Raw genomic sequence first — 1153433 nt, forward strand, 5'->3', positions numbered from 1 at the left:
ATGGGAGCGGCCTTTGCGCCCTATTATGCTAATCTGTTCCTGGGTCTGTGGGAAAGGGACCTCCTCCTGTCAGACCAACAGGCATCTATGGACCGCGTCCTTTTGTGGACACAGTACATAGATGACATCCTCTTGGTCTGGCAGGGCAGCGATTTTTCCTTGACTAGTTTTTTTCATTGGTTGAATTCCAATGATCGCAACGTTAGGTTGACCTTCACTCATGATGCCAATAAAATTGAATTCCTGGACGTGACCTTGAGGAGGGACCCTGACCACACGATTCAGACTAACCTATTTAGGAAACCGATGGCCACAAATGTGTTATTGCACGCCTCCTCCTCTTATCCAAACCACATGCATAATCGGTACCAACAGGTCAATTCTTACGATTACGTTGTATCTGTTCGACAGATACTGACTATGAGGAACAGGCTGAAGACCTAAAGACACATTTCTTTGAACATGGCTACAGCTATCGAATGATAAAGAAGGCATATAATAGGGCAAAATATAGTGAGAGAAATGCCTTACTTTACAAAACCGATGATAGTCGACAGAAAGCTGAGCAGATTAGGTTCATCACTACATTCCATTCCCAGTCTGTTGCTGTTAGGGTGATACTTGAGAAATCATGGCCCATACTTAAAATGGACCCTATAATTGCAAAATTGATAACGGATAGACCAGCAATAACCTATGGGCGTGCTAAAAATCTCCGTGGACATTTGATTCGGAGCAACTATGAAAACAATTCCCCTACCAAGTTTCTAAATAACTATCACAGTAGAAGGGGGTGTTTTTCTTGTGGACACTGCATAGCATGTGCAAACATTGATCGCAGTGATTTGTTCACAGATTCTTCAGGCACAAAAACATACATAATTAGGAAGAACATCACATGTACGTCTAAATTTGTGGTTTATCACGCCACCTGTCCATGCTCCCTGATCTATATCGGACTGACCACGCGTCAGCTCGAGGTACGGATCAGGGAGCACGTCTTGGGTATATAAGCTGCAGCTAAGGAAGATGTTTCTTCACTAATGACTATGCCCAAACATTTTAGGACACATCATAAATGTGACAGCAGTGGTCTCAGAGTTAAGTGTATAGATTGTATAGAGGTGGGTATCCATGGAGGGAGGGTTTCACAGCGTCTGGCACAACTGGAGGCACGGTGGATTTGGACCATGAACACGGTCCATCCACACGGACTTAATGAAAGCCTCAGTTTTGCGTCTTCTTTGTGATCGCTACCCTGCTGCACATTTGGTGCATGTGTGGGTTCTATGTCTACCGTGGTTGTTTTTAACCAGTTTTAACTCATTTTCTTTTGTTTTTTAGGTTCATTGATTATGTATATATTTGTTCGTACATTTGTTCGGACCGAAACTTGTCTGGATGGAGGTGATGCCCATTGATGCGATATTGCATGGACACAGAATATAAGAGATTCTTTTTTCTTTTTTTCTTCAAATCCTATGTATCTATTAATATGGATGAACATCTTGGCATGAAGAATAAAGTGTTACAAGAAGGAAATATTTTGGAAGTAATTTTTGCAATATTTTTTGTATCATGCAAAATATAATTCATCATATTATAATTTTTTATATTTACAGGGTGATTTTTTGCATTGATATGATCGTGATACAATATATGGTATTCATGTGGGTCCTAGATACTCTGATTGTTGCTTGATATATACCTATATATGCATGCATTATGGGTAATGTCTTATATGTTCCTACAATGAGTAGTACATACTGGTATGTGAGAGGGATTTTTTTAGTCCTGATATATATCTATATATGCACGCATTGTGGGGAATGTCTTATGTGTTCCCCTGGTGAGTGATACACATTGGTGTGCGAGAGTTATATATATTTTTAGGGTGTTTATATTTAACATGGCAGTTCCATTACCCCCCTCCTTTACTGCCATTGTGGAATATATTAATACATCCCTATTTTCTACTTTTCCTTCCCTATAAAGTGTTTTAGCATCCTTCATTATGACCATTTTCCCTTGCTGGACTCCTTGTCCTTCCTTCCAGACATGATGTGGTTAATGACTATACATTACACTCATGCCGCAGACCTGCATGCATCCGAGTCAGGCACCCGTGTGCCGCGCAGCTCCCGGCGTCCACACGTGACTGGTTGCTATGGCGCGTAACACCATCGGCCTCCTGCCATGTGACACTGGCGCCGCTCGGCATATGTGGTTGCTATGACGGCGGATATGTCATTTCCGGTCAGAGCACGTCATCCTCATTTCCGGTTCGACGGCTTTTTAAAGCACCCGGTTCCCCGCCTTGTCATGCCCCCTGACGAAGGATGAGCATCCGAAACGCTCATCGGGGTTGACGCGTGGGTCCTCTCCGCCCCTGTTGTGCCACTCACTAGAGCAACGTATGATTTATCGGGCACATTAACCATTCACATCCTGGGCTTATGCTAGTTCTGAGACACTTAGGGTCATTGTCTGCATGGTTTTTTTGTTCTGGACTGGTTGAATACTAACTATAAGGATTTAATTGCTATAAGGACTATTGACTCATGTTTGTCCAGTAACACTGTTGTTATTTACTTCCATAAATTTTGGACATGATGATCTATAATATGGTCAGACCCTTTCTTAAATGGATGAGTATCTATTATATGGTTGGGTGGTTGTGATCCATGAGTTCCATGGTATGCGGCATACCCGTGCCTGCACCTAATAGTGTCTGTCGTTGTTTACACTTGCTGTGAATTTTGTATGTCTTTTCAATAAATCTTATTGCATAATTTTACATATTGTGGATCTTTAGTCGTGTTTTGTAGTTTTACCACATCCCCTTTTTTGCTTATCTGATTTGCAAGTGGGTGAGGTGGAACACAAGTGCCCATGGGCCGCATGTGCAAACTCTGCGCTTTCGGCCGACCGGGTGGAAGACAAAGCAAAGAAACTAAAGGCACTCTCAGCCATCCAATTTAAAACTGACTCTATTTGTTCTGGCCTCACTATTTGCCCAGCAGTACTCGGGCCTACAATATTATGCAGAATGTCCTGTCGTCTGCATGCAGCAGTTAATTTGGGAGCTTAGCAGGCATAGATCAAACACGTCCTCTGTATCCCTGCTGCATCTACTCCAACAGCAACATGGCCACATTCCCTACTTCATGCTCTCCTCATTCTTTGCATTCCAAAAAAATTGCAGAGTATTACATGGCCTATATACATAGAGAGTGACCAGCAGATTATTACACTGTCTTTATGTAGCATGCCTCCACCGAACCTGTTTTCAGAGTAGCCCCCAAAAAATAAATAAAACAAAATGCAAAAACAGTGTTAGCTACCTTCTCCACCTTTTCCACCTACACCTCGAAGTCCACCTCCAGTTCCTCCTCAACATCCTTCCCCACTTGGACCCCCGCCTCCTATTTTTATTATTATTATTTATTTATTATTAGTATTTTTTTATTCTATATTTTTATAAGCAATTTTCCCATCCACATTTGCTTGCAGGGCAATTGTCCTGCTCTTATCCTCATTTTGCTTCCTTTTGCAGGCCTCTAGCCCTTACAATGACCATCTTATAGCACCAAAGTTCCTGTCCCCATTGAGTTCTATTGGGTTCAGGTTTAGGGTCAAGTTTGGATGCCCGCACTGACCTTTGAACTACAGTCCGTCTGAACCCGATGTACCCAAGCATCCACGTGTCCGTGTAGGGTCGGTGGCCGGACTGGGGGGGTGGTCCCTCTTCTTACTGCGCAGAGACGAAACAGAGACAAGATGGAGACAGATTCTGGGTGCAACAGGTCCAATCTTTATTCACTCGCTGTCCGCCTGACAGCCTCACAGCACTCCGCAATTTTCCTCAAGGCTCTCCGGTTACAATACACCACAGAACACCACACTTCCGCCAGGGACGTATATATACGTACCGTCCCTTTACTCTTGTTGACCCTTGTGACAGGTCCGTCACTGTGGCCGCCTTAGGCCCGTAAACCAACAGTAATTTCACTGGTCACAACGTCTTTCTTAACACGGTATCCGTAACCTCTGTGCCTCGTCGATATAACCTCTGTGTCTCGTCTATTTTGCGGTATTCCTGTCAGGACCACCCCCCTGACGTTCTCTCTCCTCAGTCCCCCTGGTTTGGATTCTCTTCACAGCGCACAGACTGTCACTGGAGCTCCCCCTGGGGACTGGAACCTTCTGGAACCCTCCCTCAGTATTTATAGCACTCCCGGTCCCCTGTCACTGTAACTCCGCCCCCCATGACCAACGGTTTCTAAAGCCCTAAGCTGATATCAAGTCCTTTGCTCACACTCCTCCCTGCCATCTAATGGTCAACCCAAGGTACTTCACGTCCACTACACTTTCCTAGCTGTTTCCCCACTGTAGTAACTGACACCTGTCTAAACTCTGCAAACCTATCTTTCTCTATACTGACATGTCTGTCCGTCCGTCAGGTCACCTTCCCTACACTCTCCTTCCTTTGTCCATTGTCGTCCTCGACAATCGTCATCCCTGCCTTCGTCGTTCTGAAGCTTCACCTACTCTCTGTTGTCGGACCAGCTGTTGGGCCAAACCCACTATCTGCGGGGGCCGAACCATACTGGGAGCACTATGCTCTGAGCAGCCTACTGCCACTCACCAGCACGCACGCCACATGACAACGTCTTTCAAATTGGGCTAGGTACACCCATATTCTCTCTATGGCGTGTACCTTCCCCTACTCTCCCCTACTGTCACCTTCCACTATTCGGTATGCCATGATCGAGGTATCAAACCTACCAGATCATTACCAGCTCCCGCCTTCCTCCTTCAGGGGTGTCCGTGGTGTTGGGGACCTGACCTAGGACGGCTGTCTCTCTCACATCTTCCAACTCTTTTATCCATCTTTCAGTTACACGTCATGGTCGGCGTCTCGGTCTCCCAGACCCTCTTCACACATAGACCCCTCTTAGGATCTCACACTTCCCGTTGGTCCCTCAGACCTTCTCTTGCCCAGACCTGTTGCATTTACTTGCGCATATTATGCAACAAAATAACTTTACAATATCACAAGTACCCCATTTTTATATATTTTTTTTTCATTTTCTTTTGCTTCTAAAACCAACATATAACATTACAATATCACATGTTCTCCTTCCCCCCCTTCCTTTGTCATTGACACTTCCCCTCTTTTCCGCATCCCTGCCATGTCAGGCAAAGTAACTGCAACTTAAAAAACATTTTCTGTAACCTGGACGGAAAATTGTCCTCGTGGTCTGCACAACGGTGCAACGAAATCCTGACAGTCCAGACCATCTCCTGATGGCCGGTAGCAAGGGGCCCCACCGCCATGGAGCTCCTGGGGTGCAGGGAGTGTCCACAACAGTCCTCTTTACGGGGCTTCGCTTTCTTCGGGCTCCGCCAGTACTGCCACCGCATAATATCCGCGGTGGCAGTATTCTTTATAGTAGGAAACCAAGTCCCCTTCCTTCAGAGCCCGACCATGCCGTATGGAGGCCACATTCACATACACCTTCTGGCCGGTCGTGTCACGGATAGTGTTGAGCATTCCGATACCGCAAGTATCGGGTATCGGCCGATACTTGCTGTATCGGAATTCCGATACCGACTTCCGATATTTTTTCAATATCAGAAGTCGGCATCGGAATCGGAAGTTCAAAGTTGATTGACAGCCTGACGTCATCATGATGCGCGGTGTGTGCGCATCATGATGCGCCATCATTTTGGGCCTTCCGGGGGTCTCTGCCGGCCTGCCGGGGGGCTGTGCCGGCCTGCCGGGGGGCTGTGTGGACTGCCCGGGGTCTGTACCGGCCTGCCGGGGGGCTGTGCCGGCCTGCCGGTGGTCTGTGCACCCTGTGGGGGTCTGTACCGGCCTGCCGGGGGGCTGTGCCGGCCTGCCGGGGGGCTGTGCTGATGTCCGGGGGTCTGTGCAAGCATCGTCCGATGGGACTACAAGTCCCATCTGGCGATGCCTGCTACCATGACAGTGATTGACACATTAGCCAATGATGGGACAGTAGTAGTCCCATCATCCGGCTAATGTGTTAAATGTTAAAAAAAAAAAAAAAAAATACTACATACATACTACATGCATGCTACATACATACTACATGCTACATACATACTACATACATGCTACATACATACTACATGCTACATACATACTACATACATACTACATACATACCACATATATACTACATACATACCACATACATAACACATATATACTACATACATACTACATACATACTACATACATACTACATGCTACATACATACTACATACATACTACATGCATGCTACATACATACTACATGCTACATACATACTACATATATACTACATGCATGCTACATACATACTACATGCTACATACATACTACATATATACTACATACATACTACATACATACTACATGCATGCTACATGCATACTACATGCTACATACATACTACATATATACTACATGCATGCTACATACATACTACATGCTACATACATACTACATATATACTACATGCATGCTACATACATACTGCATGCTACATGCATGCTACATACATACTACATGCTACATACATACCACATATATACTACATACATACTACATACAATACATTCATACAATACATACATAGACATACAGTACATATAACATAGAGTAACATACTTACCAATACTTGTCACATTGTTCCCCGAAGCCATTGTCTTTTACGGAATAAATATTAACATAACAAACCACAAAAATACTCACCCACGATCCGAAGCAGTCCACGAGTGTGTCCCACGACGATCTTGGGTAGAGAACTGCAGCATCAGCTGTTGCTGCCGTTCTCTACGGGCTGCAGGAATCCAATGACGGAAGGTAGGTATCCTTCCGCACTGTATTCCTCCGCCACTTAAAAAAAAAAAGTCCCTAGTCTCACTTTATGCCATTGCTGCGTGGGAATTTCCCATGTATGTAGCATGTAGTATGTATGTAGCATGCATGTAGTATGTATGTAGTATGTATGTACTATATATGTAGTATGTATGTAGCATGTAGTATGTATGTAGCATGCATGTAGTATATATGTAGTATGTATGTAGCATGTAGTATGTATGTAGTATGTATGTAGTATGTATGTGGTATGTATGTAGTATATATGTAGTATGTATGTAGCATGTAGTATGTATGTAGCATGCATGTAGTATATATGTAGTATGTATGTAGCATGTAGTATGTATGTAGCATATATGTAGTATGTATGTAGTATGTATGTAGCATGCATGTAGTATATATGTAGTATGTATGTAGCATATATGTAGTATGTATGTAGCATGTAGTATATATGTAGTATGCATGTTGCATGCATGTAGTATATATGTAGTATGTATGTTGCATGTAGTATGTATGTAGTATGTATGTTGCATGTAGTGTATATGTAGTATGAATGTAGCATGTATGTAGTATGTAGTATGAATGTAGCATGTATGTAGTATGCATGTTGTATGTATGTAGCATGTAATTTTTATTTTTATTTTATTTTTTTTTTTACATTCAGCACATTGGCCGGATGATGGGACTACTACTGTCCCATCATTGGCTAATGTGTCAATCACTGTCATGGTAGCAGGCATCGCCCGATGGGACTTGTAGTCCCATCGGACGATGCCTGTACAGACCCCCGAAGCCTGCACAGCCCCCCGGCAGGCCGGCACAGCCCCCCGGAGCCTGCACAGCCCCCCGGCAGGCCGGCACAGCCCCCCGGCAGGCCGGCACAGCCCACCGGAGCCTGCACAGCCCCCCTGGCAGGCCGGCACAGCCCCCCGGCAGGCCGGCACAGACCACCGGAGCCTGCACAGACCTCCTGGCAGGCCGGCACAGCCCCCCGAAAGGCCCGTACAGACCCCAGAGAGGCTGTACAAGGGAAAAGCAGGATTTTTCTTATTCCGATACCGGAAGTCCCATAGACTTGAATGGGACTTCCGGTATCGGAATCGGCGATACCGATACTTTTTTTTAAGATCGACCGATCCATTCCGATCCGATACTTTGAAGTATCGGACGGTATCGCTCAACTCTAGTCACGGATGAAGCCGTACCCCCTGTTGTCGCTGGTGTATACCAGCCGTCCCCGTGATCTATGCACCGCCATGCCAGCCTCCCCCTTTGAGTGGAGCAGGCTCCATACCTCCTGCTCCCGAACTTTCTTCTGTTTGATCACCTCCGCGACCCAAACGGAGGGTGCAGCACCAGTCCCAGAGTCCAGTGGGCGGGACTTTGCTGAAAAAGCGAGTGGGGCAGAAGCGGCCGATGATATCTGCGGCCCAGCAGCCACTGGGGCCAGGTGGCAAATGGGGACAGCCGGGTCCTTGAGGGCTGGAGTCACAGCGCCTGCTAATTCGGCCGCAGCCGGCTCCAACTCAGGCATAACCGCGACCTCAGGACAGGCCGCATCCACTACTTCCAACGGAGCCGGAGTAACGGCCAGTTCCAACGATGCAGCTGCTATCAGCAGGGGGAACACAGCAGCGTCTTCTTTGGGTGCGCTCCGCACTGGTCGCTCCGGGTGGGGTAGCTCGGGGACTTGAGAAGGGGCCTCGCTCAGCTCTGCATACAACAGCGGGCCTGATGTACCTAGGCCTTCCGGTGCGCAGGGGGCAGCGTGCTGCGGCAGATTGTTGGGGGCCACTTGCGGAGGCACTGGTGGGGCCGGGGGTACTCTCTCCTTCCCCGACGCTGCGGCCTCCATCACATCAACACGCGGCTTCCCCCGCAGCCTCTGTCCCTCGCTCCACTGTCCTGGGGGCCTTTCCCCCAGACTCGGGGGCTCCGCTGAGAAGTCCTCTGCCGGTATTGGTGGCGGCCGCTCTCGCCGACTCCGCTCAGGCTGCGCTCCCCAGCTCAGCATCCCGCTACCTGCCCGTGGTCCTGAGGGCGACTTCTGGCACAGCTCCATCTCCCGCCGCCATTGCCACTCTAGGCGGCCGATGCCCCGACACCCGCAGCGTGTCATACTGTCCGTTGGGCAGCAATCAAATGGCGCCAGACAGCTGCAGCCAAGCTTTTCTTCTGTGCCACTCCTCCTGCTGGGTGGGGCGTTGGCAGGCCTTTCCACCCATCTGCCAGGGTCCAGTACATGGGAGCGTCGGCCTCCGGGCACATACTGCTGTCCACGGGGGTACGTTGGAGGGGGCTCCAGTCCATTCAAAACGACTGCAAACACCCGGACCTCTCCCCTGCGCTGTAGCAATGTCGCCATCTTGCGCAGCACCTGGTACCACCCTGGATCTTCTGTCAGCACCACTGAGTCACCACAGCGCTCCCAATTTGTAATCCACAGGTAAGCCAGTTGTAATCCACAGGTGTTATCACTCCACGCAGCATAGTTCAAATCTCTTTCCATTACTTGAGGCTGGCCTGCCGCAGAAGATGGGGTATTAGCGGCGTCGATCCTGCCGACTACGCCAAATGTAGGGTCACCCCCCTGACGTTCTCTCTCCTCAGTCCCCCTGGTTTGGATTCTCTTCACAGCGCACAGACTGACACTGGAGCTCCCCCTGGGGACTGGAACCTTCTGGAACCTCAGTATTTATAGCACTCCTGGTCCCCTGTCACTGTAACTCCGCCCCCCATGTCCAACGGTTTCTAAAGCCCTAAGCTGATATCAAGTCCTTTGTTTACACTCCTCCCTGCCCTCTAATGGTCAACCCAAGGTACTGCACATCCACTACACTTTCCTAGCTGTTTCCCCACTGTAGTAACTGACACCTGTCTAAACTGTGCAAACCTATCTTTCTCTATACTGACATGTCCGTCCGTCCGTCAGGTCACCTTCCCTACATCCGCTTATTCCTACTGCTCTGTCATTACTTTTTATTATACTGTATAACTATTTTTCCAATTAATCCCTGTTCTACTTGAAGCTGGTATATCCTTTATTATTAGCGCCTGTTTATTCCTCTTATTCAGTTCAATATATCACAAACCTATATACCCATTCTCACTAGGTTTATACATATTTTTTTGTTTTAGTGACTGATAGGATTGTCTTTTCAAAACTGATTTGCCGGCAGCACCTCCCCAACTTGTTTCGCCAGTTCACTGGTGTCCTAAGGGTTCATAAGGTCAATGGATACCTGAGGATGCCAATTAACTGGAGGAAGGTGTCGGGGAAGAGGCAGAGTTTAGTATTTAATAAGCAGACCTGTCATTCACTGATACAATAAGGAACAAAGGTAAAATTGCACAAGATGTTATGAGATTGAAGCACTGTGTCTGTGTCTGGTGAAGAAAAGCCTATGGAGAAAATGCCAGAAAACACCACACCTAGAGCATGCTGTATATAAAAAAATGCCCTAAAAATACAACAAAATTTTGGAAAAACAATGCTGTGTATGTAATCTTTACAACATTTTTTATAAACTTTACATCGGGCTGCTGTATTGATAATGAAACAAGCTTATGTGAACATGTATGGAACATTTTTCAAAAACCTAATGACACGTAACTTACTATAAATTGTTTTGTTTGATGCCATAACATTGATTATATAGAATAGCATTAGCTTTATACTACATGGTCTCTATAACACATCTTTAAAATCACACTCTTCCCATATTCCAAATTTGATGCAGTAGGTGCAAATTTTTTGCATATATTGTGGATATTTAGAAAAATAAAAAGAAGCAATGCATGGCTAGCATTTTTGCTTGCGTTATTTATATTTCTAACATGTTATACATACAGTATATTTTGCTCTGGAATGTTTTTTTACTTTCTGTTGCTTACGGCTTGTTGATGCCTGTAGTTATGTGAGCAAGCATCCCTGGCTCATGGGGCAAGATGACTCATAAAATCGAAGGCATGGACTAAGCAACAGATTTATACTGAAAAATCAGTGTGTATTCTTGCCATCGCTTTCCCATTCATGGGATTTGTTTTATGGACAGATTACATTCCACAAAAGAACGATCTAAAGGATAAGTTCACATATCGGAGCCACAGCTCAATCGTAATGTGGACAAAAACTGCTGCTTAAGGCCTAAAGCCTTAAAGATAGATATATTTTTCACAGGCATAGTATGCTGATACATACAGATATATCTTTATATACCAGAACATTAGACATAGATAAAAAAAACCCCTGAAATATTAAAATGTAGATTTTATTCAAAGTTATTAAACATAACAGTTTAAAACTAATTACTATATCATTTTAAAATTCTTTATTAAATAAATATCACAATAGTAAAAGAAAACTTACACAAAACAGTATGCAGGTTGCGCTAACACCCTGACAGCTAAACTTAACATTTATTCTGAAAAGCAACTCAAATCAGTTTTGGTCAAATAAAAATGGACTGATAACTCACTGAAATGTCTGTTTTACTTCGGACACAATTTTTTTTCTCAAAGGCATCAGGAGAAAATGAACCACAATATTTGTTTTGCAATTTCTCCTGAGTATGTGTGGAAAAAGACCACTGTTTGGGCGTTCAGCAGGGCTTGTAAAGGAAGTAGCACCGTTTCTTGTTTTGAGTGCAAAATTGGCTAGAATCGAGAGCGGATGCCATGTCACGTTTGTAGAGCCCCTAATGTGCCTAAACAGAGGAAACCCCCCACAAGTGACCCTATTTTGGAACCTAGACCCCTCAAGGGACTTATCTAGATGTTTGGTCAGCACTTTTAACCCCAAGTGCTTCACATAAGTTTATAACGTAGGGCCATGAAATTTGAAATTCACATTTTTTAAACAAAAATCATATTTAGCACCAAATTTTTTATTTTAACAAAGGTAGCAGGAGAAAATGGACCCCAAAAATTGTTGCACAATTTCTCTGTAGTACATTGATACCCCTTGTGTGGAGGAAGACCATTGTTTGGGAGCACAGCAGGGAAGGAGCACCGTTTCATGTTTCGAATCCAAAATTGGCTGGAATCGAGAGCAGATGCCACGTTGAGTTTGGAGAGCCCCTGATGTGCCTAAACAGTGGAAACTTCCCACAATTGACCCCATTTTGGAAACTAGACCCCACAAGAGACTTATCTAGATGTTTGGTGAGCATCTTGAATCCCCAAGTACTTTATATAATCACATTTTTTCAAAAAAATTCATCTTTTAGCACCACTTTTTTATTTTATCAAGGGTAACAGGAGATAATGGACTTCAAAATTTGTTGTACAATTTCTCTTGAATGTGCCAATACCCCATGTGTGATTGAAAACTACTTTTGAGGCACATTGCAAAGCTGAAACACGGGAAGTAGCGCCATATTATAGTGCAGATTTTACTGTTATGGTTATGGTTCACCTCTTGATTAATTAATCTAGGGTGCAGTGATCATTTTGACAACATCGTTGGGTCACAGAATTTTATACCACATTTTTACCACAAAAATTTTGTTTTAGCCCCAGATTTTATATTTTTACACAAGAAGTCAGTAAACTTGGCACCAGAATTTGTCCCACAATTTCTGTTGAATATAGAAATACCCCATATGTGGCTGTACAATACTGCTTAGCCACATGGAGAGTCTCGTTAGGGATGGATTGCTATTTGCCTCCTGGAGTGCAGATTTTCCTAGAATAGTTTGTGGACTCCATATACTGAGCCCCTAAGTGCTAGAGAGCAGAATCCCCACTCAAGCGGTCCCGTCTTGGAAATTATACCCCTGCCAAATGTGAACACTAAAGGTGGTTTATGCACACTGTGACTTAGAAGGGAGAGGGGCATTTGGATTTGGGAGCACAGAATTCACTGAATTACTTTTTGGGGCAATGATCTGATTTGCTTTTCCAGAGCCTTTGTGATACCAGTAACATGAAAGACCTTATATTTCCACTAACAGATGATGGACCTGAGTGAGGGCTTGCTTTTTTGTGGATTGAGTTGAAGCTTTTATTGGACACATTTTTCATAACATTTGGGATCACATTTATCTGCCGCTCTACGCTGAGCACTTACTTTGGGGTTTCCATCTAAATCTCCGAGTGACATGACAGATGAAACCTCCAAGGGATCCAATCACTATAATGAGGCAGCAGAGTTGCTCTGGACTCCGTCTGGCCTCTGTTCAGTGGTTTCTTTCCTTTCAGAGGTGCACAAAACTATGGTGGGCCGCGTTTTTATGCACACTTAAAAAGACAGACACCGCTGGATCACAAATCCTATGGCGTTCACAGTGCCTCCACCTCCATCTCCATCACGTTTTTCAGAGATGTACATAGAAACCCTGGTGTTAGCCCTTAGTGTAGAGCACAGTATAAATGTGCACAGAATCTTACTGTGATCTTTAGGAGGCAGAATTAACAAATCCACAGCAGGTGAAGAATTGGTTTTATTTATTTTTCACGCCGTTCCTCGTGTGGTATAAGTGATTAGGCGAGTTTATTCTTCGGGTTGGTGAGATTACAGTGATACCAGATTTAGATCCTTTTTTAACTTTGGCTGCTGTCACACACTAAAAGATGCTTTTTTTGCAGGGAGAAGTTTTTGCAGCACCACATTTTGAGAGCTTTAATTTTTCCATATTTCGGCCCACAGAGTCATGTGAGGGCTTGTTTTTTGTGGGACGAGCTGACATTTTTATTAGTACCATTTTTGGGCACATGACATTTTTTCATCGCTTTCTATTCTTATTTTTGTGGAGGCAGAATGAACAAAAACCAGCAATTCATGAATTTTTTTGTCTCTATTCTACATGTGGTAAAATTGATAAGGAAGCTTTATTCTTTGGGTCAGTACGATTACAGTGATGCCACATTTCTATAGTTTTTTATATTTTGACGCTTTTACACAATAAAAACGTTTATAGAAAAAATAATTATTTTTGTATTGCTTTATTCTGAGAGCTATAACTTTCTTATTTTTCCACTGATGGAGCTGTATGGTAGCTTGTTTATTTGTGAGACAAGATGATGTTTTCAGAGATACCATTTTTATTTATACTCGTCTTTTTGATTGCGTTTTATTCCACTTTTTCCAAGTGGTATGATGATAAAGCATTGTTTGCTATTTTTTTGTGTTTTTATTTACAGCTTTCACTGAAGGTTTTAACTAGTATGACACCTTTATAGATCAGATTGTTATGGACGTGGCGATAACAAACGTGTACTTTTTTTGCTTATTTAATTTTTTAAATAAAAATGTGTATTTATTAGTGGATTTTTATTATTATTATTTTGTAATATTTTTTACATTTTTCAAATTCCTTTTTTTACCTAGTCCCTTTATGGGACTTTCACGTTTTTCACTTTGATTGAAGGTATAACACGTTGCAATGCACTAGCATTGCACTGCATTATACCTATACTGAAAGCTTCTGACACCATGCTGTGAGAATGCTCTTAGAAACTTTCTGTAGCTTGGTGGCCTGGGGGTCATCATGACAACCCTCAGTCACTATGGCAATGATCGGGCCCCATGATAATGTTGCTGGAATGCTGATCTGAAGGCAGAGGGAGCTCCCATCCCTCTTCCCCCCTCCTGAATGCTGCAATTGCAGCATTTAGTGGTTAACAGCCAGGGACAGCACTGATACCGCTCGAGGCTGTTAATGCAGATGATCAGCCACTGGCAGATCTGAGCTGCTACACTGATTGGGCAGGAAATGCTGATATTTCAGCATCTCACTGCCTCTTACACGCAGTGACATTTTAAATGCATGACGGGCATAGCCCATCCAGGTGCGGGAACTGACACCTGGCCGTGACAGGCTATGCCCATCATTGGACGTTAAGAGTTAAAGGAAGTCTGTCAGAAAATAACCATTAGCCAAACTAAGCTCAGAACCTGCATCCTAAGAAAATTCAGGTTTTAGTATTAAAATTTGTTGGGTCATTTTTCAGAAACACTTCTTTTATGCAAAAGGAGGTAAATAGTTTCACAACATTCATGTATCTCTGCCTCTGGCTTCCTTGATTTAAGCCATTGTCTTTACAGAAACCTGCACTGTCTCCTTTGAAAAATCACACATGCACAAATAGTCTGGCACAAAAACACCTATCTCCTGTATGCTGCCTTCAGTTTGTTATGCGCATGCGCCATTTGCATTACAACTTCACCTGAATGTGTAGCAGAATGTCCTCAAATCTAAAGAGCTGGGGAGCATTCGGGCTATCAACAAATATGCAAGGTCTTAATGGAGGCAGGACTGGCTGTTGTAAAGGCAACACTGTCAATCAAGGAAAACGGGCAGAAAACAATGAATTTTTGAACATGAATCAGTAGATTTTAATACAGGAAAGATGTATATCTTTGTACCGTGTTAGCCAGTAGATAGAAAAATATTCAGAATTAAGAGTCCTCAGTGGTTGATACCTTTTAATGGCTAACTGAAAAGATGGTAATGAATTGCAAGCTTTCGAGACTACTCAGGTCTCTTCATCAGGCATTGACTCATACAAAACCTGAAGAATCACATGCCGTATATACTCGTGTATAAGCCAAGATTTTCAGCCCATTTTTTGGGCTGAAAGTCCCCCCTCTCGGCTTATACACGAGCCATATACCGGGGGGATCATCGGGGGAGGGGGAGCGGGGGTGTCAGATCATACTCACCCTTGTCTGCAGCTCCACTGCTTGTTCCATGTTGTCAGCGCTGCTCTCTTCCTGCTTCAGCGGTCAAATGGTACCCGCTCATTAAATATGTGCATATTTAATGAGCGGGTACCACGTGACCGCTGAAGCAGGAAGAGAGCAGCGCTGACAACATGGAACAAGCAGGGGAGCTGCAGAGACGAGCGCCAGGTCCGGGTGAGTATGACCGGGGGGAAGCATAGTCACCTGTCCCTGCGCTCTGCTGTCTTGCGTCCTCTGCAGTGACATTCAGGTCAGAGGGTGCGATCGTGCCCTCTGCCTGCACAGTCACTGCAGAGCCCGCAATGCTGATGAGCAGGGGGCAGTGACGGAGGTGAGTATACAGGTTTTTTTATGTATCGGAGGCAGCGGCAGCAGCAGCAATATGATGGGGCTACTCACTGTGCAGCATAACTGGGGCCACTCACTGTGCAGATAACTAGGGCCAATCACTGTGCAGCAAAGCTGGGGCCACTCACTGTCCTCATTATCTGGGGCCACTCACTGTGCAGCATTATCTGGGGCCACACACTGTGCAGCATTATCTGGGGCCACTCACTGTGCAGCATTATCTGGGGCCACACACTGTGCAGCATTATCTGGGGCCACACACTGTGCAGCATTATCTGGGGCCACACACTGTGCAGCATTATCTGGGGCCACTCACTGTGCAGCATTATCTGGGGCCACTCACTGTGCAGCGTTATCTGGGGCCACACACTGTGCAGCATTATCTGGGGCCACTCACTGTGCAGCATTATCTGGGGCCACACACTATCCAGCATTATCTGGGGCCACTCACTGTGCACCCTCGGCTTATACGCGAGTCAATAAGTTTTCCCAGTTTTGTGACAAAATTAGGGGGGTCGGCTTATACACGGGTCGGCTTATACACAAGTATATACAGTATTTATACACAAAACAGCACAGAATTTAATAGATTTTAATGATAACACACAAGATAAGCTAGGCTTCATAAGCCAGAGGTACTCAATGATTTTACAAAATTACATTGATAACTTCAGTGAGATTATGAAAGTTGTACTTGGTCCTAAAGTGGACATAGTGATGTCTCCTACAAGTTGACAGCTGTTCTGTACATATATAAAAAGGTTTGCACATGTAGAAATCACAGGAACGTGGGATGCCGTCATGGAGAGGAGGCAGATCAAGAGTTAACAGGTTTATTAACAGCACGTATACTCCGCACAGGGAGTGGAAGGTCACGGGAGCTTGTTAGGGAGAAGGGCAGTACTGTGAGCTTGGAAGAGGTAGGTCAGGAACAAATGATAGTTCGAGCCGTCTCTTTCCTTCCAAACTTCACATTTTTGCTTAGCTTTTTCCTTATCAGTTAAATAATATAAAATGTTTTTATTTAATGTGGTAAGAAAAACATGCAAACTTGGCGGCTGGTAAAAGGGACGGTCTTCAGTGTTGTCATGTGTTTTAGTAATTCATCTCATTTTCCACAAGTCTGAAGGCTCATTTCTTAGATCTCTGTAATGCGGAGCTCCTTTGTTAGTGCTACTAAACATTTATAAGTTGACAGCTAGGTGTTACCAATTGCCAGTGCGTTTTTTCATCATCTGACACCGTCCAATCAGAGATAATAATATCAGGCTTGGTGGAGATACGCCCTTTTGACAAGCGGAATGGTAACTCCTAGTTGCCAATGAATCTATTAGTTTCTAAAAGGAAATTTAAGAAGAATTGCACAAACAAGTGTCCGAAAAAAAAAAAGATGCTCCAAACTAGTATTTGGTAAAACAGCCATATCAGGAGAGCCAACAAGTCTTTTTTAACCCTCTTTGAATATGTGCAAACTGTTCCAAATGCAGATGGATTTTTGGCATCGCTTTGGTTCTGAGCAGTGTAGACACTGATTATGGTCGACGCTCAGTTCCATTGTAAAGAGTTTGCTCTGTTTCGGCAAAAAACATTGGGTTATCATATACACATTTCTGTACATCTTTTCCAAGTTCTGATTGGTTAGAGTAGTAAGTTTGGCTTATTGGGGGCCACATTGGGTCATCACACAGAGCTCTTTCCAACACTCTATACTGACTCCTTGATCGGTAGTTAAAACATGATTTTATCATTAGCCACAGTCTTCGGTTTTCAATAAATCCTTCCTGTAAGATAGTGGAATATATTATTGTTACTATTTGCCTTGCATCCATAGACTGTCTCTATATGTGCACAGATATGTAAAATTACATTTATTCCTGTATGTGAATGACAAGGCTGCCACTATCTGAATAAGGATTTATCCAATTCCTATTCAATGTTATAAGGAAGTATAAAGTATAAATCCAACTTCAGTTTGCTCCCCCTATTGGTAACCTTGTGGTGCACATATTTAACAACTGTATGTGCTGTATAAAGGGAACAATCTTTGTATCATAGATAGTTGAGAATCATGTCACAAAATAGTACTAAATTTATCTACTTAGCTCAGGTTAAACATTTTGAAAAAACTTTTCCCATTCCCTGCTATCAATTAAAGGTACATTTCTCGCTTTTTAAATGTTTTCATGGGCATTGTTCATTTTAATGGAATTTAAATAAATACACACATGGTCAAAATTGTTGGTATCTGTCACGGCCCCCGTCGCGCCCCTGTGTACTCACCTGCTCACTCCCGCACCGCAGCCTGTCTCCTCCCGTCAGCCACGGTGTCCTCCTCTGACCGGCTCGCGGCTTGCGACATCACTGCATGTTTTGCGCATGCGCCGTCTCCCCCCACCTCCTTGTGCTCCGGCGGTGCCCTGACCTGGAAGCACCGCCGGACCAATGGGGGGCCTGTCCTAGGGTATTTCAGACCACCCTCTCATAATGGAGGTGCTTGATCTTCGTGTTTCTACCTGCATGCTAGGCCGTCTCCTGTGCCCTGTACTCTGTTCTCTGTGCTCTGTGCCCCGTGCTCTGCTCTCCTGTGCTTCCTCCATGAAGTCCCTGCTCCGTTCTGCTGTCCGTGCCTGTATCCTGCCTTCCTACTCCGGTCCTGCAGTCCCTGCTCCGTCCTGCTGTCCATGCCTGTATCCTGCCTTCCTACTCTGGTCCTGCAGTCCCTGCTCCGTCCTGCTGTCCATGCCTGTATCCTGCCTTTCTACTCCGGTCCTGTGCCTTTGCTCCGTCCTGCTGCCTGTGGATTCCTCCTGCCGTCCTACTCCGGTCCTGTGTCCCTGCTCCGACATGCTGTCCGTGTCTATCTCCTGCTCAGTGGCGGATTAAGTGGACTATGGGCCCGGGGCTGTTCATAAAACCTGGGCCCCTGTACCCCCCTTCCCACTTGAGCGCTGCGGTCCCCGTGCGGGAATTGACAGCCGTACGGACCGCAGCACTTGGTTTGCTGCGGGTCCATACGGAAAACCCGCCACCATTCCACCACGTGTGGACATGGCCTAAAAAGATGTTGCACATAAGCTGTAGGCCTACGGCCAATACGCACAAAATCGCCCAACGTGATCCTGGCCATAGGGGATCCACTTTAATGTCCCCACTTTAATTTGAAGTCCCCTTACTTCATCCATTGCAGTCCCCTATCACCCACTCACTTCATCTGCAGTGCCGCTTCATCATTTGCAGCCCCTTATCCCCCCTTCCATTTTATCATGTGCAGTCCCCTTCCCCCCCAACTTCATGTGCAGCCCCACTCCCCCATCATCATGTGCAGTTAATTTTACCCCCACATCATGTGCAGTCCCCCTTACCCCCAATTCATCATGTGCAGTCCCCCTTACCCCCAATTCATCATGTGCAGTCCCCCTTACCCCCAATTCATCATGTGCAGTCCCTCTTACCCCCAATTCATCATGTTCAGTCCCACTTACCCCTTAATTCATCATGTGCAGTTCCCCTTACCCCCAATTCATCATGTGCAGTCCCACTTACCCCTTAATTCATCATGTGCAGTCCCCCTTATCCCCCACTTCATCATGTGCAGCCCCACTCACCCCCCCTTCATCATATGCAGCCCCACTCACCCCCCTTCATCATGTGCAGCCCCACTCACCCCCCTTCATCATGTGAAGCCCCCACTCATCCCCCTTCATCCTGTGAAGCCCCCACTCACCCCCTTTCATCATATACAGCCCCCAGTCACCCCCCTTCATCATATACAGCCCCCAGTCACCCCCCTTCATCATATACAGCCCCCAGTCACCCCCCCTTCATCATATACAGCCCCCAGTCACCCCCCCTTCATCATATACAGCCCCCAGTCACCCCCTTCATCATATACAGCCCCCAGTCACCCCCCCTTCATCATACACAGCCCCTGGGCCCGGGTGCCACTGCCAGCTGGAGCTGCCGCAGCAGGAGCCGCCAGCACCACCACTCACTGTCTTGGAGTTGGAGCAAGGACTGATGAGCCTCACTCAGCGAGCCGCAGTGCCAGCCACTCACTAGGTGTCAGGACTCAGGTCAGGAGATGTGCGACAGTGCGCCGCCCGTCGCTGATGTCCGGTCACCGCCCGGTCCCTCCATGTCCAGAGAGAGGCGCGCAGCACGCTTCACAAGCTCCTGCTTCCTCCTTCCGCCCCGTCCTGTCTCCGCCTCGTCACTTCCTCCCTGCGTCGCACACGTGACAAGAGACAGGGGAGGGGAGCGCTCCATGGTCTCCACCAATCAAACGACACTCCTGGGCTGCTGCTGGACTGCGATTGGCTAATGGCATGCGTCTCCTGCCGGCGCCATTGATTCAGATTCAAGGTCGCATTCCCCAGCAGTCAGACAGTGTGTCACCGTGTGTGGGCCCTTCCGTCACGTCAGGGCCCCGGCACTTGCCCGGGTACGCCGGGTGCTGATGCCGGGCCTGAGCCCGCCCCTGCCCCTGGGCCCCCAAAAAACCTAGGGCTCGGGGCGACCGCCCCATCCGCCCCTATTAAGATCCGCCATTGCTCCTGCTGTCCTACTCTGGTCACGTCACCTGTGTCCTACTCTGTCCTGGTGCTCGTGGTACTTCGCACTTAGTCTTACTCCAGTCCATTTCGAGCGCCCCTCTTGGTACTGGCTGCCGTGGCATTCGAACCACTGGCCCTGCTCCTAACGATCCCTGTATAGGGGTCGGCTCCACCTGGTTACCTGCCCCGGGACCGCTCGATGCCAAGGTCCAGAGGGTCCACTCCTGGAGTCTTGCCTCGCCAAGCCAGGACGCTAACAGTATCCTTCTTTAATGACAGAAAAAACCCCAATGGTCACAGAAAGAACTTGAATCTGACAAAAGTAATAATAAATAAAAAATCTATGAAAATGAACAAATGAAAGTCAGACATTGCTTTTTAACCATGCTTTCACAGAATTAAAGAAAATATATAAAACTCATGAAATAGGCCTGGACAGAAATGGTACCCCTGAAAATAATGTGACAAAAGGGACATGTTAAATCAAAGTGTGTCCACTAATTAGCATCAAAGGTGTCTACAATCTTGGAATTGGTAAGTGGGCCTGTATAGAGGGCTACAGATACTCACTGTACTGTTTGGTGACATGGTGTGTATCACACTCAACATGGACCAGAGGAAGAGAAGGAAAAAGTTGTCTCAGGAGATTAGAAAGAATATTATAGACAAACATATTAAAAGTAAAAGTTATAAGACCATCTCCAAGCAGCTTGATGTTTCAGTGACTACAGTTGCACATATTATTCAGAAATTTAAGCTCCATGGGACTGTAGCCAACCTTCCTGAACGTGGCCGCAGGAGGAAAATTGATGACAATTCTAAGAGACGGATAATACGATTGGTAACAAAAGAGCCCAGAAAAACTTCTAAACAGATTAAAGGTGAACTTCAAGCTCAAGGAACATCAGTGTCAGATCGCACCATCCGTCATTGTATGAGTCAAAGTGGATTTCATGGGAGACGACCAAGGAGGACACCATTGTTGAAAAATAATCATAAAAAAGCCAGACTCGAATTTGCCAAACTACATGTTGACAAAGCTTCTGGGAGAATGTCCTATGGACAGACGAGACAAAAATGGAACTTTTTGGCAAGGCACATCAGCTTTATGTTCTCAGACGAAAAAATGAAGCATATCAAGAAAAGAACACTGTCCCTACTGTGAAACATCAACGAGGCTCTGTTATGTTCTGGGGCTGCTTTGCTGCATCTGGCACAGGGTGTCTAGAATCTGTGCAGGGTACAATGATATTGCAAGACTATTTTAGAGAGAAATGTGCTGCCCAGTTTCAGAAAGCTTGGTCTCAGTCACAGGTCATGGGTCTTCCAACAGGATAATGACTTAAAGCACACAGCTAAAAACACCCAAGAATGGCTAAGAGGAAAACATTGGACTATTCTGAAGTGGCCTTCTATGAGCCCTGACCTAAATCCTATTGAGCGCCTTTGGAAAGAGCTGAAACATGCCGTCTGGAAAAGGCAGCCTTCAAACACGAGACAACTGGAGTAGTTTGATCTTGAGGAGTGGGCCAAAATACCTGACGAGAGGTGGAGATGTCTCATTGACTTTTACAGGAATCGTTTGATTGCAGTGATTGCCTCAAAAGGTTGTGCAACAAAATATTAAGTTCAGGGTACCATCATTTCTGTCCAGGCCTATTTCATGGGTTTTATTTTTATTTTTTTATTCTGTGGAAGCATGGTTGAAAAGTAATGTCTGACTTTCATTCGTTCATTTTCATAGATTTTTTATTTATTATTACTTTTGTCAGATTCAAGTTATTTCTGTCACCATTGTGGGTTTTTCTATCATTAAATGTGGGGTACCAACAATTTTGACCACGTGTGTATTTCTTTTATTTATTGGATGGACGTGCTGTTTTCCCTCTCCCTCTCCTGTGTGTTGCTTCACCAACTGGACCTAGAATCCACTTGTCACAAGTTTCCCAGCTACCCGCACAACCAGAAAATGTGGTGAGCTCCCTCTTGCTCCTACAATTTTCTTTTCCTTAAATGCATATATTTTGGCAAAAAAACATTTTTGCAAAAGGATTTTCTACTTCTAAGTATCACAACAACATACACAGTAAACTGTGGGATGCACTATCTCTGACAAAGGGTTTGTAATCCATACATTCATTCTCCTAAGCTACCTTGGAAGATACTATATGCCCATATCAAAGTTACAGTTTGTTGTGGCTGTACATTAATTTAATATATAGTTCCAGAGAAGAAAGATAAAGATTACAAATCCTTGCATGAGACTGAGCTCATTTTTGGATTTAATTATAAGCCCATTCTGCAATATGCTATGCATTGTGGTACGTAGAGGCTGCAGAAGCCAAATGGTTCAAAACTTTGAATGAACCCCAATTTGCAAAACTTATGTTCAGTCAAAAATACATATATATATAAGTAAAATAAATGCCCCAAAGCGTCCATATCATTTAAGCACAGATGTCTGTATTCATTATAACAAATAAAATAAATCAATCTCAAATGTGGAAAAGTATCCTTTAAGAAGTATTATTTTTTTTGTAACAGGTTTTGCTATGATAGCATCTGAAGATTTATTGTACTTTATATTTTTATTTTGTTTTATTTTTTTTTTCTCCAAGGGTGCACAAGGGTGTTTATTTTGTGAACAGTTTAATTGTCTAAATATTCTATCCGGCATATTTATCGTGTGTCACAGAAACATGTAAACTATGCTTAATCGTTCCACTATAATTATTGAATTGCTTTCATACAGCAAAGGTACAGTGAATGCTAAAGGAAGACAAAAATAGCCTATTGTTCACTATTGAGCAGTAGAAAGTGTAAAGAAGCTTAGTTGAAATGAAAGAAAGTAATGTAAACCTGAGCAAGAAATGATTGACATCTCTTCTCCAGAATACTAGAAAACTAATGTCAGTTAATGCCAGCACAAATTACTACAAAATACAATGTTGTCCCACTAATAGCGGCAGACCATGTGGATGCTATGGGGTCCGTGAGTCTGGGGTGCCAGCGCCATAAGCCCAACTTTCAACTGTATCTGCATCCTGGATGCAGATACAGCTGAAAAACAATGATGAATGAGGGACTACAGATACCAGAGCAATGGGGGAATGGGGAGAAGTGATTATTTGTTTTTTTTAATCAATGAGCACTTTGTGGGGCCATCATACTATGTGATATGTTACTTATGGGGTCATCATACTATGATAAGCATATTTATGAGGCTATCATACTATAGGGAGGGCTATTTATGAGGCTACAATTTGCTATTTTGTTATATTATGTGAAGGACTATTAATGGAACCATCATACATCATACTATGTAGAGATCTATTTATTGGGCCATCATAATATGTTGATGACTCTTTATGTGGCCATTATACTATGTGAATGACTATAAAGGGCCAGTATAATGTGTTGTGTGGGGGTTGTTTGTGTGTAGACACACTACGAGGGCTTCAATAGAGGGGTTACATTAAGACTTTTGCAGTAGGGCCCCATGATTTCTATGTATGTCCCTGACAAAATATGTCCATTTAAGACCAACAGTAATAATAGCAATAAAAACAACCAAGATAATTGCACAGTTGCACTGTGTTAAAAGAAATAAAATAAGAAGTATTACCTCAACTAGATAGGAAGCCACAAAAAGAGCAGCCACCATTATTATGGTATTCCACCTCCAGTAATATGGCGTGCAGACAAGCTGTGTAGGAAAATAAACAAAACTAATGTTATGTTTCATTTTTCCAGCAACTAATACAATTGTCACTTATGTAATTTGCAGGCCTAATTAGGCTCCAACAATAGGATTTCACAACAGTAAAAAGTTAAATAAAACTTTGTTAGTAGAAGTTGAATAGACAGCACAAAGCAGAATAGCCTCTCTACAGTAACGTAAGTTGATCTGAACCTAATGACATGTATATATATATATATATATATATATATGTATATATTTGAAAATATGATGGAGATAGCTACAGATAATTCATTTTTCAAAAAATAGATACCATGGACAGGCTAAGCCACCCTTTTTACCAGATACAGGTGCTTACCCTGGACTTCACACTTAAGCTCCTGTACAGAGAGCTGGACTTAGGGTACCTTTACATTTAGCGACGCACCAGCGCTCCTGACAGCCATACGACCTGGTAAGGATCACTGGTGCGTCGCTAAATGATCGCTAGTAAGCTGTTAAACAGTCAGATTTACCCAACGATGCAGCAACGATCTCTGCGGTCATTGGGACCTTGTCACACAGCAGCTATTCTGACGACTCCCGCCTGCGTCCATGATGTCTGAGTCGCCAACGAGGTCGCTCGTCAGTGTCAAACACAGTAATGCATGCGGGCCATCGGGACACCAGCGATCAAAAAATGGCCCAGGACATTCGAGCTCGATCAGCTACATCGCAGCGGGGGCCTGGTCGCTGCTAAGTGTCACACGTAACGAGATCGCTGGCGAGGTCGCTGTTACATCACAAAATCGGTGACGCTTCAGCGATCTCGCTAGCGATCTCACTTACAGTGAAGAACCCCTTACACAGAGGCCCCAGGTTTGAGGTCACAGAGCCAGCTGCTGGTTTGTGTTGCATGCTGGCAGAAAGAATAGTCTGGTAGCCAGGTATGCACCAGGACATACATGTAGTGACAAAATCATAAGGCAATGAAATAGTCAGTAAACAAGGCAAGGTCAGAATCAGGAATATCCATTGGGAATAAAATTAAAGCACACAGGCGTCCTCAAATTAAAATTGTCAAATGATAGTAAAGTTTCAGGAGCTCAAATCAGCCTAGGCAACATAGCAGAGAGCAAACACTGGCAGAAGTTAACTCTTGAACTCCCAGCATGAGTGTAACTACAAATTCCAGAAGCCACAGAAATAAAGTTGTTGCCCATGTTGTTCATGATGAGAGCACAGCGCCGCCCGGCGACAGAAGAAGTGACAGGAGGTTCAGGAACCAATACCGCTTTCACACGAGTGTTTTAATCCCCAACATTTTAGAAGGTAGAGGACAGCCAAGAAACAATCTCTAATATTAGTTACTGTAAGTTAGTGGAATAAGCAAAAAACACAAATAGGCTCATTACAGTCTATATAATACAGTATACATAAATGTAAAAGTGGTTCTCACCTCCATATTCTTATACACGGATTCAATATTCACAAAATAGACAAATAAGTAGGCAATCAGTTGTGCAATCATTATTATGGTAAACACATCTGCAAATGAAAAATGGAAACATAAAACATTGAAATGTTAGCATGGAGATTAGTACTTTAGATTTCAATCTAGAACAACTGTGGCATCATTGACCTGTACAATAAGAAAAGAAAATGTACCTCCTGCTTTCAATATTGTAAAAAAAATCTATAGATATAAAAAGGATTACAAGAGAGCCATTACTCAATATGTAAAAATAACAAATAATATCTAACTAGCTTGGCCCATGCAAAACTTTTGCACATTGGTCATCGGGGGCGCAGGCAATTTCAGAAAAAGCAAGCTGGTCAAGTGTAAATGTATTTCATGAGCTGATGAACACAGACAGGTATTTATATATGCAGATTGGTAATACAATAAATTGGATTGATAAGTAGAGGCCAAAAAATGTCTTCCGGTTGAGGAGCCACCTGCAGGTCATTGTGTTTTTCTGAAGGTTTATGAAAATGAATGTTTAAACTGTATTTAGTGATAAAATTGTGAATGTGTGGTTTGTTTGGCTCTTTTCTTGCTGAAGGGGGCAAGTTTACCTTTCAAATGGTGTATCATTTGTGTGTGGGGCGAAGTAATCAGTGAAAAAGCAGTGCATGTATACAAATGTATTTGCATATGTGACTCACCTGCAGTGAAGTGTGCAATCCTCCAATGTGCCTGAAATAGGCTGGGCAAGCACTTGGGCAAGCTGGAAAGACCCCCAAGTCAAATGATTGGATTTGTTTGTGATGTCTGTAATCAGCTTTGTGGTAGTGTGCTTTTGGGTAGTGTGCTGCCATCTGCAGGTCATTTGACCTTTGAAATGGTGTATCATTTGTTTGTGTGGGTGGAGTATGAATGGAGCAAATGTGTAATTCAATAGGCAGTGCATGTTTACAAATGTGTTTGCATATGTGCCTCACCTCCAGTGAAGTGTGCAATCCTCCAATTTGGCAGAAATAGGCTGGCCAGCAGTTTGGCAAGCTGGCAAGCCCACAAGGCAAATGTTTAGATTTGTTTTTGGTGTCTCTAAGCAGAATTGTGGTAGTGTGCTTGGGGTAGTGTGGTGCCACCTGCAGGTCATTTTTCCTTACTACAGATTTATGAAAATTAATGTTTAAACTGTATTTTGTGATCAAATCGTGGATGTGTGGTTTGTTTGGCTATTTTCTTGCTGAATGAGTCAAGTTTACCTTTCAAATGGTGTATCATTTGTGTGTGTGGGTGCAGTATGAACGGAGATACAAAGTAATCACTGAAAAACAGTGTTAAGAAATAATAGCATAGATACCTACAATACATTACTATACAGTGCCTAAGTAAATACCATTAAGGATTAACTAAATAATTCCTAATAACTCCAGTCATAAAGAAATCTGTTACCAGCCATTTATAAATCTAAATAATCCTACTACTATATGATTAATTTTGATTAATTTCAGATGGCAGGTGAACATAAATTTCTCTTTCAGTTGGGGAGGTTGATGGGCTCTTATGCACATTCATGTGCTTCCCCAAAAATAAGACCTACCTTGAAAATGAGCCCTAGTGTGATTTTATAGGATGCTTGGAGTATGCTTGGAATATGAACCCTGTTAAAAACATAAGCCCTAGTTACAGTCAGGGCAGTCATAAGAGGGGTACATACTGGGAAATTCCCTAAGGTCCTCACCTCTTACGAGGACCCAGCATTTCTATTCTGAGGTTAAGACTACTTAAAGGGGTTGTCCGGGCTTTTCACATAAACTCAGTGCATATCTGGGCTGCAGAATGCTGACAATAAGTAATTTACCTTCTGTGGCCAGTTTGCAGCGTTTCCAAGATATGATCTCTTTCTTCTATGAAAAATGTCCAGGGGGGTGTGTTCTGGCATTGAAATGAGAACTGGTCGTTTCCTCTTCACTAGTTTCACTTTCCATAGATCACTGTTCAGTGTGTGTCTGGGGGAGGAGCAGCTGGGTGGTTCTGCTCTATGCACTGAGACTGCTAGAGGGGGAGGATTTGTTACTGTGTGAGGAGGGATAGGCTTGTTCATGTGGTCGGGGAGGGCCTGTTGCTATGGAGGGTGGGGTTGTTGCTACAGATGGCATGTTTTTAGTAGAGTAGGAGGAAACGACCAGTTCTCATTTCAATGCCAGAACACACCCCCCCTGGACGTTTTTCTTACAAGCAAGAGCTGATATCTAGCAAATCCTGCAAATTGGTGACAGAAGGTAAATTACTTATTGTCAGCATTCTGCAGCCCAGATATGCACTGAGATTATGTGAAAAGCCCAGACAACCCCTTTAAGGATCTTTGGTTACTTTGATGTCACCAAAGGTCTTTTAACTGCAGGAATCTAGAGGAACTGAAGTGGAGACATGATGGTAATAGGGGCTGGTGTTAGGTGGAGAATTGAGAAATTGCCCAAGATCCTCACTCTCTTAAGGACACCCAGCATTTCTATCGTGAAGTTAAGACTTCTTAGGATCTTTGGTGACATCATGGTCATATGACCATAATGTCACCAAAGGTCTTTTAACTACAAGAGTCTAGAGGAACTCAACAGAAGACAGGCCAGTGTGCATGTGCAGTGTGTTTATAAACGTGTATGTGCAGCATGTGTTTATATACAGTACATGTGTATGTACAGTGTATGTGATTACAGGATTATACTGTGTTTGAATAAATAAAGATTTTTTTCTTCAAGAATAAATGTGGATGCTGACCATGGGAAAAAATAAGGCATTCCCTGAAAATAAACCCTAATCCACCTTTCAGAACAAAAATGAAATAAGACCCTGTCTTAATTTTGGGGAAACACGGTGTTACAATGGATTGTCCAGTTTACAAATATTGCAAAATAACGGCTTTAATTGTCACATTTTATACTTACAGTTAGTGTAGATTGGTTTTCTGAACGGTCTTGCTTTGCAAAATACGAATTCTACAATAATGAGATTCATCCCACTTATGAACCACATAGTGGTCGTTATAAAATTTCGATTAACCAAGACAGCCTCATCTACAGTACTGTTCAGTGCACTGTGATTCGAAGTAAGACATCCACTGCAAAAGAGAATGGATCCCAAAATAGGTAAAATAATCTATAAAAATTCTACAGTAAAAAAGTTTTTTTACAGGTGTGAAAAAAATTATGCATAGTAAAAACTTTTAAAAAATAAAAGCTTTAATGCTTTAGTTTTTATCAATTAACAAAATGCAAAGTGAATTAACAAAACAGAAATCTAAATCAAATCAAATCAATATTTGGCGCAACTGCACTTTCCCTTCAAAACAGCATCAAAGCATCAATTCTTCTAGGTTTACTTTCACGAAATTATTGAAGGAACTCAGCAGAGAGGTTTTTCTAGATATCTTGGTGAACTAACCACAGATCTTTTGTCAACTAAGGCTTGAGAAAATCCTTCTGTCTCTTCATGTAATAAATACAGACTTTATGATTTTGAGATCAGAGCTCTGTAAGGGCCATGCCATCACTTTCAGAACTCCTTGCTCTTATTTACACTAAAGAATGTTCTTAATGACACCTACCCAATTTTTTTCTACTGTAATGTATACAAATACAATATTAGTATATAGCTGGAACATGTCTCTTCATGTAATGGTTTTCCTTATTCTTATCTTAACATCCATGTTGAAGTTTCAGACTAAATTCAGTAAAACCACAAAGTGATACCAAGAATTACCTTTGCTGTGGCAGATAAGTTCAGAGTTACCGGCCTCACAAAATGCAAATTAACAGCACTTCAGATAAATGATGCACAGATATCAAGTAGCAAAACACTCATCAACATCAGCTGTCTAGAGGAGGCTGGGAGAAGAAGGCTTTTATGGTCAAATTGCTGCAAAGAAACCACTACTGAGGACCACAAACAAGAAGAGACAAGCCACAACAAAACTAGACATTAGATAACTGGAAATTTGTACTGTGGTATGATGAGTCAAAATTTGAGATTTTTGATACCAACTGGCATGTCTTTGTGAGATGTAGAAATGGTGAGCAGATGGTTTCTACATCTATGTGGCCCACTGTGAAGCCTTCAGTCTGTATCTACAAAGTGCACATTTCAGTTAAGAATGTAGAAAACCACTGGATGAGCAGGTGTGTCCAAACTTTTGACAAGTGCAGTAAATAATTTAATTTTAACAATGAATGCTGGCTAAATTGTATAAGTAACTTCACTGCACACTCCCAAAATGATGCAACTAAAAATATCTTTATTTTGTAACTCCGCAGGGTTTTTGAAAATTAATTCAGTACTGTTCATTGTTTCCCTCTCCTGAATCTTTGTCACGGTGTTGCATTTTTGGAATTTAAGAAACTTTGGGTTGAATGTGGCTGCTCTGATGTGAAAAGAGAGACGTTGTGCAGTGTTGGGAGACTCAAAACATCTTATCTAGTCTCCTATATAACTGAATTACTTTTCATTCACCCAGTAGTATTGCAAAATAAAGATCCTTTAATTTGCATAATTTTGGGAATGTGCAGTGAAGTTACTTTTATGTGTCATGGGACCCATTCTGATCTGCTTGCAGCCCCATCCCATTGACACAGAGTGCACCCCAAATTATTCTTACTTGCTAGCAATATTATGATATGATGTGTATAGTAGTAGTCTAAATCTTGTTTCATATTTTTTTTTATCTTTTTAGAAGGTATTAGACAATCTCGGCTTACAGGGGTTATGTATCATGCTCCATTGATTTACAGGGTAGCAACCTACCCTGAACTAAAGAAATGTATTATTCATTGTGGAGAACATCAATTATGCATAATTGTTAGTGAAAGATTAAACTTTTCTACAAATTTAATGTCCAGCTTGTTCTGGTGTCATTTTAATTCAGCATATAATAAATGTTAACACAACCAGCACCATCCTTTCTCTCCATCTATATACAGAGGTAATATAAATTTACCTGAAAACATCATAGTCATCATGAAATGGCTGCTTCTGAACCACTGTGAAAGCAATTGTTTGCACAATCAAACTAAAGATGGTGTGCAGAACCATTGACAATAACAAAGGTGGAGAAATGAGCTGTCCAGAAGGCCGATAAGGAGCCAATTTCAGAGCGGGGCCAGTAAGACTCACTGAAAAAGAATATTATCCCGTAAGTAAATGACAGCACAATTTAATTAGTAACCAACAAATTTCCATCAACCATCTACTGTGAGAGTGTGTGCAAGTAATTGACTTCCTTTTGAGGCACACAGAACATTTAAAGTACACTGCTCAAAAAAATAAAGGGAACACAAACAACAGAATATAACTCCAAGTAAATCAAACTTCTGTGAAATCAAACTGTCCACTTAGGAAGCAACACTGATTGACAATTAATTCCACATGCTGTTGTGCAAATGGAATAGACAACAGATGGAAATTATTGGCAATTATCAACACACCCTCAATAAAGGAGTGGTCCTGCAGGTGGGGACTACAGACCACATCTCAGTACCAATGCTTTCTGGCTGATGTTTTGGTCACTTGAATGTTTTTTGTGCTTTCACACTCATGGTGGCATGAGACGGACTCTATAACCCACACAAGTGGCTCAGGTAGTGCAGCTCATGCAGGATGGCACATCAATGTGAGCTGTTGCAAGAAGGTTTTCTGTGTCTGTGGCTAGTGCTGTAGTGTCCAGTGGCTGGAGGCGCTACCAGGAGGCAGGCCAGTACACCAGGAGATGTGGAGGGGACACTACGCTGACAGACACAGCAAGCCTTGTCACAGAGTCCGTCTCATGCTACCACGAGTGTGAAAGCACAACCAATATTGAAAAGTGACCAAAACATCAGCCAGAAAGCATTGGTACTGAGATGTGGTTTGTGGTCCCCACCTGCACACCACTCCTTTATTGAGGGTGTCTTGATAATTGCCAATAATTTCCATCTGTTGTCTATTCCATTTGCACAACAGCATGTGAAATTGATTGTCAATCAGTGTTGCTTCCTAAGTGGACAGTTTGATTTCACAGAAGTCTGATTTACTTGGAGTTATATTCTGTTGTTTAAGAGTTCCCTTTATTTTTTGAGCAGTGTATTAGAAATAAATGAAAGAATTGATTTAAAAAATGGAATAAGATTTAGTTTCAGAAGCATTATTTTAATTTTCTTGAATCCAGTGGCTGCTAGTTTCCCTTTTGTTACATTAGTTTTAGGGTTAGAAATGGATAAAAAACAAATATAGTACCTTTTTCTGCTGTTCACCTGTCCTGCTGTGCAGCTCCCTCTGGTTCTAGTCACTCTTCAAGACTCTTCTGCAACTACGGCCCTGATTAGACCTCAACTCTTTGACTTGGCATCATGCAACATCAAAATGTCATGAGGCCTGATCAGCGACAGAGTCCAAAATCCCTGATGAGTGACTGGAGCAAAAAACGCTGTTCAGTGGGAAAAGTGAAGGCCAAGAAGAGGTAAGTATTGTGCTAATTTCCTTTTAACCCTATGTCTATTATGCGCCTTGGTCTGAGTGACCTCAGATCATAATAAACGTTTGTTTTCACATCTAATCTAATTTAGGCAGATTCACTCAATATAATTACTAATATCATAAATCATTATTAAAAAAAGATAATTTTTTTCCACAGAAATTAAGATATCTAGATATACAATAAAAATAAACTTTATGTAAAAGAGATGACTGTAGAACATTCTTTTATAGCTACTATACATCATTTTATTAAAGTGGGTAAGAAACGTGTGAACACAACTTTAGCATAAACTACAACAAAATTATAATAATTCATGCACCTACACTCATTTTTCATAGATTTCCTTAAGCATACTTACTTGTTAAAGTGACAGCAATGGTTATAGCCACATCTTGCATGAGATAATGACGGACTCCAAGAAACTTGTGTTTCTACATAGAAAAAGTAAAAGGTATAAACTTTTCATGCAAAACTAGAACAAAAAAAGTAACCCAAAATGTGGAGGCAATATTATTATGCAACCTGTAATATTATTATGCAGAACTCTACAATGTATATTACACATCTACAATGCTAGTTTTTAGAGAAAACAAAAAACACAAATATCCTGAACTAAATAGTAAAAAATAAACTGCAAATAATGCATAAAGGTAATAATAATAATAAGGGTATTTAGTAAACATAATTTTGATCAAAATAATGTGCAAGCCATCCCGCTACATCACGGCAACCCTTGTGGGACAGTCCCTACTCTAGTATTTAAAACCTTTTCACTAGCCAAGTGACGTGAATGTGAACAAGGATCGAGCAGCTGAACCACTAGTAAAAGCTTAGGCCAGACAGGATGGTTTTCCCAGCTCAGAAAGAGGGCATTGTGCATACACATTCACGTCACTTGGCAAGTGAAAAGGTTTTAAATACTAGAGTAGGGACTGTCCCACAAGGGTTACCGTGATGTGGCGGGATGGCTTGTACATTATTTTGATCAAAATTATGTTTACTAAATACCCTTATTATTATTATTACCTTTATGCATTATTTGCAGTTTATTTTTTACTTTTTAGTTCAGGATATTTGTGTTTTTTGCTTTTTGTTTTCTCTGATTAATGGTCATGTGTTAATATACACTTACATTGTGCATACACATTAACTTACTTTCTCAGTTCAGATTAGTTTTTTATTCATTTCATTGTGCATTCAGTGCATATATGGGTGTGACCGCCCTCTTTCTGAGCTGGGAAAACCATCCTGTCAGGCCTAAGCTTTTACTAGTGGTTCAGTGGTTCAGGGGGGCGCCGCTGATCGTGGCCGGGTTCAGCTGATTATCACAGCTGACAACCGACACTACAGTATGTGTCAGGGGCGGTCACGGACAGCCGCCAGCACATTAACTCCTGGCACACTGCGATCAAACATGATCTCAGTGTACCGGGGCAGAGGAAAGAATCGAGCAGGGAGGGGGCTCCCTGTGCGCTTTCCTAAGACCCCCGGAGCAGCGCGATGTGCCGCGCTGCTCTGAGGGTCTCCTACCTGCATGCCCTCGGATCCAATATGGCCGCATGGGCCTTCGGGGTCCTGCAGGGAGGAGGCTTCCTCAGTGCCAGCTGAGAGCAGGCACCAAGGAAGCCTATGCAGTGCCTGTCAGATTGCTGATCTGACACAGTGACAGTGATGTTCCCGTCTGGGACAAAGCAGTAAAGTAAAAAAAAAAATATGTGTAAAAATAATAACAAATTCCTAAATAAATTTTAAAAAATCCCCAATAAATTATTTTTTTTGTAAATAAAAAAACAATAAAAATACACATATTTAGTGTTGCTGTGTTCGTAACGACCCGCCCTATAAAACTGTCCCACTAGTTAACCCCTTTAGTGAACCCTTTTAAAAAAATAAAAAGCAAAGCAAAAAACAATGCTTTATCATCATACCGCCGAACAAAAAGTGCAATAATGCGCGATCAAAAAGACAGATATAAATAAACATGGTACCGCTGAAAACATCATCTTGTCCTGCAAACAAGCCACATACAGCATCATCAGCAAAAAAATAAAAAAAAGTTATAGCTCGCAGAATAAAACGATTTTATTGTATACAAGCGCCAAAATAAAAAAAATATAAATGAGGTATCACTGTAATTGTATTGACCCGAAGAATAAAACCACATCATCAATTTTACAACACATGGAATGGTGTAAAACCCCCCCCAAAAAATAAATTCATGAAATGCTGTTTTTTGTTCATTCTGCGTCCCAAAAATCAGAATAAGAAGTGATCAAAAATGTCACGTGCCCGAAAATGGTGCCAATAAAAACGTCAACTCGTCCCGCCAAAAAATAAGACCTCACATGACTCTGTAGGTCAAAATAGGGAAAAATTATAGCTTTTAAAATGTGGTGATGCAAAAACTATTTTTACAATAAAAAGCGTCTTTTAGTGTGTGACAGCTGTCAAACATAATAATCCGCTATAAATAGTAAATCAAACCCCCCTTACCCCTTAGTTAGGGGAAAATAATAAAATTAAAAAATGTATGTATTTATTTCCATTTTCCAGTTAGGGTTAGGGCTAGGGCTAGGGGTAGGGCTGAGATTAGGGATAGGGGTGTGTTGGGCTTGGGGGTGGAGTTTAAATTGGGGGGTTTCCACTGTTTAGGCACATCAGGGGCTCTTCAAACGCAACATGGCGTCTGATCTCAATTCCAGCCAATTCGATGTTGAAAAAGTCAAACGGTGCTCCTTCCCTTCCAAGCTCTGCCATGCGCCCAAACAGTGGTTTACCCCCACATATGGTGTATCGGCATACTCAGGACATATTGCACAACAACTTTTGGGGTCCATTTTCTTCTGTTACCCTTGGGAAAATAAAAAATTGGGAGCAAAAATATCATTTTTGTTTAAAAAAATATGATTTTTTCATTTTTATGGCTCTACGTTACAAACTTCTGTGAAGCACTTGGGGGTTCAACGTGCTCACCACACATCTAAATCAGTTCCTTGGGGGGTCTAGTTTCCAAAATGGGGTCACTTGTCAGGGGTTTCCACAGTTTAGGCACATCAGGGACTCTCCAAATGTGACATGACACCCGCAGACCATTCCATCAAAGACTGCATTCCAAAACGTCACTTCTCTTCCGAGCCCCGACGTGTGCCCATACAGTAGTTCTCTCCCACATATAGGGTATCAGCGTACTCAGGACAAATTAGACAACAACTTTTGGGGTCCAATTTTTTCTTTTACTCTTGGTAAAAGAAAAAAAAACTGGGGACTAAAAGATCATGTTTGTGGAAAAAATATGATTTTTTTTATTTTCACGCCCGGGCATTATAAACTTCTGTGAAGCTTTGGGGGGGTTCAAAGTGCTCCCCACACATCTAGATAAGTTCCTTGGCGGTCTTTTTTCCAAAATGGGGTCACTTGTGGGGGTTTCCACTGTTTAGGCACATGACGTACAATCTGAATTCCAGCCAATTTTGCGTTGAAAAAGTCAAATGGCGCTCATTCCCTTCCGAGCTCTTCCATGGGCTGAAACAGTGGTTCCCCCCACATATCAGGTATCACCGTACTCAGGACAAATTGTACAATAACTTTTGCAGTCCAATTTCTCCTGTTACCCTTGGTAAAATAAAAAAAATTGGACCTGAATTAAATTTTTGTGAAGAAAAGTTAAATGTTCATTTAATTTTAAACATTCAACAAATTCCTGTGAAACACCTGAAGGGTTAATAATCTTCTTGAATGTGGTTTTGAGCACCTTGAGGGGTGCAGTTTTTAGAATGGTGTCACTTTCAGTATTTTCTATCATATAGACCCCTCAAAGTGGTCCCTAAAAAAAAAATGGTGTTGTAAAAATGAGAAATCATTGGTCAACTTTTAACCCTCACAACTTCCTAAAAAAAATTTGTTCCAATATTGTGCTGATATAAAGTAAGCATGTGGGAAATGTTACTTATTAAGTTTTTTATGTGCCATATTTCTGTGATTTAAGGGCATAAAAATTCAAATTTGGAAAATTGCAAAATTTTCAACATTTTTGCCAACCTTCCATTTTTTTCACAAATAAACGCAAGTTATATAAATGAAATTTTTACACTAACATGTACAATATGTCACGAGAAAAACAATGTCAGAGTCACCAGGATCCATGGAAGAGTTCCAGACTAATTACCTCATAAAGGGACAGTGGTCAGAATTGTAAAAATTGGGGCGGTCATTAACGTGCAAACCACCCTTGGGGGTAAATGGGTTAAAGGCAAATTTGGAAAGGGCTATATTAATGTACAACTAATAAAGATGGCATCAATTTAACATATTAAAATATATGATCATACCCAAAACAGAAGCAGCAAACATATGAATTCAATGATAGCATACATTGCTATATACTTGAACACGCAGAATGAAGTTACAAGGCAGTTTCTTCCTTCTCTGAAAATTAAAATAGATAAATACCTAACTAAATAGAAATAAATGGCATAATTTATTAGTTTTTAATTACAAATTAATTAATTGTTATACTTTTATCTTGAAGGTAATAAACATTTTCATCTTGAAGATGAGTGGTGTTTTACCAGAATGAAAAGTGTATTGTAGACAATAGTTGATAATTTATAAATGATCTACTAGTGCTATCTTTGTGACTCAGAATAACATGAATGGTATATGTGTGCTCTTTAAAAAAAATTATATAATGTCTTGGTAAGAAAAAAATCATTGTACTGAGATTCAATTAAAAAAATGACTAAAGTTTGCACGCTAGAGTTGTAGTAAGATAAAAAAATAATATCTATTAGAATAGAAAACATATGAACTGGCTAGCCTAAAACTGTATTTGTGTTTAGTCTGTTAAATTGAATACATATTGTTTAATAGCTCAAAAATTTGGGATGATCCTTGTTAAAATGGGACTTTTTATAGTTCTTAGATGCCTTCACTTTAGTAAAACTCACTTGATCAGTTTTGGCACACATTCAATATTGGGGATTTTCGAAGTAAATGGTGAAGCTACAGAGGCCTCCAGTTCTGATAAAGAGATTCCAGCATGAGCCACCTTTAAGGCCTGAAAAACATGACAATGTTTAACTGAGAAAGTTGAATAGAATATTACAGAATATTTAGGTAGTGCTAAATTTCTCTCACATGCTGTTTGTGTCAGTTGGTATTGAGTGCATCTTAATTATACTTAATTATTCTTAATCTGAAATTGTTGCACTGATACATCACCACCTAATTCTCTGAATTGAGAGTCCTCAGTAGTTGATACCTTTTAATGGCTAGCTGAAAAGATGGTAAGACATTGCAAGCTTTCGAGACTTCTCAGGTCTCTTCATCAGGCATTGACTAATACAAAATCTGAAGAATCACATATATATGCACAACACAGCACAGAAAAAATGCAATAGATAAGGCAAGTGATGTGAAGCTGAACTATCATTATGGGAGAGGGAAAAACATAAATATTAGACCAGTTCATAGATAAGGAGTCTGGATGTTTTATTTTCCTCTGATTGGGGTCTCCTAATGTGTTGTGATGCCCCCACAAGGTCTTAGGCACAAATTCCTTAATTTATGTAAAAAGGCATAAATTCACATGACACATTCATTCCAGCATTGAGAGTGTCAAAGGTCATCATGAGCTTGAAATTAAGGAATTTGCTCCTACGACCATGTAGGGGCATCACAACACATTAGGAGACCCCAATCAGAGGACAATTAAACATCCAGACTCCTTTTCTATGAACTGGTCCAATATTTATGTTTTTCCCTCTCTCATAATGATAGTTCTGCTTCACATCACTTGTCTTAACTATTGCATTTTTTCTGCGCTGTGTTGTGCATAAATATGTGACTCTTCAGATTTTGTATTAGTCAATGCCTGATGAAGAGACCTGAGTAGTCTCGAAAGCATGAAATGTCTTACCATCTTTTCAGTTAGCCATTAAAAGGTATCAACCATTGAGGACTCTCAATTCTGAATATTTTTCTATCTACTGGCTAACACTGTACAAAGATATACATCTTTCCCCTAATTTTCTTGAAGTTATCAATAAATGGCTCTATATTTATTACAGCTCAATAAACATCTATGTAATTGGATCACCCCCAGGGCAAGTGTGGGGAGTTACTTGGTACCGGGCCGGTGTCTTAAAGGGGAAGTGTTGCGGCAGCGGTGACCCGGTCCGTGGCCCTGGGTGTCCATGTAAAATAGGTGGAATGAAGCGGAATAAAGTTTATAGGTAGGTAGTTCGTGACGTCACCTGTGGTATCTGGTCAGAAGGGGACCAGCGCTGCAGTGCAGATTCTCTGGGACAGATGGTGTGGTGCAGCAAAGATGTAGTAGCTATCCACAGGCAGAGCTGTGGTACCAGGGTAGCGGTAGTAGATGTTGAGGTAGATTATGTAGTGTTAGGCGCAGAGATGTAGCAGTGCTGAGTAGGTTGGCACAGTAAGAAGGCAATGACTAAGCTGATTGCAGTTCCGATACTTTACTCACGTTTCTGGTATAGACAGATGTCCGCTTCAGTGCCGTGTCCTCCAGATCAGGGGCTCAGCCAACTCCCAGGCAGATGGAATACACCCTTCCAGCACTCCCTTTCGTGTGCCTTTTCTAAACATCTCCTTTCTAGCGCTAATCTGAAGTATTTGTAGTTATGAATTACACTCAAGTTCCTCTTTCTTGCTGTTACTTATAACTCCACTAGCATGACAGGCAGCTGTAGCCTACTTCGGTGACTCCATACCATCATGTCCCAGCTCACACACGTTGCTGCTGTGTTGTCAAGTCTTAGGTGGGAATAAAGTGGTCACAACTTCTATTCCTATGGTTTCTGCTGTAGGATCATTAGTATCACACACAGCCTCGAATACCGGCGCCCGGCCTTGGCGCATCAAACTTAGAGAAGGTCTCTGCTCTATCCCTAGTCCCCAGTTTCTCTCCTCCTCACGTTCCTTTCTTATCTATCTTCCTTCTGGACAACTGATCCTTCTCTTTTCTCTCTTTCCCGCCAGCAGCTCCAGCTCACAGGAAGCTGCTGCATCTATGTCCTTTCCCTCCTTCCCCCAGTGGGGGAACTGACCTAACTTCCTGTCAGCTTTCCCCTTTAATCTAATCTAAGATCCACCCACCACCTTGCACCCTTCATGAACCAAAGCAGCAGCCATAAAGGGTGCTCTGCTGTTATAAGGCATCTGTGCTGGATGTAGTTGCTGGAGTCTGGTCAGGTGTTACTATCTTACCTGGGGAGTGAGATACTACACCTCAGAATGAGGTGCAGTACCTCTTTGGCGACTGAACCCTCAGGAGCGCCACATAATGTTCTGACAGTAGGAACCAACATAGGTAATAATTCATTTGCTTGAAGGAGCTGTCCAGACTTTTCACAAAAGTGTTCAGTTACTTTATGTAACTGCAGACTTACTGTAAGAATCCTCCGAGAGTGCGCTGGCAGTGAGACGGAGGAGTCACGTGATATTAAATAAGAGATATGGCACAGAGTACATCATCATAATACAGTCCTAAGCAATGCAGATACTGATGTAAAATACATGTTATAAAGCTCTACATGATATTTATTTGATCTTGTGTCATGAATTTGCCACACCCTGCTGGGACCTGTGGTGCTTCTGGGATTAGAAGATTATGGTGATTAGCTGATCTTTGGTATCTGAGTGGCCATTTATGAGCTAAACAGGTTTATGGTTTCTTATGGTATGGAAGGGGTTAAGAATTCCTTGTTTAAACTCTGCTGAGATTTCCATTGGCCTCTGTGTCAGCAGCGGCTTATTGGGACTACTCCCCTTTCATTATTTAAACCCTCTCCTAACTTCCTTCCATTCCAGCTATAGAGTTTGTATCCTGTGCTTTACTTCTCTGGAGTGTTTGTCTCCTGTCTGTCTCTTTCCCGGAGTTGTCTTATCATAGTAGAAAGACTACTGTCTTGCTGTCCTTCACACTATATTGGGCTAAGTCCAGGGTCAGTCAGGGCTTGAGCATGTGATGGTGCATAGGGGATGACTCATTTACGGAGATTAGGTGAGTGTTTTGGGGTCACCATCATTTCCTTCTCCATATTGTCAGTGCTCATCTTGTGCTGTTTCCCCACCTCTTTGTGTCGCACACCGGGCATCTCTACTATTTATTATTTTATTTTTTGGAGAAAGTGGAGTTTAGAACTTTTGCTGTGATACTGTTAGAGCAATGAGACTAGAACTCTCTGCTAGAGGAAATTGTCATGGTGAATTAATTCAAAGAATTCAAAAATGGAATGAATGCCTTTTGTGAAGAATAATAATACATATTTTATGCACAAAATTGCAGAGATCGGTTGATGATGCAAGGATTTATTCTGATTCTGTGATATTTGGAGTCAGGAAGGAATTTTTTTCCTAAAATATCTCTTCTGTCTTATTGAAGGAAGGAGAGGTTGTCTTCCACTGAATCAACTTTGCAATAGAATAGGTTGAACTAGATGGTCTTTTTCAGGTTTACATACTGTATTACTATGTTTGTTATTGTTAATGGTGATTTTAGTCATTTTATATGTCACTTGTAATATGGCCCATATATATTGATCAATATAAAGAATTCAAAATGTTACTCACCCCGCAGTCATTTGCTCCATCACCACACATTCCAGCATAATAACTAAAGAAAATTGGATATTAATTTATTTCATATCTGTGTAATGTACTGTAAAGTTTGCTAAGTTTCTTTTTTAAAATCTTAAACATATAAACCAGGGGCCCCCAATCTATGGTTTGGAACCACATGTGGCTGGTGGGCTTATATTGTGTGGCATATGACTGTCCACCAGCTTGGTGCATTTGCACAAGGATTAGCAAAAATTAGGAGGATCAGGTCTACAGATGGTGACTTTTGTGAGTAGCTCTGCACAGAAGGGCAGAACTGGAGGCGCATATACTGAATAGAGAATGATACTGCCAGTTAGAGGGGTGCTGAAGCTAGATGCAATGGTGTGGCGAATGTGCCTAATGCAAGAATATCAAAAGGGCGTAAAGAGGAAACCCCTGGTTGTAAGTATACTGCATATAAAGATTCCTGTAGGGAATCTTTCGCTGTCATTATATTGGGACTGTAGGGCTCTTGGTTTCACAATGGCGTAAGTGGGAGCAGGGGTCCTGCTTAATGTGACTCGCACTATCTATCAGAGCTGAATGTGGCTCTAGGTAAGAAAGTTTGTGGCCTACTGAAATGCACATGTTCATTTGCAGTACTATGGTATATTGATGTCATTTAGTAAAGTTGTCTCATCCATGTAGTATTTGAATATGCAGCTTTCATGTTCCCAGCAAAGTCATTCATTTTCTGAATATGTGTTAAAAGGTAAATTTCTTAAACATACAAGCTCACATTTATCTTGTTAACATCACTAAATAAACTTACTCTATTTTTTGTAATTCTTCAATAAGACTGGATTTTTGTCCTGGACTCATTCTAGCAAAAATTGTGCCTTTGAGAAGGATCTGTAAAATGAATATGATATGTTATGCCTAATATGTAAATTATTGATATAGCGCAAAAAAATTAGGCAGATTTTATGTTTAAGCAGTGCAATCACAGGTTAACGTTTCTTGTGGATAGTCAAGAAATGCTATTTTTGGGACAGCAAATTAAAATAGGTTGTCCACTACTTTAACATTGATGATGTATCCTTGGGTGCCATGGGATAGGTCATCGATGTCTGATCGGTGGGTGTGCAACACCCGGCATCTCCCCCAATCAACTCTTCTAGGCATCGGCGGCTGCTGGAAGTGCTCAGTTATGGAGCTGCTTTGCCTACTGACACTGTCTTTGGATGGATACTGCACATCCGCGCCAATCCAAATCAGACACAGACAGTTCTCTTCTCCTCTTTCTATTCTTCATGCTTAGTGTAGCACAAACAGACACAATGCAAAGATTGAGCCATCTTCTCCCCTTTTTATCTGGTTTCAGGTGTGATTTTTATATTTCCCATACCTGTTTCTCTCCATAGGTGAGTTTGAACGAGCATCACATGCTTGAAACAAAGTTGGTTACCCACAATTCTGAAAGATGCCAACAATTTTATCCAGACCATTTTGGTGATTTTGTATGAAATTATGTCCAATTTGCCGTTTCTTCTGTTTTTTGTGTTGTTCCAATACACAAAGAAAATAAACATGTTTATAACAAAACATTTGTAGTTGCAATAATTTTATGGGAGAAATACTTCATTTCAATTTCAAGGATTCCAACACTTTTGGGAATGACTGCAGCTGTGTAGTTGATATCCCCCTTTTTCTCAATGATATCTATCATGATTCCGGTATAATGTGATTTGATATGTGTCTTGTTTTATTCTTTTTGACAACTGTGACTCATCTATTTTAATTGATTTAATTGAAGGTTATATTCTAGCTTCTCACATTTTGCTGGATATATTGGGGCTAGAAAAACATAAACCACAGTATAATGCATTACGGCAGCACTTAAGACATATAAAATGGGATTGGTAATCTCAGTATGTGAATAATAATACACAGAATCAAGTACTAGGGTGGTGCAGGACCTGTAGAGAGTCTTTATGACTGTGTTAATTGATTTATCTGTGAAATACTGCTTTTCAGCACCTTCGTTCTTGATGAACTACAGAAAGAGAGGAAAATTAAAGAACTCTCAGGCCTAATTTTCCTAATGAAGAAAAATGCTTAAAGCAAGTATTGATTGTGCCAGAAAGTATTATTCCTGACTTGTGAGGCAGACAAGCCATAAGATATATCAATTTTTGCATTTCTTTGGCACCTTTTGATTTGTAAAGTTTGTAGAGTTGTTTTATGATTAATTTATTTATATATTTAAAAATCTCAACATTTCCGCGGGAATTCCACAACTCCCTGCCATGGGAAATAAGCTAGAATTCCGCAAGTGTAATTCCCACGTATTTCCCGTGTTTTAACTAGTGTTTTGCAAGCGTAATTAGCTTACAGCATGCTAGCCTTTTCCAAGCGATCTGTAGCTTCGCTTGGAAAACTGATTGACCGGTTGGTCACACTTGTCAAACATAGTGTTTGACAAGTGTGACCAACTTTTTACTATTGAGGCTGCCTCAATAGTAATTTTTTAAAAAAAGTTAATCTTTTAATAAGTAACCATCTTAATTTTTGCATATATATTCCACTAGTCCAATTTTGCAACTGTATGCACCACAACAATACAGTTTGACTTATGCAACATCTTCCTATCTGTGTGTGTATGTAACAATGTATGTTTTTTGGATTAAATTATTTTTTCCAAGAGAGAACATAATCTAATAGAAACAACAATATACAAGTACTTCTCACAAAATTAGAATATCATCAAAAAGTTAATTTATTTTAGTTCTTCAATACTAAAAGAAAAACTCATACATTATATAGAGTCATTACAAACAGAGTGATCTATTTCAAGTGTTTATTTCTGTTTATGTTGATGATTATGAATTACAGCCAATGAAAACCCAAAAGTCATTATGTCAGTAAATTAGAATAATTAACAAAAAACACCTGCAAAGGCTTCCTAAGAGTCTAAAAAGGTCTCTTAGTCTGTTTCAGTAGGCTCCACAATCATGGGGAAGACTGCTGACTTGACAGATGTCCAGAAGGCAGTCATTGACACACTCCACAAGGAGGGTAAGCCACAAAAGGTCATTGCTAGAGAAGCTGGCTGTTCACAGAGTGATGTATCCAAGCATATTAATGGAAAGTTGAGTGGAAAGAAAAAGTGTGGTAGACAAAGGTGCACAAACAACCGGGATAACCGCAGCCTTGAAATGATTGTTAAGAAAAAAACATTCAAACATTTGGGGGAGATTCACAAGGAGTGGACTGCTGCTGGAGTCATTGCTTCAAGAGCAATGTATATGTATATCTTGCTGGTGCTGCGAGTCATGAATGTAGAGGCAATGAAAGGTTAATCTCTGGTGGGAATCAAATGGATGGGCGAGCAGCTCTGGCTATATTCCACAAAGAGGCAACTTTCAGCCAAATCAGGGATAACTATGATGTTGATGATTTTGTGGTGGACAAGACCTGGAAACCAGATATGGGAACTACTATTGTACAGCTGTGAGACATCCTTCTCTTGTATACATTTGTGGCTTTTGCCTTAAAAAATGCATTAAAAATCTGAATGTGTGAACACAGCCTAAGCCATTATTTCTATATTGAGAACTGTGCAAGTGATGCAAATATTGTTATACTCACTTTAGGAAGTAATTCATAGAAATGATTTACAATAACTTGATATGATTTTCCAGTCATAGCAAAATGAAAACTCGGTTTTGCGTCACAGATGCTGATACATGAGTCCTGGATATGGAGATGAAAAACAAATATTAATGATCAACTTGTCAAGGAAATCGTTTACATTTTAATTTACTGGCTTTGCTGAGGTCTTCCCCAAAAATGTTATTTGTAGCAGATAATTTCACCTAGAATTGTAAGTACTCCAATCACCCAGAAAAGATGCAAATAACACTCAGGTCTTTTAGCCCCTGTGTCCCATCCCTTAGTAATGTCAAAGTGACCTCAACATGTTTGTCCATGGGTAAACGGAAGGTAAGCATTCTTCATCGCTCTGCTATCACAAACCCCACCTGCACAGCTCCGCCTAACTTGATGCCATAAGCCGGTCATCACCGCTGAGGTCATTAATAAGCTGCAGCACTGTTGACCTGATGTCAGCACTGCAGATAATAACAGTCACTGGAAACAGTAGCGGAGACTCATTGCTGGACTCAGGAATGGTTATTAATGCACAGTTGCTTCTTTAACAAACAGCAGCCTAGGACGTGGCATTTACACAACTGTAAAACGCCTTTAACCCCTTTACGACATGCGCCATACATGTGCGGTGCATGTCAGGTGGACGTCCCCCTTTGATTTGGGCTCCAGCGCTGAGTCCACATCTTTTCCAGCACATGTCAGCTGATTTCAACAGCTGACATGTGCCCCTAACAGTCTCGGATGGAATCGCAATCTATCCGCATGTTAACATGTTAAATGCCACTGTCAGTCTCTGACAGCGGTATTAAACATGATCGAGCCAGATACAGATCACTGACCTTGCCCCCTGTCCCATGACTGTGGTTCCTCGATGGCTTGGCTTGACAACCCTGGGTCTGCAGGAGACGCCTGTGGTTGGTGCCAGACAGCTATGAGTACCGTATAGCAGTCGGCGCTCATAGCAAGTGAGCATTTCTGCTACACAGAGCAGGACTAGCACAAGCATTTGAATGATTGCAGCTTCTAGTCTCCCATGGAGACTACTGAAGCAAGTATAAAGCAAAAAAAAAGTTTTTAAAAATGTAAAAAAATAAAAAATATAAAAAAGTTTAAATCATACCTGTTTCTCATGATTCAAAATAAAACAATTAAGAAAAAAAACCAAAACACATATTTGGTATCAACGCATTCAGAGTCACCCGACTTTTCAATATATAAAATAATTAATCCGATTGGTAAACGGTGTAATACAAAAGTAAATCAAAACATCTGAATTACGTTTTTTGGTCACCACAAAATTGCAATAAAATGCAATAACAGGCAATTAAAATATCGCATCTATACCAAAATGGTATGAATAAAAACAATAGCTACAGGTCTCTGAAAATGACTCATTTTATTTTTACTTTTAACAAAGTTTGGATTTTTTTTTGCCACTTAAAAAAAAGAACCTGGACATATTTGTTGTCTATAACTACTAATGACCTGGAGAACCATAATGGCAGGTTAGTTTTAGCATTTTTAGCTTTTTAGCTTGTTTTTGCAATTTCACCACACATGGAATTTTTTTTTCCTGTTTTCCAGTACACTATGCAGTAAAACCAATTATATTGTTCAAAAGTACAACTTGTCCGACAAAAAATAAGCCCCCACATTGCCATATTGATGAAAAAGTAAAAAAAAAAAATTATGGCTCTGTGACAAATAAGCAAAAATGGAAAGTGGCCTGGGGGTGACATACCATAAAACAATGTGACCATACTGATTTTTCATTGAATAAAAAAGCAAAGATTTAGCTGATGATGGAATCTCTATGTAGAGCCTATTCAGAGATGAAATGACTAACTAGAAGACTAGTACATCCAACAGCGTGTTCATACTGAGTATCTGTAAAATCTGATGAAGAAGTTTACACTTTCAAATACATTTAAATCTTAAAGGTAATCTGTCAGCAGACTTTTCTATGTACTTTGAAAGCAGCATGGTGAAGAGGCAGATAGCCTGATTCCAGAAATGTGTCACTTACTGGACTGATCGGCGTAGTTCGGATGGAATACCTGTTTTATCTACTGTAGCTGTAGCAGTGCTCAAATGCTGAGCACTGTATAACCCCACCTCTTGATTGGCAGCTGGCTGACAATGAATTCGCTAAACAGGAAGCTGCCAATCAGTGGTGGGGGTGGGGTTACACAGATTAGCATTACTATCCAGCACATGAGATCTACTGAGCACTCAGCCTAATAAGTAATGCAAAAGTGGAATCCGGATTTCTTGTTCTATATTATGCTGCTGACATATTCACAAACACCAGCTGACAGACCTCATTCAGATGTCTGTGATTTTTCTCGTACATTGCTTCAGGTATTACCATCAGTGTTTCATCAGTGATTTTTCACTGACTAAAAAAAATAAATAAACTTTAAAGTCTCTGCTATATATTACAATGTTAACCACAGACATCACATTATGTCTGTGATTTTTATGGACCCATAGATTTGCATGGGTAGTTTTGATCTGTTTTGTTTAAAAAAAAACAAAACAAAAACATTTTGCCGTGAATTTTTGTGGTCACACACGTGTGAAAAGCACAATCGACTTTAATGGATATGTGGTCTATCTGGGAAAATCACTAATAGAGCATTTCCGAAAAGGAAAGGATATGCTTCCAGCACACCGAACAGTTAAAATAAAAAAAAGTTTATTTGGACATGATTAAAAATAAAACAATAAAAACAACCTACGCATTTCTGGTGCAACAGTGTGCCCTTAGTCATAGGATCAAGTGAGAATATACAGACAGGTATAAATAAGGAACAAGCACCAATCAGAGCAAAGAGAAATAATTGATTAATCAAATGCAGCAGCTGTAACACAAAACAAATGAGGACTGGACCTTGAATGGTTAATAGAATCAAAAGATATAGAACAAATCATTTTTATAATTCATTCCCTTGGGGAATTCCGTATCTAGGCGCAATATCCAATAAGCATCTCTCATCAATAAATGTTTTGCCAGTCCCCTCCTCATCTTGGACAACTGAGTGGGGTAGATCGATAGAAACAAATTGTTTTGTTGGTCCAGAGCAGGAGCAAAAACTTGGGGATAGACTCCCTTTAAAGGGAATCTCTCACCCCCTGGGTACTTTTAAGCTATTACTATATTACTATGGAACAATCCGGAAGGAAATGTCACTCATGTGCTGCTGAAGATGAATCAACAATGGTTTCCCGATGAAACCTGTCCTGATGAAGAGGTCCTCTGTGACCTTGAAATGGGTTGACCCTGTAAACCTGTACAATAAAATGTTATAATTTTTACCTGTTGGAAACCATTGTGGATTCATCTTCTGCAGTACATGAGTGACATCTCCTTCCCAATTGTTCGATACTGTTTGGTCCGTCCAGTGACCGATGTCCTTGCAGCAGCTGATATATAAAGTATATTTTATGCCAGTTACATGTTGCTCTGTAGCAACCATACAAGGTGAGAGGATAGCTTTCTTTGCCACCTCTGTTTTACTGGTTAAGACCCTATTGTGCTTTCTTTCGTTTGCAGTTTTTGTTTCTTATAAGCTATTACTATGGGCATACAGGTAATAGAATAGTTAAAATAAACCTGTCAGCAGGATTTTGCTCATTAAAGTGCAGACACTGTCAGGTTGGCACCGTTATACTGATTAAAGTGATACCTTGGTTGATGAAATATTCTGTGGAAAAAAATTAACATTTATCAAAATGGTGCCGGCTGTATCATGATACAATGTCTAATATGCATATATTAATTTATGATTTAGTCATATAGTATTGTAGGGAGAAAAAAATCTCCAACAAAATGGTGGTGCTGGCTCTATTGCGCTCCGATAGATGCTACTGTGCATGCCCCGCCACCACCATTTTGCTGGGGAAAAAAATTTGGATCAATCAAAATGTCACAGGATGAAGATACTGCCCATAGAAGGGCATATAAGGTAACCATAACTGTTAGAGTGCAAGGCACATGCATGGGATTGCGGAGCAGCAACTTCACGTCACAGGTCAGTGTGATGTGCATGGGAGGGGGTGGCATTTTAATGGATATAGGAAGCAGGGATATCTTCCCGGTACCGCAGGACCCAGAGCCTGGAAGAAATCATTAACATGAAAGATTAAAAGTGCATTGTTCAACATCTAGACCGCAGCTATGAGGCATACAGGTAAGACTGGTTTAACCATTCTATAACCTGTATGCCCATAATATTAGCTTAAAAGCATCCAGGGGGTGACAGGTTCCCTTTAAGGCTATGTCATAAATGACTTATATGCCTGTTGACCTTTAAGTACTTAAAATCTTCAGAATAAGATGCTTTTGTAAACCCAATGTCTCTACTCAAATTTGACTGACATTAGGTTTCAAGAAAGTATCTTAGTATCTTTCGTTAGTAATCACTGCCAATTATAAGTGTTGTCAATTCTGTGAGTTGACTTTGGGGCTTTATTGGTATGTGAATAAGTGAAAATGTAAAATACTGGACCATACCTGTGGAGAATTACTCTTATCTTGGATCTTCTCACTACTTCCCCAAGAAATTGATGCAGGAGAACTTTCTTCTGGAGCATTGGCTTCTATGACAATTAACTCACTCCCTGGAGGAATCATCCCTGAAGCTTTCCCAATAGTACAAGCAGTCTGGAGGTTGTCACCTAAGGAAAACAACTGCAAGTCAATAAAATGTCCTGCTAGCTCTTTCCTCTGCTCTGCTGATGCACTGTAATCATTTAGCCAAAAGAACATGGTTTGAATGTAATCCAGAGAATATAAATTGATTTTATGTTTTAGTTCTATATTGTTTGCTTCAGTAGATAACACATTGGACAATTGACAGATATCACATAATGTAATAATCAATGGCACCACTGTGACACTTCTTCAAGCCAATCACATAAAATAATGAGCCACTCATAGTCATAATATATCTTTATTAGATTTGTAGTAGTAAAATACAAATATACCAGTTATCATGACAGTCCTTATTTTGGCTTCCGTAAGTTCCTGAATCACGGGTTTTGTCTCAGGTTTTAATTTATTTTCCATTATAAGAAATCCAAGAAACACTAAATCAGACTCTACTTCTTCCCTAAGAAAACATAAGAATGAATGAGTAATAAATAAAATGGTATGGAATATACTGATAACATGTTAAGACGATGATCAATTCCGACAAACGTAAAAAGCTTATAATTACACGCATTATATTACTTTACCTTTCTAAGCTTTCTATGATCTGGGCATTATTTGCAGCTAGCTTCTTATATGCCAGAGCAATCACTCGGAAACCTTGTAAAGTATAATGTTCCAGTTCTCTGCGGTAATTTAGTGGCACTGTACAACAAAAAATATATTTTTGGAGTTATTAACATTAAATATGGTATGTCTGATCGATTTTCACATATACATAATTTGCACTGTCAGAGGCCTCATATTATTTCTACACAATGATACCTGATCTTGATTGGCCTGTGCAGTTCATGTTGAAGATAAATAATTTGTGCAATAATTTAATATTGTATTTACCAATACAGAATTGGTAAAAGAAAGAATTTTGATTTCCTGAATTTACTAAACTTAAAGCTATTTATGAAATAAAACTGGAAGAAAACAGGATTTCTATTATATCTGGATCTCCAGGTGAGCTTACAATGTTAGGTGTCATGTGTGTGAACATAAGGAATATATTTATTTATTATGCTTACATAGCACAAGTGTATTACACAGTGCGCAGTCATCACTGTGTCCATTTGGACTCACAATCTAAATTCCCTACTGGGCATGTATTTGGAGTGTGCAAGGTAACCGAGAGGAAACCCATGCAAACATGGGGAGAGCTTACCAATGTTAACCATGGTGGGACTTGCAGCGCCTGACCCCAGCAGTACAAAGCCACAGTGGTCACTGAGCCATCATGCTGCCCTATGTCTTATAATCTGCATTCTACACCAGTTTTAGCCTCTGCAGGCTTTGTTCTTAGTTTCCAGGTCTCTGAGAAAGTGGCTGGAGACTAGCTAATATTTTTTATCCCATGTACAGTAAAAACTGAGATGAGAGATGGCATCTCTCCTCTCTTTGTGTAGAACATGTTCAGAATTAGGAGAATCATAATTGTGTAGTTGTACTAAGCAGTGTAGTTATGAATCCAGCACTGAGGTGAGATAAAACACTTTTTAGAAAGTAGAAGCACTGTCTCTTTTCCCCTTTCTCACTCTGCTCCTGATTTTCTGACAACTTTAGTTGAAGCCCTACTAATCTGCCCTAATCTAAGCTGAACTCTACAAAAAATATATTACATGTAAATCAGCTAGGGTTAGAGCTTAGATTCCAGGAGAGGTGAGAGAAGAAAGAGCCATAAGAGAGCTATGCAACAGATATGGCACAAAATGGGATCAAGCAACATGTACTGTAGTGTATATGTTTAGCCTCTTAAAGACCAAGGGTATTTCCATTTTTGTGTTTCAGTTTTTCGCTCCACTTCTTCCCAGAGCCATAACTTTTTTACTTTTCTGTCAATATTGATAGCTTGTTTTTTGCGGGACAAGTTTTACTTTTGAATGACATTATTAGTTTTACCATATCATGTACTGGGAAAAAAATTCTAAGTGTGACGAAATTGCAAGTGGAATTCCACAATAGTTTTTTTTTTTTTAACCATGTTCTCTAAATTCTAAAACTGACCTGCCATTATGATTTCTCAGGTCATTACTAGTTCACAGATACCAAAATGGCAGCTCAGCACACAAAAAATAAGCCTTCACTCAACCTGAGATCAAAAAAATGGAGATGCTGATGGTATCGGAAAATGGCACAATTTTTTTTTTTTTAACAAACTTTGGAATCTTTTTTACCACTAAAATAATAAAGAACCTATACATGTTTGGTGTCTATGAACTCATAATGACCTGGAGAATCATAGACCTGGAGAATCATAATGACAGGTTAGTTTCATCATTTATTGAACATGGTGAAAACAAAAATCAAAAAACAACTGTGGGATTGCACTTTTTTTTGCAATTTCACCACACTTGGAACTTTTTATTCCCATTTTCAAGTACATGACATGGCAAAACCAATGGTGTTTTTCAAAAGTACAACTCGTTCCACAAAAAACAAGCCCTCACATGCCCATTTTCACCAAAAAAAAAAAAGGTATGGCTTTGGGAAGGAGAGCAAAAAATGAAAATGCAAAGCCAAAAATACCTCTGGTCTGGTCATTAAAAAGGGGTTAAAAAGGGAAATCATAACCATTATTAAATTTTATATATTTAGTGTTTTTTCCATTTAAATAGTTTTCTGGACTCAATTTTCTACTTAAGAGTAGTGTATATACTTGCATTCTACACAAGCCAAATAGTAAAAAAAAGTAAAGGAAAAAAACAATTGGAAGCAAAATTCCTTTATTCATAAAAGTCCATTCACTGCAGTGTAAAAATGTGTTTAAAGATGTCAATTGCTATTTTGTTCTTGTAACAATACCTGTGTCTGGTGTACAAAATTGCTGTACCATTTCCGGAGCTCCTTTCATAAAAACGAGAAATTCATCTTCTCCCATGATCTCAACAATGACTGACATGCGCTGTAGGCTGGATGAGAAAGGAAACTGGTGCAGGATGGCTATACCCTCCGCCGGAACCTGATCAATGATAATCAGTTTTGTCACTAAATATATTATTCTTATATTTCATAACAGCTTTGTTCTATTAAGTTCATGTTTAGACATGTAGAATAATATTGTATACTGTGCTATTCTAACCCATCTGTTAATGCAAGGAATGCATTCAGACAATTTGTACATTCCAGAAACAGATTGTAGATCTTCTGATTCTGGTAGAAAATGCTTTAGATCCTTTTATTACACCTGCATTTTTCGGACTATAAGACGCACCCTACTTTAAGACGCACCCTGGTTTTAGAGGTGGAAAATAGGGAAAAAATATTTGAAGCAAAAAATGTGGCAAAATATTTAATAACATAAATAGCATACTATTATATGTGGTGTTATTATATATAATAGTATGTTATTATGTTGGAAGCTATGGGTAGAAGATGGTGCTGCGGTACCAGTGTGGTGTCTGTAAAGTACTACAACCCCTGGCAAAAGTTATGGAAACACCGGCCTTGGAGGATGTTCATTCAGTTGTTTAATTTTGTAGAAAAAAAGCAGATCATAGACATGGCACAAAACTAAAATCAATTCAAATGGCAACTTTCTGGCTTTAAGAAACACTAAAAGAAATCAAGAACAAAAAATGTGGTAGTCAGTAATGGTTACTTTTTTAAACCAAGCATAGGGAAAAAATTATTGAATCACTCAATTCTGAGGAAAAAATTATAGAATCACCCTGTAAATTTTCATTCCCAAAACTAACACCTGCATCAAATTAGATCTGCTCGTTAGTCTGCATCTAAAAAGGAATGAGCACACCTTGGAGAGCTGTTGCACCAAGTGGACTGACATGAATCATGGATCCAACACGAGAGATGTCAATTGAAACAAAGGAGGAGATTATCAAACTCTTAAAAGAGGGTATATCATCATGCAATGTTGCAAAAGTTGTTGGTTGTTCACAGTCAGCTATGTCTAAAATCTTGGCCAAATGCAAACAACATGGGAAGGTTGTTAAAGGCAAACAAACTGGTAGACCGAGGAAGACATCAAAGCGTCAAGACCGGATACTTATAATAATAATAATAATCTTTATTTATATAGAGCAAACATATTCCACAGCACTTTACAGTTTAACAGTTTCAAAACACAAGTCATAAGTAACAACGTTAACAATACAATAATTAAAGCAAAATAAGACGACCCTGCTTGTGAGAGCTTACAATCTACAATGAGGTGGGGGAGATACAAAGTACATGTGTGTATTTACAATGGTGTATTTACAATGATGGTCCAGCCATCTTGAGGGAGTGAGGGATGAATGGAGATAGTGAATGGGCTACACATGCACACTGACACATAGAATGACTTTGAATAGTTAACGTGATAGGCCGCTCTGACCAAATGTGTTTTGAGGGAGCGCATGAAACTATGCAAATTGTAGATAGTCCTAATTTCTTGGGGTAAAGCATTCCAGAGGAGTGGCGCAGCGCAGGAGAAGTCTTGGAGTTGGGAGTGGGAGGTACGGATTAGTGCATAGGTTAGTCAAAAGTCGTTTGCAGAGCGCAGCGGTCGGCTAGGCTGATAGACAGAAATGAGGGAGGAGATGTGGGGGGTGCCGCACTGTGGAGAGCTTGTGGGTAGAATAAGTACTTTGAATTGGATCCTATAATGAATGGGCAGCCAATGTAAGGACTGGCGAAGAGTGGACGTGTCTGAGTACCGATTAGCCAGATGGATGACCCTGGCTGCTGCATTAAGTATGGACTGGAGAGGGGATAGTCGCGTAACGGGCAGGCCAATTAATAGAGCACTGCAGTAGCCCAGGCAGGAGTGGATCAGTGCTACAGTGAGGGTTTTTGTTGCTTCCATGGTGAGAAAAGGGCGGATTCTAAAGATGTTCTTTAGGTGTAAGCGGCAAGAGATTGTATATGGGATGTGAAGGAGAGATTAGTGTCAAACATAACACCCAGACAGCACGCCTGCTGCCGGGGTGTTATTATGGTGCCACCCACAGAAAGGGAAATGTCAGATTTAGGGAGGTTAGTAGACGGAGGGAGCAATAGAAGCTCGGTTTTGGGGAGGTTGAGTTTCAGATAGAGAGCGGACATGATGTTGGAGACTGCGGACAGACAGTCACTGGCGTTCTGTAGTACAGTGGAGGTAAGGTCAGAGGATGACGTATATAGTTGTGTGTCATCAGCATAAAGATGGTACTGAAAGCCAAATCTGCTGATGGTCTGTCCAATTGGGGCCGTGTAGAGAGAGAAGAGAAGGGGGCCAAGGACTGAAAGCAATATGTCTCCAAAACAGGAAATGCACAACAAAACAAATGAGGAAAGAATGGGAGGAAACTGGAGTCAACGTCTGTGACCGAACTGTAAGAAACGGCCTAAAGGAAATGCGATTTACATACAGAAAAGCTAAACAAAAGCCATCATTAACACCTAAACAGAAAAAAACAAGGTTACAATGGGCTAAGGAAAAGCAATTGTGGACTGCGGATGACTGGATGAAAGTCATATTCAGTGATGAATCGTGAATCTGCATTGGGCAAGGTGATGATGCTGGAACTTTTGTCTGGTGCCATTCCAATGAGATTTATAAAGATGACTGCCTGAAGAGTACATGCAAATTTCCACAGTCATTGATGATATGGGGCTGCATGTCAGGTAAAGGCACTGGGGAGATGGCTGTCATTACATATTCAATAAATGTACAAGTTTATGTTGATATTTTGGACACTTTTCTTATCCCATCAATTGAAAGGATGTTTGGGGATGATGAAATCATTTTTCAAGATGATAATGAATCCTGCTATAGAGCAAAAACTGTGAAAACATTCCTTGAAAAAAAAACACATAAAGTCAATGTCATGACCTCAATCCAATTGAAAATCTTTGGTGGAAATTGAAGAAAATGGTCCATGACAAGGCTCCAACCTACAAAACTGATCTGGCAACAGCAATCAGAGAAAGTTGGATCCAGATTGATGAAGAGTACTGTTTGACACTCATTAAGTCCATGCCTCAGAGACTGCAAGCTGTTATAAAAGCCAGGGGTGGTGCAACAAAATACTAGTGATGTGTTGGAGTGTTTTTTTTGTTGGTTTATTTTTCATGATTCCATAATTTTTTCATCAGAATTGAGTGATTCCATCATGTTTTCCCTATGCTTAGTTTAAAAAAGTAACCATTACTGACTACCACATTTTTTGTTCTTGATTTCTTTTAGTGTTTCTTAAAGCCAGAAAGTTACCATTTGAATTGACTTTAGCTTTGTGCCATGTCTGTGATCTGCTTTTTTCTACAAAATTAAACAACTGAATGAACATCCTCCAAGGCCGGTGATTCCATAATTTTTGCCAGGGGTTGTATATGAAGATGCTGGGTGAGTATAAGAATGGGGGCACAGAGCTTATATTTAAAACACCACTCCAGCGCTGAAAAATAGCACTGGAGTGCTGCTTTAACCCCTTTCTGACATCAGACGTACTATTCCGTCCATATGACCTGGCACAATTTGACCATGGACAGAATAGTATGTCTAAATGATCGGTGGCGCTCAAGGGGGGTTAAAAGATCATGTTTGAGGAAAAAGTATGATTTTTTAATTTTACGGCTGTACGTTATAAACTTCTGTGAAGCCCTTGAGGATTCAAAGCGCTCACCACACATCTAGATAAGTTCCTGGGGGTCTAATTTCCAAAATTTTGTCATTTATGGGGGTTTCTACTGTTTAGGTATATCAGGGACTTGCCAAATGCGACATGGTGTCTGATCTCAATTCCAGCCAATTTTACATTGAAAAGTCAAACGGCACACTCCTTCCCTTCCAAGCTCTGTCATGTGCCCAAACAGTGGTTCCCCCCACATATGGGGTATCAGCATACCCAGGACAAATTGTACAATAACGTTTGGTGTCCAATTTCTCCTGTTACCCTTGGGAAAATAGCAAAAATTTGGATCTGAACTAGAGTTGAGCGATACCGTCCGATACTTCAAAGTATCGTATCGGATGGTATCGGCCGATCTTTAAAAAAAGTATCGGTATCGCCGATTCCGATACCGGAAGTCCCATTCAAGTCTATGGGACTTCCAGTATCGGAATAAGAAAAACCCTTTCCTGCCCTTGTACAGCCTCTCTGGGGTCTGTACGGGCCTTTCGGGGGGCTGTGCCGGCCTGCCAGGGGGTCTGTGCAGGCTCCGGTGGTCTGTGCCGGCCTGCCGGTGGTCTGTGCAGGCTCCGGGGGGCTGTGCCGGCCTGCCGGGGGGCTGTGCCGGCCTGCCGGGGGGCTGTGCAGGCTCCGGGGGGCTGTGCCGGCCTGCCGGGGGGCTGTGCCGGCCTGCCGGTGGTCTGTGCAGGCTCCGGGGGTCTGTGCAGGCATCGTCCGATGGGACTACAAGTCCCATCGGGCGATGCCTGCTACCATGACAGTGATTGACACATTAGCCAATGATGGGACAGTAGTAGTCCCATCATCCGGCTAATGTGTTAAATGTAAAAAAAAAATAAAAAAAAAAAAAATTACATGCTACATACATACAACATGCATACTACATACATGCTACATTCATACTACATACTACATACATGCTACATTCATACTACATAAATACTACATGCAACATACATACTACATATATACTACATGCATGCTACATACATACTGCATGCTACATACATACCACATATATACTACATACATACTACATGCATGCTACATACATAACATATATACTACATGCATGCTACATACATACTACATGCTACATACATACTACATATATACTACATACATACTACATACATACTACATGCATGCTACATGCATGCTACATACATACCACATACATAACACATATATACTACATGCATGCTACATACATACTACATGCTACATACATACCATATACATACTACATGCATGCTACATACATACTACATGCATGCTACATACATACTACATGCTACATACTACATATATACTACATGCATGCTACATACATACTACATATATACTACATGCATGCTACATACTACATGCTACATACATACTACATATATACTACATGCATGCTACATACATACTGCATGCTACATGCATGCTACATACATACTACATACATACTACATGCTACATACATACCACATATATACTACATACATACAATACATTCATACAATACATACATAGACATACAGTACATATAACATAGAGTAACATACTTACCAATACTTGTCACATTGTTCCCCGAAGCCATTGTCTTTTCCGGAATAAATATTAACATAACAAACCACAAAAATACTCACCCACGATCCGAAGCAGTCCACGAGTGTGTCCCACGATGATCTTGGGTAGAGAACTGCAGCATCAGCTGTTGCTGCCGTTCTCTACGGGCTGCAGGAATCCAATGACGGAAGGTAGGTATCCTTCCGCACTGTATTCCTCCGCCACTTAAAAAAAAAAAAAGTCCCTAGTCTCACTTTATGCCATTGCTGTGTGGGAATTTCCCACGCAGCAATGGCATAAAGTGAGACTAGGGACTTTTTTTTTTTAAGTGGCGGAGGAATACAGTGCGGAAGGATACCTACCTTCCGTCATTGGATTCCTGCAGCCCGTAGAGAACGGCAGCATCATCTGATGCTGCCGTTCTCTACCCAAGATCGTCGTGGGACACACTCGTGGACTGCTTCGGATCGTGGGTGAGTATTTTTGTGGTTTGTTATGTTAATATTTATTCCGGAAAAGACAATGGCTTCGGGGAACAATGTGACAAGTATTGGTAAGTATGTTACTCTATGTTATATGTACTGTATGTCTATGTATGTATTGTATGAATGTATTGTATGTATGTAGTATATATGTAGTATGTATGTAGTATGTAGCATGTATGTAGTATGTATGTGGTATGTATGTAGCATGTAGTATGTATGTAGTATGTATGTAGTATGTATGTGGTATGTATGTAGCATGCATGTAGTATGTATGTAGCATGCAAGTAGTATGTATGTAGCATGCATGTAGTATGTATGTAGTATGTATGTAGTATGTATGTGGTATGTATGTAGCATGTAGTATGTATGTAGCATGCATGTAGTATGTATGTAGCATGCATGTAGTATGTATGTAGTATGTATGTAGTATGTATGTGGTATGTATGTAGCATGTAGTATGTATGTAGCATGCATGTAGTATGTATGTAGCATGCATGTAGTATGTATGTAGTATGTATGTAGTATGTAGCATGTATGTAGTATGTATGTGGTATGTATGTAGCATGTAGTATGTATGTAGCATGCATGTAGTATGTAGTATGTATGTGGTATGTATGTAGCATGTAGTATGTATGTAGCATGCATGTAGCATGCATGTAGTATGTATGTAGCATGCATGTAGTATGTATGTAGTATGTATGTAGCATGCAGTATGTATGTAGCATGTATGTAGTATGTATGTAGTATATATGTAGTATGTATGTAGTATATATGTAGTATGTATGTAGCATGTAGTATGTATGTAGCATGCATGTAGTATGTATGTAGCATGTAGTATGTATGTAGCATGCATGTAGTATGTATGTAGCATGTATGTAGTATGTATGTAGTATATATGTAGTATGTATGTAGCATGTAGTATGTATGTAGCATGCATGTAGTATGTATGTAGTATTTTTTTTTTTTTTTTTTTTTTTTTAACATTTAACACATTAGCCGGATGATGGGACTACTACTGTCCCATCATTGGCTAATGTGTCAATCACTGTCATGGTAGCAGGCATCGCCCGATGGGACTTGTAGTCCCATCGGACGATGCTTGCACAGACCCCCGGACATCAGCACAGCCCCCCGGCAGGCCGGCACAGCCCCCCGGCAGGCCGGTACAGACCCCCACAGGGTGCACAGCCCCCCGGCAGGCCGGCACAGCCCCCCGGCAGGCCGGTACAGACCCCCACAGGGTGCAAAGACCACCGGCAGGCCGGCACAGCCCCCCGGCAGGCCGGTACAGACCCCGGGCAGTCCACACAGCCCCCCGGCAGGCCGGCACAGCCCCCCGGCAGGCCGGCAGAGACCCCCGGAAGGCCCGAAATGACGGCGCATCATGATGCGCACACACCGCGCATCATGATGATGTCAGTCTGTCAATCAACTTTGAACTTCCGATTCCGATGCCGAATTCCGATATTGAAAAAATATCGGAAGTCGGTATCGGAATTCCGATACAGCAAGTATCGGCCAATACCCGATACTTGCGGTATCGGAATGCTCAACACTAATCTGAACTAATTTTTTTGTGAAAAAAGTAAAATGTTCATTTTTTTTTAAATATTCCAAAAATTCATGTGACGCACCAAAAGGGTTAATAAACTTCTTGAAAGTGGTTTTGAGCACCTTGAGGCAAGCGGTTTTTAGCATGGTGTCACTTTTGGGTATTTTCTATCATATAGACCCCTCAAAGTGACTTCAAATGTGATGTGGTCCCAAACAAAATGGTGTTGTAAAAATGAGAAATCTCTTTTTAACTTTTAACCCTTATAACTTCCTAACAAAAAAAAGTGTGGTTACAAAATTGTGCTGATGTAATGTAGACATGTGGTAAATGTAATTTATTAAGTATTTTGCGTGAAATATCTCTGTGATTTAAGGGCATGAAAATTCAAACTTGGAAAATTGTGAAATTTTGAAAATTTTCTCCAAATTTCCATTTTTTTCACAAATAAACGCAAGTCACATAATTTTTTTTTTACCATTATCATGAAGTGCAATATGTCTCGAGAAAACATTGTCAGAATCTCCGGGATCCATGTAAACGTTCTAGAGTTATTACCTCATAAATGGTCTGTGATCAGAATTGTAAAAATTGTCCCGGTCATTAACATGCAAACCACCCTTGGGGGTAAGGTGTTAAGAACTCATGGGAGAACTATAACTCCCAGCATGTCCTGCAGATCCTATGGCATGCTGGAAGTTTTAGTTCACCACGGGAGTGGCAGAGTGCATTTTTATGTGTTGGAATTAATAAACTTTTAATTAATTCTTACTTGTACAGGTTGTGCTCATTGTAGGTCCTGCAGCCAGCCACGCTAGAAAACCAAAAGTCTCTCTCTCTACAGCTGACAGGACCTGTAGTGAGGTAGAGAAGGGCTGGAGCATCACAGAGACCCCTCATTTACCTCACAACAGGCATTGTTTCTAGTGTGGTGTCTGCAGGACTGGATGACATAGAGAAGAGGAAGGGTTCTAAGCTGTCATGTGATGCCCCAGCCCGCCCCCTTCATTACCTCACACAGTTCCTATACGGTAGCACTCAGCATCAGCTGAAGTCTGTGCTGTGCAGTCAGGTATGCGATCCCTCCTGTGGGACCCTGCTCCTGCCACCTTCTCCACCGGACACACATCTCCCCAGCCACTGCAGGAATCCAGCAGTGGGGAAACCATGTGGGTACACTGTTTAAGTGAAGGAATATTCATTTGCTGCTCCCCGCTCACTGCTTGACACTGACAGGTGGGCAGGGAAAGGGGCTAATGAATATTCCTTCATTTTAAGCATCGGGACTGTAGGATCGGACAGTTTCGCAGGATGCAGTGACGAGACACTAGACGAATGGTGGTTTTCGAAATCACGTTTATATAACTCTAGCCGATGGGCTAGGCTGAACAAAACAAGGATAAAGAAACAACACCAACAGTCCACGCAGGGACTCAACAAACTTAACCAAATATAGTTTCACTTAGCCTTCCAGGGACTGCGGGGTTCAGTAGCGTGGCCGCGTTGAGGTAGCTGAGGCGGCTGTCCTGAGGAAAGTGACGTCGGTGGGGGCAACAGGCCCTGAAGAAAATAATACCGTTGGGGCGCAACAAGCCCTTAAGAAAACGAGGACGTTGGGGCGCAACAGGCCCTAAAGGAAACGGGGACGTTGGGGCGCAACAGGCCCTGAAGGTAACGCTGCCGCTGGGGCGCAACAGGCCCTGAAGGAAACACTGCCGCTGGGGCGCAACAGGCCCTGAAGGAAATGGGGACGTTGGGGTGCAACAGGCCCTGAAGGTAACGCTGCCGCTGGGGCACAACAGGCCCTGAAGGAAACGCTACCGCTGGGGCGTAACAGGCCCTGAAGTAAATGATGGAGGTGGCGCGCGGTGATGATGCAGTTCCCCAGAAGGCCTGTAGCCGTCCTTTACCAAGGAGTCTCTTCTTAAGCCAGAGTAGCGAGCCTTTTTTCCCACCTGTGACAATGTGGCGTATCTTGAGGCCGATGATGGCCGGGTCGACGTGATGGGGGAAGGCTGGGGGGGAAGGGCCCAGGTCTCTGAGGCCTGGTTACCGGTACTCACGGCCACAACCGGAGGTATAGTTCCTCTCCCTTCAAGGTGGGGGATAGCGGGGATAATTCTCTCAGAACGGGAGCGGGGAGCAGTCTCTGGGCACAGTCTCTCACGTCTCTCTTGTCGGTAAATCGGTCGCTTTTTCCTCGCAGGATCCTCTCGGTGCCCCTGAAAGTCACCCTGCGTCTTGCCTTCACTCCCTCTCTTCCCCAACTGCCACTTCAGCGCGTCCCCTGCTCCTTTTACCCTAGCCCCTCCCCCTGTTGCCCTGACAACCTCAGTCGCATGTCTCCCTTTGTAATTCCCCTGTTGTGCTTCCTTCAATAACTCTGATGGCGGTCCCCTTGGTTCCGGCCCAAACACTATATGGGGGTCCTCCTCCCCACATTCTCCCACCCTGTAAGCTCGCCAGTCCTTGGGCGAGGGAGTTAGTCTATTAAGATTAGCCTGTAAAGGTGTTAATATTCGTTGCCATACGAACTGATCTTGTTCATACCGTTCGGGGGGTTTGCCGGCTGTTGACCGCTCGGAGCGCCTAAGTTCGACTGGGGTGGAATCTTCTGGGGTGGTGGACGTCGGTGGGCTGCATGGTGCTGGTGGGTTAATTGTGTCAACTGGCTCATTATTGGGTGGAGGGCCCTTGGGAACTGGAGGGAAATCCTCGTCTTCCGAGTCCCAGTGTATGGACTCCGGTTCGGATGTCTTCGGGACAGGTTCCAGCTGCTTCGGGTCGGTGGAAATACACGGGCGCAACATATTACGATGCACAATGCGGGTAGGCAGTGTTTCATCCTGCTCGGGCCGTATTTCGTACACAGGTCCTTCTGGATGGATACGGCGTAGTACCCGATAAGGACTCTCTTCCCAACGTGACTCCAGTTTATTCTGGGGGCGTTGATCTAGTACAAGCACACGGTCCCCGCTTTGGAGATGGGGAGGGGAGGTTGTATTCTTCCCTGGGTGTTCCCAGTCTTGAAGTTTGGTATGTACAATTTGGTGAAGAGTTTGCAGCCTGTGGCGATGATTTCGGACCCAAGATGACACTCCGGTCCAGGGCCGAGGCTCTTCGGGGTCCAACTCTACCTCCGTGATCCCTTTACCCTCTCGTCCGAACAGCAGGAAATAAGGAGTATAGCCCGTAACTCGATGTACCCGATTATTATAAACCCATACTAATTCAGAAACATATTCAGGCCAACAAGCTTTCTTGTCACTCTCCAGAGTGCGTAGCATTTGAATCAATGTCCGATTAAATTGCTCACAAGCCCCATTCCCTTGCGGGTGATATGGTGTGGTCCGGGTTTTATCAATCCCATAAAGATAGTAGTTTCCAAGAGAAAAAGGTCGCACTCTGCAGGATAATGATGAATGTTTATTGACACTGAATTACATGTCACGTCGGAGATGTGAAGGAGAGTGTGTCAAATGGCTGACATTTGACACACTCTCCTTCACATCTCCGGCGTCAGCCATTTGACACACTCTCCTTCACATCTCCGACGTGACATGTAATTCAGTGTCAATAAACATTCATCATTATCCTGCAGAGTGCGACCTTTTTCTCTTGGAAACTACTATCGTCTTGCTACGAGGTCAAGCACCCGGGAGTCCTGGACATGAGCTCTCCGCCTGCTGCCAGCCACGGACCTTAGTACGGTAACAGCGGTGCCGTCTGCTTTCTTGCATTAATCCCATAAAGATGATGTAGTTCCTCCATAACTTTCCCCAAAAAACATGCTCCCTGGTCGGAATGTATACGTTGAGGACAGCCGTACACTTGTATAAAGTTTCTGCAAATTGCGGAGGCGGCTGACTCCGCGGTCTCGTCTCGAGTAGGGGTGACCACAGCGAACTTGGTGAAATGATCCACCATGACGAGGCAGTGTTCGTATCCCTGGAATGCGGGACCAATGTGCAGATAATCCACCGTCAGGAGCTCAAAGGGTGCTGAAGTCACATTCGTCTGTGTTGCGGCCCTCTGAGCAGGCGGTTTGGCCAATTCACATAAGCGGCAGGTACGGCAAACTTCTTCCACAACAGCCGACAAGCGTGGGTGATAAACTTTCTGTTGTAACCATTGCAAAGTCTTTTTGACTCCAAAGTGGGCCCCTTTTTCGTGAGCCTCTTGAGCCAGCTCGTGTAGTTGAGCTCCATGTGTAACCACCTGCCAAACAGTCGTTGAGGTTGTTTGCGAAGTGATTTTACGGTACAGTAGTCCCTTTCGGATAATCAGTCTCTCCCATTGTCGCAGCATCAGCGACAGGTCTTGGGTCAAAGTTTGTCGTTGAGTATCAGTGGGTAATTGACCAGCGGCGACCCATGTCCGGAGAAGTCCAACTTCTTCATCTTCTTGTTGCTGTTGTATCCACTTATCCCGAGATTGTTCCAGGATGCCCCTGTGGGCCTCTGGGGAAGATACTTTTGCATCAACATTGGTGAGCACGGCAGCGGTAAGAGCGAACGGTATTTCCTCTCCTTCTAACTCTTCATCTCGATTCTGTCCGGGAGTTGTATTTCTAATCCTGGAGAGAGCATCTGCATGAACATTCTCGGCCCCTCTTTTGTAAATAATCTTGTAATTGTACTTCGCCATTCGGGCCACCCATCGCTGCTCTAAAGCCCCCAACTTGGCGTTTTCCAAATGAGCCAGTGGGTTGTTGTCAGTTCGCACTACCACCTCAGAGCCCGCTTGGTACTCTGCGAATCTCTCCGTCATAGCCCACACCACTGCGAGGAGCTCGAGCTTAAAAGAGCTGTAATTGTCAGGGTTACGCTCGGAGTCATGGAGTGAACGGCTTCCATAAGCGATCACCCCCTCCCGGCCATCCTGAACCTGTGACAACACAGCCCCTAGCCCGTGAAGACTCCCGTCAGTGTGCAGGATGAACGGCTGAGAGAAATCCGCATAAGCCAACACTGGGGCATCCGAGAGTCCAGCCTTAAGATCTCGGAAGGCCTCTTCCTGAGGGTGTTGACACTGGATTTTCCGCCCATTGGCCCCAGCGGGAGCCCCCTTCAGCAGGTCATGCAGGGCTCGAGCTCGACATGCAAAATTCTTTACGAAACGATGGTAATATCCAGCTAACCCCAGAAAAGCCCACACGTCTTTCACCGTCTCGGGGGTAGGCCATTCCTGGATAGCAGCACCCTTCTCCCGGGACGGCCTCACACCCTCTGCCGAAATGACATGACCCAGATACTCAATCTGAGAGCGAAATAGGTGGCATTTCTGAGGCTTCACCTTCAACCCGTACTTTTGCAGCCGGCTGAGTACCTGTCCCAACCGCTTCAGGTGGTCCTCTAAGGAGGCGGCATAGACAATGATGTCGTCCAGGTAGATCAACGTGGCCTCAAAATTGAGATCTCCTAAACATCGCTCCATCAATCGCTGAAAGGTCCCGGGGGCGTTGGCCAGCCCGAATGGCATACGATTAAACTCAAACAGTCCCATGGGCATTATGAACGCCGTCTTAGCTCTGTCCTCTTCTGACATGGGCACCTGCCAGTACCCACTGGCCAAGTCCAGGGTCGAAAAATATGTTGCTTTGCCCAATGCAGACAGAGATTCTTCTATGCGGGGCAGTGGGTATGAGTCGTTAATAGTGCAAGCATTCAATTTACGATAATCCACACAGAATCGTAGTGTACCATCTTTCTTCCGGACCAACACGATGGGGGCCGCCCAAGGGCTTTGACTTTCCCGTATCACCCCTTTTTGCAGCATCTGAGCCAGCAAAGTTTTCACCTCTTGATAGAGTTGTGGCGGGATCTGTCGATATCGTTCTCGGATAGGGGCCGCTCCTGCTGTGGGGATCTCATGAGTGATGGCGGTGGTACACCCAAAGTCATCCTCATGGCTAGCAAATACTTCGTGGTACTGTCCCAGCAATACTTTTACTTGTGAAAGTTGGGCCGCAGTTAGTCCAGAAAGCTCGGCCCGCATCTGCTCCAAAATATTTCGGCCCTTCTCTTGTGTCGAGACTTCGTGGGCCTGTAAGGTTCGTATTGTTACCTCCCAAGGATCCTCGGGGTGTACTCGTAATTGAACCGCAGGCGCGGGCAGCACTTCTTCTAAAGGCTTTACTAGTTTGGCCAGTACAGTCCGGGCTTTCAGAATGGTATCTCGGTCTTCAAGGTTAACGCAGCGGACCAGGATGGTTCCTTTTCGCACCGTAGCGAGGGAACGAGCCACCAGTATGCCAGGAGGTAAGTGCTCTGAGTGACATGGCTCCACCTGCACCTCTACGCCCTCCAAAGGTATCGGGGCCCGAATTGGCAGGGCCACCACTGTCTGTCCAGGAGGCAGCACAAGCAGGGGTGCCGCTGACGCGATGACCTTACCCAGAGCCTCACCCTCCTGGCTGTCCCGATGCACCCGCGCACCTCGCACCAGCTGCTGGAATACCTGTCCCTGAGCTGTGCGAGAACCCCACTGCTTCAATGTCCTTTGTGTGGGATCATTAAGCAACAGGTTACCAAACTCTTTTAAAATATTCATGCCTAGGGTGACGGGGTGTCGTTGATCAGCTTCTCCTTGAGTCAGCACCACCCCTCTGTGGCCGAGGGGTTTACCGCACAACGTCATCTGCACCCACACTACCCCGGCAACCGGGACCAGCAGTTGGTTAGCAGCTACTAGTCTTATCATGGGTCCCCACTGAGGCCTTGCTGCCTCTGGAAAGTTTCGTTGAAAGTATGCTGCGGGCATAGTGGTTACTTGTGCCCCCGTGTCCACCAGACACCGGACGGCCCGGCCCTCTACTTCTGCCCAAACTACCGGACACTTTGCTATCAAATCTTTGGGACTTCCACCACCCCTAGTTGTGGTTTTCGGCTCCGAGCGGCGTCCCCCCAGCCCGGAGCCCTTTAGTTTAATGGCCGCCGGGGTGGGTATCTCCCACGCCGCCGACACTCTCGGGTGAAGTGGCCTGATTCTCCACACTCATAACACCGGGCCGGTATAGGTTGACCACCCCGCGGAGAACGTGACCCCCAAGGACTGGTTCGGTTATTCTCTTTACTTCAGCCAACTCGCTCTTAATATTTTTCAATTCTTGCTTCATCTCCTCCACCCACTGGGGTTCCTCAACTGTGTTCGAGGAGGCCTCCACACCTCGGACCTTCCCCACGGGGACCGCCATCCCCTGCTCTTGCTCCCAAACCCGTGCCTGACTTCCCACTTCTGAAAAATCTATTTGGGGATTCATTCTGATCTGTTCCCGTAATGCCTGTTTTATCAGTGGATCTCGCAGTCCAGTCACCAGTAGGTCACGTAGGGTAATGTCAACAGGTCCTACCCCTACCCCATCTTTTCTTTCAATAGCCGTATGCAATTCTTGGAGCACATTCATATACTGAGTAATCGTCTCCCCCTCTGCCTGCATCCGACTAAACAGACGGGTCCTTAACTCTCCCACATCAGTGGGATCTCCGTGGGTCTGTTCCACTATCTGCAACACCTTTTCAAAAGTGTTGCGGTCCCCCGGAGGTTTCAACATCACTGACCTCCGCACCTCCCCGTCTAGGGCCATGAGTGCCACTTCAGCTTCCAGGTCAGGGGTCATTGGGTGCCTCCGAAAGAGCCCCCGCATTCGCTCTGTCCAGCTCCATAGCATAGTATTGGAGCCGGAAAATCTAGGCAGGTTGTTCAGCATGGCCCCCAATGAAATGCTAGTATGGGGGCCCTCATTATTTACAGATTCTACAGCTTCCCCCTGACCTGCGCCACCACCGTCTATGCTTGGAGACTGCATCCTGCCGACTACGCCAAGTGTAGGGTCGGACAGGTTCGCAGGATGCAGTGAAGAGACACTAGATGAATGGTGGTTTTCGAAATCACGTTTATATAACTCTAGCCGATGGGCTAGGCTGAACAAAACAAGGATAAAGAAATAACACCAACAGTCCACGCAGGGACTCAACAAACTTAACCAAATATAGTTTCACTTAGCCTTCCAGGGACTGCGGGGTTCAGTAGCGTGGCCGCGTTGAGGTCGCTGAGGCGGCTGTCCTGAGAAAAGTGACGTCGGTGGGGGCAACAGGCCCTGAAGAAAATAATACCGTTGGGGCGCAACAAGCCCTGAAGAAAACGAGGACGTTGGGGCGCAACAGGCCCTAAAGGAAACGGGGACGTTGGGGCGCAACAGGCCCTGAAGGTAACGCTGCCGCTGGGGCGCAACAGGCCCTGAAGGAAACACTGCCGCTGGGGCGCAACAGGCCCTGAAGGAAACGGGGACGTTGGGGCGCAACAGGCCCTGAAGGTAACGCTGCCGCTGGGGCGCAACAGGCCCCGAAGGAAACGCTGCCGCTGGGGCGCAACAGGCCCTGAAGAAAACGCTGCTGCTGGGGCGCAACAGGCCCTGAAGGAAGCAATGCCGTTGGGGCTCAACGGGCCCTGAAGTAAATGATGGAGGTGGCGTGCGGTGATGATGCAGTTCCCCAGAAGGCCTGTAGCCGTCCTTTACCAAGGAGTCTCTTCTTAAGCCAGGGTAGCGAGCCTTTTATCCCGCCTGTGATAATGTGGCATATCTTGAGGCCGATGATGGCCGGGTCGGTGTGATGGGGGAAGGCTGGGGGGAAGGGCCCAGGTCTCTGAGGCCTGGTTACCAGTACTCACGGCCACAACCGGAGGTATAGTTCCTCTCCCTTCAAGGCGGGGGATAGCGGGGATAATTCTCTCAGAACGGGAGCGGGGAGCAGTCTCTGGGCACAGTCTCTCAAGTCTCTCTTGTCGGTAAATCGGTCGCTTTCTCCTCGCAGGATCCTCTCGGTGCCCCTGCAAGTCACCCTGCGTCTTGCCTTCACTCCCTCTCTTCCCCAACTGCCACTTCAGCGCGTCCCCTGCTCCTTTTACCCTAGCCCCTCCCCTTGTTGCCCTGACAACCTCAGTCGCATGTCTCCCTTTGTAATTCCCCTGTTGTGCTTCCTTCAATAACTCTGATGGCGGTCCCCTTGGTTCCGGCCCAAACACTATATGGGGGTCCTCCTCCCCACAGGACCACGTGGTTTCCCCAGTACCGGATTCCTGCAACGGTGACATTTTCCTGCCTCATGCGAGTGCGATCCCAGTGCGATTCCACTCCGCCACTGCCTCCTCCCCACATGTTACATCCGTACCATAAGACGCACCTCACACATTCCTCATGATTTTGGAGGAAAAAAGTGTGTCTTATGGTCCGAAAAATATGGTAATTATAATAAATAATATATATCTCTCCTTCTGTACTTGTGTGTCCCTTGTCTTGCACATGTTTATTGTACTTGTTTATATTTCCCCTTTTCCCTGTAAAGCGCCATGGAATAAATGGCACTATATAAATGTATACTAATAATAATATTATTACATCCAAAAGAGTGATTGCTATCAATTTTTAATTTCTAATCAATTTTTAATCAACCAGAGAGCATGAATTGGTTGGCTAAAAAAGGACATTTATTAAAATGTGCCAAATATTAGGACTCAAAAAAGATCATCAACATGTTGTGTAAATTTAAATCAAGTGTCTAAAGATGCTCCAAGTATCATCCAGCATGAGCCACTACAAAGAATTTATATTTATTTTAAAAGGAACATGTGATGTCAAAAAATACCAGTAACTTGCAGATATGAGGTTAATTTACAGGTTTATAGTGTTCTGCAGCTGTGCGGCCGCCATACTGAAAACCCAGCTAGAGAGAAAATTAACTTTATACCTTTCCCACAATCTCGGGCTTTCAGTCATGGACGTGCGGCCAGTGCGCCTTCAGTCATCACTCAATCCATAGTGAGAGGCGGCGGAAACCACGTCCCGGCATTGACTGACTGCCAGCTCTTCATTGCACCAGTGCAGAGACAGCTGTCAGTCAGTACCACATCATGGTTTCAACCATCGTCACTCATGATGACTGAAGCTACGTGTCCATGAGTGAAAGTCCGAGGCTCCCAGTAGGAATAATACCGTTTACCTATTGCAATTATTAATCTTCACCATTGTTTAAGTAATCTGAATAATAATTCCAATTTAAATAAAATCATCAACATACTATAAAACTACGAATAAGAAACAATTATATATCATACTGCTATATGCACATTTGCTAAACTATATGCAGTAGAGGAACATGTTTGAACAAGGTGCGTTCTGGAGAATTTACCTCTTCAGAATCTAATCCAGGTTTAACAATTTTATATGACTGTGAGTCCTCATCTTTGGTTTTTATGTCGGTATCTTGTAAAACCTAAACATATAAATCAGAAACAATGATCACATTTTATTAATATGTGCATAGTATATATTGTGCACATATCATTTGTTAATCTAATTGTCTTATGAATTTAAATAAGCTTTCAGAAATGTAAAACCAGAAATTATGAAACAGAAATTTTGCAAAACAGATAGTATGTTTTTGCATAGTAAGTTTACTGAATGCTTGCATTCAGGCATTACTTTGTATGTTTCACTTTTAGGGGCAAGCAAATAAAATACATTTTCAAAGTTCATAATTGATGCAACTAATGCAGGGAGACCCCATTCATTATTACGGGGTCTACCTTGGTTCAATTATGTGTCCCTTTTTAGAATGGAAAAAAATTGCATTTTACAGAACATTTTTTCCCTTTCTAAAAACTGACAAAATAGAATTCAAATCCTTCAAACTGGAGTGCACTGAATCATCGGGTGATTGGAGGTGCTAGTAGACAGAATTGCAGCCCCAACATGCATAGAAATGAACTTCACTGTACAATCCCAATTGTTAGTAATTTGTTTAGTGCAGCAAGTACCTATCATTAATGCACAGAAATATTCAGTGCTTCAGACGACAATGAATATGAGAATTTCCTGAGTCTTTGTTTAGCTGCCACATAGAAGTCCTCTATGTCTAAGAGCCGCTGGACCAGTGTATGTATGGAGGTGTACAGGTGTAATGGGCCCTAAGCAGCGCTGTAAGTAGGAACTCCCTCTCAGCACTGCTTAGAGCCCATTACACCCAAACTCCTCCTTAGGCCTCTTTCAGACATCAGTGTGTCCGATACGTGTGATGACAGCTTTCACATGTACCGAAGACACACACGTATACCCATTCAAGTGAATGGGTCGGTGCCCATGTCAGTGTGCTTCCACAGACCATGTATCCATGGGCAAAATACATGTCCATTTTTTAACAGCAGCAAAACATCCTGCACACTGGTGACACACGGATGGTATCCGTGTGTCATCAGTGTTATACACACTGGCACCAGGGAAGTAGCGGTACAGTTAGCACTCTTACCCGGCACCGGGTGCTGAAGACGGCTCTTATAATTCTGCCATGTTCTGCCGGCGATCAGAGCAAGCAGGGGAGAATGATGAGAGTTAGATTCAAGTGATAACAGTGAGAGCAGGCGGTAGCTGAAGAGACGATTACTCCCATAAGCCTACACCTGCAGCTGCTAATAACAGTGAGAGCAGGCGGTGGCTGATCGGAATATTCATTAGCCGCCAATTGTACTATAAATAAATTTATAATTAAAAAAGGCATGTATTCCCCTGTATTTTTAACTACAAGCCAGGCAAAACTGACAGCTGTGGGCTGCATCCCTCAGCAGTCAGCGTTAGCAAGGCTGGTTATCAAGAATATAGGGGTCACCACGCAGTTTTTTTAATTAATAATTTAAATAAATAATTCTAAAAAATGGCATGGAGTCCCCCCCGTTTTTGACAACCAGCCTTGCTAAAGCAGAAAGCTGGGGGCTGGTATTCTCATGCTGGTAGGGGACATGGATATTGACCCCCCCAGGCTATAAATAGTAGACCTCAGCCATCCAGAAATGGTGTATCTATTAGATGCACCAATTCTGGTGCTTTGCCTGGCTCTTCACACTTACCCTGTGGTGGTGGAAAGTGGGGTAATATTTCTGGGTTTGATGTCACTTTTGCATTGTCTGGTTACATCAAGCCCATGGGTTAGTAATAGAGAGGCGTCTATAAGAACATTTTCAGTAACTTAATTTTAGAATTTTTGTTATAGAGAACATACCCAGCCTGTACCCTCGAACATTTTCAGGTCCAGTGGGTCTCCCTGTATTTTGCCATCCAGGAAAATCAATGAATGACAACTGACCATTCCTACTAGAACCGGACTCCATGGCAAGCTTCTCTCTGGTGTAAATAAATAAACTTCTTGGAAGCTAAAAGACCATTCAAATGTTATCATAAAAATAATTTAGACATACAGTAAAATGTTGCATTATATCACTTAAAAATGATGAGTGATTGTTCATCTAAAATAACTTCTGCTTTTTGAACATCAAAGTGCAGGAAAAAAATATTTCTTTTTGTCCAGGCTAGTCAACTACAGTTTTTCCAAAGAAATTTTAATGATCCACATACTTCCCAGTGCTGACCCAATATTGCTGTTTTCGATTTATGAGCTTTCCAGATTCAAGTTCTAATAGGATATTCTTTCTATTAGTTTTTTTAGGCTCAGATCACAGAGCTCACTGGTTGGAAAAATAAAGATGATGAGAGAATGGGACTCATGATGTTAAGTATTAGGCGCTGGACAGTGGACATTCACCCTCATAGCTAAATAAGTGATATTGAGTGGACTGATGTAGTACTAATGTGTTTAATCGATGAAAATTGAGCAAAACTGATCAAGGTCAATCAGAATGTATCTCTAATGTAGGTATTGAGAAAATATTTCTACTAATGAATGTTGTGGATTGTGTATTGTCATACACTAATTCTATAGAAGGACTTTTTCCTCTATTTTGCCATATTTCTTATTTCTTCTCCCACATTCTCAAACACTTACACACATTATCAAAATTGTTGGTACCCCTCGTTTAATGACAAAAAAACCCAAAATGGTCACAGAAATAACTTGAATCTGACAAAAGTACTAATAGATAAAAAATCTATGAAAATGAACAAATGAAAGTCAGACATTGCTTTTCAACCATGCTTTCACAGAATTTTTTAAAAATAAATGGCCTGGACATAAATGGTGGTACCACTGAAAATAATGTGACAAAAAGGACATGTTAAATCAAGGTGTGTCCACTAAGTAGCATCACAGGTGTCTACAGTCTTGGAACCGGTGAGTGGGCCTGTATAGAGGGTTGCAGATACCCACTGTGCTGTTTGGTGACATGGTGTGTATCACACTCAACATGGACCTGAGGAAGTGAAGGAAAGAGTTTTCTCAGGAGAATAGAAAGAAAATTATGTGCAAACATGATAAAGGTAAAAGTTATAGGACCATCTCCAAGCAGCTTGATGCTCCTGTGGCTACAGTTGCACATATTATTCAGAAATTTAAGCTCCATGGGACTGTAGCCAACCTCCCTAGATGTGGCCGCAGGAGGAAAGTTGATGATAAATCATAGAGATGGATAATGCAAATGGTAACAAAGGAGCCCAGAGAAACCTCTAAACAGATTAAAGGTGAACTTTAAGCTCAAGGAACATCAGTGTCAGATCGCACCATCTGTCGTTGTATGAGCCAAAGTGGATTTCATGGGAGACAACCAAGGAGGACACCATTGTTGAAAAAATAAAAAATAAATAAAAAAGCCAGACTGTAATTTGCCAAACTTCATGTTAATAAGCCACAAAGATTCTGGGACAATGTCCTATGGACAGACGAGACAAAAATTGAACTTTTTGACAAGCACATCAGCTTTATGTTCACAGACAGAAAAATGAAGCATTTCAAGAAAAGAACACTGTCCCTACTGTGAAACATGGAGGAGGCTCTGTTATGTTCTGGGCTGCTTTGCTGCATCTGGCACAGGGTGTCTAGAATCTGTGCAGGGTACAAAGAAATATCAAGACTATTTGTTAGGAGTGGCAGAAGGCATTAAATAAAAATATAAGTAAAGTACCTTCGCCACTCGGGGTCCACCGTGCAGAAGATGTAATAACTGCTGCTAGGTGACGGCATAGCAATCTGGCGGTAATGTGCACAGGGGTTAATGGCACCCAATGTGCACTGCTCAGACTCTGTTGAACTCACAGAGTCACGGAAACAAAACACAAAAACGCTGAGTCTGTTTAGGACACAAAACTACAGCGCTGCACCCACGGTATCTGGTCGCTTACTCCGTCTAGACCAGGGGTCCCCAACCGCCGGTCCGCGGCCCAGCACCGGGCCGCTGCAGTGCCCTTGCCGGTCCGCGGACACAAGGGGAGCCAGGGGCGGTCAGTGGCGTAGCGGGGGCTGGGGCGGCACGCAGCAGTTCTTAGCGGCGGCCAGGGAGCGATCCAAGCAGCTCCGCTGCCTGCAAGAGGGAATAGCAGGAGCGGAGCTGCAAGGACCCGTCCACTGCGTCCAGCTTCCTGCCCGCCGCCCGCGCTTCCTGTCTCTGACTGACACAGAGAGGAGTGCGGCCGCTGCTGCGACAGGTGAGAGGAGAGAGGTGGTGTGTGTATGTATGTCTGTCTGTGTGTGTACATGTATGTGTGTGTGTGTATGTATAATGTGTGTGTGTATGTATGTCTGTCTGTGTGTGTACATGTATGTGTGTGTGTGTGTGTGTGTGTGTGTGTGTGTATGTGTTGGTCTGTGTTTGTGTAGCCTGGCCCTGGAGGAGATGGGGACATGAGGAGAAGGCCATGAGGGGAGTGATGGAGAGACAGCAGTGATGGGGTGAAGGCAATGATGGGGAGAGGGGAGTGATGGGGTGAAGGCAATGATGGGGAGAGGGGAGTGATGGGGTGAAGGCAATGATGGGGAGAGGGGAGTGATGGGGTGAAGGCAATGATGGGGAGAAGGGAGTGATGGGGTGAAGGCAATGATGGGGAGAGGGGAGTGATGGGGTGAAGGCAATGATGGGGAGACAGCAGTGATGGGGTGAAGGCAATGATGGGGAGACAGCAGTGATGGGGTGAAGGCAGTGATGGAGAGAAGGCAGTGATGGGGTGAAGGCAATGATGAGGAGAGGGGAGTGATGGGGTGAAGGCAATGATGGGGAGAGGGGAGTGATGGGGTGAAGGCAATGATGGGGAGAGGGGAGTGATGGGGTGAAGGCAATGATGGGGAGACAGCAGTGATGGGGTGAAGGCAGTGATGGAGAGAAGGCAGTGATGGGGTGAAGGCAATGATGGGGAGAGGGGAGTGATGGGGTGAAGGCAATGATGGGGAGACAGCAGTGATGGGGTGAAGGCAATGATGGGGAGAAGGGAGTGATGGGGAGAAGGCAATGATGGAGAGATGGCAGTGATGGGGTGAAGGCAATGATGGGGAGAAGGGAGTGATGGGGTGAAGGCAATGATGGGGAGAAGGGAGTGATGGGGTGAAGGCAATGATGGGGAGAAGGGAGTGATGGGGTGAAGGCAATGATGGGGAGAAGGGAGTGATGGGGAGAAGGGGGTGATGGAGCACTTATTCAAAACCTATGGTGAGTTGAGTCACATTATAAATGTTATTTAATTATAAGTATGCACTGCTACACTACAACCGTGTCCATAGCCCCGCCCCCTTATGACCAAAGCCCCGCCCCTGCCACACCTCCATCCCCGCCCTGCCGGGCCATGGAAGAATGGTCTTGCTTGAAACCGGTCCCTGGTGCAAAAAAGGTTGGGGACCACTGGTCTAGACCTACCGACAAGGAACGGGTGTAGAGTGTCGCAACCACGGATGCACAAAGAGCTGCAACTGCAGCGCGGCAAAGACAGAGCCGCTGTAAAGACACTGCTAACTAGCAGGCGCAATGCTGACGCTAGGCTGCTGAGGCAATGGAGCAATAGCGCGCTGGCGCTGATACTTGCAATAACTCAGGCACTTTCACAAATGTAGTATCAGAGGGTAGGGGTTTCCAATGAGTCATTCACCAGTCCATGCATCCATCAACAAACATACAGCAGCAGTATGGCTATACTAGCGCATGGCGGAACAGCCATGCGCGCTTTTTATAGCGAACGGGACCTTCCGAAAATCTCCAGGTCTCCAAGAGGAGCCAATGGGATCCGACACAGGACCTGAACGCCTGACTCCCGAACTCCAATGGGAGTTCGTCCCGTGAGCGTGCTCAGACGCAGTAGTAGAGGACTTAGCCTCTGGAGAGAGTTGCCACAAGGCAATCTCCTCTGCAGTCTCCTCTACAGCAGATGAGGAGCAGGAGACTGCAGAATGTGAGGATCTAGATTTCAGCAAAGGAGAGGCAGAAATCTGACTCCTAACACTATTAAGGGATTCTAGAAAGAAATGTGCTGCCCAGTCTCAGAAAGCTTGGTCTCAGTTGCAGGTCATGGGTCTTGCAACAGCATAATGACCCAAAACACACAGCTAAAAACACACAAGAATGGCTAAGAGGAAAACATTACACTATTCTGAAGTGGACTTCTATGAGCCTTGACCTAAATCCTATTGAGCATCTTTGGAAAGAGCTGAAACATGCTGTCTGGAAAAGGCAACCTTCAAGCACAAGACAACTGGAGCTGTTTGCTTTTGAGGAGTGGGCCAAAATACCTGTCGAGAGGTGCAGAAGTCTCATTGACAGTTACAGGAATCATTTGATTGCAGTGATTGCCTCAAAAGGTTGTGCAACAAAATATTACGTTAAGGGTGCCATCATTTCTGTCCAGGACTATTTCATGTGTTTAATTTTTAAAAAAAAATTATGTGGAAGCATGGTTGAAAAGCAATGTCAGACTTTCATTTGTTCATTTTCATAGATTTTTTATTTATTATTTCTTTTGTCAGATTCAAGTTATTTCTGTCACCATTGTGGGTTTTTCTGTCATTAAACGAGGGTTACCAACAATTTTGACCATGTGTTTATATTGTTAATTTGTGTACTATTATGCAGTGTAAACTTACCTTCTGTTATCAGAAGGAACAATACCCCATAATTCCATTCCATCTTCTGTTAAAGTGCCTGTCTGTATAAAATATCATTATGAATTCTAAAAATGTTCATGGACATCTGATATAGGGCAGTCGCAAAAGTTCTTAAAAAAGCGGGTTGGCAATCAAAACTATAGCTCAAAACATTTCATTGGTATGAAAATTAGCATTTTTAAAATTTATTGAAATTAAACCTTTGCTACTATTCTCCACCTAATTTTTGGCTGTCAGTACTGGTTGTAATTCTGATGATACTCCTTTTGCAATCTCAAGCAAGCCTAGTGTAATCTCAAACAGAATGCCATTACTGACGTCAGATTTTTAGGGCTGGTCTATTGCATTTAGCAGTGAGCATTCACCAGTCAGGTATTATGACATATGTTCAGTGTAGCCTACTTCCAGAGTCACTCTCCATCTTAGTATGTAGACAAGCTGACCTATGACACTGATATGAAGGAGAAGGGTGAGTACAGTAAAAAAAATTACTTTGGGGGACATAATTATCTTAGAAACTAAATTGTGCTTTTGTAAAATGACTGAGATGAATTTGAATATTGGATGATTGTTTAGTGCCCATTAATTTCAAGGTGGCTGCACCAGCATGGTTATTGTCCATCATGAATGTCTGAACTGTAAGCTCTAAATAGCTGAAAAGGATCAGCTAAACTCACCAAAATTGTTGATTTGTATGACTAGCAAGTGCTGCTGTACCCTCTTTCATATGATGTCCTTACCAGGTATGCTTCTGAGAACTCTAATGTTTATACTTTGGGGACTACTCTAAACATCAAATGCCTAAGTGCATTATTTGTATACCCTACCGGTTCATGTTCACCGTACCACTGTGATATATACTTTGGGCATTTGGTCTGTACTATAGTATTTGTATTACAAAATGACGGCGGGTTGCCAAATGTAATAATTTGATTGATTGACCTACAGCTTGCACTGTGCATCCTGCACTCTATACTGCACATACGCACCTTCCTTTCCTCCCCCCCAAAATCTGTTCCTACATGAAATAATAATAAATTGCTTGTATTTTTTTTATCATCTTGGACTGCATGATCATTCTTTTTCTTCTTTCTCTGTTATATTCAATTTGATGATCAGTCCACTTTACAGTCCTAAACATTGGAATCATAATGAATAAATGATATTTAAATATACTTAATGATTGATGATTGGTACTGCTATCTCTGTTGAGCTATTTTTATAGTATATGGAGGCAGGAAATTCAGCTATCGCACACAATCATCATCAAGACAAGAACTTTTCACGTTAGTTTTCATGAGGGCTCAAGGGTGGAGTGCGAGGCACCTGATTCCATAAGAGGTTCTTAATGAATGAAGCTAGGCGCAATGTGGCATGCACCTCTGTGTGCGCCTCACCACAAATCTTACTCCAGTTGGAGAGTGGACTAGTATTTCTGGAATATGGAATGCTGCCACTCATTATAAATTTGACAAGTGGGGTCACCCCAACCTTGTCCACATTGTCAGTGCCAGGCAAAATGGTGTGAAAAAGTTGCAAAAATTTAAAACAGCCTTGGGTTGAGCAAACATTTTTTGATTTTTCAAAGTTTTTTATGCTAGGGTTCTGGCATAAAAGCATTGATGAATAAGGGCCATTATATTTTTGATCATAAAATAATTAGACAACAAAACAAATAATGATAATTTACCTTATCAAAACAAATAATATTTAGTTGTCCACACATATTAATCCTCTGTGCACTGAGACAAAATATGCCATTCCTCTGAAGCCTAGTTTGGGAATACAGTATACAGACTTGGACAGCTGCTGGCAGAGCTGCGGGAATGCTGACAGTAATGATAAGGAATGACCAGAGGACAGTGTCTGACGCAGAAGCCTAAATAAATCATAAACATGAGACTGAATTTATTAAAATATTAAATAAAATATCTTATACTTACATCATAATTCACATAAGTGTATAAGGCTTTACAGCTTAAAAACACTGATGGATGATAATATACTATTTATCATAGCCCTACCATGTATCACAACAATACTGGTAGTTAATATAGAAAATTATGATGTTACTAATGTCAGAATCGATATTAAGAAAAAATTCTATGTAAACTCCATAGTATGTCTTGACAACAATGACATTTCTTTTGTTATGTTATGTACAAACGTCTTCATCTACAGCCAAGTAGGGAGCTACAGAGGATCTCGAAAAATGCGCCATGAATGTAAGTAAAAATAGTGTAAACTCCATATGTCTGGTCACAAGCCAATATTTTACTGTTGGATAGCTAAATTGGGAAATTCTTTTTTCAGATGGAGTTTCTGCTGAAAGGAGCATTCTCAAGTTGTCTCTTGAACAGTAGACCACTTTCCAGTTTTTTTCACTTCCTAGATTCTAACAGGGCAGGCACTCCTTCTTGAGTGACAGTTCTGGTGAGTAACTTAGCTGGAGTATTAATATAAAGGCACAGACAGACAACAGTAAAACTCATGCCATGATCGCATCAAAGTGCACAGACTGGCCCAGCACCTCTCCCAATGTGAGCATGACAGGAGAGCAGGCAGCCAGTATGAAGATTGCGATGCTATCCTCGCATGAGTTATATGGCGTGTGTCTGTGCCCAAAGAATTAAGCTCAGCACAAATTCTGCTGTTCAGCCATCAGTGGCTTTCTATGGGTCCATAATGTTATCATCATATTTGATATAGAAATAACAGAGCATTTGAACAAGCACATAGCTCAGTGAGATCTGTGATTATGAGACATGCTCTGAAAGCTACTGATGATAGGGAACTGTTCATTTTGCAACATTTAAAACCAGAACTTAGAGACAATTTTAAGTGTATGAAATGTTCGTCAAACATCTCTAAATCTAATGGAATAAAATATTTTATTTTTTCATCTCTGACAGATAGCTTTAATCTCCTGGTCTGTAACTGTTTGCAACATGACCCAGATAATCTCAGCTGCACTACCCTTCCCCCACACTGACTAATGCAGGAGGTTAGACCAGGAGATCAGGGCTGTCTGTCATATATCTTATACACTGCTTATGATTGGTCAGCAATTCATCATACAGAGACATGAAAAAATAAAATATTTTATTCCATTCTGCAGCCACTACTACACTGTGTTCCCAGTTCAACATGAACAATTTAGTGAAATGTCCTCTTTAATTTTATGGAAGGTTCTTTTGAGAATGCACATGTAGTAGTGTTTTAAGAATAGCTCTTGGAAAAGGAAGGTCAAGCTCGGGAAGGTAAAATTCAAAGCTTTTATTAAATTTCCATAAAACATAAAAAAGCTGAAGACAAAACCCGACCGGTGAGACCGGAGGCAAGGTTGCAATGAGGAGATTGGAAGTCTTTGGAACAACAGGTGTTCTTAGACTCTGAGTCTAAGAACACCTGTTGTTCAAAACGCATCTAGTCTCCATATTGCAACCTTCCCTCCGGTCTCACCGGTTAGATTTTGTCTTCAGCTTTTTTATGTTATTATGTTTTATGGAAATTTAATAAAAGCTTTGAATTTTACCTTCTCAAGCTGGACCTTCCTTTTCCAAGAGCTACTGTATATATCCATTGTTTGACAGAAACGTGGTCCGTGCTGCGAAGCTATTTTGGCATATAAAGGGTGAGCTGAACTTTTTTCTTCTACTTTGCACATAATGCTTTAAGAATACCTATTTTAGTCTGAAAATTTTTTTAGTTATTACGTGCTGGAACAGTGTTTCTCAACTCCAGTCCTCAAGACCCACCAACATGTCATGTTTTCAGGATTTCCTTAGTATTGCACAGGTGATAATTTCATCACCTGCTCAAGCATTAATTCCATCACCTGTGCAATACTAAGGATATCCTGAAAACATGACCTGTTGGTGGGTCTTGAGGACTGGAGTTGAGAAACACTGTGCTAGAACAAATTATTATCACAAAACTGAAAAACAACTTACTCCATTTTTTGTATAGACAATAGGTGTGTAAATCACTCCAATCACTGTAACTGCCACAAGTCCCAGTAAAAATCTGACTGCATCTCTGTGAAGTTTAAAATTTACTGGTTTGGGGTAGAGGATAGACCTGACAAGATCACCTTTTGCTGTATTGAATCCTAAAAATATAAAAAGAATGTTAACTAAAAATAGAGAAGAGTTTAAAAATAAATCCTCATACAACTTGGTACCTATAATACAATTTGTTGCTGCTTGTTTAATAAGTCTTTGACAAGTCTACTTAAACAATAGTTTTCTTAAGCCATAACCCAATGATTACCATATAACATAAATTTATGGCATGTGGTTGCATTGGTTATATTGAGAGGCTCAAGAATTGAGCCTGCACCTTACCAGACAAATGCTCACTGGATTATATTTAGAGGCATCTGCCTATAACAGCCGGAGTTTGTGCTACCTGGGGATGTTTAACAATTTAAATGCCACTGACAATCTTTGACAGCAGCATTTAACTAATGCAATCACTGGTTTATACCTGCACTGGTTCCGATCAGCCTGCCATGACATAATTGCCAGAAACCAATAGGTTGCCTTGGCAGTCAGGGTGCTGCTGAAGGCCTCTGTAAATGCCATCCTGGTCATTTTCATACTAAACTCCAATATTGTGATATTCTAGTTCAAGTGCCGTAAAAAAACTAAATAATGCTAGTAAACATAAAAAATGTGTTTAAAGACACAGATAAAATAAAAAAATACAAACAAGTTTAAAAGAAAAACAAAAATAGCATGTTTTCTATCACCACATCCTTAACATTACAATCTATCAAGATGCAAAATTATTTTCACCTTTTTTTAAACACTTCAAAAAAAGCAAAAAAGCAAGAATAACTGTCTTCTATCCCAGCACTACCAGACCAATTTTACCAAATAATGAATGCATAAATATAAAATAAAAAAAAAAATGGGGAAATTGTGTTCTTTTCACCACTATTTTTTTCCCATTTTTCATTACATGGTAAAGTGAAAGGAATCATTCAAAACTAGAACTCATCCTGCAAAAACCAAGCACTCATACCACTATATCAATGGAGAAATAAAAAGTCATGGAAGAACAGAAATAAAAAGTGAAAGCTTCAAAACTGAAAATTTACCAATTTTGAAAATCATCCAATTACATTGCACAATTATTGTGATTGACCAGGACTAAGGACTGCTTGTTTACAATGATCATGCAGTTTAAACAGGCTGCCAATCATGCTCTGGATGTGAAAACTGATCATCATTCATTCATTGGTTTACACAAAAAGATCATCATTCTCGACAGCACATGAACATGAGCTGCCAAGAAAAATGGTAGCCTATTTGAGTGACAGCCAGGGCCATAGTCATGGCCCGCAAAGGTGCCATGACTAAAAATTCATTTTTAAACAGCAGGAATGGGTAGGTGGAGAGTGGCTGTTAATCTGGTATTTTGCACCTGTGTTGCTAACATCTTGCTTTATGGGCTCACTGCACCCTACAGTGCATTTGTTCTTAGACCTGGGCAGGTAAGTGTTGCTGCCTTCTTTTCTGCTGTTCAAAAATGAATTTTTGGAGACCTTGAGTCTTCTTTAGTGGCTTTGCTATTTAGTTTAGTGTAGGGACCCGTAAGTGTGAGTAACTTTGGCGCAGTTTACAGGCTCAAGTATTTTGGCCTAAATATCAGCTAATACCTCACTAATTGTGTACTTTTTGCACTATATAATTTTCAGGGTGCAGCCGAGCCCAAAAACGTTTGGTCTCGTATGAGGGGTGTTCACACTGGGATGCATTGAGGGTGTGCTCGCCAACCCGCCTAGTCGAATAGTAGGGCCGTAATAATAGGCTGTGATCCAGACTCTGTGTAGTTCCCTTGTGTGAACAGCGCCCTATGCAAGCCTTTATTGTGCAATTTTATACTGGGCAGTCACCCCCTCCAGAAATGGGTAGGTGGAGAGTGGCTGTTAATCTGGTATTTTGCACCTGTGTTGCTAACATCTTGCTTTATGGGCTCGCTGCACCCTGTAGTGCATTTGTTCTTACACCTGGGCAGGTAAGTGTTGCTGCCTTCTTTTCTGCTGTTTAAAAATGAATTTTTGGAGACCTTGAGTCTTCTTTAGCGGCTTTGCTATTTAGTTGATTGAGTAACCTCCTAACATTATCAACTTGCAAACTAACCCTATATCTGCAGGTTAATAATGTTATCCGATGTGACAGGTTCCCTTTAAAGGGAATCTGTCAGCATAAAAACACAGCACATTTTAGACAGCATAGGGTACCGTTACACTTAGCGATGCACCAGCGATCCCGACAATTATATGGATTGCTGGTGCATCGCTAAGTGGTTGCTAGTGAGCTGCCACACAGGCAGATCTCACCAACGACATCGCAGGGGTCGGGGGTCACTACTTACCTGTCAGATGCGGCGATCCTGATGTCCTCCCGCCCGCGTCCACGCGTCGCTCGTCGGCACCACAGGAAGCACAGCAGGAAGTGCCCGACAAGAAATGATCCAGGACCTTCTCGCGCGACCAGCGATGAGCAGCGGGGGAGCCGGTCGGAGGTAAGTATCAGACATAGCGACGTTACGGTGACGTTACAGCGATATTGCTAGCGATATCACTATGTGTAACAGGGGCTATAGTCCTAAAACCTTTAGCATTTTAATTTGCTTGTTTTGCCCCAAATTCTCCTTTATTCATATATGCTAACAAGGTACTTGATATACCCCTTTGAATGACAGAAGAGTTCAGTGCAGGTTCCAATTTACTTATACTTTTTAAACATCTAACTCCGTCACGTGCTCATTGATTGACAGCACAAGCTCAAGCACAACCAAATACTACATCTGTACACATCATGTTGGAAACCAGCACAGATTGGCAGCAAGGATCACGTGGCATTGTTATTCCCGGAGAGACAGTGACAACATCAGGTCAACGGCATCAGACGTGAGTATAAGTGTTTTCACTCAACTATGGAGAAAATTAGGGATTGAGAAGGGGATGTATGAGTAGTAAACAACCCCTTTAAGACCTATCCAAATGACCAAACATTGAATGGTCAGTCCACCATGATATACTGCACATTCTGTTTGCTTATATGCTTACATTACTTTTTGTATTTATATTATTTTATAGTATATTATATTTTATCATTCAAAATTGAATCTTTTCTAAGTACATTAGCAGTCATCAATAAAATGATCAGTTTATCTTTTTTTTGCATATGTTCCCTCCTTATTATAGAATAGTTAACTTATATTCTTATACCTGTTCTTAATACGACAGCTTTCACCAAACTTTTATTAGGAGCTTGAGTTTGGATGACCTCTGTGCCACAGAAGAGGACATGTCTCTTGTAATCTTCACCACTGTGTGTTTTCCAAGGAACGGAATTGTCAACATTTGGCAATGGTGTCTTAGTCACAGGAACACTTTCCCCTAAAATACAACTCAATAATTATATACAAACATACAAATATTGCTGGCGGAACAAATTACATTTTCTGAAGACAAATAACTCATTGTAAACTAACATATTACATCTTGTGCAGATACAAAGTAGCATCTTGGACATTGTCATATTTGCCATATTGCCATAAAATATCCAACTGAAATACAATAGATTAATTCTACAAAGTGGAGTGACTAAGGGTACCATTACACTTAACGATGCACCAGCGATCCCGACAATGATACAACCTGGTAAGGATCGCTGGTGCATCGCTAAATGGTCGCTGGTAAGCTGTCAAACAGTTAGATTTACCCAACGACGCAGCAATGATCCAGCGATCCATATAACGACCTCGACGGTCGTTGGGACCTTGTCACACAGCAGCGATTCTGACGACTCCCGCCTGGGTCCATGATTTCTGAGTCGCTAACGAGGTCGCTCGTCGGTGTCAAAGACAGCAATGCGCGCTGGCCAGCAGGACACCAGCGATCAAAAAATGGCCCAGGACATTCGAGCACGATCAGAGACATTGTAGCAGGGGCCTGGTCGCTGCTAAGTGTCACACGTAACGAGATCGCTGGCGAGGTCGCTGTTGTGTCACAAAATCGGTGATGATTCAGCGATCTCGCTAGCGATCTTGCTATGTGAGATGGGGCCTTAAGAGTTGTTGGTTCTGTAAATCCTTGGAGCTTTCCATAGATAATAACCTATCAATAGATTAAAAACCTTTCTATGAATAATAACCTCTCTATAGATAATAACCTCTCCATTTTCACCTTTAAAAAGGGACCTTTCACTACTTTTAGCATGTCAAACTGACCACATCATAAAAAATAAAGGCTGGAGAGCTGAATTAACAAACTTTTTTATTTTTTAATTTCTCATCTCCATTGCAGATATATTAGCTTACAAAATTTAGATTCTAATTTGTGCTAAGTCTAAGGAGGTGTTGTCATAGAATCTTCTCTGGGAGCATGTACCGTACTTTTTTCCCTCAATGACGTGGACCAATTATAAGAAGAAGATATCATTCAGAAGCAAAAAGAATGTGCCTACATAGTAGGTCAGACCCATCTTCCTCCTGTGAGACATGTAAAGGCTCAGCCTTAGGCTAGTTTCACACTTGCTTTTTTTTGCAGCGCGTTTTTCCCGCAAAAAAACGCATTGAAAAAACGCATACATAAGCATACAACTGCTGCGTTTTTTTCAAGCATTTTTATGAGCATGCATGAAAAAAACGCAGCGTTTTTATGCGTTTGTATGCGTTTTTAGCGCGTTTTTACCGCGTTTGCGTTTTTTTCCAACATTTTTAGGTGGCCCCTCACACTACCCAAACCATGACTTTACTAACCCTAACCCTGACCCTAACCCTAACCCTAACCCTGACCCTAACCCTAACCCTGACCCTAACCCTTAACCAAATCATACTTAACCCTAACCCAAACCCTAAACCCTAACTAACCCTAACCCTAACCCTAACCCTGACCCTAACCCTAACCCTAACCCTAACCCTGACCCTAACCCTAACCCTAACCCTGACCCTAACCCTTAACAAAACCATACTTAACCCTAACCCTGACCCTAACCCTAACCCTAACCCTAACCCTGACCCTAACCCTTAACCAAACCATACTTAACCCTAATCCTGACCCTAACCCTGACCCTAACCCTAACCCTAACCCTAACCCTGACCCTAACCCTTAACAAAACCATACTTAACCCTAATCCTGACCCTAACCCTGACCCTAATCCTTAACAAAACCATACTTAACCCTAACCCTGACCCTAACCCTAACCCTGACCCTAACCCTAACCCTAACCCTAACCCTGACCCTAACCCTAACCCTAACCCTAACCCTGACCCTAACCCTTAACAAAACCATACTTAACCCTAATCCTGACCCTAACCCTGACCCTAATCCTTAACAAAACCATACTTAACCCTAATCCTGACCCTAACCCTGACCCTAACCCTAACCCTAACCCTAACCCTGACCCTAACCCTAACCCTAACCCTGACCCTAACCCTTAACAAAACCATACTTAACCCTAATCCTGACCCTAACCATGACCCTAATCCTTAACAAAACCATACTTAACCCTAACCATGACCCAAACCCCAACCCTAACCCTGACCCTGACCATAACCCTAACCCTAAACCCCCTTAACTAACCCTAACTCTAACCCAAACCCCTAAATTCCATGGTTTAAAAAAAAAAACGCATATGCAAAAAAACGCATACATGAGCATGCCAGTGCGCACATATGCGCATCCATAGGCTATAATGGCCATTTTTAGCGCAAAACGTGCGCATATGTGCGCATGCGCTTTTTTGCAGGGCCAAAAAATGCAACATGCTGCGTCTGGAAAATCCTAACGCACACCCCAAAAAAACGCAGCGCATGAAAATCGCATACATGCGCTGACCAGTGCGCAGGTATGCGCACCCATGTTAAATATAGGGGAAAAAACGCATGCGCAGGTGTGCGTTTTTTTCCAGCGCTAAAAAACGCAAATGTGAAACCAGCCTTACTCTCATTTGATAATTTTCTGCCAGCAACTACTGTGTAGTGTAGACCAGAGCAGAGCTGAATGCCAATGCAAACCCTTCTTGCAATTGTCCGATCGCCTGTGCTATAGATAGCAGTGCTTCAGCCCTGTTATGCGTAGCAAAATTTATGACCTCCTATGAATGCCAGCCATGAGCCAGCATTCACTGGCGATTCACAATGACAGGCACGGGGGTCTTCAGTAGACCCTTGGCTGTCATGGCAAGATTTGTGATGCGCTTCCGGCTGACTAATGTTATATCTCTCTGTCAGTGATTGACAGTGAGATTTAACTGCTTAACAGCCGCAGGTGGAGTCACCCAACGTCAATAGATTAGCCATCAAGTGTGGTAAAAGATGTGGGACCAGCGTCGAAGCCCAAATCAAAGTCAGGGACAACCAAGGTCATGAAGGGATTTATTACAGAATTTAGGAACACCCTCACTTCCACATTGAAGGACATACATGTATTTTGCCAGTTATTTAATTATTACATTGAAACAAACTCTTCACCACAGTTTAGATAATAGAACAGACCTCCATACACTCATCACTAGAGTTGAGTGAAACAGGTTGGTCAGATTCACAAATCGCCGATCGAAATCCGACCCTAGCGTGAAGTCAGCCATGAGGTCGCCGATCAGCGCGTCAAAATCGCGTTTCAAATTATGCTTTCAGCGCCTTTTCTCGCCCAATGATGGAGGACGCACACTGTGGGCAACGCGATGACATGCGCAGCGGCCAGCACCATCTTAGAGGGCATTAAAGTGATTGGCTGGCTTTGTGTGGCGTCACAGTGGGTATAAAAGGCTGTGAACGCCGACCGCCATCTTACTTCAGCCGATCTTACAATAGGGAGAGGTGCTGCTGCTGATTCTGAACAGGGAGAGCATTAGGCAGGGAAGAAGAAAAAAAAAACTGCTTCTGCTTATAGCGTTTTTCACTGTACAGTTAGTGTGCAGTGAAAGGGGAGGATTTTTGTTGTGTGCAGCAGCGCTGGTGGTGATTAGGCTGCCTTTTAAGGCTACTTGCTAGCTATACTGCTGTGTGCACACTGCTGTTCAAACTGCTTTTTTCAAAGCACTACAAATTTTATTATTTTGTCCTGGTGAGTTACTGAGCGATCATTTTGTCACACACCGTCTACCGGTGTACGCTCCTCACACACTACCGTGTACCGGTTGGTATCACGGACAAATAGAAGCTATCTGGGTGTGATTCTGGAAGAAAAAGCAGAGGAGTTTGTCCATTTTTCCAGACCTACACCTTAGAGTTGTGTCTGTTTTTCAAACAGTTTCGTATATCTGCTGTTTGATTACATTCAAAACTAGACAGAGACAGCGTGTGTCAGTTCGTATACAAATACACAGAGCTTGACAATTTTACATAAACACACACCGTACAGCGGTGTACGCTCCTCACGCACTACCGTGTACCGCCTTCTAGCACTGACAAATAGAAGCTACCTGTGTGTCACTTTGGAAAAAAAAAGCCGAGGAGTTTTTCCGTTTTTCCAGATCTACACCTTAGAGTCGTGTCCGTTTTTCAAACAGTTTCGTATATCGGCAGTTTGATTACGGTCAAAACTAGACAGAGACAGCGTGTGTCAGTCCGTATACAAATACACGGAGCTTGACAATTTTCCTTACACACATCGTATAGAGTTGTCCGATTCTCCAACAGTATTGTATATCTGCCGTTCGCATTACAGTCACTTTTATACCTAGTCAGCGTGTGTGTGTGTGACACTCCGTAAATACATATACGGAGATTGTTAGTTGCACAAAAATTGTATACAGCTGTACACTTCTGATACAGTTCCGTATATCTGCTTGTTGGAACATGGTCCAATGCATACTGTGAGAGCGTCTGTGACTAACATAATATATATGTTGATTTAATTTGTTTAATACACCTTACACAGCTGGACGCTCCTCATACAGTACCATCTCTCTGCTGGTATTTTTGGTACATTTTCCCAAACATGAAGAAGTATGATGGAAGAGGCCGTGGACGTGGGCAGGGGGGTGCAGCTGGTACTGATGGTTGTGGTGCATCGGCTGGTTCTGGCAAAAGCACAATAGCAGCTAAGGTAGGAGGTGTTGAGCCTGTGTCATCATCTGGCCCAAGAAGGCCTGTAAGGTTGCCTTTTCTTGGAGTAGGAAAACCACTTTTAAAGACGGAGCATCAGGAAATGGTTTTGGCGTACATTGCCAAAACAGCCACCAGCTCTAATGCCTCCTCTTCTGAACGTTCGAAACCTGCAAGCACGGAGTCGTCAGTGCAGGGTTCTAGTCAGGAAAAACACCTTTCCTTGTGTACTTCACCACCACCAAAAGTTAAGGATGCGGCAGCCCACACTTCAGTTTACTCTATGGAGCTCTTTTCACATACCATGCCTGGGTTATCCAGTCAAATCCTGAATTCCCCAGTCCAAGATGAATCTTACATGGAGTGCACTGATGCACAGCCACTGCTAGATGATTCGGCTGGTACATTGACCCACAGCACTACATTGCCCTCGCAATCTATTGAGCCAGAATCTGACCCTGATGAAATCCAGGTGCCCCTTCCCGCAAACTATACCACCTTGCACTGTGACACAAAGGAAGGTAAAGAGAAGGTGCAGATGACTTTGAAGAGGAGGTGATGTATGACCCAGTTCTGGACCCGGATTAGCATCCATTGGGGGAGGAGGGTTGCACTGGCAATAGTTCAGATAAGGAGAAGGATCCACAGCAGGTATTGACATCGCAGTAGTGGTTATCTAGCAGGCCCGTAGCTGTCCTAAAACGTGGAACAAAAACTAAAAAGTTGCAGGACAGCTTGGCCAGACGGTTAACTTAGCACAGTGTGCAAGGCCAGAAAATGTTTACCATAGTAGGAAGAGAGCAGTGTGGCACTTCTTTGTCCAAAATCCTACTGATGAGGCAAAGGTTACCTGTAAGAAGTGCGGAAGGACCTTTAGCCGAGGTAAACAACTCAGAAATTTGAATACCAGTTGCATGCTTAGATATTTAATTAACATGCACTTGCAAGCGTACTACAAAACCTCAGGTAGCACATGTGCACCTGCTCCGACTGAAGGTAGCCAACAACGCTCCATCGCTACCCACACTGTAAGACCACCGCCACTATTAAGCACACCATCAGCACTAAATGTGGAGGTGTCGTTGCAAGGCCAAAGCACTCAGGGAATCACAATGGTTTTGCACCACAACACTGAATCTAGGCCATCACCAACAATACCATCACCAACCCCCTCTCACTCCATCCGGTCCACCGCTACTTCCCCCATATGCAGCTTTCCAGTCCAGCTCACCCTACCAGACACTCTGAGTAGGACAAGAAAGTACTCATCCTCTGAACCGCGTACACTGTGTTTGAACGCCTACATTGCCAAACTAATCTCATTAGAGATGATGCCCTACCGTTTGGAGCAATGTAAATGGGGCAGTTCAGACACTGGAGCAGCATCAAAGGGGCCCATTATACACTGGAGCATTACAAATGGGGCCCATTATATATGGAGCATTATTAGGGCCCATGATACACTGGAGCATCATCCATGAGACCCATCATGTACTGGAGCATTGTAAATGGGGCAGATCAGACACTGGGGCAGCATCTAAGGGGCCCATTATACACTGGAGCATTACAAATGGGGCCCATTATATATGGAGCATTATTGGAGCCCATCATACACTGGAGCATCATCCATGAGGCCCATCATGTACTGGAGCAATGTAAATGGGGCAGATCAGACACTGGAGCAGCATCTAAGGGGCCCATTATACACTGGAGCATTACAAATGGGGCCCATTATATATGGAGCATTATTAGAGCCCATGATACACTGGAGCATCATCCATGAGGCCCATAATGTACTGGAGCATTGTAAATGGGGCAGATCAGACACTGGAGCAGCATCTAAGGGGCCCATTATACACTGGAGCATTACCAATGGGGCCCATTATATATGGAGCATTATTAGGGCCCATGATACACTGGAGCATCATCCATGAGGCCCATCATGTACTGGAGCATTGCAAATGGGGCAGATCAGACACTGGAGCAGCATCTAAGGGGCACATTATACACTGGAGCATTACAAATGGGGCCCATTATATATGGAGCATTATGTGGAGCTCTTCAGATACTGTATGGAACATTATATGTGACTAATTATTTGGTATGGAGAAGTATATGGGGCTCATTATTTTGTATGGCGCACAATGTGGTGGCCATAACACTGTATGGAGTAATATACTGTCCTGTTTTTGAGCTATTGAACAATTTAAAATAGATCACTCATGTCATGTAAGCAGTGAAGTATGTGTCATTGTACTATATCTATATTTCTGTGGCGTATCGGAGCATCATGAGTTGCGGTATGTGTTAAAGGGGCACACTGACACTCTTTGGCCCAGGGCACATGAAAACCTGGAGCCAGCCCAACCCACCACAACTTTAGCCAAATAACCCCCAGTTTTCAATGAGTAACTATTATTAGGAAGTAAATCAAGGTTGACAAGCTTCAGTTATAAGAATTGATGTTTTGGGCATTGAAAAGGGCACTGTAGGTGTATTTACTGTCTTCCACTCCCTGCTGACTTTGCTTCCCCATTGACTTGCATTGAGAAGTTATACTTCAGGAATTTAATGTCCTTTATTATGTTCTGAATTATGCTCTACATTATGCGGATGATCACTTGCACTCACTTCAACACTCACCTTTCCAGCCCTCTGTCTCCTCAGCATCACCGATCTGATCCTCTCCTCATCTTCATATCATCTCTGCTCATGCAGAAATTCCAGTATCTCTCACACTGAACTGGCACTTTTAGCTTTCATAGGGTCCAGGAAGGTTCTGCGCATGCATGCTCATGACAGAGTGACCTTTTGCATAGAACTCTCCAGGGCCCTGATCAAAGCTAGAAGTCGCTGCCCAGTATAAGATGCACAGGGATATCAGCGCAAACATAGATGATGTAAAGATATGACAGGAACCAGACTGGTGACATGGAAATACCAGAGAGCTGAGTAAAAGGATATTTTTATATTGTTATACCCTCTAATGGTTTAGAAATGGTCTTTACAGTTCAATTTACTGAAGCTGCGTTTAAGAAAATCACAAAAGATTGCATTTTGGCAATTGCAAATTTTTGTAAAATTTGAGTAGGATTCAATTCGAAATGTATCTGCTCATCTCTATCTCCAAACTCAACAGCAACTCATTGCTGGAGAGTTTGTGCTTGTTACTAACTGATGCCTGATACATAACATGTAGTATAGTTAATGCTAGGGCTGAGACATAAGTTTGTGCTTTGATTTTCACTTCCATTGTACTTTGTTTTATATGTACAGTATACAGCAAACAAGAAGGCATCTGACCATGCAGACATTTTTACCTGTTAGCATTCCTTCATTAACAACGCAGCTTCCTGTAATTAATATGGAGTCACAGGGCAAATAGAATTTCCTTCCTGTTAAAACTATGACATCTCCAGGGACCAAATCCTGAGATTCTACATCTTGTATATCTGAAGAAAAATGTAATTACCATCATTACTTCCACTGCATAAATTGTACCTTTAGAACAAAATAATATCTAAATCATACACTTCAGGATACAATATTAAATCATATTGTTGAGTTAGAAATAACATAGAGATTTTCTGGTTTTATATTAATAAAGCTTAATCACTTTTAAAAGCTTCATCACTTTTAATTTTTTAATTTTTTACACCGCACGCATTCTCTAGTAAACAATATCAATATGAATCATAATGTCTGCAGTGCCAGCACCGCTTCACCACCGCTGCCTTGGTTTTTGCTGACAGCTACAGACTCGTGACCCTCGGTCTTCAGCATGTTACCGCTGTAGCCAATCAATTGACTCAGATTTCATGCTACAAAAAGACAATTAAGACCAGTGAATGGCAGAAGCGGTCACTTTTTGTCAGTGTGGCAGTAAAGAGGCAGCACTAGAACAGCAGAGGATAAGTAAGGCTCATTTTTTATTCTGTAATGCAATTATGGTATAAAAAATACATAAAAGTGGAAAATGCCCTTAACTCACAACAAACTAGTATCTCGAGGCATTGAAACATAAAGTGTTTTAAAGAATTTTAAAGTGACAGAGCCAATTTGGTACTTCATGACCAAGCCAATTTTTACAATTCTGATCACTGTCAATATATGAGGTTACAGCTCTTGAACGCTTCAATGCATCCCACTGTTTCTGAGTCTGCTTTTTCGTGACATATTGAACATCATGTTAGTAGTAAAATTTCTTCGATATGACTTGTGTTTATGAAAAAAACTGAAATTTGGTAAAAATTTTGAACATTTTGCAATTTTCCAACTTTCAATTTTTGTGCCCTTAAATCAGAAAGTCATATCGCACAAAACAGTTATTTAATAACATTCCCCACAAGTCTACTTTACATCAGCACAATTTTGGAAACATAATTTTTTTTTTGTTAGGACGTTATAAGGTTTAAAAGTTGACCAGCGATTTCTCAGTTTTCCAACAAAAGTTACAAAACCATTTTTTTAGGGACCACCTCACATTTGAAGTGAGTTTGGGGTGTCAATATAACATAAAATTCCAAAAAGTGACACCATTCTAAAATCTGCACCCCTCAAGGAGTGCAAAACCACATTCAAGAAGTTTTTTAACCTTTCAGTTGCTTCACGAGAGCTAACGCAATATGGAAGGAAAAGATTAACATTTTACTTTTTTCACAAAAAAATTATTTTGGAACCAAACTTTTTTATTTTCACAAGGGTATCAGGAGAAAATGGACTACAAAATTTGTTGAGCAATTTCTCCTGAGTACACCGATACCCTGTATGTGGGGGAAAGCCACTGTTTGGGTGCATGGCAGGGCTCAGAAGGGAAGGTGCACCGTTTGACTTTTTGAATGCAAAATTGGCTGGAATAAATGGCAGGTGCCAAGTCACGTTTGGAGACCCCCTGATGTACCTAAACAATGGAAACACCCTAATTCTAACTCCAACCCTAACACAGCCCTAACCAAAACCCTAACCACAACCCTAATCACAACCATAACCCCAACACCTCAAGCCTAACCCCAATACTACCCTAACCCCAATACAAACCCAACCCCAATGCAACCGTAACCCCAGCCCTAGCCCCAACCCTAGCCCAACCCTAACTCTAGCTCTAACCCCAACCTTAGCCCTAGCCCATCCCTAACCCTAGTTATAATAACCTAACCATAACTCTAACCCTATCCCCTACCCTAACCCTAGCTATAACCCAAACCATAATCCTAACCCTAGCCCTAACCCTAATAGAAAAAAGGAAAAAAAAACTAATTTTTTTATTTTATTATTTTTACCTAAGGGGGAAATAAAGAGTGGTTTGATTTACTATTTTTTTATTTTTATAACTATGATAGGGTCTATCACAGAGATCAAAATTAACCAATAAGAGAAATCTCCTATTGTTACGAGGTACCGGACGGAATTTTCTTCCCAGAAGAAGACTGCCAACAGCCGACAGCCGGGGGACAGGATCAGTGGATGCAGGAGGGTCCAGGGACACCGGAGGTACCAGGGGGGACTGGGAACCCCCATTCCTCTCTCCTCTGTTGTGCTAGATCATATCAGAGGAGAGAGAAATTAAATGGGAAATCAGACTTTTTTTTTTCTTTTGCGGTCTCTGTTATTCCATGAAAAACGGTGACCACAACACTGGGGTCGGTAAAAACTGACCTGAATCATGTTCTCCGGGGTCTCAGCTATCCCCGGTATTTGAGACCCCGGAGAATTTCAGACACTGGGGTGCGCTATAACCTTATTTCTCAGCGCCGTTAAACAGACGCGCTGAGGAATAAGTACCCTTAACTGCCACCGTTAAAAGGCATATTGGCGGTTGTTAAGGGGTTAATGACTTTATTTGTGCACAGTTTATGCCTTGTTATCCTTAATTTTTATTAACCTTAATACATATGTTGTGTTTTTGCTGTGTTTTTTTCTGCAGGCAAATCCTGCTCTCTTGGCAGTAAAGAAGCTGCTTGAAAAAAATGCAGGTTTTTGCTGCGTTTTTCAAGCTGATACTGTTTAGTGCTTGTTGTTCCGGAGTTTTCTACACCAAAACCGCAAAAACCCTGATACCTGCGATTTTTGCACTTATTCATTGCTTTCTATCAGTAAAAAATGCCACAAAAATGCTGCAAAAACACTGAAAGAATAAACATGCTGCAGTTTTCAAAATTGCAGCAGTTTTCCAATTCAATCAGGAAAAAAAAAACAATATGTGCGCAATAGATTTCTGAAATCTCATAATTTTAGCTGGTACTGTAAAATGCAGCATTTAATTTGCATTACAGAAAAAAAACAGGAAAAACACAACGTGTGAACATAGCCTTAAGTTAATCGACTTCATTTTGAAAGCAGGAACATCTTTTCTTTTGCAACTATTACATGTGGAGACAGATCTCATATATCCCAGTAACACGTTATTCTGTTTAAACAATACGCGGAATAAAATGAATAAGAGGATAAGAGCTCCATTCCTAAGCAAAAGCGCCTTTCCTGCCAACAAAAAATTCCTGTACATGTAAATTATCTAGATTACACTCCAAGGGTCCCGTTACATATAGTGACGCTCCAGCGATCCCGACAACGATGCGACCTGGTAAGGATCGCTAGTACGTCGCTACATGGTTGCTAGTAAGCTGTCAACAGGCAGATCTACTCAATGACACAGCAACGATCCAGTGATCCATATAATGACCTCGGCGGTCGTTGGGACCTTGTCACACAGCAGCTATTTTGTCGATTCAGACCTCGATAGACGTGAGTTCTGAGTCGCCAACGAGGTCGCTCGCTGTTGTTATGGCGTCAAACACAGTGAAGCATGCTGGCCAGCGGGAAACCAATAATCAAAAAATGGCCTAGGACATTCGAGCACGATCAGCGATATTGCAGCGGGGGGGCAGTCGCCGCTGTGTGTCACATGTAGCGAGATCGCTGGCGAGGTCGCTGTTGCATCACAAAACCTGTGACGTTTCAGCAATCTCGCTAACGATCTCGCTATGTGTGAAGTACCCTTAAGTCTGGTGCAAAATAATCAGACTTTACTCAATTTCACAGTATTTAGGAGTGCAGTGAGTGTTATGAATTATTCAGAATCATGTTTCCCTCTTTAAATGGGAAGTTTCAGCAGCTTCACAATGAATTACGTTAGCAAACCCTTTTTACCTCTTATTGTCTTAGCTTCCGAGTCTGAATTCCTCTCACTTTGGACATTCCTTCAGCTGGCAAACTTTTTTTATGTTCATAAGTAAAGATGCAGATCTTTGGTACTGGTTACAGTCATGGCCAAAAGTGTTGGCACCCTTGAAACTGTTCCAGAAAATGAAGTTTTTCTCCAGGAAAATTATTGCAATTACACATGTTTTGTTTTACACATGTTTATTTCCTTTGTGTATATTGGAACAACACAAAAATCAGGGAAAAAAGGCAAATTGGACATCATTTGATACAAAACTCCAAAAACTGGCCTCTCACCTTAATATTTAGTTGCGCACTCTTTGGAATAAATAGCTGCAATCAATCACTTCCTATAACAAGCTTCTTACACTTCTCAACTGGAATTTTGGACCACTCTTCTTTTGAAAACTGCTCCAGTTCTCTCATATTTGAAGGGTGCCTTCTCCCAATAGCAATTTTAAGATCTTGCCACATGTGTACAATGGGATGTAGATCTGGACTCACTGCTGGCCACTTCAGAACTCTCCAGTGCTTTGTTTCCATCAATTTCTTCATGCTTCTTGAAGTGTGTTTGAGATTATTGTCTTGCTGGAAGACCCATGACCTAGGATGCAAATGCAGCTTTCTGACAATGGGCACTTCATTGCAACCCAAAATCCTTTGCTAATCTTAATGTCTTGCACACAGTCATGGCACCCAGTGACAGAGGCATCAAAACAACCCCAAAACATCTCTGAACCTCCATCATATTTCACCGTAGGTACTGTGTTTTTTTCTTTGTAGGCTTCATTCCGTTTTTGGTAAACAGTAGAATGATGTATTTTACCAAAAAGCTCTATCTTGGTCTCATCTGTCGACAAGACATTTCCCACAAGGATTTTGGCTTACTCATGTACCGTATGTTTTGGCAAACTTTTTTAAATCTGTGTCAGCAGTGCAGTCCTTGTGGGTTTCCTGTTATAGCATTTGCCTTTTCTCTCTATTTTTGTGTTGTTCTAATACACACAAAGAAAATAAACGTGTGTATCAAAACCTGTGTAACTGCAATAATTTTCTGGGAGAAATACTTCATTTTATGGAACAATTTCATAGGTGGAAACACTTTTGGTCATGACAGTATAAAGAGATACCAGTTGCTCTATATCACGTCTATTTTCCTTGGGCATAGTCACTGGTAACTATGGCCCTAGCCTTCATAAAGTACTGCACATTTAAAGAGAATCTGTCATGGGTTTTTTATACCAATTACTAATGGTCTGTATTTGCAATTGTATTCTAAGGAGTTGCAAATGCTGTGGGGTACGCATTGCACTTACAGCTCTCCTGGTTCACTGCCAATTCCACATCATCTGCTGACCTCCTATCTATGACTCACAGGGCTCTGAAACACGAGTCATCTGTCAGAGACAATAGGTAGGCAGTTGATGGGAAATTGGCAGACATGTAGGAGAGCTGTAAGTGCAGTGTCTGCCCACTGCACTTGTAACTCAATAGCATTCAATTCCAACAATGGGTTGCTCTAAAACAGCAAAACAGAGTTTCACAAGAAAGGTAAGGATTTATTCAGCATTGAAGCACCAACATACATATTAGTTTGGGGTATAACATCCTGATGAAAAGTGCTCTTTAAAAATATACATTTAACATGAGTAAAGAGTTTAATTTTATTTTTTTTTTAGTCCAGTCAAAATACGGTTTGACCAGGAACAAATTCCAAGAAAGCGTTTTATGATTTTTTTTATTACTATGATATGTGGGGAACAACATATTAAAAGTTTTCCAAAAATTGATCACCACAAAGGTCCTAACTATGACGTCATAAGACGATGACAGCCATCGCACTAAAAATAACGAATATTTCAGTATTTCAAAGCTGTAGCTTTAGGTTACATAAGCATTTGCATTTTGTATACTATATATTTTCATATAACAATTTTTATACAAAGTTTTATACTAACTACATGGACAGGCAAGGTCATGACGTCATCAATGACGTCATGACATATATGTACATTTCTAGAAATTATAGAATTAATACACCGTGCATTTTAAGGCCTACTTCATCACTGAATAAGCGTGTCAGGTCAATAGTCACTATTTTGATCATCAGACACTGCTTCCTCACTCATATTGTCACAATGCCCTTCTTGACATGGTCCGCATACCCGTGAACAGGTAAGTCTGTGTCTTTTGCAAGTGCACCGAAGTGTACTACAACCACGAGAACAATTGCAGTGAATTATTTTCAGAAGTGTTTCTGGTGCGGGTGAAGTATCCATCATCACTGGAACTAGACTGTTGTTCTGCAATTCCCATCCCCATTCAATAGTGTCCATGGCCTCACCATTGTCCATCCAAAGCATCACTTGTAGGTAACTCCGAAGGGCATGATACTTTGTTGCAGAGGAGGTCGGTGGCAGTCGTTCAGGTGTAAAAAAGATTTTGGCTGAACCAACTTTTTTGCAGAGAGTAGAATGCCTCATTGCAGACAGATTGTCTCCAGGTTTGCCCTCGAACAATGCCACCATCGCTTTACACCCAGCGTCTTCAATCTCAGCTCTGTTTTTGCTAGGTGTGGAAAAGATTTTAGCACAGCTATTTAAGACCGAGTCTCCCTTCAAAACCCTGTGTAGATCGAGTTTTTTTCTGATTCCAAAAACCGCGGAAGTGGTATCGCAACCCGTGAATGCATGAAGGAACAGAAGACTGCTGCATACATGGTTTCCCAGGAACTTCTTCATAACCTTAATGTCGTATACTGTTGCAGGACTTCCTTTATCCGAGTAGAAATAAAGCTTGTTGCCATCGCTGATTGACACATGATGAAGTAACAACACCAAAAGATCTGTATCTTCGCCAATGAGACTAGTACTTTTGTTGAATGACATTGACACTGCAGCCTTAACAATCTCCACATCTGCATCCCCCTCTGATTGTATTACGTGGCAACCTCTGTCATTCATGCGCTGTGAAACGAGATTGATAAGAGACTGTTTGTTCTCCACATTCGAAAGAAAGTCCTCCTTTTTCCCGACAAATTTCGTTTCTTCAGCAATGTTCACTTTGTTATTTGTTCATTTTTTTGTGCCGTCGCTGATGGGTAATGTCCTTAGTGTTTGGTCCTCCAATGTAACCATCAAATACTATTGTAGCCTTACCTTAGTGCTTTAATGTGAAAGATGCATAGTCTTCATCTATTGAACAATAGGTATTTCCTTCTGACCACTTCAGTCGATGGAAAAGAGAACCTCCATCAAGAACATAATGTTCCACTTCCGGTACATCCTTGAGTACTGCGTCATCTGAACTCTGTTCTTTTATAGCAGCCATCAGTTGTGCTTTGTTTGGTTTGCGTAAGAGATGATTTGCCTCAAAGAGGGATGGCGGGTATGGTGAAAGTTCATAGGCCATCACCTCATCAAGGGAAAGATCAGCAGTTTGAGACACCACAAGAAACCTTTGGAACAAAAGAGCGGGGTCTATTGTTTTGTCCTTAGCAACGTCAATAGCCTCACTGGACGCCAGGGTCTTGGCTTTCATTGACTACTTGTACTTAACTGAAAACAGTGATTGACCCTCCATTGTTGCCACTATTTCTCTGCCAATGGTGAACATGTTATGGACATTCACATCCTTATTTGCATTGACACCGGTGATAATGTTGCGAAGAGACACTTCATCAGAGAAAGGTGAAAAGGTCTCGAGTTTATCTACAATTTTCTCCAGGTCTTCACGATCTCTTCTCGTCCTTGACGTTCTTGCCTCCTTGTGTTGTTCACTGGTGACAAAGCTCTGGTGAGTGAAACCCTGCATTGCATCACTGTAGGAAGAGGACACAGGCACAGACAGAGTCCACAAGGCCCTCTGATGTTTGGACATTCCACTTCCTCTGGTGAGTCCTCCTGCAGTTTTTAGGGAGCACATCAGAGCTTGCTCGATGACTAGGTCACAACCCAGGCCTGCTCAGTACTGATCAGTCCGCCTTACAACATGCAAGCCATTCATAAATCTATGGAAGACTGATGGCATGTCATCTTCCAGAGTGGTCATAGACTGGAGGTAAAGGTAGGCGGCCTTCACATAGTTCCCATGCCCAGCAGCTGCAAGAATGGGCAAACATTCGGCTACAGCATGAAGGTGCATCAGCCAGGATCCTGTATGATCGGCCTCGATAAGCTCCCTTGCAATTCCAACCATCTGTTAGTAATTCAGCCACAGTTTACTGGTACAAGAGTGAGCGGATAATCCATTTCTTTTGGTGGACAATTTCACTAAGGCAGGTAGAAGTGATGACCGAATTCAAGTCACTCTCCCCTGTCAGTGTCCGAGCATACAACTGCTCAAGTTCTGGCAACAGGTCTGCAAAACCGAGATTGTCGCAAAGTACTTTGTCTGCAACTTGCTGAGTAAGACACTGATCAAGGAGGAGATGGCCACGAACTGCACGCTGAACTGCCTTTCCAGTCATGATGTGTTGCACAGCATTGTCACTGTAAATTGTTCCCAAGATCTCTTTGATTCCACTCCCATCCATCAATGTTCCTATGGCACCCATAAGATTCATCAATGTGTGGAAGCTCCCGAGTATCAGGACAACATCTCGAACCGGGCTGTCTTCAGGCACCTCGTGTTTGATTTCTGACGCTTTCCAGTAGAGTGGCTGATTGAATGTAACAACTGCAGCGGATCGGTGTTTATCAGCAAGGTTGCACAGATAGTCAAGAGTAGAGAAGATGCATGACTTGTCTCCGGAATACATGTCAATGATGGGCAGGAAGATTACCGAAGACGACCCCGGATGATCACAGTCTTTAGGTAGCATGTGCATCATTCCATTCCAGCTCGGTGCAGGCTGTTTGAAGCGTAAAGACATCTCCCACAATACATCAACACGATGGTCAATGGCGTCGATAAATGGCAAGGGCTTGAATTTTATATTTCGGTGAGTGTGTTTTGTGAAACGGTATTCCCTTACATCAACTCTGCTTTGTTCAACTATCTCCAAGTCCGCAGTCTTCCGTCTGAGAACAGTGCAACTGACCTTCCTTCCTGGAGTCACAGTAGCTACCATCCCCAGGCTGAGGAAAGTCCCCTTCCCATCTAACGTGATGATATTATGATCGACGTTGTCCGCAGCAAACAGCAGTGCCATATCCAGTGTGTCTATGGTACCACCGAGCACATCCTGGCCAACAAAAGCCGCAGCATTTTCCTCGAATCGCTGAACTTACGAATATGATGAACAATATCCCATGGCTGAGAGATTGTCTACAAGAAATCGAGACCTGAAATGATGATGGAGCTGGACTGCTAACCCAAGCTGCAATGGAGCTACTACAGCCCTGGGACGTACAGTCTGAACAACTGATTGTCCAATGCTTGCGACCTTCCTGTGAATGTCCTTTCCAACGAAGAGGGTTTCAAGCAAGCAAAGCAAACTCAGGGGGAGATAAGGCAAACTGACATTCAAGCGAAGAAGTCTTCGGATATTCATCGGTTGAAGATGGGATCTTAGACTTGATATCGCTCTTGATTAGTTTGGCAGCAGTCTCTATGATGGCTCTCTTCTGGCCTTCTTCATCTGTTTCCTGACTATGGAAATAGTCCCTCAGGATTATTCTGGTCTTTTCACGGAACGTTACAATGTTAGGCAACCCTTCATACTCTGCTATGAATAGCGAATCGCCATACCTCTCCGCCAGCCTATACATCAGCCATTTATTACTATAGGCAGCACTGTCTCCTTCTACAAGATACTCTGTCATTTTCTTTGCAAGATCTGTGACAGTCAGTTGCTCTTCATCATTGTCCTCGAGAAATGCACACATTCTCAAGAACGCTTGCTCTTGGTCCATGTTCATCGACCTCCCTACCTTCCGCGGTTTCTTTGTAGTAGATCCACCACCATGACGCATAGGAATTCCGTAATTTGTCCGAAAGTTAATGTCACATGAACGATGATACAGAGAGTCTGCAGCATGTAAGTCCTTCCCAAAGTACGCGATTCTCCCTTGAATGGTGATTGCCCAGTCATCATTACGCTGTTTGCAATGTGACAAGATGGACCTTACAAATCCATCCGTTTTAACAAAGCTATAGTCATCGAAATCACTACTAGATCTTGTCTTCACCACTTCATGTCCACAGAACAAACACTGCGTCGTGCTCTCATAGGATCCAGTAGACACCCGTGTACCTCTCTTGGCAGGTGAACGATGAACGGAAGTAGCTTTCTTATGCAAGTCTATTTGCTTCTTGTTTATGTAGTTCATACGACATCTCTTGTGCACCACTGCTCCAGCAGCTACCACAGTGCTAACGCCCCTCTCAATACTGGCTTTATTGATCCCTTCAGCTCTTTTCGCACCAATCACCACTCTTTCTCCGTCATCTTCTACTTCATGGCTGTATAAGGGGCAAGTTTCTTGACTTTCCATCATTCTCAGCTCTGCAAAAGAAGAGAAATAAATCATTGGATCAACATGTTAGGGCAAGTTAGGATAGGATATGGGTTGAACTAGATGGACTTAAAGTCTCCCTTCAACCTTAATAACTAAGTTACTATGTTACTATGTAAATAATAAATATAATAATAGTAGTAATTGTAAAAGAAATATGATAGACACTGAAAGGCGAGTCGCATTTAACAATTTACAGCTTTGGCGGCCATATTCTTTGACTTCACATTTGGACCCTTTGTGGTAACCCTATCTTGGTAATCTTTTAGTATGTTTTTCCCTACATGTAATACTACAAAAAAAAAACAATAAAACGCTTTCTTGGAATTTGTTCAGGGTGATGGATTTTTTTTTCGCATTTTGACTGGACTATTTAGCAAAATGTTTATGTCACTCACCTCCATTTTTGTTAAGTATAGTAACCTTCATACTGTTATGAGATGAAACCATCTTGTGCAGTTTGACGGATTGCTAATAAAAAGTATATTGGTAAAATTAATAACAACATACAGGCACAGAATATACACATACACTTATCAATAGAGATGAGCAGATTGAGCCACAGAGGATCTAGTTTGAGATGAATATCCTGAAATTTGTGTTTTCACAAGAATTCAAACAACTTGAGACTCAATTTGTGGTTTGGCAAAAAAAGCTTGCCTGGCACCATTTCCCAAACTGCTGCAGTATCAGAGAGTGGGCTCACATTGTTTATGTTATCGCATGGGCCTCCCCATAATGCTCTGTCGCTAATTATATTTTACTGATTATAATAACTTGTACAGTGGGGGTTAATACCAGAGCCATCGCAGATCAGCGATTCCCAGAGGAGCACAGCTTGTATGGAAGAGTCATTTTTTTATCTCCAGAATCACTGGGCAAATCTCTCTGTCCTTTAAAGTTTAAGATCCCATGATGAGTGGGATCCTTTTTCTCTCTCCTGTAAAGTGTAAGCTCTTATGATCAGTGGCATTCTCTCTCTCTCCTCTCTCTTATATATATTTTCTGAGCAATTACAAGTAAAGACTGACTTACACCTAGATATTCGGTCTCTGGCGGGTTCGGCTGAAAAGTTAAGAAATAGTTTAGGTACCAGAACAGTACCCGGACCTGAACCCGGACTCCATTCACTTGAAGGGGGCCCTGAACATCCACTGTGTGTCATGCTGTCATGTACATGATAGCATGGCAAATACTGTTTCTGATCGGTGGTGAAGTCAATACGGCTGGTCAGAGAGCCGTGGTTCCCATGCTGTCAAATGTAATTGGAGGTATAAAGTTTACCTCCGTTCACTGGTGTAGGCTGATGGGACTACCACCCCCATCAGCCTACACTTGCTGTCGCTAATACCCGCGAGGGCAGGAGCGGTTGATGGGAATGTTCATCAGCCAGCTCCTGTGCTCTAAGTAAATAATTTTAATAAAGCAGAGTGGATTGCGCTGTACTTATGATAACCAGTCAGGCAAAACTGATACCTGGGGACTGCAATCATCAGCTGTCAGCTTTAGAAAGCTTGGCTATCAAGAAAAGAGGGGTCCCCGCACTGTTTATTTTTTAATTATTTAAATAAATAATTTTAAAAAATGGGGTGGGAGTTAGGGGAGTTTAACTGTGTTTGTTATTTTTAAATGAAGAACGGAGAAATATGTTTTGTATTTATTTTAAATAAAATACTTTACACTTGGTGTGTCTTTATTTACAATACAGGAAAGATATACATTTTTGTACCATGTTAGCCAGTAGATACAATTTGTTATCATCTTTTCAGTTAGGCATTAAAAGGTGTCAACCACTGAGTACTCTCAATTCCAAATATTTTTTTTATTTACAATATAACTATAGGATTAGTAATGGATAGGTGTCTTATAGACGCATCTCCATTACTAAACCGTGGGCTTGATTTCACCAGACAATACAAAGGTGACATTAACCCCACAAATATGAACCCCACTTACCACTGCTACATAGCAAGTGGGAAGAGCCAGGCAAAGCGCCAGAATTTGCGCATGTAATAGATGCACCTTTTCTGGGTGGCTTCGGGCTGCTATTTTTCAGCTGGGGGACAATATTCATGGTCCCTTACTAGCCTGAGAATGCCAGCTCCAGCTGTCTACTTTAGCAAGGCAGGTTGTCAAAAATGAAGGGGGGGACCCCATGCCTATTTTTAAATTATGTATTTAATTAATTAAAAAAACAATGTGGAGACTAGAGATGAGCGAACGTGTTTGGAAAAAGTTCACCAATCTCAAATTCAGCCTGAACGTAGCACATTCGGATTCATGTTCGCTTTCACAAACATTTTGCTCAAAGTCGGCAAAAGTGGGTCACAGTTCGATAAATCTTTGCGTTTCCACCAATGAATTTATCATTATTTTGGCTATGATAGTGGTACTGTAGGATGAGCAAGAGTGCGGGGGGATGAGTTTGATGAGGGGAGGGGGTGTGTCTAGGTCAGAGGAGAATGTGGAGAGGTTACAGCAGCACCGTGTGCTTTTTTTTCCTACGCCTAATATAGTGTCGCAGCCGCAAGGCCCTATTAGGTATTACAAATTGTTTGTGCTAAAACTGTGTTTCAGTGGCAAATCAGAAGGCCAGATTTCCACTTAATAATTGTTAGACCTAATATAGTGGTGCAGCCACTAGGCACAACTGGCTACTCCAAATTGTTTGTGCTAAAACTGTGTTCCAGTGGCAAATCAGAAGGCTATATTTCCACTTAAAAATAGTTAGACATAACAGTGTTGTTCAGACACACTATCTAAGAAAATAAATAGTGATTGTTCATTTAGTGACATGTGACTGACAGCTGTGGCCCTAAGGTTGTGTAACAGTAGGGTACAAAAGGGGAAGGCTACTTACAACATGAAACAGCATAAAAAGCAAGGTTGTGTTGGAAGGGGGAATAGACTTGGGGTTTGACGTGTAAGGCTGGTTTCACACTTGCATTGGGCAAAGCTGTGGATGGCTGCGTACTTCCTCCGTTAAGCCCTGCCCTCTGCGGCACCTCTTCCATTTAGCGCCGCCTACATCAGCATGCATCCTGCATACCTATCTTTAACATTGTGTATGCAGGCCATGCGAATGTATGTGGATGCCTACGCATGTGTCGTTTTGACGCTGCGCCAAACTGCGCTGAACGCAACATGTTGCATTTTGTTGCGGTCTTCCCAGCGTCAAAGCACCTCTTAAATGTATCAAATGCCTCCCTGGCAGGAATGGACCACTTGGAGAAGTCCGTCCTCTTCCTGGTCATAACCATAATAAGTTTGACTACTACCAAAAAGTTCTTTATGAATTTACGGTAGTAGTTGTAACGCCTTCAAATCCTTAGGATGATCCCAGTCCAGTACCGTCAGGACTTTCCCCGGATCCATGTGAAAACTTGTGGAAAACAACACATATTCTAGGAAAGGGATCTCCTTAACCGAAAACATACACCTCTCGGGTTTAACATACAATTTACTGTCACGGAGTATATATAAGACCTGTCTGACATTTACCTGGTTTGACTCAAGGTCAGTGAATAAATTAATATGTCATCCAGATAGATAACCACAAATCTGCCTACCAGGTGACTAAAGATGTAATTTATAAAGTGTTGAAAGACGGCGGGCGCTTTCGTCAACCCAAAAGGCATCACCAGATTCTCATAGTGTCCCTCGGGTGTATTGAATGCTGTTTTCCACTCATCCCCTTCCTTAATGAGGATGAGATTATACGCCACCCCAAGGTTTATCTTAGAGAACCATTTTGCCCCTACAATTTGTTTAAAGATGACTAGAATGAGAGGTAACCGATAAGGATCATGGCAAGCGATCGTATTGACTTCATGGAAATCCAGGCAAGGGCGTAACACCCCATCTTTTTTCTTTAAATAAAAGAACCCCGCAGCAATGGGGGATATGGATGTTCTGATATGACCTTTAGCTAGGCTTTCCTTGATGTAGTCTTGGACCAGAGATATTATAGAGTCTGCTCTTGGGCAGCTTGGCACCATGAACGAGATTAATTGCACAATCATAAGGACGATGGGGCGGGAGTTCTTGACACCCCTACTTCGAAACACACATCCCCAAAATCTGACAGGTAACTAGACACAGACTGGGTATCCTCCCTATCAAGCTGGGTACCCAAGCAGTGTCCTTGACAAAACCCACTCCATTTTACTACTTTCTGAATCTGCCAATCTTCTATATGATTGTGCAGAGCGAGTCCAGGAAGTCCCAGATGAGGGCAGACCCTCCAGCACATAACAGTCTAACACATCAGTGTGCATGGACCCCACCTTAAGCAGTAAGCCTTGGACGAATAGAGTAAAATGCCCCTGTCTCAAGGGGTCGGAGTCCATGGCCCACCTCCAGAACTCAGAGCAATATTTCTCCACCAGTAGGTCTATTTGCTGAAGTTGGCGCAGTGTGAACTCAGTTAAGGAGACACGGTCAGTGTCATCATATATAAGTCTCAGTGCCAGAAAAAAATCACTTCACCGACTGAATCGACTGAGAGTCAGACGGGAGAGAAAGTGCCCTGTGAGTCCCCCTGGAAGAGCGAGATTACTATCTCCACACGTTGCTCCTCTGTCCCTGAGGAAACTGGACATAACCTGAAGTACAGTTTACAGACCTCTTGGAACAGAGCAGACTTGTCACACCCTCAGAGAACCTGTCAGGCAAAGTAATCTTGGGCTCCACTATGGTTTGCTTGGGAGGTGAGAGTATCACACCAGATGTATAAGGGTGCTGCAAAACCACAATATGTAAATCTGCCAGACTGAGGTTCCGCAGTGGCCCTATTGGAGCAGCAATTGGATAAATAATGGATCAGAAAAAATGATTACTTTCAGAGAAAATGGCACGACACAGCTGTCGGGTGACCCGGGACGAGGGGCTCCTTCCCTGTCCCTAACACTAGGGGCGCCCTAGCTTACCATACTCCCCCGGGATACTTCCAAAGGTAAAGATGCTGGGGCCTCCATCCTTGCCTTATCTCCTGAGTCAGCCTTCTGTCTGTTCTCTTTTCTCACCCAGGGAAGAGGGGCGCTACTGTGCCCTATAGTACACCAACCCGACAAACAAGACAACACAAGCAAGGATTACCAGAAATCTCCAGACATACAAAATTTTCACTCACATATAACAGAGGAATGCACCGGGGCATGGAGGTAAGGGAATAAACCAAAATAGAGAAGGATAGTTAATTATCACACAAACAAACCAAACACAAGTCACAGATAAGTCCTCCAACTCTCCTTATATGAACTCCTCTCCCTCCATCAGCCATGCAGCAAGTGCTTGTTCTGACAAGGATTTGTAACAGAGCCCAGATTATAAATGGGAAAGGAGTGGTTAACTGAGCTCAGCCGTGAGCACAGGGATTTATAACATGGCTGATTAACCTCTGTTCTGCCAGAAGAAATAAATACTTTTAAAATGAAGAAGTGCTTCTTCTCAGCACCAGAGTAGGAGCAATCGGATGCTGCAGTCATCTGGCTCCACACTGTCGTGGTAACCCCATGACAGATTGCCTGTGGTGGAAGGTGTGTCACGAGCCTATTATACTGCTTCTACTCTGTGGAATTTGATGCCACTTTAGTGCTGTGTGACAATTATTTTTTGAAATGTAGAGACTCAAAGTTGGGTCTCTATCTGGTGGGTTGCCCGTGTTAGTAGATCTCCCAGCCAGGCAGGCCTGCAATTACTTTCAGTCAACTACTTGTGTTAATTTCCTTATATTTATCTATCAATAGTAGCCTATAAAATGGATGCTTGTGCCATCTGAGTGTGGCTGGAATAAAAAAAATATTGGAGCTGCTGCATGAAGTGGGAGGTCTCCCAGCTAAGAAGTCTTACACCACTCCCTGAACAACCAGGTCTTCACTAAAACTTTAATTAGAAGCTGTAAATACTTGGCCAGAGCCTAGAACTTCATGCATGGTCCATGGATGACTGCTTCTGTGCCATTTGCAAATTTCTACTGTGGGTCAATTGATGCCACTGTTCCTGGTTTCTGCCTCTAATTTTAGCTGTATGCTAAGCTTTTTATCACTCCTTAAGGTGTTGTCTATGCATTTGTTTTGCCACCCATTGAATCTAATGATGATCGGGTATATTTGTCAAAACGTTCAGCGAACAGATCGGTGAACGGAAGTTCGTTCTGCCAATCTGAACCAAACCAAACCTTGAAAGGTTCGCTCTTCTCTAGTGGGGACCCGTCTATTCTTGATAACCAGCCTTGTTAAAGCTGACAGCAGAGGGTTTCAGCCCCCAACTGTCAGTTTTGCCTTGCTGGTTATCAAAAATACCAGGGAACCCACGCCAATTATTTATTTAGAGCGCAGGAGCCGGCTGATGAATACTCCCATCAATCGTTCCTGCTGCTATTAGCGGCACCAGGCATAGGCTGGTGGGTGAAGCAACCCCATCAGCCCACGCCAGTGACTGGAGGTAAACTTTATACCTCCAATCACAGCTGCGGGTCACGCTGTCATCTGACAAAGTGTTTGTCGCGCTGTCATGCACATGACAGTAACATGGACTTCCTGGTGAAGATCGTGCTCGGTGTCCGAACTGTAGGTGTTCAGTACAGACGCCGAACTTTACTGTTCGGGTTCGCAAATCTCTAATTACAAGCATTGAAGTATTGCAATCTGTGCAAATTATTCTCTGCAAATAAAATTTTGTGGGAAAATTAAACAAAGTCAGCAAATTTTAATTTCAAAAGATCCATTCATCTCTACTCCTTGACATCAAAATTGCAACACCAACAAGGAAAAGTTGTGGAATTATAGAAATCGCAGGATGGGGGTGTGGCTATGTAGCGACGAAGTGAGGACGTGCTTTTCAAGAGCTCCTGCCATCCTGAGAATATCCGGCCAGCAGACCCTTACTTCTGCAGCATACTTACCTATCCTCTGGCCCCTCTGGACTCGGGGGCGCTCCTGGACCCCCACAGGAGAGCAGGGCTAGATCCCTGGGTGCCTGCAGCTGTGAAGATTCAGGCAGTCGGCGGGGCCTGCACGGGGCGGCGGCCATCTTGGAAGTGCACGCTCTGCCTGTGAGAGATGCAGCACTGGGCTCCCTCGCTGCAGCGCTGGACGAGCAGCAGGACGGTGAACAGACATTCTGACCAACTGTGAGGAACAAGCGGTGTGTGCCCTGGAAGATTGGGCCCCGCATCCCCCTCTTTATTATATCGCCTGCCCTGCCAGTGCCATTATTATAGGGACTTGGATCCCTGTCTGGCTGTTGTCCCTGTGGGGTCCTGGGGGTCTCTCCCTGGACTATAGGAGCCCTTGTCTGCCGCCTGGAACTGGACGCTGCCTCCCTGTGTGACGCTGCAGGTCTGTGCTGCTCCAGGGACCCTGCAGCCACCATTTGATTATACCCCGTCTATAACTCTGATCCAGGGGGCTCCAGAGAGCAGTGTTTCTAATACCCGGCTGTGCCCTATTGTTACTAAAATGAGTCGTTCCAAGGGGTCTGGAACAGGGGCTGAAAAGCTGAAGGAAAATGCCAGAGTAGACCATGCTGAGGGCTCAAGATCTATTAAAAATAATCTCTCACAGGCTCAGTGTAAGAGCCGCCCCCCTGAGGGTGGGGAGGAGAGCGAGCAGGAGGAATTAACCCTTAAGCAGGCATCTGAACAACTCATGCAGGCCATCTCCTTAACCAGGACGTCTCTGTCTGGGAAGATAGAGAACGTGTACACCGAGGTGGGACACCTCTGACAAGATATGCAAGCCATGAAGGGCCGCATTACGGAGATGGAAACGCGGGTATTCCTGGTAGAAGACACTATCACACCCATGGAAGCTAAACTAACGAAAGTGGTAGGCTCCATGAACACGTGGAGGCAAAAAGCAGATGACCTGGAGAATAGAATGCGTCGGAATAACATCCGAATTATTGGTCTACCGGAGCGATCGGAAGGACAACACCCGGAGCAATTCCTAGAAGATTGGCTTAAAACCACTTTGGGTGACGAATTCTCCCCAATCTTTGCCGTGGAAAGGGCTCGCAGAGTCCCTACTAGACCTCTTCCTCCTGGAGCCCCACCTAGACCCTTTCTGGCGCGCCTCCTCAACTGCAGGGATAGAGACGTGGCTCTACGTCTGGGCGGCAAAAGAGTCCTATCAAATTCAACAATGCCACGATCTTGATTTTCCCAGATTTCTCTATGGAACTCCAGAAATATGGGGTCGGAGTTAATATGTATGACATGGAATGTGAGGGGAATAAAAACTCCTCGAAAGAAGATCAAGGTCTTCTCACAGGTCCGACATTATCGCCCTCACATTGTGGCCTTGGTGGAGACGCACCTAACTAGGGATACCACGCGGTGCATGCAGAAGCCCTGGGTACAATGGTCTGCCCATACATTCCATACCAGCTACTCGAGAGGGGTCTCGCTGTTGGTACATAAAGACGTTAGATGGGAAGCAAGGGAGACTCAGAGGGATCATGAGGTTCGTTTTATTTTTGTCCATGCATTGATAAACACCAGGTAATATGTGGTCTTATGTATTTATAACCCCCCTCCGGCTCGTATATCCATTCTGCAGAAGGCAATGAGTTTTGCCCTTAACTACCCAGACGCAGATATTATTTGTATGGGAGACTTTAATATGGTCATGAACAACTGCCTTGATAAATTGAGGTTGGATGATGGAGCGACTGGGGGTCCTCTCCACCGACTACAACCCCGTTGTCATCATTTATGGGGAGTGGCGGGTGGTTGGATTTGTGGAGGGTGCGTCACCCTGAGTTAAGGGAGTACACTTGCCACTCAATCACTAAACGCTCTCTATCACGCATAGACTATATATTTGGCTCTAGCGGTCTGGCAATGTGGGTGATTGATGTAGAGCATGGAAGTAGGGGGATCTCAGACCATAGTCCGGTCATTCTTACATTCAAATATGGGCAAGTAAACAGTGGGATAGCTTGGAAGTTGAATCCTTTCTGGTTAAAACTGATGGGGTCTCCTGACAGAACGATTGATCAGTTGAATTGCTTCATCGCGTCCCACCCGGAACCTCAAGATATTAGTTTATTTTGGGATGCCCTTAAGGCATACCTGAGGGGCTGTTTGTCCTCCACGATCTCTTATATTAAGCGGGTAACCTCAAGAAAGGATGACGAGGTGGAGCAACGACTGAAAGACGCAGAGGCAACATATATATCTAACCAAACCAGCAGGAACAGGATTGAGTGGCTGGCTGCCCAGAGGTTATATACTCAACATGTGGATACTAAATCTAAGCGCAAACTATTCTTCACCCGTCAATCCTATTTTGAATTGGGGAACCAGATGGGCAAATTCTTGGCCTATCTGGTGGACCAACATAGCACCTCTAATACGATACTACAGATTCACAGGGTGGACGGTACATTGGTTTTTCGACCGAGGAGATTCTTGGCTATTTTCAGGACTACTACAGGTCACTATATATGAATCTAAAAGTGACTTTGACACTTTGGGGTGTTTAGACTATTTGTCAGATATATCATTCCCCACATTAGATTCTGAGCAGCGAGCCCTTATGGACGCTGTGTTCACTACAGAGGAGATAGATAATGCTATGACAGCCATGGCCTCTGGGAAGGCCCCTGGACCTGATGGGTTCCCTATTGAACTATATAGGAAGCATCGGGATATATTGACGCCACTTTTCGTGAAGGTATATCGGGGAATATGGGAAGGGAATTCTATGCCTGAGTCCTTTTATGGGGCTAATATCATAATGCTTTGGAAGGAGGGGAAGCACCCTTTAGAATGTGGATCCTATCGTCCCATTTCGTTAGTAAATGTGAACTATAAAATTTTCACCAAGATTCTAGCTACCAGACTGAATTCAATTATATTGAATCTCATACATCCAGATCAAACGGGCTTTATGCCTGATAAAAGTACTTCTATTAACATCAGAAGAGTGCAGTCAATAGTCCAATATAGCTCCCTGGTGCCAGACAACAGATGGGCATTAGCATCGTTAGATGCTGCCAAGGCTTTTGACTCTCTTGAATGGCCTTTTCTCTCTGCATGTTTGCAAAGGTATGGCTTTGGCAATAAATTTATAGCATGGATCAAAATATTATATATGAAACCTAAGGTCCATATTATAATAAATAACTCTATATCTGAGTCTTTCGCATTGCATTGGGGAACCTGTCAGGGTTGCCCTCTTTCCCCGGCCCTCTTCGCCCTTGCAATTGAGGCACTAGCAATACGCATAAGGTCCTTCCCTAATATCCGAGGTATAGATATAGCAGGTCGGGTAGATACCATAGGCCTATATGCCGATGACATGGTGATATTCTTGAATGATGTGGAAGAATCTTTGCCACAGGTGATATCCCTTATAGATAGATTCAGTAAATATTCAGGTTTACAAATAAATTGGGAAAAGTCTGCCCTGTTACCCCTTTCCCATGCCCCGATGCCCCAGCTGGACGCTCTCTCCTCGCTGTCTATTGTATCTAGTTTTAAATATTTGGGCATCCACATACCTAACAATCTAGTTATCTAGTACGCTTGATCTACAACTTAATGTCCACCCGTTGCTGGAATTAGTTAAAGCTAAATTTGCATCTTGGAGTAGGCTCCCATTATCGGTGGCTGGACGCATTAACCTGATTAAAATGATATTACTCCCTAAATTTAGCTACTCCCTTCAGCACAGCGCGGTAGCGGTGCCCAGGTCCTTTTTTGTTAATCTTAATTCCCTGGTCACGTCCTTTATTTGGGGGAAAACTAAGCCCAAACTTAAATTGTCCACTTTACAAAGACCAAAGAAGGGAGGTGGGGTGGCGTTGCCAGTTTTTTTCCTGTACTACTTAGCTGGGCAGGCTAAAGCCTTAAGTAAATGGCTGCCGGGTAATTGCCTCCCTAATTCTGAAAGCCACCTGCTTCACACTGCACAAGCGGATTGCCCATTAGGTTTCCTTGAGTTGGAAAAAACTAATGTTCCACGTCTGTTACCCCTGCTCCGGCTGGCACGATTAATATGGAGACAAATCAAGAACGTAATAGGGTTTAAAGATGTTATAGCTGAAATGCCCCTGTGGAGTAATAACAATTTTCCGGAGCTACTGAATCACCCATCCGCCGTTTTTTGGACTCAGTGTGGCGTTTCTTCAATGGGAGACTTATATGACCAGGGGACCTTAAAAAGTCTTTTGAACAATTACAGGTCACACATGATATTCCGAGATCTCAATTTTTTCGCTATCTGCAGCTGAGATCGGCTCTTCAATCACATATGAGGGATAGGGGTGTGGACCGTACTATTTAATCTTTACCTCTGATAGGAATTCTTAACTCGCAGGGTCCCCAGGGTCTCATATGCTCTTTGCACACATACATGCTGTCAGTAGGGGCAGAATCGGCCATAGGCTCTATTAAGAAGAAGTAGGAACGACTCATCCCCGATACGCAAAGAGAGGAATGGGAGGAGATTCTGGAGTCTCCAATTGGAGTATCACCATCTATTAATAACAGAATGATACAATTTTATATAATAAATCAATCATATTTGACTCCATTGCGACTTTTTAGGATGGGTTGGTTTCAATCATCAGAATGTATGCGATGTCACTCGCCAGATGCTGATTTTATTCATAAGGTGTGGCAATGTCCCACTATCCTACACTACTGGAAAAAGGTGACTACACTACTGACATCTCTGGTGCAGGCCCCTGTCCCTCTAGAGCCATTGGTCTGCTTGTTTGGGGTATGGGAGGAGGAGATTTGAGATCGCTATACTGGGGTCTTCTTGCGCGAGACGCTGTTTATGGCGCGGAAGGTGCTGGCATTATGGTGGATGGGGGGCTCATGTCCTTCCCTTAGATTTTGGATCAAGTTGGTAAATTCGATTGTTCCATATGAGCGCACGTTATACCAAAATAGGGGATGCCCGGGTAAATTTGAAAAGATTTGGGAGAAGTGGAATTCCTCTCACCTCACTTTGCAAGGCTGAAGCGTCACATGCGACACAATATGATATAGGAAACCAGGCTGCGGAAATAGTAGATACTAGTTGATGTAGTGGTAGTTGTAGTTTTGGAATTTTAGTTAGATTTTACTGCTGCATGATATGACAAGGTTTGTGAAATTGGATTGATATACATGCTGGAAAATGCATAAACAATTATCCTTTACATATGCTTGGAAGGAAATGTACATATTAGGGTGGTTTCACATTAGCGCTTTTTAAGCGCACGCATGGCCGTGGGTAGCTCCGCCCCCGAGCCGGCTCTCTGCCCGGCGTGCCCGCCCCTTGCTTGTAGCGCCGCCTCCTAGCGCACAGCGGCGCCTGCGATCGGCGCACCCTATCTTTAGCATAGGGTGCGCAGATCGTGCGCAGGCCGTGCGCTAGTTGCGCTTTGACCTGCGCTGCGCACTTTTGACGGTGCGCCGTCCTCGCCAAAATCCGAAAAGTTTGATTTTGGCGCGCACGGCGCACCGTCAAAAGTGCGCAGCGCAGGTCAAAGCGCAACTAGCGCACGGCCTGCGCACGATCTGCGCACCCTATGCTAAAGATAGGGTGCGACGATCGCAGGCGCCGCTGTGCGCTAGGAGGCGGCGCTACAAGCAAGGGGCGGGCACGCCGGGCAGAGAGCCGGCTCGGGGGCGGAGCTACCCCCGGCCGTGCGTGCGCTTAAAAAGCGCTAATGTGAAACCACCCTTACCTTGTTTATCTATAAGCGTGTGCAATCTCTTTGTATTATATTTTACAATGGACCGAAACATGTGTGCTAAGTATAATGCTTGTTATCATAAGCCATTGTGTATGTTGTACATTCTTTGTGTCCTGAGGTTTAATAAACAAATTTAAAAAAAAGAAATCGCAGGATAGATATACATGTTTATGATATGTAAATGATGAAAAATGGAAACAAACATTTAAATATATCTTCACTTATTCAGCACTGATTATCAGTATCAAACACAAAAATACACACACTTACATGCCTTGGCATTTTGTCAATGTTGTTATAAAAGGTTCTCTGATGAATGTTCTGCTATGCTGAATGTAAGAGAGAACTCAAGTCATCAAGATCTGGTGCTGGCAGCTCCTTTTGCAATTTCTGCCCAATGACTTCCCAAATGTGCTTGATGGCATTCAGGCCATGCATGTTCACAGCAGCACAAGTATAAAGCAATCTGGTAATGAGTTGAAAAATGGCTACTTCGACATTTTGAAGAAATGGATATACCACTTGTTCCACAATCAAATCAAAGTAACACCGAGCTGATAGTGTTAACGGTGTAAGATGGCAGGTGGACAAGTCCTAGATAGCATATACAGTATATGTAACACAGGTGCCTAGCCTTGGTGATGTAAAACCCGAAGAGAAGGCTCCAGCACTCATAGTGCTGAGGGGTTTATTTAATGGGCCCGGATTCTGGGTCCGGGCTTTAGAAGCCGCTGAGAGAGCTGGGTGGGACTGGCTAATGTAATATCTGCAATCTAGGCCTGACTGCTGATAAACAAGGGCAGCTTAGCTGACACATATTGTTCGGGGAGTAGAGGCAAAAACATTGCTGGTATACTAATCACACTGCCAGAATCTGACCAAAAGTATACATATGTTGCTGGTGAGTCTCAGACAGGGAGAAAAGGTGTGTGGATTTTCTAGGAAGGACTTTATAATTGTTGCCGCCATCATTATGGTGCTTGAACCTCTAGGTTCAAGCAACATATTGTAATCTGATTTCTTATATTTTATTATTATAGTGCTCTGAAAAAAGCACTATCATGTAATCCGAACGCTGCTAACTTCTTATTATTATTCAGTTGATTTCCGCAATTAATGCGTCCCGAATCGCTACACACACAGACTCCTTTGAGGCGTCATTTCAAAGCCAGCATCCACGTGTGGTGTGCTAAGTATTTTTCGTGTCGATCGGATTTGTAGTTCTTTGCGCAATTTGCATTTGAAAAATTTTTTCCCGTCATTGGAATGCATTGTCTCAATGCATTTCAGTGGGAAAATTTTGCCATAGGGAAAACATGGGGCAGTCGTGAGGTGGCAGTTAAGCTCATTGATATGCGCAGGCACACCCATTTACTATGCCAACGCCTACGAACTTTACATGACCCCACCAGGACAGAGTTTCTGCCAGATAATTCAGCTCTTAAAGCGAAACCCAAAGCACAAATGCAAATCTAGCTTCATCACATGACGCATGCCCCTGAGAGAGAATGTGCGCCAAAGTGGTTTTAGAAGCCCAGTGCGCCAAACTGGCTCTTAAAGGGCCGGCGCAACAAAATGAGTCTTAAATGGCCGGCACGCCAAATCGAAAGCTGAGTGACCCCCGGCTCCAAATCAGAGGCTGATTGACCCCAGCCTCCAAATCGGAGGCTGAGCCACCCTGGCCTTCAAATCGGAGGCTGATCGACCATGGCCTACTAATCGGAGGCTGAGCCACTCTGGCCTTCAAATCGGAGGCTGAGCCACTCTGGCCTCCAAATCAGAGGCTGATTGACCCCGGCCTCCAAATCGGAGGCTGATCGACCCTGGCCTACAAATCGGAGGCTGAGTGGCCCCGCTCACAAAATCAGACCCAGAGTGGCACCGCCCACCAAATCGGACACTATGGGGCCCTGCCCACCAAATCGGACCTAGAGTGGCCCAGCCCACCAAATTGGACTCTGTGGGGCCCCGCCCACCAAATCGGACCCAGAGTGGCCCCGCCCACCAAATCAGACTCTGAGGGGCCCCGCCCACCAAATTTGACCCAGAGTGGCCCCGCCCACCAAATCAGACCCAGAGTGGCCCCGCCCACCAAATCGGACTCTGAGGGGCCACGCCCACCAAATTGGACCCAGAGTGGCCCCGCCCACCAAATCAGACTCTGAGGGGCCCCGCCCACCAAATTTGACCCAGAGTGGCCCCGCTCACCAAATCAGACCCAGAGGGGCCCCGCCCACAAAATCAGACCCTTAGGGGCTCCACCAACAAAATTAGACCCTGAGGGGCCCCGGCCACAAAATCGGGCCCTGAGGGATCCCGTCCACCAATTCAAGCCCTGAGGAGCCCAGGCCACCGAATCAGATCCTGAGGTGCCCCACCCACCAAATCAGACCCTGAGGGGCCCCACAGGCCAAAGTGGCCCCTGAGAGGCACCCACAGTTAAAGTGGATCCTGAGTTGAAAGTCTTGCAGGGGCAGAAGGCAAGTCTCTCCTAAAGAGGCAGCCCAGGCACCATTTCAAAGCACTATCTGTACTTCCTTCTGTAAATACACATCTAGTTATTAATCTACTTCTTCTCCGCATTTTCTGCAATTAATGCGGCCCGAACCGCTTGGTGCAGAGACCCCGTTCAGGCGGCGTTTTGAAGCACTCAGTGGGACAGGTGTGCTATGTATTTTTTGAGTCAATCCGATTTGTAGTTTTTAAAAAAAATCGCATTTTAAGCAAAAATTTTCCCATAGGAGTTAATGGCGACCTTTCCATGACTCCCAAATGACATGGATTGAAGCCACAGCGCAGGTGCAGTGACCTTACAAACATGGCAGCTATGCAAATGCAGCTTCCACACATGACCCGTATTAGCTAATAGAAGCTGACAGATCGCTGATTCAAGGTCTTAAAGGCGCAGCGCGCCAATGGCTTCTGAAAAGCCCCACCCAGTGATGGCTAACCTTGGCACTCCAGCTGTTGTAAAACTACAACTCCCAGCATGCCATTGCAACCTGAAGCAGTTGAGGCAGCAGTTGAGGCATGCTGGGAGTTGTAGTTCTCCAACAGCTGGAGTGCCAAGGTTTGCCATCACTGCAGTGGCCCCCGAGGCAAAGTGGCAGCATGTGTCAACCTGGCAAAAGTGTCTACCAAGTGGCCAAAGTGGCTACCGAGGTGCCGAATGTGCCAAAGTGGCTACTAAGTGGCCAAAGTGGCTACCGAGGTGCCCAGTATGCCAAAGTGGCTACCGAGTGGCCAAAGTGGCTACTGAGGTGCCGAATGTGCCTAAGTGGCTACCAAGTGGTCAAAGTGGCTACCAAGTGCTGTTCAAGCATCATGTATATCCTTCAGGAAATGCCCATCTAGTTGTTTCTTATTATATGAATTACGTTTACGCTAGAGAAGGGCTGTTCATCTTCTTTTGCTGTAAGTGTTACGGACTTTTTTGCAATAAACCTTCCTGTGTGAACAAAATACTTTGTGCCTATGTGTACCTAAACTGCTGTCTAGAGTTCGTAAATCGCAACAGTGGATTGAAAACTAAAGGGGTCTATCTAATTTATAATATTCTACCTCACACCATAATCCTGGAAATAGGAATGGTGTGATATTCTGTCATCCAAGCTTCTTCATGGTATGCCCACATGGTCTCCAGATTAATCTCCAGCTGTCATTGCATACAAGATAAAATTGTGACTAATCACTGAAGATGATAGACTTCCATTCCAGTCTCCAATGCAGTCTTGCTCTCCAATTTTAATTGGTGGTATGAGGTCTATGGAACATCTGTAGCTGGACATCTGGCTCATAGCCCAATGTTGTGCAAATGCCTTCTGATGGTTTTTGCAGACACTGACACATTAGGCATGGTATTTGAAATCTGATTGCACTTACAGTACAGAATGAATCAATCATTGGACCATTGGTATGGCCATATCTTCAAAGGGTTTTAGAACCTTTTTCAATATGACAGCCCAAGTCTGCATATTGTTCATGCCACTGTGAGCTGCATGCATAACCTAAACTTTCTCCGATGGCCTGAAGTGTCTCGAAACTTGTCTTCCATCAAGCACATTTGGAACATCATTGGTTGGGAATTGCGAAGGGACCTGCCAGCAGTGGATCTTGATGATTTGTTTGCCCAATTACATTCAGGATGGTAGAATATTCATCAAGCATTAATAACTTTATTGATAGCATGCCAAGGCATGTAAATGCATACAGTATAATTCTGAATGCGGTGCTTGATAATGAATAAATTGAGATGAATTAAAAAATTTGTTTCCGTTTTTTTGTCATTTGCACATTAGTTAAAATGTTTATCAATCCTGTATTTTCTGCAATTCAATAACTTTTCCTGAAAGAGAGAGAGAAAAAGAGACTAGCATACAGCTGCAAGATATGTTGGTGAAGCCCATGCAGCAGTCTGTGAAAGTATAATCTATTACAATGTTTAAAATGGCTCTTCAAAGCAAAAGGTGGATACTTTGAAGAACCTAGAATATAAGACATATTTTCAGTTGTTTCACACTTTTTTGTTAATTATAAAATTTCACATGTAATTCATAGTTTTGATGCCTTCAGAGTGAATCTACAATTTTCATAGTCATGAAAAGAAAGAAAACTCTTTGAATGAGAAGTTGTGTCCAAACTTTTGGTCTGTACTGTATATATATATATATATATATATATATATACAGTATATATATTTATATATATATATATATATATATATATGATATCTAGACATTGCAGCTATAAGATCACTTACCATCCTCATATTGAATATTGTGGCAGCAATGGAAAGCAAGGTTATCACAACAAGAATTGCAGAATACTCTATGTAGCCAGTAGCAAACCATATACTCAAAGAAAAGGCTTGAAAAATATAATATGGATTCAAAACCTATACAAAATACAAAAATGGGAATAATAATTACTGGAAAATAGTTACATAGCAACAATGCACAGCTATACTGCATAGGGGAAAAGCTGCAATAACCCATACCACATTGAATAGCACAGTCCTGCAGTGAAACGTGCTTAATGGTCACCAATAAATCTAAGCACTTAAAACGTGTTTTCGACAAAAGTAGAGAACAAAAGTATGACATCAATATTATTAACTTGTAAGAATGGAATCTGCACTGCCAATGGTTTAGTATGAAGTAGGAGACTAGAAAGGTTTAAATGTGGGTTTTATTTGTCAATGCAGTTTGTCCTGATGAAGAAGTATGTTTACTTCAAAACGTGCTGACAAATAAAAATCACATTTAAACCTGTCCGGTCTTCTACTCCATTCTGGACCATTGGCAGCGTGGATTTATACCCACTCACTTCCCGTCTCACAACTTTATCCATATTGTGGATCTGCAGCAGCCAACTTTCAAAGCTGATAAAGGAATTGTGACTCTGACAACCCCATAAGGTGAGCATGATTCACTTTTTACCTTCCCTTTTTAACCTTATTAATATGATTAAAGTATTATATCTGGCAACTAGCAATTATCTGCTATTCCTATGAACTGAAGCGCTTCCTTTTGAGGTGTCAATCTGGTCTGTCTTGAATTGGGCAATCTTGTTTTGTGACACAAAAAAGGTGATGAATTGCATTTTTAACAAGCAAATGAATTATGAAATAGGCTCTAGGGTTACAAAAATGGCAAACAGAAGCAAACAAGCACCCACCAAGCCTGAGTTTTTACTAAGTGTGTGCAACTTCCCTATTGCAAAATTTATGAGTATATTAAGGACAGTCAGCATATTTTTCATGCAAATCTTATATATAGAAAAAATTGGAGTCCGGCTCAACAGGACTGGATTTTCCTTTTCTTTTTCTTTTTCAAAAGAAATTATAGTGCATACAGAAGAAAATGTTCATGGTCGACATGACCCAGTCGACGCGTTTCGACTGCACTAAGCAGTCTTTCATGACAAATCAGCCAATTGATCTACAACATACCGTATATACTCGTGTATAAGCCGAGATTTTTCAGCCCATTTTTGGGCTGAAAGTCCCCCCTCTCGGCTTATACGAGAGTCATATACCGGGGGTGGGTGGGGGAGGGGGAGCGGGGATGTCAGAGAATTTACTCACCCCTCCTGGCACGTCTCTGCAGTCCCTGCTTCTCCCTTGATCGTCTGCTTACTGCACTCAGCGGTCCTGAATGTGCACATATTTATAAGTTTAATGAGCGGTACCACATGACCACCGAATGCAGGAAGTAGACAACCCATGGAGAAGCAGAGGCTGCAGAGAAGACCGTGCACCAGGAGGAGGTGAGCATGATGGGGCAGAGCAATATTCACCTGTCCCCATTCCATCGCCATGTCTATGGGTCCTCCTGCTGTGACATTCAGGTCAGAGGGCGCAATGACGTAGTCAGTGAGCGCCCTCTGATGAATGAACATCACTGCAGAGACCCGGGAGACACAGCGGTGGATGGCGATGGAACAGGGGCCGGTAAATATCGCCAGTGCCGGGGGCTCAGGACACCGACACCTGGCACCCAGCGATGGAGAGGTGAGTATGTCATTTTTTTTTATAGCGGCAGCAGCAAATAAGGGGTATTTTTGGAGCATCTTATGGGGCAGCATTAACCCTTGTGCAGCAGCATATGGGGGTATTTATGGAGCATCTTATGGGGCAGCACTAACCCTTGAGCAGCAGCATATGGGGGTATTTAAGGAGCATCTTACAGGACAGCATTAACGCTTGTGCAGCAGCGTATTATGGGGGATATTTATAGAGCATATTATGGGGCAGCATTAACCCTTGTGCAGCAGTATATGGGGGTACTTATGGAGCATCATATGGGGCAGCATTAACCCTTGTGCAGCAGCATATGGGGGGTATTTATGGAACATCTTATGGGGCAGCATTAACCCTTGTGCAGCAGCATATGGGGGGTATTTATGGTGCATCTTATAGGGCAGCATTAACCCTTGTGCAGCAGCATATTATGCGGGGTATTTATGGAGCATCTTATGGGGCAGCATTAACCCTTGTGCAGCAGCATAATATGGGGGATATATAGAGCATATTATGGGGCAGCATTAACCCTTGTGCAGCAGCATATGGTGGGTATTTATGGAGCATCTTATGGGGCAGCATTAACCCTTGTGCAGCAGCATATGGGGGTATTTATGGAGCATCTTATGGGGCAGCATTAATCCTTGTGCAGCAGCATATTATGCGGGGTATTTATGGAGCATCTTATGGGGCAGCATTAACCCTTGTGCAGCAGCATATGGGGGGTATTTATGGAGCATCTTATGGGGCAGCATTAACCAATGTGCAGTAGCATATGGGGGGTATTTATGGAGCATTTTATGGGGCAGCATTAACCATTGTGCAGCAGCATATGAGGGGTATTTATGGAGCATCTTATGGGGCAGCATTAACCCTTGTGCAGTAGCATATGGGGGGTATTTATGGAGCTTCTTATAGGGCAGCATTAACCCTTGTGCAGCAGCATATGGGGGGTTTCTATCTATGGAGCATCTTCTTGGACCACCATTAACCTTAGGCTTATACGCGAGTCAATAAGTTTTCCCAGTTTTTTGGTGGCAAAATTAGGGAGATCGGCTTATACACGGGTCGGCTTATACACGAGTATATACGGTAAATTAATATGCTGCTGATTTAAAATCTGCTTTGCAAGTAAATTTTCATGATGATGATTTCAGCAGCAAGTAGATGCAATTTAGGAAAGCCTTATCCTTTTTTCTTGTGCTGAAATAAGCTACATGTTATATGCCTCAAAAATTTGGATGATAAAATCCACAGCATTTCTGTCCTATTTCTGTCCCTTACTTTACAAGGTGAAGAACAGTATTATGAGAAAAGAAATATAAATCTCTCACCTCTTTGAAAAGCAGCTTCCAGATTGGAGTAACTTCTACTTCAAGTTTGTTCAATCCACATATTTGTTTTCTGTATTTTAAAATAAATTATAGTGAAATATTCACATATTAGTAAACCTTGAACAACAATGTAACAACCATATAACACAAAATACTGTAAGCAATAAAATGTATAGATTTACACTTGTATGTGATGTCTACACATACCGCATTTCCTGTTCTTCTTGAGTTAAACCAGAGCCGAACTTTGCTTGTATATCTGAACAAGAGTATTCATCTTCTAGAACCCTAAATCAAAAAGTAAAACTATTCTCAAATTTAATAAAAAATAAATAAAATAAAAATCAGAACAATAAATGAAAAAGTCTATATTTTAAAAATATTACCGTATTATTATTTTTATTCAATATAGACAAACATTTGTTTGAATAACTTTTGTGCTTTGTTTGACCAAAGACAACTTTTTGATTTGTCATTTGCCCTTCTTAATTATTATGTATTTCTTAGACTTACCCAATTTTTTTAAAATTTCCTTCTAATGTGTTCCAAACATATCTAATTTTCTGTACTCTTAAACAGCGCACCTAAAAAATAAAAGAGCTGATGTAAAATATAGACTGTGCACTGCTAATTAGACACACCACCAGAGCGCCCTCAGTGCCCCTCTAGGCTGATTTACAAATGATTTCTACACTAGATTTCTGATGACTGTCACATCAGGTCTCTATAAAAAAGGTAACATTTTATTTGGTGCAAGCACTGATACAGCCATACCTCTACTTCTTTATGTAAAAATGTTCTAACAGGTTGCCTTCAACATCATAGCAGAGTACATTATTTAATATGCGAACAGGGCAGTAAGGGTTGGACCCATGGAGGAAGAAGGCACAGGGTGCCAGCATTATTTCCACATGGATGTGTGTTCTCCATGTCACCTACACAAGCCTCCAGGCATGTCGCATTTTTAGTCCCCCTGATGTAACTAAACAGTGGAAACTCCTCAATTCTAACTCCAACCCTAACACAGCCCTACCCCTGACCCTAATCACAACCCTAATCCCAAACCTAGCCCTACCCAGAACCCTAACCCCAACTCCAACACCACCCTAACCCCAACACCCCAACCATAAACCCAACACAATCATAACCCCAACATAACCCTAACTCCCACACTACAACTGTAACCCCAACACCACAACCGTAACCCCAACACAATTCTAGCTCTAACCCCAACCCTAACCGTAGGCCAACCCTAAATCTAGCTCTAACTCCAACCCTAACCCTAGCCCCATCCTTAACCCTAGTGCCAACCCTAACCCTAGCTCTAACCCCAACCCTAGCTCTAACCCCAACCCTAACCCTAGAACCCTAGCTCTAACCTTAACCCTAATGGAAAAATGAAAATAAATACATTTTTTTTATTTTGCTATTTTTACCTAATTTATGGGGTGGTAAAGGGGGGGGTTGGTTTACTATTTCTTTTTATTTTGATTATTGTGATAGGGTCTATCAGAAGGGAAGGAGCACCATTTGAATTTTGGAACACAAATTTTTCTGAAATAGATGGTGGCTACATGTCACATGTGCAGGGGCCCTAAGGTCCCTAAAGAACAGAAACCCAAAACAAGTGACCCCATTTTGGAAACTATACCCCCAAGAAATTTAATCCGGGGGTATAGTGAGCATTTAGAACTCCCAGTTACTAAACAGAATTTGATAACATTAGGTTGTCATATTGAAAATGTACACTTTTATTCACGAAAATGTTGCTTTATCCTTAAACTTCTTTCACTTTTGCAAGTGGAAACCAGAAAAAGAGGACACCACAGTATATTATCTACATTCTTCTGAGTGCGACAATACTCCGCAAGTAGTCAAAAAGTTCTATCTGGACACATAGTAGGGCTTGGAAGTGAAGAAGTGACATTTGTTATTTGGAATGTAAATTTGTCTGGAATAGATTACAGACACCATGCTTCATTTACAGAGGCCCTAAGGTACCAAAACAGCAGCAGCCCCCAACTAGTGAACAATTTTGGAAATTAGATCCATCAAGGAATTCATCTAGAGCTTGTAATGAGCATTTTGAACCCATAGTGACTCCACATAACTTTTTAAAACTAGATATGAAAACGAAAATTAGATATGTTTTTTTCAATAAAATATTATTTTAGCCCAACAAATTTCTAATTTTGCAATGGATAATAGAAGCAAACAGACTCCATAATTTGCTGTGCAATTTCTCCAGAACATGACACTACTCCACATATTGTTAACCCGTTTAACCCCTTAACCCCCAAGGGTGGTTTGCACGTTTATGACCTGGCCAATTTTTACAATTCTGACCACTGTCCCTTTATGAAGTAATAACTCTGAAATAACTTGCGTTTATTTGTGAAAAAAACGGAAATTTGGCAAAAATTGTGAAAATTTTGCAATTTTCCAACTTTGAATTTTTATGCCCTTAAATCACAGAGATATAGCACACAAAAAACTTAATAAGTAACATTTCCCACATGTTTACTTTATGTCAGCATATTTTTGGAACCAAAAATTTTTTTTGTTAGGAAGTTATAAGGGTTAAAAGTTGACCAGCGATTTCTCATTTTTGCAACACCTTTTTATTTTTACAGACCACATCACATTTCAAGTCACTTTGAGGGGTCTATATGATAGGAAATACCCAAAAGTGACACCATTCTAAAAACTGCACCCCTCAAGGTGCTCAAAACCACATTCAAGAAGTTTATTAACCCTTCAGGTGCTTCACAAGAATTTTTTGAATGTTTAAAAAAAAATGAACATTTAATTTTTTTTCACAAAAAAATTACTTCAGGTCCAATTTTTTTTATTTTACCAAGGGTAACAGGAGAAATTGGACTGCAAAAGTTAATGTGCAATTTGTCTTGAGTACGCTGATACCTGATATGTGGGGGGAACCACTGTTTCGGTGCATGGCAGAGCTCAGAAGGGAAGGAGCGCCGTTTGACTTTTTCAATGCAAAATTGGCTGGAATTCAGATCGGACGCCATGTCACATTTGGAGAGCCCCTGATGTACCTAAACAGTGGAAACCCCCCACAAGTGACCCCATTTTGGAAACTATACCCCCCAAGGAACTTATCTAGATATGTGGTGAGATCTTCGAACCCACATTATATTTTTTCCACAAACATGATATTTTAGTCCCCAATTTTTTTATTTTCTCAAGGGTAACAGGAGAAATTGGACCACAAAAGTTGTTGTCCAATTTGTCCTGAGTACACTGATACCCCATATGTGGGAGAAAACTACTGTATGGGCATAAGTCGGGGCTCGGAAGGGAAGTAGTGATGTTTTGGAATGCAGACTTTGATGGAATGGTGTGCGGGTGTCGTGTCGAGTTTGGATAGCCTCTGATGTGCCTAAACTGCTGAAACCCCCCACAAGAGACCCCATTTTGGAAACTAGACCCCCCTCAGAACTTATCTAGATGAGTGGTGAGCACTTTGAATCCCCCAAGTGCTTCACAGAGGTTTATAACGCCTGGCCGTGAAAATAACAAAATCATATTTCTTTCCACAAAAATGATATTTTTGCCCCCAATTTTTTATTTTCCTAAGGGTAACAGGAGAAATTGGACCCCACAAGTTGTTTTGCAATTTGTCCTGAATAGGCGGATACCCCATATGTGGGGGTAAACCACTGTTTGGGCGCATGGCAGACCTTAGAAGGGAAGGAGCACCATTTGACTTTTTTAACGCAGAATTGGCTGGACTTGAGATCAGATGCCATGTTGCGTTTGGAGAGCACCTGATGTGCCCAAACAGTGGAAACCCCCCAATTCTAACTCCAACCCTAACTCCAACACACCCCTAACCCTAATCTCAGCCCTAACCCTAGCCCTAACCCTAGCCCTAACCCTAACCTTAATGGGAAAATGGAAATAAATACATTTTTTTTAAATTTTATTATATTTCCCTAACTAAGGGGGTGATAAAGGGGGGTTTGATTTACTATTTATGGTGGGTTTTTATGTTTGGCAGCTGTCACACGCTAAAAGACGCTTTTTATTGTAAACATTTTTTTTGCATCACCACATTTTGAGAGCTATAATTTTTTCGTATTTTGACCCACCGAGTCATGTGAGGTCTTATTTTTTGCGGGACGAGTTGACGTTTTTATTGGTACCATTTTCAGGCATGTGACATTTCTTGATCGCTTTTTATTCCGATTTTTGGGACGCACAATGAACAAAAACTAGCATTTCAAGATTTTCTTTTGGGGGGTGCGTTTACTCCGTTCCGCATATGGTAAAATTGATAAGGCAGTTTTATTCTTTGGGTCAGTATGGTAACAGCGATACCTCATTTTTTTTATTGTTTGGTGCTTTTATGCAATGAAAACAGTTTTATATAAAAAATAATTATTTTTGCATCGCTTTATTCTGCGATCTATAACTTTATTTTTTTGCTGATGACGCTGTGTCATGGCTCGTTTTTTGCATAACAAGATGATGTTTTCAGCGGTACCATGGTTATTTATATTCGTCTTTTTGCTTGTGCGTTATTGCACTTTTTGTTCGGTGGTATGATAATAAAGCATTATTTTTTGGTTTGTTTTTTATTTTTTAAGGGGTTCTCTAAAGGGGTTAACTAGTGGGATAGTTTTATAGGGCGGGTAGTTACGGACGCGACAATACCAAATATGTGTACTTTTATTGTTTTTTTTTATTTCCAAAAATGAATTTATTAGGGAATATTTTTTTTATTATCTATTTATTTAGCGATTTTTTTATAAATTATTTTTACACTTTTTTTTTTTACTTTATTACAATGTCCCAGGGGGGACATCACTGTCATGTGACAGGTCGCTGATCTGTCACATCACAGATCGCTGTGACAGATCAGCGATCTGTCACAGGCAGTGCAGAACGCTTCCTCCTGCCTGCGCTCAGCAGGCATGAGGAAGCCGCCTCCCTGCAGGCCCCCGAAGGTCCCCAGCGCCATATTGGATCCAGGGACTTGCAGGGAGGGAGGCCCCCGCAGCAGCGCTGCACATCGCGCTGCTGTGGGGGTCTCAGGGAAGCATGGAGGGCGCCCTCTCCCTGCCGATGCTTCCCTAAACCCCGGTACACTACGATCGTGTTTGATCACAGTGTGCCAGGGGTTAATATGTCAGGGTGGTCCGTGACCGCCCCTGACACATAGTGCCGGGTGTCAGCTGTGATAATCAGCTGACATCCGGCTGTGATCAGCGGCGCTCACGCTGTGAGCGCCGCTGATCGCTATGACATACTATCCCGTCCTTGGGAATTAAGTCCCAGGGCACATGGACCGGATAGTAAGTCATATGACAGAGAGGGGTTAAAAACTGCTGTTTGGGAACATGGCACGGTTAATAAAGGCAAGAATGATTTGAAATTTGATTTTTGTAGCGTGAGATTTTCAGAAATGAATTGTGAATGCCATGACGTATTTGCTGACCTCCTGACATAACAAAACGGCAGAAACTCTCCAAAACTTGCCCCATTTTGTTAATCTAGACCCCTCAAGGAATTCTGGTTATGTGTAGGATAAGTTACTTTTTTATTGGTAACATTATGAGGTATATAATAACTTTTGCTTGCTTCAGTATAAGGCTGGGATCATATTCTTGTGTTCTATGCTGAGCACGTACGTCAGGGTTTCCATGTAAATCCCACAATATTGCAATTCAGACGAAACCCTTGATAGAACCACTTACTATAATAGGGATAAGGCCGGGGCCATACTTGCGAGTGTGATGTGAGAAACTCGCGTGAATCTCTCGCATCAATACCCGGCATTGCCGCTGGCACTAGGGACAGGAGCGTGCGGCTGCATAGAAATACATGCAGCCGCACACTCTAGTCCTGAGTGTCGGCGGCAGTGTTGGCTGATGATGCGAGAGACTTGTGCAAGTTTCTCACATTGAACACGGAAGTGTGATCTCGGCCTAATACAGACACTTTGGAAACTGTTTGGCATCTGTTCTGGTGGTATCCATCTTTTTAGGCATGCATAGAACTGTGGTTGTTCACACTTATGTTCTAAAAACACCTAAAATAATACTACACCACTAGAACAGAGACCAATATGTTCCCATCTTCCTCATAAGTGAGTGGTTCCATTGAGGATATTTTCTGAATCGCGTTGTTTTGGGATTTACACCGAAATCCCGAAGTAAGCACTCAGGGGAGGGTGCAGAATAATTGTGATCAATCCTATAGATGCTATTGTGCAGGCGCCGATAGTGCCATCTTGGAGGAGGCAATTTTTTTCTTTCTCTAGAAAATGGAATCGCCAGTGCTTGTACAGTAGCATCTATCAGATTGCCGATAGCTGCAACTGCGCAGGTGCCGCTGGCGCCATTTTGGACAGATTTTTTTGGTTTTGAAGGTATTTATACCAGCAATTAAAATAATTAAATGCACATTATACATTCAGGTCACTGCGGGATCAGTGACCTGTCAGAAGCCATACAGATGAATAGCTAAGCAGAGTACCGCATGAAGACCCCCGCATAGCCTTGCCCCAGAGCATGAGCATATCATTAACTGAAAACTGAAAATAAAGATTAATAAATAACAACTACAAGACAGATGTCACAAACAAAGGTATCATTTCAATCAGTATAACGGCGCCAACCTGACACTGTCTGTAGGTTACTGTGCACAATCCTGCTGACCGGTTCCCTTTAGTCAGATTCTTCAGAATCAGAATGAACAAGTAGACAGCAACACAAGAATAAGTCCTAGTTTTAGTTTTGCTCAATTTTCCGTGAGATACTAGAGAATAAATGGATTTATTTTTCCTGTCAGTATGATTACAACGATACCAGATTAATAATATTTTTAATGTTTTGCTGTTGTCACACACTAACAATGCCTTTTTTTATTAAAAAATAGTTAATTCATCGTCATATTCTGAGAACTGTAATTTTTCTTTTTTGGCGAACAGAGCTGTATGAGGACTTATTTTTTGCACAACGAGTTGGATATTATTTTGTTATGATTTTGGGACACATCACATTTTTTATCACTTTTTATTCAGGTTTTTCAGACACTGAATGAACAAAAACTAGCAATTCACTTTTTGTTTTTATATATTTTGTGCCAGGGGCAGACACTGATATATACGGTATCTATATTTATGTATATATATATAATTGGCATGTATTGCATATCCAGTTCAAATAGTCGCTAGTGCCTGCAGGCCCTCTCCAGCTCCAATGCAGTGGCATATTTTTCAATGACGATACAGTATGTCTGTCCTTGTTTCCTTGTTTTGTGTGGTTCACCGTGAGTGATATGACAGATTGATTCTTCGGGTCATTACAATTACAGCCTTACCAGATTCAAGCTTTTTTATGATTTGCTACTTTTTCAGTCTAAAAAAATATTTGACAAAAGTGAATTTGTTTTCGCATCACCATATTCTGAGAGCTGTAACTGTTTTATTTTATTTTCTTCCAAATGGGCCATATTAGGGTTTGTTTTAAGTAGGACGGTTTGGTGTTTACATGTGTATCTTTTTTACATATGAATTTTTGATCGCTTTTTATTAAATTTTTTGAATGTCATGATGATGAAAAAGCAACATTTTTTGCCATGTCTATTTTCAATTTTTTTAAGGTGTTTGCTGTACAGAATAAATAACAAAACATTTTTACAGATTGGGTTATTCCAGAAGCGCCGATACCAATTATGAGTAATCTTTTTTGTTTTATCACAAAGTCTGTATTTTTAGTGGCAAATTGGCTTTTTGTGCATTTTTTTGTGTTTTTTTGCATATTTTATTTTATATATATATTTTATTTTACTTTTTTTTAACTTTTTCAATAAGTACCACTACTGTGGGACAAGAATATTTTTTACTCTGATCTCTGGTCTCATGCATTGCAGTAATCGTTTACTGCAGTGCCGGTGTCATACACCCTGCACGGTACTTACAGACTGTTCAGTGCAGGTGTCCTGAGCTGGAGTGACAAAACACAGGGCAAGCAATCAGGGATCCTGGAGGAGTGGTGTGGTCATGGCAAAGAGAAGTACTTCAAACATACAGGACCTTAAACATGAGACTACTGGGGGAGTGTCTGGGGGCGGAGCCAAACCCCAGAGACCTGGAGGGCTATGCACTTCTGGGAGAAGCAGGAGAAGAGACAGACAAATGAGAGTCACAACCAGAGGATGGCATAGATAACAGAAGGGGCAGACAGGATCGAAGTTAGGCAGAATGCTGAGGTCAGAACCAGATATATAACGCAGTATCAGAGGGGTCAGACAAAGTGGGTAGTCAAGAGGCAATGCAAGAGTCAAAATCCAAGCAAGCAAATACACAGTACCAAGACAGTAGACAAACTCACAACGAAGAGACGGACCAGGTCAAAACCAAACAAACAGCAAGATATCAGTCACAAGGCACAGGCACGCAAGGGGTCAACTAACTCAGCTGAGGGCAGGAATATAACCGACACCGGACCTAGGTCGATTGGCAACTAAATAGCTGCCCTCTGCCAGAGAGAGGCAGAAACAATTAACCCCTGTCAGACCAGGACCGGACAAAGACAAAACCCTGTCCTGGATCATGACAGTAGGATACTGTAATATCCACACGTTATGAAGAATTCAAGGTATTAAACTTTAGATATGTTTTATTCTTCGTCCTCCAGCACACAGCATAACAGTTGCATTCCCATGCTACCCAGAAGTGAAACTGAAACTTCCCTTCTCATCCCTCTTGTCTCCACCCCCCAAGTCTCATAAGTCTGGCTTGCTTAAAGAGACAGATCTAATTATTATACATTACATCATCCCCTTTTTTTTTTTTTAACTATAAATAACCCATATTACTGATAAATGCAACAACATGAAAACGTCCAAAGAAATCATATGTCCGTTTTGTCTTATTTGTTCAATTCCAAAACCAGAGAAACAAAAAAAAAAAACAAAACAAACAAAACTGTAGTTACACTTCTTCAATAAGCCTCGATGGAGCTCTTCCCTCTCGTGTAGGATAACGTCTGGGCTCATTGAGAGGGTTCATTATTGATGGACCAGCTACCTCTTGTTGGTCCTCTCCACCATCGGATATCAAATCTTCCACCAAAGAGAGTTCATTGTCATCATTCTGCGGTATGACTTTAAAATATGAAGAATTTCGCGTTATGGAGTGTCCATCTCGTTCAGCTGTGATCATGCTGCCTTTCCTTTTAGTAACATAATATTTTGCAGGACCATATACAAGTGAGGTCTTGTTGGTTGGTCTTTGACGTACCACCACGACATCCCCTCTTTCGATGGCACTTGACTGTGTCCTTCGCCTTCTGTCTGCATAACGTTTCATGGCTTGTTTGTTGGAGAAATCTGTGGATCTCACTGAGGAGTCACTCGGTCGGGGATGGCTGGTCACATCAGGGAGACGTATGCGCAGGGTTCTGCTGAACATTAAATGAGCTGGAGCAGCATTAGCAGTGGAGTGTGGCGTATTGCGGTAATTACGCATGAATTTGTATAATGACTGTTTCAGTGGGATGTGCTCCAGACTCGCTGCCTTGATACGTTTCCCCAGAGTGCGCATAAAACGTTCCACAATTCCATTGGCTTGCGGCCAGCAAGGTGTGATTTTCCTGTGATTGAATCCCAAGTATTCAGAAAATTGTGTAAACACATGTCCATTGAATGGAGGTCCATTGTCTGTTTTAACCACTCTTGGAATACCATATGCCGAGAAAATGTCGTCCAGCTCTGGTATGACATTATTAGCAGATGTTGAAGAGATAAATGAAATGACAGGGTATCGAGAATATTCATCAATTGTTACGAGAATGTATTGGCCATTTGGCAATGGTCCATATATATCGACTGCCACTTCCTCCCAGACAGCAGTGGGTAACAGAGACATTTGTAATGGCTCTAAGTTTGATGATGGAGTGATTAATTGACAAGTAGAACAGCGTCTAATCTTTTCTTCCACCAAGTGATCCATATTTGGGAACCACACTTTTTCTCTGAGTAACTTCTTTGTGCCAACAATTCCTAAATGACCTTCATGTGCTATCTGTATGACTAAGTTACGCAAAGTCTTAGGTACAACTAGTTTGGTACCTCGAAGAATGAGGTGTTCTTCAGTGACTGATAATTCCTCACGTACGTTTGAGAATAGTTTTAACTCTTTCAGATCAATCTCAGAATCAGGAAATTTTTCCTTTTGAATTTCATGCCACCTTCGATTTTGGATGATTTGTATTAGGGCACAGAGCGTCTTGTCTTTTGTTGTTTCATTTATAAATTGATCAAGAGAAAGTGCTTTTGGCACGGCATGATCTGTAACAAAACGTAGGTATTCTTCAATGGAGGAATGCACAGGTATATCATCATTAGTAGGATGTCTTGAAAGATAATCAGCTGGATTGCTGTATTTTCCAGGTTTGTGAACAATTTTATAGTTGTAGTCCTGTAGACGTAGGCCCCATCGTTCAATTCGTGCAGGCATTTTAGCTCTGGGATTTCCAAAAATTGTAAGAAGTGCTTGATGATCTGTGACAATGGTGAAGGGAGCTCCATAGAGAAATAAGTGAAAGTGTTCACATCCCCAGACAACTGCCAAGCTTTCTTTTTCAGGTTGAGAATATTTTCTTTCAGTGTTTGTTAAACTCTTACTTGCATAAGAAATGATGTGAGGATTTTGATTGTTATCCTTGTACTGCGCTAGAATAGCACCCAGTCCCACGGGACTGGCGTCCACAATCAGTTCAGTTCGAAGGGCTGGATCAAAATAAGCCATAGTGGTTGTCGAGCAGAGTTCATTTTTAATTGTTTCAAAAGAGGCCTGACAGTCTTGAGACCATTGAAAAATACAACTTTGTTTTGTAAGTTCCCGTAGTGGATTGCTGATTGTTGAAAAATTCGGAATATATCTAGCACAGTAACTTGCCATTCCAAGGAAAGAACGCACTTCACTGGCATCCTGTGGAATTGAGGCTGTTCTGATAGCTTCCACTTTCTTGGGGTCTGGTTGTACTCCTTTTGCCGAGAAGATGTGACCATAGAATTCTAATGAACCCTTGTCAAACTCGCACTTCTCTTTGTTTAAAGTGAGTCCAGCAGAAAGCAGACATTCGAAGATAGCATATAGAGCACGATTATGCTCAGCTTGAGTTTTACCAAAAACCAATATGTCATCACTGTAATTAAAGGCATTCGGGATGTGTTGAATGACACTCCTTATTGCATCCTGAACAATTTCTGCTGCTGAGCAGACTCCAAAAGTCAATCTTTTGTATCTTCTGAGGCCCACATGGGTGGAAAATGTGGTCAAGTATCGGGACTCTGGACTCAGTTCTAATTGATGATATCCCTTATTGAGGTTGAGCTTTGAGAAGACGGTGGCTCCATTTAATAAATGAATAATGTCATCAATCGTAGGTGAGATATGTCTTTCCCTCTGGATAGCGGTGTTGGGCAGGCGCATGTCAACACACAGTCTCACTTGATCAGGAGTCTTTGGTTTTGGAACTACCACAAGTGGAGAGACCCACGGAGTGGGACCAGTAACAGTTTCAATAACGTCCTCATCCATGAGCAATTGGAGTTCCTTTTCTACCTTCTGTCTCAGGTGAAATGAAATACGCCTGTGAGGCTGGGCTACTGGACGAACATTGTCATCCACATGAAGGTGTACTTGAGAGTCCTTTAGTTTTCCCAAACCACTAAATAGGGAGGGAAAGCTGTTCACCATAGTTTGTACATCCATATCCGCAGGGTCAGTTATGGTATGAATAATCTGGATGAGCCCTAGCTCCAAGGCAGTGTGATAGCTGAGAAGACAGCCTCCTGATCCTTGTAATGTGTGGAAAGTGGTTTTCTGCCTGTTTTCTTTATATCTAATTTCAGCATCAAATTGTCCCATTATGGCTAGAGGTGTTTTAGATCCATAAGGAAAGATTTTAGTCTGCACTTGTTGTAAGACTGGCCTTGTTTTCAATTGTTCATATGTAGTGCCATCTATGATATCCACTGAAGCTCCTGTATCTATTGTAAAGGTAATGTCAGTGTTGCAGATTGAGAGTGTAACACAGGGAGACTGTACTGAACCAGTGACAGAGGTAGTGAACACATAGTTCTCAGTCGCAGACATTTCTTCTGTGTCCTGATTTATCACTTTTACATCTGCAGATTTTGTCATAGGCAGCGGAGGCTTGTAGTGCGCTGATTTGCAAACAGCTGCAAAATGATTCCCTTTTCCACATTTACTGCAGGTTTGTCCCATAGCTGGACATTTGTTCTGGGTGTGAGGGAAATCCTGTCCACATCTATAACATTTCTTCTGTTTCTGGGCTTGTTTGCCTGGTAAATTTTTCTGTTTGAGATTATGCACATGTAATTTATCCCCATTTTCCATTACGGTAGCCTGATGATCTGCTATTTCTATAGCACGGGCCATTTTGAGCAAATCATGTAGAGAGATATCCTGCTGCAGAGCCTTACGCCTTAGGTTATTAGACGAGCAGGTGACAATTATTTGAGTTAGGATTTCATCATTTATATCTGTAAAGGCACATCCATGTGCTAACTCTTTCAGCCGTGTGACATAAGTGTCTATGGACTCTTCTGAAAGCTGCTTGGCAATCCTGAATTTATATCTTTCATATCTGATGTTCTGTTTGGGGTTGAAGTAGCCAGTGAGAGCTTTAGTGCAGTTGCTGTATGTGTCTGTTTCTGCTGCAGGTAACGTACTGTATATGTCATAGACTCCTGTGCCTGCACAATGCAGGAGCAAAGCTCTTTTTCTTTTCTCCTCCTTTATGTCCATGGCTTCTAGGAAATTCTCAAATCTGTTTAGCCATTTTCTCCAGTTATGGGAGAGATTAATGACATCAGTCATATCAAATTGTGGGAATGTGTGCAAGTAGTCAGCCATGATAGAGTCTCTCAGTGGTGCTGGCGTGTGAAGCGGCAAAATATATTCCGTACTCACAGCAGTAGGTGATTATATCCCATCCTCATCGCCAGTTGTAATATCCACACGTTATGAAGAATTCAAGGTATTAAACTTTAGATATGTTTTATTCTTCGTCCTCCAGCACACAGCATAACAGTTGCATTCCCATGCTACCCAGAAGTGAAACTGAAACTTCCCTTCTCATCCCTCTTGTCTCCACCCCCCAAGTCCCATAAGTCTGGCTTGCTTAAAGAGACAGATCTAATTATTATACATTACAGATACTTGTTAGTGTTTCACAAAACCAGCCTGTTACACTTGGTGTCTGCGAGATCTAACAGGCCACCAGATTATCTCAGGGAACCGTATCAATGATTAGCACCCGCGATTACAAATGTGGGTGGTTGATCCTGTCAAAGGGAGTCTTTTAACCCCCATCTAACCACTTAGATAGTGCTTTCAATCGAGACAGTAGTATTTAAGGGATTAATCAGCCCCAATTGGTTCCAAAACCTGGGTTGATACCGTAGACTGTCAGCTGTCATGTACAGCTGTTACCAGCAGGAATTTCACCTGTGGGGCAGCGCTATTCACTGATTCCATTGATGATTGTTTTAAAAACGGTGATGAGGGAATAAGGCCTGCTAACGACCGTTGCTTTAATGTGTATCGGCGGTCATTAAGGGGTTAAACACATATGTTTGAATAAGGTCAAAAATATTACAAAAATAACAAAAAACTGACTGGTACATCTAAGCTAGTGTGAAAAGGTGCTAACTTAGGAGCAGCTATCTTCATGTATAATATACAAAAACGTTGCACTCTATTGTGCTAAAGCATGTCAACGTGAAATACATGAAATATGAATAGCTATATGGCTTCTGAATACTAGAATAAAAAGACTCTTTGCACACAATTTGGCCAAGTTTTGTCTGCCCCTCAACCAACGTGAAGGTGGTCTCAGAAAAAACTGATGGGTCCCTATCCATATGAATACTTCTCTTAGGCTGATGTCTGAATTTCTGGGTGAATGTTGACATCTCTCTCAGCAATGCCTGCATTTATGGGTCAGTAGGAACCTGCTGTAATTAAAGTCACCACATGTTGAAGGGCGGAGTGCTCGGTTAGAGAGCTAACATGGAAATAACTGTCACATCCAAGCTAGTGTGAATAGCGTAAGAGAGGTATTCACATAGATATAGACCCATCAGTTTTTATTGAGACCACCTTGACGTTGGTCTTGATTCTTCGGGTCATTACAATTACAGCCTTACCAGATTAAAGCTTTTTTATGATTTGCTACTTTTTCAGTCTAAAAAAATATTTGACAAAAGTGAATTTGTTTTCGCATCACCATATTCTGAGAGCTGTAACTGTTTTATTTTATTTTCTTCCAAATGGGCCATATTAGGGTTTGTTTTAAGTAGGACGGTTTGGTGTTTACATTTGTATCTTTTTTACATATGAATTTTTGATCGCTTTTTATTAAATTTTTTGAATGTCATGATGATGAAAAAGCAACATTTTTTGCCATGTCTATTTTCAATTTTTTTAAGGTGTTTGCTGTACAGAATAAATAACAAAACATTTTTACAGATTTGGTTATTCCAGAAGCGCTGATACCAATTATGAGTAATCTTTTTTGTTTTATCACAAAGTCTGTATTTTTAGTGGCAAATTGGCTTTTTGTGCATTTTTTTGTGTTTTTTTGCATATTTTATTTTATATATATATATTTTATTTTACTTTTTTTTAACTTTTTCAATAAGTACCACTACTGTGGGACAAGAATATTTTTTACTCTGATCTCTGGTCTCATGCATTGCAGTAATCGTTTACTGCAGTGCCGGTGTCATGCACCCTGCACGGTACTTACAGACTGTTCAGTGCAGGTGTCCTGAGCTGGAGTGACAAAACACAGGGCAAGCAATCAGGGATCCTGGAGGAGTGGTGTGGTCATGGCAAAGAGAAGTACTTCAAACATACAGGACCTTAAACATGAGACTACTGGGGGAGTGTCTGGGGGCGGAGCCAAACCCCAGAGACCTGGAGGGCTATGCACTTCTGGGAGAAGCAGGAGAAGAGACAGACAAATGAGAGTCACAACCAGAGGATGGCATAGATAACAGAAGGGGCAGACAGGATCGAAGTTAGGCAGAATGCTGAGGTCAGAACCAGATATATAACGCAGTATCAGAGGGGTCAGACAAAGTGGGTAGTCAAGAGGCAATGCAAGAGTCAAAATCCAAGCAAGCAAATACACAGTACCAAGACAGTAGACAAACTCACAACGAAGAGACGGACCAGGTCAAAACCAAACAAACAGCAAGATATCAGTCACAAGGCACAGGCACGCAAGGGGTCAACTAACCCAGCTGAGGGCAGGAATATAACCGACACCGGACCTAGGTCGATTGGCAACTAAATAGCCGCCCTCTGCCAGAGAGAGGCAGAAACAATTAACCCCTGTCAGACCAGGACGGGACAAAGACAAAACCCTGTCCTGGATCATGACAGTAGGATACTGTAATATCCACACGTTATGAAGAATTCAAGGTATTAAACTTTAGATATGTTTTATTCTTCGTCCTCCAGCACACAGCATAACAGTTGCATTCCCATGCTACCCAGAAGTGAAACTGAAACTTCCCTTCTCATCCCTCTTGTCTCCACCCCCCAAGTCCCATAAGTCTGGCTTGCTTAAAGAGACAGATCTAATTATTATACATTACAGATACTTGTTAGTGTTTCACAAAACCAGCCTGTTACACTTGGTGTCTGCGAGATCTAACAGGCCACCAGATTATCTCAGGGAACCGTATCAATGATTAGCACCCGCGATTACAAATGTGGGTGGTTGATCCTGTCAAAGGGAGTCTTTTAACCCCCATCTAACCACTTAGATAGTGCTTTCAATCGAGACAGTAGTATTTAAGGGATTAATCAGCCCCAATTGGTTCCAAAACCTGGGTTGATACCGTAGACTGTCAGCTGTCATGTACAGCTGTTACCAGCAGGAATTTCACCTGTGGGGCAGCGCTATTCACTGATTCCATTGATGATTGTTTTAAAAACGGTGATGAGGGAATAAGGCCTGCTAACGACCGTTGCTTTAATGTGTATCGGCGGTCATTAAGGGGTTAAACACATATGTTTGAATAAGGTCAAAAATATTACAAAAATAACAAAAAACTGACTGGTACATCTAAGCTAGTGTGAAAAGGTGCTAACTTAGGAGCAGCTATCTTCATGTATAATATACAAAAACGTTGCACTCTATTGTGCTAAAGCATGTCAACGTGAAATACATGAAATATGAATAGCTATATGGCTTCTGAATACTAGAATAAAAAGACTCTTTGCACACAATTTGGCCAAGTTTTGTCTGCCCCTCAACCAACGTGAAGGTGGTCTCAGAAAAAACTGATGGGTCCCTATCCATATGAATACTTCTCTTAGGCTGATGTCTGAATTTCTGGGTGAATGTTGACATCTCTCTCAGCAATGCCTGCATTTATGGGTCAGTAGGAACCTGCTGTAATTAAAGTCACCACATGTTGAAGGGCGGAGTGCTCGGTTAGAGAGCTAACATGGAAATAACTGTCACATCCAAGCTAGTGTGAATAGCGTAAGAGAGGTATTCACATAGATATAGACCCATCAGTTTTTATTGAGACCACCTTGACGTTGGTCTTGATTCTTCGGGTCATTACAATTACAGCCTTACCAGATTAAAGCTTTTTTATGATTTGCTACTTTTTCAGTCTAAAAAAATATTTGACAAAAGTGAATTTGTTTTCGCATCACCATATTCTGAGAGCTGTAACTGTTTTATTTTATTTTCTTCCAAATGGGCCATATTAGGGTTTGTTTTAAGTAGGACGGTTTGGTGTTTACATTTGTATCTTTTTTACATATGAATTTTTGATCGCTTTTTATTAAATTTTTTGAATGTCATGATGATGAAAAAGCAACATTTTTTGCCATGTCTATTTTCAATTTTTTTAAGGTGTTTGCTGTACAGAATAAATAACAAAACATTTTTACAGATTTGGTTATTCCAGAAGCGCTGATACCAATTATGAGTAATCTTTTTTGTTTTATCACAAAGTCTGTATTTTTAGTGGCAAATTGGCTTTTTGTGCATTTTTTTGTGTTTTTTTGCATATTTTATTTTATATATATATATTTTATTTTACTTTTTTTTAACTTTTTCAATAAGTACCACTACTGTGGGACAAGAATATTTTTTACTCTGATCTCTGGTCTCATGCATTGCAGTAATCGTTTACTGCAGTGCCGGTGTCATGCACCCTGCACGGTACTTACAGACTGTTCAGTGCAGGTGTCCTGAGCTGGAGTGACAAAACACAGGGCAAGCAATCAGGGATCCTGGAGGAGTGGTGTGGTCATGGCAAAGAGAAGTACTTCAAACATACAGGACCTTAAACATGAGACTACTGGGGGAGTGTCTGGGGGCGGAGCCAAACCCCAGAGACCTGGAGGGCTATGCACTTCTGGGAGAAGCAGGAGAAGAGACAGACAAATGAGAGTCACAACCAGAGGATGGCATAGATAACAGAAGGGGCAGACAGGATCGAAGTTAGGCAGAATGCTGAGGTCAGAACCAGATATATAACGCAGTATCAGAGGGGTCAGACAAAGTGGGTAGTCAAGAGGCAATGCAAGAGTCAAAATCCAAGCAAGCAAATACACAGTACCAAGACAGTAGACAAACTCACAACGAAGAGACGGACCAGGTCAAAACCAAACAAACAGCAAGATATCAGTCACAAGGCACAGGCACGCAAGGGGTCAACTAACCCAGCTGAGGGCAGGAATATAACCGACACCGGACCTAGGTCGATTGGCAACTAAATAGCCGCCCTCTGCCAGAGAGAGGCAGAAACAATTAACCCCTGTCAGACCAGGACGGGACAAAGACAAAACCCTGTCCTGGATCATGACAGTAGGATACTGTAATATCCACACGTTATGAAGAATTCAAGGTATTAAACTTTAGATATGTTTTATTCTTCGTCCTCCAGCACACAGCATAACAGTTGCATTCCCATGCTACCCAGAAGTGAAACTGAAACTTCCCTTCTCATCCCTCTTGTCTCCACCCCCCAAGTCCCATAAGTCTGGCTTGCTTAAAGAGACAGATCTAATTATTATACATTACAGATACTTGTTAGTGTTTCACAAAACCAGCCTGTTACACTTGGTGTCTGCGAGATCTAACAGGCCACCAGATTATCTCAGGGAACCGTATCAATGATTAGCACCCGCGATTACAAATGTGGGTGGTTGATCCTGTCAAAGGGAGTCTTTTAACCCCCATCTAACCACTTAGATAGTGCTTTCAATCGAGACAGTAGTATTTAAGGGATTAATCAGCCCCAATTGGTTCCAAAACCTGGGTTGATACCGTAGACTGTCAGCTGTCATGTACAGCTGTTACCAGCAGGAATTTCACCTGTGGGGCAGCGCTATTCACTGATTCCATTGATGATTGTTTTAAAAACGGTGATGAGGGAATAAGGCCTGCTAACGACCGTTGCTTTAATGTGTATCGGCGGTCATTAAGGGGTTAAACACATATGTTTGAATAAGGTCAAAAATATTACAAAAATAACAAAAAACTGACTGGTACATCTAAGCTAGTGTGAAAAGGTGCTAACTTAGGAGCAGCTATCTTCATGTATAATATACAAAAACGTTGCACTCTATTGTGCTAAAGCATGTCAACGTGAAATACATGAAATATGAATAGCTATATGGCTTCTGAATACTAGAATAAAAAGACTCTTTGCACACAATTTGGCCAAGTTTTGTCTGCCCCTCAACCAACGTGAAGGTGGTCTCAGAAAAAACTGATGGGTCCCTATCCATATGAATACTTCTCTTAGGCTGATGTCTGAATTTCTGGGTGAATGTTGACATCTCTCTCAGCAATGCCTGCATTTATGGGTCAGTAGGAACCTGCTGTAATTAAAGTCACCACATGTTGAAGGGCGGAGTGCTCGGTTAGAGAGCTAACATGGAAATAACTGTCACATCCAAGCTAGTGTGAATAGCGTAAGAGAGGTATTCACATAGATATAGACCCATCAGTTTTTATTGAGACCACCTTGACGTTGGTCTTGATTCTTCGGGTCATTACAATTACAGCCTTACCAGATTAAAGCTTTTTTATGATTTGCTACTTTTTCAGTCTAAAAAAATATTTGACAAAAGTGAATTTGTTTTCGCATCACCATATTCTGAGAGCTGTAACTGTTTTATTTTATTTTCTTCCAAATGGGCCATATTAGGGTTTGTTTTAAGTAGGACGGTTTGGTGTTTACATTTGTATCTTTTTTACATATGAATTTTTGATCGCTTTTTATTAAATTTTTTGAATGTCATGATGATGAAAAAGCAACATTTTTTGCCATGTCTATTTTCAATTTTTTTAAGGTGTTTGCTGTACAGAATAAATAACAAAACATTTTTACAGATTTGGTTATTCCAGAAGCGCTGATACCAATTATGAGTAATCTTTTTTGTTTTATCACAAAGTCTGTATTTTTAGTGGCAAATTGGCTTTTTGTGCATTTTTTTGTGTTTTTTTGCATATTTTATTTTATATATATATATTTTATTTTACTTTTTTTTAACTTTTTCAATAAGTACCACTACTGTGGGACAAGAATATTTTTTACTCTGATCTCTGGTCTCATGCATTGCAGTAATCGTTTACTGCAGTGCCGGTGTCATGCACCCTGCACGGTACTTACAGACTGTTCAGTGCAGGTGTCCTGAGCTGGAGTGACAAAACACAGGGCAAGCAATCAGGGATCCTGGAGGAGTGGTGTGGTCATGGCAAAGAGAAGTACTTCAAACATACAGGACCTTAAACATGAGACTACTGGGGGAGTGTCTGGGGGCGGAGCCAAACCCCAGAGACCTGGAGGGCTATGCACTTCTGGGAGAAGCAGGAGAAGAGACAGACAAATGAGAGTCACAACCAGAGGATGGCATAGATAACAGAAGGGGCAGACAGGATCGAAGTTAGGCAGAATGCTGAGGTCAGAACCAGATATATAACGCAGTATCAGAGGGGTCAGACAAAGTGGGTAGTCAAGAGGCAATGCAAGAGTCAAAATCCAAGCAAGCAAATACACAGTACCAAGACAGTAGACAAACTCACAACGAAGAGACGGACCAGGTCAAAACCAAACAAACAGCAAGATATCAGTCACAAGGCACAGGCACGCAAGGGGTCAACTAACCCAGCTGAGGGCAGGAATATAACCGACACCGGACCTAGGTCGATTGGCAACTAAATAGCCGCCCTCTGCCAGAGAGAGGCAGAAACAATTAACCCCTGTCAGACCAGGACGGGACAAAGACAAAACCCTGTCCTGGATCATGACAGTAGGATACTGTAATATCCACACGTTATGAAGAATTCAAGGTATTAAACTTTAGATATGTTTTATTCTTCGTCCTCCAGCACACAGCATAACAGTTGCATTCCCATGCTACCCAGAAGTGAAACTGAAACTTCCCTTCTCATCCCTCTTGTCTCCACCCCCCAAGTCCCATAAGTCTGGCTTGCTTAAAGAGACAGATCTAATTATTATACATTACAGATACTTGTTAGTGTTTCACAAAACCAGCCTGTTACACTTGGTGTCTGCGAGATCTAACAGGCCACCAGATTATCTCAGGGAACCGTATCAATGATTAGCACCCGCGATTACAAATGTGGGTGGTTGATCCTGTCAAAGGGAGTCTTTTAACCCCCATCTAACCACTTAGATAGTGCTTTCAATCGAGACAGTAGTATTTAAGGGATTAATCAGCCCCAATTGGTTCCAAAACCTGGGTTGATACCGTAGACTGTCAGCTGTCATGTACAGCTGTTACCAGCAGGAATTTCACCTGTGGGGCAGCGCTATTCACTAATTCCATTGATGATTGTTTTAAAAACGGTGATGAGGGAATAAGGCCTGCTAACGACCGTTGCTTTAATGTGTATCGGCGGTCATTAAGGGGTTAAACACATATGTTTGAATAAGGTCAAAAATATTACAAAAATAACAAAAAACTGACTGGTACATCTAAGCTAGTGTGAAAAGGTGCTAACTTAGGAGCAGCTATCTTCATGTATAATATACAAAAACGTTGCACTCTATTGTGCTAAAGCATGTCAACGTGAAATACATGAAATATGAATAGCTATATGGCTTCTGAATACTAGAATAAAAAGACTCTTTGCACACAATTTGGCCAAGTTTTGTCTGCCCCTCAACCAACGTGAAGGTGGTCTCAGAAAAAACTGATGGGTCCCTATCCATATGAATACTTCTCTTAGGCTGATGTCTGAATTTCTGGGTGAATGTTGACATCTCTCTCAGCAATGCCTGCATTTATGGGTCAGTAGGAACCTGCTGTAATTAAAGTCACCACATGTTGAAGGGCGGAGTGCTCGGTTAGAGAGCTAACATGGAAATAACTGTCACATCCAAGCTAGTGTGAATAGCGTAAGAGAGGTATTCACATAGATATAGACCCATCAGTTTTTATTGAGACCACCTTGACGTTGGTTAATGGGCAGACATAACCTTGCCAACTTGTGCACAAAGAGTCTCATTTTTTCCCTAGTATTCAGAAACTGTATAGCTATTCATATTTCATATATATTTCACATTGACATGCTTTAGCACGATAGAGTGCAACTTTTTTGTATATTATACATGGAGATAGTTGCTCCTAATTTAGTACCTATTCCCTCTAGCTTGGATGTGCCAGTCAGTTTTTTGTTATTTTTATGTTAGCTCTCTGACCGAGCACTCCGCCCTTCAACATTTAGTGATTTTAATTATAGCAGGTTCCTACCTACCCATAAATGCAGGCGTTGCTGAGAGAGGTGTCCACATTCACCCAGGAATTCAAACATCAGCTTAAGGCCGGGATCACACATCTTAATACCCAGCACTGCCGCCGGCACTCGGGAGCGGAGCGTGCAACTGAATAGAAATACATGCAGCCACACGTTCCGCTCCCGAGTGCTGGCGGCAGTGCCAGGTATTAAGAAGCAAATCCGAGTTTCTCGCATGTGTGATCCCGTCCTTAGAGCGGTATTCACATGGATAGGGACCCATCATTTTTTTCTGAGAGCACCGTCACATTGGTTGATAGTCAGACATAACTTGGCCAAATTGTGTGCAAAGCGTCTCATTTTTTCCTAGTATTCAGAAGCCGTATAGCTATTCATATTTCATATATTTAACATTGACATGCTTTAGCATGATAGTGCACCTTTTCTGTACAATAAAAAATATTACAGAGGCCCATGCATCTGGCCAACATGCAGGTGGGAGAGAAGCAGGTCAAACATTTCCAATGATGGCCATAGAACTCTACAGTAGTTACGCTTTTATGTTTGAACGGCACATTCATAATTTCTAACAATATTTACTTACTGCTCAATCAAATGCAAAATTGTTCATGGTAAATATCTAGTGAGAATAATCTAGAGTGTTTTCAATTTTGTACAGATAATATTATGATTAATTGAAAAACAAACCTTGCATTCTGGCATGATCAAAGCTTTGTTGATTAGAGATTTCCCATCAGAGGTCAACTCTTCTGATCCTTTATCTGTCATTTTTAAAGGTTTTACCCAAAATACTTTTTTCTTGACATATTTTTTAAAATCATCCTAAAAGGAAGACAATTTTGGTGAAGTCAGAAAATATCGGTTAAAGGGTATTGAAATATAAATAAAATATATATATGTGGTAAATATATTTTTATATCCATTCCTCATGCCTTACAAGAGCTCAGACTTTTTGTTATTTAATAGATTTCATCGCTCGCTCTCGGAGAAAATTTATGATATTTATGGTAATATGATAGCACAGATGTGATTAGGACATTAGAATACAAATCTCTGATATCTATACCGACACTGGTATCAGATTCCTGTTTCAATCAGCAAATATAAAGTCGCCAGCTGTCTGAATTTGCTAAGATTTCTTTTCATGTAATCAAGACAAATTCTGGGTTGTGCAGGGCGAAAAATAAAAAGAACTTATGTAAACATGAACCCAAAGTTGGCTGCGCAAAAAAGTTTTGGTTGCGCCTTGTTGGAACAAGTGTTGTTTCTGGGCAGGACTTAAGCATTCCTCTTCTGCAAACTGTTATATTTGCAAAGGGCTCCATACTCAATAGGCAGTGGTAGGCTGGCGAACAATCATTCATTCATCTGTGAGAGATACAGTCATTCAAAAGTATTAAAAAAAAAAGGATCTCAGACTACGTTGGCCAGGTTGGATTTTTTGACCAAAAATACAACCAGTGTTTACGATCAGCTGAAAAAATCCAAGATGCCTGATAGATTTTTGAAATGATAATGAATGTTTGTTGCTCAGCCATAGACTAAATAAGTGATGGGGAAACTCAGTCTATAAAACAGTCCTCAATGAGCTTGTATCTGTCCCCGGGCAGATTTTCGAGGACCGCACTGCTTGGGCCTGCAGCTGTATTTTAACGGCCTCCAGCTCATTAATTTCTTCTTGCTCAGTTAGAATGCTCAATCATTCTGTAAAACTGAACACTGAGTCAGGTGCAATGAACATCAGTGTTAGCGTCAGGACGTATTTTTATTCGGCCCACGAAGAATGGTTGAAATATCCAACTGACCCTTGGCAGACAAAAGATTTCCCAACCTGGTCTAAATGAACACTTGCTCATTTCATCTTGGTAGCTGAAATCCGTTCATTATGGGTGAAATCGGCCATTTTGTCTCAATAAAAGCTGATATGTATGGGGGCTTTAGCTTTGTGATTAAAAATTTTTACATACACAAGGAATTTAGACAGGAAGTGTATTGAAAATAGGTAAGAAATGACTTTTGAGAATTTCATATTTTAGTTTTCTACAATTAATGAACAACCATGTGTAGTGTACATGCATTTTTGATCATTCTTTTTTTTTTTAAACTTGAATCGCTAAATCCTTTTATACACAATAGTACTAAAGTAGCCAGCAGTGTTAGGATTGGTCAACTTTCTAATATGTATGGGAGCCTCCTAACTTTCTTCCAGGAGATGATGATGATGATGATGATGATGATGATGATGGAGGATAAAAGGAATCAACCTGTTGAATTTCCAAAATCTGATCCTTTTGTTCACCCTTGAGATGAACATCTGCAAGGGGAGTCTGTCAACAATTCTCTCAAAGAGAACACAGGAATACAAACACTGTGTATGTGAGAGTGAGAACAGATAATTGTTTAACCAACACTTATCTATCATGTGATAATGCTCCCTAGAGGGGGTGAACACTTTTAAGGACTTGATCAATCCATCACGAAAAGTCCACAATTAGACCGGCTTCACATTTGCTGATGGCAGAGCAGCGGAGGGCTGCAGACTTCCTTTGTGAAGTTCTGCCCACTGCCTCACCACCTCCGTTCAGCTCCACCTACGTCTGCATGCGACCTGTGTACCTATCTTTAACATTGGGTATGCAGGCCATGCGTATGTATGCGGATGTGTCGTTTTTACGATGCGGCAACCTGCGTCAAACGCAACATGTTGCTATTTGTTGCGATCGCTGCATCGTCAAAGCGACGCATGTGGAGGCATCCACATACATCTGCATGGCCTGCGTACACAATGTTAAAGATAAGTATGCAGGCCACATGCAGACATAGGCGGAGTTGAACGAAGGAGGTGCGGTAGTGGGCTGAGCTTCACGGAGGAAGTCCGCAGTCCTCCGCAGCTCTGCCATCGTCAAATCTGAACCTAGCCTTACGAAGAGTGACACAGCAAATCCAGTGAAATGAAGTTTTTGTTAAAGCCTGCAACGTTTCATGGTGCAAGGGTTAATAGAATCTACTGAAGCTCTCCACATGCAGTATGTGTATAACTAAAGTCAAGTGCAGTGTTTGCTTGTTACTGTGGATTTGGCCTGGCCTACTGATGCAAAGGAAGACGCACTAATGCATACTAATGGAAGATTTAGGATATGCGCTAGGTGACTTATGTAGCTTGGTGGTCAGGTGATTTCCACAACTAGAATTGAAGCCATGTCCAGAGCAGTTTGAGAGCCCAAGGTACAGGCATGCTCCAAGAGTGAGGACCCTGGGGTGCTTAACTCACTGAGTGTGATGCCCCACTTGAATTATTACCATTTGCACTTTCGTTCTTTGATACACACATCCTTTTTCAAGCCTTTTGGCTAAAATGAGGAATTTTTAAATTTCCCGCTTGAAGGTACAGTCACATTTTAACTGTAAAACTGTTTTAAACCTTGTCAAAAGGACTTTTTAGGGTAAGGTTCCACTATGAGTTCCCTCATGATTTGCATAAGAGGGAAATGTGTAGCCATCAGGCTCTGCTTCACCCTTGAAACCCCTGGCTCTCCTCCAGAAAGAGTCAGTTTAGATTGAGCTCCTAGTTTCACTAGTGTGGTTAGAGCAAATGGATGCTGGGAGCACCCTTACTTCTGCAATGGAAGTTCACTGATCCCTTATTCTTATTTGGGGGCCTTTCTTTTTAGGCAGTGGACTGTGATAAAATACATTCTTTTTTTGTGGCCCTAAACAATATTTGAAGCAATCTTGGGTTTTTAAGGAAAAAAATAACCCTGAAACAGCTGTCTATGGATAGGTAAGTGCATGTGTTTAAAGGACCTACCTTACTTACAATATCAGATATTGATGTATAGAGTAGTTTTCTCCAAAGGATAGCATTAGTGAGCTAGATTTATTCTATTTAGATGTGAACTAATTTACCAGGAAGTCTTGCCTGGCCTATGACAACTTGTCACAAGAAGAAACTGTATGCAGTAGACCTCAGGTTGTGTTATCAACAAAGGACAAAACAATTGGAAAACAAGTTTCATTGTTGGTATAAAGTCAACAAACAACAGTATTCAAATAAGTGCACAGTGTCATTGTCCAAGAAACATAAGAAAAAGCATGAATACACACCGTGGTTCTCAGTAAAATAACAGTAGCTTTCTCAAGGGCACACGGAGCACATTGACACCAGACGTCCCATTCAGGCTTCCAATAAAATAGGAGTAGAAGAAACCCTAGCGAAAAAATGTACCCAATAATGCACAGTGCTTGTCTCCACATCAGTGTTCTGTATCCAAACAGCTCCTGGGGAATTAAAGACACAATAGGACTGAATGACAATAAGTTTCACCGAATATCTTCTTGTTTTAGCAAAACTCTGAATATAAGGCACTTTTTTAATCTCAAACTTCTATGGCAAAAGTTTTTTCTAGCTGTTATTTGTACATATCTATATGAACACTACTAAGAGATGGTTGCACTGATAAATTAAACAATAATTACATGATATGTTATATCTTTCTAAAAACTAAACCTGTTATAGAAATCACAGTGCATTATACACTGCATACGAACGCTGAACTGTGCATCTCATTTAGCGCAAAAATGAGTCCAACAACCCTATTCAGACTCTCTTTTTCTACTTTAAAGTTATGGATATTCTGCTACAATATCAAAAAGTTCTAACAATATTAAATGTAAAGAGGCTATTATGCTATTCATTATTATTCTTCTCTTTTCCTTCATGTAACAACTTATCTTGTTTTGTTTTTTCAAAAGTAAAGAATTTACAAGAGAATGAAAATCTAAGAGTGATTAGCATATGTCAGGAAGCCTTGGGGATACCACTGTATTGCCTCATCTTCCCTAAATTAGCATATGGATATGGGTTGTACAGGTGGAATACACCCTTTATAAAGCTGCCATTACATTGTATTTGGTGTTGTCATGTATCTAGGCAATTAATTCTCCAATCCCAGTTCCTGTCACCTACTGATCTAATATTGTGTGAGTCAGTAAGTCTCCTTCTTTTTATGAGCAATTAAAGTGACTAGTGAAATACAGATCACACTGAGTTGCAGTGTAGAGACATAACATGAAGTTCATGGCCAAAAGTTCATCATAATCCCAAATCTTTAGCAAACACATCAATAATAAGTGCAAATTATTTTACTCAAGTCTTCCTTATGTATGTGATGGGTCTTTGGGCTACCCTACAAGAATCAAAGCACTTTTGCAACTTCTGCACCCTTTTTAACTAAAGTGAAGGAAATAATTATTTGATCCCTTGCTGATTTTGTAAGTTTGCCCACTGACAAAGACATGAACAGCCTATAATTTTAAGGGTAGATTAGTTTTAACATTGAGAGATAGAATATCAAAACTAAAATCCAGAAAATCACATTGTATAAATTATATAAATTTATTTGCATTTTGCAGTGAGATTTTGGCCAACAAACTCCTTCCCTCAGTAAGAGCACTGAAGATGGGTCATGGCTGGGTCTTCCAGCATGACAATGACCCAAAACACATAGCCAGGGCAACAAATGTTTGGCACCGTCCGTAAGAAGCATCTCAAGGTCCTGGAGTGGCCTAGCCAGTCTCCAGACTTAAACCCAATAGGAAATCTTTGGAGGAAGCTAAAATTCAATGTTGCCCAGCGACAGCCCCGAAACCAGAAAAATCTGGAGAATATCTCTATGGAGGAGTGGGCCAAAAATCCCTGCTGTACTGTGTGCAAAGTTGGTCAAGAACTATAGGAAACGTCTGACCTCTGTAATTGCAGACAAAGGTTTCTGTACCAAATATTAAGTTCTGTTTTTCTATTGAATCAAATACTTATTTCATACAATAAAATGCACATTAATTATTTAGAAATCATACAATGTGGTTTTTTGTTTATTTATTTTTAGATTCTGTCTTTCACAGTTGAAGTGTACTGACAATAAAAATTACAGATCTCTCCATTCTTTATGGCTTGCAAAATTGACAGTGTATCAAATACTTATTTTCCCTGCTGTATAAGTATTGCCGAATATTTGGGAGTGTTTCTATTTTATAATAATCTTATAATAATTAGACACACTCATAATTTAATTATGGTTGCTGTGTTAATACTCATAAGAATACAATGTAATAAAAATGGAATATGAAAAAGAAAAAGTACTAGGAGCTATGTTACACATTTCTTAATCTGAGTTACTCATACCATGAGGCAGCTTAAAACTTTAGCTATGTAAAAATTCTACCAGCTTTATGTAAATGCCATGACTGTCCAGGTCAGTGTTTCTCATCCCTGCTTTACAAGTAACCCTCAATAACTAAATATATACTGACAATAATTAATACTATCACAATGTCTGGTTGGTTAACGGATAAGCAGGTTTTGGCTAAACAACCAGACATTGTGATTGTAGACAAGGAGCAGAAGGCAGTAATGATAATAGATGTGGCAGTGCCAAGTGACGGCAACATCAGAAAGAAGGAATATGAGAAGCTGGAGAAATTACCAGGGCCTCAAAGGAGAAGTGGAGAACACGAGGAAGGTGAAGGCAACAGTGACACCAGTGGTGAGAGAAGCACTTGGAGCAGTGACCCTTAAGTTGGGACAATGGCTACAACTAGAGTTGAGCGAAACGGGGAGAAAAATTTCAAAAGTCGCTGACTTTTGGCAAAGTGGGTATCATGAAACGAAACCCGACCCTAGGATGAGGTCGGCCACGAGGTCGGCGACTTACGCGCCAAAGTCGCGTTTCATAAGTTTGTTTTGCGCTCTTTTTCAGCCAATCAGGATCCACGGACACTGTGGGCAACGTGATGACATAGGCACGGGTCACCACCATCTTTCAGAAGGGAATGCAAGTGATTGGCTTGCTTTGGTGGGCGTCACAGGGGGTATAAAAGGGCGTGCACGCCGACCGCCATCTTACTTCTGCCGATCTTAGCATAGGGAGAGGTTGCTGCTGATTCTGTAGGGAGAGCGTTAGGCAGGGAAGAAGAAAAAAAAACTGCTTCTACTGCTAGCGATTGTGCCTGTACAACACACCAGTCACTGTGTGTGCAGTGCAAGGGGAGGCTATATTATGGTGTATCAGTGGTGTTGGTTGTTGGGCTGCCTTCTAAGGCTTCCTGACAGCTGCATTGCTGTTTACCCACTGCTCTGCAAACTGCTTTTTTAAAAGCAATCCCAATTTTTTTTTTTTGGCCTGCTGAGGTACTGAGCTGCAAACTGCTTTTTTAAAAGCAATCCCAATTTTTTTTTTTGTCCTGCTGAGGTACTGAGCGTGCATTTTTTCACACCATATAGCGGTGTACGCTCCTCACACAGTACCGTGTAACGGCTGTTATCATAGCCACAGTGAAGCTATCTGTGTCACTCTGTGAGAATAAGTCGAGGACATGTTCCGTTCTTACAGACCTGCACTCTAGGGAGATTCCTACTCTGCCCAATTCTACATACACCTTGTAGTTTGTGATACACTAGCCAATTTCTGCCTGTGACATAGCGCTGTGATATTCAGTGGGCCTCACACAATCCAAAAGTGTCCAGTGTCCACAAGTGTCTGCAGAAATTCAAAATCTCCCTTATCCTCTAGTCACTTTGGTCACAGCTGTGCCATCGAGCCTGTGGCATAGCGCTCAGATATTCAGTGGGCCTCACACAATCCAAAAGTGTCCAGTGTCTGCAGAAATTCAAAATCTCACTTATCCTCTAGTCACTTTGGTCACAGCTGTGCCATCGAGCCTGTGACATAGCGCTCAGATATCCAGTGGGCCTCACACAATCCAAAAGTGTCCAGTGTCCACAAGTGTCTGCAGAAATTCAAAATCTCCCTTATCCTCTAGTCACTTTGGTCACAGCTGTGCCATCGAGCCTGTGACATAGCGCTCAGATATTCAGTGGGCCTCACACAATCCAAAAGAGTCCAGTGTCTGCAGAAATTCAAAATCTCACTTATCCTCTAGTCACTTTGGTCACAGCTGTGTCATCGAGCCTGTGACATAGCGCTCAGATATTCAGTGGGCCTCACACAATCCAAAAGTGTCCAGTGTCTGCAGAAATTCAAAATCTCACTTATCCTCTAGTCACTTTGGTCACAGCTGTGCCATCGAGCCTGTGACATAGCGCTCAGATATTCAGTGGGCCTCACACAATCCAAAAGTGTCCAGTGTCTGCAGAAATTCAAAATCTCACTTATCCTCTAGTCACTTTGGTCACAGCTGTGCCATCGAGCCTGTGACATAGCGCTCAGATATTCAGTGGGCCTCACACAATCCAAAAGTGTCCAGTGTCCACAAGTGTCTGCAGAAATTCAAAATCTCCCTTATCCTCTAGTCACTTTGGTCACAGCTGTGCCATCGAGCATGTGACATAGCGCTCAGATATTCAGTGGGCCTCACACAATCCAAAAGTGTCCAGTGTCTGCAGAAATTCAAAATCTCACTTATCCTCTAGTCACTTTGGTCACAGCTGTGCCATCGAGCCTGTGACATAGCGCTCAGATATTCAGTGGGCCTCACACAATCCAAAAGTGTCCAGTGTCTGCAGAAATTCAAAATCTCACTTATCCTCTAGTCACTTTGGTCACAGCTGTGCCATCGAGCCTGTGACATAGCGCTCAGATATTCAGTGGGCCTCACACAATCCAAAAGTGTCCAGTGTCTGCAGAAATTCAAAATCTCACTTATCCTCTAGTCACTTTGGTCACAGCTGTGCCATCGAGCCTGTGACATAGCGCTCAGATATTCAGTGGGCCTCACACAATCCAAAAATGTCCAGTGTCCACAAGTGTCTGCAGAAATTCAAAATCTTCCTTATCCTCTAGTCACTTTGGTCACAGCTGTGCCATCGAGCATGTGACATAGCGCTCAGATATTCAGTGGGCCTCACACAATCCAAAAGTGTCCAGTGTCTGCAGAAGTTCAAAATCTCACTTATCCTCTAGTCACTTTGGTCACAGCTGTGCCATCGAGCCTGTGACATAGCTCTCAGATATTCAGTGGGCCTCACACAATCCAAAAGTGTCCAGTGTCTGCAGAAATTCAAAATCTCTCTTATCCTCTAGTCACTTTGGTCACAGCTGTGCCATCGAGCCTGTGACATAGCGCTCATATATTCAGTGGGCCTCACACAATTCAAAAGTGTCCAGTGTCTGCAGAAATTCAAAATCTCACATATCCTCTAGTCACTTTGGTCACAGCTGTGTCATCGAGCCTGTGACATAGCGCTCAGATATTCAGTGGGCCTCACACAATCCAAAAGTGTCCAGTGTCTGCAGAAATTCAAAATCTCTCTTATCCTCTAGTCACTTTGGTCACAGCTGTGCCATCGAGCCTGTGACATAGCGCTCAGATATTCAGTGGGCCTCACACAATCCAAAAGTGTCCAGTGTCTGCAGAAATTCAAAATCTCACTTATCCTCTAGTCACTTTGGTCACAGCTGTGCCATCGAGCCTGTGACATAGCGCTCAGATATTCAGTGGGCCTCACACAATCCAAAAGTGTCCAGTGTCTGCAGAAATTCAAAATCTCACTTATCCTCTAGTCACTTTGGTCACAGCTGTGCCATCGAGCCTGTGACATAGCGCTCAGATATTCAGTGGGCCTCACACAATCCAAAAGTGTCCAGTGTCCACAAGTGTTTGCAGAAATTCAAAATCTCACTTATCCTCTAGTCACTTTGGTCACAGCTGTGCCATCAAGCCTGTGACATAGCGCTCAGATATTCAGTGGGCCTCACACAATCCAAAAGTGTCCAGTGTCTGCAGAAATTCAAAATCTCACTTATCCTCTAGTCACTTTGGTCACAGCTGTGTCATCGAGCCTGTGACATAGCGCTCAGATATTCAGTGGGCCTCACACAATCCAAAAGTGTCCAGTGTCTGCAGAAATTCAAAATCTCACTTATCCTCTAGTCACTTTGGTCACAGCTGTGCCATCGAGCCTGTGACATAGCGCTCAGATATTCAGTGGGCCTCACACAATCCAAAAGTGTCCAGTGTCTGCAGAAATTCAAAATCTCACTTATCCTCTAGTCACTTTGGTCACAGCTGTGCCATCAAGCCTGTGACATAGCGCTCAGATATTCAGTGGGCCTCACACAATCCAAAAGTGTCCAGTGTCCACAAGTGTCTGCATAAATTCAAAATCTCCCTTATCCTCTAGTCACTTTGGTCACAGCTGTGCCATCGAGCCTGTGACATAGCGCTCAGATATTCAGTGGGCCTTACACAATCCAAAAGTGTCCAGTGTCTGCAGAAATTCAAAATCTCACTTATCCTCTAGTCACTTTGGTCACAGCTGTGCCATCGAGCCTGTGACATAGCGCTCAGATATTCAGTGGGCCTCACACAATCCAAAAGTGTCCAGTGTCTGCAGAAATTCAAAATCTCACTTATCCTCTAGTCACTTTGGTCACAGCTGTGCCATCGAGCCTGTGACATAGCGCTCAGATATTCAGTGGGCCTCACACAATCCAAAAGTGTCCAGTGTCCACAAGTGTGTGCAGAAATTCAAAATCTCCCTTATTCTCTAGTCACTTTGGTCACAGCTGTGCCATCGAGCCTGTGACATAGCACTCAGATATTCAGTGGGCCTCACACAATCCAAAAGTGTCCAGTGTCTGCAGAAATTCAAAATCTCACTTATCCTCTAGTCACTTTGGTCACAGCTGTGCCATCGAGCCTGTGACATAGCGCTCAGATATTCAGTGGGCCTCACACAATCCCAAAGTGTCCAGTGTCTGCAGAAATTCAAAATCTCACATATCCTCTAGTCACTTTGGTCACAGCTGTGCCATCGAGCCTGTGACATAGCGCTCAGATATTCAGTGGGCCTCACACAATCGAAAAGTGTCCAGTGTCTGCAGAAATTCAAAATCTCACTTATCCTCTAGACACTTTGGTCACAGCTGTGTCATCGAGCCTGTGACATAGCGCTCAGATATTCAGCGGGCCTCACACAATCCAAAAGTGTCCAGTGTCTGCAGAAATTCAAAATCTCACTTATCCTCTAGTCACTTTGGTCACAGCTGTGCCATCGAGCCTGTGACATAGCGCTCAGATATTCAGTGGGCCTCACACAATCCAAAAGTGTCCAGTGTCCACAAGTGTCTGCAGAAATTCAAAATCTCCCTTATCCTCTAGTCACTTTGGTCACAGCTGTGCCATCGAGCCTGTGACATAGCGCTCAGATATTCAGTGGGCCTCACACAATCGAAAAGTGTCCAGTGTCTGCAGAAATTCAAAATCTCACTTATCCTCTTGTCACTTTGGTCACAGCTGTGCCATCGAGCCTGTGACATAGCGCTCAGATATTCAGTGGGCCTCACACAATCCAAAAGTGTCCAGTGTCCACAAGTGTCTGCAGAAATTCAAAATCTCCCTTATCCTCTAGTCACTTTGGTCACAGCTGTGCCATCAAGCCTGTGACATAGCGCTCAGATATTCAGTGGGCCTCACACAATCCAAAAGTGTCCAGTGTCTGCAGAAATTCAAAATCTCACTTATCCTCTAGTCACTTTGGTCACAGCTGTGCCATTGAGCCTGTGACATAGCGCTCAGATATTCAGTGGGCCTCACACAATCCAAAAGTGTCCAGTGTCCACCAGTGTCTGCAGAAATTCAAAATCTCCCTTATCCTCTGGTCACTTTGGTCACAGCTGTGCCATCGAGCCTGTGACATAGCGCTCAGATATTCAGTGGGCCTCACACAATCCAAAAGTGTCCAGTGTCTGCAGAAATTCAAAATCTCACTTATCCTCTAGTCACTTTGGTCACAGCTGTGCCATCGAGCCTGTGACATAGCGCTCAGATATTCAGTGGGCCTCACACAATCCAAAAGTGTCCAGTGTCTGCAGAAATTCAAAATCTCACTTATCCTCTAGTCACTTTGGTCACAGCTGTGCCATCGAGCCTGTGACATAGCGCTCAGATATTCAGTGGGCCTCACACAATCCAAAAGTGTCCAGTGTCTGCAGAAATTCAAAATCTCACTTATCCTCTAGTCACTTTGGTCACAGCTGTGCCATCGAGCCTGTGACATAGCGCTCAGATATTCAGTGGGCCTCACACAATCCAAAAGTGTCCAGTGTCCACAAGTGTCTGCAGAAATTCAAAATCTCCCTTATCCTCTAGTCACTTTGGTCACAGCTGTGCCATCGAGCCTGTGACAAAACGCTCAGATATTCAGTGGGCCTCACACAATCCAAAAGTGTCCAGTGTCTGCAGAAATTCAAAATCTCACTTATCCTCTAGTCACTTTGGTCACAGCTGTGCCATCGAGCCTGTGACATAGCGCTCAGATATTCAGTGGGCCTCACACAATCCAAAAGTGTCCAGTGTCTGCAGAAATTCAAAATCTCCCTTATCCTCTAGTCACTTTGGTCACAGTTGTGCCATCGAGCCTGTGACATAGCGCTCAGATATTCAGTGGGCCTCACACAATCCAAAAGTGTCCAGTGTCTGCAGAAATTCAAAATCTCACTTATCCTCTAGTCACTTTGGTCACAGCTGTGCCATCGAGCCTGTGACATAGCGCTCAGATATTCAGTGGGCCTCACACAATCCAAAAGTGTCCAGTGTCTGCAGAAATTCAAAATCTCACTTATCCTCTAGTCACTTTGGTCACAGCTGTGCCATCGAGCCTGTGACATAGCGCTCAGATATTCAGTGGGCCTCACACAATCCAAAAGTGTCCAGTGTCCACAAGTGTCTGCAGAAATTCAAAATCTCCCTTATCCTCTAGTCACTTTGGTCACAGCTGTGCCATCAAGCCTGTGACATAGCGCTCAGATATTCAGTGGGCCTCACACAATCCAAAAGTGTCCAGTGTCTGCAGAAATTCAAAATCTCACTTATCCTCTAGTCACTTTGGTTACAGCTGTGTCATCGAGCCTGTGACATAGCGCTCAGATATTCAGTGGGCCTCACACAATCCAAAAGTGTCCAGTGTCTGCAGAAATTCAAAATCTCACTTATCCTCTAGTCACTTTGGTCACAGCTGTGCCATCGAGCCTGTGACATAGCGCTCAGATATTCAGTGGGCCTCACACAATCCAAAAGTGTCCAGTGTCTGCAGAAATTCAAAATCTCACTTATCCTCTAGTCACTTTGGTCACAGCTGTGCCATCAAGCCTGTGACATAGCGCTCAGATATTCAGTGGGCCTCACACAATCCAAAAGTGTCCAGTGTTCACAAGTGTCTGCAGAAATTCAAAATCTCCCTTATCCTCTAGTCACTTTGGTCACAGCTGTGCCATCGAGCCTGTGACATAGCGCTCAGATATTCAGTGGGCCTCACACAATCCAAAAGTGTCCAATGTCTGCAGAAATTCAAAATCTCACTTATCCTCTAGTCACTTTGGTCACAGCTGTGCCATCGAGCCTGTGACATAGTGCTCAGATATTCAGTGGGCCTCACACAATCCAAAAGTGTCCAGTGTCTGCAGAAATTCAAAATCTCACTTATCCTCTAGTCACTTTGGTCACAGCTGTGCCATCGAGCCTGTGACATAGCGCTCAGATATTCAGTGGGCCTCACACAATACAAAAGTGTCCAGTGTCCACAAGTGTCTGCAGAAATTCAAAATCTCCCTTATCCTCTAGTCACTTTGGTCACAGCTGTGCCATCGAGCCTGTGACATAGTGCTCAGATATTCAGTGGGCCTCACACAATCCAAAAGTGTCCAGTGTCTGCAGAAATTCAAAATCTCACTTATCCTCTAGTCACTTTGGTCACAGTTGTGCCATCGAGCCTGTGACATAGCGCTCAGATATTCAGTGGGCCTCACACAATCCAAAAGTGTCCAGTGTCTGCAGAAATTCAAAATCTCACTTATCCTCTAGTCACTTTGGTCACAGCTGTGCCATCGAGCCTGTGACATAGCGCTTAGATATTCAGTGGGCCTCACACAATCCAAAAGTGTCCAGTGTCTGCAGAAATTCAAAATCTCACTTATCCTCTAGTCACTTTGGTCACAGCTGTGTCATCGAGCCTGTGACATAGCGCTCAGATATTCAGTGGGCCTCACACAATCCAAAAGTGTCCAGTGTCTGCAGAAAATCAAAATCTCACTTATCCTCTAGTCACTTTGGTCACATCTGTGCCATCAAGCCTGTGACATAGCGCTCAGATATTCAGTGGGCCTCACACAATCCAAAAGTGTCCAGTGTCTGCAGAAATTCAAAATCTCACTTATCCTCTAGTCACTTTGGTCACAGCTGTGCCATCGAGCCTGTGACATAGCGCTCAGATATTCAGTGGGCCTCACACAATCCAAAAGTGTCCAGTGTCTGCAGAAATTCAAAATCTCACTTATCCTCTAGTCACTTTGGTCACAGCTGTGCCATCGAGCCTGTGACATAGCGCTCAGATATTCAGTGGGCCTCACACAATCCAAAAGTGTCCAGTGTCCACAAGTGTCTGCAGAAATTCAAAATCTCCCTTATACTCTAGTCACTTTGGTCACAGCTGTGCCATCGAGCCTGTGACATAGCGCTCAGATATTCAGTGGGCATCACACAATCCAAAAGTGTCCAGTGTCTGCAGAAATTCAAAATCTCCCTTATCCTCTAGTCACTTTGGTCACAGCTGTGCCATCGAGCCTGTGACATAGCGCTCAGATATTCAGTGGGCCTCACACAAACCAAAAGTGTCCAGTGTCTGCAGAAATTCAAAATCTCACTTATCCTCTAGTCACTTTGGTCACAGCTGTGCCATCGAGCCTGTGACATAGCGCTCAGATATTCAGTGGGCCTCACACAATCCAAAAGTGTCCAGTGTCCACTAGTGTGAGCAGAAATTCAAAATCTCCCCTGTCCTATAGACACCTTGTACCTTGTTTTGCATTACTATATAGTTTGTTGGATTTTGTCTACATTTCTACCAAAAATGAGGAAGGCTGGTGGAAGAGGCCGTGGAATTGGGTGGGGGTTGGCAGCCTGTAATGATGGTGTTGGTGGTGGATCTGATGGTAGTGGCAAGAGCAAAATAGGACCGAATGCAGGAGGTGTTGAGCCTGCGTCATCGTCTGGCTCCATAAGGTTTCGAAGGCTTAGTTTTCTAGGAGTTGGCAAACTGCTTTTAAAGCCAGAGCATCAGGAAAAAGTTTTGTCTTACATTGCTCACTCAGCCTCCAGCTCTATCGCCTCCTCTTCTTCAGTTGTAAAAAGTAAAAGCACTGAGTCGTCATTGGAGACTCATGTTCATGAACCACACCTTTCCTTGTGTCCTTCACCCCAACCAAGATTGAAGGATGACGCAGGCCATACTACTGATTACTCCATGGAGCTGTTTTCACATACCATGCCTGTATTATCAAGTCAAATGGTGAATTACTCAGGCCAAGATGAATCTGACATGGAGTGCACTGATGCACAGCCGCTGATGGATGATTCTGCTGGTACATTCACTCAGAGCACTACATTGTCCTCGCAGTGTACAGAGCCAGATTCTGACCCTGATGAGACTCAGGTGCCCCTTCCCGCACACTATACCACCATACACGGTGACACAGAGGAAGGTGCACATGACATTGAAGAGGAGGTGATGGATGACCCAGTTTTTGACCCAGATTGGCATCCATTGGGGGAAGATGGTGCTGCTTACAATAGCTCAGATGAGGAGCATCCACAGCAGACATCGACATCGCAACAGCTGTTATCTGGCAGGCCCGGAGCACTCCAAAGACAGGTTCCAAAAATCAAAAGAGTTGCTGGACAGCTTGTCCAGAGGGTCAAAAGATCACAGCGTGCTAGGCCGCAAAATGTCTGCCAAAGTAGGAAGAGTGCAGTGTGGCACTTTTTTGAACAAAATCCTCATGATCAGGCCAAGGTTATCTGTAAGAAGTGCGCAAAGACCTTTAGCCGGGAGAAAAATCTGAAAAATTTGAATACCAGTTGCATGCTTAGACATTTAAACACCATGCACTTGCAAGCGTGGACACAACACCAAACCTCAAGTGCCACATGTGCAACTGATCACAACGAAGGTAGTCAGCAACGCTACATTGTTTCCCCCACTGTAAGCCCACCGGTTAGCACAGCAGCAAATGTTGAGGTGTCGTTGCAAGGCCACAGCAGTCAAGGAATCCCACTGTTATATCAACGAAAGACTGATTCTAGGCCATCAGAAAGAACACCAACTCCATCACCATCATCAACCCTCTCTCAGTCCGCCCTGTCCACCGCTACTTCCACCATATGCAGCTCTCAAGTCCAGCTCACCCTCCCAGACACTATGAGTAGGTCAAGAAAGTACTCAGTCTCTCATCCGCGTACATTGGGTTTGAACGCCCACATTGCCAAACTAATCTCGTTTGAGATGATGCCCTTTCGGTTGGTGGAAAGCGCAGCTTTCCGCGAACTCATGGCCTATGCAGTACCACGCTATGACCTACCCAGTCGCCACTTCTTCTCTCGCAAAGCCATCCCAGCCCTCCACCATCATGTGAAAGACCGCATTGTCCATGCACTCAAGCAGTCAGTGAGCGGAAAGGTGCACCTCACAACTGATGCATGGTCCAGTCGGCATGGCCAGGGCCGTTACGTGTCCATCACTGCGCACTGGGTTAATGTGGTAGATGCAGGGTCCACAGGGGACAGCGGTGGTGGGACAGTGCTGCCTAGCCCACGGTATAGGAAACAGTTTGCTGTAGGCGTTCAACCCTCCTCCTCCTCCTCCTCCTCCTCCAGAAGCGAAAGCTCGTCCACAGAGCGCAGTCGTACGAGCACTCCATCTGCAGCTGCCACTGTTGCACACGAGGTGTCCCCCTATCAAGCAGCTAGTGGAAAGCGTCAGCAGGCTGTGTTGCAGATGATGTGTTTGGGCGACAGACACACCGCCGAGGTGCTGGCCGAGTACTTGAAGCGACAAACTGAGTCATGGCTGGGCAGTGTACATCTTGAGGCAGGCAAGGTAGTTAGTGATAACGGCCGTAATTTTGTGGCAGCCATAGCCCTTTCAAAACTCAGCCACATACCTTGCTTGGCTCACACCTTGAACCTGGTGGTGCAGTGCTTCCTCAAAAATTATCCGGAGTTAACAGCCCTGCTCCAGAAGGTGCGAAGACTGTGCGCGCACATCCGCCGGTCGCCTGTACACTCCGTTCGTATGCAGAAGCTGCAGCGATTGCTCCACCTTCCCAACCACCGCCTCATTATCGACATTGCAACAAGGTGGAACTCCACCCTGCACATGGTGGAGCGGCTGTGCGAGCAGAGGCAGGCCATAATGCATTTGTGGGAGGATACACGGCCAGGCACTTTGAGAGCAGACATGGAGTTGACAGGTGTGCAGTGGTCGAAGCTGAAAGACCTCTGTAAAGTCCTTCAGTGTTTTGAGGAATGCACACGGCTGGTAAGCGCAGACGACGCCATCCTAAGCATGAGCATCCCACTTATGCGTCTGCTCATGCAAACTTTGACGCACCTTAAGGAGCAGGCTTCTGCAGCCAATGTTGATGAGGGGGAAGAGGAGGAGGGAATCCTTGATGACATTCAGCCATTGTCTGCTCAGCGACCTCTCCTGGACGAGGTGGAGGAAGAAGAGGAGGAGGAGGAGGAGGATGATGGGGATGATTACTTAGGGGAGGAGGATGCATCTCGTGGGGCAAGTGAAAATGTTGGCGTGGCAAGGTCTGGTACAGGGTTTGTGCGTGACTGGAGGGATGTGGATTTGCCAGAAAGTGCTCCTCCAACCAGCACTCGCAGTGCATCACTGACACCGGGAACATTGGCCCACATGTCAGATTATGCCTTGCTGATCCTAAAAAGGGACCCCCGCATTGCCAAAATGATGAACGATGACGACTACTGGTTGGCCAGCATCCTGGATCCACGCTATAAAGGCAAATTACAAAACATCATGCCACAGGAGAACCTTGACCTAATATTGGCTAATAAACAAGCAACTCTGGTAAGTCGGTTGCTTGAGGCATTCCCAGCACACAGCAGCGGTGATGGTTCTCACACGAGCCGTACGGGCCGGGGTCAGCTTGGCAGAGGTGTTCGTGGTGCACACAGCAGAAGTGGCGTTGGAGACAGGGGTTTCATGACAATGTTGTGGACTGATTTTTCAAGTACCGCTCACACAACTGGTAATACTGCATCGATGGAAAGTGACAGGAGACGGCAGTTGTCAACTATGGTTACAAACTACTTTTCCTCCCATATCGATGTTCTCCCACACAGGTCATTCCCCTTTGACTATTGGGCCGCTAAACTGGACACCTGGCCTGAATTGGCACAATATGCCTTACAGGAGCTCGCTTGCCCAGCTGCAAGTGTGCTATCGGAAAGAGTCTTCAGTGCAGCTGGATCAATCCTGACAGAAAAAAGGACCCGTCTGTCAACCCAAAATGTGGATGATCTAACCTTCATTAAAATGAACCACGCATGGGTTTCCAAGGATTTTGTCCCACCTTCCCCTGATGACACATAGGGTGACAGAAAAATGGCTTGCTTTGGTCCACCTCTTCCTGGGACTTGACCTATTTCACCTTTTGCATCAGCTGAATGTCCAACATCAACATATGCCACTTTCTAAAACTCCCTAACTGTGCTGCCTCCCCCCCCCATGGCCAGGGTCACCACCTAGCGCACGACACCGTGCGAGTGCCGTTGCCCTGGACAGGTGGGTAGGCCGACTCTTGGGCGCGGGCACTGGCACAGGGTCCCTCATAGTGCAATCAAGTGTCTCTGACAGTGGTGGTGCACACCCACCGTCAGACACACCGCCATACTATGAGGGGCCCAGTGCCAGTACCGACGCCCACGAGTGGGCCCCTCTTGCTTGGGCAGGGCCCCAGCATTTGCAATCTTTACCTCTCCCTGCTCCTCCGCTGTGTAGTCTGGGCCGTTAAATCCATACTGTGCCTGACACCGTTTGAGCCTGCCTCCTGATGTATAGACACATATTTTGAATGTGTACGCTATCCATACATGTTATCCGGGGATACGGTACCCTTTCTAACCTTTGTGCAATCACGTGCAATCCATACTGGGTCTAACACCATCTGAGCCTGCCTCCTGATGTATAGACATATATTTTGAATGTTTACGCTATCCATACATGTTATCCGGGGATACGGTACCCTTTCTAACCTTTGTGCGATCACGTGCAATCCATACTGGGCCTGACACCGTTTGAGCCTGCCTCCTGATGTATAGACATATATTTTGAATGTGTACGCTATCCATACATGTTATCTGGGGATACGGTACCCTTTCTCACCTTTGTGCAATCACGTGTAATCCATACTGGGCGTGAGAACGGCTGGCGAGCTGTTAAGCAAGCTACAGCACCTGTGGTTTGCACACGTAAGTTTTTCATTTTTTCAGGAATGACGGTTAGGCCTAATTCCGGAACTGCGGTTGACCTGCACTTACTGGGAAATCATTGTTCGCGGGTAATAATTGTAATCAGTGATCCCCATCACTAACGTTGTTCAGTGGGTTATCTGCACCTGTAAACGCTGGCCTTTTCAGTGTAGCGCACATGCAGCCACGGACATGTAAGGGCATGACACACCAGTTATTGGCCAATCTCATGTGCCAGAGCCTCACGTGTCCCTCTAGTAAGCCGGACTCGGACCGCGGGGCATGACGGAGTCTCGTTCGTTAACGGAATTAAGCTTGCAATGTGTGCATCTGTTCTGTAGCTGGCATGGTTGAGGTTTCCCAGGTGGAGTCGAATTTAACCGTAGGCTCCACTCCTGGTGGTGCCCTTCTGGACATTCCTTTAAGGTTCAGCTTTGCAACCATACTGCCCACGTAAAACAAACACTTTGCCTTCATGAACGCTGTTTGGAGGGTCATGACTCGTGGGAATAACGCCGCCCAATCAGTTAACCTGCTAGAGAGATCGTTCGTTGCTCCCAAGCATGACATCACACTCCCTAGGAGGAAGGTAATGCCACTGTGGCGACCGTACTCCTGGGGGCGACACAAGTGCACTGATGCCCAGCCACTGCTCGATGAATCTGCTGGTACATTGACCCAGACCACTACATTCCCCTCGCACGCTACTCGGCCTGAATCTGACCCTGATGAAACTCAGGTTACCCTTCCCATATACAGTTCCATCTTACACGGTGACAAAGAGGAAGCTGCAGATGAAAGTGCAGGTTCGGCCCACCCGCCATCAGACACACCACCGTACTATCAGGGGCCCTGTGCCAGTGCCGTCGCCAACGAGTGGGCCCCCCCTGCTTGCTCAGGATCACAGCACTTGCAAAGTTGAAATACTGTGCAGTGAGATGGAAGATGGGGACGACGAGGAGTCCAGACAAGTACAGGGATTCCCTAGCGAGGAGACTTATTTAATTGTTTTCAATGTTGGGACAGCAATTTTTGGGGAGCACTATACTCTGGAGAATGATAGATGGGGCCCACCATACACTGGAACATTCCAAAGGTGGACATCAGACACTGGAGCAGCATTTACAGGGCCCATTATACACTAGAGCATTAGAAATGGGGCCCATTATGTTTGGAGCATTATTTGGGCCCATAAGACAGTGGAGCTTCATCCATGGGGACCAACATATACTGTAGCATTATGTGGAGCTCATCATATACTGTTTCAAACATTATATGGGACCAATGATTCTGTATGGAGAAATAGATGGGCCTCGTCATGAGATGTAAAAAGTGAAGTATTTTTCATTGTACTATACCGCTATTTCTCTGCCGTATCGGAGCATGATGAGTTGTGGTATGTGTTAAAGGGGCGCTCTTTTGCCCAGGGCACATTAAAACCTGGAGCCAGCCCCCCCCCACAACTGTAGCCAAATAACCCCCATTTTTCAGTGCGTAACTTGTATTATGAAGTTAATTAGGGTTGACAAGCTTAAGTAAGAAGAATTGATGCTTTTGGCATTCAAATGGGCACTGTAGGTGTGTTTCCTGTCCTCCTCTCACTGCCGACTTTTATTCCCCATTGACTTACATTGGGTTTCGTGTTTCGGGACGACCCCGACTTTTCCCTATAATCGGACGATCTTGCTCGACCCGACTTTTGGAAAAGTCAGGTTTCACGAAACGAAACGCGACCCTAAAAAACCAAAAGTCGCTCAACTCTAGCTACAACCAGTGTCAGACTGGAGAACATTGGGCCCACTGGAGGATTTGATTCTGAAGGCCCACATTTATCCCCTACTAAAGAGCCCCATAGCAACTGCAAGGTTTGCACTATGAACTCTACTGAAGGAGAAGCCAGGGCCCACCGGAGGACTCTCCGGTTCTCTGGTGGGCCAGTCCAGCCCTGGCTACAACAGATCTCAGTAGTAACATCTGAACTCTCTGTGCAGAAAAGCGCAATGCTGGGAACAACTAAGATCCTGCGCAGAACCCTCAAACTCCCAGGTCTCTGGTAGAGGACCCGAGAATGAGGAAGGACAAAAAAGACCACCCGCACTGGGGGTGAGAAGGAAGTTTTTTTTTATACTGACAATAAATCCCATGTGCAAAATTATAAAAATCTAAATTATTGACATATGGGATTACCGTAATTCAGTTAAAACAGTAAATAAAATTGCAAATTTTGCTGTATACCCAATTTGTATTCCGCTCGTCAAACAGATGTGACCCTTGAGTTCTGGCCTCTTCTGCCTGGTCAATAGCAGTAATAATCTGGATAGGGTACTAATCCAAAGTTAATGATCATTTAGTGGTGTTTGGATCACTAAAGGCCTCGTCTCACATAGAGAGATCGCTAGCGAGATCGCTGATGTGTCACCGATTTTGTCTCACATAGATCGCCAGCGATCTCGCTACATGTGACATATAGCGGCGATGGCCCCCTCGCTGGATATTGCTGATCGTGCTCACATGTCCTGGGCCATTTTTTCATTGGCGGCGGCCCACTGGCCAGCATGCATCGCTGTGTTTGACGTCAACGAGTGACCTCGTTGGCGACGCAGAACTCAGGGACGCAGGCTGGAATCGTTCAGAATAACTGCTGTGTGACAATGCACCAGCGATCCTTACTAGGTCGTATCGTTTTCGGGATCTCTGGTGCGTCGTTGAAGGGATCTGCCTGTTTGGCAGCTTACTAGCGACCATGTAGAGATGCACCAGCGATCCCTACCAGGTTGTATCGCTGTCGGGATTGCTGGTGCGTCGCTATGTGGAACGGGACCCTAAGTGCGCTATTTAAATGCTTCCAGATTGTCCGTTGACTTTAAACGTCTGGGCACTTCTGCTCCTACTCTGCAGTAACATTACAAATTGATAGCATATAGGAGCTCAGCTACAGATGATCATGTATCTATGGGAGTGGATATTTTGGCCATCAGAGACAACAAGAGCCTCCATAGAAAAGGCACATATAGTTTACTGTTATGAGTTCATTTTCCCCTTCACCATTGAGGTCTAATGAACTCCCTCTTCTGGTGAAGGAAGGTAGTGAGGCTGATTACCAAGCACCTGAGCTGGGAGAGGATGACTGGGCGACGGGGATCTCTGACTGGATATAAGGCAGCCGATGCCCTTCTGCCTCGCTGGTGATTTCTCTGTGGAATTCTAGGAGACCAGTCTGATTCCTGCTCCTCAAAAGCTAAGTTTTCTGCTTTGCCTTTTTGCATTTGTGTTTTGGTTTTAGTTTGCCTTGCTTTTCTGGATTCTGCCATTCCCTACTGGGGTGAGCTGAATTCCTTTTTTGTCGGTTTGCTCTGTCTTTAGAAAATACCTGAGTACTGACAAAGTCTTTTTGAAGCCTAGTGTCTTCAGGGCCTTTTTCCCTGTCAGTCTGTTGGCTCTTATTTTTATAGGGTTTTTCGCGGATTGCAGACAGCAGCTTTTGTATCCTGTCCTATCTAGTTAGCTTGGGCCCCATCATTTGCTCAGTCTATCTTTCTATTTGTGTTAGTGTTTTTTCTCCTTGCTTCACCGTCATTATATGTTGGGGGCTGCCTTTTGCTTTGGGGTCTGCTCTGGGGCAGTTTAGATTTCCCTTTCTGTCTTTAGGCTAGGCAGTTCTCCGGCTGTGATCGAGGGGTCTAGGGCATCGTAGGAATCCCCCACGGCTACTGCTAGTTGTTGTTGATAGGTTCAGGGGTCTGCAATCCGATAGCAGCCAACTTCTCTGGTTTTCTGGACTTAGCTAGCATTTCTGTTTTTGCCTCCTACGGTGACTCATTCATAACAGTTTACTACTGTCTGTTCCTTCTCCATCGTTGTATAAATAGCGTTAAAGAAGCCCTGTGTTTCATTAATAGGGAGCTCTGTCACCACTTCCACCTCCATACACAGTGGTGATGTGATCGTTATGAATAAGGAGGGCATAGGTGCTGCGGGACCAAAGGAGACTCAGACAGGACTTTTTTGCAACTAGGAGGCTGCATTTTCCTTTTACCTGAAGCTAGTATATAAATTCCAGTTACAAGTGAAATTAAAATAAAAATATTTCACTATTTCACTATTTAAATGCCCCCCGAGATCTTTAATGACCTATAGGAGGCTCAATATACAGTATATGAATGAAAATGACACTGTGAATCCTAGCCCCACCTCTGTAAAAAAAAATAGTGAATGCGAACTATATATAAAAAAAATTGTGTTGCAGAATGGGGAATGGCTCACAGCCCCCTTGCATGGCTCACAACCCCCACTGCATGGCTCACCCTCCCTTGTTGTTTCTTCATCCAAGCATCTCTGTCCCAGCACTGGCAGCCCCTTCCTGTGTTCAGCGATCACATGGTACTGCTCATTAAGGTAATTAATATGCGCTCCACGCCTATAGGAGTGGAGTCGCATGCATATTAATTACATTAATGAGCAGTACCATGTGACCGCTGAACACAGGAAAGAGCTGCCAGTTCTGGGACAGAGATGCAGGGATGCAGAAACAGCGACGGAGGGTAAGTATTGATGTCTTCTGGAAGATCCCTCCCCTGCCGGCTTTCTGGGACAATGACTTGTGTATAAGCAGAGGGAGGTGTTTTCAGCACAAAAAAATGTGCTGAAAATCTCGGCTTATACGCCAGTATATACGGAATACTTTCATCTGTTGCTAAATGTGAAAAAGCCTGCTGTATCCCACATTGTCATTTTGTTGCAGTGATATGAACCTGTCTGCAGACCTAAGGTACAGTAAAAAAAATTATAATTTTTCAGTTGCAAGAAGTTAGACAACCCACCATATCACACTTTGTCATTTGGTTTGGTTGATATTAAGCTGTAGAGGCCTGATCCATAGACCACAAAAAATTCTTCTATTATTAACGTTGTACAGTAATGGACCTGACTTCAAAATAGTTTGTAGCATCTAGTGTGTTATAGAGGCCTGATCCATAGGCCACAAAAATTCTTCTGTTCCTAGTGTCATACAGTAGGGGACCTGACTTTAAAATAGTTTGTAGCATCTAGTGTGTCATAGAGGCCTGATCCATAGGCCACAAAAAATTCTTCCGTCATTAATGTCATACAGTACGAGACCTGACTTCAAAATAGTTTGTAGCATCTATTGAGTTATAGAGGCCTGATCCATAGGCCACAAAAACTTCTTCTGTTCCTAGTGTCATACAATAAGGGACCTAACTTTACAATAGTTTTTAGCATCTAGTGTGTCATAGTCGCCTGATCCAGAGGCCACAAAAAATTCTTCTGTTATTAACTTCATACAGTATGGGATCTGACTTTAAAATTGTTTGTAGCATAACCTCTTTGACATACAGGCCTCATCCACACTCAAACAATTCTTTTTTTCTGTGACTAACACGATACAGCATGCCATATTTCAACTTTGTATTTACTGTTGCAGAAATTCAGCTGTTTGCAGAGGTGGTGCAGAGTTTAAAATCTAATTTTTTGTTGCTAATACTGTGCTCCTACCACACTATCTGAGCAACATGACTAGGAAATAGTGAGGCCGTGGTGGAAGGGGAATTAGGCTTGGTGTTCAAGGTGTACATGGGGTAGGTGGTAATGTTTGTGAAAGCACTAGTGAAGCAACGTCACGTCCTATGTAAAGATAACTGACAACTTATGTTACTGGACAGGCTGCACTACTACCTTTCTTTTGCAGATGTTCAGTGGCATTCTTTATTGATGATGCCCTAAAAGAGCAAGTACTAGGGTGGATGGCAAGTGCAGCTTCAAGTGGCCTCTCCTCCTCTTCCTCCACCTCAACATCACGCCCAGTACAGTCCACAGAGGTGGCATCCAAATTCCCCTTGCTTCCTGCCACGTCCCTTCTATCCAACAGTTCAATTGACTGTACGGAACCACAGATGGGTGAGTCTGAAGAGCTGTTCACACATTATTTGCCATGTTCATCAGAAGTCTACTCAATAGCTTCACAGAGTCAAGAGGAAGAAATCTGCACCGATGCCCAGAAATTTTTTATCTTGGATCCGGGGCAGGACAAAGTATTGTCCAAACAGCATTGTGACCCTCATCATCAGATGTTAACCTCTGGGGGGTGATCCTGATGAGACTCTGATATCTGAAGCTCACACAGACTATACTGTGCTGTCAGGCAAGAAGAGGAGGAGGGTAACTCCAGAGGTGAGTAATGTGATAGCACAGAGGATGATGTGATGTACATCCCAGTTGGCGTGAACATAGAGGCACATAGCTGAGTAGGTCATCTGAGGAGGAAGACGAGGAGGTTACATTGCGCCGTACATTGCAGACACGTAGTGATGCAGCCACGATGAGAGATGCATCCTCCTCAGCCATAACTGTGCCTGTGACCAGCTGCATCCGTGGGTCTGCAGCTTGCAGGGGTGGTAAGGGTTGCCTAGCCTGGGCCTTTTCTGACACTGAAAAGGATGATCCAACTCATGTAATCTGTTAACTTTGCAAAAAAAGTTGAGTCGAGGTAAAAGTGCAATAATTTGACTACTACATGTGTGAACCTTCACATGCGCAATCAATATGCTTTACTGTGGGAATCCCTCTGTGCAATAATGTGGACCAGTGGACCTCAACAACCATCAGCCACCCCATAAATCGCATCTGCTGCTTCTTCCTTCTCCTCTGTTACCGTGCCAACTATTGAGACGCAGGTCTTTGACTGCAGAACCTCGGGTTCTTTACCTGCTCCAGTCATGCTGACTGAGAGGCCGAATTTAGCTGTAACAGAAGTGGACATGCCTGCTGTTTTTGACTGATCTCAGAGAACGAGCACACCACAAGTTTCTCAATCCACAGTAATATCTCCACGTGCACCTCTCTCACAGTCTAGCAATTTGTCTTGTTCACCATACTCCGCCTCTCTCAGCACTGCAGCCAGCCCACGATAACGCAGTTGTGGTCACATAAAAGATTGTTTCCTCCTATGCATGACAAATCTAAGAGGTTGAACTCCACCATTTCCAATCTGTTGGCCATGGAAATGCTACATTTCCGCCTGGTAGATACAGATGGTTTCCGAAAGCTGATGGCTGTCGCATTCCCCCAGTACCAATTACCTAGTCACCATTACTTTTCTAAGAAAGGTGTGCCTGCGCTACACCAGCATGTTGGAGACAACATCACCCATTCCTTGGCAACATCTCTGTCTGAAAGAGTGCATTTAATCACAGACACTTGGACGAGTAAGCATGGCCAAGGGAATTACATCTCGCTGAATGGTCACTGGGTGACTCTGGTGGCTGTGCCAAGGGAGGGTGGATTACTGCGATAGAGGGTGGCTGGTGATAACAGGCAAACTGTTATCAAAGGTGCAAGATCCGAGGAAATAATGAAGGATGGAGAGGTGATGGGCGAACAACTGTCAGTTGAAGATGATAATCCTCCCCTCTCTGTTGTTTGTGGTTGGTGAGAGGGGATAGAGGAAACAAGCCTCATTGTTACCCAGCCACCAACAAAGCATAGGCTTGGACCTCATGGTAGAGCCCGACATATGCAACATGATCCCCATATATTTATTATTAGGAATAATGCTGACTACTGTGTTGACACTCTGTTAGATCCACGTTATAAAACTAAATTATGACAGATGATTCCTGCCCTAGAAAGGGATCCGCGAATGCTGGAGTATCTAAACACGCTTTTACACAACCTTATGATAGCTTTTCCCCAAGACAGCAGTGAAGCACACAGTTTGCATCGCAGCTGTAGATTTCCAACCTCCGGCACATCAATTTGTCAATGCCAAAACATTAGCAGCAGCAGTGGAAGTGGAAGAAGCAATTTCTGTGAGTCCTTTGACACATTTTTTAGACCAACTATTGCACCTGCACAACAGAGTCCAAGTCTTACACGTGGAGAGCGAATGGAAAGGATGGTGCAAGAGTATCTAGAACTGAATATCAATACTATCAGGGAGAGTTTGGATCCTTTCATATTTTGGTCATCCAAAATGGATGTGTTTTTTGAGTTTGTCTCACACACCTTGGAGGTTTTATTACAGTCATATGTTAAAGTTTGGGCACCCCTATTAATGTTAACCTTTTTTCTTTATAACAATTTTGGTTTTTGCAAAAGCTATTTCAGTTTCATATATCTAATAACTGATGGACTCAGTTATATTTCTGGATTCAAATGAGGTTTATTGTACTAACAGAAATTGTGCAATCTGCATTTAAACAAAATTTGACCGGTGCAAAAGTATGGGCACCCTTATCATTTTCTTGATTTGAACACTCCTAACTACTTTTTACTGACTTCCTGAAGCAGTAAATTGGTTTTGTAACCTCATTGAGCTTTGAACTTCATAGCCAGGTGTATCAAATCATGAGAAAAGGTATTTAAGGTGGCCACTTGCAAGTAGTTCTCCTATTTGATTCTCCTATGAAGAGTGGCATCATGGGCTCCTCAAAACAACTCTCAAATGATCTGAAAACAAAGATTATTCAACATAGCTTTTCAGGGGAAGGATACAAAAGTTGTCTCAGAGATTTAACCTGTCAGTTTCCACTGTGAGGAACATAGTAAGGAAATGGAAGAACACAGGTACAGTTCTTGTTAAGCCCAGAAGTGGCAGGCCAAGAAAAATATCAGAAAGGCAGAGAAGAAGAATGGTGAGAACAGTCAAGGACAATCCACAGACCACCTCCAAAGACCTGCAGCATCATCTTGCTGCAGATGGTGTCACTGTACATTGGTCAACAATACAGCGCACTTTGCACAAGGAGAAGCTGTATGGGAGAGTGATGCGAAAGAAGCCGTTTCTGCAAGCACGCCACAAACAGAGTCGCCTGAGGTATGCAAAAGCACATTTGGACAAGCCAGTTACATTTTGGAAGAAGGTCCTGTGGACTGATGAAACAAGGATTGAGTTGTTTGGTCATACAAAAAGGCGTTATGCATGGAGGCTAAAACACACAGCATTCCAAGAAAAACACTTGCTACCCACAGTAAAATTTGGTGGAGGTTCCATCATGCTTTGGGGCTGTGTGGCCAATGCCGGCACCGGGAATCTTGTTAAAGTTGAGGGTTGCATGGATTCAACTCAGTATCCAGCAGATTCTTGACAATAATGTGCAAGAATCAGTGATGAAGTTGAAGTTACGCAGGGGATGGATATTTCAGCAAGACAATGATCCAAAACACCGCTCCAAATCTACTCAGGCATTCATGCAGAGGAACAATTACAATGTTCTGGAATGGCCATCCCAGTCCCCAGACCTGAATATCATTGAACATCTGTGGGATGATTTGAAGCGGGCTGTCCATGCTCGGCGACCATCAAACTTAACTGAACTGGAATTGTTTTGTAAACAGGAATGGTCACAAATACCTTCATCCAGGATCCAGGAACTCATTAATAGCTACAGGAAGCGACTAGAGGCTGTTATTTTTTCAAAAGGAGGATCTACGAAATATTAATGTCACTTTTATGTTGAGGTGCCCATACTTTTGCACCGGCAAAAATTTTGTTTAAATGCAGATTGCACATTTTCTGTTAGTACAATAAACCTCATTTGAATCCAGAAATATAACTGAGTCCATCAGTTATTAGATATATGAAACTGAAATAGCTGTTGCAAAAACCAAAATTGTTATAAAGAAAAAAGGTTAACATTAATAGGGGTGCCCAAACTTTAACATATGACTGTATGTCTGGCAGCCAGTGTTCTCTCAGAACCTGTCTTCAACGCTGCTGGTAACGGAAAAGCACATCTAGCATTCCCCTGAAAGTGTAGATCGCCTAACTTTCATCAAGATGAAAAAGTCATGGATCTCCAAGGACTTTTGCACCCCAATCTCAGACTGTACAGTCTAAGGCTAGTTTCACACTTGCTTTTTTTTGCAGCGCGTTTTTCCCGCAAAAAAACGCATTGAAAAAACGCATACAAAAGCATACAACTGCTGCGTTTTTTTCAAGCATTTTTATGAGCATGCATGAAAAAAACGCAGCGTTTTTATGCGTTTGTATGCGTTTTTAGTGCGTTTTTACCGCGTTTGCGTTTTTTTCCAACATTAGGTGGCCCCTCACACTAACCCAAACCATGACTTTACTAACCCTAACCCTGACCCTAACCCTAGCCCTAACCCTGACCCTAACCCTAACCCTAACCCTGACCCTAACCCTTAACCAAATCATACTTAACCCTAACCCAAACCCTAAACCCTAACTAACCCTAACCCTAACCCTAACCCTGACCCTAACCCTAACCCTAACCCTGACCCTAACCCTAACCCTAACCCTAACCCTAACCCTGACCCTAACCCTAACCCTAACCCTGACCCTAACCCTTAACCAAATCATACTTAACCCTAACCCAAACCCTAAACCCTAACTAACCCTAACCCTAACCCTGACCCTAACCCTAACCCTAACCCTGACCCTAACCCTAACCCTAACCCTAACCCTAACCCTGACCCTAACCCTAACCCTAACCCTGACCCTAACCCTTAACAAAACCATACTTAACCCTAATCCTGACCCTAACCCTGACCCTAACCCTTAACAAAACCATACTTAACCCTAACCCTGACCCTAACCCTAACCCTAACCCTGACCCTAACCCTAACCCTAACCCTGACCCTAACCCTTAACCAAACCATACTTAACCCTAATCCTGACCCTAACCCTGACCCTAACCCTTAATCAAACCATACTTAACCCTAACCCTGACCCAAACCCCAACCCTAACCCTGACCCTGACCCTAACCCTAACCCTAAACCCCTTAACTAACCCTAACTCTAACCCAAACCCCTAAATTCCATGGTTAAAAAAAAAAAATGCATATGCAAAAAAACGCATACATGAGCATGCCAGTGCGCACATATGCGCATCCATAGGCTATAATGGCCATTTTTAGCGCAAAACGTGCGCATATGTGCGCATGCGCTTTTTTGCAGGGCCAAAAAATGCAACATGCTGCGTCTGGAAAATACAAACGCACACCCCAAAAAAACGCAGCGCATGAAAATCGCATACATGCGCTTACAAGCGCGCAGGTATGCGCACCCATGTTAAATATAGGGGAAAAAGCGCATGCGCACATATGCGTTTTTTTCCAGCGCTAAAAAACGCAAATGTGAAACCAGCCTAAGTTATATTGCATTTTTTAATGTGATGCATTAATGTCACGTAACTGCCCTCTGTGTTGTTAAACACAAATTTGTGGAAATGTGAACAGTCATGGTTGCTCTATATCTACTGGGTTACCTGTAGTGGAATATGTCTCGGTTCCAATTATACTATTTCTATTCTCGTGACAGTTATTCCACTTCGGTAGTGTCAGGCCCTCATTTTTTTAAAATGTGAACACTCCTGGTTGGGTGATCATATGCAGTTTTGGGTGTAGTGGAAGACCTTTTGGGTTCCTATTATACTATTTCTACTGTGGTGAAATTGATGCCACTTTGGTGGTGCCTGCCAATAATTTTTGGAAACTCCTTGTTGGGTGTCCATCTGCTGTATCCGGTGTAGTGAAAGACCTGCCGATCCCTACTATACTATTGCTACTGTGGTGAAATTGATGCCACTTTGGTGGTGTCTGCCAATAATATTTGGAAATGTGAACACTCCAGGTTGGGTCTCCTTAATGTGTGTTGCTTGTAGCAGTAGGCCTCCGACACGGTCAGACCTCTACTTCCTTGGACTCAACTACCCATGTTACTATCCTTAAATTGTTCTGACAATGGTAGTCTACTAAACTGATATTTGTGCCACCTGAGTGTAGCTCAGCATGAAAGCAGGTAGAGGTGTTGCATGTGGTATCAGGGCTCCCAGTAAAGGGGCCCTACACCAATCCCTTGCCCACCTCATCCTACTGTAACATTCAATTGAAAGCTGAATGCTGTCCGAGACCCCGATACCTCATGCGTGGTTGATTGCTGCAGAGCCATGCTAAAATCTGTACTGTGGGTGAACTGAGGCCACTTTTCTGGTGTCTGTCCCTCATTTGATGTGTTTTAGCAGCAGCATTTGGGTCTATTATAAGGTGTTGTGCATGCGTTTGTTTTTGCCTCTCATAGACGTGAATGGTGTTCGGTTATGTTTGGCAAAAATTCGACCAATTAACCGGCGAATATTGCTAATTCAAACATGCCTTAATCACACCCATCCTCAAAAAGCCCTCCCTTGACCAATCCTCTGTGTCTAACTATCGCCCAATATCTCTTCTCCCTTACGCCTCAAAACTACTGGAACAGCATGTATATCTTGAACTGTCCTCCCACCTCTTCTCCTGTTCTCTCTTTGACCGGTTACAATCTGGCTTCCGACCGCATCACTCAGCTGAAACTGCCCTAACTAAAGTAACTAATGACTTACTAACCGCCAAGAGCAAGCGACACTACTCTGTCCTCCTTCTCCTGGACCTGTCCTCTGCCTTGACACCGTAGACCATTCCCTCCTGCTACAGACTCTCTCATCTCTTGGCATCACAGACCTGGCCCTATCCTGGATCTCATCATACCTAACAGACCGAACATTTAGTGTCTCCCTCTCACACACCACCTCCTCAACCCGCCCCCTGTCTGTCGGTGTTCCCCAAGGCTCTGTCCTAGGACCCCTACTATTCTCCATCTATACCTTCGGCTTGGGACAGCTCATAGAATCCCACGGTTTGCAGTATCACCTCTATGCCGATGACACGCAGATCTACCTATCTGGACCCGACCTCACCTCCTTACTGACTGAAATCCCAAAATGTCTGTCTGCTATCTCAGCCTTCTTCTCTGCTCGCTTTCTCAAACTGAACATGGACATAACAGAATTCATCATCTTTCCCCCATCTCACTCTACCCCTCCACCAGACCTATCCATCAATGTCAACGGCTGCTCTCTTTCCCCAGTCCCGTAAGCTCGGTGCCTTGGGGTGATCCTCGACTCTGCGCTCTCTTTCAAACCACATATCCAAGCCCTCGCCTCCTCCTGCCGCCTCAAACTCAAAAATATTTCCTGGATCCGCTCATTCCTCAACCATGAAACCACAAAAACACTAGTGCATGCTCTTATCATCTACCGCCTCGACTACTGCAACCTCCTACTCTCTGGCCTCCCCTCTAGCACTCTGGCTCCGCTCCAGTCCATCCTACATTCTGCTGCTCGACTAATCCACCTGTCTCCCCGCTATTCCTCAGCCTCCTCCCTATGCCAGGCCCTTCGCTGGCTTCCTATCGCCCAGAGGCTCCAATTCAAAACCCTAACCATGACATACAAAGCCATCCACAACCTGTCTCCTCCATACATCTGTGACATGGTCTCTAGGTACCTACCCGCACGCAACCTTCGATCATCTCAAGATCTCCTTCTCTACTCCCCCTTATCTCTTCTTCCCACAACCGCAAACTCCCGTGCTTCCCCTATACTCTGGAACTCCCTGCCGCAACACATCAGACTCTCACCATCAACAGAAACCTTCAAGAAGAACCTGAAGACCCACCTGTTCTGACAAGCCTACAGCCTGCAATGATCCTCGGTCTACTGAACCACAGCATGACCTGCTCTACCTTCTCCTACTGTATCCTCACCCATCCCTGTAGACTGTGAGCCCTCGCGGGCAGGGTCCCCTCTCCTTATGTACTTGTGTGTCCCTTGTCATACACATGTTTACTATACTTGTCTATATTTCCCCTCTTCACATGTAAAGCGCCATGGAATAAATGGCGCTATATAATAATAATAATAATTGGGCCATCATAATCTGAACTTAACATTAAAATATTCGCTCAGCTCAGTTTCCATTAAAAAACGCACATTGTGCATGAGGTTTCTATGGATCAAATCTAGTTTGCTGAAACTCTAAGGCTAAGTTCACATTAGCATTCGGGGGCTATGCGGATGGCTGGCTGCGTACTTCCTCCGTTAAACCCCGCCTACTTCTGCATGCATCCTGCATACCTATCTTTAACATTGGGTATGCAGAACATGTGGATGTAAGTGGATGCGTCATTTTGACGTGCCCGCTGACCGCACGGGAATGCAACAAGTTGCTTTTTTTTGCAGACGACGGGCACGTCAAAACGACACATCCGCATACATCCGCATGTTCTGCATACCCAATGTTAAAGATAGGTATGCAGGACACATGCAGAAGTATGCGGAAGTAGGCAGGGCTTAACGGAGGAAGTACGCAGCCCTCTGCAAAGCCCCCAAATGCTAATGTGAATCCAGCCTAAGATATTTTTTGCACAATTAAAATATGTAGAAGAAAAAATACACCAAATACACATTGTGGGAGCATAACCTTAGGTTTTCCTTGGAAGTATCTACCTCGAGTTTGTTACAGAAGGGAGGCAAGTTGGTTTCTTCATTTGGGAGCTTCGCATCACACTTATTGCTGAATAATTATAAATTATGTAAAACATTTTACATTTCTTTCCATTTAAAGTGTTTACTTTCGCCCAAGACTGTTGCTCCATTGTCACATAGTGTTTGCTCTTAGTATCTTGATATTGTCTTAAGTACATAGCCTGAGATTGTTTTTTGTTTCCTACTACAGTGAATAGACTTACTACTCAGTTTTTTAATTTCTACTTTACTTCACTCTTATAAATTATCTACTAAACCCGTATAAAAAGTATTGTGCAGAAAAGAATTTGCTATCAATTACAGCTGTTATTTTGTGGCATGGGATGGATGACATTGGTGACTGCATGTTTTTATATCTAGATACCTGGTCCATGGAAATTAATGAGACATTTGTATGCTAGTTTCAGACTCCCTGTTTGCAGTTGTTAACTATGTTGGCAATTATTACTGTCAGGTAAAGAAACTTTGGGTATTGCTGCAGGTATTGTGCTTAGTGTGTGTGGGTTGGAACTTGCAAACAAGGCGTCACATTTAGTGGTGATTGTAACAAGAATACAAGCTTTTTCATCTCCCTCCCTGAGATATCCTGCTGTCAAGATCTGGAAATCTGAATAGTTCCCCAAAATTTGGGATGGAGGCCGGCAGGTATATGAAATTTCACTGATAACTGCACTTTTTGTACTAAGTAAAGGAGGAGAACAAAGGAGTGTATTGGTATAAAAGGTATTTTTATTATTAAACATGCATTAAAATATTAAAGAACAATATACAAGGAATATAGTAGTTAAAGTGCACAAGAGTGGAAAAGGAGGGACACCGATGACAACTGCCAGCCCCACACATGTATATACTGTACATGTAGTCAAAGAGCTGCTCAATGTGGTAAATGGTATTAGTATGTGAAAGTAACCCAAACACGTTTATAAAACTGAGAGCGACGCTTACCAGTAAAAGTGGCAGACAGGAGGCACCCGGTCTAATCCTATAAAGTCCCCAACGTACATTTTGCTTGTTGATCTGACCTGGCCACTCCTTTGTTCTCCTACTTTACTATTTATTATGGAGTTGGTAATTTCCCCGGGTTCAGGGCTTTTTTTTGCACCATTGAGTGTAATTTTCCAAATTTATATTATGCCTCCTGGTATTGTTTTCACGTTTTGTACTAAAATGACTAAAAAATAAAAGACTAATAATAAACATTTTCCTTATACAAAAAAAAACAGATAAAGAAAACTAACTATAAGCTGAAAGGCTAGATACACCTTCAAACTATTTTTTGTTTTGTTCCATTGTTCATTTGCTTTCTAAACGTGAAGTTTAACAACTTTATAGTGTTCATTAAAACTGTTCTTCCATTTTGTTGCTTCAAGCTCAGTTATCTGCAAAAGAGTTACAAATCCATCAGAGCTAATGCACTTGGTTCGGAAGGTACCCTTTGCCACCAACTGCCTTTCTCTCAGTGTTAGGGCTCATACTCACTTGTGAGAAATATGGACAAGTGCAATCCGATAAAAAAATCAGAATGCACTCTGACCAATGTTATTCAGTGGGTGACATCTCATCTGCGAATTTTTTTCTCAGCTGAAATCGAACTGAGAAAAAAATCGCAGCATGCTGTGTATTGCTGCATATCTTGGACGAGAGTCGCCAATGCAAGTCAATGTGTGTGAGAAAACAATCACACAGCATTCGCACCATGCGCACCGGTGTCCTTTGAAAAGCCAGCAATTCATGTCCGGCTACTGTAAAATCACACTGACATAATAAATAATCTCACAGCCAGGCTGAACTGCTGTAACCTCAGGACCGTCATTTTCCCACGGTCTTGAGGTCACAGCTTCAGTGAATAGCGGTGATGTCACAGGCTGACCTGCGATGAACTCTTGAGCGTGGGAAAATCAACTGACATTTTCCCACACTCAAGAGTTCATCGCAGCTCAGGCAGTGAGGGAGCACAGACTCAGTGGCATCACCACTAGTCACTGAGTCCGCACTGGCATCATCTCATTCATTCACCAGTAGTTTGCAGCCGGGACGGTCGCATCTTAGCACCATCCAGGTTGCAAACTGTAAATTCCACAGATATGGATTACGGCGTGGCATAGAACGACGGACAGGTATGGTATATTGTTGGTTTATTATTTTATGTTTATTACAGGAGAATAAGGGTTTAAGAGAATTAGCAGAGGTTGTAAGTATGGTTTAATTAAGAACAATAAAGGAGTCTGTGTGTATATTTCAAATAAAGAATTTTTTAATGGGTGTCTGTGTTTTATTTACTATTTTACTATATGGGGTTAGTAATGGGGGCGTCTAATTGATGCATCTTCATTACTAACCTCGGGGCTTGATGACATCAACACCTCAACTATTACCCCATATGCCACCACTACAGGGCAGTGGGATGAGCAAGGCTATGTGCCAAAACTGGCGCACCTTACAGATGCGCCTTTTCTGGGGCGGCTGAGAGCTGATGTTTGTAGCTGGGGGGCTACTATCCATGGCCCCTTCCTAGGTTATAAATATCAGCTCTCAGCTGTCTGCATAACTATTGCTGGCTATAAATTATAGGAGGATCCCACGCCATTTTTTACCATGAAATAATCATTTATTAATTAAATACATGTTCATAATTTTGCACACACACTATACTAACTGTATTTCTCACTGACATGTATATATATCTACATCTATTCTATGTGTATATATCTATTATATCTATTCTATTCTAACCTGTCACTTTGTGATTATACCGTACGCGGCAGATCATTTGCTGGCTTTTAATATAGCTATCTAATATATCTTTATATATATATACACTCACTGGCCACTTTATTAGGTACACCTGTCCAACTGTGTGTTAAGACTTAATTTCTAATCTGCCAATCACATGGCGGCAACTCAGTGCATTTAGGCATGTAGACATGGTCAAGACAATCTCCTGCAGTTCAAACCGAGCATCAGTATGGGGAAGAAAGGTGATTTGAGTGCCTTTGAACGTGGCATGATTGTTGGTGCCAGAAGGGCTGGTCTGAGTATTTCAGAAACTGCTGATCTACTGGGATTTTCACTCACAACCATCTCTAGGGTTTACAGAGAATGGTCCGAAAAAGAAAAAAAATCCAGTGAGCGGCAGTTCTGTGGCCGGAAATGCCTTGTTGATGCCAGAGGTCAGAGGAGAATGGGCAGACTGGTTCGAGCTGATAGAAAGGCAACAGTGACTCAAATTGCCACCCGTTACAACCAAGGTAGGCAGAAGAGCATCTCTGAACGCACAGTGCGTCGAACTTTGAGGCAGATGGGCTACAGCAGCAGAAGACCACACCGGGTACCACTCCTCTCAGCTAAGAACAGGAAACTGAGGCTACAATTTGCACAAGCTCATCGAAATTGGACAGTAGAAGATTGGAAAAACGTTGCCTGGTCTGATGAGTCTCGATTTCTGCTGCGACATTCGGATGGTAGGGTCAGAATTTGGCGTAAACAACATGAAAGCATGGATCCATCCTGCCTTGTATCAACGGTTCAGGCTGGTGGTGGTGGTGTCATGGTGTGGGGAATTTTTTCTTGGCACTCTTTGGGCCCCTTGGTACCAATTGAGCATCGTTGCAACGCCACAGCCTACCTGAGTATTGTTGCTGACCATGTCCATCCCTTTATGACCACAATGTACCCAACATCTGATGGCTACTTTCAGCAGGATAATGCGCCATGTCATAAAGCTCGAATCATCTCAGATTGGTTTCTTGAACATGACAATGAGTTCACTGTACTCAAATGGCCTCCTCAGTCACCAGATCTCAATCCAATAGAGCATCTTTGGGATGTGGTGGAACGGGAGATTCGCATCAGGGATGTGCAGCCGACAAATCTGCGCCAACTGTGTGATGCCATCATGTCAATATGGTCCAAAATCTCTGAGGAATGCTTCCAGCACCTTGTTGAATCTCTGCCACGAAGAATTGAGGCAGTTCTGAAGGCAAAAGGGGGTCCAACCCCTTACTAGCATGGTGTACCTAATAAAGTGGCCAGTGAGTGTATATATATATAAATACACATTATATATATAATATATATTAAATATATTATACAGGGTGGGCCATGTATATGGATATGCCTAAATTAAATGGGAAAGGTTGATGATTTCAACCTCCTGTTTGTGGCACATTAGTATATGGGAGAGGGGAAACTTTTGAAGATGGGTGGTGACCATGGCGGCCATTTTATAATCGTCCATTGTGAATCCAACTTTATTTTATCCAATGGGAAGAGGGTTATGTGACACATCAAACTTATTGAGAATTTCACAAGAAAAACAATGGTGTGCTTGGTTTTAGCATAACTTTATTCTTTCATGAGTTATTTACAAGTTTCTCTTTGTTTACAACCATTGACATATTGCAGAGGTTAACACGTGAGGAGCGGATAGAAATTGTGTTGATGTCTGGTGAATGCAGCACCCGGGTCATTGCAGCAGATTTCAATTGAAGACACCCTACTAGGGATGGGCGAATCTACTCGTTAGGACTCGTTACTCTGCGAGTAGTAGGGGACTCGCAGGAGTCGGTACTCTGCGAGTTTCCAAGCGATTACTCGCACAGTAACGAGTCCAATGCAAATCAATGGCAATCCTAGTTTTTGCAGAGTTTCTTAGCGATTTTGTGTCAGCAGCTGGACACAAAATCGCTAAGAAACTAGGATTGCTTGTATTAAACTGTGAAAAAACTAGCTAGGAGTTCTCTCTCTCTGTTTTGCAGCGATTCCTGTGCTGGGGGATTCCTGTGCTGGGGAGGAGGAGAATGGGGATGCGAGTTTTGCAGCGATTCCTGTGCTGGAGGGGAGAGAGAGAGAACTCCTAGCTAGTTTTGTGTGTCCTAACTGGACACAAAATCGCTAAGAAACTAGGATTGCTTGTATTAAACTGTGAAAAAACTAGCTAGGAGTTCGTTCTCTCTCTCTCTCTCTCTCTCTCCTCGCATCCCCATTCTCCTCCTCCCCAGCACAGGAATCGCTGCAAAACAGAGAGAGAGAACTCCTAGCTAGTTTTTTAACAGTTTAATACAAGCAATCCTAGTTTCTTAGCGATTTTGTGTCCAGCTGCTGACACAAAATCGCTAAGAAACTCTGCAAAAAAAAAAATCTGCATCCCCATTCTCCTCCTCCCAAGCACAGGAATCGCTGCAAAACTCGCATCCCCATTCATTAACATTGGACTCGCTAGACTTGCAACGAATAGCGAGTTTCCAAGTCGGACTCGTTACAGCCTAGCGATTCCGAATATTTCAGGATTCGCCCATCCCTACACCCTACTCAAGAAAACTGTCACCATTCCCATTTTATTTAGATGTATCCATATAAATGGCTAAAAAAGTTTGCTTCATCACTGAACATAATGTTCTTTGTAAACTGAGGGTCCTGTTCCAGTTTTTGTTCTGCCCATTCTGCAAATTCAGTGCACCGATCTGGCATCAGTCGAACATCCCTTCGGCTGATATTAGCTACTCAAAAATGGCACCCTTAAAATATCCAGCTGCTGCAGCATCTCAAGGAGGAACATTATGTTCTGCATCATTGTACTATGTGGCAGATACATAGATTTGATCCTTTTTTAAATTTCCACTTTTTACTTTTGACATTTCTTTGCTTAAAATGAGAGAGCATGTCATGTTCTGAAGAGATGACAAACATCGCCCAAGGACTTTTACAAAAATGTCGTGTCTGTTCAGGACAAGATCTGCTTGTGTCTGCTACTCCTAGACCTCACTGAAAATTAACACTTACTTTCACATTGTCCGTCCATGACTCTGATATTGACTGTGCTTACAGTTTTCCAGATTGTCCTCCATCAACTTGAAGCCAAACCCAATAGTAATATAGTAGACCTTTTGGCTTATTACACCAAGATTAAGTGTTCCTATGTAGTGTCGGTGGTGGGGTGCCGAGCTGGGGGGGTGGTCCTACTTTTATACCGCGCAGAGATGACAACAGAGACACGATGGAGGCAGATTCTGGGTGCAACAGGTCCAAGTTTATTTCTTCACTTGCCGTCCGACTGACGGCACACCTCGCGGCCCTCCGTTTCCAGAGCCGCTTCTCACACCGTACACTGGAGACGTGTCTGCACACACCGTCCCCTCCTTTACTGTCGACGCTCCTGACAGTTCCATCACTGTGGCCGCCTTATGCCCATTAACCAACAGCGCTTCTACTGCTCAGTCGTCGTGTCACATACGGTGTCTTACACCCAGTACCTCGTCTCAACTGCGGTCCTTTCCTCTCAGGACCACCCCCCTGACGTCCTCTCTTCTCAGTCCCCCTGGTCTGGATTCTCCTCAGAGTGCACAGACTGTCGTAGTCCTCCTGTCACTTGAGCTCCCCCTGGGGACTGGAACTTTTTGGAACCCTCCCTCAGTATTTATAACTCCCCCGGTTCCTTGAAACTGTCACTCTAACTGTCACCATGCCCCCCATGACCAACGGTTTCTAAAGCCCTAAGCTGCTGTAAAGTTCTTTGCTCACACTCCACCCTGCCATCTAATGGTCATCCCAAGGTACTGCACGTCCACTACACTTTCCTAGTTGTTTCCCCACTGTAATCACTGACTCCTACCTACACTGTGCAAACCTATCTTTCTTCACTCTGACTAGTCCGTCCGTCAGGTCACCTTCCCTACACTCCTCCTTCCTTTGTCCATTGTCGTCCTCGACAATCGTCATCCCTGCCTTCGTCGTTCTGAATCTACACCTACATTCTGTTGTCGGACCAGAAGTTGAGCCAAACCCACTATCTGCGGGGGCCGAACCATACTGGGAGCACTATGCTCTGAGCAGCCTACTGCTACTCACCAGCGCGCACGCCACATGACAATGTCTTTCAAACTGGGCAAGGTACACCCGTATTCTCTCTACGGCGTGTATCTTTCCCCTACTCTCCCCTTCTGTTACCTTTCACTATCCGGTACGCCATGATCGAGGTCACACACCTACCAGATCATTGCCGGCGCCCGCCTTTCCTTCTTCAGGGGTGTCCGTGGTGTTGGGGACCTGACCTAGGACGGCTGTCTCTCTCACATCTTCCAACTCATTTTCCTTTCTTTCAATAACATGTCATGGTCGGCGTTCCCGGTCTCCCAGACCTCCTCAACTCTTAGATCCCTACCGGATCTCACACTTTCCTTTGGTCCCGCAGACCTTCCCTTACCCGGACCTGTTGCATTTTACTTGGCATATTATACATCATACAACTTTATAATAGCACAAGTACCCCATTTTTTATAATTTTTTTTTTCCGTTTTCTTTTGCTCATTTTAAAACCAACATATAACAACATAACATTGCATGTCTTCTTTCTCCCCCCTTCCTTGGACATGGACACTCCCTCTCTTCTAAGTATCCCCGCTCTGTCAGTCTAACAAGTAAACACAAACTATCCTGTAAGAGGAACATAGAAAAACAGACATAAAAATCACAGATAAACATTTCCTTTTTTTTTTAAAAGCTGACCGCGAACTGTCCTTTTGACCTGCACAACGGTGCAACGAACTCCTGACAGTTCAATCCTCCTTTCGGTGGTCAGTAGTAAGGGACCCCACAACCGTGGAGCTCCCAGGATGCAAGAAGTGTCCCTTTCTGCAAGATAGTATAAACGAGCCGTCCCGGGGGTCGTGCAGCCGCCATGCCAGCCTCTTCCCTCTCATGGAGCAGGTTCCAGACTTCCTGCCCCCTGGCCCTCTTCTTCTCTATAACTCCTGCGACCCAAACAGAGGGTCCGGCATGAGCCCTGGAGTCCGGTGGGCGGGACTTAACCGAGGAAGGACGTGGATCAGAGGCGGCCGATGATTCCTGCGGCTCAACAGCCGCTGGGGCCAGGTGGCAAATGGGGACAACCGGGTCCTTGGAGGCTGGAATCACAAGGCCCACTAAGTCGGCCGCAGTCGACTTCAGCAGCGGCATAACCGCGGCCTCAGGACAGGCTGCATCCACTACTTCCAATGGAGCCGGAGTAACGGCCGGTTCCAACGACGCAGCTGCTATCAGCAGGGGGAACGCAGCAGCATCTTCTTTGGATGACTTCCGCACTGGCGGCTCCAGGCGGGGTACCTCAGGGACTTGAGCAGGGGCCTCGCACAACTCTGCATACACCACTGGGCCCGATGTACCCAGGCCTTTCGGTGCGCAGGGGGCAGCGTGCTGCGGCGGAATGATGAGGGCCGCTGGCGGAGGCACTGGTGGTGCCGGGGGTACTCTCACCTTCCCCGGCGCTGCGGCCTCCATCACATCAATACGTGGCTTCACCCGCAGCCTCCGTCCCTCGCTCCACTGTCCCGCGGGTTTTTCCCCTAAACTCGGGGGCTCCGCTGAGAAGTCCTCTGCTGGTATTGGTGGCGGCCGTTTTCGCTGACTCCGCTCAGGCTCCGCTCCCCAGCTCAGCATCCCGCTGCTCTCCCGTGGCTCTGAGGGCGACTTCTGGCACAGCTCCATCCCCTGCCGCCACTGCCACTCTAGGCGGCCGATGCCCCGACACCTGCAGAGTCTCATACCATCCGTTGGGCAGCACTCGAATGGCATCAGACAGCCGCAGCCAAGTTTTTCTTCTGTGCCACTCCCTCTGTGAGGTGAGGTGTCGGCAGGCCTCTCCACCATCCTGTCAGGGTCCAATATATGGAAGCGTCGATTTCCAGGCACATACTGCTTCCTTTTGGGGTACGTTGGAGGGGGTCCCAGCCAATTCAACATGACTGCAAACACCCGGACCTCTCCTCTGCGCTGAAGCAACACCGCCATACTGCACAGTACCTGGTACCGCCCCGGATCCTCTGCTGGCCACACAGATCCGCCACAGCGCTTCCCATTTGTATTCCACAGGTAGGTCATTTGTAATCCACAGGTAATTGTAATCCAAACAGAGTAGTCCAAGTCCTTTTCCATTCTTTGAGGCAGGTCTGCCGCAGAAGATGGGGTATTAGCGGCGGCGATCCTGCCGACTACGCCAAATGTAGTGTTGGTGGTGGGGTGCCGAGCTGGGGGGGGTGGTCCTACTTTTATACCGCGCAGAGATGACAACAGAGACACGATGGAGGCAGATTCTGGGTGCAACAGGTCCAAGTTTATTTCTTCACTTGCCGTCCGACTGACGGCACACCTCGCGGCCCTCCGTTTCCAGAGCCGCTTCTCACACCGTACACTGGAGACGTGTCTGCACACACCGTCCCCTCCTTTACTGTCGACGCTCCTGACAGTTCCGTCACTGTGGCCGCCTTATGCCCATTAACCAACAGCGCTTCTACTGCTCAGTCGTCGTGTCACATACGGTGTCTTACACCCAGTACCTCGTCTCAACTGCGGTCCTTTCCTCTCAGGACCACCCCCCTGACGTCCTCTCCTCAGTCCCCCTGGTCTGGATTCTCCTCAGAGTGCACAGACTGTCGTAGTCCTCCTGTCACTTGAGCTCCCCCTGGGGACTGGAACTTTTTGGAACCCTCCCTCAGTATTTATAACTCCCCCGGTTCCTTGAAACTGTCACTCTAACTGTCACCTCGCCCCCCATGACCAACGGTTTCTAAAGCCCTAAGCTGCTGTAAAGTCCTTTGCTCACACTCCACCCTGCCATCTAATGGTCATCCCAAGGTACTGCACGTCCACTACACTTTCCTAGTTGTTTCCCCACTGTAATCACTGACTCCTACCTACACTGTGCAAACCTATCTTTCTTCACTCTGACTAGTCCGTCCATCAGGTCACCTTCCCTACACCTACTAGGAGTTTTTGCTGAGGTTTTGAAGCTGCATATTTTTACTGTGTCAAAAATGAAAGTCTTACAGTTCCAGTAAAGCGGATGGGATTTCTAGAAATCTTATGTCCACTTTGTTTTTTTACACAGCGTAAACTTACCTGTGGTGAGTGTTTCAAATCCGCAACATGCTAATTTCTCTTGCGGGTACGCTGAGTTTTCTGTGCGGATTTTCCCCATAGACTTGGATTAGATGCCGAAAATTGGCAGGTAAATAACGCATATGTGTCTTTAGTGCGTTTCCGCTGTGGTAACACACTAGAAACACATGCAATTCATACATCCAATAGGAGAAAAAAAAACACAGCGTCAAAAATGTGAAGAAAACTCATTGTTAAAAAATGCACTCAAAACATGCAAGTAATCTAATTTACCTTCCAGGTGCAGAAAATCTGCAACATCAAAAACTCGCCGAATACTTATTGTGAGAACATAGCCTCAATGACCAAAAGCTGGCAAAGCAAGCAAAGTTAATTCCCTGTAATTCTCAGGTAACATTTACGTAGATGTCCCCATATCCAGTGGTAAATAAGGTTCCTGCCCATGCAGTACATAAACATTTGAATTATGGGCAAACATTATCACAGGGAATCATCTCTGATAGACTATGTGTTTAGATTTTGTCTTGGCAGGTTATGCAATACCATGTGAAAACAGTATTCCAAAATCCTACCTGGCCAGACCGGTTATACTGCTCTACTTATAGTCATTTAGAAATATGCAAATAATACCCTAGGTTCACTATGTAGTATGCAGTTTTCATTAATATTAATCAAATTCAAGTTTACACAATGTCATCGGCATTTACTACATATCTATTATGAACTGATTGATATATCCAATTTTGAAAGTGTTGGAATTCTGTATCTGACTTCTTGATATGGTTCATGCACACGACTATAAGATTCATGTGATATGTATGACATTCGCAGTGACGATGCTTTCCAACATAGACATTCATATAGCTACACTGTAATAGAGCAGAATGCAAGTTTTATATGTGGAGTCTGCAACATCTGATGCACTTCATCAGTCCACATTTTCCCCTTACAAATACAGCTACAGTTCCTATCAAGGGGGACACAGCCCATAATACTCACAAGTTGTTGTGTTCTACCAAGTGGTGGGCTTCTTCCAATCAGATTTATGTCTATGTGCATGTTAATTAGACATAATGAAAATATAATATTCCTTCCACAATAGAACTGAGAATTAAACAGTGCCAGTCCATTTTATTTTTCTCTATGGACAAATGTTAAAATTCTAGTCTATCATTTCCCATGAGTCCCTATCTGCTGCTACCACATGGGTTTGGCTGTGGTCACACAAGCGCATTAAAAATCTGTCCGATTTTCATCCAATAAAGTGGGATGATTTTTTTTCTCACTTGTTATCCGTGTGTAATCCATTTTTTTTTTATTTATCAGCTGTTAATCATTTACCGGACCATTTACAGTTTCTCATCTTACAAAAGTGTGATGCATCCATAAAAATCAGATGCTTGACTGTGTCTCCATATTGGCATCTGATATTTTTCTCGCACCCATCAGATTTCTAAGTGAAATCACAACATGCTGCAATTTTCTTCACACACAGATTCCGTCAGTGAATAAAACTTAGTCATCTGCACAAACCCCATTGAATAACATTAGTCCGAGTGCTGTCTGATAAAAAAAGGGTACCACTCGTGCGATTTATACAGTGGTGTGAGTGAGCCCTTCCGCTAATTCTCACATGGCGCTTCCATATTTCTGGATATTATAAATATATTGGTAAATTTAGACCAATCGGGTATTTTACTTCCTAAATAGACAAATTTGACATTTATTTTACAGGTACTTCTCACAAAATTAGAATATCATCAAAAAGTTATTTTATTTCAGTTCTTCAATGCAAAAAGTGTAACTCATATATTATAGAGTCATTACACACAGAGTGATCTATTTCAAGTGTTTATTTCTGTTAATGTTGATTATTATGGTTTACAACCAATGAAAACCCAAAAGACATTATCTCAGTAAATTAGAATACTTTATAACACCAGCTTGAAAAATGATTTTAAAATCCAAAATGTTGGCCTACTGAAATGTATGTTCAGTAAATGCACTCAATACTTGGTTGGGGCTCCTTATGCATCAATTACTGCATCAATGTGGTGTGGCATGGAGACGACCAGCCTGTCTCTCACCTTCCTCTTGACAGTGCCCCATAGATTCTCTATGCGGTTAAGGTCAGGCAAGTTTGCTGGCCAGTCAAGCTCAGTGATACTGTTGTTTTTACACCAGGTATTTGTACATTTGGTAGTGTGGACAGAGGGAACCATGAAGTGTTCTAAAATTTCTTTGCAGACGGCTGCACTGACTTTGGTCTTGACAAAACATGCTTATGATGATTATGAGTTACAGCCAATGAATATCCAAAAGTTATCTCAGTAAATTAGAATAATTAACAAAAAAAACCTGCAAAGGTTTTCTTAGCATTTCTAGGCATTTAAAAAGGTCTCTTAGTCTGTTTCAGTAGGCTCCACAATCATGGGGAAGACTGCTGACTTGACAGATGTCCAGAAGTCAGTCATTGACACACTCCACAAGGAGGGTAAGCTAAAAAAGGTCATTGTTAAAGAAGAAAGGACTGTTAAGAAAAGGCCATTAAAAATTTGGCAGAACATTCACAAGGATTGGACTGCTTCTGGAGTCATTGCTTCAAGAGCCACCACACACAGACAGATCTAGGTGTCACAATCCATTTTTGGATTCATGGCAGCTCTGGTTCCCGTCTGTTTTAAATATAGCTTTTTTACTTTAAGGACCAGTGAGGGTTAAGGTCAGTTTTCTCCCCCACTGGCAATCTGTTGTAACTGCATTTTTTCTGGGTCAGCTGATGTGGGTGATGACCACTCCCTCCATCCATTAAATGGTCACCTGATGCATCAGCTGACTGTTGGTGATTGAGTTTCTCTATGGAGGCCAGCCTTGCAGTGGCAGCGCTCTGGTGTCTTCTGTTTCTGGAGTATGGAGTCTGGCATCTGTGTAATCTGCAGTGTGGAGCTTGGCAGCGGAGTCTGGAAGCTAAGTGTGGTGTTTTCTCCTCATCCCTTTCATGTTTATTAGTGTCCCATGTGTGGTACTCTCTGAAGTCATGAGGCTAGCGCACCTTGCTGGCCAGTGCATTAGCCAGGGTAGTGCTAGGTGACAGGGAAGGATGAGGTTTCTGACGGCTGTGGGGGGAAGGACCCACCTAGGGCATTAGGGGACTGCTGGGACAAGCTCAGGATTGAGCTCAGGTGGTGAATATCCCCCATTTCCCTATCAGTAGGGCCTTCCTCTCCCCATTACCATCCCGTTGTGTGTGTTGCGCCATCCGCTGTCTCATCGTGACACCAGGACATGGGCTACAAGTGTTATTAGTTGTGTCAAGCCACTCATGACAAATAGGCAATGCCAGAAGCGTCTTGCCTGGGCCAAGGAGAAAATTGAACTGGACTGTTGCTCAGTGGTCCAAGGTGTTGTTTTCAGATGAAAGTAAATTTTGCATTTCATTTCGAAATCAAGGTCCCAGAGTCTGGAGAAAGAGTGGAGAGGCACACAATCCAAGCTACCTGATGTCTAGTGTGAAGTTTCCGCAATCAGTGATGGTTTGGGGTGCTATGTCATCTGCTGGTGTAGATCCACTGTGTTTTATCAAAACCAAAGTCAACGCAGCCGTCTACAAGGAAATTTTAGAACACTTCATGCTTTCCTCTGCTGACAAGCTTTTTGGAGATGGAAATTCCATTCTCCAGCAGGAATTCGGCACCTGTCAACACTACCAAAAGTATCAATAACTGTGCTTGATTGGCCAGCAAACTCACCTGACCTTAACCCCATAGAGAATCTATGGAGTATTGTCAAGAGGAAGATGAGAGACACCAGACCCAACAATGCAGATGAGATGAAGGCTGCTAACAAAGCAACCTGGGCTTCCATAACACCTCAGCAGTGCCGCAGGTTGATCGCTCCATGCCACGCCACATTGATGCAGTAATTGAAGCAAAAGGAACCCCGACCAAGTATTGAGTGCATTTACTGAACATACATTTCAGTAGGCCCACATTTTGGATTTTAAAATCATTTTTCAAGCTGGTGTTATAAAGTATTCTAATTTACTGAGATAAAGATTTTGGGGTTTTTATTGGCTCTAAGCCATAATCATCAATTTGATATTCTGATTTTATGAGAAGCAACTTTATGTTCACAGAGAATTTTGTGATATTGACTTTGAAGCATAACAATTTCAAAATCCATGTAAAAAACTCAAATCACACTCTGATCAATCTCTGATCAAAGTGTCATCATAGTTTGAGCCAATTCTCTCGAATGAGGAAAAGATGGGCAAAAAAATACTCCATCTTCTCCATTGTATCAGTCCGTGGAAATCAAACTGCACTCAGATCTCTTCCGAGTGCAATCCAATGTTTTACACGCATTTATTGACTTGCATGGCCAAGTGTGATGTGATGATCAGATCAATCTCGGGTATGCTGCAATGTTTTTCCTTGGACTGAAAAAATCGGACATAGAATAACATTGGTCCAAGTGTGATCCGAAGTTTTGTCTCTTCACACTTGAACTGATAATATAGTCATGTGCAAAATCGATACAATGATTTCAAAATATGATAAATTGCATTATACAGTGTGTCCGTAAAGTCATGGTGCACTTTTGACCAGTCCCAGGAAAGTATAAATGATATTCAGATCTGACGCCCTTAGACTTTTACTTTTGGGGTTATGTGAAGCAACATGTGTACATTGATCGTATCAACGACATTAATCATTTAAAACAGAGAATCACAGACGTTATTAACTCTGTTACACCAGACGTCCTTACCCGTGTGTGGCCAGAACTTCTCTATTGTTTGGATGTGTGTGTGGAAACAAATGGAGCCCACATCGAGCTGCACTCACATGGTTTTTGGAGCAAGAGTGCACCAAGAATTTTATCATTTAACATTAGGTTGTCATTTTGACAATTGTAATTCTTTTCATGAAAATGTTGCTTTAGCCCCAAATTTGTAATTTTGACAATGAATAGAAGGAGAAAACGGCCACCATAATTTGTTATTCAGTTTATTGTGAACGCAACAATACCCCACATGTGGTCAAAAACATCTGTTTGGGTACATGGTAGGGCTAGGAAGGGAAAGAAGCACTATTTGTCATTTGTCTGGAGTAGATTGTAAATGCTCTGTTGCATTTGGAGAGCCCCTGACATATGAAACAAGCCGAAATGCCACACAAGTGACCCCATTTTGGAAACTAGACCCCTCAAGGAATTTCACTGAGGATTTTTAACCTAGAGGTACTGTGGGACATGTATATTTTTTACTTTGGATTTTGATCTCATACACTGCAGTACTACAGTCAGTTCATGAGAGCAGTCAGTGAATCACTGACACTGTCTGTGAGACCCAGCTTACAGCTGAATCTCACAGGCCACCATACCCTGGGGTCATCACATGACCTCAGGGTACCCTAGTAACCAACGGCACCATCAGTTTCTCATTGTGGTGGTTCAATGGTTACTAAGGGGTCTTGTGACTCTCTTGCAACTATTTTACTACCACTGTCAAGACTGCTCTATTTAAGGGTTTGATCGGCTTCAAAACTGTCCGCGGCCGATACCTCACGGTGTTAGATGTCATGTACTGCTGACACCCATGGGAATTGTGGCTGCCAGGCGGCTCTATTCCCTTATTAATGATTTATTTAAGGGAATAAAGCCACTGCAGATGAATCTTGCTGTTAGGTTTTACAACTGATCACAGCGGATAGCTGTTGAGCCCAGCAGTATCCCAGGTCAGTTTCAGTGGCAAGCACTGATTATTTATTTTTTAAGGAAATTTTAAAAAGTAGTGAAAAGACCTATTAAAAAACTGTAAGATTCTTTGGATATCTCAAATTAGTGTTTCTTTAGCCCTTAGCGCTTAGTTCAAAGGAGGAGCTTACAAAACACATTAATTTTTCGGGGTCCAATAGATCTTGAAATTTATTTCCAATAAAGAATAAGTTAGGAAAGTCAACATAAATTTGAAATAACGTAGAATAAACGTCACTATAAAAAGAGACTATTAGTTTTTACTGGTAAAGCAACTGAAATTAAAATTTTCTATTTTTGCTATTTTTGCCCAAATATCAAATATTTGCTCTTCCTCTGACATACTTCTAAAGGTTTCGTCACACTTAGCGATGCACCAGCGATCCCGACAACGATATGACCCGGTCAGGATCGCTGGTGCATCGCTAAGTGGTCGCTAGTGAGCTGCCAAACAGGCAGATCTCACCAACGACATAGCAGCAGTCGGGGGTCGCTACTTACCTGTCAGACGCGGCGATGAAGACGTCCTCCCGCCTGCATCCATGCGTCGCTAGTCTCTACAGCAGGAAGCCCAGCAGGAAGCTGATGATGAGAAACGGCCCAGGCCGTTCTCGCGCGATCAGCGATAATCAGCGGGGGAGCGGTCGGAGGTAAGTATCAGACATAGCGATATCGCTAGCAATATCACTGCTGCATCACAAAACCAGTGACATTATAGCGATATTGCTAGTGATATTGCTTAGTGTGACAGGGCCTTAAGTCTCCATGAATGGAGGTATACAAACAGGAGGTATATATAATGCAGGTACCACAGATTCTGTGACCTCTGTCTTTGTAGGAATTTTAAGCAAATCCATGACCCTTCAGTCATGGTAATCTAAAGCTTCCTTCTCACATAGCGAGATCGCTAGCGAGATCCCTGATGCGTCACGGATAGTGTTGAGCATTCCGATACCGCAAAAATCGGGTATCGGCCGATATTCGCGGTATCGGAATTCTGATACCGAGCACAGATATTTTTACAATATCGAATACTGGAATCGGAAGTTCCCATAATGCTATCAGCCAGTTGTATTGTATGAATGTATTGTATGTAGTATGTATGTAGTATGTATGTTGTATGTCTGTAGCATGTTTTATGTATGTTGTATGTCTGTAGTATGTATGTAGTATGTACTATGTATGCATGTATGTTGTATGAATGTAGTATATATGTAGTATGTATGTAGTATGCATGTAAGTATGTTGTATGTATGTAGTATGTATGTCTGTATGTTGTATGAATGTAGTATATATGTAGTATGTATGTAGTATGTATGTATGTTGTATGAATGTAGTATGTATGTATGTTGTATGAATGCAGTATGTATGTAGTATGTATGTATGTTGTATGAATGTAGTATATATGTAGTATGTATGTAGTATGTATGTATGTATGTCGTATGAATGTAGTATGTTTGTATGTTGTATGAATGTAGTATATATGTAGTATGTATGTATGTTGTATGAATGTAGTATGTATGTACAGTGGGGCAAAAAAAGTATTTAGTCAGTCAGCAATAGTGCAAGTTCCACCACTTAAAAAGATGAGAGGCGTCTGTAATTTACATCATAGGTAGACCTCCACTATGGGAGACAAACTGAGAAAAAAAAATCCAGAAAATCACATTGTCTGTTTTTTTTTCATTTTATTTGCATATTATGGTGGAAAATAAGTATTTGGTCAGAAACAAAATTTCATCTCAATACTTTGTGATATATCCTTTGTTGGCAATGACAGAGGTCAAATGTTTTCTGTAAGTCTTCACAAGGTTGCCACACACTGTTGTTGGTATGTTGGCCCATTCCTCCATGCAGATCTCCTCTAGAGCAGTGATGTTTTTGGCTTTTCGCTTGGCAACACGGACTTTCAACTCCCTCCAAAGGTTTTCTATAGGGTTGAGATCTGGAGACTGGCTAGGCCACTCCAGGACCTTGAAATGCTTCTTACGAAGCCACTCCTTCGTTGCCCTGGCGGTGTGCTTTGGATCATTGTCATGTTGAAAGACCAAGCCACGTTTCATCATCAATGCCCTTGCTGATGGAAGGAGGTTTGCACTCAAAATCTCACGATACATGGCCCCATTCATTCTTTCATGTACCCGGATCAGTCGTCCTGGCCCCTTTGCAGAGAAACAGCCCCAAAGCATGATGTTTCCACCACCATGCTTTACAGTAGGTATGGTGTTTGATTGATGCAACTCAGTATTCTTTTTCCTCCAAACACGACAAGTTGTGTTTCTACCAAACAGTTCCAGTTTGGTTTCATCAGACCATAGGACATTCTCCCAAAACTCCTCTGGATCATCCAAATGCTCTCTAGCAAACTTCAGACGGGCCCGGACATGTACAGGCTTAAGCAGTGGGACACGTCTGGCACTGCAGGATCTGAGTCCATGGTGGCGTAGTGTGTTACTTATGGTAGGCCTTGTTACATTGGTCCCAGCTCTCTGCAGTTCATTCACTAGGTCCCCCCGCGTGGTTCTGGGATTTTTGCTCACCGTTCTTGTGATCATTCTGACCCCACGGGGTGGGATTTTGCGTGGAGCACCAGATCGAGGGAGATTATCAGTGGTCTTGTATGTCTTCCATTTTCTAATTATTGCTCCTACAGTTGATTTCTTTACTCCAAGCTGGTTGGCTATTGCAGATTCAGTCTTCCCAGCCTGGTGCAGGGCTACAATTTTGATTCTGGTGTCCTTTGACAGCTCTTTGGTCTTCACCATAGTGGAGTTTGGAGTCAGACTGTTTGAGGGTGTGCACAGGTGTCTTTTTATACTGATAACAAGTTTAAACAGGTGCCATTACTACAGGTAATGAGTGGAGGAAAGAGGAGACTCTTAAAGAAGAAGTTACAGGTCTGTGAGAGCCAGAAATCTTGATTGCTTGTTTCTGACCAAATACTTATTTTCCACCATAATATGCAAATAAAATGAAAAAAAAACAGACAATGTGATTTTCTGGATTTTTTTTTCTCAGTTTGTCTCCCATAGTTGAGGTCTACCTATGATGTAAATTACAGACGCCTCTCATCTTTTTAAGTGGTGGAACTTGCACTATTGCTGACTGACTAAATACTTTTTTGCCCCACTGTATGTATCGAAGTACATGTATCAAAGTACTACTGGCAGTTATAACATGGCAGTTAGACAGGGCAGGAGACAGGTAAGACATTTATATACATCTACTCCCTGTACATTAGGAGTACAACAAATATATACCATATGTATTTGTGTAATTTTAATCCTGGCCGCTGCATTCACACACATCCACCGCCCTGGCATTAACTCTCTACACTCCATCCATATTGGCCCCTCGCTTCTTCCCTCTCCTATGTATAGCACTCATGCTCTTTTCACGTTGTTAAATTGCACAGATCCAGTCAGTCCCACCATTCAACATCAGAGACGCTCTCACAAATCACTTAACCATCTGCTCACTCTTTCTATCCTCCTTCTCCTAGTCGCAGGAGACATTGCTCAGAACCCTGGTCCCCCATGTTATAGAAAGTCAAACCCCCCGACTGCTACACTTAGAAACCCCTCTAATCTGATTAATATTCCCTGCCTGCCATCTGTCTCTCTTAATTGTGCACTTTGGAATTCTCGCTCAGTGTGTAACAAACTCTCCTTCATCCATGACTTCTTCCTTTCTAATTCTCTTAACCTCCTGGCTCTTACTGAAACCTGGATCCAGCAGTCAGACACTACCGCTGCTGCTGCTCTTTCATATGGGGGGCTACACTTCTCTCATACCCCAAGATCAGACAGTAGAGCTGGTGGAGGCGTTGGTCTGCTCCTATCACCAAAATGTACCTTTCAGGTTATCCCTCAAGTACCCTCACTTGTCTTCCCTTCTTTTGAGGTCCATGCCATCAGACTCTACACCCCCTTCTCCATGCGAGTGGCGGTGGTGTATCGTCCTCCCGTCCCCTCCCATCAGTTCCTGGATCATTTTGCCACTTGGCTTCCACATTTTCTCTCCTGTGACATCCCTACCCTCATCATGGGAGATTTCAACATCCCCATTGCTCTTCCCCTCTCACCATCTGCTACTCACCTTTTATCTCTAACCTCCTCATTTGACCTTTCGCAGCTTACTAATTCTCCAACGCATGAAGACGGAAACGCCCTCGACTTGGTCTTCTCTCGGCTTTGTGCAGTGGATGATTTTGCAAACTCCCCTCTCCCGCTCTCTGACCACAATCTTCTTTCATTCTCTATAAAGAACTGCCAAGCTGCTCAGGTCACCCACACTGTCCAGACTTATAGAAACATACAGGCCATTAACACCCAGAAACTTATGAAGAACTTGCAGTCTTCATTGGCCCCTATCTCCTCCCTCTCATGTCCTGATTCTGCATTGAAGCATTACAATGAAACACTTCAAAGTGCCCTGGATGAATTTGCACCCCTTATAAATAGAACACCACAACGCAGACGGCGACAACCCTGGCACACGGTGCAAACACGTTTCCTGCAGCGGTGCTCCAGGTGCGCCGAACGTCTGTGGAGAAAATCCAATCTACACGAAGATTTCATCCATTTTAAGTTTATGCTTAGAACATACAACACTGCCCTTCACCTCTCCAAACAAACCTATTTCAACACCCTCATCACCTCACTGTCCAATAACCCGAAACGTCTCTTTGACACTTTTCATTCTCTACTCAATCCAAGAGTACAGGCCCCAACCACGGAGCTCCGAGCTGACGATCTGGCCAATTACTTCAAAGAAAAAATTGACCAGATTCGACAGGAAATTATCTCCCAATCACCTCATACCATGCACTGTCCTCCCTCCCCCACTGCATCTAGCTCACTCTCTGATTTTGAACTAGTCACAGAAGAAGAAGTAAGCAGGCTCCTTGCATCTTCTCGCCCAACTACTTGCACCAGTGACCCATTTCCGTCACATCTCCTCCAGTCCCTTTCCCCTGCTGTCACCCCTCACCTAACTAAAATATTTAACCTCTCTCTCTCTTCTGGTATTTTTCCCTCCTCACTTAAGCATGCCATCATACATCCACTACTTAAAAAACCATCCCTCGACCAAAACTGTGCCGCTAACTATAGACCTGTCTCAAATCTTCCCTTCATCTCTAAACTCCTGGAACGCCTGGTCCACTCCCGTCTTATCCGCTATCTCTCAGAAAACTCTGTTCTCGACCCTCTCCAATCCGGTTTCCGCTCTTTACACTCCACTGAAACTGCCCTCACTAAAGTCTCTAATGATCTGCTAACAGCTAAATCAAATGGTCATTACTCCATGCTAATTCTCTTGGATCTCTCTGCAGCATTCGACACTGTGGATCATCAGCTCCTCCTCACTATGCTCCATTCCATTGACGTCAAGGACACCGTTCTCTCCTGGTTCTCCTCCTATCTCTCCGACCGCTCCTTTACTGTATCTTTTGCCGGTTCCTCCTCCTCTCACCTTCCTATTACTGTTGGGGTCCCCCAAGGATCAGTTCTAGGCCCCCTTCTCTTCTCCTTGTACACTGCCCCTATTGGTCAAACAATCAGTAGATTTGGTTTCCAGTACCATCTCTATGCTGATGACACCCAATTATACGCTTCTTCTCCTGACATCACGCCAGCCTTTCTAGAAAACACCGGCGATTGTCTAAACGCTGTGTCTAATATCATGTCCTCACTATATCTGAAACTGAACCTGTCAAAGACTGAACTCTTGGTGTTTCCTCCCTCTACTAATGTACCTATACCCGACATTGCTATTTCTGTGTGTGGCTCCACATTACTCCCCAGCAACAGGCCCGCTGTCTTGGGGTCATACTTGATTCCGAGCTTTCCTTTGCCCCCCACATTCGATCACTGGCTCGCTCTTGTCATCTGCACCTCAAAAACATTTCTAGAATTTGACCTTTTCTTACTTTTGACTCTGCAAAAACTCTTACTGTTTCTCTTATTCATTCTCGTCTCGACTATTGTAACTCTCTTCTAATCGGTCTCCCTCTTACCAAACTCTCCCCTCTCCAATCTATCTTGAATGCTGCAGCCAGGATCATATTCCTCACCAATCGTTACACCGATGCCTCTACCTTATGCCAGTCATTACACTGGCTACCCATCCACTCCAGAATTCAGTATAAACTTATTACCCTCACCCACAAAGCCCTCCATGGCTCAGCACCACCCTACATCTCCTCCCTTGTTTCAGTATACCACCCTACCCGCGCCCTCCGTTCTGCTGATGACCTGAGGTTAGTATCCTCAATAGTCAGAACCTCCCACTCCCGTCTCCAAGACTTTACACGTGCCGCGCCAATTCTTTGGAATGCACTTCCCAGGTCAATACGATTAGTCCCCAATCCCCACAATTTTAAGCGTGCTCTGAAAACACATTTATTCAGACTGGCCTATCGCCTCAACACATTAACCTAATCTATCCCTGTGTGGCACAGCCAAAAGTTTTACCATAACCAGATTTCCCGCATAATGTTCCCACATGCTTTATGCATCCATTAGCCCTCTGTGTCTGTACTGTCACACACTTAACATTATGGCTGGTCCATACAATCAAGGCAACTGTTACCACCCACGTTTCGTGTCTACCTCTTTCCTCATAGACTGTAAGCTTGCGAGCAGGGCCCTCTTTCCTCTTGGTATTTTTTATAATCTACTGTATGTGATTATTGTTATGCTGTAATGTCTATTGTCTGTACAAATGCCCTCTGAAATGTAAAGTGCTGCGGAATATGTCGGCGCTATAAAAATAAAATTTATTATTATTATATTATTATGTATGTTGTATGAATGAAGTATATATGTAGTATGTATGTATTATGTAGTATGTATGTATGTTGTATGAATGTAGTATGTATGTAGTATGTATGAATGTAGTATATATGTATGTATGTTTTATGAATGTAGTATATATGTAGTATGTATGCCCCGGCAGGCCCGCACAGACCCCCGGCAGGCCCACACAGACCCCCGAGAGGCCCGTACAGACCCCGCCCGCACACACAGACACACACAGTGTCCACCCACGCACCGCCCACACTCTTCCCTCCTCCCGAACTGGATGTGCAAGTAAAGAAAGGGTTTATTTTAATTGCGATATTTGTGCCCCATTGACTTGCATGGGTTTCCGGTATCGGAATCGGCGATTCCCCATACTTTTTGGGTATCGGTCCGATCCAATCCGATCCGATACTTCATGATATTGGATGGTATCGCTCAACACTAGTCACGGATTTTGTGACGCAACAGCGACCTTGTCAGCGATCTCGCTACATGTGACACGCAGCGGCGACTGACCCCCCCGCTGAATATCGCTGATCGTGTTGGAATGTCTTGGGCCATTTTTTGATCGTTGGCGTCCCGTTGGCCAGCGCGCATCACTGTGTTTGACCCCGACGAGCGACCTCGTTAGCAACGCAGAACTCAGGGACGCAGGCGGGAATCGTCAGTAAAGCTGCTGTGTGACAAGGTACCAACGACTGCCAAGGTCGTTATATGGATCGCTGGATCATTGCTGCGTCGCTGAAGAGATCTGCCTGTTTGGCAGCTTACTAGCGACCATTTAGTGACGCACCAGCAATCCTTACCAGGTCATATCATTGTTGGGATCGCTGGTGCTTCGCTAAGTTAAACGGGACCCTAACTCTGGGGAAGTCTGGCATTGGGCCTGGAACACCAGATACAGTGGGTTATCAACATTAAATCAGTGGGGATCCTACTATCAGAACATTAAGCAATCCGCTTACTGAATGGAAAAATAAAGTGAATGCGAGGGCGCTGCAGTACCATTCAGGGTTACTACATAATGTACAGAGCTGCTTCAGCCACTTCAATGTGATTATTTTTGGGGGTGCTGGAAAACAGAGTACAACTCCCCATGATCTGATATTGATCTCCTATCTAAAGTCATCAATATTGAAAGGAACCTTACAGCTGATACAGTGGATCGAGCACAATGTTTCAGAACGTGTCTGCACGATTTCAGCCATGTGAGTTTAAGGGTATGTGCACAAGTTAAGTATTCGCTGAAGAAGCCAGTTTACTGGCGACATACGTCGGGCGACCCTTTGCCCTGATCTCCTCCTTTGTCTACCCCTCCAGCATAGGCCTTTTACTTCTCATTGGGAATGTTCAGCTAGCGATCGGCGCAACCACTGTGTACAAGTAGTATCACATTCTTGCATGGTTATGCACCATTGCTTATCAACCTGACCTGCACATTCTGCATTTGCAACTTGCACCCTATATTGATGGATGGATTCCCTCTGTCCCCTATGTTTACTTATCTTGATTGTTCAGTCTTGGGCAATTTTCCTTTGGTAAGCACAACATTATTCCATGCATTCATGTAATATTCTCTGACATTAATATATTCCTTATGCTGCTACTTGTATTGTCATTGATTTCATGATTGTGTGCACAACTTGCTGATCGTGATTGTTTGCATCCATCCAACATCCATCCAACCTCATTGAAGGGTATATATTTATTAGAGTATATATTTATTAGAGATTAATTGGCGTGAGACAGGGTTTGTAGCCCTATTACGGGCTTATATGTTTTTGTGGATTTTTAATGTTTTTATATTTGTAGTGTTGTGTATGTCAATAAAAATTTATTTATTTATTCCTTAGTGATCTCTGTGTTTCATCTGCCTCTTTTTCTTCTTGGACAGGAAGTTTGGAGTTTACCACAACGTGTATCGATGGTGACCCATCTTCATCAGGTGGAAGTCACTGTGAATCAATAAAGTGTCATAGTGCCATCAGAATGGATGGTACCCATATAAGTCCTTGTGTGCAAATAGACCACGCAGCACCAAAGCGCATTTCATGTGGGCTTCCTATGGCACTATGACATATTGATTCACAGTGACTTGTGGTGTCCCAATTACAAATATAGCACTAATGGCAACTTTAAATTTATGAAATTTATTTATCTGATGGTTTTTATTATAGTTGCCATTGTGCAGTGGGACCTTAATATTTATTGGTGTCCATCAGGGGTTAATTTCCTGGTCCACAAATTATTTGTATTTGCTTTTGATCTTAGACTGTTTGTGTCTTTCACTTTTTGAATTCTTTGGTTCATATAATTGTTTTCTTTTTGAACATGATGTTGTGATGTAATTTAAATAAAAATTATTTTGATACTTTAACCCCTTCCTGACATGAGATGTACTATCCCGTCCATGGGACCCGGGCCCCTATGCCCATGGACGGGATAGTAAGTCTAGCGCGATCAGCGGCGCCCGCGTGGTGAGCGCCGCTGATGGCGGCCGGGTGTCAGCTGATTATCACAGCTGACACCCGGCGCAATGTGTCAGGGGCGGTCACGGACCGCCCCGACACGTTAACCCCTTGCACACCGCGATCAAACATGATCGCGGTGTACCGGGGGTTAAAGGGAAACATCGGCAGGGAGGGGGCTCCCTCCGTGCTTCCCTGAGCCCCCCACGGCAGCGCAATGTGCAGCGCTGCTGCGGGGGGCTCCTTTCCTCCAGGCCCCCGAATCCAAGATGGCGACGGGGGCCTTCGGGAGCCTGAGAAAGCTGGCTTCCTCAGTGCCTGCAAAGCGCAGGCATGAGGAAGCCTTCTGCAGTGCCTGTGTCAGATCGCTGATCTGTCACAGTGATCTGTGATGTGACAGATCAGCGATCTGTCACAGGACAGTGATGTCCCACCTGGGACTATTTAATAAAGTAAAAAAAAAAATAAAAAAAAGTGTTAAAATAATTAAAAAAAAATCGCCAAATAAATTAGAAAAAAAAAAAAAAATATTCCCCCAATAAATCCATTTTTTGGAAATAAAAAAAAAAACAAAAAAAGTACACATATTAGATATCGCCGCGTCCGTAATGACCCGCCCTATAAAACTGTCCCATTAGTTAACCCCTTTAGCGAACCCCTTAAAAAATAAAAATAAAAAACGAAGCAAAAAATAATGATTTATTATCATACCGCCAAACAAAAAGTGTAATAACGCGCGATCAAAAAGACGCATATAAATATCCATGGCACCGCTGAAAACGTCATCTTGTCCCGCAAAAAACGAGCTGCCACACAGCATCATCAGCGAAAAAATAAAAAAGTTATAGCTTGCAGAATAAAGCGATGCAAAAATAATTATTTTTTATATAAAATAGTTTTCATTGCATAAAACCGACAAAAACAGAAAAAAATGACATAAATGAGGTATCGCTGTAACCGTACTGACCCGATGAATAAAACCGCTTTATCAATTTTACCGCACGCGGAACGGTGTAAGCGCACCCCCCCAAAAGAAATTCATGAAACGCTGGTTTTTGTTCATTCTGTGTCCCAAAAATAGGAATAAAAAGTGATCAAAAAATGTCACGTGCCCGAAAATGGTACCAAGACCTCACATGACTCGGTGGGTCAAAATACGGAAAAATTATAGCTCTCAATATGTGGTGATGCAAAAACTATTTTTACAATAAAAAGCGTCTTTTAGCGTGCGACAGCTGCCAAATATAAAAACCGCCATAAATAGTAAATCAAACCCCCCGTCATCACCCCCTTAGTTAGGGAAAAATAATAAAATTAAAAAAAAATGTATTTATCTCCATTTTCCCATTAGGGTTAGGGTTAGGGTTAGGGCTAGGGTTAGGGCTAGGGTTAGGGTTAGGGCTAGGGTTAGGGTTAGGGCTAGGGTTAGGGCTAGGGTTAGGGCTCAGATTAGGGTTAGGGGTGTGTTGGGGTTAGGGTTGGAGTTATAATTGGGGGGTTTCCACTGTTTGGGCACATCAGGGGCTCTCCAAATGCAACATGGCGTCTGATCTCAATTCCAGCCAATTCTGAGATGAAAAAGTCAAATGTTGCTCCTTCCCTTCCAAGCTCTGCCATGCGCCCAAATAGTGTTTTACCCCACATGTAGGGTATCAACCTACTCAGGACAAATTGCAAAACAATTTTTTGGGTCCAATTTCTCCTGTTACCCTTAGGAAAATAAAAAATTGGGGGCAAAAATATCATTTTTGTGGAAAAAAATGATTTTTTTATTTTCACGTCTGAGTGTTATAAACTTCTGTGAAGCACTTGGGGGTTCAAAGTGCTCACCACACATCTAGATAAGTTCCGTGGGGAGTCTAGTGTCCAAAATGGGGTCACTTGTGGGGAGTTTCAATAGTTTAGGTACATCAGGGGCTCTCCAAACGTACATGACACCCGCAGACCATTCCATCAAAGTCTGCATTCCAAAACGTCACTGCTTCCCTTCCGAGCCCCGACGTGTGTCCATACAGTAGTTTTCTCCCACATATGGGGTGTCAGCGTATTCAGGCCAAATTGGACAACAACTTTTGGGGGTCCAATTTCTCCTGTTACCCTTGGGAAAATGAAAAAATTGGGGACTAATTGATCATGTTTCTGGAAAAAATACGATTATTTTATTTTCATGCCCTGGCATTATAAACTTCTGTGAAGCTCTTGGGGGTTCAAAGTGCTCACCTCACATCTAGATAAGTTCCTTAGTGGGTCTAGTTTTCAAAATGGGGTCATTTGTGGGGGGTTTCCACTGTTTAGGTACATTAGGGGCTCTCCAAAGGCAACATGACACCCGCAGACCATTCCATCAAAGTCTGCATTCCAAAACGTCACTACTACCCTTCCGAGCCCCGACGTGTGCCCATACAGTAGTTTTCTCCCACATATGGGGTATCAGCATACTCAGGACAAATTGGACAACAACTTTTGGGGTCCAATTTCTCCTGGTACCCTTGGGAAAATAAAAAAATGTTGACTAAAAGATCATGTTTGTGGAAAAAATACGAATTTTTTATTTTCACGCCCGGGCGTTATAAACTTCTGTGAAGCACTGGGGGGTTCAAAGTGCTCACCACACATCTAGATAAGTTCCTTGGGGGGTCTAGTTTACAAAATGGTGTCATTTGTGGGGGGTTTCCACTGTTTAGGTACATTAGGGGCTCTCCAAAGGCAACATGACACCCGCAGACCATTCCATCAAAGTCTGCATCCCAAAACATCACTACTTCCCTTCCGAGCCCCGACGTGTGCCCATACAGTAGTTTTCTCCCACATATGGGGTATCAGCATACTCAGGACAAATTGGACAACAACTTTTGGGGTCCAATTTCTCCTGGTACCCTTGGGAAAATTAAAAAATGGTGACTAAAAGATCATGTTTGTGGAAAAAATACGAATTTTTTATTTTCACGCCTGGGCATTATAAACTTCTGTGAAGCACTGGGGGGGGGTCAAAGTGCTCACCACACATCTAAATAAGTTCCTTAGGGGGTCTAGTTTCCAAAATGGTGTCATTTGTGGGGGGTTTCCACTGTTTTGGTACATCAGAAGTTTTCCAAATGCGACATGGTGTCCGATCTCAATTCCAGCCAAAAACGTCAAATGGCGCTGCTTCCCTTCCGAGCTCTGCCATGCGCCCAAATAGTGGTTTACCCCCACATGTGGGGTATCAGCGTACTCAGGACAAATTGCACAATAACTTTTATGGTCCTGTTACCCTTGGAAAAATAAGAATTGAGGGTGAAAAGATCATTTTTGTGGAAAAAATATGATTTTTTAATTGTATGGCTTTATGTTATAAACTTCTGTGAAGCCCATGGGGGTTCAAAGTTCTCACCACACATCTAGATAAGTTCCTTAGGGGGTCTAGTTTCCAAAATGGTGTCATTTGTGGGGGGTTTCCACTGTTTTGGTACATCAGGGGTTTTCCAAACGCGACATGGTGTCCGATCTCAATTCCAGCCAAAAACGTCAAATGACGCTGCTTCCCTTCCGAGCTCTGCCATGCGCCCAAATAGTGGTTTACCCCCACATGTGGGGTATCATCGTACTCAGGACAAATTGCACAATAACTTTTAGGGTCCTGTTACCCTTGGGAAAATAAAAATTGGGGTGAAAAGATCATTTTTGTGGCAAAAATATGATTTTTTAATTGTACCGCTGTACGTTATAAACTTCTGTGAAGCCCTTGTGGGTTCAAAGTTCTCACCACATATCTAGATAAGTTCCTTGGGGGGTCTAGTTTCCAAAATGGGGTCACTTGTAGGGGGTTTCCACTGTTTAGGTACATCAGGGACTCTCCAAACGTGACATGGCGTCCAATCTGAATTCCAGCCAATTTTGCATTGAAAAAGTCAAACGGCGCTCCTTCCATTCTGAGCTCTGCCATGCACCGAAACAGTGGTTCCCCCCCACATATCAGGTATCTGTGTACTCAGGACAAATTGCACAATAACTTTTGCAGTCCAATTTCTCCTGTTACCCTTGGTAAAATAAAAAAAATTGAACCTGAAGTATTTTTTTTATGAAAAAAAGTTAGATGTTCATTTTTTTTTAAATATTCAAAAAAATTCCTGTGACGCACCTAAAGGGTTAATAAACTTCTTGAATGTGGTTTTGAGCACTTTAAGGGGTGCAGTTTTTAGAATGGTGTCACTTTTGGGTATTTTCTATCATATAGACCCCTCAAAGTGGCTTCAAATGTGATGTGGTCCTAAAAATAAAATGGTGGTGTAAAAATGAGAAATCGCTGGTCAACTTTTAACCCTTATAACTTCCTAACAAAAAAAAATTTTGGTTACAAAATTGTGCTGATGTAAAGTAAACATGTGGGAAATGTTAGTTATCAAGTTTTTTGTGTGCCGTATCTCTGTGATTTAAGGGCATAAAAATTCAAAGTTTGAAAATTGCGAAATTTTCAAAATTTTCGCCAAATTTCCGTTTTTCTCACAAATAAACGCAAGTTATTTGAATGAAATTTTACCACTAACATGAAGTACAATATGTCACGAGAAAACAATGTCAGAATCACTGGGATCCATGGAAGCGTTCCAGAGTTATGACCTCATAAAGGTATAGTGGTCAGAATTGTAGAAATTGGCCCGGTCATGAACGTGCAAACCACCCTTGGGGGTGAAGGGGTTAAACGGGTTTTTAGTACTCTCTTTTTCTGTGTACATATTCTATGCCTACTTATTGACACAACTAGATGGTTGCCCAATTCTATCGCATCGGGTATTCTAGAGTCTCTGTTAAAATAAAAAATAGTTATATACTCACCTTCCGACGGCCCCCGGACTCTTTCTCTCCTCTCACCACGCTCCTGGCAACTTCCGGTCCCAGTAATGCTTAGCGCGAAACACCGCTGATGACGTCACGCTCTCGCGAGAGTGACATCATCTCCGGCCCTTCTCGCTAAGCATTACTGGGACTGGAAGATGCTGGGAGCGTGGTGAGAGGAGGGACAGAGTCCGGGGGCCGTGGGAAGGTGAATATATAACTATTTTTTATTTTAACAGAGACTCTAGAATACCCGATGCGATAGAATCGGGCCACCATCTAGTGTATTATACTTCTGTTACACCCGGAGCTGGTGTCACTGTTCTGCTGTTAACTAATGTATTGTACTCCTGTTACACCCAGAGCTGCTGTCACTGTTCTGCTGTTATCTAATGTATTGTACTCCAGTTACTCCCAGAGCTGCAGTTATTGTTCTGCTTTTGCCTAATGTATTGTAGTCCAGTTACACCCAGAGCTGTAGTCACCGTTCTGCTCTTACCTAATGTATTATACTCCTGTTACAGCCAGAGCTGCAGTCACTGTTCAGATCTTATCAAATGTATTGTACTCGTTACAACCAGAGCTGCAGTCACTGTTCTGCTCTTACCTAATGTATTGTACGCAAGTTACACCCAGAGCTGCAGTCACTGTTCTGCTGCTACCTAATGTAGTGTACTCCAGTTACACCCAGAGCTGCAGTCACTGTTCTGCTGTTACCTAATGTAGTATACTCCAGTTACACCCAGATCTGCAGTCACTGTTCTGCTGTTACCTAATGAATTGTACTCCAGTTACACCCAGAGCTGCTGTCACTGTTCTGCTTTTACCTAATGTATTGTAGTCCAGTTACAGTTGTGGCCAAAAGTATTGACACCCCTGCAATTTTGTCAGATAATACTCTGTTTATTCCTGAAAATGATTGCAAACACAAATTCTTTGGTATTATTATCTTCATTTAATTTGTCTTAAATGAAAAAACACAAAAGAGAATGACGCAAAAAGCAAAACATTGATCATTTCAACCAAAACTCCAAAAATGGGCCAGACAAAAGTATTGGCACCCTCAGCATAATTCTTGGTTGCACAACCTTTAGCCAAAATAACTGCAACCAACCGCTTCCGGTAACCATCAATGAGTTTCTTACAATGCTCTGCTGGAATTTTAGACCATTCTTCTTTGGCAAACTGCTCCAGGACCGCAACAGTCAAAAGCTGGAAGCACTGCCTCAGCCAAGCGATAACAGGCTGTGCTGAAGCTAATATGCTTAGGTGACAAACCACACAATGCTGAAGAGTTGTGGACAGCTCTGAAAGAGCAGACAGATCTGTGGCTGACACCATTGAACCTACAGCCAGGCATGGTCATGTGTGACAATGGCCAGAACCTGGTGGCGGCTCTGAGGCGAGGTGAGCTCACACACGTACCATGCCTGACCCATGTGCTTAACCTTGTTGTTCAATGGTATCTCAAAAGCTACTAGAGCTGCTGGATCTACTTGTGAGAAAGTACGCTGCCTGTGTGCCCATTTTAGAAAGTCAGCTACAGCTTCCACTGCCCTTGCCATGCTTCAGCAGCGTTTGCAGCTTCCGAGTCACAGACTGGTGTGTGATGTCCCCACGAGTTGGAACTCTACACTGCATATGTTGGAAAGGATTTGTGAGCTGAAGAGGGTAGTTGTTGACTACCAGCATCAACAAAGCCATCGGTATTCAGTTCATACTCCACACATAAGACCTCAGGAGTGGACATGGATGTAAGGTTAGGTTCACATTTTCAGCTGAGTCTGCAGCGTATCATCCACAGCTGCAAATGCATGCAACTGCATGCATGCATTTGCAGTTGCGGACGATTTTCCAGTGCTATTTTCCCGGCAAATTTTTGAATGTACACAAGCCACGCCTAATGGGCATGTAAATTCTTGCATATGCAAACGCAAAGCGTAAGCATGCGCTTGTGTACACATGCATTCCCATAAACTGTAATGCGTTGTTTAGATGCATTCCTTCCGCAAGCGTCCGCATGTGTTTGGAGGCGGCAATTTGCTTCCTCCAAAATTGCAACATGTTGTGTTAGCCGCGCCCCGCCGCACAGCGCCTGCATAAGCAAACACTGTCAAAAGCATAAAAACGCATGTACCTGCATCCACAACATTAAAGATAGGAAAACACAACGCATGCGGATGTATGCGTCAGAAACACTGCGTACACAACTGCAAATGTGAACCTAATGTGACGTCCGTCTGCGAGTCTGGGCTGCAGTAAGACAGCACCCCGAGCAACCCCAATACCCTTTACCCCTATACAGGGATCAGGATTTACAGCAGAGCCCAGGAGGTAGCTGTCTGAATAAGAGCAGCGGACCAGAGCAGGACGGTTGCCAGATAGGGGTTAAAAAACAGGACCAAAAGCGTAGTCAGGAATCCAAGTCTAAACCAGGCGAGCAGCAGAGGTACAAAAATGGCAGACAGTAGCAGAGTCAAATCCAGGCCAAGGTCAGAGTCATAAACCGGGAGGGAGGCAGAGGTACAAAATCGTTAGGCAGTCGCAGCGTCAAAAACCAGGCCAAGGTCAGAGTCGTAAACCAGGAGGGCGGCAGAGGTACAAAATCGTCAGGCAGGAGCAGAGTCAGAAAACCAGCAAAGGTTAGAATCTAAGATAGCAAATAACAAACTAGCACACTGGGGAAACCAAAACTATATCTGGTGGGCTGTAAGACAGGCCCCAAGGTATTTGAAGGATCAGGCTATCCCTCACAGGTTCACAGTCTGATGATGTCATTTGGACCGCCCCCAGGACCAGGCCAGACCAGGCCAGATGGTGATGCACCAACCCTTTCATGACTGACAGAGGAGTGGAACCTGCACCCACCAGATGCCTGCGCAGTAGCCCCTTCTCTGTCACCCCCACCCATGGGGAAACCATGGCGCCTCCTAGTGGCCGAGGCAGGAACAGCAGTCCCTGTATCTGACGGCGATGTGACAGTCCGGCGCCTCCCAGAGGCCGAGGCAGGAACAGCAGTCCCTGTGTCTGACAGCGACGTGACACCCAGCCTAAGACATATGTACTATCCTACAAAACTTTTAGGATTCCACTAAGATGGTGAGCGGCAATGATGCCATAATTAGCGTCACCATCCCACTTCTCTGTATTCTGAAAAGCTCTCTGCTCACAATGAAAGAGGATGCATTGCATGCAGGGCACGATGATATGGAGCAAGGAACCATTCAGGGTGATTACACACAGCCCAGCCTCATGTCATCCCAACGTGGATTGGTTGACAATGAGGAAGTGGATGAGGAGGAAGACTGGAGCTAGTTTCATGCGCTATAGACGGTGCTACAAGCACAACTGTCATACCTTCTCTTCAGTGTGGATGGCCTGAGGACAGGTTGTAGGAGGAGGAGGATAGCATGGTCATTCATCCTCTTGGTGAGGACATGGACGTCTTGCCTATTAGCAGTTTGGCACTCATGGCCAACTTTATGTTGCCTTTCCTGTGACCCTAACATTCTCAAAATTTTTTTGTGACACTCATTACTGGTTAGGGACTGTTCTAGACCCATGCTACAAGGAGAACTTTCAATCTCTTATTCCTTAGGCAGACATGTCTACTAAAATGGGGCAGTACCAGAGGGCACTTGTTGAATTATTAAAAGAATTCCCATCAGAAAACGCTAGCGGCAGAGGTCACAGTTCATTGGACAACCAAGAGGCAGTGGAACACTGGCAAAGTTCTGGGAGAGCTTTCTCACACCCTCCCAACACACTGGCCTTGAGGCACAGGGTACTTTCACAAGGAGATCAAAGTTTTGGAAGATTCTGAGGGAGTACCTTGCTGACCGTATCAACATCCTCTGTGCCTTTTAATTATTGGCTATCCAAGCTGGACACGTGGCATGAACTGGCTCTCTACACCTTGGAGGTCCTGGCCTGCCCTGCCGCTAGCATTTTGCCATAGCGGGTTTTTAGTGCTGCTGGTGGGATTATAACTGATAAGCACATCTGCCTGTCAACTGAAAATGCTGACAGGCTGACTCTTATAAAAATGAACAAGGGCTGGATTGGGCCAGACTTCTCTACACCACCCAATGATAACAACAAAACATAACCTCAAGTTCAGTGTCATTTTTTGGGAGGTATATTCCCATGTACCTCTTTACACCCAAACATGGGTATATGCTTCCTGATTTGGCCAATTTGCTGTTATCCTCCTCCTTTTCCTCATCCTCATCAGCCACCACCACCACTAGATCACCATGGTAACCGTGGTCCGTGATGTGTCAGCCAAGTTATTGTGTTAAAGGGTGTTTTTGATGCCCGTAAAAAACATTTTTACACAGTATGTTGATATGTACTCCCCAGGGGGAAATGTTTGCCAGCCCATACACTTAGTGTATGCGCATTGCAACCATAGGAGACCCGCTCCTTTAAATTGGGAAAAGATTTTTAGTAGACCCTCCTCCACGTTCGAAAGGGTATTGGGGTGCATCCAAATTTGGAGCAGACCTTGCATTCACTTCATGGGCAAACATTATGGGAGTAGCAAATTAAGAAAAATGGGAACTTTGGTTTCATGTGGCCATCCAGTATGTTGGTTCAAAGGGTTATTGGGGTGCGTGTAACTTTGGGGCAGGGCAGGCCTTGCATTCAATGCATAGGCAACATTATGAGAGCAGCCAATTAAGAAAAATGGGAGCTTTGGTTTCATGTGGCCATCCAGTACATTGGTTCAAAGGGTTAATGTGTGCGTGTAACTTTGGGGCAGGGCAGGCCTTGCATTCAATGCATAGGCTAACAGTATGCAATTACCAAGTAAATAAAAATGAGAACTTTGGTTTCATGTGGCCATCCAGGATGTCTGTTCAATGAGATATTGGGATGCACCCAAATTTGGGGCAGGCCTTGCATTCAATGCATAGGCAAAACAGTATAGGAGACCCACTGTTTAATAATGGAACCAACAAAGCATAGCCAGCTGATGGCTCTCTAACAATAGTCAGGACAAACTACTGTCCCTTTGAGAAAATTAAAGTCCACCCGATGGCCCTCCTCCTTTAACAGTCCCTCCTTCCTAAATGAAGCAGGATGTGTCTGATGATGTGTCAAACACCACATGGCCAGATAAGGTTGTAAAATGTTAAAATGACATTTCCCAATGAATGCATTTGGCTTGGTTGAAAGCAATGCTAAAGTTGAAAAACGCATCAAAAACACTATGTGTGAACATAACCCAAGGTGTGGAGGAGCATTTTTGTTTTGGGTTATTTATTTGGCTTTACATACAAATTATTACCCTGGAAAGGATGTTCCTTAAGATATTTCCCAGGAAAATCAATTTTCCTTTCGTTTTTGTATGTTTTATTGTGCGCTTGGAAAAGTGGCATAAGACTCTGACAACATTGTTCACAGCAGTGAACTGGGAGTCAGAAATGCTTTCAGGCATCTTCCCCATGATGTTCCCATGTCATTTCAGCACTGTTCCCATCACTTTCAGACGTTTTCAGACCCTAAAAAGATTACATTTAATATAGAGTGACCATTGTACTATCTATTAAGAGAAGCAAAGGAACGGTTCTCTGGGGACCCGTGGGGAGCTCTGGCAATCTCTTACTTCATTCTTTTTGAAACAACATCCACATTCATCCAAGAAGAATGTTCATGGTTTTTGGGGAGTTGAAGAATAAATCTGTCAGTTATCTATCTCATGCAGATGATGTTTATGTGGTGATAACACTTTAGGTAAAATAACCCAGTGATCATATACTATATAGTACTATACATAAAACATATAATGTACCTTACAGTACTGTACATAATACATTTAGCGAATACCATTCAATACATTATATATCATATAGAACTTGAAACAGTTCAAAGGCGGGCTACTAAAATGATAAATGGAGTTGGTTCACTACAATACCCAGAAAGGTTATCAAAATTAGGTCTATTTACTCTAGAAAAGAGAAGACTTAGGGGAGACTTAATATATATGTACAAGTATATCAGAGGGCAATACAGAGATCTCTCCAATGAACTGTTTGTACCAAGGACTGTGACAAGAACAAGGGGGCATTCTCTTCGTTTGGAGGAAAGACAATTTCTGCACCAGCATAGAAGAGGGTTCTTCACGGTAAGAGCAGTGAGGCTCTGGAATTCTCTTCCTGAGGAAGTGGTGATGGCCAACTCACTGAATGAATTTAAGAAAGGAATGGATGCTTTTCTTGTGAGTAACAGTATAGAAGGTTATGAATAACATAATATTATAGGTAGATGATTGACCCAGCTTAGGGGAAGGAATTTTTTTCCCTATGGAGACAATTGGCTTCTACTCTGTGGGTTTTTTGCCTTCCCCAGGATCAACAATGCAGAACAGCTGCACTAAAAATAGGCTGAACTAGATGGACATAAGGTCTTTCTTCAGCCTTCAAAACTATGTTACTATGTTACTGTACAAAATACATATATCATATACCATTTAGTACTGAATAGTACATCATACACAAACTATGCAATACTGTACATAATACATCTTACATATACCATATAGTACTGAACATAAATCTTCCCTATACCATACAGTACTGTACATAATACATTAGTTAGCACTGTTGCTTTGCAGCGCTAAGGTCCTTGGTTCAAATCCCACTAAGGGCAACATTGCAAAGGAGTTTGTATGTTCTCCCCGTGCATGCGTGGGTGTCCTCCGGGTTCTCTGGTTTCCTCCCACACTCCAAAGACATCATACTGATAGGGAATATAGATTGTGAGCCCCAATGGGGACAGTGATAATGAAGTCTGGTCTGTTAAGCAAATATGATGGTGTTATGTAAGTAAGTAAATAAATAATACATAATACATCATAATAAAAACATTCTCTAGATCTTCATATTATATGTCATATAATATAGTAAAATGTCTTCAAAAGACCACTGACGCTTCTATAAAAAGAAACAATAAATATTTAGAAGACCACCTCTGATTATGTTATAGGTATATTGGCCCAATTCTCCTTGTTGACCTTCCCAGTAAAAGTCAGTTTTTCACTGCAATCTGATTTAGTTGCCTCAAAGGGTTTTTACCAAAGACATCACATATTTTTACTCAGGGACGGACACAGACAGAAGAGCGCCTTTGTGCAAGAACAGAATGTTGGCCCTTTGCAGTCCAATAATGTGTCTGCAACAGAAGCTTCTTGCTGCTTTGGAAGTAGAAATGCCCCCCTTACTTCTTGGGCCCTTGTGCAGCTGCCTAATGATATGCCGCACCTCTTTATAATACATGACTATGATAATACTCATCTTACTTAACTTTACTAAAGACTCTAGTAAGCAATATCAATAAATTGAAGATTTATGTTATGATACTGTGATCATGTTTCCATATTGCATGTCACCTTACCATTTCATTCTCCTCGCCCGGGTTCAGCAGGGCACGTGTACCAGTTTTCTTGGCATCCATCTCTTGTGTCTTCTGCATAGCTAGGACACCAGGAGCTTCAGTATGTGCACAGCTGTATCTCAGGGCTCAGAGTGGATGTCTTCAGTAGCTCCTACTCTTTTAATATGACTTCTAAGAACACACCCTTCAGTAAATCCTTTCCACTAAATCACCAATAGGCTTTGGTGCTGCACTTCACTCTATTGTATTCATACAGAAGTGTTTCCGTCAGACTGGAGTTAGCTGAAACTATTCATACACCTGTTCAGTGTAATGCTTATTCCTCTGGTAAATCGAGGAAAGTTCTTAGCTTCTTCAGCATTTGAATTTTAATACAACAGTTTACAGAAATAATTGGGTCAGAGAAGAAAACTACAGCACAACGCAGGAATCGAACAGTGTTCGAATGAAAATGTCTCAGAGGGGCTTTACATTTTCTCTCCAGTTTCTCCCTAGTTCCCTTTTAGTCCCTTTAAAAAAAATGTACTTCATTTACCCTCAGTGGCTCAACTAATGTTCAATGGGACCCAGGGCAAAATTTGGACCTGGTTCCCGCCTCCTCCCTTACACACACTAGCTTGTTGCATAGATATGTGAGCCCCAGTAGCATTGGTAGAATCTGTGTTCGCTTCTGATAACAAAATAATGCAAGTACCATAATTAAATCTGAAAGAATCCATGGCAATAAGATCATTTTCAAAGTAATACTTCTAAATAATACAGTCATATAGTTAACATTACTGAACAAAGTCCACTCTAATAAGACCAATATACCAATTATATCACATACAAGAAATGAATACCACCAGACCATGACCATGTAGCATTACCATTGAGCATCTGAATATAGCCACAATCCTGTTGCAGAGCAAAACTCACTATACCAAGACCAATATACCAATAAAACAACATGAATAAATCAAGAGATGTCCACAAATGACAATGCTGGCACTTCAGTTAATAGACAGCAACAAAACCGAAACAGTGGGAATAGCTGGTCGGAAGAAGAGACCCCAAATTACTAAAATTCAGAAAAGTTTTGCGAGTTATTGTCAACACAAAAAATTATTAGCTACCATACTTTTTGGATTATAAGACACACTTTTTTCCCCCAAATTTGAGGGGAAAATGGGGGTTCATCTTATAATGCGGATATACCTTACCGGCCATGGTAAAGCAGGGTCCCAGGGTCGCTACTGGAGGAGGCAGAGAGTGGAGCAATGCTGCAGGCCGCAGGCTGGGATGATGGGGTGTTCAAATGTGCGGTGCGCCGCTGCGTGTGTTCAATGCTGCGGGTGTTCGGTGCTGCAGGGGCTTTTCTGACATTTTGTGAAAGGCCAGAGCTCCCGCAGTTACATGATTTCATATGTGGTGGACTCCGGGAAAATGGCCACCAGGGCAGCACATGCGCAGATGGAGATCTCGGTACCAAGATCTAGGGAGATGACATTTCAGCGCTGAAATGTGGTGTGGTGTGTGCTGTTTGTCAATTAAAATTTTTTTACAGCAGATCCTGTTTCCATTTCACTGAGGCAGTGAGGAGGAGGAGGAGTGGGTGCAAAAAGTAGTGTTGGAGATGGAGGAAACCAAGATGGAAATAGGATCTGCAATCCTCTGCGTTGGTACCATGTGGGTCGTCCCAGTGTCCGACTTGGTCCAAGCCTCCACATGGTTTACCCAGCATGCCATCAGGGAAATGTAGCACCCCTGACAACAAGCACTTGTCCATGTGTCAATTGTTAAGAAGACTTTCCCAATAACTCCATTGGTCAGGGTAGAGGTGATGTCATGGGACACATGCTGGTGTAATGCGAGGACGGCATATCGGGAAAAATAGTGGTGGCTGGGGACTGAGTACCGAGGGACGGCTGCCGCCACGACGTTTTGGAAAGCGTTAGTGTCCACAAGCCTTACCAGCAACATTTCCAGGGCAAGTAGTCTGGCAATGTGCCCATTTAATGTTTGGGCCGGTGGGTGACTCGGTATTTCCATTTGCGTTCAATGGTCTGGGGTAGAGATGGCTGAACGCTGAGCTGTGCTGGGACAAAGAATTGGATGTGGTTGCTGATAGTGCTTGCGAATGTGCAACGACAGATGCAGGGTGGGAGGCATTTGTGCCTGTGTCCTAGACAGGGGATTGACAAAAATCTAGCACACGTGAAGAGACAGTGGTGTCACCCATAGACACTGATTGTAAATCAAGGAGGGAGGCTCACCTAGTCGTGTACTTTGAGGACATGTGCCTGAGCATGCTGATGGTGGTCAGGCTTCTAGTGGTCAGGCTCCTACCGATCTTGCTAAGGCAGATTGCAAATGACCATTCTTTTATCATCCACACTTTCTTTAAAATAGTGCCAGACTGGGGAACACCTAACCCTTGGTCTGGCAACTTGACACATGCAGAGGCTCTTGGGAACAGTTGCCTGCCTTCTCCCTCTGGCCACCCCATTGCCTCTTTATGCCTTATGTGGTACTGTGGATCCCTCCCCTATCCGCTGCTGTACTTGCTCTGCATGGCACCTTTCCAGGTGGGGTCAGTGAGCTCATCGTCTACCACCTTGTCTTCTACTTCCGCACTTTAGTCCTCCTGACTTGTTGACTTAACAACATCACTTGTTGGCAACTGTGTCTCATCATCATCTACCTTTTGGGATGCTAATTGCCATTAACCATCTTAGTTTTCTTCTGACCGTGACAAATATTAGGGCATCGCTATATATATATGGTCCTCATGTCCCTCTAGCAATGAACAGGGCAAGAGGCCAGAATCAATAAATGGAAATGTAAAGAGCTCCTCGGAGTGTCCAAGTGTGGGATCACTTGTCTCCTGGGACTCATGAGGGTGGGATGAAGGAGGATCAGGTTGAGGATTATATGGTCCAGACTATTGGCTAGTGAGACTGGATGGTGTGGAAGACAGGGTCCTGCTGGGAAATGTACTGGAAGCATTATCTGCCATCCAACCGACCACATATTCACACTATTCTGGCTTCAAGAGTAGTGGCCCGCACCCCCTTGCAAAGTGAGGCAGGAAACTAGGTCTCGGGGATGAGAGTGTTTTTTGTGCTCCCATGGCATTGGCCTCTGCGTAAATCATCAGCAGCACGTCCACTTCCCTGTCCCTTGCTGCACGCCTGATTATTTTAAATTAGGTATATAATTTATGCCTTATTATTAATAATAATAATAATAATAATACAAATTTTATTTCTATATAGCCAACATATTCCGCAGAACATTACATTATAGACGGGACTTGTATAGACAATAAACATTAAAGGATAACAATAATCACATAAATCAATAGATACCAAGTGGAGTGAGGGCCATGCTCACAAGCTTAGAATCGATGCCTTCAAATTTTCGGGTGTTAGTAGGGAAAAGAAAATAAGAAAATATGTAGTCCTTAAAAGGACTTTTCTTTTAATGATGCAGCAACGGTATACATTTACTGTATATGTGCTAATAGCAATATTAAACCCTGCCTATATGCCTCTAATCAAAAATTATTCCTCCTCCACCAGCTATCCTACACCAAATGCAGGTAACAGCGGTTTTACCTGTGAAAGGACAGTGGGTTGCCCTCCCAGGGCTGTGGGGTACTTGGTACCGGGCTGGTGTCAGGGGGATGTGTCACAGCAGCGGTGACCTGGTCTGTGGCCCTGGGCGCCCCAATCAATGGTGGTTTGAGAGGTAGTTTATATGGATAGTTTGTGACGCCACCTGTGGTGTTTGTCAAGTAAGATGTTAAGCCATCGCTGCATGCAGATCCACTGGGACTGATGATGTGGTGCAGCAAAGATGGTGCAGCTCCCCACAGGCGGAGCTGTAGCCCCAGGGCAGTGTAGATGTGGTTGGCACGGGGATGTAGCAGTGCCGGAAGCGTAGGGAACAGATAAGACACAGCGATTGCAGTTTCTGTACCTTTACTTAGTATATGCAGTCCAGGGTCCTGATTACAGATGGTAACGGAGCAGGTTAGCCTGGAAGCAACTCTGGGATTATCTCTCACAGACGGGCTGTGTAGTCTCCTTCCTAGCGCTTGTGTGGTGTGAAGCACTCCAGTACTTAGTTACCCTGAAGTTCCTCCTGTCAAATGTTCTCAGAACTCTCTCTTGCACGGCAGACAGCTGTAGCCTATCTCTGGGACTCCTTACTCCCGGCTCTCTATCCGTTTTGCTGTTGTGCCTCAAGTCTTAGATGGGAGCAGGGCATTTACAGCCTCCTACTCCTCTGGTATCTGTGGCAGGACCTTTAGTATCCATACCACCGTGGAGACCAGGCTCCAGTTCGTGCGTTCTCAAGCTGAGGGAGCTCGCCTTCTGCAGCTCAACCTCCAGCTTCGCTTTCCACGTCTGCACACTTCAATTAACTAACCACCCCTCTTGGCCCTCAGAGGGCACTCCTCCCCTGAATCCTGGTTCAGAGTTCCCCCTGCTGGCCTGAAGTGGAACTGTGTTGCATGTAAGGATTGACTGTGAGAGAGATCCATCATTGCCTCCAAGCCTGGCATTACCCTCCCCTGGAGGAAGGCAAAGCCACTGTGGTGGCCATACTCCTGGGGGCATCACATTCCCCCCTAGTGCAAGTCAGCACTCCTGGGCTGAACAAAAAGAAACATAAATAACATACAAACAATTAAACAATAATAATTGTACAAGATTGAAAAAGGGAAAAATGTACAAAAACCAAATGTTTCCAAAAATGGTCCTATGATGACAAGTCCAACATCAATGTCCATGGTCCATTCCTGGGCAAATGGTAACTATTTATAAAGAAAGTTTTTGACCACACACAAGTCCTGTGGTTCAGTGTCCATAAAACAAACTGGTAAAATCAAAAGGGAACTCTTACAGGTTACCTGTAGGCACAAAACTTGAAAAACAGTTACATATTTACATTCAATTTCAATATTCACATTTACTTTATATACGGAACCTGACTGGTAGTATTCCCTGTGTGGTACGAGTGGATCTGCGTAACACTGGTGCTGTAGTGGCCCTTACTGACTGTCTGGTTCTAACTACCGGTGTAGTGGGTAATGCTCTGGATACACTACTGGTGGTTCTGCATGACCCAGGGATACGTGATTGTCTAGAAACTCTTGGACTCACCAGGGACACAACAGGTTCACCACTGGCAGGGCGAGGGTTCTCTGGCTCCACTGCTGGTGTGGCATCTGCTACCTGATTCTCCTGATTCTCTTGAGTCACGTCCTCCTGTGCCTCCACTTGGGGGAATAACAACACTGGCACTACTATTGCATCATTAATTCTAGTCCAATTGGCAGGGAACTCTCCAAGCACTGTGCTGACCTTCTCTTCTGCCTATACAGGTTGGATGTCATGTGACTCTTTTGTTCTTGCTTTCAACTGGTCAGGGCATAACTTCAAATGGTCCCTGGATACCGCTGCCGAGGTCTCTCCACCATCTTTACTAACAAGGCATACTTTAGTATTATCAAAGTTTGAGGGCAGAATGGTATAAGGTTCAGCCTCCCACTGATCATCCAGCTTGTGCAATCTTCTCTTTCTTTTCAAGACTTGTTCTCCCGGCACCAAAGGATCAGCAGGTGCATTTTGATTATACAGCTTCACCTGCTTTTGTCTTGCCTGGGCCAGACTCTTCTCCACACACTCCTGTACTCTCCTGTACTGCTGCTGCCTTTCTGTGTCCCAGTCAGCTTCTGGGGACGTGGCTTCCGGCATGAGAACTCCCATGTCCAAGTCAATAGGTAGTCTACCCGGTCTTGCTCTCATCAAGTATGCTGGAGTACAGTTGGTAGAGTTCACTGGAATATGGTTGTAGGGATCTACCAGGTCCGGCAACTTTTCTGGCCACAGATTCCTCTCCTCCAAGGGCAGCGTTTTCAGTAGATGAATCACTACCTGGTTCATCTTCTCGCACATGCCATTGGTCTGTGGGTGTTAAGGTGTTGTCCGGATCTTCTTACAACCATACAAGTTGCAGAACTCATGGAACACTTCTGCCTCGAAAGCTGGACCTTGATCTGTGAGTACTCTTTCAGGATACCCATGTGGCCTACATAAGTGCTGTTGGAAGGCTCTGGCTGCTGTCCTGGCAGTTAAATCTTTGATAGGTACAACTACCAGGAATCTTGAATAGTTATCCACAATGGTAAGAGCATAGATGTAGCCCGACCGGCTTGGAACCAGCTTCACATGGTCCAGGGCTACCAACTCGAGGGGCTGTTTGGTGATGATTGGTTGCAGGGGAGATCTCTGGCTGTCTCGATCCTTTCTGCGCAGGTTACATTGTCCACACTCTCCGCAACACCTCTCAAGGGTTTTCCTCATACCAGCCCAATAGAACCTCTCTCGGAGCAATGCTTCCAACTTCTTCCATCCGAAGTGTCCAGCTCCATTATGGTATGCTTCCAGGACCATTGATGCCTCTCTCTTTGGGAGTATCACATGCCAGACCAGCTCATGTGTGCGGGCATTGATACTCCTCCGACACAGCTTCCCTTCATAAATGAACAGCCGACCCTTCTCCTTCCACAGCTGCTGGGTTTCTTCAGGAGCATTTGACTCTGGGCGTGAGTCAGCTTGAGTCAGCAGCTCCTTCCCCAGGCAGACTGCAGGGTCACTATCTTGCGCTTCTGCCCAGTCATGATGGGGCAATGGGTTCAGGGTGACCTCCTTCATGCCAGACCGTCGGTCCCTCACTCCTTGAGCACGTTGGGCCGCAAGTGGCCGGTGGAAGGGAGGTAGTTCTATTTATTCAAGAGCCTCTGGGTCTTCTCCTGCATCTGGTAGGTTCGGCATTCTGGACAGTGCATCAGCATTGGTAGTAAACTCATAGTTAGATAGCCGAGCCATCCACCGCTGCTCCAGGGCACCCAGTTTTGCAGTGTCCAAATGGGTCAACGGATTGTTGTCCGTGAAGATTGTAAACTTGGCAGAAGCTAGGTAATGCTTGAACCTTTCGGTGACAGCCCAGACTATGGCAAGGAACTCCAACTTGAAAGAACTGTAGTTGTCAGGGTTCCTTTCAGTGGGACGCAGCTTCCTGCTAGCATAGGAGATCACTCTTTCCTTTCCATTCTGTACCTGCAACAGTACTGCTCCTAGTCCCACATTGCTGGCATCTGTGTACAGCACAAAGGGTTTCTCATAATCTGGGTAGGCCAGAACTTCGTCACCTGCGAGGGCCATCTTCAATCTGGTGAAGGACTTCTCCAATTCTCCAGTCCATTCAAATGTAGAATTCTTCTGCTTGCCTTTCTTGGACTGCCCCACGAGAAGGTTTTGCATAGGGGTGGCTATTTCAGTGAAGCCCTTGATGAATCTTCGGTAGCAGCCTACCAGTCCAAGGAATTGGCGGACTTCATGGAGGTTGCTGGGCTTCGGCCAGTCCCGGATGACTGTAACCTTATCAGGATCTGGTGCCACACCTTCTGCACTGACCACATGACCGAGGTACTGTACCTTGGGCTTCAGGAGATGGCATTTGGAGGGCTTCACCTTCAGGCCAAAATTGGACAAAGCTTCAAACACTTCCGCCAGGTGTTCCAAATGATCTTCATAGGTTTTGGAGAAAATAATGACATCATCCAGGTACAACAGGACCGTTTCAAAGTTCATGTGTCCCAGGCAGCACTCCATCAGCCGTTGAAATGTTCCAGGAGCAGTGCAGAGCCCAAATGGCATATAATTGAAATCACAAAGACCCATTGGAGTGGTAAATGCGGTTTTCTCCTTATCTGACTCTGCCACGGGAACCTGCAAATACCCACTGGTGAGATCCAAGGTGGAAAAGTAATTAGCAGTTTTAAGTGCAGCTAAAGATTCCTCAATCCTAGATAATGGGTAGGCATCTTTATGTGTAATGCTGTTAATTTTCCTGTAATCAACACACATTCTCATGGTACCATCCTTTTTCTTTACAAAAACTATTGGAGCTGCCCAGGGGCTACAACTGTCTCTGATAACCCCAGCCTCCTTCATCTCCCTCAACATACTCTTAGCACACTGTTACTGTGTTGGGGGTATAGGTCTGCACCTCTCCTTTATGGGTGGATGGTCTCCAGTGGGGATATGATGTTGCACCCCTTTTGCCTGCCCAAAATCTAGTGGGTGTTTGCTGAATACCCGCTCATACTCTTGTGTCACTCTGTAGACCCCATTTCTCTGGTATGAAGGTGTAGAGTCAGTTCCCACCTGCAGTTGCTGACACCACTCCTCTGGCTGTTTCACAGAGCCATTGTCCTCCACCTGATCAGATGAGACCAAGGGTTCTGCTGCTTGCAAAGAGTTGTTATTAACTGTGAGCAGCTTAGCAACTGTGGCGTACCGAGGTATTGTGGCTTCCTCTTCCCCACAATTCAAAAGACGTACAGGTACTCTCCCTTTTTGTACATCAACCACCCTCTGGCTGTCAGGACAGTGGGCCTGCTTTCGGAGTATACTGGTTCCACCAATGCTTGGTAATCCCTCCCTCTATGGCCTATAGCTGCCCGACACCATATCAACATTTCACTCCTGGGGGGTATTACAATGGGGAAAGCATCACTCACTCTGACGCTGCCAATCTCTCCACCAGAGAGTACTACCTGTTGCCTCTGCATCAGGGCTCGGATCTCCTTCTGCAGGACTCGTTGTTTTCCGGAACTAGCAGTCTCAGCCACCTGTAGCAACAAGACAATAACCTCGGACAGACAGTTTTTCAATTACATTTGTGCCAAGAGTCATCATGGGATTACATTCACGTCAATCAATATCAACAATTATCAGACCTTGAGGCTTTAACTCCACCCGCCCCACTTTAACAGTAATTTCCTTGCATCCAATCTGCGGCAAGGTATGACCATTACTCGCAACTACTGTCAGTTCATCAGTAGGACCACGGGTGAGTTCAGAATCAGCCCAATACCTCTTGTAAAGAATATAGGGCATAGTGGTCACCTGGGAGCCAGTGTCCAGCAAAGCGTTCATGGGGATACCGTCAATCACCACTGGAAGGATCGGACTCCCTCCAACATACTTGGCTCTCCAGTTTCTTGGGCCTGGGGATCCTACTCCTGGGGGTTGGCCCTCTGCCCCAGGGGTTGCTCGTTTAAAGGACAGTGCCTTGCAAGATGACCTGCCTTGTAGCAGCGCCGACAGATGGGATGCCCGTCCTGGTCATAGCGATCGTTGTTCCTTCCTCGAAGTGGCGGGGTTCTCCTCCTCCGGAGCCACGGGACATCCTCTGGACTGGAAGCAAGCTGGATCTTTTCTTTGGAGGACACCTGCAGGGACTGCACGGTTTTGGTAAGTGCAGCCATCTCTTTGGTCAACTCCTGGACCTGAAGACGCAGCTCCTCAGTTTGGTCTTTATCCAGAGTCTGCGCATCAGCCTCCACAGGGATGGAAGGAAAGGATGTTGCTTCCTGATGATAGGTGATCGCTTGGCGCCTAGGGGGCGCTGGATGGCTGTAAGTGGATTCCTGCAGTACCCGAATAGCTCTGTCCTCTGTGCAACTGTCCTCTGTGGGTACTGGACAGGAGTCCTTCAATGAACTGCTCCTTTAACAGCTTATCTTCTTCCTTCACACTGTCAGGGTCAACTTGCTTAACTGCCCGCAGCGCCTCCTGCAGGTTGAGAGCATAGTCCCTGATACTGTCCTGTGCTCTCTGCTTACAGCCAAAGAACCTCATCTTGATTTCAGCTGCAGTGCGGGTATCAAAAGTGCTCTTCAGCTTGGCCAGGACCTTTGCAACAGTCTCTTTATCGGTGTCCTTCCATGCTTTCACCTCCCTCAGTGCTGCACCCGTTAGCTGTCCAATCAGGATATTCACTTTCTGGTTTTCAGACAGAGGGTAAACTTTAAACAAGCTGCACAGTCTTTCTTTAAATTCACTCAGGGTATGTGACTCACCCGAGTACTGCGGTAGCCAGGCCGCTCCCAGTATGTAGGGCATAGACAGCGGCATGATGGGGACCGCTGCGGCGGGCGCTCCTCCTGGCGGTACTGCCGGATTGGCAACGGCGCCGGCCACTACATTGCCATCTGGCATGGACATCTTCTCCCCCCTAGTGGACGTTAGCCAGGGCCGGGGGTTGTGTGTGCTCACCGGCGGCTGCTTCGCAGGCCTGGCGCTCCGGGCTGTAGGCCTCAGCCCCTCCTCCTCTCGCACGCTGTCCTCTCTTCCCGCGTGGCACTTCACCGCTTCACGCTCTGTGGCAGGCTCTTCCCATGAAGGCCGGCCTCTTTCTTCCTGCGCGCGCCAAGCAGCGCGGCAATGGCGGCAACTGGTGCCAAATTCACACAGTTCACAATCACAGTCTATGGCACACAGGACCCGGGGATACCGGGCTCTGTAATCCTGTTCGTGATGCCAAATTGGGTCGCCCTCCCAGGGCTGTGGGGTACTCGGTACCGGGCCAGTGTCAGGGGGATGTGTCACAGCAGCGGTGACCCGGTCCGTGGCCCTGGGCGCCCCAATCAATGGTGGTTTGAGAGGTAGCTTATATGGATAGTTCGTGACGCCACCTGTGGTGTTTGGCAAGTAAGATGTTAAGCCAATGCTGCACGCAGATCCACTGGGACTGTTGATGTGGTGCAGCAAAGATGGTGCAGCTCCCCACAGGCGGTGCTGTAGCCCCAGGGCAGTGTAGATGTGGTTGGCACGGGGATGTAGCAGTGCCGGAAGTGTAGGGAACAGATAAGACACAGCGGTTGCAGTTTATGTACCTTTACTTAGTATATGCAGTCCAGGGTCCTGATTACAGATGGTAACGGAGCAGGTTAGCCTGGAAGCAACTCTGGGATTCTCTCTCACAGACGGGTTGTGCAGTCTCCTTCCTAGTGCTTGTGTGGTGTGAAGCACTCCAGTACTTAGTTACTCTGAAGTTCCTCCTGTCAAATGTTCCTAGAACTCTCACTTGAACGGCAGACAGCTGTAGCTCTCTATCCGGTTTGCTGTTGTGCCTCAAGTCTTAGATGGGAGCAGGGCATTTACATCCTCCTACTCCTCTGGTATCTGTGGCAGGACCTTTAGTATCCGTACCACCGTAGAGACCAGGCTCCAGTTCGTGCGCTCTCAAGCTGAGGGAGCTCACCTTCTGCAGCTCAACTTCCAACTTTGTTCTCCACGTCTGCACACTTCACCCTCCGCAGACTAAAGGCCCCGTCTCACTAAGCGACTTACCAGCGATCCCGACACCGATATCAAGGTGTCAGGATCGCTAGTAAGTCGCTATGTGATCGCTGGTGAGTTGTCACACAGACAGCTTCACCAGCGATCAGCACAGCGATGCCGAGCGCCCGGCATCGCTGGCCATCCTGTAAAAAATAGAATCAAAATAAAAAATATAGTTATTCTCACCTTCCGATGTCCCGTTCAGCCATCCCGCCTCTCTCCACGCTCCGGTCCCAGTGATCCTTTGCATGAATGTCCGTGAGATTTCACGGTCTCGCGGGATAATAAAGTCTTGCGGTCATTCGTGCAAAGGATCACTGGGACCGGAGCGTGTAGAGAGGCGGGATGGCTGAACGGGACATCGGAAGGTGAGAATAACTATATTTTTTATTTTTTTTATTATTTTTTACACCTGATCGCTGGTCTCCCGCTGTCACACACAGCGATGTGTGCTAGCCAGCGGGAGACCAGCGACCAAAGAAATGTCCAGAGATTTCTTGCAGCGATCAGCGATACCGGCAGGGGGGCCACTCGCTGATCGCTGTCACACACAGCAATCTCGCTGGTGAGATCGCTATTACGTCACAAAAGTTGTGACTCAGCAGCGATCTCGCTACCGAGATTGCTTAGTGAGACGGGGCCTTTACTAACTAACAACCCCTCTTGGCCCTCAGAGGGCACTCCTCCCCTGAATCCTGGTTCAGAGTTCCCCCTGCTGGCCTGGAGTGGAACTGTGTTGCATGTAAGGATTGACTGTGAGAGAGATCCATCATTGCCTCCAAGCCTGGCATTATCCTCCCCTGGAGGAAGGCAAAGCCACTGTGGCGGCCATACTCCTGGGGGCGCCACAACAGTATGTAGCACTGAAAAATACTTTTCCTTTAATGGTGCAGCAGTGGTAAACAGGTACTGTGATAGCAAAATTACACCCTGCTTACTGTATATGCCTCTAATCCAAAAGTATCCCTCCTCAATCAGATAGCCCTACACTGAATTCAGGTAACGTTTTACTAGAGGAAGCTTTACTAGAGAAAGGACAGTATACTATATATACAGCGTTATATAATTACTGCAATAGCAATATGAAACCCTGCCTATATGCTTGCTCAAAAATAAGCTCTCCTTCCTATAACAACTTTTCCTGAACTGCCTCCAGAGGAGAGTGTGCCAAGTATTATTTCACTGGGTCTTATATAAGACCTGATGACGCGATGCGGCCAGCCAATCACAGTAATGCCACTAGTGAACATGGCTATGGCATTACCATGTATGGTGAGCAATCCCCGCAAGTTCATTGACTGTCTAACAGGCGTAAAGCATGCAGGGCGGTGACTCGAGCAAAGAGCTCGAACCTACTGCGATACTTGATTGAGTAACAAGCTTGTCAGTGCACAGCGATGCTCGATTGAGTATCAAGCAGTTTCAAGCACACTTGCTCAGAGTCATCACTAATAAAGTCCAGTGATCCCAATTTATTGTTACTCCTTTATAAATCACTGGAGAGGCCACATCTAGAATATGGGATTCAGTTTTTGGATCCACATTTTTAAAAGAATATTCAGAAGTTATAGTCAGTTCAAGCTAGATTATTATGTAAGGCCTCCCTTATGATGAGAGGTTGGAAAAGCTGGCCTTGTTTAGCGTATAAAAAAGACAAAAAGACGTCTCACAGGAGATTATATATAATGCCTAAACAGATATGTGATCAATACAAAGGACTGGCACATGACTTATTCCTACAAATGGATTTGGAAGAAATAAAAAGAAAGAAATGGTGTAGAGATATGGAGGACTATGAGAGTGGACATGTTTACATTTGGCAGAAGGATAATATTAAACCAGTATGGAAGAAAAGAGGTCAATTTCAAGATGGTCAATATAATCTTGTTGGTCCTAGATATTTTACTAATGATTTTATTCCCTTTAGAGCTAGACAATGGAACAGGGGATCTCCCCGACGTATTAAGGAGAGGGGGCAAGCGTCACCATCGGAGCCAGAAGAAAATTAGAAAAGAACAGATTACAGCCACAGAGACAAGCCACACAGAAGAAAAAGGACTAGATCTTGTAGTCAACATATCCACCAAGGTATTGACTGAGTCTCAGATTTCAATATTAAGTAAGGGTTTGTCATATAGCCCGTGTTCACACACTGATTGGTTTGGACTTCAACTAGATTTGGAATGTTTCTTCAGGAACATTAAGCTGAAAGAGTGGTTTTATGGTAAAAATGATGTGAAAAAAATGAGGAAAAGTGAATTTGATCTACATCAAATTGATTTAAGAAAGAAGGGTGATTTTCTTCCTCCTAGTAATTTGGCTGTTATAGAAGCTTTTGAGAAAGCAGTCAGGGGTGATGTTGAAAAACTAAGAAGTTCTATGACTGAGGGTTTTAGACATCCGAATGTTACAAAGGATGAATATAAGGCATTACAAGAACATGTCCATGACGACGACATAGTCATCAAGCCCGCAGATAAGGGGGGTGCGGTCATCGTCATGGACAAGGATAATTATTTAAAAGAAATAGAGAGACAACTTTTGGATGATGAAGTTTATTTAATTATGGATAGTGATCCAAAATTTAAAATAATGAAAGAAATGAGGGAGTGCTTACAAGAAACTTTGGATTTCCATATAATTGATCAAGATTTGTTTGATTTTTTGTTAGTTAAAAACCCTGTACTATATACAATTCCAAAAATCCACAAAACGTTAGTAAATCCCCTGGGTCGACCGATAGTATCAGTGGTCGACTCATTGTTTAGCAAAATGGGGATATTTTTGGATAAAATATTAAATCCAATTGCAAGGAGTTGTAGATCGTATATATTAGACACGATGGATTTTTTTAAAAAATTGGAGACAATTGAACTACAGGGTGAAGTGATATTGGCGTCTTTTGATGTCGTGTCACTTTATACTTCAATAGACCATAAGCGTGGTCTTAGTTCAGTTGATGAGATGTCGAAACAGGCCGGATATACTGAAGAGGGGAAGAATTTCTTATTAAAAATGTTGGAAATAATTTTGACCCGAAATTATTTTTTATTTGGTGATGTTTTTATACTCAAAGACGTGGCACAGCAATGGGGGCCAATATGGCCCCTGCTTATGCAAATATTGTTATGGGGGTCCTAGAGGAGAACTTCGTCTATGTGTCTCCCCACTTTCAACATACGTTGGTGTGGTGGAGGTACATAGACGATATTTTTCTCCTCTGGACCGGCACAGAGGATGCATTGAATGAGTTTCATCGGTTCTTGAACACAATTGATGAAACAATCAAATTCACTTTGGTTTCTTCAAAAACACAGTTACAGTTTTTGGATGTGTTAATAAAACAAATAGAAGGTGAATTGGTTACTACATTGTTTGTTAAAGAAACTGACAAAAATAATTTATTGGTATATGACAGCCAACACCCACACAGTATAATAAGATCAATACCACTCAGTAAACTATTGAAAGTGAGGAGGATTGTTAAAATGGATAGTGAGGTGGATATAGTTATGGACACTATGATCAAAAAATTTATGAATAGGGGTTATCCTCAATATATGTTGGAGAATATAAAAAGGAAAACTTTGGAAAAGGGTAGGAAAGAATTAATTGGTGGTAAGTTGGATATCAGTAAGAGAAAAAATTTAAAAAGAATCCCAATTATAACTACATATAATGAGGAAAGCAAAGATGTATCAATTATAATAAAAAAAAACATTGGGGTATGTTGGGTAAATGTTTACCACATGTTGAGGAACTAACTGTACCACCATTGTTTGCATATAAAAGGAATAAGAATATTGGAGATTTTTTAGTTAAATCTGATATTGGATCTTTAAAAAGAAACCTACAGGTTACACTATCGGATAACAAAAGAACAGGTTGCTACCCATGTTTGTCATGTGTGAATTGTCCACTAATGTTAATGGGTTCCACTTTCCAACATCATGAAACTTCTAAAATCTATAAAATAAGTTTCTAACTTGTAACTCTGATCACGTGATATATCTCTTGGAATGCCCCTGTAAACTGTGGTATATTGGGGAAACCACATGGGACTTTAAGACCAGAATAAGCCAACATCGATATACTATTAGAAAGAAGAAACTTGATTTGCCGGTCCCGAAACACTTTGTGGAGTGTAATCATACTGAGAGGGACTTGAGATTTAGAATAATTGATATGGTCCCCATACAAAGAAGGGGTGGGGATAGAGGAGTTATACTTAAGAGAAAAGAACTGAAGTGGATCTATGAGCTGAATACACTAAAACCGAAAGGGTTAAATGCTGAATTAAAACTACATACTGTTATGTGAGAAAGTTCCTCTGTATGTGCTGTGTTGAGGGCCTATGGTTGAATAAGGAATAATTTTTTGTATTTTTTGTAATTTTTGTGATTATTCCTGATTTTAATTCTTTTTCATTCTTTTTTAGAAATTTCACTATTTGTAACAGTGTTGAAATTACCCTGGTGAAGATATTAAGGACATGGAGGACGAATGGACTTTTTGTAAAAGCTTTTGTAAAAAGATTTTTTGTGAAGTGGCTTTTTGACTAAAAGGTTTTTTCTATGAATAAGTTTTTTTATGATGGTTCTGCCATGTGGCCAGCCAATTATATATATCTATTTGATGATCAGTAGATTATTACAGCTGCAAGGATAACTGATATATTGCCTTTTAGTCACTGGGGTGAATCAGGTGGCCTGGTGAAGGTCATGTGGCGTATGCAGAAGCGTAGCTACCATGGGGGCGGTCGCCCCGGGCCCTGCTCTCTGAGGGGGCCCACCGGAGCTACACTAATGTAACTGTATCGGCGTGCACAGCGCACCCATACAGTTACATTCTGCGGCAGAGCAGGTAGAATCGATCTCCCTACTCTGCCACCCGGCCACTATGGGCCCCTGAAAAGGCAGTGGGGGGCCCCAGTGCCAGCAGTGGGCTCACAGCCAGCAATGTCATCCTAAGTTAATCTGTGCGCAAAGGACCTGTGATGATGTCACACGAGGGGCGGAGTCAGGGGGGTCACATGATCAGGGACTTCAGTGGCTGGCTGCAGGACTCTGCTGTGCTGGTTGTCACGCATTGGTGGTGGATAAGGTGAAGTTTATGTGTGGGGTTGGGAGGGGTTTACAGCCAGGTGGATGTAGCAGAGCTGTGTGTATGAGGTGTACAGAGCGGAGCCGTCTGTGTAGAAGGTGTAGGAAGCAGAGATATGCATGTATGAGGTGTACGGAGGAGCGGAGCCGCGTATGTATGGGGTGAGCGGAGATATTTGTGTACAAGGTGTACGGAGCGGAACCGTTTGTGTACAAGGTGTTCGGAGTGGAGCTGTTTGTGTACAAGGTGTATGGAGTGGAAACGTGTGTGTACGGGGTGTACGGAGCGGAGCCGTATGTTTACAAGGTGTATGGGGTGAATGGGGGGTGCTACCTTATACTACAGTCTGCCTATAGGGGATGGGGGGTGCCTTATACTACAGTCTGCCTATGGGGGGAGTGCTGCCTTATATTACAGGCTGCCTATAGGGGGGTTGGGGGGGTGCTGCCTTTCATTACAGTCTGCTTATGGGGGCTGCAATATACTATTGAGTCTGCCCATGGGGGGCTGCATTATACTGTAGAGTCTGCATATGGGGGCTGCATTATACTATATTGAGGACTATCTGGTATATTATACTATATGGAGGCTATCTAGGGGGCCATCATACAATGTGGAGATTATTGAGGGGGCCATCATACAGTGTTGGAGCCATCATTGGGGGATACTAAGGGGTCAGTATGTATACAGTGAGGGGGCATATTACTGTGTATAGGGGAGCTGAACAGGGGTGGGACTCAGGACATTAATAAATGTAAAGTGGGCACTTATTGTTATAGGGGAACTCAGGTTACAGTGACTGTCAAACGGGGCACACAGAGGGCAATATTACATTCTAGAAGACAATATGTGGGCACTGTTTTCTAGGGCAATTGCACCCGGCATTACTATATTATAGAGGGATGCTTTAGAATTTAGAGGTCACACAGAACCACACAGTAGGTGCAGTAATAGGGACACATACAGCTGCAGCGGCTAAGTATTGGGGTATCAGGTGCAGTAATAGGGACACATGGCAGCAGCGGCTCAGCATTGGGGTATCAGGTGCAGTAATAGGGACACATACGGCAGCAGCAGCTCAGCACTGGGGTATCAGGTGCAGTAATAGGGACACATGGCAGCAGCGGCTCAGCATAAGGGTATCAGGTGCAGTAATAGGGACAAATACGGCAGCACAGGCTCAGTATTGGGGTATCAGGTGCAGTAATAGGGAAACATACGGCAGCAGCAGCTCAGTATTGGGGTATCAGGTGCAGTAATAGGGACACATATGGCAGCAGCGGCTCAGCATTGCGGTATCAGGTGCAGTAATAGGGACGACACATATGGCAGAAGAGGCTCAGCATTGGGGTATCAGGTGCAGTAATAGGGACACATACAGAAGCAGTGGCTCAGTATTGGGTATCAGGTGCAGTAATAGGGACACATACGGCAGCAGTGGCTCAGTATTGGGGTGTCAGGTGCAGTAATAGGGACACATACAGCAGCGGCTCAGTATTGGGGTATCAGGTGCAGTAATAGGGACACATACGGCAACAGCGGCTCAGTATTGGGGTAGCAGCAGGATGAGGGGTTTGTGCAGGTTGGAGATAGATGATGATGGGGCTGCAATATGAGAAGTGAAACATGTCTTTATTGTATTCTCTGTAGCAGAGTCATGGCTGGAGAAGTTGTCATGTCGGTCTGGGCCAGATGGAAAAGACGTGAAAAGTGAACGATTCCATCAGAAAGAACATCAGCGGTAAGGCACTATCTGTAACTATGCAGTAATCACTTGTATGTTTTGTAGGACTGGTATTTACCACTGACCATGTAATATCCATGTTGGTCTTTATATTGGGATTATTTTCAGTAACAGTGCAGTCATCTTCTATATCCACTATTAGGGTGCGTCACCGAGTTGTAATCAAAGTTACCTAGCTAGGGGCCCACTCAGATGTTTCGCCCCCCCTAAAGCAAAACCCTAGCTACGCCTCTGGGCGCACGTGAGTGGCTTTTTGGATAAACCGGAGGCAACCTGGTAAAGGTGTTGTCCGGGGTTCCAGGGGAAATTAACAATAATAGTAAAATCCCTGTATATCTAAAAAGATATTAGCAGCTATATAGATTTCTCTTTGTACATAGTAATATCCAAAGAAATAACAGCGGTTAATAATGTTGGCAGCGATATTGTGACAAAAGGTGTTATTAGAACAGAATGATAATGGTGCTGCATGGTTTAAATAAAACTCTGGATTTAATATATAATATGAATGATAATTAGTGTTGAGCATTCCGATACCGCAAGTATCAGGTATCGGCCGATATTCGCTGTATCGGAATTCCGATACTTAGTTCCGATACTTTTTTCATATCGAATACCGGAATCGGAAGTTCCCATAATGCTAGGAGCCCGCTCGATTTGATTCAGCCAATGGGTATCCTCAGAAGTGTGGGCACATCCTGTTAGGCATGTAGGCATGTTAACTACTGGCATGGCTGTGATTGGCTGCTGAAATGATGTCATGATGCACTATAAAAACCGCAGCAGCCGCCATTTCGGGTTCACTCTGCTGCGAATTCAGTTAGGGACAGGCTGCTGTTGAAGACTGTGAGGGACAGTTAGAAATAGCGATCATCAAGCATATCTATTGCTCTACCCAGGCTACATAATCCACCACTGTAGCATTTTTGTAGCCCAGCAGCGCTGTTTTAATAGCTGTCTGAAAGGGCTGTGTGAGTGCAGACCCACACTGTGTAGTGTGTCCTGCAGGCACGTCTGCTTGTAGGCCGCCCAGCGTGTGTCTCTACCTCATACACATTTTTCTTTTATTGCTGCTTTTTTTTTCTCCTGTATAGTGTGCTTCCATACGTATCCATATATGTTGGTTGCAAACACTAAAGGAGTGGACAGCGGAGCCTTTCAGCAGCCTTTCAGTGCTATAGCCCATTTCTCTGCACTGTTTTTGGCTGTCTGATAGGTCTCTCTGTGTGTGAGTGCAGCTCACGTTGTAGTGTGTTCTACAGCCACCGCTGGTTGTAGTCCGCTCAGCGTGCGTCACTGCCTCATACATAGTCCTTTTTTTGCAGCTAATTTGTCCAGATTTTTGCTCCTATATTAGTGTGCTTCCATCCGCATCCATTGTCATTGGATGGTTGCAAACACTATATAGGATTAGATAGAGGAGCCTTTTTGCTGGCTTGTGCCCTTCAGGGCCAGCCAGACTAGTATCACCCTATTTTTTGGAGCCTCATCAATTGCATTGTAGGTTAGCTTCCTGCATTGTAATCGCTCCAAAAAGTTTGTGATACTATAGCTTTCAAACTTTGGTCACATCCTTTTATTTCCCCCCCCCCCAAAAAAAAGGAAATAAAGTTCACCAAACACTCCACTTTAGAGTTGTGTAGGCCACATTAGATCATATTAAAGTGTAGTACACACACTCTTAGCCAAATTAGTGTTTCTTATACTGGTTAGCAGGTGTTCAGGAATAAGAACACTAAGCCCCCCTTTTTTACTTTTCTGCCTATCTTTATCAGTCTACCAAGATGAAGAAGGCAGGGAGTAAGGCACGTGGTCGTGGAGTTTCAGCTGGGAGAGGACGGGGGGATTCAGCAGGGAGAGGACGTGGGGATTCGGTGTCTGCTGCGGCCACCAGTGACCCGGCATCCCCCACTTTTACCAGGCAACAGTCCTTCATGCGCAGCTTTGTAGGACCTCGCCGTACCCCACTGCTGCGTGACGAACAAATTGAAGCCGTTGTCGGATGGATGGCAGCTAACGCATCCACTTCAATGACTTCCGCATCCTCCCAGGGCCAGAGCACTGAAGAGCAACCATCTGTCTCTTCACCACCTGCCAAATTGCCCAGGCAGTCTGAGAGCCCTGGACAGGAGCCATCTCAATCTTTACTTCTGTTCTCAGAATCTGTTGGCTTGGAAAGAGGTGGCCAGCCAAGCAGCATTCTAGAGCGTGAAGAAGAGGGAGTATGCAGTGATGCGCAACTGCTTTGTCCCTCTGAATCTGAAGAGGCGGGTGGGCCAGTGCCTATTGTCAGCACACCTCAGTACTCTTCTGATGATGATGAGACTCAGTTGCCAATTTCTGGTGCGTACGGTGCTGGCGAGACAACCCAGGACCAGCCGGTGCTTGAAGAGGGGAGTGGAGATGATGAGGTCCTTGACCCATCATGGCGTCAGCCACAGGAAGGTGGTCGGAGCAGCTCTGAGGAAGAGATTCCCCGAACGGCCAAAAGAGGAGGGAGAGGGCGGGGGCAGACTTGGTTGCCTGTAGCCTCCACTTTGGCACCCGTGAGGAGCAATCCTCTTCCACAACAGAAAACGGGCGCTCCCAGGACTTGCAGTGCGTGGTCTTTTTTTGACACAGTTGCAGATGACATTTGCTTTGTCAAATGCAAGCTGTGTCATCAGAAAGTTAAACGAGGGAAAAATGTGAGCAACCTCAATACCACAAATATGTGGAAACATGTGCGTACCAAGCACGAGGTGGAGTTACACAGACACACTGAAGATGTAGGCCAACCTTCAGCAGCACCTACCACCTCTTCAGCTCGTGTTGGGGCCTCTTCCTCCAGCTCACACACAGCTGGTTCGGCTTCCTCACTGGAACGCCATGGAAGAACCTCTGCCACTGTTGTCCAGAGACCCAGTGAAATTCCACCCACTGAACCACGTTCTCAGTCATCAGCACACTCCCAGGCCACTCACCAGCAATCGGTAGCACAGGCATGGGAGAAAAAGCGGCCATACTCGGCAAACCATCCCCGAGCACTGGCTCTGAATGCCGGCATTGCCAAACTACTGGCCCTTGAGATACTGTCATTCAGGCTGGTGGAGACTGACACCTTCCGGAACTTGATGTCATTGGCAGTTCCACAATACAATGTGCCCAGCCGCTTTTATTTCAGCAGGCAAGCCGTCCCTGCCCTGCAAAAGCATGTGGAGGGAAAAATTAAAAATGCGCTACTAAACGCCATCAGTAGCAAGGTCCACCTGACCACCGATGCGTGGACCAGTAGCCATGGATAGGGACGATACCTTTCCCTCACTGCCCATTGGGTCAATGTTGTAGAGCCGGGTACAGATCTGGAGAGTGGCTCTGTACGTATTCTGCCAACTCCAAGGATTGCAGGAATGCAGTCTGTACATATTGAGTCCTCCTCCTACTCTAGTTCCTCGGAATCAGCACTGCATGAGCCTGTTAGGCCAGATATGAGCACAGGTGTGGCCAAACGTCAACAGGCCATCCTTAAATTAATTTCTTTGGGGAATCGGAGCCACACAGCACAGGAGCTCTGGAATGCCATCAAGCAGGAGAGCGATGTGTGGTTTGTGCCAGCGAATCTCCAGCCTGGTTTGGTAGTGAGTGACAATGGCCGAAATCTAGTGGCAGCTCTGGGCCTAGGCAACCTCACTCACATACCATGTCTGGCACACGTGCTCAATTTGGTCGTGCAGAGCTTTCTGAGGGACTATCCGGATCTTGATGCATTGCTGCACAAGGTTCGCCTAGAGTGTGCTCACTTGCGGCGTTCCAGCATGGCAAGATCGCGCATTGCATCTCTGCAACGCCGATTCCGCCTGCCAGAACATCGCATCATATGTGACCTCCCCACCAGGTGGAATTCAACGTTACATATGTTGGAGCGGTTGTGTGAGCAGCAGACAGCAGTAATGGAGTACGAGCTGCATCAGGCGCAAACAAGTCGCACTGTGCGCCGGACACACTTCACCACCACTGAGTGGGCCACTATGAGGGACATCTGCCAAGTTTTGCGTGCCTTCGATGACTCCACGCGGATGGCCAGTGCAGATGATGCACTAGTCAGCATGACTGTCCCCCTTATCTGTCTGCTTCAAAAAACCTTACAAGCACTAAGTGAGGAGGTTTTTGAAGAGGTCGAGGACGAGGAGTCAGAAATGCCATCTGCTTCTGGCAAGTCTGCGCAACGTGCCTCCACACAAAGGCCCAGGCAGGGGACACTAAGTGAGGAGGATGACGAGGAGTCAATGGAGGAGGAACACATCTCTCCAGAGGAGGGAGGTACACAAGGCTCTAGTAGTCAGTGTGTACAGCGAGGGTGGGGTGATGCTGAGCAGGCTGAGATGCTGCCTCAAGCTGGGGACAGCGTTTCCGGTCCAGTTGGCAGTCTGCAGCACATGGTTGATTTCATGCTGCAATGCTTGTTAAATGACTGCCGCATCGCCAACATTCTCCACACGGCTGATTATTGGGTGTACACCCTCCAAGATCCTTGCTACCAGGACAACTTTCAAAGCCTCATACCACAGTTGAACTGGGAGTGAAAAATGCGGGAGTACCAAGAAATACTTGTGCAGGCCATCATGTTCTCCATTCCCTCCGCAAGTGTTGCTGGTAGTGCTTTTCAAAGCAGCCATGTGGGTAGAGGCAGTGGAGGAAGCTCTGCACAAAGAGGTAGCAGAGGCAGTGCCACAGGACAAGGCAAGGCCAGTATGGCCCAAATGTGGAAAAGTTTTGTGGGACCGCCACAAACGGCTACACCATCACAGACGGCTCCAGTCAGCAGGAGGCAACGTTTCCGTCAGATGGTGACAGACTACTTGTCTTGCCCTGTTAGTGTACTCCCAGACGGCTCTTGCCCGTTCAAGTATTGGGTCTCTAAGCTGGATACATGGCCAGAGCTTAGCCAGTATGCATTGGAGGTGCTGGCTTGCCCTGCTGCCAGTGTATTATCGGAACGTGTCTTTAGTGCTGCAGGTGGTGTGGTAACAGACCGTCGCACGCGACTATCCGCCGATAATGTTGACCGGCTTACTTTTCTGAAAATGAACAAGGCCTGGATCTCACCTGAATTTGCCAGTCCTCTTCCAGAATAAATAATTGTCAGGCAACAGGATCCAGGTCTCCTGTTGTGTTCATGTTTCTATGACCTGAACTTTATTTCCTGGGCTACAGCAACGCCCGTTGTTGCTCAGAAGTGCTGTCCACACAGACAAAACACTCGCTCATGTGTAAGTGGGGTTCGGTAACGTCAGCTGATCCCCTGCTGTGTGTACGGCAAACTCTCCTGCTGCCTACAACTTCTGACTACCTCTGATTTAATATGTTCTCTGATTTGCCCTCTGTCTCCACTCTGCTTTGAGTATTTCCTCCGGCCTACAACACCGCCTGTTTCTGCTCTCAAGTGCCATCTGCACAATCAACACTTGTTCCTGTGTTACCTGGGTCCTGTAACATCTGCTCATCTCCAGAGGTGAGTCCGGCAATGTCTCCTGCTTTGTCTACATTCCCACTACTTGTAGTGGAAAAGTGGACAGAGCAGGAGACATGGCCTGACTCACCTCTAGGGAGAAGCTGCTGTTACAGAACCCCAGTAACACAGGAACAAGTGTGGGTTGTGCAGACGGCATTTCAGAGCAGCAACTGGCGTGGTTGGAAGCCAGAGGAAATACTCGAAACAGAGTGAAGACAGAGGCCTAATTGGAGTACGTTGACAGTTAGTAGTAGTCTAGAAACAATCGAAAACTGCCACCAAGTAGGCCTCAGCCTACTACCTGACTTTCCCTGGGCTCCAACACCGCCAGTTGGTGCTCAGAAGTGCTGTCCGCACTGACAAAACACTCGCTCATGTGTAAGTGGGGGTTCGGTAACGTCAGCTGATCCCCTGCTGTGTGTATGGCAAAGTGTCCTGCTCCCTCCACAGTCAAACAACCTCAGATTTACACCTGGCTCCAAGTAGGCCTTGGCCTACTACCTGATTTTCCCTGGGCTCCGACACCGCCAGTTGGTGCTCAGAAGTGCTGTCCACACAGACAAAACACTCGCTCATGTGTAAGTGGGGGTCGGTAACGTCAGCTGATCCCCTGCTGTGTGGAGGGCAAACTGCTGCTGCCTCCAAATTGTAACTACTTCAGATTTAAACATTCTCTGATTTGGCCTCTGTCTCCACTCTGTCTCTAGTATTTCCCCTGACCTCCAACACCGCCAGTTCCTGCTCACAGTTGTCGTCCACGCATTCCACACTTGTTTCTGTGTTCCTGGTGTTCTGTTACGTGAGCAGATCCCCCAATGTGTGTCCGGCACTGTCTCCTGCGCTGTCCACCTTCCCACTACAAGTGGTGGGAAGGTGGACAGAGCAGGAGACATTGGCAGACACACATCAGGGGATCTGCTGACATTACAGAACCCCAGTAACACAGGAACACGTGTGGATTGGGCAGACGGCTGCTGTACGCATAAACTGGCGGTGTTGGTGGTCACGTGAAATCCTGGAAACAGAGTGGAAACAGATGCCTAATTGGAGCACGTTGACAGTCTGTTGTAGCCTACAAACAATCTAAAACTGCCACCAAGTAGGCCTCGGCCTACACCATGATTGTCCCTGGGCTCCAACAACGCCAGTTGGTGCTCGGAAGTGCTGTCCACACAGAAAAAAACACTTGTTCATGTGAAAGTGGGGTTCGGTAACGTCTGCTGATCCCCTGCTGTGTGTATGGCAAACTCTCCTGCTGCCTCCAAATTCTAACAACGTCTTATCTTAAACTGCCTCCAAGTAGGCCTCAGCCTACAAAATGACTATCCCTGGGCTCCAACATCATCAGTTGTTGCTTGGAAGTGCTGTCCACACAGGAAAAAACACTCGTTCATGTAAAAGTGGGGGTCAGTAATGTCAGCTGATCCCCTGCTGTGTGGAGGGCAAAGTGTCCCGCTCCCTCCAAAGTCAAAATACCTCCGATTTACACCTGGCTCCTAGTAGGCCTTGGCCTGCACCATGATTGTCCCTGGGCTCCAACAACGCCAGTTGGTGCTCGGAAGTGCTGTCCACACAGAAAAAAACACTCGTTCATGTGAAAGTGGGGTTCGGTAACGTCAGCTGATCCCCTGCTGTGTGGAGGGCAAACTGCTGCTGCCTCCAAATTGTAACTACTTCAGATTTAAACATTCTCTGATTTGGCCTCTGTCTCCACTCTGTCTCTAGTATTTCCCCTGACCTCCAACACCACCAGTTCCTGCTCACAGTTGCCGTCCATGCATTCCACACTTGTTCCTGTGTTCCTGGTGTTCTGTTACGTGAGCAGATCCCCTGCTGTGTGTCCGGCACTGTCTTCTGCGCTGTCCACCTTCCCACTACAAGTGGTGGGAATATGGACAGAGCAGGAGACAGTGGCAGACACACATCAGGGGATCTGTTGACATTAGAGAACCCCAGTAACACAGGAACACGTGTGGATTGGGCAGACGGCTGCTGTACGCATAAACTGGCAGTGTTGGTGGTCACGTGAAATCCTGGAAGCAGAGTGGAGACAGATGCCTAATTGGAGCACGTTGACAGTCTGTTGTAGCCTACAAACAATCTAAAACTGCCACCAAGTAGGCCTCGGCCTGCACCATGATTGTCCCTGGGCTCCAACAACGCCAGTTGGTGCTCGGAAGTGCTGTCCACACAGAAAACACACTTGTTCATGTGAAAGTGGGGTTCGGTAACGTCTGCTGATCCCCTGCTGTGTGTATGGCAAACTCTCCTGCTGCCTCCAAAGTCAAAATACCTCCGATTTACACCTGGCTCCTAGTAGGCATCGGCCTGCACCATGATTGTCCTTGGGCTCCAACAACGCCAGTTGGTGCTCGGAAGTGCTGTCCACACAGAAAAAAACACTCGTTCATGTGAAAGTGGGGGCCAGTAACGTCAGCTGATCCCCTGCTGTGTGGAGGGCAAACTGCTGCTGCCTCCAAATTGTAACTACTTCAGACTTAAACATTCTCTGATTTGGCCTCTGTCTCCACTCTGTCTCTAGTATTTCCCCTGACCTCCAACACCGCCAGTTCCTGCTCACAGTTGCCGTCCACGCATTCCACACTTGTTCCTGTGTTCCTGGTGTTCTGTTACGTGAACAGATCCTCCAATGTGTGTCCGGCACTGTCTCCTGCGCTGTCCACCTTCCCACTGCAAGCGGTGGGAATGTGGACAGAGCAGGAGACATTGGAAGACACACATCAGGGGATCTGCTGACATTACAGAACCCCAGTAACACAGGAACACGTGTGTACTGGGCAGACGGCTACTGTACGCATAAACTGGCGGTGTTGGTGGTCACGTGAAATCCTGGAAACAGAGTGGAGACAGATGCCTAATTGGAGCACGTTGACAGTCTGTAGTAGCCTACAAACAATCTAAAACTACCACCAAGTAGGCCTCGGCCTTCACCATGATTGTCCCTGGGTTCCAACAACGCCAGTTGGTGCTCGGCAGTGTCTTTGGCACGGGTACTCCCTGTTGCCCAGCCTGGTTCCAGCACGCCAGCTGTTTCCAGGTAGTTTCAAGGTCACTATGCCACCAATCCGTTGTCCTGTCGTCTTGCGGCTGGGTTAGTCGACTCTACGGTGCCTGCAGTTTAGGTGACTCCTATGTGGGCTGCAGGAACTGGCACTGAAGGCTGGATCCGTAGTGCCAATGGGACATGGACCCCCTGTAGGACTGTGGGTTTCGGTAACTGCGGCCGGCTTGCGGCCTGGCTACTTTGCTTTGGATGGGTACCTTCTGCTACCCACCCGGGTTCCAGCACTGTCAGCTGGCTCTCGCCAGAGCCTTTGGCCTAGGTGCCTCCATCTCGGCATCCGAAGGTCCAGCACCGTCAGCTAGTCCTTGGTAGTGCTTTCTAGCACAGGTACCTCCTGCCTAGTAACTGTGGTCCAGCAACGTCAGCTGTTCCTCGGTAGTGCCATTGGCTCCTGCAGCTTTTGCTACTCATCTGGGTTCCAGCACCGTCAGCTGGTTCTCGGCAGTGTCTTTGGCACGGGTACTCCCTGTTGCCCAGCCTTTTTCCAGCACGCCAGCTGTTTTCGGGTAGTGTTAAGGTCACTATGCCACCAATCCGTTGTCCTGTCGTCTTGCGGCCGTGTTAGCCCACTCTACGGTGCCTGCAGTTTAGGTGACTCCTATGTGGGCTGCGGGAACTGGCACTGAAGGCTGGATCCATAGTGCCAATGGGACATGGACCCCCTGTAGGACTGTGGGTTTCGGTAACTGCGGCCGGCTTGCGGCCTGGCTACTTTGCTTTGGATGGGTATCTTCTGCTACCCACCCGGGTTCCAGCACTGTCAGCTGGTTCTCACCAGAGCCTTTGGCCTAGGTGCCTCCATCTCGGTATCCGAAGGTCCAGCACCGTCAGCTGATCCTTGGTAGTGCTTTCTAGCACAGGTACCTCCTGCCTAGTAACCGTGGTCCAGCAACGTCAGCTGTTCCTCGGTAGTGCCATTGGCTCGTGTAGCTTTTGCTAATCATCTGGTTTCCAGCACCGTCAGCTGGTTCTCGGCAGTGTCTTTGGCACGGGTACTCCCTGTTGCCCAGCCTGGTTCCAGCACGCCTGCTGTTTCCGGGTAGTGTCAAGGTCACTATGCCACCAATCCGTTGTCCTGTCGTCTTGCGGCCGGGTTAGCCGACTCTACGGTGCCTGCAGTTTAGGTGACTCCTATGTGTGCTGCGGGAACTGGCACTGAAGGCTGGATCCATAGTGCCAATGGGACATGGACCCCCTGTAGGACTGTGGGTTTCGGTAACTGCGGCCAGCTTGCGGCCTGGCTACTTTGCATTGGATGGGTACCTTCTGCTGCCCACCTGGGTTCCAGCACTGTCAGCTGGTTCTCTTCAGAGCCTTTGGCCTAGGTGCCTCCATCTCGGTATCCGAGGTCCAGCACCGTCAGCTGGTCCTTGGTAGTGCTTTTTAGCACAGGTACCTTCTGCTTAGTAACCATGGTCCAGCACCGTCAGTTGGTCCTCGGTAGTGCCATTGGCTCTTGTTCCTTCTGCTACCCATCCGGGTGCCAGCACTGTCAGCTGGTTCTCGCCAGAGCCTTTGGCCTAGGTGCCTCCATCTCGGTATCCAAAGTCCAGCACCGTCAGCTGGTCCTTGGTAGTGCTTTTTAGCACAGGTACCTTCTGCTTAGTAACCGTGGTTCATCACCGTCAGTTGGTCCTCGGTAGTGCCATTGGCTCTTGTTCCTTTTGCTACCCATCCGGGTTCCAGTACTGTCTGCTGGTTCTCGCCAGAGCCTATGGCCTAGGTGTCTCCATCTCGGTATCCGAGGTCCAGCAACGTCAGCTGGTCCTTGGTAGTGGTTTCTAGCACAGGTAACTCCTGCATAGTAACCAGGGTCCAGCACCGTCAGCTGTTCCTCAGTAGTGCCATTGGCTATTGTTCCTTCAGCTGCCACTAGGGGTTCCAGTACTGTCAGCTGGTTCTCGCCAGTTTCCCAGCCTTCTTGTACCTTCTGCTACATTTCCAAGATCAAGCTTTTTGAAATTGTCTTTGGTAATCCTTATTGATCTCCATGACGACGACCCTGATGACGACGACCCTGAAGACCACACCAAAGAAGACCAGAAATATGACCCTAAATAATAAGACCAAGAGGACAAAGAACATGAAGACAACCACCAAGATACAGAACAAAAGACAGAAGAACAAGAAGCAGAAGAAGCAAAAGCAAAAGAACAGAAAGCAGAAGAACATTAAGCATAAGACTAAAAATCAGCATAGAAGAAATCAAAATTATAAGCAGAAGAAGACTAAGCAGTATATGGGGGTGAGTCCGTTCCTCCTCGTGGTGCCCCTGGAAAATGCCTGCTGCTGCAGGCCAAACTGAACGCGGACAAATCCTGTTGTAAATCTTTTGTGACAGGCAGAACGTAAGGTGTAATCTTATAACTTTTATAGATAAGTACTACAGGAATGCCTGTCACCATAAGAAAATGAAGAAAAAGAAGAATAGGAAGAAGATGAAGTAATAGCATATGAAAATTAATAATAGCTGAATAAGAAGAATATGAAGAATGGAAAAAAAAAATTAATGGGAAGAAGGTGAAGAAGATGAATAAGGTGAAGAAAAAGTTGATGAAAAAAATGCTACTGCTGCGGATCATGAAGGAGAAAGTTTGGGAGAAGTACAAAAGAAGGTGAAGAGCATGGAAGTTGTGAAACATACATATCTGACAAAATATAAAAAAGTTAACATAGTCAATATCTTTTTAACTCCGAACGTCTTGAAAAAAAAAATTGGAATTAATGCTATGCCATGTGATTTGAATAAACCACTATGCCTTTAATGTCTCCTCCACCTCCCACAATACATTCTACATGACTCTTATTTGTTTTCAATTACGTAGAATTAGCCAACAAGGAAATAAAGGGCTTTTTTAAATTCCGATACCGGAAGTCCCATTGACTTGAATGGGACTTCCTGTATCGGAATCGGCGATACCCGATATTTTTTTCGAATCGGGCGATACCATCCGATACGATATTTTTGGATATCGAACGGTATCGCTCAACACTAATGATAATGAAGGACTAGTAGCGCTATTTGACCTTCTGCCACACACAATATGGCGTCTATGAGGTGATGAATACACCTAGGCGCCTGTGCAGAGAAGGAAAATGCCACACACGTTCTCCTATTGGCTGGCTGAACATGACAGAGCTGATGACTCATAGCACATGCGCAGTAGAGCTACAGGAACGCCAGATACAGCGTTTTCAGCGTTCATGGCGTCCTCCATGTGGTGGAATGTAAACTAAAGGGATTATATGAGACACTGTAGTACTGTATAATTAATATGACTAATGAGCAATCACATAAACACTATTGAGATGGAGTTTAATATAAAGTATAAAGATTGTAACAAGCGCATAGCACTTTTTGCACTATTTGCACATGCTGACTCTATTGACTATAATGAAAGAAATTGTATGCACTTAAATGTATTTTTTGTAATGTAAAATGATTGACACTATTAAGAGATTGTTGTATGGTCTATAAAAAGACACTTTTCTGTAACACCCACTGCTTGAGAAAGGCTCAGTTGAGCCGAAACGTTGCCTTGATATGTGGGCTGAATAAAATTCACCACCACTTGAAAAGAGCTAATATGGAGTGCTGCCTTTATTTGGAGTGAATAATGCCTAAACAGATATGTGATCAATACAAAGGACTGGCACATGACTTATTCCTACAAAAGACCTTACTAAGTACCAGGGGGCACTCATTACGGGCGATTCTGACAGCTAAATAGGAAGGGGTTCTTTACAGTTAGAGCGGTCAGACTGTGGAATGTCGACCACAAGATGTAGTAATAGCAGACACTGTACCAGCTTTTATACAAGGGCTGGATGATTTCCTCAGTACACATAACATTGGGGGTAGTAGATAATTTAGTGACAAAATGTATGGAGAAAGGTAGAGAAAGGTTGAACTTTATGGACCTAAGTCTTTTTTCAACCTATGTAACTATGTAATCTGCAATCTGCGTTTTATAGAGCAGGAGAAGCTGGGAAGATTGATATACAGTTTTGTAAAAAGTTTAGTATAACTTGTATTTTGTTTCTTAATTCCCTTCTCATTCTTTGCTTTTCAGTCAAGTGGGCAGTCCTAATCAGTGACTTACAGCTATTTCTATATGAACACATATAGGAAAGGCTGTCAGTCACTTATCAGGACCGCCCACTTGACTGAAAAGCACAGAACAAACAAGGATTTCACTTCACAAAATGACATATTACACTGAATCTTTTCCCATATTATATAGGACATATCAACTTGCTCAGCTCCTCCTGCTCTATAACATGCTCCCTGCCATTTAGACTGCATTTTGATGTGACAGGTTCACATTAAACAATTTATAGAAATGGATATAAAATTAAGCAGCATGTTATATGTGGCTCACAAACCTGTACCCAAAGCTCCGTGCACTGTGTAGTGGCCATTCTCAGGTACTGCAGCTCAGCTTTAAAAAGCCACTACAGAGTGTACAGAGCTATGGTGTTACAGCTCCATACATTGTGAACGTCCTGCAGCTGTACCTGCTAACAGCAGACCGATGACGGAGCTGGGTGTCAGACACGACTGACTTTATATTGATGACTTAACTAAAGGCCACATTCAGACATTCAGTGGTTGGCCAGTACTTTACATCAGTATTTGTAAGCCTAAACCAGGAGTGGGTAAAAAGTTCAGTAACGGGAATGAGTTTTTTTATTATACTTTTCTTCTAAGGGCAGAGTCAGACAACTGTATAACTCGTGCAAGAATCACATCGCATTGAACGGACTGGCCCGGCACCTCTCCTGATCTGAGCAAGAGAGTGTGAGATAGCAGGTACGCGGGATGCAGTGACGAGCAGGAGGCAGAGCAAGAGTTAAAGGGTTTATTACAGGGGATACTCCACGCAGGGAGAAAATGAGTTATGAGGGGAGTAGAACTGAGTATTATACTAGGGTAAAAACAAATGTTTATGAAACGGGTAAACTTGTCAATCTGATGCTTTACGGGCAGTGAAAGCTTGAAATCCCATGGTGGCGCTGCAAGCGACTTGTGAAGTCTCTGGCGTGATCCTCAATGAAAGTTGAGGCACTGTCTCCTGACAAAACAGCATATCCTGGATCTCCGAGGCAAGGTCCTGCGTTCCTGGGGCGACGTAAGTAATATTGTGTAGTCTGTGGTACCATTGGAGCGTGACTCAGTTCAACAGTGGAGGAGGGCGTGAAGCTACCCGGCTCTATATGATTTACCTGGTCAAACTTAGGCCGCGCGCCAGTGGCAGTCAGCGGAATGGTGCTGGAAGAGTTCTCAGTGACAGGAGTGAGCAGGCACACAGCTACACATTGCTCACAGTCAGCGTGCGCATAGGCTGGGGAAATACCTTGAGGGCCTGGGCTGTCGCATTACTCTGTGGAGAGTGAATCAACTTTCTCCTGCTGTGCACTCAGTTTTCCAGCCAAGTCTCCCGCTTTCCCGCGCACCGTCCCTTTTGTACCTGACATGCCCCTACTGTCGAGTGCAAAGGTCTGTACGGGTAAGAAAGCTTTCCCCCCGGCAACAGTGGTGACAGTCCCGATAGTTCTGGAACTGACATGAGAGAAGTACCACCGGCCCGATCCATCTTCCTACAAGAGCATGATGGATTACTATGCAGCTGTCACGCTCAGGTCAGGAGAGCTGACAGCCAGTACGAGGTTTACCAAGCGATTCTCCAATGAGTTATGCGACTGTCTTACTCTGCCCTAATTGTTCCACTCCTGGTTTTGGCTTACAAATACTGATGTAAAATACTGACCAAATACTGAATGTGTGAATGTGGCTTAAAGATAGGTCATCCACTGATAAAGGCTGGAGTAGCACAGGTGCACTCTACTGATGAGAACACCCACTCACTCACCTAAATAATGGAGGGGTTGGCTGCCTAGTAGAAAAAATGCACACAGATAGGGCTTGCATAGGATGCTAGTCACACAGGTAAATATCAGTGGGGCCTGCTGCATCCTGCTAGTGCATTTGTCATTTGACAAGGTTTTGGAGAGGCTATTTTTTATGATGTGTTTTTTCGAGTTTGTCTATGTTAGCTCATTTGAAGTTAGTGTTAGGCCTCACAAGTTATGGGGCCCCTTGGTGTTGGGTTATGAACTTATCTGTTTTGGCCAAAATAGTAACCAATACCTCATTTAACCCCTCAGTGACGGAGCCAATTTGCAGCTTAATGACCACACCAATTTTTAGAATTCTGACCACTGTCCCTTTATGAGCTTATAACTCTGGAACACTTTAACGGATCCAGCTGATTCTGAGATGTTTTTCGTGACATATTTTACTTCATGTTAGTGGTAAAATTTCTTCTATATGACTTGCGTTTTTTTATGAAAAAACGGAAATATGACAAAAAAATTTTAAAATTTAGCAATTTTCAAACTTTTAATTTTTATGCCCTTAAATCAGAGAGATATGTCACAAAAAATACTTAATAAATAACATTTCCCACATGTCTTCTTTACATCAGCACAATTTTGTAACCAACATTTTTTTTTGTTAGGAAGTTATAAGGGTTAAAAATGACCACCGATTTCTAATTTTTACAACAAAATTTACAAAGCCATTTTTTTAGGGACCACCTCACATTTGAAGTCACTTTGAGAGGTCAATATGAAAGAAAATACCCAAAACTGACACCATTCTAAAAACTGCATTCCTCAAAATCACATTCGAGAAGTTTATTAACCCTTTACATGCTTCACAGGAACTGAAGCAATGTGGAAGGAAAAAATTAACATTTAACTTTTTTTTTACAAACATTTTACTTCAGAACCAATTTTTTTTATGTTCACAAGCGTAAAAAGAGAAAATGAACCACAAAAATTTGTTGTGCAATTTCTCCTAAATAAGCCGATACCTTATATATCGGGGTAAACCACTGTTTTGGCGCACGGCAGGGATTAGAACGGAAGGAGCGCCGTTCGACTTTTTCAATGCAGAATTGGCTGGAATTGAGATAGGACACCATATTGCATTTGGAGAGCCCCTAATGTGCCTAAACAGTGGAAACCCCCAACAAGTGACAACACGTTGGAAACTAGACCCCTTAAGGAACTTATCTACATGTGTGGTGAGCACTTTGAACCTCCAAGTGCTTCACATTAGTTTTTAACATATAGCCGTGAAAATAAAAATCATATTATTTCCACAAAATAGATCTTTTCGCCCCTAAATTTTTATTTTCACAAGGGTTAAAGGAGAAACTGCACCCCCAACCTTGTTGTGCAATTTGTCCTAAGTAAGCCGATACTCCATATGTGAGGGTAAACGACTGTTTGGGCACACGGCAGAGCTCAGAAGGAAAGGAGCGCGGTTTTACTTTTTAAATGCAGAATTGGCTGTAATTGAGATTGGACGCCATGTCGCGTTTGAAGAGCCCCTGATGTACCTAAAAAGTGGAAACCCCCCCTCAAGTGACACCGCTTTGGAAACTATACCCCTTAAGTAACTTATCTAGATGTGTGGTGAGCACTTTGAACCCCCAAGTGCTTCACAGAAGTTTATAAGGCAGAGCAGTGAAAATAAAAAATCCTTTTTTTCCTCAAAAATTATTTTAAAGCCCGCTATTTTTTTTCCAAGGCTAACAGGAGAAATTTGACAACAAAAGTTGTTGTGCAATGTGTTCTGAGTACGGCGATACCCCATATGTGGGAGAGAACCACTGTTTGGGCACATGGGAAAGCTCAGAAGGGAAGGAGCGCCATTTGGATTGTAGACTTAGATGGAATGTTCTGCGGGCGTCATGTTGCATTTGCAAATCCTCTGAGGTGCCTAAACAGTAGAAACCCCCCACAAGTCACCCATTTTGCAAACTAGACCCCTTAAGGAACTTATCTAGATGCATGGTGTGCACTTTTAACCCCAAAGTGCTTCACAGAAATTTATAACGCAGAGCCGTGAGAATAAAAAATAATTTTTTTCCTCAAAAATGATTTTTAGCCCACTATTTTTATTTTCATAAGGGTAACAAGAGAAATTGGACTACAAAAGTAGTTGTGCAATTTGTCCTGAGTATGCTGATACCCTATATGTGGGGGGAACCATTGGTTGGGTGCATGGGAGAGCTCGGAAGGTAAGCAGTGCAATTTTGGAATGCAGACTTTGATGAGATATTCTGTGGGCATCATGTTGTGTTTGCAGAGCCCCTGATGTGCCTAAACAGTAGAAACCCCCCAAGTGATCCCATTTTGTAAACTAGACCCCCCAAGGAGCTTATCTAGATGTGTGGTGAACACTTTGAGCCACCAAGTGCTTCACGGAAGTTTATAATGCAGAGCCGTGAAAATAAAAAATCATTTTTTCACCACAAAAATGAGTTTTTAGCCCCCAATTTTTTTATTTTCACAAGGGTAACAGGAGAAATTAAACCCCAAAAGTTGGTGTGCAATTTGTCTTAAGTACGCTAATGCCCCATATGTTGTGATAAACCACTCTTTGGGCACACGTTGGGGCTCGGAAGGGAGGGAGAGCCATTTGACTTTTTGAATGAAAATTGGCTGGAATCAATGGTGGCGCCATGTCATGTTTGGAGACCCCCTGATGTGCATAAATAGTGGAAACTGCTCAATTCTAGCTCCAATCCTAAGAGCAGCACACCCCTAACCCTAATCCGAACCCTAACCCAAATCCTAACCCTAATCCCAACCCTGATCCCTAATCCTAACCCTAATTCCAACCCTAACACTATTTCCAACCCTAATTTTAACCCTAATGGAAAAATGAAAATAAATACATTTTCTTTATTTCATTATTTTTCCCTACCTATGGGGATGATATGAATATATCTATGGCTATATATCTATGGATATATCTATAGATATATATATATGAATATACCTATGTATTCTATCTATCTATCTATCTATCCCATATCTATCTATCTATAGGTCTGTCTATCTGTCTGTGGGTGTTTTTAAAAACAGATCCGTAAAAAAAAATGGAAGAAAGGGATGAAAAAACCTCAGATCCGTCAAAAAAACTGATCCGTCGCATCAGTTTTTCACAATCTACGACGGATCTGTTGATCCGTCGCACCGATGGATTGTGACTGATGCCACAAACTGATATGTGGAATCAGTCTAACTTGGAAAGGATGTACCTTAACATATTTCCCAGCAAAATCCATTTTGGTTTCGTTTTAGTAAGTTTTTTGGTGCGCCGGTAAAAATGGCATGAAACTCTGACAACATTGTTTAAAGCTGTGAAGTAGGAGTCATGAATGCTTCCAGGGTCGATCCCCATGATGTCATTTGAGCAGTGTTTCCATTATTTTCAGATATTTTTAGACCTTTAAAGGACCCCCGGGGGAAATCACGGTAAAAACGCTCAGGTCTCCCATAGACTTACTTTGGGCTTGTTGCTCGGGTAAAGTACCCGAGTATTCCAATTTGCTCGACCTGAGCAACGAACGCCCGAGCATTTTAGTGCTAGCCCATCACTAATGAAGATGTATTACCGCTCACTTTACTGGTACTGCCACATTTGTATATGTGTATCATGCTCTTGAGATTGCATTTATTAATGTTATACTGTTTATATTGTAAAGTAATGCACATTGATATTTATTTACAGTTTAGGGTAAATCAGTGCATCCTTTTTGGGGGCACTTTAGTAGATAATTCTTATATATAGGGTAAGTGTAGTTCTGTTGTGGGCCACTAGATGGGGGGCATACTAGTGGGCCTTATAGGTATAGCTGATAGGATGTTTATAGAGGGTTAATTGTAGGAGGGTGTTGTGAACACTTTTGACCTGACTTCTGAGTTTGGGCTCCCTCTCATGGTTGCTGCCGGTAATGGAGCTGGTCGAGTTGACAGAAGTCAATCACCTGAAGAGGATGATCGGAGGTCAGGTGTTACAGACTGGGAAGATTTAAGTGAGCAAGCTTCCCTCAGTTGTTGTTGGTGATTTGGTTTTCTTCCTGTGCATTTTGAAGTCCGCTTGCCCCCTGCTTGGTACTGAATCATTCAGATAAGTTATTTGTTTGCTGGAATCTTTTTGCATTTGATACAGTTTTTGCCTTTCTCTGCTTTGCTGTGTGGGTTCAGCATTGTTCCCTGCTGGGACCTGTGCTGGACCCCGTTCCATATGCCACAGCTCATGTCAGTCTATTCAGTATTGCTAATCCCTTGTTATATCAGTATCTTTTGTTTTGCTTCCAGTTCACAGCACAGAATTCTGATCTAGTGGGGGAGAGATCGTGTGGCCTCAGTATTTTTGCATATCAAACTTGTTGGATCTTAGGGTTTTTTGCGTGATTGCAGATAGTATCTTTCCTGTCCTGTTCTATCTAGACAGTTTGGGCCCCATCATTTGCTTACTCTATTTTCTGCATGTGTTTGTGCCTCATCTTGTCTCACCGGCAATATATGTTTGGGGGCTATCTATTCCTTTGGGGTTCTACTCCAGGGCAGTTTAGCTTTTCCCTTTCTTGCTTTAGGCTTAGTTAATTCTTTGGCTGTGTCGAGGCTTCTAGGGCATCGTAGGTACATCCCACGGCTAATTCTAGTTGTGTTGTTAGTTTTAGGGGTCTGCAATCCGCTAAGTTACCAACCTTTCTGGTCATCTGGTTGCCTAGCTTATTCCCTGGCTATCCTCCTCGGTGACCTAATCATAACAGGAGGGGCTGCCGGGTAGTAAGAAAGGTACAGACAGGCTGGATGCTTTACCTGAGGCAACCAAACCTGATGACTGATGATTTCCAGTCTGGAGCGAAACAGGCAGAAGGAATTGTCATCATGGTGAGATCAAGCCAGGAAGGAACTGGGGAGCAGTCTAGTACGGTTTGGTCTTGGCATGTACTGCACAGAAGCGACAGCCAGAAGGGGAAAGTTAAGGAAACAAGTAAATGTCACGATGTACCAACTGTGGATGTAACGTGTGAAGTATTCAGTAAAGAAAATGTTAAAGTTAACTTGGACTGTGTCTCCATTGCTGGGGGCCACCTGGAAGAGGGACCATCTTCTGGAAGGGCCCTGAGGAAGCTGAGTTTGGAGATGCAGTTACGCTGAAGTTTTCTGAGTACAGTTTTCTGTAGGGGAAGGACTAGACATAGATGTTGCAGTAATTCAGGTCACAACTACAGTCCTGTTCCTCCCTTACATTTGGACCGTGATATCATCTGGTGCGGCCTGCAGCCGCTTTGCCCATTTTTTGGCCATGGACCCTTTACTTCAGAGATGCGCATGGTATTGTGTGGAGAAAAGTGTTAACTATTGTCAATAGCGCTGAACTGACGCAGCGCAGCTAAGGGCCCGGTTTAGCCTGCCGGTAGAGGCCCGGAGAGCAGATGAGACAGGCCCCTCCTGCCCACCCAGCCCCTTACGCCAGTCAGGCAGTAATGCCCTGATGGCGGCCCTGAGTGTGGGACATACACATTTATCCGCCCTATCATTATGCCATTTATTGTATAGCAGTGAATGCTACAGTAACACCATAGATCGCTGCTACTCCAGAACTGCTTTTATTTCTTACATTGTCCTAAGATCTCCTGTGTTTTCTTAAACACCATTGATTGTGAAATGTTTTGAGAGTTTTTTTTGCCTTAAAGTATCTGTTCCACAAGTCATTCCAGCCATCACATTAGGTGGCAGTTATTTAAATGTTTGAATAAATATAGTTCGTTTAATAATGTTAATAATTTTATATAGCCCCTGAACGCTATTATAAAATTCCAAATGTCCCTTGGCAGAAAAAAAGTTCCCCACCCCTGTCTTAGAGTGACGGGGGATTGACCCATCTTTTAATTTTTTTTTAGATTTTTTTTTTTTTACTTTTAGACCACACTGGTCAGCATTTTATAAAATAAAGAAGAAAAACACTTTCATAGGGTGCTCATGTATGTAGTTTATAAATATGAATAAATGTCTTCAATAATAAAGAACATAAAAACAATTAAATTTGCTCCCACAACTAAAAACATCTTGAAAAGACTTGTGCATGCATCGACAGCCATGGCTTTGATGCTGTGCTTTTTGTTGTGCTCTAAATAGAGTCTCAAATTATTTTACAATTATTTAATATTTTGTTCATTATCCACATACACCATTTTCATCGGACTTGTAGCATGGGTTAGTATAGAAAGGTCCCGTATGTTCTTCATCCAGGCCATTAGCATATTGTGTTGTATTGACTGGAGGCCAACTGGTGTCATTCTGTAGCGCTCTGCATAACTCTCTATACTTGCTGTGAGACTTATATTTGAAGATTCTTTTAAGAAAAAGCCAAAGTCGTCTATTTTCAATAACGGATTCCTTAAAACAAAACAAAAAAAAAAGCAATAGTAAATTTAGCAATTGTTATAAGACAAGATTATATATCTAATAGACTATTCTCTCACATTACAGCATCACAGCACATTTCTCCATTTCCTCCATTGCCAGCAGCCTCGGAAATCGCTCTGCACTCAGATGACATCATGCCAGCAACGTTTTTTTTTCTCATGCCGAATCGGTATGAGAAAGTAAATGCTAGTCGGCATTGCTCCATAGAACAACACTGGAGCGAGTGCTATGAGATAAGAAATCAAATAGCACATGTCCCAGTTATGCTCTGGCTACACGCCAGTCTGAACGAGCTCTTACTATGAGGAAATGATACACTAGATAATTGATTGTCAAAATAAATGTTAATATTTACAAAATGCATCAAAACGTATAATAAAAGACCTAGAGCACCAACACAAATAATTGTATTTCCAGAGTAATTTATACAATTTAAATAATTGTATTAATTTATTAAAAATTGATAAAATAATTACCATAAACCCTCTCAACTTCCAGTTCAAAGACCCAAATGTCTGTCAGTGAGCAGGAAAGCACCAAATGTATTAAATTACAAGTTTTAGATATACACAGATATCATATAAAATATATAGGTTAAAAATAGAATTTCCCAACACAAATCCACAATTCAACTCTCCTTTCCTCTCCCCAATCAATTTCATAACATGGTTACTCACAATTAAAATTCTACTTGTCTGAATAAATCCCTCCAAACAGAACATGTGGGGATTAGTGTTGAGCGATACCTTCCGATATCGGGAAATATCAGATCAGATTGGATCGGACCGATACCTAAAAAGTATCGGATATCGCCGATTCCGATACCGGAAACCAATGCAAGTCAATGGGACAGAAATATCGGAATTAAAAAAACCCTTTCTTTCCTTGTAGGTTAATTCTACATGAAGAAAAACAACTAATAATAATGTAGACTGTATTGGGGGAGGTGGAGGAGACATTAAAGGCATAGAGGTTTCGCCCAATCAAATGGAATAGCAGAAATTAATTTTTTTTTAAGACGTTCGGAGTTACAAAGATATTGACTATGTTAAACGGGTTGTGTAGCAATAGAGGGAGACGTTCAGAAAAGGCACATGTTGGCGGAGTGTTGGAACGGAGTGCTTTATCTAGCTTGGAGGTTGACTGAGCCCCTGATCCAGAGGACACGGCACGGATGCGGGCACCTGTATGCACCACAGACTGTGAGTAAAGCTTTGGAACTACATGCCCTGGTGTCCTCCAGTTATTCCTGCGCCAACACACTCAGCACTGCTACATCTCTGTGCCTGGCACTGCACCATCTACGTCTCTTCACTACCTCTCCATCTACACTGCTCTGGGACTACAGCCCTACCTGTGGAGGGCTACAACATCAAAGCTGCACCACACCATCTGTCCCAGAGGATCTGTCTGCAGCGTCGGCTTAACATCTTCATTGCTGAACACCACAGGTGGTGTCACAAATCATTCACTCATAAACTTTCATCATCAATAACACGTTCAACATTTCCCTTTTACAATGGACGCCCAGGGCCACGGACCGGGTCACAGCTACCATGACATCTCCCATTGAACCCAACAGGCCCGATACCGAGTACTCCACCAGCCCTGGCGGGCGATCCAACTTGGCGGAAATACATAACAGAACAGATTGTCTGGGTTTTTCACTTAATCTCAGTGCATATCTAGGCTGCAGAATGCTGACAATAAGTAATTTACCTTCTGTGGCTAGTCTGCACAGTTTCCAAGATATCATCTCTTGCTTCTAAGATAAACGTCCAGGGGGGGGTGTTCTGGCATTGAAATGAGATCTGGTTGTTTCCTCCTCCCTCACTGATTTCACTTTCCATAGATAAGATCACTGTTCAGCGTGTGTCTAGGGGAAGAGCAGCTGGGTGGTCTGCTCGCAGCCAATCACAGCCATGCCATTAGTTAACATGCCTACATGCCTAACAGGATGTGCCCACACTTCTTAGGATTCCTCATTGGCTGAATCAAATCAAACTGGCTCATAGCATTATGGGAACTTCCGATTCCGGTATTCGATATGCAAAAAGTATCGGAACTCAGTATCGGAATTCCGATACCGCGAATATTGGCCGATACCTGATATTTGCAGTATCGGAATGCTCAACACTAGTGGGGATTGCACTTAATTCAAAAGAAGGGAGATATATTTGATACATAGCCTGCTGACTCTGGGTCTTATTTTGACTGTTGCTACCTTTTTCTCTAATTATTTCCCAGTTTCTTTTACCTACAGCTCTGCCAATAGCTTCTCCTGGGTTCTGAGACCACTTTCACAACTAGTATAGGGTCAGTCATGTTATTCCAAAATGTCTGCACTGTGATATCAGTGGCCCAAAGTCATGTAACTCCTTAAAAACATCACTTATTCACATATGGGAAAATTGGCTGTTTGCCCACTTTGATACCAATTCTGATGCCCAGAACTCATTTGGGCCAGGATGGAGGGACCTGGGTTTGATACAGGGCATCACTATCTGTGTATTCTTAGTGTGAGATCAGTGGCCCAAAGTCATTTAACCCCTTAAAAACATCAGTGACATTCAAATATGTGAAAATGGACTGTTTCCCAACTTTGATGCCAATTTTGATGCCCAGAACCCATTTGGGTCAGGCTACAGGGACCTGAGTTTGATGCAGGACATCACTATCTGTGTATTCTTAGTGTGAGATCTGTGTCCCAAAGTCATTTAACCCCTTAAAAACACCAGTTACTTCTTGAAATGGCAAAAATCGACTGTCTGCCCTCTTTCATGCCAGTTCTGATGCCCAGAACGCATTAGGGCAAGGCTGTAGAGACCTGGTTTTGATGTGGGGCTCCCTGTTCTATATGTCTGGAGTGGGATATCAGTGACCCAAAGTCATTTAACCCTTTGATTAACGCCCTTCGGTGCCCACTTTGATACCCATTTTATGCCAGTTTTATAATTTTTGTAGCTATTTTTAAGTGTATTAACATCAGGGCACCTTGCTGCATTGTATGTTATTATTGTGATGCTTGATTTTGTTGTTAAACCTATGAAAAGCAGAAAAGAAAAAATTGCCAAATAAGAAACTGACAAATGAGAAACCAACTTCAGCCTAGTTGATAGGGGTGGGGGAGAAGACAATAATGTGGGTAGAGAGAGGAAAATGATGGGAGGGGGAGAGGACAATGATAGAGGTAGGAGAGATGACAATGATGGAAGCGGGAAGAGGACAATGATGAGGGTGGGGGAAAGGACATTGATGGAAGTGGGGGAGAGGAAAATGAGGGGGGTGGGGAAAGGACAATGATGAGGTGGGGGTGGGGAAAGGACAATGATGAGGTTGGGGAAAGGAAAATGAGGGGGTGGGGAAAGGACAATGATGAGGGGGAGAAGACAATGTTGGGGGTGAGAAAGGACAATGATGAGGATGGGGGAGAGGATGGGGAGAGGACAATGATGGGGTGGGGAAAGGACAGCAATGGGATGTGGGGTAGGTCAAGCATGGGAGAGAACAATGATGGGAGTGGAGGGAGGACAATAACAATAATCTTTATTTTTTTTATATAGCGCTAACATATTCCGCAGCGCTTTACAGTTTGCACACATCATCATCATGATGAGGGTGGGGGAGAGGACAATTGTAGGGGTTGGGGAGAAGACAATGTTGGGGTGGGGACAGGACAATGATGGATATGTGGAATAGGACAATGATGAGAAGGCAATGATGGATGTGGAGGAGAGGACAACGATGGTAGAAGACAAAGAATGGAGTGGGGAAAGGACAATGATGGGAGTGAGGAGTGGACAATGATGGGAGTGGGGAAAGATCAATGAAGGGATGTAAAAGAGGACAAAAATGGGAGTGGGAGAGAGGACAATCATGGGGGTGGGAAAGAGGACAATGATGGGAGTGGGGAGAAGACAATGATTGGGTGGGTGAGAGGACAATGATGGAGGAGGGGAAAGGACAATGATGGAAGCCAGGAAAGGACAATAATGGGATGGGGGAGAGAAATATGATGGAGTGGCTGAGAGTACAATGATGGATGTGGGGGAAAGGACAATGATTGATATGGTGAAGATGACAATGATGTGAGTGGGGAAAGAGGACAATTATAGGATGTGGGGGAGCAGACAGTGAGGGGGTGGGGAGTAGATAACGATGGGGTTGGGCGAGAAGACAATGATTGGAGTGGGGGAAAGGACAATGATGGGAGTGGGGTAAGGACAATGATGGAAGTGGGGAAAGGACAATGAGGGGGGTGGGTGAGAGGATAAAGATGGGGAGGGGGAGAGGACAATGATAGGACCATGTGATATTTCAGTTTTTCTTTTTTAATAAATTTGCAAACATTTTTACATTTCTGTTTTTTCACTCAAGATGGGGTGCAGAGTGTACATTAATGATAAAAAAAATCAACTTTTTTGAATTTACCAAATGGCTACAATGAAACAAAGAGGGAAAAATTTAAAGGGGTCTGAATACTTGTCGTACCCGCTGTATAGCTCATGATAATGCAAAATGTCACCTGCTTTGGAGATGGAAATTTTACCCCTTACCTCTTCATCCACTGTGCAGCATCAATAGTATGTCCACCCCTGCTGTACTGTATTTCTTAAGGGGGCTTTACTCATAGCGAGATCGCTAGCGATATCGCTAAAGCGTCACCGATTTTGTGACGCAACAGCGATATCCCTAACCATCTTGCTATATGTGACACGCACCTCCGACTGCCTCCCCGCTGGACATCGCTGATCACACGCGAACATCCAGGGCCATTTTCTCCTTGTTGACGTCCTGCTGGCGCCGGCTAGCGACGCATGGATGCAGGTGGAAGTCGTCATCATCGCTGCCGTGTGACAGGTAAGAATGACCACCAAGCATCGCTGGATTGCTGCTGTATCTCTGGTGAGATCTGTCTGTTTGACAGCTCACTAGTGACCATTTAGTGATGCACCAGCGATCCTGACCGGGTCGTATCGTTGTCGGAATCGCTGGTGCATCGCTAAATGTAATGGGACCCTTACAGTGTATGTTTGATGAAGGTTATTGAGAAAAAAATTCTCAAGGATATCTACACTGTGTATCTCAATATACAAATAAAGATTTTCTTCATTATCTACCTAAGGGCTTGTGCGGATTGCCATAGATACCGTATTTTCTAATTATAAGATGCTCTAGATTATAAGATGCACCCCAAATTTTGAGGAGAAAAATAGGAAATTTATTTTTTAATAAAATGATGGTGCTTCTTATAATCCATGTGTCTTATTGCTTACCGGGGGTGGTGGCTGCTGTGAAGAGGGGTCCCGGGGTCATTGCTGGAGTAGGCAGGAGTGGGGTGATGCTGCAAGCCGCAGGCTGGGATGAGGGGGGTGTTCCGATGTGCAGCGCGCCTGTGCAGGTGTCCGGTGCTGCGCGGGTGTCCGGCACTGCTGCTGTGTCTCCGGTGCTGCGGGTACCCGGCGGTGCTATGGGGGTGTCTGGCGCTGCTGCTGGTGTCTACAGTGCTGCTGCAGAGGTCTCCGGCCATTTTCCTGGAGTCCACTGCGCAGGAAACCATGGAACTACTGAGGCTCCGGCCTTTCACAAAATGTCAGCAGAGTCCCGGCAGCACCGGAGACCCCCGCAGCAGCACCAGAGACTTGGGCAGCAGCGCCTGACACCTCTGCAGAACTGGATACCCCCGTAGCACCTCCGGGCACCCCCTGATCCCAGCCTGTGGCCTGCAGCAACGGTGTTAGGTTTCTGTCACTGCACAGCAGAGATCCCGAGCCTTGCCTTTGGCGTTCTCCCATTCCTCTCTGGCTGCAGAGGAGCCTGGTCAGCAGACTCGTCGATCCCGGTGCTCTGCTCAGACCAGCTTTGTGGGTTTGGTTGCTGCTGCCACCTCTGGTTCAGCTATAGCAACGCATGTTGGTCTGCAGCGAACAACTCCAGGGACTAAGTCCTCCTTTCGGTCCACTGAGCATGCCCGTGGGACGATCTCCCATTGGAGATCGGAGGTCACACGCTCAGGTCCTTCTCCAGCTTGGATTGGACCACCAGGAAGATCCCGGAAGGACGCTGCTATAAAAGGTTCGCATGACCGCTCCACCATGTGCTAGTATAGACTCTTTTGGCTTATGGTATGTATGATGATGGATGTTTGTGACTGCGAATGACTTATTATGAAACCCCTACCCTTGGTTGTGACTGTTATTAGAGCTTAAAGGTTAGAGTCAGCGCCTGTCAGTGGCTATACGCCACAGTGTATCCTAGTCCTCTGCACTAGCTAGCGTCCGACTGTGCCTCCCTGCTCAGGGCACTGTCATACCACACCAGGTAGCAGTAACCGCCAGTGCGACGCCGTGCGCACCTCTAGAGCTTTCCTCCCCACCCAGGGTGGTTAGTGGCATCCGCCGAAGTGGTACTGTTATGAATGAGTCGCCGAGGAGAAAAAAAACAACACAAGCTAAGTCTCAGAAAACCAGAGAGGTTGGTATCTATGCAGACTGCAGATCCCTGATCCTAACCACGCAACTAGCAGCAGTCGTGGAGCGTTCCTACGATGGTCCTAGATGCCTCGTCACAACCGGAGAGCTAAATAAGCCTAAAGCAGGAAAAGAGGAAAACTAACTGCCCCAGAGCAGACCCCAAAGGAAAGACAGCCCCCCACATGTATTGACGGTGAAACAAGATGAAAACACAAACAAAGGCAGGAAAATAGGCTGAGCAAACGATGGGGCCAAACTAACTAGAAAGGACAGGAAAGGAAAGACACTGTCTGCAATCTGCCAAAAACCCTTGCAAAAATAATGTCCAACACTTCTGATAAAATTAACCCTGAAGTCACTAGACTTCTCCCACTATATCAGCACTCTGAAATATTCTGAGACAGACCAAAAAGAGGCCAATCTAATAAGGGACAAAAAAGGCAAATTGGCAACACAGCCCAGCCGGGCTGGCTGGCCACACAAAAAACTGAATTGACCAACAAGAGCAAGTGTGAACATTAGCAAAAACAAACTTAACTTGAGAAGACTGGAACAGAACTGAAGTCCATGACCTGAGGAGCAGACTGAATCACCAGCACCAGGATAGGGCGTCGGCTGTCTTATATCCAGTTTGATACTCCAGAGATCCAATCGTTATCCTCATCAGGTGGCAGATCACTACCAATTAAATCAACCTCACTACCTAATGTCACCACCGGAGGGAGAACGGAAGGAGAACTCTCAACTGGTGGAGCAGAAAATGAGCTCATAACAGGTACTGTGCGCACTTGGTGCAATCATACAGATTCCTTCCTTTTGCTGGCATTGCAACGGTGGTGCCGAGCACTGATGGTCTAGAGGAGCTCTAGTCCTGTGCCTCTAGGACAGAGCTCTGTGACCTCTAATTATCACTCACTCAGCTGAGCTCTGTGAGTTCAACAGGCCCCGGCATTTGCTTTAGTGGCTCTGTGGAGCAACAGAGTTTGCTTCCATTCACACTGGGTGAAGTCAACCCATGCGTGAGTAAGCATTTATTCGCCATCTAGTTCTGCCATTACTCAGCAGCAGGTTCCATCTCTGCACGGTGGACCCCGGGCTGCGAACGCACCTCATATTTCCTTTTATATTATTTGGTGCGTTCCGCAGGCCCTATCAAATGGTACCGGTAAGGTATATACGCATTATAAGACGCATCCCCATTTTCAACAGATAAGCCAGAAAATGTTGCCAAAAGCAAGAATTGTAGAAAAAATGTAAAAAGTCTGCTTGAATATCTACTATATAATCGTCTAATTCTGTCGGTCAGTCTCTGTTTGTAACGGAAATCCCGCGAACGAAACACACCACCCCTACAGTCGGGAGATCTGCGGCGCTAGCTGCTGATCTCCCGATGGTTGCCGTGGGTCATCTCCTGCTGCACGGAGGTCAGCAGCGATGCAGCCGAGAGATGACCAGCGCTAGCCTGATTGATCGTGGCCGGCCGGGCGTGACCAATCAGCGACAGGTGCAGTCAGCCCGCGAATTGCTGCAGGATTTGAACCATGCTTTTCTGATTTGTTGCACCTGGCGACTTTACCGGGAAAATCCTGTGTATTCATTGCATTATTCTTAAATCTTCATAAATAAACTGCATACATATTCTAGAATACCTGATGCGTTAGAATTGGGCCAACATATGGTATATATCTATCTAGCTATCTATAAATATATAAAGCTGAGTGTATAGACTCACCCACTCCGCATAGCCACATTCACTATAATATCCCACATCATCCCGTCAGCCAGAGCCACAGGACTACTACCACTAATATACCACATCATCTCGTCAGACTCACCGGACTACTACCACTAATATCCCACATCATCCCGTCAGAGCCACTGGACTATTACCCCTAATATGACACATCATCCTGTCAGCCTGGGGTCAGAACCAGAGCGCTGAGTGGAACGGTCTTAACTTCCTTACCGGGGATCCCTTTAAGAGAGGCCTGGGGTCAGAAGCATAGCGCTGAGTGGATTAGCCCTGACTTCTATACCAATGATCCCTTTAATAGATGTCTGGGTTGAGAATCAGAGCGCTGAGGGATTTGCCCTCACTTCCATACCAGAGATACCTTTAAGAGGGAAGATGTGCCTATGGGACTAAGAGATGGAGGATGTGCGATGGGTATATGGGCACAGGAGGGGGTGACTCATTTCTGTCATGTGCTCTCCGCTCCTCTCTGGGGGGCAGACAATGGCTGGGAGCTTATGTTCCTGGGGATGCGAGATTTCTCCCACCTGGTCAGTGTCTGCTGAGGTGTTGTGGAGTGGGAAAACTGTTGCTCATAGCAACCAGTCACAGCTCAGCTTCTTTTAAACAGCTATGGTGAAATGAAATACAGTTTGCTTAGTGATTGGGTGGGGCTATGTGGAGCGGGCATACACATACATACACAGACACATTAATTTTTTACATATATAGATAAATATTATTTATATTCTATATTGAGCTAAGTAAAATTTACTGTAGTTTTTCTAATGTTTTAAGGTGCACATACCTACCTAATAATTTGCTTATTTTAGGTGTAGTCTTCTTCACTACTTCCTTGGGAATACACATACAATCCCATATTTGCCTGTACAGCTCTTTATCTTTCTATCCACCTTATGTGTCAGTTGCATTTTTGACATATTCGGGCCAATAATATGGCTGTCTCCACCTGTCCTAAGAGTGCTGAATTCTATTCTATTACATATCTTATTAACATCAAAATAAATCCAAATTAAGTGCAAGTGCAATACACAAATAGAAGTAGTGATGAGCGATACCTTCCGATATCGGGAAATATCGGATCGGATTGTATTGGACCGATATCCCAAAAATATCGGATATCGCCGATTCCGATACCGGAAACCAATGCAAGTCAATGGGACACAAATATCGGAATTAAAATAAACCCTTTCTTTCCTTGTAGGTTAATTCTAAATGAAGGAAAACAACTAAGAATAATGTAGAATGTATTGGAGGAGGTGGAGGAGACATTAAAGGCATAGAGATTTAGCCCAATCAAATGGAATAGCAGGAATTAATTTTTTTTTTAAAGACGTTCGGAGTTACAAAGATATTGACTATGCTAAGCTTTTTTATATTTATGCTTCACTACTTCCATGCTCTTCACCTTCTGTTTTACTTCTCCCACACTTTCTCCTTCATCATCCTCTTCAGGTTCATCTTCTTGGTCTTCTTTGGGGTGGTCTTCAGGGTTGTCGTCTCCAGGGTCGTCGTTTTCGGGGTCATCGTCTTTTTCGGGGTGGTCTTCAGGGTTGTCGTCTCCAGGGTCGTCGTTTTCGGGGTCGTCGTCTTCTTTGGGGTGGTCTTCAGGGTCGTCCTCTCCAGGGTCATCGTTTTCGGGGTCATCGTCTTCTTCGAGGTGGTCTTCAGGGCCGTCGTCTCCAGGGTCGTCGTTTTCGGGGTCGTCGTCTTCTTCAGGGTGGTCTTCAGGGTCGTCGTCTTTAGGGTCGTCATCAGGGAGATCCAGAGTGATTACCAAAAACCATTTCAAAAAGCTTGAACTTGGAAATGTAGCAGAAGGTACAAGAAGGCTGAGGAACTGCTGAGAACCAGCTGACGGTACAAGAGCCAATGGAACTACTGAGCACCAGCTGATGGTACTGGAACCCGGTTACTAAGCAGGAGGTACCTGTGCCAGAAAGCACTACCAAGGACCAGCAGACATTGGTGGAACTCGGATACCGAGAAGGAGGCACCTAAGCCAAAGGCTCTGCCTGGATCCAGCTGACGTTACTGGAACCCAGGGGAACATATTCAAGATTGACTTCCAAAGAACCTGCTAATGGTACTGGAACTCAAATAGGCAGCAGAAGGTACACATGAAAAAAAAAGTTGCAAGGCCACGAGCCGGCCGGAGTTACCGAAACCCACAGTCCTACAGGGGGAGCTTGTCCTATTAGCACTACGGAACCAGCCTTCATTGCCAGATCCCGCAGCCCACATAGGAAACACCTAAACTGCAGGCACCATAGAGTCGGCTAACCCGACCGCAACACGACAGGACAACGTATTGGAGGCAAAGTGACGTTGACACTAACCGGAAACAGCTGGCGTGCTGGAACTTCTGAGCAGCAACTGGCAGTGTTGGAGCCCAGGGATTACAGGAGAAACAGAGTGGAGGCAGAGGCGTAATTGGAGCAAGTTTAAAATCTGTAGTAGTGTGAATGTGGACAGAGCAGGAGAAATTGCCGGACACACAGCAGGGGATCAGCTGACGTTACTGAACCCCAATAACACAGGAGCAAGTGTTGCCTGTGCAGACGGAACTTCTGAGCAGCAACTGGCGGTGTTGGAGCCCAGGGATTACAGTGCAGGTGGTAGAAACATGAACACAACAGGAGACCTGGATACTGTTGCCAACCAATTTTTTGATCTGGAAGAGGACTGGCAAATACCTGCGAGATCCAGGCCTTGTTCATTTTCAGAAAAGTAAGCCGGTCAACGTTATCGGTGGATAGTCGCATGCGACGGTCTGTTAGTACACCACCTGCGGCACTAAAGACGCGTTCCGATAATACACTAGCAGCAGGGCAAGCCAGCACCTCCAATGCATACTGGCTAAGCTCTGGCCATGAATTCAGCTTAGAGACCCAAAACTTGAAGGGGGAAGAGCCGTGTGGGAGAACACTGAGAGGGCAAGACATGTAGTCTGTCACCATCTGCCGGAAACGTTTTCTCCTGCTGACTGGAGCAGTCTTTGATGGTGTAGACATTTGTGGCGGGGACACAAAACTTTGCCACATTTGGGCCATACTGGTCTTGCCTTGTGCTGAGGAGATGCTTCTGCTCCCTCTTTGTGCAGAGCTTCCTCCACTGCCTCGACGCACTGAGCTGCTTTGTAAAGCACTAGCAGCACTGCTCTCGGGTGGAATGGAGAACATGATGGAATGCACCAGTGTGTCTTGGTGCTCCCGCATTTTACGCTCCCGGTTCAACGGTGTTATGAGGCTTTGTAAGTTGTCCCGGTAGCGAGGATCTAGGAGGGTGTACACCCAATAATCAGCCATGTTGAGAATGTGGGCGATGCAGCGGTCGTTTCTCAGGCACTGCAGCATGAAATCAACCATGTGCTGCAGACTCCCAACTGCCCAAGAAACACTGTCCTCTGCATCACCCCACCCTCGCTCTACATACTGACTACTAGAGCATTGTGTACCTCCCTCCTCTGGACAGATGTCTTCCTCCTCCATTGACTCCTCCTCATCCTCCTCACAAAGTGTCCCCTGGCTAGGCCTTTGTGAGGAACCACATTGCGCAGAATGTCCAGAAGCAGATGGCATTTGTGACCCTCATCCTCCACCTCTTCCACAACCTCCTCCCTTAGTGCTTGCAGTGTATTTTCAAGCAGGCAGATAAGGGGGATAGTCATGCTGACTAGTGCATCATATGCACTCGCCATCCGTGTGGAATTATCGAAGGCACGCTAAGCATGGCAGATGTCATTCATAGAGGCCCACTCAGTGGTGGTGAAGTATGAACGGCGCACAGTGCGACTTGTTTGCACCTGATGCAGCTGGTACTCCATTACTGCTGCCTGCTGCCCACACAACCTCTCCAACATATGTAACGTTGAATTCCACCTGGTGGGTAGGTCACATATGATGCGATGTTCCGGAAGGTGGAATTGGCACTGCAGAGCTGCAATGCGCGATCTTGCCATGCTGGAATGCCGCAAGTGAGCGCACTCTATGCGGACCTTGTGCAGCATTGCATCAAGATCTGGATAGTCCCTCAAAAAACTCTGCACGACCAAGTTGAGCACATGTGCCAGACATGGGATGTGAGTGATGTTGCCTAGGCGCAGAGCTGCCACCAGATTTCGGCCATTGTCACACACTACCATGCCTGGCTGGAGATTCGCTGGCACAAACCACACGTCGCTCTCCTGCTTGATAGCATTCCAGAGCTCCTGCGCTGTGTGGCTTTGATTCCCCAAAGAAATTAATTTGAGTACGGCCTGTTGACGTTTAGCCACGGCTGTGCTCATATCGGTCGTAACAGGCTCCTGCAGCGCTGATTCAGAGGAACTGGAGTATGAGGAGGAGTCAATGTGTACAGACTGAATTCCTGCAATCCCTGGAGTTGGCAGAACACATAAAGCGCCACTCTCAAGATCTGTACCCGGCTCCACAACATTTACCCAATGGGCAGTGAGGGAAAGGTATTGTCCCTGTCCATGGTTACTGGTCCACGCATCGGTGGTCAGGTGGGCCTTGCTACTGACGGCGTTTAGTAGCGCATGTTTAATTTTTCCCTCCACATGCTTTTGCAGGGCAGGGACGGCTTGCCTGCTGAAATAAAAGCGGCTGGGCACGTTGTATTGTGGGACTGCCAATGCCATGAAGTTACGGAAGGTGTCAGTCTCCACCAGCCTTACTGAGAGCATTTCAAGGGACAGTAGTTTTGCAATGCCAGCATTCAGAGCCTGTGCTCGGGGGTGGTTTGCCGAGTATGGGCGCCTTTTCTCCCATGCCTGTGCTACCGATGGCTGTAGACTGGCCTGGGAGTGTGAGGATGACAGGGAACATGGTGCTGTGGGTGGAATGACACTGTGTCTCTGTACAACAGTGCCAGAGTTTCTTCCATGGTGATCCTGTGAGGAAGCCGAACCAGCTGTGTGTGAGCTGGAGCAAAAGGCTACAACACGAGCTGAAGAGGTGGTAGGTGGCGCTGTAGGTTGGCCTAGGTCTTCAGTGTGTCTTTGTAACTCCACCACGTGCTTTGTCCGCACATGTTTCCACATATTTGTGGTATGGAGGTTGCTGACACTTTTCCCTCTTTTCACTTTCTGATTACACAGCTTGCATTTGACAAAGCAAATGTCATCTGCAACTGTGTCAAAAAAGGACCAGGCACTGCAAGTCTTGGGAGCGCCCGTTTTGGGTTTTAGAAGAGGAATGCTCCTAACGGGTGCCGAAGTGGAGGCTACAGGCAACTAAGTCTGCCCCCCCCTCTCCCTCCTGTTTTGGCCGTTCGGGGAATCTGTTCCTCAGAGCTGCTCCTACCAACGTCCTGTACCTCACGCCATGATGGGTCAAGGACCTCATCATCTACACTACCCTCTTCAAACGACTGCTTCTCCTGGGGAGTCTCGACAGCACAGTACGCACCAGAAAGTGGCACCTGAGTCTCATCATCAGATGCGTACTGACTAAGTGTTCTGACCATAGGCACTGCCCCACCCGCCTCTTCAGATTCAGAGAGACAAAGCTGTTGCACATCACTGCATACTACCTCTTCTTCAAATTCTCGAATGCTGCTTGGCTGGCCCCCTCTTTCCAAGCCAACCGATTCAGAGAACAGAAGTAGATATGGCTCCTGTCCAGGGCTCTCTGACTGCCTGGGCAATTTGGCAGGTGGTGAAGAGACAGATGGGTGCTCTTCAGTGCTCTGGACCTGAAAGGATCTGGAACTAATTGAAGTCAATGCGTTAGCTGCCATCCATCCGACAACGATTTCTCAGCAGTGGGGTACGGCGAGCTCCTACAAAGCTGCGCATAAAGGACTGTTCCCTGGGAAAACAGGGGGATGCTGAGTCACTGGTGCCCGCAGCAGGCACAGAATCCCTGCATCCTTTCCCTGCAGAAACTCCACGCCCACAACCACGTGCCTTACTCCCTGCCTTCTTCATCTTGGTAGACTGATAAAGTAGGCAGAAAAGTACTAAGGGCTTAGTGTGCTTATTCCTGAACAGCTGCTAACAGGTATAAGCAACGCTAATTTTATAAAGTGTGGACTAGACTTTAATATAAGCTAATGTGGGCTACACAACTGTAAAGTGGAGTGTTTGGTGAACTTTATTAACTTTTTTTTTTCACAAAAAGACACTGGATGTGCCCAAAGATGTAAAACCGAGAGTTCACAAACTTTTTGTAGCTATTACAATGCAGTAAGGTAACCTACAATGCAATAGGTGAGGCTCCAAAAAATAGGCTAATACTAGTCTGGCTGGGGCTGCAGGGCACAAGCCAGCAGAAAGGCTCCTCTATCTACTCCTATATAGTGTTTGCAAATATTCTAGCTGGATACGGATGGAACCACACTAATAGGAGCAGCACTAATGCAAAAAAGGACAATGTATGAGGCAGTGACGCACGCTGAGCAGACTACAACCGAAGGTGGCTGGCTGCAGAACACACTACAACGTGAGTTGCACTCACACACAGAGACCTCGCAGACAGCCGTGAACAGCGCTGCAAGGCAAAAGAAAGCTACAGCGGTTGATAAAGTAGCCTGGGTAAAGCACAATATAGCAAATCGCTAGGTCACACTGTCCCTCAGAACAGCAGCGTCCTATCCCTAACTGAATTCACAGCAGAGTGAACCCAAAATGGCGGCGGCAACTTTTATAGTGCATCATGACATCATTTCAGCAGCCAATCACAGCCATGCCTAACATGCTCTAACAGGATGTGCCCACACTTCTTAGGATCCTCTTTGGCTGAATAAGATCAAACTGACTCATTGCATTATGGGAACTTCCGATTCCGGTATTCGATATACTAAAAGTATCGGAACTTAGTATCGGAATTCCGATACCGCGAATATCGGCCGATACCCGATATTGCAATATCAGAATGCTCAACACTAAATATAAGTAGAAAATAATAAAAAATATTATTAATGGTATAACAAAGCAGACCAACCAGTCAAGATTACAATCCTTTAGCCACACACAGACTTGCCTGGAAGACCACATTCACATGACCATATTTTTGGTCCCAGTGCTATACATGGACAAAAGCACTTGGACCAATGTTATTCAATAGGGCTGGTCAGCATAATTGTAGCAATACCAAATTTGTACAGTTTTTTTAATGGACCACAGAACCATCTTGTAAGGTTCACCTCCACGCATCATTTTATGTACAAGCAGAGTGGTGTTAATAAACATTTATATTTTTGCAGCTTTTCTTGTCATTTCAAGTTTTTCATTTGGACCCCATAATTTTTGTAAAAAAATCTAACATTGTTTGAAATAATATAGTTTTTTAATAGTTCATCTTACCTCAACAATGAAAGTTATAAGAAAGAAAAGGGTTAACAATATTAGAATCGCTACCCTCCAGATGACGGGAGTACAGACAAGCTATAATGAGATAAAAACACACAAAATATTATAATTGAGTAAATTCCATTTAAATAATATAACTATCTGAATATCTACAGTATTTAACTATGTAATCTTCTTTAACTAATTTCCCTGTGTTGCAGTTTGCCTTGGCATAGAGCAAATACAAAGCACAACTTCTTGAATCTATACACTCCGCTTTGAAACTGCAACACCCAAGAGAAAAAAAGTCAGTTATGGAACGCTTAGGATTGATACATGTTAAAGGGAATCTGTCACCACATTCGACCTATCTAAACTAATAATATGAGCATACAGGTTATAGAATGCTGAAAACAGTCCTACCTGTGTGTCTTAAAACAGCTGTGTTGTTGCTGAGAAATCTATTTTTTATGCAATTTTTATCTTCCAGCAAGAACTGTGCAATAATATACCGTATATAGAAATAAGACTAAAAAATGTCTTTTGAAAGAATATTTTATTCAGAAATTTCATGGTATAAGTTTGTTTTTCTATACATGTTGCTGGATTTGGCATCACTTTTGTGGTTTCATGGTGGCTCTCTTGAGAGAATGTTCTTGGGTCGCCCTCCCAGGGCTGTGGGGTACTCGGTACTGGGCCGGTGTCAGGGGGATGTGTCACAGCAGCGGTGACCCGGTCCATGGCCATGGGCGCCCAAGCAATGGGGAGATGTAGTTAATGGTAGGATAGTTCATGACGCCACCCGTGGTGTTTGGCAAATATGGTGTTAAGCCAATGCTGCATACAGATTGGCTGGGACTGATGGTATGTGCAGCTTAGATGGTAAAGCTCCCCACAGGTGGAGCTGTAGTCCCAGGGCAGTGTAGATGTAGCTGGCGCGGGGATGTAGCAGTGCCGAAAGCGTAGGGAACAGACAAGACACAGCGGTTGCAGTTTCTGTACCTTTACTGAGTATATGCAGTCCAGAGTCCTGATTACAGATGGTATTGGAGCAGGTTAGCCTGGAAGCAGATCAGGATTCTCTCTCAGCAGAAGGACTGTGCAGTTTCCTTCCTAGCGCTTTGTAGTGTGAAGCACTCCAGTACTTAGTTACTCTGAAATGCCTCTCAGATGTTCCTAGAACTATACTTGTATGACAGACAGCTGTAGCCTCTCTCGGGGACTCCTCTCTTCAGTCCTGGCTCTCTATTCAATTGCTTTTGTGTCCCAAGTCTGTGCTGGGAGCAGGGCATTTACAGCCTCCTGCTCCTCTGGTATCTGTGGTAGGACCGTCAGTATCCGTACCACCGTGGAAACCAGGCTCCAGTTCTGTGCGCTCTCAAGCTGATGGAGCTGGCCTTCTGCAGCTCAACCTCTCAGCTTCGCACCTCCCGTCTGCACACTTCGCCCTCTGCAGACTATCTGATCCTTCTTCCTCCTGGCCCTCAGAGGACACTCCTCTCCAGAAACCTGGTTCAGAGTTGAACTGTGTTGCATGCATTAGGTTAACTGCTGGAGAGACCCATCACTGCTTCCAAGCCTGGCATTACCCTCCCCTGGAGGATGGCAAAGCCAGTGTGGCGACCATACCCCTGGGGGCGCCACATTCTCCTTGTAAGGCATTTCTCCTTTTTTCCCCCTTTTTGGAGGTTCTTGTCCCTTTCTTTTTAAATTTTTTTAATATTTTTTTCCGTTGATTACTGTTAATAAAGAAATTAAAGGGAATCTGTCACCACTTTTTTCGAATATGAGCTGCTGGCACCGCCATCAGGGACTTATCTACAGCATTCTGTAATCCTGTAGATAAGCCCCCGATGTAAACTGAAAGATAAGAAAAAAGAGTTAGATTATTCTCACTTGGGGGGTGGTCCGGTCCGATGGGTGTCGTGGTCCGGCGCCTCCCTTCTTCTAACTGTGACGTCCTCTTCTTTCCTTCCTGTCATGGCTCCGGCACAGGAGCACAGCTCTGCCCTGTTGAGGGCAGAGCAGAATACTGCAATGCGCAGGCGCCGGACCTCTCCCGGCACCAGCGCACTGTAGGACTCTGCTCTGCCCTCAACAGGGCAGAGCAGTGCGCCTGCGCCGGAGCCACAACAGGAAGGAAAGAAGAGGACGGCATTGTATGAAGATGGGAGGCGCTGGACTGGACCGCGACACCCATCGGACCAGACCGCCACCCCCCAGTGAGTATAATCTAACTCTTTTTTTCTTATCTTTCAGGTTACATCGGGGGCTTATCTACAGCATTACAGAATGCTGTAGATAAGCCCCTGATGGCGGTGCCGGCAGCTCATTCGAAAAAAAGGGGTGACAGATTCGCTTTAATATATATTAGTCAGTTTATAATGCAAGTATAATAACAATTTTATAACAGAAATTTATATATATTTTGTCTAATAAGTGTATATCATGTGTTCAAGCAATGAACTTTAACATCCATTGAATCAGGTGACCTGTCAGACGCCGAGCACCTGAATGACAAGTGTACTGTTTTTTCTATTTAAGAAACTTTTCATGATACTTGCATGTGGTTTTTTTTCCTGAGGAAGGAGTTCTGTGAAACTTCGAAACGCGTTGAATAAAGACCACTGTAATAGTAATTGTTTATAGTGATTCGCAGCGCGGATTGTCTGACCACTTTTTTTCTATCCCGCATCATCTACGTCGGTCCCTCGTGGATCTGTGGTTTCTGCAGCAGCGGATCCTCCATGCTTATTACAAGCTCCATCTGGTGAGTGTATTATTTTTAAATTGATATACCTACACTGGATAATTGTACTATTTCGCTATTTCTCTTCTATAGCATCCTCACCAGAACCTGAAAGAGGTAATTTATATAACGTGATAAAAGCTGATTTCTCAGCAACAACACATCTGTTTTAAGATACACAGGGAGGACTGTTTTCAGCATTCTATAACCTGTATGCTCATATTATTAGTTTAGATAGGTCGAATGTGGTGACAGATTCCCTTTAACATATCTATCAATCCTAAGAGTTCTGTTATGAATGAGTCACCGTAGGAGGCAAAAACAGAAATGCTAGCTAAGTCCAGAAAACCAGAGAAGTTGGCAGCTATCAGATTGCAGACCCCTGAACCTATCAACACAACTAGCAGTAGCCGTGGGGGGTTCCTACGATGCCCTAGACCCCTCGATCACAGCCGGAGGACTATATAGCCTAAAGACAGAAAGGGAAATCTAAACTGCCCCAGAGCAGACCCCAAAGCAAAAGGCAGCCCCCAACATATAATGACGGTGAAGCAAGAAGAAAGAACACTAACACAGACAGAAAGATAGACTGAGCAAAGACGGGGCCCAAGCTAACTAGATAGGAAAGGACAGGAAGGCTGCTGTCTGCAATCCATGAAAAACCCTATGAAAATAAGAGCCAACAAACTGACAGTGAAAAAGGCCCTGAAGACGCTAGGCTTCAAAAAGTCTATGTCAGTACTCAGGAATATTCTGAAGACAGAGCAACCGGCAAAAGGAGATTCAGCTCACCCCAGCAGGGAATGGCAGAATCCAAAAAGCAAGGCAAACAAAAACAAAACACAAATGCTAACAGGCAAAGCAGAAAACTTAGCTTTAGAGGAGCAGACTGGTCTCCTAGAAGTCCACAGAGAAATCACCCGCAGGGCAGAAGGGCGTCGGCAGCCCTATATCCAGTCCGTGACTCCACTCAGCCAGTCATCATCATTAGGCTCAGGTGCCTGATAATCAGGCTCATTACCTTCCTTTACCAGAATAGGGAGTTCACCAGACCTCAGTGACGAAGGGGAAAATGAACTCACAACAGAGTTCCATAGCTCCGTGACTTTTTTTATCTTGGTGTTGCAGCTTCAAAGCTGAGTGTATAGATAGATTCAAGAACTTGTGCTTTGTATTTGCTCTATGCCAAGGCAAATGGCAACATCCTTTGAATCAGGTGACCTGCTAGATGCAGAGCACCTGAATGACAAGTGTACTGTTTTTTTCTATTTAAGAACCTTTTCGTGATACTTGCATGTGTTTTTTTTCCCTGAGGAAGAAGTTCTGTGAAACTTCGAAACGCGTCGAATAAATACCACTGTAATAATAATTGTTCATAGTAATTCGCAGCGCGGATTGTCTGACCACTTTTTTTTCTATCCTACAGGCTCCGGTGAGGACACTGCCTGGAGAGCTTGTTTTACATGAAGTGGGTGTTATCAGTGTGATGTGTAATGGTTACCAGTGTGATGTGTAATGGCTGCTCGCTGCTCTCCTGATCTCTCTGCAGAGCTGTGTGAGATTATACCCAACACATCTGCCGATTGATCTCAGGGCTGCAGTATTGTTACAATACAGCAGAGCTGAGAGAAAAGCATAAAATGTTAAAATGTGTTTGAAAGAATACAAATTTTATTTTTCCTGTTCTGTGTTTGTTACTTGTCTCACTGGTAACTCCCCCTTCATGCACAATAAGCTCTGGGCTATCTCCAGGCACCATCCTAATTAGAGCCTGGAATAGGTCATTAATATACAGTGATAAAAGATGATTTCTCAGCATCAACACATCTAACATGAGACACACTGGTAGGACTTTTTTCAGAATTCTATAACTGTTATGCCCATATTAATAGTTTAGACTTTGTCGTGTTGAGCAACAGCTCCTAGGATACTGAAGTAATAACCATATCACTGGTTCCACAACTGATGGATTCTGTACTGCAAGTGAAACTGGTCATCACATACCAAACCTAAGGTTTAACACAGTATCTGCAGACACCATCAGAAGACATTTCCATGACACCGTGGTACAAACAGATGTCCAGCTACAAATGTTCCATTGATCTCATCCCACCTCTCCCACCTCTCTTATGGCGCACAGCAAGATGGGAAAGGAGCAGTTGTCTTGGATGCAATGATAGCTGAAGATTGGCTTGAAGACCACAAGGGCAATGTCACGATCAGGCCCTGACTAGTGAACTTCACAACTGTCTTTCTCCTGGGACTAACCCCTTCCTGACATTGAACGTACTATTCCGTCCATGTGCCCTGGGACTTAATGCCCATGGACGGAATAGTAGGTCATACGCGATCAGCCGTGCTCACGGGGGAGCACAGCTGATCATGGCAGGGTGTCAGCTGATTATAACAGCTGACACCTGGCACTAAGTGCAAGAAGCAGTCACGGACCACTACCAGCACTTTAACCACTGACACACTGCAATCAAATTTGATCGCAGCGCTCAGGTGGCATAGAGAAGCATCACACTGTGAGGGGGCTCCCTGTGTGCTTCCCTGAGACCCTCAAAACGCGAATTGATCACGTTGTTCCGAGGGCCTCCTCCCTGCAGACCATGGGATCCAAGATGGCAGCAGGGTCCTTCTGGGTCATGTAGGGAGGTGGCTTGTCATTGCCTGCTGAGAGCAGGCACCAGCAAGCCTCCTGCACTGCCTGTCAGATCGCAGATCTGACAAAGTACTGTGCAAAGTGTCATATCAGTGAACTGACACTATTAGTAATGTCTCACTATGGGGCAAAGTAAAAAAGTTAAAAAAAAAAAAAAACAACATGTATAAAAATATTTTTTAAAAATTCCTAAATAAAGAAAAAAAATAAATATTGTTCCAAAAAATACATTTCTTTATGTAAATAAAAAAACAATAAAAGTACACATATTGAGTATTGCCGCTTCTGTAACAACCCACCCTATAAAACTGTCCCACTAGTTAACCCCTTTAGTGAACCTATTAAAAAGTCAAAAAAATCAATGCTTTATCATCATACTGCCAAACAAAAAGTAGAATAACACGCGATCAAAAAGACGGATATAAATAAACATAGTACTGCTGAAAACATCATCTTGTCCTGCAAATAACAAGATGCCATACAGCATCATCAGTGAAAAAATAAAAAAGTTATAGCTCACAGAATAAAGAGATGCAAAAATAATTATTTTTTTACATAAAATTGTTTTTATTGTATAAAAGTGCCAAAACATAAAAAAGATATAAATGAGGTATCGCTGTAATCGTATTAACCCAAAAAATAAAACTGCTTTATCAATTTTACCACACGCGGAACGGATTAAATGCCTCCCCCCAAAAGAAATTCATGAATTGATAATTTTTGTTCATTCTGCCTCCCAAAAATTATAATAAAAAGCAATCAAAAAATGTCATGTGTCCAAAAATGATACCAATAAAAACATCAACTTGTCCCACAAAAAAATAAGCTCTCACATGACTCTATGGGACAAAATATGGAAAAATTATAGCTCTCAAAATGTGGTGATGCAAAAACTTTTAGCATGTGAAAGCTGCCAAACATAAAAACCAACTATAAATAGTAAATCAAACCCCCCTTTATCACCCCCTTAGCTAGGGAAAAATAATAACAAAAAAAGTATTGATTTCCATTATTCCATTAGAGTTAGTGATAGGATTAGGGCTAGGGCTAAAGTTAGGGTTAGGGTTGGGGCTAAAATTAGGGTTAGGGCTGGTGCTAAAGTTAGGGTTAGGGTTGGGGCTAAAGATAGCATTAGGGTTGGGGTTAAAGTTAGGGCTAGGTTTAGGATTGGGATTAGGGTTAGGGATGTGTTAGGGTTAGGTTTGTGGTTAGGGTTATGTTAGGGTTGGGATTTAGGGCTTGGCGCGTGTTGGGGTTAGGGTTGGAGTTAGAATTGGTGGGTTTTCACTGTTTAGGCATATCAGGGGCTCTCCAAATGCGACATGGCATCCGATCTGAATTCCAGCCAATTCTGCGTTATAAAAGTCAAATGGTGCTCATTCCCTTCCGAGCTCTGCCATGTGCCAAAACAGTAGTTTACCCCTACATATGGGGTATAAGCATACTCAGGATAAATTGCACAGTAACTCTTGGGGTCCAATTTGTTCTGTTACCCTTGGTAAAATAAAAAATTGGGGGCAAAAATATCATTTTAGTGGAAAAAAATATGATTTTTTATTTTTATGGCTCTATGTTATTAACTTCTGTGAAGCACTTGGGAGTTCAAAGTTCTCAACACACATCTAGATAAGTTCCTTGGGGGGTCTAGTTTCCAAAATTTGGTCACTTGTGGGGGTTTCCACTGTTTAGGCACATCAGGGGCTCTCCAAATGCAACATGATGCCCGCAGACCATTCCATCAAAGTCTGCAATCCAAAACGTCACTACTTCCCTTCCAAACCCCGATGTGTGCCCACACAGTAGTTTTCTCCCACAAATAGGGTATTAACATACTCAGGACAAGTAGGACAACAACTTTTGGGGTCCAATTTTTCCTGTTACCATTAGGAAAATAAAAAATTGGGGACTAAAAGATCATGTTTGCGGAATAAATATGATTTTTTTTTTATTTTCATACTCGGGCTTTATAAATTTTAGTGAAACACCTGGGGGTTCAAATTTCTCATCACACTTCTAGACAAGTTCCTTATGGGGTCTAGTTTCCAAAATGGGGTCACTTATGGGGGGTTTCCACTGTTCAGGAACATCAGGGTCTGCCCAAACGCGACATGGCGTCCGATCTCAATTCCAGCCAATTTTGCGTTGAAAAAGTAAAATGGCGCTCCTTCACTTCCAAGCTCTGCCATGCACACAAACAGTGGTTTACCCCCACATATGGGGTATCAACGTACTCAGGACAAATTGCACAATAACTTTTGCTTTCCAATTTCTCCTGTAACCCTTGAAAAAATAAAAAAAATGGACCTGAAATAATTTTTTTTGAAAAAAAAGTTAAATGTTCATTTTTTTTAAACATTCAAAAAATTCCTGTGAAGCACCTGAAGGGTTAATAAACTTCTGGAATGTGGTTTTGAGCAGCTTGAGGGATGCAGTTTTTAGAATGGTGTCACTTTTGGATATTTTCTGTTATGTAGACCCCTCAAAGTGACTTCAAATGTGATGTGGTCCCTTAAAAAATGGTGTAAAAATGAGAAATCGCTGGTGAACTTTTAACCCATATAACTTCCTACCAAAAAAATTTTTGGCTCCAAAGTTGTGCTGATGTAAAGTAAACATGTGGGAAATGTTACTTATTAAGTATTTTGTGTGACATATATCTGTGATTTAAGGAGATGAAAATTCAAAGATGGAAAACTGCAAAATGTTCAATATTTTCACCAAATTTCCATTTTTTTCACAAATAAACGCAAGTCATATCAAAGAAATTTTACCACTAACATGAAGTACAATATGTCATGAGAAAACAATGTCAGAACCTCCAGCATCCATGGAAGCACTCCAGAGTTATAACCTCATAAAGGGACAGTGGTCAGAATTGTAAAAGTTGGCCCAGTCATTAATGTGCAAACCACCCTTGGGGGTAAAGGTGTTAAGCTATGGGGTGGCATAATATATGGTATCCAAATTCCTATAGTTTTCATTGAAGGTACACTACTAACAGCTTGGTGATACATTGATTTGGTTGTGTAATCAGTTCTATGATCATTTCTACAGAGTCTCAGGACCTATGTTTCAACACTACAATTCCAGGTCACGTTGCTCATGCTATTGTAAGTGGCCTGCGTGGCCTAAATGTGATCGCATGGCCTGCAGCGTTTCCAGAGTTGTACACATTTTTTGCGTGCCCAAGTGATTCAGCGAGACAGAACATTCCTGAGGCACATATAAATAACCTCATTGATAGTATGCCAAGGAATTTCCATACATGATGCTGATAGTGTATAGATTTTGATATTTTGGAAATTTTGTGTCGATTTATTTATAGCTAGCTGAAGAGCCCGGCGCTGCCCGGGCATAGTAACTAACTGTGGTTAGTTATAGCAAATTATAATTATCCTCCATCCCATAGTCCCCTGCCCACATACCCATCATGCATATCCACGATTCCATAGGCCCGTGCTCATATACCCATCATACATATCCTCCGTCCCATAGTCGAGTGCCCATATACCCATCACACATCCTCCATCCCATAGTCCCATCCCATATACCCATCACACATCCTCCATCCCATAGTCCCATGCCCATATACCCATCATACATATTCGCATCCCATAGTCGAGTGCCCATATACCCATCACACATCCTTCATCCCATAGTCCCATGCCCATATACCCATCACACATCCTCCATCCCATAGTCCCGTGCCCATATACCCATCATACATAGCCTCCATCCCATAGTCGAGTGCCCATATACCCATCACACATCCTCCATCCCATAGTCCCATGCCCATATACCCATCATACATATTCGCCATCCCATAGTCGAGTGCCCATATACCCATCACACATCCTTCATCTCATAGTCCAATGCCCATATACCCATCATACATATCCTCCATCCCATAGTCCCGTGCCCATATACCCATCATACATATCCGCCATCCCATAGTCCCGTGCCCATATACCTATCACACATCCTTCATCCCATAGTCCCGTGCCCATATACCCATCAAACTTATCCACCATCCCATAGGCCCATGCCCATATACCCATCATACATATTCTCCATCCCATAGTCCCATGCCCATATACCCATCATACATATCCACCATCCCATAGGCCTATGCCCATATACCCATCATACATATCCTCCATCCCATAGTCGAGTACCCATATACCCATCACACATCCTCCATCCCATAGTCCCATCCCATATACCCATCACACATCCTCCATCCCATAGTCCCATGCCCATATACCCATTACACATCCTCCATCCCATAGTCCCATGCCCACATACCCATCATAAATATCCACCATACCATAGGCCCGTGCCCTTATACCCATCATACATATCCTCCATCCCATAGTCGAGTGCCCATATACCCATCACACATCCTCCATCCCATAGTCCCATGCCCATATACCCATCACACATCCTCCATCCCATAGTCCCATGCCCATATACCCATCATACATATTCGCCATCCCATAGTCGAGTGCCCATATACCCATCACACATCCTTCATCTCATAGTCCCATGCCCATATACCCATCATACGTATCCTCCATCCCATAGTCCCGTGCCCATATACCCATCATACATATCCGCCATCCCATAGTCCCGTGCCCATATACCCATCACACATCCTTCATCCCATAGTCCCGTGCCCATATACCCATCATACATATCCACCATCCCATAGGCCCATGCCCATATACCCATCATACATATTCTCCATCCCATAGTCCCATGCCCATATACCCATCATGCATATTCGCCATCCCTTAGTCGAGTGCCCATATACCGATCACACATATTCTCCATCCCATAGTCCCGTGCTCATATACCCATCACACATCCTTCATCTCATAGTCCCATCCCATATACCCATCACACATCCTCCATCCCATAGTCCCATGCCCATATACCCATTACACATCCTCCATCCCATAGTCCCATGCCCACATACCCATCATAAATATCCACCATCCCATAGGCCCGTGCCCTTATACCCATCATACATATCCTCCATCCCATAGTCGAGTGCCCATATACCCATCACACATCCTCCATCCCATAGTCCCATGCCCATATACCCATCACACATCCTCCATCCCATAGTCCCATGCCCATATACCCATCATACATATTCGCCATCCCATAGTCGAGTGCCCATATACCCATCACACATCCTTCATCTCATAGTCCCATGCCCATATACCCATCATACATATCCTCCATCCCATAGTCCCGTGCCCATATACCCATCATACATATCCGCCATCCCATAGTCCCGTGCCCATATACCCATCACACATCCTTCATCCCATAGTCCCATGCCCATATACCCATCATACATATCCACCATCCCATAGGCCCATGCCCATATACCCATCATACATATTCTCCATCCCATAGTCCCATGCCCATATACCCATCATGCATATTCGCCATCCCTTAGTCAAGTGCCCATATACCGATCACACATATTCTCCATCCCATAGTCCCGTGCTCATATACCCATCACACATCCTTCATCTCATAAGTCCCATGCCCATATACCCATCATACATATCCTCCATCCCATAGTCCCGTGCCCATGCACCCATCATACATATCCGTCATCCCATAGTCCCGTGCCCATATGCCCATCATACATATCCTCCATCCCATAGTCCAGTGCCCATATGCCCATCACACATCCTCCATCCCATAGTCCCGTGCCTATATACCCGTCATACATATTCTCCATCCCATAGTCCCGTGCCCATATACCCGTCATACATATCCTCCATCCCATAGTCCCGCGCCCATATACCCGTCATACATATCCACCATCCCACAGTCCAGTGCCCATATACCCATCACACATCCTCCATCCCATAGTCAACCATTATGACATCATAATGAGTGGCGGGGCTTGATGACATCAGCGTCGCCATGACAACCATTGTGACATCATAATGAGGGGCGGGGCCTGATACGCACACACTGTTTCCCCATTATGTAGATAGGGGCATTATGACATCATATTGAGGGGCGGGGCTTGACGCGCACACACTTTTTCCCCAGTATGTAGATAGGGGCAAAATTGTTTGGTGAATTGAAACGCGCGGGGTTAAAATTTTGCCTCACAACATAGCTTAGGACACTCTCGGGGTCCAGACATGTGACTGTGCCAAATTTTGTAGCTGTAGCTGCGACGGTGCGGATGCCTATCCCCGACATACACACATACATACATACATACACACATACATACATACATACATACACACTTTGAGCTTTATATATTAGATTTGCATATTTTTAATGTCTATCAATTCTGTAATTTCCATAACCTCACAACCTTTCTTCCCTGGTTTTTGATTTTCATTTTTTTTCTAAAGCTGCATAACATACTGAAATACTAGTTATGCATTTTTACATTAATGGCAGTAAATATAGTATAAAACATTAAATTATTTTCAGTTTGGTAAAAATTCCAGATCTATAGTAAATAAATCTAATAAAATATATTATTATTATCATTATTATTACTGATTTCAATACTCACTTGTAAGCCTCTATATATGCGTTCAATATCAGCAAATAGAATAAAAAGACAAACTGCTAATTGTATTGGTAGAAGAATGAAAAATATATCTGTCAAAATAAGAAAGACAACGGTATTATGTTAATGCGTATCATTTATTTGTGCTCTTAATCTCAGGGCCTACAACAATGCACTGTAAAGCTGCATATTCTGTAAATGATGTATCATTATGTTAATTGAGAGTTGTATGGTCTCTAATAAGCTTAAGACAGGCTTTCTATCATGTGATGGGAACCCTCTAGAGTACCAGGGCCGCCATCAGCCCTGGTACTCTACGCCATTACTGCCCTTAATGCTGGATGGGGCCCGATGACCAGCAACACACAGTGTTGGCATAAAGTGAGACTAGGGACTTTTTTTTTTTAAGTGGCGGAGGAATACAGTGCGGAAGGATACCTACCTTCCGTCATTGGATTCCTGCAGCCCGTAGAGAACGGCAGCATCATCTGATGCTGCAGTTCTCTACCCAAGATCGTCGTGGGACACACTCGTGGACTGCTTCGGATCGTGGGTGAGTATTTTTGTGGTTTGTTATGTTAATATTTATCCCGGAAAAGACAATGGCTTCGGGGAACAATGTGACAAGTATTGGTAAGTATGTTACTCTATGTTATATGTACTGTATGTCTATGTATGTATTGTATGAATGTATTGTATGTATGTAGTATATATGTGGTATGTATGTAGCATGTAGTATGTATGTGGTATGTATGTAGCATGCATGTAGTATGTATGTAGCATGCATGTAGTATGTATGTGGTATGTATGTAGCATGCATGTAGTATGTATGTAGCATGCATGTAGTATGTATGTAGCATGCATGTAGTATGTATGTAGTATGTATGTAGTATGTATGTAGCATGTATGTAGCATGCAGTATGTATGTAGCATGTATGTAGTATGTATGTAGTATATATGTAGTATGCATGTAGTATATATGTAGTATGTATGTAGCATGCATGTAGTATGTATGTAGTATGTATGTAGCATGCATGTAGCATGCAGTATGTATGTAGCATGTATGTAGTATGTATGTAGTATATATGTAGTATGTATGTAGCATGCATGTAGTATATATGTAGTATGTATGTAGCATGCATGTAGTATGTATGTAGTATGTAGCATGCATGTAGTATGTATGTAGTATGTATGTAGCATGCAGTATGTATGTAGCATGTATGTAGTATGTATGTAGTATATATGTAGTATGTATGTAGCATGCATGTAGTATGTATGTAGTATGTATGTAGCATGCAGTATGTATGTAGCATGTATGTAGTATGTATGTAGTATATATGTAGTATGTATGTAGCATGCATGTAGTATGTATGTAGCATGCATGTAGTATGTATGTAGTTTTTTTTTTTTTTTTTTTTTTAACATTTAACACATTAGCCGGATGATGGGACTACTACTGTCCCATCATTGGCTAATGTGTCAATCACTGTCATGGTAGCAGGCATCGCCCGATGGGACTTGTAGTCCCATCGGACGATGCTAGCACAGCCCCCCGGCAGGCCGGCACAGCCCCCCGGCAGGCCGGTACAGACCCCCACAGGGTGCACAGACCACCGGCAGGCCGGCACAGCCCCCCGGCAGGCCGGTACAGACCCCGGGCAGTCCACACAGCCCCCCGGCAGGCCGGCACAGCCCCCCGGCAGGCCGGCAGAGACCCCCGGAAGGCCCGAAATGACGGCGCATCATGATGCGCACACACCGCGCATCATGATGACGTCAGGCCGTCAATCAACTGAACTTCCGATTCCGATGCCGAATTCCGATATTGAAAAAATATCGGAAGTCGGTATCGGAATTCCGATACAGCAAGTATCGGCCGATACCCGATACTTGCGGTATCGGAATGCTCAACACTAATAATAACTAATTATGTATTAATGATGGGTACATGTCTGTATTCAGATGTGTAGTGTAGAAGAAAGGGAGAAAGTGGGGAATGTGCTCTGGAAGCAGGGCTCTAGGTAACTATGCATTATTTTATGCAAAGATGAGTCCTGACTAGAAGAAATGATGGCGTTCTGTGCTACATGAAAAAGAAAAGCAAAGATGAAGAACTTCAGCTAGAGATGTCACTTTTCACTGTACACTATATACAGAGCTTCTGTAATATCAGATAGGTGAGGATATGGTGCAGAAGATGAGTTTTTCCAAGAGTGGGCGGTAGGACTGTGGAAGGTTTGAGGTGTGGAGGCGGAGCCGGGGTGGAGCCTGAGTGGAGTCTCAAGGAGGCCTGAAAATTTTGGCAGTATGGGGCCCAAAAATTCCTAGTGGCAGTCCTGTAGAGGATGCATATGAATAGTTTTGGCAAATAAAGTATGAGAGAGAGAGTCTGGACAACCCACTACTAAAAGTGGATAGGTAAGGTCTTAAGAAATTGGTGCCAGAAAGAAGATTATGGCAGTATGAAGTCTCTTCAATCTTGTAGGAACATTTTCATACAATATTCACTCCAAAACGGTGTTTCAAAAGTGATGGCGTGCTCAAACCCTTTTAAAGTCCAGGTAAATTTAATAAGATAATGGAATTCTCACTATGTGTTGATGTTTTAATATGGATAGGTGCATATTAATTATTCCTTAGATATGGAATTTTATTTATTATTAGTGAAGAAACCCTTTTATTGGTTGTACATCTAACTGATGGATACCCTGTTTTTATGTTTTGTTTTGCTTTTTATCTGATCTAGGGCCTATATGTTGTATAAACTTTTTTTTTTTAAATATATTTTCTTTATTGGTGAATATAGAAATCCAGTGAAAATAAATGGTGAAAATTCCAAATTCATAGCATGGTTACAAGATCCATAAAGAAGGCATAACATATGTGACGCCTAGGGGTGACGTGCTTCCTACAGTGGACCCTCTGGATCACGGTACCGAAGCTCCCTCAAGTGAGTGGACCAGGTGGAGCCAACCCCTATACAGGGATTGTTAGGGGCAGGTCCGAGGGGGGCAGATACCATGACAGCTGGCACCGAGAGGGACGGCTCAAGGAGAAACAGAGAAACAACTCAGACTGGACTGGTGGAACTGACGGAGACACAACCAGGATGGAGCAGGAGGCTGGGGACAGCCAGGTCAGAGCAGGAGGATGGGAACAACTAGGACAGAGCAGGAGGCAGGGAACACAGATACAATGGAAGGCAAGGACTAGCCTAGGAGAAAAAAGCATAGACAGGGTTAAATGTGAATAGTGGGCAAGTACCCACAAAAGGGGCCTAGACAAGCGTATGAGATGCATACGATAATCAGGCGCCTCCATTATGGAGGAGCCGACTGATATACCCTGAGACAGCACCTGATAGAAGCAACAGCACTTCCGGATCAGGTGCTGCAGGGTTAAAGGAACGGCAGAGCACGCGACCGCTGCCTAAGATGCATGCGCAGATCCGCCGCCGGCCAGGAGAGACCGACAGCAAGGGAGAGATGCGCTGGGACCCCCGACCAGCAGGAAGGTGGCGTGCCGAAATGGGGAGGTAAGGCTGGTTTCACATTAGCGGGGTTTTTTTGCGCAGCGCATCGTGCGCTTCCATGCACATGCGCACCTATGTTTAACATGGCGTGCGCATGGTCTAGCGTTTGCACGCATTCGTATGCATTTTCTTGTGCATCTTTTTTTAAGGTGTGCGCCTAGGCGCGCGAGATGCAACCTGTTGCATTTTTGGGTCCGTCCAACGGCGCCGAAAATCCGCATGCACACGGAATGTGTCAAAATAACGCATTACAGTCTATGGGAACGCAGGCGTGCGCATGGACATGCGTACGCATGCGTTTGAAGAGTTAACATGGCTAGAAACTGGTTAAAATGCATGCACCTAAAAACCGCAAACGCATGCAAAAACGCATGATGCGTTTTTGCATGTGTTTCTATTGTGCACGAAGCTCTGCGCTAAAAAATGCTAATGTGAAAGTAGCCTAAGTAGAGGAGCGCAAGGTGGGCGCTGCAGCTGCGGATATGACAGGCGGGGCGGGCGCAGCAGCTGCAGTCATGACAATAGATCTATGCATTTCTGGTGTATAACACGATTAAGTATTATTCACCCAAAATGCATATATCTATACAATGTCTTCGCCAAGCATCCTGAGCTGGATTTTGTCCTCATTGTTATATGTGATTAAGGCCTGTGTGTGTGTGTATTTTACTAAATTGTGTGGAATAAGTATCACAAGAGTTGAGTGGATTTTTTGAAAATCAAATTTGCCAACTTTGCCAGTTTCTTCCAAACTTTGGCCGATAAATTTACATGAATCTCAATACTTGAAAACATGCAATTGCTCAGAAAATACATGTAGGGGAGAGATGAGACATATAACCAAGCTGACTAAAACTACTCACACACTACAGAAAAGAGAGAGAGTGAGTAAAGACTACACTGGCCATAAAAACTGACACAATACTGAAGAGCGCACGAGAAAGCATCCGGCTGATCATAGGGGCTTACACACTAAAGGACAGAGAGAGACTTACCCAGTAACTCTGGAGATAAAAAAAAATCTCTGCTGTAACAACTGTGCTCCATTGGGAACCACTGATCTGTGATGGCCCAGGTACTGACCACCACTGTATAAGGTATGATAAGATGATATAGCAACAGGGCATTATTGGGAGGCCCATGTGGCAGAACAAACTAATGGTTCAGCAATGTGGGAAGAAGTGTAAGGCATGTTTTTACTTTGTGAACTGCAAATCATATCTTAAAATGTTTGAATTCACGTAAGACCACAAACTTCAGGAGATTCGACTTGAGTTTGATCTTCCATAGATGGATACACTTATCTCTAATTATTACTTGTTGTCAGACTGCAGTTTGAGTATTAACTAATAAAGTACTTGAGAAGCTCTCATCATACATCTTTTCATACAAATAATATGGGTCCCGACTCCCGATTCATCAAGACCAGTGATTTTCACGTCAGTCTTGATAAGGGAACATGCTGGAGTCAGCTGCTCCTGATTCATTAAAGGTGCAGGATTGCTTGATGAGTGGTGTGTACCTTCATGAGACTTGTCACAAGTCTTACTCCATTCATTGAATTTAGTAAGATTTCTGTCATAAGGAATGTCATAGCTCTTCATGATTTAGACGTACTGTGGTGTTACCCCCGCCCCATCACACCCCCATTCTGCTATGGCTTCACTCATTTTGTCAGAGCTGGCGAAACTGGTGTGAAAACACCAAAAATTGCAACATTTTGGGCAACTGACTGTTGTCCAAAAATGTAGCAACTTTTCAAAGCAATATACATCAGAATTCTGGTGAAATTGCTTTGATGAATCTAGGCCTTTATTTCAAAGTCTTATTAGCTATTTTACTTGCTACAAGTTCTCATTGCACATTACTTTCTATGGGTCTATAATAGTATACTTACAGTTAGTATATATAGGTTTTCTGAATGGTTTTCCCTTGGAGAACACAAAAGCAACAACCACACAGCTAATAGTTGTTACCGACCACAATGTTGTAGTTTCAGAATTTTCATACTCCGAATATTCTGGAAATTCTGTGCTTCCATTTGTAAAGATGAAATTACTAGTACTAGCTACACAAGCACTATAACAGAAGAAATAAATAATTCTATAAACATAAGAATAATGCAGATCAGACCATTATTATACTTTATCTATGACAGTAGGGTATCCAAAAGAAAAGTTGTCAAAAATAACAATATGTGAAAAAAATCGCTTTGCTCCCAAGACACAAAACACGTGTTGCTCCGTATGATCAGATATACATATTAATCTCTATAGTTGTTTATTGATCTGCATATTATGCAAGTGCGACACATTTAATTTTACTGATTGCTAAAGGAAAATGTCCACAGGCACATCCCTAGTGGCTATGCTGAGCATCTTCACTATGGTGGAACATTTAATTTTTCTACATCAAAATATAGTGGAAATGATGCATTTCTCAGAATGGAAATCTCCAGAAAAACATTCAGACATTAAGTCAGTAGAGAATGGTGAGAGATTTCAGCTTTAAGTTGTATAGAATTATGAAAGTAGCCATGGAATATAATATACACTATAATTTGGGATCAGTACAAGATAAACCAAGAAATATACTCAATGACGCTCAGCTTTTTATGTAGGTATTAGCTAGATGCAACTTATACAATTGGACCTATTATTCACTTAAATTACAATGTCGGACAATGGCTTTGTGAGTTATTCCTCAATTTTACCGTATGTTGTTCTTGGATTTGCTTTTCAAAGTAATAAGAAGAGATTCTAAGCCACCATTTATATTAGACAAATGTTAGCCACCGCCCTGATATAGATGAGTTCAGTCATCACTCTAATGTGAATGGTAGCTCCAGCCAACTGATTGTCAGGTGAGATGCTGATCAGGTATTGTATGTCCAATTTCAGACTGCTGATCAATTTGTCTTGCTGAAGATTAGCCGTCAGCCGAGATGTGTCAGAGAAGACAGGAGCGAATGAGCAGTCCTGTGTACAGGAGCCGCAGCTGAGATGGCTGTCAGGCAAACAATCGGCCGAAGCATCATTCGAGTGACAGCCATCTAATTTGTAGCCGGGCATTAGCAATAAAGTACAAAGGGTAAATCTATTGCCCAGCTGTGGATGAATATATCATTTGCATAATATACACAGTGGAATAGATCTCTTAACTGTACCTAAATTCAGTTCTTATTGACTTTAAAAAATATGTCTACACTAGACATCAGATCTCAATTTTTTTCTGATAACATGTTGACTAAAATAGCACATAAAGTGGGTCCAAACAGGGTCTTCACTTTACATTGGTTAAGGACATGTACTAAAATAAATAATACACATTTAAATATGAAATACTTTTCTAAATACCATTATTTAGCAAAAATATATGCTTTATTTACTGCACTCTGTCAGGATTCAAAGACGGTAGCTGCTGTAATGTATAATGATTTGACCTGTCTCTTTAAGAAAGGAAATCTTGTGACTGAAACGGTATAGACAGGAAGTGAGTTGGGAGAGTTTCAGTTTCAGTTGAGCCTGAGGAGAGAAATATTATGCTGTGTGCTGGAGGAAGAAGGAGAAGAATAAAATACAGTTAAAGCATTCTCTCTTGAATTTCTTATACCGTGTGGACATTACAGCTACCATCAATCACAACTTGTCCTAGATTTTAAAGGAAGTAGTAAGGGCTGGAAGAGACAGAGGTCATATCAGAGCAGTGTCCTGTCACATTCCTCGGTTCAGTCAACCTGACAGGACACTAGGTGGAGACGAAGTAAAGCAGAAGATAAACACCTTTCTTTAGCTGACTGAAAATAAACATCCATCTCAGTCAGCCTGATAGTTTTATTGCGTCTGTCTTGTCCTTCATGCAGTCCATCCTACTGCATGTCCTGGCTGTTGCCATGCTTAAAATCCTAACAGAGTGCAGTAGATAAAACATACCTTTTTGCTAAATAGAGATATTTAGAAAAATGTGTAATATTTATTTTATTACATTTCGGAGAACCCCTTTAAATGACCCCACCAGCATTTTGTTTATTTCAGCACTGGAGTGGTTCTACTAACATATGGTCCCTGCACCTAGTAATATACTTACCAGCTGTTGTTATCAACTCTTCCCGGAGCTGAAACAGTCTTGCATCACTATCTTGTGACCGCAACTTCTGACTGACTGTAAGTGAGAGGTAATGGTCACAAGCTCTCAGTGTAAGTCTATGAGACACTCATTCTGGCCCTGTTCTGCCTTTCACAGACTTACATTAAGTTGTGACTTTTGGATCACCCAGCAAACACTGGAGTCACAAAGTGCTGGATACTGACCGATGCAGCGCCACGATCAGATGAAGATGGCGGCTGGTGAGTATAGGACTAAGTGCAGGTAACTTAGATTAGAGATTCCACTCCAGAGCAGTAATTAAAAAATAAAAAACACTGGAGTGGTGCTTTAACATAAGCTAAGATTGCATTTTGGCTATGCAGAGATGCAACTTTCTGAAAAAAGGAACACAAGGACTGCTTTGTATCTAAATATCATTCCCCAGGCGGAGCAGCTTGTTGGTGCTTCCCAGCCATGACCCTGTTCAATGGAAACATACCTGTAGTTAGATGTGCTGTACCATGGCTGCCTCTGTACAATTACAAAGGCGCAGATCTGAATGGCCATATTTAGAAGAATGTTAAACATCACTGATAGCAATAGAGGAGGTGATATCAGTTGTGCAGGAGGTCTGTAAGGAGCCAGTTTGGGATAAGCTTGTGTTAAACTCACTGTTATAAGAGAGGTAGAGAAAAAGGAACAATTCAATTAATGTGCAACATTTTACATATTGTCATATCAATTATCTGTTAGATCCCCGCAAAGCAAGATCAGGTCAAGTCATAAGTTCCGACGAGACTCTCATGAAGTACTAATTTGATTTTTAAAGTAAACTCATGGTAAAATGCCCTGACTCAACATCATCCTGACTTTACATTAAGTAACTGTACTATGAACATGTGCAATACCTTACAAAGGATCCATTTATTGTCACTGTTATCGAGCTCATACACCTTCCCATAATATCTTATCAAATCAGAACACATTCTAAAAATTCTACCTCTGGTTGTTGACAATAAACCGCGACCAGAATGTAGAATTGAAATCATGACCACCATTACAATTCTCTACAATATTATTGTCCAGTATGAATGAATGGGTGCAGCTGACTCCCCTGCTTGGGGGGGATTCTGTGCTAAAATAAAAAATACAACAGAGCAGCACTGTAAATAAAATCTAAGCTTATTTGTTCTGCTAAGGCTTAAGTGCTCTAATATTACCATTGCCTCTTCTAATTCCTGAACATCTAGGAGTATGTGTGCATTGGTGGAATAGGAATGTAACTTTTGTAAACACTTAAGCACCAGACCTTATTCCATACAATGGCAGATTTCTACCCCCATCTCTTGTCTGTTAACATTCTACAGTGTGTAATTATTTGTTGATGACATGGTGAGATTGTGTTTTATGCCAGGCATTAAACAGAAACTTTTTGTTCTTTCATGGAGACAATTAAAGTTTCTGTGTAATCTTCTGATGATGCCAGAATGTATACCCAGGCTCGCATTTACCCCTCCCATTCCATTTTCTATTAGCTAAACATGTGTAATTGTGTGTGTACTGTGGTCTAATGTCATTTTGTTAATAGATTCACCAATCGCTGTCTTTTCCAGCACCGATTTGTGACAGCGATTCTGACTCAACAGATCACAGTGGGGTGTATGTGTGATCCGGAAGTTGCTACTAGGGTTCGCTCAAATTTGCCTATAAATAATCAGTGTGTTGATCGTGTGCAGTCATTTGTTTTTTTTACTCAGCAGCTATTAATCTTTTACAGGACAATTTACAGTTTCCCATCTTACGAATTGCAATCTGTCAATAAAAATTTGATGCCACACTGATGGTCCATATGGCATATGATTTTTTTTCTCACACCCATCAGATTTCAGAGTGAAATTACAGTATGCTGCCATTTTTTTTCATTCCAAATAAAGCTGAGAAAAAATACAGAGAACTGCAGTGCCTCATTGAATAAAACTGATGCAATTTTTTATCAGATAGCTCTCGTCCGAGTTATGCGCCATTGTAAGTCAGCCCTTACAATGTAATCTTATGGAGCCTTGTTCTGACACTCCATAGACTTATATTGTAATAGCAACTTCCAGCTCACGCATATAGCTCAGACTGAGCCTGTCACTGTAAAACTGCAGCCGAAGACATGGCCCAGCCCATAAACACCCCCATGCCCCCCTGGGGACACAATATGGACCCTCTATACCACACAGAGGGGGACCCAAGCCTACCCAACCTAGGGAAGGGCAGCGACTGGGATTCTGTGGCAGCTGGGCATGTGGACAAGGAGAAGACACGTAGGACTTGATAAGACCGCACAGCTTCAGGTATAAATAGCGTAAAGTTTACTAAAGTCACACAGTACATAAACGAAACAGGGCTATGCCAAGCTCCCGATTCCACACCTCCCAGATGGGTACCACCCAGTGGGCCTCAAGGCACCAACGGATCACTGAGGCACACATAGGTGGGACATCAGGATACAGGCAGGACATAAGGGTACATAAGGACATCAGGACACAGACTGGACATCAGGACACAGGCTGGACATCAGGACACAGGCTGGACATCAGGACACAGGCTGGACATCAGAACATCAGGACACAGGTTGGACATGAGTACATCAGGATACAGGTTGGGAATCAGGACACCAGAGTCACCGGCAGACATCAGACAGGAGTCGTTTGGTTCCAGACATCTGACACAACCTAAAGGCACCAATGCAGTCATCAGGCTCCAAGCTCCAGGCAGTGGTCATCAGGTTCCAGAATACGGTTGTCAGGCTCAGGGCATCGGACCTAGGAAGGTACTCAAGCATGATGGTGCTAGAACCGCAGGATTGCTGGGCCTGCATGGAGCTAGCACCGCATAGTAGTCAGAACGTAGAGTAGTAGATGCTAAGCAGGAACACCAGTTATAAGAGACTCAAAGTCATTGGGTGCGAGGCTCCAGACACAGAGGAATTCCAGAAACATAACACAGCAGACATTGTTCAGACAGTGTCAGGTACAGGACAGGTACAGGATCAAGGATCCAGGCCCGGATATACCACCTCCAGGGTGGGGCGCAAGAACAGGACAAAGCAGGAATGAAGGCAGGGACATTGGTACCAAAATATAGACAGGAGAGGTCAAGGAACACACATGGCAAAGTTCAGGAGCTTTGTGAGTAGCTCAGGCAATGCCCAGCAGGGAAGGGGAAGGTTATATAGGAGCTGCTCCTCAGAAATAGGCTGTGGACAGCATTTCAAGTACACACACTAACCCTGATAAAAGCAGGGGAGATGTGGCCATGCATGCCCTAAGCAAATACAGAAACCATTACAGCACAATCAGTGCAGGAAATGAGGCTCAGGGCACCTGGCAGCGGTTGCACACCCAGACACACGTGGAAAGTCATGCACCAGCTGCAAGTGACCTTGCAACCTGCGGACAGCTTGCACAGCGGCAACCAGGGACCACACATGCGGATGGTCATGCAGCAGAGCAAAGACCTAACACCACATGTGCAGCTACGCAGCAGAGCAGGGAACTGAGCAGACTCCATACAGGTAACAGCCATCAGTATCCCAGCTCAATTAGGGGGAAAGGAGCAAAGGGTTAAAGCAAAGACATGCATTGTCACGCCGACAACCAGGTACAGAAAGAATGGCGTGACAGAGCCCACAATTCGGAATAACTATCATTAGACCCAGAAGAGGACTGAAACGATGTTGGAAACCGGGGTAGATGGCAATTGAAAAATATATTAATAATAATAATAATAATCTTTATTTTTATATAGCGCTAACATATTCCCCAGCGCTTTACAGTTTGCACACATTATTAATGCACCTACACTGCAGTAAATGCCAATTTACACATGTATACCTTAAAAAAAATATTAATGGGAGTGCTTCTTTAAGTGGGGAAAGGACCAACCTGGTATACAGCAATGTTTATTTTTACCGTACCTTCTGGCTTAGAATCGTAATGCAATTTAACTAAGGCCTTATTCACTTGGTCAGTTTTCCCATCTGTTTTTTTTGCCTGCTTAAGCAGCATCAGCAAGTCACACTGTGCGCTATTATAAATCAAGGTCCCCTTTCACAGGAATGATTTGCACAATGAACAATCGCAGTTGGAATCTGATTTTTAAAAACTGCTGCAGATCAAAAGCAATAGCTTTTGAACTATTGAATAGATTCAGTTTTAAAAGTGCTCAGTGACCTGGGGAAACTGAGAAGGGATTTATTTTTTTTGTAAAACGGACAACAGTGAATACAATATACATAATAAGGATACAAATTGTACCTGATAAGGACATGCGGACCGAAAATGGACAAGAAAATGGGGGAAAAAACGCATCTCAAAATGCAGTTTTCATGTTGAAAAGGGCATGATTTTGAAATTGGCTGTGTGAATAAGGCCTAAATATGTTATAGTAGCTTCTGATGGCTATTAATTTTAGTGCATTGCTACTTTGATATTATGCTTGCATATATCCTCCTAATACTGTTAAATTAACCTAACATGTACAGTTTAATTTTAAAGTATCTCTTTTTTTTTCACCTTCATATAGGTTTTAGTAATGTTCCTTGTGTGGAATAAAATACTTACCAGTTGTTGTCTTCTACCATTTCCAGTAAATTTCGGCACCGCATGACCAAAGTTGTGACCTGACAAATCACACTAGTGTTTGCTGGGCGGACTGTAAGTCACTTCTCAATTTAAGTCTATGAGACTCGAGGTTGTTATAGACTAAAGGCCCCTTTTCATTTAGCGATGCAGCAGCGATCCGACCCGGTCAGGACCGCTGGTGCATCGCTAAATGATCGCTAGTGAGCTGTCACACAGGCAGACCTCACAGTGATGCAGCAGCGATGCAGCGCACGATACCCACCTTTCACACACAGCGATGCTGACATCCTCCCGCCCGCCTCCACGCGTCGCTCGTCAGCGCCAGCAGGAAGCGCCCGACGAGAAATGGAACCGGACATTCTCGCGCGATCAGCGATGGACAGCGGTCGAGTGGTCGGAGGTAAGTATCACACATAGCGCATGTGTGATACTTCACAAAATCGGTGACATTATAGCGATATCGCTAGCGATATCGCTATGTGTAAAACCCCCTTTACATTAAGGGCTCATCTCCATACGTGAGAAAAAAAACATTCCGTTATCAGGACCAAAAAAAGGACGAGTGACATGCGAGTACAATGCGATTTTCACACCTAGCATCCAATTTTCATCTGAGTGCATTGCGATTGCTATCTGATTACATTGCGATTTTAACATGAGCTTTTACATACAGCAGTTCTATGTCATTCACACATCATTTTCAAAGGAAATATTTATCAAAACACACACATAGAATATATATATATATATATATATATATATATACAGTATATATATATATATATATATATATATATACACCCAATTGATAGACAGATAGAATAAAATCCGGCAATTTGTGTGCGTATACTGTAAAATCACACTGACAGGTTAGAATAGAATAGATAGAATAAATATATACACAAAGATTACATGCATACTGTGGTGTAGTAACCACTGTGTCCGCTAGTGGGCGCTGTGTGGATGTCCCAGGAGAAAGGATGAATGGCAGAATACTGAATGGCCATTATGTATCTCAAAGTGGGTGGCTTTGAGATGGAGACTTATGTGTTGATCAGCAGTGATACTGCTGAGGTGCTGCTTTAATGTGACAGGGAGAAGTCTCCAGGTAACTAGGGAGATGGGCGGGCCAGTTACCTACAAACCCACCCAGCGGGTGTGCTTAAAGAACACTGTTGTAAAGAGTGTGTAAGTGCTTGAAGGACCTGTGATGAGGTCAGAGTCATATGACCCGGTGGGCTTGGCTATGAACCATATAATGTGGCCAGGGTAGGTCACATGTGGTGAATGCAAGGACCTGGTTGGTGCAGTGTGGAAGGTCCCGCTGAGATGGAGCTTCCTGGCTAACAGCCTGTGGAGGGGCTGTGGTGAATGGCTGCACGTGTCTGAGAGTTCCCAGGGGAGAGAATGAACGTCTGCAGTAAGCTGAAGCAGCCATGAGGAGACCTGGACATGGTTGAGATAAATGAGGCTAAGAGAGCCTGTATGCTGGACATTGTACAACCTGTGTGAACACAGGGTTTACAAAGGGAAACTCTGCCATAGACGCTCTGCTGTTTATATGAAGTTTTATTGCTGCTGTGGGTTTATGATGCTGAATAAACCGCATGGACTATGCTTGCTTTATGGAAAATCTGTGCCGGATCTGATTTTGTGGCTGCTGAGCGATTATCCCCTACCCGAATAACAGTGCTACCTCACAATTGGTGGAGAAAGCTATGGGCATTGTTGTAGCCTTGTTGCTGGGAGCAACGGAAGAGGACTGCAAAGTCAGTTGCTAAGGGCAACGCTGAGCCACGAAGGCTGACAGTTGGGGAAGCCACTACCCGGCTGTGGTTTTGGAACCGTGGGGCAGCCTAGTGAGTAAGGAACTGTCTGGATCGGTGAGCCCAGTGCGGCCGTTTCCCCAGGAGAAAGAGACTTATAGGATACCTCTGCGGTAGAGGGGTCCGAGAACCTGCGCGGCCAGCAGGTGACGGTCGTGAAAACCGTGTTGTACTGACCGGTGTCAGTGAGAAAGAGACTGGTGATTGATAGGGTGCCTCTGTGGAGAAGAGGTATCCGAGGACCTGAGGGGCTGACACAGGTAATGGACAGGTGTTCGTGTTGTACTGACCTGGGTCAGTGAGAGAGACTGTGTACCTGGAGGGTTCAGTGAGCAAGGTCCTGGAGGGTCAGTGTTGGGAGACTCTAGGAGAAGAATCGGATCCCTGGAGCACGTGGTATGACCTTGGACCTGGTGAGGAGTGAGTGTTGGGCAGTCTCAGGAGGAGATGGATGATCTGAAGAGCACCCGCTAAGTTCCTGGACCTGGTGAGGCTGGTGTGTTGGGAAACTCTGGGAGGAGGGCCACTCCCTGAATAGCACCCGGTGCACCCTGTGTGTTGGACGGTCTCAGGCAGAGACAGAATGTCCTGAATAGCACACAGACAGGACACGTGAGTTTTGTGTGGTGTGCTGGTGTGGCCGGTGTGTTGGGAGGCACTGGGAGGAGGGTCGCTCCCTGAGTGGCACCCGGTGCACCCTGTGTGTTGGACGGTCTCAGGAGAGGAGACGGAACGTCCTGAATAGCACACAAAAAGGACACGTGAGTTTTTTGTGTGATGTTTTTTTTTCTTTTCTCAACTCAGCCTGCGGTGGCTCAGTGGGAGTCAAGAAGGTGACAAGCGGCTTCCTGTAACTCGGCGGGGTTGCGAAGGGGACAAGTGGCTTCCTGTAACTCGACAGCGTTAAGAAGAGGACACCAGCCACTGTTTGTGAACAGCAGCCGGTGGTGTCGGTGAACAGTGACAGCAGGAGCTGTGGTGGTGCCAGCAAGGACTTGTGTGGTATCGTTAAAAGACAAACTGTGTTGTGTGAACTGTGGTCTGAGAGGTCTGGTATAACGGACATGGGGAAATCCTGAAAGGGGGCGGTGGCCCAAATCAGGGTGGTACCCCAAAAGGGGTGGAGTCCCAGAAGGGGGCAGTGACCCAAATAGGGGTGGTCACCCAAAAAGAAGTGGAGTCCCAGAGGAGGGCGGTGACCCAAATTGGGGGTAATCCAAAAAGGGGTGGAGTCCCGGGAGGGGGTGGTGACCCAAATTGGGGTGGTCCAGAAAGGGGCAGGTGTGTCAAAAGAGGAACAGCAATGTTCGTGTATGTTGTTTTCTGAATATGGAATATTCTTTCCGGATAATGACGGGCCACAGGTGTGTACCGTAATGCTGCACCGAGAAGGAGTCTCGGGTCGGCTGGACTTAAAGTGTCAGGTACTCTGACAGGATCTCATCTCACTTTCTGTCTGACCGAGCGATTGGTCCAGGTTCGCTGTAAACATGGGCTCACTGTGAACTATACGATAGACAGAGTGATGTTTGAGGGGCCCATAGGTGGTGAGTGCCAAGGGGGCGGGATACCACGTGACTTAGTCTATGCCTTGGAGAGGGGCCGGGACTTTGTGTTTGATGATGTATGGTCGAATGAGGGAGATGTTTCTACTGTTGGATTAACAGAAGTTGGGACAGTGACGCCTCCTAAAATGGACAGGTCTGATGTAGAACTGACCCGAAGAAGAAGTACATCTGCCCAACTTACGGACCTGACGTCTCGTGATATGACGGAAGGTGGGCTGGGAGATGAGACGACTGGGGTAAAAACATGGTTAAACGGTAACGGACGGTTCACTCGGCTGACGGGAGTGACCCAGTGGTACCCTTTGACAATATAATCAAAGAAGTAGTGGTGCGACACGTGCTGGCCAAAAGGGAACAAGATCATGAGATACAGCTAATAAAAGAAAAAGTGGAAGAACATCTCGAACGAGAAAGAATCCTGAGACAAATGGCCGAGCACAGGGTGGAGGGGCTCGAGAAAGAAGTCTTGGAGCTCAGAGGTCACCTGTCCACCTGGCAAAGTGTGAACAAGAACCTCAAGGAAGAGATGGAGGAACTCAGAGGAGCAGTAAAAAGTCTTCTGCAGGAGAAGTTGGACGAAGACTTACAGCAGGTGAGTGTGAGTGATAATAAGGCAGAACTGCCAATAGTCATCATGACCAAGGGTCATTAAGTGATCCAATCGTGTGAAGTTGGTGAGTTAAGAACTGAAGAAGACAGTCACCCGGTCGGTCAACGGTAAAGCTGTCCGTGGTAAAGCTAGAGCCTTCAGTCCAGGAAGTGAGCAAGACCACGACCTTCCAGTCTGTGATTGATGTACCAGAGGACATGCAAGAAGCCTGTGCTGAGGAAGATGTGCATGAGGCTTTTAAAGAGGCGGTCAAAGTGTGTAAGGTGCGCTGGGCATCTGAGACTCGGCAGTTGGTGATAGTATCAGCCAGAGAAGATACATCAAACCGAGTAGCTATCCTGAAGAAGATGTATCTACAATGTCTCCACGCCAAACAGCTGGTCAGGCGGAGTAATGTGAAAGCTGCTCGACGCCTAGAGTTAGCAAGGGAGGCTATGGATCGGCTAGGTTTGCATAAAGATGTGGTTGCGGTACCCAAAGCTCTGATTGGGAGAATCATTGGAAGATCCGGGAAGGTAATGCAAGACCTTGTGAATATCTCCGGTGTGGTGAGGGTGAGGATCCCTCCTGATGATGAAGACCAGGTATCCAGTGAAGAGGGTAGGATCCCCATCATGGTGGTTGGCTCCGTGAAGAGCCTGAGAGACTTTTGGATGCTCATAGAGTAACGAGTGGGGTACCTGCAAGAAATTGAGCAGTTCAGGCTGGACCGTCGGCAAATTAATAAAGAGGTACGGAATACAAGGTGGCGGCCGCCTCCAACCCAACAAGATGTAAGGACCCGAAGGGTTCCACCAAGAAGTGACAGGGCAGATGGGCAAAGAATGTCAGCAAGTGGTAGTTTGACTGGCAGGATGACGTTGAGAGACATTAATTCCTGTGAGATGCTGAATGGGTCAGACTCAGGCCAGACAGTAGGCCCAACTAAGACTGATGACCATACCAACCGGGGGAGCTGGTCGGGGAACGGAACAAACAGGGAGAGGAATGTGGTGACCAAACAGTGTCTGATGACGCAGACAGGCTGTGACTGGAGGACCAAAGATCAGGGCTGATATTCTGACTGCTGGGGGTGGGGGAGGCCTAACGTAGAGATGAGGCCGCATGATAGATGGAGACGGTTCTCTCGACCTGTGAGGCAAAGTGTAATGAGTGCCTGGTCGCGAGAGCCTGGTGTAATGTGTGTTCAACCCCACAAGTTAGAACAGAGGGGAGGTATGTGGTGTAGTAACCACTGTGTCCGCTAGGGGGCGCTGTGTGGATGTCCCAGGAGAAAGGATGAATGGCAGAATACTGAATGGCCATTATGTATCTCAAAGTGGGTGGTTTTGAGATGGAGACTTATGTGTTGATCAGCAGTGATACTGCTGAGGTGGTGCTCTAATGTGACAGAGAGAAGTCTCCAGGTAACTTGGGAGATGGGCGGGCCAGTTACCTACAAACCCACCCAGGGGGTGTGTTTAAAGAACACTGTTGTAAAGAGTGTGTAAGTGCTTGAAAGACCTGTGATGAGGTCAGAGTCATATAACCCGGTGGGCGTGGCTATGAACCATATAATGTGGCCAGGGTAGGTCACATGTGGTGAATGCAGGGACCTGGTTGGTCAAGTGTGGAAGGTCCCACTGAGATGGAGCATCCTGGCTAACAGTCTGTGGAAGGGCTGTGGTGAATGGCTGCACGTGTCTGAGAGCTCCCAGGGGAGGGAATGAACGTCTGCATTAAGCTGAACGTGGGTGAGATAAATGAGGCTAAGAGAGCCTGTATGCTGGACATTGTACAACCTGTGTGAACACAGGGTTTACAGAGTGAAACTCTGCCATGGACGCTCTGCTGTTTATACGAAGTTTTGTTGCTGCTGTGGGTTTATGATGTTGAATAAACCGCATGGACTATGCTTGCTTTATGGAAAATCTGTGCCGGATCTGATTTTGTGGCTGCTGAGCGAGTATCCCCTACCCGAATAACAGCGCTACCTCACAATACATACAAATATATACATAATATTATATATATAATATTAAATATCGGAAAAAGCCCACCAAAGGTGTCTCTTGATGAAGTATTGAAACGAAACGTGCGTTGGGGCAACGGGGACGCTTTCTTCAAAATACCTCTATGTAAGTGTGACCATCTTGCCATCTTGTTGGTATGAATTTTTGACTAATTACTTATTGCTATGTGGGGAAAGCATACCCTTTAGGCCGAGGTCAAACTAGAGAGAAATATGGACGCGTGAGAGGTGTAAAAACCACACATTGCACACGGACTAATGATTCTCTATGGGGTAGCTCCCATCAGCCGTATATTTCTCACGCGTATTTTACAGTCCGTGCCAATCGCACGTGTGACTTGCGAGAAATATGCACCCAGTGTCCTTTAGAAAAGCCGGCAATTCAGTGCGCAATACAGTAAAATCACACTCACAGGTATAATAAAGAAACAAAAGAATAGCTATATACACATAGAATGCATATACTATATATATATATATATATATATATATATATACACATACATGCATGTCATTGAGACACACACATATATATGTTATGAATGAGTCACCGTAGGAGGCAAAAACAGAAATGCTAGCTGAGTCCAGAAAACCAGAGAAGTTGGCAGCTATCGGATTGCAGACCCCTGAACCTATCAACAACAACTAGCAGTAGCCGTGGGGGGTTCCTACGATGTCCTAGACCCCTCGATCACAGACGGAGAACTGCCTAGCCTAAAGACAGAAAGGGAAATCTAAACTGCCCCAGAGCAGACCCCAAAGCAATAGGCAGCCCCCAACATATAATGACGGTGAAGCAAGAAGAAAAAACACTAACACAGATAGAAAGATAAATTGAGCAAATGATGGGGCCCAAGCTAACTAGATAGGACAGGATAGGAAAGCTACTGTCTGCAATCCGCAAAAAACCCTATCAAAATAAGAGCCAACAGACTGACAGGGAAAAAGGCCCTGAAGATGCTAGGCTTCAAAAAGACTATGTCAGTACTCAGGTATTTTCTGAAGACAGAGCAAACAGACAAACAAGGAATTCAGCTCACCCCAGCAGGGAATGGCAGAATCCAGAAAAGCAAGGCAAAATAAAACCAAAACACAAATGCAAAAAGGCAAAGCAGAAAACTTAGCTTTTGAGGAGCAGGAATCAGACTGGTCTCCTAGAATCCCTCAGAGAAATCACCAGCGAGGCAGAAGGGCGTCGGCTGCCTTATATCCAGTCAGAAATCCCCGTCGCCCAGTCATCCTCTACCAGCTCAGGTGCTTGGTAATCAGCCTCACTACCTTCCTTCACCAGAAGAGGGAGTTCATCAGACCTCAACGGTGAAGGGGAAAATGAACTCATAACAGTACCTCCCCCTTGAGGAGGGGTCACCGAAACCTCATCCACGCCACCAGGGTGATCAGAGTGAGCCCGATAAAAGGCACGCACCAATCTTTTGGCATGAATATCAGAGGCAGGAGACCCAGGAATTATCCTCCTGACCATAACCCTTCCACTTAACCAAATACTGGAGTCTCTGTCTAGCCAGACGGGAATCCAGTATCTTCTCTACCTCATATTCCATGTTACCTTCAACCAATACAGGGACCGGAGGTGCCACCCCAGGAACTACTGTTTCAACAAACCTCTTCAACAAGGACTTATGAAACACATTATGGATTTCAAATGTGACAGGAAGAGCCAACTGAAAAGAGACCGGGTTAATGATCTCCAAAATCTTGTAAGGCCCAATAAATCTAGGCTTAAACTTAGGAGAAGCTACCTTCATAGCGATATTTTTTGATGATAACCAAACCATATCACCCACCTTAAACTAGGGACCAACGGTCCTATGTCGGTTGGAAAACCGCTGGGCCTTTTCCTGGGAGAGAGACAACTTATCCACCACTTGGTCCCAGATCTGGTGCATTCTCTCCACCACAGTGTCAACAACTGGGCAGGCAGAAGGCTCCACCTGCCCTGAAGAAAATCGAGGATGAAACCCAAAGTTACAAAAAAAAGGTGACATCAAAGTGGCAGAACTAGCTCTATTATTTAAAGCAAATTCGGCCAAGGGCAAAAATGAAACCCAATCATCCTGATCAGCGGAAATAAAACATCTCAAATACGACTCCAAGGTCTGGTTTGTTCTCTCTGTCTGCCCATTGGTCTGAGGGTGAAACGCAAAGGAGATGGACAACTGAATTCCCAGCTTGGAACAGAACGTCCTCCAAAATCTAGACACAAACTGAACTCCTCTGTCAGATACAATGTTCTCAGGAATCCTGTGCAAGCGAACCACCTGTTGCAAAAACAGGGGCACCAACTCAGAGGAAGATGGCAACTTAGGGAGTGGTACAAGATGAACCATCTTAGAGAACCTATCACAAATCACCCAAATAACAGTCATTCTCTGAGAGACAGGCATATCAGAGATGAAATCCATTAAAATATGGGTCCATAGCCTCCTGGGGACCGGCAAAGGCATCAACAACCCACTAGAGCGAGAACAAGGTTTAGACCTGGAGCAAGTCCCACAGGACTGCACAAAATTCCTGACATCATGAGACAAGGCGGGCCACCAAAAAGACCGACTCACCAGATCTCTAGTACCAAAAATACCTGGATGACCAGCCAATGCAGAGCAATGAACTTCAGACATCACTCTCTTCTTCCACTGGTCAGGAACATACAACTTTCCACTGGGACAACGCTCAGGTTTGTCCTCCTGGAACTCTTCCAGAGCACGTCTCAAATCGGGCGAGATGGCAGAAAGAACTACCCCTTCGCCTAAGATGGTAGCAGGCTTGGTCACCACAGGAGAATCAGCAAAGAAGCTCCTAGAAAGAGCGTCAGCCTTGACATTCTTAGCGCCAGGAAGAAAAGAGACCACAAAATCAAAACGCGTAAAAAACAAGGCCCATCTAGCCTGTCTAGGGTTCAAGCGTTTGGCCGACTCTAGGTAAATAAAATTCTTGTGGTCAGTGAGGACCATGACTTGATGTTTAGCTCCCTCCAACCAATGTCTCCACTCCTCAAATGCCCATTTCATGGCCAACAGTTCCCGATTCCCCACATCATTGTTACGTTCAGATGGGGAGAACTTTCGGGAAAAGAAAGCACAGGGATTCATTTTAGATGTTACAGGATCCTTTTGGGACAAAACAGCTCCTGCACCAATCTCAGAAGCGTCCACCTCTACCTGGAATGGGAGTGAGACATCAGGTTGCCGCAAAACCGGGGCAGAAGTGAATCTTCGCTTCAGCTCCTGAAAGGAAGAAACAGCCTCCGGAGAGCAATTCAACACATCAGCACCCTTCTTAGTCAGATCAGTCAATGGCTTGGAAATACTAGAAAATTTTGCTATAAATTTCCGATAAAAATTAGCAAAACCCAAAAACTTCTGAAGGGACTTCAAAGAAGTCGGCTGAACCCAATCATAAATGGCCTGTACCTTGGCCGGATCCATTACAATAGTTGACGGAGACAAAATAAATCCCAAAAATGAAATCCTCTGTACCCCAAAAAGGCATTTCGATCCTTTGACATACAGGGAATTCTCCCTCAAGATCCAGAACACCGTCCGAACATGTTCCACATGAGAATCCCAATCCTTGGAGAAGATCAAAATATCATCCAGATAGATAATCAAAAATTTATCCACAAAGTCTCGGAAAATGTCGTTCATGAAGCACTGGAAGACAGAAGGGGCATTAGTGAGCCCAAAAGGCATCACCAGGTACTCGAAATGTCACTCTGTAGTATTAAACGCCGTCTTCCATTCATCCCCATGCTTAATGCGGATAAGATTATAAGCCCTCCTGAGGTCAAGCTTGGTAAACCAGTAAGCACCTTTAACTCTGGAGAATAGATCCGAAATCAGGGGTAAAAGATACTGATATTTAAGAGTAATTTTGTTGAGGGCATGATAATCAATACAAGGCCTTAATGAACCATCCTTTTTGGCCACGAAAAAAAACCCAGCACCAAATGGTGAAGAGGATGGTCTAATATGACCCTTCTCCAACGCATCCTTAATATAGGATCGCATAGCCTCGTACTCGGGTACAGATAAATTGAAGAGCCGACCCTTGGGAAATTTACACCCCGGGCACAGTTCAATTGCACAGTCATAACTCCTATGAGGAGGCAAAGACGCAGACTCATTCTCACTAAATACATCATAAAAGTCCGCCAAATAGTCAGGAACATCATGCAACTGAGGAGAGGTGGAAAAAACCGGAGCCTCACTAAGAGCACACCGACAACCCCAACTCACCACAGACACAGATTTCCAATCCAAAACTGGATTATGAATTTGCAACCAGGGAAACCCCAGAACAATGGTATCATGCAAATTATGCAACACCAAAAATCTGCAGTTTTCTTGATGGTCTGGGGCGACCCGCATTACCACCTCGGTCCAAAACTGAGGTTTATTTTTCGCCAAAGGAGTAGCATCAATCCCCCTCAAAGGGATAGGCGTCCGCAGAGGTGTCATAGGAAATCCACAATGTTTAGCAAAATCCAAGTCCATTAGGTTCAGGGCTGCTCCCGAATCCACAAAAGCCTTGGCGGAAAATGTGGACAGGGAGCAGATCAGAGTAATTGCCAGAAGAAACTTAGGTTGAACACCACCCACAGAAAACGTGTGTGCAAAACGTTTCTCTCGTTTAAGACAGACAGAAATAATATGCGAGGCATCTCCACCAAAAAAACACAGCTTATTACGCTTTCTGAACTCCTGACGTTGCTCTCTGGACAAAACTCTATCACATTGCATAGGTTCAGACACTTGTTCAACAGGTGGCAAAACCTCTCGTGCAGTCCTGTGTTCACGTAAATGCCGATCAACCTGAATGGCTAATGACATAGAATTGTCCAGACCAGAGGGAACAGGAAATCCCACCATAGTATCTTTTACGGCTTCTGACAAACCCTTCTGAAAGAGAGCTGCCAAGGCATTATCATTCCAGGTAGTAAGGACCACCCACTTTTGGAATTTTTGACAGTACAATTCTGCAGAATCTCTACCCTGGGTCAATGCCAACAGGGTCTTTTCAGCCTGATCAATAGCATTAGGTTCGTCATACAACAACTCCAAGGCTTGAAAAAATGCGTTCACATTAGTCAGACTAGGATCATCAGGTTTCAAAGAAAACGCCCAATCCTGGGGATCGCCACACAGCAAAGAGATGACAATTTCAACCTGCTGCGTGGAGCTCCCTGACGAGTTAGTCTTCAAGGCAAAAAATAATTTACAATTATTTTTGAAATTCAAAAATATAGACCGATCCCCAAAAAAACACATCAGGAGTAGGGATCTTTGGTTGAGCAGCATGTGAATGAGCAAGGTAGGCGGAAATTCCCCGCACTTCCGCAGCGAGCTGCTCCACACGATCAGACAATTGCTTTATCTCCACTGAGAGAAAAAAAAAATTCCCCCTACGGCCTCAGAGATATAGAGGAAAAAATATACACACTTTTTTTTTTTTTTTACAATTCCTTCCTGCTATTGAGTACCCTAGGATCTGCGGTATGGCTGGTGATTCTGTTATGAATGAGTCACCGTAGGAGGCAAAGACAGAAATGCTAGCTAAGTCCAGAAAACCAGAGAAGTTGGCAGCTATCGGATTGCAGACCCCTGAACCTATCAACAACAACTAGCAGTAGCCGTGGGGGGTTCCTATGATGTCCTAGACCCCTCGATCACAGACGGAGAACTGCCTAGCCTAAAGACAGAAAGGGAAATCTAAACTGCCCCAGAGCAGACCCCAAAGCAATAGGCAGCCCCCAACATATAATGACGGTGAAGCAAGAAGAAAAAACACTAACACAGATAGAAAGATAGACTGAGCAAATAATGGGGCTCAAGCTAACTAGATAAGACAGGATAGGAAAGCTACTGTCTGCAATCTGCAAAAAACCCTATCAAAATAAGAGCCAACAGACTGACAGGGAAAAAGGCCCTGAAGACGCTAGGCTTTAAAAAGACTATGTCAGTACTCAGGTATTTTCTGAAGACAGAGCAAACAGACAAACAAGGAATTCAGCTCACCCCAGCAGGGAATGGCAGAATCCAGAAAAGCAAGGCAAAATAAAACCAAAACACAAATGCAAAAAGGCAAAGCAGAAAACTTAGCTTTTGAGGAGCAGGAATCAGACTGGTCTCCTAGAATCCCTCAGAGAAATCACCAGCGAGGCAGAAGGGCGTCGGCTGCCTTATATCCAGTCAGAAATCCCTGTCGCCCAGTCATCCTCTACCAGCTCAGGTGCTTGGTAATCAGCCTCACTACCTTCCTTCACCAGAAGAGGGAGTTCATCAGACCTCAATGGTGAAGGGGAAAATGAACTCATAACATATATATATATATATTTCATAGAATTCTACATAGCAGAATAGCCGCAAAATCAATTGCCGACTTCTGCAAAATCATTCCCCAACCCGACATGAAATGCCACATGGTTTACATACAGTAAACCATTTAATTTCATGTTTTTTATATATGTCTTTCCCTAGTAATTAGATGAGGGTTTGTGTGTAAAATTTGGGAGGTGTAGGTCTTAATTTAAGAGGTTAATTCATTGTTAAAAATTGCGTGGGCTCCCTCGGCAAAATCGCAAAAAGGGAGGTAAAGCAGGTGAGTGAGGGCAGATTTTAATAGCCTTGAGAGGGACCATTGTTTTTGCCCCCCCGCTACAAAAATTTGCCCCCAGACACCCCAGAAAGGTGAGGTGTCAATTAGACACTTATCCATTATTAACCCTAGACTATTAAACGGTTAAAAAACACACACAGCATTAATTAAAAATTATTTTAATGAAATAAAGACACCTAGTTTTTGACAAGATTTATTGCTCTGGTAATCCAAAAATAAGCCATCGACCTGTAACAAAAAGAAAACAAAAAAGCAACCATATCCTTACCTCTATGCTGCTCAGTCAGGTTCCCCGCAGAAATCCATCAGAAAGGGTTAAGTGGTTTACACAGGGACTGGTGCTATTGCGACCAGCCCAATGTAAACCACTGCCAGAATGAATTATTTCATCTCTGCGCAGCCTCCCTGGCTGCCTGGATATGAACTAATTGTCATGGGAAAGTTTCTGCATTTTTTCCCACACTCATTAGTTCACCTCAGGTCAGCCAGGGGACTCCCCGCAGCCTCAGTGATGTCATCGGGAGTCCCAGGCTGACCTGAGGTGAACTGATGAGCGTGGGAAAAAAGTCAGAAACTTTCCCACGCTAATTTGTTCATCTCCAGGCAGCCAGTGAGGCAGCACAGAGCTGAACTAATTCATTCTGAAGTAGTTTACAGTGGGGCTGGTCGCATTAGCACCGGTCCTCATTGTAAACTATTTAACACCTTGTGAAGGATAACAGCGTGGGACATGACTAAGCAGCAGAGAGGCAAGGATATTGTTGATTTTTTATGTTATTTTTTTGAAGGTCATGGTTTTATTTTGGAATAGCAGAGTAATAAAATTGGTCAAAAACAGTGTCTTTATTTCATTAAAAGACTTTTTAATTAATGTCTGTGTGTGTTTTTCATAGTCTAAGGTTAATAAGGGATCAGTTTCCTATTTACACCTCTCCATTATTTATCGGCTTAATGTCACCTTCCAATCGAATGGTGCCATTAACCCTTTGTTATTAACCCATTCGCCACCAATGGGAATAGAGAGGATAAGTGCCAGAAAAGGCGCATCTTATAGATGCGCCTTTTCTGGGGTGTCTGGGGGCAGATTTTTGTAGCTGGGGGGGGCAAAAACTCTCTCTCAAGGCTATTAAAATCTGCCCTCACTCACCCGCTTTACCTCTCTGGTTGCGATTTTGCCTCGGGAGCCCACGCATTTTTTTTCCAATGAATTAACCCGTTAATTTAACATCTAGACGTCCCAAATTTTACACACAAACACTAATCTAATTATTAGTAAGGGACATATAAAAAATACATGAAATGAAATGGTTTACTGTATGTAAACCATGCGTCATTTCATGTCGGGTTTTGTATTGATTTTACAGAAGCTGGCAATTGAATTAGCGGCTATTCTACTATTCTAGAACTCTATGAGATATAAATATATATATATTTATGTGTCTCAATGACATGTATATATATATATATATACACTGTATATATATGTATTCTATGTGTATATATGTATTCTTTTGTTTGGGTTTTAACCTGTCCTTTTTATCCATTATATGTACATTTTGCAAGCCTGCGAGAAAATCTCAGCATACGGTTGCCATATGGATTACATATGGATGCTTACATGCACAAAATACGTGACCACACCTTGATTACTGATGACATACGGAGCACTATTTAGGGGACTTTTCTCCGTATTACGCATGTAAACTTCGGACCGTATTTTGCGTTCGTTAGTGTGACCCCGGCCTTATATTGTAATATTAATTTGGACACAGTGAGCGTGACAAGGCACAGAACACTATGTGATTTGATACACATATTGGTGTCCCCATTTTTCTTGTAATTATCGAGTAGTATTGCTTTATGTGATTAATTTTAACATTATTTTGAAGTAAATAAAATTATTTTAAGGGTTTATATATATATATAGATGCCAGTGACACACACATATATTTATACAGGGTGGGCCGTTTATATGGATACACCTAAATTAAATGGGAATGATTGGTGGTATCAACTTCCTGTTTGTGGCACATTAGTATATTGGAGGGGAGAAAACCTTTCAAGATGGGTGATGGCCATGGTGACCATTCTGAAGTTAGTCATTTTGGATATAACTTTATAAATGGCCCACCCAGGTGCATCCATATAAATGGCCCACCCTGTATATATATATATACAGTATATATATATATATATATATATATATATATACAGTATATATATATATATATATGTGTGTGTGTGTGTATATATATATTGCATAGAGAGATAGATAGAAGAATAGCCTGTAATACATCTGCCAGGTTCTGTAAAATCACTGCAGGAGCCAACAGGATAGAAGAGATGGTTTACATACAGTAAAGACAAATGGAATAGGTAGATATATAGATGTCAGTGACAAATACAATTGGTACATTGTCTGTGCAAACTACTGGACATGTAGTTAATAAAAGATTATTTTTCGGAAATAAATGGCATGGGCTGCCACGCAAATTTCGTAATCATCAGAGACTAAGCTGACGGCTGGGGGCCAATGTTCATAGCCTGGGAAGGGGGTAATACCCATGGAGCTTCCCAGGCTATTAATATCATCTCACAGATATAAAATTAGCCTTTACTGGCTATTAGAATGGGAGACCCTAAAAAAATGACATGGGGTCCCCCTATAATTAATAGCCAGCAAAGGCTATGTAGACAGCTGTGGCCTGATATTAATAGCCTAGGAAGGGGCCAAGGATACTGGCTCCCCAACTAAAAATGTCAGCTCTGAGCCACCCCAGAAAAGATGCATCTCTATGATGCGTCAATTCTGGCACTTACCCTTGCTCTTCCCACTTGCCCTGTAGCGGTTGCAAGTGGGGTAATAGTTGTGGGGGTTGATGTCACCTTTGTGACATCAAGCCCCGAGGTTAGTAATGGGAGGCATCAATAAGACACCCCCATTACTAACACCATAGTCAAATTGTAAAGAAAGCACAGACACCCAGAAAAAAGTCTTTTAATTGAAATAAACTCGCAGACTCATTTAATATTCCTAATTAAACTATACTTACAATCTCACCTAATTCCACCGAAGCCCTTGATCTCCTGTAGTAAAAGTAAAATAATAAAACAACAATATACCATACCTGTCCGTCGTTGTGTCCCACGCTGTAATCTATATCTGGGGGAGAAATAGTTTTAACCTGGACGGTGCCAAGATGCGTCCATCCCAGCTGTAAACCACTGGTGAATGAGCTGCTGGGATCGGAGCTTCAGTGTCTAGTGGTGACGTCACTAAGTCTGCGCTCCCTCACAGCCTGAACTGCGGTGACCTCTGGACTGTGGGAAAATGCCAGTGATGAGGGCACCGCAGTTCATGCTAAGAGTATTCACAGCAGATCACCATGAGAAAGCACATAGAGTTCCCAGCTTGGTAGCTAAATTGGCAACATGTATACCTGCCACAATTGGGTGGACTGCTACCTTTCTTCTTGCTGTAGGCTATTAAAAAAACAAATTCTCGCAATACAGAGCTAATCAGTTATATTAATCTCAAAAGGTAACTTGCTACAGCAAACAAAATACAAAAATTAAGATATATGTTAACAACAATATAGCACTCAAATAACATAATGCTGCATGCCCAGACCTATTCATATCGAAATCATACGTGCATGTCATCAACATTAATTAAAAAAAATAAAAACATCTATAGGAAAAAAGAAAGAGACACAATTGTGTGTCTCAAACTGAACAAATAAGTAAAACCACCAATCAAAGCACAACCGCATCAAATGAACAGCCAACGATGAAGACTTACATGCGCACAATAAAGTTCCTATCAAATTATTACACAGATTACGATTCCACAGATAAATGTGATAAAATAATATGAATTAATGCCTATAAATCAATCTTAAAGTGGTAAGCCAAAGATTAGCATGTATCCATATGTCAAAATAAACTGGGATAAAGATTCTCTTTATCATGAAACAAAGTACAAACATATGTTCAAATTTTATTGTTCATTCAATTTTTTAGCATTTTTTTTTGCTTGCATTGTATTGTCCCCAATCACCTTTGGACACCAAACAGATGCCGATAATACTATTCACAAAAAGCTCCACAAGAAATAAAAAATTGTTGTATTTGTACCAATTATATCCTTTGGGGTAGTTGTCATGTCCGATTTTTTTCCTCCGACTGAGTGGTCAGTACAAAAGCACGAAGATCAAACTCACCAAATGCCATTCTATAGGTTCATGAAAAATTGAAAGGAAAACCTTGAGAAACCACCATCATTTTTAAAAAATCTGCAATCACTAATGATGAAGCCTTGATCATCACTGATGGTAAAAGCTGACGCACTTACCAAACTCTGACTAAACATCATTTTTGTGCACAAGAAAAATCACTTACGTATAAATGACCCTGCTTTAGATGTAATGAGCAAATTGTCACTTCGGTCTATCTCTTGTGATTCTACTAATGAGGCCATTAACAACAATGGAGTGGGGGACAGCTACAGCCCTTTTGTGCTCTATTGTACCCTAATCTCAAGGAGGACAGTGGCATAATTGGGGTACAATAGGGCAAGGCACACAAGAAGGGTAAAGGAAGGTTAATGACCATCCCTAATAGGGCACTAGGTGCCTCCTAACTCCTTGTTGTTTAAGGTTATTCATATTTTAATACATGGATATAATCAGATAATGCTTGTCAATACAAGCATTTTTGTAATGTTCTGCTTATTATAATTTCCAGCTGTTTTGAGATAATAGATATCCTTTCTTTTGATGCAGCTCATTGCCTTGGTGCCTTGGTGATCTACTACCACTACTAGACAACAGAACATACACAATGCTTACAAGCTCTTTTCTATGGAGTATATAAGTAATGCTTTGAAGTTGGCTAATCACTGGATCGTGCTGTTATCCTCTAATTGTGGGCCAGCTTCAGTGCAGTGTTCACAAGCTAGACACCAGATCGCATGGTCTCCAAGTCATCAAGCTGTAAACTAAAGAAAAGTATAAATCTCAAGAACGGCTGCAAATTTTTATAAGAAGTATATTGCAAAACTGCTTGAGTTTATATATGCATTATCTGACAATATCGAATTATGAAGGTGGGAATAACCCTATGAGGTCCTCATCAGGAGCAGCACAAGAGACAGAAGGAACGGATGGTTCACTCGGTAGATTTGATTCACAGAAAGATTCTATTTCTTTATTATTTGCATAAAGTATAATTGACTTTTGTTTGGTGTCTAAAAGTGAATGGGAGAAATGAATTCAGATAGTTTTTAATGAACAAACAGAGGTTACATGTTATTATTTTCTTCAATTATTTGAAAGCAGCAGATACTTGCAGTAAAGGAATAATAATCATTGGATATTAGGCTAGTTTCACATTTGTGTGTCAGGGCGCAGCGACTGCCTGCGCACGGCCGCCGCTAAGCCCCGCACCCTTCCGCGCCTCCTCCGGTAGCTCCGCCTACCGGCGCATGACGCTGCATGCGTCCTCTATCTTTATCACTGGGGACGCAGGCCGTGCACAGTATGCGTTTGGCGGCACATGCGTCCTTTTGATGGTGCGCCGACCAGCACCAAACGCAACCAGTTGCAATTTGGTTGCGCTTGGCGCTCCGTCAAAAGGACGCAGGCGCCGCTAAACGCATACTGCGCACAGCCTGCATCCTCAGTGATAAAGATAGGGGACGCATGACGCATGCAGTGTTATGCGCCCGGAGGCGGAGCTACCGGCGGAGGCGCGGCAGGGCTTAGCGGCGGCCGTGCGCAGGCCGTCGTTGCACGCTGACACGCAAATGTGAAACTAGCCTTAGCTGACCAAATTCTGACTGGTGAATTAATACATTTGCAAGTTGCTAACATACTTGTCAAACAAACCAACACTGTCACTCCAACATCTTGAATAAGGTATTGGTACAAACCGACGGATTTTAGTTGCTGTAAGAGAAGAAAAGTATTACTTACTACATTAGTTTTCTCAGTTGATACGGTCATATGATTGATATTTAATGCAATCAGATTAAATAATCTTACAAAACAACAAATTGTGCAGCATGGCAAGTAACATTTACTTAGCAAACACACAACTAAACTTGCACTGTTTGCCTATTCTGCTGTAAAGTTTCAAGAATGATTTACCGACAGTACAAAAAATACATATAACTGACAGTGAAAGAAAATATAGAGTGGCTTACCCAGTAGAGCAGTAGCAGACAAATAAATTGTATCATTGCGTACAGAGTTACATACTTGAAGACAGCAAAAGAACTGACCAATGCAGCCCGACCTTCCCTGTAGAATTACAGAAGAACAGGAGTTCATTATGTTAGCAGAGCCTCAACTGATACTGATTTATTCTACCTCAGTCATCACTGAAGTTAAAGGAACCCTAATCAGTTGGCTTGGACATTGCCAACTGATTAGAAGTGACCCAAGCGACCAGATCAAAGGGAATCTAAAGTATCATAAGAAATGGCCTGCTGTTTAAATCAGGTTTTCATGTTAAATATATCTCTTAAAAACTTTTTTGAAATGTATTTATTGTTTTTACATATCACAATCTGTATAAATAAAAATAGATATCTTGAAATTTTACCACTAGCCACTAAGGCATATTAGGCTCCAACTTCTTGTGCATGCACATAACTGTTCTCTTCTTTCCTCAGCAGTCTTCCACCCTTCTTTGGGCATCAAGTGCCTTCTGCACAGGTCCCATTACTAATCAGCTTGTTGAACACTGGGAATGGCATCTGCCAGACAGCACTTGATGCCTGTGCCCATAAAAGGGTAGAAAATGACAGAGGAAAGAAGAGAACAGTTGTGCGCACACACAAGATTTCCTCTCAAGCAGCTGACATCACAGTCACAGGGTGATGCTGTTGGGAGGCAAGATGAATGCAGATGAAGTGCGGAAGCAGTGTTATTTTCTGGACAACATCCTGCCCATTGCCTGGAAAGGTCATTTAAATAAAGTGATAAAAGATGATTTATCAACAACAGGGCACTTGATATGAGGCATACATGTAGGACTTTTTTCAGCATTCTATAACCTGTATGATCATAATAATAGATTAGATAGGTAAAATGTGGTGATAGATTCCCTTTGAGGCCACCATACACATTAGTTGGCTGTTGGCCATCTCATCCTGATATCTGCCATGATGGACACTTTTTTACATCTGTTATGCCTCCTGATGAACTGCTGGTGCGGGGAAACGCGTTGAGGTGACTCCACAAATGATAAGTGGCCACTTTCTTATCTCTCTTATATGCCTCATTGTTAGGGCATGGTTTTGCATTATGGTGGACCTTGATGTTATGATGTGGTAACTTTTTGTTTATTTGTCTGGGATTTTTTGCAATAGCTCTAGGGCACTTTTACTATTCATCTCTATACTATCGGTCATTGTTTTCATACCTGTGATATCAGGGACCGACAGGGCAGCAAGGGATAGTCCTCGCTGAGTGGGGGCGCCAAAAAAAATCGGGATCCTTAGGGTGCCAACCTCCACAGATAGGAAGGTATCAGATGAGTTTATTGTAGGGCCTTGCAGCATCCTAGTTTAGGTCTTATATATTGTGGCATTTGCCATTTCTTCACTGGGAACTGGTGGTTTTACATTTTGTTTGAATTAAAAGTTGTTTTTATAGGGATTATATGTTCACGCTCTGGTGGCCAAATGACTTATCAATCATTTGGCTGACATCCATCTCGGCTGGCTCTCCTAAGCACAGGAGTGCTTGTTCAACTGAGCATTCCTGTGTTCTATATAGTAGAAGTACAGAATTATAATGGTCACTGGGGAGTGCAGGGAAGCGGTAACAAAATGTTTTGAATTAGTAGACCAATGCAGCTCCAGCCGTAGACCTCCAATGGAGGATGATAAGCTAGGACGACGTGAGTAAATGATCAGAGGAGCACCAGTAATAAGAGAAGAGAGCAGTAGTTTGTTTCTTTGTGAGCTAAAGAAACTACTGCTCTTTCTCTTATTCCTGGCGCTCCTCTGACCGTTTACTCACATCGTCCTATATAGTAGAGCCAGATTTGTCTCCGGGAGACAGTACGATCGGCAGTCCGAAATCACATGCAGGATCTATGTTTCCCTTTAAAATAAATTGTCTGAGGTCCTCATTCAGTGTGTGCGAACTTGTCGATACTGACTGGTTCGTCCAATATTAGTATAATGTGTATGGTGGCTTTAGAGATCACTTACATAGTCCAAAAGGGTAATCTAGATTAGGTTATCAAAGCTAGACATTTGCCTAAATGCCAACAATGGTAGAATTACCAGATATTCCTAGGGTTCCATCATTATCTTGATGCCACAGAGTTATCAATTCATTACTCATGATTTGATTTCAGGCAGAGCTTTAAATAAGATACGAAAACTATTTAATGATCTCATTATAAAAGATTGGGCAAAGCTGTGACATCTCATCTTTCTGCCAGAAGCATCATGGTTGACAAAATGAATGCATGTAAACTATAATTGTGGATTTTATACACACCTTCAGAATATTTATCATGGCTAAAGCACAGCAAACCAATAGTAATTCAAAGAATACAGATGAATAATATATGAACAATGAGAAACTTACTTAATCAGCTCAGGAACGCATTGAATATTTGTTGTTTGAGATGTGAAAGGTGACGCCACAGATGCCTCTTGCTCAGACAGAGATATCCCAGCATGTGCCACTTTTAAAGCCTACAACAGCAAACAGTGCTTCTATGAAATATATAAACGGTAAATCTGGAGAGGCAAAAAATGCAAATAGGGTCTTATCTGATAGCCAAGTGGTATAAGATATTATATGTACCCTCACCTGATAGAAGCACGTAAAATGCTGCCGCAGGGCCAACAAGGAGATACAATGCAATTAATGAGGAACACGATGATTCAAAGTCCGCGCTGCCCAAGGGTACAAAAAATGTGATCACACACAATGCACTGTCCATATATTCCTGCACTTTTTGAGTTGTATCTTATCATCATGGTTTCATCCTGATGAAGAAGTTTGGAAACCTTAAACCATGTTCATGCTTCACATCCGGGATTGATTGCATTTTTGGAACCTTGGGCAGTGCGAACTTTGAACCACCGTATTCCTCATTTATTGCATTTTATAAAATATACGTTGTAGATTTCTGGCAAATTCTGAATTATATCTTGTACTTATACTGTAAAATTATGTAAAAGTAGTGAATTTCTTTTAAAAAATTGGATGTTAGTTAGCTAACAGGGAAGTGAACAGTTATTTCCTAACAGGTAAACTCCAGAAAGTGGTGTAAATTATAGCAGAAATTTACTAGAGCTCATAAATGAAGTAGATATCAAATTGTTACACATAAGTCTAAAGACTAAGCGGTCCGCAAATCTTACTACCTCTGACTTCATTTTTTTATAAATCAGTTCCAAAGATTTTAGAAAGGATGATAGCTCCAGTCAAAACTGTAGAATATCCCAACAAAAATGTTCTATCTAATTACAACTTTAGCTCTGGTGCTTTTCTTCATGTATCTAGCCCCAAACTCCGGCAGTGAGAGATACCCTAATCTTCCTCTAATAATTTTTACTGGATTGGCCAATAATCTCATGTATGAGTATATGGGCAACTGTCAACTCTCAATTCCTATTTAATCGATACTATATTATTTATTTATTATTTTGATATCTAAGCAAAATGCAAGTTCAAAAACACAAAAAAGCTTAACAAATTTACGGTAGATTAGATTAATCATTTGTCCAAAAAGGCTGTAGTACAGACTTTAGACGTCCCAGTAAATTCTAAGGAGTCATGTATCTAAAGATGAACAACCTGCACCCCTTGGTGACATTATCAAATTTCATGTTTTCATTTTTTCCTCCCCTTCTTCCAAGAGCTCAAACTTTTTTAATTCTCTGTCCACATTAACATATAAGGGGTTATATTTTGCGTAACGAGTTGCAGTTTTGAATAACATCATTCATTTTACCACATAGTGTACTGAAAAATAGGAAAACAAATTCCAAATGTGGTAAAATTGCAAAAAAAAAAATTTGCAATTCTGACATTGTTTTATGGGATAAATTGTATGGCAAAAAAATTGGCCTTGGAAATGCGGTTCTCCTCCTCGGTATGATTAACAAGATACCACACAGGTTTTTTTAATCATTTTAGTGGAAACATTTTTTTTTTTTCTTTTATTGTGTCTTAACTTTTCTAGATTCGTAATGTTTAATTTTTTGATTGATGGAACGGTGTGAGCCAATATTTTATTGATATCATTATGGAATAGATATGAGATTTTGATCACTTTTATAACATTTTTTGCAGTATTACAGTGACCAAAATATGCAGTTTTCCTGTTTTCAATTTTTTTTTCTGTTTATGGTTTATACTGATCTGTTGTTGTTGTTTTCATATTTTGATAGACCAGAATTTTCTAGGCTATGGCGATACTTCATACGTATATTTTTTATTTTTTCAATTTTTTTAATGGTGGAAATTGAGGTGATTTGAAATTTTATTTATTTTTTTAACAAAATTTTTTGTGAAACTTTTTACTGTATTTGTTAGTCCTATTAGGTGGCTTAAACCTGCAATTCTTTGATCGCTTGTACTGTACACAGCAATACCACAGTATTGCTGCATGTATTAAAAATTATGGACTCTTTTGAAGTCTAGCCATAGGTTGAGTTTCAAGGGACCTCCACAATGGCAGGCATTGAAGTCTTCAACAGAACCCTGACTGTCACTGCAACCCAAAGTCATTCCGCATTCATGTTATGGGGGCGCCGATGGATGCATAAAATAATGGCCCCCTTTGCTGACTCATTGTTAATGCCACTGTCAGAGTTTAACAGCCGCAGGTTAAAAGGTTTAACGCGTTAACAGTCGTGGGTGAAGCGCTCTACCTGCAGCTGTTTGAGGCAGGTGCTGGCAGAAACACACACAGTAATGATCTGCCAGGTATGGGGAAAGCTCACCCCATGAGCCCAATCTATACAACAACTACTGACGTGTGTCATACATGTATAGCGTATGTTGGTCAAAGGTTAAAATAATATTATTTCTAGTAAGTTTGAAGAGTAATTTAACCCCTTAAAGCGGCAGCTAGAGATGAGCGACTTTGCCTTTTTTCGGGTCGAGTCGGGTTTCATGAGACCTGACAATCGCAAAAGTCGGGTCGAACGAAATCGGCCGATTATTGTGAAAAGTCGAAGGCCAACAGAAACACAAAACCCAATGCAAGTCAATGGGGAAGAAAAGTCAGCAGTGAGTGGAGGACAGGAAACACACCTACAGTGCCCATTTTAATGACAAAAAACATCAATTCTTATTACTTAAGCTTGTCAACCTTAATTTACTTTATAATAATAGTTATGCATTGAAAACTGGGGGTTATTTGGCTAAAGTTGTGGGGGGGTACTGCTGGCTCCAGATTTTCGTGGGCCCAGGGCCAAAGAGTGTCAATGGGCTCCTTTAACACATGCCACAATTCATGATCCTCTGATACGGCAGAGAAATAGCACTATAGTACAATGAAAAATACTTCACATGACTGATACCCATTTTAAATTCTCCAATAGCTCCAAAAACGGACAGTATATTACTCCATACAGTGTTATGGCCACCGCATAGTGCGCCATACAGAGTAATGAGGCCCATATATTTCTCCACACAGAATCATTGGTCCCATATAATGTTCGATACAGTATATGATGAGCTCCACATAATGCTACAGTATATGTTAGTCCCCATGGATGAAGCTCCATTGTCTTATGGGCCCAAATAATGCTCCATATATAATGGGCCTCATTTCTAATGCTCCAGTGTATAATGGGCCCTGTAAATGCTGCTCCAGTGTCTGATGTCCACCTTTGGAAAGCTCCAGTGTATGGTGGGCCCCATATATCATTCCCCAGAGCATAGCGTTCCCCAAAAATTGCTCCCAACCTTTAAAAACAATTAAATAAGTCTCCTCGCTAGGGAATCCCTGTACTCTGGACTCCTCGTTGTCCCCATCTTCCATCTCTCTGCACTTGGACTGTTTAGGCAGAGGGCGTACAGACATGATGTCATCGCACTCTCTGACCAGAATGTCACTGTCAGGAAACGCGGAAGACGTCATGGCAGTGGAGCAGGGAGAGGTAAGTATTTCAACTTTGCAAGTGCTGTGATCCTGAGCAAGCAGGGGGGACCCACTCGTTCGCGATGGCACTGGCACAGGGCCCCTCATAGTACAGCGGTGTGTCTGACGGCGGGTGGAGGGCTCTCCCACCGGCAGAGACACTTTTGCGTACTATGAGGGGAAATTTGCCAGTGCCGTCGCCCATGAGTATCCCCCCACACCTGCTCAAGGAACCTGCACTTTCATCTGCATCTTCCTCTTTGTCACCGTGTAAGGTGGTATAGTGTGCGGGAAGGGGAACCTGAGTTTCATCAGGGTCAGATTCTGGCTGTGTAGAGTGCGAGGGGAATGTAGTGGTCTGGGGCAATGTACCAGCAGAATCATCTAGCAGTTGCTGGGCATTAGTGCACCTGTAGCGCCCCCAGGAGTACGGTCGCCACAGTGGCATTACCTTTCACCTAGGGAGTGTGATGTCATGCTTGGGAGCAATGAAGGATCTCTCTAGCATTTAAACCAACACACAACACAGTTCCCACTCCAGGCCAGCAGGGAGACCTCTGAACCTGACTGCTGAGGAGCTGCTCTCTGTGGTCGGGAGGAGGGAAGTTAGGGCAGTCTGTGAAGGGAAAGGGAAGTGTGTGGATGTGAGAAGGGGAGCTGGAGGATGATCAGAGTTAAGGCTCACTCCTAGCTGGAGCGCATGGTCCGGATTCCGGTCTCCGAGTTTGTAGGGACACTGATGGTCCTGCAGCAGAAACCGGAGGAAGTAGCAGCTGTAAATGCTCTGTTTCCAACTAAGGCTCGGAGGCCCCAGTAGCGACTTGTGTGAGCCAGAAGGAAAAGGCTACGGCTGCCTGCCATACGAGAAAGTTTCAAAAAAGAGTCAACAGGGGGAACTTCAGTGAACTCAGTACTGCGAGTACCTCAGATAAGCGCTAAAATGGAGGCCACACTACCTATCTGCAGAGAGAGCATTCCTAATTTGCTTCCAGGCTGACCAACTCCTTCTCCATCTGTACTCTGGGTCCTGTACGGCACTTACCAAGTACAGGTAAAGGAACTGCACGACTGTGTCTGTCATCTTTCTCCTGCGCCTGGTGCACGGCTCTGCTACATCCTGCACTGCACACCATCTACCAACTCTTTCATCTGCCCTGCATCTATGGCCCTACCTGTGCAGGGCTTCTACATCTTAGCTGCACCACAACATCTGTCCCAGAGAAGCAACACTGCAGCGCTGGTCAATCTGATCAGAAACCACAGGTGGCGTCACGTATCATTCACCTATAAATGTTATTCACCCCTTTGCATGGACGCCCATGCCCACGGACCGGGTCACCAACACCGTGACACATCCCTCTGAGATTCCAGCCCGGTACCGATTAATCCCATTGCCCTGGCTGGCCACCCACACTCGATGTCAGCTTCATCTTGGACTGGGGAATTCAGAGTTTGACTTGATAACCCAGGCATGGTATGTGGGAAAGAGCTACATGGACTAATGTGAAATGTAGCCTGCTGCATCATTCACTTTTGGTGGGGGTGAAGGACACAAGGAAAGGGGTTCATCCTGACCAGGAGCCAGCACTTGACGACTTAGTGCTTGCATTTTTTGAAACTTCAGAAGAGGAGGGCATATTTGCTGGAGTCTGTTTCGGCACTGTAAGCCAAAACCAGTTCCTGATGCTCCGACTTTAAAAGCGGTTAACCTACTCCCATAAAAGGTAGCCTTCCAGGCGTTCTGGAGCCAGACCATGATGCAGGCTCAACACCTCCTGCCTTAGCTGCTATTGTGCTTTTGCCACTGCCAGCAGATGCACCACCACCATCAGTACCAGCTGGCCCCCCCACGCCCACGTCCGCGGCCTTTTCCACCATACTTCCAAATTTTGGAGAAAATGTACCCAAAATAACATTAGATATATGGTACTGTATCAGAAGCGTACAGCTCTATAGAGTCAAAGGATAATTGTCAATCTCCATCTATATTTCATGAGTCACACAGACGCTCACACTCTCAGTATGGATTAGACAAGAATATAAAAAGTAGAAAAAGGGTACAGTATCATCAGATACCAGGTATATATAGTATAGTTTAAACATTCTATATCTGCGTATATATTTCAGGAGGCAGACAAAGACGTTCTCAGGCTCAGTATGGACTACAACACAATATAAAAAGCCATAAAACGGTAATGGATCTGAAGCGTACAGCTGTACACAGTGTAGGGGTCATTGTCAATCTCAGTATTTATTTCCACAGTCAGAAACAGACTCTCACTTGGTCAGTTTGGATTAGACCAGAATTTAAAAAGCAGTAAATGGGTAATGTATCACAAGCGTAGAGCTGTATACAGTGTTGGGGTAATTTTTAAATCTACATATAAATTGCATGAGTAACCCACAGTCTCTCACATGCTCAGGATGGATCACACCACAATATAAAAAGAAGATCCACAAGAAATAATCACACATGTGGGCCAATGTTCAAGGTGTCAATGATACACTTAGAGTGGTGGGTGGAGGAGGACTTCCTGGCAGAAAGGGTACAGTATCATCAGATACCCGGTATATATAGCATAGTTTAAACATTAAAAATGTACGTCTATATATCAGGAGTAGTGTTGAGCCACCCCACTAGTGTTCGAGTTCGGTTCGGTTCATCGAACAGGAGGCAAGTTCGTCGAATGTTCGTCGAACGTTCGACGAACACCGTCGAGCCCCATTTAAAATAATGGCAGGCAAACACAAACACATACAAACACATAGAAAACAATTACAAAACACCTTAAAAGGTGTCCCAAAGCAGACAAAATGCTCAGAAGACAAAAATAACATATGGAAAAGGGCAACTACATATAGAAAAGAGGTGGAGGAGTAAAAGGAGGAGGGGGAGACACAGATATAGGCATGTCATGCCCTTATAAAGTCAAGAAATGCAGGACTAAAAATCTAAAATAAAAAAAATCTAAAATTCTAAAATCGACGACGATCATATACCGTTGGACTTCTCACCATAAATTATGCAAACTGCCGATTATGCGGCGTTATTCCCACGACCCTCTGAACAGCGTCCATGAAGGCAAAGTGTTTGGTTTCTGGGGGCAGTATGGTTGCAAAGCTGAACCTTAAAGGAATGTCCAGAAGGGCACCACCAGGAGTAGAGCCTGTGGCTTAATTGGACTCCACACGGGCAACCTCAACCATGCCAGCCACGGAAAAGATGGACAGATTGCAAGCTTTGTCGATTCTGTGGGTGGTGGTGCATGGCCGTTTTTAGTTGTGCCAGCGATTTGTCAGCTTAATTCCGTTTACGAACGAGACTCCGGCATGACCCCGCGGTCCACATCCAGCTTACTAGAGGGACACGTGAGACTCTGGCACGCGAGATCGAGCAATAACAGGTCTGTCATGCCCTTACATGTCCGAGGCTGCATGCGCGCTACACTGAAAGGACCAGCGTGTGTCGCTTACAGGTGCGGATAACCCTCTGAACCCCGTTAGTGATGGGGATCTGGGATTCCAATTCTTCCCCACGAACGAGGATTTCCCAGTAAGTGCAGGTCAACCGGAATTAGGCCTAACCGGCATTCCAGAAAGAATGTGAAAAAATTAATTGTCCTAACCACAGGTGCTGTAGCTTGCTTAACAGCTGGGTTTCTCTGCTGAGTAGCACACAGTTCTTACATAAACAGGCGGCATAGCTTGGTTCACGGGTGGGCAACTCTGCTGAGTAGCAGACAGTGCTTACATAAACAGGCGGCATAGCTAGCTTCATGGGTGGGCTCCTCTGCTGAGCAGTAGACACAGGTACTAGGCCCAAAGTATTGACTGGGCTAAATGGAGTTAAAAAATGGTTCTTACATAAACAGGCGGCACAGCTTGGTTCATGGGTGGGCTCCTCTGCTGAGTAGCAGACATAGTTACTAGGCCCAAAGTATTAACTGGGCTAAATGCAGTCAAAAACTGGTTCTTTCATAAACAGACGGCATAGCTAGGTTCACGGGCGGGCTCCTCTGCTAAGTAGCAGACAGTGCTACAAGGCCCAAAAGGATTTTCTGGACAAGATGCGGTAAAAAATTATTAGAAACACACACGATGTAGCTCCTTGACAGGTGCACTACACCGCTGGCTACCAGACACCGCTACTATGCTATGAAACTGTCTATAAACATTTAAAACCATTATTAATGTGAAAATGCAGTTACGCTTTTGGTGAACGAACCATTCTCGAACAGAACCTCGAACAGCCGAATTTTACACAAAGTGTTAGAGTTCGACGAACGGCTCGAACACTGTCCCAAACAGCTCAAATTTGAACTTGGCGAACAGGTCAACTCGAACACCGCTCATCTCTAATCAGGAGGCAGACTCAGATTATCTCAGGCCCAGTATGGATTCGATAAGATTGTAGAAAGTTGAGAAAGGGTACAGTATCACCGGATAACAGGTATATATGTAGCATAGTTTACACATTAAAAATCTATGTCTATATATCAGGAAGCAGACTCAGACGGTCTCAGGCCCAATATGGATTTGATAAGATTCTAGAAAGTTGAGAAAGGGTGCAGTATCACTGGATACCAGGTATATATAGCATAATTTAAACATTAAAAATCTCCGTGTATATTTCCGTAGTCCGACAAAGACACTCACATCCTCAGTATGGATTAGACAAGAATCTAAAAAGTAGAAAAAGGGTAATGTATTCGAAGCATACACAAGTTTACACTGATGGGGTATTTTTCAATCTTCATATATATTTCAGTCTCAGTAAGACAGTCCAAACTCTCCGCAAGACAAAACGAGATGGATACAAGTACAGACGGAAAGTCGAATGATTGTAGAAATTTTGGAATTACTAATCACGGGAAAAACTCCCAGGAGAATTCTCAGAGGCGATGCTGACCCTCATTTACTTTGTCTGTGGAGACAGCGAAAACAGTTCATAACAAATGGAAACCATTGATAATCTGAAGATAGAGCCCAGCAGGACAGGGCATAGCTACGTCTTAACCATCATCTATCAGTTCACCAAATTTGCATTGGCAGTGAAGGATTTAACAGCCCAGACTACACAGCGGTGGAGCAGGGAGAGGTAAGTATTGTAAGTTCTGGGGCCCTGAGCAAGCAGGGGGGGCCCACTTGTGGGCGGCGATACTGGCACAGGGCCCCTCATAGTACGCCAGTGTGTCTGACGGGGGGTGTGCACCCCCACCGTCAGAGACACTTGATTGTACTATGAGGGACTCTGTGCCAGTGCCATCGCCCAAGAGTGGGCCCACCCACCTGTCCAGGGCAACGGCACTCGCACGGGTGCGTGCACCAGGTGGTGACCCCGGCCCTGGGGGGGGGCAGCCCAGTTAGGGAGGTTGATAAAATGGCATATGTTGATGTTGGACATTCAGCAGCTGAAAATGGAGGAATTGGAAAAGTCCACGGAAGAGGAGGACAAAAGCGAGCCATTTTTCTGGCAACCTACGTGTCAGCAGGGGAAGGTTGGACAAAATCCTTTGAAACCCATGCATGGTTCATTTTAATGAAGGTTAGATAATCAACATTTGGGTCAACAGACGGGTCCTTTTTTCTGTCAGGATTGATCCAGCAGCACTGAAGACTCTTTCGGATAGCACACTAGCAGCAGGGCAAGCGAGATCCTGTGTGGCATATTGTGCAAATTCAGGCCAGGCATCCAGTTTACAGGCCCAATAGTCAAAGGGAAATGACCTGTGAGGGAGAATATCGATATGGGAAGAGAAGTAGTTGGTAACCATATTTGACAACTGCTGTCTCCTGTCACTTTCAATCAATGCAGTATTACCAGTCGTGTGAGCGGTACTTGAAGAATCAGTCCACAACATGGTCATGAAACCTGTGTCCAATGCCACTTCAACTATGTGCACCACGAACACCTCTTCCATGTTGCCCCCTACGGCTCGTGGGAGAACCATCACCGCCGCTGTGTGCTGGGAATGCCTCAAACATACGGTTTACCAGAGTTGCTTGTTTGTTAGCCAATATTAGCTCTAGGCTCTCCTGTGGCATGATGTTTTGGAATTTGCCTTTATAGCGTGGATCCAGGATGCTGGCCAACCAGTAGTCATCATCGTTCATCATTTTGGCAATGTGGGGTCCCTTGTTAGGATCTGCAAGGCATAATCAGACATGTGGGCCAATATTCCAGGTGTAAATGATGCACTGCGAGTGCTGGGTGGAGGAGCACTTTGTGGCAAATCAACATCCCTCCAGTCACGCACAAACCCTGTACCTGACCTTGCCACGCCAACATTTTCTCTTGCCCTCTGAGAAGCATCCTCCTCCCCTAAATAATCATCCCCATCATCCCCCTCCTCCTCCTCTTCCTCCTCCTCGTCCAGGAGAGTTCCCTGAGCAGACAATGGCTGACTGTCATCAAGGCTTCCCTCCTCCTCTTCCTGCTCCTTAATGTGCGTCAAAGTTTGAATGAGCAGATGCATAAGTGGGATGCTCATGCTTTTGATGGTGTCGTCTGCGCTTACCAGCCGTGTGCATTCCTCAAAACACTGAAGGACTTTACAGAGATCTTTCAGCTTCGACCACTGCACACCAGACAACTCCATGTCTGCCCTCAAACTGCCTGCCCGTGTATCCTCCCACAAATGTAGTACAGCCTGCCTCTGTTTGCACAGCCTCTGAACAATGTGCAGGATGGCGTTCCACCTTGTTGCAACGTCGATAATTAGGCGGTGCTTGGGAAGGTGGAGCAATCTCTGCTGCTTCTGCATATGACTGGAGTGTACGGGCAACCGGCGGATGTGCGAGCACAGTCTTCGCACCTTATGGAGCAGGGCTGTTAACTCTAGATAATTATTGAGGAAGCACTGCACCACCAGGTTCAAGGTGTGAGCCAGGCAAGGTATGTGTCTCAGATTTGAAAGGGCTATGGCTGCCACAAAATTCCGTCCGTTATCACTAACTACCTTGCCTGCCTCAAGATGTACACTGCCCAGCCATGACTCAGTTTGTCGCTGCAAGTAGTCGGCCAGTACCTCCGCGGTGTATCTGTTGTCGCCCAAACACATCATCTTCAACACAGCCTGCTGACGCTTACCACTAGCTGTTCTCATGTGCAACACTGGCAGCTGCAGATGGAGTGCTCGTGCGACTGTGCTCTGTGGACGAGCTTTCGCTTCTGGAGGAGGAGGAGGGTCGAACGCCTACAGCCAACTGTTTCCTATACCGTTTGCTAGGCAGCACTGTCCCACCGCCGCTGTCTGCTGTGGACCCTGCATGCACCACATTTACCCAGTGCACAGTGATGGACACATAAACGCCCTGGCCATGCCTACTGGACCATGCATCTGTTGTGAGGTGCGCCTTTCCACTCACTGATTGCTTGAGTGCATGGACAATGCGCTATTTCATGTGCAGGTGGAGGGCTTGGATGGCTTTTCGAGAAAAGAAGTGCCAACTGGGTAGGTCATAGCGTGGTACTGCGCAGGCCATGAGCTCGTGGAAAGCTTCGCCTTCAACCGGTAGGGCATCATCTCTAACGAGATTAGTTTGGCAATGTGGGCGCTCAAACGCTGTGTACACGGATGAGTGAAGGAGTACTTTCTTGTCCTACTGAGAGTCTCTGGTAGGGTGAGCTGGACTTGAGAGCTGCATATGGTGGAACTAGCGGTGGACATGGCGGACTGAGAGAGGGTTGGTGATGGTCAAGTGTTGGTGGTCTTGCTGATGGCCTAGATTCAGTCTTTCGTAGCAATAACATTGTGATTCCCTAACTGCTTTGGCCTTGCGACGACACCTCAACATTTGCTGCTGGTGGTGTGCTAACCGGTGGGCTTACAGTGGGGGAAGTGATGTAGCGTTGCTGACTACCTTCATTCGGAGCAGGTGCACATGCGGTACATGAGATTTAGTAGTCTGTCCATGCTTGCAAGTGCATGGTGGTTAAATGTCTAAGCATGCAACTGGTATTCAAATTTCTCAGATTTTTCCCTCGGCTAAAGGTATTTGCGCACTTCTTACAGATAACCTTTGCCTGATCATTAGGATTTTGTTAAAAAAAAGTGCCACACTGCACTCTTCCTACTATGGAACACATTTTGAGGCCTTGCACGCTGTGCTAATTTGACCGTCTGGCCAAGCTGTCCTGCAACTCTTTGGGTTTTTGTAAACCGTTTTTGGACTGCTACGGGCCTGCCAGATAACAGCTGTTACGATGTCAATGCCTGCTGAGGATCCTCCTCCTCTTCTGAGCTATTGGCAGTGGCACCCTCTTCCCCCAATGGATGCCAATCTGGGTCAACAACTGGGTCATCCATCACCTCCTCTTCATTTTCATGTGCACCTTCCTCTGTGTCACCGTGTAAGGTGGTATAGTATGCGGGAAGGGGCACCTGAGTTACATCAGGGTCAGATTCTGGCTCAGTACACTGCGAGGAGAATGTAGTGCTCTGAGTGAAGGTACCAGCAGAAAAATCTAGCAGTGGCTGTGCATCAGTGCACTCCATGTCAGATTCAACTTGGACTTGGGAATTCACGATTTGACTTGATAACCCAGGCATGGTATGTGAAAAAAGCTCCATGGTGTAATCTGTAGTGTGGTCTGCCACATCCTTCACTTTTGGTAGGAGTGAAGGACACAAGGAAAGGTGTTGCTCCTGACCAGGAGCCTCCACTGATGACTCAGTGCTTTTATTTTTGAAACTTCAGAAGAGGAGGCTATGGAGCTGGAGGCTGTGTCAACAATGTAAGCCAAAACTTGTTCCTGAAGCTCCGGCTTTAAAAGCAGTTTACCTACTCCCAGAAAAGGGAGCCTTCGAGGCCTTGTGGAGCCAGACGATGACGCAGGCTCAACACCTCCTGCCTTAGGTGCTATTGTGCTTTTGCCACTACCAGCAGATGCCCCACCACCCCCACCACCATCAGTACCAGCTGGCAACCCCCGCCCACTTCCACCATACTTCCTCATTTTTGTGAAAATGTACCCAAAATACCACCAGCTATATGGTACTGTAAAACAAGGTACAAGGTGTATATAGTATTGTGGAGAATTTGAATCTCCCTAGAGATTTTAGGAGCCTGAACTATTATCTCAGGCCCACTATAGATTACACCTCAATTTAACAGGCTGAAATTGGCTGGTGTATGACCAAGTACAAGGTGTATATAGTATTGGGGAGAATTGGAAGCTCCCTAGAGATTTTAGGAGGCTGAACTATTATCTCAGGCCCACTATAGATTACACCTCAGTTTAACAGGCTGAAATTGGCTGGTGTATGACAAAGTACAAGGTGTATATAGTATTGGGGAGAATTTGAATCTCCCTAGAGATTTTAGGAGGCTGAACTATTATCTCAGGCCCAATATAGATTACACCTCAATTTAACAGGCTGAAATTGGCTTGTGTATGACAAAGTACAAGGTGTATATATACTATTGGGGAGAATTTGAATCTCCCTAGAGCTTTTAGGGGGCTGACAATGATGCTCTCAGTCCAAGTATGGCAGCAAGCAGCCTAATAAGCAGGACTGCTGCACACAAAATTGTGGAAAAATGAACGTTTGGTAGCTTTGCAGAAAAGAGGAAGAAAAGTATTTTTGCTTTTAAAAAAGCAGTTTGCACTGCAGTGTGTAAACAGCAAGGCAGCTATCAGGGAGCCTTATAAGGCAGCCTAATAACCAACAGAGCTGATGCACAAAAAATATAGCCTCCCCTGTCACTGCACACTAACTGTTTTGTTGTACAGTGGAAATCGCTAACAACAGAAGCAGTTTTTTTGTTCTTCTTCCCTGCCTAATGCTCTCCCTTATTCAGAATCAGCAGCTGCAACCTCTCCCTAATGCTAATATCGGCAGAAGTAAGATGGCGGTCGGCGTGCACGCCCTTTTATAGCCCCTGTGATACCACACAAAGCAAGCCAATCACTTGCATACCCTTCTCAAAGATGGTGGTGACCGCTGTCCATGTCATCGCGTTGCCCACAGTGTGTGTCCTCCATCATTGGCTGAAAAAGGGCGCTGGAAACATCATTTGAAATGCGACTTTGGCGCTCTGGTCGCAGACCTCGTGGCCTACCTCATGCTATGGTCGGGTTTCGTTTCATGAAACCCGACTTCAGCGAAAGTCGGCGACTTATGAATTTGACCGACCCGTTTCGCTCAACTCTAGAGGCAGCCCTTTTTCGCTTTTTTGTATCTGTTTTTTCTTCCCAGAGCCATAACTCTTTTATTTTTCTGTCCACATAGACATGTGAGGGCTTGTTTCTTGCGGGACAAGTTGTAATTTGAATGAAACCATCCTGTTTACCACACAGCGTACTCAAAAACGGGAAAAAAATTCCAAATGTAATGAAATTGTGAAAAAACACAATTCTGACTTTGTTTTTTGGGAATTATTTTTATGGTATACAATTTGAAGGAAAATTGACCATCCAATATGATTCTCCTCATTAATACGATTACAGCAATTCCAAACATGTCCAGTTTTTTTATTATTTTAGTGGTGAAAAATATCTGAAGTTTGCAACAAAAACTTTTTGGAGAATTTTTTTGTGGGGTGAGACGACTTTTTTAGTACTATTTTGGGATAGATGAGACTTTTTGATCGCTCATTGCAGCATTTTTTGTGGAATTGTGGCAACTAATAAAGTGCTCTTTCAAAGGAGTTCCATGAATTTGAAAGGAGTTCAGTAATGACAGTCAAGGGGGTCATCAGCTCACCACCGGCTGTCATGACAATCCATCGGCAACCTGCGATAATGTCACGGGTGCGCCGATGGACCAAAGTAAAGACACATGCGCTCGTTAAATGCTGCTGTGAGAGGTTGACAGCGACATTTAACAGGTTAACAATCGTGGGTGTCGGCAATCTCTCCCTGGGGCTCTTGTGCGTTGTTATCAGAGCTAACGTCACTGTTCGGCCATTCAGACATTTTAAGCAGTAAGAGGAAGTTGGGGATCAGCTGTAGCCCGGCTTCCACTTCATGTTCAAAAACATTCGAAGGTGGAGACAGTGACGCTAGAGCTGACTGGGCACCAGCGTCACATGTCACAACACCGCATGAGAGCCCCGGGGAAAGCGACTAACAACACTGTGGAGCTTGATTATAAGCTTTATTATGTTTTCAGGGCCAAACATTTTGATCAATAAGGGGTGTCCTAGTAGTGGACAATCCCTTTAAGTATTTATTTTTATCTAAATATAAGTACCATATTTACTCACGTATAAGCTGAGATTTTCAGACCATTTTTGGAGCTGAAAGTCCCCCTCTCGGCTTATATGCGAGTCATATACTGGGGGTTGGCGGGGGTGTCAGAGATCATGGGACAATGGGGCTACAGAGACCGCGTCAGGAGGGGGTAAGTATAGCGATATTCACCTGTCCCCGTTTACACGCTGCTCACCACCATCTGTCGCGTCCTCTGTCTGTGATGTTCAGGTCAGAGGGTGCGGTGACGTTATTAGTGCATGCCGTGCCCTCTGCTGCCTGAACGTCACTGAGAGATGACGTGGCAGACAGTGGTGAGCAGTGTGGGAACGTGGACAGGTGAATATCTCATGTGCCAGATCCTGAGCCAGCAGCGACGGAGAGGTATGTCATTTTTTTTTTTATTTGCAGCAGCATATGGGGATCATTCTGTGGAGCATCTTATGGGGGCATATTCTGTGGAGCACCTTATGGGGGCCTATTCTGTGGAGCATCTTATGGGGGCCTATTCTGTGGAGCATCTTATGGGGGCCTATTCTGTGGAGCATCTTATGGGGGCATAGTCTGTGGAGCATGTTATGGGGGCATAGTCTGTGGAGTATCTTATGGGGGGAATATTATGTGGAGCATCTTATGGGGGCATATTCTGTGGAGCATCGTATTTGGGCATAGTCTGTGGAGCATCTTATGTGGGCCTATTCTGTGGAGCACCTTATGGGGGCCTATTCTGTGGAGCATCTTATGGGGGCATATTCTGTGGAGCATCTTATGAGGGCATATTCTGTGGAGCATCTTATGGGGGCATATGCTGTGGAGCATCTTATGGGGGCATACTGTATGGAGCATCTTATGGGGGCATAATGTATGGAGCATCTTATGGGGGCATATTCTATGGAGCATCTTATGGGGCATAATCTATGGAGCATCGTATGGGGGCATAATCAATGGAGCATAATCTATGGAGCATCATATGGGGCAGCATATTCTATGGAGCATCTTATGGGGGCATAATCTATGGAGCATCTTATGGGGGCATATTCTATGGAGCATCTTATGGGGGCATATTCTATGGAACATCTAATGGGGGCATAATCTATGGAGCATCTTATGGGGGCATAATCTATGGAGCATCTTATGGGGCAGCATATTCTATGGAGCATCTTATGGGGGCATAATCTATGGAGCATCTTATGGGGGCATATTCTATGGAGCATCTTATGGGGCCATTATTAACCTTTATGGAGCATTATGTGGGGTGTATTTTGTATGGAGCATCTTAAGGGGCCATCATGAACTGTATGGAGCATTATTTTGGGCTCCTGATTCAATATGGATATTCAAAAACATTTAACCTACTGATGTCTCAATTTATTTTTGAGATTTACCAGTAGCTGCTACATTTTCCACCCTAGGCTTATACGCGAGTCAATACGTTTTCCCAGTTTTTTGTGGCAAAATTAAGGGGGTCGTCTTATACACATGGCGGCTTATACACGAGTATATACGGTAAACTATCCGTATTTTTTTTCATCTTAGCTGTTTTCTAATTATTGCAATATGTTGTACTATAGAGAAAAATTGGAAAATAGACGTTTTAGGTTTACTCACTCCACAGTCATTGGCTCCATCTCCACACATTGCGACGTAGTAACTGTAAAATGGAGTAGAAGGAGAAAGTTATCATATATACTGTTTTTTATTTACCTAACTAACAGAAAATACCACAATTAGAATTTTGAACAAACTAAATATGGGTAGGTTTTTTTTTACTAAGAACATGTCCTCCGGAAAGTATCAGTTTATTCTAGAAATTACTTTGTAAATGATTTGAGTAAGGCTATGTTCACTTTGCAGTCCTTTGCGCACTATGCTGGACTTTCTATCCAGAGTCTAACCACTGACCAGGTTTACCAACCATTCAGAAATTCATGGACAGTCAGTAAAAATATTGCACTTTTTTGCCGTGTCCGTATAAAAAATATGAGGCATCCATGATTTTTTTTTAAGGCTAAAGAAATATATAATTTTTTTATTGTAATCATTTTACAGTTTACAGTGGATCCAGCTGATGTTTTCACTTCTGTGAGGGGCTGTAGATATGTATCACAAATAATCAGAATGATTTATTATGGTTTTCCAATGTGTCCCTAAAAAAATATTGTGTTTGTGATTTTTGATAAGTTGTCCAATAAAGAAATGAAAAGTCAACCTTGCCTCCATCCTGACAGCATTCGTCTTTTTCAGAAATGCAAAAATGTGGCCCTTTCGGGGTTCGAACAGGAACCATGTTTTAGGGTATTCCAATAGAAACTTGGGCATAGGGCTCAACGTAGAGCACTATATGAATGTAAACCTAGCCTAAGTTGTATATCAGCAGATCTAGTATGCAGTACAACAACCTATTTTTTTGTGACCAACCCAAATGCCAACATTAGGAATTTAAAGCACATATATCCAATTATAGGGAACATGAAATATGTCTCTGTCTTTTCTCAGCTTTATCCATGAGTTTTTGTACAGTAGATGGATATAACCTGTCAAATGTTGGCTTTACTCGCACATCAGTATTTGGTCAGGGTTTCATCAGTTTTTGAAGGGACTGGATATTTTTGTTTTCCTACTGCATTGATGAAACTGTTTTCAACTGACTGTTCTGTCAGGCAACTGATCGCCATTAATCTCATGGCTAGTTTATTGCTAGGTTTAGTCTTATCTGCATTATTAGGGATGCGCATGTAATTACGCATACTGTATGATAGGACAATCCTAGAATCCATTAATATTAGAAACATACTCCATTTTTTGAAACTCTTCTATAAGATCGGATTTCTGGCCTGGAGACATTCTTGCAAAAATGGCACCATTCAGCAATAACTGTTTGGAAACAAGAGGAAATAGAATAATACGATTGAAATTGGAAATATATGTTGAATAAATGAACATACAGTATATTAGTTATGCAATAGAGAATATTCAGTACAAAATAAAATCAATGGAGCCTCAAAATGTAGTTTGAAATAAAAGAGCACACGTATCGATTGCACCGAGTCTAACTGTATTAACTATATCCTACTCTGCCCATGAGGAGCAGGTACTCTGTTGAACAGGAATAGCAGGTATAACATAGGCATGGCCAATGGAAAATCCAAGCCCAAGTATAAGGAGAGTTAGATAAACCATTGCAAGTACTCAATTATTAAAACAATACCTTTGGCAATAAGCTATAGAAGTGATCCACTATAACCTGGTAGGCTTTTCCAGTCATGGCAAAACAGTAGTTGGTATCTTCCTTTGATTTATCACATTTATCAATGTCAATAACCTGAAGGTAAATTAAATTAAGGAGAGGCAATAAGAACATTTTATTTTTGTTTATGCATCAGAACTTATTGCAAAAATCAAAAATTAATGTCAATTAGTGAAAAAATTATTTTTATTAGGCCAAATTCATATGACTGTATAGCAGTTACATTTTATAGTGTGTGCTACAGCTGCAATTCCTGCTGTAACCGCAGGGTTCCTGATATAAATGAACAGCCTCATAAGTATATGTGACACTGTCAGTTTGGAGAGGTGGCCCACAGTCTCCCTGAAAAGATGTAGCTGTAACATGGAGCATAAAATACAGTCTCCATTTGGTTGCGTGAATTTCGCATTAGAGTATATATAAAGTAGTAACAGAAAGAAACACCATTAAATTATTGCTTAAACCATAGCAAAAACACGCAGTGCATGCAGTAGTCAGGTGCAGTCAAAGACAACTAAGGTGTCCTTGTCAATAAACTGAATATGGACCCTTGTTCTCCCGCCATACCTGCAACTTACATAGTCTTACAGTCTGAAGGCTCAGTCAGATGGCTGTACAACACGGACGGCGATCACTTTGCAGTGCACGGACTGGTCGACAGCTCTCCTGACCCAATCTTGACAGCTGCATAGAGATACAGCCTGTCATGCTCCGGTCAGAAAAACCACTGGCCGGTCCAAGCATTCCAATCATCCGTATTATACTGCCGTCTGACTGCGCCCTAACAATAGTAGATATAAGTGATGATAATTTTTGCTGTGTAGCTCCGTCATGTATCCAAAGGAATGTAGTATTGTAGTATTTTTTTGTAATTTTTTTAGCATTTCGAAATCTGGTGGTAGTATACATAACACAGAACTTATGTAAGAAGCAAATTTTTTTTTGCTTTCCAAAGATTCAAGCTTGTCGTGAATGCCGCATTGGTGCAGGGAGGACTCTCCCTCCTTCATATATTCATTGCAATTGTGTAGGGCTCATCTGACCCACACCTACCTGTCCATCCTACAGGCATGCTGTAAACGAGTTAATCTATGCTCACCTCCTATTTCTTCTCCTTTAAGCAGTTGGACTGACGAAGGTTCATGTGGGACTGAAACGTTTCTGTCATATTGATTAGACTGCATTAAAATTACCTCTGGATTTTCATATTAAGTTGAGTGGCAAGTTTTATTTTCTTCATTTATCTCGTTAACAGCCATGGGTGGATCTCGATTCCACTCGCAGTTGTTAGAGGCACATGTCAGCTGTTCAAAACAGCTGACAGGTGCCGAAAAAGATGTGGCCTCAGCACCGGAGCCCACATTAAAGGGAGGGAGTCCGACATTGGCATGCTATTACGCTCAAAGGGGTTAAGCCCATATTGATTACATCACTGTACATTGAATATGTTTTGGTAAACAGCTTAAATGCCAAAACATGTGTCAATGTCCTAATATTTCCTAATATTTCTTGGTCTAACTATATATAGGTTACACAAGATGGTGACTCACAATGCACGAGCCAGATAACTCATCACAGAAGGTTATGTTACTTAAGAAGATTAAGTTAACATTGCACAAGTCACTGACTGATGCCAAGTCAGGTGTTGAATTACACTTTGCTTCACTATATTCCAGTGCTGTGCTATCTGTATCATGATAAACTTTGCTATATATGTGAATATATAATACTAAAATTTGAGAACATGCACAGTGTCTTACTGTAATTTCTTTATCATCTGCATTTTCCATATGTCTCCATGTAATGGATGCCGGGCAGCTCTCAGCTGGCTCACATGCTTCAATTAAAATCACATTGGTTTGTTGTTGGACAATGCCTGAATTTCTTGCAACAGTTATGGCTGTCTGAAGATTATCACCTTTAGTGGAAAAATATAACAAGGTATAACAATTGCATTTCCTGCTTTGAGTCTTTTCTATGGTCCCCCTTACTTAATCATATTACTCAGCTGGTAGCCATATTTTAGAGTCTGTATTTTGGCCACAGTATCTTTGCCCCTACAACGTTCCTTCTGATCTGAACTTATGTCTCCATAGTTCTCCTCCCATCACCTTTAATAATTTATTTTGTGGGATTATACCTGTAATCATAACAGGCCGAATTGATGCATTGGTTATCTCCTTTAAAACTGGAATAGTTTCAGGTTTCAATCGATTTTCTAGTATCAGAAGACCAAGAAATAAAAGGTCTGATTCCACCTCCTCCCTTAAAATGAATAAAATGGAGAACACTGATGATGTAACAAGTCAGTAGCACATAATCTGATGCAAAGCATAGGCAACAGAACAGACAAAAAATATAGAATTTGGATAGATCTGGAAACATAAATTAAAATGTGCAGTTATCATATTTGGACTTTGCAATTGATAGAAGACGTCCATATGTTGGTCTGAAGCAGCACAACAAGCAGCTAATACAACATCTAGTTTCCAATTTATAAGAAATTCAACTATTAATATTTACCTTGTGTAAGTTTCTGTGTCCATATCCTTTGTAAATTGTATTATTTTATATGCTAGTCCTATCTCTCTGAAGCCCTGGGTTGTATATAACTGGAGCTCACTGCAAAAGTTTTCAGGGACTGAGAAAATGAACAAAATTACAAACCATCCAATTTTTTGCTCAGCTACTCATTACTGTTAACAATCTAATATATAAAGCTCAATGTGGGTGTGTCTGTATGTATGTATGTATTTCCGGGATTGGCATCCGCACCGTCGCAGCTACAGCCACAAAATTTGGCACAGTCACACGTCTGGACCCCAAGAGCAACATAGGCTATGTTGTGAGGCAAAATTTTAACCCCACGCGTTCCAGTTCGCCAAGCAATTTTGCCCCTATCTACATAATGGGGAAAAAGTGTATGTATTGATATCTGCACCGTCGTAGCTACAGCCACAAAATTTTGAACAGTCACACGTCTGGACCACGAGAGCGTCATAGGCTATGTTGTGAGGTGAAATTTTAACCCCGCGTGTTCCAATTCACCAAACAATTTTGCCCCTATCTACATAATGGGGAAAAAGTGTATGTATGTATTGGCATCTGCACCATCGTAGCTACAGCCACAAAATTTTGCACCGTCACACGTCTGGACCCCGAGAGCGTCATAGGCTATGTTGTGAGGCGAAATTTTAACCCCATGCATTCCAATTCACCAAACAATTTTGCCCCTAGCTACATAATGGGGAAAAGTGAAAGGAAAAGTGTTGGAGGCAAATTGACAGCTGCCAGATGTGAACAAGGGGGACTTAAAGAATGAGAGCGATGGCGCCAAAGAATATATACCGTACAGTTGCTAAGGTGGGGCCCTGACGTGGGATACTCACCACACACGGGGATATGAACACACACACAAAATGCGCCACACACTACCACGTGCTTCAACACATATACCAACCTCAGCACACATTTCACCACACATACACCAACCTCGCCACATAAAAGTCAAAGCACAAAAGTCGCCACTCAAAACTCGCCATGCTGTCCCAGAGCTGTTTAAAAGATGAAAAATGAGCTGTGATTGGTTGCTATCAGCAACAGTTTTCTTTGTAGACAGTTGTGGTAACTGAGGCCTATTATTCTTATTTCTATGGTGTTATCGTCTATTAGATACACGGCTCAGCAGACAGTATCACACAGAATAGGATTAGATACACGGCTCAGCAGTCAGTATCACACAGGAGAGGATTAGATACACGGCTGAGCAGTCAGTAACACACAGGATAGGATTAGATACACGGCTCAGCAGTCAGTATCACACAGGATAGGATTAGATACACGGCTCAGCAGTCAGTATCACACAGGGTAGGATTAGATACACTGCTCAGCAGTCAGTATCACACAAGATAGGATTAGATACACGGCTGAGCAGAAAGTATCACACAGGAGAGGATACTTGGGTAATCGTTTAGTTAATTTGTGTTGCAAATCTGTAGTGTTGAATATATGATGTGAAATGTTTTTATGTGCAATATAATCATTATAATTTGTTATAACTAACCACAGTTGGTTACTATGCCCAGGCATCGCCAGGCTCTTCAGCTAGTAAAACATATAGTGGATTTTCAGACAAAATTATTTTAGATTTATCTGGTTTTTATCAAAGAACCTTTTAAACACTAATGTGACGTCACAATTACCACTTCCCAGCCGATACTTTAGAAGATGCAGTTGTCATGCTTGGCTGTCTCTGTCGATCTGCATGTTCTATGTTAATCAGATCTTCAGATTTACAAATTAACTGAGGATGTGAGGTTTGGCAAATCATAAACTGTCGGAGTCTCGATTATTTCCCTGTCCAGTAGTGTACTCAATGATATTATCTATAGTGAGGGTGGTAGAGGCTTAAAAATCATCTCCATACAAATGGCTAGTAATGGCAGCAAGACATTACTTGCACATTTTCTCAGTAAAAGAAGCACAAAGCAAGTGACAACTAATGGTGCTATGTCCACACTGTATGACTATGTTCTCCATGCGCATTAGACATTGCACTGTTTTTCAATAAAACAAAAGTCACTTTCATTGTGTGACATACAGTATGTATATACAATATGGTTTTCTAAGGCTATGTGCCCACAGTAGCTTTTTTAAACGCTCAGGAAACGGGTCTCCTTCCCAGAAAACTTGCATTTTTTCCCGCGCTTTTTTGCACGTTTTTGATGCTTTTTTTCCTCACGTCTTTTGGACTATTGGAAACAGCCAAAAACGCCAACCTAAGCGGAAATTAATGAACACGCATCCATTGGCACAAAAAGGCCAAAATACATTAAAATGAATGGGATGCTTCTTTTAAGCGCTTTTGATGCGGTTAAAAAACGCTTAAAAAAATGCAACGTGGGCACACAGCCTAATGTACAGCATAGTAATATGTATTGTTTGTCTCTGTGACCTCACAGCATCTTTCTGAGCCATATGGGCACTGTACATGTCTATGTGAGACTTATGTTTCTATGTGAATGCAGTATTATGCTATATATGGGCACATTATGAAATATATGGGTGTGCTATGGCATCCAACAGTTATTGCAGGATTTGTATACCACTCAATAGCCACTTTCAGGATAAATATTTATGCTGTGTATATATATATATATATATATATATATATATATATATATGTGTGTGTATATATATAAATACACACAGTGCCTTGCGAAAGTATTCGGCCCACTGGAACTTTTCAACATTTTCCCACATATCAAGCTTCAAACAGAAAGATACCAAATGTAAATTTTTGGTGAAGAATAAACAACAAGTGGGACACAATTGTGAAGTTGAACGAAATTTATTGGTTATTTTACATTTTTGTGGAAATTCAAAAACTGAAAAGTGGGGCGTGCAATATTATTCGGCCCCCTTTAACTTAATACTTTGTTGCGCCACCTTTTGCAGCTATTACAGCTGCAAGTCGCTTGGGGTATGTCGCTATCAGTTTTGTACATTGAGAGACTGAAATTCTTGCCCATTCTTCCTTGGCAAATAGCTCGAGCTCAGTGAGGTTAGATGGAGATCATTTGTGAACAGCAGTTTTCAGCTCTTTCCACAGATTCTCGATTGGATTCAAGTCTGGACTTCGACTTGGCCATTCTAACACCTGGATGCGTTTATTTGTGAACCATTCCATTGTAGATATTGCTTTACTTTTGGGATCATTGTCTTGTTGGAAGACAAATCTCTGTCCTAGTCTCAGGTCTTTTGCAGACTCCAACAGGTTTTCTTCAAGAATGGTCCTGTATTTGGCTCCATCCACCTTCCTATCAATTTTAACCATCTTCCCTGTCCCTGCAGAAGAAAAGCAGACCCAAACCATGATGTTGCCACCACCATGATTGACAGTGGGGATGGTATGTTTAGGGTGAGGAGCTGTGTTTGAAAAAATGATTCAGCTCATCCTTATAATGGTGTCCTCACAGCCATGAAAAGGTGTAATCCGAGCAAGGAAGCGTCTCTGCTTGACGTTGAGTACTTGTAGATAAGAAAAAGGGATCCAGCTCCGGAAATAAAATCCAAAGTCTTTAATGAAAATTGATTAAAAAGTAAGCTGCTTAATAGCCAGTGTATACTGAAGGAAGGAATGTCTTGAGTAACTGGATGTGTTTCGAACACGTATAGTGCTCTTAGTCCTCAGTTTCACAATGAGCAGTCTTGCAAAATTAAAATACGCCCGAAACAGGTGGGGAACAAATGAAAATAATTGCTCCACAATAGAAAGTTAACACTTGAATGACAAAACAAAAGAAACCAGAATGCAGACATACTACACTTAAATTGCACCAATGCATAATATATACAAACAAAAATCTATCAATAGTGCAACATAATTTCTCTCTTCAGATTCAAACCCAAAGGTACTTGAGTATTTAATAAATAAATCCAAAAAGCTTCCCTATCCCGGAGTTTCTTTTCTCTATCTCCACCATGTATGTTACTATGCACCTGTTCTATTGCATAAACACTAAAATGTGCAATTTGTCTGTTATGTACATTTACAAAATGATTAGAGGCATTAGATATGTGGTGAGATGTGGGCTGGATAATATCATAAAGATGCTCCCTAATTCTATCTTTTAGTTTTCTGATCGTGGAGCCCACATATAGTAATCTGCACACTGAACACTCTATTATGTATACCACACAATCTGAGTTACAAGTAAGAAAGCTCTTTATTTTAAACTTTTCTTGGTTTTTTGAACAAGAAAAGACTGTTTTTTTGGAGCGTAACCATGTTTTGCAGGGAGATTGCCCACATTTAAAAAACCCTGTAGTGGACAACCAAGTAGAGGAATTTTTTGTCTGAACAACACCATAAAGGCTGGGAGATAATGAGTTGGCTAAAGTCGGAGCACGCCTAGATACAATCCTGATACCATCCTTTAATATAGCATCCATAATATCATCGTCTCTCCAAATGTTTAAATTTAGATAAACTATGTCAGAAATTGACTTAAAATGAGTGCTGTATGTGAGAACCAAAATCGGCTTTTCTGAACGAAAATAAGGGTTATTACTTTTAGTTTGAATCTGACAATTAGAATTTGGTTCAACAGTCGGTGTGATAAGTTCAGCTCTCAATTTTTTATCAACTATGTTGAAGGCACGATTTACAGTCCAATCATGATATTTCCTATTTTTAAGACGTTCTCCAATATTTCTTTTTTCACTATCAAAAGTTGCATTGTTGCTACAATTTCCTTTTGCTCTAATGACCTCACCCACTGGAACTGAATGAATCGTATGTGGTGGGTGGAAACTATGTGTGTGAAGTATGGTGTTTCCTGCGGTCTTTTTGCGATAGTTACAACTACTGATGGTATTAAAAGGAGTACCAGTCAAGCACAAATCCAAAAAATTAATACTTTTTTTGTCAAATGTATGGGTAAATTTGAGATTGAAAGGATTATTATTAATGTAAACTTGGAATAATTTTAACCCCTTCACTACCAAGGGTGGTTTGCACGTTAACTACCGGGCCAATTTTTACAATTCTGACCACTGTACCTTTATGAGGTCATAACTCTGGAAAGCTTTCATGGATCCCGGTGATTCGGACATTGTTTTCTCGTGACATATTGTACTTCATGTTAGTGGTAAAATTGCATTCAAATAACTTACGTTTATTTGTGAAAAAAATGGAAATTTGGCGAAAATTTTGAAAATTTCGCAATTTTCCAACTTTGAATTTTTATGCCCTTAAATCACAGCGATACGGCACACAAAAAACTTAATACATAACATTTCCCACATGTTTACTTTACATCAGCACAATTTTGGAACCAAAATTTTTTTTTGTTAGGAAGTTATAAGGGTTAAAAATTGACCAGCGATTTCTCATTTTTGCAACACCATTTTATTTTTAGGGACCACTTCACATTTGAAGGCACTTTGAGGGGTCTATATGATAGAAAATACCCAAAAGTGACACCATTCTAAAAACTGCACCCCTTAAGGTGCTTAAAACCACATTCAAGAAGTTTATTAACCCTTTAGGTGCGTCACAGGAATTTTTTGAATATTAAAAAAAAATGAACATTTAACTTTTTTTCACAAAAAAAATACTTCAGGTTCAATTTTCTTTATTTTACCAAGGGTAACAGGAGAAATTGGACTGCAAAAGTTATTGTGCAATTTGTCCTGAGTATGCTGATACCTGATATGTGGGGGGGAACCACTGTTTCGGCGCATGGCAGAGCTCAGAATGGAAGGAGCGCCGTTTGACTTTTTCAATGCAAAATTGGCTGGAATTCAGATCGGACGCCATGTCACGTTTGGCGAGCCCCTGATGTACCTAAACAGTGGAAACCCCCCCAAGTGACCCCATTTTGGAAACTAGACCCCCCAAGGAACTTATCTAGATATGTGGTGAGAACTTTGAACCCACAAGGGCTTCACAGAAGTTTATAACGTACAGCGGTACAATTAAAAAATCATATTTTTTCCACAAAAATGATCTTTTCACCCCCAATTTTTATTTTTCCAAGGGTAACAGGACCCTAAAAGTTATTGTGCAATTTGTCCTGAGTACGCTGATACCCCATATGTGGGTGTAAATGACTATTTGGGCGCATAGCAGAGCTCGGAAGGGAAGCAGCGCCATTTGACGTTTTTGGCTAGAATTGAGATCGGACACCATGTCGCGATTGGAAAACCCCTGATGTACCAAAACAGTGGAAACCCCCCACAAATGACACCATTTTGGAATCTAGACCCCCCAAGGAACTTATCTAGATGTGTGGTGGGAACTTTGAACCCCCAAGGGCTTCACAGAAGTTTATAACGTACAGCAGTACAATTAAAAAAACATATTTTTTCCACAAAAATGATATTTTCACCCTCAATTCTTATTTTTCCAAAAGTAACAGGACCCTAAAAGATATTGTGCAATTTATCCTGAGTACGCTGATACCCCACATGTGGGTGTAAACCACTATTTGGGCGTATGGCAGAGCTCGGAAGGGAAGCAGCGCCATTTGACGTTTTTGGCTGGAATTGAGATCGGACACCATGTCGCGTTAGGAAAGCCCCTGATGTACCAAAACAGTAGAAACCCCCCACAAATGACACGATTTTGGAAACTAGACCCCTCAAGGAACTTATCTAGATGTGTGGTGAGCACTTTGAACCCCCCAGTGCTTCACTGAAGTTTATAACGTCCGGGCGTGAAAATAAAAAAATCGTATTTTTTCCACAAACATGATCTTTTAGTCCCCATTTTTTTATTTTCCCAAGGGTACCAGGAGAAATTGGACCCCAAAAGTTGTTGTCCAATTTGTCCTGAGTACGCTGATACCTCATATGTGGGAGAAAACTACTGTATGGGCACACGTCGGGGCTCGGAAGGGAAGTAGTGACGTTTTGGAATGCAGACTTTGATGGAATGGTCTGCGGGTGTCATGTTGCATTTGGAGAGCCCCTGATGTACCTAAACAGTGGAAACCCCCCACAAGTGACCCCATTTTGGAAACTAGACCCCCTAATGAACTTATCTAGATGTGTGGTGAGCACTTTGAACCCCCCAGTGCTTCACAGAAGTTTATAACGACCGGGCGTGAAAATAAAAATATCGTATTTTTTCAACAAACATCATCTTTTAGTCCCCATTTTTTTTATTTTCCCAAGGGTAACAGGAGAAATTGGACCCCAAAAGTTGTTGTCCAATTTGTCCTGAGTACGCTGATACCTCATATGTGGGAGAAATCTACTGTATGGGCACACATCGTGGCTCGGAAGGGAAGTAGTGACGTTTTGGAATGCAGACTTTGATGGATTGGTATGCGGGTGTCATGTGCGTTTGGAGAGACCCTGATGTACCTAAACTATTGAAACTCCCCACAAGTGACCCCATTTTGGAAACTAGACCCCCCACGGAGCTTATCTAGATGTGTGGAGAGCACTTTGAACCCCCAAGTGCTTCACAGAAGTTTATAACGCCTGGGCGTGAAAATAAAAAAAACATTTTTTTCCGCAAAATTATATTTTTGCCCCCAATTTTTTATTTTCCTAAGGGTAACAGGAGAAATTGGCCCCAAAAGTTGTTTTGTAATTTGTCCTGAGTAGGCTGATACCCTACATGTGGGGGTAAAACACTGTTTGGGCACATGGCAGAGCTTGGAAGGGAAGGAGCACCATTTGACTTTTTCAACACAGAATTGGCTGGAATTGAGATCAGACGCCATGTTGCCTTTGGAGAGCACCTGATGTGCCCAAACAGTGGAAAACCCCAATTATAACTCCAACCCTAACCTCAACACACCCCTAGCCCTAACCCTAGCCCTAACCCTAACCCTAGCCCTAACCTAACCCTAGCCCTAACCCTAGCCTTAACCCTAACCCTAGCCCTAACCCTACCCCTAGCGGGAAAATGGAAATAAATACATTTTCTTTTAGTTTTATTATTTTTCCCTAACTAAGGGGGTGATAACGGGGGGTTTGATTTACGATTTATGGCGGTTTTTATGTTTGGCGGCTGTCACACGCTAAAAGACGCTTTTTATTGTAAAAATAGTTTTTGCATCACCACATATTGTGAGCTATAATTTTTCCGTATTTTGACCCACCGAGTCATGTGAGGTCTTATTTTTTGCGGGACGAGTTGACGTTTTTATTGGTACCATTTTCGGGCACGTGACATTTTTTGATCGCTTTTTATTCCGATTTTTGGGACGCAGAATGAACAAAAACCAGCGTTTCATGAATTTCTTTTGGGGGGTGCGTTTACACCGTTCCGCGTGCGGTAAAATTGATAACGCGTTTTTATTCTTCGGGTCAGTATGGTTACAGCGATACCTCATTTAGGTTGTTTTTTTATGTTTTGTCGGTTTTTTGCAATGAAAACAATTTTATATAAAAAATAATTATTTTTGTATCGCTTTATTCTGCGAGCTATAACATTTTTATTTTTTTGTGGATGATGCTGTATGGCAGCTCGTTTTTTGCAGGACAAGATAACGTTTTCAGCGGTACCATGGATATTTATATGCGTCTTTTTGATCGCGCGTTATTGCACTTTTTGTTCGGTGGTATGATAATAAATCATTATTTTTTGCTTCGTTTTTTATTTTTATTTTTTAAGGGGTTCGCTAAAGGGGTTAACTAATGGGACAGTTTTATAGGGCAGGTCATTACGGACGCGGCGATATCAAATATGTGTACTTTTATTGTTTTTGTTTTTTTTTATTTTGAAAAAATGGATTTATTGGGGAATATTTTTTTTTTTTTTACTAATTTATTTAGCGATTTTTTGTAATTATTTTTAACACTTTTTTTTTTTTTTTTTACTTTATTACCTTGTCCCAGGTGGGACATCACTGTCCTGTGACAGATCGCTGATCTGTCACATCACAGATCACTGTGACAGATCAGCGATCTGACACAGGCACTGCAGAAGGCTTCCTCATGCCTGCGCTTTGCAGGCAGTGAGGAAGTCAGCTCCCTGCAGGCCCCCGTCGCCATCTTGGATCCGGGCGCCTGTAGGGAAAGGAGCCCCCCGCAGCAGCGCTGCACATTGCGCTGCCGTGGGGGGCTCAGGGAAGCATGGAGGGAGCCCCCTCCCTGCCGATGCTTCCCTTTAACCCCCGGTACACCGCGATCGCATTTGATCGTGGTGTGCAAGGGGTTAACGTGTCGGGGGCGGTCCGTGACCGCCCCTGACACATTGTGCCGGGTGTCAGCTATGATAATTAGCTGACACTCGGCCGCGATCAGTGGCGCTCACCACGTGGGCGCCGCTGATCGCGATGACGTAATATTCCGTCTATGGTAATTAGGTCCATGGTCACATGGACGGAATATTACGTCAATTGTAGGTAAGGGGTTAAAGAAACTAAGTCACCTTGCCACACTAGTAGCAGGTCATCAACGTACCTAGAGTACCATTTAATGTTAATAAAAAATGGATTATCTGTGCAAAAAATATACTGTTCCTCCCACCACGCCATGACTAAATTTGCTACGGATGGGGAAATTTAGCTCCCATTGAAACTCCGTTTTTCTCGAGAAAATTTTTTTTATCAAACGAAAAAAAAAATTGTGAGATAAAAAGGCAAGAACTGAAATGATGTACAACTGTAACTGATAAATATATGAACTAAATTTGTGTAAATGAAACTGAACAGCATGCAAGGCAATCCTATGTGGAATGGACGTATATAAGGCAACTACATCACAAGTTAACCATGACCATTCAGAGTCCCAAATAACCCCGTTGAACATGTTTAATACATTTTTAGAATCCGGGAGTTCTTTGGACTAATGGCTGCAAAATTGTGTCTAGCCATTCTCCTAGATGTTCACTGAAGGATCCTATCCCCGATACGATGGGACACATGGGGGGTGGGAAAATGTTTTTGTGCGTTTTTGGTAATGCGTGTAAAATCGGAATGACTGGATTTGATATATGCAAATATTCAGCTTGTTTTTCAGTGAGAAAACCCTGACTGAGTCCCTCATCAATTATACATTTACACATTTTTGAAAATTCTACTGAGGGATCCGATTCAAGAAAATGATAAATATCGCTATCTGATAGCATGTTGTGGATGGCATTTGCATAATCAGATTTATTGAGAACCACTACAGATCCACCTTTGTCCGACATCTTGATCATGATGTCGGTATTTGTTTTAAGTTTACTGTAATTAAAGCATTTTGTTCATCTTTTGACAAATTATGTTTATGAGAACAAGAAGAAGTCTCTAATGCGAGGCTATGCAAATCCCGTTCAATATTATCCTGGAAACGTTCCATGGATTCGGTCCTTGTATGTACCGGATAAAAGGAAGGGTATTTAGTCTTGAAAGTTGAAATCACATTATTATTTTTTGCGGTCATGTCAGTGGTGTCCAAATCCATAAGGGATAATAGTCCATTTCGTCCCAAAAAATTTTTTTCCAACAAACTCATTAGTAACACAAGTTGATATTGGGACCTGTGTTTTCTCTTCTGTGAAAAAATGTTTTTTCACTGTCAGGTCCCTAACGAATTTATTAATGTCTTTTAAGGTAGAGAAAATATTCAAGTCTGTATTTGTTGGAGCAAAGTTCAACCCCAATGATAATAAATTAGTTTCAGTTTCTGATAGAACAGTATAAGATAAATTAATTACGCCTAATGAGACGTCTTGGACTGACTTCTCAATCTATTCTTGAATATGGATAGAATGTTTGCGGTGTTTCCTACCGCTTCTCCTAGTGCGTTTTTTGGTACATTGTTAAACCTTTTTTGTTTATGGTAATAACTTGTTTGAGATTTATTATCATGCTTTGCTTGATGTATATTAACATCAGGATTGTTGGAAGACTCCACAGAAACATCCGATTCCAAGTCCGAAGAAGAGAAAGTCACTTGATTTCGATGTCCAGAAGAAAAAAAAGTGCGAGTGCGTTTCTTTAATATCGATCAGGGTGGAGTAGGTTGCCTTTCCCATATACCCCATTCATAAACTTGATTGTTTGTATAATCAAATACATCCCTGCTGAATTTCTTTTTCTTTATGGAAATAATAGATTCCTCTAAGGAGTGTATGTTAGATTTCAGATCTTTTTGAAAATTTTCATACTCTTCCACAGTAACAGCAGATTTTAAAGACAACAGATCCTTATTTAAATTGATTTTAATGGTAAACAATTCTTCATTTTCATATTTAACTATAAGCTGCATCAATTTTCTGGAGCACTCAGATAATTTGGTGTTCCAATCAGACACAAAAGCATCACTATATACCGTAGTTGGGATTTTCTTTATTCTTAATCCCCTTTGTATAATGCCCTGTGAGATATAGTTCTCAAGCGTGGTTTGGCCCCACCAGATACGTGTCTCATTAAGAGAAAGTTTTTCAATTGCAAGCATAGTATCCAATGTGTCCGGTGAAGTATCTACATTTTTATTCATTGAGTTAAACACTTGTGCAGCACGTTCTCTTCTGAGAGGATCAATTAATGTCTCCATGTGGAAGGCAAATGGGGTCAGGAAAGGCAATATATTGGAGCAAACAAGAAATATTAAAATAATATTTAAAACCAAAATACCGACATCCCTTCCAAATTGGATAGACAAATGTCCTCTTAGTATATAACCAAGAAAGCAGCTTATTTAATTAGTGGCTGTATATTTTAAAGTCATTTGCAATAAGGGGAGCACGAAAAAGCAGAAAACTGAATAGAAAAAATTATTCAGCTCACCCTTATAATGGTGTCCTCACAGCCATGAAAAGGTGTAATCCGAGCAAGGAAGCGTCTCTGCTTGACATTGAGTACTTGCAGATAAGAAAAAGGGATCCAGCTCAGGAAATAAAATCCAAAGTCTTTATTGAAAACTGATTAAAAAGTAAGCTGCTTAATAGCAAGATGAACAAAATGCTTTAATTAAACTTAAAACAAATACCGACATCATCATCAAGATGTCGGACAAAGGCTGGTTTCACACTTGTGTTTTTTTGCGCTGTTTTTTAGCGCAAAAAAAGCATGCGTTTTTTCCCCCTATCTTTTACATAGGTGCGCATAGGTGCACATACACATGCGTTTGTACGCGCATGCGTTTTTTGTAGTGTGCGCTCGAGTGCACAAAATGCATCCTGTTGCATTTTTTGTGCGTCCGACTTGCCCAAATAAAACGCATGCGCACACAATGCGTTTTTTTACAGCCAAACACCCATTATAGTCTATGGGCGCGCATACGTGCGCATGGTAATGTGCACGTATGCGCAAAAAAACGCACCCAAGACTGCAAAAAAATGCACACAAACGCATGATGTGTTTTTCATGTGCATTTGCACTGCGCACGGTGCGCAGCGCAAAAAAACGCAAGTGTGAAAGTAGCCAAAGGTGGATCTGTAGTGGTTCTCAATAAATCTGATTATGCAAATGCCATCAACAACATGCTATCAGATAGCGATATTTATCATTTGCTTGAATCGGATCCCTCAGTAGAATTTTCAAAAATGTGTAAATGTATTGATGAGGGACTCAGTCAGGGTTTTCTCACTGAAAAACAAGCTGAATATTTGCATATATCAAATCCAGTCATTCCGATTTTACACGAATTACCAAAAACGTACAAAAACATTTTCCCACCCCCCATGCGTCCCATTGTATCTGGGATAGGATCCTTCAGTGAACATCTAGGAGAATGGCTAGACATAATTTTGCAGCCATTAGTCCAAAGAACTCCTGGTTACCTGAAGGATTCTAAAGATGTATTAAACATGTTCAATGGGGTTATTTGGGACTCTGAATGGTCATGGTTAACTTGTGATGTAGTTGTCTTATATACGTCCATTCCACATAGGATTGCCTTGCATGCTGTTCAGTTTCATTTACACAAATATAGTTCATATAATTATGAGTTACAGATGTATATCATTTCAGTTCTTGCTTTTTTATCTCACAATCTTTTTTTTGTTTGATAAAAAAAATTTTCTCTAGAAAAACGGAGTTTCAATGGGAGCTAAATTTTCCCCATCGGTAGCGAATTTAGTCATGGCGTGGTGGAAGGAACAGTATATTTTTTGCACAGATAATCCATTTTTTATTAACATTAAATGGTACTCTAGGTACATTGAAGACCTGCTACTAGTGTGGCAAGATGACTTAGTTTCTTTAAAATTATTCCAAGTTTACATTAATAATAATCCTTTCAATCTCAAATTTACCCATACATTTGACAAAAAAAAGTATTACATTTTTTGGATTTGTGCTTGACTGGTACTCCTTTTAATACCATCAGTAATTGTACATATCGCAAAAAGACCACAGGAAACACCATACTTCACGCACATAGTTTCCACCCACCACATACGATTCATTCAATTCCAGTGGGTGAGGTCAATAGAGCAAAAAAAATTGTAGGGACAATGCAACTTTTAATAGTGAAAAAAGAAATATTGGAAAACGTCTTAAAAATAGGAAATATCCTGATTGGACTGTAAATCGTGCCTTCAACATAGTTGATAAAAAATCGAGAGCTGAACTTATCACACCGACTGTTGAACCAAATTCTAATTGTCTGATTCAAACTAAAAGTAATAATAATTATTTTCGTTCAGAACAGCCGGTTTTGGTTCTCACATACAGCACTCAATTTAGGTCAATTTCTGACATACACAAAAAACAATGGAGGCAGCTATTCAAACCAACACCCAAAAAGGAGAAGAGAACCATAAATATGACAAACAATTTTGTTTATTAAGCAGTAAAAATATTTAAAAGAGCTACCAATTATTTTCAACCAAACATATACCCATGGGGGGCAGCATCAACTATAGCACATATAGATTTACAATATAGTCTTTGTATGATAATATCGCTCAATGAACATGAAAAATGTATGAGCACAATATTATAAGCACACCAAATATAGCAATAATAAGTGTATAATAAGAGGATGGCAAAAAGGAATCCAATTAAACCGAGCCACAACCATGCATACTCACTATGTACTCAATGTCATATTGGACATGGATCAGGATAATCGGAGGTATATGACATTGAGGTACATAGTGAGTATGCATTGATTTGTGTGTAATTGCATGGAAGTGCCATTTTTTTCAATATTGTGGACATTTAGTGGATCAATTTCTGACATAGTTTATCGAAATGTAAACATTTTGAGAGACGATGATATTATGGATACTATATTAAAGGATGGTATCAGGATTGTATCTAGGCGTGCTCCGACTTTAGCCAGCTCATTATCTCCCAGCCTTTATGGTGCTGTTCAGACAAAAAATTCCTTGGTTGTCCATTACAGGGCTTTTTAAATGTGGGCAATCTCCCTGCAAAACATGTTTACACTCCAAAAAAACAGTCTTTTCTTGTTCAAAAAACCAAAAAAAGTTTAAAATAAAGAGCTTTCTTAATTGTAACTCAGATTATGTGGTATACATAATAGAGTGTTGAGTGTGCAGATTACTATATGTGGGCTCCACGATCAGAAGACTAAAAGATAGAATTAGGGAGCATCTTTATGGTATTATCCAGCCCACAACTCACCACATATCTAATGCCTCTAATCATTTTGTAAATGTACATAACAGACAAATTGCACATTTTAGTGTTTATGCAATAGAACAGGTGCATAGTAACATACGTGGTGGAGATAGAGAAAAGAAACTCCGGGATAGGGAAGCTTTTTGGATTTATTTAGTAAATACTCGAGTACCTTTGGGTTTGAATCTGAAGAGAGAAATTATGTTGCACTATTGATAGATTTTTTGTTTGTATATATTATGCATTGGTGCAATTTAAGTGTAGTATGTCTGCATTCTGGTTTCTTTTGTTTTGTCATTCAAGTGTTAACTTTCTACTGTGGAGCAATTATTTTCATTTGTTCCCCACCTATTTGGGGCGTATTTTAACTTTTGCAACACTGCTCATTGTGAAACTGAGGAATAAGAGCACTATACGTGTTCGAAACGCGTCCAGTTACTCAAGACATTCCTTCCTTCAGCATACACTGGTGTTATGATTGAGTCACCGTAAGAGGCAAAAACAAAAATGCTAGCTAAGTCCAGAAAACCAGAGAGGTTGGCAGCTATCGGATTGCAGACCCCTGATCCTATCACAACTAACAGTAGCCGTGGGGGGTTCCTACGATGCCCTAGACCCCTCGATCACAGCTGGAGAATTAAATAGGCCTAAAGAAAGAAAGGGGAAATCTAAACTGCCCCAGAGCAGACCCCAAAGCAATAGGCAGCCCCCAACATATAATGACGGTGAAGCAAGATGAAAACACTAACACAGACAGAAAGATAGACTGAGCAAAGACGGGGCCCAAACTACCTAGATAGGAAAGGACAGGAAGGCTGCTGTCTGCAATCCGTAAAAAACCCTATGAAAATAAGAGCCAACAGACTGACAGTGAAAAAGGCCCTGAAGACGCTAGGCTTCAAAAAAGCTATGTCAGTACTCAGGAATATTCTGAAGACAGAGCAACCGGCAAAAGGAGATTCTGCTCATCCCAGCAGGGAATGGCAGAATCCAGAAAAGCAAGGAAAACAAACACAAAACATAAATGCAAACAGGCAAAGCAGAAAACTTCGCTTTAGGGAAGCAGGAATCAGACTGGTGTCCTAGAAGTCCACAGAGAAATCACCCGCAGGGCAGAAGGGCGTCGGCAGCCTTATATCCAGTCAGTGACTCCACTCAGCCAGTCATCCTCATTAGGCTCAGGTGCCTGATAATCAGGCTCATTACCTTCCTTTACCAGAATAGGGAGTTCACCAGACCTCAGTGACGAAGGGGAAAATGAACTCACAACAGCACCTCCCCCTTGAGGAGGGGTCACCGAACCCTCAACCACGCCACCAGGGCGATCAGGGTGAGCCCGATGAAAGGCACGCACCAATCTTTTGGCATGAATATCAGAGGCAGAGACCCAGGAATTATTCTCCTGACCATAACCCTTCCACTTAACCAAATACTGGAGTCTCCGTCTAGCCAGACGGGATTCCAGTATTTTCTCTACCTCATATTCCATGTTACCTTCAACCAATACAGGGTCTGGAGGTGCCACCCCAGGAACAACTGGTTCAACAAACCTCTTCAACAAGGACTTATGGAACACATTATGGATTTTAAATGTGACAGGAAGAGCCAAACGAAAAGAGACCGGATTAATAATCTCCAAAATCTTGTAAGGTCCAATAAATCTAGGCTTAAACTTAGGAGAAGCCACCTTCATAGCAATATTTTTTGATGATAACCACACCATATCACCAATCTTAAACTGGGGACCAATGGTCCTATGTCGATTGGAAAACCGCTGGGCCTTTTCCTGGGAGAGAGATAACTTATCCACCACTTGGTCCCAGATCTGGTGCATTCTCTCCACCACAGTGTCAACACCTGGGCAGGCAGAAGGCTCCACCTGCCCTAAAGAAAATCGAGGATGAAACCCAAAGTTATAAAAAAAAGGTGACATCAAAGTGGCAGAACTAGCTCTATTATTTAAAGCAAATTCGGCCAAGGGCAAAAATGAAACCCAATCATCCTGATCAGCGGAAATAAAACATCTCAAATACGATTCCAAGGTCTGGTTTGTTCTCTCTGTCTGCCCATTGGTCTGAGGGTGAAAAGCAGAGGAGAAGGACAACTGAATTCCCAGCTTGGAACAGATAGTCCTCCAAAATCTAGACACAAACTGAACTCCTCTGTCAGATACAATGTTCTCAGGAATCCAGTGCAAGCGAACCACCTGTTGTAAAAACAGGGGCACCAACTCAGAGGAAGATGGCAACTTAGCGAGTGGTACAACATGAACCATCTTAGAGAACCTATCACAAATCACCCAAATAACAGTCATTCTTTGAGAGACCGGCATATCAGAGATGAAATCCATTGAAATATGGGTCCATGGCCTCCTGGGGACCGACAAAGGCATCAACAACCCACTAGAGCGAGAACAAGATTTAGACCGGGAGCAAGTCCCACAGGACTGCACAAAATTCCTGACATCATGAGACAAGGTGGGCCACCAAAAAGAGCGACTCACCAGATCTCTAGTACCAAAAATACCTGGATGACCAGCCAATGCAGAGCAATGAACTTCAGACATCACTCTCTTCTTCCACTGGTCAGGAACATACAACTTTCCACTGGGACAACGCTCAGGTTTGTCCTCCTGGAACTCTTGCAGAGCAAGTCTCAAATCGGGCGAGATGGCAGAAAGAACTACCCCTTCGCCTAAGATGGTAGCAGGCTTGGTCACTACAGGAAAATCAGCAAGAAACTCCAAGAGAGGGCGTCTGCCTTGACATTCTTAGTTCCAGGAAGAAAAGAGACCACAAAATCAAAACGTGTAAAAAACAAGGCCCACCTAGCCTGTCTAGGGTTCAAGCGTTTAGCCGACTCTAGGTAAATCAAATTCTTGTGGTCAGTGAGGACCACAACTTGATGTTTAGCTCCCTCCAACCAATGTCTCCACTCCTCAAATGCCCATTTCATGGCCAACAGTTCCCGATTCCCCACATCATAGTTACGTTCAGATGGAGAGAACTTTCGGGAAAAGAAAGCACAGGGATTCATTTTAGATATTACAGGATCCTTTTGGGACAAAACAGCTCCTGTACCAATCTCAGAAGCATCCACCTCTACCTGGAACGGGAGTGAGACATCCGGTTGCCGCAAAACCGGGGCGGAGGTAAATCTTCGCTTCAGCTCCTGAAAGGAAGCAACAGCCTCCGGAGACCAATTCAACACATCAGCACCCTTCTTAGTCAGATCAGTCAATGGCTTGGCAATACTAGAAAATTTTGCTATAAATTTCCGATAAAAATTAGCAAAACCCAAAAACTTCTGGAGGGCCTTCAAAGAAGTGGGCTGAACCCAATCATAAATGGCCTGTACCTTGGCTGGGTCCATTTCAATAGTTGACGGAGACAAAATAAATCCCAAAAATGAAATCCTCTGTACTCCAAAAAGGCATTTCGATCCTTTGACATACAGGGAATTCTCCCTCAAGATCCGGAACACAGTCCGAATATGTTCCACATGAGAATCCCAATCCTTGGAGAAGATCAAAATATCATCCAGATAGATAATCAAAAATTTATCGACAAAGTCTCGGAAAATATCGTTCATGAAGCACTTGAAGACAGAAGGTGCATTAGTGAGCCCAAAAGGCATCACCAGGTACTCAAAATGTCCCTCCGGAGTATTAAACGCCGTCTTCCATTTATCCCCCTGCTTAATGCGGATAAGATTATACGCCCCCTGAGGTCAAGCTTGGTAAACCAGCAAGCACCTCTAACTCTAGAGAATAGATCCGAAATCAGGGGTAACGGATACTGATATTTAATAGTAATTTTATTGAGGGCACGATAATCAATACAAGGCCTTAAAGAACCATCCTTTTTGGCCACAAAAAAAACCCCGGCACCTAAGGGTGAAGAGGATGGTCTAATATGACCCTTCTCCAACGCCTCCTTAATATAGGACCGCATAGCCTCGTGCTCGGGTACAGATAAATTGAAGAGCCGACCCTTGGGAAATTTACACCCTGGGCTTAGTTCAATTGCACAGTCATAACTCCTATGAGGAGGCAAGGACGCAGACGCATTCTCACTAAATACATCATAAAAGTCCGCCAAATAGTCAGGAACATCATGCGACTGAGGAGAGGTGGAAAAAACCGGAGCCTCACTAAAGGCACACCGACAACCCCAACTCACCACAGACACAGACTTCCAATCCAAAACTGGATTATGAATTTGCAACCAGGGAAACCCCAGAACAACGGCATCATGCAGACCATGCAACACCAAAAATCTGCAATTTTCTTGATGGTCTGGGGCGACCCGCATGACCACCTGGGTTCAAAACTGAGGTTTATTTTTAGCCAAAGGAGTAGCATCAATCCCCTTCAAAGGGATAGGCGTCTGCAGAGGTGTCATCGGAAATCCACGTTTAGCAAAATCCAAGTCCATTAGGTTTAGCGCTGCTCCCGAATCCACAAAAGCCTTGGCGGAAAATGTGGACAGGGAGCAGATCAGAGTAATTGCCAGAAGAAACTTAGGTTGAACACCACCAACAGAAAACGTGTGTGCAAAGCGTTTCTCTCGTTTAGGACAAACAGAAATAATATGCGAGGCATCTCCACAGAAAAAACACAGCTTATTACGCCTTCTGAACTCCTGACGTTGCGCCTTAGACAAAACTCTATCACATTGCATAGGTTCAGACGTCAGTTCAACCGGTGGCAACACCTCTCGTGCAATCCTGCGTTCACGTAAACGCCGATCAACCTGAATGGCTAATGACATAGAATCGTCCAGACCAGAGGGAACAGGAAATCCCACCATAGTATCTTTTACGGCTTCTGACAAACCCTTCCGAAAGAGAGCAGCCAAGGCATTATCATTCCAGGTAGTAAGGACCGCCCACTTTCGGAACTTTTGACAGTACAACTCTGCAGAATCTCGACCCTGGTTTAATGCCAACAGGATCTTTTCAGCCTGATCAATAGCATTAGGTTCGTCATACGACAACCCCAAAGCTTGAAAGAATGCGTTCACATTAGTCAGAATAGGATCATCTGGTTTCAAAGAAAACGCCCAATCCTGGGGATCGCCACGCAGCAAAGAGATGTCAATTTTAACCTGCTGCGCGGAGCTCCCTGACGAGTTGGGCTTCAAGGCAAAAAATAATTTACAATTATTTTTGAAACTCAAAAATTTAGATAGATCCCCAAAAAATACATCAGGTGTAGGGATCTTTGGTTCAACAGCATGCGAACGAGCAAGGTAGGTGGAAATTCCCAGCACAATTGCTTTATCTCCATTGAGAGAAAAAAAAAATTCCCCCTACGGCCTCAGAGATATAGAGGAAAGAATATACACACACTTTTTTTTTTTTTTTTTTTTTTTTTAAACACAATTCTTTCCTGCTATTGAGTACCCTAGGATCTGCGGTATGGCGGGTGATTCTGTTATGATTGAGTCACCGTAGGAGGCAAAAACAAAAATGCTAGCTAAGTCCAGAAAACCAGAGAGGTTGGCAGCTATCGGATTGCAGACCCCTGATCCTATCACAACTAACAGTAGCCGTGGGGGGTTCCTACGATGCCCTAGACCCCTCGATCACAGCCGGAGAATTAAATAGGCATAAAGAAAGAAAGGGGAAATCTAAACTGCCCCAGAGCAGACCCCAAAGCAATAGGCAGCCCCCAACATATAATGACGGTGAAGCAAGATGAAAACACTAACACAGACAGAAAGATACACTGAGCAAAGACGGGGCCCAAACTACCTAGATAGGAAAGGACAGGAAGGCTGCTGTCTGCAATCCGTAAAAAACCCTATGAAAATAAGAGCCAACAGACTGACAGTGAAAAAGGCCCTGAAGACGCTAGGCTTCAAAAAAGCTATGTCAGTACTCAGGAATATTCTGAAGACAGAGCAACCGGCAAAAGGAGATTCTGCTCATCCCAGCAGGGAATGGCAGAATCCAGAAAAGCAAGGAAAACAAACACAAAACATAAATGCAAACAGGCAAAGCAGAAAACTTCGCTTTAGTTAAGCAGGAATCAGACTGGTGTCCTAGAAGTCCACAGAGAAATCAACCGCAGGGCAGAAGGGCGTCGGCAGCCTTATATCCAGTCAGTGACTCCACTCAGCCAGTCATCCTCATTAGGCTCAGGTGCCTGATAATCAGGCTCATTACCTTCCTTTACCAGAATAGGGAGTTCACCAGACCTCAGTGACGAAGGGGAAAATGAACTCACAACACACTGGCTATTAAGCAGCTTACTTTTTAATCAGTTTTCAATAAAGACTTTGGATTTTATTTCTGGAGCTGGATCCCTTTTTCTTATCTATGAGGAGCTGTGATGCTTTTACGCCAAACATATTGTTGCCGAAACGTTCGATTTTGGTTTCATCTTACCAGAGCACCTTCTTCCACATGTTTGGTGTGTCTCCCAGGTGGCTTGTTGTGTTAAACAACACTTTTTATGGATATCTTTGAGAAATGGCTTTCTTCTTGCCACTCTTCCATAAAGGCACAATTTGTGCAGTTTGTGACTGATTGTTGTCCTATGGACAGACTGTCCCACCTCAGCTTTAGATCTCTGCAGTTCATCCAGAGTGATCATGGGCCTCTTGGCTGCATCTCTGAGCAGTCTTCTCCTTATTTGAGATGAAAGTTTAGCGGGACGGTTGGGTCTTGGTAGATTTGCAGTGGTATGATACTCCTTCCATTTCAATATGATCAGTTGCACAGTGCTCCTTGGGATGTTTAAAGTTTTGGAAATCATTTTGTATCTAAATCCGGCTTTCAATTGTACCCTATAATATATATATACTTGCTATCTTGTTATCTAGTACCTTTCTGTCAACATTTTGTTTTATGGTCAAACCCAGACTGAGTGAGCATCTGAGGGTGACTCCGGAAATATATACCGAGATTTCAAATTTGCCCAACACTGTATACAGCTCTACACTTCTATTTAGATTCTGGTGTAATCCATAATGAGCCTTTGAACGTCTGTCTGTTACTACAGAAATATATTTTGAGATTTAAGATTACATCAACACTGTATACAGTTGTATACTTGTGTTACATTACCCATTTACAGCTTTTCATATTCTTGTGTAATCCATACTGGGCCTGAGAGCGTTTGTGTCTGCCTCCTGAAATATATACGGAGATTCAGAATGTTTACACTATACTATATATACCTTGTATATGGTGATACTGTACCCTTTTTCAACTTTTTATTTTATTGTGTAATTCATGCTGAGCCTGCGAGCGTCTGTGTATGACTCATGAAATATATATGGAGATGTACTATTATCCCTAGACTGTATAGAGCTGTATGCTTCTGATACAGTACCATATATCAGCTGGTATTTTGGGTCCATTTTCCCAAACATGAGGAAGTATGGTGGAAGAGGCTGCGGACGTGTGAGGCCACCTGGTACTGATGGTGGTGGTGATGCATCTGCTGGTAGTGACAAAAGCACAATAGCAGCTAAGGCAGGAGGTGTTGAACCTACGTCATGGTCTGGCTCCGGAAGGCCTGTAGGGCTCTCTTTTCTGAGAGTAGGTAGGCTTTTAAAGCCGGAGCATCAGGAAATGTTTTTGGCTTACATAGCTGAAACAGCCTCCAGCTCTATCGCCTCCTCTTCTGAAGCTTCAAAACATACAAGCACTGAGTCATCAGTGCAGGCTTCTGGTCAGGAGCAACCCCTTTCCTTGGGTCCTTCACCCACACCAAAAGTGAAGGATTCGGCAGCCCACAATTCAGATTACTCCATGGAGCTCTTTTCACATACCATGCCTGGGTTCATTCAAAATGGGGCCCATCATATACTGGAGCATTCTAAATGGGGAAGATTATACATGAAGCATTATTTGGGCCCATCATACACTGGAGCATTCCATATGGGGCACATCAGACACTGGAGCAGCATTTACGGGCCCATTATACACTGGAGCATTAGAAAAGAGGCTCATTATATATGCAGCATTATTTGGGCCCATAAGACACAGGAGCATCATCCATGGGGCCCATCATATACTGTCACATTCTAAATGGGGCAGATCAGACACTGGAACAGCATCTATGGGGTCTATTATACACTGGAGAATTCTAAATGGGGCCCATTATATATGGGGGATTATTTGGGCCCATAAGACAGTGGAGTATCATCCATGGGGGCCAACATATACTGTAGCATTATGTGGAGCTCATCAAATACTATATGGAAAATTATATGGGAAAAATTATTCTGTATAGACAAATATATGGGGCTCATTATTCTGTATGGCGCACCATGTGGTGGCCATAATACTGTATGGAGTAATATACTGTCCGTTTTTTAAGCTATTGTAGAATTTAAAATAGATATCAGTCATGTAAGAAGTGAAGTATTTTTCATTGTACTATACCTATATTTCTGTGCTGTATCGGAGCATCATGAATTGTGGTATGTGTTAAAGGGGCGCACTGACACTCTTTGGCTCGGGGAACACGAAAACCTGGAGCCAGCCCTACCCCCCCCACAACTTTAGCCAAATAACCCCCAGTTTTCAATGCGTAACTATTATTATGAAGTAAATTAAGGTTGACAAGCTTAAGTAATAAGAATTGATGTTGTTGGCATTCAAATGGGCACTGTAGGTGTGTGTAGGTGTGTTTACTGTCCTCCACTCCCTGCCGACTTTGCTTCCCCATTGACTTGCACTGGATTTCGTGTTTCAGTCAGACCCCGACTTTTCCCTATAGTCGGCTGATTTCGTTCGACTCGACTTTTCACAAAGTCGGGTTCCATGAAACCCGACTCGACCCTAAGAAAGGCAAAGTCGCTCATCTCTACTAATCATGAGTCTGACAGCTAAGTAAAGACACTGACTTAAACAAATTACAGACCAGTGCATCTTCATAAATATAGTTTGGTGTAGTATTTAGCCAACGTTGCAAATTTGATTATATTGTACAAGTTAGTGCTTAAAATAAAATGAAGAATTGTGTACGGTTCAACGTGCCTTTGTTATCTATGAATTATCATTTGCCAGACATTGCATTTTTGGCTATTTAAATTGTAAATAGTTAGTAAATACAAATTTGGATATCTAACCACTGAGTCTGCATATTCTGTGCCGCTGCATCTGCATACTTGTTTACATAAGCTGTATATCCTATATCTGGCCACTGTGCCAAACAATGCTATGTTTGAGTTGTTTTACATTATGTGGGCAAAATATAGGTGTAAATGGGTATACTATGGTACTTTTTTTGGTGCAAGTTTATGATATAATTAGGTGCTATGTTGCCATTTTTTGCCTTGTTCCCTGTATTGTTTTAAAGGGACACAAAACAGTATGATGTGGACATTCATCAATAACAGATGTAAGATCTAAGATTCAAGTAACTATATGTACAGGCATTATGTTTAATTTGTTGATTACCCTGTGTTACCAAGGTTTTTTCCCTTGGACAATTTTGAGTGTTCCTGTTAGATTTTTTCATGCTGATTTCAGAAATGACTTCAGATTTTTCTTATCACATAAGGATTTTGAGAAATGATAGGAAACATTATAATATTCTGCTATAATTCTAAAAACTCATATGTGAACTTTTTCTGAAACAGTATATTCTGAATTTTCCACTGAAATAACATAAATCGCTGATCTACACATATGCAAGCACTTATTGTGTGAATTCCACGCAGGCGCAGTGAATCATTCGGCTGACCGTGTACGGAACATACCACATCTCCTGGGCAGAGGAGGAATCAAAAGACAATACTGACATACTTAGAGCATGGCTGAATGGAACACGACCTTCAATGCCGTTAGCTGTCCCAATAATATGGAGAGAAGAGAGAGATCATGTAACAGATTGCTACTTCTGCCTTACAAATGTAACAGGATATTCAGCAAAGAACAAGAAATCAATAGAATATCCTAAGCTTCCTTGAGTCATAAGACCAGTGTAACACGATGAAAGTCTTTGTATTACAAAGCTGCCCAAATCATGGATAGGTGGAGGACGACGAAGATGAACTAACATTGTCAGTGGAAAATGAAACTACTGCAGACCCAGACTTTGATCCTTCTATATCTAATCCACATCTGTGCAGTCAAGCTGATCTGAGTGACTTGGTGAGAAAATTTGAAATTGTCAAAGAGGCAAGCAGAATTATTGGGATCAAGGTGACAGGAACGGAATCTCTTATTACCAGGAACAAGAGTTTCTGTTTTTCGCATTGTCAAGAATACCTTAATCAACCCCCTTGGGGTTGTTTCGTGCTCTTGGATGCAAACATGACCAGAAGAAATGGCGACTGTTCATTAACTCATCAGTTTTAAGTCTGAAGGCTGTTTTACTACACAATGGAAATATCTATCCTTCTATACCTATTGGACATGCCGTACACTTGAAAGAAACGTATGAGAATATGGAGTTACTGTTGACCCACATTAATTATAGAAATTATAACTCGAACATACTGTATGTGGTGATCTAAAAGTTTTTGCACTTTTTCTTGGACTGCAGTTTGGATATACCAAGTATTGTTGTTTTATTTGTGAGTGGGACAGTCGTGCACGAGAAATGCACTATTTCAGAAAGGACTGGCCACTCCGCGAAAACCTGTTTGCTGGACAGAAGAATGTTAAATATAATCCTCTCATTGATCCAGCAAAGATATTTCTCCCTCCTTTGCATATTAAATTTGGGCTTATGAAGAATTTTGTCAAAGCAATGAACAAAGAATCGGAAGCCCTTTCTTACTTGCGACAGAAAGTTCCAAGAATAAGTGATGCAATGATTTAAAAACATATTTTTATTTGCCCACAGACCAAATATCAACATATCTGCACAAATGTGGTATTATTAAAAACGTCAGCTCGGCACGCAAAAATTATGCCCACACCCAACCTGACATCACGAAAAATGGAGACGCTGTAGGTCTTGGAATATTGTGCAATTTTTTTTTTTTTTAGCAAACTTTGTAATTTTTTTTCACCACATAGATAAAAGAAAACCTAGACATGTTTGGTGTCTATGAACTCGTAATGACCTGGAGAATGATAATGGCAGGACAGTTTCAGCATTTACTGAACCTAACAAAAAAGCCAAACAAAAAGCAAGTGTGGGATTGCACTTTTTGCAATTTCACCGCACTTGGAATTTTTTTCCCGTTTTTGAGTACATGACATGGTAAAATTAATGGTATCGTTGAAAAGTACAACTCATCCTGCAAAAAATAAGCCCTCACATAGCCATATTGATGGAAAAGTAAAAAAGTTATGGCTCTGGGAAGAAAGGGAGCGAAAAACGAAAACGAAAAATCGAAAAAAGCTCAGGTCATGAAGGGGTTAAAAACCTTACTTGATACAGACTTTTGAAGCACATATTCATGTTCAGCATATCAAAATCTATAAGATACAATAAAATTTCCTCAGGGGACAAGAACTTCCCTGAAATTTGCTGCACAGTGTTAGTGATGAGTGAGTATACTCATTGCTCAGGTTTTCCTGAGCAGGCGTGCTCGGAGATTTAGTTTGTGCCGACGCAGCTACATGATTTGTGGCTGCTGGACAGGCTATATACATGTGAGAAATGACTGTTTGTTAGGGAATTCCCACATGTATTCAGGCTGTCTAGCAGCTGTAAATCATGCAGCTGTGTCGACACAAACTAAATCTCCGAGCACTCCAAAATACTTGGAGGACACCCGAGCATGCTCGGGAAAACCCGAGCAACGAGTATAAACGCTCATCACTAGTGTAGGCTAGCGTTGAGCGAAACGGGTCGAAAAAATTCAAAAGTCGCCGACTTTTGGCAAAGTCGGGTTTCATGAAACGAAACCCGACCCTAGGATGAGGTCGGCGACTTACGCGCCAAAGTCGCGTTTCAAAAGTTTGTTTTGAGCTCTTTTTCAGCCAATCAGGATCCAAGGACACTGTGGGCAACGTGATGACATAGGCAAGGGTCACCACCATCTTTCAGAAGGGCATGCAAGTGATTGGCTTGCTTTGGGGGGCGTCACAGGGGGTATAAAAGGGCGTGCACGCCGACCGCCATGTTACTCATGCTGATCTCAGAATAGGGAGAGCTGCTGCTGCTGCTGATTTTGTAGGGAGAGCATTAGGCAGGGAAGAAGACACCAAAAACTGCTTCTGCTGCTAGCGATTTTGCCTGTACAACACACCAGTCACTGTGCAGTGCAAGGGGAGGCTATATAGTGGTGTATCAGTGGTGTTGGTTGTTGGGCTGCCTTCTAAGGCTTCCTGACATTCCTGCATTGCTGTTTACCCACTGCTCCGCAAACTGCTTTTTTAAAAGCAATCCCAATTTTTTTTTTTTGTCCTGCTGAGAAGAAAAAAAAACTGCTTCTGCTGCTAGCGATTTGGCCTGCACAACACACCAGTCACTGTGCAGTGCAAGGGGAGGCTATATTGTGGTGTATCAGTGGTGTTGGTTGTTGGGCTGCCTTTTAAGGCTTCCTGACAGGCTGGCATTGCTGTTTACCCACTGCTCTGCAAACTGCTTTTTTAAAAGCAATCCAATCTCCCTTATCCTCTAGTCACTTTTGTCACAGCTGTGCCATCGAGCCTGTGACATAGCGCTCAGATATCATTGGGCCTCACACAATCCAAAAGTGTCCAGTGTCCACAAGTGTCTGCAGAAATTCAAAATCTCCCTTATCCTCTAGTCACTTTGGTCACAGCTGTGCCATCGAGCCTGTCACATAGCGCTCAGATATCAGTGGGCCTCACACAATCCAAAAGTGTCCAGTGTCCACAAGTGTCTGCAGAAATTCAAAATCTCCCTTATCCTCTAGTCACTTTGGTCACAGCTGTGCCATCGAGCCTGTCACATAGCGCTCAGATATCAGTGGGCCTCACACAATCCAAAAGTGTCCAGTGTCCACAAGTGTCTGCAGAAATTCAAAATCTCCCTTATCCTCTAGTCACTTTGGTCACAGCTGTGCCATCAAGCCTGTCACATAGCGCTCAGATATCAGTGGGCCTCACACAATCCAAAAGTGTCCAGTGTCCACAAGTGTCTGCAGAAATTCAAAATCTCCCTTATCCTCTCGTCACTTTGGTCACAGCTGTGCCATCGAGCCTGTCACATAGCGCTCAGATATTCATTGGGCCTCACACAATCCAAAAGTGTCCAGTGTCCACAAGTGTGTGCAGAAATTCAAAATCTCCTTTATCCTCTAGTCACTTTGGTCACAGCTGTGCCATCGAGCCTGTCACATAGCGCTCAGATATTCATTGGGCCTCACACAATCCAAAAGTGTCCAGTGTCCACAAGTGTCTGCAGAAATTCAAAATCTCCCTTATCCTCTAGTCACTTTGGTCACAGCTGTGCCATCGAGCCTGTCACATAGCGCTCAGATATCAGTGGGCCTCACACAATCCAAAAGTGTCCAGTGTCCACAAGTGTCTGCAGAAATTCAAAATCTCCCTTATCCTCTCGTCACTTTGGTCACAGCTGTGCCATCGAGCCTGTCACATAGCGCTCAGATATTCATTGGGCCTCACACAATCCAAAAGTGTCCAGTGTCCACAAGTGTGTGCAGAAATTCAAAATCTCCTTTATCCTCTAGTCACTTTGGTCACAGCTGTGCCATCGAGCCTGTCACATAGCGCTCAGATATTCATTGGGCCTCACACAATCCAAAAGTGTCCAGTGTCCACAAGTGTCTGCAGAAATTCAAAATCTCCCTTATCCTCTAGTCACTTTGGTCACAGCTGTGCCATCGAGCCTGTCACATAGCGCTCAGATATCAGTGGGCCTCACACAATCCAAAAGTGTCCAGTGTCCACAAGTGTCTGCAGAAATTCAAAATCTCCCTTATCCTCTCGTCACTTTGGTCACAGCTGTGCCATCGAGCCTGTCACATAGCGCTCAGATATTCATTGGGCCTCACACAATCCAAAAGTGTCCAGTGTCCACAAGTGTCTGCAGAAATTCAAAATCTCCTTTATCCTCTAGTCACTTTGGTCACAGCTGTGCCATCGAGCCTGTCACATAGCGCTCAGATATTCATTGGGCCTCACACAATCCAAAAGTGTCCAGTGTCCACAAGTGTCTGCAGAAATTCAAAATCTCCCTTATCCTCTAGTCACTTTGGTCACAGCTGTGCCATCGAGCCTGTCACATAGCACTCAGATATCAGTGGGCCTCACACAATCCAAAAGTGTCCAGTGTCCACAAGTGTCTGCAGAAATTCAAAATCTCCCTTATCCTCTCGTCACTTTGGTCACAGCTGTGCCATCGAGCCTGTCACATAGCGCTCAGATATTCATTGGGCCTCACACAATCCAAAAGTGTCCAGTGTCCACAAGTGTGTGCAGAAATTCAAAATCTCCTTTATCCTCTAGTCACTTTGGTCACAGCTGTGCCATCGAGCCTGTCACATAGCGCTCAGATATTCATTGGGCCTCACACAATCCAAAAGTGTCCAGTGTCCACAAGTGTGTGCAGAAATTCAAAATCTCCTTTATCCTCTAGTCACTTTGGTCACAGCTGTGCCATCGAGCCTGTCACATAGCGCTCAGATATTCATTGGGCCTCACACAATCCAAAAGTGTCCAGTGTCCACAAGTGTCTGCAGAAATTCAAAATCTCCCTTATCCTCTAGTCACTTTGGTCACAGCTGTGCCATCGAGCCTGTCACATAGCGCTCAGATATCAGTGGGCCTCACACAATCCAAAAGTGTCCAGTGTCCACAAGTGTCTGCAGAAATTCAAAATCTCCCTTATCCTCTCGTCACTTTGGTCACAGCTGTGCCATCGAGCCTGTCACATAGCGCTCAGATATTCATTGGGCCTCACACAATCCAAAAGTGTCCAGTGTCCACAAGTGTGTGCAGAAATTCAAAATCTCCTTTATCCTCTAGTCACTTTGCTCACAGCTGTGCCATCGAGCCTGTCACATAGCGCTCAGATATTCATTGGGCCTCACACAATCCAAAAGTGTCCAGTGTCCACAAGTGTGTGCAGAAATTAAAAATCTCCCCTGTCCTATAGACACCTTGTACCTTGTTTTACATTACTATATAGTTTGTTGGATTTTGTCTACATTTCTACCAAAAATGAGGAAGGCTGGTGGAAGAGGCCGTGGAATTGGGCGGGGGTTGGCAGCTGGTAATGATGGTGTTGGTGGTGGATCTGATGGTAGTGGCAAGAGCAAAATAGGACCGAATGCAGGAGGTGTTGAGCCTGCGTCATCGTCTGGCTACATAAGGCCTCGAACGCTTAGTTTTCTAGGAGTTGGCAAACCGCTTTTAAAGCCAGAGCATCAGGAAAAAGTTTTGTCTTACATTGCTGACTCAGCCTCCAGCTCTATCGCCTCCTCTTCTTCAGTTGTAAAAAGTAAAAGCACTGAGTCGTCATTGGAGGCTCATGTTCATGAACCACACCTTTCCTTGTGTCCTTCACCCCAACCAAGATTGAAGGATGACGCAGGCCATAGTACTGATTACTCCATGGAGCTGTTTTCACATACCATGCCTGGATTATCAAGTGAAATGGTGAATTACCCAGGCCAAGATGAATCTGACATGGAGTGCACTGATGCACAGCCGCTGATGGATGATTCTGCTGGTACATTCACTCAGAGCACTACATTGTCCTCGCAGTGTACAGAGCCTGATTCTGACCCTGATGAGACTCAGGTGCCCCTTCCCGCACACTATACCACCATACACGGTGACACAGAGGAAGGTGCACATGACATAGAAGAGGAGGTGATGGATGACCCAGTTGTTGACCCAGATTGGCATCCATTGGGGGAAGAGGGTGCTGCTTCCAATAGCTCAGATGAGGAGCATCCACAGCAGACATCGACATCGCAACAGCTGTTATCTGGCAGGCCCGGAGCACTCCAAAGACAGGTTCCAAACATCAAAATAGTTGCTGGACAGCTTGTCCAGAGGGTCAAAAGATCACAGCGTGCTAGGCCGCAAAATGTCTGCCAAAGTAGGAAGAGTGCAGTGTGGCACTTTTTTGAACAAAATCCTCATGATCAGGCCAAGGTTATCTGTAAGAAGTGCGCAAAGACCTTTAGCCGAGGGAAAAATCTGAAAAATTTGAATACCAGTTGCATGCTTAGACATTTAACCAGCATGCACTTGCAAGCGTGGACACAACACCAAACCTCAGGTGCCACATGTGCAACTGATCACAACGAAAGTAGTCAGCAATGCTACATTGTTTCCCCCACTGTAAGCCCACCGGTTAGCACAGCAGCAAATGTTGAGGTGTCGTTGCAAGGCCACAGCAGTCAGGGAATCCCACTGTTATATCAACGAAAGACTGATTCTAGGCCATCAGAAAGAACAACAACTCCATCATCAACCCTCTCTCAGTCCGCCCTGTCCACCGCTACTTCCACCATATGCAGCTCTCAAGTCCAGCTCACCCTCCCAGACACTATGAGTAGGTCAAGAAAGTACTCAGTCTCTCATCCGCGTACACTGGGTTTGAATGCCCACATTGCCAAACTAATCTCGTTTGAGATGATGCCCTTTCGGTTGGTGGAAAGCACAGCTTTCTGCGAACTCATGGCCTATGCAGTACCACGCTATGACCTACCCAGTCGCCACTTCTTCTCTCGCAAAGCCATCCCAGCCCTCCACCATCATGTGTAAGACCGCATTGTCCATGCACTCAAGCAGTCAGTGAGCGGAAAGGTGCACCTCACAACTGATGCATGGTCCAGTCGGCATGGCCAGGGCCGTTACGTGTCCATCACTGCGCACTGGGTTAATGTGGTGGATGCAGGGTCCACAGTGGACAGCGGTGGTCAGACAGTGCTGCCTAGCCCACGGTATAGGAAACAGTTGGCTGTAGGCGTTCGACCCTCCTCCTCCTCCTCCTCCTCCAGAAGCGAAAGCTCGTCCACAGAGCGCAGTCGTACGAGCACTCCATCTGCAGCTGCCACTGTTGCACATGATGTGTCCCCCTATCGAGCAGCTAGTGGAAAGCGTCAGCAGGCTGTGTTGCAGATGATGTGTTTGGGCAACAGACACACCGCCGAGGTGCTGGCCGAGTACTTGAAGCGACAAACTGAGTCATGGCTGGGCAGTGTACATCTTGAGGCAGGCAATGTAGTTAGTGATAACGGCCGTAATTTTGTGGCAGCCATAGCCCTTTCAAAACTCAGCCACATACCTTGCTTGGCTCACACCTTGAACCTGGTGGTGCAGTGCTTCCTCAAAAATTATCCGGAGTTAACAGCCCTGCTCCAGAAGGTGCGAAGACTGTGCGCGCACATCCGCTGGTCGCCTGTACACTCCGTTCGTATGCAGAAGCTGCAGCGATTGCTCCACCTTCCCAACCACCGCCTCATTATCGACATTGCAACAAGGTGGAATTCCACCCTGCACATGGTGGAGCGGCTGTGCGAGCAGAGGCAGGCCATAATGCATTTGTGGGAGGATACATGGCCAGGCACTTTGAGAGCAGACATGGAGTTGACAGGTGTGCAGTGGTCGAAGCTGAAAGACCTCTGTAAAGTCCTTCAGTATTTTGAGGAATGCACATGGCTGGTAAGCGCAGACAACGCCATCCTAAGCATGAGCATCCCACTTATGCGTCTGCTCATGCAAACTTTGACGCACCTTAAGGAGCAGGCGTCTGCAGCCAATGTTGATGAGGAGGAAGAGGAGGAGGGAATCCTTGATGACATTCAGCCATTGTCTGCTCAGGGACCTCTCCTGGACGAGGTGGAGGAAGAAGAGGAGGAGGAGGATGATGATGGGGATGATTACTTAGGGGAGGAGGATGCATCTCGTGGGGCAAGTGAAAATGTTGGCGTGGCAAGGTCTGGTACAGGGTTTGTGCGTGACTGGAGGGATGTGGATTTGCCAGAAAGTGCTCCTCCACCCAGCTCTCGCAGTGCATCATTGACACCGGGAACATTGGCCCACATGTCAGATTATGCCTTGCAGATCCTAAAAAGGGACCCCCGCATTGCCAAAATGATGAACGATGACGACTACTGGTTGGCCAGCATCCTGGATCCACGCTATAAAGGCAAATTACAAAACATCATGCCACAGGAGAACCTTGACCTAATATTGGCTAACAAACAAGCAACTCTGGTAAATCGGTTGCTTGAGGCATTCCCAGCACACAGCAGCGGTGATGGTTCTCACACGAGCCGTACGGGCCGGGGGCAGCTTGGCAGAGGTGTTCGTGGTGCACACAGCAGAAGTGGCATTGGAGACAGGGGTTTCATGACAATGTTGTGGACTGATTTTTCAAATACCGCTCACACAACTGGTAATACTGCATTGATGGAAAGTGACAGGAGACAGCAGTTGTCAACTATGGTTACAAACTACTTTTCCTCCCATATCGATGTTCTCCCACACGGGTCATTCCCCTTTGACTATTGGGCCGCTAAACTGGACACCTGGCCTGAATTGGCCCAATATGCCTTACAGGAGCTCGCTTGCCCAGCTGCAAGTGTGCTATCGGAAAGAGTCTTCAGTGCAGCTGGATCAATCCTGACAGAAAAAAGGCCCCGTCTGTCAACCCAAAATGTGGATGATCTAACCTTCATTAAAATGAACCATGCATGGGTTTCCAAGGATTTTGTCCCACCTTCCCCTGATGACACATAGGGTGACAGAAAAATGGCTTGCTTTGGTCCACCTCTTCCTGGGACTTCAACTATTTCGCCTTTTGCATCAGCTGAATGTCCAACATCAACATATGCTACTTTCTAAAACTCCCTTACTGTGCTGCCTCCCCCCCCATGGCCGGGGTCACCACCTAGCGCACGACACCGTGCGAGTGCCGTTGCCCTGGACAGGTGGGTAGGCCAACTCTTGGGCGCGGGCACTGGCACAGGGTCCCTCATAGTGCAATCAAGTGTCTCTGATGGTGGTGGTGCACACCCGCCGTCAGACACACCGCTGTACTATGAGGGGCCCAGTGCCAGTACCAACGCCCACGAGTGGGCCCCCCTTGCTTGGGCAGGGCCCCAGCATTTGCAATCTTTACCTCTCCCTGCTCCTCCGCTGTGTAATCTGGGCCGTAAAATCCATACTGTGCCTGACACCATCTGAGCCTGCCTCCTGATGTATAGACATATATTTTGAATGTGTACGCTATCCATACATGTTATCCGGGGATACGGTACCCTTTCTAACCTTTGTGCAATCACGTGCAATCCATACTGGGCCTAACACCGTCTGAGCCTGCCTCCTGATGTATAGACATATATTTTGAATGTGTACGCTATCCATACATGTTATCCGGGGATACGGTACCCTTTCTAACCTTTGTGCAATCACGTGCAACCCATACTGGGCCTAACACCGTCTGAGCCTGCCTCCTGATGTATAGACATATATTTTGAATGTGTACGCTATCCATACATGTTATCCGGGGATACCGTACCCTTTCTAACCTTTGTGCAATCACGTGCAATCCATACTAGGCCTAACACCATCTGAGCCTGCCTCCTGATGTATAGACATATATTTTGAATGTGTACACTATCCATACATGTTATCCGGGGAAACGGTACCCTTTCTAACCTTTGTGCAATCACGTGCAATCCATACTGGGCCTAACACCGTCTGAGCCTGCCTCCTGCTGTATAGACATATATTTTGAATGTGTACGCTATCCATACATGTTATCCGGGGATACGGTACCCTTTCTAACCTTTGTGCAATCACGTGCAATCCATACTGGGCCTAACACCGTCTGAGCCTGCTTCCTGATGTATAGACATATATATTGAATGTGTACGCTATCCATACATGTTATCTGGGGATACGGTAGCCTTTCTCACCTTTGTGCAATCACGTGTAATCCATACTGGGCATGAGAACGGCTGGCGAGCTGTTAAGCAAGCTACAGCACCTGTGGTTTGCACACGTAAGTTTTTAATTTTTTCAGGAATGACGGCTAGGCCTAATTCCAGAACTGCGGTTGACCTGCACTTACTGGGAAATCATCGTTCGCGGGTAATAATTGTAATCACAGATCCCCATCACTAACGTTGTTCAGCGGGTTATCTGCACCTGTAAGCGACAAACGCTGGCCTTTTCAGTGTAGCGCACATGCAGCCACGGACATGTAAGGGCATGACACACCAGTTATTGGCCAATCTCATGTGCCAGAGCCTCACGTGTCCCTCTAGTAAGCCGGACTCGGACCGCGGGGCATGACGGAGTCTCGTTCGTTAATGGAATTAAGCTTGCAATGTGTGCATCTGTTCTGTAGCTGGCATGGTTGAGGTTGCCCGTGTTGAGTCAAATTACGCAGTAGGCTCCACTCCTGGTGGTGCCCTTCTGGACATTCCTTTAAGGTTCAGCTTTGCAACCATACTGCCCACGTAAAACAAACACTTTGCCTTCATGAACGCTGTTTGGAGGGTCATGACTCATGGGAATAACGCCGCCCAATCAGTTAACCTGCTAGAGAGATCCTTCGTTGCTCCCAAGCATGACATCACTCTCCCTAGGAGGAAGGTAATTCCACTGTGGCGACCGTACTCCTGGGGGCGACACAAGTGCACTGATGCCCAGCCACTGCTCGATGAATCTGCTGGTACATTGACCCAGACCACTACATTCCCCTCGCACGCTACCCGGCCTGAATCTGACACTGATGAAACTCAGGTTACCCTTCCCATATACAGTTCCATCTTACACGGTGACAAAGAGGAAGCTGCAGATGAAAGTGCAGGTTCGGCCCACCCGCCATCAGACACACCACCGTACTATCAGGGGCCCTGTGCCAGTGCCGTCGCCAACGAGTGGGCCCCCCCTGCTTGCTCAGGATCACAGCACTTGCAAGGTTGAAATACTGTGCAGTGAGATGGAAGATGGGGACGACGAGGAGTCCAGACAAGTACAGGGATTCCCTAGCGAGGAGACTTATTTGATTGTTTTCAATGTTGGGACAGCAATTTTTGGGGAGCACTATACTCTGGAGAATGATAGATGGGGCCCACCATAAACTGGAACATTCCAAAGGTGGACATCAGACACTGGAGCAGCATTTACAGGGCCCATTATACACTAGAGCATTAGAAATGGGGCCCATTATGTTTGGAGCATTATTTGGGCCCATAAGACAGTGGAGCTTCATCCATGGGGACCAACATATACTGTAGCATTATGTGGAGCTCATCATATACTGTTTCAAACATTATATGGGACCAATGATTCTGAATGGAGAAATAGATGGGCCTCATCATGAGATGTAAAAAGTGAAGTATTTTTCATTGTACTATACCGCTATTTCTCTGCCGTATCGGAGCATGATGAGTTGTGGTATGTGTTAAAGGGGCGCTCTTTCGCCCAGGGCACATGAAAACCTGCAGCCAGCCCTACCCCCCCACAACTTTAGCCAAATAACCCCCATTTTTCAGTGCGTAACTTGTATTATGAAGTTAATTAAGGTTGACAAGCTTAAGTAAGAAGAATTGATGCTTTTGGCATTCAAATGGGCACTGTAGGTGTGTTTCCTGTCCTCCTCTCACTGCCGACTTTTATTCCCCATTGACTTACATTGGGTTTCGTGTTTCGGGACGACCCTGACTTTTCCCTATAATCGGACGATCTTGCTCGACCCGACTTTTGGAAAAGTCGGGTTTCACGAAACGAAACTCGACCCTAAAAAACCAAAAGTCGCTCAACTCTAGTGTAGGCCAATTGGATCATCTATTTTTCACAGCTTCTAATTTAGATATGTGTGACTATACCCAAGTAAGTATTTTATGTCGTAAAGCCATTACCTGATTCAGGAGTGCAAAAGTTTTTTACCATTTCTGGTGCTCCCTTCATGAAAACTAAGTGTTCTTCACCTCCTATAACTTGTGATATAACAGTCATACGCTGTAGGCTTGAGGAAAATGGAAATTGTTGTAATATGATAACTCCATCCACTGTAGTCTATCAACAGATATTAAAAATCATTAAAATGTAAAACAAAACAGATTTAAAGGTCACTTGAAAATACACTTAACCTGCAGATGTGGGGTCAATCTGCAGTTTAATAGTATTTTTATCTCTTCCTGGCAAAGTCAATTAGACCCATGCCACTGGGAGGAAGCTAACAGGCAGTGTTTTAGTTTCAGTCACATGGGTGGCGCCGGTTCTGTCACTGCTGTGTATAGAGAGCGGTGGATGTAACTGCGCCCTCCACACTGACTGACAGCTGGCCCTCATGCTGATCCAGCTGTCAGCCAGTGCCAGGGGCTCTCTATGCACAGAGCAATGACTGAACCCGCACCACTGCTGTGACTGAAACCAGAAGGCTGCCAGGAGAATAAAGTTAATTTTCTCCCAACATCATGGGTCTAAGTGCCAGAGCTGGGGGAGGTTGGCAATGGTATTAACTTGCAGATTAAACCCATATCTGCAGGTTAATAGCATTTTTTCAGGCGACAGGTTACCTTTAATATACAGGTATAGAAATGATCTCAAAAGCAAAAATAGCCTGTCCTTTGCATTAATACTATCTATATGTCCATCCATCAATTTAATCTTCAGATTCCGATTCTCTGGGTAGAATTATACAAAGAGCATAACTCTAAAAGGCACAACAATTTGAAGAAAAGAAACAGCAATATTCAAAACACTTACTTGTAGTTTTTACTTTATTTTTTTACCATTTAATAGGACAAAGTTCTGTTAAAATTCAGAATTTGTAATAATTCAAATTTAGTGTATAAGGGGATGAATGAGTGAGGAGACAAATACAGTAATGCTTCAATCGAGTGTCTGCAAGGGAACCTCTGCTGACTGAAGTGAACCATCTGCTGACTAAAGATGATAAGAAAAGAGAAAGCAGAGAGAATTACTCTAGTAGGAACTAAAGAACAAAGTACACGTTCCCTGAGAGAAAAGATTAGGGGAGACACCAGGTCAGGTGACAGCTGTGGCGCAGTTAAAATGATAAAAAGCTGAATAAGGCAGAGAAGAGGAGTTGGCGCCTGGACCTGTAGCAGGATGGATATGTGAGCAGCATAGTTGGCTTATAGCCACCATTACGAGAGACCAGAACCCAGTGAAGTCCCGAACTACCAGACCTGATTGAAGACCTGAGAGACCAGACTTAGGTTAAAAACTGAGAAACCAGAATAGAGTGAAGAACTGAGAGACCAAACCTGACTGAAGACCAGAGGTAATAATATTAATAATAATCATTATTATTTTTATACTGCCAACATATTTTGCAGCACTTTACATTTTAGACATTGCAGAATAGCACACAACTCAGATACCAAAAAAAGGAGGGCCTTGCTCGCTAGCTTCCAATCTAAAGGAAATAGGGGAGACACGAAAGGTGAATGATAAAATGTGCTTATATTTTATGGTACAGCCATAATATAATAAATGGGGTACACCTATAACACTGCATGCACCGGTCAACAGCCAATATGTGTACAATACAAACACAGAAGGCTATAAAGTGTATGGACGATGTGTGAACTGATGCTATGAGGATCATGATTTTGAAGAAAATTCTGTTTTTGGCAAAACAGGGATAGTTAGATATGTGAAGAAATGCATTTGCAGGCCATGTTTAAAACTGTGGGTATTGGCAATTAATCAAATTGTCCTTGCTAGTGCATTCCAAATAATAGGTGCCGCACACGAAAAATCTTGGAAACAGGAATGGGAGGTTCGGATTGTTGAGGATGTTAGTATTAGGTCATTAGCAGAATGCAGGGCACAGGTAGAGTGGTAGACTGAGACGAGGCAGGAGATGAATGGTGGTGCTAAACCATGGTGCTCTTTGAGGGTGAGCATGATAAGTTTATATTTAACTCTATATTGGATGGGTAACCAGTGCAGTGACTAGTACAGGGTAGAATCATCAGTGTAGTCGTTGGAAATGAATATGATCCTGGCTGTTGCATTCAGGATGGATAGGAAAGGAGAGTTTTTAGTAGGAGGGATACTGATTATTAGAGAGTTGCAATAGTCCAGATGAGAATGAATAAAAGCTACAGTAAGAGTTTTTGCCAAGTCAAAGGTAAGAAATGGTTCAATTCTAGAGATGTTTTTGAGGTGCAAATGACATGAGTGGACAAATGATCGGATGTGGGGAGTGAAGAAAAGATCTGAATCAAATATGACACCAAGACAGCGGGCATGTTGCTGGGGAGTAATGATGGATCCATACATGGAAATGGAAATATTGGGCATAGGTAGGATAGTGGAGGGAGGAAATACAAGTTCAGTTTTTGACAGATTCAGTTTTAGGCAGCAGGAGGACAAAATGTTATAGACAGCAGAAAGATAATCATTGGTATTTTGTAGTAATGCAAGAGTGATGTCAGGAGACGATGTGTATCATTGAGTGTTATCAGCACAGAGATGGTCTTGAAAACCAAATATACTGCTTGTTTGTCCAATCGGGGCAGTGTATAAGGAAAAAGGAGGGTTCCTTGGAAGAAACCTTGAGGAACCTTGACAGTAAGGGCAATAAGAGAGCAAGTGGATCCAGCAAAAGATACAGTGAAGGAGTGGTCAGAAAGAACAAGGAGAGAATGGTGTTATTGAGGCGGAGCATAGTCAGGAGGAGCTGGTGATCCACAGTGTTGAATGCTGCAGAGAGATCCAGGAGAATCAGCATGGAGTAGTGACTAGAGTTGAGCGAAACAGGTCGGTCAGATTCAAAAGTCGCTGACTTTCGCCAAAGTCGGGTTTCATGAAACGAAACCCGACCACAGTGTGAAGTCGGCTATGCAGATTAAAAACACATGTGACATGCACAATGTGAACAAGTCGGTAAGACAACGTTCACACCACCCACTGACTGAGACACAACAAGAAGACAGATTTGCAAAAATACTCTGCAGTAAAATATATGACAGTAAAGTAATCAGTAAGTGCTGGATAACAAATACAGGGAATTTAGTCGATGCGTTTTTTTGCAAAAAAAGTGTATACCAAGCTGCTTCACTGCGTCAAGGTAACCCGTATTGAAGCAGTCTAGCAGCAAGTCGGTAAGACAACGTTCACACCACCCACTGACTGAGACACAACAAGAAAACAGATTTGCAAAAATACTCTGCAGTAAAATATATGACAGTAATCAGCAAGTGCTGGATAACAAATACAGGGTATGTGTCTTACCGACTTGTTCACATTGTGCATGTCACATGTGTTTTTAATCTGTTTTTTCCTTGCCTAGCATGGTTTGAGAGACCCCACCCCTCTCTTGTGTGGCATGCACAAAAGAGCTGTCTTGCACCACAAGCCCATACTAAAAAGCGCCTGTCCGAATCCTGTTCATTTTAGACACTGTTCAGATGTTCAGGTTTTAATTACATTAGATAGGGACTGCTTCAATACAGGTTACCTTGACGCGTGAAGCAGCTTGGTATACATTTTTTTTGCAAAAAAAGTATCGACTAAATACCCTGTATTTGTTATCCAGCACTTGCTGATTACTGTCATATATTTTACTGCAGAGTATTTTTGCAAGTCGGCTATGCGGTCGGCGACCCAAGCGCCAAAGTCGGGTTTCGCCAAATGCTTGCACGGGAGTTTTTTCAGCCAAAGAGAGAAGCGGAGTGTAGCGTAGTGGGAGTGTAGCTGAAGTGGGAGTGGGAGAGAGAGAGGGAGAGGGAGAGAGAGAAGAGAGAGAGATTTCGCCGCCTCTAGGGTTAAATTTCATGCCAGGTGTGTTTACAGTCCTCCACTCACTGCCGACTTTTCTCCCCATTGACTTGCATTGGATTTCGTGTTTCACGACTTTTCCCTTTAGTCGGCCGATTTCGTTCAACTCGAATTTTGAGAAAGTTGGGTTTCATGACACCCAACTCTACCCTAAAAAAGGCAAAGTTGCTCATCTCTAGTAGTGACTCTTACATTTTGGCTGTTAGTAGATCATTAGAGAAGTTAGTAGAGTGTGAAGTATAGAAATCAAATTGTAAAGGGTCAAGAAGAAACTGATCTGAGAGATAGCGGATTAGACAGGAGTGGACTAAGCATTCCAGGAGTTTAGAGATGAAGGAAAAATTGGAGCGCTGCTCTGGTCTAGTTATGTTTTTTAAGTAATGGATGTATGCTGGCATGTTTAAATGAGGAGGGAAAACTACTCGATGAGAGAGAAAAATAAAATATTTTAATTAGGTGAGTGGTAGCAGCCAGTGAAAGGGACTGGAGGATAATAATTATAATAATAATAATCTTTATTTATATAGCGCCAACATATTCCGCAGCGCTTTACAGTTTCAAAACACAAGGAGGAGGGAGGAGATGTAAGACAATAGGGTCACTGCTGCAGGTAATAGGGTGAGAAGATTCAAGGAGCCTGTTCACTTCTTCTTCAGTGACTGCTTAAAAGACAGAAAGTGAGCTGTATGCAGTGCAGGGGGAGAAGAATGCATAACATTAGAGGATCGAGAGAAAATTTCCTGTCGGAGATGGTTAATTTTGTCTTTGAAATAATGGCCAGATCATCAACGGTGAAGTTGATGGTGTGGGCCTGCACTTTTGGACTGAGGAGAGAGTGATAACTTTCAAAGAGTCATTAAGGAGTACTGAATATTGAGATTATGAAGTTGTTGAAGTAGGCTTATTTGAAGAGGTGAAGGATGGATTTGTATGTTTTAAGCATGAATTTAAAATGGATGAAGTCTTCTTCCAGATTGGATTTTCTCCACAGATGTTTGGTGAGCCTGGAGCACCACTGGAGAAAATGTGTTTGCAGTGTGCCAGGGTTGTTCTATGAGTATGCAGTGCAGATTCATCTAGGGCACATTGCAGTGTTTCAATATAATGTTTCAGTGCAGACTCAGGACATGAGAGGGAGGAGATTGAGGCCAATGATAACTGTAAATTCTTCGTAAGTGTCTGCATGTTAAAGTCACTTATATTTCTAATAGTGTGGAAAGTGGGGGTATCCTCAGTGGGGTGACAGTTGACAGAGAATGAAAGAAGGTTGTGATCAGAGAGTGGAAGAGCGAGTGAGTAAAGTCATATACTGAGCAGAGCCAGGAGAAGACCAGGGCCAGCGTATTTCCGTCTTCATGTGTAGGAGAATTGGTAAGCGTGAAAAGCTGAAGGAGAAAGTTAGCGATAAAACGTGGAAGGCAGATGGGGAGATGGGATCACAAATGAGGATATTAAAGTCCCACATGATGAGAGAGAGGATGTCATATGATAAAAAATTTGGAAGCCAGGTGGCAAAATGATCCAGGAACTGACTAAAGGCGCTCAGAGGGCAATACACAGCCGCCACTCACAGGGAGAAGGGCTGATAGAGTCTGACAGTGAGGACCTCAAAAGAAGGGAAGATAATGGAGGCTACTGGGGGATGGCCTGAAAAGTACATTTTGTTGAGAGGAGCAGATCACCACCTCCACCTGATCTGTTGTCATGTCTGAGAGTATGAGAAAAATGTAGGCCACCATATGAGAGCAGCAGTGGCGGTGGTGTCCGACTGCTGGATCCAGATTTCAGTAAGAGTATTTGAAAGGAAAATGTCATGGATGTAATAGAGTTACATGTTGACCATGTGTTCCAACGGGCACAATTAAAAGATACAGAAGGCATGCAAGGAATATTAATGAGAGTCACTGGGTTTCTGAGTGTAGCAAGGGAGCAATTAGTCTTTTTGTCTTCTTACTACAAGAAGGACCAGGATTATGAAAGATATCTCCTGTGACTAGAAGGAGAATAGAGAGAGTGAGCAGTTGGTTGAATGATTTGTAAGAGCGAATGATTTGTGGGAGCGAATGATTTGTGGGCAGCACAGTGGCTTAGTGGATAGCACTGCAGGTTCGAATCCCACCAAGGACAACATCTGCAAGGAGTTTGTATGTTCTCCCTGTGTTTGTGTGGGTTTCCTCTGGGTACTCTGGTTTCCTCCCACATTCCAAAGACATTCTGATAGGGAATTTAGATTGTGAGCCCCATCGGGGACAGTGATGATAATGTGTGCAAACTGTAAAGCACTGCGGAATATGTTAGCGCTATATAAAAATTAAGATTATTATTAAAGAGTGTCTCTTGTGTTGTATGGTGGGAGTGAATGGATCTATGCAGTTCAATAGAGAGCTGTACATGTGAGAAGAGAGGAGAAAGGGGTTGATATGGATGGTGTGTACAGAGTTTGAGAAAGGTGTGAGTGATTGCAGCAGCCAGAACATAAATGGCACAACTGCATATGGTGAATGCTTTTTGCAATTCAGATGACCTAGAAACAGGTTTATTTGAGTGTCTTGCATGTCTTACTTTTCTCCTGCCCTGCCCAACTCCCATGTTTAACAGCCCTGTCACTTTTTAAACTGCCATGTTTAATTGCCCTGGCACTTTTAAAAATGGCACTTTGATAAAATCTGCACAAGTGTCCCCTTCACAAGTGCATCCCATTGGCTATGACCAGATATCTAGAGAAGTATGTGTTAATTCTAACTCTAATTTAACTTGTTACCAATCAATCAACTATCTTAAGACAGTAGGAGAAAATAAAATGCACAAAGAAGCAAACAATCTTGCAGCTCAACATGGATCATAAAATGTAAAAGTAAGTGAGATGACCTTACAGTCTCAACAGATAAATGAAATATATGTAACATTGAATACATTTACATACATCGGAATGTGATGCAGGCTACAGACGGATTAAAGAGAGCAGATGAATGAAGTATATACCATTAATACATGCTGCATAGAGTGAGATGAGGGTTCAGGCTTTAAAGGGATGAATGCAATAGATGAATGAAGTATATCGCATTAATACATGCTGCAAAGATTGTTTGGAGTTTTGAGTAGTGTGAGCAGGGCCAGAACCTGGAGAAGTGACTGAGCTGCATAAGTGGGACATTCGTGTGGTCTTCAACCCCCAGTGCTGTCGTCTGTTACAGAGAGGGGATTAGGGGTGTGTTTCTGGAAACAGAGGCGGCCAGCATGCCGGGTGTGCCAAGTGACTCATCGATACGGAACTTTATGGTGCTTCATATTGCTGAAGGAGTGATGACGGTGAAGTTATTAGTTCCGAGACATTCTTGATGACAATAGTTGCTTAATGAATGACTGCATGTAAATAGAGTTGTAAATATCCTTTTTTATCCCCATAGGAAATGTATCAGTCATGACATTGGGGATGCTCTGAAGAAAATTGGACAATACCTGGTTGACAGCTGGCAAGGAAGGAACTGAAGGTGTGTGACACGACAACAATGTAAAAGCGTATTCTACCAGATAATAGGGGTGTCTGTAGATGGGAAGAAAAGTGAATACAAAGTGAGAGATGAATGTGATATCTTGGAGCAGAAGGAAGAAGATGTATCCAAGTTTTCCTCTAGGCAAGTGGGACAGGAAGTGATCACCCATCATAATGACTACTTTGGATTTACAGAAACCATCCAGCATGAGATCCCTTTAGGAAGTGCGGCCCCCATAGTGAAAAGGTATCATCAAATTCAGCCTGAAATGTATCTGGAAGTGAAGGATCTGTTTGCCCATATGTTATAGAATGGGGTGATACGAAAAAGTCAGAGCTCTTGGGTTGCGCCCATTGTGTTAGGTCAGAAGAAGGACATGACTCTGAGGTTCTGTGTGGACTATGGGTAGTTGAATGCATTCATGGTCTGAGATTCCATCCTTACATGGACTACATGGACTGAAAATAAATCCTCAAAAGTGTCACCTGTCCCAGATGGAAATACAGCACCTGGGGTTTAAAGTGAAGGTGTCTGCCCGAAAATCGATAAAAGTGGCTGCCATGCAGAAGTGGCTTATGCTCATGACACTGAAAAAATTAAAAGCATTCCTGGGTTTGTCAGGGTGTTATAGAAGATTCATCAAGGAATTTATGAAGACTGGGGCATCATTGCATGAACTTCTGGGGTGAAAGCAGGGGATCCCAAGAGTTGGCCAATCCAGTGGGGGCAGTGGTAAGAAGAGGCCTTCCAGGCACTAAAGCCTGCATTGACAAATGGTCCTATGTTGGTCTATGCAGACTTCTCTCAACCATTTGTGTTATACATAGATGGGGGTCTTTACAGTCAGGGAGCTGTGCCAGTTGATCCCTACAGGACACGGAGAAGTATCCCAAAAATTACAGCTCATTCAAACTGGAATTGTCAGAGCCATTGTGGGCCATGACTGAGGAGTTTGTGGAGTATCTCTCAGGGTCAGACATTCATGTGTGCACTAACAACAACCCACTTGCCCACCTAGAAAATGTGAAGATAGCCTATCTGGTGAAGGCTGAAAATACGCACTCAAATGTACTATCCGGAGTGACCCATTAGCGACCGGCCCAGGATGTAGACAAAGATATTTTGGGATTGTTATTTTGTGGCATTTGATCATATTTATTGCATGTTTTCCTTCCTTGTGAAGTACCGCCTGTTTGTTAGCACACCGTTCCACACAGCTTCCTTTTAAAAAAACTTATTAAACTAAAAAATAAATGGCTAACCACGTTAGTCTCCTGGTCACAATGCAATATTTGTAGCATTACCCACACCCTCATAACACTTACACTCATCATTTGCCATTTGATTTTTTCTTATTTGTCAGAAGAGCCTGTAAGAACCCTCTGACAATACCCCACAGGTTACATGCTATCTGTAGATTCCCTTTAGCTCAGCCATTTGAAATATCTTAATATAAACTCTAGCCGTGACTTTTAGCATCTGATCATTAAAATGTTTATGCAATAGATACATTGAAAACTATAGATAAAGAAAATCCAAAAATAATTCTAAATTATTAATTGGTATTATTACATAATTGTACTTACTGTATCAGACTGCATTCGCGGCTTTACAATAAGATGGTGTTTTCGTAACATATTTTCATTACCGTCTATTTGATAGGACTGGTCAATGTCCTATAAAAGAATTCAACAAAATGTTAGATATTTAATCGATGGAAATGTTTGTGAAAAGAGATATAGATATATAGGATTGGTTTGCCAAATTTCTGCTTCTAAGAAATTTCTTAGTTTTATTCATCTAAATAGGGTTTGCAGAAAATTATACACATGCTTCATATATTCAGAAATAACTGAACATTCCCTTCCCTAAATTAATTTAATTTTGATCAAGGATAGGGATGAGCAGACCCATTGAAGTTTGGGTTTGTCGGGTTCAGTCGAGCTTTAATTCAAAGTTTGGTTTGCGTACTAGAACTTCACCTGAACCTGACTCCAGACTCGAATACCATGTAAGTTAATGGACGGAGTCTGAACCACAGCTAAAGATGCTCCACCAACAGTTTAATCAATTTCATCCCACTATCAACTTAACACTCAACTACTCCAGCATTGAGATTAACTTTTTGGACACCATCATTAAGCTAAAGAACAATGAAATAGAGACATTCCTGTATCAGACCATCCAACATACCATAAATGGGACAGCTTCCATCTAAAACACATAAAGAACTCTATTGTCTACAACCAAGCCAACAGATACAATTGTATATGTTCCAACCCCATAGATAGAGATGAACACCTTGGTCACCTCAAAAAGACCTTTTTGAATTAGGGCTACCATCCAAGAACAATTCAAAACCAAATTACAAGAGCCACCAGAATGTCAAGGAATCACTGCTACATTATAAAACTAGAGAAGAAAATAAGCGGGTACCTCTAGTAGTCACCTACAATCCAAATCTGGAAGTGCTAAGGGGAACTGCATGGAAATTACAACCTTTACTACAAAAAGATGTCCGATTACAATCCATTTTTCTAGACTCCCCACTACTGTGTTTTAGGCATCCCCCAAATCTAAGAAGCATCATTGTCAGAAGCTCCCTGTCCTCTCCAACAGCTGCAGGAACCATTCCTTGCAACCAGAAAAAATAAAAACCTGTCATTTATAATGACCACGGACAAGATAAAGATTCCCAATTCACATCAGGACTACAAGATCCCAGGTACTTTCAGCTGCAACACATCTAATGTGGTGTACTTAATTATTTGTTCTAAATGTCCAACTGGGGGTCTGTATTTGGGGGAGACAGGGCAAAAGCTTAGAACAAGGATGAATTTTCATCTCCACACAATAAGAGAAAAAAGAATGAATCTGCCTGTGGCAAAACATTTTTGTATGCCTGATCACAGTACCATACACATGAAATTACTGGTATTGAAAGGTAACTTCACATCTCAGAGAGACAAAAGAGTCTGGGAGTGCAAACTCATGATGACCTTTAACACACTCAATGCAGGAATGAATGTGTCACATGGATTTATGTCTTTTTTACATCAATTAAGGAATTTGCTCCTAAGACCTTGTGAGGGGCATCACAACACATTACCAGTGCCCAAACAGAGGACAGTAAAACTTTCACTCATCTATAAACCGTTCCAATATTTATGGCCATAAGGTCCGGTTCACATCACGTTATGGCAGTCCGTTCAACGGATGCATTAAACGGACTGCGCTATGCTAGTATTCTTTTGATCACATTTGTGCGATCACGTTAGCACATCTGCTCGTTCTGTGCTAGCCGTGATGGACCCTCGAATGTGGTAGACTGCGTCTGAGGGTCCGTCACAGCATAAAGGGACTTCACTAATGTATTCCGAATTTGACATGCGTCAGCGATGCGCTAGGTTATGGCAGTCTATGGGTATATTAACGGATGCGTTAATGCCGCTTTGCAATGCATCCGTTAAATGAACTGCCATAATGCGATGTGAACCTGGCCTAACTGTCTATCACTCCCCCATAATGATTGTTCTGCTTCACGTCACTTGCTTATCTATTGCATTTTTTCTGTGCTGTATTGTGCATAAATATGTGATTCTTCAGATTTTGTATTAGTCAATGCCTGATAAAGAGACCTGAGTAGTCTCGAAAGCTTGCAATTTACCATCTTTTCAGTTAGCCATTAAAAGGTATCATCCACTGCGGACTCTCAATTCTGAATATTTTTCATATAAGCAATGAGAATTCGTACTTTGGTGCTGAAAAATGGCTGTAAAAAGGTCATAGTAAGGGCTAGGGGGTTGCAAAAGGAAGCAAAATGGGGGAAGAGCAGGACAATTACCCTGCAAACAATGGTGTATAGGGAAATTACTTAAATTAACATTTAATAAAAAGATAAAAAATAATAATCTTGAATCAGGAGGAAGAGGTCCAAGTGAAGGGGTGGAGCAGTGCCTTGCATCTGTATTTTACTGCATTTACTAATAAAAAAAAATAATGACAAAAATGACGTAGAGTCCACCCTGTTTTAATAACCAGTCAAGGGAAAGCAAGCAGATGGGAGCTGGTTTTATTATGCTGGGAAAGTGCCAATATCCACTAAAGTTTGTTGATTAACACCACTGCAGCCTTTCAACAAGCTTTATTAGGCTGTTGAACCCAGTAACATGGACGTTCAGTAAGAATTCCATGTTCGGGGTTTGGGACCAGATGCTAAGTGTCCACTTTGAATTTTGAACTTTATCGTTTGCATTCTCTCATCCCTAGTCAAGGAGCTTTTAACATGTGTTCACTTTAAAAATGTTTATAGAAAGGGGAAGTCCATAGGAGCTATGTCTTCACAGCGGAGTTCAGACGATTACATGTGTACAGTATGCTAAAGACCATATATTTTTATGTACTTTTCTCTGTGAAAAATAAATAGTTTTGCGGATGTAATAGTTTCTCATCTTAGCTTATCTTATTGCTCACGTATTTGCTGTGATTTTGCTTTAACTTAAACAATGTATTAATATTTCACTCTTTAGTGTTCAATAAATTGCAAGTATTTGTCCAATTATTTAAGTCACTCTTTATTTTCTTGTCTTGCGATACCCACTGAAGTGTTTTGCATCAAATTCTTCAAAATAGCACGTGGTTCATGAATTTGGTGCAAAATCAAAAATGTTCTTTCTTTTGTCTGTATCCTGTTTTTGTAATTTTTATTACCATCAAAAGTCACAAATCATTTAAAAAGTTGCAAAACAATTGAAAATTTCTAGAAAAACTTTACTCCGGGGGTTGGAGAACTAGAGTGGGTTGCACAAAAATTAGTGTGACATTTGGTACAAGCCAGATTTCATCAATCCTATTAAAACATATGGATAAGCAATGTTGGTGAAGAAAATAAACACAAGACACTAAAAAAAAAGAAATTACCCCAGAGAATCTAGAGAAACAACAATGATGAATTGGGACCATAGTTTTTAATTTTTTTTCAATACATTCATGGTAGCAATAATACATCTCTGTAAACTGCATTTTCTCCCATTAGATGGCAGCATTACCCAGTTTGTGCCTTCAAACATTTTCAGGTCCATAGGATCTCCTTGAATTTTCCCATCCAAAATGATCAATGAGTGGCAGCATGTCATTGCTGCTAGAAGTGGGCACCAGGATAAATTATTTTCATTTGTAAACACATGAACGTCCTGAAATCTAATGTTAAGGAAATATGTATTAGTGGATAATATTAGCATTAACTAGGGAAGTTAAGAATATGTTCACACTGAGCTTTTGGTGGATTTTTTTTGGGGTGAAGTGACTCAACTCTGAAAAACACCTGAAAATTTGGTCTAAAGAAACTTGAAAGCTTCTTCCTATCATTTTCTATTTTCAAAACAACTCAACTGTTCATTTATTTAATGTTTTATGTTTATTTTTCCACCTGGTGGGAAAGAAGAAAGTGCATGTCACTTCTGTGAACTGGTTTCTGTTGGGTTCTGCTCAAAATTAAGAACTTTAAAATAGGAGTGCTGCAAAAATACTTCAGGAAAAACTATTCTATCAAAACAATTCAAAAATTCTACCAAAACACTTAAAAAAATGCCTCCAATATCTCCCAAAGAAGGACTGTTTCCTCAAGTGATTTCCACTTGAAAACTTATCATTTTTGACTCTTTCAAAAAAAAAAAAAAATGTGTGAACGTACCAGATCAGAAGAGTAAAAAAGTTACTGGTGATAAAATAATGTTTTAATTACTTCTATGAAGGTGAAGGGCATGTTTTAACACTTCACCCAAGGTGTTTCACGAGTTTCTCGCATTGCACATGCAAGTCTGACCCTGGTCTAACAGCGACACTGTCAGTTTAAGTCAGTAATCTGCACGGAATGATCAGCGTGATCACAAATTACTAGGAGGGATAATTTTTGAAACATTATTTTTACCGTATATACTTGAGTATAAGCTGACCCGAGTATAAGCCGAGGCCCCCTAATTTTGCCACGGAAAACTGGCTAAACTTAATGACTCGAGTATAAGCCGGGTGTACATTGTCGCCTCATCCCTGTCCTGCTCTGTGTGGCTCACCGCCTCCCAGTACGCGTGGCTCGGCTCCCCCTTCTATGTATGGCTCAGCTCCCTGTCCTCCCCCCCGTGCTCCTCCGTGCTTCTAATGCCCTCTGTGAAGCCCCCATCCGCCTCTGTGCTGCCACCGTCCTCCTTTGTGCTGCACCCATCCTCCGTGCTTCCAATGCCCTCTATGCAGCCCCCATCCTCCTCTGTGCTTCCAATCCCCTCTTTGCAGCCCCCATCCTCCTCCAAGCTTCCCCTGTCCTTCCCCAGTCCTACTCTGTGCTGCCCTTGTCATCTTCCGTGCAGCCACCCATCCTCCCCTGTACTGCCGCCATCCTCCTCCTTCACACTCACCCTGCTGTTCCGTCGCTGAACGTCCCTGCATCCTCCATTGTCCAGCGCTGAAAGCTTCTTCCTGCCTTCAGCGGTCACATGGTACCGCTCATTAAGCTCATGAATATGCTTCCACGCCCATGGGCATCCATATTCATGAGCTTAATGAGCGGTACCATGTGACCGCTGAAGGCAGGAAGAAGCTGTCAGCGCTGGGACAAGGATGCAGGGGATGTTCAGGAAGGCACGGGAGGGGTGAGTATGACTTCCCAGCCACAGGCTCCTTCCACCGCTCCCCCTCCCCTGCTGGTTTCTGCTGAATGACTCGTGTATAAGCCGAGGGGGCATTTTCAGCACAAAAAAGTGCTGAAAATCTCGGCTTATACACGAGTATATACGGTAATTTTTAAAATCATGAAATATCTGTTAGTGTACCTTCTTATTAAATGTTTGTTACTACCAGGTTACCATCTATTTCTATGGTTAAGCCACTTTGACATGAATAAGGCAGTGTTTGTGTTAAAGGGATTAACAGCTGGATTGTGCACAGCAACCTACAGACAGTGTCAGGTTGGCGCTTTAATACTGATTAAAATGATACCTTGGATGATGAAATCCATCTCGTAGTTGTTGGTTAATCTTTATTTGTAGTTTCCAGTTAATGAGATTCTCATGCTTTGGGGTAGCCTGTGGGGGGTCTTTATGTCGTGCTCTATTCTTCCGCCATTTTCTAGTAGCAGTGTACCACCTCTGCACGTTGGACCCGGGCTGCGAACGCACCTACTATTACTTTATAATTTGGTGCTTTCCGCCAGCCCTAACACCGTGCCTGTGCAGTGACATAATTCGGAACGCGAAAGATGCTACTGCGCAGGCGTGCAACCAAAGGTGCCTTTTTGCTAGAGGAAAAAAAATATTGTCCAAAATGGTGCCGGTCTAGCCAGTGTAGACAGAAGCATAATTAATAACATGATAGATGCTACTGTCTACAAAGGCTCAGCCAGCACCATTTTGAGGAAGAATTTTTTTCTCACAAATTTAAATAATTAAATAAAATTAATATATGGATACTATATATCCAATTATGCTAAAGCGCAGGCACCTGCATGATGCATGTATTTTCTTTTATGAACAATAATATATACTGTATGTAAAATAAGAGGCAGGCTAGTGATGGATCAGTGACTTGTCATATGCCCATACAGATGAATATGTAAGCAGAGCACCACATGAAGATCCCCCCCACAGGCCGCCCCGAAGCACAAAAATCTCATTAACAGAAAACTTAAACAACAACCACAAGATGGATTTCACCAACCAACTTATCATTTTAATCAGTATAACAGCACCCACATGACAGTGCCTGCAGGTTACTGAGCACAATCCTGCTGACAGATTCACTTTAAAGAGGTTGAATGGGGTTGAATACAGTCCTAGGAGACCTCAGAGTATTATAAACACTTTTGAAGGCTGCTGGACTACCTACAATTGACAGCAAATTTAATCACCACAAATCAAATTTTATAGAAAACATTTTTGAACCTGGTGAGCTTGATTTTCAAATGATTTAAAAAGATTTTAGAAAAAATGTATATCTTCTTTTAAATCTTGCTCTGTTTCAAATTTGGTACAAGTAAAAGCACAAAATGAAGGTTATAAAGGATAAAACATGCTAACAGACAGGTGAATGCATCCAAGCACCAAAATATATAACTCAATGCAGTAGAGCATGGAACAAATACAAAACAAATAAGTGTAAACAGGTGTCAATGTTTGTTAACTTGGTAAATTAAAAAATGCATATCCACTTAGCACATCACCTATTTAATGCTAAATGTTTCTGCCAATTTTTGTGACTTCTTGTTCTTTTCTGACTGCTGAACTGCCTGATCCACTGACAGCACTTCTTTTAGTTGTCTCAAGACAAGTCCTTACACTGCCTACCCATCCACTCCAGAATTCAGTATAAACTTATCACCCTCACCTACAAAGCACTCCATGGCTCAGCACCACCCTACATCTCGTCCCTCATCTCAGCCTACCCCACTACCCGTGCCCTCCGCTAATGACCTGAGGTTAGCATCCTCATTAATCAGAACCTCCCATCTCCAAGACTTATCACGTGCCGTGCCGATTCTTTGGAATGTACTACCCAGGCTAGTATGATTAATCCCCAATCCCCACAGTTTTAAGCGTGCCTTAAAAACGCATTTGTTCAGACTGGCCTATTGCCTCAATGCACTAACCTAAATATCCCTGTGTGTCTCATTTCAAAATTTTTTACCATAACCAGGTTCCTCGCATCATGTTCTCACATGCTTTTTGCATTTAATATCTCTATGTGTCTGTACTGTTACATATTTAGATTTTTAACTGGTTCATGCAGCAACAGGAGCACCCGATTCTTACACTAGGGATGGTCCAAACAAAAACAATAAAAACAATTGTTACCATCCACCTTTCGTGTCTCCCCTTTTTCCTTATAGATTGTAAGCTTGCAAGCAGAGCCCTCATTCCTCTTGGTATCTGTTTTGATCTATGTGTTTATTGTTATGCTGTAATGTCTATTGTCTGTACAAATCCCCTCTATAATGTAAAGCGCAATATGCGGAATATGTTGGCGCTATAGAAATAAAATTACTTTTATTATTAAGACCAATGGACGAGACACGTGGGTAAACTAAGTCAGAAGATGTCTGCCCTAAAAGGCTACCATGAATAGAATTGGCTCTAGCCACTCTAACAGATCTTATGGGACGCATGGCCTTCCCATTTTAACAACCTAGTAAATAGGGAAGATTCCAGCTTCTAAATACAAATTCCAAAGTTTATTGAGACATTTCAAAATTCATTCCAAGAATTGGCATGGCGTTAAACGCCTAATATGGTGGGGAGATATATGTGTTATACCGCACTTTATCAAACATAACAATTCTAATCCTTACGACCTCAGATTTAAAGTTTCACATTATCATCAGTTACTTAATTCCTAGATTTACATAATATCACGTGATTCCAAGGGGAGCCAGTGCCTGACATGACTGGAATGGTGCTGGCATCGAAAGTGAGTATAAGTTTTATTATTTTATAAAGGGGACACACAAGGATTGAGAAGGGGTTATCCAAGTAGTGGACAACCCTTTAATTGTTAGGCTTATTTATCAGTAGATCATTTGTAGTTGAAAATATAATATTCACCTGCTATCATTTGCTGGAACTACTCCCCACAAATCAAGGCCATCTTCAGTTAAAGTACCTGTCTGAATAAAAAAGAAGCACAAAGTTAAAGTGGTTTCAAAGCCTTGTTTGCATGTGTTTGTATGTACAGGGTGTGCCATTTATATGGATTCACCTAAATAAAATGGGAATGATTGGTGATATCAACTTCCTGTTTGTGGCACATTACTATATGGAAGGGGGAAACTTTTCAAGAAGGGTGGTGACCATTTTGAAGTCGTCCATTTTGGATCCAGCTTTATTATTTTCAATGGGAAGAGGGTCATGTGACACATCAAACCTATTGAGAATTTCACAAGAAAAACAATGGTGTGCTTGGTTTTAATGTAAATTTATTGTTTCATGAGATATTTACAAGTTTATGACCACCTATAAAATATGTTCAAAAGTGCTGCCCATTGTGTTGGATTGTCAGTGTAACCCTCTTCTCCCACTCTTGACACACTGATAGTATCACGGCAGAAGAAATGCTAGTGTTAGGGCCCCGTTACATTTAGCGATGCACCAGCAATCCCGACCACGATACGACCCGGTCAGGATTGCTGGTGCATCGTTAAATGGCCGCTAGTGAGCTGCCAAACAGGCAGATCTCACCAGATCTCACCAGTGATGCAGCGATGCAGCAGCGGTCGTTACTTACCTCTCAGATGCGGTGATGATGACGTCCTCCGCCCGCGTCCACGCGTCGCTCGTCAGCCCAGCAGGAAGCCACCGACGAGAAATGGCCCAGGACGTTCTCACGCAATCAGCGAAAGCCAGCGGGGGAGCCGGTCGGAGGTATCACATGTAGCGATATCACTAGCAATATCGCTGCTGCGTCACAAAACCAGTGACGCTTTAGCGATATTGCTAGCGATATTGCTATGTGTAAAGCCCCTTTAGGGGGTCAGATCCCTTGTAGGAATGCTCATACCTGACACCCATAAAGTGGTGGTGCACCATCTTGCTGGAAAAACTCAGGGAACGTGTCATCTTCAGTGCATAAAGAGGGCAACACATCATCATGTAGCAATTTCAGATATCCAGTGGCAATGAAGTTTCCATTGATCAAGAATGTACCCCATATACCACACCATACCATCAATTATGGGTGTCAGGTTCGAGCATTCCTACATGAACAGTTTCCTGGAAAGTGGATTGGTTGTCGTGGGACTGTTGAATGGCCAACAAGGTCTCCCGATCTGACCCCCTTAGACTTTTATCTTTGGGGTCATCTGAAGGCAATAGTCTATGCTGTAAAGATAAGAGATGTGCAGCATCTGAAACAACAGATACTGCAAACCTATGCTAGCATTTTTTCTGTGGTGTTGCTATCAGTGTGTCAAGAGTGGAAGAAGAGAGTTGCATTGACAATCCAATACGAAGGGCAGCATTTTGAACACATTTTTATAAGTGGTCATAAACTTGTAAATAACTCATGAAACAATAAAGTTACATTAAAACCAAGCACACCATTGATTTTCTTGTGAAATTCTGAATAAGTTTGATGTGTCAAATGACCTTCTTCCCATTGAAAAAAAATAAAGTTGGATCCAAAATGGCCACCTTCAAAATGGCTGCCATGGTCACCAGCCATTTTGTAAAGTTTCCCCCTCCCATATACTAATGTGCCACAAACGGGAAGTTGATACCACCAACCATTCCCATTTTATTTAGGTGTATCCATAAAAATGGCCCACCCTGTGTATATATATATATATATATATATATATATATATATATATACAGTATATGTAACTATGGTCCCAACAATTCTTCTGTAATCAATGCCATGAGTACAATATAGTATGTTTTACAACAGTATGGTTGCAAAAGTCTTGACACAGCTCACTGGTTTTACCCATCATGAGAGGTTTCTTGTGTGGTACCTTGGTAATGAGAATCCTTTTCATAGGCTGTCAGTTGAATCAGCTGATATTAATTTTCACAAAGTAATTACTAGTAGATTTCATCTGATATCATATTTTTCAATGGCTTTTTATACCTCTCTTTCTTAATGTGTTCAATACTTTTTCCCTGTATCATATCTGATTATTACACATTACAATTTATGAAAATCTACAGTTTGATTTATTTTTCTGAGTAGATTGAATGGGTTTTTACTGTTATCTGGTGAGAATTTAATGTCAATAGTACCTTTAAAAATATATTTACTTAGAAGATTGGTGACATGTTATGTTAGGCGTCAAGTTTCCCCCACTGCACAGGGGGAATCTCAAGTCATGTCCTCTGCGGTCTCCCATTCTTCTGCGGCTGCAGAGATTCCTGCTCAGCAGAGATGTTGGTCCTGGCGTCTTGCCCAGGCTAATGCTAGGCATCTGGTTGCTCATTCGGGCTCTGCTGCAACTCCATGCTTGAGTCAGCAGCAAGCAGACGCTACAGGGACTAAGTCTTGTATTTTGCCTACTGAGCATGCCCGTGGGACGACCTCTCATTGGAGGTCGGAGGTCACATGCGCAGGTCCCGTTCCTGCTCTGATTGGTCCACTACTGGGAAGGTCCCTGAAGGACGCCGCTATAAAAGAGTCACATGGCCGCTCGGCCATGCGCTAGTATAGACTCTTATGCTTAAGGTGTGTTTGATGATGGATGCATGTATCTGGTGACTGACCCATTTGAAACCCCTACCCTTTGTTGTGCCTGTTGTTAGGGTCTTGTGGTTAGAGTCAGTGCCTGTCAGTGGCTAGGCTTTAGGCCACAGTGCTTCCAGGTCAGCACCTCACGTAGCGCCATATTGAGCCATCCAGCGCAAGGCACATAAGTACCACATCTACTGTGGCGCTGAGTGCTGGTGAGTCTAGAGGGACCCCGACCCTGTGTCTTGGGGCAGAGTCCTGTAACTTTACACCAGAGCTCACTTCGCCGAGCTCTGTGAGCTTAACAGGCTTCTGCATTTATATTTGGCGGTAGGGCAGCTCTGTGAGGCAACAGAGTCCGCCTCGTACACACCGGGTGATGTTAACCCACGTGCGTTCACTTTGTCCCTGCCCGTCTACGACCGGAGGTCCTCTCTTGGGCTCACTTGTCCAGGGTGGGTGGACATTTTGGGACAAAATGGACCTCTGAGCTTCTGGCGAGGACGTACTGGTGGCCGCATATGGCCCGAGACATCAGGGACTATATTCAGGCGTGTCTCCTGCACCCAGAATATGTCCCCTCGGCAACGGCCCTCTGGGCTACTTCACCCCCTGCCAGTGGCGGACAGATTGTCAGCATGGACTTTGTGGTGGGTCTGCACTGTCCAGGGGCAGGGTTGGTAGAGAGGACCAACCAGACCCTGGTCACATATCTATGACACTTTGTCTCAACAAGGCAGGATGACTGGACATCCCTGCTACCATGGGCGGAGTTTGTATTGAACAACGCTGTGGCCAATTCCACCGGTCAGACCCCATTCCTCCTCAATTACGGCCAGCATCCTTGTGTCCCTGTTCCCATGCCCGTGTCTTCCACCGATTCTAGGGTGGCAGACTGGGCGGTGGAGGCATGTGATGTTTGGGACCGCACTCAGGATGCCATCCGGGCCCCCAATGAGAGAATGAAGGCCTCGGCCGATGCACACCGGCGCCCCACTCCGACCTCCCCTGGTGACTTAGTGTGGCTCTCTGCCCGTAACATCAGGCTGAGGGTCGAGTACACTAAGTTCGCACCTCGCTACATTGGTCCTTTCAAGGTCCTCAAACAGGTCAACCCTATAGTCTACTGGCTGGCCCTTCCCCAAAGCCTGGGTATCACTGATACCTTCCACGTTTCTCTCCTTAAGCCCATTCACATGTCCTGGTTCTCCGAGTCATCTGCCAGGACATCAAGCTTGTCCTCGGATTAGTTTGAGGTGAACGCCATTGTGAGGTACAAGTTAGTACGTGGAAAAAAGTATTATCTGGTGGATTGGAGGGGTCATGACCCAGAGGATGGAACCTGGGAGCCAGTGGAGAACATCCGCGCTCCACTACTCATTGTGGCTTTTGTGCGTAGCGAGTCTCAGGGGGGAGGGTGGCCTAGGGAGGTAATGTTAGCTGTCGAGTTTCCCCCACTGCACAGGGGGAATCTCAAGCCATGTCCTCTGCGGCCGCAGAGATTCCTGCTCAGCAGAGACATCAGTCCAAGCGTCTTGCCCAGGCTAATACTATGCGTCTGGTTGCTCCTTCAGGCTCTGCTGTAACACCATGCTTGAGTCAGCAGCAAGCAGATGCTCCAGAGACTAAGTCCTGTATTTTGCCTACTAAGCATGCCCGTGGGACGACCTCTCATTGGAGGTCGGAGGTCACATGCACAGGTCCCGTTCCTGCTCTGATTGGTCCACTACTGGGAAGGTCCCTGAAGGACGCCACTATAAAAGAGTCACATGGCCGCTCGGCCATGCGCTAGTATAGACTCTTATGCTTAAGGTGTGTATGATGATGGATGCATGTATCTGGTGACTGACTCATTTGAAACCCCTACCCTTGGTTGTGCCTGTTGTTAGGGTCTAGTGGTTAGAGTTAGCACCTGTCAGTGGCTAGGCTTTAGGCCACAGTGCTTCCAGGTCAGCACCTCAAGTAGCGCCATATTGTGCCATCCAGCGCAAGGCACATAAGTACTGCATCTACTGCGACGCCGAGTGCTGGTGAGTCTAGAGAGACTCCGACCCTGTGTCTTGGGGCAGAGTCCTGTGACTTTACACCAGTGCTCACTTCGCCAAGCTCTGTGAGCTTAACAGGCTTTGGCATTTATATTTGGCGGTAATGCGGCTCTGTGAGGCAACAGAGTCCACCTCGTACACACCGGGTGACTTCAACCCGCGTGTGCTCACTTATTATACCGCCATATAATATCTGCCATTACTTAGCTGCAGTATTTCATCTCTGCACGGTGGACCACAGGCTGCAAACACACCTCATTAACATTTTATTATTTGGTGCGTTCCGCCAGAATAACATGTTAAATGCTTATTTCACGCGCTATATAAATACTATACACACACTATACAAACAGTATATATGACAAAGCACTAAGCTTCAATGGAAAAATAATACATTTAGTACATTTCACATGGGTGAAAAACATTTTTTTTCTTCACACTTGGAGTGCAACAGGTTTTTTTTACTTACTACTTGGCAGGAAGCTTAAAAATAGAGTCCTTGGATTTTTACTCACTGCCTAAGCATGACACTTCTTTCTTTTATGTATATTTCTCTGAAAAGACACTTTTACTCTTTAGTATATTAATCTAAAGTAGAGAGTGTCTTGCTTGTATGTCTTGTGATCTTGATAAGTATAGTGAGAACAGTAGCATGATAAACGTTGGCACTTGACAATATTGAATTTGCTAATATATAACATCTGCAGTAGATTTGCACAATGAAGGCCTTGATTCTTCAAAGCTTTTAAAAAGGCTTAATATTTTTACACATCAAGAGGTATGCAAAAATGTTGTGACTTTTTTAATTTAATGCCAGTTTCGCCAACTTTTGTCAAAAAGGAAAACAAGATGGAGGCGTAACGAGGATGTGATGTCTTTTTCTAGAAATCTTACTCCAACCTCTGAGTGGAGTAAGATTTGTGGTGAGGTGCACAGAAATACACACCATTTCTCAGGTTCAACTAATTAATTAGAAGGTTCTGGCTATAACAGTCTCCATCAAGAACGCGCGAAAATCACCAGTCTTGATTAATCTGGGCCTAATTTTCTGGAATTGTTTAACACTGTACAGGACAACTCTTACCTTATCGAAGCACACTAGGTTTATTCTCCCACACACATTGATCCTCTGAGGACTAATGCAAAATATTTTTTTCTTTTTAAGTCGTTTTTGAGCATACATGATGGCTGTTGCAACTGCGGCAGGAAGTACTGGGGGTATCGCAACGGTTACTACAAGTAATGACTTGACAATGACATCTCGAGCTGTTCCCTAAAATATAAACCATGCCATAAGAGTCACTGTTACATGATTTACATGTTACTGAGAAAGACCTTGAAAGAAAGACTAGTAATAATAGCAATCACACTTATTTTGAAGCTAACTACTATAGTACATGAGAATGTCCATCATCTTGTTAAACTGACAGAAACCTGTCATAGGTGATTAATAGGACAGATGTGTGTGAGCATGTGCAGTAGGATACTGTGACCTGGAGAAAGTTTGACAGTACATGGTGTGGGTCATCTATAGGTCACTGCAACCACTCAGCATTCAGAAAGATCAGATGGACAATAACTAAACAGGTTCTGTTCATGTGATACTGAAGAGCAATCCTGAAAATATGCAATTATTATCAAACTGCCAATTAGCTGTTACGAGCTGCAGTGGTGGACAGTAGTAAAAAAAAAAATGGAGCTGCACTGCACAGCTTCATTCAAAATGTAGAGGCCGAATCTGGGATCTGCAGATCATATCCAATTATTACATCTGTCAGCAACCAAACATCACAGCAGCTGTGATGGTGCCATATTGTGACCATGTTAATGAGCCATAACTATAGTTGTGCTTTACTAATTAATCTATAATATAACGCGCTAAGCGTCACTCTGTCCGAAGCCTTTATAGACTGCGCAAGCGCGATGCGCCTTCGCAGTCTGGCTCCAGACAGAATGAGGCATCCAGCGGTGAGGAGTGTGTATTGCGCCCGGAGATGGCGTACATACCGCGATCTCGGGCGCCATACTTACATACTTACCTGACCGGGAGGAGCATTGCCGCAGAGCTTCTCTTCGGCCAGAGACCGGGGCAGGAGTGCAGTCGGAATCGCGCATGCACATAGCGCTATCCAGCGCCATTTTACTTAAGACACATTTGCACTCCGGCGCCAGACTCCTCCCCCGCCTCCAGCAGAACGTGACAGCGCTGGAGCGCTGGAAAGAAGAGTGAGTATAAATGTTTTTTTTTTGTTTGTGTGTAGTTTAATAGGGGTGAGGTGGACCATACATATCAGGATAGGGGGGTGAAAGGTAGCATGCATACCAGGAAAGGGGGGAGAGGGGACCATGCATACCACGAAAGAGGAGTGAGGGGACCATGCATACCATGAAACGAGGGTGAGGGGACTATGCATACCACGAAAGGGGGGTGAGGGTACCATGCATACCACGAAAGGAGGGTGAGGGGACCATGCATACCAGGATACAGGAGTGAAGGGACCATGCATACCAGGATTGGGGTTGAGAGGACCATGCACACCAGGATAGGGGGGTGAGGGGGCCATGCATACCAGGAAAGGGGGGTGAAGGGACCATACATACCAGGATAGGGATAAGGGGGTACCATGCTTACCAGGATTGGGGGAGTGAGGGTACCATGCATACCAGGATAGGGATGAGGGGTGCCATGCATACCAGGATAGGAGGGAGGCAGCACATACCAGGATGGGAGACCATATATCAATAAAAATGCTTGCCACCCGGGTGTAGAACGAGTTCATAGCTTGTAATATATAAAAACATTTTTCCATCAAATCCTGATCACAAGGCCTGATTGCAGCAGTGGGGAGACAAGGGAGGAAGGGTTGAGGAGGTAAAAGTGGCTGGGACCCTAGGAGGTAGCGACCATGCTATTTTAGAATTTTGGATAACTAGAGGCGGAAGACCTGTGAAGACTCAGACGTCAAGGTTAGATTTCAGAAAGGCAGATTTCAAGGGATTCAGAAAGAGAATTGGAGGGATCCAATGGCTGGATATCCTTAAAGACAAAAATGTCCAGGAAGGATGGGAAATCTTGAAAAATTAAATTCTTAAAGCACAGTTGTTAACAATTCCGAAAAGAGGGAAGAATAGGAAGCATTTAAGGAAACCAGGATGGATGAACACAGAACTTAAGCACATGCTAAAAAGGAAGAAAAAAATGTTTATAAAATGGAAAGATGGAGGCATATCTAAAGAAGAAAATAATGCTGTCTGCAGAACCTGTAGGGCACAAATCAGATTATCTAAAGCTGAAAATGAATTGAGGCTTGCAAGAGATGTCAAAAGCAATAATAAAGGATTTTGGGGATATGTCAAAAGTAAAAGAAAAGTCAAAGATGCTATAGGATTTTTACAGGATGAAAATGATGAAATGGTAAGACAGGATGTTGAGAAGGCTGAACTTTTAAATTCCTATTTTGCATCTGTTTTCTCTCAGAAAGGAAATGTAACATCAACTGTTCTTCACTGTCCTATTAAGGGAATAGAAGAATCCAGGATATCTATAAACAGAAAGATAGTAAGGAAACACTTAGCTAACCTAAATGAATTCAAGTCTCCAGGTCCAGATGAATTACACCCCAGAGTACTGAAGGAGATAGCAGAAGAAATTTTTGAACCCCTCTCCATAATCTTTGAAAATTCTTGGAGAACAGGAGAAGTGCCAGAAGACTGGAGAAGAGCAAATGTTGTTCCTATCTTCAAAAAGGGGAAGAAGGTGGACCCAGGCAACTATAGGCTGGTGAGTCTGACTTCTATACCAGGAAAGATCTTTGAACAAATTATTAAACAACATGTATGTCAGTACCTGGATAAGAATGAAGTGATTAAACAGAGTCAGCATGGGTTTGTAACTAATAAGTCATGTCAGACTAACTTAATTTCCTTCTATGACGGAATCACTCATTGGGTGGATCAAGGAAATGCTGTAGATATAGTATATCTTGACTTCAGCAAAGCATTTGACAAAGTCTCTCATACAATCCTTATAGAAAAAATGACTAAGTATGGAATGGACAAGGCAACTGTTAGGTGGATTCATAACTGGCTTAGTGATCGGACCCAAAGAGTGGTCGTAAATGGCTGCACATCCAGTTGGAAGAATGTCTCAAGTGGGGTACCACAGGGCTCTGTCCTGGGCCCTGTATTGTTCAACATCTTTATCAACGATTTAGATGAAGGAATTGAGGGTAAACTGATTAAATTTGCTGATGACACAAAGCTAGGAGGGATAGCTAATACTAGAGAAGAGAGAGAGAGGATTCAAAAAGATATAAATAAACTGGAGAAGTGGGCAGCAACTAACAGAATGGTTTTTAAGAGGGAGAAATGCAAAGTACTACATCTGGGCAATAAAAATGAAAAAAGCATATACAGAATGGGAGGAATAGGGCTAAGTGACAGCACATGTGAAAAAGACTTGGGTATACTAATAGATCACAGACTGAATATGAGTCAACAGTGTGATGCAGCAGCAAAAAAGGCAAATGCAATTCTAGGATGTATTAACAGAAGCATACAGTCTAGATCACGTGAAGTCATTATTTCCCTCTACTCCTCTTTGGTCAGACCTCCAGTTTTGGGCACCACATTTTAAAAAAGACATCAACAAACTGGAGCAAGTTCAGAAAAGAGCGACCAGAATGGTGACCGGTCTGCAAACCCTGTCTTATGAGGAAAGGTTGCAGGATTTGGGAATGTTTAGTTTGCAAAAGAGAAGACTGAGAGGAGACTTAATAGCTGTCTACAAATATCTAAAGGGCTATAACATTGTAGAAGGATCAACTTTATTCTCATTTGCACAAGGAAAGACTAGAAGCAATGGGATGAAACTGAATGGGAGGAGACACAGAATAGATATTAGAAAAAACTTTTTGACAGAGTGATCTATGAGTGGAACAGGCTGCCACGAGAAGTGGTGAGTTCTCCTTCAATGGAAGTCCTCAAACAGAGGCTGGACAGACATCTGACTGGGATGATTTAGCGAATCCTGCTTTGAGCAGGGGGTTGAACCAGATGTCCCAGGAGGTCCCTTCCAACTCTACGATTCTATGATTCTATGATTCTATGATTATGATTAAGGGTAGGCCGATCTATCCTGACATGTATCCTCTACCTTTTGCCTTATTTAGCAATCAGGTTTGCTGGCTCTTTTACAGGTCATCAGCTCAGTGAGACTGCTCTTTTCTTTCCTCAGAAAGGTGCTCTGAGTCTGAGCTTCGTGATCTAAATGCACATTCTGTTGTGTGGACTGCATTGTTTGTATAAGGTGCCTTCTACTATATCCACACTATGACTTTAAGAGACATTTCAGATCTAGGATAAGCCCGATAGACGTGGGCTTCTCTTTTCCTTGTTTTTTATTTTTACCTTTTATCACAATCTAAAAAATACTGTCTCAATTCAGCTACACGAAAACCTGCTAAGTGGACTGTTGTATAGGGCATCCATTTTCTCAACGAGTTCCACTATCTAAATCCCGAATCTTCTGCTATAATTTTATAGTATATACAGCTCTGATATTTGGAGTTATATGATTGTATGACTAGTACTTTATAGGGACATTGGAACTCTTTAAGACGCTTTTCTGGGTTTATGATATTGATGTCCTATGATTAAGATATGGCATCAATATGAAATGCATGGAACCCAACACACGGGCTCTCCATGCATGTGCTGTGACTGTGACACAGCCGTGACACATGTAGTTGCGGCGCCAATCAGCTGATCAGCCGGCGCAATCCATGAAGTCAAGTTCCCTCTGCAGCTTATTCAGTAAGCACTATAGCTTTCTGAATAAGAGGGAACCCAAACAAATTCACTCAACTCTACTACCTAGGGGTCTCTACTCACTGCTTCCCTAGTGTTAGCCCCCCTCCCTTTCCCTTATTCCTTTGTGTTGCATTTAGTCTGTCCTACACCTTGCGTGACATTCACCCTGTGAGTCTTTGCTGGTGACATGGATGAGACAGCGACCAATAAGACTGAGGTTCCTGAACTTGGAGTTTCTGGGGGAAATATTGGGACTGTTCCAATGCAGGATCTTACAAAGGAGCATTTGACAATGTAACTGTGATAAATGGGGCAGCCAGGTTTCAATATATCGCGTTAAATAAGGAGCTGCTATATCTGGTCACTAAACAAAGAGAGGAAGAGGTAAAGCAGTTCTTAGTACTGGGTCCCTATAGGCATAGGGTACTAGACCTGGCTCATTCTCATGTCTTGGGTGGGCATCTAGGTATAGCCAAAACTCAAGAATGGGTCCTTCAGACGTTCTACTGGCCTGGATGTCACAGAGAGATTGTTAACTGCTGCTGATCCTGCTCTACTGGTCCACTAACTGCTCCCGTATCCCACTTCCTTAGCCCCATATTGCCATTGCCCATTATAGAGGTCCAATTTGACTGGATTGTCATGGATCTTGAAGGGCCCTTAGTTAAGTCCGCCAGGGGGTACCAATACATTCTAGTGGTGATGGACAATGGAACACGGTTCCTGAAGGCAGTACCACTGAGAAACTCCTCCAGGAGCATAGCCAGAGAGCTAGTCCATATTTTCTCCTGGATGGGCCTGCCAAAGGAGATCTTGATGGAACAAGCAACTACTTTTATGTCCAAACTGGTGAGGGAGTTGTGTAAGGCTCTCCAGCTTACACAACTCCGGTCGTCGGTGTACCATCCGCAGATGGATGGCCTGGTGGAGAGGTTCAACAAGACCTTGAAATCCATGCTTAAGAAGGTTGTGGAGAAGGATGGCTCAGACAGGGATTGCCTGCTGCTGTACAGGCCTCTATGGGGTTCTCACTGTTCGAGTTGCTATACAGATGGCACCCTCGTCGACTTCTGGATATTGCAAAGTAGACCTGGGAAGCAGAGGTTACACCCCACCAGAGCTTCATCGACCATGTGGCCCAGATCACAAAGTTGATGCCAATTGTGAAGGAGAGCCTAATTCAAACACAAGAGGGCCAAGCAAGGGTCTATAGTGGAGCAAGACTGAGACATTTTATCTCTGGTGACTGGCTCTTGGTGTTGATCCCCACAGTGGAAAGTAAGTTCCTGCCAAGTGGCAAGGGCCTTATGAAGTGGTCAAAAATTTGAGTGATGTCAGCTACAAGGTTCACCAACCAGGGAGAAGAAAGCAGAACCAGGTGTACCACATTAAGCTGCTCAAACCATGGTGCGACAGGAAGTGGTGGAAGCTAGGTGCCTGGGGGCCAACCTTGAAGCCAGGGCCAAGGATGTCACAGTGGCAGAGACATTGTCACCAGCCAAGAAACAACAGTGTCGAGAGCTGCTTCAGCAGAACTGGAACCTGTTTTCAAAATTGACTGGCTGTACGGAGGTCGTGAAACTTGAGTTTTGGTTCGCCCCCACATGTGAGGGTGAACCAAAAGCAGTATTGGATTCCCAAAGTCCACCACGAGTTGATCTCCAAGGAAGTGAGGAGAATGTTGATCCTGGGCGTAATTGAGGAGTCAAAGAGCGGTTGGTCTAGCTACATTGCCCTTGTGCCGAAGACGGATCGAGAGTGGCATTCCTGTACTGACTACCGGAAGCTTAATAAGGTTCCAAGTTCGACGCACATCCCATGCCCCCGGGTCGATGAAGCTGTGCAGTGCAGCTCCATTTGCGAGGCTAGGAACAGCCAGATATATCACCACCCTAGACCTAACGAAAGGGTACAAGCAAATTCTCCTGTCCCCTAGTGCCAAGGAAAAGACAGCCTTCTCTTCACCTGATGGGTGCTTTTAATACACCAGGATGCTGTTTGGTCTGCAGGGAGCCCCAGCTACCTTCCAGAGGGCCATGGACCAGATCCTAGCCTCTCACAACAGCTTGATTTTCAGCTTGGTTTGGGGAAGTCACCTGGAGAAGGTCCTGGCGATACTGGATGCACTGAGGAAGGCAGGGTTTTCCATAAACCCAAAGAAGTGTGCAATGGGGAAAGAAGAGGTAAAATACTTGGGCTATACCGTATAGTCAGAAGAGGTAAAATAAAACCACAAGTAAATAAGGAGGAGACAATCCAAAATTGACCTCAACCAGTCACCAAAAAGTAGGTCTGGGCATTTCTTGGAATTGTGGGATACTATTAACAATTTATCCAAAATTTTGCCATGACAGCTGCCTCCTAACTGATCATCTTATATAAACAAAGACGTTGATGGCCAAATGGACATCTGAAGCAGAGATGGCGTTCCAGGATTTGAAGCTCACCCTATTCGAACAGCTGGTCTTGGTCGCACCTGACTTCACTAAGGAGTTTGTGGTCCAGACGGACACCTCCAAAGTCGGTTTGGGAGCTGTGTTGTCCCAGGAAGTAGATTGGGACGAATATCTAGAACATGTGTCCAGAAGTTCAGGTTAGTGTCAGATCATGCGCCCCTGAGATGTTTGAGGAAAAGAAATGGGAAGAATGCTCGGGTGACTAGGTGGTGTCTGGAGCTCCAGGACTTCAGCTTCCATGTGGAGCATAGGCCAAGGAAACTACATTGGAACACAGATGCCCTATCCAGACTTCCTTGCTTAGTGAGTGAAGGTGCCAAAACCCCAGGCTTTGGGCAGAAGGGGGGATATGTGACAAAGTCATTGGCAGAGTGCTGGTGGGGAGCTATGTTTCATTGAGGCTATTAGCTTCATGATGTGAAACCCTGAAGTTTTTTCTAGCACACTATGTGTTGAGAGAGGTTAATGGGCCATTTTAAGGGCTGTTTTTTGTGGACAACCATAGAGCGGGTGGGAGGTTGTCCACCTTATGTCTACCCCAGGGTATGGTTTGGGGTTTAAATAGTTGACATTTTGAGTCATTCAGTCGAGCTCCAGTGCTAGGTGTCCTGACAAGGAAGTTGAACCTTTATATGTGAGTTTCCTGAACAGGGACTGTGCTGTATTTATGTTCTGCTTTTCCTTAGAAAAGTCTTGTCTATTTTTGCTAACTCTGCAGTGGCTTATACAGCATCCTTATCAAACCAGTGAGAGTCTTAAAGAGACAGTGTTCCTGTGTCTACCTTCGTGCTCAGCCAAGTGAGCTGATCTACCACTATATATATATATATATATATATATATATATATATAAATGAGTGTATGTATGTACAGTATGTGTGTATCAAGCCACGCCCACTCCATATAGCCCCTGTTAGGCGTCAAGTTTCTGCGTCTGCTCTGCAGGAATCCAGAGCCTCACATTCTGCGGTCTCCTGCTGTCTTTCTACTGCAGAGGAGATTACTTTGCAGCAGACTGCTCCAGAGACTAAGTCCCTCTGTGCTCCTACTGGGCATGCTCATGTGATGATCTCCCATTGGAGATCGGGAGTCATGTGCCCAGGTCCTGTTCCAGATCTCATTTGTCCATCTCGGAGATCTGGAAGGTCCCGCATGGCTATAAAAAGCGCGCATGGCCATTCCGCCATGCGCTAGTATAGACTATACTGCTATGTGTGAATGGTGACGGATGTATGATTCTGGTGACTGACTTATTATGAAACCCCTTCCCTCTGATATTACGCATGTGGTTAGGGAATTAGTTCAGTAGTCTGCACCAGTCTGTGGCAAGCCTTAGGCCACTGTGCACACCGCACCTCTGCGCTAGCGTCCGACATAGCGCCTGCTTTGTAGCTGTGTCGTCCAGCGGCAGTGTCCTGCACCGCGCTGCAGTTGCAGCCCTTCTTGGCGTTCGCAGTAGCGACGCCGCACACACGGTAGGTCTAGACGGACGCAGCCCCTCTGTCTTAGTTCCTGCTCCTGTGACCTTATACCGTGTGTGCATTTACCTGAGACCTGTGACTCTAACAGGCTCAGCCTTTTGTATGTTTTTGTTGCGGCGCCTCTGTGTGTGAACAGAGCCCGCTCTGCGCACTTCGGGTGAAGTTGAATCCGTGCGCATTATATCGCCATATTGCTTGTATGCCATTACTCAGCAGCGGTTGTAACACCTACTGCACGATGGACCCCGAGCGGCGAACGCACTTTATTATTATTTTTATTTAGTGGTTCTGCCGTTTCTAACAGCCCCACCCACTCCACATAGCCACACTCACTCCACATGCAAAGCTCCATATAATAAATATCTAGTACAGTCATATGTAAAAATTTGGGCACCCCTATTAATGTTAACCTTTTTTCTTTATAACAATTTTGTTTTTGCAACAGCTATTTCAGTTTCATATATCTAATAACTGATGGACTCAGTTATATTGATGGACTATATATATATATCTTGCTGCAGATGGTGTCACTGTGCATCGGTCAACAATACAGCGCATGCATAACGCCTTTTTGTATGACCAAACAACTCAATCTTTGATTCATCAGTCCACAGGACCTTCCTCCAAAATGTAACTGGCTTGTCCAAATGTGCTTTTGCATACCTCAGGCGACTCTGTTTGTGGCGTGCTTGCAGAAACGGCTTCTTTCGCATCACTCTCCCATACAGCTTCTCCTTGTGCAAAGTGCGCTGTATTGTTGACCGATGCACAGTGACACCATCTGCAGCAAGATGATGCTACAGGTCTTTGGAGGTGGTCTGTGGATTGTCCTTGACTGTTCTCACCATTCTTCTTCTCTGCCTTCCTGATATTTTTCTTGGCCTGCCACTTTTGGGCTTAACAAGAACTGTACCTGTGTTCTTCCATTTCCTTACTATGTTCCTCACAGTGGAAACTGACAGGTTAAATCTCTGAGGCAACTTTTTGTATCCTTCCCCTGAAAAGCTATGTTGAATAATCTTTGTTTTCAGATCATTTGAGAGTTGTTTTGAGGAGCCCATGATGCCACTCTTCATAGGAGAATCAAATAGGAGAACTACTTGCAAGTGGCCACCTTAAATACCTTTTCTCATGATTTGATACACCTGGCTATGAAGTTCAAAGCTCAATGAGGTTACAAAACCAATTTAGTGCTTCAGGAAGTCAGTAAAAAGTAGTTAGGAGTGTTCAAATCAAGAAAATGATAAGGGTGCCCATACTTTTGCACCGGTCAAATTTTGTTTAAATGCAGATTGCACATTTTCTGTTAGTACAATAAACCTCATTTGAATCCAGAAATATAACTGAGTCCATCAGTTATTAGATATATGAAACTGAAATAGCTGTTGCAAAAACAAAATTGTTATAAAGAAAAAAGGTTAACATTAATAGGGGTGCCCAAACTTTAACATATGACTGTATATACAGGGGAGATGACATACAGGTATATACTATATACAGGAGGAGATGACATACAGGTACATACTATATGCAGAGAAGATGACATACAGGTATATATTATATACAAGGGTCAATGACATACAGGTATATATTTTATGCTGGAGAAGAGGACATGCAGATATAAACTATGTACAGGGAGAGATGACATACAGGTATATACTATATGCAGGGGAGATGACATACAGGTATATACTATATACAGGGATTGATGACAAACAGGTATATAATATATACAGGAGGAGATGACATGCAGGTGTAAACTATATACAGGGGGAGATGACATACAGGTATATACTATATACAGGGGAGATGACATACAGGTATATACTATATACAGGGGAGATGACAAAGGTATATATTATATACAGGAGGAGATGACATACAGGTATATACTATATGCAGGGGAGATGACATACAGGTATATACTATATACAGGGAGAGATGACATACAGGTACATACTATATACAGGAGGAGATGACATACACCATGTACAGGGGATACTATGCCCGGGCAATGCCAGGCTCTTCAGCTAATACACACATATATATATATATATATATACTCGCGTATAAGCCGAGATTTTCAGCCCATTTTTTGGGGCTGAAAGTCCCCCTCTCGGCTTATACGCGAGTCATATACTGGGTCGGCAGGGGAGGGGGAGCGGGGGAGTCAGATCATACTTAACCCCCGGCGCGCTCTCTGCAGCCAACCTGCTTGTCACACAGTCTCCGGCACCCGCCTTCAGCGGTCACGTGGTACCGTTCATTAAAGACATGAATAAGCACATGTTCATGTCTTTAATGAGCGGTATCACGTGACCGCTGAATGCAGGCGCCGGAGATCGCGAGAGAATGGGGCTCAGAAAGAAAGGTTTTGTTCCAGCTGCATAAATTCTTCTTTATTTGATAAAGTTAAAATTACCACATCATATGACTCTCCATATAGCCACACCTGGACAGGACAAAGTAGAGGCTACGCGTTTTGACCTACATGGTCTTTATCAAAGCCGTGAATGGGGCTGCAGACACTGCACCAGGAGGGGGTAAGTATAGCGATATTCACCTGTTCTCGTTCCCACGCTCCCTGCCGCTGCCGAGTCCTGTCTATGATGTTCAGGTCAGAGGGCGCGGTGACGTAGTTAGTGCATGCTGCGCCCTCTGCTGCCTGAATGTGACTGAGAGATGATGTGGTAGACAGCGGCAAGCAGTGTGGAAACAGGGACAGGTGAATATCTCAGGTGCCAGGTCCTGAGCCAGAAGCGATGGAGATGTGAGTATGTCATTTTTTTTATTTGCAGCAGCATATGGAGATTATTCTATGGGGCATCTTATGGGGGTATTCTATGGAGCATCTTATGGGGGCCTATTCTGTGGAGCATCTTATGGGAGTATTCTATGGAGCATCTTATGGGGGCATAATCTATGGAGCATCTTATGGGGGCATTATCTGTGGAGCATCTTATGGGGGCATAATCTATGGAGCATCTTATGGGGCAAATTCTATGGGGCATCTTATGGGGGCATAATCTATGGAGCATCTTATGGGGCAAATTCTATGGGGCATCTTATGGGGGCATATTCTATGGAGCATCTTATGGGGGTATTTTATGGGGGCTTATTCTATGGAGCATCTTATGGGTGCATAATGTATGGAGCATCTTATGGAGACATATTCTATGGAGCATCTTATGGGGGCATAATCTATGGAGCATCTTATGGGGGCATAGTCTATGGAGCATCTTAATGGGCCATAATCTATGAAGCATCTTATGAGACATAATCTATGGAGCATCTTATGGGGCAGCATATTCTATGGAGCATCTTATAGGGCCATTATTAACCTTTATGGAGCATTATATGGGGTGTATTTTGGGTGGAGCATCTTATGGGGCCATCATGAACTGTATGGAGCATTATATGGGGCTCCTGATTCAATATGGATATTCAAAAACTTTTAACCTACTGATGTCTCAATTAATTTAACTTTTATTGTCATCTATTTTTATTTTTGAAATTTACCGGTAGCTGCTGCAATTTCCACCCTAGGCTTATACGTGAGTCAATAAGTGTTCCCAGTTTTTTGTGGCAAAATTAGGGGGTCGGCTTATACACGGGTCGGCTTATACACAAGTATATACGGTATACAGTATATATTACATAATTATATCTAATTAATATTTAATGAAATGGTCAAAGAAAAGCACATTGTAGAAATAGTCATTAACATGAAATGTTGGAAATTTACAATACAGAATATATGCTTATAGCTTACCCCTTTAACTACAAATAGCACCACAGAATATATAAATCCAATTACAGCTATTGCAACGAGACACATTAAAAATCGAGATGCATCTTGATATAGCTTGAAATTCATTGGCTTGGGATACAAAATTGATCGCACCATATCTCCTTTTGCTGTGTTGAAACCTACAGGGAGAGAACCAGAGATGGTCAAAAAATAAAACCTGTGTGACATACTATGATTTCCAAGAAAAAAAAGTTGACTATCATAGTCTAGGAAATCTTTCAGCAGTGAGGCCTACATCTGTCATGCAATTATGGCATACATCAATGGGAAATAAATGTTGCAAGATGGAGCAACCTTTTTAATGATATTGCTGGGGTTCATGGTGTTTGTCACGGCAAGGTATTTATACTTATTCTTTTTCTTGATATACAGTATATTTGAAATATCTGATAACTAATTCAGGCTGTAGAGGAGTTGCCTCAATACATATTACATGGCTCAATGATGGATTGGCATTATGTAGTCCAATGTACAGCCATATATTATCCATATTTTATTTTAAGTTAGTACTAGTACCTTATAAGGATTGGTCAGTATTGTAGTAAAAGTCTGCATTCACTCTATGACTGCAGCCTTCTGAATCCTTACAGCGTGTACACTGCAAACTGTCAGGATTATCTGATGCTGCGAGCAAGAGTGGTCATGTGACTGCAAAAATTTGATTTTCACACTTCCGGACACATTCTAACTAGAAGTGCTCAGTCTCGCTCTCTTCTCTTGTATTGAACAGTGACCACATCTATGCAAATCGCATACTTGCTGTCACATGACCACCCATTTTCACAGGCAACACCAGAGATTCCTGACAGTGTGCGGTTTACACACTGTAAAGATTCAGAAGTCTGCAGTCACATAAAGTGACTGCAAACTTTAACCGCAAGACTGGGCAATCTCATTAACTTATAATAAAATTATATGTACATTGGATCAAAGTTTTCTAAATTTAAATGGAAGTTAAAAGATTTTTTAAATTAATGGTGAAGAAATTCTTCTATATTCACAAAGTGGGATAAAATATACCAACCAGTTTGCATCACAACTGCAGTTACAGGAGAAGAACCGGATGCTGTAGTCTGGATCACTTCAGTTCCACAGAATAGCACATTCCTTTTGTAATCCTCTCCACTATGTATTTTCCAGGGGGTGCAGTTTGTCACCTGGTCGAGGGGTATCTTAGTGACAGGGATACTTTCGCCTATAGCAAAACAAATTATTTATAATGTTGCAAAAGGACTGACATTTTCGGTAGGGATTTATTATTAAAATTGTTCTACAGTATATCACTATATTATTCTGCTCAAGTGTTAGAGTCCATTTTTATGGGCCGATAATCAGGGAAAAAGTATTCATTGAAATGCTCATTCCCAAATATTGGCCAGTCTAAACAAAAATTCTTGTTTGTCAGGTGTGGTTATTTTTAAACCAGCTAAAAATCTACTTTAGGGAGGATTCAGATGACGTTATAAATCAAACCAAGTTTAAACAGCAATGTATAAATTTACTGAAAGAGAGAGGAGCCAGAAGACTGCACTGTCTGATTTCTTGTACTCCTGCACTGATTAGAAGCACTTCACCTTCATATTAATCAGTGCAGGTGTGGGAGGAACGGCCACCGTCGAGTGCCCGGGCCGGAACCATGGGAGCCGTCATCTGGGTTCTGGGGGAAACTGTCCCCGGGGGACAGGATTCAGGGATGGACCACTGACAGACAGATGGGCTGGGGGAGGGACCAATATAAAGAAGGTGGGGAATTCCCGGGGCGATGAGTCAGCAGACCGACACAGAGAGAGAAGGAGACAGTGGAAGCTGCTGCAAGGGAGAGCGACTCACCAGTGCCAGGGAGGATGCTCACTGAGGACTCTAGAGGGACGGTACCGAGGCGACTATCTGGGACTTGCTGCCCCGCTCCAGCCCACGGCCACTGCGGCCCCAGTCCAACCTGCGGCCGCTGCCTATTCCCCTCAGCCCGCGGCTGCGGCCTGCTCGCGGTCACCCGTGGCCCTGCCGTCCCGCCTGAACCCGCGTCGGTGGCCTGTTCCCCGCCACCGGCAGCCGCCCTGTCCTCACGAGTGGCCGCGGCAAGTACAGCACTGCCGACGGCCATCACTGTCTCGGTCCGCGGCAGGGGCCGGGCCTCTGCTGACCGCGGACTCCCCGTTGCAGCTGTTGGCTGCGCAGGTGGCCTGTCACCCGCCACCACCCATCGCTGCCGCTTGCCCCAAGCTGGGGGCTGTGGCCCAATCATCCAAGGACCCCGCGGAGCTGTGGGGCTCCAGTGTCTTCAGTGCGCCAGAGCGCGCGAAGACTTCGCCATCGTCTCAGCAACTGGGCCCAGCAACTACTACGCCGAAAGACCACCAACCCAAATGGCGAGGGACATCTGAAAGGCTAAGTTGACTTTATAATTAAAGACCTGTAGTCGGCCATACCGTGGCCCTATAGTGACCGGCTATTGCCGGAAGTAGTCTTGTTCTATAATTTGTGTTTTTTTGTATTGAGCCCCTGCGAGGGCAACCCGTGTTCCCCCTTTTTGCCGGTCAGGCCGAGCCTGAGGAAAGTCACTTCTAGGCCCATAAACGTTATTACAAAAACACCAAACCGTCTCGTGACTCGTCACTGCATCCTGCGTACCTGCTAGTACCACACAGGTACTGCTAGCAGTACAGGAGTTAATATGTTCAGCTGAGAGCTCCTGTTGGCTTTTCTGCTTTGATAATCTCAGCTGTTCAGTGTTTGCCACTTCCCTCTGCTACATATATTTGTGTCGCTGGCAAGCAGGCTTTGCCAGAGTTAGTCCTATAGTGCCTAGTTTGGGAGCTGGAGGTGTTGGCTGTGTGAGGAGGTGTTTTGGAGTGTTTTTCAGGAGACTGTTACTTGGTGATTTGTCTGTGTGTATACCCTCATCCTCTCCTATTTGTGTTTCCTCCCTTTACTTCTTGGGATTCTGTTGTTTGTGAATGCATATTTCTATGATTGGTGTTTTCATGTATCCCTGTATGTCTTCCGTTGTTAGTTTGATTTTGTGTATTCATGTACACAACAGCTCCTCACTTCCCTGATTGGGAGAGTGGAGAGAGCATGGTGAATTAAGGAGCTTGGTAATGCACGTGGCCCTGTGTCTTCAACATCAGAAGTAATCCAGGGAGCAGGGATAGCTAAAGCGCCCCTAGCTTCAGGGATATGGAATGAATGCCTTGTCCAGGGATAGCTTGCTACTGTACCTTGGCAAGCAATGACAGGCTGGCTGGTGGGTCTCCCGTATCGAGCGTGATAGCTACATAGAAATATTTGAAGCTGTCATGCTCGGGTCAGGAGACTCGTCTACCAGCCCATGCATTGCAGTCTGATCTCAGAATTTTTTATATGCCTGACTGTGCCCTTATCGCACATTGTCTTGTGAGCATGTGATATGCTGCTAATATCATGATATTCTTATGTGCACAAAACCATATTAACGATCATTCTGTGCTCATAGAAGTGTAGTCATACCATCTATAGAGGACATTAAACGACCATGGATAGGCAAGTATGTAGCTGATCAGCAGTCATTTAACGGCCGTGATCATGCTATCTAACTTTAGCTTTAGATTGTGCTGAAACCATCCATTTTTTTCTTTAGTTCACAAACTTATTTTTTTGGGAAAAATGATAGGAAAGTATAGGCATCAAAAACTCCCTATTCAAACACAACTTACATATCATTTTCATTAAGGTATGACTTTAGTCTTTTATGTAGTAATTCAAACAAGAAAAACAATGCTTTGGGTTGCATAATCTTTTATCAATTTTATCCAGAACAATATTTTTCTACAAGATCAGATCACTTATATTTAATTTTTAGTATGAAATGATTACTGTGTGATCATTAACTGATGGTTTATTTGTGGGAAGCCTTAGAAACTATGCACAATACTCATATTAGGGTATTACTGAAAGCCTGAATTTCTCAAAACTTTTATATTGATTTTTTCCACTGGTTTCAAAACTCATGAATTATGTTACATTTCTTCTAGAGGCAGGAGCATACAGAGAACTTATGGGGGCATACGGTTGAAACCAGAAGTTTACATACACTATATAAAAAGACACATATCCATGTTTTTTTCTCAATGTCTGACACGAAATCAGAACACACCTTTCCCGTTTTAGAACAATTAATATTACTGTAATTATTAATATTTGCCAAATGCCAGAATAATGAGAGAGAGAGAGGGGGTAAGATATTTTTATTGCATATTGCAAAGTCAAAAGTTTACATACATTTCTTTATTATTTGCTACCATTGAACTTAAAATGAATGACTTGGGTCAAACATTTGGGATATCCTTCCACATGCTTCTCACAATAGTTGGTCAGAATTTTGACCCATTCTTCCTGAAAAAAAATGGTGTAACTGATCCAGGTTTGAAGGTTGTCTTGCTCACACCTGCCTTTTAGCTTTGCCCATACATTTTCAATAGGAATGAGATCAGAGGTTTGTGATTGCTACTCCAAAATCTTGACTTTGTTATCCTTAAGTCACTTTGTTACCATTTTGGCAGTATGATTCCGATTCTTGTCTATTTGGAAGACCCATTTCCACCAAAACTTTAACTTCCTAGCTGATGTCTTGAGCTGTTGCTTCAGTATTGCCACATAATCTTCTTTTCTCATGATGTCATCTATTTTGTGAATGCACCAGTCCCTCCTGCAGCAAATCAACCCCACCACATGATGCTGCCACCCCTCTGTTTCACAGTTGGGATGGTGTTCTTAGGCTTCCAAGCTTCAAAAGTTCAATTTAAGTTTTATCAGACCACAGGACAAGTCTCCAAAAATTTTAAATCTTTGTTCCTGTGTGCATTTGCAAACATTAATCTGAGTTATTTATGTTTCTTTTAGAGTAATGGCTTCTTCCTGGCCTTTCAGCCCATGTTGACATTGTACTTGTTTCACTTTGGATATTGACACACTTAACAGCTTTGGCCATCATCTTCACAAGGTCTTTTGCTTTGGTCCTTGGGTTGATAATCACATGTCAGACCAAAGTACATTCATCTATGAGACACAGAACCCGTCTCCTTCCTGAGCGGTATGATGGCTAGACATTCCCATCTTGTTTGTACTTGCGTGTAATTGTTTGTACAGATGAACAAGGCACCTTCAGGTATCTTGAAATTGTACCCAAGGATGAGCCTGACTTGTGCAAGTCCACAATTCACTTCCTGATATCTTGGCTGATTTCGTTAGACTTTCCCATGATGCTACACAAAGAAGCAGTGTATTTCAGATGTGCATTAAAATCCTTCCACAGTTGTGTCTTTAATTAACTCAGATATTGCCAAAAAACATATCAGAAGTCTTCAAACACATGACATCATCATATGAGCAGTCCAGAATTGATTAAAGGCATAGTAATCTTAGTGTATGTAAACTTTTGACTTTGCAGTGAATAATAAAAATGCGGTAAAACATTCTCTTTCTCTCTCGCCTGTATAATATAATAGTTATCATTAAAATATTGAATTATGGACCTATGTTTAGGGCGGCATATGGGGCCCAGTCAGCAGAAGGGGCCCGCATCGGGCCACGTCCCTTCTGCTGATTGGGTCCCAGCGGCAGGATTTTGCCAGTGCAGTAACTGATCCCTGCGCTTGGGACGCAGGGTTCAGTTACTCTATTGCCGTGCAGGCCCGGGCTCGCATGGCAATAGTTAAAGCCGCCAGCCAATCAGAGGCTGGCAGCTGATGTCAGCGCCCACATCGCCGGCATCTGACGTCATTGTCTTTCGCCGGCGAGGGCGCGCTTTCAGCCTGGAGGGAAGATTGCTCGCCACAAGAGCGTGGCAAGGTAAGGAGAAAGGTTTTTTTTTATCTTTATTGAAAGCTGCAAGCCGGCAGGATGGAGACAAGTGTCCATCCTGCCGGGGGCAGAATAGAGACAGGGGTCAGGATGAAAGAAATGGGGGCATGATTGGAGACACAGGGGGGGCAGAATGGAGACACAGAGGACAGGATTGGAGATACAGGGGCAGAATGAAAGATATGGGGGCAGGATTGGAGACATGCTTTCAAGATGAAAGATATGGGGGCAGGAATGGAGACACAGGGGGCAGGATCAGAGACATGGTGACAGGATAAAAGATATGGGAGCATGATTGGAGACATGGGGCAGGATTGGAGACACAGGGGGCAGGATTGGAGACATGGTGGCAGGATGAAAGATATGGGGGCAGGATGAAAGATATGGGAGCAGGATTGGAGACACGGGGCAGGATTGAAGACACGGGAGCAAGATTGAGACACGGGGCAGAATGGAAGACATGGTGTTAGGATGAAAGATATGGGGGCAGGATTGGAGACACATGGGGCAGGGTTGGAGACATGGTGGCAGAATGAAAGATATGGGGGCAGGATCGGAGACACGGGGCAGGATTGGAGACACAGGGGGCATGATTGGAGACACGGGGCAGGATTGGAGACATGGTGCGGGTGGGAGACAGATCGGGCAGGATGGAGACAGATCGGGCAGAATCATGGGGCAGAATGGAGACAGATGGTGCAGGTTCATGGGACAGGATCATGGGACAGATGAGGCAGGATAATGGGACAGATGGGGCAGGATAATGGGACAGTTGTGGCAGGATCATGGGACAGAAGGGGCAGGATGGGGAGATGATATGGGGCAGAATGGATACTCATGAGGGCAGGATGGGAGAACATATGGCTGGAGCCAGGAATGAGACCCACAGGGGCCAGGATGGGGGATATTATTAACATAGGGGCTAATTAAGGGATATTATTACTGCAGTTATGTATTTATTTTATTTTTTGAGTATACTGTTTTAAATGGGGAGGCGGTCCTGTTACTGTGCAGGGTGATTCTATGTTGCCTTTTTTTCTTCATTTGGTATAGTGTAGAAATTGGACAAAAAAAAAGTAATGTGTTCTGCAAGCGGTGCTCTACAGTAGATAACTGTGTTATTTCCAGCAAAGAAAAGCCCTGGCTGGAAGAATTGACGTCGATCTGTGCTAGATGAAGATGAAAGACTTCACCCAGAGGCGTCACTGGTGAGTCAGTGTGTTACCTATACACTGATACTATACACTGTATACTATATACAGCGGTCCTGTGTCCAATGTTACCAGTGACCACTGTATTAACTTTACAATGACACTGCATACTAAGTACAGATCTCCTGTGTATAATGGCACATATGGTGATATTAGTATTGTTTTTTTTTATTACTGATCAGTATTGTAGCATTCAGTCACAAAGTGGTGGTAATATGTTGTCCGGCCATGGTGTGGGGTGGTATATAGGTGTCTGGTGGTATGTGGTGGAAATATGGTGTCTGGTCATGGTACATGGCATTTGTCCCTTGTATGTGATATTATTGGTCATTTTAAAAATTTAAAAATATACCTAAATTGTATTTTAATAAAGAAAATTTTAATAGGTTAGCGAAGAGTAGGGCCCGGCCAAAAGAGTCTACTGTGTCGTGGTGGTGGCTTAAAAAATCTTTTGGCCAAAATAAAGGCTGCTGGTTATATGTGTGATCTGGTGTTGGGAACTGTTAATGTGTGATTGGTGAGAAGTGGAGTTTTTCCAAGAGAGACTGATGGGACTGTGGACAGTCTGAGGGGTGGAGGTCGGGCTGGGATGGAGCTGATTACTGTCAAATTTTTACTGCAGAGTATTTTTGCAAATTTGTCATTTTGTGTTTTCTTGTTGTGTTTCAGTCAGTGGGTGGTGTGAACACTGTCCGACAGACTTGTTCACATTTGTGCATGTCACATATGTTTTTAATCCATTTTTTCCTTGCTCAGCATGGTTTGGGAGACCCCACCCCTCTCTTGTGTGACATGCACATAAATGAGCTGTCTTGCACCACGAGCCCATACTAGGAGGCGCCTGTATGTATCCTGTCCATTTAGACACTGTTCACATGTTCAGGTTTTGAATACATTAGATAGGGCCTGCTCCGTGAAGGGTTACCGTGATGAGGTGGAGCAGCTTGGTGTACATTTTTTGAAAAAAACGTATAGACTAAATACCCTGTATTTGTTATCCAGCACTTGCTGATTACTGTCAAATTTTTGCTGCAGAGTATTTTTGCAAATTTGTCATTTTGTGTTTTCTTGTTGTGTTTTAGTCAGTGGGTGGTGTGAACACTGTCCGACAGACTTGTTCACATTTGTGCATGTCACATATGTTACTAATCCGTTTTGGATCCTATGATAGCACGACGCAGTGTTTGTTCTGTGTACATGAAGTGGTGAAGACAAGATCTAGTAGTGATTTAGCTTTGTTAAAACAGATGGATTTGTAAGGTCCATCTTATGACATTGCAAACAGCGTAATGATGACTGGGCAATCACCAATCAAGGGAGAATCACTTACTTTGGGAAGGACTTACATGCTGCAGACTGTCTGTATCATCGTTCATGTGACATTAACTTTCGGACAAATTACGGATTTCCTATGCGTCATGGTGGTGGATCTACTACAAGGAAACCGCGGAAGGTAGGGGGCCGATGAACATGGACCAAGAGCAAGCGTTCTTGAGAATGTGTGCATTTCTCGAGGACAACGATGAAGAGCAACTGACTGTCACAGATCTTGCAAAGAAAATGACGGAGTATCTTGTAGAAGGAGACAGTGCTGCCTATAGTAATAAATTGCTGAGGTATAGGCTGGAGGAGAGGTATGGCGATTCGTTATTCATAGCAGAATGTGAAGGGTTGCCTAACATCGTAACGTTCCGTGAAAAGACCAGAATAATCCTGAGGGACTATTTCCGTAGTCAGGAAATGGATGAAGAAGCCAAGAAGAGAGCCATCATAGAGACTGCGGCCAAACTAATCAAGAGCGATATCAAGTCTAAGATCCCATCTTCAACCGATGAATATCCGAAGACTTCTTCGCTTGAATGTCAGTCTGCCTTAGATTATCTCCCCCTGAGTTTGCTTTGCTTGCTTGAAACCCTCTTCATTGGAAAGGACATTCATAGGAAGGTCGCAAGCATTGGACAATCAGTTGTTCAGGCTGTACGCCCCAGGGCTGTAGTAGCTCCATTGCATCTTGGGTTAGCAGTCCAGCTCCATCATCATTTCAGGTCTCGATTTCTTGTAGACAGTCTCTCAGCCATGGGATATTGTTCATCATATTCGGAAGTTCAGCGATTCGAGGAAAACGCTGCAGCTTCTCTTGGCCAAGATGTACTCGGTGGTACCATAGACAGACTGGATACGGCACTGCTGTTCACTGCGGACAACGTCGATCATAATATCATCACATTAGATGGGAAGGGGACTTTCCACGGCATGAGGATGGTAGCTACTGTGACTCCAGGAAGGAAGGTCAGTCACACTGTTCTCAGACGGAAGACTGCGGACTTGGAGATAGTTGAACAAAGCAGAGTTGATGTAAGGGAATACCGTTTCGCAAAACACACTCACTGAAACATAAAATTCAAGCCCTTGCCATTTCTCGACACCATTGACCATCGAGTTGATGTATTGTATCTGTGCAACCTTGCTGATAAACACCGATCCACTGCTGTTGTTACATTCGATCAGCCACTCTACTGGAAAGCGTCAGAAATCAAACACGAGGTGCATGAAGACAGCCCAGTTCGAGATGTTGTCCTGATGCTCGGGAGCTTCCACACATTGATGAATCTTATGGGTGCCATAGGAACATTGATGGATGGGAGTGGAATCAAAGAGATCTTGGGAACAATTTACAGTGACAATGCTGTGCACATCATGACTGGAAAGACAGTTCAGCGTGCAGTTCGTGGCCATCTCCTCCTTGATCAGTGTCTTACTCAGCAAGTTGCAGACAAAGTACTTTGCAACCATCTCGGTTTTTCAGACCTGTTGCAAGAACTTGAGCAGTTGTATGCTCGGACACTGACAGGGGAAAGTGACTTGAATTCGGTCATCACTTCTACCTGCCTTAGTGAAATTGTCCACCTCTTGTCCACCAAAAGAAACAGATTATCCGCTCACTCTCGCACCAGTAAACTATGGCTGAATTACCAACAGATGGTTGGAATTGCAAGGGAGCTTATCGAGGCCGATCGTACAGGATCCTGGCTGATGCACCTTCATGCTGTAGCCAAATGTTTGCCCATTCTTGCAGCTGCTGGGCATGGGAACTATGTGAAGGCCGCCTACCTTTACCTCCAGTCTATGACCACTCTGGAAGATGATATGCCATCAATCTTCATAGATTTATGAATGGCTTGCATGTTGTAAGGCGGACTGATCAGTACTGGGCAGGCCTTGGTTGCGACCTAGTCATCGAGCAAGCTCTGATGCACTCCCTAAAAACAGCATGAGGTCTCACCAGAGGAAGTGGAATGTTCGAACATCAGAGGGCCTTGTGGACTCTGTCTGTGCCATTGTTCTCTTCCTACAGTGATGCAATGTAGGGTTTCACTCGCCAGAGCTTTGTCACCAGTGAACAACACAAGGAGGCAAGAACGTCAAGGACGAGAAGAGATCGTGATGACCTGGAGAAAATTGAAGATAAACTCGAGACCTTTTCACCTTTCTCTGATGCAGTGTCTCTTCACAACATTATCACCAGTGTCAATGCAAATAAGGATGTGAATGTCCATAACCTGTTCACCATTGGCAGAGAAATAGTGGCAACAATCGAGGGTCAATCACTGTTTTCAGTTAAGTACAAGCGGTCAACGAAAGCCAAGACCCTGGCATCCAGTGAGGCTATTGACGTTGCTAAGGACAAAACAATAGACCCCACTCTTTTGTTCCAAAGGTTTCTTGTGGTGTCTCAAACTGCTGATCTTTCCCTTGATGCAGTGATGGCCTATGAACTTTCACCATACCCACCATCCCTCTTTGAGGCAAAACATCTCTTACGCAAACCAAACAAAGTACAACTGATGGCTGCTATAAAAGAACAGAGTTCAGATGACGCAGTACTCAAGGATGTACCAGAAGTGGAACATTATGTTCTTGATGGAGGTTCTCTTCTCCATCGACTGAAGTGGTCAGAAGGAAGACATATTGTTCAATCGCTGAAGACTATGCATCTTTCACACTAAAGCACTATGGTAAGGCTACGATAGTATTTGATGGTTATATTGGAGGACCAAACACTAAGGACATTACCCATCAGCGACGGCACAAAAAACAAACAAGTAACAAAGTGAACATTGCTGAAGGAACAAAATTTGTCGGGAAAAAGAAGGACTTCCTTTCGAATGTGGAGAACAAACAGTCTCTTATCAATCTCGTTTCACAGCGCATGAATGACAGAGGTTGCCACGTAATACAATCAGAGGGGGATGCAGATGTGGAGATTGTAAAGGCAGCGGTGTCAATGTCATCCAACAAAAGTACTAGTCTCATTGGCGAAGATACAGATCTTTTGGTGTTGTTACTTCATCGCGCGTCAACCAGCGATAGCAACAAGCTTTATTTCTACTCGGATAAAGAGAGTCCTGCAACAGTATACTATATTAAGGTTATGAAGAAGTTCCTGGGAAACCATGTCTGCAGCAGTCTTCTGTTCCTTCATGCATTCACGGGTTGCGATACCACTTCCGCGGTTTTTGGAATCGGAAAAAAACTCGGTCTACACATGGTTTTGAAGGGAGACTTGGTCTTAAATAGCTGTGCTAAAATCTTTTCCGCACCTAACAAAAATAGAGCTGAGATTGAAAACGCTGGGTGTACAGCGATGGTGGCATTGTTCGGGGGCAAACCTGGAGACAATCTGTCTGCAATGAGGTATTCTACTCTCTGCAAAAAAGTTGGTTCAGCCAAAATCTATCTTTGTTACACCTGAACGACTGCCACCAACCTCCTCTGCAACGAAGTATCATGCCCTTCGGAGTTACCTCCAAGTGATGCTTTGGATGGCAATGGTGAGGCCATGGACACTACTGAATGGGGATGGGAATTGCAAAACAACAGTCTAGTTCCAGTGATGACGGATACTTCACCCGCGCCAGAAACACTTCTGAAAATAATTCACTGCAATTGTTCTCGTGGTTGTAGTACACTTCGGGGCCCTTGCAAAAGACACGGACTTACCTGTTCACGGGTATGCGGACCATGTCAAGAAGGGCATTGTGACAATATGAGTGAGGAAGCAGTGTCTGATGATGAAAATAGTGACTACTGACCTGACACGCTTATTCAGTGATGAAGTAGGTCTTAAAATGCACTGTGTATTAATTCTATAATTTCTAGAAATATACATACATGTCATGACATCATTGATGACGTTATGACCTCGCCTGTCCATGTAGTTAGTATAAAACTTTGTATAAAAATTGTTATATGAAAATATATAGTATACAAAATGCAAACTCTTCTGTAACCTAAAGCTACAGCTTTGAAATAGGGAAATATTCGTTATTTTTAGTGCAATTGCTGTCATCGTCTTATGACGTCATAGTTAGGAACTTTGTGGTCATCAATTTTTGGAAAACTTTTAATATGTTGTTCCCCACATATAACAGTAATAAAAGAAATCATAAAACGCTTTCTTGGAATTTGTTCTGGGTCAAACCGTATTTTGACTGGACTATAGTAACATAGCTCACCTGTTAGCATGCCTTCATTCACTATGCAGGTGCCCCTCAGTAAAATGCAATCACATGGAAGAAAAAATCTTTTTCCTGAGAGCACTAGTAGATCTCCAGGGACCAAATATCTGGATTCCATTTCCTCATTACCTAAAAAAAAAATTGATTTTGAAGGGATAATGTCACAAAAGTGAAGACTGTCTAGCTTCTATAAGAGTTGCATAGTCTAATGATAGAGACTGGTTTCAGTGCACTGTAATATTGCACTTGAAGTAAAGTTTTAGGCAACTTACATGTTAGATTCAATGAAAAGTACAATAATTTGCACAACTGTACAGCAGCCATATTTTCTTATTTGCATTATATGCATGCGCTGTGTGCACAATTATTAGGCAAGTGAGTATTTAGACCATATCATTACTTTTATGCAGATTTTATAACTCCAAGCTGTCCAAGCATGAATGCTTATTGAATGAAGCAGATCTGGTGAAATGTACAGTGGGGCAAAAAAGTATTTAGTCAGTCAGCAATAGTGCAAGTTCCACCACTTAAAAAGATGAGAGGCGTCTGTAATTTACATCATAGGTAGACCTCAACTATGGGACACAAACTGAGAAAAAAAAATCCAGAAAATCACATTGTCTGTTTTTTTTTCATTTTATTTGCATATTATGGTGGAAAATAAGTATTTGGTCAGAAACAAAATTTCATCTCAATACTTTGTGATATATCCTTTGTTGGCAATGACAGAGGTCAAACGTTTTCTGTAAGTCTTCACAAGGTTGCCACACACTGTTGTTGGTATGTTGGCCCATTCCTCCATGCAGATCTCCTCTAGAGCAGTGATGTTTTTGGCTTTTCGCTTGGCAACACGGACTTTCAACTCCCTCCAAAGGTTTTCTATAGGGTTGAGATCTGGAGACTGGCTAGGCCACTCCAGGACCTTGAAATGCTTCTTACGAAGCCACTCCTTCGTTGCCCTGGCGGTGTGCTTTGGATCATTGTCATGTTGAAAGACCCAGCCACGTTTCATCATCAATGCCCTTGCTGATGGAAGGAGGTTTGCACTCAAAATCTCACGATACATGGCCCCATTCATTCTTTCATGTACCCGGATCAGTCGTCCTGGCCCCTTTGCAGAGAAACAGCCCCAAAGCATGATGTTTCCACCACCATGCTTTACAGTAGGTATGGTGTTTGATGGATGCAACTCAGTATTCTTTTTCCTCCAAACACGACAAGTTGTGTTTCTACCAAACAATTCCAGTTTGGTTTCATCAGACCATAGGACATTCTCCCAAAACTCCTCTGGATCATCCAAATGCTCTCTAGCAAACTTCAGACGGGCCCGGACATGTACAGGCTTAAGCAGTGGGACACGTCTGGCACTGCAGGATCTGAGTCCATGGTGGCGTAGTGTGTTACTTATGGTAGGCCTTGTTACATTGGTCCCAGCTCTCTGCAGTTCATTCACTAGGTCCCCCCGCGTGGGTCTGGGATTTTTGCTCACCGTTCTTGTGATCATTCTGACCCCACGGGGTGGGATTTTGCGTGGAGCACCAGATCGAGGGAGATTATCAGTGGTCTTGTATGTCTTCCATTTTCTAATTATTGCTCCCACAGTTGATTTCTTCACTCCAAGCTGGTTGGCTATTGCAGATTCAGTCTTCCCAGCCTGGTGCAGGGCTACAATTTTGTTTCTGGTGTCCTTTGACAGCTCTTTGGTCTTCACCATAGTGGAGTTTGGAGTCAGACTGTTTGAGGGTGTGCACAGGTGTCTTTTTATACTGATAACAAGTTTAAACAGGTGCCATTACTACAGGTAATGAGTGGAGGAAAGAGGAGACTCTTAAAGAAGTTACAGGTCTGTGAGAACCAGAAATCTTGATTGCTTGTTTCTTACCAAATACTTATTTTCCAACATAATATGCAAATAAAATGAAAAAAAAACAGACAATGTGATTTTCTGGATTTTTTTTTCTCAGTTTGTCTCCCATAGTTGAGGTCTACCTATGATGTAAATTACAGACGCCTCTCATCTTTTTAAGTGGTGGAACTTGCACTATTGCTGACTGACTAAATACTTTTTTGCCCCACTGTATTTGTGTAATGAGGGCGAGTCCTGCCTAAGGATATCAACACCCTTTATCAAGATGTGCAGAGTTATTAGGATGAAAGCAGGTTCCCACTGAGCACATGTGACAGATGTGACAGAGTCTGCAGACGCCATGGAGAACGTACTGCCTGCAATATCCTCCAGCATGACTGGTTTGGCCAGAGGTACTCTGCCTACCATTAGGTACCGGGATGAGATCCTCAGACTCATTGTGAGACCACATGCATGTGCACTAGGCCCTGGTTCCTTCTGATGCATCTGCAATAAGGTGGCATGAGGTGGTAGTCCTGACCAAGTTCACTTAAAGCAACAGTCCATAAGCACCTCGGCCCCTTGTACATAAAACAGACAGGACAGAATCACCCCAGGCGATTTACTTCGTCTCCACTAACACTGCAGCACAGGCAATCAGGATCCAGGAACACAGTTGTAATTCAACAGGGAAACAATTTATTGCAGAATAAAAGAGGTAGAAAAAGTGGATTCAACAAATGGTACAAAATTTCCTGCTCTTTCCCTAATATCCTTCACTGCCGTATCAGCGGCAGCAACAGCTACAGTCACAGTCCCCAAGCCGATTTCTGGACGCATATAGTCCTCGGTGGGGCACTATTCAGTCGCGGTGTCCACTTCACTGCCCGTGGGTCAGGGGCAGTAGTTTCTGTCCCTTTCCTGGGGTTTGGCAAGCTCCTGATCACTGCAGAGCACCTGCCCGGGCAAGCCTGCCCGGGGCACTGACTGGAAGCCGGAGCTTCCTGCTGCCTTTAGGCTGCTGGTACAGCCCACAAGCTTAACCCTTAATTAACCCTGCACTACAGACATTATACAGTACAATGACAGAACATATGAACAGAGGAACCACAGCATAAAGACATTATAAGCATACTGTAGAACAGGAACACAGCAAGACATTTGATAAACAGGTACACCATCTGGGTACCACATAAGGTGCATGGGCCCAGCACATGGGAGAAAGAGGAGACAGCGAGATTCCCTGCCACCTCCTTATGCATGACAATACTGTGGCTGAAGTATGCCAGCAATTCCTGCATGATGAAGACATTGATGCTATGGACTGGCTTGCCCATTTACTTGACCTGAATCCAATTGACCACCTCACCTCTGAGACATCATGCCTCGTTCCATCCACCAATGCCACATTGCATCACAGACTGTCCAGGAGTTGACTGTTGCTTTAGTCCAGGTTTGGGGAGAGATCCCGCAAGAGAACATCCGTCGCCTCATCAGGAGCATGTCCAGGTGTTGAAGAGAGGTCATACATGCACGTGGACGCCGCACACACTACTGAGCATCATTTCCTTCTTTTAAAGCATTTCCACTGAAGTTGGATCAGCCTGTAATTTGATTTTACACTTTGATTTTGAGTATCATTCCAAATCCAGACCTCCATGGGATATTAATTTTTATTTACATTGATCATTTTTATGTTTTATTATTCACAATGAATTTCACTATGTAATTAATAAAAATTTGCAACTGAAATATTTCATTCAGTGATATCTTGGATGTTGTATTTTAGTGTTACCTTTATTTTTTTGAGTAGTGTATTTTTGACTTATTTGTTGATTTGGTTCTTTTTATCTATTGCTAGAACTTGTGTTAAAGTCTGATGTAGGTTTAGGTCAAATTTATTCAGAAATATGGAAAATTCTGAAGGGTTATAAACTTTAAGCCTCCACTTTTCAATCAAACTGTATTTGTGAAACCACAAGCCCCTCTCCATTACTTACCAGCATCACTAGTGTGCACAGTGATAACAGCGCTGTTATTGGATTCCACCAATTGGTTCAGTTTTACAGATTGCTGCACAGATTAAGCACATAGAGACTGTAAACAACATGTTCTCAAGAAACACAGAGAAATTCATCTTATAGAATTAGTAAGGCAAGCAGAGGAGTAACAGATGGATTACTAGTGCAAGCAGACATTCTAATCTAGTGTCAGAAAAAGCAAATCAAACCTACACTTGGACACCCTTTAACCCCTGCATAACATATGATGTACATTTACCATATTTTTGGACTATAAGAAGCACTTCCCCCCAAAATTTTTGGGGAAAATGGGGGTGCGTCTTATAGTCGGAATGTACTTACAATTAGCATGGTGGCAGCAAGAGTTGGGCGACTCTTCCAGTGGTCCGACGCTGCAGGGTGATGATCTCAATCCCATCCCAGCCTGGTGCGGCTACTGTGGCAGGATCTGCTGTGCTCGGAGGGGCAGGGGTTCCGGTGACATTTTGTAAAAGCTCGGAGCCACCACACTTCCATTGCGTCGGTGCTGTGGCCTCCAGGAAAATGGCCGCCAGAGGCGGTGCATGCGCAGAATGAAATCTCCGCAACAAGATCTAGTCCAGAGATCTCAGGAGATGAGATCTTGTTGCCGAGATTTCAATCTGCGCATGCGTCACCTCTGGTAGCCACTATCCCAGAGGCCACAGCAACAAGGCAATGGAAGTGTGTTGGCTCCGGGCTTTCACAAAATGTCGCCGGGGCCCCTGAACCACTGAGCACCGCTGATCCTGCAGCACCAGCCGGGGATGGGATTTCCCAGAGGCCACTGCATCGCAGCAATGGATGTGCAGGGGCTCCAGGTTTGCACAAAATGTCGGCAGAGCCCCAGCACCACCGAGCACTGCTGAACCTGCCACACCAGTCTGGGTCATATCATTGCCGGACCACCAAACGCCCCCTGTGACTCCACTCCACTAATGCTGCCAATCCCCCCAGGGTAAGCTGAATTCAGGACTGTAAGATTCCCCCCATTTGATGCATTAATTTTTTCCCCCATTTTCCTTCTGAAAATTTGTGGTGCGTCTTATGGTCCGGTGCATCTTATTGTCCGAAAAATACGGTACATTATATGTTATGTCCTTGCGTTTGATACAGGCTCACATGCGGCTGTTAACCAATCTCTGAGAGCAGCATTTAGCATTCGCCAGTAAAGAACCTCATTATTACCAGCACCCATCTGTACATCCGTGACTTGATCACAGGGGAACGATGCGTTGCTATAACAACTGGGGGTCTGCAGAAGACCTCCGCGCCTGTCATTTCAGCTTTTAGGTGATGTTCATAGAGCATCATGATTTTATCTATACATATCAAATGATTGGATGATCAGAGCTTCAAATTCCCTAAGGGGACTAACAAATACAGTAAAAAGTGAAACATGAGAAAAATAAGTTTTTAAAAATCTGAAAAAAATAAAAAACAAAAAGTTCACATTCCCCCCCTTTTGCCCTATTAAAAATAAAACAATAAGAAAAGATTTGATATCGCTGCATTCAGAAAAGTACGATCTATCAAAACATAAAATAACTTAATCTGATCAGTAAATACGTAACAAAAAATAGGAAATGCCCAAATATTTTGGGCTGTCACAAAAATAAAATGCAATAAGGGGCAATCAGTACATAGGATCTACCACAAAAATGGTATCAGTGAAAACCAGTAAAAATAAGTTTCATGTTAGGCTATGGGTTGAACTATATAGACTTAAAGTCTCCCTTCAACCTTAAATACAATGTTACTATGTTACTAGGTCTTAAAAAATAATCCCCACACAGCCCTATATCCCAGAAATTGATAATTTTATTTGTCTTAGAAAATAGTGACAAATGTAACACACCAGTCCATCAAATTAAAAAAAAAAAAAGTGTCAGTGTTTCTTATGCCAGAAATGAATTCCAGTTAGTAACTGGAGTAGTATTTCCGGTGAGCTGTACAGAGTTGCACGCCACTGAGAAGATGCGAAAATTTCACTAAGTGGCATGTACCTCTTAATAAATTCGGCACATCATACTCTAGAAAGCCTTTCATTAAGATTGGTATCTGCAATGCCTACCTTAATGAATTATCTGTATGACAAGCATACAGAAGGAGGAGTTCGACAAAGCTAGCATAATAATTGTGTGTGGTTTTGCATCAGAGCACTGCAAGAAACGTGTAGGCTGGAAGGCTAAAGCACAGCATAGGTCATGAAAATTTGATCAGTGAAGGGTTACACTCGGCACCCCGGCCAATCAGATGTTACTAGCGCCAGTAGCAGGCAGTTTTAGGAAGCAAGCGGAACATAACAGCACTGTCATTTCTATTGTCGCCATGGATGGGTACAACTGTTGATCCACCCACAAGTTATAGAGGGTGGAATTCTGCACTATGTGACTATTCTAGATTTGATAAAGCTGCTGTGCTCCCACAACATCTTAGAACTTCCAATCGGCACTGGTAACAGCTGTTGTGCGAGGGTGCCGGATGTCACATCCCCTCCGATTAGTTATTGGAGATCTATTTCAAGGATAGTCATCAATACTAAGGTAATGGCCAACCCTTTTAAGTACCACATCTACATATTTTATTAGCAAAAAGAAGATTTAATTTGTTATAGCCAATGTTTTCATGTACTAGTTAATATAATTCCTACTATATTCTGTTTATCTGCAATATAAAAGCAATAAAATACACTGTAATAAAACATACACAGTACCTGTCGGAGGTCGTACACAGTCAGAATGATGGACAGCACAGTAATCACTATAATAACTATTGAGTATTCAATGTATCCTTCTGCCAACCATAAACTAAGGCTGGCGGCTTGAAAGAGATAATAAGGATTAAATACCTAGCAAAAACAGAAATACACAAAATAAGTACAGTTTATTGTGTTCTGTAAAATTTTACATGCCTTATGAAGAAACTCAACTTTCAGGTCTGGTTCCGACGAGCATATACAATGTCGCCCTTTTGTACGTTTTACTTATGCCGAATATAAGCAAAGTCGTCTGTTTTTTTACATCTGCATGCCATCAGTAGGTCGATACTGGATATGGCATACGGTTTTTGCATGAATATTTTCATAACTAAAAAAGATCAAATACTATTTCTTATTTTAATAATGAAATTGGATTTGTGAAAAACTTGACATATGGATGGTAATGTGATTTTTGTGCCCCAATATTGACTTATATTAGGCGAGTCTGATCTGGAATACGAATCAAAATAGTGCGTGTTGTGATTTTTCACATAGATCATTGGTGCCAGACTACCTAATTGACTTGTATTGGACATCACATCCTCCAATCCTCATGCTACCCACTTTACGTACATTAGCACATGGACATTTAATATGCTCATCTGAGTGAGCCCTTACACTGTGACGTGTTAATGCATTGATAAAAAAGGATGATAACATAACCCATTTGTACATATCTGCAAATAGAATGCCTGGTTTTCTTTTATCCTGGGTCATGTCCAGGACATGTTTTGAATAGGGATGAGAGAGCACTAAAATGCGTGGATGCTCGCAACTTGAACCAGGCAATTCCTAATGCTCATATGCTCATTTCGAGTAAAGATAAAATAAAATGGAATCAATGTGAAACCCAAGCATCTTTTCCACAGATCCTACAAGGACGTCTGGGGGGCAGTGAAAATTTTGAAATGGATGGAGAAAGTGCTGAAAGGAAGGAGAACAGCATGGAGAAGAACCCTGGAAGCATCTCTGACTCCCAAATCGCTGCTGATAACAATGGTGTCACAATTTTACTCCACTTTAAGGACTCACAATAAAACATTCAAAATTGAAGAGAAATTTGAGTTTACAGAAAAAAAAAGAATGCTAAGAAAAATACTTTCCTGTATAATAACTGGTATATAAAAAATTAAAAAGAGTTTAACCCCTTTCCTTCAGTGGACGTAATATTCCGTCCATGTGCCCTGGGCCCTAATTACCATGCACGGAATATTACGTCTAATGCGATCAGCGGCGCCCACGTGGTGAGTGCCGCTGATCGCGGCCGGGTGTCAGCTAATTATCATAGCTGGCACCCGGCACAATGTGTCAGGGGCGGTCACAGACCGCCCCCGACACGTTAACCCCTTGTACACCGTGATCAAACACGATCGCGGTGTACCAGGGGTTAAAGGGAAGCATCGGCAGGGAGGGGGCTTCCTCCGTGCTTCCCTGAGCCCCCCACGGCAGCGCAATGTGCAGCGCTGCTGCGGGGGTCTCCTTTCCTGCAGGTTCCCGGATCCAATATGGCGGCGGGGACCTCCGGGGGCCTGCAGGAAGCTGGCTTCCTCAGTGCCTGCAAAGCGCAGGCAAGGAGGAAACCTGCACACTGCCTGTGACAGATTGCTGATCTGTCACAGCGATCTGTGATGTCACAGATCAGCGATCTGTAACAGGACAGTTATGTCCCCTCTGGGACATTGTAATAAAGTAAAAAAAAAAAAAAGTGGAAAAATAATTTAAAAAAATCGCTAAATAAATTCAAGAAAAAAAAAAAATTCCACAATAAAATCATTTTTTGGAAATAAAGAAAAAAAAAAACAATAAAAGTACACATATTTGGTATCGCCGCGTCCGTAACAACCCACCCTATAAAACTGTCCCATTAGTTAACCCCTTAAGCGAACCCCTTAAAAAATTAAAATAAAAAACGAAGCAAAAAATAATGATTTATTATCATACTGCCGAACAAAAAGTGCAAATGGTGTTGCAAAAATGAGAAATCGCTGGTCAACTTTTAACCCTTATAACTTCCTAACAAACAAAAATTTTGGTTCCAAAATTGTGCTGATGTAAAGTAAATATGTGGAAAATGTTACGTATTAAGTTTTTTGTGTGCCATATCTCTGTGATTTAAGGGCATAAAAATTCAAAGGTGGAAAATTGCAAAATTTCCAAAATTTTTGCCAAATTTCCATTTTTTTCACAAATAAACGCAAGTTATATGAATGAAATTTACCACTAACATGAAGTACAATATGTCACGAGAAAACAATGTCAGAATCACCGGGATCCATGGAAGCGTTCCAGAGTTATGGCCTCATAAAAGGACAGTGGTCAGAGTTTTAAAAATTGGCCCGGGAGTTAACGTGCAAACCACCCTTGGTAGTGAAGGGGTTAAACAAAATAATAATTTAAGTTACAAAATAATAATTTAAGTAACAAAATAATAATTTAAGTAAACGTCGGGCAGCATGGTGACTCAGCGATTAGCACTGCAGTCTTGCAGCGCTGGAGTCCTGGGTTCAAGTCCCAACAAGGACAACATCTGCAAGGAGTTTGTATGTTATCCTCGTGTTTGCGTGGGTTTCCTCCCACATTCCAAAGACATACAGATAGCGATGATAATGTGTAAAGCGCTGAGGAATATGTTAGCGCTATATAAAAAACGATTGTTATTAAAAAAAAGATTTTTATTAAGTAAACCTAAATTTAAATTTTTATTAAAAAATTGAACATTTCAGTGTAATTTATAATGGAAGCATGAATTGCCAAAAATAAAAGGAATAGGGAATCAGATACACTCTATTTTAGACATTAGGAGGGCCTTGTTTACATTCTGTTAAAATTATCATGCAGTGGTACCCCTAGACTCATAAAGGCTATGCACTATGGGCAAAGCCTGACAAAAATTATAGGCATGGTCATCATATACCCTTAAAGGCAACAAATGTAGTGCATCATTCAAATATTGTGAACAAAGTGTAGTTGTGGTACTCCTACACTTATAGAAACTCTGTACACAGTGCCAAGACTGGTAAAAACTACAAGCAGGATCATCCATACACCTTGTAAGGCACCAACTGTAGTACCCCATTCAAATATTGTTAAAGTGTAGTTGTGGTAATTCTACACTCATAAAAGCTCTGCACACATTGCAAAGCCAGAAAACAAAATATAACAATGATCAACCAAACACCCATGAAGGCACCAACTGGAGTGCCTGATTCAAATATTAAGAAAGTCTAGTTGTGGTACTTCTACACTCAAAGACTCTATACACAGTGCAAAGCCAGAACAAAAATAATAAGGAGGGTCATCCATACACCCTTGAAGGAAACAACAGTAGTGCCTCATAAAATTTTCTAAAAAGTATAGTTGTGGTACTTCTACACTCAAAGGCATTGCACACAGTTCAAAGCCATGAAAAATAATGAGAGTCATCCATAGACCCTTGAAGGTAACAACTCATATATTATGTAAGTGTAGTTGCGGTACTCCTACACTAATAAAGACTCTGCTCTGAGATACCAAATCGGACATGGAGAATGAGGAGAAGCAGGAGAAAATGAAGGAACTGGTTTAGGAGGTGAAGGAAACCCTAATAGAAGTATCGCCAGCATTCCTCTGTGTTGGTAGTACATATGCAGTGCCAGGATGGGACTTAGCCCCAGCTAATGCAATGCTAACCCAGTGTGCCATAATGGAAATGTATCGTCCCTGGTTACAAGCATTTGTCCACATGTCAATTGTTAAGTGGGCAATCGCAGTAAGTGCGTTGATAAAGCCATGAGTAATGTTCCTCGACACATGCTGGTACAAGGCAGGGACGCAATACCGGGAGAAATAGTGGCGGCTGGGGACCAAGTACTGAGGGACCACTGCCACCATAAATAGGTGGAAATCCTCTGTGTCTACAAGCCTAGACAGCAACATTTCCACAGCAAGCAGCCTGGAAATTTGCCCGTTTAGCAGTTGGGCCAGTGAATGGGTGTCTGGCAAGGTTTTTTTTGTTCCAAGGCCTGGAGTAGGGACAGAGGCAGTGGTGTCACCCGCTGGCACAAATTGTGGATCCAGGCATTTGGCCCACCGAGTCAGCTGTTTAGATGACATGTGCCTAATCATGCTTGGAGTGGTAAGGCTCTTAGTCATCAGTCCTTGCTGATCTTGGCATGGCAGAGGTTGCAAATTTTAACATTTTTTTTGTCTCAGAACAGTCTTTAAAAAAGTCCCAGACTGGGGAACACCTAACTCTTTGAAGGAGAAAGTCACAAGTTTCGGTGCTCATCCCTCCCTGGCCCTCCTGACTTTGTGAATTACCTGACTTATCGGCAACTGTGTCTCATCATCATCTACCTCCATAGGCAATGTTTGCCATTTCCCACCATTTTCTTCTCTATGTTTTGCACATCACTAAACAGCGTGTCATCTTGTCCCTCATGGAACATGCAGGGTAAGAGGCCACAATCAAGAAATGATGCTGTAAAGAGCTTCTCGGAGTATCCAAGTGCAGGATTCCCGGTCTCCTGGGACTCGACATGGTGGGAATAAGTAGGATCAGGGTGAGGAATACGTTATCTAGACTCTTAGGTGGAGAGACTGGAACATGTGGAAGACTGGGTGGTGCAGGCAAGCATGCTGGAAGCATTATCTGCTATCAAACCAACCACATTTTTGCAATAGTGTGGCTTCAGGAGTGGTGTCCCATGCATCCCTGCAAAATGGGACAGGAATCTATGTGTCATGGATGGACATGTTGCTTGTGCTGCAATAACAGGCGCAGTCGCACCTGCTCCACGACCTTACCGTCCTCGTACACCATCATCAGCACTTCCATTTCCCCATTCCTTACTGCATGCCTTACACATTTTCTAGTTGTTAGGTCTCTTTATTGATTAATTGAAAATAAATTTTTGAATAAAAAAATGCAGTGACCTGTAGTAGGTCAATTGGTTTTTAAAAATTTAAAACCACCGTAACTTTACACAAAGCACGTTAACTGTATGGGTGACAATAGTCAATTTTTGGAACCAAAAAATTTGGTCACCTGTAGTTGGACAAGCGTTTTTTTTACATTTTAAACCACCATAATTTCACACAAAGCACGTTAAGCTGTATGGATGACAATAGTCATTTTTTTCACCAAAAAAATGTGGTCACCTGCAGAAGCTATATATTTAACAATGAACTGCAAGGCCCAAAGCCCTGTCTAGAGGCTATATTCAGCCAATGTCCCTGGTCCAGATATCCCTAGGCTAATTGCACAATGTATCACACAGAAAAAGCAAAGCATAAGATTAGCCCTTAGAAGGACTTTTAGTATGATGGTTCATCAAATTATTATCACTAGGGGACTCTGTTTCCTAAAACAGTGCACATGGGTCTGGAAAACTACTCTCTTCCTCCAATCACAACTGTCCCTAAGCTGTTCAATGGCATCTGTGTGCCAAGCATTTCAGAGCCGATCCTTTTTTAACCTCTGAGGTAACAGGGCCAACCATTTACAGTAATGCCACTACCAAGATGGCTATGGCATTACAGTGACTGGTGGGCAATCCTCACATGTTTAGTGGCTGGCACCAAACATGTGGAATGGGGATTTAATCCGAGCACCAGCCAATTCTCGACGAGTGCCGAGCACATCCGATCACTCATATACTCAAGTCATATCTGATTATTACCTAGCATGTTCGCTCATCACAAGTTTTGAACATTTTTGAATATCTTTGTAATTATCGAACCATAATTCCTGCATGGTTTACCTTCATGACATAAAACAATAGAGCGCCGCTTCAGAAATATAGTGCTATTAGAAAAAGTTGAATTTCACAGATGGATTTTTATGCCTGAGGGAGATTCCTGAGCTTGAAACAAAAACAAGTTTCAGTTTTATTCCAGTAAAGCATTAAATTGGATATACTCATCTCACTCCAGATGGTTTAATCTTCTGGACGAACATCACACTCTGATGTCCATTTTAGTTGGTGTTGGTTGCACCTCTATATTTTGGATGCATCTACAATGATGTTGTACTCCATAAGGTGAGAGGAAATCCTCTGTTTTTATTTTATCACTTGCATTGATATATTAATGAGTGCCCTTTCCTATCTATTTACCATTACTTTTTGGGTTTTGTGCCGAGCTTTGGGTATCAATTACCAGTAATGGTCAGGGAATCTCATCTACCTACTGGCTTACTAAAATAAAGGGCCTAACTGTATTGATTAGAGTGGAATGGTCATACAGTATGATAGCATGTAACTTAACCTCTTTAAAGAGCAGTTTCCACACCGGAGTAATCTCAACTTCAATAGCATTGGGTCCACAAATAATTCTCCTAGAAAATGAGATACATAAAAAGAACATGGGATGAACTTGTAATCAAATTTTTAAAAAAATTAAACTGGGTTAAAACAAAAGATTAAGGTGAATTGACTTTATTTATTATTCAATAATTCAAATAGTCTACTTAACAGAATGGACTTTAGCATGTTCAATTAATTAGGACATTTTTAACTAAATAAACACATCTAGAGTACAAAGAAAGTAGAAATAGCTTACATCTCGCCACACCAGAACTTCTCCATCCTCAGGTGCTTGGAGCCGAGAGCAAAGGCAAAGCAGTAAGTCCACTGTGAGAAAAAGACCAACACTCAGTCTTACTTATAAAAATGATCCAGTTTATTTCATGAATGAATTATAGAAAACTATGTATGGACACAAATATGCAGACATCTGGCGCATTTCAGTGATTACATCTCCTTACTCATAACCGGTATGAATATGGAGATGTAATATTTGAAACATGTCACATGCCTGTATATTTGTGTCTATGTGTGGTCTTTTATCATTCGTTCATTAAATAAACTGGATCGTTCTTAAAAGGAAAACAGAATGTCGGTCTCACAGTGAACATATCACATTCTCACAGTGAACGTATCGATAAATACATACAATAAATGTGTTTCTCTAAGCAAATGGCATTGTGGGTTCTAAGTAATCTGGCGATACTAAATGTATAACTTTGTGGAATGGTTGAATTTGATGGACCTGACTTCCAAATTATTTAACTATGTAACTGTAGATCCCCAAAAGAAAGCAGCACTATACAAAACTGATATCGCAAAAGGGTGCAAGCCTCAGGTTACCGACCAAGTATCCTCCATATACATAATGAAAACATTGTAGCATTCCAGCTGTGAGATAGTCAAAAAACTGGGGTCTTTTTTCACCCATGTGTGGGAAGAAGGGCCCCGGCCGAGAGTCCGGGCCGGAACCAAGGGGACCGTCACCTAGGTTCCAGGGGAAACTGTTCCCGGGGGACAGACTTCAGGGACGGACCTGTTATGATTGAGTCACCGTAGGAGGCAAAAACAAAAATGCTAGCTAAGTCCAGAAAACCAGAGAAGTTGGCAGCTATCGGATTGCAGACCCCTGAACCTATCAACACAACTAGCAGTAGCCGTGGGGGGTTCCTATGATGCCCTAGACCCCTCGATTACAGCCGGAGAATTAAATAGGCCTAAAGAAAGAAAGGGGAAATCTAAACTGCCCCAGAGCAGACCCCAAAGCAATAGGCAGCCCCCAACATATAATGACGGTGAAGCAAGATGAAAATACTAATACAGACAGAAAGATAGACTGAGCAAAGACGGGGCCCAAACTAATTAGATAGAAAAGGACAGGAAGGCTGCTGTCTGCAATCCGTGAAAAACCCTATGAAAATAAGAGCCAACAGACTGACAGTAAAAAAGGCCCTGAAGACGCTAGGCTTCAAAAAAGCTATGTCAGTACTCAGGAATATTCTGAAGACAGAGCTACAGGCAAAAGGAAATTCAGCTCACCCCAGCAGGGAATGGCAGAATACAGAAAAGCAAGGAAAACAAAAAACAAAACAAAAATGCAAACAGGCAAAACAGAAAACTTAGCTTTAGAGGAGCAGGAATCAGACTGGTGTCCTAGAAGTCCACAGAGAAATCACCCGCAGGGCAGAAGGGCGTCGGCAGCCTTATATCCAGTCCGTGACTCCACTCAGCCAGTCATCCTCATTAGGCTCAGGTGCCTGATAATCAGGCTCATTACCTTCCTTTACCAGAATAGGGAGTTCACCAGACCTCAGTGACGAAGGGGAAAATGAACTCACAACAGTACCTCCCCCTTGAGGAGGGGTCACCAAACCCTCAACCACGCCACCAGGGCGATCAGGGTGAGCCCGATGAAATGCACGCAGCAATCTTTTGGCATGAATATCAGAGGCAGAGACCCAGGAATTATCCTCCTGACCATAACCCTTCCACTTAACCAAATACTGGAGTCTCCATCTAACCAGACGGGAATCCAGTATTTTTTCTACCTCATATTCCATGTTACCTTCAACCAATACAGGGTCTGGAGGTGCCACCCCAGGAACAACTGGTTCAACAAACCTCTTCAACAAGGACTTATGGAACACATTATGGATTTTAAATGTGACAAGAAGAGCCAAACGAAAAGAGACAGGATTAATAATCTCCAAAATCTTGTAAGGTCCAATAAATCTAGGCTTAAACTTAGGAGAAGCCACCTTCATAGCAATATTTTTTGATGATAACCACACCATATCACAATCTTAAACTGGGGACCAATGGTCCTATGTCGATTGGAAAACCGCTGGGCCTTTTCCTGGGAGAGAGATAACTTATCCACCACTTGGTCCCAGATCTGGTGCATTCTCTCCACCACAGTGTCAACACCTGGGCAGGCAGAAGGCTCCACCTGCCCTGAAGAAAATCGAGGATGAAACCCAAAGTTACAAAAAAAAGGTGACATCAAAGTGGCAGAACTAGCTCTATTATTTAAAGCAAATTCGGCCAAGGACAAAAATGAAACCCAATCATCCTGATCAGCGGAAATAAAACATCTCAAATACGACTCCAAGGTCTGGTTTGTTCTCTCTGTCCGCCCATTGGTCTGAGGGTGAAAAGCAGAGGAGAAGGACAACTGAATTCCCAGCTTGGAACAGAAAGTCCTCCAAAATCTAGACACAAACTGAACTCCTCTGTCAGATACAATGTTCTCAGGAATCCCATGTAAGCGAACCACCTGTTGCAAAAACAGGGGCACCAACTCAGAGGAAGATGGCAACTTAGGGAGTGGTACAAGATGAACCATCTTAGAGAACCTATCACAAATCACCCAAATAACAGTCATTCTTTGAGAGACCGGCATATCAGAGATGAAATCCATTGAAATATGGGTCCATGGCCTCCTTGGGACCAGCAAAGGCATCAACAACCCACTAGAGCGAGAACAAGATTTAGACCGGGAGCAAGTCCCACAGGACTGCACAAAATTCCTGACATCATGAGACAAGGTGGGCCACCAAAAAGAGCGACTCACCAGATCTCTAGTACCAAAAATACCTGGATGACCAGCCAATGCAGAGCAATGAACTTCAGACATCACTCTCTTCTTCCACTGGTCAGGAACATACAACTTTCCACTGGGACAACGCTCAGGTTTGTCCTCCTGGAACTCTTGCAGAGCAAGTCTCAAATCGGGTGAGATGGCAGAAAGAACTACCCCTTCGCCTAAGATGGTAGCAGGCCTGGTCACCACAGGAGACTCAGCAAAGAAACTCCTAGAGAGGGCGTCTGCCTTGACATTCTTAGTTCCAGGAAGAAAAGAGACCACAAAATCAAAACGTGTAAAAAACAAGGCCCACCTAGCCTGTCTAGGGTTCAAGCGTTTGGCCGACTCCAGGTAAATCAAATTCTTGTGGTCAGTGAGGACCACAACTTGATGTTTAGCTCCCTCCAACCAATGTCTCCACTCCTCAAATGCCCATTTCATGGCCAACAGTTCCCAATTCCCCACATCATAGTTACGTTCAGATGGAGAGAACTTTCGGGAAAAGAAAGCACAGGGATTCATTTTAGATGTTACAGGATCCTTTTGGGACAAAACAGCTCCTGCACCAATCTCAGAAGCATCCACCTCTACCTGGAACGGGAGTGAGACATCAGGTTGCCGCAAAACCAGGGCGGAGGTAAATCTTCGCTTCAGCTCCTGAAAGGAAGCAACAGCCTCAGGAGACCAATTCAACACATCAACACCCTTCTTAGTCAGATCAGTCAATGGCTTGGCAATACTAGAAAATTTTGCTATAAATTTCTGATAAAAATTAGCAAAACCCAAAAACTTCTGGAGGGCCTTCAAAGAAGTGGGCTGAACCCAATCATAAATGGCCTGTACCTTGGCTGGGTCCATTTCAATAGTTGATGGAGACAAAATAAATCCCAAAAATGAAATCCTCTGTACTCCAAAAAGGCATTTCGATCCTTTGACATACAGGGAATTCTCCCTCAAGATCCGGAACACAGTCCGAATATGTTCCACATGAGAATCCCAATCCTTGGAGAAGATCAAAATATCATCCAGATAGATAATCAAAAATTTATCGACAAAGTCTCGGAAAATATCGTTCATGAAGCACTGGAAGACAGAAGGGGCATTAGTGAGCCCAAAAGGCATCACCAGGTACTCAAAATGTCCCTCCGGAGTATTAAACGCCGTCTTCCATTCATCCCCCTGCTTAATGCGGATAAGATTATACGCCTCCCTGAGGTCAAGCTTGGTAAACCAGCAAGCACCTCTAACTCTAGAGAATAGATCCGAAATCAGGGGTAACGGATATACAACAACCCCAAAGCTTGAAAGAATGCGTTCACATTAGTCAGAATAGGATCATCTGGTTTCAAAGAAAACGCCCAATCCGGGGGATCTCCACGCAGCAAAGAGATGACAATTTTAACCTGCTGCGCGGAGCTCCCTGACGAGTTAGGCTTCAAGGCAAAAAATAATTTACAATTATTTTTGAAATTCAAAAATGTAGACCGATCCCCAAAAAACACATCAGGAGTAGGGATCTTTGGTTCAGCAGCATGTGAATGAGCAAGGTAGGCAGAAATTCCCCGCACTTCCGCAGCGAGCTGCTCCACACGATCAGACAATTGCTTTATCTCCATTGAGAGAAAAAAAAATTCCCCCTACGGCCTCAGAGATATAAAGGAAAAATATACACACTTTTTTTTTTTTACAATTCTTTCCTGCTATTGAGTACCCTAGGATCTGCGGTATGGCTGGTGATTCTGTTATGAATGAGTCACCGTAGGAGGCAAAAACAGAAATACTAGCTAAGTCCAGAAAACCAGAGAAGTTGGCAGCTATCGGATTGCAGACCCCTGAACCTATCAACAACAACTAGCAGTAGCCGTGGGGGGTTCCTACGATGCCTTAGACCCCTCGATCACAGCCGGAGAACTAAATAGCCTAAAGACAGAAAGGGAAATCTAAACTGCCCCAGAGCAGACCCCAAAGCATTAGGCAGCCCCCAACATATAATGACGGTGAAGCAAGATGAAAAAACACTCACACAGATTGAAAGATAGGCTGAGCAAATGATGGGGCCCAAGCTAACTAAATAGGACAGGATAGAAAAGCTGCTGTCTGCAATCCGTGAAAAACCCTATCAAAACAAGAGCCAACAGGCTGAAAGGGAAAAAAGCCCTGAAGACGCTAGGCTTCAAAAAGACTATATCAGTACTCAGGTATTTTCTGAAGACAGAGCAAAAAGGAATTCCGCTCACCCCAGCATGGAATGGCAGAAATCCACTAACACAAGGCAAAACAAAACCAAAACACAAATGCAAAAAGCAGAGCAGAAAACTTAGCTTTTGAGGGGCAGGAATCAGACTGGTCTCCTAGAATGCCTCAGAGAGATCACCAGCAAGGCATAAGGGCGTCGGCTGCCTTATATCCAGTCAGCAATTCCCGTTACCCAGTTATCATCATCCTGCTCAGGTGCTTGGTAATCAGCCTCACTACCTTCCTTCACCAGAAGAGGGAGTTCATCAGACCTCAATGGTGAAGGGGAAATTGAACTCACAACACCAGGCACTTTCCTTGATTTTCGTGCTGCAAAATCACTAATGACGTCACTGAAGTCCAATTTACGCAGTATATCTGACTTGATGCTCATGATAGCCAAATTTCCAAGTCGTTCCTGCTTCATGGATGTCCTTAATCGGTTTTCAACTAATTTGAGTTTTGAGAAGGAATGCTCACCACTAGAGATGAGCGACTTTGCCTTTTATCAGGTCGAGTCGGGTTTCATGAAACCCGACTTTCGCAAAAGTCAGGTTGAACGAAATCGGCCGACTATAGGGGAAAGTGGGAGGCCTACTGAAACATGAAACCCAATGCAAGTCAATGGGGAAGCAAAGTCGGCAGGGAGTGGAAGACAGTAAACACACCTACAGTGCCCATTTCTATGCCAAAGCATCAATTCTTATAACTGAAGCTTGTCAACCTTAATTTACTTCCTAATAATAGTTGCGCATTGAAAACTGGGGGTTATTTGGCTAAAGTTGTGGGGGGTTGGGCTGGTTCCAGGTTTTCGTGTGCCCTGGGCCAAAGAGTGTCAGTGCGCCTCTTTAACACATACCACAACTCATGATGCTCCGGTACGCCACAGAACTATAGGTATAGCACAATGACACATACTTCACTGCTTACATGACATGACTGATCTATTTTAAATTGTACAATAGCTCAAAAACAGGACAGTATATTATTCCATACAGTGTTATGGCCACCACATTGCGCGCCATACAGAACAATGAGCCCCATATATTTCTCCTTACCAAATAATTAGTCACATATAATGTTCCATACAGTATCTGATGAGCTCCACATAATGCTCCATATATAATGGGCCCCATTTGTAATGCTCCAGTGTATAATGTGCCCCTTAGATGCTGTTCCAGTGTCTGATCTGCCCCATTTACAATGCTCCAGTACATGATGGGCCTCATGGATGATGCTCCAGTGTATGATGGGCTCCAATAATGCTCCATATATAATGGGCCCCATTTGTAATGCTCCAGTGTATAATGTGAACCTTAGATGCTGCTCCAGTGTCTGATATGCCCCATTTACAATGCTCCAGTACATGATGGGCCTCATGGATGATGCTCCAGTGTATGATGGGCTCCAATAATGCTCCATATATAATGGACCCCATTTGTAATGCTCCAGTGTATAATGTGCCCCTTAGATGCTGCTCCAGTGTCTGATCTGCCCCATTTACATTGCTCCAGTACATGATGGGCCCTATTTTTAATTGACCCAGGCATAGTATGTGAAAAGAGCTCCATGGAGTAATCTGAGGTGTGTGCTTCCACATCCTTCACTTTTGGTGTGGGTGAAGGACACAAGGAAAGGGGTTGCTCCTGACCAGAAGCTTGCAGTTACGACTCAGTGCTTGCATTTTTTACAACTTCAGAAGAGGAGGCGATAGAGCTGGAGGCTGTTTCAGCAATGTAAGCCACAAACAGTTCCTGATACTCCGGCTTTAAAAGCAGTCTACCTACTCCCAGAAAAGGGAGCCTTATAGGCCTTCCAGAGCTACACCATGGCACTGGCTCAACACCTCCTGCCTTAGCTGCTATTGTGTTATTGGCACTACCAGCAGATGCACCACCACCGCCATCAGTACCAGGTGGCCCTCCATGCCCACATGCACGTCCTCTTCCACCATACTTCCTCATGTTTTTAAAATGGACCCAAAATACCAGCAGATATATGGTACTGTATCAGAAGCGTACAGCTCTATGCAGTCTATGGATAACAGTAAATCTCTGTGTATATTTCATGAGCCATACACAGATGCTCACAGGCTCAGTATGGATTACCCAATAAAATAAAAAGTTGAAAAAGGGTACAGTATCATCAGATACAAGGTATATAGAGTATAGTGTAAACATTCTGATTCTCCGTATACATTTCAGGAGGCAGACACAAATGCTCTCAGGCCCAGTATGGATTACACAAGAATATGAAAAGCTGTAAATGGGTTATGTAACACAAGCGTACAGCGTGACTTCACTATGCCCCGATGAAGTCACATTTGTGACGACACGCTTCGGGTTATGGGAGCAATGCCTGTTCTCCTGCACTTGTCTGTGTTTAATGGTCATTTGCATTTAGTGAGCATGTCTGTCATTATCTCAGCAGCCTGCTACTCTGGGTGGTAAAGGATATGGGGGGGAGGTTTTTGCATGAGTCAATTGACTAGTGTCTTAGCTCTCTCTAACTCCATATCTTCTGCTCATCTACTGAACTTGATTAATATAGTGGTTTATACCACAGGTTATTATGCCAGGCTAATATTTGATGCCACAATACCCTGTCCTGATATGTTGTATAATAATCCCACTATGCACTTTTTCATCTTTTACGCAAGTGATGTATTTAGCAATATTACAGATTGAGTTGTATTGGGCTGAGTTTATTATACACATTTTGAGTCTCTTACATCTTTGCTCTTCCCATATTGACCTATATATTTATGTACTCAGGACATGATTATGGACACATTGAAATTATTGTGCCTAGTGGTAGCATACATTTAGATTGTTTTTTTCAGGGCTGAGTTTATTTTGCATATAATATCTACTATGTGGACTTGTTGCACACATTACATATGTATTATTGTGTGATGTCATGTAGGACTTGTCACTGCTCCCAGGTTTACAGGTTATGCCAAAATAACCGTTGCTCATTTTAAATGTTTTTAACACTGTTTGGTGTTTTTGTGTATCCTATGCAATAAAATTGATAGTTTTTCTATGGTGATCCCTGCTTTTGGTGTATGTCTTCTTGGCTTTCTTCTTTTGATATACAAGCGTACAGCTGTATACAGTGTTGGGGTAACCTTAAAGTTCCAAATATATTGCCGGAGTAACAGACAGACATTTACAGGCTCATTATGGATTACACCAGAATCTAAATAGCTATACTATATCAGAAGCGTTCTGCTGTATACAGTGTTGGCCAAATTGAAAATATCGGTATATATTTCCGTTGTCACCCTCAGACACTCACTCAGTATGGTTTTGACCATAATAAAAAATGTTGTAAAAAAGATCCTGGATAATAAGATAGCAAGTATATATTTTTTAGAGTACAATTGAAATCTCCGTATAAATAGTCCCGTAGTCACTCTCAGACGCTTAGACAGTATGGATTTGACCGTAATGCTAAATGTCGAATAAAGGTACTGTATAACAAGATACAAGCTGTATCGAGTATAGTGTAAAAATTTGTTTCTCCGATTCACCGTATATATAGAAGGCGTAATCCAGACACGCTCACTCACTGTGGATGATGTAAAAAAGGTGGACTGACAGACAAACCAGCCTGTAGTGAGAAACAGAGGTGTAGCGCAGTGTAGGTGTGAAACCGCTAAGATAAAGAGAAAGAGTGCAGTGTTTTAGCTTGCCCATTGGAGGGCAGTGGAGAGTGTGAGAGTGGGACTAAATAACTGCCATTGGTCAGAGAAACTGTTAGGTGATGGTGGGCGGAGTTACCAGAACTGGAAGTATAAAAGGCTGAGGGAAGGTTCTGGAAGAGTCAGTCAGCGAAGGGAGCACAGTAAAGAGGAAGTTCTGCTGAGGAATTAGAGACAGTGGAAAGGCTACAGAGACGATTGACAGTTGAGGCGGTCACGGGGGGTGGCCCAGAGGATGGTAGCCACAGACGAAGACAGCCTGGGGCTATCATACGGACTGTGTGCTCAGACTGGTGCAGCGCTGTGGTGGTTGGGACTAGGCCAGCCACAGTGGAAGAGCTACAGAGGATGCCACTATTATAGTTACAAAGGAAGAGAAGGTACTGGGGCCTATGTACAGAGAAATGTGAAACGGCTGTGGTGAATTGCTGTTGTCGACAGAAGGATGAGCACTAAAAACGGACCTGTTCAATACAAACTCTGTCTCAGTCTCGTGTTTGTCTGCGGCAAGATGAGGGTCCCCCCCACAGTTGGCTATCCTACAGATGATACCTTAATACAAATTTTTGAAGCAAGGTACTGTATCAGCACATACCAGGTGTGTCCAGTCTAGGCTTAAATTTCCATCTATACTTCAGGAGTCAGACACAGACACTCACAGGCTCACTGTGTATTACACCAGAATTACGAAAGTAGAAAAAGGGAAAGGTATTCATAGCGTACACCAGTATACAGTGTTGTGGTACTTTTAAATCTTCGTATATATTTCAGTCACAGAAAGCCAGTCAAGAATCTCCGCTACTGGAAACTACATGGATACAAGTATAGACGCAAAGTCGAGTGTTAGCAGAAATTTTGGAATTACTCATCGCAGGAAAACCTCCCAGTAGAAGTTGCAGAGGCGATGCAGACCCTCAATTACTGTGTCTGTGGAGAAAGCGAAAAAGGTTCTTTGTGAAGAAAGGATTGCCTTATCACAGTAGCGTGGATCACATCACCGTTACTCGTCTCCATCAAATTGTGATCACAGGGCGAGATGTACCCATGGTCCTCACTGCCTATCATGATGTGTCTGGTCATTTTGGAGTGGAAAAAACAGAAGCCACAGGCCGTAGGCGATTCTATTGGATTGGCATGAGAGGAGACATTGAAAAATGGTGGCAGGAATGTCACACGTCTGTGACTATCACAACTGTGAAAGATGATCATTAACCACCACTGCATCCGCTTGTAAATTGACGTCCATTTCAAATGGTAGCCATTGATCATCTGAAGGTAGAGGCCAGCAGGACAGGCCATAGCTACATCTTAACCATCATTGATCAATACACCAAATTTCTAGTGGCCGTCCCTGTGAAGGATTTAACTGCCCAGACTACACATCGGTGGAGCAGGGAAAGGTAAGTATTGCAACTTGCAAGTGCTGTGGCCATGACCAAGCCAGGGGGCACAATCGTGGTCGACGGTACTGGCACAGGGCCCCTCATAGTACGCTGGTGTGTCTGATGGCGTGTGGGCCTTCCAACCATCTGAGACACTGTATTGTACTATGAGGGGACCTGTGCCATTGCTGTCGGCCATCAGTGGGCCCATCCACCTATACAGAGCAACAGCACTTGCCCGGGTGCACCAGGTCTTGACCCCAGCCGTTGGGGGAGGGGTGGGCAGCCCAGTTAGGGAAGTTTGAAACCCATGCATGGTTCATTTTAATGAAGGTTAGATCATCAACATTTTGGGTCGACAGACGGGTCCTTTTTTCTGTCAGGATTGATCCAGCAGCACTGAAGACTCTTTCAGATAACACACTAGCAGCAGGGCAAGCGAGCTCCTGTAAGGCATATTGTGCCAATTCAGGCCAGGCGTCCAGTTTAGAGGCCCAATAGTCAAAGGGGAATGACCTGTGAGGGAGAACATCGATATGGGAGGAAAAGTAGTTTGTAACCATAGTTGACAACTGCTGCCTCCTGTCACTTTTAATCGATGCAGTATTAGCAGTCGTGTGAGCGGTACTTGAGAAATCATTCCACAACATGGTCATTAAACCCCTTTCTCCAATGCCACTTCTGCTGTGTGCACCACGAACACCTCTTCCATTGTGCCCACTACGGCTCGTAGGAGAACCAGCACCGCTGCTGTGTGCTGGGAAAGCCTCAAACAAACGGTTTACCAGAGTTGCTTGTTTGTTTGCCAATATTATCTCTAGGTTCTCCTGTGGCATGATGTTGTAGGTGTAGGTCTGGAAAAACGGACAAACTCCTCAGCTTTATCTTCCAGAGTCACACCCAGATACCTTCTATTTGTCCGTGATACCAGCCGGTACACGGTAGTGAGTGAGGAGCGTACATCGCTAGACGGTGACTGTATGAAAAATTGTCAAGCTCCGTGTATTTGCATACGGACTGACACACGCTGTCTCTGTCTAGTTTAGACCGTAATCAAACAACAGATATACAAAACGGTTTGAAAAAACGGACACAACTCTAAGGTGTAGGTCTGAAAAAACGGACAAACTCCTCGGCTTTTTCTTCCAGAGTCACACCCAGATAGCTTCTATATGTCCGTGATACTGTGGTACTTGCAGGTAAGCAGGATGCAGTGACGAGTCGCGAGACGGTTTGGTGCTTTTTATAATAACGTTTATAGGCCTAGATGTAACTATCCTCAGTCACAGCCTGACCAACAAAAAGGGGTAACAAGAGTTGCCCTCACAGGGGCTCTACTTTATACAAGCAAACACAAACGGGTGGAACACGACTACGTCCGGCAATAGCCGGTCACTATAGGGCCGCGGTATGTCCGACTACGGGTCCTTAATTATATAGTCAACTTAGCCGTCCAGATGTCCCTGTCGGGATGGTGGTCTTTCAGCGTAGCAGTCGCTGGGCCCAGTTGCTGAAGCGTTGACAAAATCTTCGAGCTCTCCGGCGCTCTGATGACACTGGAGCACCACAGGCATCGGCGGAGTCCTTGGATGGATGGGCCGCAACCCCCGGACTGGGGCAAGCGGCCGCGATGTGGGGTGGCGAGGGGAAGGCCACCTGCGCAGCGAACAGCTGCGATGGGGAATCCGCGGCAAACAGGCTCAGCCTCTGCCGCGGACCGGAGCGGGACAGTGGTGGCCGCCGACGGCACTGGACTTGCCGAAACCATGGGTGAGGGCAGAGCGGCTGTGGATGGCAGGAGACAGGCTGCAGCTGCAGGCTGGAGTGAGGCGGCAGCGGCCGCTGGGGTCCGCGGGCAGGCAGCAGCTGCTGGCAGGAGCGAGGCGGCAATGGCCGCTGGTGACCGCGGGCAGGCCGCAGCCGTGTGCAGGAGGAAGGCGGTGGCAGCCACTGGTCATCGCGGAGCAGCGGTTCTTGGACGGTTGTCTCGGCTCTCGGCGCCGTCCCACTGATGTCCAGGGGAAGCATATCTCCTGTCTCTGGCCTCCTTCCTGGCTTGGGTGAGTCGTTCTGGCTCTCAGTCGCTCTCACAATCTCCTGCTCCTTCTGTCTCGTTCTGCTGACTCACTGTGACTCGTGTTCCCTGCCCCTTTTATATTGGCTTCTCCCCCAGTCCACCTGTCAGTCTCCACGGTCTGTCCCTGAACTCTGTCCCCCGCAAACAGTTCCCCCCGGAACCCAGGTGACGGCCCCTTGGTTCCGATCCGGACACTCGATGGGGACCCTCTTTCCCACACTACCAGCCGGTACACAGTAGTAAGTGAGGAGCGTACACCGCTAGACGGTGTCTGTAAGGAAAATTGTCAAGCTCCGTGTATTTGTATACGGACTGACACATGCTGTCTCTGTCTAGTTTAGACCGTAATCAAACAAAAGAAATACAAAACCGTTTGAAAAACGGACGCAACTCTAAGGTGTAGGTCTGGAAAAAGGGACAAACTCCTCAGCTTTTTCTTCCAGAGTCACACCCAGATAGCTTCTATTTGTCCGTGATACCAGCCGGTACACGGTAGTGTGTGAGGAGCGTACACTGCTAGACGGTGTGTGAAAACATGAACGCTCAGTAACTCACCAGGACAAAATAAAATTTGGAGTGCTTTGAAAAAAGCAGTTTGAACAGCAGTGTCCACACAGCAATGCAGCTAGCAGGTAGCCATAAAAGGCAGCCTAATCACCACCAGCGCTGCTGCACACAACAAAAACCCTCCTCTTTCACTGCACACTAACTGTACAGTGAAAAGCGCTATCAGCAGACGCAGTTTTTTTTCTTCTTCCCTGCCTAACGCTCTCCCTGTTCAGAATCAGCAGCAGCACCTCTCCCTATTGTAAGATCAGCAGAAGTAAGATGGCGGTCGGCGTTCACAGCCTTTTATACCCACTGTGACGCCACACAAAGCCAGCAAATCACTTTAGTGCCCTTCTCTAAGATGGTGCTGGCCGCTGCACATGTCATCGCGTTGCCCACAGTGTGCATCCTCCATCACTGGGTGAGAAAAGGTGCTGAAAGCATCATTTGAAGCGCGACTTTGGCGCGCTGATCGGCGACCTCTTGGCCGACCTGCCGCTAGGGTCGGGTTTTGATTGGCGAAACCCGACTTTGGCGAAAGTTGGCGATTTTTGAATCTGACCGACCTGTTTCGCTCAACTCTACTCACCACTGCAGTCTGTTACCATCAAAATCAGATATATCCTTAGAGCTATCTCAATATTTGGGAAAGTGTCCTGCATACCCTTTTCCACGATAAGCTTGTATATGAAAAGTTCAGTGCTGATATCTTTTGGCTCCTCGTGAATAAATTGGCAAATGTTACAAACTGAATAAGACCTGACAAGTTGCTCTGCTGTGGCCTTAAGCTCGTCTGAAGACAGTTCTTTCAGATGGCTAAAAAAGCTAAATTTGATTGATATATCTTTATATGCTTGAAGATGTTGGTCAAGAGAAGCGATAAACTGATCAATGATAGGCAAGAAAGTTTCTGTTCTGTATTTTTCAGAAGGGCTGAGTTGTACTTCTTCTGTTTGACCATAACCCAATGGATTGAGGCACACGTTTCGGCGCCTGTGTCGAGTTGTCGTCTGAACATACTCAGATCAACCAGACAGCCCTTCGCCTTGCTTCTCATAAATTTTGAAGGAGTCACGCTTTGATGCGACATAGTTTTTTAAGCTGGTCAGTGACGCCATAGCAGTGTTTAGATCGAGTTTTGCATTTTGTAGATTTTTACTAGTAGCATCTGTTCTTTGCAGGATATCATTCCAGAAGGTGGTGTTAAGACAAATGAATTAGCTTGAAATTGGTATTAACAGTCCATCTGCTTCACACCGTGCACAGCTTTTTTTCTAGCCAGGTTAGTGGATGCTGACGCAGGTGCCATGACTCTGCCGCTCTGCGCCAGCCACTGAGATGTAGGACCACAGCCAGGTCCCCACACTTTCAATAGTTTCTCTTTTGTTAAATGTTCCTTATCATTAGAAACGGTTCACAGCAAAGAGAGACGTGTATTTTACATGTTTTGAGATATTTATCCCTGTATTGGTGGGAGGTCCCCGCTTGGTGGGTGACCCTGGGCCCGGGCCCCTTGGGACCCCCTAAATCCAGGTCTGCATGGTCATCAGAAGTGTACTCAAAAGCTTTGCACAGTCAAGAGGAGGAAATCTGCACTGATGCACAATTTTTTTTTTACTTTAAATCCAATGCAGGACAAAGTAGGGTCCGAACAGCATTCTGACCCTTGTCATCAGTCGTTAACCCCTGGAGGTGAGATGACCCTGATGAGACTCAGGTATCTGAGGCTCACGCTGACTGTACTGTGCTGTCAGGGCAAGAAGAGCCAACTCATGTAATCTGCCAACTTTGGTAAGGTAAAAAGTGCAATAATTTGATTACTACATGTATGAACCTTCACATGCGCAATCAACATTCTTTACAGTGGGTATCCCACTGCACAAAAATGCAGACTAGTGGACTTCAACAACAACTATCAGCCACCCCATTAATCTCATCTGCTGCTTCTTCCGCCTCCTCTGTTACAGTGCCAACTATTGAGATGCAGGTCTTTGATCGCAGAACCTTGGGTTCTTTACCCACTCCAGTCATGCTGACTGAGAGGCCACCTTCAGCTGTAACAGAAGCAGATATGCCTGCTGTTTTTGACCGATATCAGAGAATGAGCACACCACAAGTTTCTCACTCCACCGTAACATCTCTGCCTGCACCTCTCTCACAGTCCAGCAGTTTGTCCGGTTCACCGTACTCCGCCCTCTCTCAGAACTGCAGCAAGCCCATGGTTCCACAGTTGTGGTCACGTAAAAGATTGTTTCCTCCTGCGCATGACAAAGCTAAAAGGTTGAACTCCACCATCTCCAATTTGTTGGCCATGGAAATGCTGCCTTTCTGCCTGGTAGATACAGACGGTTTCCAAAAGCTGATGGCCGTATCAGTCCCACAGTACCAATTACCCAGTCGCCATTACTTTTAAAAGAAAGCTATGCCTGCGCTACACCAGCATGTCGCAGACATTACACGTTCCTTGGCAAAATCTCTGTCTGCCAGGGTGCATTTCACCACAGACACTTGGACAAGTAAGTATGGCCAAGGGTGTTACATCTCACTGACTGGGCTCTGGGTGACTCTGGTGGCTGTGGGAACAGGAGCTGCTCCACAAATCTTGGAATCTCCAAGGATTGCAGTACAAACCTCTACAGTTTACTATTCCTCCACTGTTTCTGCCTCCTCTATCTCCTCTAGGGCCTCCATCTGCACCCTCAACCTCTGCCTTATCGAGAAACACATTCCAATAGTGCAAAGCGAACCCCCACCACCTCCATACTGGGCAGACGGGGCTCACCACAATCAGACAGTCTTAAAATTGATATGCCTTGGAGATCCCAGTCATACAGCTGAAGTGTTGTGGACAGCTCTCTGGGCGGAGTTTGATCTATGGCTGTTTCCACTGAACCTGCATCCAGGGAACGCCATGTCCGATAATGGTGCAAACCTGGTGGCGACTCTACGACAAGGCAATCTCACACAGGTGCCTTGCATGTCTCACGCCCTCAACCTGGTGGTACAGCATTTTCTCAGCCACTATGCTGGCCTGAGTGATCTGCTCCAGAAACCATATAAGCTGTGTGCTCATTTCTGCCATTCGCACCCCTCTGGTCATCGAATTGCATCGATGCAGAGGTCTTGTCCATGCCAATTAACAGGTTGATATGCGATTTGCCAACATGGTGGAATTCCACTCTCCACATGATGCAGCGACTGTGGCAGCAGCAATGAGCCCTGACGCAGTATGTCATGTTGCATACTCTGGGCCAATGCAGTAAAGACCTGGTACATATCACATTTACAGAGTGGACACAGATTAAGGACCTCTGCACCCTTCTGCACAGTTTCAAAATGCCTACTAAGATGGTTAACGCTGACGAAACTGTCTTCAGCATTACTATTCCAGTCATCTATACGCTGAAGCAGACTTTGAATAGCCTGCGGGAGGAGATAGTGGTCTCAGAAGAAGAGGAGGAAGCAGAGGAGCATGTGGAAGGAGTAAAATTGTCTCTAAGTTCAAGACTGTCGTCACACAGGTGGATGCCAAGGGAGGGTGGATTACTGCGATAGAGTGGGGGCTGGTGATAGACAAACTGTTATCAAACGTGCAAGATCCGAGGAACAAATGGAGGAGGAAGAGGTGATCTTCAAGCATCTCTCAGATGAAGAGGATAATCCTCCCCTCTCTGTTGTTCGTGGATGTTGGGAGAGGATGGAGGAAACGCGCCTCATTGTTACCCAGCCACCAACACAGCATAGGCTTGGACTACATGGTAGAGCCAAATATATGAGTGCCTTCTTACTGCGCTATCTGCAACATGATCCCCGCATAGTTCTGATTAGGAATAATGGTGACTACTGGGTTACCATTTAGTTAGATCCACGTTATAAAACCAAATTTTGCCAGATGGTTCCCGCCCTAGAAAGGGACCCCGAGTGCTGGAGTATTGATACAACCTTTAGAGAGCTTTTCCCCAAGACAGCAGTGAAGCACATAGTTTATATTTCAGCTCTACACTTCCAACCTTGGGCACGTCAATTCGTCAGCGCCAAAACATTAGCAGCAGCAGAGTAAGAAGTGGAAGAAGCAATTTCTGTGAGACCTTTGACACATTTTTAGACCATCTTGTGCACCAGCACAACAGAGACCAATTCTTACACGTGGTGAACGAATGGAGAGGATGGTGCAGGATTATCTAGAACTAAATATCAATGCCATCAGGGAGGGTTTAGACCCTTTCACATTTTGGTCTTCCAAAATTGATGAGTGGCCTGAACTCACCTCACACACCTTGGAGGTTTTATCGTGCCCGGCAGCCAGCGTTTTCTCAGAAGGTGTCTTCAGCACTGGTTTCCTGATGAATTAGAGCAGCCAGCTGTCTCCTGAACCTGTAGGCCTCCTAATTTTCATTAAGATGAACATGTCATGGATCTCCAAGGACTTTTGCACCCCAATCACACACTGTAGAGACTAGGTGATATTTCATTTTTTTAGTGTGATGCCTTAATGTCATGTAACTGCACTCTGACATCTTTAGTGTGGCTTCTGTGCCTGCTGTGACTGCTGCTGATGTTAACACAAATTTGTGAAAATGTGAACAGTCATGGTTGGTCTACATCTGCAGGGTTAGCTGTAGTGGAAGACGTCTTGCTCCCAATTATACTATTTATATTCTCGTGAAAGTTCTTCCACTTGGGTGGTGTCAGGCACTCATTTTTTAAAATGTGAACACTCCTGGTTGGGTCTCCATCTGCTGTATTGGGTGTAGTGAAAGACCCGTTGGTCCCTATTATACTATTTCTACTGTGGTGAAATTGATGCCACTTTGTTGGTGTCTGTCAATTATTTTTGCAAATGTAAACACTCCCGGTTGGGTGTTCATCTGTTGGATTTGGTGTAGTGGAAGAACTGTCAGTCCCTATTATACTATTTCTACTGTGGTGAAACTGAAGTCACTTAAAGCCCTCATTTCTTTAATTGTGAACACTCCTTGTTCGGTGTCCATCTGTTGTATTGGGTTTAGTGAAATACCTGTCGGTCCCTATTATACTATTTCTACTGTATTGAAATTGATGCCACTTTGGTGGTGTCTGCCAACAGTTTTTGGAAATGTGAACACTCCTGGTTGGGTATCCATCTGCTGGATTGGGTGTAGTGGAACACGTGTCTGTCCCTTTTATACTATTTCTACTGTGATGAAATTGATGCCACTTTTGTGGTGTCTGCAATAATTTTTGGAAATGTGAACACTCCTGGTTATGTCTCCTTCATGCGTGTTGCCTGTAGCAGTAAACCTCCGAGACCATCAGGCCTCCACTTCCTTGGACTCAACTACCCGTGTTGCTATCCTTAAATTTTTCTGACAATAGTAGTCTACAAAACTGATATTTGTGCAACCTGAGTGTGGCTCAGCATGAAAGCAGGTAGAGGTGTTGTATGTGGTATCAGGGCTGCCAGCAAAGGGGGCTACACTGATCCGTCACCCACCTTGTCTTACTGTGACGTTCATTTGAAAGCTGTAAATGCTGTCCCAGACCCCGATACCTCATGCTTGGCTGGTTTCTGCAGTTCCATGCTGCAATTTATACTGTGGGTGAATTAAGGCCACTTTCCTAGTGTCTGTCCCTCATTTGATGTGCTTTGGCAGCATTTGGGGCCGTTATAAGGTGTTGTGCATGTGTTTATTTTTGCCTCCTTTTGACATGAATGGCGTTTGATTATGGTTGGCAAATATTCAACGAATTAATCGACAAATATTGCAAATTTGGCGAACGTAATCCGAAGCGAACATTGAAATATTCGCTCATCACTAGAGATCAGTCATAAGTTGATGATTGGACTTGAAGATACGGAAGCAGAAGTTCCATAAGTTTTAAACATAAGCTATTATAGAGACATTGGTTTCATTTACATTTCCATGCATTAAAAAAAATTGCATCTCATTGTAAGGTGTGTAAGTCACATTTTCCTTTGACATAGAGTTTAGCCACCCAAAAGCACAGAACTCAACTGTGTTTTTTTTGTTTGTCCTAACTAAAGACAATAGCCCCAATTCATCAAAGTGTTTTTGTGACGACACAGCATTTTATCTTAATTAACCAGATACCGTATATACTCGCGTATAAGCCGAGATATTCAGACCACTTTTTGGGGCTGAAAGTCCCCCTCTCGGCTTATACGCGAGTCATATACCGGGGGTCGGCCGGGCGGGGGTGTAGGAGATCATACTCACCTCTCCTAGCATGTCTCTTGCAGCCCCCATGCTTATTCCATCTTCTTGGCGCTGTTCTTCCTGCTTTCAGCGGTCAGGTGGTGCCGCTCTTTACATATGCGCATATGTAAAGAGCGGCTCATTGCATATGCGCATATGTAAGGAGTGGCACCACGTGACCGCTGAAAGCAGGAAGAACAGCGCTGAGAAGATGGAATAAGCAGGGGGGCTGCAAGAGACATGCTAGGAGAGGTGAGTATAGCGGAGGGAGCCATATTCACCTGTCCCCCGTTCCACCGCTGCGTGTCGCTCTGCTGTCTTGCTTCCTCTGGCAGTGACGTTCAGGTCAGTGGGAACCATGACGTAGTTAACAGGCGCCCTCTGCCTGAACAGTCACTGTGCAGAGCTGGCAACGCTGAGGAGCAGCAGCTGCAGCAGCAGGGATGAGGTGAGTATATAGTTTTTTTTTTAATTGAGGCAGCGGCAGCAGCAGCATTATAAGGGGCCACTAATAACTGTGCATCATTGTAAGAGGCCGCTCACTGTGCAGCATTATAAGGGGCCACTAATAACTGTGCATCATTGTAAGGGGCCGCTCACTGTGCAGCATTATAAGGGGCCACTAATAACTGTGCATCATTGTAAGGGGCCGCTCACTGTGCAGCATTATAAGGGGCCACTAATAACTGTGCATCATTGTAAGAGGCCGCTCACTGTGCAGCATTATAAGGGGCCACTAATAACTGTGCATCATTGTAAGGGGCCGCTCACTGTGCAGCATTATAAGGGGCCACTAATAACTGTGCATCATTGTAAGGGGCCGCTCACTGTGCAGCATTATAAGGGGCCACTAATAACTGTGCATCATTGTAAGGGGCCGCTCACTGTGCAGCATTATAAGGGGCCACTAATAACTGTGCATCATTGTAAGGGGCCGCTCACTGTGCAGCATTATAAGGGGCCACTAATAACTGTGCATCATTGTAAGGGGCCACTCACTGTGCAGCATTATAAGGGGTCACTAATAACTGTGCATCATTGTAAGGGGCCGCTCACAGTGCAGCATTATAAGAGGCCACTAATAACTGTGCATCATTGTAAGGGGCCACTCACTGTGCAGCATTATAAGGGGTCTCTAATAACTGTGCATCATTGTAAGGGGCCACTCACTGTGCAGCATTATAAGGGCAGTAGCTTTGGTATTTTCCACCCGAGGCTTATACGCGAGTCAATAAGTTTTCCCAGTTTTTTGTGACAAAATTAGGGGGGTTGGCTTACACACGGGTCGGTTTATACACGAGTATGTACGGTATCTATTTTCAGTAAGCCAGGAATAGATGGTTATTTATATGTTAACTTTTAAATGCATGTGCTTCTCTCTTGCTGGTCAAGAAAACACAGACTTTTGTTCGTATAAGCCTCTAATATAGACTTGTAAGTTAACATTTGATGTAACATATTGTGCTGCTATCCTGGATGACTAGATACGCAGGATAATTGAACAATGATGTTTGCTGATATGTTGATTACATATTGTCCAGGCCAGCTAGCTTGTCAACTTGCAAAACAGATGAAGGAAAAACTATGCAAATAGATTAAATAATCAAATAATGTTAATTGATCTCATCACCATTCTCCCTTTACCTCTGAATTCTGGCTTTAAAGAGAGTTGTTAAATATAAACAAACGATATATGCACCTCTGTAATCTCACCACCAGATATCCTGACAGCCAAGAGATTCAGAGGTCCAAAGAACCAGATACTCTTTACAATACAGCAACGAAAACATCATGGCTTCATCATGAGGGACACAGATTTGACATTCTACTGGATGCCAGCTTAGGGGACCATGGCCTCGGCTGAAAAATACTGATCATTGACCATCGCTGAACCGTGAATACGTTGGGGCTTGTCAGGATTTGGACCCACCGGTCACCTGAGCCCCATGGATATGTTTGAGAAAGCCAGGAATGGGACCCACCAGCCACCTGGCTCCATGGAGATGTTCGGAGAAGCCAGGTTGTGACCCTACAGTCAACTGTCCTTTTACCTCAATGGACTGTCAGCTTCCATTGCCACAGGTGGGGTAGTCAGTCCTAGAAGCTCTGAAGTCACAAGCTGCTCTTATCTCAGTGAGTCAGCAGAAGGGTGAGATTGAAATTTGCACCATCTTGGGTATTTTGCTGGGGCTGTTCTATGTGTTATTTGTGGGTTTTGTGGTTCAATAAAGTATTGCCATACTGTTTTACTCTCACCCTGCGTTGTCGGAGTAGCATTATGCCCACGTTTTATGGACAGGAGGCATTTGGTGGGACGATCCCTAGTCCATGTGGTTTCGGCTAGCGGACGAGGGCACCCGCTGATCCCCCATCCCTTGTATCCACAGTTTGCAACAGAAATATGTCATTAAAAAACTTTTAAATCACTTTGGTGATGTGTAGTATTGAGCATTCCGATACTGCAAATATCGGGTATCGGCCGATATTCGCTGTATCAGAATTCCGATACCGAGTACCGATATTTTTTCAATATCGGATATCGGAATCGGAAGTCCCCATAATGCAATGAGCCACTGTTGTGGCTCTGATTGGCTGCCGAAATGACGTCATCATGATGCGCGGTCTGTGCGCATCATGATGCGCCATCAGTTCGGGCCTTCCGGGGGGTCTGTACCGGCCTGCCGGGGGTCTGTGCCGACAGCCCGGGGTCTGTATCGGCCTGCCGGGGGGCTGTGCCGGCCTGCCGGTGGTCTGTGCCGACTGTCCGGGGATCTGTGCAGGCTGCGGGGGTCTGTACCGGCCTGCCAGGGGTCTGTGCCGGCCTGCCGGTGGTCTGTGCCGACTGTCCGGGGGTCTGTGCAGGCTGCGGGGGTCTGTGCCGACTGTACGGGGGTCTGTACCAGCCTGCCGGGGGTCTGTGCCGGCCTGCCGGTGGTCTGTGCCGACTGTCCGGGGGTCTGTGCAGGCTGCGGTGGTCTGTACCGGCCTGCTGGGGGTCTGTACCGGCCTGCCGGTGGTCTGTGCCAACTGTCCGGGGGTCTGTGCAGGCTGCGGGGGTCTGTGCAGGCATCGTCCGATGGGACTACCATGCCTGCTACCATGACGGTGATTGACACATTAGCCAATGATGGGACAGTAGTAGTCCCATCATCTGGCTAATGTGTTGAATGTTAAAAAAAAAAATACATACTAAAAAGTCCCTAGTCTCACTTTATGGCAAAAGCTGCGTGGGAAATTTCTCACACAGCAATGCTATAAAGTGAGACTAAGGACTTTTTTTTACAGTGGAGGAGGAATACAGTGCGGAAGGATACCTACCTCCCGTCATTGGATTCCTGGAGCCCGTAGAGAACGGTAGCATCAGCTGATGCTACTGTTCTCTACGCAAGATCGTCGTGGGACACTCGTGGACTTCTGCGGATCAAGGGTAAGTATATTGGTGGTTTGTTATTTTAATATTTATTACACAGATGACACTGGCTTTGGGGATCAAAGTGACAAGTGATGGTGAGTATGTACTCTATGTTATATGTACTGTATGTCTATATGTATGTATTGTATGAATGTATTGTATGTAGTATATATGTATGTTGCATGCATGCAGTATATATGTAGTATATATGTAGTATGCATGTTGCATGCATGTGGTATATATGTAGTATGTATGTATGTTACATGTATGTAGTATATATGTAGTATATATGTAGTATGCATGTTGCATGCATGTGGTGTATATGTAGTATGTATGTTGCATGCATGTAGTATATATGTAGTATGCATGTTGCATGCATGTAGTATATATGTAGTATGTATGTATGTTGCATGCATGTAGTATATATGTAGTATGCATGTTGCATGCATGTGGTATATATGTAGTATGTATGTTGCATGCATGTAGTATATATGTAGTATATATGTAGTATGCATGTTGCATGCATGTGGTATATATGTAGTATGTATGTTGCATGTAGTATATATGTAGTATATATGTATGTTGCATGCATGTAGTATATATGTGGTACATATGTAGCATGCATATTGCATGCATGTAGTATATATGTTGTATATATGTATGTTGCATGCATGTGGTATATATGCAGTATATATGTAGTATGCAGGCTGCATGCATGTAGTATATATGTAGTATGTATGTAGTATGTATGTTGCATGTAGTATATATGTAGTATATATGTATGTTGCATGCATGTAGTATATATGTGGTATATATATAGTATGCATGTTGCATGCATGTAGTATATATGTAGTATGTATGTTGCATGCATGTAGTATATATGTGGTATATATATAGTATGCATGTTGCATGCATGTAGTATATATGTAGTATGTATGTTGCATGTAGTATATATGCAGTATAAATGTATGTTGCATGCATGTAGTATATATCTAGTATGTATTTTGCATGTTGTATATATGTTGTATATATGTATGTTGCATGCATGTAGTATATATGTGGTATATATGTAGTATGTATGTTGCATGCATGTAGTATATATGTAGTATGCATGTTGCATGTAGTATATATGTAGTATATATGTATGTTGCATGCATGTAGTATATATGTGGTATATATGTAGTATGTATGTAGTATGCATGTTGCATGCATGTGGTATGTATGTTGTATGTATGTATGTTGCATGCATGTAGTATATATGTAGTATGCATGTAGTATATATGTGGTATATATGTAGTATGTATGTTGCATGCATGTAGTATATATGTAGTATGAATGTTGCATGTAGTATATATGTAGTATATATGTATGTTGCATGCATGTAGTATATATGTGGTATATATGTAGTATGTATGTTGCATGCATGTAGTATATATGTAGTATGCATGTTGCATGCATGTAGTATATATGTAGTATGCATGTTGCATGCATGTAGTATATATGCTGTATATATGTATGTTGCATGCATGTAGTATATATGTAGTATGCATGTTGCATGTAGTATATATGTAGTATATATGTATGTTGCATGCATGTAGTATATATGTGGTATATATGTAGTATGTATGTAGTATGCATGTTGCATGCATGTGGTATGTATGTTGTATGTATGTATGTTGCATGCATGTAGTATATATGTAGTATGCATGTAGTATATATGTGGTATATATGTAGTATGTATGTTGCATGCATGTAGTATATATGTAGTATGAATGTTGCATGTAGTATATATGTAGTATATATGTATGTTGCATGCATGTAGTATATATGTGGTATATATGTAGTATGTATGTTGCATGCATGTAGTATATATGTAGTATGCATGTTGCATGCATGTAGTATATATGTAGTATGCATGTTGCATGCATGTAGTATATATGCTGTATATATGTATGTTGCATGCATGTAGTATATATGTTGTATATATGTATGTTGCATGCATGTGGTATATATGTAGTATGCATGTAGTATATAAGAAGTATGTATGTTGCATGCATGTAGTACATATGTAGTATGTATGTTGCATGTAGTATATATGTATGTTGCATGCATGTAGTATATATGTAGTATGTATGTTGCATGTGGCATATATGTTGTGTATATGTATGTTGCATGCATGTAGTATATGTGTGGTATATATGTATGCTGCATGCACGTGGTATACATGTAGTATATATGTATGTTGCATGCATGTGGTATATATGTAGTATATATGTATGTTGCATGCATGTAGTACAGTCATATGTTAAAGTTTGGGCACCCCTATTAATGTTAACCTTTTTTCTTTATAACAATTTTGGTTTTTGCAACAGCTATTTCAGTTTCATATATCTAATAACTGATGGACTCAGTTATATTTCTGGATTCAAATGAGGTTTATTGTACTAACAGAAAATGTGCATTCTGCATTTAAACAAAATCTGACCGGTGCAAAAGTATGGGCACCCTTATCATTTTCTTGATTTGAACACTCCTAACTACTTTTTCCTGACTTCCTGAAGCACTAAATTGGTTTTGTAACCTCATTGAGCTTTGAACTTCATAGCCAGGCGTTCAAATCATGAGAAAAGGTATTTAAAGTGGCCACTTGCAAGTAGTTCTCCTATTTGATTCTCCTATAAAGAGTGGCATCATGGGCTCCTCAAAACAACTCTCAAATGATCTGAAAACAAAGATTACTCAACATAGCTTTTCAGGGGAAGGATACAAAAAGTTGTCTCAGAGATTTAACCTGTCAGTTTCCACTGTGAGGAACATAGTAAGGAAATGGAAGAACACAGGTACAGTTCTTGTTAAGCCCAGAAGTGGCAGGCCAAGAAAAATATCAGAAAGGCAGAGAAGAAGAATGGTGAGAACAGTCAAGTACAATCCACAGACCACCTCCAAAGACATGCAGCCTCATCTTGCTGCAGATGGTGTCACTGTGCATCGGTCAACAATACAGCACACTTTGCACAAGGAGAAGCTGTATGGGAGAGTGATGCGAAAGAAGCAGTTTCTGCAAGCACGCCACAAACAGAGTCGCCTGAGGTATGCAAAAGCACATTTGGACAAGCCAGTTACATTTTGGAAGAAGGTCCTGTGGACTGATGAAACAAAGATTGAGTTGTTTAGTCATACAAAAAGGCGTTTATTTATGGAGGCTAAAAATCACAGCATTCCAAGAAAAACACTTGCTACCCACAGTAAAATTTGGTGGAGGTTCCATCATGCTTTGGGGCTGTGTGGCCAATGCCGGCACCGGGAATCTTGTTAAAGTTGAGGGTCGCATGGATTCAACTCAGTATCAGCAGATTCTTGACAATAATGTGTAAGAATCAGTGTCGAAGTTGAAGTTACGCATGGATATTTCAGCAAGACAATGATCCAAAACACCGCTCCAAATCTACTCAGGCATTCATGCGGAGGAACAATTACAATGTTCTGCAATGGCCATCCCAGTCCCCAGACCTGAATATCATTGAACATCTGTGGGATGATTTGAAGCGGGCTGTCCATGCTTGGCGACCATTAAACTTAACTGAACTGGAATTGTTTTGTAAACAGGAATGTCACAAGTACCTTCATCCAGGATCCAGGAACTCATTAATAGCTACAGGAAGCGACTAGAGGCTGCTATTTTTGCAAAAGGAGGATCTACGAAATATTAATGTCACTTTTATGTTGAGGTGCCCATACTTTTGCACCGGTCAAATTTTGTTTAAATGCAGATTGCACATTTTCTGTTAGTACAATAAACCTCATTTGAATCCAGAAATATAACTGAGTCCATCAGTTATTAGATATATGAAACTGAAATAGCTGTTGCAAAAACCAAAATTGTTATAAAGAAAAAAGGTTAACATTAATAGGGGTGCCCAAACTTTAACATATGACTGTATATATGTAGTATGCATGTTGCATGTAGTATATATGTATGTTGCATGCATGTAGTATATATGTGGTATATATGTAGTATGTATGTTGCAAGCATGTGGTATATATGTTGTATGTTGCATGCATGTAGTATATATGTAGTGTGCATGTAGTATATATGTGGTATATATGTAGTATGTATGTTGCATGAATGTAGTATATATGTAGTATATATGTAGTATGCATGTTGCATGCATGTAGTATATATGTAGCATGTATTTTGCATGTAGTATATATGTATGTTGCATGCATGTAGTATATATGTGGTATATATGTATGTTGCATATATGTAGTATGCATGTAGTATATATGTGGTATATATGTAGTATGTATGTTGCATGTAGTATATATGTCCCTTACTTGGCCAGCCCGACTGAAAAACTTTTCCAAAATGATGGGGACACAGATGTTCTCCGCAGGTTCCCAGGATCTCTCCTGTCATCTGAAGCACTTCCAGTGTAACAGATAAAAGGTCTTCCTCTGAACCGTTTTAGTAGCAAGGATGTCTTTAATTTCAAAGATGTCCAAGAGATACTCAGGAACAGCAGTAGCGGAATTAGCATAGGGCTTTGGGAAGTGTTTTAAGGCAACTGGCTTCAGGAGTGAAACATGAAAGGAGTTTGGGATCCGTAGATTCGCAGGGAGTTGAAGATGCTAGGTCACTGGATTAAGTTGTGTAAGGATTTTTTATGGACTAAGGTGCCATGGGTCGAACTTATATGGAAGTACCTTCAGGCTAATATTCCTGGATGACAGCCAGACTTTATATCCAGGATGATACTCAGATGGCGAACCTCTCTTCCTATTCGCATGAGTCTTCATTCGAGACATGGCCTTAAGGCTTGAGGCCTGTGTTTGCCCCCAGATCTGGAGGAAATCACCATATGGGGCATCAGCTGCTGGCACCCTGGAGGAAGCACACATAGGTAAGGCTAGTTTCACACTTGCTTTTTTTTGCAGCGCGTTTTTCCCGCAAAAAAACGCATTGAAAAAACGCATACAAAAGCATACAACTGCTGCGTTTTTTTCAAGCATTTTTATGAGCATGCATGAAAAAACGCAGCGTTTTTATGCGTTTGTATGCGTTTTTAGTGCGTTTTTACCGCGTTTGCGTTTTTTCCAAACATTAGGTGGCCCCTCACACTAACCCAAACCATGACTTTACTAACCCTAACCCTAACCCTGACCCTAACCCTAACCCTGACCCTAACCCTAACCCTTAACCAAACCATACCCTGATCCTAACCCTAACCTTGACCCTGACCCTAACCCTAACCCTAACCCTTAACCAAACCATACCCTAACCCTAACCCTAACCCTGACACTAACCCTAACCCTAACCCTGACCCTAACCCTAACCCTAACCCTTAACCAAACCATACCCTGATCCTAACCCTAACCTTGACCCTGACCCTAACCCTAACCCTAACCCTGACCCTAAACCAAACCATAACCTGATCCTAACCCTGACCCTGACCCTAACCCTAACCCTAACCCTAACCCTAAACCCCCTTAACTAACCCTAACTCTAACCCAAACCCCTAAATTCCATTGTCTAAACTAATGGTAAAAAAAAAAACGCATGTGCAAAAAAACGCATACATAAGCATGCCAATGCGCACATATGCTCACCATAGACTTATAATGGGTGTCTTGCTGTAAAAAAACGCATTGCGCGCGCATGCGTTTTTTTGAGGCAAGTCGGACGCCCAAAAAATGCAACAGGTTGCATTTTGTGCGCCCGAGCGCATACCGCAAAAAAACGCATGCGCGGAAAAACGCGTACAAACGCATGTGTATGCGCACATAAGCGCATCCCATGCAAAGTATAGGGAAAAAAAACGCATGCGCTATTTAGCGCTAAAATACCGCGAAAAAAAACGCAAATGTGAAACCAGCCTAAGGGCACTTTAGGATGTTGATAGTATACCATAAAGAATGGTGATGCTTCGGAAGACTTCCCAAGGCGGTTGTAGGAAAACTCCGCCTGTGAGAGGTATTGTACTCAATCATCCTGACAGGTAGAGATAAAATATCAAAGGCAGTTTTGGAGAACCTGATTAACCCATTCCACTTGCCACTTGACTCCTCTCCATAATGAAGTAATGCACACCAGATAGCGCCAATCTTCTTTTGTTGTCTCTTCACAGCTCCACATGAATGCCTTTTTGTTTCCTGCTACTCTGGCCCACCAGGTCATTTATGAGCTTTAACAAGATTATTTCCATGTCTGAAGAAGGTCCATTGTAAGGACTGAAATGTCACATTAAGAATACATGTCTTGTGGAAAACTAAGCTGTGAATAAAACAAATTTTCTTCTTTCTGCATATGGGAGTGCCAGTTTTTTGATTTTCATATTGTATTGGGACTGGTACCCTTTTTCCGTGCACCCCACATTCAAATTCTGAGTGAGGTGCCTTTTTATAAGACTGTTTTTTACCCAAAGGAATCTCTTTCATGAGAACAGAGGCTGCTTCAACAATCCTGGCCGAGTCGATGATGTGCTCTGACTCTTCTATGGAATCTGTTATGTCAAAGGATTGAGACTGGGCATCTGCTTTGACTTTCTTGTCCACAGAACAAAAGTGCATCTCAAAGTCAAAATGAGTGAAGAAGAGTGCCCACATGGATTGAAGAGGGTTTAACCACAGGGTAGACTGTAGAAAGTAGATGTCTCCATTTCTCGAGTATCATCTTAATTGCCTTAAGCTCACGATTACCATTAGTATGGCTGGAGAAAACAGTTTAGAGAACAAACCACATGAGACAAACTTCCTTGAAGCACTTCTCTGCAGGAGAACTGCCAAGCACAGACAGAGGAGGCATCTACCTCCAAAAGAAACCACCATGGTTACTTATTGGTAGCTGTTTTTTTCCGGAACCCATGATAGCACACCTAAGAGAGGGATCCGCCCCGCCAGGACAGGAACCTACTGAAACATAAGGGGCGGCACCTCTCCCCTGCTTCAGTTGGATTACAGAGCATTGAGAGGACTTCCCGGTTAGTTACATGTTTATCCAACACCACATCACACAAATACACCCTGTTAACGTGCACACCCATGAGGTGAAAAAGGGGGGGAATATATGGGTGCTGTCATGGGTTCCAGAAAAACCGGCTACTGGTAAGTAACCATGGTGGTTTTCCCTTCACCCATGACAGCACATCTGAGAGATTTTTGGAGACTTCGAACACCTTAGGGAGGGACCATCGCTTGCAGCACCCTTCTACCAAAGGTTAAGTCAGCAGAGGAGGATAGATTTAATCTATAGTGCTTAAAAAAGGTTGAGGGTGATGCCCAGGTAGCGGCCTTACAGATTTGCTCAATCGATACCTCTGCCTTTTCAGCCCAGGAGGTCGCCACGGCTCTGGTGGAATGAGCCTTGATGCCGTCAGGAATCGGAACACCACTAGCTGAGTAGGCTACACTAATGGCCTCCCTAATCCATCTGGCAATAGTCTCTTTTGATACTCCATGGCCCTTCCTGGCACCCTGAAAGGTTACAAATAGGGACTGGGACCTCTTCCACTGGCTAGTCACTGATATATACTCTAAGAGGGCTCTTTTAATGTCTAGTTTATGGAATTTCTCCTCTCCTGGGTTTTTTGGATTCTCACAGAAGGAGGGGAGGACAATTTCCTGGCTACGATGGAAATCTGTTACCACTTTCGGTAAATAAGCAGGGTCTGTTTTTAGGACAACCCTATCCTGGTACACCTGGGTATAAGGTGGATTAACTGAGAGGGCCTTCAGGTCACTTACTCTACGGGCCGATGTAAGGGCCACTAAAATAATGGTCTTTAGGGTGAGATATTTTACTGGTAGTTGTTGCATCGGTTCAAATGGCTCTTTCGTGAGAGCTCCTAACACAAGGTTTAAATCCCAGGGAGCTATTTTTGGCAATGGGATTGGTTTAGACCTCTGGCAGGATTTAATGAATCTGGCCACCCATCTGTTTACTGCTATATTGCAATTATATAGAGCGCCTAGTGCTGAAACCTGTACTTTAAGTGTATTTACCGCTAGGCCTAGCTGTAATCCTGCCTGTAAAAATTCTAGAATGGCCTTGATCGAGGGTTCTTGGTCTAACGGCTTCCCTAGGAACTGCAGAACCTTATTCCATGTTCTACCGTATATGTTAGTTGTTACTGGCTTTCTACTTTTCATCAGTGTAGCCACCAACCTGGGGGAGAACCATCTATTTTTCAAAAGTGACCTCTCAAATTCCACGCCGTCAGATGGAACCCCTTGACTTTCGTGTGGAATACCGGACCCTGAGCTAGTAGGTCTGGAATCTCTGGTAGTACCCATGGATCTGAGAGGGACATCATCTGCAGTAGTGAGAACCAGGGCCTTTTTGGCCAGAATGGGGCTATTAAGATCACTCTGGCCTGATCTTCTCTTATTTTCTTCACCACTGCTGGGATTAGAGCTACTGGCGGAAAGGCGTAACCCAGTTTGAAATTCCACGGAATTTGTAATGCATCCACTGCCCATGGCTCTTCTTTTGGGTTCAGTGAACAGAATCTCTTTACCTGCCTGTTGGTTTTGTTGGCAAAGAGGTCTATTACCAGCTCTCCCCAGAGTTGTACTATTTTCTGGAACACCGAGTGATTTAGGGCCCATTCTCCTTGCCTTAATGTGTTGCGGCTTAGGAAAACGGCTTGTATGTTTTCTACCTCTCTGATGTGTAGGGCCGTTAGAGAGAGTAGGTGTCATTCCGCTCTTTGAAAAATTTCGTTGGTTCGTTCATTAAGGAGTGTGACCTTGTCCCCCCCTTGGTGGTTGATATATGCTACTGTCACTTTGTTGTCCGACATGATCTGGACATTGCGGCCTTCTAGGCTGGGAATAAATATTTTTAAGGCTTTGTTTACTGCCCGTAGTTCTTTTAGGTTGGAGGATGCGTTTTGTTCTTGGTGTCCCCAGGGTCCATGGGCTGTCTGTCCCCTCAGGTGCGCTCCCCACCGCGAGGAACTTGCGTCCGTCAGGATCACATCGGACACTGGTCTGTGCCATAATATTCCTGCTACTAGGTTTGCCGTGTCTAACCACCATCTGAGAGAGTTTTTGAATTTTAAGGAAAGTTCCAGCCTTCCTTCTAAACGCCCTCTTAGCAATTTCTGTGCTGATAGGATCTCTGCTTGCAGTTGACGTGTATGAAATTGTGCCCATCTGACTGCTGGAATACAGGCAGTCAGAGTGCCTAGTAAGGACAGCGCCCCTCTCAGGGTCATGTGAGGTTGGTCTATGGCTGTCAAGGTCATATTCCTCACCTTTTCCACCTTGGCCTCTGGTAGAAGACAGATTTGTTGTTCCGTGTCCAGGATGAATCCTAAAAATATTTGTCTTTTTAGGGGTTGTAATCTTGACTTTTGACATTCACCATCCAGCCAAGTCTCTGTAGGGTATCTGTTACCCTTTCCACTTGTTCTGTGCAGTGATGTTCCGAGTTGCCCACTATTAGAAAGTCATCTAAGTAGGGTATTATGATCGTGTTGAGGATTCGGAGGAAGGCTGTCATCTCTGCTACGACCTTTGTAAACACCCTCGGGGCTATGGATATGCCGAATGGAAGGGCTCTGAATTGAAAATGCCTGAGGTTGCCCTGGATGTAGAGAGCTACCCTTAAGTATTTTTGGTACTTTGGATGGATCGGAATGTGGTAATAGGCATCCTTTAGGTCGACTACGGCCATGAAACAATTGTGGTGTAACACCTTTATGGCCGAAGTCACTGACTCCATTTTGAAAGTTTGGTTTTCTATCCATTGATGGAGGCCTCTGAGGTTTATAATAGTTCTGAATGAATGGTCTGGCTTTTTTATTAGTAAGAGGGGTGAGTAGAAATTCTCTCCTGTTCGCTTGGAACCTCGGTCAGAACGTGTTTGTCCAGCCGACTTAGGATTTCTGCCTCTAGGGCCAACTGTTCTTCTATCCCATTCCTGACGGGGGTTACCACAAATGATGCTCTCGCCGGTTGACAAAAGGGAAATTTGAGGCCTTTTTTTATGATGTTTAGAATCCAGGTATTGGAAGATACACTTTCCCAGACTTGATAAAAGAGCATCAGTCTCCCCCCTACTGGGATATTGGCCTCATTGTGGGGATTTCTTTGCTGATGAGGCAGCTCTGCCAAACATGAAACCAGATTCTTTCTTCCTTTTGTCCTCCCATCTTTTCCGATCCCCTGGAGGACGGCCACTGTTGAATCTTCCCCTCCGAAAGGGCTGTCTTCTTTGATCTCCAGGAAATCTAGGGAAGCCCTTCTTTCTATCACCCGCTTTTTCCAGGATGTCTTCCAAATTTTTCCCAAATAGAAATTGTCCATCACATGGAAGAGAGCGCAATTTAGCTTTTGACTGTAGATGTCCAGGACAGCCTTTAACCCCTTTCTGCCATGAGACGTACTATCCAGTCCATGTGCCCTGGGACTTAATTCTGATTGCGGCCGGGTGTCAGCCTCCGTGCTTCCCTGAGCCCCCCACGGCAGCGCAATGTGCAGCGCTGCTGCAGGGGCTCTTTCCCTACAGGCTCCCAGATCCAAGATGGTGACGGGGACCTTCGGGGGCCTGTAGGGAGCTGACTTCCTCACTGCCTGCAAAGCGCAGGCATGAGGAAGTCTGCAGCAGTGCCTGTGGCAGATCGATGATCTGTCACAGTGATATGTGATGTGACAGATCAGCGATCTGTTGCAGGACAGTGATGTCCCACCTGGGACAATGTAATAAAGTTAAAAAAAAAAGTGTAAAAATAATTTTAAAAAAATCGCTAAATAAATTATTAAAAAAAAACAATATTACCCAATAAATTAATTGTTTGAAAATAAAAAATACAAAATACAATAAAAGTACACATATTTGGTATCGCCGCGTCCATAACGACCCGCCCTATAAAACTGTCCCATTAGTTACCCCCTTTAGTGAACCGCTTAAAAAATAAAAATAAAAAACGAAGCAAAAAATAATGATTTATTATCATACCGCCAAACAAAAAGTGCAGTAATGCACGATCAAAAAGATGCATATAAATATCCATGGGACCGCTGAAAACGTCATTTTGTCCCGCAAAAAACGAGGTGCCACACAGCATCATCAGCGAAAAAGTAAAAAAGTTAGAGCTCGCAGAATAAAGCGATGCAAAAATAATTATTTTTTATATAAAATAGTTTTCATTGCATAAAACCACCAAAACATAAGACCTAAATGAGGTATCGCTGTAACCGTACTGACCCGAAGAATACAACCGCTTTATCAATTTTACCGCACGCGAAACGGTGTAAACGCACCCCCTCAAAAGAAATTCATGAAACGCTGTTTTTTGTTCATTCTGCGTCCCAAAAATCGGAATAAAAAGCGATCAGAAAATGTCACGTGCCCGAAAATGGTACCAATAAAAACGTCAACTCATCCCGCAAATAATAAGACCTAACATGACTCTGTGGGTCAAAATACGGAAAAATTATAGCTGTCAATATGTGGTGATGCAAAAACTATTTTTACAATAAAAAGCGTCTTTTAGCGAGTGACAGTTGCCAAACATAAAAACCGCCATAAATAGTAAATCAAACCCCCCGTTATCACCCCCTTAGTTAGGGAAAAATAATAAAATAAAAAAAAGTATTTATTTCCATTTTCCCATTAGGGTTAGGGTTAGGGCTAGGGTTAGGGTTAGGGTTGAGATTAGGTTTAGGGGTGTGTTGGGGTTAGGGTTGGAGTTATAATTGGGGGGTTTCCACTGTTTGGGCACATCAGGGGCTCTCCAAATGCAACATGGCGTCTGATCTCCATTCCAGCCAATTCTGAGTTGAAAAAGTCAAATGGTGCTCCTTCCCTTCCAAGCTCTGCCATGCGCTCAAACAGTGTTTTACCCCCACATATAGTCCAGCATACTCAGGACAAATTGCAAAACAACTTTTGGGGTCCAATTTCTCCTGTTACCCTTAGGAAAATAAATTGGGGGCAAAAATATCATTTTTGTGCAAAAAAAGGAATTTTTTTATTTTCACGCCCAGGCGTTATAAACTTCTGTGAAGCACTTGAAGGTTCAAAGTGCTCACCACACATCTAGATAAGTTCCTTGGGGGGTCTAGTTTCCAAAATCGTGTCATTTGTGGGGGGTTTCCACTGTTTTGGTACATCAGGGGTTTTCCAATCGCGACATGGTGTCTGATCTCAATTCCAGCCAAAAATGTCAAATGGCGCTGCTTCCCTTCCGAGCTCTGCCATGCGCCCAAATAGTCATTTACACCCACATATGGGGTATCAGCGTACTCAGGACAAATTGCACAATAACTTTTAGGGTCCTGTTACCCTTGGAAAAATAAAAATTGGGGGTGAAAATATCATTTTTGTGGAAAAAATATGATTTTTTAATTGTACCGCTGTACGTTATAAACTTCTGTGAAGCCCTTGTGGGTTCAAAGTTCTCACCACATATCTAGATAAGTTCCTTGAGGGGTCTAGTTTCCAAAATGAGGTCATTTGTGAGGGGTTTCCACTGTTTAGGTACATCAGGGGCTCTCCAAATGCGACATGGCGTCCGATCTGAATTCCAGCCAATTTTGCATTGAAAAAGTCAAACGGCGCTTCTTCCCTTCTGAGGTCTGCCATGCGCCGAAACAGTGGTTCCCCCCACATATCAGGTATCAGCGTACTCAGGACAAATTGCACAATAACTTTTGCAGTCCAATATCTCTTGTTACCCTTGGTAAAATAAAAAAAATTGAACCTGAAGTATTTTTTTTGTGAAAAAAAGTTAAATGTTCATTTATTTTTAAATATTCAAAAAATTCCTGTGACGCACCTAAAGGGTTAATAAACTTCTTGAATGTGGTTTTGAGCACCTTAAGGGGTGCAGTTTTTAGAATGATATAACTTTTGGATATTTTCTATCATATAGACCCCTCAAAGTGGCTTCAAATGTGATGTGGTCCGTAAAAATAAAATGGTGTTGCAAAAATGAGAAATCGCTGGTCAATTTTTAACCCTTCTAACATCCTAACAAAAACAAATTTTGGTTCCAAAATTGTGCAGATGTAAAGTAATCATGTGGGAAATGTTATTTATTAAGTTTTTTGCATGCCGTATCTCTGTGATTTAAGGGCATAAAAATTCAAATTTGGAAAATAGCGAAATTTTGAAAATTTTCACCAAATTTCCATTTTTTTCACAAATAAACGCAATTTATATGAATGAAATTTTACCACTAACATGAAGTACAATATGTCATGAGAAAACATTGTCAGAATCACCAGGATCAATGGAAGCGTTTCAGAGTTATTACCTCATAAAGGGACAGTGGTCAGAATTGTAAAAATTGACCCGGTCATGAACGTGCAAACCACCCTTGGGGCTTAAGGGATTAAGCCATAATGCACGCCTTGTGGCGTTTAATAACCCCACCGCCCTCGCTGTCAGTCTCATGGAAGCGGCAGAGGTGTCGGCCAAAAAAGCGGCTGCTCCATGTAGAAGATACATATCTCCCAAAATTTTTTCTCTTGAAACTTTAGATGCAAGTTTTTCTTCCAGCTGCTGTAGCCAGATCATTAAGGATCGTGCTGTGTAGGTGCCGGCTATTGCCAGTTTCAGTCCCTCTGCCGCTGCTTCCCTTGTATATCTCAGGTAGGAGTCTGCTTTCTTATCTAGCGGATCTCTTAGTACTCCTGAGTCTTCTAGGGGCAGGGCAGATCTTTTGGATGATCTGGATACTGCTGCATCAATCTTTGGGACCTTGTCCCATATTTCCGTATCTTTAGGTTCAAAGGGATATCTCCTTTTTGAGGAGGAAGGAAGGCTACCTGATCTTTCAGACTTTTTCCACTCTCTTTCAATGAGTGCCTGGATTTTCTCATTAACTGGAAAGGTGCGCTTTTTCCTTTCCTGTAACCCCCCGAACATGACGTCTTCTAGGGACTTAGTCGCTTTCTCCTCCTGTAGGCCCATTGTTGTCCTAATGGCATTAAGGAGAGCATCCGTATCCTCTACCGTAAAACACGGCCTTCCCCCCCGTATCACTATCCAAGGAGGAGGAGGACCTGTGCTCGGCCTGATATTCAGTCGAGGAGGAGTCTGATGAGGATCTTGGGGAGTCTCTCCTACTTTTTTTCTTTTTTTTTAACAACATTTTAAGTGAGCCTTCTACCTCGGACCTTATGACTGATCTGAGGTTAGTTGCCAAGCTCGGCACCTCCTCCGCCATAGTTCGCTGGATACAGCTGGCGCAAAGGTCCTTTTGCCAATCTCTCGCTAGGGGGCTCTGGCATATAGCACACTCTCTATTATTTTTCTTGCTCCCTGCTTTTTTGCCTTTCCCCTAAGGAAAAAAATAACACACAAGAAAGACCCTATTAAAATTGGTCTAACATTCACGAAGATCATTCACCACCCACGAAATCGGGTACCAGACTCGGAGGCTGTGTTGGAGCATGTGGTCTGCGCTCTCTCGACCTCGAGGATTCTCTTTATCTGTGGCTCGGGCGACTACTGTTTTTGCCGCTTGAATGGCTGCCATGCTTACGTGCAGAGGTCTGCGATGGGGGCAGAGACCGTGGAGATGGTGAACGCTCCTGCTGTGATCCCATTGTATCACCTGACCGCCCTGCTCCTCGTCCTCCTTTAAGTAGATGTTTCAGGAGAGTGATATCTTCCCGTCCCCCCTGCAACCACCGGCCGCCATTCTTCTCACTGCAGCCGGCACCACACCAGGCGCCATCTTGCCGTCGCATCTGTGACGTCAGCCGACGCACTCCCAGAGTGCACCGCGCCGCTGACGTCAGATGCCGGAAACCACCCCCGGCTTTCCCTGTCGTCCCAGGGAGAAGGATCGGGCACACGCAGGGGGAGGGAGGCACGGAGGAGCGCCCCGCTGCCGAGGCCTGCCTTACTGCACCCGCACGAACCCGGGGCCTGCAGGAGGATCCCCAGGGACTGCGCTTCCAGGCCACCGACAGCCGGCGCTGCAGGTAAGCAGACCTGCTCTTCCCGCGCCGGGACGGCCCTGGGTCCATCTTCGTCCATGACAGGCACCGCCGCTGTCAGACTGGGATCCCATTCCAGTACAGGAACCCAACTGAAGCGAGGGAGAGGTGCCGCCCCTTATGTTTCAGTAGGTTCCTGAACTGGCGGGGCGAATCCCTCTCTCAGGTGTGCTGTCATGGGTGAAGGGAAAACTAGAGATTACTCATGGAAAGAGTTGCATGTCTAGAATGTAAAGAAGAAACAACAGACATCTAAGTGTGATATAATATTGTATCAGATATGCTAGTGCTGCAGTAGCAGTATTGATTGGGGACAAATTGTCACAAAATATACAACAAATGGGGAGGGAAAATGATGATTAAAGAAGTCCCAATTATTGAAAAAGTGAAAAATGTTTAATAATACCAAAGATCAGGGAGGAGGAATGGGGAGATCACCATGTGATAGTAGCAAAACAAGAGCACACAGCACATAAGTGAGCACAAATTAAAATACAATATACATCAACATAAAAAATAATGGTTTATTATTAAAATATGTTGTATATGTTATAAAATAATATATACTCTGCGGTACAGAGGTGACAAGTCATATAGTGAACACTTGTAATCATATACAGCAGAGGTCCCCAACCGCCAGTCCGCGGCCCAGCACCGGGCCGCTGCAGTGCCCTTGCCGGTCCGCGGACACAAGGGGAGCCAGGGGCGGTCAGTGGCGTAGCGGGGGCTGGGGCGGCGCGCAGCAGTTCTTAGCGGCGGGCAGGGAGCGATCAAGCAGCTCCGCTGCCTGCAAGAGGGAATAGCAGGAGCGGAGCTGCAAGGACCCGTCCACTGCATCCAGCGTCCTGCCCGCCGCCCGCGCTTCCTGTCTCTGACTGACACAGAGAGGAGAGCGCGGCCGCTGCTGTGTCAGAGCGAGGAAGCGCGGGCGGCGGACAGGTGAGAGGAGAGAGGTGGTGTCTGTGTGTATGTGTATGTCTGTCTGTGTGTGTGTGTATAATGTGAGTATATGTATGTCTGTGTGTGTGTTGGTCTGTGTTTGTGTAGCCTGGCCCTGGAGGAGATGGGGACATGAGGAGAAGGCCATGAGGGGAGTGATGGGGTGAAGGCAATGATGGAGAGACGGCAGTGATGTGGTGAAGGCAATGATGGGGAGACAGCAGTGATGGGGTGAAGGCAATGATGGGGAGAAGGGAGTGATGGGGTGAAGGCAATGATGGGGAGACGGCAGTGATGGGGTGAAGGCAATGATGGGGAGACAGCAGTGATGGGGTGAAGGCAGTGATGGAGAGACGGCAGTGATGGGGTGAAGGCAATGATGGGGAGAAGGGAGTGATGGGGTGAAGGCAATGATGGAAAGATGGCAGTGATGGGGTGAAGGCAATGATGGGGAGACGGCAGTGATGGGGTGAAGGCAATGATGGGGAGAAGGGAGTGATGGGGTGAAGGCAATGATGGGGAGAGGGGAGTGATGGGGTGAAGGCAATGATGGAGAGATGGCAGTGATGGGGTGAAGGCAATGATGGGGAGACAGCAGTGATGGGGTGAAAGCAATGATGGGGAGAAGGGAGTGATGGGGTGAAGGCAATGATGGGGAGAGGGGAGTGATGGGGTGAAGGCAATGATGGGGAGAAGGCAATGATGGGGAGACGGCAGTGATGGGGTGAAGGCAATGATGGAGAGACAGCAGTGATGGGGTGAAGGCAATGATGGGGAGAAGGGAGTGATGGGGTGAAGGCAATGATGGGGAGAAGGGAGTGATGGGGTGAAGGCAATGATGGGGAGAGGGGAGTGATGGGGTGAAGGCAATGATGGGGAGAGGGGAGTGATGGGGTGAAGGCAATGATGGGGTGAAGGCAATGATGGGGAGACGGCAGTGATGGGGTGAAGGCAATGATGGGGAGACAGCAGTGATGGGGTGAAGGCAATGATGGAGAGACGGCAGTGATGGGGTGAAGGCAATGATGGAGAGACAGCAGTGATGGGGTGAAGGCAATGATGGGGAGACAGCAGTGATGGGGTGAAGGCAATGATGGGGAGACAGCAGTGATGGGGTGAAGGCAATGATGGGGAGAAGGGAGTGATGGGGTGAAGGCAATGATGGAGAGATGGCAGTGATGGGGTGAAGGCAATGATGGAGAGATGGCAGTGATGGGGTGAAGGCAATGATGGAGAGATGGCAGTGATGGGGTGAAGGCAATGATGGGGAGAGGGGAATGATGGGGTGAAGGCAATGATGGGGAGACAGCAGTGATGGGGAGAAGGCAATGATGGGGAGAAGGGAGTGATGGGGTGAAGGCAATGATGGGGAGAAGGGGGTGATGGAGCACTTATTCAAAACCTATGGTGAGTTGAGTCACATTATAAATGTTATTTAATTATAAGTATGCACTGCTACACTACAACCGTGTCCATAGCCCCGCCCCCTTATGACCAAAGCCCCGCCCCTGCCACACCTCCATCCCCGCCCTGCCGGGCCATGGAAGAATGGTCTTGCTTGAAACCGGTCCCCGGTGCAAAAAAGGTTGGGGACCACTGCTATACAGTATAGTATAGACAATGTATTACATAATGGTAGTACCGGTATATGGAGTGGCTCGGGAATGCATGTGCATTCCAGAACACCTCTTTGTAGCCAGGTTAGTAGCAGGAAAGATGAGAGAAGAAAACACACTGACTGAATGCTGGAGACGCTGACTAGAGTAAGATTTGTGGCTAAGCACACGTAGGTGAACACAAATTTTTATTGAGCCTCTGATTACAGCACACTCCATCAAGACTAGCATGATTAATTCTGCAATTGATGAATTGGGGGGCTTTATGCATTATGCCTTTCATGAGCCCTCTTCTCTCTGTGTCCGCCAGTGGCACACCATGTACATTCAGCATTGTGCTCCTTCATAACGTATAACAATTGCACCTGATGGGTACTTTACACTGTAAATGTTGCATTATACCATAAATTGAAACTCAAGTGGTGGAAAAACGTGATCATGTAGAACATACTGAATACAGTATATCAGTTTCATTGGATGAGTGTATTGAAACCAAACTTCATACCTTAAGTTTTGTTCCTCTTTACTTAAACCTGATCCAAATCTTAAGTGAATCTGCGAACATGAGTAAATATCTTCCAATGTCCTAAAAACAACATTATAATAATGTAAGGGTGGTTTCACATTAGTGCTTTTTAAGCGCACGCACGGCCGGGGGTAGCTCCGCCCCCGAGCCGGCTCTCTGCCCGGCGTGCCCGCCCCTTGCTTGTAGCGCCGCCTCCTAGCGCACAGCGGCGCCTGCGATCGGCGCACCCTATCTTTAGCATAGGGTGCGCAGATCGTGCGCAGGCCGTGCGCTAGTTGCGCTTTGACCTGCGCTGCGCACTTTTGACGGTGCGCCGTGAGCGCCAAAATCAAACTTTTCGGATTTCGGCGCGCACGGCGCACCGTCAAAAGTGCGCAGTGCATGTCAAAGCGCAACTAGCGCACGGCCTGCGCACGATCTGCGCACCCTATGCTAAAGATAGGGTGCGCCGATCGCAGGCGCCGCTGTGCGCTAGGAGGCGGCGCTACAAGCAAGGGGCGGGCACGCCGGGCAGAGAGCCGGCTCGGGGGCGGAGCTACCCCCAGCCGTGCGTGCGCTTAAAAAGCGCTAATGTGAAACCACCCTAAACCTCATAGAAAGAGAGATCTTCTAAAGAGTATAAAAGAGAACAATAATGATAATGACCAATGGAAAATAGTTTTTCTATATTTTATCACATTTTTCTTGACTAGTTTAGAAAGCATCTAGTTGTGCTGTGTGCACTGGAATCATTTAGAGTCAAATGACTATAAACTAGTACATATACAGATTTTAAACCTACCGTATATTCTCGTGTATAAGCCGAGATATTCAGCCCATTTTTTTGGGCTGAAAGTCCCCCTCAGCTTATACGCCAGTCATATACCGGGGGTCGGCCGAGGGTGTAGGAGATCATACTCACCTCTCCTAGCATGTCTCTTGCAGCCCCCCATGCTTATTCCATCTTCTTGGCGCTGTTCTTCCTGCTTTCAGCGGTCAGCTGGTGCCGCTTATTACATATGCACATATGTAAGGAGCTGCACCACGTGACCGCTGAAAGCAGTAAGAACAGCGCTGAGAAGATGGAATAAGCACGGGGGCTGCAAGAGACATGCCAGGAGAGGTGAGTATAGCGGAGGGAGCCATATTCATCTGTCCCCCGTTCCACCGCTGCGTGTCGCTCTGCTGTCTTGCTTCCTCTGGCAGTGACGTTCAGGTCAGTGGGCGCCACGACGTAGTTAGCAGGCGCCCTCTGCCTGAACAGTCACTGTGCAGAGCTGGCAACGCTGAGGAGCAGCAGCTGCAGCAGCAGGGACGAGGTGAGTATATAGGTTTTCTTTTTTTAATTGAGGCAGTGGCAGCAGCAGCATTATAAGGGGCCACTAATAACTGTGCATCATTGTAAGGGGCCGCTCACTGTGCAGCATTATAAGGGGCCACTAATAACTGTGCATCATTGTAAGGGGCCCCTCACTGTGCAGCATTATAAGGGGCCACTAATAACTGTGCATCATTGTAAGAGGCTGCTCACTGTGCAGCATTATAAGGGGCCACTAATAACTGTGCATCATTGTAAGGGGCCCCTCACTGTGCAGCATTATAAGGGGCCACTAATAACTGTGCATCATTGTAAGGGGCCGCTCACTGTGCAGCATTATAAGGGGCCACTAAAAACTGTGCATCATTGTAAGGGGCCCCTCACTGTGCAGCATTATAAGGGGCCACTAATAACTGTGCATCATTGTAAGGGGCCGCTCACTGTGCAGCATTATAAGGAGCCACTAATAACTGTGCATCATTGTAAGGGGCCCCTCACTGTGCAGCATTATAAGGAGCCACTAATAACTGTGCATCATTGTAAGGGGCCGCTCACTGTGCAGCATTATAAGAGGCCACTAATAACTGTGCATCATTGTAAGGGGCCACTCACTGTGCAGCATTATAAGGGGCTACTAATAACTGTGCATCATTGTAAGGGGCCGCTCACTGTGCAGCATTATAAGGGGCCACTAATAACTGTGCATCATTGTAAGGGGCCACTCACTGTGCAGCATTATAAGGGGCCACTAATAACTGTGCATCATTGTAAGGGGCCGCTCACTGTGCAGCATTATAAAGGGCCACTAATAACTGTGCATCATTGTAAGGGGCCCCTCACTGTGCAGCATTATAAGGGGCCACTAATAACTGTGCATCATTGTAAGAGGCTGCTCACTGTGCAGCATTATAAGGAGCCACTAATAACTGTGCATCATTGTAAGGGGCCGCTCACTGTGCAGCATTATAAGGGCAGTAGCTTTGGTATTTTCCACCCTAGGATTATACGCGAGTCAATAAGTTTTCCCAGTTTTTTGTGACAAAGTTAGGGGGGTCGGCTTATATACACGGTCGGCTTATACATGAGTATATCTAATATATAAAGCTCAAAGTGTGTGTGTATGTATGTGTGTGTGTGTGTATATGTCCGGGATAGGCATCCGCACCGTCGCAGCTACAGCCACAAAATTTGGCACAGTCACATGTCTGGACCCCGAGAGCATCCTAAGCTACGTTGTGAGGCGAAATTTTAACCCCGTGCGTTCCAATTCACCAAACAATTTTGCCCCTGTCTACATACTGGGGAAAAAGTGTGTGCGCGTCAAGCCCCGCGCCTAATTATGATGTCATAATGCCCCTATCTACATAATGGAGAAACAGTGTGTGCGTATCAAGCCCCGCCCCTCATTATGATGTCATAATGGTTGCCATGGCGAAGCTGATTCATCATAGATTGCAAGCCCCGCCGCTCATTATGATGTGATAATGGTTGACTATGGGATGGAGGATGTGTGATGGGTATATTGGCACTGGACTATGGGATGGAGGATATGTATGACGGGTATATGGGCACGGGACTATGGGATGGAGAATGTGTGATGGGTATATGGGCACTTGACTATGGGATGGAGGATATGTATGACGGGTATATGGGCACGGGACTATGGGATTGTGGATATGTATGATGGGTATATGGGCACGGGACTATGGGATGGAGGATATGTATGATGGGTATATGGGCATGGGACTATGAGATGAAGGATGTGTGATGGGTATATGGGCACTCGACTATGGGATGGCGAATATGTATGATGGGTATATGGGCATGGGACTATGGGATGGAGAATATGTATGATGGGTATATGGGCATGGGACTATGGGATGGAGGATATGTATGATGGGTATATGGGCACGGGACTATGGGATGGAGGATATGTATGATGGGTATATGGGCATGGGACTATGAGATGAAGGATGTGTGATGGGTATATGGGCATGGGACTATGGGATGGAGGATATGTATGATGGGTATATGGGCACGGGACTATGGGATGGAGGATATGTATGATGGGTATATGGGCATGGGACTATGGGATGGAGAATATGTATAATGGGTATATGGGCATGGGACTATGGGATGGAGGATATTATGATGGGTATATGGGCACGGGACTATGGGATGGTGGATATGTATGATGGGTATATGGGCACGGGACTATGGGATGGAGGATAATTATAATTTGCTATAACTAACCACAGTTAGATACTATGCCCGGGCAGCGCCGGGCTCTTCAGCTAGTCTTATATATAAACTCAAAGTGTGTAGGTATGTATGTGTGTGTGTATGTATGTGTGTGTGTGTATGTATGTGTGTGTGTGTATGTCTGGGATAGGCATCCGCACCGTCGCAGCTACAGCCACAAAATTTGGCACAGTCACACGTCTGGACCCCGAGAGCATCCTAAGCTATGTTGTGAGGCGAAATTTTAACCCTGCGCGTTCCAATTCACCAAACAATTTTGCCCCTGTCTACATACTGGGGAAAAAGTGTGTGCGCGTCAAGCCTCGCCCCTCATTATGATGTCATAATGCCCCTATCTGCATAATGGGGAAACAGTGTGTGCGTATCAAGCCCCGCCGCTCATTATGATGTCATAATGGTTGACTATGGAATGGAGGTTGTGTGATGGGTATATGGGCACTGGACTATGGGATGGCGGATATGTATGATGGGTATATTGGCACGGGGCTATGGGATGAAGGACATGTATGATGGCTATATGGGCACGGCCCTATGGGATGGAGGATGTGTATGATGGGTATATGGGCACTGGACTATGGGATGGAGGATATGTATGATGGGTATATGGGCACGGGACTATGGGATGGAGGATGTGTGATGGGTATATGGGCACGGGACTATGGGATGTAGGATGTGTGATGGGTATATGGGCATGGGACTATGAGATGAAGGATGTGTGATGGGTATATGGGTACTCGACTATGGGATGGAGGATATGTATGATGGGTATATGGGCAATGGACTATGGGATGAAGGATATGTGATGGGTATATGGGCATGGGACTATGGGATGGAGGATGTGTATAATGGGTATATGGGCATGGGACTATGGGATGGAGGATAATTATAATTTGCTATAACTAACCACAGTTAGTTACTATGCCCGGGCAGCGCCGGGCTCTTCAGCTAGTACGGTATATAGGACTAGAGCCGTTTTTTCTAGCACATTAACATGACTATGGATGTTGGATCTCCATCACAATGCTCTGTGTTCAGAGAAATTTGTCTGCACATAAGCTGCTCACTCCATTACAGTCTATAGGAGAGATGAAAACAGCTCAGCAAGTCTGCTGCCAAGACTAGAGCACCCACAATTTACTGTTCTAAAGCATCTGTCTGATATACAGGGGAGTGATATCCCAGGACTGACAGCTATCTATCACTAGTCCAAGTAGATGAAAATATTAAAACACATAATTATTTTTACGTTATATTTAAATAGCAAGGAAAAATTGCAATTCTGTAGTTTGCAATTTATAAAATCTGATCATAGAAAATCAAGCTAACCCTGGTAGAACTCATTATTGTTTCCACATACCCTGCTTTTTGGAAGCGTTTTTCTTCATGTAGCCAGACATACTTGATTTTCTGCACCCAAATGCATCTAATCTGTAACAACAAAGGTGTATAATATTATTAGAATGCAGCACAATGGACAAAGTGCTAATGTAGGTATCTTTCATCTGATGGTTTGTAAAAGAGTGTTTCTCAAATAAAAAGCTTCCCCCTGTCCATACTATTTTCAATAACTATTGATTGCTGAGATTCAAACTCCTGGGAACCCCAGCGATCCAGAGAACAGGGCTCTTTATTTTTTGGAACAGGGCTTTGTAAAACCCTGTCTTGAATGGAGCAGAGGTATGCATGCCCGATCTCTGCTCCATTCATTGTCTATGGAGAGGTGTACTCACTAGAGATGAGCGACTTTGCCTTTTTTAGGGTCGAGTCGGGTTTCATGAAACCTGACTTTCTCAAAAGTCGAGTCGAACGAAATCGGCCAACTATAGGGAAAAGTCGGGGTCCGACTGAAACACGAAACCCAAAGCAAGTCAATGGGGAAGCAAAGTCGTCATTGAGTGGAGGACAGTAAACACACCTACAGTGCCCATTTCAATGCCAACAACATCAATTCTTATTACTTAAGCTTGGCAACCTTAATTTACTTTATAATAATAGTTACTCATTGAAAACGGGGGGTTATTTGGCTAAAGTTGTGGGGGGGTAGGTCTGACTCCAGGTTTTTGTGTGCCCCGGGCCAAAGAGTGTCAGTGGGCCCCTTTAACACGTAACACAATTCATGATGCTGCCGATACGGCAGAGAAATAGTGGTATAGTACAATGAAAAATACTTAACTTCTTACATGACATGACTGATATCTATTTTAAATTCAACAATAACTAAAAAAACGAACAGCATATTACTCCATACAGTATTATGGCCACCACACAGTGCGCCATACAGAATAATGAGCCCCATATATTTCTCCATACAGAATAATTGGTCCCATATTATGTTCCATACAGTATATGATGAGCTCCACATAATGATACAGTATATGTTGGTCCCCATGGATGATGCTCCACTGTCTTATGGGCCCAAATAATGCTCCATATATAATGGGCCCCATTTCTAATGCTCCATTGTATAATGGGCCCCGTAAATTCTGCTCCAGTGTCTGATGTCCCCATTTAGAATTTTCCAGTATATGATGGGCCCCATGGATGATGCTCCAGAGTCTTATGGGCCCAAATAATGCTCCATATATAATGGGCCCTATCTCTAATGCTCCAGTGTATAATGGGCCCCGTAAATGCTGCTCCAGTGTCTGATGTCCCCCCATTTGGAATGCTCCAGTATATGATGGGCCAAATGGATGATGCTCCAGTGTATGATGGGCCCAAATAATGCTCCATATATAATCTGACCCATTTAGAATGCTCCAGTATATGATGGGCCTCATGAATGATGCTCCAGTGTATGATGGGACCATATCTCATTCTCCAGTGTAGAGTGCTCCCCAAAAATTGACCCCAACCTTTAAAAAAATTGAAAACTTCTCCTCGCTGGGCACTGCTCTACTCTGGACTCTTCAGCTTCAACATTTTCCAGCTCTGCAATTGGACTGTTTAGGCAGAGGGCATACAGACGTGATGTCATTGCACTCCCTGAGCTCAATGTCAGCTGGAGGCTGTTTCGGCAATGTAAGCCAAAACCAGTTCCTGATGCTCCGGCTTTAAAAGCGATTTACCTACTCCGAGAAAAGGGAGCCTTCCAGGCCTTCAGGAGTAAGACCATGCCACAGTCTCAACACCTCCTGCCTTACCTGGAATTGTACTTTTGGCACTACCAGCAGATGCACCACCACCACCATCAGTACCAGCTAGCCACCCATGCCCACGTCCGCAGCCTCTTACACCATACTTCCTAATTTTTGTGAAAATGGACCCAAAATACCAGCAGATATATGCTACTGTATCAGAAGCATACAGCTTTATACAGTGTAGGGGTCATTGTAAATCTCCGTATATATATCCTGAGTCAGACACAGACGAGCACAGGCTCAGTATGAATTGGACAATACTGCAAAAAGTTGAAAAAGGGTACAGTAACACCAGATGCCAGGTATATATAGTCTAGTTTCAACATTCTAAATCTCTGTATATATTTCAGGAGGCAGACACAGACGCTCTCAGGACCAGTATGGATTCGACAAGAATATAGAAAGTTGATAAAGGGTACAGTATATCCTGATACCAGGTATATCTATATATATTTCCAGAGGCAGAGACAGACACTCACTGGCTCACTATGGATTACACCAGAATATAAAAAGCAGTAAATGGGTAATGTATCACAAGCATAGAGCTGTATACAGTCTAGGGATAATTGTAAATATACGTATATATTTTATGAGTCAGACACAGATGCCTACAGCCTCATTATGGATTAGACAGTAATATAAATAGTTGAGAAAGGGTACAGTAACACCAGATACCAGGTATAGATATGGTATAGCTTCAACATTGTAAATGTTCGTATATATTTCAGGAGGCAGACACAGGCTCTCTCAGGCTCATTAAGGATTACATCACAATGTAAAAAGCAGTAAAAGGGTAATGGATCAGAAGCGTACAGCTGTGTACAGTGTATGGGTCATTGTAAATCTGCGTATATATTTCCATAGTCATAAACAGACTCTCACTGGCTCTGTATGCATTAGACCAGAATAAAATCAGCAGTAAATGGGTAATGTATCCCAAGCTTACAGCTGTATACAGTGTTTTGTTAATCTGAAATCTCCAAATATATTTACGGAGTAATAGACAGACAATCACAGGCTGAGTATGGATTACAACAGAATGTAAATAGCAAAAAAGGGTACTGTGTCAAAATCGTACAGCTGGATACAGTGTTGGGCTAAATGTAAATCTCTGTATATATTTCCGGAGTCACCCTCAGACGCTCAGTCTGGATTTGACCATAATACAAAATGTTTAAAAAAGGTACTGGATAACAAGATAGCAAGTATATGTATTGTAGGGTACAATTTAAATCTCCGTATATATTTCCGTAGTCCCCCTCAGACAGTCACCCAGTATGGATTTGACCGTAACACAACATGTCTAATAAAGGTACTGTATCACAAGATAGGAGGTGTATAGAGTATAGGGTAAAATGTCTCAAATATATATAGAATGAGTAAAGCACACACGCTCACTGAGAATGGATTATACCGTAAGAAAAAATGTAGAACTAAGGTACTGTTTCATCAAATACCTGGTGTATATAGTGTAATCGAAAATTTTAATCTCCCTATATATTTCCGTAGTCTCATACAGATAGTCAGCATGTATTTCTCCGTGATACCATCCGGTACACGGTAGTGTGTGAGGAGCGTACAGCTCTATATGGTGTGTGAAATAATGAACGTTCGTTCACTGGAGGAAAACAGAATAAAAGTAGGAGTGCTGTGTAAAAGCAGTCTGCACAGCTATGTCCACAGAGCAATACTGCTATATGGCAGGCTAATAATCAACGCTGCTGCACACAAGAAAATCATCCCTGTCACTGGCAAGCAGCCTAATAACTAGCGCTGCTGCACACAAGAAAATCCTCCCCTGTCACTGCACACTAACAGAACACAACAATTGCATTCAGCGCAAGCACATAGCAACTTCTGTTTACAGGCCTAAGTGTCTCCCAAATCATAAACAGCGTCAGCAACCTCTCCTTACTGTAAAGATGGGCAGAAGAAAAATGGCGGTCGGCGGGGATGGCTTTTATACACACTCCGTATATACAGGGGTTGGACAAAATAATGCAACCAAACACCTAACGTGTTGTCATCATTATCTACAAACATGTTCTAAATATGCAAACTATGACATATGTTAGTGTTTTGTAGTTGATTATTTGTGTCATGTGATATGTGTATGTAAATTAACTGTTTGTTTTGCATAATTGTAAGAACATTGATGAAAGCCTGGTACCAATGGCAGACCTCTCTGATTTTCAAAGAGCCCAAATTGTTGATGCTGGTATGGCAGGCGCTAGTGTAACAGAAAGTGACCGTATGCTTGGCCTGTCTCCAAAGTAGTGACTGCATTTGAAAGAGAAGGAAAAACGTCCGCAGCAAAGCACAGGTCCGGCCGAAAGTCGAAGTTGACTGAGAGAGTTACTGTCGGACTGTAAAGCAAATTGGGAGAGATGATCGCAAGACCAGTGCTCGGAAAATCAATGCAGAGCTCAATGAACACCTACAGAACCCAGTTTCCACAAAAAAGTTTGTCGCGAGCTGCACAAATCAAATCTAGATTCCACGGAAGAGCTGCAATTGTAAAAACGCTTCTCTCAATGACAAATGTTTCCATGCGTTTAGAGTGGTGTAGAAACCTCCAGAATAGGTCTCTCAAGCTGTTAAAACATTTTATATTTGCAGACGAATCATTGTTTACCCTATTTCCGACCTCCGGCCGAGTGTACGTTTGGAGACAGCCTAAAGAAGCATTCCATCCAGACTGCCTTCTCCCAACCATAAAACATGGCAGATGTTCTGTGATGATCTGGGGTGCTATTTCGTTGAGATACGCCAGGCCAATGATATCCCTTCATTGAAGAAGTAACATCCGCGATTATTTAGGCATTTTGGGCAACCAAGTGCATCCTATGGATCAAGCACTTTTCCCGGAAGGGATCGCCATCTTTCAGGATGATAATGCACCAATTCATACAGCTCGAATCGTTAAAGCATGGCATGAGTAACACTGTAATGAAGTTGAGCATCTCATCTGTCCCCCACAATCCCCAGACATCCACATTATTCATCATTTATGGCAGATTTTATCGATTCAAGTTAGACGTCCGCCACCATTGTCGCGCAAAGAACTGGAGGGTGTTTTAACTGAAGAATGGGCTACAATTCCTTTGGAAACAATTCACTTTGTATGAATCCATACCTCGGATAATCGAGGCTATAATCGCCACAAATGGTGGACCTACACCATATTAATCTAAGTTTTTTTGATGTTTCCATGTCTTTCCATTAGTTTTTTAAAACCACCAGATTTCATGAGTAGTGTTGAGCATTCCGATACCGCAAGTATCGGGTATCGGCCGATATTAGCTGTATCGGAATTCCGATACTTAGTTCCGATACTTTTTTCATATCGAATACCGGAATCGGAAGTTCCCATAATGCTAGGAGCCCGCTCGATTTGATTCAGCCAATGGGGATCCTCAGAAGTGTGGGCATATCCTGTTAGGCATGTAGGCATGTTAACTACTGGCATGGCTGTGATTGGCTGCTGAAATGATGTCATGATGCACTATAAAAAGCGCTGCAGCCGCCATTTCTGGTCACTCTGCTGTGAATTCAGTTAGGGACAGGCTGCTGTTGAAGACTGTGAGGGACAGTTAGAAATAGCGATTCTAAAAACAATATTGTGCTTTATCCAGGCTACATAAACCACCACTGTAGCTTGCTTTTCCCTAGCAGCGCTGTTTTCACAGCTGTCTGCAAGGGCTGTGTGAGTGCAGACCCACGCTGTGTAGTGTGTCCTGCAGGCACGTCTGCTTGTAGGCCGGCCAGCGTGTGTCTCTGCCTCATACACATTTTTCTTTTATTGCTGCTTTTTTTTTCTCCTGTATAGTGTGCTTCCATACGTATCCATATACGTTGGTTGCAAACACTAAAGGAGTGGACAGCGGAGCCTTTCAGCAGCCTTTCAGTGCTATAGCCCATTTCTCTGCACTGTTTTTGGCTGTCTGATAGGTCTCTCTGTGTGTGAGTGCAGCTCATGTTGCAGTGTGTTCTACAGCCACCGCTAGCTGTAGTCCGCTCAGCGTGCGTCACTGCCTCATACATAGTCCTTTAATTGCAGCAAATTTAGCCAGATTTTTGCTCCTATATTAGTGTGCTTCCAACCGCATCCATTGTCATTGGTTGGTTGCAAACACTATATAGGATTAGATAGAGGAGCCTTTTTGCTGGCTTGTGCCCTTCAGGGCCAGCCAGGCTAGTATCACCATATTTTTTGGAGCCTCATCAATTGCATTGTAGGTTAGCTTCCTGCATTGTAATCGCTCCAAAAAGTTTGTGATACTATAGCTTTCAAACTTTGGTCACATCCTTTCCTTTCCCCCCACCCAAAAAAAAAAAAGGAAATAAAGTTCACCAAACACTCCACTTTACAGTTGTCTAGGCCACATTAGATCATATTAAAGTGTAGTACACACACTCTTAGCCAAATTAGTGTTTCTTATACTGGTTAGCAGGTGTTCAGGAATAAGAACACTAAGCCACCCCTTTTTTACTTTTCTGCCTATCTTTATCAGTCTACCAAGATGAAGAAGGCAGGGAGTAAGGCACGTGGTCGTGGCCGTGGAGTTTCAGCAGGGAGAGGACGGGGGGATTCAGCAGGGAGAGGACGTGGGGATTCGGTATCTGCTGCGGCCACCAGTGACCCGGCATCCCCCACTTTTACCAGGCAACAGTCCTTCATGCGCAGCTTTGTAGGACCTCGCCGTACCCCACTGCTGCGTGACGAACAAATTGAAGCCGTTGTCGGATGGATGGCAGCTAACGCATCCACTTCAATGACTTCCGCATCCTCCCAAGGCCAGAGCACTGAAGAGCAACCATCTGTCTCTTCACCACCTGCCAAATTGCCCAGGCAGTCTGAGAGCCCTGGACAGGAGCCATCTCAATCTTTACTTCTGTTCTCAGAATCTGTTGGCTTGGAAAGAGGTGGCAAGCCAAGCAGCATTCTAGAGCATGAAGAAGAGGGAGTATGCAGTGATGCGCAACTGCTTTGTCCCTCTGAATCTGAAGAGGCGGGTGGGCCAGTGCCTATGGTCAGCACACCTCAGTATGCATCAGATGATGATGAGACTCAGTTGCCAATTTCTGGTGCGTACGGTGCTGGCGAGACAACCCAGGACCAGCCGGTGCTTGAAGAGGGGAGTGGAGATGATGAGGTCCTTGACCCATCATGGCGTCAGCCACAGGAAGGTGGTGGGAGCAGCTCTGAGGAAGAGATTCCCAGAACGGCCAAAAGAGGAGGGAGAGGGCGGGGGCAGACTTGGTTGCCTGTAGCCTCCACTTTGGCACCCGTGAGGAGCAATCCTCTTCCAAAACACAAAACGGGCGCTCCCAGGACTTGCAGTGCGTGGTCTTTTTTTGACACAGTTGCAGATGACATTTGCTTTGTCAAATGCAAGCTGTGTCATCAGAAAGTGAAACGAGGCAAAAATGTGACCAACCTCAATACCACAAATATGTGGAAACATGTGCGTACCAAGCACGAGGTGGAGTTACACAGACACACTGAAGATGTAGGCCAACCTTCAGCAGCACCTACCACCTCTTCAGCTCGTGTTGGGGCCTCTTCCTCCAGCTCACACACAGCTGGTTCGGCTTCCTCACTGGAACGCCATGGAAGAACCACTGCCACTGTTGTCCAGAGACCCAGTGAAATTCCACCCACTGAACCACGTTCGCAGTCATCAGCACCCTCCCAGGCCACTCACCAGCAATCGGTAGCACAGGGATGGGAGAAAAAGCGGCCATACTCGGCAAACCATCCCCGAGCACTGGCTCTGAATGCCGGCAATGCCAAACTACTGGCCCTTGAGATGCTGTCATTCAGGCTGGTGGAGACTGACACATTCCGGAACTTTATGTCAATGGCAGTTCCACAATAAAATGTGCCCAGCCACTTTTATTTCAGCAGGCAAGCTGTCCCTGCCCTGCAAAAGCATGTGGAGGGAAAAATAAAAAATGCGCTACTAAATGCCGTCAGTAGCAAGGTCCACCTGACCACCGATTCGTGGACCTGTAGCCATGGACAGGGACGATACCTTTCCCTCACTGCCCATTGGGTCAATGTTGTGGAGCCGGGTACAGATCTGGAGAGTGGCTCTGTACGTATTCTGCCAACTCCAAGGATTGCAGTAATGCAGTCTGTACATATTGAGTCCTCCTCCTACTCTAGTTCCTCGGAATCAGCACTGCGTGAGCCTGTTAGGCCAGATATGAGCACAGGTGTGGCCAAACGTCAACAGGCCATCCTTAAATTAATTTCTTTGGGGAATCGGAGCCACACAGCACAGGAGCTCTGGAATGCCATCAAGCAGGAGAGCGATGTGTGGTTTGTGCCAGCGAATCTCCAGCCAGGTTTGGTAGTGAGTGACAATGGCCGAAATCTAGTGGCAGCTCTGGGCCTAGGCAACCTCACTCACATACCATGTCTGGCACACGTGCTCAATTTGGTCGTGCAGAGCTTTCTGAGGGACTATCCGGATCTTGATGCACTGCTGCACAAGGTTCGCCTAGAGTGTGCTCACTTGCGGCGTTCCAGCATGGCAAGATCGCGCATTGCATCTCTGCAACGCCGATTCCGCCTGCCAGAACATCGCATCATATGTGACCTCCCCACCAGGTGGAATTCAACGTTACATATGTTGGAGCGGTTGTGTGAGCAGCAGGCAGCAGTAATGGAGTACCAGCTGCATCAGGCACAAACAAGTCGCACTGTGCGCCGGACACACTTCACCACCACTGAGTGGGCCACTATGAGGGACATCTGCCAAGTTTTGCGTGCCTTCGATGACTCCACGCGGATGGCCAGTGCAGATGATGCACTAATCAGCATGACTGTCCCCCTCATCTGTCTGCTTCAAAAAACCTTACAAGCACTAAGTGAGGAGGTTTTTGAAGAGGTCGAGGATGAGCAGTCAGAAATGCCATCTGCTTCTGGCAAGTCTGCGCAACGTGCTTCCACACAAAGGCCCAGGCAGGGGACACTTAGTGAGGAGGATGACGAGGAGTCAATGGAGGAGGAGGAACACATCTCTCCAGAGGAGGGAGGTACACAAGGCTCTAGTAGTCAGTGTGTACAGCGAGGGTGGGGTGATGCTGAGCAGGCAGAGATGCTGCCTCAAGCTGGGGACAGCGTTTCCGGTCCAGTTGGCAGTCTGCAGCACATGGTTGATTTCATGCTGCAGTGCTTGTTAAATGACTGCCGCATCGCCAACATTCTCCACACGGCTGATTATTGGGTGTACACCCTCCTAGATCCTCGCTACCGGGACAACTTACAAAGCCTCATACCACAGTTGAACCGGGAGCGAAAAATGCGGGAGTACCAAGAAACACTTGTGCAGGCCATCATGTTCTCCATTCCCCCCACAAGTGTTGCTGGTAGTGCTTTTCAAAGCAGCCATGTGGGTAGAGGCAGTGGAGGAAGCTCTGCACAAAGAGGTAGCAGAGGCAGTGCCGCAGGACAAGGCAAGGCCAGTATGGCCCAAATGTGGAAAAGTTTTGTGGGACCGCCACAAACGGCTACACCATCACAGACGGCTCCAGTCAGCAGGAGGCAACGTTTCCGTCAGATGGTGACAGACTACTTGTCGTGCCCTGTTAGTGTTCTCCCAGACGGCTCTTCCCCGTTCAAGTATTGGGTCTCTAAGCTGGATACATGGCCAGAGCTTAGCCAGTATGCATTGGAGGTGCTGGCTTGCCCTGCTGCCAGTGTATTATCGGAACGTGTCTTTAGTGCTGCAGGTGGTGTGGTAACAGACCGTCGCACGCGACTATCCGCCGATAATGTTGACCGGCTTACTTTTGTGAAAATGAACAAGGCCTGGATCTCACCTGAATTTGCCAGTCCTCTTCCAGAATAAATAATTGGCTGGCAACAGGATCCAGGTCTCCTGTTGTGTTCATGTTTCTATGACCTGAACTTTATTTCCTGGGCTACAGCAACGCCCGTTGATGCTCAGAAGTGCTGTCCGCACAGACAAAACACTCTCTCATGTGTAAGTGGGGTTCGGTAACGTCAGCTGATCCCCTGCTGTGTGTACGGCAAACTCTCCTGCTGCCTACAACTTCTGACTACCTCTGATTTAATATGTTCTCTGATTTGCCCTCTGTCTCCACTCTGTTTTGAGTATTTCCTCCAGCCTACAACACCACCTGTTTCTGCTCTCAAGTGCCATCTGCACAATCCACACTTGTTCCTGTGGTACCTGGGTCCTGTAACATCTGCTCATCTCCAGAGTTGAGCACGGCAATGTCTCCTGCTTTGTCTACATTCCCACTACTTGTAGTGGAAATGTGGACAGAGCAGGAGACATTGCCTGACTCACCTCTAGGGAGAAGCTGCTGTTACAGAACCCCAGTAACACAGGAACAAGTGTGGGTTGTGCAGACGGCATTTCAGAGCAGCAACTGGTGTGGTTGGAAGCCAGCGGAAATACTCGAAACAGAGTGAAGACAGAGGCCTAATTGGAGTACGTTGACAGTTAGTAGTAGTCTAGAAACAATCGCAAACTGCCACCAAGTAGGCCTCGGCCTACTACCTGATTTTCCCTGGGCTCCGACACCGCCAGTTGGTGCTCAGAAGTGCTGTCCGCACAGACAAAACACTCACTCATGTGTAAGTGGGGTTCGGTAACGTCAGCTGATCCCCTGCTGTGTGTATGGCAAAGTGTCCTGCTCCCTCCACAGTCAAACAACCTCAGATTTACACCTGGCTCCAAGTAGGTCTCGGCCTACTACCTCATTTTCCCTGGGCTCCGACAACGCCAGTTGGTGCTCGGAAGTGCTGTCCACACAGAAAAACACACTCGTTCATGTGAAAGTGGGGTTCGGTAACGTCAGCTGATCCCCTGCTGTGTGGCGGGCAAACTGCTGCTGCCTCCAAATTTTAGCTACTTCAGATTTAAACATTCTCTGATTTGGCCTCTGTCTCCACTCTGTCTCTAGTATTTCCCCTGACCTCCAACACCGCCAGTTCCTGCTCACAGTTGCCGTCCACGCATTCCACACGTGTTTCTGTGTTACTGGGGTTCTGTTACGTCAGCAGATCCCCCATTGTGTGTCCGCCACTGTCTCCTGCGCTGTCCACCTTCCCACTGCAAGCGGTGGGAATGTGGACAGAGCAGGAGAAATTGGCAGACAAACATCAGGGGATCTGCTGACATTACAGAACACCAGTAACACAGGAACACGTGTGGATTGGGCAGACGGCTACTGTACGCATAAACTGGCGGTGTTGGTAGTCACGTGAAATCCTGGAAACAGAGTGGAGACAGATGCCTAATTGGAGCACGTTGACAGTCTGTTGTAGCCTACAAACACTGTAAAACTGCCACCAAGTAGGCCTCGGCCTGCACCCTGGTTCTCCCTGGGCTCCAACAACACTAGTTGGTGCTCAGAAGTGCTGTCCACACAGAAAAACACACTCGTTCATGTGAAAGTGGGGGTCAGTAACGTCAGCTGATCCCCTGCTGTGTGGAGGGCAAAGTGTCCTGCTCCCTCCAAAGTCAAAATACCTCAGCTTTACACCTGGCTCCTAGTAGGCCTCGGCCTGCACCATGATTGTCCCTGGGTTCCAACAACGCTAGTTGGTGCTCGGAAGTGCTGTCCACACAGAAAAACACACTCGTTCATGTGAAAGTGGGGTTCAGTAACATCAGCTGATCCCCTGCTGTGTGGAGGGCAAAGTGTCCTGCTCCCTCCAAAGTCAAAATACCTCAGCTTTACACCTGGCTCCTAGTAGGCCTCGGCCTGCACCATGATTGTCCCTGGGTTCCAACAACGCTAGTTGGTGCTCGGAAGTGCTGTCCACACAGAAAAACACACTCGTTCATGTGAAAGTGGGGTTCAGTAACGTCAGCTGATCCCCTGCTGTGTGGAGGGCAAACTGCTGCTGCCTCCAAATTGTAACTACTTCAGATTTAAACATTCTCTGATTTGGCCTCTGTCTCCACTCTGTCTCTAGTATTTCCCCTGACCTCCAACACCGCCAGTTCCTGCTCACAGTTGCCGTCCACGCATTCCACACGTGTTCCTGTGTTACTGGGGTTCTGTAACATCAGCAGATCCCCCAATATGTGTCCGCCATTGTCTCCTGCGCTGTCCACCTTCCCACTGCAAGCGGTGGGAATGTGGACAGAGCAGGAGACAGTGGCAGACACACATCAGGGGATTTGCTGACATTACAGAATCCCAGTAACACAGCAACACGTGTGGATTGGGCAGACGGCTACTGTACGCATAAACTGGCGGTGTTGGTTTTCACGTGAAATCCTGGAAACAGAGTGGAGACAGATGCCTAATTGGAGCATGTTGACAGTCTGTTGTAGCCTACAAACACTGTAAAACTGCCACCAAGTAGGCCTCGGCCTGCACCCTGGTTCTCCCTGGGCTCCCACAACGCTAGTTGGTGCTCAGAAGTGCTGTCCACACAGAAAAACACACTCGTTCATGTGAAAGTGGGGGTCAGTAACGTCAGCTGATCCCCCGCTGTGTGGAGGGCAAAGTGTCCTGCTCCCTCCAAAGTCAAAATACCTCAGCTTTACACCTGGCTCCTAGTAGGCCTCGGCCTGCACCATGATTGTCCCTGGGTTCCAACAACGCTAGTTGGTGCTCGGAAGTGCTGTCCACACAGAAAAACACACTCGTTCATGTGAAAGTGGGGTTCAGTAACGTCAGCTGATCCCCTGCTGTGTGGAGGGCAAACTGCTGCTGCCTCCAAATTGTAACTACTTCAGATTTAAACATTCTCTGATTTGGCCTCTGTCTCCACTCTGTCTCTAGTATTTCCCCTGACCTCCAACACCGCCAGTTCCTGCTCACAGTTGCCGTCCACGCATTCCACACGTGTTCCTGTGTTACTGGGGTTCTGTAACATCAGCAGATCCCCCAATATGTGTCCGCCATTGTCTCCTGCGCTGTCCACCTTCCCACTGCAAGCGGTGGGAATGTGGACAGAGCAGGAGACAGTGGCAGACACACATCAGGGGATTTGCTGACATTACAGAATCCCAGTAACACAGCAACACGTGTGGATTGGGCAGACGGCTACTGTACGCATAAACTGGCGGTGTTGGTTTTCACGTGAAATCCTGGAAACAGAGTGGAGACAGATGCCTAATTGGAGCATGTTGACAGTCTGTTGTAGCCTACAAACACTGTAAAACTGCCACCAAGTAGGCCTCGGCCTGCACCCTGGTTCTCCCTGGGCTCCCACAACGCTAGTTGGTGCTCAGAAGTGCTGTCCACACAGAAAAACACACTCGTTCATGTGAAAGTGGGGGTCAGTAACGTCAGCTGATCCCCCGCTGTGTGGAGGGCAAAGTGTCCTGCTCCCTCCAAAGTCAAAATACCTCAGCTTTACACCTGGCTCCTAGTAGGTCTCGGCCTGCACCATGATTGTCCCTGGGTTCCAACAACGCTAGTTGGTGCTCGGAAGTGCTGTCCACACAGAAAAACACACTCGTTCATGTGAAAGTGGGGTTCAGTAACGTCAGTTGATCCCCTGCTGTGTGGAGGGCAAACTGCTGCTGCCTCCAAATTGTAACTACTTCAGATTTAAACATTCTCTGATTTGGCCTCTGTCTCCACTCTGTCTCTAGTATTTCCCCTGACCTCCAACACCGCCAGTTCCTGCTCACAGTTGCCGTCCACGCATTCCACACGTGTTCCTGTGTTACTGGGGTTCTGTAACGTCAGCAGATCCCCCAATTTGTGTCCGCCACTGTCTCCTGCGCTGTCCACCTTCCCACTGCAAGCGGTGGGAATGTGGACAGAGCAGGAGACAGTGGCAGACACACATCAGGGGATCTGCTGACATTACAGAATCCCAGTAACACAGCAACACGTGTGGATTGGGCAGACGGCTACTGTACTCATAAACTGGCGGTGTTGGTAGTCACGTGAAATCCTGGAAACAGAGTGGAGACAGATGCCTAATTGGAGCACGTTGACAGTCTGTTGTAGCCTACAAACACTGTAAAACTGCCACCAAGTAGGCCTCGGCCTGCACCCTGGTTCTCCCTGGGCTCCAACAACGCTAGTTGGTGCTCAGAAGTGCTGTCCACACAGAAAAACACACTCGTTCATGTGAAAGTGGGGGTCAGTAACGTCAGCTGATCCCCCGCTGTGTGGAGGGCAAAGTGTCCTGCTCCCTCCAAAGTCAAAATACCTCAGCTTTACACCTGGCTCCTAGTAGGCCTCGGCCTGCACCATGATTGTCCCTGGGTTCCAACAACGCTAGTTGGTGCTCGGAAGTGCTGTCCACACAGAAAAACACACTCGTTCATGTGAAAGTGGGGGTCAGTAACGTCAGCTGATCCCCTGCTGTGTGGAGGGCAAACTGCTGCTGCCTCCAAATTGTAACTACTTCAGATTTAAACATTCTTTGATTTGGCCTCTGTCTCCACTTTGTCTCTAGTATTTCCCCTGACCTCCAACACCGCCAGTTCCTGCTCACAGTTGCCGTCCACGCATTCCACACGTGTTCCTGTGTTACTGGGGTTCTGTAACGTCAGCAGATCCCCCAATATGTGTCCGCCACTGTCTCCTGCGCTGTCCACCTTCCCACTGCAAGCGGTGGGAAGGTGGACAGAGCAGGAGACAATGGCAGACACACATCAGGGGATCTGCTGACATTACAGAATCCCAGTAACACAGCAACACGTGTGGATTGGGCAGACGGCTACTGTACGCATAAACTGGCGGTGTTGGTAGTCACATGAAATCCTGGAAACAGAGTGGAGACAGATGCCTAATTGGAGCACGTTGACAGTCTGTTGTAGCCTACAAACACTGTAAAACTGCCACCAAGTAGGCCTCGGCCTGCACCCTGGTTCTCCCTGGGCTCCAACAACGCTAGTTGGTGCTCAGAAGTGCTGTCCACACAGAAAAACACACTCGTTCATGTGAAAGTGGGGGTCAGTAACGTCAGCTGATCCCCTGCTGTGTGGAGGGCAAACTGCTGCTGCCTCCAAATTGTAACTACTTCAGATTTAAACATTCTTTGATTTGGCCTCTGTCTCCACTCTGTCTCTAGTATTTCCCCTGACCTCCAACACCGCCAGTTCCTGCTCACAGTTGCCGTCCACGCATTCCACACGTGTTCCTGTGTTACTGGGGTTCTGTAACGTCAGCAGATCCCCCAATATGTGTCCGCCACTGTCTCCTGCGCTGTCCACCTTCCCACTGCAAGCGGTGGGAAGGTGGACAGAGCAGGAGACAATGGCAGACACACATCAGGGGATCTGCTGACATTACAGAATCCCAGTAACACAGCAACACGTGTGGATTGGGCAGACGGCTACTGTACGCATAAACTGGCGGTGTTGGTAGTCACGTGAAATCCTGGAAACAGAGTGGAGACAGATGCCTAATTGGAGCACGTTGACAGTCTGTTGTAGCCTACAAACACTGTAAAACTGCCACCAAGTAGGCCTCGGCCTGCACCCTGGTTCTCCCTGGGCTCCAACAACGCTAGTTGGTGCTCAGAAGTGCTGTCCACACAGAAAAACACACTCGTTCATGTGAAAGTGGGGGTCAGTAACGTCAGCTGATCCCCCGCTGTGTGGAGGGCAAAGTGTCCTGCTCCCTCCAAAGTCAAAATACCTCAGCTTTACACCTGGCTCCTAGTAGGCCTCGGCCTGCACCATGATTGTCCCTGGGTTCCAACAACGCTAGTTGGTGCTCGGAAGTGCTGTCCACACAGAAAAACACACTCGTTCATGTGAAAGTGGGGTTCGGTAACGTCAGCTGATCCCCTGCTGTGTGGCGGGCAAACTGCTGCTGCCTCCAAATTTTAGCTACTTCAGATTTAAACATTCTCTGATTTGGCCTCTGTCTCCACTCTGTCTCTAGTATTTCCCCTGACCTCCAACACCGCCAGTTCCTGCTCACAGTTGCCATCCACGCATTCCACACGTGTTCCTGTGTTACTGGGGTTCTGTAACGTCAGCAGATCCCTCAATATGTGTCCGCCACTTTCTCCTGCGCTGTCCACCTTCCCACTGCAAGCGGTGGGAATGTGGACAGAGCAGGAGACAGTGGCAGACACACATCAGGGGATCTGCTGTCATTACAGAATCCCAGTAACACAGCAACACGTGTGGATTGGGCAGACGGCTGATGTACGCATAAACTGGCCGTGTTGTTGGTCACGTGAAATCCTGGAAACAGAGTGGAGACAGATGCCTAATTGGAGCACGTTGACAGTCTGTTGTAGCCTACAAACAATCTAAAACTACCACCAAGTAGGCCTCGGCCTACACCATGATTGTCCCTGGGCACAAACAATGCCAGTTGTGCTCGGCAGTGTCTTTGGCACGGGGACTCCCTGTTGCCCAGCCTGGTTCCAGCACGCCTGCTGTTTCCGGGTAGTGTCAAGGTCACTATGCCACCAATCCGTTGTCCTGTCGTCTTGCGGCCAGGTTAGCCGACTCTACGGTGCCTGCAGTTTAGGTGACTCCTATGTGGGCTGCGGGAACTGGCACTGAAGGCTGGATCCGTAGTGCCAATGGGACATGGACCCCCTGTAGGACTGTGGGTTTCGGTAACTGCGGCCGGCTTGCGGCCTGGCTACTTTGCTTTCAATGGGTACCTTCTGCTACCCACCCGGGTTCCAGCACTGTCTGCTGGTTCTCGCCAGAGCCTTTGGCCTAGGTGCCTCCATCTCAGTATCCGAGGTCCAGCACAGTCAGCTGGTCCTTGGTAGTGCTTTCTAGCACAGGTACCTCCTGCCTAGTAACCGTGGTCCAGCACCGTCAGCTGTTCCTCGGTAGTGCCATTGGCTCGTGTAGCTTTTGCTACCCATCTGGGTTCCAGCACCGTCAGCTGGTTCTCGGCAGTGTCTTTCGCACGGGGACTCCCTGTTGCCCAGCCTGGTTCCAGCACGCCTGCTGTTTCCGGGTAGTGTCAAGGTCACTATGCCACCAATCCGTTGTCCTGTCGTCTTGCGGCCGGGTTAGCCGACTCTACGGTGCCTGCAGTTTAGGTGACTCCTATGTGGGCTGCGGGAGCTGGCACTGAAGGCTAGATCCGTAGTGCCAATGGGACATGGACCCCCTGTAGGACTGTGGGTTTCGGTAACTGCAGCCGGCTTGCGGCCTGGCTACTTTGCTTTCAATGGGTACCTTCTGCTACCCACCCGGGTTCCAGCACTGTCTGCTGGTTCTCGCCAGAGCCTTTGGCCTAGGTGCCTCCATCTCGGTATCCGAGGTCCAGCACCGTCAGCTGGTCCTTGGTAGTGCTTTCTAGCACAGGTACCTCCTGCCTAGTAACCGTGGTCCAGCACCGTCAGCTGTTCCTCGGTAGTGCCATTGGCTCTTGTAGCTTTTGCTACCCATCTGGGTTCCAGCACCGTCAGCTGGTTCTCGGCAGTGTCTTTGGCACGGGGACTCCCTGTTGCCCAGCCTGGTTCCAGCACGCCTGCTGTTTCCGGGTAGTGTCAAGGTCACTATGCCACCAATCCGTTGTCCTGTCGTCTTGCGGCCGGGTTAGCCGACTCTACGGTGCCTGCAGTTTAGGTGACTCCTATGTGGGCTGTGGGAACTGGCACTGAAGGCTGGATCCGTAGTGCCAATGGGACATGGACCCCCTGTAGGACTGTGGGTTTCGGTAACTGCGGCCGGCTTGCGGCCTGGCTACTTTGCTTTCAATGGGTACCTTCTGCTACCCACCCGGGTTCCAGCACTGTCTGCTGGTTCTCGCCAGAGCCTTTGGCCTAGGTGCCTCCATCTCGGTATACGAGGTCCAGCACCGTCAGCTGGTCCTTGGTAGTGCTTTTAACACAGGTACCTTCTGCTTAGTAACCGTGGTCCAGCACCGTCAGTTGGTCCTCGGTAGTGCCATTGGCTCTTGTTCCTTCTGCTACCCATCCGGGTGTCAGCACTGTCTGCTGGTTCTCGCCACAGCCTTTGGCCTAGGTGCCTCCATCTCGGTATCTGAGGTCCAGCACCGTCAGCTGGTCCTTGGTAGTGCTTTTTAGCACAGGTACCTTCTGCTTAGTAACCGTGGTCCAGCACCGTCAGTTGGTCCTCGGTAGTGCCATTGGCTCTTGTTTCTTCTGCTACCCATCCGGGTGCCAGCACTGTCTGCTGGTTCTCGCCAGTTTCTCAGCCTTCTTGTACCTTCTGCTACATTTCCAAGATCAAGCTTTTTGAAATTGTCTTTGACAATTGATCTCCATGACGATGACCCTGATGATGGCAACCCTGAAGACCACACCAAAGAAGACCAGAAATATGACCCTAAATAATAAGATCAAGAGGACAAAGAACATGAAGACAACCACCAAGATACAGAACAAAAGACAGAAGAACAAGAAGGAGAAGAAGCAAAAGCAGAAGAACAGAAAGCAGAAGAACATTAAGCATAAGACAAAAAATCAGCATAGAAGAAATCAAAATTATAAGCAGAAGAAGACTAAGCAGTAAATGGGGGTGAGTCCGTTCCTCCTCGTGGTGCCCCTGGAAAATGCCTGCTGCTGCAGGCCAAACTGAACGCGGACAAATCATGTTGTAAATCTTTTGTGACAGGCAGAACGTAAGGTGTAATCTTATAACTTTTATAGATAAGTACTACAGGAATGCCTGTCACCATAAGAAAATGAAGAAAAAGAAGAATAGGAAGAAGATGAAGAAATAGCATATGAAAATTAATAATAGCTGAATAAGAAGAATATGAAGAATGGAAAAAAAAAATTAATGGGAAGAAGGTGAAGAAGAAGAAGATGAATAAGGTGAAGAAAAAGTTGCTGAAAAAAATGCTACTGCTGCGGATCATGAAGGAGAAAGTGTGGGAGAAGTACAAAAGAAGGTGAAGAGCATGGAAGTTGCGAAACATACATATCTGACTAAACATAAAAAAGTTAACATAGTCAATATCTTTTTAACTCCGAACGTCTTCAAAAAAAAAAATTGGAATTAATGCTATGCCATGTGATTTGAATAAACCACTATGCTTTTAATGTCTCCTCCACCTCCCACAATACATTCTACATGATTCTTATTTGTTTTCAATTATGTAGAATTAGCCAACAAGGAAATAAAGGCCTTTTTTTAATTCCGATACCGGAAGTCCCATTGACTTGAATGGGACTTCCGGTATCGGAATCGGCGATACCCGATATTTTTTTCGTATCGGGCGATACCATCCGATACGATATTTTTGGGTATCGAACGGTATCGCTCAACACTATTCATGAGTCAACCACACCCGCTCACTCAGTCAGTATGGATTTAACCGTACTCAAACATGTTGAAAAAAGGTACTGTATCAGCAGATGCAAGGTGTATACAGTCCAGGGGTAATTGGAAATATCCGTCTATATATCCAGAGTCAGAAAAGTACACTCACAGGCTCAGTATGGATTAGACAAGAATATAAAAAGTCCAAAAAGGGTAATATATTACAAGCGTACAGCTGCATACAGTGTTGGTGTCATTCTAAATCTCCCTATAGTTTGAAAGAGTCAGACACAAACTCTCACAGGCTCAGTATGGATTACACCAGAATATAAAAATTAGAGAAAGAGAAATGTATTCAAAGCGTACAACAGTATACAGTGTTGGGGTAATTTTAAATATTCTTATATATTTCAGTGTCAGTAAGCCAGTCCAGACTATCCGCTACAGGAAACAAGATGGATACAACTCCAGACGGAAAGCTAAGTGATTGCAGACATTTTTGAAATTACTAATCACGGGAAAAACTCCAGGGAGGATTCGCAGAGGCAATGCTGACCTTCAATTAATTTGTCTGTGGAGACTGCGAAAACGGTTGTTTGTGAATAAAGGGTTGCTGTATAGCAGTAGCGTGGATCCCATCACCGTTGCTCGTCTCCATCAGATTGTGATCACAGGGAGAGATGTACACATGGTCCTCACTGCCTATCATGATCTGTCTGTTCACTTTGGAGTGCAAAAGACAGAAGCCACAGGCCGTATGCGATTCTATTGGATTGCCATGAGAGGAGACATTGAAAAATGGTGGCAGGAATGTCACACGTCTGTGACTAGGAAAACTGTGAAAGCTGATCATAAAGCACCTCTGCATCCGATTGTGAGTCGACATCCATTACAAATGGTAGCCATTGATCATCTGAAGGTAGAGTCCAGCAGGACTGGCCATAGCTAAGTTTTAACCATCATCAATCAGTTCAGCAAAGTTGTAGTGCCCATCCCTGTGAAGGATTTAACTGGCCAGACTACTCAGTGGTTGAGCAGGGAGCGGTAAGTCTTGCAAGTGCTTGGGCCCTGAGCAAGCAGGAGGGCACACTCGTGGGCGGCGGTACTGGCACAGGGACCCTCATAGTATGCCAGTGTGTCTGACGGCGAGTGGGCCCCCCACCATCAGAGTCACTTCATTGTACCATCGCCCAAGAGTGGGCCCACCCACCTCTTCAGGGCAACGACACTTGCCCAGGTGCACCAGGCGATGACCACGGCCATGGGGGGGCAGCCCAGTTAGGGAGGTTGAAAAAATGCCATATGTTGATGTCTAGGCTGTACATTCAGCAGCTGCAAATGGAGAAAGTGGAGAAGTACGAGGAAGAGGAGGACAAAAGCGAGCCATTTTTATTGCCACCTATGTGTCATCAGGGGAAGGTGGGACAAATTCCTTGGAAACCCATGCTTGGTTCATTTTAATGAAGGCTAGATCATCAACATTTTGGGTCGACAGATGGGTCCTTTTTTCTGTCAGGATTGATCCAGCAGCACTGAAGACTCTTTCAGATAACACACTAGCAGCAGGGCAAGTGAGCTCCTGTAAGGCATATTGTGCCAATTCAGGCCAGGTGTCCAGTTTACAGGCCCAATAGTCAAAGGGGAATGACCTGTGAGGGAGAACATCGATATGAGAGAAGTAGTTTGTAACCATAGATGACAACTGCTGTCTCCTGTCACTTGCAATCGATTCAGTATTAGTAGTCGTGTGAGCGGTACTTGAAAAATCAGTCCACAACATGGTTATAAAACCCCTGTCTCCAATGCCACTTCGGCTGTGTGCACCATGAACACCTCTTCCATTTTGGCCTTTACGGCTCATGGGAGAACCAACACCAGTGCTGTGTGCTGGTAATGCCTCCAACAAACGGTTTACTAGAGTTGCTTGATTGTTCGCCAATATTATCTCTAGGTTCTCCTGTGGCATGATGTTTTGTAATTTGCCTTTATAGCGTGGATCCAGGATGTGGTCAGCCAGTAGTCATCATCCTTCATCATTTTGGCAAATGAGCGGGGGTCCCTTTTTAGGATCCGCAAGGCATAATAACACATGTGGGCCATTGTTCCAGGTGTCAATGATGCACTGCCAGTGGTGGGTGGAGGAGCACTTTCTTGGAAATCCACATCCCTCCAGTCACGCATAAACCCTGTACCTGACCTTGGCACGCCAACATTATCTCTTGGCCCCTGAAAAGCATCCTCCTCCCCAAAATAATCATCCCCCTCATCCTCCTCCTCCTCTTCCTCCACCTTGTCCAGGTCAGTTTCCCTCGCTGACAATGGCTGACTGTCATCAAGGCTTCCCTCCTCCTCTTCCTCCTCCTCTGCTGCAGATGCCTGATCCTTAATGTGCATCAAAGTTTGCATGAGCAGACCCATAAGTGGTTTTCTCATGCTTATGATGGCGTCGTCTTCGCTCATCAGCCTTGTGCATTCCTCAAAACACTGAAGGACTTTACAGAGGTCTTTCAGCTTTGACCACTGCACACCCAACAATTCCATGTCTTCCCTCAAACTGCCTGTCCGTGTATCTTCCCACAAATGCATTACAGCCTGCCTCTGTTCGCACAGCCTCTCAACAATGTGCAGGGTGGAGTTCCACCTTGTTGCAACGTCTGTTATGAATGGGTCACCGAGGAGAAAATACAAAACAAGCTAGGTCACAGAAAACCAGAGAGGCTGGTAACTATGCAGATTGCAGATCCCTGATCCTAACCACACAACTAGCAGCAGCCGTGGAGCGTACCTACAATGTTCCTAGATGCTTCGTCACAGCCGGAGGACCAAATAAGCCTGAAGTATAAAAAGGGGAAAACTATCTGCCCCAGAGCAGACCCCAAAGGAAAGACAGCCCCCACACATGTATTGACGGTGAAACAAGATGAAAGCACAAACAGAGGCAGGAAAATAGGCTGAGCAAACGATGGGGCCCAAACTAACTAGAAAGGAAAGGAAAGACACTGTCTGCAATCTGCAAAAAACCCTACAAAAATAATGTCCAACACTTCTGATAGCAAAATTAACCCTGAAGTCACTAGACTTCTCCCACTATATCAGCACTCTGAAATATTCTGAGACAGAGCAAAAAGAGGCCAATCTAGTAAGGGACATAAAGCAAATTGGCAAATACAGATAAATAAGAGTGGAAATTCAGCGCCGCCCCAGCCGGGGCAGGCTGACCACACAAAAAACTGAATAGACCAACAAAATCAAGTGTGAACATTGGCAGAAAAACTTAGCTTTAGATGACTGGAACAGAGCTGAAAACCAAGACCTGACAAGCCAGAAGGAATCACCAGTAGCGGAATAGGGCATCGGCTGTCTTAAATCCAGTCTGAGATTCCTGAGGTCCAATCGTCATCCTCATTATCAGGTGGCAGATCTCTACTGATTAAATCAGCCTCACTACCTCCTGTTACCACCAGAGGGAGTCTGGAAGGAGAAATCACAACTGGTGTACAAGAGAATGAACTCACAACAAAGGTCTATGATTAGGCGGTGCTTTTGGAGTTGGAGCGATCGCTGCAGCTTCTGTATAGTACTGGAGTGTACAGGCGAGTGACGGATGTGTGAGCACAGTCTTCTCACCTTGCTGAGCAGGGCTGTTAACTCTGGATAATTATTTAGGAAGCACTGCACCACCAGGTTTAAGGTGTGAGCCAGGCAAGGTATGTGTCTGAGTTTTGCAAGGGCTATGGCTGCCACAAAATTCCAGCTGTTATCACTGACTACCTTGCCTGGCTCAAGATGTAGACTGCCCAGCCATGACTCAGTTTGTTGATGCAAGTAGTCGGCCAGTACCTTTGCGGTGTGTCTTTTGTCGCCCAAAGACATCATCTTTAAACTAGACTATAAAGTATATACCTGGTATATTGTGTTACTGTACCCTTTTTCAACTTTTTATAGTATTGTGCAAATCCTACTGAGCCAGTTAGAGTCTGTTTCTGACTCTTGAAATATATACGGAGATTTACAATGACCCCTACACTGTATAAAGCTGTATGCTTCTGATCCATTACCCTTTTACTGCTTTTTATATTGTGGTGCAATCCATACTGAGCTTGAGAGCATCTGTGTCTGCTTACTGAAATATATACAGAGATTTAGAATGTTTAAACTATACTATACATACCTTGTAACTGTTGATACTGTACCCTTTTTCAACTTTTTATAGCATTGTCCAATTCATACTGAGCCTGTGAGCGTCCGTGTCTGACTCTGGAAATATATATACGGAGATTTACAATGACCCCTACACTGTATAAAGCTGTACGCTTCTGATACAGTACCATATATCTGCTGGTATTTTGGGTCCATTTTAACAAAAATTAGGAAGTATGGTGTAAGAGGCTGTGGACATGGGCAGGGGTGGCAAGCTGGTACTAATGGTGGTGGTGGTGCATCTGCTGGTAGTGACAAAAGTACAATACCAGGTAAGGCAGGAGGTGTTGAGACTGTGGCATGGTCTTGCTCCTGAAGGCCTGGAAGGCTCCTTTTTCTCGGAGTAGGAAAACCGCTTTTAAAGCCGGAGCATCAGGAACTGGTTTTGGCTTACATTGTCGAAACAGTCTCCAGCTCTATCGCCTCCTCTTCTGAAGTTGCAAAAAATGCAAGCACTGAGTCGTCAGTGCAGGCTTCTGGTCAGGAACAACCCCTTTCCTTGTGTCCTTCACCCCCACCAAAAGTGAAGGATGCAGCAGCCCACACTTCAGATTACTCCATGGAGCTCTTTTCACATACCATGCCTGGGTTATCAAGTGAAATCCTGAATTCGCCAGTCCAACATGAATCAGAGATGGAGTACACTGATGCACAGCCACTGCTAGATGATTCTGCTGGTACATTCACCAACAGCACTACATTCCCCTCGCACTTTACAGAGCTAGAATCTGACTCTGATGAAACTCAGGTGCCCCTTCCCGCATACTATAGCACCTTACACAGTGACACAGAGGAAAGTGCAGATGAAAGTGCCGGTTCACTGAGCAGGTGGGGGGCATACTTGTGGGCTTGTGGGTGACGGCACTGGCACAGGGCCCCTCATAGTATGCATAAGTGTCTCTGCCGGTGGGAGGGCCCACTCACCATCAGACACACCGGCATACTATGAGGGGCCCAGTGCCAGAGCCGTCGCCCACGAGTGGGCCCCCCTGCTTGCTCGGGGCCACAGCACTTGCAATACTTACCTCTCCCCGCTCTACCGCCGTGACGTCTTCCGTGTCTCCTGACAGTGACATTCAGGTCAGAGAGCGCGATTACATCATGTCTGTATGCCCTCTGCCTAAACAGTCCAAGTGCAGGTAGCTGGAAGATATTGACGCTGAGGAGTCCAGAGTAGAGCAGTGCCCAGCGAGGAAAGGTATTTAGTTTTTTTAAAGGTTGGGATCAATTTTTGGGGAGCACTATACACTGAAGAATGAGATATGGGGCCTATTATACACTGGAGCATCATCTATGGGGCCCATCATATACTGGAGCATTCTAAATGAGTAAGATTATATACGGAGCATTATTTGGGCCCATCATATACTGGAGCATTCCAAATGGGGGACATCAGACACTGGAGCAGTATTTACAGGGCCCATTATACACTGGAGCATTAGAAATGGGGCCCATTATATATGGAGCATTATTTGGGCCCATAAGACACTGGAGCATCATTCATGGGGCCCATCATATCCTTGAGCATTCTAAATAGGGCAGATTATATATGGAGCATTATTTGGGCCCATCATACACTGGAGCATCATCCATGAGTCCCATCACATACTGGAGCATTCCAAATGGGGGACATCAGACACTGGAGCAGCATTTATGGGATACATTATACACTGGAGAGTTATAAATGGGGCCCATTATATATGGAGCATAATTTGGGCCCATAACACACTGGAGCATCGTCCATGGGGACCATCATATACTGGAAAATTCGAAATGGGGCAGATCAGACACTGGAGCAGCATCTATGGGGCCCATTAAACACTGGAGCATTAGAAATGGGGCCCATTATATATGGAGCATCATTTGGGCCCATCATACACTGGAGAATCATCCATGAGGCCCATCATGTACTGGAGCATTCCAAATGGGGGACATCAGACACTGGAGCAGCATTTACGGGGCCCATCATACACTGGAGCATTAGAAATGGGGCCCATTATATATGGAGTATTATTTGGGCCCATAAGACAGTGGAGCATCATCCATGGGGACCAACATATACTGTAGCATTATGTGGAGCTCATCATATACTGTATGGAACATAATACGGGACCATTTATTCTGTATGGAGAAATATATGGGGCTCATTATTCTCTATGGCGCACTATGTGGTGGCCATAATACTGTATGGAGTAATATACTGTCCGTTTTTTTAGCTATTGATGAATGTAAAATAGATATCAGTCATGCCATGTAAGAAGTGAAGTATTTTTCATTGTACTATACCACTATTTCTCTGCCGTATCGGAGCATCATGGATTGTGTTATGTGTTAAAGGAGCTCACTGACACTCTTTGGTCCGGGACACACAAAAACCTGGAGCCAGCCCTACCCCCCCACAACTTTAGCCAAATAACCCCTAGTTTTCAATGAGTAACTATTATTATAAAGTAAATTAAGGTTGACAAGCTTAAGTAATAAGAATTGATGTTGTTGGCATTGAAATGGGCACTGTAAGTGTGTTTACTGTCCTCCACTCCCTGACAACTTTGCTTCCCCATTGACTTGCATTGGGTTTCGTGTTTCAGTCAGACCCAGACTTTTCCTTATAGTCGTCCGATTTCTTTCGACTCGACTTTTGAGAAAGTCGGGTTTCATGAAACCCGACTCGACCCTAAAAAAGGCAAAGTCGCTCATCTCTAGTACTCACCTTTTTAAGGTATTTCTGTAAGTAATGCATATAGTATTCTGCATGTCTCTTCTCTAAAACACAGGGCTTTACAGAGATCTGTAATATTTTTTAAATGCTTGGGAACCCCAGCAGTTCAACACTCAGCAATAAATACGTAGCTTAGGGGCTAACTTTTGATTTTGGAAATATCTCTTAAAGAAAAGTTCTGCCAGTTATTCTAAAACAATTTGTTCCTGTCACATGATTTGAAGGTTTACAGCGGAAATATTTAATAACATACTCAGTGAGGTACAGCCAAATAGCATTATCGGTATGTATTTTGTGCTTTTCTCCTTTGTCTCTTTCTTCCATTTAATACAGGATCATAGTGAATTATTACAAAGAAGGGTTTCATTTATTTTTAAAAACAGTGATAAACATCTGAATTTAATTATATTATCCCCTGAACGGCCAGGGGTATTTTTGATTTTGCCTTTTCATTTTTTGCTCTACTTCTTCCCAGAACCATAACTTTTTTATTTATTTTATTAAAATGGCCATGTGAGGGCTTGTTTTTTGTGGGACGAGTTGTACTTTTGAACGACACCACTGATTTAACCATGTTGTTTAAAAGAAAACGGGAAAAAAATTCCAAGTGCGGTGAAATTGCAAAAAAAAGTGCAATCCCACACTTTTTTTGTTTGGCTTTTTCACTACGTTCACTAAATAGTGATACTGACCTGCCATTATAATTCTGCAGGTCATTACGAGTTCATAGACACCAAACATGCCTAGGTTTTTTTTTTATCTAAGTGGTGAAAAAAAATTCCAAAGTTTGTAAAAAAAAAAAAAAAGTTGCCATTTTCCTAGACTCGTAGAGTCTCCATTTGTCGGGACATTGGGCTGGGTGAGGGCTTATTTTTTGCATGCCGAGCTGACGTTTTTATTGATACCATGTTGGTGCAGTTACGTTCTTTTAATCACCAGTTATTGCATTTTATTGCAACGTTGCAGTGAACAAAAAAAACATAATTCTGGCGTTTCGAATTTTTTTTTCTCGCTTTGCCGTTTACCAATTTAATTTTTTTTTATATTGATAGATCGGGCGATTTTGAACGCGACGATGTCAAATATGTGTATATTAGATTTTTTTAAATTGTTTTATTTTGAATGGGGCGAAAGTGGGGTGATTTGAACTTTTATTTTTTTAATCTATTCTATAATTTCTAAGCACTGTATTTCGGTGATTCCTTTGTATCCCCGTTCAAACTGCACCCACACACACAAATGATACACCATTTGAAAGGTAAGCTTGCCCCCTTCAGCAAAAAAATAGCCAAACAAAACACACATCCACGATTTGATCACAAAATACAGTTTAAACATTAATTTTCATAAACCTGCAGTAAGGAAAAATGACCTGCAGGTGGCACCTCAACCGGAAGACATTTTTTGGCCTCTGCTTATCAAAACAAGTTATTGTATTACCAATCTACTGTACATATATAACTACCTGTCTGTGTTCATCAGCTCATGAAATACATTTACATTTGACCACCTTGCTTTTTCTGAAATTGCCTGCGCCCCTGACGACCAATGTACGAAAATTTTGCACGGGCCAACCTAATTTTTTTTATATTTTTAAAAACTTTCTTTTACTTATTGCATGCTTCAATAGTCTCCATGGGAGACTAGAAGCTGCACTTGTCTGATCGGCTCTGATACATAGAGCAGGGCTGCAGGCGGCGCTCATAGCGATCCATCAATGACAACCGTAGGGGTCTTCTCCTGACCCCGGGTTGTCATGCCAACCCATCACGACCCTCAGTCATGTGAAAAGGGCATCAAGGGAGGAGGAAAGGATGCGCTTCTTGCATGTGCATGTTAAATGCTGCTGTCAGAGTTTGACAGCGGCATTTAACATATTATCAGCCGCGGGTGAATCACAATTTCACCCGTGGCTGTTCCGAGCACATGTCAGCTGATCAGATCAGCTGTCTTGTCCCAGAAAAGGTGAGGGCTCATCATTGGAGTCCGCACCAAACAGGGGGAGTCATCCAATGACGGACTGGGTCTATCATTGTACGTTAAAGGGTTAAAGGGAATATGCAATTAGATATAAGTGAGTTTAAGCAGTACTGTAAAGTCACATATGGGATATTGCCACGGACAACAGAACTTGTGTGCCAATTTTGTTGCCATTTTTGCCCATTTTGCGATGTTAAAATGTAAACTCTGTGGCCAAGACAAATTTTTTTGGGGGTAAAAATGTAATTATTTGTTTTTCACCGCCCAATGGTATAAAATTCTGTGATATACCCGTGGTGTCAATATAATCACTTCACCTCTAGATAAATTCATTGCGAGGTGTAGTTTGTAAAATGAGGTAATTTATGGGGGGGTTCTGCAGTTCAAGGACCTCAGGGGCTCTGACAATGTGACGTGGCACCCTCAAACCATTCCAGCAAATTGTGCATTGAAATATGGTGTTCCTTCCCTTCTGAGCTTTGCACTGTGCCTCTAAAGTAGTTTTCTATCACATATGAGGTATTGATGTACTCAGGAGAAATTGCATAAATTTTGTGGTCCCATTTTCCTATTATCCCTTTTAAAAATTGAAAACTTGAGGTCAAAGTAACAGTTTAGTGGAAAAAAATAATAACTTTCCATTTACTTATGTTTCTGTCCCTGCACAGCAAGAATCCTGAGCCTTGCCATCTGCGGTCTCCCATTCCTCTCCGGCTGTAGTGGAGCCTGCTGAGCAAAGACACCATTCTCAGCGTCTTGCTCAGTCTGCTGCTGTTGGCTTAGTTACTGCTGCTAATCAGGGTTCAGCTATTGTAACCTGCAATAGCCAGCAGCGAGCAGCTCCTGGGACTAAGTACTTCTTTCAGTCCACTGAGCATGCCCGTGGGAAGTCCTCTCATTGGAGGTTTGAGGTCACATGCTCAGGTTCTATTGCTGCTCCCATTGGACCACTAGGAAGGTCCCGGAAGGACGCTGCTATAAAAGAGTCGCATGGTTGCACGGCCATGGGCTAGTATAGACTCATAATGTTGTTGGTATGTGTGATGATGGATGCATGAATCTGGTGAATGACTCATTAAATTACCCCCTCCTTTGATACACATGAGTTAGGGTATTTGAGTCAGCGCCAGCAGGTGGCTATGCTTCCACCACCATGCTCCTAGCACTCGCACACTAGCGTCCGATGGTGTCGCTCACTGCTGGGCACTATCGAACCGCGGCAAGTGACAGCGGCACTGTGCACACTTGCACGCTTTAGCTATTAGTGACTCTTGCTCACACAGCAGTCGTGGCGCCAAGCGCGAGCGGTCTAGAGGGACTCCAGTCCTGCGGTCTAAAGGCTGAGTCCTGTGACCTTACGCTATGCGCTCCTTTTGCCAAGTCCTGTGGTGTTAACAGGCTCTGGTGTTTCTATCAGCAGCTCTGTGGAGTAACAGAGTTCACCCCAGTGCACACCGGGTCAGTGGTTAACCCGCTGGTGTCCACTTACTACTCCGCCATTAGTAAGCAGCAGTTTTCCATCTCTGCACGGTGGACCCCGGGTTGCGATCGCACTTCCTTATATTTTATATTTAGTGCGATCCACAACCCTAACATTATACTAGCGCCAGGGTCTGGCTAGTAATGGAGGACGAGCAGCGGCTCCTTGCATACATCCGGAAGCTGGAGGGCAGGTTGGCAGCTCTTGAGCATCCAGCCTCAGCTGTGGATGTTACCACGGTCGCGCTCCAGGCAGCCACAGAGGCTGTCTCCCGTGTGTCCACTGCCATCCCTGTTCTGACTTTGTCACACCTCCCGCTGCCCAAGAAGTTGTCGGGCGATAGTGCCTCTTGTAGTCGTTTCGTGAGCCAGTGCTCTATACAGCTAGAGCTGTTGGCTGCACGATTCCCCTCTGAGCGGGCTAAGGTGGGATTTGTCATTTCCCTCTTGTCGGACAGGGCTTTGGAGTGGGCAACATCACTGTGGGAGTGTGGTGATCATGTGGTGCAGAGTGCCTTGCGGTTCTTGGCCACTCTGAAGCAGGTCTTCTTGGGACCGTGAGTCACCCATGACACCGCGCTCTGGCTACTGGCATTATCACAGTGCTTGTCCTTGGTCAGTCACTTTGCCATCCAGTTCCGGACACGGGCCTCTGAGTTGGAGTGGCCAGATAAGGTCCTCATTCCGGCATTCTGGAGAGGCTTGGTTGACCATGTGAAAGATGCTTTGGCCACCAGGGAGGTTCCTGCCACACTGGAGGAGCTTATCACCGTCTCCACTTGTATAGACCTTCGCTTCATCGAGTGAAGGTTGGAGCAGTCCCAGTGTAGGCAGAGGTTTAGGTTGGCACCTAGTTTCGCTAAACCCCTGGAACCTCACGATCGGGCGTCCGAGCCTCAAGGGGCTCCTTGTGCGGGATCCTGGTCCCAGTCCGCTCGAGCACCTGTGGTCTGTCATGTTTGCCGGCAGTCTGGTCACCTTGCCAACCGGTGCTCACAGCAGTCGGGAAAACGCTTGCCTCTAGTAGACATAGGAGGGGGTTCACTAGAATCAGCGGCATTTTGCTCCAAGCTGACCTTTAAGGGAACGCTTGTGGTCGGTTCATCCACTCTGGCGGTGGAGGTTTGCGTGCACTCCGGAGTGGAGGGCAATTTCATATCTTCTGCCTTCGCTCAATGACACGCAATACCTCTGGTTATGATGGCCAAGCCAGTCACCATCAGGATGTTGAACGGTGCAACTCTACCCTCACAAATTACCCACCAGACCGCCCCGCTGATACTCTCGGTGTCTCCGTCTCATTAGGAGACGATATCCCTCCTCATCATGCCTGAGGGTATCGATCATGTCCTCTTAGAGGATCCCTGGTTGCGGTATCACTCTCCCCATATAGAGTGGTCCTCGGGGAGGATTCTCGGTTGGGGTAAAGCCTTTGAGGGTAGATATCAGAGGGAGTGCGTTCAGGTTGCTTCCACCAAAGTCCCCGCAGATCTTTCCTCTCTCCCCAAACACTATCAACAGTACGCAGACGTGTTCTCCAAGAAGGCGGCGGAGACCCTTCCCCCACACCGCCCCTATGACTGTCCTATTGACCTCTTGCCTGGTGCTGAGCCTCCCCGAGGTCAAGTCTATCCCCTATCTCTCCCGGAGACAGAGGCAATGTCTCAATACATCAGGGAGAATCTGGCAAGAGGATTCATTGGGAAGTCAGTGTCACCAGCGGGGGCTGGATTCTTCTTTGTCCAAAAGAAGAGTGGGGAACTACGTCCCTGCATCGATTACAGGGGTCTTAACGCCATCACTGTTAAGAATAAGTATCCTTTGCCCCTAATATTGGAGCTGTTTGATAGGCTAAAGGGAGTGAGAGTGTTTACCAAACTTGATCTGTGGGGGGCTTGCAACCTGATTCGCATCCGTGAGGGGGACGAATGGAAAACGGCATTTAACACCAGGAATGGGCACTATAATTACCTGGTGATGCCCTTCGGGCTCTGTAATGCTCCGGCCGTCTTCCAAGACTTTGTGAACGATATCTTCTGGGATATGCTTACCACCTCGGTAGTAGTCTATCTGGATGATATCCTCATCTACTCTCCAGATATTGACTCCCACCGGAGAGATGTTTGCAAAGTTTTCGACCTCCTGCGGGCAAACTCCCTCTATGTCAAGTTGGAGAAGTGTGTGTTTGAGCAGGAGTCCTTACCTTTCCTGGGCTATATCATCTCCACCCAGGGATTGGCCATGGATCCTGCCAAGCTACAGGCGGTAATGGATTGGCAGGAACCCCATTCTCTCAAAGCGGTGCAGCGCTTTATGCAGTTCATAAATTACTGTCGCCAATTCATCCCCCACTTCTTGACTTTGGTAGCCCCCTTGGTAGCCCTCACCAAGAAGGGTGCAAACTCCAAGTTGTGGTCAGAACCTGTCTCCAAGGCCTTCTCTTCAATTAAGTCCAATTTCGCTAGCGCTCCAATTCTACATCGCCCCAATGTGGATAAACCCTTCATTCTGGAGGTGGATGCCTCTTCCGTCGGTGCTGGAGCGGTCCTGTTCCAGAAGGACTCTCAAGGTCGGAAGCAACCATGCTTCTTCTCTAAGACCTTCACACCGGCGGAGAGGAATTATTCCATCGGGGACAGGGAGTTGCTAGCGATGAAGTTGGCCTTTTCAGAGTGGAGACACCTCCTGGAGGGGGCTTGCCACCCTTTCCATGTGTTCACCAACCACAAGAACTTGGTTTATTTACACACAGCCCAGCGGCTAAATTCTCGCCAGGCCAGATGGTCCTTGTTCTTCTCCCGATTCCACTTCAACCTGCATTTTCTCTCCGGGGAGAAGAACGTCCAGGCTGATGCTCTCTCCCGCTCCTTGGTGTCATCGGAGGAGGAGCCTGGGCTGATAGTCCCATCTGAGAGCCTGAGGACCGTAGCTCCGGTCGCCCTTGAGTCTGTACCTCCGGGCAAGACTTTTGTCCCTGCCCGTCTGCGACCGGAGGTCCTCTCTTGGGCTCATTCGTCAGGGACTATATTCAGGCATGCGTCTCTTGCTCCCAGAATCGGTCCTCTCGGCAGCGGCCCACTGGGCTACTCTACCCCCTGCCAGTAGTGGACATGCCCTGGGAGATGGTTGGTATGGACTTTGTGGTGGGACTGCCCAAGTCCAATGGCAGCACTCTCATTTGGGTTGCCACCGACCATTTCTCCTGGTACCACTCTCTCGGTTACCTTCTGCACGTGGCCTGGCAGTATTGTTCATTAAGCATGTCTTCCGCCTACACGGCATGCCAGACAAGATTGTCAGCGACCGGGGTCCCCAGTTCGCATCTCAGTATTGGTGAGAGCTATGTCACCTGCCCAGTATTGAGCTGAATCTCTCCTCAGCCTATCACCCCGAGACGAACGGGTTGATAGAGAGGGCCAACCAGACCCTGGTCACATATCTACGACATTTTGTCTCGGCCAGGCAGGATGACTGGGCATCTTTGCTGCCGTGGGTGAAGATGGCTTTGAACAACGCTGTGGCCGACTCCACCGGTCAGACCCCATTCCTCCTTAATTACGGCCAGCATCCGCGCATTCCTGTGCCCATGCCCGTGTCGTCCACTGAATCTAGGATGGCAGACAGGGCGATGGAGACACGTGACATTTGGGACAGCACTCAGGATGCCATACGGGGCTCCAAGGAGAGAATGAGGTCTTCCACTGATGCACACCGACGCCCCGCTCCCACCTTTGCTTCCGGCGACTTAGTGTGGCTCTCGGCTCATAACATCAGGCTGCATTTTGAGTCCACTAAGTTTGCGCCTCGCTTCATAGGTCCCTTCAAGGTCCTTGAGCAGGTTAACCCTGTGGTCTACCCTCTGGCCCTTCCTCCATACCTGGGCATCACTGACACCTTCCACGTGTCCCTCCTTAAGCCCGTTCACATGTCCCGATTTTCAGAGTCACCTACCGGAACATCAAGCTTGTCCTCAGACGAGTATGAGGTGTACACCATCATGGGGTGTAAGGTGGTACAGGGCAAAAAATATTATCTAGTGGATTGGAAGGGTCATGGCTAGTGTTGAGCGATACCACCTGATACTGAAAAATATCGTATCGGAATGGATCGGCCAATCTATCGCCGATCCCGATCCTGGAAGTCCCATTCAAGTCAATGGAACAGAAATATCGGAATTAAAAAAAACCCTTTCTTTCCCTGTTGGTTAATTCTACATGGAGAAAAACAACTAATAATAATGTAGAATGTATTGTAGAAGGTGTAGGAGACATTAAAGCCATAGAGCTTTAGCCCAATCAAATGGAATAGCAGGATTTTTTTTTTTTTAAAGACGTTCGTAGTTACAAAGATATTGACTATATTAAAGTCTTTAATTTTTTGTCAGATATGTATGTTTCACTACTTCCATGCTCTTCACCTTCTTTTTTACTTCTCCCACACTTTCTCCTTCATCATCTTCAGCAGCAGCAGTATCTTCTTCTTTTTCTTCTTCTTCTTCTTCTTTTATTCTTCTTTTTTATTCTTCTTTTCTTCTTCTTTTATTCTTATTATTTTATTCTTCTTCTTTCATTCTTCTTCATATTCTACTTCTTCATCTTCTTCCTATTCTTCTTCATCATATTCTTATTTGTGTCAGGCATTCCTGTAGTTGTTATCTATAAAAGTTTGAAGATTACACCTTCGTTCAGCCTGTCACAAAAGATTTGCAACAGGATTTGTCCGCGTTCAGTTTGGCCTGCAGCAGCAGGCCTTTTCCAGGGGCACCACAAGGAGGAACGGACTCACCCCCATACACTGCTTAGTCTTCTTCTGCTTATAAATTAGATAATATAATTTGCTCTGATTTTTAGTCTTATGCTTCATGTTCTTCAGCTTTTGGTTTTTATGCTTCTTGGTCTTCTGTCTCTTGTTGTTCTGCATCTTGGTGGTTGTTTTCCTGTTCTTTGTCCTCTTGGTCATCTTCTTCAGGGTCATCTTTTAGGTAGTCTTCTGTGTGGTCTTCAGGGTCGTCGTCTTCAGGGTCATTGTCAGGGAGATCCAGAGTGAGAATCAAAAACCATTTCCACAAGCTTGAACTTGGAAAAGTAGCAGAAGGTACAAGAAGGCTGAGGAACTGCCGAGAACCAGCTGACGGTACTGGAACCCGTAGGGGCAGCAGAATGAACAAGAGCCAATGGCACAACCGTGGACCAGCTGACGTTGCTGGAACACGATTACTAAGCAGGAGGTACCTGTGCTCCAAAGCACTACCAAGGACCAGCAGACATTGATGGAACTCGGATACCAAGAAGGAGGCACCTAGGCCAAAGGCACTGCCGAGAACCAGCTGACGGTGCTGGAACCCGGATGGGTAGCAGAAGCTGCAAGAGCAAATGACACTAGCGAGGACCAGCTGACGGTGCTGGAACCCGGTGGGTCAGCAGAAGGAACAAGAGCCAATGGGAGAACCGTGGACTAGCTGACGGTGCTGTAACACGGTTTCTAAGCGGGAGGTACCTGTGCTACAAAGCACTACCAAGGACCAGGAGACGTTGCTGGAACTCGGATACCAAGAAGGAGGCACCTAGGCCAAAGGCTCTGCCGAGAAACAGCTGATGGTGCTGGAACCCGGATGGGCAGCAGAAGGTACCCAGGAAAAAAACAAAGTTGCAAGGCCGTGAGCCGGCCGCAGTTACCGAAACCCACAGTCCTCCAGGGGGTGCTTGTTGCTTGTCCTATTGGCACTACAGAACCAGCCTTTATTACCAGAACCCGCAGCCCACATAGGAAGCACTGAAACTGCATGCACCATAGACTCGGCTAACCCGACCGCAACACGACAGGACAACGTATCAGTGGCAAAGTGACGTTGACACTACCCGGAAACAGCAGGCGTGCTGGAACCAGGCTGGGCAGGAGGGAGTGCCCGTGCCAAAGACACTTCCGAGAACCAGCTGACGGTGCTGGAACCCGGATGGGTAGCATTAGCTACAAGAGTCAATGGAACGACCGAGAACCAGCTGACGGTGCTGGAACACGGTTTCTAAGCAGGAGGTACCTGTGCTAAAAAGCACTACCAAGGACCAGGAGACGTTGCTGGAACTCGGATACCAAGAAGGAGGCACCTAGGCCAAAGGCTCTGCCGAGAAACAGCTGACGGTGCTGGAACCCGGCTGGGCAGGAGGGAGTACCCGTGGCAAACACACTTCTGAGCAGCAACATGCGATGTTGAAGCCCAGGGGTCAATCATGCAGCAGGCTGAGGCCAACTTGGAGCGAGTTTTATATTGGTTGTACACAACTACTGATTGTAACCATGCTCCACTTTGGCCTCTGGCTCCACTGTCTCTAGTATTTCCCCTGGCCTCCAACCACAGCAGTTGCTGCTCTGCAGAGTTGTCTGCACAATCCACACTTGTTCCTGAGTTACTGGGGCTCAGTCACGTCAGATGATCCCCTGATGTGTGTCCGGCAAGGTGTCCTGCTCTGTCCACATTCCCACAACTATTAATGGGAATGGGGACAGAGCAAGAGACATTGCCGGACACACATCAGGGGATCAAGTGACATGACTGAGCCCCAGTAACACAGGAACAAGTGTGGATTGTGCAGACGGCACATCAGAGCAGCGACTGGCGGGGTTGGAGGCCAGGGGAAATACTAGAGACAGTACAGCCAGAGGCCTAAGTGGACCACGGTTAAAAGTCAGTAGTAGTGTGATGTTGGAGGCAGCAGGAGACATTGCCATCCGCACAGCAGGGGAACAGCTGGCGTTACTGAACCCCACAGACACAGGAGCGAGTGTTTCTATCTGTGCGGACGGCACTTCCAAGCTACAACTGGCTGTGTTGAAGCCCAGGATCAATGCTCCGAGCAGGCTGAGGCCTACTTGGAGCAAGTGGAAAATAACATGTAGTGTGATGTTGGAGGCAGCAGGAGACTTTGCCATCCGCACAGCAGGGGAACAGCTGGCGTTGCTGAACCCCACAGACACAGGAGCAAGTGTTTCTATCTGTGCGGATGGCACTTCCAGGCTACAACTGGCTGTGTTGTAGCCCAGGATCAATGCTCCGAGCAGGCTGAGGCCTACTTGGAGCGAGGAGAAAAAGCGTTGTAGTGTGAGTTTGGAGGCAGCTGGAGACTTTGCCGTCCACACAGCAGGGGAACAGCTGGCGTTACTGAACCCCACTAACACAGGAGCGAGTGTTTCTATCTGTGTGGACGGCACTTCGAAGCTACAACTGGCTGTGTTGAAGCCCAGGATCAATGCTCCGAGCAGGCTGAGGCCTACTTGGAGCAAGTGGAAAATAACATGCAGTGTGATGTTGGAGGCAGCAGGAGACTTTGCCATCTGCACAGCAGGGGAACAGCTGGCATTACTGAACCCCACAGACACAGGAGCGAGTGTTTCTATCTGTGCGGATGGCACTTCCAAGCTACAACTGGCTGTGTTGAAGCCCAGGATCAATGCTCCGGGCAGGCTGAGGCCTACTTGGAGCAAGCGGAAAATAACATGTAGTGTGATGTTGGAGGCAGCAGGAGACTTTGCCATCAGCACAGCAGGGGAACAGCTGGCATTACTGAACCCCACTAACACAGGAGCTAGTGTGTGTTTCTCTGTTAAGATGGCACTTCTGAACACCAACTGGCATTGTTGGAGCCCAGGATGAGGCATGGAGTTGGCTGAGGCCAACTTGCAGCACGTTTTATAGAGGTTGTAGACTACTACTGATTGTAACCGTGCTCCACTTAGGCCTCTGGCTCCACTGTCTCTAGCATTTCCCCTGGCCTCCAACCCCGCCAGTGACAGCTCTGAAGTGGCGTCAGCACAATCCACACTTGTTCCTGTGTTACTTGGCCTCAGTCCCGTCAGTTGATCCCCCGATGTGTGTCCGGCAAGGTCTCCTGCTCTGTCCTCATTCACACTACTAGTAATGGGAATGTGGACAGAGCAGGAGACATTTACTGACACACATCAGGGGATCAACTGACGTGACTGAGGCCAAGTAACACAGGAACAAGTGTGGATTGTGCAGACGCCACTTCAGAGCTGTCACTGGCGGGGTTGGAGGCCAGGGGGAATACTAGAGACAGTGAAGCCAGAGGCCTAAGTGGAGCAGGATTAAAAATCAGTAGTAGTTTGAATGTGGATGGAGCAGGAGACTTTGCCGTTCACACAGCAAGGGAGCAGCTGGCATTACTGAACCCCACTAACACAGGATCGAGTGTTTAGATCTGTGCGGACGGCACTTCCAGGCTACAACTGGCTGTGTTGTAGCCCAGGATCAATGCTACGAGCAGGCTGAGGCCTACTTGGAGCGAGGAGAAAAAGCGTTGTAGTGTGAGTTTGGAGGCAGCTGGAGACTTTGCCGTCCACACAGCAGGAGAACAGCTGGCGTTACTGAACCCCACTAACACAGGAGCGAGTGTTTATATCTGTGCGGACGGCACTTCCAGGCTACATCTGGCTGTGTTGTAGCCCAGGATGAAGCATGCAGCAGGCGGAGGACAACTTGCAGCTGGTTTTATAGAGGTTGTAAACTACTACTGATTGTCACCGTGCTCCACTATGGCCTCCGGCTCCACTGTCTCTAGTATTTCCCCTGGCCAACAACCCCGCCAGTTACAGCTCTGAAGTGGCGTCTGAACAATCCACACTTGTTCCTGTGTGGCTCAGTCCCGTCTGTTGATCCCCTGATGTGTGTCTGGCAAGCTCTCCTGCTCAGTCCTCATTAACACTACTAGTAATGTGAATGTGGACAGAGCAGGAGACCTTGCCGGACACACATCAGGGGATCAACTGACGGGACTGAGCCACAGTAACTCAGGAACAAGTGTGGATTGTGCAGATGCCACTTCACAGCTGTAACTGGCGTGGTTGTTGGCCAGGGGAAATACTAGAGACAGTGGAGCCAGAGGCTTAAGTTGACCAAAGTTACAAATCTGTAGTAGTTTGCATGTGGATGGAGCAAGAGACATTGCCGTCTACACAGCAGGGGAACAGCTGGCATTACTGAACCCCACAGACACAGTAGCGAGTGTGTTTTTCTCTGTGAAGACGGCACTTCTGAACACCAACTGGCGTTGTTGGAGCCCAGGATGAGGCATGGAGTAGGCTGAGGCCTGATGGTGTTGGCATGTGGAGGCAGCAGGAGACTTTGCCGTCTACACAGCAGGGGAACAGTTGGCATTACTGAACCCCACAGACACAGTAGCGAGTGTGTTTTTCTCTATGAAGACGGCACTTCTAAACACCAACTGACGTTGTTGGAGCCCAGGATGAGGCATGGAGCTGGCTGAGGCCAACTTGCAGCACTTTTATAGAGGTAGTAGACTACAACTGATTGTAACCGTGCTCCACTATGGCCTCTGGCTCCACTGTCTCTAGTATTTCCCCTGGCCTCCAACCCCGCCAGTGACAGCTCTGAAGTGGCATCAGCACAATCCACACTTGTTCCTGTGTTACTTGGGCTCAGTCCCGTCTGTTGATCCCCTGATGTGTGTCCGGCAAGGTCTCCTGCTCTGTCCTCATTCACACTACTAGTAATGGGAATGTGGACAGAGTAGGAGACCTTGCCAGACACATATCAAGGGATCAACTGACGTGACTGAGGCCAAGTAACACTGGAACAAGTGTGGATTATGCAGACGCCACTTAAGAGCTGTCACTGGCGGGGTTGGAGGCCAGGGAAAATACTAGAGACAGTGGAGCCAGAGGCCTAAGTGGAGCAGGGTTAAAAATCAGTAGTAGTTTGAATGTGGATGGAGCAGGAGACTTTGCCGTCCACACAGCAGGGGAGCAGCTCACGCTACTGAACCCCACTAACACAGGAGCTAGTGTTTTTCTCTGTGCAGATGACACATCTGAGCGACAACTGGCTGTGTTGAAGCCCAGGGATTATAGTTCAGGTGGTAGAAACATGAACACAACAGGAGACCTGGATACAGTTGCCAACCAATTATTTAGTCGGGAAGAGGGCTGGCAAATTCTGGGGAGATCCAGGCCTTGTTCATTTTCAGAAAAGTAAGCCGGTCGACGTTATCGGAAGAAAGTCGCGTGCGACGGTCTGTTAGTACACCACCTGCGGCACTAAAGACACGTTCCGATAATACACTGGCAGCAGGGCAAGCCAGCACCTCCAAAGCATACTGGCTAAGCTCTGGCCATGTATCCAGCTTAGAGACCCAAAACTTGAAGGGGGAAGAGCCATCTGGGAGTACACTCACAGGGCAAGACATGTAGTCTGTCACCATCTGATGGAAACGTTGCCTCCTGCTGACTGGAGCCGTCAGTGATGGTGTAGACAATTGTGGTGGACACACAAAACTTTGCCACATTTGGGCCATAGTGGTCTTGCCTTGTGCTGAGGCGCTGCCTCTGCTCCCTCTTTGTGCCGAGTTTCCTCCACTGGCTCGACGCACAGAGGTGCTTTGTAAAGCACTAGCACCACTGCTGTCGGGTGGAATGGAAAACATGATGGACTGCACCAGTGTGTCTTGGTACTCCAGCAGTTTACGCTCCCGGTTTAACGTTGGTATGAGGGTTTGCAAGTTGTCCTGGTAGCGAGGATCTAGGAGGGTGTACACCCAATAATCAGCCGTGTAGAGAATGTGGGTGATGCGGCGGTCGTTTCTCAGGCACTGCAGCATGAAGTCAACCATTTGCTGCAGACTCCCAACTGCCAAAGAACCGCTGTCCCCTGGTTGAGGCGTGATCTCTGCCTGCTCTGCATCCCCCCACCCTCGCTGTACATACTGACTAGAGCTTTGTGTACCTCCCTCCTGTGGAGAGATGTCTTCCTCCTCCATCGACTCCTCCTCCTCACAAAGTGTTCCCTGCCTAGGCCTTTGTGAGGAAGCACGTAGCGCAGACTGTCCAGAAGCAGATGGCATTTGGGACTCCTCATCCTCCACCTCTTCCAAAACCTCATCCCTTAGTGCTTGCAGTGTTTTTTGAAGCATGCAGATAAGGGGGACAGTCATGCTGACTAGTGCATCATCTGCACTCGCCATCCACGTGGAATCATCGAAGGCACGCAAAACGAAGCAGATGTCCTTCATAGAGGCCCTTTGTGGTGCTGAAGTGTGACTGGCGCACATTGCAACTTGCTTGCGCCTGATGCAGCTGGTACTCCATGACTGCTGCCTGCTGCTCACACAACCGCTCCAACATATATAACGTTGAAGTCCACCTGGTGGGTAGGTCACATATGATGTGATGTTCCGGAAGGCGTAGTCGGAGCTGCAGAGCAGCAAGGCGCGATCTTGCCATGCTGGAGCGACGCAAGTGAGCGCACTCTATGCGGACCTTGTTGAGCACATGTGCCAGACATGGGATGTGAGTGAGGTTGCCTAGGCCAAGAGCTGCCACCAGATTTCGGCCATTGTCACACACTACCAAGCCCGGCTGGAGATTCACTGGCACAAACCACACGTCGTTCTCCTGCTTGATGGCAATCCAGAGCTCCTGCACTGTGTGGCTTCGATTCCCCAATTAAATTAATTTCAGTATGGCCTGTTGACGTCTGGCCACGGCTGTGCTCATATCGGTCGTAACAGGCTCCTGCTGTGTTGTTTCAGAGGAACTGGAGTAGGAGGAGGAGTCAATATGTACAGACTGGATTCCTGCAATCCGTGGAGTTGGCAGAACACGTAGAGCGCCACTCTCCAGATCTGTACCCGGCTCCATAACATTGACCCAATGGGCAGTGAGGGAAAGGTATCGTCCCTGTCCATGGTTACTGGTCCACGCATCAGTGGTCAGGTGGACCTTGCTACTGACGGCATTTAGTAGCGCATGTTTTATGTTTGCCTCCACATGTTTCTGCAGGGCAGGGACAGCTCGCCTGCTGAAATAAAAGCGGCTGGGCACGGTGTATTGTGGGACTGCCAATGCCATGAAGTTCCGGAAGGTGTCAGTCTCCACCAGCCTGAATGACAGCATTTCAAGGGCCAGTAGTTTGGCAATGCCAGCATTCAGAGCCTGTGCTCGGGGATGGTTTGCCGAGTATGGCCGCCTTTTCTCCCATGCCTATGCAACCGATGGCTGCCGAGTGGCCTGGGAGTGTGAGGATGACTTTGAACGTGGTGCTGTGGGTGGAATGTCACAGGGTCTACGGACAACAGTGCCAGAGGTTCTTCCTTGGCGATCCTGTGAGGAAGCCGAACCAGCTGTGTGTGAGCTGGAGGAAGAGGCCCCAACACGAGCTGAAGAGGTGGTAGGTGGTGCTGTACGTTGGCCTACGTCTTCAGTGTGTCTGTGTAACTCCAGCTCGTGCTTGGTCCACACATGTTTCCACATAATAGTGGTATTGAGGTTGCTGACATTTTTCCCTCTTTTGACTCTCTGATGACACAGCTTGCATTTGACAAAGCAAATGTCATCTGCAACTGTGTCAAAAAAGGACCACGCACTGCAAGTCTTGGGAGCGCCCGTTTTGCCTTTTGAAAGTGGAATGCTCCTAACGGGTGCCGAAGTGGAGGCTACAGGCAACCAAGTCTGCCCCCTCCCTCTCCCTCCAGTTTTGGCCGTTCAGGGAATCTCTTCCTCAGAGCTGCTCCCACCACCTTCCTGTTCCTCACGCCATGATGGGTCAAGGACCTCATCATCTACACTCCCCTCTTCAAACACCTGCTTCTCCTGGGTTGTCTCGCCAGAACCGTACGCACCAGAAAGTGGTAACTGAGTCTCGTCATCATCTGATGCGTACTGAGGTGTGCTGACCATAGGCACTGGCCCACCCGCCTCTTCAGATTCAGAGGGACAAAGAAGTTGTGCATCACTGCATACTCCGTCTTCTTCACATTCTGGAATGCTGCTTGGCTGGCCCCCTCTTTCCAAACCAACAGATTCCGAGAACAGAAGTAGAGACTGTGATGGCTCCTGTCCAGGGCTCTCTGACTGCCTGGGCACTTTGGCAGGTGGTGAAGAGACAGATGGTTGCTCTTCGGTGCTCTGGCCCTGAGAGGATGTGGAAGTAATTGAAGTCAATGCGTTAGCTGCCATCCATCCGACAACGGCTTCAATTTGTTCCCCCCGCAGCAGTGGGGTACGGTGAGGTCCTACAAAGCTGCGCATAAAGGACTGTTGCCTGCTAAAACTGGGGGATGCTGACTCACTGGTGCCAACAGCAGGCACAGAATCCCCACGTCCTCTCCCTGCAGAATCCCCACGTCCTCTCCCTGCAGAATCCCCACATCCTCTCCCTGCTGAAACTCCACGCCCACGGCCACGTGCCTTACTCCCTGCCTTCTTCATCTTTCTAGACTGAGAAACATAGGCAGAAAAGTACAAAGGGAGGCCTTAGTGTGCTTATTCCTGAACAGCTGGTTACAGGTATAAGAAACACTAATTTTATGAAGTGTGTGTGTCGACTACACTTTAATGGGAGCTAATGTGGCCTACACAACTTTCAAATGTAGTGTTTGGTGAACTTTGTTTTTTTTGGAGGGGGGGAAACTAAAAGGATGACCAAAGATTTGAAAGTCAGAGTATCACCAACTTTCTGGAGCTATTACAATGCAGGCAGGTAACCTACAATGCAAAAGATGAGGCTCCAAAAAAATTGGGTAATACTAATCTGGATGCAGCTGAAGGTCACAAGCCAGAAAAAAGGCTCCTCTATCTACTCCTATATAGTGTTTGCAACCAACCAATGTAGATGGATATGGATGAATGCACACTAATAGGAGAAAAAATGAGCTGCAATAAAAGAAAAATATGTGTGAGGCAGTGACGCACGCTGAGCAGCCTACAACCAGACGTAGCTGCAGGACACACTACTCAGCGTGAGCTGCACTCACACACAGTCAGAGACCTCTCAGACAGCCGTGAACAGTTCAGCTAAGTGGGCACTAGCACTGACAGGCTGCAGAAAGGCTCCGCTGTGTACTCCTAGAGTGTTTGCAACCACCATATATGGATACAGATGGATGCACACTAATAGGAGAAAAAATGAGCTGCAATAAAAGAAAAATATGTGTGAGGCAGTGACGCACGCTGAGCGGCCTACAACCAGACGTAGCTGCAGGACACACTACTCAGCGTGAGCTGCACTCACACACAGTCAGAGACCTCTCAGACAGCCGTGAACAGTGCAGCTAAGTGGGCACTAACACTGAAAGGCTGCAGAAAGGCTCCGCTGTCTACTACTAGTGTTTGCAACCAACGTATATGGATACGGATGGAAGCACACTAGATAGAATTTTTTAAAAATAAGCAGCTCAAAAAGAAAAATATGTATGAGGCAGCAGTGAGGCACGCTGGGTGGCCAACAACCAGACGTGGCTGCAGGACCCACTCCACAGCATGAGCTGCACTCACACAACCCTTGCAGACAGCTGTGAACACTGCTGCTAGGGAAAAGCAAGCTACAGTGGTGGTTTATGTAGCCTGGGTAAAGCACAATATTGTTTTGAGAATCGCTATTTCTAACTGTCCCTCACAGTCTTCAACAGCAGCCTGTCCCTAACTGAATTCACAGCAGAGTGACCAGAAATGGCGGCGGCAGTGGCTTTTATAGTGCATCATGACATCATATCAGCAGCCAATCACAGCCATGCCAATAGTTAACATGCCTACATACCTAACAGGATGTGCCCACACTTCTGAGGATTCCCATTGTCTGAATCAAACCGAGCGCGCTGATAGCATTATGGGAACTTCCGATTCCGGTATCCGATATGAAAAAAGTATCGGAAGTCAGTATCGGGATTCTGATACAGCTAATATCGGCCGATACCCGATACTTGCGGTATCGGAAAGCTCAACACTAGTCATGGCCCAGAGGATAGGACCTGGGAGCCTGTGGAGAACATTTGTGCTCTCTTGCAAATTGTGGCCTTTGAGCACTGCGAGGCACAGGGGGAGGGGGCCCTAGGAGGGGGGGTAATGTTAGGCGTCGGGTTCCTGTCTCTGCACAGCAGGAATCCCGAGTCTTGCCATCTGTGGTCTCCCACTCCTCTCCATCCGCAGTTGAGCCTGCTGAGCAAAGACATCATTCTTGGCGTCTTGCTCAGTCTGCTGCTGTTGGCTTGGTTACTGCTGCTAATCAGGGTTCAGCTATTCTAACCTGCAATAGCCAGCAGTGAGCAGTTCCTGGGACTAAGTCCTTCTTTCAGTCCACTGAGCATGCCTGTGGGAAGTCCTCTCATTGGTGGTCTGAGGTCACATGCTCAGGTTCTATTGCTGCTCCCATTGGACCACTAGGAAGGTCCCAGAAGGATGCTGCTATAAAAGAGTCGCATGGTCGCACGGCCATGGGCTAGCATAGACTCATAATGTTGTTGGTATGTGTGATGATGGATGCATGAATCTGGTGAATGACTCATTAAATTACCCCCTCCTTTGATACGCATGAGTTAGGGTATTTGAGTCAGCACCACAGGTGGCTATGCTTCCACCACCGTGCTCCTAGCACTCACACACTAGCGAACCGCGGCAAGTGACAGCGGCACTGTGCACACTTGCACGCATTAGCTATTAGTGACTCTTGCTCACACAGCAGTTGCGGTGCCAAGTGCGAGCGGTCTAGAGGGACTCCAGTCCTGCGGACTAAAGACCGAGTCCTGTGACCTTACGCTATGCACTCCTTCTGCCAAGTCATGTGGTGTTAACAGGCTCTGGCGTTTCGATCAGCGGCTCTGTGGAGTAACAGAGTTTGCCCCAGTGCACACCAGGTCAGTGGTTAACCCACCGGTGTCCACTTACTACTCCGCCATTACTAAGCAGCAGTTTTCCATCTCTGCATGGTGGACCCCGGGTTGCAATCGCACTTCCTTATATTTTATATTTAATGTGATCCGCAACCCTAACAACTTATCCCAATTATATACAATTCTGTGAATCGCTTGAGTGTTAAAAATGCTCACTACAGTGCTAGATGAATTGCTCAAGAGGTGTAGTTTCCAAGACAGGGTCACTTGTAGGGGTTTCTGCTGTTTTAGCATGCAGGGGCTTTTCAAATGCGACATGACATCCGCAATCTGTTCCAGCTGAATTGTGCTCCATAAATAATTTGGCGCTCCTCTCCTTCCATTTGCTGTGCGCCCAAACAATAGTTTTCCATCACATATGGGGAATCGGCATACTCAGGAGAAATTTCACTACAAATTGTCTGGTCCATTTTCTCCTGTTACCTTTGTGAAAATGAAAATTTGTTGCAAAAGAAAAATGTTTTTGGGAAAAATGTAAGTTTTCTGTCACAGTTTCAACATTACCTGGAGCCATGGAACTCTGAGTCACAGCTCAGTTGCCCTACAGGATCTGGAGTGTACTGGACTGTTGTGAGTGACAGTTCAGTCATTTTGATTTTGGGCGTGCTGGGTTGTCAACATTTTAATTGACAGCCCTGCTGCACTATCTGTTCTTGTCTGCAGGCGTTTCACCAGGTGTCTCTCACCTGTTTGTAGTCAGTGGCTAGTTCTGGGGGGAAGTAGATGACAGCCAGCTGGAGGTTGGAGGGGGAGTAGATGTGGACGGAGTTCACCTCAAACGGGGGAAGAGTAGCTGAGGGTGGGAGTGGAATTGGGGTAATTTGTCATGTACTCGCTTCTCAGCACATGACTTGGGGTTGCGCCTGCAAGGGTTAATCTATCTCCTCTCCCTCAGCCAGCATTCAACATCTGTCCTATGTGGCAATGGGAGCATAAATTACACCCCGACACAGACCATGCACCCTGCTTCATACACGCTGCCACCACCACGAACATACGGGCGATTAGTCCCGGTAGTGCTACTACTATGATCTGCCAATCAGGAGGGTCACACACTCTAAGGCTATGGATTCTTTTAGAGCATACACAGTTCAAACTTATTAAAGTTTTAAACTTTAATAGAAAAGGTACAGTGCTTACAATAAAAGAATATAAAAAATATGGAAATAACAAGTGACATAGAAATATGCAAAACGGTTATAAAAATAAAGGGAGAAACTTACAGAAATATCTAAACTTTGCAGTCTGGTATTCTGTTCCCTGAGGGACGGAGGAATATGAAATGGCTCACATCAGCTTGGCTGTCCTTCAACTGTGAACAACTTTCTTTGTGTAAGGCCTAATTTACATATTTAACCTGGAGATCAGATTTATATACCAGCCTCTCATGTTAATATTCTAATTCCTGGTTTGTAACTGGACCATGGCTACTTTACCAATGAATATGTTATTTTTTCTCTGAACACTCTGTGTAACCTTCCTTCCTTATAGTAAATATACAGTGTCAGGCTGCAATTTGGCATCTCCCTTCACAGGCTCCATAAAGTGTGAAATGTCTCCAATTCTGTGCCTTCCCAGGAAGGCACCCTGGTGTCTAAAACTGCCTTTTCTCAGGATAACTGTCATGATCCCAGTGCAGGTTATTGAGCTGCACGTCAGGGGTTAATGTCTGGAGCTCAGTGCAGGTTTGGACCTGCACACCTGGGGTTAATGATTGTGGCCTCTTTTTGGTTCTGGGAGAGCTTCTTAAACCCCTGGGAAGCTCCAATCCCTGCCAGTTATACTTTTGCCTTTGGCCGAGTGTGGTGACCTCTGTGTGCCTGTGCTTGTTCGTTGTTATAGCTTGTTTATATGGTTCTGATCCGGTTCTGTTCCCCACTGTGAGTTTGCCTGTTGATTCTGTAATGCGCTTCCCTCTCTGTGTATGACTCGCTGCCTGTAATCTGACTACTCTCTGCTCGCCCCTCTTGTACCTTGCAGCTATCTCTGTGTATAACTCATTGGCTACTTCCTGACTATCCTCCCTGTCTATGCCCCTTGGTAACTTTGTCTCACAGTTACCCTGCTAGGAGTTCTCTTGCAGCTCCTAGCTCTCTGGAGTTTAGGCCACGCCCCCAGCAGTCACGTGCTTCAGGTCCTGCTGTTCTGAAGTACGCACCTACTCGGCTGCTGCCCGCTCCACAGGTATCTTTGAGCACAGTTCACTTTACTCAGGACACACGCACTGGCTCAGTGAGCAAGTTCAGTGCGGTGTTCCTGACAATAACAAATGCTATAACCTTTGTGAGACCTGCCACCTAAGGACAGATGCTAGTTAACTGCCGGCCATACATCGCCTACAAACACATATTTTCACTACACCTCCCTCCTTATGAACCTGCATGGGGGTTGACTTACAGGTCAGCTCCCGAACATGTATCTGGTTCCGCAACTCCTTGGCGAGATAAGCCATCAGCATTGCTGTGATCAAATCCTTTCTTATGTTGAATTCTAAAATCATATTGCTGTAATATCAGGCTCCATCTAAGCAATTTCCCATTGCTCCCATCTACTCTGTTGAGCCAACTGAATGGGTTGTGATCTGTTATCATGGTGAAGTTGCACCTATAGAGGTATGTCTGCAGTTTCTGCAGAGCCCACACAATTGCTAAACATTCCTTTTCAATTGTGGCATAAGTTTCCTTCTTAGATAGAGAATTGGGTGCTCCTCACCATGCTGGTTCTCATGGGCCATCAGGGGCTCTCCTAATTATTCCAGCAACATATGAGGTATCTGCATGCTCAGGAGAAATTGCTCAATAAATTGTAAGGTGCAATTTATCCTGTTACCCTTATGAAAATGCAAAATTCGGGGCTAAAATCATATTTGTAGGGAAAATGTATTTTTTTTCGTGGCTCAACGTTATAAACTTCTGTGAATCACCTGAATGTTCATGGTGCTCACCACACATCTAGGGGGGCAGTGTGATGTGTCACACGCCACCATCTTTGTATACCTGCATGCCCAAAGATGGCGTCTGTGTGTGTATGCGTATGTGTGCATGTATGCTTGTATGTATGCCGCATTTGTGCATGCGCATGTGTGCGCATGTATGCATCCATATGTGTGCAGGTATGTGTCTGCATGTTTGTGCATACTTGTGCATGTGTATGTGTGTGAATGTACGCGCATGTATATGGGTGTGTATGTACATGTGTGTATGTGCGCAAGTACATCGTGTATGTGTGCATACTTCTGAAAGTGTTTGCACGTGCGTGTGTTTGTGTGTATGTGCATGTTTGTGTATGTGCATATCTGCATGTGTGTGGGGACATTATACTGTGTGCATGTGTATGTGTGCGTGTATCTGCGTGCATATATGCACATTTGTGTGTATGTGCACGTTTGTGTGTGTATGTGCATGTTTGTGTGTATGTCCATGCTTGTGTATGTGTGCATAAGTGCATGCTTGCGTGAGCGAGTGTGTATTTGCGTGTTTATGTATGCATGTGTATGTATGTGTGCGTGTATCTGCGTGTTTGTGTGTATGTGCGTATGCGGACATTATACTGTGTATGTGTCTGTATGCGCGTGCATGTGCATGCTTGCGTGTTTATGTGTGTCTGTATCTGCGTGTGTGGGGACATTATACTGTGTGTATGTGTTTGTATGTTCGTGCTTGCATGTGTGTATGTGCGTGCATGTGTACGTGCGGACATTATACTGTGTGTATGCGCGTGCGTATGCATGTCTGTGAGTGCGTGTGTATCTGTGTGTATGCAGGGGCATGTGTGTTTGTGTGTATGGGGATATTATACTGTGTGTATGCATATGTGTGTGTGTGTATTTGCGTATCTGCATGTGGGTATGCACAGGCGTGTATGTGCTTGCGTGTGTATGTGCGTATGTTTGTGCTTGCGTGTGTATGTGCGTGATTGCGTGTGTGTATATGTGCGTGCATGTGTGTGTGTATGAGTATGTGGGGACATTATACTGTGTGTATGAATGTTTGTGTGCATGTGCGTGTGGGAGCATTATACGGTGTGTGCATTTGAATGTGTGTGTGGGGACATTACACTGTGTGTGTGCGTATGTGTGTATCTGCATGTATATATGTGTGTGTGTATGCACGTGAGTGTATGTGCGTGCTTGTGGGCACATTATACTCTGTGTATGTATGTGTCTGTGTATGCATGTGTTTGTGTGTAAGTGCGTTCATGTGTAAGTGCGTGTGGGGACATTATACTGTGTGTATATGTAGGCATGTCTATGTGTGTATATATGTGAGTACATGTATGTATGGGAGTACATGTATGTGTGTATGTGTGTACATTCGTGTGTGTGTGTGTGTGTGTGTGGGGTGTGTGTCCTGCAGCTGCCTGGCCATCCACCTCTGTGCAGTCACAACCGGCAGGAAAGACGATGGTTTGCGGCCTGTGCTGGAGATGTGGTGGGGCGCCACCAGAGGGCACCCGCTACCCAACTCCAGCACAGGTCGCAAGCCGCGTTATTTCCTGCTGGCTGTGAATGCAGAGGTAGGTGGGCAGGCAGCTGCGGGATGCGGCGACGGGGGTCCAGCATCGGCAGGTGTCCCGGTGGGGGTCCGGCGGCGGCAGGTGTCCTGGTGGGGGTCAGGCGGCAGTCCGACGGCAGCGGGTGTCCTGGTGGGGGTCCGGCGGCGGCAGCAGGTGTCCCGACAGGGGGCTGGCGGCGACAGGTGTTCTGGTGGGGGTTCGGCGGCAGCGGTTGTCCCGATATCCCGCGATAGTCAAGATGGCGTCGCCGCAAGAACATGTCGCCGGCGTGGAGGACGTCGGGATCCAAAATGGCGTCGGCGAAATCTCGCGAGATTTCGCCGGCGCCATTTTGGATCCCGACGGCATCCACGCCGGCGACATGTTCCTGCGGCGACGATATTTTGGATCGGCGAAATCCCGCAATACTCAAGATGGCGTCGCCGCAAGAACATGTCGCCGGCGAGGACGACGTCGGGATCCAAAATGGCGTCGGCGAAAACTCGCGAGATTTCGCCGACGCCATTTTGGATCCCGACGTCGTCCACGCCGGCGACATGTTCTTCCGGCGACGCCATCTTGAGTATCGTGGGATTTCACGATACTCAAGATGGCGTCGCCGCAAGAACATGTCACCGGCGTGGACAAAGTCTGGATCCAGGATGGCGCCGGCGGAAGAAGATGTCGGGGATCGTGAAGCAGCGGCGATGATGGCGTGAGTATGAGAGACGGAGTGAGAGAAGGGGTCGTATGTGGAGTGAAAGAGTGAGTGGAGATGGTGAAAGGTGAGAGGAGTGTGTGTGTTGAGGGTTAACATGGCAAGAGGTGTGATGCTATCGCATCCTCCCGATGCGATAGCATCGGGCCATAATCTAGTATATATATATATATATACTAGAGTTGAGCGATACCGTCCGATACTTCAAAGTATCGTATCGGATGGTATCGGCCGATCTTTAAAAAAAGTATCGGTATCGCCGATTCCGATACCGGAAGTCCCATTCAAGTCTATGGGACTTCCGGTATCGGAATAAGAAAAACCCTTTCCTGCCCTTGTACAGCCTCTCTGGGGTCTGTACGGGCCTTTCGGGGGGCTGTGCCGGCCTGCCAGGGGGTCTGTGCAGGCTCCGGTGGTCTGTGCCGGCCTGCCGGTGGTCTGTGCAGGCTCCGGGGGGCTGTGCCGGCCTGCCGGGGGGCTGTGCCGGCCTGCCGGGGGGCTGTGCAGGCTCCGGGGGTCTGTGCAGGCATCGTCCGATGGGACTACAAGTCCCATCGGGCGATGCCTGCTACCATGACAGTGATTGACACATTAGCCAATGATGGGACAGTAGTAGTCCCATCATCCGGCTAATGTGTTAAATGTAAAAAAAAAAAAAAAAAAAAAATTACATGCTACATACATACAACATGCATACTACATACATGCTACATACATACTACATGCATGCTACATACATACTACATATATACTACATACATACTACATACATACTGCATGCTACATACATACTACATACATACTACATACATACTACATATATACTACATGCATGCTACATACATACTACATGCTACATACATACCACATACATACTACATATATACTACATGCATGCTACATACATACTACATGCTACATACATACCACATATATACTACATACATACTACATATATACTGCATGCTACATACATACTACATATATACTACATGCATGCTACATACATACTACATGCTACATACATACCACATACATACTACATACATACTACATACATACTACATGCTACATACATACTACATATATACTACATGCATGCTACATACATACTACATATATACTACATGCATGCTACATACATACTACATGCTACATGCATGCTACATACATACTACATACATACTACATGCTACATACATACCACATATATACTACATACATACAATACATTCATACAATACATACATAGACATACAGTACATATAACATAGAGTAACATACTTACCAATACTTGTCACATTGTTCCCCGAAGCCATTGTCGTCTACGGAATAAATATTAACATAACAAACCACAAAAATACTCACCCACGATCCGAAGCAGTCCACGAGTGTGTCCCACGACGATCTTGGGTAGAGAACTGCAGCATCAGATGATGCTGCCTTTCTCTACGGGCTGCAGGAATCCAATGACGGAAGGTAGGTATCCTTCCGCACTGTATTCCTCCGCCACTTAAAAAAAAAAAATCCCTAGTCTCACTTTATGCCATTGCTGTGTGGGAAATTCCCACACAGCAATGGCATAAAGTGAGACTAGGGACTTTTTTTTTTTAAGTGGCGGAGGAATACAGTGCGGAAGGATACCTACCTTCCGTCATTGGATTCCTGCAGCCCGTAGAGAACGGCAGCATCATCTGATGCTGCAGTTCTCTACCCAAGATCGTCGTGGGACACACTCGTGGACTGCTTCGGATCGTGGGTGAGTATTTTTGTGGTTTGTTATGTTAATATTTATTCCGTAGACGACAATGGCTTCGGGGAACAATGTGACAAGTATTGGTAAGTATGTTACTCTATGTTATATGTACTGTATATCTATGTATGTATTGTATGAATGTATTGTATGTATGTAGTATATATGTGGTATGTATGTAGCATGTAGTATGTATGTAGTATGTATGTAGCATGCATGTAGCATGTAGTATGTATGTAGCATGCATGTAGTATATATGTAGTATGTATGTAGCATGCATGTAGTATATATGTAGTATGTATGTAGCATGTAGTATGTATGTAGCATGTAGTATGTATGTAGTATGTATGTAGTATGTATGTGGTATGTATGTAGCATGTAGTATGTATGTAGCATGCATGTAGTATATATGTAGTATGTATGTAGCATGCAGTATATATGTAGTATGTATGTAGTATATATGTGGTATGTATGTAGCATGTAGTATGTATGTAGCATGAATGTAGTATATATGTAGTATGTATGTGGTATGTATGTAGCATGTAGTATGTATGTAGCATGCATGTAGTATATATGTAGTATGTATGTAGTATGTATGTAGTATGTATGTAGCATGCAGTATGTATGTAGTATGTATGTAGTATATATGTAGTATGTATGTAGCATGCATGTAGTATGTATGTAGCATGTATGTAGTATGTATGTAGTATATATGTAGTATGTATGTAGCATGTAGTATGTATGTAGCATGCATGTAGTATGTATGTAGTATTTTTTTTTTTTTTTTTTTTTTTTTAACATTTAACACATTAGCCGGATGATGGGACTACTACTGTCCCATCATTGGCTAATGTGTCAATCACTGTCATGGTAGCAGGCATCGCCCGATGGGACTTGTAGTCCCATCGGACGATGCTTGCACAGACCCCCGGACATCAGCACAGCCCCCCGGCAGGCCGGCACAGCCCCCCGGCAGGCCGGTACAGACCCCCACAGGGTGCACAGACCACCGGCAGGCCAGCACAGCCCCCCGGCAGGCCGGTACAGACCCCGGGCAGTCCACACAGCCCCCCGGCAGGCCGGCACAGCCCCCCGGCAGGCCGGCAGAGACCCCCGGAAGGCCCGAAATGACGGCGCATCATGATGCGCACACACCGCGCATCATGATGACATCAGGCCATCAATCAACTGAACTTCCGATTCCGATGCCGAATTCCGATATTGAAAAAATATCGGAAGTCGGTATCGGAATTCCGATACAGCAAGTATCGGCCGATACCCGATACTTGCGGTATCGGAATGCTCAACACTAATATATACACACACACACACCTATTCTACATGTATGTATCTATTCTATCTATTATATTCTAAACTATTCTATACTGTATTCGGCATCTGCCGGCTTTTAAGCTATCTATATATATAATTGCCTTAAATTGTCTGTCATCCACTTCCGTCTGGATGTCTCCGAATCCCACAATCCACTGCGCCTCACCGGAAGTACGCCGACCGCCATTTTGGTACACCCAAATGATGCCGCTCGGATCCAGGCCACCACTGCGATCCCAAACCACTGCTGGGATCCAGGCTGCTACTGCGATCCCGACCGCCGGTGGGATCCAGGCTGCTGCTGCGATCCTGACTGCTGCTGCGATCCTGAATGCCACTGCGATACTGACCGCCACCCAGGCCACCGCTGTGATCCCAATCGCTGCTGGGATCCAGGCTGCCGCTGCGATCCCGAACGCCGCTGGGATCCCGACCGCTGCTTGGATCACAGCCGCCGATCGGATCCAGGCCGCCGCTGCGATCACGAAGCTGTGAAAGGGGTGTAACGAGGGGGTATAATGAGAGGGGTGTAATGAAGGGGGTATAATGAGAGGGTGTAATGAGGTGGTGTAATGAGGGGGGAGTAATGAGAGGGATGCCGCCGCTGGACCCCGCCAGGACCCACCACCTGACTGCACACGCCGGATCCCACTGCTGCATATCATTTAAAAATCAAATAATCCTCTATCTCTCTCTATATATAATATATAGATAGACTAGTAACATCATGATGGGGGCAGCTTTGTGGTGCTGTGAGGAGCAGCCTACCCACCTCCGTGCAGTCACAACCGGCAGGAAAGACCGCGGCTTGAGGCCTGTGCTGGAGATTGGGTGCTGCCACCCTCTGGTGGCGCTGCACACCATCTCCAGCACAGGCCGCACAACTCTGTCTTTCTTGCCGGTTGTGACTGCACTGAAGTGGGTAGTCTGCTACTCCCAGCACCACAAAGCTGCCCCCATCATGATGTTACTAGTCTATCTATATATTATATATAGAGAGAGATAGAGGATTATTTGATTTTTAAATGATGTGCACAGTTTTTTTACAATGCTATTTTAACAACAGTTTTTACATAGAGAGAACTGTTGTATGTAAAAGCTTATGTTAAAATTGCATTGCATACGGATTGCATACGCATGTCATATGGATGTTCAGTGGAAAAATCGCACAGAAATCACATTACACTCGCATGACACTCGCATAGCATGCGTCCGCTTTTTTGGTCTGGAAATCAGACCTTTTTTTTCTTGCAAATGGGTATGAGCCCAAAGACAGGGACCCTGGTTATATGATATATATTTCTTACTAGGCTGCTTGCTGCAGTTTTGGTGATCCTCCTGTTTTGTTTGTTGCAAATCTACCAATTCTCTGAATGCTGAGCTCTGTGTAACCCTACCCACATCACTGATTGGCAGCTTTCTGTGTACACTGTCAATAGCCAGAAAGCTTTGAATCAGTTGTGGTGCAGGGGTTTCACAGAGCTTAACAATATGAAAGAATATATGACAGAAAACTTACTAGTACTCAAGTAATAATTTCCTGCTGATAAGGCTATGTGCACACGTACTGGAACTCTCGCGGAAATTACCGCGAGAATTCCGGAATTCCATTCCGCGGGAAAATCGCATTTTAAATTCCGGCGATTTTCCCACGGAAAAACTAGCATTTTGCAAGCGTATTTAGCTTGCAAAATGCTAGCGTTTTCCAAGCTATCTGTAGCATCGCTTGGAGAACTGATTGACAGGTTGGTCACACTTGTCAAACATAGTGTTTGACAAGTGTGACCAACTTTTTACTACTGAGGCCGCCTATGCAGCATCAGTAGTAAAAGATAAAATGTAAAAAAAAATAAAAAATGGTCTTATTCTTACCTTCCGATGTCTCGCGCAGCCGTTCCCAGTAATCCTTTGCGAAAATGCCCGCGATGACGTCCGTTCTCGCGGGATCGCGATGTCTCGCGGTCATTCGCGATGACGTTGCGCGAATGACCGCGAGACTTCGCGATCCCGCGAGAACGGACGTCATCGCGGGCATTTTCGCAAAGGATTACTGGGAACGAGAGCGTGGAGAGAGGCGGGAAGGCTGCGCGGGACGCCGGAAGGTAAGAATAACAATATTTTTTATTTTAAATTCTATTTTTTACAGGGATATGGTACCCAAAGCCCGGAGGACAGTCTTCTCTCCTCCGGACCGTGGGTACCATCCGCAAATGTTCTGCTTACTTTCCGCATGGTGTGCACAGCCACATGCGGGAAGTAAGCAGAACAATGCATTCCTATGGGTGCGGGATCGCCGCGATTCCGCAAAATTAATGAGCATGCTGCGTTTTTTACCGCGAAGCGATTCCTCCGCGGTAAAAACCGCAGCATTAGCACAGCATTACGGAATCCCATAGGAATGCATGGGATGCTTATTTTTTGCGTTTTCGCGGCAAAATCGCGCGGTTAAAACTGCCGCGGAAATGCGAAAAAAAACGCCACATGTGAACTCAGCCTGAATGAGCAATTTTACAAAAAAAATGCCCAGTAAGTTCCACGTTGCTAGAATCAGGAATCTCTCTCTACATTATGCTGGGCTCAGATTAGGTGACCAAAGCATGGTGACAGATTCCCTTTAAGACCCTTTTGAATAGCCTTGTGGTATGTAAATTTCTACAAATTATATTAAACATTCTAGGGTATTTACAATATAGCTTGATTTTGAATTGTTACAGAAAGACGTAGAACATAGACTGGCAGCAAAGCCAAGAACACAGCAGATGTTGATAAATGTAAAGTAATACAACCAAACCACAGTAATTATATGGTTTTGTATGCACTAAATTAAATAAAAAATGGAGAGTACACAACAACAGAAGATGAATATCAGGTGTCTGTTTCTACAAATGGCATTTGCAGGTGTTTTTCAGTGCATCTGAGTGGTTTATTGTTGGGTTAAATTGGCTTGGCCAATTGGCAAATATTTTGCTGCTCCAATGGCTGCTCTGGTCATTTATTTTTTCCATAATCTGTTCATGTTTACTGATGAGTGATGAAGTAATCCTAATTAGTTTTATTTTGCTTCTATAGTTTGAAAGGGTGTTCTTTGTATTTCTAATTGGCCATTTAATTCAACCTTCTTGCTCATATATTTAAGGTAATTAATTAGTGGTTGTTGTGTGATGTCAACTTTAATCTCCAGTAACTTGGAAAAAAGTGGCATAGAATCTTAGAATGCTAGAGTTATAACTTGTAAGGGACCTCCTGGGACATTGCGTCCAACCCCCTGCTCAATGCAGGATTCGCTAAACCATCTCAGACAGATGTCTGTCCAGCCTCTGTTTGAAGACTTCCATTGAAGGAGAACTCGCCACCTCTCGTGGCAGCTGTGCCACTCATTAATCACCCTCACTGTCAAAAAGTTTTGCTAATATTTAATCTGTATCTTCTTCCTTTCAGTTTCATTACATTGTGTAATGCCATCGCCAATACCCTTGCGTGGTTCCCATTCCCCTTTCATGCAACAACGCTGGCATACTACTGCTCCGGCCCCGTGGAGTGGTCCCCCTTTTCTGGCATGTCTACTGCTTATTCATGCCTCACTTCCTGGCAGCATGCCTAGTGTGTGCTCCCCCATTCTTAAAGAGGCAGGGAGCAAACATAGTAAAATCCCTCAGCGAATGGCTGGAAGGCATTTAGTAACTGGGTTCACTTGCTAGATGGCTCAAAGCCAATAGTTTGGAGGCATTTTGTATAAAAGATGCCCTCTGCCTTTCACGAGTTGCCAAAGCAACAATATTCATTAGTGTGTAGTTTCTCCTACTAGTGAGTTTTGGTCCATGTGTGGCCAGTGTCCTGAACCCAAATACCTGCTCCCAGTATGGTCAGTGTCCTGAACTCGGATTCCTGTTCCGTGTGTGGGCTGTGCCTAAACCTGCTCTCCTGGTCTGTGTGCAGCCAGTGTATGTACCTTCTCCCTTGGTCATTGTGCAACCAGTGCCTGAACCTGCATCCAAGGTCCATGTGTGACAAGTGCCTGAACCTGCTCCACTTGTTCATGTGAAGCCAGTGCCTGAACCTGCTTCCCGGGTCTGTGTGTGGCCAGTGCCTGAAACCTCATCCCATAGTCCGTTTGGGTCCCGTGTGCAAAACCAGTTTCCAAATCAAGCCAGTCTGAACTTAGTCTAAATCCATGTCAGTAATATTGCTGTAGAGGAGCCAGAATTTATTAGTTAGAATGGAGTCCTAGTCCTTAATCAATTTCAGCGAATCTGACCCCTGGAGTCAGCAGCTGCAGTACCGGGTTCTGCCTAGGAGTGGTACCTGGTGGCTACCTGCAGCCCAGCCTCATTCAAGATCTTCAGTGAACACCAAGTAGCGACTTAGCTATGCTCCTTCATAGGCAGGCCCGGCTGTTGTGAATTAGCTTTCTGGCCTACCTCTGGTTGCTGGTGAGGGAGGTGGAGCTGGTTGTATTGACGGAGGGGTTGCGAGTTCTCTTTGCAGGCTCCCTCTGGTGGTTACTGGAGATATTGGAGCTGATCTAATTAGCAGAGGCCTGCCACCTGATAATGAGGAGGATGACTGGAGATCTGGAGTTTCTGACTGGATTTAAGACAGCCGACTCCCTCTATCCCTGCTGGTGATTTTTTTCCTGCCTTCTGAGGTCTTAGTTTCCAGCTCAGTCCCTGTGTGCTCAGCTAAGTGTTCTTTTGCTATTGTTCTCATTTGATCTGGTTTTGTCTATGTCAGTTTTGTGTGTTCAGCCAGCACCGGCTGGGGCTGTGCTGAATTTCCATCCTTATGTTACTGCTTGTGCCAGTTTGTTTTTGTCCCTTATTAGATTGGCCTCTTTTTGCTCTGCTTTCAGAATTTACCAGAGTGCTGATATAGTGGGTGAAGTCTAGTGACATCAGTATTTTTCTATCAGACGTGTTGGGCATTTTTTGTAGGGTTTTTTGCATGATTGCAGACAGAGTCTTTCCTTTCCTGTCCTGTCTAGTTAGGTGGCCCCATCGTTTGCTCAGTCTATTTTCCTACCTGCGTTTGTGTTTTCATCTTGTCTCACCGACATATGTTTGGGGGCTATCTATTCTTTTGGGGTCTGCTCTGGGGCAGTTTAGATTTCCCCTTTCTTGCTTTAGGCTTATTTAGTTCTCCGGCTGTGTCGTGGCGTTTAGGATCATCGTAGGCACGCTCCACGGCTACTGCTAGTTGTGTGGATAGGATCAGGGGTCTGCAATCCACTTAGTTACCAACCTCTCTGGTTTTATGTGGCTTGGCTTGGTCTTGCTTTCCTCCTCGGTGACCCAATCATAACACCCGGCCATGTGAGTCCGTGAACCATTTACACTACCTACGGGCATTACGCATTGCTTCTTGTGGTTCTATGTGCAAATTAGTACAAGGATGATCCCTCTACACTGTGATATCTCTTAAGATATTTGTAGACAGCTATTAAGTCTACTATTAGTCTTCTTCTTTGCAAGCTAAACTTTCCCAGATCCTTTAACTGCTACTTAAAAGACATAGTTTGCAGTCAGCTCATCATCTTGGTAGCTCTTCTCTGAACTTGCTCCAGTTTTTCTATATCTTTTTTAAAATGTGGTGTCCAGAACTGGACACAGCATTCCTATTGAGGTCTGATCAAGGAGGAGTATAGGAGGATAATTACCTTATGTGATCCAGACTCTATGCTTCTCTTAATACATCTCAAAATTGTGTTTGACACTTTTTGCTGCTGCATCATACTGTTGACTCATGTGTAGTGTGAGGCAGTGACCGGTGTCATATGTGAGGGTCAATATGTGTCCCACAGGATGTGCTAAGAAGTGTATTAGATCCACTGGAGTGCCTTGTGGTCACAGCAGGATGCCTGTGAGTCACAAGGCAGAACAAAAGTAAGCTTGACCCTGGTCAAGTTATTTGACCAAGGAATTGTTCATGAAAACCCAGTATGGGCTTTTATTTTTTAAACAGACTACAGGAAGGTAATGGGGCGGGTCTGTTTCCTCCAGCATGGATCTTACAAGTGGCCCATGGCCACACAGTCTAGTGGAGAGGGAAAAAAACCCTGCAAGAGGGTTTCAGTGTGTCAGTGTTGGTCTTGGAAGCAGACTGAGCAGAAGGCTTTGCAAAGGTCTGTGTGAGGCAACACAGGGCCAAGCAGAGCCAAAAGTCAGGCACCCCAGCGTATACGTATTTGCTGGAATAATTAGCTGTTGCAATGTTTGGAGAGTTCCTGATGTGCCTAAACAGAGGAAACCTGCAACAATTGACACCATTTTCTAAACTAGACCCTTTAGGGAACTTATCTAGATGTATATTGAGCACCTTGAGCCCCCAGGTGCTTCACAGAAGTTTATAACATTAAGCTGTGAAAAAAAAAATCACATTTCTCCCAGATAAATCATCTTTAGCTCCAAATTTTGCATTTTCATAAGGGTACCAAGAGAAATTGCTCCATATAATTTGTTGTGCAATTTCTCTTGAGTGCACAGATACCCAATACGTGGAGGAAAATAAGTGTTTGGGCGCTTGACCGGGCTTGGAAGGGATGGAGAGCCATTTGACTTTTCGAATGTAAAATATGCTGGAATACTTAGCGGATGCCATGTCAGGTTTGTAGAACTCCTGATGTGCCTAAACAGTGGAAACCCCCCACAAGTGACCCCATTTTAGAAATTATAACCCTTTGGAAATTTATCTACATATGTAGTGACAATTTTGACTCCATGGGTGTTTTCCAGAAACAGGCAGCAGTTGCTGAGTGAAAATTGCAAACTGCCATTGTAGTGACCAGTATGTTGTACTGACCACTACGTTATTCCAAGCTCATGCTTCTGGAGATACACACCTGTAAATTAAGTGGGCTCTCATCACTACAGAAATGCCAAACATGTGGGCACTAAATGTTGTTTAGGCACACTGGGGCTCAGAAGAGAGGGGGCATTTGGATTTGCTGAATTTTTTCCAGAGCCTTTGTGATAACATTAACGTGGAAAACCCCTATATTTCCATTAACAGATGACAGATCTGAGTGGGGACTTGCTTTTTTTGTGGATTAAGTTGAAGCTTTTATTGGGAACATTGTACATAACGTTTGGGTTCAGATTTATCTGGCGCTCTATGCTGATCACTTACTTTGGGGTTTCCATCTAAATCTCTGAGTGATGTAACAGATGAAATCCCAGAGGAATCCATTCACTAAAATGAGGCAGCAGATTTATTCTGGACTCCATCTGGCCTCTGTTCAGAGATGTCCTTTTCAGAAATGCACAAAACTGTGCAATCCTAAAAACACAGACACCACCGATCACGGGTTATAAGGTGTCCACAGTGACTCCATCTGCCTCATTCTAGGGAATTTTCCACCGGGGGTTCGGTCTGAATCACCTGTTTCAGAAATTTACACGGAAACCCCAGTGTAAGCGCTCAGCACGGAGCGCAGGATAAATGTGTGCCAAGCCTTACTGCGATCTTTGGGAGGCAGAATTAAAAAATCAACACCATGTGAAGAATCGATTTTATTTATTTTTTATGCTGTTCCTCATGCGGTATAAGTGATTAGGTGACTTTATTCTTTGGGTCGGTGTGATTACAGTGATACCAGATTTATACCTGGTTTTTATGCTTGCCTGCTGTCTCACACTAAAAGATGCTTTTTATTGCCAAAACTAGTTTTTGCATCACCATATTTTGAGAGCTATAATTTTTTCATATTTCGGACAACAGAGTCATGTCATGGCTTATTTTTTGCAAGACAAGCTGAGGTTTTTATTGGTACCATTTTTGAGTACATGACATTTTTTGATCGCTTTCTATTCTGATTCTGATTTTCTGGGGACAGAATGATCAAAAACCAGCAATTCAGGAATTGCTTTTTTTTATACCGTTCTGCGTGTGGTAAAATTGGTAAGGCAGCTTTATTCTTCGGGTCAGTACGATAACAGCGATACCTCATTTAGACTATTATGCACACGTAGCAGAATTCCGGCAGAAGTTACCGTGAGAATTCCAGAATTCCATTCCGCGGGAAAATAGCATTTTAAATTCCCACAATTTTCCCGTGGAAAAACTAGTGATTTGCAAGCGTAATTAGCTTGCAGAATACTAGCATTTTCCAAGCGATCTGGAGCATCGCTTGGAGAACTGATTGACAGGTTGGTCACACCCGTCAAACATAGTGTTTGACAAGTGTGACCAACTTTTTACTACTGAGGCTGCCTATGCGGCATCAGTAGTAAAAAGATATAATGTTAAAAATAATAAAAAAATAAAAAATATTGTTATTCTCACCTTCCAGCATTCCGCGCAGCCTTCCCGCCTCTCTCCATGCTCCCGGTCCCAGTAATCCTTTGCGCGATTGACCACGAGACGTCGTGCTCCCGCGAGATCTCGACATCATCATGGTCATTCTCGCAAAGGATTACTGGGACCGGGAGCGTGGAGAGAGGCGGGAAGGCTGGGCGGGACGCCAGAAGGTGAGAACAACAATATTTTTTATTTTATTTCTATTTTTTACAGGGATATGGTACCCACAGCCCGGCGGACAGTCTCTTCTCCTCCGGACTGTGGGTGCCATCTGCAAATGTTCTGCTTACTTTTCGCATGGTGGGCACAGCCACATGTGGGAAGTAAACAGAACAATGCAATCCTATGGGTGCGGGATCGCCGCGATTCCGCTAAATTAATGAGCATGCTGCGTTTTTACAGCGAAGCGATTCCGCCACAGAAAAAAACGCAGCATTAGCACAGCATTGCGAAATCCCATAGGACTGCATGGGATGCTTTTTTTTCGCGTTTTCGTGGCAAAATCGTGCATTTAAAACCGCTGCGAAAACGGGAAAAAAAATGCAACGTGTGAACTCAGGCTTATATATTTTTTTGGCGCTTTTACACAATAAAACTATTTTATAGAAAAAATAATTATTTTTGCATCGGTTTATTCTGAGAGCTATAACATTTTTATTTTTCTGCTAATGGAGCTATATGGTGGCTTGTTTTTTGCCGTTCAAGATGACGTTTTCAGCTGTACCATTTTCATTTACATCCGTCTTTTTGATTGTGTTTTATTGCACTTTTTGTTTGGTGGTATGATGACAAAGCATTATTTCTTGCCTCTTTTTTCATTTATTTTTTTACGGTGTTCACTGAAAGGGTTAATTAGTGTGGGATAGTTTTATAGAGTGGGTCGTTAAGGACGTGGCGATACCTAATATGTGTACTTTTATTGTTTTTTTATTTACATAAATGTATTTATTTGGAATATATATTTTTTCTTTATTTAGGAATTTTTTTAAAAAAAATTTTTTTACTTTGTTACATTGTCCCAGTATGGGACATCACTATATAATGTCAGATCGCTGATCTGACACTTTGCACAGCTTAGTATCAGATCAGCGATCTGACAGGCAGTGACGGAGGCTCGTAAACCACCTCACTCAAGGACCCGGAAGGACCCCGCTACCATCTTGGTGCTGGGGGTCTCAATGGAGACCCTTAGGACAATGCGATTGCATCGCGGTGTTCTGAGGGAAGCGCGCAGGGAGCCCCCTCCCTGCACGAGGCTTCTCTATGCCGCTGGCACTACTGACAACGGCATCACAGGGGTTAAATACCCGCGATCGGTGCTAGCACCGATCCTGTCCATTGCTGCGGGGTGTCAGCTGTTGTCCCTACTAGTACGCATTTCCTGCAGAGCAGTACTAGCATGGCGCATGTCGGGAAGGGGTTAAACAAGACTTTTTGAACTTGCCTGGGTCACTGCCTTCTCACTGCACAGCAAGGACACAGCTGTACTACAGTAGTCTGTGATCTAGTGTGTGGCATGTAGGAGCGATTAAGGATAAAAGCACATAGTTTTTTCTGAAACATTTTTATATTTTTGGCAACTGCTTCAGTGAGCGTTCCTTATTTGGTGCATATTTGGAGGATTTTTTTTATTTCCTGAAGCAGTTTTGAAGAATTTTTTAAGTTTTAGGGTGGTGTGCGCACAACACACTTTTCAGGCAGCTCTGCTCCAAAAATCACCAAAGGTGGTACTAAATTAAGGCTGAAAAGAATGAACATATCCATTTACATTTAAAAATGTCTTGCTGTGCGTATGTTAATTTTTTTTAGCTTCTCTTAATTCATGCAGGTTTCCAAAGATTCAACGCAGTTAGAAGAAATGACCCGGCCATTCTTCAGGAGGCTTTTTATCTAGAAGCTGTTCATTAGTTTATTAAAAAAAAAATGATGTTAGAAAAAGCGCTCAGAAAACAACAACAAAAAAATGCAAAAAATGACGCTTCAGGTCTAAGATGCCAGAGCAATTCCTCCTGAAAAACTAGGCAGGTTCAGACACACATTTAAAAGATATTGTGTGCACCTACCCTTAGAATTTTTGGTTCTGAAGCATTTTTTTAGTCTAGTTTGAAGCGGATTCCATCAGAAGCTGATTCAAAAAGGTAGCATACACTTTCCTTTTCCCGAGTTTTTCAAAATATCAAATTAAAAAAGCTTGAAACATGAAAGACATGCGTAGCAATGTGGTGTTAAAATAAGGCCACGAGCACACGTTCAGTATTCGGTTAGTATTTTATCTCAGAATTTGGAGGCCAAAACCAGGAGTGGGTGATAAACAAATACAGAAGTGGTGACGTGTTTCTGTTATACTTTTCCTCTGAGGCCAAGGTCACACTAGAGAGGAATACGGACGAGTGAGAGGCATTAAAAGCACGCATTACACACGGACAAATGATTCTCTATGGGGCAGCTCCCAACAGCCGTATAATTCTCACCCGTATTCTATGGTCCGTGCCAATCGCAGCAGGCTGCGATTGTCAGCGTACTATGCCCATAGTACGCCAATGCAAGTCTATGGGTGCGCAATAAAAAACGGATTACACACGGACCACACGTGTGACTTGTGAGAAATACGCAGGTCTTTTGGCAGGTGACTGGAAATGGGCCAATCCATCATCAGGAAGCTTAGACATGCAAATGAGCTCAAAAAGCGCTGCAGACATCCAGGAAGTACGCCTCCACGGAGTCCTGCAGCGTCATGGTGCCATATTTTCTCAATATGGAGATGCTGATTGTCTTAGTGCAGGAGCGGCCAGAAATCTGGGACCAACGTGATGCCCATTATGCCAACCGGTCAAGAAAGGAAGCGTCATGGAGGCGCATATGTCGCCAGATGTTCCACGATTTTGGTGATCGGCCACGTGAGGAGCAGCAGCAACTGAGTAAGTACAACCCAAAAACTGTTTAAAATTACCTCACTTCAAAAAATGCATTTAGAATCAGCCCCCCCCTTCCTGTGCTTGCACTTTTTGCCTCATGAGGCGGGTAGATTTTGATGTGACCCATGGTTTTACACTGCCATAATTTGGCCCAGCCCACAAGCTCCTCATCCTCCTAGCCAACCAAGTTATTAAGTGTAGTTACTTGATACATGAACTATTGTGCCCCTGTGTATCTGGCCTGGATGACCCAATTATATATGCCACCCTGGGTAGAAAGCACACCCCAGAATGCCACATGTCTAGGCTACTGGTAGCAAATTTGACCTATCAAATATGTGAAATTGAGAATATTTCCTGTCACATTGCAGTGGAAGATGTGATGAGATGCTGGCGCAGCATCTGCGACCAATACAGGCGGGAACGTCAGCAGCGGTCCAGGAGTGGTGATGCGGGCCACATAAAGAGGAAATACATCTATTATGACCGCCTCTCCTTCCTCGCTCCTAATCTGGATCTGAGACCGTAAGTAGATACCTCACACCACATTACACAGATACTTTACAGGGCCAAAAAAATTGATTTATTTTTGGCTCTGTTCTATTTCATAGCAGAACTCAGTCCAACCTTACGGAGAGAGGAACTAGCTCAGATACCGAGCCCATCATAGATCCTGGGTCTGTAGGGGATGAGGTGGCTGGCCCATATTCTCCCCCTCCAAGAAGCATGCGTGAAAATTCCTCTCAGGAAAACCCAGTGCCTGCACCACAAACACCACCACCAGGACCACATCCACATGCAGGACCGTCTGCTGCTGCACCATCAGCCATACAGGAGGAGCAGGGCAACATGAGCAGCAGCCCAACTGGCCAGATCCGGGGCTCCCCACAGCCTGCTGGACCATCCCGGTGAGGAAGAAGAAGGCGCCATATCCCTGCCCAAGATACCCATACCAATGTGGACACAGGGGTACTGAACTATCTGGCTAGAGTCAATAATGATGATGGCAAGGAGGCATACTCACACAGCCTGGCCCTTTATCTTCATGCCCTTTCCCGTGAGGTGAGGCTCCGTATTCGAGGATGTTTTCAGATCCTGCTTGATGCAAGCACACACCCCAATACCCCATATGAGTTATTTGAATAACACAGGGCATTGGCCAAGTTGGGCAAAGTAGCCAGCAGCGAACACAGACTGGTCTTCCGCCTTCTCCTCCCCCGACGTACCCAAATTTATAATATTGCCATTTTGTTATTGCCTAATGGTATTTTGTTTGTTTTATATGTCTGAAAATGTAAATTGTACCCAATTTTCACATCTGCATAAAGGCCAATTTGGCCCATTGCCACATTTCTCATATGGCAATAATATGTTTTGCTTAAAAAAAAAAAAGGCAAAAGTAAACATTTGTCTACTACATTTTAAATCTCTGTCTCAATTAAAAAAAAATGGTGTCAGCATACTAACATACACTTACCAATGCAATTAAACAGTCATAGAATCATAAGGGGTTTAAATATATATATTTAGACAGACATAAACCAAAAAATTATAACATAGACACAGCATGCTCTTGCCAAGAAGTTTCCCCCTCTGGTGACAAAGTAATTTGTGAAAATATCACGCACTTTGAGCCCAGAGAGCGGTCTACGTTGAGGGCTGATAGGTGGTCTCGCCCAACGCACATTGTCCGACCAACGCACAACACCAGCAGAGGAGGAACAATCATGTATCCTGGTGAAGTTATGAAGAACCACACAGGCTTTAACAACTTCATTAACATTTTGTTCACTCAGCTGAATGGCAGACTGGAGTACCCGCCATTTGGCTCAAAGAATGCCAATGGAACACTCCACCAGTCGCCGAGCACGTGATAGGCGCAAGTTAAAAATTCTGCGCCGGTGGTCCAGGTTGCGCCGGGAAAATGGCCTCATGACATTGCACATTAACTGAAACACCTCATCTGCCACAAGGACATAAGGGACGGATTCTTGAGTGGAGTCTGGTAGCTGGCGTGGTGGTGGTAGATCCAACTGGTTGGTGCGTAGCCGCCGACCCATAATGGAAGTATTGAAGACTCTAGAGTCTCCTGTCCTTCCAAAGGCCCCAATGACAACAATTATAAACTTGTATTGAGGGTCGACCAGAGCCAACAATACAACAGAAAAGTATTGTTTATAATTGAAGAATTGGGAGCCAGAGTTCGGCGGCTTACGCACCCGGATATGTTCGCCATCAAGGGCCCCAATACAATTAGGAAACTGGCATTCCTCCTCAAAGTCCCTTGATATCCTCAACCAGTCTTCCACCCTTGCCTGGGGCATGACGAGTTGATGTAGTCTTGACCATATTTCACTACATGTCGACCTGACTATGCCAGAAATGGTAGATCTTCCAATGAGAAACTCATGGTGGAGGGCGGCATAAGACAGGCCAGTGGCCAGGAAGCTGAAGAACAGAAATGTAACATTTTAGAATGCACAAATTAACTAAAAACCAGGTACATGCATACCAAACTTGTTAATAATTCAGATCTACTAACACACATATATTTGGTCGCACAATGACTAAGTGATATTTAGTACATATTACAAATAACATTCTGGTCTGTAAGTCTAAATATATCTGGAATAAGATGAGGGCATTAAACTTTGTCCAAGAAGCAAAAAATACAGGGCGCACTGTCTCCAAGAGTAGATCAAATGTTGCAAGGCTCATGCAACAGTATTGGTAGAAATTTTCCGGATGCTCCCGCAGAGAAGAATAGAGGCAGTGAAAATGACCTCTTGTGAGTCGTTGCCTCAAAAGTGGATGGACCCACATGCGTCTCCTCCTCCGCAGATCCACTATCACTGGGTATAGTTGACCAAAGCCAGTTGAAGAGAACCTGCTCAGTTGTGTTGAAACTCAAACTGTCTGCCATGTTGCACATACAACAGCAACACACCTAGTCAAGGCAAGGTCACAAATGGACAGAATGGAGGCAGCCACCTGTTCCTGAGCCAATAAATAGGGTGCAGGCTAATGATTTAAATAGTTAGCAGGCCTCAAAACCGTTAAATGTCCATTTTGCAAGCCTGCGACAAAATCTCGCCATACGGATTACATACGGATGCTGACATGCGCAAAATACACGACCACACCTTGCTTATGGATGACATATGGAGCACTATATAGGGGTCATTCATCCGTATTAAGCATGTAAACTACGGACCGTATTTTGCGTCGGTTAGGGTGACCCCGGCCTGACTGCACTACTCCAGGTTTTGGCTTGAAAATACTGAGGTAAAAAAAAAATAAACTCACCAAATACTGTACTTAAAAATGAATACAAAGATTATTTAAAGTATTTTTGAGCGATTTTTCAGACTTTTTTTTGGAGATGACCAAAAAAAAGTGTCTTTGTGCACACACTTAATTGCAACAGTACTGCAATGTTCCCCCGGCAATTCAGGGTGTGTACTGCTGAGGTGGTTAAGGTCATATCAGGGTAAACTGTGAATAATATGTGACTGACTCAGTCACACCATCTTGCATGACAGGTACTTTGAGAGAAAAGGTGTCTGGCTGCCGCTTAGCATTCTTGGCCAGTCAATAAATGTGATACTGTATAGAAGCCAAAGAACTGAAGACTTTTTCATTTAGAATTTACAGAATTCTAAAAAACACTCTGTATTGTTTGGTTTGTGGTCTCTTCTGAGAATCTAACACTGAGTTATTATTCCAGGAGACAATGACTACTGTGTGCCAAGTTTGAGATCTGCCCATACATTGTAGATTAATGAAGCATTTACATTCAAGCTAATTCAAATTCCAGTCTGCCAATTTGGCAAATGCACTTACACTAGTAAATGTCTCACGTGGCAGGTGGTTATGCCAATATAGATAAATGTGGATGAGATTAGTGCACACCTGTTCTAGCTGTTGCTGTAACAATGGAAACCTACATGGTGACTCAGGGTTCAGTCATAATTTATTTATTTTTATTAAGCCTGTAAAATTCCTGCAAATATGTTTGTTTTTTTCAATCTCATCACTATGAGGAGGTAAAAAATAGCTGTGATGACTGAGATGTAAAATCAAGAAATAATAAAGACTCCAGCTCCAAACGACGAACTAACTCAGAAAACAATCAGTTTATTTCCAAGACATATTAAAAGTACATATGCAGAGTACACAGCTTCATGCTTCTGGAAAAGCTGAGGATGTGTCCTCTGCATAAGAACTCTTCAAATTGTCCCAAATAAAAGTAAATTGCATCATACGTTCTCCATTTGGCATTACATTATCCTTTCTTTCTTGGCTTCCAAAGACGCTTGACTCCAGATCTATTCATGTGCCTTGAAAATATATCAAAAAAGATAATGAACTAATCTAGCATGGTTGTTTGTATCAGTGTGATAGAAGGTGTTATACAAAAATATAAGTTAACGGTTATTCAAGCTTTTTTTGTTCCTATGTGGCTATACATTTTTCGGTAGTTAACAAACAAAGTTGCACTCTGTAGTGCTAAAGCACATAAATATGATAATAAGAAAAAAATGGAGACGCTTAGCAGATCAATTGGCCAATTGATGCATGCCCAGCGGCCAATGACAAGGCGATCTTTGGTTTGCTGAGAACCTACCTGTCTAGTGTGAATAACTCTCAGGCTGGAGCCTGAATTAATGGGGAGGTGTGAATACCACTATTAGGCCGGGATTACACATTCGAGAAACTCAGACGAGTCTCACATCTTAATACCCAGCACTGCCGCCGGCACTTGGGAGCGGAGCATGCAGCTGCATGTATTTCTATGCAGCCGCACGCTCCGCTCACAAGGGAAGACAGCAGTGCTGGTTATTAAGATGTGAGACTCGTCTGAGTTTCTCGCATGTGTCATCCTGGCCTTAGGGTCCCGTTACACTAAACGGATGCACCAGCGATCCCGACAACGTTACGACCTGGTCAGGATCGCTGGTGCGTCGCTACATGATCGCTGGTGAGCTGTCAAACAGGCAGATCACAAAAGCGACCAGGACCAGCGAGGACGCTGGTAACCAGGGTGAATAGTGGGTAACTAAGCGCGCGCGTCGCTTAGTTACCTGCTGTGTACCATAGATACCAGTGTGTTCGCACTGGGAGCTGGTATCCAAGGTAAACAGCGGGTAACTAAGCGCATGCGGCGCTTAGTTACCCACTGTTTACCTAGGATACCAGCTCCCAGCGTCAGCACGCTGGTATCCATGGTACACAGCAGGTAACTAAGCGACGTGTGCACTTAGTTACCTGCTGTTTACCTTGAATACCAGCTCCCAGTGTCTGCTTACAGCGCTGGGAGCTCGCTGATCGTTGGTCTCCCGCTGCCACACGCGATGTGTGCTGGCCAGCGGGAGACCAACGATCAAAAAAAGGCCCAGGACATTCCTGCATGATCAGCGATACCCGGCAGGGGGCCGGTCTCTGATGCGTGCCACACACAGCGAGATCGCTGGCGAGATTGCTGTTGCGTCACAAAATCGTGATGCATCAGCGATCTCGCTAGAGATCTCACTTAGTGTGAAGTACCCCTAAGGCTAAAGCTTGAATTATGAGTTGGTAGGATCCTGATGCAATTAAAACCGTCACAGACTGGAGGGCGGAGTGCTCGTCAGAGAGCTAATATACAAATAGCAAAAAACTGTCTGGCACTTCCAAATCAGAAAACTGCTGTGTGTAGCACCAGTTTCTGATTTGGAAGGGCCAGTCAGTTTTTAGTTACTTATTGATAGGTAGTTGCCAACCTAACTACCAGTCTGTTTTGCTCTTCGCCGATCTCTCCCGGATTGATATGGTCATAGAGAGGTCATGTGACCACTCCTCGTGGCAATATTCTCAATTCCTGAGACTTATCAACTTGTGTCCTGTGTCAACAGAGCCGTTTCTTCTTTTCTACTTTGTTGTTCTGTCTATGGGGCATCAATGCTGATGTCATGTTGATTGAAACCTTGCTCCCCACTGTCTATCTAGATGGTCCACATTAGAAGTCTGCAAGTGATTTTGAGCCCCTTCACGGGGAATCAATGTCAATATCAGACTTGTCCCACCACACTGCTCATGAGCAGATTGGAAAAGAAGGAACTGCTCTGTTAACATGACATCACAGATAGTAGGAGAGTCACTGCCAGGACCAGTCATGTGACCTCTCCAAGCCAGGACAAGGCAGAACAAGCAAGTAGTTAGCAACATCTAATAATAAGTGCTTAACCTTGCAGAAAATTTACACTACATCTGAATACAGTCTTTGCAGACTGGACTCTATGGATTCTGACGCTTAAATTTTATGTAATGTGGCTAAAAGATGCTGAAATGAGGGAATAATGTTTTTTGGACCTATAGAGGCTGATTCAATAAGATTGGCATAGCGAAAGTTTGTGCGACACCAGTCCTAATGGAGCATACTGTGTCAAATTCATTAAGAGGTGTCCAAAACCTAATATAAAATCAGTTCCACTACTAACTGGTTGTGCACTGATGTGTGCTGTGGCAGAAATGCATAGAAAATGCTAGCAAACTTAATGAACCCTGTCCCAGTACAGCTCCTCCCTAACTCTGCCCATTTAAGTTGAGCTAATCCTAAGTGGTGTGAAAACAACAGAGATCACAAAATTTTGTCCAACTTGCAGTTGCACAGGAATTTTGTTGCTTTGCTTCAACAATTTTGTGCTGCAATCACTTTGATTATTTTCCCGATATTGCTTTGTCATATTATTATTATTATATATTTACTGTATATAGCACCATTAATTCCATGGTGCTTTACATTAGACAGGGTTACATCAGCATACAAATATCACTTACAGTAAACAAAACTAATAATGACAGATTGATACAGAGGGAAAATTACCCTGCCCTTGCGGGCTTACATTCTACAGGATTATGGGGAAGGAGTCAGTAGGTCGGGGGTTGCAGTGGTTCCGCAGGTGTTGAGGTGGCCGTGTGGTCATTACAGGTTCTTAGCTTTTTTGAAGAGATGGGTTTTCAGGTTCCGCTTAAAGGATCCAAATGTGGTAGATAACCGGACACAGGCCCGGATTGGCAATATAACCAACCGGGCATTTTCCCGCTGGGCCGCTGTCACGTGGGCCGCGGGCGGCAGCGCCCGATCATCTGGCCGCTTGCCAGCTGCTGCGGCCACTGTGGCTCCTGCCGCCGGCCCTCTGCGGGCACGGTGGTGATAGTTTCAAGCTCCTCCCGCACTGCAGGGAGATAAGCCGCCACGCCCCACCCACGCACCCCCCACGCACCCCATCCTCGCCTCCCATCCTCGCCTTAGCATGAGACCCCCTCCCCCCCGCAGCCACTCACAGCGTCGCACTCGCTTGCCTGCTCGCTCTGTTCGCAGTACCTGTGATGAGGTCACAGGAGGGGAGGAGTCAGTGGGGTCACATGATCAGGAGCCTTTGTCCAGACACCCGATCATGTCACCCCTGACTCCGCCCCTCCTGTGACCTCATCACAGGTCCTGTGCGCTCAGCCTTGCCTCTACCGTCTGCAAGACTCTGCTTTGCTGTTGTCATGGTGCTGGTTGAGGTAAGTATGTGTGGGGTCAGGATTTACAGTGTGGATGTAGCAGAGCTGTGTGTGTACGAGGTGTACAGAGAGGAGCCGTGTGTGTACGAGGTGTACGGAGCGGAGCCGTGTGTACGAGGTGTACGGAGAGGAGCCATGTGTGTACGAGGTGTACAGAGCGGAGCCGTGTGTACGAGGTGTACGGAGAGGAGCCGTGTGTGTACGAGGTGTACGGAGCGGAGCCGTGTGTGTACGAGGTGTACGGAGAGGAGCCGTGTGTGTATGGAGTGGAGCCAAGTGTGTACAAAGCATACAAAGCAGGCTTTTCCCACGGACACAGGAGTACATGGTGGAGCCCCGAGGAGCATTTTAAAACACACACATGACCTTCCACCTGAAGTGATGTGCTGGAAGCTGACCGGAAATGAGATAATTTCTTGAGGAGATTGTGACGGAACCAGGAATGCTTCAGATCCATCACCGTGTCCTCCTCCGACAGTGCGGACAGCAGGATCGCCTTGGAATCGGGGATGCCGGCCATGTGAGCGGATCATGATAGGTCCTGCATCGGGAGGCTCAGGTGGGCACTACAATGGGAGCCGGGCTGCTATAGTATCTTTGTAGAATCTTTCTTTATTTCTTTCTCTCTTTTTCTTTCTTTCTCTGTTCTATCTTTCTCTCTCTAATCTTTCTTTTTTCTCTCTCTGTTCTTTCTTCCCCTCTTTCTTTCTTTTTCTTTCCTCTCTTTCTCTCTGTTCTTTCTTTCTTTACTTCTTTCTTTCTCTCTCTGTTCTTTCTCTGTCTCTCTCTGTTCTTTCTTTCCCCTCTTTCTTTCTCTCTCTGTTCTTTCTCTGTCTCTCACTGTTCTTTCTCTGTCTCTCTCTGTTCTTTCTTTCTTTCCCCTCTTTCTTTCTCTCTCTGTTCTTTCTCTGTCTCTCACTGTTCTTTCTTTGTCTCTCACTGTTCTTTCTTTCCCCTTTCTTTCTCGCTCTCTCTGTTTTCTTTTTTCTCTCTCTCTCTGTTTTCTTTCTTCCTTAGTGCCAGTCAGTGTGATCAGCAGTGCTAAATGGGTGCGATTAGGTGTGGACATGGGTGTGACTAGTTGTGAAATGGGTGTGGCTGCGCGCGCCACGGTCTTTGTCCATCTTTCCCTTCTTCAAAAGTTGGGAGGTATGATAGGGGCGGCTGTGACCAGGGGGTCTGGTTGCCCAATAGAGAGCAGTTCTGCCAGGAATTCTGTAATCATGCATACAAAAGGGGACAGAGATTTGGGAGGAGTACTGTACCTAAAAGCAATAAATAGGACTGAGCTGAAATACTGGGCACAGCTGTGACTACATGTTATATAGTCGTGTTAATCTCCTCTCACTTCTTGTAAACTACAAGTGTACAAAGATATTATATAGTCACCATGTGACTAGTGGGCCTGTGTAACTTCAAATGCCAGGGCTGAATTTTAGTCCCAGTCCGGCCCTGACCGGACATGTTGGGGAACAGAATTCCAGATGATGGGGGATATTCGGGAGAAGTTTTGGAGGCAATTGCCTGAGGAGCGAATAAGCATTGAGGAGAGAAGGAGGTCTTAGGAGGACCGGACATTACGTGAGGGAAAGTATTGAGAGATTAGTTTGGAAATATGCAGAGGAAAAAGGTTATGGATGGCTTTGTAGGTCAGTGTTAGTAGATTAAACTGGATACGCTGGGAAATTGGGAGCCAGTGAAGGGATTTACAAAAAGGGGATGCAGGAGTGTAGAGAGGAGAGAGATTAATTAGTTGGGCAGCATAGTTAAGGACAGACTGGAGGGGTGCGAGAGTGTTAGAAGGTAGGCCACTGAGGAGGAGGATGTTGCAGTAGTCGAGGTGGGAGATGATTAGGGCATTCACAAGCATTTTGGTAGAGTGAGGGTTGAGGAAAGGACGGATTCTGGAAATATTTTTGAGCTGGAGGTGACAGGAGGTGGCAAGAGCTTGGATTTGCGGTTTGAAGGACAAAGCAAAGTCAAGGGTTACTCCGAGGCAGAGGATTACCGGGACAGGGGAAAGTGTGGATTCACTTATTGTGATAGATAGATCAGGTAGGGAAGGTGTGCGAGATGGAGGAAAGATAATTAGTTCAGATTTGTCCACATTGAGTTTGAGGTAGCGAGAGGAGAAGGAGGATGTGGCTGACAGACATTCTGGGATTCTGGAGAGCAGAGAGGTGACATCTGGGCCAGAGAGGTAGATCTGAGTGTCATCAGCATATAGATTGCACTAAAAGCCATAGGACTTTATGAGTTATGCCAGGCCAAGTGTATAGATTGAGAAGAGAAGGGGTCTTAGGACAGAGCCTTGAGGGACACCAACAGAGAGGGGGTGAGATGAAGAGGTAGTATGGGAGTAGGAAGCGCTAAATGTGCGGTTGGTAAGGTATGAGGAGATCCAGAATAGGGCAAGGTCTTTGACACCAAAGGAAGAGAAGATATGTAGTAGGAGGCAGTGGTGAACTGTGTCGAAGGCAGAGGACAGGTCTAAAAGGAGGAGTATAGAGAATTGTCTGTTAGCTTTGGCTATAAGTAAGTCATTAGTAAGTTTGATTAGGGCAGTCTCAGTGGAATGGTAGGGAAAGAAGCCACATTGTATGTTGTCGAAGAGCGAGATAGATGCAAGGTGAGAGGAAAGTTCAGCGTGGACGTGCTGCTCAAGGAGTTTGGAAGCAAATAGGAGCAAATATATGAGGAGATAGCTGGACATAGCACTTGGCTTAAGGGATGACTTTTTGAGGATAGGTGTGATTGTAGCATGTTTGAAAGCAGAGGGGAAGGTACCAAAAGTTAGTGATAGATCGAAAAGATGGGTTAGGAATGGGATTAGTGTAGTGGTGAGGTTGGGGAGGTGGTGGGATGGGATGCGGTCAAGTGCGCAAGTGGTTAGGTGTGATTTGGAGAGATGAGCAAGCTCTCCTTCAAAGATTTTGGAGAGGAAAGTTATGGGGTTAGAGCAGGGGTTTCAAACTCGGCAGAGTAAATGGGCTGCACATAAAAAAAAAATTTGAGCTGGCGGGCTGCATTCCTTTCAGACTTAATACACCTCGTACACACGTCGCTCCGCTCCGCACACCTCGTACACACGTCGCTCCGCTCCGCACACCTCGTACACACGCGGCTCCGCTCCGCACACCTCGTACACATGCGGCTCCGCTCCGTACACCTCATACACAAGCGGCTCCTCTCTGTACACACACGGCTCCTCTCCACACACCTCGCTCCTTACACACACGGCTTGGCTCACCTCGTACACACGCGGCTCCGCTCCGTACACCTCGTACACACGTGGCTCCACTCTGTACACACGAGGCTCCACTCCATACACCTCGTACACACGCGGCTCCGCTCTGTACACCTCGTACAAACATGTCTCCTCTCTGTACACCTCGTACACACGCGGCTCCTCTCCACCTACCCCGCTCCGTACACTTCATACATACACGGCTCGGCTCACCTCGTACACACGCGGCTCCGCTCCATACACACACGGCTCCTCTCCATACACCCCACTCCGTACACATGCGGCTCCACTCCGTATGCTTCATACACACACGACTCCGCTCTGCACACCTCGTACACACGCGGCTCCGCTCCATACACATGCTGCTCCTCTACGTACACCTCGTACACACGCAGCTCCTCTCCGTACACATCGTACAAATGCGGCTCCTCTCCGTACACCTCGCACACACATGGCTCCGCTCTGTACACCTCGTACACACGCGGCTCCGCTCCGTACACCTCGTACACACGCGGCTCCGCTCCGTACACCTCGTACACATGCAGCTCCACTCCGTACACACATGGCTTCTCTCCATACACCCTGCTCCGCACACATGTGGCTCCGCTGTGTACACTTCATACACACACGGCTCCACTCTGCACACCTCGTACACAAGCGGCTCCGCTCCATACACATTGTACACACATGGCTCATCTCCGTACACCTCGTACACACATGGCTCCTCTCCGTACACCTCGTACACACACGGCTCCGCTCCATACACATTGTACACGCATGGATCCGCTCCGCACACCTCATACACATGCGGCTCCGCTCTGTACACCTCGTACACGCATGGCTCTGCTCCATACACATTGTACGCACATGGCTCCGCTCCGTACACACATGGCTCTGCTACATCCACCCTGTAAACCCCTCCTGACCCCACACATAACCTTACCTTCATCCAGCACAGACAGCAGCGTCCTGCATACACTGAGGCTCCTGTTCATGTGACCCCCCTGACTCCTCCCCCTCCTGTGACCTCATCCCTGGTCCTGTGTAATGTGTGCACACAGAACCGCCATCGCGCGCTCCTGAATGAGCGCCCTTCCCCCTCCCTCAGGAAGTGAGACATGTGGTGCACCGTGGGCCGCAGATGACTGGCTGCGGGCTGCGTGATTGAGACCTCTGGGTTAGAGCATTGGTCTGGCATACAAAGGGGTTGTGGTGGTCGGACAACAAAGACTTGCCTTGTTTGGTCTATCTTATTTTTGAAGTGCATGGCAAAGTCCTCGGCAGTGATTAGGGAAGTCGGAGGGGGCAGTGGTGGGCGGAGGAGGGAGTTAAAAGTGTTGAACAACTGTTTGGGGTTGCAGGATAAGGAAGATACAAGAGATGTAAAGTATGCCTGTTTAGCAGAGGTGAGAGCTGATTTGAATGCGAGTGTTGCTTATTTGAGTTCAGGGAAATCATCTTGCGAATGTGTTTTCTTCCAACGCCATTCTGCAATTCTGGATACTTGCCGAAGCTTTTAAGTGATATTATAGTCCCAGGGTTGTCTATTGATTAGTCGCACTCTGCTATGCATTACAGGGGCGACAGAGTTGATGGCTGATGCGAGAGTGGATGGATGCAGGGCCACCATCAGGGCATGACAGCCCTTACTGCTGTATGGGGCCCGGTGAACAGCAGTAAAGAAGGGGGCCCCGCAGGTCAGGGGCCCCGCTCCTGTGCTCCTAGTCATTGGGCCCAAAGTGCTGTGCACTGTGGCCTAAGAGTTGAAGGTCCTGTGGTGACGTCATCCTCATGTGATCAGGGGCAGAGCTGATCACAGGCCTTTACCATTGATTAGCTCCGCCCCCTGATCACATGACGATGACATCACCACAGGTCCTTCAGCTAAGTTCACACATCAGCTGCATCTTCGCCGCAGGAATGTGGCCAGGTAAGAAGAAAGTTTTTTTTTTTTAATTTAATTGTTTAAAGCGGCCAATATGTTTCCCCAGCAGGTTGGAGACATGGGGGAGGCAAGATGGAGACGGGCAGGATTGGAGACAGGGGCAGGATTTGAGACATTGGGGTCAGGATGGAGACGGGGCAGGATTGGAGACTGGCAGGATGGAGACAGGACAGGATTGGAGACATTGGGGACAGGATGGAGATGGGGGCAGGATGGAGACATTAGGGGCAGGATGGAGACATTAGGGGCAGGATGGGTATGGGGGCAGGATGGAGACATTGGGTGCAGGATGGAGACGGGGTAGGATTGGAGATGAGGCAGGATGGAGACAGGGCAGGATTGGAAACATTGGGGGCAGGATGGAGACAGGGCAGGATTGGAGACATTGGTGCAGGGTGGAGATGGGGCAGGATGGAGACAGGATTGGAGGCAGGATTAAAGACGGGGGCAGGATTGGAGACAGGGCAGGATTGGAGACAGGGCAGGATTGGGGGCAGGATGGAGACATTGGGGGCAGGATGGAGATGTGGCAGGATTGGAGACGGGGCAGGATGGTGACGGGGCAGGACTGGAGACATTGGGGGCAGGATGGAGACGGGCAGGATTGGAGACATTGGGGGCAGGATGGAAACATTGGGGGCAGGATTGGAGATGGGGCAGGTTTGGAGACATTGGGGGCAGGATGGAGACATTGGGGGCAGGATGGAGATGGGGCATGATTGGATACAGGGGCAAGGATTGGAGACACTGGGGGCAGAATGGGAGACACTGGGGGCAGGATGGCAGACACTGGGGGCAGGATGGCAGACACTGGGGGCATTATTGGAGACATGGGGGCAGGACTGGAGACACGGGGGCACTATGAAAAACACGGGGCAGGATTGCAGGCACAGGGGGCATGATTGGAGACAAAGGGGGCAGGATGAAAGATATGGGGGCAGAATTGCAAGCACAGGGGGCATGACTGGAGACAAAGGGGGCAGTGTTATGAAAAAGTCACCGTAGGAGGCAAAAACAGAAATGCTAGCTAAGTCCAGAAAACCAGAGAAGTTGGCAGCTATCGGATTGCAGACCCCTGAACCTATCAACACAACTAGCAGTAGCCGTGGGGGGTTCCTACGATGCCCTAGACCCCTCGATCACAGCCGGAGAATTAAATAGGCCTAAATAAAGAAAGGGGAAATCTAAACTGCCCCAGAGCAGACCACAAAGCAATAGGCAGCCACCAACATATAATGATGGTGAAGCAAGATGAAAACACTAACACAGACAGAAAGATAGACTGAGCAAAGATGGGGCCCAAGCTAACTAGATAGAAAAGGACAGGAAGGCTGCTGTCTGCAATCCGTGAAAAACCCTATGAAAATAAGAGCCAACAGACTGACAGTGAAAAAGGCCCTGAAGACACTAGGCTTCAAAAAAGCTATGTCAGTACTCAGGAATATTCTGAAGACAGAGCTACAGGCAAAAGGAGATTCAGCTCACCCCAGCAGGGAATGGCAGAATACAGAAAAGCAAGGAAAACAAAAACAAAACACAAATGACAAATGCTAACAGGCAAAGCAGAAAACTTAGCTTTAGAGGAGCAGGAATCAGACTGGTGTCCTAGAAGTCCACAGAGAAATCACCCGCAGGGCAGAAGGGCGTCGGCAGCCTTATATCCAGTCCGTGACTCCACTCAGCCAGTCATCCTCATTAGGCTCAGGTGCCTGATAATCAGGCTCATTACCTTCCTTTACCAGAATAGGGAGTTCACCAGACCTCAGTGACGAAGGGGAAAATGAACTCACAACAGTACCTCCCCCTTGAGGAGGGGTCACCGAACCCTCAACCACGCCACCAGGGCGATCAGGGTGAGCCCGATGAAAGGCACGCACCAATCTTTTGGCATGAATATCAGAGGCAGAGACCCAGGAATTATCCTCCTGACCATAACCCTTCCACTTAACCAAATACTGGAGTCTCCGTCTAGCCAGACGGGAATCCAGTATTTTCTCTACCTCATATTCCAGGTTACCTTCAACCAATACAGGGTCTGGAGGTGCCACCCCAGGAACAACTGGTTCAACAATCCTCTTCAACAAGGACTTATGGAACACATTATGGATTTTAAATGTGACAGGAAGAGCCAAACGAAAAGAGACCGGATTAATAATCTCCAAAATCTTGTAAGGTCCAATAAATCTAGGCTTAAACTTAGGAGAAGCCACCTTCATAGCAATATTTTTTGATGATAACCACACCATATCACCAATCTCAAACTGGGGACCAATGGTCCTATGTCGATTGGAAAACCGCTGGGCCTTTTCCTGGGAGAGAGATAACTTATCCACCACTTGGTCCCAGATCTGGTGCATTCTCTCCACCACAGTGTCAACACCTGGGCAGGCAGAAGAAAATCGAGGATGAAACCCAAAGTTACAAAAAAAAGGTGACATCAAAGTGGCAGAACTAGCTCTATTATTTAAAGCAAATTCGGCGAAGGGCAAAAATGAAACCCAATCATCCTGATCAGCGGAAATAAAACATCTCAAATACGACTCCAAGGTCTGGTTTGTTCTCTCTGTCTGCCCATTGGTCTGAGGGTGAAAAGCAGAGGAGAAGGACAACTGAATTCCCAGCTTGGAACAGAAAGTCCTCCAAAATCTAGACACAAACTGAACTCCTCTGTCAGATACAATGTTCTCAGGAATCCCGTTAAGCGAACCACCTGTTGCAAAAACAGGGGCACCAACTCAGAGGAAGATGGCAACTTAGGGAGTGGTACAAGATGAACCATCTTAGAGAACCTATCACAAATCACCCAAATAACAGTCATTCTTTGAGAGACCGGCATATCAGAGATGAAATCCATTGAAATATGGGTCCATGGCCTCCTGGGGACCGGCAAAGGCATCAACAACCCACTAGAGCGAGAACAAGATTTAGACCGGGAGCAAGTCCCACAGGACTGCAGAAAATTCCTGACATCATGAGACAAGGTGGGCCACCAAAAAGAGCGACTCACCAGATCTCTAGTACCAAAAATACCTGGATGACCAGCCAATGCAGAGCAATGAACTTCAGACATCACTCTCTTCTTCCACTGGTCAGGAACATACAACTTCCCACTGGGACAACGCTCAGGTTTGTCCTCCTGGAACTCTTGCAGAGCAAGTCTCAAATCGGGCGAAATGGCAGAAAGAACTACCCCTTTACCAGAATAGGGAGTTCACCAGACCTCAGTGACGAAGGGGAAAATGAACTCACAACAGGGCAGTATGAAAGACACAAGGGGCATGATTGGAGACACGGGGCAAAATGGAGACACGGGACAGGATTGGAGACAGATGGGGCAGGATGGATACGATGGAGAAAGATGGGGAGATCATATGGGGCACAATGGATACTCATGAAGGCGGGATGGGAGAACATATGGCTGAAGCCAAGAATGAGACACACTGGGGCCAGGATGGGGGATATTATTACCATAGGGGCTAATTAAGGGATACTATTACTGTGATGATGTATTTATTTTATTTTTTGAGTATACTGTTTTAAATGGGGGGGCGGTCCTGTTACTGTGTAGAGTGATACTATGTTGCCTTTTTTTCTTCATGTGATGTAATGTAGAAGTTAGGGGAAAAAAGTACTGTGCTCTGCAAGTGGAGCTCTAGATAACTGTGTTATTTCCTGCAGAGACAAGCCCTGGCTGGAAGAAGTGATGGCGATCTGTGCTGGATGAAAAGCAAGGATGAAGGACTTCACCTAGAGACATCACTGATGAGTTAGTGTGTTACCTATAAACTGACACTATACACTGTATACTATATACAGAGGTCCTGTGTATAATGTCACCAGTGATCACTGTGTTACCTGTACATTATATACAGAGCTCCTGTGTACAATGTCATTGATCACTGTATTACCTGTACACAGACACTGCACACTAAATACAGATCTCCTGTATATAATGCCACTTATGGCGATAGTATTGTTTTTTTTATTACTAATCAGTATTGTAGTATTCAGTCACTATGTGGTGGCAATATGTGGTCTGGACATGGTGTTGCGGCATTTGTCCCTTGTATGTGCTATTATTTGGTCACTTTGAGGTGGTAATATGTGGTCTGGCTCTGGTGTGTCAGAATTTGTTCCTTGTATGTGGTATTAGTTAAAGTTCACTATGTGGTGGTAATATGGTGTCTGGTCATGGTGCGGTGGTATTTGCTCCTTGTATGTGGTATTATGTGTCACTATGTGGTGGTAATATGGTGTCTGGTCATGGTGCGGTGGTATTTGTCCATTGTATGTGATATTATTGGTCATTTTAAAAATTGAAAAATAAATAAAAATATACCTAAATTGTATTGAATATTTTAACAAATATTTAATAGGTTACAGTAGAGTAGAGCTCGGCCAAAAGTGTCTACCGTGTTGTGATGGCGGCTTAAAAAATATTTTGGCCAAAAAAAAATATCTGCCGGCTATACGTGTGATCTGGTGATGGGAACTGTTAATGTGTGATTGGTGAGAAGTGGAGTTTTCCAAGAGAGGGGGGTGGGACTGTGGACAGTTTGAGGGGTGGAGCCTGGGCGGAGTCTTAAGGGGCCCTGAAAATTTTGCCAGTATGGGGCCCCGAAATTCCTAGTGGCAGCCCTGGATGGATGCCAGTGGTAGAATAGAGTCAGAGAGTGTGTGGATGTCTAGGAGTGCGAGGTTTCTGTGGGGGTGCACAAGTTGCTGGACATGGATGACAGGTGTGGAGGACAGTGATGAGAAAGTGAGTAGATGGGGGTCAGATAGAGGGAGAGGGGAGGTTGTGAAGTTAAATAGGGAGCAGAGACGGGTGAAGACCAGGTCTAATGTGTGTCCGTCTGTGTGTCTTAAAGGATATATTCTTCTATAAGAATAATATCATTTTTTTCCAAACCTACCTGTCACTTTCCTATAGGAGGAACTAATTTTGTACTAAAATGAAAAGCAAAGTCCACAAAGAGTTCATCATATCATGAACAAAATAAACTGCTAGTTATTGTATGCACTTACCTTCATTTCTGGCTTTATGATTGATTTGGTCACAATACAGTTGTTATCCCCATGTAAGAATTCAATTAACGTCAGCTCATGCACATTGGTCCACTGAACCTTTTTTCTGGAGTATCGTTTGAACTCATCCTAACATGAAGAAAATAATGGCATGAGTAATATTTAAGACAATTTAATTTTACATTTGGAGACGTACAAAAGATGCACCAAGAATAATTTCCACAAAGAGAAATTCAGGGTGAAATGCTGTAAGTAATAATGCATACAATAAAGATTAAAGAGTAACTAAAGTTTTACATTTTTTAAGCAATGTAGCCTCAATCCTGTAAAAATATTACTCTCTAAATGTTGGAATAAAGCTTAATATAGTGTATATTGTTTCAGCTACTATTACTGTCTAATTACTGTCTATTACTGGCACCATATGTATTCCGGAAAAAATTCACTTCATGGATCCAATATCTCCTTTGGGAAATACGCCTTCTCTGCTGACTTCGCAGCTGCATCAAGCAAAATCTAACAAGCTCAGACGCAAACATCTTGCTTTCAAAATGGAGAATGTGTGTCCACCCACACCCGACGCTGACAAAAGGCAAAAAAAAAAATGAACAACTTTATTGACAGTGCCTGAAGGCAGACAAACGGATGCTTCATGAGCGGACATCAAAATGGCATAACGCAGTCACATGCGTTAACGCGAAGCCAAATTTAGACAAAATTTGGCTCATTTCAGCACATCCGTTTAACGGATCCATTTAACGGATTCTACTAAACGCAATGTGAACCTATCCTAATATTGCATGAGTTTCTGTCTACAGGAATAGTGTTCTATTGCCAATAATACACAGCTAAAAAAAAGAACCGGGAAGTTCCTGCTCAGTGTGTGTTTAGCTGTAGCGCACTTTACTTTCATTTTGCAAGCTGACAGACAACATGCTAAGATCATGAGCCATAAGGAATACCAATTGTAAGTTGTTATCTTTGTTCCTGAATAAATATATATTCACTGTTGAATGGCTAGACAGTAGACAGACGTATCTGCTGCCAACAGGTTATGGGCCAAGAGCCCAGGGACTCAAAAACCCAAAGTTATTGTACTAAGAAGAAGCAAAGATGGCCAACAGCAGCAACTCTGAAGTTCACAGTGCCAAATCTGACTAACTAGAACTACCAGTCCTGGAAATTCAAGGTAAAGGTACTAATAATGAAAAGAGAATGTACATGGAATTACACACAGTAGTCTAGACCTGACCCCACCTCCAGAAGACTGAGTAGAGAAGGATCAAAAAGCACAAAACATTATCTCCTGCAATATAGATGATGATCATGTATGCAAATGTGGAACTGCAAAAGAAATGTGGGAAGAGCTGCAGAAGGTGAATGAAAGGATAAATGTCAGCAATAAGCTCTATTTAATGAGAAAGGTGTATCAGCTTAAGCTACTATAAATAAGGGCCAAGATATGCAGGATTACACAAATACTCTAGAAATTGTGGAGCGCCTGAGGGGCATTGGCGAAGATGTAATTGATACCCATGTTGCTGCACTACTACTAAGTGGTCTATCAGAAAGCTATGACACACTTGTAACGGTGCTAGATAGTCTCCCAGATTATGAGCTTACATTGGAGTATGTCAGAGGAAAGCTTGTAGATCAGTATAAGCGAGAGAGAGAAAGTGTAAGCAGCAGTTGGGTATCCAAAGCAGACTCCTCTTTAAAAACTCGAGATCTACCCAAAAATAAAAGTCATTTGTAGAAATGATGTGTGTTTGTCTGCAAGAAATCAGGACACCCAAAAGGAAGACTGCAAAGTCTGGAAAGCTAGAATAAATTAGATGAAAAGGAAAAATAATCATCAAAGTGTTAAAAGTGCCATTACTGAAGAATATAACACTTTAAGTACTGAAGCTGAGTTTGGTGTTAATTTAAATATATTAAAGTATGCATGACTGACTAATATATGACTAATGACAAAAGCTCCTTCTTTAACCTCAACCAAAGAAATTCAGAGAATGTGATCTTGGCTAATGGTCAGTATATGAATTCAGAGGGAATAAGAGATGGTTACATTAATTGTCAAGTCTCCCTGACACAAATATGAAAGATCACATTAAACGACATTCTCTATGTCCCTAGTCTTGTAAAAGCAAACTTATCTGAGAAGAAACTCACAACAAAAGGAAATGAAGGTACATTTAAAGATGACAGCTGTATAATCTCAAAAGAAGGTCACACACTAGCAGAAGGAAAAATCAAAGATGAGTTGTACCAGCTAAAATGCAAGGAAAGCATACACTGCTAAACATGAACACCACAAGAGTTGTATCCATGTATGGCACAGGTGTCTTGCACATATAGACCCAGAAACAAGAAGAAAGTTAGTTAAACAATAACTTGCTGATGGTATTACAGTTGATCTGGTTAATCAGAGAATGAAATGTAGTAATGGTCAAGAAAATTCTTTCTTAAGAATAGTAGTACAATCAAAACAGCTTCTGAGCTTGATATACAGAGATATTTGTGATCCAATAAGTACTCAAACTTTTGGAAAGAAGATATATTTTCTCACATTTATTGATTATTCTTATTAGAAATATACAATTGTCTATATGTGTCATGACACAGCGGTCTGGTGACTCGGGACCAGGTGCTCCTTCCCTGACCCTACCACTAGGGGGCACACTATCTCACCCTATTATCCGGGAAACTTCGGAAGATGAAGATGCTGGGGCAACCACCCTTGCCTTATCTCCTGAGTTAGCACTCCATCTGTTCTCTTCCCCCACCCATGGAAGAGGGGAGCTATTGTGCACCGCAGTACACCAACCTGACAAACAAAGCTACACAAACAAGAGTTAACAGAAAACTCAAGGCATACAAAAAATTAACTAAAAAAAAACAGAGGAATGCATCAGGGAGTGGAGGATGGGGAATAAACAAAAGTAAAGTAGGGAAGGGAATTATCACACTTGCTAACCACTCAACAGTCATAGATAACTCCGCCAACACTCCTTATATGAACACCTTACCCTCCTGGAGCCATGCAGCAAATGCTAGCTCTGACATGGTTTTGCATAAGAACCCAGATTACAAAGGGGAAGGGAGTGGCTAACTGATCTCAACTGCAAGCTTAGAGTTTTCCAACATGGCCGATTAACCTCTGTTCTGCCAAAAGGAATAAGCACGACTAAAATGAAGGAGAATTGCTGCTTCTCAGTGCTGGAGTAGAAGCAATCACATGTTGCAGTCTTCTGGCTCCACATTGTCATGGTAACCCATGATAATATGCTTCACAGCTAGTGATGAGCTAACGTGCTTGCCACTACTCGTTACTCGCCCGAGTATCACATTACTCGGTGTACACCGAGCATTTCCGTGATTACTCGGCGGGAACTCGGGCCTCCACCCAGCATTTTTGGCGGACTTTAGAAACCCAATCGCGCTGCAGGGATTGTCTGCCAGGCTATGAAATGCCACAGCCATCTTTGTTGTGGTCGTGCAGTGATTGGCTGGCCGCACAGCATCATCAGGGGTATAAGAGACTGGACGCCGCTTTGCTCAGTGCATTAAGCTCCAGATTTAGATAGTGTAGGGAGAGCTGCTGCCAAGATAGGGTCACATTTGGGGATTTATTAGTCAGTGTGGGGTCTACCATCCTAAAGTACTCATATCCAGCTAAACCAACAGTCCTTCTGAGGACTAATTCTGGAATATATAGGTTGCAGTGTTAGGTAGGCAGGGAATTGTACGTCGCTCTATATATCATATCAGTGCAAGGCCTGCAGGCACTGTATGTGTGTATATAGATATCATTGCATACATCAAGAGGGTCCATTCCCTTACTGTCTGCTGCTGCTACCTATAGGATATATTGACCGTATATACTGTAGGGATTTCGACTCGCTCAGGTGCAGCGGGAGACAGTTATGAGGCAGGTTTTCCCAAATTCCATGAGGTTTATTTGCTTCATAAACCATAACTCAGCATATCACCAACATAGCCTCTAGCTTAGGCCAAAAGATCATAAACGTCCGTGGCTTCAGACTCAGACCGAGAGTCTCAGCACATGCTGGGAGGTGTAGTCCTTCCCATATACAACGAATACATAGTCCAGGGCAATGTCCCGAGCAGCGCTCTATCTGCAGCCGCAGACCTAGGAAGGCTTCTCCTTCCTTAGCACACAGGCCACTCTCTGTAGTGTCCCACCTGGACACAGGGAAGTCTGTCCACCTCTGACAGACTCCCTCACACTCTCCCACATGTTCCAAACACCTCAATTACATAGCACTGTAACCACACCCACAGGTGATCACATGGCTATGACATCACTAAAGGTTTTATTGCACATAGACACACACAGGCTTCCCTGACACAGTGTAACAGCAATATCAGCAGTACCTCTGCTGATCAATACACCCTGGAGCCTGCATCCCAAGGCCACCCACCTTGAGCCCCATAATGGTCATTTAGGACCCTGCTCTATTAACTTGCAAAAAAAATTTTCCTAGCCAATTAGACCTGGGGCTAGGTATTGTGGTGTAGTGACCACTGTGTCCGCTAGGGGGCGCTGTGTGGGTGTCCCAGGACGGGTGTACAGGCACATTCAGTGTGGTAACAGTATTGCAAAGCAAACCAGAAGCCTTTTTTTTCTCCATTTGCTTTTTGACTGCACAATATACCCTTATCCTTTTCCTAGCACAGGGTGAAAATCCAGCAATTTTAAAGGGGTCCAAAAATCACTTTTGAGTGCGCAGAGAAATCTTTCATTTTTATTTGGTACGGTAGAGTAGAATTATTTTTGAGTGTCTTACACAATTTCTTGGCACCATTTTGCTGAACCCCCCAAAAAATACATACAGGCCACATATTTTACAGTGTGGTATATCTGTGACATGCCTCATCCATCCGTCTGCTAAAAATTTGGGCATATTAGGACTAAATTACATTTTTTGCTCTGTCACTGTAGTTATATACAGCCCTATTTAGCATAAAAAAGCAAAAAATACAGGCCACATATTTGTCAGTGTGGTATCTCCGTGTCAGCTCATATATCTACGCTCTCCAAGTTTGCCCATTTTAGGCCGGTATTCATCCTCCTGAAGAAGTATGAACGAAATGTGCATCGGGCTGGAGGGACAAGGCACAGACTCCACACAGTAAGAATTTTTGCAGAGTTTATATTCATTTTGGTATTGACCTGTAGGTTCATTGACTGTAGTCTTTAATATTGTTGTACCGTTAGTCAGTACTTTATATAGGTGACGGATATTTCCAAATATACATATGAGACTTAGGTGTTGTGAGTTCATTTTCCCCTTCGTCACTGGGGTCTGGTGAACTCCCTATTCTGGTGAAGGAAGGTAATGAGCCTGATTATCAGGCACCTGAGTCTAATGAGGATGACTGGCTGAGTGGAGTCACGGACTGGATATAAGGCTGCCGACGCCCTTCTGCCCTGCGGGTGATTTCTCTGTGGACTTCTAGGACACCAGTCTGATTCCTGCTCCTCTAAAGCTAGGTTTCTGTTTTGCCTGTTAGCTTTTTGTTTTGTTTTCTGTTTTCCTTGCTTTTCAGTATTCTGCCATTCCCTGCTGGGGTGAGCTGAATCTCCTTTTGCCTGTAGCTCTGTCTTCATTATATTCCTGAGTACTGACATAGCTTTTTTGAAGCCTAGTGTCTTCAGGGCCTTTTTCACTGTCAGTCTGTTGGCTCTTATTTTCATAGGGTTTTTCACGGATTGCAGACAGCAGCCTTCCTGTCCTTTTCTGTTTAGTTAGCTTGGGCCCCACTTTGCTCAGTCTATTTTTCTGTCTGTGTTAGTATTTTCATCTTGCTTCACCGTCATTATATGTTGGGGGCTGCCTATTGCTTTGGGGTCTGCTCTGGGGCAGTTTAGATTTCCCCTTTCGTTCTTTAGGCCTATTTAATTCTCCGGCTGTGATCGAGGGGTCTAGGGCTTCGTAGGAACCCCCCACGGCTACTACTAGTTGTGTTGATAGGTTCAGGGGTCTGCAATCCGATAGCTGCCAACTTCTCTGGTTTTCTGGACTTAGCTAGCATTTCTGTTTTTGCCTCCTACGGTGACTCAATCATAACAATTAGGTATATAACACTCCTTGTCTTCAGGACATAGTTTATTATTTCCCTCAAACATTTATGTCCCTCCACACTTCCGAGCCTCTTTTTAATGTCCTCTGGTTTCACCAAATGCCACGTATCCACACCGACCCTGTTTAGGCGGATCTTGTTCCTCTTCCAAAACTTCCCGTTTACCAAATTCCAAATCCATGTGGCGCACCACAACCTCCCCATTCCTTGCCATGAAAGACAGGACACTGCTTTATTCATCTTGATCCCAGATTTGTTCACTCACTGAACAGACCTCGCTCCATGCCGCACCTTTCCGAAAACGATATCATATCCTACCACCAAAACCTAGGAGACATAGCCATAGCTGCAACATATCAAACTTCATATCCTTAATCACATCCCTGTAGGGCCTTTTCCAAAAACCAATCTTTCCCAGATGTATTGCCAGTACATCTGAAGCTTGGGCCAAGCAAACAAATCTTTGAAATTTGGAGCGTAACTGTTTCTAAACCATCCCCCCGCCTTCTCATCCACCGTGAAACCGCTAGATTCCTTGGCACCCAAGCTGCCAACTATCTATGCAGACCGCTGCCCTTAATGCTGCCCAGAAGACAAATGACCGTCCCATAATCCACCAGCGCAGTTATCCATACTTAAACAAAATCAACGCTGGACCAACGTACTCTTAGCACCTCACAGACTCCCAACGACCGATCCTCTTCGTCACTTCCTAGCCTAAGCCTCTCCTGACTGTCTCTATGGCTGCTCCCATCAGATGTTAATGCCCATTGTAATCCTCAGAAAGGATAACTTCCTAGTCCAAACACCTCTTTTTATTGCCTCAAATTGAAAATGTGACAGAAAATAACCGTCCTTATGTATCAATAACAGGGCACCAAACGCGCCCATTATCCACAGAAAGAACTCTTCATATAAATCCACTAAACATATAAGGAGAACTAACCACATCAAACAACCTTACCTTGCAACCTTTGTCTACGACATCGTTTTTTTGAAAATGTGACAGAAACGAACCGTTTTTTATGCACTAATAACAGGGCACCCAACGTGCCAATTATACACAGAAAGAACTCTTCCTATAAATCCACTGGACATATAAGGAGAGCCAACCACTTTAAACCTTTGCAACCTTTGCCTTCGACATCCATTTAGGAGGTACGGATAAATGTCGTCCCCCTGTTCTCAAACCCATTCGCATCCCATTTCCGCAGCACTCCTTCCCGAAATCTAGAAGGACTGACTAACTCCCTCAATTGAAAAGAAAAAACCTAAAATAAGGTTGCCAGGAAAGCGCCCTGAAAAGGAGGTAACTCCTGTGAAGAGGAACAGACATTCAGACATTCGATACCCTCAGTTACCGATGACCTTTACGTAAAAGAATTGTGATGAATTTCTTTAAATGTACTAGGCCCCTCCATTTACCACCACACAAATTGCTGAAACCCTCAAATTATTGAAGGAGAGCCTATTTAAACAGTCCAGCCCTTTTACCCAAAGCCACATCTTTATATAATTGTTTAGAAAGCAAAGCCCACTTCAAGTTTCGGTAGACAACCAAATTTTAACATCAACAAGAGGAATCCTGAAAACCGTCCCTAAAACCCTCTCTTACCCGTGGGCTGCCGTCTTATTAAGACACCTATTTAGGAAGCCTCTCTTCCTGACAAAATAACCTTGACCCTTTTTTCAATTCCATCATTATCCCCTTTGCTTTCTTTCCATGAAACACTTTACCACCCCATGACCTACTTAAATAATAAACACGACCCTTTCTCCATTGCCACCGAGTCTCCTGACTGTTACAAAGTCCCGATGCATACGGGAAACGATTGTTTCCTATGCCCCAGCCTACCCGGGGCCCTTATCCTGCTTTTCACTGTCGAAACTGCCCAACATATTTAGCCTAAAAAACCTCACTAATCACATTCATGTAACCACAAATCCCAAGCATTTCTCCGGGGACCTTTCGTAAATAACGATACCTAGTATAGCGGATAACTGTACCCATCAGAGAAGATTCTCCAAATTAAACGAACCCTCTTTTTATCCTTACCTCACCTTGTCTAAATTAAAACGTTCCACTTGAAGCAATGAAAATATCTCAACATATTGTCCTTTCCAAATCGTGTCCCCTACCCCATGTTTCAAGTGCACCCCCAAAGTACCCTCAAACACAAACCTCACCCTTAGCATGCTCATCTAATAGCAATGAATCCACTCTTTCCTCCTTGCCTCCTGCCTTCACTAATGGGCTGCACTTCATGCTAAACTGGATGTATGTATCTCATCCACTCATTTCGTCTTAAAAAAACACCTATCCTTAGCACTACCCAGCCTTGCTGCGGAAGGTGCTATCCTGCCTTGAGGAGTCCCAGATCCCCATAACCCGTAGTGATCCCAGATCCCCATAACCTGACTAAATACTGTATGGATCCCAGATCCCTATAACCGGACAAACTTCCGTAGCCCATGCAAAATAAACATTATGCCTCTGCTAGCCCCCCTTAATAAAACAAAATTTCTAACACATACACTCATAAAAGGCTAGCAAAGGGTTAATAAGGAAAAAATGATCAGTCTCACCTGGCTGCCTGGGTGCTGTAATCCCAGCAGCTGCAGACCCTGAATCCGGTTGAATCGATTCATGCTGGTCCCTGAAATGTTGCGGTGTCCTAATGCTTCACGCCATCCTGGTGATCGACCTGCTGCCTGCATGTTCCATCAGTCTCCCCCTTGCTCTTTGCCCCTAGGCCAGCCTGACACTGCCCGCCATCTTGTTGAAGTGCCGATTCTGCAGCTGAATGGGTGGTGCCGGCTGGCTGCCGCATGCGATGGTATCCCCGCTAAGGGGCCTGCGTACCAGCCCCCATCCCTCTCACAGTATCCTCCTGACCACTCCAAGCGGATCTGCCACCCAACAGGGCGTCCACCGCACCTGGACCGTAAGCCTTCTGTGACGATGTAGAGAGGGAGGCCGACTCGTCCTCCATTGCAGGCCCCACCGCCTAATCGGATTCCTCCCGGTTCTCGTAATGTGAGCTGCCGGCTTACAGCTCACACTCCGAGCCGGAGGGTCCCAGTAGGGGCTCCTGATGCGGTGCCGAACCAGAAGGGGACCTGCGGACTAAGGTATGCTGGAGAATTAGCTCTCTGCGGCCAACATCCGTCCTGCAGTACCTGAGGTGACCCGGTCACAGCTCCCTGTAGCAAGCCTTGGAAGGCAGCTTGCATCCAGCTAGCACCCAGCGACTCCTCAGCATACCTCAGTTGTTGGAGCATTGTTTCCACCTCCATAATTAAGGTTCTACAGAAGAGAGCCCACAGCTTCTTGTCACTATGTGGGGGAACCTAAAATGGTTGCCACAATAAGATGGTCACTGTCTTTATAATGGTAACTCGTGCTCCAGCTCTGACCCTGCCTCCCCCTCATCCCAGCACTAGCCCCCACCTTATCCAAACACATTAACCCCGTAGTACCATCCTAATCCCTAACTCCAGCTCACTATATTCCCACTCAACCCTGTCATGTCGGCCTCCCTTTTAAGGCCTGCGGCCCAGTACGGCCTTTCTTATCAGTCATACATATGTAGATCGATTTCGTGGCAAAAAAAAATACAGCTGCGTTCTGTATGTGCCAAGATGTATGCAAATATTAAATAAAGCTGCACTACTGCTATATAGAATATACTTACAAAATGGAAGTACTTAGCACACAAATTGGACGATTTGTGTGTGCCCATCAGGCACAATAAGGCAATTTCTCTTTGAAGAGATCCTAGCCTAAGATTTATCAAACTGATGTCTACCAGGCCAAAAAGCCTACAAAACTTAAAAGGTGGGTAGGGACGAGGGCTTATTCAACCCATAAGGGAGACGTTAACTACCTCCTCTTTTTTTTGTATTTGTGATCCACCCCATGCCGCCAGCTTAATCATATTGTGGCATGGAGTGCATGAAGGAATCCTGTGATTAGCATCAGAACCCATGGGGTGCGTTCACATGCTGTTTTATCATGTGGATTTTTCTGTTGCCGAAATTCATGTAAAAATCATTAAAAAAAACAACTTGTGGAGTGGCGCATTTTTCCATTGTTTTTGTATATAGGGCTATATATTTTTCAGGATCAGTTGATTTAGTGATCAAATTTGGAGGGATTCTTTTTCAAGCAGAAACACCTCAAGATTTGACTTACAGGATATGTTCAGACAATCCTTACATAGTGTTTATGTAGTAAAAAATTAATGAGTGCTATTCTCTTTTTAATTTAAGTATTTATATAGGGTGATTGCTTTATCTGGAGTAACATTGAGTTGTTCTTTAAGGGTAATACAGAGACAAGATTCCCAAATGCTAAAGTATTTTTAAAATTATGGTCATACTTTAACATAAAACTAGAGGAACATTCAGTACATCCAGTACATATATAGTATGCTAAATTGTCAGCCTCAGAACTTGAAAAATATGTACTCTATCAAAAATTTTATGTATATCAGATTATGAGGTTGGACAGGGGAATATCCATTGTTATATTTGAGATGCCAGTAAATGGGCAAAAACGATTAGGAAACATGAATCTTGTTTTCTTTGGAGAGAATGTAAAAGAAGTTGTAGAAATACCATTACTGCGATACATATATGTAACTGTCACTTTTATTCCTTTAAATCGATCAGCCACTTACAGACAATTTAAACACAATTACATATATAAGTACTAATGTGGTTTTTTACCGTTTCTCTGAGCAATACAATATTTGCTTCCTGGAGTGTACATGGGCTGCAACAAGCCCAAACTTCCCATTCGGGTTTCCAGTAAAATATAAGCCAAAGCAATCCAAAGGAAAATATATAACCTGCAATGCAAAGGGCTTTCTTCCATCGAAGTGTTCTATAACCAAATATTTCCTGTAAGAAAGAGTGAAAAAAACAATCAATGAAAGAGTGAAAAAAATCAAATTCTAGTTTTAAGAAGCACTCCTCCCATCAAAGTTTTTATCCTCTTAATATATTGCCATCATCATATTACTGTATATAGCACTGTGTAGTTACAATTGCACATTTTGCCTTTCTACTCAGTTAATTCTTCTCTTTTCTCTGCTCTATGTAGAAACAGGAATTCTCTTTTCCCTACATGAATAATCTCCCCCCTTCGGGTATGTGCACACGTAATTTTTAGGTTGTGCGAATTCTGTTGAAAAATCCACAGGTAAATACGCAGGACAAAAGTCCTGCGGTTTATCTGCGGTTTTGCCCTGCGGTTTCACACCTCATAATGGATAAGGTGTGAAACCGCAGCAGAATCTGCACAAAGAATTGACATGCTGCGTATTGTAAACCGCAGCAAAACCGCGCGGAAAAATCCGCAGCATGTGCACAGTGTTTTTCAGTTTACCTTTGAAAACAATGCTACTGTACAACGCACCTAAATCTGCTGCGGACCCGCAGGGCCAAAACCTCTGCAGATCCGCAGCAGAATCCGCACCGTGTGCACATAGCCTTCAACTTCTGACTAGTGATGAGCAAATTTGTTCATAAAACAATTGCTAAACATAAATTCGGCACAAATATGGCAGATTCGGATTCATGATCGGAAAAAAGAGCAAAGTTTTATAACATCGGTAAAAAACAAATCAGTAACAGGTAAAAGTGTGGGAAAATGCTTGCGCTGCTGCAAAAAAAATTTCAGAACTTTAGCAACATTAATGGTAGTGCATCATGAGTGTTTGGCATGTGTTTGATAAGGGGAGGGGGTTTGCAGAGCTCAGAGGTACGGCGTTCTTGTAAGCCCAGCACATCAGTCTTTTTTTTCCCTAACTTTATGTGTATACATTGTGGCTAGCCAATCGGGGTGCAGGAAACATTCACAAAGTCCTGACATTACGGCTTGTGTCACTGGCTGCTGAAATCACATGTCCCTCTCCATATAAATAGTGGACATCTTGTTTTAACACCATTTTAGCACTGTAACAGCGCAGAGAGGCTGCTTCTGAGAATGCCACTGTTAGGCCTCTTTCACACATCAGGTTTTCGCCGTCAGGCGCGATCCGGCGCTTTTGACAGAAACCGGATCCGGCGAAATGCAATGCCGGATCCGGTTTCCCCCCCATTGACTTGCATTTGCGCCGGATCGCGCCGGATGGCCATGCGTTTCATCCGGTTTTCGCCGGATCCGGCAATGTGTCGCGATCCGGCGTCTGGAAAAAACGGCTACTGTAACGTTTTTTGTCTCCGGCGAAAAAGCCGGACACGCCGGATCCGGCGCGTCCGGCTTTTTCACACAATGAAAGCCTATGAGCGCCGCAATGCGCCGGATCCGGTTTTTTGGTCTGAGCATGCTCAGTAGCTCTGCCCACAGGAGATATATAAAAGCAAGACAATGGGACCCTCAGCCACACCCAACATGCCACCCAAGCCAAGAACCAGGAGCAGGAGAAGGCAGCAGACATCTGCAGCAGCAGCACCATCAGCACCACCCCAAATGGAGCAGCAAATGGAACATGCTGAGGAGGGGAGTCCAGCAGCAGATGAGAGACGGTAATTATCAAATCCCCCATTCCTCCAAACTAGGGCCATGGAATATCAAGATATTCATTGGCCCTTTGTTTCTCTTTATTCAACAGCCGCCAAAGAGATGCAGCAGCAGCAGCAGCAGCAGAAATGGCATCACTGGCAGCAGCAACAGCAGCAGCAATACCCACAGCCATGGAGTCTGGCCATCAACAGGACAGCACATCATCTTCTGGGAGCCCTCCCTCGCATCGTCAGCGTTTGACGGTAAGTTTTTATTTCCAAAATCCATCATCTCTGTAATATATGTCTATTCATTGCCTTTTATTTCAAAACAGGAATCACAAGATGAAGAGGAGCTCCCAGAAGAAGAAGGAAGGGGTGGACAGACACCTGGAGTGGGCTCACAATTGGTAAGTTTTTTGCATCAAACGCAGAAACACAACATCACACTACACACAACACATAGAAAACAATGTTCTGCAGACCACACACAGCAAACAAATGCCTACATCCAAAGACATAACATTTTTTGTTTTCTTCTCTAGTCTTCCCAATCTGGTGCTCGGCCAAGAGGTCCTCGCAGTGCCTCCCAGGGTCGTCGGCGACAGCAACGCGGCGGTCACCAGCGTGTAAGTATAAATATTTTTGCTTTGTTTTTTTGCACTTTTTATTTCATTTTTTTTGTGGAGGCTAATGTTATTTTTGTCTTTTTCTTTAACAGCCTTCACAGCGTGCTCCCGACTCTGACGGTGAGGATGGAGGACTCGATGTGGACCACCTCATCGATCTCGTCAGACAAAGGGAGCCGCTCTAGAATATGGCTGACCGCTGCCACGCTGACCTTATCGTTACCCGACGACTCTGGGAGGAAATCTGTTCGCTCCTTGTGGGCCGCTGGGAGGACCTCGATGTTCGGGCCCAGATTAAAGAGCGTAAGTATATACAATACCGGTTGCTTGATGTAAACCAGTGTTTCCCGAACTCCAGTCCTCGTGGTCCCCACGGATCATGTGTTCAGGATTTCTATTTACTATGGAAATCCTGAAAACATGACCCCTGGGGACCATGAGGACTGGAGTTTGTGAAACACTGATGTTGTATACTAACCACTCCTTTCTCGTTTCAGGGAACAGAATTGTGAATCGGTGGCGGTCTGTGAGGGATCGTTTCAAGAAGGAGTTCAATAAAGAGATGCGGGCCCCGAGTGGATCTGGAGGACGCAGGAGCAAGTACAAGTACGCACAAGCCCTGTCGTTCCTCCGGGAAACAATGCTCACCAGAAGGTAAATATTACACACCACATGTGAAAAAAAATGTTAGATGTAACTTTTTTTTTTCAGCCAGGGCCATACCATGTCAGTATTTTAATTGTTTTTTTTTCTCTTTATTCCACAGCACGGTGAGCAGCACTCGGGAGCCTGCACGATTGGACCCTTCTGAGGCGATCCCTGAGGAGACCGGCACCGAGGGACACTTCGACCGCCCCGGTACATCTGCACCTTCCCAGCCTTCCCACACATTCGACCCATCTGTCCCATCCACCAGCACAGGAGCATCGTGGCCGCCTACATTACATGAAGCTGCTGGTGAGGAGATCGCTTTCCCTTTACCCCACCCTTCTGCCCCTGCCACCTCTAGTACACCTGCGGGTACTGGGCAGCAGCGGCAGAGGGGTCAGGAAAAGAGTTATGCGCAAGAGTTCTTGCATCTGAATGCATCTTTCCAGAACTGTCTAAAAGTCTTGTCAGAGCAAATCTCCGCAGGCTTTCAGCAGATCAACTCCAGCATTCTGGAGGTGAAGACACTTCTGCAAACCATGCATTCAGAAGCAAGATCTTCGCCAAACCACACCTTTTTCAGGTCTTTTGTGGAGCGCATGGCAACACTATCTCCTACCCAGCAGATGCATGTAATGCATTCGTGCCACGGTGCTCTACAGCAGGTTACCTCCCAACCTCCACCTCCCACCACTGTAGTTCCTCCACCTGCACCCCCTCCAGCCACTTTCCATCCTCCCCCTCCTATTACATCTGCACCCCCTCCAGCCACTTTCCATCCTCCCCCTCCTATTACATCTGCACCCCCTCCAGCCACTTTCCATCCTCCCCCTCCTATTACATCTGCACCCCCTCCAGCCACTTTCCATTCCCCCCCTCCTATTACATACCAGCAACCTCACCAGTACCAGCAACCTCCCCAGTACCAGACATCTCCCCACTTCCAGCAACCTGCCCCGTACCAAACTCCTTCCCCGTACCAAACTCCTTCCCCATACCAAACTCCTTCCCCATACAACTTTCCATCAACATCATCTGCTCCTACAGTCCCTGCCCAACCCTCCACTCCACCGCCCACCACCTCTTCTGCCTCCAACATGTCCACCCATTCTGTAGCTTTTTCCACACCTTCACCTCTAACTGATCCTTCCCCACCACGATCCCAGTCCTCTCTCCACACACCCAGTGTCGAAGTGTCCCGCAGCCCCTCCAGCAGTATTTCCACCCCACACTACACAGATTTGTAATGTGTGTTTTTTAATAAAAATGCCCATTGGGTTTAAAACCTTTATTAAAAAAGTTTTTTGCACTTTAAAAACATTTTACAAAAAAAAAAAATTTTTAAATAAAAGTTAAATTATCGTTTCACAATGGTTGTCTGTCTTTTCTTTCTGCGGCGAACTATGTTTAAAAAAAAAGGTTAAATACAGGGTATTTCAAAGGTAAAAAGGTATTCAAAACCAGGTATATAACTGTGGGTAAATTTTAGCTTTTTGCCACAGTTGTGTTCCTGGTTGTGTTTGAAGCAAAGTATTTCACCTAAAAAGTTGTGTTTATTGTTGGTGATTTCCTAACAATGTACACAACTTTTGTTAAAAGGTTAAATACTTTGCATAAAACACAACCAGGTACACACCTGTGGCCTAAAGCTAAAAATAGTAGACCATGACAAGATAGCCAACTTTGGTTGGCAAAGGTATATACTGTTGGTCCAGAAGGTACACAAGTTGGGTTAGGGCACAAATCTTTCACACTCTGTCATCCTGCCAGTGTACTCTGCCTTGAGTGGCCACAAGGGTCAATTTTAAAAACCGGATCCGGCGTAATCCGTCGAAAAACGGATAGAAAAACGGATGAACCGGATGAGACGGATCCGGTTTTGTCTGTCAAGAACAAGACGGATCCGGCAGAAAACCGGATCCGGCACATCAGGTTTTACAAAACATTTGCCGGATCCGGCATTCCGGCACGACGCCAGATCGCGCCTGACGCCGAAAACCTGATGTGTGAAAGTAGCCTAAACAGCAAGATTTTAGCTAGCTAAGGCCTCTTTCACACATCAGTTTTTTGCCTTCAGGCGCGATCCGGCTTTTTTTGGAAAAAACGGATCCGGCAAAATGCAATGCCGGATCCGGTTTTTCCCCATTGACTTGCATTAGCGCCGGATCGTGCCGGATGGCATTGCGTTTCATCCGTTTTTTGCCGGATTCGGCAACTTGTCTCATTCCGGCGTCTTGAAAAAACGTCTACTGTAACATTTTTTATCTCCGGCGAAAAAGCCGGAAGCGCCGGATCCGGCGCTTCCAGCTTTTTGCTACAATGAAAGTCTATGGGCGCCGGAATGCGCCGGATCCAGAAAAAGACGGATCCAGCAACTGGATCCGGTTTTTTTAAGTCTGCGCATGCTCAGATCCAATTGGCCAGCCGCCAGGAACAGAGACGGATCCAGCAAAAAAACGGATCCGTTTCTACAGTTCTCCAAAATTTATGCCGGATCCGTTTTTTCTAAAAAAAGCCGGATCATGCCTGACGGCAAAAAACTGATGTGTGAAAGTAGCCTTAGTGGTTGTATATCAGTCAGACAGTGCAACTAGATAATATCCAGTGTGGCTGCAAAATTTACCTTCCAGAATTTTTTTGGGGGGGCCATTACTGAGGTCCACAGGCAAAGTCAGCAGAGCACATGTCCTACAAGTACGAGTATAGCATTCTAAATAATATTTTTTCCGTATCTAAATGTGAAAAAGCCTGCTGGATCCCACATTTTACGTAGATAGATAGGTAGATGTATATTAGGCTAGTTTCACACTAGCGTTTATTTGACGCAGCGCATGGCGCCGCTAAGCCCCGCCCTCTGCCGGCTCCCTGCCCGCCCCATCCGGTCATCGCCGCCTACTATTGCACATGGACGCTTGCGATCTGTGCACCCTATCTTTAGCATAGGGTGCGCAGATCGTGCGCTGGCCGTGCGCTAGTAGGATTTTGGAGTGGGCTGCGCACTTTTGAAGGTGCGCCGAAAGCAGCATGTTGCATTTCGGCGCGCACGGCGCACCTTCAAAAGTGCGCAGCGCATGCCAAAATCCTACTAGCGCACGGCCAGCGCACGATCTGCGCACCCTATGCTAAAGATAGGGTGCGCAGATCGCAAGCGTCCATGTGCGATAGTAGGCGGCGATGACCAGATGGGGTGGGCACGAAGCCGGCAGGGGGCAGGGCTTAGCGGTGCCATGCACTGCGTCGAATGAACACTAGTGTGAAACTAGCCTTAGTCAGATAGTGTATTGAGCTACTGTCCAGTGTGGCTGTTAAATTTACCTTCCAGCATTTTTTTCTCTCTTTTTTGGACATTACTGAGGTCCACAGTCAAAGCCAGCAGGTCACGTGTTGTGCACTGCTTCTATTGTGATCCATGCACGAGTATAGCATTCTAATTCACATGTAGCTAGTAAAAAAAATTTAAAGAGCCTGCTGTATCCCACCTTGTCATTTAGTGTTGTGGTGAGGTAAAACTGTCTGCAGACCTAAGGCACATTTAAAAAAAAGTTAAATAGTTAAATTTTTTTCTGTTACTAAATGTGAAACAGCCTGCTGTATCCCACATTGTCATTTTGTGGCGGTGATATGAACCTGTCTGCAGACATAAAGCACATTAAAATAATATATATATATATATATATATATATATATATAATTTTTCAGCTGCAAAAAGTTAGACAACCCATCATATCACATTTTGTCATTTGGTTGGGTTGAAATTAAGCTGTAGAGGCCTGATCCATACGCCACAAAAAATTCTTCTCTTATTAACGATACTTAGTGATAAGCAAACATGTTCGCCATTACTCGATACTCGCCCGAGCGTCTCACTGCTCGGAGCTCGCGAGTATTTCCGGAGTTGCTTGGCGGGAGCTCGGGTCCCCACCCTGCATGTTTGACGCTCTTTAGAGAGCTAATGAACATCCAGGGATTGTCTATCACACACTGTATGCCGCAGCCATGTTGGTTGTGGCAATACAGTGATTGGCTATATCAGACCTGGCGCCACTATGCTCATCACAGTCTACTACGGAATCAGTGAGTGTAAGGAGAGTTGCTGCTGAGCTAGGGAGAGATTTGCTTGGTTCTTAGTTGAGATGGATTTGTGTATAATATATGGTATACCCACACTATCCGTCCTTCTGAGGACTAATAAAGCTGCATAGATGTCATTGCTAGGCAGACAGTGTATGTGGCAGACTGCAGTGCATATAGCAAGAGGGTCCATTCCAGTTCTATCTGCTGATGCTGCTATTACAGATATTTGTAGACATAGCCCCAGGTATCAGGGGCCAGGAATATTTTTATTTACAGTCCAGCTATTTAAAACTGTGGTTTGTCCATCACATGGATCAGAGATTAAAAGTGGACTCAAAATTCTGCATTTCTGGCCTCCCTTTAAATTTTGTTGTAGCGTGTTAGCAAAGTTATTGACACCAGTTTACTGGTAACATTAGTTACCTACAGGCCAGCTATTTCAAGCAGTGGTTTGTCCATCACACGGATCACATAAGTTTGTTCCAAATTCAGCCATTTGTAGTGAACGTGGAAAATATTATCCTCCATTTAAAATAGGCAAGGTGCGTGCCAAGGGACAGGGAACTGGGCATGATGGTGATGGTGCATGCAGAGGCAGAGGTCTTGGGCAAGTTGAAATTGTGCCACAGCAAACACCCACATATTCTCGATTGACCTTCCTGTCCAAATTAATAGGGGACCGCAGCACACCACTATTGAACCCAGAGCAGTGTTAAAAGGTTGTTGGTTGGACAGTGGATAATGCTTCCAGTAACTTTGCCACCACCACCACCCTGTCTTCCACCGTTCAAATCTCAGCAGCCATGAGTCTGGGCTGCATATTTCTCACCCTGATCTTCCTTCCTCCCACCATGCCGGAGACAACTGATCCTACACTTGGTCACTACGAAGAGCTGTTCACTTTTCCATTTTTAGATTCGGGCCTCTCGCCCAGTTCACTTGAAGTGGGGCTAGAGGAAATCTCATGTAACGATGCCCAAATATTTGAGCAACCACGGTCACATTAAGGCGACAGGAGGTCGGATGATGATGAGTCAGGTTGTGGATAATATAGTAACTGACCCAAGCTGGCAGGAGGACATGCAGAGCGATGACAGCAGCACACAAGGGGAGGGAGGTGTAGCACCTCAACAAGCAAGAAGAAGCAGTGTGGTGGCCGCAGTCTGAAGGCAGGCAACTGTTCCCCGTAACACCAACACAACGAAAGTCGCCAGTCCAACTGTTAGGTCTTCCCGAGTGTGGCTGTTTTCTTAAGGACTCTCCAGATAATCTCATAAAAGGCCATTTGCACCACCTGCCATGCCAGTGGTAGCAAAACTACGAGCCTGACCAACACCAGCCTGATCAGGCACATGGCAGCAAAGCACCCGACTTTGTGGGCCAAACACAAGGGTCCAGGAACAGTGTCTGCGGGTGACACCACTGCTTCTACCACTGTTGTGTGTGCAAGCCCTGTCCATGGTGCATGCAAAGATGACTCCTGCCCTGCACCTGTCATTGTACACATTCAACTAGCACCATCAGCAAGCACGTCCACATCCTTGTCCTATCACTGTGTTCAGTTGTCCTTACTAAAGTCCTTTGAACGCAAGCGCAAATACGAAGCCAACGCCCCACAGGCCACACTACTAAATTCACACATTTCGCGCCTGCTTGTGCTCGAAATGTTGCCTTTTAGGCTCAGGGAGAAGGAAGCTTTCCACAACGTGATGGCGGTGGCCGTCCCTCAGTACTCGGTCCCCAACCGCCACTACTTTTCCAGGTGTGCCATTCTCGCATTACACAAGCACGTGTCCCACAACATTAGCCGTGCCCTCAACAATGCTAACCACAGACACGTGGACAAGTGCTTGTGGGCAGTTACAGTACATCTCACTGACAGCACACTGGGTTAACATAGTGGAAGCTGGGACTTAGTCGGACCTTGGGATGGAACACGTCCTCCCAACACCAAGGATTGCGGGCCCTAGGTCAATCAGGGTCAGCGTCAGACTGGAGCACATTGGGCCCACCAGAGAAAATCATTCTTGGGGCCCACTATGTAGCTACATAGAAATAAATACAAGACAACCAATTGTGTGGTACAACACACTATTATCAGGGTATAATATAAGGTAGTACATGTCTTAATTATGTAGCAGGGGTTGGGGTAGAATCATAGAGGGGTAGCCCCCTCATAGAATATAATGTAGCCTCTCTCATAGATTATAATGTAGGCTCCCTCATAAAATAAAATGCATCCCACTTCATAGGGTATAATGCAGCACCCCACAAAATATAATGCAACCCCCTCATAAGGTATAACACAGTCCCCACCATAGAATATAATGTAGCGCCCTCATAGGGCATAATGCAGTCCCCCTCATATACAGTGGGGAAAAAAAGTATTTAGTCAGTCAGCAATAGTGCAAGTTCCACCACTTAAAAAGATGAGAGGCGTCTGTAATTTACATCATAGGTAGACCTCAACTATGGGAGACAAACTGAGAAAAAAAAATCCAGAAAATCACATTGTCTGTTTTTTTTTCATTTTATTTGCATATTATGGTGGAAAATAAGTATTTGGTCAGAAACAAGCAATCAAGATTTCTGGCTCTCACAGACCTGTAACTTCTTCTTTAAGAGTCTCCTCTTTCCTCTACTCATTACCTGTAGTAATGGCACCTGTTTAAACTTGTTATCAGTATAGAAAGACACCTGTGCACACCCTCAAACAGTCTGACTCCAAACTCCACTATGGTGAAGACCAAAGAGCTGTCAAAGGACACCAGAAACAAAATTGTAGCCCTGCACCAGGCTGGGAAGACTGAATCTGCAATAGCAAACCAGCTTGGAGTGAAGAAATCAACTGTGGGAGCAATAATTAGAAAATGGAAGACATACAAGACCACTGATAATCTCCCTCGATCTGGTGCTCCACGCAAAATCCCACCCCGTGGGGTCAGAATGATCACAAGAACGGTGAGCAAAAATCCCAGAACCACGCGGGGGGACCTAGTGAATGAACTGCAGAGAGCTGGGACCAATGTAACAAGGCCTACCATAAGTAACACACTACGCCACCATGGACTCAGATCCTGCAGTGCCAGACGTGTCCCACTGCTTAAGCCTGTACATGTCCGGGCCCGTCTGAAGTTTGCTAGAGAGCATTTGGATGATCCAGAGGAGTTTTGGGAGAATGTCCTATGGTCTGATGAAACCAAACTGGAACTGTTTGGTAGAAACACAACTTGTCGTGTTTGGAGGAAAAAGAATACTGAGTTGCATCCATCAAACACCATACCTACTGTAAAGCATGGTGGTGGAAACATCATGCTTTGGGGCTGTTTCTCTGCAAAGGGGCCAGGACGACTGATCCGGGTACATGAAAGAATGAATGGGGCCATGTATCGTGAGATTTTGAGTGCAAACCTCCTTCCATCAGCAAGGGCATTGAAGATGAAACGTGGCTGGGTCTTTCAACATGACAATGATCCAAAGCACACCGCCAGGGCAACGAAGGAGTGGCTTCGTAAGAAGCATTTCAAGGTCCTGGAGTGGCCTAGCCAGTCTCCAGATCTCAACCCTATAGAAAACCTTTGGAGGGAGTTGAAAGTCCGTGTTGCCAAGCGAAAAGCCAAAAACATCACTGCTCTAGAGGAGATCTGCATGGAGGAATGGGCCAACATACCAACAACAGTGTGTGGCAACCTTGTGAAGACTTACAGAAAACGTTTGACCTCTGTCATTGCCAACAAAGGATATATCACAAAGTATTGAGATGAAATTTTGTTTCTGACCAAATACTTATTTTCCACCATAATATGCAAATAAAATGAAAAAAAAACAGACAATGTGATTTTCTGGAATTTTTTTTCTCAGTTTGTCTCCCATAGTTGAGGTCTACCTATGATGTAAATTACAGACGCCTCTCATCTTTTTAAGTGGTGGAACTTGCACTATTGCTGACTGACTAAATACTTTTTTTCCCCACTGTAGTATAATGCAGCACCAACACAGAATATAATGCAGCCTCCCCATAGAGTATACTGTAGCCCCCTAATAGGGCATAATGCTGCCCCCTCATATAGTATGATCTAGCCCCCCCAGAATATAATGTAGTCCCCTGAGTGAATAATGCAGCCCCACCACAGAATATAATGCAGCCCCCCATAGAGTATACTGTAGCCCCCTCATATAGTATGATGCAGCCCCCAGAATATAATGTAGTCCCCTGAGAATAATGCAGTTCCCATCAGAATATAATGTAGCCCCTCATAAAGTATAATGCAGCCCCTCTCCACCCCCATCATTGTCCTCATCACCACCTCCATCATTGCCTTCTCCCCCACCCCCTATCATTCTCCCCACCACCCCATCACTGCCCATTCCATCACCTCAATCATTGCCTCCTCCCCACCATCATTGTCCATTTCATCACCTCCATCATTGCCTCCCCCCACCACCATCATTACCCATCACCTCCATTATTGCCTCCCCCCACCAATATCATTGTCCATCACCTCCATCATTGCCTCCCCCACCAATATCATTGTCCATCACCTCCATCACTGTCTCCCCCACTGCCATCATTGCCCATTACCTCCATCATTGTCCATCACCTCCATCATTACTCATCACCTCCATCATTACTCATCACCTCCATCATTGCCTCCCCACCGCCATCATTGCCCATCACCTCCATTATTGCTTCCCCCACCAATACCATTGCCCATTTCCTCCATCATTGTCCATTACCTCCATCATTACCCATCACCTCCATTATTGCCTCCCCCACCACCATCATTGTCCATCACCTCCACTATTGCCTCCCCCACCAATATCATTGCCCATCACCTCCATCATTGCTTCCCCCACTAATATCATTGCCCATCACCTCCATCATTGTCTCCCCCACTGCCATCATTGCCCATTACCTCCATCATTGTCCATCACCTCCATCATTACTCATCACCTCCATCATTACTCATCACCTCCATCATTGCCTCCCCACCGCCATCATTGCCCATCACCTCCATTATTGCTTCCCCCACCAATACCATTGCCCATTTCCTCCATCATTGTCCATTACCTCCATCATTACCCATCACCTCCATTATTGCCTCCCCCACCACCATCATTGTCCATCACCTCCACTATTGCCTCCCCACACCACCACCATTGCACATCACCTCCATTATTGCCTCCCCCACCAATATCATTGCCCATCACCTCCATCATTGTCTCCCCCACTGTCTCCCCATAGGGGCGTGGAGAAGCGTGAATATTCATTTCACTTTAGCAGCGGGGACAGGAACTTGTCTCCCGCTGCTGCTAGCTGGCACAGGGCGGGCCCCCTTGACTCAGGGGCCCCATACCCACTGACTTGGGGGCCCCTCGAGCAGTGGGGGCCCTTGCAGCAGTGGGGGCCCTAGGCACTTGCTGGCCAGTATGCCAGCAGGTATCAGTGCCTGGGACCACCGGAGAATCCTCCGGTTCTCTGGTGGGCCAGTCCGAGCCTGATCAGGGTTACCCCCACAGTCTACAGCTTCAGCACCTCATCCTCCTTTTCAGCATCCATCTCTGAAATTACCACATCAGTCACAATCAGGAAGCACTGCAGCACTGCTTTAGCCAAGCGGCAACAGGCTGTGCTGATGCTAATATGCCTTGGTGACAAACCACACAATGCTAAAGAGTTGTGGACAGCTCCGAAAGAGCAGGAAGATCTGTGTCTGACACTGCTGGACCTACAGGGGTTGGTCAAAATAATGGAAACATCAACAAAAGTTAGTTTAATATGGTGCAGGTCCACCTTTTGCGGCGATTACAGCCTCAATTATCCGAGGTTTGGATTCATACAAGGTGTGAATTGTTTCCAAAGGAATTGTAGCCCATTCTTCAGTTAAGACACCCTCCAGTTCTATGAGCGACGATGGCAGCGGAAATCGACGTCTAGCTTGAATCTCTAAAATCGGCCATAAATGCTCAATAATGTTGAGGTCTGTGGAATGTGGGGGCCAGATGAGATGCTCAACTTCATTACAATGTTCCTCATGCCATGTTTTAATGATTCTAGCTGTATGAATTGGTGCATTATCATCCTGAAAGATGGCATTCCCCTCCGGGAACAGTGCTTGAACCATAGGATGCACTTGGCCGCCCAAAATGCCTAAATAATCGCGGCTGTTAATTCTTCCAAGAAGGGATATCATTGGCCCGGCGGATCTCCACGAAATAGCACCCCAGATCATCACAGAAGCTCCGCCATGTTTTACGGTTGGGAGAAGGCAGTCTGGATGGAATGCTTCTTTCGGCTGTCTCCAATCGTACACTCGGCCGGAGGTCGGAAATAGGGTAAACGATGATTCGTCTGAGAATATCACATGTTTCCACTGCTGGAGGGACCTATTCTGGAGGTTTCTACACCACTCTAAATGCTTGGAAACATTTGTCATTGAGAGCAGCGGTTTTCGAATTGCAGCTCTTCCGTGGAATCCAGATTTGTACAGCTCCCGACAAACATTTTTCGTGGAAACTGGGTTCTGTAGGTGTTCATTGAGTTCAGCAGTGATTTTCGGAGCCGGGGTCTTGTGATCCTCTCTCACAATTCGCTTTAGAGTCCGACGGTCTCTCTCAGTCATCTTCGACTTTCGGCCGGACCTGTGCTTTGCTGCAGATGTTTTTCCTTCTCTTTCAAACGCAGTCATTACTTTGGAGACAGTACATCTTAACACGCCAAGCATTCGGGCACTTTCTGTTACACTAGCGCCTACCATACGAGCACCAACAATTTGGTCTCTGAAAATCCGAGAGCTCTGCCATTGGTATCAGGTTTTCATCAATGTTCTTACAACTCTGCAAAATAAACAGTTAATTTACATACACATATCACATAACACAAATAATCAACTACAAAACATTAACATATGTCACAGTTTGCATGTTTATAACATGTTTGAAGATTATGATGCCAAAACGTTAGGTGCTTCCATTATTTTGTGCAACCCCTGTATAGCTTGGCAGGGTCTTATGGCCAGAAACTGGTGGCGGCTCTGAGGCGAGGCGAGCTCACACACATACCATACCTGGCCCATGTGCTTAACCTCATGGTTCAGCGGTTTCTAAAAACCTACTCGGAGTTGCTGGATCTGCTTGTCAAAGTACACCACCTGTGTGCCGATTTTAGAAAGTTAACTACAACTTCCACCGCCCTTGCCGTGCTTAAGCAGTGTTTGCATCTTCCGGCTCACCAACTGGTGTGTGATGTCCCCATGCATTGGAACTCTACACTGCATATGTTGGAAAGGATTTGTGAGCAGAAGAGGGCAGTTGTTGACTACCAGCATCAACAAGGCCGTCAGTATTCAGTTCAGACTCCACATATAAGACCTCAGGAGAGGACATGGATGTCAGACGACAGACATACAGTGGGAACGGAAAGTATTCAGACACCTTTATATTTTTCACTCTTTGCTTCATTGCAGCCATTTGGTAAATTCAAAAAGGTTCATTTTCTTCTCATTAATATACACTCTGCAGTCTGCACACTATCTTGACTGAAAAAAAAGGTAGAAATTTTTGCAAATTTATAAAAAAGAAAACTGAAATATCACCTGATCATAAGTATTCAGACCCTTTGCTCAGTATTGAGTAGAAGCACCCTTTTGAGCTAGTGCAGCCATGAGTCTTCTTGGGAATGATGCAACAAGTTTTTCACACAAGGATTTGGGGATCCTCTGTAATTTTTCCTTGCAGATCCTCTCCAGTTCCATCAGGTTGGATGGTGAACATTGGTGGACAGACATTTTCAGGTCTTTCCAGAGATGCTCAATTGGGTTCAGGTGTCAGGGCTCTGGCTGGGCCAGCCAAGAATGGTCACAGAATTGCTCTGAAGTCATTCCTTTGTTATTTTGTTTAGGGTCATTGTCTTGTTGGAAGGTGAACCTCTGGCCAAGTCTGAGGTCCAGAGCACTCTGGAAGAGGTTTTCATCCAGGATCTCTCTGTACTTGGCCGCATTCATATTTCCTTCAATTGCAAACAGTCGTCCTGTCCCTGCAGCTGAAAAAGACCCCCATAGCATGATGCTGCTGTAAGTGAGGTCCAGGACAGTAGTCATGGCTGAGCACTCTTGTGCATCTGAGCCCTGGCCTCCTCTTACATGAAAACAGCATTCTCTCACCAGCATACCTGTGTCTTCTCTCTCTGAGCCATCAGGGATACCACTGTGATGCTGAAGCCTTTCTACAATTGGTTTCGCAATAATTGAGACACAGTCTGGTTCAAATGCAACAAGTGAAACTTTAGTTGAACAACTTAGCAGCACATTCTTGTCAGTTACAACATCAACAGCAAGCTCCGTGCAGTTCTCATTCTGTTCTTTCCCTGCACTCAGTTCCACGTCCTCCAGTACATTACGGGGTAATAGGCCTTAGGCAGTACCACAGCTTTCTCCCTGTTCAGACTTCCTGTGCTTGAGGATTCTCTGGTCCATTTCGCCCTGGTCATGAGAGCATCTGACCATGCAACTATCTGCCACTTGTTGAACAATCTGCACCCTGTACATCCCGGACCGCTTCCTTTCTCCAGCTATGAACTGCTGCAATCCGGCTGCTTGACACCATACTTCCATCCTATAGACTCCGAATGGCTAAGCTTCTCTTCTTTAACGTTACGTGACTGCTGTGGTGTCCTGGACCTAGAGCTCATGTGGACTATTCGGGCCTGTCCTATCCTATTCACTAGCTGAAAGCTCTGTACACTATAATGCCCCCATCTAGTGGTCAATCCAGTAACTACACTTACCCTATACTCTATACATAGCAGCATTAAGGTTGGTCCTTTTATCTTCTGTATGCCTAGCTGATCACATGGTTTCTATACTTATCAGGGTCTTGAATCTTCTCATTATCAATGTTTTTTTCAGTTGCACTAAATTGATTTGCACAACTCTGCCTCTTTGCATTATAAAAGGTTTTCTTTACCTGTTCATAGGTCTGATATGACCATGTTGCTGCACTTGCCACTTTATACGTTTTGATAAAGTTTTTTTTATAATGAAAAGTGTTGTTTTGATTGATTCTACTGCGCACTACCAGTATACTATCAGTATATAATTTTGAGCACTTTTTTGGGTTAACCTTCCTTGTACCCTGTTTTGGCATAATTATTAATCTGTATACCAATCATATTAGATGTGGCACCTAGGTGTCGCCATTTACTTTTTTACTACTACAGGCATTTTTTAACCTTTATTTTTTACTTGTCTGTATATTGTATTCATTAATAAAAATTGAATATATTTTCTACTACTTGCTCTTGTATCCATTTTTGTTTTTTTGGCTGTTTAAAAATAGTTTATAACATAACTTTTGTCATACAGGACTCATTTACACTCAAACAATTCTTTTTTTGTGACTAACACAACACAGCACTCCATATTTCAACTTTGAATTTACGGTCGCTGAAATTCAGCTGTTTGCAAAGGTGGTGCAGAGTTTAAAATCTAATTTTTAGTTGCTAATACTGTGCTCCTACCACATTTTGCCAGATGACTCACCCTAGAAAGGGACTTTTAAATGAGAAGTAACAAAACACGCTTGATTACAACCTTAAGAGAGCTTTTCCCCAAGACAGCAGTGAAGCACACAGTTCGCATTGAATCTATAGACTTCCAACCTCCAGCCCGTCAATTTGTTAATGCCAAAATATTAGCAGCAGCAGTGGTGGAAGTGGAAGAAGCAATTTCTGTGATTCCTTTGACACTTTTTTAGACCAATTCGTGCACCAGCACAACAGAGTCCAAGTCTTACACGTGGTCTTCCAAAATGGATGAGTGACCTGAGCTCGCCTCACATGCCTTGGAGATTTTGTCATGCACGGCAGTCAGTGTTCTCTCGGAACATGTCTTCAGCGCTTCTGGTGGTGTCTTGATGGATAAGTGCATCTGGCTGTCCCCTGAAAATGTTGACAGCCTAACTTTCATTAAGATGAACAAGTCATGGATCTCCAAGGATTTTGCACCCCAATCGCAGACTGTACAGACTAGGTGATAAAGCATTTTTTAACGTGATGCATTAATGTCATGTAACTGCACTCAGTGAACATTCCTTGTTGGGTGTCCATATGCTGCATTGGGTGTACTGGAAGACCTGTCGGTCCCTATTATACTATTTCTACTGTGGTGAAATTTATGCCACTTCTGTGATGAAAGGCCCTCATTTCTTGAAATATGAACACTCATTGTAGGATGTCGATCTGCTGGATTGGGTGTAGTGAAAGAAATGTCTGTCCCTATTATTAGAGATGAGCGAATTTGTTCGGTTTTTGTCCCTGAATCTGATTTTGACATATTCGTGCCATATTCGAACATGCCGAATGTATGTTTAATGATCGATTCTGAACATATTCGAAAATTTCAACTCCCATTCACTCTAATGACATTTGGCTGTGTTCGACGAATATTGCAAAAATCATTTTCGATGCTGATCGTTTTTGGAACCGAATCCTAACAAATTCGCTCATCTCTACCTATTGCGCTTTTTCTACTGCGGTGAAATTGATGCCACTTTGGTGGTGTCTGCCAATAATTTTTGAAAATGTGAACACTCTTGGCTGGGTCTCCTTCCTGCGTGTTGCCTGTAGCAGTAGGTCACTGACATCATCAGGTCACCACTCTCTTTGGACTCAACTACTCACACGGGATAACTAGACCTCCTGTTTCTACACAGAGCTTAGAAGGATTCAGCTAGTCTGTTTTTAATCATCTGATGTCATAGTTCTAATGGAAAAAAGAATTAACTGGGTAGAAAGGCAAAATGAGCAATTGTAAGTACACAGTGCCATATACTGTAATATGATGATTGCAATATACCGTATATAGAGAATAAAAATTTTCATGAGCGTGCTCTTAGGGGGAGCTCTCTGCATAATAATATACACAGCTCTTTTGGAAATAATTACTTCTGCATTGGTTTTCTGCTTAATGGCAGACGGCTTCTCCAAAATGCACAAGGAGACTGTGTCTCTGCCAAGATACTCTCTGATTTGCAACTTAAAATGTTGACATGATTTGCTATTAATATACAAAACTGCTCCAATCCTTCAGTAGCCTGGGGGTATGTAAATCACACTCCCTGATAAAAGTGGATAATATAGATTTCATTTAACGAAGAATATTTTTTATGTGGCCAGACACTGTATAGATTTCTTCCCACATCCTTATCTAAGTCAATGTTCAAGAAAAACTAAACTATAAACAATAGTATTCCAGTACAGCAGCTTCTGCAGAGCGTAGAAAATAAGCATGTAGCACATAGTGATTTAATAACCCATTATGTTCCTATCAAATTCATTATCAGGTACGTACTGTTTATGCATGGAGAAATAAAACACAAAGGGTCATTGTTATCTGAAAGCTGCAAATGGTTGAAATTAAGACAGATTAAAAATTAATTAGTTCCGGCTAAAAAAATAACAGAGCTTAAAGAGAACCTGTCACTAAAACACTATTTACCTGCCCATATATGAATGAAAACATTGTTGGTATCCTTCAGTTAAACTCACAATTATGTAAAAGGTCGTAACTAGTGATGAGCGAGCACGAAAGTGCTCAGGTGCTCGACCCATAAGTCTATGGGAAACTCGAGCATTTTTGCCACGGGCCCCCCAGGGGTCTTTTTAGGGTCTGAATATGGTGGAAATCGATGGGAACAGTGCTCAAATGACATGGTAAAATCATGGGGGAAGACCCCTGAAAGCATTTTTGACTCCCAGGTCACTGCTGTGAACAATGTTGTCAGAGTCTTACGCCACTTTTACAGACTTACAATAAAACATACAAAATATTAAACCAAAATGGATTTTCCTGACAAATATGTTAAGGAACATCCTTTCCATGATAATGATTTGTATATAAGGCAAAACAAGTAATCCCAAAACATGAATGCTCCTCCACCACTTGGGCAGTGTTTTTCAACTTTAGCATTGCTTTCAACCAAGACAAATGCATTCACTGGGATGTCATTTTAACATTTTACAACCTTATCTGGCCATGTGGTGTGTGACACACCATCTGACACATCCCGTTTCATTCATGAAGGAGGGAAAATGAAAGTCACAAAGCCTATTTTTATAGAGCTATTGTAAGACATCGGGTTCCTGGCGCTGTACAGCATGGATCCCAAGCCTTGCCTCTAGCTGTCTCCCATTCCTCTTCGGCCGCAGAGGAGGCTGCTCAGTAGACTTGTCGATCCCGGTGCTCTGCTCAGACTAGCATTGTGGGTTTGGTTGCTGCTGCCACCTCTGGTCCAGCTATAGCAATGCATGCTGGTCAGCAGCGAACAGCTCCAGGGACTAAGTCCTCCTTTCATTCCACTGAGCATGCCCATGGGACTATCTCTCATTGGAGATCGGAGGTCACATGCTCAGGTCCTACTCCTGCTCTGATTGGACCATCAGGAAAGTCCTGGAAGGTCGTGGCTATAAAAGCCTCGCATGGCCGCCCCGCCATGCACTATGATAGAGATTAATTCTCATGTTTATAGTGGTGTGTGTGATGGATGTATGAGACAGGTGAATGACTTATTATGAAACCTCTTCCCTTTGATACGCATGTTTGTAGGGTTTGGAGGTTAGAGTCAGCACTCAGTACTGATACTGCTTAGCGCCACAGTGCAGCGAGCTCTCTATCCATTAGCGCCAGTGGGCGCCAGTCAGCACAGGCATCACTACCACATGTGTCGCAGCATTCATCTGTATGGCGCCATGCACAGATTGTGTGCTTTCCAGTGCTGAGCTCAGGCTGGTTAGTGGCGACCGCAAGTGCCGACACACTGCATGCTCAGAGCGGTAGATTAATGTTTGTTGCGCCCTGTGAAGGTTAACAGGTAGTGTTGAGCATTCCGATACTGCAAATATCGGGTATCGGCCGATATTCGCTGTATCGGAATTCCGATACCGAGTACCGATATTTTTACCATATCGAATACCGGAATTGGAAGTTCCCATAATGCAATGAGCCAGTGTTGTGGCTGTGATTGGCTGCTGAAATGATGTCATCATGATGCACGGTCTGTGCGCATCATGATGTGTGGTCTGTGCTGGCCTGCCGGGGGTCTGTGCCGGCCTACCGGGGGGTTGTGCGGGCCTGCCGGGGGTTGTGTGTGTGTGCAGGCATCATCGGGCTATGCCTGCTACAATGACAGTGATTGACACATTTGCCAATGATGGGACAGAAGTAGTCCCATCATCCGGCTAATGTGTTGAATGTAAAAAAACATACATATTACATATATACAACATTCATACAACATACATACATACTACATACATACTTCATATATACTACATTCATACAACATACATACTACATATATACTTCATTCATACAACATATGTGGCACCCCTGAGGCTCAGTCGCCACAGAGGTACAGCACCTTCTCCTAAGGTGTAGTGCCCCACCATCCTGGTAAGTTGGGAACTCCTTTCCGCACTCCAACACCTGCGTCCCACACACAGGATAGTTCAGCACTGATCACATTGCGGCTCATGCTTAGAGGGTAGCAGAGTACCTCTGGTGATTCCTTGCTTCGTAACTAGTGTTGAGCATTCCGATACTGCAAATATCGGGTATCGGCTGATATTCGCTGTATCGGAATTCCGATACCGAGTACCGATATTTTTTCAATATCGGATACTGGAATCGGAAGTCCCCATAATGCAATGAGCCACTGTTGTGGCTGTGATTGGCTGCTGAAATTATGTCATCATGATGCGCGGTCTGTGCGCATCATGATGCGCGATCTGTGCTGACTGCGGGGGTCTGTGCCGACTGTCGGGGGTCTGTGCTGGCTGCCGGTGGTCTGTACGGGCCTCTCGGGGGTTTGTACAGGCCTGTCGGGGGCCTGTGCCGGCAGCCGGTGGTCTGTGCGGGCCTTTCGGGGATGTGTGCCGGATGCCGGTGGTCTGTACGGGCCTCTTGGGGGTCTGTACAGGCCTGTCGGGGGCCTGTGCCGGGTGCCGGTGGTCTGTACGGGCCTCTCGGGGGCCTGAGCCGGCTGTCGGTGGTCTCTACGGGCCTCTCGGGGGCCTGTGCCGGCTGCCGGTGGTCTGTACGGGCCTCTCGTGGGTCTGTACAAGCCTGTCAGGGGCCTGTACTGGCTGCCGGTGGTCTGTACGGGCCACTCGGGGGCCTGTAATGGCTGTCGGTGGTCTGTGCCGGCTGCAAAAAAAAGTATCGGGTATCGCCGATTCCGATACCGGAAGTCCCATTCAAGTCAATGGGACAGAAATATCGGAATTAAAAAAAACCCTTTCTTGCCTTGTACATCCTGCTCGGGAGGGGGGTAGAGTGTGGGCGGTGCGTGGGTGGACACTGTGCGTGTCTGTGTGTGCGGGCGGGGTCTGTGCGGGCCTCTCGGGGGTCTGTGCCGACTGTCGGGGGCCTGTGACGGCTGCCGGTGATCTGTACGGGCCTCTCGGGGGTCTGTGCCGACTGTCAGAGGCCTGTGTCGGCTGCCGGTGGTCTGTACGGGCCTCTCGGGGGTCTGTACAGGCCTTTCGGGGGCCTGTGCCGGCTGCCAGGGGCCTGTGCCGGCTGCCGGTGGTCTGTACAGGCCTCTCGGGGGCCTGTGCTGGCTGTCGGTTGTCTGTGCCGGCTGCCGGGGGCCTGTGCCAGCTGCCGGTGGTCTGTACGGGCCTCTCAGGGGCCTGTGCCGGCTGTCGGTGGTCTGTACGGGCCTCTCGGGGACTTGTGCCGGCTGTCGGTGGTCTGTGCCGGCTGCCGGGGGCCTGTGCCGGCTGCCGGTGGTCTGGACGGGCCTCTCGGGGGCCTGTGCCGGCTGTCGGTGGTCTGTGCGGGCCTGCCGGGGGTCTTGTGTGTGTGCAGGCATCGTCCGATGGGACCACAAGTCCCATCGGGCGATGCCTGCTACAATGACAGTGATTGACACATTAGCCAATGATGGGACAGTAGTAGTCCCATCATCTGGCTAATGTGTTGAATGTAAAAAAAAACATACTACATACATACTACATATATACTACATTCAAGGGAAGAAGGGATGGAGGAAGGAGTGCTGCAGCTGCCTCAGTGATCTGAGCCAGCTGGCACGGGAAAGAGAAGGAGAAAGGCGTAGAACTGCAACCTAAGCTTCCATAGAGAGAAAGACAAGTACGGAACGAGGGAGAAGGCGAACAGAGAGGAGGAGTGGGTTGGATAGGAACCCTGCCTATAGGTTCTCAGCGCAAGGTCGGGGCCTGGTCCCCGAGGTTGTATGGACACTTATGGTTCTGCAGCAGACACCGGTGGAGTAGGTGGCTGTAAATGCATTACTCCCATCCAAGACTTGGGACACAACAGCAAACTGATAGAGAGCCGGGATCCAGGAGCATCCCCGAGCAGGCTACAGCTGTCTGTCATACAAGTAGAGTTCTTAGGAACACCTGACAGGAGGAACTTCAGAGAACCACGGTACTGGAGCTCTTCACACTAAAAGGCGCAATAGAGGAGTCGTTCAGGAAAGGCACATGTTGGCGGAGTGTTGGAGAGGAGTGCCCTGACTTGCCCGGGAGGTTGATTGAGTCTCTACCCCGGAGGACACGGCACGGAGGCAGGCACCAGTGTGTACCACGAACTGTGAGTAAAGCTTTGAAACTGCAAGCTCTGGTGTCCTCCATTGATTCGTCGCTAGCACCTTCAGCACTGCTACATCTGGGTACCAGCATCTATACCCTTCTGCGCCTCTCCTCATCCATTGCACCTACACTGCCCTGGGACTACAGCTCCATCTGTGGGGAGCTACACCATCTTTGCTGCATCACACCATCAGTCCCAGTGGATCTGCAAGCAGTGTTGGCTTAACATCTTACTTGCCAAACACCATGGGTGGCGTCACGAACTTTCCATATAAACTACATCACAAACATCACTCGCCATTGATATTAGGCGCCCAGGGCCACGGACCGGGTCACCGATGCTGTGACATTCTCCCCCTGACACCGGCCCGGTACCGAGTACCCCACAGCCCTGGGACGGGGGCGACCCACATACATACATACATACCACATACATACAACGTACATACATACTACATAATACATACATACTACATTCATACAACATACATACATACATACTACATACATACTGCATATATACGACATTCATACAGCAAACATACATACAACATACATACTACATACAATACATTCATACATTCACACATTCATACAATACATACATATAGACATACAGTACATATAACATAGAGTACATACTCACCATCACTTGTCACTTTGATCCCCGAAGCCAGTGTCATCTCACTGTAAAAAATATTAAAATAACAAACAACCGATATACTCCCTGATCCGCAGAAATCCATGAGTGTCCCATGACGATCTCCTGCAGTGCATCACTGAGAGGTTACTATAGTTCACTGGTCTCACTTTATGGCAAAAGCTGTGTGGGAGCTTTCTCACACAGCAATGTCAAAAGTGAGACTACGGACTATTTTTTTACAGTGGCAGAGGAATACAGTGCGGAAGGATACCTACCTCCCGTCATTTTATTCCTGGGGCCCCTAGAGAGCGGTGGCATCAGCTGATGCTGCTGTTCTCCACGGGAGATCGACGTGGGACACTCGTGGATTTCTGAGGATCAGGGAGTATATCAGTTGTTTGTTATTTTTATCTTTTTTACAGATGACACTGGCTTCGGGGATCAAAGTGACAAGTGATGGTGAGTATGTACTCTATGTTATATGTACTGTATGTCTATATGTATGTATTGCATGAATGTATGAATGTATTGTATGTAGTATGTATGTTGTATGTCTGTAGCATGTTTTATGTATGTTGTATGTATGTAGTATGTATGTATGCATGTTGTATGAATGTAGTATAAATGTAGTATGTATGTAGTATGTGTGTATGTTGTATGAATGTAGTATATATGAAGTATGTATGTAGTATGTATGTTGTATGAATGTAGTATATATGTAGTATGTATGTAGTATGTAGTATGCATGTTGTATGAATGTAGTATATATGTAGTATGTATGTAGTATGTATGTTGTATGAATGTAGTATATATCAAGTATGTATGTAGTATGTATGTATGCTGTATGAATGAAGTATATATGTAGTATGTATGTAGTATGTATGTATGTTGTATGAATGTAGTATATATGAAGTACAGTATGTATGTAGTATGTATGTATGTTGTATGAATGTAGTATATATGTAGCATGCATGTAGTATGTATGTATGTTGTATGAGTGTAGTATGTATGTTGTTTTTTTTTTTACATTCAACACATTAGCCGGATGATGGGACTACTACTGTCCCATCATTGGCTAATGTGTCAATCACTGTCATTGTAGCAGGCATCGCCCGATGGGACTTGTAGTCCCATCGGACGATGCCTGCATACACATACAACCCCCGGCAGGCCCGCACAGACCCCCAGCAGCCCGCACAGACCCCCAGCAGCCCGTACAGACCCCTGGCAGGCCTGCACAGACCCCCGGCAGCTCCGTACAGACCCCCGGCAGGCCCGCACAGACCCCTGGCAGCCCGCACAGACCCCCGGCAGGCCCGCACAGACCCCCGGCAGGCCCGCACAGACCCCCGGAAAGGCCTGCGCAGACTCCGCCCGCACACACAGACATGCACAGTGTCCACCCACGCACTGCCCACACTCTTCCCCCCTCCCGAACTGGATGTGCAAGTAAAGAAAGGGTTTTTTTTTAATTCTGATATTTGTGCCCCATTGACTTGCTTGGGGTTTCCGGTATCGGAATCGGCGATACCCAATACTTTTTGGGTATCGGTCCGATCCAATCCGATCCGATATATCGGAAAGTATCGCTCAACACTATTAACTTGGCATAGCGTTCCAGGGGGAACTTTCCCTGGCCCCACAGGAGTGGTTCTGGATGCTAGCGTGTCTAGAGGGGCACTGTTCTCGTCTTTCGACAGCAGTGTCCTGTGACCACACGCTAGCGCTCCTCTAGCTGTAGCCTGTCAGGTTTAACAGGCACCGGCATTGGTTCTGCAGACTCTGTACAGTAACAGAGCCCGCTTCCTATCACACTGGGTCAGTAGTTACCCGCTGGTGTTCAGCGAGCATCTTGCTACACGCTGTCCATTGTTATATAGCAGCAGTATTCCATCTCTGCACGGTGGACCCCGGGTTGTGATCGCACCTTTTTATATTTGGTGCGATCCACCAACCCTAACAGCCATCAGGCAGCCTTTACTATTCTTAATGGTCCAGTCGTTGGTCCTCACTATTCTTAGAGAGCCATCAGCCGGCTATGCTTTGTTGTTCCCATTATTAAATAGTGGGTCTCCTATACTGTTATTGCCTATGCATTGAGTGCAAGGTCTGCCCCAAATTTGGACGCACCCCAATAACTCTTTGACGAGACATACAGGAGGGTCACCTGAATGCAATGTTCCCATTATTAGGAAGTTGGTACTCCCATACAGTTTGCTCATGAAGTGAATGCAAGGCCTGCTCCAAATTTGGATGCACCATCAATAACCCTTTGAACAGACGTCCTTGATAGCCACTTGAAACCAAAGTTCCCATTATTATTAATTTGGTTCTACCATACTGTTTGCCTATGCAGTGAATTGCAGAGTTCAGCGGTGTCAGCCACACATCTGCCTGCTCTTTCAGAGCTGTCCACAACTCCTCAGTATTGTGCAACTTGTCACCTAAGCATATTAACTTCAGTACAGTCAGTTGCCGCTTGGCTGAGGCAGTGCTTCCAGCTTGTGACTGATGTGCTAATTTCGGAGATGAAGGCTGAAGGGGAGGAGGAGGTGCAGGAGCTGTAGACAGTAGGGGAAACCTTGATTGATGTAGGGCCTGCAATCTTCGGCGTCGGGAGGACGAATTCCACCCCAAGGTCCAACTGGGTCCTGGCTTCCACTATGTTAACCCAATGTGCCGTCAGTGAGATGTACTGTCCCTACCCACAAGCACTTGTCCACCTGTCTGTGGTTATGTGGTCTTTCCCAGTAACTGCATTTTTGAGGGCACAGCTAATGTTGTGGGACATGTGCTTGTGTAATACGGGGACAGCACATCTGGAGAAATAGCGGCGGTTGGGCACCGAGTACCGAAGGATGGCTGCCGCCATCAGTTTGCGGAAAGTTTCGATCTCCAAGAGCCTAAAAGGCAACACTTCAAGCACAAGCAGACGAGAAATGTGTTAATTTAGTAGTATGACCTGTGGGGTGATGGCTGCATATTTCCGCTTGCTTTCTGAAGACTGGGGTATGGACAACTGAATGCTGCACTGGAATAAGGATGAGGATGTGCTTGCTAATGGTGCTAGTTGAGTGTGTGCAACGACAAGTTTTAAAATTGATTTTGGGGTAAGGACTGTCTTTCCCATCTGGCTCTGATTGCAACTGATTGTGAAGCATGAAGGTCAGGAGTTGGTTAAAATAAAAATCTATTGTTTCTTATATCTTCTAAGTCTGTTAACACTTATGAGGCTTTTCAGAAGGATCTGAAAATAAAAATGCATTCCCTTGAGGATTCCATTGTCAACTTAAAAAAAAAGAAGTTTAATATAGACGTTTTTAACTACTCTAATAATCAAGTATACAAGTGGAGCAGATGGGAAAGACAGTCCTTACCCCCTAAATCAATTTTGAAGAAACTCACTCACACTTTTTCTAACACCTTTCAAAGGAATCAAGTGACCTTTTCTTCCTCGGATCTAGAATCGTCTGATGTTTCAACTGATAATTCTCGTGATATGTCCAATGCTACTGATAATCAAGCTAAGTCTGCTAACACCAAGTCACATTCTACTTACTATAGAAGACCACGCAGACATAATTCTTTTCCAGAAAACTTACAAGTAGGGCTGGAAGGACCAGTCGCTAGATGTTAATTTATCCTCAGTTACATTGTCTGATGCAGAAGTGAAACTTCTATCAAGGGGTCTTAACTTTGTTCCCACTTATTCAGACGTTTTTTCCACCCTCAAGGATATTAACAAATTTGTCAGGGATCTGGCAATTAAGAGACATTTTTTCAATGATAATGACTCATGCGAGTCACTTGTAATTATTCCTGAAAATCAATTTTTTGGTAAAAATTTTCTGGAACAAAGCAGTCTTTTACATCTTATTTACTTGGACTCTACTGAGAACGCTGTGGAATCTGTTTCCACTTATTTTCCGTTAAAAATAAAAAATCATTAGTTTTTTCCTGTTCAGACCAGAACGGATGCAATGAAGTGGTTTCAGGATAATGTGGAAATGGACATTAAGAAATTATTGGCTAACCCCGAGTCTCAATTATGCAAGCCAAATCTGACAATTGCAGAAAAAAAAAGCATTTAAAAAATTTAAATCCTATTCTGATATTATCATCAAGATGTTGAATAAAGGGGGCTCGGTGGTGGTTATGAACGAAGCAAACTATGTTGCAGTAATTGATGATATGGTTTCTAGGGATGCAAAGTGATCATTCAAGAAGATGTAGCATTGGGTTTTTTCTCCAAAAATCTGTTAGAATAACTTTATGTTGATAGTTCTGTTATTCCCATTTTATATGCATTGCCTAAAGTGCACAAGAACGTTTTCCCACCACCAATGCTTCTCATTGTTTCTGGAACCGGTTCACTAGGGGAACGTCTGGGACAATGGTTAGATACTGTTTTGCAACCATTAGTACAACGTGTGTCGGGATACTCAAATGATTCAAAGGATGTTCTGAACATGTTTCACAATGTCTCTTGGGATCCTAAATGGACTTGGCTCAGTTGTGATGTGATTTCCTTATATACATACATACTATATAACATTGATATTTCAGCAGTTGATTTTCATCTTCAAAAAGTTTGGACTTAGAGATATATATCAAGTCCGTTTTGAGGGGTTTTTTTGTCCCATAACTATTTTTTCTTTAACAAAAGTTTTTTTTTTTACAAAACAGCGGTGTCTAAATGGAAGCTAAGTTCTCCCCTTCCAACGCCAATCTTGTCATGGCTTAGTGGGAGGAACTCTTTATTTTTAATGTTAACAATCCTTTTTCTGATTGCATAGAATGCTATTCCAGATACATAGATGACCTGTTGCTAATTTGGAAGGGGGATCATGATCGCATTCTCCCCTTTATTGATGATATGAATTCTAATAATTTTAATTTGAAATTTACTCACTTTTATTATGCACAGTCAACTTGTTTTTTGGATCTCTACTTTGCCAGTGAACCACACAAAATCATCCCTAGTTCAACTTATCTTAAAAAAAACTGCAGGTAATGCAATTTTACATATGAACAGTTTTCATCCTTTCCACACTATTAAGTTTATCCCTGTAGGTGAACTCACCCAAGCCAAAGGAAATTGCAGTGATGATTCATTGTTTAAACAAGAAAAACACAATTCAGACACCATTGTAAAAAAGAAATTATCCTAATTGGACCATTGATTGCACTGTTAATATTATCAATAAAAAATCTAGGGAATCTTTAATACACACGGTTCCAACGTTGTCACTCATAGCACTTTTTTCAAATCCATTTCAGATGAAGTTCACCATAACTTGAATATTTTAAGGAATGATAGCATTATGGATAGTATTCTGGAAAATGGAATTAGGATTGTTTCCAGATGGGCACCTACCTTAAGAAATTGTTTTGTCTCCGAGATTTTGCAGCTCTTGTAAAAGATAAAAATTCCTCAATGAGTCATTGGTTATCCACAAAGGGTTATTACAAATGTGGGTAGTTTCCTTGTAAAACATGTTCTCACTCTTTTTTTTCCATCAACAACAAAAGTTTTCAAATCAATTGATTTTTAACCCCTTAGCGACAGAGCCAGTTTGCAGCTTAATGACCAGGCCAATTTTTACAATTCTTACCACTGTCCATTTATGAGGTTATAACTCTGGAACGCTTTAATGGATCCCGCTGATTCTGAGATTTTTTTTTGAGACATATTGTACTTCATGTTAGTGGTAAAATTTTTTCGATAAGTCTTGTGTTTATTTATGAAAAAAACGGAAATATGGCGAAAATTTTGAAAATTTTGCAATTTTAAAATTTAAAATTTTTATGCCCTTAAATCAGAGAGATGTGTCACACAAATTTCTTAATAAATAACATTTCCCACATGTCTACTTTACATCAGCACAATTTTGGAAGCAAAAAATTTTTTTGTTAGGAAGTTATAAGGGTTAAAAGTTGACAAGCGATTTCTCATTTTTACAACAAAATTTACAAAACCATTTTTTTTAGGGACCACATCATATTTAAAGTCATTTTGAGGGGAGTAAATGACAGAAAATACCCAAAAGTGGCACCATTCTAAAAACTAGACCCCTCAAGGTGCTCAAAACCACATTCAAGAGTTTATTAACCCTTTAAGTGCTTCACAGGAACTAAAGCAATGTGGAAGGAAAAAATTAACATTTAACTTTTTTTTGCAAAAAATTTATTTCAAAACCAATTTTTTTTATTTTCACAAGTGTTAAAAGAGAAAATCAACCACAAAATTTTTTGTACAATTTCTCCTGAATACGCCGATACCCCATATGTGGGGGTAAACCACTTTTTCAGCACACGGCAGAGCTCGCAAGGGATGGAGCGCCGTTTGACTTTTACAATGCAGAATTGGCTGGAATTGAGATCGGATGCCATGTTGTGTTCGGAGAGCCCTTAATGTGCCTAAACAGTGGAAAACTCCAACAAGTGACCCCATTTTGCAAACTAGACCCATTAAGGAACTTATCTAGATGGTGGTGAGCACTTTGAACCTTCAAGTGCTTCACAGACGTTTATAATGTAGAGCCGTGAAAATAAGAAATCCTTTTTTTTCCACAAAAATGATCTTTTCGCCCCCAAATTTTTATTTTTACAAAGGTAACAGGAGAAATCATACCCCCACAGTTATTGTGTGATTTGTCCTGAGTACGCTGACCCACCATATGTGGGGGGAAACCACTGTTTGGGCGCATGGGAGAGCTTGGAAGGGAACGAGTGCCATTTTGGAATGCAGACTTTGATGGAAAGGTCTGCGGGCATAAGGCTGCATTTGCAGAGCCCCTGATGGGCCTAAACAGTGGAAACCCCCAACAAGTGACCACATTTTGGAAACTAGACCCATTAAGGAACTTATCTAGATGTGTAGTGAGCACTTTGAACTTTCAAGTGCTTCACAGAAGTTTATAACGTAGAGCTGTGAAAATAAAAAATCCATTTTTTTCCACAAAAATGATCTTTTTGCCCCCAAATTTTTATTTTTACAAGGGTAACAGGAGAAATCACACCCCTACAGTTGTTGTGAGGTTTGTCCTGAGTACACCAATACCCCTTATGTGGGGGGAAGCACTGTTTGGGCGCATGGGAGAGCTCGGAAGGGAAGGAGTGACATTTTGGAATGCAGAATTTGATGGAATGGTCTGCGGGCATCATGTTGCGTTTGCAGAGCCCCTGATGGGCCTAAACAGTGGAAACCCCCCACAAGTGACCCCATTTTGGAAATTAGACCCCCTAAGGCACTTATCTAGATGTGTGGTGAGCACTTTGAACCCCCAAGCGCTTCACAGAAGTTTATAAACGCAGAGCCGTGAAAATAAAAAGTCTTTTTTACTTCCACAAAAGTGATTTTTTTTTAGACCCCAATTTTTAGATCCCCAAAGTTGGTAAATAGTGGAAACCCCTCAATTCTTGCTCCAACCCTAACCCCAACAAACACACCCCTAACCGTAATCCCAACCTTAACCCTAATCCCAACCCTAATCCCTAATCCTAATTCTAACCCTAATCCTAGTTTGCCCTAACCCGAATTCTAACCCTATCCCTAACCCGAGCCCTAGCCCTAGCCCAACCCTAACCCTAGCTCAACCCTAACCCTAGCCCAACCCTAACCCTAACCCTAGCCCAACCCTAACCCTAGCCCTAACCCTAGCCCAACCCTAACCCTAGCCCAACCCTAACCCTAATGGAAAACTGAAAAAAAATACATTCTTTATTTCATTATGTTTGCCTATATAAGGGGGTGATAAACGGGGGGGTTATTTACTATTTTTTGTATTTTTATCACTATGATCATTTATCATAGTGATCAAAATAATGAATGGAATCTGTCAGCCGGAGCTGGCAGATTTCCGGCGGACGCACTGCGCATGCGCCCGCCATTTTCAAGATGGTGGCACCCATCGGAGGATGCCGACGGGACGCGGGACCAGTGGGAGAGGACGGAGGACCATGGAGAGGTGGGGGGGGATCGGGGGGATCGGGGCCCCTATTTCTCTCTCTTCTGATGTGCGATCACATCAGAGGAAAGAGAAATTTAATGCATAATCGCAGATTTTTTTTTTGCGGTTGCCGTTATAGGGTTATTAACGGCGATCGCAAAAGCGGGTCGGTAAAAACCGACCGATTTATGTTCTCTGGGGTCTCGGCTACCCCTGGCAGCCGAGACCCCGGAGAAAATCCGACACTGGGGGGCGCTATGTACTTTCTCCACAACACCGTGAATTAATGGCGCTGCGGTTTTAGTACACTCAATTACCGCCGTTAAAAGGCGTATCGGCGGTCGTTAAGGGGTTAAACTGCAATTCAGATTATGTAGTATACGTGATAGAATGTAAACTTTGTAATTTAAAATATGTGGGCTCTATCACTAGGAAATTGAAAGAAAGGATACGGAAACATCTTTACGATATTAAACAAACCATTACTCGTAACATTTCAAATGCATGAAAGCATTTTGTCACTTTCCATAATAGGGACACCACACATTGCACTGTTTTTGCAATAGAACAAATAAAAAAATATTCACGCGGGGGTAACAGGGAGAAATGGGTGCGTGATAGAGAGGCATTTTGAATCCTTCTTTTGAATGAAAAAAAAGGAAAAAAAAAGACTCAAGGCTCTTGATCATTGCAAGATTTGCGCGGCAACATCAGACCATTTGAGAACGCATTACAGTAATATTGCATGCAGGAGAGTTCAGACAAACATTACCTGCAATTCCTCAATCGACACCAGTGGACAAAATAAATGCTTGCCTGAAATACTCTACTTTGTGGCAACACATAAAGATGTTAAAATTAATCACAAATATGGGTGTCCAACTGCAAAACGATCGATCAGCTGAGATATTCTCACATCAATTGCAGGAAATTGGGAACAGAAAGGTGCCGTTGATCTGACTTCTGGATGAATTTAATTGCCACATAACATCTGCAATTTAGTGGCATTAAAGGAAGAATTGATAGAAAAAGTATTTACCAACATTCAAACCAATTATGAGAATCACGATTAGCTGAGTGAATGAGCTATTCTTGTAGTCAAGAACAAAGACATCTACAAACTTAACAATATTATTCAGTCTAACATTCAATGCGAAGCAGTCACATGCAAGTCTGTCGACCCTGTTGTGAAAGCAGATGAAGGGGTTAATTATCAAACAGAATTTTGAATTCACTCGATCTGCCAGGGATGCCACCGCATGTACTGCAATTGAAAATCGGTGTGCCAATTATCATGTTGCGAAATAACAATCAGCCAAAGCTTTGCAACGGCACGCAGTTTGCAGTACAAAAAATAATGGGCAACTTCGCAGATGCAACAATCTTGACAGGACCTTTCAATGGTGAAGATGTCCTTTTTCCTCGCATTCCTATGATTACAACAGATATGTCATTTCAATTTAAGAGATTGCAATTCCCAACTTGATGGGCATTTCCTGAAGGAAATACATGGTGCTTGAACAGCGCTGCCAGCTTTACAGCAGTGTATCAGGTGTCAACTGTAAGAAAGTAAAATTAGAATAAGAATGTTGTGGCACATTTGGCACCTCGGTTGCCACTTTGGCCACTTGGTAGCCACTTTGGCCACTTGGTAGCCACTTTGGAACATTTGGCACCTCGGTAGCCACTTTGGCCACTTGGTAGCCACTTTAGCACATTTGGCACTTCAGTAGCCACTTTGGCCATTTGGCAGCCATTTTGGCGCATTCAGCACCTCTGTAGCCTCTTTGGCCACTTGGTAGCCACTTTAGCACATTTGTCACCTCGGTAGCCACTTTGGCCACTTGGTAGCCACTTTGGCCACTTGGTAGCCACTTTGGAACATTCGGCACCTCGGTAGCCACTTTGGCCACTTGAGAAGGAAGCTTTTAAACAGCTCAAGGATAAAGATTATTATTCATTTCTTCTGTTTAATCCATTGGCCACATTCTCTCTTCAACTGGAGGTCAGTTTAACCGAAGCTTTGGAAAAAGGGATTATCCCCAAAAAAGTTTTGGATGGATTGTTGCCAAAATTTCCAAAAGTGCCCACTCTGTACCTCCTTCCGAAGGTCACAAGGACCCCATTGATCCCCCGATGCGTCCAATAGTCTCGGGCATGGGAGGGCTATGTGAACCCATATGTAAATTTATTGATTTTTATCTGAAACCCCTAGTGGAGACGCTGCCCTCCTATGTCAGGGACTCTGCGGACGTCCTGGTTAGGGTTGATGGTTTATCCTTGGACTCCGACATGCTCGTTGTCACCGCGAACGTCGAGTCCCTTTATACGTGCATTGAGCATAGTCATGGGCTACGGGCTGTGCGTTTCTTTTTAGGGATGAGCAATATGGACGGACCCCTTGCTGATTTAATTTTGGAACTTTTACAGCTCGTTTTACATCACAATTTTTTTTACATTCAGAGACCGGTATTACCTGCAGAGGCATGGCACCGCCATGGGTGTGGCATGTGCGCCCGCCTACGCAAACTGCTATCTCGGTTTCTGGGAGAGGGAGGTTTTCTGTGAGGAGGGGGCATGCGCCGCTGACCATGTGCAGTGCTGGTTTCGTTACATCGATGACCTCTTGATTATCTGGCAGGGCCCGGTCTCTGAGCTGGTTAGGTTCATGTCAAATTTAAATAATAAACCATATAATATCAAATTGACTTATAAATGGCATGAACATAGAATTGATTTTCTAGATATCGACTTGTCAGTTGATACCTCAGGGTCCGTCCATACTGACAACCACCGAAAGGAGACCTCAGTTAATTCTTTACTTCACTCCTCCTCTGGACATACTCACTCAACTATAAAGGCCATCCCCATTGGCCAATTCCTAAGGGCCAAACGTACTTGCTCTATGGCAGATAAATTTGAACAACAGGCAAAAAGATTTAAGGGAACGTTTTCGGGCAAGGGGGTACAGCCAGAGAAATATTAAACATGGGTACCATTGAGCCAAATATACCCCACGACAAAAATTATTATATAACTCTGTTGCTCCAAAGGAGAACTGTGATACTCACACTAGGTTTATCACTACGTTCAACTGCCAGTGGGATACTATGCGAAAAATTCTTGCCAAACACTGGCCAGTTCTTCAAACTGATTCAATATTGAATAAAGAAATCTCAGAAAGACCCCTTATTACAGCCAGGAGAAGTAGAAATCTCAAGACCACTTGGTCAGGAGTAGAGTTGAGCGACTTTTGGCTTTTTAGGGTCGCGTTTCGTTTCGTGAAACCCGACTTTTCCAAAAGTCGGGTCGAGCAAGATCGTCCGATTATAGGGAAAAGTCGGGGTCGTCCCGAAACACGAAACCCAATGTAAGTCAATGGGGAATAAAAGTCGGCAGTGAGAGGAGGACAGGAAACACACCTACAGTGCCCATTTGAATGCCAAAAGCATCAATTCTTCTTACTTAAGCTTGTCAACCTTAATTAACTTCATAATACAAGTTACGCACTGAAAAATGGGGGTTATTTGGCTAAAGTTGTGGGGGGGGAGGGCTGGCTGCAGGTTTTCATGTGCCCTGGGCGAAAGAGCGCCCCTTTAACACATACCACAACTCATCAATGATCATGCTCCGATACGGCAGAGAAATAGCGGTATAGTACAATGAAAAATACTTCACTTTTTACATCTCATGACGAGGCCCATCTATTTCTCCATACAGAATCATTGGTCCCATATAATGTTTGAAACAGTATATGATGAGCTCCACATAATGCTACAGTATATGTTGGTCCCCATGGATGAAGCTCCACTGTCTTATGGGCCCAAATAATGCTCCAAACATAATGGGCCCCATTTCTAATGCTCTAGTGTATAATGGGCCCTGTAAATGCTGCTCCAGTGTCTGATGTCCACCTTTGGAATGTTCCAGTGTATGGTGGGCCCCATCTATCATTCTCAGACGGTGTTAGGCCCAGTATGGATTGCACGTGATTGCACAAAGGTGAGAAAGGGTACCGTATCCCCAGATAACATGTATGGATAGTGTACACATTCAAAATATATGTCTCAGGAGGCAGGCTCAGACGGTGTCAGGCCCAGTATGGATTGCACGTGATTGCACAAAGGTTAGAAAGGGTACCGTATCCCCGGATAACATGTATGGATAGCGTACACATTCAAAATATATGTCTCAGGAGGCAGGCTCAGACGGTGTCAGGCCCAGTATGGATTGCACGTGATTGCACAAAGGTTAGAAAGGGTACCGTATCCCCGGATAACATGTATGGATAGCGTACACATTCAAAATATATGTCTCAGGAGGCAGGCTCAGACGGTGTCAGGCCCAGTATGGATTGCACGTGATTGCACAAAGGTTAGAAAGGGTACCGTATCCCCGGATAACATGTATGGATAGCGTACACATTCAAAATATATGTCTCAGGAGGCAGGCTCAGACGGTGTCAGGCACAGTATGGATTTGACGGCCCAGATTACACAGCAGAGGAGCAGGGAGAAGTAAAGATTGCAAATGCTGGGGCCCTGCCCAAGCAAGGGGGGCCCACTCGTGGGCGTCGGTACTGGCACTGGGCCCCTCATAGAACAGCGGTGTGTCTGACGGCGGGTGTGCACCACCACCGTCAGAGACACTTGATTGCACTATGAGGGACCCTGTGCCAGTGCCCGCGCCCAAGAGTCGGCCTACCCACCTGTCCAGGGCAACGGCACTTGCACGGTGTCGTGCGCTAGGTGGTGACCCCGGCCATGGGGGGGGAGGCAGCACAGTTAGGGAGTTTTAGAAAGTGGCATATGTTGATGTTGGACATTCAGCTGATGCAAAAGGCGAAATAGGTCAAGTCCCAGGAAGAGGTGGACCAAAGCAAGCATTTTTCTGTCACCCTATTTGTCATCAGGGGAAGGTGGGGCAAAATCCTTGGAAACCCATGCGTGGTTCATTTTAATGAAGGTTAGATCATCCACATTTTGGGTTGACAGACGGGTCCTTTTTTCTGTCAGGATTGATCCAGCTGCACTGAAGACTCTTTCCGATAGCACACTTGCAGCTGGGCAAGCGAGCTCCTGTAAGGCATATTGGGCCAATTCAGGCCAGGTGTCCAGTTTAGCGGCCCAATAGTCAAAGGGGAATGACCTGAGTGGGAGAACATCGATATGGGAGGAAAAGTAGTTTGTAACCATGGTTGACAACTGCTGTCTCCTGTCACTTTCCATCGATGCAGTATTACCAGTTGTGTGAGCGGTATTTGAAAAATCAGTCCACAACATTGTCATGAAACCCCTGTCTCCAACGCCACTTCTGCTGTGTGCACCACGAACACCTCTGCCAAGCTGCCCCCGGCCCGTACGGCTCGTGTGAGAACCATCACCGCTGCTGTGTGCTGGGAATGCCTCAAGCAACCGATTTACCAGAGTTGCTTGTTTATTAGCCAATATTAGGTCAAGGTTCTCCTGTGGCATGATGTTTTGTAATTTGCCTTTATAGCGTGGATCCAGGATGCTGGCCAACCAGTAGTCGTCATCGTTCATCATTTTGGCAATGCGGGGGTCCCTTTTTAGGATCCGCAAGGCATAATCTGACATGTGGGCCAATGTTCCCGGTGTCAATGATGCACTGCGAGTGCTGGTTGGAGGAGCACTTTCTGGCAAATCCACATACCTCCAGTCACGCACAAACCCTGTACCAGACCTTGCCACGCCAACATTTTCACTTGCCCCACGAGATGCATCCTCCTCCCCTAAGTAATCATCCCCATCATCATCCTCCTCCTCCTCTTCTTCCTCCACCTCGTCCAGGAGAGGTCCCTGAGCGGACAATGGCTGAATGTCATCAAGGATTCCCTCCTCCTCTTCCTCCTCATCAACATTGGCTGCAGACGCCTGCTCCTTAAGGTGCGTCAAAGTTTGCATGAGCAGACGCATAAGTGGGATACTCATGCTTAGGATGGCGTCGTCTGCGCTTACCAGCCGTGTGCATTCCTCAAAACACTGAAGGACTTTACAGAGGTCTTTCAGCTTCGACCACTGCACACCTGTCAACTCCATGTCTGCTCTCAAAGTGCCTGGCCGTGTATCCTCCCACAAATGCATTATGGCCTGCCTCTGCTCGCACAGCCGCTCCACCATGTGCAGGGTGGAGTTCCACCTTGTTGCAATGTCGATAATGAGGCAGTGGTTGGGAAGGTGGAGCAATCGCTGCAGCTTCTGCATACGAACGGAGTGTACAGGCGACCGGCGGATGTGCGCGCACAGTCGTCGCACCTTCTGGAGCAGGGCTGTTAACTCCGGATAATTTTTGAGGAAGCACTGCACCACCAGGTTCAAGGTGTGAGCCAAGCAAGGTATGTGGCTGAGTTTTGAAAGGGCTATGGCTGCCACAAAATTACGGCCATTATCACTAACTACCTTGCCTGCCTCAAGATGTACACTGCCCAGCCATGACTCAGTTTGTCGCTTCAAGTACTCGGCCAGCACCTCGGCGGTATGTCTGTCGCCCAAACACATCATCTGCAACACAGCCTGCTGACGCTTTCCACTAGCTGCTCGATAGGGGGACACATCGTGTGCAACAGTGGCAGCTGCAGATGGAGTGCTCGTACGACTGCGCTCTGTGGACGAGCTTTCGCTTCTGGAGGAGGAGGAGGAGGAGGAGGAGGGTGGAACGCCTACAGCCAACTGTTTCCTATACCGTGGGCTAGGCAGCACTGTCCCACCACCGCTGTCCCCTGTGGACCCTGCATCCACCACATTAACCCAGTGCGCAGTGATGGACACGTAACGGCCCTGGCCATGCCGACTGGACCATGCATCAGTTGTGAGGTGCACCTTTCCGCTCACTGACTGCTTGAGTGCATGGACAATGCGGTCTTTCACATGATGGTGGAGGGCTGGGATGGCTTTGCGAGAGAAGAAGTGGCGACTGGGTAGGTCATAGCGTGGTACTGCATAGGCCATGAGTTCGCGGAAAGCTGTGCTTTCCACCAACCGAAAGGGCATCATCTCAAACGAGATTAGTTTGGCAATGTGGGCGTTCAAACCCAGTGTACGCGGATGAGAGACTGAGTACTTTCTTGACCTACTCATAGTGTCTGGGAGGGTGAGCTGGACTTGAGAGCTGCATATGGTGGAAGTAGCGGTGGACAGGGCGGACTGAGAGAGGGTTGATGATGGTGATGGAGTTGGTGTTCTTTCTGATGGCCTAGAATCAGTCTTTCGTTGATATAACAGTGGGATTCCCTGACTGCTGTGGCCTTGCAACGACACCTCAACATTTGCTGCTGTGCTAACCGGTGGGCTTACAGTGGGGGAAACAATGTAGCGTTGATGACTACCTTCGTTGTGATCAGTTGCACATGTGGCACTTGAGGTTTGGTGTTGTGTCCACGCTTGCAAGTGCATGCTGGTTAAATGTCTAAGCATGCAACTGGTATTCAAATTTTTCAGATTTTTCCCTCGGCTAAAGGTCTTTGCGCACTTCTTACAGATAACCTTGGCCTGATCATGAGGATTTTGTTCAAAAAAGTGCCACACTGCACTCTTCCTACTTTGGCAGACATTTTGCAGCCTAGCACGCTGTGATCTTTTGACCCTCTGGACAAGCTGTCCAGCAACTCTTTTGATGTTTGGAACCTGTCTTTGGAGTGCTACGGGCCTGCCAGATAACAGCTGTTGCGATGTCGATGTCTGCTGTGGATGCTCCTCATCTGAGCTATTGGAAGCAGCACCCTCTTCCCCCAATGGATGCCAATCTGGGTCAACAACTGGGTCATCCATCACCTCCTCTTCTATGTCATGTGCACCTTCCTCTGTGTCACCATGTATGGTGGTATAGTGTGCAGGAAGGGGCACCTGAGTCTCATCAGGGTCAGAATCTGGCTCTGTACACTGCGAGGACAATGTAGTGCTCTGAGTGAATGTACCAGCAGAATCATCCATCAGCGGCTGTGCATCAGTGCACTCCATGTCAGATTCATCTTGGCCTGGGTAATTCACCATTTCACTTGATAATCCAGGCATGGTATGTGAAAACAGCTCCATGGAGTAATCAGTAGTATGGCCTGCGTCATCCTTCAATCTTGGTTGGGGTGAAGGACACAAGGAAAGGTGTGGTTCATGAACATGAGCCTCCAATGACGACTCAGTGCTTTTACTTTTTACAACTGAAGAAGAGGAGGCGATAGAGCTGGAGGCTGAGTCAGCAATGTAAGACAAAACTTTTTCCTGATGCTCTGGCTTTAAAAGCGGTTTGCCAACTCCTAGAAAACTAAGCGTTCGAGGCCTTATGTAGCCAGACGATGACGCAGGCTCAACACCTCCTGCATTCGGTCCTATTTTGCTCTTGCCACTACCATCAGATCCACCACCAACACCATCATTACCAGCTGCCAACCCCCACCCAATTCCACGGCCTCTTCCACCAGCCTTCCTCATTTTTGGTAGAAATGTAGACAAAATCCAACAAACTATATAGTATGTAAAACAAGGTGTCTATAGGACAGGGGAGATTTTGAATTTCTGCACACACTTTTGGACACTGGACACTTTTGGATTGTGTGAGGCCCAATGAATATCTGAGCGCTATGTGACAGGCTCGATGGCACAGCTGTGACCTAAGTGACTAGAGGATAAGTGAGAGTTTGAATCTCTGCACACACTTTTGGACACTGGACACTTTTGGATTGTGTGAGGCCCAATGAATATCTGAGCGCTATGTGACAGGTTCGATGGCACAGCTGTGACGTAAGTGACTAGAGGATAAGTGAGAGTTTGAATCTCTGCACACACTTTTGGACACTGGACACTTTTGGATTGTGTGAGGCCCAATGAATATCTGAGCGCTATGTGACAGGCTCGATGGCACAGCTGTGACCTAAGTGACTAGAGGATAAGTGAGAGTTTGAATCTCTGCACACACTTTTGGACACTGGACACTTTTGGATTGTGTGAGGCCCAATGAATATCTGAGCGCTATGTGACAGGCTCGATGGCACAGCTGTGACCTAAGTGACTAGAGGATAAGTGAGAGTTTGAATCTCTGCACACACTTTTGGACACTGGACACTTTTGGATTGTGTGAGGCCCAATGAATATCTGAGCGCTATGTGCAGGCTCGATGGCACAGCTGTGACCTAAGTGACTAGAGGATAAGTGAGATTTTGAATCTCTGCACACACTTTTGGACACTGGACACTTTTGGATTGTGTGAGGCCCAATGAATATCTGAGCGCTATGTGACAGGCTCGATGGCACAGCTGTGACCTAAGTGACTAGAGGATAAGTGAGAGTTTGAATCTCTGCACACACTTTTGGACACTGGACACTTTTGGATTGTGTGAGGCCCAATGAATATCTGAGCGCTATGTGACAGGCTCGATGGCACAGCTGTGACCTAAGTGACTAGAGGATAAGTGAGAGTTTGAATCTCTGCACACACTTTTGGACACTGGACACTTTTGGATTGTATGAGGCCCAATGAATATCTGAGCGCTATGTGACAGGCTCGATGGCACAGCTGTGACCTAAGTGACTAGAGGATAAGTGAGAGTTTGAATCTCTGCACACACTTTTGGACACTGGACACTTTTGGATTGTGTGAGGCCCAATGAATATCTGAGCGCTATGTGACAGGCTCGATGGCACAGCTGTGACCTAAGTAACTTGAGGATAAGTGAGAGTTTGAATCTCTGCACACACTTTTGGACACTGGATACTTTTGGATTGTGTGAGGCCCAATGAATATCTGAGCGCTATGTGACAGGCTCGATGGCACAGCTGTGACCTAAGTGACTAGAGGATAAGTGAGAGTTTGAATCTCTGCACACACTTTTGGACACTGGATACTTTTGGATTGTGTGAGGCCCAATGAATATCTGAGCGCTATGTGACAGGCTCGATGGCACAGCTGTGACCTAAGTGACTAGAGGATAAGTGAGAGTTTGAATCTCTGCACACACTTTTGGACACTGGATACTTTTGGATTGTGTGAGGCCCAATGAATATCTGAGCGCTATGTGACAGGCTCGATGGCACAGCTGTGACCTAAGTGACTAGAGGATAAGTGAGAGTTTGAATCTCTGCACACACTTTTGGACACTGGACACTTTTGGATTGTGTGAGGCCCAATGAATATCTGAGCGCTATGTGACAGGTTTGATGGCACAGCTGTGACCTAAGTGACTAGAGGATAAGGGAGATTGGATTACTTTTAAAAAAGCAGTTTGCGGAGCAGTGGGTAAACAGCAATGCCAGCCTGTCAGGAAGCCTTAGAAGGCAGCCCAACAACCAACACCACTGATACACCACTATATAGCCTCCCCTTGCACTGCACACACAGTGACTGGTGTGTTGTGCAGGACAAATCGCTAGCAGCAGAAGCAGTTTTTTGGTCTTCTTCCCTGCCTAACGCTCTCCCTACAGAATCAGCAGCAACCTCTCCCTATGCTAAGATCGGCAGAATTAAGATGGCGGTCGGCGTGCACGCCCTTTTATACCCCCTGTGACGCCCACCAAAGCAAGCCAATCACTTGCATGCCCTTCTGAAAGATGGTGGTGACCCGTGCCTATGTCATCATGTTGCCCACAGTGTCCGTGGATCCTGATTGGCTGAAAAAGAGAGCAAAACAAACTTTTGAAATGCGACTTTGGCGCGTAAGTTGCCGACCTCGTGGCCGACCTCATCCTAAGGTCGGGTTTCGTTTCATGAAACCCGACTGCCAAAAGTCGGCGACTTTTGAATTTTTTCGACCCGTTTCGCTCAACTCTAGTCAGGAGTCATTATGTTGTACCCCAAAACACTCTTTTTGGAATTAAGAAACAGAGATGGGGTTGTTTTCCCTGTGGGAATTGTCTGTCGTGTAATTTACATAATATTATTAGGCCAAAAACCTTTACAACCGCCGACGGTACCCAGGAATACACAGTCTCTCACTATATCTCGTATACAACTTCTTTTGTAATTTATTTTGCACAGTGCCCTTGCTCTAAAATATATATTGGTTTGACCTCTAGGGAGTTACGAGTTAGAGTGAGAGAGCATGTAAGAGATATTGTGGCAGCGAAGGAGGTAGAAGATCTCTCGCTGTTAAAAACTCTGCCCAGACACTTTAGGGTGCATCATGACTCAGATCCAAGTGGCCTTAAGGTCAGGGGAATTGACCGGATCCATGGAGGTATAAGGGGTGGAAACATGAACAAACTCTTGGCCCAAACGGAGACAAGATGGATTTTTGAGTTGGGCACTATGACTCCCATGGGATTGAATGAAACACTTAGTTTTGCTCCATTTTTGTAACTCTGCTGATTTAATTTTTTTTTTGTCATGTCTGGTTTTTAACTTGTCTTCTTTGTTATTTTTATATTTTAGTGATTTTTGGCATCTTTCTTGTCTGAGTTATGGTTTTATATACTTACCCAGGATTGCCAAACATGTGTGGCCATAACTGATGCTGAGCTACATTGTGAAAAGGACTCTTTCCAACAATGCTGAGGTTCACCCTTAGGCCGGGATCACACACAGGGAGATACGGCCGAGTCTTGCAGGTTAAAACCAAGCTCTGGCGCCGGCACTCTGGAGCGGAGCGTGCAGCCGCACAGCAATACATGGAGCTGCACGCTCCGCTCCGGAGTGCCGGTGTCAGAGCTTGGTTTTAACCTGCGAGACTCGGCTGTATCTTGCTGTAGTGTGACTCCGGCCTTAAATGATCATCACAACAATTACACAATTGGACTGTTTTGATATCTTTTGGCTAATGTACTAGTGATCTTATTGTCATTGCATCATTGATCTCATTGCTGTTCATATTTATATAGAGAACAATTATGTTATGACACTCTGCATGTTGGAATCACTGTCATATGAATCTGCAATGATATTATACGCTCTAAATGATGGTGTTTAATTATAATGCTTGAATCCTTTGTCACACAACCTGTGAATTTTCCGAAAAGGTTAATGTTTCATTAATATCCTGTTATGGAGTGTGCTCTTTATTACTGTGTTTCATCTTTTGGGTGATTCCTAATGTTATCTTTTGCATATGGTGCTATTTATAGGGCCCTTTTCACACTGCAGCAGTATTTTCCCAGATTTTTTTCATCTAATATGTGCTGCAGGTGCGGCATGTAAAGGGTTTTGCCCTTTCAGATATAGTCCTAACTATGGTTTCACACACTTACCCAGGATTGTTAAACATGTGTGTTTGAGGCTGAGCTACATTGTGAAAAGGGTCCTTTCCAACAATGCTGAGGTTCACTCCCAAATGATCATTATAACAAGTATGCAATTGAATTGTTTTAGACATCTTTTTTTTTGCCAATATATTAGTGACTTTATTGTCATTATATTATTGATTTTATTGTTACTCATACTATACAGAAAACAATTGTGCTATGAGACTCTGCATCTTGGAATTATTGTCATATGAATTTGCAATGATATTATATGCTCTAAATGATGGTGTTGTATTATAATGCTTGAATCCTTTGTCGCACAACCTGCGAATTTTCTGAAAAGGTTAATGTTTCACTAATAACCTGTTATGGAGTGTGCTCTTTATTGCTGTGCTTCACCTTTTGGGCGATTTCTAATGTTATCTTTTGCATATGGCATTATTTATAGGGCCCTTTCTACACTGCAGCGGTACTTTCCCAGATTCCTGCATTTAATATGTGCTGTAAGTAAAAGGTTTTGCCTCTTCAGATATAGGCTCTGAAAGCATGGTGATTGGGCTATAAAAAGATGTTGATGCGCATGTACACCACACCTGTGTCTCCTGCTTCTTGCCGACGGCCTTTATCATTTGTGGCATGCGGATATGACGTCATCAGGGGGGGTCTCCTCCATGCACGCCACAATTGAGTGCTGAAAGCGGCTGCACCTGAGACCCGTGGGTGGCGGTGATGTACGCGACGGAGGATTGTCCCCTGACTGGGTGGGTTTACTGTATAAATCAAACAGGTCTCAAGTCATGACACACACAATTTCCTTGAAAAAGCTAAAAAGGCAAAACTTGCTTCGGACTCCAGGAATTCTGTGAACAGGCGATTAAATGGGTATGTGCTCATGTTATATGTGATTACCAGCATGGGGATTTTTTCCTCTATATGGCACTTTGCATTTTACAGACCACTATGGGTCTAGGTGGATATATACTTATATGTTGATATATTTTTGCACTTTACCATTACCTGTATCCATTCCTTTATTCCTGTATTGGTATTTCACTTGGGAATACATTCCTTCCTCTTACTTGTATTTTGTTTGTATATTTATCTATGATATGAATTTACTTAATAAATTTTTTTTATTTATGATATATCTCTTTGTGAGTGGTGTGTTCAGGATACTTTGTATCCACTTTTTGGACTTTGGCCACTTGGTAGCCACTTTGGCACATTTGGCACCTCGGTAGCCACTTTAGCCATGTTGACACATGCTGCCACTTTGTCTCGGGGGCCACTTTGGTGCTCCAGGCCCCTCAGGGGCCACTTTGGCACACTGAGCTTCAAAAGCTACTTTGGCATCCGACTGCAGTGATGGTGAACCTTGGCACTCCAGCTGTTGGAGAACTACAACTCCCAGCATTCCTCAACTGCTGCAGGTTGCAAGGGCATGCTGGGAGTTGTAGTTTTACAACAGCTGGAGTGCCAAGGTTAGCCATGACTGGGTGGGGCTTTTCAGAAGCCATTGGCGCTCTGCACCTTTAAGACCTTGAATCAGCGATCTGTCAGCTTCTATTAGCCAATACGGGTCATGTGTGGAAGCTGCATTTGCATAGCTGCCATCTTTGCAAGGTCACTGTACCTGCGCTGTGGCTTCAATCCTTGTCAGTTGGGGGTCATGGAAAGGTCGCCATTAATTCCTATGGGAAAATATTTGCTTAAAATGCGATTTTATTTATTTTTTAAAACTACAAATCGGATCGACTCCAAAAATACATAGCACACCTGTCCCCACCGGGGGCTTCGAAACGCCGCCTGAACGGGGTCTCTGTGCCAAGCGGTTCGGGCCTCATTAATTGCAGAAAATGCAAAGAAGAAGAATTAGAATAACAACTAGATGTGTATTTCCTGAAGGAAGTACAGATAGTGCTTTGAAATGGTGCCTGGGCTGTGACTTTAAGGGAGACTTGCCTGCTGCCCCTGCAAGACTTTCAACTCAGGATCTGTTTTAACTGTGGGTGCCCCTCAGGGGCCACTGTGGCCTGTGGGTGCCCCTCAGGGGCCACTGTGGCCTGTGGGTGCCCCTCAGGGGCCACTGTGGCCTGTGGGTGCCCCTCAGGGGCCACTGTGGCCTGTGGGGCCCCTCAGGGGTCACTGTGGCCTGTGGGGCCCCTCAGGGGTCACTGTGGCCTGTGGGGCCCCTCAGGGGCCACTGTGGCCTGTGGGGCCCCTCAGGGGCCACTGTGGCCTGTGGGGTGGCTCAGCGTCCGATTTGGAGGCCGGGGTGGCTCAGCCTCCGAATTAGCGCGCCGGCCCGGCTCAGCTTTTGAATTGGCGCGCCGGCCCTTTAAGAGCCAGTTTGGCGCACTGGGATTCTAAATCCACTTTGGCGCACATTCTCTCTCAGGGGCATGCGTCATGTGATGAAGCTAGATTTGCATTTGTGCTTTGGGTTTCGCTTTAAGAGCTGATATTATCTGGCAGAAACTATGTCCTGGTGGGGTAATGTAAAGTTCGTAGGCATTGGCAAAGTAACTGGGTCTGCCTGCGCATATCAATGAGCTTAACTGCCGCAACTGGTCCTCAATTTGAATCGCCTCCCGACTGCCCCATGTATTCCTATAGCAAAATTTTCCCATTGAAATGCATTGAGACAATGCATTCCAATGACGGTAAAAAAATTTTCAAACGCAAATTGCACAAAAACTACAAATCCGATCGACACGAAAAATACTTAGCACACCACTCGTGGATGCTGGCTTCGAAACGACGCATCAGTAGAGTCTGCGTGTAGCGGTTTGGGCCGCATTAATTGCGGAAATCAACTAAATAAGAAGAATAAGTTAGGAGCGTTCGGATTACATGATAGTACTTTCTTCAAAGCACTATAATAATAAAATATAAGAAAATATATAAATATAAGAAAGCAAAGTTTGATCAACTTAGAGAAGACCTTCGCCGAATCGATTGGGACAATGTCCTCAAATAGGAGCATAGAAAATAAATGGGAAATATTTAAATCAGTTTTACATGCCCACTGCGAGCTAGCCATACCATACAGAAATAAAAGGGCTAGGAACAGGAGAACACCAATGTGGCTAAATAAGGATGTAAAAAGGGCAATAAATAACATGAACAAGGCATTTAAGAAGCTAAAACAAGAAGGCAATGAAGAAGCATTAAAAAGTTGAAGAGAAAAAAATAAAATGTGTAAAAAAAAAAAAAAAAAAAAAAAAAAAAAAAATACATTTAGCAAAAGTGGAAACTGAGAGACTCATTGCTAAGGAAGGTAAAACAAACCCCAAACTATTCTTTAATTATATAAACAGTAAAATGATTAAAATTGATGGTGTCGACCCTTTAAAGAACAATGAGGGTGAAATCATAGAGAGCGATGTGTGAAAAGCAATACTCTTTTTCTCAACAGTGTTCACACAGGAAAAGGATTTGCCAGTGGAAATGCAGAGTGATAATGTAAACTCCCCAATAAGTATTACCTGCCTAACCCAGGAAGAAGTGCAGAACCGCCTTAGTAAGATTAAAATTGACAAATCACCAGGCCCTGATGGCATTCACCCTCGGGTATTAAGAGAGTTAAGTAATGTGATAGACAGGCCTCTATTCCTTATATTTAAAGACTCTATAGAAACAGGGTCTGTTCCTTTTGATTGGCGGTAAGCAAATGTGGTACCAATATTCAAAAAGGGGTGTAAAACGGAACCTGGAAACTCTAGGCCGGTAAACTTAACATCTGTTGTGGGTAAAATTTTTGAAGGGTTTCTAAGGGATACCATTATGGAATATTTCAATGTTAATAAATGTTTAACTCCATATCAACATGGATTTATGAAGGATCGCTCCTGTCAAACTAACCTGATCAGCTTCTATGAGGATGTAAGCTCTCAAATGGACCAAGGACAATCATTCGATGTCATTTATCTCGACTTCTCTAAAGCATTTGACACTGTCCCACATAAAAGATTGGTAAGTAAGATGAGAAAGCTTGGGCTAGGGGAAAATGTGTGTAGATGGGTAGGTAGCTGGCTAAGGCTACTTTCACACTTGCGTTTTTTTGCGCTGCGCACCGTGCGCAGTGCAAACACACATAAAAAATGCATCATGCATTTGTGCATTTGTTTGCGGTTTTGCGTGCGTTTTTTTTGCACTGACGTGCGCATTAATATGCGCACGTCAGCGCACCCATAGACTATAATGGGTGGTTGGGTGAAAAAAAAAAAGTATTGCGTGCGCATGCGTTTTTTGGGGGCAAGTCGGACGCTCAAAAAATGCAACAGAGTGCATTTTGTGCGCCTGAGCGCACACTACAAAAAAACGCATGCGCATACAAACGCGTACAAACGCATGTGTATGCGCACCCATGTTAAGAATAGGAAAAAGTGCATGCGTTTTTTTTCTCAAAAAAAACGCAAGTGTGAAACCAGCCTTAGTGATAGAAAACAAAGAGTGGTTATTAATGGTGCATACTCAGATTGGGCCAGGGTTACTAGTGGGGTACCACAGGGTTCTGTATTGGGCCCCCTATTATTTAATATATTTATTAATGATCTAGTGGATGGCTTACACAGTAAAATATCAGTATTTGCAGATGATACAAAACTATGTAAGGTAGTTAACACAAAGGAGGACAGTTTGCAACTACAGACAGATTTGAGTAAATTGGAGAATTGGGCTGAAAAATGGCAAATGAGGTTTAACACAGATTCAGTGTAAGGTTATGCACATGGGAAGGAGAAACAGATGCTACAATTACTTACTAAATGGGAAACTGCTGGGGAAATCAGACATGGAAAAAGACTTAGGCATCTTAGTCAATAAGAAGCTAAATTGGAGTGCACAGTGTCAGGTAGCTGCCGTCAAAGCAAATAGTGTCATGGGATGCATTAGAAGAGGTCTGGGTACACGAGATGAATATATAATTCTCCCTCTGTACAAATCACTCGTCAGACCACACTTGGAGTATTGTGTGCAATTTTGGACGCCGGTGCTCAAGAAAGACAATACTGAACTTGAAAGGGTTCAAAGGCGGGCTACTAAAATGATAAATGGAGTTGGTTCACTACAATACCCAGAAAGGTTATCAAAATTAGGTCTATTTTTTTCTAGAAAAGAGAAAACTTAAGGCCCCGTCACACATAGCGATCTCGCTAGAGAGATCGCTGCGGAGTCACAATTTTTGTGACACAACAGCGATCTCACCAGCGAGATCGCTGTGACAGTGATCAGCGACCGGCCTCTCTTCCGGTATCGCTGATCGCTGCAGGAGAGGCCAGAACTTTTTTTGGTCGCTGGACTCCCGCTGGCCACCACGCATCGCTGCATGTGACAGGCGGGAGACCAGCGATCTGCTGGTAACTAATGTACACATCGGGTATCCAAGGGATGTGCATCCCTTAGATACCCGATGTGTACGTTACCAGCTTCCTGCATCAGTGCGCTGGTTACTAAGCTGGGCGTCGCTGTGCTGATCGCTGGTGAAGCTGTCTGTTTGACAGCTCACCAGCGATCACATAGAGATTCACCAGCGATCCTGACACATTGATATCGTTGTCAGGATCGCTGGTGAGTCGCTATGTGTGACTCCAGCCTTAGGGAAGACCTAATATATATGTATATCAGAGGGCAATACAGAGATCTCTCCAATGAAATGTTTGTTCAAAGGACTGTGACAAGAACAAGGGGGCATTCTCTTCGTTTGGAGGAAAGACAATTTCTGCACCAGCATAGAAGAGGGTTCTTCACGGTAAGAGCAGTGAGGCTCTGGAATTCTCTTCCTGAGGAAGTGATGATGGCCAACTCACTGAATGAATTTAAGAAAGGAATGGATGCTTTTCTTGTGAGTAACAGTATAGAAGGTTACGAATAACAGAATATTATAGGTAGATGGTTGACCCAGCTTAGGGGAAGGAATTTTTTTCCCTATGGAGAAAATTGGCTTCTACTCTGTGGGTTTTTTGCCTTCCCCAGGATCAACAATGCAGGACAGCTGCACTAAAAATTGGCTGAACTAGATAGACATAACATCTTCCTTCAGCCTTCAAAACTATGTTACTATGTAAATCGGATTACAATATGTTCAGAGGTTCAAGCACCATCATTAAATTGGCGTTTGCAGTCACCATCAACAAAGCTCAGGGCCAATCTTTAGAATTGTGCGGTTTAGATCTAGACGCAGATTGCTTCTCACATGGACAATTATATGTTATGTGTTCCAGAGTCGGAAAACCAGACAATCCCTATATCTAATAATAATACATTTTATTTTTATAGCGCTGACATATTCCGCAGCACTTTACATTTCAGAGGGGATTTGTACAGACAATAGACATTACATCATAACAATAATCACATACAGTAGATTATAACAAATACCAAGAGGAATGAGGGCCCTGCTCGCAAGCTTACAGTCTATGAGGAAAGAGGTAGACACGAAAGGTGGGTGGTAACAGTTGCCCTGATTGTATGGACCAGCCATAATGTTAAGTGTGTAACAGTACAGACACAGAGGGCTAATGGATGCATAAAGCATGTGGGAACATGATGCGGGGAACCTGGTTATGGTAAAACTTTTGGCTGTGCCACACAGGGATAGATTAGGTTAATGTGTTGAGATGATAGGCCAGTCTGAATAAATGCGTTTTCAGGGCATGCTTAAAATTGTGGGGATTAATCGTATTGACCTGGGAAGTGCATTCCAAAGAATTGGCGCGGCACGTGTAAAGTCTTGGAGACGGGAGTGGGAGGTTCTGACTATTGAGGATGCTAACCTCAGGTCATCAGCAGAACGGAGGGTGCGGGTAGGGTGGTATACTGAAACAAGGGACGAGATGTAGGGTGGTGCTGAACCATGGAGGGCTTTGTGGGTGAGGGTAATAAGTTTATACTGAATTCTGCAGTGGATGGGTAGCCAGTGTAATGACTGGCACAAGGTAGAGGCATCGGTGTAACGATTGGCGAGGAATATGATCCTGGCTGCAGCATTCAAGACAGATTGGAGAGGGGAGAGTTTGGTAAGAGGGAGACCGATTAGAAGAGAGTGACAATAGTCGAGACGAGAATGAATAAGAGAAACAGTAAGAGTTTTTGCAGACTCAAAAGTAAGAAAAGGTCGAATTCTAGAAATGTTTTTGAGGTGCAGATGACAAGAGCGAGCCAGTGAACGAATGTGGGGGGCAAAGGAAAGCTCGGAATCAAGTATGACCCCAAGACAGCGGGCCTATATCTACACAGACAATGGAACAAAAATATTGTATACCCACAAGCACTGTAAAATTAAACATATTAGAAATGTGTGTTTTCTATTTATTTTTTTTTCCATTTAGCCAGACTGAGCCACAGCAATGCGTGGCCGGGTACACGCAGTGAATAATAAAATAAGACCCAGGCAAACACAGCCTTGGCACTGGTCCCTATTATATGACCTACTTCTGACACATAGTACTATATGAGTATGAGACAATTACAAATTAAGTGCACATGTGTCAAAGAAAGGAACAAGTGTATGACCTTAACACTGACCTCAAGAGCATGTGCCACTTGGTAGCATATGAGTATAGGACAAGCACAAATAAAGAGCTGAAGTGTGAAAAAAGAGAAAAAGTGTAGATCTCACCCTTTTGAGCTGTACAGGTATCAGATTCCATTGAGTTTTCACTCTACACCTCAGAAGACATCCACCATTGTGGGTTGCTTTTTTGTTTCTTTATTTACCTTTTTTGACACTTTGCACTTTATATAAATTAATGCACCTTTTACTCCATGATATTGAGAGCAATTTTAAAACCTCATTATATATACTCTTTTCCCCTTACAGGTACACTCCCCTGATGACTTCTCAATATGGATAAAGAAATGAGTAGGGAGTATCTTTTATCTTGGGTAAACTATAAGAGCCATACTTGGGTACTGCTCTTGTTAGGGCGGGAATACCTGCATGGGTCATGACAGGACAGATAGAAATGATTGAACACTGCTCGCCCCATTGAAACTTTGTGGTATCTGATACCTGTAAGGCTAAAATTGGTGAGATCTACTTTTTTTCTTTTTTGGCCCTTGTGCACTTTATTTGTATTTGTTCTATACTCATATGGAACTATGTGGCATTTACTATAGGGGTCAGTGTTAAGGTCATACACTTGTTTCTTTCTTTAGCAGCTGTGTACTCTATTTTTAATTGTCTTATACTGACATGATACTATGTAACAGAATTAGGCCCAATAATAGGGGCCATTGCCAAGACTATGTTCACCTCAGTCAATTCGTGTTTTATTTCATTAAAATTTATATTTTAAGAGATCTTTTCATGTTGTCTGTATCACATGTACCTTGAGAGATATTTTTGGTCCTGTGTAAGATAGCAGGTATCGGTGCTGATATAATCGTTCTGAAGTGGTAATATCAAATATATGTACTTGTTTGTTTTTGCATAAATATATTTATCGGTTTAATATTTTATTCATTTTTTTTATATTTTTACAGTTATCTTTCAAATTTTGTTTTACTCTTTTTACTTTTAAGTCTCTATGGGACATTAACTTTCATTACTCTTTACGCTGGTATAATGCATTGCAAAGCATTATACTTGTCAGTGCTTCACTGACAGAAGCCTCTTAGACCATGCTCAAAGCATGGTTTAGCAGGTTTTCTGTAGCTGACAGATCGGGTTCTCACAATGACACCGCGGGGATGCCAATGGGAAGGGAGAGGGAGCCCCTTTTTTCTTTCCTAGCCTCCTAAATGTTGCAATCGATATCAATCATAGCATTTAGGGTAATAAATGGCCGAGCTCCTGACGGTGATCCCACGTGAGCTGCTTCTGTGCCCACATGATCGCCATAATTGAAACTGCAAGGAAAAAAGCGCAATAGGGTCTTATCTGAGAAAACCAAGATATCAAACAATAATTTATACTCACCGTATATAGGAGAGTAACAGGCATAGAGAAACGCGGTCAGCTTGCTGCACATCCAAATGACCACGCTGTGGCCATAAATCTTCAGATTCACTAGTAGGATTTTTTATGGATTAAAACGTGCGCTGCCAGACCATCACTCCTCACAAATTGTGTGCTTGATATATTTATTTCCCAACGCGTTTCGAGGTCATAAAACCTCTTCCTCAGGGGATGACATGTACAGGCAGGTAAAGATATTGCCGGTTTTATACATACACAGTTCAAATATTGGCGCCAAGAGTCACATGTTGGGAAGGGGATAAAGGTCAGAGGTCATCAGTGTAAATGTTTAAAAACTTAGTACATCCAACAAAATTAATTCATTTGGTGTGTTTCCAGGTAAATGATTGAGAAGAAAAAGAGAGAGTGAAGAAAAATAAAGGAGAAATAAAACATAAAAGAATGAAGAAAGCGCTAAACGAACCCGCAGAAAAGGAACAAAAAGAAGTGATAGCCGCTGTATAATCCGCTACTCCAAGTGAGCAGAGGATCTGTTACTGAGAGAGAAAGAGAAAAAAAAAATAAATAAATAAATGAAAGTCTTTATGTGAAAATATATGATATTGATAAGAATAAAAATGATGTGAATATTATTAGAAATGGATATGTTAAAATCTTTATTAGTATATAAAGTACAGTAAAAATTGGATGAATAAAAAATATATATGAATAAAAAATATATATGAATAAAATATGTATGAATAAATATATATATATACATATATGAATAAAAACGAGTCTGACCCAATGCAAAAATAAGTTAATAAAAACAGAGATGGTGTATGCATGTCTGATAAACCTATTAGAATCGCTGGAGAAAGGACGCTTCTATAGACAGTCCCGAGGTCAGAGGCACACAGAAGAGGGAGCCGATTCAAAGAGGGAAATATGCCCAGAGGATCAGAAGGAGAAAGATCGCGTCCAGAGGAAGAAGGGAAAAAAGAAGGAACAGGAGAGTCCCACACCCTGGAAGCGTGAAACAAGTGCAATAAAATTATATTATTATACATGCAGTAACTTATACACAATAAAACTACAGATAAGACCAGAAATAGTAAAAGACGCATGACAGGTTCAGAGAGCGGTAGCCAGAGTTGAAACATGAAAACGCAATCTTAAAAATATGTTGCACAAAAAAATAAATAAGAATAAACTTTATTAAACTGAATATCTATTTAAAAAAATTATTCAGACCAGGGGCTGAGCTGTCAAATTATCTTTACAGGAAAACTTCAGTGATTTCGTTAAGACCATTAGGTCTTAAAGTATTCAGCCTATATTAAACTGAAGAGCATAGCAGAGCTGAGACGGGTGTTACAGTAGTCAGAGAGAGGAGCGCTCCGGCCGGGAGTACCAGTGTCACGCAGACCAGCGTCGCCCATCGCCAACAGTGGGGACCAGGGAGAGTGGGAAGTGAAGTGTGTATCCAGTTAATGCCAGAGAATCGGGTGCCGCACACTATGTGACCGTGAGTACTGCACACGTGCTGCCCAAGAGGGACCACATATGAAACTGACACTTGCGCCCTGATGTTGGTAGCGAGTAGTTGCCCTGACATCTGTGTCCTTACTTCACCAGTGAAGAATAGTTGTGGCACCACGTTGGGCTCAGACAGTATCGTTACCTAGGCTATTCCAGCCCCAGTAGTATATGGACTAGGGGCAGTGGAAGGTGCCGGAGACCGACTGCTGTCACCAGAAGACAACATTTTGTAGCACACAGGACCTTCTTGGAAGATACACTGCACCAGCCATTGCCGGCATTATTGATTTTGCAGCAGGAGCGGCAGTTTAAGGGCTTCCTGACACACGTGCTAAGGAACTGCCGTTATCTGAAACATAGTTCTCCACTTCACCATATCTTTTGCCTTTTATTGTGTTTAATCCTCTGTTTAACCCTTTACCTCCCTGCATGGAGTATTCCCCTGTAAATAAATCTGTCAATCCTTGCTCTGCCTCCCATCCATCACTGCATCTCCCGTTCCTGCTTGTACCTTAAAAAACCTTGATGTAAACTTACTTCAAAGGTCATGAAGTGATAATGATCTTCAAGGGCCATTGCTGATGCTGGCAAGATTGCGCACTGTACCATAATAACAAGACCTTCACATTAAATAACTTCACAATCTATTGCAATATGTACACTGATATATAGATAATGATAATATAATGCAGTAGACAGTCTCCTTAATGCACCACTCCAGCATTTTTTTTTTTTTATTTTAACTCTGGAGTGGTGCTTCTAGTCAAAGTTTCTTTCCCCTAGCCTTATACTTACCCACCACTATCTTCATCTTCTATCGCCGCTGCTCCCATCAGTCTCCAGCAATTTGTGACTTGACGGATCACTCCAGGTTTTGTTGGAGTGAGCAGGAGGTTACTTTTCAATGCAAGTCTATGAGAGCCTTGTTCTAGCCCTCCTAGCCTTACATTGAGCTCTTGTGACGTTTACTTCTGACTTCCGCTCAGTCAGTAGTTGCATAAGATGGTGCCGCAGGACCCAAGTGATGGCAAAAAAAGTGACAACGGCAGCGTGTAAGTATAAGACTATGGTCAGGGAGCTTAGATTATAAGCACCACTCCAGCTCTGAGATAAAAAAAAAAAAAAACATTGGAGCAGTGCTTTAAGGAAAAGTTGTGTCTTAGTGGAAACAGTCTTTTTAACTATAAAGAGGTTATCTCAAGTTTGGAAGCTATTCCTTGTCTGTAGGATCCCAATCCTGGGAGTCTGACTACTAGTACCTCCGCCAATCTGTAGAAATCAGGTTCTGAAGTGCCTGTTGTGAATGAAGTGGTGGTCAATAATGAACACTGCCACTCTATTCATTCTAAAATGGACTGCTGGAGAGAACCATCACTTTTATATGGGGCTCGTCAGTGCCCTGGTTTTTGATATCGGAGTGGTTACCAGCAGTCAGACTCCGAGCCATCGGAGTCTAATCCCCTATGCTATCACTTCCGAACTTGAGACAGCCCCTTTAAGTGGACAGCACATTGTTTACCACTCATACCTGCAAAGATAAATAGTATTATTTACTGCATGATGTTTTGCTGTATGTATAGTGTATGAAAAGAAAATTAGTAGCTTAAAGGGACAGACGTCACTCCATTCTAGCCCTATGAGCTGCCGGCACCACCATCAGGGGCTTATATACAGCATTCTGTAATGCTGTAGATAAGCCTCCGATGTAACCTGAAAGATAAGAAAAAAGAGTTAGATTATACTCACCCCGGCGTTCGGTCCGATGGGTGTCGCCGTCCTGTCCGGCACCTCCCATCTTCATATGATGATGTCCTGCTCCTTACTTCTCCCTCGGCTCCTGTGCAGGCGTACTGCTCTGCCCTGTTGAGGGCAGAGCAGAGTACTGCAGTGTGCAGGCACTGAACCTCTGACCTCTCCCAGCGCCTGCGTACTGCAGTACTTTACTCTGCCCTCAACAGGGCAGATATAGTACGCCTGTGCACGAGCCAAGGGAGAAGCAAGGAGGAGGACATCGTATGAAGATTGGAGGTGCCAAACCGGACTGCGACACCCACCGCCCCCAACTCCGCCCCCCCCCCCCCGGTGAGTATAAGCTAAAGTGTTTTTCTTATCTTTCAGGTTTCATCGGGGGCTTATCTACAGCATTACAGAATGCTGTAGATAAGCCCCTGATGGCGATGGCAGAAGCTCATAGGGCTAAAATGGGGTGACAGATTGCCTTTAATAATTACATTTAAATTTACTTTTTGTTGTATTTATCAAAAGGAACACTGCTGGCAATTTCATAAATTTATCATTAGTCTTAAAATTGTATATTCATCACCAATTAATCAGGACAGACTATTGTCATGTAATGGGATTTGTTCCAGTTTTTGGCAGAAAATATATATATAGATTTACCTTTAGAAAAATAACTTGATGTCACTTCTGCTACTAGCATTGTAAAACATGCACAAAGCTACTACAAATGCCCTCAATGGGACCCATAAGTCTATAAAACCCTGACATTAAACTATAGAATGAGCTGCTAGTCACTTCATCAATTAAAATATTCATTTCCCCATCAATAAGCTAAATATCTTAAGCCAATGATGCATCCCCTGCACTATGCACCAGAGATATTTTCTAAATGCAGCTTTCATAGAACTGAATATATAAAAATATAATGTCATAATGCAAGTTTACAAACTAGAACTAAGAATGCATTAAATAATACAGTAACTACCAAACACATAAGAAAGTATTGGCAGAGGGATTACCATCTCATTGTCCTGTCCTTTATTGAGCAGTGCTCGGGAGTCTTCCTGACTGCATAGCCCCATGGTCTTGGGACAAGTTTCACCAGATCCGCAGGTGTAATGTCCTCTGCACAGTGATCAGAGTGCAGGCACAGAGATGTTCTGATCACACTCCTTTTCAAGGAATGATTCAGAATACTCGGGTGTTTCTGAAAGTCATACTTGCATAACCTTCATTTGAATAAGGATTATCGTATATTACATTTGTATTGCAAAAGCTGCATTATTTCCCCTTAATTATCAGAAAAACTGACGGAAACAACCAACGAGATCTAGTCTGAACAGGTGCATACTAAAAAACAACTTGCATATCAATATACGAAAATGGTTTCACTCACTTGTGTTAAAACATGTCAATGTGAAATACATGAAGTGTGAATAGCAAAATGGCTTTTGAAATTTAAGAAAAATACACATGAGATGCTTAGCACAAAATTTGGCCAAATAATGTTAGCCCATCCACCATCGTCAAGGTAGTCTCATGAATTGGATGGGTCCCTGACCTAACTGCCCTGCCCAGTGTGAACACTTACCTATGGCTAATCTCTGAATGTATGGGCAAATATAACCTCTCTTGGTAAAGCCCACATTTATGGGTTGATCGGAACCTGATGTGATTAGATGTAATTAAAATTATTTCCCCTTCAAAAGCTGCCCACTTTTGGGGACAATGTTTGTTTTTTAACTTAAATGCATGTACCTGAGTATAAAAAAAAAATTATATTTCCGATTGCGGCTCATTAAACAATTTTCACCGTTTGGCTATTGCAAGCTCTTTGGTGCCCCTGAACTTTCAACTTTGATGTAGTCTGCAGAGGCAATTTTAGGGGGGAGCAGCCAGGGCATGTGCCCCGGGCGCAGCTGGCAGGAGGGGGTGCAGTCACTCGCCGGCACTACAGAGGTGCAGATCGGTGGTAAGTGCTACACGTTAGTAGAGCTGAAGACACCAAAGAGAGTGTGGGGGGGTATTTACTAGGGGGTGGTGTGCTTTGTGTGTGGAAGGGTAATTGCTGTGTATGTGGGGCATTTACTGTGTGTTTGAGTATTTACTGTGTTTGTGCGAGAGGAAAAATTAATGAGGGGAAAACATGTGAGGAGACAGTATGGGGAAAAGGTGTGAGTGGGCACAGAATAGAGACTAAGTAGTGTGGGGGGTTAGCATAGGGGACAGTGTAAGAGCACAGCCAGAAGATGACAGTATACCAAGGGGGGGTGATGAGGGGATGCAGTTTAGAGAAGAAACAGTGTGAAGAGAGGACCCAGTATAGAAAGGAGGGAGCAGTATGGACAGCATGTACCATAAGAGGGACAGTGTGAGGTCATATTTTGTGCAGGGAATAGTGAGGGGCAATTAATTATTCAGGGGCTCAGCATAGGGCAGATATTTTTATTTGGGAGCATTATAATGACACTGCTATCTTTAAGGGCGTCTTTTGGGGATGTGCTGCACAAGACCAGAGAAGATGGAAGTCTGCAAAGATGGTTGTGGATGAGAAAACTTATGGAGTCTGGTCAAGATGAAGAAGAAAAGAAAGAGCGACTCCAGAGACAACGTCATCTATAAGGTACCTAGATGTCTAAAAAATTTTGTGATGCTATTTTCCGACCATACGACGCACTTTTTTCCCCAAAAATTTTGGGGGAAAGTGGGGGGTGAGTCTTATGGTCGCAATATACTAACCTGCGGTGCGGTGGTGGCAGCGGGCTAGGCTCTGCAGTGCGGTGGTGGCAGCGGGCGGGGCTCTGCGGTGCAGGGGTGGCGGCGGGCTGTGCTTTGGAGCAGGGGCGGCAGCTCCACCGGCATTTCCTTGCAGCCCGGAGGCCCCCACACATCCCTTGCTGGCCACTGCCATGTTGCGGTAGCCTCTGGGAACACGGACACCGGAAAGATGGACGCCGGTCCAGGGACGGCGCATGCACGGGTTCAGATCTCGTCCCGTTGATGTTACATTTCCTTTCTGAGAGAAAACAGGTGCAAAATAGGAATTTAAAAGTTCAGCCTTCTCAACATCCTGTCTTACCATTTCATCATTTTCATCCTGTAAAAATCCTATAGCATCTTTGACTTTTCTTTTACTTTTGACATATCCCCAAAATCCTTTAATATTGCTTTTGACATCTCTTGCAAGCCTCAATTCATTTTCAGCTTTAGCTATTCTGATTTGTGCCCTGCAGGTTCTGCAGACAGCATTATATTCTTCTTCAGATATGCCTCCCTCTTTCCATTTTATAAACATTTTTTTCTTCCTTTTTAGCATGTGCTTAAGTTCTGTGTTCATCCATCCTGGTTTCCTTAAATGCTTCCTATTCTTCCCTCTTTTCGGAATTGTTAACAACTGTGCTTTGAGAATTTCATTTTTCAAGATTTCCCATCCTTCCTGGACATTTTTGTCTTTAAGGATATCCAGCCATTGGATCCCTCCAATTCTCGCACAGCTGCCCCAGATCCAGCACAGCTGCCCCAGCACACCTGCCCCAGCACAGCCCACCTGCCCCAGCACAGAGCAGCCACCGCATGAGCCTGGACCACTGAATGCCCCCTGTGACTACTCCTCCACCTGTGCCGGATCCCTTCCCAGGTAAGCTGAATTCGGACTGTAAGACGGACCCCCATTTGACACATTATTATTTTTTTTTCCCTATTTTCCTTCTGAAAATTGGGGTGCGTCTTATGGTCTGGTGTGTCTTATAGTCCGAAAAATACGGTAATTCTCGTATTTCTATTTATGCTAGGAGGATTAAAGGGGTTGTCCAGGTCTGTGATGAATCTGCAGTCATTCTATGTGAATGCAGACTTCTGAATTCTCAGAGTGCACACTGCACACTGTCAGGATTCTCTGGTGCCAGTGATTTGACATGCGTGGCCTCACTCAATGAGAATGAATTGAGCAAGGCCGGGCAGTCTAGTTGGAATGTGGCCAGAAGTATTCAATTCATTCATATCACATACTTATGCAAGGGAGAATCCTAAAAGTGTGCAGTGCATGCACCGTGAGAATTCAGAAGCCTGTAGCCACCTATAATGACTTCAGATTTTCATCTCAAACCTGGACACATCGATTCATTATAAAAATGAAACCCCGCAGCCAATCATAACAGTGTGTAATATCCTCACTGTCAGGATTCATCACACGGCCTCTTCACTCATATGCAATTTTCATGCTTATGCTGTTACGTGACAACAAGCTTCTCTTCCTGCTTCTCTCAGTTTTTCACTAAACATTGAATTAGGCCAAACTGAATTCTGAAAAACAGAAAAGAGTTACAAGCTATTCCTCCTAGCTGCCAGAACAAGCTCATTGACAGAGTCTCAGTTAACTCATTCTGCAGCCAGAAATAGGGCAACACAGAGGCTGTAGAAGGCAAACAATGCAAAATGGTTGATGAATATTTTCTTAATGATCAGGGGGTGATGAAGGTTTTTCTGAAATGTGCCTTGGGGCTGGCACCATTCCAGCAGGAGGAGGCTATGGGTAAGGGCGGTATCACAAATCCAGATATTTCCGGTACCGGTAAACACGGTCCTGGAGCAATCCGTGTCTGTGTGGACACGTATACCATCCGTGTGTCATCCGCTTGCGATCCGTGTGTACGTGTTTTCCATCCGTGTACTGTCTGTGTGAATACGTATCCAAACCTAAGGTTTCTATGTCCAAATGAAGGGTTAAAGCATCAATTTAATGCTTTAAAATGGGAAAGGTGTGAGCCATTAGTGATGAGTGTTTCAAAAATTGGCAAAAGGGTTAATACAATGACATTAGCTTAGGGTTATGTGTTATTATTCCTTAGGCCTCACAAATGTCTATTTCAAATGAGGTGTTGTTGTGGTTGGCATGGCTTGTGTCATGTCGCTTTGGGGTTCCCCAACATATGCTTGGTCAGGAACCACGGGGGAAAAAAAAGACTATGGGTTCACCCTATACTATTACTCCGTGGGGCACATGGTCATTTTACCAAGTTGTATTTTGAACTTCGCCAATACCCATTGAAGTTTGTGGCTTTGTCACCTATCCATTTCTGGATTTGACACAATTCTGAAGTTTTTGCGTCCTTACCTTCTCAGACAAGACACCTGCATGTGACTAAGCATTTCTCCGGAGGAGCGTTTGCTGGTAACCTTGAGGTAACTTTTGTAAATCACACATTTGACTCAAGCTTTCACATTATATTGTGTAATGTTTGATTTCCCTAGGTTACGCACTAAACATTATTTAAACAGCCATACATGTCTTGCTTAACATTCTCCTACAATTACAGGCCAAAGAACAATTTGTCTATGACGTATTACAATTAACCTAATCCTATTACCCGCAACCAAACTAGTATCATGCCAAATTTCAGACCTGGCTATTCTAACTTACACCTATGTGCTTCCTTCATGGTTGTTCTTTAGATTTTATTCAGCATATCTGTTATAATTATATGTGCTGTCTGAGCTTCACTATGTTAGTATTTTCCTTTCCATCATATTCTGTACCTTTTTAGTATTGTTAGACACCTAAACTATTGTTTTGTGAACAGATTCCTGGCTACTGACAATTCATTTTCTTCCCTCCATTTTGAGTTCCTCCATGGAACATCAACCATATCCGGGATTGTGCGCTCAACCTGTGATCTCATATGGGACAAGCTGAAGAGCCGATTCATGCCTCAACCAACCACACAAGACTGGGTGAGGATTGGCCAGGGGTTCATGGAAGCCACAGAGTTCCCTAATTGCATAGGTGCCCTTGATGGTAAACACATTCGTGTGAAGAAGCCCCCAAAATCAGGGTCTCGTTACTTTAATTATAAAAAATATTTTTCCGTAGTGCTGCTGGCAGTAGCAGACAACAACTACTGCTTTGTAATTGCTGACATTGGGCCATATGGGAGCGCCTCTGATGCTCGCATCTTTCGATATTCCAGATTAGCTAGGCGACTTGCTGAGCAAAATTTTAATATTCCCCCAACCATGTGTGCTTCCTGGAGCCTCATCCCCACCTGCACCATTTATTATGGTTGCTGATGAGGGTTTTGCACTGTCCAGGCATCTTCTTCGCCCATTTCCACATCGACGTTTGGACACCCGTAGGCGCATTTTTAACATGCGACTCATGAGAGCACATCGATTGGTTGAGTGTGCTTTTGGGATCTTTACTAGTAAATGGCGTATCTTTGAAACACAAATCCAGATGCATCCAGACAATGTCCAGCCAGTCATAAAGGCAGCAGTGATTTTGCATAATTTTTCAAGAAAACATGAACCATCCTTGGATGATCTGGATGAGGAGAGAGTGGTAAATGTGACATTACCAGAGGAAGGTCAGCGTGCTACCAAAGTTGCTCAGTCTGGCCTTCAAGTCAGGAATCTTTTTGCTGATTATTTTTTAACACCAGAGGGTAGTGTGCCATGGCAAACTGAGATGAACAACTAATGTTAGATTTACATATGTCTTAATTTTCAAAGTGTCTTTATGAAATTTTTGTGCCATTTGGCTAATAATTTTGTTATGGACTCACAACACAATGAGGACCCTTGATGTTGGTTGCGGCCTTAAATTTTATGTTAGTAACAGATACCTGGCCTTCTCGAAGTCTTATGGTTAACTATACCAAATAACTAATACATCATTTTGGTTAATTTATGTCTTGGGTTAGGCTAATGCTTACTTGTAGGAAAGTATGTTTTGCCAGCAAGAAAGAATGTGTCTGCAAAAATAAAGACCACCCTGAAACATTGCGTGTGGTTTGGAATGTTATTGTGACACATGACGATTAGCTTGAACATACATACTGACATTGCTAATTTGCCTTTTCCCAAGCTCAATAGTTTTGCACACTTGAGTCTGTGACATTATATATATATATATATATATATATATATATATATATATAAATATCTGCACATTAAAGATATTTGAACTGTGTGCAAAGCATGTCTTCTATCCTGTCATCTCCTGATGTTCTAGCACCCAACCCGCCAGAGTAATGGTTGCCTTGTGAGTGTAGAAAATATATACATCTATGTATGTATAGTGTCAACATATCTTTTTATATCAGAAATATATGTATATATACAATACATACATCTCATTGATATTGCAAGCTGTCATTGTGCTTACTATCTGCACCACTTGATTTGCCATCTTTGACAATTCAATTGGTGTGTCCAATACCAACAGCACGCACGTAATGTAAGTGTTGGATTGCTGAACTTGTTTAAGCCAGGGACTTCTATTGTGTCTTGTCATCTTCGTAAAAATTTCTCTAGCAGCATGCTGAAACTTGTTTTCATTAGTATCCTAAGCCAATGCGAGCTAGCTAAATAATAAATTGACACACTATCATTGCTCAATATAGGTGTAAATGCCAATACATTAGGATTTGTGTAGCATTTCACAAGTTGACACTAGTGTGAATGAGCTGTAACAGTCTGACAAAGTGTGAATGAGCTGTAACAGTCTGACAAAGTGTGAACAAACTGTGTGCCCATGATTGTACCTACTTTAATTATAGTATATTTCCAGTAATGTATATTGTTGGCCATGTGAACAAAACGTACACACATTTAATAAAGATGATCGGCTATATCTACATTGTTAGCAATTGCTGTGTGCCATTACATTTTAGTTTTGACACAATAAACTATGTACTAAATGTGAATGTTTTCATGCCTGTTTGATGTAACAGATTCATTTGTAAAAATAAAGCAAAACACATAGGAACAATTAAACAAATTGTTTATTTTTGGTTCCACCATATGGCTTCAAAATGTATTTTCCAGTCCAAACTGAAAAAATAGAAAGCTATGTATTTAGCTTACAATACAACAAGAGTCTCACCTCCAACCCCCCCCCCCCCAAAAAAAAAAGGTGCAAGCCCAGACATATACCAAACATTTAGGCCGATATCAAAACTATTCCAGATAATGAAAGCCTAAACAGGAGTCAAACACTTAATGTTATGGCCTATTAAAACAAAGCACCTTTATAATTTTTGGCAGTGTTGTTATGGCTGCATTTTAGGGGTCCGCAACATATTTAGCAAGATTAGTTACAAATCAACTAAATCACTCTGACTAGAGAAAGACTCGTCACTGGGATTGAGTGTGCTTTCATGTTCTGGGCTGGCAGAGTGTGTGCCCATTTGACCTTGAGACAATTGGCCCTGGAGTGTTGGTGTTTGATGAGGTGTGGATGTGAACATTGTAGAGGAAACAGATGGAGGTGGTGGATAAGGTTGTGGTTCCAAAGACACTCCCAAAAAGGATGACTGGACATGTTGTGGGTGAGCTGAAGTACTTTCTGACTCAGATATCTGGCTTGGATAGGATTGTGATGTAGTATTCTCACCTCTTGTCAAATGGCTGTGTGTAACAAAATGCTCAAACACAGGTGTCTGCTGCCTTGCTGGTAGAGTATAGGGCTGTGGATGGGCAAAATCATCACCCACAGAGATGATGGAAGGCACATTTTGAGATTGTTGGCTGTAGGTGCTGGTGGGGGCAGACCCTTGGACATAATGATGTCTGGAGGCATGGGAAGGAGGAACCAAAAAACTGCGAGACTTTTTTTGTGAAGAATGTCTTGAGGCAGGAACTAAAGACCCAGAAGCATGGCCGGCCATTTGGCCATAACATTGGCTAGAGGTGGGAGCAGGGGGGCCAGAATAAGGGCCGGACATTTGGCCATAATGTTGGCTTGAAGCAGGAGGGCCAGAATAAGGGTCGGACATTTGGCCATAATATTGGCTTGAGGAAGGAGCAGGAGGGCCAGAATAAGGGCCGGACATTTGGCCATAATGTTGACTTGAGGAAGGAGCAGGAGGGCCAGAATAAGGGCCAGACATTTGGCCATAATGTAGGCTCGAGGAAGGAGCAGGAGGGCCAGAATAAGGGCTGGACATTGGGCCATAATGTTGTCTAGAGGAAGGAGCTGCAGGCAAAGGAATGGATGCAGCCATGCTCTCAGCTTGTTGTGTTGCTGTGATAGGTTCGGCCCGTGAGGATAGTGTTCCAACATTTGGCACATCTCTGATGCTGGTATCAGATGCCATTTGTATGGGAAGCTGGCCAGCTCGCCATTGTTCTATGGGCCCTAGAACATGGTTGAGTTCCTGCTCTCCCTGACATGCAGCAATGAGTGTCAATATAGCAGCCCATACACGTTCCTGCCATTCTTCAGGAACTTTTGCTAGGCAGTGGGAGAGGGACCTACAAAACCGCTCTACTGAATTTTCGGGTGTCAGGGAATTCAGGATGCTTAAAACTCCGGCATTAATCAGCTCAGGCAACATTCGTGTGTCTTCATGTCGCCTGTTTCGTCGATCTCTGAGAGTGTGGGCAAGATAGCGAGGGACATTGGCTGTTGATCCTGCATGTGGCGCTGGGGCTGCTGCTTGTGGTGTTACTTCACCAGATTGTTGTGTGCTTCCCTGAGCAGCATCAGTGGAGGCTTCACCGGCATCAGACACCTGTTCAAGCTGTGTTGGTGGAGTGGGGTCCGCTGGGGGTTCGGTCTCCGAGGCTGAGGTATATGCCAATGATCTGTCTCGGGTGGGCGAATCATCTGAGTCATCTATGTTGTCATACGTCCTAGGAGAAAAGACATTGTGCCATAAATATAAATAATTGACACCAAACACTAAATCAACTAACTAGTTACATTGTGGTAATTTTGGAAACATGAAGGTTTTCTATGGAAACTCTTCAAATTTTCACATACAGTATCCACTTGTGTATGTGTAAAATTTGAACATTCTTAATATTATGGAACTATGGGTCCACAATTTTGGGGGGTCGTTTAAAACATTTCTGTAAAGAAATGTTTGTACTAAAAACAGTGTTGTTGTAAGGTTATTATGTTTTGGCAAACACACAGTCACTTACAGATTTAGCTCCAAGATTGGCCTTAGGAATGCTAAATTGCGGTAGTACACATATTGCCTCCTCTTGGAAGCACCGATAGTGGAGGGGAGGGGATTAAATTCCCGCCTGAACTGGTCCCTCGATTAGCGCCAACGCCGTTTGACCAAATCAACTGTTGGTAAAGTGTTAAAAATGCAAAAATTACAGAATGCACAACATTAAAATATTAATTCAATACCAACATAAGATTTTCAGCTATGTTGTATTTCGTAATGTTTGGTTTCTGGATCATGATGGCTTAACAAAAATATCAAAACAATTAAAAATCCACTGGCGCTGACCACTACAAGAGACGGCTTTGTGGTACCTAGACATAATATGTGCTCAAACTGTCAAAATAAAACATAGATAAATTAGAAAATAATGTACCGCACTCCCAAACTGCATACAAATTGGGCTCCAAAGGCAAAATGTGTTTAGAAGTGAATCTGAAAGTAAATTCAATTCAAATGCCTCACAAAAAGCCTACACTTCTCAGGAGAGTGAAGAAGATGAGAATCAAACACGCCTGCAATAATACTGGTACACTGTAACAGGCTACTGCTGCAACACATAGAGGCTTACCCTGACTCTGGCTGAAGAGCAGGTGCTGTCCTGATCGCAGTAAGTAGGCCACAATGGGGACCAATGGGTGCAGAGCAGGCTGGGATGAAGAGAAGTGTAGACTTTTTGTGAGACATTTGAAGTGAATTTACTTTCTGTTTCACTTCTAAACACATTGTGCCTTTGGAGCCCAATTTGCATGCAGTTGGGGAGCGTGGTACATTATTTTCACAAAAATGTCCAAACACTTTTGGCCAGGACACTAAGACTAAGAAGTGTGTGACCATTTTCATTGATACTGTGACCCAAAATGTGATGTTTGTTCACCATGCCCATGTATAAAATCCGCTTAGAAACAACATAGCCTGCCAGACTTGTGTGTAGAACAACACAAACCTTCACACAAGTAAAAATTACCAGCAGACATATGTAAGGGCTTGCAGTGTGTAAAATATTTTGTGTGGTGTCCAGAATTAAGTCTAAATCTTCAATTTAGCACACTCAGACAGATTCAGTGGTGGGTCAACCAACAAACGTGACATACAAACAGTCCAAGTGTGTTTTTTTGGCAATATGTTGTGTATGGGCGCTTAATAGTAGTATGAAGCACATGATGATCCTTACATGTAAACTACGTCATAGGCGATCACCTTCTCATTTAAACAACATAATTTACACTTGCAAGGCTAATTTTTTTTTTCAATTTGCTCCGGAAATTCACACATGGCTAAATATGGCAAAGCCCCAAAAATGTGAGACATCTGTACAGATATGGTTTTATACAGTACCGACTGTTAAATATGATATAACACAATTGTTAGCCCATGGAACAGTGCAAAAGTTCACATTGTTAACACGTCTGACAAGTAGCCATTGATTTAGCAAGGTAAATGTTTTTCTGTAGTATCCCTACAACAAAAGTGTGACAGACATGAAGCTAGTGAGCAACACAAAAATACTGCCACAGACACACACTGCATGTTTTTAAAGTTTTCAACAAGCATGGTTAATGATAAATTTGTGTAGTTAATAGAGGGATCAGACTATAAACCTAGGACTAAATGTAATATATATGATGTGATTCAAGAGACAAATGCAAAAAATATTAAGCTAATGTGTGTTTTAGCTACACATGTCACCTTGCAAATCTAACCATGTAAAATCTGGTGATATGAAAACATTTTTGAATTTGATTGATAAAAAGGAACATCTATGGGGTAACTTACCAAACTTTGCCTGCTTGGCTGGTGAATATGTGGCCCAACCAGGTCTGGGGTAGAGCTGTTCAGCTACAGCAAACCAAGCACGTTCTATGGCCAGCCTGTCATGGTATCCGTCAGATCAAGTGTCCCAAAGTTCGGGATGTTGTTCCACCAGACGTATAAGGCTGGTTTCACATTAGCGCTTTTTAAGCGCACGCACGGCCGGGGGTAGCTCCGCCCCCGAGCCGGCTCTCTGCCCGGCGTGCCCGCCCCTTGCTTGTAGCGCCGCCACCTAGCGCACAGCGGCGCCTGCGATCGGCGCACCCTATCTTTAGCATAGGGTGCGCAGATCGTGCGCAGGCCGTGCGCTAGTTGCGCTTTGACCTGCGCTGCGCACTTTTGACGGTGCGCCGTGCGCGCCAAAATCCGAAAAGTTTGATTTTGGCGCGCACGGCGCACCGTCAAAAGTGCGCAGCGCAGGTCAAAGCGTAACTAGCGCACGGCCTGCGCACCCTATGCTAAAGATAGGGTGCGCCGATCGCAGGCGCCGCTGTGCGCTAGGAGGAGGCGCTACAAGCAAGGGGCGGGCACGCCGGGCAGAGAGCCGGCTCGGGGGCGGAGCTACCCCCGGCCGTGCGTGCGCTTAAAAAGCGCTAATGTGAAACCAGCCTAAGCTGTTCTGTGTCCACACGTGGGGCCATAATTTTGTGAAAATGACCAAACCACAAACTTGCAACCACTGTGAGAAGAGTCCAACTTCACCTCACTCCAAAAACTGTCCAGACTGTGAGCCAACCTTTTTGCAGGCAATGTCTAGACACCTGGCTGGTATTGATACAATTGGTTTCAAAGTTAACCCTATATTTTGGAAAACACACGGACGGCACACGGACGCCGTCCGTGTGCAGTACGTGTTTACACGGACCCATTGACTTGTATGGGTCCGTGTGATCCGTGCTGTTGCACAAAAACGGACATGTCATCATATTTTGCACACGGACACACGGTCCGTGAAAACACGCTGACATCTGCATAGACACATTCATTAGAATGTGTGTACGTGTGTCAGTGTCTCCGGTACGTGAGAAAACTGTCACTACAAGTACCAGAGCCACTGACGTGTGAAACTGGCCTAAGGGTGTGTGCACACGTTGAGGATTCTGCTGCGGATTTGCAGCGGATTTGGCCCTGCGGATCCACAGCAGTTTCTGCTGCAGTGTACAGTACCATTTAAAGCAATGCAAAATGGAAAACGCCGTGCCCATGGTGTGGAATTTTCCACACGGATTTGCTGCGGTTTTAAATCCGCAGCATGTCATTTCTTTGTGCGGATTCCGCAGCGGTTTGGCACCTGCTCCATGACTGTGTCAAACAGCAGGGGAAAATCCGCAGATAAACCGCAGGGTTTTATACTTGGTTTTACTGATCCACCAATGCAGTTTCCCCTGTTAAACGCTTGTTCAATTTATTTATTTATTTTCCGCATGTGATTCACTTGATATCTACAGTATGTGTGACTTTTCATCTTCTTGCATTTATTGACTGGCCACCCAATCACTTCCTTACTCATATATTATCGAGTCATGTAAATTCTTATATATTTATTATATACAGGTGCATTTCAAATCTGAAATGTTGGCCTACTGAAATGTTGGCCTACTGAAATGTATGTTCAGTAAATGCACTCAATACTTGGTCAAGGCTCCTTTTGCATCAATTACTGCATCAATGTGGTGTGGCATGGAGGTGATCAGCCTGTGGCACTGCCGAGGTGTTATGGAAGCTCTGCTCACTGGCGCAACTACCGGGGTAGCAGCCGAAGCGCTTGCTTTGGGGCCCGGCCCATATAGGGGCCCGGGTCACCGGCTCCAATCGGCGCTACCCGGTAGTGCAATTGGGGGCCCGCGACAGCCGCTGTGGTGTTGCAGCTGTGCTGTGCTGACACAGTAGTACCTCTGCTTCATCATTATCCACCCAACCTGCCTGCCTGCCGAGGCCCCCCTCCGTTCCCCCCCCCGTGCACCATGGTCCAGCGCCGCCCCCTGATGTGATCTCATATGCTGTTCTGCTCCACTTCCTGGTTCCTGAGCAGAGAGGTGTGCACGTGGGATGCAGGGATGACGGTGGAGGCTGGAAAGCAGCTGCCCTGTGCCTGTATTAATCTCTATGGAATCTGCTCTGAGTTCCTGCCTTTCATCTTACCCCTCATCAGGATCTGAGTGAATCCAGACATGGAGCATCTGTAACTGTATAGGGCAGTCCCGGTCCCAGTGATGTACCCCAGTGTCTGCCCGTGATGTGTATATATACCCCAGTGTCTGCCCGTGATGCGTATATATACCCCAGTGTCTGCCCGTGATGTGTATATGGGTCGCCCTCACACACCCAGTGCAGCGGGGTACTCGGTACCGGGTCAGTGTCAAGGCGGGAATGTGTCACAGCAGCGGTGACCCGGTCCGTGGCCCTGGGAGCCCAATATCAATGGCGGTGATGTTAATGGTGTTAAAGTTTATTAGAATAGTTCGTGACGCCACCCGTGGTGTTTGGCAAGTAAGATGGTAAGCTAACGCTGCATACAGATCCGCTGGGACTGATGGTGTGGTGCAGAAGAGATGGTGTAGCTCCCCACAGGTGGAGCTGTAGTCCCAGGGCAGTGTAGGTGCAATGGATGAGGAGAGGCGCAGAATGGTATGGAGGCTGGTACCCAGGTGTAGTGGTGCGGGAATAACTGGAGGACACCAGAGTATGCGGTTCCAAAGCTTTACTCACTGTTTGCAGTTCACACAACTGCCTGCCTCCGTACTGTGTTCTCCAGGTCAGGGCTCCAGCCAACCTCCAGGCAGGATAGGATTCTCCTTTCCACACTCTGCCAATATGTACCTTACTGAACGACTCCTCCAATGCGCCTTTAGGTGCGAAGCACTCCAGTACTTAGTTACCCTGGAATGCCTCTCTCTAGGTGTTCCTAGTCTTTACTTGTATGACAGCCAGCTATAGCCTGCTTCGGGGACTCCTCACTGCGTCCTGGCTCTCTATTCAGTTGCTGTTGTGTCCCAAGTCTATGATGGGAGCAAGGCGTTAGCGGCTCACTACTCCTCCGGTGTCTGTTGCCGGACATAAAGATCCAATCAACCTCGGGGACCGGGCCCCGGCCTTTGCGCTCTCTGGACTGGAAGGGTTCTCTATCTTTCTTCAACCAGCTTCCCACCATCCTTCTATTCTCCTTCGTTCCGATCTGTTCTCTCTCTCTTGTGGAAGGTTTGGTTATCAATCTTATCAGTCTCTTTCTCTGGTCTTTCTCGTGCCAGCAGCCCAGATCACTGGAACCTCAGACACCCATCTTCTCTCTTCTCTAACCAACTAACCACTAACTCTCACTCTTCCCACTCTTTTATATCTAACTCCACCCGCCTCCCCAGCACCTCTCGTGTTACGAAGCCAGGGACCACAAAAGGCACCCTATGACCTTTCCAGCATAATGCATGGATGGGTCCCTGCTGAACTATCCTGTGTGTGGGGTGCAGGTGTTGGAATGCGGAAAGGAGTTCCCAGCCTACCTGGATAGTGGGGCACTACACCTTAGGAGAAGGTGCAGTATCTCTGTGGCGACTAAAGCCTCATGGGTGCCACATATATATACCACAGTGTCTGCCCTGTGATGTGTATATACCCCAGTGTCTGCCCCAGTGATGTGTATATACCCCAGTGTCTGCCCCAGTGATGTGTATATACCCCAGTGATGTGTATATACCCCAGTGTCTGCCCCAGTGATGTGTATATATCCTGGTGTCTGCCTCAGTGATGTGTATATATTCCAGTGTCTTCCCCAGTGATGTGTATATACCCTGGTGTCTGCCTCAGTGATGTGTATATACACTGGTGTCTGCCTCAGTGATGTGTATATACACTGGTGTCTGCCCAAATGATGTGTATATACTCCAGTGTCTGCCCCAGTGCTGTGTATATACCCCAGTGTCTGCCCCAGTGATGTGTATATACCCTGGTTTCTGCCCCAATGATGTGAATATACTCCAATGTCTGCCCCAGTGATGTGTATATACCCTGGTGTCTGCCTCAGTGATGTGTATATACCCCGGTGTCTGCCTCAGTGATGTGTATATACCCCAGTGTCTGCCCCAGTGATGTATATACTCCAGTGTCTGCCTTAGTGATGCATGTACCCCAGTGTCTGCCCCAGTGATGTGTATATACCCAGGTGTCTGCCCCAGTGATGTGTATATACTCCAGTGATGTGTATATACACCTGTGTCTGCCCCAGTGATGTGTATATACCCTGGTGTCTGCCTCAGTGATGTGTATATACTCCGGTGTTTGCCCCAGTGATGTGTATATACCCTGGTGTCTGCCTCAGTGATGTGTATATACTCCGGTGTTTGCCCCAGTGATGTGTATATACCCTGGTGTCTGCCTCAGTGATGTGTATATACTCCAGTGTCTGGCTCAGTGATGCATGTACCCCAGTGTCTGCCCCAGTGATGTGTATATACCCCGGTGTCTGCCTCAATGATGTGTATATACTCCAGTGTCTGCCCCAGTGATGTGTATATACCCTGGTGTCTGCCTCAGTGATGTATATACCCCAGTGTCTGCCCCAGTGATTTTGGGAGGGTTCGCTGATGTCACTTGTCATGTCCTGGTTGGTGGGGGGTGAGTGATGTAATGGCACAGGAAAGGTGTGTGTGTGTGTGTGTGTGTGTGTGTGTGTGTATGTATGTATGTATGTATGTATGTATGTATGTATATATATATATATATATATTTTCAAGGAATATATCAAATTGGATGTAAGTGTCTTACTCTTTCTTTTACTCAAATGAGAAAAAAATCAAAGACTAGCTATAAAATCAATTGTTTGACCTATAACATGCATACCTGGAGTTAAGAGCACCTGTCGATTTTTTTTTTTTTTTTTTTTTTTTTTGGGGGGGGGCAGTTAAGACTTTTGCTATGGGGCCCCATGATTTCTAGGTACGCCCCTGGCTCAGCTTGTCTGCATTGTTGGGTCTGGTATCTCTCATCTTCCTCCTGACAATAGCTGGTGTTATAAAGTATTCTAATTTACTGATATAATGATTTTGGGTTTTCATTTGCTGTAAGCCAAAATCATCAACATTAACAGAAATAAACACTTGAAATAGATCACTCTGTTTGTAGTGGCTCTGTATAATGAGTTTCACTTTTTGTATTGAAGAACTGAAATAATTAACTTTTTTTGATCATATTCTAATTTTGTGAGAAGTACATGTATCTATTATCCTTCATCATCATCCTCCTGCTGTGTTTTATCGCCCTCTTGTGTTCTCCCTATTTTAATACACTTGCCTTTTCAGTTGCATGCAATTATTTCAGCAAACTTTATACTTTTATGTACTGTACTTTTAAGATTAGAAGATGCACTTTTTTCCCCAAAAAATTTGGGGAGCAGGGTCCCAGGGTCGCTGCTGGAAGAGGCAAGAGTGGCGCATTGCTGCAGGCTGCGATGAGGGTGTGTTCTGATGTGTGCCGCTGTGGGTGAAAATGGCTGTGGTGCTCTGTGGTGCAGGTGGGCTCCGCATACATTTTTTTTAAAGCCCGGAGCCCCCCACATATCCATTACTGTGATGTGGAGGCCTCCGGGAAAATGCCCGCCGGAGGGGGTGCATGCTCAGATTGAGATCTCGGCAATGAGATCTCGTTCTGTGATCTCGGGAGACGAGATCTCAGCACACGAGATCTAATTGCCGAGATCTCAATCTGGGCATGCGACGCCCCTGGCGGCCATTTTCCCAGAGGCCACTACATCGCAATAATGGATGTGCGGGAGGACTTCGGGCTTTCACAAAATGTCAGCGGAGCCCCCCGCACCACAGAACACTGCAGTCATTTTCACCCACAGCGGAACACCCCCCTCATCCTGGCCTGCAGCAATGCACCACTCTTGCCTGCTCCAGCAGCGACCCTGGGAACCTGCTTCACCACAGCCACCATCCCAGAATGCAATAACATGCATGGATTTTAAGAGGCACCATGATTTTATTAAAAAAAGGCTGTCTTTTTTTCCTATTTTTCACCTCAAAATTTGGGGTGCGTCTTATAGTCCGGTGCGTCTTATAATACGCAAAATATGGTATTTGTTTTGACTGCACTATTCTTTGTAGGTTTTTCTGTTGCATACCTTACTGGCTCAAATTCTTTTGCATGTTAAGTTTAGCTTCAGATAATTTCATTATTATTAGAGGAACCTGATGTGAGATGAATCTTATCAGATGATATTATCTTTTATTCTATCTTGTTAGGAAGTTATAAGGGTTAAAAGTTGACCATCGATTTCTCATTTTTTCAACAAAATGTACAAAGCAGTTTTTTTTCCGTTTGAAGTAATTTTGAGTGGTCTATATGACAGAAAATACCAAGAAGTGACACCATTCCAAAAATTCCACCCCTCAAGGTGTTCAAAGCCACCTTCAGAAGTTCATTACCCTTCTAGTGCTTCACAGGAATTTTTAAAATGTGGAAGGAAAAAATGAACATTTAACTTTTTTCATAAAAATTTTATTTTGCACAATTTTTTTATTTTAACAACGATAATGGGAAAAAATGGACCCAAAAATTTGTTGTACAATTTCTCATGTGCATGCCATTACTCCATATATGGAGGGAAAACACTGTTTGAGTGCATGGCAGGGTTCAGAAGGCAAAAAGAGCCATTTGATTTTTTGACTGACACCCAGGTGCTTCTCAGAAGTATATAGCATTAAGTCGTGAAAATAAGAAAAAAAAAAAACATTTTTCCCAGAAAAATGTTTTTTAGCCCCAAATTCTGCATTTTCATAAGGATAACAGGAGAAATGGCACCGTACAATTTATTGTGCAATTTCTTCTAAGCACGCTGCTTCCCAATATGTGGAGGAAAACTACTGTTTGGGTGCATGGTACAGCTCAGAAAGGAAGGAGCTCCATTTGACTTTTTGAATGCAAAATTTACTGGAAAAATTTCATAGGGGGTAACAGGAAACGTTGTACAATTTCTCATGAGTACCTCAATACCCTATATGAGGGAAAAAACTACTGTTTGGGTACACAGCAGGGCTCGGTAGGGAAGGAGTGTCATTTGACTTTTTGAATTTAAAATTGCCTGGAATCATTAGCGTACATCATGTACCATTTGGAGAGATAACTACTGTTTGGGCGCAGAGTACAGCTCAGAAAGAAAGGAGAGCAAACTTTGATGGAATTGTGTGCAGGTGTCATGTCGTGTTTGGAAAGCCCCTGATGTGCTTAAATAGTGAAAAAAACACAAGTGACCCCATTTTTGAAACTAGGCACCTCAAGGAATTTATCTAGACTTGTGGTGAGCAACTGGAAACCCCAGATGCTTCACAGAATTTTACAATGTGGCTCTGTGAAAATGCAACAAAAAATAGTTTTCCAACAAAACTGTTGCTTTAGCTCCAAATGTTTTCATTTTCACAAGGATAGCAGGAGAAAATGGACCCCAAAATTGTTTGTGCAATATCCCCTGAGTATAACGATATCCCATATGTGGTTTAAAACTACTTTGGAGGCACAGTGCAAATTTCAGAAGGGAAGAAGCGCCATATTGAAGTTCAGATTTTGCTGCAATGGTTTGAGCGTGCCATGTCACATTGGCAGAGCCCCTGAGGTGCCAGAACAGAAGAAACTCACAATACATGACCACTTTTTACAAACTACACTCCCAATGAATTCATCTAGGAGTGCAGTGAACCAGAGGTGGACATATCGCCGGTGCAGCCTGTGCAGCAGCACCAGGACCCTGAGCAGGAAGGGGCCCCGGAAGAAGTAATGGTGATGCATAGTTGATCACAGAGCTGGCAGCAGCTTCAGCGCTAGCAGGAGAGGCAGGGCCCACTCTGCTGCAGACTACACAAGATTATGTTGAGATGGTCCTTGTCCTCACCTGTTAGAGTTGATGCTGCTGATCCATGTCCTGATCACTATAAGGATGAGTGCGCCCTCATAAAGCTTTATTAGGTTATAGGCACTGCATACAGACACATTTATGCCTCATTCCCTGTTAACCAATCACAGACTTTGCTTTATAAGCACATGTGATTGGCCGACAGGGGATGATATTCAAGTGTCTGTCTCCTGTGCCCTGAAGTCAAGGCTTGGAAGCAGAAGATGACAGTGGAGCAGACTGTCAGGATGGGGAGCAGTGAAGCATCTCCTGTAGAAGCTATGTAAGTGTATTGTTTTAAAAAATCAAAAATTACTTTCTATATGAACATGTTGGCAGTAGTGGTGACTGGAATAAAGTGTCTGTCATATCTACCATGTGCACGGCGGCCTGCCAGTGACATGCACTAGTGCGGCCTGTACATGGAAGGGGCGAGCTGCAATCCCACATAGACTATAAGTTCGTATGAAGAATCGCTCATGTCCCCTGGTACACTGGTTATTACTGGTGCAGTTTGCTGTCCGTTACACATGGGCCTCATACTCACCCATTATACAATTGTTTAAATGAGACTCTTACGAGTCATGATTCTCGGTGCAAGTGGGCGGCCGCATTATCGCTTGTGTGATATTTGCATGCTTATGGTCACATGCAGACTACTTTAATCCTGCTTCTCACAGTTCTCTCCTATTGAGAGAAGCCGATGGCATCTACTCAGCACGTGACAGAAACCGAAGCCATATACTCAGCACGTGACCATAATTATGCAAATTACATACATGCGCACAAGAATGAGAATTGTGACAGCATGTGCATTGCACATTGTCACAATTTAGCAGTCTACAGATGCCCGTGCTCAACACTGGTACATTAAGCCAATAATTTCTTCCAGACCTGAACTTTTATTTTTTCACAACTTAAAGTGCATTGCAAATCAGGGGCAGACACAGACTGTAGTGGGCCCCTGTGCAAGAAATTTTTCGGGCCCCCCCCCCCCCGCCCTTCATAGGGCAACAAATTTATGTAAAGATATACATTGTAATATTTATTTAGAATGCAACTATCAAATCTAAATAGTAAAGTTGTTTAATTTTTTATTAAATATGCAACATGTAAGTTAGGGTGCCTTCACATAGGCGAGTTTTTTGTATCTGATGAGATCAGGCGAAAACTGCATCTGACTTGATATGGTTTTTTTTTTTGCCCTTAAGGATGCTTTTACACTGGTGTTTTTCGACACTAGCAGCAGATCCGGCAGACTTCTGCACCTCTGCCGCCTAACGGGCGACTTGTGTCACCTATCCGGCAAGCCATATTCATTCTCTATCGGGCTTGCGGCCGGCCGCGGCAAGTGCAGTTGTGCTAGATCCGCTTTACATGGTGCCACTAAAATATACAGCGAATATGCTGCGTTTTTTAGAGCAGGAAAATCTACACCATGTCAATTTTTGCTGTGGATTTTCCCACCGTAAATGTACTGTAAGCCTCAATATTAGACAATGTTTGGCGCCCCCAGGAGTATGGTCGCCACAATGGCATTACCTTCCTCCTAGGGAGTGTGATGTCATACTTGGAAGCAATGAAGGGTCTCTGTCAGTTAATCACAACACACAACACAGCTCCCACTCCAGGCCAGCAGAGGGAGCTCTGAACCAAAAACTGGGGGGAAGAGCTGCTCTCTGGGGGCCAGGAAGGGAAAATTAGGAGTTCATGTGAGGAGGGCAACGTGTGTGGACGTGAGGATAGGAGCTGGGAGATTGAGAAGAGAGTTCAGAGCTTACTTCTAGCTATAGCGCATGATCTGGAGCCCGGTCTCAAAGGTCGTATGGATACTGATGTTCCTGCAACAGAAATTGGAGTAATAGGAAGCTGTAAATGCTCTATTCCCACATAAGACTCGGAGGCACAACAGCGACGTGTGAGCCAGAAGAGAGAGGCTACAGCTGTCTGCCATACGAGGGAGTTCTAAAGAGAATAAGCAAGTGGAACTTCAGTGTAACACTGTACTGCAAATACCCAAAACTAAGCGCTAGGAAGGAGACTACAAAACCCATCTGCCTAGAGAGATTCCTAAGGTGCTTCCAGGCTAACCAGCTCCTGTGCCATCTGTAATCTGGACCCTGGACTGCATTTTCCAAGCAAAGTAAAGGTAAAAAAACTGCACTCTGTTGTGTCCTTGCCTTCTTCCTGCAAACTCTCCAGCACTGCTACATCTCTGTGTCAAACACTACACCCTCTTCCTCAACAACTACCCTCTTCATCTACTCTGCCCTGGGACTACAGCCCTGCCTGTGGAGGGCTACAACATCATTGCTGCACCACACCATTTGTCCCAGAGGATCTGTCAGCAGCGTTGGCTTAACACCTTCATTGCCGAACACCACAGGTGGCGTCACGAATCATTCACTAATAAACTTTATTCCATCACTTCATCCCTTTTACATGGGCGCCTAGGGCCACGGACCGGGTCACCGCTACTGTGACACTTCCCTCTGAGATACCGGCCTGGTACCGAGTACCCCACTGCCCTGGCGGGCGACCCATATGCAGGGCTGGATATCTGTAGGGTGCTGCTGGGCTGTATTTATTATTTGCCAGTTGCAGCCTCCAAATTATATATACAGGCCAGCACAGTCTCCAAATAACATGTATAGCCCACTAGCCCAGCATTGCTTCTGTTAATATATACAGCCCAGCACAGCCTCCAGTTAATATATACAGCACAGCCTCCAGTTAATATATACAGTTCAGCATAGGTTTAAAGGGAACCTGTCACCCCCCGCAGGCGATTTTAAGTAAAAGAGCCACGTTGTGCAGCACTAATGCTGCATTCTGTCAAGGTGTCTCTGTTACTTAGCTTCCGTTCCACCGCTGAAATAATAGTTTATATAATTGTTCAAAAATACCTGAAATTTGACAGGGGGGCAGGTGTTTCCCCCTCTGACAGACGCCTCGCATCCATCAGCCATTTCGTATTTGGCGCCACCTCCTCAGTTTTTTTTTTAAATGCTGGCGCCTGCGCTTACTGTAGTTTAGTGGGCATGTGCAGTTAGCTCTGCCCGACGTGCCCGTGCTGTCAGATAACATCTCGGCCTTCATATCGCACTGGGCTGAGATCCCGCCCCGCAGTCGTTTATGATTTATTCACACTGCGGGGCTGGGAATCTCGGGCATGCGCACTGGTTATCTGCGGCTCTCCGCCTCCCGGAAATCCCTCCGCCTCATTCCTACATTGCATCGTCAGCGCTGGAATCGTCAGCTCCTCCATTATTGGGCATCGCATCCTCCCCTCTGAAAGCTCCTAAAGCTGAACGTTGGTGTGTGGGTCTGCCTGTGTTGGTTCTTTGTGGCTATGGCAATGCTGGGAGTGATGATTGCATGGCACTGTAGTGCCAGGTGGCAATGCTGGGGGGTGATGATTATACGGCACTATAGTGCCAGACGGCAATGCTGGGGGTGATGATTATACTATTGTTATTATTATTATTATTAATAATATAGCGCCATTTATTCCATGGCGCTTTACATGTGAGGAGGGGTATATATAATACATACAAGTACAGTAATCTTAAACAATACATGTCACAACTGGTACAGGATGAGAGAGGACCCTGCCCGCGAGGGCTCACAATCTGCAATGGGATGGGTGAGGATACAGTAGGCGAGGGTAGAGCTGATCATGCAGCGGTTTGGTGGATCGGTGGTTACTGCAAGTTGTAGGCTTGTCGGAAGAGGTAGGTCTTCAAGTTCTTTTTAAAGGTTTCCATGGTAGGCGAGAGTCTGATATGATGTGGTAGAGAGTTCCAGAGTAGAGGGGATGCGCGGGAGAAATCTTGTATGCGATCGTGGGAAGAGGAGATGAGGAGAGTACAGAAGGAGATCTTGTGAGGATCGGAGGTTTCATGCAGGTAACTACCGGGAGACTAGGTCACAGATGTACGGAGGACTCCGGTTGTGGATGGCTTTGTATGTCATGGTTAGGGTTTTGAACTGGAGTCTTTTGGTAATGGGGAGCCAGTGCAGGGATTGACAGAGGGAGGCCGGGGAATAGCAGGGGGGACAGGTGGATTAGTCGGGCAGCAGAGTTAAGAATAGATTGAAGGGGTGCAAGAGTGTTAGAGGGGAGGCCACAGAGCAGGAGGTTGCAGTAGTCAAGGCGGGAGATGATGAGGGCATGTGCTAGGGTTTTTGGAGATTCTTGGTTGAGGAATGTACAGATCCGTGAAATATTTTTGAGTTGAAGTCGACAGGAAGCGGAAAGGGCTTGGATATGTGGCCAGGCGGCAATGCTGGGGGTGATGATTATACGGCACTATAGTGCCAGGCAGCAATGTTGGGGGTGATAATACCGCACTATAGTGCCATGTGGCAGTGATGGGGGTGATAATACGGCACTATAGTGCCAGGCGGCAATGCTGGGGGTAATGATAATACCGCACTATTGTGCCATGCAGCAATGAAGGGGGTGATGATTATACCGCACTATTGTGCAAACCAGCAATGATGGGGGTGATGATTATACCGCACTATTGTGCAAAGCAGCAATTATGGGTGTGATGATTATACCGCACTATTGGGCCCCCCCATTCATGAGCAGCCAAGCATCTCCCCCAGGGGCCCCCTATTCATGAGCAGCCATGCTTCTCCCCAGGGGCCCTGCCAATCATGAGCAGTCAAGGCCATGCTTCTCCTCAGGCCAGGGGCCCCCCATTCATGAGCAGCCAGGCCATCATGCTTCAGTTCTCCTTCAGGACGGAGCCCCTCAAAATCATGCCTGCCATGCTTCAGTTCTCCCCCACCCCAGGAGCCCCCCAAATTCATGCCTGCCTCCTCTGTCCCAGTCCCACAGTCCTGTTCAGCTCTGGTACTGTTACCTGGAGCAGGCAGGGCAGGCCAGAGTCCCAGACCAAGAGAATCCACACTGTCCACTCCACTCTCCAGTCACAGTGTCTGCACTCCACGCATTCCTCCAGAGCTGCAGCTATGGGAAGGGGCACGGCACACAGTAGTGACTCAGACAGACACGTGACGTCACACACTGACCTGCGGCTGAACTGCAGCCATCCTCTGGCCAGCGCCACACGGCAGGCAGTGTGAGTGACAGTCTGTCTCCTCCTCCTCTCCTCCCCCACACGGCAGGCAGTGTGAGTGACAGTCTGTCTCCTCCTCCTCTCCTCCCCCACACGGCAGCTCAGCACTGATGCTGCTGGCTGATGATCTCACCTTAGTCCTCAGGGCTGCTCTCCTCCTTGCCGGCTCTGCTGTGCTCGCTCCACATGGCTAATTTGCATTGAATAATTAGCCATGCGGTGCTAGAGGCTTGAGGGGCCCCCTCTCCCCTTGGGGCCCCGTGCAAAAAAAAAGGGCTGCACGGGTGGTATGTCTGCCCCTGTTGCAAATATCTTGTGATCAGTGAGGGTCTAGGTTTTGAGCTCAGAGCGGTGTTTAGAACAATTGGTGGAAGTCTCAGACCCCCACCGATCACAAGCTGTTTGCAGTGCCTATTGTATATTTAACAAAAAATTATTATATAATTGTTATAATACTAAATACAATGCCAGGTACAATTTAAAGAACTATAATTATTACTGTGGGCCTAAGAACAAACAGGCAGGTAATTGCTGACTACCTGCTTGTCCTTCCCACCGCCGATCTCTGATTCCAGACAGTGGTCACAGACCGCTCCTGACGGCAATTCAGCAGCTTCTGCAAGGACAAGACCCCTGTCAATCATGACATTGGCAGTAATCCCCCATCAATAGAGCATCCCACAGGAAAAAAAAGAGTTCCTCTATTGATGTGAAGTGGCAGAACCACAAGCAGAAGCAGTCTGTGACCCTTTACGCCAGCACTGGGCAGAATGGGCATGAAGTTAGCAACAACTAGCCTGTTAGTTCCTAGGCACATAAAAAAAAAAAAAACAGTCTAGGATAATCGAGTTTTGAAAGAGTCACGCTCTCCTAACTATAGTACTATTTCCTCCAATATGTAAAGCAATGAAAGTCACTATTTGATAAGTGATAGGCCACTATGAGCACATCTAAATAAGTTGTATCGATGGCATGACTGCTATGTGTTATATTCAGTTGTTAAGTATGGAACTTATATTTATTGTTTAGATTTGATAAGGGTGTTCTAAACTGGTAATAAATAGTACAATCTATATGTTTCCATAACTTTGTTGCAGTATGAAGCCCCCCTTCATGATTTCTTGCACAGGGGCCCTCTGCAGTATGTGTCCGCCCCTGGTGATCATATTGACACCACCAGTACCTGAGATTTTTATACTATTGGGCAGTGAAGAAAGAATAATTGCATTTTTACCAGTAACATGTGGTTTTAGTCCCAAGTTTAAATTTTTCCAAAGGCTAACAGGAAAAAATGGATGTCAGGCTGGTTTCACACTTGCTTTTTTTGCGCTGGATTTTAGCGCTAAAAGACGCATGCGTTTTTTTTTTCCTATATTTTGCATGGGATGCGCTTATGTGCGCATACACATGCGTTTGTATGCGTTTTTCCGCGCATGCGTTTTTTTGTGGTGTGCGCTCGGACGCACAAAATGCATCCTGTTGCATTTTTTGGGCGTCCGACTTGCCTCAAAAAAACGCATGCACGCACAATGCGTTTTTTTACAGCAAGACACCCATTATAAGTCTATGGGTGCGCATTGCCATGCTCATGTATGCGTTTTTTTGTGCATGCGTTTTTTGTTGACCATTAGTTAGACAATGGAGTTTAGGGGTTTGGGTTATAGTTAGGGTTAGTTAAGGGGGTTTAGGGTTAGGGTTAGGGTTTGGGTTAGGGTTAGTATGGTTTGGTTAAGGGTTAGGGTTTAGGGTTAGTTAGGGTTAGGGTTTGGGTAGGGTTTTGTTAAGGGTTAGGCTTAAGGTTAGGGTTAGTATGGTTTGGTTTAGGGTTAGGGTCAGGGTTAGGGTTAGGGTATGGTTTGGTTAAGGGTTAGGGTCAGGGTTAGGGTCAGGGTTAGGGTTAGTAAAGTCATGGTTTGGGTTAGTGTGAGGGGCCAACTAATGTTGGAAAAAACGCAAACGCGGTAAAAATGCATACAAACGCATAAAACGCCGCGTTTTTTTCATGCATGCTCATAAAAATGCTTGAAAAAAACGCAGCATTTGTATGCGTTTGTATGCGTTTTTTCCATGCGTTTTTTTGCGGGAAAAACGCGCTGCAAAAAAAAGCAAGTGTGAAAGTAGCCTTAGTTTGTTTTAAAAATTTCACCTGAGTGCGCAAATACCCTACATGTAAACAAGAAACACTTTTCAGGCACAGTACAAAGCTCACAAGGGAAGGAGTGCAATATTACAGTGCAGATTTTACTATTATGGTTTGTGGATGTCATGACCTGCTGGGAGAACCCCTGAGGTGTCAGAACAGCAGAACTCCTCATAAGTGACTCATTTTACAAAATATCCCTCATGATGAATTAATCTAGGGGTGCAGAGATCATATTGACACTACAGGTGAGTTAAAATTTTATATCATTGAGCTGTGAAGAAAAAAAATACATTTTTACCACAAAAAAATGTTTTAGCCCAAGATTTTACATTTTCATAAGGATAAATGGGTAAAAATGGTGCACAAATATGTCCCACAATTTCAGCTGAATGTAGAAATACCACATATGTGACTGTGCAGTACTGGTTATCCATATAAAGAGACTCGGGAGGGACGGAGCGCTATTTGCCTCCTGGAGCACAGATTTTCCTAGAATAGCTTGCAGACTCCATATACAGAGCCCCTAATTGCTAGAAGAGCAGAATTCCCCCTCAAATTATCTCATTTTGGAAAATATACCTCTTTGGGAATTTATCTATGGGTTTAGTGACAATTTTGACTCTATTGGTGTGTTCCAGAAGCAAGAAGCAGTGGATGTTACTGAGTAGATTGCAAACTGCATTTGTAGTGACCAGTACATTGTAGTGCCAAGCTCATGTTTCCGGAGACACCCATAAATTAGGCGGGCTCTCATTGCTTCAGAAATGCCAAACATGTGGATGCTAAACGTGGTTTAGGCACTGTTAGGTGCTGAGATTTTCCCACTGCACGGGATGGATCCCAAACCTTCAGTCTCCCATTCGGGTCCGGCCGCTGAGACTGCTGCTCAAAGCAGGTGTCGGTCCCGGAGTCTTGTTCAGGTTCATGCCATGCGTTTGGTTACTGCTGACTCTCCAGCTAAGCCTTTAGTAACCAGTGACATACAGGTGCAGCCTTGTGCTCTGGAGGCTAAGTTCAGAGATCACCTTACTGAGCATGTCCATGATGGGGCATCTTCCTATTGGAGGTCGGACGTCAGCTGCTCTGGTGATATGACTGCTCCGGATTGGTCCACGGGCAAGGTCCTGTCCATCTGTACATGAGCCAAACAGGGCGAGATCCAGCGAAAGAACTGTGTTCCCTTGTGAAGTCTGCAGGGTTTGTAGTTAGCGTCAGTTTTTATATTTTTCTTGTGACTCAGCATCTGTTTCAGCCTCGTGTGCGATTGGCATGGGTCAGTTACAGAGCGAGCGCAACCCTTTAGTTCTACCTCTCTGTGAAGCTAACAGAGCTGATTTTTGTGCGTTCTGTTCATACTGCGTGGAGTTAACACAGCCCTCATAACGAATTCGCTCACTGTCTTTAGTTTGTCATTATTCACATTAGCAGCAGTTTTACATCTCTGCACAGTGGACCCCGAGTTGCGATCGCACTTTGCTTATTTTATTTAGTGCGATCTACCAAACCTAACAGGCACACTGTGGGGCTCAGAAAGCTGGGGTGCATTTGAATTTGGGAGTGCAGGATTCTCTGGATTTCATTTGTGGAGCGAGGAGCTGTAGCACTTTTCCAGAGCCTTTGTGCTACAAGTAACATAGAAGCCCCCTATATATCCATTATCAGATGACAGACCTGAGTGGGGGCTTGCTATTTTTGTGGATTAAGTTGAAGCTTTTAAGGGGAATGTTTTACATAACATTTGGAGTCCTGCTGGAGAATGGAATTTCCATCTCCTCCATAAATCTTGTTCCAAAACTAGCTTCCTTAGGTTTTTTTTGGACTAATCGTGTTACAGACTGACCTGGTTGGAATAGTGATATTGCAACCACTAGGGGCAGCACCGGGCAGGTAGCATAATCTGGAATAGCCAAGGAGTCAGTACACAGGAACAGCAATGTAGTTTGAAGGATTAAGCAGGAATTGTAATCAAGGAAGCCAGAGGTTGTTCACCAGGAGCAGCAGTGCCATTTGAAGGAACTGAAAGCAATGCCAGGTTTAAATAGGGTGTGCAATCAGAATGAACCAATCAGGAACTCAGGGTAGTAACCAACCAGAAATTCAGGGAGGAGACATCAGCAACAACATAGGTTCAAGTATTTGGATAAGCACAGGACTGTCCAGCAAACTGAAGAGCTCAGAAGGAAGAGCTGCCGACTGATGCACAGGAGCTGCTAGGTTTGAATCTTAACAAATAGTGTGATGTCGCCCCAACACTTTCCAATTACAGATATTTTATAAAGCTCCACCTTGGTGAATCCAACCTCTTCCCTCAGCAATATGTATTTATGTAGCGGAATTCCCTGCCCTTCCTAAGCTGTTTAACCTTGAAACTTACTGAATTAGTAGGTTATATTTTCTTATGGATCCTGTATTCCCGGTGATACCACTTTGTTTTTGTTAGGACAATGGATTTCAGTCTTTCAAATCACTTCAGCAGTAAATAATGGAGAGTGGTTAGTTATTGATGGCATATTGCTTGGGCCTCCTGTTGATTCACTGCTACTTTGTAAGTGCTTTATATGTTGGTTAACAATAAAGCTGTGAATGATACTCATGCAACAAAATAGAATCGTGACTGTGGTTATTTCCATAAAGGGAGGAGATAGGATTATTTTGTCTGCTGGGTGGTCCTGGTTTTCATACGAAATTAAGTAAAGGAGAAAATTATTAAAGCACTACTCCAGTGTTTTTTTCTTTTAATTTTACCATGGGAGTGGTGCTTTGAATCTAAGGTCTCTGGACATAGTCTTATACAGAGCTGCCACTGTCTTCCCATTCAATGACCACCATTTCCATCCGTCTCAGACAGCTTGTGCCCTGTCATCTCACTCCAGTGTTTGCTGAGAGAACGGAGATCTGTTTTATGGAAGTCTATGAGAGACTCAATCTGGCTCTCATGGACTTACATTTAGAGCTCGTGAAGTGACTTCTGAATTCCTGCCAGTCAGAAATTGTGATCACAAAGTGACCCAACCAGACCAGCGTCGCAAAGAGCTGAAGACAGTGAAGGATGAGTATAAAATTAGGTTAAAAGCACCAGTCCATAAATGAAAAAAAAAACCTAAAAAAATGCTGGAGTGGTATGGTGTTTTAATGGTCAGCAGTCATGACAGCAACTTCTCTTCCCTCCAGAAGAGTACCCTGTATCTTCTAGTAGTCCAGTAGCAGTTACCAGAAGCTCAGCAGCTTCCAGTTGACATCAATTGCATTTCAACTCAAAACACTTTAACTTTGGAGACTTCACCATACACATTGTGCAGGAATGTAGCACACAGAAACAAAAGAACCAGGACCAGCAAGGATAGTATGTTGGTAAACACATGAGTAATGATGGGGTCAGACAGCAGCGGGCAGCAGAGAGTGGCATCAGAATACCAGGAACTAAAGATCAGCAATAAATGGGCGGCAACCAGGAAATTTGAGCTCGGCCAGTGGCACACCTATAGTGATACAAGGGCCACACATAAACCCAGTGAAGAATTGTAGCAATAGGTGACTGGTACTATTAGCATTTGTCATGCTACAGTTTTAACCCCTTCACCACCTTGGGTTTTTCCATCTTTGAGTCTCTGTTTTTGGTTCCCCTTCTTCTCAGAGCCATAACTTTTTTATTTTTCTGTCAATATGGCAATGCGAAGGATTGTTTTTTTGCGGGACGAGTTGTACTTTTGAAGGCCGCCATTGGTTTTATCATATAGGGTGCTGGAAAATGGAAAACAAATTCAAAGTGCGATGAAATTGAAAAAAAGTGCATTTCCACAATTGTTTTTTGTTTTGCTGTTTTACCATGTTCACTAAATTTGACCTTCCATTATGATTGTCAAGGTCATTCCAAGTTTGTAGGCACCAATCATAGGTTCTCTTTTATTTAAGTGGTAAAAAAAATTCAAATTTTCTTAAAAAAAATAAGTTGTCATTTTCTGAGACCCATAGCATCTCCATTTTTCGTGATCTGGGGCTGGGCGAGGGCTTATTTTTTGTGCGCCAAGCTGACGTTTTTATTGGTATCATTTTGGTGTAGATACAATCTTTTGATCTCCTGTTATTGCATTTTAATGCAATGTTGCAGTGACCAAAATAACAGTTCTGGCATTTTGACTTTTTTTCTTGTTACGCTGCTTATCGATAGGATTAATTATGTCCATATATTGATAGATCAGGTGATTCTGAAAGCGGCGATACTAAATGTGAAGTTTTTTTTTCTTTATTAATTTATTTTCAACGGGGCCAATGGGGGGGTGATTTCAACTTTTATTTTTTAAATATTTTTAAACTTTTTTTTACTTTTTACTTGCTTCAATAGTCTCTATGGGAGAATAGAACCTGTGATCTTACGATTGCTTGTGCTACACAGAGCAGGGTTCAGCCTTCCACTATGTAGCTAAAATCCTCACTTACTTTGAGCGCCAACAGCTGAGTAGCACTCATAGCTATCCAGCAATGACAACCACAGGGGTCTGCTGCAAACCACAGGGGTCTGCTGGTCAAATCAGCTGACAAGTTGCGGCTCATCTCCAGAGCCAGCAGCGAAGATTGTGAGCCCACTTAAGACGTAACTATACATCTAAGGTGGCAAATGGGTTAATGACTGAGCACAACAGGCTCAAGAAAAACAAAGAAAGGATTCAGTGGTTGTAAAAAGTCTTGATTTATTGCAATCCATATCGATACATACTTATCACATTCACTTCTGCCAACTCTATATTCTAAATTTTCAATTTTGGTTAAAGAAAATATACAAGTACAAAAAAAGTTCCCATTTACAACATTGAATAAAAAGTATATTTACAAGAGTTTTCTAGAGGGGAATGTTGAAAATAATAGATAATATAATCTGTTTTTCCTATTTCACAATATTTGTAACACCTTTACAATAACCTAAGGTAGATATCTCTAAGTTATACATTCTTCATATACATTCAGACATGAGTTCAGTATCAAAGCCCTCAGGACAATGGACAAAAGGTAGGGCAAGACAGGTGAGATATTTGTTTGTAAGTTGATGACGCATCACATAGGTCTCATGTAGTTACTTAAGCATTTCATTGTGTTCATAGGCTGAATTGCTGTAGACTTCACTTTTTTGATTCGTATGTCTGATGACAGGTTTTGTACAATATGTTCTGTTTATAGGTGGCCAGCTTTGATCCATCTCAATGGCTCTTATAATTTTTCGGTATTTGCTCCTTGATTTATAGTTTAAAGCTTTTTTCATGAGAAGCCAAAGCTTTCTGTTCTCTATGATCAGCTCCTAATACAAAACAGAAATATTAAACAACTGTATAATAAAATTGAACTTTGCAATATTTATACAGTTAATCTATACAGTCATTTTTATATGACCATTTTCTCTAGTTTACCTAAATGCAAAAGTCTAAACACACTATTTTTTAATTCATTGCCAAAAATAATCTTAATATACATTTTCATTTTTGTATATTCTAATATACCATGTTTCAGTAAAGCGTGATCACAGGCTAAAATACTTGCAAATCCAATAATTTTCTAGTTTTAAAGAAAATGAATTAAACAAGATTACCAGAGTTGAGCAAATCTATTCACTGAACCTTGTCGAATGACATAACAATACTCTGCAGTGATCTAGTCTGGCTGCCACACACTTCTTACTACCTGCCAGCATATTGAGCGACTATTTTGATTAGTAAGACCTGGATTGCCATGACATTGTGGCTATGGATGAGGTGATCGATTCTAAACAATTATTATTTGTTAAAGATAGACCAAAATCTTTCAATTACAATTTTTGGAGAATTAGATTTGCCCAAATGTTTCAAATGATGGTCAGTCGATAGTGATGGGCGAACCCGATCAGTAATGGGCACACCCGAAAAGTAAAGTTTGGAGTCCATATCGAGCACCTACTGTTCGGGCACGGACCTCAAACTCAGACTTCACCAGGAAGTCTGTGTTACTGTTTGGGTTCAGCCCCCTGAACATTGGGTGTTTCTCCCTCTGTCATCTGCATGACAGCATGAGAAATACCGGTGGTTCTGATCGGCGGTAAGATTAATACCACTGGTCAGAGTGCTGCAGCTCCCACACTGTCAATTGTAATATCAAGGAGCCTTACATAAATTAGATATCATAAATTAGATATAAGATATAAAATAGAAGATATAAAATCTAAACTTTATTATAGTCTTAATAAAAGACACCACAACCACACAATTAAACAAATAACCATGTCACCTACTGGACCCTACATAGGGGGAGTCCTGATAAAAAACAGCGCAATTGACAAGACAAAAAAGTGACATGTGCAGAACAAATGAGTACCTAACTAACTGTTTCCTGTACCTGTAAACCTTCCTATCAGCGGAGGTTGGCACCCTACTGGTCAGCGGAATGGCGCTCCCGCTCCACGACTGCTCACCCTGAATAAGCCCTGGTATGACTGATAATTTCACATTGGGGTGAAACAATATCAATTCTGGAAGTTATTATGACATAGTGGAATGAATGGCAAATTAAATAGGTACTCAAACATGTTGATAACAGTACAAAAAGGTACTCAAGTTTTGATGCTGGATAGGAAAACCTCAACGCGTTTCTCCTAACAGGATCATCAGGAGGTAGATAGTTAGATGCTGTCATGATCTGAAGTGATCTGACAGTTTTAAAAGCACAGAGTGAACTTTTTTTCCTTTTGGCAAGTTGCCAAGGTGACTTGACTGTCCCCGGTGGTGGTTAGTGGTAACGCACCTTAGGTTTTCAGTTTAAAGTTCTCTGTAATTATGATTCAGGTGTGGGGCTCTATAAATGAGTCTCAGGGTGTGCAATCACGGCTGGTGATATTCATTCATTCATTCATTCTGAGTTGGTGAGAGCCTGGTGGAAGGATGGAGCTGAGGAGGAGTCCTGCGCAGCTTAGCCAGGGGGGACGTGTGTCAGCTATGGAGTCTGGACGAAGGGCTGGCATGGCGTGGTGGGGTCGCAGTGATGGTGTCGGCAGGAAGTGTCTGCATGGACTGGTGGAGTGGCGACTATGGAGAGTGGCACTCACCATGTGGGACTTGGCTGCTGAGCTGGACTCAAGCATGCTTGCCTTCGTGGCAGAAGCTGAACTCATCTTTGGGACTCTGTTACTAAGCAGCAGCAACTGGTGGTGGACTCTGCTCCAAGGCTGCACTCTGGTGAAGGATCCTGTTATGGTGATGGATCCGGGTGGAGGAGTAGACGCACGCAAGTGGAGGGCTCTGTTGCAGGAGCATAAGCACAGAGCATAAAGCTAAGTGGTGTTTCCCCTGTGTTGTCTCTTTCCCTCATGTGTGTTATTAGTGCAGTGGTGGGATTAGTCTCCGCACCACCCAATTCCCTAGTGAGGGTTTAGGGCGAGCAAGGGTTTAAGGTTCGCGTGCGGCGACAGGTGCGGAGCCTGTATAGGGAATGTGAGGAGTGTAGGGACACTGGCTCAGGGGAGTGCAGGAGGTCTCCATGTCTCTATTCCCTATCGCAGGGCCCACCATTGTTAATGTTTCTCAGGTCCCCCTTATTATTTAAATTCGCCGTGCTGGAGGCGGGGTTTCCAGAATTTATATTAACGTGTAATACCTAAATTCGCCAGGTGGAGGCGGTGTATCCATCTGCACGTTTTATTATTTAAATTCGCCCCACTGGAGGCGCTGTATCCAGGGTCACGTGTGTTATGGGTTCGCCTTGCGGAAACATCTGCGTCCAGACACTCGTGACCATGACAGATGCTCTGTGGGAGATGACCAAAAACCCCTCCTATATATAGATGTAGCTGTTGATTAGTAGCAATCACTTCCTGTGTGTCATAGAGGTCCCTGTGTAGTGGTCTCACAGTGGGGCCAGCCATAGATCCAATGTTAAAAATACAAGCAGGTTTGTGCTCTATCAACCAAAATCAATCGCATTTCATTGGCCGTTATATCTGTCAACCAAACTGATGAAAAGAAATCCGCCATCCCGGCTATAATATCGGGCGTGCGCTCCATCTGGAACGCACTCACCTCTCAGCTGACGTCAGACGTCTTTTTGACAGGAAGTACTTCCACCAGCTCAGGGGCACTGCCATGGGCAGTTCCTGTGCCCCATCATATGCTGGCCTGTTCCTGGGCTGGTGGGAGGAAACCTCAGTCTTTTCAGATGAACCACAGTGGTGACAGGAACACATTGGGACTTGGTATAGATTTATTGATGATGTGTTTGTTATTTGGCAGGGGACAGAGAGCCAATTTCTACAGTTTGTCAATGAGTTAAATAACAACATTGGCATGAGGTTCACGCATGAAGTGAACAGGACTACTTTACCATTCTTGGATGTTCTAGTAAAGAAAGAAGAGGATGGCTCTCTAAAATCTCAAATCTATCGCAAACCAACCAGCACAAATAATCTGCTTCGGTGGGATAGTCATCACCCTTAAGCTTTAAAACGTGGTATTCCCAAAGGCCAGTAAGGAGAAATTGTACAGACATGGATTCCTTTAGACTTCAGTCTATGGATATGAAAAGGAGAATTTTGGATAAGGGATATCCTAGGGCTGTGGTTGAAAAATCTTATCAGCATGCCTCATCCCAGGATAGAAACTCTCTCTTGCAAACTCGAGTAACCAATTCTACTGGTGTTTCTGATGTGACCAGGATCATTGGAACCTTTGACTGTCAGAACAAAAGTGAGGGGTATTCTCAATAAGCATTGGGACATCTTAATGTCCGACCCTGACCTTGCAATTGAATTTGGTTGATAAAGCACAAACCTGCTTGTATTTTTAACATTGGATCTATGGCTGGCCCCACTGTGAGACCACTACACAGGGACCTCTATGACACACAGGAAGTGATTGCTACTAATCAGCAGCTACATCTATATATAGAAGGGGTTTTTGGTCATCTCCCACACAGCATCTAACTATCTACCTCCTGATGGTCCTGTTAGGAGAAACGCGTTGAGGTTTTCCTATCCAGCATCAAAACTTGAGTACCTTTTTCTACTGTTATCAACATGTTTGAGTATCTATTTAATTTGCCATTCATTCCACTATGTTATAATACCTTCCAGAATTGATGTTGTTTCACCCCAATGTGAAATTATCAGCCATACCAGGGCTTATTCAGGGTGAGCTGTCGTGGAGCAGGAGCGCCATTCCGCTGACCAGTAGGGTGCCAACCTCCGCTGTTAGGAAAGTTTACAGGTACAGGGAACAGTTAGTTAGGTACTCATTTGTTCTGCACATGTCACTTTTTTGTCTTGTCAATTGCACTGTTTTTTGCACTTTTTTCTATTGTTGCCTACTCATCAATTATATCATTGTGGCAACCCCTATACTCTTCATTTCCTGGCCAAATGAAGGATTGCTTGTTGCACTTATCCAGGGTTATCTAAGAGATTTAGGGTACAGCCATCGTGGAGCGGGGACGCCAATTTCGTCATTGTTTATGGTGCCAACCTCCGCTGTTAGGCAGGTTTGTTATCAGGACCCCCCTATGTAGGGTCCAGTAGGTGACACGGTTATTTGTTTAATTGTGTGGTTGTGGTGTCTTTTATTAAGACTATAATAAAGGTTAGATTTTTATATCTTCTATTTTATATCTTATATCTAATTTATGTAAGGCTCCCTGATATTATAATTGATGTTTTTTGACCTTACTGGTTATACCTTCTTTAATAATTCACACTGTCAATTGACAGCGTCATCAAGCAGCTGTGACCGAAGGTAAAAAAAGTTTACCACGTTGGCTGATGATGGGACTACTATTCCCATCAGCCTCCTATCACTGCTGCCTCTAATAACAGGGACAGCAGGCCGCGGATGATGGAAGTGGTGCCTGCACTATAAATTTAACAAGACAAAATGGAGTGGGTTCTCTCATATTTTTAGGCTGGGTGGGACAATATCCATGGCCCCTTGCCAGCCTAAGAATACCAGCCTCCAGCTGTCTGCTTTAGCATGGCCGGTGGTAAAAAAAATTAAATAATTAAAAAAATGGCATGGGGACCCCTCTATTCTTGATAACCAGCTTTGCTAAAGCAGACAAAAATACAGGTGAACCCACACCGTTTTTTAATTTATTTATAGTGCAGTAGTCGACTGATGAATACTCCCATCAGCCGCCGCCTGCTATTGCTGTTATTAGTTATTAGGCAAACATTTTACTTCTGATCACAGCTGCAGGCTCATGCTATCAGCTGACAAAGCCGCAGCTCTCTGTATTGGGCATAATGATCTTAGCACTGATCAGAGGCAGTGTTTGCTGTGCTGTCATGCAAATGACAGCATGGCAAACATTGGATGTTCAGGTCCCCCATTCATGTGAATGGGTTCAGGTACTGTTCTGGACTGTACTGAACCGAACTTTTTTTTTTAACTGTTTAGTTGATCCAGTCAGACCCGAACATCCAGAGGTTTGCACCCTCCACAATCAGCTGGTCGTCATTTTGATACATAAATTTGGGCTGGTAGAGGGTGACCTAAATGCACCAAGTTCTCTGGCTGTATCCTAGCTGCCACATTTTTTATACTAAATAAAGATACATGCATTTATGAAGAGTTATGATTTTTCTTTCTTCCTTATTTTTTACAATTTTATTTGATCTCTGTTTTATAACTCATCACATGACCATGATTTCCTGATTATACATGATAAACTAGAATAAGCACAAATGCAAGTTTTTTATTAAGAATATATTGAAAAATATTAATATCTTTCCTTGTACAAAGGTAAAGTTTTGGCCAACAGATCTTTTTTATTCTTTGAAGGAACTTTAAGTATAACAATCCTTTAAAGGGAGTTTGTCAGCACTAAAAGAGTGTTCAATTCAAGCATTGGAGTTTGGTGCACCCTTGGTGTGGCAAATCAGTTCAGTGCTGATTCCCACAAACTTGTTTTACATCTATCTCCGCACATTCTTTCTCGATTGACATCTCTGGCTTTACTGGAACCAGTGGAGGACGGAGGTAACTGGAAAACTAGTAGGTGGGAAGGTGCATTGAACTCATCTGTACACTCATTTTATTCTGACAGACTCCGCTTAAAGGGAATCTGTCACCTGGTTTTGGCGGGCGATGAAAATGAGGTCAGTCCGGTCCGATGGGCGGTGTTCCCGATGTGTGCCACCTCCCCATCCTTGGCCGCCATCCGCAGTTTTTTGAGGAAAAGGAGTAGGTGTCCACCATTTGTTGCCCGTGCGCTAAGCATTCTTGGCTAGCGCACGCCCAGTATGCTTTGCCCAACTGCGGGCAAAGCCAAAAAGCATGACTGCGCATGCGCCGGTTAAGTAAGCTCCGGAACACAGCAAAATACTTCCGGCGCTTAGTTAACCGGCGCATGCGCAGTCAGGCTTTTCGGCTTTGCCCGCAGTTGGGCAAAGCATACTGCGCGTGCGCTAGCCAAGAATGCTTAGCGCACGTGCAACAAATGGCGGACACCTACTCCTATTCCTCAAAAAACTGCGGACGGCAGCCAAGGATGGGGAGGCGGCACACATCGGGAACACCGCCCATCGGACCGGACCGACCTCATTTTCATCGCCTGCCAAAACCAGGTGACAGATTCCCTTTAAAGGGATATTCTGGTTTTGAAAAATAAAGTTACATACTTTTCCATTTTTTCCTAGTATTTACTCAATGGATATCATTAAATAAGAACTTACTTCAGCTAAGAGTGAGATAACAACTGTGATAACCAGGGTGATAAAAATGGCAACTCTCCAAGATGTTGGTGTGCATACAATCTAAGTTTGAAAACAAAGAAATAAGCATATATTAGAGATTTGATTGGGCTACATATTTTATTATGTCACCAAATTTCAGGGCATCAATTCCAAATGATACATTTTCCATTAATGTTGATCCAACAAATATCTAAAGATGGATTTTTCAGTGGTTTTATGGACTGATGAGATGAGAGTGACTCTTGATAGACCAGATGGATGGCCCCATGTCTAGAATGGAAATGGGCACAGACCTCCACATCAACTCAGATACCAGCAAGGTGGACGTGGGGTACTGCTATGTGCTGGTATTATTATAGATGAGCTAATAGGACCTTTTAGGGTTGAAGATGGGCTCCACTTCTCGGCTTCTAGCAAAGGCCTTAAAGATGAAATAATAATGACATGGCCCCTTCCTCATCTGACCTAATCCCTATTGAGAACTTGTGGGATCTTCTTAAACAAATATACAGTGAAGGAAAGCAGTACACCTGTCTGAACAGTGTCTGGGAGGCTGTTGGTGCTGCCCAATAAGTTGATTGTCAACAGATAAAGAAACTGACAAATTTCATGAATGGATGGCTTATGACAGAGAATTGAACAGATTATGAAATCATTCAGTTTGATCAGTGAGTGAGCACAGAGTGATCCGATTTTATCGGTAGAGGAAAAGATAGAGAAAAGAATTTCTCCATCTTCTCCATTCTGTCAGTCCATGGAAATCGGACCGCACAGTCTCTGTCAAAGGAAAAATTTGGACATGTGCATGGCCCTGTAGAATAGCATTGGCCCAAGTGCGATCCATTTTTTAGTCAGCTTGCACTCGGACCGCAAATATGGTGGTCTGCATGAGCCCTAATTGTGAAAATGTCAGCATGAGCCCTAATTGTGAAAATGTCAGCATCAACTAGAGGAATTTGTCTCTCTTGAATTGTTCATCTTGTACACACCCTTTAATTCATGATCACATGCTGCCTAAGCCAGTTCTAAATTTTATGCATATTGTTTTATGACAATCCTATTTTCTGAGAATGCTTTTAATCTGGGGCAGATATGAAGATTATACTGTTGTGAAAATTGTACTAATTAAGTATACAATTGTGAAACCCTTAAAAGATACCATGGCCATGCATACTGAAAGTATTGAGTTGAGGTATACTTTGTCATAGCTGGATGGCTTTTTAATTTCCGGTGACATATTCAATATTTGCAGTGTGTCAACACATAGAATATATATAATGTGCATCATATTTCGAGAGCGAGCGGCGGTGATAAGAAAATGCATAGGGACCAGAAAGGCACCGTAAGTGATAGGTAGGGTTCAAGGATTTTCTTTTTTTTACATTTATTATCATCTATGGTTTGGAGAAGCACCAGAGTATAATAAGAGATGTGAATTTTTTGCAGAGAAAATTTTCTCCTCAAATCATATTTCGTGAAAAAGCGTGTGAACAGGCGAATTTCAATTTTGCCTGATCCGCTTATCTCTAATTATGATGCTTTTTCCCTGACTTTATGAAACAAGTAATTTATATTGGCTAATCCTCACAAGTAATCAGAAAGTTGCATAATGTAATTGCATGGGATATTTGCTTGTAATAAGTGAATGATTCTGAAGAATAATTATAAATCAAGTACACCATGTTATTATTGGATTAAAATGCTTAGCGTCCATAACATTTAACTGTCATAATATTTTCTAGCTATTAACCATTTTAAGTATGTAGATGATTGCTGAAATCACTTACCTCCAACACATTATATATGCTCTGAATGTCAGCAAATAACAGGAAAATGCAGATTCCTACTTGGATCAATAGCACTGCAGAAAATGCATCTAAAAAAATAGGATTTGGGGTTGGAACAATATTGTATTTTATTAAATTTTTATTCAATTGTATAAACCTAACAAACAAGGAGAATGTTACTTACAGTTGGTATATATCGGCTGACGGAAAGGCTTGCCTTTGGAGAATACAAAAGCCACAATTATGCAATGAAGAGTAGTCAGAGTCCACAGGGTTGTTGTCTCAAAGCTTTTATGGCTCATATTCAGCTGAGAACTTGATTGTATATTTGCAGTAGTGTTATGGCTCAGAGCACTGATATTCTTCTGGCTTATGTTCCCATAGGCACAAGAGCTGAAAATATATAGTATAAATATAAAATTATTCTTCCATATTGTAGTAGTATGGCTCTCTGGTTTAGATTTGAATAATATTAGATAATCATTTTACATCTCTCTACACATCATATTCTACATTTTCCAAGATAAAATCCAAATTCTTTTTCATTTTTTTTGAAAATTCATCTGCATAATTTATTCATGAAGATGTTCTCGATTCTTCCAGTTTTTTTTTTCAAGATCAAGACATTTATCCTCAATACATCATTGACCGTGTGCCTTTGTTTAGTCTAGTTTTGTGTTTTTACCTTGTTTGCACCCAAACTTGTACCTTTTTAACATGTTTTGCATGTGATCGCCTGTTCTTCATTGATTTTCCACTTTGAGGGAAGAGTTAAGTGATTCCAAATGTTTTAGCCTGATTCATCAAATGTGACTTTCTAAAAGTTGCAGAGCTTGATATAACTCAACTCCAGTACCCCCCTGCTCTATTTATGAGTATGCCAGTATTTTGGCAAAAGTTTTGCGCCATGTTGTGAAATGTGCGACTTTTTGTGCTAAGTCTCAAAAACTTTGATATTGTATTAAATTCATGAATCAGTTGCACCATTTTGAAGAATTTGGAGCACAACTGATGAATCAGGTCCTTCAGTTCTTGCAGATGAAGTCATCCCATTGTATAGGTTCCTTCTCTTTGTAGTCTCCTAGCTATTTTCAAATATGACAAAGGGTGAGTGCTGCCCAGACTATGAACAGCCAGGTATATCTTTCTCTGTAACGCTCCAGCATTTTAAAGAAAATATACTTTAGGATCCAGCCAGGGATTATGGCTGAATGCAAGAATAGTCCAGCCAAACCTTTAAAGTATATTCTTCAGAAACACTGGAGGATTTCCTAGAATAATACACCTGGTAGCAATTGTGAAGCATAGCTGCCATTCATGCTGCCAGTGGTTTGGACAGCATTAATGGCCTGACAGGTTCCCTTTAAAATAGTGTCAATACTAGATTGGTGGAGGCCTGACATCTGGTTTCCCTATCAATCTGCTGTTTTTAGCACTTGTGGCAGCCACCGCACAAATAATGGAGCTGTGCTGGCCAACTCTGTGCATTGTTTAGATACAGCGGCCCCAGAGCTAAAATAAACTTATAGGTAAAGAATCAGATGCCGTATTTCAGATCCCTACTGATCTGATACTTCTGACCTAATCAGGGAAAACCATTATACTATTTATCGCAAAGGGATTTTCTTTCTTTTTTATTCAGTAAATTAAGTATTTTAATTATTTATATTACAAGTTAATATCATAACATGTAATTATCAAGTATGGTACTATGATTTTGAGTTCTACTGTATAAAACATATAGATACTTACGTGTCAGGGTTTGCAGTGTACCAAGGTTGCTGCTGGACAACAATGAACCCATAGACTTGTATTGCTATCGTAAAAAGTACATGCAACACAACTGATAACAAGAGAGGGGGAGACATCAGCTGGGCTGGAGGTCTGTATGGCGCTAGTTTGGGGTATGCATGGTTTAAACTCACTGGAATAAAGAAAAATAAAGATAAGACTTGATTAGCATTTCTACAACACTTTCCAATGCTGTGCTTTGCTGAGTGTGCTGTATTGTACCTTTACATCATGAGCATGCAGAATTTATGTGACTGTATACAGTGGGGGAAATAAGTATTTGATCCCTTGCTGATTTTGTAAGTTTGCCCAATGACAAAGACATGAATAATCTATAATTTTAAGGGTAGGTTAATTTTAACATTGAGAGATAGAAAATCACATTGTATAAATTATATAATTTATGCAATGTGATTTTCTGGATTTTATTTTTGATATTCTAGGTTTTATTTTTGATATCTCTCAATGTTAAAATTAACTTACCCTTAAAATTATAAACAGTTCATGTCTTTGTCAGTGGGCAAACTTATAAAATCAGCAAGGGATCAAATACTTATTTCCCCCACTGTAGCTTTGAGGACTTTTGTATAAATGAACGCACATTAGTAATATGATATGTAACACTATATAAAGTAGATAGCAAAAGTTCACTTTTAATTATTCTAATTTTAATAGATTTAGAAGGGTGCAAAATGAGTAAAAACATGACTGGTTTCTTCAGAAAGACAGCACCACACTTCTCCATATAATGTGTCTGGTTTTTGGAGCTGAACTGAGTACCCCATGCTATAAAGGTCACTTAAAATAAAATATTGTGTGGCTTGAAGAATGCTTGGGTTGCAATGTGATTGGACAGGATGCAGCTACTAAAAGCTCTAACTCCATCTAGGTTTTGGCTTTAGAGCCCGATGCATCAAAACTTTCACACCAGAATTCTGACTTAAATTGCTTTGAAAAGTCTCAAAGCTTAGGTTCACTTCGGAGCCTCACCAAAATGTTGGGACTTTTGGCATTCTCATGCTAGTTTCTCAAAGCTCTGACAAAATAGATGGAGCCGGGGCGGGAAGGAGCATGACGACCGTAGCTTGTACAATTCATGATGAGTTGTGGCATTCATTATAGCGCTAATGTTACTCCAGCAGTAAGATTTGCAGTGAAGTGCAGGCAGAGCTAGATGCCACTCTTCCTTCTTTCCTCATTCATGAAAAGACTTACACCTTCATCAAGACCAATGTGAACAATGCCGGTCTTGATGCATTGAGTCCAATATCTTTAGCCTAGGCTTTAAAACAACACCAGACCACTAAATACAAGGTTTCATATAGGTAAAAAGTGGTATAACATCCAAAAATGTGCCTGTTTTCACTCTTCTTTTATTCCTGCTGCTTCCCTGAGTTCTTTTTTTCTAAATTTTTCATACAATTCCAGAGATATGGACCTTTTTCTTTCGTGCTAATTTTTATAGTCTTTACAAGTGGACGAAGATATACAGATTTTCTAGGGGTGTGTCTTTTGGATACTTATACCCTATAAGTAATACCCCCTTGGTGAAAAAACATAAAAAGTAGCATCAAATAAAATCACCAAGATCTCTAGAGCTATGTGACATATTGTAGCAAAGCAAAAATTAGAATACCCAGGGCAGAGGTAATAACATTTGAGTAAAATCTGGCCATTTTTGACCTGATGACATACCCTTTTTAAGTCCCCTTTACAAAATAGAATTAAAATGAGCATGAAGCCATATTTTATGAAGTGGTCATACTAAATTTAATTTGTTTCTTACTTGTTAAGCAGACAACTATAGTCACAGCCACATCTTGAACAAGGAGCTGGTAGTTGGAAAGAATATTAATTTGCTAGAAAAATGAAAAAATATAGAATGTGAATATGAAAGACTAGTAAGAAACATACTTTGCTTGAACAAGTACTAACTCAGAAGCTGGCCATATACATTAGATCGCTGTCAGTTTTTGTTTGATTGACAGCTGTTTCGTGCAAGTCCCCCATACACAGGAAGGTTGTACCAGACTCCTCTGGCAGAGGCTTATCTCCTTAGCAAACAGGATCCAGCTATTGAATTCTAACCTGCCTGATCCTTCTCTCTCCCACCAAACATAATCTGTCTGTGGACACCCCCATTATTGGTAAATGGTAGGCAAATCTTACCAAAATCAGCAGGATCAGCCAACTTTTAGCAATTGTGTTTGGGGGCCTAAGGTTAGGATCACATCTGGGCTGGAGCCTCTGTCAGGAGGCTTCATCAAAGATTCTGTCATTTTTGCTAGAACAAATAGTTGCACTTTTTTTGCTGATAGATTAAGGTCGAACTGAGGGTCTTAAAGAGAAGATAAATTTATTTTAGAACTGCTTTTGACTTGAGCACTTTGTAATGAATAAAGGCACCTGTCAATCACATGATGACTAGGTGTCACCCCTGGCAAGATAAAGGAGCTAGCACAGTAACTACATTGTAGCCCGAGACTATACCTAATATGTATCAAGTTGACAAACTTATTTCAATACTTTAGTTTAGTGTTGATTTTGAATGTTTTTTTAACTTTTTGCACGTTTCCTATAAGAAAGCTGAAAAGAAAATAAATTATATAATATAAATTACATAAAAAATTACCCCAAACACCATACAAAAAAAGGAGAAACATTTTGTATTATTTTTGTGGCCACATAAATGCAATAGCTAAGGCCAATAAACTGCGAAGTGTGCAAAGTGTTTAAGTGTATGGTATGGTCATACATTCTGGGTTAAACTAGATGCTGAATTGTAACAGGTAGATTAAACTAAATAAATGTTTTTATCCACATGGAACTATAAAAAGGGCGTATCAGTAATGTTTCCTGAGTGATTAATATTTAAAAAAAAAAATTCTCATCTAGCGAAAGTAAGATGATATATTTTATAACTAATATTATGGGAGTTTTTTTACATAAAGTATCTGTGTCTTTTTCAAAGGCCGGTACTCTTTAGACATTACCTAAGTGTAGCTGAGGTTGCGGTCGCACCAGTGCCCTGATGCCTGACAAAGCCCAATTTCCCGTCTACCATATAGTAATACGCCAGTGAACCAAATACCACATAGCGCATGAAGTGTCCCGATACTGATTTAACATCTGCATCCAAAACCCTTAAAACTGCGCCTGTGCGCCATTCTCTTCCATGTACCAGCTGACATCTTTTCTTTTTATAAAATGAGAAATAGCAAATGTTTATTCATCTATAAAATAATAAAAGAAAATTACTGATAATGAAGTTTACCCAATACAGCAGAAGTAGACAAACAAACTGGATCATGGCATAAAGAGTCATGTACTTGAAAACACAGAAAGATGTGACCAAGGCCGCTCTTCCTTCCCTAAACATAAAAACATATGGGTCAGATTAAGCAAATCATCACAGTCATTGACCAATCAATATCAATCTCAACATATATATATATATATATATATATATACACTAAAAAAAAAATCTGCAATGGAATTTATATCCTGATTTGGTATAGGTGGTGCATAGGTCTGCTTAAGGTGAATATCCACATGTTTGTTCAAAATGTAAAAAGTCCAAAAATTCTATATAGATCTAATTCTACAACCACCACGTTGCTTCTAAAGCTTTGTGGATAATGCTCCTAAACTCCCTCTAGTGGCAGAAACAGTTAATTATTTGATTTTATTACTGCTGCTGTATATAGGGGATTTGGCAGTTTGTGTCAGAAATAACTGCTGTATTCTAAATATGATATGCAAATAATATTGATCATAACAATGGAATGATCTTCCAAGGTAAATCTTGCACAATAAAACTCTGGCTTTTAAAGAAAACACTGGATATGTTTTTAGATATTTTCATTAGGTTTGGCTGTATTTATTGGCACAATACAAATCTTTAGTTAGAAATTAATGAGAGTTTGTTACACCTTAAAATGCAAATTAAATGATATAAACATCTGCCAGTGTCTGATTCATGGTTCGGGCAACATGAATCTCCTGTCAGGTTCCCAATACATTGCTGTTTATAAAAGTATTTCAGAGTATAGTGCGATATTTGCACAACAGTAAAATTGTATTACATGATGCTCATCATGTGAAAAAACAATGAAATATTATGTTTGCAGTGCTAAAAATGGTAACATATACAGCAAATAGCACAACAGTGAAGAACCATTAACGTTATGTCAGGTAATTCTGACATTTTCTTTGATACATAAAAATATGAAGAACGGATAACTTGACCTACTTTATCAACTGCGGGATGCATCCTATATTAGGAGTGTGTGATGTGAATGGAGAGGCAACAGATGCTTCCTGCTCAGAAAGAGATATGCCAGCATGAGCCACTTTCAGTGCCTAAAAAAAAAAGTATCATAGAATTTAGTTTAAGGTTCTGTTAAGAAGTTGTGGTTTTCTGGTTAATGGGATATTGTCAAATTTTCTCTTGGACAGTTCACAGCTCTGCAGTCTCCATACTACCTGGTTTATGTAAGGATAGTAACACCTTATTGAGTGACAGTTCTGCTAATGATAATAGAAGCTCAGCGCAAGGTCTGCTGTAACACATTCAGGTAGCAGTGGTTTGCTCTGGAGTGTAAACTGCTATCACAATATTTACCATACTACCTGGTTTATGTAAGGGTGGTAACACCTTATTGAGTGACAGTTCTGCTAATGATAATAGAAGCTCAGCGCAAGGTCTGCTGTAACACATTCAGGTAGCAGTGGTTTGCTCTGGAGTGTAAACTGCTATCACAATATTTACCATACTACCTGGTTTATGTAAGGGTGGTAACACCTTATTGAGTGACAGTTCTGCTAATGATAATAGAAGCTCAGCGCAAGGTCCACTGTAAGGGCCCCATCACACATAGCGATCTCGCTAACGAGATCGCTGCTGAGTCACTGTGTGTGACAGTGATCAGCCTCCCCTGCCGGTATCGCTGATCGCTCTTGAAAAGCCCTGGACATTTCTTTGATCGCTGGTCTCCCACTGGCCAGCACGCATCGCTGCATGTGACAGGCGGGAGACCAGCGATCAGCTGGTAACTAACGTACACATCGGGTATCTAAGGGATGTGCGTCACTTAGAAACCCGATGTGTACCTTAGTTACCAGCTCCCTGCATCTGCGCACTGGTAACTAAAGTACACAGCGACGCCGCGCGGTCGGCGTCGCTGGTGCTGATCTCTGGTGAAACTGCCTGTTTGACAGCTCACCAGCGATCATGTAGCGATTCACCAGCGATCCTGACACGTTGATATCATTGTCGGGATCACTGGTGAGTCACTATGTGTGATGGGACCCTAACACATTCAGCTATGGAGTGTAAACTGCTATCACAATATTTACATATAGAGATAACAGGATATTTGAACAAACACATGAGAGCCGCCCTGATTATGAGACCTGCTCATATTACATTGGTATTGTTTTTGAACCTTACGCAATCAACTCTATTCTGCTTGTTGTTTGATGTATGTTTTGGTATTACTTGTAGGCATAGTATTAGATCAATTGTATATTATCATTAAGGTATGTTGTGTTAGAGGCCTTTTGGTATATTCCCAGTAGAGTTCTGCCTGCCTATCTAGAATTGACCCCCTTTTGTAAGTGTTTACAGCCAATTTTGATCGGCAGAATACAATAACTGTATGTTTATTTCCCGTGACATGTTGAGAATAGAGTCCCTCTTTTTATCCAGCACCTTTCTTTGCTATTTACCTTTTAAATATATTTTTAGCACTATTATCAATAAAATATTATATTTTACTTGAATTTAACATACTTCCTTCTTTCCACCTGGGTAATTTGCTTTGCAATAATGTTCCAAATCCATAAGATCTCCTGCTTAGTACAGACAGCTCTCCACTCCCCCTCAATTCGTGCAGTTTATATAGAGAAGCAGTGATGGGAAGGGGATAGGGGGTTGTAGGTAGGTCAACAGTGTGGACAGGAGAAAAAAACTTATACAGTCTCAGGGAGGGCAGAGGAAAAGAGGATAAAAGTACATTAAGAAGAAAGAAGTGAAAGCTAGAAGCTGTGCTCATATATGAGCTAGTGAAGACAGTAGCACCCTGTGTATACACAATTGCTCACCCAGAATATATTACTGAAAGAGTTACTTCCATAAGTGAAAAATGTGAAATATTTCATCAGTCTGCAAACTGAATATCAGTGATTTTAAAAAAGGCTGAATGGATGAAGATTGTAGACTGTAACTTACAGCAATTTTAATAACTAAAGGTAACCGCTAACATATAAAAGAAAATCATATCAAAGGTGTTCATAGCATTTAAATAGCTTGGCGCACTTTGCACACTACCATGCTCTTCATTGTCAATGGGCCTGATAGAGATAGCCAAGTGCTGTAGCCCACCATCTCCATTAGTCCTATAGACAATAAATTGAGCAACCACTGCTAAAATCAAAGGTAAGGCTGGTTTCACACTTGCGTTTTTTTGCGCTGTATTTTAGCGCTAAAAAACGCATGCGTTTTTTTCCCTATATTTTGCATGGGATGCGCTTATGTGCGCATACACATGCGTTTGTATGCGTTTTTCCGCACATGCTTTTTTTTGTGGTGTGCGCTCGGGCGCACAAAATGCATCCTGTTGCATTTTTTGGGCGTCCGACTTGCCTTAAAAAAACGCATGCGCGCGCAATGCGTTTTTTTACAGCAAGACACCCATTATAAGTCTATGGGTGTGCATATGTGCGCATTGCCATGCTCATGTATGCGTTTTTTTGCAAATGCGTTTTTTTGTTGACCATTAGTTAGACAATGGAATTTAGGGGTTTGGGTTAGAGTTAGGGTTAGTTAAGGGGGTTTAGGGTTAGAGTTAGGGTTTGGGTTAGGGTTAGTATGGTTTGGTTAAGGGTTAGGGTTTAGGGTTAGTTAGGGTTTAGGGTTAGGGTTTGGGTAGGGTTTGGTTAAGGGTTAGGGTTAGTATGGTTTGGTTAAGGGTTAGGGTTAGGGTCAGGGTTAGGGTATGGTTTGGTTAAGGGTTAGGGTTAGGGTTAGGGTCAGGGTTAGGGTTAGTAAAGTCATGGTTTGGGTTAGTGTGAGGGGCCAACTAATGTTGGAAAAAAATGCAAACACGGTAAAACGCACTAAAAACGCATACAAATGCATAAAAACGCTGCATTTTTTTCATGTATGCTCATAAAAATGCTTGAAAAAAACGCAGCATTTGTATGCGTTTTTTCCATGCGTTTTTTTGCGGGAAAAACGCGCTGCAAAAAAAGCAAGTGTGAAAGTAGCCTAAGACACTGCACACTCTATCTCTTGATTGGTGAGGTTTCCAGCCGTGGGACACCCAGTGATCATACATTTATCATCACAGATGTAGTTATTTGGACAATTCAAGTTTTACTATACAAAATAGAATATAATCCTGAAAGTTTCGAAATCACATTAGCTATCGTTGGGATGTTTTTCTGTCATTTGGTTACATAGAAGATTTCCCCTCTTTTTGCACTTATCTACAACAATAACACTCCGTTCTTGATGTGCATCATGTAATTTAACATTAATAGTGAGGAACAATACATATTTTACTTACTCCGCAATCATTGGCTCCATCACCACACATGCAGACATAGTAACTATTGAAGGCAAAAAAAGTAGTGAGAACCATGATGTGCATCACTTACAAGAAAGTTAAAGTGGTTGTCCGCTACTAGGACAACCCCATCTCAATCACCATATTTATCGACGTAAAATAATAACGGCTATTTTCAACTCCAGTGTGGGTACCAATGCCTGCTCTCCTGGGGCTCATATGACATTGTTATGTCAACATGAACCCTGCAGCCAATCAGTAGTCTCAACTTTCTCCCTTCCTTTGGACAAAATTGAAGCCTAAAAGAAGTGATCGGCCATGACGCTGCTCTGATTTCCTCCGGATGTCAGTTATGTCCAAAGGAGGTGAGAGTGAAGTTGCTGAAGATTGGCTGCGGGGCTTGAGTGACAATGTCACATGAGCTCTGGGAGAGCAGATGTCATGACTGGAATGGAGCCCACACAGGACGTGAGTATGGCGTCTATTCTTTTACATGCAGAGATATGGTGATTGATATTGACTCATCCTAGTACTGGACAATCCCATTGAAAACACAAGTAAGAATTTACAAAACAGAACCATGTGTTCAGTTGAGGTTTGAAAAACCTCAATGTTTTTCTTACAGAGGTACTGCTGGAGGGTAGTAAACCTGTCATGGGAGCTGGGTGTCTGGGGGGTGTCAACAAGCCATTTTGCATTGACTCTGGCATATAGATGCTAAGCAGAGTAAACTAAACCTATGCCAAAGGTAAAAAAAGCTCAGCGGTGGCTCTGACATATTGTTAGTCTAGTTCAATAGTACAACAATTTTTTTCTTTTAAGCTTATACAGTATACTTGACTGCTACGTAGCTCCGATCCATCAGAAAACATGTACGATCGGTTCTTAAAGGTTAACTGTATTGTTGAATGAAAGTCTACATTATAGTAGCTCGAAGTCTATTAATTGCTCTGTCTATAATTTACTTTATAGTGCATATCAGGAAGACATATGACAAAGAAGGTACCTGATCATAATCCTTGACTCTATGTGATTTGACCAATCATAGCGGTTATTAAAGTGGTTTTCCCAAGAACAAAGTTATTTTTAAAGTTGATTTTAATCTATATATCTTGGAATGGTGATAATTTCCACAATTGGATGTGTTTTACAAAAAAAAGTCCCTGTGCTGAGATGATCTTATAAATGTGCCCCTGCTGTGTACTGTGTAATGGCCGTGTCTGACCGTACAGGAACATGGTTTGATCATACCACAGCTCCTGGGCAAAGGAGGAAGCAAAAGAGTATACAGACAGGACAGGAGGGGATCGCAGATGATTCTTTTTGTGAAGTAAAACATTTCCCTGACTATTATTAAAAAATGTTTAAGGTCACTGGTTAAAAATAAATAATATTTGTATATATGCATATATTATAATTTTTAATGTATGTTTTATAATATACATAAGAGAATTACATTTAAGACTATAAGTAACATACTCGAGTTTTTGGAATTCTTCAATCAGGCTGGATTTTTGTCCTGGTGACATTCTAGCAAAGATGGCTCCATTTACCAGAAGCTGCAATGAAGCAATAAAAGTTAATTGTATTAAAATATTTAAAAGAAGTATATTGATAGGTTCACTTTAAACCAGAAGTCTTTTTCTATCAGCAGTTTTAGCCAATATAAGATGCGGCCACTGCTTTTCAGGGCTTATCTACAGCATTCTACAATGCTGTAGATAAGCCCCTGGTCCAACCTGCAAGTAAAGAAAAATACGTTTTATTTAACACACCCGGGGGGCGGTCCGGTGCGGTCCGGTCTGGGTGTCGCAGGTCCGTGTCCAGCGCCTCCCATCTTCTTGCGATTCCGCCCTCCTGCTTGCTTCATCACTCCCCTGCATCGCGCTCCTGCACAGGCGTACTTATGTACTGTAGTGCGCAGGCGCTGGACCTCTCTGCAGTACTTTACTCTGCCCTCAACAGGACAGATAAGTACACCTTGCAGGAGCACCCATCGGGCTGGACTGCACTGGACCGCCCGCTGGGTGAGTATAATAAAACTTATTTTTCTTATCTTGCAGGTCAGATCAGGGGCTTATCTATAGCATTACAGAATGCTGTAGATAAGCCCTGAAAGGCTGTGGCTGTAGCTTATATCGCCCAAAACTGCTGACAGGTTCTCTTTAAATCGAACTTTTTTTGGAAACCTATTTAAAAACAATATAAGGAGGAAGCAACACACACAAAACGTGCGATGGGGAGACAGGCTGGTGAAGTGCCAAAATTACAACAATGTTATTTACCTTTCATTATAGTAATCCCTGTCTTATAGCATTACCTAACTGTCTATTGTCATTGCCTATTGCAATATAGCACTGAGGAGATCATCTGATATGGATACTTTTCCTTTATAGGGATGAACTTATCCAAAGTGTGTCATGTTGCATTTTTTTTACCTGCAATTTGCAGCCTGGTATATGGGAGATAGACTAATTTGCCACCATTGGCATACACCATTACTGAACTTATTTCAGTCATATCTCCTGAACCATGCATGCAAATATACTGTCCTAGTCACTAATTTGTGCTATATTATTGTTCGTGAATAACTACTTGTCCTACTTATGTGACTTATATGACGTCCATATGCACAGACTATTTATGAATATGTTCTAGGCACTAGTCGATAGACTAACCTCATATATACATCTATCTTTTTTCAGATTTAATTGTTGCACACCGGCGGCACTCCCAGCCTTCATTCTGGGTTCTTTCCCTGATTTTCTGTATTTGCACATTCAATGTTGTTTTTTAATGAATTTTTCAATAATAAAATTATTTGCATACTTCGCAGGATGGACTCTGGGTTTTCCATTTTTTTTAGTGTAAAAATCTGGTGCGTTTATCTTATTCTCCAGGCCAATATTGATATCTAAAAAATTCAGAAATCTTCGACTTTACCGTCTGGCCACACCATTGACAATAGGTGATAGGGGTAGCTCACCTCCTCTTTGCATAGTGTTCAATGCATAGATCACAAAGAATTCCTAAAGCACTCTCCCATACAATTTTATTTGTTTCTAAACTTAAAAATGTATTTGCATCTTAGAGAATCCTGACATATTTGTAGGTTTGTAGGTTCCATAGGACCATGTCTCATGCTACCAGGTACGGAGGTATGGCTGTGCATATACTTCTCTCTCCATTTATTTATAAGGGAGTTTAAAAAAAAATCTGGACGAGTATTATTAGAGAAACAGCACATTTTTGGGAAGAAAGCAGAAGAGATGGACTGCACAGACAATTCTGCCAGCTTATTCTGGAAATAGAACAGGGTGAAATATAGTTTTTCAAAAAGATTACTTGTTTTTAGACATCATTTACAGGTAAAAAAACAAGCTATGTTCACATGATGCTTTAATTATGTGTTTTTTGCTTTGATTTTCAAAAAGCCCAATAAAAATGCACTAATTTTACAATGTTTTTAGAAAATAGCAGAGAAAAACCCAGTGGAGTGAACATGGCCTAACAGTATCAGTCTTTGATCTCATGCATATATATTGCCATCTTTGGTAAAAATGATATACTTATGGTAACAAAAGGTGCCTTTTATACAAATCTGCTAAACTTCCAGTATTTTTCTGAAATATCTTACTTTTGGGAGTAAACTCTGGAAATGCTGCAGGACTACTTGATAAGTCTTTCCACTCATGGCAAAGTGATAATTGCCCTGGGCCTCCTCTAGAACTGTTCTTCCTTCAATATCAATGTTTATTGACACCTGTAATATGTGGATATAATATAATGAAAGATTTCACATTTTAACATATGAGAAGTACTTATAATGACCGTACTGCAGTTAGCAAGGTGTATAATGCGTGAAAGATACATCTTACTGTTTGGTCTTCTGAATTGTGATCAAGTCCTTCAGCTGGATGCCAAGAAATCTTTGCTGAACTCAGTCCAGTTGGCTCTTCAGCTTCTACAAGGATGACATTGCTGTTCGCTGGGACTAAGCCGGATGTTCTTGCCACTGTTATGGCAGTTTGTAAATTGTCCCCTGTGGATGTAAAACTGGACTGTAACCCAACAGTAGACTATCCAGTCCACACAGTAGACTGCAGAAGAAGTTGAGCGGAGGGATTTGGAAGGGGCTTTCTTCAATATGACAAGACATTTTACAGATAACTCAATACCGAGCATGCACTAGATAAGTAATTAACATGTTTCCCCAACACCTATTTAGCAGTATACAGGGTGTAGGGGTACTGATGACATAATACCCTTTAATGTTATACCATATAATACAAATATAAGTAGGGTGTCCTCCATATTCCCATTATATATATATATATATATATATATATATATAGATATATAGACTTGTAGTGTACTCAAAATGTGAATATTGAGGTCACCCTACCTCTTTGACGCAAAGCAAAGCGCCACGCACAAAGTGCAAATCTTGCTCTGGTAGACCCGAGCTGTCTATATATTCCATACTATAGACATTCATTTTAATGGGGGGCATGTAACAATACATTTAAATGAGCAGAACTATGCAAATATTATCGACCTGCTGCTTCCACATAAATTTAGTTTGATCATTAAATTACATTTTTTATCACCGTGGGAGCTAAGTTTATTCCTATGCTTCATAAATAGGATAGCCTATGTTTGCACGTTGGATTAGAGAGAGAACAATTTAAATAAATTTAATGAACAAGTAATATTTGCAAAGAACATTCCTGTGAATTACCTGTAATCATGACTGTCCTGATGTTGGCAGTGCTCAACTCTTGCAAAGCAGGTTTTGTTTCTGGTTTCAGTCGATTTTCTAATATAAGCAAGCCAAGAAACTCCAGATTTGATTCAACATCCTCCCTAGAAATTGTAATAAACTGATTATCCTTAAATTACTCTCTTTTTCTTCTAGATTAAGCTACTGCAATACTTCCTGTACAAATGTAGTCATTAGAGATCAGTCAGCCCATCCCATTACTAACTTAACTTCACTAATAACTATAGATCACTGATACTTGTTGTCATGTTTGGTGCAAAATGATGTAAACTGATGTGAAGACAGAATGGCACAGAAGACATGAACTCAGTGGTTATAAAAGAACAGTTTATTATTTATTAAACTATTTAAACACAACTGACAAAGCAAATTAAAATACGAGAAAATGACAACTATCTTGCTCACAACTGTTCAGGCTATCTGGTGTTATGACTGCGCTCTCAATTCCGCAGATACAATTCTGTCCCTAGTACTTGCCCAGGTTCTCTAAGCACTGACTTAGAAAACAACAATAAATCCAGTGCTCCCACACTGAAAACTGCAATGCCAATATCCTATTTGCTGATTTATTGGCCCTGTCTGTTCCTTAAACACGCAGCCACTGACTCTTTGACACACTGAGTTTTGTGCTACTCAACTGGTTTGGTTGACCATAGACTGGTCAACTCAGTATAGGGTACTCACTCAATGCGATGGTAAGCTCAAACAGTATTATTAACATAAGACAAATACAATGTGTATCGACTCAGCATTAATTGTGGAGACACTAGGGTCAGTGGGTGCTCTCGGCTGCTGATCTGGCTGTCTTAAGAAAGACCGCACAGTCCGGGGTTCATTCCACTGAACACCTGTCCTCCTTCCCCATGGGAAAAACACTGCTCAGACAAAACGGGGTGAGGGTATCACACTTCAGTAAGAATATTTTGGGCCACCACCAGTTATAAGCATATACTGCATTCTTAGCGAGGACACAAGATGGTGCAAATGACAGAGTTTCCCCCCTTCTGCTGGCTCGCCGGGGATTAGAACTGACTTCAGGGCATCCAGGGCCAACTACTCCAGCTAGCAGTATCCTGCTTTTGGTGGGCACCCACACAGAGGAGGTAGCGGCAAGCTTAGGAAGCTGACACATCACAGTGCGGTAAGTGTCCAGGCAACCTGTTTATCCCAACTTGAGGTATCCAAACAACTATGTGGATTCAGTGTTGGGCAGTGAAGCACATCTGTATTCCACCAACCTTGGTCCCTTGGCTGACATCCTGTAGAATTACACCTGTGACAGGAGCAATGCTCTTTAATAGCCATTAGCTCCCATTTCAAGGCATTAAGACACAGGACTGGGAGAGGTAGTCATGGCTGTTCCCTCAATGTTGAATTGTCCAATTAGATTGCATACAGTAACTGTCATCCAAGTGGTGCAGCCTATTACAACATAGGAGGCTGATGCAATCAGCAGGCATTCCACAATTTAACATGCAAAAAGGGTCATCAGACAATTTCACATGAAACCATGGCTCATGCTTCTTGACTTACTGTACAAAGGAAGAGTACATCTGGCATAATTCACCCCCACACAAGTGGTCAAATTAACTCTCTGGCGTTACACAAGGTATATGGGTCTGTTAATATTTGGATAAAATGCACAGTCTTGTGTGCTTATAAAGATTAGGTGATTTGTCTCCTGACAGTGTCCAAGTTGAAACAGCAGGGTTTCCATCAGCTTGCTCCAACTTCTAGTAGCAGTTGGCTCACCAGGTATCTAGCAAGTAAAAAGCAACTAGACCGCAAGCCTAGGCCCGATCTCTCACTGCAGGCTGCAGATAGTCTTAGCTATCAATAGGCCTTCTCTTGTTGTCTACAGTCTCAGAGGAGATAAACTCACATCCCCCACTGCTTACATGTTCAGAACCACTGCAGTGTTCTATCTTCACTCTAGTAAGCAGGATGTCTTATCTTCTGGAAATAATCTGCGTCCTCTAAAATGTTCTCTTGAAGCTTGGCTATTATCCAGCACAATCTTCTTCTCTTCCTTCGGTTTTTATATTTCTGTCCTGCGCCACAGCCAAGTCATGTGTCTCTAGTGTGTCTGGTCCTTTGCTGTCCCTCTAGCAATAAATCACTTGTCTTTTTGTTCCTGCACTCCTCAATTGCCTACACTGGTCGTTTATGTCCACTAGATGACAGCATCTGCCCATAATACTCATAGCACCATTCTACTGCATTATCCAATTTCAACCCATCCCAGTACTACTTTAATGTCTTTTATAACTATAGATCACTGGCATTTGTTGATATGTTTGGTATAAAATTACATGCACAGTTTTTTGCATTAAAGTGATTCTGTCACCCTCAAAACTCAAATTTAACTTTTCGGACAGCCACATTGAGGAATTAAACCCTATAAAACAATATTGGTACTGAAGAATGTAGTAAATTTGTTGTATGGACTAACAGTTTTATTACATATGTAAATGTGGTGATTGACAATGCTTGCTTTGAAGCACAGCCTTTTCTAAAACCCCAGTCTTGAATATACTGACACTGCTGAGGCTGAACACGTACACACACTGTCTGTCATTTTAAGAAGGTACTAAGTCCAAGTGTGAATGTTGAAATAGTTCAGTTTCAGTTTTCGGAGGTGACAATGTCCCTTTACATGGGATATTGACAAATTGGTATACCATACCTAACAAAGTTGCCATCTGCTCCAATCTTCTGATCTAACGTTTTGTAGGCAAAGCCAATAACACGAAATCCTTTCATTGTATAAAACTGAAGTTCTTGTGAAAAGCCTTTTGGAACTAAATTAAAAAGAAGAAACTTGGATTTTAATTTTAAAGACTAAACTTTGAAAATGTTCAATATTTTCTAATTTTTCTTTTTGCGTATAAAATTCTTGTTCACAGAAGGTGCATATGTATTATCAGCTCTGAGTAGCACTGAGCTGTAATACAGTACTTACAAGACATTGTAGACCTCCAGTTCATACAGAAATATCAATAAGGCCTCTCACATGCCCCTGTCTCCGGTACGTGTAGTGACAGTTTAAACACATACTGGAGACACATACTCACGTAGACCCATTCAAATGAATGGGTCTGTGCGCATGTCAGTGTGATTCCACGGACTGTGTGTCCGTGGGCAAAACATGCTGACATGTCCATTTTTTGACGTCAGCATGGACGGCAAAACATCCCACTCACGTGCACATGGAGAACACACATTGATGTCCTCCGTGTGACACGCATCAGCACTGGGGAAGAAGCGCTACAGTAAGCGTGTTCCCCGGCTGCAGGTGCTGAAGCCAGCTGTCATTCTCCCCTCCTCTGCCAGCGAGCAGAGGAGAATGATAAGCATTATATTAACCCCTTTCTGCCATGTGACATACTATCCCGTCCATGTGCCCTGGGACTTAATCCCCAGGGACGGGATATTATGTCACAGCGACCAGTGGCGCCCATGTGGTGAGCGCCGCTGATCGCGGCCGGGTGTCAGCTGATTATCACAGCTGACACCCGGCACAATGTATCAGGGCCGGTCACGGACCGCCCTCGACACGTTAACCACTTGCACACTGCGATCAAACACAATCGCGGTGTACCGGGGGTTAAAGGGAAGAATCGGCAGGGAGGGGGCTCCCTCTGTGCTTCCCTGAGCCCCCCACAGCAGCGCAATGGGCAGCGCTGCTGCAGGGGGCTCCTTCCCTGCAGGTCCCCAGATCCAAGATGGTGACGGGGACCTTTGGAGGGCCTGCAGGGAGCTGGCTTCCTCAGTGCCTGCAAAGTGCAGGCAAGAGGAAGTCTGCTTCAATGCCTGTGACAGATCTGTCACAGGACAGTGATGTCCCCCCTGGGACAACCTAATAAAGTTAAAAAAAAGTGTAAAAATAATTTTAAAAAAATCGCTGAATAAATTTAAAAAAAAATATTCCCTAATAAATTCATTTTTTGGAAATAAAAAAAAAAACAATAAAAGTACATATATTTGGTATCGCCACGTCCGTAACGACCTGCCTTATAAAACTGTTCCATTAGTTAACCCCTTTAGTGAACCCCTTAAAAAATAAAAATAAAAAACGAAGCAAAAAATGTTTTATTATCATACCGCCGAACAAAAAGTGCAATAACGTGCGAGCAAAAAGATGCATATAAATATCCATGGTACCACTGAAAACATCATCTTGTCCCGCAAAAAATGAGCCACCAAACAGCATCATCAGAGAAAAAATAAAAAAGTTATAGCTCGCAAAATAAAGCGATGCAAAAATAATTATTTTTTATATAAAATTGTTTTTATTGCATAAAAGCGCCAAAACATAAAAAATTACATAAATCAGGTATTGCTGTAACCGTACTGACCTGAAGAATAAAATTGCTTTATCAATTTTACTGCACGTGGAACGGTGTAAACACACCACCCAAAAGAAATTAATGAAATGCTGGTTTTTGTTCATTCTGCGTTCCAAAAATCGTAATAAAAAGCGATCAAGAATTGTCACGTGTCCTAACATGATACCAATAAAAGCGTTAACTCGTCCCGCAAAAAATAAGACCTCAGATGACTCAGTGGGTCAAAATATGGAAAAATTATAGCTCAATATGTGGTGATGCAAAAACTATTTTTACAATAAAAAATGTCTTTTACCGTGTGACAGCTGCCAAACATAAAAACCACCATAAATAGTAAATCAAACCCCCCGTTATCACCCCCTTAGTTAGGGAAAAATAATAAAATTAAAAAAATGTATTTATTTCCATTTTCCCATTAGGGTTAGGGTTAGGGCTAGGGTTAGGGCTAAGGTTAGGGCTAGGGTTAGGGCTGAGATTAGGGTTAGGGGTGTGTTGGGGTTAGGGTTGGAGTTAGAATGGGGGGGTTTCCACTGTTTGGGCACATCAGGTGCTCTCCAAATGCAGCATGGCGTCTGATCTCAATTCCAGCCAATTCTGCATTGAAAAAGTTAAATGGTGCTCCTTCCCTTCCAAGCTCTGCCATGCGCCCAAACAGTGTTTTACCCCCACATATGGGGTATCAGCCTACTCAGGACAAATTGAAAAACAACTTTTGGGGTCCTATTTCTCCTGTTGCCCTTAGGAAAATAAAAAATTGGGGGCAAAAATATCATTTTTGTGGAAAAAAAATATGATTTTTTTATTTTCACGCCTGGGCGTTATAAACTTCTGTGAAGCACTTGGGGGTTCAAAGTGCTCACCACACATCTAGATAAGTTCCGTGGGGGGTCTACTTTCCAAAATGGGGTCACTTGTGGGGAGTTTCAATAGTTTAGGCACATCAGAGGCTCTCCAAACGCACATGACACCCGCAGAACATTCCATCAAAGTCTGCATTCCAAAACATCACTACTTCCCTTCCGAGCCCCGACGTGTGCCCATACAGTAGTTTTCTCCCACATATGAGGTATCAGCATACTCAGGACAAATTGTACAACAACTTTTGGGGTCCAATTTCTCCTGGTACCCTTGGAAAAATAAAAAAATTGGAGACTAAATGATCATGTTTGTGCAAAACTATGATTTTTTTTACTTTTACGCCAAAGGCAACATGACATCCGCAGACCATTCCATCAAAGTCTGCATTCCAAAACGTCACTACTTCCCTTCCGAGTCCCGACGTGTGCCTATACAGTAGTTTTCTCCCACATATGGGGTATCAGTGTACTCAGGACAAATTGGACAACAACTTTTGGGGTCCATTTTCTCCTGGTACGCTAGGGAAAATAAAAAAAATTGGGGACTAAATGATGATGTTTGTGGAAAAAATAAAAAAATTTTATTTTCACGCCCGGGCGTTATAAACTTCTGTGAAGCACTAGGGGGTTGAAAGTGCTCACCACACATCTAGATAAGTTCATTAGGGGGTCTAGTTTCCAAAATGGGGTCATTAGGGGCTTTCCAAACGAGACTTGGTGTCTGATCTCAATTCCAGCCAAAAACGTCAAATGGCGCTGCTTCCCTTACGAGCTCTGCCATGCGCCCAAATAGTCGTTTACACCCACACATCGAGTATCAGTGTATTCGGAAAAAATTTCACAATAACTTTTAAGTTCCTGTTACCCTTGGAAAAGTAAGAATTGAGGGTGAAAAGATCATTTTTGTGGAAAAAAAAAGATTTTTAAATTGTACGGCTGTACGTTATAAACTTCTGTGAAGCCCCTGGGGGTTCAAAGTTCTCACCACACATCTAGATAAGTTCCTTGGGGGGTCTAGTTTCCAAAATGGTGTCAATTATGGGGGGTTTCCACTGTTTTGGTACATCAGGGGCTTTCCAAACGCGACATGGTGTCCGATCTCAATTCCAGCCAAAAAAGTCAAATGGCGCTGCTTCCCTTCCGAGCTCTGCCATGTGCCCAAAATAGTTGTTTACACCCACATATGGGGTATCAGCGTACTCAAGACAAATTTCACAATAACTTTTAGGGTCCTGTTGCCTTTGGGAAAATAAAAATTGGGGGTGAAAAGATCATTTTTGTGGAAAAGATATGATTTTTAAATTGTACCGCTGTACGTTATAAACTTCTGTGAAGCCCTTGTGGGTTCAAAGTTCTCACCACATATCTAGATAAGTTCCTTGGGGGGTCTAGTTTCCAAAATGGGGTCACTTGTGGGGGGTTTCCACTGTTTAGGTACATCAGGGGCTCTCCAAACATGACATGGCATCCGATCTGAATTCCAGCCAATTTTGCATTGAAAAAGTCAAACGGCGCTCCTTCCCTTCTGAGCTCTGTCATGCACCGAAACAGTGGTCCCCCCCACATGTCAGGTATCAACATACTCAGGACAAATTGCACAATAACTTTTCCAGTCCAATTTCTCCTGTTACCCTTGGTAAAATAAAAAAAATTGAACCTGAAGTATTTTTTTTGTGAAAAAAGTTAAATGTTCATTTTTTTTAAATATTCAAAAAATTCCTGTGAAGCACCTGAAGGGTTAATAAACTTCTTGAATGTGGTTTTGAGCACCTTAAGGGGTGCAGTTGTTAGAATGGTGTCACTTTTGGGTATTTTCTATCATATAGACCCCTCAAAGTGGCTTCAAATGTGATGTGGTCCATAAAAATAAAATGATGTTGCAAAAATGAGAAATCGCTGGTCAACTTTTAACCCTTATAACTTCCTAACTAAAAAAAAATTTGGTTCCAAAATTGTGCTTATGTAAAGTAAACATGTGGGAAATGTTACTTATTAAGTTTTTGTGTGTGCCGTATCTCTGTGATTTAAGGGCATAAAAATTCAAATTTGGAAAATTGCTAAATTTTCAAAATTTTCACCAAATTTCTGTTTTTTTCACAAATAAACGCAAGTTATATGAATGAAATTTTACCACTAACATGAAGTACAACATGTTACGAGAAAATAATGTCAGAATCACCAGGATCCATGGAAGCCTTTCAGAGTTATTACCTCATAAAGAGACAGTGGTCAGAATTGTAAAAATTGGCCCGGTCATGAACGTGCAAACCACCCTTGGAGGTTAAGGGGTTAAAGCCCAAATGACAGCAGGTGGTGGCTTTTGGGACTCTAACCCACATCATCCGACACCTGCAATCGCTAATAACAGTGACAGTAGATGCGGATGATCGAGGTATTCCACAACCCCCACCTGCTGTCGTTCGGACTTTAATATAACGCTCATCATTCTCCTCTGCTCGCTGGCGGAGCAGGCGAGAAGAATGACAGCTGGCTTCAGCATCTGCTGCCGGGGAACAGCGCTTACTGTAGCGCTTCGTCCGTGTGGTACTGATACGGCAGACGGTTACCACACGTCTGCCACACGTAGTACATACACACAGACACACGGATATCTCCGGTACCGGTTTTTCCGGTAAATAAATGGACATGTGAAAGAGGCCTAAGACAGAGTTTTCTTCTGTCATAGGCCCCCTGCACATATGTCAAACGCTGCATTATTGTCATCCCATATATCAGTAAATTCTGCTCTGATGGTAGAAAAGTAACCATAACTAAAATAAAAGCTACAACCAGGAATAATATGGGGGAAACAGGGAAAAATAAATGATAACTTGTAGAATAATATAGATATTTACAAAGAAATGGACAAAGGAGAAGAAAGAAGAGAAATTGAAGGCATAGAGAGGAAAATAAATGGGGGGAAAAAGAGGAAAGGATGATAAATAAGGGAAGAAAGGGAAGCAATCCTCCCTCATACATTGTAAAATCCCCTTAATTCAAAACATTTTATTGTAAAAGAAAAGTAATGAACCACAATTTTCATTTTTATTTTAAATATCATTAGTATGAATATTATTAACATGAAAATAATCTACTTTTTAATATATCTCATCAGATAAATTTGTTTCTTTCACCTTCAGAATTGATCTTTCACTCTCAAATCATGGGGATAATCTGTAAAATCTGTATTCAATGAAAACCGATATTCCCATTTCTGAGATAGGAAATGAAAGCTGGTTCATGAAAAATTCTATTGGAGGGGAAAGAGCTAGAGGCAGACACAGACATTCTGCTGCAAGTTCACCTATAATAAAAGTTACAGTTCCCCATACAACTTTATGAGCACCAATTGTCATTTCTTATACGGTATATTTAGTAGGAAAGACAGATTTTACCCAATGATTTAGAAGTTGGTGAATGAATGATCAGTCCAGAAGGAGAAAAAAGAAGATGTCTCTGAATAGATACATCTCAAAGTTTTCTTTTATTTTTATGTGTACAATTGGTTTATGAAAAAAGTGAACATTACTTTTAAGTAAAAAATCCTTCTTATTGTGCTTTGTTGAAGAGACACTAAATGACAGCACATCATCTATGGCTCCATATTATGGTATGTGTGCCATCATGTTAGTTTCTATGCATATTGCTGTGCTCAGAAACAGAGAAAATACCAGAAATGAACTACATTACCGCTTTGCTCTTTGCAAAATTTTATCACCATCTCGGGAGCTCCTTTCATAAATGCAACTCGCTTATCCTGACCGACTTCTTGAGTGATTACAGACATTCTCTGCAGAGTAGAGGAAAATGGAAACTGGTGGACGATGGCAATTCCTTCAGCTGGTCCCTGAAGGGTTAAATGTTGGATTAAAGCAGGTGTCAATAACATATTCTTCAGCTGTTTTTCAAATAATATTTCTTCAGTTGTTTTTAATCTCAATATTCCAATTACCTATTCATGTTAAAGGGAAACTTTTAACTTGTAGAATATAGTAAAAATGACTATTTTTTTTAAGAATAACTTTATGCTATATCAGGGTTCGTGGACTTCATAGAAGAAACTGTAGTTCCCTGTTCTGGTCCTCGCTATGAGATAATATGGAGAATAGATCTATAAAAAATGTCTGACCAAATAACGCCTTTACTCACCATAATTATTTATTATGCTTTCTTTTATAGCACCATTACTTTACAGAAATTATCATTACTGTCCTCATTGGAGCTCACAATGTAAATTCCCTACCAGCACACTTTTGAAGGAAATCAGAACACCCAAAGAAAACTGAGGGAGAACATACAAACTCCTTTTAGATGTTGTCCTCAGTAGAATTTTAACCCAGGACCTCAGTGCTGCAAGATTACAGTGCAAACTACTGAGCCACCGTGATGCCCCTAGATTGCTGGAGGTTAGAGATAATAATAATAATAATAATAATAATCTTTATTTATATAGCGCCAACATATTCTTCAGCACTTTACAGTTTAACAGTTTCAAACACAAGTCATAAGTAGTGTTGAGCATTCCGATACTGCAAATATCGGGTATCGGCCGATATTCGCGGTATCTGAATTCCGATACTGAATTCCGATACTTTTTGCATATTGTATACCGGAATCGGAAGTTCCCATACTGCTATGAGCCACTTTGATTTGATTCAGCCAATAAGGAATCCTAAGAAGTGTGGGCACATCCTGTTAGGCATGTTAACTAATGGCATGGCTGTGACTGGCTGCTGAAATTATGTCATGATGCACTATAAAAGCCGCTGCCGCCATTTTGGGTTCACTCTGCTGTGAATTCAGTTAGGGACAGGCTGCTGTTCAAGACTCTGAGGGACAGTTAGAGATAGCGATTTCCTATATAGTGCTTTACCCAGGCTACTTTATCAACCGCTGTAGCTTTCTTTTGCCTTGCAGCACTGTTCACAGCTGTCTGCAAGGTCTGTGTGTGTGAGTGCAGTTCATGTTGTAGTGTTCTGCAGCCACCTCTGGTTCTAGTCCGCTCAGTGTGCGTCACTGCCTCATACATTGTCCTTTCTTTCTGTAGTGCTGTTTATTTTTCCTGAATTTCTGCTATTAGTGTGCTTCTCTTCGTATCCATCTACATTGGTTGCAAACACTATATAGGAGTAGATAGCGGAGCCATTCTGCAGCCTTTCAGTGCTAGTGCAAAGTTTTCTGCACTGTTCACGGCTGTCTGTGAGGTCTGTGTGTGTGAGTGCAGCTCACGTTGTAGTGTTCTGCAGCCACCTCTGGTTGTAGTCCGCTCAGCGTGTGTCACTGCCTCATACATTGTCCTTTTTTTCTGTAGTGCTGCTTATTTTTCCTGAATTTCTCCTATTAGTGTGCTTCCATCCGTATCCAGCTAGATTGGTTGCAAACACCATATAGGAGTAGATAGAGGGGCCTATCTGCTGGCTTTTGCCCTGCAGCCCCAGCCAGATTAGTATTAGCCTATTTTTTGTAGCCTCATCTATTGCATTGTAGGTTACCTTCCTGCATTGAAATAGCTACAAAAAGTTTGTGATACTATCGCTTTTACATCTTTGGTCACATCCATTTTTTTTGTGAAAAAAAACATGTAAAAAAAGTTCACCAAACACTCCACTTTACAGTTGTGTAGACCACATTAGCTCATATTAAAGTCTAGTCCACACTTTATAAAATTAGTGTTTCTTATACCTGTTAGCAGCTGTTCAGGAATAAGCACACTAAGCCCTCAGTACTTTTCTGCCTATCTTTATCAGTCTACCAAGATGAAGAAGGCAGGGAGTAAGGCACATGGTCGTGGGCGTGGAGTTTCAGCAGGGAGAGGATGTGGGGATTGTGTGCCTGCTGCAGGCACCAGTGACTCAGCATCCCCCAGTTTTCCCAGGGAACAGTCCTTTATGCGCAGCTTTGTAGGAGCTTGTCGTACCTCACTGCTGCGGGAGGAACAAATAGAAGCCGTTGTCGGATGGATGGCAGTTAACTCATTGACTTTAATTACTTCCACATCCTCTCAGGTCCACAGCACTGAAGAGCAACCATCTGTCTCTTCACCACCTGCCAAATTGCCCAGGCAATCAGAGAGCCCTGGACAGGAGCCATCTTTACATCTGTTCTCTGAATATCTTGGCTTGGAATGAGGGGGCCAGCCAAGCAGCATTCTAGAATGTGAAGAAGAGGGAGTATGCAGTGATGTGCAACAGCTTTGTCTCTCTGAATCTGAAGAGGCAGGTGGGCCAGTGCCTATGGTCAGCATACCTCAGTACGCATTTGATGATGATGATGAGACTCAGGTGCCACTTTCTGGTGCATACTGTGCTGGCGAGACTACCCAGGAGAAGCAGGTGTTTGAAGAGGGTAGTGTAGATGATGAGGTCCTTGACCCATCATGGCGTGAGGAACAGGAAGGTGGTGGGAGCAGCTCTGAGGAAGAGATTCCCCGAACGGCCAAAACAGGAGGGAGAGGGAGGGGGCAGACTTGGTTGCCTGTAGCCTCCACTTCGGCACCGATTAGGTGCATTCCTCTTATAAAACCCAAAACGGGCGCTCCCAGGACTTGCAGTGCGTTGTCCTTTTTTGACACAGTTGCAGATGACATTTGCTTTGTCAAATGCAAGCTGTGTAATCAGAAAGTCAAAAGAGGGAAAAGTGTCAGCAACCTCAATACCACAAATATGTGGAAACATGTGCGGACCAAGCACGTGGTGGAGTTACAAAGACATACTGAAGACGCAGGCCAACCTACAGCACCACCTTCCACCTCTTCAGCTCGTGTTGTAGCCTCTTCCTCCAGCTCACACACAGCTGGTTCGGCTTCCTCACAGGATCGCCATGGAAGAACCGCTGGCACTGTTGTACAGAGACCCAGTGTAATTCCACCTACAGCACCATGTTCCCTGTCATCCTCACACTCCCAGGCCACTCTACAGCCATCGGTAGCACAGGCATGGGAGAAAAGGCGGCCATACTCGGCAAAACATCCCCGAGCACAGGCTCTGAATTCTGGCATTGCAAAACTACTGGCCCTTGAAATGCTCTCATTCAGGCTGGTGGAGACTGACACCTTCCGTAACTTCATGGCATTGGAAGTCCCACAATACAATGTGCCCAGCCGCTTTTATTTCACTAGGCAAGCCGTCCCTGCCCTGCAAAAGCATGTGGAGGGAAAAATTAAGCATGCGCTACTAAACGCCATCAGTAGCAAGGTCCACCTGACCACCGGTGCATGGACCAGTAACCATGGACAGAGACGATACCTTTCCGTCACTGCCCATTGGGTAAATGTTGTGGAGCCAGGTACACATCTTGAGAGTGGCGCTGTACGTGTTCTGCCAACTCCAAGGATTGCAGGAATCCAGTCTGTACACATTGACGCCTCCTCATACTCCAGTTCCTCTGAATCAGAGCTGCAGGAGCCGTCACGGTCTACCTCCACATGGACCCGTGAACGCTTACCTGTTACGACCGATATGAGCACAGCCGTGGCCAAACGTCAACAGGCCGTACTGAAATTAATTTCTTTGGGGAATTGAAGCCACACAGCGCAGGAGCTCTGGAATGCCATCAAGCAGGAGAGCGACGTGTGGTTTGTGCCAGCGAATCTCCAGCCAGGCTTGGTAGTGTGTGACAATGGCTGAAATCTGGTGGCAGCTCTGAGCCTAGGCAACCTTACTCACATCCCATGTCTGGCACATGTGCTCAACTTAGTCATGCAGAGTTTTTTGAGGGACTATCCGGATCTTGATGCACTGCTGCACAAAGTCCACATAGAGTGCGCTCACTTGCGGCGTTCCAGCATGGCAAGATCGCGCATTGCAGATCTGCAGCGCCGATTCCGCCTTCCGGAACATCGCATCATATGTGACCTATCCACCAGGTGGAATTCAACGTTACATATGTTGGAGCGGTTGTGTGAGCAGCAGGCAGCAGTAATGGAGTACCAGCTGCATCAGGCGCAAACAAGTCGCACTGCACGCCGTTCACACTTCACCACCACTGAGTGGGCCTCTATGAAGGACATCGTTTTGCATGCCTTCGATGATTCCACGCGGATGGCGAGTGCAGATGATGCACTAGTCAGCATGACTGTCCCCCTTATCTGCCTGCTTGAAAAAACACTGCAAGCACTAAGGGTTGAGGTTGTGGAAGAGGTGGAGGATGAGGAGTCACAAATGCCATCTGCTTCTGGACAGTCTGCACAACGTGGTTCCTCACAAAGGCCTAGGCAGGGGACACTTTGTGAGGAGGATGAGGAGAAGTCAATGGAGGAGGAAGACATCTCTCCAGAGGAGGGAGGTACACAATACTCTAGTAGTCAGTATGTAGAGCGAGGGTGGGGTGATGCAGAGATGACGCCTCAAGCAGGGGACAGCGTTGGCCAGTTGGGAGTCTGCAGCACATGGATGATTTCATGCTGCAGTGCCTGAGAAACGACCGCCGCATCGCCCACATTCTCAACATGGCTGATTATTGGTTGTACACCCTCCTAGATCCTCGCCAGTGGGACAACTTACAAAGCCTCATAACACCGTTGAACCGGGAGCGTAAAATGCGGGAGTACCAAGACACACTGGTACATTCCATCATGTTCTTCATTCCACCCGAGAGCAGTGCTGCTAGGGCTTTACAAAGCAGCTCAGTGCGTCGAGGCAGTGGAGGAAGCTCTGCACAAAGAGGGAGCAGAAGCAGTGCCTCAGCACAAGGCAAGACCAGTATGGCCCAAATGTGGCAAAGTTTTGTGTCCCCGCCACAAATGTCTACACCTTCACAGACGGCACCAGTCAGCAAGAGGCAACGTTTCCGTCAGATGGTGACAGACTACATGTCTTGCCTTCTCAGTGTACTTCGAGACGGCTCTTCCCCCTTCAAGTTTTGGGTCTCGAAGCTGGATACATGGCCAGAACTTAGCCAGTATGCATTGGAGGTGCTGGCTTGCCCTGCTGCTAGTGTATTATCGGAATGCGTCTTTAGTGCCGCAGGTGGTGTACTAACAGACCGTCGCATGCGACTATTCTCCGATAACGTTGACTGGCTTACTTTTCTGAAAATGAACAAAGCCTGGATCTCGCCGGAATTTGCCAGTCCTCTTCCAGATTAAATAATTGGTTTTGGTTGGCAACAGTATCCAGGTCTCCTGTTGTGTTCATGTTTCTACCATCTGAACTGTAATCCCTGGGCTCCAACACCGCCAGTTGCTGCTCAGAAGTGCCGTCTGCACAAAAAACACTAGCTCCTGTGTTAGTGGGTTTCAGTAACGCCAGCTGCTCCCCTGCTGTGTGTCCGGCAATATCTCCTGCTCCCTCCACATTCACACAACATCAGATATTAAACTTGCTCCAATTAGGCCTCTGCCTACACCCTGATTGACCCTGGGCTCCAACACTGCCAGTTGCTGCTCAGAAGTGCCATCTGCACAGAGAAAAACACTAGCTCCTGTGTTAGTAGGGTTCAGTAATGTCAGCTGCTCCCCTGCTGTGTGTCCGGCAATATCTCCTGCTCCCTCCACATTCACACAACATCAGATATTAAACTTGCTCCAATTAGGCCTCAGCCTACACCCTGATTGACCCTGGGCTCCAACACTGAGCAGCAACTGGCAGTGTTGAAGCCCAGGGTCAATCAGGGTGTAGGCCGAGGCCTAATTGGAGCAAGTTTAATATCTGATGTTGTGTGAATGTGGAGGGAGCAGGAGATATTGCCAGAGAAGTGCCGTCTGCACAGAGAAAAACACTAGCTCCTGTGTTAGTGGGGTTCAGTAACGCCAGCTGCTCCCATGCTGTGTGTCCGGCAATATCTCCTGCTCCCTCCACATTCACACAACATCAGATATTAAACTTGCTCCAATTAGGCCTCAGCCTACACCCTGATTGACCCTGGGCTCCAACACTGCCAGTTGCTGCTCAGAAGTGCCGTCTGCACAGAGAAAAACACTAGCTCCTGTGTTTGTGGGGTTCAGTAACGCCAGCTGCTCCACTGCTGTGTGTCCGGCAATATCTCCTGCTCCCTCCACATTCACACAACATCAGATATTGAACTTGCTCCAATTAGGCCTCAGCCTACACCCTGATTGACCCTGGGCTCCAACAGCGCCAGTTGCTGCTCAGAAGTGCCATCTGCACAGAGAAAAACACTAGCTCCTGTGTTAGTGGGGTACAGTAACGTCAGCTGCTCCCCTGCTGTGTGTCCGGCAATGTCTCCTGCTCTGTCCACATTCACACTACTACTGATTTTAAACTTGCTCCAATTAGGCCTCTGACTCCACTCTGTCTATAGTATTTACCCTGGGCTCCAACACCGCCAGTTGCTGCTCAGAAGTGCCGTCTGCACAATCAACACTTGCTCCTGTGTTACTAGGGTTTAGTAACATCAGCTGATACCTGGCTGTGTGTCCGGCAAATTCTCCTGCTCTGTCCACATTCCCACTACTAGTGGGAATGTGGACAGAGCAGGAGAAGTTGGCGGACAAACAGCAGGGGATCAGCTGACGTTACTGAACCCCAATAACACAGGAGCAAGTGTTGACTGTGCAGACGGCACTTCTGAGAAGCAACTGGGGGTGTTGGAGCCCAGGGTAAATACTATAGACAGAGTGGAGCCAGAGGCCTAATTGGAGCAAGTTTAAAATCAGTAGTAGTGTGAATGTGGACAGAGCAGGAGACATTGCCGGACACACAACAGGGGAGCAGCTGACGTTACTGTACCCCACTAACACAGGAGCTAGTGTTTTTCTCTGTGCAGACGGCACTTCTGAGCAGCAACTGGCACTGTTGGAGCCCAAGGTAAATACTAGAAACGGAGTGGAGCCAGAGGCCTAATTGGAGCAAGTTTATAATCAGTAGTAGTCTACAACAGATATTAATCTTGATCCAATTAGGCCTCTGGCTCCACTATGTTTGTAGTATTAACCCTGGGCTCCAACACTGCCAGTTGCTGCTCAGAAGTGCCGTCTGCACAGTCAACATATGCTCCAGTGTTATTGGGGTTCAGTAATGTCAGCTCATCCCCAGCTGTGTGTCTGGCAATTTCTCCTGCTGTCCACACTCACACAACTACAAATTTTAAACTTGCTCCATATAGGCCTCTGCCTCCACTCTGTTTGTACTATTGACCCTGGGCTCCAACACCGCCAGTTGCTGTTCAGAAGTGCCATCTGCACAGTCAACATATGCTCCAGTGTTATTGAGGTTCATTAATGTCAGCTGATCCCCATCTCTGTGTCTGGCAATTTCTCCTGCTCTGTCCACACTCACACAACTACATATTTTAAACTTGCTCCAATTAGGCCTCTGTCTCCACTCTGTAGTATTTACCCTGGGTTCCAGCACCGCCAGCTGGTTCCCGGCAATGTCTTTGGCATGGGTACTCCCTCCTGCCCAGCCTGGTTCCAGCACGCCGGCTGTTTCTGGGTAGTGTCAACGTCACTTTGCCACCAATACGTTGTCCTGTCGTGTTGCGGTCGGGTTAGCCGACTCTATGGTGCCTGCAGTTTAGATGTTCCTATGTGGGCTGTGGGATCTGGCAATAAAGGCTGGTTCCGTAGTGCCAATAGGACAAGCACCCCCTGTAGGACTGTGGGTTTCGGTAACTGCAGCCGGCTCGCTGCCTTGCAACTTTGTTTTTCATGGGTACCTTCTGCTACCCATCCAGGTTCAAGCACCGTCAGCTGGTTCTCGGCAGTGCCTTTGGCTTAGGTGCCTCCTTCTCGGTATCTGAGTTCCAGCAACGTCTGCTGGTCCTTGATAGTGCTTTCTGGCACAGGTACCTCCTGCTTAGTAAACGTGTTCCAGTACCATCAGCTGGTCCTCAGTAGTGCCATTGGCTCTTGTTCCTTCTGCTGCCCCTCTAGGTTCCAGCACCGTCAGCTGGTCCTCGGTAGTTCCATTGGCTCTTGTAGCTTCTGCTACCCATCTGTGTTCCAGCACCGTCAGCTGATTCTCGGCAGTGCCTTTGGCTTAGGTGCCTCCTTCTTGGTATCTGAGTTCCAGCAACGTCTGCTGGTCCTTGGTAGTGCTTTCTGGCACAGGTACCTCCTGCTTAGTAACTGTGTACCAGTAACATCAGCTGGTCCTCAGTAGTTCCATTGGCTCTTGTAGCTTCTGCTACCCATTCGGGTTCCAGCACCGCCAGCTGGTTCTCGGCAGTGTCTTTGGCACGGGTACTCCCTCCTGCCCAGCCTGGTTCCAGCACGCAAGCTGTTTCTGGGTAGTGTCAATGTCACTTTGCCACCAATACATTGTCCTGTCGTGTTGCGGTCGGGTTAGCCGACTCTATGGTGCCTGCAGTTTAGGTGCTTAAAGGCTGGTTCCGTTGTGCCAATAGGACAAGCACTCCCTGTAGGACTGTGGGTTTCGGTAACTACGGCCATCTCGCGGCCTTGCAACTTTGTTTTTCATGGGTACCTTCAGCCACCCATCCGGGTTCCAGCACCGTCAGCTGGTTCTCGGCAGTGCCTTTGGCTTAGGTGCCTCCTTCTCGGTGTCCGAGTTCCAGCAACGTCTGCTGGTCCTTGGAAGTGCAATCTGGCACAGGTACCTCCTGCTTAGTAACCGGGTTCCAGTAACATCAGCTGGTCCTCGGTAGTGCCATTGGCTCTTGTTCCTTTTGCTGCCCCTCCGGGTTCCAGCACCGTCAGCTGGTCCTCGGTAGTTCCATTGGCTCTTGTAGCTTCTGCTACCCATCCGGGTTCCTGCACTGTCAGCTGGTTCTCAGCAGTGCCTTTGGCTTAGGTGCCTCCTTCTCGGTATCTGGGTTCCAGCAATGTCTGCTGGTCCTTGGTAGTGCTTTCTGGCACAGGTACCTCCTGCTTAGTAACCGGGTTCTAGTACCATCAGCTGTTCCTCGGTAGTGCCATTGGCTCTTGTGGCTTCTGCTACCCATCCGGGTTCCAGTACCGTCAGCTGGTTCTCGGCAGTTCCTCAGCCTTCTTGTACCTTCTGCTACATTTCCAAATTCAAGCTTTTTGAAATGGTTTTTGGTAATCACTCTGGATCTCCCTGACGACAACCCTGAAGACGACGACCCTGAAGACCACCCCGAAGAAGACGACGACCCCGAAGACGATGACCCTGAAGACGATGACCCTGAAGACCATCCCGAAGATGACAACGACCCCAAAGACGACGACCCTGAAGACGACGACCCTGAAGACCACCCCAAAGAAGACCAAAAACATGACCCTGAAAAAGATGAACAAGAGGACAAAGAACATGAAGACAACCACCAAGATACAGAACAACAAGAGATAGAACAACAAGAGACAGAAGACCAAGAAGCAGAAGACCAAGAAGCAGAAGACCAAGAAGCAGAAGAACAAAAAGCAGAAGAACAAAAAGCAGATGAACATTAAGCATAAGACTAAAAATCAGAGCAAAAGATATTATCTAAATTATAAGCAGAAGAAGACTAAGCAGTGTATGGGGGTGAGTCCGTTCCTCCTCGTGGTGCCGCTGGAAAATGCCTGCTACTGCAGGCCAAACTGAACGCGGGCAAATCCTTTTGTAAATCTTTTGTGACAGGCAGAACGAAAGGTGTAATCTTCAAACTTTTATAGATAACAACTACAGGAATGCCTGTCACAAATAAGAACATGATGAAGAAGAAGAATAGGAAGAAGATGAAGAAGTAGAATATGAAGAAGAATAATAGCTGAATAAGAAGAATATGAAGAATGTAAAAAAAAAAGAATAATAGGAAGAAGGTGAAGAAGAAGAAGAAGATGAATAAGGTGAAGAAGAAGTTGATGAAAAAGATGCTGCTCCTGCTGAGGATCTTGAAGGATAAAGTGTGGGACAAGTAAAAAAGGTGAAGAGCATGGAAGTAGTGAAACATAAATATCTGACAAAATATAAAAAAGGTTAACATAGTCAATATCTTTGTAACTCCGAAAGTCTTAAAAAAAAATTACTTCCTGCTATTCCATTTGATTGGGCTAAACCTCTATGCCTTTAATGTCTCCTCCACCTCCCCCAATACATTCTACATTATTCTTAGTTGTTTTCCTTCATGTAGAATTAAACTACAAGGAAAAAAAGGGTTTATTTTAATTCCAATATTTCTGTCCCATTGACTTGCATTGGTTTCCGGTATCGGAATCGGCGATATCCGATACTTTTTGGGTATCGATCCGATCCAATCCGATCCTATAGTTCCCGATATCGGAAGGTATCGCTCAACACTATTCATAAGTAACAACGTTAACAATAATACAATAATTGAAGCAAAATAAAACGACCCTGCTCATGAGAGCTTACAATCTACAATGAGGTGGGGAGATACAAAGTACAGGTGTGTATTTACAACGGTGTATTTACAATGATGGTCCAGCCATCTTGAGGGAGTGGAGGATAGATAGAGATAGTGAATGGGCTATACACACATACACTTACACATAAAATGACTTTGATTAGGGAATGTGATACTCTGCTCTGAACAAATGTGTTTTGAGGGCGTGCCAAAAACTGTATAAATTGTGGATAGTCCTAATTTCTTGGGGTAGAGCATTCCAGAGGATTGGCACAGCACGGGAGAAGTCTTGGAGTCAGGAGTGGGAGGTACAGATTAGTGCAGAGGTTAGTCGAAAGTTGTTTGCAGAACATAGCGACTAGCTAGGCCGATATACAAAAATGAGGGAGGAGAGAGGGTGCCACACTGTGGAGAGCTCTGTGGGTGAGAACAAGTACTTTTAATTGGATCCTATAATGAATGGTCAGTCAGTGTAATGACTGGCAAAGAGTGTAGGCATCTGAGTACCGATTAGCCAGATGGACGACCCCGGCTACTGCATTAAGGAGGACTAGAGAGGGGAAAGTCGAGTGAGGAGGCCAATTAATAGAGCGTTACAGTCATCCAGGCTGGTGTGGATCAGAGTGACAGTGAAGGTTTTTGTTATTTCCATGTTAAAAAAAGGCAGATTCTAGAGATGTTCTTTAGGTGTAAGCAGCAAGAACGGGCAAGAGATTGTGTATGGGAGGTGAAGGAGAGATTGGTGTCAAACATAACACCCAGACAGCGCACCTGCTGCCGTGGTGTTATTATGGTGCCACCCACGGAGAGGGAAATGTCAAATTTAGAGAGGTTAGTAGAGGAAGTTCAGTTTTGGAAAGGTTACATTTCAGATAGAGAGTGGACATGTTGTTGGAGACTGCGGACAGACAGTTACTGGCGTTCCATAATACAGTGGTGGTAATGACGTGTAAACTTGTGTGTCATCAGCATAAAGATGGTACTGAAAGCCAAATCTGCTGATTGTCTGTCCAATTGGGGCCATGTAGAGAGAGAAGAGAAGGGGGCCAAGGACTGAGCCCTGAGGTACCCCTACAGTGAGAGGAAGAGGAGATGAAGTGGAGCCAGCGGACAAAACACTGAAGGAGCTGTCAGAAAGATAGGAAGAGAACCAGTAATAATAAGCTGATAACCTTGCCAGCTTTAAAAAAGTAAAGGGAGTTTTCACTACACAGCTCCTTTTAGTGATACCCCCATTCGTTGAAATCAATGCTTACAAAGGTCAGTCTCACACACCAGAAACATTGGAAGGGGTCTATCACTCACAAGATGGTCATGAATATGGCATTTACTACATATGGCAAAATAACTACTACAAATGTGTTTTGGATCTTACTAAATGTCTGCTTTGTTTCTCACCCTATTTTAGGTCTCAGTTGTATTGTCATTTGAAATATCAATACATTTTACATGTTTGCAAAAACTAAGAATTGAGTCTCACCATACATCCTCCTTTCCCTGGTTTAACGATGAGGCTGGATGATGACACTTCATTATTCTCTGTAGCAGACTGGGTCACTTCCTAAAAAGGGATCAACTGTATAAGGCAGTGCATGCTAAATAAATTAAGAAAAACAGATCAACATATGACATTTTACTAGAAGAAAATTTTAGAGCCATACTGTCAGGGTCCTGACAGCGCCGGCGTACAGCCTCCGCTAAGCAGGGACTCACCCACACTGTAGGGACCCCTGGGGACAAGAACAGCCGGAAAATAAAGATACACAGGACCTGAATGTAGAAGTTTATCAAGCCGGCACGGGACCTACGGTCATGTGACTGCAAGGGGGTGGGGCTTAGCGTCCTGCTTTCAAAGAAGGTAGAAAACTCAAAGTCGGGCAAAGCGGGGGTCATGCACAGTACAGGCATGCGAGGTACAGGAGGGATAAACAGACGGGAGGTCAGACAAAGCCAAAGGTCATACACAAGATATCAGTAAAGTACCAGGGACGAGACAGAACAGATAGTCAGGGCCAAGCAGATATCAAAACCAAACAGACGTAGAGGTACCAGGCAGAATCCAAAGCAAAATCCAGAGAACAGACCGAGTCATACACAGAGAATCATGCAACCAGAACACAGCACTAACACACTCAAGGGTCACCACACAATGCCAAGGGCGAAAGTATAACTGACAAGGGATGGGAGCTTCCAGAGGCTATAAGAAGCCTCCCCAGAACCAATGAGAGGCCACCAGAATAGGTCCCAGATGTGCAGGTGAGAGTCTGCACTGAGGTCAGAACATTAACCCCAGCAGTACCGGTCGCTCAGCACTGGTATCATGACACATACTGGCTCTAATAGACTTGCATTGAGAGTTTGTGACCGTTACCTCTGACTTTCAATCAGTCAGAAGTTGTGATCACACAATGGTGTTGGATCGTATTGGAGGCGCCAACAGCTGAAAATGGCAGTTAGTAATTATATTACTGGCATTAGGGTACTTAGATTAGTAGCACCACTCCAGTGGTGAAATAAAAATAAAGCTAAAGTACTTTAACCCCTTCACGCTGCAGCTTTTTCGTTTTTGCATTTCCGTTTTTCACTCCCTTTCTTGCCAGAGTCATAACTTTTTAATATTTCCGTCAATATGGCCATGTTAGAGCTTGTTTTTTGTGGGACAAGTTGTACTTTTGAATGATACCATTGGTTCTGCCATATTGTGTACTCAAAAATGGGAAAAAAGAAATCCAAGTGCGTGGTGAAATTGCAAAAACAAGTGCAATTCCACAACTGTTTTTTTGATTTTTCTTTTTATCATGTTCACCAAATGCTAAAACTGAAATGCCATTATGATTCTCCAGGTCATTGCGAGTTTATGATTCTCCATGTCATTACGAGTTTGTATGTACCAAACATGCATAGGTTTTTTATTTAAATGGTGAAAAAAAAATCAGTAGTTTGTTAAAAAACAAATTGCGTCATTTCCCGAGACCAGTAGTGACTCAATTTTTCGTGATCTAGGGCTATGTCCATTTTAGTGTGGATACCATCTTTTAATCGCCCTGTATTGCATTTTAATGCAATGATGGGGATAAGCGTAATTCTTGCATTTTGACTTTTTTCGCTATGCTGCTTACCGATCGGATTAAATATTTTTATATATATATAGATCGGGCAATTCTGAACACTGCGATTCCAAATATGTGTATTTTTTTAATTGTTTTAATTTGAACTAACTGAAGAGCCTGGCGCTACCCGGGCATAGTAACTAACTACGGTTAGTTATAACAAATTATAATGGTTATATCTATATATATATAAAGCTGAGTGTATAGCCCCGACCACTCCGCATAGCACATTCACTATAATATCCCACATCATCCCGACAGCCAGAGCTACCGGACTACTTCCCCTAATATCCCACATCGTCCCATCAGCCAGAGCCACCGGACTACTACCCCTAATATCCCACATCATCCCATCAGCCAGAGCCACCAGACTACTACCTCTAATATTCCACATCATCCTGTCAGCCAGAGCCACCAAACTACTACGCCTAATATCTCACATCATCCTGTCAGCCAGAACCACCTGACTACTACCTCTAATATCCCACATCATCCTGTCAGCCAGAGCCACCGGACTTCTACCCCTAATATCCCAAATCATCCCGTCAGCCCGAGCCACCGGACTACTACCCCTAATATCCCACATCAGCCCGGGGTCAAAACCAGAGCGCTGAGTGGAACGGTCCTATCTTCCATACTGTGGATCTCTTTAAGAGAGGCCTGGCATCAGAACCAGAGCGCTGAATGGATTTGCCCTGACTTCCATGCCAATGATCCCTTTAATAAAAGCCTGGGGTGAGAGTCAGAGCGCTGAAGGATTTACCTTAACTTCCATACCGGAGATCCCTTTAAGAAAGGCCTTGGGTCAGTACCAAAGCACAGAGTGGATTTGCCCTCACTTCCATACCAGGGATCCCTTTAAGAGGGGCCTTGGGTCAGAACCAGAGCGCTGAATGGATTATCCCTAACTTCCATACCGGGGATCCCTTTAAGAAAGCCTGGGATCAGAACCAGAGCACTGAGTGGATTTGCCCTGACTTTCTTACCAATGATACTTATAATAGAATCCTGGGTCAGAATCAGAGCGCTGAGGGGTTTTGCTCTAAATTCCAAACAGGAGATCCCTTTAAGAGAGCCTGGGGTCAGTACCAGAGCATTTGAAGGCACTCTTGGCCTAGGACAACTCATAAAGTCCCATGGCTTCCAGTACAACCTGTATGCAGATGACACTCAGATCTACCTCTCTGGCCCAGATGTCACCTCTCTGCTGTCCAGAATCCCAGAGTGTCTCTCAGCCATATCCTCCTTTTTCACCTCTCGCTTCATAAAACTCAATGTAGACAAAACTGAACTCATTATCTTTCCTCCATCTCACATATCTTCCCTACCCGATCTATCTATTATGGTAAATGGCATCACACTCTCTCCTGCATCTGAAATCCGCTGCCTCGGAGTAACTCTCGACTCTGCTCTGTCCTTCAAACCACACGTCCAAACTCTTGCCACCTCCTGTCGCCTCCAACTCAAAAATATTTCCAGAATCCATCCCTTCCTCAGCCCTCAATCTACTAAAACTCTTGTACATGCCCTCATCATCTCCCGCCTTGACTACTGCAACACTCTCCTCTGTGGCCTCCCTGCTAACTCTCTTGCACCTCTCCAGTCTGTCCTCAATTCTGCTGCCCGACTAATCCACCTCTCTCCTCGCTACTCCCCTTTCTCTCCCCTCTGCAAATCCCTCCATTGGCTCCCAATTCCCCAACGAATCCAGTTCAAACTACTAACACTGACCTACAAAGCCATCCACAACCTTTCCCCTCCCTATATCTCTGAACTAATCTCCCAATATCTTCCCTCATGTAATCTTCGATCCTCCCAAGACCTCCTACTCTCCTCCACACTATTCGTTCCTCACACAACTGCCTCCAAGATTTCTCCCGTATATCCCCTATCCATACCAATGATTTAAGAGAGGCCTGGGGTCAAAACCAAAGTGCTGGATGGATTTGCTCTGACTTCCATACCAATGATCCCTTTAAGAGGGAAAATGTGTCTATATTATGGAGGATGTGTGATGGGGATATGGGCACGGGAGGGGGGATTCATTTCTATCATGTGCTCTCTGCTCCTTTCTGGGGGGGCAGACAGTGGCTGGGAGCTTATGTTCCCAGGGATGCTAGATTTCTCCCACCATGTCAGTGTCTGCTGAGGTGTTGTCAAGTGGGAAAACTTGCTCATAGCAACCAATCACAGCTCTGCTTCTTTTAACCAGCTCTGGTGAAATGAGAGATGCTTAGTGATTGGTTGCAAGGAAAACTGTTGCTCATAGCAACCAATCAAAGCTCAGCTTCTTTTCAACAGCTCTGTTGAAATGAAAGATGCTTCGTGATTGGTTGGTGATACACACACATTCCGTTTTATATAGAGAGATGGGCGAATGGGGAGGGCGATTTGAACTCTTATATTTTTTAGTTTTTTAATATTTTTAAAAACATTTTTTTTTACTTTTTGCATGTTTCAATAATCTCCATGGGAGACTAGAAGCTGCAGTTGTCTGATCGCCTCTGCTACACACAAGCGATGATCAGATCGCCTGTGTGTAGCAGAAATGCTCATTTGCTATTAGTGCCGCCTAGCAGTTGGCGCTCATAGCAATCGGACAATGACAACCTCAGGAGTCTGCTGCCAACCCATTGGTGACCCACGGTCATGTGAAACGGGTGCTGATGGGCGGGATTAGTGACGTGCTTCCAGTGCAATCACATTAAATGCCGCCTTCAGAGATTGACTGCGGCATTGAATGGGTTAACAGTCTCGGGCGAGTCGTTATTCTATCCACGGCTGTTTAGGGGTACATCATAACAGCTGACATGTGCCAGGAAAAATATGGACTCAGCGTCAGAGTCCAAATCAAAAGGAGAGACACGACATGCACTGTACATGTACGGCGCATGTTGTGAAGGGGTGAAAATATATTAATTTAAACACTGTATTAGAATATCTTGTTTTTTTATGGGCATGCAGAGTGGAGAGTGGCATATGTTTTTTATCTGAAAAACTACAGCTGATACGGAAAAACGGGTAGTCATTTTTGGAATCAGCGAGTCAAATATGCCGAGAAACAGGTCTAACATTTGAGGCACCAAAATGTGTTGTGGTCATGCTTGTGATTATTTGGCTTATACTAGTTACTTTTGACAGTCAACAGAATATTATTCTTCATCTTACCCAGTGTGTAGCTTCAAACATCTTCAAATCCAGTGGATCCCCTTGGATGGTTCCATCAATAGCAACTAATGAGTGGCAACTTGTCAAAGCTGCAAGTAATGGTCCCCAGGGCAAAGTGTTATCAGACACGAAGCTGTGCACCTCCTGGAAACTGAAGACGATGATGTGTTATTTGTCTTGTCAAATGTCAGTAATTGTGGCATGTAATGCATGAATTGAACATAAATCAACAAAGTATGCAACTGTGTGACAAACACTTACTAATTACCGTATATCCCATGTGGTGTAAGTTTTATATGGTTTAAAAAATGTTTTTACCTATACATATCTGTTTATTATTTTTTATATCAGGTCTTTGTCGGTGTATGGAATCGTTTAGTGTATGCAGCTAAAGCATTTCCAAGTGCGTACTCTGAAAGTAGTATTGTTAGAATTGATTTTTTTTTTTGTCTAGATTGTATCAAATATTACACTTAAAGATACTCTTAGAAGCATTTCAGAATGCTACTATTATAAAAATCACACACTTTTGAGCATTTTGAGTGAGGAGACTTTCCTTTTTTCCATGTCAAAATAAACCATAGGTGAATATGTTGGGGTATACAACAGCTGCAGGCTTATGCTGTAGGGTCTGTATTGAACACACAGCAGATGACAGTATGTTAATTGTTAGAGCTTGTTAAAACTGTACTATAAAATCTATTTGATGTGTTTGTGTCAGTTTTCTCCTGTGATCCTCCATGTTGTGGCGATAAAGATAATAGTTGCTGTATGTCACATGTAAAATGTCTGAGTGTTAATAATTCTATTAATAGCTGATATCTGCAACTAAATAGGCAAAAAAACTTGTTGCACCATCACACTTCTTGCCACCAATGTCTGCATGACATTGTGTGCTGCATCCTATATGACACAGAAAGTCTCTATATTCCAGGTGTACAATTATACTGTATACTGTAGAAAAAAATATGAATATTGTATTCTGATGATGAAGCATACCAGTTTCCATGAGAAGGAAGAACACCCCATAAATCTAATCCATCTTCAGTCAAAGTTCCAGTCTATAGTAAAAAATACAAAATCTTACTTGAAATCTTGTACATTTCTATAATATAGTAACAATTACTTAATATTTATTTTGTAAACTGACAAATGTTTTTCTGAATACAATGTATCTTCTTGTGAAAACTCTAAAAGAATAAGTAGATATATTGTAATTAAAGGGGTTATCCAGTTCAAATTGATAAGTCTGCAACCACTCTGTGTGACTGCAGGCTTATGAATCCCCCCAGTGTACTCACTGTGTTCTTTGAGGATTCGCCGGTTTCTGATCTGGAACTGGAGGGTATGTATGCATTAGGCATACTCTTGGCCAGAGCTCATTTAGTGGGAGTGGCATCGCTCCATACACTTGTACACTTGTATGGAGCAAGGCCGCATCCGGGCTAGTGATGTGGCCATACAGTGGGCGTGACTGGTGGTCTACTGGAGGGTGTGGCTGACTAGTGGGTGTGGTGGCCATAAACAGGGTGTGATCTACTGGAGGGTGTGGCCAACTAGAGGGCATAACCTCACTCCATACAGATGTATGGAGCGTGGCCGCACCTACTGGATCGGCTCTACTTGGGAGTATGTATAACCCATACATATCCTCAGGTCCATGCTCACAGAGTGACTGCAGACTTATCGACGACTTGGACTGGGCAACCACTTTAATACTAAATGGGAATTTCCTCACCTTATCAAAGCACACAATGTTCAACCTGCCGCAAACATTTATTCTTTGAGGGCTGATGCAGAAAATACCCTTTTTTTTAAGTCTACGCTGTGCATACATGATCCCCGTAGATAGGGCTGCCGACAATGCTGGAGGAACAGCTGTTGTGATAATAATCAAGGCTTTTATCATCACTTCAGTGGGAGATTCCTATAGTAAAACATGTATAATAAATTATAATTAGGCATTGTAACGCTTTTAATTTCTTATGTCAGTGAATAGAAATGTTAGCGTTTACATCCGGACGCTAAAAACTGAAAATTAAATATCTCAATGCTGAGAGTTTGCTACAATGTATTCAGTCTAGAAAATTAATTGCAAGCTAAACTGATTTGGCCTCAAACTGACATTAGACTGATACATTGCAACAAACCACCAGGATAAGAGAAAAAATAATGCAGATCATTTTCCAGGGTTCCATAGGTTGGATAAATTAATGTTCATCATCAACTTCAAGAAGTGTTAGAGCTAGGTAAGCTTCCAGCCTTTGGTTGTCAGCAAGGATTGATCCATTTGCTGACAACAAGCAGAGATTTAATAAATGAATCACAAAGTTTCTTACAACATTTGTAGAACAGATACCAGCTCTCTAAACACTGTAATTATTGGGACATGCACAAATGAAATCAGCAAAAGTTATATATTTAATAACCATTGAATTTAACACACACCACTGGAAAATACCTAAGATCACATTAAATTCCTAAATACCTAATATAACGTACACATCCAATTAAAACTGCTATAGAAAATATTTGGAATAAAAAACATAAACATTTTAAAACCAATTACACATCACTAATCGCTAATATTGACAGTATTCTATAACATACTGGAGTATATCAACTGCTACAGAAGAAATGTGTCTTAATTAAAAGCAATATTTCTATTCTTCATACATAAAAATGGAACTATTAATCTTACCCCTTGTAGGACAAAAACAACCACTGTGTAGATTGTTCCAATTACGGCTACTGTTGCTAGAACCATGAGGAATCTGAAGGCATCCCTGTAGAGTTTAAAGTTCATGGGTTTTGGATACAAGATGGATCTAACCAGGTCACCTTTGGCAGTATTAAATCCTGTAAATGAGACAAAGAGTTCATAGGAAAAGTGTGAATGAAGAAATAATTAAACTTTATTTCAGCTTGATAATATTTATTTAACAATATCCATGTCTAACATATAATTGTATATATATATATATATATATATATATATATATATATATATATGCACTTTAATATTTGGGCCAATAGAAGGGGACTTGACACCTAAGGGAATGTTTCCACAGGGCGTATTCCTTCAGTATTTGCTGCAGATTGGACGCTGCCTACAGCCGCAGCATCCAATCCACAGTGTCCAGATGTTTCAGCATAATGGAGGGGATTTAATGAAATCCCATCTCCACTATGCATGCAAACACGCAGATGGCAGACCTGTGTAACCGGACATGTGGCTCATCTTTATAAACCGCAGCATGTCTATTTATCTTGCGGAGATGCTCAGTCTCCGCAAGATAAATATCACTGTCTATGAATAGGATGTAGTGTTTCTGCATGTGTTCTGCATGTGTTCGCTTTGGGCGAACTGGGGTATCTGCTGGGGTATCTGCATCAAAAGCGCAGGGATTCCGGACCATGGACACATACCCTAAGCGTTTATATTGTAGAGTCTGCACTTACCTTCCAGGGAGTAAAAGCTGAAGAACAATTCCTTTCCACCCACTCACCAGTGCAGCGTGGAGCGATTTCTGCTACACTACCCTGCGTTTGTGCCTCATCTACTTCACAAACTTGTAGTCGGCCTGTTGCATTTACTGCTCAGATCAAAATGCCGTAGACGTATGTACAAAGTGATGTGGACACTGCCAAGTTGAGGCGAAAGTGCTCACTGGTGACAGTGCACACTGATTCCTGCTGTATTCAGTGCCTACATAGAAGCACTGTACAGGAATTGACAGCAAGATGTATTCCTAATTCCACTAAGTAATTTTCGTGAGCATTGATATTTATATACAGTAGATGTTGTCCTAATACAAGATCTCTGATCTTAAGTAGATGCGTTTTTTGTTACAGTCACCGTCCTGAGATGGGCTATCTACTAGTATGCTATCTTTTTGACTATTTCAATGAAGTTACATAGCTGCAAAGTGTAGCATTGTGATTTCATGTTTAAATGTTTTTAAAAAACAAGTACACCATTTTCTAAGGGTTGAAAATGGGGGCTGGGACTCATGATCGGTCCCAGTGCAGGTGCACTATGAAAGCCTCTAGTGCTTTGAATGATTTAGAAACATGCGCACTGTGAGAGGGAGACACTTTATAGAATGACAAGCCGGACTATGTTGCCCTCTTGGATCTATCTGCATGGACATAATAGTTGTAATGCATCTTCAGCTGGTCTTCACTATTCCACCATATGAGATCTTTCAACACAGCCGCCTGATGAAACCTGATGCTATAAGAGGGGAAACGCGTAGAGGCACAGCGTGTGAACATATAAGTTAACCCTTTACACATGCTACTCTATGTTTATCAATGACTGACTATTGAAGTCTATCTGGGTGGATATATCCAGGGAAGCTCCCTACCTTATATGAAGACATGATGATGATGTCTATGTTATACGACTGTTACCTTAGCATTTTTGATCATCATTTTGCACTATCGTTAATTTTATTTCTATGGACTTTTTGTCTTGTATTCAGACAGGTAAGAGAATTATAAGGAGACAAGTGAGGGGAGCTACTATTGTAACCCTAGGGTGCCAACCTCTGCTGCAAGACAGGGGTCATCACTAAGGTAAGATCCCACCTTTAAGATATACATAGATTTTATGACCATCCTTCTGAAGGCACAGTATACAATAAATTCTATAAAAGATTGATTATTAAAGCCTATATTGGTATATCTTTAGGACATCCTTCTGTTTGATACTGTGCTCATCTTTATATCTCTAAAGGAGTTCCATGGTTTTGTTGAAGAGATGGTCCTCAGTATAAAATGAATGTTAACCCTGGCATTGATTACCATCTGCCTATGGTTACATTAATTTCTGTGTGAAATAATAGTGGAGAGATACTACAGTAAGATGCAATAAATTATGGCTTAGGTCCCAGACCTATATTTTGCATTTTTGTTTTTTGACATGGTTGTTTTATTGTCTACTATATTCATACAATTTTGTTTCCTGTTATTAAACAGCCTATGACCAGCGTGGGTGCCATTATCGTGACCCTAGGGTGCCATCTCCATATCTCAAGTAAGTATCGTTATTAGGGCAAAATCCCACCTATAGGATCCACATTCTCAGATATTATGACCATCCTTCGGATTTAATTCCCAGTTCTGGGAATAGAACATATTGTGTTTTAAATTCACTGGATTAATTGTTGTGTGTTAAATATGAGTATTTTTTTTAACATATTCTTAATAAAGAATGCTTCTTAAGGGGGAATCTATGGTTTTAGTTTCTGATGTCCTCTTTATAGACAAATATTGTAAGAAATTTACTGAGAACACTTCAGCCATCAATTGAACTCGTCATGGACGGTAACAGTCACTTTGACCTAAGTAAAAGTATTGCGATGTACAATATCTATAGTACAGTCTGAATTCTTAGTTACCAGTTCTTAGGACAACCGCTTTTACTTGCCCCTGGCCTGTGGACTTTGTCTGAATCACTTCTGTTCCACAAAAAAGTACATGTCTTTTGAAATCTCCACTGTGCACCTTCCATGACGTAGTATGATCATTATGAGGCAGGGGCGTCTTAGAGACAGGAACGCTTTCACCTAAAAAAAATTCAAAGAGAACAACTTCAATAATTTGTACTTTTTGATTTGAATTTGCTTTCTTTTTCCGATTCTCCTGGCATCATGTTATCAAAAAATAGCTGATGAAATTCAAATAAAAGGTCTGTTCTAGATCAATAGTTATTCACAATATAAGGGTATCATAGTTGTTTTAGGAAAATACAGTTTCATACTTATTAATCTTATCGATAGGATGCCTCATATATCTGATACCTGTTAGCATGCTTTCATTCACAATACATCCTCCACTGATGAGTATTGCATCACATGGAAGGAAAAGCTTCTTTCCCGTAAGGACAATTGCGTCACCTGGCACCAAGAAGCGGGATTCCACTTCCTTACACTCTGCAACAAAAATTCCAAATGAATACTTATCTTAAAAATAATATATTTTTCCCTTATTCAAAGTACTGTATATTTCTAAGTACAAGCAGCATTTTTATTAACCCTCCCACATTAGTAGTATTTATTAAATTAGATAACATATTTCCATAGAAAAACCCTGCATTGCTTGTGCATAAAACCAGAGACACACAGAGATAAAGAATAGACCCATGGAAGGATATGGATGTTGCATAACACATGCACATAGCACAGATCTATATTATGGCTATGTACTGTATATGTGTTGGTTTTTCCTTATTGCTAATTGTGCAAGGATACAAACTTTTCATGCACTTAAAAAATATGTAAAAATACATTGCAGACAAATAGTCTTTATAATATACTTATTTTTATAAAAAATATTACTACCAATTTGTAACTCTTTAAAGAGAACCTTTCACCATTTTGTACATGCTAAACTGGCCCCATCATGATAAAGTAGCTGAAGATCTAAAAAAAATGTAGCTTTATCTTTTATAGTCATCATCTCCATTATGGAAATATTAGCTTGTAACATTCATATGCTAAATTTTTCTTCATCCAAAGGTGCATTAGGAGAAATTTTTTTCTGGAGGTGTTTACTTTTTGTCCTGCATGACATTGCCCAATCACAAGCAGGTAGTGTCATGCAGGTAAAAAGGAAAAAAATAAAATTCCCCCAGAAAAGCTTTGAATTGGCTTTCTTTGTGATCTGCTAGCGAGATCACTGATTTTGTGACGCCACAGTGATCTCGCCAGCTAGATCGCTGTATGTGACGGGGATCAGCGACCGACCCCCTGGCGGTTATCACTGATTGTTCTCGATCGGCCTGGGCTGTTTTTCGATCGCTGGTCTCCCGCTGGCCAGCACGCATCGCTGCGTGTGGCAGCGAGAGACCAGCCATCAGTGACGCTGGACGCTGGCTCCTGGATACCCGATGTTTACATTAGAAACCAGCGTCCAGCGTTGCTGATCCTGATCGCTGGAGGTCAGCGATCAGCCTAATGATGTCCCAGCAATCCTATCATGTCGGATAGTTAGTGGGATCGCTGGGACATCGTTTCGTGTAACGGGGCCTTAACTATGTCATACAGATATCACAGCTGGAGATTAATGTGATTAAAAGTACAATGGGACAAAAGCAGAGCTGTGTGTCATTACATCTGCATTAGTGATGAGTGAGTATACTTGTTGCTCGGGTTTTCCAGAGCATGCTTGGATGATCTCCAAGTATTTTGGCGTGCTCGGAGATTTAATGTTGTCGACGTAGCTGCATGATTTGCGGCTGCTAGACAGCCTGAATACATGTGTGGAATTTCTAACAAACAGGCAATCCCTACATGTATTCAGCCTGTCTAGCAGCTGCAAATCATGCAGCTGTGTCGGCAAACACTAAATCTCCAGCACGCTAAAATACTCGGAGAATAACCGAGCATGCTCGGGAAAACCCGAACAACGCGCATACTCGCTCATTACTAATCTGCATCTATCCAAGGTGAATAATTCCCCAATATTGTGGATAAATGCACAGTCCTGTATGTGGCACATTGGTTTCACACTACAGCTGTCATCTCACAGCACTGTCATGACTGTAAAATGAGAGCTGTATTGTGTGAGCAGTATTTCATGTAGATCACTCTGCTTCTATCACAGACATTAGTGAATAATGCATAATGGTGTATGCAATGATAGCTTATTCTCCTTCCCCTGCACTTGTAATCTCAGTAATTTTTGACAATGCGTTCTGTGTGTTCTGGTTAGTACATGTCTTACCATATCTCACAGAGAAAACAAGTTCTAAGGTTCTCTGGAGGAATTTTCTTTTTTTATCCTGCACTAGCTGAAGAGCCCGGCGTTGCCAGGGCATAGTAACTACCTGTGGTTAGTTAAAGCAAATTATAATGATTATCCTCCATCCCATAGTCCTGTGCCCATATATCCTTCATACATATCCTCCATCCCATAGTCCCGTGCCCATATACCTATCACACATATCCTCCATCCCATAGTCCCGTGCCCATATTCCCATCATACATATCCTCCATTCTATAGTTCCGTGCCCATATACCCATTTTGACATCTTTGCCATGGCAACCATTATGACATCATCGTCGCCATGGCAACCTATTATGACATCATCATCACCATGGCAACCATTATGACATAACCGTCACCATTGCAACCTATTAAGACATCATCATCGCCATTGCAACCATAATGACATCATCGTCGATACACATATACACACAAAAGACATACACACATACACATACACTCAGCTTTATATATATATATATATATATATATATATATATATATATACTAGCTGAAGAGCCCGGCACTGCCCGGGCATAGTAACTAACTGTGGTTAGTTATAGCAAATTGTAATTATCCTCCATCCCATAGTCCCGTGCCCATATACCCATCATACACATCCACGATCCCATAGGCCCATGCCCATATACCCATCATACATATCCTCCATCCCATAGTTGAGTGCCCATATACCCATCACACATCCTCCATCCCATAGTCCCGTGCCCATATACCCATCACACATCCCCCATCCCATAGGCCCGTGCCCATATACCCATCATACATATTCGCCATCCCATAGTCGAGTGCTCATATACCCATCACACATCCTTCATCTCATAGTCCCATGCCCATATACCTATCATACATATCCTCCATTCCATAGTCCCATGCCCATATATCCATCATACATATACGCCATCCCATAGTCCCGTGCCCATGTACCAGTCATACATATCCTCCATCCCATAGTCCAGTACCCATAGACCCATCACACATCCTCCATCCCATAGTCCCGTGCCCATATACCCATCATACATATCCTCCATCCCATAGTCCAGTGCCCATATACCCATCACACATCCTCCATCCCATAGTCAACCATTATGACATCATAATGAGCGGCGGGGCTTGCAACCTATGATGACATCAGCATTGCCATGGCAACCATTATGACATCATAATGAGGGGCGGGGCTTGATACACACACACTTTTTCCCCATTATGTAGATAGTGGCAAAATTGTTTGATGAATTGGAAGGCGCGGGGTTAAACTTTCGCCTCACAACATAGCCTAGGACGCTCTCGGGGTCCAGACGTGTGACTGTGCCAAATTTTGTGGCTGTAGCTGCGACGGTGCGGATGCCAATCCCGGACATACACACATACATACACACACTTGAGCTTTATATATTAGTTATATAAATGATGCTACCTGCTTATGATTGGGCAAAGTCATGCAAGGAGAAAATCTCTGTTAATGCCTCCTTGATTAAAAGAGAAAATATCATATGAAGTTTACAAGCTAATATCTCCGTAACAGAGATGAGAAATAAAAATTAAAATAACAAAATACATTTTATTTGTATCTTCAGACACTTTATCATAAATGGGTATGTTTAACATGTGAAAAATGGTGAAACTAACTGAAAACAGTGTAATCCAGCTCACTTGTGGCCTTAAAGCAGCATACCTCCATTTTTTTGCCGTATGGTCACTTTCATACTGTTGTTAGACTCCACAAGGTTATGAAGCTTTACAGATTCCTTTGGATAAAATTGAGATGATAGATTTCAGTTTTGGGAAGATGGAATTGCAAGTGTTCTATTTACAAAAGTACAAACATTTCATCACTCTACTTGATTAAAACATAGTCCTGCCGGCTGAAAGGATGGAACTTTATTTTTTCTTTGTTTGCATAGTTTAATGCATTGCATATACCAATCAAAGAAAATAGGATGACATTCTGAAAGATATCCAATATGTTTTTTTTTTCTCTATAGGGGTAGTCTCAAGTTATTAAATTGCTTTATGTAGTTAAACAGCACGAAAGTAAGCAAGTTTACAATTGACTTACTTTTTCTATCTGCTGTTATTCCCCTGACAGAGTTTAACTTTCATAGTGTAGGAATGTTTTCCATCGAGTTTGGACAGTAGTGCCTGCCCAGACTCCAGTGATTACAGTAGTCACATTCCAAGAGAGAAGTTAACTCATAACATCCAAGTTAGCTCTCTATAGCACATTGATTATATGCTGCTGTTAACTTTCTCTCCTCTTTGCCTCCATCTCAGCTCAGAGCTCCTATAAGTTCTGCATAATGACAATGCAGCCTATGACTATTGAAATTAGTATTAATGCAATGCCAGAAACAAATCCTCGACAATAGTGGTGGTGTTGCTGCAAAAAAATAAAAACATCTATTTTTCTACGTAATTTTAAAGAATAAAGTTTTGTGCATCTTTTGTCTTGACAGATGGAGAGAATATTTTCACAAAAAAAAAACACTTTTAATGTATATTACACCTTAAAATTGTAAATTCTTAGTGAAAGGTATACATTTATGCATTTGGCTTATAACTGTAACAAGATTACATTCAATTGTCATATCACCAGTGAAGCATTTTCCCACTAGTAAAATTCCACAGATTCGGGAATATTTGTTATTAGAAGCTTATATTTAGTATTAATAGTATTACCCACCTTTCTAAGATCATGAACTGTAAAAACAATGGAAATGAGAGTCATAATAATAACAGCAATGGAATATGCTATGAAGCCCACAGCCAACCAAAGGGCCAAACTACACATTTCAAAGGCATAAAAAGGATTTAAAACCTACAAAAAAAAGGAGACAAGAAAATGGTTAATACTCATAGCCCAAGTCTGGAATGTGCTACAAAAAATACAAATTATATATAAGGATGAGTAAAATTATGGTATTTTGTCTTTTTATTCACTAAATAAGCATTGGTTTAGGAATGAGCGAACCCCAATGGTAAAGTTCGGGGTTTGTACTGGACACATAGTGTCCGGTGCCGAACCCCTAACATGGACTTCTTACTGGACATCCCTGTTACTGTTCGGGTTCGGCAGCCTAATAAAACTTGTTCAAATGCTGCAGTGCAGCTAATCAATGAGCTTTAAGGCTGTGGGCATGTCCTAGCCCATCACAGCCATGTCAATTAATGGCATTGACCTTCTGAGCCTATTAATATCAGCCCCCATCTGTCAGCTTTGCCTTTCCTTGGTATTAAAAATGAAGGGATCCTAAAAAAATGATGTGGGTCTCCCCTAATTTTTATAACTAGCAAAGCAGACATTTGGGGAACTGATGTTATTAGGTTGGGGAATGTAATATCCACACGTTATGAAGAATTCAAGGTATTAAACTTTAGATATGTTTTATTCTTCGTCCTCCAGCACACAGCATAACAGTTACATTCCCATGCTACCAGAAGTGAAACTGAAACTTCCCTTCTCATCCCTCTTGTCTCCACCCTCCAAGTCCCATAAGTCTGGCTTGCTTAAAGAGACAGATCTAATTATTATACATTACATCATCCCCTCTTTTTTTTTTTTTTTTTATAAATAATCTATATTACTCATAAATGCAACAACATGAAAACGTCCAAAGAAATCATATGTCCGTTTTGTCTTATTTGTTCAATTCTAAAACCAGAGAAACAAACAACAACAAAAAAAAAACCAAACAAAACTGTAGTTACACTTCTTCAATAAGCCTCGATGGAGCTCTTCTCTCTCGTGTAGGATAACGTCTGGGCTCATTGAGAGAGTTCATTGTTGATGGACCAGCTACCTCTTGTTGGTCGTCTCTACCATCAGATACCAAATCTTCCACCAAAGAGAGTTCATTGTCATCATTCTGCGGTATGACTTTAAAATATGAAGAATTTCGCGTTATGGAGTGTCCATCTCGTTCAGCTGTGATCATGCTGCCTTTCCTTTTGGTAACATAATATTTTGCAGGACCATATACAGGTGAGGTCTTGTTGGTTGGTCTTTGACGTACCACCACGACATCCCCTCTTTCGATGGCACTTGACTGTGTCCTTCGCCTTCTGTCTGCATAACGTTTCATGGCTTGTTTGTTGGAGAAATCTGTGGATCTCACTGAGGAGTCACTCGGTCGGGGATGGCTGGTCACATCAGGGAGACGTATACGCAGGGTTCTGCTGAACATTAAATGAGCTGGAGCAGCATTAGTAGTGGAGTGTGGCGTATTGCGGTAATTACGCATGAATTTGTATAATGACTGTTTCAGTGGGATGTGCTCCAGACTCGCTGCCTTGATACGTTTCCCCAGAGTGCGCATAAAACGTTCCACAATTCCATTGGCTTGCGGCCAGCAAGGTGTGATTTTCCTGTGATTGAATCCCAAGTATTCAGAAAATTGTGTAAACACATGTCCATTGAATGGAGGTCCATTGTCTGTTTTGACCACTTTTGGAATACCATATGCCGAGAAAATGTCGTCCAGCTCTGGTATGACATTATTAGCAGATGTTGAAGAGATAAATGAAATGACAGGGTATCGAGAATATTCATCAATTGTTACGAGAATGTATTGGCCATTTGGCAATGGTCCATATATATCGACTGCCACTTCCTCCCAGACAGCAGTGGGTAACGGAGACATTTGTAATGGCTCTAAGTTTGATGATGGAGTGATTAATTAACAAGTAGAACAGCGTCTAATCTTTTCTTCCACCAAGTGATCCATATTTGGGAACCACACTTTTTCTCTGAGTAACTTCTTTGTGCCAACAATTCCTAAATGACCTTCATGTGCTATCTGTATGACTAAGTTACGCAAAGTCTTAGGTACAACTAGTTTGGTACCTCGAAGAATGAGGTGTTCTTCAGTGACTGATAATTCCTCACGTACGTTTGAGAATAGTTTTAACTCTTTCAGATTAATCTCAGAATCAGGAAATTTTTCTTTTTGAATTTCATGCCACCTTCGATTTTGGATGATTTGTATTAGGGCACAGAGTGTCTTGTCTTTTGTTGTTTCATTTATAAATTGATCAAGAGAAAGTGCTTTTGGCACGGCATGATCTGTAACAAAACGTAGGTATTCTTCAATGGAGGAATGCACAGGTATATCATCATTAGTAGGATGTCTTGAAAGATAATCAGCCGGATTGCTGTATTTTCCAGGTTTGTGAACAATTTTATAGTTGTAGTCCTGTAGACGTAGGCCCCATCGTTCAATTCATGCAGGCATTTTAGCTCTGGGATTTCCAAAAATTGTAAGAAGTGCTTGATGATCTGTGACAATGGTGAAGGGAGCTCCATAGAGAAATAAGTGAAAGTGTTCACATCCCCAGACAACTGCCAAGCTTTCTTTTTCAGGTTGAGAATATTTTCTTTCAGTGTTTGTTAAGCTCTTACTTGCATAAGAAATGATGTGAGGATTTTGATTGTTATCCTTGTATTGCGCTAGAATAGCACCCAGTCCCACGGGACTGGCGTCCACAATCAGTTCAGTTCGAAGAGCTGGATCAAAATAAGCCATAGTGGTTGTCGAGCAGAGTTCATTTTTAATTATTTCAAAAGAGGCCTGACAGCCTTGAGACCATTGAAAAATACAACTTTGTTTTGTAAGTTCCCGTAGTGGATTGCTGATTGTTGAAAAATTTGGAATATATCTAGCACAGTAACTTGCCATTCCAAGGAAAGAACGCACTTCACTAGCATCCTGTGGAATTGAGGCTGTTCTGATAGCTTCCACTTTCTTGGGGTCGGGTTGTACTCCTTTTGCCGAGAAGATGTGACCATAAAATTCTAATGAATCCTTGTCAAACTCGCACTTCTCTTTGTTTAAAGTGAGTCCAGCAGAAAGCAGGCATTCGAAGATAGCATATAGAGCACAATTATGCTCAGCTTGAGTTTTACCAAAAACCAATATGTCATCACTGTAATTAAAGGCATTTGGGATGTGTTGAATGACACTCCTTATTGCATCCTGAAAAATTTCTGCTGCTGAGCAGACTCCAAAAGTCAATCTTTTGTATCTTCTGAGGCCCACATGGGTGGAAAATGTGGTCAAATATCGGGATTCTGGACTCAGTTCTAATTGATGATATCCCTTATTGAGGTTGACCTTTGAAAAGACAGTGGCTCCATTTAATAAATGAATAATGTCATCAATCGTAGGTGAGATATGTCTTTCCCTCTGGATAGCGGTGTTGGGCAGGCGCATGTCAACACACAGTCTCACTTGATCAGGAGTCTTTGGTTTTGGAACTACCACAAGTGGAGAGACCCACGGAGTGGGACCAGTAACAGTTTCAATAACGTCCTCATCCATGAGCAATTGGAGTTCCTTTTCTACCTTCTGTCTCAGGTGAAATGGAATACGCCTGTGAGGCTGGGCTACTGGACGAACATTGTCATCCACATGAAGGTGTACTTGAGAGTCCTTTAGTTTTCCCAAACCACTAAATAGGGAGGGAAAGCTGTTCACCATAGTTTGTACATCCATATCCGCAGGGTCAGTTATGGTATGAATAATCTGGATGAGCCCTAGCTCCAAGGCAGTGTGATAGCTGAGAAGACATCCTCCCGATCCTTGTAATGTGTGGAAAGTGGTTTTCTGCCTGTTTTCTTTATATCTAATTTCAGCATCAAATTGTCCCATTATAGCTAGAGGTGTTTTAGATCCATAAGGAAAGATTTTAGTCTGCACTTGTTGTAAGACTGGCCTTGTTTTCAATTGTTCATATGTAGTGCCATCTATGATATCCACTGAAGCTCCTGTATCTATTGTAAAGGTAATGTCAGTGTTGCAGATTGAGAGTGTAACACAGGGAGACTGTACTGAACCAGTGACAGAGGTAGTGAACACATAGTTCTCAGTCGCAGACATTTCTTCTGTGTCCTGATTTATCACTTTTACATCTGCAGATTTTGTCGTAGGCAGCGGAGGCTTGTAGTGCGCTGATTTGCAAACAGCTGCAAAATGATTCCCTTTTCCACATTTACTGCAGGTTTGTCCCATAGCTGGACATTTGTTCTGGTGGTGAGGGAAATCATGTCCACATCTATAACATTTCTTCTGTTTCTGGGCTTGTTTGTCTGGTAAATTTTTCTGTTTGAGATTATGCACATGTAATTTATCCCCATTCTCCATTACGGTAGCCTGATGATCTGCTATTTCTATAGCACGGGCCATTTTGAGCAAATCATGTAGAGAGATATCCTGCTGCAGAGCCTTACGCCTTAGGTTATTAGACGAGCAGGTGACAATTATTTGAGTTAGGATTTCATCATCTACATCTGTAAAGGCACATCCATGTGCTAACTCTTTCAGCCGTGTGACATAAGTGCTTATGGACTCTTCTGGAAGCTGCTTGGCAATCCTGAATTTATATCTTTCATATCTGATGTTCTGTTTGGGGTTGAAATAGCCAGTGAGAGCTTTAGTGCAGTTGCTGTATGTGTCTGTTTCTGCTGCAGGTAACGTACTGTATATGTCATAGACTCCTGTGCCTGCACAATGCAGGAGCAAAGCTCTCTTTCTTTTCTCCTCCTTTATGTCCATGGCTTCTAGGAAATTCTCAAATCTGTTTAGCCATTTTCTCCAGTTATGGGAGAGATTAATGACATCAGTCATATCAAACTGTGGGAATGTGTGCAAGTAGTCAGCCATGATAGAGTCTCTCAGTGGTGCTGGCGTGTGAAGCGGTAAAATAGAGTCCGTACTCACAGCAGTAGGTGATTATATCCCATCCTCGTCGCCAGTTGTAATATCCACACGTTATGAAGAATTCAAGGTATTAAACTTTAGATATGTTTTATTCTTCGTCCTCCAGCACACAGCATAACAGTTACATTCCCATGCTACCAGAAGTGAAACTGAAACTTCCCTTCTCATCCCTCTTGTCTCCACCCCCCAAGTCCCATAAGTCTGGCTTGCTTAAAGAGACAGATCTAATTATTATACATTACAGGGAAGTTCATAGATGTTGACCCTTCCCAGTTTAATAAGACGAGATCTTAGCTGCCCCAGAAATGGCACATCCATAAGATTATTTCTGGTTGCCCTGGTGTGGTGGCAATCGAGGTAAGTGGATTGAGGGGTTGATGTCAGCACCAGCTGCTGACAGGAAGCCCATGGGTTAGTAATGGAGAGACATCTGTCAGACACCTCCATTACTAATCCAGTAGATAAAATAAATAAACACACAAAAAATATTTATTTGAGAATAAACTCCCCAACAATTTCCCTCTTTCACCGATTTATTAAAAAATAAAACCCACACCAGTCCGCTGTAGTACACATGGAGGACCCACGACAATCCCAGTCTCCATCTTCCAGTGGATGGAGCACCATTCAGATAACAGAACTCCATAGACTGGAGCAGCAGCCACATCTGGGACTCATGCTGTACTCCGCCAGGTCTTGCAGAGTACAGTGTGAGAGCCAGAATTATGAGCGGTGACTTGATGACAAGTGGCTTATGCAACCTCATTCTCAAGGCTGCATAGGTAATTCACTGTTATGTCTCACGGGCGATGATGTGGCTGCTGCTCTAAAATTTTGTTAACAGTTTTACACTATGTTTTGACTTCTCTGATTTATAGAGAATGATATCCTTTATTTGTAGAAGAACATCTTGGGCTTTGAAAACACCAGCCAAATGTAAAGCCATATTCCATCATCTATCCTAATGTATGTTGCCCGATTGGAAAAACTGCTTGAGCGAAGCATCAATACAATAGCTGGTGGTCTGTAAGTTTTTTTTATAAAACAGTTTAAGCTGTGTAAGCATTGAGCGCCTCAAATTTCGCTTTATTTTTTTGTCGACTTTCTGCTCCTTTATATGAGGAGCGCCACTGAAAATTTGTTAAAGTGGCATTGCATATGCATTACTTTAGACTTTTCTTGGGACTTTTTATTACATTTTCTGCAGAATTTTTTGCATCTTTTATTTATTGTGCTCTGATTATTTTATGATCATATTGTTTCTGAATATATTTTCTAAAAGCATGTTATGTAAGAAAAATTACCTCTTTGAACAGTAATTTCCAGATTGGCTCAATATCAACTTCAATTACATTGGGTCCACAAATAGATCGTCTAAATGAAAAAAAGAGTAGGAGTAATCAAAAAGAATGATAAAGGCAAAATACTGTAACAATTTTTGTACTTAATACAAAGTAGAGATTTTATTAATAATAATAATAATAATAATATTTCTATAGCATTAACACATTGCAGGTGACATCTCCCCCAACCCTGGGCCTCCCTCCACCAGCATACATTACTCTCCTCCAGCTGCATATAGAAACCCTGCTAATCTTATTAATATTCAGTGCATGCCTTCTCCTCTCACTTTCCAATGTGCTCTCTGGAATGCACGGTCTGTGTGTAACAAACTGACTTACATTCACGATCTTTTTCTCTCTAATTCCCTTAACCTTCTGGCTATTACAGAAACCTGGATCCAGCATTCAGACACCACCGCTGCTGCCTCTCTCTCGTTTGGTGGGCTGAAATTTTCACATACCCCCAGACCTGAGAACAGACAGGGTGGAGGTGTTGGTTTGCTCCTTTCATCACAATGTGCTTTCCAGGTCATCCCCCCGGTTCCATCACTTACATTTCCTTCCTTTGAAGTCCACGCCATCAGACTCTTTAAGCCCTTCTCCTTACGAGTGGCGGTCGTTTATCGCCCTCCAGGCTCCTCCCGCCAGTTTCTAGACCACTTCACCACCTGGCTTACTCACTTTCTGTCCTGTGACATCCCCACCCTCATCATGGGAGACTTTAACATCCCTATCAATGATCCGCTCTCCCAGTCTGCCTCTCATCTTCTTTCTCTAACTTCTTCATTCGGCCTCTCACAGTTTACTTATTCTCCTACACATGAGGACGGGAATACTCTGGACCTGGTTTTCTCCCGCCCCGGCTCGCTGCACGACTTTACTAATTCACCTCTCCCGCTCTCGGACCACAACCTTCTTTCCTTCTCTGTCAAGAATTGTCTCCTCACCCGGGACACCCCCACTTACCACACTTATCGGAATACACGTACCATTAATACCCAACAGCTTAGGGACAATCTCCACACATCTTTAGCCCCCATCTCCACCCTCTCCTGTCCAGACATAGCATTGTCACACTTCAATAATACACTGAAGAATGCCCTAGATGAAGCAGCACCTTCTATACGCAGAAAGACCCGACACAGGCAAAGGCAGCCCTGGCACACAACGCAAACACGCTCTCTTCAGCGCTGCTCGAGGTGTGCAGAGCGGCAGTGGAGAAAATCTCTCTTAGCAGAAGACTTCATCCACTATAAGTTCATGCTCAAAACCTATAACTCTGCCCTTCATCTGGCCAAACAATCCTACTTCACCACCCTCATCACCTCACTATCCAACAACCCAAGACGACTTTTTGAAACCTTAAACTCCCTCCTGAAACCTAAAGTACAGGCCCCCATCACCAACCTCAGCGGTGAGGATCTGGCCACTTATTTCCTAGAAAAAATCAACCACATCCATCAGGATATCTCAGCCCTATCTCCTCAGTGCCTGGATCCCCTTCTCTGCCGCACCTCAAGCTCACTAGACATCTTTGAGCCTGTTTCAGAAGAAGAAGTTTCCAAGCTCCTCGCTTCTGCTCGGCCTACAACCTGCAACAGTGACCCTATTCCTTCACAGCTCCTGCAGTCTCTCTCACCAGTGGTCACCACTCACCTGACTAAAATATTTAACCTCTCTCTTTCTTCAGGTATATTTCCCTCCTCATTTAAACATGCCATCATAACCCCTTTACTTAAAAAGCCATCCCTGGACCAGAACTGCACTGCTAACTACAGACCTGTCTCTAACCTTCCCTTCATCTCTAAACTCCTGGAACGCCTGGTCCACTCCCGTCTAATCCGCTATCTCTCAGATAACTCTCTTCTCGACCCCTTACAATCTGGTTTCCGCTCTTTACACTCTACTGAAACTGCCCTCACTAAAGTCTCTAATGATTTAATAACAGCTAAATCGAAAGGTCATTGCTCCCTGCTGATTCTCCTGGATCTCTCTGCCGCATTTGACACTGTGGATCACCAGCTCCTCCTCACTATGCTCCGCTCTATAGGCCTCAAGGACACAGCCCTCTCCTGGTTCTCCTCCTACCTCTCTGACCGCTCCTTCGCTGTATCTTTTTCCGGCTCCTCTTCCTCTTCTCGTCCCCTTACTATCGGGGTCCCACAGGGCTCAGTCCTAGGCCCTCTCCTCTTCTCTTTATACACTGCCCCTATTGGACAAACAATCAGCAGATTTGGGTTCCAGTATCATCTCTATGCTGATGACACCCAATTATACACTTCTTCCCCTGACATCACCCCTACCCTAATTCAAAATACCAAGGATTGTCTGTCTGCTGTCTCTAGCATCATGTCCTCCCTCTATCTGAAACTAAATCTCTCTAAAACTGAACTTCTTGTGTTTCTCCCCTCTACTAACCTCACTCTACCTAACATCGAAATAACCCTGGAGGGTTCAACCATAACTCCCAAGCAGCATGCCCGCTGTCTTGGGGTCATATTCGACACTGAACTTTCCTTTACTCCGTACATCCGATCACTCAGTCGCTCTTGTCACCTGCATCTTAAAAACATCTCCAGAATCCGACCTTTTCTCACCTTTGAAACTGCTAAGACTCTTACTGTCGCTCTTATTCATTCTCGTCTGGACTACTGCAACTCTCTTCTGATCGGTCTCCCTCTTACCAAACTTTCTCCTCTCCAATCCATCTTGAATGCGGCAGCCAGGGTCATATTTCTGTCCAGCCGCTTCACCGATGCCTCCATCTTATGCCAGTCATTACACTGGCTACCTATTCGCTACAGGGTCCAGTATAAACTCATCTCTCTCACCCATAAAGCTCTCCACTGTTCTGCACCGCCTTATATCTCCTCTCTCATCTCTGTCTATCGCCCTACACGTGCCCTCCGTTCTACAAATGACCTAAGACTAACATCCCCCGTAATCCGAACCTCGCACCTCCGTCTCCAAGACTTCTCTCGTGCTGCTCCAGCTCTCTGGAATGCACTTCCCCAGACGATCAGACTGATACCTAGCCCTGACCTATTCAAGCGCGCTTTGAAAACCCATCTCTTCAAAGAAGCCTATCACATCAACTACTCAGCAAGCTAACTTTGCCCTGTTCCCTCCTTCCAAATATTATTCTGAATCTGCACCCTACTATTCATCTGTCTCCACACCCTTCATGCACATAACTGCACTTGATACTTGTCTATTGCACTTAAACACACGGGCTGATGACCGGATCATGCAGCTTTATATGAAAATCCCTATTATAATTGCCAGACCTGAATTAACAAGCATTTCTCACCTACTGTGTCCCCCCATTTCCTTGTAGATTGTAAGCTTGCGAGCAGGGACCTCACTCCTAATGTCATTGTTTGAATTGTCTTAACTTGTATTGAATTTATTGTCTGTACATGTCCCCGCTTAATTGTAAAGTGCTGCGGAATATGTTGGCGCTATATAAATAAAAATTATTATTATTATTAACATATTCCACAGCACTTTACATTTTAGAGGGGACTTGTACAGACGATAGACATTACAGCATAACCATAAACACATAGATCAAAACAGATACCAAGAGAAATGAGGTCCCTGCTCGCAAGCTTACAGTCTATGAGGAAAAAAGGGAGACACGAAAGGTGGATGGCAACAATTGCTTTCATTGTTGAGACGAGCCATAGTGTAAGAATCGGATGTGTAATGCTGCATGAACCGGTTATCAGCCTAAGTATGTAACAAAACAGACACAGAAAGCTATTAAATGCACAAAGCATTTGAGAATATGATACAAGGAACCTGGTTATGGTAAAAATTTTGAATGGGCAACACAGGGATAATTAGGCTAATGCGTTGAGGTGGTAAGCCAGTCTGAAGAAACACGTCTTTAAGGCAGGATTAAACTGTGGGTATTTGGGATAAATTGAATTAACCTGGGTAGTACATTCCAAAAAATTGGCCTAGCACATGAAAAGTCTTGGAGACGGGAGTGGGAGGTTCTGATTATTGAGGATGTTAACCTCAGGTCATTCGCAGAACGGAGGGCGCAGGTAGGGTGGTAGACTGAAACAAGGGAGGAGATGTAGGGTGGTGCTGAGCCATGGAGGGCTTTGTGGGTGAGGGTAATAAGTTTATACTGAATTCTGGAGTGGATGGGTAGCCAGTGTAAGGACTGGCACAAGGTAGAGGCATCGGTGTAACGATTGGTGAGGAATATGATCCTGGCTGCAGTATTCAAGACAGATTGGAGAGGGGAGAGTTTGGTAAGAGGGTTACAGATTAGTAGAGAGTTACAATAGTCCAGACGAGAATGAATAGGAGAAACAGTAAGAGTTTTTGCAGAGCCGAAAGTAAGAAAGGGTCAAATTCTAGAAATGTTTTTGAGGTGCAGATAACAAGAGCGAGCCAGTGATTGGATGTGGGGGGTAAATGAGAGCTTGGAATCAAGTATGACCCCAAGACAGCGGGCATATTGCTGGGGAGAAAAGGTGGAACCACACACAGAAATGGCAATGTCAGGCATAGTTAGGTTAGTAGAGGGAGGAAACACGAGGAGTTCAGTTTTTGACAGGTTCAGTTTCAGATAGAGGGAAAACATAATAATATCAAGGACAACATCTGCAAGGAGTTTGTATGTTCTCCCCGTGTTTGTATGGGTTTCCTCTGGGTACTCCAGTTTCCTCCCACATTCAAAAGACATACTGATAGGGAATTTAGATTGTGAGCCCCATTGGGGACAGTAATGATAATGTGTGCAAACTGTAAAGCGCTGCGGAATATGTTAGCGCTGTATAAAAATAAATATTATCATTATTAGAGACAGCGGTAAGACAATTACTGGTGCTTTCTAAAAAGGCTGGCGTGATGTCAGGAGAAGTGTATAATTGGGTGTCCTCAGCATAGAGATGGTACTGGAAAAAAATCTACTGATTGTTTGTCTAATAGGGGCAGTATACAAAGAGAAGAGGAGGGGGCCTAGGACTGATCCTTGAGGAGGCCCAACAGTAAGGGGAAGATGAGAGGAGGAGGAGCCAGCAAAAGGTACAGTAAAGGAGCGGTCGAAGAGATAGGAGGAGAACCAGGAGAAATGGTGTCCTTGAGGCCGATGGAGCAGAGCATAGTGAGGAGGAGCTGATGATCCACAGTATTGAATGCTGCAGAGAGATCCAGGAGAATTGGCATGAAATAGTGACCATTAGATTTAGCTGTTTGTACAGGGTGGTACATTTATATGGATACACCTAAATAAAATGGGAAAGGTTGGTGATATCAACTTCCTGTTTGTGGCACTTGTGCTGTCCCATTTAAGGTTATGATTGTATTCTTATATAGATTGTGTTATTTTTCTTGCTGTGTAGTCTTGCATTTGGTCTGCTGCCACCTGCTGTCCTTTTTCTGTATAGCAGACTGCAGCTAATTATTTCTTGTACATGCCTTCCACTTCCTGGTTAAGGTCATGGCTTCTCTTCCTGTTAGCTGCCATTATTAGTTTCATTTTCTCTTGGGAGAGACTTGCCTGTACGGGCTTGCGAAAGGCATCAGTTTTTTGACCACTTCGTTGCTCACACAATTTGCTGAATCATCTTGCTGTACCACCTTGGTCGTTATGCCTGCATTTCTGGAGAAGTACTGCATTACCAATCATACGCTGTATGTCCAGATTTCCAATAAACAAGTCTGGACTTCACAATGTCTGTTGTGTATCATCTCTCCGGACGTATGAACACCAAAACAGCAACAATGGTCCTGTCTGCTCTGCATTGAGGAAACGGAAGGTAGGAATCTCTCCCAGCCCCAATCAACTACAGCTCCATTCGCCTCATGTGGGGACAGAACAGTCACAAAACTGCCTTGAAGCCCGGCAAAAAATCACCCTTATATCCTAACCCGTCTGCCCGCTCACATACTGCAGCCCTGCTCTGCTAAGAAACTCTGCTGCGTCACCCCAGACCGCATTGTGCATAAAGACTGTCTGTATATTATACAACATTGCTGCAGATTGTCGGACTGCAAAACCCCACAATTCTCTAAAAACACATTGGGTATCTCGTCAGGACGTCTTAACTAAGCTGCACCACGATTTCCAGCCCCCAATTCAAAAGTTCAGTTTCTTTAAGAGACAGTGCACCTTAAATCAAAATGGCCGAAAAAGACCCTGCAAAGTCTCCCACTGCTGAAACAGAGCAAATACAACCCAATACTGTCCATTATGAAGAGCAGGAAACAGAGCCAGCCTCAGAAACAGGCCAAAACTCGCAACCAGTACGCTCCCTTAAGCCAACGTTAAATGTCCTCGAGAACTACCGTTCCACGAAGGATGAATTCAATGACAACCTGGACGACCTATGGGAACGAGTCACCTCCCTCATGTCAGGCATCCAACGCCACAAAAATGATGCAGCGAGTCTACAGGACACTATAAAATGGCTAGACACAGCCCACGGATGATACAAGAGACTGTCCTCAATGTACCTTGCCTTCCTAACAGACTCTAATATTGATGAAGCCTCATTAGAATTAAGCAAAGTGGATTCCACAGAAAGAGAAAGGGACGCCGCCGTGCAAGACGCCAAAAATAAAGCGGAGCTCCGTATTGCTCATCTGCAAGAATCAAGATCCCACAGGTCAGGCTCATCCAGACACTCTGCTCGGTCATACAAATCATCCTGCTCAAGAACTTCAGCCCTCAGCGACAGAATCCTAGAGGCCCGTTTAAATGCAGAGCGATGCAAACTAAGACATTCCTTTACAGAAAAGAAAGCAGATGCAGAGGCAGAAGCCAAGAAAGCCGAAGCAGAGGCAGAAGCCAAGAAAGCCAAAGCAGGGGCAGAAGCCAAGAAAGCAGAGGCTCAAGCAAAGATCCTTCAAACAGAAGCAGAGGCCCGGGCAAAGATTCTCCAAACAGAAATGGATGAAGAAATCGCACTAGCCGAAGTAAAAATACTTGAGCAAGCATTGAAGCAAAACCTCGACCCGATTTGTCTACCACCACTGGAAGAAGAGGACCCAGCTGTCCGTACCAGTGATTACGTGCAGAAAGAGATATCTGCAGCACACACCTTCTCCAGCGATGTTCAACCCACCAATGTGGAAATGTCCAAGTCAGCCCAACTTACGGTGCCAGTGTTACCCTCAGCATCTGCTGAGACCCAAGACCAACGCTATAATGTGTCCCCTCAGATGCAGCAATCATCACAAGACGACCACAAGATGCAATCCAGTCCATCTCCACAGTTCAAGCCACAGTCATCGAAACCTCCAGAGGTTAAACCACAGCTCAACCCTGCAGCAACATCATTCTACCCGGGAACAATTCACCCTTCCACGCCACACAGCTTATACGCCCGAGAAGCAACACAAGCTAACATTGTAACAAGGAGTGAAGGACGACCGAGATAGCCAGGTTTATGGTGAGCAAAGATCTAATCAGCACCAGCCTCTCAAAGTTTGACGACGGTGCAGAGAACCACAGAGCCTGGAAAGCAACCTTCAAGGCCACCATTGCTGACCTCAATCTATCTGCAGAACGGGAGCTCGACCTCATGGTAAAATAGTTGGGTCCTGACTCCACAAACCGTATCAAGAGTCTTTGGACCGTCTACGTGGGGCAAGCTGAAGCAGGTCTCACTGCTGCCTGGCTGAGACTCAAAAGAACATATGGCAGTGCTGAAGCCATAGAAAAGTTCCCATTCAAGAGACTGCAGAATGTTCCAAGGATCAACCTTAAGGAAGCCCACAAGCTTCTGGACTTAAGTGACTTGCTTATAGAGCTGGATCTTGCAAAAGGAGATCCTCGTCTGTCTGGATTATGCTACCTGGACACTGCCCATGGGGTGAACCCAATCGTCTCCAAGCTGCCGCATAGTCTGCAAGAGAAGTGGGCAATATGCATTTCCAGGTGCAAAAGGTCACATGATGTCACCTTTCCTCTGTTCGATCAGTTCTGCAAGTTTGTCGACAAACAGACCCAAATGAGGAACGACCATAGCCTAGACTTCCTGGAGTCTAACACTACAGCTCCAGCAACACTGTCATCAAGGTATGAAAGCGTCTCACATAGACGCAAGGACTTGAGGAGCAGTATAAGTGTCAGAAAGACTAACCTGCCACCACCTGTGGTAACTGCCAATAAACAGTACACTATTCCATCGAGAGATAAGTCTTTCAATCATGAGTGTCCCATTCACAAAAAACCACACTCATTGAACAAATGTAGAGGTTTCAGGTCCAAAACCATGCAGGAGCGCAAGAAAATCCTCAGCGAACTTGGGGTATGTTTCAAGGGTTGCACCTCATTAGAACACATGGCCAAGGATTGTAAATCCACCATTAAGTGTGAAGAGTGTCATAGTGACAAACACCCATCAGCTTTGCATCCAACCTCAGCCACTAGCGATCCAGCAGTCGCAGTTACCTCTAGTCTGGCTACAAGCCATGGTGGGGAGCCACAGAATAACGCCAATTCTACCATGGCTGTCTCCTGCTCATGCTCAGAGGTATGTGGGGAGAGCCAAAGAGATAAATGCTGTGCCAGTATATGCCTAATCAGAGTTTATCCAGAAGGGCAACCAGAGAAGGCAGTAAAAATGTATGCCATCATTGACGATCACAGCAATCAATCCCTAGCTGGACCTAAGTTCTTTGTAGCCTTTGGAATCAAGGGACCAGCAACACCCTATACTCTGAACAATTGCTCAGGCCGCATAGAGACTAGCGGCAGGAGGGCACAAGGTTTCATTGCTTCTCCTGTCAACGGAGGCGTAGAAATACCCTTACCTATGCTAATAGAATGCGATCAAATACCCGACCAAAGGGATGAGATCCCTACCCCAGAAGCTGCGTTCCACCAACCACACCTAAGGCACCTAGTCAGTGTTATCCCACCTATGGACTCAGATGCTGAAATCCTACTTCTGCTCGGCAGAGACAATTGAAGGATACATAAGGTACGCCAACAGTGCAATGGTCTTGACTATGACCCCTACGCACAGAGACTCGACTGTGCCACCTGTGGGGTGGGTAATCATAGGAAATGTGTGCTTGGACTGAACAAGAGTCGATTCCTTTAAGACCTATGTACGCAGAGACGGACGAGCTACTTCCTGCAAACCATGCCCTCATCACTACGAGGTGAAAGAGAAGCCTCCAGATCCCGTACAGCTGCCTGATGTCATTCCTTCTCCCTATGCAGACGACCTGGGAAAATCAGTGTTTCATACAACTAAGGATGACAACAAAGTAGCCCCGTCAATGGAAGACAAGGAATTTGTCAGGATAATGGACAATGAGTTCCTTAAGGATGAGACCAATCACTGGGTTTTTCCCCTACCCTTCCGAGCTACCAGGGTAAGACTCCAGAACAATCGTGAACAAGCCTTGTCCAGATTCAACTCTCTCTAGCGCACACTTAGCAACAAGCCGGAGATGAAAGAACACATTGTCACATTTATGAGCAAGATATTCCGGAATAACCATGCGGAGCCAGTGCCTCCCTTAAAGGAAAACGAGGAATGCTGGTACCTACCCTCATTCGGAGTATATCACCCACGGAAACCTAAGCAAATTAGAGTTGTCTTTGATTCAAGTGCCAAACATCAAGGTGTATCTCTCAACAATCTCCTCCTCACAGGTCCTAAACTTACAAACAACCTAGTAGGAGTGTTGATGAGGTTCTGGAAAGAGCCCATCGCCATCACCGCCGACATTGAACAGATGTTCCACTGTTTCATAGTCAGAGAGGACCATAGGAATTTCCTCAGGCTCCTGTGGTACAAGGACAATGACCCCAGCAAAGAGATGGTGGAGTATCGCATGAGGGTACACGTATTCGGGAACAGCCCTTCCCCAGCAGTGGCAACCTATGGCCTGCAGAGAACAACACAAGAAGGAGAGGCCGAATATGGAACAGATGCCAAAGACTTTGTAGAGAAAGAGTTCTATGTAGATGATGGACTAAAATCTCTACCCACAGAAGAAGCGGCTATCGATCTACTCAAGAGGACCCAAGGTATGCTGTACCAAGCTAAGCTTAGATTGCACAAAATTGCTTCAAACAGCCAGGCTGTCATGAGAGCCTTCAATTCAAGTGACCATGCAGCAGGATTGAAGGACAGAGACCTAGGACCAGACTGTCCGCCTGTGCAGAGAAGCTTAGGCTTGAGGTGGAACCTGTCAGTCGACACCTTCAGTTTCCAAATAACTGTGCAGACAAACCATTCACTAAACGTGGTGTCCTGTCAGTGGTGAATAGCTTATATGACCCACTGGGGTTCGTAGCACCAATTACCATACAAGGTAAATCCCTTCTGAGACAGCTTTCTGAAACCATCAAGGACTGGGATGCCCCACTCGCTCCTGAGAAGGAACCAAAATGGGAAGCCTGGAAGCAGTCTTTGTGTGCCTTGGATGAGATCCACATATCGAGATGTTACGCCAGAACCTCACTTGCTGCTAGCACTAGGAAGGAACTCCATGTGTTCTCGGATGCATCCATGGAGGCCATTGCAGCAGTTGCCTATCTGAAGGTGACGGGACCCGACAATCAAGATCACATTGGATTCGTTTTCGGCAAGGCTAAGTTGGCTCCCAAGCCCGATCACACTATTCCCAGGCCTGAACTCTGTGCAACCGTGCTTGCAGTAGAACTCAGAGACTTTATACAGCACGAGATGGACACCAACATAGATGACGTGCAATACTACAGTGACAGTAAAGTTGTCTTAGGTTACATCTACAACCAAACATGGCGCTTCTACGTGTACGTCAGTAACCGCATCGAGAGAATAAGGAGGTCTTCCAAGCCTAAACAATGACACTATATCCCATCTGAACTGAATCCAGCCGACCATGCCACGAGACCTATGTCTATAAGGTCCTTTGCTAACTCTTCTTGGCTTTCAGGTCCTAAGTTTCTGTTGGAACAGAAGGGAAGTGAATGTGTCCGGGAAATCTTCAGCATCCAGGATCCGGATGGCGATCCAGAAGTCCGTTCCGAGGTCAGTGCTTTGGCGACGAACACTAAACCAACCTCCAGCCTCGGTTGCCAGCGCTTCGAACGCTTCTGCAGTTGGATGAGACTCGCCAAGACTATCACAAGGTTAGTCCATATTACGAGATCTTATCTCAGCTCACGTGGAGACAAAGACTGTCACAGTTGGCACGTCTGCCATAAGCCACTCTCTACCAAGTACGTTCTGATAGGATGAACCATGAACAGAACACTGCCCTACTACTTCGTCCCTTAGATTACTGTTGGGTCGGAGACAGTTTGGCCTAGGGCGGCTTCTCCGATCCGAAGATGGGTACCATTGGATTGTGAACTGACTGTCATCTACCTCGTTTTGAAGTTATTACTGCATACATATTTCTGTTTATTTTCCAGGTTATTGAACTTTACTTACACAAAAACATTAATATAGTGAAATCCCTTAGACGGGGAATGTGCTGTCCCATCTAAGGTTATGATTGCATTCTTATATAGATTGTGTTATTTTTCATGCTGTGTAGTCTTGCATTTGGTCTGCTGCCACCTGCTGTCCTTTTTCTGTATAGCAGACTGCAGCTAATTATTTCTTGTACATGCCTTCCACTTCCTGGTTAAGGTCACGGCTTCTCTTCCTGTTAGCTGCCATTATTAGTTTCATTTTCTCTTGGGAGAGACTTGCCTGTACAGGCTGTGAAAGGCATCAGTTTTTTGACCACTTCGTTGCTCACACAATTTGCTGAATCATCTTGCTGTACCACCTGGTTGTTACATCTGCATTTCTGGAGAAGTACTGCATTACCAATCATATGCTGTATGTCCAGATTTCCAATAAACAAGTCTGGACTTCACAATATCTGGTGTGTATCATCTCTCCGGACGTATGAACAGCAAAACAACAACAATTTTCCTGTCTGCTCTGCATTGAGGAAACGGAAGGTAGGAATCTCTCCCAGCCCCAATCAACTACACTTCCATTCGCCTCTTGTGGGGACAGAACAGCACTTTAGTATATGGGAGGGGAAAAACTTTTCAAGATGGGTGGTGACCATGGTGGCCATTTAGAAGTTGGCCGTTTTGGATCCCACTTCATTTTTTTTCAATGGGAAGAGGGTCATGTGACAAATCAAACTTATTGAGAATTTCACTAGAAAAACAATGGTGTGCTTGGTTTTAACATAACTTTATTCTTTCAGGAGCTATTTACAAGTTAATGACCACTAATAATATGTGTTCAAAGTGCTGCCCATTGTGTTGGATTGTCAACGCAACACTCTTCTCGCACTCTTGACACACTGATAGCAACACCGCAGAAGAAATGCTAGCACAGGCTTCCAGTATCCATTGTTTCAGATGCTGCACATCCCGTAGCTTCACAGCATAGACAATTGCCATCAGATGACCCCAAAGATAAAAGTCTAAGGGGGTCAGATCGGGAGACCTTGGTGGCCATTCAGCTGGCCCACAATGACCAATCCACTTTCCATGAAACTGTTTATGGAGGAATGCTCAGACCTGACACCCATAATTGATGGTATGGTGTGGTATATGGGGTACAGAGATAGTGGGGCCATTCTTCATCAAAGGAAACATCAATGCCACTGGATATCTGAAATTGCTACATGATGATGTGTTGCCCTCTTTATGTACTGAAGATGGCACATTCCCTGAGTTTTTCCAGCAAGATGGTGCACCACCACACTATGGGTATCAGGTCCGAGCATTGCTACAAGGAATCTGACCCCCTTAGACTAGCATTTGTTCTGCGGTGTTGCTCTCAGTGTGTCAAGAGTGGGAGAACAGGGTTGCATTGACAATCCAACACAATGGGCAGCAATTTGAACACATTTTATAAGTGGTCATAAACTTGTAAATAACTCATGAAAGAATAAAGTTATGTTAAAACCAAGCATACCATTGTTTTTCTTGTGAAATTCTCAATAAGTTTGATTTGTCACATGACCCTCTTCCCATTGGAAAAAATAAAGTTGGATCCAAAATGGCCAACTTAAAAATGGCCAACATGGTTAACACCCATCTTGAAAAGTTCCCCCCCTCTCATATACTAATGTGCCACAAACACTAAGTTGATATCAGCAACCATTCCCATTTTATTTAGGTGTATCCATTAAAATGGCCCACCCGGTAGATCATTAGAGACTAGTGAGGGCAGTTTCTCTAGAGTGTAAAGAGTGGAAACCGGATTGTAGAATGTTGAGAATAGAGTTATCTGAGAGAAAGTGGATTAGATGAGAGTGAACCAGGCATTCCAGGAGTTTAGAGAGGAAGGGAAGATTAGAGGCAGGTCTATAGTTAGTGGCACAGTTTTGTTCGAGGGATGGTTTTTTAAGTAATGAATGTGTGATAGCATGCTTAAATGAGGAGGGAAAGATATCAGAAGAGAGAGAGACGTTGAATAAATTTGTTAGGTGAGTGGTGACAGCAGGGGAAAGGGACTGGAGGAGATGTGACGGAATGGGGTCACTGGTGCAAGTAGTAGGGCAAGAAGATGCAAGGAGCCTGATTACATCTTCTTCTGTGATAGGTTCAAAATCAGAGAGTGAGCTAGATGCACTGCGGAAGAAAGGACAGTGCGTGGTAAGAGGGGATTGGGAGACAATTTCCTGTCTGATATGGTCAATTTATTCTTTGAAGTAATTGGCCAGATCATCAGCGCGGAGATCCGTGATTGGGGCCTGCACTCTTGAGTTGAGTAGGGAATGAAAAGTGTCAAAGAGATGTTTTGGGCTATTAGATAGTGAAGTGATGAGGGTGTTGAAATAGGTTTGTTTGGAGAGGTGAAGGGCAGTGTTATATGTTTTAAGCATAAACTTATAATGGATGAAATCTTAGGGTAGATTGGATTTTCTCCACAGACATTCAGCGCACCTGGAGCACCGCTGTAGGAAACATGTTTGTAGCTTGTGCCAGGGTTGTTGCCATCTGTGCAGAGTTGTTCTATGTATAGGAGGTGCGGTTTCATCCAGGGCACTTTGCAATATTTCACTGTAATGCTTCAGTGCAGAATCAGGACATGAGAGGGAGGTGATAGGGGCCAGTGATGACTGCAAGTTCTTCATAAGTTTCTGGGTGTTAATGGCCTGTATATTTCTATAAGTGTGAAAAGAAGGGGGTGACCTGAGCGGGATGGCAGTTCTTGATAGAGAATGAAAGAAGATTGTGGTCAGAGAGCAGGAGAGGGGAGTTGGTAAAATCATACACTGAGCAAAGCTGGGAGAAGACCAAGTCGAGGGAGTTTCCTTTTTCATGCGTAGTAGAGTTATTAAGCTGTGAAAGGCCAAAAGAGGAGGTTATAGATAAAAAATATTGAAGCCACCCATGAGGGCGGGGATGTCATAGGAGAGAAAAGTGATCCAGGAACTAATGGGAGGGGGCTGGAGGACGATACACCACCACCACTCACATGGAGAAGGGGATGAAGAGTCTGACAGCATGGACCTCAAAATTTTAATTTTTATAATCATCATTAACCCCTTCCTTCCTGCAAAAGGCATAACTATAAATCCATACTGCAAGTAATATTAATTGGGCATACAAAAAAAACAGAAGAAAATTCTGCACTCTTAAGAGAAAAAATTAGATGTATGAATAAAAACACCTTTATTAATAGGAAAAATCCATTTAAAAGAGACAAATTAAAATATAGCTGACGTGTTTTGAACACAAAAAGTGCTCTTAGGCTGGTTTCAGATTAGTGGACGTCAGAGCTCTGGAGGGCTGTGTAGTTCCTCCGTGAAGCTCCGCCTATGTCTGCATGCGGCCTGCATACCTATCTTTAACATTGGGTACACAGGCCATGCGGATGTATGCGGATGCCTTTGCATACATCGGTTTGACTTTGCGGTGACCTGCGTCAAACGCAACATGTTGCATTTTGCTGCGGTCACTGCAGTGTCAAAACGACGCGTACTGATGCATCCGCATACATCCGCATGGCCTGCGTACCCAATGTTAAAAATAGATGTGCAGGCTGCATGCAGATGTAGGCAGAGCTGAATGGAGGAGGTGCAGAAGTGGGTGGAGCTTCACAGAGGAAATACGCAGCCCTCTGCAGCTCTGACATTCGCAAATCTGAACCTAGACTTTGTCGAAGCTACGAGTAAACTACAGGAGCCAAGCACCTATGCCTTGAAAAGCTGTCTCTTTGCATACTTTTTCTCTAATTAGGCATACAATTGCATCCTACGAATGGCAGGGGCATAGGAGTTGTGCCATCTGTGGCAGGAACTCTGCACGAGGTCTTGGCAACAGGAACTAACTCTGATCCTAGAACTGTAAGCCCTCTCATTCCACTATCAGTAGTAACAGTGGCATGTAAAAGTGTAAAAAATGGAGGTCACTCCTCCTATCATCCTATCAGTCAATTGACATCCCTACAGTATAATCAGAGTTGGTTTATGGCAACTGAGCAGCCTAACATTGGTTTCCATGTTGACCACATATTTCAGTCTATCAGATCTTGCATGCAGTCAGGATCAACATAGCTACTTGTCAGTCAATTCGTGACAGGCAAGGTAATGCTTTAATCAAGGAACCATACGTTCAAATTCTTTTGTAGTACTTGTAGGACAAGTATGGTAAAAAAAACCTTTACTTATAAGGTAAAAATAAAAGTAAATACGAAATTACAGTTTTTAAAAAAATTGCTTAATTTTTGAACCCCCCCTACAAAATCAACAGATTTTTTATATTGCCACATTTGCATTAATATGTGCAATTAAACTGTATGATTTATCCCAAACAGTGAACACTTAAAAAACAAAAACTATGCCATAATTGCTGCTTTTCTTTATATTGCCTCTAAAAAGATGATCAAAAAGTTGTATGTATCACAAAATGGTACCAATAAAACTACCACACTTTATGCAAAAAAGAGCCTCCTCTGTGAATAGAAAAATTAAGAAGTTATGGCTTTCAGAATGTTTCTTTTATAAATCATTTTCTTGTGCAAAAGTAAAAACCATTAAAAAAAATATAAATTGGGTATCACTTAAATGTACTGACCCGCAGAATAAAGTTCACATTTCAACTCTAGAGCATAGAAAAATCTATGAAAACTAAAATAAAAAACAATTTCAGATTTATTGTTTTTCATTCATACCTACTGCAAAAAAGTAATCCAAAAGTCATATGAACCCAAAAATGGTGCATGAGAAAAATACAAGTTGTGTCTACTGCAAAAGTAACAAAACAGAATACATAATAAAACACATTACATACATTTGATATTGTGATTGTATTGACCAGCACATTAAAGATAACATGTCAATTAAAGCTACCAGTGCATGTTTGTATTTTAAATTAACAAAAAATAGCATTGCTGTTTTTTTTTCAACTTACTGTACATCTCAAAGAGTGTAATAAAACATGATAAAAAATGACATATACTATAAAATGGTACCAATGAAAACTACAGTTATTCACACAAAGATAATCCCTTATACAACTTTGCTGTCAGAGAATTGTAAAAGTTATTCTCAAAATATGTCAACACAAAAACATATACTTTTTTAAAATGTGTATTAATTGTACAAAAATTATAAAACATAAATAGAAAGTATAAAATTCTAGAAATGTAATGATACTGATCTACAGAATACAGAATAAACTTAACACTTTATTTGTGCAGCACAGTAAATACCATAAAGTTTTAAATGTAAAAATGGCAGAATTGCTGTTTTGTTTTTACTCCTCCCAATAAAAAGTTAATAAAAGTATGTTGACAAGCTTTATGTATCCCAAATTGAAGCCATTAAAACTCACTCCAAAAAAAAAACAAGCTCTCATCGAATATCAATATCATCGAAAAGATAAAAAAAACTGAAAAAATGTTTTTATATACAGGCCAAAACTGGCAGAGATGTCATGCGGTTTAATAAAATCTGTAGAAATGTTTTTCAGTTTATTTTTTAAACATTGCTTTTAGGATGTTGAAAATTATTAAAATAAGCTCATTATTCCAAAGTAAATTTGGACCATCATTGACCTCAAATCCATGGCAAGGTTTCTATTTCCCAATCGTTAACAATAATCTGTTATCCCAAAATGCATATTTTACCTACAATATTGTCAAAACACAAATGAGCCCAACTTTAAAAGATGTCTGCCACTACATTATTAACTTGCAAACTTTCATATATACATTTCTGCTAATGGGAGAGTTGTCTTATGTTAAAGCAAAGAAATAAAAAAAAGAAAAGCCCTCTTCATATAATGAATATAAAGCCCAGTAAACTTTTGTTCTGAGAGTTGACCCAAGTGTAAGTATTTTCCTTAGTAATAGTATATTCCTCCACTCTTGAAAAGCTGTGATATGAAGATGAGGAAGGACCCTCTTTTCAGTGATGTTTGTGCCAGCACTCCTGTCTCAAAATTGCTTCCCTCAGTTCCCATGTTGCATTGCTGCTCAGTGACATACAGTGCTTGGTTTAGTTGTGTAGAGTAGGTGCACTGCAGAGGGGACTTCACTCTATCTTTATCCATACACATGGACTGACTAAGCCGAGTATGGATACAACTTAGCAATGCACATCTACTGGAATGAAAGCAAGAGACAGGGGTAGCAATAAGAGGGAGCAACATAAGGCATAAATCTGACAAAATTCAAATTCTCAAAATTGTGTCAATATTACCAGGAAATTTGAGTTGCAGCAAAGTTATTCTCTGCAAATTGAATTCTTTATCATAATAAATGTAAGATGTGTTCTGCCTGAGATGGTTTAGTGAATCTTGAATTGAGCAAGGAGTTGGACACGATGATCCATGAGGTCCCTTTTAACTCTAACATTCAATGATTCTAAGATGTAAAAAAAAAAATTTCCTAATACTCACCTCTCCTCTCTCCTGTGCCGCCACCTCTAAAGGTCACTGTCTGGTGTCCAGATTTCCACCATTATGGTCCACATCTTCTTTCCTCCCATTCAGTTTAATTATACTTACTCTAGACATTTACTTCTGGCTGTGACAAGATCTCAGATGTCCCTGTGCGCTGGGCTGATGCAGCAGACATCATGGTTATGACATATGTCAACGCACAGTGACCTACGATGTCTGGTCACAGCCAAAAGTACCCGAGGCACAGAAGATTATATGGTGGTAGGTCAGCAGTGGGGGTGTCGGTACAGGTAAGTGATGAGCTGAACATTAGTATTTTTTTGTTTTTAACCTATCCCAGCCATATGTGGATTGGTAAAATGGTGGGCAGGTGGCTGCTACCCTGCTGAATTCTCATGGAGTGAATTTAAAAAAAATCCGTATCTTGGAGAATACATATTTTTGTAAAATAATAATAATGATTCAATTTTAGAAGAATAAATTTGCCCCTCATAATACCCTCAGTTTTAGTTAATAAATATCAAAATAACAGTTACTCTTTAAAAACAAATGATAAGAAGAATCACTTCTATGTCATGAAATATTCCAGCTCGTGGTAAGTATGGTATGTAATAAAGAATAAACTTTTTTGGTTACCTGATGCTCTGCTCTCCACTTGTTAACCCAGAAGCAAATTTCGTATGAATGTCGTAACAGGTAAGGTTGTCCTCAAGAACCCTGCAGCCCAAGTACATGGTTAATAAACATGTGGTTTATTAGGGTGAATTATGAAATGATGTGTAATCTGATTGTATGGGAGACCTGTCTACACTCACCCTGCTCTGCGAAACTGTTGTTCGTCTTGATCCCATACAAAACATATTTTTTGGACTTTGATCAACTTGATCTGTGAAAGTTAATGAGAAGAAATTCAAGCAATAATTTTGTTTAACAAGATTACCCACAGTCAAGGTCTAGTCTAGGTGATTGACATAGTGTATTAATCTCTTTGTCAAAACATTACTGACACAACATAATTGTCAGGAAAAAGGAGACATGGCTTGCACTTTTCCTCTTATTTAGTAAAGGTTTCTTGCCCACTCTCATGTATGCAGAGAAAGGTAGTGGTCCATCTGAAATAGTTTGTTATTGTATTCCATTTATTAATTTTGTTCCAGTTCATGGGCAAAAAATACATATGTGATGATCTTTACCACAGATAACAAACTTGTAAAATAATACATAATTAATCATTGTGACTAAATAGAGTACAGTTGGAAAAGACAACATTTATGCAACATAAGTTCTAAAATGTTGCATAAATTTCCAATTTTTTAAATTTTCCTAATTTTGAAATGGGAGAACGGTGGTATAACAGATACAAGTGAGTGAGACCACGCCCCCTGGCCGGGAGGATGTATAACTCATACATATCCTCTGGTGCCAGGTCAGAAACGGTCGAATTCCTGCAGCACACAGTGCATGCGCTGGGGGGATTCATAAGTCTGTAGTCACACATAATGACTGCAGACTTATCGATTTGGACTGGACAACTTCTTTAATGCTTAAACCAATACTGTCTGATTTTACAATCAGTAACTAATCTTTTTAGCCCCAATACTAAAAATTTGTATTTCCCCTTTTAGTACAGTCTTTATTCATACTTATTTAAGAGATTAAAATTGTATTCACTATCATCATCAGAAAGATGTAAATTGTCCAATATTTCATTATTGTAGAAAAAAAAGACTTGATCCACACATCCAAATATTATACATTGTTTTATTGCAGTTAAGCAAAATAAATGGAGTTCTTAGTTAACATTGTATTCAGATTATATAAAGTCCACTACCACATAATTGAGAGACTCTCAATGGGTCCGTTAGGCCTATTGCCATCCGGTGACCACCATGACACCGCAACAGCAGGGGGAGCAACTCAGGTTCCCCACAGCAGATATACTAGAAGGCAAAACCCCAATGACCCCAGTAAAATAGTATCAATGACTTGTTACAAATTTTCATGTACTAATCCTAATATATAAAATAATTCATAAAATATTGTATTAGCTACCTTCAGATCCGTCTTTCTAATTGCCTTATTAATGATGGACTTGCCGTCAGCTATCAGTGGCTGTGCAGATGTTGTATTCAGTGAAATATTAAGGTTCTGAAGTTCAATCCATGTCACCTTCTTCCAGAAATATTGCTCAAATTCATCCTGTGAGGTGAAGAGACAATATATTTATATACAATCTCAATACATTTTAAACAGATTTGCTATCCAATTTTAATAATTATTGGAAATGCTTTTTTATTTTCTAGTATTTATAATAATATTAAAAATTGTTATTTCTATAGCTCCAACGTATTCCGCAGCACTTTACAATTTTAGATGGGATTTGTATAAGCAATAAAGACACATTTAACTCAAATGCCAAAAGGAGCAATGACGCTGCTTGCAAGCTTACAATCTATGAGGACATATATAGGAGAATATCTGAAGCAAATTGTATTCATGGTGTGTTCTCATTCAATTCACCACAGAACAGCATATGACAACTATTACTTATACTTATACTTACTGTGGTTTTCAGTAATATAGCGTCAGCATCTTGTAAGCAGCATGGAATACAATGTGCCCACACATGCCATTCAGGCTTCCAATAGAATATCAACCAAAGAAAGCCACCGGTAAATATATATCCAAGAACGCAAAGGAATTTCCTGCCTGATTGTTCTTTATATCCAAATGTTTCCTGAAACAATCAATATGTTCCATATCATAACATTTCTAATCATTGAATATGACAAAACATTAAATCTTAGCTCCCAGTCTTAAGCCTCTCACCACAACAAATAAGATCTCACACTTTACACTGATGAGGGGCAAAACCCTGAAACACTGTCTTAAAATTGAGATTCTGGTTTGGCTTTTATCCTAAGTCATGCGGCAAAGCTCTTTAAAGGGTTGATAGTGACTTTTAGGATTGCCTAATCCAATAGGTGGCACTAGAGTTGTAGTCATCTTCCTCTCTGAGGAGGCAATTTGCATATTTGCTGTGCAAAAAATGCAGCATCCAACATTTTTAGAAAAGTGAATGGGATTTGTAGAAATCTCATGACCACTGTGGGTTTTTTTTTACTGCGTAAACTGATCTGTGGTGCATTTTATAAATCTGCAACATGTCAATTTCTCTTGCGAGTAGGCTTTTTATGTGTGGATTTTCCCCCATTGAATTGCATTAGATTGGGAAAATCCACAGGTAAAAAACGCATATTCCTTTTTAGTGTATTTCCACTGTGAACATGCACTAGTGATGCTAACAATCTAAGTTCCCTGACCCATGTAATATACTCACCGGCTACCATCTTCAGCTGTTCCAAGTGCCTTATCGATTCCACTCAGTCATTATGCGGCCGCAACTTCTGACTGGAAGTCAGAGGTCACAGTCACAAATTCTCAGTGTAAGTCTATGAGAGCCTCATTCTGGTACCGTTCTGGCTTTCACAGACTTACACTGAGTTGTGACTTACGAATTACCCAGCAAACACTGTAGCAATCCAATAGGTCACATCCTGCTGGAGACAGACTGCAGCGGTGCTGGGAACAGCAGAAGACGGAGGCTGGTAAGTATATTGTTAGGGACAGAAACTTAGATTAGTGGCACCACTCCAGCGCTGCAATAGAAAAAACTTTTGGAGTGGTGCTTTAACCCATTCACACCAGAGCCTGTTTTTGCCTTCGTGACCGGGCCAATTTTTTCAACTCTGACCAGTGTCACTTTATGAGGTCATAACTCTAGAACGCTTCAACGGATCCTACTGATTCTGACATTGTTTTCTCATGACATATTGTACTTCATGATGGTGGTAAAATTTATTAGATATGAGCTGCGCTTATTTGTTAAAAAAATCAAAATTTGGCGAAAATTTAGAAAATTTTGCAATTTTCAAACTTTTAATTTTTATGCCCTTAAATCAGAGAGTGATATCGCACAAAATAGTTAATAAATAACATTTCCCACATGTCTACTGTACATCTGCACAATTTTGGAAACATAATTTTTTTCTTTAGGAAGTTATAAGGGTTAAAAGTTGACCAGCGATTTCTCATTTTTACAACAAAATTTGCAACACCATTTTTTTAGGGACCACCTCACATTTGAAGTGAGTTTGGGGGGTCAATATGACAGAAAATACCCAAAAGTGACACCATTCTAAAAACTGCACCTCTCAATGTACTCAAAACCACATTCAAGAAGTTTATTAACCCTTCAGGTGCTTCACATGAATGAATGGAATATGGAAGGAAAAAATAAACATTTAACTTTTTTCACAAACATTTTGCTTCAAAACCATTTTTTTTTATTTTCACAAGTGTAAAAAGAAAAAATGAGCCACAAAATTTTTTGTGCAATTTCTCCCGAATACGCCAATACCCCGTATGTGGGGCTAAACCACTGTTTGAGCACACGGCAGAGCTCAGAACGGAAGGAGCGCCGTTTGACTTTTTCAATGCAGAATTGGCTGGAATTGAGATCGGATGCCATGTCGCATTTGGAGAGCCCCTGATGTACCTAAACAGTGGAAACCCCCCACAAGTGACCCCATTTTGGAAATTAGACCCCCCAAGGAACTTATCTAGATGTGTGGTGAGCACTTTGAACCCCCAAGTGTTTCAGTAAAGTTTATAATGTAGAGGCGTGAAAATAAAAAAATCATTTTTTTTCCACAAAAATTATCTTTTAGCCCCCAATCTTTATTTTCACAAGGGTAACAGGAGAAATTGGACCCTAAGAGCTGTTGTCCAATTTGTTCTGAGTATGCTGGTACCCTATATGTGGAGGAAAACTACTGTTTGGGCACACGGTGGGGCTCGGAAGGGAAGTAGTGACGTTCTGAAATGCAGACTTTGATGGAATGGTCTGCGGATGTCATGTCGCGTTTGCAGAGCCCCTGATGTACCTAAACAGTGGAAATCCCCCACAAGTGACCCCATTTTGGAAACTATACCCCCCAAGGAACTTATCTAGATGTGTGGTGAGCACTTTGAACCCCCAAGTGTTTCAGTAAAGTTTATAATGTAGTGGCGTGAAAATAAAAAAATCATTTTTTTTCCACAAAAATGATCTTTTAGCCCCCAATTTTTATTTTCACAAGGGTAACAGGAGAAATTGGACCCTAAGAGTTGTTGTCCAATTTGTTCTGAGTACGCTGGTACCCCATATGTGGGAGAAAACTACTGTTTGGGCACACGGTGGGGCTCGGAAGGGAAATAGTGACGTTCTGAAATGCAGACTTTGATGGAATGGTCTGCGGGCGTCATATTGCATTTACAGAGCCCCTGATGTACCTAAACAGTGGAAACCCCCAATTCTAATTCCAACCCTAACCCCAACACACCCCTAACCCTAATCTCAGCCCTAACCATAACCCTAACCACAAACCTAACACCAACACACCCATAACCTTAATCCCAGCCCTAGCCCTAACCCTAGCCCTAACCCTAGCCCTAACCCTAACCCTAACCCTAGCCCTAACCCTAGCCCTTGCCCTAACCTGTGTACCTGCTTTTTTCTTTTTTTTTTCTTTACTTTTTTTATTTTTGTGACAAGATCGCTGCTCTGTGATCTGACTCATAGTAACGCCACTTCTCCTCTGATCTCACACTGACAGATGATCAGAGGTGAAACAGCGTTACTATGTGACAAGATCGCTGCCTGGCACATAATAACACGACTTCTCCTCTGATCTCACAATGACAGATGATCAGAGGTGAAGCAGCGTTACTGTGTGACAAGATCGCTGCCTGGCACAGCTGTGCCAGGCAGCGATCAGCTGTGCCAGGCAGCGATCTAGTCACACAGTAACGCTGCTTCACCTCTGATCATCTGTCAGTGTTAGATCAGAGGAGAAGCCGCATTACAATGAGTGAGATCGCCGGGAAACAAGCAGCTTTCCCAGCGATCGCTCCCATTGGCTGCTGTGACGCTGACGTCATCAGGACCTGAACCAATCAGGTCTCGATGACGTCGGGGGTCCCAGCATGCATTGTGCACCGGGATCCCCGTGTTGTAAGGTATGTGGGGGTCCCGGGGGGCACAAAACCGCCGACAGTAGATAAACGTCGGCGCTGCACAAAGCCCAGCAAGCGCCAACGTTGATCTACTGTGGGCGGTCGGGAAGAGGTTAAGAAATCCTCCCTATGTATACCTCCAATTTACAATGTAACACCAGGTTCATTGAATTTTAGTGCTTACTCACATGTATCGTTTTATTCATTTTTTTAGGAGGAAAAAACACTCTCCTCCTAAAATGTCACTCAGACATTTCATTTTTTTAATTTGTTTAGTTTTTACTGCAATTTTCATAATTGTGATTAATGAGGCTGAGCTGCTATTAAAAAAATGCAGAAAATACATCAAATATGCACCAATCACCAAATATATTGTCTTATGGAAAAGCCATGTATGGAAACAGGCATATAATAATTTGTTGCTGTCAAACCTCAATCCAACCTCAAAACATTATGTATGAATTACACTTGCATTGAGTAATACTAGATTTATTGTGAGTAACTCTGCTTCATTTGATACATTTTATCAATAGCATAATATAATAGTCATTCAGTGAAACATTTTTTAAATCAGACTACAAGACAATAATCTGTGTGATAATCAGTAATATATTTGTGAACAGTCCACAGATTTGCACTAAAATCCTAATATATAGCTGAACGCAATGCTCTTATAACTCAATAGGGGAATTATTATGAGGAAACTTTACATTTTCTTGTAACTTCATTGCTGTTAGTTACTTAATTTCTCAGAGTTATACAATGTTTGATATATTTCACACATTTTAAACTACAGTTTTGTCACTCCACTTTTCACACCCCATTTTCCCCGATGGAGTGAGTGACTTAGAAAAAAGTAATAATTCATAAATGTGACAAACACCTCATTCACCCAGCTAACCATGCCACTTTTATAGTGTTTTAAAATGTGGAAATAGTGATGCAAAAATGAGAAAAAGTTGCCAATATTTGGACAAAAGTGATGTCCGACTTTTTGACATCAAGAAATGGCACAAAAGCCTTGTTAATTGCTCCTTATATGAAGTTAATAATTTAAGTTAATTTAGCATTCTAATATTTCGTTCCATAGCGGCTGAATGGATGGATGCTAGCCATACTTCACAGTGAATGCTCATCAAAGTAACTGAATAAATTATTTGTTAAACTCAACCTTGATTAAATTAATATTTACTGTTAAAATGCCTTGTACAGAGGTTTACAAGTTAATAAAGAAGTCTCACCATTTCATTTTCTTCTCCTTCATTAAGAATGGATTGATGCTTTTTATTTTCTTTGCTCTCCATGATAATGATGTTTTCTGAGAACTTCTTCCCCGTGAAAGGCTTCCTGAAAAATCACTGCAAGCAACTGTTCTACAATGATTTTTCAGCTTGCCCTATATTAGCTACTCAATGACAATGTGCCTTATGTATCCTCTGTCCTGAGAACACACCTCTGCAATTCTCGGGAGTGATAAATTTCCACACAGTTTGGAAATCTGGGGATTGATATATTGTTAACGCACACTTCCATGACATTTCCTTATTTGCTTAAAGCAACTTGATGACGCATGATTATCGAAGCTACAACTTTTTAATGTACTGTAACCAGAATAATCAATTTAAAAATAAAATAAAATGTTAAAGAATATTAATTTAACAAATAAAAAAGTGGAAATCAGAACATCACTTCTATATGTACAGTATGTGTTTCAGAATTACTTTTATATAACGGAAATTTTTCTGGAAACTGTTGTCACCGCTGCCGACTTTCTCATTTGGGAGATTATATTCATTTAAATATGTAAGGAAAAAATATTAGCTCACCTTATCTGCAAGAACTTCCTTCGTGGGTGCATGCCTACGTGAAGACACCTATCCAATATTCAAAAAGAGAAAATGCCAGCAAGCCACTTCCTGATGGTGAAAAAAATCTTGTTATTTATTTTATTCTAACAGGTCATAAAAGCAACATCCCGTTAGGCAATGTGTGTCAATCATACAGTCCTTTTCCAAGACTTCCCGTAGAGTAGGGTGCCTCTTAAATACTTCCTCACAACATAAGATTCAATATACTTATATAAAATAGAAACATAAAAAAAATAAAAAGACATTTTGAAACAGATATGTTTACTATACACATTTTCTTTTTAAATATCACTATGTTTGCGAGGAACATAACAATGGCAAGCGAGCTCATAACTTAAATTTAATCCCGCTGGTGATTAAGTTCCAAAGAAAAAAAATCGAATAAGTTTCACGCTTCAGCAAAATCCGTTTCCTATCTCCACCTCTACGTGTGGTGTTAATGTTAACATTTTAAATGCCAATTACTGGAAAAGTGGTTGCATCACTGTTATAGACCTAGCAAAATGTTTGAATCCAGCAGAGACATTATGGGCATCTTGATTTGCACTGAAATGTGTTTTCTGGTATGCACTTTCAAAAGAAAGTCTCCCGCTTAACAAACTCTCCCCTCTTCAATCAATCTTGAATTCAGCAGCCTTCCTCTCCAACCACTACACCGATGCCTCCACCCTGTGCCAGTGATTACATTGGTTGCGCATCCTCTACAGAGTCCAATATAAACTTATCACTCTCACCCGCAAATCTCCTCACAGTTCTCTACTTCCCTACATTTCCTGACTTATCTCTGTCTACCACCCTACTCGTGCCTTGTGTTCTGCTAATGAACTAAGACTAAAGCGCCCGTTACACATAGCGATATCGCTAGCTATATCTTGTAATGTCACAGATTTTGTGACGTAGCAGCGATATTGCCAGCGATATCGCTACATGTGATATTTACCTCCGACCGGCTCCCCCGCTGGTTATCGCTGATCGCGCGAGAACGTCCTGGACCATTTCTCATCGGGCGCTTCCTGCTGAGCTTCCTGTGACGCCGACGAGCGACGCGTGGACACAGGCGGGAGGATGTCTTCATCGCCTCATCTGACAGGTAAGTAGCGACCCCTGACCGCTGCTATGTCGCTGGTGAGATCTGCCTGTGTGGCAGCTCACTAGCGACCACTTAGTGATGCACCAGCGATCCATATCGTTGTCGGGATCGCTGGTGCATCGCTAAGTGTAACGGTACCCTAACATCCTCAATAATCCAAATCTACCTCTCCCATCTCCAAGACTTCTCACATGCTGTGACATTTCTCTGGAATGCACTACCTGGGACAATTTTATTAATTCCCAATTCACACAGTTTTAAGAAAATAGGGGGGAAGCCAGCACTGCTTAAGGTTAGGATGCATAAATTAGAGTGCATATGCACATAATGTCTAGCTGTATTCAAAAATGAGATATTTAGCAAAAAAATTTGATCAATTCAATTGAGCCACCCCGCCGCGCCAAGGCAATCTCATATGGGGGGTCCTACTCTATATATTTTTAATAAATGCTGTGCCATTACGGCCTCCTAAATACACTTAGAGCATGACCACATCAAGTGCAATCTGTACCTGAACATTTTCTGGATCGCTCCCATGAAGCCAGATGAAGCAAGTGCAGATGAAGGCCAACCAGGTCTGAACACAGACATATCAGGAATGGCCTCCACACATTGCCTGACCAGCAAACATAGATGAAGGGCGATGTTGGTCCAGACACAGGTGCACAAATAAATAAAGCTTGGGGCAGGGTGGGGCTGCCGTGTGTGTGCACAGCAGCCTAATCCATCACAATGAACACAGAAAATTATGGTAGACATAACCAAGCGTGCACGGCAACAGTGGTGGTCAGCCACAAACCAACAACAAGAAAATAGGGGGGGAAGCCAGCACTGCTTAAGGTTAGGATGCATAAATTAGAGTGCATATGCACATAATGTCTAGCTGTATTCAAAAATGAGATATTTAGCAAAAAAATTGATCAATTCAATTGAGCCACCCCGCCGCGCCAAGGCAATCTCATATGGGGGGTCCTACTCTATATATTTTTAATAAATGCTGTGCCATTACGGCCTCCTAAATACACTTAGAGCATGACCACATCAAGTGCAATCTGTACCTGAACATTTTCTGGATCGCTCCCATGAAGCCAGATGAAGCAAGTGCAGATGAAGGCCAACCAGGTCTGAACACAGACATATCAGGAATGGCCTCCACACATTGCCTGACCAGCAAACATAGATGAAGGGCGATGTTGGTCCAGACACAGGTGCACAATTAAATAAAGCTTGGGGCAGGGTGGGGCTGCCGTGTGTGTGCACAGCAGCCTAATCCATCACAATAAACACAGAAAATTATGGTAGACATAACCAAGCGTGCACGGCAACAGTGGTGGTCAGCCACAAACCAACAACAAGAAAATAGGGGGGGAAGCCAGCACTGCTTAAGGTTAGGATGCATAAATTAGAGTGCATATGCACATAATGTCTAGCTGTATTCAAAAATGAGATATTTAGCAAAAAAATTGATCAATTCAATTGAGCCACCCCGCCGCGCCAAGGCAATCTCATATGGGGGTCCTACTCTATATATTTTTAATAAATGCTGTGCCATTACGGCCTCCTAAATACACTTAGAGCATATGAGATTGCCTTGGCACGGCGGGGTGGTTCAATTGAATTGATCAATTTTTTTGCTAAATATCTCATTTTTGAATACAGCTAGACATTATGTGCATATGCACTCCAATTTATGCGTTCTAACCTTAAGCAGTGCTGGCTTCCCCCCCTATTTGCTTGTTGTTGGTTTGTGGCTCACAACCACTGTTGCCGTGCACGCTTGGTTATGTCCGCCATAATTTTTCTGTGTTCATTGTGATGGATTAGGCTGCTGTGCACACACACGGCAGCCCCACCCTGCCCCAAGCTTTATTTAATTGTGCACCTGTGTCTGGACCAACATCGCCCTTCATCCATGTTTGCTGGTCAGGCAATGTGTGGAGGCCATTCCTGATATGTCTGTGTTCAGACCTGGTTGGCCTTCATCTGCACTTGCTTCATCTGGCTTCATGGGAGCGATCCAGTAATGTTCAGGTACAGTTTGCACTTGATGTGGTCATGCTCTAAGTGTATTTAGGAGGCTGTAATGGCACAGCATTTATTAAAAATATATAGAGTAGGACCCCCCATATGAGATTGCCTTGGCGCGGCGGGGTGGCTCAATTGAATTGATCAATTTTTTTGCTAAATATCTCATTTTTGAATACAGCTAGACATTATGTGCATATGCACTCCAATTTATGCGTTCTAACCTTAAGCAGTGCTGGCTTCCCCCCCTATTTTCTTGTTGTTGGTTTGTGGCTCACCACCACTGTTGCCGTGCACGCTTGGTTATGTCCGCCATAATTTTTCTGTGTTCATTGTGATGGATTAGGCTGCTGTGCACACACACGGCAGCCCCACCCTGCCCCAAGCTTTATTTAATTGTGCAGCTGTGTCTGGACCAACATCGCCCTTCATCTATGTTTGCTGGTCAGGCAATGTGTGGAGGCCATTCCTGATATGTCTGTGTTCAGACCTGGTTGGCCTTCATCTGCACTTGCTTCATCTGGCTTCATGGGAGCGATCCAGTAATGTTCAGGTACAGTTTGCACTCGATGTGGTCATGCTCTAAGTGTATTTAGGAGGCCATAATGGCACAGCATTTATTAAAAATATATAGAGTAGGACCCCCCATATGAGATTGCCTTGGCGCGGCGCGGTGGCTCAATTGAATTGATCAATTTTTTTGCTAAATATCTCATTTTTGAATACAGCTAGACATTATGTGCATATGCACTCCAATTTATGCGTTCTAACCTTAAGCAGTGCTGGCTTCCCCCCCTATTTTCTTGTTGTTGGTATGTGGCTCACCACCACTGTTGCCGTGCACGCTTGGTTATGTCCGCCATAATTTTTCTGTGTTCATTGTGATGGATTAGGCTGCTGTGCACACACACGGCAGCCCCACCCTGCCCCAAGCTTTATTTAATTGTGCACCTGTGTCTGGACCAACATCGCCCTTCATCTATGTTTGCTGGTCAGGCAATGTGTGGAGGCCATTCCTGATATGTCTGTGTTCAGACCTGGTTGGCCTTCATCTGCACTTGCTTCATCTGGCTTCATGGGAGCGATCCAGTAATGTTCAGGTACAGTTTGCACTTGATGTGGTCATGCTCTAAGTGTATTTAGGAGGCCGTAATGGCACAGCATTTATTAAAAATATATAGAGTAGGACCCCCCATATGAGATTGCCTTGGCGCGGCGGGGTGGCTCAAGTGAATTGATCAATTTTTTTGCTAAATATCTCATTTTTGAATACAGCTAGACATTATGTGCATATGCACTCCAATTTATGCGTTCTAACCTTAAGCAGTGCTGGCTTCCCCCCTATTTTCTTGTTGTTGGTTTGTGGCTCACCACCACTGTTGCCGTGCACGCTTGGTTATGTCCGCCATAATTTTTCTGTGTTCATTGTGATGGATTAGGCTGCTGTGCACACACACGGCAGCCCCACCCTGCCCCAAGCTTTATTTAATTGTGCACCTGTGTCTGGACCAACATCGCCCTTCATCTATGTTTGCTGGTCAGGCAATGTGTGGAGGCCATTCCTGATATGTCTGTGTTCAGACCTGGTTGGCCTTCATCTGCACTTGCTTCATCTGGCTTCATGGGAGCGATCCAGTAATGTTCAGGTACAGTTTGCACTTGATGTGGTCATGCTCTAAGTGTATTTAGGAGGCCGTAATGGCACAGCATTTATTAAAAATATATAGAGTAGGACCCCCCATATGAGATTGCCTTGGCGCGGCGGGGTGGCTCAATTGAATTGATCAATTTTTTTGCTAAATATCTCATTTTTGAATACAGCTAGACATTATGTGCATATGCACTCCAATTTATGCGTTCTAACCTTAAGCAGTGCTGGCTTCCCCCCCTATTTTCACACAGTTTTAAGCGTGGCCTAAAAACGCACTTCTTTAAACTGTCCTTATCACCTCACTTATCTAACTATTCCCAATTTGCTTTTGCATCATTTTCCTAGAAATCTGGTGCTTTGTAGCATCTGTTTTCCCACTCTCTATGCATTTAGTAGCACTCTGTAACTGTATTTGCATCAATACCTTCAAAGTGACTTTTTTCACACTATGATGTTTGAATATCCTATTTATTTTATTGCTGTCTGACCATACAGTGCAAAGACTTTTTACTAGTGTTGAGCTTTCCGATACCGCAATTATCGGGTATCGGCCGATATTTGCCGTATCGGAATTCCAATACCGAGTACCGATACTTTTTTCGTATTGGATACCAGAATCGGAAGTCCAAAATGCAATGAGCCACTTTTGTGGCTCTGATTGGCTGCCGAAATGACGTCATCATGATGCGCTGTCTGTGCGCATCTTGATGCGCCGTCAGTTCAGGCCTTCGGGGGGGCTGTGCCGACTGTCCGGGGGTCTGTGCAGGCTCTGGGGGTCTGTGCCGGCCTGCCGGTGGTCTGTGCAGGCTCTGGGGGTCTGTGCCGGCCTGCCGGGGGGGCTGTGCCGGCCTGCCGGTGGTCTGTGCAGGCTCCGGTGGTCTGTGCCGGCCTGCCGGGGGGCTGTGCCGGCTTGCCGGTGGGCTGTGCCGGCCTGCCGGTGGGCTGTGCAGGCTCCGGAGGGCTGTGCAGGCATCGTCCAATGGGACTACAAGTCCCATCGGGCGATGCCTGCTACCATGACAGTGATTGACACATTAGCCAATGATGGGACAGTAGTAGTCCCATCATCCGGCTAATGTGTTGAATGTAAAAAAAAAAAAAAAAAAAATTACATGCTACATACATGCTACATACATGCTACATACATACAACATGCATACTACATATATGCTACATGTAACATACATACTACATGCAACATGCATACTACATACATGCTACATACTACATGCATGCTACATACATGCTACATACTACATACATGCTACATACATACTACATACATAATACATATATACTACATGCATGCAACATACATACAACATATATACTACATGAATGCAAATGCATACTACATATATACTATATATACTACATGTAACATACATACTACATATATACTACATGCTACATACATGCTACATACTACATACATGCTACATACTACATACATAATACATATATACTACATGCATGCAACATACATACAACATATATACTACATGCATACTACATATATACTATATATACTACATGTAACATACATACTACATATATACTACATGCTACATACATGCAACATACATACTACATACATGCTACATACATACTACATACATAATATATACTACATGCATGCAACATACATACAACATATATACTACATGCATGCAACATGCATACTACATATATACTATATATACTACATGTAACATACATACTACATATATACTACATGCTACATACATGCAACATACACACTACATGCTACATACATGCAACATTCATACTACATACATACTACATACATACCACATGCATGCAACATGCATACTACATATATACTGCATATATACTACATGCATGCAACATACATATATACTACATACAATACATACATATAGACATACAGTACATATAACATAGAGTACATACTCACCGTCACTTGTCACTTTGATCCCCGAAGCCATTGTCCCCTTGAGGAATAAATATCAAAATAAAAAAACACCAGTATACTTACCCTGATCCGCAGAAGTCCACGAGGGTCCCACGTCCATCTTTCGTGGAGAACAGCAGCATCGGCTGATGCTACCGTTCTCTACCAGCTCCAGGAATACAATGACGGAAGGTAGGTATCCTTCCGCACTGTATTCCTCCACCACTTTAAAAAAAAAAAAAGTCCCTAGTCTCAATTTATGCCATTGCTGCGTGGGAATTTCCCACTCCAGGCCATTGTATTCCTGGAGCTGGTAGAGAACGGTAGCATCAGCTGATACTGCTGTTCTCCACGCAAGATGGACGTGGGACCCTCGTGGACTTCTGCGGATCGGGGTAAGTATATTGGTGTTTTTTTATTTTGATATTTATTCCTCAAGGGGACAATGGCTTCGGGGATCAAAGTGACAAGTGACGGTGAGTATGTACTCTATGTTATATGTACTGTATGTCTATATGTATGTATTGTATGTAGTATATATGTATGTTGCATGCATGTAGTATATGTGCAGTATATATGTAGTATGCATGTTGCTTGCATGTGGTATATATGTAGTATGTATGTAGCATGTATGTAGTATGTATGTAGCATGTAGTGTGTATGTATGTAGCATGTATGTAGTATGTATGTAGCATGTATGTAACATGTAGTGTGTATGTTGCATGTATGTAGCATGTAGTATATATGTAGTATGTATGTTACATGTAGTATGTATAGTATATATGTAGTATGCATGTTGCATGCATGTAGTATATATGTTGTATGTATGTTGCATGCATGTAGTATATATGTATTATGTATGTAGTATGTATGTAGTATGTAGCATGTATGTAGCATGCATGTAGTATGTAGCATGTATGTAGTATGCATGTTGCATGTAGTATATATGTAGTATGTATGTTACATGTAGTATATATGTAGTATGCATGTTGTATGTATGCAGCATGTAAATTTTTTTTTTTTTTTTTACATTCAACACATTAGCCGGATGATGGGACTACTACTGTCCCATCATTGGCTAATGTGTCAATCACTGTCATGGTAGCAGGCATCGCCCGATGGGACTTGTAGTCCCATCGGACGATGCCTGCACAGACCCCCGGCAGGCCGGCACAGCTCCCCGGCAGGCCGGCACAGCTCCCCGGCAGGCCGGCACAGCTCCCCGGCAGGCCGGCACAGACCCCCGGAGCCTGCACAGACCACCGGCAGGCTGGCACAGCCCCCCGGCAGGCCGGCACAGACTACCGGAGCCTGCACAGACCACCGGCAGGCCGGCACAGACCCCCCTGCAGGCCTGCACAGACCATCGGAGCCTGCACAGACCCCCCGGCAGGCCGGCACAGCCCCCCGAAAGGCCCGTACAGACCCCAGAGAGGCTGTACAAGGCAAAAATAGGGTTTTTCTTATTCCGATACCGGAAGTCCCATAGACTTGAATGGGACTTCCGTTATCGGAATCGGCGATACCCGATATTTTTTTTAGATCGGCCGATACCATCCGATACGATACTTTTAAGTATCAGAGGGTATCGCTCAACACTACTTTTTACCATTTATCTCTTGTGTCTCCCTAATTTCCTCATAGTTTGCAAGCTTGCGAGCAGGGCCCTCACTCTTTTTGGTATCTGTTGAATTTAGTGTTACACTGTAAAATCTTTATTGTCAGTACATGTCCAATTTCAACTGTAAGATGCTGTGAAATATGTGGATGGGTGCTATAGAAATAAAAACTATTATATTATTATTAATGAAATGTCATACATCCTACATATCAGATGCAACATTCTGTTCATTGAGTATAATCTATGATACTATCTAATTATTTTTCTAATGTCTAAGAATGGACGTTTTTAACAGAAATACTAGAACTACTGATGGAGTCATTTTGACTCCTTTCGTTTTTTATTTCTCTTCTGTGACTACATTTTTCAGAATTCCGGCTTGAAACTCGGTGACTTTTCCTCAAATATGATGTGAAAAAAGATTTTGTGAGAATAAATAATTTTGGTGAAAAATTTGCGCATTTTTTTCAAAATTTACCAAGAACTACTGAAGGGAGTCATTTTGACTCCCTACTATATTTTGAGGTCCTTTTGTCACTAAATGTTGCTATAAAGTTTTGTGCATAATTTTTTCACTCTGTCTTATTTACCCAGATGTTCATATAGATGTAGTTCAATTTACATGTCAACTTTTCACATTTTCCTTGTGTTGTACCTGCTTGTATTACTGTGTAATACTGAACAAAATAGCTTGTTTACTCTAGGCTCTTATCTTATCAGATTTGATGAGAAATCTACTCGATCGGAGAGACTGCAAACGGACAAGTTTGCTCTATTTTCTACTGTGTGGGACAGGTTTATTGAAAATTGTATTGCGTGTTACAAACCTGGCCCATACATAACGGTGGATGAGCAACTTTTCCCAAGCAAAACTAGGTGTCCATTCACGCAGTACATGCCTTCCAAACCAGATAAATATGGCCACAAATATTGGCTAGCTGTTGATAAGGAGAGCAAATATCTGGCAAATGGCTTCCCTTATCTAGGCAAAAGATGACACACGCCGTGCTGAGGACCGTTTAGCTGACCATGTGGTAATGAAGTTATTGGACCCGTTTTTGAAAAAAGGTCGCAATGTTACAACCGATAATTATTTTACTTCAGTAAAATTAGCTAAACAGCTAAAAAGCAAAGGAACAACCATCGTGGGAACACTGAACAAAATAAGGCGAGAAGTGCCTAAAGAAATAAAATCCATGAAAGAGGAATTGTACAACACTAAAGTGTTTAGAAATGAAGACAATTTTACACTTACAGTATATCAAGGAAAGCCCAACAAAAATGTTGTCATTTTGAGTTCCGTCCATCCAGATGTTGTTGTTGTGTCTGATTCCACTAAAAAAACTCCAGAAACGGTAAAGTTTTACAATGAAACAAAATATGGAGTAGATGTAGTGGATCAGATGGCACGAAAATATACCACACGAACATGCACAAGGAGATGGCCTGTTCATGCATTTGAAAATGCCTTAGACTTTGCGGGTATAAATGCATGGATAATATTCAAGGAGATTACCTACCAAAAAATGTCACGCAAGGCATTTTTGCAAAGGCTTGTGAGAGAGTTGTGTGGTCCTTATGTCACAGATAGGGAAAAGGGTTCCACGTCCCAAGTTTCTACATGCTCAGAAGTGATGGTTCAAACAAAATTTTGCCAGATCAAAGAAAAGTGCAAGAAAAATAGATCTGTCGGCAATTGTAAGACTTGTGGTAAGTCTTTGTGTGGACAATGTACTGCCATAAATCAAAGGCAATGCCTAAAATGTGAAGCACCAAATGTTTAGAAGGTGAATTCTGCGCCATATTTTCATTTTTATGCTCCTCCACCTACATTTTCTCTGCTTTTTGTTCTTCAGTTGTTGTTTATATGTGTGCACTTGAATAAAAAAAAATGTTTGAAAAACGTCTATTATAATTATTGTTATTTTCTGTAGAAAAATAAGAAAAGCAGAAAAAAAACAATCAAAAGCATTACTGTTGGATCTCACAATAATAATACATTACAAAAAATATAATTATTAATAAATAACCACAAATGAAACTCTAAAAATAAACGAAAACAAGCAAGGAGTCAAAATGACTCCTTTCAGTAGTTCTAGGCGGGGTCACGAGTCCAGTAGTCCTAGTGTTAACGAACTAAACTCCACATTGTGCTCAGATGAAAAACAACCTTAGGTATATTTGATGTTCCACAAATCTGTTACACACTTCATTATACTCCTCTTCCCATTGCAGTGAAGCAAAGCAATTTATTCTTACTCTTATAAGTTCTAATAGGTATAGCATATTAACATGGCTGGGATAACATCAATCCTAGGCTTTCAATATGTTATGGTATGGTGTGCTAAAACAACTAGAATTTTCCAAGACCAATAAATTCACACACAATGCAAATCTCAAATTAAAGAGATTATCGTTTATGTCCTCCATAAAATCCAGTATGTTTATTCACCACATAAGCACTTCAAATAATGATTTACATCATCAATGTAGCAACACATCAAATCAAAGCCCCACAAAACCACTTACCTGTTCTGAAAATGTCTTTATTTTTCTCCCATGACACAGTAAGTAATAGCTAGGCATGGTGAGAATGGCAAACCCATTTTGGCTTCTGATGTTTCAACATAAAATTCATTGTCAAAAAGAAGAGAATGAAGGCTCAGATTCACTAAGGCAGGTGTTTTGTACTCAAGTCTTAAAATTGGAAGTGCTGGAAAAAGATGTGCTAAATTCTTTGAAAGATCTGTCATGAGTCACCAACAACAATGTATGCCAGTCAGAGTTGACGTGTTTGCTGAGATTTATGATCAGTTTGTTGAAAGCACTGACTCATGCCTCATATGCCCCAAGTCATGACCAATTTAAAAAAAATTGCAAAGCTGGTCAATACTTGCATAAAAATGAAAAAGTCCCAATATTTTGTCCACCTTCAAACTGTACAAGTTATTTTGCAAAAGTTCAAGTTTTATGCCAGAACTTTCATGAAAACTGCTTGAGGAATCGGCCTCAAAGTTTCAAAAATTATTCCTCTTCAATGAGGAAGAATTCTCACAGATTTCCTGAAAAGTTACAGTGTAATTGTACAAACCACTAATCTGCTTTTTTTCACATCTTAAAGATTATTTAGTTTTTTTTTCTCCTGAAAGCAGTCTTTGCACAAACCACTGCAATGCTTTGTATACCTAAATCATGCAGGATCCATGTATATAGTAACGTGACAATTTATAATCTAGGTGTAGTAATTTTAAAATTATTGTTATATTTTGTCTTTATTGCACACATTTTTTGGAGGATTTTATTAATTTTGTGCTTGACAGGTTATTTTATAAAAAATTGGTTTTGTCACAATCCATTTTTGGATCTGTGGCCGAGTCTGGATTCTTATATAGAAATCTTTTCCCTTTCATGCCCTGGGGGGTAAATATGGGTTTTTGCCCACGGTGGCCACTGGTGTTACTACAATTGTAGATGCTCTGCTGCTGGTTTTCCCCCCCGGTGGCCGCTGTTGTTACTACATGTTCAATTAGTCTTAATAAATATAATTCTGGATTAATTATTCAACGGCTCATATACAAAAAAAATCAATCCTTAAAAGATACTTTATTAACCAATCATTAAAAAGTTTTCAAAACTTCAAAAAACAGGCAAACAAAAATAGGCTTATTGCTGATTTTCAAAATCCAGTCACAAACACTAGAGAGTCATTCCAATGTCAGGTAGAGGGTCACAAACCTATTTGTGCCTATAGGGCCCTATATCTCTCTCCTACCTGACAGCGGAGGTTGGCACCCTCTTGATACGCAAATGGCGCCCCCGCTCCTCGGCAGCTCTCCCTAATCACCCTGTTGACTCCTATCTAAATGACATCAGCTTGGAGTACAACAGATGGCCGGGGATAAAAATATAATAGATAATAACCCCATGCCACAAACCACCAAGTGTACCCCCAAGTTAAGGAAAGTCAGGGCACCTCCTTAGCCTGAGGGACAGTTCAGGGGCCCAGATTTCACGTCTCCTGTTTTTTCCCTACTGACGCGTGACAGGTTTCATCTCTGATAATTGGACCTTAATTTGTCTGTTTCCAGATCCAATGGAAAAAAATTGGGGGCATCGGTGCAGAAGCTTTCCTTCTCTTGATTCTGTGAATATTTTGAGTAGACCTTTGATGTCCATGGAATAGAGTGTGAACAGCTCTGCAGACTCACCCATCTGCAGTTTCCCACGGTTAGTTGGGCAGTTGGAGAGCTGTGATGCAGGGGAAAACAAGGGTAATTAGAGTGCCACCTCTAAGGATTGTATTGTGTGTAATATTAAGATGGAGGAAGGGCCACTTATGCAGCATTTGCCATCCACTGGAGCACAAGCTTTTTCTGTCCCTCATCTACAAAGCATACCATTTTGTGGCTGCTAGGGAAAGGAAGTTGAGTAGCCTGTTCAGAAGCAGATGTGGGTTGTCTTTGAATAGGATGAGACTGTGTTTGTTCAGTAGAGCTTTCAGTAACTTTAGCACCTAACCCACATGCACCTTGAACACCAAGTCTACTCTCCCTTCCACCACGACCTTGCTTTTTCACACTCATGTTGGATGTACCCTTCCCCTCTTTTAAGTAGCTGTTTCACAACCCTAGGCCCAGACCTTTCATTCACCTGATACTAAAGTAACAATCAGTATTTATTTGCTGAGATTGCGTGTCTGGACAACACTATAAGCAGAAAGGATTTAGATTCAGAAATGTGGCCTGATGTCGGGACCATCCTATTAGTAGAAAGGATTTTGATTGAGAAATGTCTTCTGATGTCTGTACCACACTATTAGCAAAAACACCGTGAGCACAACTCAAGATGGTGCTAACGTTAGGTTCCCAAACTGGTTAAGCAACAAATATAAACCTAGCACTCAACTCAACTCAGGTATTTGCAGGGAAGTTTATTGTAGTACTGGAAAAAACCATAGGACATGATCTTTGGCGCATGAATTTTTTGGACACCATGGTCATTAAGGATCCCAATGGTTTCCTATCTACTGACCTGTATATCAAAAGTACAGACCGGAACAGCCTCCACCATTTTGAAAGTCTCCATCCTCCCTCTACCAAACGGGCTATACCTAAATCACAATACCAAAGAGTGAAACGTATTGTTACCAACACTGATACTAGAACTCAATGCCTGGATGAGATGACCAACAAATTTGTAGAAAGAGGATATCCCCCCTCTTTACTAGAGGCATCAAGAGATACCCCTATGCGATCACAAGAGGGAATGACAAACCGCATTCCATTCGTACATATGTTCCACCCCTTTGCCTACATTATCCACAAGTCCATCCGTAAAAATTGGCATTTACTTTCCACAGCTCATCCTGATGTCCGAGAATTTAAAAAACTATTTCTCCCCTGCTTTAAACGAGCGCCCAATCTGAAGGACTCCCTGGTCAAAGCAGACATTGACCCTAAATCCATTATTCACAAACAACGCTTTTTACATAAAACTAAAATGGGAACTTTCCCATGCTTACATTGTGTCCAATGTAACAATGTTCTCAAGGGAGATACATTTGTACACCCCCTTTCTGGCAAAGAGTTTAAAATCTGCAATTTCTTTACATGTGATTCTGCCTATGTGATATATCTCCTTAAATGTCCCCGCAGTCTCTTATATGTAGGGGAAACTTCACAACCTATACAAGATCGAATATCAAAGCACAAATCAACAATTAGGTGCAAAAATCTTCTTCTTCCCATTCCCCACCACTTCATTACCCAGGGTCATAACAGCTCACAACTTCGATTTCAGGTAATCGAACAGGTGACACCCCCCCCCCGATAGGGTGGTAACAGGATCCTTCACCTTCATAAAACGAGAGGCGTTTTGGATCCATACCCTTGAAACTATGAGCCCGAGAGAGTTAAATAGGGATTACGAAATCTCAGCATTTTTGTAAAGAACTACATCTCACATAGGCCCCCTATAAAATAAGAGTCAACACTCAGTGTATGTAATGGTTCCTTTATTTGTTGTTTGGTCTGACCTGTTTATCATGCTACTTTCATGTGTATATTCATTTTTCTGGGAGCCTTCTCGATGCCACAATATACTAACATATTCCTCTCTTCCTCACAGAGCCGATTATATTAATGTGTTGGAATTGGACGCCAGTGCTGCAAGCCTATTCCTATCTATTTAGGATTGTGTAGCATTATTTCTCTCCCACAGTCTGCACAGCACAAATACTATTGATCTCAGCTTCTTTTGGCTCTCTCTGTATAGTTCACCTTGAATATACTGTCTTTGTATGGATTATCACAATAAAGATATGTAGCATATCACTGGACCTCTGCATTGTGTCTCAATTAGCATAATCCCGACACCCAGGGACCATTGTCTGCCCACTCCCACCCCTTTCAATACATTTCTATTGACCAGGCTATGGTCATTTATATGCTAATTTTAATCTCTTGAATTCCACTCTCCAATCTCCCTACCAACAATATATAGCATCCCCACACATAACCGCTATTATTAACATATGTTTCTCCACATTTTGCTCTTTTATTACAGTATGTCTTTATTCTGGTGGAACGCAAGCTCTGTGTGCTGTGGAACGCATGGCCATATTCTTCCTGTTAGTCACTTTCGGTTTACATGAGCTTACCGCTCCTATTGGCCGCCCACCACAAAGTATCGCTCCCCCTCTCCTTTTTAAACCTGCATGTCTGCATGCAGGATCAGACGGCCGGTGGACACCACGTCTGGAGGAACGTTTGCCCCTCTCCTATATACTGACAAGGTAAATATTTAGCGATGATATGTACCTATTAACAGGGAGGGCGATACTATTTATGCACACATTGCAATAATGCTCCCTCTCCCTATGTCCTCCACAGCTCATTACCTTAGAGAGATTATTCTCCCCAGTAAGAGCCTTTGACTTCCTGCTACATAATTCACAACTACTATCAGACGCTCCACTTCACCGCATCTTGTTTTTTAGATACCTAAAGCACCATCATCCTTTCTGATAGATGCCTATAAGCTCTACGCATTCTATATACCACACAGTATGTTTCACATTCCTATGGATTGCTGCTATATATTTCCTATGGCTCCTTCTAAACTATTTGGCGTGATATGGGCAGTGTGGGATACTTGGTGTTATCTGCGACCAATTTCTCTTATTTTTATAGGACCATTTTGACTATTGTATGTATATACATCTGTTTTCTTTTTTCCTGTGTTATTTTTTGTGTTTTATATGACATTTTGTTTTGTTTTGTAATTATATTTGCCCTTGTAGTAACTGAAGAAGGTCACATTAACCGAAACGTCTTTTTTCGTGTACTACAATAAACTTCCCTGCAAATACCTTTAAGATGAGTGCTAGGTTTATATTTGTTATACCACACTATTAGCATAAAGGGTTTAGATTCTGAAATGTGGCCTGGTGTCTGGCCCACACTGTAACCACAAACAATTTAGATCCCAAAATGAGGCCTGGTGTATGTTCCACACTTAGCCGAAAGTATTTAGATTCTGAAATGTGGCCTGGTGCTTGGCCCACACTATTAGCAGAAAGGATTTAGATTCTGAAATATTGACTCCTGGCTGCATCATACTAGTAGCACAAACAGTTTTCATTATAAAATGTGACCTAAGCCCCCGTTACACACTGCGATATCGCTAGCAATATCGCTGTAAAGTCACCGATTTTGTGACATTGCAGCGATATTACTAGCGATATTGCTGCATGTGATACTTACCTCCGACCGGCTCCCCCGCTGGTTATCGCTGATCGCGCGAGAAGCTGCTGGATCATTCCTCGTCGGTCACTTCCTGCTGGGCTTCCTGTGGCGCCGACGAGCAACGCGTGAAGCCGGGCGGGAGGACTCAGGATCGCCGCGTCTGACAGGTAAGTAGCGATCCCCGTCACCTGCAATGTCGCTAGTGAGATCTGCCTGTGTGGCAGCTCACTAGCGACCACCTAGCGATGCACCAGCGATCCTGACCGCGTCATATCGCTAGTCGGGATCGCTGGTGAGTCGCTAGGTGTAACGGTACCCCTAGTCTCTGGGCCACACTATTAGCATAAACAATTTACATTCTGATATGTGGCCTGGTCTCTGGCCCACATTATTAGCTCAAGCGATTTAGATTCTGAAATGGGGCCTGGTGTCTGGCCCACATTATTAGCAGAAAAGATTTAAATTCTGTGGGCTTATACTCATCTGTGAGGAAAACGATAAAAGATTTATCAAATTGATCTCTGCCCAATGTTAAGCTTTGAGTCACAGCTGATATTGGATTGAGAAAAAAATTGCAGCATGCTGTAATTGTCCTTATGTCTCGGACGAGACTCGCCAATGCAAGTCAATGGGTGCCAGGTGTCAGAGACACCACACTACACTCGCTCACAGAGCCAGTGCACGTGTCCTGAGTACAGAAACAGTGTTAAAAGATACCTGTGGAGCAGGGCAGCAGAGGTGACAATGCGTGCTTCAAACTATTAGTGTCAGGGTCCAGTCAGCGCCAGAAAGTAAAGATGCACAGGACCTGTGGACACTGAAGTTAGCAAGCTGGCACAGGACCTATGGTCAGGTGACTGCAAGGGGGCGGGGCTTAGCGTCCTGCTTTCAGATATGACAGGACACCATACAACAACTCAGAGTCAGGCAAAAAGGAGGTCACAACAGTACAGGCAAATGAGGCACAGGAGGGACAAACAGACGGGTAGTCAGACAAAGCCAAAGGTCATACACAAGAGGGCCAGTAGATAAACAGTCGCACTCAAGTGTGGATTAATCTTGCCAAAAAAACTTGAAGATTTTGTGAAATTTTAGGATTTTTATTTTATTTCAAATGCATCAAATAGTGTAACACCGCTGACAAAAAAAGTATCCAAAATGTGGGTATAATATCGTAATCCAGGATATGAGTATACTATGGTTACGTTTCGACCTACTAAGAGGCCTTTCTCAAACCATACTCAAGTAGTGTCAAGGAAAAGATTAATTAGAGCATTTTCAGAAGTCCCAAACAGGGGCTGATGGCATGGGAGCAGCCTGGACCTGCGGTGTTGGGGCGACATGGTACCAAGGGGACGAGCAGAGAGAAGTCGGGTCACAAGCAGAGAGTCATACACGAGAGGTAGCGCAGTACAAGAGGGGCAGGCAGAACTCATAACAGGGACAGAACCGGATCAAAACCAAACAAGCAAGCAAGATATCAGGCACAAGGCACACGTACGCACAAGGTCAACTAACTCAGCCGAGGGCAGGAGTATAACTGACACCGGACCTAGGTCCAGTGAGCATAAATAGCCGCCCTCTGCCAGAGAGAGGCGGAACAATTAACCCCCAGTCTGATCAGGATGGGCCAAAGCGAAACCCCGTCCTGGATCATGACACCAGGAAAATATCGCACGGCACTCGGACATTGCGAGTGCCATATAATTTTTACACACCGATGTCCTTTTAAAAGCCAACAATTCATCTGTCATGTACAGTAAAATCACAGCGTGACCCGACAAAATAGAATAGATAGAATAGATATATACACATAGAATAGAGAGATATAAATGTCAAGCACATATATAATTAGTACAGTGCTTGTGTAGCTTACTGTACATGTATTTTATTACACAATAAATTATTTACTGAAAAAAATGGTGTGGGATCCCCCAATTTTTTAACCAGCAGAGGGAAAGCAGATAGCAGGGGGGCAGATGTTTTAGTCTGGAAAGGGGGTAATACCCATGGAGCTTCCCATGCTATTAAAATCAGCTCACAGCTGTATACTTAGCATTTACTGGTTAATAAAATGGGGACCCCAAAAAAGAGCATTAGGTTCCCCTATAACGTCTGCTATAATTAATAACCAGCAAAGGCTAAGCAGAAAGCTGTGGGCTGGTATTAATAGCCTAGGAAGGGGCCATGGATATTTGCCCCCTCCCATACTAAAAACATCAGCTCTCAGCTTACCTAGAAACGATGCATCTATAAGGTGCACCAATTCTGGCACTTAGCCTCTCTCTTCTCACTTGCCCTGGTGCAGTGGCAAGTGGGGTGATACTTGGGGGGTTGATGTCACCTTTGTGTTATCAGGTGACATCAAGCCCAGAGGTTAGTAATGGAGAGGTGTCTATAAGACGCCCCCATTACTAACCCCATGGTGATATTGTATAAAAAAACACACACCCAGAATAAAATCCTTCAATTGAAATAATGACACAGACTTCTTTATTGAATCTAAATTAAACCATACTCATGTCATCACCCAGTCCATTGCAACAAATGTTCCCTGTAACAGAATAAAAATAATAACAATATTCCTCACCTGTTCTCCAAGAAGATAAATCCATTTGTCCAGTGACGTGTCTAGTTCTGCTACATCTAAATGGCAGACTGCATTGTTGCATAAAGTGAGGCTAATTGCCAGATTTGGCACATCTTATGGATGCCTGGGGAGGCTGAGAGATGTTTTTAGTCTGGGATTGGGTCAATATCCATGGCCACTTCCTAGCCAATTAATATAAGCCTGCTGCTGTCTACCTAGCCTTTGTTGTTTATTAATTATAGGGGATCCTATGCCATTTTTTTGGGGGGGTCCCTCATTTTAATAACTAGTAAAGGATAACTATACAGCTGTGAGCAGATGTTAATAGCCTGGGAATCTCCATGGGTATTACCCTCTTCCCAGGTTATAAACCTCAGCCCCCAGTCGTCAGCTTTCCTTCTGCTGGTTATGAAAATTACGCAGGAACCACGTCATTTTTTTCAGAAAAACAATTATTTATTAATTAAATACATGTACAGTAAGCTGCACACGCACTGAAATAATTATATATGTCACTGACATTTTTATATCTATTGTATGTAAATATATCTATTCTATTGTAACCTATCACGCTGTGATTTTACTGTACACAGCAGATGAATTGCGAGACAATGCAATGCACAGTGACACCATCTGCAGCAAGATGATGCTGCAGGTCTTTGGAGGTGGTCTGTGGATTGTCCTTGACTGTTCTCACCATTCTTCTCTGCCTTTCTGATATTTTTCTTGGCCTGCCACTTCTGGGCTTAACAAGAACTGTACCTGTGTTCTTCCATTTCCTTACTATGTTCCTCACAGTGGAAACTGACAGGTTAAATCTCTGAGGCAACTTTTTGTATCCTTCCCCTGAAAAGCTATGTTGAATAATCTTTGTTTTCAGATCATTTGAGAGTTGTTTTGAGGAGCCCATGATGCCACTCTTCATAGGAGAATCAAATAGGAGAACTACTTGCAAGTGGCCACTTTAAATACCTTTTCTCATGATTTGATACACCTGGCTATGAAGTTCAAAGCTCAATGAGGTTACAAAACCAATTTAGTGCTTCAGGAAGTCAGTAAAAAGTAGTTAGGAGTGTTCAAATCAAGAAAATGATAAGGGTGCCCATACTTTTGCACCGGTCAAATTTTGTTTAAATGCAGATTGCACATTTTCTGTTACTACAATAAACCTCATTTGAATCCAGAAATATAACTGAGTCCATCAGTTATTAGATATATAAAACTGAAATAGCTGTTGCAAAAACCAAAATTGTTATAAAGAAAAAAGGTTAACATTAATAGGGGGCCCAAACTTTTACATATGACTGTAGAGATAGAAATAGAGATAGAGAGATGTGTATATAAGAATATTTCTTTGAAAAAATATGTGTAAATGACCCAGAAAATTACTTTATGTAAAAGCCCATGATAAAAATCGCATTGCAAATGGATAGGAATCACATGGCATTGGGATGTTAATCAGATGCTAGGTGTGAAAAATGGGATTGTACTCACATGAAAATCGCATGGCACTTGCATGACACTAGTCCTACTTTTCTGGACCAAAATCAGAATATTTTTTCAAGATGATGGGAACAAGTCCTGAGACTAGCACAAATGATTTAGATACTGAAATGTGGCCTGGTATCTGGCCCACACTATTAGCAGAAAGGAATTACATTCTGAAATGAGACCTGGTGTCCGGCCCACACTATTAGCACAAAGGATTTAGATGATGGAACGTCGATTTCATACAGAATCCTATCTATCTGAGCTATCTGACTACTTGCAGCAGCAGCAGGAGCAGCCTCTCTGTGCTGTTACACTGACAAAATGGCGCAAAAACAACATGTCCGCCTTTTATATGGAGAGAGACACGTGACTGGCAGCCAGTGACCGAAGCCCTTTTGTCTGGACATTGTAGATGGTTTCTGTTCTCTGATTGGCTACTGAAATCTCCATACTTTAAGTTAAACAAAAAAAGAAATTAAAAAAATACGGTCTGCCGCTACTCTGACCTCTCCCCACCTCCTCCCTTCATCAAGCACATCTTCCCCGCTCATCATGCAGCACCACTAACCTAGCAAAATTCCTAACAAAAGCATTCATTTAAGCTCGTCAGTTACCAAACTTTGGCCGACTTTTGCCAATTTTGAGGAAAATTCTCAGGAATACGAACACAAATCCGAATGTGCAACGTTTTCCAAACAAGTTCGTTTATCTCTAGTCACCACTCTTCAGACTCCCTAGATCACTCTGTGTTCTGTTACTCGGAAATAGTTTGTTCAATGTAAGCCTGTGATGAGCGTCAGCTTGCGCTGAGTCATTTTTCTTCTTAGAGTGGACCCTCTGGGCCGTGGCACCCACCCATCTAGGGTGAGCTGACCTAGTGAGAACCCACCCCCTGTACAGGATGTGTCAGGGGCAAGACCAAGGGGGTGAGCCACCACGGCAGCTGGACCAGACAGCCGGCTCAGGGAGACACTATTGAGTGCCTGACAACAGGGCGAACAGGATATGAAACATAAGCGAGGTCACAGGATTTCTTCAGCAAACATGGTTACACACTTTAATCAGATACAAGGCAAAAACAGAGAATCATATGCAGGGCACAAACGGTGAAACACGGCAAGGTGCGTGCAAAGGCACGCCAAATGTTCCAGACATAACACGTGCAGAAAACATACCGGAATCCAGGGCAGGGTACGTATTAGGGGTCATACCAGAGTTCCTAGGAGGGATGCGTGCTAGGACACGCTAGAGTCCAAGACAAGGTACATGCTCGGAGACACGCCAGAGTCCAAGGCAGAGTGCGTGCAAGAAGACACACCAGGGTCTAAGGCAGGGTGTGATGGCATCGGACTCCAGACTTCTGGCAACGACCGTCAGGATCCTGACATCAGGCTGCGGGAATCAGCTCCGGACATCAGGCCGCAGTCATCTGGTTCCAGACCTCTGGCAGCGGTAGGCAGGTTTCGGGAATCCGGCAGGCAAGCCAGGGTAAGAGGCAGGGTGCATGCTTGGAGCCACGCCAGGGTTCAAGGCAGGGTGCGTGCTTGGAGACATGCCAGGGTTCATTCAAGGACAGAGGCCTGCGTGTGCAAAGGGCACGACAGGGACAGCTTCAAGGACAGAGGCCTGTGCGTGTAGAGGGCACACCAGGAACAGGTTCAAAGAGGGAGGCCTGCACGTGTAGAGGGCACGCCAGGGACAGGTTCAAGGAGGGAGGCCTGCACATGTAGAGGGACATGCCAGGGACAGGTACAACATACAAATTAGGTGCGTGTATAGAGACACACCAAGGTCATAGCTCAAGGCAGAGTCCTGCGCATGCCGAGGGGTACGCCAGGGTCAGGTTCCGAGACAGAGTGCATGCCAAGAGTCATGCCAGGGTTCAGACTAAGGAAAGATCCTGCATGTGCAAGGGACACGCCAGGGTAAAGGATAGGGCCTGTGCGTGCAGGAGGGCACGACAGGTTACATGTCAAAACCTGCGCGTACTTTCACAGAAGCACAGGGAGGTATGCCAAGGGGCAGGCGAGGACCTGCACGTGCTATAGAGAGCACATAGAGCACAGTGCAGAAACAGCGTGAAGTGCAAGGAAGCACAGAAAGCACGGCTGGGGCACTGGCTAGCTGATCGGTCTGCAGCACTGACAGGCGGGCAAGACTCCAGCGAACCCAGCTGAGGCATAGCAGGCGACACAGCTGTCACTGACTGACGAGCACGGCTGGGGCACAAGCAGGCGGGCACGGCTAGGGCGTGCATGGCTGAGGCACAAGCAGGAGGCTAGGAAGGCCAGGCGCATGCAAAGGGCACATGAAGCAACAAATCAAAGCAAGACAAGAAACAAGGCAGAGCTAGGCAGGTACGGAACACGGAGCGGAAACTTAGGCAGAAACACGGAGTCAGATCAGAGCGAGAACAGAGCTAGCAGCGGAACGTAGGCCGAAGCCCAGAGCCGGGCAAAGGCAGAGCCTTGGGACTAGTCAGGGACTGTGCTAGAGAGCACCAGAGGACAAAGTCTAGCAGTGGAGCATAGGACGAAGCCCAGAGCCGGGCCAAGGCATAGCCTTGGGACTAGACATAGAAATGTGCAAGAGAGCACACAAGGTAAGAGAGGAGGAATGGTGCATGTGCCAGGAGGCACTACAGAGCACCATAGGAAGAGAGCAAGGCAGAACAAGCAAAAACCGAGAACATAGGAAGGAACACAAGGGAGAGCATAGCGAAGGCAAGACATGGCAGAAACAGGCAAGGCAGAGAACAATGGAAGGACAGCAGGTCCAAGCTGGACAAGGATGAAATATTGCACAACGGACAAACATAAGACAACGCACGGGACAAGAGACGGAGTACAAGCACGGAGCGTGTGCATAGACGCACGACAGGGCAGAGTGCAGGGGCACAGAATACAGGGAGCGACCCAGCAGACCAAGCAGCCATGCAGGGAAGCAACACAATAATCAGGCCCTGACCATAGGGAGGGGCGGTCTGATATAGCACCATAGCACCAGTACTTCCGGGTCAAGACCAGGGAGGGACTTTGGGTTCAGATCTCCCAGGATCATAGAGAGCATCGCTAGAACAGCCTGGGTAGAACCACAGAGCAGGTCACATGATCAGGAGTTCCAGGAATCCAGCGGATTGCAGAACCAGAGCAGGGCTGGAACCTAGGAAAGGTCACATGATCAGGGGTTTCCAGGAATACAGTGTATTGCAGAACCAGAGCAAGGCTGGAACATAGGAAAGGTCACATGATCAGGGGTTTCCAAGAATACAGCGGATTGCAGAACCAGAGCAGAGAGCGATGGTTACCCAGCAACAGCGTGCAGCCATGAGGTAAGGCTCGCGTGCACACTGCTCCAGGCAACTTGCGGCATAACAGACATGGCGGACGTGACAAAGCCTATAGAGTGTCAGAATTAGGCTCCATAAACTTACACTGTACGAGAGACTTCCAGCTCATGCATAGAGCATAAAGTGAGCTGGATAGTCAAAAGTGCAGTGATTGTGGAGAGGAGAAGAACAGCCCTGGATACTGGATAAGGCGGTCATAGATGCATATATGAATGTAGTAGGATTATTATTATTATTATTATTACTATTATTATCAATAGCAAATACCTCCAATTAGAAATGCAGTATAGTTTTTTTATTCGCTATGTCTGTTTCCTCATGTTCAGGACCTTAGGTATCCATGGTTATGACCATTGATATACTAACAGCTAGTGGTCATAACCATGGATACCAAAGGTTCTGGCAATGTCTGTACACGAGGAAAGAGACATGGCGAATAAAAAAAGTATGCTTCATTTCTAATCTAAGATACTTGTAAGTATTATAATTATTATACCTATAACATATTGGGATATGATCCTGTAGATGGGAATACTCCCTTAAAGACAAAGAGTGTTCACACCAAATATTTATTTGATTTAGAGTTCTCTTTTCCTCATTCATTTTGCATTTTCTTGGTTATGGTTGTAACAAGCTATGACTCATTAGTTCAAGTTCTCAACTTCTCATTGTGCAAACTAGAATTCAAGAAGTATCCCAAAAGATTAGAATAAAATCTCAAAAATATAAAGCTCGTAATTCCTCAGAAGTTTGGAAAATAATGCCAAGAGAGTTTTTTTTTGCAAACCACAAATAGAATCTCACAGTGTTTGAATTCTCATTGTGTTTGAGCCTCCACAGATCAATCTGCTCATTTCTAATGCAAACCAATTCTGGCCACTATGGGCTTCATGTATGGTTGCAATAGTAATTGTAATTTTGGTAAGGAATTAAATATTGATGTTATTGTTTGCTTTGGACGATGTGTTCTATATGATTTTTAGTTAGTACTCTTAATCTGTTTTACAGTTCTATCAGGTTATTTAAAATGTTCTTATACCCCCGTGTCAGATTATTTTTAATCTTCCATGAATGCATGGTCAGATAACGATTTCTCAATAAGAGCTTCCTAAAGACATATCAGTCTTAACTTTGAGCGCACCTGGAAATCCAATTCTTGAAACTCTTAGCAATCAAGATAAACTGGTTGTACAGAATTAGAAAAACATGGTTCCTTTTTTTCAGAAACACATTTTCCCGTGAGTTATGTCTGGTATTGCAGCTCAGCTCTAGGAATTAGATGTATTTAATAGCACTTAACTAGAGTTGAGCGAAACGGGTCAGTCAAATTCAAAAGTCGTCGACTTTCGCTGAAGTCGGGTTTCATGAAACGAAACCCGACCATAGCGTGATGTTGGCCACGAGGTCGGCGACCCGAGCGCCAAAGTCGCGTTTCAAGTGATGCTTCCAGTGCCATTTTTCAGCCAATGATGGAGGACGCACACTGTGGGCAACGCGATGACATAGGCATCGGTCAACACCATCTTTGAGAAGGGCATGCAAGTGATTGACTGGCTTTGTGTGGCATCACAGCGGCTATAAAAGGGCGTGCACGCCGACCGCCATCTTACTTCTGCTGATCTTAGCATTAGGGAGAGGTTGCTGCTGCTGATTCAGAATAAGGGAGAGCGTTAGGCAGGGAAGAAGAACCAAAAAACTGCTTCTGCTGTTAGCGATTTCCACTTACAACACAACAGTTTGTGTGCAGTGACAGGTGAGTCTATATTTTTGTGCATCAGCTCTGTGGTTTTTAGGCTGCCTTATAAGGCTCCCTGATAGCTGCATTGCTGTTTGCACACTGCTGTGCAAACTGCTTTTTTAAAAGCATAAATACTTTTCTTCCTCTTTTCTGCACAGTTACAAAGCGTTCATTTTTCCACCCTTGTGTGTGCAGCAGTCCTGCTTATTAGGCTGCCTGCGTCCATACTTGGACTGAGAGCATCATTGTCAGCCTCCTAAAATCTCTAGTGAGATCCAAATTCTCACCAATACTACATACACCCTCCACCTTGTCATACACCATCCAATTTCAGCCTGTTACATTGAGGTGTAATTTCTACTGGGCCTGAGACAATAGTTCAGCGTCCTCAAATCTCTAGTGAGATTCAAATTCTCACCAATACTACATACACCCTCCACCTTGACATACACCATCCAATTTCAGCCTGTTATATTGAGGTGTAATCTCTACTGGGCCTGAGACAATAGTTCAGCGTCCTCAAATCTCTAGTGAGATTCAAATTCTCACCAATACTACATACACCTTCTACCTTGTTTTACAGTACCATATACAGTGGGGAAAAAAAGTATTTAGTCAGTCAGCAATAGTGCAAGTTCCACCACTTAAAAAGATGAGAGGCGTCTGTAATTTACATCATAGGTAGACCTCAACTATGGGAGACAAACTGAGAAAAAAAAATCCAGAAAATCACATTGTCTGTTTTTTTTTCATTTTATTTGCATATTATGGTGGAAAATAAGTATTTGGTCAGAAACAAAATTTCATCTCAATACTTTGTGATATATCCTTTGTTGGCAATGACAGAGGTCAAACGTTTTCTGTAAGTCTTCACAAGGTTGCCACACACTGTTGTTGGTATGTTGGCCCATTCCTCCATGCAGATCTCCTCTAGAGCAGTGATGTTTTTGGCTTTTCGCTTGGCAACACGGACTTTCAACTCCCTCCAAAGGTTTTCTATAGGGTTGAGATCTGGAGACTGGCTAGGCCACTCCAGGACCTTGAAATGCTTCTTACGAAGCCACTCCTTTGTTGCCCTTGCGGTGTGCTTTGGATCATTGTCATGTTGAAAGACCCAGCCACGTTTCATATTCAATGCCCTTGCTGATGGAAGGAGGTTTGCACTCAAATTCTCACGATACATGGCCCCATTCATTCTTTCATGTACCCGGATCAGTCGTCCTGGCCCCTTTGCAGAGAAACAGCCCCAAAGCATGATGTTTCCACCACCATGCTTTACAGTAGGTATGGTGTTTGATGGATGCAACTCAGTATTCTTTTTCCTCCAAACACGACAAGTTGTGTTTCTACCAAACAGTTCCAGTTTGGTTTCATCAGACCATAGGACATTCTCCCAAAACTCCTCTGGATCATCCAAATGCTCTCTAGCAAACTTCAGACGGGCCCGGACATGTACAGGCTTAAGCAGTGGGACACGTCTGGCACTGCAGGATCTGAGTCCATGGTGGCGTAGTGTGTTACTTATGGTAGGCCTTGTTACATTGGTCCCAGCTCTCTGCAGTTCATTCACTAGGTCCCCCCGCGTGGTTCTGGGATTTTTGCTCACCTTTCTTGTGATCATTCTGATCCCACGGGGTGGGATTTTGCGTGGAGCGCCAGATCGAGGGAGATTATCAGTGGTCTTGTATGTCTTCCATTTTCTAATTATTGCTCCCACAGTTGATTTCTTCACTCCAAGCTGGTTGGCTATTGCAGATTCAGTCTTCCCAGCCTGGTGCAGGGCTACAATTTTGTTTCTGGTGTCCTTTGACAGCTCTTTGGTCTTCACCATAGTGGAGTTTGGAGTCAGACTGTTTGAGGGTGTGCACAGGTGTCTTTTTATACTGATAACAAGTTTAAACAGGTGCCATTACTACAGGTAATGAGTGGAGGAAAGAGGAGACTCTTAAAGAAGAAGTTACAGGTCTGTGAGAGCCAGAAATCTTGATTGCTTGTTTCTGACCAAATACTTATTTTCCACCATAATATGCAAATAAAATGAAAAAAAAACAGACAATGTGATTTTCTGGATTTTTTTTTCTCAGTTTGTCTCCCATAGTTGAGGTCTACCTATGATGTAAATTACAGACGCCTCTCATCTTTTTAAGTGGTGGAACTTGCGCTATTGCTGACTGACTAAATACTTTTTTTCCCCACTGTAGCTGGTGGTATTTTGGGTACATTTTCACAAAAATGAGGAAGTATGGTGGAAGAGGCCATGGAAGTGGGCGGGAGTTGCCAGCTGGTCCTGATGGTGGTGGTGTTGGTGGTGCATCTGTTGGTAGTGGCAAAACACAATAGCACCTAAGGCAGGAGGTATTGAGCCTGAATCATCGTCTGGCTCCACAAGGCCTTGAAGGCTCCCTTTTCTGGGAGTAGGTAAACTGATTTTAAAGCCGGAGCTTCAGGAAAAAGTTTTGGCTTACATTGCTGACACAGCCTCCAGCTCTCTCGCCTCCTCTTCTGAAGTTTCAAAAAATAAAAGCACTGAGTCATCAGTGGAGGCTCCTTGTCAGGAGCAACACCTTTCCTTGTGTCCGTCACCCCTACCAAAAGTGAAAGATGTGGCAGGCCACACTACAGATTACTCCATGGAGCTCTTTTCACATACCATGCCTGGGTTATCAAGTCAAATTGTGAATTCCCCAGTCCAAGATGAATCTGACATGGAGTGCACTGATGCACAGCCACTGCTAGATTTTTCTGCCGGTACATTCACTCAGAGCACTACATTGTGCTCGCAGTGTACTGAGGCAGAATCAGACCCTGATGAAACTCAGGTGCCCCTTCCTGCATACTATACCACCTTACACGGTGACACAGAGGAAAGTGCACATGAAATTGAAGAGGAGTTGATGGATGACCCAGTTGTTGACCCAGACTGGCATCCATTGGGGGAAGAGGGTGCCTCTGCCAATAGCTCAGAAGAGGAGGAGGAGGATCTGCAGCAGGCAACGACATCGCAACAGCTGTTATCTGGCAGGACCGTAGCAGTCCAAAAACGGGTTACAAAAACCAAAAGAGTTGCAGGACAGCTTGGCCAGACAGTCAAATTAGCACAGCGTGCAAGGCCTCAAAATGTCTTCCATAGTAGGAAGAGTGCAGTGTGGCACTTTTTTGAACAAAATCCTAATGATCAGGCAAAAGTTATCTGTAAGAAGTGCGCAAAGACCTTTAGCCGAGGGAAAAATATGAGAAATTTGAATACCAGTTGCATGCTTAGCCATTTAATCACCATGCACTTGCAAGCGTGGACAGACTACCAAACCTCACGTACCACATGTGCACCTGCTCCGAATGAAGGTAGTCAGCAATGCTACATTGCTTCCCCCACTGTAAGCCCACTGGTTAGCACACCACCAGCAGCAAATGTCGAGGTGTCGTCGCAAGGGCAAATCAGTCATGGAATCACAATGTTATTGTTATGAAAGACTGAATCTAGGCCATCAGCAAGACCACCATCACCATCACTAACCCTCTCTCAGTCCGCCATGTCCACCGCTTGTTCCACCATATGCAGCTCTCAAGTCCAGCTCACCCTACCAGAGACTCTGAGTAGGACAAGAAAGTACTCATCCTCTCATCCGCGTACACTGGCTTTGAACGCCCACATTGCCAAACTAATCTCATTAGAGATGATGCCCTACCGGTTGGTTGAAAGCAAAGCTTTCCGCGAGCTCATGGCCTACGCAGTACCACGCTATGACCTACCCAGTCGGCACTTCTTTTCGCGAAAAGTTATCCCAGCCCTCCACGTGCATGTGAAAGACCGCATTATCCATGCACTCAAGCAATCAGTGAGTGGAAGGGTGCACCTCACAACAGATGCATGGTCCAGTAAGCATGGCCAGGGCCGTTACGTGTCCATCACTGCGCACTGGGTTAATATGGTGGATGCAGGGTCCACTGGGGACAGCGGCGGTGGGACAGTGCCACCTAGCCCATGGTATAGGAAACAGTTGGCTGTAGGCGTTCGACCCTCCTCCTCCTCCTCCAGAAGCGAAAGCTCGTCCACAGAGCGCAGTCGCACGAGCACTCCATCCGCAGCTGCCAATGTTGCACACGAGGTGTCCCACTATCGAACAGTTAGTGGTAAGCGTCAGCAGGCTGTGTTGAAGATGATGTGTTTGGACGACAGCAGACACACCGCGGAGGTACTGGCCTACTACTTGCAGCGACAAGCTGAGTCATGGCTAAGAAGTCTACATCTTGAGGCAGGCAAGGTAGTTAGTTATAACGGCCGGAATTTTGTGGCAGCCATAGCCCTTTCAAAATTCAGACACATACCTTGCCTGGCTCACACCTTGAACCTTGTGGTGCAGTGCTTCCTCAATAATTATCCAGAGTTAACAGCCCTGTTCCATAAGGTGCGAAAACTGTGCTCGCACATCCGCCGGTCGCCCATACACTCCAGTCATATGCAGAAGCTGCAGCGATTGCTCCACCTTCCCCAGCACCGCCTAATTATCGACGTTGCAACAAGGTGGAAATCCACTCTGCACATGGTTCAGAGGCTGTGCGAACAGAGGCAGGCTGTAATTCATTTGTGGGAGGATACACGGTCAGGTGGTTTGCGGGCAGACATGGAGTTGTCTGGTGTGCAGTGGTCGAAGCTGAAAGACCTCTGTAAAGTCCTTCAGTGTTTTGAGGAATGCACACGGCTGGTAAGCGCAGACGACGCCATCATAAGCATGAGCATCCCATTTATGCATCTGCTCATGCAAACTTTGACGTACATTAAGTAGCAGGCGTCTTCAGCCGCGGAGGAAGAGGAGGAGGGAAGCCTTGATGACAGTCAGCCATTGTCTGCTCAGGGAAGTCTCATGGACGAGGTGGAGGAAGAAGAGGAAGAGGAGGAGGATGTTGAGGATGATTATTTAGGGGAGGAGGATGCTTCTCAGGGGGCAAGAAAAAATGTTGGTGTGGCAAGGTCAGGTGCAGGGTTTGTGCGTGACTGGAGGGATGTTGATTTGCCAGAAAGTGCATCTCCACCCAGCACTTGCAGTGCACCATTGACACCTGGAACATTGGCCCACATGTCTGATTATGCCTTGCAGATCCTAAAAAGGGACCCCCACATTGCCAAAATGATGAACGATGACGACTACTGGTTGGCCAGCATCCTGGATCCATGTTATAAAGGCAAATTCCAAAACATCATGCCACAGGAGAACCTAGAGCTAATATTGGCTAACAAACAAGCAACTCTGGTAAACAGTTTGTTTGAGGCATTCCCAGCACACAGCGGCAGTGATGTTTCTCCCACGAGCCATAGGGGGCTACATGGAAGAGGTGTTCATGGTATACACAGCCGAAGTGACATTGGACACAGGGGTTTCATGACCATGTTGTGGACTGATTTTTCAAGTACCGCTCACTCGACTGGTAATACTGCATCGATTGAAAGTGACAGGACACAGCAGTTGTCAACTATGGTAACAAACTACTTCTCCCATATCGATTTTCTCCCTCACAGGTCATTCCCCTTTGACTATTGGGCCAGTAAACTTGACACCTGGCCTGAATTGGCACAATATGCCTTACAGGAGCTTGCTTACCCTGCTGCTAGTTGTTAGGACGGTGGAACGCACCAAATATAAAATAATAGGAGGTGCGTTCGCCGCTCGGAGTCCACCATGCGGTAGGTGACAAGACCGCTGCTGAACAATGGCAGATGCACCTAAGCAATGAGGTACTGCGCTCGGGTTAACGTCACCCGAATGCTAAGAACGGCTCTGTTCTGGCACAGAGTCGCAAGAGGCAATGTGATGCCGAGACGCGGCTCTGTTAATGTCACAGAGGCCTGCGTGTGGCGTCGCAACAGCGACCAAGAGTAGCTGCGGTTAATGCAGCGCAGTGGCAGGTAAAGCCACAGATGTCGGCGCTGAGACACAGGCGCCGACGGACACTAGTGTAGGCGAGGATCACGTGGCGTGTAGCTTGCCACAAGCTGAGACTGACTATCCAACTCTCTGTCACCATTCGTAATATCCGAGGGAAGGGGTTTCATAATGCGTCAGTCACCAGTCCACACATCCGTCACCATACACACACAGCATAATATGCTACACTAGCGCATCGCCGAGCCGCCATGCGGGCTTTTTGTAGCGATGCGCTTCCGGGACCTTCCATTAGCTTGGGAAGGACCAATCAGATCCGACGTAGGACCTGAGCATGCGACCCCTGCTCTCCAGTGAGAGGTCAAGTTGCGAGCATGCCCAGTAGCACGGCATGAGGACTTAGCCTCAGGAGCAGTTCCCTGCAGAGCAGGTTGCACTGCTATTGCTGCACCAGAGGTGGCAGCAACATCCAGGCTGTCAGAGCGAGTCTGAGCAGCAAGCCTGGCTCGCCGTGTTTGCTGAGCAACACCCGAAGCGGTCGGGGAAGAATGGGAGACCGCAGGATGTCTGGCTCTGGACTCCTGCTGTGCAGTGCCAGGAATCTGACGCCTAACATTACCCCCCCGGGTCACCTCCTCACTGCGCTCAAAAGCCGCGACCAGGAGCAGTGCATGAATATTCTCCACTGGCTCCCAGGTCTGAGCCTCGGGACCGTGACCCTTCCAGTCCACCAAATAGAACTTTTTGCCACGGACAAACCTGCGCCCCACGATGGCGTTAACCTCATACTCGTCAGACGATAAGTCTGATGACCCGGTGGATGGCTCAGAAAACCGGACCATGTGAACTGGTTTGAGGAGGGACACATGAAACACGTCCGATATGGCCAAATGTGGAGGAAGAGCCAGGCGGTAGACCACTGAGCTAAGTCGCTCGAGGACCTTGAACGGTCCAATGTATCGTGGTGCGAACTTGGGAGACTCGACCCGCAATTTAATGTTCCGGGTGGAGAGCCACACAATGTCGCCAGGGGAGAAGCTTGGCGCGGGTCGCCAGTGCGTGTCGGCGGACGCCCTCATCCTTTCTTTAGATGCCCGGATAGCATCCTGAGTGCGATCCCAAATGTCCCGGGCCTCCACTGCCCAGTCTGTCACCCTGGAGTCAGTGGAGGACACCGGCATTGGGACAGGGACGCGTGGGTGTTGACCATAATTTAGGAGAAAGGGCGTCTGACCAGTGGAATCGGCCACCGCATTGTTTAGGGCAAATTCAGCCCAAGGCAGCAAGGATGCCCAGTCATCCTGCCTGGCATAGACAAAATGTCGTAGATAGGTGACCAAGGTCTGATTGGCCCTTTCGACCAAGCCATTCATCTCGGGATGGTAGGCGGAGGACAGATTTAGCTCGATGCTGAGTAAGCTGCAGAGCTCCCTCCAAAAACGAGACGCAAACTGGGGACCTCGGTCACTTACGATTTTGTCCGGCATACCATGTAAACGGAATACATGCTTAATGAACAGGGCGGCCAGACCTCGGGTGGAAGGTAGGCGTGCGAGTGGCACCAGATGTACCATTTTGGAAAAATGGTCGGTAACCACCCAGATGACCGTACTGCCACTGGACTTGGGCAGGCCAACTATAAAGTCCATGCCCACCATTTCCCATGGTCTATCCACTACTGGCAGGGGAAACAAGAGCCCTGCTGGCCTCTGTCTAGTGGGCCTGTTCCGGGTACACGAGATGCATGCTTTCACGTATGCCTTGATGTCTCGAGCCATATGTGGCCACCAGTATGACCTTGCAAGGAGTTTGGTGGTCCGTTTATTACCAAAATGGCCACCTAGCCTGGAGGCATGTGCCCAGGCAAGAACCTCCGGCCGTAGCCGAGGGGGCACCAAGGTCTTGCCTGGCGGTACCAACTCGAGAGCGATAGGAGCCACGGTCGTAAAACTCTCCGGAGGGAGAATTAACCGGGGCTCAGCTTCTCCTTCTTCCACTGAGACCACCGAGCGCGAGAGGGCATCTGCTCGGATGTTCTTCTCCCCGGAGAGGTAGTGCAGGGTGAAGCGGAAGCGAGAGAAGAAGAGCGACCACCTGGCCTGACGGGAATTCAGGCGTTGGGCCGTCTGAAGATAGACCAGGTTTTTGTGGTCCGTGAACACCTGAAAGGGGAACCGGGCTCCCTCCAGGAGATGTCTCCACTCAGAGAAAGCCAATTTCATGGCCAGCAGCTCCCTGTCGCCGATGGAGTAATTTTTCTCCGCCGGTGAAAAGGTCTTAGAATAGAAGAAGCAGGGATGCTTCCGACCTTGATCATCCTTTTGGTAAAGGACTGCTCCTGCACCCAAGGAAGAAGCATCAACCTCAAGGATAAACGGCTTATCCACATCGGGATGGTGTAAAATGGGAGCGCCTGCAAAGTGGGACTTTATGGAGGAAAAAGCCTTAGAAACCTGTTCGGTCCACGCCTTAGGATTATCTCCTTTTTTTGTGAGAGCAACCAAAGGAGCTACCAGAGTGGAGAAGTGGGGTATAAACTGACGGTAATAATTAACGAACCCCAAAAAGCGCTGCACCGCTTTAAGAGAATGGGGTTCCTGCCAGTCCATAACTGCTTGCAGTTTGGCCGGATCCATAGCCAACCCCTGGGCCGAGATGATGTAGCCCAGAAATGGCAAGGACTCCTGCTCAAACTGACACTTCTCCAGCTTGGCGAACAGGGAATTCGCCCGCAGGCGGTCGAATACCCTGCAGACATCTTTCCGGTGGGTGGGCAAATCTGGCGAAAAGATGAGGATGTCGTCCAGATAGACCACCACCGAGGTAGAAAGCATGTCACGGAAGACGTCGTTGACGAAGTCCTGGAAGACAGCGGGCGCATTACAAAGGCCGAAGGGCATGACCAGATATTCATAATGGCCATCCTGAGTATTAAAAGCTGTCTTCCATTCGTCTCCCTCGCGAATACGGATCAGGTTGTATGCCCCTCGTAGGTCTAGCTTTGTGAATAACCGTGCCCCACGCAACCTGTCGAACAACTCGGAGATCAACGGGAGAGGGTACTTATTCTTTACCGTGATGGCATTGAGACCCCGGTAGTCGATACAGGGGCGTAACTCTCCGCTCTTCTTCTGAACGAAGAAGAAGCCTGCCCCAGCCGGTGACACCGACTTCCTGATAAAGCCCCGCGCCAGGTTCTCCCAGATATATTGGGACATTGCCTCTGTCTCTGGAAGAGATAATGGGTAGACACATCCTCGAGGAGGTTCTGTGCCCGGCAGGAGGTCAATCGGGCAATCATAGGGACGGTGCGGCGGGAGTGTCTCCGCAGACTTCTTAGAGAAGACGTCCGCATACTGATGGTAAGGTTCAGGAAGCGTGGAGAGATCTGCAGGCAGCTCTGTAGAGGCTACCTGAAGACTGTCCCTTAGACATCTACCCTCGCAGTCCTTGCTCCAGCCCAGTATTCTCCCCGACACCCAATCAATGTGAGGTGAGTGACAACGAAGCCAGGGAACCCCGAGGAGTACCTGATCGATGCCTTGAGGCATAATAAGCAAGGACAGGGTCTCCCGATGTGAGGGGGACATGGCGAGACCGAGTGGGACCGTCTGATGGGTCACTTGAGACGTCAATGGTGCCCCATCCACCACCCTGATGGTCAGAGGTTGTGGGAGTAATACCAGGGGAATAGAGTGACTCTGGGCGAAACTCGAGGACATAAAGTTCCCTTCGGCCCTGGAGTCCAGAGTAACCTCTGCCTCCCAGGTGGAGGAACCATTATCCAGTGTACCCCGGAATACCGGCTTAGGCGAAAAGGGCTCCATCTGGGACTGGCCACCACCTACAACCATGGAACGGGGTCGTCCCTTTGCCCGCTGAGGACATGTGCCAGCCGAGTGGCCAAAGTTTCGGCAGTGAAAACAGCGCACAGAGCCCCGTACCTGACGTGGCTTAGTACCGGTGCGATATACCTCCATGGGCTCGATGGAGGGAGGCTCCTGAGCGGAATGGCTCAGCGGTTCGGTAAAGGTGGGAGCCAGGTTAATCTTACGTCTGGATTGAGTCCTCTCCAGCCCGCGCTCCGTTCCGTGAACCGGAGGTCAATACGGGTGGAGATGGAGATCAATTCCTCCAGAGTTGTGGGAATATCTTGGGTGGCTAGAGCATCCTTGACGTGCTCAGCTAGGCTTCTCCATAACACTGGGACTAACACTTTGTCCGGCCACTCCAGTTCGGAAGCCAATGTCCGAAACCGGACAGCATAATGGCTAAACGAGAGTGACCCTTGTGTTAACGCTAACAGTTGGAGAGCCGTATCGTGCGTGACCCGTGGTCCCAAGAAGACCTGCTTCAGAGCCGCGAGGAACTGAGCAGGCCCCTGAGCCACGGGATCATCACGTTCCCACAACGGTGTGGCCCACTGCAATGCCCGGCCAGCTAACAAGGAGACAATAAAGCCCACCTTGGCCCACTCTGTAGGAAACCGTGCAGCCAGCAACTCCAGGTGAATGGAGCACTGACTGACGAATCCCCTACAGGTGGAGCTTTCACCCGAAAACTTATCGGGGAGCGGGAGGGAAGAGATTGTTGGTGAGGGCAAAAGTGTGGGCACACGTGAGACGGCCTCAGCGACCGTCTGGGTGGCAGCTAGCGCAGCATTCGCAGCTGAGTTGGTGCTCTCGATAGCCGCCAACCTGCTCTCCAGCTGCCGAATGTAGCGCTGCAGCTGCTGCACGTCTTCCATTGTCAGCCAGACCCTGGCGCTAGTGTAATGTCAGGACGGCGGAACGCACCAAATATAAAATAACAGGAGGTGCGCTCGCCGGTCGGAGTCCACCGTGCGGTAGGTGACAAGACCGCTGCTGAACAATGGCAGATGCACCTAAGCAATGAGGTAATGCGCTCGGGTTAACGTCACCCGAACGCTAAGAACGGCTCTGTTCTGGCACAGAGTCGCAAGAGGCAATGTGATGCCGAGACGCGGCTCTGTTAATGTCACAGAGGCCTGCGTGTGGCGTCGCAACAGTGACCAAGAGTAGCTGCGGTTAATGCAGCGCAGCGGCAGGTAAAGCCGCAGATGTCGGCGCTGAGACCCAGGCGCCGACGGACGCTAGTGTAGGCGAGGATCACGTGGCGTGTAGCTTGCCACAAGCTGAGACTGACTATCCAACTCTGTCACCATTCGTAATATCCGAGGGAAGGGGTTTCATAATGCGTCAGTCACCAGTCCACACATCCGTCACCATACACACACAGCATAATATGCTACACTAGCGCATCGCCGAGCCGCCATGCGGGCTTTTTATACTGATGCGCTTCCGGGACCTTCCATTAGCTTGGGAAGGACCAATCAGAACCGACGTAGGACCTGAGCATGTGACCCCTGCTCTCCAGTGAGAGGTCAAGTTGTGAGCATGCCCAGTAGCACGGCATGAGGACTTAGCCTCAGGAGCAGTTCCCTGCAGAGCAGGTTGCGCTGCTATTGCTGCACCAGAGGTGGCAGCAACATCCAGGCTGTCAGAGCGAGTCTGAGCAGCAAGCCTGGCTCGCCGTGTTTGATGAGCAACACCCGGAGCTGTCGGGGAAGAATGGGAGACCACAGGATGTCTGGCTCTGGACTCCCGCTGTGCAGTGCCAGGAATTCGATGCCTAACACTAGTGTGTTATCTGAAAGAGTCTTCAGTACTGCTGGATCAATCCTGACAGAAAAAAGGACCCGTCTGTCAACCCAAAATGTTGATGATCTAACCTTCATTAAAATGAGCCATGCATGGGTTTCAAAGGATTTTGTTCCACCCTCCCCTGCTGACACGTAGGTTGCCAGAAAAATGGCTCGCTTTTGTCCTCTTCCGTGGACTTGTGAAAGCGCCACAAGTGAAGTATTTTTCATTGTAGTATAGCACTATTTCTCCGCCGTATCAGAGGATCATGAATTGTGGCATGTGTTAAGGGAGCCCAGTGACACTCTTTGGCCCAGGGCCCATGAAAATCTGGAGCCAGCCCTACCCCCCACTACTTTAGCCAAATAACCCCCAGTTTTCAATGCCTAACTATTATTATAAACTAAATTAAGGTTGACAAGCTTAAGTAATAAGAATTGATGTTTTTGGCATTAAAATGGGCATTGTAGGTGTGTTTCCTGTCCTCCACTCACGGCCGACCTTGGTTCCCCATTGACTTGCATTGGTTTTCGTGTTTCAGTCGGCCTTCGACTTTTCACGATAATTGGCAGACTGCGTTCGACCCGACTTTTGAGAAAGTCGGGTTTCATGAAACCCGACTCGACCCGAAAAAAGGCAAAGTCGCTCATCCCTACACTTAACTGCTGATCTATATATACAACCTATGTGCAGGTGTGGCAATTAGGGATGAGCTTTCCGATATTGAAATATCGGAAATCGGCCCTATATTTTCGATATCGGAATTCGATTTCCGATTCCGAAATTTTTTTCACATCGGAAATCGGAAAGCAGAAGAAGACTAAGCATGGTTTAAAGGGAGTGTATCTGTTCCTCCACGTGGTGCTCCTGGAAACTCCCTGCAAAGCAAGGTGAGCTGAAGGCAGACACATGTCAGTCAAAGGGCATATTGACACCACCACTGGCAGCTTTAATTTAATAATGTAATATCACTAACCCTAACTATACCTAACCCCTAACCCTTAACCCTTACCGATAACCCTAACCCTAACTTACCCTAACCACTAACCCTAACCCCTAACCCTTACCCTAACCCTACTAACCCTAAACCCTAACCCTAGCCCCTAACCCTGCTAACCATAAGCATAACCATAACCCTAACCCTACTAACCCTAACCCCTAACCCTAACACTACTAATCATAAGCAAAGCCCTAAACCCTAACCCTACTAACCCTAACCCTACTAACTATAAGCATAACCCTAACCGTAAACCCTGACTCTACTAACCCTAACTAACCCTAACCCCTAACCCTTACCCTAACCCTACTAACTCTAACCCTAACCCCTAACAATAACCCTACTAATCCTAACCCCTAAACCTACTAACCCTAACCCCTAACCCTACTAACTATAAGCATAACCCTAACTGTAAACCCTGACTCTACTAACCCTAACTAACCCTAACCCCTAATCCTTACCCTAACCCTACTAACCCTAACCCTAAACCCTAACCCCTAACCATAACCCTACTAATCCTAACCCCTAACCCTACTAACCATAACCATAACCCCTAACCCTAATAACCCTATCCCTACTAACCATAAGCATAATCCTAACCCTAGCTAATCCTAACCCCTAACCCTTACCCTAACCCTAACCATAACCCTAACTGTAACCCTAACCCTAAACCCTAACCCCTAACCCCTAACCCTAACCCTACTAACCCTAACCCTACTAACCATAAGCATAACCCTAACTAACCCTAACCCCTAACCTTTACCCTAACCCTAACCCTACTAACCATAAGCATAACCCTAACCCTAATTAACCCTAACCCTAAACCCTAACCCTAACCCTACTATCCATAAGCATAACCCTAACCCTAACTAACCCTTACCCTAACCCTACTAACCCTAACCATAACCCTAAACCCTAACCCAACCCTACTAACCCTAAACCCTAAACCTTACCCTACTAACCATAAACCCTAACCCTACCCCAACTAATCCTAACCCAAAGAAAAAACACCGCTGTTAAGAAGATGGTGACCAGTTTTCCTGCTACAGCTTTCGCTCTGTGCATTTTTCCAGCAATTTTTTTGCTCCTCTGCCTCTGCAAACTCCTTCCCCATTATCCTGAGGTGTTTCCCCTCCATTTTATCCATTATATAGCACTGTAGTGGTCATTTTGTAATTCCGATTTTTTTCTCCCATTGACTTGCATTGATATCGGAAATCGGAAATTCCGATATTTTTTCAATATCGGAAATCGGAATTCCAATACGATATCGGGCAATATCGCTCATCCCTAGTGGCAATGTAATTGTAACACAATCCTTTGTTTTTTCTAATCCTCTAGAACAGGAGTCCCCAACCTGTCTGCCAGCTTGCTGCATTTGCACTAGGAGTAGCAAACAGTTATTAAGCGTAGATCTCTAGAAGAGCATATCTGAATGGGGTTAAGATATGAAACTCTGGAGCTTGGCATACTGCCTTGGTGTGATTTCAGTGGAAAAGCTTTGGCTGTCGTTATACCATTAATAGGAGGCTATGGGTGTCACAAGTATGAGTGGAGCAGGAACTGGAGGTAGCTGGTACCCCTATCTCAGAGATGAATGTAGCTCTTGACCTTCTTTCATAGCTGAATGTGGCTCTCAAGGTCAGGAAGGTTGGGGACCTCTGCTCTAGAAAGAATTTCGCACACATGAATAAAAGTTTTATATGTCAACATGGTTTTGCATAAGAAGAAACTGTACTCGGAGTTTTCAGTTCTACACCCACATGATTTACGGTTACACGATCCCACTTCTGACAACAACCCACACGATTTAGTCATTTTTTCTCTTAATGGTGTTGTCTTAAAGCTGCTCAATTGTTGGGGTATGGAGTCTGTAAAAAGTGAGCCATATAAACCAGCTGTCACTCTTCTGGTTCCAGCACAGGACGCTCATTGGTTTACAGCATCACCTGAAGGACTGACCTCGCCTTTTAACCATATACAAGACCTCTGCAACCTGTGATAAGCTGCGTTGATCAAGTGACTTGAACAGATGTTGCTTGGATGGCACGTTTCACTTTTCTAAATCTCCAGTACAGCTTTTGCTAATGGTCGCCCATGGAAACTGCATGCACATTTGAATGTTCATTTTTATAAAAGGTGCAACAGACTAATTGGAAAAAGTGTTAATATGAACAGTGTTTTATTCACTAATTAGACCTGACAGATATGATTTTGGCCTGCATTTTTCGAAACTCTCCTAGTTTCCTTATTATCCTCTGTGATTATTCTTTCTTTTGAATACAGTCATTATGCAATCTAGGTTACTCTAAAATATAAAATATTTCAATGTAGGTTACTCTACTTTCATTTCCCTCTTTTACTTTCCCAAATTTTTTAATTAGATTAACTCATCATTGTGTTCATTAACCTTAGTGAAGGAAGTTAATGTTCAATTTCCATTCAGTGATAAACTTTGGCAGAACAAGCACAAATATTTGTTTAATATTTTCATAATGAAAAGCTTTAAGGCTAAGAAAGCATGGTTAATCATCATCATCAAATATTTTTGCTTATGTAAACCATTGATCATAACCCGATGAATCTGTGCCACACTAAACACTGTTACATAATTTTTTGCAGTGCAATGTCCTTATGTGTAGGAATTTGCTTGTCATAAGTTCAGATATTCTTGCTTTAGAGAATTATCATGGAATAGTACCAGAATAAGATTTTTAGTAAAGTACAAAGGATAAGTTCCTTTTTTCTTCACTTTTCACTTAAACATTTTTCAAAGACACAATATTTAGGAAACATTTTGTACCTATTGTTATCAGTTTTCTTCCTTAGTGCTAGCAGAGCAAAATATTTGTATGCCTACAACATGGAAACAAATTACAACACATCCAGTTGGCCCACATATTGGATTTGCAACCCCCTCAACAATTATCAAAACTTTTTGTCACTGTTGAGCCTCCACCATTAAGAGCAGTTGTAGAGTACTTAACTCCAAACTAACCACAGAAGAAAATTTGCTCCTAAAAGATCATTTGGCCAGAAGTTGGCTCTGCTTTTTATTGTAGATGCTACAACCCTCTACCTCTAATGACATCTCTTCTGTTAGGGCTGACTGATATGATGTGTCAGGGCTGTCCTCCACTCCGGAATGTTGACGGACATACTCTGCGACGCGCTGCACTGGTTCTTGCTGCTCTTGATCTGGTTCAGGAATGCTGCTGCGTCTCTCAGAATCAGAATTCTTCATAGCTTCCAAACACTCAGCCTTAGCTATTGCAGCTGCTGTCTCTTTGTCTACTGCAAGTCTTTCTCTGTCTGCCTGCAAACGTGCGGCCTCCAACTCTTGCTCTGTCTCAGCTTTAGATACATCTCTCGTTCAGCAAAGGAGGATCTTGCTTTGGCTGCTTTGGCCTCGGCATGAGCGACAGCAGCGAGCTCTGTTATTGGCAATCTGCCAGAACTTGCTCATGACCTCGTTTTGAGTGAGGATGTGCTGTTTTGAGACATTATGCACTTAGCAGCGTACTGTTGAGTATATTAGCGAGAAACAGAGTCTAAGCATGGTGGGCTTCCGTGTGGCGGGAAAGATGAAGCACTTAATGGCGGGCTGCACTCTCCGTACTTGTGACTGTATGGCGGCTGCTGCAGTATCCACAGGCAGTGCGGTGTGGCTATCGCAGGTGTCTAACATCTGTTTTACTGTTCTGCCTTCATACACATTGACACGGTGTGCAATCTAGCATACAGCATAAACCACCTATCTTCCAAAATAAGCAGACCGTTCTCTGTAATCTAACGTGTTTATTCGTGAAGAGTATAGAACAAGTAAAACTATAAAGAAAACAAACGACATGGGAAAGTATTGATAAGATTAATGTTCATCACACACACACTGTCACATTGTGAAAAAATGGCTCTAAGATCACTTGAAAACAACAAAACTATTAGGCTGGAGTCACACAGCGATTAAAAAATCGGTCCGATTTTTACGGTACGAAATCGCACAAAGATTTCTTGTCCAGGGATCCATCTGTCATCCGATTTTCCTGCGATGAACCGATTTTATTCGCATCTAAGCATCAAATTGACATCCAATGCCAATGCCTGATGCTCTTTCCTGTTGACCTGGAGAAGTCTTGCAATTTAATCGCAAGTCACACATGTGGTGCGTTTTCATTGCGATTTTTAATCGCATCCATAGACTTGCATTGGCGAATCCGATCCAAAAATCGGTGACAATCGCAGCATGCTGCGATTGTCTCGGACCGAGGAATGGATCCGATAAAAAAACGCATGATGGGAGCAGCAACATAGAATAACATTGGGATGAATGCAATGATATAGGCATAGAAGCCACCAAAATACTTCTTCCAAATTCTAACTTATCAGCTGATTCAATCGAACTATGCACTGATATACTTAAACTAGTCCTATATGAGAACTTTTTTCTATATGAAGACACCTTCTTTAGCCAAAGATGTGGGACCGTGATGGGATCGAACGTAGCGCCCGGCTATGCAAACGCCTTCATGAATCAGTTTGAAATTCAACATGTATTTTCCCATGACCTATATATGAACCAGGTGATCGGTTAACATCGCTATATCTACGAAATTTTCTTTGTCTGGACGGGAACCTTAGATTCTCTCAACACCTTCCACCAATACCTCAATTCCACTTTCCCGGGATTACAATTTACTATGCACCATAGCAAGGATCAAGTTCCTTTCTTTGATACACTAGTACTCAAGGATGAAGAAGGTACCCTATCAACTGACCTCTTTTGCAAACCCACTGACTGTAACACTTTATTACATTCTTCCAGCTGTCATCCAAGAACAACAAAAAATAGCTTACCACGCTCACAGTTCAATAGGGTTGCACGCATTGTTTCAGACCCCGAAACCCTCAACATCAGACTCGACAGTATGTCACACAAATTCCAGAAAAGGCACTACCCAGTTGGATTACTAGATAAAGAAAGGAACCGAGTTCTCACACCAGGACCCCCTCCTCCACCAGTGCATAAAAGAGAGAGAATCCCATTTGTGAATAGCAATGGATAAAATGTAACTTTTAATCAAGGTCGATTTAAAATACAAAAAACCTAGTGAATGAGCTCAAAACAAAAACCACAAAAAACATGAAGACACACAAATAAAAAAACTCACAGTTATTTTCTGCCTGCAGTGAGTATAGGCCTCTTAATAATTGGTAGTTAACCTATAGTGTATTACGGGAAACCACAATATGCTGTATGCATCCTTCAACTGTGTTTAATTGATTACCATACAGCCTGATACAACTAGTAGCTACCCATATCTATTCTTATGCCAATGAAGAAGTGAGAATACCCTTTAGTCAAAGAACAGTGGTGGTATGCCACTGGGGCATATATTCACATAAATAAGCAGTTCCTATAGATACTGATGTTATAGGCATTCAAAGAATAGTATGAGGCCAACGTTGTTAGCAAAGTGCAGCGTTATTAAGGCAGTAGTACAAGCAACATGTCAAGCAGCATGTTGCAAACAAGTCACGCTAAAGGAACCAAGCTACCTCACTCAATCTGTGAGCGTTCCAGGTGACATAACAAGTTCAAAACAGCAGTGCCGTGTTATCACATATTATAGCGGATCTTAAATTATTAGATCTCACCCAATCTTGAGAGAATCCATTCTTTCCAATAACCTCTAACTTGGCCGTTGTACCATGTTCAAAGGAGCTAGATGTGACTGCCTTAAGGATTGCGTCTCCCGATGCGTTTCATTATTATATATTCAGGGGAGTTTTAGCAAGGTATATGAGCAGCCATATACCTTGCTAAAACTCCCCTGATGACTATATAATAACGAAACGCAGCAGCAGCATCTTTTTCATCAACTTCTTCACCTTATTCATCTTCTTCACCTTCTTCCTATTATTCTTTTTTTTTACATTCTTCATATTCTTCTTATTCAACCATTATTCTTCTTCATATTCTACTTCTTCATCTTCTTCCTATTCTTCTTCTTCATTAAATTCTTATTTGTGACAGGCATTCCTGTAGTTGTTATCTATAAAAGTTTGACGATAACGCCTTCCGTTCTGCCTGTCACAAAAAATTTACAACAGGATTTGTCCGCGTTCAGTTTGGCCTGCAGCAGCAGGCATTTTCCAGGGGCATCACGAGGAGGAACGGACTCACCCCCATACACTGCTTAGTCTTCTTCTGCTTATAATTTAGATAATATCTTTTGCTCTGATTTTTAGTCTTATGCTTAATGCTCTTCTGCTTTTTGTTCTTCTGCTTTTTGTTCTTCTGCTTCTTGGTCTTCTGCTTCTTGGTCTTCTGTTTCTTGTTGTTCTGTATCTTGGTGGTTGTCTTCATGTTCTTTCTCCTCTTGGTCATCTTTTTCAGGGTCATCTTTTTGGTCTTCTTTGGGGTGGTCTTCAGGGTCGTCGTCTTCAGGGTCGTCGTCAGGGAGATCCAGAGTGATAACCAAAAACCATTTCCAAAAGCTTGAACTTGGAAATGTAGCAGAAGGTACAAGAAGGCTGAGGAACTGCCGAGAACCAGCTGACGGTACTGGAACCCAGATGGGTAGCAGAAGGAGCAAGAGCCAATGGCACTACCGAGGACCAGCTGATGGTACTGGAACCCGGTTACTAAGCAGGAGGTACCTGTGCTAGAAAGTACTACCAAGGACCAGCAGACATTGCTGGAACTCGGATACCGAGAAGGAGGCACCTAAGCCAAAGGCACTGCCGAGAACCAGCTGACGGTGCGGGAACCCGGGTGGGTAGCAGAAGCTGCAAGAGCCAATGGAACTAGCGAGGACCAGCTGATGGTGCTGGAACCCAGAGGGGCAGCAGAAGGAACAAGAGCCAATGGCACTACCGAGGACCAGCTGACGGTGCTGGAACCCGGTTACTAAGCAGGAGGTACCTAAGCCAAAGGCACTGCCGAGAACCAGCTGAGGTGCTGGAACCCGGATGGGTAGCAGAAGCTGCAAGAGCCAATGGAACTAGCGAGGACCAGCTGACGGTGCTGGAACCCGGAGGGGCAGTAGAAGGAACAAGAGCCAATGGCACTACCGAGGACCAGCAGATGTTGCTGGAACTCGGATACCGAGAAGGAGGCACCTAAGCCAAAGGCACTGCCGAGAACCAGCTCACGGTACTGGAACCAGGATGGGTAGCAGAAGGTACCCATGAAAAACAAAGTTGCAAGGCCGCGAGCCGGCCGCAGTTACCGAAACCCACAGTCCTACAGGGGGTGCTTGTCCTACTGGCACTACGGAACCAGCCTTTGTTGCCAGATCCTGCAGCCCACAAAGGAAGCCCATAAACTGCAGGCACCATAGACTCGGCTAACTCGACTGCAACACGACAGGACAACGTATTGGTGGCAAAGTGATGTTGACACTACCCGGAAACAGCAGGCGTGCTGGAACCAGGCTGGGCAAGAGGAAGTACCTGTGCCAAAGACACTGTCGAGAGCCAGCTGACGGTGCTGGAACCCGGAGGGGCAGCAGAAGGAATAAGAGCCAATGGCATTACCGAGGACCAGCTGACAGTGCTGGAACCTGGTTACTAAGCAGGAGGTACCTGTGTTAGAAAGCACTACCAAGGGCCAGCAGACGTTGCTGGAACTCGGATACCGAGAAGGAGGCACCTAAGCCAAAGACACTGCCGAGAACCAGCTGACGGTGCTGGAACCCGGATGGGTAGCAGAAGCTGTAAGAGCCAATGGAACTAGCGAGGACCAGCTGATGGTGTTGGAACCTGGAGGGGCAGCAGAAGGAACAAGAGCCAATGGCACTGCCGAGGACCAGCTGATGGTGCTGGAACATGGCTACTAAGCAGGAGGTACCTGTGCTAGAAACCACTACCAAGGACCAGCAGACGTTGCTGGAACTCGGATACCAAGAAGGAGGCACCTAAGCCAAAGGCACTGCCGAGAACTAGCTGACGGTACTGGAAACCGGAAGGGTTGCAGAAGGTACCCATGAAAAACAAAGTTGCAAGGCCGCGAACCGTCCGCAGTTACCGAAACCTTCAGTCCTACAGGGGGTGCTTGTCCTATTGGCACTACGGAACCAGCCTTTGTTGCCAGATCCCACAGCCCACATAGGAAACATCTAAACTGCAGGCACCATAGAGTCGGCTAACCCGACCGCAACACGACAGGACAACGTATTGGTGGCAAAGTGACATTGACACTACCTGGAAACAGCAGGCGTGCTGGAACCAGGCTGGGCAAGAGGGAGTACCTGTGCCAAAGACAATACCAGGAAACAGCTGGCGGTGCTGGAACCAAGGGAAAATACTACAAACAGAGTGGAGACAGAGGCCTAATTGGAGCAAGTTTAAAATCTGTAGTTGTGTGAGTGTGGACAGAGCAGGAGAAATTGCCGGACACACATCAGGGGATCAGCTGACGTTACTGAACCCCAGTAAAACAGGAACAAGTGTTGATTGTGCAGACGGCACTTCTGAGCAGCAACTGGTGGTGGTGGAAGGCCAGGGTAAATACTAGAGACAGAGTGGAGCCAGAGGCCTAATTGGAGCAGGTTTGAAATGAGTAGTAGTGTGAATGTGGAGGCAGCAGTAGACATTGCCGGACACACTGCAGGGGAGCAGCTGGCGTTACTGAACTCCAATAACACTGGAGCATGTGTTTTTCTCTGTGCAGATGGCACTTCTGAGCAGCAACTGGCAGTGTTGGAGCCCAGGGTCAATCATGGAGTAGGCTGAGGCCTACTTGGAGCAAGTGTAAAATCTGATGTAGCTTGAATGTGGAGGCAGCAGGAGACTTTGCCGGACACACAGCAGGGGAGCAGCTGGCGATACTGAACCCCACTAACACTGGAGCATGTGTTTTTCTCTGTGCAGACAGCACTTCTGAGCAACATCTGGCGGTGTTGGATTCCAGGTTCAATCATGGATTAGGCTGAGGCCTAATTGGAGCAAGTTTTATATCTGATGTTGTTTGAATGTGGAGGCAGCAGGAGACTTTGCGGGACACACAGCAGGGGAGCAGCTGGTGTTACTGAACCCCACTAACACTGGAGCATGTGTTTTTCTCTGTGCAGACAGCACTTCTGAGCAACATCTGGCGGTGTTGGATTCCAGGTTCAATCATGGATTAGGCTGAGGCCTAATTGGAGCAAATTTTATCTCTGATGTTGTTTGAATGTGGAGGCAGCAGGAGACTTTGCTGGACACACAGCAGGGGAGCAGCTGGTGTTACTGAACCCCACTAACACTGGAGCATGTGTTTTTCTCTGTGCAGATGGCACTTCTGAGCAGCAACTGGCAGTGTTGGAGCCCATGGTCAATCATGGAGTAGGCTGAGGCCTACTTGGAGCAATTGTAAAATCTGATGTAGTTTGAAAGCGGAGGGAGGAGGACATATTGCCGGACACACAGCAGGGGAGCAGCTGGCGTTACTGAGCCCCACTAACACTGGAGCATGTGTTTTTCTCTGTGCAGACGGCACTTCTGAGCAGCAACTGGCAGTGTTGGAGCCCAGGGTCAATCAAGTAGTAGGCTGAGGCCTACTTGGAGCAAGTGTAAAATCTGATGTAGTTTGAATGTGGAGGGAGCAGGAGATATTGCCGTACACACAGCAGGGGAGCGGCTGGCGTTACTGAAGCCCACTAACACAGGAGCTAGTGTTTTTCTCTGTGCAGACAGCACGTCTGAGAAACAACTGGCGGTGTTGGAGCCCAGGTTCAATCATGGTTTAGGCTGAGGCCTAATTGGAGCAAGTTTTATATCTGATGTAGTTTGAATGTGGAGGCAACAGGAGACTTTGCTGGACACACAGCAGGGGAGCAGCTGGCGTTACTGAACCCCATTAACACTGGAGCATGTGTTTTTCTCTGTGCAGACGGCACTTCTGAGCAGCAACTGGCAGTGTTGGAGACCAGGGTCAATCATGGAGTAGGCTGAGGCCTACTTGGAGCAAGTGTAAAATCTGATGTAGCTTGAAATGTGGAGGCAGCAGGAGACTTTGCCGGACACACAGCAGGGGAGCAGCTGGAGATACTGAACCCCACTAACACAGGAGCTAGTGTTTATCTCTTTGCAGACGGCACTTCTGAGGAACAACTGGCGGTGTTGGAGCCCATGTTCAATCTGGGTTTAGGCTTAGGCCTAATTGGATCAAATTTTATATCTGATGTAGTTTGAATGTGGAGGCAGCAGGAGACTTTGCGGGACACACAGCAGGGGAGCAGCTGGTGTTACTGAACCCCACTAACACTGGAGCATGTGTTTTTCTCTGTGCAGACAGCACTTCTGAGCAACAACTGGCGGAGTTGGATTCCAGGTCCAATCATGGATTAGGCTGAGGCCTAATTGAAGCAAGTTTTATATCTGATGTTGTTTGAATGTGGAGGCAGCAGGAGACTTTGACGGACATACAGCAGGGGAGCAGCTGGCGTTACTGAACCCCACTAACACTGGAGCATGTGTTTTTCTCTGTGCAGACGGCACTTCTGAGCAGCAACTGGCAGTGTTGGAGCCCAGGATCAATCATGGAGTAGGCTGAGGCCTACTTGGAGCAAGTGTAAAATCTTATGTAGTTTGAATGTGGAGGGAGCAGGAGATATTTTGTTGGACACACAGTAGAGGAGCAGCTGGCGTTACTGAACCCCACTAACACAGGAGCTAGTGTTTTTCTCTGTGCAGATGGCACTTCTGAGCAACAACTGGCAGTGTTGGAGCCCAGGTTCAATCAGGGCTTAGGCTGAGGCCTAATTGGAGCAAGTTTTATATCTGATATAGTTTGAATGTGGAGGCAGCAGGAGACTTTGCCGGACACACAGCAGGGGAGCAGCTGGCCTTACTGAACCCCACTAACACTGGAGCCTGTGTTTTTCTCTGTGCAGATGGCACTTCTGAGCAGCAACTGGCAGTGTTGGAGCCCAGGGTCAATCATGGAGTAGGCTGAGGCCCACTTGGAGCAAGTGTAAAATCTGATGTAGTTTGAATGTGGAGGGAGCATGAGATATTGCCGGACACACAGCAGGGGAGCAGCTGGCGTTACTGAGCCCCACTAACACTGTAGCATTTGTTTTTCTCTGTGCAGATGGCACTTCTGGGCAGCAACTGGCAGTGTTGGAGCCCAGGGTCAATCATGGAGTAGGCTGAGGCCTACTTGGAGCAAGTGTAAAATCTGATGTGATTTGAATGTGGAGGGAGCAGGAGATATTTTGCTGGACACACAGCAGGGGAGCAGCCGGCGCTACTGAACCCCACTAACACAGGAGCTAGTGTTTTACTCTGTGCAGATGGCACTTCTGAGCAACAACTGGTGGTGTTGGAGCCCAGGTTCAATCAGGGTTTAGGCTGAGGCCTAATTGGAGCAAGTTTTATTTCTGATGTAGTTTGAATGTGGAGGCAGCAGGAGACTTTGCTGGACACACAGCAGGGGAGCAGCTGGTGTTACTGAACCCCACTAACACTGGAGCATGTGTTTTTCTCTGTGCAGACGGCACTTCTGAGCAGCAACTGGCAGTGTTGGAGCCCATGGTCAATCATGGAGTAGGATGAGGCCTACTTGGAGCAATTGTAAAATCTGATGTAGTTTGAAAGCGGAGGGAGCAGGACATATTGCCGGACACACAGCAGGGGAGCAGCTGGCGTTACTGAGCCCCACTAACACTGGAGCATGTGTTTTTCTCTGTGCAGATGGCACTTCTGAGCAACAACTGGCAGTGTTGGAGCCCATGGTCAATCATGGAGTAGGCTGAGGCCTACTTGGAGCAATTGTAAAATCTGATGTAGTTTGAAAGCGGAGGGAGGAGGACATATTGCCGGACACACAGCAGGGGAGCAGCTGGCGTTACTGAGCCCCACTAACACTGGAGCATGTGTTTTTCTCTGTGCAGACGGCACTTCTGAGCAGCAACTGGCAGTGTTGGAGCCCAGGGTCAATCAAGTAGTAGGCTGAGGCCTACTTGGAGCAAGTGTAAAATCTGATGTAGTTTGAATGTGGAGGGAGCAGGAGATATTGCCGTACACACAGCAGGGGAGCGGCTGGCGTTACTGAAGCCCACTAACACAGGAGCTAGTGTTTTTCTCTGTGCAGACAGCACGTCTGAGAAACAACTGGCGGTGTTGGAGCCCAGGTTCAATCATGGTTTAGGCTGAGGCCTAATTGGAGCAAGTTTTATATCTGATGTAGTTTGAATGTGGAGGCAGCAGGAGACTTTGCTGGACACACAGCAGGGGAGCAGCTGGCGTTACTGAACCCCATTAACACTGGAGCATGTGTTTTTCTCTGTGCAGACGGCACTTCTGAGCAGCAACTGGCAGTGTTGGAGCCCAGGGTCAATCATGGAGTAGGCTGAGGCCTACTTGGAGCAAGTGTAAAATCTGATGTGATTTGAATGTGGAGGGAGCAGGAGATATTTTGCTGGACACACAGCAGGGGAGCAGCCGGCGCTACTGAACCCCACTAACACAGGAGCTAGTGTTTTACTCTGTGCAGATGGCACTTCTGAGCAACAACTGGCGGTGTTGGAGCCCAGGTTCAATCAGGGTTTAGGCTGAGGCCTAATTGGAGCAAGTTTTATTTCTGATGTAGTTTGAATGTGGAGGCAGCAGGAGACTTTGCTGGACACACAGCAGGGGAGCAGCTGGTGTTACTGAACCCCACTAACACTGGAGCATGTGTTTTTCTCTGTGCAGACGGCACTTCTGAGCAGCAACTGGCAGTGTTGGAGCCCATGGTCAATCATGGAGTAGGATGAGGCCTACTTGGAGCAAGTGTAAAATCTGATGTAGCTTGAAATGTGGAGGCAGCAGGAGACTTTGCCGGACACACAGCAGGGGAGCAGCTGGAGATACTGAACCCCACTAACACAGGAGCTAGTGTTTTTCTCTTTGCAGACGGCACTTCTGAGGAACAACTGGCGGTGTTGGAGCCCATGTTCAATCTGGGTTTAGGCTTAGGCCTAATTGGAGCAAATTTTATATCTGATGTAGTTTGAATGTGGAGGCAGCAGGAGACTTTGCGGGACACACAGCAGGGGAGCAGCTGGTGTTACTGAACCCCACTAACACTGGAGCATGTGCTTTTCTCTGTGCAGACAGCACTTCTGAGCAACAACTGGCGGAGTTGGATTCCAGGTCCAATCATGGATTAGGCTGAGGCCTAATTGAAGCAAGTTTTATATCTGATGTTGTTTGAATGTGGAGGCAGCAGGAGACTTTGACGGACACACAGCAGGGGAGCAGCTGGCGTTACTGAACCCCACTAACACTGGAGCATGTGTTTTTCTCTGTGCAGACGGCACTTCTGAGCAGCAACTGGCAGTGTTGGAGCCCAGGATCAATCATGGAGTAGGCTGAGGCCTACTTGGAGCAAGTGTAAAATCTTATGTAGTTTGAATGTGGAGGGAGCAGGAGATATTTTGTTGGACACACAGTAGAGGAGCAGCTGGCGTTACTGAACCCCACTAACACAGGAGCTAGTGTTTTTCTCTGTGCAGATGGCACTTCTGAGCAACAACTGGCAGTGTTGGAGACCAGGTTCAATCAGGGCTTAGGCTGAGGCCTAATTGGAGCAAGTTTTATATCTGATGTAGTTTGAATGTGGAGGCAGCAGGAGACTTTGCCGGACACACAGCAGGGGAGCAGCTGGCCTTACTGAACCCCACTAACACTGGAGCCTGTGTTTTTCTCTGTGCAGATGGCACTTCTGAGCAGCAACTGGCATTGTTGGAGCCCAGGGTCAATCATGGAGTAGGCTGAGGCCCACTTGGAGCAAGTGTAAAATCTGATGTAGTTTGAATGTGGAGGGAGCATGAGATATTGCCGGACACACAGCAGGGGAGCAGCTGGCGTTACTGAGCCCCACTAACACTGTAGCATGTGTTTTTCTCTGTGCAGATGGCACTTCTGGGCAGCAACTGGCAGTGTTGGAGCCCAGGGTCAATCATGGAGTAGGCTGAGGCCTACTTGGAGCAAGTGTAAAATCTGATGTGATTTGAATGTGGAGGGAGCAGGAGATATTTTGCTGGACACACAGCAGGGGAGCAGCCGGCGCTACTGAACCCCACTAACACAGGAGCTAGTGTTTTACTCTGTGCAGATGGCACTTCTGAGCAACAACTGGCGGTGTTGGAGCCCAGGTTCAATCAGGGTTTAGGCTGAGGCCTAATTGGAGCAAGTTTTATTTCTGATGTAGTTTGAATGTGGAGGCAGCAGGAGACTTTGCTGGACACACAGCAGGGGAGCAGCTGGTGTTACTGAACCCCACTAACACTGGAGCATGTGTTTTTCTCTGTGCAGACGGCACTTCTGAGCAGCAACTGGCAGTGTTGGAGCCCATGGTCAATCATGGAGTAGGATGAGGCCTACTTGGAGCAATTGTAAAATCTGATGTAGTTTGAAAGCGGAGGGAGCAGGACATATTGCCGGACACACAGCAGGGGAGCAGCTGGCGTTACTGAGCCCCACTAACACTGGAGCATGTGTTTTTCTCTGTGCAGATGGCACTTCTGAGCAGCAACTGGCAGTGTTGGAGCCCAGTGTCAATCATGGAGAAGGCTGAGGCCTATTTGGAGCAAGTGTAAAATCTGATGTAGTTTGAATGTGGAGGGAGCAGGAGATATTGCCGGACACACAGCAGGGGAGCAGCTGGCGTTCCTGAACCCCACTAACACTGGAGCATGTGTTTTTCTCTGTGCAGACGGCACTTCTGAGCAGCAACTGGCAGTGTTGGAGCCCAGGATCAATCATGGAGTAGGCTGAGGCCTACTTGGAGCAAGTGTAAAATCTGATGTAGTTTGAATGTGGAGGGAGCAGGAGACTTTGCTGGACACACAGCAGGGGATCAGCTGGTGTTACTGAACCCCACTAACACAGGAGCTAGTGTTTTTCTCTGTGCAGACAGCACTTCTGAGCAACAACTGGCAGTGTTGGATTCCAGGTCCAATCATGGATTAGGCTGAGGCCTAATTGGAGCAAGTTTTATATCTGATGTTGTTTGAATGTGGAGGCAGCAGGAGACTTTGCCGGACACACAGCAGGGGAGCAGCTGGCGTTACTGAACCCCACTAACACTGGAGCATGTGTTTTTCTCTGTGCAGACGGCACTTCTGAGCAGCAACTGGCAGTGTTGGAGCCCAGGGACAATCATAGAGTAGGCTGAGGCCTACTTGGAGCAAGTGTAAAATCTGATGTAGTTTGAATGTGGAGGGAGCAGGAGATATTTTGTTGGACACACAGTAGAGGAGCAGCTGGCGTTACTGAACCCCACTAACACAGGAGCTAGTGTTTTTCTCTGTGCAGATGGCACTTCTGAGCAACAACTGGCGGTGTTGGAGCCCAGGTTCAATCAGGGCTTAGGCTGAGGCCTAATTGGAGCAAGTTTTATATCTGATGTAGTTTGAATGTGGAGGCAGCAGGAGACTTTGCCGGACACACAGCAGGGGAGCAGCTGGCCTTACTGAACCCCACTAACACTGGAGCCTGTGTTTTTCTCTGTGCAGATGACGCTTCTGAACAGCAACTGGCAGTGTTGGAGCCCAGGGTCAATCATGGAGTAGGCTGAGGCCCACTTGGAGCAAGTGTAAAATCTGATGTAGTTTGAATGTGGAGGGAGCAGGAGATATTGCCGGACACACAGCAGGGGAGCAGCTGGCGTTACTGAGCCCCACTAACCCTGGAGCATGTGTTTTTCTCTGTGCAGATGGCACTTCTGAGCAGCAACTGGCAGTGTTGGAGCCCAGGGTCAATCATGGAGTAGGCTGAGGCCTACTTGGAGCAAGTGTAAAATCTGATGTAGTTTGAATGTGGAGGGATCAGTAGATATTTTGCTGGACACACAGCAGGGGAGCAGCTGGCGTTACTGAAACCCACGAACACAGGAGCTAGTGTTTTTCTCGGTGCAGATGGCACTTCTGAGCAACAACTGGCAGTGTTGGAGCCCAGGTTCAATCAGGGTTTAGGCTGAGGCCTAATTGGATCAAGTTTTATATCTGATGTAGTTTGAATGTGGAGGCAGCAGGAGACTTTGCCGGACACACAGCAGGGGAGCAGCTGGCGTTACTGAGCCCCACGAACACTGCAGCATGTGTTTTTCTCTGTGCAGATGGCACTTCTGAGCAGCAACTGGCAGTGTTGGAGCCCAGGGTCAATCATGGAGTAGGCTGAGGCCTATTTGGAGCAAGTGTAAAATCTGATGTAGTTTGAATGTGGAGGGAGCAGGACATATTGCCGGACACACAGCAGAGGAGCAGCTGGCATTCCTGAACCCCACTAACACTGGAGCATGTGTTTTTCTCTGTGCAGACGGCACTTCTGAGCAGCAACTGGCAGTGTTGGAGCCCAGCATCAATCATGGAGTAGGCTGAGGCCTACTTGGAGCAAGTGTAAAATCTGATGTAGTTTGAATGTGGAGGGAGCAGGAGACTTTGCTGGACACACAGCAGGGGAGCAGCTGGTGTTGCTGAACCCCACTAACACAGGAGCTAGTGTTTTTCTCTGTGCAGACAGCACTTCTGAGCAACATCTGGCGGTGTTGGATTCCAGGTTCAATCATGGATTAGGCTGAGGCCTAATTGGAGCAAGTTTTATATCTGATGTTGTTTGAATGTGGAGGCAGCAGGAGACTTTGCCGGACACAAAGCAGGGGAGCAGCTGGTGTTACTGAACCCCACTAACACTGGAGCATGTGTTTTTCTCTGTGCAGACGGCACTTCTGAGCAGCAACTGGCAATGTTGGAGCCCATGGTCAATCATGGAGTATGCTGAGGCCTACTTGGAACAATTGTAAAATCTGATGTAGTTTGAAAGCGGAGGGAGCAGGACATATTGCCGGACAAACAGCAAGGGAGCAGCTGGCGTTACTTAGCCCCACTAACACTGGAGCATGTGTTTTTCTCTGTGCAGACGGCACTTCTGAGCAGCAACTGGCAGTGTTGGAGCCCAGGGTCAATCATGGAGTAGGCTGAGGCCTACTTGGAGCAAGTGTAAAATCTGATGTAGTTTGAATGTGGAGGGAGCAGGAGATATTGCCGTACACATAGCAGGGAAGCAGATGGCATTACTGAAGCCCACTAACACAGGAGCTAGTGTTTTTCTCTGTGCAGACAGCACGTCTGAGAAACATCTGGCGGTGTTGGAGCCCAGGTTCAATCATGGTTTAGGCTGAGGCCTAATTGGAGCAAGTTTTATATCCGATGTAGTTTGAATGTGGAGGCAGCAGGAGACTTTGCTGGACACACAGCAGGGGAGCAGCTGGCGTTACTGAACCCCAATAACACTGGAGCATGTGTTTTTCTCTGTGCAGACGGCACTTCTGAGCAGCAACTGGCAGTGTTGGAGCCCAGGGTCAATCATGGAGTAGGCTGAGGCCTACTTGGAGCAAGTGTAAAATCTGATGTAGCTTGAAATGTGGAGGGAGCAGGAGATATTGCCGGACACACAGCAGGGGAGCAGCTGGCGTTACTGAGCCCCACTAACACTGGAGCATGTGTTTTTCTCTGTGCAGATGGCACTTCTGAGCAGCAACTGGCAGTGTTGGAGCCCAGGGTCAATCATGGAGTAGGCTGAGGCCTACATGGAGCAAGTGTAAAATCGGATGTAGTTTGAATGTGGAGGGATCAGGAGATATTTTGCTGGACACACAGCAGGGGAGCAGCTGGCGTTACTGAACCCCACGAACACAGGAGCTAGTGTTTTTCTCTGTGCAGATGGCACTTCTGAGCAGCAACTGGCAGTGTTGGAGCCCAGGGTCAATCATGGAGTAGGCTGAGGCCTACTTGGAGCAAGTGTAAAATCTGATGTGATTTGAATGTGGAGGGAGCAGGAGATATTTTGCTGGACACACAGCAGGGGAGCAGCCGGCGCTACTGAAACCCACTAACACAGGAGCTAGTGTTTTTGTCTGTGCAGATGGCACTTCTGAGCAACAACTGGAGGTGTTGGAGCCCAGGTTCAATCAGGGTTTAGGCTGAGGCCTAATTGGAGCAAGTTTTATATCTGATGTAGTTTGAATGTGGAGGCAGCAGGAGACTTTGCCAGACACACAGCAGGGGAGCAGCTGGCGTTACTGAACCCACTAACACTGGAGCGTGTGTTTTTCTCTCTGCAGATGGAACTTCTGAGCAGCAACTGGCAGTGTTGGAGCCCAGGGTCAATCATGGAGTAGGCTGAGGCCTATTTGGAGCAAGTGTAAAATCTGATGTAGTTTGAATGTGGAGGGAGCAGGACATATTGCCGGACACACAGCAGGGGAGCAGCTGGCGTTCCTGAACCCCACTAACACTGGAGCATGTGTTTTTCTCTGTGCAGACGGCACTTCTGAGCAGCAGCTGGCAGTGTTGGAGCCCAGCATCAATCATGGAGTAGGCTGAGGCCTACTTGGAGCAAGTGTAAAATCTGATGTAGTTTGAATGTGGAGGGAGCAGGAGACTTTGCTGGACACACAGCAGGGGAACAGCTGGTATTACTGAACCCCACTAACACAGGAGCTAGTGTTTTTCTCTGTGCAGACAGCACTTCTGAGCAACATCTGGCGGTGTTGGATTCCAGGTTCATTCATGGATTAGGCTGAGGCCTAATTGGAGCAAGTTTTATATCTGATGTTGTTTGAATGTGGAGGCAGCAGGAGACTTTGCCGGACACACAGCAGGGAAGCAGCTGGTGTTACTGAACCCCACTAACACTGGAGCATGTGTTTTTCTCTGTGCAGACGGCACTTCTGAGCAGCAACTGGCAGTGTTGGAGCCCATGGTCAATCATGGAGTAGGCTGAGGCCTACTTGGAGCAATTGTAAAATCTGATGTAGTTTGAAAGCGGAGGGAGCAGGACATATTGCCGGACACACAGCAGGGGAGAAGCTGGCGTTACTGAAGCCCACTAACACAGGAGCTAGTGTTTTTCTCTGTGCAGACAGCACGTCTGAGAAACAACTGGCGGTGTTGGAGCCCAGGTTCAATCATGGTTTATGCTGAGGCCTAATTGGAGCAAGTTTTATATCTGATGTAGTTTGAATGTGGAGGCAGCAGGAGACTTTGCTGGACACACAGCAGGGGAGCAGCTGGCATTACTGAACCCCATTAACACTGGAGCATGTGTTTTTCTCTGTGCAGACGGCACTTCTGAGCAGCAACTGGCAGTGTTGGAGCCCAGGGTCAATCATGGAGTAGGCTGAGGCCTACTTGGAGCAAGTGTAAAATCTGATGTAGCTTGAAATGTGGAGGCAGCAGGAGACTTTGCCGGACACACAGCAGGGGAGCAGCTGGAGATACTGAACCCCACTAACACAGGAGCTAGTGTTTTTCTCTGTGCAGACGGCACTTCTGAGGAACAACTGGCGGTGTTGGAGCCCATGTTCAATCTGGGTTTAGGCTTAGGCCTAATTGGAGCAAATTTTATATCTGATGTAGTTTGAATGTGGAGGCAGCAGGAGACTTTGCGGGACACACAGCAGGGGAGCAGCTGGTGTTACTGAACCCCACTAACACTGGAGCATGTGTTTTTCTCTGTGCAGTCAGCACTTCTGAGCAACAACTGGCGGTGTTGGATTCCAGGTCCAATCATGGATTAGGCTGAGGCCTAATTGGAGCAAGTTTTATATCTGATGTTGTTTGAATGTGGAGGCAGCAGGAGACTTTGCCGGACACACAGCAGGGGAGCAGCTGGCGTTACTGAACCCCACTAACACTGGAGCATGTGTTTTTCTCTGTGCAGATGTCACTTCTGAGCAGCAACTGGCAGTGTTGGAGCCCAGGGTCAATCATGGAGTAGGCTGAGGCCTACTTGGAGCAAGTGTAAAATCTGATGTAGTTTGAATGTGGAGGGAGCAGGAGATATTTTGTTGGACACACAGTAGAGGAGCAGCTGGCGTTACTGAACCCCACTAACACAGGAGCTAGTGTTTTTCTCTGTGCAGATGGCACTTCTGAGCAACAACTGGCGGTGTTGGAGCCCAGGTTCAATCAGGGCTTAGGCTGAGGCCTAATTGGAGCAAGTTTTATATCTGATGTAGTTTGAATGTGGAGGCAGCAGGAGACTTTGCCGGACACACAGCAGGGGAGCAGCTGGCCTTACTGAACCCCACTAACACAGGAGCTAGTGTTTTTCTCTGTGCAGATGGCACTTCTGAGCAACAACTGGCGGTGTTGGAGCCCAGGTTCAATCAGGGCTTATTCTGAGGCCTAAATGGAGCAAGTTTTATATCTGATGTAGTTTGAATGTGGAGGCAGCAGGAGACTTTGCCGGACACACAGCAGGGGAGCAGCTGGCCTTACTGAACCCCACTAACACTGGAGCCTGTGTTTTTCTCTGTGCAGATGGCACTTCTGAGCAGCAACTGGCAGTGTTGGAGCCCAGGGTCAATCATGGAGTAGGCTGAGGCCCACTTATAGCAAGTGTAAAATCTGATGTAGTTTGAATGTGGAGGGAGCAGGAGATATTGCCGGACACACAGCAGGGGAGTAGCTGGCGTTACTGAGCCCCACTAACAATGGAGCATGTGTTTTTCTCTGTGCAGATGGCACTTCTGAGCAGCAACTGGCAGTGTTGGAGCCCAGGGTCAATCATGGAATAGGCTGAGGCCTACTTGGAGCAATTGTAAAATCTGATGTGATTTGAATGTGGAGGGAGCAGGAGATATTTTGCTGGACACACAGCAGGGGAGCAGCCGGCGCTACTGAACCCCACTAACACTGGAGCATGTGTTTTTCTCTGTGCAGATGGCACTTCTGAGCAGCAACTGGCAGTGTTGGCGCCCAGGGTCAATCATGGAGTAGGCTGAGGCCCACTTGGAGCAAGTGTAAAATCTGATGAAGTTTGAATGTGGAGGGAGCAGGAGATATTGCCGGACACACAGCAGGGGAGCAGCTGGTGTTCCTGAACCCCACTAACACTGGAGCATGTGTTTTTCTCTGTGCAGACGGCACTTCTGAGCAGCAACTGGCAGTGTTGGAGCCCAGGATCAATCATGGAGTAGGCTGAGGCCTACTTGGAGCAAGTGTAAAATCTGATGTAGTTTGAATGTGGAGGGAGCAGGAGACTTTGCTGGACACACAGCACGGGAGCAGCTGGTGTTACTGAACCCCACTAACACAGGAGCTAGTGTTTTTCTCTGTGCAGACAACACTTCTGAGCAACATCTGGCGGTGTTGGATTCCAGGTTCAATCATGGATTAGGCTGAGGCCTAATTGGAGCAAGTTTTATATCTGATGTTTTTTGAATGTGGAGGGAGCAGGACATATTGCCGGACACACAGCAGGGGAGCATCTGGCGTTACTGAGCCCCACTAACACTGGAGCATGTGTTTTTCTCTGTGCAGACGGCACTTCTGAGCAGCAACTGGCAGTGTTGGAGCCCAGGGTCAATCATGGAGTAGGCTGAGGCCTACTTGGAGTAAGTGTAAAATCTGATGTAGTTTGAATGTGGAGGGAGCAGTAGATATTGCCGTACACACAGCAGGGGAGCAGCTGGCGTTACTGAAGCCCACTAACACAGGAGCTAGTGTTTTTCTCTGTGCAGACAGCACGTCTGAGAAACAACTGGCGGTGTTGGAGCCCAGGTTCAATCATGGTTTAGGCTGAGGCCTAATTGGAGCAAGTTTTATATCTGATGTAGTTTGAATGTGGAGGCAGCAGGAGACTTTGCTGGACACACAGCAGGGGAGCAGCTGGCGTTACTGAACCCCATTAACACTGGAGCATGTGTTTTTCTCTGTGCAGACGGCACTTCTGAGCAGCAACTGGCAGTGTTGGAGCCCAGGGTCAATCATGGAGTATGCTGAGGCCTACTTGGAGCAAGTGTAAAATCTGATGTAGCTTGAAATGTGGAGGCAGCAGGAGACTTTGCCGGACACACAGCAGGGGAGCAGCTGGAGAAACTGAACCCCACTAATACAGGAGCTAGTGTTTTTCTCTGTGCAGACGGCACTTCTGAGGAACAACTGGCGGTGTTGGAGCCCATGTTCAATCTGGGTTTAGGCTTAGGCCTAATTGGAGCAAATTTTATATCTGATGTAGTTTGAATGTGGAGGCAGCAGGAGACTTTGCGGGACACACAGCAGGGGAGCAGCTGGTGTTACTGAACCCCACTAACACTGGAGCATGTGTTTTTCTCTGTGCAGACAGCACTTCTGAGCAACAACTGGCGGTGTTGGATTCCAGGTCCAATCATGGATTAGGCTGAGGCCTAATTGGAGCAAGTTTTATATCTGATGTTGTTTGAATGTGGAGGCAGCAGGAGACTTTGCCGGACACACAGCAGGGGAGCAGCTGGCGTTACTGAACCCCACTAACACTGGAGCATGTGTTTTTCTCTGTGCAGACGGCACTTCTGAGCAGCAACTGGCAGTGTTGGAGCCCAGGGTCAATCATGGTGTAGGCTGAGGCCTATTGGAGCAAGTGTAAAATCTGATGTAGTTTGAATGTGGAGGGAGCAGGAGATATTTTGTTGGACACACAGTAGAGGAGCAGCTGGCGTTACTGAACCCCACTAACACAGGAGCTATTGTTTTTCTCTGTGCAGATGGCACTTCTGAGCAACAACTGGCGGTGTTGGAGCCCAGGTTCAATCAGGGCTTAGGCTGAGGCCTAATTGGAGCAAGTTTTATATCTGATGTAGTTTGAATGTGGAGGCAGCAGGAGATATTTTGCTGGACACAAAGCAGGGGAGCAGCCGGCGCTACTGAACCCCACTAACACAGGAGCTAGTGTTTTTGACTGTGCAGATGGCACTTCTGAGCAACAACTGGCGGTGTTGGAGCCCAGGTTCAATCAGGGTTTAGGCTGAGGCCTAATTGGAGCAAGTTTTATATCTGATGTAGTTTGAATGTGGAGGCAGCAGGAGACTTTGCCAGACACACAGCAGGGGAGCAGCTGGCGTTACTGAACCCCACTAACACTGGAGCATGTGTTTTTCTCTGTGCAGATGGCACTTCTGAGCAGCAACTGGCAGTGTTGGAGCCCAGGGTCAATCATGGAGTAGGCTGAGGCCCACTTGGAGCAAGTGTAAAATCTGATGTAGTTTGAATGTGGACGGAGCAGGAGATATTGCCGGACACACAGCAGGGGAGCAGCTGGCGTTCCTGAACCCCACTAACACTGGAGCATGTGTTTTTCTCTGTGCAGACGGCACTTCTGAGCAGCAACTGGCAGTGTTGGAGCCCAGGATCAATCATGGAGTAGGCTGAGGCCTACTTGGAGCAAGTGTAAAATCTGATGTAGTTTGAATGTGGAGGGAGCAGGAGACTTTGCTGGACACACAGCAGGGGAGCAGCTGGTGTTACTGAACCCCACTAACACAGGAGCTAGTGTTTTTCTCTGTGCAGACAACACTTCTGAGCAACATCTGGCGGTGTTGGATTCCAGGTTCAATCATGGATTAGGCTGAGGCCTAATTGGAGCAAGTTTTATATCTGATGTTGTTTGAATGTGGAGGGAGCAGGACATATTGCCGGACACACAGCAGGGGAGCATCTGGCGTTACTGAGCCCCACTAACACTGGAGCATGTGTTTTTCTCTGTGCCGACTGCACTTCTGAGCAGCAACTGGCAGTGTTGGAGCCCAGGGTCAATCATGGAGTAGGCTGAGGCCTACTTGGAGCAAGTGTAAAATCTGATGTAGTTTGAATGTGGAGGGAGCAGTAGATATTGCCGTACACACAGCAGGGGAGCAGCTGGCGTTACTGAAGCCCACTAACACAGGAGCTAGTGTTTTTCTCTGTGCAGACAGCACGTCTGAGAAACAACTGGCGGTGTTGGAGCCCAGGTTCAATCATGGTTTAGGCTGAGGCCTAATTGGAGCAAGTTTTATATCTGATGTAGTTTGAATGTGGAGGCAGCAGGAGACTTTGCCAGACACACAGCAGGGGAGCAGCTGGCGTTACTGAACCCCACTAACACTGGAGCGTGTGTTTTTCTCTGTGCAGATGGCACTTCTGAGCAGCAACTGGCAGTGTTGGAGCCCAGGGTCAATCATGGAGTAGGCTGAGGCCTATTTGGAGCAAGTGTAAAATCTGATGTAGTTTGTATGTGGAGGGAGCAGGAGATATTGCCGGACACACAGCATGGGAGCAGCTGGCGTTCCTGAACCCCACTAACACTGGAGCATGTGTTTTTCTCTGTGCAGACGGCACTTCTGAGCAGCAACTGGCAGTGTTGGAGCCCAGCATTAATCATGGAGTAGGCTGAGGCCTACTTGGAGCAAGTGTAAAATCTGATGTAGTTTGAATGTGGAGGGAGCAGAAGACTTTGCTGGACACACAGCAGGGGAGCAGCTGGTGTTACTGAACCCCACTAACACAGGAGCTAGTGTTTTTCTCTGTGCAGACAGCACTTCTGAGCAACATCTGGCGGTGTTGGATTCCAGGTTCAATCATGGATTAGGCTGAGGCCTAATTGGAGCAAGTTTTATATCTGATGTTGTTTGAATGTGGAGCCAGCAGGAAACTTTGCCGGACACACAGCAGGGGAGCAGCTGGTGTTAATGAACCCAACTAACACTGGAGCATGTGTTTTTCTCTGTGCAGACGGCACTTCTGAGCAGCAACTGGCAGTGTTGGAGCCCATGGTCAAACATGGAGTAGGCTTAGGCCTACTAGGAGCAATTGTAAAATCTGATGTAGTTTGAAAGCGGAGGGAGCAGGACATATTGCCGGACACACAGCAGGGGAGCAGCTGGCGTTACTGAGCCCCACTAACACTGGAGCATGTGTTTTTCTCTGTGCAGACGGCACTTCTGAGCAGCAACTGGCAGTGTTGGAGCCCAGGGTCAATCATGGAGTAGGCTGAGGCCTACTTGGAGCAAGTGTAAAATCTGATGTAGTTTGAATGTGGAGGGAGCAGGAGATATTGCCGTACACACAGCAGGGGAGCAGCTGGCGTTACTGAAGCCCACTAACACAGGAGCTAGTGTTTTTCTCTGTGCAGACAGCACGTCTGAGAAACAACTGGCGGTGTTGGAGCCCAGGTTCAATCATGGTTTAGGCTGAGGCCTAATTGGAGCAAGTTTTATATCTGATGTAGTTTGAATGTGGAGGCAGCAGGAGACTTTGCCGGACACACAGCAGGGGAGCAGCTGGCGTTACTGAACCCCATTAACACTGGAGCATGTGTTTTTCTCTGTGCAGACGGCACTTCTGAGCAGCAACTGGCAGTGTTGGAGCCCAGGGTCAATCATGGAGTAGGCTGAGGCCTACTTGGAGCAAGTGTAAAATCTGATGTAGCTTGAAATGTGGAGGCAGCAGGAGACTTTGCCGGACACACAGCAGGGGAGCAGCTGGAGATACTGAACCCCACTAACACAGGAGCTAGTGTTTTTCTCTGTGCAGACGGCACTTCTGAGGAACAACTGGCGGTGTTGGAGCCCATGTTCAATCTGGGTTTAGGCTTAGGCCTAATTGGAGCAAATTTTATATCTGATGTAGTTTGAATGTGGAGGCAGCAGGAGACTTTGCGGGACACACAGCAGGGGAGCAGCTGGTGTTACTGAACCCCACTAACACTGGAGCATGTGTTTTTCTCTGTGCAGACAGCACTTCTGAGCAACAACTGGCGGTGTTGGATTCCAGGTCCAATCATGGATTAGGCTGAGGCCTAATTGGAGCAAGTTTTATATCTGATGTAGTTTGAATGTGGAGGCAGCAGGAGACTTTGCCGGACACACAGCAGGGGAGCAGCTGGCGTTACTGAACCCCACTAACACTGGAGCATGTGTTTTTCTCTGTGCAGATGGCACTTCTGAGCAGCAACTGGCAGTGCTGGAGCCCAGGGTCAATCATGGAGTAGGCTGAGGCCTACTTGGAGCAAGTGTAAAATCTGATGTAGTTTGAATGTGGAGGGAGCAGGAGATATTTTGTTGGACACACAGTAGATGAGCAGCTGGCGTTACTGAACCCCACTAACACAGGAGCTAGTGTTTTTCTCTGTGCAGATGGCACTTCTGAGCAACAACTGGCGGTGTTGGAGCCCAGGTTCAATCAGGGCTTACGCTGAGGCCTAATTGGAGCAAGTTTTATATCTGATGTAGTTTGAATGTGGAGGCAGCAGGAGACTTTGCCGGACACACAGCAGGGGAGCAGCTGGCCTTACTGAACCCCACTAACACTGGAGCCTGTGTTTTTCTCTGTGCAGATGGCACTTCTGAGCAGCAACTGGCAGTGTTGGAGCCCTGGGTCAATCATGGAGTAGGCTGAGGCCCACTTGGAGCAAGTGTAAAATCTGATGTGATTTGAATGTGGAGGGAGCATGAGATATTTTGCTGGACACACAGCAGGGGAGCAGCCGGCGCTACTGAACCCCACTAACACAGGAGCTAGTGTTTTTTTCTGTGCAGATGGCACTTCTGAGCAACAACTGGCGGTGTTGGAGCCCAGTTTCAATCAGGGTTTAGGCTGAGGCCTAATTGGAGCAAGTTTTATATCTGATGTAGTTTGAATGTGGAGGCAGCAGGAGACTTTGCCAGACACACAGCAGGGGAGCAGCTGGCGTTACTGAACCCCACTAACACTGGAGCATGTGTTTTTCTCTGTGCAGATGGCACTTCTGAGCAGCAACTGGCAGTGTTGGAGCACAGGGTCAATCATGGAGTAGGCTGAGGCCTATTTGGAGCAAGTGTAAAATCTGATGTAGTTTGAATGTGGAGGGAGCAGGAGATATTGCCGGACACACAGCAGGGGAGCAGCTGGCGTTCCTGAACCCCACTAACACTGGAGCATGTGTTTTTCTCTGTGCAGACGGCACTTCTGAGCAGCAACTGGCAGTGTTGGAGCCCAGGATCAATCATGGAGTAGGCTGAGGCCTACTTGGAGCAAGTGTAAAATCTGATGTAGTTTGAATGTGGAGGGAGCAGGAGACTTTGCTGGACACACAGCAGGTGAGCAGCTGGCGTTACTGAACCCCACTAACACAGGGGCTAGTGTTTTTCTCTGTGCAGACGGCACTTCTGAGCAACAACAGGCGGTGTTGGAGCCCAGGGATTACAGTTCAGGTGGTAGAAACATGAACGCAACAGGAGACCTGGATACTGTTGCCAACTAATTATTTATTCTGGAAGAGGCCTGGCAAATTCCAGCGAGATCACGGCCTTGTTCATTTTCATCAAAGTAATCCGGTCAAAGTTATCGGAGGATAGTCGCATGGGACGGTCTGTTAGTGCACCACCTGCGGCACTAAAGACGCGTTCCGATAATACACTAGCAGCAGGGCAAGCCAGCACCTCCAATGCATACTGGCTAAGCTCTGGCCATGTATCCAGCTTCGAGACCCAAAACTTGAAGGGGGAACAGCCATCTGGGAGTACACTGACAGGGCAAGACATGTAGTCTGTCACCATCTGACGGAAACGTTGCCTCCTGCTGACTGGAGACGTCTGTGATGGTGCAAACATTTGTGGCGGGCACACAAAACTTTGCCACATTTGGGCCATACTGGTCTTGCCTTGTGCCGAGGCGCTGCCTCTGCTCCCTCTTTGTGCAGAGCTTCCTCCACTGCCTCGACGCACAGAGCTGCTTTGTAAAGCACTAGCAGCACTGCTCTCGGGTGGAATGGAGAACATGATGGAATGCACCAGTGTGTCTTGGTACTCCCGCATTTTACGCTCCCGGTTCAACGGTGTTATGAGGCTTTGTAAGTTGTCCCGGTAGCGAGGATCTAGGAGCGTGTACACCCAATAATCAGCCGTGTTGAGAATGTGGGCGATGCGGCGGTTGTTTCTCAGGCTCTGCAGCATGAAATCAACCATGTGCTGCAGACTCCCAACTGCCCAAGAAATGCTGTCCCCTGCTTGAGGCGTCATCTCTGCCTGCTCTGCATCACCCCACCCTCGCTCTATATACTGACTACTAGAGCATTGTGTACTTCCCTCCTCTGAAGAGATGTCTTACTCCTCCATTGACTCCTCCTCATCCTCCTCACAAAGTGTCCCCTGCCTAGGCCTTTGTGAGGAACCACGTTGCGCAGACTGTCCAGAAGCAGATGGCATTTGTGACTCCTCATCCTTCACCTCTTCCAAAACCTCCTCCCTTAGTGCTTGCAGTGTTTCTTGAAGCAGGCAGACAAGGGAGACAGTCATGCTGACTAGTGCATCACCTGCACTCGCCATCCGCGTGGAATCATCGAAGGCAAGCAAAACGTGGCAGATGTCCTTCATAGAGGCCCATTCAGTGGTGCTGAAGTGTGACCGGCACACAGTGCGACTTGTTTGTGCCTGATGCAGCTGGTACTCCATTACTGCTGCCTGCTGCTCACACAACCACTCCAACATATGTAACGTTGAATTCCACCTGATGGGTAGGTCACATATGATGCGATGTTCCGGAAGGCGGAATCGGCGCTGCAGAGCTGCAATGCGTGATCTTGCCATGCTGGAACTCCGCAAGTGAGCGCACTCTATGCGGACCTTGTGCATCAGTGCATCATGATCCGGATAGTCCCTCAGAAAGCTCTGCACGACCAAGTTGAGCACATGTGCCAAACATGGGATGTGAGTGAGGTTGCCTAGGCCAAGAGCTGCCACCAGATTTCGGCCATTGTCACACACTACCAAGCCTGGCTGGAGATTCGCTGGCACAAACCACACGTCGCTCTCCTGATTGATGGCATTCCAGAGCTCCTGCGCTGTGTGGCTTCGACTCCCAAAGAAATTAATTTCAGTATGGCCTGTTGACGTTTGGCCACGGCTGTGCTCATATCGGTCGTAACAGGCTCCTGCAGCACTGAATCAGAGGAACTGGAGTATGAGGAGGAGTCAATGTGTACATACTGGAAACCTGCAATCGTTGGAGTTGGCAGAACACGTACAGCGCCACTCTCAAGATCTGTACCTGGCTCCACAACATTGACCCAATGGGCAGTAAGGGAAAGGTATTGTCCCTGTCCATGATTACTGGTCCACGCATCAGTGGTCAGGTGGACCTTGCTACTGACGGCGTTTAGTAGCGCATGTTTAATTTTTCCCTCCACATGCTTTTGCAGGGCAGGGACAGCTTGCCTGCTGAAATAAAAGCAGCTGGTCACGGTGTATTGTGGGACTGCCAATGCCATGAAGTTACGGAAGGTGTCAGTCTCCACCAGCCTGAATGAGAGCATTTCAAGGGCCAGTAGTTTTGCAATGCCAGCATTCAGAGCCTGTGCTCGGGGATGGTTTGCCGAGTATGGCCGCCTTTTCTCCCATGCCTGTGCTGTCAATGGCTGTAGAGTGGCCTGGGAGTGTGAGGATGACAGGAAACGTGGTGCTGTGGGTGGAATGTCACTGGGTCTCTGGACAACAGTGCCAGAGGTTCTTCCATGGCGATCCTGTGAGGAAGCCGAACCAGCTGTATGTGAACTGGAGGAAGAGGCTACAACATGAGCTGAAGAGGTGGTAGGTGGTGCTGTAGGTTGGCCTATGTCTTCAGTGTGTCTTAGTAACTCCACCACGCGCTTGGTCCGCACATGTTTCCACATATTTGTGGTATTCAGGTTGCTGACACTTTTCCCTCTTTTGACTTTATGATTACACAGCTTGCATTTGACAAAGCAAATGTCATCTGCAACTGTGTCAAAAAATGACCACGCACTGCAAGTCCTGGGAGCGCCCGTTTTGGGTTTTGGAAGAGGAATGCTCCTAACGGGTGCCTAAGTGGAGACTACAGGCAACTAAGTCTGCCCCCTCCCTCTCCCTCCTGTTTTGGCCGTTCGGGGAATCTCTTCCTAAGAGCTGCTCCCACCACCTTCCTGTTCCTCATGCCATGATGGGTCAAGGACCTCATCATCTACACTCCCCTCTTCAAATACCTGCTTCTCCTGGGTAGTCTCGCCAGCACAGTACGCACCAGAAAGTGGCACTTGAGTCTCATCATCTGATGCGTACTGAGGTGTGCTGACCATACGCACTGGCCCTCCCGCCTATTCAGATTCAGAGGGACAAAGCAGTTGCGCATCACTGCATACTCCCTCTTCTTCACATTCTAGAATGCTGCTTGGCTGGCTCGCTGTTTCCAAGCCAAGAGATTCAGAGAACAGAAGTAGAGATGGCTCTTGTCCAGGGCCTGGGCAATTTGGCAGGTGGTGAAGAGACAGATGGTTGCTCTTCAGTGCTCTGACCCTGAGGGGATGTGGAAGTAATTGAAGTCAATGCGTTAGCTGCCATCCATCCGACAACGGCTTCAATTTGTTCGTCCCGCAGCAGTGGGGTACGGCGAGGTCCTACAAAGCTGCGCATAAAGGACTGTTGCCTGGTAAAGCTGGGGGATGCTGAGTCACTGGTGCCTGCAGCAGGCACAGAATCCCCACGTCCTTTCCCTGCTGAAACTCCACGCCCACGACCACGTGCCTTACTCCCTGCCTTCTTCATCTTGGTAGACTGATAAAGATAGGCAGAAAAGTACAAAGGAGAGGCTATACTCCTGTATAGTGTTTGCAACCAACCAATGTAGATGGATACAGATGGAAGCACACTGATAGGAGAAAAAAAATCAGGAAAAATGAGCTGCAATAAAACATAAAAAGGACTATGTATGAGGCAGTGATGCACGCTGAGCAGACTACAAACAGAGGTGGCTGCAGAACACACTACAACGTGAGCTACACTCACACACAGAGACCTCACAGACAGCCGTGAATAGTGCAGAGAACTGGGCACTAGCACTGAAAGGCTGCAGAAAGGCTCCGCTGTCTACTCTTATAGTGATTGCAACCAATGTAGATGGATACGGATGGATGCACACTAATAGGAGAATTAATGAAAAATGAGCAACAATAAAACAAAAATAAATATGTATGAGGCAGTGACGCACGCTGAGCGGCCTACAACCAGAGGTGGCTGCAGGACACACTACAGCGAAAGCTGCACTCACACAGACCTTGCAGACAGCTGTGAACAGCACTGCAAGGCAAAGGAAAGCTGCAGTGATTGATAATGTAACCTGGGTAAAGCACAATATTATATAGCAAATCGTTATCTCTAACTGTCCCTCAGAGTCTTGAACAGCAGCCTGTCCCTAACTGAATTCACAGCAGAGTGAACCCTAAATGGCGGCGGCTTTTATAGTGCATCATGACATCATTTCAGCAGCCAATTACAGCCATGCCATTAGTTAACATGCCTAACAGGATGTGCCCACACTTCTTAGGATTCCTCATTGGCTGAATCATATCAAACTGGCTCATAGCATTATGGGAACTTCCGATTCCGGTATTCGATATGCAAAAAGTATCGGAACTCAGTATCGGAATTCTGATACCACGAATATCGTCTGATACCCGATATTTGCAGTATCGGAATGCTCAACACTAGTTATGATTCATTGCAGCCTGTGGGATCGCTTTATACCCTCACTACACCACTGTGCTCTATCTCGTGTATGCACTATAATTTAAGGTAATATATACCTCTTTGTTCATGTCTCTGACCTGCTCCATGCATTGAACCTTATGCTTTGTTATGCTATGAACTGTTCAAATTTATTGATTACTTAGAGCTGTGCTCATTTTGTATACACTCACTGGCCACTTTATTAGGTACACCATGCTAGTAACGGGTTGGACCCCCTTTTGCCTTCAGAACTGCCTCAATTCTTCGTGGCAGAGATTCAACAAGGTGCTGGAAGCATTCCTCAGAGATTTTGGACCATATTGACATGATGGCATCACACAGTTGGCGCAGATTTGTCAGCTGCACATCCCTGATGCGAATCTCCCGTTCCACCACATCCCAAAGATGCTCTATTGGATTGAGATCTGGTGACTGAGGAGGCCATTTGAGTACAGTGAACTCATTGTCATGTTCAAGAAACCAATCTGAGATGATTCGAGCTTTATGACATGGCGCATTATCCTGCTGAAAGTAGCCATCAGATGCCTGTTCTTAGCTGAGAGGAGTGGTACCCAGTGTGGTCTTCTGCTGCTGTAGCCCATCTGCCTCAAAGTTCGACGCACTGTGCGTTCAGAGATGCTCTTCTGCCTACCTTGGTTGTAACGGGTGGCAATTTGAGTCACTGTTGCCTTTCTATCAGCTCGAACCAGTATGCCCATTCTCCTCTGACCTCTGGCATCAACAAGGCATTTCCGGCCACAGAACTGCCGCTCACTGGATTTTTTTTCTTTTTCGGACCATTCTCTGTAAACCCTAGAGATGGTTGTGCGTGAAAATCCCAGTAGATCAGCAGTTTCTGAAATACTCAGACCAGCCCTTCTGGCACCAACAATCATGCCACGTTCAAAGGCACTCAAATCACCTTTCTTCCCCATACTGATGCTCGGTTTGAACTGCAGGAGATTGTCTTGACCATGTCTACATGCCTAAATGCACTGAGTTGCCGCCATGTAATTGGCTGAATAGAAATTAAGTCTTAACACACAGTTGGACAGGTGTACCTAATAAAGTGGCCAGTGAGTGTATATTGTATATACTGTATATATCGCCTACTCTGTTTTTTGCTTGACTACGTACCCGGGGTGATTATTTTTCTGTATATCTAATCAACTTCTGGTGTATTGTGTTTTATTTATTATTTATATTTGTTTTATTTTCTTACAGCGATATTTGATTAAGACCCTGGCAGGGTCGAAACATCACTTACAATCGCATTTGTAAATCTGCTCCCTGGCTAAATATTTGTATCACAATAAATTAATTCTTTATGCAAGTTATTCTACTTGAGTGTGCGGTGAACATTAATCCTATTAACACGGGGCCTTTTGGTCCATTACACCAGCACCTCAGAAATTTACACAGTGTGCACGCTAATCCACTTATCTATGGGAAACTATTGGGCAGATGATCACACAGCTAACACAATTATAGGAAGTATACAGTGTGATGCAAACTTTACATGAAATACACAGGTGTCTATTTATATCTTCTGAGCACTGGCTGCCATACAGTTAATAACATCTCTGTACAATACTGCATTGCAAGAAAAGATATTAATCTTACCAGATATGCTTTACCAGGATGGCCACTCAAGTAGGTGAGTTACAGGAGGACAAATAAACAACATGTGTCCTTTGAAATACACAGAACAAAATGGCATCTTCCTCATCCCAGATACATTGCTTCAATCCCCCAATGCAACACTCTGTCTACTATTAAAGGCTATAAAAGCTATTAAAAACACAGCTATCAATTCAGTCACCACTAGATAGTGCTATAACTAAACTAGTACATGATACAAACATATTTGCCCTATATTCAGAGGGCAGAACATCCCATGACAGTGGCTATAAAGAGTATCTATACTCTCGATAACTTGTCCAGTTTCATTGCACTATTTAAGCAATGCATTAGTTTGAATTGAAGCTGGTTATTGTTTAATTTTCCCTGTGATGGCACTGAAAGTCATATTTTTACAGAGTTTAAAGGGAATGTGTCATAAAAAAATCTATTGTTTAAATCAGTTTTTTTCATTTGAAATGTGTTTTTCTTTTCAATTGTTGATTTTATTTATTAATTTTTTTAATTTTTCCATATCATCTACTGTATATTAAACAAAAAAATCAGACAAAAAAAATTCAGAAATCTTGCCATTTTTACACATGCCAATAGACTTTATATTAGACTAATACTTCCTATTCTGCATAGAGAAATACTTATCACTGGTCTCATTGTCTTCACAGACCGGATATCAATGAAATGTGAAACCTCTGTATGCATGTGACTGCTAAAAACAACAATCTTATTGATCTGTGTAAAAGTTGTAAACATTTTTAAGCAAGAAAATCATTTTGCATTGTAATAATCAGCAGAAAATGCACCCTTTTTGCTAAAACCAACATACTGGAATTCCAACATAGTTCCAATCAAAAGTAAGTTATCAAGTGTTACCTACTGCAACTGCAAAGGAAACTATAATTGGAACAGCTTCATACCTTTACAAGAATTAAAACTAGGTTAGGTTAGCCAGAACAAAAGAACATTCAAAAAGATTTGGCAACTTAAACACTTTTGTAAGGAAGTTGAATATATATGGACTCCATTGTTTAAAATTTAGTTGTAATCATATTTAGGCAAATAGTCAAATGTAGCAACTAGGTAAAATGTAAGCTTTCAATGAAAAAAGTAAAAAGACGTGGGGTCACAGGAAATTACATTGTTTCATGCAAAATTAACAACTGTACATAATTTTAACAAATTGTGAATTAATAATAAAATGTTAGTAAAGAATACTTAAGAAGACAGCGAAGGCAGGAGGCCCAAGCTACGGTGAGTTTGGGGGGATCCACACAGTCTGAGAGCCCAGAGGCCCGTAAGAGAGAAGACAAAGTTGCCATAGGCAGAAATACCTGTACAATTTCCCCAAGTTGGCTGAATAGTCAGGAAAATTGGAGTCCTACCTCTGTTTGCTAAAAACTAAAAAAAAGGGGCCGATGGAAACATTGAGGCTATAGGGCTTGTGTTTTTTCTCTCCCTTAAAAGGATGGAGGGACTGTCAGGGACTGCATTGTTGTTAGCTGCAGTTGGCTGACGTGATTTGTTTTACCATTTTGTTGGATCTTAGGACTATGCATCTGCAAGAGGGTTGCACACCATTCACTGAGGACTGTGCCCAATCCCTAATAAGGACTGTATGGACTGTGTCCCCATCCTGTGAACTTATGGAGAACAAGGGACTGTACTTCCCATGGATTATGTTCTGGTTGTTAGGACCAATGTTTGGGGGGACAGATGACCTGATGTTCCAACCAGGTCAAGAACCTTGAGGACTGTGCTCTTTGGGCAGGAAGGGCTGCTACCTTGTTGACCTATGGCCTCTGTTAAACATGGATGTGGACACTTGGCTTCATGGTCCCAACCTAGTGGAACTGGTGTCATGTTGACAAGAAGAAACAGGAAATAAAACATCTGCCTTCTAGAGAATCAAAGAATTATTTTTTATTTTGTGTGGGGTTGCATAGGTGTCTTATAGGTTCCTGGATGTCAAGCACGATCATCATTAAAGAAGGAAGCAATGTGCGGAGGTGGACCAGCCTCCATGTTCCTCCTGAAGACATTAATGCTACTGTGGTATAGATTATGTAGAATGTCAATAGTGTTTTGTTCCTGATATGTTTTCTTGAGGTAACAGATGTTATTTTCTCTGTGGGCTTGTCACGACCGATTTTTGGTTCTGTGGCAGATTTGGTGTTTCATATTAAAACTTTTTTCCTTTCAGGCCATCGGGTGTAAATGTCAGTTTTTCCCCCCAGTGGCCACTGGTGTAATTACATTGCTGCTGAGTTTGCTGATGCAGATGGTGACCACTTCCACCATCCCTTAAAAGGTCACCTGATGCATCAGCTGACTGTTGGTGATGCAGGTCCTTTTGGATACCAACCGTGCTGAAGACAGGAGGTGGCTGGTGCAGTGGGGCTTCAGCTGAATGCTGGAATCTGGTGCCATACTCTGCTATGTGGTGCTTTGCAGCAGAGAAAGCTAAGTGTTGTTTTGTGTTTCCTATTCCCTGTGGTGTTTGTCTTACCTTACCTTGTGTTGTCATAATGCAGTGGTGGGACCAGTGTCTTCACTTGCCAATTCCCTACTTAGGGATAGAAGCAGGGCAAATGAGGGCTTAGGTATCCTGCTTGGCGACAGGTTGAAAGAACCTGTATAGGGATGTTAGTAAGATCAGGCAATTCCTCAGGTGAGTGCAGGAGGTGTCAATTTTCCCATTCCCTATCGCAGGGCCCACCATTGTTAAAGTTTCCCTCATGTCCCCTAGTGTGTTTTTTGTTTTGCAGTTTAGTGACCAACCAATTGGTGGGTTGTGTCACACTGGGTCAGTCACTCCAAGACTTATCACCAATCTGAAGGATGCTGACACCTGGAGCGCGTCTTTTAGCTTCCATGCCTCGTTCCCCACAGGCACCTGGAGCGCATCTTTTTGCCCACATTCTGTGCACCCCTCAGGTTTGAAAGAGCATTTAGTGCCACCTTCAAAGACCCACTTCCACACTGATTTTGCTTGAGAAAGGCTACTAATGCCAAAACGTTGCAGGAATATATCTGTCTACACCAGGGTCATTTTTTGTTTTTGTTATGTGGTGGTGTTCGCCTTATTTCTTTTGACTATTCGTTAATAAATTTATCATATGAGGGCCGAAGATTTTTGTATTATTATTTGGACTATTTTCTTCAGAGCACCATAACCTTATTAGACAGTGAGCACCCATTAAATACTCTAACATTATCACCAACCTGCCCATTATTTTTTCTGGTGAGCCATGGCCCAAATGCAGGCCTTTGCTTAACTGCTCCAGACCCTCACCAATGAGCTCAAGGTTCTGCGTGGTGAGGTGGTGCAGCAACTGCAGCAGTTGACAGGCCTCAGCTAAGTTGCAAGCTCTCCCTGACCAGTTCTCTGGAGGGAGAGATAAATTTTTGGTGTTTAAGGAAGCCTGCAAGTTGCTCTTCAGGCTCCACGCTTTTTCATCAGGGAGTGAGGAACAGTGTGTGGGGATTGTAGTCTCCTTTCTCAAGGGTGATCTCCAAAACTGAGCCTTCTCCCTGCCGACCGGTTCTCCATCTTTACGATCAGTGGATGAGTTTATTGCGGCATTGGTGCTTGTGTATGGGGATCCTGATGGCGTCTCCCTGGCGGAATCCCAACTGCGCAAAATCAAGGAGGGGTTGCGGCCGGCTGAGGAGTACTGCTCAGAGTTCTGGAGGTGGGTCACTGACATGCAGTGAAATGATCCTGCTCTTAGAAGCCATTTTATGCAGGGTCTGTCTCCAAGGTTGCAGGATACTCTGATGCAGTACGCTGCCCCCAGGTCATTGGAGGCCGCCATGTCCCTTGCCATACGGGTGGATAGATGCTTGAGGGAGAGACATAGACCAAATGTGACTCCTGTAGTCCTTGTTAGGGTGAAGGACTCACCGGTGCAGACGGATGAGCCTATGCAGGTGGGTGGAGTTGGTTCCCAAACGGTGTTGCCTGCGGTTCATCGTGGTGTCGGGCATGTTTTTACTGTGGGCAGACAGGTCATTACATCGATGTCGGCCCAGCTTGCACCAAAATATCTGTACCATCTAAGAAGCAGCATCCCCTTGGTCATGTGGAGGGAGGCAACCATGGAGTGTATATTTCCTCCATTTTTTCCCCTCAGTGTACCTTGTCTGTGGAAGTGGTGGTTGACGGGGTAACTGAGGGTATACTGGTGCTTGTAGACAGAGGAGCAGGTGTCAATCTGGTGGATGCTCACTTTGTCCAGACTCAAGGCCTGATGTGTATGATGCTAGCAAAACCCTTAAGCGTCAAAGCCATTGACTCTGTCCCACTTAGCCAGGGGCGGTTGACCCAAGTCATGGATGATATACATCTGCATATAGGGACTCATCATGAGGAGTCCCTGTCATGTTATGTCTTGGGGGAATGCCATCACCCATCGTTTTAGACCTCCTTTGGTTGAAAAGAAACAGCCCGGTCATAGATTGGCGGTCCAGGGAAGTAGTCAGCTGGGATCAGTCGTGTGAGGGCTACTGCCCGAGGGCTACTGTATCTGCCATCATTCTACAACCATCCCCTTCTTCTCCAGTGGGAGCAGCAGAGGTGCTGCCAGGGAGTAGGGGACAGTCTCATCCCTCACCACAAGATAATCCTGAGTGTCGGAGTCTTCTTAGGAGGAGGGGTCAGGGGACGGTGGTGGTTCCTTCTGAGCATTGTGGGGGTGTGAGTGTGATAACACAGGGGGACACCTCTGTTGTCGATTCTGTACAGAGTTCACCATCTTGTGGCAAATGTGTGCGTGGCAATAAATGTTCAGGTCCAGATCTGTGTGTGAATGAGTACATATGGGTGTCCACCAAAACATACGGTAGAAGTGTGCTGCTGGGGCCAGGAGTTCTCGGGTGATCGGGCTGTATCTGGTGTTGACCATTCTCAGCACATTAACTTACCAGCTGGAATTACCCCCAGTAATGCCCGTACACAACTCATTCCCCAGGTCGGTGCTCTGGAGATTCGTGGTGTCTCCGGAGCATACGTTGTCACTTCCATCAGTTCACGTTTGCTATAAACCTGAGGGTCAGTTAACTGCTGAGGTAAACTCTGTTGGATTGAGGTGCCCTCATCGTAGGTTGTTTTCTGGTGAGGTCCCATGTTGAGGGTCCAAAGGCCCCTCATTGAAAGTGGGGTACTGTCATGATCCATTTTTGGATCTGTGGCAGATTTGGCGTTTCATATTAAAACTTTTTTCCTTTCAAGCTATGGGGGGGTTAATATTAGTTCCCCCCCTGGTGGCCGCTGGTGTAATTACATTGCTGCTGAGTTTGCTGATGCAGGTGGTAACCACTCCCACCATCCTTTAAAAGGTCTGTTATCTGGTGCCTTACTCTGCTGTGCGGAACTTTGCAGCAGACAAATCTAAGTGTTGTTTTTTGTTTCCTATTACCTGTGGTGTTTGTCTTACCTTACTATGTGTTGTCTTAGTGAGCAGTGGGACCAATATCTTCACTTGCCAATTCCCTACTTAGGGATAGGATCAGGGCAAGTGAGGGCTAAGGTATTCTGCTCAGCGACAGGTTGAAAGAACCTGTATAGGGATGTTAATAACATCAGAGCACTTCCTCAGGTGAGTGAAGGAGGTGTCTATTTTCCCATTCCCTATCACATGGCACAACATTGTTAAAGTTTCCCTGGTGTCCCCTAGTGTGTTTTGCCATTTAAAGACCGACCAATTGGTGGGTCATGTCACACTGGGCCAGTCACTCCATGACAGGGCTGCTGTACTAACCAAAACTACCTCCCTGTTTCCCGTTATATAAGCACTGCTTTAAAGCTGGTGGGATTGTTGGAGCACAGTGTTCTCGCCGCAAGCTTCAGTGCACTGCTTACAAGATAGTTAGCAGTGGTGGTCAGTATTCTAGGCAATGTGATGTAAGCAAATAAAAGAATGAGTACTATCTCAAGAATGGCTATAAGTAGAGATGAGCGACTTTGCCTTTTTTCGGGTCGAGTTGGGTTTCGCGAAACCCGACTTTCGCAAAAGTCGGGTCGAACAAACTCGGCCGACTATAGTGAAAAGTCGGGGGTCCAACTGAAACACGAAACCCAATGTAAGTCAATGGGGAAGAACAGTCGGCAGTGAGAGGAGGACAGGAAACACACTTACAGTGCCCATTTGAATGCCAAAAGCATAAATTCTTATTACTGAAGCTTGCACCCTTTATTTACTTCATAATACTAGTTACGCACTGAAAAATGGGGGTTATTTGGCTAAAGTTGTGGGGGGGTAGGGCTGGCTCCAGGTTTTCAGGTACCCTGGGCCAAAGAGCACCCTTTAACACATACCACAACTCATGATGCTCCGATACGGCAGAGAATTAGTGGTATACTACAATGAAAAATACTTCACTTTTTACATCTCATGACTGATATCCATTTTAAATTCTCCAATAGCTCCAAAAACGGACAGTATATTACTCCATACAGTATTATGGCCACCGCATAGTGCGCTATACAGAGTAACAAGGCCCATCTATTTCTCCATACAGAATCATTGGTCCCATATAATGTTTGAAACAGTATATGATGAGCTCCACATAATGCTACAGTATATGTTGGTCCCCATGGATGAAGCTCCACTGTTTTATGGGCCCAAATAATGCTCCATATATAATGGGCCCCATTTCTAATGCTCCAGTGTATAATGGGCCCTGTAAATGCTGCTCCAGTGTCTGATGTCCACCTTTGGAATGTTCCAGTGTATGGTGGGCCCCATCTATCATTCTCCAGAGTACAGTTCTCCCCAAAAATTGCTGTCCCAACATTGAAGACAATTAAATAAGTCTCCTCGCTAGGGAATCCCTGTAGTAGTCTGGACTCCTCGTCGTCCCCATCTTCCATCTCACTGCACTTGGCTGTTTAGGCAGAGGGCATACAGACGTGATGTCATTGCGCTCTCTGATCAGAATATCACTGTCAGAAAACGCGGAAGACGTCATGGCGGTGGAGCAGGGAGAGGTAAGTATTTCAACCTTGCAAGTGCTGTGATCCTGAGCAAGCAGGGGGGCCCACTCGTTGGCGACGGCACTGGCACAGGGCCTCTGATAGTACGGTGGTGTGTCTGACGGCGGGTGGGCCGAACCTGCACTTTCATCTGCAGCTTCCTCTTTGACACAGTGTAAGGTGGAACAGTATATGGGAAGGGTAACCTGAGTTTCATCAGGGTCAGATTCAGGCTGTGTAGAGTGCGAGGGGAATGTAGTGGTCTGGGTCAATGTACCAGCAGAATCATCAAGCAGTGGCTGGGCATCAGTGCATTTGTGTCGCCCCCAGGAGTACGGTCGCCACAGTGGCATACCTTCCTCCTAGGGAGTGTGATGTCATGCTTGGGAGCAACAAAGGATCTCTCTAGCAGGTTAACTGATTGGGTGGCGTTATTCCCACGAGTCACGACCCTCCAAACAGCTTCCATGAAGGCAAAGTGTTTGTTTTACGTGGGCAGTATGGTTACAAAGCTGAACCTTAAAGGAATGACCAGAAGGGCACCGCCAGGAGTGGAGCCTGTGGCGTAATTTGACTCAACACGGGCAACCTCAACCATCCAGCAACCGAAAAGATGCACCCATTGCAAGCTTAATTCCATTAACGAACGAGACTCCGTCATGCCCCCGCGGTCCGCATCCAGCTTACTAGAAGGACACGAGAGGCTCTGGCACGCGAGATTGGCCAATAACTGGTGTGTCATGCCCTTACATGTCCGTGGCTGCATGTGCGCTGCACTGAAAGGGCCAGCGTGTGTCGCTTACAGGTGCAGATAACCCGCTGAACACCGTTAGTGATGGGGATCTGGGATTACAATTATTTCCCGTGAACGATGATTTCCCAGTAAGTGCAGGTCAACCGCAGTTCTGAAATTAGGCCTAACCGTCATTCCTGAAAATATGAAAAACTTACGCGTGCAAACCACAGGTGCTGTAGCTTACTTAACAGCTCGCCAGCCGTTCTCAGGCCCAGTATGGATTACACGTGATTGCACAAAGGTGAGAAAGGGTACCGTATCACCGCATAACATGTGTGGATAGCATAGTTTACACATTCAAAATATATGTCTATAGATCAGGAGGCAGGCTCAGAAGGTGCCAGGCCCAGTATGGATTTGACAGCCCAGACTACACAGTGGAGGAGCAGGGAGAGGTAAAGATTGCAAATGCTGTTGCCCTGCCCAAGCAAGGGGGGCCCACTCGTGGGCGTCAGTACTGGCACTGGGCCCCTCTTAGTATGGCTGTGTGTCTGACGGCGGGTGTGCGCCACCACCGTCAGAGACACTTGATTGCACTATGAGGGACCCTGTGCCAGTGCCCGCGCCCAAGAGTCGACCTTACCACCTGTCCAGGGCAACGGCAATCGCACGGTTTCGTGCGCTAGGTGGTGACCCCGGCCTTGGGGGGGAGGCAGCAAAGTTAGGGAGGTTTACAAAGTGGCAAATGTTGATGTTGGACATTCAGCTGATGCAAAAGGCTAAATTGGTCAAGACCCAGGAAGAGGAGGACCAAAGCAAGCCATTTTTCTGTCAACCTATGTGTCATCAGGGGAAGGTGGGACAGAATCCTTGGAAACCCATGCATGGTTCATTTTAATGAAGGTTAGATCATCCACATTTTGGGTCAACAGACGGGTCCTTTTTTCTGTCAGGATTAGAGTTGAGCGAAACGGGTCGAACAATTTCAAAAGTCGCCGACTTTTGGCAAAGTCGGGTTTCATGAAACGAAACCCAACCCCAGGATGAGGTCGGCCACGAGGTCGGCGACTTACGCGCCAAAGTCGCGTTTCAAAAGTTTGTTTTGCGCTCTTTTTCAGCCAATCAGGATCCACGGACACTGTGGGCAACGTGATGACATAGGCAGGGGTCACCACCATCTTTCAGAAGGGCATGCAAGTGATTGGCTTGCTTTGGTGGGTGTCACAGGGGGTATAAAAGGGCGTGCACGCCGACCGCCATCTTACTTCTGCCGATCTCAGTATAGGGAGAGGTTGCTGATTCTGTAGGGAGAGCGTTAGGCAGGGAAGAAGACAAAAAAACTGCTTCTGCTGCTAGCGATTTGGCATGCACAACACACCAGTCACTGTGTGTGCAGTGCAAGGGGAGGCTATATAGTGGTGTTGGTTGTTGGGCTGCCTTCTAAGGCTTCCTGACTTTCCTGCATTGCTGTTTACCCACTGCTCCGCAAACTGCTTTTTTAAAAGCAATCCAATCTCCCTTATCCTCTAGTCACTTTTGTCACAGCTGTGCCATCGAGCCTGTGACATAGCGCTCAGATATCAGTGGGCCTCACACAATCCAAAAGTGTCCAGTGTCCAAAAGTGTGTGCAGAGATTCAAAATCTCCCTTATCCTCTAGTCACTTTGGTCACAGCTGTGCCATCGAGCCTGTCACATAGCGCTCAGATATTCATTGGGCCTCACACAATCCAAAAGTGTCCAGTGTCCAAAAGTGTGTGCAGAGATACAAAATCTCCCTTATCCTCTAGTCACTTTGGTCACAGCTGTGCCATCAAGCCTGTCACATAGCGCTCAGATATTCATTGGGCCTCACACAATCCAAAAGTGTCCAGTGTCCAAAAGTGTGTGCAGAGATTCAAAATCTCCCTTATCCTCTAGTCACTTTGGTCACAGCTGTGCCATCGAGCCTGTGACATAGCGCTCAGATATCAGTGGGCCTCACACAATCCAAAAGTGTCCAGTGTCCAAAAGTGTGTGCAGAGATTCAAAATCTCCCTTATCCTCTAGTCACTTTGGTCACAGCTGTGCCATCGAGCCTGTGACATAGCGCTCAGATATTCATTGGGCCTCACACAATCCAAAAGTGTCCAGTGTCCAAAAGTGTGTGCAGAGATTCAAAATCTCCCTTATCCTCTAGTCACTTTGGTCACAGCTGTGCCATCGAGCCTGTCACATAGCGCTCAGATATTCATTGGGCCTCACACAATCCAAAAGTGTCCAGTGTCCAAAAGTATGTGCAGAGATTCAAAATCTCCCTTATCCTCTAGTCACTTTGGTCACAGCTGTGCCATCGAGCCTGTGACATAGCGCTCAGATATTCATTGGGCCTCACACAATCCAAAAGTGTCCAGTGTCCAAAAGTGTGTGCAGAGATTCAAAATCTCCCTTATCCTCTAGTCACTTTGGTCACAGCTGTGCCATTGAGCCTGTTACATAGCGCTCAGATATTCATTGGGCCTCACACAATCCAAAAGTGTCCAGTGTCCAAAAGTGTGTGCAGAGATTCAAAATCTCCCTTATCCTCTAGTCACTTTGGTCACAGCTGTGCCATCAAGCCTGTCACATAGCGCTCAGATATTCATTGGGCCTCACACAATCCAAAAGTGTCCAGTGTCCAAAAGTGTGTGCAGAGATTCAAAATCTCCCTTATCCTCTAGTCACTTTGGTCACAGCTGTGCCATCGAGCCTGTGACATAGCGCTCAGATATCAGTGGGCCTCACACAATCCAAAAGTGTCCAGTGTCCAAAAGTGTGTGCAGAGATTCAAAATCTCCCTTATCCTCTAGTCACTTTGGTCACAGCTGTGCCATCGAGCCTGTGACATAGCGCTCAGATATCAGTGGGCCTCACACAATCCAAAAGTGTCCAGTGTCCAAAAGTGTGTGCAGAGATTCAAAATCTCCCTTATCCTCTAGTCACTTTGGTCACAGCTGTGCCATCGAGCCTGTCACATAGCGCTCAGATATCAGTGGGCCTCACACAATCCAAAAGTGTCCAGTGTCCAAAAGTGTGTTCAGAGATTCAAAATCTCCCTTATCCTCTAGTCACTTTGGTCACAGCTGTGCCATCGAGCCTGTCACATAGCGCTCAGATATTCATTGGGCCTCACACAATCCAAAAGTGTCCAGTGTCCAAAAGTGTGTGCAGAGATTCAAAATCTCCCTTATCCTCTAGTCACTTTGGTCACAGCTGTGTCATCGAGCCTGTGACATAGCGCTCAGATATTCATTGGGCCTCACACAATCCAAAAGTGTCCAGTGTCCAAAAGTGTGTGCAGAGATTCAAAATCTCCCTTATCCTCTAGTCACTTTGGTCACAGCTGTGCCATTGAGCCTGTCACATAGCGCTCAGATATTCATTGGGCCTCACACAATCCAAAAGTGTACAGTGTCCAAAAGTGTGTGCAGAGATTTAAAATCTCCCTTATCCTCTAGTCACTTTGGTCACAGCTGTGCCATCAAGCCTGTCACATAGCGCTCAGATATTCATTGGGCCTCACACAATCCAAAAGTGTCCAGTGTCCAAAAGTGTGTGCAGAGATTCAAAATCTCCCTTATCCTCTAGTCACTTTGGTCACAGCTGTGCCATCGAGCCTGTGACATAGCGCTCAGATATCAGTGGGCCTCACACAATCCAAAAGTGTCCAGTGTCCAAAAGTGTGTGCAGAGATTCAAAATCTCCCTTATCCTCTAGTCACTTTGGTCACAGCTGTGCCATCGAGCCTGTCACATAGCGCTCAGATATCAGTGGGCCTCACACAATCCAAAAGTGTCCAGTGTCCAAAAGTGTGTGCAGAGATTCAAAATCTCCCTTATCCTCTAGTCACTTTGGTCACAGCTGTGCCATCGAGCCTGTCACATAGCGCTCAGATATCAGTGGGCCTCACACAATCCAAAAGTGTCCAGTGTCCAAAAGTGTGTGCAGAGATTCAAAATCTCCCTTATCCTCTAGTCACTTTGGTCACAGCTGTGCCATCGAGCCTGTCACATAGCGCTCAGATATCAGTGGGCCTCACACAATCCAAAAGTGTCCAGTGTCCAAAAGTGTGTGCAGAGATTCAAAATCTCCCTTATCCTCTAGTCACTTTGGTCACAGCTGTGCCATCGAGCCTGTCACATAGCGCTCAGATATTCATTGGGCCTCACACAATCCAAAAGTGTCCAGTGTCCAAAAGTGTGTGCAGAGATTCAAAATCTCCCTTATCCTCTAGTCACTTTGGTCACAGCTGTGCCATCGAGCCTGTGACATAGCGCTCAGATATTCATTGGGCCTCACACAATCCAAAAGTGTCCAGTGTCCAAAAGTGTGTGCAGAGATTCAATATCTCCCTTATCCTCTAGTCACTTTGGTCACAGCTGTGCCATCGAGCCTGTCACATAGCACTCAGATATTCATTGGGCCTCACACAATCCAAAAGTGTCCAGTGTCCAAAAGTGTGTGCAGAGATTCAAAATCTCCCTTATCCCCTAGTCACTTTGGTCACAGCTGTGCCATCGAGCCTGTCACATAGCGCTCAGATATTCATTTGGCCTCACACAATCCAAAAGTGTCCAGTGTCCAAAAGTGTGTGCAGAGATTCAAAATCTCCCTTATCCTCTAGTCACTTTGGTCACAGCTGTGCCATCGAGCCTGTGACATAGCGCTCAGATATTCATTGGGCCTCACACAATCCAAAAGTGTCCAGTGTCCAAAAGTGTGTGCAGAGATTCAAAATCTCCCTTATCCTCTAGTCACTTTGGTCACAGCTGTGCCATCGAGCCTGTGACATAGCGCTCAGATATCAGTGGGCCTCACACAATCCAAAAGTGTCCAGTGTCCAAAAGTGTGTGCAGAGATTCAAAATCTCCCTTATCCTCTAGTCACTTTGGTCACAGCTGTGCCATCGAGCCTGTCACATAGCGCTCAGATATCAGTGGGCCTCACACAATCCAAAAGTGTCCAGTGTCCACAAGTGTCTGCAGAAATTCAAAATCTCCCCTGTCCTATAGATACCTTGTACCTTGTTTTACATTACTATATAGTTTGTTGGATTTTGTCTACATTTCTACCAAAAATGAGGAAGGCTGGTGGAAGAGGCCGTGGAATTGGGCGGGGGTTGGCAGCTAGTAATGATGGTGTTGGTGGTGGATCTGATGGTAGTGGCAAGAGCAAAATAGGACCGAATGCAGGAGGTGTTGAGCCTGCGTCATCGTCTGGCTACATAAGGCCTCGAACGCTTAGTATTCTAGGAGTTGGCAAACCGCTTTTAAAGCCAGAGCATCAGGAAAAAGTTTTGTCTTACATTGCTGACTCAGCCTCCAGCTCTATCGCCTCCTCTTCTTCAGTTGTAAAAAGTAAAAGCACTGAGTCGTCATTGGAGGCTCATGTTCATGAACCACACCTTTCCTTGTGTCCTTCACCCCAACCAAGATTGAAGGATGACGCAGGCCATACTACTGATTACTCCATGGAGCTGTTTTCACATACCATGCCTGGATTATCAAGTGAAATGGTGAATTACCCAGGCCAAGATGAATCTGACATGGAGTGCACTGATGCACAGCCGCTGATGGATGATTCTGCTGGTACATTCACTCAGAGCACTACATTGTCCTCGCAGTGTACAGAGCCAGATTCTGACCCTGATGAGACTCAGGTGCCCCTTCCTGCACACTATACCACCATACACGGTGACACAGAGGAAGGTGCACATGACATAGAAGAGGAGGTGATGGATGACCCAGTTGTTGACCCAGATTGGCATCCATTGGGGGAAGAGGGTGCTGCTTCCAATAGCTCAGATGAGGACATCGACAGCAGACATCGACATCGCAACAGCTGTTATCTGGCAGGCCCGTAGCACTCCAAAGACAGGTTCCAAACATCAAAAGAGTTGCTGGACAGCTTGTCCAGAGGGTCAAAAGATCACAGCGTGCTAGGCCGCAAAATGTCTGCCAAAGTAGGAAGAGTGCAGTGTGGCACTTTTTTGAACAAAATCCTCATGATCAGGCCAAGGTTATCTGTAAGAAGTGCGCAAAGACCTTTAGCCGAGGGAAAAATCTGAAAAATTTGAATACCAGTTGCATGCTTAGACATTTAACCAGCATGCACTTGCAAGCGTGGACACAACACCAAACCTCAAGTGCCACATGTGCAACTGATCACAACGAAGGTAGTCAGCAACGCTACATTGTTTCCCCCACTGTAAGCCCACCGGTTAGCACAGCAGCAAATGTTGAGGTGTCATTGCAAGGCCACAGCAGTCAGGGAATCCCACTGTTATATCAACGAAAGACTGATTCTAGGCCATCAGAAAGAACACCAACTCCATCACCATCATAAACCCTCTCTCAGTCCGCCCTGTCCACCGCTACTTCCACCATATGCAGCTCTCAAGTCCAGCTCACCCTCCCAGACACTATGAGTAGGTCAAGAAAGTACTCAGTCTCTCATCCGCGTACACTGGGTTTGAACGCCCACATTGCCAAACTAATCTCGTTTGAGATGATGCCCTTTCGGTTGGTGGAAAGCACTACTTTCCGCGAACTCATGGCCTATGCAGTACCACGCTATGACCTACCCAGTCGCCACTTCTTCTCTCGCAAAGCCATCCCAGCCCTCCACCATCATGTGAAAGACCGCATTGTCCATGCACTCAAGCAGTCAGTGAGCGGAAAGGTGCACCTCACAACTGATGCATGGTCCAGTCGGCATGGCCAGGGCTGTTACGTGTCCATCACTGCGCACTGGGTTAATGTGGTGGATGCAGGGTCCACAGGGGACAGCGGTGGTGGGACAGTGCTGCCTAGCCCACGGTATAGGAAACAGTTGGTTGTAGGCGTTCCACCCTCCTCCTCCTCCTCCTCCTCCAGAAGCGAAAGCTCGTCCACAGAGCGCAGTCGTACGAGCACTCCATCTGCAGCTGCCACTGTTGCACACGATGTGTCCCCCTATCGAGCATCTAGTGGAAAGCGTCAGCAGGCTGTGTTGCAGATGATGTGCTTGGGCGACAGACATACCGCCGAGGTGCTGGCCGAGTACTTGAAGCGACAAACTGAGTCATGGCTGGGCAGTGTACATCTTGAGGCAGGCAAGGTAGTTAGTGATAATGGCCGTAATTTTGTGGCAGCCATAGCCCTTTCAAAACTCAGCCACATACCTTGCTTGGCTCACACCTTGAACCTGGTGGTGCAGTGCTTCCTCAAAAATTATCCTGAGTTAACAGCCCTGCTCCAGAAGGTGCGAAGACTGTGCGCGCACATCCGCCGGTCGCCTGTACACTCCGTTCGTATGCAGAAGCTGCAGCGATTGCTCCACCTTCCCAACCACCGCCTCATTATCGACATTGCAACAAGGTGGAATTCCACCCTGCACATGGTGGAGCGGCTGTGCGAGCAGAGGCAGGCCATAATGCATTTGTGGGAGGATACACGGCCAGGCACTTTGAGAGCAGACATGGAGTTGACAGGTGTGCAGTGGTCGAAGCTGAAAGACCTCTGTAAAGTCCTTCAGTGTTTTGAGGAATGCACACGGCTGGTAAGCGCAGACGACGCCATCCTAAGCATGAGCATCCCACTTATGCGTCTGCTCATGCAAACTTTAACGCACCTTAATACATTCCTATGAAGGTCACTGACTACTTCTATAGTCCTGAAATTGAAATATGTAGCTACTATAGGTGGTTTTCTGACCTGTGCTTGTCAGGCACATTGCGCATGAACTGAGGAGAATCTATATTGCGCCTGACGGAGGGTTAAGGAGCAGGCGTCTGCAGCCAATGTTGATGAGGAGGAAGAGGAGGAGGGAATCCTTGATGACATTCAGCCATTGTCTGCTCAGGGACCTCTCCTGGACGAGGTGGAGGAAGAAGAGGAGGAGGAGGATGATGATGGGGATGATTACTTAGGGGAGGAGGATGCATCTCGTGGGGCAAGTGAAAATGTTGGCGTGGCAAGGTCTGGTACAGGGTTTGTGCGTGACTGGAGGGATGTGGATTTGCCAGAAAGTGCTCCTCCACCCAGCACTCGCAGTGCATCATTGACACTGGGAACATTGGCCCACATGTCAGATTATGCCTTGCAGATCCTAAAAAGGGACCCCCGCATTGCCAAAATGATGAACGATGACGACTACTGGTTGGCCAGCATCCTGGATCCACGCTATAAAGGCAAATTACAAAACATCATGCCACAGGAGAACCTTGACCTAATATTGGCTAATAAACAAGCAACTCTGGTAAATCGGTTGCTTGAGGCATTCCCAGCACACAGCAGCGGTGATGGTTCTCACACGAGCCGTACGGGCCGGGGGCAGCTTGGCAGAGGTGTTCGTGGTGCACACAGCAGAAGTGGCGTTGGAGAAAGGGGTTTCATGACAATGTTGTGGACTGATTTTTCAAATACCGCTCACACAACTGGTAATACTGCATCGATGGAAAGTGACAGGAGACAGCAGTTGTCAACTATGGTTACAAACTACTTTTCCTCCCATATTGATGTTCTCCCACACAGGTCATTCCCCTTTGACTATTGGGCCGCTAAACTGGACACCTGGCCTGAATTGGCCCAATATGCCTTACAGGAGCTCGCTTGCCCAGCTGCAAGTGTGCTATCGGAAAGAGTCTTCAGTGCAGCTGGATCAATCCTGACAGAAAAAAGGACCCGTCTGTCAACCCAAAATGTGGATGATCTAACCTTCATTAAAATGAACCATGGATGGGTTTCCAAGGATTTTGTCCCACCTTCCCCTGATGACACATAGGGTGACAGAAAAATGGCTTGCTTTGGTCCACCTCTTCCTGGGACTTGACCTATTTCGCCTTTTGCATCAGCTGAATGTCCAACATCAACATATGCCACTTTCTAAAACTCCCTAACTGTGCTGCCTCCCCCCCCATGGCCGGGGTCACCACCTAGCGCACGACACCGTGCAAGTGCCGTTGCCCTGTACAGGTGGGTAGGCCGACTCTTGGGCGCGGGCACTGGCACAGGGTCCCTCATAGTGCAATCAAGTGTCTCTGATGGTGGTGGTGCACACCCGCCATCAGACACACCGCTGTACTATGAGGGGCCCAGTGCCAGTACCGATGCCCACGAGTGGGCCCCCCTTGCTTGGGCAGGGCCCCAGCATTTGCAATCTTTACCTCTCCCTGCTCCTCCGCTGTGTAATCTGGGCCATCAAATCCATACTGTGCCTGACACCGTCTGAGCCTGCCTCCTGATGTATAGACATATATTTTGAATGTGTACGCTATCCATACATGTTATCTGGGGATACGGTACCCTTTCTAACCTTTGTGCAATCACGTGCAATCCATACTGGGCCTAACACCGTCTGAGCCTGCCTCCTGAGACATATATTTTGAATGTGTACGCTATCCATACATGTTATCCGGGGATACGGTACCCTTTCTAACCTTTGTGCAATCACGTGCAATCCATACTGGGCCTAACACCGTCTGAGCCTGCCTCCTGAGACATATATTTTGAATGTGTACGCTATCCATACATGTTATCCGGGGATACGGTACCCTTTCTAACCTTTGTGCAATCACGTGCAATCCATACTGGGCCTAACACCGTCTGAGCCTGCCTCCTGATGTATAGACATATATTTTGAATGTGTACGCTATCCATACATGTTATCTGGGGATATGGTACCCTTTCTAACCTTTGTGCAATCACGTGCAATCCATACTGGGCCTAACACCGTCTGAGCCTGCCTCCTGAGACATATATTTTGAATGTGTACGCTATCCATTCATGTTATCCGGGGATACGGTACCCTTTCTAACCTTTGTGCAATCACGTGCAATCCATACTGGGCCTAACACCGTCTGAGCCTGCCTCCTGATGTATAGACATATATTTTGAATGTGTACGCTATCCATACATGTTATCTGGGGATACGGTACCCTTTCTAACCTTTGTGCAATGACGTGCAATCCATACTGGGCCTAACACCGTCTGAGCCTGCCTCCTGAGACATATATTTTGAATGTGTACGCTATCCATACATGTTATCCGGGGATACGGTACCCTTTCTAACCTTTGTGCAATCACGTGCAATCCATACTGGGCCTAACACCGTCTGAGCCTGCCTCCTGATGTATAGACATATATTTTGAATGTGTACGCTATCCATACATGTTATCTGGGGATACGGTACCCTTTCTAACCTTTGTGCAATCACGTGCAATCCATACTGGGCCTAACACCGTCTGAGCCTGCCTCCTGAGACATATATTTTGAATGTGTACGCTATCCATACATGTTATCTGTGGATACGGTACCCTTTCTAACCTTTGTGCAATCACGTGCAATCCATACTGGGCCTAACACCGTCTGGGCCTGCCTCCTGATGTATAGACATATATTTTGAATGTGTACGCTATCCATACATGTTATCCGGGGATACGGTACCCTTTCTAACCTTTGTGCAATCACGTGCAATCCATACTGGGCCTAATACCGTATGAGCCTGCCTCCTGATGTATAGACATATATTTTGAATGTGTACGCTATCCATACATGTTATCCGGGGATACGGTACCCTTTCTAACCTTTGTGCAATCACGTGCAATCCATACTGGGCCTAACACCGTCTGAGCCTGCCTCCTGAGACATATATTTTGAATGTGTACGCTATCCATACATGTTATCCGGGGATACGGTACCCTTTCTAACCTTTGTGCAATCACGTGCAATCCATACTGGGCCTAACACCGTCTGAGCCTACCTCCTGAGACATATATTTTGAATGTGTACGCTATCCATACATGTTATCTGGGGATGCGGTACCCTTTCTAACCTTTGTGCAATCACGTGCAATCCATACTGGGCCTAACACCGTCTGAGCCTGCCTCCTGAGACATATATTTTGAATGTGTACGCTATCCATACATGTTATCCGGGGATACGGTACCCTTTCTAACCTTTGTGCAATCACGTGCAATCCATACTGGGCCTAACACCGTCTGAGCCTGCCTCTTGATGTATAGACATATATTTTGAATGTGTACGCTATCCATACATGTTATCTGGGGATACGGTACCCTTTCTAACCTTTGTGCAATCACGTGCAATCCATACTGGGCCTAACACCGTCTGAGCCTGCCTCCTGAGACATATATTTTGAATGTGTACGCTATCCATACATGTTATCCGGGGATTCGGTACCCTTTCTAACATTTGTGCAATCACGTGCAATCCATACTGGGCCTAACACCGTCTGGGCCTGCCTCCTGATGTATAGACATATATTTTGAATGTGTACGCTATCCATACATGTTATCCGGGGATACAGTACCCTTTCTTACCTTTGTGCAATCACGTGCAATCCATACTGGGCCTAACACCGTCTGAGCCTGCCTCCTGAGACATATATTTTGAATGTGTACGCTATCCATACATGTTATCCGGGGATACGGTACCCTTTCTCACCTTTGTGCAATCACGTGTAATCCATACTGGGCGTGAGAACGGCTGGCGAGCTGTTAAGCAAGCTACAGCACCTGTGGTTTGCACACGTAAGTTTTTCATTTTTTCAGGAATGACGGTTAGGCCTAATTCCGGAACTGCAGTTGACCTGCACTTACTGGGAAATCATTGTTCGCGGGTAATAATTGTAATCAGTGATCCCCATCACTAACGTTGTTCAGCGGGTTATCTGCACCTGTAAGCGACAAACGCTGGCCTTTTCAGTGTAGCGCACATGCAGCCACGGACATGTAAGGGCATGACACACCAGTTATTGGCCAATCTCATGTGCCAGAGCCTCACGTGTCCCTCTAGTAAGCCGGACTCGGACCACGGGGCATGACGGAGTCTCGTTCGTTAACGGAATTAAGCTTGCAATGTGTGCATCTGTTCTGTAGCTGGCATGGTTGAGGTTTCCCAGGTGGAGTCGAATTTAACCGTAGGCTCCACTCCTGGTGGTGCCCTTCTGGACATTCCTTTAAGGTTCAGCTTTGCAACCATACTGCCCACGTAAAACAAACACTTTGCCTTCATGAACGCTGTTTGGAGGGTCATGACTCGTGGGAATAACGCCGCCCAATCAGTTAACCTGCTAGAGAGATCCTTCGTTGCTCCCAAGCATGACATCACACTCCCTAGGAAGAAGGTAATGCCACTGTGGCGACTGTACTCCTGGGGGCGACACAAGTGCACTGATGCCCAGCCACTGCTCGATGAATCTGCTGGTACATTGACCCAGACCACTACATTCCCCTCGCACGCTACCCGGCCTGAATCTGACCCTGATGAAACTCAGGTTACCCTTCCCATATACAGTTCCATCTTACACGGTGACAAAGAGGAAGCTGCAGATGAAAGTGCAGGTTCGGCCCACCCGCCATCAGACACACCACCGTACTATCAGGGGCCCTGTGCCAGTGCCGTCGCCAACGAGTGGGCCCCCCCTGCTTGCCCAGGATCACAGCACTTGCAAAGTTGAAATACTGTGCAGTGAGATGGAAGATGGGGACGACGAGGAGTCTAGACTAGTACAGGGATTCCCTAGCGAGGAGACTTATTTGATTGTTTTCAATGTTGGGACAGCAATTTTTGGGGAGCACTATACTCTGGAGAATGATAGATGGGGCCCACCATACAATGGAACATTCCAAAGGTGGACATCAGACACTGGAGCAGCATTTACAGGGCCCATTATACACTAGAGCATTAGAAATGGGGCCCATTATGTTTGGAGCATTATTTGGGCCCATAAGACAGTGGAGCTTCATCCATGGGGACCAACATATACTGTAGCATTATGTGGAGCTCATCATATACTGTTTCAAACATTATATGGGACCAATGATTCTGTATGGAGAAATAGATGGGCCTCGTCATGAGATGTAAAAAGTGAGGTATTTTTCATTGTACTATACCGCTATTTCTCTGCCGTATCGGAGCATGATGAGTTGTGGTATGTGTTAAAGGGGCGCTCTTTCACCCAAGGCACATGAAAACCTGCAGCCAGCCCTCCCCCCCACAACTTTAGCCAAATAACCCCCATTTTTCAGTGCGTAACTTGTATTATGAAGTTAATTAAGGTTGACAAGCTTAAGTAAGAAGAATTGATGCTTTTGGCATTCAAATGGGCACTGTAGGTGTGTTTCCTGTCCTCCTCTCACTGTCGACTTTTATTCCCCATTGACTTACATTGGGTTTCGTGTTTCGGGACGACCCCGACTTTTCCCTATAATCGGACGATCTTGCTCGACCCGACTTTTGGAAAAGTCGGGTTTCACGAAACGAAACGCGACCCTAAAAAACCAAAAGTCGCTCAACTCTAGTCAGGATTGATCCAGCAGCACTGAAGACTTTTCCAATAGCACACTTGCAGCTGGGCAAGTGAGCTCCTGTAACGCATATTGTGCCAATTCAGGCCAGGTGTCCAGTTTAGCGGCCCAATAGTCAAAGGGGAATGACCTGTGAGGGAGAACATCGACATGGGAGGAAAAGTAGTTTGTAACCATAGTTGACAAGTGCTGTCTCCTGTCACTTTCCATCGATGCAGTATTACCAGTCGTGTGAGCGGGACTTGAAAAATCAGTCCACAACATGGTCATGAAACCCCTATCTCCAATGCCACTCCTGATGTGTGCACCACGAACACCTCTTCCAAGCTGCCCCTGGCCCCTACGGCTCGTGTGAGAACCATCACCGCTGCTGTGTGCTGGGAATGCCTCAACCAACCGGTTTACCAAAGTAGCTTGTTTGCTAGCCAATATTAGGTCAAGGTTCTCCTGTGGCATGATGTTTTGGAATTTGCCTTTATAGCGTGAATCCAGGATGCTGGCCAACCAGTAGTCGTCATCGTTCATCATTTTGGCAATGCGGGGGTCCCTTTTTAGGATCTGCAAGGCATAATCTGACATGTGGGCCAATGTTCCCGGTGTTTATGATGCACTGCGACTGATTGGTGTAGGAGCACTTTCTGGCAAATCCACATCCCTCCAGTCATGCACAAACCCTGTACCAGACCTTGCCACGCCAAAATTTTCTCTGGACACACGAGAAGCATCCTCCTCTCATAAATAATCATCCCCATCATTACCCTCCTCTTCCTCTTCTTCCTCCACCTTGTCCAGGAGAGGTCCCGGAGCAGACAATAGCTGACTGTCATCAAGGATTTCCTCCTCCTCTTCCTCTTCGTCAACCTTGGCTGCAGACGCCTGCTCCTTAATGTGCGTCAAAGTTTGCATGAGCAGATGCATAAGTGGGATGCTCATGCTTATGATGGCGTCGTCTGCGCTTATCAGCCATGTGCATTCCTCAAAACACTGAAGGACTTTACAGAGGTCTTTCAGCTTTGACCACTGCACACCTGTCAACTCCATGTCTGCCCTCAAAGTGCCTGTCCGGGTATCCTCCCACAAATGCATTATGGCCTGCCTCTGTTCGCACAGCCGCTCAACCATGTGCAGGGTGGAGTTCCACCTTGTTGCAACGTCGATAATTAGCCGGTGCTTGGGAAGGTGTATCAATTGCTGCAGCTTCTGCATACGACTGGAGTGTACGGGCAACCGGCGGATGTGCGAGCACAGTTTTCGAACCTTCTGGAGCAGGCCTGTTAACTCCAGATAATTATTGAGGAAGCACTGCACCACCAGGTTCAAGGTGTGAGCCAAGCAAGGTATGTGTCTGAGTTTTGAAAGGGCTATGGCAGCCACAAAATTACGTCCGTTATCGCTAACTACCTTGCCTGCCTCAAGATGTAGACTGCCCAGCCATGACTCAGTTTGGTGCTGAAAGTAGTCGGCCAGTACCTCCGCGGTGTGTCTGTCGCCCAAACACATCATCTTCAACACAGCCTGCTGACGCTTTCCACTAGCTGATCGATAGGGCGACACCTCGTGTGCAACACTGGCAGCTGCAGATGGAGTGCTGCTGCGACTGCACTCTGGGGACAAGCTTTCGCTTCTAGAGGAGTAGGAGGAGGAGGGTCGAACGCCTACAGCCAACTGTTTTCTATACCGTGGGCTAGGCAGCACTGTCTCACCACCGCTGTCACCTGTGGACCCTGCATCCACCACATTAACCCAGTGCGCAGTGATGGACACATAAAAGCCCTAGCCATGCCTACTGGACCATGCATCAGTTGTGAGGTGCACCTTTCCACTCACTGATTGCTTGAGTGCATGTACAATGCGGTCCTTCACATGAAGGTGGAGGGCTGGGATGGCTTTTCGAGAAAAGAAGTGGCGACTGGGTAGTTCATAGCGTGGTACTTCGTAGGCCATGAGTTCGCGGAAAGCTGCGCTTTCCACCAACCAATAGGGCATCAACTCTAACGAGATTAGTTTGGCAATGTGGGCGTTCAAACCCTGTGTACGCGGATGAGAGGATGAGTACTTTCTTGTCCTACTCATAGTTTCTGGCAGGGTGAGCTGGACTTGAGAGCTGCCTATGGTGGAACTAGCGGTGGACAGGGCGGACTGAGAGAGGGTTGATGATGGTGATGGAGTTGGTGTTCTTTCTGATGGCCTAGATACAGTCTTTCGTTGATATTACATTGTGATTCCCTGACAGCTTTGGCCTTGCAGCGACACCTCAACATTTGCTGCTGTGGTAACCGGTGGGCTTATAGTGGGGGAAACAATGTAGCGTTGCTGACTAGCTTCTTTGGGAGCATTTGCACATGTGGTACTTGAGGCTTGGTGTTCCGTCCACGCTTGCAAATGCATGGTGGTTAAATGTCTAAGCATGCAACTGGTATTCAAATTTTTCAGATTTTTCCCTCGGCTAAAGGTCTTTGCGCACTTCTTACAGATAACCTTGGCCTGATCATTAGGATTTTGTTCCAAAAAGTGCCACACTGCACTCTTCCTACTATGGAAGACATTTTGCGTCTTTGCACGCTGTGCTATTTTGACCATCTGGCCAAGCAGTCCAGCAAATTTTTGGCTTTTTGTAACCCGTTTTTGGACTGCTCCGTGCCTGCCAGATAACAGCTGTTGCGATGTCGATGCCTGCTGCGGATGCTCCTCCTCCTCTTCGGAGCTATTGGCAGCGGCACCCTCTTCCCCCCAATGGATGCCAATCTGGGTCAACAACTGGGTCATCCATCACCTCCTCTTCAATGTCATGTTCACCTTCCTCTGTGTCACCGTGTACGGTGGTATAGTATGCGGGAAGGGGCACCTGAGTTTCATCAGGGTCAGAATCTGGCTCAGTACACTGCGAGGACAATGTCGTGCTCTGAGTGAATGCACCAGCAGAATCATCTATCAGTGGCTGTGCATCAGTGCACTCCATGTCAGATTCATCTTGGCCGGGGTAATTCACCATTTCACTTGATAACCAAGGCATGGTATGTGAAAACAGCTCCATGGAGTAATCTGTTGTGTGGCCTGCCGCATCCTTCAATTTTGGTTGGGGTGAAGGACACAAAGAAAGGTGTGGTTCATGACCATGAGCCTCCAAAGAGGACTCAGTGCTTTTATTTTTTAAAAGTTCAGACGAGGAGGCGATAGAGCTGTAGGCCGAGTCAGCAATGTAGGCCAAAACTTGTTCCTGAAGCTCCGGCTTTAAAAGCAGTTTACCTACTCCCAGAAAAGGGAGCCTTCGAGGCCTTGTGGAGCCAGACAATGACGCAGGCTCAACACCTCCTGCATTAGGTGTTTTTTTGCTTTTACCACTACCAGCAGATCCAACACCAACACCATCATTAACAGCTGGCAACCCCCGCCCACTAACACGGCCTCTTACACCACATTTCCTCATTTTTTTGAAAAATGTACCCACAATTCCACCAATGATATGGAACTGTAAAACAAGGTACAAGGTGTATATAGGACAGGGGAGAATTTAATTCTCCGACCACTTCTGGACACTGATGTATTGTGTCAGGCCCAGTGTATATCACACCGCTGTATGACAGGCTGAATTTGGCAGGTGTGAAAAATGTTATATAGGACGGGAGAAATGGAATGTCCTTACACACTTCTGGACACTAATGTATTGTGTCAGGCCCAGTGTATATCACACCGCTGTATGACAGGCTGAATTTGGCAGGTGTGAAAAATGTTATATAGGACGGGAGAAATGGAATGTCCTTACACACTTCTGGACACTAATGTATTGTGTCAGGCCCAGTGTATATCACACCGCTGTATGACAGGCTGAATTTGGCAGGTGTGAAAAATGTTATATAGGACAGGACAGGATTGGAATCTCCCTAGAGTGTAGGTCTGTAAGAACGGAACAACTCCTCGACTTATCCTTACAGAATCACACCCTTAGCTTCACTGTGGCCGTGATAACAGCCGTTACATGGTACTGAGAGAGCAGCATGCACGTACACCGCTGTCCGGTGTATGTTAAATTGTCAAGCTCCGTGTTTTTGTATACGGACTGACACACGCTGTCTCTCTATAGTTTTGAATGTAATCAAGCAGCAAATAGACTAGACAGTTTCAAAAACAGACAAAACTATAAGGTGGAGGTCTGTAAGAACGGAACAACTCCTCGACTTATCCTTACAGAGTCACACCCTTAAGCTTCACTGTGGCCGTGATAACAGCCGTTACACGGTACTGTGTGAGGAGCGTACACCGCTGTACGGTGTGAAAAAATGCACGCTCAGTATCTCACCAGGACAAAAAAAAGGATTGCTTTTAAAAAAGCAGTTTGCAGAGCAGTGTGAAACCAGCAATGCAGCTATCAGGTAGCCTAATAAGGCAGCCTAACAACCAACAGAGATGATCCACCAAAATATAGCCTCCCCTTGCACTGCACAGTGACTGGTGTGTTGTACAGGCAAAATCGCTAGCAGCAGCAGCTGATTTTTTTTCTTCTTCCCTGCCTAACGCTCTCCCTACAGAATCTGCAGCAGCAGCAGCTAGCCCTATACTGAGATCAGCAGAAGTAAGATGGCGGTTGGCGTGCACGCCCTTTTATACCCCCTGTGATGCCCCCCAAAGCAAGCCAATCATTTGCAAGCCCTTCTCAAAGATGGTGGGGACCGCTGCCTATGTCATCACGTTGCCCACAGTGTCCGTTCTTCCTCATTGGCTGAAAAAGGGCGCTGAAGCATCTTTTGAAATGCGACTTTGGTGCTAAAGTCGCCGACCTCGTGGCCGACCTCACGTTGATTTTGGGTTTCGTTTCATGAAACCCGACTTTGGCGAAAGTCGGCGACTTTTGAATTTTTTCGACCCGTTTCGCTCAACTCTAGCTATAAGTATTATTAAAAAGTGATGGGTGAGCACTAAAATGCTCGGGTGTTCGTTGCTCGGGTCGAGCATATTGAAATGCTCAAGTGCTTGACCTGAGCAATGAGCCCATGGGAAACTTGAGCATTTTTGCCGTGGCCCCCCACTGGTGGGATTGCTGGAGTGCAGTGTTGTCTCAGCAAGCTTCAGTCCACTGCCTGCAAGATAGTTAGCAGTGGTTGTCAACAACACATCTATGAAGAACCATTCTACTATGAACATGAGAATAACCCTTTAAATCAGTTTTCCCAGTTTTAACATTTATATATGTATATATTATATAAATGTACAGGGTGGGCCATTTATATGGATACACCTGGGTGGGCCATTTATAAAGTTGCTTCCAAAATGTCCACCATGGTCACCACCCATCTTGAAAAGCTTTCCCCCTCCCATATACTAATGTGCCACAAACAGGATGTTGATATCACCAACTATTCCCATTTTATTTAGGTGTATCCATACACATGGCCCACCCAGGTGTTTCCATATAAATGGCTCCTCCTGCATAAGAGATGCAAATCCCACCTACACCTGTATTGAAAAATGGGTTTGTTGCACTTTGCGTGCATGTACAGATTTCTAAACTCAATTCTATGAGAAAAAACAGGATATGCCATAAATATATGATAGATGTAGAACCCACCATTAGCACCAGCATCTATACCGAGAACGGGACTCATGCTCAGCTCATTCCATTAATATGTAAAATGGTTCTGAAGATTGCAGACCACACGTGTCATGAATGAGAGACCAGTTTGCTTCTGTCAGGATACTGATATAGGGGCCCTTTTCAGTAGATAGATATGTTTTCCAAAAGGATCTACATTATCATACACTTTTGGTATATCCTGTCATAAATGTATGAGATAAGAATAAACTTTTTAAACTGTACATTTATCAGTTTATCAGCTAAAGAGAAAAATTTCCAATCTCCAGTTTAGAAAAATTTCCAATCTCCATCTTTACTTTCAAATGCTGTGCTTTTGTGAGATCATATCTTCCAGAAGAGCAACAGTTTGCTATATTTTACTGGCATGTCATGTCAGTTTTATTCACTTCTAGCTGAAGAGCCCGGCGTTGCCCGGGCATAATAACTAACCACAGTTAGTTGTAACAAATTATAATGATCATATATATATATATATATATATATATATATATATATATAAAGCTGAGTGTATAGCCCCACCCACTCCGCATAGCCTTATTCACTATAATATCCCACATCATCCCGTCATCCAGAGCCACCGGACTACTACCCCTAATTTCCCACATCATCCCGCCAGAGCCACCGGATTACTAATATCCCACATCATCCCGTCAGCCAGAGCTACCGGACGACTGCCCCTAATATCACACATTGTCCCATCAGCCAGAGCCACCAGACTACTATCCTTAATATCTCATATCATCCCGTCACAGCCGCCGGACTACTCCCACATCATCCAGTCACAGCCGCCGGACTACTACCCCTAATATCCTACATTATCCCATCATCCAGAGCCACCAGATAACTACCACTAATATCCCACATCCCGTCACAGCTGCCAGACTACTACCCCTAATATCCCACATCATCCCGTCAGCAAGAGGCACCGGACAACTACCACTAATATCCCACATCATCCTGTTACAGCTGCCGGACTACCACCTCTAATATCCCACATCATGCCGTCAGCCATAGCCACCGGACTACTACCCCTAATATCCCACTTCATCCCGTCAACCAGAGCCACCGGACTACTACTCCTAATATCCCACATCATCCCATCAGCCAGAGCAATTGGACTACTACCCCTAATATTCCACATCATCCCGTCAGAGCCACTGGACTACTAATATCCCACATCATCCCGTCAGTTAGAGCTACCAGACTACTACCCCTAATATCCCACATTGTCCCATCAGCCAGAGCTACTGGACTACTATCCCTAATATCCCACATCGTCCCATCAGCCATAGCTACCGGACTACTACCCCTAATATCCCACATTGTCCCATCAGCCAGAGCTACCGGACTACTACCCCTAATATCCCACATCGTCCCATCAGCCAGAGCCACCGGACTACTACCCTTAATATCCCACATCATCCCGTCACAGCCGCCGGACTACTACCACTAATATCCCACATCATCCCGTCATCAAGAGCCACCAGACAACTACCACTAATATTCCACATCCCGTCACAGCTGCCGGACTACTACCCCTAATATCCCACATCATCCCGTCAGCCAGAGCCATCGGATAACTACCACTAATAACCCACATCATCCCGTCAGAGCCATCGGACTACTAACACTAATATCCCACATAATCCCAACAGCTTGGGGTCAGAACCACAGAGATGAGTGGAACGGTCCTAACTTTCATACTGGGGATCCCTTTAAGAGAGGCCTGTGGTCAAAACCAAAGTGCTGGATGGATTTACCCTGACTTCCATACCAATGATCTCTTTAAGAGGGAAGATGTGCCTATAGGATGGAGGATATGTGATGGGTATATGGGCATGGGAGGGGGGGAATCATTTCTGTCATGTGCTCTCTGCTCCTTTCTGGGGGCAGACAATGGCTGGGAGCTTATGTTCCCGGGGATGCTAGATTTCTCCCACCATGTCAATGTCTGCTGAGGTGTTGTCAGGTGGGAAAACTTGCTCATAGCAACCAATCACAGCTCAGCTTCTTTTGAACAGCTCTGGTGAAATGAAAGATGCTTCATGATTGGTTGGTGATACACACACACACACACACACACATACATTCAGCTTTATATATAGAGATGAGTAACATTTTCTTTGCTTCTGACATGATACACAACCACACTTGTGTAAGAGTAGGTTTCTCTGAACTCCTGATTTCAAATATATTTGGTAACCAGGGTCTCCTATTCAGTCTCAGCCACTTCAGATCCTGCTCAGAAATTGATTGCTGCTGCCTCTCCAGGTTCAGCTATAGCAATCAACAGCAAACAGCAGCAAGCAGTCGTTCCTGAGACTAAGTCCAGGTTTCGCCCTACTGAGCATGTTTGTGAGGTGGCAACCTCTCATTGGTTGTTGGCGGTTAGCTACTCAGGTCCTCAAGTGAGCCCGGATTGGTCCTTTAGCAAGATCCTGGCAGACTGAGATTTATAAATGGATCTCACAGCCGCACGGCCGTACGCTAGTATAGACCTTGTGGTGTGTGTTGTATGCACATATGATTGTCTCTGGTGACTGACTCATTATGAATCCCCTACCCTTGGTATGCATGAATTGCTCAGCTCTGCCAGCTAGTGCCTAAGCTGATAGCGCAGGTAGGAGGCAGAGTCAGTGCCTAGCAACAGCGCCAAGTAGTGACATCTCTTGTGCGATGCCGTGTGCATTGTGGGTCCAGTCAGACTCGAGTCCCCGCGTTCTAGGGATTGAGCCTAGAGACCTCACTCGCACCTTATCAGCTGAGCCCTGTGACATTTAACAGGGGACAGCGTTCTATTTTCGTAGTTGCTGCGGCTCTGTGAAGTAAAAGAGTTTGCCGCTGTTCTCTCTGGGTGACATCTAACCAGTGTCTTATTAGTGTTCAACTGCCATCTTGTTTCGCTATTGCATAGCAGCAGGTTCCGTCTCTGCACGGTGGACCCCGGGTTGCGAACGCACCTTATTATTATTATATTTCATTTGGTGCGCTCCGCCAACCCTTAAGGCCCCGTTTCACATAACGATGTCAGTGGAGGTCTACTGCATCCTGCTAGTGCATTAGTCAGGGTTTGGTGAGTTAACCTTTCAAATGTGTTTTTTTGAATTTTTGGGAATTTTTTCCTTATGTGCGCTGTTCAGATTTAGTGTTAGGGACTCACACAATATCTGGGGACCCTTGACGTTGGGTTGTGAGCTAATCTACTTTGGCCAAATTAGTAACTAATACCCCATTTCTTTTCATCTTTTTGCACGTTTTATCAATTTGCAGGATGCAGTTAGACCTCTTCATGTTGGTTTGTTTTTTTCTGTGTGATGCATATATACAGTGCTGAGCAGCCCATCTGCTAATACTATGGGCATCATTAATAGGCTGTTCGGACACTTTGCACCCCACTTATCTATGTGACTTATGTCCTATGCAAGCACTATTTGTGTGCATTTTTTTTCCACTAGGCAGCCAGACCATATTGGGTTACTGGCTGTTCTCATCAGTGGTTTTGCTTCGGTGCTGCCCCAGCCTTTATCAATGGAGGTCTACTGCATCCTGCTAGTGCATTAGTCAGGGTTTGGTGAGTTAACCTTTCAAATGTGTTTTTTTCCCAGCGATCCCACCAACGATCCGACATGGATGGGATTGCTGGGACATCGGTTTGCTGATCGCTGGTGAGCTGTCACACAGACAGCCCCTCCAGCAATCAGGACCAGCGAGCAAGCTGGTTTCCAGGGTAAACAGTGGGTATCCAAGAGCCGTGGCTCCTAGACACCCGATGTTTACATTAGAAACCAGCGTCCAGCATCGCTGATCATTGGACTCTCGCTGCCACAGGCAGCAATGCGTGCTGGCCAGCGGGAGACCAGTGATCAAAAAATGGCCCAGGCCGATTGAGCATGATCAGCGATACCCGGCAGGGGGGCCAGTCGCTGATCCTTGTCACAAACAGCGATCTCGCTGGCGAGATGGCTGTGGCGTCACAAAATCAGCGCTCTTGCTAGCGAGATCACTGTGTGTGACGGGGCCTTTACAGTTTGTTTGCTTTAAAGGTCATCAGTATGAGACTGATGGGTGTTCTCTGATAAACACTGAAGAAGATTCGGCACTCCTTCGGATGCTGCCGATGCTTAAACCAACTGATAAGTGGTGTTTAGCTAGAAGTCTGATCACCATCAATCTGACATTAATGACTATCAAATTAATGCACTGTGAATGAATTAACTCAATTTGGTCACAATTTATGAAATTCACAAGTACTGGATGGTTTTTATGTTTCCTCATTTTCTTTTCAAATAATTTTATTGGTTTTCAGTAATTAAAGAGGTTAAGGGAAGGAAGGTAGGAAGGGAGGAAAGGGAATGGGAAGTAAAGAACCTTGTACAGGTACGGAAAAAAATTAAAACTAAAGAACCCACAAATAGGCATTAAATAGCATGTAGCAAATAACAACAAAAAAGGAAAAGAAAATCGACAATCCTTATTATGGGGTTACATTCTTGGAAGGAGATACGACATCCCGGTACTACAACGGCCATGTTTAGGCCTCAAAATATAATACCTCTTAATAGGTGTATTTGATATGGAATTTGTTGTTCCAAGTCTTCCATTTTTTTTGTATATTTGTGGATGTGATTGTTGTTAATCGCAAATCTGAGTTATAAATCACTATGTTGGCCTATTTTATCAAGTATGTCCGAAAACTTAGGAACCTCGACTTTCTTCCACCATTTTGCTAACATGGTCTTAGTCACTAAGAGGATGTGGATGATAATATGTCTTACCGAATCATCAAATTGTTCCATGTCTAATGAAAGAAGTGCTCTTTCAGGCGTAATTGTGAAGTCCTTAGCAATGAGGTTAATGTGCTGTGTGACCTGGAACCAGAGGTTTTTGATCTTTGAACAACCCCAAAATATATGGTAGAGGTTCCCTTGATGTCCGCAGCCTCTCCAGCACAAGGAAGATAATTCTGTGTTAAAATGTGATAACCTTGTCGGGGTATAGTACCACCTATTTAACAGTTTAAAATAACCCTCGTGAAGACCCATTGATATGTTGGAATTGTAAGTGAATTTGATGGCATTGTTCCAATTCTCGAGACGGATATCAGCACCTAAATCGGACTCCCATCTCTTCATGTATATTTTTTTGTGGCTCGTTAGGTCCTTGACGACAAATCTATACAAATTACGCAGACTCCAGAGGTTTTTATTTTTAAGGTTGCACAACAGTGAAGTTAGCATTTCATAATTTAAAGTCTTCCCTTTTATGATTTTCAAAATTCTGTCTTTCAACATGGTGTAAAAGACCAGCTCAGATGATGGTAGATTATATTTAGCCTTGATCTCACTGAATTTCAAGAACTCCACTCCACTAAAAACATCCCCACCTTTTTGATTCCAGATTTCCCCCATATCTCCGGCATCGGGAGATCATCCATCAGTGCAAATGAAGATAGGGGTAGTTTTAAGATTTGCTCTGCTTTTTTGATATTTTTAGTCGGCTTAATGAGTTCCCTCCAGGCTGAGATTATCGACCTAAATATAGGATGCGATGAGTTTGCACTGTGCTTTTGCAGAAGGAAGTAAAAGAAAAGCTTTTGCGTGGAACCTCTATCACTAGCATCTCTCTCCAAGCCATACCAAGCCGGATGTGTCATGCTTTTCATAAACCAGTGCCAGCTCTGTTTAATAAGTGAGGCTTGATAATAAGCGTATATGTTGGTCAGTCCTGCGCCCCCATGTTTTTTATTTTTATAAAGTAAGTCAGCAGATATTCTTGCTTTCTTACCTTTCCAAATAAATAGTTGGATGAGCTCTTGAATTTTATCAATGGATTGGCGTGGAAAGCTAACTGGCAAAGTCCTAAATATGTATAAAATTTTGGGAAGGATAAAGGCTTTGACTGTCAGTATCTTCCCAAAAATGGAAGTCTCTAAAGGCCCCGTCACACTAAGCGACTTACCAGCGATCCCGACACCGATATCAAGGTGTCAGGATCGCTAGTAAGTCGCTATGTGATCGCTGGTGAGCTGTCACACAGACAGCTTCACAGCGATCAGCACAGCGATGCCGAGCACCCGGCATCGCTGGCCATCCCTGTAAAAAATACAATCAAAATAAAAAATATAGTTATTCTCACCTTCCGACGTCCCGTTCAGCCATCCTGCCTCTCTCAACGCTCCGGTCCCAGTGATCCTTTGCGAGAATGACCGCGAAATGTCACGGTCTCGAGGGATAACAAAGTCTTGCGGTCATTCGTGCAAAGGATCACTGGGACCGGAGCCAGCGGGAGACCAGCAACCAAAGAAATGTCCAGAGGTTTCTTCCAGCGATCAGCGATACCGGCAGGGGGGCCGCTGGCTGATCGCTGTCACATGCAGCGATCTCGCTGGTGAGATCGCTGTTACGTCACAAAATTTGTGACTCAGCAGCGATCTCGCTACCGAGATCGCTTAGTGTGATGGGGCCTTAACTGAGCCAAAAAGGATAGATTGCCTGTAATAGTCTTTATAATGCTGTCTAAATTGGCCCTAACTGTGGCTTGGATTGATCCTGCTATTCTAATCCCTAGATAGACAATCTCTTTTTCCTCCCAAATGAACTGGGTTTGCGTCTTTATTTCGTTAATTTCGGATTGTTTCATGTTTAGAGTTATAAATTTGGATTTGTGTGGGTTTATCTTAAAATAGGATGCTCTAGAGAATTTTTCTAGTTCATCTGAAAGGGCTTTAATGGAATTTGCGGGATCAAGAAGTGTGAGGAAGAGATCATCTGCGAATAACCCGATTTTAAAATTTTGTGATGGCATTTCAAAGCCTTTAATATCATTGTTTAATCTAATTTTTTCGGCTAGGGGCTCAATGGCAAGCACAAATAGAAGGGGAGACAGGGGGCACCCCTGTCTTGTGCCATTAGTAATGTCGAACGAGTCAGAAAGGAAGTTGTTTGCATAGATCCTGGCACTAGGACCCGAGTAGAGGACGAAGACTGTTGATAGAAACTTCTCATCAAAGCCAAATCTAGCGAGAGTTGTTTTTAAATATAGCCAGTTTAGTCTATCGAACGCCTTCTCGGCGTCCAGTGCCAGAAAAGCAGTTTCGGTTCTCGAATTGTTAGCTAAGTTTATCAGGTTCAACACCCTTCTAGTTCCATCTGAGGCCTGGCGGCCCTCTGTGAACCCTATTTGATCATCCACCAACAGACGTGGAAGGATGTTTTTTAGTCGGTTTGTGATGATCTTTGAATAGATTTTAATATCGCTGTTTATGAGCGAGATTGGCCTATAGTTCTGTATCCTCTCGGGGTCTCTCCCCTCCTTTGGAATCATGACAATTGTTGCCTCTAACATCTCCTTTGGGAAGGAAACCCGAGAGGATGCCAGACCAAAGACGGAAGCCAACTGTGGAGCCAGAATTTTTGAAAAGGATTTATAGTATTCCCCAGAGAAGCCATCCGGCCCTGGTGATTTTTGGGACTGCAGTTTCTTGATAACGTCAACTATTTCACTCTCTGTAAAAGGGCTATTGACATAATTCAAGTCCAGCTCATCAACTCTTGGTAAATCGATACTCTGTAGAAAAGAATCCACAAAATTTGAGTTAACCACCAGTGTTTGGGAGTCATCTTTCAGGTTATAAAGATTTTTAAAGAAATCTGCAAACGAGTTGACAATGTCCCTAGGGTGAATTTTGGGATCACCCGAGGGAGATACAATCTTAATTATCCTTTTTTTGATTCTTTCTCTTTTTAATTTCCTCATCATAAACTTGGTAGGCTTGTTGAGAGATGTATACGATTTATACGAAGATGCTTTGATGGCTGCATCGTATTCCTGGTAGATTTCAGATCTCAGACTCTGTCTGAGTCTGAAAATCTCAGCCTGGATGGTTTGGGAAGGAACTTTCAAGTTGATTTGTTTTTTTTCTAGATCATTAATTTGGGCCTGTAGGTTTGTAATTTTTTCCCTATTTCTCTTCTTATGCTTAGAGAGGATCTGCATAAGGCATCCCCTCAGGACGGCCTTATGGGCATTCCAGACCGTGAACTGATTTACTTCACCAGATACATTTTCCTTGAAGTAGTTTAAGAGAACGTTTTCTATCTCTTGCTTGCACTCTGGTATATATAACAAGGCTGGGTTAAGTCTCCAGCGGAATGGCTTGTCAGAGGGAGGACCCACGAGGAACTCAGCGAGAACCGGGGTATGATCCGAGATGGTCTTTTGCATGAACCGTATATCTTTAATTTTGGTTAAAGTAAATATATTAGTAAGTAGTAGATCGGTTCTAGATGCTGTCTTATGTACATCTGAAAAGTGAGAATACTCACGAGGCGATGTGTTCAAGCAACGAAAAGCATCATAAAGCTCATTTTGAATTAACCAGTTTTTCAAAGCTGGAAACTTGTGGCGAACTAATGAGGACAAATCCATGCTACTATCTGGGACAATATTAAAATCGCCTAGTAAGATCAGATCACCTGTTTTGACTTTGTCTATTTTTTTGATTAGCTTGTTCAAGAAACGAATGTGTCCCTTGTTAGGTGCGTATACATTCACTATTGTGCATGGCCTTTCATGGAGTAAGCATATGAGTATATGAAACCTGCCCAGCGAGTCTGGTATCTCTTTGATGAGCTGAAAACGAACGGTGCCACCTACCAGTGTAGTGACCCCAGCCTTTTTCTTTGTGGACAGTGACTTGTACATGTGTGGAAAGTTCTTGTGCTGGAAGATCGGGTGTTGATCAGAGGCCAGTTTAACCTCCTGGAGGCATATCAATTCGGCACGGGTTCGGTTGATCTCCTTCCATACCGCATACCTCTTATTCGGACTGTTGAGCCCCCTAACATTGTATGATAAGATTTTCATCGTTAGAGTGCAATATCAAAGCAGAAAAATGGAAACAAGCAAAACAGTGAAATACAGAAAAAAAAAATTAGGAACTTGAGCGTTCTCCTGGAGGTCTCCAAACCGGTTGGTGTCTCACCTTAGTGTGGGGGGAAAAGTGAGAAAAAATTGAGTGGCAAGTTCCCACAGTGACATCAATAAAATGTAAATATGGGTCATAAGAGATTCATATTCATGAAAAGGAAATTAATAGTATACACCATGGAAATTCGAACATAAGATAAAAATCAGTCCTAATCCCCCTATCCCTAAATGCTGGGTCATCCATCAGAAATTTAATGAACTTCTGACCCTCGTGTGGAGTGTAGATGGGGTAGTTTTTGTCATTATACCAGACTAATAGCTTGGTAGGGAAACCCCATCTATATGGCACTCTGAGCTCTCTAAGTTTAGAGGTCAAATCTCTGAAAGACCTTCTTGCGTCCATTGTCTCTTTGGAGAAGTCTTGGAAAATCTTTAAATCTTTATATGGCTCTAGAGGTGAACCTCTCTCTCTCAGAGATTTTAGAACCTTCTCCTTTGTTTCCAAAAAATGGACTCTGAGGATAGTGTCCCTAGGCTTTTCCTGTGGGACCCCTTTCGGACGTGGGAGGCGGTGTATACGATCAATATTTACTTTTAATTCTGTCAATTTTGGCGATAATTTTTTTAATAAATTTTTAGAGTAATCTGAAAGATCTGCCTGGGAGACCGACTCAGGAATACCTCATATTTTTAAGTTATTTCTCCTGCTTCGGTCCTCCAGATCCGTTAATATGTTTTTAAGGGAAATAACCTCAGTTTTGAGGAGAGAATTTTTCTTTGAGAGGTAGACTATGTCCTTCTCCGCCTGTACCATCTTTACCTCATATTTCTCAACCTTTTGGCTAAGATTCCTGCAAGTTTCCTGTAGGGCCTTAGCCTGAGTCTCAAACCCTATTTTTAGGGCATCACTGAAGGACTGGAAGAGATCCGCCATGAATCCTTCGGTGGCTTGTTTATTGGACCCCTTGTACTCCCCCAGGTTGATGGATGGAGGGGGAACTTCAAACGAAGGAAATGGACCTCCATTGTCTGCCTTTCAGGGCTTGTGTTTGGGGTATAGTCAGCTGAGACACTGTCGGAGTTCTCAAAAGAAAGACTCTCGGTGTTTTCCTGATCGTCTGTGCCCTTCCTTTTGTTTGATTTGGAAGTGTCCATTTCCTCCGTGAGGAGCTGATTTGGAGGAGGAGTTTTAATGTGTCCCCCCAAATTTTTCTTTTTTTGAAGTGTTTCAGGTTGTGTTTTAGGAAGTGTTTTGGTCAATGGGTTATTGATACCTGATCCCCCTTTTGCAGCTTTGACAGGTGCAGGGTTATGGGATTGTTTTATATAAAGCGTTTTGGGCTCACCTCTTTTCAAAGGTGACCTAGATTTTGTGGGGCTTAACACATTAGCGATATCCTCATAGGATTTTGAATATGCCCCCAAATTGTGCCTCATCACTCTGTGTGAGCTATTATTAATTCTGCCCCTGCTTGACTGCATCTTAATTTGCCACGCAGCCTTCCCTGGCCTCAGATCTATGACCCTTTTAGCTTGATCAATCAGACAAGTTAAGTAAAATGGTCTAAAAACAAGTTTCAGAAAAGGAGTCAACTGAGAACCCTCAGTAAGAGCCCCAAAAGTCACACAATTCCTCAATAATAATGCAAGCAGTCCACTGTAGCTCTGATCCTTGCTTGAAAAATGGATAATCCTCTATTATGGTGCACTGCACAGATGAGTATAGGGCACCGGGGCCACCGGCCAGAAACTGCGGTCACTATTATGTTATAAGTCTGCGCTGCTGGTAAGTGCAGAATAGTCAGTATTCCTTTATTGTGTGGGGAGAGTGAGGGCCCTCCCTGCAATCTATATCCTTCTCCTCTGTACTCTTGGGGATGACTACCTGCTGCGCCGCACAGTTCTGGGGTATAGCTAAGCCTGTAGTACCAGGGGCCACTTGCTGTGTGCTGCGGGGCCTGTGATGTCAGGTTTCTGCAACGCTGACAGGCTGGACACAGCCGGAACTACTTCCCATTGAGTTCTATTGCGGCTGTGATCAGTGTGCAGCGTCCGGTTCTAGTGACCGGATTTCAGTTGTGCCTCACCTCAGCAGTTTTTAGTGGCTCCCCCGGTGCTAGTCGCCTCTAATCCGGTCCTTTATGTGTCTGTATAGCGCTGTTCTTGGCCGATTCCGGGGTCTGGTCCTAGAAGTCCGGTGGTATCCCTCCGCCCTTCAGCTCCTTGGCAAAGAAAGAGTCCCCGCCGGTGTCTTTGCTGTCCTCTTCAGCGTGCCATGCTAGAATATGTCAATGGAAGCTCCTCTGTCCCCGCTAACCTCACCGTGATTGTTACAGCAGTCAGAATTCAGCAGCACTCAGGTATAATCAGCAGGGATGAAAATGCAGGAGTCTGTATCCCTCCGCCACAGTCACACTGTTATCCTCCACACACCACAGACTGAAAGCCGTGCAGACAGCTGGATTTATGTTGTGCCTTACTGGGGGGTCCAAATAAAGTCCTCAGGTACCAATAATGATCCTCCAGATCAATCCTGGCTTCAGTAAAGCCTGCGCTGGCACTCCGGTCTCTTCACAGGAGGGCAGATGATGTGGGGTGATGTCCCTCAGCTTCTGCTGCACCGCAGCCATCCAGACTTGTAAAAGCTTATTTCTTCAGTCCTCTTTGGACCAGAGTCCTGCTTTTTGTCTCAAAATGGGCACCTAAACTTCATAAATAAAATAGGGTCCAGCAAGGTTATTTTAGTTAACCCTATGCACGCTTATTTTGTAGCTTTAGAATGTGACTGTGGGAGCTTAGAGCTCTTGCTGCCTACATGCTCAGAGCCCAGGCCACACCCCCTTGGTTGCTCGTTTTCAACCACTTAGTGACCGAGCCAATTTTGACCTTAATGATTTGGCAGATTTTTTTAAAATCTGATCAGTGTCACTTTATGTAGTAATAACTCTTGAATGCTTTAACAGATCCCACTAATTCTGAGAATGCTTTTTCGTGACATATTGTACTTCATAATAGTGAAAAAAATTAGTTTGCTATGACTTGTGTTTATTTGTGAAAATATCAGATTTTTGGCAAAAATGTTAATAACATTTCCCACATGTCTACTTTATATCTACATCACTTTTTAAACATATTTTTTTAGGAAGCTAGAAGGGTAAAAAAGTTGATCAGAATTTTTTCATCTATGCAACAAAGTTTGCAAAACCAAATTTTATGGACCACATCACATTTAAAGTGACTTTGTGAGGCATATAGGACAGAAAATACCCAGAAGTGATACCGTCCTATAAACTGCACCTCTCAAAGTACAAAAAAACAACTATACTACATTTCTAATTGGAGGTATTTGCAAGTATTATAATTAGTATACCTATTACATATTGGGATAGGATCTTGGAGATGGGAATACTCCTTTGAAGACAAAGAGTGTTCACACCAAATACTTATTTGATGTAGAGTTCTCTTTTGTTCATTCATTTAGCACTTTATTAATGGATAAAAATAAACTATTAACATTGCCATTTTTAAAGGATTCTTACTTTTCTGCATTTTTTAGCACCTGCCTAAACAATTTACACAGCATTGTGAGATAAGCTTTCTTAATATATCCTGGTACGTATCATATCCTGGTATATATCTTAAGTATTGTTGTTACAAGCTACGTCTCATTAGTTCAAGTTCTCAAGTTCTCATTGTGCAAACCAGAATTCAAGAAGTATCCCAAAAGATTGGAATAAAATCTCAATATTATAAAACACGTAATTACTCGGAAAATCTAATGCTTCAGGAGTTTGGAAAATAATGCCAAGAATTTCTTTGCAAACCGCAAATAGAATCTGTGTTTGAATTCTCATAGTGTTTGAGCCTCCACAGATCAATCTGGCTAGCATTATGCAGCCAAATTGAAGAAAGTGTTTTGACAACTGAAGAATTTAAAATAGAATAATGCATAGTATCAAACTAAGAGTCCCAGGTTCAATCCAAAACTTGGCCTTATCAATATAAATATCTGGGACAACAGCAAACCAATTATGAGATAGTTATAGTAAGAGAAGAGAAATAGGACAGACAAAGAGTGAGAAGGGATGGAAGGGGGGGGGGAATGAGTCTTCACTGTGTGTCCTGCGTAGAATCCGAGTGGATGTTTGATCTGAAAAGAATCCAAGGTTTCCAGGAGTCCTGGAACAGCGTTAAAGAGAGATACATGTGTGCCACCAACTCAGCCGTGTGATACAGTTGATCTATCTTATAGAGAAATTGCTGGCGTGTGGGGTTATTCTCAGTTTTCCAATAAGTGGGTATTAAAAGTTTGGCTGCCGCTATTATGTTGTGGACTAATATGGATAATTTCTTGTTACCCGGCCACACCGGAAAATTCAATAGTGTTGTTTCAGGCGCTAGGGTTACTGTCTTTCCAGTTACCTCTTGAATTACATTTTCAGTGAGTGCCCAGAAGCGTTTTATAACTGGACAGGACCACCATAAATGGAGGTAGTCGCCATCTCCAGTACCACATCTCCAGCATTTCGTGTGGTGATTTACCCGCCAGGCCTGGTATTGTTTGCGAGATGTACCATCTAGACACTATCTTATAGGAGTTTTCTTGGGTTTTAGCGCACTTAGTCAGACCGTGGGAATGTTTATATATATGAAGTACCTGTTCTTGCGAAAATGTGTAGCCTAGGTCATTTTCCCACTTTGCTATATAGTCACGCTTAAGGCAATGTTTCACAAGAAGTAGCTCATGGTATATAACGGATAGTATTTTTGTGGGTTTGTTTGATTTGGAGCATAGAGTCTCGAAGGATGTGGGTTTGCGCGTTAGGTCTGCGTAATAGTGTATTCTTTCCAATGTCTTTTATATTGTGGAATATTGTATAAAATTGATATTTGCTAGCCCGGGCAATTTGCACAGTTCTTGAAGTGGTGGGAGCATTCCGTCCGTTAGCAGCTGGTCTATTGTAATTTTCAATCCCGGCAGAGCTTCTTCAGTCGATGTGACAAGGGAATGAGCTAAAATGTCTGATAGCGTTAACATTGGTGATGAGGGGGGCATCAGAATGTTGTATGCTTTTGCCCACACTTTTAGCAAAGAGCGTGTAAGTAAATTTGGAGAGGGAGGAAGGGGGGTCCCTCCAAAATAGTTCAATAAGAGCTGTCTGATGGGTTGGGGTGAGAGCTCCTCCCATTGCTTGTCTTGTGATCCTCGGATCAAGTGTACTGAGCGTGTTAGCACCGAGGCATAATAGTACTTTCTTATGTCAGGGGCACCCATTCCCCCCCTTGCCCTAGGCAGGGTCAGCGTGTGAAAAGCTATTCGTGGTTTCATCTTGTTCCACATATATTTGGAAAAAAGGGAGTTAACTCTAGCCAAATAGGAATCTGGTACCTGGATAGGTAGCATTTGGAATATATAGGTGAATTTTGGTAATATCAGACTCTTTAGAAGATTTTTTTCTCCCTGTCCATGATAGGAACGAATCTCTCCATGCTCCAATTGTATTTACTGCGTGTTCTATCAATGGATCATAATTGTACTTTATCAATTCTGTTTCTGTTCTACCTATTTTAACTCCTAAATACCTGATATAATTTTTGGGCCAGGTGAACGGATATTCCTTTTTCAGTTTGCCAAGGGTGTGGGCTGGGACGTTTAGGTCTAATGCCTCCGATTTAGACACATTCACCTTAAAGTTTGAGACACTGCCATATTCATCTAGTAGTCTTTTGAGGACTGGAAAGCTCCTATGTGGTTTCGTCATTATGATGAGTAAATCGTCGGCGAAGGCCGCAATCTTGTAATTTTGCTTCCCAATTTTTACTCCTTCTATTTCTGGACATTGTTGTATTGCAAGTAGGAGAGGCTCCATCGTCAACACAAAAAGCAGTGGTGACAGCGGGCATCCCTGGCGTGTGCGATTTCCTATGGTGAACGTGTTTGTGAGCGAGCCATTAATGTCAATGCGGGCCTTCGGGTTTTTGTATAATTTCATTATGGTTAGAACTAACTGGCGTGGGAATCCGAATCCCAACAACGTTTCCTCTAAATAAGTCCTGTCCACCCTGTCGAAGGCCTTTTCCGCATCTGTGCCTAGTAAGACCAGAGGGAGTTTACTCCTTTTCGCGTGTTGCATAAGATGTATAATCTTGTATGCATTATCTCTCCCTTCTCTCCCCCCCAGAAAACCTGTTTGATTTAACCTTCGTCCGGCTGAGTAGGTACAATTGTACCTATTACGTTTTAAAATTGCAATAACTTTTTTTCGAAAAGCCGTAGAGGGCTGAAATTTCGTGACATCTCTGCAGTTTTGGTCCAGAATATATTGGCCAAATTTCAATAAAATATCTCCACCCCCTTCCGAGATAAGGGGTCGAGATATTTTTGCATCCATAAGAAGCTGCATAGGTACAAATGTACCCTCATATATTTTGAATGAAGATAATGCAAGGAAAAAAGAATAATTTTTTTTTAATGATAATGCTATTTTATTATTATAAACAAGTAAAAAAAACTGTTCATTTACATTATAAAAGAAAATGTAAGAAACTTTTTTTATTGATTTTCTTCGCAAGTAATGCATATTGTCTTTGCTACCGAGTGTTCATCGCAAATGGGTTTCACACAAACCACACAAGACTTTCTAGTCTTAGGTTGTTTTCGCCTCAGGTCTCGGCAGACTTAGCAACTACCAACAACAGGGGAGGGTCCACGACTACCATGAGGTATTTGAGGGCCAGCTGCTGCTTGCGATGCTACCAGAATGCATCGTCCAAGCACCATTTCTACTGCACCTCGAAGAAAATGGTTTCTCATCATCATTCGGTTTGTACTACGATCTTCAATTGCAGGCATACACAGCTGATTTGCGAGATCTTTCAGGAACTTTCTTCGTTGATCCTTTGTCCTGAAGCTTGGATTGTGTTCTCTGTAGATGATGTAGGATGCAAAGCAAGTGACGTCAATCATATTGTAGAAAAATGCAGAGGCCAACGTAATGTTCGTCGTTTCACAGTGTATTCTCCCAACATTTTATCCATAACATCAACTCCGCCTTTTGTTTTGTTGTAGTATTTTATTATCTCTGGCTTGGCTGCTAGTGTCTCTTCAACTTCTCCCGTCATGTGCATAGATGATAGAAGCACGACTGATTTGTTCTTCTTTGGTACATATGAACAGACTGTTGCATCATGATTGTAGGCAAAATTTGTCGAGTTTACAGGCCTTTCTTTGGCAGGCTGCATGTTGCTAGGTAGGAACCTTTTGTTTTTTCTCACTGTACCAACTAGTGTCATGTTCCAGGAGTTCAGTACCTTAGCTAGTTCCATGGTTGTAAAGAAGTTATCGGTGGTGACATTTCTTCCAGAGCCTTTATAAGAGCTCACTAGGTCCAATACTGTTCGTTCACCAATGTTTACTTGTTGAGGACCATCAGTTGGTTTCCCAGTGTAGAGCTGACCTTGTAATGGGTAGGCGTTTGATGAGTCACAAGCCCCGAAAATCTTTATGCCATATTTAGCTGGTTTTGAAGGTATATACTGAGTAAATTTAGTATGGCCTCTAAATGGAAATAATTGCTAGTCGACGGTGATACAATTATATGGCTTGCAGGCTCTCTTCAGATTTCTGTTCAGCATTGTCCAGATGTCCCGTATTGGTGCAGCTTTATCTGTTTGCACACGTTCTGAAAGTGTATTTTCGTTGTCAAATCTGATAAATCTGAGTATCATCTTGAAGCGGTCACGAGACATGGCTGCACGTATAAGAGGCAGAGCATCAACATCCACATTTCCTCCAGATTCTCTTTGTTGTCTCTGTGCACACCAGCAGCAATCAGTATGCCCAAAAATGCATGGAGTTCAGTTTCAGTAAATTGCTTGAATGTTTTTTGTGGTGGCCGTTCAGAAGAATCAGGAAAACGTTGTACCAGTTCGTTGTTGTAAGCATCACAAACTCTCTTGGCCTTTCGATTCGTTTCTCGTAATATCATGTCACACACCTCGGGAGTCATGATTGACTTGAATATCTCTTTTGCTGTATACAGGTTGCTGATTGCTGCAGGGCCACCTCTTTGTCGTAGGACATTACGAGATTTTGTTTGTGCATTTGACAGTGGATCACTACACCATTGAGTTTTATCCTTAGCAGTCCAAATGTCGCCTGCACTTTGAGGCACAGACTCATCCTCAACACTTTCGTCTGAGTCGTATTCTTTTTCCTGCTCTATGACCATTTCTTGTTCAATGTCTGAATCTTCTTCAGTAACATCCACTTGTGGTACAAAGTTTTCATCATCAGATGCAACATATGGTTCTTCCTCATGCTCAGAATCAGATTCTTCTAGCATTCGCATTATTTCCTCAGACGTAAATCTGTAAATATGAAAAATAAATAATTTTCAGAAATACTACACAATACTACATTATTGGCTTTTCACAAAATGATACTAACCTGCAAACATGTTTTCTTGGATTATAGCGGAAACTAGATCCAGCATCACTATTACTCATGATGACTTGGTAGATGAATTTTGGCTTCGTAATTTAGTTCAGTAACACCTGGCAAGTAGAATGAAACTCGATTCTAAAGTGCAGATAAAAAAGTAAATTATTTCTAGTGATAATTATTTATAAATGTCATTTATATACAGTGGGGAAAAAAAGTATTTAGTCAGTCAGCAATAGTGCAAGTTCCACCACTTAAAAAGATGAGAGGCGTCTGTAATTTACATCATAGGTAGACCTCAACTATGGGAGACAAACTGAGAAAAAAAAATCCAGAAAATCACATTGTCTGTTTTTTTTTTCATTTTATTTGCATATTATGGTGGAAAATAAGTATTTGGTCAGAAACAAAATTTCATCTCAATACTTTGTGATATATCCTTTGTTGGCAATGACAGAGGTCAAACGTTTTCAGTTAGTCTTCACAAGGTTGCCACACACTGTTGTTGGTATGTTGGCCCATTCCTCCATGCAGATCTCCTCTAGAGCAGTGATGTTTTTGGCTTTTCTCTTGGCAACACGGACTTTCAACTCCCTCCAAAGGTTTTCTATAGGCCACTCCAGGACCTTGAAATGCTTCTTACGAAGCCACTCCTTCGTTGCCCTGGCGGTGTGCTTTGGATCATTGTCATGTTGAAAGACCCAGCCACGTTTCATCTTCAATGCCCTTGCTGATGGAAGGAGGTTTGCACTCAAAATCTCACGATACATGGCCCCATTCATTCTTTCATGTACCCGGATCAATCGTCCTGGCCCCTTTGCAGAGAAACAGCCCCAAAGCATGATGTTTCCACCACCATGCTTTACAGTACGTATGGTGTTTGATGGATGCAACTCAGTATTCTTTTTCCTCCAAACACGACAAGTTGTGTTTCTACCAAACAGTTCCAGTTTGGTTTCATAAGACCATAGGACATTCTCCCAAAACTCCTCTGGATCATCCAAATGCTCTCTACCAAACTTCAGACGGGCCCGGACATGTACAGGCTTAAGAAGTGGGACACGTCTGGCACTGCAGGATCTGAGTCCATGGTGGCGTAGTGTGTTACTTATGGTAGGCCTTGTTACATTGGTCCCAGCTCTCTGCAGTTCATTCACTAGGTCCCCCCGCGTGGTTCTGGGATTTTTGCTCACCGTTCTTGTGATCATTCTGACCCCACGGGGTGGGATTTTGCGTGGAGCACCAGATCGAGGGAGATTATCAGTGGTCTTGTATGTCTTCCGTTTTCTAATTATTGCTCCCACAGTTGATTACTTCACTCCAAGCTGGTTGGCTATTGCAGATTCAGTCTTCCCAGCCTGGTGCAGGGCTACAATTTTGTTTCTGGTGTCCTTTGACAGCTCTTTGGTCTTCACCATAGTGGAGTTTGGAGTCAGACTGTTTGAGGGTGTGCACAGGTGTCTTTTTATACTGATAACAAGTTTAAACAGGTGCCATTAATACAGGTAATGAGTGGAGGAAAGAGGAGACTCTTAAAGAAGAAGTTACAGGTCTGTGAGAGCCAGAAATCTTGATTGCTTGTTTCTGACCAAATACTTATTTTCCACCATAATATGCAAATAAAATGAAAAAAAAACAGACAATGTGATTTTCTGGATTTTTTTTTCTCAGTTTGTCTCCCATAGTTGAGGTCTACCTATGATGTAAATTACAGACGCCTCTCATCTTTTTAAGTGGTGGAACTTGCACTATTGCTGACTGACTAAATACTTTTTTTCCCCACTGTATTATGTAAACCATATACGGTTTCAGAATTTTCATTCCATCTTCGACTGTTTTTTCGACCAATAGGAAAATTGTAACAGAGCCACCATCTTTATCTTGTGCTGAATATAAGTAAAACATTGTAAAACAATATGTAGATACTAATTATTATCCATTTTTCGTATAAAAATCATACCTATAGTGATAAGTTTCATACAAAATATATGTAAGCCAAGTCCAGGCTCAAAGACAATTTCTGACTGTTCTGTCCCCACATAAGGCGAATGAAGGTATAACTGGGTATTAGATGCTGTGAGACTTTCCAACCTTCGTATCCAAGAAATTGAAGACTTCACAAGCCTAGAAATGTGTGTACTCACAGCAATGAGATGAACAGCAAAATGGCTACTGAGAGGAGGGAGGCAGGAAGAGAAGTAGAAGCCACTCCCAGTTTGAATCAACTTAATTGACAGCAACATAAGTGAGCAGTAACAACACTGGCCAATAGATATCAGCATAACATTTGTAGCTGAATGAACTTTAGTTTCTGAAACCAAGTAAAGGAGAAAGTCTTCCCACAGTGGAGGTATATATGAAGGTACAATTGTACTTCTGCAGCCTGTTAACGTTGTAAAATTATGCAGCCTGACGAAGGTTAAAGATATTACAGTCGGCAAGATCTTTGCTAGTCTGCATGCCAGCATTTTTGCAAATAGCTTCAGGTCGACATTAAGTAGTGATATTGGCCTGTAGCTACTACATTGTTCCTGATCTTTGCCTTCTTTATATATTAAGGATATTTTAGTTTCCAAAGCTTGGGCAGGGAACTGATCTCTGTCCATTATAGAATTACACATTCCCAACAGGTGTGAGCTGAGGATTAGGGAGAAGGTCTTATAGTAAGTTATTGGTAGGCCATCTGGTCCGGGTGTTTTCCCCTTTGGGCTCTTCGACAGGTCAGACCGGAGCTCGTCCATCCAAAACGGCTTAATTAGTTGAGCTTGCTGTGTTTCAGTTAATTGAGGTAATTTCAGTTGGGCTAGAAATCTCCCTATTGTCCTTTTTCTTTTTTGTTGTTCTACATTTGATTCTGTCGAGCGGATGTAATATAGTTGCTTGTAATATTCTAGGAACTCTGACTCTATTTGCGCTTAATTTTGCGTGCTTAGTCCTCCTGATTTTTTTGATTGAATGTATATATGTGCGGTTTTAGCGCTTTCTTATGCATGAGAGCATAAATTTAGAAGCTTTGTCCCCATGTACAAACATTCTATTTCGCCATGAGGAGTACCATTTTGCTGATTTTTTGTTTAGAAAATCTTTGATTTGTTGTCTCTTTTTGGTTAGCTCATTTAACCATTTTGTGTCTGGTTGTTTCTTATGTAGGGTCTCTAATTCGAATATCTCTCCATATAACGTGTTTATTTCATGTTGCCGCTTTTTATTTAGGTATGAAGTGATTGAGATTAGTTCTCCTCTTATTACTGATTTATGCGCTTCCCACAAAATAGGGGCTGAAACCTCTTCCGTGTTGTTTTGTGTGAAGTATTGTTCAAGTGTTTTGGATATGCGGGTACGAATTTCTGGGTAGTGTCATTTTAAGTGTAACCATAGAATGGTCAGAGTGAACATTTGGGAGTATTTTTGAGGTCAGGGCGTTGGGGAGTAATCTTCTCGGGATTAGTATATAGTCCAGTCTATGATAGGTCTTGTGGGGGTGGGAGTAGTAAGTGAAGTCCTTGTCACCTGGTTGTAAATACCTCCAAATATCTATCATCTGCAGTGACCTAATTTTTGTTTTAATCCTAGTCAGATCTCTTAGAGATATTGAGCTTTTCTTTTTTGTAGAGTCTATCTGAGGATCTAGTGCTACATTTAGGTCTCCCCCTATGACCAGTGTCCCTTCCCTATATTCTTCTATTGTCCCAAAGGTTGCTAGAAGCCACTTCAAATGTTTCTTATTCGGGGCATAGAGGCTACAGATTGTGTACATATTCCCCGCTAAAAGTCCCTTGACAAATACATGTCTCCCGTTTGAATCTGTTTTTATATCATGTATTTGAAACGGAATTCCTTTTGCTATCGCTATTGAAGTACCTCTAGAGCCCGTTTGTGTTGTTGTGGCATGGTACCATGTGTTGTAATGCGACCTTTCAAAGTTAGGAAGTTTCTCTGAAATAAAGTGTGCTTCCTGGACCATCAAGATATCTATGTTTTGCCGTTTAAGCATGTCTAATGTATGTCGTCTAGTGATTGGTGAGTTTAGGCCATTTGCGTTAAGGGAGGCAAAAGTAAATACCTTATTATGTATAGCCATAGGGTTGAGAGGTTTGGCGGGTGAATCTTCTCTTAAACGGTAGTGGTTTCGACGCAGGTATTTCTTGGTGCTGGTTCTTGCGTGAATGGTGGGGAGGAGAGAGAGATAGGGTGGGTAGGAAGAAAGAAGAAGCCGAAATATGATGAGACTCATATAAAACGCATCAAACAAAAGATTGCAGTTAACAGTTCTACTGAACTTGGTCATAGTTCTTGTAGGCTTTTGAGGGAAAAATTTTTCTAAGATTCAGAGCCCAATGGGGCAAACCTATCTTAGCATAAAAGTGATGTTGTAACAGCCGCCACAGCCATCAAGCAAAGGCAACGGCCACAAGACCAGAAATACCCGTCATGGAATATTTTTATCAAAGGGGAAATCCACAACAAGACAGCTGGCAACAGGGGGACCGATTATTCAAGTCGCCCCTTCATCCCCTTTTGAGTTTGGGGACTTTGCAGTTTTCTTCTTTTGTTTCTGGAGTTTTGGAGTCCCCGCCAATTACCATGGTGCTGGGTTTGGCAGGTGTCGGTAGTTTGAGGCGGAATGAAACGTCTCTAGGTCCGGATACTGCTCCAGGGAGATGTCCAGGGTCTTGCAGATTTCTTTAATGTCTGGGGATGATCTGGCTTGGAATTTTCTGTCTCCTGCTGATATATAAATTCCAAATGGGAACAGCCAACGATAGTGGTAGCCTTTTTGAGTTAGGGCTTCTGTGAATGGTTTTAGGAATTTGCGTTTTTTAAGTGTTGTGGCTGACAAATCTTGAAAAAGTCTTATCTGCGAGCCTTCATATAAAATTTCCTGCGATTCGCGGGCTCTGCGAAGAATCAGGTCCTTCATGCGATAGTCAAGGAAACGGCACAGCACATCTCTTGGAGGCTCTCCTTGTTTGGGTCTGGGAATGCAAAGACCTGTGTACTCACAAGTTCAATATCTTTGGGGTCGTCTTCTAGAAGCAGATCAGAGAAGATCTCAATTGAAGCTTTGGTTAGTGCCTCCGTAGCCACGGATTCTGGGAGCCCCTTTATGCGAATGTTGTTCCTTCACTCGCGGTTCTCATGATCTTCTAGCTTAGTTTGGACCATATGAATCTGGCTTTCATGTTCGCTAAGACAATCATACAGGACGTTGGTATGCTGTATCAGGGTAGTCTGATAGTTTTCAACCACTTTGAGTCTGTAGCCTTGTTGTGAAATGTCTTGCTTTATTTCTGCCAGTTCCCTTCCAATAATTTCCAAAGCTTTTGAGAGGATCCTTTTAATAAATGTGCGGGTCACCAGGGAGTCTTTCGTGGTTCCCCTCTATCTGAGTCGCTCTCCAGATCTGTCTCTGAATCGTCTTCCATTTGAGAGTCTGTTTGCCATGAAGATTTAATAGGGACTGGAAAAGCAACCTGCTTCTTCAGAAATTTGTCCACGTCCGCTTGTGTTAGAGATTTTGTCGCTCTAGTAGTGTTTTTCAAAGATTTTACTGTGGTTTTTCCCATAGTTATTTCCGTTGAATTCTGGGAGTTACTTTATGCTGTTAATATGTTATTTTGTCTCCGCCAACAATCTTCAGGGTTAGAGAAGCATGTCAAGTGTTTTTTTTTTATATAGCTTTTTCAAATGGGTGTTAGGCACGTAGTTTCCTCTAATGGTCACTAGATGTCGCTCTCTTCTCTCCCTCTGAATTCAGCTTTTATCTGAGGAATAGAAAGTGTGATTCCCCTATATAATGCTGTCTTCTCTTGGTGCCTCTGAATGCTGCCAAACAGACCACTGTGGGTCTGGCATCTTGCTCAAGTTCCACCTCCTGGCCCCAGTTTTGGTGTTAAGGATGTCAGTATTATAGTTGCACAGGAGGAGAAATAATAGATAAACGCTATCTCACTGGGGAGGAGGGGGGCATAGAAGTGATCTCTTGCATCTGGTTCAGCAAAGTCAAGGGTCTCTCTTCCAAGCCGACAGCAGGGGAGAGCGGAAAAGGATCAGAATTCCCCCTCCACCCAGAGGACTGACTTGCAGGGTCTAATATCTCAGGAGTCTCTGTGCAGCAGGTGGGAGGGGGATGAGGAGGGAGCCAGACACCAGAGATGGATCTCAGCAACTCTTATCACTTCAGGCTCTTATGAGGCTAGACAGAGTGTGTAATGAGGTGGGGGAGGGAGTCGCTGACAGGGGAATTTATCTAATGGCTCCTCCACAACAGCGGTACCTTCACAACAATCCTTGCAGCTTGTAATCCACCATTCCCCTCAGCCTCTCAAGATGGCGCCTGTCTCTTCCAGCCACGCTCCACTGCTTGTTTATGAAGCACCTGGGGGGTGATTAGAGCCAAGCCTCCCTCTTCAGTTAGGACTCTCAGATGTGCCAGAGAGGTTTATCTCAGCTCTGGGAGCCAAACCGCAGCTGTAGTATCTCTCAAAATTCTAAATTTAGCAGGTAATGTGGAGGAGCTCCAAGCCCACATGTCCTGTCTCCTCAGCAGCTAGGCCACGCCCCCAACCTGCTCATTTCTAATGCAAACCAATTCTGGCCACTATGGGCTTCATGTATGGTTGCAATAGTAATTTATATAATTTTGGTAAGAAATTAAATATTGATGTTATTGGTTGCTACGGTACCATGTGTTCTATTTGATTCTTAGTTAGTACTCTTAATCTGTTTTCCAGTTCTACCAAGATATTTAAAATGTTCTTATACCCCCGTGTCAGATTATGTTTAATCAACCATGCATGCTTGGTCAGATAATGTTTTCTCAATAAGAGCTTCCTAAAGACATATCAGTCTTAACTTTGTGCGCACCTGGAACTCCAATTCTTGAAACTCTTAGCAATCAAGATAAACTGGTTGTACAGGATTAGAAAAACATGGTTTATTTTTTTCAGAAACACACTTTCCTGTGAGTTATGTCTGGTATTGCAGCTCAACTCTAGGAATTAGATGGATTTAATAGCATTTAACTGCTGATCTCTATATACAACCTATGTGCAGGTGTGGCAATGTAATTGTAACAAAATCCTTCATTTTTTTTCCTCTAGAACAGGATTCAACAACCTGTAGCACATTTGGTTCTCGGGCCCGTGATGGGTGGCTCGTGGCTGTCTGACTTGCTGCATTTGCACAAGGAGTAGCAAACAGTTATTAAGCGTAGATCTCTAGATGTTGAGTTTTGTGTGTAGCCCGGCACAGAAAAGCAGATCTGAATGGGGCTAAGATATGAAACCCTGGAGCTTGGCTTACGGCCTTGGTGTCATTTCAGTGAAAAAGCTATGGCTGCCATTATACCATTAATAGGAGGCTATGGGTGTCACAAGTGTGAGTGGGGCAGGAACTGGAGGTAGCTGGTACCCCTATCTCAGAGATGAATGTAGCTCTTGACCTTCTTTCATAGCTGAATGTGGCTCTCAAGGTCAGGAAGGTTGGGGACCTCTGCTCTAGAATGAATTTTGCACACATGAATAAAGGGTTTATAGGTCCACATGCTTTTGCATATGAAGAAACTCGGAGTTTTCAGCTCTACACCTACATGCCATATCAACCAGCTGTCACTCTTCTGGTTGCAGCACAGGACGTTCATTGGTCTAAAGCATCACTTGAGGGGCTGACCTCAACTTTTAACCAGATGCAAGACCTCTGCAATCTGTGATAAGCTGCGTTGATCAGGTGACTTGAACAGATGTTGTTTGGATGGCGCCTTTCAGTCCTTTCAATCTCCAGTACAGCTTTTGCTAATGGTCGCCCATGGAACTGCTTTCACATTTGAATGTTCATTTTTATAATTCTGTTACGAAAAAAGGTTCAACAGACTAATTGGAAGAAGTGTTCATATGAACAGTGTTTTATTCACTAATTAGACCTGATGAATATGCTTTTTGGACTGTATTTTTCAAAACCCTGCTAGTTTCCTTACTATCCCCTGTAATTATTCTTTCTTTTGAATATAGTCATTATTTATTTATTTTACTCATTTATATAGCACCATTCATTACACAGCGCTTTACAGACATTATCGGCACTGTCCCCAGATGGGGCTCACAATCTAAATTCCCTATCAGTATTTCTTTGGAATGTGGGAGGAAACCGGAGTACCCGGAGGAAACCACCGCAAACACGGGGAGAACATACAAACTCCTTGCAGATGTTGTCCTTGGTGCTAACCACTTAGTGCCCCCCACATTATGCAATATACTGGATTGCATTATAATATGTCAATGTAGGTTACTCTTCTTTCATTTCCCTCCTTTACTTTCCCCAATTTTTTAATTAGATTAACTCATCATTGTGTTCATTAACCTTAGTGAAGGAAGTTAATATTCAATTTCCATTCAGTGATAAACTTTGGCAGAAGAAACACAAATATTTGTTTAATATTTTCATAATGAAAAGCTTTAAGGCTAAGAAAGCATGATTAATGATCATCAATTTTTTTTTTATATAAACCATTAAACATAACCCAATGAATCTGTGCCACACTAAACACAATTACTTAATTTTTTGCAGTGCAATGTCCTTATGTGTAGGAATTCGAGGAATTTGCTTGTCATAAGGTCAGATGTTCTTGCTTTAGAGTTATCATGGAATAGTACCAGAAAAAGATTTTTAGTAAAGTACAAAAGATAAGTGCCATTTTTCTTGACTTTTCATTTAAACATTTTTTAAAGACACAATATTTTGGAGACATTTTGTACCTATTGTTATCAGTTTTCTTCCTGACTGGTAGCAGAGCAAAATATTTGTATGCCTGCAACATGGAAAATAAATTCCAACAAATCCAATATGCCCACATATTGGATTTGCCACCACCTCAACAACTACCAGAATTTTTTGGCGCTGTTGAGCCTCCACCATCAAGAGCAGTTGTAGAATACTTAATCCCAAACTAACCACAGAAAAAAATTTGCTCCTAAAAGATCATTTGGCCAGATGTTGACTCTGCTTTTTATTGCCGATGCTACCACCCTCTGCCTCTAATGACATCTCCCCCTCTGCAGCCTGTTCTGTTTCTCAGGTCCAGACTGCCACAAACTCATCATCATCATCCCAGTATGATGCAATTTTTATAGATTGACAATAAAACATACAAAACCTAAGATAAAATGGATTTTGCTGGAAAAAATTGTTATGAAACATTGCTAATGTTAAGAAAGTGCAATCACATCCCAGGGTCCACCGTGCAGAGATGTTATCCTGCTGCTAGTGTGAGCTAATGACGGATAAAAATTTAGCCCCCCAGGGTCTCGCCAGGTCGGCGGGGTACTCGGAGCCGGGCCCGGTGGATTTCAATGGGGGTTGTCACAGTGGCAGTGACCCGGCCCATGGCCCTGGGCGTCCATTGTAAAAGGGGGAAATGTTGAGTGATGGAATAAAGTTTATTAATTAATGTTTCGTGACGCCACCTGTGGTATTCGGCAAGGAAGATGTTAAGCCGACGCTGCAGACAGATCCTCTGGGACAGATGGAGTGGTGCAGCAATGATGGTGTAGCCCTCCACAGGCAGGGCTGTAGTCCCAGGGCAGTGTAGATGAAGAGATAGTGGAGAGATGTGAATGGTGCAGGGCTAGGCAAAAGGATGTAGCAGTGCTAGGTGTGTTGACGCAGGATTAAGTGGAGGACACCAGGGCATGTAGTTCCAAAGCTTTTCTCACAGTCTGTTGCAGGTACAGGTGCCCGCCTAAGTGCCGTGTCCTCCGGGTCAGCCAACTTCCAGGCAAGATGAAGCACTCCTTTCCAACACTCCACCAACATATGTGCTTTTTCTGAACGTCTCCCTTTTGCGCCTATAGTGAAGTACTCACAGTACTGAGTTACACTGGAGTTCCTCCTGTCAGATGCTCCTATGAACTCTACTTGTACGGCAGACAGCTATAGCTTGCTTCGGGGACTCCTTGCTATAAGTCCCGGCTCACTATCGTTGCTGTTGTGCCCCCAAGTCTGGTGTGGGAATAAAGCGGTGACAACTTCTATTCCTCCGGTGTCTGCTGCAGGACCATTAGTATGCATACAACCTCAGGGACCGGACCCCGGCCTTACGCTGTGAACTTGAGAAGGGTTCTGCTCTCACCCTAATCCTTAGTTCTCCTCTCCTTACGTTCCGTACTAATCCTTCCTTCTTATGGAGAGAGTCAGGCTTTCCATCAATGTCTCTTTCTTGTGCCAGCGGACCCAGGTCACTGAGGTCGGCTACAGCACTACCTTCATCCATCCCACTCAGGGGATCTTCACTCTTCCACTGACTCTGTCAGACTGACTGACCAAATCCTAAACTCTTCCTGCTCTTTTAATGCTAGCTAAACTCCACCCACCTCCCAGCACTCTTCGTGTTCCAAGCAGGGAGCCACCAAAGGGTGCTTTGCTAGACTACTATGTTGTGTGGGATGCAGGTGTTGATTCATGGTCAGGTGTCTCCACCTTACCTGGATGGTGGGGTACCACACCTCTGGAGGAGGTGCAGTACCTCTGTGGCGACTGAACCCTCAGGGGCGCCACATAAACAAGTGAACACACTGCGTTAAAACCACACAGAGTGAACGGGATGGAAAGCAAATATAAGTACCAAGCTCAGCTAACCACCGAGCAGCACTAAAAAATGAGAAGTGTGCAATACCCTGTTAAACCCGCAGGGAATAAGCACATGGGCTGAGCTTGCCCCGCAACTGGCCTGTGCTAACCGCACACGTGGCTGAGACAGGTGCTAAGTCAAGCAGAAAGTCAAAATTTACACTGAAGCTGACCAGTGCACTGCTAACCACACAAAAGCATAAAGATAGAGAGTTAGCGTACATACACACACATACATACACACACGACACTAGCACACCTGCATGCACCTCTGGAAGCCTTTTATGTGCTAGGGTCACGCCCAGTCAGATAAGGCATTGCCTGTGGGCCAATGCGGAGCTGCCACATCACCAGAGCAGTCAGCATCCGAGCACCAATGAGAAGGCGCCATATCACGGACATGCTCAGTAAGACGATTTCTGGACTTAGGCTCCAGAGGGTAGGGCTACTTCTGTATACCACTGGTTACCATAGACTTAGCTGGAGAGCCAACAGTAACCACATGGACACTACAAAGCAGTGCAAGACACTGGGGCTGTCATCTGTGCTGAGCAGCAATCCCAGCGGCTGGGCCTGAATGGGAGGCCACATCACCAGACAGTGCTTGCGATCTATCCCATGCAGCAGAAGAATCCTGGCACCTAACATTACCCCCCGCGCTAACATCCTACCCCCTGGTGTTTGATAGCCGCCATATATTGGGAGGCATGGATGAACTTTTGCTCGACGGCCGAACCACTCCTTTGCTCCAACCGTTCATCCGCCATTACTAGCCAGATCCTGGTGCCAGCAACATTTTTGGACACATGGAATTGCACCAAATCCGCAGTGTAGTGCACAACCAATATTAATCAATGGGAATCCAGAATTAGTGTGCACATGCTGCGGAAAAATCTGCGCGTATTCGCAGCATTTTATTTTCTGCAGCATGTTAATCCTTTTTGTGGATCTGCAGCATTTCTGCAGCCATTGACTTCCATTGAGTCAGTCAAATCCACAGTAAAACCGCAGTTGTAAAAAGATTTGTGGATTTGCTGAGGATGTGCGTGTGAAAAACGCTGCAGAAAGGCAGGAGGAAGAGTGTGTGGGAGGAGACTATGTGTGTGGACAGAGACTATGTATGAGCGGAGAAGATGTGCGTGTCTGTCTGCGGGTGTCTATGTGTATGTGTGTGTATGCAGGGGTCTGCAGTGGTCTGGGTCTGTGGGTGTGTGCGTGGCTGTTTGCGGGTCTGTGTGGGTGGGTGTCTGTGTGTAGGAAGGCATTGTCCGATGAGACTAGTAGTCCCATTCGGCTCTGCTGTTACATATAACAATGACAGCATTAATCGATGATGTGATAGTAGTCCCATCATCCGGCTACTGTGTTCAGTAGTAAAAAAAACCAAAAAAATGTTATACTCATCAACAGCTAATCCCCAACGCCCTCAATCTCCTGCAAAAAAATAATAAACCAACACAAAGACACCCTGTTCCGATTAAATCCATTTAATAATGAGTGCCCCATGACGATCTCCCGTGTAGAACAGTCACATCGGGAGATGTGACCCCTCTACATGGCTCACTCCGCCGCCGTGTGTTCACTGTAGTTTATGCTGTCACTTGCAGCACCGCTGCGTGAGAAAATTCTCACGCACCGGTGCCATAAAGTGAGAGCACAAACTCATATGAATTCTGATGCACAGCAGGAGTGTCATGTCCGCCATGCCCACCATGTCTGTTTTGTCTCATGACCCCTGGAGCGGTGTGCACGCGCATCTCATGTATGCTATCCTGCATGTTCCCTAGAGCAGTGTGCACACTCACCTCATGACTTTTGGGCTGCACGATGCCTGCGTTTCTGCTCTGCCTTCTGTGATCATCTCTGTGTTTCAAGAACCCTGATCATGTGACCTTTCCTAGGCTCCAGCGCTGTCTGGTTCTGCAATCATCTCTGTATGTCTGGAACCTCTGATCATGTGACCTTTCCTAGGTTCCAGTACTGTCTGGTTCTGCAATCATCTCTGCATGTCTGGAATCCCTGGTCATGTGACTGCTCTCTGTGAACCTGGAGGATCTGAACTGGAAGTTCTCCCCTGGTCTTGACCCAGAAGTACTGGTGCTATGTGCTATATCTGACCGCCCCTCCCTATGCCTTGTAGTACTGTTCTATGCCTTAGCCTGTTTTGCTATGTCTAGACTTAGCTATTCTTCGCCTTGTAGTACTTCTGCTGTTCTCTGCCTTAGCCTGTTTTTGCCATGTTGGGTCCTTGCTCTGCCTTGCCTGTTTCGCCATGTCTGGTCTTTGCTATTCTGAGCCTTGTAGTACTTCTCATGTTTCTTGTCTCAGCCTGGTTTTCCATACTCTGTCCTATTGTGCTCTCTTGCACATTTCTATGTCTAGTCCCAAGGCTCTGCCTTGGCCCGGCTCTGGGCTTCGGCCTGCACTCCACTGCTAGCTCTATGTCTCATTTCCTGGCTAGTCCCAAGGCTCTGCCTTGGACCAGCTCTGGGCTTTGGCCTACGCTCCGCTGCTAGCTCTGTTCTCGCTCTGATCTGACTCTGTGTTTCTGTCTCTGTTCCTCTCTGTGTTCTGCTCCCTGCCTTGCCTTGCCTCGCTCCTTGTCTTGCCTTCCCTGAACCCCGGTGTGGGTTCCCTCGCTGCCTCCTGTGCCTTGGTCATGCCTCGTGTTTGTGTACAGCCGTGTGCACTGGCCAGTGAGGCGTGCTTCCTGCGTGGCTCCTAGCACGCACCCTGCCTTGAACCCTGGCGTGGCACCTAGCACGCACCCTGCCTTGAACCCTAACCCTGGCGTGCCCTCTGCATGCGCAGGACTCTGCCTTGAACCCTGACCCTTTCGTGTCTCTTTGCACGCGCAGGACTCTGCTTTGTTTCTTGTGCCTTGGCGTGTCTCTACACACGCACCCTGTCTTGTTTATTGTACTTTGAACCCTTCTGTCTTGTACCTTGTGCCTTGGCATGTCTCTACACATGCGCCCTGTCTTGTTTGTTAAGCCTTGAACCCTGGCGTGTCCCCTACACACGCACCTTGCCTTGCACCTTACCCTTGACCCTGGTTTGCCCCTAGCACGCATCCTGCCTGGAATCCTGCCTTGGATCTCGGCGTGTTCCCTAACACACACCATGCCTGGAGATCTGTCATGCCTCCTTGCCTGAATCCTGGTTTGCCTGCCGGACGCCCGGAACCAGCCGATCGCTGCCAGAGATCGCAGGCCTGATGACTGCGTCCTGATGTCCGGAGCTGATGTCCGCAGCCTGATGCCCTGATTGTGTCGATCGTTGCCAGCTGTCCGGAGTCCGATGCCATTGTGCCTTTACCTGTACCCAGGCATGCCTCCTGGTCCGTACCATGCTATGGACCTTGGCGTGCCCACGCACGCACCCTGCCGTGTTGCTTGTTTTCACGTTCGCACTGAATGTTATCCTGAAGTTCTTAATGAAGATACCTTGAATTTACCTCTTGTCTTGTTTTGCTTCCTGCTCATCGTTGTCGTCAGACACTTGCACTTAGTGTTCCCCTGAGCCGGCCGTCTGGTCCCAGCAGTTGTGGTGGCTCACCCACTTGGTCTTGCCCCTGACACTCCCTGTATAGGGGGTGGTTTCTCACAAGGAAAGCTCGCCCTCGGTGAGTGGGTGCCACGACCCAGAGGGTCCACTCCAAAAATCGGCTCAGCAGAAGCTGAGTCCGTCTCAAGGAGCAATTATCTTCTGTTAGTGTATCGGAGACTGGGTAGGGGTGACAATACAAAGGTGACATCAACCCCCAACTATTACCCCACTTTCCACCGCTACAGAGCAAGTGGGATGAGCAAGGCTAAATGACAGAATTGGTGCGTCTTAGAGATGCGCCTTTTCTGGGGTGGCTGAGAGCTAATCTTTTTAGCCAGGTGGGGGCCAATAATCATGGCCCATTCCTAGGCTATTAATATCAGCCCGCAGCTGTCTACATAGCCTTTCCTGGTTATTAATTATAAGGGGACCCAATGTCATTTTTTGGGAGGTCCCCTATTTTACTAGCCAGTAAAGGCTAAGTATACAGCTGTAAGCTGATATTAATAGCCTGGGAAGATCCATGGGTATTACCCCCTTCCCAGGCTATAAACTTCTGCCACCAGTCGCTGGTAGTGTTGAGCGATACCATCCGATATCGTGAAATATCAGATCGGATTGGATCGGACCGATACCCAAACAGTATCGGATATCGCCGATTCCGATACCGAAAACCAATGCAAGTCAATGGGACAGAAATATCGGAATTAAAATAAACCCTTTCGTTCCTTGTAGGTTAATTCTACATGAAGAAAAACCTCTAATAATAATGTAGAATGTATTGGGGGAGGTGGAGGAGACATTAAAGGCATAGAGGTTTAGCCCAATCAAATGGAATAGCAGGAATATTTTTTTTATTTTAATAGATGTTCAGAGTTACAAAGATATTGACTATGTTAACCTTTTTTATCTTTTGTCAGATATGTATGTTTCACTACTTCCATGCTCTTCACCTTCTTTTTTACTCCCACACTTTCTCCTTCATGATCCTCAGCAGCAGCAGCAGCAGCATCTTTTTCATCAACTTCTTCTTCACCTTATTCATCTTCTTCTGCTTCACCTTCTTCCTATTATTCTTTTTTTTTAAATTCTTCATATTCTTCTTATTCAACTATTCTTCTTCTTCATATTCTACTTCTTCATCTTCTTCCTATTCTTCTTCTTCATCATATTCTTTTTTGTGACTGGCATTCCTGTAGTTGTTACCTATAAAAGTTTGAAGATTACACCTTCCGTTCTGCCTGTCACAAAAGATTTACAACAGGATTTGTCCGCGTTCAGTTTGGCCTGCAGCAGCAGGCATTTTCCAGGGGTACCACGAGGAGGAACGGACTCACCCCCATACACTGCTTAGTCTTCTTCTGCTTATAATTTAGATAATATCTTTTGCTCTGATTTTTAGTCTTATGCTTAATGCTCTTCTGATTTTTGTTCTTCTGCTTTTTGTTCTTCTGCTTCTTGGTCTTCTGTCTCTTGTTGTTCTGTATCTTGGTGGTTGTCTTCATGTTCTTTGTCTCCTTGGTCATCTTCTTCAGGGTCATCTTTTTGGTCTTCTTTGGGGTGGTCTTCCGGGTCATCATCTTCAGGGTCGTCGTCTTCAGGGTCGTCGTCAGGGAGATCCAGAGTGATAACCAAAAACCATTTCCAAAAGCTTGAACTTGGAAATGTAGCAGGAAGTACAAGAAGGCTGAGGAACTGCCGAGAACCAGCTGACGGTACAGGAACCCGGATGGGTAGCAGAAGGAAAAAGAGCCAATGACACTACTGAGGACCAGCTGATGGTGCTGGAACCCGGTTACTAAGCAGGAGGTACCTGTGCTAGAAAGCACTTCCAAGGACCAGCAGACGTTGCTGGAACTCGGATACCGAGAAGGAGGCACCTAAGCCAAAGGCACTGCCGAGAACCAGCTGATGGTGCTGGAACCCGCATGGGTAGCAGAAGCTGCAGGAGCCAATGGAACTAGCGAGGACTAGCTGACGGTGCTGGAACCCGTAGGGGCAGCAGAAGGAACAAGAGCCAATGGCACTACCGAGGACCAGCTGACAGTGCTGGAACCTGGTTACTAAGCAGGAGGTACCTGTGCTAGAAAGCACTACCAAGGACCAGCAGACGTTGCTGGAACTCGGATACCGAGAAGGAGGCACCTAAGCCAAAGGCACTGCCGAGAACCAGCTGACGGTACTGGAACCCGGATGGGTAGCAGAAGGTACCAATGAAAAACAAAGTTGCAAGGCTGCGAGCCGGCCGCAGTTAGAGAAACCCACAGTCATACAGGGGGTGCCCAACTGACGGTGCTGGAACCCGGAGGGGCCGCAGAAGGAACAAGAGCCAATGGCACTACCAAGGACCAGCAGACGTTGCTGGAACTCGGATACCGAGAAGGAGGCACATAAGCCAAAGGCACTGCCAGAACCAGCTGACAGTGCTGGAACCCGGATGGGTAGCAGAAGCTGCAAGAGCGAATGGAACAAGCGAGGACCAACTGACGGTGCTGGAACTCAGAGGAGCAGCAGAAGGAACAAGAGCCAATGGCACTACCGAGGACCAGCTGACGGTTCTGGAACCCGGTTACTAAGCAGGAGGTACCTGTGCTAGAAAGCTCTACCAAGGACCAGCAGACGTTGCTGGAACTCGGATACCGAGAAGGAGGCACCTCAGCCAAAGGCACTGCCGAGAACCAGCTGACGATGCTGGAACCGGGATGGGTAGCAGAAGGTACCCATAAAAAACAAAGTTGCAAGGCCGCGAGCGGGCCGCAGTTACCAAAGCCCACAGTCCTACAGGGGGTGCTTGTCCTATTGTCACTACGGAACCAGCCTTTGTTGCCAGATCCCGCAGCCCACATAGGAAGCCCATAAACTGCAGGCACCATAGACTCGGCTAACCCGACTGCAACACGACTGGACAACGTATTGGTGGCAAAGTGACATAGACACTACCCGGAAACAGCAGGCGTGCTGGAACCAGGCTGGGCAGGAGGGAATACCCGTGCCAGAGACACTGCCGAGAACCAACTGATGGTGCTGGAACCCAGAGGGGCAGCACAAGGAACAAGAGCCAGTGGCACTACCAAGTACCAGCAGACGTTGTTGGAACTCGGATACCGAGAAGTAGGCACCTAAGCTAAAGGCACTGCCGAGAACCAGCTGACGTTCCTGGAACCCGGATGGGTAGCAGAAGCTACAAGAGCTAATGGAACAAGCGAGGACCAGCTGACGGTGCTGGAACCCAGAGGGGCAGCAGAAGGAACAAGAGCCAATGGCACTACCGAGGATCAGCTGATGGTGCTGGAACCCGCTTACTAAGCAGGAGGTACCTGTGCTAAAAAGCACTACCAAGGACCAGAAGACGTTGCTGGAACTCAGATACCGAGAAGAAGGCACCTAAGCCAAAGGCACTGCCGAGAACCAGCTGACGGTGCTGGAACCCGGATGGGTAGCAGAAGCTGCAAGAGCCAATGGAACAATCGAGGACCAGCTGACGGTGCTGGAACCCAGAGGGGCAGCAGAAGGAACAAGAGCCATTGGCACTACCGAGGACCAGCTGACGGTGCTGGTACCTGGTTACTAAGCAGGAGGTACCTGTGCTAGAAAGCACTACCAAGGACCAGGAGACGTTGCTGGAACTCGGATACCGAGAAGAAGGCACCTAAGCCAAAGGCACTGCCGAGAACCTGCTGATGGACCTGGAACCCGGATGGGTAGCAGAAGGTACCCATGAAAAACAAAGTTGCAAGGCCGTGAGCCGGCCGCAGTTACCGAAACCCACAGTCCTACAGAGGGTGCTTGTCCTACTGGCACTACGGAACCAGCCTTGGTTGCCAGATCCCGCAGCCCACATAGGAAGCCCATAAACTGCAGGCACCATAGACTCGGCTAACCCGACTGCAACACGACAGGACAACGTATTGGTGGCAAAGTGACATAGACATTACCCGGAAACAGCAGGTGTGCTGGAACCAGGCTGGGCAGGAGGGAGTACCTTTGCCAAAGACAATGCCGGGAAACAGCTGGCGGTGCTGGAACCCAGGGAAAATACTACAAACAGAGTGGAGACAGAGGCCTAATTGGAGCAATTTTAAAATCTGTAGTTGTGTGAGTGTGGACAGATCAGGAGAAATTGCCAGACACACAGCTGGGAATCAGATGACATTTCTGAACCCCAATAACACTGGAGCATATGTTGACTGTGCAGATGGCACTTATGAGCAGCAACTGGCGATATTGGAGCACAGGGTCAATCAGGGTGTAGGCTGAGGCCTAATTTCATCAAGTTTGATATCTGTTGTAGACTACTACTGATTTTAAACGTGCTCCAATTAGGCCTCCGGCTCCACTCTGTCTCTAGTATTTACCCAGGCGTCCCACACCGCCAGTTGCTGCTTCAAAGTGCCGTCTGCACAAGCATCACTTGCTCCTGTGTTACTGGGGTTCAGTAACGTCAGCTGATCCCCTGATGTGTGTACGGCATGTGGACAGAGCAGGAGACATTGCCGGACACACATCAGGGGATCAGCTGACGTTACTGAACCCCAGTAACACAGGAACAAGTGTTGACTGTGCAGACGGCACTTCTGAGCAGCAACTGGCGGTGTTGTATGCCAGGGTAAATACTAGAGACAGAGTGGAGCCAGAGGTCTAATTGGAGCACGTTTGAAATCAGTAGTAGTGTGAATGTGGAGGGAGCAGGAGATATTGACGGACACACAGCAGGGGAGCAGCTGGCGTTACTGAACCCCACTAACACTGGAGCATGTGTTTTTCTCTGTGCAGACGGCACTTCTGAGCAGCAACTGGCAGTGTTGGAGCCCAGGGTCAATCATGGAGTAGGCTAAGGCCTACTTGGAGCAAGTGTAAAATCTGATGTAGTTTGAATGTGGAGGGAGCAGGAGATATTGCCGGACACACAGCAGGGGAGCAGCTGGCGTTCCTGAACCCCACTAACACTGGAGCATGTGTTTTTCTCTGTGCAGACGGCACTTCTGAGCAACAACTAGTGGTGTTGGAGCCCAGGTTCAATCAGGGTTTAGGCTGAGGCCTAACTGGAGCAAGTTTTATATCTGGTGTAGTTTGAATGTGGAGGCAGCAGGAGATTTTGCCGGACACACAGCAGGGGAGCAGCTGGCGTTACTGAACCCCACTAACACAGGAACTAGTGTTTTTCTCTGTGCAGACGGCACTTCTGAGCAACAACTGGCGGTGTTGGAGCCCAGGGATTACAGTTCAGGTGGTAGAAACATGAACACAAAAGGAGACCTGGATACAGTTGCCAACCAATTATTTATTCTGGAAGAGGAATGGCAAATTCCGGTGAGATCCAGGCCTTGTTCATTTTCAGAAAAGTAAGCCGGTCAACGTTATCGGAGGATAGTCGCGTGCGACGGTCTGTTAGTACACCACCTGCAGCACTAAAGATGCGTTCCGATAATACACTAGCAGCAGGGTAAGCCAGCACCTCCAATGCATACTGGCTAAGCTCTGGCCATGTATCCAGCTTAGAGACCCAAAACTTGAAGGGGGAAGTGCCATCTTGGAGTACACTGAGAGGGCAAGACATGTAGTCTGTCACCATCTGACGGAAATGTTGCCTCCTGCTGACTGGAGCTGTCTGTGATGGTGTAGACATTTGTAGCGGGCACACAAAACTTTGCCACATTTGGGCCATACTGGTCTTGCCTTGTGCTGAGGCGCTGCCTCTGCTCCCTCTTTGTGCAGAGCTTCCTCCACTGCCTCGACGCACTGAGCTGCTTTGTAAAGCACTAGCAGCACTGCTCTCAGGTGGAATGGAGAACATGATGGAATGCACCAGTGTGTCTTGGTACTCCCGCATTTTACGCTCCCGGTGCAACGGTGTTATGAGGCTTTGTAAGTTGTCCCGGTAGCGAGGATCTAGGAGGGTGTACACCCAATAATCAGCCGTGTTGAGAATGTGGGCGATGCGGCGGTTGTTTGTCAGGCACTGCAGCATGAAATCAACCATGTGCTGCAGACTCCCAACTGCCCAAGAAACGCTATCCCCTGCTTGAGGCGTCATATCTGCCTGCTCTGCATCACCCCACCCTCGCTCTACATACTGACTACTAGAGCATTGTGTACCTCCCTCCTCTGGAGAGATGTCATCCTCCTCCATTGACTCCTCCTCATCCTCCTAACAAAGTGTCCCCTGCCTAGGCCTTTTTGAGGAACCATGTTGTGCAGACTGTCCAGAAGCAGATGGCATTTGTAACTCCTCATCCTCCACCTCTTCCAAAACCTCCTCCCTAAGTGCTTGCAGTGTTTTTTGAAGCAGGCAGACAAGGGGGACAGTCATGCTGACTAGTGCATCATCTGCACTCGCCATCTGCGTGGAATCATTGAAGGCACGCAAAACAAGGCAGATGTCCTTCTTAGAGGCCCACTCAGTGGTGCTGAAGTGTGACCGGCGCACAGTGCGACTTATTTGCGCCTGATGCAGCTGGTACTCCATTACTGCTGTCTGCTGCTCACACAACCGCTCCAACATATGTAATGTTGAATTCCACCTCGTGGGTAGGTCACATATGATGCAATGTTCCGGAAGGCGGAATCGGCGCTGCATAGCTGCAATGCGCGATCTTGCCATGCTGGAACGCTGCAAGTGAGCGCACTCTATGCGGACCTTGTGCAGCAGTGCATCAAGATCCGGCTAGTCCCTCAGAAAGCTCTGCCCAACCAAGATGGGCACATATGCCAGACATGTGATGTGAGTGAGGTTGCCTAGGCCCAGAGCTGCCACCAGATTTTGGCCATTGTCACACACTACCAAGCCTGGCTGGAGATTTGCTGGCACAAACCACACGTCGCTCTCCTGCTTGATGGCATTCCACAGCTCCTGCGTTGTGTGGCTTCGATTCCACAAAGAAATTAATTTCAGTATGGCCTGTTTACGTTTGGCCACGGCTGTGCTCATATCGGTCGTAACAGGCTCCTGCAGCGCTGATTCAGAGGAACTGGAGTATGAGGAGGAGTCAATGTATACAGACTGGATTCCTGCAATCCTTGGAGTTGGCAGAACACGTACAGCGCCACTCTCAAGATCTGTACCCGGCTCCACAACATTGACCCAATGGGCAGTGAGGGAAAGGTATCATCCCCGTCCATGGTTACTGGTCCACGCATCGGTAGTCAGGTGGACCTTGCTACTGACGGCATTTAGTAGCGCATGTTTACTTTTTCCCTCCACATGCTTTTGCAGGGCAGGGACGGCTTGCCTGCTGAAATAAAAGCGTCTGGGCATGGTGTATTGTGGGACTGCCAATGCCATGAAGTTACGGAAGGTGTCAGTCTCCACCAGCCTGAATGAGAGCATTTCAAGGGCCAGTAGTTTTGCAATGCCAGCATTCAGAGCCTGTGCTCAAGGATGGTTTGCCGAGTATGGCCGCCTTTTCTCCCATGCCTGTGCTACCGATGGCTGCAGAGTGGCCTGGGAGTGTGAGGATGATGGAATGTGGTGCTGTGGGTGGAACAGTGCCAGAGGTTCTTCCATGGCGATCCTGTGAGGAAGCCGAACCAGCTGTGTGTGAGCTGGAGGAAGAGGCTACAACACGAGCTGAAGAGGTGGTAGGTGGTGCTGTAGGTTGGCCTACGTCTTCAATGTATCTTTGTAACTCCACCACGTGCTTGGTCCGCACATGTTTCCACATATTTGTGGTATTCAGCTGGCTGACACTTTTCCCTCTTTTGACTTTATGATTACACAGCTTGCATTTGACAAAGCAAATGTCATCTGCAACTGTGTCAAAAAATGACCACGCACTGCAAGTCCTGGGAGCATCCGTTTTGAGTTTTGGAAGAGGAATGCTCCTAACGGGTGCCGAAGTGGAGGCTACAGGCAACCAAGTCTGCCCCCTCCCTCTCCCTTCTGTTTTGGCCGTTCGGGGAATCTCTTCCTCAGAGCTGCTCCCACCACCTTCCTGTTCCTCATGCCATGATGGGTCAAGGACCTCATCATCGACACTCCCCTCTTCAAACACCTGCTTCTCCTGGGTAGTCTCGCCAGCACAGTACGCACCAGAAAGTGGCACCTGAGTCTCATCATCTGATGCGTACTGAGGTGTGCTGACCATAGGCACTGGCCCACCCACTTCTTCAGATTCAGAGGGACAAAGCAGTTGCACATCACTGCATACTCCCTCTTCTTCACATTCTAGAATGCTACTTGGCTGGTCCCCTTTTTCCAAGCCAAGAGACTCAGAGAACAGAAGTAGAGATGGCTCCTGTCCAGGGCTCTCTGACTGCCTGGGTAATTTGGCAGGTGGTGAAGAGACAGATAGTTGCTCTTCAGTGCTCTGGCCCTGAGAGGATGTGGAAGTAATTGAAGTCGATGCATTAGCTGCCATCCATCCGGCAATGGCTTCAATTTGTTCGTCCCGCAGCAGTGGGGTATGGCTAGGTCCTACAAAGCTGCGCATAAAGGACTGTTGCCTGGTAAAACTGGGGGATGCTGAGTCACTGGTGCCCGCAGCAGGCACAGAATCCCCACGTCCTCTCCCTGTTGAAACTCCACGACCACGTGCCTTACTCCCTGCCTTCTTCATCTTGGTAGACTGATAAAGATAGGCAGAAAAGTACAAAGGGGGGGCTTAGTGTGCTTATTCCTGAACAGCTGCTAACAGGTAGAAGAAACACTAATTTTATAAAGTGTGTGGACTACACTTTAATATGAGCTAATGTGGCCTACACAACTGTCAAGTGAGGTGTTTGGTGAACTTTATTTACGTGTTTTTTTCAAAAAAACAAAAGGGATGTGACCAAAGATGTGAAAGCGATAGTATCACAAACTTTTTGGAGCTATTACAATGCAGGAAGGTAACCTACAATGCAATAGATGAGGCTCCAAAAAATAGGCTAATACTAATCTTGCTGCGGCTGCAGGGCACAGGCCAGAAAAAAGGCTCCTCTATCTACTCCTATATAGTGTTTGCAACCAACCAATGTAGATGGATATGGATGGAAGCACACTAATAGGAGAAAAAAATTAGGAAAAATGAGCTGCAATAAAACAAAAAAAGGACTATGTATTAGGCAGTGACGCACGCTGAGCAGACTACAACCAGAGGTGGCTGCAGAACACACTACAACATGAGCTGCACTCACACACAGAGACCTCACAGACAGCCGTGAACAGTGCAGAGAACTGGGCACTAGCACTGAAAGGCTGCAGAAAGGCTCCGCTGTCTACTCCTATAGTGTTTGCAACCAATGTAGATGGATACGGACGGATGCACACTAATAGGAGAATTAATGAAAAATGAGCAGCAATAAAAGAAAAATAAATATGTATGAGGCAGTGACGCACGCTGAGCGGCCTACAACCAGAGGTGGCTGCAGGACACACTACAGTGTGAGCTGCACTCACACAGACCTTGCAGACAGCTGTGAACAGCACTGCAAGGCAAAAGAAAGCTACAGTGATTGATAATGTAGCCTGGGTAAAGCACAATATTATACAGTGGGGAAAAAAAGTATTTAGTCAGTCAGCAATAGTGCAAGTTCCACCACTTAAAAAGATGAGAGGCGTCTGTAATTTACATCATAGGTAGACCTCAACTATGGGAGACAAACTGAGAAAAAAAAATCCAGAAAATCACATTGTCTGTTTTTTTTCATTTTATTTGCATATTATGGTGGAAAATAAGTATTTGGTCAGAAACAAGCAATCAAGATTTCTGGCTCTCACAGACCTGTAACTTCTTCTTTAAGAGTCTCCTCTTTCCTCCACTCATTACCTGTAGTAATGGCACCTGTTTAAACTTGTTATATGTATAAAAAGACACCTGTGCACACCCTCAAACAGTCTGACTCCAAACTCCACTATGGTGAAGACCAAAGAGCTGTCAAAGGACACCAGAAACAAAATTGTAGCCCTGCACCAGGCTGGGAAGACTGAATCTGCAATAGCCAACCAGCTTGGAGTGAAGAAATCAACTGTGGGAGCAATAATTAGAAAATGGAAGACATACAAGACCACTGATAATCTCCCTCGATCTGGTGCTCCACGCAAAATCCCACCCCGTGGGGTCAGAATGATCACAAGAACGGTGAGCAAAAATCCCAGAACCACGCGGGGGGACCTAGTGAATGAACTGCAGAGAGCTGGGACCAATGTAACAAGGCCTACCATAAGTAACACACTACGCCACCATGGACTCAGATCCTGCAGTGCCAGACGTGTCCCACTGCTTAAGCCTGTACATGTCCGGGCCCGTCTGAAGTTTGCTAGAGAGCATTTGGATGATCCAGAGGAGTTTTGGGAGAATGTCCTATGGTCTGATGAAACCAAACTGGAACTGTTTGGTAGAAACACAACTTGTCGTGTTTGGAGGAAAAAGAATACTGAGTTGCATCCATCAAACACCATACCTACTGTAAAGCATGGTGGTGGAAACATCATGCTTTGGGGCTGTTTCTCTGCAAAGGGGCCAGGACGACTGATCCGGGTACATGAAAGAATGAATGGGGCCATGTATCGTGAGATTTTGAGTGCAAACCTCCTTCCATCAGCAAGGGCATTGAAGATGAAATGTGGCTGGGTCTTTCAACATGACAATAATCCAAAGCACACCGCCAGGGCAACGAAGGAGTGGCTTCGTAAGAAGCATTTCAAGATCCTGGAGTGGCCTAGCCAGTCTCCAAATCTCAACCCTATAGAAAACCTTTGGAGGGAGTTGAACATCCGTGTTGCCAAGCGAAAAGCCAAAAACATCACTGCTCTAGAGGAGATCTGCATGGAGGAATGGGCCAACATACCAACAACAGTGTGTGGCAACCTTGTGAAGACTTACAGAAAACGTTTGACCTCTGTCATTGCCAACAAAGGATATATCACAAAGTATTGAGATGAAATTTTGTTTCTGACCAAATACTTATTTTCCACCATAATATGCAAATAAAATGAAAAAAAAAACAGACAATGTGATTTTCTGGATTTTTTTTTCTCAGTTTGTCTCCCATAGTTGAGGTCTACCTATGATGTAAATTACAGACGCCTCTCATCTTTTTAAGTGGTGGAACTTGCACTATTGCTGACTGACTAAATACTTTTTTTCCCCACTGTATAGCAAATCGCTATCTCTAACTGTCCCTCAGAGTCTTGAACAGCAGCCTGTCCTTAACTGAATTCACAGCAGAGTGAACCCTAAATGGCGGCGGCGGCTTTTATAGTGCATCATGACATCATTTCAGCAGCCAATCACAGCCATGCCATTAGTTAACATGCCTACATGCCTAACAGGATGTGCCCACACTTCTTAGGATTCCTCATTGGCTGAATCAAATCAAACTTTCTCATAGCATTATGGGAACTTCCGATTCCGGTATTCGATATGCAAAAAGTATCGGAACTCAGTATCGGAATTCCGATACCGTGAATATCGGCCGATACTAGTCGCTGGCTTTCCCTCTGCTGGTTAAGAAAATTATGTGGGAGCTTACACAATTTTATATCCATTTTTTTAAAAATTAAACAGATATTGCATTTCATGCAGATTTCGTGTGTGTGTGTGTCTTTATATAACTCTTTATGTACCATTTTATTATGTTCATTACTAAACATCTGGCTTGGTATTATCTCTATATCTATCTATCTATAAATATATATGTCTACAGCTCTGGCAAAAAATAAGAGACCACTGCACAGTTTTATAAAAATCAGCTTCTCAACATTTCTGACAGCCATTCCATTCCAGTGTCAGTTGAATTCCAACCAGAGTACACCTCATTCTACTTAATGTGCTTCTGATAAGATGAACACCTGAACCAAATCTTATTTAACGAAGGAAAATATAAAAAACCCTGCTGTGGTGTTCACAATCCTCTTGCAATAGGACAATTTGGATGGCAAAACAAGTGCTAGTAATATCCCAAAAGTAATAAAAATGAAAGAATAACTTTTAACTATGCCAAAGGAGTAAAAAAAAAGTCTTGAGTGAGGAAAAGAAGGGCTCAATTCTGGCTTTAGTAGCAGAGGGATAAAGTGAGCAACATGTTGTCTCCATCCTTAAAATCTCTAAGACAGCAGTCCATTACAACAAGGTCACGCAGCAGACATTGGATACAACAAAGCTACAGACCGGCAGAGGGGGAAAACGTCTCCCCACTGACCGGGATGATTGTCATCTAACTGGAATGTCACTCAGCAACCGCAGGATGACATCAAGTGACCTGCAAAAGGAATGGCAAATGGCAGCTGGTGTGAAGTGCACGGCAAGAACAGTTCGTAAAAGGCTCTTATAGGCAAGGCTCAAGTCATGTAAAGGTAGAAAAAAGCCTTTCATCAATGAGAAGCAAAGGAGAACAAGGCTGAAGCTTGTCAAAGACCATAAGGATTGGACCAAAGAGGACTGGAGTAAGATAATCTTCTCTGATGATTCCAATTTTCAGCTTTGGTCATCACCTGGTCATCTAATGGTTAGGCGGAGACCTGGAGAGGTGTACAAGCCACAGTGTCTTGCACCCACTGTGATATTTGGTGGAGGATCGGTGATGATCTGGGGATGCTTCAACGTTTGACTTTTTCAATGCAAAATTGGCTGGAATAGAGATTGGGCACCATGTCCGTGCCTAAACAGTGGAAACTCCCCACAAGTGACCCATTTTGGAAACTAGACCTCCCCAAGTAACTTATCTAGATGTGTGGTGAGATCTTTGAACCCCCAAGGGCTTCACAGAAGTTTGTAACATACAGCCGTAAAATCAAAAAATCATATTTTTTCTACAAAAATGATCTTTTCACCCTCAATTTTATTTTCCCAAGGGTAACAGGACCCCAAACTTTATTGTGCAATTTGTCCTGAGTATGCTGATACCCCATATGTGGGGGTAAACGACTATTTGGGCGTATGGCAGAGCTCAGAAGGGAAGCAGCGCCAATTGACTTTTTTGGCCGGAATTGGGATCAGACGCCATGTCGCATTTGGAAAGCCCCTGATATGCCAAAACAGTGGAAAACCCTCACAAATGACACCATTTTGGAAACTAGACACCCCAAGGAACTTATCTAGATGTGTGGTGAGCACTTTGAACCCCCAAGTGCTTCACAGAAGTTTATAACGCCCAGGCGTGAAAATAAAAAAATCATATTTTTTCCACAAACATGATCTTTAGTCCCCAATTTTTTTATTTTACCAAGGGTAACAGGAGAAATTGTACCCCAAACTTTGTTGTCAAATTTGTCCTGAGTACGCTCATACCCCATATGTGGGAGAAAACTACTGTATGGGCACACGTCAGGGCTCGGAAGGGAATTAGTGACGTTTTGGAATGCAGACTTTGATGGAATGATCTGCGGGTGTTATGTTGTTTTTGAAGAGCTCCTGATGTGCCTAAACTGTGGAAACCTCCCACATATGACCCCATTTTGGAAACTAGACCCCCCAAGAAACTTATCTAGATGTGTGGTGAGCACTTTGAACCCCCAAGTGCTTCACAGAAGTTTATAACGTAGAGCCATAAAAATAAAAAATCATATTTTTACCCACAAAAATGATATTTTTGCCCCCAATTTTTTATTTTCCCAAGGGTAAAAGGATAAATTGGACCCCAAAATTTGTTGTGCAATTTGTCCTGAGTAGGCTGATATCCCATATGTGGGGGTAAACCACTGTTTGGGCGCATGGCAGAGCTTGGAAGAGAAGGAGCACAGATTGACTTTTTGAATGCAGAATAGCCTGGAATTGAGATCAGACGCCATGTTGCGTTTGGAGAGCTCCTGATGTGCCCAAACAGTGGAAACCCCCCAATTCTAACTTCAACTCTAACCTCAACACACCCCTTACCCTAATCTCAGCCCTAACCCTAGCCCTAACCCTAAAGGTGTGTGCACACGTTGCTGATTCTGCTGTGGATCTGCAGAGGATTTGGCCCTGCGGATCCGCAGCAGTTTCTGCTGCGTTGTACAGTATCTTTATATTTAACGGCAAATGAAAAATGCAGTGCACATGCTGCAGTTTTAAATCCGCAGCATGTCACTTCTTTGTGCGGAATCTGCAGTGGTTTGACACATGCTCCATTACCAGGTGTCAAAACGCAGGGGAAAACCGCAGGCTAATCCGCACTTAATCTGAAGGTAAAATGGACGTCATTTGACCTGCGGATTTACCTGCATATTTAGCCAAATCTGTGCAGAAAAATCTGCAGCAGAATCTACATCGTGTGCACACAGCCTTACCCTAGCCCTAACCATAGCCCTAACCCTAGCCCTAGCCCTAACCCTAACCCTAAGCTTAATGGGAAAATGGAAATAAATACATTTTTTTAAATTTTATTATTTTTCCCTAACTAAGGGGGTGATAACGGGGGGTTTGATTTAGTATTTATGGCGGGTTTTTATGTTTGGCAGCTGTCGCATGCTAAAAGACGCTTTTTATTGTAAAAAAAGTTTTTGCATCACCACATTTTGAGAGCTATAATTTTTCCATATTTTGACCCACCTAGTCATGTGAGGTCTTATTTTTTGTTGGACAAGTTGACGTTTTTATTGGTACCATTTTCGGGCACATGACATATTTTGATCGCTTTTTATTTTGATTTTTGGGATGCAGATTGAACAAAAACCAGCATTTCATGAATTTCTTTTGGGGGATGCGTTTACACCGTTCTGCGTGTTGTAAAATTGATAAAGTGGTTTTATTCTTCGGGTCAGTATGATTACAGCAATACCTCATGTATGTCTTTTTTTATGTTTTGGCGCTTTTCTACAAAAAAAGCAATTTCATATAAAAATAATTATTTTTGCATCGCTTTATTCTGTGAGTTATAACTTTTATTTTTTTGGTGATGATGCTGTATGGCAGCTTGTTTTTTGCGGGGCAAAATGACGTTTTCAGCGGTGCCATGGTTATTTATATTCGTCTTTTTGATCACGCGTTATTGCACTTTATGTTTGACAGTATGATGATAAAGCATTGCTTTTTGCTTGATTTTTTTTTGAAGGGGTTAACTAAAGGGGTTAACTAGTGGGACAGTTTTATAGGCCAGGTCGTTACGGATGCGGCAATACTAAATATCTGCATTTTTATCGTTTTTTTTATTATTTACAAAAAAAAGAATTTATTGGGGAATTTTTTTTTTTTATAAATTATTTTTACAAGTGTTTTTTCTTTTTTACTTTATTACATTGTCCCGGGGGGACATCACTATCTAGTGTCAGATCGCTGATCTGACACTTCACACAGCGCTGTGTCAGATCAGCGATCTGACAGGCACTGCTGCAGGCTTCCTCGGCGCCTGCTCTTAGCTGACATTGTGGAAGCCGCCTCCCTGCATGCCCCCGAAAGTCCCCGCGGCCATATTTTGATCCGGGGGCCTGCAGGGAGGAGGACCCTCGGAGCGACGCAGCACATCGCGTCGCTTCGAGGGTCGCAGGGAAGCATGGAGGGAGCCCCCTCCCTGCGTGCTTCTCTCCTATGCCCCGGGTATACTGCGATCATGTTTGATCGCAGTGTGCCAGGGGTTTGTGTGCCTGGGGCGGTCCTAACCGGCCCTGACACATAGTGCTGGGTAAGAACAAATGGCAGCAAAATAAGCTGTAGTACTTAGTCGACCACATATTCAAAACTCAATGTAGTGGTGACCACGATCAAGATTCCAGCACATTGTGGGACAGTGTAGGACATACTGCATATATATATATAATTTAAACCACATAACTAAAGAACAGTGTAACACGACCAGTATATAAAGGATAAAATGCAAATCTTTATTAAACAACAGGTGAAGCAAAATATAAGCTAAAAAGTGACACTACACAACATGGGCAGTGTATAAATGAGCAACACACCTTGGTGTAATTAATAAGATGGATATAATACCCCACTGGCAAGGTGAATCATATTATACATAGGCAGAAAAGTGCAATGGAAACACCATATATATTAAGGGAACAATCCCTGGCTAAACCATATGGCAATCACGAACTGCCGAGACATTGAACGTATAGAGACACACACCAGGAGAAGGGTGCAGCACAGTTTACACAGCCAGACCCCGATGCGCGTTTCGGTTTTAATCTGAGGACGCCCCCCGAAGGAAGGAATTATATCCGAAACGCGCGTCGGGGTCTGGCTGTGTATACTGTGCTGCACCCTCCCACTGGTATGTGTCTCTATATGTTCAATGTCTCGGCAGTTCGTGATTGCCATATGGTTTAGCCAGGGAATGTTCCCTTAATATATATGGTGTTTCCATTGCACTTTTCTGCCTATGTATAATATGATTCACCTTGCCAGTGGGGTATGATATCCATCTTATTAATTACACCAAGGTGTGTTGCTCATTTATACACTGCCCATGTTATGTAGTGTCACTTTTTAGCTTATATTTTGCTTCACTTGTTATTTAATAAAGATTTGCATTTTATCCTTTATATACTGGACGCGTTACATAGTGCTGGGTGTCAGCTGTGATAATCAGCTGACACCCGGCCACGATCAGCAGCACTCACCCCGTGAGCGCCGCTGATCACGCTGGACGTACTATTCCGTCCTTGGGACTTAGGTCCCAGGTCACATGGACGGAATAGTACGTCCAATGTAGGAAAGGGGTTAAAAAATAAAAGAGCAATTTACATTTTACTCAAAAATATACCAATAAATAGAAAAATCCGACAAACTGAAAATTTTGCAGTGGTCTCTTATTTTTTGCCAGAGCTGTATATAACTGAACATACAGTGCCTTGCGAAAGTATTCAGCCCCCTGGAACTTTTCAACCTTTTCCCACATATCATGATTCAAACATAAAGTTACCAAATGTTAATTTTTGTTGAAGAATCAACAACAACTGGGACACAATTGTGAAGTTGAACGAAATGTATTGGTTATTTTAAATTTTTGTGGAAATTCAAAAACTGAAAAGTGGGGCGTGCAATATTATTCGGCCCCTTTAACTTAATACTTTGTTGCGCCACCTTTTGCTGTGATTACAGCTGCAAGTCGCTTGGGGTATGTCTCTATCAGTTTTGTACATCGAGAGACTGAAATTCTTGCTCATTCTTGCTTGGCAAACAGCATGAGCTCAGTGAGGTTTGATGGAGATCGTTTGTGAACAGCAGTTTTCAACTCTTTCCACAGATTCTCAGTTAGATTCAGGTCTGGACTTTGACTTGGCCATTCTAACACCTGGATACGTTTATTTTTGAACAACTCCATTGTAGATTTTGCTTTATGTCTGGGATCATTTTCTTGTTGGGAGACAAATCTCCGTCCCAGTCTCAGGTCTTTTGCAGACTCCAACAGGTTTTCTTCAAGAATGGTCCTGTAATTGGCTCCATCCATCTTCACATCAATTTTAACCATCTTCCCTGTCCCTGCTGAGGAAAAGCAGGCCCAAACCATGATGCTGCCACCACCATGTTTGACAGTGGGGATGGTGTGTTCATGGTGATGAGCTGTGTTGCCTTTACGCCAAACATATTGTTTGGCAGTGTTGCCAAAAAATTTGATTTTGGTTTCATCTGACCAGAGCACCTTCTTACACATGTTTGGTGAGTCTCTCAGGTGGCTTGTTGCAAACTTTAAACGACACTTTTTATGGATATCTTTGAGAAATGGCTTTCTTCTTGCCACTCTTCCATAAAGGCCAGATTTGTGCAGTGTACGACTGATTGTTGTCTTACCGACAGACTGTCCCACCTTAGCTGTAGATCCCTGCCGTTCATCCAGAGTAATCATGGGCTGCATCTCTGATCAGCCTTCTCCTTATTTGAGATGAAAGTTTAGAGGGACGGCCGGGTCTTGGTAGATTTGCGGTGGTATGATACTCCATCCATTTCAATATGATCGCTTGCACAGTGCTCCTTGGGATGTTTAAAGTTTTGGAAATTATTTTGTATCCAAATTCGGCTGTAAACTTCTCCACAACAGTATCACGGACCTGCCTGTTGTGTTCCTTTGTCTTCATGATGCTCTCTGTGCTACAAACAGAACCCTGAGACTATCACAGAGCAGGTGCATTTATGCAGAGACTTGATTACACACAGGTGGATTATATTTATCATCATTAGTCATTTAGGACAGCATTGGATCATTCAGAGATCCACAATGAACTTTCTGGAGTGAGTTTGCTCCTCTGAAAGCAAAGTGGCCGAATAATATTGCACGCCCCAATTTTCAGTTTTTGAATTTCCACAAAAATTTAAAATAACCAATACATTTTGTTTAACTTCACAATTGGTATCTTTATGTTTGAAGCATGATATGTGGGAAAAGGTTGAAAAGTTCCAGTGGGCCGAATACTTTCGCAAGACACTGCATATACCAGGATGGGCAACATCCACTATTTCACACTATAGGAACGGAGAAAAGCGCAAACAGGGTCTTATCCGAGAAACAGGGTAAGAAATGTATTAAAATTCTACTCACCTGATATAGGAGAGGAATATCGCATGAAAATAACAGTCAGCTGCCGCACATCCAAAGGTCAAACCAGTGACCGCCGAAACATATAGTTTAATGGAACTTTTTTATGGATTCAGTGCGCTGCTTAACATAGCACACAATGACTTGTGCATTAGAAGATCATCCCCTGAGGAAGAAGTGATTTGTACTTCGAAATGCGTTGGGAAAAAGAAATGAATAAAACATCGATCTTCTAATGCACGAGTAATTGTGTGCTATGTTAAGCAGTGCACTGAATCCATAAAAAAGTTCCATTAAACTATAAGGATGGGCAACATATAATACAGGATTAGAGGCATATATACCAGAATGGTCCCAGTATGGGAGATATATATACCATGATGTGGCCAGGATGGGAGGCATATATATACCACGATGAGTGACATAGATACAAGGATGGGCCAAGTATGGAATACATATATACTAGGTTGGGGACTTATTCGCCAGGATTGGGGGACATATATGACAAGATGTGATGGAGATGAGAGACATATATATATATATATATATTGTGGTGTAGTAACCACTATGTCCGCTGGGGGGCGCTGTGTGGAGGTTCCAAGGGAGAGGATGAGTGGCAGAATCCTGAAGGATGGTTGTGTGTCTCAAAGGGGGTGGCTTTGAGATGGAGACTTAGTTATGCGTATTGATCAGCAATGGTATTGCTGAGGTGTTATTTCAAAGTATAAGGGAGAAGTCTCTAGGTAACTTGGGAGTTTGGCGGGCAAGTTACCTACAAACCCACCCAGGGGTGTGTCTGAAAACGCCTGTAGTAAAAGACTATGTGAGGGTGTGAAGGACCTGTGATGAGGTCATAGTCACGTGACCCGGTGGGTGTGGCTATAGACCATATAAGTGGCCAGGGTAGGTCACATGTGGTGAATGCTGGGACCTGGTTGGTCCAGTGTGGAAGGTCCTGCAGAGATGGAACTTCCTGCCAGACAGCACGTGCGAAGTGGCTGGGAGCAATGGCGATGTGTGCCTGAGAGTTCCCTGGAGGGAACGAACGTGTGCGGAATGCTGCAGCCGCATGAGGAACCCTGACGTGGGTGAGATAATTGTGAGGCTAAGTGAGCCTGCGTACTGGACATTGATAATAAGAGTGAAGCATTATAATGGACGCTATGCTGGAAATGCTATTAAGTGAATTTTCTGTTGCTGCTGTGGTTTATGAGGCGTGAATAAACCGCAAGGACTGTATGATTTGATGGAAAATCCATGCCGGAACTGGTTTTTGTTTGCTGCAAGCGAGAATCCCCTAAGTAGATGACAGCGCTACCTCACATTTGGTGGAGAAAGCAATGGGCAACATTGTAGCCATGTTGCTGGGAGCAACGGAAGAAGACTGCAAAGTCGGTTGCTAAGGGCAACGGTTTCCAAAAAGTGCATGTTGTGGTGCTGGCAACGCTGAGCCAGGAAGGCTGACTGTTGGGGAAGCCACTGCCCGGCTGTGGTTCTGGAACCGTGGGGTGGCCTAGTGAGTAAGGCACTGTCCCGATCGGTGAGCCCAGTGCGGCCGTTTCCCAAGGAGAAAGAGACTGATAGGACACCTCTGCGGTAGAGGGGTCCAAGAACCTGTGCGACCAGCAGGTGACGGTCGTGAAAGAGAAAAAAAAACGTGTTTTACTGACCGGGCTCAGTGAGCAAGAGACTGGTGATTGCTATAGGGTGCCTCTGAGGAGAAGAGGTATCTGAGGACCTATGTGGCCGACACAGGCAACGGACTGGTGTTCGTGGTGTACTGACCTGGGTCAGGGGTAAAGACTGTGTTCCTGGAGGGTTCAGTGAGCAAGGTCCTGGAGGGTCAGTGTTGGGAAGAGCCCTGGAGCACGTGGTATGACCTTGGACCTGGTGAGGCGTAAGTGTTGGGCAGTCTCAGGCTGAGACGGATGTCCTGAATAGCACCCGCTAAGCTCCTGGACCTGGTGAGGCCGGTGTGTTGGGAAACCCTGGAAAGAGGGTTGGCCCTGAATAGCACCCGGTGCGCCATGTGTGTTGGACGGTCTCAGGAGGAGATGGTGCATCCTGAATAGCACACAGACAGGACACGTGAGTTTTGTGTTGGTGAAGCCGGTGTGTTGGGAAACCCTGGGAGGAGGGTCGCTCCCTGAATAGCACCCGATGCACCCTGTGTGTTGGACGGTCTCAGGCAGAGACAGTACGTCCTGAATAGCACACAGAAAGGACACGTGAGTTTTTTGTGTGGTGTTTTTCTTTTCTTCTTTTCTCAACTCAGCCTGCGGTGGCTCAGTGAGAGTCAAGAAGGTGACAAGCGGCTTGATGTGGCTCAGTGGGGTCACGAAGGTGACAAGCGGCTTCCGGTAACTCGGTGGGGTTACGAAGGTGACAAGTGGCTTCCGGTGGATTGGCGGGTCCACGAAGATGGCGCAGCAGGTGCTGCAGTGACTCCAGCCGCTGTGTGTGTGAACAGCAGCCGGTGGTGTCGGTGATCGGTGACAGCAGGAGCTGTGGTGATGCCAACAAGGACTTGTGTGGTATCGTTAAGACATAAACTGTGTTGTGTGAACTGTGGTCTGAGAAGACCGGTATAACGGACATGGGGAGATCCCGAAAGGGGGTGGAGTCCCAGAAGGGGGGGTGACCCAAAGCGGGGTGGTAACCCAAAAAGGGGTGGAGTCCTGGGAGGGGGCGGCAACCCAAAGTGGGGTGGTGGTCCAGAAAGGGGCCAAGTTGGAAGGAATGACAGCACTGGGTGACTCAGTGGGTATGTCTGGAGTACCGCAGTGTATGTCATTTCCAGAATGTGGGATATTCTTTCCGAATGATGACGGGATGCAAGTGTGTACCGTGATGCTACACAGGGAAGGGATATTGGGACGGCTGGACTCAAAGAGTCAGGTGATGCTGGTAGGAACTCATCTCACTCTCTATCTGACCGAGAAAATGGTCCTGGTTCACTGTGCACATGGGGTCACAGTGAACTATGCGGTAGACAGTAATGTTTAAGGAGTTCGGAGGCAGTAAGTGCCAAGGTGGCAGTATACCACCAGACTTAGTTTATACCTTGGAGTGCGGCCGGGACTTGGTCAGGTTTGATGACCTATGCCAGGAGGATAGAGACGTGTCTACTGTAGGGCTAGCAGACACTGAGATGCTGACACCTCCTAAGGTGGAGAGGCCAGACGTAGGGGCAACTGGAGAACGGATGGCATCGGACGAATTTACTGACCTGACGTCACCTGAAGGGTACCTCAGTGTGAAGGAGAAGGGGGTGGTAAACCAAAAGAGCAGAGCTGACACACGGAATGAGAGTGCCTTGGGGGTTCACCGGACGGTGTGGTGTGACTGTGACGTGTCATTACCAGTAGCCACCCCTAGGGCAGAATCTAGTGCTGTCCTGACTGAAACTCGTGACAGGACAGATGGTAACCTGGTTGAGAAGATAATGGGAGTAGAGACACAGTCAGAGGGTAACTGGGGGGTTCACTCGACTGACGGGAATAACACAGGGGTACCTTTTGACGATATGATTAAAGAAGTTGTAGTGCAACACATACTGGCCAAAAGAGAACTAGAGCAGGAGATACAGTCACTAAAAGAGACAGTAAGGGATCATCTCGAACGTGAAAGTGTGATGAGACAAACAGCCGAGCACAGAGTGAAGGAGCTCGAGAAAGAAGTCTTGAACCTCAGAGGTCACCTGTCAATGTGGCACAGTGTGAACAACACCTTAAGACAGGATGTGGTAGGGCTTGAGAAAGAAGTCTTGGAGCTCAGAAGTCACCTGTCAACGTGGCAAAATGTGAACAAGACCCTTACAGAAGAAATGGAAGAACTTAGAGGAGTAGTTAAAAGACTTCTGCGGGAGAAGTTGGATGAAGACTTACCACGGGTGAGCGCAAGTGATAACAGGACAGAATGGCCAGTGGCCCTCGGGGCAAACGGTCTTGAAGGGACCAAGTCATATGAAATTGATGAGCTAAGAACGGAAGAAGACAGTCGCCCGGTCGGGTCAACGGCAGTGAGGGAAGTGTCCGTGGTAAAGCTAGGGCCTTCGGTCCAGGAAGAGAGCAAGACCACAACCTTCCAGTTGGTGATTGACGTACCAGAGGACATAGTGGTTACTACACCACAATATATATATATATACTGTATATATATATATATAATATAACGCTGGGCGCGTCACTCTGTCCAAAGCTTTTATAGACTGTGCAAGCGCGATGCGCCTGCGCAGTCTGGACATAGTAACACACCCGGGGATGAGGAGGGTGGCCCAGGAGATCGCAGTATGCGTAAGCACTGAACACATACTGCAATGTCCAGCACGCAGCACAACACCTTACCGATCCAGTGTTGCCATGGGGTTTTGGCGGGATGTCAGGAGAGGGTGGGTTGTGGCGCCGGAATCGGCGCATGCCCAGTCCGCGCGTTCCAGCGCCATATTGTGGAAGACACACTGCAGTGTGTTTTCAAGAAAATGGTGGCAGAAAGTGATGACTGCGCAGGCACCGATTTCACCGCCACAATCTCGCCCTGTCCTGACATCACGGTACAACAACTTACTGATCCGGTATTGCCACAGGTCTCGCCCTCTCCTGACCTCACAGTGAGGCCCCTCGGCAATATCAGGATTGGGGGATGAGGGCTACCATGCATACCAGGATAGGGGGGTGAGGGGACCATGCATACCAGGATAGGGGGTGAGAGGACCATGCATACCAGGATAGGGGGGGACCATGCATACCAGGATTGGGGATGAGGGGTACCATGCATACCAGGATAGGGATGAGGGTGTGCCAATCATACCAGGATAGGGGTGAGGGGATACCATGCATATCAGTATTTGGGGGTAAGGGGACCATGCATGCGAGGATGAGGAATGGGGGGGCATGCATACCAGGATAGGGATGAAGGGGTGCCATGCATACCAGGATAGGAGGGGGCAGCACATACCAGGATGGGAGACCATATGCCACTAAAAATGCTCGCCACCCGGGTGTAGAACGGGTTCATAGCTAGTATGTATTTATTTACTGCTTAAAAAACAAAGGGAACACTTAAACAACACAATGTAACTCCAAATCAATCACACTTCATGGGATATTAATTTTAATTTACAATAATCATTTTTATGTTTTATTGCTCTCAATGCATTACATGTGTAATGAGTAAAGATTTGCAACTGGAATTTGTCATTCAGTGATATCTAGGATGTGTTCCCCTTATTTTTGAGCAGTATATACAGTATATATACCAGAATGAGGGACATATATGCCAGGATAAGGGAGATATATATATATATATATATATATATATATATATATATATATACAGCTCTGTCAAAAATTAAGAGACCACCATATCAAAACCCTGTCTTGGGCAGCCCATTCTCCAGGCCTGAACCTCATTGAAAACCTCTGGAATGTAATAAAGAGGATGATGGATAGTCACAAGCCATCAAACAAGGGAGAACTGCTTAAATTTTTGTGCCAAAAGCAGTGTGAAAGACTGGCGGAAAGCATGCCAAGACACATGATAGCTGTGATTAAAAATCATAGTTATTCCACAAAATATTGATTTAAGAACTCTTCCTGAGTTAAAGCATGAGTATTGTTTCTAAATGATTATGAACTTGTTTTCTTTGCATTACTTGAGGTCTGAAAGCACTGATGTTTTTTTCTAATTTTGATCATTTTTATTTATACAAAATTTATTGCTTGGAAATTCGGAGACATGTTGTCAGAAGTTTGTAGACTATAAGAACAATTTTCATTGTACTCAAAAATATACCTAAAAAGAGAATAATCAGACAAACGGAACATTTGAAAGTGGTCTCTTAATTTTTGCCAGAGCTGTATACGTACACCAGGATGAGATAGATATATACCAAGATAGGGGACATATATATATCAGAATGGGGGATAGATATACCGGAACGGGACATATTTACTGTATACCAGGATGGGGGACATATATACCAAGCTGGTACATATGTATGAGAATGGGGGATATATATACGAGAATAGGAGACATATACTAGGATGAAAGACATACACTCACTGGCCACTTTATTAGGTACACCATGCTAGTAAGGGGTTGGACCCCCTTTTGCCTTCAGAACTGCCTCAATTCTTCGTGGCAGAGATTCAACAAGGTGCTGGAAGCATTCCTCAGAGATTTTGGACCATATTGACATGATGGCATCACACAGTTGGCGCAGATTTGTCGGCTGCACATCCCTGATGCGAATCTCCCGTTCCACCTCATCCCAAAGATGCTCTATTGGATTGAGATCTGGTGACTGAGGAGGCCATTTGAGTACAGTGAACTCATTGTCATGTTCAAGAAACCAATCTGAGATGATTCGAGCTTTATGACATGGCGCATTATCCTGCTGAAAGTAGCCATCAGATGTTGGGTACATTGTGGTCATAAAGGGATGGACATGGTCAGCAACAATACTCAGGTAGGCTGTGGCGTTGCAACGATGCTCAATTGGTACCAAGGGGCCCAAAGAGTGCCAAGAAAAAATTCCCCACACCATGACACCACCACCACCAGCCTGAACCGTTGATACAAGGCAGGATGGATCCATGCTTTCATGTTGTTTACGCCAAATTCTGACCCTACCATCCGAATGTCGCAGCAGAAATCGAGACTCATCAGACCAGGCAACGTTTTTCCAATCTTCTACTGTCCAATTTCGATGAGCTTGTGCAAATTGTAGCCTCAGTTTCCTGTTCTTAGCTGAGAGGAGTGGTACCCAGTGTGGTCTTCTGCTGCTGTAGCCCATCTGCCTCAAAGTTCGACGCACTGTGCGTTCAGAGATGCTCTTCTGCCTACCTTGGTTGTAACGGGTGGCAATTTGAGTCACTGTTGCCTTTCTATCAGCTCGAACCAGTCTGCCCATTCTCCTCTGACCTCTGGCATCAACAAGGCATTTCCGGCCACAGAACTGCCGCTCACTGGTTTTTTTTTCTTTTTCGGACCATTCTCTGTAAACCCTAGAGATGGTTGTGCGTGAAAATCCCAGTAGATCAGCAGTTTCTGAAATTCTCAGACCAGCCCTTCTGGCACCAACAATCATGCCACGTTCAAAGGCACTCAAATCACCTTTCTTCCCCATACTGATGCTCGGTTTGAACTGCAGGAGATTGTCTTGACCATGTCTACATGCCTAAATGCACTGAGTTGCCGCCATGTGATTGGCTGATTAGAAATTAAGTCTTAACACACAGTTGGACAGGTGTACCTAATAAAGTGGCCAGTGAGTGTATATATCAGGATGGGGGACATATATGCCAGAACATATATACCAGCATGGGTGACATATAAAACAGGATGAAATACATATTTACCAGGATGATCCCAGGATGGGAGAAATATATACACCAGAATGGGGGACGTACTGTATATATCAGAGCTAACTCAGGATGGGAAACATATACACCAAGATGGGGGACATACAGTATACCGTATACCATGATGGGAGACAGTGGCATAATGGATGATACCTTGCAAAAAAATGTGAGTTTTTATTATCCTCCACTTAAGTTGAGGACCATATGTAGCTTACTAATGTCTTTCAAAGAGGGAATAAAATCTGTTACTAGGTACACCTAGGCTAACAGCAAACTAGGATACAACAAAGCACTGAGGAAGGGCAACTTCCAAAATTATCCTGCCACCCTAGTTCTAGTCGTGATCCATGGTGGTTCATATTGCTTTTAATTGGTTGAACAGCAGAAGACTAGCTTTATTTTTTCAAATTGTTATGTCAGTGTATTTTTTACCCATATGCTTTTCCCGTTTTAGAATGTGGTAGTTAACATAATTCAACATTCTATAAACATTATTGCTGCATTGTCAAAAACTGTGCTTTTATCACATTTTAAAATATGCCATTGCTGCCATTATTACTAAAACCTTCAACTGCCATTTTGGTAAATATAATGTTATTTCCTGCAGTAGATTGGTTTGAATTTCCCTGGTAAACCTGCACTAGATTTAAATAGGCATGAGGAATGAGCAGACCCTTGAAAGTTTGAGTTTGGCTTGTTCTGCCGAACTTGAGTCCAAAGTTCTTTTTGGGTACCCAAACTTGACCCCAGATCCAAACTCCATATAAGTCAATGTAGATTGCAACTTTGGTGCTGTGAAATCGCTGTAAAATGGTCGTAGTAAAGGCTAAGAGGCTGCCACAGGAAGCAAAATTGGGGCAAGAGCAGGACAATTGCCCTTCCAACAAATGTGCATATGAAAATGATTTAAAATATCATATATTAAAAAAAATAATAATCTTGAAGCTGAAGCAGGAGGCCCAAGTGGAGGAGTGGAGTAGTGCCTTGTGTGTGTATTTTAATGTACATGTTAATAAACAAATGAATAAATAAAAAAAACTACTTGAGGTTCCTACTATTTTTAATAACCAGCCATGAGCCTTCCCAGCCTTTTAATATCAGTCCCCAGCTGTCTACTTTGTCTTTGCTGGCTAAGAAAAATGGGAGGATTCACAAAAACTGTCTTCGGGCTCCCCATATTTTAAAAATCAGCTAAGGCAAAGGAGACAGTTGAAGGCTGATATTAATGGGCTGGGAAGGGCAAATAATATTAACCCCCTCCCTGTTATAGTCGAGATTTTTCTCTCTTGATCCAACCTCAGGCATAGCTTTAGCTCAGGTACCTATAGACTGGAGAAATAAATCAGAGAGACACTGTATGGTTGTGATTTCAAGCCTCAATTTAATATTTTTTTCTGTGTTTTAGGCAAGATATTGACACCAGTTTTCTGAAAAAAGAAATAGTTACCTACAGGCCAGATATTTCAAACTGTGGTTTGTCTGGTAAACGGATCACATAGTGTGCTCAAAATTGTGCCATATCAGGCCTCAATTTAATTTTTTTTGGCAGTGTTTTAGGCAAGTTATTGAGAACAGTTTTCTGAAAAAAAAATTGTTACCTATAGGTCAGATATTTCAAACTGTGGTTTGTCATCACACGGATCACATATAAGTTCGCTCTAAATTCAGCCATTTGTAATGAACATGGAAAATATTGTCATGCATTTAAAATGGGCAAGATGCGTGGCAAGGGACAGGGAACTGTATGTGACTGGTTGATGCAGAGGTCACAACAACACCCACATCTTCTCACCCGACCTTCCTGTCCCAATTACTAGGGGACCACAGCAGCACACCACTATTGAACCCAGAGCAATGTCAAAAGGTTGTTGGCTGGATAGCGGATAATGCTTCCAGTCATTTTGCCACCACCATCACCACCCTGCCTTCCACATGGTCAAGTCTCAGTAGCCATAAGTCTGGACTGCATATTCCTCACCCTGATCCTCCTTCCTCCCACCATGCCAAGCGCTTGGAAACAACTGATCCCACACTTGGACACTCTGAAGAGCTGTTCACTTTTCCATTTATAGATTAGGGTCTCTCTCCCAGTTCACTTGAAGTGGGGCAAGAGGAGATGGCATGTAACGATACCGAAATATTTGAGCAGCCACGGTCACACGATGGTAACAGTGGGGACGTGTCACAAGAGATAAACAATGATGACACACAATTGCCAGAAAGTCAGGAGGAGGACCATCGTGCGGAAGTGGAAGACGAGGTGGTGGATGATATAGTAACTGACCCAACCTGTCAGGAGGACATGCAGAGCGAGGACAGAAGCACACAGGATGAGGTAGGCGTAGCACCCCAACAGGCAGGAAGAAGCAGTGTGGTGGCTGCAGACAATGGCGGGCAACTGTTCCCCGTAACAACAGCACGACGAAAGTTGCAAGTACAACTGTTAGGTCTTCCCGAGTCTGGTTGTTTCTTGAAGACTCTGCCGATAACATCAAAAAGGCCATTTGCACCACCTGCCAGACCAGCATCAGCAGGGGTAGCAAAACTACGAGCCTGACCACCACCAGCATGATCAGGCACATGGCAGCAAAGCAATCAACTTTGTGGGCTGAATCCCAGGGTCCAGTAACACTGTCTGTGATTGACACAACTGCTTCTTCGCTGTTTTGTGCGCAAGTTATCCCCTGTCCATGGTGCTTGCAAAGATCACTCCTGCGCTGCACCTGTTGTTGCACACACTTAACTAGCACTCACTCAACTAGCACCATCATCAAACATGTCCACGTCCTTGTCCCAGTGTAGCGTTCAGTTGTCCATACCCCAGTCCTTCGAATGCACGTGCAAATATGCAGCAAACGCCCAACAGGCCACGCTACTAAATTCACACATTTCACGACTACGTGCGCTTGAAATGTTGCCTTTTAGACTCGTGGAGACGGAAGCTTTCCGCAACCTGATGGCGGCGGCCATCACTCGGTACTCGGTCCCAGGCCGCCACTATTTCTCCCGATGTGCCATCCTTGCATCACACAAGCACATGTTTCCACAACATTAGCCGTGCCCTCAACAATGCAGTTAGTGGGAAAGTCCACCTAACCATGGACTCATGGTCAAGTGCTTGTGGGCAAGGATGGTACATCTTGTTGATGGCACACTGGGTTAACATAGCAGAAGCCGGAACCCTTGGGATGGAGCATGTCCTCCCATTGCTGAGGATTGCGCACCCTTGCTCAATCAGGGTTGCCCCCACAGCTCCAGCACCTCATCCTTCTCATCCTCCTCCTCTTCAGCCTCCATCTTCGAAATGACCACATGAGTCACAAGCTGGAAGTACTGCAGCACTGCCTCAGCCAAGCGGCAACAGGCTGTGTTGAAGCTAATATGCTTAGGTGACAAGCCGCACAAAGCTGAAGAGTTGTGGACAGTTCTCAAAGAGCAGGCAGATCTGTGGCTGACATTGCTAATCCTACAGCCAGGCATGATCATGTGTGACAATGGCCGAAACCTGGTAGCGGCTCTGAGGCAAGGCGAGCTCACACACGTACCATGTCTGGCCCATGTGCTTTACCTCATGGGTCAACGGTTTCTCAAAATCTACCCGGAGCTGCTGGATCTGCTTGTCAAAGTACGCCATCTGTGTGCCCATTTTAGAAAGTCAGCTATAGCTTCAGTTGCCCTTGCCGTGCTTCAACATTGTTTGCAGCTTCCAGCTCAATGACTGGTGTGTGATGTCCCCACATGTTGGAACTCCACACTGCAGATGTTGGGAAAGATTGGTGAGCAAAAGAGTGCCATTGTTGACTACCAGCATCAACAAGGCCATCAATATTCAGTTCAGACTCAAAACATAAGACCTCAGGAGAGGACATGGATGTCATTAATATGTACCATCCTCCAAAACTTTGAGGACTCCACCAAGATAGTGAGCGGCAATGACACCATAATTAGCATTAACATCCCACTTCTCTGTCTTCTGCAACACTCTCTGCTCACAATGAAAGAAGATGCATTGCAGGCGGAGCACGATGAGATGGAGCAAGGAACTATACAGGGTGATTACACACAGCCCAGCCTCATCTCTCCCAATGTGGATTGGGTGACAATGAGGAAGAGGAGGAGGATGAACAGGAGCTAGTTTCATGCGCTATAGATGGTACTACCTGCACAACTGTCATACCGTCTGTTCAGAGTGGATGGCCTGTGGATAGGGAGGAGGAGGAGTTCATGGGCAGTCATCCTCTTGGTGAGGACACGGAAGTCTTGCCTATTAGCAGTCTGGTACGCATGGTTGACTTTATGTTACACTGCCTTGACCGTGACCCTCATGTTCACAAAATTTTGGGTGACAGTCATTACTGGTTGGTGACACTTCTAGACCCACACCACAAGGAGAACTTTCTATCACTAATTCCCGAGGTGGAGAGGTCTACTAAATTGGGGCAGTACCAGAAGGAAGGCCCTTGTTGCGGAATTATTTAAAAAATTCCCATCTGAAAATGCTGGCAGCAGAGGTCACAGTTCTTTGTACAAACAAGGAGCGCAGGCAAGAGAGACACAACTCTAATCTAGCAGAGGCAGGGGAACACTGGCAATGTTCTGGGAGAATTTTCTCAGACACTCCCATCACATAGGCCCTGAAGCGCGGGGTACCCTCACAAGAAGTGCAAAGTTAGGGAAAATTCTGAGGGAGTCTCTTCCTGACCATACCAACATCCTCCAAGATTCTTCTGTGCCCTATAAGTATTGGGTATCCAAGCTGGACACGTGGCATGAACTGGCTTTCTACGTCTTGGAGGTCCTGGCCTGCCCTGCCACTAGCATTTTGTCAGAGCGGGCTTTTAGTGCCGCTGGTGGAATTATAACTGATAAGCGCATCCGCCTGTCAACTGAAAATGCTGACAGGTTGAAAAAAAATGAACAAGGGCTGGATTGGGCCAGACTTCTCAACACCACTGAATGATAGCAGTGTAACAAACTCAAATCCAGTGTCTTTTTTGGAGGTCTATTTCCATGCACCTCTTCACAGCCACACATAGGTATATGTTTCCTGATTTTGGCTATTTACTGTTGGCCTCTTACTTCTCCTCATCCTCATCATCCGCCACCACTATATTACCACTGTGACCGTGGTCCATGATGCAACACCCACATAATTTTTTTAAATGGTGTTTATGATGCCCATAACAAAATTTTTTATACAGTATGTTCATGTATACCCCCCAGGGGTAAATGGTTGTCAGCCCCTTTGGACTGCCCAGTATTACAAGCATAGAAGTCCAGTTCCTTTCTAATGGGAACATTTTCAATGAGACCCTCCTCCACGTCTCTGCCAAGGGGCATTGTAGTGCCTCCAAATTTTTGGAAGCCCTTGCATTTACCACATAGGCAAACACTATGGGAGACCCGCTCCTTTCTAATGGGAACATTTTGTTATGAGGCCCTCCTCAAAGTCTCTACCAAGGGGTACTGTAGTGCCTCCAAATATTTGGCAACTCTTGCATTCACTGCATAGGCAAACACTATAGGAGACTCGCTCCTTTCTAATGGGAACATTTTGTTATGAGGCCCTCCTCCACATCTCTACCAAGGGGCATTGTAGGGCCTCTAAATTTTTGGCAGTCCTTGCATTCACTGCATAAGTAAACACTATGGGAGACCCGCTCCTTTCTAATGGGAACATTTTCTCATGAGGCCCTCCTCCGCGTCTCTACCAAGGGGTATTGTAGTGCCTCTAAATTTTTGGCAGCTCTTGCATTCACTGCATAGGCTGTCAGTATGGGAATACCAACTTCCTCATAATGGGAACATTGCTTTCAGGTAACCTTCCGGTACATCTCTTCAAAGGGGTATTGGGGTGCGCCTAAATTTGGTGCAGGGCAGGCCTTGCATTCAATGCATAGGCAAACAGTGTGAGAGTGCAAACTTCCTAATAATGGGAACATTGCTTTCAGGTGGCCCTCCTGTGCGTCTCTTCAAAGGGTTATTGGGGTGCATCCAAATTTGGGGCAGGTGTGGCATTGACTGCATAGGCAAACAGTATGGGAGTACCAACTTCCTAATAATGGGAATATTGCTTTCAGGTGGCGCTCCTGTACGACTCTTCAAAGGAGTATTGGGGTGCGTCTAAATTTGGTGCAGGGCAGGCCTTGCATTCAATGCCTAGGCAAATAGTATGGGAGTACCAACTTCCAATAATGGGAACATTGTTTTCAGGTGACCCCCCTGTACGTCTCTTCAAAGGGTTATTGGGGTGCGTCTAAATTTGGAGCAGGTGTTGCATTCACTGCATAGGAAAACAGTGTGAGAGTGCCAACTTCTTAATAATGCTAACATTGCTTTCAGGAGGCCCTCATGTACGTCTGCTCAAAGGGTTATTGGAGTGTGTCTGTAAGCAATTGTGGGAATGCAGTCATGCAGGGACTGCATAGCAAAGCTGTATAACTATGCTATTTAATTTTTAACAAGAAGGATGGCAATGGTCTCCTCGCAGGGAGCTAATAAACAATAAACAAGGGAAGTAAAAAGGTTAACGCAACAGTCTGGTACTAAAATGACACTTATTGTCGTCTTCTCTTGGTGTCATCCACATACAGTCAATGGCTGGCATGGTGTGCCCAGATGAATTGCAACAAACAACTGTCCTGCTGCTGGCGGCAACGGGCGGTCACCAGTTTTGCCCGCTGAGCCCCTAGTCCATAAATCTGTGCAGCCAAAGTGGGGAGCGCTGCAGGAGTCTCTGTCTCACACGTTTGCTGCTGCACATCTATCAGCAATGGGGAATGCACTTCAGGATCCTGCCACTGGCACCCACTCCTCCGTGCGATCACTGCACTTTGCTTGGCCGAACGCACGGCGCTCTGAACACTCACTGGAGCATTCGCCTAAGCTCTGTTGGGGCATGTCTCTGCGCTGCTGCGGAACATGCCACACACCTCTTTCTGCTCTTACTACCAGCAGTTAACCTTCTTCCCACACTTACTGCTCACTGATTGGCTTAGCCATGCCACCTATCCCTGGATCATGGGACCTGTCGTCCGGCTCCCCATTCTTACCCCCTGGCAACACTGGACGCAGCCTTGACAGTTCCGGACCAGGCATGATACAGGTACCCGCAGCCCGGTCTTCCTCATTACACATCCAAATTTTGGGCAGGCCTTGCATTCACTGCATAAGCAAACTGTTAGGCGTCGGGTTACTGCAGCTGTACGCAGGTATCAAGAGCCTTGCATCCTGCGGTCTCCCATTCTTCTCCGACCGCTCAGGAGCCTGCACAGCAATCTCTGCATCGCAGGCGCTCTGCTCAGACCAGTTCTGTGGGACTGGTTGTTGCTGCCACCTCTGGGTCGGCAATAGCAGCGCAGGCTGCCCTGCAGCAAGCCACTCCAGTGGCTAAGTCCTCTCATCATGCTACTGGGCATGCTCATGAGACGATCTCCCATTGGAGATCTGGAGTCACGTGGTCAGGTCCTTCTCCTGATCTGATTGGTCCATCCCAGAGATCTGGAAGGTCCCGCACGGCTATAAAAAAAGGTCCGCATGGCCACTCGGCCATGCGCTAGTGTAGTCTCTAATTGCTACTGTGTGTATGATGATGGATGCATGAACCTGCGAATGACTCATTAAGATCCCCTCCCACTGATATTACGGGTGTGGATAGGGACTTAGCATTAGAGACAGCACCTGTCAGTGGCATGCTACAAGCCACAGTGCTCATCTCCACAGAGCTAGTGTCCAACAGTGTGCCCCTCATGGGCATTGTCGTATAGCGGCTGAGTCAGTGGCCGTGCTGCGGTCAGCAGCACTTGTGGGCGTCCGTGGTAGCGACGCCGCACGCACGGTAGGTCTAGACGGACACCGACCCTGTGTCTTGGGCCCGAGTCCTGTGACTATATACCATGCGTGCACACCGCTGAGACCTGTGAGGTCAACAGGCTCGGCATTTATGTTTATGCCTTAAGGCGACTCTGTGAATATAACAGAGTACGCCCAGTGCACACCGGGTGACATTCAACCCGTGTGCGATATAACGCCATATTGTGCGTCTGCCATTATATAGCAGCTGTTTAACACCTCTGCACGGTGGGCCCCGGGCGGCAAACGCACTTTCTATTTTATATTTAGTGCATTCCACCATCCCTAACATTACACTAGCGCCAGGGTCTGGCTAGTAATGGCGGACCTGCAGCAGCTACAGCGGTACATTCGGCAGCAGGAGAGCAGGTTGGTGGCTATTGAGAGCTCCACCTCAGCTGCGAATGCTACAGTGGCTGCTGCTCAGGCAGTCGCAGAGGCTGTCTCACGCGTGACCACACCCACACCTATGCCGACAATAACCCGCCTCCCACCTGCAGGGGTTTCGTGAGCCAGTGTTCTATCCAGCTGGAGTTACTGGCCATGCGATTTCCCACAGAGCGGGCAAAGGTGGGGTTTATTGTTTCTCTCCTATCAGGCAGGGCGTTAGAGTGGGCTATGCCATTGTGGGAGCGTGATGACCCCGTGGTTCAGGGTGCTGCTCAGTTCCTCACGGCTCTGAAGCAGGTCTTTTTGGGACCACGGATCACGCACGACACCTCTCTCCAATTATTAGCCCTAACACAGGGGTCTCTCTCGGTCAGCCATTATGCCGTCCGATTCCGGACATTGGCTTCCGAACTGGAGTGGCCTGATAAAGCACTCATCCCGGTGTTTTGGAGAGGGTTAGCGGAGCATGTCAAAGATGCTCTAGCAACCAGAGAGGTCCCCACAAGTTTGGAGGAGTTGATTGCCATCTCCACCCGCATTAATCTCCAGTTTACGGAGCGCGGGCTGGAACGTGAGCAATCCAGACGAAGGGTTAATTTGGCTCCCATCTTCTCCAAGCCACTAAGATTTCCCGCTCAGGAGCTTACACCTTCTGAACCTATGGAGGTGCCTCGCGCCGGCCCCAAGCCACGTCTGGCGCAAAGCTTCACACGCTGTTACCAGTGCCGGCAGTTTAGTCACTCGGCTAGCACGTGTCCTCTGCGGTTGAAAAAATGATCATTTCCTGTGGTCGTAGGTGGTGGTTTAACTAATATGAAAACCTTTTCCCCAAAACCATTATTCCGAGGAACATTAGATGGCAGTGCTTCCACCTGGGAAGTAGAGGTCATGGTGGACTCTGGGGCAGAAGGAAACTTCATGTCCTCATCCTTTGCCCAAAAGCACGCTATTCCACTGGTACTACTGCCTCGTCCCTTGACCATCAGGGTGGTTGACGGTGCGCCTTTACCATCCCAAGTTACACACCAGCCAGCACCTCTTGGTTTCTCAATCTCACCCTCTCACCACGAGTTGTTGTCTCTGTTCATTTTGCCAGATGGCATCGACCAGGTGCTTCTCGGACTTCTGTGGCTCCATTACCATTCCCCTCATATAGATTGGTCTTTGGGGAGTATACTGGGTTGGACTGTGAGGGAAGGTGCATGAGGGGCAGTGTTCAAGTAGCATCCACGGAGGTGCCCGCGAATCTTTCCGCGCTCCCTGGACACTACCGGCAGTACGCGGACGTCTTCTCCAAAAAATCAGCGGAGACGCTTCTGCCGCACCATCCTTACGATTGCCCGATAGACCTATTGCCAGGCGCGGAGCCTCCTAGAGGCCGCGTGTACCCTCTATCTCTCCCGGAGACAGAGGCCATGTCCCAATATATCCGGGAGAACCTGTCAAGAGGGTTTATCATAAAATCAGTGTCTCCGGCTTGTGCAGGGTTCTTCTTCGTGCAGAAGAAGAGTGGGGAGTTGTGCCCCTGCATTGACTACAGGTCTCAACGCCATTACCGTAAATAACAAATACCCTCTTCCTTTGATCTCTGAGTTGCTTGACAGGTTGCAAGGGGCCTGGATCTTTACGAAATTAGATCTACGGGGGGCGTACAACCTGACCGCATACGCGAAGGAGACAAGTGGAAGACAGCCTTTAATACTAGGGATGGCCACTATGAGTACCTGGTCATGCCCTTCGGCCTCTGTAATGCGCCTGCTGTCTTCCAGGACTTTGTAAATGATGTCTTTCGCGATATGCTTTCCACCTCGGTGGTGGTCTATCTGGATGACATTCTCATCTTTTCTCCAGATTTGACCTCTCACCGGAGAGATGTCTGTAAGGTCTTCGACCGTTTGCGGGCGAATTCTCTCTTCACCAAACTGGAGAAATGCCAGTTTGAGTAGGAGTCCTTGCCGTTCCTGGGCTATATCGTCTCGGCCCAGGGGTTGGCTATGGATCCTGCCAAATTGCAAGCGGTAATGGACTGGCAGGAGCCCCATTCTCTAAAAGCGGTGCAGCGCTTCTTGGGGTTCGTTAACTATTACCGCCAGTTCATTCCCCACTTCTCCACACTGGTAGCTCCTTTGGTCGCTCTCACCAAGAAAGGAGCCAATCCAAAGATTTGGTCAGAGCAGGTCTCCACGGCTTTTTCGTCCCTGAAAACCCATTTAGCTGTTGCTCCCTTCCTCCACCGTCCCGATGTGGATAAACCCTTTATCCTAGAGGTAGATGCCTCATCCGTTGCTGCAGGAGCAGTCCTTTTCCAGAAGGATGCTCAAGGTCGGAAGCATCCCTGCTTCTTCTCAAAGACCTTCTCACCGGCGGAGAGAAACTACTCCATCGGGGACAGGGAGTTGCTGGCCATGAAATTGGCCTTTTCTGAGTGGAAACATCTCCTGGAGGGAACCCGGTTTCCCTTCCAGGTGTACACTGACCATAAAAACCTGGTCGATTTGCAAACGGCCCAGCGCTTGAACTCTCATCAAGCTAGGTGATCACTCTTCTTCTCCCGCTTCCGCATTACCTGTCAGGAGAGAAGAACGTCCATGCGGATGCCCTTTCTCGCTCGGTGGTCTCAGCGGAGGAAGAGGAGGCCGAGCCTCGGCTAATTGTCCCCACGGAGAGCTTGAGGACCGTGGCTCCAGTCGCTCTTGAGGCAGTTCCGCCGGGCAAGACCCTTGTTCCTCCTCGCCTGCGGCCGGAGGTCCTCGCGTGGGCACACGCGTCCAGGGTGGGTGGTCACTTTGGCATTAAGCGGACCACAGAACTCCTGACAAGGTCTTATTGGTGGCCACACATGGCTCGGGACAATAAAGAGTACATTCAAGCATGCGTCTCTTGTGCTCGGAACAGGTCCTCTAGGCAGAGGCCAACTGGGTTACTGTATCCCTTGCAGGTGGCAGACAGACCCCGGGAGATGGTCGGCATGGACTTTGTGGTCGGCCTGCCCAAATCTGGTGGCAGCACGGTCATCTGGGTGGTCACCGATCATTTCTCTAAAATGGTGCATCTGGTGCCACTCGCGCGGCTGCCTTCCGCTCGTGGTCTCTCCGTAATGTTCATAAAGCATGTATTTCGCTTGCACGGTATGCCAGACAAAATAGTTAGTGACCAAGGTCCCCAGTTTGCGTCTCAATTTTGGAGTGAGCTCTGCAGTCTACTCAGTATCGAGCTCAATTTGTCCTCCGCATATCATCCAGAGACGAACGGGTGGGTTGAGAGAGCCAATCAAACTCTGGTCACATAACTGCGACATTTTGTCTCTGCCAGGCAGGATGACTGGGCATCCTTACTACCATGTGCTGAATTTGCACTGAATAATGCAGTGGCTGATTCCACTGGTCAGACGCCATTCCTTCTCAATTACGGCCAGCATCCGCGTGTCCCTGTTCCGATGCCAGTGTCTTCCACTGATTCCAGGGTGGCAGACTGGGCAGTGGAGGCTCGCGACATTTGGGATCGCACCCAGGATGCTTTTCGAGCCTCTAAAGAGAGAATGAGAGTGTCAGCCGACACACTTCGGCACCCGCTCCAATTTTTGCCCCTGGCGACTTGGTGTGGCTCTCTGCGAGTAATATCAAGCTGCAGGCCGAGTCCTCCAAGTTCGCTCCGTGATACATTGGTCTCTTCAAGGTCCTCAAGCGCATCAGCTCAGTCGTCTACCATCTGGCTCTTCCACCACACTTGGCCATCTCTGACGTCTTCCACGTGTCCCTTCTCAAGCCTGTTCACAAGGCTCGGTTTTCCGAGTCATCTGCCGGGACATCAGACCTGTCCTCGGATGAGTTTGAGGTCAACGCCATTGTGGGACGCAGGATTGTGCGGGGCAAAAAATTTTAATTTGGTGGACTGGAAGGGTCATGAACCAGAGGCCCAGACCTGGGTGCCAGTGGAGAACATCCACGCCCCGCTCCTGATCGCAGCTTTTGAGCGTGCTGAGGCTCAGAGGGGAGGGGGCCCTAGGAGGGGGCGTAATGTTAGGCATCGGGTTCCTGCAGCTGCACAGCAGAAATCCAGAGCCTTGCATCCTGCTGTCTCCTATTCTTCTCCGACCGCTCAGGAGCCTGTACAGCAATCTCAGCGTCGCAGGCGCTCTGCTCAGACTAGCTCTGTGGGACTGGTTGTTGTTGCCACCTCTGGGTCGGCAATAGCAGCGCAGGCTGCCCTGCAGCAAGCCACTCCAGGTCCTGCATGGCTATAAAAGGTCCACATGGCCGCTCAGTCATGCGCTAGTGTAGTCTCTAGTTGCTACTGTGTGTATGATGATGGATGCATGAACCTGCGAATGAGTCAGTGGCCGCGCTGCGGTCAGCAGCACTTGTGGGCGTCCGCGGTAGCGATGCCGCACGCATGGTAGGTCGAGACGGACACCGACCCTGTGTCTTGGGCCCGAGTCCTGTGACCATATACCGTGTGTGCACACCGCTGAGACCTGTGAGGTCAACAGGCTCGGCATTTATGTTTATACCTTAAGGCGACTCTGTGAATATAACAGAGTGCGCCCAGTGCACACGACGTTCAACCAGTGTGCGATATACCGCCATATTGTGCGTCTGCCATTATATAGCAGCAGTTTATCACCTCTGCACGGTGGACCCCAGTTGGCGAACGCACTTTCTATTATTTTATATTTAGTGTGTTCCACCTCCCTAACACAAACAGTATGGAAGTACCAACTTCACAATAATGGGAACATAGCTTTCAGGTGGCCCTCCTGTCGCGTCTGTTCAAAGGGTTATTGGTGTGTGTCCAAATTTGGGGCAGGCCTTGCATTCACTGCATAGGCAAACAGTATGAGAGTACCAACTTCTTAATAATGGGAACAATGATTTCAGGAGGCCCTCCTGTTGTGAGTTCATTCTCGGGTTCCCTCCCTCTGGTGGTGTCGGGAGGTGGTGCGGCTGGTTTGATCGGTGGAGATCTGCCACCTGAGGATGGGGATGATGATTGGATCTCGGGATTCTCAGATTGGATTTAAGACAGCCAAAGCCCTATTTAGTTGCTGGTGATTCCTTCTGGCTTGTCAGCTCTTGGTTTTCAGCTCTGTTCCAGTCATCTAAAGCTAAGTTTTTCTGCTAATGTTCACACTTGATTTTGTTGGTCTATTCAGTTTTTTGTGTGGTCTACCAGCCCCGGCTTTGACACCTGAAGATCCTATTCTGACTAATGTGGATGCATTTTTTCAAGCCTTGGGGTTGTTGTATGATGAACCTAATGCTATTGATCAAGCTGAGAAAGCCCTATTGGCACTGAACCAGGGTCAGGATTTTGCAGAGTTATACTGTCAAAAATTCCGAAAGTGGGCGGTCCTTACTACATGGAATGATAGTGCCTTGGCAGCTCTCTTTCGGAAGGGTTTGTCAGAAACCATAAAAGATACTATGGTGGGATTTCCTGTTCCCTCTGGTCTTGACGATTCTATGTCATTAGCCATTCAAATTGATCGGCGTTTACGTGAACGCAAAACTACACGAGAGGCGCTGCCACCTTTTGGACAAATGTCTGAACCTATGCAATGTGATAGAGTTTTGTCTAGGGTGCAACGTCAGGAGTTTAGAAGGTGTAATAAGGCTAGTTTCACACTTGCTTTTTTTTGCAGCGCGTTTTTCCCGCAAAAAAACGCATAGAAAAAACGCATACATAAGCATACAACTGCTGCATTTTTTTCAAGCATTTTTATGAACATGCATGAAAAAAACGCAGCGTTTTTATGCGTTTGTATGCGTTTTTAGCGCGTTTTTACCGCGTTTGCGTTTTTTTCCAACATTTTTAGGTGGCCCCTCACACTACCCAAACCATGACTTTACTAACCCTAACCCTGACCCTAACCCTAACCCTGACCCTAACCCTAACCCTAACCCTGACCCTAACCCTTAACCAAATCATACTTAACCCTAACCCAAACCCTAAACCCTAACTAACCCTAACCCTAACCCTAACCCTGACCCTAACCCTAACCCTAACCCTAACCCTGACCCTAACCCTAACCCTAACCCTGACCCTAACCCTTAACAAAACCATACTTAACCCTAACCCTGACCCTAACCCTAACCCTAACCCTGACCCTGACCCTAACCCTTAACCAAACCATACTTAACCCTAATCCTGACCCTAACCCTGACCCTAACCCTAACCCTAACCCTAACCCTGACCCTAACCCTTAACAAAACCATACTAACCCTAATCCTGACCCTAACCCTGACCCTAATCCTTAACAAAACCATACTTAACCCTAATCCTGACCCTAACCCTGACCCTAACCCTAACCCTAACCCTAACCCTGACCCTAACCCTAACCCTAACCCTAACCCTGACCCTAACCCTTAACAAAACCATACTTAACCCTAATCCTGACCCTAACCATGACCCTAATCCTTAACAAAACCATACTTAACCCTAATCCTGACCCTAACCCTGACCCTAACCCTAACCCTAACCCTGACCCTAACCCTAACCCTAACCCTAACCCTGACCCTAACCCTTAACAAAACCATACTTAACCCTAATCCTGACCCTAACCATGACCCTAATCCTTAACAAAACCATACTTAACCCTAACCCTGACCCAAACCCCAACCCTAACCCTGACCCTGACCATAACCCTAACCCTAAACCCCCTTAACTAACCCTAACTCTAACCCAAACCCCTAAATTCCATGGTTTAAAAAAAAAAACGCATATGCAAAAAAACGCATACATGAGCATGCCAGTGCGCACATATGCGCATCCATAGGCTATAATGGCCATTTTTAGCGCAAAACGTGCGCATATGTGCGCATGCGCTTTTTTGCAGGGCCAAAAAATGCAACATGCTGCGTCTGGAAAATCCCAACGCACACCCCAAAAAAACGCAGCGCATGAAAATCGCATACATGCGCTTACCAGCGCGCAGGTATGCGCACCCATGTTAAATATAGGGGAAAAAACGCATGCGCAGGTGTGCGTTTTTTTCCAGCGCTAAAAAACGCAAATGTGAAACCAGCCTAAGCTGTGTTATTTCTGTGGAGACGTCTCTCATACTATTTCTGTCTGTCCAAAACGAGAGAAATGTTTTGCACACACATTTGCTGTGGGCAGTATACAACCTAAGTTTCTTTTGGTAATTACTCTGATCTGCTCCTTATCCACATTTTCCATGAAGGCTTTTGTGGATTCAGGAGCAGCATTGAATCTGATGGATTTGGACTTTGCTAAGCGTTGTGGTTTTTCCATGACACTTCTGCGGATGCCTATTCCTTTGAGGGGTATTGATGCTACTCCTTTGGCTGAGAATAAACCTCAGTTTTGGACCCAGGTGACGATGCGGGTTGCCCCAGACCACCAAGAAAATTGTAAATTTCTGGTGCTGCATAATTTGCATGATACTATTGTTCTGGGTTTTCCTTGGTTGCAAACTCATAATCCAGTTTTGGATTGGAAATCTGGGTCTGTGGTGAGTTGGGGTTGTCAGTGTGTTCTTAGGGACGCTCCTGTTTTCTCCACCTCTCCTCAGTCTCATGATATTCCTGATTATCTAGCCGATTTTTCTGATGTATTTAGTGAGAGCAAGTCTGCGTCTTTGCCTCCTCATAGGAGTTATGACAATTGAGTTGATGCCTGGGTGTAAATTTCCCAAGGGTCGGCTTTTCAACTTATCAGTACCCGAACATGATGCTATGCGATCCTATATTAAGGAGTCATTGTAGAAGGGTCATATTAGACCATCCTCGTCACCTTTAGGTTCTGGGTTTTTTTTTGTGGCCAAGAAAGATGGTTCATTAAGACCGTGTATTGATTATCGTTCCCTTAACAAGATGACGGTTAAATATCAGTACCCGTTACCTCTGATGTCTGATTTATTCTCCAGAGTTGAGTGCCTGCTGGTTTACTAAGCTTGACCTCAGGGGGGCGTATAATCTTATTCGCATCAAGCACGGGGATGAATGGAAGATGGCGTTTAATACTCCGGAGGGACATTTTGAGTACCTGGTGATGCCTTTTGGGCTCACTAATGCCCCTTCTGTCTTCCAGGCCTTTATGAACGATATTTTCCGTGACTTTGTGGATACGTTTTTGATCATCTATCTGGATGATATTTTGATCTTTTCTAGTGATTGGGATTCTCATGTGGAACACGTCCGGACTGTGTTCTGGATTTTGAGGGAGAATTCCTTGTTTGTTAAGGGATCGAAATGCCTCTTTGGTGTACAGAGGATTTCATTTTTGGGATTTAACTTATCTCCATCGCCTATTGAAATGGACCCGGCCAAGGTACAGGCCATTTATGATTGGGTTCAGCCTACTTCTTTGAATGCCCTCCAGAAGTTTTTGGGTTTTGCTAATTTCTATCGTAAATTTATAGGTAATTTTTCTGGTATTGTCAAACCACTGACTGATCTGACCAAGAAGGGCGCTGATGTGCTGAACTCGTCTCCTGAGGCTATCTCAGCATTTCAGGAGCTTAAACAGAGATTTACTTCAGCTCCAGTTTTACGGCAACCTGATGTCTCACTTCCATTTCAGGTGGAGGTAGATGCTTCGGAGATTGGTGCAGGAGCTGTTTTGTCCCAAAAAGACCCTGTGACTTCTAAGATGTATCCCTGTGCCTTCTTTTCTCGAAAGTTCTCCCCGTCTGAACGCAACTATGACATGGGGAATCGGGAATTGTTGGCCATGAAGTGGGCATTTGAGGAGTGGAGACATTGGTTGGAGGGAACTAGACATCAAGTTGTGGTCCTCACCAATCACAAGAATTTGATTTATCTGGAGTCAGCCAAACGCTTGAATCCTAGACAGGCTAGATGGGCCTTGTTTTTCATGTGTTTTAATTTTGTGGTCTCTTTTCTTCCGGGCACTAAGAATGTTAAGGCAGACGCCCTTTCTAGGAGTTTCTTTGCCGATTCTCTTAGTGTGACTGAGCCTACTACTATCCTAGGTGAGGGGGTAGTTCTTTCTGCCATTTCGCCCGATTTGAGACGCGCCTTGGAGGAATTTCAGGAGGATAAACCTGAGCGTTGCCCTATGGGAAAATTGTATGTTCCTGACCAGTGGAGAAAGAGAGTGATGTCTGAAATTCATTGCTCCGAATTGGCTGGTCATCCAGGTATTTTTGGTACCAGAGATTTGGTGAGTCGGTCCTTTTGGTGGCCTGCCTTATCTCGTCAGGAATTTTGTGCAGTCCTGTGGGACTTGTTCTCGGTCTAAACCCTGTTCTCGTTCTAGTGGGTTGCTGATGCCCTTGCCGGTGCCCAAGAGGCCATGGACCCATATCTCAATGGATTTTATTTCTGATCTTCCTGTCTCTCAGGGAATGACTGTTATCTGGGTGATTTGTGATAGATTTTCGAAGATGGTCCATCTTGTACCACTCCCAAAGTTGCCATCTTCCGCTGAGTTGGTGCCCTTGTTTTTACAACAGGTGGTTCCGTTACATGGGATTCCTGAGAAAATTGTGTCCGACAGAGGAGTCCAGTTTGTTTCCAGATTCTGGAAAGCCTTTTGTTCCAATCTGGGAATTCAGTTATCCTTCTCCTCCGTGTTTCATCCCCAGACCAATGGACAGACTGAGCGAACAAACCAGACCTTGGAGTCTTATTTGAGATGTTTTATATCTGCTGATCAGGATGATGATTGGGTCTCATTTTTGCCCTTGGCCGAATTCGCACTGAACAATAGAGCTAGCTCTGCCACTTTGATGTCACCCTTTTTCTGTAATTTTGGGTTTCATCCTCGATTCTCTTCAGGGCAAGTGGAATCTTCGTCCTGCCCAGGTGTGGACACTGTGGTTGAGAGAATGCAACAGATATGGGACCAAGTGGTGGATAAGTTGTCACTCTCTCAGGAAAAGGCCCAGCGATTTTCCAACCAGCATAGGACCATTGGTCCCCGGTTTAAAGTGGGTGATATGGTTTGGTTGTCGTCTAAGAATATTCCTATGAAGGTTGCATCTCCTAAATTTAAGCCAAGATTTATTGGTCCTTATAAGATTTTGGAAATTCTTAATCCTGTTTCGTTTCGATTGGCTCTTCCAGTTACATTCAAGATCCATAACGTATTTCACAAATCTCTGTTGAAGAGGTTTGTTGAGCCAGTGGTTCCTATGGCAGCACCTCCTGACCCTGTGTTGGTCGAAGGCAAGGTGGAATATGAGGTGGAGAAAATATTGGATTCTCATTTGGTAAGGCTAGTTTCACACTAGCGTTTTGGAGCGCAGCGACGGCCTGCGCACGGCCGCCGCTAAGCCCCGCCCCTGCCGCGCCCCCACGGTAGCTCCGCCCACGGCGCATGACGCTGCATGCGCCCTGCGTCCCCTATCTTTATCACAGGGGATGCAGGCCGTGCGCAGTATGCGTTTGGCGGCGCATGCGCCTTTTTGACGGTGCGCCGACACAACCAAACTGCAGCAGGTTGCGTTTGGCGCAGGTCGGCGCACCGTCAAAAGGACGCATGCGCCGCCAAACGCATACTGCGCATGGCCTGCGCCCCCTGTGATAAAGATAGGGAACGCAGGGCGCATGCAGCGTCATGCGCCGGTGGGTGGAGCTACCGGTGGGGCGCGGCAAGGGGCGGGGCTTAGCGGCGGCCGTGCGCAGGCCGTCGCTGCGCTCCAAAACGCTAGGGGGGGTACTGTTGTGAGTTCATTCTCGGGTTCCCCTTCTGAACTCCCTCTGGTGGTGTTGGGAGGTGGTGCGGCTGGTTTGATCGGTGGAGATCTGCCACCTGAGGATGGGGATGATGATTGGATCTCGGGATTCTCAGATTGGATTTAAGACAGCCAAAGCCCTATTTAGTTGCTGGTGATTCCTTCTGGCTTGTCAGCTCTTGGTTTTCAGCTCTGTTCCAGTCATCTAAAGCTAAGTTTTTCTGCTAATGTTCACACTTGATTTTGTTGGTCTATTCTGTTTTTTGTGTGGTCTGCCAGCCCCGGCTGGGGGCTGAGCTGAATTTCTACTCTTATTTATAAGTATTTTGCCAATTGGCTTTTTGTCCCTTACTAGTTCAGTCTCTTTTTGCTCTGTCTCAGAATATTCCAGAGTGCTGATATAGTGGGAGAAGTCTAGTGACTTCAGGGTTAATTTTGCTATCAGAAGTGTTGGACATTATTTTTGTAGGGATTTTTGCAGGTTGCAGACAGTGACTTGCCTTTCCTTTCCTGTCTAGTTAGTTTGGGCCCCATTATTGGCTCAGCCTATTTTCCTGCCTGTGTTTGTGCCTTCATCTTGTTTCACTGTCAATACATGTGTGGGGGCTATCTATTCCTTTGGGGTCTGCTCTGGGGCAGTTAGTTTTCCCTTTTCTTGCTTTAGGCTTATGTAGACCTCTGGCCGTGACGAGGCGTCTAGGAACATCGTAGGTACGCTCCACGGCTCCTGCTAGTTGTGTGGTAAGATCAGGGATCTGCAATCTGCATAGTTACCAACTTCTCTGGTTTTCTGTGGCTTAGCTTGTTTTGTTTTGTTTTTTCTCCTCGGTGACCCATTCATAACACCCTCCTGTACATCTCATCAAAGAGGTATTGGGATGGGTCCAAATTTTGGGCATCCCTGCCACTCACTGCATACGCAATAACAATATAAGGGACCCACTGTTTAATAATGGGAACAAAGCATAGTCGGCTGATGTCTTTCTAAGAATAGTGAGGGCCAACTGCTGGCCCTTTAAGTATAGTAAAGGTCTTCCCCGTGTTGTTCTCATGTCATTTGAGCACTGTTCCCATTGATTTCTGGAATTTTTAGTCCACCTGCAGACCCCCGGAGGGGGGGGGTGGCAAAAATGCTCGAGTTTACCATACACTTACATTGGACTCGTTTCTCGGGTCAAGCACCCTAGCATTCCAATTTGCTCGACTTGAGCAACGAGCACCCAAGCATTTTAGTGGTTCACTGGTTTCCTATTCGCACAAGTGAACTCAGAACCCTTCCTCCACAGATCATAAAATGAACAAAATCTCAGTTTTTAGCTTGACATACTCTTTGGCGTCCTGCAAAGCTAAATCACAGCATGCTTTCTGGGGTTCTCCCGCATAGTATGGCACCAGTACCTCTGCCCACTGCTCTGGCAGGAGTTTCTCCCTCTCGGCAATCCTTTCAAACACTGTCTGGAAGGCCTCAACATCATCCCCAGGACTAGTGTTGAGCGATACCATCTGATACCCTAAAATGTCGGATCGGATGGTATCGGCCCGATACGAAAAACGTATCGGATATCGCCGATTCTGATACCGGAAGTCCCATTACAGTCTATGGGACTTCCGGTATCGGAATAAGAAAAACCCTTTTCTGTCCTTGTACAGCCTCTCGGGGGTGTGTACGGACCTTCCGGGGGTCTGTGCCGGCCTGCCGGGGGTCTGTGCCGACTGCCCGGGGATCTGTGCGGACTGCCGGGGGTCTGTGCCGACTGCCCGGCGGTCTGTGCAGACTGCCGGGGGTCTGTACCGACTGTCCAGGGGTCTGTGCAGGCTGCGGGGGTCTGTGCAGGCATCGTCCGATGGGACTACAAGTCCCATCGGGCGATGCCTGCTACAATGATGGTGATTGACACATTAGCCAGTGATGTGACAGTAGTAGTCCCATCATCCGCCTAATGTGTTGAATGTAAAAAAAAAATAAAAAATACATACTACATACATACTACATTCTACATACTACATACATGCTACATACATGCAACATACATACTACATACATGCTACATGCTACATAAATACTACATATATACAGTGGGGAAAAAAAGTATTTAGTCAGTCAGCAATAGTGCAAGTTCCACCACTTAAAAAGATGAGAGGCGTCTGTAATTTACATCATAGGTAGACCTCAACTATGGGAGACAAACTGAGAAAAAAAAATCCAGAAAATCACATTGTCTGTTTTTTTTCATTTTATTTGCATATTATGGTGGAAAATAAGTATTTGGTCAGAAACAAAATTTCATCTCAATACTTTGTGATATATCCTTTGTTGGCAATGACAGAGGTCAAACGTTTTCTGTAAGTCTTCACAAGGTTGCCACACACTGTTGTTGGTATGTTGGCCCATTCCTCCATGCAGATCTCCTCTAGAGCAGTGATGTTTTTGGCTTTTCGCTTGGCAACACGGACTTTCATCTCCCTCCAAAGGTTTTCTATAGGGTTGAGATCTGGAGACTGGCTAGGCCACTCCAGGACCTTGAAATGCTTCTTACGAAGCCACTCCTTCGTTGCCCTGGCGGTGTGCTTTGGATCATTGTCATGTTGAAAGACCCAGCCACGTTTCATCTTCAATGCCCTTGCTGATGGAAGGAGGTTTGCACTCAAAATCTCACGATACATGGCCCCATTCATTCTTTCATGTACCCGGATCAGTAGTCCTGGCCCCTTTACAGTGAAATAGCCCCAAAGCATGATGTTTCCACCACCATGCTTTACAGTAGGTATGGTGTTTGATGGATGCAACTCAGTATTCTTTTTCCTCCAAACACGACAAGTTGTGTTTCTACCAAACAGTTCCAGTTTGGTTTCATCAGACCATAGGACATTCTCCCAAAACTCCTCTGGATCATCCAAATGCTCTCTAGCAAACTTCAGACGGGCCCGGACATGTACAGGCTTAAGCAGTGGGACACGTCTGGCACTGCAGGATCTGAGTCCATGGTGGCGTAATGTGTTACTTATGGTAAGCCTTGTTACATTGGTCCCAGCTCTCTGAGGTTCATTCACTAGGTCCCCCCGCGTGGTTCTGGGATTTTTGCTCACCGTTCTTGTGATCATTCTGACCCCACGGGGTGGGATTTTGCGTGGAGCACCAGATCGAGGGAGATTATCAGTGGTCTTGTATGTCTTCCATTTTCTAATTATTGCTCCTACAGTTGATTTCTTCACTCCAAGCTGGTTGGCTATTGCAGAATCAGTCTTCCCAGCCTGGTGCAGGGCTACAATTTTGTTTCTGGTGTCCTTTGACAGCTCTTTGGAGTCAGACTGTTTGAGGGTGTGCACAGGTGTCTTTTTATACTGATAACAAGTTTAAACAGGTGCCATTACTACAGGTAATGAGTGGAGGAAAGAGGAGACTCTTAAAGAAGAAGTTACAGGTCTGTGAGAGCCAGAAATCTTGATTGCTTGTTTCTGACCAAATACTTATTTTCCACCATAATATGCAAATAAAATGAAAAAAAAACAGACAATGTGATTTTCTGGATTTTTTTTTCTCAGTTTGTCTCCCATAGTTGAGGTCTACCTATGATGTAAATTACAGACGCCTCTCATCTTTTTAAGTGGTGGAACTTGCACTATTGCTGACTGACTAAATACTTTTTTTCCCCACTGTACTACATGCATGCAACATACATACATATATACTACATGCATGCAACATGCATACTACATATATACTACATGCATGCAACATAAATACATATTACATATATACCACATGCATGCAACATGCATACTACATATATACCACATATATACTACATGCATGCAACATGCATACTACATATATACTACATGCATGCAACATACATACTACATATATACCACATGCATGCAACATGCATACTACATATATACCACATATATACTGCATGCATGCAACATACATATATACTACATATATGCTACATGCATACTACATATATACTACATGCATGCAACATACATACTACATATATACCACATGCATGCAACATGCATACTACATATATACCACATATATACTACATGCATGCAACATACATATATACTACATGCATGCAACATACATATATACAAAATATATACTACATGCATGCAACATACATATATACAACATATATACTACATGCAACATACATACTACATACATACTACATATATACTACATGCATGCAACATACATATATACTACATGCAACATACATAATACATATATACTACATGCATGCAACATACATACTACATATATACTACATGCATGTAACATACATATATACTACATGCATGCAACATGCATACTACATATATACCACATATATACTACATGCATGCATTATACATATGTACTACATATATACTACATGCAGCATACACACTACATATATACTACATATATACTACATGCATGCAACATGCATACTACATATATACTGCATGCATGCAACATACATGCTACATATACCTCATATAGTACATGCATACTACATATATACCACATGCATGCAACATACATATATACAACATATATACTACATGCATGCAACATACATATATACAACATATATACTACATGCATGCAACATGCATGCTACATATATACCACATATATACTACAGCCAACATACATACTACATACATACTGCATATATACCACATGCATGCAACATGCATACTACATATATACTACATGCATGCAACATACATACTACAAATATACAACATGCATGCAACATGCATACTACATATATACTACATGCATACTACATATATACCACATGCATGCAACATACATATATAAAACATATATATTACATGCGTGCAACATGCCTATATACTACATGCAACATATATACTACATATATACTACATGCATACTACATATATACTACATGCATGCAACATACATACTACATATATACCACATATATACTACATGCATACTACATATATACCACATGCATGCAACATACATATATACAACATATATACTACATGCATGCAACATACATATACTGTATACAACATATATACTACATGCATGCAACATGCATACTACATATATACCACATATATACTACATGCATGCAACATACCTATATACTACATGCAACATATATACTACATATATACTACATGCATACTACATATATACTACATGCATGCAACATACATACTACATATATACCACATATATACTACATGCATACTACATATATACCACATGCATGCAACATACATATATACAACATATATACTACATGCATGCAACATACATATACTGTATACAACATATATACTACATGCATGCAACATGCATACTACATATATACCACATATATACTACATGCATGCAACATACATATATACTACATATATACTACATGCAACATACATACTACATATATACCACATGCATGCAACATGCATACTACATATATACTACATGCATGCAACATACATATATACTACATACAATACATTCATACAATACATACATATAGACATACAGTACATATAACATAGAGTACATACTCAACATCACTTGTCACTTTGTTCCCCGAAGCCATTGTCATCTATGGAATAAATATTAAAATAACAAACCACCAATATACTTACCTCTGATCCGCAGAAGTCCACGAGTGTCCCATGACGATCTTGCATGGAGAACAGCAGCATCAGCTGATGCTACCGTTCTCTACGGGCTCCAGGAATCCAATGACGGGAGGTAGGTATCCTTCCACACTGTATTCCTCCACCACTCTAAAAAAAAAAAAAGTCCCTAGTCTCACTTTATGGCATTGCTGTGTGAGAAATTTCCCACGCAGCTTTTGCCATAAAGTGAGACTTTTTTTTGCAGTGGCGGAGGAATACAGTGCAGAAGGATGCCAACCTCCCATCATTGGATTCCTGGAGCCCGTAGAGAACGGTAGCATCAGCTGATGCTGCTGTTCTCCACGCAAGATCGTCGTGGGACACTCGTGGACTTCTGCAGATCAGGGGTAAGTATATTGGTGGTTTGTTATTTTAATATTTATTCCATAGATGACAATGGCTTCGGGGAACAAAGTGACAAGTGATGTTGAGTATGTACTCTATGTTATATGTACTGTATGTCTATATGTATGTATTGTATGAATGTATGAATGTATTGTATGTAGTATATATGTATGTTGCATGCATGTAGTATATATGTATGTTGCATGCATGTAGTATATATGTAGTATATATGTAGTATGCATGTTGCCTGCATGTGGTATATATGTAGTATGCATGTATGTTGCATGCATGTAGTATATATGTAGTATATATGTAGTATGCATGTTGCATGCATGTGGTATATATGTAGTATGTATGTAGTATGTATGTTGCATGTAGTATATATGTAGAATATATGTATGTTGCATGCATGTAGTATATATGTGGTATATATGTAGTATGCATGTTGCATGCATGTAGTATATATGTTGTATATATGTATGTTGCATGCATGTAGTATATATGTTGTATATATGTATGTTGCATGCATGTGGTATATATGTAGTATGCATGTAGTATATATGTAGTATGTATCTTGCATGTAGTATATATGTAGTATATATGTATGTTGCATGCATGTAGTATTTATGTTGTATATATGTAGTATGCATGTTGCATGCATGTAGCATATATGTTGTATATATGTATGTTGCATGCATGTGGTATGTATGTAGTATGCATGTAGTATATATGTAGTATGTAGTATGTATGTTGCATGCATGTAGTATATATGTAGTATATATGTATGTTGCATGCATGTAGTATATATGTAGTATATATGTAGTATGTATGTTGCATGTAGTATATATGTTGTATATATGTATGTTGCATGCATGTAGTATATATGTTATATATATGTATGTTGCATGCATGTAGTATATATGTAGTATGCATGTTGCATGCATGTGGTATATATGTAGTATGTATGTATGTATGTTGCATGCATGTGGTATATATGTAGTATGCATGTAGTATATATGTGGTATATATGTAGTATGCATGTGGTATATATGTAGTATGTATGTTGCATGCATGTAGTATATATGTAGTATGCATGTTGCATGTAGTATGCATGTTGCATGCATGTGGTATATATGTAGTATGCATGTTGCATGCATGTAGTATATATGTTGTATGTATGTATGTTGCATGCATGTAGTATATATGTGGTATATATGTAGTATGCATGTTGCATGCATGTAGTATATATGTTGTATATATGTATGTTGCATGCATGTGGTATATATGTAGTATGCATGTAGTATATATGTAGTATGTATGTTGCATGCATGTAGTATATATGTAGTATGTATGTTGCATGTAGTATATATGTAGTATATATGTATGTTGCATGCATGTAGCATATATGTAGTATGTATGTTACATGTAGTATATATGTTGTATATATGTATGTTGCATGTATGTAGTATATATGTTGTATATATGTATGTTGCATGCATGTGGTATATATGTAGTATATATGTGGTATATATGTAGTATGCATGTTGCATGTATGTGGTATATATGTAGTATGTATGTTGCATGCATGTAGTATATATGTAGTATGCATGTTGCATGTAGCATATATGTATGTTGCATGCGTGTAGTATGTATGTGGTATATATGTAGTATGCATGTTGCATGCATGTATTATATATGTTGTATGTATGCATGTATGTATGTTGCATGCATGTAGTATATATGTGGTATATATGTAGTATGCATGTTGCATGCATGTGGTATATATGTAGTATGTATGTATGTTGCATGCATGTAATATATATGTAGTATGCATGTTGCATGTAGTATATATGTAGTTTATATGTATGTTGCATGCATTTAGTATATATGTGGTATATATGTAGTATGCATGTGGTATATATGTAGTATGTATGTATGTATGTTGCATGCATGTAGTATATATGTAGTATGCATGTTTCATGTATGTAGTATGTATGTAGCATGTATGTAGTATGTATGTTGCATGTATGTAGTATGTATGTAGTATTTTTTTTTTTTTACATTCAGCACATTAGCCGGATGATGGGACTACTACTGTCCCATCATTGGCTAATGTGTCAATCACCGTCATGTTAGCAGACATCGCCCGATGGGACTTTTAGTCCCATCGGACGATGCCTGCACAGACCCCCGCAGCCTGCACAGACCCCCCGGACAGTCGGCACAGACCACCGGCAGGCCGGCACAGCCCCCTGGCAGGCCGGTACAGACCCCCGGCAGTCCGCACAGACCCCTGGGCAGTCGGCACAGACCCCCGGCAGGCCGGCACAGACCCCCGGGCAGGCCGGTACAGACCCCCGGGCAGTCGGCACAGACCCCCCGGAAGGCCCGAACTGACGGCGCATCATGATGACGTCATTTCGGCAGCCAATCAGAGCCACAACAGTGGCTCATTGCATTATGGGAACTTCCGATTCCGATATCCGATATTGAAAAAATATTGGTACTAGGTATCGGAATTCCGATACAGCGAATATCGGCCGATACCCGAAATTTGCAGTATCGGAATGCTCAACACTACCCAGGACTCATTTTCTGTAAAGCCCATCTTTTCACCTTCCAGACATGGGCATCATCAGCCAGAAGCTGCATCTGCTGCCATTGCTCCTGCTGGCTTTGCTGGATCAGCTGGAATGACAGCCTGTTTGTCTCTTGCTGTTGCTACTGCCACTGAACCAGGTGTTTCAGCAGGTCTGTCATTTTGTCTGGCATTGCTTGCAACAGACTTAACCTAGGACATGCAGTCCTTCCTGTAGCAGTGGCACATCTCTGCTGGAATGCTGTCCGCACATCTAACACCACTTGTAAAGTTTTACTCACTTGGCTGCGGGTTGCACAGGAAGTGGTTTTCATAAAATGTTGCATCAGGTTTATTTGCTCCATAAACCATCTTAAGTTTAAGTAAACAAAAGATGGCCTCCTGTGGCACAAAATGAAAAGAAACAAACAGTTCATGTAGCACTGCGGGTCCGCCTGCTCAGGTCAGTGTCCAAACAACAGTCTCCATTTTATAGGCTGTAACCACACCCAGAGGTGAGGTATGTGGGTAGCCAGACCCACCCATTTCTCATAGCTACCCACAACCCAGTCCCAGGTGCACCAAATGAACCTCTTAGTGCTTATGTGCACTAAAAAAAATACTCCGGGTTACATCACAAAGAGCCATCTCTGTGACACATGCCTCCCATCAACTACACAGCCCTTATCCTCCTTTCTCTTTAAATATAGCAGTGTTATTATAATGCTTCTGAATAAATATTTTTGCCCTTTGCTGAGCCCCTGAATACATAATTGCCCCTCACTTTATTCCCTGCACAAAATATGACCCCCACACTCTCCCTCTTATAGTACATGCTCTCCACACTGCCCCTTCCTTTCCATACTGGGTCCCCTCTTCACACTGGGTCCCCCCCTATATACACAGTAAATATCTCACAAACACAGTAATACCCCTCACACAGTAAATACACACAAACACAGTAATACCACCCACATAGTAAATACCTGCCACCACGACAGTAAATACCCTAATACACAGAGTAAATACCTCGCACACACAGTAAATACCCCCACATACAGTAAATACCCCCCACACACAGTAAATATCCCCCACACAGTTATACCCCTACAAGTAATAATACCCTGCACACACAGTAAATAACTCCCCCATGGCAGTAAATACCCTCAAACACACACAGTAATAATTTACACACACAGTAATCACACCCCCACAGGCAGTAAAAACCACTCCCCAATCTTCAGTGTCTTCAGCTTCACTAACATGGAACACTTACCACCAATGCTCTCTGTGCCAATGATTGACATCAACACCGTCATCACATGACTTTACCAAGCTGCTGACATCGCTCTGACCCAGCAGTTAGAACTTCAATTGTACTCGCCGGCTCAGATAACTTCTGACTCCCAGTCCAGGGGGCAGCAGAATACAGCTGTCTGGCGAGACATTTCTGACTTCCACATTAGGCAGCCCAACTGTGCCTCCCCGCCTGCTGCGCCTGGGCACATTCCTGTCTGATCCCTGCTAGATAGGCCTCTGAGCCCGGATGGTGGGGAGGTTAGCAATCCGGGTGTCCATATCTCCTCCGTGGGTAGGACACAAGTTTTTCTGCCTGCTGAAATCCATCTGGGAAAAAATAAGGTGGTTGTTTCTGCCTTTCTGGATAGCGGGGCAGTGTTTAACTTGATCAACGCTAGTTTCATTCAGGTCCGGGAATCAAACCACATACACTGTCCAGACCTATACCCATAGTTTCCATAGACTCTGCACCCCTGAGACAGGGCTATTTTACTCAAGTCATCCAAGGGTTACATCTACAGGTAGGGGCCATGCACTTAGAAGGTAATGACTGTTATATTCTAGAGGGTTTGCTCTCTCCCATAGTTCTTGGACTTCCTTGGCTCACTCTACACAACCTTGTGGTAGATTGGCAGACTCAGGAGGTGGAAAAGTTTAGTAAATATAGTCAAGGACTGCTTTGGCACCAGGCTTGCAAAGGTGGATATCCAATCTGTGCCTAAATACCTGTCGGTCCTGGGGATGTGTTTTCCGAGCAGAGGTGCCAAGAACTTCCTCCCCATCATCCTTATGACTGGGTCATTAATCTTGTCCCTGAGGCCAAGCTGCCAAAGAGCAGACTATATAATATCTCTGGTCCAGAGAGGCAAGCCATGAAGGACTATATAGCGGAAAGTTTGGCAAAGGGTCATATCAGATCATCCTCATCACCCATTGCTGCGGGGTTTTTGTTTGTAAAGAAGTAAGACTGGGGTTACACCCCTGCCTAGATTTCCGCAAACTCAATCAGATCATGATCCGGGATCCATATCTGCTCCCTCTCATCCCAGACGTCTTTAATCAGATTGTAGGAGCAAAATGGTTTTCTAAACTGGATCTCAGGGGGGAGTATAATCTCATTTGGATTAATTAGGGGGATGAGTGGAAATCAGCTTTCAATACGCTTGAGGGACACTATGAGAAACTTGTGATGCCATTTAGGTTGACTAATACTCCCAACATCTTTCAGCGCTTTGTAAATTACATTTTTAGTCACCTGGTAGGTAGATTTGTGGTAATCTATCTTGATGACATATTAATTTATTTACCTGACCTTGAGTCACATCAGGTACATGTCAGGCAGTTCTTACAGATATTCAAAGACATTAAATTATATGTCAAACCACAGAAATGTATGTTCTCGGTTAAGGAGATCCCTTTTCTATGATATGTCTTATTGCCTACCAGTTTTTGCATGGATTCAGTGGAAGTCTTGGCGGTACTGGATTGTGATCATCCTGAGCATTTTAAAGCGTTACACAGGATTTTGGGTTTCACTAACTACTACCGTAAGTTCATCAAAAACTTTTCAATAGCGGCCAAATCTCTGATGGATATGAACAGGACAGACTTTTCCAAGTGGTACAGTCCAGCCAGGGAGACATTCGATACCGTGAAGGAGTGTTTTGCATCTGTGCTGATTCTCATACAGCCTGATGTAAATCAGCCTTTTATTGTAGAAGTTGAAGCGCGTGAAGAAGGCGTGGGGGCTCAATTGTTGCAGGGTTTGTCTCCAGGTAAATGTGCATACTTTTCTAAAACTGTCATCTGCATAGAGAAATTATGACATTGGTAACAGGAAACTCTTGGCAATCTAGTGGGCCTTTGAAGATTGGCATCAATTTTTGGAGGGGTCAGTTCATCCGGTTATGGTAATCACAGATCATGAGAATCTCGTATATCTAGAGCCTACAAAATGTCTAACAGGCAAGAAAGATGGGCATTGTTCTTCACCAGGTTTAACATTTTTGTTATTTAGAGTGGGGGAAATAAGTATTTGATCCCTTGCTGATTTTGTAAGTTTGCCCACTACCAAAGATGTAAATATTATATAATTTTAAGGGTAGGCTAATTTTAACATTGAGAGATAGAATATAAAAAATAAAATTCAGAAAATCACATTGTTCAAATTATATAAATGTATTTGCATTTTGCAGTGAGAAATAAGTATTTGATTCCCTACCAAGCATTAAGAGATCTGGCTCCTACAGACCAGTTAGACGCTCCTAATCAACTCGTTACCTGCATTAAAGACATCTGTCTCACATAGACACCTTTATAAAAGACTCCTGTGCACAGACTTAATTAGTCTGTCAGACTAACTAAAGAGCTTTCTAAGAATGTCAGGGACAAGATCGTAGACCTGCACAAAGCTAGAATGGGCTACAAAACCATAAGTTAGATGCTGGGTGAGAAGGAGATAAATTTTGGTTCAATAATAAGAAAATTGAAGAATTACAAAATGACCGTCAATCGACATCGATCTAGGGCACCATGCAAAACCTCACCTTGTGGGGTATCCTTGATTGGGAGGAAGGTGAGAGATCAGCCTAAAACTACACACAGGGAACTTGTTAATGATCTCAAGGCAGATGGGACCACAGTCACCAAGAAAACCATTGGTAACATATTAAGCTGTAAAGGTTTAAAATCCTGCAGTGCCTGCAAGGTTCCCCTGCTCAATAATAATAATAATAATAATAATAATAATAATAATAATAATAATAATCTTTATTTATACAGCACCAACATATTCCGCAGAGCTTCACAGTTTAACAGTTTCAAAACACAAGTCATAAGTAACAACATTAACAATACAATAATTAAAGTAAAATAAGACGACCCTGCTCGTGAGAGCTTACAATCTACAATGAGGTGGGGGAGATACAAAGTACAGGTGTGTATTTACAATGATGGTCAAGGCATCTTGAGAAGGTGAGGGATAGAGATAGTGAATGGGCTGCACACACACTTACATATAAAATAACTTTGATTAGTGAACGTGATAGGCCACTCTGAACAGATGTGCTTTGAGGGAGCACCTAAAACTGTGCAAATTGTGGATAGTCCTAATTTCTTGGGGTAGAGCCTTCCAGAGGATTGGCGCAGTGCGGGAGAAGTCTTGGAGTCAGGAGTGGGAGGTGCAGATTAGTGCAGAGGTTAGTCGAAAGTCTTTCGCAGAGCGCAGCGGTCAGCTAGGCCGATAGACAGAAATGAGGGAGGAGATGTAGGGGGGTGCCACATTGTGGAGAGTTTTGTGGGTGAGAACAAGTACTTTGAATTGGATCCTATAATGAATGGGCAGTCAGTGCAACGACTGGCGAAGAGCAGACTCATCCGAGTACCAATTAGCCAGATGGATGACCCTGGCTGCTGCATTAAGTATGAACTGGAGAGGGGAAATTCGAGTAACGGGGAGGCCAATTAATAGAGCATTGCAGTAGTCCAGGCGGGAGTGGATCAATGCGACAGTGAGGGGTTTTTTTGTTTCCATGGTGAGAAAAGAGCAAATTCTGGAGATGTTCTTTAGGTGTAAGCGGCAAGAGCGGGCAAGAGATTGTTTACGGGATGTGAAGGAGAGATTGGTGCCAAATATAACGCCCAGACAGCGCACCTGCTGCCGGGGTGTTATGGTGCCACCCACGGATAGGGAAATGTCAGATTCAGGGAGGTTAGTAGACGGCGGGAGCAGAAGTTCAGTTTTTGAGAGGTTAAAGGGGTTGTCCGGGCTTTTCACATAATCTCAGTGCATATCTGGGCTGCAGAATGCTGACAATAAGTAATTTACCTTCTGTGGCCAGTTTGCAGGGTTTGCTAGATATCAGCTCTAGCTTGTAATAAACATGTCCAGGGGTTGTGTTCTGGCATTGAAATGAGAACTGGTCATTTCTGCCTACTCTACTAAAAACAAGCCCTCTATAGCAACAACCCCACCCTCCATAGCAACAGGCCCTCCCCGACCACATGAACAAGCCTATCCCTCCTCACACAGTAACAAATCCTCCCCCTCCAACAGCCTCAGTGCAGAGAGCAGCTGCTCCTCCCCTAGACACACGCTGAACAGTGATCTATGGAAAGTGAAACTATTGAGGAGGAAATGACCAGTTCTCATTTCAATGCCAGAACACACCCCCTTGGACGTTTTTCTTACAAGCAAGAGATGATATCTAGCAAATGCTGCAAACTGGCCACAGAAGGTAAATTACTTATTGTCAACATTCTGCAGCCCAGATTTGCACTGAGATTATGTGAAAAGCCCGGTCAACCCCTTTAAGTTTCAGATAGAGAGCGGACATGATGTTGGAGACTGCTCAAGAATGCTCATGTGCAGGCCCATCTGGAGTTTGCCAATGAACACCTGGATGATTCTGTGAGTGACTGGGAGAAGATGCTGTGATCAAATGAGACAAAAATTGAGGTCTTTGGCATTAATTCAACTTGCCATGTTTGGAGGAAGAGAAATGCTGCCTATGACCCAAAGAACACCATCCCCACTGTCAAGCATGAAGGTGGAAACATTATGTTTTGGGGGTGTTTCTCTGCTAAGGGCATAGGACTACTTCACCGCATCAATGGGAGAATGGATATAGCCATGTACCATAAAATCTTGAGTGACATCCTCCTTCCCTTCGCCACAACATTAAAAATGGGTCATGTCTGGGTCTTCCAGCAAGACAATGACTCAAAACATACAGCCAAGGCAACAAAGGAGTTGTTCAAAAAGAAGCACATTAAGGTCATGGAGTGGCCTAGCCAGTCTCCAGACTTTAATCCCATAGAAAACTTATGGAGGGAGTTGAAGCTCCGAGTTGCCTCAAAATATTTATGATTTAGAGATGATCTGCAAAGAGGAGTGGACCAAAATTCCTCCTGACATGTGCGCAAGCCTCATCATTAACTACAAAAAACATCTGACTGCTGTGCTTGCCAACAAGGGTTTTGCCACAAAGTATTAAGTCATGTTTGCTAGAGGAATCAAATGCTTATTTCTCACTACAAAATGCAAATAAATTTATATATTTTAATCAATGTGATTTTCTGGATTTAATTTTTGATATTCTATCTCTGGATATTAAAATTAATCTACCCTTTAAAATTATAGACCGTTCATGTCTTTGTCAGTGGGCAAACTGACAAAATCAGCTGGGGATCAAATACTTATTTCTTCCACTTGTATAAGCCGTGGAACAAGAACATTAAGGAGGATGCTTTATCTCATTGTTTTCCTGTGCTTGGAGATAATTGCAAACTGGTTCCTATACTACTGTACAAAAAGGGCTGGTTATTGCGTCTATATGCTCTGATAGAGGCTGTTGATGATCAGGGGAACACCGCTGCTGCCTGTCCGTTAGGGAAACTGTACCTGTGAATCTTCGTCTGAGAGTTCCTAGTAAACATCATGATTCAGTTTTGGCTGGTCATCTTGGTAACAAAGTGTGGTGCTAATAAAAATATGGATATCTTATAGCCTACATATTGTAATATATTGTTTATATGCATTGATATAGTGTGGTCACTAGACCAAGGGTGGAATGTATTGCAAATATGAAATATGGTTGTTTGAATCCAAACACTGTATATTGCAATATACTTCGGTGTAATATCATTGATGCTGAACTTTGATACTGAGCCACAAAGTGTTTGCTCTGTGTTAATACCGTAAAGCCCCCGTCACACATAGCGATCTCGCTAGCGAGATCGCTGCTGAGTCACAAGTTTTGTGACGCAACAGCGATCTCATCAGCGAGATCGCTGTGTGTGACACTGACCAGTGACCGCCCCCCCTGCCGGTTATCGCTGATCGTCCCGGAATAGTCAGGACATTTTTTTGATCGCTGGTCTCCCGCTGGCCAGCACGCATCGCTGCGTGTGACAGGCGGGAGACCAGCGATCAGCGCGCTGGTAACTAAGGTAAACGCAGGGTTTCTAAGCACCGCGCGGTGCTTACAAATCCGATGTGTACCTTAGTTACCAGCGCGCTGGTGCAGGGAGCTGGTAACCAAGGTACACATCGGGTTTCTAAGCAGCGCGCGATCATGTAGTGACTCACCAGTGATCCTGACAAGTTGAAATCATTGTCGGGATCGCTGGTGAGTCGCTATGTGTGATGGGGCCCTAAGACAAGGTTAATTGTTCTATGGTCTTTGAAGCTGTGTGTTTCAAAGATTCATTATCCTGATTTGCACACAAGTGACCACTGTGATATTTGCTTTGTCAAACAGTGATACTGAATACTTTCTTTTTTCTATACCCTGCCAATTGGGTTAAAGGAATTGGAGTGTGGTTGATGGGAATTCTACAAGGAGCTTTCCAACTAATTCTGTGCGGTATTCTAATATATATAGGTGTAAGAGTTGTGTGGTGTATTCTTACACATGTTACACACTGGAAAAAATTATAAAGACAATAGGGAAAATAACAACTGTACAGATAATGAATATTATGCTGCTTGAACAAGGAAGTCTTGTGTTCAATAATAGTGTGATGCTCAGAGACAAGGGAGACCAAAATGTTTTGATGGTTTCATGTAGCAATGGTCATGCATGACATCAATAATCAAGGACCGATTGTGATACAAATGAGACAAGTATGAGTGTGTGCCTGGGTTACTATAGGTATCCAGTTTTCAGAATAGGTGATTATGGAAGTCATGCTGCCCATATGCTACCATCTTAGAGCATTATGCTGTGATCATGAAGAGTTAACTTTGTGACAAGCAGTATATGTTGAACTTTGAACAGTAGCAAACAACCTTGAAGCATTGTGCTATTGTTAAGATACATGCCAGTGGCAAACAAATCTTGGGTTGTAATCAGTAACAAACAACCTATTGCTCAATGGCAAGATACTGATGATTCGGCCTAAACATGCTGCACAGATGTGATAGGGGAGGATGTGGAAGCTGTGTATAAAAAGGGGACCCTGTGTCAGCGAGGTAGGGACATTCCAGAAGGTATCATGGACGCACGGTTTCTGTGATGACAAGACCAGAGTATTTCCTTCTCGCTGACACTGTGGTCCCTCCATTGGAGAAGTGATGTTACAATACTTGGTAATGTATTGATGCTTATTTCTCTATGTACCATAATTCATATTAATTGTATGATTCACATGAAATTGGGTCACCCTTTCACACCCAGGGCAGCGGGGTACTCGGTACCGGGCCGGTGTCAAGGTGGGAATGTGTCACAGCAGCAGTGACCCGGTCCATGGCCCTGGGCGCCCAATATCAATGGCGGTGATGTTAATGGTGTAATAGTTTATTTGGATAGTTCGTGACGCCACCCGTGGTGTTTGGCAATTAAGATGTTGAGCCAACGCTGCATGCAGATCCGCTGGGTCTGATGGTGTGGTGCAGCAAAGATGGTGTAGCTCCCCACAGGTGGAGCTGTAGTCCCAGGGCAGTGTAGGTGCAATGGATGAGGAGAGGCGCAGAATGGTATAGATGTTGTTACCCAGGTGTAGCGGTGTTGGAATAACTGGAGGACACCAGGGTGTGCGGTTCCAAGGCTTTACTCACTGTTTGCAGTTCACACACACGCCTGCCTCCGTACTGTGTTCTCCAGGTCAGGGCTCCAGCTAACCTCCGGGCCAGATAGGGTTCTCCCTTCCACACTCCGCCAATATGTACCTTCACTGAACGACTCCTCCAATGCGCCTTTAGGTGCGAAGCACTCCAGTACTTAGTTACCCTGGAATGCCTCTCTCTAAGTGTTCCTAGTCTCTACTTGTTTGACAGACAGCTGTAGCCTGCTTCGGGGACTCCTCACTGCGTCCTGGCTCTCTATTCAGTTGCTGTTGTGTCCCAAGTCTATGATGGGAGCAAGGCGTTAGTGGCTCACTACTCCTCCGGTGTCTGTTGCCGGACATAAAGAACCAATCAACCTCGGGGACCGTGCCCCGGCCTTTGCGCTCTGGACTGGAAGGGTTCTGTATCTTTCTTCAACCAGCTTCCCACCGTCCTTCAATTCTCCTTCGTTCCGATCTGTTCTATCTCGCTTATGGAAGCTTAGGTTATCAATCTTATCAGTCTCTTTCTCTGGTCTTTCTCGTGCGAGCAGCCCAGATCATTGGGACCTGCTGCAGCAAGTCCTTCAGACACCCATCTTCACTCTTCTCTCTCTCTCTCCAACTAACCAACTAACTCTCACTCTTCCCACTCTTTTGCATCATCTCACACCACCCGCCTCCCAGCACATCTCGTGTTATGAAGCAGGGTTCCACGAGGGGTGCTCTGCTAACCCCCAGCCTGAAGCTGTTTGGTGGCCCCACTGAACTATCCTGTGTGTGGAATGCAGGTGTGGAGCCTGGTCAGGAGTTCCCACCTTACCTGGATGGTGGGGCACTACACCTTAGGAAAAGGTGCAGTACCTCTGTGGCGACTGAAGCCTCAGGGGCACCACAAAATGAATTAACAAAACAGGGTAATATTATATCTGCCATTCCATAATTCAGCATTATCCTGATGTAATCTTAATAAATTGTTACATTATTGTTTTACCATAAACTGTATTCAGTGTGCCTAATTTGTATATTAGTGAGTGTTACGTAAGAAGGGGCGTACCCGCACTGTCACTTTGACGTGGTAAAACACAAAGCCACCACAGATCTTCTTAGTCAGCATTTTTGGTGCTCAGTGGTACATCAGAATATCCAGGATTATGTAACCAGCTGCAGTGTCTGTGTGCTTTCTGAAACCTCTCATACTCATCTATCTGGGTCTCTCCAACCTTTGGTGATTCCTAGTGAACCTTGGACTCATTTATCAGTCAACTTTATCACTGATCTACCCGTGTCAGCAGGTAATACTGTAATTTTGATGGTGGTGGACAAATTCAGTAAAATGTCACATTTTATTGCAGTACCCGCTTTACCTAATGCCTAGACCTTGGCGCATATTTTCATCAGTGAGATTATAAAATTACATGGAATCCATACCGATATTGTTTCTGACTGGGGGGGTACGGTTTATTTCCAAATTTTGGATTGCAAATTGCACTCGTTTTTGGGAATCACCTGTCGTTTTCTTCAACATTTCATCTGCAGTCAGCAGACTGAATGGGTTAACCAGACTCTTGAGACTTATCTTAGGTGTTTGTGTTTTTGAATCAGAAGGATTGGGTTACCTACTAGCCTCTAGCTGAATTCCCAATAAATAACTGTTTTCATGAGTCTACTGGAAAGTCCCTGTTTTTCAGGACATACAGATTTCATCCTCAGTTTAGCTCATTTAATAGGAATCGCATTCTTCTGGAATACCTGAAGAACGATTTTCATCATCAATTATGTCGGTGTGGCAAGGGGTCATTGATAATTTGAGGAAGATCGGGTCCAAATATAAGAGTGTGGCTGATCAGAGACCATTAGTGGGTCCAGACCTGTGTATTGGTGACTTGGTGTGATTGTCCTCAAGGAACATTAAGTTGAAGGTTGCCTCTTGAAACTGGGTCCCAGGTTTATTGGTCCTCATATGATTGAGACCGTCATCAATCCCATAGCATTCCACCTTGCCTTTCCACCCACTTTTAAGATCCATAATGTGTTTCATCGATCTCTACTCAAAAAATATGTTGTGTTCTCTGTACCATCACTGCTACTACCTTCTCTAGTCATTGTGGATGGAAATTTGGAATTTCAAATAGCAAAGATCATTGATTCTCGCTTAGTTCGTCAGTCACTTCAGTATCTGGTACAGTGGAAAGGATAAAGTCCTGAAGAGATTATATGGGTACCATGTGGCCAGGCTGATCCTGTCTTTTCATGTGGCACACCCTGATAATACTAGTTCTGAGGTTCCAGGGGTCCCTCGTAGAAGTGGATACTTTCACGGGTTTACTGTGACAGAGAGGAGCTAGAAGACTGCAACGTTTGATTTCTCCTACTTCTGCACTGATTAGAAGCAATTCACCTTCATATTAAGCAGTGTAAGTTACTTTTAGCACTGCAGTCGTTAATCTGCTCAGTTGAAAGCTCCTGGAAGCTTTCCACCGTTAAGGCTATCAGCTGTGCACTGTTAGCCACTCTCATCTCCAATATAAACTGGACCCTGGCTAACACTCATTGTCAGAGCTAGTTTATGCTGCATGGCTGGAGGTACACTACTTCTCCTGGCCTCCCTGGATGGGGGAATGGTACAGAATGAGTGCGGATTTAGGAGCTAAGGCAAGGTACGAGGCTCTGGTGTCTTCATCATCAGAAGTAATCCGGGGAACAGGGTGAGGTAGGAAGCCCCTAGCATTAGGGACAGGGAAGGATCCCCTGGTCCTGAAACACCTGACAACAGAGTCGTGACAGTTGAAATTTCCCAGTGGGACCCTGTGTAGGATTGGGATCATAAAAGTCTTGAGTAGTGTTTTTTACCTATACTCCCAGTATTGACTATGAAATAAAGGAGCCTAGGAGACATATGGATCCTGCTAAATGCTGATGAATACATCTTCAAGTGATGATAAAGTTAAACATTTATATTAAGGAGACATCACTTATTCAAGTGTTTCAGGCTCAAAAGAATTTAGTTTACTGTACTAACGGCTAGTTTTGCTTGTGATAGAGTATTAATTGCCGCTTCTTCAGCTACAACATCATAATTCTCCAATACATGTTATTCATTCAGCATTGTCATTTGTTAATTACGTAAATGGAGATGGTGATAACTGGAAGAATAGAATCTGAACTATTTGTTTACAGGGGTCTCGAGAGCATGTTACATACAGAAAGTACCATCCCATGTTGATAGGACACACACTTATGGTGTTGTCCCTGGTGTCAGGACCTACATGTATATTTTATAAAATTCTGGGTGGAACAGGTTGGGTTTGTACCAGAAGACCAGAGGACTAGGCAGGTGAATTCTTAATAGGCCCCATGCAAGAAATTTCAGCTATTCTCTTGGACTTACAGGCAGAGTCAAAACAGTGTGCCTCATGACAAAACGCTAAGGGAGATATAATTTGGACCTTTTTGATGTTATAAAGCATAAAACTTCTGCTATATATACATATATTGAGGTCACTTTCATTTTTAAGTATATGTTTGTGTTAAATAGCTTAAAAAAGGTGTTCAATGCAGTCCTGAGAATTCAGACTGTTCTGAAAGTCTTTTCAGGGCAATTGGAGGCTATGTTGTATTTGCAATCTACAGCAAGGTGGTTCATTGTAAATAAAAATGTGTTAAATTTGTTACAGCTTGTGAATTCAAAGTGTAAGGCTATGTGCACACGTTGCAGAATTCCCGCGATAACGTCTGCAGGAATTCCGGAATTCCATTCCGCGGGAAAATCGCATTTTTAAATTCCCGCGATTTTCCCGCGGAAAAACTAGCGATTTGCAAGCGTAATTAGCTTGCAGAATGCTAGCGTTTTCCAAGCGATCTATAGCATCGCTTGGAGAACTGATTGACAGGTTGGTCACACTCATCAAGCATAGCGTTTGAGGAGTGTGACCAACTTTTTACTATTGAGGCTGCTGGTATGTAGTAAAAAGATCTAATGTTAAAAATAATTCAAAAAATAAAAAATCGGGTTATATTCACCTTCTGACGTCCCGCGCAGCCTTCCCGGGCCTCAGCGACGCTCCCATTCCCAGTAATGCCTTGCGAGACCTTGATGACGTCGCGGTCTCGTGATACTGTTGGTCTCGCAAGGCATTACTAGGAACGGGAGCATCGCTGAGGCCCGGGAAGGCTGTGCTGGATGCCGGAAGGTGAATATAACCTGATTTTTTATTTGTTATTCTTTTTTTACAGGGATATGGTACCCAGAGCCCGGAGGACAGTCTCCTCTCCTCCGGACCATTGGTACCATCCGCAAATGTTCTGCTTACGTTTCGCATGGTGGGCACAGCCACATGCGGAAAGTAAGCAGCACAATGCATTCCTATATGGGTGGAATGCCCGTGATTCCGCAAAATTAATGAGCATGCTGAGTATTTTTCCGCAATGCGATTCCGCCACGAAAACGCAAAAAAACTGTGACGTGTGAACGCAGCCTAAAAGATTCAATCAATTCCACTTGCGACTTATCATAAGGATATTTGTCAATTAATGTAAAAGAAAACCTCTTTAATACCAGAAAATAAACATATTAATGACAAAGTGAATGCAATTGCAAATTTTAGTTGTATAAACAGAGGAAAAACCAAACTTGATTTTCTTAACCATCAATTTATCACTGGGAAGTGGGAATAATACTAACTATTAATGATGTCAATTGCACCGGAATTGCCAGAGGCACATTTGGTACATCATGGCAGTTTGTTCCCAGGGAAGATTGTTCCTGTGTTCCTACCAAGATTAATGAAAGTTTGGCTAACCTCCTTTTTTTTACAAAGATTCTTCTTTCTTCTGTTCTATTGCTAGCCAACTTTTCTTTACTGACAAACATTAATGCTTTTGAATATTAGGTTGTCCAAGGCATTTTCAATTACCACTTCAATTCCCCAAGTGGATCTAAATTAAAAAAAAATGTTACAAAGTTTCAAATAAAAATGAAATCTAAAACATTTTTTTCACTATAATGTCTGCTTTTTCCTTGCAAAATTTTAAACATCTAGCTTCATAATAAGTGACATTTCCACACAGAATAGTCAACAGATTTAAGCAGTAAATGTTAAAAAAAGCAAAAATGTGGAACTGCTGTTTTTTGTGCATCAACTCATGAAAAATTTAATAGTTAATCACAATATGTTATAATGTTATAATTGTTTGTGCATTAAAAAATATGCTGTTTGCAAAACACAAGGAGTTATAAAGCAAGTTTAGATGTAAATACAGCTTTTTGAAAGACACAAAAACAGGAAAAAATATTGTGTCCCTTTTAGTGGTTTTTCTCAAGTTGTCTCATGAAGTAGAGAGGAGTGAATCCGACCAGTAAAGCTAAGAGTTCATACCAGACACCTAGTGTCCAGTGCTGAACTCCGAACATGAACGTCTCATGAAAGTCCATTTTAATCTTCGGATTTTGGATTCTGAATAAAACCTGTTGAAAAGTTGCACCACTGCTAATCAGCAAGCTTTTTAGCTGTGGGCACTCCTTCAGCACTTCTAATGGAAAGTTGAGAGGAAGAAAAAAGTGTGGTATAAAAAGGTGCACAAACAGCCGGGATAAACACAGCTTTGAAAGTATTATTAAGGAAAGGGCATTCAAAAATTTTGGGAGGGATTCACAAGGAGTGGACTGGTGCTGGAGTCATTGCTTTAAGAGCCACCACACACAGATGCAACCAGGACATGGGCTACAAGTATCGCATTCCTTGTGTCAAGCCACTCATGACCAATAGACAACGCCAAACACATCTTAGCTTTGCCAAGGAGAAAAAGAACTGGACTGTGGCTCAGTGGTCCAAGGTGTTGTTTTCAGATGAAAGTAAATTTTGCATTTCATTAGGAAATCAAGGTCTCAGAGTCTGGAGGAAGAGTGGAGAGGCACACAATCCAAGCTGCTTGAGATCTAGTATGAAGTTTCCACAATCAGTGATGGTTTGGGGAGCCATGTCATCTGCAGGTGTAGGTCCACTGTGTTTTATCAAGACCAAAGTCAGTACAGGAAATTTTAGAGCACTTCATACTTTCCTCTGCCAGCAAGCTTTTTGGAGGTGGAAATTTCATTAACCAGCAGGACTTGGCACCTATTCACACTGCCAAAAGTATCAATACCTGGCTTAAAAACAACAGTATCACTGTGCTTCACTGGCCAGCAAACTCGCCTGACCTTAACACCATAGAGAATCTATGCGCTATTGTCAAGAGGAAGATGAGAGACACCAGACCCAAAAATGCAGATGAGCTAAAGGCTGCTATCAAAGCAACCGGGGCTTCTATAACACCTCAGCAGTGCCACAGGCTGATTACCTCCATGCCACGCCTCATTGATGCAGTAATTGATGCAAAAGGAGACCAGTGTTGAGAGTTGTTACTGCACAGTAGGTCAATATTTTGGATTTTAAAATAATTTTTTCAAGCTGGTGTTATAAAGTGTTCTAATTTACAGAGATAATGACTTTTGGGTTTTCATTGGCTGTAATCATAATCATCAACATTAACAGAAATAAATACTTGAAATAGATCGCTCTGTTTGTAATGGCTCTGTATAATATATGACTTTCACTTTTTGTTTTGAAAAACTGAAATAAATTAACTTTTTGATGATATTCTAATTTTGTCAGAAGCAGCTCTATATGCCAAAATTCCACAGTACATCTGAACAGAGAGTTAATGTACATTTTGTCATAAAAAGCAATATGAGAGAAAGGTAAATACCACAATTGCTAATTTGACGAGAATTTGAAGTAAAAAAGGATACAGGAACATCGTGTGGAGGAGCTGAGGAGAGAGTCCAATCGATAATTCCAGATGGTGAAGGGTAAATGGGAGTCAAAAATTCCTAGATTCTTAAGTGTGGACATCCAATATGAGAGTGGTGATTCCATTATGCCTGGGAGGGTGAGAGTGAGACAAGGTTAGTGTCACATATGGTTTATGCAGTAAGATATAGAGAAGACAAACATATGACAGCCTTTGATTGAGATTTCTAAATATACATGGACACGAGTATATGATGAATTACTTGAATACTGAGGAGTAGGAACAGATTGCGCATGTAGGTGTGATCTGCATTGCTGAGGGATGTGCTGTATACGGTGAGTGCATCTTAGGATATATGTCATCCAAACTCGGAAGCACAGGTGTCATGTGACCGTGCCGCATCATCGTCTCACGTAACAGCGGGGCATGGAGCTGGCATGTACAGTATACACAAGTAAGGGGAAGTACAGAGTGGGAATTGGGAAGGGAGAGTATGTACTGGTGTGAATGTGGCGATGCGATAAGAGTTAAAGAACTCACAGTCAGGGGTAGTATAAGTACTACTCATCCCAATGGGGTTAGTTGATCCTAGTCCAGGATTTTGCTATATAGCACCAATTAGAGTCTGGTGTGGCATTTCTTCAGGCAATGTGCTGACAACAGGACACAGGTGGTTTGCATGCTATGAACCTGAAGCGAGGCATAAATGTACTAAACCTGCATCTGAATGAAAAACATAAGCAGAAGTGCAGTACACACCTGAAAAACCAGTAAAGATCTGAGCAGCCTCCTGCTCCCTCTTCTGCTGCATCCTCAGGATCTTCCTTCCACTCCCGAGCAACAGGGTTGCCTGGTTCCCCGCAGAGACAAGATGTGACAGCTACACTCCCAGGCCATGTTACCAAGCATCTCCACACCATTCCATGGAAGTGTTTAGTTGTTTATTTCCCAAACACTGGCGAGAAAGAGGAAGTAGCCCTCTACCCATCACGAGCCCTGGTTCTGAATGCCAACATTTAAAAATTCATGGCTTTTGAAATGCTTCTTCTATTCCAGCTGGTGGAGATGGACACTTTTAAAAAACTTATGGCAATGTACGTGATTCCTAGCCAACCTTACAGGTCCATGCAGGCCATCCCTTCCCTGCCCACACATTTTGCAGAGAAAATAAAGTGTGCACCGCCATCAGTGGCAAGATCCACATAACTACCAATTACAAGGACCAGTAAGCATGGCCAGGGATGTTATGTCTCCCTAAATAAAGGTAAAGGTAGTGACGGTTGGGCCTGATGTGGAAAGCATTTGGGCTCATTTCCTACTACCACTGAGAATTGCTAGGTATTTCCCAGTCCATGTTGCCTCCTACTCCGCTTACTCCAGCGCCTCCTCATCTGGTCAGCATAACACCTGTACGACCTACTTCAGCACAGCCAAAGGGAAACAACAGCAGACTGTTTGGAAACTCATCTTTTTGGGGGAAAAATCCCACACAATGCAGCAGATGTGGACTGGGATAAAGCAATAGCCCGACAAGCCTGACATGGTGGTGTGTGATAAAGAGCAAAATCTTGTAGCAGCTCTGGGCCCAGCCGGTTTGACACACATCCCTTGCCTGGCACATGTGCTGAATTTGGAGCTTTATGAAAAATTACCCAGCGATGCCAGAAATACTGCAGAAAGTTCGGGCCATCTTTACATGCTTTTGCGTTCTCACCCTGCTGCTGCTCACCTGTCTGTGCTGCAGCATCACTTCGACCTTCCTGCTCACCTCCTCATATGCAACATACCAAAAAGTTGAAACTCCACCTTGCATATGCTGGAGAGTTAGTGTGAGCAGCAGTCAGCAATAATGGCGTTTAAGATGCAGCACACTTGGGTGAGTCGCTCTGCTAAATAACACCAATTCTCCTGCCATGTTGTGCTCCTTCATGTACTTAAGGTCTTTATTCAAGCTATGTAAATATATAACTATGTAACGCCATGAACATAGCCAGAACTCAAAACGCCATCATTAGTGTTACTATCCCACATCTAGAGTTGAAACCAGAAGTTTACATACACTGTATAAAAAGACACATATGCATACCTAAACAAAAAATCACACAAGCGCTTACCCAAAAATTAAACACTAATAATTCCCAGCTGCTAGGTCAAATGTGAGTCGTTGTCAGCCCGCAATTAAAAACAATGGTAAAACGGTCAGGGAGACCTGTGCTGAAGGGCTAAACAGAGGCTGCCAAATGGACAATTGTAGGTCATATGCACCACTTAAATAAATGAAATGCCGGTACAGCAATAATGCAAAGATAAATACAATTTACTAATGCACATAAAAAATGATAATAGCATGAAATAATCCTGAATCAGACAGGAAAGCACTCACCAAAAGAAATGATGACGTGAGTTGCAGAGGATGATTAGCATGAACGTGGTGCCAGTGCTGGCCTGGAAGTTCAGACATTCCCATCTTATTTGTACTTGCATATAATTGTTTGTACAGATGAATGAGGCACCTTCAGGTATCTTGAAGTTGTGCCCAAGGATGAACCAAATTTGTGAATGTTCATAATTCTCTTCCTGATAACTTGGCTGATTTCTTTAGGCTGTGTGCCCACGTTGCGTTTTTTAAGCGTTTTTGCCTCAATTTTCAGCCGAAAATGCTGCAAAAACGCTTAAAAACCTCATACTGAACGCACCCTATGCATTCCTATGGCATGCCACACATGCTGTGCTAATGCTGCGTTTTTTTCCGCGGTGGAATCGCATTGCGGAAAAAAACGCAGCATGCTCATTCTTTTTGCGGAATCGCCGCGATTCTGCAAAGAATTGCCGCGATTCCGCACCCATAGGAATGCATGAGATCTGCTTACCTCCCGCATGTGGCTATGCCCACCATGCGCAAAGTGAGCGGCTCAGCGATGCTCACGTTCCCAGTAATGCCTTGCGAGTCCTTTGAAGACGTCACGTCCCGCGATACTGTAGCAGTCCCTATTCCTCGCGAGACTGCTACAGTAACTTGAGACCTCGTCATGAATGGTCTCGCAAGGCATTACTGGGAACGGGAGCATCGCTGAGGCCAGGGAAGGCTGCGCGGGACGTCGGAAGGTGAGAATATCACGATTTTTTATTTTTTAGTATTTTTAATATTCTATCTTTTACTATTGATGCCGCATAGGCAGCCTCAACAGTAAAAAGTTGGTCACACTTGTCAAACACTATGTTTGAGGAGTGTGACCAACCTCTCAATCACTTTCCAAGCGATGCTTCAAATCGCTTGGAAAGTGCTTGAATTCCGCACATGAAAATTGCTGGAAAAACACGATAATAACTGTGAAAAAATCAAGCAAAAATTGCGCAGAAAATGCGAGGGAAAAAAACGCGCGTTTTCTGGGATGGAGTCCGGTTTCAGGTGTCAGGTTTTAAGCGCTACGTGGGCACATAGCCTTAGACTTTCCCATGATGTTACACAAAGAAACAGGGTGTTTCAGGTGTGTATTAAAATATATCCACTGGTGTGTCTCTAATTAACTCAGATGTTACCAAAAACCTATCAGAAGCTGCCAAACTCATGACATCATCATATGGGCAGTCCAGAATTATTTAAAGGCATAGTAATCTTAGTGTATGTGAACTTTTGACTTTGCAGTAAGTAATAAAAATGCCTTAAAGCATTCTGTTTCTCTCATTATTCTAGCATTTTGGCAAATATTAATAATTATGGTAATCCTAACTGACCTAAAACGGGAAAGGTTTATTCTGATTTCATGTCAGATATTGAGAAAAACATGCATATGTGTCTTTTTATATGTATGTAAACTTCTCGTTTCAACTGTATGCCTTCTTGGAAATATATTCTAGGCAAGGATGGATGAACTGGGACCATTTACACCATTATCAGACCAGTCGTCCACACATAGCTCGGAGAGTGGGTTCCTGTACCAACGGCGGTCAGGCACACAACTGCCCAACGAGGTGACAGTTTTTGAGGATGATGATGAGGAACTGTGTTCACGTCCATTCGCCCCAATATGGCGGACGAATGGCAAGTCTTCCGCGATCTGCTGGAACTTCTCCAGAAGAATGAACTGTCTACAGGTAGAAGACATTTCCCGATTACCAGTAAATCAACCATGACCCCCTCGCTCCCCTTGATACCCTCAATCTATTTTTTTAATTGACTAAAGCGAACATTCTTAAGATGCCAATTAAAATGCACCGTGGACAAAACCCGAGTCAATAGAAATGGATTGCCCTACGTCATCTTACAGATAAATCATATATATAAAATTGAATGCATGTGTGTGTGTGTGTGTATCACCAACCAATCACAAAGCATCTTTCATTTCACCAGAGCTGTTTAAAAGAAGCTGAGCTGTGATTGGTTGCTATGAGCAACAGTTTTCCTTGCAACCAATCACTAAGCATCTTTCATTTCACCAGAGCTGTTTAAAAGAAGCTGAGCTGTGATTGGTTGCTATGAGCAACAGTTTTCTCACTCCACAACAACACCTCAGCAGACAGTGACCGGGTGGGAGAAATCTAGCATCCCTGTAAACATAAGCTCCCAGCCATTGTCTGCCCCCCAGAAAGAAGCAGAGAGCACACGACAGAAATGAAAACCCCCTCCCTGCCCATATACCCCCTTCCCCTTTAAAGGGATCTCCGGTAAGGAAGTTAGGCAAATCGCTCAGCACTCTGATTCTGACCCCCAGGCTTCTATTAAAGGGATCATTGGTATGGAAGTCAGGGCAAATCCATCCAGCACTTTGTTTTGACCCCAGGCCTCTCTTAAATGGATCATTGGTATGGAAGTTAGGGTAATTCCACTAAGCACTCTAGTTATGACCCTGCGCTTTGGTACTGACCCCAGGCCTCTCTTAAAGGGATCTCCAGTATGGAAGTTAGGGGAAATCCCTCAGCGCTCTGATTCTGACCCCAGGCCTCTCTTGAAGGGATCATTGCTATGGAACTCAGTGCAAATCCATCCAGCGCCTTGGTTCTGATGACAGGCCTCTCTTAAAGGGATCCCCGGTATGGAAGTTAGGGCAATTCTACTCAGCATTCTGGTTCTGAACCCAGGCTCTCTGAAAGGGATCCCTGGTATGGAAATCATGGCAATTGCCTTCAAATGCTCTGGTACTGACCTCAGACCTCTATTAAGGGGGTCATTGGTATGGAATTTAGGACACATCCATTCAGCGCTTTGGTTTTGACCCCAGGTCTCTCTTAAAGGGATCCCCGGTATGAATGTTAGGACGTTTCCACTCAGCACTGTGGTTCTGACCCCAGGGCCTCTTAAAGGGATCATTGGTATGTATGTAAAGGCAAATCCACTCTGTGCTCTGATTCTTACCCCAGGCCCCTCTTAAAGGGATCCCCGGTATGGAATTGAGGGCAAATCCACTCTGCGCTTTGGTACTGAACCCAGGCATCTCTTAAAGGGATCTCCGGTATGGAAGTTAGGGTAAATCCCCCCGTGCTCTGATTATTACCCCAGGCTTCTATTATTGGGATCATTGGTATGGAAGTCAGTGCAAATCCACTCAACGCTCTGGTTCTGATGCCAGGCCTCTCTTAAAGGCATCCCCAGTATGGAAGTTAGGACCATTCCACTCAGCGCTCTGGTTCTGACTCCAAGCTGACGGGACGATGTGGGATATTAGTGGTAGTAGTCTGGTGGCTCTGGCTGACAGGATGATGTGAGATATTAGTGGTAGTTGTCCTGTGGCTATGGCTGACGGGGCGATGTGGGATATTAGGGGTAGTAGTCCGGTAGCTCTGGCTGATGGGATGATGTGGGATATTATAGTGAATGTGGCTATGTGGAGTGGGCTGGGCTATACACTCAGCTTTATATATATAGATATAATCATTATAACTTGTTATAACCAACCGTAGTTAGTTACTATGCCCGAGCAGCACCGGGCTCTTCAGCTAGTTTTTTATAAAGGAAGCAAACAAGGGGGCCAACAATGTCCTGTGGCCCACATTCATGTATTTAGAGGAGGCCAGAAGACTACTATTGAACCCTAGATTTTACTGTAAATTGCCTTCAGACACAACAGCAACTGTTACTTGATAAAGCTTGTGATTTTGGGACCATTACAGCTAAGTAAAGGAAATTCCTATGGGTAGAGGACCTCATAATACCAACCTTGTATATGTTACTGAAAGTGAGCAAGGATATGACTAAACTGCCGGGGTTGACCCAGCGTTGCTATTGTCGGTAGTATCTGTGAGAAGGCTAGCACATACTGTATATTTATTTTTTATTACAGCCTATGGTGAAACACCTACCCTCCTATGTGAAAGATACTACCAATTTCATCCAACTTTTGCAGGATGTGACTCTTCACTCTGACTCCTTCCTGGTAACCTGTGAAGTGGAATCCTTTTACTTGAATATTGACCACAAGGATGGCATGCGGTCCATTACGTACTTCCTGGACCAACAGGTACAATCTGATAGGATGCATGATTCCTTTCTTATTGACCTTTTGGATTTTGTGCTTCAGCACAATTATTTCATCTTTGACAGGACTTTCTTTCGTCAGACTTTGGGTGTGGCCATGGGTGCTCATAGGAAACCAGCCTATGTAAATTTGTTTTTAGACTGGTGGGAATCAACGGTGATATACCATCTCCATACTTTCCACGAGAATATCACACATTAGCATCGATTTATAGATGACATTTTCTTCATATGGATTGGCACGGAGGTGGAGTGCAGGGATTTTATTACATTGGTCAATCAAAATGACCTGCACATTTATCTAACTTAAAGCATGTCCCCCATTTGTATTTCGTACTTGGATCTTGATGTTTTCACACATGAGGATAAACTGTGTAAAAATTATTTTGTAAACCAACGGCCACTAACAGTCTCTTGCAATATTCCAGCTTTCATCCTCTGCATACCCGGAGGGGGGTACCGACTGGTCAATTCCTACATACCAGAATAAATTGTACCAGGGATCAAGATTTTTGGGACCAGGCTAAACTACTAACAAAACATTTACAACAACAGCGATATCTGAGGAAGATTTTGTCAACGGGCTTCCAACAAGAGAGTGGTCATTCATAGGACTGTCTACTTATGTCAATGGAACAGAAATAGTATCAATGTATGCGTTTCATCAATCAATGGTTTGAGGTAAGCGGCACCTTGGACAAACACTGGGACTTCTTGAGGACAGATTCCCACACAAAAGCTATTGTAGGTGCAAGCCACCCTTGTATTGTCAGCGAGCTCCTTTGAGATATTTGAGGTGGCTTTGGTTTACACAGTTAACAGGTGCTGTGGCCATTAGCAGACAACGTGCTAGCTTGGGGCCGTCCGTGGTGCTTTGGCACTCTGCTCCTTCTTTTGCTGTGCAGCTGAGGCAGCGTGACCACCACCTTTTCCTCAGAAGTGCCCATGTCACGGGAATGACCTTTACTCCATGTGAGTGTAGGACCTCATCATCCCTTTTGCATCATCACATGTCTCTAATCTGTCCTTCACTCTGCTGCCCTACTAATCCAATTCTGTGCTCACTATTCCTCCTCTTCTACCCTCTGCAAATCCTTTCATTGTCTTCAAATTCCACATTCTATTCACTTCATGCTACTAACTCTGACCTACAAAGCCATACATAATCTCTCATCCATACAAGTTAGGTCCATATATATTTGGACAGAGACAACATTTTTCTAATTTTGGTTCTAGACATTACCACAATGAATTTTAAACAAAACAATTCACATGCAGTTGAAGTTCAGACTTTCAGCTTTCATTTTAGGGTATCCACATTAAAATTGGATGAAGGGTTTAGGAGTTTCAGCTCCTTAACATGTGCCACCCTGTTTTTAAAGGGACCAAAAGTAATTGGACAATTGACTCCAAGGCTATTTCATGGACAGGTGTGGGCAATCCCTTCGTTATGTCATTCTCAATTAAGCAGATAAAAGGCTTGGAGTTGATTTGAGGTGTGGTGCTTGCATTTGGAAGGTTTTACTGTGAAGGAAACATGCGGTCAAAGGAGCTCTCCATGCAGGTGAAACAAGCCGTCCTTAAGCTGCAAAAACAGAAAAAACCCATCCGAGAAATTGCTACAACATTAGGAGTGGCAAAATCTACAGTTTGGTACATCCTGAGAAAGAAAGCACTGGTGAACTCATCAATGCAAAAAGACCTGGGCGCCCATGGAAGACAACAGTGGTGGATGATCGCAGAATAGTCTCCATGGTGAAGAGAAACCCCTTCACAACAGCCAACCAAGTGAACAACACTCTCCAGGAGGTAGGTGTATCAATATCCAAATCTACCATAAAGAGAAAACTGCATGATAGTAAATACAGAGGGTTCACTGCATGGTGCAAGCCACTCATAAGCATCAAGAATAAAAAGGCTAGACTGGACTTTGCTAAGAAACATCTAAAAAAGCCAGCACAGTTCTGGAGGAACATTCTTTGGACAGATGAAACCAAGATCAACCTCTACCAGAATGATGTAAAGAGAAAAGTATCGTGAAGGCGTGGTACAGTTCATGATCCAAAGCATACCACATCATTTGTAAAACACGGTGGAGGCAGTGTGATGGCTTGGGCATGCATGGCTGCCAGTGGCACTGGGTCACTAGTGTTTATTGATGATGTGACACAGGACAGAAGCAGCCAAATGAATTCTGAGGTATTCAGAACCATACTGTGTGCTCAGATCCAGCCAAATGCAGCCAAACTGATTGGTCATCGTTTCATACTACAGATGGACAATGACGCAAAACTTAAAGCCAAAGCAAAGCAGGAGTTTATTAAAGCAAAGAAGTGGAATATTCTTGAATGGCCAAGTCATTCACCTGATCTCAACCCAATTGAGCATGCATTTCACTTGTTAAAGACTAAACTTCAGACAGAAAGGCCCACAAACAAACAGCAACTGAAAACTACTGCAGTGAAGGCCTGGCAGAGCATCAAAAAGGAGGAAAAACAGCGTCTGGTGATGTCCATGAGTTCAAGACTTCAGGCAGTCATTGCCAACAAAAGGTTTTCAACCAAGTACTAGAAATGAACATTTTATTTACAATTATTTAATCTGTCCAATTACTTTTGGTCCCTTTAAAAACAGTGTGGCACATGTTAAGGAGCTGAAACTCCTAAACCCTTCATCCAATTTTAATGTGAATACCCTCAAATGAAAGCTGAAAGTCTGATCTTCAACTGCATCTGAATTGTTTTGTTTAAAATTCATTGTGGTAATTTCTAGAACCAAAATTAGAAAAATGTTGTCTCTGTCCAAATATATATGGACCTAACTGTACATCTTTGAACTAATCTTCTGATTTCTCTCACCACGTAAACTCTAGTCCTCCCAAAACTTTGTTTTGTCTTCCACATTCGCACGTTTCTCTTCCAATCACCTGCATGTCTTCTCTCGAGTATCCTCCATCCTATAGAATTCTGTGGCCCAACACAAGAAATTATACTCTGCATTGGGAGCTTTCAAGTGAAAATAGAAAACCCATGTCTTCAGAACAGCTTACAGCTTAGCCTGCAATGATCCCGCTGCCACCTCACCAACACCAGAGTTGCTGAAACTTCTTAACCTACTGTCTCCTTCCCCATTATCCTGTGTAATCTAGGGCCACAAAGGTAGGGCCCTCTCCCTTTTGTACCGGTCTGTCACTATTAGTTTGTTTAATGTAATTTCTAGCTGTGCTTTGTAACCCTTCCTCATGTACAGCACTATGGAATCAATCGTGCTGTAAAAAAATAATGATAATAATGACAATCATGCATTCCATGTACTCATACTCAAACAGAACATGTGATTGGGTATCATTGCACTCAATCTCTTAGGCTGGTTTCACATTAGCGCTTTTTAAGCGCACGCACGGCCGGGGGTAGCTCCGCCCCCGAGCCGGCTCTCTGCCCGGCGTGCCCGCCCCTTGCTTGTAGCGCCGCCTCCTAGCGCACAGCGGCGCCTGCGATCGGCGCACCCTATCTTTAGCATAGGGTGCGCAGATCGTGCGCAGGCCGTGCGCTAGTTGCGCTTTGACCTGCGCTGCGCACTTTTGACGGTGCGCCGTGCGCGCCAAAATCAAACTTTTTGGATTTTGGCGCGCACGGCGCACCGTCAAATGTGCGCAGCGCAGGTCAAAGCGCAACTAGCGCACGGCCTGCGCACGATCTGCGCACCCTATGCTAAAGATAGGGTACGCCGATCGCAGGCGCCGCTGTGCGCTAGGAGGCGGCGCTACAAGCAAGGGGCGGGCACGCCGGGCAGAGAGCCGGTTTGGGGGCGGAGCTACCCCCGGCCGTGCGTGCGCTTAAAAAGCGCTAATGTGAAACCAGCCTTACACTTGTTTGGCAAGGCCAGGTGGATGGCTCTTGGAACCACAGCAAACAGAGTCATCAAAAAGCAGAAGTGACTGCTGCATGTTTTAGGTCTCAAACTGCTTGGCTGATTTGCAAAGGGGTGAGGTGAAAGACCGTTGCCCATTGACTGAGAATGCAAACTCTGCACTTTCAGCAAGGGATCAGATGGAAGCAAAGTGAAGGAACTAAAGGCACTATCAGCAAACCAATCTAAAACCACCCCTTCTTGTTCTGGCCATGTAAGGGGTTGCAAGGTATGATATGTTTCCCTAACTTTTAAGTACATTCCGGTTACTGTATGTTATATGTGATACATGTGTATATATATATATATATATATATATATATATATATATATATATATGCTGATATAATGTTTAGAGTAATGTTGTAATGCTGCTGTATGTATAGATGTGTCACGATATGTCTGGCTCTGCGTGACGCTACCCGACGATCGGTCGGTCACAAAGCAACAAGACAGACAAGGGGACACCGGGGAAACAATTACAACTGTGGGCCCTATAATAGCGAACGGGGAAGTGGACACCTCCTGCACTCTCCTAAGGAAGAGCCTGAACGCTCCTCAAGTTCCCTATACAAGTTCTTTCAACCTGTCGCCGACCAGGATACCTCAGTCCCTCACTTGCCCTGCACCTATCCCTCACTAGGGAACTGGCAAGTGCGGACACTGGTCCTCACCGCTGTACTAATAAAATACCACGGAAAATAACAGACAGGGAAAAACAATCAACACTTAGCTTGCTCTGCAGTCATGCACCAACCGCAGAGTAAGACACCCGGACACAGCTTCCAGCAGAAACACTAAGGCTCCAGATAAGCTGCAACAGGACTGCTCCAGAGAGCTCCTCTCTTCAGAAAGGTTGGTTAGTGAATGACCAGTATTACCAACATTGAGCTACAGCAGCTGATGACCTTTTATAGGAAGGAGGGGGATGGTCACCACCTGCTAACTAATTAAACATGTAGTAACACCAGCGGCCACCGGGGGGGAAACCCAGCAGCAGACTCACTGAACTTGTAGTAACACCAGCGGCCACCGGGGGCAAAAACCCATATTAAACCCCGAGGGCCTGAAAGGAAAAAGGTTTATATAGGGGAATCCAGTCTCTGACACAGATCCAAAAATGGATCGTGACAGTATGTTTATATATGTTTCTTTTTCATGCACAATGTATATTATAGGGACAGTGCAGTTAGTGCTAAAGCCATTAGATGGGGGTACAGAGCCCTTCGTCTAGTCACCCTGTAAACAGTTAACATAGGAGGGGTTATCTGGGAATAGGGTAGCAGGATTTCCTGATTTAGTTCAGTCAGGGCGAGAAGCCCACAGTGCTCGGGTGGGCAATATGCCTGAGCGGCCCAACACCCCGTAACGTTGAAATGAGTGCCCAGCCATCTAGAGACAGTACTCCAGCTAGTGAAGATATAGCTGAAGTGGTAGGGAATTGAGTTTTCCAGAAGCAGGAGACAGTTTCCCAGTAAGAAAATTGCAGTACGGTACACGGCAGGACAGACGGGCATATTACTCAGTATGTGGAGATTGCTAGCATGGGTGGGCTCCCTTGGTGCCGGAGCAAAATGGATAAGGGACCCCTTGTATACAGCGAGCTTACACAACGAGGATGCCGGGAAAACGTACAGCGCGGTATGACCCGATCTCGAGTCGTGTGACAGGAAGAAAGGAGAAGGGAAAGTTGCAGAGAGAGAGTGTCCAGCAGATTATTACACTAACTATTTTCAGAGTATCGCCCAAAAAACTCAATAAAATAAACAACACAAAAACAGTGTTAGCCAAGTCTTCCTCCAATGACTCTTCCACCTACACCTCCATCTCAACCTCCTCCTCCACTTGGACCTCTGCCTCCCGGTTTAAGATTATAATTTTTTATTCTCTTATTCTGTTATTTTAAGTCATTTCCCTATCCACATTAGTTTACAGGACAATTGTCCTGCTCTTACCCCAATTAAGAAAGTCGACATTGACATCTAGTGGGTTTGTATTTGGGGTCAAGTTCATCCCAAACATTTCACTGTAGTTCGGCAGAACCGGAGAATGCAAATATCCATGTGTCCTCTTATTCCTAATAACTAATAGGTGCATCTGCTTGCCAACTGAAAATGCTGACAGGCTAACTGTTTTCAAACTGAACAAGGCCTGGATTGGCCAAGACTTCACAACCCCAAAGGATGACAGCAGCTGAACAAAAAGGCAATTCAAATGTAATTTTTTTCTCTGGTGTATTCCCATGCATCCTTTCCCATACCAAAAAGGGTATATGGTGGTGATGCATGAGTAGCATCGTTGCTCGGGTCTCCCCGAGCATGCTCGGGTGGTCAACGAGTATTTTGGCATGCTCGGAGATTTAGTTTTTGTCGTCTCAGCTGCATGATTTGCGACTTGTAGACAGGCTGAATACATGTGGGAATTCCCTAACAAACAGGCTTTCCACACATGTATTCAAGCTGTCTAGCACTCGCAAATCATGCAGCTGACGCGACGAAAACTAAATCTCCGAGCACGCCAAAGTACTCGGAGACCACCCGAGCACACTCGGGGAGACCAGAGCAATGAAAATACTCGCTCATCACTAGTATACGGTTCATGGTTTATTATTTTTCTTGTCCTCCTCCTCCACTATATCAACAGGGTTATCATGCAGCCCTTACTCTAAATTTTTTGAGGGCCATTGGGCTGCCCTCAGTCGTATATTTTGGAGGGCCATCAGGTAGCCACCAATCAAAAATGTTGGAGAGCCAACAGGTGATCCTCAGTCATACATTTTGGTGGCCCATTAGGCGATCCTAAATCAAAAATTTTGGAGGGCCATCAGGCATCCCTGATGCTAAATTCATTTTCAGGGATGCATATTTTATTTTAAAAAATAACCCCATAGAGTTTGCAGGAGGGAGCGCAACAAACATGGTCATCCATGAGTCCCACTTTGCAGGGTGGCACGGAACAATGCTCTTGAAGCCAAAACAGTGAGAACAAGTGATCGGTTGGATGACAGATAATGCTTCCATAATGTCTCCCAGCCTCTTCCTGTTTTCAACATTGTCCAGTCTTACTATCTAAGATTCTTAACTACATAATCCCCAACCTGGTTCTCTTTCCTCCCACCATAGCGAGTCCCAGGAGAAAAGTGATACTACACTTATTCACTTCGAGGAGCGAGTCGTTCCATTTCCATTTATTGATTCTGGCCTCTCGCCCTGCACATTTCAAGAGGGACATGAGGAGATCATATGTAGTGGTGCACAAATATTTGAGCAGCCATGGTAAGAAGAAGACTATGGTGTGCAACGTTAATTAATGTCTCAAACCATCTATGTTGATGAGAAAAGTTGCCAATAAGTGATGTTGTTAAGTCACGAAGTCATGAAGAGGACCAGAGTGCAGAAGCGGAAGACTGGAAGGTCATGAACGATGAAGTCACTGACCCAACATGCCAAGGTGATATGCAAAGTGAGGACAGCAATGCAGAGGTAGCAGGATCAGCAGCACCATAACAGACAGGAAGAGACAGTGGGGTGGCCAGAGGGAGAAGGCAGGCAACTCTTCCCCAGAGCACCCACACAAGGCAAGTTCCCAGGCCATAGCCTTACATTAAATGCAGCTAGCAGTGCTATTAATAAGGAATAGAACAGAATATTTGTAGCCTTCTAAAGGAATGTTGCTTTTTGGTTTCTGCAGCAAGGCAATAATCACTGCCTAAATGCCTCTAATACACTTAAACACCAAGCCCTACACAAATTGCAGCAAACAGCAGTATTTGTAGAGAATAAAATATATTGGAATTATCCTTGAAAAGGAAATTCGGGTATAAGGAAGCTGTGGAGGCATTATACTGTGTATAGGGCAGTTGTGAGCCCATAATGCTGTGTATAGGAGAGCTATGGACCCATCATACCTTGTATAAGGAAGCTGTGGGGGAATTATACAGTGAATAGGGGAGCTGTTGGCTCATTATACTGTGTATAGTGGAGCTCTGGGGTATTATACCTGTGTATAGGGGAGCTGTAAGATCATCTTATGGTGTATAGGGGATCTGTGGGCCCACCATACTGTTTATAGGGGAGTTTTACATGGGGAACTCAGAGGACATTATTAAATGTTAAGTGGGCATTATTATAGCGAGGGACACTCAGTATTGTGACCATCAAAGTTGCACATGAATTATCATTACTTTCTATGGACAAAATATGGAGGGCGCATACACTGGAAATTAATATTTTCTAGGGGGAAATTTTACCATCTAGAAAGCACAAAGGAGGCATCATAACTATGCAAGGGGCACAGTGGTGGCATTACTTTGTGGGGCACTAAGAAGAGCTCTATTTTTGTGCCACACAATAGGTGCAGTAAAAGGGACACATACGGCAGCAGCAGCTCAGTATTAGGATATCAGCAGGATGAGGAGCTTGTGCACAGAATAAATGTGAACAATGATGGAAATGTGTGAAGTCAAATGTGTCTTTGTTGTAATCTCTGCAGATGAGCCTTGGCTGGAGAAGTTGACATGTCGGTCTGGGCCAGATGGAAAAGACGGGAAAAGTGAATGACTCCACCAGAAAGAATGTCAGCTGTATGTCACCATCTGTAACTGTAGTGTGATCGCTATATATTCTGCACTTCTGGTATGTCATCATTTGGCAGTAGTATCAGTGCTGGTCTTTGAGATTTATTTTCAATAACAGTGCGGTCATCTCCTGAGGTTCCCCTATACCCACTGTAGTTATAATCCTGGTTATCTGGTTAGAGGCCACAGGCAGACAGACAGAAAAGGGACCATGTGCAAGAACAATATATGGGCCCTTTGCAGCCTAAGAGCTCCTAAAAATGCAAAATTGTACCTACTTTGAGGTAGAAATGGGCCCCCTTATATCTTGGACCCATGTTCAGCCACAAAAGTTACACTAAATAGGTTTACCAGTTAGGAACCTACTCACGTTTCGCCTCCTTGTGCTGAACCCCTAGCTACACCTCTGCCACAGCTACAAGATAAATCCAAACTGCAGTAGCAGGGGCACAGTAGCTTCTTTTCCCTGTAATTAAGCCCCCAGAAATCATATTTTTGCTGGGAACAGAAGAGGAATTGCAGACAAAAAGGCTAAGACCATAAAAATCCAGCTCTGCCTTCTCTATGGGAAGTTCAGTTGTGTCTGGTATTGCAACATGTCATTGCATAACAATATGCAAAGCGCACTGGCATTTAAAGTCTTTGGTTGATCCGGAAGCAGGTGAAAAACTTCAAAAACCTTCGTACAAATGAATGGGAAATTCTGAAAACTCAGTTGCCGAGGACAATTGTTTCCTTGAATGTGGTGTAATACCTTGTTGCAATCTCCAGGTCATAAAGTCATTTGTCAAGAATTGCTGCATGAAACAAAGTTTGTAGTTAGGATATATAGCTTGTGAAATAAACATGATTAATATGTTACTGTTATTTTGACCTTAAAAAAGGAAGTTTCTTAGTGTAACAAATGCTTCCAATTATTGTCCAATGTAAATGAAAGAGGTATTCAATGCTCCAAGAATAATAAACATAAAAACAGTTGTTGGTCTGGTTTACCTCAATACACCTAGATAATAGGCACTTCTACTTATAAGTATGAAAAAAGTGGCAAATAAATGGCACGAGAAGGATTATAATTAGTGATGAGCGAACATGCTCACGACTACTTGGTACTCGCCCGAGCATTACTGTTCTTGGTGTAGTCGCCGAGCATTTCCAGGATTACTCGGCGGGAACTCGGGTCTCCACCCAGCAATTTTGGCAGACTTTAGAGACCCAATCACGCTGCAGGGATTGTCTGCCAGGCAATAAAATACTGCAGCCATTTTTGTTGTGGTAGTGCAGTGATTGGCTGGCCGCACAGCATCATCAGGGGTATAAGGGACCGGACGCCGCCCTGCTCGGTGCATTCAGCTCCGGATTGAGAGAGTGTAGGGAGAGCGGCTGCCTTGATAGGGTCAGAATTGTGGATTTATCAGTTAGTGTGGGGTCTACCATACTAAATACTCACATCCAGCTAAACCAACAGTCCTTCTAAGGACTTATTTTGGCGTATAAAGGTTCCAGTGTTCGGTAGGCAGGGTAGTGTACGTCGCTCTATACACATCAGTGCAAGGCCTGCAGGCACTGTATGTGTGTATATCGATCATTGCATACATCAAGAGGGTCCATTCCCTTCCTGTGTTCTGATGCTGCTGCTACCTGTAGGATATATTAGCCGTATATAGCTAGCCCCAGGTGTAATTGGAATATAGGCCACGCATTTTTTGGTCCTCCGTGCCAGCTCATATCTGTGCATGCTCAAAGTTTGGCCAGTTTACGGCTGTGGTTTTTTGGGGCGGCTGGCTGTCACTTTTGGTTAAATACAGCAGTATTTAGCCAAAAAAAAAATACAGGCCACACATTTGTCGTAGTTAGAGTTGAGCGATACCGTCCGATACTTCAAAGTATCGTATCGGATGGTATCGGCCGATCTTTAAAAAAAGTATCGGTATCGCCGATTCCGATACCGGAAGTCCCATTCAAGTCTATGGGACTTCCGGTATCGGAATAAGAAAAACCCTTTCCTGCCCTTGTACAGCCTCTCTGGGGTCTGTACGGGCCTTTCGGGGGGCTGTGCCGGCCTGCCAGGGGGTCTGTGCAGGCTCCGGTGGTCTGTGCCGGCCTGCCGGTGGTCTGTGCAGGCTCCGGGGGGCTGTGCCGGCCTGCCGGGGGGCTGTGCAGGCTCCGGGGGGCTGTGCCGGCCTGCCGGGGGGCTGTGCAGGCTCCGGGGGGCTGTGCCGGCCTGCCGGGGGGCTGTGCCGGCCTGCCGGGGGGCTGTGCCGGCTCCGGGGGTCTGTGCAGGCATCGTCCGATGGGACTACAAGTCCCATCGGGCGATGCCTGCTACCATGACAGTGATTGACACATTAGCCAATGATGGGACAGTAGTAGTCCCATCATCCGGCTAATGTGTTAAATGTAAAAAAAAAATAAAAAAAAAATTACATGCTACATACATACTACATACTACATACATGCTACATTCATACTACATACTACATACATGCTACATTCATACTACATGCAACATACATACTACATATATACTACATGCATGCTACATACATACTGCATGCTACATACATACCACATATATACTACATACATACTACATACATACTACATGCATGCTACATGCATGCTACATACATACCACATACATAACACATATATACTACATGCATGCTACATACATACTACATGCAGCATACATACTACATGCTACATACATACCACATATATACTACATACATACAATACATTCATACAATACATACATAGACATACAGTACATATAACATAGAGTAACATACTTACCAATACTTGTCACATTGTTCCCCGAAGCCATTGTCTTTCCGGAATAAATATTAACATAACAAACCACAAAAATACTCACCCACGATCCGAAGCAGTCCACGAGTGTGTCCCACGACGATCTTGGGTAGAGAACGGCAGCATCAAATGATGCTGCCGTTCTCTACGGGCTGCAGGAATCCAATGACGGAAGGTAGGTATCCTTCCGCACTGTATTCCTCCGCCACTTAAAAAAAAAAAAAGTCCCTAGTCTCACTTTATGCCATTGCTGTGTGGGAAATTCCCACGCAGCAATGGCATAAAGTGAGACTAGGGACTTTTTTTTTTTTTAAGTGGCGGAGGAATACAGTGCGGAAGGATACCTACCTTCCGTCATTGGATTCCTGCAGCCCGTAGAGAACGGCAGCATCATCTGATGCTGCCGTTCTCTACCCAAGATCGTCGTGGGACACACTCGTGGACTGCTTCGGATCGTGGGTGAGTATTTTTGTGGTTTGTTATGTTAATATTTATTCCGGAAAGACAATGGCTTCGGGGAACAATGTGACAAGTATTGGTAAGTATGTTACTCTATGTTATATGTACTGTATGTCTATGTATGTATTGTATGTATGTATTGTATGTAGTATGTATGTAGTATATATGTGGTATGTATGTAGTATGTATGTAGTATGTATGTAGTATGTATGTAGCATGTAGTATGTATGTAGCATGTAGTATGTATGTAGCATGCATGTAGTATATATGTAGTATGAATGTAGCATGCATGTAGTATGTATGTAGTATGTATGTAGTATGTATGTAGCATGCAGTATGTATGTAGCATGTATGTAGTATGTATGTAGTATATATGTAGTATGTATGTAGCATGCATGTAGTATGTATGTAGCATGTATGTATGTAGCATGCATGTAGTATGTATGTAGCATGTATGTAGTATGTATGTAGTATATATGTAGTATGTATGTAGCATGTAGTATGTATGTAGCATGCATGTAGTATGTATGTAGTATTTTTTTTTTTTTTTTTAACAACACATTAGCCGGATGATGGGACTACTACTGTCCCATCATTGGCTAATGTGTCAATCACTGTCATGGTAGCAGGCATCGCCCGATGGGACTTGTAGTCCCATCGGACGATGCTTGCACAGACCCCCGGACATCAGCACAGCCCCCCGGCAGGCCGGCACAGCCCCCCGGCAGGCCGGTACAGACCCCCACAGGGTGCACAGACCACCGGCAGGCCGGCACAGCCCCCCGGCAGGCCGGCAGAGACCCCGGGCAGTCCACACAGCCCCCCGGCAGGCCGGCACAGCCCCCCGGCAGGCCGGCAGAGACCCCCGGAAGGCCCGAAATGACGGCGCATCATGATGCGCACATACCGCGCATCATGATGACGTCAGGCCGTCAATCAACTGAACTTCCGATTCCGATGCCGAATTCCGATATTGAAAAAATATCGGAAGTCGGTATCGGAATTCCGATACAGCAAGTATCGGCCGATACCCGATACTTGCGGTATCGGAATGCTCAACACTAGTCGTAGTGGTATCTCCGTGGTAGTTCATATCTGTGTGTGCTCAAAGTTTTGCCAGCTTACGGCGGTTTTCTTTTTTTTGTCCTGGGTGAAACTGTACTTATATACAGCACTATGTTGCATTATTTTAAAAAACAGGCAACATTTTATAGTGGGGTTGATCTCTGACACGCCTCATACATCCATGTGCCAAAAATTGAGGCATTTTAAGACTAAATTCCCTATTTTGGGCAGTCTGTCACTGTTGTTATATCCAGCACTCTTTTGCATCCACCAAAAAACAAAGAAACATATTTTACTGTGTGGTATATCTGTGACACGCCTCATATGTTCATGTGATAAAAATTTGTGGCTTTTAGGCCTGTACTACAGTGATTTCTTGTCTGGTACTCAAGTTATATACAGCACTATACTGTATTATTTTAAAAAAACAGGCCACATTTTACAGTGGGGTCTATCTTTGACATGCCTCATACATCTTTGTGCCAAAAATTGAGGCATTTTAGGCCTAAATTCCCTTTTTTGGGCAGTCTGTCACTGTCGTTATATCCAGCAGTCTTTTGCATCCACCAAAAAACAAAGAAACATATTTTACAGTGTGGTATGTCTGTGACATGCCTCATACATCCGTGTGCCAAAAATTGAGACATTTTAGGCCTAAATTCCCTTTTTTGGGCAGTCTGGCTCGTTATATACACGCAGAGCCGGGGCTGACAAACATTTCCCCATGGGGGTACATTTTTTAAAAATTTACTATGGGCATCATAGACACCCATGACATAAATTGGACTGCCTGTAGCAGCAAAGAACACATTAACCCTGGTGATTTAGTGGTAAACAATGAAGAGACATAATGATAAATTATACTGAAATCAAACAAATAAATATAACATGTGAATTCACCATGAAAGAAAATATCTAAAGGGAGGGATGAACACAGGTTCATAGATATGAAGCCAGAATGTGTCCAACGAGATATGTTTGTCCCTAGCAACCGCTCAGAGACAGGGATGTAAATTGAAATATAATATAATAGTATTTCAAGATTTTTCTATTGGAGAGTTATACACTAGGTCCTAAGAGGATGGTCCAGAGATAGTAAAATTGGAAAATATTGAATAAATAGGAAGAATATACGTACATCTCATTTTTATGATAGTTCCCCCCTGGGGGAGTAACATTCGTTTTGGTTTCAAATTTGTAAAGGGCATCATAAAAACACCCTTACACAAAAATTGAGTTACTTTTGAGTCACGGAATACGTTCACCCTGGTGTTCTACTGGTTGTGGATGATGAAGATGAGGATAAGGAGGAGGATAACACCAAACAGACCAAATCAGGAAGCCTCCCATGTGTGGTTGTGAAGAGGTGCATGAGAATGCATCTCCACAAAAAAGACAATGTATTTGAGGTTATGTTTTGCTGTTTTCATTCGGTGGTGTACAGAAGTCTTGCCAAATCCAGCCCTTGTTCATTTTTATAAAAATCAGCCTGTCAGCAGGGCTGCCACTAGGAATTTCGGGGCCCCATACTGGCAATTTTTCGGGGCCCCCTTGAGACTCCGCCCAGGCTCCACCCCAGCCCCGCCTCCACCCCTCGAACTCTCCACAGTCCCACTGCCCTCTCTTGGAAAAACTCTTCTTCTCACCAGTCACACATTAACAGTTCCAATCACCAGATCACACATATAGCCAGCAGCTTTTGTTTTGGTCAAAAGATTTTTTAAGCTGCCACCATAACACGGTAGACACTTTTGGACGAGCTCTACTCTACTGTAACCTATTAAATATTTGTTAAAACATGCAATACAATTTAGGTATATTTTTATTTATTTTTACATTTTTAAAATGACCAATAATATCACCACCGCACCATGACCAGACCACATATTACCACCACAGTGATCGAATAATATCACATACAAGGAACAAATACCACCGCACCATGACCAGACCACATATTACCACCACGGTGATCGATTAATATCACATACAAGGAACAAATACCACCGCACCATGACCAGACCACATATTACCACCACAAATTGACCAAATAGCACATACAAGGGACTAATACCGCAACACCATGTCCAGACCACATATTACCACCACAGTGATGGAATAATACCACATGCAAGGAACAAATACCGCTACACCATGTCCAGACCACATATTACCACCACAAAGTGACCAAATAATAGCGCATACAAGGAAAAAATACCGCAACACCATGTCCAAACCACATATTACCACCACATAATGAATGAATACTACAATACTGATCAGTAATAAAAAAAACACAATACTATCACCATAAGTGCCATTATACACAGGATATCTCTACTCAGTATGCAGTGTGTGCGCACAGGTAATACAGTGATCAATGACATTATACACAGGAGCTCTGTATATAATGTACAGGTAATACAGTGATCACTGGTTTCATTATACACAGGAGCTCTGTATATAGTGCCAGTGTACAGGTAATACAGTGATCACTGGTGACATTATGCACAGGACCTCTGTATATAGTATACAGTGTATAGGTAACACACTTACTCACCAGTGACGTCTCTAGGTGAAGTCCTTCATCTTTGCTTTTCATCTTTCATCCAGAACAGACCGCCATCACGTCTTCCAGCCAGGGCTCATCTCTGCAGGAAATAACACAGTTATCTAGAGCACCGCTTGCAGAACAAATTACTTATTTTTTCCCAACTTCTACATTACACCACATGAAGAAAAAAAGGTGACATAGTGGTCCTGTTACTGTGCAGAGGGACGCCTCCCCATTTAAAACAGTATACGCAAAAAATAAAATAAATACATCACTGCAGTAAAAATATCCCTTAATTAGCCCCTATGGTAATATCCCCCATCCCAGCCCCCATGCGTCTCATTCCTGGCTTCAGCCATATGTTCTCCCATCCCACCCTCATGAGTATCCATTCTTCCCCATATGATCTCCCCATCCTGCCTCATCTGTCTCCATTGTATCTGACAAAAAGGATAGGAAAACAGCTAAGCTGCAGGTGGAGACAGTCAACATGCTGGTACTGTTCACCATAATCTGTGCTGCCTAAAAGGAGAGGACTACGGCTGGACCGCAGGTGGAGACAGTTAACATGCTGGTTCTGGTCAGCACAGTCTATGCTGACTAAAAGGATAGGACTACGGGCTGAACTGCAGGTGGAGACAGTCAACATGCTGGTATTGGTCAGCACAGTCTATGCTGACTAAAAGGATAGGACTACGGGCTGAGCTGCAGGTGAAGACAGTCAACATGCTGGTACTGGTCAGCACAGTCTATGCTGACTAAAAGGATAGGACTACTGGCTGAGCTGCAGGTGGAGACAGTCAACATGCTGATACTGGTCAGCACAGTCTATGCTGACTAAAAGGATAGGACTACAGGCTGAGCTACAGGTGGAGACAGTCAACATGCTGGCTCACCCCATCAGCCCCCTGGCTCACTCCATTATCAACTGGGCCTCCTAGCTCCCTCCATCATCAACCGGACCCTTATGTCCCCCACGAACAGCCGGGCCCCTGGCTCCCCCACAAGACCCCCACGAACAGCTGGGCCCCTGGGTCCCCCACGAACAGCTGGGCCCCTTGGTCCCCCATGAACAGCTGGGCCCCTGGGTCCCCACAGAACCTCCATGAATAGCCGGGCCCCTGGGTCCTCCACGAACAGCCGGGCCCCTGGGTCCCCCACGAACAGCCGGGCCCCTGGGTCCCCCACGAACAGCCAGGCCCCTGGGTCCCCCATGAACAGCTGGGCCCCTGGGTCTCCAACAAACAGCTGGGCCCCTGGCTCCCCACAGGACCCACACCAACAGCCAGGCCCCTGGGTCCCCCACCAACAGCTGGACCCCTGGATTCCCCATCAACAGCCGGGCCCCTAGGTCCCCCACCAACAGCCGGGCCCCTGGGTACCCACACGACCCCCATGAACAGCCGGGCCCCTGGGTCCCCAAAGGACCCCCACGAACAGCCGGGCCCCTGGGTCCCCCACAAACAGCCAGGCCCCTGGCTCCCCACAGGACCCCACCAACAGCTGGACCCAAAAGACCCCCACCAACAGCTGGACCCCTGGGTCCCCCATGAACAGCTGGGCCCCTGGGTCCCCCACCAACAGCCAGGCCCCTTGGTCCCACACCAACAGCCGGGCCCCTCGGTCCCATACCAACAGCTGGGCCCCTGGGTCCCCCACCAACAGCTGGGCCCCTGTGTCCTCACAGGAACCCCATGAACAGCCAGGCCCTGGGTCCTCCACAGGACCCCCATGAACATGCCAGCTGGGCCCCTGGCTCCCCACAGGACCCCCCCATCCCCACAGCCAGGCCCCTGGCTCCCTGACCCCCATGATCAGACCAGACGACAACCGGGCCCCGGGCCCCCAGATTCCCCATGATCAGCCGCCAGGCCCCCCAACAGACAGAGACATAAAAAGAATACTCACCTTACCTGCTCGCTCACCGGGCGCAGCCTCGCCGTCCACCGCACCGTCAGACCGACTCCACGTGCACACCGCTCTCCTTCTTGCTCAGGAATGAGGAAGTGAAGAGCAGCGTGTGATGTCACGTGAGCCCGGGGGCGGTGCTGGACCATGGTGCACTGGGGGGAGGGAGAGAGGAGGAGGAGCCAGGCGCTATGCCGATGTCCTTCCCTGATAGTGAAGAAGAAGCCAGGGCAGGCTGAGGGTGGTGTGGGCGGACCCGGGACGCTTAACAAATTGTAGGGGGGGCCCGGCCGGCTGGGACCCGAGCGGCGAGCGCAGACCGGGTTGCTAGCGACGCGCCCAGCGTGCTCAGGCGCCGCCGGGCCCGGGCGGGCCCCCCTAATGACGGGGCCCCATACAACTGTAATGCCTGTCATGCCCTGATGGCGGCCCTGCCTGTGAGTATTGTCAGTTGATAGGCGGATGTGCTCATCTGTTATAATTACACCAGCGGCACTAAAACCCGCTCTGACAGAACGCAAGCATCAGGGCAGGCCAGGACCTCCAAGGCATAGACAGCCAGTTCATGCCATGTGTGCAGCTTGGATGCCCAACAATTAAAAGGCACAGAGGAATCCTGGACGACATTTGTACGATCTGCAAGGTACTCCCTCAGCATCTTCCCAAACATTGCACTTCTTGTGCCAGCACCCCTTGCTTCTGTGCCAGCACGATGGGAGGGTCTGAGAAAACTGTCCAAGAACTTTGCCATTGTTCCCCTACCTGAGCTGGATTGTACTTCTGTCTTTCTCGCTTTGACTCCTTGGTTGTATAACAAACTATGAGGTCTGCTGCAAGCGTTCTCACATGGGAATTTTTTCAGTAATTCCGCTACAAGGGCCCTGTGGACCAGCAATATTTTTGTACACCTGTCTGCCTCTGGAAGAAGAGATTGAAAGTTCTCCTTATTGTGTGGGTCTAGAAGTGTTACCAACCAGTAATGAGTGTCACCGAAAATTTTTATAATGCGAGGGTCACGGGAAACGCAGCACAATATAAAGTCAGCCCAATGCGTCCCAGACTGCTAACAGGCAACACTTTCTTGTCTTCACCAAGGGGACGACTGATCATGCTGTCCTCCTCCTCCTTGTCCTCAGGCCTACAACACTTACAACGAACCTCAGTAAGATCACAGTTAGTGTTGAGCGATACCAGCCGATACTGAAAAATATCGTATCGGAATGGATCGGCCGATCTAAAAAAGTATCGGGTATCGCCGATTCCGATACGAAGTCTATGGGACTTCCGGTATCGGAATAAGAAAAACCCTTTTCTGTCTTTGTACAGCCTCTCGGGGGTGTGTACGGACCTTCCAGGGGTCTGTGCCGGCCTGCCGGGGGTCTGTGCCGACTGCCCGGGGGTTTGTGCGGACTGCCGGGGGTCTGTACCGGCCTGCTGGGGGGCTGTGAAGGCTGCCGGGGGGCTGTGAAGGCTGCCGGGGGTCTGTGCGGACTGCCGGGGGTCTTTACCGGCCTGTCGGGGTGCTGTGCCGACTGTCCGGGGGTCTGTGCAGACTGTGGGGGTCTGTGCAGGCATTGTCCGATGGGACTACAAGTCCCATCGGGCTATGCCTGCTACCATGACCGTGATTGACACATTAGCCAATGATGGGACAGTAGTAGTCCCATCATCCGGCTAATGTGTTGAATGTAAAAAAAAAAAAAAAAAAACATACAACATACATGCTACATACATATTACATATATACATACTACATACATACTACATACATACTACATATATACATACTACATACATACTACATATATACATACTACATACATACTACATATATACATACTACATACATACTACATACATACTACATATTTACATACTACATACATACTACATACATACTACATATATACATACTGCATACATACTGCATACATACTACATATATACATACTACATACATACTATATACATACTACATATATACATACTACATACATACTACATACATACTACATATATACATACTACATGCATACTACATACATACAACATACATACTACATACAATACTTTCATACAATACATACATATAGACATACAGTGCATACAACATAGAGTACATACTCACTATTACTTGTCACTTTGAGCCCCGAAGCCAGTGTCATCTAAGGAAAAATATGAAAATAACAAACCACCAAATACTCCCTGATCCGCAGAAATCCACGAGTGAGTGTCCCACGCCGATCTTCCATGGAGAGCAGCAGCATCAGCAGATGCAACCGTTCTCTACGGGGCTCAGGAATCCAGTGTCGGGAGGTAGGTATCCTTCCGCACTGTATTCCTCCGCCACTGTAAGAAAATAGTCCCTGGTCTCACTTTATGGCAAATGCTGCGTGGGAACTTTTTCACACAGCAATGCCAAAAGTGAGACTAGGGACTATTTTTTTACAGTGGCGGAGGAATACAGTGCGGAAGGATACCTACCTCCCGACACTGGATTCCTTGAGCCCCTAGAGAGCGGTCGCATCAGCTGATGCTGCTGCTCTCCACGGGAGATAGGCGTGGGACACGTGTGGATTTCTGCGGATCAGGGAGTATATGGCTTGTTTGTTATTTTCATATTTTTCCTTAGATGACACTGGCTTCGGGGAACAATGTGACAAGTATTGGTGAGTATGTACTCTGTGTTATATGTACTATGTATGTATTGTATGAATGTATGAATGTATTGTATGTAGTATGTATGTATTGTATGAATGTATTGTATGTATGTATTGTATGAAAGTATGTATGTTGTATGTATGCAGTATGTAGTATGTATGTATGTTGTATGTCTGTAGCATGTTGTATGTATGTAGTATGTATGTAGCATGTATGTAGTATATATGTATGTTGTATGAATGTAGTATATATGTAGCATGTATGTAGTATCTATGTATGTTGCATGAATATAGTATATATGTAGCATGTATGTAGTATGCATGTAGTATGTATGTACTATGTATGTATGGTGTATGCAATATGTATGTTGTATGAATGTAGTATATATGAAGCATGTATGTAGTATGTATGTATGTTGTATGAATGTAGTATATATGTAGTATGTAGTATGTATGCTGTATGAATGTAGTATATATGAAGCATGTATGTAGTATGTAGTATGTATATATGTTGTATGTAGTATATATGTATGTTGTATGAATGTAGTATATATGTAGTATGTATGTAGTATGTATATAGTATGTATGTAGTATGTATATATGTAGCATGTATGTAGCATGTATGTAGTATGTATGTAGTATATATGCATGCTGTATGTAGTATGTATGTAGTATGTATGTAGTATGTATATAGTATGTGTGTAGTATGTATATATGTAGCATGTATGTAGCATGTATGTAGCATGTATGTAGTATGTATGTAGTATATATGTAGTATGTATGTAGTATGAATGTAGTATGTATGTAGCATGTATGTAGTATGTATATATGTAGTATGTATGTAGCATGTATGTAGTATGTATGTAGTATATATGTATGTTGTATGAATGTAGTATATATGTAGTATGTATATAGTATGTATTTAGTATGTATATATGTAGTATGTATGTAGCATGTATGTAGTATGTATGCTGTATGAATGTAGTATGAATGTAATATGTAAGTAGTATGTATATATGTAGTATGTATGTAGCATGTATGTAGTATGTATGTAGTATGTATGTAGTATATATGTATGCTGTATGAATGTAGTATATATGTAGTATGTATATAGTATGTATGTAGTATGTATATATGTAGTATGTATGTAGCATGTACTGTATGTAGTATGTATGTAGTATGTATGTAGTATATATGTATGCTGTATGAATGTAGTATATATGTAGTATGTATATAGTATGTATGTAGTATGTATATATGTAGTATGTATGTAGCATGTATGTAGTATGTATGTAGTATGTATGTAGTATATTTGTATGTTGTATGAATGTAGTATATATGTAGTATGTATGTAGTATGTATGTAGTATGTATATATGTAGCATGTATGTAGCATGTATGTAGTATGTATGCAGTATGTATGTAGTATATATGTATGTTTTATGAATGTAGTATATATGTTGTATGTATGTAGTATGTATATATGTAGCATGTATGTAGTATGTATGTAGTATATATATATGTAGTATGTTTGTAGTATGTATGTAGTATGTATGTAGTATGTATATATGTTGTATGTATGTAGTATGTATGTATGTAGCATGTATGTAGTATGTTTTTTTTTTTTTTACATTCAACACATTAGGCGGATGATGGGACTACTACTGTCCCATCATTGGCTAATGTGTTAATCACTGTCAGTGTAGCAGGCATTGCCCGATGGGACTTGTAGTCCCATCAGACGATGGCTGCACACACACAAGACCCCCGGCAGGCCCGCACAGACCACCGGCAGCTGGCACAAGCCCCCTGGCAGGCCCGTACAGACCCCCGGCAGGCCCGCACAGACCCCCGGCAGGCCCATACAGACCACCGGCAGCCGGCACAGGCACCCGGCAGTCAGCACAGACCGCCGGCAGGCCCGTACAGATCCACAACAGTCGGCACAGACCCCCCGCAGTCGGCACAGACCGAGCATCATGATGCGCACAGACCGCGCATCATGATGACGTCATTTCAGCAGCCAATCACAGCCATGCCAATAATTAACATGCCTAACAGGATGTGCCCACACTTCTGAGGATTCCCATTGGCTGAATCAAATCGAGCAGGCTGATAGCTTTATGGCAACTTCCGATTCCGGTATCCGATACGAAAAAAGTATCGGAAGTCAGTATCAGAATTCTGATACAGCTAATATCGGCCGATACCCGATACTTGCGGTATCGGAAAGCTCAACACTAATCATAGTACAAGCATTACTGTAAATACCTTCTTGTAAATACACCCCTGTATTTTTAAGCTCCCCCACCTCATTTTAGATTGTAAGTTGTCATGAGAAGGATTGTTTTGTTTGGATTAAACTATTGTTATCATTGTTACTTAGTGTAGATTGTAAACTGTCACGAGTGGGGTAGTTTTATTTGGGTTTAATTATTGGATTATTGTTATCGTTGCTATTTAGGACTGTTTTGCTTGAAACTGTTAAACAGTAAATATATTTTCGCTCTATAATAACTTTCAATATTCAAATTGGAACACAGATAAGCAGGATGGAGACGTTAATTATGGTGTCATTGACGCTCACCCTCTTGGTAGATTCCTCAACATTTTGGAGGATGGTACACATGTCTGACATCCATGTCCACTCCTGAGATCTTATGTGTGAAGTCATAACTGAATACCAACAACCTTGTTGATGCTGGTACACTAGTCATCAACTGACCTCTCCTGCTCACAAATCCTTTTCAACATCTGCAGTGTAGAGTTCCAAAGCCTGGGGACATTACACACCAGTCGGTGAGTCAGAAGCTGCAAGCGCTGCTGAAGCACGGCAAGGGCGGATGAAGCTGTAGCTGATTCTCTAAAATGGGTATGCTGAGCATTGTACTTTTCCTAGCAGATCTGGCAGCTCCATGTCGCTTTTCAGACAACATTGACAAATGAGGTTAAGTGCATAAGCCAGGCATGGCACATATGTGAGCTCGCCTCACCACAGAGCAGCCACCAGGTTCCAGCCATTGTCACACACAACCGTGCCTAACTGTGGGTTCAGTGGTGTCAGCCACAGATCTGCCTGCTCTTTCAGAGCTGTCCACAACTGTTCATCATTGTGCGGTTTGTCATCTAAGTATATTATCTTCAGCGCAGCCTGTTGCCGTTTTGATGAGGCAGTGCTGCAAGCTTGTGACTGATGTGCTACTTTTGGAGATGGAGGCTGAAGAGGAAGCGAAGGTGGAGGAGGTGCAGGAGCTGTAGACTGTGGGGCAACCCAGATTGACATAGGCCCCACAATACTCTGGGTTGGGAGGATGTGCACCATACCAAGATCGGAGTGGGTCCCGGCTTCCACTATGTTAACCCAGTGTGCCCTCAGGGAGATGTACCATCCCTGACCACAAGAACTTGTCCACGTGTTTGTGTTTAGTAACAAATCACAATAGCAAAGGAATATATCAGCATCCTGTACCTCATATCAAAAATATTCAGATGCTGTTCTTATTGGACCCACAGGGATCAATCGCTACTATGTACAACAGGTGAATGTGGAAACCACAAAATAATTGCGAAAAAAGATCCCAAACAATTATATATTAATTCACATCTTTATTGAGAAAAAGAGACAGGACTAAACAAATGGGGGACATGTGCAAAGAGGCAAAACATAAAGTGCAGCAGTGCAAAAATGCGCAGGACAGTCACGGTCATAAAAAGAAGGAGCAAGCTAATAGCTTAATAGGTTTATCACATATGTACACTAGTGCCCTTAAGTTTGCCCCATGTTAAGATGGCCGCTGTGGCATCAGAGCGCTGCGCATGCACGCCTTGTCATCTCCCTCGGCGTGTGCATCCCAGCCCCTGTCGGATGCTGGATCACGTGGGCCCACGTGTATCCGGTGACATCATGGGGGGTTGCGCTGCTTGTAGTGGGGCGGGCGGGCGTCGCATCCGCACGCTTCCGTTGGGCACACATAAATAAGCGCTGTATGTGTCTCCACATATGCCCCCTGAGGAAGGAGCTCTATGCTCCGACACGTGCGCCGGGGTACGTGCGGATGGTCCGGTCGCTAGAAGGCATCAACTGAGGTATGTAGTTTCGGGGTATTAATCCCTTCTGGGTGGGCGGTATTATTGCCCCCCTGGCGGAGAGACCACAGGTCCTCTAAAGAGAACGGGCTTTTTTGGTGGTTTTGTTGCAAGTCATGTGGGCAATATAATTCTATTTCTATACCATACCCTAGATAAATATGGCACACACCTATCTTGTGTGGTGATTAGTATCCGTTTCAGAGGTAATATTCTGAGATGCAAACACCCGTTGCATATTGTATTATACATCATGCTACATACCTCCTGAATATATTATATATTTGTGTATTTTCAATGGATTTGTAGATTAAGCTATTAGCTTGCTCCTTCTTTTTATGACCGTGACTGCCCTGCGCGTTTTTGCACTGCTGCACTTTATGTTTTGCCTCTTTGCACATGTCCCCCATTTGTTTATTCCTGTCTCTTTTTTTCAATAAAGATGTGAATTAATATATAATTGTTTGGGATCTTTTTTCGCAATTATTTTGTGGTTTCCACATTCTCCTGTTGTGTTTGTGGTTAGGTGGACTTTCCAAGTAACAACAATGTGGCGGGCACGGGTAATGATGTGGGACACGTGCCTGTGTAATGCCAGGATGGCATACCGGGAAAAATAGTATCGCATGTTCATGGCCTCAGGGTGATCCGCCACTCTGCCCTCTCTTTCAAGCTACATATCCAAGCCCTTGCCTCCTCCTGCCCACTACAACTCTAAAACATTTTCTGGATCCGTACATTCCAAGAAACTTCAAAAATGTTTGAGCACATGCTCATGATCTGCCACCTCGACTATTGCAAACTTCTACTCTCTGGCATCCCCTCAAGCACTCTTGCAACACTCAAATCTATCCTAAACTCTGCTGCCAGAGTAATCCAACTGTCCCTCCGCTATTCCCCAGCCTCTCCTCTCTACCAGGCCCTTCACTGCCTTCCTATTGCCCATAGGCTACATTTCAAAATCCTAACTATGACATACAAAGCCTTCCCCAACCTGTCTCCTCCATACATCTGTGACATGGTCTCCTAATGTCTGACTGGGTCATGACTTCTTATACGCTAACCTAGTGTGCCGTCAGCGAGATGTACCATCCCTACCCACAAGGACTTGTCCACGTGTCCGTGGTTAGATGCACTTTTCCTGTAACAGCATTGTTGAGGGCCCGGATAATGTTGTGGGACACATGCTTGCTTGCATAATATGGTGATGGCAGACCGGGAGAAAAAGTGGTGGGTGTGCACCAAGTACCTAGTTACGGTCACTGCCATCTGGTTGCGGAAAGATTCCGTCTCCCATGAGCCTAAAATGCAACATTTCGAGCGCAAGCAGATGAGAAATGTGTGAATTTAGTACTGTGGTGTTCTCTGCGTATTTCTGCTTGTGTTCCGAGGACTGGGGTACAGACAACTGAATGCTGTGCTGAGACAAGGATGTGGATGTGCTTGATGATGGTGCTAGTTGAGTGTGTGCAACGACAGGTGCAGGGCAGGAGGCATCTTCGCATGCACCATGAATAGGGGATTGGCTTTCACGCACAACAGTGGAAGAAGCAGTGGTGTCACCCTCAGACACTGTTTGTGGACCCTGGTGTTCGGCCCACCAAGTTGAGTGCTTTGCTGCCATGGTCCTGATCATGTTGGTGGTGGTGAGGCTGGTAGTTTTGCTACCCCTGCTGATGCTGGCATAGCAGGTGGTGCAAATGACCTTTTTTGGGGTTATCGGCAGAGTCTTTAAAATATAACCAGACTCGGGAAGACCTAACAGTTGGACAGGCAACTTCCGTCGTGTTGGTGTTATGGTTAATGGTTGCTCGCCTTCTGTCTGCGGTAACCAGACTGCTTCTTCCTGCCTGTTGGGGTGATACGCCTCTCTCCCTCTGTGTGGTGCTATCCTCACTTTGCATGTCCTCCTGCTAGTCAGTTACTATATCTTCCACCACTTCATCCTGCTAAACACGCCTCTCATGCCTCCTTCGAGCCGGCCACCTGGTTCCAGCAGTCGTGGTACTTTATTAGCCTTTGACTGCCCCTGATGCTCCAAGTATAGGGGGTGGTCCTCACTAGGTCAGCTCGCTCGGGGTGATTTGGTATCATGGCCCAGAGAGTCCACTCCAGAATTTGTCACACGAACAAGGGTGGGTGGTTTTGCTAGACGTAAAATACTTGTTATGGAAAAGGTTGAAGTGTACCCCATAGGGGAACATGTTTGCCATCCAACACACTTAGTGTATGGGCATTACAAGTCTAGGAGACCCGCTCCTTTTTAATGGGACATTTTATGTTAAGAGGCCCTCCTCCATGTTTCTTCCAAGGTGGGATTGGGGTTATTGGGGTGCATATGACTTGGTTGCAGGGCAGTCCTTGCAGTCAATCCATAAGAAAACAGAATGGGAGTACAAAATGAATAATGTGAAGTGGATTTTCCTGTGCCCATACAATATGTGGGTTCAAAGCCTTATTGGGGTGCATATGACTTGGTAGCAGGGCAGGCCTTCATTCAATGCAACATTTTTTTATGGAAGCCATCCTGGACATCTTGTGAAAGGGGTATTGGGGTGTGTCATAATTCTTGGTAGCCCATCCACTCACTGCATAGGCTATAACAGTTTAGGAGACCCACTGTTTAATAATGGCCCTTTAAGCAGATTAATGCTCCCTGATGCCCCTGTAAAAATAGGCTCTGTGACTTTATGAGTCCCTCCTTCATAAATGAAACAAGATATGTCTGCTAATGTGCCAACCCACATGGCCAGCTAGGGTTCTTAAATGTTACAATGACATTTCCCAGTGAATGCATTTGTTTTGGTTGAAAACAATGTTAAAGTTGAAAAACGCTTCAAAAACGCTGCGTCTGAACATAGCCCAAGTGGGGGAGGGACATTTTGGTCTGGGGTTATTTATTTTGCCTTATATACAAAGTCACTAACCTGGAAAGGATGTACCTTAACATATTTCCCAGCAAAATCCATTTTAGTTTCGTTTTTGTATGTTTTTTGGTGCATCGGTAAAAATGGCATGAAACTCTGAAAACATTGTTTAAAGCTGTGAATTAGGAGTCAGGAAGCTTCCAGGGGCGATCCCCATGATGTCCCCATGTAATTTTAGCAGAGTTTCCATCATTTTCTGACATTTTTAGACCCTAAAAGGACCCCGGGGGGATCAAAGTAAAAATGCCCGGGTCTCGCATAGACTTAAATTGGGCTCGTTGTTCTGTCCGAGTACCCGAGTATTCCAATTTGCTCGACCCGAGCAACGAGCAGCCGAGCATTTTAGTGCTTGCCCATCACTAATATTTATACACAAAACAGCACAGAAATAACACAATAGATTAGACAAGTGATGTGAAGCAGAATTGTCAATATGGGAGAGGGATAAACATAAATATTGGAACAGTTCATAGATAAGGAGTGTGAAAGTTTTATTGTCCTCTGATTGCGGTCTGGTACTGTGATGTAATGCCCCCAGAAGGTCTGAAGAGCAAATTCCTTAATTGATCTAAGAAGACATAAATCCATGCGACACATTCATTCCTGCACTGAGTGTGTCAGAGGTTGTAATAATTTTATACTCCCAGACCCTCCTATCTCTCTGAGACTTGAAGCTACCTTTTAAAACAAGTAATTTAATGTCCATCATGCTATGACCGGGGATACAAAAATGTTTTGCCACAGGTAGATCCATTCTTTTTTCCATTCTCATCACCACATAATAAGAGAAAAAAGTTGTGCTGTCCCTGATTTTCATAGATATCACTTGTATCTGTGATAGTCTATGGGGCCATTCATATGTCAGTGATTTTTTTCTCAATTGATCCGTGGCTCAGAACAAAATCGGCAGTGCAACTCACTGGTTCGATGAAAAAATTGTACCGCACTCAGATGTCTGAGTGTGGTTTGATTTTCAAGGACTGTCAGAAAGGAGAACCTATTTATTTTTTATTTTTCCACGTGATTGAAAAATAGATGACACATTCTGGCCAAACTCTGACCAAAGTCTGATCAGAATAATTGTTACATTTTTCTCATACAGTGGGGGAAATAAATATTTGATCTCTTGCTGATTTTGTAAGTTTGCCCACTGACAAAGACAGGAACAGTCTATAATTATAATGGTAGGTTAATTTTAACATTGAGAGATAGAATATAAAAAATACAATCTAGAAAATCACTTTGTATAAATTATATAAATTTATTTGCATTTTGCAGTGAGAAAGAAGTATTTGATCCCCTACCAACCGTTAAGAGTTCTGGCTCCTACAGACAAATTAGATGCACCAAATCAACTCGTTACCTGCATTAAAGACAGCTGTCTTACATAGTCACCTTTATAAAAGACATGGGGAAGACCAAAGAGCTTTATAAGGATGTCAGGGACAAAATCATAGACCTGCATAAAGCTGAAATGGGCTACAAAACCATAAGAAAGTTGTTGAGTGAGAAGGAGACAACTGTTGGTGAAATAGTTGTTTCTCTGTTAAGGGCACAGGACTATTTCACCGCATTAATGGAAGAATGCATGGAGCCATGTACAGTAAAATCCTGAGTCACAAGCTCCTTCCCTCTGCCAGGACATTAAAAAAGGGTCGTGGCTGGGTCTTCCAGCAAGACAATGACCCAAAACATGCAGCCAAGGCAACAAAGGAGGTGCTCAAAAAGAAGCACAATAAGGTCATGGAGTGGCCTAGCCAGTCTCCAGACCTTGACCCCATAGAAAAATTATGGAGGGAGTTGAAGCTCCAAGTTGCCAAGCAACGCCTCAAAATCTTAATGGTTTAGATATGATTTGCAAAGAGGAGTGGACCAAAATTCCTCCTGACATGTGCGCAAACCTCATCAACAACTACAAAAAATGTCAGACTGCTGTGCTTGCCAACAAGGGTTTTGTCACCAAGTATTAAGTCTTGTTTGCCAGAAGGATCATTACTTATTTCTCACTGCAAAATGCAAATAAATTTATATGATTTATACAATGTGATATTCTGAATTTTATTTTTGATATTCTAGCTCTCAATGTTAAAATTAACCTACCCTTACTGTTCATGTCTTTGTCACTGGGCAAACATACAAAATTAGCAAGGGATCAAATACATATTTTCCCCACTCTACATGGACAGTTTTCTTCATCAAGACCTTCGTGTGCTTGTACCACCTCAAGAAATGACGGTGCTTGCACTAAATCCCAAGTAGTGCAGGCATTTTACTAAAAGAAGAGTGACCTGTCAATCACTAACAAGATACAGGCAGTGGAAAGGAAGACAGTAGAGCTGTGGGTGCAGTGTCCACCCATTGTACTTGCGACTAATTTGAAAAAAATGTAACAACAAATTTCTCTAAAATGTAATACTAAATTTCTAAAATTAATGAATGGATGTAAGCAGCCTTAAACTGCATATTTGACAATAGTTTGGGGTATAAAAATATAATGACAGCTACATTCAGTGCTTTAAAGCTACATGCAGTGCTTAGTAACAGTGCATGGTTAATACTGTAAAGCCTAATACACACATAAAAGTTATGTGTTTTTATTTTGGCATGTAATATTGTGCAGTTGTAAAGGCAGTAGCATAGCTATTGGCAAGGGAAAGGGTGCGATTACCTCAGGCCCTGATCTCAGAGGGGCCCAACCGGAGATATCTCCACTCTAAACTGTATTGGTGTACGCAGAGCTTCGATACAGATAAGCTCTGCATTGGAGCAGGGAGACCATTTCCTTGCACTACCGTTCCACATTCTGTAGACCGCAGATTGATGTAAGGCTGCAGTCTACAGAAAAGTAGAGAGACGCACGGATGAGGAGGGGTGCATGGTGGCATTTTGACATCATCCTGCGTGCTCTGGTGCGATGACATTATTGCGGTCCATCCATACAGTGTGGGGGGCTACTAGGGTCATCCATGCAATGTGGGATGAATACAGTTCAGCGGGAATACAAAGGGACATCATACAGTGTAGGGTGACTACTGTGGGTCATCCATACAGTATGGGGGGACTACTCGGGTCCATCCAAACAGTGTGGGGGGGAACTAATAGGGGCCATCATACAGTGTAGGTGGATTAGTTTGGTCCATCCATAGAGAGTGGGGGATACTGGGGGCCTTCATACAGTGTTAGAGGACTACTGTGGGCCATCTTGCAGAGTGGGGGAATACTGGGGGGCATTTTACAGTGTAGGAGGAATGCTAGATGCAATCATATGGTACAGGGGGACTACTGGGGCTACCCTAAAGTGTAATGGGACTACCAAGGGCCCTCATACAGTGGCGGGAAAACTAAGGGCTAGTCCATGCCCTCATCATCTCCCACCTTGACTACTGCAACCTCCTGCTTTGTGGCCTTCCCTCTAACACTCTCGCATCCCTCCAATCTATTCTAAACTCTGCCTCCCAACTAATCCACCTGTCCCCCGGCCTATCCTCTCTGTTAATCCCTGCACTGGCTCTCCATTACGCAAAGACTCCATTTCAAAACCCTAACCATGGCATACAAAGCCATCCACAACCTGTTTCCTCCATACATCTGTGACCTCTTCCGGTACTTACCTGCACGCAACCGCCGATCCTCACAAGATCTCCTCTACTCCCCTCTTATCTCCTCTTCCCACAATCGCATACAAGATTTCTCCCGCTCATCACCCCTACTCTGGAACTCTCTACCACAACATACCAGACTCTTGCCTATCATGGAAACCTTCAAAAAGAACTTGAAGACCTACCTCTTCCGACAAGCCTACAACCACCAGTAACCACCGATCGACCAAACCACTGCACAACCAGCTCTGCCATCACCTATTGTATCTTCAAACAGCCCTTGTAGATTGTGAGCCCTCACGGGCAGGGTCCTCTCTCCTCCTGTACCAGTCATGACTTGTCATTACTGTACTTGTTTTTATTATGTATACCCCTCTTCACATGTAAAGTGCCATGGAATAAATGGTGTTATAATAAATAATAATAATAATAAAGTGGGGGGGAATAATGGGAGCCATCATACAGTATGGGGCGCTACTGAGGGCCATCATACGGGGGGGGTTACTGAGGTTTGTCATAGATAGGAGGCTACTGGGGGCTGTAATACTGTGGGAGGGAGCTACTGTGGGGCCTATCATGCTGTGTATAGTGAGCTGTGGACCCAATAAGCTGTGTATGTTGGAGCTGTGTGAGGCATCATGCTGTGAATAGCGAGCTGTGGGTCTAACATGGTATATAATATGATAATAATAATACATTTTATTTCTATAGCGCCGACATATTCCGCAGCACTTTACATTTCAGAGGGGATTTGTACAGACAATAGACATTACAGCATAACAATAATCACATAGATTATTACAAATACCAAGAGGAATGAGGGCCCTGCTCGCAAGCTTACAGTCTATGAGGAAAGAGGTAGACACGAAAGGTGGGCGGTAACAGTTGCCCTTATTGTATGGACCAGCCATAATGTTAAGTGTGTAACAGTACAGAAACAGAGGGCTAATGGATGCATAAAGCATGTGGGAACATGATGCGGGGAACCTGGTTATGGTAATACTTTTGGCTGTGCCACACAGGGATAGATTAGGTTAATGTGTTGAGATGACAGGCCAGTCTGAATAAATGCATTTTCAGGGCACGCTTAAAATTGTGGGGATTTGGGGACTAATCATATTGACCTGGGAAGTGCATTCCAAAGAATTGGCGCAGCACGTGTAAAGTCTTGGAGACGGGAGTGGGAGGTTCTGATTATTGAGGATGCTAACCTCAGGTCATCAGCAGAATGGAGGGCGCGGGTAGGGTGGTATACTGAAACAAGGGAGGAGATGTAGGGTGGTGCTGAGCCATGGAGGGCTTTGTGGGTGAGGGTAATAAGTTTATACTGAATTCTGGAGTGGATGGGTAGCCAGTGTAATGACTGGCACAAGGTAGAGGCATCGGTGTAACGATTGGTGAGGAATATGATCCTGGCTGCAGCATTCAAGACAGATTGGAGAGGGGAGAGTTTGGTAAGAGGGAGACCGATTAGAAGCGAGTTACAATAGTCGAGACGAGAATGAATAAGAGAAACAGTAAGAGTTTTTGCAGAGTCAAAAGTAAGAAAAGGTCGAATTCTAGAAATGTTTTTGAGGTGCAGATGACAAGAGCAAGCCAGTGATCGAATGTGGGGGGCAAAGGAAAGCTAGGAGTCAAGTATGACCCCAAGACAGCGGGCATGTTGCTGGGGAGTAATAGTGGAACCACACACAGAAATGACAATGTCAGGTATAGGTACATTAGTAGAGGGAGGAAACACAAGAAGTTCAGTCTTTGACAGGTTCAGTTTCAGATATAGTCAGGACATGATGTTAGACACAGCGTTTATATATATATACAGCATATACACTCACTGGCCACTTTATTAGGTACACCTGTCCAACTGTGTGTTAAGACTTAATTTCTAATCAGCCAATCACATGGCGGCAACTCAGTGCATTTAGGCATGTAGACATGGTCAAGACAATCTCCTGCAGTTCAAACCGAGCATCAGTATGGGGAAGAAAGGTGATTTGAGTGCCTTTGAACGTGGCATGATTGTTGGTGCCAGAAGGGCTGGTCTGAGTATTTCAGAAACTGCTGATCTACTGGGATTTTCACGCACAACCATCTCTAGGGTTTACAGAGAATGGTCCGAAAAAGAAAAAAAATCCAGTGAGCGGCAGTTCTGTGGCCGGAAATGCCTTGTTGATGCCAGAGGTCAGAGGAGAATGGGCAGACTGGTTCGAGCTGATAGAAAGGCAACAGTGACTCAAATTGCCACCCGTTACAACCAAGGTAGGCAGAAGAGCATCTCTGAACGCACAGTGCGTCGAACTTTGAGGCAGATGGGCTACAGCAGCAGAAGACCACACTGGGTACCACTCCTCTCAGCTAAGAACAGGAAACTGAGGCTACAATTTGCACAAGCTCATCGAAATTGGCCAGTAGAAGATTGGAAAAACGTTGCCTGGTCTGATTAGTCTCGATTTCTGCTGCGACATTCGGATGGTAGGGTCAGAATTTGGCGTAAACAACATGAAAGCATGGATCCATCCTGCCTTGTATCAACGGTTCAGGCTGGTGGTGGTGGTGTCATGGTGTGGGGAATTTTTTCTTGGCACTCTTTGGGCCCCTTGGTACCAATTGAGCATCGTTGCAACGCCACAGCCTACCTGAGTATTGTTGCTGACCATGTCCATCCCTTTATGACCACAATGTACCCAACATCTGATGGCTACTTTCAGCAGGATAATGCGCCATGTCATAAAGCTCGAATCATCTCAGATTGGTTTCTTGAACATGACAATGAGTTCACTGTACTCAAATGGCCTCCTCAGTCACCAGATCTCAATCCAATAGAGCATCTTTGGGATGTGGTGGAACGGGAGATTCGCATCAGGGATGTGCAGCCGACAAATCTGCGCCAACTGTGTGATGCCATCATGTCAATATGGTCCAAAATCTCTGAGGAATGCTTCCAGCACCTTGTTGAATCTCTGCCACAAAGAATTGAGGCAGTTCTGAAGGCAAAAGGGGGTCCAACCCGTTACTAGCATGGTGTACCTAATAAAGTGGCCAGTGAGTGTATATATATATATATATAATATATATACACATATATACTGTATATATATATATATGTACATACTGTGAGGCAGCGCTGTCATTCAGATAGGGGATCACTCGCTAGGCAGCGAATAAAACACATCTGGCTCCGGGTTTTCATAAACCATAACATAATCCATGCTGTTTATTCCTCCATCATAAACCCGCCGCAGCAATATACCACAGCTTAGCATCCATTACAGAGCTTCACTCTGGCTATCCTGTACTCACACAGGTTATGCAAAAGTCCAATGCGCAGGCTTTCTAGCCTCACAGTTCTCACCCCGTCAGGGTTTACCTCATGGCTGCTTCATCCATATGGCAGACATTCATTTCCTCTCCCTGGGAACTGTCAGACACTTGCAGCTATTCAGCGTCCACACATGCTGTTAGGAAGACAGCCATCTCTTTGCACGAGACCTTCCGCTCTGGACCAATCGGGTCCCTGCATTCACCACCTGTGACCTACCCTGGCCACAATGTATGGTCCGTAGCCACGCCCACCGGGTCACATGGCTATGACCTCATCACAGGTCCTTCACACACTCACAGTATTTTACTATAGCGTACTAAACACACCCCCTGGGTGGGTTTGTAGGTAACTAGGCCAGCCTGTCTCCCTAGTTACCTGGAGACGTCTCCCTGACACATTACCACAGCACCTCAGCAGTATCACTGCTGCTCAACACATGCATCAGTCTCCATCTCAAGGCCACCCACCTTGAGATACATTATGATCATTCAGCATCCTACACCTATTAGGACAATGGAAATGCTTATACACCTGTCCTGGGACACCCACACAGCGCCCCCTAGCGGACACAGTGGTCACTACACCACAATACATATACTGTATACAGTATATAGAGAAAAATGGAGTGCAATGTCCAAAGGAAAAATTATTGAGCACTAAATGTTATAAAAATTGTCAATCTTTATTAAATACAACAAGACACGTAATGCAACATTAATTTAAAAAAAAATTCAGTAATGTTGATCATAGGATAGTGATGACACACAGAACAAGGATAGCAGTAATGTATCAAGCTATCTAATATATAAAGCTCAATGTGGATGTGTATGTATGTATGTATGTATGTGTGTGTGTATGTCCGGGATTGGCATCTGCACCGTCGTAGCTACAGCAACAAAATTTTGCACAGTCACACGTCTGGACCCCGAGAGCGTCATAGGCTATGTTGTGAGGCGAAATTATAACCCCGCGCATTCCAATTCACAAAACAATTTTGCCCCTATCTACATAATGGGGAAAAAGTGAAAGGAAAAGTGTTGGAGACAAAATGACAGCTGCCAGATGTGAACAAGGGGGACTTAAAGAATGCGAACAATGGCGCCAAAGAGTATATACCGTACAGTTGCTAAGGTGGGGCCCTCACATGGGATACTCACCACACACGGGGATATAAATACACACACAAAATGCGCCACAAATTCCCATGTGCTTCAAAACATATACCACCCTCAGCACACATTTCACCACTCATACGCCAACCTCGCCACATAAAAGTCGGAACACAAAAGTCACCACTCAAAACTCACCACGCTGTCCCAGAGCTGTTTAAAAGATGAAAAATGAGCTGTGATTGGTTGCTATCAGCAACAGTTTTCTTTGTAGACAGTTGTGGTAACTGAGGCCTATTATTCTTATCATTTCTTTGGTGTTATCGTCTATTAGATACACAGCTCAGCAGTCAGTATCACACAGGATAGGATTAGATACACGGCTGAGCAGTCAGTATCACACAGGATAGGATTAGATACACGGCTCAGCAGTCAGTATCACACAGGATAGGATTAGATACACAGCTCAGCAGTCAGTATCACACTGGATAGGATTAGATACACAGCTCAGCAGTCAGTATCACACAGGATAGGATTAGATACACAGCTCAGCAGTCAGTATCACACAGGATAGGATTAGATACACAGCTCAGCAGTCAGTATCACACAGGATAGGATTATATACACGGCTCAGCAGTCAGTAGCACACATGATAGGATTAGATACATGGCTCAGCAGTCAGTATCATACAGGATAGGATTAGATACACGGATCAGCAGTCAGTATCACACAGGAGAGGATTAGATACACGGCTGAGCAGTCAGTAACACACGATAGGATTAGATACACAGCTCAGCAGAAAGTATCACACAGGAGAAGATACTTGGGTAATCGTTTAGTTAATTTGTGTTGCAAATCTGTAGTGTTGAATATATGATGTGAAATGTTTTTATGTGCAATATAATCATAATAATTTGTTATAACTAACCACAGTTGGTTACTATGCCCAGGCAATGCTGGGCTCTTTAGCTAGTATCAGCATAAAACAAAAAACTCCCATGTACATATAGGATATACCCACTGTGACCTATCTGTTTTATCCTGTCATGATACAAGATACCAGCTGGGAAATGCCCGGAATCAATTCAAAATAGTCACTGGTGCATGGTTAGTCCGAAACAGCAGGAACCAATATGTATGACAAAGAGGTAAATTGCTAAGTGCAAAGGAGTCAAATGTTAATAGCCTCACGCTTATCCATGTGGGACATCTGGTACTGCACACCGGCTCCCTAGCCCCAACGCACATTTCGCACTGGGCTTAGTCGGGGACTTGCAGTTGCAGTGATAGTTGACTTTGTGGAACTTTCTCCCATCTCCCTACTGCATCTGTGGAGCTCAGCCACAGTGATCTTGGGGTTGTTCTTTACCTCTCTTACCAAGGCTCTTCTCCCACAATTGCTCAGTTTGGCTGGACAGCCAGGTCTAGGAATACTTCTGGTGGTCCCAAACTTCTTTAATTTAAGGATTATGGAGGCGACGGTGCTCTTAGGAACCTTGAGTATTGCAGAAATTATTTTGTAACCTTGGCCAGATGTGTGCCTTGCCACAATTCTGTCTCTGAGCTCCTTGGCCAGTTTCTTTGACCTCATGGTTCTCATTTAGTCTGACATGCACTGTGAGCTGTGAGGTCTTATATAGACCGGGGTGTGCCTTTACAAATCAAGTCCTAACAGTTTAATTTAACACAGCTGGACCAGCTGGACTCCAATCAAGAAGTAGAACCATCTCAAGGAGGATCACAAGGAAATGGACAGCATGTGACTTAAATATGAGTGTCAGAGCAAAGTGTCTGATTACTTCTGACATGTGATGTTTCAGTTTTTCTTTTTTATTAAATTTGCAAAAAATTCTACATCTCTATTTTTTTCAGTCAAGATGGGGTGCGGAGTGTACGTTAATGAGAGAAAAAATGAACTTTTTTGAATTTACAAAATGTCTGTAATTAAACAAAGAGTATAAAATTTAAAGGGGTCTGAATACTTTCCTTACCCACTGTATATATGGTAGTTGTGGGGGACAATATGCTGTGTAGAGGGGAACTATATATGAGGGGGACTTGGGACTTTGTTAAATGTTAAGTGGGCACTTAAGAAGCATATTTGCTCATAGGGCATTCAGGGTATTGTGACTGTCAAATGGGTATGCTGTGGGCATTATTACTTTCTAGAGGCAATATATGGGCACTGTTTTGTAGTGCATTTGCACAGGGCATTGATATTTTATAGGGCTCAATTTTACCATCTGAAGGACACAAAGGAAGCATTTTACTTTGTAAGAGGCACAGTGATGGGCATTATTATGTGGGGTACTAAAAGGACCAATAATAAGGATACATAAAACAGCTAAGCATTGGGGTGACAGCAGGATGAAGAGTTTGTGCAAGTTGGAAATATACAGTATTGGGACGGTGCTATGAAGTCAATTTGTCTTTGCTGTAATCTCTGTATACAAGTCATTGCTGGAAAATTCATGATATCAGCCTGGAACAGGAAAAGACAGAAAAGTGATTGACTCCATCAGAAAGAGCTTCACCTATAATTCACCATTAGAGATGAGCAAACCTATAGATATTCAGTTTTGTCGGGTTCAACAAAAATACAGCAAAAAGTTCGATTTGCATCCAAATTTGACATCAAACTTGACCCCGGATCCCAACTCAATAGAAGACAATGGGGACCTTAACTTCAGTGCTTTAAAATAGCTGTAAAGTGGTCATAGTCAGGGCTAGGTGTCTGTAAAACGAAGCTAAATGGTGGCCCAGCAAACAAATGTGGATAGGGAAATGATTAAAAATAACACAGAGTAAAAAAAGAAAAATCTTGAGCTAGGAGGCGGAGGTCTAAGTGGAGGATGTGGACATGGTGATGTAGGTGGAAGAGGCAGGGGCAGAGGTATTCCACACTGTTTTTATGGGGGCGGGGTGTTTTTGTTATGAAATTGGCTTAAAACAACATGCAAAAAAAGAGTAAAATAAATAATATAAAACTAGGAGGCAAAGGTCTAAGTGGAGGAGGAGGTTGAGGTGGAGGTATAGGTGGAATAGGTGTAGAAGGAAGAGTTAGCTGACACAGGTTTTGTGGGGGCTTTTCCACTCTCTGTATACATGCCATGTAATACTCTGCACTTTTTTGGGTTGAAAACAATGAGGAGAGCATCAAATAGGGGACATGGCCAGGTTGCTGCTGGTGGTTGCGTAGCTGCTGCAGGGAGAGAGGACGTGGTCTATCTGTGCCTGTTGCCAGAGTTGTGGAGTTGGAGTCATGGAGTCAGAATCAGTGTCCATTTTAGTGGAGGTGTGAGAGATTAGCTCAGAGATATATGGGAAGACAGATTATGGAGGGCTTTGTAGGTCAGTGTTAGTAGCTTGAAGTGGACACTGTTCTGCGCAGGAAAAGCTACTCTGTAGCGACTCGCGTTGGACCAGCAAAACCACAGTCACAGAGTCACATTGAGTAAGGTACCACTGTTAGGCAAGTCCTTAAGGGTCGGGATATACTTCACTTACTCCCAAAGGGGAGAAGGGATTTACTGAGCCCTTCACAGACTGCTGTTGCAGGGTAGCAGGTGTCTGGTGACGCAGAAGATGTGGAGTTGGGTACAAGAGTGAATACAAAACTAATAAAAAACACACAGGAAAACCAAATGGAAAACCCTTGACTAAAGCTAATAAAGAAGAATCAATAACTACCATTAGCAACCTGAGAAGCAGCCAAAGCTCAGCCAGGAAACACTCTCCATACACCTATGCAAGGGAACTGAATAAACAGCAGCACTGAACTGGATTAGAAGCAGGCCTAAAAAAGCCAGCCCTAATCCAAGGGTAATAATCAGGTGATGCATTCCTCCCAGTCATTTCATTTCAACTACTCCCTGCTTAACTGAACAGCAGGGTGCAGAAGTTTCCACCATTGGCTAACACCAGGCAAGGTAGCGTCCTGCATTTCCTTGAACATGGGAGACACAGTGTCCCTTTTCTCCCAAGCTGTGAAACCAGGTGGGTAACACAGTGTCCCATGTTCCATCATCATTATCGATCACCACTTCTACACACAATACACAACCATGTGTAGTTGCACCACTCAAGTGCATGCAATCTCTGCCCCCTGTATGGATCGTCAGGTGGAGCAGTCCGGAAATGGGAGGAGGATGACAGCGTTCACGGCAGATTTTCCTAACAGATACATTGAGGAATCGGGAGATAATGAAGGGATTGACAGAGGAGAGAAGCAGAGGAGTAATGAGGACACAGGTGGATTAGTAGGGAAGCAGAGTAACAGACAGGAGAGGTGTGATGATGTGGGGAGGAGGACCCCCATATAGTGATTGGGCCGAAACCAAGGGGACCGCCATCAGGGTTCCTGAAGGAATCACACCAGGGGGATGACAAAGGGAGAGACACGACTAAGGGTGTCAGGGCAAAAGGGGGCCGGGCTAGGATAAAAGGAGCAGGGGCGTGCTCAGGCGTCAGATGACAGAGAGCCGGACAACAGACAGGAAGCCGTGTGAGACAGGGAGGACCGAGGGAGCAGACGGTGTGTTCTCGAGTGACCGACAGGGGTCTGTGAAAGGAAAGCTGCGCACTCACCGACAAGTGACATGTGAGAGACTTTCACCGGCGGCCGCTCCCCTCATACGGTTGCATACAGCCGCCCCCGCTGTTTCCCTCCCTGCTGTGACAAGTCCGTGACCTCCAGTGACCTCTGCGACTGCAGACCGTTCCGTTACAGCGGTCAGGACACTGTCCCCCTGCCTTCTCCCACAGTTGCGGCCCTGTCATCACTGGCCCCTGGGGACGCGATCTCGCTACAGGTGGCCGTAGAGGCCCCCGTCCGGCTTGCTAAGGGACCCTGAGCAGATTTTGGTGAACGGTTATATTTAGAGACTGCGTCATAACTCAGCGGTGAGACGAGAGCTGCAAGGAGATGCCTGTTGCGCCCATCGGCACAGTTTCTTTAGGGCCTGTTGTGCCCCACCGTCATCGTTTCTTCAGGGCCTGTTGCGCCCCACCATCATCGTTTCTTCAGGGCCTGTTGTGCCCCACCAGCATCGTTTCTTCAGGGCCTGTTGCGCCCCACCGTCATCGTTTCTTCAGTGCCAGCTGCGCCCCACCATCATCGTTTCTTCAGGGCCTGTTGCGCCCCACCATCATCGTTTCTTCAGGGCCTGCTGCACCATACTGGCATCGTTTCTTCAAGGGCCTGTCGAGCCCAGCTCCATCCTGGAATATCGAGCCGTCAAGGCAGCCGCATCAGCGACCTCTACGCAGCCACGCCTGTGATCCTGACAGACCCCTGGAAGGATAAGTTTACTATAAGAGATAAGGACCCCCCAGTTTGGTCATACGTGGCCTATAGCACCCGGGTCAACCGGGTTAGTCACATTACCCATAAGAAAGTGTTGTTAGGTTTGTTGAGTCCCTGCGTGGACTGGTGGCTGTTAGAGTTGAGCGAAATGGGTCGAAAAATTTCAAAAGTCGCCGACTTTTGGCAAAGTCGGGTTTCATGAAACGAAACCCGACCCTAGGATGAGGTCGGCCACGAGGTCGGCGACTTACGCGCCAAAGTCTCGTTTCAAAAATTTGTTTTGCGCTCTTTTTCAGCCAATCAGGATCCACGGACACTGTGGGCAACGTGATGACATAGGCACGGGTCACCACCATCTTTCAGAAGGGCATGTAAGTGATTCGCTTGCTTTGGTGGGCGTCACAGGGGGTATAAAAGGGCGTGCACGCCGACCGCCATGTTACTCATGCTGATCTCAGAATAGAGAGAGCTGCTGCTGCTGCTGATTTTGTAGGGAGAGCGTTAGGCAGGGAAGAAGACACCAAAAACTGCTTCTGCTGCTAGCGATTTTGCCTGTACAACACACCAGTCACTGTGTGTGCAGTGCAAGGGGAGGCTATATAGTGGTGTATCAGTGGTGTTGGTTGTTGGGCTGCCTTCTAAGGCTTCCTGACATTCCTGCATTGCTGTTTACCCACTGCTCTGCAAACTGCTTTTTTAAAAGCAATCCCAATTTTTTTTTTTTGTCCTGCTGAGAAGAAGAAAAAAAAACTGCTTCTGCTGCTAGCGATTTTGCCTGTACAACACACCAGTCACTGTGCAGTGCAAGGGGAGGCTATATAGTGGTGTATCAGTGGTGTTGGTTGTTGGGCTGCCTTCTAAGGCTTCCTGACATTCCTGCATTGCTGTTTACCCACTGCTCCGCAAACTGCTTTTTTAAAAGCAATCCCAATTTTTTTTTTTGTCCTGCTGAGGTACTGAGCCTGCATTTTTTCACACCATACAGCGGTGTACGCTCCTCACACAGTACCGTGTAACGGCTGTTATCACAGCCACAGTGAAGCTATCAGTGTGTCACACTGTGAGAATAAGTCGAGGACATGTTCCGTTCTTACAGACCTGCACTCTAGGGAGATTCCTATTCTGCCCAATTCTACATACACCTTGTAGTTTGTGATACACTAGCCAATTTCTGCCTGTGACATAGCGCTCAGATATTCAGTGGGCCTCACACAATCCATAAGTGTCCAGTGTCCACAAGTGTGTGCAGAAATTAAAAATCTCCCTTATCCTCTAGTGACTTTGGTCACAGCTCTGCCATCGAGCCTGTGACAGAGCGCTCAGATATTCAGTGGGCCTCACACAATCCATAAGTGTCCAGTGTCCACAAGTGTGTGCACAAATTCAAAATCTCCCTTATCCTCTAGTGACTTTGGTCACAGCTCTGCCATCAAGCCTGTGACAGAGCGCTCAGATATTCAGTGGGCCTCACACAATCCATAAGTGTCCAGTGTCCACAAGTGTGTGCACAAATTCAAAATCTCCCTTATCCTCTAGTGACTTTGGTCACAGCTCTGCCATCGAGCCTGTGACATAGCGCTCAGATATTCAGTGGGCCTCACACAATCCATAAGTGTCCAGTGTCCACAAATGTGTGCAGAAATTAAAAATCTCCCTTATCCTCTAGTGACTTTGGTCACAGCCCTGCCATCGAGCCTGTGACAGAGCGCTCAGATATTCAGTGGGCCTCACACAATCCATAAGTGTCCAGTGTCCACAAGTGTGTGCACAAATTCAAAATCTCCCTTATCCTCTAGTGACTTTGGTCACAGCTCTGCCATCGAGCCTGTGACAGAGCGCTCAGATATTCAGTGGGCCTCACACAATCCATAAGTGTCCAGTGTCCACAAGTGTGTGCAGAAATTAAAAATCTCCCTTATCCTCTAGTGACTTTGGTCACAGCTCTGCCATCGAGCCTGTGACAGAGCGCTCAGATATTCAGTGGGCCTCACACAATCCATAAGTGTCCAGTGTCCACAAGTGTGTGCACAAATTCAAAATCTCCCTTATCCTCTAGTGACTTTGGTAACAGCTCTGCCATCGAGCCTGTGACAGAGCGCTCAGATATTCAGTGGGCCTCACACAATCCATAAGTGTCCAGTGTCCACAAGTGTGTGCACAAATTCAAAATCTCCCTTATCCTCTAGTGACTTTGGTCACAGCTCTGCCATCGAGCCTGTGACATAGCGCTCAGATATTCAGTGGGCCTCACACAATCCATAAGTGTCCAGTGTCCACAAGTGTGTGCACAAATTCAAAATCTCCCTTATCCTCTAGTGACTTTGGTAACAGCTCTGCCATCGAGCCTGTGACAGAGCGCTCAGATATTCAGTGGGCCTCACACAATCCATATGTGTCCAGTGTCCACAAGTGTGTGCACAAATTCAAAATCTCCCTTATCCTCTAGTGACTTTGGTCACAGCTCTGCCATCGAGCCTGTGACAGAGCGTTCAGATATTCAGTGGGCCTCACACAATCCATAAGTGTCTAGTGTCCACAAGTGTGTGCACAAATTCAAAATCTCCCTTATCCTCTAGTGACTTTGGTCACAGCTCTGCCATCGAGCCTGTGACATAGCGCTCAGATATTCAGTGGGCCTCACACAATCCATAAGTGTCCAGTGTCCACAAGTGTGTGCAGAAATTAAAAATCTCCCTTATCCTCTTGTGACTTTGGTCACAGCTCTGCCATCGAGCCTGTGACATAGCGCTCAGATATTCAGTGGGCCTCACACAATCCATAAGTGTCCAGTGTCCACAAGTGTGTGCACAAATTCAAAATCTCCCTTATCCTCTAGTGACTTTGGTCACAGCTCTGCCATCTAGCCTGTGACATAGCGCTCAGATATTCAGTGGGCCTCACACAATCCATAAGTGTCCAGTGTCCACAAGTGTGTGCAGAAATTAAAAATCTCCCTTATCCTCTAGTGACTTTGGTCACAGCTCTGCCATAGAGCCTGTGACAGAGCGCTCAGATATTCAGTGGGCCTCACACAATCCATAAGTGTCCAGTGTCCACAAGTGTGTGCACAAATTCAAAATCTCCCTTATACTCTAGTGACTTTGGTCACAGCTCTGCCATCGAGCCTGTGACAGAGCGCTCAGATATTCAGTGGGCCTCACACAATCCATATGTGTCCAGTGTCCACAAGTGTGTGCACAAATTCAAAATCTCCCTTATCCTCTAGTGACTTTGGTCACAGCTCTGCCATCGAGCCTGTGACAGAGCGCTCAGATATTCAGTGGGCCTCACACAATCCATAAGTGTCCAGTGTCCACAAGTGTGTGCACAAATTCAAAATCTCCCTTATCCTCTAGTGACTTTGGTCATAGCTCTGCCATCGAGCCTGTGACAGAGCGCTCAGATATTCAGTGGGCCTCACACAATCCATAAGTGTCCAGTGTCCACAAGTGTGTGCACAAATTCAAAATCTCCCTTATCCTCTAGTGACTTTGGTCACAGCTCTGCCATCGAGCCTGTGACAGAGCGCTCAGATATTCAGTGGGCCTCACACAATCCATAAGTGTCCAGTGTCCACAAGTGTGTGCAGAAATTAAAAATCTCCCTTATCCTCTAGTGACTTTGGTCACAGCTCTGCCATCGAGCCTGTGACAGAGCGCTCAGATATTCAGTGGGCCTCACACAATCCATAAGTGTCCAGTGTCCACAAGTGTGTGCACAAATTCAAAATCTCCCTTATCCTCTAGTGACTTTGGTAACAGCTCTGCCATCGAGCCTGTGACAGAGCGCTCAGATATTCAGTGGGCCTCACACAATCCATAAGTGTCCAGTGTCCACAAGTGTGTGCACAAATTCAAAATCTCCCTTATCCTCTAGTGACTTTGGTCACAGCTCTGCCATCGAGCCTGTGACATAGCGCTCAGATATTCAGTGGGCCTCACACAATCCATAAGTGTCCAGTGTCCACAAGTGTGTGCAGAAATTAAAAATCTCCCTTATCCTCTAGTGACTTTGGTCACAGCTCTGCCATCGAGCCTGTGACAGAGCGCTCAGATATTCAGTGGGCCTCACACAATCCATAAGTGTCCAGTGTCCACAAGTGTGTGCACAAATTCAAAATCTCCCTTATCCTCTAGTGACTTTGGTCACAGCTTTGCCATCGAGCCTGTGACATAGTGCTCAGATATTCAGTGGGCCTCACACAATCCATAAGTGTCCAGTGTCCACAAGTGTGTGCACAAATTCAAAATCTCCCTTATCCTCTAGTGACTTTGGTCACAGCTCTGCCATCGAGCCTGTGACAGAGCGCTCAGATATTCAGTGGGCCTCACACAATCCATAAGTGTCCAGTGTCCACAAGTGTGTGCAGAAATTAAAAATCTCCCTTATCCTCTAGTGACTTTGGTCACAGCTCTGCCATCGAGCCTGTGACAGAGCGCTCAGATATTCAGTGGGCCTCACACAATCCATATGTGTCCAGTGTCCACAAGTGTGTGCAGAAATTAAAAATCTCCCTTATCCTCTAGTGACTTTGGTCACAGCTCTGCCATCGAGCCTGTGACAGAGCGCTCAGATATTCAGTGGGCCTCACACAATCCAAAAGTGTCCAGTGTCCACAAGTGTCTGCAGAAATTCAAAATCTCCCCTGTCCTATAGACACCTTGTACCTTGTTTTACATTACTATATAGTTTGTTGGATTTTGTCTACATTTCTACCAAAAATGAGGAAGTCTGGTGGAAGAGGCCGTGGAATTGGGCGGGGGTTGGCAGCTGGTAATGATGGTGTTGGTGGTGGATCTGATGGTAGTGGCAAGAGCAAAATAGGACCGAATGCAGGAGGTGTTGAGCCTGCGTCATCGTCTGGCTACATAAGGCCTCGAACGCTTAGTTTTCTAGGAGTTGGCAAACCGCTTTTAAAGCCAGAGCATCAGGAAAAAGTTTTGTCTTACATTGCTGACTCAGCCTCCAGCTCTATCGCCTCCTCTTCTTCAGTTGTAAAAAGTAAAAGCACTGAGTCGTCATTGGAGGCTCATATTCATGAACCACACCTTTCCTTGTGTCCTTTACCCCAACCAAGATTGAAGGATGACGCAGGCCATACTACTGATTACTCCATGGAGCTGTTTTCACATACCATGCCTGGATTATCAAGTGAAATGGTGAATTACCCAGGCCAAGATGAATCTGACATGGAGTGCACTGATGCACAGCCGCTGATGGATGATTCTGCTGGTACATTCATTCAGAGCACTACATTGTCCTCGCAGTGTACAGAGCCAGATTCTGACCCTGATGAGACTCAGGTGCCCCTTCCCGCACACTATACCACCATACACGGTGACACAGAGGAAGGTGCACATGACATAGAAGAGGAGGTGATGGATGACCCAGTTGTTGACCCAGATTGGCATCCATTGGGGGAAGAGGGTGCTGCTTCCAATAGCTCAGATGAGGAGCATCCACAGCAGACATAGACATTGCAACAGCTGTTATCTGGTAGGCACGGAGCACTCCAAAGACAGGTTTCAAACATCAAAATAGTTGCTGGACAGCTTGTCCAGAGGGTCAAAAGATCACAGCGTGCTAGGCCGCAAAATGTCTGCCAAAGTAGGAAGAGTGCAGTGTGGCACTTTTTTGAACAAAATCCTCATGATCAGGCCAAGGTTATCTGTAAGAAGTGCGCAAAGACCTTTAGCCGAGGGAAAAATCTGAAAAATTTGAATACCAGTTGCATGCTTAGACATTTAACCAGCATGCACTTGCAAGCCTGGACACAACACCAAACCTCAAGTGCCACATGTGCAACTGATCACAACGAAAGTAGTCAGCAACGCTACATTGTTTCCCCCACTGTAAGCCCACCGGTTAGCACAGCAGCAAATGTTGAGGTGTCGTTGCAAGGCCACAGCAGTCAGGGAATCCCACTGTTATATCAACGAAAGACTGATTCTAGGCCATCAGAAAGAACAACAACTCCATCACCCTCTCTCAGTCCGCCCTGTCCACCGCTACTTCCACCATATGCAGCTCTCAAGTGCAGCTCACCCTCCCAGACACTATGAGTAGGTCAAGAAAGTACTCAGTCTCTCATCCGCGTACACTGGGTTTGAACGCCCACATTGCCAAACTAATCTCGTTTGAGATGATGCCCTTTCGGTTGGTGGAAAGCACAGCTTTCCGCGAACTCATGGCCTATGCAGTACCACGCTATGACCTACCCAGTCGCCAATTCTTCTCTCGCAAAGCCATCCCAGCCCTCCACCATCATGTGAAAGACCGCATTGTCCATGCACTCAAGCAGTCAGTGAGCGGAAAGGTGCACCTCACAACTGATGCATGGTCCAGTCGGCATGGCCAGGGCCGTTACGTGTCCATCACTGCGCACTGGGTTAATGTGGTGGATGCAGGGTCCACAGGGGATAGCGGTGGTGGGACAGTGCTGCCTAGCCCATGGTATAGGAAACAGTTGGCTGTAGGTGTTCGACCCTCCTCCTCCTCCTCCTCCTCCAGAAGCGAAAGCTCGTCCACAGAGCGCAGTCGTACGAGCACTCCATCTGCAGCTGCCACTGTTGCACACGATGTGTCCCCCTATCGAGCAGCTAGTGGAAAGCGTCAGCAGGCTGTGTTGCAGATGATGTGTTTGGGCAACAGACACACCGCCGAGGTGCTGGCCGAGTACTTGAAGCGACAAACTGAGTCATGGCTGGGCAGTGTACATCTTGAGGCAGGCAAGGTAGTTAGTGATAACGGCCGTAATTTTGTGGCAGCCATAGCCCTTTCAAAACTCAGCCACATACCTTGCTTGGCTCACACCTTGAACCTGGTGGTGCAGTGCTTCCTCAAAAATTATCCGGAGTTAACAGCCCTGCTCCAGAAGGTGCGAAGACTGTGCGCGCACATCCGCCGGTCGCCTGTACACTCCGTTCGTATGCAGAAGCTGCAGTGATTGCTCCACCTTCCCAACCACCACCTCATTATCGACATTGCAACAAGGTGGAACTCCACCCTGCACATGGTGGAGTGGCTGTGCGAGCAGAGGCAGGCCATAATGCATTTGTGGGAGGATACACGGCCAGGCACTTTGAGAGCAGACATGGAGTTGACAGGTGTGCAGTGGTCGAAGCTGAAAGACCTCTGTAAAGTCCTTCAGTGTTTTGAGGAATGCACATGGCTGGTAAGCGCAGACGATGCCATTTGTGCGTGACTGGAGGGATGTGGATTTGCCAGAAAGTGCTCCTCCAACCAGCACTCGCAGTGCATCATTGACACCGGGAACATTGGCCCACATGTCAGATTATGCCTTGCAGATCCTAAAAAGGGACCCCCGCATTGCCAAAATGATGAACGATGACGACTACTGGTTGGCTAGCATCCTGGATCCACGCTATAAAGGCAAATTACAAAACATCATGCCACAGGAGAACCTTGACCTAATATTGGCTAATAAACAAGCAACTCTGGTAAATCGGTTGCTTGAGGCATTCCCAGCACACAGCAGGAGTGATGGTTCTCACACGAGCCATACGGGCCGGGGGCAGCTTGGCAGAGGTGTTCGTGGTGCACACAGCAGAAGTGGCGTTGGAGACAGGGGTTTCATGACAATGTTGTGGACTGATTTTTCAAATACCGCTCACACATCTGGTAATACTGCATCGATGGAAAGTGACAGGAGACAGCAGTTGTCAACTATGGTTACAAACTACTTTTCCTCCCATATCGATGTTCTCCCACACAGGTCATTCCCCTTTGACTATTGGGCCGCTAAACTGGACACCTGGCCTGAATTGGCCCAATATGCCTTACAGGAGCTCGCTTGCCCAGCTGCAAGTGTGCTATCAGAAAGAGTCTTCAGTGCAGCTGGATCAATCCTGACAGAAAAAAGGACCCGTCTGTCAACCCAAAATGTGGATGATCTAACCTTCATTAAAATGAACCATGCATGGGTTTCCAAGGATTTTGTCCCACCTTCCCCTGATGACACATAGGGTGACAGAAAAATGGCTTGCTTTGGTCCACCTCTTCCTGGGACTTCACCTATTTTGCCTTTTGCATCAGCTGAATGTCCAACATCAACATATGCCACTTTCTAAAACTCCCTAACTGTGCTGCCTCCCCCCCCCCATGGCCGGGGTCACCACCTAGCGCACGACACCGTGCGAGTGCCGTTGCCCTGGACAGGTGGGTAGGCCGACTCTTGGACGCGGGCACTGGCACAGGGTCCCTCATAGTGCAATCAAGTGTCTCTGACGGTGGTGGTGCACACCCGCCGTCAGACACACCGCTGTACTATGAGGGGCCCAGTGCCAGTACCGACGCCCACGAGTGGGCCCCCTTGCTTGGGCAGGGCCCCAGCATTTGCAATCTTTACCTCTCCCTGCTCCTCCGCTGTGTAATCTGGGCCGTCAAATCCATACTGTGCCTGACACCGTCTGAGCCTACCTCCTGATGTATAGACATATATTTTGAATGTGTACGCTATCCATACATGTTATCCGGGGATACGGTACCCTTTCTCACCTTTGTGCAATCACCTGCAAGCCATACTGGGCCTAACACCGTCTGAGCCTGCCTCCTGATGTATAGACATATATTTTGAATGTGGACGCTATCCTTACTTGTTATCCGGGGATACGGTACCTTTTCTCACCTTTGTGCAATCACCTGCAAGCCATACTGGGCCTAACACCGTCTGAGCCTGCCTCCTGATGTATAGACATATATTTTGAATGTGTACGCTATCCATACATGTTATCCGGGGATACGGTACCCTTTCTCACCTTTGTGCAATCACCTGCAAGCCATACTGGGCCTAACACCGTCTGAGCCTGCCTCCTGATGTATAGACATATATTTTGAATGTGTACGCTATCCATACATGTTATCCGGGGATACGGTACCCTTTCTCACCTTTGTGCAATCACCTGCAAGCCATACTGTGCCTAACACCATCTGAGCCTGCCTCCTGATGTATAGACATATATTTTGAATGTGTACGCTATCCTTACTTGTTATCCGGGGATACGGTACCCTTTCTCACCTTTGTGCAATCACCTGCAAGCCATACTGGGCCTAACACCGTCTGAGCCTGCCTCCTGATGTATAGACATATATTTTGAATGTGTACGCTATCCATACATGTTATCCGGGGATACGGTACCCTTTCTCACCTTTGTGCAATCACCTGCAAGCCATACTGGGCCTAACACCGTCTGAGCCTGCCTCCTGATGTATAGACATATATTTTGAATGTGTACGCTATCCATACATGTTATCCGGGGATACGGTACCCTTTCTCACCTTTGTGCAATCACCTGCAAGCCATACTGGGCCTAACACCGTCTGAGCCTGCCTCCTGATGTATAGACATATATTTTGAATGTGTATGCTTTCCTTACTTGTTATCCGGGGATACGGTACCCTTTCTCACCTTTGTGCAATCACCTGCAAGCCATACTGGGCCTAACACCGTCTGAGCCTGCCTCCTGATGTATAGACATATATTTTGAATGTGTACGCTATCCATACATGTTATCCGGGGATACGGTACCCTTTCACACCTTTGTGCAATCACCTGCAAGCCATACTGGGCCTAACACCGTCTGAGCCTGCCTCCTGATGTATAGACATATATTTTGAATGTGTACGCTATCCATACATGTTATCCGGGGATACGGTACCCTTTCTCACCTTTGTGCAATCACCTGCAAGCCATACTGGGCCTAACACTGTCTGAGCCTGCCTCCTGATGTATAGACATATATTTTGAATGTGTACGCTATCCATACACTTTGTCCGGGGATACGGTACCCTTTCTCACCTTTGTGCAATCACCTGCAAGCCATACTGGGCCTAACACCGTCTGAGCCTGCCTCCTGATGTATAGACATATATTTTGAATGTGTACGCTATCCATACATGTTATCCGGGGATACGGTACCCTTTCTCACCTTTGTGTAATCACCTGGAAGCCATACTGGGCCTAACACCGTCTGAACCTGCCTCCTGATGTATAGACATATATTTTGAATGTGTACGCTATCCATACATGTTATCCGGGGATTCGCTACCCTTTCTCACCTTTGTGCAATCACGTGTAATCCATACTGGGCCTGAGAACGGCTGGCGAGCTGTTAAGCAAGCTACAGCACCTGTGGTTTGCACACGTAAGTTTTTCATTTTTTCAGGAATGACGGTTAGGCCTAATTCCGGAACTGCGGTTGACTTGCACTTACTGGGAAATCAGCGTTCGCGGGTAATAATTGTAATCACAGATCCCCATCACTAACGTTGTTCAGCGGGTTATCTTCACCTGTAAGCGACAAACGCTGGCCTTTTCAGTGTAGCGCACATGCAGCCACGGACATGTAAGGGCATGACACACCAGTTATTGGCCAATCTCATGTGCCAGAGCCTCACGTGTCCCTCTAGTAAGCCGGACTCGGACCGTGGGGCATGACGGAGTCTCGTTCGTTAACGGAATTAAGCTTGCAATCTGTGCATCTTTTCTGTAGCTTGCATGGTTGAGTTTTCCCAGGTGGAGTCGAATTAAACCGTAGGCTCCACTCCTGGTGGTGCCCTTCTGGACATTCCTTTAAGGTTCAGCTTTGCAACCATACTGCCCACGTAAAACAAACACTTTGCCTTCATGAACGCTGTTTGGAGGGTCATGACTCGTGGGAATAACGCCACCCAATCAGTTAACCTGCTAGAGAGATCGTTCGTTGCTCCCAAGCATGACATCACACTCCCTAGGAGGAAGGTAATGCCACTGTGGCGACCGTACTCCTGGGGGCGACACAAGTGCACTGATGCCCAGCCACTGCTCGATGAATCTGCTGGTACATTGACCCAGACCACTACATTCCCCTCGCACGCTACACGGCCTGAATCTGACCCTGATGAAACTCAGGTTACCCTTCCCATATACAGTTCCATCTTACACGGTGACAAAGAGGAAGCTGCAGATGAAAGTGCAGGTTCGGCCCACCCGCCATCAGACACACCACCGTACTATCAGGGGCCCTGTGCCAGTGCCGTCGCCAACGAGTGGGCCCCCCCTGCTTGCTCAGGATCACAGCACTTGCAAGGTTGAAATACTGTGCAGTGAGATGGAAGATGGGGACGACGAGGAGTCCAGACTAGTACAGGTATTCCCTAGCGAGGAGACTTATTTGATTGTTTTCAATGTTGGGACAGCAATTTTTGGGGAGCACTATACTCTGGAGAATGATAGATGGGGCCCACCATACACTGGAACATTCCAAAGGTGGACATCAGACACTGGAGCAGCATTTACAGGGCCCATTATACACTAGAGCATTAGAAATGGGGCCCATTATGTTTGGAGCATTATTTGGGCCCATAACACAGTGGAGCTTCATCCATGGGGACCAACATATACTGTAGCATTATGTGGAGCTCATCATATACTGTTTCAAACATTATATGGGACCAATGATTCTGTATGGAGAAATAGATGGGCCTCGTCATGAGATGTAAAAAGTGAAGTATTTTTCATTGTACTATACCGCTATTTCTCTGCCGTATTGGAGCATGATGAGTTGTGGTATGTGTTAAAGGGGTGCTCTTTCGCCCAGGGCACATGAAAACCTGGAGCCAGCCCTCCCCCCCCACAACTTTAGCCAAATAACCCCCATTTTTCAGTGCGTAACTTGTATTATGAAGTTAATTAAGGTTGACAAGCTTAAGTAAGAAGAATTGATGCTTTTGGCATTCAAATGGGCACTGTAGGTGTGTTTCCCGTCCTCCTCTCACTACCGACTTTTATTCCCCATTGACTTACATTGGGTTTCGTGTTTCGGGACGACCCCGACTTTTCCCTATAATTGGACGATCTTGCTCGACCCGACTTTTGGAAAAGTCGGGTTTCACGAAACGAAACTCGACCCTAAAAAACCAAAAGTCGCTCAACTCTAGTGGCTGTTAATACTTTTTGTTTGCTCAATATAGCCCCAGCGGCTACCGTTTATAAAAGTTATTTCCACAAACCATACTCAGTCTCGTGTCTCGTCACTGCATCCTGCGAACCTGCTCTGACCCTACACTTGGTGTAGTCGGCAGGATGCAGTCTCCGAGCACGGACAGTGATGGCTCAGATCAGGGCAGGGCTGTAAACTCTACAACTAATGAGGATCCCCGTACCAGCATTTCATTGGGGGCCATGCTGAACAACCTGCCTAGATTTTCTGGCTCCAATACTATGTTATGGAGCTGGACAGAGCGGATGTGGGGGCTTTTTCGGATGCACCCAATGACCCCTAACTTGGAAGCCGAAGTGGCATTCATGGCCCTAGACGGGGAGGTGCGTAGGTCAGTGATGTTGAAACCTCCGGGGCACCGCAACACTTTTGAAAAAGTGTTACAGATAGTGGAACAGACCCACGGGGATCCCTCTAATGTGGGAGAGTTAAGGACCCGTCTGTTTAGTCAGATGCAGGCAGAAGGGGAGATGATCACTCAGTACATGAACGTCCTCCAAGAATTACATACGGCTATTGAAAAAAAAGACGGGGTAGGGGTAGGACCTGTTGACATTACCCTACTTGACTTACTGGTAACTGGACTGCGAGATCCACTAATAAAGCAGGCACTACGGGAGCAGATCAGAATGAACCTCCAAATAGACTTTTCAGAAGTGGGAAGTCAGGCACGGGTTCAAGAGCAAGAACAGGGGATGGCGGTCCCCGTGGGGAAGGTCCGAGGTGTGGAGGCCTCCTCGAACGCAGTGGAGGAACCTCAGTGGGTGGAGGAGGTGAAGCGAGAATTGAAAAATATTAAGGGCGAGTTGGCCGAAGTAAAGAGAAGAACCGAAACTGGGACTGGACGACCTAGCTTTAACCCCGGCCCCTGGGGGTCATGCTCCCTGCGGGGTGGTCAGTCTAGGCCGGCCCGGTGTTGTGAGTGTGGAGAACCAGGTCACTTCGCCCGAGAGTGTCCGCGGCATGGGAGATACCCACCCCGGCGGCCATTAAACTAAAGGGCTCCGGGCTGGGGGGTGGCCGCTCGGAGCTGAAAACCACAACTAGGGGTGGTGAAAGTCCCGAAGATTTGGTAGCAAAATGTCCGGTGGTTTGGGCAGAAGTGGAGGGCCGGGCCGTCCGGTGCCTGGTGGACACAGGGTCACAAGTAACCACTATGCCCGTAACGTATTTTCAACAGGACTTCCCGGAAGCAGCAAGGCCTCAGTGGGGGCCCGTGATCAGACTAGTAGCTGCCAACCAACTGCCGGTCCAAGTTGCCGGGGTGGTGTGGGTGCAAGTCACGCTGTACGGTAAATCCCTTGGTCGCAGAGGGGTGGTACTGACTCAAGGAGAAGCTGATAAGCAACACCCCGTCACCCTAGGCATGAATGTTCTACGAGAGTTCGGCAACCTACTGCTCAATGACCCTACACAGAGGATTCTGAAGCAGTGGGGTTCTCGCACGGCCCTGGGACAGGTATTCCAACAGCTGGTGCGGGGAGCACGGGTACATCAGGACCGTCAGGAAGGCGAGGCTCTGGGTAAGATCATCACGCCAGCGACTCCCCTGCTTGTGTTACCTCCTGGACAGACAGTGGTGGCCTTGCCAATTCGAGCCCCGATACCTTTGGAGGGCGTGGAGGTGCAGGTGGAGCCGTGTCACTCAGAGCGCTTACCTCCTGGCATACTGGTGGCCCGTTCCCTGGCTACGGTGCAAAAAGGAACCGTCCTGGTACGGTGCGTTAACCTTGAAGACCGAGACACCATTCTGAAAGCACGGACTGTACTGGCCCAACTAGTAAGGCCTTTAGAAGAAGTGCTGCCAGCTCCTGCAGTTCAATTACGAGTACACCCCGAAGATCCTTGGGAAGTAACAATACGAACCTTACAGGTCCACGAAGTCTCAGCACAAGAGAAGGGCCGAAATATTTTGGAGCAAATGCGGGCTGAGCTTTCTGGATTAACTGCAGCCCAACTCTCACAGATAAAAACATTGCTTGGACAGTACCATGAAGGATTTTCTAGTCATGAGGATGATTTTGGGTGTACCACCGCCATCACTCATGAAATCCCCACAGCAGGAGCAGCATATCTGTCGGAACGATATCGACAGATTCCACCACAACTCTATCAGGAGGTGAAAACTTTGCTGGCCCAAATGCTGCGAAAAGGGGTGATACGGGAAAGTCAAAGCCCCTGGCCGGCACCAATCGTGTTGGTCCAGAAGAAAGATGGTACACTACGATTCTGTGTGGATTATCGTAAACTGAATGCCTGCACTATTAAAGACTCATATCCACTGCTTCGTATAGAAGAGTCCCTGTCCGCCTTGGGAAAAGCAACATATTTTTCAACCCTGGACTTGGCCAGTGGGTACTGGCAGGTGCTCATGTCAGAAGAAGATAGAGCCAAGACGGCATTCATATTGCCCATGGGACTGTTTGAGTTTAATCGGATGCCGTTTGGGCTGGCCAACGCCCCCGGGACTTTTCAGCAATTGAAGGAGCGGTGTCTGGGAGATCTTAATTTTGAGGCTACGTTGATCTATCTGGACGACATCATCGTCTATGCTGCCACCTATGAGGACCACCTGAAGCGGTTGGGACAGGTACTCAGCCGTTTGCAAAAGTACGGGTTGAAGGTGAAGCCTCAGAAATGCCCCTTATTTCGCTCTGATTGAGTATCTGGGTCATGTCGTTTCGGCAGAGGGTGTGAGGCCATCCCATGAGAAGGTTGCTGCTATCCAGGAATGGCCTACCCCGAGACGGTGAAAGATGTGCAAGCTTTTCTAGGGTTAGCCGGACATTACCGTCGCTTCGTAAAGAATTTTGCATGTCAAGCTCAAGCCCTGCACGACCTGCTGAAGGGGGCTCCCGCTGGGGCCAATAGGCGAAAAATCCAGTGGCAAAAACCTCAGGAAGAGGCCTTCCGAGACCTCAAGGCTGCGCTCTCGGATGCCCCAGTGTTGGCTTACGTGGATTTCTCTCAGCCGTTCATCTTGCACACTGACGGGAGTCTTCACGGGCTGGGGGCTGTGTGGTCACAGGTTCAGGATGGCCGGGAGAGGGTGATCGCATATGGAAATCGCTCACTCCATGACTCCGAGTGTAACCCTGACAATTACAGCTCCTTTAAGCTCGAGCTCCTCGCAGTGGTGTGGGCTATGATGGAGAGATTCACAGAGTACCTAGCGGGCTCCGAGGTGGTAGTGCGAACTGACAACAACCCGCTGGCTCATTTGGAAAACACCAAATTGGGGGCTCTGGAACAGCGATGGGTGGCCCGGATGACGAAGTACAATTATAAGATTATCTACAAAAGAGAGGCCGAGAATATCCATGCAGACGCCCTCTCCAGGATTCGACATACAACTCCAGGACAGAATCGAGACGAAGAATTAGAAGGAGAGGAAATACCGTTCGCTCTCACTGCTGCCGTCCTCACAACTGACAATTAAAAAAATATCTTCCTCTGAGACCCCAAGGGGCATATTGGAACAATCCCGGGATAAGTGGATACAACAGCAATAAGAAGACGAAGAGGTTGGCCCTCTCAGGACATGGGTCGCCGCTGGGCAATTACCCACTGACTCTCAATGGCAAAACTTGACTCAAGACCTGTTGCTTATGCTACGACAATGGGAGAGGTTGGTTCTCTGAAAGGGATTATTGTATCGTAAAATAAGATCACAAACAACCTCGATGACGGTTTGGCAGGTGGTTACACCAGGAGCCCAACTTCACGTACTGGCTCGGGAGGCTCACGAAAAAGGGGCCCATTTCGGAACAAAAAAAACTTTGCAATGGCTGCAAAAGAAAGCTTACCACTAGAGTTGAGCGAAACGGGTCAAAAAAATTCAAAAGTCGCCAACTTTCGCCAAAGTCGGGTTTTATGAAACGAAACCCGACCTTAGCGTGAGGTCGGCCACGAGGTCGGCGACCATCGCGCCATAGTCGCGTTTCAAAAGATGCTTTTGCGCCCTTTTTCAGCCAATCAGGAAGAACGGACACTGTGGGCAACGTGATGACGTAGACAACGGTTACCACCATGTTTGTGAAGGGCATGCAAGTGATTGGCTTGCTTTGTGTGGCGTCACAGGGGGTATAAAAGGGCGTGCACGCCAACCGTCATGTTACTTATGCTGATCTCAGAGTAGGGAGAGCTGCTGCTGCTGCTGATTCTGTAGGGAGAGCGTTAGGCAGGGAAGAAGATACCAAAAACTACTTCTGCTGCTAGCGATTTTGCCTGTACAACACACCAGTTACTGTGCAGTGCAAGGGGAGGCTATATTTTGGTGCATCAGCTCTGTTGGTTATTAGGCTGCCTTTTAAGGCTCCCTGATAGCTGCATTGCTGTTTTCACACTGCTGAGCAAACTGCTTTTTTCAAAGCAATCCAAATTTTATTGTTTTGTCCTGGTGAGTTACTGAGCGTTCATTTTTTCACACACCGTACAGCGGTGTATGCTCCTCACACAGTACCGTGTACCGGCTGTTATCACGGCCAAATTGAAGCTGTGTGTGACTCTGTAAGGAAAAGCCGAGGAGTTTGTCCGTTCTTACAGACCTACACTCAAGGGAGATTCCAATTCTGCCCAATTCTATATACACTTTGTAGTTAGTCATACACTAGGCAATTTCTGTCTGTTACATTGCGGTGTAATCTGTCCTGGGCCAGAGACAATAGTTCAGCGGCCAAATTGAAGCTATCTGTGTGTGACTCTGTAAGAAAAAGCCGAGGAGTTTGTCCATTCTTACAGACCTACACTCTAGGGAGATTCCAATTCTGCCCAATTCTATAAACACCTTGTAGTTAGTCATACACTGTGCAATTTCTGCCTGTCACATTGCGGTGTAATCTGTCCTGGGCCTGTAACAATAGTTCAGCGTCCTCCAATCTACAGTGAGATTCAAATACGCACCAATACTATATACAGCTTCTGTCTTCTCATACACCAGCCAATTTCTGCCTGTGACATTGCAGTGTAATCTCTACTGGGCCTGAGACAATAGTTCAGCGTCCTCCAATTACAGTGAGATTCAAATTCTCACCAATACTATATACAGCTTCTGTCTTCTCATACACCAGCCAATTTCTGCCTGTCACATTGCGGTGTAATCTCTACTGGGCCTGTAACAATAGTTCAGCGTCCTCCAATCTATAGTGAGATTCAAATTCTAACCAATACTATATACAGCTTCTGCCTTCTCATACACCAGCCAATTTCTGCCTATCACATTGCGGTGTAATCTCTCCTGGGCCTGAGACAATAGATCAGCGTCCTCCAATCTACAGTGAGATTCAAATTCTCATCAATACTATATACAGCTTCTGCCTTCTCATACACCAGCCAATTTCTGTCTGTCACATTGCGGTGTAATCTCTACTGGGCCTGAGACAATAGTTCAGCGCCCTCCAATCTACAGAGAAATTCAAATTCTCACCAATACTATATACAGCTTCTGCCTTCTCATACACCAGCCAATTTCTGTCTGTCACATTGCGATGTAATCTCTACTGGGCCTGAGACAATAGTTCAGCATCCTCCAATCCACAGATTCAAATTCTCACCAATACTCTATAGACCCTTTACCTTGTTTTACAGTACCATATAGCTGTTGTTATTTTGGGTACCTTTTTCAAAAAAATGAAGAAGTATGGTGGAAGAGGCCGTGGAAGTGGGAGGGGGTTGCCAGCTGGTCCTGATGGTGGTGTTGGTGGTGGTGCTTCTGCTGGTTGTGGCAAAAGCACAATAGCACCTAAGGCAGGAGGTGGTGAGCCGGCATCATTGTCTGGCTCCACAAGGCCTCGTAGGCTCCCTTTTCTGGGAGTAGGTAAACCGCTTTTAAAGCCGGAGCTTCAGGAACAAGTTTTGGCTTACATTGCTGACACAGCCTCCGGCTCTATCACCTCCTCTTCTGAAGTTTTAAAAAATAAAAGCACTGCGTCGTCAGTGGAGGCTCCTGGACAGGAACACCACCTTTCCTTGTGTCCTTCACCCCTACCAAAAATGAAGGATGCGACAGGCCACACTACAGATTACTCCATGGAGCTCTTTTCTCATACCATGCCTTGGTTATCAAGTCAAATCGTGAATTCCCCAGTCCAAGATGAATCTGACATGGAGTGCACTGATGCACAGCCACTGCTAGATTTATCTGTTGGTACATTCACTCAGAGAACTGCATTGTCCTCGCAGTGTACTGAGCCAGAATCTGACCCTGATGAAACTCAGGTGCCCTTTCCCTCATACTATACCACCATACACGGTGACACAGAGGAAGGTGCACATGACATTGAAGAGGAGATGATGGATGACCCAATTGTTGACCCAGATTGGCATCCATTGGGGGAAGAGGGTGCCGCTGCCAATAGCTCAGAACAGGAGGAGCATCCGCAGCAGGCATCGACATCGCAACAGCTGTTATCTGGCAGGCCCGGAGCAGTCCAAAAACGGGTTACAAAAACCAAAAGAGTTGCAGGACAGCTTGGCCAGACGGTCAAAATAGCACAGCGTGCAAGGCCTCAAAATGTCTTCCATAGTAGGAAGAGTGCAGTGTGGCACTTTTTTGAACCAAATCCTAATGATCAGGCAAAGGTTATCTGTAAGAAGTGCGCAAAGACCTTTAGCCGAGGGAAAAATCTGAGAAATTTGAATACCAGTTGCATGCTTAGACATTTAACCACCATGCACTTGCAAGCGTGGACGGACTACCAAACCTCACGTACCACATGTGCAACTGCTCCCAAAGAAGGTAGTCAGCAACGCTACATTGTTTCCCCCACTGTAAGCCCACCGGTTAGCACACCACCAGCAGCAAATGTTGAGGTGTCGTAGCAAGGCCAAAGCAGTCAGGGAATCACAATGTTACATCAACAAAAGATTGAATCTAGGCCATCAGAAAGAACAGCAACTCCATGACCATCATCAACCCTCTCTCAGTCCAGCATGTCCACCGCTAGTTCCACCATATGCAGCTCTCAAGTCCAGCTCACCTTACCAGAGACTATGAGTAGGACAAGAAAGTACTCATCGTCTCATCCGCGTACACTGGGTTTAAACGCCCACATTGCCAAACTAATCTCGTTAGAGATGATGCCCTACCGGTTGGTTGAAAGCGCAGTTTTCCCGCGAACTCATGGCCTACGCAGTACCACGCTATCACCTACCCAGTCGTCACTTCTTTTCTCACAAAGCCATCCCAGCCCTCCACCTTCATGTGAAAGACCGCATTGTCCATGCACTCAAGCAATCAGTGAGTGGAAAGGTGCACCTCACAACTGATGCATGGTCCAGTAGGCATGGCCAGGGCCGTTACGTGTCCATCATTGCGCACTGGGTTAATGTGGTGGATGCAGGGTCCACAGGGGACAGCGGTGGTGGGACAGTGCTGCCTAGCCCACGGTATAGGAAACAGTTGGCTGTTGGCGTTCGACCCTCCTCTTCCTCCTCCAGAAGCGAAAGCTCATCCACAGAGCGCAGTCGCACGAGCACTCCATCTGCAGCTGCCAGTGTTGCACACAAGGTGTCCCCCTATCTATCAGCTAGTGGAAAGCTTCAGCAGGCTGTGTTGCAGATGATGTGTTTGGGCGACAGACACACCACGGAGGTACTGGCTGAGTACTTTCAGCGACAAACTGAGTCATGGCTGGGCAGTCTACATCTTCAAGCAGGCAAGGTAGTTAGTGATAACGGCTGGAATTTTGTGGCAGCCATAGCCCTTTCAAAACTCAGACACATACCTTGCTTGGCTCACACCTTGAACCTGGTGGTGCAGTGCTTCCTGGAGTTAACAGGCCTGCTCCATAAGGTTCGAAGACTGTGCTCGCACATCCGCCGGTCACCGGTACACTCCAGTCGTATGCAGAAGCTGCAGCGATTGCTACACCTTCCCAAGCACCGCCTAATTATCGACGTTGCAACAAGGTGGAACTCCACCCTGCACATGGTTGAGCGGCTGTGCGAACAGAGGCAGGCCGTAATGCATTTGTGGGAGGATACACGGGCAGGCACTTTGAGAGCAGACATGGAGTTGACAGGTGTGCAGTGGTCGAAGCTGAAAGACCTCTGTAAAGTCCTTCAGTGTTTTGAGGAATGCACACGGCTGATAAGCACAGACGATGCCATCATAAGCATGAGCATCCCACTTATGCATCTGCTCATGCAAACTTAGACGCATATTAAGGAGCAGGTGTCTGCAGCCGAGGTAGATGAGGAGGAAGAGGAGGAGGGAAGCCTTGATGACAGTCAGCCATTGTCTGGTTCAGGGAACTGTCATGGACGAGGTGGAGGAAAAGGAGGAGGATGATGATGGGGATGATTATTTAGGGGAGGAGGATGCTTCTCGTGGGGCAAGAGAAAATGTAGGCGTGGCAAGGTCTGGTACTGAGTTTGTGCGTGACTGGAGGGATGTGGATTTGCCTGAAAGTGCTCCTCCACCCAGCACTCGCAGTGCATCATTGACACCGGGAACATTGGCCCACATGTCAGATTATGCCTTGAAGATCCTAAAAAGGGACCCCCGCATTGCCAAAATGATGAACGATGATGACTACTGGTTGGCCAGCATCCTGGATCCACGCTATAAAGGCAAACTCCAAAACATCATGCCAAAAGAGAACCTTGACCTAATATTGGCTAACAAACAAGCAACTCTGGTAAACCGGTTGGTTGAGGCATTCCCAACACACAGCAGCGGTGATGGTTGTCACACGAGCCGTAGGGGCCGGGGGCAACTTGGAAGAGGTGTTGGTGGTGCACACATCAGAAGTGGCATTGGAGACAGGGGTTTCATGACCATGTTGTGGACAGATTTTTCAAGTCCCGCTCACACGACTGGTAATACTGCATCAATTGAAAGTGACAGGAGACAGCACTTGTCAACTATGGTTACAAACTACTTTTCCTCCCATATCGATGTTCTCCTTCACAGGTCATTCCCATTTGACTATTGGGCAGCTAAACTGGACACCTGGCCTGAATTGGCACAATATGCCTTACAGGAGCTCGCTTGCCCAGCTGCAAGTGTGCTATCAGAAAGAGTCTTCAGTGCAGCTCGATCAATCCTGACAGAAAAAAGGACTCGTCTGTCGACCCAAAATGTGGATGATCTAACCTTCATTAAAATGAACCATGCATGGGTTTCCAAGGATTTTGTCCCACCTTAACCTGATGACACATAGGTTGCCAGAAAAAATGGCTTGCTTTGGTCCTCCTCTTCCTCGGACTTGACAAATTTCACCTTTAGCAGCAGCTGAATGTCCCAGATCAACATATGCCATTTTGTAAACCTCCCTAACTGGGCTGCCCCCCCCCATGGCCGGGGTCACCACCTAGCGCACACAACTGTGCGAGTGCTGTTGCCCTGGACAGGTGGGTAGGCCGACTCTTGGGCGCGGGCACTGGCACAGGGTCCCTCATAGTGCAATCAAGTGTCTCTGACGGTGGAGGTGCACACCCGCCGTCAGACACACCGTACTATGAGGGGCCCAATGCCAGTACCGATGCCCACGAGTGTGTCCCCCTTGCTTGGGCAGGGCCCCAGCATTTGCAATGTTTACCTCTCCCTGCTCCTCCGCTGTGTAGTCTGGGCTGTCAAATCCTTCACTGGGACTGCCACTACAAATTTGGTGAACTGATAGAAGATGATGGTTAAGAGGTAGCTATGCCCTGTCCCGCTGGCTGGGATCTAGCTTCAGATGATCAATGGCTTCCATTTCTCATGGACGTCGACTCACAATGAGATGCAGTGGTGGTTTCTCATCAGCTTTCACAGTTTTCCTACCCACAGACGTGTGACATTCCAGCTCACATTTTTAAATGTGCCCTCTCATGCCAATCCAAATGAATCGCCTACGGCCTGTGGCTTCTGTCTTTTGCACTCCAAAGTTACGTGACAGATCTTAATAGGCAGTGAGCACCATGTTTACATCTCTCCCTGTGATTAAAATTATATGGATATGATTAACGGCGATGGGATCAACGGTACTGCGATACAGCAACACTTTCTTCACAATGAAAGGTTTTCGCTGTCTCCACACACTAATTAATTGAGGGTCTGCATCACCTCTGAGAATTGTGACGGAAGTTTATCCTGTGAATAGGAATTCCTAGATTTCTGCAATCACTAAAATTTATGTCAGTAATTGTATGCATCTCATTTCCTATTGCAGAGAGTCTGGACTGTCTTACTTAGACAGAAATATATATGAAGATTTAAAAATACCACCAAAAGTGTATACTGGTGTATGCTTCAAATACATTTCCTTTTTTCTACTTTTTAGATTGTTGTCTAATCCATACTGAGAACATGGAGATTTTAAATATTTAAACTATGCTATATATACCTGCTATCCAGTGATAATGTACCCTTTCTCAACTTTGTACAAGCTGGTCAAATCTATACTGGGCCTGAGACCGTCTGAGCCTGCCTCCTGATCTATAGACATAGGTTTTTAATGTGTAAACTATGCTATACATACCAGTAATCCGGTGAAACGCTACCCTTTCTCACCTTTGTCCAATCACGTCTAATACATACTGGGCCTGAGACCGTCTGAGCCTGCCTCCTGATATATAGACCTAAGTTTTTAATGTGTAAACTATGCTATACATACCTGTTATCCGGTGATACAGTACCCTTTCTCACCTTTGTCCAATCACGTCAAATCCATACAGGGCCTGAGACCGCCTGAGCCTGCCTCCTGTTATATAGACAAACCAACACACAACACATTTCCCACTCCACGCCTCCTCCTCTTCTTCCTCCACCTCGTCCACGACAGTTCCCTGACCAGACAATGGCTGACTGTCATCAAGGCTTCCCTCCTCCTCTTCCTCATCATCCTCGGCTGCAGATGCCTGCTCCTTGATGTGCGTCAAAGTTTGCATGAGCAGACGCATAAGTGGGATGCTCATGGTTATGATGGCGTCGTCTGCACTTACCAGCTGTGTGCATTCCTCAAAACATTGAAGGACTTTACAGAGGTCTTTCAGCTTTGACCACTGCACACTTGTCAACTCCATGTCTGCCCTCAAAGTGCCTGTCCATGTATCCTCCCACAAATGCATTACGGCCTGCCTCTGTTCACACAGCCGCTCAACCATGTGCAGGGTGGAGTTCCACCTTGTTGCAACGTCGATAATTAGGCAGTGCTTGGGAAGGTGGAGCAATCGCTGCAGCTTCTGCATACGACTGGACTGTACCGGTGACCGGCGGATGTGCGAGCACAGTCTTCGAACCTTATGGACCAGGCCTGTTAACTCCGGATAATTAGTGAGGAAGCACTGCACCACCAGGTTCAAGGTGTGAGCCAAGCAAGGTATGTGTCTGAGTTTTGAAAGGGCTATGGCTGCCACAAAATTCCGGCCGTTGTCACTAACTGCCTGGCTTTTCCTTACAGAGTCACACACTTAGATAGCTTCAATTTGGCCGTGATAACAGCCGTTAGACGGTACTGAGAGAGGAGCGTGCACGTACACTGCTGTACGGTGTATGTAAAATTGTCAAGCTCCGTGTTTTTGTATACGGACTGACACACGCTGTCTCTCTCTAGTTTTGAATGTAATCAAACAGCAAATATACTAAACTTTTTAAAAAAGGACAAAACTATAAGGTGTAGGTTTGTAAGAACGGACAAACACCTCGAATTTTCCTTACAGAGTCACACACTTAGATAGCTTCAATTTGGCCGTGATAACAGCCGTTACACAGTACTGAGAGAGGAGCGTGCACGTACACCGCTGTACGGTGTATGTAAAATTCTCAAGCTCCGTGTTTTTGAATACAGACTGACACACGCTGTCTCTCTCTAGTTTTGAATGTAATCAAACATCAAATATATTAAACTGTTTGAAAAACGGACAAAACTATAAGGTGTAGGTCTGTAAGAACAGACAAACTTCTCGGCTTTTCCTTACTGAGTCACACACTTAGATAGCTTCAATTTGGCCGTGATAACAGCCGTTACACGGTACTGAGAGAGAAGCGTGCACGTACACCGCTGTACGGTGTATGTAAAATTGTCAAACTCCGTGTTTTTGTATACGGACTGACACACGCTGTCTCTCTCTAGTTTTGAATGTAATCAAACAGCAAATATACTAAACTGTTTGAAAAATGGACAAAATTATAAGGTGTAGGTCTGTAAGAACCGACAAACTCCTCGGCTTTTCCTTACAGAGTCACACACTTAGCTTCAATTTGGCCGTGATAACAGCCGTTACACGGTACTGTGTGTGGAGCGTACACCGCTGTACGGTGTGTGAAAAAATGAACACTCACTACCTCACCAGGACAAAACAATACAATTTGGATTGCTTTTAAAAAAGCAGTTTGAACTCCAGTGTGCACACAGCAATGCAGCTAGCCTTAAAAGGCAGGCTAATCACCACCAGCGCTGCTGCACAAAAGCAAAAATCTTCACCTTTCACTGCACAGTAACTACAGTGAAAAGCGCTAGCAGCAGAAGCTGTTTTTTTTTTCTTTTTGCCTTCCTAACGCTCTCCCTACAGAATCAGCAGCTGCAGCAGCTCTCCCTATTCTGAGATCAGCAAGAGTAACATGGCGGTCGGCCTCCCCACCCTTTTATACCCCCTGTGACGCCACACAAAGCAAGCCAATCACTTGCATGCCCTTCTCAAAGATGGTGGTGACCGCTGCCTATGTCATCACGTTGCCCACAGTGTCCGTTCTTCCTGATTGGCTGAAAAAGGGCGCTAAAGCATCTTTTGAAACGCGACTTTGGCGCTAAAGTTGCCGACCTTGTGGCCGACCTCACGCTAAGGTCGGGTTTCGTTTCATGAAACCCGACTTTGGCGAAAGTCGGCGACTTTTGAATTTTTTCGACCCGTGTCGCTCAACTCTAACAGGCTCCACTCCTGGTGGTGCCCTTTTGGACATTCCTTTAAGGTTCAGGTTTGCAATCATACAGCCCCCGGAAACCAAACACTTTGCCTTCATGAACGGAGTTTGGATGTTCGTGGGAATAACGCCGCCCCATCGGCAGTTGGCATAATTTATTGGTGGGAAGTCCGACGGTATATGATCGTGTTCGATTTCAGAATTTTTTTTTTTGGTTTGTATTTTACTTTTTTATTCCAGCCTTTCTTGACTTCATAAGGGCATGACAAGCCTATATCTGCATCTACTCCATCTCTTCCTTTTACTCCTCCACCTCTTTTCTAAATGTAGTTGCCCTTTTCCATATGTTATTTTTGTCTTCTGAGCATTTTGTCTGCTTTGGGACACCTTTAAAGGTGTTTTGTAATTGTTTTCTATGTGTTTGTATGTGTTTGTGTTTGCCTGTTATTGTTTTCAATGGGGTTCGACGGTGCTCTTCGAACGTTCGACGAACATTCGACGAACTTGCCTCCTGTGCGACGAACCAAAACACTAGCGGGGTGGCTCAACACTACTCCTGATATATAGAAGTACATTGCTAATGTTTAAACTATGCTATACAGTATATACCTGGTATCTGGTGATACTGTACCCTTTCTGCCAGGAAGTCCTCCTCCAACCAACACTAAGTGTATCATTGACACCTGGAACATTGTCCCACATGTGTGATTATTTCTTGCGGATCTTCTTGTTATATTGTGGTGTGATCCATCCTGAGCGTGTGAGTGTCTATGGGTTACTCCTGCAATTTAGATGTACATTTAAAAATTACCCAACACTGTATACAGCTCTACGCTTGTGATACATTACCCATTTACTGCTTGTTATATTCTGGTCTAATCCAAACTGACCAAGTGAGAGTTATTTTCTGACTGTGGAAATAAATACTGAAATTGACAACAATGACACCTACACTGTGTACAGCTGTACTATTGAGATCCATTACCGTTTTACGGCTTTTTAGATTGTGTTGTAATCCAATACTGAGCCTGAGAGTGTCTGTGTGTGCCTCCTCAAATATCTACGGAGATTTAGAATGTTTAAACTATACTATATATACCTGCTATCTGATGATACTGTACACTTTGTCTAATTTTTATATTCTTGTCTAATCCATACTGAGCCTGTGAGCATCTCTGTGTGACTGATGGAATATATAGGGAGATTGACAATTATCCTTTGACTGAATAGAGCTTTACGCTTCTGATACAGTGCCATATATCTGATGTTATTTTGTGTCTATTTTCTGCAAAATTTGAAGTTTGGTGGAAGAGGCCGCGGACGTGGGCGTGGGGGGGGGGCAGCTGTTGCTGATGGTGGTGGTGCATCTGCTGGTAGTGGCAAAATCACAATAGCAGCTAAGGCAGGAGGTGTTGAGCCTGCGTCATGGTCTGGTTCCGGAACGCCTGGAAGGCTACCTTTTCTGGGAGTAGGTTAACCGCTTTTAAAGGCGGAGCATGAGGAACTGGTTTTGGCTTACATTGCCGAAACAGACTACAGCAAATATGCCCTCCTCTTCTGAAGTTTGAAAAAATGCAAGCACTGAGTCTTCAAGTGCTGGCTCCTGGTCAGGAAGAACCCCTTTCCTTGTGTCCTTCACCCCCACCAAAAGTGAATGATGCAGCAGGCCACACATCACATTAGTCAATGTAGCTCTTTCTATCATACCATGCCTGGGTTATCAAGTCAAATCGTGAATTCCCAAATCAAAGATGAATCAGACATGGAGTGTGGGGGCCAGCCAGGGCAGTGGGGTTAATCAGTACTGGGCCAGTGTCTCACAGGTATGTGCCACGGTGGTAGTGACCCATTCCGTGGCCCTGGGCGTCCATGCAAAGTGGTGAATTATGTTTATAGGTGAATGATACGTGATGCCACCTGTGGTTTCTGATTAGATTGACTAGCGCTGCAGTGTCGCTTCTCTGGGATAGAGCATTTACAGTTTCTACTTCCTTCGGTTTCTGCTGCAGGAGCGTCAGTGTCCCTACAACCTCGGAGACCGGAATCCGGACCATGCACTCCAGCTAGGAGTGAGCCTTAACTCTGCTCATCCTCCAGCTCCTCTTCTCATGTCCACACACTTCCCCTTCCCTGCACATAGTGCCCTAACTTACCTCCTCTGTTATGAATGGGTCACCGAGGAGAAAAAAGCAAAACAAGCTAAGACACAGAAAACCAGAGAGGTTGGTAACTATGCAGATGGCAGATCCCTGATCCTACCACACAACTAGCACAGCCGGGGAGCGTACCTATGATGTTCCTAGACGCTTCGTCACAGTCGGAGTACTTAATAAGCCTGAAGCATGAAAAGGGGAAAAGTAACTGTCCAAGAGCAGACCCCAAAGGAATAGATAGCCCCCACACATGTATTGACGGTGAAACAAGATGAAGGCACAAACACAGGCAGAAAAATAGGCTGAGCAAACGATGGGGCCCAAAACTAACTAGAGAGGAAAGGAAAGGAAAGACACTGTCTGCAACCTGCAAAAAACCCTACAAAAATAATGTCCAACACTTCTGATAGCAAAATTAACCCTGAAGTCACTAGACTTCTCCCACTATATCAGCACTCTGAAATATTCTGAGACAGAGCAAAAAGAGACCAAACTAGTAAGGGACAAAAAGCAAAATGGCAAAATACTGGTAAATAAGAGTGGAAATTCAGCATAGCCCCCAGCCGGGGCTGGCTGACTACACCAAAAAACTGAATAGACCAACAAAATCAAGTGTGAACATTAGCAGAAAAACTTAGCTTTAGATGACTGGAACAGAGCTGAAAACCAAGAGCTGACAAGCCAGAAGGAATCACCAGCAACTGAATAGGGCGTCGGCTGTCTTAAATCCAATCTGAGACTCCTGAGGTCCAATCGTCATCCTCATTCTCAGGTGGCAGATCTCCACCGATCAAATCAGCTTCACTACCTCCTGCTACCACTAGAGGGAGTCTGGAAGGAGAGCTCACAACTGGTGAACCAGAGAATGAACTCACAACACTCCTCCCGACCACAGAGAAAAGCTCCTCAGCAGTCAGGTTCAGAGGTCTCCCTGCTTGCTTGGAGTGGGATATGTGTTGTGTGTTGGTTGAACTGCTAGAGAGATCTTTCGTTGCTCCCAAGCATGACATCACACTCCCTAGGAGGAAGGTAATGCCACTGTGGCGACCGTACTCCTGGGGACGCCACAAGTGCACTGATGCCCAGCCACTGCTAGATGATTCTGCTGGTACATTGACCCAGACCACTACATTCCCCCACACTCTACACAGCCAGAATCTGACCCAGAGGAAACTCAGGTTCCCCTTCCCGCATACTATACCACCTTACAAGGTGACAAAGAGGAAGGTGCAGATGAAAGTGCAGGTTACTTGAGCAGGTGGGGGGCATACTCATGGGCGACGGCACTGACGAGGGCCCACCCGCCGCCACCCACCCACCGTCAGACACACCGCCACACACTGCCGTACTATGAGGGGCCCTGTGCCAGTGCCATCGCCAACGAGTGGGTCCCCCCTGCTTGCTCCGGATCACAGCACGTGCAAAGTTGAAATACTTACCTCATCCCTTCTCCACCGCCATGACGTCTTCCGCGTGTCCTGACAGTGATATTCTGATCAGAGAGCACAATGACATCACATCTGTATGCCCTCTGCCTAAACAGCCAAGTGCAGTGAGATGGAAGATGGGGACAACGAGGAGTTCAGACTAGTACAGGGATTCCATAGCGAGGAGACTTATTTAATTGTTTTCAATGTTGGGACAGCAATTTTTGGGGAGAACTATACTCTGGAGAATGATATATGGGGCCCACCATACACTGGAGCATTCCAAAGGTGGACATCAGACACTGGAGCAGCATTTACAGGGCCCATTATACACTGGAGCATTAGAAATGGGGCCCATTATATATGGAGCATTATTTGGGCCCATAAAACAGTGGAGCTTCATCCATGGGGACCAACATATACTGTAGCATTATGTGGAGCTCATCATATACTGTTCCAAACATTATATGGGACCAATGATTCTGTATGGAGAAATATATGGGCCTCATTACTCTGTATAGCGCACTATGCGGTGGCCATAATACTGTATGGAGTAATATACTGTCCGTTTTTGGAGCTATTGGAGAATTTAAAATCGATATCAGTCATGAGATGTAAAAAGTGAAGTATTTTTCATTGTACTATACCGCTATTTCTCTATCGTATCGGAGCATCATGAGTTGTGGTATGTGTTAAAGGGGCGCTCTTTGGCCCAGGGCACATGAAAACCTGGAACCAGCCCTACCCCTCCACAGCTTTAGCTAAATAACCCCCAGTTTTCAGTGCGCAACTATTATTATGAAGTAAATTAAGGTTGACAAGCTTCAGTAATAAAAATTGATGTTTTTGCCATTCAAAGGGGCACTGTAGGTGTGTTTAATGTCCTCCACTCCCTGCAGACTTTGCTTCCCCATTGACTTGCATTGGGTTTCGTGTTATAGTCGGCCTTCGACTTTTCACAATAATCGGCCGATTTCGTTCGACCCGACTTTTGAGAAAGTCGGGTTTCATGAAACCTGACTCGACCCAAAAAAAGGCAAAGTCGCTCATCTCTACTTACCACCCACGCTTGCCAGCTGTTGTGGATGAAATTTGCAGGACTTGCCGCTTGTGTGAATTAGCCAAACCTCCCGCTCAGCGAGCCGCAACACAGACTATTGTGACCTCAGCGCCCCTTGAGCTCCTGACGGTGGATTATCTGACCATTGGGCCCGCATTTCAGGGATACGAACACTGTCTCGTTATGGTAGATCATTTCACCCAGTTTGCTGTGGTCACCCCCACTCGGGATCAGACCGCAGAGTCAGTTGCCTCCGCAATCTGTAGAAACTTTATACAAGTATACGGCTGTCCTCAACGAATACATTCTGATCAGGGAGCATGTTTTTTGGGAAAAGTCATGGAAGAACTACATTACCTCTATGGAATTGACAAATCCCAGACCACACCGTATCACCCGCAAGGGAATGGGGCTTGTGAACGATTTAATCGAACATTGATTCAGATATTGCGCATATGTTTCTGAATTAGATTGGGTCTATAACAATAGGGTACATCGAGTGACTGGCTATACCCCCATTCCCTGTTGTTCGGACGAGAAGGAAAAGGATCACGGAGGTGGAGTTAGACCCCGAAGAACCTCAGCCTTGGACTGGAGTGTCGTCTTGGGTCCGAAATCATCGTCACCGGCTGCAAACTCTTCACCGGGTCTTACGTCGTATCCATCCAGGCGGACCGTTGTACGAAATATGACCTGAGGAGGATGAAACACTGCCCACCCGTATTGTATAAAAAAAATACAAAACAACACCATACGGATCCAAATATATATCCCAATAGAGTCGTCCACTTTATAGTGCCGACTCAATGGGAATGAAGAATGGACACTCTAGCATAACATATTACACAGGGAGAAATGGAGTACGAGTCCAATATCATAAAAAATGACAAGATTTATTAAACATGTAGTACTGACAAATTACATACATATATGACAGAAATGAAGGATCAACTAATGTCCGCTGCTTATTAGTCCTACAGATTACAATATAAAGTGCTTAGTGCTTATGATGGATATGGGCCGTACTTAAGGGATAAAGAGGTAAGGAGAGATCCTAACAGGTGCGCATCCTGAAAAAAATCACACTATCCCATGCAATAGTGCTTACCCATATTAAACTCCACCAGGACAACAAGCAGCGCCGCCACCGACACGCGTTTCGCCTCTTTCTCAAGGTGCCGTATTGTGCATCGTAATATGTTACACCCATGTACTTCCTCCGACCCAAAGCAACCGGAGCCTACCCTGTCGAAATCCGTACCGTCTTCCGTATGTTGGGACCCGGACGACGACGAAGATTGTCTCCCAGGACACAGAGGCCCTCCACTCAGTAATGAATCATCTGACACAATTAGCCCGCCCGCACCAAGCAGCCCACCGATGTCCACCACCCCAGATGACTCTACCCCAGTTGAACTTAGACGCTCCGAGCGGTCAACAGCCAGTAAACCCCCTGAACAATATGAACAAGACCAGTTTGTATGGCAATGAACATTGATACCTCCGCAGATTCATTTCAATAGACTAAGGCCCTCGCCCGAGGACTGGCGAGCTTACAGGGTGGGAGAATGTGGGGAGGAGGACCCCCATATAGTGATTGGGCCGGAACCAAGGGGACCGCCATCAGGGTTCCTGAAGGAATCACACCAGGGGGATGACAAAGGGAGAGACACGACTAAGGGTGTCAGGGCAACAGGGGGCGGGGCTAGGATAAAAGGAGCAGGGGGCGCGCTCAGGCGTCAGTTGACAGAGAGCCAGACAACAGGCAGGAAGCCGTGTGAGACAGGGAGGACCGAGGGAGCGGACGGTGTGTTCTGGAGAGACCGACAGGGGTCTGTGAAACGAAAGCTGCGCACTCACCGACAAGCGACACATGAGAGACTTTCACCGGCGGCCGCTCCCCTCATATGGTCGCATACAGTCGCCCCTGCTGTTTCTCTCCCTGCTGTGACAAGTCCGCGGCCTCCAGTAACCGCTGCGACTACAGACCGTTCCGTTACAGCGGTCAGGACACTGCCCCCCTGCCTTCTCTCACAGTTGCGGCCCTGTCATCACTGGCCCCTGGGGACGCGATCTCTCTACAGGCGGCCGTAGAGGCCCCCGTCCAGCTTGCTAAGGGACCCTGAGCAGAGGTTGGTGAATGGTTATATTTAGAAACTGCGTCATAACTCTGCGGTGAGACGAGAGCCACAAGGAGACGCCTGTTGCGCCCATCGGCAGTTTCTTCAGGGCCTGTTGCGCCCCACCGTCATCGTTTCTTCAGAGCCTGTTGTGCCCTACCGTCATCGTTTCTTCAGGGCCTGTTGCGCCCCACCGGCATCGTTTCTTCAGGGCCTCTTGCGCCCCACCATCGTGGTGTCTTCAGGGCCTGTTGCGCCCCACCATCATCGTTTCTTCAGGGCCTGCTGTGCCCCACCGACATCGTTTCTTCAAGGGCCTGTCGAGCCCAGCTCCATCCCGGAATATCGAGGCGTCAAGGCAGCCGCATCAGCGACCTCTACGCGGCCACACCTGTGATCCTGAGAGACCCCTGGAAGGATAAGTTTACTATAAGAGATAAGGACCCCCCAGTTTGGTCATACGTGGCCTATAGCACCCGGGCCAACCGGGTTAGTCGCATTAACCATAAGAAAGTGTTGTTAGGTTTGTTGAGTCCCTGCGTGGACTGATTGCTGTTAATACTTTTTGTTTGCTCAATATAGCACCAGCGGCTGCCGTTTATAAAAGTTATTTCCACAAACCACACTCAGTCTCGTCGTGTCTCGTCACTGCATCCTGCGAACCTGCTCTGACCCTACACTGACACGATGGGAGATGATGAGGTCCTAGACCCCACATGGAGTCAAAGCCATCAGAGTGATGTGTGCAGTTTGAAGGAAGAGGTGCTCCAGCTGCACAGCAAGCGAACGAGCAGAATGCAAAGGCCCCTAGCCTTTTCTCTGTCCTATCTGGCCTCCATGCGGGATGTGTGTGCCGTGTTGCACTACTATGAGTACTCTACAAAGTTGGCCAGCGCTGATGAAGCCATTATCAGCGTTACTATCTACCTTCTATGAGTCCTTGAAAAAATGCTTCAGGCGATGATGGATCAGGTGGTGGCACAGGTGTTAGAGGAGGAGGAAGATTAGTTATGAGATATATGGAGGAGACAAATTATGGATGGCTTTGTAGGTCAGTGTTAATATCTTGAAGTGGATACATTGTGAAATTGGGAGACAATGAAGGGATTTGCAGAGGGGAGAAGTGCCAACAAACTAAGCACACCAAAGCCATCTCAACGGAGCTCCCAGCCTAGACACAGCTGCACTCTGTATCGTCATGACAGAAGTGAGGCATAAATATTCTCAACCTGAGCATCACCTGCATGACGAGGTATCTAAATGCAAAGCACAAGATGCAGTCGAGTGAACACCTGGAAAACAAGGAAATCTCCTGAGCCTCCTCCTGCTCCCTCCTCTGCTGCAGTCTCTGCCTCTTCCTCTCCCTTCAGAGCAATAGGGCCATCTGGCTCCCCGCAATGAAAGGATGTGACAGCACACCACCAAGCATCTCTACACCATCTCATTGAAGAATTCAGCTGTACATCCCCCAAAACAATGGATCCCATATTTTACATGTGGCTTCACAAGTGTTTTCTATAGGGCTAATAATATTTTGGGATCACGGGAACCACAGTACGTGGTTCCCAGACACCAGTGCTTTGCGGGTATACCATCCCTGCCCTGCACGAATATGTTGTGAACAAAATTAGGTGTGCATTGAGCAATGTCATCAGTGTAAAGGTCTACATAACCACTGCTCCATGGGCCAGAAAGTATGAGCAGGGACGTTATACTGTATTACTCTCAATGCCCACTAGCTAAATGTTGTGGCAGCTGGACTTGAGGCAGAAAGCATTTGGTTGCATGTCTTACCACCGCAAAGCATTGCTGGATGCTTTTTAGTTGTTTCTTTCATTATGTTGCCTCATTCTCCTACTCCACTTCCTCTAATGCCTGCTCACCTGGTCAGTGTAACACCTTCACCACCAGCTTCAGCATAGCCAGGGGTAAACTACAGCAGGCTGTTCTGAAATTCATCTGTATGTGTGGAAAATCTCACACTGCACAGGAGCAGTGGATGGGGATCAAATAACAAACAGATTTATGGTTGTTGCCACTAAACCTCAAGCCTGGCCTGGTTGTGTGCGATAATGGGCAAAATCTCATAACAGCTCTGGGCTTAGCCATGCTGACACACATCGTTTGCCCAGTGCAAGTGCTGGATTTTGTGATACAGAGCGTCCTTCAACCCCTTCATGACCCAGCCTATTTTGACCTTAATGACCTGGCCATTTTTTGCAATTCTGACCAGTGTCCCTTTATGAGGTAATAACTCTGGAACGCTTCAACGCATCCTAGTGATTCTGAGATTGTTTTTTCGCGACATATTGGGCTTCATGTTAGTGGTAAATTTAGGTTGATAATTTTTGCGTTTATTTGTGAAAAAATCAGAAATTTGGTGAAAATTTTGAAAATTTTGCAATTTTAAAATTTTGAATTTTTATTCTGTTAAACTAGAGAGTTATGTGACACAAAATAGTTACTAAACAACATTTCCCACATGTCTACTTTACATCAGCACAATTTTGGAAGCAAAATATTTTTTTGTTAGGAAGTTATAAGGGTTAAAAGTTGACCAGTGATTTCTCATTTTTACAACAAAATTTACAAAACCATTTTTTTTAGGGACCACCTCACATTTGAAGTCACTTTGAGGGGTCTATATGGCAGAAAATACCAAAAAGTGACACCATTCTAAAAACTGCACCCCTCAAGCTACTCAAAACCACATTCAAGAAGATTATTAACCCTTCAGGTGTTTCACAGCAGCTAAAGCAATGTGGAAGGAAAAAATGGACATTTTAATTTTTCCAACACAAATTTTCTTTCAGCATCAATTTTTTCATTTTCACATGGGCAACAGGATAAAATGGATCCTAAAATTTGTTGGGCAATTTCCCCTGAGTACACCGATACCTCATATGTGGTCATAAACCACTGTTTGGGCGCACGGCAGGGCTCAGAAGGGAAGGAGCGCCATTTGACTTTTTGAATGGAAAATATGCTGGAATATTTAGCGCTTGCCATGTCGCGTTTGGAGAGTCGCTGTGTGCCTAAACACTGGAGCTCCCCCACAAGTGACCCCATTTTGGAAACTAGACCCCCCAAGGAACTTATCTAGATACATTGTGATCACTTTGAACGCCCAGGTGCTTCTCAAATTGATCCGTAAAAAAAAAAGTACTTTTTTTTCACAAAAATTATCTTTTAGCCTCAGTTTTTTCATTTTCACATGGGCAACAGGATAAAATGGATCCTAAAATTTGTTGGGCAATTTCTCCTGAGTACACTAATACCTCATATGTGGTCATAAACCACTGTTTAGGTGCACAGCAGGGCCCGGAAGGGAAGGAGCGCCGTTTGACTTTTTGAATGGAAAATTAGCTCCAATCATTATCGGACACCATGTCGCGTTTGGAGAGCCCCTGTGTGCCTAAACATTGGAGCTCCCCCACAAGTGACACCATTTTGGAAACTAGACCCCTTAAGGAACTTATCTAGATGTGTAGTGAGCACTTTGAACCCCCAAGTGCTTCACAAAAGTTTATAACATAGAGCAGTGAAAATAAAAAATCATTTTTTTTTCCTCAAAAATGATTTTTTAGCATGCTATTTTTTATTTTCACAAGGGTAACAGGAGAAATTGGACCACAAATGTTGTTGTCCAGATTGTCCTGAGTACGCTGGTACCTCATATGTGGGGGGGCACTGTTTGTGTGCACGGCAGGGCGCAGAAGGGAATGAGCGCCATTTGGCTTTTTGAAATGAAAATTAGCTCCAATCGTTAGCGGACACCATGTCGTGTTTGGAGAGCCCCTGTGTGCCTAAACTTTGGAGCTCCCCCACAAATGACCCCATTTTGGAAACTAGACCCCCTAAGAAACTTATCTAGATGCATAGTGAGCACTTTGAACCCCCAGGTGATTCACAGAAGTTTATAATGCAGAGCAGTGAAAATAAAAAATCTTTTTTTTCCTATAAAAAATTTTTTTAGTTGGCAATTTTTTATTTTCACAAGGGTACTAGGATAGATTGGACCCCATAAGTTGTTGTCCAGTTTGTCCTGAGTATGCTGGTACCCCATATGTGGGGGGGAACCACTGTTTGGGCACACGTTGGGGCTCAGCAGGGAAGTAGTGACATTTTGAAATGCTGACTTTGATGGAATGGTCTGCGGGCGTCATGTTACATTTGCTGAGCCCCTGTGTGCCTAAACAGTAGAAACCCCCCACAAGTGACCCCATTTTGGAAACTAGACCCCCCATGGAACTTATCTAGATGTGAGATGTGCACCTTGAACCCCCAAGTGCTTCACAGAAGTTTATAACGCAGAGCCGTGAATATAAAAAATCATTTTTTTCCCTAAAAAAAAATGATTTTTAGCACGCAATTTTTTTTTCACAAGGGTAACAGGATAAATTGGACCGCAAAAGTTGTTGTCCAGTTAGTCCTGAGTATGCTGATACCCCATATGTGGGGGATGACCACTGTATGGGCACACGTCAGGGCTCGGAAGGGAAGTAGTAACGTTTTGGTATGCAGAATTTGATGGAATGGTCTGCGGGCATCATGTTACATTTGCAGAGCCCTTGATGTACGTAAACTGTGGAAACCCCCCACAAGTGACCCCATTTTGGAAACTAGACCCCATAAGGAACTTGCCTAGATGTGTAGTGAGCACCTTGAACCCCGAAGTGCTTCACAGAAGATTGTAACGCAGAGCCATGAAAATAAAAAATCTTTTTTTTTCCTCAAAAAATGAATTTTTAGCTCGCAATTTTTTATTTTCACAAGGGTAACAGGATAAATTGGACCCCAAAAGTTGTTGTCCAGTTTGTCCTGAGTACGCTGATACCCCATATGTGGGGGATGACCACTGTATGGGCACACGTCAGGGCTCGGAAGGGAAGTAGTAACGTTTTGGTATGCAGAATTTGATGGAATGGTCTGCGGGCATCATGTTACATTTGCAGAGCCCTTGATGTACCTAAACTGTGGAAACCCCCCACAAGTGACCCCATTTTGGAAACTAGACCCCATAAGGAACATGCCTAGATGTGTAGTGAGCACCTTGAACCCCGAAGTGCTTCACAGAAGATTGTAACGCAGAGCCATGAAAATAAAAAATCTTTTTTTTCCTCAAAAAATGAATTTTTAGCTCGCAATTTTTTATTTTCACAAGGGTAACAGGAGAAATTGGACCCAAAAAGTTGTTGTCCAGTTTGTCCTGAGTACGCTGATACCCCATATGTGGGGAGGGACCACTGTTTGGGCACACGTCGGGGCTCGGAAGGGAAGTAGTGACGTTTTGAAATACCGACTTGATCGAATAGTCTGCGGGCATCATGTTACGTTTGCAGAGCCTCTGATGTGCCTAACAGTGGAAACCCCCCACAAGTGACCCCATTTTGGAAACTAAACCACACAAGGAACTTATCTAGATGTGTGGTGTGCATTTTGAACCCCCAAGTGCTTCACAGAAGTTTATAACGCAGAACCATGAAAATAAAAAAATCTTTTATTTTCTCAAAAAATGATTTTTTAGCCCGCAATTTTTTATTTTCACAATGGTAACAGGAGAAATTGGACCCCAAAAGTTGTTGTCCAGTTTGTCCTGAGTACGCTGGTACCCAATATGTGGGGAGGGATCACTGTTTGGGCACACGTCAGGGCTCGGAATGGAAGTAGTGACGTTTTTAAATGCAAACTTTGATGGAATAGTCTGCGGTCGTCATTACGTTTGCAGAGCCCCTGATGTGCCTAAACAGTGGAAACCCCCCACAAGTGACCCCATTTTGGAAACTAGACCTTCCAAGGAACTTATGTAGATGTATGGTGAGCACTTTTAACCCCCAAGTGCTTCACAGAAGTTTATAATGCAGAGACGTGAAAATGAAAAAAACATTTTTTTTCCACAAAAATAATTTTTTAGCCCCCAATTTTTTTTTTCCCAAGGGTAACAGGAGAAATTAGTCCCCAAAAGTTGTTGTGCAATTTTTCCTGAGTACGCTGATACCCCATATGTGGGGGTAAACCACTGTTTGGGCACACGTCGGGGCTTGGAAGGGAGGGAGCACCGTTTGACTTTTTGAACGCAAAATTGGCTGGAATCAATGGTTGCACCATATCGCGTTTGGAGACCCCCTGATGTGCCTAAACAGTGGAAACCCCTCAATTCTAACTCCAACCCTAACCCCAACACATCCCTAACCCTAATCCCAACCCTATCCATAACCCTAACCCCAACACACCCCTAACCCCAACACTAACCATAACACTAACCACAAGCCTAACCCTAATTCTAACCCTAACCCTAATTCCAACCCTAACCCTAATTCTAACCCTAACCCTAATTCCACCCTAACCCTAATTCCAACCCTTACCCTAATTCCAACCCTAACCCTCTTTCCAACCCTAACCCTCTTTCCAACCCTAGCCCTCTTTCCAACCCTAACCCTCTTTCCAACCCTAACCCTCTTTCCAACCCTAACCCTAACCGTAATGGAAAAATAAAAATATTTTCTTTATTTTATTAGTTATGCCTACCTATGGGGGTGATAATCGGGGGGTTCATTTACTTTTTATTTCATTTTGATCACTGTGAGAGTGATCAAAATGAAATAATGGAATCTGCAGTTGGCAGATTCGGGCGGGCGCACTGCGCATGCGCCCGCCATTTTCCAAGATGGCGGCGCCCATGAACCGGACCCGCCGGACACCAGGAGCGACGGGGGGACTTAGAAGGTGCCGGGGGCGGTGAGAGTGGGTGAGGGGGTTATCGGAAGCTGGCGGGGAGTGGAGGGAATGGGAGGGGGGCAGATGATGACAGCGGCGGCAGATCGCCGCTGTCATTCAGTGGCGGGGGGGCGATCGCCGGTGGGGGGGGTCGAATCAGTGTCTCCAGCCATGTCCGATGCTACTGCAGCATCGGCCATGGCTGGATTGTAATATTTCATCAATTTTCATTGATGAAATATTACTATCGCTCTGATTGGCTGTTTCACTTTTAACAGCCAATCAGAGCGATTGTAGCCACGTGGGGGCGAAGCGACGCCCTCTGTGGTGAATTACAAAGCCCCCTGTATCTGCGGGTCAGGTGACCTTTCAGTGACCCCGGTCACCCAACCCGCAGGGGGGCTTTGAATTCATGACACAGGGTATGCGTCATAGGTCGGATTGGCGCCGACTTTCATGACGCATACGCTGTGTCACAGGTCGGGAACCGGTTAAAATTATGCAGATACAGAAGAGAGCTGCTGTTGAAACTACAGGTCATCTATGCGCGCTTTTAGATTTCTCACCCTGATATGCTGCAGCTTCACTTTTGACTTCCTGATCACTGCCTCATACTGTATGTCACATTCCCACAAGGTAGGGACATGTTGCACATGTTAGAGAGACTGTGCGAGCAGTAGCAGCAGGTGATAATGGGGTTTGAGCTGCAGCATGCACTGGTGAGTCGCTCTGTGAACCAATAGTACTTCACAACCAACTAGTAGACCTCTTGTTTGTGCTGTGCACTGCTTTGAGTACTCCACGAACATGGCCAGTGCTGATGACTGCATCATCAGTGTTACTATCTCACTGTTCAATGCTTCCTGGGGAAACAAAGCTTCAGTCAATGATGGATGAGGTCGTGGCACAGGAGAAAGAGGAGGAGGAACAGGGACTTTTCATGCCATTATCATGCCAATCGTCCACACACGTCTTGGAGGATGGCTTCCTGTACCAACAGCGGACATATACATACATATCCAGTCAGGGGACAGTTTTGGAGGATGAGGAGGGAGAGGAGGATGATAAAAAACAATGTTCACAGCAGGGTGGCACTCAAAGCAGCTCACGTGCTTTACTGAAGCATGGCTGAATGGATACAGAGGACCCAGACGATACTACTCCCGCTGAAGACAGCTTGTCCTTACCTCTGAGCAGCCTGGCAGACATGAGGCAATACATGCTGCTGTGCCTGCTCATTGACAGCTGAGTTGGCAAGATTGTTACAAAGGCTGATTACTGTGTGGCCACCCTACTGGATCCCACTACAAGCACAACGTGCCATTCTTACTTAAGTCACTAGAGCGAGATTGAAAAATATGGGAATACAAGCCGATGCTGATAGATAAACTACTGAAGGCATCCCCACCTGATGGGAGAGATCAGTGGAAGTACAAGGCAGAGGAGGAGAAGGAGGAGGAAGTTGCCAATGCAGCTGGGGCACCGTCACCACTGCAGATGGGATGGTTAGCATGGCAAAAATGGGTAAAACCTTACTCAGCACGTCGCAACATCCAGCACCATCATCTGATATGGTTCATATTACCAGGGTTTATGTTATACCTGTGTAGCCACTCACTCAAAATTAATAGATTAGATGCTAAAAAAAAAAACTTAGCCTGCCAATTCCTGTACAGACTAGATATCCCAGAGTAGAAAAATTTGTTTGCTTTTTTTACGCACAGAACTCCCACAGACAGAGGTGCAGAGTATAAATATTTTTTGGCACACAACTCGTACAGACACAGTGGCAGAGTATAATTATTTTTTAGTCACACTATTCACACAGACACATCTGCACAGCACACAGAGAGACTTTTTGGCTTAGAACACCTATAGGCTTTTTGGCACAGTACTCCCAGAGACTTTGTAAAACAGTACTACCATAGGATTTTTGACATAGTACACACAGATGCTTTTTGGCACAGTACACCCAGAAGCAGGATTGCAGAGGCTTAAAGGCAAAGTTATTTTTTTAGACACAGCTACAAGTCGCACTGATACAGCAGTAGAGTACAATTTTGTTTTAGACACGCTATTCACAAAATGACAGCTGAACAGTAGAGTAACTTCTGAAACACTGCTCATATGGACACAGTGGTAGAATAAAATTATATTTTCAGGTCACAAATGGGAAAGAGATGGCTGCAGAGTAGAATTTTTTTAGACACACAACTCATCAAAAACCATTACAGAGTACACTAATTTACTAAACACACTACTTACAAAAAAACGCTGCAGACTACACTCATTTTTTTTTTTACACACAGTAATTACAAAAATCACTGCAAAGTACAATTATTTTTTACACACAATACTCATATAGACACAGCCGTAAAGTAAAATTATTGGTTTGGCTTAGAAGTGGCAACAAGATGGATGAGGTCAAATGTTTATTTATAAGACTGCTAGAAAACACACAGTGGTTTAAAGTAACAGTACTCCCACAGGCGGAGGGTTGCAGAGTACACACAGCGACTTTCAAAGACTACTGAAAAACACACACCAGTCCAGAAAAAATATTTATTTAGCCTAAAAATGACAAGGAGACGGCTGATGACAATATTTTTTTACCAGACTACGAGAAAACACACACTGTTCCAGAAACTTTATTTCTTTGGCCTATTTATGGCTATGCACAAAATAAAGAAGGATTTTTCCAGTGTCTCCAGGAGATAAAATAACAATTGCTTTATTGAGAATATAAAATCTTCATACCATCAGGTAAAAACGACATAAAGAGGCATATGAAGGGGAGCAATTTCCTACGCGTTTCACCCTAAGAGGGCTTAATCATGGCTATGGGATGTTTGATGCCAATTATTTATTTCTCAGACTGTTTGAAAACACACAGCAGCTTAAAGTAATAGTACTCCTACCAGCGGGGGTTGCAGAGTACACACAGCAACTTGAAGGGCAGTCACTATCAGTCCCTCACTCCAGCTGCATCCTATCCCTACACTAATGAAAGCATAATGGCAGCATTCGAAATCCGGCCTTTATGCATGCCAGGTCATGTGCTCCAGAAGCATTCCCTTCTTTTTTCCTCCCATGTTTCCCCCTTTTTTTCTATCAGGAATATTGATTACATAAAAAAATAACGAACAAAAAATTATTTTGGGACATTTTATGATGGAATAAATAAATCACTGGTTTCATACAATACGTACCAGGAGCTGGATAATTTCTTCCTTTTTCATTGCGGCCTTTCAACATATTTTATTAAGAGCTCTGCAAAGGAATACGTGGGTGGTAAGACAGGAGTTTTTAGGAAGTTAGGTCAAACGGGGCCAGGGTGTCCGAAGTGTCCACATGGCCTATAGGTACTTATCAGTTTGGCAGCCACGTAATGTTAAATCGCTGCAGCCCATGTTATCCATGGCCACTGTGCATCATAGCAGTGGGCCAGAACAGGGAAGGAGAGATGTGGCGACTCATCGCCTGGGTGGATGCCTTTAGGGCAGGAGTCGGTTGGACTGAGGAGATGAAGGAAGTTGGAGCTTTGACGAGAACGGTACAGACAGGCCAGATGCTTTACCAGAGGCAGCCAAACCTGGTGACTGATGATTTCAAGACGGGGGCGAAACAAGCAGAAGGATTATCATCATGGCGAGGTTAGGCCAGGAAGGAACTGGGGAGCCATCTAAGACGGTTCAGTCTGGGCATGTGTTGCACAGAAGCGACAGCAGAGTCGGGAAAGATAAGGAAATAAGTGAATTCCATGATGTGCCAACTGTGGATTAAACGTGTGAAGTATTAAGTAAAGAGAATGTTCAAGTTATCCTGGACTATGTCTCCATTACTGGAGGTCACCTGAAAGAGGGACCGTCGTCACCTGGGAAGTGCCCGGGAGGACCTGTTTTTTGTAGATGCAGGTACACTGAGAAGAAGAATACAGTTTTCTGTGAGGGAAGGTCGGGACACAGATGCTTCAGTATCTCTGGTCACGACTACAGTCCTGCCCTCCCCTTACAAGAGCAGAAGGGCATCAGAACCAGTAGCTCGGACAGATTTTCAACATCTTTGCACTCATCTAGATAAAAAGATCTACAATCATCAGCAGTAAAATGGTAGAATTTTTTTTAATGAACTATTAAATAAATTATTTGTGAAAGTCTACATCACCTTTAAAGAACACAAAAGTTTACATGAGAAAATATTTCTTACTACTTAAGTTATCAAATCTTTGTGTGCTGAAAATTGATTCTTCAGTTTTGCTGTCCCTTAGGATAAGAATGTTCATCATTCAAAACACTGTCATGCTCATAACCTTGATTAATGTAGATTTTGTCATCTCCAGGGGTCTTTATACAATTTCTATAACTTGTTGTTCCAATAGGTGGCCAATTTGTGTCCTGTTCCAAAACTGCATGTAACTTTTTATATTTGCTACCTGGTTTCATCTTTAAGCATCTCTTCAAAGCCAACCAGAGAGCCCTGTTATCAAGAATGAATTCCTGAAAGGTAAGGATTAATAAGTGGGCTGGTTAACAATATTAATACCAGATGTCATATACAGTATATTGAAAAGTAACAAACAATACAAGTAGATACTGTACAAGAAATTAGAAAACTTGTCTATGTAAGAACAAATAGATAAACAATATATCATTCATTAGCGACTTTGACATAAATTGGGATTACTGGATGACTGTTAAAGAAACTCCAGAATGACAGATGGTGTGGTGTGTTTCTGAAATGCAATGGTTAACAACTAATGTGGTAAGAAAAATATAAATTCAATGAACATTCAAATTGGAAATTGATATTCAAGTCAAATTAAAGTACATGGACAGTGAATGGTTAGCTTGTCTTGTAAGAACCCAAAAAGCTATACTATGATTGTTGAAAAAGGTTTAAGTTCAGCTAGATAACCTTGCGTCCTGGGGCAATTGTCTCTAAATACGTGCCATTAATACGTGCCATCTACCTATATATTGTTGCAGACCAAATACCCAACTCTCAAAAGCAACAGTATTTTCTTGTGTCAATAGTATATTTTAGCAAGATAATTAAAAATGATCGAATCTGCTATGATGTGAATTTGCTTAATCGCTTGGATTTTACAGGGAAATTTAATTTGCAGTAACGTTATTCTGTACTAATTGAATGTTCCTTGCTATGCTCTGGAATATCTCAAGACCCCAGAGCTTAATAAAAATAAGGCGTAAAAAAAAAAGTTATGCCTTATAACTCACCTGTCCCGCCATTAATTCAGCCCACCGTCCGGTCCTTGGTGCCTCTTCTATTCCACTTCTTCCAGTGCAAATATTCTCTTTGGCTCGTTTACTCCAGGTCATGGCTTCCGGCTTCACTAGGACTCGAATGTCACTGCACGCTGTGTGTTGTAGTGCACATCATTACATCACAATGTTATGATGTGCGCCACCCGAGTGACAGCACAAAGCGCAATAACATCTGAGGTTGAGCCAGAAACCTGGTCCTGGCGTGAAGAGGCCACAAAAAATGCATGCAACCAAGTGGAAAAGTAGACATACCAAGGATCAGACAGTAGGCTGCAGAGATGGTAGGACAGATGAGCAATGAAATGTGTATTCTTTTTTTAACCGTCTACCTACCATCCTACAGTTCAGTAAAATGGTGGTTGCAAATTGAAGTTGCAAAGTTAATTGAAAAAAATACATTTTCTGGAGAATATATTTTTTTTATAATATTGAAGGAGAATTAAATTCCACTCAAATAAATTTTCTCATCTTTAAAGATTATGCATCCTGCCATACTGCAAAAATCCTTAGAGCTTGACAGAAAAGTATTCAGAATTGAGAGTCCTCAGTGGTTGATACCTTTTAATGGCTAACTGAAAAGATGGTAACACATTGCAAGCTTTCGAGACTACTCAGGTCTCTTCATCAGGCATTGACTAATACAAAATCTGAAGAGTCACATATATATGCACAACACAGCACAGAAAAAATGCAATAGATGAGACAAGTGACGTGAAACAGAATTATGATTATGGGAGAGGGAGAAACATAAATATTGGACCAGTTCATAGATAAGGAGTCCGGATGTTTTATTGTCCTCTGATTGGGGTCTCCTAATGTGTTGTGATGCCCCCACAAGGTCTTAGGAGCAAATTCCTTAATTGACAAGGAATCACCTGCTACATTACAAAGCTAAACGTCCCTCATATGTTTCTGGAGCAAGAAATCAGATTTTGAACTTGTGTCCGGACGTGTATTGGGCAGTGAAGATGCACTTCTAGCTTCTCAGCCTCATGCTGCATTCCAGAGCTAACAGTATGCTTCCTTGGCAGATTAGGCTGGTAGTGCAATAAGAGACTGCGCTGCTGTGGTAGAATTCAAGGTATCTTTATTACCAATGCGTTTCCTGAGCCAGTCCCAGCTCACTTCATCAGGGCAACCTTGATGCCCTGATGAAGTGAGCTGGGACTGGCTCAGGAAACGCGTTGGCAATAAAGATACCTTGAATTCTACCACAGCAGCGCAGTCTCTTATTGCACTACCAGCCTTCTCTTTGTACCAAGTCCTTGGACCTCGTGCAGACTGCTGCAGCTGTTTTATGTGATTATAGGTGTTGTGACTCTCACAACCCTATCAGGTGAGCCTAACACTTGCTGTGCACTCATCTACTTTCCATACAGACCTACACATTGGAAGCACCCTGTCTCCCCCTTTCCTTGGCAGATTGGAACGTTGTTTTCTCTGGTACTTGGCCACTGACCTGTCAATCAGCCAAGGAAGGATGCTACTAGGTAGAAAATACAGAGTGAGGATGAGACGATAGAGATGTACCCGTCACTCCTCAATGTACTTCAAGGCACAACTTCAGAACTAGATTTCTTGCTGGTGGAAAATTATATTGGGATCATAAAGGGATCCACTCGCTTATCTTTAAAATGATCACACAATCATATTAATGATTTTGCAGCAAACTTTTGTTACTGGTTTTCTTTAAGAGGATTAAGGTAATTTAACATTTCACAAGCCATTTACTGATGTCAAATCAGGTATCAAATTATACTTTATTTGTGCCATTGCAGGGAAGGTGACCTGACGGACGGACGGACGTGTCAGAATAGAGAAAGATAGGTTTGCACAGTTTAGACAGGTGTCAGTTACCACAGTGGGGAAACAGCTAGGAAAGTGTAGTGCATTTGCAGTACCTTGGGTTGACCATTAGATGGCAGGGAGGAGTGTGAGCAAAGGACTTGACATCAGCTTAGGGCTTTAGAAACCGTTGGTCATGGGGGGCGGAGTTACAGTGACAGGGGACCGGGAGTGTTATAAATACTGAGGGAGGGTTCCAGAAAGTTCCAGTCCCCAGGGGGAGCTCCAGTGACAGGAGGAATACGACAGTTCATGCGCTGTGAGGAAAACCGTACCAGGGGGACTGAGGAGAGAGAACGTCAGGGGGGTGGTCCTGACAGGAAGAACCGCAGAAGAGACGAGACACCGGGTGTGGGACACCGTGTTGGACACGACGACTGATCAGTGGAAGTGCTGTTGGTTTATGGGCCTAAGGCGGCCACAGTGACAGACCTGTCAGGAGCGTCGATGAGTACAGAGGGGACGTATGCATACACGTCCCCAGTATAGAGTACGGTGTGTAAGAAGCGGCCCTGGAAACGGAGGGCCGTGAGGTAAAGAAAGTGCGGTGTGCTCTGAGGCCGTCAGACGGACGGCGAGTGAAATAAACTTGGACCTGTTGCACCCAGAATCTGCCTCCATCTTGTCTGTTTTATCTCTGCGCGGTAAGAAGAGGGACCATCCCCCCAGCTCGGCCACCGACTCTACACCATGATATCCCAGTGTTGTGTTATCTGTGTTAAAGGGAATCTGTCAATGAGTTTTTGCTATGTAATCTGAGAGGAGCATGATTTAGGTACAGAAACTCTAATTCCAACGATGTCTCCCATACCAAACTATGTTTTGCAGTTTCAATAAAATCATTGGTTTATCAGCAGGACATTATCACTAAAGAACTCCATGTCTTGTGCTCCCTGTTCCAAACATGCCCTCACCATCGCTTATCAGCTTTCTGTCAACATACAGTGCAGATAGAAATCTGACAATCAGTGGTGGTGGTGGGTTGGGGGGGGTAAAATGATCTCCGCATTCTGAGCTCTGCTAGAGTTGCAGAAGAAAAAATTGTGATATATTGCTGGAATCAGGGTCTCTGTCTTTATCTCATGCTACTGTCACATTACATAGCAATAACCTGCTGACAGATTCCATTTAAGGTAAGCTTTGTTAGATTAATTTACAGGACTTATAGGGAATCTATCAGTAAGTTTATGTTTCACAGTCTGATATCTATATAAAATCGAAGCTAGAACCCTTTTCTTATGAGGACAACTATTTGCGATGGCCATTCTTACTAAATCAGTATGAAAAGAAAAATATTACATACATGTAAGGCTAAGTGCACACGTTTCAGAAAATTTCTGCTCAAAAACCTGACTCCCTTCCCAGAAACTGCACCTCTTCTTCCGCGGCGTTTTTTGCGCGGTTTTGATGCGTTTTTGATGCGTTTTTTCCACAGCGGTTTCAAAACGGATGGAAGAAGCCAAAACCGTGGAAAAATCCACAAAATTAATGAGCATGCTGCGCTTTTTACCGCGATGCGTTTTTTTTGCGGTAAAAAAACGCATCAATGTGCACAAAAAGTGCAAAATGCATAGAAATGACTGGGAAGCTTATTTTTAGCGGTTTTGTAGTGGTTTTATAGTGAAAACCGCAGTAAAAACCAGTAAAAAAAAATGCTGTGTGTGAACACAGCCTAAGGCGTGTACCAGGACTGATGTGTACTCCACCCCTCTTTATTATTGTGTAACTGTATATAGTGTTTTGTACTATATTATGCTGTAGCTTAGGGTAAGTGCAGTACCTCAATGTGGACACTAGATGGGGGTACATTAGTGTACATAGTGTTGTGAACTCATTTTCTGGTCTGCCTCTGGTTTCTGGTGAGGGAGCTGGTTGTGTTGACAGAGGAGTTGTGAGTTCTCTTTCTGGGCTCCCTCTGGTGGTGGCAGGAGGTAATGAAGCTGATCTAATTAACAGAGACCTGCCACCTGATAATGAGGATGAGGATTGGACATCTGGAGTCTCAGACTGGATTTAAGACAGCCGACTCCCTATTCCCATGCTGGTGATTTTTTCCTGCCTCCTGAGGTCTTAGTTTCCAGCTCAGTTCCTGTCTTCTCAAGCTAAGTTGTTCTCTGCTTATGTTCACATTTGATTTGGTTTGGTCTATTCAGTTTTTTGTGTGGTCAGTCAGCCCCAGCTGGGGCTGTGCTGAATTTCCACTCTTATGTCATTGTATGTGCTAGTTTGCTTTTTGTCCCTTATTAGATTGGCCTCTTTTTGCTCTGCTTTCAGAATATGTCAGAGTGCTGATATAGTGGGAGAAGTCTAGTGACTTCAGAGCTTTTGCTATCAGAAGTGTTGGACATTTTTGCAGGGTTTTTTGCGTGATTGCAGACAGTGTCTTTCCTTTCCTGTCCTTTCTAGTTAGTGTGGGCCCCATCGTTTTCAGCCTATTTTCCTACCTGTGCTTGTGCTTTCATCTTGTCTCACCGTCAATACTTATGTGGGGGCTGTCTATTCCTTTGGGGTCTGCTCTGGGGTAGCTTAGATTTCCCCTTTTCTTGCTTTAGGCTTATTTAGTCCTCTGGCTGTGACGAGGCATCTAGAATCATCGTAGGTACGCTCCACGGCTGCTGTCAGTTGTGTGGTTAGGATCAGGGGTCCAACCTCTCTGGTTTTCTGTGACTTAGCTTGGTCTTGTTTTCCTCCTCGGTGACCCATTCATAACAACATAGTTTACATAGGAGGAGTCAACTGTGGGGTAAGCCAGGAGTATTTCCTGAATATAAACAGTAGCCCAAACAGTCCTCTAAGGCTTTAGAGCCTGGGGAAGAACAGTGACCCCACAATGTTAAAGTAGGAGCCAATTTTGTCCAGGGCCAGATAGGGGGGGCTGAAGGTTGCAGCAGGAAGACGATGCAGGGCAGCCCCAAGATGTGGCAGCTTACTACATGGGCAGATGCCCTTTTGTCTGGGGTGAAACGGAAAGGGGAACTCCTAAAGTTAGCGAAGCTGGACAAGAAAGATAATGCAGTACCGAACGGGTCAGTACATCCCGGTGACACACTGGGAGGAAAGAGGGAAGACACAGGGAAAGTAAAGGATGCATACTGTGTGGAACCTCTTGATGTGGCTGTAACTGAAATGGACATGCTTTGTACTGATGCAAGTAAATTCTTTATTGTTAAGTTGGAACTGGACTCTTTTTGCATAACAAAGCCAGCAGCAGAACTTCATCAGACCATTTGGGACCCTGATGGTGCAGAAGGTGTAGCAAAAGGTATTCCATAAAGGGGACATTTGATGAATGTGTTGGGAGACCAGGGCGTGATTAAGCAGTTTTTGTCAGCCACGACTATGGCCCTGGCTCCCCTCACATATCGCAAAGTACACAGCATAACATTGTGGGTTATACAGTAGATAATTTGGTGACAACATGCATAATTGGTGGAGAAATGTTGGACTTGATGTACCTAGGTCTTTTGTCAACCTATGTAACTATGTAAAAAGTATTGAGCATGATGAGTATATATATTAGCAATAAAATACAAACGTATTGCTTATAGCATAACCATCACTGACCTCTACTAGGAATGACACCACTAGACATACAACCAGTAAAACAAGCATGTGTATTCTCCAACTGAGGGGAGTGCAGACAAGCTAGAAATGAAGAAGAGTCACATAAATAACAGTATGTTAGACTATGTAATGTCATTAAGTTTGAAGACTGGCACAATCCATTCAGTAATAAAAATAACTTACTTCCAAATCAAGATATATCCTTGGAAAGTCAGCAAATATGAAGAAGATGTTGAAGGCAGTTTCTAATATTAATACAACCACAAACAAATCTGCAACATAAAACACATCTCTATAGCATTTATGGTATGTCCAATTCATCTGTTCTAGAATATATATGTCTAAGGCCTCTTTCACACCAGTTTTTTGTATCAGTCAAAATCCGCCAAAAGGACGGGTGGTGGATACGTTTTAGTACTGATGACAACGGATGGCACCCGTCCGTTTTTTTGACGGATCCGACAAATGAACAATTTTAAAGGAATCGCAGCCTGGAAAAGGAGAGAGAGAGAGAGAGAGAGAGAGGGGATTTTTCTTGTCCGGCACCCAGAAAGAATTTCCAGTTAAATGAGTGTCTGGAGGATCCACCACAGAGAAAAACGTTGCAAGCTCCGTTTTGAAATCTTTGAGGATGGTAACGGACAGGAACTTTTGGCGGATTCATAAAAAAAGCGGATGCAACGGACGGCAATCAGTCACAATCCGCCAATAATGGAAGTCAATGGGGAAAAAAACGGATCCTCAAAAGAAAATTGCGGATCCGTTTTTTTTCAAAACCTGGCGGATTGTGACTGATTGTAAAAAACGGAAGTGTGAAAGAGGCCTTAATTGCAGTTATTTATTCCAAAGGGTGTGCAACCAAATATTAAGTTACAGAACTTGATAGATTTTTTCACTTGTATTTATAACACCTCCCTTTAATAATGTCCCCCATCCTAGGCCCATTTCTGTAATAATTTCCCCTATCCCAGCTCCCATCCTGTAATTTTTCTCATCCTAGACCCCTTCCTGTTATAATTTCCCCTGTCCGTGGCCTTTTGCTATTATAACGCCCCCAGCGTAGGCCCTTCCTGGTATAATGTCCCCCTTGCTGGTATAACATTCCCCATCCTGAGCCCCTTCGTGGTATAATGTCTCCTCTCCTGGGTCACTGATTGTAATAATGTCCCTCATCCTTACCGCTTCTGGTAACTATGTCCCACATTATAGGCCCATTCCTGGTATACCACTGCCCATCTTATATTAATGGTCATCATCCTGGGACCCTTGCTGATATAATGATCCCCATCCTGGCCCCCATTCTTGTATAATGAACCCTATCCTGGGCAAAAAAAAAGACACTCAAGCACAATTATGAAGAGCGTTGGAATGTGTATTTCATCTTGATTATCTTTGCTGCATGCTTGGTCGCCAAGTTACTTTCCGCTCGATGCAAGGTGGAGAGTAGGCAAAACTGAATCATTGGAATAAAAGTGATTACATGCTTTTGTTTGCAGGCAATCAGTTCCTGACCTGACGTCAACAGCCTTATCGCTTCTTATAACATTCAACAAGCTTTTAACACTTCTCAACTGGAATTTTGGTCCACTCTTTTTTTGAAAACTGCTCCACATTCTTCATATTTGAGGGCTGCCTTCTCCAAACATTAATTTTAAGATCTCTCCATAGGTGTTCAATATGATTTAGAAACAGACTCATTGATGGCTACTTCAGAAGTCTCTATCACTTTTTTTACATCTATTTTTGGGTGCTTCTTGAAGTATGTTTGGGGGTCATTGTCCTGCTGAAAGGCTCATGACCAGTGATGCAAACCCAGCTTTTTGATACTGGGCAGTACATTGTGACCCAAAATCCATTGGTAATCTTCAGATTTTATGATGACTTGCACACAGGCAAGGCACCCTGTGCCAGAGGCAATAAAACAACCCCAAAACATCTTTGAACCTCCACCCTATTTGACTTTAGATACTGTGTTCTTTTCTTTGTAAGGGTATGTTTCTATGGTCAGGAAATGCTGCGTGTTTGACGCCGATTGTTACAGCATAGTGGAGGGAATTTCATGAAATCCCGTCTCCACTATGCATTAAAAGACGCAGGAAGCAGACCCGCGTAAACGGACATGTGGCGCGTCTTTCCAGAACGCAGCATATCTGTTTACAATGCGGCGACGCTCCGTCGCTGCACCGTAAATTTACCATAGACTATCATTAGATGCGGTAAAACCGCATTTAATGATTAATCACATGGGTAATAACTGTGTAAACGCAGCTTACTATGCATGTCTACTAATTAACATAAAGTCTTACCTATCCCGCCACCGGAAGTCTGCGTCCACTGCAGTTCTCGCGATAACTTAGCTTACCACGAGAACTGCCATGCACGTAACTGGTTGTTATCTCCGATCACTAGGCTAGTTCTCACGGTCAGCTGACCATGAAAACTATAGTGTAGGTGACGGCCAGAGATCTCCGGTGGTCATCTAAAGGCTCTGCTATCTCTGTATGTCATGCATCCAGATGTCATGTGTTTCTTTTCGTCCTTGAGGACCTGCAGCAGCAGCCTGACCATGTGTTCTTATCTCATCCTTACCAGGTGAGCAAGTTTTTTGTTATAATTTGTCCTTTGTAACGTGGATAAGACCCTATTGCGCTTTTTTGTCTCCCCATTCCTTTGCAATAGATGCATCCAGATGTAGCAGAACTGGACTCATCATGGGACACTCGTTATTAAGGATTACGTCGGACAGTAAGTATTTGTGTTTGTTTATTATTTTTATTTTTTCAGGAGATCAAGGGCTTCAGGGAATTAGGTGTATAATAAAATGTCAAAACTGTGTGGTGTTTTATTTCATTAAAATACTTTTTTATGGCTGTGTCTTTTTTTAACCCTTTACATAATATAGGATTAGAAAAGGATGGGTGTCTTATTGACACCTCTCCATTACTAACTGGGCTTAATGTCACCTTACAATACAAAGGTGACATTAACCCCTTATTACCCCATATGCCACCACTACATGGCAGTGGGAAGAGAGGATAAGTGCCAGAATTGACATATCTTACATATGCGCCATTTCTGGGGTGACTGTGGGCTAGTGTTTGTAGCCGGGGGGGTGCAATTTCCATGTCCCCTTCCTAGGCTAAGAATATCAGTCTGCAGCTGTCTGCGCAGCCTTTCTGGCTATTAATTATAAGGGGACCCCATGTCATTTTCTGGGGGGCCCCACCATTTTAATAGCCAGTAAAGGCTACGCAGACAGCTGCAGGCTGTTATTCATAGCCTGGGAAGATCCATGGGTATTACCCATAGATAGATAGATCTATAGATAGATAGATATAGATAGATGGATATAGATAGATAGATAGATTGATAGATAGATAGATAGATAGATAGATAGAGCTATCTATCTATCTATAGATATATCTATCTATCTATCTACAGTGGGGCAAAAAAGTATTTAGTCAGTCAGCAATAGTGCAAGTTCCACCACTTAAAAAGATGAGAGGCGTCTGTAATTTACATCATAGGTAGACCTCAACTATGGGAGACAAACTGAGAAAAAAAATCCAGAAAATCACATTGTCTGTTTTTTTTTCATTTTATTTGCATATTATGGTGGAAAATAAGTATTTGGTCAGAAACAAGCAATCAAGATTTCTGGCTCTCACAGACCTGTAACTTCTTCTTTAAGAGTCTCCTCTTTCCTCCACTCATTACCTGTAGTAATGGCACCTGTTTAAACTTGTTATCAGTATAAAAAGACACCTGTGCACACCCTCAAACAGTCTGACTCCAAACTCCACTATGGTGAAGACCAAAGAGCTGTCATAGGACACCAGAAACAAAATTGTAGCCCTGCACCAGGCTGGGAAGACTGAATCTGCAATAGCCAACCAGCTTGGAGTGAAGAAATCAACTGTGGGAGCAATAATTAGAAAATGGAAGACATACAAGACCACTGATAATCTCCCTCGATCTGGTGCTCCACGCAAAATCCCACCCCGTGGGGTCAGAATGATCACAAGAACGGTGAGCAAAAATCCCAGAACCACGCGGGGGGACCTAGTGAATGAACTGCAGAGAGCTGGGACCAATGTAACAAGGCCTACCATAAGTAACACACTACGCCACCATGGACTCAGATCCTGCAGTGCCAGACGTGTCCCACTGCTTAAGCCTGTACATGTCCGGGCCCGTCTGAAGTTTGCTAGAGAGCATTTGGATGATCCAGAGGAGTTTTGGGAGAATGTCCTATGGTCTGATGAAACCAAACTGGAACTGTTGGGTAGAAACACAACTTGTCGTGTTTGGAGGAAAAAGAATACTGAGTTGCATCCATCAAACACCATACCTACTGTAAAGCATGGTGGTGGAAACATCATGCTTTGGGGCTGTTTCTCTGCAAAGGGGCCAGGACGACTGATCCGGGTACATGAAAGAATGAATGGGGCCATGTATCGTGAGATTTTGAGTGCAAACCTCCTTCCATCAGCAAGGGCATTGAAGATGAAACGTGGCTGGGTCTTTCAACATGACAATGATCCAAAGCACACCACCAGGGCAACGAAGGAGTGGCTTCGTAAGAAGCATTTCAAGGTCCTGGAGTGGCCTAGCCAGTCTCCAGATCTCAACCCTATAGAAAACCTTTGGAGGGAGTTGAAAGTCCGTGTTGCCAAGCGAAAAGCCAAAAACATCACTGCTCTAGTGGAGATCGGTATGGAGGAATGGGCCAACATACCAACAACAGTGTGTGGCAACCTTGTGAAGACTTACAGAAAACGTTTGACCTCTGTCATTGCCAACAAAGGATATATCACAAAGTATTGAGATGAAATTTTGTTTCTGACCAAATACTTATTTTCCACCATAATATGCAAATAAAATGAAAAAAAACCAGACAATGTGATTTTCTGGATTTTTTTTTCTCAGTTTGTCTCCCATAGTTGAGGTCTACCTATGATGTAAATTACAGACGCCTCTCATCTTTTTAAGTGGTGGAACTTGCACTATTGCTGACTGACTAAATACTTTTTTGCCCCACTGTATATATCATAGGAAAGTTATGCACAGCACTAAAAGACAAGGTGCAGCGTTTCATAGGCATATACCAAACCTTGTAATTAGAGTCCAAAAACATGAAACAGCACTCCATATAGCAAAAACTTGTGCTCTTTATTGGCCCATGTGGAGATGTTTCTGTCCTGAGTGCAGAGGTTTTGAGAAAGGTCTGAACTCAGGACCGAAACATCGCCACATAGGCCAATAGAGAGCACAATTTTTTGCTATATGGAGTGCTGTTTCATGTTTTTGGATGCTATCTATCTATCTATTCCATATCAATCATCTATCTATCATCTCTCTATCCCATATCCATCTATCTATCTATTTATCTCATTTCTATCCCATATCTATCTCATATCTATCTATCTAAATACAGTATCTATCTATGGATAGATAGATAGATAGATAGATGGAATTAGATAGATAGTGAAATGAGATAGATAGAGAAATGAGATAGATAGATAAATCCTTTTTACAGGATGAAAATGATGAAATGGTAAGACAGGATGTTGAGAAGGCCGAACTTTTAAATTCCTATTTTGCATCTGTTTTCTCTCAGAAAGGAAATGTAACATCAACTGTTCTTCACTGTCCTATTAAGGGAATAGAAGAATCCAGGATATCTATAAACAAAAATATAGTGAGGAAACACTTAGCTAACCTAAATGAATTCAAGTCTCCAGGTCCAGATGACTTACACCCCAGAGTACTGAAGGAGATAGCAGAAGAAATTTTTGAACCCTTCTCCATAATCTTTGAAAATTCTTGGAGAACACGAGAAGTCCCAGAAGACTGGTGAAGAGCAAATGTTGTTCCTATCTTCAAAAAGGGGAAGAAGGTGGACCCAGGCAACTATAGGCCGGTGAGTCTGACTTCTATACCAGGAAAGATCTTTGAGCAAATTATTAAACAACATGTATGTCAGTACCTGGATAAGAATGAAGTGATTAAACAGAGTCAGCATGGGTTTGTAACTAATAAGTCATGTCAGACTAACTTAATTTCCTTCTATGACGGAATCACTGATTGGGTGGATCAAGGAAATGCTGTAGATATAGTATATCTTGACTTCAGCAAAGCATTTGACAAAGTATCTCATACAATCCTTATTGAAAAAATGATTAAGTATGGAATGGACAAGGCAACTGTTATGTGGATTCATAACTGGCTTAGTGATTGGACCCAAAGAGTGGTCGTAAATGGCTGCACATCCAGTTGGAAGAATGTCTCAAGTGGGGTACCACAGGGCTCTGTCCTGGGCCCTGTATTGTTCAACATCTTTATCAATGATTTAGATGAAGGAATTGAGGGTAAACTGATTAAATTTGCTGATGACACAAAGCTAGGAGGGATAGCTAATACTAGAGAAGAGAGAGAGAGGATTCAAAAAGATATAAATAAACTGGAGAAGTGGGCAGCAACTAACAGAATGGTTTTTAACAGGGAAAAATGCAAAGTACTACATCTGGGCAATAAAAATGAAAAAAGCATATACAGAATGGGAGGAATAGGGCTAAGCAACAGCACATGTGAAAAAGACTTGGGTATACTGTTGAGAGTTCATTTTCCCCTTCACTACTGAGGCCCGATGAACTCCCTCTTCTGGTAAAGAAAGGTAGTGAGCCTGATTATCAAACATCTGAGCCTAATGATGATGACTGGCTGAGTGGAGTTACAGACTGGATATAAGGCCGCCGACGCCCTTCTGCCCTGCGGGTGATTTCTCTGTGGGATCCTTGGAGACCAGTCTGAATTCCTGCTCATCTAAAGCTAAGTTTTCTGCTCTGCCTTTTGCATTTTTGCTTTGTCTTTGTTTTTCTGGATTTCTGCGATTCCCTGCTGGGGTGAGCTGAATTCCTTTAGCTCCGTCTTCTGAAAATACCTGAGTGCTGATTTAGTTTTGAAGCCTAGCTGCTTCAGGGTCTTTTTCCATATCAGCTTGTTGGCTGATGTCTTTGATAGGGTTTTTGCAGATTGCAGACAGCAACCTTCCTTTCCTGTCCTGTTTAGTTAGTTTTGGGCCCCATCGTTTGCTCAGCAAATCTTTCTGTCTGTGTGAGTGTTTTTTCATCTTGCTTCACCATCATTATATGTTGGGGGCTGCCTTTTGCTTTGGGGTCTGCTCTGGGGCAGTTTAGATTTCCTTTTCTGTCTTTAGGCTATTTAGCTCTCCGGCTGTGATCGAGGGTTCTAGGGCACCGTAGGAACCCCCCACGGCTACTGCTAGTTGTGTTGATAGGTTCAGGGGTCTGCAATCTGAGAGTTGCCAACTTCTCTGGTTTTCTGGACGTAGCTTCTATTTTTGTGTCTGCCTCCTACGGTGACTCATTCATAATGGAATCACCCGTCATACCGCAGATCCTAGGGTACTCAGTAGCAGGAAAGAATTGTAAAAAAAAAAAAAAAAAAAAAAAAGGGTGTATATTTTTTCCTCTATATCTCTGAGGCCGTAGGGGGAATTTTTTTTTCTCTCAATGGAGATAAAGCAATTGTCTGATCGTGTGGAGCAGCTCGCTGCGGAAGTGTGGGGAATTTCCGCCTACCTTGCTCATTCACATGCTGCTGAACCAAAGATTCCTACACCTGATGTATTTTTTGGGGATCGGTCTAAATTTTTGAATTTCAAAAATAACTGTAAATTATTTTTTGCCTTGAAGCCTAACTCGTCAGGGAGCTCCGCGCAGCAGGTTAAAATTGTCATCTCTTTGCTGCGTGGCGATCCCCAGGATTGGGCGTTTTCTTTGAAACCAGATGATCCTATTCTGACTAATGTGAATGCATTTTTTCAAGCCTTAGGGTTGTTGTATGACGAACCTAATGCCATTGATCAGGCTGAAAAGACCCTGCTGGCATTGAACCAGGGTCGAGATTCTGCAGAATTGTACTGTCAAAAATTCCGAAAGTGGGCGGTACTTACTACCTGGAATGATAATGCCTTGGCTGCTCTCTTTCGGAAGGGTTTGTCAGAAGCCGTAAAAGATACTATGGTGGGATTTCCTGTTCCCTCTGGTCTTGACGATTCTATGTCATTAGCCATTCAGGTTGATCGGCGTTTGCGCGAACGCAAAACTGCAGGAGAGGTGTTGCCACCTGTTGAACAAATGTCTGAACCTATGCAATGTGATAGAGTTTTGTCCAGAGAGCAGCGTCAGAAGTTCAGAAGGCATAATAAGTTGTGTTTTTTCTGTGGAGATGCCTCGCATATTATTTCTGCCTGTCCTAAACGAGAGAAACGCTTTGCACACACGTTTTCTGTTGGTGGTGTTCAACCTAAGTTTCTTCTGGCTATTACTCTGATCTACTCCCTGTCCACATCAACGTTGTGGATTTCCGATGACACCTCTGCAGATGCCTATCCCTTTGAGGGGGATTGATGCTACTCCTTTGGCGAAAAATAAACCTCAGTTTTGGCCCCAGACCATCAAGAAAATTGCAAATTTTTGGTGTTGAATAATCTGCATGAAACCATTGTTCTGGGGTTTCCCTGGTTACAAATTCATAATCCAGTTTTGGATTGGAAATCTGTGTCTGTGGTGAGTTGGGGTTGTCGGTGTGCCTTTAGTGAGGCTCCGGTGTTTTCCACCTCTTCTCAGTCGCATGATGTTCCTGATTATTTGGCGGACTTTTATGATGTATTTAGTGAGAATGAGTCTGCGTCTCTGCCTCCTCATAGGAGTTATGACTGTGCAATTGAACTGAGCCCGGGGTGTAAATTTCCCAAGGGTCGGCTCTTCAATTTGTCTGTACCCGAACACGAGGCTATGCGATCCTATATTAAGGAGGCGTTGGAGAAGGGTCATATTAGACCATCCTCGTCACCCTTAGGTGCCGGTTTTTTTTTTGTAGCCAAAAAGGATGGATCATTAAGACCTTGTATTGATTATCGTGCCCTCAACAAAATTACTGTTAAATATCAGTATCCGTTACCCCTGATTTCGGATCTATTTTCTAGAGTTAAAGGTGCTTGCTGGTTTACCAAGCTTGACCTCAGGGGGGCGTATAATCTTATTCGCATTAAGCATGGGGATGAATGGAAGACGGCGTTTAATACTCCGGAGGGACATTTTGAGTACCTGGTGATGCCTTTTGGGCTCACTAATGCCCCTTCTGTCTTCCAGTGCTTCATGAACGATATTTTCCGAGATTTTGTCGATAAATTTTTGATTATCTATCTGGATGATATTTTGATCTTCTCCAAGGATTGGGATTCTCATGTGGAACATATTCGGACTGTGTTCCGGATCTTGAGGGAGAATTCCCTGTATGTCAAAGGATCTAAATGCCTTTTTGGAGTACAGAGGATTTCTTTTTTGGGATTTATTTTGTCTCCGTCAACTATTGAAATGGACCCGGCCAAGGTACAGGCCATTTACGATTGGGTTCAGCCCACTTCTTTGAAGGCCCTCCAGAAGTTTTTGGGTTTTGCTAATTTTTATCGGAAATTTATAGCAAAATTTTCTAGTATTGCCAAGCCATTGACTGATTTGACTAAGAAGGGTGCTGATGTGTTAAATTGGTCTCCGGAGGCTGTTTCTTCCTTTCAGGAGCTGAAGCGAAGATTCACCTCCGCCCCGGTTTTGCGGCAACCTGATGTCTCACTTCCGTTCCAGGTAGAGGTGGATGCTTCTGAGATTGGTGCAGGAGCTGTTTTGTCCCAAAAGGATCCTGTAACATCTAAAATGAATCCCTGTGCCTTCTTTTCCCGAAAGTTCTCTCCATCTGAACGTAACTATGATGTGGGGAATCGGGAACTGTTGGCCATGAAATGGGCATTTGAGGAGTGGAGACATTGGTTGGAGGGAGCTAAACATCAAGTCGTGGTCCTCACTGACCACAAGAATTTGATTTACCTAGAGTCGGCTAAGCGCTTGAACCCTAGACAGGCTAGGTGGGCCTTGCTTTTTACACGTTTTGATTTTGTGGTTTCTTTTCTTCCTGGAACTAAGAATGTCAAGGCAGACGCCCTCTCTAGGAGCTTCTTTGCTGATTCTCCTGTGGTGACCAAGCCTGCTACCATCTTAGGTGAAGGGGTAGTTCTTTCTGCCATCTCGCCCGATTTGAGACGTGCTCTGGAGGAGTTCCAGGAGGACAAACCTGAGCGTTGTCCCAGTGGAAAGTTGTATGTTCCTGACCAGTGGAAGAAGAGAGTGATGTCTGAAGTTCATTGCTCTGCTTTGGCTGGTCATCCAGGTATTTTTGGTACTAGAGATCTGGTGAGTCGGTCTTTTTGGTGGCCCTCCTTGTCTCGTGATGTCAGGAATTTTGTGCAGTCCTGTGGGACTTGCTCCCGATCTAAATCGTGTTCTCGCTCTAGTGGGTTGTTGATGCCTTTGCCTGTCCCCAAGAGGCCATGGACCCATATTTCAATGGATTTCATCTCTGATATGCCTGTCTCTCAAAGGATGACTGCTATTTGGGTGATTTGTGATAGGTTCTCTAAGATGGTTCATCTTGTACCACTCCCTAAGTTGCCGTCTTCCTCTGAGTTGGTGCCCCTGTTTTTGCAACAGGTGGTTCGCTTGCACGGGATTCCTGAGAACATTGTATCTGACAGAGGAGTTCAGTTTGTGTCTAGATTTTGGAGAACTTTCTGTTCCAAGCTGGGAATTCAGTTGTCCTTCTCCTCTGCTTTTCACCCTCAGACCAATGGGTAGACAGAGAGAACAAACCCGACCTTGGAGTCATATTTGAGATGTTTTATTTCCGCTGATCAGGATGATTGGGTTTCATTTTTGCCCTTGGCCGAATTTGCTTTAAATAATAGAGCTAGTTCTGCCACTTTGATGTCACCTTTTTTTTGTAACTTTGGGTTTCATCCTCGATTTTCTTCAGGGCAGGTGGAGCCCTCTGCCTGCCCAGGTGTTGACACTGTGGTGGAGAGAATGCACCAGATCTGGGACCAAGTGGTGGATAAGTTATCTCTCTCCCAGGAAAAGGCCCAGTGGTTTTCCAACCGACATAGGACCATCGATCCCCAGTTTAAGGTTGGTGATATGGTGTGGTTATCATAAAAAATATTGCTATGAAGGTGGCTTCTCCTAACTTTAAGCCTAGATTTATTGGACCTTACAAGATTTTGGAGATTATTAATCCGGTCTCTTTTCGTTTGGCTCTTCCTGTCACTTTTAAAATCCATAATGTGTTCCATAAGTCTTTGTTGAAGAGGTTTGTTGAACCTGTTGTTCCGGGGGTGGCACCTCCAGACCCTGTATTGGTCGAAGGTAACATGGAATATGAGGTAGAGAAAATACTGGATTCCCGTCTGGCTAGACGGAGACTCCAGTATTTGGTTAAGTGGAAGGGTTATGGTCAGGAGGATAATTCCTGGGTCTCTGCCTCTGATATTCATGCCAAAAGATTGGTGCGTGCCTTTCATCGGGCTCACCCTGATCGCCCTGGTGGCGTGGTTGAGGGTTCGGTGACCCCTCCTCAAGGGGCAGGTACTGTTGTGAGTTCATTTTGCCCTTCACTACTGAGGCCCGATGAACTCCCTCTTCTGGTAAAGAAAGGTAGTGAGCCTGATTATCAAACATCTGAGCCTAATGATGATGACTGGCTGAGTGGAGTTACAGACTGGATATAAGGCCGCCGACGCCCTTCTGCCCTGCGGGTGATTTCTCTGTGGGATCCTTGGAGACCAGTCTGAATTCCTGCTCATCTAAAGCTAAGTTTTCTGCTCTGCCTTTTGCATTTTTGCTTTGTCTTTGTTTTTCTGGATTTCTGCGATTCCCTGCTGGGGTGAGCTGAATTCCTTTAGGCTAGTTTCACACTTGCTTTTTTTTGCAGCGCGTTTTTCCCGCAAAAAAACGCATTGAAAAAACGCATACAAAGGCATACAACTGCTGCGTTTTTTTCAAGCATTTTTATGAGCATGCATGAAAAAAACGCAGCGTTTTTATGCGTTTGTATGCGTTTTTAGTGCGTTTTTACCGCGTTTGTGTTTTTTTCCAACATTAGGTGGCCCCTCACACTAACCCAAACCATGACTTTACTAACCCTAACCCTGACCCTAACCCTAACCCTAACCCTGACCCTAACCCTTAACCAAACCATACTTAACCCTAACCCAAACCCTAAACCCTAACTAACCCTAACCCTAACCCTAACCCTGACCCTAACCCTTAACCAAACCATACTTAACCCTAACCCTGACCCTAACCCTAACCCTGACCCTAACCCTTAACCAAACCATACTTAACCCTAACCCAAACCCTAAACCCTAACTAACCCTAACCCTAACCCTAACCCTGACCCTAACCCTTAACCAAACCATACTTAACCATAACCCAAACCATAAACCCTAACTAACCCTAACCCTAACCCTAACCCTAACCCTGACCCTAACCCTTAACCAAACCATACTTAACCCTAACCCAAACCATAAACCCTAACTAACCCTAACCCTAACCCTAACCCTGACCCTAACCCTTAACCAAACCATACTTAACCCTAACCCTGACCCTAACCCTAACCCTAACCCTAACCCTGACCCTAACCCTAACCCTATCCATGACCCTAACCCTTAACCAAACCATACTTAACCCTAACCCTGACCCTAACCCCAACCCTAACCCTGACCCTGACCTAACCCTAACCCTAAACCCCTTTAACTAACCCTAACTCTAACCCAAACCCCTAAATTCCTTGGTTAACAAAAAAAACGCATGTGCAAAAAAACGCATACATAAGCATGCCAATGCGCACATATGCGCACCCATAGGCTATAATGGCCATTTTTAGCGCAAAACGTGCGCATACGTGCGCATGCGCTTTTTTGCAGGACCAAAAAATGCAACATGCTGCGTCTGTAAAATACAAATGCACACCCCAAAAAAACGCAGCGCATGAAAATCGCATACGTGCGCATGCCAGCGCGCAGGTATGCGCACCCATGTTAAATATAGGGGAAAAAACGCATGCGCACGTATGCGTTTTTTCCAAGCCAAAAAAACGCAAATGTGAAACCAGCCTTAGCTCTGTCTTCTGAAAATACCTGAGTACTGATTTAGTTTTGAAGCCTAGCTGCTTCAGGGTCTTTTTCCATATCAGCTTGTTGGCTAATGTCTTTGATAGGGTTTTTGCAGATTGCAGACAGCAACCTTCCTTTCCTGTCCTGTTTAGTTAGTTTTGGGCCCCATCGTTTGCTCAGCCTATCTTTCTGTCTGTGTGAGTGTTTTTTCATCTTGCTTCACCGTCATTATATGTTGGGGGCTGCCTTTTGCTTTGGGGTCTGCTCTGGGGCAGTTTAGATTTCCTTTTCTGTCTTTAGGCTATTTAGCTCTCCGGCTGTGATCGAGGGGTCTAGGGCACCGTAGGAACCCCCCACGGCTACTGCTAGTTGTGTTGATAAGTTCAGGGGTCTGCAATCTGATAGTTGCCAACTTCTCTGGTTTTCTGGACGTAGCTTCTATTTTTGTGTCTGCCTCCTACGGTGACTCATTCATAACAGTATACTAATAGATCACAGACTGAATATGAATCAACAGTGTGATGCAGCAGCAAAAAAGGCAAATGCAATTCTAGGATGTATTAACAGAAGCATACAGTCTAGATCACGTGAAGTCATTATTTCCCTCTACTCCTCTTTGGTCAGACCTCATCTGGAATATTGTGTCCAGTTTTGGGCACCACATTTTAAAAAAGACATCAACAAACTAGAGCAAGTTCAGAAAAGAGCGACCAGAATGGTGACCGGTCTGCAAACCCTGTCTTATGAGGAAAGGTTGCAGGATTTGGGAATGTTTAGTTTGCAAAAGAGAAGACTGAGAGGAGACTTAATAGCTGTCTACAAATATCTAAAGGGCTGTCACATTGTAGAAGGATCAACTTTATTCTCATTTGCACAAGGAAAGACTAGAATCAATAGGATGAAACTAAATGGGAGGAGACACAGATTAGATATTAGAAAAAACTTTTTGACAGTTAGAGTGATCAATGAGTGAAACAAGCTGCCACGAGAAGTGGTGAGTTCTCCTTCAATGGATGTCTTCAAACAGAGGCTGGACAGACATCTGACAGGGATGATTTAGCGAATCCTGCTTTGAGCAGGGGGTTGGACCAGATGGCCCAGGACGTCCCTTCCAACTCTACGATTCTATGATTCTATGATTCTATGAGATCTATAGATAGATTGATAGATCTATAGATCTATGTATCTATAGATCTATCTATCCCATATCTATCTATCTATCCCATATCTATCTATCTATCTATCCCACATCTATCTATCTATCTATCTATCTCTCTATCTATTTATCTATCTGTCTATTTGTGTGTGTAATGGAGTGTGGGTTGGACAAATGTTAAAGAGGAGGTTGGACCAGAAATAACATCACAAATCGTTTTTTTTGTTAACTACTATATCTTTATTTAGCTTACAAAAAAACGCATCGCATACAAATCCACATGAAAAAAACGCATCTAAAACGCATGTAAAAAAACGCATAAAAAACGCAGGTGACCTGCCAGTGACCTCTGCTGCAGATTTGGTGCAAATTTTACCTGCGTCAAATCCTGAGCAAATACTGAGCCAATCCTGACCGTGGAAACATACCCTTAGCCTCATTCTGTTTTCGGCAAACAGTAGAATGAGACCTAAAAGCTCTACCTTGGTCTCATCTGTCCACAAGACGCTTTCTCAGGAGGATTTTGGCTTGCTCACTTAAAGTTTGGCAAAATGCAGTCTAGCTTCTTATGTCTCTGTGTCATCAGTGGGGTCCTTTCTGTCTCCTGCTATAGCGTTACATTTCACTTAAATGTGGATGGATAGTTGACATTGACACTGATGCACCCTAAGCCTGCCGGACAGCTGGAATTTCTTTGGAATTTGATTGGGGCTGCTTACACACCATCTGAACTGTCCTGCATTGAAACATTTCATGAATTTTTTTCTTTGCTGTTCATGTCCATGAAGATTAGCAACAGTGTCATGGGTGGTGAACTTCTTGATTATGTTGAGCACCCTGGACAAAAGAACATCAAGATCTCTGGAGATGGACTTGTAACCTTGAGATTGTTGATATTTTTTGTCAATTTTTGTTCTCAAGTCTTCAGTCAGTTTTCTTATCTTCTTTTTATTCTTCATTTTTAGTGTGGCACACACAGACATACAATGGAAAGATTGAGTCAACTTCTCCCCTTCTTATCTGATCTCGGGTGTGATTTTCATATTGAACAACACTGTCATTTGTCACATTTAAATGAGTATCACATGCTTGAAACAACAATTTTGTCCTGCCCATTTTGGGGGTTTTGTATGAAATTATGTTCAATTTGCCTTAATTTTCTGCTTTTTGCATTGTTCAAATACACACAAAGGAAATAAACAAGTTTGTAGCAAATATGTATAATTACATTAATTTTCTTGGAACAATTTCAAGGGTGCCAACACTTTCATTCATAACTATAAGTAATCTATAAGTTGGAATCGGAGATGTATATACCATATGCTCACTGTGATTTTCCAAATAACTGGCTTAGTAGTGAAGAGAGTTTGTCATCGTCATCACTCAGCAGTCAATTGAGCAATTATCCTAACAGTTGGAGGTAGCAGCGTGTTGTCCTTTGACAAATTGGTGGCAAGCCTTGGGATTGCAGAGCATTTGTGATCTGGACTATCACTAAAAACTTGCACAGTCCTTGCGAGGATTCTGGACAGAGTTTTGTGGATCAGACTCAGCATTTAACCACATCTGGGACAATAGTGTGCGTGTAGCAATTTCACCTCTTCCCCCATCTATTGTTTTTCTGCCCTGTCTTTTGATTTGCAACCATGGCTACAGTTGGGGAGGCATGGTACAACCAGCTGAAGAAGGACGCTTTGCTGCCATCTGTATGGCATAAAATGATCGCTGAGCCGGAGCAACAGGATACAGCAAGTCCATCACCAGAGCCCTGATGAAGGGGAAGCAAGCTAAGGCCTGAGCTGCACAGCTCCAGATGTCCAAAATGTGGATGCAAGCAATATCCGCAACCAGGGTAGAGTGGACCTGTAGATGGCCTTACTGCAACTCGACGAGGACAATCGTGAGGGATGACTGATGTTGATTCAGCAATACCGAGAGGCTGCTGAGGGACAACCAATACCCCTGCCAGCTGGTCCTTGGAGGGTTTAGCCCCATATTCCAGCACCTGACCTGCATCTGACTCCCGCCGATGCTTTTTTTTCTGCAAACAGACTGGACGCATCAGAATCACCTGCCTGGGCAGCCGGAAGAAGAAGAACCCCACATCCAATGCCCAGGGGACTAATGCAGCTGCTTTTCTTGTTAAAAGGGTGGTTGGGAGGGCCTGGGGCAATTTGCACTCAGTTACTATAGGTGACGCCATCACCATGGGGCTCAAGGACACTGGTTGACAAGGAACCCTTACTTGCCCTGAATTGATGCCCCCTGAAGAACTTATTCCTTATCCTTACTGTCACCGGGATTGAGAGTGTGCACCGACTTTTGTCGATGGCCAGTTTTTTCCTAGACTGGGGTGCTGCTAAGGGATTGAGGGAAGTGGGAATGTCTGAGAATTTTCCCACAAATGTTTTATTGGTGACTGATCTGGGATGGTTGGTCATTCAGTATGTCCATGGCAACCCTTCCAGGTCTGGAACTTCGTGTAATTTAAATGTTGATAATGTGAATGTCAATGTTATACATAATGATAATATGTCTGATTGTACTGGAGGACTCAGCTATATCACGCTATAGGGTGATGCTGCTGAGGATCTCCTAGAAGGAGGGAATAGTCAGTACTAAGGCCAATGGGGACAGGCATGGGAATCAGGAAGAAGGTAGTCCTGTGCAGCTGGCCAGTGTGATGACAGCCAGTGACAAGGCCGGTGGTAGCTGCCCCTTGATTAACCCTGCTCCTTAAGTAATAGGGGAGGAATGAAAGTGGTACCCATAGCCTGTTAGGATGGTGGAAAGTGTATCCACAACCTGTCATGATGAGGAAAAGGTGTTATTCCCTGGGGGAGACAGCCTACATAGCCACTGTTACCCATAGTCAGAGTGCTCAGAATGCAGGTAACGCACTGCCTTCTGGAACATTATCATCAAGTGGTATAAGAGAACCAGTTACGGACCAAGAGCAGGTCCCAAAGGTTTCCAGTGAGGTCTCCTCTAGCAAGGAGTTCCATTTGGCTCTACACTCATACGGTATATCAGTCTAGAGGTGTTGAGGGACCTCGCAGAGAAGCCCATCTCCGAGTCCGAAAAGGAAAGGGTATTCTGGGACCAGGGGAAGTTGTACTGAGAGACAGTTCCCTGTAACCTCCAATATCAGTAGCTAAAGGAAAGACAGCTGGTCATACCCTCTCGTTTTAGGGAGAATTTGTTGCTGGTTGCTCATGAGATTCCACTAGCTGGACACTTAAGGGTCAGCAAAACAAAGGACCGAATGTCCCACCACTTTTATTGGCCCAAAATGGGAACAAATGTAGCCAACTACTGCTGCTCTTTTATCGTGTGCCAAAGTCGAGTGGGAAAGTCAAGCCTTCTCCTAAAGCTCCCCTAATCCCTTGGCAGGTGACAGGAGCCTTCCAGGTGATTGCTGTGGACAGCATTGTGATGTTGCCCATCCCCTGCAGCTATGGAAAATGGTTCATCCATACTGTGGTAGACTATACTACCCAGTGCCTTTTAGAAGTGCATTGAGCAGCAGGGTGGTGTGCTGGTAAAGGGGAAGAAAAAAAAATCTCTTTTAAATCTTCTGCCTGAGCGAGTGTGAACGAGCTGAGTGTGACCGGAGTGTAAGTGCGAACTGTCGTAAGCGTGTGACTTGTGATTCAGTGACTTTGGATTCAGGTAGTTTCCAAGGGAGTTATTACAGAATTGCTGTTATATTTTATTAATACTTTTTATTTATTTTTACTTATCTTTTCTGCCTGGTGCAATCCCCATTAGGATGTGCTCCACTATTGCCAATGCCATCCAGTGCACGTCTTGCCGCATGTATGAAATCCTTGAACAGCCGGTCGAGGGTGCATACTGCTGTGCGAGATGTGAGCATGTTGCGCATTTGGAAGCCCAGATACTGGATCTAAATGTGCAGCTGGCAACACTGAGATCCATAGACAATATGGAAAGGAGTCTCCTGCTCACTGAGCTCAATGGGATAGATGAGGGGGGTATGCTAGGCTGGAGCTGCAGGACAATGAAGCAGCTAGCTGGGTGACAGTTAGAAGGCGGGGTAGAGGGAAGAGCACCAGGGAGGCTAGTCCTGATCTGGCACACCCCAATAAGTTTGCTAAGTTGGCAGATGAGGGGAGTGTTAGTGCAGGAGTAGCACTGCTGCAGCAAGGCATGTCCTCTGAAAGCCGGAGGAGTGTCTGCTCCAGTTAGGGGTGAAATAGGAGAGCAGGGCAGGCCAGACAGGTTCTGGTAGTGGGAGACTCAATTATTAGGAGAACAGATAGGGCAATCTGTCACAAAGACAGGGATCGTCGAACGGTGTGCTGCCTACTTGGCGCTCGAGTCCGACACATCGCTGATCGGGTTGACAGATTACTGGGAGGGGCTGGTGAGGATACAGCGGTCATGGTGCACATTGGCACAAATGACAAAGTTAGAGGTAGGTGGAAGGTCCTTAAAGATAATTACAGGGAAATAGGCTGTAAGATTAAAGTAAGGAACTCCAAGGTGGTATTTGGTACTTCTTGTACCACGTGCCACGCCAGAGAGGCAAAGGGAGATTCGGGAGGTTAATAAGTGGCTCAGGAATTGGTGTAGGAAGGAGGGGTTTGGGTTCCTGCAGAACTGGGCCGACTTCTCAGTTGGCTACAGGTTCTATGCTAGGGATGGGCTGCACCTCAATGGGGAGGGTGCAGCTGTGCTGGGGGAGAAAATGGCTAGAAGGTTGGAGGAGTGTTTAAACTAGGGACGGGGGGGTATTCCTTTTAAAGGAGGGGAAGACAGTGCAGATAGAGACCTGGGCACAAATAATGAAATTGGGGGTGGAGTGGCATGGGGGGTGGAGTTAGAACCGTTAATAATTTAAGAATACAGGTACACAGAGATACATAAAGTGCATGTATACTCATGCCAGAAGCCTCGCCAACAAAATGGAAGAATTGGAGTTAATGTTGTTGGAACATAATTATGACATGGTGGGGACGAGAGCCATGACTGGGCGGTTAATTTACAGGGCTATAGTCTGTTCAGAAATGACAGTACAAATAAGCGAGGGGGAGGTGTGTGTTTATATGTAAAAATCATCCTTAAAATCCATCCTTCGTGATAATATGCATGAATCTAATGAAAATGTAGAGTCCCTGTGGGTAGAGATAAGGGGAGGGGGAAAAATAATAAATTACTGATAGAGGTTTGTTATAAGTCTCCAAAAATAATGGAAGCAACAGAGAATATCCTCATAAAGCAAACAGATGAAGCAGCGACTCAAGGAGAAGTCATTATTATGGGGGACTTCAACTACCCTGAAATACACTGGGGAACTGAAACCTGCAGTTCCAGCAAAGGTAATATGTTTTTGACAACTATGAGGGACAATTACCTTTCACAACTGGTTCAGGACCCAACAAGAGGGGGGGCACTGCTAGACCTAATATTAACCAATAGGTCAGACCGCATATCAAATATAAGGGTTGAGGGTCACTTGGGTAATAGTGATCACAAAATAATAAGTTTTCATGTATCCTTTAACCCCTTCATGACCCAGCCTATTTTGACCTTAATGACCTGGCCATTTTTTGCATTTCTGACCAGTGTCCCTTTATGAGGTAATAACTCAGGAACGCTTCAACGCATCTTAGCGATTCTGAGATTGTTTTTTTGTGACATATTGGGCTTCATGTTAGTGGTAAATTTAGGTTGAAAATTTTTGCGTTTATTTGTGAAAAAAATGGAAATTTAGCGAAAATTTTGAAAATTTAGCAATTTTCAATTTTTCAATTTTTATTCTGTTAAACCAGAGAGTTATGTGACACAAACTAGTTAATAAATAACATTTCCAACATGTCTACTTTACATCAGCACAATTTTGGAAACAACATTTTTTTTTGTTAGGAAGTTATAAGGGTTAAAAGTTAACCAGTGATTTCTCATTTTTACAACAAAATTTACAAAACCATTTTTTTTAGGGACCACCTCACACTTAAAGTCACTTTGAGGGGTCTATATGGCAGAAAATACCCAAAAGTGACACCATTCTAAAAACTGCACCCCTCAAGCTACTCAAAACTACATTTAAGAAGATTATTAACCCTTCAGGTGCTTCACAGGAACTAAAGCAACGTGGAAGGAAAAAAAGGACATTTTAATTTTTCCAACAAAATTTTTTTTTTAGCATCAATGTTTTCATTTTCACCTGGGCAACAGGATAAAATGGATCCTAAAATTTGTTGAGCAATTTCTCCTGAGTACACTGATACCTCATATGTAGTCATAAACCACTGTTTGGGCGCACGGCAGGGCCCTGAAGGGAAGGAGCGCCATTTGACTTTTGGAATGGAAAATTAGCTCCAATAGTTAGCAGACACCATGTCATGTTTGGACTGCCCCTGTGTGCCTAAACATTGGAGTACCCCCACAAGTGACCCCATTTTGGAAACTAGACACCCCAACGAACTTATCTAGATGCATAGTGAGCACTTTGAACCCCCAGGTACTTCACAAATTGAGCTGTAAAAATGAAAAAGTACTTTTTTTTTCACAAAAAATTTCTTTTTGCCTACATTTTTTCATTTTTTCATGGGCAGCAGGATAAAATGGATCCTAAAATTTGTTGGGCAATTACTCCTGAGTACACTGATACCTCATATGTAGTCATAAACCACTGTTTGGGCGCACGGCAGGGCCCTGGAGGGAAGGAGCGCCATTTGACTTTTGGAATGGAAAATTAGCTCCAATAGTTAGGGGGACACCATGTCGTGTTTGGACTGCCCCTGTGTGCCTAAACATTGGAGTACCCCCACAAGTGACCCCATTTTGGAAACTAGACACCCCAACGAACTTATCTAGATGCATAGTGAGCACTTTGAACCCCCAGGTAATTCACAAATTGATCTGTAAAAATGAAAAAGTACTTTTTTTTTCACACAAAAATTCTTTTTGCCTACATTTTTTCATTTTTTCATGGGCAACAGGATTAAATGGATCCTAAAATTTGTTGGGCAATTTCTCCTGAGTACACTGATACCTCATATGTAGTCATAAACCACTGTTTGGGCGCACGGCAGGGCCCTGGAGGGAAGGAGCGCCATTTGACTTTTGGAATGGAAAATTAGCTCCAATAGTTAGCGGACACCATGTCGTGTTTGGACTGCCCCTGTGTGCCTAAACATTGGAGTACCCCCACAAGTGACCCCATTTTGGAAACTAGACACCCCAACGAACTTATCTAGATGCATAGTGAGCACTTTGAACCCCCAGGTAATTCACAAATTGATCTGTAAAAATGAAAAAGTACTTTTTTTTTCACAAAAAAATTCTTTTTGCCTACATTTTTTCATTTTTTCATGGGCAACAGGATTAAATGGATCCTAAAATTTGTTGGGCAATTTCTCCTGAGTACACTGATACCTCATATGTAGTCATAAACCACTGTTTGGGCGCACGGCAGGGTCCTGGAGGGAAGGAGCGTCATTTGACTTTTGGAATGGAAAATTAGCTCCAATAGTTAACGGACACCATGTCGTGTTTGGACTGCCCCTGTGTGCCTAAACATTGGAGTACCCCCACAAGTGACCCCATTTTGGAAACTAGATACCCCAACGAACTTATCTAGATGCATAGTGAGCACTTTGAACCCCCAGGTAATTCACAAATTGATCTGTAAAAATGAAAAAGTACTTTTTTTTTTCACAAAAAAATTCTTTTTGCCTACATTTTTTCATTTTTTCTTGGGCAACAGGATTAAATGGGTCCTAAAATTTGTTGGGCAATTTCTCCTGAGTACACTGATACCTCATATGTGGTCATAAACCACTGTTTGGGCGCACGGCAGGGCCCTGAAGGGAAGGAGCACCATTTGACTTTTTGAATGGAAAGTTAGCTCCAATCATTAGCGGACACCAGGTCGCTTATGGAAAGTATGTAGTGTACGTCAGGTTGGTGTGTGTGGTAGGGTATGCACCACACACCCACCAACCTGACGTACACTACGACACACACACACACACCAACCTGACGTACACTTCGCCACACATACCAACCTGACACTACATCAGGTTGGTGTGTGTGGCGTAGTGAGCGTCAGGTTGGTGTGTGGTGTAGTGTAGTGTACGTCAGGTTGTTGTGTGTGTTATATTATACACTACACACACACCAACCTGACGTACACTACGCCACACACACCAACCTGACGTACACTTCGCCACACACACCAACCTGACACTACATCAGGTTGGTGTGTGTGGCGTAGTGTGCGTCAGGTTGGTGTGTGGTGTAGTGTAGTGTACGTCAGGTTGTTGTGTGTGTTATATTATACACCACACACACAACAACCTGACGTACACTACGCCACACACACCAACCTGACGTACACTTCGCCACACACACCAACCTGACACTACATCAGGTTGGTGTGTGTGGCGTAGTGTACGTCAGGTTGGTGTGTGGCGTAGTGTACGTCAGGTTGGTGTGTGTGGTGTAGTACACACCACACACACACACACCAACCTGACGTATACTACGCCACACACACACCAACCTGACGTACACTACGCCACACATACCAACCTGACACTACATCAGGTTGGTGTGTGTGGCGTAGTGTACGTCAGGTTGGTGTGTGGTGTGGTGTAGTGTACGTCAGGTTGGTGTGTGTGGTATAGTATACACCACACACCAATCTGACGTACACTATGCCACACACACACAACAACCTGACGTACACTACGCCACACATACCAACCTGACACTACATCAGGTTGGTGTGTGTTGCGTAGTGTACATCAGGTTGGTGTGTGGTGTGGTGTACGTCAGGTTGGTGTGTGTGGTATAGTATACACCACACACACACCAACCTGATGTACACTATGCCACACACACACACCAACCTGACGTACACTACGCCACACATACCAATCTGATACATCAGGTTGGTGTGTGTGGCATAGTGTACGTCAGGTTGGTGTGTGGTGTAGTGTACGTCAGGTTGGTGTGTGTGGTGTAGTACACACCACACACACACACCAACCTGATGTACACTACGCCACACACACACACCAACCTGACGTACACTACGCCACACATACCAACCTGATACTACATCAGGTTGGTGTTTGTGGCGTAGTGTACGTCAGGTTGGTGTGTGGTGTGGTGTAGTGTAGTGTACGTCAGGTTGCTGTGTGTGGTATAGTATACACCATACACACCAACCTGAAGTACACAATGCCACACACACACACACCAACCTGACGTACACTACGCCACACATACCAACCTGATACTACATCAGGTTGGTGTGTGTGGTGTAGTGTACGTCAGGTTGGTGTGTGTGGTGTGGTGTACGTCAGGTTGGTGTGTGTGGTGTTGTGTATGTCAGGCTGGTGTGGGTGAGTTCTGTAGTGGAGTGTCAGGATGTGTTTAGTCCATGTACGTGTGATGAATTCTGAAGCATTCATTCAAACACAGTCCAGGTTTGTCGGGACACGTTTCACATTGGAAACGAGTTTCCCTTCTTGTCCCCCTTTTATAGCATACCCGGCACCGTTTTTTTTTTCTCTCCTCACGGGGAAAATGTTGCCCTGGTACCATACGGGAAACTTGAGTTCCAGGGGTGCTGGGGCGCGCTCCGTCCTCCTCTCCAAAAATCATGGCCTTTATCACCGCCTCCTGGAAATCAAGGAAGGAGTGGTTCTGGCCTGCACATCGTGATAGCACGCATGCGTTATACAGTGCCATTTGTACGAGGTACACAGTCAGTTTTTTGTACCACACCTTCGTTTTCCGCATGGCACTATAGGGCTGGAGGACTTGATCAGAAAGATCAACCCCCCCCATGTGATGGTTGTACGCCAGGACACAGTCCGGTTTGTGGACCGGTACTGGGGTACCTCGAATGGTGGTGGCCGTGGTGCCGGGACCATGGATTGTGGTCAAGACAAAGACATCTCTTTTGTCTTTGAACTTGACCACAAGCATGTTGCCGCTACATTGGGCTCGAGTCTCACCCTTTCGGAGAGGCTGCTCAATTAGCGGCAAAGGGAGACCCCTCTGGTTTCTGCGCACGGTACCGCAAGCGACGGTAGCTCTGGCAGAGAGGGATTGAAATAGTGTGATGCTTGTATAAAAGTTATCAACGTACAGATGGTAACCTTTATCAAGCAGAGGGTGGACCAAATCCCACACTATTTTCCCACTCACCCCCAAAGCAAGTTGACATTCTGGGGGCTGGATCCTACTGTCCTTTCCTTGGTAAACTCTAAAGCTTAGAGTGTACCCTGAGGTACTCTCACACAGCTTGTAGAGTTTCATCCCGTACCTTGCCCTTTTGCTGGGCAGGTACTGACGGAACTGAAGCCTCCCTTTGAAGTGGATGAGGGATTCATCCACACAAATTTCCCTTTCGGGAATGTACACTTCAGCAAACTTGTTGTTGAAGTGTTCGACGACTGGCCGAATTTTGAACAGTCTATCAAAATTCGGGTCATCGCGGGGAAGGATTTCAGTGTTGTCCCTGAAATGAAGAAATTTATGAATAGCCTCAAACCGTTTCCGAGTCATCACCATGCCAAATACTGGAGTTTGATATAAAATATCAGTAATCCAGTATTGGCGAATTTCTGGTTTCTTCACAATCCCCATGTGAAGGACCAGTCCCCAATATTTAATCATTTCTACAGAGTCCACAGGACTCCAAGTAGAGAATGAAGAAATTGGGTGTTCCGCCAAAAATTGTTGGGCATACAAGTTTGTTTGCTCCACCATGAGACTGACGATTGACTCCGAGAAAAAGACTTTGAAAAAGTCTATTTCCCTGAAGTTGGCAGTCTCAAACTGGATTCCTGATTGGGGAACAAAATCAGGAATCCGTGGAGCAAAATTTTCAGGGACGGGGGTCCAGGAGGGAGCACTAGTGCTAGGTTGGGCGTCACTAGCACTAGGTTGGGGGAAACTCACACTTGGCTGTGAGACTTCCTCCAAGATACCCGACTCTTCCTCTAAGGCCTCCGACTCTTCCTCCCTGGGCTCCGGACGATTTCTCGTCTTGCGACATCTCGGTGGTGGCAAGTCTGTGTCGCTGGAAGAGGAAGCGTGGGAGGAATAGAGAAAGGTGGGGTCATCTCTCTCACTATCAGTATCAGAGGCAATAATTTCATATGCCTCCTCAACTGAGTAGACCCTTTGGGACTGGGATGAGCGGGACATTGTGCGTGTGGTGTGTGTGCGTGTGTAAAAATCCTTTATTATAGTGTGCGTGTGCATGTGTATGTGCGAGTGTTTGGTGAAACTTTTTACTGGAGAATGGGCTGTCAGGAGGGGACTGTTAGGCGCGCGGGGGGCAGGAGGGGACTGTCAGGTGCACGGGGGGCAGGATGGGACTGTCAGGCGCGCGGGGGGCAGGAGGGGACTGTCAGGCACGCGGGGGGCAGGAGGGGACTGTCAGGCGCGCGGGGGGCGCTGAGGAGAATTAGGTGGAGACGGAACCAGCGGCGGCAGCAACAGTGGGGATGATCAGGGGTGCTGGGGGGTGATCAGGGGTGCTGGGGGGTGATCGGGGCAGAGGGGGGCTGTCAGGCACCGGGGGGCAGGAGGTGGCTGAGGAGATAAGGAAATAAAAAAACCTGCAGCAGCAGGGGATAATCAGGGGTTAATCAGGGGGGGCAGGGGTTAATCAGGGGGGGCAGAGGTTAATCAGGGGGGCAGAGGTTAATGAGGGTGATCACTGGGACACAGGAGGGGGCTCTCAGACACAGGAGGCAGTAGGCGGCTGAGGAGCTCGCAGATGTGGATCAGCAGGTGGATGATCGGGGGTGCTGGGGGAGATCGGGGGTGCTGGGGGAGGATCAAGGGTGCTGGGGGAGGATCAAGGGTGCTGGGGGAAGATCAAGGGTGCTGGGGTATCACCAGGGGCAGAGGGGGGCTGTCAGGCACCGGGGGGGCAGAAGGTGGCGGAGGAGATAAAGAAATAAAAGAACCTGCAGCAGCAGGGGTTAATCAGGGGGGCAGGGGTTAATCGGGGGGGCAGGGGTTAATTGGGGGGCAGGGGTTAATTGGGGGGCAGGGGTTAATGAGGGTGATTACTGGGGCTCTCAGTCACAGGAGGCAGTAGGCGGCTGAGGAGCGCAGAAGAGGTAACAGCAGGTGGATGATCGGGAGTGCTGGGGGAGATTGGGGGGTGCTGGGGGAGATCGGGGGTGATGGGGGAGATCGGGGGTGCTGGGGGAGGATCAAGGGTGCTGGGGGATGATCAGGGGCAGAGGGGGGCTGTCAGGCACCGGGGGGCAGGAGGTGGCGGAGGAGATAAAGAAATAAAAGAACCTGCAGCAGCAGGGGTTAATCAGGGGGCAGGGGTTAATCAGGGGGGCAGGGGTTAATTGGGGGCAGGGGTTAATCGGGGGGGCAGGGGTTAATGAGGGTGATTACTGCGGCACAGTCACAGGAGGCAGTAGGCGGCTGAGGAGTGCAGAGGTAACAGCAGGTGGATGATCGGGAGTGCTGGGGGAGATCGGGGGTGCTGGGGGAGATCGGGGGTGCTGGGGGGAGATCGGGGGTGCTGGGGGGAGATCGGGGGTGCTGGGGGGAGGATCAGGGGGCAGGGGTGAGTGAGCGGAGGTGGGAGGGGCTGGAATTAGGCGGTGGAGGGGAAGTTATACTACCGGAAGGCAGTGGTGGCAGCGGCAGCGGCGATGACAGCGGTGACAGCGGCGGCGATCGCAGGTCAGGGCGGCAGTCTGGCACCTCGTTCCTCAGCTTCCACGGACAGGATGAAGTTGAGGAACGAGGCAGCCATGATTTTATCCCGCCCCTCCACATCTGATTGGAGGGCTAGCGTCACATGGACGCTAGCTCCAATCAGATGCGAGGGGGGTGACAAAAAGGTCACTGGGAGTGATCGTATCCCCGGGGGGGCGAAGCCACCCCCCTGGGGTCAAGTCTAGGTCCTCCTGTACCGGCGGGTCGGGTGAACTTTCATTGAACCCGCTCACCCGACCCGCAGGAGGGAGATCTTTTCATGACGCCGCATAGGCGTCATGGGTCGTTTTGCAACGACTTTTCATGAAGCCTACGTGGCGTCAAAGGTCGTGAAGGGGTTAATAAGATGTGTAGTAGAGGGGTTACAAGGACACTAAACTTCAGGAAGGCAAATTTCCAAAGGATGAGAGATGATCTTGGTGCAATTAACTGGGACGATATCCTGAGACATAAAAATACACAAAGAAAATGGGAGATGTTTATTAGCATCCTGAATAGGACCTGTGCACAATATATACTATATGGGAATAAACATGCTAGAAATAGGAGGAAACCACTATGGCTAAATAGAGCTGTAAGGGGTGCAATAAGAGATAAAAATAAAGCATTTAGAGAATTAAAGCAAGTAGGTAGTGATGAGGCATTAAATAAATACAGAAAATTAAATAAATTCTGTAAAAAGCAAATCAAAATAGCAAAGATTGAGACAGAGAGACTCATTGCCAGAGAAAGTAAAAATAATCTCAAAATATTATTTAACTACATAAATAGTAAGAAGCTAAAAAATGATAGTGTTGGCCCCCTTAAAAATAGTCTGGGGGAAATGGTGGATGAGGATGAGGAAAAAGCCAATATGCTAAATGACTTTTTTTCAACAGTATTTACACAAGAAAATCCCATGACAGATAACATGATCAGGGATAAAAATTCTCCATTAAATGTCACCTGCTAACCCAGCAGGAAGCACGGCGGCGTCTAAAAATCATTAAAATAGACAAATCCCCGGGCCCGGATGGGATACACCCCCGAGTACTGCAGGAATTAAGCACAGTCATAGCTACACCATTATTTTTAATCTTTAAAGATTCCATAATAACAGGGTCTGTACCACAGGACTGGTGTATAGCAAATGTGTTGCCAATATTCAAAAAGGGGACAAAAACTCAACTTGGGAATAATAGGCCAGTAAGTTTAACCTCAACTATGGGTAAAATCCTGGTTTTCTAAGAGATACTATACTGAAATATCTGGAGAAGAATAACCTTATGACCCAATATCAACATGGGTTTACAAGGGACCGTTCCTGTCAGACTAATCTGATAAGCTTTTATGAAGAGGTAAGTTCAGGACTGGACCAAGGGAATGCAGTGGACGTGGTGTACATGGACTTTTCAAAAGCTTTTGATACGGTGCCACACAAAAGGTTGATACATAAAATGAGAACAATGGGGATAGGGAAAAATATGTGTAAGTGGGTTAAGAGCTGGCTCAGGGATAGGAAACAAAGGGTGGTTATTAATGGAGCACACTTGGACTGGGTCACGGCTAGCAGTGGGGTACCACAGGGATCAGCTTTGGGCGTGTTTCGTGTTTAACATATTTATTAATGACCTTGTAGGGGGCATAGAGAGTAGAATTTCAATATTTGCAGATGACACTAAACTCTGCAGGGTAATCAATACAGAGGAGGACAATTTTATATTACAGGAGGATTTATGTAAACTAGAAGCTTGGGCTGATAAATGGCAAAGGAGCTTTAATGGGGATAAATGTAAGGTCATGCACTTGGGTAGAACGAACAAGATGTATAATTATGTGCTTAATTGTAAAACACTGGGCAAAACTGTCACTGAAAAAGACCTGGGTGTATGGGTGGATGACAAACTCACATTTAGTGGCCAGTGTCAGGCAGCTGCTGCAAAGGCAAATAAAATAATGGGATGCATTAAAAGAGGCATAAATGCTCATGAGGAGAACTTAATTTTACCTCTATATAAGTCACTAGTGCGACCACACTTAAAATACCGTGCACAGTTCTGGTCTCCAGTGTATAAGAAAGACATAGCTGAACTGGGTTATTACGGAACTACGGGGTCTGCAATACCAAGACAGGTTATTACACTTGGAGTTATTTAGTTTGGAAAATCGAAGGCTTAGGGGTAATCTTATTACAATGTATAAATATATGTGGGGACCATACAAAGACCTTTCTAATGATCTTTTTACTCTTAGACCTGTGACGGGGACAAGGGGGCATCCTCTACGTCTGGAGGAAAGAAGGTTTAAGCATACTAACAGACGCGGATTCTTTACTGTAAGAGCAGTGAGACTATGGAACTCTCTGCCATATGATGTTGTAATGAGTGATTCCCTACTAAAATTTAAGAAGGGACTGGATGCCTTTCTTGAAAAGTATAATGTTACAGGGTATTTACACTAGTTTCCTTAATATTGCGTTGATCCAGTGAGCTAGTCTGATTGCCGTATGTGGAGTCGGGAAGGAATTTTTTTCCCCAATGTGAAGCTTACTGTTTGCCACATGGGTTTTTTTTGCCTTCCTCTGGATCAACATGTTGGGGCAAGTTAGGATAAGATATGGGTTGAACTAGATGGACTTAAAGTCTTCCTTCAACCTTAATAACTATGTTACTATGTTACAGTTCCCAGAGGAAGTGGCTGTATCCTCATTTAGGATCGATAAAGTGCAAGATACCCCTTTTGCCTTAATTTCTCAAGTAGGAATACTCAGGGAGATGCTTACAAATTAGAGGATTCAGTTTATGTCTCGTTTAATGCAAGCTCTCTAGATGAAAATGCAGGTGCAGTAACTAGTATCAAGTTTGCTTTACTTACAGGCCAATGGTTTGTGTGAACAATTCAATGGGACCCTTAGGCAGACATTTAGAATGCTGTTTGAGTCCCATGGGTGTGACTGGTAGCGGTACCTCTCACACTTGCCTTGCTCTTTGCTTACAGAAAGGTAACACAGGCCTCAATGGGGCTCTCCTCCTTCAAGCCCCTTGGTCTTGTAAGGGAACCAGGGAAGGTGAAATGAGCATGCTGTAATGCTCCGAATCGAGTATGTCATGCGACTCTGTGACAAAATGCAGTTAATGATGTGGCTGGTGCATGAGAATATGATGCAGACTCAGGCCAGCCAGAAGCTGTAGTAATACCAGAACACCCAGGAGTGGGTAAAAAATTGCTCAGAAGGTATGTGTCCTTGTCCCAAAGACCCAGAAAAAGCTTCAGGTAGCCTGGGAAGATGCATATCTCATGCATAAGTGCTTCAATGACGTAAATTAAGTGGCCACTAGAGTTGAGCGACTTTTGGTTTTTTAGGGTCGCGTTTCGTTTCGTGAAACCCGACTTTTCCAAAAGTCGGGTCGAGCAAGATCGGCCGATTATAGGGAAAAGTCGGGATCGTCCCGAAACACGAAACCCAATGTAAGTCAATGGGGAATAAAAGTCGGCAGTGAGAGGAGGACAGGAAACACACCTACAGTGCCCATTTGAATGCCAAAAGCATCAATTCTTCTTTCTTAAGCTTGTCAACCTTAATTAACTTCATAATACAAGTTACGCACTGAAAAATGGGGGTTATTTGGCTACAAACTGTGGGGGGGGAGGGCTGGCTCCAGGTTTTCATGTGCCCTGGGCAAAAGAGCGCCCCTTTAACACATACCACAACTCATCATGCTCCGATACGGCAGAGAAATAGCGGTATAGTACAATGAAAAATACCTCACTTTTTACATCTCATGACGAGGCCCATCTATTTCTCCATACAGAATCATTGGTCCCATATAATGTTTGAAACAGTATATGATGAGCTCCACATAATGCTACAGTATATGTTGGTCCCCATGGATGAAGCTCCACTGTCTTATGGGCCCAAATAATGCTCCAAACATAATGGGCCCCATTTCTAATGCTCTAGTGTATAATGGGCCCTGTAAATGCTGCTCCAGTGTCTGATGTCCACCTTTGGAATGTTCCAGTGTATGGTGGGCCCCATCTATCATTCTCCAGAGTATAGTGCTCCCCAAAAATTGCTGTCCCAACATTGAAAACAATCAAATAAGTCTCCTCGCTAGGGAATCCCTGTACTTGTCTGGACAGGTGCTGTAGCTTGCTTAACAGCTCGCCAGCCGTTCTCACGCCCAGTATGGATTATACGTGATTGCACAAAGGTGAGAAAGGGTACCGTATCCCCAGATAACATGTATGGATAGCGTACACATTCAAAATATATGTCTCAGGAGGCAGGCTCAGACGGTGTTAGGCCCAGTATGGATTGCACGTGATTGCACAAAGGTTAGAAAGGGTACCGTATCCCCGGATAACATGTATGGATAGCGTACACATTCAAAATATATGTCTATACAGCATGAGGCAGGCTCAGACGGTGTTAGGCCCAGTATGGATTGCACGTGATTGCACAAAGGTTAGAAAGGGTACCGTATCCCCGGATAACATGTATGGATAGCGTACACATTCAAAATATATGTCTATACAGCATGAGGCAGGCTCAGACGGTGTTAGGCCCAGTATGGATTGCACGTGATTGCACAAAGGTTAGAAAGGATACCGTATCCCTGGATAACATGTATGGATAGCGTACACATTCAAAATATATGTCTATACAGCATGAGGCAGGCTCAAACGGTGTTAGGCCCAGTATGGATTGCACGTGATTGCACAAAGGTTAGAAAGGGTACCGTATCCCTGGATAACATGTATGGATAGCGTACACATTCAAAATATATGTCTCAGGAGGCAGGCTCAGACGGTGTTAGGCCCAGTATGGATTGCACGTGATTGCACAAAGGTTAGAAAGGGTACCGTATCCCCGGATAACATGTATGGATAGCGTACACATTCAAAATATATGTCTATACAGCATGAGGCAGGCTCAGACGGTGTTAGGCCCAGTATGGATTGCACGTGATTGCACAAAGGTTAGAAAGGGTACCGTATCCCTGGATAACATGTATGGATAGCGTACACATTCAAAATATATGTCTATACAGCATGAGGCAGGCTCAGACGGTGTTAGGCCCAGTATGGATTGCACGTGATTGCACAAAGGTTAGAAAGGGTACCGTATCCCTGGATAACATGTATGGATAGCGTACACATTCAAAATATATGTCTCAGGAGGCAGGCTCAGACGGTGTCAGGCACAGTATGGATTTGACGGCCCAGATTACACAGCGGAGGAGCAGGGAGAGGTAAAGATTGCAAATGCTGGGGCCCTGCCCAAGCAAGGGGGGCCCACTCGTGGGCGTCGGTACTGGCACTGGGCCCCTCATAGTACAGCGGTGTGTCTGACGGCGGGTGTGCACCACCACCGTCAGAGACACTTGATTGCACTATGAGGGACCCTGTGCCAGTGCCCGCGCCCAAGAGTTGGCCTACCCACCTGTCCAGGGCAACGGCACTCGCACGGTGTCGTGCGGTAGGTGGTGACCCCGTACCAGGAAGAGGTGGACCAAAGCAAGCCATTTTTCTGTCACCCTATGTGTCAACAGGGGAAGGTGGGACAAAATCCTTGGAAACCCATGCGTGGTTCATTTTAATGAAGGTTAGATCATCCACATTTTGGGTTGACAGACGGGTCCTTTTTTCTGTCAGGATTGATCCAGCTGCACTGAAGGCTCTTTCCGATAGCACACTTGCAGCTGGGCAAGCGAGCTCCTGTAAGGCATATTGGGCCAATTCAGGCCAGGTGTCCAGTTTAGCGGCCCAATAGTCAAAGGGGAATGACCTGTGTGGGAGAACATCGATATGGGAGGAAAAGTAGTTTGTTTCCATAGTTGACAACTGCTGTCTCCTGTCACTTTCCATCGATGCAGTATTACCAGTTGTGTGAGCGGTATTTGAAAAATCAGTCCACAACATTGTCATGAAACCCCTGTCTCCAACGCCACTTCTGCTGTGTGCACCACGAACACCTCTGCCAAGCTGCCCCCGGCCCGTACGGCTCGTGTGAGAACCATCACCGCTGCTGTGTGCTGGGAATGCCTCAAGCAACCGATTTACCAGAGTTGCTTGTTTATTAGCCAATATTAGGTCAAGGTTCTCCTGTGGCATGATGTTTTGTAATTTGCCTTTATAGCGTGGATCCAGGATGCTGGCCAACCAGTAGTCGTCATCGTTCATCATTTTGGCAATGCGGGGGTCCCTTTTTAGGATCTGCAAGGCATAATCTGACATGTGGGCCAATGTTCCCGGTGTCAATGATGCACTGCGAGTGCTGGGTGGAGGAGCACTTTCTGGCAAATCCACATCCCTCCAGTCACGCACAAACCCTGTACCAGACCTTGCCACGCCAACATTTTCACTTGCCCCACGAGATGCATCCTCCTCCCCTAAGTAATCATCCCCATCATCCTCCTCCTCCTCCTCTTCTTCCTCCACCTCGTCCAGGAGAGGTCCCTGAGCAGACAATGGCTGAATGTCATCAAGGAGCAGACGCCTGCTCCTTAAGGTGCGTCAAAGTTTGCATGAGCAGACGCATAAGTGGGATGCTCATGCTTAGGATGGCGTCGTCTGCGCTTACCAGCCGTGTGCATTCCTCAAAACACTGAAGGACTTTACAAAGGTCTTTCAGCTTCGACCACTGCACACCTGTCAACTCCATGTCTGCTCTCAAAGTGCCTGGCCGTGTATCCTCCCACAAATGCATTATGGCCTGCCTCTGCTCGCACAGCCGCTCCACCATGTGCAGGGTGGAGTTCCACCTTGTTGCAATGTCGATAATGAGGCGGTGGTTGGGAAGGTGGAGCAATCGCTGCAGCTTCTGCATACGAACGGAGTGTACAGGCGACCGGTGGATGTGCGCGCACAGTCTTCGCACCTTCTGGAGCAGGGCTGTTAACTCCGGATAATTTTTGAGGAAGCACTGCACCACCAGGTTCAAGGTGTGAGCCAAGCAAGGTATGTGGCTGAGTTTTGAAAGGGCTATGGCTGCCACAAAATTACGGCCGTTATCACTAACTACCTTGCCTGCCTCAAGATGTACACTGCCCAGCCATGACTCAGTTTGTCGCTTCAAGTACTCGGCCAGCACCTCGGCGGTGTGTCTGTCGCCCAAACACATCATCTGCAACACAGCCTGCTGACGCTTTCCACTAGCTGCTCGATAGGGGGACACATCGTGTGCAACAGTGGCAGCTGCAGATGGAGTGCTCGTACGACTGCGCTCTGTGGACGAGCTTTCGCTTCTGGAGGAGGTGGAGGAGGAGGAGGGTCGAACGCCTACAGCCAACTGTTTCCTATACCGTGGGCTAGGCAGCACTGTCCCACCACCGCTGTCCCCTGTGGACCCTGCATCCACCACATTAACCCAGTGCGCAGTGATGGACACGTAACGGCCCTGGCCATGCCGACTGGACCATGCATCAGTTGTGAGGTGCACCTTTCCGCTCACTGACTGCTTGAGTGCATGGACAATGCGGTCTTTCACATGATGGTGGAGGGCTGGGATGGCTTTGCGAGAGAAGAAGTGGTGACTGGGTAGGTCATAGCGTGGTACTGCATAGGCCATGAGTTCGCGGAAAGCTGTGCTTTCCACCAACCGAAAGGGCATCATCTCAAACGAGATTAGTTTGGCAATGTGGGCGTTCAAACCCAGTGTACGCGGATGAGAGACTGAGTACTTTCTTGACCTACTCATAGTGTCTGGGAGGGTGAGCTGGACTTGAGAGCTGCATATGGTGGAAGTAGCGGTGGACAGGGCGGACTGAGAGAGGGTTGATGATGGTGATGGAGTTGGTGTTCTTTCTGATGGCCTAGAATCAGTCTTTCGTTGATATAACAGTGGGATTCCCTGACTGCTGTGGCCTTGCAACGACACCTCAACATTTGCTGCTGTGCTAACCGGTGGGCTTACAGTGGGGGAAACAATGTAGCGTTGCTGACTACCTTCGTTGTGATCAGTTGCACATGTGGCACTTGAGGTTTGGTGTTGTGTCCACGCTTGCAAGTGCATGCTGGTTAAATGTCTAAGCATGCAACTGGTATTCAAATTTTTCAGATTTTTCCCTCGGCTAAAGGTCTTTGCGCACTTCTTACAGATAACCTTGGCCTGATCATGAGGATTTTGTTCAAAAAAGTGCCACACTGCACTCTTCCTACTTTGGCAGACATTTTGCGGCCTAGCACGCTGTGATCTTTTGACCCTCTGGACAAGCTGTCCAGCAACTCTTTTGATGTTGGAACCTGTCTTTGGAGTGCTCCGGGCCTGCCAGATAACAGCTGTTGCGATGTCGATGTCTGCTGTGGATGCTCCTCATCTGAGCTATTGGAAGCAGCACCCTCTTCCCCCAATGGATGCCAATCTGGGTCAACAACTGGGTCATCCATCACCTCCTCTTCTATGTCATGTGCACCTTCCTCTGTGTCACCGTGTATGGTGGTATAGTGTGCGGGAAGGGGCACCTGAGTCTCATCAGGGTCAGAATCTGGCTCTGTACACTGCGAGGACAATGTAGTGCTCTGAGTGAATGTACCAGCAGAATCATCCATCAGCGGCTGTGCATCAGTGCACTCCATGTCAGATTCATCTTGGCCTGGGTAATTCACCATTTCACTTGATAATCCAGGCATGGTATGTGAAAACAGCTCCATGGAGTAATCAGTAGTATGGCCTGCGTCATCCTTCAATCTTGGTTGGGGTGAAGGACACAAGGAAAGGTGTGGTTCATGAACATGAGCCTCCAATGACGACTCAGTGCTTTTACTTTTTACAACTGAAGAAGAGGAGGCGATAGAGCTGGAGGCTGAGTCAGCAATGTAAGACAAAACTTTTTCCTGATGCTCTGGCTTTAAAAGCGGTTTGCCAACTCCTAGAAAACTAAGCGTTCGAGGCCTTATGTAGCCAGACGATGACGCAGGCTCAACACCTCCTGCATTCGGTCCTATTTTGCTCTTGCCACTACCATCAGATCCACCACCAACACCATCATTACCAGCTGCCAACCCCCGCCCAATTCCACGGCCTCTTCCACCAGCCTTCCTCATTTTTGGTAGAAATGTAGACAAAATCCAACAAACTATATAGTATGTAAAACAAGGTGTCTATAGGACAGGGGAGATTTTGAATTTCTGCACACACTTTTGGACACTGGACACTTTTGGATTGTGTGAGGCCCACTGACATCTGAGCGCTATGTGACAGGCTCGATGGCACAGCTGTGACCTAAGTGACTAGAGAATAAGTGAGATTTTGAATCTCTGCACACACTTTTGGACACTGGACACTTTTGGATTGTGTGAGGCCCACTGATATCTGAGCGCTATGTGACAGGCTCGATGGCACAGCTGTGACCTAAGTGACTAGAGAATAAGTGAGATTTTGAATCTCTGCACACACTTTTGGACACTGGACACTTTTGGATTGTGTGAGGCCCAATGAATATCTGAGCGCTATGTGACAAGCTCGATGGCACAGCTGTGACCTAAGTGACTAGAGGATAAGTGAGAGTTTGAATCTCTGCACACACTTTTGGACACTGGACACTTTTGGATTGTGTGAGGCCCAATGAATATCTGAGCGCTATGTGACAAGCTCGATGGCACAGCTGTTACCTAAGTGACTGGAGGATAAGTGAGAGTTTGAATCTCTGCACACACTTTTGGACACTGGACACTTTTGGATTGTGTGAGGCCCAATGAATATCTGAGCGCTATGTGACAAGCTCGATGGCACAGCTGTGACCTAAGTGACTAGAGGATAAGTGAGAGTTTGAATCTCTGCACACACTTTTGGACACTGGACACTTTTGGATTGTGTGAGGCCCAATGAATATCTGAGCGCTATGTGACAAGCTCGATGCACAGCTGTGACCTAAGTGACTAGAGAATAAGTGAGATTTTGAATCTCTGCACACACTTTTGGACACTGGACACTTTTGGATTGCGTGAGGCCCAATGAATATCTGAGCGCTATGTGACAAGCTCGATGGCACAGCTGTGACCTAAGTGACTAGAGGATAAGTGAGAGTTTGAATCTCTGCACACACTTTTGGACACTGGACACTTTTGGATTGTGTGAGGCTCAATGAATATCTGAGCGCTATGTGACAAGCTCGATGGCACAGCTGTGACCTAAGTGACTAGAGGATAAGTGAGAGTTTGAATCTCTGCACACACTTTTGGACACTGGACACTTTTGGATTGTGTGAGGCCCAATGAATATCTGAGCGCTATGTGACAAGCTCGATGGCACAGCTGTGACCTAAGTGACTCTAGGATAAGTGAGAGTTTGAATCTCTGCACACACTTTTGGACACTGGACACTTTTGGATTGTGTGAGGCCCAATGAATATCTGAGCGCTATGTGACAAGCTCGATGGCACAGCTGTGACCTAAGTGACTAGAGAATAAGTGAGATTTTGAATCTCTGCACACACTTTTGGACACTGGACACTTTTGGATTGCGTGAGGCCCAATGAATATCTGAGCGCTATGTGACAAGCTCGATGGCACAGCTGTGACCTAAGTGACTAGAGGATAAGTGAGAGTTTGAATCTCTGCACACACTTTTGGACACTGGACACTTTTGGATTGTGTGAGGCCCAATGAATATCTGAGCGCTATGTGACAAGCTCGATGGCACAGCTGTGACCTAAGTGACTAGAGGATAAGTGAGAGTTTGAATCTCTGCACACACTTTTGGACACTGGACACTTTTGGATTGTGTGAGGCCCAATGAATATCTGAGCGCTATGTGACAAGCTCGATGGCACAGCTGTGACCTAAGTGACTAGAGGATAAGTGAGAGTTTGAATCTCTGCACACACTTTTGGACACTGGACACTTTTGGATTGTGTGAGGCCCAATGAATATCTGAGCGCTATGTGACAAGCTCGATGGCACAGCTGTGACCTAAGTGACTAGAGGATAAGTGAGAGTTTGAATCTCTGCACACACTTTTGGACACTGGACACTTTTGGATTGTGTGAGGCCCAATGAATATCTGAGCGCTATGTGACAAGCTCGATGGCACAGCTGTGACCTAAGTGACTAGAGAATAAGTGAGATTTTGAATCTCTGCACACACTTTTGGACACTGGACACTTTTGGATTGTGTGAGGCCCAATGAATATCTGAGCGCTATGTGACAGGCTCGATGGCACAGCTGTGACCTAAGTGACTAGAGAATAAGTGAGATTTTGAATCCCTGCACACACTTTTGGACACTGGACACTTTTGGATTGTGTGAGGCCCAATGAATATCTGAGCGCTATGTGACAAGCTCGATGGCACAGCTGTGACCTAAGTGACTAGAGGATAAGTGAGAGTTTGAATCTCTGCACACACTTTTGGACACTGGACACTTTTGGATTGTGTGAGGCCCAATGAATATCTGAGCGCTATGTGACAAGCTCGATGGCACAGCTGTGACCTAAGTGACTAGAGGATAAGGGAGATTGGATTGCTTTTAAAAAAGCAGTTTGCGGAGCAGTGGGTAAACAGCAATGCCAGCCTGTCAGGAAGCCTTAGAAGGCAGCCCAACAACCAACACCACTGATACACCACTATATAGCCTCCTCTTGCACTGCACACACAGTGACTGGTGTGTTGTGCAGGCCAAATCGCTAGCAGCAGAAGCAGTTTTTTGGTCTTCTTCCCTGCCTAACGCTCTCCCTACAGAATCAGCAGCAACCTCTCCCTATACTGAGATCGGCAGAAGTAAGATGGCGGTCGGCGTGCACGCCCTTTTATACCCCCTGTGACGCCCACCAAAGCAAGCCAATCACTTGCATGCCCTTCTGAAAGATGGTGGTGACCCGTGCCTATGTCATCACGTTGCCCACAGTGTCCGTGGATCCTGATTGGCTGAAAAAGAGCGCAAAACAAACTTTTGAAACGCGACTTTGGCGCGTAAGTCGCCGACCTCGTGGCCGACCTCATCCTAGGGTCGGGTTTTGTTTCATGAAACCCGACTTTGCCAAAAGTCGGCGACTTTTGAATTTTTTCAACCCGTTTCGCTCAACTCTAGTGGCCACCATTGACCATGCTAGGAAGAGGCACAAGATCTTTCATGTAAACTCATGATAGAGAGACCTGTACTCTTCTTGTGTATAGCCTTCCTGACGTAGATGAGCGTGAAGTCCTAGTGGATTTGTTAGCAGTAGCCCGTGACGGAGGGATGTGGAATTCTACCCACAGCTATCTATGGAACAGAGATCCCAGCTGTGGCCGGTATCCTGGCCCTACCTGACCATCTTCACTAGTGTAACAGAGAAGATTCAGATTGTCATCCACCAAGTAGACACAGGGAGTCACTCTCCAGTCAGCCAACCTGCATACCATGTCTCCCTAGAAGAGCAAAAGGACATAAAAAGGGAAATAGATAAAATGTTGTGCCTGGGAGTGATCCAAATGTGTGTGGGCCTCACCATTAGTCCTGGTCTCGAAAAAGGTTCTGCGTGGACAACAGAAGGCTAAATGCCATCACAGCTCTCAATGCATACCCAATACCATACATGAGCTGCTGGATCGCTTAGCCAATGCCCGGTATTTGACAATCATGGACTTGTATCCAAATTACTGACAGATTACCTTGTCCAAGGAGGCACAGGAGAGGTTTGCTTTCATTACTTAATTTGAACTATATTAATCTTTTGTCATGACCTTTGGTATGAGAAATGCTCCTGCCACTTTCCATCAATTGATCAACCAGCTGCTCGAGGGACTAGATGGATTTGCTGTTGCTTAGTTGGATGACATTGCTGTCTTCAGTCCCACCTAGGAGTAACACTTAAGGCACTTGGAGCAGATACTAAGGTGGATCCAGGGTGCTGGTTTGACTATAAAGCCACGAAAATGTCACCTCAGTCACTGAGTGGGTGGCAGAACTCTGAAGTCAGGACCCAGGAAAGTTGATGCTATAGCCTCCTAGACTAACCCTAAGATAAAGGTAATGTCCTTCTTAAGTACGGCAGGGTACTGTGAGAAGTTCATCTCCAGCTATAGTACCCTTGCCAAGCCTCTGGCAGACCTCATCAAAGAGAAGCTCCCGCAAACAGTCGACTGGATGGCTGACTGTGAGCGGTGCTTCACAGTGCTGAAAGCTGCTCATGCCAATTCCCCAATTCTACAAGCCCTGGACTACACCCAGCGGTTTGTAATTCATACAGATGTCAGTGCATTTTGCCTAAGTGCCATGCTCACCCAGGTAAATGGGGAGGGGGAAGAGCATCTAGTAATGTTCCTCAACCACAAGTCCTTACCCCAGGAAGGGGCCTAGGCCACTGTGAAGGAGTGTCACGCCATAGTGTGGGCTCGGTGGAAACTGCAGCCTTGCCTGCAATATATGTGTGCAACTTCCCCATAGTGACTGACAACATCCCTCTCAGGTGGCTGCATCGGGTGGCTAGCAACAATGGAGTCTATGGCAGCACGATTCTACCATTCAGCACAAGAAGAGTAGCGAACATGGCAATGCTGACATGTTGTCCAGCCAGGGGGTATTCGGGGGAATTGGGCTTTAATGATGATCTGAAAATCATCTTCCATGTCAACTTTTAAAGGAGGAGGTGTTATGAATATAGTTGTAAAAATCTATCTAGGTCTCATATTAACATTGAAGTGTGGATTAAATAAATCAAAAAGCTGGTTGTTAACCTTTATATAGTGTTGAGCGATACCATCCGATATCGTGAAATATCAGATCGGATTGGATCGGACCGATACCCAGAAAGTATCGGATATCGCCGATTCCGATACCGGAAACCAATGCAAGTCAATGGGACAGAAATATCGGAATTAAAAAAAAAAACCTTTCTTTCCTTGTAGGTTAATTCTACATGAAGAAAAACAACTAATAATAATGTAGAATGCATTGGGGGAGGTGGAGGAGACATTAAAGGCATAGAGGTTTAGCCCAATCAAATGGAATAGCAGGAATAATTTTTTTTTTAAACACTTCCATGCTCTTCACCTTCTTTTTTACTTCTACCACACTTTCTCCTTCATGATCCTCAGCAGCAGCATCTTTTTCATCAACTTCTTCATCTTCTTCCTATTCTTCTTCTTCATCATCATATTCTTATTTGTGACAGGCATTCCTGTAGTTGTTATCTATAAAAGTTTGAAGATTACACCTTCCGTTCTGCCTGTCACAAAAGATTTACAACAGGATTTGTCCGCGTTCAGTTTGGCCTGCAGTAGCAGGCATTTTCCAGGGGCACCACGAGGAGGAACGGACTCACCCCCATACACTGCTTAGTCTTCTTCTGCTTATACTTTAGATAATATCTTTTGCTCTGATTTTTAGTCTTATGCTTAATGTTCTTCTGCTTTTTGTTCTTCTGCTTTTTATTTTGCTGCTTTTTGCTCTTCTGTTCTTGGTCTTCTGCTTCTTGGTCTTCTGTCTCTTGTTGTTCTGTATCTTGGTGGTTGTCTTCATGTTCTTTGTCCTCTTGGTCATCTTCTTCAGGGTCATCTTTTTGGTCTTCTTCGGGGTGGTCTTCCGGGTCGTCGTCTTCAGGGTCATCATTTTCGCGGTCGTCGTCTTCTTCGGGGTGGTCTTCAGGGTCGTCGTCTTCAGGGTTGTCGTCAGGGAGATCCAGATTGATAACCAAAAACCATTTCCAAAAGCTTGAACTTGGAAATGTAGCAGAAGGTACAAGAAGGCTGAGGAACTGCCGAGAACCAGCTGACGGTACTGGAACCCGGATGGGTAGCAGAAGGAGCAAGAGCCAATGGCACTACCGAGGACCAGCTGATGGTACTGGAACCTGGTTACTAAGCAGGAGGTACCTGTGCTAGAAAGCACTACCAAGGACCAGCAGACGTTGCTGGAACTCGGATACCGAGAAGGAGGCACCTAAGCCAAAGGCACTGCCGGGAACCAGCTGACGGTGCTGGAACCTGGATGGGTAGCAGAAGCTGCAAGAGCCAATGGAACTAGCGAGGACCACCTGACGGTGCTGGAACCTGGAGGGGCAGCAGAAGGAACAAGAGCCAATGGCACTACCGAGGCCCAGCTGACGGTGCTGGAACCTGGTTACTAAGCAGGAGGTACCTGTGCTAGAAAGCACTACCAAGGACCAGCAGACATTGCTGGAACCCGGATGGGTAGCAGAAGGTACCCATGAAAAACAAAGTTTCAAGGCTGCGAGCCGGCCACAGTAACCGAAACCCACAGTCCTAGAGGGGGTGCTAGTCCTATTTGCACTACGGAACCAGCCTTTGTTGCCAGATCCCGCAGCCCACATAGGAAGACCATAAACTGCAGGCACCATAAACTCAGCTAACCCGACCGCAACACGACAGGACAACGTATTGGTGGCAAAGTGACGTTGACACTACCCGGAAACAGCAGGCGTGCTGGAATCAGGCTGGGCAGGAGGGAGTGCCCATGCCAAAGACACTGCCAAGAAACAGCTGACGGTGCTGGAACCCGGAGGGGCAGCAGAAGGAACAAGAGCCAATGGCACTACCAAGGACCAGCAGACGTTGCTGGAACTCGGATATCGAGAAGGAGGCACCTAAGCCAAAGGCACTGCCGAGAACCAGCTGACGGTGCTGGAACCCGGATGAGTAACAGAAGCTGCAAGAGCCAATGGAACAAGTGAGGACCAGCTATCCAAGTTCTATATTCCCACTACTAGTAGTGGGAATGTGGACAGAGCAGGAGACATTGCCGGACACACATCCGGGGATCAGCTGACGTTACTGAACCCCAGTAATACAGGAACAAGCGTTGATTGTGCAGACGGCACTTCTGAGCAACAACTGGCGGTGTTGGAGGCCAGGGTAAATACGAGAGACAGAGTGGAGCGAGAGGCCTAATTGGAGCACGTTTGAAATCAGTAGTAGTGTGAATATGGAGGCAGCGGTAGACATTGCCGGACACACAGCAGGGAAGCAGCTGGCGTTACTGAACCCCACTAACATGTGTTTTTCTCTGTGCAGATGGCTGAGGCCTATTTGGAGCAAGTGTAAAATCTGATGTAGTTTGAATGTGGAGGGAGCAGGAGATATTGCCGGACACACAGCAGGGGAGCAGCTGGCGTTACTGAACCCCACTAACACAGGAGCTAGTGTTTTTCTCTGTGCAGACGGCACTTCTGAGCAACAACTGGCTGTGTTGGGGCCCAGGTTCAATCAGGGTTTAGGCTGCGGCCTAATTGGAGCAAGTTTTATATCTGATGTAGTTTGAATGGGGAGGCAGCCGGAGACTTTGCCAGACACACAGCATGGGAGCAGCTGGCGTTACTGAACCCCACTAACACTGGAGCATGTGTTTTTCTCTGTACACACGGCACTTCTGAGCAGCAACTGGCAGTGTTGGAGCCCAGGGTCAATCATGGAGTAGGCTGAGGCCTATTTGGAGCAAGTGTAAAATCTGATGCAGCGGTAGACATTGCCGGACACACAGCAGGGAAGCAGCTGGCGTTACTGAACCCCACTAAAATGTGTTTTTCTCTGTGCAGATGGCTGAGGCCTATTTGGAGCAAGTGTAAAATCTGATGTAGTTTGAATGTGGAGGGAGCAGGAGATATTGCCGGACACACAGCAGGGGAGCAGCTGGCGTTACTGAACCCCACTAACACAGGAGCTAGTGTTTTTCTCTGTGCAGACGGCACTTCTGAGCAACAACTGGCTGTGTTGGGGCCCAGGTTCAATCAGGGTTTAGGCTGCGGCCTAATTGGAGCAAGTTTTATATCTGATGTAGTTTGAATGGGGAGGCAGCCGGAGACTTTGCCAGACACACAGCATGGGAGCAGCTGGCGTTACTGAACCCCACTAACACTGGAGCATGTGTTTTTCTCTGTACACACGGCACTTCTGAGCAGCAACTGGCAGTGTTGGAGCCCAGGGTCAATCATGGAGTAGGCTGAGGCCTATTTGGAGCAAGTGTAAAATCTGATGCAGCGGTAGACATTGCCGGACACACAGCAGGGAAGCAGCTGGCGTTACTGAACCCCACTAAAATGTGTTTTTCTCTGTGCAGATGGCTGAGGCCTATTTGGAGCAAGTGTAAAATCTGATGTAGTTTGAATGTGGAGGGAGCAGGAGATACTGCCGGACACACAGCAGGGGAGCTGCTGGCGTGACTGAACCCCACTAACACTGGAGCATGTGTTTTTGTGCAGACAGAACTTCTGAGCAGCAACTGGCAGTGTTGGAGCCCAGGGACAATCATGGAGTAGGCTGAGGCCTACTTGGAGCAAGTGTAAAATCTGATGTAGTTTGAATGTGGAGGCAGCAGGAGACTTTGCCGGACACACAGCAGGGGAGCAGCTGGCGTTACCGAACCCCACTAACACAGGAGCTACTGTTTTTCTCTGTGCAGACGGCACTTCTGAGCAACAGCTGGCGGTGTTGGGGCCCAGGGATTACAGTTCAGGTGGTAGAAGCATGAACACAACAGGAGACCTGGATACTGTTGCCAACCAATTATTTATTCTGGAAGAGGAATGGCAAATTCTGGTGAGATCCAGGCCTTGTTCATTTTCAGAAAAGTAAGCCGGTCAGCGTTATCGGAGGATAGTCGCGTGCGACGGTCTGTTAGTACACCACCTGCAGCACTAAAGATACGTTCCGATAATACACTAGCAGCAGGGTAAGCCAGCACCTCCAATGCATACTGGCTAAGCTCTGTCCATGTATCCAGCTTAAAGACCCAACACTTGAAGGGGGAAGAGCCGTCTGGGAGTACACTGACAGGGCAAGACATGTAGTCTGTCACCATCTGACGGAAACGTTGCCTCCTGCTGACTGGAGCCGTCTGTGATGGTGTAGACATTTGTGGCGGACACACAAAACTTTTCCACATTTGGGCCATACTGGTCTTGCCTTGTGCTGTCTGCTCCCTCTTTGTGCAGAGCTTCCTCCACTGCCCCGACGCACAGAGCTGCTTTGTAAAGCACTAGCAACACTGCTCTCGGGTGGAATGGAGAAGATGATAGAATGCACCAGTGTGTCTTGGTACTCCCGCATTTTACGCTCCCGGTTCAACGGTGTTATGAGGCTTATTAAGTTGTCCCGGTAGCGAGGATCTAGGAGGGTGTACACCCAATAATCAGCCGTGTTGAGAATGTGGGCGATGTGGCGGTCGTTTCTCAGGCACTGCAGCATAAAATCAACCATGTGCTGCAGACTCCCAACTACCCAAGAAACGCTGTCCCCTGCTTCAGGTGTCATCTCTGCCTGCTCTGCATCACCCCACCCTCGCTCTACATACTGACTACTAGAGCATTGTGTACCTCCCTCCTCTGGAGAGATGTCTTCCTCCTCCATTGACTCCTCCTCATCCTCCTCACAAAGTGTCCCCTGCCTAGGCCTTTGTGAGGAACCACGTTGCGCAGACTGTCCAGAAGCAGATGGCATTTGTGACTCCTCATCCTCCACCTCTTCCAAAACCTCGTCCCTTAGTGCTTGCAGTGTTTTTTGAAGCAGGCAGATAAGGGGGACAGTCCTGCTGACTAGTGCATCATCTGCACTCACCATCTGCGTGGAATCATCGAAGGCACGCAAAACGTGGCAGATGTCCTTCATGGAGGCCCACTCAGCGGTGCTGAAGTGTGACCGGCGCACAGTGCGACTTGTTTGCGCCTGATGCAGCTGGTACTCCATTACTGCTGCCTGCTGCTCACACAACCGCTCCAACATATGTAAAGTTGAATTCCACCTGGTGGGTAGGTCACATATGATGCAATGTTCCGGAAGGCGGAATCGGCGCTGCAGAGCTGCAATGCGCGATATTGCCATGCTGGAACACTGCAAGTGAGCGCACTCTATGCGGACCTTGTGCAGCAGTGCATCAAGATCCAGATAGTCCCTCAGAAAGCTCTGCATGACCAAGTTGAGCACATGTGCCAGACATGGGATGTGAGTGAGGTTGCCTAAGCCCAGAGCTGCCACCATATTTCGGCCATTGTCACACACTACCAAGCCTGGCTGGAGATTCGCTGGCACAAACCACACGTCGCTCTCCTGCTTGATGGCATTCCAGAGCTCCTGCGCTGTGTGGCTTTGATTCCCCAAAGAAATTAATTTCAGTATGGCCTGTTGACGTTTGGCCATGGCTGTGCTCATATCGGTCGTAACAGGCTCCTGCAGTGCTGAATCAGAGGAACTGGAGTATGAGGAGGAGTCAATGTGCACAGACTGGATTCCTGCAATCTTTGGAGTTGGCAGAACACGTACAGCGCCACTCTCAAGATCTGTACCCGGCTCCACAACATTGACCCAATGGGCAGTGAGGGAAAGGTATTGTCCCTGTCCATGGTTACTGGTCCACGCATCGGTGGTCAGGTGGACCTTGCTACTGACAGCGTTTAGTAGCGCATGTTTAATTTTTCCCTCCACATGCTTTTGCATGGCAGGGACGGCTTGCCTGCTGAAATAAAAGTGGCTGGGCACAGTGTATTGTGGGACTGCCAATGCCATGAAGTTACGGAAGGTGTCAGTCTCCACCAGCCTGAATGAGAGCATTTCAAGGGCCAGTAGTTTTGCAATGCCAGCATTCAGAGCCTGTGCTCGGGGATGGTTTGCCGAGTATGGCCACCTTTTCTCCCATGCCTGTGCTACCTATGGCTGTAGAGTGGCCTGGGAGTGTGAGGATGACAGGGAACGTGGTACTGTGGGTGGAATGTCACTGGGTCTCTGGACAACAGTGCCAGAGGTTCTTCCATGGCGATCCTGTGAGGAAGCCGAACCAGCTGTGTTTGAGCTGGAGGAAGAGGCTACAACAGGAGCTGAAGAGGTGGTAGGTGGTGCTGTAGGTTGGCCTATGTCTTCAGTGTGTCTGTGTAACTCCACCACGTGCTTGGTCCGAACATGTTTCCACATATTTGTGGTATTGAGGTTGCTGACACTTTTCCCTCTTTTGACTTTATGATTACACAGCTTGCATTTGACAAAGCAAATGTCATCTGCAACTGTGTCAAAAAAGGACCACGCACTGCATGTCCTGGGAGCGTCCGTTTTGGGTTTTGGAAGAGGAATGCTCCTAACGGGTGCCAAAGTGGAGGCTACAGGCAACCAAGTCTGCCCCCTCCCTCTCCCTCCTGTTTTGGCCATTCGGGGAATCTCTTCCTCAGAGCTGCTCCCACCACCTTCCTGTTCCTCACGCCATGATGGGTCAAGGACCTCATCATCTACACTCCCCTCTTCAAACACCTGCTTCTCCTGGGTAGTCTCACCAGCACAGTACGCACCAGAAAGTGGCACCTGAGTCTCATCATCTGATGCGTACTGAGGTGTGCTGACCATAGGCACTGGCCCACCTGCCTCTTCAGATTCAGAGGGACAAAGCAGTTGCGCATCACTGCATACTCCCACTTATTCACATTCTAGAATGCTGCTTGGCTGGCCCCCTGTTTCCAAGCCAAGAGATTCAGAGAACAGAAGTAGAGATGGCTCCGGTCCAGGGCTCTCTGACTGCCTGGGCAATTTGGCAGGTGGTGAAGAGATAGATGGTTGCTCTTCAGTGCTCTGGCACTGAGAGGATGTGGAAGTAATTGAAGTCGATGCGTTAGCTACCATCCATCTGACAACGGCTTCAATTTGTTCGTCCCGCAGCAGCGGGGTATGGCAAGGTCCTACAAAGCTGCGCATAAAGGACTGTTTCCTGGTAAAACTGGGGGATGCTGAGTCACTGGTGCCCGCAGCAGGCACAGAATCCCCATGTCCTATCCCTGCTGAAACTCCATGCCCACGACCACGTGCCTTACTCCCTGCCTTCTTCATCTTGGTAGACTGATAAAGATAGGCAGAAAAGTACAAAGGGGGGGCTTAGTGTGCTTATTCCTGAACAGCTGCTAACAGGTATAAGAAACACTAATTTTATAAAGTGTGTGGACTACACTTTAATATGAGCTAATGTGGCCTACACAACTGTCAAGTGGAGTGTTTGGTGAACTTTATTTACGTGTTTTTTTCAAAAAAACAAAAAGGATGTGACCAAAGATGTGAAAGCGATAGTATCACAACCTTTTTATAGCTATTACAATGCAGGAAGGTAACCTACAATGCTATAGATGAGGCTCCAAAAAATAGGCTAATACTAATCTGGCTGCGGCTGCAGGGCACAAGCCAGAAAAAAGGCTCCTCTATCTACTCCTATATAGTGTTTGCAAGCAACCCATGTAGATGGATACGGATGGAAGCACACTAATAGGAGAAAAAAATCAGGAAAAATGAGCTACAAAAAAAGGACTACGTATGAGGCAGTGACGCACGCTGAGCGGACTACAACCAGAGGTGGCTGCAGAACATACGACAACGTGAGCTGCACTCACACACACAGACCTAACAGACAGCCGTGAACAGTGCAGAGAACTGGGCACTAGCACTGAAATGCTGCAGAAAGGCTCCGCTGTCTACTCCTATAGTGTTTGCAAGCAATGTAGATGGATACGGATGGATGCACACTAATAGGAGTATTAATGAAAAATGAGCAGCAATAAAACAAAAATAAATATGTATGAGGCAGTGACGCACGCTGAGCGGCCTACAACCAGAGGTGGCTGCAGGACACACTACAACGTGAGGTGCACTCACACAGACATTGCAGACAGCTGTGAACAGCGCTGCAAGGCAAAAGAAAGCTACAGTGATTGATAATGTAGCCTGGGTAAAGCACAATATTATATAGCAAATCGCTATCTCTAACTGTCCCTCAGAATCTTGAACAGCAGCCTGTCCCTAACTGAATTCACAGCAGAGTGAACCCTAAATGGCGGCGGCGGCTTTTATAGTGCATCATGACATCATTTCAGCAGCCAATCACAGCCATGCCATTAGTTAACATGCCTACATGCCTAACAGGATGTGCCCACACTTCTTAGGATTCCTCATTGACTGAATCAAATCAAACTGGCTCATAGCATTGTGGGAACTTCCGATTCCGGTATTCAATATGCAAAAAGTATCAGAACTCAGTATCGGAATTCCGATACCGCGAATATCGGCCGATACCCGATATTTGCAGTATCGGAATGTTCAACACTACCTTTATATGACTTTTGTCTTGGGCTATTAACCAACTACCCCTCTCCTGCAAAGAGGTAATTAAAGTTAGAATCTGATTGATAACAAATCTACCAGATTGCCCAAAAATGTGGAGGGTGACAGATTTATTGCCCTTGTCTGCATGTGTGTCAAAACTGCAAACAGACTTATGTGAGCTTCTTTGTTCCATTCAAATTATTATGAATACCGAGGGTTTTATGAATGGCATAAATATAATAGATATGAAAGTAAAATTTTTGGAGACGTGAAGAAATGATGAATGTACAGTGAGGGAAAAAAGTATTTTGTCAGCCACCAATTGTGAAAGTTCGCCCACTTAAAAAGATGAGAGAGGCCTGTAACTGACATCATAGGTAGACCACAACTATGAGAGTCAAAATGAGAAAATAAATCCAGAAAATCACCTTGTGTGATTTGGCAAGATTTGTTTCGCAAATTATGGTGGAAAATAAGTATTTGGTCTCTAACAAAAGTTTGTCTCAATATTTTGTTATATATCCTTTGTTGGCAATGACATAGGTCAAACCTTTTCTGTAAGTCTTCACAAGGTTGGCACACACTGTTGGTGGTATATTGGCCCATTCCTCCATGCAGATCTCCTCTAGAGCAGTTATGTTATGGGCCTGTCGCTGGGCAACACGGACTTTCAATCCCTCCAAAGTGAAGATATCATAGAATTTGGGACTCTTATAATTTTCTAACACTGCGCCACATCCTATAGTTTTCTGAAGACCAGCCCTGTTGAGAATCACTAAGGGGAGGTATGTGGACGTAACTTGTGTTAATAAAAGCAAATGCCAAATTATAATCTTGGTCAGTCCTGGGAGATACAGTTTACTGTAGTTCTGTCCGCTGGTCACTAAAGAATGTAGAGCTCCCCTTCATAAAAGCAAAGCCAACCTTGTTACATGAGGTTTAGTACATTTCCTCTATTTATCCTTTGTTATGTAATGCTTATACTGTATGTTTTTGTCCATTTTGAAACATCTTTGTACATTTTTATAAACATCACACCCCTGAAGCAATACGGCATCTCAACGGGTGTCCAATCGGCCTGCCTAAATAATTGGTGGTGGCAGTTTGTTCTTTTGATTATTGTGGAGGCTGGCGCAGTGATCGTACCGCGAGATATATATATATATATATATATATATATACACATACATACACTGTATTCCATAATATATATATATACACTGTATTCCATAACTTGGATTCAGAAATCAGAGGTGTTTAAACCATACACTAACTGTCCCCAGAAACTGACCTAGTAGTGAAGACAGCAGAGCCTCGTCCATCAATCATCAATTGCGTAATTGTCATGATGGTTGGAGGCAGTGATGTGTCATTCTCTGACAAAAGTGGACAGAAATGGGGACATTAATACAGAAAGGGGCCAATACAGGGACATTGTTACAGTAAGATAACATTATGAAGTCCCTTACACTTATGTCTTTATAGGATCTTGAATTCTACAAAAGGTTTTTACATCTGACCAGGGGCACAGATCCTAAGATTAAACCGGGGCCCATGGGATTATAGTTACGCCACTGAGTACTGTCTTTTGTTAGTTATCTGCAAATATGCCTAATAAAGGGGATTTTTTACTTACTAGGAATGCCTTTTTACACAAAAGTATCTGACATTATCCAAATGTTAGTGTCTAGCAATCTACAGCTATTCTCTGGCTGATTTATAGAACTAGAAATGTACAGCCTGTTAGTTATTCAAGGACAGGAAGAAATATGCTGGGATGTATGAAGAATACTCACAGTTGGTATACAGTGGTTTTCGGAAAGGTCTTCCTTTGGAGAAGGTGTAAGCGAAGATCACTAGATGCACAGAGGTTATCAGCCATAATGTTGTATTTTCAAAACTTTCATAGTTTACTTTTGTCCTTTCATGAATTAACACATAGGTAAGATTTCGGTTTAAGCTTTCATTTCCTGGATCACAGGCACTTGGAGAAACAGAATTTTGGCAGCATTGTTAAAAATTCATACAGATGACAATTTCATTTTGTTGCAGATTCATTTCTTTTACAAAAAAATAGATCAACAGAAAAACTAAGGTCCTGAATCGTCAAACAAATTTGGCCTCATTTCTGGCATAAACCACAATTCTCGCATAAATTGCTTTGAAAAGTCGCAACATTTTTTGCACAACTCAGGGTTGCGCAAACATTTTGCTACTTTTGGCATTTTAATGCCAGTTACTTGCAGCTCTGCCAAAATGACGGTGCGGTGGGGACATCACATCACCGCTTGTCTTACTCATGAAGACTTCTGGCATTCCTTACACCAGAAACCTTACTCATGGCGTAAGATTTCTGGGGTGTCACATGGATGGATACACCACTTGTAAAAGGCTCCAGATTCATTAAGAGGAACGTGCTTCTTAATGAATCAGGAGTATCTGATGCCTACATGCCTTGATGAATCAGGGCCCGAGGTCTAACAGGCTTCAATGCCCACTTTCTCAAGTAAAAAAAAAAAACATCCACAGTATGTAAGTATTCTAATCGAATGACTATGTGCTTTGATGACAAATTAAATATGTGTGCATGATTATTTGAACAGTGTAGGGGCAAAATATTGGACCTTGAGTGGTCCCAAGAAAGATAGTGCATGGCTAAACGTAACGTTTTAGATGACCAGGACATATATGGAAATAGCAACATGACACTATTTACTTGAATGAGGCTATGATTCAATTCATAACACAGTGCTTAATCATTAGTAGCATTAATATTAGGATTAATGGTGTTGTCAACTCTAAAACAACAATTCTGCAGTCACTATATGTGACTGCAGACTTGTGAATCCTCACATAAAGCGCACAGCATGCTGTGAGGATTCTTTGGTGTCAGCAACTGGAGCGGGTGGTCAAGTGACCGGAAGTATGTGATATGCATAGTCCCGGCCACAATCTGACTAGATGGGTGCACCTCAATCAATGTAAGTGTATTGAGGCCGGAAACAGTCTAGTTGGATTCTGGATGGGAGTATGCAAATCAAGTTTTAGATCAGGCAACCCCTTTAATGTGATAGGGCAAAAGGGAGGTTCTTTTCGCAAACATACACAGCAAAAATGCTGTGAACAGGGTCCAACAAGGTTTTTGTTAGCCTTATGTATGCCTGTTTTTCACTAGTTTTGTGTGTTTTGCTCCTTGTTTCACTTAACAACAAAGCAACTAAAAGAGGACTGAATATCCTACAAAAATTCAAAAAACAGCAGTAAGAAGGCAGTTCTTTCTGTTCACATGAGATGTATTTGGATAGTGCTGGGCAGCCCTCCTGATCTAATAGTATGGGCGTCACTAATAGGCTGTTAACCTGGATGCTGTGCTATACCTATGTATGAACAGCCCCCCATACAAGTCTCTATTGTGTAATAACATACTAAGCAAACACCTCCTCCATGTATTGGTAGGCCGTGAGTGGTTGTCCCATCAATATTTTTGCACCTGTGTTACCATCATCTTAACTACATGGGTCTGCTGCATCCTGACAGTGCATTTGTCTGGAGGCCTGAGCAGGTAAACATCGCTGCCTTCTTTCTGCTGTTTTTTTGTTTGTATCCATTTCACTGTTCTTTGAAGTCTATTTTCACAAGCGCGCTTGTTTTTTTGTTTTGGTTTTTTTTTCACTTTATGGGTGAAATCTAGAAATTCCAGATGTTTTAGCCTGATACACTAATTACAATTATATTTAGCACAACTTCAATTTAGTGCCCCTGTGGTGTATTTTTGAGTACAACAACATTTTGGCACAATTTTTGAGAGTTTTTGTGCAGTGAAATTTTTGACACTAATTAAAAGTCATAAAAAACCATTTCAAGACAAAAAGAAAGACCGTTTTTTACTCTGAGGCAAATTTGATGAATTTGGCAACAAAGACAACAACTAATACCGCAAATCAAAAATGGAAAGTGACCTAAATTTAAAAAAAAAAATGCAAATGCATTTGAGATTGCTTCACCATGCAGAAAATGTATATCATGTTGCACAGTATATTTTATACATTTTTGAAGTGTCCATTAATATTAAACACAAAGTTGTGCCATGTGCTTATGCTATTATATTACTAGATGGAGGCCCGATGCTATCACATCGGGAGGGCAGTGACACCCTGATGGGGGCAGGCTTTGCCGCACTGAGAATCTAGGGCTAGGGTCAATATAATGCTGCAACGTAGCACTGCTAATTTACAACTAATGAATGTGGTCACACTGCGACCCGTAAGTCAACATACCATCTCATTCACTATCATTAGTAGTAATGATGATTTAAGGAGCGCGGTTTTGCGATTGCAATGTTGTCCGGGTTCAGCAGCGGCAGGTGCAGCGGCGGGTGGGGTCCTGGCGGCGGACAGCTGGCAGGAAAATCCGTGGCTTGCGGCCTGTGTACAGGCCGCAAGCCGCGGTGTTTCCTGCTGGCTGTGACAAGTGGGCAGGTAGTGGCGGGTCCGGGGGGATCCAGCGGGGTGGCCAGTGGCGGCAGTGGGGGGGTTCAGCGGCGGCCGGTCCAGTGGCGGGTGGGGTCCTGGTGGCGGCCAGCCAGCAGGAAAGTCCGCGGCTTGCGGCCTGTGCACATGCCACAAGCCGCGGACTTTCCTGCCGGCTGTGACGGAGGTGGGTGGGCAGGCAGCGGTGGGTCCGGAGAGGGGGTCCAGCGAGGTAGCCAGCAGCGGTAGGTGGGGTCCTGGCGGTGACCAGCCACCAGGAAAGTCCGCGGCTTGCACAGGCCACAAGCTGCGGACTTTCCTGACGGCTCTGACAGAGGTGGCAGGTCCGGCGGCGGCGGGTTCTGGCGGCAATGGGGGGTCCCGACTGTGTCCCACTGGTGGTACTGTGGAAGGGCCTGGTACCACCAGCGGGTGCCATATTGAAATACCCCTTACTTGGGTATTTCAATATGGCGTTCGGCGTACTTCCGGTCGGTGGATTGTGGGATTCCGGGGCATCCAGACGGAAATGAAAACGTTACAAGGCAATTATGTATATAGATTAAGATATGCTTATGATCAGGGGCGTGGCTACCAGGGTCGCAGCGGTCGCAGCTGAAACGGGGCCCGGACTGCTTAGGGGCCCGATCGCGGAGCTGCAGCCGCTGCCAGGCTGCAATTGGCCTGACGCAATGGTGCACAGGACCTGTGATGAGGTCACAGGAGGGGAGGAGTCAGGGGTAACATGATCAGGGACCTCGTGTATACAAGACTCTGCTGCTGTGCTGGCTGTCATGGTGCTGGGTACAAGGTGTACGGAGAGGAGCCATGTGTGTACGAGGTATACGGAGCAGAGCCACGTGTGTATGAAGTGTACGGAGTGGAGCGGCGTGTGTACGAGGTGTACGGAGAGAAGCCGCGTGTGTACGAAGCTGACAGCAGCATTTAATATGACTGCGCCGGAAGCGCGTCACAAATCCACCCATGAGCAACCGTGTCACATGACTGTGGGTCACCGATGGGTTGGCATGACAACCCAAGGTCTGCAGGAGACCCCGGTGGTTGTCTTTGCCGAACTGCTATGAGTGCCGCACTCATATTGGATGAGCATTTTAGCTACAGCCCTGGTGTGTGTAGCACAAGCGATAAGAAGATTGCAGCTTCAAGTCTATTGCTGAAACCAGTAAAAACTAAAGAAAAATGTTTTTAAAAATATTAAAACAAATATAATAGTTTAAATCACCCCCCATTCAAAATAGAACATTTAAAAAAAAAATACATATATTTGGTATCGCTGTGCTCAGAATTACCTGATTTATCAATATATAAAAAGAATTATTCCGATCTGTAAATGGTGTAACAATAAAAAAATCAAAACGTCTCAGAATTACATTTTTTTGGTCGCCATAACATTGAAGTAAAAGGAAATAATGGGTGTCAAAAGATTACATCTACACCAAAATGGTAACTATAAAAATGTAAGCTTGGTGCGCAAAAAATAAAGTCTCACCTATACCAAGATCCCAAAAATGCTATGGGTCTTGGACTATTGTAATTTTTCTTTTTGACAAACTTTGGATTTTTTCTCACCACTTAAATAAAAAAAACTATACATGTTGGCATCTATGAACTCTTAATGAGCTGGAGAATTGTAATGGCAGCATTTAGTGAACATGGTAAAAAAAAACTATTGTGGAATTGCACTTTGATTTTTTTTCCATTTTCCAGTACATTATATGGTAAAACCAATGATGTTGTTCAAAAGTAAAACTTGTCCCACAAAAAACAAGCCCTCACATATTATTGGAAAGATAAAAAAGTTTTGGCTCTGCGAAGAAGGGGAGTAGGGATGGGCGAATCCTGAAATACTCGGAATCGCTAGACTCTAACGAGTCCGACTCGGAAACTCGCTATTCGTTGCGACTAGCGAGTCCAATGTTAATGAATGGGGATGCGAGTATTGCAGCGATTCCTGTGCTGCCATTTTTTTTGTTCCGCTTACTTCCCGCATGTGGCTGTGCACACCATGCGGAAAGTAAGCAGAACAATTGAGGATGGTACCCACGGTCCGGAGGAGAGGAGACTGTCCTCCGGGCTTTGGGTACCATATCCCTGTAAAAAATAGAATTTAAAAATAAAAAATATTGTTATTCTCACCCTCCGACGTCCCGCGCAGCCTTCCCGCCTCTCCACGCATCCGTTCCCAGTAATCCTTTGCGAAAATGCCCGCGATGGCGTCCGTTCTCGCGGGATCGCGAAGTCTCGCGGTCATTCGCGCAACGTCATCGCGAATAACCGCGAGACATCGCGATCCCGCGAGAACGGATGTCATCGCAGGCATTTTCGCAAAGGATTACTGGGAACGGATGCGTGGAGAGGCGGGAAGGCTGCGCGGGACGTCGGAGGGTAAGAATAACAATATTTTTTATTTTTTTTACATTTTATCTTTTACTACTGATGCTGCATAGGCGGCCTCAGTAGTAAAAAGTTGGTCACACTTGTCAAATACTATGTTTGACGAGTGTGACCAACCTGTCAATCAGTTCTCCAAGCGATGCTCCAGATCGCTTGGAAAACGCTAGCATTTTGCAAGCTAATTACGCTTGCAAAATGCTAGTTTTTCCGCGGGAAAATCGCGGGAATTTAAAATGCGATTTTCCCGCGGAATGGAATTCCGGAATTCTCGCGGTAATTTCCGCGAGAGTTCCGGTACGTGTGCACTTAGCCTTATTTGCATTGGACTCGTTACTGTGCGAGTAATCGCTTGGAAACTCGCAGAGTACCGACTCCTGCGAGTCCCCTACTACTCGCAGAGTAACGAGTCCTAACGAGTAGATTCGCCCATCCCTAAAGGGGAGCAAAAAACGAAAACTCAAAAACAGAAAAACCCAAGGAGATGAAGGAGTTAAATCAGAATTGTTTTTATATTTTAGAGCCAAAGTATATTATAAAACTGCACAACTCTTTTTTTTCATACAATGATTACGCTTTACCCACATGACTGAAAATTTAAAAGCCTTGTCCTGTATAAAAAGTGTGAACAGCATTAACATAAATATAGCATTATACAGGGTGGGCCATTTATATGGATGCACCTGGGTGGGCCATGTATATGGATACACCTAAAAAAATGGGAATAATTGGTGATATCAACTTCCTGTTTGTGGCACATTAGTATATGGGAGGGAAAAAACTTTTAAAGATAGGTGGTCACCATGGTGGCCATTTTGAAGTCAGCCATTTTGGAGGCAACTTTATAAATGTCCCACCCAGGTGTATTCATATAAATGGCCCACCCTGTATAACAAATACCATATACATTTGCATACATACCTGTAAATGTCATCATTCCTGTACCATGATTGATTCTGAACCATAAGAAATGCATACGTGTGCACAGCAATTGTAAAGAGAATATTGAAGATCAATGAGAACAACACAGACGGAGAAATTAGTTGTCCTGGTGGTCTGTATGGTGCCAGTTTGGGATAGGCTGGAGTAGAACTCACTGAAAAACCACAAAATCCATGACCATGTTTAAGTTACATAACTTTTAAAAAAAAAATACATAATTCATGAAATAAATATTACTTAAGAAATTCTGATTTACTTACTTATAAAAAAAATGATGAACACAATAGCAAAGTCATGTATGAGCCATTGGTTATTTCCAAAAATATTTCGTTGCTGAAATATAAAGTAAATTGGCATCAATTTAAAAGAACGAGCCATGAAACATGTGCACATTTATATGCACATATACACAATTTATTATATGTGCAGAAATATAAGAACAGTAAGACATATATTGATGGCCTAAAAGAGGACCATTCAGTAGAGTTTGGGAATGTGTGTGGATTTTACAGCGAAATTCATAATGAAGTTATTTTCTGGAAATAGAATGTTCTCTATTATATTCTGGGGTCTCTCAGAGGTAGGACGTAAAAAAAGTAATACCTCATCACTCTTTTGCCACACCATCCATGGTGCCTGCTTTCCTGTCCTAGGCACAACTTTTTTCCTCTTCCACCTTCGATTGCATCATCTTCAGAATCTTTGTTTCAGGCCCTGATTTCTGGCTCCACTAGTCCTCCGACTAACATCACTACGCGCCATGCCATAATGTGCATCTCCCGAGTTGCAGCATAGCGCATAGTGACATCTGAGACTAAGAGGAGACAAAAGCCAGAGCCTGGAGTGAAGAGGATTTGAGCGACAGAGGAAGGGGAAATGAAGAGGCTACAAAGGCTGGAAGGTGGGTTGCAGGAATAGTGACACAAGTGAGTGGTAAGGTATTAATTTTTTTTTCTAACCATTTGCCCCTCCCTCTACAGTTCATCGGGGCTAGTTGCAAATACAAGATTACAGATTTTTGCAAATTTCAATGAGAAATCAAATCCACTTGAATAAATTCAATCATCTATACTGTTCACCGGAATTTTTTATTTAAACTATTGTACTTCCTCCAATCAGTTCCAGTTTTCATTCTGAGATTTGTCTCCTGCGAGCATGCGGAGAACTCAACAGTCGCCATGACCCTTCCTGCTCTATTGCACTCAAGTACAGAAGAGTAGAGACATGACACTTATGTAAATCTCATGTCCCCTGTGTTTTGCGATAACACTACGCAAATGTATCTGTGATGCGCTTTTAAAATCCACTACTTGTCAATTGCTCTTGTGGTAAATAAGTGTTTTATTAGCAGTTTTTACCAATAGACTTTCCCCATTCGATATGCAGAAAATTTGCAGATAAAAGCCGCATAAAAGATGTATACAGATATTGAATATATGAAATTTAAACTGCCTTATTGCTATATAGATTATACTTACAAAATTAAAGTTCTAAGCAAACAATTCATATGTGCCCACTAGCCATGACAATGTGATCTCTGTATGATAAGACCCTAAACCTAATACTTATAAAACATACCATACCTCTCCCGGGCTAAAGGTACTGTCACACTTAGCGATGTACCAGCGATCCCGACCAGCGATATGACGCGGTCAGGATCGCTGGTGCATCGCTAAGTGGTCGCTAGTGAGCTGCCACACAGGCAGATCTCACCAGCGACATCGCTGGGGTCGGGGGTCACTACTTACCTGTCAGACGAGGCGATCCTGACGTCCTCCCGCCCGGCTCCACGCGTCGCTCGTCGTCACAGCAGGAAGCGCCGCAGGAAGCAGACGACGAGAAACGGTCCAGGAAGTTCTCGCGCGATCAGCGATAACCAGCGGGGGAGCGGGTCATAGATAAGTATCAGACACAGCGATATCGCTAGCAATATCACTATAACGTCACTAGTTATAGCGATATTGCTAGCGATATCTCTTAGTGTGACATGCCCTTAAAAGCCTGCTAAATTCTATGGCAGACACTGCACCATACTAAGATGAGTACTATCGGACACCCTCCCATTGAGGTAGCTTAAAGGGGTGTTACATATGAAATTAAAACTGCATTGCTGCTATGTATAATACACTTATTAAATTAAGGTTTTTAGACCACAAATTGATAAATTCATGTGTGGCCACCAGCAAAGACAAGGCAACATTTCTCTGGTAGGACCCTAAACAAAAAGAAAATATTCAATACAGCAATTACAATCCATAATTTGACAATGCATGGGAAAAGATCTCACTCCAATGAGCACTTCATCGCATTCAAGAGTCCCTCACTACTTTCAAGGCCACACTTGCAGCAGCAAAACAAACCTTCTTCTCATCCCTCATATCCTCCCTGATTCACAACCCTAAAGAGTTATTCAACACTTTCAATTCTCTCCTCCATCCCCCTGCACCCACTCCCTCTCCACTCATCTTAGCTGAAGACTTTGCCTCATTTTTCAAGCAGAAGATTAATAACATCAGATACAGTTTTGGTCAACAACCCCTAGAGCCCTTCCTCCTAAATGCTCAGCCCTACTCCTCCAAAACCAACTTCTCCACCATTACAGAAGATCGACTCTCCACTCTACTCTCAAGATCACATCTTACCACCTGTGCACTTGACCCGATCCCATCCCACTTCATCCTAAACCTCACCACAGTCTTCATCCCAACCCTAATCCATCTCTTCAACATGTCACTAACAGCTGGTGTTTTCCCCTCAAGCTTTAAACATGCCTCAATCACACCTATTCTCAAAAGCCCTCTTGTGACCCATCTTCTTCATCTAGCTATCGCCCCATATCACTTCTCCCCTATGCCTCAAAATTACTGGAACAACATATCCATCTTGAACTGTCCTCCCACCTCTGTTCTTGCTCCCTCTTCGACTGCTTACAATCTGGCTTCCGGTTGCATCACTCCACTGAAACTGCTCTAACTAAAGTCCTCCTCCTCCTAGACCTGTCCTCTGCCTTTGACACAGTGGACCATTCCCTATTATTACAGACCCTCTCATCTCTTGGCATCACTGACTAGGCCCTATCTTGGATATAGTCATACCTAACAGACCGAACATTCAGCATCTCCCACTCGTACACCACCTCCTCACCTCGCCCCTTATCTGTCGGAATCCCGCAAGGTTCAGTCCTAGGGCCCCTGCTCTTCCCCTGATGAAGCTACAAGGTGTAGCGATAAGTAGGGACAGGCAGTGCAGCATAGCATTCATTGGTGAGTATGGCCATTCCTGCATTTATGCAGTATATATAGGATTATTCAGGGCCACACTATCTGGTGCTTACATATTATAGCATTGCCGGTGATGATATTTTCTACTATGAGTGTTTCATTGTAACATATGTTGACAGATCTATATCTTTTTTTATTATAAAATGATATCTTTATTTCTGTAGTGAATAATAAATATTGAGAGGATGGATACTGGATTAAAATTATAACATTGTTATCACTTTCTATGGCATTAATGCAGATTATTTTTTTTGTCAACATATGATTACTGTATATACCACACAGCCTATTATTGGTTTTAGTGTTTTAGATGTTTTTAATCAGTGTGTGCAATTTTTGTTACAATAAAGCTTTTTTCACTTTATTTTGATCTGGTGTTTGCGCCAAGTTGTGCAGTCTTTTTCTTTCTTCTTTTATATACCAATTCTTGGCACATAGGTAGCACCCTATATATTGGATATTGCATTTATGTGGTGGTGCCAGCCCTCTTCATCATTTAATATTGCGCAATGTGCGCTTGTTCGTCGGAAGATGCAGCGTCGTGTCCAGTGTGTGAGGAGACGGCGACTTGTCTGCGGCCTTAACCCCTCTGCTGCCATGTTGGGCACAACCTGTGATGAGGAACGTCACTTCCTGTGTATCTGGCCACACACTGGAGGCTGCGTCTTCTATCTGGGGAAGTTCATGAAGCAGAAGCCTCTGTGTGACTCATGTGAAGTAACTTGTCTGACAGGTCATGGGTCCAGGTCAGCAGGTGATTGCAGACTATTAGCTGGTTTCGATGTTAAGGCCTCGTGCACACACTGAGTATTTGGTGAGTTTTTCACTCATTATTTGTAAGACCTCATGGACACGCTGAGTATGTGGTGTTTTTTACCTCCGTATTTGTGAGGCCTCATGGACACACTGAGTATTTGGTGTTTTTTACCTCAGTATTTGTGAGGCCTTGTGCACACGTGTATTTTCTGAGTTTTTTACCTCAGTATTTAACCCCGTCCCGCTTCTTGACGCACAGTATGCGTCATGAAAACTAGTGACTTCCCGACCCTGTCACATGACCCCGTCACATGAACGGGGGGCCCACAGAGTCTGAACAGCCCGGGGCCCTGGCTACCCTTAATCCACCCCTGCCCACAATGTCTGTCTGCTATTTCATCCTTCTTCTCCGCTAGATTTCTGAAACTTAATATGGACAAAACAGAATTAATCATCTTTCCCCATCTCACTCGACTCCCCCAACAGACGTATCCATTAAAGTAAATGACTGCTCACTTTCCCCAGTTCCACAAGCTCGATGCCTCAGGGTGATCTTTGACAATGATCTCTCCTTCATATCCAAGCCCTTTCCACTTCCTGCCAACTTCAACTTAAAAATATTTCACAGATCCGTACATTCCTCAGCCAAGAATCTGCAAAAACCTTTGTCCCTGTCCTCATCATCTCCCGCCTTGACTACTGCAACCTCCTGCTCTGTGGCCTCCCCTCTGACATTCTCGCACCCCTCCAATCTACTCTATACTCTGCTGCCTGACTAATCCACCTGTCGCCCCACTATTCTCTGGCCTCTCCCCTCTGTCAATCTCTGCACAGGCTCCCCATTACCCAAAGACTCCAGTTCAAAACCCTAACCATGACATACAAAGCCATCCACAACCTGTGTCCTCCATACATCTGTGACCTCGTCTCCCGGTTCCTACCTACACGCAACCTCCGATCCTCACAAGATCTCCTTCTATACTCCCCCTTATCTCCTCTTCCCACAATCGCATACAAGATTTCTTCCATGCATCACCCCTACTCTTGATCTCTCTACCCCAACAAATCAGACTCTCACCTACCATGGAAACCTTCAAAAAGAACCTGAAGACCTACCACTTCTGACAAGCCTACAAACTGCAGCAACCACCGATCGACCAAATCGCTGCACGACCAGCTCAACCCTCGCCTACTGTATCTTCACCCATCCCTTGTAGATTGTGAGACACCGCGGGCAGGGTACTCTCTCCTCCTGTACCAGTCATGACTCGTATCATTTAAGATTACTGTACTTGTTTTTATTGTGTATACCCCTCCTCACATGTAAAGCACCATGGAATAAATGGCACTATAATAATAAATAATAATAATATCACTTGTAATTTGTCAGCTATGACCAGCTTTATAAAATTAAGTTTTCTTTTAGCTAAAAGAAACCAAGGATAAACCTCGAGATATAGTTAGAACGTTCTGTAAGACATTGTACTACAGATAAGATATTCTATCAGAAAAGGGACACCTCCTAGTCTCCTGCACTAGAATTATCCTTGAGAATTAATAATTGCTATGTGTCCCTTGAATTTTTTAATTATTCGGTCTGACCATTTGTCAAAACTTCATGGCTGTGGGACAGAATTTTTATATAACTACTGTACCCTTTTGCAACACATCAGATCTATTTCACATTCTTAGGGATCCTATATACATCTTTTATATCTTATCTCATTATATCTTTATATCTAATAGCATTTTGATAAATATTAGCATTAGGGTCCTACCAGGTAAAGGTTGCCTTGTCATGGCTGGTGGACTCTCATGGAATTTGTGCGCTACAACCTTCAAATCATAAATTTATTCTAAATTACATTAATGAAATTTAAATTTTAGATATTCAGTGTTTGCATACATCTTAGTGTATGGGGAGTGCTGCTGTATTCTTCTGCTTGTGTATAATATTTTCTTAACTCATTCCCTCCTCAACTAATTATTATGCTTTGGAGTCGCGAGACCTCAGAGCATGATATATTACAAATTTTCTATGGAAAATGAGGCTCACTGATGCAAATTGAATTTCCTGGCCAAATTACAGCCAATCTGCTAATTTCAAATTATAACAAGAAAACACAAAATAACAAATTTGCAAACCATGCTGAGCAGTTTTGCAAATTTGTTATTTTGTGTTTTCTTGTTGGTTTGGGAGACGCCACCATAAATGAGCTGCCATAAACCACAAGCCCATATACTAGGAGGCGCCTGTCTGTATCCTGTTCATTTAGACACTGTTCACATGTTCAGGTTTTAAATACATTAGATAGGGACTGCTCCGTGAAGGGTTACCGTGACGTGGTGGAGCAGCTTGGCATATATTTTTTGCAAAAAACGTATCGACTAAATACCCTGTATTTGTTATCCAGCACTTGCTGATTACTGCCATATTTTTTACTGCAGAGTATTTTTGCAAATTTGTTATTTTGTGTTTTCTTGTTGTATTTCAGCCATTGAGTGGCGTGAGCACTGTCTGACCGACTTGTTCACATTTTGTGCATGTCACATATGTTTTTAATTTCAATTTATGACAGGTTTGCCAATCTCTAAATAGCAATAATATTCAAATCTATCAAACTATCATCATGAAACAGAAACATTACAAATTGGGTTACATCTTACCCAGTATAACAGCAATGTGTTAATATATTCAGTTAGTCCAAACATAGCCATGTATTTAAACATGCAGAATGATGTGACAATGGCTGCTCTTCCTTCTCTGTCGGGTACACAAACTTGTATTAGATAATTACAGGGGTCACAACACCTTCAGTACAATGGGGTATGGTAGTGGTAACAATAGGATGCAATTTCATAATAGCTACTGATAAAAGTTAAAATTTAATTCTATTTTAAAAATCATGCAATAAATATACAAATAGCAATAGTTTACAATTAGCTTAAAGAGCTTGTCAAGGAATTGTCAGGAACCCTGCACTGCACTTGCTCACTGAGCCAGTGCGTGTGTCCTGAGTACAAAAACAGTGCTCAAAGATACCTGTGGAGCAGGGCAGCAACGGTAACGATGCGTGCTTCAGAGTATCAGGACCTGAAGCACATGACTGCTGGGGGTGTGGCCTAAGCTCCACAGAGCTAGGAGCTGCAGGGAAACTCCTAGAAAGGTAACTACAGGACAATGTTACCAAGGGGAATAGACAGAGACAGAAACCAGATGAAGCCGGGTCAAAGCACAAGATAGCAATAAGTACCAAAGGGTTAGACAGAATGGATAGTCAGGACGTAGCAATAGATCAGAAAACCAGAACGGTCAATAGACGGTACAATAGGGACAAACTGTAATGGAGTAACGATAGGCAAGCTAGGAGGTCAGAACCAGAAAAGACTACAGTACCAAAACGAGAGACGGAGTACAGAGTGAGGGAACAGACCGGGTCATACATGGGAAGCATACAAGCAACGCAGAATACACGCACACCTGGGGTCAGACACACCAGAACAACAGTATAGCTGACAGAGAACCCTGGCAAAGAGTGAGTATAAATACCCATCCCAGATCCAGAAAGAGGCCACGAACACTTAACCCTGTGAGTGCAGGGCAAGAACCCTGTTCAAACCATGACAGGAATAACACATTGATTACCAATCCATAGGATAGGTACTATTATTTACTTGAATACAGAGTAATATGTAGTAGGACTAGGAAGCACCACCAGACAATGTACAGAGTAGCGCTGCTCCAGGTCCATACATAGTTTACATCATAAATACAGACCAAAAAGGTATAAAAACTTTTGGGATACCAAGCCCATAAGCAACCATATTGGGATAGTATAGGCACCCTAACGGACACTCCTAAATTTAATCATAACAACCAAAGGACCATAGAGGAGTAAAAAAGCCCATGATATTCTAAAAATATAAAGATTTTATTAAACATGTGTCATATAGGGAATACAAAAATAATACACTACAGGATCAGGTAGTGATGGCCAAGGTCACTTTGTATGGAAATGTACAAAACGTTGCAGTGCTCCAACAGAATGTAGACACAAAAACAGGGTATATATGAAGATCCTTATTTAAACCATAATCTCCATTACAAGGGTAGAGAGAATATGATGGATTATCCAAGCAAAGTGCTTACCCATATTGTGTCAGCCTGGACCCGAGCCCGCCACCACCGGCGCGCATTTCGCTGCACTTTATCAAGGTGTGGTGTATTAAACATAGGTACACATGATGCATGCGATCGGATGAGCATGATGCGCTGCGCAAAAAAACGCTAATATGAAACCAGCCTTAGCTGTACACTAGAAAATGTCTTGCAAAAGTAAATTTTCAGAATAAGATTTTTTGTGTGTACATGAGGAAAGACACTATTCTTGGCCAATATATAACTGCAAACGTAAACGTGAATAAGGTTGTTGCTAGTGTTGAGCATTCCGATACCGCAAGTATCGGGTATCGGCCGATACTTGCTGTATCGGAATTCCGATACCGACTTCCGATATTTTTTCAATATCGGAATTCGGCATCGGAATCGGAAGTTCAGTTGATTGACGGCCTGACGTCATCATGATGCGCGGTGTGTGCGCATCATGATGCGCCGTCATTTCGGGCCTTCCGGGGGTCTCTGCCGGCCTGCCGGGGGGCTGTGCCGGCCTGCCGGGGGGCTGTGTGGACTGCCCGGGGTCTGTACCGGCCTGCCGGGGGGCTGTGCCGGCCTGCCGGGGGGCTGTGCACCCTGTGGGGGTCTGTACCGGCCTGCCGGGGGGCTGTGCCGGCCTGCCGGGGGGCTGTGCTGATGTCCGGGGGTCTGTGCAAGCATCGTCCGATGGGACTACAAGTCCCATCGGGCGATGCCTGCTACCATGACAGTGATTGACACATTAGCCAATGATGGGACAGTAGTAGTCCCATCATCCGGCTAATGTGTTAAATGTAAAAAAAAAAAAAAAAATACTACATACATACTACATATATACTACATACATACTACATACATGCTACATACATACTACATATATACTACATACATACTACATACATACTGCATGCTACATACATACTACATACATACTACATGCATGCTACATATATACTACATGCTACATACATACCACATACATACTACATGCATGCTACATATATACTACATGCTACATACATACCACATACATACTACATACATGCTACATACATACTACATACATACTACATGCATGCTACATACATACTACATACATACATACTACATATATACTACATGCATGCTACATACATACTACATGCTACATACATACTACATATATACTACATACATACTACATATATACTACATACATACTACATACATACCACATATATACTACATACATACTACATACATACTACATGCTACATACATACCACATACATACTACATACATGCTACATATATACTACATGCATGCTACATACATACTACATATATACTACATGCATGCTACATACATACTACATGCTACATGCATGCTACATACATACTACATACATACTACATATATACTACATACATACAATACATTCATACAATACATACATAGACATACAGTACATATAACATAGAGTAACATACTTACCAATACTTGTCACATTGTTCCCCGAAGCCATTGTCTTTCCGGAATAAATATTAACATAACAAACCACAAAAATACTCACCCACGATCCGAAGCAGTCCACGAGTGTGTCCCACGACGATCTTGGGTAGAGAACGGCAGCATCAGATGATGCTGCCGTTCTCTACGGGCTGCAGGAATCCAATGACGGAAGGTAGGTATCCTTCCGCACTGTATTCCTCCGCCACTTAAAAAAAAAAAAGTCCCTAGTCTCACTTTATGCCATTGCTGTGTGGGAAATTCCCACACAGCAATGGCATAAAGTGAGACTAGGGACTTTTTTTTTTTTTAAGTGGCGGAGGAATACAGTGCGGAAGGATACCTACCTTCCGTCATTGGTTTCCTGCAGCCCGTAGAGAACGGCAGCAACAGCTGATGCTGCAGTTCTCTACCCAAGATCGTCGTGGGACACACTCGTGGACTGCTTCGGATCGTGGGTGAGTATTTTTGTGGTTTGTTATGTTAATATTTATTCCGGAAAGACAATGGCTTCGGGGAACAATGTGACAAGTATTGGTAAGTATGTTACTCTATGTTATATGTACTGTATGTCTATGTATGTATTGTATGAATGTATTGTATGTATGTAGTATATATGTAGTATGTATGTAGTATGTATGTAGCATGCATGTAGTATGTATGTAGCATGCATGTAGTATATATGTAGTATGTATGTAGCATGCATGTAGCATGTAGTATGTATGTAGCATGCATGTAGCATGTAGTATGTATGTAGCATGCATGTAGTATATATGTAGTATGTATGTAGCATGCATGTAGCATGTAGTATGTATGTAGCATGCATGTAGTATATATGTAGTATGTATGTAGCATGCATGTAGCATGTAGTATGTATGTAGCATGCATGTAGTATGTATGTAGCATGTATGTAGTATATATGTAGTATGTATGTAGTATGTATGTAGCATGTAGTATGTATGTAGCATGCATGTAGTATATATGTAGTATGTATGTAGCATGCATGTAGTATATATGTAGTATGTATGTGGTATGTATGTAGCATGTAGTATGTATGTAGCATGCATGTAGTATATATGTAGCATGTAGTATGTATGTAGCATGCATGCAGTATGTATGTAGCATGCATGTAGTATATATGTAGTATGTATGTAGCATGTAGTATGTATGTAGTATATATGTAGTATGTATGTTGCATGTAGTATGAATGTAGCATGTATGTAGTATGTAGTATGAATGTAGCATGTATGTAGTATGCATGTTGTATGTATGTAGCATGTAATTTTTTTTTTTTTTTTTACATTTAACACATTAGCCGGATGATGGGACTACTACTGTCCCATCATTGGCTAATGTGTCAATCACTGTCATGGTAGCAGGCATCGCCCGATGGGACTTGTAGTCCCATCGGACGATGCCTGCACAGACCCCCGGAGCCTGCACAGACCACCGGCAGGCCGGCACAGCGCCCCGGCAGGCCGGCACAGCGCCCCGGCAGGCCGGCACAGCCCCCCGGCAGGCCGGCACAGCCCCCCGGAGCCTGCACAGCCCCCCGGCAGGCCGGCACAGCCCCCCGGCAGGCCGGCACAGCCCCCCGGAGCCTGCACAGACCACCGGCAGGCCGGCACAGACCACCGGAGCCTGCACAGACCCCCTGGCAGGCCGGCACAGCCCCCCGAAAGGCCCGTACAGACCCCAGAGAGGCTGTACAAGGGCAGGAAAGGGTTTTTCTTATTCCGATACCGGAAGTCCCATAGACTTGAATGGGACTTCCGGTATCGGAATCGGCGATACCGATACTTTTTTTAAAGATCGGCCGATACCATCCGATACGATACTTTGAAGTATCGGATGGTATCGCTCAACTCTAGTTGTTGCATTTTGGGTCCATCCAAAGGCGTCAAAAAAACGCATGCGTTCGCTTGCGCATGGAATGCATCATAACAACGCATTACAGTCTGTGGGAATGCAGGTGTGCGCATGGACATGCGTATGCCTGCATTTGCGTATGCATGCGTTTTAAGTGTAAACATGGCTAGAAACTGGTAAAAACGCATGCGCATAAAAACGCAAACGCATGCAAAAACGCATGTGCGCTTTTGCATGCGTTTCTGCTTGCGCACGATGCGCTGCGCAAGAAAACACTAATGTGAAACTAGCCTTAGAATCGTAGGTTTAGCAAAAATAAATTGACATAAAATCACTAGGACAAATGAAAAATAACTACATGATGGAATTAGACAGGTTAGCTTCATTGCTTACTTCAGCAGTTCTGGAACACAGGAAATGTTTGTGACCTTTGAGTTGAAGGTCGCTGCTACTGAAGCTTCTTCTTCAGAAAAGGAAATCCCAGCATTAGCCATTTTTAAAGCCTGAAATTGTATGTAAGTAAATCACATTTTACCAACATAATGTGCATAAGTATCTATTCAATTTTTTACAAGTTTCATCAATGTTCTTTATTTTTTAAACACCGCAAGATGTTGGGGTTATTTTAGTAAAATGCCATTTTGTTCATAAATGTACAGTATATTATTTCCTATGCTCTATTATATTATACTATGTATTATGTATATATTATACTCTATGTATTATACTATGTTGATACATAGTATCATCAATGTCTATAAATTGTGCTGCAACAGGAGCTTAGTGAAATAGTGATTACAAGATAGGTAGGAAACCTGCCCGGACATGTCTAAAAAATAGCGAAGGTGAAACATATTAGAGAATGAAGAAAGAAACTCTGGACATGTCACGTGCATGTGATGTTGAAATACCATGTGTTGGAAGAGGTTCTTGTTAAAAAAAAGGCTGCATTCACACATTGAGACCATATTGAGCTAGCCAAAAATGCAATGTGTAAGGCCGGGGTCACACTAGAGAGGAATACGGACGAGTGAGAGGCGTTAAAAGCACGCATTACACACGGACAAATGATTCTCTATGGGGCAGCTTCCAACAGCCATATAATTCTCGCCCGTATTCTACGGTCCCTGCCAATTGCAGCATGCTGCGATTGTCAGCGTACTACGCCCGTAGTATGCCAATGCAAGTCTATGGGTGCGCAACAAAAACGGATTACATACGGACCACACGTGTGACTTGCGAGAAATATGCTGGTCTTTTGGCAGGTGACAGGAAATGGGCCAATCCATCATCAGGAAGCTTAGACATGCAAATGAGCTCAAAAAGAGCTCCAGACATCCAGGAAGTATGCCTCCACGGTGTCCTGCAGCGTCATGGTGCCATATTTTCTCAATGTGGAGATGCTGATTGTCTTAGTGCAGGAGCGGCCAGAAATCTGGGACCAATGTGATGCCCATTATGCCAACCGGGCAAGAAAGGAGGCATCATGGAGGCGCATATGTCGCCAGATGTTCCACGATTTTAGTGATCGGCCACGTGAGGCGCAGCAGCAACTGAGTAAGTACAACCCAAAAACTGTTTAGAATTACCTCACTTCAAAAAATGCATTTAGAATCAGCCCCCCCCTTCCTGTGCTTGTACTTTTTGCCTCATGAGGCAGGTAGATTTTGATGTGACCCCTGGTTTTACACTGCCATAATTTGGCCCAGCCCACAAGCTCCTCATCCTCCTAGCCAACCAAGTTATTAAGTGTAGTTACTTGATACATGAACTATTGTGCCCCTGTGTATCTGGCCTGGATGCACCAATTATATATGCCACCCTGGGTAGAAAGCACACCCCAGAAGGCCACATGCCTAGGCTACTGGTAGCAAATTTGACCTATCAAATATATGAAATTGAGAATATTTCCTGTCACATTGCAGTGGAAGATGTGATGAGACGCTGGCGCAGCATCTGCGACCAATACAGGCGGGAACGTCAGCAGCGGTCCAGGAGTGGTGATGCGGGCCACATAAAGAGGAAATACATCTATTATGACCGCCTCTCCTTCCTCGCCCCTATTCCGGATCTGGGACCGTAAGTAGATACCTCACACCACATTACACAGATACTTTACAGGGCCAAAAAAATTTATTTATTTTTGGCTCTGTTCTATTTCATAACAGAACTCAGTCCAACCTTACGGAGAGAGGAACTGGCTCAGATACCGAGCCCATCATAGATCCTGGGTCTGTAGGGGATGAGGTGGCTGGCCCATCTTCTCCCCCTCCAAGAAGCATGGGTGAAGATTCCTCTCAGGAAAACCCAGTGCCTGCGCCACAAACCCCACCACCAGGACCACATCCACAAGCAGGACCGTCTGCTGCTGCACCACCAGCCATACAGTAGGAGCAGGGCAACATGAGCAGCAGCCCAACTGGCCAGATCCGGGGCTCCCCACAGCCTGCTGGACCATCCCGGCGAGGAAGAAGAAGGCGCCATATCCCTGCCCAAGATACCTGCACCAATGTGGACACAGGGGTACTGAACTATCTGGCTAGAGTCAATAATGATGATGTGATGATGGCGAGGAGGCATACTCACGCAGCCTGGCTCTTTATCTTCGTGCCCTTTCCCATGAGGTGAGGCTCCGTATTCGAGGATGTTTTCAGATCCTGCTTGATGCAAGCACACACCCCAATACCCCATATGAGTTATTTGAATATCTGGAGAGGTGGCAGCTTTCACCATGAAATCTAATGCGCCTTAGACACCCCACACACATGTTTGCTCAAGCAGGCTCTGAGGATCCTCAAATACATGGGCCTACACCTCACCCCCTTCCTCCCCCTACCCAACCTTTCCAACAGCAGCCACATATGACTGGCTCTAGCCAACCTCACCAATGGCCACTTGTTCCCACCCAGTGTTGGAGGCTGGTCCCAACCTGGTTGGGGACGACATGGCTATATTGGTGGGTATGAGACACGGGCCTACCAGACCCAACAAGAGGCCCCTCTCCAGTAACACTCTGGCCAGTACCAAGCACAATCCCAGGAGGCAGTACACTACCCACATCATGGGCAACAGTATGCCCCCACACAGGGTGATGGCCAAGTTGGGCAAAGTAGCCAGCAGCAAGCACAGGCTGGTCTTCCGCCTTCTCCTCCCCCGACGTACCAAAATTTATAATATTGCCATTTTGTTATTGCCTAATGGTATTTTGTTTGTTTTATATGTCCGAAAATGTTAATTGTACCCAATTTTCACATCTGCACAAAGGTCAATTTGGCCCATTGCCACATTTCTCATATGGCAATAATATGTTTTGCTAAAAAAAAAAAGGCAAAAGTAAACATTTGTCTTCTACATTTTACGTCTCTCTCTCAATTCAAAAAAACGGTGTCAGCATACTAACATACGCTTACCAATGCAATTAATTAGTCATAGAATCATAAGGGGTTTAAATATATATGTTTAGACAGACATAAACCAAAAAATTATAACATAGACACAGCATGCTCTTGCCAAGAAGTTTCCCCCTCAGGTGACATAAAGTAATTTGTGAAAATATCACGCACTTTGAGGCCAGAGAGCGGTCTACGTTGAGGGTTGATAGTTGGTCTCGCCCTACGCACATTGTCTGACCAACGCACAACAGCAGCAGAGGAGGAACAATGATGTATGCTGGTGAAGTTATGAAGAACCACACAGGCTTTAACAACTTCATTAACATTTTGTTCATTCAGCTGAATGGCAGACTGGAGTACACGCCTTTTGGCACAAAGAATGCCAAAGGAACACTCCACCAGTCGCCGAGCACGTGATAGGCGCAAGTTAAAAATTCTGCGCCGGTGGTCCAGGTTGCGCCGGGCATATGGCCTCATGACATTGCGCATTAACTGAAACGCCTCACCTGCCACAAGGACATAAGGGACTGATTCTTGAGTGGAGCCTGGTAGCTGGCGTGGTGGTGGTAGATCCAACTGGTTGGTGCGTAGCCGCCGACCCATAATGGAAGTATTGAAGACTCTAGAGTCTCCCGTCCTTCCATAGGCCCCAATGTCAACAATTATAAACTTGTATTGAGGGTCAGCCAGAGCCAACATTACAACAGAAAAGTATTGTTTATAATTGAAGAATTGGGAGCTAGAGTTCGGCGGCTTACGCACCCGGATATGTTTGCCATCAAGGGCCCCAATACAATTAGGAAACTGGCAATCCTCCTCAAAGTCCCTTGATATCCTCAACCAGTCTTCCATCCTGGGCTGGGGTATGACGAGTTGATGTAGTCTTGACCATATTTCACTACATGTCGACCTGACTATGCCAGAAATGGTAGATCTTCCAATGAGAAACTCATGGTAGAGGGCGGCATAAGACAGGCCAGTGGACAGGAAGCTGAAGAACAACAGAAATGTAACATTTTAGAATGCACAAATTAACTAAAAACAAGGTACATACATACCAAACTTGTTAATAATTCAGATCTACTATCACACATATATTTGGTCGCACAATGACTAAGTGATATTCAGCACATATTACACATAACATTCTGGTCTGTAAATTTAAATATATCTGGAATAAGATGAGGGCATTAAACTTAGTCCAAGAAGCAAAAAATACATACTTTGGGCAACACATCATGAACATAGAGAATGTGGTTGTCTAGTACATACCATAATGTGAGTAGAAGTCGCTCCTCTGCAGATATAGCTTTGTGCATCCTTGTGTCCTGAAAGGTTATCCCAGGGCGCACTGTCTCCAAGAGTAGATCAAATGTTGCAAGGCTCATGCGACAGTATTGGTGGAATTTTTCCGGATGCTCCCGCAGAGAAGAATAGAGGCGGTGAAAATGACCTCTTGTGAGTCTTTTCCTCAAAAGTGGATGAACCCACCTGCGTCTCCTCCTCCGCGGATCCACTATCACTGGGTATGGTTGACCAAAGCGGCGTGACAAAAGCCAGTTGAAGAGAACCTGCTCAGTTGTGTTGAAACTCAGACTGTCTGCCATGTTGCACATACAACAGCAACACACCTAGTCAAGGCAAGGTCACAAATGGACAGAATGGAGGCAGCCACCTGTTCCTGAGCCAATAAATAGGGTGCAGGCTAATGATTTAAATAGTTAGCAGGCCTCAAAACCGTTAAATGTCCTTTTTGCAAGCCTGCGAGAAAATCTCGCCATACGGATACCATACGGATTACATACGGATTACATATGGATGCTGACATGCGCAAAATACGCGACCACACCTTGCTTGCGGATGACATATGGAGCACTATTTAGGGGTCATTCATCCGTATTACGCATGAAAACTACGGACCGTATTTTGCGTCGGTTAGTGTGACCCCAGCCTAAGTGTTGAATTAGCTTTTAAGAAGCCCTTCTCCCATCAGAGTGTTTATCCTCTTAACCCCTTAACCCCCGGAGGTATTTTCATTTTTGTGTTTCTGTTTTTTGCTCCCCTTCTTCCAAGAGCCATAACTTTTATATTTTTCAAAAACCTGGAAAACAGTTTCACGTGCGGTGAAATTGCAAAAATGTGCAATCCCACAGTTTTTTTGTTTTGCTTTTTTACTGTGTTCATTAAATGCTAAAACTGAGCTGCCATTATGATTCTCCAGGTCATTATGATTTCATAGACACCAAACATGTCTAGGTTCTTTTTTTATCTAAGTGGTGGAAAAAAATTTCAAACTTTCTTTAAAAAAAAATAATTGCACCATTTTCCGATACCCGTAGCGGTTCCATTTTTCGTGATCTTGGGTTGGGTTGGGGCTTATATTTTGCAAGCCAAGCTGAAATTTTTAATGATACCATTTTGGAGCAGATACGATCTTTGGATCGCCCGTTATTGCATTTTAATGCAGTGTCGCGGTGACCAAAAAAAGGTAATTCTGGCATTTTGACTTTTTTCTCGCTACGCCATTTAGCAATCGCGTTAATCCGTTTTTTTTGCTGATAGATCAGGTGATCCTGAATGCAGCTATACCAAATATGTGTACAGTATGTTTGATTTTTTTTTTATTGTTTCATTTTGAGTGGGGTAAAAGGGAGGTGATTTGAACTTTTATATATTTTTTTTTCATATTTTTAAAAACATTTTTTTACTTTGTACATACTTCAATAGCCTCCATGGGAGGCTAGAAGCTGCTACATCCTGATTCGCACTGCTACATACAGGCGATGATCAGATTGCCTATATGTAGCAGAATTGCTGACTTGCTATGAGCGCCACCCGGTGGCAATCTGCCATTGACAAGTATAAACATCTCCAGGAGACCTCTGGTTGTCATGTCAACCCATGGGTGACTCGCGATCACATGACAGGGTCACCAATGGGCAGATTTCCGGCGCAATTGCCAGATGCGCATGTTAAATGCCGCTGTCAGAGTTTGACAGTGGCATTTAACAGGTTAATAGCAATGGGTGGATCGTGATTCCACTTGCAACTGTTCTGGGCACATGTCAGCTGTTCAAAACAGCTGTCATGTGCTGGGAAAATGTGGGCTCAGCGCCGGAGCCTGCACCAAAGGGAGGGTATCCAACCTCAGCGTATTATTAGGCGTGATGTCGGAAAGTGGTTAATATATTGCAGTAATCATAATATATAGCACAATATGCGCACAATTGCTTAGTTTGCCTTGCTACCCAGCTAATTCTTGCCTTTTCTACAGTCATGGCCAAAAGTATTGACACCCCTGCAATTCTGTGAGATAATATTCAGTTTCTTCCTGAAAATGATTGCAAACACAAATTCTTTGGTATTATTATCTTCATTTAATTTGTCTTAAATGAAAAAACACAAAAGAGAATGAAGCAAAAAGCAAAACATTGATCATTTCACACAAAACTCCAAAAATGGGCCGGACAAAAGTATTGGCACCCTCAGCCTAATACTTGGTTGCACAACCTTTAGCCAAAATAACTGCGACCAATCGCTTCCGGTAACCATCAATGAGTTTCTTACAATGCTCTGCTGGAATTTTAGACCATTCTTCTTTGGCAAACTACTCCAGGTCCCTGTTATTTGAAGGGTGCCTTCTCCAAACTGCCATTTTTAGATCTCTCCACAGGTGTTCTATGGGATTCAGTTCTGGACTCATTGCTGGCCACCTTAGAAGTCTCCAGTGCTTTCTCTCAAACCATTTTCTAGTGCTTTTTGAAGTGTGTTTTGGGTTATTGTCCTGCTGGAAGACCCATGACCTCTGAGGTAGACCCAGCTTTCTCACACTGGGCCCTAAATTATGCTGCAAAATTTGTTGGTAGTCTTCTGACTTCATAATGCCATGCACACGGTCAAGCAGTCCAGTGCCAGAGGCAGCAAAGCAACCCCAAAACATCAGGGAACCTCCACCATGTTTGACTGTAGGGACCGTGTACTTTTCTTTGAATGCCTCTTTTTTCTCCTGTAAACTCTATGTTGATGCTTTTGCTCTAAAAGCTCTACTTTTGTCTCATCTGACCAAAGAACATTCTTCCAAAATGTTTTAGGCTTTTTCAGGTAAGTTTTGGCAAACTCCAGCCTGGCTTTTTTATATCTCGGGGTAAGAAGTGGAGTCTTCCTGGGTCTCCTACCATACAGTCCCTTTTCATTCAGATGCCGACGGATAGTACGGGTTGACACCGTTGTACCCTCGGACTGCAGGGCAGCTTGAACTTGTTTGGATGTTAGTGGAGGTTCTTTATCCAACATCCGCACAATCTTGCGTTGAAATCTCTTGTCAATTTTTCTTTTCCGGCCACATCTAGGGAGGTTAGCCACAGTGCCATGGGCTTTAAACTTCTTGATGACACTGCGCACGGTAGACACAGGAACATTCAGGTCTTTGGAGATGGACTTGTAGCCTTGAGATTGCTCATGCTTCCTCACAATTTGGTTTCTCAAGTCCTCAGACAGTTCTTTGGTCTTCTTTCTTTTCTCCATGCTCAATGTGGTACACACAAGGACACAGGACAGAGGTTGAGTCAACTTTAATCCATGTCAACTGGCTGCAAGTGTGATTTAGTTATTGCCAACACCTGTTAGGTGCCACAGGTAAGTTACAGGTGCTGTTAATTACACAAATTAGAGAAGCATCACATGATTTTTCGCACAGTGCCAATACTTTTGTCCACCCTCTTGTTTATGTTTGGTGTGGAATTATATCCAATTTGGCTTTAGGACAATTCTTTTTGTGTTTTTTTCATTTAAGACAAATTAAATGAAGATAATAATACCAAAGAATTTGTGTTTGCAATCATTTTCAGGAAGAAACTGAGTATTATCTGACAGAATTGCAGGGGTGTCAATACTTTTGGCCATGACTGTATGCTCTACGTAAAAATAGGAAGCCTCTCATCCCTGAATTTATCATTTCCTTCTTCATCTCCTGACCCAGCTGCACCCACCCCCCACCCCGCCAGGGACTTTTGCAGTGACTCTTGACTCATACAGGGAAAATAGACTTCTAGCTTAGAAGGATTCAAATAGTCATCTTTTAATAACGTGATGTCATAGATCAAATGGAAATGAAGAAATTGCTGGGTAAAAGGTCAAAATTAGCTAAGTACACAGATTTATATATTAAGATTGCAGTATATTAACCCCTTCACCACCTTGCAATTTTTCGTTTGTGCACTTCATGTTTTAGCTCACCTTCCCAAAGTCACAACTTTTTATTTCTCAGCTAGTATACCCTTATCAGTGCTTTCCTTTTGCAGGATAAGTTTTAGATTTGAATGACACCAATGATTTTACAATATACAATAGTTTACTGGAAAATGTGAAAACAATTCCAAGTGCGATGAAATTGCAAAAAAGTGCAATTCCAGAAATGTTTTTGTTATTTCTATTTATCATGTTTATTAACCCCTTCACCCCCAAGGGTGGTTTGCACGTTCATGACCGGGCCAATTTTTACAATTCTGACCACTGTACCTTTATGAGGTCATAACTCTGGAACGCTTCCATTGATACCGGTGATTCTGACAATGTTTTCTCGTGACATATTGTACTTCATGTTAGTGGTAAAATTTCATTCAAATAACTTGCGTTTATTTGTGAAAAAAATGGAAATTTGGCAAAAATTTTGAAAATTTCGCAATTTTCCAACTTTGAATTTTTCTTCCCTTAAATCACAGAGATACGGCACACAAAAAACTTGATAAGGCTGGTTTCACATTAGCGCTTTTTAAACGCACGCACGGCCGGGGGTAGCTCCGCCCCCGAACCGGCTCTCTGCCCGGCGTGCCCGCCCCTTGCTTGTAGCGCCGCCTCCTAGCGCACAGCGGCGCCTGCGATCGGCGCACCCTATCTTTAGCATAGGGTGCGCAGATCGTGCGCAGGCCGTGCGCTAGTTGCACTTTGACCTGCGCTGCGCACTTTTGACGGTGCGCCGTGCGCGCCAAAATCAAACTTTTTGGATTTTGGCACGCACGGCGCACCGTCAAAAGTGCGCAGCGCAGGTCAAAGCGCAACTAGCGCACGGCCTGCGCACGATCTGCGCACCCTATGCTAAAGATAGGGTGCGCCGATCGCAGGCGCCGCTGTGCGCTAGGAGGCGGCGCTACAAGCAAGTGGCGGGCACGCCGGGCAGAGAGCCGGCTCGGGGGCGGAGCTACCCCCGGCCGTGCGTGCGCTTAAAAAGCGCTAATGTGAAACCAGCCTAAGTAACATTTCCCACATGTTTACTTTACATCAGCACAATTTTGGAACCAAAATTTTTTTTTGTTAGGAGGTTATAAGGGTTAAAAGTTGACCAGCGATTTCTCATTTTTACAACACCATTTTATTTTTAGGACCACATCACATTTGAAGCCACTTTGAGGGGTCTATATGATAGAAAATACCCAAAATTGACACCATTCTAAAAACTGAACCCCTTAAGGTGCTCAAAACCACATTCAAGAAGTTTATTAACCCATTAGGTGCGTCACAGGAATTTTTTTGAATATTTAAAAAGAAATGAACATCTAACTTTTTTCACAAAAAAAATACTTCAGGTTCAATTTTTTTTACTTTACCAAGGGTAACAGGAGAAATTGGACTGCAAAAGTTATTGTGCAATTTGTCCTGAGTACGCTGATACCTGATTTGTGGGGGGGAACGACTGTTTCGGCGCATGGCAGAGCTCAGAATGGAAGGAGCGCCGTTTCACTTTTTCAATGCAAAATTGGCTGGAATTCAGATCGGATGCCATGTCACGTTTGGAGAGTCCCTGATGTACCTAAACAGTGGAAACCCCCTACAAGTGACCCCATTTTGGAAACTAGACCCCCCAAGGAACTTATCTAGATATGTGGTGAGAACTTTGAACCCACAAGGGCTTTACAGAAGTTTATAACGTAAAGCGGTACAATTAAAAAATCATATTTTTTCCACAAAAATGATCTTTTCACGCCAATTTTTATTTTCCCAAGGGTAACAAGACCCTAAAAGTTATTGTGCAATTTGTCCTGAGTACGCTGATACCCCACATGTGGGGGTAAACCACTATTTGGGCGCATGGCAGAGCTCGGAAGGGAAGCAGTGCCATTTGACGTTTTTGGCTGGAATTGAGATCGGACACCATGTCGCGTTTGGAAAACCCCTGATGTACCAAAACAGTGGAAACCCCCCACAAATGACACCATTTTGGAAACTAGACCCCCTAAGGAACTTATCTAGATGTGTGGTGAGAACTTTGAACCCCCATAGGCTTCACAGAAGTTTATAACATAATGCCATACAATTAAAAAATCATATTTTGTCGACAAAAATGATCTTTTCACCCTCAATTCTTATTTTTCCAAGGGTAACAGGACCCTAAAATTTATTGTGCAATTTGTCCTGAGTACGCTGATACCCCACATGTGGGGGTAAACCACTATTTGGGCGCATGGCAGAGCTCGGAAGGGAAGCAACGCCATTTGACGTTTTTGGCTGGAATTGAGATCGGACACCATGTCGCGTTTGGAAAACCCCTGATGTACCAAAACAGTGGAAATCCCCCACAAATGACACCATTTTGGAAACTAGACCCCCTAAGGAACTTATCTAGATGTGTGGTGAGAACTTTGAACCCCCATGGGCTTCACAGAAGTTTATAACATAAAGCCATACAATTAAAAAATCATATTTTTTCCACAAAAATGATCTTTTCACCCTCAATTCTTATTTTTCCAAGGGTAACAGGACCATAAAAGTTATTGTGCAATTTGTTCTGAGTACGCTGATACCCCACATGTGGGGGTAAACCACTATTTGGGCGCATGGCAGAGCTCGGAAGGGAAGCAGCGCCATTTGACGTTTTTGGCTGGAATTGAGATCGGACACCATGTCGCGTTTGGAAAACTCCTGATGTACCAAAACAGTGGAAACCCCCCACAAATTACACCATTTTGGAAACTAGACCCCCTAAGGAACTTATCTAGATGTGTGGTGAGCACTTTGACCCCCCCAGTGCTTCACAGAAGTTTATAATGCCCGGGCGTGAAAATAAATAATTTGTATTTTTTCCACAAACATGATCTTTTAGTCACCATTTTTTTATTTTCCCAAGGGTACCAGGAGAAATTGGACCCCAAAAGTTGTTGTCCAATTTGTCCTGAGTATGCTGATACCCCATATGTGGGAGAAAACTACTGTATGGGCACACGTCGGTGCTCGGAAGGGAAGTAGTGACGTTTTGGAATGCAGACTTTGATGGAATGGTCTGCGGGTGTCAGGTTGCCTTTGGAGAGCCCCTAATGTACCTAAACAGTGGAAACCCCCCTCAAATGACACCATTTTGTAAACGAGACCCCCCAAGGAACTTATCTAGATGTGTGGTGAGCACTTTGAACCCCCCAGTGCTTCACAGAAGTTTATAACGCCCGGGCGTGAAAATAAAAAATTCGTATTTTTTCCACAAACATGATCTTTTTGTCACCATTTTTTTATTTTCCCAAGGGTACCAGGAGAAATTGGACCCCAAAAGTTGTTGTCCAATTTGTCCTGAGTATGCTGATACCCCATATGTGGGAGAAAACTACTGTATGGGCACACGTCGGGGCTCGGAAGGGAAGTAGTGACGTTTTGGAATGCAGACTTTGATGGAATGGTCTGCGGGTGTCATGTTGCCTTTGGAGAGCCCCTAATGTACCTAAACAGTGGAAACCCCCCACAAATGACCCCATTTTGAAAACTAGACCCACTAAGGAACTTATCTAGATGTGAGGTGAGCACTTTGAACCCCCAAGGGCTTCACTGAAGTTTATAATGCCAGGGCATGAAAATAAAAAAATCGTATTTTTTCCAGAAACATGATCAATTAGTCCCCAATTTTTTCATTTTCCCAAGGGTAACAGGAGAAATTGGACCCCCAAAAGTTGTTGTCCAATTTGGCCTGAGTACGCTGACACCCCATATGTGGGAGAAAACTACTGTATGGACACACGTCGGGGCTCGGAAGGGAAGCAGTGACGTTTTGGAATGCAGACTTTGATGGAATGGTCTGCGGGTGTCATGTGCGTTTGGAGAGCCCCTGATGTACCTAAACTATTGAAACTCCCCACAAGTGACCCCATTTTGGACACTAGACCCCCCACGGAACTTATCTAGATGTGTGGTGAGCACTTTGAGCCCCCAAGTGCTTCACAGAAGTTTATAACACTCGGACGTGAAAATAAAAAAATCATTTTTTTCCACAAAAATGATATTTTTGCCCCCAACTTTTTAACGGGAGAAATTGGACCCCAAAAATTGTTTTGCAATTTGTCCTGAGTAGGCTGATACCCTACATGTGGGGGTAAAACACTGTTTGGGCGCATGGCAGAGCTTGGAAGGGAAGGAGCACCATTTGACTTTTTCAACTCAGAATTGGCTGGAATTGAGATCAGACGCCATGTTGCATTTGGAGAGCCCCTGATGTGCCCAAACAGTGGAAACCCCCAATTATAACTCCAACCCTAACCCCAACACACCCCTAACCCTAATCTGAGCCCTAACCCTAGCCCTAACCCTAGCCCTAACCCTAACCCTAACCCTAGCCCTAACCCTAGCCCTAACCCTAAGGCTGTGTGCACACGCTGCGGATTTTGCTGCGGTTCCGCAGCGGTTTTGGCTGCTGCGGACCCGCAGCAGAAATGCTGCAGTGTATAGTACCATGATTCCCTATGGGAATCAAAAACCGCAGTGCAGACGGTGCGGAATTTTCCGCGCGGATTATCTGCGGTTTTCAATCCGCAGAAAGAACTGACATGTCAATTCTTTCTGCGGATTCTCCTGCGGTTTGCCATCTCCTCTATTGAGGAGATGAAAAACCGCAGGACAAAACCGCAGAGCAATCCGCAGGTAAAACCGCAGGTCTTTTGACCTGCGGTTTCACCTGCGGATTTTACAAAATCCGCGCGGATAAATCCGCACCTAATCAGCAGCGTGTGCACACAGCCTTACCCTAACGGGAAAATGGAGATAAATACTTTTTTTTTAGTTTTATTATTTTTCCCTAACTAAGGGGGTGATAACGGGGGGTTTGACTTACTATTTATGGCGGTTTTTATTTTTGGCAGCTGTCACACGCTAAAAGACGCTTTTTATTGTAAAATAGTTTTTGCATCACCACATTTTGAGAGCTATAATTTTTCCGCATTTTGACCCACTGAGTCATGTGAGGTCTTATTTTTTGCGGAACGAGTTGACGTTTTTATTGGCACCATTTTCGGGCACGTGACATTTTTTGATCGCTTTTTATTCCTATTTTTGGGACGCAGAATGAACAAAAACCAGCGTTTCATGAATTTCTTTTGGGGGGGTGCGTTTACACCGTTCCGCGTGTGGTAAAATTGATAAAGCGGTTTTATTCTTCGGGTCAGTACGGTTACAGCGATACCTCATTTAGGTCATTTTTTTATGTTTTTGTCGGTTTTATGCAATGAAAACTATTTTATATAAAAAATAATTATTTTTGCATCGCTTTATTCTGTGAGCTATAACTTTTTTATTTTTTCGCTGATGATGCTGTGTGGTGCCTCGTTTTTTGCGGGACAAGATGATGTTTTCAGCGGTACCATGGATATTTATATGCGTGTTTTTGATCGCGCGTTATTACACTTTTTGTTTGGCGGTATGATAATAAATCATTATTTTTTGCTTCGTTTTTTATTTTTATTTTTTAAGGGGTTCGCTAAAAGGGTTAACTAATGGGACAGTTTTATAGGGTGGGTCATTACGGACGCGGCAATACCTAATATGTGTACTTTTATTGTTTTTTTTTTTATTATTTCCAAAAAATGGATTTATTGAGGGAATATTTTTTTTTTTTTTCTAATTTATTTGGCGATTTTTTAAAATTTATTTTTACATTTTTTTTTAAATTTTTTTTTTACTTTATTACATAGTCCCAGGTGGGACATCACTGTCCTGTGACAGATTGCTGATCTGTCACATCACAGATCACTGTGACAGATCAGCAATCTGTCACAGGCATTGAAGAAGACTTCCTCTTGCCTGCGCTTTGCAGGCACTGAGGAAGCCAGCTTCCTCAGGTCCCCGAAGGCCCCCGTCGCCATCTTGGATTCGGGGGCCTGGAGGATGGGAGCCCCCCGCAGCAGCGCTGCACATTGCGCTGCCGTGGGGGGCTCAGGGAAGCACGGAGGGAGCCCCCTCCCTGCCGATGCTTCCCTTTAACTCCCGGTACACCGCGATCATGTTTGATTGCGGCGTGCAAGGGGTTAACGTGTCGGGGGCGGTCCGTGACCGCCCCTGACACATAGTGCCGGGTGTCAGCTGTGATAATCAGCTGACACCCGGCCGCGATCAGCGGCGCTCACCACTTGGGCGCCGCTGATCGCGGTAGACGTACTATCCCGTCCACGGTCATACGGGCCCGGGTACTGTGGACGGGATAGTACGTCGGATGTCAGGAAGGGGTTAAATGCTAAAAATGACAATATGATTCCCCAGGTCAGTATGAATACACAGATACGAAACATATATAAGTTCTTAAAAAAATCCGCAATTTTCTGACACCCATTACATCTCCATTTTTTATGATCTGGAGTTGGGTGAGGGCTTTTTTTTTTTCGTGACAAGCAAGCATTTTAATTCATACCATTTTTGGGTAGATATGATGTTTTGATCACCTGCTATTGCATTTTATTCTAATGTTGCAGTGGCCACAATTATTCTGGCGTTTTGATTTTTTTTTTACAGCATTTACCAATCTGATTAATTTACTTTATATTTTGATTGGACACTTCTGAGTGCAGCAATACCAAATATGTGTATATTTTTTTTTTTTTAATGGGGAAAAATGAGAGTGATTTTAACTTTTAATTTTTTTTAACAATTAAATCGTCATGTGTAGACTATATACTGTATCTGTCTTGTAAGGCCGGTTTCACATTAGCGCTTTTTAAGCGCACGCACGGCCGGGGGTAGCTCCGCCCCTGAGCCGGCTCTCTGCCCGGCGTGCCCGCCCCTTGCTTGTAGCGCCGCCTACTAGCGGACAGCGGCGCCTGCGATCGGCGCACCCTATCTTTAGCATAGGGTGCGCAGATCGTGCGCAGGCCGTGCGCTAGTTGCGCTTTGACCTGCGCTGCGCACTTTTGACGGTGCGCCGTGCTCGCCAAAATCCGAAAAGTTCGATTTTGGCGCGCACGGCGCACCGTCAAAAGTGCGCAGCGCAGGTCAAAGCACAACTAGCGCACGGCCTGCGCACGATCTGCGCACCCTATGCTAAAGATAGGGTGCGCCGATCGCAGGCGCTGCTGTCCGCTAGTAGGCGGCGCTACAAGCAAGGGGCGGGCACGCCGGGCAGAGAGCCGGCTCAGGGGCGGAGCTACCCCCGGCCGTGCGTGCGCTTAAAAAGCGCTAATGTGAAACCGGCCTTAGATGTTACTTGTTGTATTTGTTGTTATATATTATGTTGCCTCTTTGCCACAAAGAATTCCTTGTATATATGTAATATGTACTTGGCGATAATAAATTTGATTGATTGATTGATTGAACTTTTTTGTTAAACTTTTTTTTACTTTTTGCTGGCTTCAATAGACTTAAAGCTGTGATTATTCTGTACTACACATATCAGGGCTTCAGCTATGAAAGCCAGCCATATGCCAGCATTCATAGGAGATTCACAATGACAGGCAAGAGGTTCTTCTGCCAATGGGTGGGTCATGGGCCGCACTTCCGACCAGCGCATGTTAAATGCCACTGTCAGTGATTGTCAGGGCATTTAACTGGTTCTCGGATCCATCCGCTGCTGTTAGAGGTACATGACAGCTGATCAGACCTGCTGCCAAGTGCAGAGAGAGGTGCATGCTCAGTGTCAGAGCCCGCATCAAAGGCAGGGACAGGACCTTGGACATACCTATACATCCAAGGTCGTGAAAGGGTTGAGAGGACAAAAATATGGTTGGGAGTGCTTAGCTAAGTGAGTGTTTGAAAGTCTAGAGTACTTGAAATGGAAGTGTTATTGGCAGGAGATGTGTGCCGAGGTATCTGAGAAAAATGTACACAAGCATAACTGGATACTGATTTGTAGGGTAAAGATGAAATGTAGGTTTGTAGTGTCTTGGTTTGTGTATTTCTTTCAATGCAACTTTATGCAATTTAAGAATGATAGTGAGTAAATAGAGGATATATGTATGCAACTTTGCATGAGTAACTAGCTCTGAGATTGCCACCATTTGTCTTGATACGTACACTAATTTTATAAGTGTAGGGAAAAGGGAATATCGCTCATGTAAGCAGGTTGCAGGATGCAATGACGCAAGAGAGGCAGTTCAAGGGTTAACAACTTGAACAGGTTTAATATAACAGGGATTATACTCCTCACAGGGAGACATACAGTTAAAAGGGAATTTAATCAGTACAGTGGTAGATAACAAGCAACAAAAGTGAGCAATAAATGTGATAATGACAGTTCCTGAAGTCACTTATCGTATCCAAGGTCTCTCAGTCCTCAGTTGCAGCTCTGTAGGGGATGGCATGGTGTGGTCCTGAGGAAGTTCATCACAGAACGGTCCTTCTTCTGGTGGCAGTGGTCGGTGTCTGGTACCTTCTGCTGAGCCCCTAGTCCATTAAGTGACATGGCCGAGGCAAACAGGGCCGCGATACCTCCAGAGTTCTGCGTAGGATGGTCCACAAGATTTGACCCGTCAGGAAGCAAAAGTCTATATGTTGCCCGACTCCCGCTCAGTGGCCGGGCACTGTGCTCACAGCTGCAGCGCACACGGCAGCGCTTAGATGGGCGACAGCAGGGACCAGCAGGTGCAGAGCAGCACAGCGCGGGTGCTCAGAGGGAGGAGCCCTGTCCTCAGCCTGCTGCTCACTGTCTCCTCACGCCAAAACTACTTGTTCCCGCATGCGCTTCTTTTTGGGCACCCCCCCTGCTGCGAGGTCAGGGATACTGTCCGGGCTTTAAACCTTTCCCCGGACAACAAGGGACGCAGCCTCAGCAGTTCCCGACCCGGTGCAGTACAGGTACCCGCGATTCGGTGCTTCTCCTTACACACACCATATCATATTACTGTTATACAATCTGATAGATATATTTTCAACATATTTTAATATTTTTACATCTAAAAATATTATATATATTTTATATGCGATATAGCCTTTTCCTCTTATTTTTTTTGTCAATTGTGCAAAATGGTATCAAGTAAAAATCTGTGAGAATAATAACTTACTGCACAGTCATTGGCTCCATCTCCACACATCCCCACAAAATAACTGTAATACAGAAATGGATACGATACTTTAGAAAGAGATGATGTAACATGCAGATTTTATATATATTTTTTCCATTGAACTAAATCAAAAGAAAATTAAAATGTTTCTGAGTTTTCCACTTTCATGGTAATATACAGTAGACAGGAAGGTGCATATCCAAGAAGCTTAATTACTAAATATTTAATCTGAACGCATAATTTGCAGAGATTTGAGTGGATTTTTTTCAATCCAAATTTGCCAACTTCAACAAATTGTCTCCAAAAATTAAACTTACACAAATCTCTTTAGTGGAAAGCTTGCAAATATTAGAAAATACACGTGGGGAGAGGAGAGAGAGAACACTACTAACCATAAGAGCTTACACTTTACAGGCATGATCCAGAGTACAGGTGAATTTAAGATCATTTTCAATATATTTGAATTATTGGTGAAACAGGCTTCTTTCCTCACTGATAAGATACTTGTTCCTCTCCCCCTGCCTCTTAAACTCACCATCCAGTCTGACAAAAAATTCAGATCAAATCCATCTTGATCAGCCTAGATGAACTACCAGCTCCCACCAGCTCAGAGTAGAATGCAAATTAAAAATAGATGCTGTAAAAGGGGAAACTAGTGAAAATGCAGGATGCAAGACATGTAATGTCCAGAAATAAGGTCCAGAAAGTTAGCTTTCAGACATGAACAGAGGTTTGTTAGGCGGGCTAAGAACCTGCCTCGGATTAGTTATTTGAAACGCATGGTCCCCGGCCAACTATTGAAAGTATGTTTTCTCTGAAATGCTGCAGCATTTTAAAGTCAGGCCAAATTTAGATGAGCGGTTTTTACATATGCATTAAAATCGGATAGTACACAGACCAAAGTTGTTGAATTGGAAGTTGAGATGAGAGTTCTCTAAAGTCAGAGTGCCCATGTAAAAAAAAAAAACAAAACAAAAAAAAGCACTCAGTATGCAGTAGTTCCTTCCATTTTTTTGGATGAGACTTTCCCATTCAAGTCTATGAGTTTGCAAAAAAAATGGATTCCATATGGATTGTCCATATTGTACTTGCTTTTTACAGACACATTGCAATTCTTAACATAGGAAAGCTGTATTTGGTCTTCTAAATATTTTAAAATATTGATTAAAAAACAAATGCCATGAAGATGGCATAAGGATGTAGAAAAAAGACATATGGAATGTGGATGACAATATGGAAATCAATTTTTGTTTATGGATGAAAATTAGATTAATTTTCATTTGCTCAGCTGAACCCAGCCTAAAGGTACTGTCACACTTAGCGATGCACCAGCGATCCCGACCAGCGATATGACGCTGTCAGGATCGCTGGTGCATCACTAAGTGGTCGCTAGTGAGCTGCCACACAGGCAGATCTCACCAGCGACATCGTAGTGGTCGGGGGTCGCTACTTACCTGTCACACTAGGCGATCCTGACGTCCTCCCACCCGGCTCCACGCTCGTCGCTCGTCTCTCCACAGGAAGTGCCGCAGGAAGCTGACGATGAGAAACAGTCCAGGACGTTCTCGCGCGATCAGCGATAACCAGCGGGGGGAGCGGGTCGTAGGTAAGTATCAGACACAGCGATATCACTAGCAATATCGCTATAACGTCACAAGTTGTAGCGATATTGCTAGCGATATCGCTAAGTGTGACAGTACCTTAAAACATACATGGCCTGAAAAACACAGTAGGTGTCTGATTCATGGTGCCCTAGGTTCAGGCAGCATGAAGCAGCTGACAGGTTACCTTTAAGAAGATGAGATACAGTAGATACAGTATGTGCCTGTCACGACTGTGGCCGCGGTGGCGGGTGTCCCCCGGGGATGCAATATGGACCCTCTATACCACAGAGGGGGACCTGAGCCTACCCAAACTAGAGAAGGGCAACGACCAAGATTCTGTGGCAGCTGAGCATGTGGACAAAGAAGACATGTAGGACTCGATAACACCGCAAAACTTCAGGTATAAAGAACATAAAGTTTACTTAAAGTAAAGTCACACAGTACATAGACGAAACAGGACTATGCCAGGCTTCCGATTCCACACCTCCCAGAAAGGTACCACCCAGTGGACCCCAAGGCACCAACGGATCACCGAGGCACACATAGGCAGGACATCAGGACACAGGCTGAACATCAGGCACAGGCTGGACATCTGTACACAGGCTGGACATCAGGACATCAGTCCACAGGCTGGACATCAGGACACAGGTAGGACATCAGGGTATTCAGGAGATCAGGTTCACCCACAGGACATCAGAGTCACCGGCAGACATCAGACAGGAGTCGTTCGGTTCCAAACATCCAACACGACCTACAGGCACCAATGCAGTCATCAAGCTCCAGGCAGCGGTCATCAGGTTCCAGACTGCGGTCGTCAGGCTCGGGCATCAGACCTAGGAAGGAACTGAAGCATGATGGTGCTAGAACCACAGGATTGCTGGGCCTGCATGGAGCTAGCACCGCATGATAGTCAGAGCACAGGGTAGTAGACGCTCAGCAGGATCACCGGGTACAAAAGACTCAGTCACTGGGTGGAAGGCTCCAAACACAGGGATTCCAGGAACATAACAGTGGACACAGTTAAGACAGGGTCAGGTACAGGACAGTTACAGGATCAAGGATTCAGGCCTGGATATACCTCCTCCAGGGCAGGGTGCAGGAACAGGACAAAGCAGGAATCATGGCAGGGACTTTGGTACCAAAACATAGAGAGGAGAGGTCCAGCGACACAGACACAAAACATACATGGCAATGTTCCGGAACTCTGAGAGTAGCTCTCGCCCCGCCCAGCAGGGAAGGGGAAGTTTATATCGGAGCTGCCCCTCAGCAATTGACTGGGGACAGCATTTCAAGTACACACACTTATCCTGATAAAAGCAGAAAAGGTGTGGCCGAGCACGCTCTAAGCACACACAGAAACCATTGCAGCACAGTCAGTGCATGAACTGAGGCTTAGAGCACCTGGCATCGTCTGCAAGCCTAAACACACGTGGAAAGTCATACACCAACTGCAAATGACCTCGCAACCCACGGACAGCTTTCACAGCGGTAACCAGGGACTGCACATGCGGATGGTCAAGCAGCAGAGCAAAGACCTAGCAACACATGCACAGCTACGCAGTAAAGCAGGGAACTGAGCAGGCTCCATACAGGTAACAGCCAGCAGTATTCCAGCTCAATTAGGGGGAAAGGAGTAAGGGGTTAAAGTAAAGGCATGAATTGTAACGCTGACGACCAAATAAAGACAGAACGGCGTGACATTATCCCCTCCTAAAGCCCCCTCTTCTGATGTCCCAAAAAAAAACACAAACTTTTCTTGGGATAGGCGGTAAGTCCCAGTTCTCAAGCAGCAGAGTTCATTGCTCCAGAAATCCAAACCACTAACCAAGCGCAGGGTTGAGAAATCTAGTCCACTACCAGCTGGGATCCGAGCCATCTCATCCGCTGGCCAAGCAGGGCTCAGAAAGAATCCTACAGTCCATACATGCTCAGCTGAGTCCAAGGCCAGAGCTTCTGTCACAAGGTGCGAGGCTCCAAACACAGAGGGATTCCAGGAACTTAACAGCGGACACAGTTCAGACAGGGTCAGGCACAGGACAGGTACAGGATCAAGGATTCAGGCCTGGATATACCGCCTCCAGGGAATGGCGCAGGAACAGGACAAAGCAGGAATCAAGGCAGGGACTTTGGTACCAAAACATAGACAGGAGAGGTCCAGCGACACAGACACACATGGCAAGGTTCAGGAACTCTGAGAGTAGTTCTGGCCCCACCCAGCAGGGAAGGGGAAGTTTATATAGGAGCTGCGCCTCAGCAATTGGCTGGGGATAGCATTTCAAGTACACACACTAACCCTGATAAAAGCAGGGAAGGTGTGACCACCCACGCCCCTAAGCACACACAGAAACCATTGCAGCACAGTCAGTGCAGGAACTGAGGCTTAGAGCACCTACTGTAGCATTGTCTGCAAGCCTAGACACAGGATTAAATAATAGATCATCCTATCCAGATAAATAAAGCACATTTTGCATAAACCACATAAACAAATGGGACAATTATTGTAGTTTAATAAACAGAGATTGAAAATGTTTGCTTACGACTAAAATATTTTTACAAAAGAACCAACTTAAACACACCGGTAACAGCCATACTTACTCTAGTTTTCTAAATTCATCAATAATTGTTGATTTCTGCCCTGGTGACATTCGTGCAAAAACTGTGCCATTCATTAATATCTGCATAAAAATACAAAGGCAATAAATGTTTTGAAATAATCCTAAGGCCAGGTTCAGAGGGCTGTATTAGAATTCAATCCAGTCACTTCCACAATTGTATGCACTATTCTGGTCTGTAAAATAGAATAGTGCCTGGTGTGATTTTCCATGTGTGGTCTAAGAAAGAGGCTATTTTGTAGTATACTGTATTTCTCCAAATTTTATTATTTCTTACTTTTGGCAATAAATCATGGAAATATATTTCTAGGTTTTCATATGTCTTTCCGCTCATTGAAAAATGGTATTGATCTGTGTTCTGTGGATCTTCAACACTGATCCAAAGATCCTGCAAAAAAATCAGGAAAAATAATGCACTTTTTTTTACAATAAATTGTAATGTAAACATTTCATAGATATATAGCAGCATCTTCCACATCCATCAGTAATCATTCTAGTCACTCAACCTGAGCAAACGTGATGCTATCATCAGGTTATACTTACATTGCACGAGCAGATTATGATTGGCATTGTGCTTAGTCTGCGAGAACCTGTGAGTGTGAAAAGTCTAATGCACCCATGGTTATGGATCTTAGGCCGGATTCACATTTGCGAACGCAACATGATGCAATTTGTTGCGGTCGTCGCATCGTCAAAAAGACGTATGCGGGCGCATCTGCTTACATCTGCATGGCCTGCGTACCCAATGTTAAAGATAGGTACGCAGGCCTCATGCAGACATAGGCGGAGCTGACCAGAGGAGGTTCGGCACTGGGCAGAGCTTCACGGAGGAACTACGCAGCCCTCCACAGCTCTGCCGAATGCTAGTGTGTAACTAGCATCAGATATTGGAGCAGCCAAGGAGCAGTTACCTTTCTAAGATCATTACTCCACTTCCATGATGTTCTAATGCTTTATGTTATGTTGGCGAGATCGACTGCAGTCACAAATGTTATTTTAGTTAAAAGTATATACCTATTTCATGTAGGATATCTGATCACTTTATGATCTGTGGTGGTCCAGTTTACCGAACCAACCCCAATATAAAATGTTACCCAACAAGAAGGATACACATGCAATGAAAGACACTGAAGGAGCCAAAGTACTAAATCATCCAGGACTTTCATATGCAAAATCATGAAGTTATGGCAAATCCTTGCATTAGATAAAAGTTGCCACGCTAGTAAAACTTAACAGCGTGGAACGCTGTGGGACAAACGCACAGTCTGTCAAAGAACCAAATGTCGGGGTACTCAATGATGTGTATTATGTGCACTCTCTGTGATCCGTCTCCAAGGTCCCTTGAGAAAGGGGGACGATTCTCCCAAAGCACGTCGGAATTGGCCCCTGCCCATGTCCGTCATTGCGGACCGGTGACATCACTGCTTCACCACGCCTCCCGCTCACCACGCATCTACACGACGGCACCATCGGCTGAGGCTGACCGCCGTACTTTGTAGTCCGCTATACAGGGGGCTTTTCATGCAAAGAGGAGGACGCTCCCCGCATTGAGCACAGCTTCTTATTGTTATCATCATCCGGCATCCATGGGGAGACGGACCACAGACCGTGCACAGAATACAGATCAGTGAGTACCTCGACATTTGGTTCTTTGACAGATTGTGTGTTTGTACCACAGCGTTCCACGCTGTTAAGTGTTACTAGCACAGCAACTTATTATATCTACTGTTTTGTTTGTGTGGCAGAGAAGCACACTTTATCTGCCAGTTTGCCAGCTGCTTCAAACAAAGGTGTAATTTGATCAGCACCATTGTGGAAATTTCTTTCAAATCATAGCATTAAACTCGTATGTTATAACTTTATAACATGGGAATAATCATTTGCGCATTTTGATGGTATTGTCTTTCAGCATCACCAATGAAAGCATGTGATTAACATTGTGGAAATTTCTCATGCTGTCTTTAAATTGTTGGAAAGCCAAAGAAAAGTATACTAAGACCATAAGCCTAGATCCATGATGCCTTTACCTTTATCAAATATATTTTTGTACTTAATTTGGTATTCATATATGAATTTAATTTGTGGACTATGTCTAAGAATAGAATGTGTGGCGCCCCTGAGGGTCCAGTCGCCACAAAGGTACTGCACCTCAGCCAGAGGTGTGGTACCCTGCTCTCGGGTAAGGAGGGGGCACTACCCAGGACCCACACACTAGCACCCTACACTAGACCGCTCCAGGCCAGGGAGGAACTAGATAGAGGGTGTGGGTGGATGAAGTAGATAAGGGAAGGGCAGCTGGAGAGAAAGCTGACAGATGGAAGTGGAGCGTTGTCATGGTAACAGGAGTCAGGAAGCAGTAGGCAGTTGGTGCTGGGGACTGAAGGAGAGAGGAGCACGTCCCCAGCATGAGAGAAAAGAGGAGAGAAAGAAGGGGTCCTAGGGGCACAGGAAGTGAGGAATCCATTCGTGGTGCCCAAATCCATGCTGACTGTAGTTGGGTGGGGGGACCAGGTCAGTAGGGGACCGGCCTCAGACTAGTGGAGAAACTAAGGACTCAGCTAGCAAACCGGAGGCTTTAGCGACTGTATGTGCTACAGCCAACTCCATACACATTCGCTGAAAAGGCAGCTAGATAGGATCAAGGGGACTATCAGAATGATGCCCGACAGGATCCGAGGCTGCTGGCTTGGGACACTGTGTGTGAAGGCGCTGGGCAGAAGAGGTGGGAGCCAGCACAGAGAGACGGCCAGCAAAAGAAACTTAAGAAGGGGGTTCTGGTACATTGGACCCCAAACTACCTGAATGCTGGCTGGACCACCCACCCGGAGGACACAGCACCCCGGCTGGGCATTGTAACTGGAAAAACTGTGAGTAAAAGTGTGAAGACTGCACTCCGCTGTTACCTCAGATTATTTACTGCGTCATCTGCCCTGCACTACAACCATTACCAACATCTTAAACACTATAATTGCCCTGGGGCATAGCTCTACCCTTGCAGAGCTGTATCAACTTAAGCAGCATCAGCTATCTCCTTATTGCCGAATACCACGGGTGGCATCACAACTTTATTTCAACTAACTTCCGCATCTTTATTTGATTGGACGCCCAGGGCGTGACAAAACCCCTGAAGCACTGACTAAGCCCCGGTACCGAATTCCCCCACCTCTAGGGGGCGCTCCAAATGTATGATAGGATGATTTTTATTTCTTTGTATACTCTAGATGTATACAAGCAAAAATCTTTCTAATATTTAAAGAATCACCCCATCAACATTTGTATGTAATTAATATCTTATAATCATCATATTATACAGCACTGTGTACATACAATTGCTCATTTTAGAGTTCTAGCCAGTTAGTTCTTCTCTTTTTCATTAGGTTTATATCATCACATGATTAAAAACTGACTATCTGAAACTTTTAAGCTCTATGTAGAAATAGGAAGTCTATTTTCCCTGTATCAGTCATCAATGCAAAAGTCACTGGCAGGGGGGAGGTGGAAGCAGCTGGGTCAGGAGTTGAAGCGGGGAATAATATATGCAAGGAAGAGAGACAATGTTATGCAGTGTCGGACTGGGGTGCCAAGTGCCAACCAGTAACATTGACTTTGGGGGGCCACTTTTCACCAGCATACAAATATTAGACTACTCTTGTACACAAATTTACTGGATAGTTTGCTTAATGCTTAATGAATGATGAGATGCTGTTTTTTCTGTACAGAGTGCATCAAGTGAATTATTGCCAAGGACTGCCCATACAGGAGGATTGGGGGCCCACCGAGGGATTTCTTTGTTACCCTATGGGCCAGTCTGAGCCTGATGTTATGCACGTACTATGCTCACACATGAATAACGAGAGAAGGAAGACTTACTATAGAAAGAAGCTGCACCTACACCCAACTGGTCCCTGTACAGACTAATCAATCCCAAGCTGCACAACTAAAAACACCATTTTGGACCTGACTAAATAAATGTCTGGCATGCCTTCTAGAGTGGAGGCCCAACACACTGCCAACAAGGAGACAGGAAGGTATGAAGGTGGACACAAAGATCCAGGGTGATAAACTTAAAGCACATTCATAAAAGGGGACATAGGGAATAATAAGGAGAACCAAGATATAAATGAAATTAGAATAACCTCCCAGAAACGTAAAGTAGTAAAAGGAAAAGTTGCTGGGAATGCAGACAAACTGAGACACAGAAAGAATATTAGCGGTGTAAGGGTACCATTACATTATGCGACGCACGAGCGATCCCAACAAAGATACGACCTGGTAAGGATCACTGGTACGTCGCTAAATGGTCGTTAGTGAGCTGTCTTACAGGCAGATCTACTCAACAATGCAGCAGCGATCCGGCGATCCATATAACGACCTCGGTGGTTGTTGGGACCTTGTCACACAGCAGCTTTTCTGACGACTGCCGCCTGCGTCCATGAGTTCTGAGTCACCAACGAGGTCGCTCGTCAGTGTCAAACATAAAAATGCATGCTGGCCAGTGGGACACCAGCAATCAAAAAATGGCCCAGAACATTCGAGCACGATCAGCGAGATCGCAGCGGGGGTCCAGTTGCCGCTGTGTGTCACACCTAGCAAGATCGCTGGCGAGGTCACTGTTGCGTCACAAAATCTGTGACGTTTCAGCGATCTCGCTAGCGATCTTGCTATGTGAGACAGGGCCTAGCAGGGTAAATCCCTTAGTTAAAGGGCTGGAATTCCTAAGCATAAATCGACCTTGAAGTATAGCCAGCAAGGAAGTGCAATTAATGGATAACATATAAATCCCCACCTAGAATGTGATAGGGCAAACCAAAATGGGAAAATGGAGAACACCTGGAAATGAGCAAACCAAGAAGGAAGAATAATGACACTAGAAACAGTTAGCATTTGAACAGGGAAGGAAAAGAGCAATAGCTCAACAGAGAGAAGACCAACCACAAAGCAACATGTCACCGGAATGTAACGTCAAAGCGAGCCATGACAGAAATCCTTTTTCTACATAACACTTAGAAGGATTCATCTAGTCAGTTTCTAATCATATGATGTCACAGACCTAATGGAAAAGAGAAGAATTAACAGAGAAGAAGATCAAAATTAACAATAGGAAGTACAATGAGCTATATAATATTATTATTGCAATATATTAAGATCATAATATTTTTAGTGGGAGTACTTCTTTGATAAAACATATTAAAACACAGGCAAAGAGGAAAAACCAGCACCAGGTGATTTCCATAAAAATACAAATTTTATCTTTTTATTTAATCCATTAAAAGCATACGTGTCATTAAATGTCAGGGGGCAAACATCCCGCCTGATGCGTTTCGGACTTTTTGTCCATACTCCTTATTCATAGGCAGGAGATGCCTATGAGTAAGGACATAAAATCCAAAATGCATCAGGCATGTGGAGGATGCTTGCCCCCTGACATTTAATGACGCATATGGATTAAATAAAAAGATAAAATTTGTATTTTTATAGAAATCACCTGGTGCTGGTTTTTCCTCTTTGCCTGCATTTGCAAGTGGACTCCAGCCACATTGAACCTGGCACCCATGGTCCTGTGATACTCTGTTGAGCACTGAGAAAATCCTTTTCCCCTTTTCCCATGTTGATATATTAAAAAACAGGTATTTTAAAAACAACTACTTTAGCTTCTTTTTCATCATCTGGGTATTCCAGAAGTTTCCAGGTGAGAGAAGCTGGGATAGAGCCCTCAGGTCCATTGGCTTCAAGGAGAACCACTTTCCGTCCCTCAGGAATCATTCCGCAGTTCTTAGCAACAGTGGTCGCTGTCTGTATGTTGTCACCTGAAACGCATAATTACAATGATGCTATGGATTTTCAATGCTCATCAGGTGTTTTCATATATAGCAGGGACAAATATTTCATTAAAACAGTCACCTCTTTATTTAACAATATATTTAAAAAATCTATTTAAAATCATATTCCATATACATTACAGGCTGACACATTTCCGGCATATTTAGCACCCCTAGTTGTAGTCTATTTCTGCTGTGATGGCAAATCCTTTTAAAACCACAAAACATGAAGTCAGGTTTGATAACATCAAAAGAGTAATTTTGCACAATGTGGTCACATATCAGTAAGAACATTATATCATAATTAACTCCTTAGTGACAGAGAGAATTTTGACCTTAGTGACATAGACCCATTTTTCAGTTCTCGCATGGAAAAACATTTTAATGCTTCTACATACTGTTTTTTTTTCCAGATTGTTTTTTTCATGACACATAGTACTTTATGTTAGTTATAAATTTCGGTCATTATGTTTTGCGTCCTTTTATGAAAAAATATGAAATTTGATGAAAAGTAAGAAAAATATGCAATTTTCTAATTTTGAATGTTTACACCGTTAAATCTTATAACCATACCACATAAACTAGTTAAACAACATTTAGCCTATATCTACTTTATATCAGCATCATTTTTCAAAAATCGTTTAATTTTGCCAAGATATTAGAAGAGTTACAATTTTTAATTTTTTTTTCAAAGAGATTTACAAATCCAATTTTTTATGGACCTTTATCATATGGTCTTAAAATAGCTGTTTTGCTACACAACAGGACTTCAAAGGGAAAAAGTGCCATTTGAGTTTTGTAGTGCAAATTTGGCTGAGGTGCCACACCCACCACAATTGACCCCATTTTGTAAGTACGACCTCTTAAGGAATTCATCTAGGAGTGTTTTGAGCATTTTGAACCCACAAGTGCTTCTAAGAATGTTATAAGATTGGGCCATGAAAAAGAAAAATCATGGTGCAGATTCAATCAGTAAGAATATCGTAGTGCACTCCAATCTAAACTCTTTAATGTCCCATGAATGATAGCGAGTCAGGGAATTTGGAGCGGGCTCAAAAGCAGATTCCACACCATACTGGGTAGGTCACTAATCATTGCTGTTAATCTCTTAAATGCCACTGTCAAATGGTTACAGTGGCTTTTAAGTACCGTGATCAGGCCCGGACGTCAGTTCAGGAGGCCAATGACTTCCCTGCAATGCAATTGCAGGGATCCGATGGGCCGTTGTGACAGCAAGAGGCTGGATGAATGCTCCTGTACCTGTCATGTTATCTCCTCTGTGACGTCCAGCCTAAAGCTGGGTGTCATAGAAAACAGAGACTGTTACTATATACATCAATACAATGGTATTGCTATACATTACACAATCTGGATCAGATGATCACAGTTCAAGTCGTCTAAGGGGAAAAACAAAATAAAGTAAAAAGCAAAGAAATTTTTTAAAAAAAATGTGAAAAAAAATGATATAAGTATCACTTTATTTTCCCTCCTGTTAACAATAATGAAATGTAATATATATATATATTTGGTATTTCTGTGACCAGAAAAGTTCAATCTAAATATAAAATTAATATTCCAATCTTTAAAAACTGAAAGTAGAAAAAAAATGAAAATGCCATAATTGAAGGTTTTTAGTTGCCACAGTCCTACAAAAAAATAAATAAGAAATGATCAAAGTGTCCTATCTACCCTAAAATAAAATCAATAAAAACATCATCACCATGCAAAAATTCCATGTACTGAAAAGTAAAAAATGCTACGGGTTTTGGAAAATGGCAATTCAAGCTGCTTTTTTAAGAATTTCTGGATTTTTTTTCACCACTGAAAATAAAAAAAAAAAGCAAATTTGGTATGGAAAATTATCATTCCAGGTAATATTTACTGCAGAATGAATGCCAGAATAACAAAAGCCCCAAAACAATTTTCGAATTACCGTACATTTTTTTACTCAATTTCACTTCACTTGGAATTTTTTAAAAATATTTTGGTAAAATGGATGGTGTCATTCAAAAGTAAAAACACTCTTACAAAAGAAAGTCCTAATATGGCTTTGGCAGTTGAAAAATAAATAAGTTATAGGCGGCTTTTGGAAAAAGGGAAGGGAAAAGTAAAAGTGTAAAAATGAAAAATTGCTCAGTTCTTAGAAGGTTAATGAAGGTCTTACTGGAGAACAATAGACCTGGCCTATAAAAACCTAAAGTCGCTAAATTTTGATGCAACTCCACGTTGTGCAAAAATATTGTGACTTTTCAAAGCTTTTATGCCATTTTTCTGGTGTGATGAATCAGCCTCTGTGTTTATATAGATAAAATGTTATTTTGGCCTCAAAGTTTTCATTTCAGTGTTGTGGTAAAATTGGTACACAATATTTAATATGAAATTAGTAACCATATGTAGTAGTACAATACTGTGTGGGCACATGGCAAGACTTTGAAAAAAGGAGCTGCATTTGGCTTTTGGAACACAATCTGGCCCCTGAGATGCCAGATCAGCAAAAACTCCACTATTAGCCTCATTTTTAGAAACTACACCTTTCAAGGAATTGGTGTAGGAATGTAATATTTTGTCTAGTAGAAGTTCATAAATTGGACAGTGGAAATAAAAAATTGCATGTTTACCATTAAAATATATTAGTTGAAAATCAAATTTTTCATTTTAGCAAAAGGGTTAAAGGTGATAATAGTTACCACAGTATGTTATGCAATTCCTTTCAAACACAGTGATATACCATATGTTGTTTGAAACTACTGTTTTACCACATGGCAGAGCTCAGAAGGTAGGGCCATCATTTGACTCATGGAATACAAACTTTTCTGGAGTAGCTTATTATTGCCATTTTCAGAAATCCTAGGTTTCCAACATTTTTGAAATTACACCCCTTGTTGTATTGATGTACTAGTGTTAGGCATCAGGTTCCTGTCGCTGAACAGCAGGAAACCCGAGTTTTGCCTTCGGCGGTCTCCCATTCCTCCCCGCCCGCAGTGGAGCCTGCTCAGTGGACTCGTCAATCCCAGCGCTCTGCTCACACCAGCATTGTAGGTTTGGTTGCTGCTGCTGCTACCTCTGGTCCAGCTATAGCAACGCATGTTGGTCAGCAGCGAGCTATTACAGGGACTAAGTCCTCCTGTCAGTCCACTGAGCATACCCGTGGGACGATCTCTCATTGGAGATCAGAGGTCACATGCTCAGGTCCTTCTCCAGCTCGGATTGGACCATCAGGAAGGTCAGGAGGGTCCCGGAAGGACGTGCTATAAAAGGTTTGCTTGGCCGCTCGGCAATGCGCTAAGATAGCCTTTTGTTGAGACTTGTGTGAGTGATGATGGATGCATGTAACTGGTGACTGACTATAACCCCTTCCTTTGATACGTATGCTTTAGGGTTAGTTTAGCCTGAGTCAGCGCCTCATGGTGGCAAAGCATGTGCCAAAGTGCTCCAGTCCAGCACAAAGGTTAGCGCCATAGTGCCGCCATATCTCCCGTACCTCTGGGCGGTATGAGTCTATCCGCTGCACCCTGTGACAGCTAACAGGGCACAGCACTTTCCTAGCATCACTCTCTAGCGCCACTGCAGCGGCTCTGTGCACAAGTGGCTCTAGAAGGATTCTGACTCCAAGCCTCTGGGCAGAGTTCTGTGACCACATCGCTTGCGCTCTCATTATATTAGTGAGACTTTGTGAAGTAACAGAGTTCGCCTCGCACACTCAGGGTGAGGTAACCCAAACGTGCTACTATCCGCCATTGTCTAGCAGCAGTTTCCATCGCTGCACGGTGGACCCCAGGCTGCAAATGCAAATTTATGTTAACATCTATATTATTTGGTGCATTCCGCCAGCCTAACAACTAGTGCAATGACTGTTTTCCTGATAAAAAGAGTGAAGTGGATGTTGCAGATTGAAAATTGTAAACATGCCAGCTTGGAGTCACATACATTATGCTGTGCTTTTGCCTCTGGATAAATGAACCACATAAATTGTTTAGTGAGCTCTTTCTGCTACAGTAAAGCCAAATGAGTAGACGATAACTTCAGTTTACTCCCGCTTAGCATGGATGGATCCATTTTGATTCTGGAGCTCAAATTTCACTTGATTTTATTTGGGTGGGATCCAAGCTACTTTTTTAGAGCCTTTGAGCTACCTAGCACATGAAAAACCCCTATATCTCCACTGACAAATGACAAACCTGAGAGGGAACTTGCTTTTTGCAGAATGATTTGAAGTTATTCTTGATAGCATTTGAGGTACATAATAACAACATTTTTTCATCGCTTTTAAGGCTAGGTTCACGCACTCTACATTGGATGCTGGGGTTTTTGTATAAGTCACCTAATAATGAGATTTAGATGAAAGCATTAACAGAACTTTTCACTTTAATGAGGCAGATGGAGTCTCTTTGGAACCTGCCTGGCCTCTGTTCTAGCTGTGTCCATCTTTTTAGGTGTGCACACAACTGTTAAAAAAAAGACACCAATGAAGATGGACACCGCAGTAATAGAGGCTACACAGGGTTCAAAGTGACTCCATCTGTGTCATTTTAGTCAATGACCTCGATCGGAGATCATGTCTGAATTGCATTTTTGGAGAACTTAGGTGGAAACCCTGACATACTGTAGGTGCTCAACGCAGTAAAGAAAGACATGAGAAACAAACAAGAGTATGTTCCTTCAAAAAGAATTAAATTCTCCTTGAACTTTACAGATATTTGCACTCTACACAATGATACTTCATCATGTACCTTCCTGCCTCCCTCACAGATTACCATTCGGTCCCCTTTGCTTCTTCTTTTCTCCTTTCCCCGTGGCATGCATTTTCTTTGGCGTTCTTACTCCAGGATGTGGCTTTTGGCGTAACTAGGACCTCAGACATCACTGCACACCATTACAATGTGATTTCCGAGAGCAAAATCAGAAGTCTAGTAGAGCTGGATGTCAAGGCATGAAGAGGTGAAAAGGGTGAAGAGAATGAGTGCAATGGAAGAATGGGGAAAAAAGAGGCAAGGAGATCTGGACAGTGGGCTTTGTCGATGGCGGGACAGGTGAATGGTGAGTTGAGTATTCATTTTTTTGGATCTTTAATTTACTATGGTCTGTGACTGGAGAGAACTTTGTTAATAGCTTTGTTGTGAATCAAATTTCTTTTTATATATATATATGGAAAAAAAAATAGGCAGCACTCAAATTAAATGTGAAAAAAGTGGATACTTTACTGATCCTCAGATGCCATCTGGTTGTTGCTATAGAGGGCATGTTTGGAGTAGAGTAGGAGGTTACGACTAGTTCTCATTTCAATGCCATAACATACCCCCCCTTGGACGTTCTGTTCAGAATATCTAGAAAACCGTGCCAACTAGTGACAGAAAGTAAATTACTTATTGTCATAATTCTGCAGCCCAGATATGCACTGAGATTATGTGAAAAGCCCGGACAACCCCTTTAAGGTCAGACGAGTTTGCTTGCCAATCAAGCACAGTGATACTCTTGTTTTTAAACCAGGTATTGGTACTTTTGGCAGTGTGGACAGGTGCCAAGTCCTACTTGAGAATCAAATTTCCATCTCCAAAAAGCTTGTCGGCAGAGGGAATCATGAAGTGCTCTAAAGTTTCCTGGTAGACGGCTGCGATGACTTTGGTCTTGATAAAACACAGTGGACCTACACCAGCAGCTGGCATGGCCCCCCAAACCATAATTGATTGTGGAAACTTCACACTAGACCTCAAGCAGCATGGATTGTGTGCCTCTCCACTCTTCCTCCAGACCCTGGAACCTTGATTTACAAATGAAATGCAAAATTTACTTTCATCTGAAAAAAAACCTTGGACCACTGAGCAACAGTCCAGTTCTTTTCTCCTTGGCCGAGATATGACGCTTCTGGCGTTGTCAATTGGTCATGAGTGGCTTGACGCAAGGAATGCGACACTTGTAGCCCATGTCCTGGATACGTCTGTGTGTGGTGGCTCTTGAATCAATGACTCCAGCAGCAGTCCATTTCTTGTCAATCTCCCCCATATTTTTGAATGGCCTTTTCTTAACTATCCTTTCAATCTTAATAATCCTTTCAAGGCTGTTGTTATCACAGTTGCTTGTGCACCTTTTCTACCACACTTTTTCCTTCCACTCAACTTTCCATTACTATGCTTGGATACAGCATTCTGAGAACAACCAGCTTCTTTAAGCCCCCCTTACACACTGCGATATCGCTAGCAATATCGCTGTAAAGTCACCGATTTTGTGACATTGCAGCGATATTGCTAGCGATATCGCTGCATGTGATACTTACCTCTGACCGGCTCCCCCGCTGGTTATCGCTGATTGCGCGAGAAGCTCCTGGACCATTCCTCGTTGGCCACTTCCTGCGGCGCTTCCTGCTGTGACGACGAGAGACGCGTGGAGCCGGGCAGGAGGACGCAGGATCGCCGCGTCTGACAGGTAAGTAGCGATCCCCGACTCCTGTGATGTCGCTGGTGAGATCTGCCTGTGTGAAAGCTCACTAGCGACCACTTAGCGATGCACCAGCGATCCTGACCGCGTCATATCGCTAGTCGGGATCGCTGGTGCATCGCTAGGTGTAACGGTACCCTTAGAAATGACATTTTGTGCCTTATCCTCCTTGTGGAGTGTGTCAGTGACTGCCTTCTGGACATCTGTCAAGTCAGCAGTCTTCCCTATGATTGTGCAGCCCACTGAAACAGACTAAGTGATAATATATGAGATTCACTTTTTGTATTGAAGAACTAAAATAAATTAACTTTTTTATGATATTCTAATTTTGTGACAAGCATATATATTTATATATATGTATATATATATATATATAGATATATAGACAGAGTCACTGGTAATGTAATAGGGGGAGATATATTTCACTGCGCCTAATGTCGTCAGTGATATAAAATCCAGAATTTTATTTCCTCCAGCACAGTAAGTGTTGTGAGGGTTAAATTATCATATGTTATGGGTTGGTTTTTATGGGAGACTCATTCATAGAGCGGGTTGGAGATTGTCCCCCAATATCTGAACCTACAGAAACAGGACCTTGGCGATGTCACAGTCATGTGATCAGTCATGTGGTTGAGGAGTCACATAGTTTGGGCTTAAATGGCTGAAGGAAAGAGCTTTCAGTGTTCAGTTTCCAGTGTTTGCGCCTGGAGAAAGAGCAGGGTGTCATGTGCGTTTGGAGAGCCTCTAATGTACCTAAACTATTGAAACTCCCCACAAGTGACCCCATTTTGGAAACTAAACCTCCCACGGAACTTACCTAGATGTGTGGTGAGCACTTTGAACCCCCAAGTGCTTCACAGAAGTTTATAACGCCCGGGCGTGAAAATAAAAAAATCATTTTTTTCCACAGAAATGATATTTTTGCCCCCAATTTTTTATTTTCCTAAGGGTAACAGGAGAAATTGGACCCCAAAAGTTGTTTTGCAATTTGTCCTGAGTATGCTGATACCCTATATGTGGGGGTAAAACACTGTTTGGGCGCATAGCAGAGCTTGGAATGGAAGGAGCACCATTTGACTTTTTCAACGCAGAATTGGCTGGAATTGAGATCAAACGCCATGTTGCATTTGGAGAGCAGCTGATGTGCCCAAACAGTGGAAACCCCCCAATTCTAACTCCAACCCTAACCCCAACACACCCCTAACCCTAATCTCAGCCCTAACCCTAGCCCTAACCCTAGCCCTAACCCTAACCCTAGCCCTAACCCTAGCCCTAACCCTGGCCCTAGCCCTAACCCTAATGGGAAAATGGAAATAAATACATTTTTTATTTTACTATTTTTCCCTAACTAAGGGGGTGATAACGGGAGGTTTGATTTACTATTTATGGTGGTTTTTATATTTGGCAGCTGTCACACGGTAAAAGACGCTTTTTATTGTAAAAATAGTTTTTGCATCACCACATACTGAGAGCTATAATTTTTTCATATTTTGACCCACTGAGTCATGTAAGGTCTTATTTTTTGTGGGACGAGTTGACGCTTTTATTGGTATCATGTTCGGGCACGTGACATCTTTTGATCGCTTTTTATTCTGATTTTTGGGACGCAGAATGAACAAAAACCAGCGTTTCATGAATTTCTTTTGGGGGTGCGTTTACACCGTTCCACGTGCAGTAAAATTGATAAAGCCCTTTTATTCTTTGGGTCAGTATGGTTACAGCGATACCTCATTTAGGTTTTTTTTTTGTTTTGGCGCTTTTATGCAATGAAAACAATTTTATATAAAAAATAATTATTTTTGCATCGCTTTATTCTGCGAGCTATAACTTTTTTATTTTTTTACTGATGATGCTGTATGGCAGCTCGTTTTTTGCGGGACAAGATGACGTTTTCAGCAGTACCATGCATATTTATATGCGTCTTATTGATCACGCGTTATTGCACTTTTTGTTCGGCAGTATGATAATAAATCATTATTTTTTGCTTCATTTTTTATTTTTTAAGGGGTTCACTAAAGGGGTTAACTAGCGGGACAGTTTTATAGGGCGGGTCATTACGGATGCGACGATACCAAATATGTGTACTTTTATTGTTTTTTTTTTATTTCCAAAAAATGAATTTATTAGGGAATATTTTTTTTTTAATTTATTTAGCGATTTTTTTAAAATTATTTTTACACTTTTTTTTTTAACTTTATTACATTGTCCCAGGTGGGACATCACTGTCCTGTGACAGATCCCTGATCTGTCACATCACAGATCACTTAGACAGATTAGCGATCTGTCACAGGCACTGCACAAGGCTTCCTCCTTGCCTGTGCTTTGCAGGCATGAGGAAGCCAGCTCCCTGCAGGCCCCCGAAGGTCCCCGTCGCCATCTTGGATTTGGGGAATTGCAGGGATGGAGCCCCCCGCAGCAGCGCTGCACATTGCGCTGCTGTGGGGGGATCAGGGAAGCACGGAGGGAGCCCCCTCCCTGCCGATGCTTCCCTTTAACCCCCGGTACACCGCGATCGTGTTTGATCGTGGTGTGCAAGGGGTCAACATGTCGGGGGTGGTCCGTGACCACCCCTGACACATTGTGCCAGGTGTCAGCTGTGATAATCAGCTGACACCCGGCCGCGATCTGCCGTGCTCACAATGTGGGCGCCGCTGATTGCTGTGATGTACTATCCCATCCCTGGGAATTAAGTCCCAGGGCACATGGACGGGATAGTACATCACATGACAGAAAGGGGTTAAACAGCTCTGGGACAGCGTGGTGAGTTTTGAGTGGCGACTTTTGTGTTTCGACTTTTATGTGGCGAGGTTGGTGTATGTGTGGTGAAATGTGTGCTGAGGTTGGTATATGTGTTGAAGCACGTGGTAGTGTGTGGCGCATTTTGTGTGTGGGTTCATATCCCCGTGTGTGGTGAGTATCCCATGTCAGGGCCCCACCTTAGCAACTGTATGGTATATACTCTTTGGCGCCATTGCTCGCATTCTTTAAGTCCCCCTTGTTCACATCTGGCAGCTGTCAATTTGCCTCCAACACTTTTCCTTTCACTTTTTCTCCATTATGTAGATAGGGGCAAAATTGTTTGGTGAATTGGAATGCACAGGGTTAAAATTTCCCTCACAGCATAGCCTATGACGCTCTCGGGGTCCAGACGTGTGACTGTGCCAAATTTTGTGGCTGTAGCTGTGATGGTGCGGATGCCAATCCCGGACATACATACATACATACAGACACACCCACATTGAGCTTTATATATTATATATATATATATATATACACACAGTATATATATCTAACATATAAGGCTCAATGTGGGTGTGTATGTATGTATGTATGTACGGGATTGGCATCCGCACCGTCACAGCTACAGCCACAAAATTTGGCACAGTCACACGTCTGGACCCAGAGAGCCTTCATAGGCTATGTTTTGAGGCGAAATTTTAACCCCGTGCGTTCCTATTCACCAAACAATTTTGCCCCTATCTACATAATGGGGAGAAAGTGTATGTATGTATTGGCATCTGCACCATCGTAGCTACAGCCACAAAATTATGCACAGTCACACGTCTGGACCCCGAGAGCATCATAGGCTATGCTGTGAGGCAAAATTTTAACCCCACGCGTTTGAATTCACCAAACAATTTTGCCCCTATCTACATAATGGGGAAAAAGTGAAAGGAAAAGTGTTGGAGGCAAATTGACAGCTGCCAGATGTGAACAAGGGGGACTTAAAGAATGAGAGCGATGGCGCCAAAGAGTATATACCGTACAGTTGCTAAGGTGGGGCCCTGACATGGGATACTCACCACACACTGGGATATGAACACACACACAAAATGCGCCACACACTACCATGTGCTTCAACACATATAGCACCCTCAGCACACATGTCACCACACATACACCAACCTCGCCACATAAAAGTCGAAACACAAAAGTCGTCACTCGCCACTCAAAACTCGCCACGCTGTCCCAGAGCTGTTTAAAAGATGAAAAATGAGCTGTGATTGGTTGCTATCAGCAACAGTTTTCTTTGTAGACAGTTGTGGTAACTGAGGCCTATTATTCTTATCATTTCTATGGTGTTATCGTTCTTCTGTAAAGCTGAAAATAACACAATTTATTACCGTGCCAACACAGATCACCCTCTGACACAGACTGCAGGGGGAGCCCAGTATCACACAGGATAGGATTAGATACACGGCTCAGCAGTCAGTATCACACCGGATAGGTTTAGATACACAGCTCAGCAGTCAATATCACACAGGAGAGGATTAGACACTTGGTTCAGCAGGCAGTATCACATAGGATAGGATTAGATACGCAGCTCAGCACACAGTATTACACAGAATAGTATTAGATACACGGCTCAGCAGACAGTATCACACAGAATAGGATTAGATACACAACTCAGCAGTCAGTATCACACAGGATAGGATTAGATGTATGGTTTTTATGTGCAATATAATCATTAGAATTTTTTATAACTAACCACAGTTGGTTACTATGCCCAGGCAACGCCAGGCTCTTCAGCTAGTATATATATATATATATATATATATATATATATATATATACCTAAAATGCAAAGGTAATGTGTCATTTTCAACTTAAGCCCTTTTAGAAATCATTTCATCTTCGACTTGCTTAACTGGTCACAATAACAGTAATTTTAACCAGGTGTGCCTTCATGTTTTACAGACTTTTGTCTAAATCTACAATGTGCAAATTCCAGTACAACAAGGAAAATTATTATATGTGTCCAGACTTTTGACTGATACTATATATTTTTCCTTTACTTGGAGATTTCAAAATACAGATCTTCCAAACTCTCAGTGCACTCAATTATAGCTATGTCTCTAGTAGACGTCAGAGCTCACACTACTGATGGCTGCAGACAGATATTATTATTATTATTATTATTATTATTATTTATTGTTATAGCGCCATTTATTCCATGGCGCTTTACATGTAGGGAGGGGTATACATAAAAACAAGTACAATAATGTTGAACAATACAAGTCATAACTGGTACAGGAGGAGAGAGGACCCTGCCCGCGAAGGCTCACAATCTACAAGGGATGGGTAAAAATACAGTAGGCGAGGGTAGAGCTGGTCATGCAGCGGTTTGGTCGATCAGTGGTTACTGCAGGTTATAGGCTTGTCGGAAGAGGTGGGTCTTCAGGCTCTTTTTGAAGGTTTCGATGGTAGGTGAGAGTCTGATATGTTGTGGTAGAGAGTTCCAGAGTAGGGGTGATGCACGAGAGAAATCTTGTATGCGATTGTGGGAAGAGGAGATAAGAGGGGAGTAGAGAAGGAGATCTTGTGAGGATCGGAGGTTGCGTGCAGGAAAGTACCGGGAGACAAGGTCACAGATGTATGGAGGAGACAGGTTGTGGATGGCTTTGTATGTCATGGTTAGGGTTTTGTACTGGAGTCTCTGGGCAATGGGGAGCCAGTGAAGGGATTGACAGAGGGGAGAAGCTGGGGAATAGCGGGGGGACAGGTGTATTAGTCGGGCAGCGGAGTTTAGAATAGATTGGAGGGGTGCGAGAGTGTTCGAGGGGAGGCCACTGAGCAGGAGGTTGCAGTAGTCAAGGCGAGAGATAATGAGGGCATGGACTAGGGTTTTTGCAGATATTAATGTTATCAAAGGGCAAGAAGAATTGGAGTATCATTTCAGGAAAATGAAATGAATAGCCTTATAAAATATTCATTACAAAAAGATATTAGCAAATAATTGTTGTTACCGGTGCCAACGGTGGTCAGAAGTTCTCTGGTGCTGCAGGTGCACAGCAGCTCCATCACTTCTATAGTGGCCATGCCCAGGTACTGCAGATCCACTCACCTATTCAAATGAATGAGGGATGGATCTGAAGTACCTGGCCATGCGAACTATAGTTTTGATGGAGCTGTTGTGTTCCACGAACATATGAGAACTTCCAGGAGCCGCAGGTGTAGATATCAACTGATCACTGAGATTGCTGAATGTAGCACCCCCACTAATCTAATTGACCACCTATCCTAAGGATAAGCCATCAATTAAAAAGTAGGGGCCAACCCCTTTAATATCACACTGTGCTTAAAATTTATACCTGTAATCATAACAGTCCTGATATTTGCTGCATGCAGTTCTTCAAGCACAGGTGCAGTTTCAGGCTTCAGACGATTTTCTAATATGAGCAAACCGAGAAACTCCATGTCCTTTTCAACTTCTTCCCTTCAGAGAAATAATCATATTAAAGAATCAGGCAATGTTCACACATTCTGAATTCTCAATTTGGACACATATTTAATATTTTAGAATCAACCTAGTTTTCATTTTTGAGGCAGATCTGTATTCTAAAGACGGTATTGGTTGAAATTCAATGAATTAAATCTTTGTGATGATCCACATATCAATCTGTGTAGGAAATCCAACTTTCCGCTGCAGATTCCAGACACAAATCTTCAAAATCCACAACTGATTTGCTTAGTGCAAATCTTCACCATTTAAATATAGCCTTGTAGCCTTACATATAGCCTTGTAGCCTTACAGTGATTAGAAAATTTATTTGCCCTTTGTAGTTATGCTAAAGTATAGGGATAAGTGAATCTTAATTGGAAAGTACGGGGTCTGTACCAGACACCTAGTGTCCATTACCGAACCCCAAACATGAACTTTTTACTCTGCATTCGTTTTCCTGTTCAGGTTAACCAGTCTAATAAAGCTTGCTGAAAGACTGCAGAGTAGCCAATCAAAATGTTTTTAGATTGTGGGGACTTCGGGGCCATCACAGCCATGCCAAGTATTTACATGGCTGTGATTGGCTGGCACAGCACTGACCTGGCCTGTGTAACAGCTGGATCATGAGTGCTTCAGCCATTGTGTTCTCATTAGTGTAGGGATAAGATGCAGCTGGAGTGAGGTACAGATTCTGACTGTGCACTCTGTAAAAAAAGTTGTGTGCACTCTGCAACCTATATCTGTTCTAGTACTGTGCTAAAAGCCACTGTGTGCACTCTGCAAGCCCGTCTGTGAGAGTACCATGCTAATATCCGCTGTGTGTATTCTGCACCCTCCCACCAGTGGGAATACTGTCCTTTAAGTCGCTGTATGTACTCTGTATCCCTCGCCTGTGGGAGTACTGTTCTTTAAGCCACTGTGTACTCTGCCAACCCCTATGTGAGAGTACTGTGCTAAAAGCTGCTGAGTGTATTCTGCATCAACCCCACTGTGTGTAATCTGTATGCCCTGACTGTGGGAGTACTGTCCCTCAAGCCACTGTGTGTACTACACTGCATCGGTGAGAGTACTGTTTATTTAAGCCACTGTGTGTCTACTAGGAGTCTGGCAAAAAAATGATTGTCATCAGCCATCTTGTTGTCATTTATAGGCCAAATAAACTTTTTTTCAGGACAGCTGTGTGTTTTCTAGTAGTGTTGCAAATAAATAACTGACATCATCAGGGCCGGATTTAAGAGGTGGGTGGCCCGGGGCCCATTTTGGAGGGAGGCCCATTTTTCAAGGTGTTGCAATATGTAATGCAAAAACACAAAATGAAACGAATGTAAGTTTATTTACAAAAATCATTTACACAGAATAATTCAGGTAAAATCATTCATTTTTTACAATCCAGGCACTTTCCTTGATTTTCATGTTGCAAAATCACTAATGATGTCACTAAAGTCCAATTCACGCAGTATACCTGACTCGATGCTCATGATAGCAAACCTTACAAGTTGTTCCTGCTTCATGGATGTCTTTAATCGGTTTTCAACTTTTTTGAGTTTTGAGAAGGAATGCTCACGATTGCAGTTTGTTACCATCAAAATTAGATATATCCTTAGAGCTATCTCAATATTTGGGAAAGTGTCCTGCACACCCTTTTCCATGATAAGCTTGTACATGAAAAGTTCAGTGCAGATATCTTTTGGCTCCTTGTCTGTGAATAAATTGGCAAATGTTACAAACTGACA

General features: G+C 44.5%; 5 protein-coding genes and 3 long non-coding RNA genes across 10 annotated transcripts in view; 3 read left to right on the plus strand and 5 right to left on the minus strand.

The window, feature by feature from the left end:
* Positions 1-16504: 16504 nt before the first annotated feature.
* On the minus strand, positions 16505-215075 carry LOC141092483 (probable cation-transporting ATPase 13A4). The gene is made up of 30 exons (XM_073578654.1): positions 214957-215075; positions 148297-148470; positions 144880-145014; positions 122873-122943; positions 122567-122647; positions 122360-122429; positions 119265-119399; positions 102205-102277; positions 91511-91642; positions 83365-83535; positions 80075-80232; positions 77812-78000; positions 76101-76162; positions 71313-71463; positions 69450-69533; positions 51863-52019; positions 49600-49717; positions 49348-49472; positions 48875-49038; positions 44338-44442; positions 41519-41598; positions 40717-40759; positions 37065-37174; positions 36447-36543; positions 32477-32549; positions 30604-30778; positions 28559-28731; positions 25620-25708; positions 24107-24187; positions 16505-17709 (listed from the first exon to the last, which is right to left on the minus strand). Exons 1-30 carry the CDS (start codon positions 215032-215034, stop codon positions 17461-17463), a joined length of 3603 nt encoding a protein of 1200 aa, XP_073434755.1. The 5' UTR covers positions 215035-215075; the 3' UTR covers positions 16505-17460.
* Positions 215076-253427: 38352 nt separating this feature from the next.
* On the minus strand, positions 253428-627937 carry LOC141092484 (probable cation-transporting ATPase 13A4). The gene is made up of 30 exons (XM_073578655.1): positions 627788-627937; positions 571062-571235; positions 560223-560351; positions 477915-477985; positions 472978-473058; positions 432282-432351; positions 425991-426125; positions 423236-423308; positions 419387-419518; positions 407843-408013; positions 406780-406937; positions 394345-394533; positions 388602-388663; positions 384063-384213; positions 380601-380690; positions 371623-371779; positions 335358-335475; positions 334975-335099; positions 334595-334752; positions 332796-332909; positions 332382-332461; positions 331196-331238; positions 314874-314983; positions 312470-312566; positions 312140-312212; positions 289482-289653; positions 286794-286975; positions 281368-281456; positions 269404-269484; positions 253428-253838 (listed from the first exon to the last, which is right to left on the minus strand). The coding sequence occupies exons 1-30, from the start codon at positions 627848-627850 to the stop codon at positions 253617-253619; spliced, it is 3570 nt and encodes a 1189-aa protein (XP_073434756.1). The 5' UTR covers positions 627851-627937; the 3' UTR covers positions 253428-253616.
* LOC141092741 (uncharacterized) lies at positions 614467-625490 on the plus strand. The gene is made up of 3 exons (XR_012232884.1): positions 614467-614689; positions 615033-615087; positions 623886-625490. It is a non-coding gene; the product is annotated as an uncharacterized lncRNA (long non-coding RNA).
* Positions 627938-629282: 1345 nt separating the features above from the next.
* LOC141092742 (uncharacterized) lies at positions 629283-633553 on the plus strand. The gene is made up of 4 exons (XR_012232885.1): positions 629283-629391; positions 630226-630405; positions 631890-631949; positions 632348-633553. It is a non-coding gene; the product is annotated as an uncharacterized lncRNA (long non-coding RNA).
* A 986-nt stretch (positions 633554-634539) lies between these two features.
* LOC141092743 (uncharacterized) lies at positions 634540-651523 on the minus strand. 2 transcript variants are annotated; one of them, XM_073579128.1, is made up of 3 exons: positions 651462-651523; positions 636696-636846; positions 634540-636401 (listed from the first exon to the last, which is right to left on the minus strand). In XM_073579128.1, the coding sequence occupies exon 3, from the start codon at positions 636101-636103 to the stop codon at positions 634862-634864; it is 1242 nt and encodes a 413-aa protein (XP_073435229.1). In that variant the 5' UTR covers positions 636104-636401; positions 636696-636846; positions 651462-651523; the 3' UTR covers positions 634540-634861. The 2 variants fall into 2 exon arrangements, with proteins under 2 accessions (XP_073435229.1, XP_073435230.1); XM_073579129.1 differs by lacking the exon at positions 651462-651523 and adding an exon at positions 637299-637392.
* A 6791-nt stretch (positions 651524-658314) lies between these two features.
* On the minus strand, positions 658315-749158 carry LOC141092485 (probable cation-transporting ATPase 13A4). The gene is made up of 30 exons (XM_073578657.1): positions 748981-749158; positions 744246-744419; positions 743735-743881; positions 742498-742568; positions 742319-742399; positions 723802-723871; positions 717466-717600; positions 716458-716530; positions 712799-712930; positions 712397-712564; positions 709693-709850; positions 708730-708918; positions 707991-708052; positions 706992-707142; positions 702194-702274; positions 690175-690331; positions 683965-684079; positions 681237-681361; positions 680374-680537; positions 680133-680258; positions 677975-678054; positions 676496-676538; positions 673177-673286; positions 672199-672295; positions 670711-670783; positions 668886-669057; positions 667318-667526; positions 667134-667222; positions 665326-665406; positions 658315-658941 (listed from the first exon to the last, which is right to left on the minus strand). The coding sequence occupies exons 1-30, from the start codon at positions 749041-749043 to the stop codon at positions 658720-658722; spliced, it is 3618 nt and encodes a 1205-aa protein (XP_073434758.1). The 5' UTR covers positions 749044-749158; the 3' UTR covers positions 658315-658719.
* A 15460-nt stretch (positions 749159-764618) lies between these two features.
* On the plus strand, positions 764619-963267 carry LOC141092744 (uncharacterized). The gene is made up of 4 exons (XR_012232886.1): positions 764619-764723; positions 953675-953788; positions 954234-954486; positions 962206-963267. It is a non-coding gene; the product is annotated as an uncharacterized lncRNA (long non-coding RNA).
* A 73275-nt stretch (positions 963268-1036542) lies between these two features.
* The window catches only part of LOC141092486 (probable cation-transporting ATPase 13A4), a 260800-nt gene continuing 143909 nt past the window's right edge, over positions 1036543-1153433 (minus strand). The window contains exons 18-30 of one of the 2 annotated variants that reach the window (XM_073578658.1): positions 1151570-1151694; positions 1138873-1139033; positions 1133504-1133614; positions 1133210-1133289; positions 1129011-1129053; positions 1111781-1111890; positions 1106544-1106640; positions 1100100-1100172; positions 1099819-1099993; positions 1093813-1094000; positions 1043292-1043380; positions 1043109-1043189; positions 1036543-1036910 (exon numbers count right to left, since the gene is read on the minus strand). In XM_073578658.1, the coding sequence (XP_073434759.1) occupies positions 1036662-1036910; positions 1043109-1043189; positions 1043292-1043380; positions 1093813-1094000; positions 1099819-1099993; positions 1100100-1100172; positions 1106544-1106640; positions 1111781-1111890; positions 1129011-1129053; positions 1133210-1133289; positions 1133504-1133614; positions 1138873-1139033; positions 1151570-1151694 (1582 nt within the window). In that variant the 3' untranslated portion in view covers positions 1036543-1036661. The remainder of the gene's footprint in view (positions 1036911-1043108; positions 1043190-1043291; positions 1043381-1093812; positions 1094001-1099818; positions 1099994-1100099; positions 1100173-1106543; positions 1106641-1111780; positions 1111891-1129010; positions 1129054-1133209; positions 1133290-1133503; positions 1133615-1138872; positions 1139034-1151569; positions 1151695-1153433) is intronic. The other variant, XM_073578659.1, reaches the window with a different exon arrangement.

The sequence above is a fragment of the Dendrobates tinctorius genome, unplaced genomic scaffold (assembly GCF_039654945.1).
Source record: "Dendrobates tinctorius isolate UK_male_01 unplaced genomic scaffold, ASM3965494v1 ptg000060l, whole genome shotgun sequence".
Lineage (NCBI taxonomy): Eukaryota > Metazoa > Chordata > Amphibia > Anura > Dendrobatidae > Dendrobates > Dendrobates tinctorius.

Coding starts and splice junctions, on each gene's coding strand:
- LOC141092483 (XM_073578654.1), bottom strand. CDS start 215,034: ATGCAGAAGACACAAGAGATGGATGCCAAGAAAACTGGTACACGTGCC. Junction 91,643..102,204: donor TATACTTAACAAAAATGGAG/GTGAGTGACATA, acceptor ATTTTTCTTCAG/ATATACAAGATGTAGAATCT. Junction 49,718..51,862: donor ATTTTGTACACCAGACACAG/GTATTGTTACAA, acceptor TTTGTTGTACAG/TGCCACTAAATTACCGCAGA.
- LOC141092484 (XM_073578655.1), bottom strand. CDS start 627,850: ATGGGGCTATGCAGTCAGGAAGACTCCCGAGCACTGCTCAATAAAGGA. Junction 371,780..380,600: donor CGCGAATGCAGTCTGATACA/GTAAGTACAATT, acceptor ATCTGTTGATAG/ACTACAGTGGATGGAGTTAT. Junction 332,462..332,795: donor TCTATAGCTTATTGCCAAAG/GTATTGTTTTAA, acceptor GTTTCCAAACAG/TTATTGCTGAATGGTGCCAT.
- LOC141092743 (XM_073579128.1), bottom strand. CDS start 636,103: ATGTTGCCTGAGCTGATTAATGCCGGAGTTTTAAGCATCCTGAATTCC.
- LOC141092485 (XM_073578657.1), bottom strand. CDS start 749,043: ATGGAGAGCAAAGAAAATAAAAAGCATCAATCCATTCTTAATGAAGGA. Junction 744,420..748,980: donor AAGGAGAAGAAAATGAAATG/GTGAGACTTCTT, acceptor TGATTGTTTCAG/GAAACATTTGGATATAAAGA. Junction 712,931..716,457: donor CATACGGCAAAAAAATGGAG/GTATGCTGCTTT, acceptor TTTTTGTTGCAG/AGTGTAAGGAAGTGGAATCC.